Source organism: Ciconia boyciana, chromosome 2, assembly GCF_034638445.1.
Source record: "Ciconia boyciana chromosome 2, ASM3463844v1, whole genome shotgun sequence".
Taxonomy (NCBI): Eukaryota; Metazoa; Chordata; class Aves; order Ciconiiformes; family Ciconiidae; genus Ciconia; species Ciconia boyciana.
Genome location: NC_132935.1, coordinates 110,867,401 through 111,892,953, shown reverse-complemented (window position 1 = coordinate 111,892,953; position 1,025,553 = coordinate 110,867,401). Strand labels below are relative to the sequence as shown.

The window sequence follows — 1,025,553 nt, the reverse complement described above, 5'->3', positions numbered from 1 at the left end:
AACATTAGGTGAAAACTCAGAGTGCCTAAAGTTGCAGGAGTGCTTGAAGGGTAAGTTGGGTTCTTGCTGGGAACATATAAAAACCTTGTGAATGACTGAATTAATACATGAATGCTATTTCTCTTCTATTTTAATTAAGTAGCACTTAAGCAATGTCGGTACTTGACATTTAGGTCTCGGTTTGTAATAGCATCTGCTGTTAGCTTTGGGAACATCAGAAGTTGTGAGTGCCCATCTTGTAGCTTATGGCCTGATTTTTATATAAATCTCTAAATAAAAAAAAATAAAAAATGCACGTGTGCACACACATATATATTATATATGTATTTTTATTTATATATTTTTTTTCTTAGAAATTTATTTCCATATCTCTAAATATCAGCCGTACCCTAACTGGCCATCCAGAATTATCAGTTGCTCTTAGGAAAATGTGGAGCTGTGGCCCTGTCGCTCACTGTCCATGTGTGCTGGAAACCCCCCTGTAAGCAGGCCCCACGGTTGCTTGTTCTGTCTCCATTTATGCCAGGTATGTAAGCATAAGCCTCACGTTAAGCATGTTTAAGAGATCTTGTTGATTACAACGGGAGTACTCCTACAGCTTATAGCTGTGCAAATGTTTACATACCTGGCTCGGTCTGGGCCTATATAAAGATCTGTCTCCTTTTATCTGTGAAGCCTTTTCTGTCTGCTGCTTTGAAATTTCCCATGCTTCACGCTTTCCCCTAGTCGGTGGGAGGCTGCCCAGGTCCTTACTAGGAGAACTCCTAGCATCGGAGGTTTGAAGACAGCAACTCACTAGAGATTTAAAGACTGGCTAAAACAACAAGCCATACCTCAAGCAAATGCGTGCACACTGGTAGTGAGGTTCACGTTGCTGGAGTGGTTTTCACCAGTGTAAAGCCTGTCGGGGTTTTCCAAACTTGTTCTTTGGGTTTGTTCTTTGTCCCTTGTTTCCCTGCTGTCCCAGAGAATAGCCTCGCATCATTACTTAAAGACAATAACTGTTATCCTACATAATTTAAAAAGATGAAACAAACTTTGTCTGCATGCATTGTTGCAGTTCATGGAGAACGCTGGATGTTGGGGCCGTGTGTGTCAACACCCCTATTTCCCATGTTACGTGCATGTGTGTGAATACGAATATATATAACACATATGTATGCATGCAAAGATACCATCTTTTTCAAATAGATTTTCTTTCCAGTAGCTAAAATAACAGGAAGACCATGGAAAGGAATAACTTGCTGGTTGTTCCAGGCGGTGAATGCATTTGCGTTAGTGAAAAATAAGCCTGGCCTTCGGTCAATCAGTCCTTCACTCGTTCTGTTTGCTTGACGATTACATTGTTGCTCTGTAGAAGGAAAAATAACCTACAAAAAGAGTCTTTTCCGGACTCAAAAGATTTATGCTCTGCTTTGTTGATGTTTTGTGCTAGCACTTATGTCAGTCCTGCTCTTAAACTAAGTGTGGTAATGATCCTTTAATACATTTTAAAGTGAATTTTACTAGCTCAGTTCTTTTTTTGTAAGAAGTACATATGTAATAGTTGTACAGGTTTAAAAAAAAAATCTTGCTGTTTATGTGCTGTAATAGAATATAGTCAATGTTTACTTTCTATCAAGCAAATTCTGTGTGTAATAGAACTTTATGGAACCAAGCCTAATTTTAATGACTGTGATATTGCCCATGTCTATGATGAAGGCCCTGATTCTGCTAAGCAGTTGAACATACGCTCACTTTCACTGAATGGCTCTTTAGTACTTGACAGAGTACTGAAATGCTAGAGCTTGTACTCAGTTATTTTATGTCCCAGAATTGGGACATAAAATGTGGAAGTGGCAGGCGTATCCATATTTCCAGAGCGCTCCTCAAAATACAGTGTTGAGAATACATCTATTCTGGAAATGCAGGTCATGGTGGCCTGCATGCAGTGGTGTGATGGAAAGATTGTCCTGAGGGAACTGCCAGATCAGAGCACACAACCACAGTGGGTAATCAGGCCTCCTAGAGTGCCGTGGTTACTGTTAAAATGTTTACGGCTTTACCTTGTGCTTAATTAATGTTCATGTGGTGTTTGTGGTATTCTCCAAACCCACAGAGCACTACTGAGGTTCAGTAGCACTTGGTTTGCTTAAAGGATTTGTGTCACTGCAGCTATGTCAGCCATCCTAATGGACAGTTTTTCCCTTGTACTGTACGCAGTAACTAGTTTGTGCTTGGAATTTAACTGTGTCTCATTTCATCTTACTATATTTGGAAAATTACATTGGGTTCATCATTAAAGGAATATACGTAGGTATTCCTTTAGAGCAGTCCTGATGCTTGCAGTGGGAGACAGGCACCATGGGTTTAGTGGTAGGAGGTTGCTGTGGAGGAGCTACCTTTGAAGTGTTACAATGCTTCTAGCAAACAAGGGCAAGTCAGCTTCACTGGGAGCTTTGAATAATGCTAATGCTTGGAATAAGCCTGGGGTTGCATGTGGATTGAGCTGATGGAAAACCGCAAGTCAGCGGGAACATTGCATCAGTGTACCTGCAGTGACAGTTTCAGTTTCTCTCAAGGGATGACACCAAACCTGTTGGTAGACAGCTACAGCAAGATGTGACAGGTCTGAGTTTTTAAAAAAAAAAAAAAAATGCAGCTGCACTACAGGTATCCCAGGTGACCTTAAGCAAGCTTCTTGGTCATTCCATGGCTTGGGTCTGTATTACTAGAAGCAAGAAAAATATCTCCTATATCTCTTCTGTTTATATGGCAAGTGATTCGGGATAGAACGCTCTCACTATACCACCGTGCAGCACATAACACGGGAGTCTTAAGCAACTAATATAAATAAGAGATGTTCTTCTTCCAGCTCAAGGGATAACAAAACCTTTAGAAATCTAGCTTGTTTAAATGAAGCTAAACAGATTGGATTTGGTATGATAACTATCGGTGTGGCAACTATCTGTCACTACTGCTGCTCAAGCACAGTCTTTTATCTGTGTGGAAAAATATGAAAATAAAAGGTTATTTGGAGTATTGTACAAAGCCTTAGGCAACAGCAGCCATACCCATTGCAAGTCTGTTCGGCCTTCTTCCCCTTGCATCTGCTATGGGACAAAATGCACCAGGGAACTGAGCCCACTTACAGTAAATCAGACATCCCAGGAACCCCTGGCACCTCCCTTCCCTTCCTGCCTTTGGCTTGCTCCCTGTTAACATTTCTTTCTATTGAGAAAAGGAACAACAATATTGTTTTATGAACTGTTATCAGACATGTACACTTACTTTAAAGGCATGGTCGATTTTTACTGAGCCTGTATTTATCATCTAAGTGCACTTAGTTTCTTTATCAGAATGCCTTTTAAAAACAAAAGATGTCATAATAACAAAATATGACTTAGAAACTTTCTATAAAAAAACTGATCATAGAACCATAGAATAGAATGCATAGAATGATTTGTGTTAGTAGGGACCTTTAAAGATTATCTAGTCCAACCCACTTGCAATGAGCAGGGACACCTTCAACTAGATCAGATTGCTCAAAGACCTGTCCAACCTGACCTTTGTTTCCAGGGATGGGGCATCTACAACCTCTCTGGGCAGCCTGTTCCAGGGTTTCATCACCCTCATCATAAAAAAGTTTCTTCCTTATATCTAGTTTGAATCTACCCTCTTTTAGTTTAAAACCATTACCCCTTGTCCTGTTGATACAGGCACTACTAAAAAGTCTGTCCCCATCTTTCTTATAAACCCCCTTTAAGTATTGAAAGGCTACAATAAGGTCTCCCTAGAGCCTTCTCTTCTCCAGGCTGAACAACCCCAACTCTCTCAGCCTTTCCTCATCGGCGAGGTGTTCCGTCCCTCTGATCACTTTTGTGGCCCTCCTCTAGACCTGCTGCAACAGGTCCATGCGTTTCCTGTGCTGAGGACTCCAGATCTGGATGCAGTACTCCAGGTGGGATCCCACCAGAGCGGAGTAGAGTGGCAGAATTGCCTCCCTTGACCTGCTGGCCATGCTGCTTTTGATGCAGACCAGGATATGGTTGGCTTTTCTGGGCTGTGAGTGCACGTTGTCAGTTTATGTCCAGCTTTTAATCCACTAGTACCCTGAAGTCCGCCTCTGCAGGGCTGCTCTTCATCCCCCAGCCTGTATGGATACCAGGGGTTGCCCTGACCCAAGTACAGGACCTTGCACTTGGCCTTGTTGAACCTCATGAAGTTCACATGGGCCCACTTCTTGAGCTTGTCCAGGTCTCTCTGAATGGCATCCCATCCCTCAAGCATGTCAACTGCACCGCTCAGCTTGGTGTCATCATCTCAAAGGAGAAGTTTCACCCAACAGGTAGCCATAATACAATGTACCTAATATTTGGGACCTGGATTCAGATTCTGCTCATCTCAGTGGAGATACCCATAAGTTGAGTGCTAGATGATGCAGCTGAAAACATCTCTAACCTTCCTGGAAGTTTGACCCTTGTTAGTGCTGCTTAATCAATTATAACCTTGGTGCTGCAAAAACTCCACACCCTGTGACACTGATCTGTCCCATGGCTATCTTTTTGAGAGGAGATCATGATTTGGTAGAGGAGCAAGAAGTCTGGAAAGCAGTTTAGTGATCCTCAGTAAGATACAGTGGAACAAGTCCCAGAGATCAGATTAGCTCAATCTGAACCTTCTTCAGCAAGCACGTTAAAATACTTCAGTAGCATTTTTTCCTCTCTTAAGCAAATTTTTATAAAACTTGTTTGAGTAGCAGTAGCAACAGTTGGTTTAGGATTGGGGCTTGTTGTTTTTTTGGGGGTTTGGGGGAGGAGGAGGGTTTCCCTCAAGATGAGAAGTAAGAGCTAAAGAACCCCATGAATCCCATGGAGGCCTTTTACTTTCACAGTCTAATCAAGGAAGGATGAGGCATATACTCAGACATGTGACAATACGAGACCCTAAAATTGATGGCTAATCTTTTGTTTTTACTGACCCTAAGGAGATATAAAAACAAGTAACTATCTCTCCCAGATGGAAATTTACACTTCAAGCCATGGGGGTAGGCATGTTGCAAGTTCCTTTTCCATAAGGTTTCAGTTTCAGGAATAAAGACTCTGCAAGAGATTCTCAGACTTTATTTATGTGCTTAAGAAGAAGGATGAATGAAGAAAAAAGATATCAATGTTTAAATTTTAAATTCTTGCATCTCACAACTTTAATCCTTTGTCATTATTTAGTGGAAATGGCTCATGCTGGAATGTTGAGTTTCCCAGGTTTTAGGAATATTTATTTAAAGGCCCTTTGTAAGGGAACTGAGTGTTCAGATCCGAAGGTGTCTTTGAAATATCCATTCCTTGATCACTTCTAGGATGTTTCAACTCTTGATGTAGATGACTGCCAAGTATTTACATTGTGTTAGAGAGCATCTTCAAAGAAACTTCAGCTGCTGCTGGGACAATATAAAGAGACATTGATGTGACTCCACTAACATTTCCCCAAATTTACCAAAAGCAAAAAAAAAAACAAACCCCAAACCCTGAAACAACACCTGTACCAACCCTCCAAAAAGCTACAGGGAGCTTTAAATGAAAAGGAGAACCTGTAAGTTTGATATGCTGACTGTTTCTGGGAGAATTTCTTATAGTGAAGATCATCTCTGGTTCAAGAGTATGAGTTCTGATTTCATCCAAATCTGGGATTTTAACCTTTTTATTTTACTGAGAAGTAAGAGTGGAAGCTCACTGCATTTTTTTCTTTACTAACAGAATAAATATTCTCAGAACTAGTAAGGAAGTTGAGTTATTTGACCTGAAAGGACCCAAACTGGATTATTTTAAGAAAGATAATTTTTTAATCCTCTTTTATCACTTCAAACATATTGTGTCATTCAATTTAATTGTAATGTTTGTGTTCACTATATTTGAAAAAATACATGTAGACGAACAGTTGTATGTAATCATTAAGAGCACATAAAATGTGCCAAACAGTAGTATTTTAGTGTTCATATTATACTTATGACATGGGGAAGATGGCTGCTACCCTCAGTGTCCAACCTGTGTGGAGCAGTTCTGTGTGCTGTAAGTGAGTGTTGTTATGAGAGCCACCGGCATTGTCTTTTCACTGATAATTTGTTGCTGCTGTTCTGTTGGTCACTGCTCTCGTAGGTGCTGTGTTCATGTGTATCAGGGGGACTTGAGCAACCTTCCAGTGCTGTGGAAATGTGAAGTTCCTGATAATGTAGTGCTGCAATTGTCATCCTACTTGAATGGATGGGTGAATCTAGGACTTGAACTTCAAGATGGACTCTGTCCATCATATATTGCTGCTGGCTTGGTGATGCAGCAGAAAACTCTTTGGATTTCTCATGTAATGGTTTCATGTGTCTTTTTCTTTTAAGAATAAAAAAAAGAGAAAGTTATATGTTTACACAACTCAATGACACATAGGTAAAACATTAAAGGAATGTTGTAATTGAAAGTTAGATTTCAAAGAAGTCCAAGCACGCTAAGGTAAGGAAGACACAACCAAGGCCCAAGTGATGCTTTTAGTTCTACCTTAACTTGATATATTAATATCTGTGCCTTTATAATATCTATAAATATTTGTTCTGCAGGCCACTGACTGTGCTTTTGGTATTGCAAATTTGGGAATGTGAGCAAGTGAGTGGAAATCCATGTTTCTGAGCCATTGAAATGTGAGAAAGCTTTCTAAATATTAAGGAGGAAAATGTGTTATACTTTGAGGAAGTGACCTGTATATGTGAGTGAGGATGGTGGGATGCTTGTACAGGAAATTCAATGGGAAGACAAGGGGGGATTTTTAACCTGTAAGCCCAATCCAGCTCCAGCTGGTGGTATGGTATCACTTTTTTAGGATAATGTGAGGATTGCACCATTCATGAAAGGGAAGGTGCTTCAGAAGGAGTTAGAGGTCCTTCTCTTAAATCTGTGCCTGGTGAAAGGCAAGGATAATGGGGGCTGTGCTGTGCCTGTGTCCATGTGTACCTATGGAAAACTCAGAGTTTGTATGCTACAGAAGCTGCAATGCATAAACTGCTCCCAGGGTAGGTGCCAAGGCAGTGTGCGTGAGTTGAAATGGAGAAAAGAAAAAATGGACTACAGAGTAGGCAGATTGCATCAAGTAATGCTGATAGCTATTAACTTACAGTACCTCACTATTGCTTCTTGTTATGTTACCCCGTCTACTCTTACCTGTTTACCTCGTCTATCTTCTCAGAGCCATAGGCTGTAAAATGGGTAGGTAGCAGCTGTCCTGGTGTCGGCTAATGCCTTGTTAGCTAATGCATACTGTTGCATTAAGAGTTACTGTGGCGTAGGAGTCTGAGGAGTGGCTGGGGGGGGAACCCTCCCATTGAGTCACGAGGTTCAGACAGGACCCCCTTGCTTTCTAAACTCCTTCTCAGAGAGGAGTCTAGGTGCGGCTAAGTCCAGTCTTAGTCTCAGACTTGGTTCTGAGGATGGTATATGCAGCCATTCATCAGAGTTAAGGCGACAGCGTTAATTTAAACGTGCTGCACCCCCAGTCTAGTCGTGTTGCATGAACTATCACAGCCACACTTAAAGAGCCTGGTCGTGGTCAATAACTACCATGGCTACATTAATAAAGAGTGCAGTTTATTAGAGCAACAGATACACAGATTCTTTGGATTACTGGTGATAAATTTACTGTCTGCAAAGCACGTGCAAATACCAAGAGTATGAGTGACACTGCCGGCTATAAACGCGTTTAGAGTTGCTTTATCATCTTTGAGAGATTTCTAAGTTTCCCGGGGAGGCACTTGGAATAACCAAGTGTTCGAATCTTACCCAAAGGCGTCCCGATGGGGGGGAAGAGAGGCTCAGCCCGTCGACTGATCCCAGAGGTCAGAGTGGTATGCGATGGTGTCTTCCCTAACATTCGCTTTCTCTTAAGCCATTTTATACTATCTTTCACCTTTCGGGTGGAGCTCGAGTGACTCTAGTCATACATCTTTGTTTAGGATTGGTGTAAAGTTTTCTCGCTTTGCTTTTAAAGGTATAGGCTAGGAAAAATTCAAAGCGCAAGCTCAGTGAGGGGTGGTCGCACCTTGGATGTGGGTAGCTTTTGGGATGGAGGTGTGTTTTGGTATTATAATGATGTTATAATGAGCAAAGGTCATCAAAGGACAGCATTTTGTCAGAAACATGACAGACTATTGGCCCAGGATAGCAAATGTGCATCTTACTGGTCACACACAATACCTTTGAGTTCTCATTTAATTGCAGAGCCTGGCTGCTGCGTCTCCACACCGCTCCACCCTCCGAACAGTACCTTCTTAGAGTCAGTACACCAAGCTCCCCTGGCATCACTGACATCTAAGGTTACAGGCCTAGGGAACTTCCATGGAATGGCCTTGCATGTCAGCCGCATTCCACCTGGGAATCTTCTTCAGTGCTGTACCTTACCTAAAAGTGTGAATATAAGTTTAATTTCTGAGTCACCTCCAGCAATTATCCCACATATACCATGGTGAGCTCCTTAAAGAACGTCCTTGGTCACCACCATAGGGAAAACAACAGTAAAAAGAAACATCTAGAGGATGCTATTAATACATTTGTACTCTTAACACATGTTCTGTAAAGGTTAGTGGCTGAGGATGCTTGAGGAAATATTTATTCAGGCTAAATGCTCATCGCATGCTTAAGAGCTCTAGCGTGTGGGCAGCTACACTTACTTTGGCACTGAGAGATTGCCTGCTTGGGCACTGGCTTCAGGATGGCTTCTGGGGAGGGCAAAACTAAAACTGAGAGCAAGACTAAGCAGGGTCTTGAGGAGCAATGGGGTGTGGGGAGGAGAGAGGGGTGTGCCCATCGGTAGCACTCAGGTTTGTCTGCTGCCGTAGCACTGCACGTGTGTACATGTTGCCCGCTGCTCTGCTCCTATTGCATGGCTGTCACAGCCAGTTAGAGCAACACAAACAGCATGCTGCCTACTGCTGTGCAATTTTTATTTTGTTTGACTGATTTTTATTCTGGCACACAGCAGCTGAGAGCAGAAGGAAGTGCCTGTATCTCAGCTGCGGTTTGAAGAGAAGCACGCTGGAAGGCTGGGCAGCACTAGCGCAGCCTTTGAAATGTCGATGCGATGACAAAAGGTTGATTAGCCTCCAGCACAGAGGCTGTGCTCCCCCCATGCAGGTGGCAGCAGTAGTAGGAGAAGACAGTAAGCCAAACTAGTTCCTGTCTAAATCTGTGGATGTGGATGGATGAATCGGGGCTAATATCTGCAGGCAACTTGACATTTCTCTGGTTTCAAAACAAAAGCAGATGCCTGGACACAAAGCCGCTTCCAATTAGGGCTGGGGTGGGGGTTGAGTGGGAGAAAAGATCAGCCTTTGGTGGAGCCTCTCACTTTCTAGTCTCTTAATGGTCAGTGTTTGCCTTAAAAATGAGACGTTGCACACACGCAAGTGAGAATCCCTCTCCGACCTGTTAGTAAATTGCAGTGCTGAGGATTGGAAAGACCCTCTTAACTTCATGCTTAACTAACTGTGCCACTTCTATGTGTGGCTGAGTCCTGGACTAAAACTTCAAGGTTAACTCTGTCCATCCTATTCTAGCCAGTGACGTGGTGACAATGGGACAGCGGTAAAACTGCAGAGAAGCTAAATAATGTCAGGCAAGGCACTGGTACCATTGTACAAGACACTAGAAACCTTAATTTATAATATTGCATACTTCTTAAAAATAACTATGTTAAAGTTGAATTAAAGTTAGAACACATGTAAAGTCTATGGAAAGTCTGGTGGGGATATTAAAAGATTGGAAAGCCTATCTTATGGGAAGGGACTACAAGAGATTGGCTTGTTTAGTTTAGCAAAACAGAGTTGAGAGAGGATTTGACAGCACTCTATAAATATATCCAGGGCTAAATGCCAGGGAGAGGAAAAAGCTATCTAAACCCAAGAGCAATATTTGCATAAGAACAAGTGGGCATAAACTTGGCCCTGAATAGGCTTAAACTGGAAATCAGATGGTTTATACCCCTCCGTATAGTGAGGTCCTGAAACTGCCTTTCAGTAGGAGCAACAGGGGCAAAAAGTACTTTTTGTGGACGATGAGAGGGACTATGCTATACAATGCCTGTGCCCGCAGACACCCAGGCTTTGTGGCTGCACAGCTTCATTCTTGCCCTGCATTCTTAACCATGTGCATTGGTACAGGGGTGTTGTGTTTTAACCCTAGCTGGCAACTAAACACCACACAGCCACTCGCTCTCTCCCTCTCCAGTGGGATGGGGGAGAGAATCAGAAGACTAAAAGTGAGAGAACTCTTGGGTTGAGATAAAGACAGTTTAATAGGTAAAGCAAAAGCTGTGTGTGCAAGCAAAGCAAAACAAGGAATTCATTCACTCCTTCCCATGGGCAGGCAGGTGTTCGGCCATCTCCAGGAAAGCAGGGTTCCATCATGTGTAACAGTTACTTGGGAAGACAAACACCATCACTCCGAACATCCCCCCCTTTCTTCTTCCCCCAGCTCTATATGCTGAGCATGTTGTCATATGGTATGGGATATCCCTTTGGTCAGCTGGGGTCAGCTGTCCCGGCTGTGTCCCCTCCCAGCTTCTTGTGCCCCCCCAGCCTACTCACCGGTGGGGTGGTGTGAGAAGCAGAGAAGGCCTTGACTCTGTGTAAGCACTGCTCAGCAGTAACAAAAACATCCCTGTGTTATCAACACTGTTTTCAGCACAAATCCAAAACATAGCCCCATACTAGCTACTATGAAGAAAATTAACTCTACCCCAGCCAAAACCAGCACAAGGGGTGACAGGCATGGCCTGCCACTGGTGATGGTGTCCTGCCATGAGAAGTACCTTCTCCTGCTGAAAATGAAAGCACTGGTGTTAAATTACAGCTATATCAATAATGTCCTTTAATGGTCTAGGGAAGTTTCCAGCGCTCCTTGTGCCTGTGCATGTAACTCTTGATGCCAAAATACCTACTGATATGTCTGGGGCTTTCATACCAATAAGGTTCCTCCTCTAAGGAAGGGATGCGGGATTAGGCTTTTAATCATGTAGCCCCAAGGAAGAAAAGTATCTTCCCTGACTGGAAATGGCAGCAGTATCTCAAAAATGACAGTACACAGAAGAAGGACTTTTTCATAACTTTAAATGATTTTTTTTCTTCTGCTGCTAAAAATTCATATGACCTTTAAATTTCATACTCGTGATTAAACATTTCCTTCCATACTGCAGCTAGAATACCACTATGGTATACATCTGACAGGTAAAGGAACTGAAATGCAGAGGATTTGTGGATTTGGAGGCTGGCATGATGATCCCAGGATGCCAGTCTTCTGGTTTTCAACTGCATGGTCTGTCTATTGCACCATTCATCCCCTTGAGTGACAGCACCCATGAAACTTAACTGTGTTTCTGTTTTTTGTCCGCTATTTTCTGTTACTTATTTTTTTTTTCTGAATCTTTGGCCTTCTGAGCTGAAACTTTCCAGGCTTGCTTCTTTATTTATCAATGATATTTTAGGAACTCCTCTCTTCCCTAAAACTTAAAGTAAATGCATGCAAACTTGGTGGTAGACCTTTCTACTGCGGAAAGAACAGAGGAGAAAAAGCTGAAGCAGGCACAGAAATAGCCTCCTGGGAAGCAGACTAACATGTAGTACTTTGGTAGCTTTGATCTGAGTCAGCTGTAACTTGCTGAAATTTGTACTCTCTGTGCACAAAGATACTTTCTGTACTGAGAGTTAAACTGGCAAAATGCATAGCTAAAGACAATCTTAAAAAAAGATTAGTGGTACCCAGTCAGCAGTGTGTCAATTATAGTAATTTTCCTTGGATTTTGATTGCTTTTCCTTGCACCTTACATATTCTTTTGACGTAGGCTAGGGAATGTGTCTTGCCTTCATGTTGTCCATGGGGTGCTACTGTTTTGTGCCATGGATGGACTGCAGTAAGGAAAAGGTAGGTGTGTGACACTTCTACTCATACTCTGGAAAACACTTCCCTGACAGAGTTAAAAACATTTCTGGTACTGACCTCCATCATTAACCTTGCTTTTCATGCCTTCCCCCCCACAGCTTGGAGTTAAGGAAAAGGGAAGCTGGAGCCAAATATCATGTGCTTGACTTGCTTCTTGGGAGACTGGGATGAAGGCTTTTTTATGTATAGAGGATTTTCCCCAAATTTAGTCTTGGAAGGTTTTAAGACTTCGCATATTGGGCTGAATTCCAGTGATGTTTTAATTAAGAAGAAAATTAAGTAAGTTTTTTTCAACATGTTTTAAATGAAAATTCTTACTTGGGAAATTGCAGAATTCCTTCAACATTTTTGAAAAATAGTTTCTGATACTTTGTTTAAAACAAGACTGTTTAAAAACAAACAAACAAAACCCTGGCATACACCTTTGAAATAACCAATACAGTTAAAAAAAACCCCAAACAATCCAAGCAAAATGAAATTACATTTGGGAGGAGGGGTGTCAAACTAATTTGGGAGTTGGTATCAACCTTTTTTTTTAAGGTAAGAAAGCCTATGATTTGCCCACCACTACTGCTTGATGACTTCAGCTTCTCTCATTCAGAGCAAGCTATTTTCCTTCTTGGGACTGTAAATAATGTAAAAATACTTCCATCCATGCATTTATGCTACAGCTGTCACTGTGCTTTCTTGGCAGCATCACATTAAGTCATTTTAGCTGTACTGTATTGGGGGGGGGGGAGAGGGAGTTTGTTTACGATTTTAGGATAAAACTGTTTTGGCTTATACGTTCTTTCTTTTCAGGAAAAAAGCTACAGAACCTTTCTGACGTTTAAAGACTCAGAAAGCTGTATCTTGGGAGGATACAAACATATCTAATACCCTTTTCCATAGTGCCTGTGTCTGTTTTGCAGCACTTAAATCCTTACAGAAATCTGCTTCCATGTGGTTTTTTTTTCCTATATAAGAAAAGAAAATGAAATTAGATAAACTACAGATTAGCAGATGGCAAATACTTAGCAGCCTATTGGAAATAATGTTTTTTGGTATTAGTCCAGTTCCAGGCGGATGGCTGTCCTCATCCCAAAACCTGCCATAACAAATTGCTAAGAAAGCTGAATACTGAATCATTTACCACCTACTTTGGGAAGTTGTTCCTGAGGTCAGGGATAAGGTAAATTTTGGAGGGGTAGTCTGGGGATGCCCACACCTTCATTAACCGTGTTTTCCCTTTCTGTAAATAAACAGAAGCCTGCCGTCTCCAGGGCTGTCAATGAAGTACCCCTCACAAGCCTTAAAATTCATCTTAAATAAAAATAAAAAGCTACTATGTAGGCACAACAAAATTTACTATAAACAGGTCTTAAGTACATAATTACATGATAGACCCAAATGGCTCCAAAAGAGTTGCTCCAGGCTATTGTGTAAGCAATACTCCTTTGAGAAATGTATAAATACATGTAATTCAGTACATAATACACATGTTAAAAAACTACCTAATTACATATTTTCCCAGGAGAATGAAAAGGCTCCAAAAGAGCTACTCCAGCCTCTCCAGTACACAATGTGTGTTTTATAACCTTTCATGAATCTCTTCCATTCTTTTTCCTTTAGGAGGGGGAAAAAAACAGTAAGGAAATTAAATACAAAACACCTACTGTACATTTAATTTAGAGGACAAAACGCAATGTTGAAATAACATTAAGGGTGTGACGCAAACCAAGGAAAGCCAGGAAATTGAGTGTAAAGGCTGTTACTCCATCCTTAACTCACGTCACTCCTATAATGTTGCAGGCCACTGCTCTGTAATGGCAGATTTTAAATGTCATCACTTAAAGCAGGATTGTGGCCTATTTACACTCACAGGTATTTACATGGTCTTATACTGCTGGAATACCTGAGTGCTGCTCATGTATTTATTTATACGCAGGAATACACACACATATTTTTAGGAGTATATGCGTACATTTTTTTAAACCATCTTCTGTCTTTCCTAGTGCTGAAATTCATGTGGCTTTTTAATTTACCTGAGAATAGGTTCACATGTATCAATGTGATGAAGGGAAAGGAAGAAGTAAGTTTTCCTTTCAGCTCTGATTGTGGTGAGATCTGTGGTTGCTCTGGGGCATTTCTGAGGCAGCTGAGGGGATCTGCCCTGAAGTCTGGATCCAGGTCTGGAGGAAATCCTGCTGCCCAGATTTACAAGCCCCTGTTACTGGCCGGTGGTTTTGTTAGTGCAGGGAATTGGGGTGTCTTGGAGAGAGAGACCCCTTCTCAAGTGGCTGATGCTGAGCCCTATGGGGATGGTGAGGGTCCGCTATGTGGGTGCTGAGCTGCACGCTGCCTTGACGAAGAGGCAGTCTAGTGAGCGGAGTGATGGTCCGATGTGTTCATAGCAACCTGTGTTACTAAGCAGATTATTATAAATAGTGTTTTCCTTTGCATTTTCCGTTAGATCAAAATGTAATTTGTGCCTTCTCTTTTGCACCATTCCCTGAAAACAAACAAAATAGTACATACAATTTTTATCATTAGAAGGACATGCTACATGCAAGTATATTTTGTTGTGTTGTATATTAATTTCTCCACAGAGCCCAATAGAATATGCTGCCATTTACTTCTTCTGTGGTGGGTTTTGTGAATACTGTTTGGAAAAATCATACTGTGGGATAGCTATGTTTGTCCCAAATGCTGGCCCAGGCAGAACAACAGGATTACAGAAGACAGATCAGTTTTCCATTCTTATTAAAATGGTCAGGTGGGGTTTTTTAATCTCTTATTTTATTAGATAGATACGTTTTCTTCACTGGAGTGAACCCAAGGCCTTTCAAAACAACTTTTTTTTTCCCCACAAAGAGCAAGACAGTGGTCTCCTGCTGTAGATGTACCAAAGATGTGGGGTGTTCACCTGGGATGCAGGAGACTCAACAAGTTTTTGATTAGCAAAGCAGAAGGGTTCCCACAGGAGAAACCCGGAGAGTCTCACCTGAGAATAGGCAGGTGGGCAGAATAACTGCCTGGCATATGGAGCCTATCAGTGCATCTCTGGTCTGAAGGAAGCAAACATAGCTTAGGCCAGGTCCCTGGTGTCCTCACAAGGTGCTGTTTGGGGACTCTGTAGTGTTAGCTTCTGGTCAAAACCAGGAAGACTTCTGCTGAATCCAAAGCTGCCGCTTGTGTGTGTTCTTGTTGATTCAGCAAATCAGTATGGTTTAATGAAAACCTGTTTTATCCAAATACTCCCAGTCAGCTCTACCCCTTTCTCAGATTTTCTACTGCTAATTGTTTTAGTATGTTAAGTGTCATACATAATGAATAGTTACAGAGAACCTGATCTTTCAGGTTCCTGTTTTTTTAGGAAAAACTTAAAAGTTTCTTAGGTATATCTTTTTTCATAGCAGATCTGACAATGGGACTGCCTTTGGTCATGACATCTTGTTCCTTTGGGTGACAAGACAAAGTAGTTAAAAAAAAAGGGGGGGGGGCATTTTAACTCTTAGGGGTCACAAAATTGGATGGGCTCTGAGGGGGAGCAGTGTTATTAGAAAGGCAAAACAAAGTGAGGTGAAAGAACATAAAAGTAAAAAAAAAAACCCTACGGAACGTACTTTTTACACTGGTGTGGCAATCTCAATCTGAAACTGGATTTAACAGTGTTTTCCAGCTGAGTGGTGCTGTTGGTCATTAGCAGCCTTTAGAATTGGAGGTGCCTCTTATATCTAAACAGAGCCAGAGCATTAACTAGCTTGGTATGTGCTTAATAGCAGTACAGATGGCAGAGAGGGAATGACAGATAATGTCTCCCCCACTTTCCCTGATGGATATCCAGTGTTTTCATATTGGGTAGTTTTGTTTGATTTGGCACATGGCAGGCTTTCAGGTTAGAGGAGCACTGGCTTGCTGTTAGCACTGGGACTGCTGGTCTTGTACGTGGTCACCTGAAAATGTTTGCATCTGAAGCAGGAGGCTGGAGCGTGGTGATGAGGACTGCTTAATGCAGTGTAGCACACCAGGGGCATGCATTAATGGGGAACTTGCACGCCGGAGTGCAAGAGAGAGAAAAGGAGAGAGTCCCACATGAAAACAGTGGCCTAGCATGGGCAGCAGATAAGTTGGTGTTGGGTAACTGTGGGTGAATTACTGGGTGCTGGCTACCCTGCAGTATCCCCCTGTGTATGGTCTTAACCCTTAACCATTAGGTACAGAGCAGGCCCTTGAGTTGCCTGTCATCTGCTGCTGCTGATAGGCAGGGTGAAAGTGTCCAGTGTGGCCTTCCCAGTTCAGGTCTTGTTCCTAATGTGAGGTTTTCTGGTTTGGCATTGAAATGGAGCTGGCCTCAGGTTCTAAGTATGCATATTTTAAAATCTGGATCTAAGCATTGGAAGAGCCTGGATCCTTACTCTGACACATATTTCACTTGAACCAGTAAGGGAATGTTAAAGTCTGTAACCACCTATAGCAAACACACTGGGTGATTTTTCAGCTTTGGGCTTTGCCTGGCTCTAATTTTAATAATAAATGTATGTGCAACTGAAAACTAGACACTATGCTGACATCAGGCAATTTATACTTACAGGATTTTACCTTCATTTCTATAGCAACAGCTTAGGAAGCAGCAAACAAAATTATGAATTGGATTCTGATTTCAATTCTGCCTATAGAGCCCCAGAATATCCCCATTCATTGGCGCCAGGACTGTTACTCAGTTGATAGCGTGGCTAACTGAAGCCTTCATCTGACCTTCCTGACTTCTTTTAAGAGGCAATAAAGGAAAAGGAGCGCTGCGAGGAAAAAGCAACTGGAATTTAGACCTGAAATTATACTAGGGAGAATAGAAGATTAGTTGTTTAGGGAGATAAGCACATCAATAGGTTGCTGTTGGGCGAGTTGGTGTCTAAATTTGTAGCACACTGGTTAATCCTTGATTGTTGCTTGTGTGCCTACTCTTTTTGCACAAAAAATTTAAAGTATATTGCTATTCAGTAAAAAGTGCAGACAGCATTGCAGGGCTCTGTAGGACAGATGAAATTAATCAATGGATAAGCAGGAATAATATCTACCTTGCCCTATCTAAAGTTATTCTGCCTTTTAGGGTTAAATCAAAAACCTCCGACCCCCCTGACTCCTAAGACAGAAGACAGGACTGTATATGCAATCAGGAATGTATCTGTTGAATACCAGAGTGCTATTTTTACACTCAGAATAAAGCTGCACTTGCAAAGATCATGTTTTGCTTGTAGGGCTGGTAACAGAATTTGGCAGGACTGCCTTCTGAAGTAAATGCTTGAGTTTTGTTGAACTCAAGGAGAGGAAGGATGGTTAAATGGTTGGGGCACCGGCCTCGGGCAGGGATGTCGGAGGTTCAGGCTGCCAAACGCCCACCCAACTCCCTGCGCGATGGTCCTTGCATCACTTCAACTCCCTCACTGTGAAATAGGGTTAAGAGCATGGAGGACAAATGCATCTGAGGCGCTTGGCCCGTGAGGGGAGCCACACAATTACTGTGGATAAGCTGGAGTACTACAGGCTGAAAAATGCATATGAACGTGTCCTTGGAGGCAGGGTCTGTCTGGAGCAAAGAGAACAAGACTGAGAACATGCAGAAGAAGAGCGTCTCCCTGTGCGGTGCTTGTTAAGGTCAAGTCATGACAGGCAGACTGCCAGCACATGCAGTTGTCGTTATGCTAGGGAAGTAAATGAGATGGATTGCTTCAGAAGTTATTATAGACCATAAAATAGCACTGGTAGCTTCTGCTGCCCCTCTTGTCAAATGGCTTGCTCTCTGAGAGAAAAACCTGATTCATCCCTTATGGGACTTGAGTGGCTTAGAGAGCAACGTGGAAAGTGACTTTAGCCAAGTCACTTTTACGTAAATAATCATGGCTGCAAAATCGTTACGAAGTGTGATTTGGGACCACCAGGTTTCTTTGTCTCAGTGTTACAGGCACAAGAGAACAAGTTTATTTTCTAAAAATAAGGTGCTGTCTGCATTTTTAGGTTTTAATTTTATTTTGCATCTTGCCCTCAAACTTTCTTTGCAGTTCTTCAGCCATCCCTCTTGCTGGCCCACTTTCATATCACAGTTTAGTGAACAATGCTAGAAGCTTAGAGAAATCACTACCCAAACTCACCCATTTTTAAGATGCTGATGACCAGCTATAAAAGGGCAGGATCCTTGAAATTGTCCTGTCTGATAGGGGTCTGGCTGGGTTGAGCCACCTCTAAAATATCAACTCTGTCCTGTGCAAACGTTTGTTCTCTGTCAGCCCATCCAAATGTCCTCTCTACAACTTTATCTTTCTTCCTGGATTATCACCACCCTTTAATTTTGTCTACAAGAGCTAGAAGTTAAAAGAAAACAGAAGGGTTAATTCTACCCAGCTTGTGTTTGCCCTGTTCCTGCTCATGTGCCATGCCTGGGTCCCTGCAGAGGACTCCTCTCCAGGCTACCCTGGTGTGAACCAGCAGGGGAATGGGCCACATCCTCACCTGGAATAGGGTAGTGGTGCTGCATTCGTGTTGGTAACTGTAGTGGAGCAGCACCACTTTTTCAGCTAGAGGTTGAGTCCTCTCCAGCACAACAGGATTCATGCGTGTCCTTGAATTCAACTGCGTTTTAGCCTTGCTGAATAAATTTTGCTTCGTAAAGTGAGAGCACTAATCCTTTCTGTGATAAGGGGAATTTCAGAACCGTCCTACCCTGCACATACTCCTGAGTGAATGTGATATTGTGTACGAGATCATACCAAAACTCAGAAGTTTACCACAAGTGTTTACTGTGACTTAATTCCCCATTAGTTCTAGTCATGCAATGGCTATTTTTTTGTCTCTTTAAAAACATTCTTCCTCCTGACTGCATTCCAAGGTAGGTGTGAGATAACTCACTAAATCACCATTTAATTTATAACTTTGTCAGTCATTCAGTGAGTCATGACTTTATTATTGCAAGAATGCAACCCACAAACAGATTTCCCCCCCACCCCGAAGCTTCAGTTAGTTTGGTCCCAGAGAAAGCTTTGGTGCCACATTGCCCAACAGACGCTTACAGACCATGTTTCCACCCAGGGCTTCTGCTGATGAGCTCTATGCCTGATTTCTTTTTTCTTTTTTTTTTTTTTCCTTCCCCCTCTTGTTTCATCTTCCCCTCTCCCCTTTGTGTAGAAGTAGCTTCTCTGAGTATTTTTGTGTGTGCTGGTGCTTGCAGCCCAAGCTTGCAGGGGCACCTTGGAATTGAAGTGTCTCAAACCTACCCCTGAGCTGTGCTATTGCTTTCAACCGTTGTTTATGCAGTAGTCAAGAGAGACAAATGGCATGAGCGCTATCAGTGAGAGCACACTAGAAATTGCTACCTCCTCCTCTCTTCCTCCAGTCAAAAACAACAGTATTTGTAACCAGAGACAGCCTTATGCAACACACAAACATCTCAAGTATGGTAAATGATTTCCAATTGTTCCATGTGTCTAAGTGATTCCTGGTCCCCCACTTCTGATATCTTTTGCAATTTTTATTAAAACAATTGCTTATTCCTATTCTATTAGTGTCTGGATGTTTTGTGTGAACAGTGCCTAGCACACTGCAGACGTTTTCTCTATCCTGAAAACTTTGCAGCCTTATTAACTATTTAAAAATAAGAATACATGCTAAAATTAGGGATGGGATATATGAAAAATCCCAAAGAGGAAAGAAATGTATTTGTTCTATGCATTACCAATCAGCAAAACGGAGTGGGGTGTTGCACCGCAACAGATTTCTGATGTTCGGTATCTTCTGAGTAGTGAAAATCTTCTAAAGGGAAGCTCCTCTTCCATTTGGAGCTTTGTTGAGCAAGTACGAATCATGCCATTACAGTGTCATTTTTTAAGACGACGGATGAACTTCAGTCTGTCTTGAAGACCTCAGAGCATCTCTGGACAGTTAGCTCACTTTACAGGCCAGGTCCAGAGCCAGGTTTTTCAAAGGTAATTTTGAAGTCCTTGTTTTGGTCCTGTATCTGAGGCACCTGGATTTTGAGGTAAGCATGTATTTAAGCGTCTATTTTGGGATGGATCTTCTCACCTCCCTGTTTAGTATTTAAAAAAACAACCAAACAAGAAGCAACTACTCCTGCTATTCATTTTTAAAATCTTAGATCATATTTGAATGCTCCTATTCTTAATTGAAATTAGGTGCATATTAACACAATGTCTTCCTCCTTATTTTTCATCATATCCCCTGTATTTTTTTTTTCCTTGCATTGATCACTTTAGTCTAGAAAAGGTCTCTAGGAAAACTATTAAGGATAGGCTTTTTTTAACTTTCAATATAAGGTAGTTTCTTGAAGAATTGTTTATTTACTTGTTCAGCTGACTGGGTTGCTAGGGCTTCTCTTCTAAAACCTGAATTGGTTTTGAATAAATCCTGACGCTTTACACCACAGATGTGATGGCAGTATCACTGTGACATGTTTCAGGATCATGTGCTAAGCTCTGTATTTTACTGCTTGTGGTTAACCCCATTGTTCCATGTGCAGAGCAGTTAACTCATGAATCTTTCTGTCATAGGCCACATGCCTGTCAAAGTTTGGGCTTCAGATGTGTTGCTTAGGAAAATGGCAGTGGGTCACTATGGAAAGGCAGGGAAAATAAAAGCCTATTGAGTGCATGGGTACTGTGGTACCTGGAGCTGGTGTGCGTGGAATGGAGGGAGCAAAGACTGGGACGTGGGACATCTGGCTCGGAGTATGAATGTTAGAGGTATAAGAAAATTTTCAGCATATACTTACAAGGTGAACAAAATAGACTGCACACAAATGTACAAAAGAAAGCTATCGGACTGTTGAAAAGTCTCATTTTGCAAACCTTTGACTGTCGTGCGAGAAAGTACTGTTTATGACTTTATTCTACCAAAAAATTATTCAAGCAAAAGTTTGCATGGGAGAGTCCGTAAAGCAGAGGAAGGAAAATCTTCAGGACCAGGATTATGCTTTATGGCCCAAACAGGTGTCAGTGATGGATTCCCCAGGCTGCCTCACTGATAAGATACTGAAAAGCCAAGGCATTTTGTGCAGTAATATCAACATGATGAGTGAAAACGCATCACCAAGCCTGCAGATTCTGAAATGAGAAAATGCCAAAAGAAACACACAGATTTTATTTCCTCAGCTGTTATCATGAGAGATCACAATCCTGTTGAGCAGGAAAGCAATGCTGCTTTCTAAAACAAGCCACAAATTAAGTGATCAGAGACAAGATTTTTTTTCTTCTTTTTCTTTCTCCTTTTTTTAAAGTGACTAGTTGACCCTTGGTGCTATACACTTTTGGGTTTTCTAATGAGATGCACATCCACTGGGTATGATTTTTTTTTCAGAAGTTGTTGAGCACTTTCACCCCCTCCACCAAAGCCATACCTTGGGTTGTGTAAAAGGAACAGAAGGCCTATAGGGATTTCCTCTGAAGCTAATACACAAACAGCAGTCGGAAGGCTCCAGCTCTTAAAAGTATAGAGAACCTTAAATAGATGGGCTGGGATAACTGGGAGGGAAAGAGAGACATCTGTTGAGTTGCTGAAAAGACATATGCTCCTAGCACTTCCTTTGTCATGCATTTTGGAAATCTTTTCTCTCTGAGTTTATTGCTAATATTTAATTTAAAACCAGATTTGGATTGTTGACAAAATTATAACTTGTAAACGGACACTTTCCCCCGCTCCCTTCCCAGTCTAATCTGAGCAGCGCTTGCTCTCCCATTTCCTCCTCCTGCTGGTCCTAGCTCATGCACCCTGGGTCATACTGGAGAAAGGGGGACCTTACCCTGGCTTTGGCCTTACGTGGAAGGGCAAGGCTGGCAGGAGAGCGGGGAAGTGACATTTTGCAAGTTAGTAACACCTCACTCCTCCTGTCACCCTCCAGGGCAGTAATCAAGTTTATATCAGATGGAAAACGTGACTCTATTTGTGTGTGTGTTTGTGTATGAGCACTTAATGACATTTCAAGGCATCCGACAAAAGCCTAATTCCTTGGATTGGTTTAGTCAAATAATAAAATGACTTGACATAAGTATAATTGAAAGCAGATGTGGAAATATGGAATTTTAGCAGTCATTCTGCCTCCCCGCCCCCCTTTTCTCTTAGTTCTCAGTTGATGCCAGAAATATTTTCATTTTTGTTTCCTACTTCCTCTCTGCAGAACAAAGCCTGGGAGGATGAGTTCTGGGGCAGGGAACCAAAGGGTATTCATTTCGCATTTTCATGTCTCCTTGTAAAATTTCCACCTTTTCTGACTTCATTTTCCATTATGAAGGAAAGTTTCGTGTACTTCCCCTCCTCTCCCCCGATTCTGAACGCATCCGCTAGATGAACTCTGTTATATAATCATCCCTGTCCACGATGGCTGTTTACTGCTATTGCTTGAATCTGAAATTGTAGGTTATGCACTGGGCTCGGCCAAGCAAGCAGCCTACATTATGTTTTTGCCTTCACCACTTGGCTGGATTGAGTAAGTGTTGGATGGAAAAAATTGTAAAGATGCAGAAAAGAAACTGTAAAGTTTGCACGTATGCAAACACAACAGTAGGCAAAAGGTGGAAGGGTTCTTTTCCAGAGTTTTACACTATAAAATACATAGTCTTTATGGCTGCTCTTTAGCCTGAAAGGAATAGGATAAAAGCATCAGTGATGATAGCAAACGTATTATCAGCCACTTAAAGGGCAGCGATGACTTCATCAGTGGAACAGCCCTTCCCAATATGTCAAACCAGTGTGAGTGGAAAAATTAAAGGCTCAGAGCCACAACAATGACAGTTTAAAATCAATATTGATTTTCTTGAACCTTCAGCCATGCCAGTATCACGGTATCATTGCTCACACTGTTTTGGAAATAAATGAGACTTATAAAAACTATTATCTGTTTTGATTTCATCATCTCTTGAAAAAGAGGGTTGTGTGCTTCAGGAGAGTCAGGTACTCAGTTTCCATTTCAGTGGGATTCAAGCATAATATCCTGTCAAAATCCCAACCTGGAGCTTTAACTGAGGTCTTTTAGCCTCAAGATGTTTGTATCTGTCTATCTCCCCTGTGACTTTGGAGCCTTTTGACCATTGAGGAAAAAAAAAATAAATATAACTGAGCAGGCTGGAAGTCTCTAAGTTGTTTATGGTGCCATAAGTTACATGCAAATAGGTGGTCAGTTAATGGAAGAAGGAAGAGAGATGCATTACTGCCAGTACGAACGTAGAGGCTGCCAGCGCACAAGATGTTGCTATCTGAACTTATCCTTTCTTAGAATCCAAAGTGAGCCCCACATGAGCCTCCAGTCCTTCAGAAATGAGGGTTCATGCTTTCAGCTGTCCATGAGACCGACAGTTTCTTCCTTCAAAGCTGAGGTGGCTGGGCTATGTACGAAGAGGACTCAAGTCTGATTTTTGTATTCTGCACACTAGTTTTAAGGTTTCTTCACCTGGGGCATGGTGGACCTGGTTTCCAAGAGCACTGAGACCACAAAGCTCCAACTGCAGGCACCAGTAACTTCAGGTGTCTTTAGAAATCACAGTCTCCATTAATAAGCTGCGTTAGTAGTACAATGCCCAGTTTAAAAGCAGCAGATAATGTCTAAGGCATCTATTAATTACTGGTAAGATCCTCACTTAAATTGTGCAAGGTGAAATACACAGGTTGAAGTGCTTGAAAAGTAATCTGAGTGCAGGAAAGCAGCTGAATGTATTTAGAGTTTACAAAAAAGAGATGGGGGGTGGGATGGTCTGCAGAGGAGGGTTGGTGAAGTGAGCCAAAATAGGAATTGAGGGGAATGTGTCAGGAGGATGATCTAGCAAAGACAGTTCAGCAGAGGTGTTAGTCCTGCAGAAAAGTGACAGAGGAGTGTAAGATAAAGCAGCCTGCTGCTTTAGTGTGCACCTGCACCCTGATAGACATACCTACCACTCCCAAAAGCATGCTTCTATTTCACGCAGGACTGCACCATGGCAGGAAAAATCTAGTATTAGACCAAACATTGAAAGCGTTCTAGCCCATCTTTTGCTGTCCTGTGAATCTTGGGGCTCCTCCAGGCTGCTAGACAACCTGAAATAAGAATGCTGAGGGAGGCATCAGGCTTTCTCCATGTTGGACAGATGTTGTGGTAGGCTTATTGAGTTTACCCAGGCTAGCATGCTCCTCCTTGCAATGCACTGCACAGCCGGAGTGATTGGTTTGTGCTGTAGAGGTAGTGTAGGCTCCACAGAGAGCTGAAATCAAGAGAGTGCTTGGTATGTGTAATCTGGTGCTTAGTTTAGTATACTTATTTCAAGAAAGGAGATCTTTTAATGAACATTCTGAATATCTTGGAGCATAATGCTATATTAAATGATCACTGTTTTTTAAAATTAGTAATAGTAACTTCTTAGAAGGTAGAAATCAAAATTTCTGAGCTACTGACTTTATTGCTGTCTATTCAGGTAAGTTTCATACTGTTCTTTCCAATACCAGTAGTGCTAAAGAGGCAGATCTCACATTTCTTCAGGATACTGTAACAGGATGTGTAAATACTTATAAAGCTAACAATTATGCTTACCTGTATAACCACAATGCATCTTGGGGTTAGCCTAGAGAGACAAAAGTTTAAAGCCCGTGTCTCTGATTCATCTGCCAAGTATGCCAGTAAAACCATCCATTTGTTGTGAAACTCTGTTGGTTGCATGGTTCAGCTTGTACATGCAGTTTCTTCATCTGTGCACACACTCGCCAGATTTGAGTGGACAAAACAGAAGCTTGCTCAGTGTTTATGGAAAGTTCATCTGTATGTTTTCTCTTTTGCTGTGATCAAATTGTCAAGATTGTCAGTCAGCTTTTCACATGTACACACCGTTCTAGGGTTTGAAAACGTAATTAGTGGGGGCACGTAGTCACCAGCTCCATCAGGTTGTTTTGTTTTCTGTAGTCTTCTGTGTAGTGTAGACCTTAGGTAAGTTTCCTTCAATGCGTCTGTTAAACATGTAAAAGTCAAGTATGTGACCATGTTTCTACAGTGGGCTAATTCAGTCTCCCAGACTAAATTTGTAATGACAAGCTGAATGTTGTCTCCTGCTAGGAGGTAAAATGCTATTGGCCACAAATATCCTTGGCTTGTCTTTGCTGAAGGTGGTAAACTTATGGCTGAGAAGAAATTTATCGCACTGTTGAAAGAACTCTGCAAAGTCAAAACTCTCTGGATCAGGACCCAAGGCTAAGTGCATTTTAGCTGGAGTCACAGTGGGAAAAAATGCAGTGAACTTAAGCACTAGGTAGGCCTTCATATGATGCTCACTTTTTTTCTTTTTTTTTTTTCTTCCTAAATAACATGAAAGTATTATTGTGTTCCAAAACTGTTAACACTGGCCCTTGCTTCCAACATTTGAGTATCAAGTCCCCCAAGCTGTCATTTTTTACCTGAAGTTTGAAGGAAGCTTTCGGAACTCCTTACAGTATGTATTTGCGTTATTTCCATTTGTACCTCCAGGTCCGGAGGCTTCCAACCCAGAGTCACTCTTCTCCGCTAATCCTCCCTGGTGGGAGGGACACCTTATGTATACCTCCTTCTTCTCACTTCCCTTCTCCAGCTTTCTCCATCTCCATTGCACCAGGATCACTAATCATGTTTCCATAAAGAGTTTCATACTGTGAGTATTTATTCTGCTACCTATGTCCCACAGCCTCCATCTTCCTGTGAAGGCCTGCATTTGTGTACCTCACCTTCCACTTCCTTCCTCCCATTATTTGGGAATTTGTTAGACATTTGTTGGAGGACAGCATAACAAGCTCTATTGGAAAGATGGGATGGAAAGAGATGAGGGAGCAGTGCTGTTATTTCAGAAAGTGTTAATGAATGTTGTCAGCCAAACCTTTGACCTAAGAGGGAGTGGTGAAGGCACAAAGCAGATGACGAAGGCTCTTTGTGTTCCCCATTGCTGTTGTGCTCGTTTTCCTTGGCTGTGAGCATCTGGAATAGTCTCTAACATTTTTAATTGAGCAAATGCAGCATTCCCAAGCTGTCATGTGACAGACAAACAGACAAACCTACAAAGAAATGCCATGAAATTGAGCGTGTGGGTTCACAAGCTCAGTCGATTATTCACAACTAGAAAAATAAGGTTACATAAATGGTCAAGATTTTTCGAGTGTGACTAATTGTTTTGAATGTCTTATGCTTTGGATGATCCATTAAAAATACCTTAAAAGGGCTTGTGCTTCAGCTTATGAGTTCCCGTAACTTGCTGAAAATTGAGGGTCCTTACAGATGTTTCATGGTGGACACCAAGAAAACCCAGGGGTTATGAAAATCAGTTTTCATCTGAAAGTGTTAGCCATAAAGTTATGCATAGGGGCATTGTTTTCTGGCTTATATCTGTGAATCTTCCTCACATGTTTGTATACAGACTCTACAAATACATGTTAACAGTATGTTTTAGAAGTTATCTTTTAGGTGGAAGCACTTTTCTAGGAGCAGACACAGTTGTAATGGTCTGAAAGATTGGGAAGGGAGACCTCGGAAGAGTTCATCTGTTAGGTCTTGAATGTTGAGTTGTTTACTAACCACCCACAAAGTATTTTGAGAGGGAATGGGGCATTGCAGCATTGCTCTGCGGCATTGCTGGTGTCTGAAGTATAGAAAAAGAACATACAAAAATGTCCGAATAAACTGGAAAAGCTTAGTGGTAGCAGGTCCTAGTAGGCCTTTTTAGTGTCGCTATAGAATGGGAGTTGCCTGAGGTAGGCAGGATTTTGGTGGGCACAGCCACAAACTGGTCACTGCAGCACCCTGGGATGAGCCTGGAGAAAAGCAGCCAAAAGGTCACACAATCTAGCTAAACAGTCCTGGTGGGTGGCAGTCTGAAATAATTCCTGAGCTATTAATTAGGAAGATGCTTCTTCCAGGTTCCGGCCGAAGTCATAAGACATGCCAAGGCAAGGAGCCAAAAGATCAAAAGGACACTAAATATTTTTTTTAAGCCATTCTGTGGAGAGAGGGAGGAGAGAGCCATCCGGGGCCAGTTCACACAGGACATGCTGACGGGGATTGGCTTTGCTTTAGGATGTGAAGAAGCAGAGTCTGCCTAGCCCTGCTCTCCTTGGCTTTCACATAAAGACAACTGTAGGGTCTTTTATCTTAGCTTTATCTTTTGTCTTAAATTCTCTTATAAAACTTTTGTGCTGATAGTAACTTTTGCTCCCAGTGTTAGGGTTGCACAGTATCTTGGTTTGAAAAGGCTGTGTAATTACCTGCGTTAACCATTGGTTACAAGCCCTTGAGGAGTATTGCAAGAGTTGATTCCGGGCAAATTTCCTAGTTAAGCATAAGTAAGCCCATCACATTGTAGCTTGAGACTTGCCTTTAATGACACGTGAAATACTGAGTTAATCCAAGAAAAGACAAAGCAGTGATGCCTGGTGCTCAAGAACAGGGGAGAAGATTTACATCACTAATATGGAGACAAGGGACAGGTCAAATTCCATGTTTCGTAAAACAAGTAGTTCATGAATAGCACCACCCACAGAGTCTTGTTTCCCACAGACTTTTTTCTAAAAGACTACTCCTCTTGCTCCTCTCGTTTCCATGAGTCTCCTGTTTGTATCCTCCGATGTATGGTAAGTGTATAGGCTGCAACCTTTCCCACGTTGGCTCTGCATGCCGATTTTCACTCACCCTGCACCTACCATTCTGTCAGATTTGGCTGAAAAAGAACAGGGAATTTTAAATTTATTGGGGAGAAACTGATATGAGAAAATGACTGGTTGACAGTGTGGTATCTTAAATCCTCATTTCCAAGGGAACTTGGCTGAACTGGGTAAATCTGGGGAACTGAAAGCAGCATGGAGTTGATTTTTGCAGGAAGAGCCTGGTAGGAAGGACACCAAAACATTTAAACTTGCTTTGTGTCCCATGGATTCCTTCCCCCCCCCCACTGCAAAATGCAAGATAGGACTTGAACATGGAAGTAGAAGTTGGTCACTTCTTACAGTGAAAAAGAAAGCCAGAATTTTGCAACCCAAACAGGAAACATGATGGTAGGTCCTGATTGTATAAAATCTTTCTTCTTCTGCCATTCCTCCTGTGGTTGCGCAAGGGAAACCCCCTTTTTAGTGGAATGTTTTGGTGGGGTCCAGATTGAGATTCCAGTGGGGACTCTGTTGCAATCTTAAACTTGGAGCAGCTGCTGTCCCTCCTTAATGACGTCAGTGACATTATTTTGATAAAAAAGAGCAAGTTCTCACAACTTTGGTGGAACTCACAAAGTCATTTAATGCAAAAATATTTTTTTTCTTTAAAAGCCATATTTTTTTAAATGTCATCACACTTTTTTCAAATGTCATTGCAGAAATGAGAGGTTAGAACAATAGATTTGTAATATACCACACCTGAAATTTTTGTGCCTATTTCTGAATGTATATGCATTTATATACATATTTAAGAAAATAACCTTTTAAAAAAAATTATTATTGAAAGGGCCATTATCTCGTTTTTGGGTTTTCTCTCACTTTAAGTAGGAAACAGAGAAAAAGGCATACCTACCAATTATTTCATGACATTTCTGCTACTGAAAATGCACTTACCTAACATCTGGAAGGAACTGGAGTGTTTACACTTTTCAAAACCACCTGAAGGCCTTGGGAGTGCATGTCATCTTGTAAATCTGATTCAGATAAATGAAATTTGAGCTTCTAAATGACTCTGAGATTTGGAAAATACAACTGTTTAATTCTTATGACAGTTAATTGATAATAGATTCATATAATGAACCAAATCATATAGGATTGTATTAGCTTTCAGTAAATGTAAACTTTTATTCAGATTCAAACAAGTGAGAAGAGTCGTCCCACTACAGTAACCAAACATGTTTAACATTCCCACAGAACTTACTAGAATTGCACATGTAAGTGAAGGTGATTATGCACATAATGCAGGATCTGTAAAACAGCAGAAGTGAAACGTCGCAATATCAAGCCATTTATTCTTTTCATTAATTGATAGATGTGAAACTAGTCCTCTTCACATGAAATCACATTTTCATCGATTTACTCCCAGCCCCCACCAAAAATATCCTAAAATTCATAAATTTGTTAATTTAATATAATCATCCTTTTCTCCACATCATTAAAACCATCTTTGGTGTTTGATCCAGCCGTTATTTTATGCTTTATAACTCTAAGCAACAAATCTAAGTTCTGCTCCAGTGATTTCCTTCTGACTATGATGCTTAGCTGATAAAATTTCATTTAGAAATTAATCGTATTCTCCTATTGTTGAAGTTTTTATAAAAATGAAATTTGTCAAAATCAAAGACAGGTGTACGCCCTTTACTGAGCTGAGGGAGAGGATGTTATTCATTTTCCATTCTCCATACAAATGCTGCTTTATAAGATGGCTGAGTGTGAGAAAGTTATAACATCACTCTGCAAAATGATAAAATTTGGCACGATACAGGGATTCTGTAGTTCCTGAGATAGTGAAGAGGAGCAGCCCTTCCTTTTCCACTACTCAGACTCCTGAGGGCTGCACATTTATAACATATTAAAAAAACCAGTTCCCTCCCACAGCAATAACAAATTGCAGAGTGTCTACCAAAGCTTAAAGGACAGCCCTCAAAAAGTGACAAGGAAAAGAAAACACGTTCAGAGTCATTCTGTTTCACAGGTGTGGACTTAAGCACATGTTGCCTGTAGTTTCCAGGCACATGTACGGTAGCTTGTTATGAAGCTTAAACTTGATCCTTATTGACAGCCATAAGACTGAAAAATATGTTGGAGCAGGATGTAAATCCATACAAATATTGGAGATACAGCAATGGAAAAAAAAGAAATCTTCCCACAGCAGCAGTGAGGAAGAAATACATATTTTGAACTGAAAGGTTAACCTTGAGGATAAGCTCATTAGTTCATGGTGCTGTCACATGAGGCACTGTCACAAATGAGTGCCAACCTGTAATCACTTGGTGATAGATACTATAGGGCCTTTGTGGAAGCTGCAAATCTAGGTTGCAGAATGAGTAAAGGTCTGCCAAAGATGGGCTGGATAGTGGTGACAACCTAGTGCAAATCCCAGACCAAGCACACGCTTTTGACCTAAGGGAAGATTAGCATTCACAAAGAGGTGTAATACAACCTGGAGAGTGCAGGCGACTCCTGAAAATTTGTATTCCCATGCACCAGGGGAGACTGTAAGTTTCCAGTCATCTTTAATTTGCCTTGAATTGCACGATTACACAAGCTGGGGATCAGTGTGGTGCAGGGGTTTTCTTGTGATGCTGTTTCTTCTCCAATCTAAGACTGTCATAAATGTCTCGGGTTGGATAATGGATTACAAGGTCAGATCTCTGCCACCAAGATTCATAACGTGTGGCTTGCCCTGCCATGGATTCCTCACCTGCACGGGTTTTGGAACAACAAAATCACTCCACAGGGTTTATTTCCACAGTTTATTTACACAGAGGCAACTGTGTAATTTTTCCTTGGGTTGTCTTCCTCTGCCTGGCATGGAGGAGGCAGTATTCCTGGTGCTAGGGAAGATTAAGTCACATTACTATGTGATTTTTAGTGGAGTGACCAATGTAGGTGCATCAGAGACCAGACTTTGGTATGCTGTGTGCAGACTTTGCTGCCAAAGCAGTCCCAACTCATCTGAATGCTCCTTAGAGGCTGGGCTCTCAGTGTGGGCTGGGCTGCCCCCTTCCACCGTGGGGTGAAGGAGAGCTGGCCCAAGATAAAGGCCAGATCACAGGGCCACCTCCCCCACTTGTTTGTAGCTGAGTTTTGCACTGTACTCTCTCAGATATAAAAAGGGGAAGAAAACCTGAATATTTCGGGGGGGGGGGGGGAGTTATTTCCTTGGCACCACTTCTGTCTTTTCCTCTCAACTGTATTTTCAACATCTGCTTGCTGGATCTGATTGTGAATACACACTGGATGCCTCATTATGGGTAGATTGTAATCTGTGTGTACATAAATTAATCTTTTTACCAGTCTGGCTTTGCTGTCATCTTGTTATGTTGGTGGCCTTTGAGACTTTATTGCACTCTCTGTTGATGAAAGAAAGTTTTGCATTAGAGATTATAACCTCCAGAGCCAGGAGGAGCGACAGAGTATCCTTAAACAAGCTAATACAAAGTCTTTCAGGAGAGATGAATAGAAGAGCAGGTGAACCAGAGCGTCATCTATCCCAGAGTGTGGTGGCAGTGAGCAGTGTCTAGTTTGAAGAGAAGATAAGGAGAATGCAGTGTTCCCATTATATTCCTCTCGCTTTTGGCAAATTTTAGGAATGAGCTGAAGAATGTTCCCGAACCATTGTGTTTAATAGCTAATGACTTTTGGTTAAAGAAATCTGATCCTCCCTTTGGTCAGTAATATGTACTGAATAATGTCTTCATATCCCTGCCAGCCAAGTTTTCCATGAATCTTTGAAGGTCTGTGGAAATTCATCGGCTTCATTTTTCAGTTTCTTGTTATTCAGATCAGCAGAGCCGCTCCAGCTGAGGCCATCTAAGGATCTGACCTTTGGATTCATGTCTGTGCTAGTGTGCTTTCTGCCACTGCTATACTAGCATTTTGCCACTGTCTTCACTGCAAATAGTTGAGTAACGTGATGATCTGTGTAACTGGTGAAGAGTCTGTCTGACTGGCAAAATTCAAAGAAGTAGGAAGGGAAGGCTGTTTCTTCTTTCTACATGGCCTTTGGGATTGAAAAGGCTTTTCATTAGTTCTTAGGTGTGTATACATATGTCTGTATATTTGAGGAATAATTTTCCAAAATTTTATGGTCTCATAAACACGCTGGGTTTCATCTTTTAAAAGCATGGCCCTGGTACACGATAGGAAAAAAGAGCTTTTGTTCTGAACGAGTTTTCTCAGTCATAAACCATGCATTTAGCTACTGAACTTGCCCACATTTTGTTACTGTTTTCCCTCCAAGTATACAATACAGTGTCAGATTAGACATTCTACAGTGTATTACAAGTCTTCCTTTTAGTTTCACATAAACAAAACTGATAAATATTGTCAATCAGAGTTACTATTTTTTAACTGCATATGGTGAAGTTGTGGTCATGAGCAGTGTAAGCCCAGGCAGCTTTTGTAGCTCCCTTTGCTGACACTAAAGGTTTTGTAATTTTCTTTTTAATTTCTTTGGACTATAAATAGAAGAAATGTACTGCAATGCTTTATTCCTGATGACAGAATATACAACAGTCCATATGCCTGAATTTTGGCTCAGTATCGGCCAGATAGATGTTTGTAGTTTTTTCATGTGCTATTGATGATTCAAGGGTTAGATAAATTTACTGTAGTGGGAGGTATTGGCAGAAGTAATACTTGTATAAACATGATCCTTTTAGTTATAAAATAAAAACTACCACTAAATCACTTCACTCCCAGTTGCACACATCCAGAAGTTCTTTTTCATTCCCTGGGACAAGGTTTGGTAAGTCCCTTCTGGTCATGAGTTGCTTTCAGAGGATGATTTAAACTGTAGATAATTCTGTTGTATTCTGCTAGGAAATGGGTTGGCAAACCAAGTCAAACACAGTACATTTGCATCCTGGTTCTCAGTGTCAAGGAGTGTAATGGAGAGGCATTTCAAAGATGTTTGCTTTGGTTTCATACCTTAAGGTGGTAAATAGGCCACTTGTTAGTAGCTGGTATGTTGTGTCTGTCCATGTGCATCCATGCAGAGTTGATAAATCCATATGTAATAGTTGTCTGTTATGGACACTGAGGCTGCTGATTCATTTCCAGATGCAGTTTCCTGCCTGGGAGCTTCTATGCAGTGCAATGCAAAAATCTTAATTTTAATCTTTTTTGGTTGTTTGTTTTTAATCCAGTTGCTCACTTATTTGGAAACTTCCTTCTATCAGTTGTGCCTAAGTGCATTACTATAGCATCACATTTTTATGGCAGGGACAGAATTATTGTTTTATGCAGCATTTGTTAGTGGCCCCCAAATTCAGATCCAACTTGAACATGAAATGAAAGATAATTAATGCCTTTTGCTAGCTGGGAATGACCTTGTAGGTCACTTGTTGAATTTTCTGACACACAGTGAGTGCTTGACTTGTACCTTCTTTTGTCATACCATGAAAACCTTTGTAGGCCCACATGGTAAGGATTCCTCATAAAAGAGAAATGTTCAGTTGGCCATTTACATCAGTTTTAAGTTTGTGCTGGTTTGACAAAAGTAATAGATTTGGGGGTCTGGAATATGGGATCTCGGATATTTTGGTGTGCTCGTGATATGTAAACACTAAACTTTTAATGTGGTTTGTTTGTTTTTTCTCTGCATTTTAGAAACAAGGAAACTAAGGTGCAAAAGATTTCAGGTCCTTCCCCCTCCTCCCCTCAAATTTTGCTGTCCAAAATTTCAGGGGAGCTGAGTATTTGGAGCTCTGACAAAACTCAGTTAAAGCTTATTACCTCTTAAAAGCAGTCTGTACTTACTTGAGCTCCTAAATACAGAGCTAGAAGCAAAATTTTAAGAGCTATTTAAAAATGTGTACACCTAAATACTACTTTGTATTATAGGTGTTTATGAAGAACATGCAGTCGATGTTTGTGTGGGTACTTGCATATATACCTATGTATATGTGTCTCTATATATGTATCCACATATACACACGCATGTACAGTATCTGAAATATAACATGAAGACATACAAAATACGAGAAAATAGCAATGCTTTGATTGAATTCAGGCTACATTTTTATGGTTTTCTGCTGGGAAGGCAATACCATTAGTGGTGTCCTGGGAACATACTTGCTACTTTCTTCAAGAGATCTTTATCAAGCGTCAAATGATTCAACAAATCTGGAGGTCCAACAGTCACAGGACACATCAGAAAATTTCAGTATCGAGGTTATGGTTCTTTGGGGTGCTGGCTACTGTCATCCAAAGCAGTGATCCCAAAGACTCAGCAAGAATTACTTGGCATTTCACAGCACAGGGTGTTCTGTTCATGTTGGCTAGGTGATTATATGTGGGGAAAAGTCTGAGTCGAAAGGCATTATTTTATTGGATTGACTTCAATAAGTATTATACAATTACGCACACAGGCTTTCTCTGTGTGACTCAGGAGTGTGGTTTTTCTAACTATGAAATGTGGTGTTATCTACAGCCCAGAAAGGTTTGTTTGACAGCTCTGGTAATCCCTTATGAACATCACCAGATTACAGTTTTGATTTTGCTCTTTAATTTTTTTTCCCCCACATCTGGCCACGCATTCACATATACCATGTATGTATACACAGTCAAACTGTTCGATTTTAGTGCCGTGACTTACAAAAGACGACTTCAGGAAGAAACTGTAAGCAAAGATTATTTGGAGAAGCAGTGGATGGCACTGTTGGATTATAATTATAAGGCAATAAAGCATGCAAATTATAAATTACAATATTTTTTTGGAAAATACATAAGCTACATTATACACTCCTCAAAAGGTATGAATTGAGGTTAAGCCTCAGTGGAATGTGATGTTCAGATGGGTGCTGTTGCTCTATGGTATATTATAAAAACCGTTGGGGTCAGCTGAACAGAGGACATGTCAGTTTGGGTTCTAGCATTTTGTGGTGTTTCCCTCGTACCAGAACTGCTGCTTATAAAGGACATTTTTTGCATCGAGGGGTCCAGCTGCTAGGAGGGAAGAAGGGATGGTGGCAGCATGGAGCTGTGCTGGGATGCTGGAGCAGGGCTGCTGCTTCAGCCTCTTCAGGCAGGCTTGCGTTTGCTGTCAGAAGTTGAGAGGTCCTGGAGGGCACCAGCAGCCTGCAAACATTTCATATAAAAATGGGGGCATCTGTTCGCGTGCAGTGCAAAGGCCTACGCGCACCTTCAATCACACTAATCTTGACCTATGCTAAGAAAAGCATACGTTTTGACATAATTTGGGGCTGATCATGTGTACAGAGGTGAATTTTACCCTGCCTTAATATTCTTCCCTTGGGATACTTGTTGTTCTTGGCTTTCCTTGGTATGGGCTGTGAAGGGACATTTGTTACATGGTGGACCTGGCTTTTCCCCTGTTTTGTAAACATTTATTTCCTTTTTCACCACACTGCTTCCATGGATAGATTTGTTAGAGGTGCGAATTACAAGGAACAAACACTTTCAAGTGCTTGTTCTACTGCAACAATCAAAATAATTCCCATTATTTATTAGTGACCACAACCAAATTAAAAAACATCAACAGCAAAAATAGGTGAACTTGCATTAAAGCACAATCTGGTGAAAAAGCTCCAATTCTTTCTTTGCAGTCAGGCAGATGTTATGGGGTTTTTTTCCCCAGGTTTTTCCCAGTAGCGGGCTCCTCCCTCACAGCTTGTGCTCGGTCGTGCTCCTACACAATATGTTGTGTCAGTCTCTGGGCGCTGCCTGTTCTCCTCTACTTTATACTGTGTGCCTTTCTGGCAGTGAAAATGCCCGCTCTGCCTGCTTTGCAATTGCCGGAGGGTGCAGAAGGGCACATGCAGTCTGGGGGGCCAGGGAGATACCCCTAAGGGAGTTTTCTCTCCTCTTTTAAGGAGTACCAGGCCACAGCAGTCAGGCTCTGCATTTTTAAGAACAACAAAACAAGCTAAGGTGCGCGGTGGAAGCTGTTTAACCTGCAACATGTAGGGTTCAAACCTTAAATGTTTTTATGCCAGAGTCAGTCTGTCCGTGTATTTTGAAAGGGGGAAGCTAGCTCCTGGTGCCACCCGAGAAAGGGAAAGAAATTAAAGGAGGTTTAAAATAAAATATAGTAGTCTGGAGAAAAATACCTGCTGAAGCAGCCCTGATGGGAAGCAGCTGCTTTCAGCTAGCTGCTCAAGGAAGGGAAGAAAGCCAGAAGTACCAAAGAGATGGAGAGGTGGGGAGGAGGGAGCGAGAGGAGAGCAGAGGCTGAGACGATAGGGTGGAGGGTTGTGGGAGCACTGACTGTACCTTCCACTTAGCTCCTGCCCTTACTGCAGCTGCGGTGCATCGCCCTGGCATTGCCGAGATGGGAACCCATGCTGTACACGGCATGGGGGAAGGGGGGGGAGAATAAAACCAGATGTCAGATGGGAGCGGGGGGAGGAGGACGTTTGTTAGAAATACAAAATACTGTTTGTTTTTTAAAATAAAAAATAGTAGGAAGTGTGATGAAGGAAGCTGAGTGTAGGCGGGGAGGAGTGTAGAAGGAAGAGAAAAGGAAAGGAAGGGGGAAGGAGAGATATGAGGAGAGGTGAAGGGGAGATCAGGGCAGTGGTCTCTCCTTTAACTTGGTATACCATTTGAAATGGCTATATATAGTTAAGAAATGTTAACATATGGCACTCATATAGCATATGGCACTCAAAATAGTTAAGAAATACACTTGTCTTGCAGCCAAATGTTGCCTTCAGTTGCATGGGTGTAAGTGAGGATAGGATTTATTTCATACAAGAATGTTTCTCAGATTGCTCTGACTGTTAAAGTGATGGGAGGGAGCTCCCCTTCTATTTTATCTTGAATCATCTTTCCTCTGCGTGCAGAAACCGAATCCCCAGGGCAGAGCAGGATATGTCTACCAAAAAGATTCCTCCAACCCTCCCAATCTCTGTCTGGCTTTGAGTTCATAAAAGTTCTTGCTGAGGATTCACAGAAGTCAATGGAGAGACTTACAGTCATTTCAACAGCCGTTTAGTAGGCTCACATTATCCACAAAGTTGGCACAGTTTTATAGGTTTTATTTTTATTTTCTTAATTGAACTTTGTCAAAATACTTTTTTCCATTTGGAGATTAAAGAATATGCACAAAGCTGTAGTACCAAAGGAGATCTTGCTCCTTTCCTTGGAAAGTGTATGGATTTGTGAATTAAGTGAGAGTGGAAAATCCTGATTTCTGTTTCTTGTTCTGTCCTTGACTGGCCTTAGTAATCATTTGCATCTGCAGAGCAGTTCTTAAACTTCCTGTTGCTTGGTTCTATTTAAAATTGGAGGTGCCATTTGAAATGGGAGACACAGTATGAAGGATGTTGCATATACATGTGGAAAGGAGTAGTCCCTGTTCCTTAAGAGTTTATAATATAAATGGACAAGAGGCAATAGGGGGCAAATGGAACGATTATCATCCCAGGTGAAAAGCTAATTTTTACTGCATGGAGGAAACACTTCAATACTTTCCTACTTAAAGAAGTCCCTCCACTAGAACCAGAATAAGATTTACAAAAAGCATCCAACCCTTTGCACCCACAAATGAGAAAACAATATTTATTCTGTCCAAGGAAGGGGGTTGCTTTTCCTGCTGCTGTTGTTATCTAATGATGGGACACTGAGAGCCCTCAGCTACTGCTCTCCTATTCAACAGGATGGTCAGAATATGAATTACAGCTCCACGTGCTAGGTCTCCTGATCCTGGTCCTGAGCTGTGCAGTTTTAGACCACAGTGGCTTCAGTCAAGCTGATTAACCTTTCTTTTCTCACTTAGACATGATGGACATCTTTTACCAGATTCTCAGTCCTGACTGCTGCTGTTCTACAGGGGTTAGGTGAGGGTATCCTTCAAAAGATGCTCGTTACTTAAGGGGTTAGTTGAGGCTATCCTTCAAAACATGGTTGTTGTTACTTCCATCCCTCAATAAAAGGAATGCTTTAAGTGGGCCTAAAGGTGAAGGAGAAATGCAAATGTGAGTTAGAGACATCATGCTCAGTCATGCCAGTTTCATGCTTGGCACAGATGATGAATTTGTGTAATAATAATTGTGGAGGGACAGTGATGAGATATGGTATATTAAGAATAAGTTGCAGGAGGGAACCCATGTTGCTCATCCTGACTTTCTCTAGGACTGCCCTGACTCATGTCTTGAGTGGTACCTTTGCTATCTCTGCAAGAAATAGTACATATCCTTCTCCTTCAACTAGCCAGTGGAATTCTTTAAGTGCTATTCAGAATGCTATGTGATTTACAAGCTCAGGTTTAGGCAATGTTTTGTGCTGTTGTGTAGCATAAAACCTAGGTACTGTCCTTTCAAAATAGTTGGGCACAAGAAATACAGTTCCAATAATGATGGAGGTGTCAGGAAAATAACATCTCCTTTCTAATGCATCTTCCTGCACAAAAGTATGCCAGGAGAAAATGTTGGGGGTCTTTTTTCTTGATTCACAGTCAGTCTTGGTTGTAAACACTTGAAATTATATTCTTCATTCCCCTGTTGTATTAGGTTTAAAGACATCATAAACAAGGAACCATGTGTATTATACATCCTATCAGTAAATACTAGTTTTGGTCAGATGAATGAAGAAATGCTGTGGTAAATCCATAACTAAAAGCGTATATAGCTTGTTACTGAACTCATATAAACCAGGAGGACAATTTGCTTACTGCCATCCCTTCAGATTCATAAATCATGCACAACAGCCTGAAAAATGAGCACACCGTGTATTATCCTCCCCCAGCTCTGCCGTATCTTGTGAGAGTTCTGAATTTTATTGAAGTTTGCTATCCTTTCAGAACGTGTGAACTTCTTGGCTCACTAGGACAGCAATGTCTCATACAACCCAATTAGAGTTGTATCACCATCACTCCCTCACATTCTACTCCTGAACTTTTATTGCTTCCTCCGCCTGCGCATCCTTCGTTACCTTTGTAGTTTTCGTGGAGATTTCCAGAGTGTGAGCCTACACACCACGAGATGACCTGAAAAGCCATGCCACACAAAGTGCTTAGTGATGTCTATGTTAGTCATCTGCCTTACTAAAAGTTACACTTATGCCAGTTGTTTGCAGATACCCTAGGATGCTCTTTTGCTTACTATAATTTCTCCTTTAGAGCTCTTAGTCACTTCTTAGTCAGACCACCCCCAAGGGAAAAACTCTCCCCCAGACTTCTTATCTTTTTTTTTTTTTAATGCAACCTCCAGAGTAAGCAGATTTCGTGAATGCACCATGCAGTTTTGCATTAGTCAGAATGCTCTAATAAATCACATCATCTTCCCCACTCTCCCTAGCCTTGGAGCAAGTGGGGAGGGTTTCAGCATCTATTTCCAGTGTTAGCTTCTAGACAGTGAAAATTAACATTATTGTATTCTCCTGCTATGGAATAAGAAATCAATCTCTCATTTCTTTTGTTTATGAAGAGTCCTTAGAGAAAGCAGGTGAAAATGAATCTGTGATTAACAACTGATGGCTTATTTTTGCCATTGAAAACTTACTTTTAAAGCAACTATTTCAATAATATTAACATGACTTCACTTCAAGCCATGTAGCTCATCAGGCTCTCAAAATGTTTCCCTGCAATCCACAGGCCGGTCCTTTTGCTGCAGGTCACCCTTCCCTCGCTCTGTGCTTATATCTCAGACTTTGTGACGGCCGGCACCCTGCTTGCCTCTCACTGCAGCACAGCCACACGGTGATGGATCTGCCACCAGGTCATTGCTGCTTTCTCCTGGCTGTCTCGGGGACACCTCCACTGCCTGTCTCCTGTTACAGCCCTCCTTCTCTGAGTCTGTTATAGCAATTGCACTAAAGAAACAGGGGATAAATGTATGTTTCCTCCAGAGCCTTAAACCTACGGTCACGGGGAGATTTTTCCTATCGAGAAGAGGAAAAAATCTGAATAGCCTCTCCCATGAATATCCCACAGTCTTTATGTAACTTTTTCTAAAATTAAATTCATCCATGTTGTGTCTATTCCTTTCCGATGTTTTCCTGATTGCAAGATGTGATCCTTCCAGTGAAGACAACTGGTTTATATTCCCTTGTGAGCAAAGTGGAAACTTGTTAATGAAAATGTCATCACAGCAAATGCTTTTAATTCTCTCATAACCACAGGCAGCAGTATGTATAACATTCACTTGCCAGCCCCCTGTATGCCTGTCCATTGCAGCTACTGCTTGCTCTGGGGCAACTGCATGGTTCTCTCTCTACAGATGCTAGCAGAGGTTTTGGCTTTTCAAGGAAGTGTATTAATTTCATTGGCTAAATTTTGACCTGAAAGAAACTTTTTGCCAAATGGTACCCAGTCAAAGCCCTGGGAGCACCTGATACCCAGGGGTACTCCTTGCATTTCCACAGGTGCTATAAAAAATAAAACACCCCAAGCAGTAGTGCTCTCTGTCCACATATCCTATTAAAATGATGTAAGTATTTAGATATGTTCCTGCCCTTAAGCATTTGTGTCCACTAACATACTTACAAATATCTGTATGGCTCATCTCTGGACCTGAAACCCTGTTCATCAAAACTTATAAGCATGTGCTTCAAGAGGAAACCATGCTTAACTTAGTTCCTGTGCCACAGGAGATGGATTAACATATAAAAGATAGACAGCAAAGCAGTCACAATAATAGAATAAATGCATAGTTCCATAGGGTGTACAGATGCCATACCTACCTGGTTTTGTGTGTGTGCTTGCTTATTTGTACGTGTAGCCACTTAGTTACTCTTAAAGCAGAAGCCTGCTGGCCAGAAGGCAATGCTTTGATGAGCCTGGAAACAGAAAGAGGGTAGAAAGGTTTGAGAGGATTGTTTACCAAAAAAACCCCAAGCAAAGCTCTAAGCTGGAAATGGAAATACTATACCAGTATTTTTGTGCTCAGTAGGTTGTTGGAGATGTAGCTACCAGATTTGCACCTCATCATTTAAGTATTCTGCTGCTCAAATCTTTTTCCCAAGGCATGTACCCTGTATTTACCACCGGATTAACCCCCGGTCTCCTGGTATGATATGCTGGCTGTCTTCTGGCAAACACAGTTTGACTTGCCTTTTTCAATAGTTCACACCTCATTTTATACCCTCAGATAAATTGGTACCTTTTCAGTCCAGCTACTATTTTTAGTAGAAAATGTTTTCCCTTATGGAGCCAAGGAGATGTGAAGCAACAGTATTTACTAAAAAATCCATCTGTCCTTTTTTCCCTCCTGAATTTTAGGAATTTTTTTCATGTGCCTTAATATGAGCTTCCTACACACGTACTCCTCCCTCTTACTGTTCTCCTGATAACTCATATGTTCAGTGTCTTAGGAGACCTATTATGATACAGAGCAGCATCAGTTCTGCAAAGGTGAACAAACGAGGCCTTCAACATGGTTAGAGAAACTTGGAAAACCACCTTCAGGGGGCTGACCAAAGCAAAATATGTGCTTTGTATTGCATAGGAGACAGTAGCCTGACAACAGTAGCTACACAGAATTACAGTTACATCATCTTTTATTTTTTATTTTCAGGTGGCTGTTTTGCAGCAGCAGCCCAGTTTAGTACTCTGAACTATCTCTATCATTCACCAAGGGCATGAACCCGAAAAGGGTTGTTCCAAAGCAAAAATAATGCGATATCCTTAAGTTAAGGATAGATAAGAGCATCAACTACTCAAGCACTACTAAAAGTGCTTTAAGTACTTTTAATCATTGTGCTGAAAATATTCAGCGGCTGAAAAAGTGGGTTTTTTTGAGACTGCTTTTATTGCATCAGGTCTATCTGTTGTTTTGGAAGGAGTTATGATAACACAAGCTTATATATTGCTATCAATGCTAACAGGATTTGGGATGCTAAAACTTATATTTACAGATTTTCATGCCTTTCTGACTGGATTAAGATCTAAGATAAACGTGTGTAGTAATAGTATGTGGCAGACAGAAAAGCAAAGCTCTATATGAAGTATGTGCTACCGATAAGTTCAATTACTATGTACATTACCAAGTGCAACCTGAGCACAACAATAACAGGAAAATTAGTTAGATTAAATGTATAGGAAAAACATATAAAAGGAGAAATTGCTCTAAACAGTTTAAACATCTCCAGCTTCCCATACTTGAGCCAAGCTGCTTGTTTTCAGATCCAGAGAGATATATTGCTTAGTTTTACAAGATATAATGTGTTTAATATGTACACTTCCCCTGCTTCTCCTCTGGACTATCTGAGCATCTTCCAGACAATAACAGATTTATCTCAACAATCACTAAGAAATTTTTGTAAACCCCTTTTTACTGCCTATCATCAGGGATGCTTAAATCCTCATAGCTGCCATGGTTTTAACTGTACTTCTGAGTGCTATGAGCTAAAGCTACCAAGGGAGCTCTAATTTTTAGGCATCTTGGTACTATTGCCTCAACCTGGAGTTAGGCGTCAAGGCTGTACGTGCTGCGAGTGGGAAGGATCTTCGCAGTGGGATTCACAACAACTAGCTTCAGTGATACACTAGTAAATAAAAAGGCAACAAATTTATCTGTGGTGACTGGAAGTGGGCTGATACTCATGTGCCTGTATGAGGGGAGTTGGTAAACTCAGTTTGTGTGCATTTATTCCTAGCTACAAATGCAGCTGGAAGCTAACTCGCTGGGAATAACGAAGATAAGCATGTCTCCCTCTTCACGCTTAGGGGCTTTAATTCTGGTCTGTAAGAAGGTACCTCCTTCCCTTTGGGTTTAGAGACATCTGAAGATGTTTTGGATACTGGTAAGGATCAGACTACAGCCTCTTATGAGTGGATCTAGTCCCCATTCCTTTATCAAGGTGAAAAAAATTAACTTGGGTCTCCCCTATGCCACTTAGTTTCTTACTAGTTTCTGGTGCACAAAAGACAGTATTAGCAGAAATAGTATTTTAAGAAATAAGGCAGTAGTCCAAGGCAGGAGTCAGGCTTGCGAGCCAAGTACCTACATCATTGGAAGTCAAAGAAATTAAGCAACTAATCCCAATCTTTAGTGTTTTCCATTGATTAATTTGCTGGTACCCTTTGCTGGCCACAGCTAGCCTTCCTCCCAGCAGTGAGCTCCCCAAAGTGGCCAAAGGGCTTTTAAACAAAAACAAAACAAAAAAACCCACCCAGAACAACCCCAAATTTGATTAAAATAAAAGTCAAGAACTTTTTTAATTAGAAAGAACTCAAGGTAGTGATATCAGAATAGCAATTTTAAAAAGTTTATACACCTCCCCTCTACACTATGTCTCACCGGGTTGGCTGTTGCTTCCAGCCAACTTGGTGATTTTCCTAGTAGCAGCAAGTGTTAGCTGGTCACAAGAAGATGCTTCTTCACAGCTTGACCCCTGCCTGTCTCTTTCATCCTAAAGACTTCCATGTCACTTGAGACCTTTTTGCCTGCTACTCCACCTTGCAGGCTCAGTAGCTGTCAAGGCAGGTCTTTGTGCTCCCCTTTCTAAAGGCACATATAACAAATAGCTGTCACAGCTAATTTTGGTGGCTTTTCTTTCACCATGTGGGTTATGGTGGAGTTGACCCTGACACAAATCTCTCCATCCATGAAATAGGAAGTTCAGGCAACTACCCGAGAGCTGCAGTTTGGATTGTGAGGGTCAGGTGCCTAAAGATGGGCTGCAGCCGTGCTCAGCCCAGGACTGTGCACTTACTGCTAACTGGGGGACTAACCTACAGGAGACCCAGAACATGACTTTTTTTTTTTTATAAGACCAAGAGAGGAGATTTACCACAGATGGTCTGCCCTCAATTTTGAATTCAGCTCAGAAACAAGCATTATTTTTAATGGAGACGGTTACTAGAAACAGGTGTGCTTTGAAACCAACTGCATTAAAGAAATATAAGTATTAAAAGACAAGAAAAGTTGCAAATCTTTTACTAAGTGTGCTTTTCTGCCACTCAGAAAAAAGAGGCTGAAGGGAGGTAGGAGAGAAGAGACTGACAGGAACTTCAGATTTTTATCAGGTGTGGGGGTATTGAGATGTTGTCTACCTCAATTCTGATACTGCTTGTGGTTCTGATTTTGAAAGAGAGCAGAGTCTAGATTTAGAATAACTCCTTGGAAGAAAAACTTTTGGGTTCTTCTAAAAAGTTCAACTATAACAAGGATTTTTGACAGACGGTATTTGGGCTAGCTGAAAAATACTAGGCCTTTCCCATGAGAAGAAACAAACATTTTCTGTATAATTCAACAACGTTCACTGCCTTTTCTTTCCCTTTTTCTGGGACCAGAGTTAAAGCAAGGATGTGTGCGTGGAAGCAGGAGAGGAGGGAAGGGCTCCTGCTTCAAAGGGAAAGGAAGTGTCTTTGGGGTGTGAAGTACAAAAGAGGATAAAATCCCACTAATAACAACAATAATTCTGGTACTGATGTTAATATCACATTTTTTACACTGTGGTCTCTGGGACTACTGCCCTCCGCAAGGGTCAGTGCAAAGACTGGCGTGTGTTGGGTTAGAGCTTTGGTGGTCCCTGCAGATGAAATGCAAGTGAAGGCCCTGGGTTTCCTGTGCCGATTCTCTTTCTCCACGTGCTTAAACCACCCAGCCACGGCAAATAAATAGGCAGTTAGAGCGTGGGTATGTAGTTGGCAGCCTAAGGAAGGATTTTAATGAGAAAGAATGCCCACTCCTCCTCCTCCTCTTCCTCCCATTTTCCCCCTTTTTAGAATGAAATTGCAAGCACCTTCATTAAGGGACAGCTGGGAAAAGCAGTTTCTTCATTTATTGGAGTCTTTGCTACTTCTCTAGTGTTTTTGTGTCATCACGCACTCAAGCCATACCCTGGCTCGATTCCCTACCACACAGGAGTGCTCCTCCAGCCATGCCGCTCCCAGGGCAAGGCGCCTGAGTCCCTCACCTTTCCCTCATCAGCCAAACCCTATCTCCCCTTTAGACTACAACACTCCTTTAACTCACAATTACATTCCTTCTTCAGCCCTCTGTCCCCATGGAAACATATTCCATAGGTTGGAAAAATCTGCATGAATTGGCCCCCCAGGATCTCGTATCTCCTGTTTCCAGCCAGCGTGTTGTAGGAGCTCTGGCCCCACCAAGCATTCCCTTGCGGCAGTAAATGGTACTTTACACTGTAGTTCAGGATGCTTTCTTTTCCCTGCGTAGCTGAGAGTGTTATTGATAAGACTCAGTTCTCTGTTGTCTAAGGACCATCTGTTACTGGAAGAGGCAAATACTTTGCATTTTTTGTGATAATTTGTTCTATGAGAAAAGGCGACGGCTGAAATGATTTGATGGCTCAGTCCTGGAAAAGCGACTTTAATGATAAACTCTGTCACCACATTTGGTATTAAATGCCATTACAGTGAGAGTCACAATGACAAGGTCCAGGGCTGAATAGGCAGGGATCACTTTTTTTTAATTGGTGAGTTTTCTCTAGTAGCAAAAGGTCATTTGAGAACATGCATTTAATGGATTAGAGAAGCCTCTTAGGCATCAGTCCTGTGTCTCACAGCATTCTTGAGGTGGGTGCCAAAATGATGCCAGTTGACACACTGCTGTGGTTTATTTCTTTATTTTTCCATCCCGCAGTGAGGGGTACGTAGATCAGTGCTGAGACACATCTGTGAGGTCCTGTTAGAAAGCTTGTACTACCTGTTCCCGAGTTGAACTGGTTTTGGACTCAGCTAAGAACTGTGCTTTTCATACAAGCGCTGACTTTACCATGAACTGTCAAATGAAGAGAGGAAAAACTGGTACAGAGTTTAGTAAATATTTTACTCCAAAAGTGGCTCTTCTTTTTCTATGGGCGCTTGTGCAGCGTTTAGGCTTGCTGTCAATTGCAGTCATTGATGGAAAAAGCTCACCCCACAGCCCTGTGCAGAGGGAGGTACTGTATCGAGGGAGGAACTGGGAAGTTAAGCAAGTATAGCAAGCAAAGATGACTTGTCCAAGTGAATTTGTCTTTGAACCAAGAGAGGAACTGAGGCTCCCAGTCTCTTTAAGAGTTCTATTTGCTAAACCAGCAATTCCTGAATGCGGCCACCAGGGACTTTGTGTGCAACCACCATGTAAAAACTCACTTTTTATTACTCTGTTGTGTGTCTGGCAAGTGTGACCACTGTGAATTTGCTGTGGCTACATGTGTGACCACAGCACAAATTAATCTGAGAGCTCTTGAGTCAAGGGCTGTTTTTCTACCGTTCTCCTTTGGAACTGTTGTGGGCTATTATGTGCTGAAGTGATAGTAGGTATTTTAAAACACTACTGCTAAACAGCTGTCTTGGAAAGTTCAAAAATATACCGACTCACTTCTAATCAGACTATATTGTAGCCTGATCTATTGCCATGTTTAGGATTATACTTTGAAACTGCCTGCAGTAACAGGTGGTTAAAGCTGATATTGTAGGGAGTCATTTTTAGCTGTTGTTCCTAAAGCTTTTTGTTTAGGTAGCTGGCAGTGAAGGTTTTCTGTGAGTAAATGGAGCATTTATACATGCTTTTAGGTTATAGGCTTGAATTTCCATGGCTAGTCCAAAGGAAAATACCAACAGCTGAGCTGTAAGTACTGGAAATATGACATTTATAATAGGCATATTGATGCAGTCTTAGCTGTGGTAAGCAGCAGGGTGGGAGCTGTATTAGCACAGTCTACAGGAGTAGGAGCCGATGAGAATTAAACTTTCCTGTTTGCTAATCTTCCAATAAGTGAATTCCTGAAGATTCTATCTTCTGACTTATCTTTAACGCTTTAACAGAGGGTCTTTGTGGTAGTGCTGGAAGATAAAACACAGAGGCACATTCAACATGAAAGGTTCTTTTATTGCTATGACCTCTCTTTAAAAAGTTAGGCTTTGCGGTAGGTTGGGTATTCTGGTTAAGGTGAGGCTTACGGTACCTGCTAGTTCTGTGAAGGTCCTACAAGCAAAGAATATTTAAACCTTCTGTTACCATGAATGTTTTTGCATATTCTGGTGGCTTTGACCATTTGGATTTTCACATTTTGAAGAAAACTGTAATTACTATACAACATCAAGCCACATTAGCCCCATGTCATCTTTGATAGGAGTCATGCCTTTTACAAGAAGATGTAAGAAACCATATAGATAATGTCACAGGTAACCATCAAAATAAGGTAGTGTTTTTTCTTAATCCCACCTGGAGTGGGGCCAAGAAGTTAATACTCCCATGTGGAGTGGCTTAGAAGAGGGGCTAGCTGAGTGCACACACACACAGGTATTATTATTGAATTTCTTTTTTCTTGAATCAAAGATTAACTTTTGCTTACTCTAATTGATTTAAAATCTGTTACTTGTGTTTCCCAGTTAGAGAAGGCTTCCGTATCCAGTGTGTAACTGTCCTTGTGCAAGTGGTGGTGAGGTAATTCAAGGCTGTTTACTCCTAAGTGAAAGAAAAATAAGCTATAACACATCTATAATGTGTTGATAGCATTCATAGGGGTGACTTAGCGTTACTTAGGAGCAGCTGACTTGAGGTAATTTGTTCTTGTGTCCATAATCCCTATCATGATAATGCTGGGAAAAGCGTGTGTAGTGCCAGTCTCCTCAGTATTTGACAGTGAGCATATGCTACACCGTCTTTTCCCTAAATGAATCTGGAGAATTAGTATAACTGTCTTAGATTTGGTGCCATTTGGATCTGGGTAACTAAAGAAAATAGAATATTAAAGCAAGCTCTCACTTGGCCCCATGTACACCATGAATATACACATTAACATAGGCTCTAACTATGTGATCATATGCTGCTTGTTTCCTCCTGCATCTCTGCCTTTTTCAGTGCAAGTGATTAGCTTGGCAAATTATATGACATTGGAAACAAGATAGAAGGAAGTGTGCAACATTTAAGGCTGTGTAAGAGGGCACACCATTCAGTGTCCTCGTATAATGCCAATGTAGAGTTCCCAGTTATGATGTAAGAGAGACTGTTTCTGCCTGTAGAATGATTGACATAGAAGAAAGAGTGGTGTTGAGCCCACAAGTCACCATCTGCGACTTTACAGCAAGACAAAATGTGATCATTTTGACCTGGTAGCCCTTTGCTACATGCTAAATGTAGTAGCGTGCTGGTAGCATGGTTTGCACTGGTGTAAGCGATTCATGGGGAATCTGGCACTTGTGCTTCTGTCCCTGCTTCTTCCAGTAGGCTTACATAAGGTCTTCTCCATGCACATGCACAGTATAGGTCTAAACAAGGGGGACCAACCATGCTAGAATACCACTGTTGATATGCTTCTGCTTTGAGATCCCTGCTCGCAGGTCTTGGAGAAGAGCAACGGGTTTGGCCTTTACAAATTTTGATCACAACTATGATTAACTTTTTTTTAGAGCTCCTTCTAATTTGTACAGAACGTTTGGCAAACTACAGAGCTCTCCTACGTAATTTGGACTGAGAGACAATTGCTGATCTAGTCAGGAAAGAGATAAGACTTGGTACGGGAGAGGATATAACAAACTGGATCAAAAGTACTGGCAAAGCTTTGAGTAGAAGCTAGCACAGCATCTGCTTCTACTATATTGACTTTACTTAGTGATATCAGATTTTTGCCCTCCCCCCTTCCATGAGAACTGAATTTATACACAAAGCTTAAAAGAAAGCGGTAGGGGAATTTGGAAACATTGTCTCTGGGTATAACTGGTGTTAATAATCTATAAATTCAATAAGCATCAGATTTAATCCTCTGTCTCCTCAGAAAACAATAAGGGAAAATTGATATGGAAGATTGTCAGCCTACGTTTCAAGTTGGCTTTGAAATGAGTTAGCAGCAGTAGAAAATCCCCCTCATCTCCAAGTGTTTCCAAGAGTTTTGTTATCAAGGATAATCATTTTGGAGGAAAAAAGAAAAACATATGCCACATGCAATATGCTCTCAAGATCACTGATGAAAAATACTGTCACTGTATTATGGTGTCTACTTAATGTATGCTTTACAGAATATAGCTACTGTAAAACCCAATGGTATGAATTTGAGAGTGATCCAGAATATATCATTTGAAATAAAGACTGTAAATGTTTTAATATATTTAATTGCATGCAGTTGACTCCAGTAATAATATTGGGATCTGACGGAACAATTCCTGGTGAATGATTTATTCAACACATTTTACTACTACTCCTGCTATGGAGTGGCCCTGACCAAAAGCAAACAAAGCACCTTGTTGGCACTTATGCAGTGTTTTCCATGCTCAGAGCACTGGAAAAATATTAATTAATTTTCATGACGCTGCTGTTATAGATACGTTACACTAGTACTGACTGAGATTGGAGGTTTCATTTGTACCTGGTAATGTACCTTGATATACTAAGACCTAGATCAGCCTCTGAAGAATTTATAAATAGACCAAACAGATAAAGGTCATCGATAAGATGCCTCATCACTGCAGGCTTGGAGAACAGCTGCTCTCATCTACTTCACAGAGGGAGTCAAACTAGAGTGAAAAATAAAGTGACTTGCAAAAGGTGGCACAGCATATCTAGTGGTAGGTTTATGCTTTGCCACTACCCATGAATTGAATGAGAGAAATTTTGCTGCAAAATGAAAAATTTGGGTGCATAGCTAATTTTTTCAACAAGTTACAAATAACCTAAGACAGTATTTTAAATTTCAGAGGAAATGTTCAAATAATGTGTTGGTTATATGGAAGGTAACCTAGCCTGAGAGCAGTCTAATATTTTCCATATAAAATATACGTTTCTAGATATGCAGGATTTATACAGGCTGTTTCCAGGCTGATATACCTACCAGAAGTAAGATTGAGGAGGTAATGACCATTTGGTGCACAGCTAGATGGGAAACAGCTCCATGTTGTCAGGAGGATCTTGAAGGCAGGAACGATGCATGAAAGACACCGGAAGGATCTTGGGGAGTAATTGTAGGCAAGTGGGCAGGGAACACAAATAAGGGAGAAGAGGAATATAGGCAGAAGTGGAGATTACCATGGAAGCATGAGAAAATTCCTCCGAGTATAGAAAAGCCTGCAGAAGGATTTGCAGAGGAGAACGTAATTAGATGGGTGGGGGAGGAGGGTGATTTTTTTTTTTAGCAGCATAATTGGTACTATTGAGTGAGAAGGAAGGAAGGCAATAGTAGTTAATCAATTCTAGAGTTGGCAGAATATAATACAAGGAATGGCAGTAGTTTTGAAAGAAAATGTTTAGAGGAAGCAAGATTTTTTTGGACATAAACAGTCATCCAGGGAAGAACGCAAAATTTACAGGTGCTCCTGTATCTGTAAATCACAGAGATTTCCTTTAAAACTTACTGTACAGAAACAGCAGTTGTAGAAGAGAATCAGACTAAAAGTTTTGAGCAGCTAGGGAGTATCAGCAGGATATTCCTGTTCTCCGGACTGCTGACATTTGTCCAGTGATCAAAAAGGGAATTTCAACTGAATAGTTTAGCTGCCTTTCCTATGGAAGAATATAATTTACCCTTGCTTAATAGTTTCTGAGGACCTCAGCATGATTTGTAGCCAAAATATCAAGTCTTTGCTAGAAGGAAGTTGTGTTACTCTCATGCCTTAGATAGCAGCATGTGCAAGAGTCAGACCATGTTATGCTAGTGTATCTGTTCAGGAGTTGCAAACCCAGCTATGTAGCTGGCTCTCCATAAGCAGTCAGCTCACCTGTGATTTTAAGGAGGGAGAAGGGGAAACATGGCATTTAAAACATGTAGGCAAAAATATCTGGCATATCATACTGAGAATATCTATGCTGTGTGTAGACCACTGAACTGCTCCACCTGCACTTGACTGGTGGATGCTGCAGCATCCAGGTGCAACACACAGAAAACCTTACACCAACATGCACACACATGCACAACCACAAAACCATGGTGTGGTGCAGCTTGTAAAGGGTTCCCTCAGCAGTCATCACCTGACAAGGGCTGCAGTTTGACATTAGCAGGGTCGCCTGGGTGGGGTGGGTTTGAGTAGTGCAACAGCCTTGAAACACATTTGTACAGTTAAAACAGCACCTCGGTGACAATGCACATAAATTTTAATCAGCTCACTTCATCTGGGCAATGGACAAAGATAATAAGCTGGAAGGAGAGAGAGAGAGCGAGACAGGGCAAGGGAGCAAGAACTCTGTTTGCTGGAATAGATATTAAATTTCAAGTCTCAAGAGGGAAGTGTGAAAACAAAGAAAACATATTATAAGAAGTTGCAAAGGGTATGCCCTGGCAGTAAATCATCTCTAAATGACAAATGTGCACAGGGAGGTATTCCTTAATCACACCCTTTAGCAGGTTGGCATCCTTACTAATTTGTCTGAGGGCAGGGTGGGGGGGTGGGATGGACACAGGCCCCAGCTGGGCCAGCACAGCCTGGCTGATTGCAGCACAGCTGCATTTTCTCAGGACCTGTGTCGTTCTTGAGAACCGGAAAAAGTCCTTTTGAGCCCTGGGCTGATACGCTGTACCATCTTTTGTGCAGCTGTAATTTTGACAGGGGGAGCCAATTTGAACTTCTGTAATCCTCAGCCCCAGACACCTCCAACGCCTGAGACTGTGTGTGTGTTTTTTTTTTCCAAAGGTTTTTCAGCTGTGCTCTTGAGAAAGTCACTCCATCCAAAGAAAGGGGCGGGGGGGGGAAGAAAAAAACATCTGTCTGCCTTTGTCCAGGAGATTGTTTCTATAGCTGTAACATTTTGAAAAGCAGAAAAAAAAAAGTTATTTTTCTGAGCCTGCCTACCCATATTTTTCATTTTTTATATCCTCCTCTGTGATGGACATCATTTCCTGCCCCTCCTTTCTTGTAACCACTGTTGACAAAAAAAAAAGAAGGGGGGAAAAATAAACCTAAGAAACTGATTGAAACTTGACTTAGAATTGCACAATGATCTTAAATTTTCCCAAGACTTATATTTTGGGAGGGAGCTGTTTTATGAATGGATATAAGGCTGACACATGAAACGCGTGGGAGCTGTCTGAGTGCCTTGTCTGGGTCAGCTGTGACATCTGGCTCTTATGAATCTGGCGTATTGTGACTCACTAATACACAAATAGTAATCCTTGATAGTATCCACTTGTGATGCTTTGCGGGTGTTGTCACAAACAACATCAAATGCCAGAGAACAGTCTTAATTCTGGCCCTCACCGCTGCCCCAGGCCGAGGCGGCTGGTGGGGCTCAGTGCTGGGTGGGGGTATCGGGGGGCTTGCCTCCCTCCCCTCGGCAGCGTGGTGGCTCCCTGTGGTGCTGCTAGGCACAGGGGTGATTGCAACTCACCCGTCTGTGGGTTTCCTTTTGCATTTGCTGCAGGAGAGAAGTCTGCACTAGTGCACGGCCAGTGGGGTGCTGCTGTCAATGGAGGGGGTGGTTTGTGGTGCAGCTCCTGGCTGATGCTCGTTGTCCCCAAAGCTGTTAACAGCAGCAAACCTTTCAACCTCTCAACTCCCCTCTCCCACCTTATATCTATGTGCAGGCAAGGTGAGCAGCTCAGTCCATGGCCACCATCAGCTGCGATGAGGTTTGCTATCAGAGGGAATTTTGTACTGAGACCTTAATCTATGGGTGGCATTGGTGCCACAAGGGTCATAGTCATGGTCGGAGAAAGTGTACAGATTAACCCAAACCTCCTGATGCCTGTGACATTGCCTAGACTGGCTCAAAGAACCTGTTACAGTGTGATACGGCATCCCATGTTTAGGATAAAATACAGCTAGAATTGCAGGAGGGAGTCAAGAAGAGTGGAATTAACCTCCTTTAACAGCAGCTTTTCTTTTCCTAACATGTTCCTGAAACTAAGGGACTTGTGAATTCAGGGTGGTTCAAAAGGTGAGGCGATAGCATGTATAAAGTCTGGCTTGTGTTTCCTGCACCTCTTCTAGCTGGAGGGTGGTCTTTAGGATGGGCTAGGTGCTAGCTGTGGTCTTACAGCTTTGGCTTTTTGGCTGTGGAAAGCTTGATAACTGGCTTTTTGAAGTGCTGCATAATGAATTAATTACTTTAATTTTTAAAATTTGCTGTCTTGAAAGGGGTCGCAAATGGACTAACTACAGAGCAATGACCATGGTGAGGAAAAGAGGCAATGTGCCAGGAGATCATGCTGACCCTAGCTCATTCTGGATGCCAGGAATACCACGTACAGGCTCAGTGTTTAGGCACAACAAGATGATTTAATCCCTAGTGGCAGAAAAATGGGGATCAGCATTACCTTTACTTTTACACAGGGATGAATTTAAAAAGGTTAGGATTCAGGATCAGCGGTGTCAGGTCCACTCTTCCTGCATCTATTGTGGGAGTGGTATATGTACTATAAAGGCTGACATCCTAAATTTTTAAGGTATTTTAGTGTTACTGCTTGTGCCTGCCCATCTGTCACCCTGAACAGTGATCCATCTTCCACTGGAAGATGAGGAATTCTTGCTGGGAACCTGCTCTGGACACTGCAGTACCATCCTTTGGTGGGCAGAAGTATAATCCGAGATCTGCCAGGGCTCCTCCAGAGGCTGCATTTTCATTCTCTCCTTGGTGATGGCTTGAACCTGCATAAAAACCGAAGTCTGTGGTGAGCTCTGAGCCCCACATAGCTGCCTGGAGCCCCTGTATCCTCTCCTTTCCTCACTCCTTGAGTACAGTGCAAGGTAAAGGAGTCAGCTGCATTGCAACAGTGAATATTTTTTCTGTCATTTTTGTTGTAGCAAGTGAGGATTATTTGAGGATTATAGCTATTTGGGGAAAACTCTGCTCTAAGTAATTTTTGATATGAGGAGGGGTTGGCAGTTGTTTTTTTGCCTGTGGCAAGAGTTCACATATCATCTCTGTAAAGTTGTAGTGTGGATAGAAGGCAGTGATTTATTAGTGGTTTTGTATTATAGCACTACCTGAGATACCTAGTGATAGGTGAATTCTCCTGCAGCCCTGCGTATTAATTGTGCTAAGCAGCATGCAAACACATAACAGAACACAGCACTGAAAAACTGACCTTTCAAATGCAAGACAAGAGTCTTGTGCTTCAAGGGATGAGTGATAAATTTTGAAACAGGAGAAGAAATGTGTTTCAGAAGCTTTTTTGTTGTTGTTTTGTTTCCTTAAATTTCCCCACACATGAACAAAATCAGTCCAGAAGAGCCAAGAAACCTGTAATGGATGAAATGTTTTACACATATGTGATGGAAAACTCTGCTCTGCTAAGTCAAAAAGCAGCTTCTGAAGAACTTAATGTGGCTAGAAAGTCACAGGTGCCTGACCCCTCTGGCCCTGTTACATCACTGCTGCATATGCTTGGCCTTCTTTCACCACTTTTTCAAACCTGCCATATGGGGAGATCATATTCTGCTAACCCGAATCTTCCAGAACACTTTGCGGGACCTCGTGCCAGAGAAGATTCCCCACATCTCACCCTTTTATCCTCGCACAGGAGCATTAGTGAACTAAACATCTCTCATTTCAACTTCCTCCCAGCCCCACTTTTTTGGCTCATGGATTATATCTCTTTTCAGCAGCTGTTTTTCAGCTGACATTTAAACTAGGCTCACATCCTTAAGGTTGATTTCTAATGTTTCCTTGGAAAAAAAGAAAGAACATGCACACACACAGAACAGGCATAGATACACACCCTTACCGTATGAATTCTCTGCCGAACCTAAATAACGCTGCGTACACAGTAATACCTGCTTTTGGAGACTGCTGGCATCCCAAGCTTACATTTACAGTGGGTAACAAACTGTTCACCAGAGAAATACCTAGCTCGAGGGACCAATAATGGGCTATATATAAGGCTTTTGCACCTCTAAGATGCTGGTTCAAATCCAGCTCAGGTCTGTAATGACTGCAAAAGTTTATTACCATCTGATAGCTGTTTGGTGGTCCTCGACCAGCAAACAGATGTCCAGCTCATAAAAGGGAGCAGAGGAAGAGCGCTGTGGTTAACACACTGGGCTGAAGCACCAGATTTCTTGGTCCTCTTCCCAGGTGTGCCACAGATTGTATAGCCATAGGCAAGTCCTCTGTAAATGGTGATAATATCCACATGCCTCACAGGAGTGTTTTGAGGATATGTTCATTAGTATCACTGAGATGCTCAAATGCATTGGGAACAAGGAACTTGGTAGAACTAGAAAAGCAGCTACAGTGTGTTGGCAATGCTAGGGAGAAGCCGTGAGATGGATGGGCATAATAAATAGTCTGCAAATGAGCTGTACGCTCATAAATAACCTGTATGCTCTCAATGCCTGGACGTAACATTTCTAAATGGGAGATGAATTACTATGCCTGTGTGACTTGTCCTGTGGATAAACAAATAGGAAACTCGTGGTAGAGGTTATGTGCATTTTTTAAAGGGACGTAATGCTTGGTACAAATACTCCGAGTTCCCTGGCCAGCTATAAGGCAGAACGTATCCGCTTCCAACCCTGTCATTTTGGTATATCTCTGCAAATGACAATATAGGCTGCTGCTTGGTCCTCTGTAAGGAAGAAGCTTCAGTGTTATGGACCATGGGGTATCCTACCCAAGGTGCTGACTGGAGAAGGTCCTGCTCCATGTTTTGAGGACTAAACCTTTGCTGTCACCTCAGCTCTGCATGAGGAGAAGCAGGATGGGACCCTCCTTCAGGAGCAACCTGAGTCACATTTCTTCTGCTTCCCCTAGGATGGAAAGAGGGGAAAGGGTTCACAATTTGCCGAGCACCACGGTGTCCCTGTTCTTTCTCCAGCTATGAGAACAGGAGGGGGTCGAAGCTGGTATTACCTCTCCCTTTGCAAACTGGTGCTTACCCCGTGTTTCCAGGCCCCCGTTAGAGTACAAATATGCTGGTGGTAATGAGGAGTAAGGAGGGATGAGGCTCCTGCTGCCAGGAGGGCTCTGTAGTGGAGGAGTGATGCTCCACAGAGGATGCAGTATTGAGGATGCCCTTACAGCTCTTGGGGGCTGCAGAAGGTATTTTTTGAAGTGTGAGGTATTTTTGTTAGGTCTTTAAATCCCAGATTTCAGTTGCTTTGTAATGGCCCATCCCTCCTAACTTCCGAGCACCTGGGCACCAATCTGTTTGCCCTGACAGTGCTGTTGAAGTTAATGGAGTAATCCATGTGAGTAAAAGGTAGGAATATGTTTACAGAATTGGGCTCTGAGGTCATTCTGCTGCCTCTTACAGTGGTTTTGAAGATTTTTCTTGTCTTGTTTTACCTTAAGCATTTTGCTTAAGGTACATCGAATGGTTGGGAGGGATTTTTGTTTTTTCTTTTTTTTGGTGGCAACAGAAGCAGAAGAGCAAATGTTGTGGTTTGGCATTTGAGAGAAAAGGAGCTAATTATTGTTACCCAAATTAGCTTTGGTCAGGAGTAAACTTAAAATGTGGAGCCACACAGAGAAGCGTTTCATTTATGTTAGCGAGCAGTTACCAAAGTTGTTCCATTGATTCACTGGGGCGGCTCTGGTGAGTGCCAGCCCATCTGCATGAGCAAGCCTAAGGCAACCTGATCCTTCAAACTGAAAATCCTCCTGCTATGCCTGCATTTCAGACAGGCGTGCTGAATTACTTCTGTGCTCTTCCGAACTTCTCAGAGTTCTTGCTTCACAATATTTGCAAAACCTCATACTGACGCAACTACACCTCTGAATAACGTATTTTCCAGTGCACTGGAGGTCTTGACACCTTGATTTTTTAAATTAAACAGGTTGGGGAAAAAAAGACACAAAATGGAATATTAATTAATTTTCTGCTACAAAAATTGTTTTTCAATATATTGGGAGAAAATTGATTTTCAGTTAAAAAAAAACAACTTTGATTTTATAACTGTCAGGAAAATATTGAAACAAATCTTCAGCCTCTAAGAACTTGAAATGTTTTTTTTAAATACTTATGAAAGCATTTTAATTAGTGAAACATTTTAATATGGGCAAATCTGCCTTTTTCTCAGAAAAAGATTTTGTCTGAAGAGTATTCCCTAGCTCTGACTGTGATTGCAGTCCTTCTGTTTTGGCAATGCTTAGTTGCTTTAGGTTGGGGAGTATATTTTGTATTGGAAATTCAGGACATGGGTTCACACTTACTGATTAATAGCAAAGTAAAAAGGAAACTGCTGATACGTTCCTAAAAGAAGCGATCATAGATTAAACCAGAGTGTGATTCAGAGACTCTCTCTTGATCTTTTGGCAAAATGTTGGACCTGAATGCTCCATGCTCTTGAGAATATGAGCTCACTACTCTTATTTGAATATTGTGCTGGCTTAACAATGCTTAGTGTCACTTGCATGAATAAGTAAAATTACTATATGTCATCCTGGATTTCCTTAAGCTGTAAAAATTAATCATGGCATTAAGTGTTTTCAGGACTTGAACTTTTAACATTATTTCCACTGATCATAGCACTTGGGGGGAGGGAGGGAAAGAATGAGAGAGAGAACTGAAAAATCATATGTTGAAAATTTTATTATTTGAGGGGAAAGTATCAGGTAAAACTGTTGCTAGGAAAGACCTGGTGGAAAAATGTGTTGACATGTGGGTAAACGCTGCCAACTTCCTGTTCCAAACTCTGCTTCTGTGCTGTGTGGCCTTGCTTTGGCCCTACAAAAGTTTCCAAGATTACACCAGTCTTGTGTTTCATTTCTGGAACAGAGATCTGCCCTTTTGCTGGTCATAACCAAATGTTTCCTTTACCCAACAACCATCATTTTTGTCCCTTTCTGAACTTTGCTGTGTTACAAGATTTGGATTGGGCCATGACAGTCAGGAGCTGAGTGCATATTTCCTGCAAAGTTTGAGGTGCTTTGGAAGTACGATTTTCGTTCAGCCTGTTCTCTAAATATAAATTTAATGTACCTAAGGGATTGAGAATTCTCCTACCCTTCTCCAAAAACGTGATAAAATGTTGGTAGAGGGTGGGATTGATGGAGCAGGAGAAGGAAAAAAAAGAAAAGCACATTTATTCCTGATGGTTATGGTCTTCACACAGAATTACGCTTTAGGGGTTTCACTGATATTGTGTTCTTGTTCCTGATCTGTGTTCTTTCTTGGAATAATTGTGTTTATTACTCAATTGCTTCTTATACAATAAAGCCCATGAAGTCCCTGAGCAGTATTCTATAGGCATGACAGTTATGGCTTTGCAGAGTCCCATCCTTTTCTCTCGTTCTCAGCTTTGGTCAAGAAGGCTCATCCATTGTGCCAACAGTGACCTCGACACAGTGCCAGCTAGGGGAGGGCTAATACCACTGGCCCACCATAACGTTATTTATTTTGTTCTGTAAAGTTAATGACTTTCCTGATTCTTTTCTCATCCAAAATATGGAGTCTGATCTATGCCAAATATATAGGAAATAAATGAGAGCCAGAAAGCCATCCAAAAGCCATTACTAGACATAACAAAAATCATATTGGCTCTCCAACTGGCTGGGGTAATGCGGGAAATATATCTGTTTAGAAAGCCGTTTCCATTTATTTTTTCAACCAAATGTAGGGGGATAGGTATGCAGTCATTCTGTGTTATCTTGTCCACTGGCTAATTATAAACTGTTGAAAGCTGCTTATCCATAAAGATAGACTGATTCTGCTCCCAACCTCCCCCACCATGGTAAATATACTAGTGGAAATTGTTGACGTGTAATGATCATATGATACGTTTGTTGTGGGACTGACTTAAAACTTTGGTGACCAATCAACAAGGTTGCCAGTTCTCCCAATTTTTTAAGTGCTAATTTTTGGATTCATGGGATAATAGGAAACCTTTGAAAAATAAAACAATATCTCACTTGTAAAGGAAAGAAAAGCTTGAAAGCCTAAATCTTAATCATTAAAAAGGCAAAAAGTAAAAACTGTCAACTCTCAATTATTGATGGAGATTAGCTAGGTTTTTCTGCATGTACAGAGTCCAGGAGGTTGATTGCTTCTCACATGTAGCCATGCTATTTTCAGGGATAGAAAAAATCCAAAAGTAGTGTAGTATTTTTACATAGTTTTTTTTTTTCCTGTTACAATGTGGAGCTTGCATTAATAAACAGGACTGGAACAAGGGGGTGGTGTCAGGAGGCACAGTGCTTTCTGCAGCTTGGCTGTCTGCATGCCTGGACCAGGACCACAATCTAAGTTGTAAAGCCACTGGGATACATCTGCATCATGCTCCCCTGTGGCTTGAAATATGGAAAAGGGTGCTAGCAAGCATCTACGTGTCTGTGGCCCTGCAGGGATCAGCTTGGATGTTGGTCAGGGAGATGCCAAGCCAGGTGAAGCCAAAATGGATGGACCTGACTTGATGCATGGAAGACCCTGAAGTGTCTCTTCACCATCCTCCATCATATTTCCCATGTCAAGAAGCTTTTCCTCTTAGCCAGGGTATAACAGCTACCCTTGGTTGCTACTGGCCAAAATAAGAATTTCCTATGAAAAGATGTAATAGTAGCAGGCATATATTAGAAAGGTTTCATGATTTTGATGCATAACGTTGACATTAGTGCTCCTCTCATTCTCAGTTTTGATGAGTTAAAACAAAATCAACAAGAAAGTTGCACATGATAATGATTAATATTAATCTGTGCACATTGTGAACATTAATTTATTAAGGGTTTAGTTGACTGGTTGACATTTAATTCTATGAGACAGGAAAATACAGAGTGAAAAACTCAAGTAGAATGTGTGATATTGGGTACAATGAATGTGTGAGAATTAGAATACGGGAGCTAGCTATTACTTCTTTTTTTTTTTTCCTGCAGTGATTCAGTGACTTAATACAGACCACAAGCATGCCTTTCCAATTTGCCAAAGATCTGGGAGAAATCCTCTGACTTGAGCAGTAATATTGGGCTTGACAGAGCAATTTCTGAAGATGGTTTTAAGTTCTGTTATGTAGGACATCAGACTGGCTGATCACACTGGTTGCTTCTGATCTGAAAATACAAAAACTTTCAAGAAATTGCCAAATGAATACCTTCTTAAAGGAGAAGAAACAATAATCTGATTAAAGGAATATTGATGGCTGAATATGTTTAGAGATAATTGCAATATTTTAATAAAAGCAGGTCTTGCACAAAACAAAATGTCAGTATACTCTTGGTGCAAACATTTTAAGTTGTTAAAATGATCTCATTTGGAAAACCCTGAATTTCTACAGGACAAAAAGGGTTCTGAGACCAAGGTACTTTCATGATTCAGAAGCTGTAAATTGGGGTAAATATTTTAAATATTTATTGTAAATATTTTATATTTACTGTAAATATTTGCTGTAAATATTTTTCTTCTTTTATGATGTTCTTCAAGGGGGAAGTACTTGTGTCAGGGAGCTGGTGGTGCAGATAAGTACTGGTGTAGTGCAGAGGTGACCCACGCCTGGTGCTCCTGCCCTGCTCCTAGGGAACACCGTAGCCATCCTATATCCCCATTGCCTTTGCTTTTACTTTATTAATTTCATCTGGAAGCTATTCCAGGCCAGGTCTGCCTTCCTGTGCATAATCTGAATGGGCTGTAATCTCAGCTGAGCCTTGTAGGTGCTAATACTTCATCAATTCTGAGGTTTTTGAGGGCAGACAGGGCTATTAGATGGTCTAATCTGACAGTATATTCACACTGGCCATAGGATTTTGGAATGCCTTTAGGAAATAAACTCTTGGATGAAGAGCAGCTGGCTCAAGTTGAACGCAGGCAAGACCAAAGAAATGCTAGTCAGAAAGGGGGAATGCTTTGAAGAGCGGGCCAAGGCACTGTCTCCACCTTCCATTCATTGAAGACATATGGCCTCCATTTATCAAAGTTGTGCAAAGCCTCTGGGTCCTGCCTGGCTTCGTTTTCCAGGTAGCATTGCTTTCTAAAGATCTCACAGCTAACTGGGAAATGTCCCTTCCTTCCTCCCAGGCGGTGATAACCTGAGAGCAGGACTATACAGCTCTGGGTTCTTGGAACTCATTTGATCTGGATGTGTTTTATCTGACTGTAAAAATAATGCTCACATTCAGGATCAGGTTAATGCAGCTACCCAGTGGTGTGTTAAATGTCTGTAGATGTTGCTGCCTTCTTTTTCTATGGTGTATGCTACCCTGGACATAGCAATTCAAGTCGTCTCCTGATGTTTGGTGAGCTTCTGATGTCACTTTCAGTACTGAGAGTGGTTAGTGAATCAACACCAGCTAATCAAATCCAAATTTTGATGTATGAACCATCATGACAGTAGTACTCCTACTGACTGAAGCAGAACACATCGCCCAGAAGAAAGTATGTGAGAACCGGATACGACACTTTCTTAATCACAGAATGTGGAATCGTCTTGCAGAGAAGATCAGACAAACCCTGGGTCTGACTGATCCTCAGGAAAGAGGCTGTCTTTTTTTTCATCTGTCATACTCGTGGTTCAAACAGCTTTTTATTCCTGAATATTTAACAGTGCTTCATTTGATATTTATTCTGCACTAAGTTTTTTTGCAATTTTACATAAAATTTTTAAACAAAAATTATCTTGAATTGAAAACCATGAACAATCAGACTGGAAATTTCTACTACTTTAAAACTTTCAATTCTCAATAATATAAATAAATTCTCAAATAATAATAGAAATATTAACAACAAGAAATTATCAAACCATGTCTGATATTAAAAACTTTTGCATATTTGTATTTTTTCAATGTAGTAAGGGGGAAAATGTCCCTTGTGAAACAGAATGGCAATTTTAAATGCCTTTGTGTGAGGGGTGCTGAATACACAAAAAGAAGGTACAAGGCTTGGGATTATGTCTTCCCCTAAATCATGAGACCACAGAATCATTTAGGTTGGAAAAGACCTTTAAGATCATCGAGTCCAACTGAAAACCTGATACTGCTAAGTCCACCACTAAACCATGTCCTTAAGTGCTCAAGATGATCTGCTCCATAACCTTTCCCTGGCACTGAGGTCAGGCTGACAGGCCTGTAGTTCCCCGGATCCTCCTTCCGGCCCTTCTTGTAGATGAGCGTCACATTTGCTAACCTCCAGTCAACTGGGACCTCCCTGGTTAGCCAGGACTGCTAATAAATGACTGAAAGTGGCTTGGTGAACACTTTCACCAACTCTCCCTCAGTACCCTTGGGTGGATCCCATCTGGCCCCAAGACTTGGGTGCGTCTAAGTGGTGTAGCAGGTCGCTAACCATTTCCCCTTGGATTATGGGGGCTTCTGCTTCCCATCTCCATCTTCCAGTTCAGGGGCTGGGCACCCCAAGAACAACTGGTCTTACTATTAAGGACTGAGGCAAAGAAGGCATTAAGTACCTCAGTCTTTTCCTCATCCTTTGTCACTATGTTTCCCCCTGCAACCAATAAAGGATGGAGATTCTCCTTAGCCCTCCTTTTGTTGCTAATGTATTTATAGAAATGTGGGGGGTTTTGTCTTTTATGGCAGTAGTCAGATTAATTTCTAGTTGGGCTTTGGCTTTTCTAATTTTCCTCCCTGCATAACCTCATGACATCTTTGTAGTCCTCCTGAGTTGCCTGTCCCTTCTTCCAAAGATCATAAACTAAGTAAAGGGGAATCTGTTTTCTGTCAATTTTAGGCATATGTAATGAATTTAAATGAATTACATTGTATTATATTAAAAGAGAGAATGTGATATGTCATAATCAAGATTGTCCAGATTGGATTAGAGATTTATGACATTTTTTCATATGCACATTTTTTCTTTTGGCTGTAATTGTTCCTCACCTATTCTGCTTATTACTCTGATATTTCTTCAAGGGTCTCTTATGAGAAATCTGGAGTAAGTTGAGTGCAAGAAGAGAGAATTTAGGATTCTTCTGATATCTCCAGCATGTTAGGTAGAAAGCTGAAAGTGTTCATTTTAAAATATTGATCCTGATTTCCAAAGCTAATTGGAGACCTGGCATCTGTGAAGTGTTTCAGATTTTACAAACACATTGATTGTCCTCAAGTTAAATTGTTCCAAACCAAATACAACACAGAGGCAAGTTCTCCTCCTTTCCTATTTCCTGGATAAATACTAAGGCATTATGGCCTTGCTACATACTTCTAGATACTTCTTGCTACATACTTCTTCTAAAGCTACCTTTACTTGATGAGAGAAGACTGTGCAGGTGTTGGAGTGGAGGACATGTCCGGATTAGACCTGAACAATAGTAATTCTTTGCTCCAACAGTATCTCACAGGGGCAGATGATAGAAGGACATACAGAAATTAGACTTATTTTGAGCCCTGAGTTGAGCAAAGTCCTAAATTTCTTCCTCACAGAGAAGGAATAAGTACTTTTTTTCTGTCTTCATACCAATCAGAATTATTATCTAGACCAGTTGTTCATCTATGACAACAGCAGTGGAAAGGCATTAACAGCAGTGTATAAAAGCCAGTTTTCCTCTTCTGCAACAGTTACTTTGGGCAATTTCCCCAAAGATGCCAAAAGTATGGAGGAAAGCTCTGGATGAAGAGCAGTCTTATTTCTTTCTACCATAGGAAGCTCTTGAGCTGTGAGAAGCAACTCTTTCTTTGAAAAGTGAAAAGAAATGTATCCATAAAAGAACGAAATTAAGACTATGTACAAAAAATTGGAGGTCCATTGATCTGTTCATTTTTTTCAGTTGGGTTTAAGGATGTGGAAAGCCACCTGAGTTCTGGGTGCAGGGTCAGCAGGGGGTGCCCTGCTTCTTCAGGACATGGGTGAGGATTTCCTGCCCTAGAGAGAGACGGAAGGGCTTGGTACGTATGGTGAGGCACTACCCTCAGTGACTTGTACTTGTGGGAGAGAATTAATCACCGTAGGCCATGTCCTTAGCTCTTTACTGACGTTTTGTTCAATCCCCCTCTGTCTAAGCAAGGTCCAAGTAAGAAAGTGAGTCAGGGCTGGGTGCTCTGTTGCTCGTATCTGAGTAATACCAGTATGATCGCTCCATTAGAGAGGAGGTGGTGTTTTGAAAGAGGTATCAGTGAAATTAAATTAAGGATAGGACCAGATTCTTAGCTTTGCCTCCATCATCAAGGAAAGGTCGCCAGCAACAGGAGAGGATTTTTGTGTTACACAAGGAGGACAGTCTTTGTGATTGCATCCCCATGAGACAGAGCTCCACATGGGAGGTGTGTGCAGCAGCATCAGGGACATATTGCACTTCAGCTGAGGAAATCTTCTCTCCCGGTTGTTAGGGATGGCACAAAGATAGAGATAAGCAACAGGGACTGCCCGTTACTCAGGCTATCAAGACTTTGTCAACGTAGCACGACAGCACAGAAAATAGCCATACAGTAACCAGGAAACAGCGCACAATGTAGCCGTATACAATTAGGAAATAATTTATCTTGATTTTCAGATGAACACAGTAGGGAGCTAGGACTTTATTCTGCTTTTCTGTGGTCTCTCACAATCCTTGGGCAAGTCCTTCATTTAAGACTCAATTTCCTAAAAGCAGCTCTGACTAACGTGAAGTGCTTGTTAGCAGATGACCCCGAGAGTGGTTTAGTGATGGTCTATCCATTGGTGCCTTCCCCTGGCTCACTGCATCCCCTGGAGACCATGAGAGGGATGTGGTATAGATATGGCTCTGCGTATGCTGGCTGCAACCTGCAGAATAGCAGATAGCACAGCCACTCAGGTCGTGGAGCAAAATGGGTGCATAAAGGGTTTTTCAGGTTAATTTGAGTTTCTGGAGTGGTGCAGAGGCATTGAAAGCAAGAAAAGGCTGTAGCCCACTAATCCAACCTTGTGGTTGGATTTAATGCAGTACTCCTGCTTTCACATTTAGGTGGCTGGGGCTGCACCTGCAAGTTGCAGGTTCTGGCATCGTTTTGGTGCGAGGTAATCAGGAAGATTGGATGTGGGAGCAAGGAACAAAGAAAGGAGGTTACTGTTGCCATGCAGATCTTGAAGGCCCCCAGAGTATGGGATTTGGCTCATGATGACTCAGTCATTATACCAAGGGATTAAGAAGTTTCTATTCTTCCTGAAATAGTTACAGATATGAGTGGACATTTGACAAAATAAACTGTTACTACCTCTCTTAAGAAACACCTGCAGACAAATTTTGCCACAATGGAAAATCCTTATTTTGGAACATAAAGGTGGTGCTTCATTAATTTTTGTTGTTGTCGTTGTTATGGATTGTTACATTGGGACTCTCAAGTAGTCTTTCATCTATTCCAAAGTCTAAAAGGGGGAAGGAAAAACCTATAAAATATATTTGCCCTTTAAATTAAAAAAAAAGAGTTCCTATGGTGCAGCTGAGGTCAGGAAGTAGTTGATCATAGCGGGAGTCTGGACCCATCCCCTACTATGTCTGAAACAAGTCTGCTTAGAGAGAGGGAGAGGATGTTACCTCTGGACTGGAGTAATTGACACCTGAACCATACAGGAGGATTTTCATTCTAGTCCAGGGAAGAATATTAGGAAAACAACATCTTTACAGGAGAGGAACTTGGTGAATTCCTATGCTGAAAGAGCAGTAAAATTTCATGCTGGAAATGGAGGGGCAGTTTTGCTGAACTATGAATCTTTGTTCCCTGCAATAACAACATTTGGCATGTTCTTCTGCTTAATATATGAAACATATTAAGGAGGAAAAAGCTCAGAGAACTTAACAAATTTCCATTTCCAAGAGACGGAGCAGCCTATGACCTGGCAGGGTGCCACTGTATGACGCAGGGCTTTGTGGAAATTGAGTTGCAACGGTGAACGACTTGAAACAGAGTGCTGAGCTGTCAGATAAGTCACAGTTGGTGAATGTTAACTTCTATTTGTTATGTTTTGAAGACAAATACCATACCCACGTACCAGACAGGGCAGGGTTAGACTGCGGGGGTGAAGAAGGGAGGAAGGCAGACCAGAGGAAGGAAGATATCCTTTGTAAATAAATAGAAATGTCAGTCTTCCCCGTTTACTTAGGCTGCATTGCTTGTGACCCTGTTATACCAGCAGCCAGCGGGGTGAGTCAGTGAAATACCATTTCTGTCCTCCCAATTGCCATAGGATGCGAGTTGTGTTAAATGAGACTTAAATTTTAATGTATTTATTAACGAAACTTTGAGTCACAGTCAACCCCATGTGAAACCCCATGAAAAAGCTTTGGCCCTATCCTATTACATGTTCTTTGCAGATACTATGTATATTTTTAGCTCTGTAAATGACAACAATTGCCTGTTACTATTTTATTGTAGTTAATATTTACATTACAGTGGTGCACGGTGTTTTCAGTCAGAAAACACTCTTTTGCGATTAGTATATATAATAACAAACAGGAGCTTGTGGAATTATAATATAGGGTTCCATTTATATTTAGGTGCACTAGAAATGCTGTGGTGATTACCATGATATAAATAAAACAAGTATTTGCAGTCTTTACACATTTTATTCAGTACAGCTTGTCAGAGTAGTTTTGTCTACATTTCCAATGGAAAATAATAATTGTTACTGAGAATGATGCCCTTCCCAATCTCTAAGCACATAAAAGACAAGAGTTTTTCAAATGGTTGAAGAAATGACTAAAAAGAAATAATTAAAAACATATTTGCTGTTAAAAATTAACATTTCTAGGAAAATGTTTGTGTTTTCCTGCTTTCATTTTTGTGACTGTCTGTGCTAATGAAAATAAAGGAAAAAGAACAAGTCAGCTCCTCTGTTTATTTTATTCTTGGAGGTTTTACCTAACAAGGCTTGTATTCCAAATAGGTGCGTAATTAAGCCAACACAGGAGTATTTTATAGACACAGTGTTATAGAAGTAAGGCAGAAAGAAAGCTTATTTCTAGGCATTGGCTGTTGTAGTCTGTTACAAGCAGTAGCGTACTGTAAGCTCTCTGATGCTGTTCCAAAAGGTCCTAATACACCGTGTCAGGAACAATGGATACAATTGGGCCAACTGTATTACAAGCTCCTTTCTCGTGCCTCTGGCAAGTAACAGGATTTCCTAGGACTTGAATCTGGTTCTGAGCCATTGCTCTTCCAGCCAACTGTCTAAGCGGCTTCTGAGCGAGTTGAAGACACCTGGGTTTGGTGTTCAGTGGGACACAGAGCAGCATCCCCTGCAACTCTGCCAGGCAGAGGTGACCCATCACACTTATATCAGGGGATCTTCCTGCATTTTCTGCAAGTTAAGTAGCCTCAAATTTTCTTGCTTTACTCCATAATGTAGTTTGAGCTGTTCAGCAAGATGGGGTGATTTGTTAGCAAGCAAAGAGCATATTGCCCTCCCCACCATAGATAGAAGTTGTCTGCCTTACCGTTCCAATGAGTAAGCTATGGAAGTGTTTTCACTTCAGGGCTTGTATTTAATTACGTGCTTGAAAGCTAGCCAATGCGTATGAGCATGTTACACAGCATGTGTTTATCATGCCTTGCTCATTGACACTGAGTTGATATTGGCTGGTGCAACCTACGGGGAAGCGCACTGTTTTTTGGGCCCTTAAAAAGAATCAAGTGCTTTACTTCTAACAGTAGCACACTCTTGCTTGGTCCCATTGGTCTCTTCAGTCTTGTGCAGTTAGGTGGGCCCCATGCCCAAGTGCATGTTACAGTATTTGAGCTGTCAGGAGAAGCAAGTAGCCTTTCCCTCCTGATTTGGCCAGAGGAGCGCCTTCCTTCTCTTCCCAAGGGCAGTGAGAAACATCTCTTTGCTCATCTCTCCTTTATCCAGCCAGTCAGACAAAGATGGCAGCAACAAGGCCTCCTTTTCTCCTTCTCCAGTCCCTCCCACGAGGTATGCTGGTAGTAGATGTGTATCATTACAGTGGTGCTGATAAGGTCCTGTGGAGCGCTTGTTCTAGTGGTTAATTCTCTGTTGATATACACAGGGCAGTTTGCATCTTTCAGCACTGCTATTTCAGCCTGTCTGCAGATTTAGTCAGGCTTGTTACATTGGTTACATCTGGTCAAGTTTTCAAAGTTTTCACTTTAATCAGCATAGGCTTGAAGCCCAGGTGCTTTAGTGTGTTTTTGTTTGCTCACTTGTTTTTTTGTTTTGTTTTAATAGAAGTTGAATGTCTGATGTCTTCACATGGCTTTGAGTGTGGTAGCTGTAGGCACAGGTTTGGGATTCTTTTATCTCACCCTTATCCTTCACATAATTCGATATAGTAATTGCCTGCGGTCCATGGTTTCATTTCAGAGTGGAGTTGGCAATACACAGTAGAGATTCACAAAGCCTGACTTCGAAGTATCAGAGGGTGTTGAGATGGCATGGTGCTTTCTAGATGTATCAAATGTGCTTCATTTACCACCACTCTGCCTGCCACACTTAATGCCAGTTTAGAGATCACCCTGTTAATGAGTGAACTGCTTGGACATGGTCTATAGCCTCTTGAGCAATTATTTTAGCCTCTGCTATTGCAGTCTCAATTTGGCTAGAAATAACTATAGCTTTTTGTAAAGTTAGTTCTGGTTCACACAGTAATTGCTCACATAGCCGTGGTATGGCTGTTCCCTCCACAGGATCCACAGACATATCCTTATGCTAGTATGTATTAAATTCTATAAGTTAGCATCATTAGTATTGGGTTCTTCCATTTTCTGAAAATGATGGAATGTATTAATGAGGAGTTCTTCATATTCAGTTGCAATAACTAGCTGGGAAGGCAGTAACAAAAGTCAATAGCATGGGAAGTATTCAGAAGCCAGACTACAGTAGGCATTAGTAGAGAGATTGGTTTCCCAGTATTTGGGCATTTGTTCTTTTTAGGAGCAAGACTATCTTTCTGGGAAATTTAAAAAACACTTTGTAGAGAAATCATTATTTTTAATACTGGCTATGTTTAGAGTCCTGAACAGGTTCAGAATCCTGTTGTGATAGGGACAGTAGAAACACACAAGACCCTGTGTCAAAATGGAAGGCATCAAAACCGGCCTGATTGATTAAGTAGGTTATTGAAAAAAGAAGATGAAGTGACAAAAGTTGTATGATGTTTTAGCCATGTGCACAATTTATAGGAGTCAGATGGGGTAATTTCTGTAGTCCCACCATTCTCAGCTCACTCAGAGGAAGAACATTGAAACAACTGTTATGGGGAAGAGGCAGCATGTTGGCAGCATGTTGGCTGAAGATGGCAAAGACTAGGACTACAATACAGGCTGCTTTACTCTAGGACCTTCTAGCTAACAGCTAAGGTTTGATCCCAGAATGCCAAATAAGCAAGTTGTGGTGTCAGCTAACAAATGTCCGAGGTAACGCTTCACCTTAACGTGGTGGGAGGAAACTGGGGACCTTCTGGGAGGGCTGACTGGAAACAGTGTGCCATGTAACAGGGACTTTGGAAAAAGTGTAGTAGTGAGTCTCAAATAGTTGATATATTTCAAAAAGGCATCCAGAAATCTGGGTGGTTATCTGAGCTAAACTGAACCTTTTAAGGTTAACCCATCATTAATAAGTTCATTCCCAGGATTAATGGCCATGCAGTACAGTATGTGCGTGTTTAGTGAAGCCACAAATAAATTATGAAGGTTAGTAAGTGTTTCTCTGAATAAGGAGAATTATTCCTCAGGGAACCACAAAATATGCTATTAAGACCTTAACAAAATAGGCGACCTCTACCATTTTGAGATTGTGGCTTGTTTTGTTAAATAAGGCAGTAATTGTTTTTGTTTTAATAGTGTGACTGGCCAGGTATTCCTGCTTGAGCACTTTCTCTGTTTCTCAGGGTGAGAAGGTCAGATCCAACCCTTTAAAATTTGATTTGGAAAATAGAACTGGGGGGGGCGGGGAAAGTCAAACAGAACAGGGTTATGTGTGGAGTTACGGGCCTATGGGAACACTTGCTAACCAGATCCTGCGTGCCCAAGTTGGCGACAGTCTTCATCAGATTGCTGGACTTCTCTGCCCTTCAAATATACGTGAATGCACAAATGAATTAATGCTGTGGATTTTCTATTCAAATAGATGGGGATGACCTTTGCACGGCCACTAGCTAGGATGCCACTGCGGGAGCTCTTATTTGAAATATCTAAGATGATACTGCAACATAACAGTCTTTGAGCATCATGTCCACATTATATGAATTGATGAATGGTATCACTGGGAGGACAGCACTGTATTTGATTAGCATCATAACACAGGGAGGAAGATGGATCAGAGAGAAACGCTTGTAAGGACAACAGAAATAAGTAGATACTGAGAGTGACAAGGAAATAAGAATTACAAGAAATTAGCAAAAACTTTATTGGCGGTTATTTTGGTGCTTCTGGGACACCTTTGGGATCAATCTTCAGAATATATATCCAGCAGAGAGAAACTGGCCATGACAGCTTGAGTTCTGTGCCCTCACAGTAAGCTTCAGAGTTTCACTGGTTGCAACTTGAAATGTTTTCTTGAAGGACACATGGGCTCTTTTCCAGCAGACTCCTCTGAATCAATGGAAATTAAATGACCACTGATTTTCAGAGATCCACAAATCAACATTGCCCTAAGTACTACTCTCTCTTGGTCTGGGCTACAGCTACATAGTTAAGAGGAACTTTGCAGAGCTTCTGTTGTCCAGTCTCACATGGCATGAAGCTTTTATGACTCCACAGTTTCTTAGAACACAACAGAAAAAACCTAACCCACCAGTCTTTGGTTAGTGGAATGAATTTCAGACGAGCTGGTCCAAAAATGGACCCTGTGGTCATCATGTAAAAGTCAATGCTTTCCAGGGGTGACGACATTTTGTTATCATAATATTTCCTTAGGGTTAAAAGAGGAAATAAATGTTCCATCTTAGATAACACTGTGTGATAACTGTTGGCATATATTCACCAATGGTAAGTAGTTCCTGATGTTAGATAATTTGGTCCTGAAACTAGGTGAAAGGAGGTGGCTTTAGCTGAATTTTGCTGCAAATTTCTGGTTCTAAAGCTAGTAACAAACCTCAAGGCATGAAAATGAAGGCAGAATGACCTCAGCCCAATTCAGATGCCGTACATGAACATTCTGTGGGCAGAATTTGAAATTTCTCTCTTGATCTGTGTCCAAACGCTGCGGCTAGAATCTACTCTAATCAAACCGAAGAAGAAGCTTGCATAAACGCCTTCAAACACAACCTGCCAATTTCTGTAGAGCTCTGCTGACAGGCAGTTATTTTTCCTGTGTTAATATCGTTAGAGGAAAGTATTTGAAGAAGAAAATAAACAAAAAGGCACATTGACTTGAGGTTGAGTGGAAGAATGAAGATAGCTGAAGTCAGTGGGAGTTTTGCCATGGATTTTACTGGAGCCCAGGATTTCATGCATTCTGTTTCCCTCCAAATGTTTGCAGAGAATTGAGATGCTTAATATTGAAACTAAACTCCAAGTGCCAGTTAGTGTCAAGAAAATGTGTGTGTGTGTCTGCAAGTGAGTGTGCACGCACATGCTGCTTATTAAGATATCCTTTCACTGTTTCAAATTTAACTTAAGAACTATTTCTTTAACATGAGGACTAGATCAATATGACACTGACAGAAGCACGGGGGCAGACCAATGCGAGCTGCTCCTAAGACAGTTCCAGTGTTCAGTCATTCTGACTCAAAACTGCCTTGCCTTCTGCCCCTGGTTTCCTCACAAATATTAGGGGCTAGATCATGTCAAATCTCCAGGTGTTACTTTGTCATGCTTGCACATAGAGATCACCTTCCTCATTTCCCTTCAGTAGGAAACTGTAATGAATTATTTTAGCTAGTGCTGAAGGATTTAATGTACATATTTACTTCACCCCACAAAGGGAAATGGGCTTTTTTTAAAGAGCTGAATGTCAGCTGTATCAATTTTGACTTCCTTCCTTAGGAAGAAGCAACAAGTAGTGCATGCAATAAAGAGTCAGATATCGCGATGGATAATAAGTGAAGTTTTTGAAGAAGATAAAAATCAATTGCTCACCCTGTGAAAATTTTTGAGAAAAAAAGGAAGAGGGCACTAGTGGGGAAAAGGGCAATTTCTGAAAGTGGTGGTGGTTATTGGTGGAAGATAGAGAAACCAACTAAAGAGTGGTTCTGAAGAGAAGTGCTGTGGCATTTCTTAGTGGAAGCCAGACAGATAAATCAGTGGAATATGAAAAAGTCCCAAGGAAGAGTGAGACTCAATGTTTTGAGTTGATGAGTAGGGCATGCTGCTTGGTACTTTTCAAGGTCATAGCACTGGGAAGAAGTTGACTATGGGTTGCTTTTGCACAGTAAGCCAGTGAGATGTATAGGCGCTTCCTTTGTAAGGGGAAGAGTGTGGGTGTGTATCCCAAAATCGAAGAGAAGTGTGGAAGAACCAATGACTTTAGAGAGATGCTTGTAATCCTAGTGGGAGGTCCAGGTGATCCTTAGTGGCTTGGAAAAGTTGGGTAAACTTTTGCAAACATCTTGTGAAGTCCTCTCTTGACCAGTGTCAGCTTCTTAGCTCACCATGCAGCTTCTTAATTTCCCTCCTCTAACCAAAAGCAATTGCATGCCTGGCTTGGAGATCTCTAAACTGTGAGAGTTTCAGTGACTACTAGTAGTCACTAACACATGCTAACTCATTGTTTGGTTTGCCTTCAGCAAATACCACTGCTTCTGTTTAGAAAGAAGAATGTGGTACTGAACCTATAAACAAACAGAATACATAGGAATAATAGATAATTACTATGTCAAAGTAAACTATGATCTAGTCAGGGTGGAAAATCCACTTCTGGCCACTGCTGTAGTGAATGATGACATTAAGAACAGATAACACTATAATGGAAACTGCTTGGAATTGCTTTATTTTAAATGGCAAGCACTTGCTTAAACATAACAATGAGCAACCGAAATAATTTGTTGAGACTTGACTCTCTGTTAATTGTATACCATAGAGTAGCAGGTGTCTAAGCATGTAATGGTTTGTTTAATCTGTATTTCTGAGTTGCTCTGAGGCTGCCAAGAACAAATATTCAGTACTGGAAATTAAATCTTAAGAGATAATTTAGAAAAGGCAATTAGCTGGTAGGTCTGGCTGAGTTATAAAGAGTGATTTGTGAGAATCTTCCTAAGCAAGAAGATGCTCAGTCAAGGCCCAGGTCTATCAACAACTGCATGGCTGACCTGCTTGTACCTATATACTATAGGCTTGATTTCAGTAAAGCAGAAGAGCTTAAGCTTTTCATGTGAAGCAATATATTTTATAAATTTTAAATTTTCACATATACTTCTGTTGTCTCCTGACCCAGTGGTTTTTAAAGGTACAAGTGGATTTTAGACATTCAGAAGGGGAATGTCTAAAATATCTTCAAAGGGAGCTGTACTCTTCTGAGAATATGTATTTGTTTTTTCTATGAAGCACCTGTCTATTCTTCTCTTTGATACAGCCTTGTAGAGTCTAGATCACAACTGAATGAAATGTGATAGGAGATAAAATAGGTAATAAAGGTGGATTGATAATGAAGCATTTGCTAAGGGTGCTTTTGTCTCTTGTTTCAGAGAAGGCTTTACTAATGATTTCTAATTTCCCCAGACTTTGCTGTTCCTCTGTGATACTTCAGTGCCAGTTATTAGTGGGATTGGATCAATATATGAAATCATGTAGATAACCCAAAATGACAACTTCTGCAATATGCAGAGAAAATGATGAATACATTTAGACTACAATGCTTTCTCTGAGGGATAATTTGCTTACTTAAGTGATATATAAAGCATTTTTTTCACTTATTCTACAAAGATATAAGAAGGAAAAAAATTGTACACATCAGTTCAAGGACTTAACACAAAAATCAGATTTTTTTTGGTGTTGGGTGCAGAATGCACCATCATTTTCTTGTGATAGTACTTTAGGTAAGCATAAGGGATAATTTGTTGTGAAAAAGTGGAAAATTGAGTTTTGGTTGCATTTCTTATACATTTCAATCGTATCTTTCTTAAGATGTTTCCTTTCAAGGATGGCTTATTAGAGTAGTGTTTTGTAAATATGTGCTGTTTAGGGAAGATAAAATTGTTCCAATAGCTGACAATACAGTCAAAAGACTTCAATTCCAATTTAGCTTTACACAGAGCAGTGTCAGAGAAATGAAAGTGCAGTCTTATAAATGTAGGAGATAAACCTTTGTCTTCACTTTTCCAAAGCAAGACTCACATCCTGTGAGGTGCTCAGCATCTGCTGCCCTAATCAATATAGCTGAGAGTTGGCTTTTCTCGATAGGTTTGTTCTTCTAGCCAGCAACTGTCCAGCTATAAGAAAGCATCATTGTTTGGCATGAGGAGGGAAAAAGAATTATATCTTTTATGGGAAATCTAAATCATCTTGTCATCATATAACTCAAAGATGGCCAAGTATGTTTTCCCTCAAATTTGTTTAAACAAACAAATGTAATTCTTAGGTTTAGGCCTTGGAAGCCAAGTTTCCGTCTAACATGAATTTAGGACATAAAGATTTGTTTGTGATAGAAACAATGCCAGACACTTCTGCATAGCAGCGTAATGGAGTGCCGCTAGAACGTAGCTTATAAAACAGGATTCAGGAAAACAGAGCTACTCTGTCTAATTTGGCCTGCGCCGTGTGATTACAATAGCGTAATTGTGCAGCTTGGAAGCCTTTCCCTCTCTGCTGAAACGATGCAGTATTCAAACACGTGTGAGAGCATTTCTTCGACAAAAGGCCAGGGCTGAAGCCTCTGCATATCTTCCAAGCCCTCCTCTGGGATGGGTTCTCCTCGTGTCGCTGTGACTTCCTGTGGTGACTGCGCAGTCACCTGCCCAGGGCTCTCGGGGCATCCTGGTCCCCTGGTACAACTGCACCGTTTTGTTAGGGCAGCTCTTTTTTCTAGCAGTTTGAAGAATAAATTCCCCCGAATGGGAGTGTTTGCTCTTCTCCCGTGTTAGACAGTGGTGCTTGGTTGGTGAAGATAATTTGTACGTTCGGCCTGCGTTGATACTTGGGGGGTGCATGGGGGTACTTACTGAATGTGAAGCACTCACAGTCTGGATTCTTTTGGAGCCTAGTCCAAAGGTTTTTGGAAAGGATTTCTAATATTTGAAAGGAGCTGAGGTCCATTTCCTAGACAAGGTGTGCATCTACAGTAATCTTGTTCCAGCAGCAAAACTAAAAAAGGAAAGAAGGAAAAAAATCTTTCAATATTGCAATATTTACCCCTTTCTGTTCAGTGCTTCTGAATGTTTCATCTGCTTCTGTGATCAGTAGTATAGCACTTTGTATGTGACTGTCAAAAAAATAGACAGACTGCATTTTGGTGAAAAAAGGAGAAATTCAGTGAGTACTTCCTGTTAAGGGAGAGGAGTATAATGGTTTTTTTCAGCAATATATAATTTGGAAGGAAAAGTTACAGTATTTTTGTTCTGAAAGCAAAATTATCTCCTTATAACACTATATTTTAGGTATTGAACTTTAAACAAAACAAAAATATTAATTGGGGCTCAAAATATTCCTCTGCTTCATCCCAGACCAAAGTTTCCTTTCCTTTTTGTTTGGGGAAAAATGATGAAATGTTATTTATTTATTCTTTTATTGAGGATATAAGAGATGATGGGAACTAAATGTATTAAAATATATTTGTACGTACAGTTATATGAAAAGTGCGCTAGTTACCACTTTTAGAAGCCAGCGCAAAGATATATGCACTTAAAGAGAGAAAAGATAACTTTGGGTTATCTTTGGGTTCTTGGTTTCAAAATGCTGTCTCCTGAGGAAACTGAATGAAATGTTGCTCAAATACTTGTGTGGGACTCTTCTCTGAACACTCTTTGAACACTCTTGTAACATCAAGTTAATATTTATGCTAAATATATAAAGAGCTAGCAAAAAGAAATGGAAAATTTTTATTTTTTTAAAGAGGAGCTCCATTCTGAGGGCTTGTTTCCTTCTGAAAAACAGACCTTCCGTCTACTTTTAGAGTATTTTGAGAGAGCGCAGTTCAGTAGTTTTTGATCCTGATAGTGTCAAGGTCATGGCAGTAAAAGCAAAGGTTTTGGTCTGACTCTGAAATCCAGATCTTGCTGTATGTTCAGATATTTTTTTAAATTAGAATGATTAATGAAATGTTTAGCCTTTTGCCATTATGGCTGCTGATAAAGAAAAAAGTTAGAAATACAAAAATTAGGGGTTTTTTTCTGGTGGCAACTGGGGAGAGTAGAATTGGTGGCAGAATCACATTGCCCATCCCTTGTCAAATTTTGAAGGCCAAAATAAAGCTCAAATAGGTTAATAGATTTCAGAAGCTTCATTGCCAGACTCTGTAGTGGGGGATAAAGTCAGCCTCCAGAGTGTCACCCATCACTCACAATAAGAAGAGAAATCTTAATTTTGTGGTATGTGGTTAATTTGCCATTAACGGAAGTGGGAGCTGGAGAGAGACCTGTGAGTTTATTCTCTATGTTTTAGTCACTTCTTATTGAGCAAATTTAGCATCCACATCAATGGGAGTTACTTCTGACTTGGTACTAAGACCTACCGAGTATTCTGCTGATAGACTTTCTCAAGACGTTTTAGAGTTTACATTTTATATTCTGTACTTGGTAAATATTTTTGAGCTGCATGGATCACCTTGGCTCTCCCATTCCAGTGGGTAACATTGTCTCCTGAGCACAGGCAGACTAAATTTTCCTCTGTGTGTGTGTCCGTGCACTTGTTTTTTCCCATTTGTTATACCTAATGGCACTATTGAGTACTACTGTCAGCAACAGCAGCTCCTTGCTTTGGCATGGCTTGCACACTGATGCAATCTGTATCACAGTTTGGCAGCTCGGGAATAACTGCATATCTCTTAGAAAGAGATCTGACCCATGTTCAAAGACAGAAAATGGTGAAGGATCAGTTGCTGCAGTGGTGACAAGCCTTTCTTGATGTATTTCCAGTATAAATTTGTCTAACTTCAGCTTCAACTTTTGGACCGTACTTTCTCCCTTCTCCTCCTCCCTTCTGAATTGAAAATTTCTAAAATGAAATCTGCTGTTACACAAACTATCAAGACACTTCTTTGATGAATGATTTTAGGGCAAAAAGGGAAATAAGATCTGAAACTATAGACTAGTCTTGGCATCTCATTTGGCCAGTGTCAAGTGGAAATTGGACCACAGGTCTTGAATTAAGCTTTTAAGTCCTGAAATGAGGTCTGCTCAGATGAACCATGCTAACTTCAGTGAAGCCAAGGTAGGCATATGAGCCTCCCTGAACAAAGACCTTTGCAATTTCACGACTGAACTTAAAACCCACAGATTTCAAGGGGTGTCCAAATATGGTAAAATAAGCAGAGAAATACTTCCCTTTTCATCGACCAAGAGTTGCCGTTCACAACATTAACAGAAAGCTTTTAGTCAATTCTGGGAAGTTTCTTACTACTTAGAGGAAGGGAAAAATCCAGCATAATAAGGGTTGTAGTTGTCTTATGTGACTGCTGTTGTTGCCCTGGAGGTAAACAGGAAGAGGATCTGATACACTTAAAATAACCAAGATGGTTTAAAGGGGGAATGTGTGATCCTTGCTTCCTGTCTGTGAGACAGAGTTAATCACTGCAAGTAGCCGGCAGCATGTGTTTTATTACGGAGATACACCTCTGTGTCATTCACAGTACACACTTTGGTGACTGTCTTGCTTCGATGACACAAGATGTACTTTCCTTTCTTCATGATTTTGGGACGTTGTGGGGTTTTCCTGCCCTCTGAGAAGACTTTTTTTTCAATTCCTTTAAGCAAAAATGACAGGATAATGAGGCCAAACAAGGAGATACCCTGCAGTTCCCATGATAACACACCTCCCTGCTGGTGACTCACCTAGTGATTTAAGACTTTCTGTTTATATTTCTATTAACGACAAAAATAAACATCTGGTAAGAAAATTACTTCATTGGTTATATGTGATTTGCGTGCTGAGCCATTTCAAGAAATCCAATTATTTAGCATTGGGAAATAATACACCAGGATTAGAGGTGACCTGCACTGTGGAGAAAGATTCAAGTTCACCTGTAGCCTGTGTAAGTATTAGGGTTTTTGCATTGAGCTAGAAATGAGCCAGAGTGTTTGAATTCTGTCCTGGATCCAATTCCAGCTCTCAGCAGACTGGGGAATGCATGTTTGCCATACTGATTCAGATCTGCCTTGGAAAAGGGTAAAAGGAGAATGCTTATCATCAGGAAGTATCGTCGCTAACAGACCAAAACCCTGATTTATTTGTTTTGAGTTTTTTGTGCTTTAATACATCTTCCTAGAGTGTCTGTGCTATTATACCTAAGATTGATGTAAATGAGGGTGGAGATAAGCCTGAATAACACTGTCTTTTAGAGGTCTAATAAAACAGACATTAGTGATTGTAAAACAACTGGCAGCATTCATGTTCCTATTTAATGGAAGACACAGTGGAGGCGTATGCATATGAACCTTCTGAAAATCAGGACAGATAACTGAAGAACACATAACAGCGTTAGTCTAAATCTGGTAGATTTTAATAAATGTAAATTTAGGTGATCTTGTGAGAGCTTTTCTTTGTCTTCCCTTTCCGTTCCACTTTGCTAATGTGCACCACAGTGTATCATCTCAGACATCCAGATGACCTACAACGCCTTCTCTTTCCCAGGTAACTTCAATCTCATTATAACCATGAGATATATAGTTGGCAGCTGAGCATGGAACTGGCCAGCACAATTGCTGGACATGGGTATTCAAGGGACAGATTTAGCTACAGGTAAAACCAGAGGATATAAATCAGAGTTTTCATCATGAGAATCAGCTCCAGTGCTCCTAAATGTGAGTACTATTTAGTAAAAATTCAGTTCCTAGCTGGTCTAAACTGGTGTAAATCTGCCAGAGTTTCTCTAGTACTGGTCAGTGCCTACCTACCTTTAGAAATCTTTTGATACTCTTGACTACCTATTGACTCCTTTAACACTGTACAGAAAATAACTTTAACACTGTACAGAAAATAACTACAGAGATGTACAGCATTTGCATAGATATTAGGGAACTATTTGCATAGATTTGGGAACTAAAGATGCATGAAAAGGAGCTCTTTTTTTCTCCATTTCCTAGTGACTAACAGAATTACATTGCTCTGGACTAAGGATTTATTGGATTTGATGCTCAGCTCTGAGATATTAAACATCTGTATGGATTTCTCATGCCTTTTTGAGATGAAATCATCTTTTTCCAAATCCCATAATGACCAGAGTTGTTATTAGATTATTGAAATTATGGGAACAGTGAGAATTCATTGCATATCACTTATGTGTCAGCTTTGAGGTGACAGAGGCTGGGCAGTCCTGCAATTGCAGAGCTGCTGGGCAGGCTGCTCAGATGGGAGTTGGCATCAGCCAGTGGTGGAGCAGACGGCACGGGCTGGGGTGCTGGGAAGGACCATTGCCAACCAGCAATGCTCAGTGTATTCTCATAATCTATCGACCCTGCTACATATATGCCTTGCCTACATGCCTAGCTATGCCCATAGTTAACATAGATGGTCTTGCTGCTTATACATTATAGTCTTGTGACCAGATGGCACGTGTTCATGCTCCTTGTTTGTAAGCTGTGAAAGATCAAAATAGTGGTGCAACCTCATGACACCACTGTGCTGACTCTTCTCCATGTGTCATCTTCAGCATATGGGGCCTGAGGTGTCTCTCTTTACATAAACTGTTACAGTTTTGTCACTTGGGTGGGAAAAAGTTCTGCCAAAAGAAAAATATATTCTAAATTGTACTTTTACGTCTCTAGAGAACTTCTGGATAGTAAACACCAGAGGCTCAATTCCCAATCACATTGTGGTCATAAAGATCAAGAAATCTGAAAAAAAAGTCACTGACGCTGTGTCACAGTGTCTGTCATCTGCATGGAAAATCCTGGGTTCTAGGATTAGACTCAAAACAATAACCAGATTATCCCACGTCTGCCACTTTGGGAGGGATAAGGATGGCCTGCTATTCCTCCATCTCTGCTCCCAGGTCTTGTGACAATTACAGCTAAGTTGGCCAGTGTAAGTCTGCAGCTAAGTCTACAGCTAAGATGTAGATCCATTAACAGAAATGTCAGTTTACTGTAAAGAAAGCTCTTGTGAAATTTCCTACTGGATACAGGGAGGTGACACAAACACTGAAACATCCTGAGATTCCCCATCTATTTTTGCAGTTCCAGGAGGATTGAATAAGCAGCTAGAAATCAAAGCCTTTTAACAGCTAAAGCAAATAAAACTTTTTGAGGTTCCTCTTGTATTAGTTACAAAGTCACTTAAAACCTTTCATAGACACATGTGCTGCTGCTGGAAAAATAGAAAAGCAAAAAAAGACTTAAAAGCATTGAGTTCTTCACAGGGGGCTGGATTCTTTGAGCTACTAGAGTAGGTGGTTTTTCACAAGGTTTAAAAGCAGAAGGGATAAGATGGAGATGATAAAAATAAGATAGAAGAACAAGTGAATAATTAAAAAGTCAATATTAGCCCAGGATTACAGCCTCACTTCATTACTTTGTACTGATCAGCTCCTGTAAGCAAAGCTAATAACCAAACTAATAACTAAGAAAGCAAGAAATAATGTTCAGCCATGAGTCGTTATTAAACAAACTTATCAGGATGGTTCACAGTCATGTCACTGGTACTGGACAAAAACACAGGCATTGTAACTTTTCCTACTCATTGACTATTAGTCACGTCTTGGTTAAATTGAAACATCATTTTAAATATTACAGAAATGTGGCACTTTGCTCAAATAAGGCATCTGTTCCAGCAAAATGTTATGTTTTGAACATTTAAAAAAAAAAAAAGAGTTTTCTGTTTTTAAAGAAAGCATGTGGACATGAAGATGAGTCAGTTGATTTGAGTGGTTACTGTATGTGAAGTTATTTTGAATCACGTAAAAATTAAAAATACTTTGAAAGAAATAACTTTCCTGAAATATTACTTTAATGTTTTTCTTTGCCTTTGTTTTATTTTTATCTTCTATTTTACCAACCACTCAGCGAGGGAGAAAATAGCAAACTTTTACAACTCAAAAAGATCAGGAGATTACAAACATAGTCATATAGTTGTGGGATTCTGAATGGAGACTACAGAGGAAACATCAGCTGCAACTGAACTCCCCTTAGAGCGTTAAGACATACCAGTTAAAAGTTTAGGTTTTCTGTAAACACTAGGATTATATCTATGACCTTGATAATTTGACAATTCTTAAAATAAGTGGAACGCAGGGGATATTCAAAACCTTATAAAACACAGTATTCTGAGCAGTGATATTCCCAAAAGCTTCCTAGAACAAAATAGGGGACAACGAAAGCCGAAGGTATATTTAAATCCAAGGAGCTTCTAAGACTTTTGTAAGACTTTCCAGGGAGGTAGAGCTGTATTTGTCAATTTGCCTAAACATCTTCACTCCATATGTTTTCACATTTTGCGCCTAAGCTTTTAATGCATTTTACATTAAACAGTGATTGAATAAAAAGAAAATTATCCTGGGATAATTTCAGGAAGCAGTTTTTCTCCTCCTGGTGGTGTGTTCTGCCTATCAGGCTACAAAGCTGGTGTCTTGCCTGCTGCTGGCCTGGCCGGAGGAGTCCTGCTTTCTTGCCCACACTGCGACCCCACCTTCTGCCTGTGGGAAATGCCCTTCCCAGGGGCAGTGTCCTATAGCCCAAGGATTAGAGCATCTTGGAGCAACAAAAGGCAGAGGTTTTAGCCCTTTAAGGCTCAGAGAAGGCAACACCTAGGTCAAGGCCTTCCGAGAGATGTGCTGGAGCTTTTGGGATTCACAGAGAAGGTGCCTGTCCCTGCAGCACAAGCAGAGCTGCCTGCCTTGCACCATCAGGAGCACCTGAAACCCTGGGCTATCCCCAAAACACAGAGGTCCCACAGGTGGGATTCACCTGCAGGCACAACCATCCCTGTATGCTTGGATTTTTCCCCAATGGATATTAGTGAAACTTTATATGGATAAACTGTACTTTAACATCTGCGATGGAAACAGCCCTTCGAAGAATGGTTTTGCGATTACAGTTGTGGCACTCCTGAAATTACCCTATTGCCTACCCTGGCAGCAAGGTCCTGCCTGCCAGTGCAATGTGAGCCAGGCAAGGTAGTAGTGTAAAGGCATTTCAGAGCATTCAGGTGTTTAGCATCAGTGTTATGCTGATGCTGTTATGTGTGGGCACCTGTGTTTGCTGAAGTAGCTGGTGCAATGAATGTTGATGTTGTACAGGGAACAGAAATGGCCAGATTTTTTGGCCTAAATTCCTCAGCTACAAGTGGAAGTTGGAGGAGAAATTTTTGAAGGCGGGGGCAGGAGGGGAGTGCATGTGCTGTTGATCTCTGCTGTATTTGTGGATATGCTATGGATCAGAATGGGCTGGGACAGTGATCGGCTGAAAGAAAATAAATTAAAATGGAAAAAATGTTCCCTGTCCAGTTCAGATTAATTCTAAAAAGTATTGTTTTGGCATAAAACTTACAGACCTCTTCTAGAAACTAAGAGGACACCACAACTAAGGCGTCTCACAAGGGTACATTCTGACATTTGTGCCTTCCCTCCCTTCACCCCTGCTGCTTGCACTGACGAAAACCTATTACAAAGCAAGAGATTTGCCCAGATGCAACAGGAACAAAGAAGAGGCCATATACCTCTGTGGTAGGGAGGATCAGAGACTGCTGCAGAGAAGCTCTTTATTCTGTGGCTGGATGTGAATGCTGTCCTTACCTGCAACAGGAATACTTAAGACTTCTTGCCTGACTGTCTATATAAAATCAATATGAAAGGTAGAACAACCCCACAATCAAGACAGCTTTGCAGTGGCCGCTGTGAGTATGGTGCCTACTGCATGTAACACAAGGAGTATCAGGTAGAAAGAAGAAAGACCCTACCACTTGCAGGGCCAGACAGTTTAAATGCAGGCAAAGCAATGCAGCAATGGCTATGGCCTGTTATGGCTGGCGATAGATGGTGCCATTCAGCTTGGGCCCACTTTGCTTCAACTCCTGAACTGCTGGCTGCCTTCTCCAACTGCTCCTGCCTACACTCCAGCCAGCGGAGAAGGGTAAAACCCACTGTAATCTAGTGAGGCTGAAGAAAGGTATTTTCTACAATGTGCTAATTTAAAGCTGACCTTCTGAAGCCTTTTGGAGTCTGTGAAATCTGGTCTGGAAATGTCATGGTAAGATAATGAACGCTCTACTTCTAATTAATGAGTACTGTAAAAGTGGTTGGGAAAATCCCTTATTTAAAAGATGATGTAAGCTTGAATTGAGAGCTAAAACTTCATGCAAAATGAATAGTCTGAGGAAAAAATACGCAATCATTTTCCAGATGCTTTAAATGTTTTTTTTGTAGCATTCAATTTATTCTGTTTTGACTCCCAGACCTAATGCTGTCTATATATGTAGCATTAACATGAAAGTCAAAATGCAGTATTTCCCCCTAAATTTTTGGTTTTGGAGTTGATACAGTCCTATAAAATGGTTTGATTTTGATAAAACTGAATTTTTGCTGACAGGAAATGTTAATAAGGACCCTTTAACCAGCTTTATATAGAGTGTACTTCCTCATACTGTTTTGATGCCTTGTCTTCTAAAATTGACATAAAACAGAAAACCCAGAATTATACAAACATGAAAGCAAAGCTCAGTTTGTTGATTTGGAAGTACTGTGGTGCTGGTCTCACGGTGCCCCTATTTTATCCATTTTCCCTTCTATGGAAATTGTCAGTGTATTTTCCTGAAGTGTGGTTATGTCATACTGTTGTATCCCAGATGATTTTGGACACCACAGAGAAATCATGGTTAGAGGGAGTGTGTGAAATGTCTGAACCTTTGAAAGGTTCAAGCATGCGATGAATGTGCTTCATTATCCCAAATGTAGGCTGCCTTCTGCATTCATAAAGCAATACTTTTTGCAGTGGATGAGTTATGGAAAAACAGATAATGATTCATGAAAAAAATCCTACTTGCACACAGTTGGATGATCATCTTACTGCTGCTTGCTTTTTTCTAAGCACGAGTTTGGGTGTGGGTGCACAGTGGCATGTGGATAGGGGAAGGGAGGACTGTGTGTGCATGTGAGTTTATATATGGAATTAATATATGGATTGGGATATTCTTTTTAAGTCTGTAAAGTGTGCGTGCTGCTTTTATTCATTAGCACCTACAAAGGACTAATTGCCATCAGGCATGTAGGTGGAATTTTTGGCAGGGAGCAAGAAACGCAATAGGTTTGATGACAACCAATGATCTGCCAAAGCCTTGTCAGAAGAAGCTAGTTTTGCTGTCACTCACCCACCCCTTTAAATTCAAATGCAGATGCTTCCAGGGGGTGTGTGGCACCCGTCCAAGTCAGGGTTTGAAACAGAGGGCTCCTAATACTGCATATACAGCCAGTGCTGTAGCTGTGGCTGCCGCCTAATGCTTGAGGTGAGAGGGAAATGTGAAAGCTGAAATGGAGACAGGAGGATACAGGCTCCTCTGCCCTTTCTGCAATAGTGACAATAGGGCAACACGGACCCCACCTGGCATGGGTGGTGGCTGCCCTGCGGTGTCCAGCGGGACCTCTCGCTGGGGAAGCCAAGGACAAGAAGTGGTTTTAGGCTTGTAAACCCCATGAGAGCTGTCATGGGAAATTCTGGATTTACAAGGATGACTTTGCTGTGCTGTGGTACACTGCGCAACTCCAGTTGGTGTGGTACCCTTGTTGCTGAGCAATGGCAGCGTGTTTTGGGCATTGTCAGTATCGGGTTCATATCTGCTGCTGAAGGACCAGAGACACTGACAACACAGGAGGCCAGAAAGGATCCATCTGACCTTTGGCCTGACCTTGGAGGTGACACTTTTGCCCTCTTGTCCATTAGCTCTAGTTCTCATCTGGAAATTAAAGCTCTTGCAGAAATTTTCAGAGAAAAAGTGACGTGACTAGAAACTGCCAGTACATTAAGTACTTGTGCTGTTGTGAATAGCATGTCAGCTGTGGCTCAAAACTTGCCTACGTGGTATCTGTAGAATGGATATCTGCCATAGAGTAAGGTGCTACATGATGTCTGCAAAAGGAACGTTATATAAACAATGACATTTTTTATCTCTCCATCAAAATAAAGCAAATTAAACCATTTGAAAGAAAACTAAGAAAAAAATAAGATGATATATTGCTCTCTATTAGCCTTTGCTTTTGCAGTATTAAGCTCTGTGTCTTTCATTTTGGCTGGAAAATGTGATTATATTCCTTACAATTAGTATGTCTGGGTCTACAGATGAGTTCCAAACGTATGTGATGCATAAAATGGACCTGTGTTAACGTTGCTTTTGACTTTCATATGTCTAAACATCCTCTTATGGCAGGAGTTGAAGAAGTATGTCTGATACATGACAAGGAACTGTCTTTATAGCTTTTTTGGGGTTATTCTAAGAATAAATGTCATCCTTTAGCTGTGTAGAGCAGGTATTAACTGTCTCTGAGAGGGCCTACACTGATGTGATTGAGGTGAATGAGATAGGTCTTTTGAGTCTGGCTCAAGTTCTCTTTATATCCTGGAGTCAAAGGAATCCTCCGCTGAGCTTCCTGGTTGCATACCTCTCCTATCACCTCAGATGACCTCCTTCTTCCCCCCTCTTCCCCCTCAAAAGGAGGGAGAGGTGCTAATTCTGCTGGAATGTGGCATTTATCACCTGCCGCGTTCCAGGGGGATTAGTGGGGTTGCTACTTCATACCGTATTTGTTTCAATACAGTCCATATTCTTTGATTCATACCCATAACCTTTTGTACAGTTTGGAGTTAGCTGTAAGAAATCAGTACAGAAGTACATGAACTCTGTGTAGTTGATCATGTAAAATAAATAAATAAATCCCCCCAGAAAGGGGGTGGGGGGGTGGGAGCAGTGAAAAAGACATGACTGCAAGTAGGTTACCTGTTTAAAAAAAAAATGTATTTCTGTGTAATACATAATTTCACATATTGGACTAGTTGCTTTAGTGTAGAAGTCTTTCCATAAAATAATATTGTATCTTAAGTGTCTCATAGGGCTGTTGTGAGACTAATAAATGCTTGCTAATCGCTTTGACAGCTTCAAAAAAGGTGCTATGAAAGTAATAGTTATTTCTGTTCTGCTTTTTTTTATTTTCAATATTACAATTGTGATCAGGAATTGCAACATCTACTTTTATCAAATGGTGGGTGGTATCTACTTCAGTTCTTATGCCTATTTCTCCGAGTCACAAACTGACATTGGAATAACAAATAAAGAAGAAACGTAACTGGGTGGTCCTATATTTCATTTCTCATAATGTCACAAAAACAACTCATTCAAATAAAAATGCTTCATTTACTGCACATGTAATTAGTATGCTTAGGCAGCAAGTTCTGCAAATTAGTGAGGCAGAGACTTCAGGGCCAAATTCAGTCACAGTTTATCACATTTCATGAGACTTCTTGCCAAATAATTTAGTACTGGCCTTTCTGGTGATAACTACTATTCACTGTAGCAGAAGTTACGTAGTAAATTCATGTAAGAAGGGGAAAACCTGATTTGTTGGGGTCTGACAGTCTGTGGAGCCTACAAAAAGTTAGTTTATGCCTTTATACATGTCTTTATATTCCTTATTTTCATTCTTTGAACTTCATTGAAAGACAGCTCTACAGCTGTCTTCTGCTTTCTATATATGGTCACTCTGGTGTTCGCCACAGAGATATATAAATAGTCACCAAAGGGAAAGTGCATTTGTGAATGGGAGAGGAGGTAGCCCATAGTCCATTAGTATTAAGATAAACAGATAAAAAGAACTGCGACTATTTGATTTATAGAAAACTGGCAAGAACAGCACCTGAATTTACACTGGCCAAGAAAAAATTAAGAGTATGATCAATCTTCATGTCCAAGGGCATGAGCTGCTCACCAGTTGCAGTCAGGAAGAACTTCCTCCCTATGGCGAAGTCCTCACAACTTGGTATACTGTTGGAGTTTTACATCCTGTGGACAATCACATGCTTTCTTTTAAGCACACCACTTGCTGAGAGAGGACACCCAGCTACTGGACATGGAAGTGCTTTGGTACTGCAGCTTTTCTCCTACAACTGTATCTTGTTTCTCCACCTAAATACTGCCACAGTATTTAATTGAACTTATTTCTTATTTGTTACACAAGTGTTGTGTTTTGATTTTCAAGTCCAGAGTGACTACATTATCTTGTGATGCTTGTGAATGTTAAGCCACTGATGCTTGTAGGTGGAATTAAAATTGCTTTCATTATAAAGGCAAGGCTTCAGCCTGAGCATGGCACTGCTGAGAGATGGAGATATGTAACCTTTCCTTTCCTTTGGGGTGGATTACAGTACTTCAGATAATATTTGTAATTCACATGTCGACTAATGATTGAGCCAATAATGCTTGTAATCCACATATTGGCCAATGATCCCAGGAGTTTGGGGCCCTCCATGTAAATGCTCTGTGTTTCCCTGGTGATCTTCCTCTCAAGAACTTGGGAGATGTTGCTGTTGGTGAAGTAACCTTGACTACAGGTCCCTTTTCTTTTGGACTATTGGATTTGCATGATCAGGCCTTTCCTAGCCTGATCTTGGCTGCTTTTTCTATCTCCAAAGAGAAGCCCACTGGAGCAGTAGGATCCATGTAACACAGAATTCTGTCTTAAAATTTCAGAAGTTCTTGCCCTTCTTCCCTTTGAATTGGAAATGCAGTAATTAGACCTGAGGTAATCCCTGCAGCTCTCATGATGCATGGCCTGTGGCAGGATGTGTCCAACATTAAAAGATATAGACTATCCTTTGCTTGGAATCAACATACCTGGATCAGCCCATAAAAATTCCCAATAAAGAATATTCTACAGCCTCTCTAGGTAGCCTTTCCAGTGCTTCATAACCATTATAAATAGATATTTAGAGAAAACTTTCCTGTACCAAATTCTCCCTGAGCTAGTCCAAGTGCATATGGAAAACATTGATCACCATTTTCTCTGTAACTGCTTCTTACATATTTGAAGGCTGTCATCATTTATCGGCTCCCCTTTGTCCTCCAGAGTAAACAAGACCAGTTCCTTCATCCTTTTCTCATGCTAGCCATTTTTCTGGTCTCACAAATTTGCCTTGATTGATCCTACAGCGTGATGCTGAAAACAAGACTCAATTCTACATATGAGGCCTCAACCAGAACTGAGCAGAGCAGCACAATTATTCTTAAAAGCTAAAATAGTTGAACCAAAACCAGTTTGTTCAAATATTTTGATGCTGTCAATTGTGTACCAATGTAGGCTCAAGTTGATAGTGAGGGCCGATAAAACTGTCTTTTTATTTTTAATTACAGAGGTAAAAACATTAATGCTTAATTCAAAGAAATTATGAACCACGGCTACTTGGGTCTTTCTGAGGTTGAATAAAACAGAAAGACATACTGTAATTCCAAAGACAGAATGAGATGCAAGAATGCACTTTGCTGATACATAATTTTACATTCCTACAGGAACTGGACTCCACAAGTTGCCATGTTCTCTATTTGGTGTTTGTTATAAATGGACGTTGCAATTTGCCAGACATTAAACACATCTGAGCATACCCACAAGCTAATTTGATGAAACGTGTACATATGTGTATAACAAACCATGGAAGGAATTTTTACTATAAAAGATAAGAGCAATGCTGTAGATTGCTTTTATTATCTTTTTTCAAAGTATTGAAGTGTTTTTTGAAAGGAAAAAAGAGGAACAGAAGTGAAATGGATGTTTATTTTTTAGGCTGTTTAATAAAAAAGCAGGATTTTCCAGTTGTGCAAACTACCACTTGATGAAAAGCCTGTCTGTTGATAACCTAATTTAATGTCTGAGGAGAGTCAGCATTAGTTTACAGTATTATTTAAGAGGAAATGATTTAGGGCATGATGTCAGGTTCCTGTTCTTCCTTGAAAGTACGGAGACAACTTTTCAAATTTGAATGCCTAAATTTTACGCTTCTAAATCTAAGTTTAGGGATCTTAAATCTTGAGGGATGATGGGTTTTGGGGGTTTGGGTTTTCAGTTCGGTTTTGAGGGGTGTGTGTGTTTTTTTTGGGGGGGTCGTGTTTTGTGGGGTTGGTTTGTTTGTTTGTTTGTTTTTTGGCAAGCTAAGACATCCAGTGACTTGAGTGTGGATGTTAGTGGAGGCTGTATGTTCTTTCTATGTTATTACACAAGGCCCCTTTTAAAGTGCCTGAGAGAGAATTTTGGTCTGCCAGATTTGAAAACTGAGTGCTAAGCTACAAAATAGTAGGAACTGTTTTAAAAACTTCATTTACATGTACAATGTTTGTTCTGGCAAGTTCAGCACCTTCACGCGAGCAAAGGGTACAACATAGCATCTCAATCTTAACATCATCTTAATTCAGGGAAGTGCTGAAGTGCATGCCTACCAATAGGCAAATACTTATACAAGTGTCTCTCCTGGGGAGGTATGCTGTCCTGAATTCAGGCCTACAAAAATACCTTAAGTAAATAAATAAAATATGGGTTTTTTTAAAAAAAGTAACCACCGTTTTATATTCTGTTGCTTCTATTTATGTGGAACAGTACGTTGCAAGAAGCTGATCCGTTTTACTGAAGTTTTTGAGCGGTGTGACGTTAATCAATGTGAAGCTGGCCTGATAGAAGAAGCATCAGTATCTTTGCGAGAAGTGGTTTCAGGTGGAACTCGGGGTATCACAAAAGTGTGTGGGCTTTAGGTTTATTGTCTCACCAAAAAAACCCTCATGTTATCCACCTCTGTTTCACCTGTTGCTCATTAAAATTATCTTAGTGCTTTGATAACCCACTGAGCATCAAGTCTTCCTTTTGTGACTGTTGTAGTGTTTAGGAGTCTAATGCTGTCACCAGCCTGTAGTCCTATTCTGTCCCACACGAAGAGCGGGAAGGGTGTTCTTTGGTACTGATTTCTTCACGTTAGTATTTTTTGAGGAGTAATGTAGGGTTTTTATTATCTTTTTTTTTTTTTTTCCACTTGGGAAAAAACAGTGAAGCCAAGAGATTTTTGGGTTGGCATGGCCTTATCACAATTGTGCACATGATCTATTTCCATTAGAGTGTGACAGGGAAAAAGGGTTTTATTGTTGCATTTATTTTGTGATCATGGAGAACTCTTAATTGGGAATGGAGATGAGACTTTATGCTTCTCTTGACCTGATGCAGTTTTAAAAATGATGCTGCAGTGATACCAAGCAGATCTCTTTAGTTGCATAAAGAATTCTGGGAGTGAAAAATATCTTTAAAGAAGAGAAAAGAGAAGACAATGGCTGACAGCCCAGTTATATTCCATACCAAAGAACGTATATCTGTCAAACGGATTTCTTTTTGCTTTTCATTTGTCCTTAAAAGTTGTTGTTATTCCACATCTCTCTTTCTATGAATCATTCAGTAATGTTAAACAAATTCCCAAGAGTGAGCAAATATTACTCACCTCTTTCCTGATACAGGTAGCTGCGTGGGTGGATAGGTGGAGGCAGGTTAGACTGTAGACATTGCTGTATTTTCAGCATATCCTTTTACCTGACTAGAGTTTTCCTTCTAATCCCCAGAACAGATCAACTGCACACAGACTGGGGTAGAAGCATTACCCAGACATTTACCACATGACTCAAAATAATAATAATAATAATGGGGAAAAAAATATCCCAATCAAAATAGACAACTTGTTTCACATGGGGCAGTACACATTTCACATGGATGACTCACCTGGGTGTAGGCCTGCATGATTACGCTGGATTTCTCACACCCCACATAATAGGATAAAAGCATCAGAAAGTGAAAAGGCATTTTTCTTTCCTCCCCTCCAAAAGGCAAAGCACAGCCGTGCTTGTTTTTGCAAACAATATTAAAAACACTGTAGTTTAAAGGTGCTAAGAGTCCAACTAGAAGATATATCATCTTTGAATAAGAAGGAACCCAGACAGTATGTCATCCTTCACTCCTGATGCAACTCTCCTAAAACCCCGGCCTGTTGTTAATACTCTTTCACATTATGTCTGTCTTGTCCTCCAATTGCTGTTCTCCAGCAAAGTTATTTTCAACAAACTCAGTCCTGTGGTGTGGGCTTTTTTAGTCAAATTCTCTTCTATACTTAAACGCTTTTCATCCTTTCCCTGCCACTTCTGTTTTGTGGCTTTGTGCTGTATTTCTCTATTGTAATGCTGGAACATCTCATTAAGATAGCTCAAATAGCTATTTGAACAAAAATTTCATGGTCTTCTGTGTTTTGGGAGAGTTCAGACTGTGTCAGTTCAGCCTTCCAAAATGATCAAACCCAGTGGCAAAAATTAGACTTGGGTTTATGTTCTGGCTTCAAACATCCTTGAGATGTCAGGATCATAAAGATTTGTTGATTAGCCTAATATCCAATGCTGAAGTGGTGGCAGGACAGAGGGTCATTTACTTTATGGGGGTGTGCAGTTTGGGAAAACTAGTCTGCTGTCTCCCCCCAGGATGTTCTTGAGTAGCAAATGTCTTCATCTTCTGACTGATTTGTTTTTGTAAAGTGTTTTTTGGATGCTTTTGGGTGTGATGTGCTGCACTTTAAAATAACTAGTATTTACTGGCATGTCTAATAATCAAAGTGTTACTCAAATGCTCCTTGAAGGCCATTTGTTATAGTGGCTATGCAGAACACTCCTGGATTTGTTTGTGTTAATCTCTTTATTCAGGCTATCTGACAAAATCTTGATATAACCTACAGTCAGAATCAGTTTAAGACTTGATTACCTCTTAAGATGTCCTTTCCAGCTTCAGACTTTGGTTGAGGCCTCATATTGCACACAAGATATTAGCAATAAGCCTGTCTTGCTGTACTTGCATCAATTCACGCGTAACATATTAACCCCATACAGACTATGGGTATAAACTGTAACTGGCTGAAGTCAATACAACCTTCCATTTAAAAATGAATGGGATGATGGTGAAGCTCCAGATTTCTTATGGTTGCAGTCCTGATGAGTAAATTGTACATAAAACACAAGAGAGTTCTCAGGTTATCCCTCTTTGCTTTTATAAATGTAGTTGATGTTACATAAATGGACTCAGCAGTTCATGCTGAATCACTGTGTCAAAACAATTTCAGCAATGCCAAATCTTGACATATTATTGGAAGACAATGCTTTATTCCCAACGGCATTCATATAACTATCCCAAAAGGAAAAGGTAACAGAGCTGTCTTAAAATTCCTAAATTTTTATTGTGTTATAAACTATACAAACTATAATACATATATAAAAAATATGTAAACTATCTTAAATTAATCATGAAGTCATTCATAACTTCAAAATGATTTACAATTCATTAGGAGATGGGATGGGGAGAAAAGCATGTAAAAGGTGGCTCTTGATTATTCTCCTTTTATATATAGTGCAGTTCTCAGCAGTAATGAATATATTAACCAAAGAAATTAAACCCTGATTACTCTCTGAAGTATTCTGATAGCATACTTCATGAATCCCTCTGTGGGGAAAGTAGCTACTCAACCACCAAACAGTGGCTAGGTTCAGTTATATATGGAGATACTGCTAAACCAGCTTTTTTTGGTGTGCTTTGCTTTGTTTTTGTTGTAAGTACATCATTGCTGGTATTAAAATTTAATATAGTTTATACAATAAAAACCTTGTAAAATTTTTTTAAATGTGGTGCAGCTTTGATTGCATTTCATGTGGTTTAACATGTTTGAGAGAATTATTTTAAGAAGTTTTACCATTTTAATTAAATGCAGACATTTCTAAATGTTTCATGTCTGAAAGTTGTATTTGGCTGATGCGAGGTCTCAAACTAAATCAGCCTGGCTATGCCTTATTAACGAACAATATTTCATATTTATAGTATTCTGACTTTTTGTGTAAGGTTTTATCACTGAGTGATAGGGAATATGTTCTCAGCAATGCCTGTAGTGACTATAGCTGCCAGCTGTAGCCCACCTCTTCCTGGAGAGTCATGAAATGAGCTGTTGCAGCATGAAAGTTCAGCCTCTCTGCTGGAGAAACCTCCCCATGAGCTGTTCAGAGTCACTCTCGCTGGCACGTCTGCCTCGGCACTACTGTCTGCGTGGCTCATAGAGGAGCCAGATGGGCCGGCTCTCGGTTTTGGCTGTTAGCCTTCCAGAAAGTTGAGGAGAAATCTTTAAGGTGTCTTTTGTGTACAGCAGAGGCCAGCGGCACTTTTTCTGATTTAACCACCACGGTGACACACGAGGGACAGTCTAGAGGATGTAGAAATAGTGGCAATAGAGGTTGCTCCTAGAAAGGTTTGTGATCCTCTGCCATGTGGTCGCTGGAGGATTTTTGTTGTCTTTACAACTGGCGGTGGGTTTTAAAGCCAGTTCAAGATTTATTTCTGTTCCTGCTCTGGAGGTCTCTGAGCACCACCCTGTTGGGACACGTGTGGGAAATCCTGAAAAATACTGGTGCCCGGTGTAGACACTGCTCCAGGAGCACTGTTACCCATAAGAGAGGGAGGTATCCTGTCTGTGTCTGCTGGTTAGATGAGGAAAAGATGATGATTTCATCACAGCTCTAAGAGGCAGAGTGGTGGCGGGGGAAAGGGTATGTGATGGCTTCTCAATTTGCCTTCATAAAGTTCATAATTTTGTAATGAGTAAGTAGAGATATCCCCAAAGCAAACAGCACTTCTTAGGACCAAGTTCTGAGTTACATGAGCTTTGTGGATTGTTTTGTTTGGGGGCTTTTTGTTGTTTTTTTTCCCCCAAAAGGTGTTAGCTCATTGAAGACATTTTCAGTAGCTGACAGATGATATTTTTTTTCTTTGATTAATTGGGGTGAGGGTCTGTGATTTCCTCACAGATTTTGATTAAACAGTCTGTGAGGAAAGCCTCCAGGACTGATTGGAGTTTTCATTGCAAAGGCAGAGAAAACACTTCCACATCCTCTTTTTTTTTTTTTTCCTTTTAAAATTTTTATTCTTTCCTGAATGTACTGGGAACTTGCCATGTTCTGGGTCAGGAAAAAGACCACAACCAGTTTATTATTATTTTTCCTTTTAATGAAGCTGATTTCTTTTCCCAGTATATGCGTTTTGCACTCCACTGATTTGGACAGGAAAATCTGTCCTTGTTAAGAAAAATACTGAATAAAACAGAGCTGTTAGCCCATATCCAAAAATATTCTATGTTTTTGTTTTGGGTTCTGCTGGAAATGCTACATTAACTTTGCCTCGGGACACTAATTAACAAACTGGCCATTAATTGCTGGTAATTAGGAACTTGTCAGCAGACATTGTTTCCTTAAACTGCCTAAATTCAAGAGGACAAGTTTAGAAGAATGTACCTCTCTGAAATATCCTTGTCTTTCCTCCCAAACGAGAAACTCCCAGTAAGTGAATGAAAAGGACCATGGGACTATTTATTGTCAGACATGTTAGTTTCTGAAGCAAGAGGGGTTCGTCTAGAAATGACCAGTAATGTGATGCTAGAATAAGCTGTTTCCTTGATAACGTTTCTTGCCTTTGACTGGAAACAAACCTCACTAAAAATAGTCATGAGAGAGAGTGATTTCATTCGCGAGGATTGAAGTGGTAGCCATGTATGTATTTCCTGCCTGTCTTCACTTATCTTGTTCATGTAATAAATGGAATGACGACAGATACGTGCGGTGACATTACAGCCAGCAATAACAATTGCTGCCATTTACTCTGCAGGCGAAAAGCTGGGCTGAAATTGGAACAGGTATCTTGGGCCCCAGGGCATTTGGAGAGAGGTTACAGTGCTCTGAGTTAAGGGTGGAAAAGTATTCCACTAAACAAAGATGATAGTAATGTTCGGGGAATTCACAGACAACTTCTGTCATCTTGTATTCTGGAAGGATACAATGCTTCTATTTTCATAGTTTCTCATTTTCAAAAAAGATGTAAAAAAGGATACAAATCCAGATAAAATTATTTGATTCAGAAGAGTTAGCAGTGGGCTCTTATGTTCTGTAGGTTATGAGGAGATTTTAAAAAAAATATATATTTTTTTATTTAAAACAAAAAGAAACCCAGAACTCTTGAGAATGAGAGTGTGTTGTTTTGCTTTTCTTATGCAGAGGTAAGGAGGACAGTTTCTCATTTGATTAACGATGACCCAGATGACCATCCCTTTTTTCCCTCCATCAGGTAACTTTTTCTTCTTTTTTCAGGTTTAAATTATCTTTTTAAACATCTGGTGTTCAGGGAATTTTACCCTGACATTCCTGTGAGAAGGGGCAGATTTAGATGATCTACTATGGTATCTTTGTCTTTATTTTAATATCCCATATTATTGTAGGAATGTTGAGATTACTTAGACACATATTGGTGTTTGTATTATAAAAGCTTGTCAAATTAACTTTGATTATTGCAGAATGGATCAACGGAGGAAAAAACTTTGCTAGCATTTGAAATTCAAATGCATAAAAGCATAGAGAAGTGGTGTTCCGTATCCAAACTAAAAAAGTTTTTGAAGACTCACAGATCTTAATTCAAGAAAATCATTCAAATAATTTTAATTAGATGTAACCCCTCTCTTTACTTCCCTCTCTGTCCAATAACCTTGCAAAACTTGGGGAAAAAAATTAAATTTCTGACAAGAGAAAACAACGTGTAAATGTACATCTCTCTGCCCCAAATAATTGTCAACTTACTGTACTTCTAGAAGGCATTTTGGTATTACAGTGAAAATTGTATTTCAGGAGCTTGAATAGATTTTTGATTAATTTCTGAATCCTTTTTCATTTTGGCCTTTAATTAAAGGTGCACAGGGGAAAGACGTGTAGAAAAACAATGGTTTCCCAAAACTAGACATACATAAAAGAAAATACAAACAGCAGGAAACAGAAAAGTATAATGAGACTGCACATCAAAAAAGAGTTAGTGACCTTATGGTGACAAAATCAAGACATATTAAACCTGGTAGACTCTTTAAAGGACTGAGTGTTCACCTCTGGTAAGCCAGATTTGCTTAAATGAGTGTGGTGGGTTGACCCTGGCTGGACATCAGGTGCTCACCAAAGCCACTCTATCACTCCCCCTCCTCAGCTGGACAGGGGAGAGAAAATATAATGAAAGGCTTGTGGGTTGAGATAAGGACAGGGAGAGATCACTCACCAATTACTATCATGGGCAAAACAGACTCGATTCAGGGAAATTAGTTTAATTTATTGCCAATCAAAATCCGAGTAGGGTACCAAGAAATAAAACCAAATCTTGAAACACCTTCCCTCTACCCCTCTCTTCTTCCTGGGCATAACTTTACTCCCAATTTTCTCTACCTCCTCCCCTCCAGCGGCGCAGGGGGATGGGGAATGGGGCTTGTGGTCAGTTCATCACATGTTATCTCTGACGCTCCTTCCTCCTCACAGGGGGACTCCTCACACTCTTCCCCTGCTCCAGCGTGGGGTCCCTCCCTCAGGAGACAGTCCTCCACGAACTTCTCCAACGTGAGTCCTTCCCATGGGCTGCAGTTCTTCACAAACTGCTCCAGTGTGGGTCCCTTCCATGAGGTGCAGTCCTTCAGGAACAGACTGCTCCAGCATGGGTCCCCCACAGGGTCACAAGTCCTGCCAGCAAACCTGCTCCAGCATGGGCTCCTCTCTCTCCACAGGTCCTGCCAGGAGCCTGCTCCAGCATGGGCTTCCCATGGGGCCACAGCCTCCTTCAGGCATCCACCTGCTCTGGCATGGGGTCCTCCATGGGCTGCAGGTGGATATCTGCTCCACCATTAACCTCCATGGGCTGCAGGGGACAGCCTGCCTCACCATGGTCTTCACCAGGGGCTGCAGGGGAATCTCTGCTCTGGTGCCTGGAGCACCTCCTCCCCCTCCTTTTTCACTGACCTTGGTGTCTGCAGAGTTGTCTCTCTCACATATTCTTACTCCTCTCTCCCGGCTGCTGTTGTGCAGCAGTATTTTTCCCCTTCTTAACTATGTTGTCCCAGAGGCACTACCACCATTGCTAATTGGCTTGGCCTTGGCCAGCAGTGGGTCCGTCTTGGTGCCAGCTGACATTGGGTCTATTGGACACAGGGGAAGCTTCTAGGAGCCTCTCACAGAGCTTCTCACAGAAGCCACCCCTGTAGCCCCGCTGCTACAAAACCTTGCCATGCAAACCCAATACAATAGCAATGAGAAACAACAGTTACTTTTGAGAACCTGATTCATGTATTTTAAGAACTGCAGCAACAAAGGGAAGATGCAGTGACATTTCCCTATGTTATTTGTGAAAATCAGGCCTACCTAATTCGGCAAGTTTTTAAGCTCACTGAGGAGGCATGGCAGAAGATGAAAATAATGTGGTTGGATTAAACTCTAAGGGCAAAACTGACTGTAAAATCAGTTTTTGAAAGAAACCATCAAGGTTCCCTGTTAAATTTAGTACTTCTATCAGTGATCAGGAGGAGAATACAGAATGTGCCTCACTAAATTTGCAGATGATGCTAATTTGGGAAGGGAATGGAGCCTATATTGGAAAACTTGATTTCAGAATGATGAAAGGCTGTTGTAGTGATTATCGTAGCTTACAAGCTAAACACGAGTCAAATATACATTGCTGTTGTGGGAGCAGAAGAGAAAGTGTTTAAGGATACTTGAGGGGAAGTATATCTTGGAAGAGGTATGAAGAAATCTTGTACTAGGCTACACATGCTGTAGCAAGACTCAAGCTGGAGGACGGTATTGAGGTTTGGAGTCTACTCTCCCAGAATGGTGGGATCCAGTGGAGAGCATCCAGTGGGCAACAGTCAGATGACTCAAGGCATTCCCAGTGATGGACTATTGCCTTAATTTGGGTTTGCTTAATCTAAAGTAGAGTAGACTGAGTAAGGATATGATGGTAGTCTTCAAATATTTGGAATACTGCTGCAAATTGCAAAGAATTTTTTTTTTTTTAATATGCCCACATAAGGAGAAAAAATGAGCTTATACTGCACAGAGAAATATGAAGGTGAGACATGCGGAAAACTTTTCCAACAGTAAGTATACTGGTGAGTTTCCACAGACTGGTGGAAACTTTATATTGTCCATAGGCACTGTGGATGTGTTTTCACAGCCATGTTGGATGAACATCTGTCAATAAAGGCATAAGTATTGTTGACTTTTGGAGTTACTGTGGATTCATGGGACTACTGTGGACTCGATCAGGGACTGGGGGAGCTCTTAGGATCTCTTCCAGCCCTATGGTGGTTCTGTGTAGTTAAACACTTTGCTGAGCCCAGTCACCTGGGAGGAAAAATATTTCTCTATCAGACTTAAAGCTTAATAACAAACAAACAAAACACCAAAACACCTATCAGTGAGATGAGGAGTCCAGGGGGACACACATTTAAAGGCAGAAAAGAAAGGTACTGAGATTTAGTTATAAGAGCGCCAGTCATTGTATTATGTTATATTATAACAGGACAGTAGCTTGGGGAGGACAAAGTAAGGGTTTATGTTTGCAGGAGCACCTTTGAGCCCCTTTCTGGATTTGGGATTCTAGTAGGGACTATACCAAGATATAGGAAAGAGCTGATTGTGCCTCCAGAAGTTTAAAACCTAGATGAATGACAAGAAACAACATGTGGATGAAGCAAATTGGTAGAATTGGATAGTGGGAGGATGAGCTCATTTACAGAAGAATAGCTATCACCCAATGCATCTCTCTTTCTGGCTGCACATTACTGGCTGGCAGTGTAGGGTAGGCCTTGTGGCAGAAGCAAGCCTTAAGGTGGGATGAAATCCAGGCTAAATAGCTCTTTATTTTGAGCTAAACATACTCTAATCTTACTAAATGTTTAGGGGAATTTCGGGGAATTTTAGAGGGACGGGTGAGGGAGTGGTGGGTAAGGCTCAGTAGCAGGATGAGTTCCTGCAGAAACCTGTTTCTACTGCAGAAAAGGGAGCAAGGGGTGGGGAGTGAATTCCTCCTTGGGCTCACTGGAATGGCACCACCTTCAGTTTTGGTCAGTAAGGGGCTTAGAAATGCCCTTGCGGTGCGTGTCCTCCTTGAGCATGCTGTTTGTTTAGAGATGGAGGCTCGGGTGTGCACTGGTTAAGGTTAATCCACCTCCTTTCTCATGCACAGTTAAAGAAACCAATGGCTTGAATGCTGAGATGGCCCTCAGCACCCTTTGATTTCAGAACTGATTCTCGCTGATTACAAGTTCAGCCTTGGGAAAGTAGTCTGCTTTTTTTAATTATTTTTTTCCATCTTTCTAAAATAATATTTATTAACTTATTAGAGAAGGATTTTGAGGATTAGTGAATTACCTGTAGGGTTTTGAAATGAAGTACTGGGCATTATTATCAATAAAACTATGAAAATCTGTACCTAAGTGTTATATAAATAACAAACATTAATTTGGTGAAACATTTCAGGAATATATGTGGGGAACAGTATTTTTCTTTCTCTTTTTAGAATTTGCTTTATTTGCATTTTATTTTATTTGTGTTTTTCTTTGGGCTATTTAAAAATCCTTGGGAGTTAAACATGACAGTTTGTACATGAAAAGAAGAATTGCACTGGAATATGATTTACCACATTTTTCCCATGCCATGAGTATATGAATTCCTGCTTACATAGGAAAATATTTGAACATAAAGTGCAATAATTTGGAATCAGATTGTGCAGGATGAATCATGAGACAAAACCTCATTAGAGATCCAAAAAAATATTCTGGCGTTCCTGCCAGAGTGTTTTCATAAAACATTTTTTTCTGAAAAGGAATTACTCAGAAGGTAATAATTTTAAAAAAAAAAAAAGGGCAACCAAAAGTTGCAACCTGATTGCACACTATGATAGTTTACATATTGTTGCAAGGAAAAGTGTATATATTATATGAAAAAAAAAACCAACCAAAAAAACCCACCAAAACCTTAAAAAAAGTGTGCTTACCTTTTCCCTGCTATAAATAACTCTTCCAAGGCCCCTCCTGTTCCACAAGTAAAGAAAAACCTGCTGTCTTCAAGTCCCACTTCTCTTGTTTATTTGATACAAATAGAATTATTTAGTAGGATAAAGTAATCTGCAGCCTTCATGCCTTTTTTTTTTTAAAGCCAAAACTATCCAAATTCCCAGTTCCTTCATGTTTAGTTTGAACATCATAGGCTGCAAGTTATCAGCTTGTTTTCTCTCTCTTGTTGTTCTCCTGTGCTGAGAGCATCAGCCTGTCTTTACCTTTCAGCCATCTTCTGTGGGAAATGCTGCCTGAAGTTTCCACTCCTAGGTTACTCTCACCAGGATCACAAGGGAGGCACAGGATAGTGAGTCTACTCTGTGCGTCCAGGAAAACACTGCATAAGAGCCCTGTAAGTCTCCGACGGGGCTTTTGCTGAAACTGAAGTGTGCCAGAAATGAATGTGGCCATTTTTCTGAGAAAAAGAAATACTTTTTTCTTTTCCTATCCTTTCAGCATGAGAAAGGAGATGTCAAATTTAAAATGTCTTATGCAAAATATACAAAAATGGTTGCTGCTTTAGAAACTGTGCAACATAAAAATATAAATTAGTAAGTCTGTGACAGTTTTGAGCTGAGTGATTATTTTAATGTGATAGAAATGGTAACTCCAAATCTTCATGGGATTTGCCTTTGAAGTTATCCAAAAGGGTTCCCTGCAACTGGAACTATACTAGAGCCTTAGCTTACGTATAAGATTTGACAAGATCTTCCAGTTAAAAAATAAACATTTTTAAAAAATTGTCAAAACATTAAACTTTACATTTTAAAATTAGTTTTGTAAATTTGAAGCAATTATCCATTTGGCAACTTTGGACAATTCATATTTTAAAAGAAAAAAAAAAATCTCAAAGTTGACTTTTTGTTTTAAAAAATTGATAACGTTTTGATAGTCCCAGTTGGAATACACAGACTTTTTTCTTGCTTGTGGGAAAGGTCTGATACTTCAATTTTTCAGTACAACTTTTTGAGGTTGTAAACATTCTAGAAATACAGGAAATCTGTTTTCCACTCCTACATGCAGAGGCACAAACCTGTGGCCGTACAACACATTATTTATTGAAAAAAGGCACTGTATTAGTATAGTGTTGTTTTACCAATGTATGTACAAAGAGCTACTTGAAATTAAGTAGTTAACTGTTAGTATCTTAGAGCTAGGAGCTAAGAAAAAGCTACTGTCCTCTTAGCAAGCTGGGTTGCCAACTTAAATGGCAGTCCCTGCAGTTCATCTTTCTATAGGGGTGCTACATATGGAGGACATTAGAAAATTCCTAAACCTAAGTGTGCTCAAAGGTCCTTTCAATTCCTCTTGTGTGGTTTGTTTGTGGGTTTTGTTTTGTTTTGGGAGCGGGTGGTGGAGGTGTTGTGCAATGAGCATATTGATCTTCAGCTTTTTTATTTTTGTTGCACTGTCCATGAACGTATCTCTTAGTGTATTCCCCCAGATAACTTTTGGATCCTCTGGCTTACTTCCAACAATTTTGATAGAGGAGTTAAAGTGGTGGGAGGAACGGAGACCCTGTCAATGTCCCCACGAGGGAAAGGGCAGTGGTATGAGCTTTCCCATAGTACACATCAGAAAATTCAGAGGGCACAGAAACCATCAGAAACACTAAAATCGCAGGGAAAAAAAGGAATCAGAGTTTTCATCTTCCTAAGCAGCTATTTGAACTCTTCACAAGAAAGAAACGTGTACGAAATGAGGCTTCATTATCTCTAGCACTCATAAACTGCTTGTTTCAACCCTTCCTTCTTCTCCTTCCCACCCCCACCCCCCAATCTCCTCTAAGTATAATAAAACCTGTTTGCAAGCAAGCTGATTCCAAAGTAAAATCTTCCAGAGTGCCCTGGCAAGAACGGGGATGCAATATAGGGAATACAGTGGAAACACTGTGATGTAGCAAGGTGTCTGTGTGGCGGGAAGGTGGCTGCTTGGAGAGCACAGCAAGGGGTTGACGTTCATCCAGTGCTGCAGACTGCCCCAGGACACGGAGCTGGCTATGAGTGCCTTTGTGCCAGCAGGCAGCCTAGAGCTGAGTAAGTGGCCTGGGAATGGCTGTATCCGCTTTTACGTACTTTTTCTTCATTTCAGAGATTATATTATGAAGCCAGAGGGAGTGCTTCAGGCAGAATATATAAATTAACTGGTTACTGAACTGTGTAGGAGGGACTGAAGTGCTGGAAAGAGAAGCTTACAATAAAACCTTCATCTGTGCACTGCAGAAAGGCGTTCGAGCTGCCCAGATCAAACCTCACGCACTATTTCCACCAGACGAAGGTGGTGGCCTAGAACAGCTCTGGAGGTTGAACCGCTGAAAATAGAAACCTGGCTCACAACACTGTTTTTCAACAATTGTGTTAATGTAAGATTTCCAGCTGACATGGGTGGAAGATTCAGGATATGAATCCAAAGACGCTCTCAAACTATCCCAGGGTTTGGAAGCGGAGTTTGGATACAAGTCCATTATAAAAAAGCAAGTTCGTAGAACTCAAATAAAGTTCAAGCTATCAAGTGTCCTCCAAAATTTAGAGGTATTTGGATCAAACATTTTGGTTACGGTCCATGTCTAATTTTTACCAAATGTTCTAAACTTCAGAATCCCGTTTTGCTCCTACTTTTCTTTCCTGACTGTACTTTGACTGTATTTTATTTCTTATTCTTTTTATTTCTTATTCTTGTCTGTTTAAAAGCGTCAGTCAGGGTTTTACCAGGGAGTGTTATTACTTTGGAATGATCTTCATTTTGTCATCTGCTCCCTTTTTTTTTTCTTGCCCCGCCCCCCCCCCCCCCCCCCCCAATCTGTTTGACAAATTTATTTTTTCCTGCAATTGCTGCTCCAAGGAATAAGCAGCAGTAGCTTTTAGTCACCTGTACAGTCCATTACACTATCTGCTCATAACCAGACACAGTAAAAATACTGTTTGTGCTCTACGTTACCAAGAAGTCTGTGGGTTTTTTAATTTCAAAATAGCCAACTGTATTCATGTAGAAGTTCGAGTCATCTTGGACTGCTTCTCCTGAGAATTTTGTAGCTCCGATGGCAATATGGATGGATGATATGGAAAATATTCTGACAAAAATAATCTGAAGCAGAATTCATGGCAAGTGGGATTTTCAACAGTACTTAGTAGCTTGCCACTGTGTGTGTGTAAAATGTGTGTTTATAATGGAGCTTAGTTCATTAATTGATAGTTTTATTACCTATAAAAGCCATGAATCACCTCAGCTAGAGGGTTAGAAAAATACTAGTCTTTTTAATCCAGTACATAATTTTTAGTAGCAGTCTTAGCAGTGTGAAGACACAGGTCACTGTAATGAAGACAATAGGAATTTCAGATGATACATTGCTGTAGCTTTTATACAATGTCTCTGAATACAAAAAGCAGTAGAGAAATACATATATTCTTCTCCAGATTGTTTATAGGTGACAGAAAGGGTGTCTGAACAACCCTGACTTCACGGGCACAACTGTAGCAATATAAAAGTAAAAATGGGCTGATAATGCTTTTATTCAGCCATGCAACAATGACAAATTCAATATTAATATATTAATGTATATCTATGTGTAATGTAGTGGACTGTAATGTGTAATGTAGTGGACTTTTTCTTCTGGCACTGGGCAAAACACCTGCAATACTTTTTACCTCAAGATAGAACTTTATTTTTCTTTTTTATTTTTTTTTTTTAATTTGAATGCACCATCTTTAACTTTAGATGCTAGAAAAAGTTGAAACTCTGTTCTTTGTCACAAATAAAGTGTTGACTTAAAATTTAAAGAAATGACAAATTAAAAAAAAATCAGAGGAGGTGAAGAAATGAGGAGAAATATGTATCTTTGTGGTCTTAGTATCACTTTTTGCTTGTAATAACATTAATTAGTACAGTGCCTTATTAGCATAGAGATTTTGGTTATGTTTGTACAGTGCTTAGCACAGTCATCCAAGTTTGCTTGGGGTCTTCCAAATTCAGCAGTGCAAGGTATGTGCAGAAACCTTTCCTCTGCTTTCAGAGGATATTAATAAGCTTGCATAGTCAAGTACTCAGATGGTAGGAAGTGCTATTCTGTAAGGCTGTCAGCATGAATTTAGATCAGTCCCTTATGTATCTATATTGATACTTAATCACACAGTCACGTGATTCTCTTTTTCTGCATAATCTTTGCATTATTCAGGCCATGGGATGGATAATATTCTTGGAGTTTCCAGTTAATCACGATTAATTTTTTGTTGTTGTTCAGAGTAATTTTCTGCATTCAGCCTGTGCTTCAAATATTGAATTGTTAATTTCCTTAAAAGTGCTTTTTAAAAAATTTTTTAAAATAATTCTTATTACTGCATTTTAGAATTGTTTCAAGAACTCTTTTCTCAACATATGAGTGAAACAAGGGAAGTGTTATCTCTGGTTTGCCTCCTGGAAACTGATGTGCAGAGAGATTAAGCTAAATGTATCCATTCATTTTAGGGAAATCTGAGAAGCCCAGGACCTGATTTCTTTTCCAAGTACTATGAATTAGCTTGATCTATGCAACGCAGGATAGCTGCAGTCATATGTGACCAGCACTTACGTAATTCAAAAATCAGCATTCAAGTTAGACATCCAGAAAATGAGTTAAACAGAACTTGTGACTATCCCTGACAAGCTACTTATAAAAGGCTTACCTGATATTTCAGAGGCCTATAATTTGAGTGGCTTTTCATGGGGGTCACCAAAGGCATATCCTTGGAGCCATAGCAAGAAAAGTTACTAGATTTCTATCTTGTCAAGCATGACCTAAACAATTTCTTTCTGCTTCCCCCTAAAAAGTGTACTCTTGGAAATAGCCAAATCCTTTTTATTGAAATGAACAATAATATATAATTCAGCCCGCAAAAGAAAATAGTAAACAATTCAAGCAATTGTAATTTGTCAGTCAGAAGCAAAGAAAAACAGGATTGTGCAAGAGGTTGCAGTGAGCAAATGTTAATAGAAGGGGATCTGATTGTAATGCCTGCAATAATAGACTAATCTCAGAAGTCGCCTATCTCAATAATAATAATGAGAGCAAAAAGATCAGTAGATTATACTGCAAATATAAAGAGAGATAGAAGGGATGCTATACCTCTCTCTTTTCCCTGTGTTTGGACAGGAATGAGTAGATCGACCACTGAGCCAGCTCCTGCATTTTTGTGTAGGCCTGCAAAACTTTGCCAGTTGATAATTGATCTGCTCACAGGGATTATAGCATTATGCACAGGGCCATTTGGGGATGGCAGGTCAGCAAGCTGATTCCTTGAAGGCTACCAAAACTAAAAATTTGCTTCAGGTCTGGGAAGTTTGCTAGGAGAAAAATAACATGGGAAAATACCACATTTATTTGCTCTCCATTACTTTCACATCACATAGTCCCCATTTCCAAATATAACTGCATTGAGCTGTGAGGACTGGCTAATAGAAAGAAACAAAATGCCAAACCCCAAACAAAGCTGGATTATTTCCTCTTCCTATCTCACCTGGCATGACAGGAGTTCCCCAGGCTGACTCACACCAGTACTTGTACAGAGCCTGTGCTTGAGAGGATGCACAAGTGCATGCCGGCATAACATGGGAAGCAAATCCAGTTGTGGGCAGGAAGATTGAAGTCTGGCTTATCCTCCTTTTCCTGCTTAGAAATTCGGGGAGGCAAAAGCAATGTTAACTCAGGTTTGCCTCTTCCACCTGCAGACACAAAACTCACCCGTGAAGTGGGCCTGATGTCATTTTAATTTTTGGGTTTAAGTCATTTAATTGACTATGATAGGAAACTGGAAGGGCAAAGGGAGGTATTCCTGTTGCCTAGATTCTTGTTCCAGTGCAGGAACTGAGCTGATTAACTTGCTGGTTTCCCCCCTCACACCCCTCAGCAGACACTCAGACAGCAAGGGCAGAGTTTTGCCTGCTTCGGCATTGTTCTCCATGTCTCTTGGTGCGTTTAGTTACAAACTTAGCTGAAAACCTACTGTCAACAGTGGTTTACCATGGAACACTGGATTTCTAAAGGGAAGGCAGTTTTTGAAGAAAAGACACATTTTTCTATGGACAAACTAGCCTTTTGGCAGAAAAAGCTGGGTTCTAAAAGGCTGGGATTTGAGAACAGTGGCATCTTTAGAAAACGCTGTCTAGCAACAAACTAATCTATGCTCCTAATCCAAAGGGAAAAAAATGTAATTAAAAAATCATTTGAAGAAAATACAGAGTTTTGGCTTGTTGAGGAGAGAGATCTAAGAATCAAAATTTTTCATTTAGAAGAGTTAGCTTGAAGCTAGAATTGCTCTTGTTGTCTAAAGTCCTGAGCTAGAAAGCCTTTAACAATATGAAGAACTTCAAGCATGTAATGTCAAGGTTTTAATTACCTCTTACAAATTAAGCTAAGTTCACCAGGCAAACAAATAAGAAAGAAAGCAAGTCCCACAAAAGAAAATAATCCTTGTCTTCTTTTAATTCACTGTGTACTCTTATGCTGTCATGACTTTGCCATTGTTTAGGAATTGTAAAAGGATTTTCCTAGATGTTTCACAAATGATGATAATGCTATGCTATTATCAGAATTCTTGGGGTTGCTTAAATTTCTCAGCTCCCTAATTTTTTAAACATGTATTTAATGTAACAGGAGGCACAAGAACAGCGCCCTGTTCAGAGTACTGAAGACAGACAGAACAGTAGTCCTCTTTGCTACAGGTAGCTCATATAAGTAGCACCATGCTGTTATACAGTGACAACCCATAATAACATAGCTGAAAGTTATGTTACTGCATAATCCATTATGTGGCATATTTTCTACAGCATATAGTTACTGAGGTGGTCCTTTCAAGCTCAGTGTTACCATCTAGAGTTAAATTTTCTGGTGCTAGATGTCAGTTTGCTAGTGCCTTTCAGAAAATGGAGAAGCTGTTTGATGCTGTTTAAATCCACTGGGTCATCCTTGGATATTCCTAGGCTTACACTCTCTGGAGGTTGTGGTGTCTGCCTGGAGTTTCTCAACAGCAGCTAACATACTGTGCCTCCGAAGTAGACCAGTATTGCTTTTACCTCCTCCAAAGAGGGTTGGATCTTAGCTTCTGTAAAGACCTGACATTATTCCTGAGTTGGGGTATCCTCACACCCCCCCATTTTGGCCAGGTTTGAGATTCAGCTGCCTACAAGGGTGTGGAATGTACATTGCAAGAGTGTCTCACTTTGGAATGTCTTAATTTGGAATGGACCCCAAGATAACATTTTTTTTTTCTTTAAATTAAATGTGTATTTTCTTCATACAGAGCAAATGCAACAACTTGTGATTAATGAGCAGCTTTTCACAAGAATTAATATAATTCTGAAGTTCTAGCCATTAAGTATAATCATTAAGGAATGTCTGAATAAATAAACAAATAAAGCCAGCTTTATTCTACTCCCTTTGTAACATCTACGATTCTAAATGCCTGATTCTACATGTTTTTAGTGGATTTTGGCAGGTGTAGGGTTACCTGTAGGGTCATGGTAACCCTAAAATTAAAAAAAAAAAAAAAAAAGTAGGGCATGTGGGCCCTATGTCACCTGCATTTAATGCTCTCAGGAAAGAGGAAAGTATGGCAAGCTTCTGGGGACTTTGTCGACTGTGGCATACAACATAGGAAGTCAAACGTAGGGGGAAAAACCCATGGAATGTGAGCTTTAATTGAAAGCTTTATCACAAAGGTCGAGGCTAAAATGTACAGTCAACCTTAACTCTGGAAGTTTTCTTTGCAATGCTTGCTTTTACATTGAAGATGTTATTTGTTAGCTATATTTGCTTCTACTGCTTTTTAATACACAATCACAATAGTCAGCTGCTACAGGCCTTATCCTGTTATGTATGCTACCGAATGTGTTTATTTACTAAGGTAAGCAAACCTAATGAAGCTGACAGGACACCGATTTATGGTAGTGATCAGCTTGATATTCTCATTCTCCTTGCACATGGGAAGGCATTGCCAGCACAACATCAGTTGCTTGCAAGTTAATCCCTGTCTGCATCCCTTTGCCAAGGGCAAAACTGCCCCTACTATCCCTAATCCTATCCTGAAACAAGATTTCTTGTAAAGCGGGCTCACGCTGTGATTCACTTTGTGGTGGGATCGCAGTGTGACTCACGCTTCTCCAGTCCCACTGTGGTCATCTCAGACTGGGGAGTGAGGGAACACATGTGGTTAGAGAAGGGAAGAGGAGCCAAGAGGTCCATCTTCCCTGACAGTGGATGAGCTGTGTGAGCTTCTGGAAAACATGTCATCTCCTTGTGCTTCACCAAGCTTGAGGGGAGAATGAATGTGCAGTGTTCAAAATCCATATGCTGAACCTTATCTGGGCTGTTTTGGATAAGGAAGTTGTACAAAAGCAGCAAAATGAAGTTATTTTCCCCTTGGAAACTATTTTACACTTGGAATAAAAGGTTGTCAGGCATGTTAGACAGGTAGAAACCTAGGTTTATGCTTATAAGGTGTTCTTCTAACAGTAGATGCTTGTAATAAGTGACTGATGTTTTGTGTATAGAAGTTGGTTTAAATGGAGACTCCAGGAGATGTCACTGGCAAAAGGACACAGATTTGCAAAGGTACTTAGGGTTATTGCCTGCTCTTTTCTGGATGGGTCTGGTTCACCATGAGCGCAAGAAGAGCTGGTAAAAAGCATTCAGGTGTCCTCAGTACTCTCATAAATGAAAGATTACTGTGCTGGTGAAGGGCTGTATCAGAACCTAGGAAATAGTTCCTCATGATAGACATGAGGAAAAAAATCAATTCCTCTTATTCATAACTTTTCCCTTGAACTCTTGATGATGCAGTTAAAGTAAGACTCTATATTCAGCAACTCTTAGTTCAGGGTTGGCAAGAAAAAGCACACAGTCTCTTTCAGTCATTCCTGAACTTTTTCACTGTTCCATACCTTAAGTCTCTGTAAGAAATTATTCGGTTTCCATTCATACTCTATCATAACTCATAGTTCAAGGTTTTTAAAAATAATTCTCCTGGCCAAATGCAGATTGCTAACTCTTACGTAATGCTCCACTGACGTAGCAGGGAGATTTTTCCAGTGTTGCTGAATGGGTCATTGTTAACGTTTTGGGGAGGATTTGCATTTTGTACCGTGACTCTTGAATAGCTGGGTTATAATATTAGCAATACTACCTCAATATGCCATCTTGATATTTCACAAGTTTAACTCATTTTTTAACTTGAACATCTACTGTAGCTGGGTTATAAGTTTCTCCTTCATAATTTTCATTCCATGAATCACTGAAACGAGCCTCAACTTGGTATGAATGATCTACCCGCTGCTTGCTTATAAAGACATCATTGGCACTGTTTTGGCAGTTATGCTCAAGGGTTTAGCTGGAACATTTCACCACACTCAAAAAAACCTGGCTGCCAGGGGTTTGACACTTGTTAGCCAGTATTTTTGGAAGGTCCTGAGTAACTAAGAACAATCTAGTCTCATTACAGCCTCTAATGATTCCTTGATCTGCCAACTATAACAATCTGTATGTATTTCTGGACTTCCCACAGTTTTCTTTATGAAAATTTTACTCTTAAGTGAGGGGCTCTTCAACTTGACTTCATAAAAATCTCCTAGGTTCAAGTAAGCTTTATTCTTCCTGTCATAACTGATCTCTCAGTTTACAACTTGAACTCTACCTTAGAAGATCTTTGACTAGCCGTTCTCATTCTCATTTCTTTCACTTGTTTTGTGGGCATTTTTCCAAATTAAGTGAAAGTCAAATTTCTCACTGTGCTTCAGATCCTACTTTTTTTCCTGTAAGAGACTTACCTACCTGCAGACTTGCCCTTTACATTCAAGGAAACCAAATGCAAGATAAGTGAAAGACCATGTGAATTGTAGCTGTGAAAATCTCAGCAGCCAAAATCAAGCTAATTTATTACATTTTTTACTTGTCTGGACAACTGTGGTTTGCCTACCCTGAACTACTTTTCTTTTTTCAGTAATTGCCTTCAATTACCTGAGTGCAAATTTACTCAAGGCGATTAAAACGTATCTAAAAGCTAGTCTGGGTAGATTTATTTCAGGATAAGAATTCTTGTGCTCCAAGTAAATGTTGTCCAAGAAAAAAAGCTTGATTGTCTTGGAAATATCTAGTCTAGCTTAAAGATAAAATAAAACTTTTAAAAAAGGAGTTAAGTTAACCTATTTACTGGCATAAACTTTAGAACCATGTTTAGATTAGGAAAGAAAGCTTTTTTCCCAATGTATTTAAAAAAAAGAAAAAAGAAAAGAGAAAAATCAAAAACCCATTATGCCTTTTCTGCAGCAAACACTAAGCTAATCCAGGTATATACACAGAGTAATGGTATATACCCAGAATAAAGTTACAATTTATAAACAAACTAGTAAGAACAGGGGGTGGGAAAGTGGCAAAATGGCCACCAGTTTTCCAGATCAGATTTAAAACTTGCATGAAGAAAAACAAGTTAAAAAAATCCCAAACCTCAGCCACTTTAACATGTCTTATGCTAGACAAAAGGTTCATAGTTGGAGTGGGTGGATATCAAGCTCAAAATTCATAAAAGTCACTAAATTGTAACTGTAGTTAGGTATAAAAACCTGGTTATAGTCAGTATAACTTTGTATAGGCCTACCAGGAGGGCCCATGAATTGGTGCATGCAAAGGTCTTTGACATCAGTTCTGTGCTATTGAGACTTATGAAAGGACACCTGGCAAGGCAAGATCATTCCATACAGGAGGAACAAGTTTCATGTGTAAAGAAGCTGGAGAGCTCTACTGCTATTGTGTTATAAAACTTGAAAGGGCTGGTGGGAGTTTGGAAAGCAGAAAGGGACAAGAGGAGAAACAGGCAGAAAATATGGTTAAGAGATCAAAGTATGCCCACTTCACTTGGCTTTTTTTTGTAGCTTTATGAATTAAAACCTGACTGAGAAAAGTAAGTGGGCATCTGTGTGGCTTCAGCTACATAATCTTCCACTGTCAACAGTGAGAGAGAGTAGAAAAAATGAGCGATAAATCCAAACCCTGAAAGGAGAAGCTGCTGATTATATGGTGACTTATGCCAAGTTTATCCTACATCAGCACCCTAAACTGATCATTACCTTGATGCGAGGGTCAAGGGCTCAACTGTTTTGGTTTGGGGTCCATTATTACTACTGGATGTCTAATTTCACAAATGGAAGTGCTTTTTGAGGACTTGAAAACCTCGTTCATGTGTCAGGGTGAAGAATTTCAGGCTTAAGTCCCTGAGGTTAGTCCCTAAGTCCCTGTCAAGAAGCTACGTTTTCAAAAGTGCTTGTTAGCCTTTGTTCAGAAGCTGGAACTTAGGAGCCTATATTTTCCTGTAGTAACAAGCGTAGGTACCCCATATTTAAAAATCTGAGTTTCGAAATTAAGCTGAAAACTGCTTTAAAAGCACTGCCTATTCCAAAAGCACTGCCTCCATGCAGAATTACAATTTTTGGGAAATAATGTCACATTATCTACCCAGAGAAGAACGCACTCTAGAACATCACTGGTATCATAAACCTAAATTTGGGGTGATATTCTGGCACTTCTCATAACTGCCATGGGTGGGTATCACAGTCACTTTCCAACCACAAGATGCTGTATCTTCTGGCCAGGCCTCGTGTGCACCAGCAGTGCACTGTGATGAGCCTGTGTTGCTCATGTCTGTGCTGCACTTGGCACATGGGTTACGTGGAGGGCACCTGCCTCCAGTCTCTTTGCTCCCTTTGTTAACTAACTACTGAATCCAATATAAAAATAAATAAACAAAGGTAGTGGGGGAGAGCTAGCTGAGAGAACTGTGTGAAGCAGCAGCCCTCCAAACTCAATTCTGGTTTTATCGTGTTTTTTTCATAGTGACAAGGCTGCAGTTTGTCCATTTAGTTTGCATTCAGGGAAGGATATTCAGAAGCAAAGGACCTTTCCTTCTGTGTTACTGACATCCATGACAATTTAAGGCTGAGCTATGGAGCTGAACTTTCCTTTACAAAAGCAGATTAAAAACAGCAAACGGCTTAGTCAGCAAACCACAGTTACTTGTTCCACAAAGAGGAGTCTAGTACCATTCAAGCAAGCTAACCTCAACCTTGGACACCTGATCATATGAGTCCGGGAAATGTAAAAATTGATGTTCCAAAACAGAAGAATTGAGCTGTGATCAATGAAGCACTGTTTAAACTTTGGCTCATCTACCCCTGAAAATCCTATCTGAAAAACCCTCTTATGCTTTTAAATGGAGAAACTGAAGATGCACTGTAGAAGAGGCTCATGGGCAGTTTTCTGTGTCCTTTAGAGGAAATATACCTGCAATTGCTTTGCTCTGGATACCAGTTAACACGAGCTACTGGTTCTGTCCATGCTGTCTGTATGTTAGAGGCTTTGGACTTGGGCTTCCTTTGATGCCATCCTTTTATGGTACCTAAATTTGTGTGATTTTTTTTGAGCTATGGGTGTTTTGCTTAATAACATTAAAACAAGTAATCAGTAGGCAGGTTTGTCAGAAGGATGTCACAACACTTTCATTAAGCTCAGTCTGAGGCAGTTCAGACTTCATGAATATGTTTCTCTCTGGGTCAATTCTGATACATAATCCTGGCTTTAGCAAAGTAGATCTTGTGCCAGGTTCCTTGTACCTGTTCTTGTAATGACAGAGGTAGCTTTTCTTTTTGTTTGAGATGTCAGTGAAAATCCTGCTCTGAGTTTACAGCATAAAAAATAAGTAAAAGCTTTATTAAAGCCAATTCCTCCCCTCCTCCCTCCCCATCTTTTCTCCCTTATGGAAAGGAAACATCCTTCTGCTGCTTGATTGACGTTGCTGTTCTGGAGGGCAGCCCACACTGCTTGAACATGATCCTCGCAGTGCGGGGATGCATGCTAGATTTCTTCCCAGTTATGCAACATACTGGTTATGTGCCAAAGCAGAATAATCGTCGTTCACAGGGCCACACAGGAAAACACCAGAAGTGTGAGGGCTAACCTGGGGGCCACAGGGAGGCTAATTCAGGCCGGTCACCAGGTCTCTGTGGAACACCCAGAAGATGCCAAGGCGGGCTAACGGAGGCACTGGCTGAACCCAGCCTTTCTTGTTTCCTTCCACAACATTTCCTTTTTCTACTACCCCCCTCTCCTTGAAACAAGTGAAAATGACTTTGCAGGTGAGGTTCCAAAGGCCATTTGTTTTGCTTTCTGTTGTATCCTCTACAACCTGTTCAGGCTACTGTAAGGCGCTGCTGGTAGGGGTGTGTGTTTGTTTGTTTCTTTACTTGGGTTATTAACTGACTAAAGACTTTATAGGTATCGGCATTTAAGAACTATAAACACATCAGTAAAATGAAAAACACATTTTAGGGCCATAAGCATCAAAGTGCAACCTACAAACGGATTAAATGATTTCCCCCTTTCATCAACCCTCCCATGATGGAGCTTGATTGAAAGCTCACGGAAGCCAAAAGAAGCTGTTCTCTCAGAGGCTGGGGATAGTCCCTCTGGATCAGGCAGGGGGGTATAGGAGCAGATTGCTCTTGATCTGAAGAACATATAGTGGTGATCATTCAGAAATCACTTAGATGTATTCTGCTTAGAAATCACTTGTACCCATTAGGCTAAAGTCCTACTACAGATCTGGGCCTTTTGCTGTAGCCAGAGGAAGAAAGGGGCTGGAAAGCAGCTGCAAACAGCCAGCCCCATCATAGAAAAACTCCCTGCTGGCACAAACGTGTTGTCTCCCAGCACTGCACCTCCTGCCTCCCTTTCCTATCCCTCATCACAGGGGGTGTATGGGGGTCTATGGTAGAGGGCAAAGGGCAGGGAATGGCCAAGCACCGCTTCACCCATTTGAAATCAGGGTGTAATTTAGAGCTGTCTGGCAATAGCTAGGCAGGTGCTGACTCCCATCACAAGCAAATTGTAACTAAGTCCCTGCTGCTTCCTTCCCTTCTCTGCATGGGTCTGCATGCTTGTTCTTTTTTTTCTTTCTTAACAGTTTTTATCCTAGCCCAGGATCCGCTGGCTTCAAAGTAGTTATGCTGATGACTGGAGCAAGGGTAAAAGAGGTGAAAATCAGGCCTTGGTGGCTCTCTGTGAAGTTAAGTTGTGGATTGTGTAAGGTGAAGTCTCTCAGTCCTTGCAGTGGCCTGGAAGCACCTTCCTGATGAAAAGAGCTTAGAAAAACCAGTCTGTAGGGAAATAAGCAGACTGCTCTTGAGAAACTCAGCAGCTCCCAAGAAGTTTTTTATTATTTATGTCACTATTTGGAAGAGTGCTCTAGAACAATAATAAGGATAAAGGTATCCTTAGAATTAGATAAGCAAGATATTTCTTACTTTCCATGTATGTAACACAGTAAGACAGATAAAAGAATACTTATGAGAAAACCAGAAAAGCCCAAGAGAAACTAACCTTTTGAACAGAAGCTCAAATTAAGTTCTTAAAAGAATTTTTGTAGCTGGAGAAAACGCCATGTTTGATTATTACAGGTGAGATTTTGTGGGGTCTTTTTTCTTCTTCTTCTGAAAAAGGAGGAGGAGGAAGGCTATAGTTTGTTTAATACCCAAATGAAAGGAGTAAATCAAATGTATATGTCATAGTGTCAACTTTCTTATGCCCCAGATCATGTCACTGATACTACCATTAAGCCTCTCATCAAGTGATTTTATGTTGGAAGGTGTCAAATGTCTGCATTATTTTGTTGTTAAATGACACGGGATAAGGAAGACTGACGTAAGTCACCGGATTTCTGAGACACACATTTTTACTGAATTCTTTGATCACAAAATGAATTGTGTATTCTCTAACTTTCAGACAAAAAAAATAGGATCCTTCTTTTAAACACAAAAAAAGGAACTTCATTTTAATTACAACATTGCAACCAGCACTATCATGATGAGTAAGGCCTCAGGGTGTTTCTCTATGAAACTAAGGTTAAAAATAGTTACTCACTTCCTTTTCAGTTTTCATTTAGGTTAGCTATGTAGATCCATGATAGTTTGAAGACTTGAGTTTTCTTGACCTTGATATGAAAGACAAGCATGGATTTACCCGGCGGAAACTCAGAACTGTTTCCTCTGCAACCCCCTGCCTACTAGGTCATTGGCAAGTTGTGTCATCCTAGCTGCTGTTTGATAGCGTGGTTTGCTCTACCTCCACTAGCACTGTGTAACAACCTCTCACTGTGGGTGTGCCCCCATCCACACTGTGGCTTACATCCTGCCCCTGAAAAAAGATGAGTATTGTCAGCTCCTTCAGCCTTCTTTTTATGAGAGTGTCTCAGCAAGTTTATGCTGTCAGCTTGGTCACTTTCTTGTTGTGAGGCGTGCTCTTTAAAGAGCAGGACAACATAATGTGATTCTAGAAGCAAAAATATGCTATGTTTTTTTTAATACTTGGTTATTGTTTTCATAAATCAGATAAGTATTTTGATTATTGTCATTCCATATCCTACATGTCATGTCTCAACACTGAGGAGTGAGAAAGCCTTTATTTTCAGCTGACCTCTCTTGAGAAAATGTCTTCCTTCATTTTCTAGTTTTTCTAATGAGATGGTGTCAAAAGTAAGTTATTTTTGGTCTTTGAAGGCTTGGAGATAATAGAAATAGACTTTCTGTTTCAGGAACAGAATTCAGTACCTATGTACAGATATGCACTTCTCGCTTATCTGGCCTGCCCAAAGACAGATGTTCTGGGATTTCTCCTGCTTTTCTGGGATTTGCCTCATTGCTAAGAAGGATGAGGTTCACCCAAGATGGCCTGCAGGATCAGGGAAGTTTACATTCTTTTCCCACAAAGTTACCAGAGGGAAATCAGACAGATAGGTGTAAACATTCAATTGTTTGTGAAATTGTACATTTATTTCTCACAGAAAGGAAAATTTCAGAGCAGCTGTCCCTGATTTCTTGCTGCCTTCATTTCTATTCAACTGCGGTCTGAGGCAAGGAGCTTATTCTTGTTCCCCTGATGTTATCCAGCCATGGCTGTCCTTATCAACCACCATCAGAGCTGATGACGTACATTTCATGGCAATTTGTTCCCATTGAAGATACGTTGCTGTTTCTGCTTTGTTAAAGAGGTAGTGCCTCTTCCCCTGCTTTCACAGACTCAGACTTGCTGGTACAGATGGGACGGTAGCCGAAGGGAGAACCCTGCTGTCCATATTCAATACACGGATAAGACCCTGCCTTTTACTCTCATGGTTATTGTAGGGAGTAGAGGGAGGTTGTCGCCAGCTGAACTCAATTGATACCTAGTGGTCTTCTGTACCCTGACAGCGTGAGGTATTCACTGTGCCTTAACAGTAACCAGTTCCAAAAAAGAAAGTTATACTCGTTGGTTTTGTTTTCAACCCTGTCTGATTGTATTCTTTCTCCTGAAACTTCCGTGGTATTGTTCTACCCATTGTCTTTTGCCCATGTGACAGCTTTGTGGAGCCGTAAGATAGCACTATTCAGATTGGAAGGAGCCATAATTTAATTCCTGCATTTCTAGAGGAAAAGAAAAATAGCCCATTCTGTCAGTGAGGTGCAGGGGGTTGGCAGAGCATGAACACATTCAGTCAGTTCCCCAACTCAGCTGGAGGCAACCCCAGTAATCCAAACTTTCTGGGATGCATGAACACCCTCATTGCTCTGCAGTAACCCTTCATCTTACATTCCTATCTTTTTACCCAATCTGGCTTTCTCTACACAACTCCTGGATCACTCATTTATTTCTTCTATGTTGCCCAGTTTTTAAAGTAACTTTTTTTTTTTTTTCGTGTTCTTTCCTTCTTATGTGTTCTCAGAGTCCCATCTGTGGCAATGGGAGCCTGTGCACATTCCCCTCTGTCCTCTCTGCTGAACTGCCTGGTGTCTTCTGGTGAGTGAAAGATGAGTTTTGTTTCCTGAGCTTTATGCTGATGGATTGATGTCACAGTACAGAACTGAAATGACATTCCTGCTGTCTCTGTTCTTTCTCCTAAATTTAGGTAGTATGTATTTATTTCTTCACTTTTTAATGGAAAGTAATTTCCTGGTAAACTGCATGAGAAATACTTGTTCACAATCCTTGCTTGCTTCATGCAGGGAGTAGAGAAGCTCTCTCACTTTGTTTCTCTCTTCAGAACCCCAAGTTGTATTGGAAGGTTTCACTTACAGTTCAAGTCTCCTGCTTTCTCACTCAGACTGTGATGAATAACTCTATGTATTACATGTTTTTTGCTTGCTTTAGCTTATGGAAATGACCTGACTAAGGATTTGTGATTGTTGGTTTCTTTTGAATTATAATGGAAAGAAATTGTTGGTTTCTCTTGAACTATAATGAAAACTCTTCCTTATTTCTTATTTCACATTCCTTTTATGCATAGCTCAATGATCTCTTGCTTCCATTAGGAGGCCCATGGCAATTACAAGTACAAGGAGTCTTCCCTGCCTTGTCATCTTACTGATGTTTTCTTATGCATGTTACACTTTCTTCTCTGCAAACCCATACCATATAACAGAAGTTGGAAAGAAGGAATCTCATAGAGCTCAAGGATTCACGTCTTCCTCTTCTTACACTGTTGCCATTAGCATTCGCAACTGTTTTAAAGGCTTAAGAAGAAGTTGGGGGGGATGTGTGTTTTGGTTTGTTTGTTTGTTTTTTAAATGTTTTACTGTGCATAGTGTTTGCTTTGCCCGGGACAATGTGATGTCCAGTTTTGACGTTCGAGGGTCAGTTTGAGCTACTGTTTCAGATGCTTTAGGTACAAGTAGAAAAAACTAGACCATCTAGGTTTGTCTCTGTAACACAGCACCCAGTGCAAATGTGGGGTGGGGTGTGGTGGGGTGGGTTTTTTTGGTTTTTGTTTTGTTTTGAGAGTTTTTTTAATGTAGAATTTGCATATATGGGGAAAAGTAAATGGGGAGTAAGGCAGAAAATGCCATTGTGGTAGTGTATCTGTATCTACCTTGGCAGAAACAAGTCATATCTCGTGCAGGTATTGTTGTGACACTGGGACAAAGCTATTGCAGGATATAATTTGAATTGTTCTGGAGAGCGTCGAAACAGCTGGCAAAATAGCCAAATTCATAACTTGCACTATGTAAATACCTTGCTCTGTTAGACCAAGATAATGTTAAATATTACTCTTTGGGAAATGAGATGCTGAATTTCAAAACAAGTGGGTGAAGAATTAAAAAATGTCTTTTGTTACATTCACTGGTGTGTTTATATGAACTACTCAGATGGCAACGGCTGAAATGAATGCCTCTCACTTTCCCAAATCCGCTTGGACTTGGTTATTCTATTCTTGCTGAGCAAGGAAATAAAGATTATGCTGTAAAAGATAGAGAAAAGCAAATCTTCTTGTTCAATTTTTCCTGAATTTATTGAAAGAAATAATATTTGCCGACCCAAGTGTTTCTCCCAGATCTGTACATCTGAATCCTATCAAAGATGATAGTTATAGGAAAGTGAAAGAGTAGGGTTATTAAAATATCTTTGCTTGGTATATTTTCTGACATGTCAACTTTACAGCTATGATGGTATTCTTTTCTTACCAAGCAGTGTTTGTAGGTAGATTTGATGATAATTCCCACTTCCTCAGCCTTTTTGAGATAAGTTGGTCCTAAGCTACTTTGGCCAACTTCCAGTTTTCACATGTTTTAGGGCCTGCAGTAGAATACCCAGCAGCAATTTAGATTCAGATCAGGTATTATTCAGACTAACCTGTTGTTTCAGAGACACTTTACATTATTCCCTGCCCAAATACAAGATTCAGGTAAGCCCTGTCTCAGGTAGCCTTCAAGATTTTTTGTTTTATTTTAATAGAAAGCTAACATTGCTATTCCAAGTAGCCACCTAGCTGTGAAACATGTGAAATGAAAAACCTTCTAGAGGTTACCGTCTGGGGCAGAAGCCTCCCAGAGTCAGCTTTACCAGTAGGAGGCCACCTCTTGATGTATATGTTCAGAGCCATAGAATGATGTAGATTGAAAGGGCCCTCTGGAGGTTGTCTGGTTCAACACTCTTGCTCAAGCAGGGTCACAGAGCAAGCTGCCCAGGACTGTGTCCAGTCAGGTTTCGAATGTCTCTACAGATGGATACTCCACCACCTCCCTGGGCAACCTGGACCCAGTCACCGTCACAGTGAAAAAGTGGTTCCTGATGTTCAGACAGTCTCTCCTGTTACCGTTTGTGCACATTGCCTCTTCTCCTGTAATTGGACACCACTGAAAAAAGCCTCGCTCTGTCTTCTTCTGAGGTACGCTACTAGTTACTGACTTCCAGCTAGACATCATACCACTGATCACCACCCTCTGGGACTGGAGGTTCAGCCAGTTTTCAGTCCAGCTTACTGTCTGCTTATCTGGCCTATACTTCATCAGCTTCCATATGAGGATCTTATGGGACACAGTATAAAAAGCTCTCCTGAAGTCAGGGTGGACAATATCTACCGCTCTCCTCTCATCTACCAAGCTAGTCAATTCATTGTGGAAGGTTATCAGGTTGGTCAAGCATGACTTCCCCTTTGTGAATCCATGCTGACTACTCCCAATTGCCTTCTTGTCCTCCATGTGCCTGGAAATAGTTTCCTGACCATGAATTAACCAGTTGTGTGGGCTGACCTGTATTTGCTGGATGAAGGAAAGGAGAAGAAAGGGCAAGGAGGAAATGAGCAGTAGATCAGTGGTGTAACTAATCCCTTATACAGGTTTTGGCAATCCCAATGTCAAATGAAATACAATTGATACCTTAAAGTTGGGGATCTTGGATCTCCCTCCCCCCACCCCAGCTTTGATTGGCTTGACCGCTCATGTTCATTTAGAAATACTACCCCTTTCTTCTCTGAATCACCCTTCTATAACTTTTTAATTGTCATAAGGCTGTCTGGACCTTGGTCACAAATTAGAATAAAATCTTTTTTCTTTTCATTTTTTTCCAAGTCTCTTCTGAACCAGAAGTAATGAAAGTCATTTTATGTGGTCTGTTTTCCTGGCACTTTAACAGAAGGACAGAAATAGCAGAAATCTGAGAAGAATCTTCATAAGTACTTGCTCATATATAGAGATACTTACATAGTTTGTTCTGTTAGAAAATACACTAAGCAAAGGTACTAGGACTCCTGCTAACCTTACTCCTTCACTTTCTAGTAACTACTCGCAATGACAGGATTCAAATTTTAGATCTAAAAGTGAAGATTAGCTCAGATTCCTAACTTTAGAATAAAGAGTACCATTTCAGAAATTTTGGAGAAAACTCTGACTACTGTCTTCATTTTAGACACAAAAGATTTAGTTAATCTGAATAATATTCCTATTCTCATCCAAACATTTAGGGGCTTACCTGAATCTAACATCTGTTCCTTCAGAGTTCATCATTCATAGCAGAGCTGGGATGTAATGTCTCTTTTTACTGGAAATCTCTACAATATTATCAACAGCATAAGGTTATGATTAAGAAAATCAGTTCAGTATTAAATCTGGATTTCTTGGCTTTAGTGGTTTAAGACACACACAAAAATTCTGTCTGATTCAGAAAGAAAATTTTCATTGATCTAAATTAAATGACCCAGACAATTAATTTTCAGAGAAAGAACAGGGCTTTATTAGCGTGAGACCTTCCAGTACTCTGAAAATGTGGGTGAAAATTTTATTTCAGCTTGACAATGTACATGAAGCTGGATTCTAAGTACTTTCTACAGTACATTCAAAGCCGTAGGCTACTGATGAAATGAACTGTAACTTATTTTCTGGGATAGGTACTGAAAAAACAACTTCCTACTCCATAGAGTAGCAACTGTTCTGGAAAGCTCTGTTAGTAATGGTTAATAACAGAGAGGCTGGAAGTGCTGAATTCAGACCTCTTCCAAGACAGCACCAAATTTCAGTTGCTCTGAACCATCTTGCCCAGGCTTGGCCAAATCTAGGCTTCCCATGAGTGAAGACTGCGGTGAGCAAGTAGAGCCGAAGTTTTCTCCTTTGGCCTACTGTCCTTTAACAACCTACAAGAGCCGACACTGTCTAACTCAATTATTTGTGACCTGGGACTGATTTAATTCAATTCCACAATGGCAGGGAACCAAGTGTTGGAGACCAATGAACCATTATTCCCACTGAAAAAATACCCTTGTGTGGTATTATTATTTGAGGAGGGACAGCGCCTGATTTTGTGCTGTGTAGCAAAGAGTCTGGCATGGATTTGGTCTGGATTCATTCAATCAATGATGCTGGCAAACTACAGAAGTTGTTGCCATTTGAGTCTTATGAAGTGAAATGTAAAGGGCAATTAGTTTCATATACAGGATTCAAAATCCGGTTTGTTTTCTTTTAAGGATCTACATGGGTTGTTTCAGGGCAAAGAGGATCTCTTCCTGAGATTGGCATATATATATATATAAAAATATATCCATCTCATGTGTTGATTGTGGAAAAACACCAACAGCTGTAAAAATTGAATGGATTTTAAGCACTATATGATCTAGCAGTGGGAGAAATTTTCTACCAAACGTGAATGGAATTACATTAGGAAAAAATAACACTGAACATGTTAACTGTAATAAGGTTGCCATTGATTATTACAGCATGTTTCATTTTAAATAGGAAGTGGCATGAGAGAAGTGAAACAAACCAGTAGGAACACATCTAAGCCATTAAATTGTTTTTTCAGCCTGTCAAATTCATGCAAAATGGTGGATGATCAAAAATCAGGTGGGTTTGCATCATTAAACTCAAAATTACAGTCATACCCATGCAAATTTTTATCATCCGCTTAACAAATGAAAATAAGTGGAAGGTTTTCTGTCTTTTTAAAAGTATTTGTACTTTCCTGGGTTTTGTGTATTTTGGTGAAGGAGTTTGAACTGCTTCTTGATGCTGTTTGTTTGAAGTTGAAAACTGGTGCAGACTTAAATAGCAGTGGCTGTTAGTCTTGGAGGTTCCTTCAGCTAAGGAGAAAGTGAAAGGTATATGTGATACGTGGCAGACCTCCCTGGGGGCAAAGTGTTGTGCACAAGGCTCCCGGTTCTACAGTTTAACGATCTGAACACAATTCTATATCTATCCATTCAGAAAAGTGTTTTAAGCATGTATTAAATTGTCATTGACTTTGTATATGGAACTGGATGTTTTGCCAAGTAGAAGCAGACTGTTTGAAGCAGAGCTAAGGATTTGATCCTGCATTCATTGAAATCATCACTAGTTCTCCTTCTGAATTCATTAGTGCAGAAGCTAGTTATAAAACATGCATTAACAAGGGCATGAATGCATTTATAATCTTTATCTAAGGCAATAAAAAAAAAAAAAACCAGAAAAAATGTTTTCTGTTTTTTTTCATGCTACTTCTGCAAAGTACTTCTCCAAGAAGATGTTATCCTTTTTATACGTGAGCTTAAACCTGTGGTTAACCCTCAACATATGAACATTGAAATGTGAGTATTAAGGGCTGATAAATGTGAGTTTCATCATTAGTTGCTTTGCACTTTCTCTTTACGCAATGTTTCGAGAACTTTCTGAGCTATCAAATAGCTTGTGGGTGGTCTTATTCAGCCAAAGCACTACTGCAATATGGTAGCTGCAAAGAGAATTTAGTGGAACTTGTGGCACACCAGTGAAAAGTAAATCAAATATTAGTGACATCCTCTTAAGAGACAATGTATTTTATTTGTGAAATATTTTCACCATTATAACTAAATAATAATCATAATGATAATAATAATAATAATAATTAAAAAACCCTTCAGAAATCTTAGATTCTTAAGTAATCCAATCCCACTGCACTGGGCAGTGTGAGAGTTAGTGATTATGTGGTTTGACCCTCATATGGTACATCAATCATGGCAATGCTCTTTCCCTTTGCGTCCAAGTAAAACCACTACTTCCCACGCAACATGTCATTACCATCACAATAGGATCTGCTTGGTAATAGCATTTGGAAGGGATTCTTCACTTTAAAGCACTGTTTGAAATCAAAGCTCCCTTCCTGTTGCAACTTAGCTTTAAAACAGACTTCTAGTGATCCTGGCAAATACAACACTCTTTTTCTTTACCCTCCTCAGTTCTGATTCCATTCATTGCCTTTTGTCTACTTTTTTTTTTTTTTTTTAATGGAAGACCAGAAAAGAGGTTTTCCAGATCTTGAAATAATATTAAATTCTAAATTTCAGCGGGGAAAAAAGAAGAATTTTCCAATTGACATTTGCCTGTGTAATTTTGAAACCTCCATAGTATGTCCTTTAATTGGAACCATCCAACAAACTGCAGTAATCTCCAACCTTTGTTCAAATGACTAACTTGAGAAAGAATTAAACCATAAAATGCTACTTTTATAAATAACATTATAAAGATTTGACAGAAGTAAGCTGAAAAAAGGAAAAATTCAGACAACACACTAACTCCACCTATTGCGGTAAACAGTAGCAAATGGTATTCACTTACAGTCTTCACTGTTTGCCAACAAATTGGGCAAGGATTCCATTTCTTTTCCTTAATTTTAAATACTGAGTCATTAATTGCTAAGATTTGTTCCCTTTCACATATTCAAAGGCTAACGTTGCAAAAGAAGACAGTTTATTCTTATGTTTTGATCTTTTAGTATACATTGCTGCTGGTTTTTGGCTATTATCTAACCAAGAGTATTAGCAGTGCACCCAGCACTATGTTATGTGGGAGGTCCACATAACATAATGGAAATAGTTATCTTTCTTAATTAAAAAGGATAAATATTTCCTTCCTTTCTCATGTGACAGCTGTTTTCCTAAGAAGGATAAAATCCCCATTGGGCTTTTGGGACAACCTAGCTGGAGGGAATCATTTGTCTATTAGGAGGGAGAGGGCCTGCCTGAGGACATGCAAGTTGTGTCATGATTTAAAGCTGTGTCAGCCTGATTCCCAGCTGGAGTGGACGCTGCAGGTCAGGGCCCTCTTCTGAGAATATCCAACCGCTGTGCATTCACATAAAGCTTCCACACCAAATTATCTGCTGGAGCAGAGGAGAGAGAGATGGCTTAGGATAGTAGAATATGTTGTTAATTTTCACAGCTATGTATTAGAACTGCATAATCAGCTTATAAATGGAATTTGAATTGGTCTGATCACCTGTCACTGGCCTGTCTTCTCCACTTAGTGGTTACTGAATTTTAATGCTGATTTTTTTTTTCTTGGAGTCCTTCACAATGATACCCAGGTTAGTGGGTGCTACAGTAGACTAATTAGGGTTAGTGAAAGCACAGACTTCTATACCTAGGCCTGTAACTGAAAAAGATGCATGCCACGACAAGGTGTACATGCAGGCTAAAAAGGATTGTAGCACAAAAGCCATATCAGTTGTGTTTATAGCTATAGTCAGTGCTTTTTGCTACTTCTCTCCTTCCATAAGTATGCATTCATGGGCCTGTCTCCATGATGGGGTACTTTTTTTTTCCCCCTTTTTTTTTTTTTTTTTGGCCAGGTCATTCTGGACAGCAGAACATGTGTCTGCATGTGACACAAATAAGGACTGAAGAGAAGGCAACAGCACTATTTTTAGAACGGTGTTTTGTCATTCCTGCCAGCTTTGCTGATTTCTTTCTTTAGTCCTAGGCTGGTGCTTTCTATAACCAAACAATCCTGAATGGAACTACTGGATTACTACATCCTCATATTTGTCAAAAGAGGATTTTCTATAGTTTCTGATAAAGGGGAATGCTATACATTTCATTATTATTATTATCCAAAATTATTGGACCCTTTGAGATAATTATTTCCTCTAACAAATAAATTAAAAGGGAGCTTATGTAGGAATTTGTTGTTAGCTATGAGTGTCTTTTCCATGCTGGAAAAACCTTTCTATGACTACAAGCATGAAGCCTAAGAATAGGAGCGCGCTTCCTGAGGTCTCCCTAAGAGCTTCATATGCTTTGGGCTGGTGGGCTTCTATAGTCCCACATAACCTTGTGTGTCTAGTAGTAGGAGTCCTCTGTCAGCCTCTGCTGGAGAGGCAAGGAAAGCTGACCGGGTCTAAACAAACTTTCTTCATACACATGTTCTTTTTGGGGTGTTTCTATTAAGTCAGTTAACTTCTAATTGTCATAAATATAGTTGCGCTCTTCTGGCAAAACCTGTGGGCAGCCCACCTGTCCCTAATGGACCAGAGTCAGTCAAGCTATTCATTATGGCCTACAGCCTGAAGCGAAGGATCCTTTGGCAAAGAAATGTAGTTGAGAGAGATTTCTGGAAGAGAAAGGCTGTCTTTAGGAAATCTCTGTTGTTGGCAAGTTGGTGTACGGAAGCTGTATGTCATTATATTCTCTCAGAAAGGGCTGACAACACTGTGGGTGGGGAAGTGTAAACTTGCAGTCTGCAAACTCATGGACTGAGAGGGCCAAGAAGCACAGTCAGCGGGAGAAGCAGGTGGCAACGAGGTGGAGCAATTAATGAATCCAACGAGTAGGAATGACCAGGGACCAGCACTGCTACTGGCAGCAGGTTAATGGGCAGCCTGGCTAGTGGGTGCTGATGGAGAGTGCACTTAACAGAGTGACTCTTGGGAGGGCCTGACAGAAAGCACAGTGTAAACCCACAGCAGTGGAGGGCTTGGCCCTCGGGGGGGGGCTAGTCTAAGGGATTACCCCTAAAGAGCTTCAGGAGCAAAGGACTCTTTCTGTAAATCTGTGAGAGGGCATAGCACCTGGGAAAAGAGGATGTGCTGTTAAGGGGTATCAGATGAATCTGCCCATTCATTGCAGTCTTGGATATGAAATGGCGAGTGCTGCAGCTGGACAAGGAGCTATTTCAGCAGTTTTAGTACAGAGGCTATTGCTGGCATGTTCTGGGGAAAAGATAGTATTGCCTATGGGATTGTTTAGGTTTTCCTAATCCTTTTCCAAAATGTTTTTCTCCTCTTCCAGTACATTTCTCTTTATTTAAACCCATTTGTTTGACTTACTGCTTATAAGTGGGGAAGTATGGCTCATTGAGTACCTTAGCAATATAATTTGATTGCCAGACTGCTGGATAATGGCTTGAGTGTTTTATTTTGAACCTTTCAAAACTCTGTTGCTATTGCCACAGCCCTGCTGCTTGCTAATCAGTGTCTGGCAGAAAGGTTAGGTTTCTGAAAAGGCAGGTCAACAGTGGAGGGTGAGTTGGGTAGTTTGCACCTCTTGGTGTTTTTCATGAAGTTTGCCTTGCATGGACAGATTGGTAGGGAAAAATTAACTGACCTGAAAAGGGGGTGAGCAGGGAGGTGATAGTCTGCTGATGGTACTACATTAATTGAGGTATACAGGGCAAAGCTGACTGAAGAATTGCAGAAGGATCTGACAAGACTGAATGACTGGTCAATAAAATGGCTGATTAAATTCAGTGTGGACAGAAATAAAGTGATACACAGAGCAGAGAAAAAATAGTCCTATCTTTACCTCAATTTCAGGACACTGTTAGAAGAAGGACACTGGGTTAGTCAGACCTTTGGTCTAACCTGATAAATCTTCTCTTGGACATCTTTTTTTCCTTTGCCTGACAATAGTAGTTCTACAAAGGCTGTCCCTTTATACTCTGTAAGCCATGGCAGAGTATAAACTGCATATACTCTGCAAGTATATGCAGTATACTCTGCATATACTCTGTAAGCCACAGCAATTTAAAAAAAGAAAAAAAAAAAAAAAGTGTCTGCTCCTGGGTCCATAAAGAATCTTGCAGGCTTCAGTACAACTTCACAGAAAAACTCATGCAAATCAGTCTCTCCTTGCAGAACCTATTCTTGGTCTCTTCTGTGTGGGCATCTTTGCGGGAGAGGGAAAGTGGGGCCGGGGGTGGCTTTTCCATGTCATGCGTCTCAGCATCTGTCTCCAGGAATTTATACAATTCCTCTTTCTCCTCCATTCAGAGGAGAGAAGAGAGAGATCAGTGTTTAAACCACAGTGAAACCTTGTGGGATACTGGCTACCTAGTTGTCTTCAGATCTTTCTTTGAAAGCAAGAGTGCTTGTGTACAACTGAGGTAGGGATAGAGTCATGTCTATATGAACAAGCAAAGCAAAAGCCAAAAGTCAGTCCAAAAGCCATGTAGTCCTCTTGGTTTAGGAGGTTTATAAGCTGAGAGTCAGAGGACATTAGCTAACCCAGAGAGAACCATTTACACTGGCTTGTCTGGCCTGCTTGAAGAGGAGCTTGTACAGTCCATGCTTCTCTGTGCTTATATTTTAGGACTCTCAGTTTAGTCTGGGTTGGAAAATTTGGGCTAGACTTTGCATTCTTAAAAAGAGCACTCCAAACATTTCAAATGTCCAATCTTGAGTGCCATTTCCTTTCTCTAGGGAATGTTGTTTTCCTAGATACAAAGCTTAGCGCGCGCATCGATGTGGCAGACCACTAAGGTTAAGATCATATATTTTATCTTTTAAAAGTATTTTATAGCATTCTTAACAGCAGCAATTAATTCTACAGGATAGAATGCTTTATGATTTATCACAGTCAGGAAGTGCTACACAACTTAATATATGACAGAATTTTCCATCCACTTTGGTGTAGTTGGCTCCAATGCCTTATAACCATTAGTAGGACATGGTAATTTGCTTCACAGTTCTCTTAAATAGTTACAATTTTTTTTTTAAGTTCACCTGCTATTTCTTTTCTGAGGGGAGTGATGGGAATTTCAGTATGTGGTGAAACAAAATTAATTTAGCATTTAATCTAAAGTAGTAACTGTTCCTTTGTAACGTAAGCTTTCATTGATGCCTTCATAATAGATATAATAGATAACCCATTCGTATCTGATGTAGACAAACAGAAAAAATTGATGACAAGTGGAAATGTGTTTCTAATTGTAATGAGAGTTTGAATTGGCTTCAAGTTCTAATGTTTATGCAATATAAATTATTAGAGAGGCTAAGGCATTGCCAGTAGCTGAACTTTCTATTATTGGATGGAAACTTAGCTATAGCACACAGTGAGTTGAATTTTTTCTGTGTGCACATGCACACATACACACAGAACTACTGGGATAAAGTAGACTCTGAACGTAGAAAGTTAGTCTAAACACAGTTAAAGAGATGTTGGAGTAAGTGGTGCTTGAGAAGTTCACGCTTCTCGTGGCTCATTTCTCCCTCTTCCAGGAAGTGCTCTGACTCCTCAAGTTGCACTAATACATGTGTTTGTGGGACTAGCCTGCTCATGGATCACTGAGAGTTTTCAGGTTAAAAGCCATTCTCCCCCATTTCAGTGAGCTTTGGATGTAAGACGGGATAAGGCACAAACAGAGTAAATGACTTGTGCAGTATTTCACAGGCAATAAAACTCTGCACACGTTTCTCCTGAACTGAGTACTATGACAAGAAAATCCTTGTACTAACTCAAATGTGAACATTAAACTAAATTCTAAGCAACTTGGTACACTATAGAAATGTTTCAGGCAGTGAAAGGGCAGTTTTGTAGATAGAGTATATGGGGTCTATGCTCTGAACATCAATGAGCATTTGGTGTTACCCTGAAGAGTCTGACCAATTTCTGTCTGAAAATCAGAGTTGGGAATGTTCATCTCAGAGAGGTGTTGTGAGGTCTAATTATTATTTTCTGCAGAACTGTTTCCTGTTTGTGGCAGAGGACATACTTAGGTAGGAAGCTAATTGTTTTTGAAATGAATAACCTTTGCCCCAAGTCATGAATCCAGCTCCTACAGATATTAACTTCTCAGAGACTTGAGTCTGATCAAAGAGATGATAAAATAAGATTAGCTCAAAGGGTTTTCATTGATGGATTTGAAGAATAATTAGTTTTTTAAAGTTATAATTAATTAACATCTACTAAATCAATTTACTTTGTTGCATTTCTTTTCTTTGTACATGTACCTGAATGATTCTAGTTTGTACTTACTTGTAATTATTTCCTATGATGCAATTTCTTGTTACTGCTTCTGAGCAGATGCTTCATTTTGGAAGGGTTTCTCTAGCAAAATGGAGAAATACTGGCTGAATTTAAGCATCATTTGTTGTTGTAAGGGCTCATAGTTCATAAGCAATGCTGTTGCTGAAAAATAATTCCAATATAACAAATTTAACTGAACTTCCTATGTTGGGAGATTCTTGCAAAGTTGCTAACCTGTTGCTATTCTATGATAAACTAGCAGAAAAATTTTTAAAACTGTTGTAAGATATTGATATTGAAGTTCGACTGTGAAGAAGAAATAGGTGGTTGAATTCTGCTGTTAGTGGCAGCAACTCATGTTAGGAGTAGCAGTTGAAAAGGAAAAATAGAAGTCTCAAAAAGAAATATATCCAGTAAGCTAAAAAAGCTTTGGTGTACTCAAATGAATATTGGTATGTATGCCATCATACACAGACTCATTCTGAATATCTATTTTGAGAGTATCAATGTTTGCTGACTGTCAGCCCAGGCCAGCAGACAAGCTCACGGGAAGAGATCTAGTTTTCCATAAGACTCTGCTGGATACATTATTGTCTATGTAACTGCCCAGCTGTGCAGAGCTCGCTGTGCACCACTCGGCTTAACCTGGCTAGCTCTTGTTATGGGTGGTGGCAATATACTCTTGTTTCTGCCAAGTCTGGCTAAGCCCTTTGCATTTGAAGGGCACAGAGTTATCAATTCATTGCTATGCTGAATGTTTATTAGGAATTCTTCTCCGTTAAGCACAGATAATACCTAAATATCCAGTTTCTCATTCTTGCACATAATCACAAATAAGAATTTTTATCCCTTAATGGTAATTTAGTAGCTACAGGAATGATAGAGGCAAAGCAAACTTGTTGTTGTTGTTGTTTCAAACTAAGGAGTGTAGGTAATACAGAATGTAAAAAAATAAACAAACAAAAATGTGAAACTGTTGTAATGAATGTTGTTATACTCTCATGTGTGTGTTTGGTGGTATCAACATCATGTAAAATATACATTTATTTGCGTGAGCTGTTTTAAAGAGGGAAGCATTGAGAAAGTAATTTTAGGATTGACTATTTGTATTTGAATGCATTGCCCATTAAAATTTGGTTTTGTTTTTATCTCCGCCACTCTAAAAGTGGGTAACTGCGCAAATCAGTGCATCACTTGGAGCCCAAGATCTCCATTTTGACAGCAGAGATAACATTGTCTTATTCCCAGCTTTCTTCTATTTTCTTTTCATTTTTTTTTTAAATATTTTGGTTTTACTGGCCTCTTATGGGACATAATCTTTTCTTGCAGTGTGACAATGCAAAACTTGCACAGAGATTCTAATGAAGATTGACACCTCTAGGTGTTAATGCAATACAAAAAATAAACACTAATTATTTGGATCTTTCTCATCCCTTTTCTGCTTCAGTGGATCTTTTCTTTAATGGGCTTGTTTGCAATTTAAAGGGCTAAATAATGTAACAGAATTTTGCTTTCTGGAATTTAGTTTGGTTTTCTCTGCTATGTTTCTTGCTGTGGTATTAAAGGAGCTGGTCAAGAGAAGGTACAACAAAGGGTAGTTATTTATACTTAGATATAAGACTTTCAGGATGCTCTTCAGGCCCCTTTGAATTCAGTGAGAATTCAATTGCAAAGCTCTCTCTCTTTTAATGGAGTGAGGATTTCATTCTTCTTTCTGGTCTTAACAGAAAAGTTACTGGATTCCAGAAAAGAGCTTTACTTCTGTTAAACGTTTCAGCAGTGTTTCTCTCAATCCAGCAGCACTCAAACCCATAATTTTTCAGTTTGATATAAGGCTGGGTAAATGCTCAGAAAAGAACCAAAATTTGACCTTCCAGTTCAGCTGTGACAAGGAAAGCTGTTTAAAAAATCACTCAGGAAGGAGGACAGGGAAAAAAAAAATCAGATGTATCATAGATATATTTTTTCTTAATTTATAACAGGCCACAATAATTTTACATTTTCAATATTTTTTTCTTGTTCAAGAACATTTAGTGAGAACATGTGCAGTTTTGGCTGCATGTTGAGAGATAATTCACTGAGATGAATTATTGTTGTGTTTTGTAGTGAGATCACTGCTCATAAGCTAGGGGATTAATATGTATTATCTAGCCAAAATCAAGCTTTTATGTATGGTATTTCCTTGTTTGAAGGGAGTGAGGGGGAACCCCTGCCTCTGTAGCATTTCCAGAGTAGTTTGCTTTTCGTGTTACAGCAAGAAGACCTACAAGAACTATCAACCACATTTAGCCAAAAGCCATCAAGTTCCTCCTGTGTTTTTCACAACTGTGGTAAAAATCAGTCATTAAATAGAGCTCCAGAGAATATGAGGATCACCTGAAGAGATCTTGTATTCTCTTTTCAACTCAGAGAGTAAACCCAAGGGATCTTCTGTCTCCATACCTGACTTGCCACTTACTATTGCCAAGGCGTGAACTGGGACCTTTGTAGGATGTAGAAAGAGGTCAGTATGTCCTTTGGGCTAAGACAAGGTGTATCGTTATCAGAATATCTACTATAGCCTTGTTCTAGGGTTATATCCTATACGTATATATGTATGTATATTCATACGTACACATACATAAAAGATAAATCCCCAGAAGTTCACATGGTCATGGATACATTTCCTATCTCTTTGTTGTTTTAATAATGCAAGCAGTTTATATCAAGCATTCAAAAGGATAATTTTCTATCACAAAGTGGCAAGGGGGGTGTGGGGTGTGGAACTTTGTTCCTAACAGCAAGTAACAGCTAAATTCAGATCTGAATTCAGCTTCAAGCTTAGAAAAAGAGGAGAGAGAAGCAAGGATGTTTTCACGTGTGTCAGACTTCAAAGCTAAGGTCTCCTACACTTGCTTTATGCAAGTACTAAATAACTCTGTATTTTATAAATTAAGTAGGTGGACATGATGATAAGAAATTATTAACTGGCAGTTGGCAGGTGTACCTTATAAAGATGATGGAGAAGTACAGTCAATATAAGTCTTCTGCTGAATTTCACAACTCAAGCATGTAGGTGTGCACATGGACAAAATTACTCGTTAAGCAGAAAAGTAGTAAGAGAATATAATATTATAAAATGTGTTGACTGTTCAACTTGCTTCCCATTCCTTTTTATTCTCTGGGTTGCAAAGCAAAATTGTGCCCACCCTTTGAGAAGTTTATGATCAGTGAATGACACAAAACAAGTGGGACAAGGGCAAAGGTGCAGTTATGATTTTTCAGTACTTGATCAATTATGTAATACTTGATGGGATAATTCGTGGTGACAAAAATACAAGTAACACTTTAGCTTTCAGGCAGCTAGAAGACAGTGTGAGGTGGTGCCCTCCTTGCAGAGCAACTACAGTGGAAAAAAAGTTAGAGATGGAAGAGAAATATAAATGTGTATGCAGACAGTTTTGCCTGCTCCCTTGCTTTTCTTGCCCTAAAAGAGAAAGAAAGAAAAAAGGGTGTGTGTGTGTTACAAGGGAGTATTCAGCCATGAAAGTGGTTGCTTCTAGAGGCTTCTAGACAGAAAAAATTTTGGTGCCTTAGAATACAAGATGTAGTGAAAGTGTAGCATTTAAATTGTTTTTTCCCCTGGACACTTACAGAGTACAGTAAGAAGAAAGTAAGCCTGCTCGTCTTATCACTAGTAGGACCTCTTTTTAATTTTTACCTTGTATTTGATGCAGTACTGATTTGTTTTCAGTTCTTTAGCCAAACTAGAGAAGTTTTTTGATTCAAATTAACTTGGGTGTATTTTTCTTGCTAAACTGGGGGGAGGGGGTGGGAGGAAAGAAGCAAAATGTTTTGTTTTCTCAAACATTTAAAATCTTTTTAATTGAATAGTGGCAATTTTCTGAACAAAGATGTTACTTCAAAATGAAAACAGATGAGTTCATTAAAAAAAAAAGCTTTTCTGAAATTAAAAAATCCACAATAATAAATTTACTGCAATCACAATAAAACTTGTCTAATAATAAAATTCCTATTTTTAGCAAAGTATATAATAAAGCCCTCAAAAACTGCTCTACTTCTGTTTGGTTTTAGTTTCAACTCCTGGCTGACACCACCTCTTTTTTGCTAATCTCACTGTTGTTAAAAAGTTTCCTTGCCCTTCCATTTTCCCCCTTTCACCTTTCTTTCCTCTTTGAGCTCTTTTTTCCATGCTGTTTCTTGTAAGTGCAAGGTCTCAAAGAATAATCAATGAAGGTATTAAACTGGCCACAGAAAGTCAGTCAACACTCAAGAGCAGCACAACAGATATGGCTCTGTGTTAGGTTCCTCCTTCAGCTCGACCCGTCCATGAGCTGCAGCGAGAAGAGTATGGTGACTCAGAAAGGACTCCTGGAAGGTTGCTTGCAGGGTAAACCAAAGGAGCAAATTAGTCAGCAAGTAATGTCTTTCTTGAAATGGTCTCAATTGCATTGTTTCCAGGGTATTCAGCAGAGTACTGGCTACTTTGTCTTCTGTACAATATCACATTGTCCTTTCCCACCATATCAAGTTTATACCCTGCCAGGCAGCACAGAGCTGTCATGCATCCTCTTCCTTCATAAGCAGAAGAGGGTGGAGTTATGTATTTCTGGTTTCTGTTTGGAAAGATTTCCATGCTACAGTACATATCTGTTATTTTGAGAAAATCCAAATCTAACTGGTTCTAAGAGATGACCCCTCATAATAATCTGTTTTCCCCATGTTTTCTCTTGAGCTGCACTACTCTGTACCTCAGGACTTCACTGGCCTGCATTCCTAATGCTGGTTAGGCCTGACTCTAGCAAAGGGTTCCCATGATATTCTTTTCTGTGTGAGGCTTGATGTGTGCAAGAAGGTCACATAAAAATAGCGGGAGTTCAGGTATGGTGTGAACAACAGCTTCAGTGCAGAGCCAAAGCAACAGACTTCAAAGGAAGATACCACGGATTGACTTTTTTTTTTTTTTTTTCCCCCCTCCTTCTTTTATTCCCCGCTCCCCCCCCTTGCTACAACAGCCTAATTCAGACACTGGAAACATGGCAGCAGGAAGTTCATAAACTATAGGAATTACACCCCTCATTTCCTGTCTCTTTCGTAGTTTGTAGAAAGTCTGTAAATTATAACATCCCATCTATGAAAAATAAAGATGCTTTCAATATTAAAGGAAATATAATAATAAAAGATCAAGATATAATTATGGGTTTTATTTTTTTATGGTAAAGATGGTGTAAAATGGGGATGCAATATTACGCCTGTTTCCTTTTAAAATTCAGCATAGTTCTATTGAATTTGGGATCTATTTATGTATTTTTCAGTTTCGGACCTCCTGGCTGCCCAAATGGAGTTTCAGGAGCCTACACTTAAGCTTCTGTTTATTAATAGCTTGGTCTTAATTTATGATATTGTTGGATTGTTGTAGTCAAAAACTCAATTGTTTTGATTAGGATGGTTATGGGGATCAAAAAGCAGCCTTAGGAGAGAAACTAGAGAGCTTGTTGTTTAGCCTTATCAACTGAAGGCCAGAGGGAAATGTGTAATAGATCTGTATAAATGCATAGCAGAGATGAATGCTAGGGTCAGGGAAGGGGTGCTTAAGCTAAAGGACACTGCTGACCCATAAAAAAGGATATTAACTGACTAAATTTAGGCTGTAAAATGCTCCTCTGGTGGTAAGAATATTCTTCTAATAACGTTCTGGAATTGACGTTTAATGTCAGCAGCAAGACTCAGGCCAAACCCAATTCAGAGGTAAAGTCTGATGACTTTCTGAATTGGATTATATAATCAACTTGCATTAGCAGAGGTCTGCTTTGGAGGCAATTTCTTTTCCTGTGTTTAATTTCTTTTTTTATTTTTTATTTTTTTAATAAAAAAATGTTAAGTTTGAAAATGAGGAGGTTAAAACATTTTTCTTTAGGACACGTTATTTGGAGATTTATGTAAGAATTATATGAATGAAAAATTTTGTTGAAAGAATGCATTATTGTTTGGAGTTTGTTTCTGGCATTAGGTAAAATGAGTCTTGATTGTATGACGTGCCCTGCATTGCTACATTCTTGTGTGATACCTCTAGATATAACTGGTAAGCCATTGAAGGACATATACTTACAAAATACAAAGGACACTTATGTCCCTTTCGATACCCCATGTACTTTATTCAAAAACAGACTCTTGTTATGACACAATCTCCTAGATGTGTTGTAACCATATGTGGTTTGTGGTCATAGTTTAGTAGCTTTGGATTGCTGCCTGAGGTGCAATGAAACAGTTTAGGTGTCACAAATGCTACCCTGTTTCCAAACAAAGATTGTCTTCCTGTGCTTCTCACCTTGAAATGTTTGGAGATGTGGCCTTTTTGTACCTGTTTGTTTCAGGTGATGATTCTTCTGGTACACCACATAATTTAACATAGGACCTGCTTTTTGCTTTTAAGTAGTAAAGTCTATGATACTCCATGCATTGCCTGACAATCCATTATTCCCAGTTACACTGTCTTTTTTCTGGCTTCTGATATGTAATGGTTCATATTCAGAGGTCCTTGTGGTATGCAAAGCTTGATTAGCCTGCACAAGATTTTATTTCTTATGTTTTTTGCTGCTCCATTAGCTCCACTGAAGTCACATCATTTTATGTAAGCTGTAAGATCTGGCCTGTAAAACTCCATGAATGTATGTTGAAAGTCAGGTTTTCTGAATTTAGACGATCTAATGAAAATTTGCCGCTCTTGACAGTGCAAAGCTGTTGAAAAGAAGCCTTTGTAGGAATTTATGCCTGGGTCAGGGGAGAGTTTAAGTAATGTACAGATGGTAGCTATGGAAACAATATCTGAGTTTGTCTAGATGGTCATGAGGAAAGTAAATAATGAACAAAACATACCAAATAAATGTACAAGCTGTGCTGAACTGAGGTAAAACAAATTCACTAAGACACAGAACTAGAGGTTTACAGGCAACTGCACGCTTGTTTCTGTTCAGTGTGTGTGCAGTGAATATAATCTTAGCCAAGGGTTGGGTTGCACATCTGCCTTGACCCTAATGCTACAGGCTCCAATATAAATGTGTAAAAAAAAAAAAAAATTAAAAAAAAAAATCTATCTCATGCCTTCCAGCATAGCACACACTCTGGAGTGGTTTTAGTAAGTACAACTGCCCTTGCTTACAATGTTTTTAGCTTTCAGTTTTCCCTGGCTCAGCTCTGACATGGCAGTTACGAGTGATTTTATATGTGTGAGTTTAGGTAAACGGTGCTGGATCAAAAGATTTCAGGCTGGCCACTCTTTCTCTATTTATCTGCTTCATGCTCCTTTCACAAAAAGATGTCAACTGAGAAATCCCATTGCAAACCTTGTCTCATACTACCAGCAGATCTTTATGTGAGGTGTCCAGATGGGATGACTTTCAAGGGCTAAGGCAATACAAAGTATAAAGTAAGAGCCAATACTACCAAAACAATCTTTAAACTTTTCAGTTTAGCTTTGATTGAAGAAATGAACTAGGTTTCAATACTAAGCTTTTTACTTTTTATTTTTTAACTGCTTTTTCCATTATTACATATTCAGACATGGGGGGATGGATCAATAAGATTCTGTAAATAATTTGATTGCCATACCTTACTTGATCAACTATTTAATCAAAATAGTTGATAAACTGTTTCAAAGGCTTTAATTTGGGTGTGTGGGGGGTATTTGTCTCACTGAGTCAGAAAAATAAGATGTTCAGCTAGTGTTAACAAAAACGTGCTGTTTGTAGAATGAAGCATTTTCTTTCCATGTCTGTAAATTATTCAAATAACTTGAGATACAAAAAAAAAGTCCGCTTATGTTGGTGGTTGGGGCACTTTACCCAGGAAGTGGCATCACATGAGTTATTGTGTCTGGTTTGGTACTTATGCATATTTACATATTTCTACAATGTGCAGAAGAATGAATAAGGGAGATTGAAAGCCCCATGTAATCATTAGTTTATCCAGATAGCTGTCCTGGAGACTGTGGGTTCACGTGTCCTTCAGCAAACAAAAACTGCCTGTGTTTCATTGTAGGTGACTGGCTAAAGCCACTCTCCTCCATTTACAAACCACTGGGTTAAAAAAGATTATCGTTCATCTTTGTGTGCGGTGGTGATGGATGAGCAGGGGTGATTGACCAGAAACACCCATAAAAATAAAATTGAAGTTATTTCTGAACAACTTGCTTTTACTAGTTTGGGTTGAATTTGTGAAAGTTTCAAGCTGAAACTACATTTCATGGAAATTTTGTGGTTTGTGAATAACTTTTTCCCAGCTCTCATCTGTATGCAGATCAAAGCACACCCTAATGTTGCTCATTCAATTGTCATCCTGCACACTTAAGTACAGAGAATTGTCTTTCTCTATAGGTCAAATCAGCCTACTAAAAAATGTTCTCCTATGTGCAGTTATTCTCTAACGGTAATGTTTCCTGGATGATCTGTGACACAAAGTAGAGATCTGTGAAGAGAAAATTTTATAATTCACTGGTAATCATAATAACAGAGCTCTTGTTCCAAAAATGGGGGTCTAATTACCTTCCGAAATTCCAAAAAATCAGACTGACTGTAGTATATTTTACATCATGTGCTAAAATTATTTTAAGATATGAGCAATTTCAATCTTTTTTAATAAAAGCTTTTCGCATGGCACTTTAGGAAATCTGTATATAAGTGGGTTTACTGAATCACTTTCTTGGCATTTATTCAGAGGGATGCAAATCCTGTTTAACTGGCAGTTATATTTAGATGCCATAAATGCACAGTCATAATTTAACTGGTGGGGTTTTTTTTTCTTTTCTTTTTAGAAATATCATTAAAATAAAATAAAATTCTGTGCATCTTCTTTGTGGTAATTTTAAATAAGGTTAACTTACAATCCCTGGGCAAAGGCCTGCTTATATCAGTCTTCAAAAGTTTGATCCATTTGAATTATTGTTCTCCATTTAACAACAAAATCAATTTTAAAAAAATATATCCTTAATTTTTGTTGTTTTCACTCATGAAAGGATTGAGAAATGATTAACAGAGTCCAATGGTAGTGGTGGAGACAATAACAAAAAAAAAGTCATAATAAATTATTGAATATTGTGACAAGTTTCATTGCTTGCAGTGCTTCAAAAAGAATCAGTCCCTCAAGGGTCTGATCCTGGTCTCATTCAAGCTGATGGAAGTTCTTCAATTAATTAAATGAAAAACAGCACAGACACAAGTTAAAATGAACTTGGTAGCTGGAGTGCCATGTTATATTCTGTCTCAGTAGAGATTAAACTTGTTACCTACTGAAGGAAATTATCTTCATTTACTTACTAAACTTTAATTGGAATGCATGTGAAAAGTAATATTTTAAGTTCTAGTGAGAAGCATCCCTTACTTGCGTGTAATCTTCATATGCCTCTGTCACTGTGGGAGGTATACTCACAGGTTTCCCATGTGGAAGTCAATCTTTTATCTGTTTACTTGTGCATTGTTGCTGACTATTAAGCCTTGGATGACTAGACTGTGCTGGCTTGCCTAAATTCAGTATTTCAGTCATGCTAGCTAAGCTGCATGTTGTCCGAATGCTGTGGCTTTAATTCTCTAGTATTCAGCGCACCTTTAAAAATAGAGCTATCAAGTATTTTATGTTATAGTGACTAAGTGTAAAAAGGGTTTTAAGATGATATTAGGCAATGCAAGTACATGGCACTTTCTCATTGTGGTGGGTTGACCTTGGCTGTCTGCTAGATGCCTGCCTAGCTGCGTGCTCACTCCTCCTCCTCCACAGGGCGGGAGGAAAAGTAAAACGAAAAAAAAAAATAAAAAAAAATTGAGGATCAAGATAAAGACAGGGAGATCACTTACTGAGGGGTGCAGGGGGATGGGGAATAGGGGGCTGCGGTCAGTCCATACCAGCTCCTCTCTGCCGCCCCTGCCCTCTCATGTTGTTTCCCTGCTCCAGCGTGGGCCCTCCGCAGGCCGCAGCTCCCTCAGGGGATATCCACCGGCTCCGGTGGGGGCTCTGCAGGGGAACATCTGCGGGGGACCCGGCTGGAGCCCCTCCTCCTGCTCTCGCCTCGGGGCTTTCAAGGCTGTTCCTCACACTTTTCCCTTCACTGCCGGGCAGCGTTTTGCCCTTGCTTAGCTGTGCTTTCTCCAAGGTGCCCGCCCGTGGCTGAGGAGCTCAGCTGTGCCTGGCGGTGGGGCCCCTGGGGCAAGCTGTGTCCGGCAGGGGACAGTGCGTCTCCTCACAGAGACCCCTGCAGCCCCCCATCAGCACCTGGGCACCTGCATCTCACACACTCATCCAGAAATGTGTGAGCGACACCCTGCAGACATGTAGCAGAAAGTCGTGTTGCTCCCTCAGGTAATTTCCTACTTTTATTTCTCTCTTTAATCTGTGGTGGGTTGACCCTGGCTGGACATCAGGTGCTCACCAAAGCCACTCTATCACTCCCCCTCCTCAGCTGGACAGGGGAGAGACAATATAATGAAAGGCTTGTGGGTTGAGATAAGGACAGGGAGAGATCACTCACCAATTACTATCATGGGCAAAACAGACTCGATTCAGGGAAATTAGTTTAATTTATTGCCAATCAAAATCCGAGTAGGGTACCAAGAAATAAAACCAAATCTTGAAACACCTTCCCTCTACCCCTCTCTTCTTCCTGGGCATAACTTTACTCCCAATTTTCTCTACCTCCTCCCCTCCAGCGGCGCAGGGGGATGGGGAATGGGGCTTGTGGTCAGTTCATCACATGTTATCTCTGACGCTCCTTCCTCCTCACAGGGGGACTCCTCACACTCTTCCCCTGCTCCAGCGTGGGGTCCCTCCCTCAGGAGACAGTCCTCCACGAACTTCTCCAACGTGAGTCCTTCCCATGGGCTGCAGTTCTTCACAAACTGCTCCAGTGTGGGTCCCTTCCATGAGGTGCAGTCCTTCAGGAACAGACTGCTCCAGCATGGGTCCCCCACAGGGTCACAAGTCCTGCCAGCAAACCTGCTCCAGCATGGGCTCCTCTCTCTCCACAGGTCCTGCCAGGAGCCTGCTCCAGCATGGGCTTCCCATGGGGCCACAGCCTCCTTCAGGCATCCACCTGCTCTGGCATGGGGTCCTCCATGGGCTGCAGGTGGATATCTGCTCCACCATTAACCTCCATGGGCTGCAGGGGGATATCTGCTCCACCATTAACCTCCATGGGCTGCAGGGGGATATCTGCTCCACCATTAACTTCCATGGGCTGCAGGGGACAGCCTGCCTCACCAGGGGCTGCAGGGGAATCTCTGCGCTGGTGCCTGGAGCATCTCCTCCCCCTCCTTTTTCACTGACCTTGGTGTCTGCAGAGTTGTCTCTCTCACATATTCTTACTCCTCTCTCCCGGCTGCTGTTGTGCAGCAGTATTTTTCCCCTTCTTAACTATGTTGTCCCAGAGGCACTACCAGCATCGCTGATTAGCTTGGCCTTGGCCAGCAGTGGGTCCGTCTTGGTGCCATCTGACATTGGGTCTATTGGACATAGGGGAGGCTTCTAGGAGCTCCTCAGAGGAACCACCCCTGTAACCCCCCCACTACCAAAACCTTGCCATGCAAACCCAATACACCATCCCCTTTCCCTTCCCTCGTATTTGCTTATCTGACCCTGCCAGGCTAATAGCATTGCCTTTCCATGTACCATTTGAAAACGTCTGGTTAATTCTGGCTCGCGAGCTCTTCCCTTCCCCTCAGCGGCTTTTAATACAGCTTCCCCAGAGCAGTTTCTGGTACACGTGGTTTTCCCTGAAATGTTTAAACTAACAGCAGGTTTTCCAATCTCTATAATTTTTGTAATATTTTATTTTTAGTTATTTTTTTCTGCTGCAGGCTGTTACCTTACAGGAATATTCTCCTACTGGCTTTTGAGAGTACTAAGGGAAATGTGTCCGGCTGCTGGGCAGCTGTATTGCCGTCTCTCTTGTAGGCCGCCGTGATCTGGCAATCTCTTTCGCATGGCTTCACTCGTTTCAGAGCCGTTTCTTAAATTAACAGATGCTGAACTGCTGTGCGTGCTGTAGCAAGATGGAGGATCATAGCTGCCTCAGTAGTTCTCTAGCCTGCTCGCAATGAAACAGAGTGTTATAATTGATATGTGTCAAAACTGACATGGTGAAATGTCAATTTTTATAGGTATTTGTGTGCTGTAAGTGGTCCAGAGACCTTTAATAATTGTGACAATTACCATGAGGAAAAGCTACACAAACGTTATCGTTTGGAAAAATAAACCTGTGGGTGCAGTTTGGTTTTTGGAAAGGCCTTTAGGAAGGTGGTTCACCTGTTCCTAATGGCAGCATACCTCCGCTGCCAGCACCTTGGCACGGGGATTTTGATGTTTGTCAGTGGAAATCTGCTGCTGCTTCCTGAACTGCGGCATGCGAGTAATATTTTGTGTTGGGTGGTTGCACGGAGTGCTAAGGAGCCATGGAAATATTAAGTATGTATTAAAACACCCCCTTGGTGTAGAGGCAGGCTAGCAGTGATAAGCATATTGATTTACAATTAGGTGGTGCTTGTTGTGGTGAAGGAAACCTTACATATTTCAGTATTTTTATTAAGTTTATCAGAGGTTTCTGACTTTATGGCAATGATGGCAGGTCTGTGCACATGGTTGTGTACAATGTTGACTTTTACAATGTAAAGTTTTGGGGCCAAAGAGTCTTTGCTAATGATCTTGTTTAAGGTTTGGGGAAGGACATGCATTAATCTTAATAAGATTCATCCAAGGGATTAGCAGAATGAGGTTCTGAAGTATTTTTCTCCTTAGGATACCTACTCTACTACATATTGAAGAACAGGAGATAAACAAGTGGGTAACGGGGAGGGAGGGGGGGACAACAAAACCTACCTGTTAACAAACTCTGTTAGGACTTTCAAAAGGCCTTTAAAAACATGCTTCCTCCCCTCAGAGGCACAAAGAAGAAACCAAGTAGTCATAATGTGGATAACAAAATGTTATTTTTGAATCTGCAAATGATTAGGTCACCTAACAAAAAAAGTGATGGGTCTTCATCCCACTAAAAAGCTACAGTCAGAAGAACCCAAGTTGCCCTAGAAATATCATACTGCATTTGCAGCTTTTATTGATATGCAGTGACAAAGGGGTTAAACAACAGTTCATATGACAAAATTCCCGGATGTTATGAAGGGTCTGTCAATACTGTAATGTAAATGTTGAAGTACCTGAGTTAGCTTAAAAGAAGCACTGGAACACTTTAGTCATGATAAACTGGCAGCTTGTCAACACCACTGATTTTTCACTCCTGTGCTCCTCAGTCAGAAACAACCAGGGAAGGTAGCTGGGTATGGGCTTCTCACAGAGTAGGTCTCAACCTTTGTTGAAATAGGTGAACTGCTCCTGATACCCCAGCTTGGTCCTTTGAATGCAGCTGGGATGTCTCCCTATTGCAGTGAAAATTACGTACAAAATGATTTAAGGGGATTTCTGGGCACTGTGACTTGGAACACAAAAGAATCAGACAGAAAAAAACCCCCAACAAAATCCACTTTTGTCAAGTTTTGTACATTTAAAAGATGAGGATCCAAGACCATCAGAAATTTATGTGCCTTACAAGAGTATACAAAGTTACAATAAGAAGGTAGAAAAAAGCTTTGAAAATTATCACTATCACTATATTATTTCTTCTGTTTAGAGGATAAATAGGCCTTTACCATCTGAGGTCAGGAGGAAACATTTCCAGGTTGGGGTAGCTCATCCTACAGCCACCTACTGAATAGATTTTGCTGCACCTCTTACTGAATCAGCTGGGACTGTCCACTGTTGAAGAGAGGATATCAGGGTATATGAACCATTGGTCTCATCTAGCATGGGACCTCTTTTTTCCATAAAGTGCAAACCAGGCAAACTGAAAGAAGTGTGGTTTGGGGAGCTTAGGCTGAGGTAGCGACAAGGAGTGGTACTGTAGAGGGATTCTTCCACCGCATACAGTTAGCTTCTGGACTGAAAACGTATGCTGAGATGTTTGGGTTTGTTTGTGGGTTTTCTTGGGATTTAGAGTTTTTTGTTTGTGGGGTTTTTTTTTGTTTCGGTTTGTTTTGGTTTCGTTTTTTATCTTTTCCTATATGTTACTGTCTCACTGCTACCTATATCTTTTATTTCTTTTTTTTTTAATAAAGAAACTTTTGATTAGTAATTTGCTATGCCAACTAGAGAACTTTAATATGCCTTCAAAATAAGGCCTTGACAATGTCCCATGTAAATCAGATACAGCTGTTTCCTAAATCCAGTCATTCTTGCCTTCTTGTTTTCTAGTAATTACCTCATCTACAACAAATACTGTATTCCTGTATTGTGCCCCTGAGTATACTAAGTGTTTCTATTAGCTTGCTTGCTGCTCAGACCTCTTAGATTTTCTTTTTTAAACATCTTACTTTCATCTAAATAAATAATATGGGGGTTGCACTTACTTTACTTTGCATCAGTATTCCCACTGGTTTAAGAAAGTTTTTGTGGTATACATTCCTCATCTCCCTTGGTGTCTGCCTCTGGAGGTTTGAGATCAGGGATTGGTTGTACACTCTGGAGTCTTGTCAGTCACAAGCTGAGATGCCCTAAGTTGGCATCCTGGCCAATCATAATTTCTCCACGTCTTTTTCTTCCACTCCTGGGAGATGTATATCTGTTTCTGTCACTTAATCTCTGTTTTTTTGGAGCAATTAGTCAAAGAATTAATATAATGTCAATAAATTACCCCAGTTGCTGTCAGAGACCTTCTTGTCTCCAGCTACATCATCATTCCAGAGGGTTTTTTTTTAACGTCCTCCATCTCTGAAATGGTGGGGTTTCATTTGTATATTTGTTCTGTGTCACTTAAGCCTGTTATATAATATAATTTGCAAAGTCATCTTGTCCTATTTCGCTTAAGCACATATTTATCTTTAGATGACTAAGTACTCCTATTGTCTCTGACATTATTTTGTTGCCCTCCTGTTAAAAGGTATCTACTTCCTGGATAAAATCTGGTTTATTTGGCAGATTTGGTGATATGCTGCCTTCGCATTGCAAATATAGAGTCTCTGTTGTGCTTTACAGAAAACACAAAGTTAAATACCTTTTTTATAAAAATTCATTTTCACATGGTCTGGTTTCTTCTCTGAGTAGAACAGGTGAGTGAAACTATACAGAAATCAGATTGAAAGTCTGATGGGGGCATACCTCTGCTTGCAGTAGTAACCTCTGTCCCATCAGCCACTTGGTTCTTTCACATTGTGCACGTCATGTCCTTCTGCTCGTTTGGTGTGATTTTTTTTTTTTCTTCTCTTATGCCTTGTAAACTTTTCATCTCAAGGATAACATTGGCATCACACTGAAAGTGAGGTATACTGTGCAATTTCAGATGTGTGAACTTCACCTAAGTTTTCCAGGTTTTCCAGGTGTCATAGCTTTCCCTTGAGTTTACTCACATGCCACAGTCAGTCCTATGTTAGAATTTCTGAAAATGGAAGAAAAATTTTTGAATCTATTTATCACCCTTTCCTATGCCTTTTGGGGTGCAATGGTTGCTGGTTTCCCTACTGTGGGGGTGGAAAAGCAGTTCCTTTGCTGTGTCCTCTACTGATTCTTCATTACAAACATGACCAAAAAAAAAAAAACAAACCCAAAATATTGTAAGATTAATTAGTTTAAAAATCCTAACAGCCTCTGTATCACCTAAATATTAGTTTTTCACCAAGCATGTTGTAATTCAATGATGTTTATGCAGTGTGTCTCTCTATCCTATCTTCCTAAAATGATAAAGCATGAAACAATCCCATTCTGAATGAAGGTGGATGACAAAATATCATTTGCATTTATAGCATAACTATTTTAAGGATTTCCTATTAGCTTATGGGCTTTAATTTACCTTTACAGGCTGGTGAAAGAAACATTACTAGCTACATTATTTTCCAGATAAGCAAAGGCATGAAAAGGCATATGCTAACATTTTAGAATGTAAATGTGGGATATTCTATGGACGCCTAGGTTAAGATATCTGGTTGTCTTTTACTTCTCTGTATAAGTGTGTTTAGTTTTGCCATTCAACTATGGTAGTGCTGCAGGTAGCTGTTCCAAAGCTGTAAAAGTCTACAGAAAGTGCAAGGGAAGAAGAAACTGGCCCCAGAAGGGGAAGAAAAGAATGTGTCAGATTTTTTTTCATGATATTACACTGGTTTGAATAATAGTGTTACTTCACTGGAGTAATTTGAAATTTAAAAGCTCATTACAAGAAATAAATGTTTTCATACTACGCCGTTATATGTCCTGATGACATAATGATGACTACCAATTCCTAATAAGCAGTGACTTGTTTATAACATGTATTGACCCTTTAAAACACTTTTTAAAATGGGTAAATGGGATACCAGCTATATTTGTGAACCTCTTAGAAAAATTCCCATCAGCCTACAGTATACGCAGCTCCCATTGTGGCACTTGAACACCTGTCAGAGGTTCTAGTTATAGATCATGAGTAAAAATATTCCATATTGATGCATGCACGTTTCCAGAATTCAGGACGATGCAAGGATGTTGTGTCACTTGGAGTGATAAAGAATGCCAACTGTATTTATTTTCTGAGAGCCCTCCTCGCCAGGCTGTGAGTAATGCCCTGTTGTACATTCTGCATTTTGTGCTCCAAAGTCCACATTCTGTGTTCATTGTTCCAAGTCATGAATTCTGGACATGATACAGGCAAAATAAATTTTGCATACTTTTTTTACCCCTTGGTGATTCTCAGCTAAAAGAACAAGTTAATTTAGATGAAATACACAACCAGTTCAGTACAATTGAAAATAAAATTGTGCTTACTTGCCTGTGCCACAATTCAAGCTTTATTTCTGATACAGGATAAAGGTGAGCCTTTAACAGCTTTGAATGAGCATTAGTGCAAAGCTTAGCATAAAACCTGCCCTCAGTATAGCTCTGATAAGACACCATCTGGGCTTCAGTAAACACACCAATGTGTAAGTAGCCTAAATTAGTGTTTTAAATTTCTGAAGCAATTTCCTTCATCCTCTTGTTAAATAACTTGGCTGTGGATGGTCCGTCAGTTTAAATGATAGCACAAAAGGTCCTACAGCTACAAAACAAACTATTTTGGCTTGCTTCTTGGGTGGCTGCTTATTGTTTTACAAGACAATGGGAATTGTCATAGTGTTTTGGATTATTTTCATAAATTTATTGAATATTTACTGTCAGGATTACTCCAGTTTTGTATTTTGAAGCTTGATACTATTTACATTTTAAAGAAATCCTCTGGTACTTTTCCAGTTTTCCGTGACTTTTCCTAACCGCTCGCTTTCAAAATCCTTTTAATTTTTATTTGTGAACTGAGTAAACAATCTGGAAGTCATTGATAGACAATAAAAATGGCACCCCACAATGCTACTTAAAAAAAAAAAAGGGGCGACAGACACTATTATCTTGTCTACGTTTGACATACTTCCCTAAAATTTCCCACAATTACTGGCTCAATTTCAGCTCTCCTGGTGGTAGAAAATGTAGAAATGTTAGTAGACACAGGGCACTGATGTGAGCTGGTGTTTCGGATCATCCATTGTTATTTATTGCTATTTATTACTTGTGTATTACAGTTTCTAGGAGCCAGAGTCAAGGATCAGTATCCCATTGAGCTAGGCACCAGGCCAGCTCTAGAGAGCAAGACTGTCCCTGCCACACTGGGTTAAAACATGATAGTTAAAATTCTGATGAGCCGTCAACATGAAAATGTCTCTTTGGTCAGCAGAAATGCAGAGGCGAACCAATACAGCTCCCAGGAAATTCAAATACTAGCTTGTGCTTTTACAACAGCTTCTATGGGGAGGTTGTGCTTCCTTTACCACTGTAAGATCAAGTAACTTCTTGATGTTTGGTTCTACTCACTACAACAATATAAGTACTTTAGGAATAAACTTAAAAATTGTGGTGGGGAAAGAAGGAATGGACACTCATCATGCCAGAGTTTGTGTAGTAAGTAGCTTTTGTTCCCTACCAGCAGATGTAGCAATAACTTGTCCTTCCTGTATTTGCATATAGGATACTGAAGAGCATGAGAAAATAAGTTGCAAATAGGTTTTATCTTCCTTGTGAAAATTTGTCTTATACAAATATATCACTATATACGCTGCCATATTCTATAACTTGGCAGGGCAAATTCACCCCTAAGCAGAGGCAACTAGATTCAGTAGACACATAACAGGTAAGGAACTGCAGAAGTACTTTGTTGAACCATGAATGTTATTATGTTCACAATAGCACAGAATCTGCTATTTCTGGAGAACTGAATATCTTTTAACAGATCTGAGATCAAGCCTGTAGCCTTAAAACCTGTTACTTGCTCTGATTAGTTTTGACCAGAGGACAATATTCCAGTATATTTGTTCAAATGAGCCTTTGTTTCAGAAGAAAGTGTTTAATTGCCCTTTTAGAACAGGCACATGTACTAGAATAAACATGTTTTCACCTCTGTAGCTTTTTCCTATGGGGAAAAGGCAATATCTTTCCTGTGTTTTCAGGAATAGATGAGGTTTCAATAACTGTAAGAAGACAATAATTGTTGGACATGTTGAAGTACTGGTTTGTCTGTAAACTTAGCCAGTAACAAACTGGAATAGCATGCTGAATGAAGTTAGTACAGTACAAAATATTAGCCTGGAGCATCTTTACTTATGCTGAATTATGTTAGTTCTTGATAATGTTTGGATTGTTTCTTCTTCGGCACCAAATGCAACATTGCTGGGAATTCACCATGTTGTGTAATGGGATTAACATTTATTTATGGATTTCATTCATCAGTACTGAAGTCATTTCCTTAAGGCATTTTTTGAATGCTTTGTTATTATTGTATCAACTTTCCATTGTATCATCAGGATATTTTTGGTTAGGGAGGTAGCAAGTATGCAGGCATTTCAAAAAAAGGCATGAACTTGGAGCCCAACTGGTAGACTTTAATTTGTCATTTTTGCACATTGCCAGTCTGCCTTAGATATTAATATTTCTTGGTAATAATTACAATGGATAGATAAACTGGTTTTATTTCATTTTCAATTGTTTCATAGCAAGTTTAGACAAAAGAGAGGAAAGGCTCTTGTTGGATGTCTTGAGAGTAGGACAATGTTTGGGATGTTCAAATGATCCCTATAGAAGTGACATTTAGAAATTCTGAACTGGTAGAGGTTACAGGGATGTAGTTGCCTGTATCACAGTCCTTTGGGGATCTTTCCGATTTAGGCAAGCTCCCCACTGTCTTTTGGTAAGAAATATTCTCCCCTTTTGTTTTCTCCTCTGCCACCCAGAACTAGAATCCAGCTTGGCCATTTTTATTTATTTATTTATTTAATGGCTCTGGAATTTTTATTCTATGAGATCACAGTTCGCTGGGACAACACCTATGGAGAGATGAAACTACTTTTGCTTCTTTAGAAAGCACTTTGATTTAATAGTTCCATTGTGTAGCTTATTTAGCATATTTCTGGCTACAGGTTTTCTTTGTTACAGCCTTCTAACACCATTAGTAAAACATCACACATCATACTATTGTAAGTATTGATTTCATAGTAATCTTATGGGAATTATATCTGGTTTTGCTAAAAGATCATTAGGTAAAAGCTATTGTTATAGATGGAAGAAGTGGAACTTAGACCACTAGGTGAAGACCTACTTTGCTCCCTCTCAAATCCTACTGGTTGAAGATGCACAGCTACCAGGCCCTTGTGATCATTCTTCCCACTTACAACTTCGCAGTACAACAGGTCACGTGGAAGGAAGACAACTGTGCAGCTGCATGCCCCATCTCATCCACATGATGAATGTAAGAAGACATGACAGAAATAAACTGTAGCTCAATCAAATGACATTACATTAGGAATTGCAAAGAAAAGGCTTAAGAGTTTAGTAATCCATTAATGGCGGTGTTTAACATTTCTTGACTAGAAATGAGACTTTTTTTAGAGCTACAAGGAATGAGCATTAACCCTGCTTTAAAACAGGTATAGGAAAAAACCTATTATGAAAACTTTTTGAAACAGATCCAGGAAGCTAGGTATCATTATGCTTGCCTTTAGTGATGAAGCATTTTAGAAACAGGCCAAATTCCTTCCTAGAGTAAATTGCATTAGCGGTCACAAAACATCTGGAAAAATATGGTATGTCTAGAAACACCATAAACAGCCTGTTTTCAGAAGGCTTGTCTGTATAACATAGTTTGATGTTTTCCTCTGTGTGTGGCTTTGTTTTTTTGTTGTTTGTTTGTTTTTTCCAAAGCAGAATGTGAGTTAGGAGAGGAGATATAAAAAGCTATTTGAAAGGGTATGGTCTATTTATATGTAGCATTGATTATCAGAAAAAAAGAACGGTTTTGAATGGAGAAATGAAGTTGTATGTGATTGCAGGTAATTTATAATGGGAAAGTGCATATAGTGTAGATAGGTCAAAGAAAAAGAATTCTGAAGATCTACATTGTGGTTTTTACCTTGAATGATTTACATTTTGCAGATGGACCCTAAGTTGATAAATTTGGAAGTTTTTTTTAATCCGGGAAATTCTTGTTCATAATTCATGAATCAGTTGTTTTGTTTCCCTTAAGTAGAATGTGACTGAAGTCTTTTAAAATTATAGTGGAATACTTGACTTAGCTTTACGACAGAAGTCAACTCAAACCAAAATGTTATTTGGGTCAGAAAGAGTGGAATATACATGTATTATTTTACATAACATCTCGTGTTTTACATTGTTCTTTTATTTGAGTATTGCAGTGAAAGCCCTGCACCTGAAATTACCTTTGTTATGTTTTGTAGTGAAAATCACTTTATGATGTTAATTTGTCATAGCTAAAGTTGTGTATTAGAAATGCAGTGTTTATATTGGCTTACTATTGCATTTTCATTGAGTATTTCACGAGAAAAGTGGCAAGAGTTTGGCTGTTGCAGCAAAATTGTAAACTGTCCAAGAATTAGATAGGCACTAGGAAGTCAAAGATTTCCAACTCCGTCTTTGAAAGAGGGTACCAACTTTTGCAAGGAATTAAGTGCTTGTATATTGAACATGTTATTGAGTGTGGGCTCACAGTCTCCTCACTTGCTCAACAGGTTGTCTCAGACTTACTTATTTTTGACCTGATACTATGTGGTGGAAAGAAATAGGTTTATGTTCATATCTTCCTATGCTGGAGCTTCAGTTCCACGGTGGCAAATGCCCAAGATAGAGTTTAGCATTAACCAGCTCCTTACACTCAATTCAGAATAATGATTTGAAACTTCCCTTTTCATGCTGATATGCAACCTTGTCCCCTGCCACTCTGGGTCAGGTAACTGGAATTTTTAAAAAGTGTGCTGAGTGCTGCAGGTTCGGTAATGTTTGGTTTTTGTTGCTTACCAGTGTAAAGGACGTGCTAGCAGAAGAGGCTTCAGTTTAAAATTTCCAGATATGTCTCTTGCAAACATGGCTAGGGCTATTGTTAGAACTGTCTGCCTCTTGTTATATTTGTACCTCTGCAAGTCCAAGAAGAAAGAACAAATGTGGCATATAAAAATTGTATTGAAGTGTATTTAGATGAGAAATTTTTCTTCCTTAGAAATCGTGCATTTGGACAGCCATGCCACCCTTTAAGGCAATTTAGGGCATCGAGCAGGTACAAGGTCATCGGCAAGCTGAGGAATGTATTTCAATCAATGAAATACTCTATTTTCAAAGTATTTCCTCACATGTAATGTTTCTTGGTAAATATAAAATGTTTTAGAAACACAATAGTGTAAAAGAACAGTCATGGACCACATGCTGTCATCAAGTGACTACTGGTATCAAATGGTCCCTTTAGCCTGAGTGGATAATTTGTTTGTTGGCAGTACTATTGAAAGACCTTTGGTTTATTGCCTTGCCACTATTAAACAATAGTTTCATATATTTAAGGCTCCACTCCATGTCTTACAGGGGCAAGAAATACCTGTCTATTTTGTGTTGAATGCCCCTTTTGTTGCATTCATTTTGCTCTATTACTTTTACTAGTTCCTTTGCAAATAGGCATAGTTCAGGATGTACTCTATTGCCACTTAAGATGGAGACAGAAACCACAGCACCATCTTCACTGTAAGCAAAACTCTTTTCACATCTATCAAGTGTCTGAACAGACAAAAGAGCTTTGATCACTTTCAGTCTCTTTTAACAAGGGACTTGTTTTAATTATAGAATGCTTTAGCTATTACTACACATTTGCCTGGCACAGTTGGCATATGACATCATTTTACAAAAGCTTGGGTTTCTTTAGAGCATTCCAGCCTTAGGCTGCTGTTCTTAGAACTAAAGAAGGAGCATTATTTTTCCACCAACTGAAGAAGGTATCTTTAAATTAGAGCCAATAAAAATAAGATGATAATCCAGAACCATTCCCAAGTAATGACCACAAAGCAGCAGTCACCTAATGAAGACTTATTCATGTTCACCACTGCAGTATTTCCGGTGACCTCATGACAATACCAAAACTTTTCCCATTTCCTCATGCAGGAAAAAATAGGATAGAATTTCTGGTAATCCCCCCACCAGTTTTCATTTTATAAAATTGTATTGTTGTCTAGAAAAAAAATGCTTGGGAATGTTTTTCTTTCCTTGTATATGTTGTATACAATGTATATTATAGATGAAATGCCAGGTAAGGTCGGTATAATGTAAGAAGAAACTGTCAGATCTGTCAATTAATAATGAAAACAGTAAATAATATTTGATGTGTGAGTTTGACTACACTGCAATATGCATAGTTTGTATATAAATAGAGTACTGATATTTGGTGTTGCTGATATCTATCAGCATTTTCTTTATTTCTTGAAGTGAAGTAAGGTATGATGAAATAGGTCTTGTTAATTACATTTTAGTGATTCTTTATATTCTGTTCTACCAAAGATTATTCTCCATCCCATTTTTGTAACCAGTGTAAATCCTATACCTATCCCATCATTTGGGCTTGTTTGCTCTTGTCTCCATTCAGCTTTATAACTTAAGTCAGGATTATTTTTTTCCTCTAATGAGATGTAAACCATTCATTTTTTTCACACAGCACAGTATGTTTAAAACTTAGCATAATGTAGCTACAATATTATGACAGTGGCTGTCTGAAGTTAAAGTTTTATAAAAACCTCGCAAGTTCATTGAATGATTTCTCAGAATTAAAGACTGCTGAACTAAAATTTTACAGCTTGGTGTTTGTCCAGTATCAGTCTTTTCCTGTATTTTTGGGGAGTGAGTTTGTTTTTGGATGTTTCAGCATCATCAGTATAAAGTGCTGCTTATAGTAAAAGAAACAAATATATAAATCCCTCACTGAATCTTGGTATTTCTGCATTCCTGTAAGTCTCAGTTCTGATTTGATTGATTACAGAAGTGCAGGATCAGACAGGGAGAATTAGTAATCTAGGCGTAGGATTTTTTTAACACCATTGTAAATATTTCCATCATATTTTTGTATAAATTCAAATTTTTTACTTCCCCAGTTACACACCTGAAGGAATTTATTTTGGATTAGTTTGTAGTTTCAGCAGTATAAATCCTATTCCAGAATGTTGTGTGTTGCCTATGTGCATCACTACCCAGCAGCTCTTTGGTGACCTGTAAGATAAGTTTATCTTTTTACTAACTTCAATGTAAGTAGGGCTATATTTGCAATGTATGGCAAATCCAATAAAGATTAGTATGCTTAGGGTATATTTATGTGAATTTTCTTTAGAAAGCCTGTCAGTTTACCATCTGGCGATTTTTCTCATGGTAAGTCTCAGCAATTATTTAGTTTAGTAGTTGGTATTACTAAATTTGATATAAGAAGTCTCGTCTTCTTAGAACCATTAACAAAATACTCTGATCTGACTTGAATAAATTTCTAAAATCTTAATATATCAAATTGTATATCCTTTATTCTCATGGCTTTTGAGCCAATCTTTAGCACACATGACTTTGCTTACTGGTGTAAAGAAGTCTTTGTGTCACTATGCTTTTAGTGTACATAATTCAAAAAGCTACAACCATTTACCTACATTAAACACATTACAGAAGTTACAGCTTATGATTTAATAAATGAGTGCATAGGCTGTGTATTACCACCCCAGGCACTAGAGTTGGCATCAAGGGTCCAAAACCTCATTAAATTGGATGAGTGTGAATGCTATTCAATACCATTTTACATTTGGCAGTTTTAGCCTTCTGTTTTTATAAGGTTGAATAACATTTTGTTTTCTTAAGCTTTGGATTTTTGTGCCTTCAGAAAGAGAACCTAATTTTCTATTTTAGAAAAATTATCTCTCTGCAGTGTCTACAGGGAGCATCTACATGACAAAATTAAACAGTGGAACTGTAGTCATCTTTATCACACTAATCCTTCCCCAGAGATTAGACTGTATTTATTCTAGTGTCTGAAGTCTTTCAGCATATTTAACATGAGTAGATCAATATTATCTTTAATTATGCTATTTAAGCCCTGTTCAATTTAATGCTCAGATAAGTCATGTTCTTCAGGAGCCATTTGTAAGTCCAGGGTGAGAAGTTAGTAGGATAACGTCATTGACAGTCATAGTAGCTCTGGTTTAGCTCTATTAGTGTAACATATTGAAACGTCATTAAATTTCTCTGTTACATCCAGGGATGCCAGCCTTGTCAGTTGGTGAAAGTTGCACCCTGTAACCAGCTGTGTTTTCAATTCAGGGAGGCCTTAGCACAGGCATGAGACACAAATGTGAGCTTCCCCTGTTTGTGTTCACATTATAGCTCCAAGCAGTTGGTGGAGGGTTAATGTGATGACATTTTGGGAGGGCTACCTGCATTTCAGGAGGCTGCCCCTTGTATTCTAAGATGTTGATAGGTCTTTATTCCTCCAGCAAATCTGATACAGTGCTGGAGACCAGCTGCTGGTGCTGTGTTTTTCACATAGATAGCAGCCTTTTAAAATATTTTTGCAAAATATAATAATTCAAAAAGCAACTGTGTGCTCTAAGTAGTATTATTAATGCATAGGTAGCATTTGTAAACATGAAGTGTTTGATTATACAGACCTAAAAGAAGCTTTGTGTCCAATATCATTTTATTCTGCTGATCTGGAATGGCACAGGGTCTGTGCAAGCATTTGTCCTGAGTTAGGCACTTCCTATATTTCCCCTGAGAAGCAGTGGTGAAGGCCTAGAGGGGAATGAGAAGGAAAAGAAATTATTTGGGGACTCTTTAGGGTAGGTTTGCAGGGGTTTTGGGCTAATCCAAATGGACACTAATTGGCCTGCAATCTTCAGCTGCGTTCTCTTCATGCAGTTTTACAAGCAATAAACTTGGGGGGAGAGGGCTGGAAAGGGAAGAGAAGACAAAGCAAAAAAACTACAAACCACATTTCTGTGTTTCTCTTGAGCTCCCTGCCGTTCCTTTGGGTTGGCACAAGTCCTCTGTCTCTCTCACTCATTGTAACTGCTCTTCTTCCTGGAGGATGAGGAGCCGGAGTAGGCTTTGCTGTTTTTCATTAGCACCCACCCTGGAATGCCTTTGAACACTGGCAGGGCATTTTCACAGGGGGACTGCGAGGAAGAGGGGCAGGGGGGCTACCAGTCTAGTCTGGCACTTGTGAGAGACTCCAAAGTGCACCCCCTCACAGGTGTTATTTATATTTTGCATGGAAAGGGAACTAAACCAGAGATTTTGTGAAATGTGATAGAAATATTCATGTATGAAACTGACTTTAAAATGCTGATTTTTCAAAGCTGCTCTTAACGGAAGCATACATTTCAAAGGATGCTGGGCTGGAAAATGTTCCTTCTCTCTGTTACGGCATGTCAACTTTTGATCTGAGAGAAATAGCTAGTTGAATAGAAAGGTAGCTGGTGCAACATGAAAGGTAAGTGTCTAGAATATGGGAAGTTCAAGTCTTGCCTCTGCGAGGTGTCAGGTGAGTGCCCACACTGTTATACCCTTGGCTTTCTTGGGTGGAACTATTCCACTTTATTTTAAAAAAAAAAAAAATTAGTGGGAACTGAAGTCTGGGTCTTTCACAGGACTTTGTCAAGTCATTCCCTAACTCCAGTGCTATTTAATGATGATCTGAAATTGAACATGTATAACAAGGTTGAAAAATATTTACGTGGGAATAGCAAACCTGATGTAAGCCTCTTTCTATCACTTTTTTTTCTTACCTCAGTAGAGTTGAGAGCAGAGGGAATCCTGAGCCAGCACTGATTTAGGTTGGTATGTATACCAGATGCAGTGTGGTGCCACTCACAAACACCATCTCGATTCTCCCTCCTGTTTAGCTAGTGTGATGCAGTTTCTGCAGTGAAAATACCTGCTTCTTGGCCCATGACAATGCAATTGTACAGCTTCTGCTTATAGATCTCATGTGGTTCATAGCACGGTCTCTGCACAATGCTACTTTACACAGTGAAAATCTGCCCTTAAAGAACTGAGTCTCATCAGATGTAGCAAGCCCCCCTCATTATAGGTTTTCCACGCCTCGTGGAAATGCTTTTTTACCTCTAATTAGTTTTTAGCCTCCATTCTCAATAAAATGGTGTTTAGAGGATGGCTCTCTTCCTCTCTCTCTCTCCCTGAGGAACTTAAGAGTTTACTTGCATACACAAGAAACCCGAAAGCGTAGTAAGAGCAGATCTTTCTTCTTTCAGATTGAAGAATGCAAATATGTGTTGAAATTTTTGCTTTTCTTTGCAGCATTATTAAAAAATTACCATCTTCATCTGGTGGTAGACCACTGCTTTTTTTTAATCACTGCCTTTGGTTTGCTAGTGAACACAAGATGTTCTCTTGTTCTTACCATGGAATTGTGGGGCTTTTTGCTAATAATTACAGAATTTTAGGGTTAAAAGGGAGCGCAAGAGATCACCTAGTTCATCACCCTGCCCCAAGGCAGCATGAGCTAATCCTGACAGATGTTTGTCTAACCTGTTCCAAAACTTTACAGTTATTCTTTAAGGCCCCCAGGCAATCTATTACAGAGCTTCACTACCCTTACTCTGGGGTATTTTTTGCTAATGTTTAAAAAACTTCTTTTCTGCCATTAAGCCTGTCACTTCTTGTCACTATGGATATGGGAAGCAGATTGCTAGCTTGCCCTTTACAGTAGTCTTTTTCTTGTAGCTTAAAAATCATATCATGTCTCTCCTGTTCTACTTTGCTTGATAGAGCTTCAGTCCTTCCAGTTTTCCCTTGAGGCTGGTGTTTTCTATAGACCATGCATATTGCTATCTGATATACCTGTAAACTCTTTTTAGACAATTCCTGCGTTTCCTTTTTTTCCTTAGCTCAGAATACATTCTACCAATCAGTTTGACTGCATTCTTCTCTACTGGAAAACTAGTTCTAAAACTCCTTTTCATTTGTGGTTTACCATTGCAATGATGGATAATGACAATACAGAGTTAGCTTATGTTGATATAGTACTTTTTGTGTTAAGAGATTACCACTGGAGGCAGTGAGGGATATCATATATACTTACTCAGTTGTCTCTCTTTCCTCAACATTTGCTTAAGACCAGTGTTAGCGATCAGATACTGAACTAGATGATGTTACCAAGAATGGCTGTATGCTCTAATAATCCATATTTTTCAGTGACGTTTTACTGCTGAGTACATGATACTTCTAAGGTATGTTTCTTAAAGGCTTTAAAAATCAGTGCAAGAATTGGGCACATCAAAAGACCTACTGAATGTTCATTTTATACGAATCTTATAAACAGAAATCTGCACTGTTGGCTATATCACTGATGGTCAAGTATCATTTGCTGTTCAGCAGAAGAGCCAGCAAATGCTATGGGTCAGGGGGAACCCCTGGCAGACAACCTGTATGGAAATAATTTTATCCCAGCTTAAAACAGAGAGACCTGTGGCCATTGCATATGTATCCATGGAAGCTAGGCATTTATAGATATCAGAGGGACTGTGAATGACTTTTAATCTTTGGTAAAATCTTTAACAAGCATTAACCCTAGCCATAGTCTTAAATTTCCATGACTGTCTCTCCAAAAACGTGTCTCTTGGGGAAAATAGTGTTTTGGTTTTGATTCTTAAATTCAGAGTGAAGAGTTCAGCTATTTGTGTAAGACCGTTATTAAGTCATCATGTCTTAAGAGCTAAATGATTTAAAGCACTTTGCTATAGTAGAACTTTTATTTGCACTAGCCCTGTCTTCCTCGAACACAGAAACATTCAAGGTGGGAATCCAGCTTCTGAGCAAATGTTCCTCAATACAGAAAATTCTTTTTTGCTATTACTGCATGTTAAAAAATTGCCGGGTTTTTTTTTGGTTTTTCTTGTTTGATTTTGAGAATCCATATATTATCCTATTCAGGTCTCTGTCACTGTCCCCACTTATTTCTTGAATGCTTTTTTTGAAGATGTGTGCACCTTGTCTAAAAAGCCATCTGGGATGCCACAAATAGTGTCTGTTCTATTTATGACTGCAAAGTAATTACAATGGAATTTAAAGGCTCAGTTTATAGATCCAAGACGAGGATCTTCTGTGTACACTAAAAGGATGAATCCTTTCCAGACCACTTCTTATTTGGCTGAAGATGAACTTGAGGAAGCATTTTGGAGTGTCAGCCAAGGCTGCTTTTAGAAAGACCTGGGTGGGATTCGTACTGTTGATATCCAAATAAAAAGAGGCCCTGATTTTAATCTCTGCATGGTTACTTTATTGTAGTTATGAAACCATGAATTAACTTTAAAGCTTTCAGGGATGAAAGGAGACATATAAGCAAGTGGCTGTTATCTTTTTTAGATTCATGGGAAAATATTTTAACCAGTGTCCTAGTGGCTTTCTCTTGTGGACTTGTCTTTTGTTTATTCTGTTTCTGTGTGGTATGCATTTTAGTTTCTTTCCTATGAGAGCAAGAAACTGTGTGTGAGAGGAATATGTACAGGAACAGGAAAAGAACATGGGCACTGGTTTGGGGAGGAGAAAGGGGCTAATCTGTTGTACTTAAATGCAAGTGTAGTAAGTATTTTCTGCTTAAGGTGAAGCTGAATATAGCTCTTCCTGGTAAATGTCACTTAAAGTTGGTGGGTTTTAGTCTTTCTCAGCTAAAGAGTTGTTTTCAGAATTCAGTAAGGAGTAACAATATCAAATGATAAAGAATATAGGTATAATCATATGAGGAATATAGATATAAACATTATGAGGAATACATTTTAGATTATCTAGAAACCTTTTAGAGTTGAAATACTGTTCTCTCCCCAGCTTCTTTAGATATTTCAGCAGCCCCTCTCCCCCATCCAGAAATCAGATGGATATCGGGGCATAATTGGTAGGAAAAACGTACTTATTCTGCATACAATTTTAACATTTAAAAATGAATGAAATAACTTTGGGACAGGAGAGAAGAATACATCTAGAGTGTGTGTGACAAAGAAAAAAGTGCATTATCTAAGCACTGATTTAAATGATTTTGAGGTAAAGAGGTCTCTTTGCCTTCAAACTAGGACATATTTTATTATCAAGACAAACGATATCTGGCTGCATGACTGTATTCCCAAGAAAAAATTTATATTTTGGTATCTAAAGAATAAGATATGCTGATATTCTCAAACATATAGGGACAGCCTCTTTCTGGTTCGCTTCTTGTGATAAAGTCCAAATGGGCTTCCCAGGTCTAACTGGAAGGCAAAACTGGATCCATCTAGTGATAATGACATTAGTTAATGAGTCATGGCCAATAATGTACAGGCAGCACAGAAAAGAGCAATGAGACCACTTTGAATTTAGCCACTGAGTGAACATACAGTGAAAAACAGACTTGCTTCTCCTCACCAGCAGGTTAAATCAGATGCTTCAAAGTGCATTCTGCATTCTTTTCATTATGAAGTTATAATTCTTGAGCAGAACTGCATGATAATGACGTTATTAAAAAATTCCTTCTGAAAATCAAATTCTTTGCTTAATTTAGCTCTCTTCATGGATGAAGCATGAACGACATTTTCTTCTTTCTTCCATCTGCTGTACACTGTGTTTCATCTTTCCTTTTTTTCTACAATGTCATTTTACAGCTGTAAGGAATGTATTATGGTTCCTATATATAGTTAAACTTGTGCTCTTAGCACAGTTAGAATCAAACAGCAGCAAATACAAAATTAAAACAAGGCTGGTGTGCCAAAAAAGTGGACTAAGTGGAGTGATGCTATTGTCCTTGGCAGTCTGCTGAGCAGATACTGTTAGAGTCACTTGGGGCGGAGAGGGGGCAGGGGATGAGCAAAAAAAGACCATGTACTGCATGTTTTTTTTACACTGGGATTATACAGTTATTCTAGTCCCTGTGCCAAAAGTGACAGACTTGAATGTGTGTGTGGTTTTTTTAGTTGTTGCATATAGCTGCAGTGCATGTTGGCAAACGGAACTGACACCATCTTTGTCGGGAAGCAAACAATTGTTTGCATAGTTAGTCCGAGTCTAGCAAGTACTTGTGTTCATCCTGACCATCTCTTTATTCCCAGCCTACACCACTTTGCCTTTTCTCCCTTTCTCAAAGAGGAAGAAGAACAACCAAACTCTAGATATTTTAGTGAGCCTCTACAAATATTATTGCAACTGTGTTGGCAGGAGTGAGAACTGCTCTTTGGGTCAAAGGCTGCTAGTTAAACAAATACAATTATGCCACTCAGACTGCCTATCAGTTACTGGAGAACTGTTGATTTTTTTTCTTTTTTGGGGCAGGGGGGACACAGCAAGATTAATACATCCAAAGGCTGGAAATTATTTATAACTTTGCAGGATGTAAAAATTTCTGGAATAAAGCACACTTGTGTTTCTGTGCCATGTGAAACTTGTTCTTGTCACACGTTAGTGGGAATTTAAGAGTTTTCAAACTCGCTATACCTTTTCCTCCTCCTAAATCTATATGGTAGGACTCAGCTCCAATATCCTGCTCTTTCAGCATGGGCAAAATGCTTAGTGAAATTAGCAAACTCATAAACTGGACTTTTAAAGTGTAACAAGATCCGAATATAGGAAGTACAACCATCATCCCTATTTGAGAGAAAAAAAATTTGCCCTTAAAAGCTTAGCTGAGGCTAAATCATCATTTCCTTAATTCAGTTGACGTTATTTAATGTTGGCAGTAGCATGTGTGTATGTACCACTGCCCTCCTAGTCAATGGAATATGTCATAACCATTCAAGTGATTTATCAGTTTATAATTGTTATGCTCTGTAGTAGCTGGAGGCCAAGAGGAAGATAGTAGAGATTCTGCTTTAGCTCAAATTTTCCCTGTGGAAACATCCTACAGAATGGTAGTAAGAATGAAATCAGTGCTTTACTGTGGAAACCTAATAGGATTATCTCATCCAAAAGCCTATATAATTTACTGGCCATAATTATAATGCTTTGCTCTGTAGACTATAACACAGAATTGCTCTTACTATGGGATGACTGAGAAAAACAAACTACAAAATGTTTAGGTGAGGGTATCATTCTCCATTAAATTCAATAGTGTTCTTCCAAAACGATCCAAATAAATAGCTTCCAAAATTAGCACAGGCTTCAAGATGAGGTTTTACAAAGGCAACTGTGCTACCATAATCCATCTCTACCGAAGAAAAGATTAGGCAAAAAGAATAGGACTAATCTAAAGCAATCTCTGCTCAATCTACCAAGCCACATGCGCAAAACCCCAGGATTAGGTAGGCTTACTCCCTGGCAGAGTTGTTTCTGCATGCCTTCCTTTTTATTCCAAAGCTGATACAGAATGCTCAACAACTTTGCTAATTTAAATCTCTTAAATCCACCTGTAGTTCCTTGGGTTGTAAATATTACCTTCCAACTATTTACAGTGTTGATTGAGGTCTGCCTGAGTCTGCAGATGGCCTGAATCAGATCTCGAAGCTGTTTCCTTCCTGACGCTTTGGAAAAATGGTGATGCACATCATTGTTCCCATTATTAATTGTTTCCATAATTGCCCTTTTAGCAACTGGTTTGCATACTTCCCCAGGAATTCAAATGATCTCTCATCATAATGAGTGTAAAAAGCTCTGAACTTCTGCCATCTGGTCATACGTATCCTTAGCCCTCTAAGCCTTTGCACGTTCTTAAAACAAAAATCTGCGTCATTGTGCATTTAGATCTTTTCCTTTTGTGCATTTTCTTCAGTAGAAATGGATGTGAAGAATTATCTTAACAGAGTTGCCCTTACAAAATAAAATGTCAAACTTTCAGTCAGTACTATTTTTGGAGGTTATTTGAACACTTACAGAAAAATCTTACAGAATTTAGTGAAGAAAGCTAGCCTATCATAAGAGTATTTTATAGATTTATTTTTTTTTAATAGTCATTCCATACCAAGAATTGCTTAGTCTACAAGGCTGTTTAAAGGGTAAACATTATAAAAGAAAAAAAACTGTGGGGACACTGGGGACAAGTTACTTGAAAACTTGAGCCCAGCAGGTAACGAGTTGGATTTCGTAAGAAATAAAACAGGAAAATAATCTGGGTTTTCTAAATAAATGCAAACATGCATATGATTCCAGTAGTCAGAAAAATAAAGTTAAATTTTCATATTTGGCTCAGCACAGCTTCATTTTTGTGTTTAGCATAACTTGTTGAACAATTGCCCCTCTCTGGCACTGAGCCATACCATGATATGGATGTGCTGCGTGTAATCAGGATCCATCAGTAGTGTGCCTTTTTTCCTACCTGATATACTTTCTATAAGGTGTATACGCAGCTTTTGCACTGTTAGGCAATCTGCGTGTTTAACAAAACTAGCAAATTGGTTTCCAAAACACAGCTTCAAAATATGGACAGTTCTACTGTTCTCATGTCTCAGACAGGAGCTCTGTGGCAGTGCGTTTAATATGGTCTCAGGTCACTTCGTTACACAGTGAATCTGATGCCCTGCTTTAACTCAGCTGTGCTTGGACAGGAAACAGAAGGGACAAGAGTAACTCTGAGCCAGTTTTGGACCCCTCTGAAGTCTGAGGCTGTCCTCTGATGTACCCAGTTCTCACAAGAAAGCAGAGCAGCCTCAGGACCTCATTGGCCATTGCTGTGAATGAAATGGAGATGCAGCAGTGGTCAGGAAATTTGGTGCCTTGTCCTGTGTGGGGAGCTTTATACAACTAATCTAGAGCTACCACTATTACTTTTATGAATGTTTTGGGAAGATCTTAAGAAATTCTTTTTGGGCAGGCAGGTTATATTTTAAGTTGTCTTTCTGCTGCTTGTGTGTTGTAAAAGGGCTGGGATGTTCAAAGGAGAATTAGGCCCAACACATACTGGGAACTTTATACATACTTCCATGTATAAGACAGGAGATCCTCCTGACAGTATAAGTCTAGATTGAAAAGGAATAGATTTCCTTACACCTATGGATAGACTATGTTTAAATCATGTATCTATTTTTGCTGTATGGATTTTATATCCTATGTTCCATCACTTTTATTTAAATGCCAGTATAGAAATAGCAATACGGGAGGCCACCAGATCCACGTAAGCAGCAAAGAGTTAAGAAACTAAGAAAGTCAAAATGTGGAGGAAGATGTAAAGACATGTTGCAGTGTGATGAAGATTACCAGACCACCACAGAAAAGCCTCAAAGCATCCTTCAAACCTCAAGAAAAAATGCACTAAAAAGTTGCCATGGGAACAACCAATTTAATGAACCAATAAAAACAGACAGCTATCTACACCTCAACCAAATTATACAAACAAACAATAAAAACAGAACTGTAAATCAGCTGAACTCTGTAACTAAGCAGGAAGTGGAAAAACTGAAATATTAAACACAGGAATACAGGAGGGGAAAAACCCAACAATCGAATGCTAACTAAGATATAAAACAGAAAATACAAATGCTGTGTAGAAAACAAAATTGAACATCACCACAGGACAAAATGTAAAACTTAGTAAATGCTAGATAAATATATCTAAATAAATATATAGATAAATGTTAGCATCTTTTTTTTGTGATTTCTACTCATTTCTTTACTGTATCATCAGTGGATTTTTCAACATCATACACAGGCAGCCTGCTTCACCCACTGTACTGAAATCAGTGTGTTAAGCTGATTTAATGAGAACAGTTTTTGTCCAATATACAGGTATTAATGAAGAATGTGTTGGATATTGATATCCAGTCTCCTATCTGAAAATATAGACGACACACGATTTTGATTAAAGGGATATCAATCTATATCTCCTTAGGCATTCAAGTCCCTTTAGACTCAGACTCCTCCAATATTTGCCTACCTATTGTTAATAGTGAGCTATGTGAAACTACAAAGTGGTGTTATAAGGTGACGTTTATTTGACAAAGCATAGTTAACTTAAAAGGAATTTAGTATCTATTACTGCTAGCAAGGCCCAGTTTTTAAAGAGGGCAGAAAGAACAATTCATGAGGAGTAAAGGCTATTAACCTGTAGCTGGAATAATTTTTAAAGAACTCAGATGTGATAAAAAGACAAGTAAGACAAGGCCCCTTAAGATTAATTTGTAAGTTGAAAGTATCTTGGAAGTGTTCTGTCTTCCTCAACCAAATGGTTTCATTCGCATAAGATTTATGGATACGATGTCAATAAAAATTTATACTGTGGAAAAAGAAAAAAACTAAAACCAAACCAAACCCAAAAACTTAGCATACTTCAGTGTGTTGGAACCATCCTTCTTTCTATTTTACTTATGAGATAAAATGTAATTTCTCAAATTACTGGAGTCCATTAAGGAAGAACAAGACTGTGTGGTCCAAAATCTCAAAGGGATTCTGTTTTATGTTCGGGAAGCAGTTTGTTCATGTTCTCCCAGACAAATATTTGTTACTTAGCTATTAAATCAAAGATGGGTCCATGCTGCCAAATAGATTTGAATTCAAACCATTAGAGAGTTTTAGGTTGTTCCCTTCCAGAGCTTTGATTTGTGCCCATCTCTTACTTAAACTGAGGCTTTTAAACTTCCAGTTGCTTTACTAGCATTAGTTAACAGATGAAACTGTGTGAACATTGAAGGGGGGGAAATGGTGCATTTTTGTTTGAAAGTTTCTATTAATTTTCTTTGGCCAGCCTTTGAGTTTGCCTCTTTCCACTTTTTGGCAAGGTCATGGTTCTCACAAATATTTGAACAAGCAGTTGAATTTGCATATGAGAGAACTTATAATGGAAGTGGGTATTTTTACATTCTTTTGACTCGGCAGTAAGGACAAGTAACTAACGCAACACACGTTGTACACTTGTACACTGTACTAGTAGAAGAGAACGGTCTGCACTTAAAAGTTGCAAGCACCTCTGTTAAGTGAACTTGAGCAACTGAACTTGTTCCTGATCATTGTTCTTGCAGAAGGAGGGAACACATTCTTCAGACAAATAATTAAAAATAGATTTTGATTCTCTTGATCTCTATTTTGAAAATGGGAAACCATACCCCTTGCTGATGAAAAGCAAAATCCTTCCCTTGTTTGAAAGCAATCACCAATTTAAAATCTACCTGGTTACATCAAGTCAGAGAAGTTGGTTATTTGCTTCAGATACCAATTAGTGACTGTGCCACAGTTGGGAATACATCTCAACATTTTTTGGGATCCCATCCTATGATAACATTCAGAGTTATTCCAAGCAGACCAGGGCCTCTCAGAATAGCCATTGAATATGGGAATCTGTGCAAAAGCTGAGATTTAGCAGCAAACTGAGTAAGTTCTAACAATGCTACAACATTAGCAGCTTGAAGCAAATTAATCATGTTTCTATTGTAGAGCTATCACTACTGAGGTTAATCATAAGAGAGATAGCCGAGAAAAAACCACATCCTCTCCAGCCCATCCCCTTGTTTTTTTGAGATTTTTAGGAGACATAACATATATTTTAAGTGTCTTGCTCATGGTTCTTTGTTTTTGTTATGTGGTCTCTCCCACTGACATGCTATCTTGGTCTGGAGACTGCCCATGCACGGAGCCCCTAGCTTTTGACATGCTGAGGTTGGTTGCATGCCTAGGTTGCATGTGAGTTAGGGAAGGTCACAGATGAAGTGTTCTGTGTTTCCAGTCATCTCTTCGTAAAGTGCCTAAACCAGGTGATTTTATCACTATGTTTACCCTATCTCCTTATATAATCAAACACCATTTTGCTAAGGAAAGCCCAAATTAGTTTTCTTTGAGACAGCTGTTTCTCCATCAAACAAGTCTGATGCTCTAGTATCTAGTTTGTTAGTTGTCTTTTTACTCTATCTGCCATCAGCTGGAAATTTTACTTCCCATGCCCCTCTTTCACCCCTCTAACATCTGTAACCTACTGATGCAGCACCATGGTGATCCTGGGAGAAGCTTTCTCCAGAAATTTAATAGAATCAAATTAAATGAGAGTTGTCTGGAACTGTGGAAGAAGAATTTTTCCCATGGGTAAAGATACATCGGTATATGCTATGAAGCTACCTCTCCGTGCAAAGTAAGCACTTTTTGTCAGGAGATTAGTGACTTTAGTCTTCCCCAATATGCTACCAGTATCTTAGTTGAAAAATGTGGCATAATCAATAGAAAAAAGTAAATGGGTGATCAGTGAAGACCTGTTTGTTTTACTGCTTACTGCATGGTTGCTAAGGAATGACTTGGAAGATGGGGGCCAGGTTTGTGAAATTAAAGTTCTTTATCCATTACAGATTTTGTTCCCTGTGTGAGTCTGCGTCAGTAGCACATAGTGAAACTCAAAGTTTTTCTAGTCTCCTTCATTACATGTGTGCTGACTGCTACTGAAAAGCTTGTATGATTTTAAAAGACATGCTACACTATAGAATCTCAAAAATTAATGCAGTTGTTTGGAGAATCTTTATTTTTTTGATGAAAAAAACCCCAAACAACCCAAGCCAAACACCCTGGATTTGTTCCTTTTTATTTGTTTACAAGGATATGATTGTGAAACATTACTAATAAAATTTTATTAACAATAATAGATGACAGCTGTGGGTTACATGGACAAAAAGCCTGTTCAAAGATTCATTCCTAGGTTGCATGTCATGTTTAAAGCTATAAAGTATAATGACCTTTTCAGAGATCAAAGTCCCTTCTTTTTTTTTCCCCCAAAGAGATGTTTGAGGTTATATGTGAACTGAACACACTGAGTGAAGTTTCAGTTTCTAACAGAAGTTAATTAACAGAGAAGTTGAGAATGCTAGTGCCATGAGGGAATAAGGGGGACAAGCCAGGTGGATGTGCAGGTGGACCTCATGCACCACCCAGTAGATTAGTTGGCTACCAGTGCATCCTGCCCCTTCCACAGGACTGTATGTAATGAACCTGCCATAGGTGGATTTTATTGTGTGTGTTGTGGTGGATATGTGGCTGGCACAGAGCAAGACTAGCAAGCTGCTAGTCAGCTTGCTATGCTTCGTCACTCACAACAGTGCACCCTCTTATGCCTGCACAGAAGTGTGGCTAACATGACAGCTTTGGTGCTCTTAGTCCTGCGGAGAGTTTTCTTCTAGCTGACTCAATTCAGCTGGTGTAAGCCTGTCAAAGGATAGCCTCATCATCTGGATGCACATTCCTGTATCTCCATCAGTGTTGTCACAGGCCTTGATGGTACTCTGTATCTATAAAGAATCTTTTCTGAAACATGCTGCAGAAGTAGTGTGTGTTCTTCCAAAGGTGTGTACTATGTACTTTGCTTTCCTTTAAACTGGTGGTTGTTCAGAAAGTTATTGAAGAGCTGATTGGCCTCTCATTGTCCTCAAACCTGTCTTGAAGTTCCTTAAGTATAAAGCGGCAAACTGATCTGTGAAGGAAAGAAGATCTTCTTTGGAATGGGCTACCAGGGTGCTACCACAAATACAGAAAAGTATATTCTATTCGGCTACCTTTGGCCTGGTGTCCCACCTTTGGCCCGGTGTCCCATCTGGAGAGGGCAGACAGTCTTCCTACAACTCAAACTTGTATCCGAAGCTTGCAGGTTGTCTTGTCCTCTGCTGTAACATAAAACAAAATGAGTAGCATACACCATATAACACAATGTTGGTTAACACTACTTGCTGTTGTAAAAAACAGATGCAATTCTTCCAGGCTTTTCTCTGTTGTGTGAAGGACCATGGACTCTCTTATGGATTGTTTTAACCATAAGGTTCCAAATCCCAGATAAACTAATTTTATCAAAGTCTTCTGAGAAGTAAAAACTGCAATGAAAGCAAAATATTTTTTCTCAGAGTTTTTCCTGAATGACATTTTGTATAAACCATTTCATGTTTTCTGGGGACATCTCTATGGTCTTTGCAGAACTTCCTTTTCTACAAAATCAAAAATTGGTTGAGTAGAAGCCATGGCTGAAGGAAGATACTTCTTGTCAAGTTTTATCAACCTGGTGAAGTAAGATTTCCCCCTCTGCTGTCTTTTGTGAACGTTACAGCATCACTGATTTTGTCTGTAACTGGAAGCTCATCCTAAGTGAAGATAGGCTTCTCAAGGAATGTATTCAAACCCCACACTGTTGACAGCTGTGCTGACACTGAGCAGATGTTGAAAAGGCTAGTTCCAGTGTTGACTTGTACTTTCACTGTCTTTGGTCAATATTTTTACCATCTATGCTCTTAGGCAGCATTGTCCTGTCCTACATTGATCCATAAACAGTCTTTAGCTGAGCAGAGAGCCAGCACAGGTGGGGTTCATCATCAAAAGTACCTGGTATTTCACGACCTATCTTTCATTCAGTATTATTCGGACTTCCTGGCAAACCCTTCTATAAGCCAGCTTCCCAGCAATTCATTCTCAGGTTACTCAATACAACGTCAGTTTAATAAACATCCAATTTCTGTTTGTGCTGAAGTTGAGTGGTCCCCTGACTGCCACCATTCCTGTCCTGGTATTGCTGTATATACTGAGTCACTGGTTTGCTTACAAGTGCTGTAGAGCATCACAGGGAGTTTGCCCTTCCTCTGCTTAGGCTGGCATCATCAAGTGTTTCAGCAATGATATCTTAGCAGCCAGGTTTGGAGGGCTGCAGCTCAGAATGAGGGAAGGAGCTATTTTGGATGGTATTACTCCACTGCAGAGACTGTGGATAAGCACATATATTAATAAGGGTTGAATTTTGGAAGACACCAGATACTGCAGTGATGAGTGCCATACAAGTACCTAGATAAACTATTTTCTGGGGGGCTGCCAATGAAGTATGGCAATGAACATCAAATGAAGTATGAAGTTAACGCCTTGTGTTGTATGGTGGCCATGAACATTTCACCCTGAAGAGGAGAAATTGATAATACTGTGCTATCAGCAACTTTAGGTTTTACTATAGCTTAATGGAAAGCCAAGTCCCCATAATGGTGGTATCTGGCTACCAGAAAAATGATGAGATGGCATTTAACAGAATGAGGTTAAGAGATGAGCTAATAACGAGTACAGGTTTAATCAGTAAATAGAGAGAGCAGCATGCATTTAGATACAGCAATACGTTGTCTGTACAGCAGCATCTTCCCATCAATAGCAGTCTTTGCCATTGGGTTTGGATCAGACTGATAAAGCATTGCAGTGCGTATATAAGCAAACAGATGGATACATAAGTAAGTTTTCAGAATCATAGAAGTAATTAAGCTAACCAGTATATCTTTGGTACAGAGATAAAATGACAATGCAGCACCCTTATCTCTGCTTTTGGTCATAATATTGTGCCTATAGATTTGCAGTTACTTTCTCTGCCTCTCTCTCCCTCTTTCCCTCTCTTTGGTAACATTGTCCAGATCTTCTCTCCTGCCTGTGGGGCCTCACATTAGGGTATCATATTTTTTCCTATCTGGTGGCCTGCGGTTTGTCCATTCCTCTATCACTTGAGTGTTTCTATTTTGGTGCCAACTTATAACATCCCAGACTTCAGATCAAGGGTTTCCAACAGAGATATTGTGCTATGGATCTGCTTCCTTCCCATTTGTGATCATAAAAAACACCCCTTTTGTTCACACAAGGCCCCTGTGACAGCTGTAGGAATTGTTACATGGAAACTCATACAAGGAAACTATTTTAGTGGATTTCAATGGTTACATTTAGTGTAATAAACGATTTATTCCTCACTTCTTCTTCTCATTTCTTCCTGTTTCTCATGGCTGAAGATAAGGAGGGCTTAAACCATATGACCAGTCAGTGCTCTGAGGGACCATAAAATGGTCCACAAACTAGCCTGCGACATTTCTTTGAAGTGCTGCAGAAGCTAAGTAAAGGTATGGTAAGCGTTGATTTGTAGGCCTAAGAGCATGTTGCAATATACACCACGTGAAGGGTCCCTGCTGATGGAGATATGTGTTCCAAAAGAAAAACAGGAGGTGATGAGGAGGCAGGATGTGGACAAGTAACTTCAAAGACAACAAAAAGTTAATGTTGCTAGATCACAATAGGCTTACCTTTAGCATTGTATGCTCTAAAAATCAAACTTCAAACAAAATGGAAGCATGAAGGCAGCATAACCTATGAAATGCATAGCTCCTAACAAGAGCAAAAGACATTCTATTCAAAATACTCTGTATACACCTATATAACCTTTTATTTAGTGGCTTGAATATTACTGTGATTTTGTTAATGTAGGGAATGAGTGAGGGCAAGAAGAAGGGTGGAAAATTGACAGAGTAGGGTCAGATAGTGTTGTCATATCAGTTATTTGTATTTTTGTGCTATTCTATGCACCTACTGTGATTCTGTTAAAAAGAGAGTGCCTCTCTGTTGTGCAAGTATGTTGGGAAGTTGAATTGTCCCTTGGGGCACTGCTCTTATCTTTGACATGAACATGATCACCCAGGGATTAAGGGAAACCTGCAGGGTTCAAGCTCTGTTGCAGAGGGAAGGAGGTGGGGGCTCTGCCTCTGAAATAAAGGTCGTGCTGGAGCAGATGCAGACCCATCCACTCAGTGCCAGCAGGGACCTATTCTTTTAGTCTGAGACATGCTATGAGCTGGTGACTCGCCCTAGACCCTCCACATTTGCAAGAAGAGAGGAAATGCTGACATGATGGAATATCATTTTCAGTCATTAGCCATTTAGTTCTGGCAGGCCTGCTGATTGGGAGAAAATCCATCCGGATTTTCTTGCCTTTGCCTTGAGGCTGCATTTATCTTGTCTTTAGCAGCAGTGTCTACACTCACATGCAAGTTCTTCAGCTAAGTGGTGCATGCTAATTGCATTCACACTGCTGAAGTTTCAAGGTCCCTGTGGAGTACAGCAGTCACGTCCATACTGCCCACAGGAGAATTATGTGAGCGTGTGCAGGATCCTCCTCTGTGCTCAAGTTCCCTTGTCATGGGAGGATTTTAACACAACTTACATACAAAAAAGTTTAAATTTTATTTAAAGAAAACTAGAATTAAAACTCCAGTTTTTCCAGTCTCTTGTCTCTCTGCTGCCTCCATATTTTGGTCAATGGCAAAATGAGAGGGGAAAAAAGATAAGGGAAATTAAAAAAATGTTAGAGATTGATGAGGAAGAAAGGTAGTCAATGAAGGCAAAAACCCTCCCTGTGAGAACATGAAAATTACCCTTTTTTTTTTTTTTTCAAAATATAAGAAGTAAATATTAATAACACAAAAAAAGGAGAACTCTATTACAAGCTTTATGCTGGAATTCTGATACATACTATTTCTTTGTTTCAGACTACTAAAGTGAATTTATATATTTTATTTGTGACATGGCAGGGTAGTTTCATAGGTTTTTCCAGCTTTAAGCTACAGTGGTTTTGGTCTTACTGTGTCACATTGTAAAGCTTTGTCATTTGATCTCTGCCATTGTATTCCTCAGAATCAATTCTGTTAAAGTGAATATGTGACACCATAACCAAGAAACCACTGTTTTAAGTGTTTTATTAAAAAAAGAAAGGAACAAACCCCTAAATCATAAAAGCCTTTTGATTGACAAATCCCTCTTAGTAGTGTATTTTAAATCAATTATTAATTGAAATATTACAGATAACTCCAAGATGTGGAGTTCAGCTCTGGGTCTCATACTGAAATATTTTCTGGAGAAGAATAATGCTTTTTTTGTCTGACTATGAACCATCTAAGATTTATGATGTCCTTAGTTTTTAATTTCTGTGTTTTTATCTGTTTGGATTTTGTAAATAATGATGTAGTAGGTAACTATAACATTGTCCCCTAGCAACTCTAACAAGTTTTTGAAACAAAACTTTTCAGTTTTGTGACATATATCCAATTCATCTGAATTCTCTTGAGTAATTTGGGATAAATATGACATGTATATATTCAGATCTGGATTGTCTGTTGTGGTACTACAAAGAAATATTCAAATACATTTAGAAATACCATTAAATGGGTGACTCAATTGTCCTAAGCAATACATTCAGGCTTTATAGGATCCAAAGAATTCTAAGGCATTTTACTAGGTAACATTTACCAACTGCAATATGTAGTTTGACTGTCATTACAGTCTATGCCTCTAGCTTATCTGACTTGTTCGTGATTATACTGTTTTATGTTGGTGACTGTACTCAGGGATCTACACAGTATCTCTCTATCTCTCTCTCTAGCAGGAGACCTGGTCATGCCCCCATCTTTATGCATGAGTTAAGCGAGCATGAAAAGCTTACAAATATTTCAGATGACCATTTTGGCCAGTGCTGCCATAGTTCTGGGGTCCAAGGTGAGAATGCACGGAAAGAAGGAAAAAAAAAGTTTCATAGTCCCTCGGGGAAGATACTCACTTTATGCTGCTCAGGGAACCAAGACCTGCCCTAACAAGGCAGCCAGAATTTCTCCTAGTGGAAATGGAATAAATCCAATGGAGTCATCTATATGCTCCACACTTTCCTTACCCAGGCGTGTAGGAGTTGTGTCTGGGCAGACTGGGTACAGTTTCATTCTGTTCCAGAATTAGGAGAGCAGATGGGTGACTTAGAGTCATATTTCCCTTCCATCTCTGATCCTGTACTGAACCCAGATCAACATCTCTGTTTTCCATCTCATCACTCTCATTCCCTTCTTCTAGCCGTGCTAATTCTTTTCTCTCCTTCCCAGCCTCCTCAGGGAGATACGGTCTTTATTTCAACAAGACACTGTTACCAACGGTTTCCTCTAGGCGTTGTGATAAAGGATGAGTGCTGGTCCAAAGTTAGAAGAAGGTATGGAATATCCTTCTCATCCCCCCAACTCATCATCCCCCCCATCATATTCAAGGAGAATGGAAGTAAGCTTGTGCTAAAAGCAGAATTTACTTGTTTGTAATCTATTTTAAAGGGTGGGGAGATGGCTTGTTAGAGTAATCTCGTACCCCAGGGATGACTTTATATTATCTTAACAGGGGAGAGATGTTCATTTGAGCAGGGAATTCTGCCTTCAGTGTGCCTGCATTTTTTTCTTTTTAAGAGTCCTCTCTCAAAATTGTTGCTGCTGTTGCTTTTCTGAACTCCACTGAAGCATGGGCAGGTTTCTGGCTCTAACGGCTTTGATTCCAGATTATTCTTCATGAGGAACCCAATAATATTTCTGTGTTTGTGTGGCTTTTTTGTCTATTTCCACCTTTTCACAACACATTTTTCACCTTTTTGATGCTAAGGTTCTATGGGGAGAGCTGGAGTTCTTTATTTATAAAGAGCTGTAGCTCTTTATTCCATAAAGCATATGGAAAACCTAAGGGAAAAAATGGAAGTACAGAGTCTACCAATTATGTGTGCTTTATCCATGGAGACTGTTTCTTTCCTGTTCCTTCTGAGTGCTTGATTTTGTCTACGTTTACCTGGGTCATTTTTTAAAAATGTAAATCACTCTTTTTACTATGCTGCCTTATCTCCCATCAAATCTATTTAAATCAGGTGCACTACAAGGCAACTCATTACTTGGATCCAGGCTCTAGAAATGAAATCTCTTAAGTTCTAGGTTAAATTTAATATTAAAGTCATGACTAAACAATTTAGCAAGCAATCAAAAGTTACAGTGAGACTCCTCACAGGCACTCCAGCATTCACTAACTTCTTTTGCATGTGAAGTAATCTGTGCCATGTAACAAGTACTATATAAATGCAACTGCAATTGAAGGATAATGCATTGCACAAGCGTGTGTACTTCTACTATCAAAACTGACTTTTACAGCCTTAAGCCCGATCCTTAAAAGTAAGGTTAAGCAAGATCATTCTATCTGTGATACTGATGCTGTTGTTTTCCTGTGGATGCTAATTAATATCTCTTACCCCTTAGATTTCATTCCTCTATCAACCTCACTACGTGATAGTTTTTTGTTTCTGAGACCTGTTGTGTCTAACATACTTTGATGCATAATCGCTACCCTGAACTTCCCTTTTAAGGACGCTCATGTCAAGGGCGTATCAAACATGCCTTGTGTCACAGGGGGATGCCAGCGCTGTAAGAAGTAGAGCCAAAAGAGTGTAGGAAGGGTCCCACTGACAGAAATCAGGGCTCTTTCTCCAGCCCCCAACCCTGCTTATTTAGTCTAGCAAAATATAAGAGCATATGCACAGACAAACTGGCGTCCCATTACATTCCTCCAGGGTAAATAATTTATCAGGACTGATGCTGATTAAATATAAATGCGGAGAGTGTCAGGAGTCCAGGTGACACAGCGGTGTGTGCTGGCTTTTGCCTCCAAGGAGTGCAGGTCACATTTCGCCTTTCACATCCTCTTCTGGGGAATGTTTGTGGTGGTTGTGTGCTTTTTTGGTTTGTTTTGTTTTGGAACAGAGCTTTTTTAGAAGAAAACAAAATGTATTCACTCAGGCTGCAGTGTCATAGCACACATTTAGTCCTAGAGCATGTATTCATTAGGAGATAATTACATTTGGTTGGATCTTCAAACCACTGATTTTATCCAAGCCTCTTTATAAATCTTGCTGTTTCAGTCCTCCCTCCTGAATCCATTTTATTCCTCAATTTATATCTGCCTGTTTTAAAAATGCTCCAGTTAATTTCTGCCTTAAGTCCACAGACTTTAAGCAAGTTTAACCTTTAGGTTGTGCACCTGTAACTCTCGTCAGATGGCAATCCTCACTGCACTGTATAGGTGTAATACAGGCACTGAGGCAGGCCTTGGGACTCCAGTAGCTCTCAGGACATCCAAAAGCTAGATTTTGTAACACCTGAGTTCCTGATGTGGATGTCGTCAAAGCATCCAGGCCACTTTTCAAAATGGATCACAGCTGAATGATTCATTTGGCTCTTGCATGCTGAGATGGGAAATGCCAACTGCTCTTTAAAATTCTAGGCCTAAAACACAGCACATGGATACAGAGCGTGCCTGAGCTCTGCTAATAGCAGCTACTTAGAAGATCTTTGTCAAATATACAGTTTAATTAGATCAAAAGTGTATCCCCTACAGAGAGGGCAAAAAGGTCAGGACGGGAAATTGAAGGAGTGCTCTCTTCTACGGAGAGCACAAACTTCAGCAGAAGCTTGAGCTACTAGTGGGTGTCCAGAGAGATGAGAGTTTTGACTACATGTGAATCAGCAGGGACCGCAGCTGGAATGCACAGCAGGGGAAAGGGATGGGAAAGAGGCTAAACCTCCTTTTAGAGCTCTGCTGATCAAGGAGCTTTAACCTAGTGCTGCCAGGCTCACTTTTGACATGCTTCATGATGTGGCTTGGGTCATCCTTAAGTCAGTCCTGCTGTGGGCAGGAAGGAAAGTGCCTCTAACGCACTGGAGTACCCTCTGCTGTACAGGGACTTTGGATGGAGGGATGAACACAGTGATTTTTAATAGGTGATATTTGCTAGATGGTGTGCCAAAAATACATAAATCTCAGAGGACCTGGCCCTTTTTAAAAGCAAGAAAACTAACAGGAGAAAACACATGAGATCTAGTATGGAACAACTGATAGGGTTGTCAAAGAATTCCCCATCACAATATTTTTGTGTCCACCAAAAAATGACTACCTGGGCTCTCAGCTGTAAATTGCATCCCCAAATCAGATATCAAAAACAGCTCAGCATTTTCTTACAGAAAAAGAGAGACATCCCTTTCCTTATACTCATGGTCCAGGTATGCTCAAAGTACATGCCTCTTGGAGTCCAAGGCACTGATTTTTTAAGTTACCTTCCTCATTTCCCATACAGCTCCATATAAGTGCATTAGCAAGAAATCCAGTGGAATGTGCAGAAGTAACTTCCAGACTCGTGGAAGAGAAGACAATCAGTTGTCTTCTGGCGTGGAATATTTAGAGTAAGGCAAAACAAAGTGTTTAAACTAACTGAAAGTCTGCCAATTGTTAGTAAAAAAAAAAAAAAATCCCATTAGCTAACTAATATAAGATTAGTCATTATAGAATAGAAATATGTGACTCTTGCACTGGACTGATTGGATTGGCTAATATTTTTAATCAGACTGTAGCTGTTCTGTTCCATTTTTTTGTTGTGTTAAACTGTGTTGACAGCTATGCTAGGGAAAGTATTCCAATACACTCAATAGATGGGGAAAGACATAAAAGCTTCCCAAAGAATAACTGGGAAGAAATCCTTTAAATAAATGTAGAAATGAGCTTAAAACCACAAAAATCTGTTGGAGCTAGTCTTGACTTTTCCCAAATATTAGGCATATTCAATTCTAAAGTCCTGATCCTTCTCTGTTTGGAAGAATTGACTCTGGGGGGAAAAAAAAAAAAATCATCTGAGAGGTTTAAAATTTTCAAAATGTGTTTATGAAAATATTTTTGTTTTTCTAGTTTTGTTTTAATTTAACTTTTCAACTCAAGTATAATTTCACTTAGGTTTCTTTAAATCTGACTGCCAAAACAGTATTTTATATAAACAGCAACATTTTTGTTTGAAATTCCTGCAGTAAGCATTATTTTTTTGTCTGAATGTTTTTTCCCCATGAAAAGTGTTGGTGCCATGCAAGCTATTTTTCCTTTTTGCTGGACAGTCTTACAATGCTAATAATTTTGTCCAGCCTCTGAATTACACAGCTTCTGGACTTTACTGTTAGTCCCCCTAATACAGGTTTTCTTGCTTCATGGGATTTGATTAGTCAACATCATTATTTTAAGTTTATTGTGAAATGCGTGTTAAGTCTGGCAAGTGTTGTAGCCTGAGTGAAGGATAATGCTATCTAAACTTAGGATAGAAGACCGTAAGAAATAACATCTCGATAAAGGAAAAAATAGACTCAGAACTTGCTTCTGAAATATTTCTTCATTTTTGTGTTTATATATAGCAGTCATGTTAATCACAGACAATTTAGAGGATGGGGAGAATAGTGGCTCCACTGTACGTGTCTCCTTGACAAGGTGAATAAGAGAATGTCATTTCAAGCTAGTTGTGAAGAGAGTGCGGAGCCCTCTTGGAAGTGGTACAAGGAAAGTCTGCATGCTGCACAGGAGTCAGTCTTCTTTGGAAACCTTTTATTAAAGGTTTCCAAGCAATAAACTAACTAGTGTGTGTTCAACATCATGAGCTACGGCTTGAGCGTTCCTCCCCCTACTCGGACACTTGCCAGTAGGAGTAACAATTTTAAGCAGTAGACAGCCATGGAGCCGTTCGGGCCTGATCCTGCAAAGTCTGCTGTCAAACGTGGCCTGTTACTCACCTCACATAATGTACAGTGTAAGTCAGTTCGGGTTGATGCAGCCAGCTTACCTGATTTACCCTTTCTGTGGGTGGGAGAAGTGAGCAACGAGCACCTTGCCAATGAGATGCAGCAACCTTCCTGTGCTTCTGAGTATTTTGCTATAGCTTGTAGCTGGTTAAATCAGTTTCTGTCAATAGTCACCCAATTATGGTATATGCCATTGGCACTCTCTCAGAAGCTAATTCAGAGGCCTGCTCCTTGTGAAGGACTTGTAATGCAAAACCAGAGCTGTGCTGAATTCAGTATTTGAGTGGATTTTGAATGTTTTGGGGGAAAAAAATAGAGAAAACCATGACTCATTCTAAGACAGGCACAAAATACAGCAGTGCCAGAATCATAAACTGTTGTCCATGAATGTATCACCCATCTATTAGAGACAGACTTCTGCCAACTCCTCTGCCAATAAGAGACAGACTTTTGCCAATAATTTTTTAAGGTGGAACATTCTGGTATTTATCACAAAACTAAAGTTTGCCACTGGTAAGACATCGTGGCATTGCTTCAGATTATTTCCTCCTCCTTTCTCAGCAGCTCTAGATACTGTGCTGTGGAGCAGTAGCCTTCTTGAATATGCTTTGTGGACATTAGGAGCAATAAAGAAAATGCAAGCAACAGAGTTTCTAAAGTTTCCCAGAGGTCAGCACTGAAATGGAACCATCAGCAAAGAGGCAGCATAAAAAATAAAGCCATGCTTCAGAAAATGATGTGTCTTGACATCCCTCATACAGGATGTTCTGATAAACCCAGAAAAATAATCTTATCGCTTAGCCGTCCCCTCTACTGCCTTGAAAATCAACAGATTCGTAGAACCAGATCTCTAGCTGAATCACCCTAGTTGCAAGGAGCAACCTGTATTTTGCTGAGGTGGGTACAAAATATTAGCAGTTAAGGACTGAATGGGATAGATTGTTTTAAGGGGTGTTATGTGTGCTCACGCAGAAGAAGGAAAAAACCACACATCTTCTTCCAATCTGTGATAGTCTGTATGAGGCATGCTGGAGAATGAAGACTCTGATCATTTAGAGCAGCTTAAAATCAACCATATTTTCATAGTGCTTGTGTTGGTTATCATAGTCTCTTAGAAAATATGGTAATGCTGAGAATAACAAGTGATAACTGTAGGAGGGACAAAAAAGCAAGTCTGAGAGCTGATGTAAGGATTCCCAGCTTCTTAACTTTACGGATGACATAATTGCTGTCACCACAATCCATCGATGCAAAGAGGCTGGAAGCAAGCTGGCAGAAATACAAATTTTTCAGTGACTTGACTGGTGGAGTCATTTATTTAACTGTCCTTTTGAGCAATGTTAGGACTCATATAGGCTCCCCATAGAGCGCATACTGTATATCCTCCCTATAAAATATGATGAAGCGCAGATCTTTTTGAGCACATTAGCAACCAGATCCAAAACAAGAGGGCTATAATTTTACAGTTACTGTGCATGATCCATTCCCCCCAACCCCCATCCCTTTTTTGGCTGTTACTTTTTAAAGCATGAAATATATCCTGTATTGCAACCCTTCCTGAAAGAATATATTATCAGTGCTTCTGTGTAGTGGACGGAACTGTCTAAAGATTTCTGTTATGTTTCTAATTTTTCCTGTCTTTTTCAAATTGTTTTGAGAACAAGACAAATCAAAATCACTTGAACTGGGAAATGGAAAAGGAGGAGCCAGAATTAAGGACACTATATAGTAAGATTTAAGTAACTATTAGGACTTTTCAGTGGCTTAAACAATTCTAACAGGATGCTGGCTACAGTGCTTTTGATGCAAGGAAATAGAAGCCTGTAAATACTTCAATTGCCAAAGCCAAGCTTCTTCACTGCTGTTGACTGTGACTCAGGACCACCTAAGGAAAGTGAAAGTGGAAGTTATGATGACTGGTGTCTCCTCAAGTGCATAATGATGGAAACATTCAATAAGATGTGGTGCTATCATCTTGTTATATCACCACTGACATGGCTTAGAGAATTTGCATGCTCTAACACAGCGAGGTGAAGTATTTTTTTATTAAATCTATGGGACTGGCAGGGCAGTGAAACAGACTTTTTAAAATTTCCTTTTTACACATTTATCTAGAGGAAAAAAAATTGAAGCACATGGGCAAGAAAAATATCAAAGGAAAAAGAAGTTACCTGTCTGTTACACTATGTAGGAGGGGTTATGCTCCTGTAAGCAGCCCAAGAAAGTGGGAAGCGCTGCTTTGCTGTGGAATCTTCGGAGACGTCCAGTTCCATTTCTATTCCTAACAAGAGTTTTCCAGAGGTCATAAGCAAATCAATGGGGTTTTAAGCAAACAAGTATTAAAAGAGTTTTGTCTGCAGCTTGCTGCCTTAGGCAGAACCTGTCTCCTTTGGCTGGGATTGTGATCCCATTTTCTTGGCAGCAAATATGAAGACCATGGAGCTTGTGCAGCATAGGGAAACTACCACCTTATTCCAAAACAAACTGCAGAGATTATATGGCAAAGCTATAACGTCTCATGTCCCTTAGAGAAACTGACTGTTGAACAGACTTGACATTGATGCATCTGGGAGAGGAGTCTGACAGGGGGCCCACATAAAAATATGCAGTATTTGATGTTTGAAATGACAGTTGGGCATCTGGCTGAAGTCCCTTCTTGTCATAAGCCATGGGGACAATATCTCGCACACTTCGGTAGTTAAAATTTCAAAAACAAGCCATGTGGGTCTAGTCAGGAGATGTTCTGATCCGTTGAGTGAATTACAAAGAACAATCCAGTAGGAATTGGCCTGAAATTCGCTCATCTATCATTCAATATGTAAATTTTTTTTGCATTATGAATCATGCTGTCATTGCAATTGCTGTGACTATCAACTGATAGCTGACAGTGGGAGCCAACCTAAATCTCAGGGTAAACAGGGAGGGTAAACATTACTTTCAGAGGAGTTGTGCCTGTTCCTCTCCATCAATTAATTTAATTAGCTTCATGAAATGCCATGCACCATTCTTTGTTGTGTTGTCGAGGGAAGATGGGGATTTTAAAGGATGTGTGAGTCTTTCCTCCTGCTATGTGGCATAAATCAACAAAAGTCTTGTGCTACAGGGGGGAAAATAGGCTGCTAGAGTGAAATCCTGGTCAGTGCTAGGAGCTCTGCTTCGCTGAGTGAAGTCTCACTTCCTGACTTGCAGAACTAGCAACCAAAGTATGAACAAACTTTGAAGTTGACAGTAAGGATAATCAGTTACACGTAAAAGATACTGAATCTTTGCCTTTCTGTGGAACAAACTGAGATAATTGCTGTAACGAAAAAGGTGAAATGACACTTCTCAAAGGTCCACTATTTGAACATCATTGCTATACAACAGCGCTTACTGTGTTTTCTTGCTGTGCTCCCTTTTTGCACACAAAAGCCCTGTTTGCTGTGGGAAGAATTTTTGAAAGCCCAAAGAATGCAGGATCAGGTAGAAGTTAGGAATGAACATACTGGCTGTGTTTTCGGAACATGATATATCATTCCCTTGCTAGTTTCTCATAACTCCTGGCTCAGACAGTACACTTTATTCAGAGAAAGCAGTGTAGCTGGTGTATGTCGTTGGGATATAGCCCAGATGTGTGTCGGGGACATGCAGCACGCAGCACTCTGCTATTTGTTTTCTGAGTGCTTGTATGTCATGGAATTGCCCATACATAATTCAGATGTAAGTGAAAGCCACTTTCCTGAGCTCCCTTGTTGATTCATAGGGTCTTTTTAGCTTTGTAGAAGCTTGCAGTGGCAAAGGGCAAAGGTAGTTAGAAATGCCCTTGTCTTTCCTGTAGGTTGCATTTGTTTAAATTTCAGTTCCTAATCTGACATAGTGTTCTCAGAGCCATATCTTTTAAAACTTTCCAGTAATATTAATAGGCAATGAGGCTAACCTGTGTCAATTTTACATAGCAAAGGATTTTCTTAGCTGAACTTTTAAGTACATACAGCACCATTTTCTATCACTTATCACTGTTGCATATTTGTTATACAAGAATGATGTCTCCATTCCTCCCACTGCTACCTTTCATTCTTTGCCAATCTACATAATGATTTTGGAGGATGAATGAAGAAGCTCTGTCTGGGCTTTTAATGAAAGCTCCCTTTTTATCTTATCTTCCACCCTCAAAGTAACTTTCTGATAAGTTTGTTTGTTAGAGAGGGTAAACTGTTTGCTTCAGCTCTGGTTTAATTATGACACTGAACTGTAAAAAAAAAACTTCATGGAAAAGGATGCTTGATCAGTGCCAGAGCTGGAAAAATATTCCTGCATTTCTACAATTACTTAAAATTTGCAATTGACTTCACCCTTTGGGATTGCTTTGTACATAGAATCTAGGAAAAAGTTTATTGGCAGAATATTTGCAAAAAGAGTGAAGTTTGGACTTGCAATAATTCGCCTCAGTTCAGGTCTTAAATAGCTAATCTTATTTGGGGTTTTCTGCTTATTTTTTGCTTGCCTGTTTGTGGACTAGGGCATAAGAAATCCAGTCACAAAAGAGTGCTATCTTGTGCTTGGTGCATACATGTAAGATGATGGTGGTCCCTGCCACTACAACTCTAAATTTAAACCTACCCTCTGTCTGGACATCTCTCAATATATGTCCTTTTTCACCCAGAAATCTTGTTGAAATGGAAAGACTTGGGACATTTGTCCAGGGTGCCTGAATGTCCCAGATGCAGTGGCTGTGATCAGTACATGGGGCACGTGGAGAACACGGACAGGTACAGACTGGTGGTCTGCATTTATCTGGTAAACTGGGCTCAAATTACTGATATAGTGCATCATGATAGGTATTTAAGAGGTGCTGTGCATGCACCACTAAGTGCAAAAATAAACATCCCAGCCTATGGAGTTGAAGTCTCGGGGCCACAGTCTAAGACAGCACAGCAACCACTGAAGCACAGAGAGTGACTTGCAACAAGCAGTTCAGAAAGAATCTACATCTAGCCAAATGGTGAAATTTATTCATGAGCTGAGAGACAATATAGTGCTTGAACCCTATTTAGAGGACTGAATTGATGCATATGCCGTATGCTAGTCCTCCACAGAGGAATGAAATTCATCCAGTGTGAACAGTTTTGAATAGAGAATGAATATATAAACCACATGGAGACAAATGATGAATAGAAGAAGCGGATAAATTATCAAATTAATTAATATTAGTAGTGAGTGCTTACAAATACTGCTCATCAAGGACTAGACCTTTTGTTGCTCTGACTGGGTGGGCCCTTGCTGGTTTGAATTATCTTTGCAAGAAAACAATCATCAAAGGCAGCAAAACATATTTTAAGAAACTCTTTTAATACAGCATAACTCAGAACAAAATATACTATTGTTTAATACAGTTATCATAGGCGCAATTCTGAATATATAAAAGTTAGCTTCTTGGCTTGAAAACAGAACAATATCCTATTCCAATATATTTCTTTTACTTATTATGAGGATTTTTAGTCAAATATAATGTATTTGTTTGTAACAACCTGGAACATAGCTGGCCCATAAAAGTGGAAGAGAGAGCAGCAAGCCAAACACTAATGCTTGAATTTTGTGAAAGAAGTACTGAATAACATGTTTCTTTGTTTTTTATCAGTACCATAAAATATAAAATTAACTCTTAAATGTAAACGAAACAGAAAACAATGTAAAAGTTCTACACTGTAGTGCAGAAGATTTTGATGCTGTTGTGACTACACTTTCTGAATATTGTGCAACCCCGCCCAATTTTAATCACTTTCAACTTCTTTAATGTATGATAATCTCACTTTTAAATTTTGAGATTTTGTGTAATGCCTGAAGTCAATAAAGAAGAGGTTTTAGGGGTATTTTAAATAATTTCTAAATAATTTTTACATTTGTTGATGAAAAACTTCAAAAATATGTTTGTACTTTAAGAACGAAGCATACATCATATTTTAATCATAACCAAAAACTTCTGCAGTGTAGTATTCAGCCATTCACTCTAATAATTTCAATTTCAAGAATTATGTGGTTTCATTGAAAAAATGTTTCCACTTGCAATTCATAAATTTTTACATCTTAACAAGATTTGGAAGTATTTAAGTGCCCTCAGATTATTAGAACATTGGATAAAAAGGAAGCCTGCAATCTTTGGTTTTATGGACCGCACCCAAAAAAAAGTATTTCCAGATGGAACTATTATGTTTATTTGACTTAATTTTTCACTAAATAAGTTATTCACCCCCTGTCCCTTTTCTAGGTTTCCTAGCTTTAGTTCTGGTCTATCTTCCCTAGCTGACACCTTGTAGAGAGTAATTTTATTTCAACACGGTGCTTAACTGATACTTACATGCTCTGTACTAACATCAGAGTTTTCAGTGATGTCTGTTACTGGCCCAGCTTTATTGCCACTGAAGTCATTGATTCCCCCGCTCCTCCCCCCCAAGTTGATGGTAGTAGTTAGGCCATTATCAAATGAGCTCCAAAAATTTGATGTGTCTCTTAAATGTACACTGTCAGAATAGTGGTCCTGACCTTGATATATCCTAAAGTAGTCATATTTCTGTTTAGTATAAATTAAAATTCTAGTTTATGTATCCACCTATGCTTTCTTCCCAGCCTCAGGCCAGTTGTCTGAGAAGAGATCTTACTCTAGCCTCTTAATAGCTTTATTTTTCCAAACCAATTTCCTTTCAGCTAGAACTGGGTTTTAATTGGGTTTTAATACAAGCTTTTGGTTTCAATATACAACAGTGTCATCACGTTAGCTATTGGCATTGTTAGCACTTCGGATTTCTTTGTAGTAGCAGTGCAATCTATGCAAAACATATCTTCTCAATCGCAGAAGAGACTCTGACCTCTGAACTAGGAAAAAGTCCACAGGATAGAGATTACAAATATTGCAAATAAATGGGTCAGAGATAAGAAATGTGCTCCGAATTGGCTGTAGCCCCTCCAATAGTCTGGAAGGTGAAGCAGAACTGAAGAGGCTGGAAATATTTGCAAGAACAAACAAGGGAGGGAAAGTCATTTAACCTTCTCAGGGAAGGAAGCATGGGAGCTAGCAGGGAATTAACAGCTAGTGTATGGATCCAAAAATCCTGAAGGGATCAGAGTACACAAGAGCAGGAACAAGAGCCAGGAGTGGAAGTGAAGGTTAGAGTCCTCTCCTCGACTTCCCTCCAATTGACTGGCGGGAACCCTACCCCCTAGGCTCACTGCAGCCTCCTGCCTCCCAGCTTGGGGCTGTGACTACATCGGGCTCTCCTCGAGGGACAGAGTATATCCTCCCTTCACTTCACGTGGCCTTTTTCTTTCACCTGCTCCTGTTTTGTTCTTTTTCATCTTAGTTACTGACTTTATTCTTCAAAATTTATTTTTAATTGTTCCAAATTATATTGTATTTAACTTCTGCATGTCTTAAGTCACGTGCTATTTGGCTCTTCTTCCTTTATTGGAAAAGGCAGCATTGCATAGTAGGTCTCTGATAAGCTGATAGACATGTGCCCTGAGTCAGCAATGCGATATTAATCAACCTGTGTTATGCAGTGATTACGGATATCAGTACAGCACGAGTCACTCTTCCACAAGTAGTGCAGACTTTTACCTGGTTGTTACCTTAGAGCATTCTGTCCTTTTATTTTCTTGTTTGGGTTTTTGGTTGGTTCTCGTTTTGACATTATGGTGTGAGACTCCATCAGATATACCTTTTAATTTTCTTCCTAATTATTCTGTACCTTGGGAAAGTGAAAAATACAAGCTTACACAGCTTAACTTCCAAATGTCCATGATGCAACAGATAAAACTTTCTCAAATAGTTATAGAAGTTGTCTTTTCTTGTAAATTGCATCATGACTGCTTTGAAATCCAGTGGAAATAATTAAAAAGTGGCGAGAGCATTTGTTGCAAGCCCATCTTTAACATATTAAAATCACTCCTGAAACAATACTGGCTATGGACAAAAGGTAGCATTTCAAGAAGAAAATACAGAAGAAAATAAAGAGTTGGCCTGCCACTCCCAACACATGCATGCACAGACTGCCACAACATTTTTGTAGATTGTCCCATCTTGAAATCACCAGAATGCAAAATAGACACTTGTTTTATTTTCTGCATCTGAAGTAGCTAGGTGATGTCAGAGACCCCCTTGTTAAAAATGACTCTCTAATATGAAGTGGACTCAACAAAAAGGCGAATGCAACTTTAGGCATCACTAATTCATAGACCAATTTACTGCTGGTGGATACATGGAGATATGATACCCCTAGCTTTTTCTCTGGGGTTTGCAATTGGTTTAGGAACGTATATATGAACATGTGTGTGGGAAGAAGGCTTTTTTCCTGTGTGCAGAGCAGACGCACTTTCCCAATGCAATGTGCTGCAATCCTTGCTCAGGGGTGTAGGACTCCCATAGATAGATTTATCACTGGAAGACAGTCTATGGCACTGAAAAACAGAAAAAGAAGAAATCCCTTCAAGTGTAACAGCAAATGTATTCTTAATGATTTTTCTATTAGTATCAATGGCTAGCGAGGTCTCTCCGTGGCCTGATTTAACTAACTCCTTGTGAGGTTCTGACAAGGTGGGAAAAAATATTTATAGATCTGGAATAGTAACTGTGGGCAATAGTTTAATATTTAGTTCCCAAGAGCAGAGGTATAAAGGTCTATAACTCACAAGTGGTAAAGCCAGAAGTACTGCAAATTACAAAAATCCTGTTACTCACATCTGAGCAGGAATGTGCTTTATTAGTGGCTCCCATACATTTTTTGACTCCATCTCTTATTGCTTTATATACATGAATTAATTTTTACTTTTTTGTACATGGTTTTGTATATTTGGCTAGTATTGAAGGCAATGTAAGGAAAATAAATTATCTATGCCACAGTGAGGCATATAACTCCATGGGTTAGGGTTCGCCTTTGTCTATGTTTTGCAGAAGAAAGATTACCTGTTTTCTCCATTTTCTCATCTCATGCTGAATACTTGGGGTTTTTTGTTTGTTTGTGGAGTTCTTTTTTTGCTTTTTCCCCTGTGAGGACATGAGATTGTAGATATCCAATCCCCATTAAGGAACTTAACTCCTTCACTTAAGGAGATTTTCCACTGATTGCTAAGGGGAATCTGCAGATTAAGAAAACCCTTGAGTTACCTGAGAAGGAGGATATTTTTGTCTTAAATCAGCCACCTATTCTCTAACTGGGCCTTTATCTCTTTACACAATGCTGTTTGAAGACATGAACAAGATCTGCAATTGTGATCCTGTTGTTGCCTTTAGGAGCAATAGGTGGACTTGCAGGCCTGGACAGAGTGGCCGCTCCCCATACATGCAGACCTGGTGTGTTTCCAGCCACATGAAGTGTTTCCAGAAGTATAATTCAAAGTTAATTCAGTTCCAGGTCTGGTCTGAAGTTTGCATTTGTCTTCTTTTCTGAAACAATACTTCAACCCATATTTGCATCTGCAGATGCATATAATATTTTTGATGTTTTAAGTAAAAAAAAAAAAAGACAAAAAAAGGGAAGAAGAAAAATCATGCTGAAATCTTAGGCTTTGTGTTTAAAACCAGCCATCCCCTTCTTTCCCTGTCCTCCCCCCTCCCTTGGTCAATAGTTTTGGATCCTACGTAAGTGCAACAGACATGACTGATTTAGACAGGAAAAAATGTGGAATGCTTGCTCTATAATTTACTTTAAAACAAAAATAAAGTGCCAAAAATAATAGTATAATACCCAAGATGATTACCTTTTCAAAGGGATATACTTTCACCGTAATTACTGCATGTGTAAAAACAAAAGGGATTTTTTACAGAACAAACTGGCTGATAGTTTAACATATCCCACACATAATGAATGACTCCTCTGAAATCTTAAAGAATACAGTATGGGTCACATTTTACTGCTGACAACATGCATGTGAACTTTATTGAGGTAGTTATGGAGAGTCCATCTCATATCATCTCCCAGTTTTGAGTTATGTTGGTGATTCTGACTGTAAATGCTCATATATTACTGTGAACACGATTTTAATTTGATATGCTACTCATTGTAATCACACCCAACTGAAAACAAAGAAACTTACCTGTCAGGTACATAATGGAATATATTACAGTTTCTATAATAGATTTCTGTAACTAACGTAAGACTTCTATAAGTTGCTCATGACTGTTTTATCTTTGATATACTGCTATGGTAATCCCCCAGTAAATGGGATAAACACAGATAGGATCTTATAGTCATGAAATATGGCTCTCCAATAGCCGTTTATGGAAAATGTATCACATTAGCAGACAGTACCATATTTCATTATTTTCTGTATGTATTCAGTTGGGTAGGATCTAGATGGAAACTTTAGAACGCTAAAAAGCAAAAAAACCAAAATGAAACCCTAAAAACCCCAAACAACAACAACAACAAAACAAACAAAAAACTAATGCAGGAATAATATTCACTTCTCAGACCACTACTGACATGACAGGACTTCACAAGTCCACAAGATGAGATAGACCGCACATATCAATAGCTGCATTATAGAAAATAGATAGACCACACATATCAATAGCTGCATTATAGAAAATCAGGGCTTATTTTCTGTTAGAGAATATAACTTGATTAGAGATTATAGTACATAATCAAGGCCATAGTTAAGATGGACTGAGACAGACACCATTGCTTTTGGTGCCATACAGAAAAAGAGATTCAGATCTGTTGGGAGACAGGAGAGTGGGATGGAAAAAAACTGGGGCAGGTGAGACTGTGGAAGGATAGCAAGTTGAAAAAAATTATAAGAGTGGTCAACATGTGCTCCCGTGAAGGTACCTTTCAACCTAAAGGAATTTTGTTTCACCAGCAATGATGTCCAAGTATTGTTGTCATTGTGGGCAGCGTTAGATGTAATCCTGTGCTGTATAAATCAGATGTGGTTCCAGATTTGAGTATAGATCTGTATCCACGTTTTCCTAAAACATACCGAGAGGTAGTGACTGAGTTTCAAGCTACAGTATCTCAGGGCTGCAATTCTTTATTCTTTCTCCCCAGTAGGGAGTTTTGTGCCACTATTCCCCATATATTGTAGGGTGCAACCAAAACCAGTGCCAACTTTTTTCAGCATTACCTTTTAAAAAATTTCTTTTTATACCCTCCAATAAGGTAACTGGACATCTTTTTTCTTTTAAGTACTAACATGCTTAAATATTTTAAGGCATCTGCTGCTATTTCAGCCAATTGTACCTGGTAATTTGAGAATGAAGCATGTGAGAACCACAGCGCTATTTTGAACCAAATTAAAAACTTACTAGTTCATAATGTTTTATAGGAATTAAGCTGTGAAGAAAACAGTATTTTTCATTGATAGAGTCAAAGTAGGTAAGATTATTTTTTTCGGTAAAAGCTTTGTTAAAACAGACAAGACATAAGAAGTACCTTGCTAATTATCATCAGATCTGCTCTGCCTTGCCTCTCTAATTCCTTTATTTAATAAATGAAATGTGCTTAGTAGATTCTTAGATGTATATTTGTTGTTCTTGTCTTCATTATCCTCATGTCAGGAAATAAGTAAAATACTGAATGTAACTGTTGACGGGAGCAGTGTTAGTGGCAGAACCCAGCTTTGGCAGCCCTTTTGTGGGCCTTTTGCATTGTTAAATGCAGGTTCCTGATTAAATGTTTGTCTGAAACAAAGACATCTTTTTAGATTTTTTCTACTGTTTGGTTGTTTTGCCTTTTAAAATTTGAATGAATTGAGGAAAAGATAGAATTATTGTGGTGGCACTAGGCTAACCCTAACCTAAAAAAAAAAGATGGTGCATATGAGAATTACAAAAAATTGGCATTGTTTCTTTATTCTTTAAATTCCATGTTTCTACAAAATATATCTGTTTTTCAAGAAGGCATAAAAATTGTACCGTGCAGGTAAATAAACAGAGGCTTGATTGAACCGCTTTAACTTCCTATGTATTTGAGAATTGCTTGGTAACTTTCTTATTTGGTTTCCACTGCTACTTGAGATTTTTGACTGCTGTACAGAATTTGGGAACATGTTTTTCTCAGTTAGGAATAAGCAACTGTCACAAGAATAAATATAGTCATATCTTACATCAAGGAATTGGTGGGCAATTTTCTGTAACTATTTTTACTGTGATATTTTCTTCTATAATAAGTTTGCTGACAAGTTATTTTTCCCCACAGGAGTAGTAGACTCAGGGAAATTAGAGATGGAAAAGACCTATTAGGTCATCTTGTCAATTTTCCTGCCAACATAAGATTGCTCCTCGCGAAGAGGTTTTTTTCAGTATTTCTGTCTGCTGAGCCATATGAAAAGAGTCAGAGTATACATTTTCTGATGTAATAGCAGCAATGAGCAATGAGGAGCTGCTATTTAAATTCTTTTTTGGGGCAAGGATTATCAGAACAAGCTGGAAAGATATTCAGGGCAGTTCTTTACAAAGTAAAGAATATTTAACAGTGAAGTAGGAGTAAGGAGTGAGTTTTTAACTTTATCACAAATTACCTACTTTGGGTAATGATATTTGATTATTTTTATTTGCAAAATGTGCTTGTTGTAAGGTTCTGGCTGCACGTACAAAATGTACACATTGGGCCCCATTCCTCTGGCCAGTGCTCACAAAAACTGTCCTTACTTAGGAATGTAGTACCACAGATTGCATTGAGGCTAGTCATAGGAGTAGGAACTATTTGTACAAATAATAGTTTTCAGCAACGATTGTATTAGCTGTGGGAAAAAAGTAATATTGAGAGCCAGGTAGAAAATATATTTTCTATTCCGGGAAACTTTTCGTGTAATCAAAAATGTTCAGGTTGCATGGGGGGGGGCGGGTGGGAAACAACTTTAAAAGTTTTCCGTCTTGCAAAGAGAGTGTGGGTGTAATAGAGGTTTCTGCACTAGCACAAACATGCAGATCAGCCAACACCCCTGTGCTTGGGGCACATATCCAGCAGCCTCATGAAGGCCCTTCCAGGGTAGATCTCTCCCAGGCTCCTCTTTGCAGCTATGGGAGCTCTTCCATGGCACTTAATTTTTTTTAATGTGAAGCGGGGCAGCTGCAGTGAGAGCGAGTGCCCCCAGTATGGCCTGATTTTGTGAGCAACTATCTGTAAAGGAGCTCTGAAGCCAGGTCTTGCATCCCCAGCAAGCACTGTAACTGCCTGTGAGCTGTTGGCTGTCCTTAATCCTCACAGTTTCACACTGGGACTCCAAGGCTGTTTTTTCTAAGAAAATCGCATGAGAACTGGTACATTCTCACAGTGTGTTTCAGCTTCAATGAACTTACTCCATTTTTTCCATTAAAATCTATTACACTGAAACGTTTGCCACTAGCTCTATTTCACTAGACTGCCAACCATAATGTCTTATGCTAATAATACAAAAAAAGGGTTTTCTAAAACTGAAAGCAACCTACATAATACTATTCTGAATATAGAAACTCTGGCCTGTTCAAAAAGGCAAATTCTGCAATACTAAGAGGCATCAAAAGTACCAAGCAGGTCTTTCCTGCAGCTGTCCCTTTCCTCAGGTGGTATTTCTGGATATTACAGTATGCCAGTTTATATGATTTATTAGGAGGAAAAGGAATATTAACTTTGCAATGACTAGTCATGCTCTCCTTGCAAGAAGTAATGAAACGATGGATCTGGCTGCTGGCAGATATAGTTGTCTTTGAATGGATTCAAACACCAATGTTATAGCTAAACACATCATAACAGATTTTTTCCTTACATATTTATCATTACGTGATAAATTACGTTCTAAAACAGATTAAGGAAAAATACATATATCAAACTGAAGCCAATTGCTGCACTTCTTCACTAATGTAACCCCGTTCCTGAGTGTAAATGCCTCTGGTTGCATCCTGCTTACCACCTGCTGTATATTGTACTGCTTTTATTTGCTGACCTTATTTACTCAGGAAGACCAATGCAATATGACATCATTCACATTATCAGTTTTTCAAGTCCTTTTAATAAAATACTTAAATTTTTGTTACCGGTTATATTTGTTAGTATTAGCTTCTATGGCTTGCAATATATTTACATCATAATCTGCACTGTGACATTGAAATATGTGTGCCATAACTCCTTTTGTTTGTCGGGGGGTGGTTTGGTTTTGTTTTTATGATTTGTAAGTACATGACAACATTTATGATAATATAAAATTCAGTATGAAGTTCTGTCCAAGTTCCAGATTAATGAGTATCAAAAGACACAGTGTGTAAAATACATTGTAATTTTCATCTAAAAGTAGTGGTTGGCTTGGTATGTAAAAAATTCAGGAAACAGTGCAAATATTTAACATATTACTTCTTGGGTATAGCATGTCTCGGAATTGATACCTTATAAAGAAGATTGTTGAAAAGCAAGAATTACTAAGTTTTGCCTATGACCTTTACAATAAGGAGATTTTTTTTTTTTTTTTTTTTTTTTTAGCTTTTACTCAGGGCTTTTAACCACTTAATATTTTGAAAGAAGTTTTAAATTCTTGTTCTTGTCTTGCAGTGCTGTTTTATCAACAGATATGCATTATCTGCCTCTGGCTGCATGCATATTATTTAGTTGCTTTGCCTCTGGGATCTCTTAAAAAACTGTCTCAAGAAATCCAGCTATAAAAGTAGCCTCTTTGCTTGTTCCACTGGTTGGTTTTTAATGCTGTTCACCTGCAAGGTCATTTTGAATTCAGTGGGAATTTCTTATCCTTTCATGGAGAAGTGGGAGCTGGTTTCTTCTAAATAGCAATGCTTGAACACATGCACACACATACTATGGACATAATTGCATTGCTTTCAGCAGTCCAGAGTACTGGATAATTCAAAATAAATGTGAATCCAGATTTTTATACCACCAATTTGTGAAATTGCTAACATGGATTTTGATAAAGGGGAAAAAGATAAGATTTGGTGAAAGGAAAATGGAGGGGAAGGCAGCCCTGGGTCCAGTGAGTTAAAAGTGCTAGATCCTGCCATACTAATGTTACAGATTTCATTACTGGTTTTCTAGCAAAAAAATAATAATTTAAAAAAGGAGGATCTCGTAGTGCATAGTGGAATGTCATGCAAAAAAAGAAGTGTAGGCTCCAAGGGTCCCAAACTCACAGGCTGACTATGAGGCAGCACTGGTAATGCAGTTATGAAAAGGAAAGTGCAAGGTCTGTGTTCACTGAAAGAAGCATTTCTAGAAGAAATGGTGATATATAGTGCCATACAGCACGTGCTAGTTTTGCCCTGGTTGTGAAGCCATGTAAATAGCTGTAAAGCCTTTTTCACTGTGTTTCAGGGAGATGACTCAAAACCAGAACAAGTGTAGAAAAAAGATGTCTTTTTCCAGTCTGAAAAACAGAAAACTAAGCAGAAATTACTAAAAATGCATGCAGTGGGTAAATGAAGCGGAAAGTAAAGAAACATGCAAGATTGAGATGGGCCAGAGAATATATCATTATTGACTTAGGATAAATTTAGGCAGGAAATTAAGTCAAGTTTCCTGACTGTTATAGCACTGTCGTGGTTTAGCCCCAGCTGGCAGCTAAGCACCACGCAGCCGCTTGCTCACTCCCCCCCGGTGGGATGGGGGAGAGAATCAGAAGAGCAAAAGTAAGAAAACTCGTGGGTTGAGATAAGAACAGTTTAATAATTGGAACAAAATAATAGTAATAATAATAATGAATTGTAATGAGAAGGAAAACAACAAGAGAGACAGAGGAACAAAACCCAAAGGAGGGAAAAAAGAAAAAAAAAAATTAAAAATAAAAAATGATACAACCGCTCACCACCCGCCGACCGACGCCCAGCCAGTCCCCGAGCAGCGATCGCTACCCCCCAGCCAACTCCCCCAGTTTATATACTGGGCATGACATCATATGGTATGGAATAGCCCTTTGGCCGGTTTGGATCAACTATCCTGGCTGTGCCCCCTCCCATTTCTTGGGCACCTGGCAGAGCATGGGGAGCTGAAAAAAGTCCTTGACCAGTGTAAACACCACTTAGCAACAGCCAAAACATCAGCGTGTTATCAATATTATTTTCATACTAAAATCCAAAACACAGCACTATACCAGCTACTAGGAAGAAAATTAACTCTATCCCAGCCGAAACCAGGACAAGCACTGACAGTCTTCCAGTGGGAGAGAAGGTGGAGCTACAGAAGTTTGTTAACATACCTCTGAGAGTGGGGGACTAGATATGATGGTGCAGGAAACTGCTTTCCCCCTTATGTTCCCCTCCTTATCTCCTGCAAGAGGAGAGTAAGGCAGAATTGCTGAGGATGGCAGGGACCTCTTGAGAATATCTGGTCCAATCTCCCTGCTCAAGCAGGGTCACGTAGGTCAAGTCACCCAGGACTATGTCCAGTCAGGTTTTGAATGTCTCCACAGATGTAGAGTCTACTACTTCTCTGGGCAACCAGTGCTAGTGCTTGTTCATCCTCACGGTAAAAAACGTGTTTCCTGACGTTCAGATGGCATCTCCTGTGTTTCAGTTTGTGTTCATTGCCTCTGGTCCTGTCACTGAGCAGCACTGAAAAAAGTCTGGCCCTGTCTTCTTTGCACTCTCCCTTCAGGTATTTATATACATTGATAAGATCTCCCTGAGCCTTCTCTTCCCAAGGCTGCACAGTCCCAGCTCTCTCAACCCTTCTCATAGCAGAGATGCTCCAGTCCTTTAGGTATCTTAGTGGGCTGGAGTCTCTCCAGTATGTCCATATCTGTCTTGTACTGTGGAGCCCACAACTGGACCCAGCACTCCAGGTGAGGTCTCACCAGTGCTGAGCAGAGGGAAAGGGTCACCTTCCTTGACTTGCTGGTGATGCTTTTCCTAACATAATCCAAGATGCACTTGGCTTTCTTTGCTGCAAGGTTGCATCAGCCTGCATGGGCAGCTTGTCACCCACCAGGACCTCAAGGTCCTTCTCAGCAAAGCTGCTTTCCAGTCAATCATCCCCCAATGTGTACAGGTTCCTGGGATTATTTGTCCACAGATGCAGGACTTTCAGCTAAACTTCATAAGATTCCTCTCAGCCCACTTTTCCAGCCTGTTGAGGTCCTTCTGAGAATCACAGCACAACCATCTGGTGTGTCAGCCACTCTTTCCAGTTTTTTATCATCTGTGAACTTGCTGAGGGTGCACTCTGTCCCAGTCTCCAGGTCATTAATGAAGATGTTGAACAGTATTGACCCCAGTATCAACCCCTGGGGTACACCACTAGTGACTTGCCTCCAACTGGACTTTGTGCCACTAATTACAACCATCTGAGCCTAATCATTGAGCCAGTTTTTAATCCACCTCACTGTCCACTTATCTAACCTGTATTTTGTCAGCTTTATTATGGGAGAGAGCGTCAAAGGCTTTACTGAAGTCCAGGTAGACAACATCCACTGCTCCCTCCTCATCCACCAAGCTGGGCACCTCATTATAGAAGGCTATGAGGTTGATCAAGCATGATTTCCATGTAAAAAATCCATGCTGACTGCTTCCGATCATTTTCTTGTCTTTCATGTGTTTGAAAATGTTTTCCAGGAGGATTTTCTCCATCACTTTTCCAGGGACTGAGTGAGGCTGACCAGCCTTTAGTTCCCTGGATCTTCCTTCTTGGAGATAGGAGTGACACTTACTCTCTTCCAGTCTTCAGGAACCTCTCCCAGTCTCCATAATTATTAAAAGAGAATTGAGAGTGGCTTTGCCACTTGGTGTTGGCCAGCTCCCTCAGCACTCATGGGTGCAGCCTTTCAGGCCCCATGGATTTATGTATGCCCAGTTTAAGTGCTCCCTAACCTGATCCTCCTCCACTGAGGGTAAGTCTTCCTTGCTCCAGGCTTTCCCCCTGGTCTCAGGGGCAGAAGACAGAGAAAAGTCAGTATTGCAGTACTGTCTCCATCACCTTCGCTGGATTTTGCAGGATCTCCCCAACAGAGCTGGTACTTAACAGGTGGTGAGGAAAAAGTGTGGGACTAAAGCTTGATAAATATTTGTTATCATTTTTCCTCTGTCAAAGAACATTATTGCACCCCATTGTAGTTAAAGCTGATTAAGATGTGTTGTCTTCCTCATTCGCTCAAAGTGGTATCTAGAATAACAGTGAGAAAAGCAAAGCAGGTATGGTCATACTATGCAAAGGATGTGCCTGGGAGGTAGAAAAGAGGTACCAGGCAGAACATCTGTGCAAGTGGAACAGGCCAGGGGAAACTCCATCAAGGGACATTTCAAAGTTCCTTGTCAAACACGTATATTACTCCCAGGCTTTTCATAGACTGACTCCAGCTCTTTAAAATCTAACCCAGATATATGTTTGTGTAAGATGAAAAGATTATTGGAGGTGATTGGAGGTGATTTATATTTCAGAACACAGTTTTGGGGATTGCGTGATGGATGTTGTAATTCATGATCTTACATTGTTTCAGGCGTAGCAGTTCTGTGTAGACCTTTAATTTTCTGTTGGTCATTTATCATATTGAAGATGTATACCTCAAAGCTCTATACTTAAATTAGTGGGACCCCAATTCAGTTTAAAGCTTAGAACAGAAAGAAGAAAAAAAAAGGTTTTTTACAACAGTTTTCCCCCTGAAAAGTTCTAAAGCATGTAAAAAGTGGAAGTTGTCTAGTAGTGACATTGTTGTGGTCCACATGTTTCTGAGACGTAAAACAGCCTCTGTTGAAACAACACAGCAATAGTGCCCAACTTGAGTTCCATGTAGAATTCAGATCAACAGCATGGAGTTTAGTTGAGTCATTCAGGGCCAAATCCTACTTTTCTTGCTGATGCAGGTGGTTCCTGTGACTTCCCTGTAGCTGTTCATGTGATTGAGGTAAATTTAAAAAATGGTCTTTTGAAGATAATTCTTTCCTCAACAAACTTCTAAGAGGTACTTTTTAAAAAAAATACTGCTAGATTTTAGTCCAACACTTTACTTATGAGATATTTGTGAAGTGCTATTGACACTGCATTTGTGATGGTAGCATATTTACACAAACAAAAGCTGCATGAGCTGGGTTTGATTACCAAAATCTGCTTCAAGAGCATCTCCTTTCTTTTCAGGGGATTTGCAGGTTCAGTATTAAAAAAAACAGCTGGTGACCAAGAGCTTACTTGAGTAGTCAACTAAAATATAAGCACGCACTGCAAAAATACAGCATAGTAGTATTTTGCTTTTTAGTGGGTTTGAATTTTACCTAGGCTTTAATCAGTAGGAGTGGTTTCTTAATTTATTCTTAAATTATCTTGTAAATAACACATTCACCTCAAAGCTCGAGAATCTAAAGTGCAGTTCTGATGATAATGCCTTTCCAAACTGAAAAGGCAAAATGAATGCTTGAGTATGCTAAGTAAAGGCGATTTCTTTCAAATTACTTGGTTCAAGGTGAATACACCGTACTGACCTTATGGCTGCTTTGTGCCCAGCACTTCAGAGCAGGATCCGTTATAACTGTCTTGCAACCTCACCCATTTCATACTGAGATCCAGAGAAAAGTTTTTTAAGGTGCCATTGCAAAGTTGGGTCAGGTATTTACTTTCCAGAAAACTTCTGTCTTCTGAGAGGAAGACCTCCTGATAACTTACCCAAATAAGCTGGATAGGTATTCCCTTACCATTATCCTAGTAAGTGTATTTACAAGGTCAGGTTTCTAGCAGAGAAAAGGAAGTTTATCTGGTGTTGATAGTACAGTAGGTTTTTACAGGGAGGTATTGAATTTCAGTATTCCCCTTTCCACCTGCATTATCTTTTACAGATACCAAATGACAATTGTTTGCTGACATTATACTGAAGACTGAGTGAAAGAGTAAACAGTTGAGGGGAAGAATCCTTGCCTAGAGCAGCCAAAGTGGGGGGAAAAAAAAGCTTTCTTGGAGAGGTGAGGGTGCTAAAAAACAAACATGAAAATCATTTTTGCAATTGAATGTTTTCCCTGATATTTAAAAAATGTAAACCATTGCAATTTTACCTCATAGTTCATCTTCTGATCCCAATCTTCTGTTCTTTCACTTGTTTGGTCTTTTGCTGTCATTGTTTCTTTAAAACCTGGGACTTGCGGCCTTATCATATCTCAGGGTCTTATGAGAGAGTATTTTCTTGACTGTGCAGAGGTCTTTCTAGCCTGACAAGGCCGCCTTAAAAGGCCCTGAAATACAAAGGCATTGTCGAGGGTGCAAAAGGCTTGCAGAAGATAAACTTTTAAACTCTGTTTTTGTTTTGTTCTGCTACTTTACTTTGCCATGGCAAGATGCCTGGGCTCTTCTTTCACCAAAAGTGCAAGTAAAGCTAACTTGGTGTTTGCAGGCTCTCTTACATTTTGGGCTCTGTCAGCTGCTAGACACCTTACCAGGGCAATGAACTGAGAGACAAAGAGAGTGAAACTGCAAATGCTGGCTGCAGAGGGAAGCATTTATCCCATCACAACAGCCCTTTGTTTTTCTTGCATTTGGACCGGGTATCTGGTTAAATGTCTGGATACACTAGTCATGGACACCTGACTTTCTCAAGGACAAAACCTGGTGAAATGTAAAGGTGCATTTAAAGCTCTGGCTTGATGAAATAGCAAGGCCGTGGCTGGCTGCTGCTAGTGAAATCTGTGAAATCCATAGACTAAACCTCTAGTTAAAAAAAGCTTCCTCTCATAAGACTACTTCATCTCTTCTTCCACTCCTATAGAAACTAACATACCCTATACACTGTACTGTATCTTGATATATACAGTAACATTTGGTACGGCTGATTTCCAAGGGAAGCTTCGTGAAAAGGTGCCTTGTATTTTAAAAGAAGTAAAAAGTTAGTACTGAAAATTTAGTCAGAGTAGCAGGGGGATAGAGGTCATCTTCATCTTTCTCAATACTCTCCCTCCGCTGAAAGGCAAAACAGCATGACTGAAAAAGTTGTGCACCACCTGGTTTTTATATTAATATTACTTTTCATGCCGTCCTGTAGCTGTGAGCCTGCAGAGGTCTGCACAGCTCACTGACGCCTGAGGGCCGGCCCCTCCACGGAGGTTTGGCTCTGTTGCTCCACTGGGCTGAATCTGAAGTCAGCAGAGGCGACTACAGTGTCTTGCTGCCAGTGGATGCTGGGTTTCCGCTTCTCTTTCCTGGGAAACAATGAGATCCATGTGCAGGAGCGTAGAGGAGACTTTATTGCAAGCTGCTGGGTTACACTGATAGACAGTGCTATGGAGACAGTGATCCAGGTTTTTGGGGCTGGGGGGCAGAAGCTCCCCGAGCATTGCAGCCCTCTGACAAGCATTGTACAACCACGCTGGGCAAGTGAAGCTTGCTCCATCCTGCCACACTTGGCATTATTACAGGGCCAAGTATCTCTGTTCTTCAGGATTTAAGTTTTTGCCATATCCCTGTCTGGTTTGTTACTTGAGGTGACTCCCAGGATTGCAGAAAGGAATATTTTCCTGCATGTGATGTCTGTTATTGATTTTGGATGTTCTATAATCTTCCTTTCCCACCATTCCTGCTGCTCATACAAAAACGTTTATTGGGGGAGAACGGGGATCCAGTAAGAGGACAATTTGTTCCGTAAACTGTGGCACTAAGGACAGCTATGTTTTGCCCTAGCTGCCCACAGCAATAACCTGGCTCCCTTCCCCTGTGCTCCTGATGGGCTCTCCCACAGTACCTCCAATTTCCTTTGCACACACCCCAGAGCTGACCCCTGTGTATCCCCCTTTCCTTCCCCCATCTCTTCAGTGTCCTTGCATCCTTCCCAGTTGGGTGCGAGGCATCAGGTCCTGCAGGGCCCTCTGCTTGATGACTCGTGGATGCAGAAGGGCACATAGGAAAGTCTTTGGGAGCTGCTGTGGGTGTTCCTGCTGTAGAGGTGTGACCAGACTCTCCTCCTGCTCTCCTTCCATCCTCAGCTTTCTGGACATTTATGGGAACCCAATGTCTTTGCGAGTCCTACTTTCCCCCACCCCTGTCAAACATGGTTCAGACCAGCATATAGGTTCAAAACTGGGAGGAGAGGCAGGTAGGCAGAGAGCATAATCACTCAAGCTTATTACCCCGCAGAACTCAAGCTTGCAATGCTAAATTTGCAGAGTAACTGATGTTATGTTTGTGGGTAAGGGGTTAGGTTAACCATTAATGGGTGAATGGGGGTTCGTGTTCTTCCACCCGAGTTATTTTGCTCAGCTGCGCATGTTGTCTCTGCCTCTTACAGCCTGTTCTCAGATGATGGCAGGCAGCAGCACTGTGCAGAGCCCTTTCACCTTGGAAAGAACATGCAAGGCTGTACTAGGGTTCCCCTTGGCACCTTGCCAATTTTGTTTCTGCAAAGTTGGACACCTATGAAATTTCCATTACATCAATATAGTAGTTGTTGCAGCAAAACACAGATCATTCAGCAGTGTTACAGAATTTGTTTGCACTACTTTTTTTTTTCTTTCTTTCTTTTTTTTTTTTTTTGGTTGAAAAAATAAGCAAGCTGCATGGAAAGGGTGAACATATACCCAGGAAATAGTTTGCTGATAACATAGGAGCCTTCATGTCTGCTGGGTGGTGCCCTAAGTTTTCTTAACAAAGAAGTGAGTGTTAGTTCTTCAAATAAAAGTTACTTTTTGCACTCACGTAACTGAGGCTGAGAATTTCCAAGATGAAAAACTTGGGGTTTTATTTATTTTTCTTTTTTTTTTTTAAATGGGGCATAATTTGAGTGGGATCTCCTCTCCCTCCTGCAAACCCCTACCCCCCACATTGCCTTCCCCACCTTATGAGGATTACAGTATCCCAAAAACTCTTTAGCACTGTGAGCAAAGGAAACAGAAATGGCTTTGCATTATGAACTGAACAGAGATTAAGTTATTGGCGGCCTTGAAATAGCTCTTTCTCAACTTCCATTCCCATGAGGTTATCCACATAAAGTTGCTGTTTAGTACAGGGTCAACGTGATGAAATTTATTTGTTGAGTCTTTTCGGTGCCAAAGCTTTTGCCAACAATCTGATCTACCTGATAGTGGTACAATTTCAGAAATGTCCAGTCAGTAAAATAAATGCAGTGTCTGTGGAGTTTCAAAGACAGCAGTAATAAGTGGGATCAGAGCAAAGAAATCAAAACAAAATGCCTCTCCTTTTAATAAAATAAATACATATAATAATTACTTAGACCATTTGCAAGCTATGGAAAAGTAGACAATATTACTTTTTCGTTTCACATGCCGCCCCTGCCCCTAAGCATGTGGAGTCTTTTTTATACGGCTCCATCAGTGTACTGTACTGGATGTGGTTGTGTGAACCGCTATTAAAAAACTTAGCTGTTTGCTAGCCTTTTCAGATAAAAATTGATAGTGTCAGATTAAATTGCAGGGGGGAGGGTACAGGACCAAAGGGTTAAGACAGTGTGGACTGTGGATTTTGCACATAGTGTCTGTTTTGTTTCCTTTTGGTTTACTACATTTAAAGACTTCTCTGCCCAAACATTAGCTATACCAAAAAACCCACAGTACAGTATATCTACATAAATTATACATGAAATAAAGGCTTAGGAGATGAAGTCTTGCCATTTCAAGTACATATGTTGTAAAACTATATATGCTTTTACTTAGTCTCCAAACTGCGAGGGAGGGTTGTCTTTCATTTTATTTTTCAAAACCTTTAATTACCAACATCAAATGAAATGATGATAATCTCCTCTTTGTTTAGTCATCTGTGAAATGAATTTATGGCAATGGTTTCCTCTAAGTCAGTACCACATCAAAACTCTGGTGTGTATGGGAGTAGTGAGATTGTGTTAACTACAGGCAATTTGATTTCCCATTTTGCATTTTATAAGGAATATTTATACAGGTACAGGGATACCAGGAGAAGCTTTCCACTCATCAGCCTGCCTTTATTTTGCTGCAGACTAACATGAAACCTCAGGAATAGTCTACCATACACCTGCCCACCTCTGCAGCTTGCCAGGGATCACCTCGAGATGACTGAAAACCCCCTTTGCAGTAGCCTCACTGCTCTGACCTCTGCTGTCCTACTACTACTCTAAGGTAATGTGATTTGACCATCATGCTTTCTGCTTACATGCAAGTATTAGCCAAAACCATTTTTTAAAAAAAAGTCAACAAATTGCTCTCGTGTTCTCAGATTCATGAAATACAGCATTTGCAATGTAAAGGCCCATTTTCATTTGTTGTATTGCAAAATAAATGTCTGGCAGGAAGCGAAGTTAGCCATCTGTGGTTTCAAATCTCGACATGCCCAGTGTGGTACACTGGCCGATAACATTAAGACAGCTTCTTGGCCACCTCAGCTGGTCAGTGTGCTCTAACCTATAGGGAGGGAGTGTTTTACCTGTCAGTCCACCTCCTCACCAAGGGCTGCTTCTTCACGACTGCCTGTTGCAGTCAGGCTGCTGCAGCAATCCGGCAAGACAGAGCCACTGTCCTGCGGGAGTCTCACAGCAGTAGCAGGGAACATAATTGCATTTACTGAAGCTTAGGGTTACCCCTTACTTGGTTAGCATGGGTCCCACCTGGAAGGCAGGCCTTTCCCTTTTTTCTGAGGCCCTCTGGCTTTGGTTACAGGGGATTTTCTTACATTCGAAGGTCTCAGAATGGCTTTGGAGGCTTTTTGAGAAGGTGTTTGCTAAAGAAAATACAAAACACCTTCAACTGCCAGTACTTTATGCCTCACTTCTTAGAAACAGCAACTGTATGGCGGGACTTTCTTTAGGCTCAAGCAAGGTAGGCACTAGTTTAATGAAAGCAAACTCATGAAGGCAGCAAAATCACAGTGGTGATGAGTTGCTCCCTGTCCTTATTGAATGGCATAGGTCCATGTAAGAAAGCGAGCTGCCTGGCCTTGGTCTTGGGTGGCCGTGCATCCTGGCTGCTGGTGCATCCAGTCCTAGTCAGTGCCTTGAGATATTTCTGTCCTGATTCTTTCTTCAGCCTCGGGACGGCAAAATTTGGTGTTGCCTACATGGCTGAGAATCTTGCAGCTGCTCTTTTGTAAGGCTGCACATGTTCAGGCAGCAGATTTTGAAAATAAGGTGGAGAATGTAAGTGTGTCAAGTGCCTGCAAGGTGTACTGTAACTTTGTTTAAGACAGGTTAGGGTTCAGGGTGGGCCTCATAGTCACGGTTCATGCCAGGACTGTTTGTCATAATAGCAGTGCAAGGAACAAGTACAGTGTTGTCAGTATTATTTTAGGAATTTAATCAAGGGCCATATGCTGACTCAGTCACAAGTGGGTAATATGGATGTCTTTTCAGTTCTACTCTCACAGAAATTGTTCTCACTCCCTCTTTCTACCTATTTTAGCCTATATTCCTTTTTTATGCTATCCACTGTGCTCTGATTATATTCTAAATTATTTTTTTTCTCCTTCCATGATGTCTTGATTGTCCCATTTTTTGTAGGTTCTTTTGATTGCAATGAAAAACCAATAACACTTCATTCAAACTAGTGGTGTCAGAGGGTTTGAAAAATGTGCATGATGAATTAATTCACACATCCCTTATTCAAAGAAAGTGATGTCAAGTACCAAAATTTAAAAAAAAAAAAAAAAAAATCTAGATTTCAGGATATTTCAGGATTTCAGGTTTCTGTATTTTAACAGTTAACATCAGAGTAAGACAGCAATAAATTATTATAAAGCTTCTGTTAGTCTCAGAATGGACACTGGTAGTTCAAATACAAGTTGTCCAACCCTTCACTCCTTTGTCTTAATGAGAGACTGCTCAGTATTTTCTCCTAAAGCTTTATTTAACCTATTGTGTGTTAGGTTTCCTATGCCAAATCCTCTAGGCCTATTTTCATAATTTACATGATAAGATAAACAGTATTTGTCTGCTGAGGAAGGTTAAGTTAACTTCCACTTGCTTTATGTCTTATCTGTTGCTTCAAAAAAGATAGAGGCAGATTCAGCAGATTAATAATATCAGAAATTTATTTTTGTGGAATGCATATTGCTGGAGTTTTAAACATTAAATAGTCTCAAGTGAAGGCTATTGATTTTAACTGTTTAATTCTCTGACTTCTACTGTCTTTTTTGTAAAGGTCTCTGCAAATAGGTGCACGTTGCCCAGCATCCTGGGCTTGTGCTGAGCCAGTGATCCAGTGCACCGTAAGGTGAAGCATGTCTGACAGGTTAGAGGCTTCCCGGTGAGCACCCTTGCCCGCCCTGGGTGATGAAACCCAGGGAAACAGCAACAGACCTAAGGAGGCCCTGGGGAATATAGGGGAAAAGGTGATCTCTTCTGTAACTTGGATGTAGGCTTCAAGGACAGCCCAGGCACAAACAAGCTGGCACCGCGGGGCCAGGCACGCTTGGAGATTCACAGCCACCCCACCTGCAGAGGCAGGATTTCAGCGGCTGCTGCTTCCCAGACCTGCTCCAGCTTGTCAGATTCCTCCAAGGCCGACAGAAAGCAGCCACAGTCTCGCTACAGGGAACGGGGGTCCAGGCAGCACCAGTGTCACCTTACAGAGCTGGACAGAGAGGCCATGCCACATGCAGAATGAACCTCTGAGAGTCCAAAAGATGGGCTGAGGCTGGTGTCAGTCAGGTCGATCTTTGGTGAATTTGGTTGTGTTCGTATTCCATAGAGGAGGAAAGGCAGAGACAGTGTATATCACCAGATGGCTAAGCATTAGTGTTAAACAACAGCTATACAACTGGAGTATGTTTCTCAGTAGAGATATAAAGTCTGTGAAACTGCAGCCCTCCAGAAGGGAAGGTGCGAGGTGGAGGGTGATTTGTTATTTCATACTTCAGTGCACTTTGATGGGCAGCGAGCCAGTGTGGAGAACTGTGCCACTAATATGCAAAGTGCAATAAGCTGGAAAACCAGAGGCAGGTAACTCTTAACTGTATGTGCTTTCCCCCCCATGCTCAAGAACCTCCCCAGAAAGATATTACATTAAAAAAAGGCTTGTTGAATACTGCAAGTCCAGGTATTATGGTGTGGTGATGTTTCTCCTTGGAATGGGCTAAAGAGTTTTGTATCCAGTACAAAAGAAACACATTGAATTTTTTATTCATGGGACAGTATATACCACTGTTTGGATTTTTCCATCTTCATAAAACTGATAAGCAGAATTAGTTCAGGAGGATATTGTACACTTTTCCCATTGAAAGGTTTGACGTGAGTACTAGGGGGAAGAAAAAATTGGGCAATGGGACGGGATGAGAATTTGAAAACTAGAAAGTAACATGTTGGGTTATTCAAGTCAGAACTAAACAAATGATAGTTACCAACTCCAAGTACAGCAACGAAGGGCTAAATTTCATTAAAAACAAAAGAAACAAAAAAACCCCCATGCAGCTGTCTGTTGATAATTGATCATTTCAGGACTGCAGTTTCAAAATATTTAAGAGAGCTTTGCCCTTGTCCTGGCAAAAATCAGGTTTTTACTTTGTTAGTATATATCTCACACTGATTTATTGCATTGCAATTGCTGTAGCTTGGCATGTATGTAGCTGAAGGCCATGTTTAGAATGATAATGTTTAAATGTTTTTGGTTTAATTAATTTTGTGTTAAAATCATTTAGTGCTAGTTGGCCTGGATGCCTTTGCAAAGGACGACTTCATTTGTCCGTGTGATATTTCCTGGTAAAAGAATGGTTAGATAAATAAACAAAACAAAAAAAAAGCACCAAGCACCAGCCAAGTTTTCATACTGGCATTCCTTTCTAAATTCTCATCATCTTCAGACATCCCCTCAAGCCCTGCCATGGTACTGTTGATTTTGTATTATGAGAACAAGACAGGTGCCTGGAGGTGCTGCAGATACCATAGCTGGATTAAGGAAGCCTGCAAATTGCGGCAGCAATTTCCATTAAAGTTTTTTTAATTACCACATGGGTCATGCCAAGAAACTATTGCAAAATATGGATAGTTTGATTTGTTTCATGTCTCCACGGTGTGTTGTAAAATGGGATTCTGGCTCCCATTTTACAACTGGTTAGTAACTGTCACAGACAGACTAACCCAGGATGCTTGCAGTGCCAGTGGTATTCTGCTAGGCCAAGAAAAATGGCTGGTGGGCCCTTAAAACTGTCTCTTGTATTTTATTTTAGCAAATAGAGGGACTTTCTTCTCATTTTTCAATTTCCTTCTCCTGCAGAACCCCCTTTTCGGAATATTTACTATAGCAAGATGCAGCCAGCTTCTGAGGTGTCCCATGTTTCACTGCCTTGCTTTATAAGAAAAATATAATACATGACACTTTTAAGGGAAGGTAGTCTCCACCCTGAACCGAAGACTGAAGAAACATGCATATCAGCAGGGAGGCAGCTGAGATTTCCCAGAAACCAAACCCTGTGTATTGTCTCTTCCTCCAGTATATTGTAGTGGGCAAATACAGCTGGGAAGCTGAGGTATTTTTTAAATTGCATCTTTAAAACTTTTATTGTTCAAATCAGGACTTCATGGAGACATCTGCCTCTCTTACCATTAGATGAGTCATGGCTCTGTGTTGGGTTTTTTTTCAGTGTGAGAATTTTGATTTATCAAGATTTTTGACCCTGTGACAGAAAATTCGAAATACCAGGGATGTAAATTTAAGGGTTATGTTGTCAGGGTTTTGTCATTTAGCTTTAGGTTGGGTCCTGTTAAAAGGTTTTAAATGCTTCACATCTGCTGTGCCACAGCAGAGGAAAACAGAACCATGCCTGGAGTATAAAGTGCGGTTACGGTCAGAAAAGTGACTATGTGAAAATGGCATGTTCTTAGTCAACAGATCTGTTCCCTATGTGTATTACCACTTTCATATGCATGTTTCACTTGCGAGAGTAAGTCTGTCGTTACTTTTCAATCCTTTTGCCAGTGGAGCGCCAGCAGGGCTATGGGGAGCAAATGATACACTATCCTGTCTCTCACATCATAAACGGGGTCGTTAGTGAAATCCCAGTTGCAGAATCTTTGTTACTGGTGATGGTTAACCTTGCTTCCGTCTCCATTCTCCCCCACATGCCTAAAAAGAAACAAAACAAAACAAACCCCAGCCCAAAACCAAGCAGACGTACCATCTTTTTGGTTTCAAACTGAATAAATTTGATCTGGAAGTCATTGAGAAACAGTAAACATGAAACCTTACTGTGACATATTTACGGAGTGATATATTCAGAAGATGACCGCATTTAAATAAAATAAGTTCAAAGACCAGTAATCAAAACCAAATATGGTCAGTCCATCTTCCAAAAAAAAGGATAGCTGAAACTAGCGTTTCTTGGGTTGGATGGATACTGGTATATGAATGGTAGCGAACAGATTATAAACTGGTATAAGTGAGTATGAAGTGGAAAAATTAGCATTAGAAGAACAAAAACCTTACATGAAGAAAAAGCCTGAAGCAAAATTTATCTGTTGGCTTTCACTGTTCATGTTATTACTGTCCTAGTAAATCTAAGCAGAAAGCCTCTCCTCTTTTCTTCTCTTTGGGCTGCTTTAAGAGTTTGCAGCACAGTAGTGAACAAATCTTAGTGCCATAATTCAACCCTAGCGCTTTTCCATTGCTGCAAATGGCCAGCCTAGCTGAAGTTGCAAACTCATTTTTCATAAGGCATTTTTCTCATCTGCATACTTCTGAACTGCTCTGTCTCACTAGGCAGGGTGAGTGGGTACACATTTCTGCAATCCCAAAGGTAAGTAGATGTGCTCTGTTTTGGGCTGTCTGCAATTACCGATGTCAGGTAAGGATTTAGTCCCTTGCATTCTTGCAAACTGTGAGCTGTATCAGAGGTGATGTGTAGGAGGGTGGAAATTATATCTCTGGAACTTTCCGAGTGAATTTCCACATGTGGAAAGGCTGGAAGAAGCTGTAAATTGGAGAAACTTACATTCACTTAAGCCCTTTTAAACCTTCTTTTAAATCCATTTCTATATCCTATTAGGTGATAAAATTTGAAAGCCTCTTTTCTATGCTGACATGCTACTAGTTTATCAACTAGTGTATTTTGGAGTAGGTGGGGAAGGAGGAAGAGACTAACTAGCAATTTTGATTAATAACTTTCATCTTTATTGCTTTAGAAATTATTACTCTTCAGCTGCCATGTGTTCTTTCCTACAATATTTCACTTGCACTTGTTCTGTTTTCTTCCTGGGATGGGAGTCTCAGTGGAAAGTACTATGTCATGTAAATAATATACACATGACAGTCTATTATTTTGTATGGTTATTAATCCCTGTGGAGTTGAGAGCTTTCTGGTTTGCCTTAATGTAAAATCCATAAGCTTGTTCCCATAAAGAAAAAAGTGCACGTTTTTCAAACTTATATTTCATAAAGCTTAGAAAAGATCTTCCCTGAGGTTGCCTGAGAAATTTTAAGAATCTTAAAAACCTGCTGATAAACTTTGAGATGCAGATTAGGATTCAGACAGGCTTAACTTTTTAGCCCTGTGTACAGTACTCACAGATATTTAAGAAATACTTAAAACCCTGCTGTTTCTAAGTTTGGTTTGTGTTAATAAAGGCTTGAAGAAATCAGTTTTAATTGGAGAGAGCCCCAAAACAATTATCCCTCTCAGGAACAGGGAAATATCAAGGTAGGGAATTGGAATCAAGCCATCATGGAGTACAAAAGAGGTGTTCCCAAGGCCTCATATCTGTACATAAGTAATGCCTAATTCCCGCCTCCGTTACCATGTATCCTTACTAAATTCTTCACAAACCTGCTAAGTTAGAAATGTGTGTGTGTGTGTACAGTCAGAGTTTATCTGGACTTGGGATTTTCCTGAGAAGAGGTCTAAGTCACACCTGTTTTACTGTACAAGCACAAAATCAGATTTTCAAAGCATTGTAATTAGGCAAAATCAAAATAAAATGGTACTGATGAAAGCACTATGCTGGGGACTGTTTCCACCCCAGGTTTCTACTTTCTAGCTGCTTCTAGAAAATCTTGCCATTCTAAAATGGAAAACAGCCTTTTTTCTTTTTCCTAAGGTTGAATTTTCCTCTTCCCCCTGTACTACTTCTCCTTTTATTTTTACAATGGCTGAACTGTTCAGGCTAAAAAAAAATCTTAAAAGTAATCACCTGCAGCCAGAGGTTCAGAAAATATAATCCTAAATAATAGCTGTCTGAGAAATCTATCACTGACTGAAAGCAAGAGCTATGCTATTGACTACTGTTATCATTCTTGAAGCAGTTCCCTTTTCTGTAGGATCTATACTTTAAGAATCATAAAGTTTGTAACAACCAGTATTAGATAAGCTTGACAATATCTCCCTGAAAGAAATAACTCAGGAGAAGTAAAATGAGAAGCCTTTAAAGCTGAAAACTCAACAACCCACTTAATGGTCACAAAAAACCAAAATGACTTGCTTAAGGTTAAACAGGGAGAGCCAGTAAATATGCAAGGTGTGCAATATTTTTACTTCAAATACATATGATCTCCCATAACCTCTTAATAATTCTTTTGCAAGCAAATAGGTGATTGTCGGGAGGCCTGGATTGCCCTCTGTCTCTCCTGTCCCATGCAGCCCCAAGCCCTACATTCCCGGCAGCTAGGGAGGAGCGGGCAAGGTGGTGCAAAGCCTGGGGTGGTCCCTATGGAGCTCAGCAGCCTCATTCCGTTAACCCCAAAGAAGCAGTTAATTTAGACAGTGAAAAGCATCAGAGACTCACAACAACTCTTCTGTCCCCCCGCAAGCTATCCCTGAGGCCGTGTTCTCCCGTGGCCGACACACAGGTAAACCATCTCAGGGCTATTGTAGCATCAGGACTTGACAGACTGCCCTGAACACATTTAGCAATCTCTTCAATACCACATCTACACCATGCTGAATCCAACTCAAGAAAATAAGCTGGAAAGCTGAGCACCAAACACATTGTCAAGACTGCAGAACCAGGGGACAAACACTAGAGTGCAAGATGCGTCCCAGAAATAACAGTGGGAAAGCCGTGTCCAAGCTGCTGGCAGTGGTCTTTTTAAACACTGCACTTTGCATCCCTGAGTTTCACAAAGATCACACAGTAACCAACACCACAGTAAATCTTAAAGACCAAATAAATGTGTGGTTTACCTCCCAAGGTCTCTCCCCTAGTCTTATTATCACCAACAATGGGGCCAGTGTTATAAAAACAGTCAATGTTGGCTAAGCCACTTGAATGCCATTAAAAAAAATGTCTCCCTCCCCGGATTACAACCTAAAAGGTTTGGAGGATTTGACAATGTATTTATTTTTATTAAAATTGTAGTAAAGTTATAAATGGCCCTTACGGTAGCAGTAGCTCCTATGTGATAACGTGTAAGCCATTAGCTGTGAACACACAAAAAGAAAATTAAAAAAACTTTTAGAAGTGTATGTACTGTTCTTGTCAATCAGGCTTTTAAATGGTTTTTATTTTTTTGCTTTCACACTTTAACCTCTCTGATGAGGAGGAAGATGGTGTTGAAAATACTGGTGTAACACCTGCTCTGATATAAGTGTACATGCCCTGCCCATGGGCACGTATTCACATTTCTATTGGCAGAAACAGTATGAATTCTGCTCTGACCTTCTGGAATTTTGCAATTTTCTTCTTAACGGCAGCATGAGATCTTCAGGAAAGCCCTGCTGGGGAATATTTTTCCCTGTTCTTCCCTGCTTTTTCTACTTCTGACACCATCTGGTAAATTGGATTTTGGTATTTTTGCGTAGCCACTTCTCTCATACTCTCGCTTTGTACTCCAACGTTCCCGTACTCAGTGCTCTCCAATGCTCATGCAAGCAGACTGGAATTATTCTTTTTTATTGGGTTACTAAGTACACCACTGAGGATGTTTACCAAGGAACAAAAGCCTGACATGAACCTGAGAGATGAATAGACAACTGGTCCCAGATTAAGAGAACCTGGAGGGGTTTATATTCCAGAATTTAATCTCTGGTGAACAATGCATTTGAGCTTTAATTGATTCCTGCACAGTGTCTTTGACTGATGAAAGGGACACTTCCCAAACAAAAGCAGCCATCAAAAGTTTCACATAAGTGTGCGCAAATGGCCTTGGAACGATTGCAGTGAGACTTCAGATCCTGCCCCAGTTCCATGTTGAACTCCAATTAACTGTTTTACTAAATCCCATATCTCATGATAATCATGACATCAGTAAGCTACACCCTGATTAATATTCCTTACCTCAAACTGTATCTGAAACAGGTTTTGAGTAATACAGGGAAAAAGTCCAGTCTCATTCTCAAGTAATATTGAAATCCTTTATTAGTGAGTTAAAACAAATTCATGGAAAGCTAGCTTTTAGGGTTGCAGTGGCTACCTTCTTATTGAACTGGATAGAAAGGAAGTACCTTTTATTAATGCTTAATTTTTTTTAAAATGAAAGACAAAGGCTTAATAAATGTGTTTCACATCTGATGTGTTATAGCTAGGTATCCGTAAGACTGTGGTCTGAGTAACATGTATTACAGCATCTTCTGATCCACCCCCTCACTGGTTTAGAGTTCTAATTTTTATTTTAATTTGCTTATCCTTGTAAGTAGACAAGAATTAAGTAATTAGTCTGTCTGTACCTGTCAGTCTTCAGATCTCTCTGCTTCCTGCTCTCCCCCATTCTTCACCCATCCTGCCACACTTTTTGTCATTTAACTCTTGGTCATGTCCAGCCAGGCTTGGCAAGGAAATAGACATCTCAAAGATGGGGCCATCTGTGCAGATTTCTGAGCGTGATCAGCTGAGCTGGGTAGCAAGCCCTGAAGGAAGGCACAGTGAGGATGAAGCAAGAGGAGCACGTGTTGTCCCCTCTGTCTGGCAAGGCTTTCAGGCCCTGGTACCACTCTGGACAAGTGGCAGGACATGTCATTTCTGATGGATAAGAGACATCACCTAGGGTGTCAGCGACGAAATGGGAGGGAAGTGGGTTAATGCAAGGGGAAAATCTTCAGGGGACAACGGGACACATCTGTAGGACGCAGGTTTCATTAGTTCAGCTGTACGAGAATGACTTTAAAGTATCTATCAAATTGACATGGGTCCTAAGTACTTCTAAGAACTCTTTTTCCCCAAGATATTCAGTTGCTGGTTTTGTCTTTGTGCACAGATATCTTTCTTTTAATTAATTTTCCTTTACCCATATGAAGGTTATTAATGTAATCAAGTACTTTTGCTCAGTAGTTCCATCTCAGAGGCACGTATTTTGCTGTCAACAAGAAAAATAGTAGAATTCAAAACAGATCAAGTTCTTCAGGATTACATTTTTAAAAAGATAACATGCTTTTGATTTTAAGAATGAAACACACATGCCAAAATGACATTTTAAAAGCAGCTAGTGTAAGGTTTGGGAAACAGGTCAGGTTAACAACTAGGGAAAATAATGTAAGCTGTAAGCAAGCAGTTTTCACCATGTTGATATATCAGTGCCTCTCAATCACTGGAAATCCAAGAGGTAGCACATCCACTGTGATTCATTCAAACCCTCCCTTTTCTGGTAATATCACCAAGAAACAAAACAAAATCATGTAGCACAGTTAGCCTTGTGATGTTGGGAGCACTGTCATATGTCATCTCAGGAACAATGTGATTACCTGTCTTCATAGTAGCCAGCCAGCAATTACCACTTGGCTATTATTTTTGGTCACTAAAACTGATTCAAACTCATCCCCTACAGACAGAATTCTTTACAACTAATTCTGTTAATACTTAGTTAGTTTGTCTATATCTTTATTCTTCAAACCTACAATAAAATGAAGAGATTTTCATCCAGGACAAATTTTCATGGTGCCATTACAGTTAAGTTAATGATTTTAGATTCTGGACGTGAGAAAGTTATTGTCAATTGTGAACCTGTCTCTCATACTAATGAGCAGTTGTTCACCCAGTGTTAGTTTACCTGAATGGCTGGCCCTGATGGAGTAATGTGTAAAAAGTCAAGACTCTGGTATTCACTTTGCTGCAGAAATTTGTTTCTCCACCTGAACCTTTCAGAACTTCCTGTCATATCTAGTAATGATAAAATGATGACTTTTTCCTTCTTTCCTTTTTGGCAGAAGTCTTAATGATTTTCCTTGCTTGTACAACATGAAGTATTTTATGCAGTGAAAATTTTTTTAAATACCTCAAACTGCATCTTTGCTCTGTTTCCTAATTTAGCCATGGTACAAGTTACTTAACTTGTAAAAAAAGAAACTCCCTACCTGCAAGTGACTTTTTTTTACTGACTGTACTAATTTTAAGATCCAGTTCTGAATATACTTAAAAATCTCATTGTTCCAAATGGCTACCAGAAAGCAGCCTAAGTTTTAAAAAGAGACTAGTTATGTAAAGATGGGTCATACTTGGGGTACCCGGTTCAAAGCATTCTCAGAGAAGCAGGGTTTTTGGAAGGTATTGTCCCTTAGAAATTTTCTGTCCTCTTCAAATCAAGCATAAGATGCTAGCTGCTTTTGAAAATTAAACCAATGTTTCTGGTTGCAGCTGGAAGCAGACTTCCCCAAAAGTTCACAAAGAGCTGGCACTTGGGAGATTTGTTTTGCTGGATGCTGCAGGATCAGGATGTTCTATCTCCTCATGAGCATCTGAATTTTGGGACTTTTTTCCAAGGTAAGTTATGAATTCCAAGCTTTTGACTTTTTGTTGTTGTTGTTGTTGTTGTTGTTAATCTTTGTGTGAGGTAATTGAGAAACTAGATTGCATTTTACTGCAAGAAAAAAAGATATCATTCATAAGAGTTACTTTCAGAGTAGATATGTCATCCTATTGCTGAAGCCCTATTTTAATGCAATGGAGTGCTGTTTTATTCTGTGCAGAGTGATTGTATGGTGTTTATTCAATCCCTGTGTGTCCACTTGAGTTTGACGCTAATCAGCTGTAATTGCATAATTTACAGATGATTACTGAGAAGTCCTCTTCTGGTCTAGCAAAGACCTTCTGCATTGCTGGGCTCTGTAGTTTCAGGCCATCATTCTTGTGGTCCTCAGTCTTTCACAATCCCATCAGTTTGGCAAATGCCCAAAACATATTTAGTCATGAACTCATTACTGATACAACAGGCAACACAGTGCATGAAACACCATGCTGCCCACAGCATTCCTAAATAATATGTTCTGGAATGCTTATCTTAAATTCCATCTTGTTATTACTTTGGCACATTTAAATAAGTGGCCTTGTCAACAAATAACAATCAGAAGCGACAGGCAACTTTTCATTCAAGTTATGTCATTGCCCTCCAGATTTCATTGTCCATATGTGAAAAGCATTCTGTTCTTGGGAAATAAGAAACAGGGGAAAAAAATAGTGCATTTTTATTAGTATTTGACAGCAATTCATGTTTGATGACTAAAGGAGGCAGCGATACCAATCTAACACAGCAGCGTTATGGTAGCCAAGACTAGTAGCTTCTACCCCATACATCACCAATGAGTCACTGCCTGATCTTATCCAAATTGCCGCTTGCCACCAAGAGAATCCTTTGACCCCAATTTGTGTGCAAAACCAGCAAGAGGTGGCAATCCAGAATTTCAGAGGCAGAAATTAAGAAGCACTCATAAAAATTATGTTTATGATGTCTCTGTGCTTCTTTCATCCTTTTGTAAGATATAGAAAACAATCTTTACTTGTGTAGGCATTTTGGCACCTGCTTTGTTCATTGGAAGTTACTGAAAGTGCATGTCTGTAATAAGGACCAATGTGCTCTTCAAATACATTGCTAAACGAGTACTGAAATAGGGCTAATTTTCTTTTGTGTGAAAAGCAGCAGAAATGTATATTGCAAACTGCGATCATGACATGTTTATATGCTTTAGAGATTTAAAGATTTTGGCGAGATTAACAGTCTAAGATTTAAAGTGAGCCTTCACAATATTTCATGCTTTAGGAAACAGCTATTCCAGTCATTGAATCTCTGTGTGTGGGAAGAATGTGGGATAACCGAGGGCCTTCTGAAAAGAGCAAGAAGAGGTCTTTCTTGGTTTACACATTTTTAAAGAATACAGTGTGGTTTCAGGGTTTTGTTTTTAAATCCATATAAGAACTCCTACTCTGGGCACTGGGAAAGGCACATAGAAGAGTTAAATATGACATTGAACATTGTATGGTGAAAGAGAAGGCATGAGTGGGTAGTAGATAAGGCAGAGGCAATACTGCTGATTGTGTGTGATGTGGAGTGTCATCAGTTATAAGATAAATAAATAGAACGGGCACTCTGTGAGCTATCCCTCTTTTTCTGTCACTCGGAGTTATCTCCAAATGCAAAAATATTAGAAACAGGAACTATTCTGGTATATCCAAATAGATGCTATATGCCAATACATCCAAATACACTCTTCCAAAATAAAAAAAAATAGTGTAATTAAATATTTTATTGTTAGCATGGTGCTATTGCTACTGAGAGAGGCAATTGCCTGCTTTGTCTTGGATTTTAAGTGTTCCTGCATTGCTGTACTTCCCTTACTTGAGACTTTGCTTCCAAGTGATACCAATTTTGCTGCACTGAATCTCTATTTATGGCCAGTCCACTGCTGAAAGGAAGATTGACATTTTCAGCTATGCTGGGTATTTCCCATTGTAACAGCCTACTGTTTCCATAGAAATCCTTCAAAGTGTTTTAATAGAATGTGAGTAAAAAAGGAGTTTTGTTGACACATTTATTCTGCCAGGTTTTTAACAATCTGATTAATGTCTCCTCAATATTCACTTCTTTAAAAAAAAAAAAACAAAACAAAACAAAAACAAAAATGCAGAAAACATACATGCTGTTTCCACGGCAATTTCACCGTCCATTTCCAGGACCCTTGAATTCGTTTCTCCCTTCTCTTTTTTTCCTCCCCACCACCCCTCACCCTATCATCATTCTGTCCCTGAAAGCCCTTTTCTACATAAAATTAGCACTAGCAAATCTACAGTGGTGACAGAAAGCCCTTAAATCAGACACTGAGCATTTTATGATTCATCAGAAACTCTCTTTGCCTCTGAATCAAGTTACTTACTAAATGGTGGCTGCATTATGGGCAGAACGAGATGTGAGTAACCCATGCCACGCATTGTCAGAACTTTTGGAGCCCGCTGGAGATACCCACGTTGAGCTGAATACATTTTGTTTTAAGGGGGTGTTGATTTAAATGTTGGATGATTCACTGCCTCCTGCTGTCTCCTGCAGTGTGGGCATAATACTCATACATTTGAATGCAGTGCTTTTTAATCTGTTTCATTTAATGTCCATCCTCCTCCTCTTTGCCACCGCATGATACCAGTTACCTTGTGAAATGTTCCAGCTACTCCGTTTCATAGTCGCTCCTTATCAGGCTCCAAAGTTGTACTCCAGCCTTCCTAGGAGTCATAATTCTAGCTTTCAGCATCTTTGTTATTCCTGCAAGATATTATTACATATAGACATGTGAATCCTTCTCATGCCTTGCCTGCATTTGCTCAGTTCACACAAAAAAAGGATTAGTTGTCTGTCTTTGTTAAGTTTGAACAGAAATAGATAATGCTGGCAATGACATGTATTAACTTGTATTATAATTAAGTTTTCTGACATCTGGAAATAAGGTTTGGGTGAGTCTGATGATGATCAACAGACTTTTTTAAAGCAATCAGCTGACCTATTTGTTCACGACAGCAACAAAATTATTATGAGTGACTTCTAAGTGTTTGTTCATAAACCTGAAAGATAATTTGAGTTCTTCTAGCACAGAGTGAGTGGGTTCTCATTTTTTTTTTACCCATTATGTAATTTGAAAGATTTCAGGCTAGTAACCTGCTAAGCAGAAATTCCTCGATCTGCCAGACCCTACAATGCCCCCAGCCAGTGAAGCAGGATGAGATTCCTTAATTAAGCATGTATCTGTTTATCTTTCTTAAACAAAATGCTTTTCTCGTTTCTGACTGCCTCCAATCATTGTGCATTTTACACATCTTGAGATAAGTTTCTGGGTATCTCAGTATAGGCATTTAGCATCTGTTTAGATGTCTCCTATAAGTCCTGGGTCATATCCCCCAGCATTTTGCAAATGTCTCAGACAACAGGATGCATCTAAAATGACCCTAGATGCCTATACTTAAGCACCTGAATCCCATCCCTTATTTTTAGCCAACGTAAAGCTTCCCTCATTAAACACTTTATAAATTAGATAAATATAGGGCTCCTTCATTGCACCTTCAAATGACTTGCGGTATGAAGCTACCTCTGGTACTTGGATTCCATTTCCACTGGAGTAAGACCCTTTTTATAGCATGCATGTCACTGGATCACAGATGCTTTGGATCCTGAAAACTTCTTTGACTATCCTGTATTATTTTCAATGTTATCAGAATGAATTGGTGTAGTTAGAACATAAACCCTTCTGGCCGCGGAGATTGGCTTCTGCCTATCAGTTGCTAAATTCTGTTCGGTGTATGTCAGAGACCAAAACTGCAGCTGACGCCCAGCGATGAGGAGTGCTCTGTTCATGTTCCTGGAAAGACAGGATTTTAACGTCTTTCTGTCACTTGAGTAAGGTGTAGTTATTGCCAGGGGACTTCCACAAGAGTAACAAGCCTACCAGATATCACACAGTCATTGTCTAAATAGCAACTTCATGGCATCCATTTAGGGTTTTCTTCATATGGCTTGCTTTGGGGCCTCAGCAGCAGTAAGTAAATGTATGGACTGCTTTTTAGTTGCAGGTAAACTAAACAAATAGATTTATGGGGAAACCAAGTGAGAGAAAGCACAAAGTAGGAAAGCCTAAAAAAACTCAGAGGAAAAATGAGAGTAGAAAGTCAATGGAGGAGACTGACAGCAGATGCAGTTCTGGAGAAAGACCAAAGCAGTGTGGTTTCTTAGCACGCCAACCTAGCAAATATGTGCAGCCATTACGTTAAGAAAACTGGGGAACAAATTAGTAGGTGAAAGATAAGATATTGCACCTCTGTTCCTGTTAAGGTAATTGTTGCCCATTTAAATACTAAAAAATACAATCTTGTTTTGTACATGAAACCAAGCATGCAGTCTTTTAAAGCTCTGGTATCACAAAAAATGCTCAATGAATGGCAGCAAGTGAATGGTATAGTACAGTATGGGTGGTTATGAAAGCTTTCAAAAACCCATTTAGGGTCTTCTGAGTTGTCTTACAGTTATTCTGCTGCTAAAATTCTTTGCTTAGGGGATAGAAACAGCTCATTAAATTAAATGCAGCTTCTTCAAGACGTGACAGAACATAATGAAGTTAATAGTGATTTGGATTAAGGAAATTTTGATACTGATATTTTTGCTCTGACTGTTGGCATATATTGAATGACTGGATAATTCCTTTGCAATGAATAATGGATCATTTTGTCTAGCATGCTGTAACATTATGCAAATTCATCACGCACAGCAGCAGTACGAACTTTGCTATTCCCTCTTGTTACATCTGGCCTGTGCTGAAATAGGGAATGTTGAATTCAGAGAAGAGGGAAGAGGGTTATCCAGGATTGCAGGTTTTTGTAATAGCTTTGCCATTAAGAGCATGTCTAAATACAGAAGCTGTATGACTTTTTGTCAGATTTTCTGTATTCAGTCAGATCAGCATGGTGTGCAAGTTTTGCCTGCCTTTTGTTGTTTAAGCAAAATTAAGCTCATGTTTAGCATCAATGTGCAAAGTTGCTTCAGCTGAACTACAAGCCCAATGGTACTTACCCAAGTCTAATGTCTCCTGACACACCCTGTGAATCTGAACGTGCCATGAATTTTGCTACGCCTCAGTTAATATTGCTGCAGCGGCATGATTACTGAAAAGTGTTTTTATATTCTCAAGTGAAAACACACAATAGCAATGTGGAGGATTGTTGAATTGTACAAAAATATTGGGAGTGGAGAGCATATTGATTTATCTGTGTTGCCTGGGGAAGTATGACTTTGCACAATTTCAAATGATCTATCCAGAAATGAATAGAAACAAAAAATGCCTGTCCCTAAAAAGCCTGCAGATGAAGGCTGTAATTCAGAAGCTCTGAGGAATGTCAATAGTGAGTATACTGTGAAAGTGCAAAATTTTCAGGCCCTCTTCTCTCCTATTCACAGTGTGGGAACTCATGCTCAGTGGATGCTATTCCCCACAGAAAGGGAGAAGAATGGATCCAGCCATTAAAGGGGATAATTAGATCCTTCCCTACACTATTTTATTGACTTACACATTTGACTGACCACATAAGTTTTGCAAATATGAAAAAATTACTTTGCCTGTGAATTTGAAGGTTAGCTAAACCATGCTGACTTTAAGCTAAAAGCAGCATATATGTTTTCATATGTGGAGCATCGCAAAGTGCTCTGAGGATTTCACGTGGAACAACTGCTATCTGCGGTGCGCAGGACTCTGCCATCCAAATCCAAGTGTGCACTGGAGGTGCAGCAGCTTCAAGCACGGGCAGATAGACGTGTAAAGTATGTCATCTTCGTACAATGCTGAGAATGCTGATGCTACAGCTCTATTAGCTGCATTGAAGACTCTGCAGCTAGGAGCAATATAGGAAAAAAATCATTTGGGGAGGGAAGAACAAAGGAGAGAGTAAGAAGATGGGAGCTGGGTGATTGTACTCTTTTCTGAAGGAAAGGATACTTGTGTTTGCACAGAACAGGTAGGTAGTTGATTTGCAAATTCATCATTCTCTGGTTTCTTCTCAAACAGCACAGTAAGAGCTCAATTGCATATTCACAGATGTAAGTTTACTGGAAGGGATGGAGAGAAGCGCAGAAGGAGATTTCTGTTCCTAAGAAACCATAGTTGTGAAGAGGTACCCGTCCTTGTGCTACCAGTGCTTTCTTCAAGGAGTGGCAAGTACTGCCAGGGGCTTACTGGATGGTTGGGGACCAAGGCCCTTGCTGCTAGGAGTTTAAGTGGAAGGAAAGAGTTTGGGAATTGGCCAGTAAACTTTGTTATTGAAATAATATTTAACTGAGAGCTGTTCATAGAAATGCAGGCTCTCCCGCCTCTCTGGGAATTACGGGTGTCTTCCTTCACTGGGCAGTGCTAGAAAGCACTCTGGGGAGGAGGAAAAGGCTGTCTTTTCGAAGTGTTGTCATACATCCCCAAAGGGCACTACCTCTTCAGAGACACTACCTTAAAGTATCCCTCAAGGGATTTATTGCTTTCAGATGCTATTACTCACATGATGCGTTTAACCCCACTCTTCAGCACAGCTCTGCTCCTTGCTAGATAGGATTAAGTCCTTATCAAGCTTTGTGCGCTACAATGGGCCAAGACTATTTTAGGAACCTTTTTCCTTGTGTTGAATCCCAGGCTCTACACAAGTCCCTGTCTAGGAGCAGGAACTGCTTGTCTATGGCCTTTTCTGACTGCAAACCAGTTTCACATTCAACACTTGTTATTGTCTCTTTTCCCTTCTGAGCTCACTATAACCTAATACTAAACATTGCTGTAAGCAGATATATTAAATAGGCCTGACATAAAGAGCAGCATGAGCTACAGCAGATTATTTTCTCCACATTTATTGTACGTTACTGCAGATACATTAGCTTTCCACTATTAGTACCGAATACATGTATTTTACTTGCACCTCCTTTTTTTCCTTGCTTGTCCTGAAGTGGCTGATTTATGTGTTTTTAAATAGTTGGTATAAACATATGCAGTACATGAGACCTTTTGCAGTACTTGTGAAACCCCTCCCAAGCCCATCTGTCCTTTGCAATTGTTCCAAGCTGCAGAAACGGGTGTGTGTATGTGTGTGGATATAACTATATATATAGCTTAATAATAATCAAGCCTATACTTTTCCCATTAAATTATACTGGAAAAACTTCAGTTTTAAATAAGTCATATTTTCAATACAGGATTTTTTTTACCTTTTCACTAAAAATTAAAAATGAATAAAGAAGGTATCATGCAAAGTTACACAGTTTGCTGAAGAAATCTGAAGTGGATGTCATAAGGGAATGCACTTCTTGAACTGAGTTAATTTATGAGAAGGATAGGAAAATAAACAAGGACTGCAAATGGGGCAGTACCTCCTTTTTCTTTTGCAGTAACTTGTGATGTCAAAATACCAGAATAAATTTATTCTTAATGCCCCAATCTTCCCCTCCTCCCCCTCAAGATGTGCCCCCCACCCCAATAGTACATAAAGAAAGGTTTTTAGGTATGCATAATTCAACAAGTGAGCAAACTTCTCTTTATAGTGTGTCAGTTAGACTTGTTTGGAAGACAGGAAAAACTTTTCATTCAGATATTTCCTGGTTCCTTTCTGAAATTCATAATTTAAATAGCAAAGCCTCTTCAACATTTCAAATATTTGAATCAGAGAGTTGCAACTGTGATGAGATGTTTATTGAAAATGTGGGTCTTCTTCCCACTGAAATTTTACTGCTGATGAAAAGCATTACCACTGTTTTCATGAGATCTAATGCTATTTTATTTAAAATTAATTGAAACAGCAAATTCATGACTACTTGATGGATTGTTAAACATTATTTAATAGGTTGTCTCAACTGGTTGGGATTTTGAAGTTTTGAGGTTTTTTCTTGTGTGTATGTGTGTTTTCAGTATGATGATTATAAACCCTTGTTTAGGCCATGCTTTAATACAGCTAGTGCCATTTTGGGGATGATATCTGAGTACCATTTAAATTAATACACATTTTGTCATTGCTGTGGATGAGACAGCATGTCTAAATAAACTCTTCCACAACTAAGTTACACTGTTCCAAAGGTATTGTTTAATGTCCCTGTGTGATACTATAGTATTATTGGTTCTTTACCACCTAAGGAGTGCCATTGCAGTACTTATATATGAATTCATTTGCAGTTTTACTTCCTGTATGTCAAAGATGTGATGTGCAAGGTCTATGCGAGCCACAGTTATTGATAATAATTTAGGACAGCTCCACTGAAATATTCTAATGTGTTTGTGGAGAGAGTTTCTTGACATTTCTTTATGTTTAAATAGCATGCAATGAACTACAGTCACTTTTCCCTGAAGATAAATGATGGAGGTGCAAATAACAATGTTGGGAATTGTTTTAATCGAGCATTTACAGTATCTGTCTCTTCCGCAAATCTCTTGTTAATGTGATTTTAGTGATACTTCTTGTTTCAGTTTTCCTCACATAATGCTATAATTGAATGAAGCTTGGAAATGCACAGGGAGGATTACAAGAATTATATAAATAACTAAAGAGGCCAGGAGAGAAAAGGGAAAGAACACATTAAAGTCTCCAAAGGGAAAAAGAATCCATGTTCAGTTTGATTTTTAAGGTGAGGTATTTATCTGTTCTTAATTTATCCACACTAATACAACCTTCCCTATTCAGCTCATCATCTCCTGATGAATAATACATGAATAAATATTGCTACCTATATACTCTGTGAATGCAAAAGTAGTTTATAATTCCTCAGAAAGGTTTTATTAATAGTACAGTGTTAACCACCTTGGTTTGAGTCATAATAATTGTTACTGTATATTTGTGAAACCCAAGGGAATGAAGACAAGAGGAGGCAGAAGACAGGATAAAAAAACCACCCTGGAGTTAGTTGCATTAAAAGAATAATTCTTTTCAGTCTGAGCAGGAAGCTAGTAATACTTGTTAATGTAGTCATTCTTTAAAATAGTCTTTCAGATGATTCAGTTAGAAATCTTCATTGTGCTCTAGCTATTAACAGAAACCACCTGAATTTCTGGATGGAAGTCCAGTGGAAAGAGAGTTATAATATCCAGAAGCCTCTGTAATGGCATGCTAAGTTTTCCATTGATTGGTTTCAACCCTCATATTCCCTTTTCATTTTTAAAGTATAGTATTAAGGAGGGGTTGAGAGGTGAGCAAGTTTGACATCTTACCCATTTGTTGCTTCACAACCTATTAAAGAGAAATATATAATTTAGTTAAAAAAAAAAAAATTCTAATCAGTCACATTAAGTTGTGTGATACACACCCCATTAACCTTGTGCTTCACGCTGTCTCCAAAAGGCCTGCATAGAAAAGTGGCACAGCAGATCACTAACAGGACCAGAAGTGAAACCTGAACATGCAAAATATCACTCAAAGTCCCTGTATTCTTTCATCAGTGTGCAAACTTTGTGGGCGATAAAATCCAGGGGACCTCTAGCAGCAAAGCAGAGGGAATTCTCCTCTGAGTATAGCTGCACGGATTGGGCAGGGGAAAAATCCTGGTAAACAGTGGAAAGCACCAGTAAATAAATACAAATGTAATGCTTTGAACTCCTCTGAACTCCGACAGTGGCAGTTCATTCCCAAGGAATACCTATTTGTCATTCCACCCACTGCTGTGCTATAGCCGACACTGAAAACATATTAGGAAAGTATATGTAATGTTCAAGGCATCTTCAGGCTCTTTCAGATGTAGGAAAATCCAGACTGGGTTGCTCAACCACCTTTCTACCAAAACACCAGCTGGAGAGGAGCTCCTAATTATTTGGAACTCAGTGTGCTAGTATGAGCTTGAACAGATGAAGACTACACCGAGCCAAATTGCCCTTTCACACCACCTTTATGCTGGTATAACATCACCGACTTAAACACCATTAAGTGACAGATGAGTGGGTCTGCATATCCGCATGTAGTGTGCAGAGGGAAATGAAAACTTTTTTTCAAAGTGATCTGTAGGAACTGTTGTGGGCAGGGGAAAGAAGAGGAAATACAAAATACAAGGTATCAAAAAAACGAAAGCAAGCAGTTCATGGGGAAGGAGGAAGGTGGCTCATAAGGGGGACAGAGGTCCCATGTTGAGAGACCTCTGTGCGTGGTGTGCTTTTCTTACTGTCATGCCTGTAGTATGCAGCAAACAGAGAAAAACTCTGTCAGTATTTGTGATTGGTGATTTATCATTCCTGTACTGTGTTATGTCCAGGTTAAGCTGCATGAGCACTGCACATATATACTGTAAGTAATAACATTCATTCAGGAAGCTGCAGAGGTTTTGGCAGCCACTTCAAAATTAACACAGGTACTCGGAGGTTTAAGGGATATGGACTCATTTTGTTCTCTTTGGGAACAACACTCCACCCTGTTATCTCTTGATGTGAATTGATTCTTGTGAGAGTTTTCATGGAATCTATTTAAGGAAATAGAAATTTTAAAAATGAATCTTTCATGAATTGTAACACTGCTGGTTTCACTTTTCCTTTAGCCCACTCTAGCACAGAATTGGCTGGATTGTACCACTTCACTAGTTTCATATAGCTCTAGGCAAAATCTCAGGCAGAGAATAGGTCTATCATCCCTGAAACCACTGATAATAATGTTGTTAACATGACTTATCAGTCTTTATATTTTCAGCAAGAAAAGCCAACAGAGTCAGACCACTTCATTAGCAGAACACAACTGCAAGCCTCTGAAGCGTAAATTAAATCTCTCCTTGCTGCCTTTATCTGGCTCTCCAAGCTACAGAGGGAGCGTTATCAAACCATTTATTTACACTGCAGAGCAGCATTACTTTTTGGAAGATCTCCAGCAGATGCTGAAACGAGCCATTTGGGGATGGCTCTCCACACCTCTTGCTTCTTTCCTCTTAGTGACATAGAATCAGAAGAGGGGACTGTGCATAGCCAAAGTTTGGTTTGCCTCCATGCAAAAGCCTTTAAGCTCCCCAAGAAGAAGTCCTCTCTCCTCTAAGATGCCCAAGAATTAAAGCCCTAGTTCAATCAAGCTGCTTGTTAAATCCCTACCCCATCAGTGGGAAGCTTAAAAGAATAGGCAGCGAACAGTAGACTATTGTTTTTTTCAGGCACTGTAAACAGGTAAATAAAAATTCAGCAAATCTGTAGTTTAGAATATAATCTCAGCACCATAACCCTGCTAGCATTATTCAGTATACTTGTTGATTTACATGGAAACAGTATAGACAATGCACTGAATTGGGGCTTAGACTATACAGGGCTTAGAGTTTCACCTGTGGTGAACTTACAGCCCCCATGTATGCCAAGAAAAAAACGTTGTTATACATGGGACTACAAGGACGCTTACATTATCAAACAGGCAATAGCATGTCATGTATTTCAGTTTGTAAAACTGGCATTTTTAATAAAAGATGTCAGTTTAATTTAGAGCTTAAGCAGAGGACACGGGCAAATATTTTCCAATTCATTAGGCCACAGGCCCAAAGCATGGAAATAAATTCTTCTGATGAGTCCTGTCACCACATTGTAATTCCAACACTGTCATTTTCTGAAATTAAGCAGATCCATGCCACCCTTTGCTCTACTAATGTAGCTCCAAATGCTTCCCAAGAGTTTCCTGGGGCTGGCTGTGAGGCTGCATCATAGTGGGAGCCATCACACAGGAGGTGCATGGGGAACACAAGGGGTGTTTTGCCCTGAGTAACTGGTGTAAGATAAGTTATGAGCTCATGAATCAGGAAAACAAGCTATTTTCAGTTCATGCTCTCTGCCAGGTTCTCTTCTTGATGCCCACTCATACAAACATAATTATTCTGTGTTTATAGCACTGGAACAAGAGCAGGGTTTGAGAGCCTGAATATAAGCTGTGGAAACTGCCTCAATGTAAGGATGAGGAAAGAAGAAAGTCACAAAATAAGCGCTGCAGCTACTGTGTGTTTAGGAGGGAGGAGTTCTATCATGTGCTGCCTGTTGGAGGGGTTTCCCTTCTTTATTGTGCCAACTGGCAAACCTCTTACTGAAACTTCTGTGTCAGTTTTCAATATTACTACCAAAAATCAGTTGGCTGTTGTAATCCTTTTGTTTAGATAATTACAATCCACTGTAGAACAAAAGATTTACATCATCTGCAAAAGTATGCCAGTTTGTAGAAAGTGCATGGAGTTTGATTTTTTGTTATTGTTGACATTTTCCTTTCAGCCATTCATATTTTAAAAGGAGCAGAATCTCTTGGTGCAGCTTGCCTGGTGATTGTGATTAGGTTAGACATTTAGAAACAAATATTGCTACTCTATAGCACTGCTGCATAGATGAAGGTTGTCTCATGTGGTGTGAATTGGTCACAGAGGTGGGCGCATACCTTCTGCATTTTTCCTCTGTTTTTATGAAACAATACATTGTGAATTGGAGAACACTTTGTTTAGCATAAATTGTGCAACAAACGGCTTGCCTAAGTGAAATGGAGCACACAGCTTAACCACAAAGATTAAAAATATTTTCTCTGTTTTTCAGATCTGGCTAATAATTACACAATGAATGGTGTCTTTGTTTCAGCCTCTTATAGGTACAATGCAGGTATTTGGGAAAATACCTCTGCTTTCCTGAGACCCCACCTGGAGTACTGCATCCAGTTCTGGGGTCCCCAGCACAAGAAAGACATGGACCTGTTAGAACGGGTCCAGAGGAGGGCCACAAAAATGGTCAGAGGGATGGAACACCTCTCCTGTGAAGAAAGGCTGAGAGGGTTGGGGTTGTTCAGTGTGGAGAAGAGAAGGCTCCAGGGAGACCTTACTGGGGCATTTTCAATATATAAAGGAGGCTTATAAGAAAGACAGAGAGAGAATTTTTACCAAGGCCTGTAGTGACAGGACAAGGGGCAATGGTTTTAAACTGAAAGAGGGTAGATTTAGACTGGACATAAAGAAGAAATTTTTTTACAGTGAGGGTGGTGAGACACTGGAACAGGTTGCCCAGAGAAGTTGTGGATGCCCCATCATTGGAAGTGTTCAAGGTCAGGCTGGGTGGGGCTTTGAGCAACCTGATCTAGTGATAGATGTACCTCTGCATGGCAGGGGGTTGGACTAGATGATCTTTAAAGGCCCCTTCCAACCCAAACCATTCTGTGATTCTGTGAAAATCAGACTTTTCTTTCCTTTATTTCTGTCAGCATACTGGGTCCAAAGAGAAAACCATGTGATCCAAAACTGGGCACAGTTGTCTTCCCTTCTGCTGCCCAGCTGCATTGGCCTCAATGTGAGTTCAGTCATTTTCTAGTAATGTTGATAGAAATGGTCTTCATTTCATATTAAGAGATGAACTTTAATAAAGTGGAAATAAGAAATTATGATGCAACAATGAAAGTGTCCTGGAGAGTGAATTTGGAATTACTTTTCTTCCAGTGGGTTTATACTGTGTCCATAAAAAATAGCACCATATACAAAAATTTTTCAGCTACTGTGTTTTAGCAACTAATAGTATAAGAAGATTTTGCAAAAATCTGAAAATTTGAGTGTATGTTTCATGTAATTCTCTCCTATGCTTAGGAAATGAAAGTAAGCTTATGTGTAAAAGTGTTGCTTCCCACTATCTTTTAATGAAAAGAACTCAGATCTGGTTGCTGATCAAAATTTTCAGATCAACAGTGCTAAGTACTAAGCTCATACTTCTTCCTAAAGTGCTAGAATTAGAAGTTCTTTCTTTATTTCACTTGAGGGAGATTTTTTTCTAAGGGTTTGTCACAAGAGTTTTTTAATTTGCTCCATGATTTCAGTGCCATGATAGTGGAAACATAAGTAACATGGCTGTGGTTCCAGTAGTTACCAGTGCTATGTTAAATAATACGGTTATCATCCTCAAAATATTTTAACTTCTCTTCTGGCACAGATCTAAATAACACTACACCCCTAGATCCTTCAGAAAGTATTGAAAATACAATAAATAGGATTATGTTAGCTAGCCCACAGTAGAATAGTCACTATATTCTACACTACTCAATCTAATATTATTATTATTTACCTGTTGTTACAGAAACAATTCACTATGGCTCCTGGTTAGCAGGATTCTTATGTGGATGCCTAATTCTTGTCATTGATTCTCATTAAAATCAGTGAAAGTATGTAAATGCTTAAAGCTCTGTACTTTGAAATATTTTCCTGAGTCAGACTTATACACCTTAAAGCAGTGGAAGTATTTTCACTGATACTAGTAAGAACTGGATGGGAATACAAGGTACAACAATAGCCATATTTTTCCCATTAGCGCTATGTAGGAGACCCATACTCGTCTTAACCATGTGTATGTGAACTGCACATGCCTATATTTTTTTGTTCTATTCAGCTGTTTTGCAAAAGAGTTGGTGTAGCTGTTCTAATATATTTTTTGTGGGAACAGTTTCAAGGAAGGAGATCTTCTTTAATTGTTTCCTCTTAGAGCAGTAAATAGGTACTTCCATCTTGGAGCAAGGAATGCCTGGTTTTGGTTGGTTATATTTTTCTATCCCCTGGCCAACATACAACCTCAAATATGCATATGAAGTATGTATAGTGATTAGGGTTTACTTAGTAGAAAGCATGAGTTATATATTCAGTTTTGCCACAAAATAGAAGTCCTTTCTTCCAAAGGAATGTCCGCATTTCCGTTATGCCAATCTGGTTAACAGGCACATGATTTCCTGTAATTTATGTGTTTTGTTGTGTTTTTTTTTCTTTCATCTTTCTTTGATAGTTTGTAGAGAAGCTTTTCTATTTTCTAATTTTAAATACTTCCTGGGATAAACTAATGGGATGCAAGAAGGAAGTTTGTTTTATTCAGTAGCCAAAAATAAACATAATTGGAAGTTTGTGGAAGGACATCTTATTGGTCTTGGTCTGGATCTGGATTTGTAGTTGTTGGTTGTTGATGTGGTGGTGTCTCCTGCAGCGTCAGGCAAGTAGGTGGAATGGGGCAGGTGGTGTAGCTAATTGCTTTCGTGTTTATCATGTCTTGCATGAGGTTTTTTATATCAAGACACAGGATGAATGGATCATTAGGAGTTTGGCAAGAGCGTTTTGTGGGAAAAGTAGCCTAGAAGGAATACCACTGTAATAAGCACAGTATGAAATCTGAAGATAAGCAGAAGAGAGAGCAATGGCAAAACACGCTATTTGTATCAGCTTAAACTTCTGAACTCATAGTTTGGAGAACTGAGAGCGATAGTTATTATCTGTCTGGGATCTGCTTGGGTCACTGAAATCTTGCACCCACAGTCTGTGTGCAGACAGAACTGTCATTGCTTTTCATCTAATAGACAGCAGAACAGAAATTTTAGGCCACCGTCATTTAGCTTGCTTGATCATGTTCACTGAGGTGATTTCCCATTATGTGATGTGAAGTTGTTGGTCATTTAAAATCCTTTTTAACCTCCTCTCACTATCACTAATAATGAAGAGGTGATTCAGTCATTTTGAGGACTTTATCTTCAAAAGATTTTGCATATTTTGAAGTAATTTCTCAGCTCTATTTTTATCTCTTCAGTGAAGCAGTATAGAGGGACCCAACCCACATGTCTGCTAGAAATCATCTGCTGGATTTTACAGATGCATTCGGGAATCCCCAGCATAGCAAGATCTGGCAGAACTTAACTGCAGAGCCTCCCTCCCTCCCCTAAGTGCCCATGCACATGCCCCCCATCAGTCTCCACCAAGTATCTGCTTGTGTCACAGTTTGGCAGCACATATTCACTCCACAATTTATGCTAGAAAGGTACTGTTTAAGCATTCTTCTAATGGGTGTCTTATGGCATTTTTATGCAAGTCACTGTACGTCCATGAATCTAATGAAGGACATTGCTTAGTTCGGGCTTATTTTTCTCAGAAGACCATCCCTAATAAATTCTGGTTAAGACCTTCACTAGCAATTCCTTCCTTACTGAGGAAATCTCACATTGTGCTGGCATGAGTGTTGTTTTGTTTGGGTTGGGTTTTTTTGGGGTGGTTTTTTTTAGCTTTTTAGTTACCTATTACTTATGGTGAGCATTCTTGCTCTGTTATCACACACAGTACAGTTTACAACAGTGAATGCTATCAGTCCCAATATTTATAAAAACCTGCTTCTCAAGTACTTGCTTATTCAATTTTAAGGTTATATGGGCAGAACATGAAGTATCATACAGTTGGGCTGAACATCATATCCACTGAACTGCTGGTTATTCTAAATATTTAGGAAGTACATGTCTATGTGATCTCTAGATCTGTGCTCCTTCTCCCTCTTCCCTCTTTCTACAGCCACCAACTTGCCTCTCCTAGTTTTGTTTTTGATTAATCATTTATCTTGAAGACCTATGTTTGGACTCCCCTTTCTTCCTTCCTTTTTTTTTTTTTTTTAAATCTTAGCTTTTGTGCTTTTAACACAGATATTCTATTTATAGTCATCTACTTCATTTCATATTATTTTAATGAAACCCATCTTGCACAGCTACACAGGAGTATCCAGCATTTATGACATTTTGACTTACTGAGATCATGAACAGTAATAGATGTAGTAGAAGAATCACAGCCCCAATGAAAACAACTGGAAATAGGAGCGAAAATATGCAACAAACTGAACAGCTGACTGTCCCCCCCATGCCCTGCCCCTGACCTGAGCGTCAGGAGAGGCAGAGTTAATTCAAAACTGCAGTTGAACAAATAATCTGTGGAAGATAAAAAGCAGCCCTTTGAAGTTATAAAATATAACTTATGTTCTCTTGTTTTTCTTTTCTGGCTGTCTTGGAGGCAATTCTCTCAGATCATTGGAAATGGTTAGTCTGCATATTTTGGTATATGAATTACTGGCAACTATGTCTTGCATAGTTATTTAACTGGAGAAAAAGGTTAATTGAGTAATTGAATGTAATAAAATTCTCCAGTGATAGTAAACTCAGTGGTCCATATGCCCAAGCTAAGAGGAAGAATTGATCTTAGAAAGCAGTTTTAGAGTGCTGGCATGAAAGTGTGGTCTAGCAAACACTGACTGGGCTCTGCTTCTCATGTTCAGAAGAGGAGAAACAATAGAGCACCATGTTATCTGGTGTGAAAATACTATAATCCAATTTTGAATAACTTTGAATAGTATGATCCTAGTGAACAGAAGTCAGGTCAGATCACTTTGAGACCAAAAATTGTTTCACAAGCCCACCTTAAAATGTTAAAGCTGCCTTTGCCCTCACAAGGGTATTTTGAGGATTAATGTCCTGTCAGCACTTTGAAAATGTAAAGTGCTAAGTATATATTATTATAACCCTTTCCATTTATTACTTTTATTGATGGTCTCGTGGTTTCCATGACGCTATGTTGATTTGCACGGGATTTTCCTGCAGTGTGCATTTCATCTCATGAAGAGTAAAAAAACAAATACTTCTTTTTAGGCCTTGTGCCTTGTTGGATATCCTCCAGTTACTGGGGGACTTGTTTATGACCCACTATCTCTGTGCTGTGAAAGCCTTACTGCAATACATTATGCAGCTGTTTGTTTTCAACTTTGTTTTCTCAACTGTATAAGCCTCTGCTGCTACTGAGACCAGTGTGCTGCTCCTAACTGACTCCTAAGGGGTGCCTGAGTGAAAAGCAGACTCTTACCACCCACTGAATTCCCCGTGTTTTTTACAGTAGGTGCCTTTTTCTGATAGCTGCTTCGGTGTGTTGAAGGACTGGGGCTGAAGCCAAGCTTGTCAATCACTGGCAATCAGGGAATATCTTGCTTGTTGAAGTTCAGTCCAGTTTTTTCTGCCTCTTCTGGCACTGGCATTACAGCCAGACCTCCTGGTAGCCGAGCTTTTCTGAGGAAAATTCCAAACTTTATTTCAAAATTTTAGATTTACAGTTTGGCTCAGTAACATGTCTCTCTAATTCCCAGCCAAGTCCCCAGGCGGCATTTACTTTTGGAGCAGTTTGCCTCCTCAGCTCTGCTTTCCTGCAGACTTCAGGGATCAAGTTAGTCCAAGAAAAGCCAAAGGCATATGAAACCACGTGTGTCTTTTGCTTCCTCCTCTGTTCAGAGTCTCAGCAGGGAGGTTGGCCCCGATCTGTCAACAGCGTTCCCTCGGCCGACAGCCTCAGCCAGGTGGGTTTTCCTTGGCCCCCATCTCCCCTTAAGAAAAGACATAAAGAGGGTTGGAAGCCACGGCTGCAGGACAGCCAGCCCCCCTCTTACACAGATGGCCATGTGACAGGGCACAAGCGCAGCAGGTTGTGCTCAGATGCGTGGATGAATTGCCACACAATGCAGATACCAAAGCTACCCAAGTCTGCATTGTTGTCACACCACTGACATCTTTAAGGCCTGCATCAGCTGCCATGCCTATAACTATACCTCTCTCTGTCTTTCCCCTCGGGGGTCCAGGGTGCATAGCTGTGGGCAAAGTCAGAATGTGTTGCAAAGGGTCTTGGAGCTTGGAACCTTTTCAACCTCTTGGAACCTTTCATGTCCCTCTCCGAATCATATGGCAGACTGACACATCCAGGAGAAACACAGACTTGCCTTTCTTCTGTGAAATACAAGGGGTTTTTTATCACACAGAACAGCAGACTAATGTAGGTTGGAAGGGACCTCAGAGGGTCATCTAGTCCATTCTCCTGCTCAAATCCAAGCTAGGTCTGGTTGCTCAAGGCTGTCTCCAGGTGAGTTTTGAATATCCCCAAAGACAGATATTCCCCTGCCTCTCTGAGTACCTGGTCCATACCGCACCACCTCATGGTGAAGAATTCTTTTCTTATATGCAGGCCAAATTTCTGTGGCTGGATTGTGCAACTGTTGTCTCTTCCCCTTTTGCTGTGCATCTCTGAGAAACTTCTGATTTAATCTTCTCTATAATCACCCATCAGTTAGTATTCAGCCCTGTGGAGCATGCAATATGGGTTCTTTGCCAAAAATCTATCCTCAACGTTTTTTCTAGAGGATTTTCTTAGCTTAGTTTTGCTCTTGTCATGGTTTAACCCCAGGCGGCAACTAAGCACCACACAGCCACTCGCTCACCCAGTGGGATGGGGGACAGAATCAGAACAGTAAAAGTGAGAAAACTTGTGGGTTGAGATAAAGACAATTTAATAGATGAAGCAAAAGCCACGTGCACAAGCAAAGCTGACAAGGAATTCATTCACCACTTCCCACCAGCAGGCAGGTGTTCAGCCATCTCCAGGAAAGCAGGGCTTCATCATGCGTAGTGGTTACTTGGGAAGACAAACACCATCACTCTGAACGTCCCGCCTTCCTTCTTCTTTCCCCAGCTCTCTATGCTGAGCATGTTGTCATATGGCATGGAATATCCCTTTGGTCAGCTGGGGTCCGCTGTCCCAGCTGTGTCCCCTCCCAGCTTCTTGTGCACCCCCAGCCTACTCGCTGGTGGGGTGTGTGAGAAGCAGAGAAGGCCTTGACTCTGTGTAAGCACTGCTCAGCAGTAACAAAAACATCCCTGTGTTATCAACACTGTTTTCAGCACAAATCCAAAACATAGCCCCATACTAGCTACTATGAAGAAAATTAACAGCGTATTAACAGCAATTCCCAGCCAAAACCAGCATAGCTCTCTTGTTCAACCTAATCAGAGAACAGACTGCAGAGAGAAGACAGACGCGAGGGGGAAAAAACTAATGATGCAATCAACGATGTTTTGTTTAGCACCTTTGTGGAATAAAGCAGGAGTGATCAATATTGCAACAGCAAGACCCCAAATATGATGATTCCTGTAGACAGACAGCTCTCCAGTTCCACCGAAGCAATTCCTTCTCTTAGTGGGAGAAAGCCCATCTGTCCAAACTGGAGAAAAGAGAGTAAAACATTCTAGCTTCTTAAAATGCTGATAAACAAAGTAAAACAGCCAAAGGCTTGAACTTTATGCAACTCAGCTTAGAAGTCTGTAGCTCCTTGTTCTCTATAGGGAAGAACAGCATGGTTCTCCTGAGACACCTAAAAGATGAAATACATCTAGTTTACGTGCCTAGTAGCTGCTATATGCCCTTCTCAAGCTGTTACTCCAGACCGATATGGACTCGTGCCCGCATTATTGGTCCCAGCTTGCTGCCATATCTACTTGCAATAACTTGTCCCCCTCCTTCTGTGTCCACTCCACATGGCTGTGATGCGGAGAGGGACAGAAGTCCAGGCACTGGGAAAAAATATGGGCAAAAAAAGAACCTCTTTGGCAGAGCATTTTTGGTATCAAAAGGAGAGGGAAGTCAGTAGGGAAATGACTGTTCAGGACACAATTCATTAAGATCTTTGAGTACTGCCCCTTCCACAGAGACCAAGTGTCCCATTATGACGCTCAGAGTGTCTGACACGGTTCTCATCCAAGTCAGACGACCACAATCAGCTTTATCTCCAAGAGGACTGTCCTACTCCTGATAGAGAATATGTCCTGTCTCTGTGTGTACTGTCTGCTGAGAGAGAAGATAAGCACCAAGACATATATAGAAGAATTGCATGCAGAGGTAGCTTTCCTGCATAGCTTTGTGGGCTGGTGACTGACCTCTTTGGCTATCAGAATAATTAACAAGAAGCATCATGCAACCTGTCTGCATCTTGTGACCTCATATATGAGTTGTTAAATGATACAAAGTTCAGGAATTTTCTTGCTCTATGTGTTCATAGTCCATGTTTTCCCTCAGGGTAGTGCTGAAATAGGAAAGAAACCCAGAAGCAATGCTATTTATGTCATGCCATCTCTGGGGCTGTGACTCTCAGGCCAGGTGAACAAAACAAATCTTTAACCTCAGAAGTGCCAAAGAAGACAAAAGGACCCATATTCCCTCCAGGACCAGACAGATTTAAAATTAGTGTGTAAATGAAATAATTATTGCTCTATGGATCCCAATAGAAAAAAGGAAAAATAAAGAAGTAGAAGTTGTGGGGTTTGTTTTTTTTCTGTTTTGTTTTGTTTTCTGGACTATTCTAAGGCCATTGTTTAACTAATAGATTATATTGGTGAAATCCAACCAGTGGAATGAATTCTCCACGAACAAAGACAAGTGCTCAAACAGCAGTCTCAAGTCTCTTTCAAGAAAAGGAAATTAGCTACAATTTACAACATTAAAGCTGATATCCTTAGGAAATTGTTCATGCGTAGCAAATCCTGCAATATCACAACGCAGCATTCTTTACCACCTAGAGTAAACCTCACAGCAGATAACACTATATTTCATGTGCTGTCAGAACACCTTCTCTAACAAGACTCTGCCATGTATTTTTAATTCTGACACCTAATCTTCAGAACTGTCATAGCATTCATTCATAAACTACAGGACAAATATTTCTTGAACTTACTTAAATATCCAAGTTCAGTGTTTTACAGTATTATGGGTTTTGGGACCCATGGTACTAGAGCCATGTCCCACAACTTGAGATGTGCTAGGTAGTCAGCTGGCCATCAACACGTTAAATACTTTTAACACCACAAGATAGTCAAGACCATTTCATATTTTTTACATTGTTTCTTTTTTTCTTTTTTTCATATTTTTTTTTTTCTCCTCCATAGATTTTCATATAATCTATCTTGCTTGGATATCCACATATAAAAACTCTTTTCCACCCTTCCACATCTTTAGAGATGTGTGAGAATCCGGTTGTTAAGAACTGTACATCCTAGCATGAAGGCGAATAAGGATATTTATCCATGTGGATTTTAGTATTTTGTTCTTTTAAGAAATAAGATTCTCAAATCTTACTTTTCACTGGAAACAAGTATAATCCTAAATAGAAATAAACATTGATGTCCAAGGATTAAAGTTTGTTCTGGAGCAGAAGCAGCTCTTTGTACTTTTTCCTCATGTTGTGGAAGTATAGTTAACATGATTCATGGTCTGGGAAAATATATCTGAGTTAGCCTGACTGTGCAGATTCCATCAATTAGAGGGAACATTGGGAGGCGGGGGATCCTCTGGTGTCAATGTCTTGAAAGGTCAAATTTTGTGCCTATGCATCTAGCAGGTTGAAAAAAAACCCATGGAATGGACTTTTATGTTGTGTTACTTAATTGCAATACATTTTCAGCTGACCAAAGATTAATTTTCCCGTATTCTTCTTTTGCAGAAAGGCTGCGATCTCATTTATATTGCCCCAAATCACTCAGAAATGGTCATTCTAACCTTCTAAACCCTTTGAATTTATTTCTGTAAAGTATGTCTCTGCTAAATGTTAATAAAAGTATTGGGTCTTTGAAAAAGTTTATCCACGCTCTGGACTTTAAATGGAATAGGCAGCTTTGAATGGGCCCAATTTCTGTGTATTCTCAGGGTCTTGCAGTATCAGAGGAGTGACTGTAGGTTTCTGTCCTACCCCTTAAGCACAGGATAAAACAAAGTGGTAAATGAAAATCAGACAACCTACTTTGTGAACTATGTAAAAGCATTGGATACAGAGAATGAGAGTGACATATGACGAATGTGAGGAAGATTACAAAATCAGCACATGCAATGCAATTTAGTTTGCTATTTCTTTCTCAAGGGAATCCAGGCAGTGCAGCAAGACTGTCAAATCTGGATTATAAAATAAATGACATTAAAGGGAGAGGGTAACACTTGCCATTACTTTTGCTTTCAATACATTTGTACAGTCCCTGGAGAATGATGAAATCTCCTTCCAAATAGTAAAATCTTTCAAACAAAATAGCTTCAATATATGTGCCTGCGTATGCCAAGATAGATCAAGTGCCTTATGAAAGAGATGCAGAAGTTCAATATATCTTTCCTTTTACCTTACACATTGGAATGGCCGTAAGTTATAGGATCATAGAAATGGAAAAGACCTACTAAATTATGCATTTCCTTGCCAGTGAAAGTGTACTCTCAGTATATAGTATTTTCCATCTCAGGCTATTAGGCTTCTATCCCTTCACTTGAGGACTCTATTCCATAGCACAATAAAATCAGTGTTGGGAGTTTTTCCTACTGCTCAGCCTAAAAATTTATTTGTTAATTTGTATTGCCTTACTCACACCTGTAAGCCACCTTTTTCTGTCCTTCCTCCTTGAGAATTCAACCATCACACTCCTGTAAATTGTCATCATATGTAGTCCAACCTCTGTAAAGTCAACCAAGTGCAAAAGGGAAGTGGGAAATCTGTTTCTAAGCTGAACTTATGGACAAACTCTTATATTTACTATAGGTGAAATATTTTTCTCATCTTTCCTTTCACAAAATTTCTCAATTGTATCAGTTCATAGCTCTTTGGCCCAATTGTTATCTTTCTCACTGTCTTCCCAAACACTTAGATGACTCAGAGATGAGAAGGGCAATTTCGCCTTTACAGTTCTACACTTGAATTTATTTCAATAGGATTGCATATTTGACTTTAGAAATTACTCAAGAGGTGTGTTTCTTTCACGGAAGTGTGCTACCTCATTTAACATCAGCTCCACTTCTTCTGTTCATGGAAATAGAATTAGCTTAGCAAGCAGAAGCCCTAGTGATCTGGTTATGTGCTGAACTGGAAAAAGTTCTTCCACAACTCCATATAGCAGTAGTTTCATGGGCTTTATAACTTGTCTGTCAAATGGTGCCTTCAATCACTGTCTTATTCTTTCTTTTGATACTTGAATTTAATCTATCTGAATCTTTCCCTTAAGCTCTTCATGGCAGGTAAAGTAGACTATATGCAAATGGTTAAAAAAGACATTTGAGAGGTGCAAAGAAGATAGAGGCAAACACTCTAAATCCCCTTGTTGGAGAAGGGCTGTGTAGTTAATTAAAAAAAAAAAAAGGAAGCCACCCCTGGTTTGCATGAGAATTTGTGGGATGGCTGCCCATTGTTAAATTAAGTTCATCCATTCATTTCCAAGTATTTTCACCACACTACTTGCTCTACTTTTTGCAGTGGATACCAGCCAGGTTAAGGATTTACAGCCTTCTATGGCTACTCGTGCCAACACATAGATCTTGAGAAGGTGTTCAGTGTGTATAAAGAAGCTTTAAAATAAGACTTGTTTGCTGTAGGCATTCACTGCTCTCTTTCTTTCCTTTCTCTCCTTTCTCTCTCTCTGCCCCTCCGCCACCTTAATTTGCCTATGGACTTGGCTTCTTTGTTCCTTCATGACTAATATTACCATCTGTGACATTACATATCAAGATAGCAATGCAACATATTAAGCACAGGAAAACCCGGAATGTTTGAGCTCATCCAAGCATTTGTTGCTTAAAGCTCCAGCATTACTTGTAGCCACCTGAAGCATCCCAAAATTTCTAAAAGCACATTGCAATAAATCAGCAGGTTTCTGTGTTGTTATTGAAATGGAGATATAAGACCTCATTGGAGCTGCCTTCTTGAAAACAATCTCGGCAACTTACGGTTTTATTTCTCACTAAGGGCTCATAAAAAGAGCTTTCACTTTTATGGTATTAGCCTAACTACCACCTAGGGCAGTTCACTTGGGGAACTCCCCAACTCACTTTTGTCAAGATCTCATATACTACAAGGGAAGCACCACTCCCAGATCAGACCTATGACCACAGCCTGTGTGAACTATGCTTTCGTGCAGCAGGGGTCAAGCAACCAGGCAGGGCCATAAACAAGTGTGTATCTCTGCCAACTTCTGCCCTTCCAAGGATGGGGAAGGGGCAGCAGGTGTGGAGAGAAATGTATCAAGTAAAAAACATCTTGAAATGGACACGTCCCAAGATGCAAGATCAAAATCAGAATGGAGGTCTCTCCTCCTCCTGCTTCTCGTATAGTTCTAGACAGATTCAAATCTTATTTACCTAATAGGGATTGCAGTAACCACCAAAATCTGATATTCCGAGAGACAGTTCTTTCCCTCCCTTTGCTGATTCTTCAGACAATGAGTTGCTTCACTGTTTATTTCAAAGCCTGTACTCATCTAGACATCAACCTGTCCAGCTTTTCTCTGCATTACTAATTTTCTGCTTCAGGTTCTAGTACCTGCATGTAGAATTGAATATTGAATAATTGTATGCTTGACACTGTATCTTATTTGCATTATTGCATTCTACTTTTTAAAACAAAAGGGCTATATCTATAGCACAGTAATAATAAATTAATGAATAATAAAGATGCATGGCATGGTTAGGAATGTTCCTGCATGTCCATATTTGAAGTCTGTTACCTCCTTTCTAGTTTATCCAAATTTCCCATTAGCACAAGTGAGGTGGGAGCAAGCTTCCTCCCCTTGTCTGCTCCACCTGTAGCACCCACAGCTCCTGAGGGCTCAGGATGTTTTGAATCTGCTCCTCATAGTGCCATGCAGTTGGGTTGACCTTATGCAGAAGTGATGGTGGGAGAGGGAACAACCATCACCTGTAATTAAGGTGGATCCAAAGCTGTATTTTTTTCTCTGTTCCCAGAGTAGATGGGGAGCCAGAAAGGAAGATTTGACTTTTACATTAACTTAATTGACTTTGATTTGACTCTAGGCTAGGCAAGCACAGAGATGCATTGCCCTTGCCCCTTATTTAGGACAAGTTGTAAACTAACCCTGCTAAAACATCTTTACTGTGTTTTGATATACAAAATATGTGTGGGTATGTATTATAATGCAATATTTCTGTATTATTTTTAATTGTCCTATGTCCAGACATTTACAAGTCTTTCCTGTCTTACATGACAAATATTCTACTAGTTCCCTGTTGAAAAAAGCAAATAAATATAATTATTCTTTTTGTATAAGTCATAGAAATGAGAGAAATATTACACCAGACAGATATAAAAATAACTATGGTAATGTTACTATTAAGATTCATTAATTTGAGTAGGCATGATGATAGACTTAGAAAAACAGGTAATAGTGGTATTATTCAGAAGAAGGAAAAGGTGAGCTGGAGAAAGGAGGAAACTGGAAGAAAAGGGCAAAAAAGGGGAAAGAATAGACAGCAGGGAAAGGGAAAAAGTGTCTGCTTCAACAGAAATCTCCTCAGCTTTTGCCCTGGGCCTGCAATCAACCTTGCAGGGCCAAAATGTTTGCTAGTGGTGATGCCACGGGCCTGTGTTTCATGTGGGTACTGGGTCATTTATGACCACTGCGTTGACATGTTATGTGGTAAATGATTTATTATTACTGTAGGGTAAATGATCTTCCTCTAAACAAGAATTTAAAGATAACTGAGATGCACACTAGACAAACACACGTGCAGACTCACACATGTGCTCAGAGTGCACACATAACGCTATATATGAAAATCTGTCTACATAGAAATTGACAGAGGTGCAGGTGTTGACGCAAGTGGGGCTACATTTTTAGTCTGTAGCACACGTGGTTGTCTATTGCATGCACGTGTATTGAAATATGTGTGTAACTTACTGTAGTTCTCTATCATAAGAGAGACAGGGTGATATAGAAAGTGTATTCAATATTCAGTTTGTTTATGTTATTCAGAACCTATCTATTTCTTGTAGCTGATGGCTTTAAACCTTTAGTGTAAGGGAAATACTGATGTTATAGTTATGGATGACTGAAAAAGACGTGGTTAATTTCTGGTGTCCACCTGTGTGACCCAAAAACACCTTTGGGCACAGGCCATGGTTAAAGATGATGGCAGCTTCTGTTTCTGTGCTGTCTTTTGGGTTGGGGCCCATGGGACCTTGTCAGCCAAGATCTTCCCCAAGGAGGTGGGGCTGGGCGCTTTGCTCGGTGGGGCTGTAGAAAAACCCACAGCAATGAACCACGTTGCTCCACCACACCTCAGATGTTTTCTACCCCGCTGCTACCCCTGCCCATGGACTCAGGAGCAGGCCAGATGAGGCATGGGAGGCTTTCCCCTAACTGCGGTCGCTCCTGGCCCCACGCGCCCGTGGGGCGGCAGCAGCCCCTGTGGAGACGGGGCTGGGGAAGGCAGGTGCTGTTCCCACGACCACAGCCCAGCTCCCAGGAGTGGAAAGCGGGGGTCAGGAAGTTAGCAAAGGTCGGCCAAGTCCCACTGGCTCTTCCTAATCCTCTTCTCCACCCACAGCCCCTTGAAACTCCCCTGATTCCTCCCAGTGCGGTGTCTGGGGGAGTTGCTCTGCTGCTAGAGGATTGAATTTATTTTGCTCGCTTCCAAACTATGCTTCTGCAGAGTCTCAAGTCAGCTTTGTTTCAGCTGGTGTCGAGCAACACACAGGAGAGATGCGGCTCTATTACACTGGTTTGTTTTTCTTTTCCTTTCTTTTCTTTTTTTAACCTTTTTTTTGTTTTACTATTTTGACAGGAAATCTTGCTACTTTTTCTCTTGCATAAGTATGAAGTAACCCTGTGAAAACAAATACGGTTACTTGTTGTTTACGTATGTAAAACTGAAAGGAGAGTTTTGCTGATCAAGTTAGTCCTTGCTAAGCTGAAGACTAGAGTTGTATAAAGAATTTATTTATTTGTATTCGTATGCTGGCCAAACCAAAAAATCAACAACAATAAAAACATTTCTTTTGGTCCACCCAGAATTAAAATTTGTCAGTTTCCTTGCCAAACAGCAACAAACACACAAATTTGAAAGAAATGTCATTTCAGGTCAGAAGACGTTTCATTTAGGCTTTTTACATTCACTAAAACTGAATATAGGTAAATTTCAAAAGAAACCCTTATTGCAAAATGAGAAGTGGAAAGTTTCTCTCTTGAAAACATCAGTATGATCCTTCCTGACATTTAAAAAAGTTTCTTTTGACCCAAGAATTTCATTCTGCTCTAATAAAGATTGTTCCACGTAAGGAAATTAGAGCAAGCTTTTTGATACTGATGATGCTTCCTTACAGAGGACTGGAAAGGTTAAAAAGCGGTTAACTAGCAATCTTCTTAGATATAGCTGGAGAATGTACTTTTTGGTTTTGGCTTTATACAAAGCATCCAGGCATTAAACCAAACTAAAATATATAGAGTATAGTGTCAAGGGAAAGTTTTATCCAAACAAAATTTAAATAAAGTCATGCATCTCACTAGGTTAAAACATCAAATAAACAAATAATTTTGCACATATGTAATTGTCTCAACATTTTGTCATTTCTCTTCCGCTTTTAAAACAATAAGACCCAAATGTGGATAAAATCATCTTACTCTTCCCACTCAAAGTGAACAACTTTTTCCAAGTTCTTATGCTGAAAAAATGTGTTTCTTAGGAATTAATGATTAAAACTATATAGAATAAGTGTTTTAATGCTCTAGTTAAGGAAAAATAAACAACTGCATTAGCTAATCTGAGTTCAAATAAACAGATGCATAAGCTGGGCTATTTCAAAGCAATGCGAACTGAACAGAGACCATTAACACTCAAAACACTTCATAAGGTTCAGAGATGGTTAACCTCTTCAAAACCAAATGTGCCTAGATCTTGTGTGGCTGCACTGAAGGAATGAGGAATAACACCCCTATGTAGTGGCAAGCTATAACTGCAGATTTGCTGAGCACGTATGCTGATACAGAAGGCGGCTTGCATGAACTTAATTTTAAAGATGAAGAGAACAAAAAATATGGTCTCATTTATTGCTCACTGCAGCCAGCAAAGCTGACCAGACATAGTGGTGTCCAATGCTCTTTTGAGTCTTAGCAAAAAATTTAAATTTTCAGGAGCTTTAGCTCTCATGTGCCAGAGAAAGCCCCTTTGAGATACTGCCCAAATTTTGTGACATGGTATTTGCCCTTGCTTATTCAGCTCTGTGTTTAAATGATTCGTGGCTCATGATAAAAACTTTCATGGTTTGTAGGAAATTCTTGGCTACCTGTGCAGCTTGGTAACAGAGGTGGAAAGGACAAAATCTGTGCTTTGGTGCATTGTGGATTTTAAAACACATCTCTTCAGATTGTGCCATATCTATGGACTGTTTCCACAACAAAAAACGGCCACCAAAAATGAGGTTCATATTCCAGTGAATTTATTTCAAAATAAGCGTGTGTGTTAAATACAGAAATTTTTGAACTAGCAAAGGACTGAAAAAGTTGTATATAGGTCTCAGAACACACATAAAATGAAAGGGCCTCGTTAGGTGCAATGGTGCTGATATCCAGATAGGAAACAAAAGACCTGCCAAAGTCTTCATTCAAGCATTGTTTTGAAAATGTTATAAATTCAAACCAGCATGGATTACTTTGTATGAATTTTTGATTCAATCAGCTTTCTTCATAGCTCTATAAAATAATTCCGAATCATTGTCCAACTTCTAAAATTTTAGTTTACTGAGGGAAAGAGGGAGACATTTAACACTTTCTGAAAAGCAACCAAACAAGAATTTGTTCCTCAGGAGTCCACCCCAGGTTTTACACAGACTTCAGTACATGCTAGGAGAGGATTTTGGTGTTTTAGCCAGCACTATGTGATTACACATAGGAGTGTAGACACGATCAATAAGGTTTCTAGTTACAGAGGTCACTATTAAAACCTTTACAATTGCCATTCACACGTAATTAACATTACCACAGGGTTTACAGTATTCCCCACACTATGAATGCTGCTGTAAAGATAATTAGGTAAAACTTAGAATTGTAAAGATTTTAATTTGTGTATTTCTTAATATGGAATCTCAATGCTGTTTTTTAAGGAAATCCCAATAACAGCAGAAGCAGCAGGGGGCTTTGCATGGGAAAGGAAGAAGAATATTTCTTTTAAAAACTCCTTAAAACTTTGTTCCACTTACAAAATCCTCTATAGTCTGTACTATTATAGCCTAAATAATCTATACTATAACTCCAAATTTACATATTGTAATTACTTTTTTTTTGCTCTTTGTGCTGGTTTTGGCTGGGCTAGAGTTAATTTTCTTCATAGTAGCAAGTATGGGGCTAGAAACGTCTGTTTCTTCTGTTAGAAGAATTCCACTTGGAAATTTCAAGTTCAGGACTCGATAAAAATAGCTGTAAGAACTCCCGATGTTTTTGAGGTCAGAGCTTTTAAACAGGTTTTCACATTTGCCAGTTTTTACAGCCCATTTTAAAAATATGTGCTAGTGTCAGAGAAGCCCAGCTGTGCTGAAATGGTAAACATGACTAGGGATGCTTCAGACTGTGGATGACCTCTTCAAAACACAGGAATGAGGCTTGACTTTTCAGGCAAGGGGAGAGCAGCACTTCTGGCACCCTAGGGACTTTCTGCATTGTTCTAGGTGGGTACTCACCTGCTTCCAAAATGTGGGCCCAGGGAATGGCCACACCGCACTAGGAAGCCCTGAGCTACCTCAGCTGAGATGTGGTATCTCTGTGTCACCCCACAGCCTGCAGTGTAGACAAGTCCTGAGTGTGTTTGAGCTGTATAAACATAACCACAAGCTAAACAGTTCCATTGTTTAATACAGATTTCCACTGTGCTTGGAAACTGAATTATAAATGCCTTTTCATAAAAGCATCCTAAGGGTAATGGATGCCTAAAATACATCGGCTCCATTATCAAGGAGTAGATTATCCCAGCTGAATACACAGTATCAGAGTTTCCTGATTTGTATATAATCTACATTCTTAACATTTTCCTGGAGTGCTGTTAGTTTGGGTTAGTAGGACTTATTGTACTCTCAACATTGAAAGATGAATAGGCCTATCAACCAAACAGCATAATAAATTTGTTAGGCTGCACATGTTGTGCTCCACCTCTCCCTCGTTCTTCATCGTCTATAATGTAGCCTAATGCAATATGACAGCTGTTAGCAGAAAAATGGTGCAGCAGACATAAAAAAGTGATTTATGTCTTATTACCAGAGCAGCTAAAATTAAGAAGCTGGTGTTTGGGAGGGCAGCAAACAAGTGAAATGTGAAACACAGTGTATATATATTCATGAAACATAGGAAGCTGTGAAATGTTTAGACTGACAGTGAAATTCTCCCTGGGTATCCACCGCAAGGTCGGACTAATAAAGGGGGTAATTGGTGGTGATGGTTGTGGATGTTCAGAATTGCCTACATGTCACAGCTGCTTATGCTGGAGTATCAGAAACATGTTAAATGCATCTCCTGACATGAACCCAAAGATCCTTACTACCAAATGACATAAGAAAGCCTAATTTAAGGTGGCAGCTGGCAGAAAGAACAACATATCAAGCAGGAAAGTTGTTCTTAACAGCCACAATGTAGAGAGGAAACAGTGGGATGGGAGAAATAATGTGGGCCTCATGCCCTGCTTCGTTTTTCTGCTGGTGTAAATCCACCAGTTTAAGTCTACAGTCATGGATTACGGAGTTCTCCCTGGATGCTGAAACTATGAGCATCGGAGAAAATTCTGTATTTGGTCTGCAACATACCTAATGTGAGTAAATGTGATTGTGTAACATCTTGTCAGTTTTGCCACTGAACGATGTAACACATTAATCTAAGACACGGTGAATTATAACTACTGCGTCAGATCACTTCTTGGTTTCTGTTTAACATACACTGTGTATATATACTATAAACACACATATGTCTATGTACGTATATACTCAGGCTGCTGCTAAGTGTGATGTTTTTGGTTCAGTGGGTGGCAGTCTTCCTTCTGAGTCAGTAGTAAACTAGTTCTTCCCTCCATGATGCTTAATGAATAGTGGAATATGGTTAGGTCAGGGAGGTTAATAGCCCTACTTTTGTGAAAAGTGCCAGGGGAATCTTTCTTAGCAAACAGCGAGAACCTCACATTAAATACCATCTGAAAGACAGCCTGGGACCTGCTCCGAGTCACAGGCTGGGGCATTGCTGTAATGCAGAAATAGGGGTAACCATGCTACATATTTAAGTGACTGAGTTGTCCTGCCCCCATAGATATTTACCAGATGCAATTAAATTTGCTTAGGCCAAGTTACAAAATAATAGTCAAGAAATAGGCTGGAATAGGCTGGAAAATACTAGAGCTTCTCTTTGGCATTTTGATTTGAATAAATATCAGAGAAGAAGCTTTCATCTGGTAGCGTGTAGTCATGTTGTAAATAATCCAGGACGGAGATCTCTCAGAACCTTTGCTGTCTTACTCTGGGTGCAAAAAGTACTGAATGAGTTGGAGCAAGTGAGACCTGTGGTAAAAACGTCCACATTTTGTGCCATTGCTGGAGGCCTTGCCTTGGACAACAATTCCAATTGTTTTAGGGAAGGCCTGTGGAAGCCCTGGTTCCTATGCACTAGATGACCTGAGTGGCTTTCTAGCTACTGGGTAACCAGGATAGAGATTATTTTAACAGGCTGTTTAATGTTTGGATCATATCCATGGCAAAGTGAAACAGCTAGGAGGACTCTTTTTTCTAAAGTCCCATTGAGCTTTTGCCCTTTGCAACTCAGTGTGGCTAGAAGCTGCACACTGGCAGCTATACGGGCCCCTGTGAGATGACAGCCACTAAATATAGCCATCGAAGTAGTTTGTGTGACTACAGGATTAGGTACAGATTTTGCAAATGCCAGCAGTGCCTTAATACTGCACTAGAGAGGCATTAGTAACCACAGAGCATTTCTGTACCTAACTCCATAGAGACCTAGTAGGTCACTGCTACCACACTGAATTTTTCAGTCACAATTCACATCACATCCAGGTCCTCAACTAACCATTTGCCAAGGGCATCAGTGACACATCATCCTCTAACATACTGCTGACCAGTTTCCTCAGGGTTCAGCTTCATATGTGGCTCCTCTCCCCTCCCCAGCCTTTCTGTCCAATGCACAAGGAAACCCTTTTGCATGTGCAGAGGAGCCCGATCTCTGCTAGCCTGTTGGTGGTGACTTCTGCCTCCACAAGCCACTTGGGAATTAAAGTACCAATCCCCGATATATGCTCACGTCTTAGAAGAGAATATATGATTTTTTGCAGCGCTGCTGTATGCCTGGGGGAAGGAGCATTGCCTTGCACTGGGATGGACTGGCTTGCTGCAGCATCATGCCAAGGAGCTCATGCTGCTTCTGCACCCATGGCTGGCTTTGTCTCTGCCCTGAGCACCCTGCATAGGGAACCTGTAGCTGCTAAACAGGGCAAAGTGGCTTGAGAATGATCCTGTCCCACTGAGGCAAGGGGCCAGAAGTGACGAGAAACATGTACCTAGCTCAGTGGGAATTCTTAGGAAAAAGACTTAGCAAGGACAGCAGGATTCATCCCACTACCTCTGTGGGACTGAGATGCCTCATAATTGTGTCTCTTTGCCATAACTGTTTTCACAAGCTGCATGATTAAATTCTACTGTGTAATTGGGGTACCATAGTATTAAACTTTTTCATCAGTTTCTCTGCAATCTCTCTATTAGAGGATCCAAAATACTATCTTTACATTTCTGGTAAAAAACATTCATAAAACCTTCTGTTAGTCAATCTTGAAATAATATTGTTACATTTGTCATAAACACTGTTTGCTAACTAGTTGTCTCCTGAAAAGTGTGATTGTTTCAAATGTCCAAACTAGATGTTCAGACTAATTCCAAGCACACAGCAGTTTGTCAGATAATAAGATATTACATTGGTATGGCCTGTTACCTGAATAGATTCCAGAAACTGAGCACAAACCATGTTAGGAATCACTTCAGCTGTCATTGCTTAATGGTAATCAAGGTGAAATGAGGCAACTTTTAAATAGCGCAAAGTAAGATTGCATAATAATTTAGGTCAAAAAGTGAGTAACGTGTCACTTAACTGAGATGTTAGATGAGCAGAATATAGTGAATGTAGAACAGCAAATACCATGCATCACTGTCATCATTCTAGATCCTTTTAGACTAACCATTTATTTCAGTCCAGGTAAAGAAAAACATTAGCATTGCTGTCAGAAACAGTTTCCACAAAGATTGTTTGATGGCAAAGGATGCTTTCTATTTTGATGGGCACTGCTTAAAACATGTTTAGAGATACAAGGTACAATGTGTGTACATATATTGGAAAGCTGAAGAGTTTACTCTCTCATGAAGTCTAACAGCTTTAATAACTGCAATAGAAAGAAGTGATTCCTGCTGACTACAGAAAGATTTTTTGCCCAATTATAAAAGGGCATGTAATATCAGAAATTGAAGCAGGGCAGGCAAATTGAAGCAGGCTGTGGTTCTTTGTTTGTCTTTCCTTTTTGGAATGGCTGTGCAGCACACATGGATGAAAGCGAAGGGTCGTGTATGTGGCTGCAATCTCTACCATTTTTTCTTTTACGCCAAATCACACAAAAGTGTTCCAAACCCGGGCAAATTTTGCCACATATTCCTCATTCTAAGGAATTATGATTAGGTGAACTTGTTATTCTAGATAATGGTTTTACTGAGCCATCTTTTTTTTTATTAGTTACATGTTATATATCAGCTTGGCCAAGTATGCTGCTGAAAGAGAGTATGTTTCTACCTGGTTTGTATCTTTTGGTGACAATCTATGCTTTGGTTCTATGTCCTTCCAGCTTTGCATGAATCACTAAAGCACCAAATCCTTTACTTTTCAACAACTACCTTACTGGATGCAAGGCTTCCTTTGAGTGAAGCACCATAGCCACCTTGTTTACAAAGATAAGGCATAGGGCCACATGAAATTTTGCATCTAAACAAATAAATATGTTTATATGCAGCTTCAGTTCCAGATTGTAATTTTTATGCTGGTCTTCAAAATCTGTTTTGTTCTGCTTGCTATATCTTACAATACTTCTCTGACCTCCCGCTTCTTTACTCTCTTGCCTGATAACTGTACAGACAAGCATTGCCAGGATCAGCCTGAGAAGTAGCTTTATGTGTGCCTTCCACCCCAGAGTTTTTTTCAATAACATCCTGAACATCCTTGCGGCAATCCAAAATTAGGGAATTTCTTCAACAGACTGAAATGAGTTGTAGTGCCTCTATTCTCTGCTGGCTGAAAGTACCTGGGCTTGGGTCCAGACACCAGAAAGCTTTTTGGGGAGTGCTGTGTCTGTGCTTATGTACCTTTTTGCTTTATGGACTTCTGGGGTTTTTTTTACTGTCTTCAAGTGCTCCATAATGAAGGATATTTCTGCCTTTGTTTATTCCAGAGTTTGCTGGATCCTGATTTCAGCTATACTTGTCTACATCAGAAATAATCCCAATGCAGTAATTCCAAATCTCCTCTGGTGTCCCTGAGATCAGGTCTGACTCACTTCTCCTATACCTAGTCTTTAAAATCAAATCTGTTCTTTTTCTCTTTAAAACTGTCATTATGTTCTACTGTACTTTAAAGTGTAGTATTACTTTGAAAAAAGCATAAAAATGACATTTCAGCGTTCTATATTTGTCTGACAGTTGTTTCTGTTGCAGAAGTGCTCATTTTATAAGTTAAAAAGCTGTCTTTCCTAACACCTAGCCCTGCGAAATGCACAGGGTGTTATGATATGAGCTATTGACACACCATCATCAGATTCTGCAACCAGTGTAGGCCATCTTATATTGTAAAGCCTCTGTCTGTTTGTACCATCCTGTCTTCTTCAAAGCATGCCCTTGGTGACATTGCCAGGCCCTTTGCATTGCATAAACATGTTACAGGTCTAAAGGATCATGTTATGCAAGGAAAACGTACACCGCAGAACAAAATGCAACTCAGGCTTTGCGTTAGAATGGCAGGAATAACGAGTATTAATAACAGTAAAACTTTACTTCTCTTACTAGATACAAGCATAGACCCACTTGAGGTCATTCTTTGGGGGCCAGGTTTGAGGCATAGCACTTTTAGCATAGAGATCTGGTCACCATTCTGCTACATGTACCAGGAAAGCCTTTATTTGATCTCAAAGGAGAGTCTAAGAAATTTAAAGCAGTACCTCTCAGTTTTGCAGAAGTGGTGATCTGTTCAGCTGCTTTGGCAGGAAATGTGTTGCTATAAGGGTGCATAGGTAGCAGTTGGCCAGGGAAGGGGTTAACTGAAAATGGTGGATGTGGCACATTATGGCACCAAGCAAACTTCCACATATCCTTGCAGTCAAAGGTCTGTCTTTCATTTTCTTTTACAAAATGTATCAAATAATTTGGCATTAAAAGTACAACTTTTGTCATATTGAGAATAACAACGTGTTATAAGACAAAGGAACAAAGGCTGGAAGTTGAGGGAAATTAAAAAAAAAAAGAAGAAACAAAGAAAAAATGAAGATGTGAAACAGTTGTGTTTAGTTTGAAAAAAAACCCAAACTTCATCTTTCCCCTCCCTCCTTGTCTTTTTTTTAATAGAATTGAAAATGCAACATTTGGAAAAATCTACATGTGTCTAAATTTAGGCTCTGTGTTACTTTACTCTGCATTTCTTTATCACACTTTAGTCATCCATATATCATTTTGTAGAAAGCGTATGTGGCAGGCTGATGCTTGTCTTATTTTATAAATATTTATTACCCACTGGTGTGTTCCTATCTTTGAAGTGACATCCACTTCTCCTTTCCAGTCTATATTCCCTCCTTTTCCCTATTAAAAAACCTCTTGTCAAACAATTTTGTTTATGTGGAAATAGTATGAAGACTATTTTAATTTTGGTTTTAGCCTCATCTTTGTTTTAGCTTGCCTTGATTCCCCCCTCCGCACCCCCCTTCCTTTTCTTTTTAGATAGTGTAGGCCAGCAATAATAATGTAAACAACATAATCCGTGTTGGTGTTGCATGAATGCAGCAAGGCAAACCTGACCATTCATAAGATGATTTGCCCATTGGTCTGTCTCCCCAGGGATGCATATGGCTTGTGCAATTGAAACAGCTAGGAGGACTTGAACTTGAGTTTGAAGGAAATAGTGACTGGCCTTTGAAGAAAGCACAGAGATAATCATCACAGCCTGTAGCTGCTCAGCCATGAGGATAATACAGTTTTGTGATTTAACAGGAAGGGATCTTAAAAATATGTATTTAAAAAAAAAAAATGACTGGCTGCATCAGAAGGATAACCAAGCTGTCTGGTTTGCTGCAGCGTAACTGTATTTTTGTCTTGTGGTGTTGAGTGAATTCTCTCTGTATACACAAGATCAGTGTCTGCTCATAACCTGATCCTCCGTGTTGTTCTACCAGAGAGAGTGTGGTATTATACTGAGGTAAAAGTGACATAACTAATGGAGAATCAGCAATTAGCTTTTCCAATCAGAAACATGATGACCTAAAAATTATGTTTTATTTTTCTTCCCTCTGTCTGTCCCTCTAAGGAAATTGTATGAGGAGAGTTTGAGTGAGCTGGGCTTTCTCAGCCTGGAGGAGAGAAAGCAAAAGGAGGGCTTAATTGCTGTCTTCAGCTACCTAATGAGAGTTTCTGTTTTACCCTGAAGTCTGCCATTCTCTTTTGATACCCAAAACCATGTCTGCATTTTCCAGCTATTCCAACTGGTCTAATAAGTCACAAACTGTGTCTTGCTTAGTAATCCCTAATGTTCAGCTTGCTTTTCTTACCAATTATGAGAATTTAGCTGACACTGTTCGTTATAATGCTCAAGTCCCTTTCCCGAGAGGCAGCTTGCTTCTATGCATGTGAAGTCGGGATTGTTTTCTCCTGCATGTGTCCTGTGTTACCTCTGTTACTTTACAGTTATCAATACTGATTTTCAGCTGCTCTTTCATTATTTTGTGAAGTTCTTCTGCAATTCCATGCCACCAGCCATTGCCTTTGCTATTTTGATTGACTTAGTAATGTCAGGAGACTGTCATCTGACTTTTCATCCACTTTCCAGATTTTTATGCCCATAGCACAGACCTTAATGCAGAGCCAGACACTAATGACATCTCTCCATTTCATTCATCTCTTTTAATTAAAACTATTAGTTATGTGTGTGCTGCCTTCTTTATCCCATGATGGGTTGGTTTCTTTAGGAAAAGTTAGTGGGGGTCTTTATAAATTCCTCCTAGAAAATCCAAGCTGACTATATCAGTGTGTTTTCCTTTCCATGAACTTGTTGATTCCTTCAAAGAAATGAAACAGATTTTACACCTACAAAGCACACATTGTCTCTTACTGCATTTATCTTACTTGACCTTTTAACTCATTCTTAGATATTATGGATTTTGCAGGGTACTCACCTTCTTTTCTAACCTTCTGTAACATGTTTTTAGAATTAACTTGCTGACATTTCTGTTTTTTTTCTATTTTTCTCACTTAAATATGACTTTATCCTGCTGACCCATCATACTGGATTTTGGGGGTCTTTTTCAGTACTGTGCCTCTAATACACTATCCTTAAATAGTCTGCAAGCTCCTTTGAAATGTTTTACTCTTTCAGCTGTCCCTTCTAGTTTCTTGAAGTTTTCATAAGTTTTTGCAGTTTCTCTTTCTGAAAACGCACTCTGCTGTAGCGGAGGTAGGTAGATAGAAAGACGGACAAGTATGACTTACCTTCTCGCTGTAACAAACCTAAGTGTGGTATAATTACTGTTTCAGAACAATATTTTGATAACAGATTCTTGGGCCAGGTTCTGCATAGCAGTTTGCTTCTTCTCTTGTGGATTCCCTGCCTAGCTGCTCCCTGAAGAGGTCATTTGTGACACCAAAAATTTAATCTCTGCATCATGACCTGATATGGCAGTTACTGCATGGGAGTATTTGAAACCACTCCTCCGCTGCTGCATTTCCTCTCCCTGCAGTCGCTCTGCTCTTCCCCAGGTACTGCAGACCCTGAGAATACCGGGGCTGGGTCACTGGCAGGGCAGGTCTAGTACTGGGCTTCTTCTGTTTGGACCTGGAATTTCTATCCACAGAGAATGCCTCTTATTTGTTGACATAATTAACTTATTTATCTGATCTCTGTCCTTCCTGCCCAGACATGTGGGGGTGGCATAAAGCTCCTGTGCCTGAGAGTATTTTCTTAGCCTATGGTAATACGAATGGAGAAGCGAAGCCTAAAGCCTAAACCTAGAGACAATTTCGCCACACCAGCTGTGTACAAATGACCAGGCTGTCCACTGAAAGCGTGAGAAAGGAGTAGGATTTGCATGGAAAGGTATGCATTTGAAAGCATGACAAATTTAAACCTGATTCATACTAAGGTAACTTGCCAGTGATGAGACAGGTCTGAATTGCTTCTGAGGGTTGTGTCATGCGCTAGAAATTTAAAAAAATTGAAATAGTTTGATTTGTCACTTGTTAACCAATCTATCTGCCCAGTCTTTAGATAGATTTGTGGCCTCTCTACACTCTCAGTGTGGCAAAAGCAGTGAGTGTCTGATGCCTGAAAGTGATGCTACACCTTCTTCCTGCATTGTGCCATTTCTGAGGCTGGCATGACCCTGGGAAGGGCTGTGTCAGTGAAGTAGAAGACACACAGCTCAGCTGAGAACTAAGATTTAGACCTTTGAATGGGCTTCTTTTGTAGAAAGACCCTGTGAAATTGCATTCTGTAACTGGAGATTTTTCTACCTCTACCCTGATTTAGGTTATCTTCACATTTTTGAAAGGCATTCAACTCACTCTGATAACTCTCATATGCGGTTCATTGAAGTGCCCACGTCATCTACCATCTTACCCTTTGCTCTTTTATATTCAGTGATCTTTCTTGAAAAATAGGACTTCTTTTTACTTTCAGTTAAGCCATCCAGGTCTGTAATACCCTGCTGACTTCATTAAGGTCAAGTCCAGGCCTATAAACTGCATCCTAATGCAGCCATAAGAGGCATTCTTGTGTGTGCATAAATTGTGGAGGAGCAGTCTGCTCAAGAGTCCCTCTAGGGACCTCTGCTAGTATCTCTTGCCAACTTTCCTCTGAATGTTTTTCTTGTTTGAATAAAGCTGCTATGTTGTTTTTGTCTGCTGTTATATGAAATTCTGGAGGCCATAACTCTGGTGATATACACTTCTGTCTTCTCAGAAACAGAGTAACTTTCTCATGTAATAGAGACTGGACGAGTCAGACAAATAATTGTTATGCTGCTTCCTGATGTGGTGTTGTAATGTGTACACTGAATTAGCCACTGTGTCCATAAGCTGCAGTGTCACTATTCAAAGACAAAATAAACCCATTCCCTCTCACAGCCCTCGTAAGACAAAGATACATAGACAGTGTGTACTCATGTGGACCTTTCTCCCAACCCTTCCATTTTGGCTGCTCGGAGTTGCTGGCTGTCAGAGGGGAAAGGGAAACCTCACCATTCACTTAACTCTGTCCTGCAGAGAGGATTTGGAATCCTCTAGCAGCTGATGATTTTCTGCACTATTTTTCCAGTCAATGCAATTCTAGCAAAGTTGATGAGAAGCAATAGTAGACAGGAGAGATGTGATCGAATGGTGATAATGTGTGATATAGCTCTTTTGAAACCATGACATGCCCAGGGGTCATAGAAGCTGGGCGGCAGGTATTTGCAAGCCATGGATTTGATCACTCTGCTATATTTCTATCAGCAGCATAAGGCAGGACAGTCACTCTGAGCCCTAGGCAGTACTTGAAATCAGTCTGTGGTTGTATTTCAGGGAGACAGACAAACTTAAGTAAGAAAGGGATCACTGAGGGCAGCCATTGAGACTACAAAAACATAGACTCTGTTAGCCCTGTGACAAGCATGGAAAGAATCGTGATATACACTGAAAGTAGCCCAGTGACTCAATAGCCCAAGAAGCAGTGTGAAGATGCTCCTCTAAGGTAGGAAATCCACACTGAGTAGACACTATCTGCGTATCTGTTTTGCAAAATCATTTGGTGTTATCTGCCTTTGTCTGTATATCATTAGCTTGGTTTAATTTGTTTAGGACAGGTTTTTTTCAGTTTCAGCAGATTGTTCTGCTCATGCAAAAGGCAGCTTTTAGTTCTCCACTGTTCTTTTCAGATGGGGCATTTCAACAAGCCTGTACAATAGCAACTGTTCTCGATAGCATTCTTAAAAGAAAATCAAATGGCTGGAGAAAATGGAAAAAATCTGGATTACACCATCCAGTACTGCACTTTTTGTCATGCCAGAGAAAGGATAACTCCCCATTTTACACCTGAAGTATAAGCTTCATTTATACCAGGTTAATACAGTAGCAGTTGGAATCAAGTAGCCCTTATGATTTTATTCTCTTAGAGCAACTTCCAAATCCAGTTGGATTTGTTCTTGCTGGCAATAATAATAATAGTGGTCATAACAAAGGAAAGAAAGCAAATACTCAATCATGTCTTAATTATATCCAAAACAAAGGCTTTATCTAGTTCTGATTGCACTGATTTGTTGAAAACTTATTCTCAGTAAAAGGAAAGCAATTCAGTTCTCCAGCCTTTGTAGAAAGGCTTTCAGTGCCTGATTATTAAAAGGCCTGCTTACAGCTGAGCGCCATGCAAATAATCCATTTAAAGATCAACCTCAAAATTCTTGTTCCCTGATTCTCACCCCACTGGAATGTAGCAGGAGTCCATTTATCACTGTAGGAATGCAACGACTGGTGAAAACCCTTCATAAGTTCACGACTTTCAAATATGAGGATATTCAGATAATTTCTCACTGAGACCAGGGATCAGCTGCCTGTAATCAGGCCTCTTTGATCACTTCATCTGACTACTAATCAATTTATAAACTAGCGCATGTGAACTGACAGCCTTGCAATTTTGTTTCGGTAACACAAATTCTCCTTTTATCTGTGTAAGCATCTAATTCTGAGTTATTCAAGGGAATTGTGGTGATGGTAGTTGAAGACCTAACAGCCTGCAGGCAAAGGGAAGTTGCAGTTGGCTTTAGCTTTTGTACTTGGTGCATTTCACAAGGAGAAGTGAACAACCTAAAATTCCATTACATGTAGGGCCATGAATTTGATGTTCATTTAGTGTGGTCACACCAAAGAGAAAAGCATCACACTGTTCAATCCAAAGAGGCACCCACATGTTTCACCTCTAAGGTTAAATTTTTTCTGTTATTTCCCCAGCTCCCGTGACTTTCCCAACCAGGAATGCACATTAAGGGACAATTACACAATGCTTGGTGAAACTCCCTTTATTTATTTCACTTGTGGTGTTGCTGCTGTTGTATAAGAAAGAGCAAAATAACAAAAAGAACAAAGTAAAATAAAATAGTAGCTGACCCAAACATTTTTAACACGTTGAAAACCCCTTCCAAATGCAAAGACTCTTTCTTTCTGCCTTTTCTTTGCATTGATTTGCACAAGCATTTTCTCTGTGAGCCAAATACAACTCTGGTATAACTTCACTGAAGTCACTGGACTTACACCAGAGGTGGTTTTGGTCCTCTGTCCTGGGAAAATACAGTAGGAATAAATTGGTCACGCAGGCAGAGTGTCTGGCAATAAGTGCACTGAGTGGTCCTGGCAAACCAATAGGAAAGACCTAAAATAAAAATCCCAAACAGGTCTTTTATTTAACATAGGGCCTAAGAATCTACCGGGAGCTGCTGAATACTGCCCACTAACTGTACAAAGTATAGGTAGCATGCCTTCCAAATATCAAAATACCAGACGGAATGCCGTGAAAATAAATAACTTCTAATATAAACAAATGAGAACATATCAAACTGTTACCTCTTTAAACATAATGTAAATAAAAAAAATACCAGTCCTTCTACACAATAAATATTAAGAAACCATTGACATAGTTGAAATGTACTCATATAAATTAACAACTTTAATTACATTAGCCAAACAGACATTGGTTAAAGCACTGCATGTAGTATGCAAAATAATAATAATAACAATAATAATAATAATATCAACAACAAAACACAAAATGATAAAAACAAAATAGGTTTCATAATATCTTGGCTTTCATAATTTATATATATATGTATATACATATATATATAGTTGTGTGTATATATATACTGTAGATATATATATAATATGTATATATACATACATATATATATCTTCAACCCATCATCAATGTATTGTTTTTGAAAGTATTTAAATACAAAGAAACCCATTGAGAATTAACACAGATTCACTATATCTCAAAAAATAAATAGCTATATAACCCAGAAGTGTTGTTTGTTTCTGCCCATGAAAATGTTGCTTATAGTTGTTCACAAAAGGTCAAATTATTATTTTATTTACTCGTACTGAAAACCTTTTTACTCCACATGTAATGCAGTGAGAGCAGATGGGGAGTAAAGCTTTTTTCAGTGTAGGGAAAGTGATTAGCATCTGATTCTTATACTGATGCACACTACTGACATGAGGTTTAACTTAAAGAACTTAATCATTTCCATCACATCTCTTCTACCTACACTCCAGAAATAGATTTTGCTCACTTTATTGATGCTGACTGGTAACTTTCTAGGAAAGGAGACCCTCTGAAATCAACAGCATTGCTTACAGAGTAAGGCACTATTCCACACAAGTAACTATAGTCCATAAAAATTTTCATTTTGCACATAGACTTTACAGATGCCTGAACTTCTCCGCCTCAGAGATATTGCTGCTAGCCAATATGTGGCCTTGTGGTGTCACAGTTAAATGAACTTGATGGCTTAAATCTCAACTAAATACAAAAAAACCAGGTATATATAACGGAGTCCTATTTTGCAATGATTTGAGAAGAGGCTGTTTCTATTGAAGTCAATGACAAAACTCCCATTTCATTCAGTTCTACAGTTTTGAGCCCGAGATCGATATTCTGCTGTGACATAGGAGTGCAGAATAATTTTAAGCATCTGTAAGCATTTGCTTTTGCTAAACCCCAAGAATACAAATACATTCAGCCCTCCCAAAGAAACATCTTAATGTTCACTTCTGCCAGTTTCTTAGGCGTTGTATCCAGTGAGCATCTGACATGGAGAGGCGGAAAGACAACCAAATGTGGTCAACTGTGAAGCAAGAAGATTGTGGAGATACTAAACAAATACATTCCTGTGATTAAATGTATACTGAAAATACATTTTCAATATAAACAGGAAGTAGGTTATATGGAAGGAATGTGTTAGTACTTAAAAGCCTCTTTTTTTTTGGTATAGTCATACCTGAAAGAAGTAATTTTTGAGACTGCATGCCCTTGAACAACTGTTTAAATATGGTAACAATTTCTAATGCTATTTTAAGTACATGCAGATTTAATTAAATCAAATTATCAGGGGTGGGGTGTCTTGTTGGAATCAGTCAGTCTTGATTAACATCCCGATTTCTCATTTTATTTTATCATATATTTTTTTCATTTCCCCCTACTTTAAATAACTCTGACCACAAATCAAAACCCCATGACTGAATCTAGAGATTGGAGGGAGAAACCTTTAAAATTTGTCACTAGTATCCACACATAAATGAAAGCTAAAAAGCAGGGCTTACAAACAGTTACTTCTTGATTTGAAAACCTTCTTCTGTTTTTGTTGTCTCTATCATGAAACATGCTCACCACATCTAAAATCCAATTTTCTTTCCTCACTTGGAAGTTGTCTCCGGCTAGTTTCATGTTTTCCAGGGTCACTCCCTACTCATCACATAAAAGCTGGTATCAAACTCAGCATCAGACTTCTTTTTAAAGGCTATTTCTGCTTTGACCAGGAAAACCATGAGCCTAAACTTACTCTGCTTGCAGCCAATGGGAGTTTTGCCATTGTCATTTAGGGGAAGGTGCTGGGATTTCAGGTCTCCAATGCTCTCTAACTAATCATCACACTTGAGAATAATTTTTACCAACGTGAGCCATCTCACCTACTTCCCTTGCCACTACGTTACGCGATCAACCATGATGCAAGCAGCCTGGTTTAAACAATTGAATTAAACAATATTGGATATGGTGCCATTCATTCAAAATCCTTTCTCTCCCTTCACACTGCCCACAGCAAAAGGAACCTGTGATTCATCCTGGCTTACCTTTACTCATGCAAGTAGTTTTACTACTCTTGTAAGGAGACCAGTAGACGTCAAAGAGCCTGTTGACGTGAGAAAGGGTTCTGGGACAATATGCATCCAATTTTAAGGCCAAGTCTAAAGCCCAGTGAAATAAAAGGTACTGTCCTCAACAACTGTCACAGACTATGTCCCTGCTCCTGCTGTTCCAGAGCCTGGCACTACTGCTAGAAAAAACAACAGTAATTCTGCCACTTGCTTCAAATGAAGCAGGGTCAGGAACATGTTTTGTTTAAGTTATAAGTTAGTTGTGCATCTTTTTTTTTTTTTTTTTTTTTAAATTTTCCTATTAGCATTTGGTATCCCTCCCTTTCCCCAGGAAGAAAACACAAAAAAACCAACAAACTTCTGCAAATAATTTAAATCAGAAAGCCTTGATATTTTACAGAATACTTTAGTGACAAATTTAGTGTTTACCCAATTGTTATAATTTTTTAATTTTTTTTTTTTTGCAAATTGCAAACAAGTCTGTAAAAAATGCATTGTATAAAAAGTACATAAATGTATAACCCATTAGCTGTACTATGCAATCTAAATACTGTGGAATAAATTAGATAGAAAACTTAGCTATAAGCATGTATGTTGATATCTATTCAACGGAGGAAAGGGCTTTTTTTTTCTTTTCTTTCTTTTTTCTTTTTTTTTCCTTTTTTTTTTTAAATCTCTATTGATACGTACAAATACAGACATGCGCCCATGCGCACATACATATGCACACACAGAGAACACCCACGCACACATGCACACACGAACAGTTTTGGCTGACAAAAAATGAAGGCCCTGATTACACTGTTTAAACATAGTTCTTGCCATGAAGGTGCTAACACGCTATCCCTAGCCAGTGTGACTGGGTTAAATTGTGCTATTTTTTTACTTATTTATTTTATTTTTTTACAGACTTTGCTCTCAACAAAGTGGGGAGCCATGTTAGTGCTTCTTTCCATGAGAGGCGTTTAGAAGCCTGTTCCATCAGAAGGCAGCTAACAGGGGCTTGGTCCTGCAAACATGTAAGAGTCTGAAGCTTCAGGCTCAGGGTTATCAAACTCAGTGTAAACAGGGCCTAAAGGTTTCTCCCATTTCCTCTTATCATCTCCCCCTACCCAAAGACAAATGTTATAACTTTAACATTCTCTTAAATATGACAGCGATAGAATTTAAAAAAAAACCTATCTACCTATGCCCTACGGGTTGGACCCTTCAGGTTAGGTGTTGACACTGAAAATTAGGTCTTACAGGTAATGCGCAAACCCATTAAGAGTTGTCATGCTAGAGGGTGGTGGTTGAGATAGCCAGCCTTTTGCTGAAGACTGCATTTCAAACAGAAATCCTACTACAACTGCCATTTTCTGTATATTTGCAGGGTAGATGGTGGGCAGGGCCCAAAGCTGCTTGCAATTTTACATCAAGACTTTCTAAGTGTACACCAGCACTTTAGGTTTCTGTCACACAAATACCATTTTGAACGTGTAGCCTCCCACTTGGTAGTAACAAACAAACAATCTTTTAACATACTGTGCTTTGCACACAAACATTCATTGTTTTAAGAACATTAAAGTGAAGCCAGAAGTGCTTATACCTTGTGTATACATACATATATACATACGGAAATATATACATATATATATATGTATATCCCTTGTATAAAGTTGTTTCCCAACAATGCACAGTTGCTGTGCATCAGGGACAAGTCTTAGTGTCGTACATGCAAAAGAGTACAATTATGCTTAGATGGACCTCGGATCTGAGCACCTTGGATCCAAATCCCAGGGCTTTTCTGGGCTTACTTCAAATGGCAATTTTCTGTTGAGGGCACTATTTGAATTTAACTGATTAACAGATATTCTAGCCTGAATGTAATCAACCCCCTGACCCTTAATTCAAACCCTAACTTATTACAGGTGAATGGTACCAACCACAAACAGACTTTTTAGAGGCTTGCACAAATGTCTTTGGTGTATGTGTCTATTCATTTTAAGGTACAAAATAATAATAATTATTATAATAATAAAAATAGCTATTTTGTGTGCTGTAGCAGTTCTTGTATAGCTCACAATAAGTGCAGCTCTCAACCCCTCCCACACCCAACCACCCTCCCTTGCAAATATTTGTTAAATAAGGATTAGACAGGTCAGACACCATTGTAGTGCAAATAGTAAACGATTAAATTTTTTTTTTACAAAATATAGAAATGTTTGGCTCCAGTAACTGGACAAACATGTTCCTTTCAAGTATCTCTCACTGAATAATTTTTTTTAAAACAAGTTACTTCCATTTAAAAAAAAGTCTTTCTGTTTTTTTTTTTTCTTTCTTTCGCAGGTAAACAGTTTCAAACCAACTAGGTTGCATAGTTCTAACGTTGTAAGCACCTTTACAAAATGTAACTTTTATTCTTTCATCCGTTTTTTATTTTATTCTGGTTTTTTCTTCATTTTTCTTTTTTTCTTTTTTCTTTTTTTTTTTGTAAATGTAGTGCAGAAGATGAAGGTGTATACACCTGCACAATATTGTCCCTTTACCAATGTTAAGTATATGTATGTGTATAGTGTCTGTATGTATAGAGATATGTATATAAATACATAGCCATATATATATACACACAAACACTACACACCTACTCAGTTCCTCGGTAAATTTGGGGGGAAAGTGCCAGTGAATGTGGTGTTCATACACATGGCTTTTCAATGAACTTCAATGACATTTTGGACTTAGTCCAAATTGCTGCAGGTTAGATGAGCTGCTACCACGGCTTGAACTGATGGGTAACTAAGGGAGGGAACATAACTCCCCTAGTAATAACTAATGTTTAATATACTACGTAATAAGATAAGGAGCATACTGAAAGGAAGGGGAAATCCCCAACCCATACCGCCATTCAGACGTATCGCATTCAAGCCCGGGTTCATGAAGCTTTCTTCCTTTTTATAGCTGAAGTCTTTTCTGATCCTCCATAAGTCTTTTCCCCCCCCCTCTTTTCTCTCTCTCTTTTGTTTTTGCTTTTATTTCTGATTATTGTTTCATTCAAAAAAGGTTATACCATGTCCGGTCTTTCCTCTTCTTGGGCTTTTGATACATTTTCTTCTCAACGAGAAGGGTCTTGCGCACACATGCGTCTATGAACAGCCACACTCCTCCACAATCATATTCTGTATGTCTTTCTTAATGATGTTCTGGCCATCGTCATAGTAGAGCATGGACATGGGCCGCAGCTTGGTGGGCACACAACATGACTTGAGGTTGGCAAAGGGGCTATGGCCCCGCATGCGGTAATGGTTGATGACAGTGGAGTGGAAAGATAACGATGAACCAGATGTGCCTGCTATATGGCTGGGGCACTCTCCTTCGCAGTAGTTGGCATGATAACCTGTAGGTGCAATGATCCAGTCACTCCATCCTATGTCCTTGAAGCTGACAAAGAACTGCTTCTTGCAGCAGATGTTGACTTTGCCATCACACTCCAGGCCTCGTCTCCGCCGCCTGTGCTGGCGGTCCTCTGAATGCCGGGCAAGCATCATCAGGAAGGGCCGATGTGATTGCTCCTTCTCCTCTTCTCCTGTGAATTCTCCAGCTTCCCTTTCTTTCCCTTCCCCATCATCTTCCTTTTTCTTCTTCTTGCCCAGTAGCACCAGGCTGGCTCCAGTCTCTTGGCACAGGTCACAGGCAATCCGCACATCCAAAGAGTTCTTGCCTTGGTCCAGGAGTCTCTGGACACTGCTGGAGACAGGAAAGATGTGCCAAGTGCTCTTACGGGTGTCCACTGCCTTTTCTGAAATCAAAGTCTCACTCCTTTCACCTTTCAGCCCCCCATCCTCCGTATCTTCTGCTGCTTCAGAGTTGCCTTTTGTCTGCCGCTGCTGTTGAAATAGGCGGATGGTGACTTTTGTCCTGCTCCGGTTGGCCTTGGAGACCTTCAGGAAGAGCCACACTTCAGCATGCTCCACCACCGATAATTCACTTCCTTCCTTGGAAATCTCAAAGTGCAACATTTTCTTGGCTGTGCCTGATTTGGTAAATGGAAATAGACAGGAAGAACTTGTTAGTATGTCTGCTTGCATTCCATTAAAGAGAATTCTGTTACTGTCGCCACAGGCATGAAGTTCCCTAGGTTTCCTACTTGGCTCTTTGAATTTTTATGATACTTCTGTTCTAACCTTCCTTCACCTCATCCCCTCCTCAGTTTGTCTTTTGTGAAAATTCTCTCTTTAGAAAAGTATTTATTTGCCTGTTGTTTTCCAGTATCATATTTTAACCAAAGCATTTTGTAAAAGTAATGATATATATATAATATAGTCATTTATGTAAAGCATCTCATAGCAAATAAGCATCAGTAGATGCTAAGAGTTCATTTGCCTAAGCTGTCTTTGTGATCACTGTTAGCTGAAAGGCAAAAATGCTTTTGTGATGACAGTCCAATGACTATATGTACCATATGCATACAAATCTGACCCTAATAGCTAAAGTTAGGGAGTGAGTTCCAGCCCTGCCAATTCTTTGGCAATACTTTGGAAATTATGTGGGAATGAAGTCTGCCCTTTCTCCCTCCATAAAATGCCGTTCTTCGTATGCATCTTAAAATGAGTTGTAAATGTCAATTGTTTCAAAAACAAAGAAATACTAAAATATGAGCCTCAGCTTTGAGAGGTTTGCAGAGCTATATTGTAAAGAATTGCAGAATTGCAGCAGGCAGACTCTTCATCCTGTGAGATGTTAGCTGTAGATCCTGTTCTTAATTTAACACATTGTACTTGCTGTGATTATAGTAATGGTGAATACACTGAGAAATGAGCTAAAGAACTGTATAATTATGGGGATGGTTCTCTGGCATAATTGTATCAACTTGCTGAGATGTCATGATGATGATTATGATGGTGAGGGGGTGTTTCTCTGATACAGAGCTCATATCCCTGGCAGAAGTTGGAATGAATAATGAGGGCTGTTTAATGATTTGATCACTAGAGCATGAAAAAGATAAGAGAGAATGAATTAGTTGGGGGGGGTGGTGGTATTATTTTTTTGAGAGAGGTACTTTTCTATTTTCTTGACAAAAGAAAAAGACATGTTGGCATCTTTTGTTCTTTCTCATCATGGAGGCCAGGATGGACTGGGGTCACAGATTTGGAATGCACAGGTATCTGACCTTAGTGAGACAGAAACAGTGTTCATAATTATCAATTTGTCATTTATATTATTCTTGAGCTACCCACAGTTGTTGATGCGATTCTCTGTGCAGTGATTCTACTTATCAGGGAACTAGAACTTTGCACCCTAAAAAGGGCAAGTGGTGATCGAAAGTGAAGTGTCTGGACGCATACAGGAAAAATTGTTCTTATGGCAGCAAGGCGCTCCTCCTTGCTTCCCATTGCCACTGAACTCCACTAGTACGGGCTCCCTGACCATCTCCCTGCTCCCCCATTCTCAGGTGAGGCAGAAGCAGGGCAAAATCACAAGAGACATCTATCCCATATTCACTTGCAAATTCAAGAATTCCTGGTTTCTAAAGTCTGTAGGCAGGCTGTGCTGCCCTTTGAGCTACCTGTTGCTTTCCTTCTCTGTGAAGTCCTGGCACTGACACATTCGGCTTTCCCTGGTGGCATTCCCAGGTCAGAGAGACAGACATTTCTGAATTACAGTGGCCAAAGGGCACAGCGTTTTGTTTTTGTTTTCCCTCTAAGTGAGAGTGTGAAATTATAGACTTTAACTGTCACTGAGATAGGGAAACACATGGTTTGTGTTAACTGCTTCTCACAGACTTTGCTGATGCCAGTCTCCAAAGTGAGTTACATTAATTTCTCAGGGAGCTACGTGAACCAGTGGGACTGTGCCTTAGAAAAAGAAGTGGCTGACCAGTACTGTGAGGCATGGTGGAGTTACTGTTTTTCTGTTATTTTTTAAATAAGATTCATTCAGTAATGACTGAAAGTTCATTAGTCAGCTCTTACCAGCTAATGCTATTTTTTTCCATTCTGGAAATGAAACTATGGCAAAGCTGCCAGCTGTGTTGGAGCAGAGGGCAGGTGATAGGCATTAATCCCACTCCTGCCCAGGTTTCAGAGCATGAGGAAATGTACAATGACATTCCTCCAGTCCAAAGGAAATCTGGCCCAAGAGGCTGATTGCCTTGTACATAGGGATGTTATAAAGACTGTTCTGTATGAGAATGGATACTTCTAAGGCCTGAGAGGACCATCCATCCAGCCTGTGGCTTCATTCCTCCCGACTCTCTCTTCTAAAGCAAGCTTTTAACTTTAGCTTATCCCTTTCCTTTGCACAGTCCCGATAAACCCTTTCTGAGGGGGACCTGGGCTTCAGGGGAACCTGAAGGCAGGTGACCTGCCAGGAGTGGGTTGCTGCCTCCAAGAATCTCCATCTAACCCCTTCTGCTTGCTGTCCCTACCCAAGGGAACCTTGGGGGAAAAAAGATGGTTTAGACCAAGCTGCAGAAATTGTTCTGGCACCAGCAGCCTCTTTCCAGCTGCTCTCTTTCCTCAAAGCTCACGGATTGGTGCGGGGAATAGGCATATATTGCTGGGACGTGCAAACTTATTCTGTGTTCCTGAGGTACCAAGCTGGGCACAGACGGCAGTTCAGGTGCTAGGAGGGATCCTGTGCATGAGCAGATCAGCTGTGCTGGACATGAACATGGAAATTTGGCCCAGTCATGCTCTGAAGAAAGCAGCCAGGGCGTGCAGACCTGGCTCAACAGGGTAAGAAGCTGTATGGCTCATCTGATCAGAAAAGACAGACAGCCCTGTGTTACAGAATAACCTACTGCTGTTAAGTGCTAATGCATGATATTTCACATTTTGTTATTTCCATGCTAGTGGGAGTTGAAAATAGTTACAAAGTTATATATCTCCAACAGCAAATATTCATATTACCTTATGTACTGGCCAGTAGTATACTCTTTTTGACAGATATTACATGAAAGAAACAGGACCTCAAGAACTTTCTTAATTAGTTTTTCATATGTTCCTATATGTGTGAAAATTGAATTCTTCCTCATTACTAAAAACATTAGAACAGTACAGTGGAAGTACCCGAGTCCTTGCTTTTTCTTCACTTGAGGAAAGTGAGCTTCAGCAAGGTAGCATAAGACGTGTCCTTATACAGGGATAACAGCCTTCCTGTAGGTTGTTAGCTACAATAACAGCCTCTCTGGATGTGGTTAGCTACATTTTCACACAAGAATGGTTGATTCAGACTCTAAAGAAAAAAGATGCAGGAAGCTTATATGAGCCTAATATTTCTGGACAAAACAAAATTCTGAGTCCTCAAACCTGCATAGCTAATAAAAGGTTTTATAGCAATTAAAAAAAATTTCCCTTTCACAGATCTTTTTAGAAGGAGACTGGGAATGGTGCAAAGTTGGGGATAAAAAGCATGCTTTCACATTAGGAAAAAATGAAGCTTTTCTGAATTCTCTCCACATTCACAACTAGTTTGTTACGATCACACAGCACAAATGGTATGAATCCTGCAGTCTTTATGAGGTCACTATATTCAGACAAGCTCATTTTGAAATCAGAGTTTGGCCTGTGCTAAAACTGAATTGAGATCTCTGGATCTGGCTTCTTATGATATTACACATTCACTTTATAACAGGACCTTTATTTCCAAAAGGTTTGGTGCTACAATAAAATAAATTCTTCAAGTGTACTGAGACAAAAAAATTGCTGTATTTCATTTTCTCCAAATATTGCTTAGGGATTTAGCAGTCTGTCCTTTTTGGTCTGGGTTAATGACCAGGTTCAAAGCTTTGGAAATACATATTGTTCATCTAACTGAAAGTAAAAAGGAGACCTTCCTGAAAGTTGGGGATGGTATCACTTCAATAATTACACTTTGTTTGTCCTCTTGTCCTGCCTTTTCATCTGCCACAGCTGATTTGCAAGGGTCTTTTTCCATTTCTAATCATCCTGCTCCTCCTGCCTGACTCCTGTGGAAAGACCCACAGCCCAACAGTGGTAATGCCTTCATCACTTCCATGCTCATATAAACGGCGATGTCAACAGCCTGGATTGTTATCATAGCAGAAAGCAGCTGAAAAAGGAGATGAGGGATTACTTTGGGCCCCCTTTGATTGCTTTTCCTCATCTCCCCTTCCCAAAGCCTTGGAGAGGCCACCTCTCTGCTTTGCTGCTGAGCAAAGTCCCTTCCAGGAAGAGGGCTGTGACGCCGAGGGAGCAGCATAGCAGCGCGAGAGACACTGGCAAATGCTGTGAGAAATGGTTAAAAATACAAGCCCTAAGAAGTAGTGCATATATGGTAAAAGGTTTAATGGAAGGAGTTACTGAATGGAAAGAAAGTGTAGCATCAGTATATATAGCATGAGAGTTCGCTCGTATCTGTTTTTCTCGTCAGTGCTGCTCGCACACCTTTTTAGGAGAGAAACCTGAACATGCATGCAGAGGGGCGCCTGCACAGGTACCCTCCTCTCCACCTCTGGAAGGGCTGTTCAGGGCTCACGTATGGGACTGCACGCTCGGTACCTGCTCCCAAGTGGCACTTGGTGATGGGCATGGTGCAGGAGAGTGTGGAGGGATTGGCAGAGCCCTTGCGGACCCAGGCATGGGGGCACTGGTGGGGGCAGCCCTGCATGGGGCAGTTTGTGCTGGGCTCACGGCAGGAGCCTGTGGCTCCAGCGCGCTCTTCCTCTGAGGTGAAGGATCCTTCCTTCAGTATCGCTGGCTTTAACTATGCAGTCGAAGCTCATTTATTTGCAATTTGCAGCAGGATTCAAGATGGAGCCCTGTTAGTTCAAGCTATATACATATACTAGGTAGGGTCTAAGCTATACAGTTAAAAGGATTTTTTTTTGAGTAAAATGCTAAGATACTTAAAAAGACCTTTTTTTTTTTAAACCATATGCTGTTAAATGATTAAGGCTGGTTTTTTTCATAATGGAAGTGATTATCCTTTCTGACATTATAATGTGACTTATTCTTAATTTCTCTTAATACAGAGTATTTAAATTTTCCTTTGAAAAATGCTTGCTGTGTAAGAAGGTGCTGTTACTTTAAATTTCCATGCTTCACCACTGCTTAATTTTGAACCGTTTTTACGTTATACTGTAAGTGAACTGTTTTTCCATACAAAGCAAGCTTTTTTTTCCTTTTTTAGTTGCTAACTTTACTACTGCCTATGTTTAGATTTGGGGGAATTTGTGCTGCGTGCCAATCTGTAATTACATTCAAAAGCATCCTTCTCTTTACTTCTCATTTCCGTTCCCCAGGAGACAGAAAAAAATAGGTTACTAGAAAGGTTCCTCTAAAGAGAGTGAAGAGAAGAGCACGGTTATTGAGAGATAATTGCTCAAAATGTTTACTAATGAGTGACCACTAGAGTTAGATGAATTGTTCACAGTGTAGAATTTATTCAGTGAATTTAGCACTGTTATCGTCTGGCAATTATCCTCTAGGCAGACTGATTATTACAAATGTGTTATTACCGTGATTAGACAGTGGCCGTTTCTGTGAATGCATTTCAGCCTATGGATCACTGGCAAATGATTTATTCTAACTATTCATTGCCCCTCGTATGTGGCTGGTCATCCAGGTTGCGTACTTTCGTTCCTGCTCCCTGACTGCCTGACTGTTGCTTCTTACAAAGGGAGGAGCAATTATGACACAAATAACAAAAAACTTATCTTTATGTTCACATACCCTTTGCTGCCAGCAAAAGCAGATTTTTGTTGTAAGAAAAAATAAGCCGAAGAAGAAAACCAGGAAAAAGGACTATTCCCCAAGCATTCATGGGGGGAAAAGCAGCAGCAACCTTATTTAAATACATTTTCTTGAGAAGTTAACCCAAAGGGGCATTGACAAGGTCATTCAGAATGTGAAATAATTCAGTTCTGGTGAACCTTGACTCTCCTCTGCTATTTTGTCAGGAGGGAAGCACTTTACATCCACAGCCTAGAGTTCTTTCCAAATTGAAAACCCTTCCCCCACATGGCTTTAAATATTTAGAAACAAAAAAGGTGGTTTTTTGGTTGAAGGTTTTTGTTACTTGATTTTTGCATTTATGTGTAAAATAGCTCAAGCAAAGTTTAGGGTCACTGGCACCAATAACATATTTCAAGGTAAAAGCAATACCAAGTCTTTGTCTTTCATAAAAGAGAGAGTAATTTTTTTAAATATATATATACTTGTAATAATTTGTTGTAAATTCTAAAATTAAGTGGATCAGAAGCTGACAGTCTGTTTTCATTAAAATATTTAATTTCTATGCACTAAGGCCCAAATCCTAAACCCACTGAAATGAATAGCAAAGCTTCCAATTGCTTTCAGTAGACTAAGCTTCAATCCTAAATCAATCTTGCAAAGCTCTGTTGCATTAAATGAGATTGCCTTTTCATACCCATATAGACATATCTAGATGTAAGAACACCTCAGCATGAATCATTTACACATATACAGTGTAGATACATCCTGCACACAGGAGAGCACATGAATACACATACTTATCTGCAAGAACCTCTTCATATTACAATGATGCAGGTACCACTACATAGGTATACAGGTACATATGGACATACTTGAGCTTATACACACATACAGGCAAATGCATGTTCTGATATTCCCAACTGCATTTGCATACAAAACTGTATGCATGACTACACACAGAGATGGACAGATGCAGTACTTTCTCTCTCAGGTATCTTTTTCTAAACTGGTTCCCACCTTTTCAGATTTGTCTGTGCTTTTTCAAGTTGTTCTCAAACTAACCAACCTCCCTGAATTCTCACATTTTGTTACAATGAAACAGATTAATACAGAATGGCTTTCTTCTTCTGGAAGTAACTTGCTTTCATTTGCTAAACTTGAAATCTTTGATATAGTATGCCAAAGGAAAAAAAAAAAAAAAAGAAAAAAGAAAAAAAACTAAGGGGAAATAGGCTTGTTTTCTAAAAGCCAAGGAGACTGCATTAAAAAAAGATGTGAGAAAATCAGCTCAGATGATGATTCACGGTCACATTTCTCAGTATCTTGTAAAAAATAATAATGATAATTTCTGATCTTTCTAGATTTCCAGAACTTCTAGCATCCATCGGTTTATCTTTTTCCCCTTTGCCTGTTTCCTTACTGCATTATTTTACTTACAGTCTTCCACTCCAGTGAATCTCTGCCTTTTAAATAAACTAGAAGAGAGAAACAAGAGCTCCACTCAGAGAAGCTACAGTTAAGCATAAAGATCTCTGGGATTCAGGATTCAATTAGGTAAAATAGGAGCTTGCAGGAAGGTTGCCTTGCGTGGAGCAAAAAGCCTTTGGAGTGTGCCCTCTCGTGGCCATTCTTTTTTCAGCACGGATATCTGTACCATGACATACATTTGCTTTCAGAAGAAAATTGATTAAATGATTTAAAGAGGCATAAGCAACCCGTCCTTTTTTTTCCTCCTGAACTGCCAGCCTGGATGTATAGGAGTAGGTATCTTCCTAGGAAAAGGCGTGAGTGTGTACACACATGTAGCTGCACATGAAAGTAGGCATCGTGGTCAAGTCAGTTCACCTTGAATTCACTACAAAAAGGCAGAAGCAGTCTAAATAGCTGTCAGACTTCTCATTTTTTTCTGACAGTTCTCCTAACGATAAGCCTTTGGATTTCAGTATTTCCATCCAGTAACTCCTATCACCTTCTTGGGGGCTGATGTTAGCAACCCATTTCATTGGTAGTTTAGTTGCCAGGATCAAATTCACTTGGCAAAATCCCAGGTCTGCCTAATAAGCTATCTACTTAAAATAATGAAAGAGTTAGTAACCAACCATATTTTATGAGCATTGGGTATCTCAGTTATAAAAACTGTTGGATTTGCTTGTCACAAAATTATATGACCCCTCTCCTCAAAAGACTATTTTTAAGACCTTGAAGTAACCCACAGAGCTCTGGCACAGCTACCCTCATAGCAGGACTAATCGAGGTTAGTAATCTTAGTTTGATATGCAAGTAGAAAATCATTTTCATGTTTTACTTGTAAGAGTGCCAAAGGACAGTAGGGTGCATTTGTAAATTTTTGCCCAATACTTGCGGTCATTAATTTTGCAAAGATCTGCCTGGATTTGTTAGCTGTGAAAACTACCTGCCAACTATTTTGCTGATTTCCTGGACATAACTACACCTGTGATTCAGACAAGGTCACTGCATTTAGTTTCCCCTCTAATTGTCTGAAGCCTGTGCTTGTTTGAATTTTGGTCTATTTTAGAAAACAGCAGTCTCAAGCCAGAGTCACATGCACAGGGCACTGTTTGTTCATTCACTCCATTTCATTGTATGTCTGAGGATACGGCTGATGAAAGATGGAAATACTACTTTTTTCTGAAGGCAAGTAGTAAATGTGGCTTCTGAAAGGTAGGGGGAATGGCTGGTTTATGTCAAGTCATACCCAAAGGAGCAAAAAGCCTAAAGTCTTATTTCTCTTTCCATAGAACTTTATTTGATACAACGTGAGATTCATTGATTTCATTGATTTCCTATTGCCCTCTTTTGAGATAGAGTGAGTTTCACATTAAAAGCAGGAAGAACATTAACCTGACTGTGAGAGGAACATTTTTATTCTCCTGCTTGGTGTTTTAAACTTATCCATACTCTTCCCAGTTCCCACAGAGTGAAAAGTGGGGACTGTCCATGTGGCTGTATTCTATTCCTGTCTTTTTAACTCATACTTCCTATATAGCATGTCACTTGCCTTCTTTTTGCCTCACTTTCCTCAACAGGAAATATAATTCTGCTTTAATATTTGACACGCAATACTGCTGGTGCTTGAGTGGAAAAGATCCCAGGTGGAGTTTACTTAAGTTGTTGCAGCATTGGCACCTGTAAAGCATGATGGATCCTCTGATCTTAGCAAGACACCAAATATGAGTGGCTATAGATGAAAAATATGTTTTAGCAGTCTGAAGTTACTCCACAGAGTGGAGTTATCATTTCCATTATAAGCCCAAACCCTAGAGCTCGGTTTCTAGGTTGCTAATTGCTCCTCCCTCCTCCCAAATCAAAGCCTAGCAGGTATGGGAAGAAGGGCTGGAGCACCCCTCCTGCCTTAGCTTCCAGGACGGGCTCAGCGTGAAGGTGGAGAACAGCAGCAGGGAAGAAAAGGCATAGGAACACAGCAGATGCCCCCGTCCTTCAGCTGCGCAACTCCATAGCATAAGTCTTCTTAAATTAATTTGGCCAGCAGTGGTAGGACAACGCTATGTAAATCAAACTAAGTGACGTGTTAGTGTTGGGTAGTTTGTGGTGGGGGGGATCGGTGGCTGGACTATTGGCCAGCTTGTGGGCAATGGCACGATTTTCGCTGCTCACGTGACCCTGAGAGCCAATGGCTTCAGGAGCCGCCGTTGGAGGGTGTCGTACTGAGTAGGCATATATCAAATTCCAAATTCCTTTGTGTCAGAGCTCAGGAGAGACAATAATGTGTTTACAAATGATTGGGACTCACACAGTGAAGAGAAACCACTGCTCATGCCATATGTGTTCCACTGTGCTCAGAGTGAGCTGCTGAAAACCAGGTGGGGAATCCGACTCATAGATAGCTTAGAGATTTCCTTGCTTTTAAAAACTCATTTCTAAACTAACATTGAGCCGCCCCTGCTTCTAGTGACCACTGGCATTGACACCTTCTGCCTGCTTTCTGAAGTGGAGGGGATGGAAAAACCAAAAAAGCCTGAGCTTTCATACTGAAAGAACTGATAATGTGTATATTGACAAGGACTCCAAAGGCAAGGGCTCCTTGTACAGTTGGAAATCGGACAGCCAGCAGGAATGTCTGCTCTTAAAAACATGCACACTTCTTGTGCATGGCTTCCCTGCAAACAGAACATCTGAGTCAACAGGTTTTCAGGACTGGAAACTCTGAGTGTTGTCTTAATTGTTTATACTGCAGCAGCAAACTTTTAAACAAAAATGCTTGGAGTTCCTTTGCATACTTTGCCTACCATATGCTGTACCAAACAAAACAATGACATTCTTTTAAAACCGTCTTGGCAACAGGAAAAATGCTTTGGCTAGACAGCATCATAAAAAGTTGCTGTTAGTTAGATGATAGAGTTATTGCAAGATACTGCTATTGATGCATGTATAAACATACTCACATACACTAACAGATAAATATGCACATACATATACATTGAATTAAAACGGGTTCTGGTCCTATTCATGTAGGAACAAGACATTTAAGTACAACTTCAGAGCTGTTTCCTATAGGCAGTTCATGTCAGTCTTAAGCCATTACTTTAGTAAATATCTATATTCTGAGCTCTTATTGTATAAGAGTTAGGGAAAACAGAACTGTGAAAGAGTTCAAAATACACCCTACCAAGGTTGCATTTTTTTGGCAGGAGTGTTTTAGGAACAGAATCTTTTATTCCAATATGCAGAAGTCTGCATTACAAATTGGATCAGCTACAGCAACTTGTCTGGTTCTATTGAACTGGACATCTGACAGTCCCTGCAACACTTTATTGCCGAAGATGCTGTGTTAAATTTAAAAAAAAAAAAAAAAAAAGCCCTCTCACTTCTAAAAGTCAAAGCTGCTTCATCTGATTTTATAACTTCCACTATAATTTTTACATGAAAGGGTTGTTTCTCAAGTAGTTTGCAGCTTACTTTCTGTCTTGATAAACTCCCCAAAAGGCTTCAGTCCTTTTTCTTTCACCAGCAGCTCTGCAATCCAGTACTTTACTGCAAGTACTCTGGCTTCACAGGCACAGTTTGGAGGTCCCCGCTGCCGCCTGACTTTCTGCTCAAGATTGGTCAGAGAGCTTCCTCCCTGTGTGGCTGTCTGTGCTTAGCAAGTGTAATCTGTAGCCAAGACTAAGTCAGAAAAATCAAATTCCTTCAGAGTCTCGTCCCCCCCATCCCATTCCTCTTTCTCCCTTCCCCCAAGTCTCATCCTACAACCTTGCAGAAAACATTATTGCTGAGGAGAAGAAAAGAAGTTAATTGCAGTTCTGGCACAAAGGATATTTTACGGTTTTGTTTTTCAAGCACTCACCTGATTCCGCAAAAGTGATGATTTCTGAGGTTTGCTCCACAACTTCATTCATTTCAGCTCTTCTTCCAACATCATCCTCTATTTCCACATAACCATCCTCTCCCACCTTTCCCACATGGAGTTTTTTGATGGCATTTAAAAGTGCTGCCTTGGGCACCGGCTGGGTGATATTAGGTCTGTCCCTCAAGTGCAACATGTTCAGTATGTGCTTCTTTACTGCTTCCACCATCTCAGGCTGTGAGCTGGGCACATCCTTTGAGAGCGTGGCGAGGGCACATGATGGACAGTCAGTAACTGAACTGTGCCCCTCGGATCCTGGGGTTGGGGAACTCCTCACTATAATCCAGCAAAGCACCAACAAAAATCCTCTCTTCCAAAGCAAAGGCATCCTGGCAGCAAAAGTTGTTGTGATTCCCTTTTTAAAAGGCCCTGCTTTTCCTCCCCCTTCACGCACAGTTTTTTTGGGGGCTGGTTTGGTTTGTTTGTTTGTTTGTTTGTTTTTCCTTCTCTTCAGCAAATTCTCTGGAACAAGAACCAAAAGTTTTCTGTGAAGTTTTGTTTGCAGGTTCCCTCTCTGAATGCAATAAGTGCTGTAGATGTTTGTGGCTGTCAGGGAGAAGAGTTCTGACTCTGTCTCAGAGTAGGAGAGAGACACAGAGAGAGGGGGGGAGAGAGAGAGGACGGATTGGCCTAAAGTGAGTGAGTGAATGAGAGAGGGAGGGAGTTTTGTCTGTGAGTAAAGGCTATGATTAGGAAGGGGGAGGAACAGGCAGGCTGGCTTCCTTATGCTCATTGCTCCCCTAACACACACCTCTCTTCAAATATCACTACTCGTGGTTTCTGCCCTCCCCCCTTTCTAAAATCTCTTTTCATTCCTGTAAATTTACTCTTTTTTTCTTTTTTTTCTCTCTGTTTGACCCTCCTGACTCCCCCCGGCTGTCATTCCCCCCCCTTCTTTTTTTTTTTCCCTTTCTTTCCTTTTTTTTTTTGTTGTTGTTTTGTTTGTTTTATTCCTTCAACAGTATCACCGGCTTAACTAAACAGAGGAAACATGAATGAATGAAAAGAGTGAAACCTTTTATTAACGAGCACCTTGCTCTTGGTCCTGCCTGGTATTGTTAGGGGTAGCAGGAGATGTTAAATAGCTTGTGAATGAGATGGGGATGAGGGCAGGGGCTCCAAATATTTTGGGCAGAACATTATTCTGCATTGAGTAGAAGAGAAAAGGTCTTTTCTGCTCACTTCTAAATGCTGGAGGTTATCAACACTGGCAAGAGATCTGACGGGAGCAAAATAACACTGTTGTTTGGAGGGCTGTATAATACATGATACACTCTCCAGCTGCAATATGCGGCCAGGCACTGAAAGCCTAAGCAGGAGTTGGTACGGCACGTATCTGTGACATGCTAAGGTAGTGCCCTTGCACCACAAATATCCCTACTTCTATGCTAGTCTGTGCCTAGAAGCTCTTAGGCAGATATATTTAGGTTTGGGGTTAATCAAGTAATGTCTGAAAAATGCTTTGAAGGTGAAAAGAGTTACATGTCATCTGGCCAAATCATACTCGCTCCTGACTCAGGCAAATCCCTCATTGATGCCAATAATAATTCTGAGTGAAGGCTGAGTAAGATCTACATTTGGCCCATTGCTATTAGAAGGTACTTTTTGTTTCATTCATTTAAACCACACAGAGCAATCATAATATTAGAATAAGACATCGGGAATGAAAAGCAACCTAAAACACTGCTAGGAGACGAATTTCAACCAGTGTTGGTAGACCCTTGCCAGTTTATGCCCGTGAGGGTTTTGCTCTGCAGTGAAAAGTCATTCCCTGTGTCACTGCCATGGCTTCATGTTGCCTTTACATTCTGTAGCCTCTCCTTTCTGTTCCTTACCTAGCAAGGGTGAAGTTAGCAAGCTCCCTCACATTTGAACTTGGTAATGGAAAACGAGAAAACTACAGCTGATAGACTCTAACTTTTGAGGTTCTTCCCCCCCAGACTTTAACTTGCACAGGTTTTCTTAGAACAGCTTCTGCTTTTTTAGTATATACCCTCTTTCTTTTCCTTTCTTTCATTCTCTCACACACCGCTGTCTTCTCAGGTGTGCTTACTTCCTACCCAGCAAATGTTCCACTTTCACTATATTACCATCAACCACTGTATTTTATTGGAAAGGAGTAGTTTATAAATATAAGCATTGTAAGGTCTCTAATTTCCATGAGATGACTACAGACACATGGGCTGAGAGACAGGCAAGGAATTATAGAGTAAATGAAACATACAGAAGTAATTGAACAATCAACCAAAGTTTTACAAATGTTATATATTGCAAGTCCTTTTCAATTAAGCTCTTTTATAAGTCTTTCACTGTTATAAGGCATCCACAGTATACCCTCATCTGTGTTTTACTGACCTCAGTTGCTATACTGTTATATACTGTTACACTTATGGGTCTGTCAGCATTATAAACCCTGCAGCCATTCTTATAAACACATCTTTGTAACACAAACCTCACTATAATACATCTAAATTTCTTGGATCTTATGAACAGCCCGAAGTCTGTTGTAATTATACGAAGTCTGAAAGTCAGCTTGAAATAGAACTAAAAGTTTAATTGGACGAAAAAATAATTTCAGATGAAAATATGCATTCATGATTAGATGTACTAACAGATGATATAATTAAAGGAGTTATTTATAGTTCTAATATAGCACCTATCCCAACAGTGTCTGATGAAAAGTAAGGGATAGGCATAAATCAATATAAAATACAGATAAGTATATGTGGGTTCTTGCTGTGGGGTATACGTTACTTGCCATAGATAACAGGTACACTTATCACAGACAATCTCTATTTCATATAGGTATAGCATATTTTCCTTGCATGCCATGATGATGACAGATTTAACATTAAAGCATAACTTTTTTAAAACCACTGTTTTCTAAAAGCGAGTCTGCTGCTACCACTGATACATAGTTCATTTGTACTTACATACATACATATATATATATGTACAAAAATACATAGTGTTTGAATAAATATAGAAATGGTGGTTCAGACTCTTTCTATAAAATTACCTGAGCTGCAAAGCTCTGTATATGCATCCATTCAATATAGCCCTAACAGTATGCAACAGCATGCACAGGAATTAAAAGTTTCAGTTTTAAAAGAAAAAAGCTGATTTAAAGTTTTACCTCTCTAGTCCTGACTCTCAGAAGGAGACTGCTGTATTGTGCATTAAGAACTGCTGAAGTTCCTCTTTGTGGTATTTATAATGCGAAGCTTTATACTGTACTTCTCATGTGTACACTCACATATAATGTCTGTCAAAAGTAAGTGGGCCGGATCACTGTGCTGGATTGGTTAATCCTGTTACATCAGCAATTGACTGTTTTTCCTGTATGAGACATACTTCTGGTAATTATCTAATGGAAACTCCTAATTGTCTAGCATGACAAAATATCGTGGATTCAACTTGTAGTGGTGATCTCTGTATCCATTTAAAGAATAGAACTTAAAATCAGACTGAAAGCAAATATTATGAGTCAGGAAGACACACTCCAACTTGTTTTATTGCATAGCTAGATATAGATATTATTAGATGTAGATATCACTGATTTAGTTCAAATACAGTATTTGCCAGATACTTAATTACTAGTTTGCAAATTGTTTTCTGCTTCTTTCATACTTAAGGATATACCAGATAATCTATTTGCAAATTTGGATTCTTTTCAAATTCAGGAAAATGCATTTGATTAAGAATCCTTTTGCTGTGGATGAATTTTTTTAATTCAATCTTTGTATAAATATGTCCTTCTGTTAACTTAGGGATCCCTTTAAAGCTCTTAAAAAATGAATCATATTGCTCTTGTCCAAGTCTCCTGGTTTCTTGACGTGCACATTGCATCACACTATTAAAAACTGTTTAGACATCTAAAAATAAGTTACAATGAATGACAGGTCACATTTTTTGCAAGTGTGATATTAGCACATGTGGAATAAAATAAAATGCAATTTCCATTTCAGTTTACATTAGTGAAGATCAGAAATAACTGTATGCCAATTAGGCAGTACAAAAGTAATATACATAAGGTCAAAAGTAAATCAAAAACCCATCTCCTTTCTTAAACACACATAATAGCTGGCTTTATGTGGTACCGTTTATGACAAATGGCATGATCATGCAGTCTTTACTCATTCAAAACACCCACTGATTACCAGAAAATCCCCATCCTTCAGATTTTTTTTTTTGGCCTGAATCGTACTTATAATTGTATTTTTATGTCCTGTTGGTAATGTAAGTTTAATCTGTCTTGGAATATGGCTGATCTGGATCAGGGAAGAAAGATTTAAAATTTTCAACTTACAGTGATACCAGGGAGTCTTTATAGCGGCATTGATTCCAACTGATGTGTGTGCTGTATTCACACAACAGCTTTGGTAGAATGAGCAAAAAATCAGGAGTTAATGGGAAACATATGACCAGATAGGTTGTTTTGTTTCCTAGGTTTAATATGCATATAATAAGTTTTCAGGCTGTAACATGCTGTGGATTGAAGCTTCTTGAAACAGGTTTCAGTAGCTTTCCTGCAATCTGACATTGGTGGTTCCAGTTGTTTCAAAGAACAGCTTTTTTTTTCCCCCCTTCTTTTTTTTTCCTTCAGGGACAGTGAGAGACACGCTTGAAGAAACAGATAATGAGCATGCACACACCTAGTTATTTGCAGGACCGTATTTTTAACAGGGATCCTAAAACTGAGTTTTGGCAAAGGACTTTACTAGCATGGAATTCTGTTTTTCTCAGGACCAGACTGAATTTGGTTTTAACTGGCACCCTAAAACTCTTTGAAATTACTTGCATACTGGTAGTGCAGTGACTGTTGTAATTTGGCAGCAGACATAGGCTCAGCAAGAGATCTTGTACTGCATTGGTTTTACAGAGAGTGGAAGAATTGTCCTGAAAGTAACAGGGTGATCTTCTCCTTGGACTCAGAGTAGCGTGGTGCTCCAATTGCAGCATCTGGTGCGACGGCTGCTGAGCATCGCACCCCTACTGATGCAGCACCCAGTCGGTCCGTAGCTTCTCCCACAACGGCAGCAGGTCAGAGAATTCCCAGTGCAAAAGCGTGTGGTCTGTGACAAAAAGAGACTACCACCGAGTGAAGCAGAGCAAACACGTATCTGATTTATAGTGCAGGATAACTTCTGAAAGGAGATTAGGAGAAGTGAAAAGCATTATTCATTTCAGAGCATGCTCCTTATTGCCTCGGGGAATTTGTGTATAGCTTTACCAAAGGCCTAATGAAAGCTTTACTCAGTGACTAATTTTTTTTTCACACCTATTTCTCTCTTTATAAATATTTTTCTCCCCACCCCTCCACTTCTTTTCATTTTGTTGAACACAGCAACACCTGCTGGCAGTGGTCCGGGAGTACTGCTGGAAAGACCCACTGATCTAACTCTTCAGACCAGCTGCCATTAAGCACTGCCAAGCCATATTAATGAGCTGCCTCTATTTTTACCCCTTCCTGCCAGAAAGGGCAATTGCTCTTGGGAAAGACTGTAGCTGTTTTTTTTCTTTCTTTCTTTTTTCTGGCAGCTTCAGAATCCGGATAATCATTGTTCATTTAGTGAAGTTGGGATTTCTAACTTAAATTCTGATACTACTGATTGAGACCACATAAAACATCAGAGTGATGCTGAGCCTATCTTGCTGGCTCACAGGCATGTTTTAGTTCCCTGATGGATCAGAAATAATTAAAGGAATGGGACGGAGAGAGAAAGGTTAGTACTCCAGCAACCTGTCTCTGTTTTTCCTAATTGTGGATTTTATCTTACAAACCATTAAAAAAAATGTCCCAATGCCACTTCATTATTCACCTAGTGGAGATTGTGTGATTTACTGGCTATTTTGGAATCCTGAATTGCACACAACAGTATTTGTGTATCTCCATTCCTGCTTTGAAGAGCAGTCACTAGAAAACATGTTGGCACAGATTTCTGGGCAAATCAGCTGGAATCTCACTCTGTTCTACCTTATTTTACTGTAATAGCAAGAAAATATGCCAGAAACTTCTAAATATAAGTTTTATGTTTCTACTTTTATGTAAGTGGACCAATTAAGGCCAGTCTTGCTGTTGCTGCTAACTCTAATGCTTATGTGCTGTTTAGAGGGGCCAGTGATTTCAATCATAATTAGTGAGTTGGTCAAAAAATAAAGTTCATCTGAGGATAAGAACTTGGTCTAGAGGGTGGGGTAAAGAATAGCTTTCAAGTTCTCATCTATTTTTTTAGTATTAATGGATGACACTTTTTGCAGGGGGGCAGGATAAGTATAAACGTTCTGTTTTAAGAGAATCTTATATAAAATCAATCCGACTAACAGAAGTAAGTATGTTAATTTTCTTTCTAAACTGTACCTATGTCTTCTACCATGTCATTCATTGATTTTTTTTTTTTTTTTTGCCAACTTACGGAACACTGAGCTTTAACAGTTTCTTTAACAGGGATATTTGTATGTCCGTGTTATTTTAGCATATGTGTTGCCATTTTATACTTAAAAATAAAAAGCAGGAGATGTGAATACATAAGCCAGGTGACATAGATGATGTTATTAGTGTGATATGATATGACACAAATGTGTTCTGTAATCAGAGTTTGTCCAAAACTTTGCATTTGGGGGAAAACTTATTTACAAAGAGAATTTTCTTGAATTTATAGAGAGTATGGAGTTAAGTTGTAACTGTAGAGGGTAGTCCAAAGAACTAAAGTTTTTCACATGGCTTGTTCATTTGACAGGAGATTTTTCAGGACATTACTGGAAAAGTCTTTTTTTTTCTTGAGAAACAGTTCTGTAATGTGTAAAATGTCTTGAGTGATGCTGTCTTCAAAGATATTTCTAGAGGTTATGATTAGAGTCACATTGATGTTTTAAACCACACAGGGAGGGAGCCCCAGATGACAGATCCTATTTGGTTCCAAGTATGGTGAAGAATTTATGGCTAAAATTGGAGCAGCATTTAATATTTATAGGTGAATTAAAGCTATTATTGAAAGGTAGATTCCACTAAATTAATTTTCATGCTGTTGAAAACTTCAACTGCTGCACAAAACATACATCAAAATCATTCCTTGTGTACTTCGATCAGTGGAGTTTTATCAAGGATATATTTGGGCCAGCTGCAAAATAACGGGGAATGGTTTTATTTCTCTGACAAGCCCTGAATTCTCTGTTCTGTGTTCCTTTTACTACAGTCAGTCAAATCACAGCACACACAACAGTGTAAGATAACAGGAGTCTGTACTTTTAGCTTTTAGGGCCAATTCTGGATGCCACTGAAGTTAGTGCTGAGTGTGGGAGCAGAAGTCAGTCAAGCTTTGACTCTGAAGGTTAATATTAACCATTGGTGGATGGAAAGAGAAACAAGAAATTGGATCTTAGATAAAAGCTGTTCAGATGGTTATTCACTGATGTACTTCCCAAAGTAATATTGCCTGTGGATTTTAGAAAAATTTACAACTCTGCAAGAGGAGGGATGGACCCTTATTTAATGTAAATTGGGGTAGCTCTCCCGACTTCAGAGGCTGGGTTACATCAGTAGAAGATCTGATCTAAAGTCTTTTTTTAAATTATTATTTAATTTCTATGTATTAATGTCTGGTTTTTGGCTTTTCCTTTTAAAAACAGATCCCAGCTTTCATATTGTAAGAAAGGTCCAATTTCATCTTGGTTTAGCTCCCTCAATGATGGGGATACATTTTGCGTATTATGTTTTGATTACTTCTAAATCTGCTGATGTGTGGGAGGGAATTGAATGAAGCTCATAAGCTTGCCACTTTCATTGAGCTGAACTCAACAAGAGGTTACGCTGGCAAGTCTTCCAAGGTAGTCATCGTGCACAGGCCATTGGGAAAAGCTGCAGTGTCACACATCAATAGACATTCCCTCTCTGTGAGAGTGGTCAGCAGAGAATTGGCATAAGTGAAATACTGAGGACACCAACAAGTGGCTTAAAAAGGGTATGTTGATCTTGTGTATCGTTGCGGCTTTGTCCACTGTGAATCCCCTATGGAGCAAATCACTGTGGAAAAGTAAATACATCCAGCAGTGAAAATGGTAAGGGGGAGCCTGGCAGCTTACAACTGAATAGAGCATTAGATGGGGACCCAGAAAATCTGGATTCTCTGGCTCTGCCAGCAACTGCTGAGTAAGAAGACAAGTACCTTATTTCCCCATCTGTAAGATGGAAAGGATAAAGATCTGTTCTGAGATCTGTGGGTCAGAAATGACAAACAAGTCCTTGCTGTTGTTTGGTTTCTCATGACCCTTCGGGATCTGAATGAAAGAAGCCATAGGGGGAGGCAGGGTGTGGGTGAGGGCACAGGCACCAGCTGAGCTTGTCTGACATCGAGTGGAGTGTTGGTGCTCCCCATGTGTTCTGTCTTTCCTTGGTACCACCTTGGTACCATCTTGGCATCACTTTTCCTTGCTGTCCTTCAGTGCTGCTTTCTGAGGCACCAATGAGCTTCTAGGAGAGGCAGTTGGTAGCCCTGCATCACACAGGAGGACCTGCTGGAGCTCTCCCAGGAGTGAGCACGAACAAGTATCTGTGTCTTCAATGAAAATCTCAATCCAGCATTTTTACCATTAACCACCCAATTCAGAAGTTTCTTGACTTGACATGGTGTCCAGCTAAAGCACATAATGTGCAGTGAGCAACACCATGCTGTATTCTTACTGCCAGCACTGGTTTTCATGTTGGTTATTTAAAATAATGTTTGGACTCATGTCCAATACAGACACAGGCTACCTCTGAGGGATGGGTTGGGATTCAGTGATTATTTTCAGGGAAACACAGGAAATTTCTGAGAGTATTTCACATATAGGGAGGTGAGGAGAGTAAAATAAACAGTCATCATTTTTTGGTGTAATGAAGCTGTCCCCCTTCCCTACACACACACACACACACTGTTTTATCAAGCACTGGAGATGACCCTGAGTTTCCAGGTTCAAATGGAAACCTGCCTAAGTTTTGAGAATTTATCTCAGAATTTTCCTCAAATCTGGGGTTATAACATTTGAGATGTGACTTGGTAGCACTGAGGTTAAATCTTTGGAATGAATATGAGGTCCTCAAATCTGGATTTAATTTACTAATCCACTTCCATTAATTTTTCTCATGTGACTTCACATTTTATGGTTGAAATTTTATACTTTTATACATGTAGTTCAGCGCAGGTGGGAGGTGTAACATGTAGACAGTTAAATACCTACTCGCCTGGTGTCTTTGCCTACAGACTACGATGTGCATGAACAATAAGGTTTAAGCCTGTTTATCAGTGAGCACAAAATTGTACCTGCCAAGCTCAGAGGTCTCATAGAAGTGCTTTTAAAATGAGCTTTAGAACACCCTGTAACAGTTGGGGGAAGAAAGAGTTGACAGGCAGCAGTGATGGCCAGTTGCCTAGCATATCAGTTCCTCTTCAATAACTTTTGTATGCCAACTATGAACTTATAAACAGTTATTTTCTTTATTCATTGTCTGCTTATTGGTGTCATGCCCTCGTGATGACTCTTGCTAAAAGGGGTGACATAAGGTAGCTCAGAATAAAGTTTTTGTGTGCAAACAGGGCTCATCTGTGTGTCCATGCACACATTTTTTAATTGCTCCTTTGAAGCTGCCCATTCACAGACAGTAACCAAGCATCTAGGAAGTATAAAACCAACAAAGAAGTGTTCAGATGTTTCTCATGAAGCAGATTCTTTTTGGAGGCTTAGTTCTGGTTCTTTTTTTTTTCCCCCTTAAACTGAATTTAGCTCCTGTGATCAGAGCCAAATTGACAGCTTCGAACAATAATGTAATCTGCTTGCTCACAGGAGAGGTACAGCAGGGACAGCCACAAGACAGTCTTCCTCACCCGTGTTCTTGGGTACACAGAGGCTAGCTTATGCCCTCAGTCCAATGAGTTCTTGGGATGCTCAGCAGAGCTGCCTACTGTACTGTCTTGCTTTGAGTGGGAGCTGAACTGAAAGAAGTGAGTCCTTTCATACAAATCAGCAAATAGCCAATCTGGAAGTGATGTTCAGGGAAGTATTCCTGAAGGGTATCTGCAGCCTAGGGAGAGAGGGATCTTGGAGGTATCATTTAGAGGTTTCCAAACTTATAAATTTAATGTGGAGTGGCAGTCCACAAAGCCAACAAAATGTTAGGTGTTGTCAGGAAGAGTACTGAGAGCAAGACAGAGGGCACCATTTTGCCACTGTATAAAGCCATGGTGCACTCACAAAGCGGGTGTTGCGTGCAGTTCTGGTCTCCACTTCTCAAGAAGGACATAGTAGAGTTAGAGAAGAGCCACTAAAATGATTAAGGTTGTGGAGCAGCTGTTTAATAAGAAGAAACTGAAAGGCAGACACCCTTCAGCTTGGAGAAGAGAAGGCTGAGAGAAGATATGCTCAGGGTTTAGAAAATCATGAAGACGGCAGATAAGGTGAATGCCGAACTGTTATCCACCAAATCCTGCAGTACTAGGGGGAACTCGTTGAAACTAGTAAGAGAAGATTTAAAACAGATACAGTGCTTACACAATGGAGACTGAGCTTCTGGGATTTGTTGCCACAGGAGGCTGTGGAGGCAGACAGTATCAGAAGACTCTAAAAGGTCCATAAAAAACTACCAGAGGGAATAGGCAGGGACATATCCTTTAACTTTCTTAATACAACAATTGCAGATGCTGGGGAGTTTGAAGGGACAGGCCTGCAGAAGGCGGCCAGGCTCACATTCTCTCTCCAAATAGCATCTACTGTTGCCACTGTTGGAATGAGAAGAGGGGGTTAGATGGACCACCAGTGGGACCTGCAGAGAGTTTCTCTTGTCCTCACATGGTAGTGAGGTGCCCCTGTCTCTGTGCCATGGAAAGAAGAAGAAAGCTCCTGAAGGTGATTCAGAGCAAGACTTAACTGTTCCTGCCCTGAATCACCCTCAGAAAAGCCTATCTCTCGCCATCAATTTCAAAGGAAATCTACCCTAGACAAAAGTTAGTCTTGTGAATAACCACGTTAGTCACAACTGACACAGGTTGGGTTTGAACTGCTGATCTAGAACTGAAAAAAGTGTCATATACAAAAACTCAATCCAGATCCCTGACAGTCATTTTGGTGAGTGTTTTTAAGAGCAAAAACACTGTATCAGAGCTCGCTCAGTATTATTATAATGATTATTGGTTCACTTTGATCACAGGCAATTGGAAACATTTCCTCAGCCAGTGACGTTGAAGCAGTACATCAAGCTCTGGTTAAGATGAAAAGTTAAGAAAACATCTTTTGTATACGTTAGACTGCTTTCTCATAGTCTCGAAGCTGAATCACTGGGAAAAACTGCCTCTGCTGTCTAGCTGCAAAGCTGTTCTAAATTGCCCAGGTATGGCCGGATGTCCTAACATTTATGGGAAGCCTGCTGCATGTCACCATCTGGAAACGGAAACAGGCTGTGAGGCTGGAATTGCAGGATGACATCTGACTCAGAAAGAAGGGTGAAAGTCAGGAGGGGATTCTTTTATGTAAAGCTACCCCAATAGCTTCCTTTGATCACTCCAGCTCATAGAAATTAAATAACTGCTGAAGGTGACAGTTTGGTATTTCATTACCTGATCTCTACATACAATGAGCTATTTAGACATGCAAATATAGACATTTTTGGACATAGATTACTAGAATTACAGATGTTGTGAGACATTTTTAGGCGTCTGCTGAAAATCTCGTCACTCCAGAAAAAAAAAAATTGTTCCCAAGAATATTCTGAGATTCAAGAACAGGCACAGTGAGAACTGCACAGAATCTAAACTTGTTTTTTAAATGTGTTCTGTGAAGTTAAGTATAAGGGATAAAATGACTGATCAGTTGTAGCATGAATACTTGGTATTCAGATAGTATGTAGATCTTTTCAGAAATCAACTGATTAATAACCACTATATCCTTTGAAATAGGTATGTGTCTTTTTTAATTTGGAAGATACGAGCTTGGCAGCTTGCTCACAGTGCTTAATTCACTGTCCAGGGCTACCAAAGAAGTCTGTGGTCAGGATGGAAATGGGAACCTGCCATGGTTCCCAAGCTTTTCTCCCTACTTGCTAAAATATGTTGCTACCTACTTATGTAAAACCATCCCAAGCTGCACAAAGCCTCCAAAAGAAAATGTTTAGGATACAGTTAACTGGTCTGTGGTTGAACATTTCAGTATCTGTAGTACTCCTCAGCTCATCTTCTGGCTGAGTTTTCAGATATTACCATTGGGACCATTATTCACTGATTCAGTTTAGAAAATTCTTTTTGTTTCCCTCACAAGATGTCTTTGTGAAAATGAGAAGCACAATGTTATTAGTGTTTGGACAAGTAAATGGTTAGCTTGCACACTCTATCTTTTGGTTAATTAATGTTCAAAAAGGGCATTTGAATTGTCCCAGCTCAGACAACTTTTCAGTAATGTAATGTCAAACCTCTGCAGCTCCCATTTGGAACTGTTTTCTTAGTGCTTGCGGGACAGAGGAGTTGAAAGTAGTGTCATATGCCCTTTTTATTATCAGTGCAAATGCTGTCCACCTCACATGAAAAAGTTAACTTGATCAAAAGAGTCCAAAGTATCTGACCTTCTCTCAGGGCACCTCGTAGTTATATTCAGGGCTCCACAATGCAAGTGCTGTTACTCTACAGGGGTAAGAATTCAATTTACACTGGCAGTGCTTTCACAAGAGCATTTCAGTTCAGTTGGTAAATATTTCCAGGTGGTCAAGTCTAATTTTTGGGACGGCAAATTTGCAAAGGTTAAATAGCAGGCAGGATTGCTATAAGTCTCTATCAATTTGAAAAAAGAAAATGTAATTAAACACAGCATTCTTCCAGAGATTAAACGGAGGCTCGGCATTCTACGTTCCATGTCTAACTCTTTTGTTTTGTTGCTGTTAAAATCCATTCTCCAAAGATGCATAAGTTCCTTTTGTAAAGATATTCTGGATTTAGCAATGAAGAAAAAAGTTGTTATAATACCAGCAGAAGAGGCAGAAAATGAGGATCATGCAGCTTTATGTTGGAAAGGCCATTGGGGTAGTTTTTGACCAGTTTTGAGCTTTTGTGTGTGTGCGTTTAATGAATAGAGAAAGGCAAGAGCTTGCTGTAGGCCAGCTGAAACATCTTGCAACTGTAAAATGAAGCAGAAGAGTTAAAATGGTGGCTTCTATTCAAAAGTTCCACCAGAAGTTTCCTTCCAGTTTCAAGGGCCCTTTGTGCCATCAGATGCTGTTAGCCCCTTGTTAATCATTGCTAGAGAAAAAATCCTCAACAACACACAACTAAGTTTGGTCAGTTTGCTCAGCTGCTGTTGATGTCACCCCTTGCCCACTAAGTGTAAGTTACTGTAATAATCCCCCCCTTTTATTAATCATAACTTTGTAGAAAGCAAGAAGTGGGTGACATCATTGTTGAAGAGGACTGGCTAACTCATGGTCAGCTTTAGTCAGCTTTGCTATAACATCTCTCGCGTGTCATATGAAAATAATTACCAGCTCTCACTTTCCATGTCTGACCAATCATCCCCTTTTTTCCTCTTTATGAGGCTGCAGGCCTCTGCCTGTTTCAAACACCTGCTGAAGGTGTAATCTATTTAGAGATGAAAGAGAATATCTTTAACTGGAAGCTGGGACATTCCAGGGGATCCTCATAGGATGAAGTCACTTGCCATATAAAACATTAACGGTATTTATTATAGTGAAAACATCATCTTCCATAGTATAACATATTAAAGTGCTTCACATACAGGCTATCATCATACTCCGAATGTGATTTCCGCATTAGTACATTCCACTATGTATTTTCTGCTCTGCTTTTGTTTTGGATAACATAAAATGTTTGTCTGCTTGTACATCCATCTATATAAAAAGGCAAATAAGCCAAATTTCAAGGGCAATTTTTTCATTGTTGATTTTTTCAAGGATATTTTATTAGTTATTTGCTAATAAGCCAGTGTCTTTCGAGTCTTGCTGACCTATTGCCTAAGACCAAGGAAGAGATAGGCTCTACCCTTCACTTTTAACTCAACATTTCAGTCATTTTGAGGCCAAAAGATACCTTCTTACTTCAAGAGAAGTGCAGTTGAGAAGAGGAATTTAGACAGTAAGGGAGGGTTATTTCATTAGATTAAGTGATTCATTCACACCAGGGAAGGAAATACAGGCAGGACTTTGAGTTAGACAGCCTTCATCTGTTAAGGGTCAGGGAAAAGAGCAAAGAAGTAGCCATGACTGAATGAATGTGAAGGACTAGGCAGACAGTTCAAACATACAGGTAAATGAATTTCAACAAAACACCTGGCAATCTGAGATGGATATTTCTATAGCTTTCGGGTTTTTTTCTATATTATCTGTTAGAATGAGTACATTTCCTTTTGGATAGACTAGTTTATTGGAAAGATGAGTCACAAATATATACCTTTTTGTCTAAAGATCTAATTTAATTTCTATTACAATCAATAGCAAAACTCTCTTTGACTTCAGCTAAACTGGAGTAAGTCTTCGGTTGCGCTTGCTGTGGTCAACAGTAATTTCTAGTCATTTCAAGTTTGTGGTGTTTGAACTTTGAAATAATTGTGATGGTCTCTCTCCCTTTCCAAGTAGGCTACGTAGTTCCTCAAGAAAACATCACAACATCATATAATTGCAGAATAATAGATTTAACAACATATGATCCAGCCTCACCTCCTACAAGATAAAAGATGTAGAATTTCACTCACCAATACCTGCATTCCCATGTCTCCAATGTGACCAAGTGCTGATTTTCACAAATGTCCACTCTTGATAACAAAGATCCTAAGGACCAGGTTCAACAGCATAAAAGGTTCCTAAATTCTCATCAAAATAATTTGTTGAGTCTGAATAAAAAAAATAGACAATAAGACAGATTCCTTGGTAAATTGCTTGTGTGAATAATTGCCATTATTAGTAGGCAAGTGCACCTTAGTTCCAGTTTAAATTTAGCTAACATCAGCTTCCAGCCACTCTACACTGTCATGTGTTTGTCTGCTAGTTAGAGATGTTTTTTACTGTCTGATACCTTCTCTTACTCTAAGGATTTGGAAACCGTCATTAAAATTACATCTTAACATTCTCTTTGGGAGGTTAATTTGTTTGAGCTTCTCAAGTTTATCACTGATGAACAGTCTTCTCAGGTTAAGTCATTCTTGTATTTTTCTGAAACTTTTCTGATTTTGTGCCCCTGCTTCAAAACCTCTTTTTTTTTTTTTTTTAAATTGTAGTTTTATGGACTGAGGAAACACCAGTTTCTTACTCCTTTGCAATACAATACAAAGAGCTTTGCTCATTTCGTTTATTTACTGTGACCTCTTAATTTTTGCCCCTGGGGTAAAATGCCATATACCATGAGTATGACATGTATTCTCTGTTGAAAGATGTATTGCATTGCTCTCCACGGTACTAAGACACCTGTAATGCACTTGAGCAGAACTTATGAAGTTGGGTCAGCATGTAAGACAGGTTGCCTGTATAGATCGCTGTCAACTGAGCACTTTGCGTAAGTGATCTACTATTATTACTATTACTGTGGCACCAAACTTCAATTACCTTTAGCCGTTGCCAGTAATGATTTAATATTATACTCCATGTTATGTATTCAAATTGCTGTACTAAGTAACACTGAGACACTGGAAGGTTCAGTGGAATTAAAATGAAGTGCCCTGTTCTATGTGGTTCCTCATGAATAGTTAAGTTTATCAACCAATTGTGCATTAGATATAAACCCACTTAATGTCTCCTATGTTGATTTTACCACATTGATTTTTCATTCCAAATTCTCACTGGTATTCCATGAAACCATGCAGATTGGTATTATTTATGTTTTCACTCTTTAATTTTTTTACGGAAGGAATCCAGAATCAGTTATTTTGCCCTGTTCAGTGTCAAAGTGCCCAATGTGTGATAACGATTCTCATCTGATGTACCTGTTTTAAACTTAGGAAAAGGTAGCTTGACTTAACAGAATCTTTAAGAATCAGATAGAGTGTAATGAAACTAAGTATTTTTTTAATAATAATCTGAATTTTCTCTTTATTTTGTAAATATTAAAAACCAACACTCAAGTGATAAGAGAGCACGGGGGTCAATTCCTTTAAAATTGCTTGGAAAAATGCATTTGACCTGGGAATGTTTAACATAAATACATTATGGCAAACAACATCTGTAGTTATCGCTGAACTAGAAAGTAATCCATTATAAAACATGCATACAATCTCCCATTTTCTTTTTTACAGAATAATACAGAACAGAAATATTTATCATGCACATTTGCCCTTTTTCTGTCATTATTGTTGACAGAAAAATTCCAAATAGAATTTGAACTGATGTATTGCTGGTGTTCCTTTTCTGCCTGATTTATAAACTAGTTGGGACAAGAAGTATTTATTTTTGCAATTAACACCTATTGATCATGGAATTTCATTAATACTTTTAGCTTCCCTTATCAATTATTTGCATTCCTCTGTGTCTAATTTATATTCATTGAAATAGCATGCTGTTCAATATTTCAGCAGAATCTATGGTTTTAATATGTACTAAGGGCTTTAAGAAAAAAAGAATCGTATCACTAAAGAACACCTATAAAATAAGGCGATTTAGAGGAATACACATTACTATAGATAAGGACCACTTAACCTCATGTCAGCTGATCATGCTTAATCTTTCAGTCTGCTTAGGTTAACCGTAAGTTGCCATAATGTTTAAATGTCAGTCCTTCTCAAGGCTGTCTGGTTCATATTTAACACCATGTTATTTGTCATATATACCATTTTTCCTAATTTTCTACTCCAGTCTGTCTTGAAATATGCTATAACCTTTAAAAAGAAGTTGTCCATGTCAAGTTTGGACAGTGTTACTGGAAGAATGTGGGGAACTTGCACTGCTTCTGCCTGTAATGTACTTCATTCTGTGCACAAAGGGGATTTTGGTCTCCAGGCCATTCATCTGACACCTTTTATGAATGTTAAATTCACAGCCGAAAAGGTTTAGCCAAGGAAATAAAGAATTCCATATCCATTTCAAATCTCAAGGAAAATATAGGCAGTCAGTAGTTAATTGGCTGGAATTACTAGAATTTGGCTGGAATTACTTAACATGCTTATTCATAAAATTCAATGTGCCTAGATTTGATAACTTGCCCTTGTATGATCTCCCTCCAGTTTTTGCATTCTTTCACATGGTAATATACTTTAATGTGTATTAGTATCATGCTGCAAAATATAATGCACCACCAAGCAACACGATATAACTTAAGTTGTAAGATATTTTATTTTCTCTAGTATTTGCTTGATTAAGTGAGTTTCTGTATGTTCATATATGATTACATCTACATACATATATATATACATGAAGAGGTAAGTATGTTTTTTTTGTGTGTGTGAAGCCAAGTGTTTCACCAACCAAGTGTTAGGGAGTAACAGAAATGAGGTGGACTTTTCAAGTATGTCTACATGGATTGTCCTGTGCCTTTTGGAGTGGCATGTCAATTTAATGCTTATTAAGCACAGTTTCTTTGGTCTGTATATGCACCGCAGATGCCATATCTCATTCCTTCAGACCAAACAGCAAGGGCAGAGTTAGTGAGTCTGCCCCAACAGGACTCTACATCTTCCTAATGGTTGTGATAGTAGGGCAGAGCAAGTAAGAAACATTGCATTGTAGCATTCAAGTAGATGAGGCCTGCTGTTGATTTCTTAATTTCATTGAGTCATCTTATATAGTTATAGATGACTGAGACTGCCTTTTTGTACATTAAGGTGCACCAGGGCATTACAGCAGCCATCAGTTTGTATGGTGTCTTGCTAAATGTTTTCTTGTCACTTTTCTTGCGAAAGCTCCCTTGTCAAGGGCTTTGCATCTTCTTTCAGTTTCAGCCTGTGACGTTCATTTAAGATTATTTTTGAGGGAGTAGCCCTTGTGGAGTCTCTTCTCCTGAGATTCTTCTTTGAAAACAGGTTTCTGCTCTTCTTGAGAGCAGAGATTGCACAGTAGGAACATCATGCTTCTTAGAGCTCACAGGGTGATCCAGGCTGTTACAATTCCTCACACCTCAGGCAGGAAAGTGCACAGAACACTGGAAAGACTAGACACTCATCACCATCCCTCATGCCAGTCAGGAAGGGGTCAAGGGACTTCTGAGTTTATCAGAGGCATTGATGCTAAGCATGGCTGTCACCATGGGTCTGTGAGATCCGCCAGCTGTGGTCACAAACCTTGTATTTCTATTTCAGCACTTGTGTGCTCAGTGCCATCAGATGTGTCATGTTTGGTACTGTGTAACAGAGATGACTCCTCCACCTGCTAAACTGACCATTTCAGTCACATCTCTTTCAGAACAGAGTTCTCTAACTCCGGTGCATTTGTAATGCTTGCCGAGCCAGGTATCACTCCTGACTGGTGTCTTTGTTCTTGAATATTTCTCCTTTGTATCTAAGATCTAAAGTCTCTTCTGATGACAGCTCAGATTGCCAGTAATATAAATATCATTGTAACTATCATCTCTGGCCTTTGTAGCTACCTTTCAAAGGTTTCTTCCTAGCAGTTCTTTGTTAGTCAAGCATCATTGCATCATATTCTCCTGGAGTTCCTGAAGACTTTAATTAAAATGTCTTATTTTTCAGATTTTGTTCCTGAGAAAATCACTGGGAAAGAAGTTCTACTCATCATAGAGGAAAAGATCTGGAAATATCAAAAGTTCTCCATACTCTGTTCTGGGACATCACTGATCTTTAAAGCACAATTCCTCTTAAAGTTCCTAGTAATTTCTGTTGTAGCATCATACCACATGTTTTACTGAAATACAAACTGTCTTACTTTTCTAGGAAGTTGCTGTTAATATTGAAGAAAGATATGTGGATGTTCTGGCACAAAGTACCTCTGATGAAATGCTGTCCACTTTTTCCCTGTTTGTTACTCAGCTGCATGTAGCTACATGCTGTACTTGAAGTACTTAAGTATTTTAAAGAAAAGTTCTCCTGAGATCATTCAAATGCCCTTTTTTGCCTGGATCACACTTGCCTCCATTATCTCTGGCAGCCACATTCAAAATTTGCCAGTAATTCACTGCTCCCACAGCTTGATAGATTTACTAACAGATTGTTACCAGGCTTACAGTTTAACAGGTGAATTTAAAAAAAAATAAATTGAGTTGGCAGTTACATTGTGATTTGAGCATGCTTAGCTGTTTCAGTTTTGGTTTTACTTCAGATGTGTCCATTACAAATCCTCATTTGCATTCATTTTATAACTTTGCCCTTTTCACTCAACAGCTGCATCTTTGGTGAAAACTGGGGCAACACACTCAGTTCATTTTTGGAGCCATATCTTGAGTCCTATCCCACTCTTTCTGCACAACAATAGTTCTTGTTATTTTATTATTTGTATTGAAGAAAGGACCTTTTGCTGTTTGCTTTAAGAAAAGTCAGGAAATCCATGAAGTTTGTGTGACTCAGTATAACTTTTGGCAATTTTCAGTCTTCTTGACCTCCAAAATGCAGTCTTATTCATGCATACTTAGTTCATTTTCTATAAAAGCGTCTCTACATAATCCTAGTTTTCTTCAGGTGTCCTTGTCCACCCAGTTAGATCTGGAGCCTTTGTCAGATGTCTTTTTGTCTTTTATGGAATACAGTTCCATGGTTAAAGAAAAGTAAGTTTTGCATCTATTGGAGCCCTCAGGATTGGCAGAAAAGGCTAAGGCATGAAAGCTGTTAGAATTTTTAAACATTTCCCAAGCGGCAACTGAATTAAAAAATCAAACTGCAAGTTCAAAAAAATGAAGACCTGGATCTAATATTCAGTTTATGACATTTTCTATCTACTTCAACCATTTTTATTTTTTTCTAAATGTTCATACTATTATTATTTGAGAATGTAATTTGAAAAGTGTTTCAAACCCCATTTGTCAATTTCTGAATGATTGGCACTTCTACTGGAACAGAAATTGCAGGTACTTTTTCCGTCTTTGTTTCCCAGTAAAGAAATTCAGGAAAACTGGCCTTTTCTACTAAGCTTCAGTTTAGACAAATCAACATTTTTGTCTGGAAAAAACTTGCATATGATTGAAAATTTTCTATCCAAATAATTTCATCTGTTTTATTCCCCAGAGCTGCATTATAATGCAGTGTCATATTAAGCCACTGCCTTCTGTCAGTTGGCTGTCCCTTTAATTTGACAAGATGCAAGTTCATTATATGCTGTAGTATTCTGATTCTGAGGGATTTAATCATAAAAGCTAAGGTATAAAAAGTGTAGCAATTTCCCTTCTTGTAGTCCCACCATTCTGTATTGTATCCGGTTAAAGTGATATGGATGGGTCAGCATTAGATGAAAGGTATCTGTGTGAATGGAGGAGGCTGATAAAAAAGAGGTTCTTTCTCTTGACAGAACATGTACCAGTATGTCAGAAGCTGAAAGGATTAATACTGGGATAGAGATAATGTCTTTGGGAGATAAGCAAGGCCAAATTTCTGCCCAGCTGCAGTCATTAAGGTTTCCAGCTTAAAGGCACTTTTACGATCTTCTTCAGTCTTGCCTTTTGACCAGTTCTTACCTGACAGTTACACCCTGCTGGTCTAACTTTCCATCACAGTTCTACCTGCATGGTACTCTTCACAAAGCCTTTCTGCACGGCAAAGGTGTGATATTTAGAAGTTGTCACCCTTCACTTGAGCTAATTGTACCCAACTAGTAGGAAAAAGATTGTGCAGTCCATGAAGTGAATAATGCTCGGTTTCATTTATGATTGTAGAAGGATCAGCCGGCTTCAAAACTGTCTTAATAACCTCCACAAGTCTGAGTGGATTTTAGCACTTGTCTGCTTAGTTTTACCTTTTGCACTGTAGACAAAAAAGTATGTGTACCTCAGTGAAATTTAAAATGTGTCTGTTCTTTGTATGCTCTGTAGTTCAGTGATCAACACAGTGCAGAAGTTCTTACATAGTGTGAAGTCAACATGCCTTACTGATGGTGAACTGAGAACGTTGTGCAATATGATAAGGTGGTTCTTTCCAGAGCTTCTCAATGGAAGCTGGAAGTCTCCTGAGAACAGTGGCTTAGCAGATAGAGTACCCTTCTTTTTACCATTGTTCAGCTCGTAAATAAAATTCATTTATAGCTCTTGCTTCCTGTCAGACAGTAATTTGTGTCTTGAAATGTAAGACCGCTAACTCATAATTTGCACAACTTGACCATTTCTGGTCAGGAAGGTCTCAAGTGTGAACTCACACAGAGGCTGACTTACCTCGGGCTCCACAAGAAATAGTCCCTCCAGGTCACGGTTGGGGTCATTATTAGGGTGTTTTCTAAAGGCTTGTCAGTATTCGGAGCATATCGTTTGCTTGTTCTTGGGGGATTTAACCCTGCAAAGTGCTGCGTGCTTCAGATAGATACTGAGCACCATCAACTTTCATTTGGATTAAGATAAAATTGAGGACACTCAATCTGTCTTGAAAATGTTTAGTATTTTGTAAGATTGAACCTTGACCGACTTTTTTTTCCTTCACTTTACAGTCTCTAAAGAATCTTAAATTTAATTACAAAAATTCTGCTGAAGCTTAGACAGAATGGACACTAGTACATGCCAATGGTATTTAAAACTGTCTGTCAATGGAGTATTGAATTGCTCAATCTGGGTTTTAATAGCTTTTTCTAAATCAGTAAAAATATATTATTTAAATCCCATGTAATGTAAATGTAATTAAAATGTACTTTTAATGCAAGACTGCATGCAGAAATTGTTGGATATCTCTCCTGTACTTAGGGAAAAAAAGAAGACATTGGGCTTAGGAGCTCTTTTTAAAAGTCTAGTGAGGGCTTAACGTTTCTCTATGCACTCCTTGAAATCAGAGATAACCAAATGATGAGATAAGTGGATAGCTCTTTTTTTGTTGTTTTTAATTCAGTGAAGGCCTCCCCGTGCATATTCCTGTTGGAGTTGATGAATAGCTCCTTTGGGATGCTGTAAGTTCCACTCAGTGTATTTATGGAATACCTTCCATTTATACAGACCACATTTTTCTTGATCAGTCTGTAAGGATCAGGGGAGAGAAAAAGAAGCAGTGGGTTGTTTTTTTTTTTTCCACTTCTGGACAGTTGTTTTATGCTCTGTTTTATGACTGTGGCAAACTGAAGCTGCTGGGATTCAGCCTGGCCTTAACCCTAGAAGATAATATCCTCCCAAACCCTAAAGCCATCCAGTTAAAGGGTCCATTAGCCATTACTTTTCCTTTTTAGATGAAACAGTCACACTGTGTGAGGAAGACTTACTGGGAAGGAATAGGAAGAAAGGCCTTCTTTCAGCCCAGCCCACAAAACAGCAGCATTTTTGATGCAGTCTTTTTCAGCTATGCCTTTAATATAGCCTCAAATGCCTCTTATATTTTCTTTACAAGGCCACTGGCAGCAGATCAGTGCACTGCAATGATACCCTTAAATCTTTGTAGTACATACTCAGGTCACATGAGTTGGCCCAGGGTTGCACTTCTCCTGTATGGGCTTCTCTAGCTTTTTCAGACCTGCCTGATGGCTGAAATACAGTGGCTGTAGTACTATTGATGGGAGAAAATTAAAAGGAAATTAATTACAGGCAATAACACATGCTTCCATCATGAACTGCTCTCCTGTAAGTGAGTGGGAGGTGAATCTGATTCACACACTCCAAGCTAAATGGATTGTAAGTTTTGAGGTAAAGAAGAAATGTTCCCCTGGGTCAGAGTAGTGGATGCTGGGATTTTTTTGGTTTTGCCTTCTTACAGCAAAATTCATGCTTTATTTCTTAAAATCATTCTACTCTAAAATGATGATAGCTCCCAGTACTTAGATACTGATGATGCTTGATGCTGTGCTCTTTCTATGCCACATTACAGTTCAGGATGCTCATTATTATTCATCATCTTTCTTAATTGTGTTACATAGGAACTGTTTTATGGCCTGTGACATGTGGAGTAGATGTTCTATGCCCTGTTTGCAATTAAACATCTAATTCATAGTAGCCTACAGTGCGAGGAACGGCTCACAGATGGTTCCAGATGGTCCTTTCCAATTCTGTGTTCTCACGTTTCTATTACAGTGGAAGGGTAGCAGCAGCAAAAGGTAACTGGCAACCTCTGTAACTGGCAACCTCTGTAACTTCTCCTCTGTGGATTTACAATGCTCTTTGATCTCCATTTCCTTTGAAAGAAAGAAGGAAAAATATATTACTTGAAATCAAATACAGAAATGAAGAGTGAAATACAAGGTTAAAAAGAAATAGTATAAGAAATTAGTTTGCCATAGTTGGTTAGAAGGTTCTCACTACTGTTTTATTATCATTTTGCTTTGAATAGCAGTTCTTTGCTCTGGCTACCAAACCAAGAGCTCACCAAATGTTTTCATCCTTCAAACAACATCTAAGAACAACATATTGCCTCTTCTCTGGTATTAGTGGATTTAAATTGCATTACCCTGTGCATAGGGAAGTGTCAACATTTTCCAAAACTATACAGATGCATGTCTATATCTATGCCTTTATCTGTATCTATATCTTGCTAATAACTTGCATATGAAACACTCCATATCTTGCAAAACAGACATATGACACTTTTGCTGCTACGTAAATACTCCACACTAATGTTCCCACATGCTTTACGTAACACACACACGTGCTCTGACGCAGAGGAATGAAGTAACCTGGTAGAGGGAAGCCTCAGACCAAAGGGGGTCACTGAAATGCAGAAGTGGGAGAACAACAGATCCCTACAGGGAAGGTCCCAGACCTTCTCTGGAACAAGTAACTCCTGCACAATTACAACAGTAATCCATTATGCTGAGTGTACAGCTTGTCCATGTCGGACAGACACACACAAAATATATCCTAGTTAGCAAGGTCAGGGTAGTACTGAAGAGCTCATTTTCCACGTAGTGCATAACACCGAGTTTCATGCTCCTTTAGTCATTAGTTATGGGGATAAGGATCCAATTAGGACCATGTATGTTTGGAAGCTCTCACTTAGGGAAGTTCATAAGTCTATGTTTCTGTGACTGTGTCTGTAATTGTGACTCTTTGTATTAGAGTTGGAGCTGAACAAAACTCTAAATGCAGAATTAGGGAGATGCGGGGTGGACTTTGGATTCAGACCAGAATTTTGTAGCTCAGGCCCATTGCTGCTGTAAGAGTTTGTGTGGCTGTGGATGAATGGTGGTGCTTATTGGTATTGGTACAGGTGACTGTATCTAAGACTTTGAAACAAGAGAGCCGAGGTGGCAATAGGACCAGTCTTGCGCTTTTGCTGGATCAGAGTTTTCTTTTGATTGAAAGGCTCTGCTAGTGCCACTCCAGCATATTTTAAAACAAGAATTTCCTGTTTGCCAGCACTTAGAAGGAAAATCTCCAGCCAGTGGGTTAAAAGCTAGTCAACCTTGTAATTTATCAGTTTCAACTAGGCCAATGTCTCAGAGCTGAGAAGGAGAGGGTAAATCATGAGACAGTTGTCTCCTGACACTCCAGAAACGTATGGCAAATGAGGGGCTGTGGTGCTTTCAAGATTAACTGATTTCTCCCTGAAGAGGGAATATTCTGGACCAAATCTATGCCCCACACCTGTTCCTCAAGGCATTTTAGAAAAGGTAAATTTGGCTTGCTATGTATAAACTAATTTTCATTTCAGTGTTTCAGACTGCAGGAGCTGGAGATAAAACATTGGAGTTTTTTTCCATTTGAATAAGTAATGGGGAAAGAAGCTTTACTCTTACATCTTTTTTCTGTCATGGATTTCATACATTGGATTTTTTTGTTTTCTCCTCAGTCTGTCGAGGTCTCAAAAGTGACCTTGACAAGTGATTTCTCTCACTTCTTCTGAGTGTGAATAATCCCAGTTATTTCTGTGCTGATGGTTTGTTTTTATTATGAATTTCCTTGAGCCTAAGAAGCTTGAAATAGCAGCTTTTATCTTAAAATGTTTAAACTTGATTGAGTCACAATAAGTCTGTAGCTGTCTGGATATGTAGTTACATATCTGTTCTTGGCACCTATATGGCCTTCACTGATGCAGTCTTCAAGCATCTTGCAATCCTAGCAGGATTTTACTCCCACTGCCCCTGCCAGGCAGGGAAGTATTAGCTGCATTTTGCAGACGGGAAACTGAAGTGTGGCACAGAGCAAGTGGCCTGTCCAGGGACTCCCGGGAACTCCAAAGTGCAAGTTCACAGCAGCATCCACTAGGTCAAGCTTATCCTCTGACCATATTATCAGAGCAGTCATACGAACAAAGTAAAAGCAACCTTGTTTATTATATGTTAACCCACTTTTGAGTTAAATTTGGCCCCTCATAACACTGATAATGGTTTAAAGATAAGTTTAAGCATGGAGAATGTTCTTCTTAAAAAATACACCTATACAATCAAATGAAATTGATAGATAAGGGCAAGTTCTTTCACCAGGCTGTAATGAAAGCAGGCTGATTAAGCCTCAGGGACTTCAATAAACCAATTCTGGATTTATGGTGTTGGAACTTAAAGGAGTGAGTGAGCCAGCAGACACACACCAGCGAGCAGCTGCAATGACAAAAAGTGACAGTCCTTTGCCTGCTAGCATTGCAAGAAACTTCTTGATCATTTCAAATGAGACATTTTTCTAGTTGGCCCATCAGCAAATGCCATCTTTTCCTATGGGATGGATATACACCATCAATTAAATTGTTGATGTTCATATGTACAGTGAATCCAGGAGTGTAACCCATATATAATCTAATGTAACCCATCACACGCCCTGTTTACAGAGTTTGTAAAAGAAGTGTTAACAGGGTAGTGTAGAGAGGAAGGTGGTGATTTGCTGGGGCTATCAGCTTATAGGTCCTGTTATGGCTGGCTCCACCTGAAACTTTTCTAGTCCTTGTATGATCTGGTCAAAATTGACTTACCTGTCTATACCTTTTGCATCTGTGGTGTGGAATGGGAATAAGGATGTTTTATCTGTACTTATCCAGCACTGAGAATCATGGAACCATTTGGTTTGGAAGGGACCTTTGGAGGTCACTGCCCAACCTCCTGTGCAGAGCAAGGGCAACGTTGAAGTTAGACCCAACTTCAGGGTTTGATCAGGGGGTCCACAGATGTCACCGCTTCTGCCTGGTGTGTGAGACCTCATGCATCAGATTAGGGTGGGGCGGGCAGAAGCCCATGGGGCAGGGTCTTCTGCATGTTAGTCCCTGATGCTGGCATTCGAGGGATGCTTCTGGCATCCTGGGTGCCACAGGAGGCCAGGGCTTGGCACTGCAGGTGGGTGGGATGTGGGCTCTGCACTCCAGAAGCCCCTTGGCTGTCTCCTCGGTGTGCAGGAGACATGCCAGGCCTAAGGGAGAGGTGGGACGTGAGAGAGTAGCAAGAGGACAGGAGCCAGCACACTGTTACTCTTGCAGGAGCAGCTGTGGCTTCCCAATGTGTCCATCCCTGTAGCTACTGCACACTGGGAAAGGGACAGCAGTAAGGTCAGTGAGGAAACTCACAGCCCCCAGGAATAAAATAGGGTATGAAGTAGCCTTATTGCTCCCCTGCCTGAGTCACGTTCTTCAGTTCCTGCCTTAAGGAAGACAGACATTTCCCTTTGGCAAAGAATTTGGCCTGCATAGTAAAAAAGGAAAGCAAAAAGAGAAGCCTCTGCAAATAAACTGCAGCCACTTCACTCCAGCACGCCTGTGATCTGCGCCCTGACCACCTCTCTTTTGCCGGCATCCGCCTCTGAGTGCGAGCGAGCTAATCCCGGCAAAACCGGAGCCTTTAATCGGAGGGTTAATTAGCTGGAAGTGCTGATTAATGCAATTCCCCGCACTTGGTTGGTGTTCGAGCGCCCTCTCCTGGCGCGGGCCGCCGGGCTGGCCGGCCGCCCGCCCGTGCGGGGGGGCAGGGAAGGGAAGGGAAGGGAAGGGAAGGGAAGGGAAGGGAAGGGAAGGGAAGGGAAGGGAAGGGAAGGGAAGGGAAGGGAAGGGAAGGGAAGGGGGCTGCCTTTATCCTACACTTTGGTGTCTGTGTGTAGAATCCCATACTGTGTGTAGGATATTGCTGAGCACTCAAAACTCGACCTGGTCAAGTTTCCCAGACTTCCTCCTACCCCCATTCCCCACCCGCTGAAAATCTTCCCTTTTTTAGCTATGTTTTTTAGTGTCCAGGAGAAAGGTTGAATTATCTTGCATCTTCTCCATCACCAGCTTCTCTGATGGTGTGTGGAGATAGGCATTAGCCTGGGTTTGCCCCTTAGTCTTGCTCTGTCCCTGTGAAGGAAGCATCATTTTGAACTATCGTTTCTCATCTCTTCCAAACACCTAATTCTAACAGTCTGTGTTGCTGCAGAGAGGCCCCAGACTCTCTCAGTTAATCTGAAGAATTTAATGCTGGTTATATATTGGCATATATGGAGATTCTTCAGGAGCAACCTTATAATTGATTTTTTGGCTGAGAAGAAATAATGTATGTATCTCACTGTTTTGACACCATGACCATTATTAGAGGATGCATAACTTACAAAGGCACGGTAGCTAGAGTAATGGTCTTGCAGTGAAAGTAATGATCTCATGGAACAGTCTGGGTATAAGTATAATTTTCATTCATTTAAATACCTTCTGCTATGTTCAATGAGCTGTAATCCAGTGGAGACATTTTTTTTTCCTTCAAGCCGTTCCACAAGGGATTCTTCAGCCTCTTTTAAGGGATGAATTCCAGCAAGATAGGAACTGCATGAAGAATCACAGTCATTTGCCACAGGGACCAGCAAAGACTGAGATCATCAGGAAAAAGGAAAAACTTCTACATAGCTGTGAAAAAGTACCTGGATAGCCAGAGAAGGGAATTGTCACATGTGCAGGAGGTTCAAGGAAGCTGGGTTGAATGAGGCAGGAGGGTTCTTCAGAGTCAGAGCAGCCTTTACCCTTGTTTGTCTCTCAGATTGAATGTCTCACATACTGTCTGCTACTATCTGGAGTCTGCTCCCGACTTTGTTTCGCTCACCCAAAGATCCGGGGAGAAGTCAGTACTTGTGTAAGGCTGGAGATGCCATGTGGTATGCAAGGGAGTGGGAAAAAAAGCAAACCTTTGGCTTACAGGCCACAGAGTTGACATAGACTGAGGTTGTGGGCCAGCCACAATTGTCTTGGGATTGCTGTTCTCTTCTGCTGGCACGTCATCTGCCTGCAACAATGTGCTGACTGAGCCTGCTTGTCTATTGTAGCGCTTATCCTGCCACTCCTTTGCCCTGTAGAGCATTTCTGTAATTCAGTTGTGGATCATAGCAGCTAGTCTTCTTTCTGTCCCGCTTCACTCAAGGCAGGAACAGAAGCAAACATTTTCTTGTGAGCACAGATACCACCCTTGGGTGTAGGAATGTGCTCTTCAGGATCCTTGCTGCTCTTACCAAACTGTGAGTCTCTCTTTTGTATTCATGAAGTTCATGTCAGCACAGTATTTAAGCTTTGGTTGTGGTATTTAATAACACAGAGGAGGGTCACTCCGACAGCCCTCCTTTCCCAACAACCAGACTACACAATGTGTGCTGCAGTGCTGTGGGTAGTAGCCCACATACCCTTGAAACTTGCAGAAGATATGAGCAGTATGTCTTCCTAGAAAAGGTAAGGAGAAGTTAGAGATGAGCGTGTTTTATTCAGTGAGCTCTCTGTGAACAGAGACTTGGTAATGACAATGAAGAAGCTTCCTTTGAGAAGAGTTCCAAAGCGCTTGTGGGACTGGCAAGTACAGCTAGCAACCAAGGTGCCTATGGGTAAAAATGTATATCAAAAGAAAAATAAAAAGAATAGCTTAGAAGAATTAAAGCCTTGGCTTCTCTTTCTGTGCTTCCTCAGGAAAGGATATAAACTAGCAGCGAAATGTTCTCAGCATCAGCAAAAACTCTAGTGCTGTCAGAAAGATCTGAGATGTGTTAAACTTCTGCAGATGCGAATTGAAGTTGTATCAGATCTGATTGCTTAAGGAACCGTGTGCCCTGAAATTTCACATGAAGCCATGCCCAGCAGCTCCCAGAATGGCTGTCGAGACACAAGGTTCTACTTATGGTCCAAAACATGGGGGGTTGGAAGCATTCTTCTTTCAAAAGTAATTTTCTTGCCGTTGTAGCGAATATGGACAGTACTGACAGCATGGGATAAAGAAGTGTAACAGTGCATGTGGCCCCTTGAAGGACTTGTGGGAATAGTTGGTCCCGCTGTATAACAAAACAGTACCCAAATACTGGAAATTAGCCGAGAGCTACGATTCCAGGCTGACAGCCCAAAAGGAACAGAGAGGACTAGAGGCACCTCTTTTGGAGGGATAGGCTTTCAGAAGGGCCAAGGGACTAAGAGGCTGTTGCTAAGTGAAAGAGTTTTTATCCCCCCCTAGATTAATTTTAAAGGGCATTTCTGTCCAGCTTGCTCAAAAAAAGTTTATCACACAGCTATGGCTTTTGTTGTCCTTGGCTGACAGAAAGCAAAACCAACCTCAACTGTGCACTCAAAAAGAAAACTGTGCTTAACGTATGTTTTCCCTCATCATTCCTCTGCTGTTTCTCTAACCTGCTTGGGAGGAGGATTATCTGGAGATTACCTTAGATAATGTCATTGTCTATTAAATACTTGACCTCCCTACTAGGTGTAGCAAGAGTGATACTGGTTGCAGTGGTGCTTTTCGTGGAGATTTCTGTGCTGCAGGAGCAGAACTGCAATCACTAAACTCATTTTACTCAGATCAGGATGCAGAAAGCAGATGGCACCAACTTCAAGTCATTAGTGTAATGTTTGACACCGCATACTTTTTTTCTGTTTCACTGTCATAGCCGTTGCTTATTGCAGCACCTGAGACTGATTTTTCATCAAAGGGAGACTTTGGAAGAGTAAACAGATTTTACCAGGAAAATCCCAAAAAAGAACCACATCACAACAGACAGGCCCGTTCCTCCTGGCATTTTGCCACTTCCACAAGGAGAGCGGAGAATTTAAATCAAAACTTATTGAAATAAATGAAAGCAACAGTTCAGATCTCAGCATTTCTATCTGAGTGTTTGGTAAAGATGTGAAAGGAACATATTTATATGAGCTGTTTCCTTCATCACTAGTAAAACCTAGTCTCTTGACAGTTGCCACCATCTCTTGAGACTCAGCTGGGTGTGTGAGACAGGTGTGGGCATGAGAGTCCAAATGTGTCCGTGGTGCCCTTCTCGCACCCTCTTACCTGTTAGAGCTGTTATTACCTGTTTTATAACAGCAAATCTAGATCTCAGCAAAGCTCAGTGTTGCATTATGCTTCTGCTAAAATAGGGCTGAACTCCGTCCTATCTGCTGAATTGTACTTTAGTGTCCTCATCACAAATGATCCCCCTCTGTTGCAGTGAGAGGCCAGTGTTCTCCCCTAGCTTTGCACTGATGGCTAGCTGGGATGCCACTGGTATCCCACGCAGGCAGCTGGGACAGCTGTGTCCACCGTCTGTGGTTGAGAGCCTAACCCCATCACGATGTTTCTTTCTGACTTGAGACATCTTTGGTCTCTTCTCAGGTGGAGAGTCAGGCTGGGCATTGGAGCTATGACTATCAGGCTTTCTATCAGGTGGTTTTCTATGTGTCATTCCTCACAGAATTGTTTTCCTTTGCTGTTTAACACCACAGTAAATACACTATTTATGTACTTATGTATTTATGACCTTCTGAACAGCAATGACCATATGCATACATTCAGTGGCATCAACACTGAAGAACCCAGTTCTGTTCAGTGGTACACTCTGAAGATCCAGTTGGATCCAGTCACACATCTTTACTGGCCTTTTGTGCTGTGTTTAAGGGAGTGAAGTTGCCGCAGGCTTTCTCAGCCATCTCATTGCCCTGTGAATGTTTTGAGCAACTGATATACCTCACTGGGTGTTCACTCAGTAACTTGAACTGCTGATATTCTTCGCCTTGCACATCATGATTTGCTATGCATAAACATCGACACTGTACTAATTGTTTATTAGTTTTGGCTTCTCTTTGAATTTGAGAGTAGGAATCATATTCTAAGAAATAGGTTTTTAGGTCAAATTCTCTCTTGCTTTTCCCATAGTCTGTCATTTCATGAACTTGAATCAGTTTTTTTCATTTGTGTTCTTTGGAACTATCATGTCTTTTATCTAAGCGTATATCCCAGGCCATAACAAAACTTGTCTTGCCCTTTGCTAACTTTTTTCAATACCTATGATACTGTTTTTCCTTCACTGCTGAAATAATCGTATTTCTCCTTCTGACACTGCAAGGTTCTGTTTTCTCTTCCTAAAATGCCGAAATTGTGGGGATTTAAATGCTCTTTGCTTACTTTGTCCTTATAAAAAAGTGGATTTTATTTAATACAAAACTAGAGGGGACAAATATATCTCTGCGATAGTTTTCTGACTCTGCAGAATGAAAAGGAATGTGCTTTATTTTCAGTTGGTGGAGATCTGTTTATTGCCTTGCTAAGCATGTGACCCATCCTGAAGTCAAATTATCTTCCATATCTGTGTTCTGGTTGTGGCTAAAGACAAAAATGTTTGTAAAGTATGTTTTCAATTAGAATGCAGTTAATTTATGTAAGTAAAGTATTATGCTACATTGGTAAAGCTTGAAACAACCTGCCAAAATTCCCTATATCAATGCAGGCATACTATTTGTGTTCCATTTAGGAGCAAACAGTAGCTGCAGAGTTGTTGAGAGATGTTGGTATAAATAAATTACTGCCCTTCTTGCACTAAGTACATGTTCCTGTGAGAGCTGCATAAAGAAGAAAGTAGCTTGGTCAAACAAAAATATATTAAATAAATGAACAGAATTCTTGGTGGCTGAAATGTTTGTTTTATATGTATGTCTTAATGCTACACAAATGTTACTTTTTACAGGAATATCTTCAGTAAGGTGCAGAACATTCCTGTGTAACTTACCCTCAGCTGAAGTCACCCATACAGGTTAGTGAGAATTACTGTCATTCTCAAAGTGGTGTATTTGCTTCAGTGCTTCTCCCAATCATACCAGAGAGCACTACATGTTACAGGGCAAAGAGTGCCAGTCAGTGACTTATGAGCATTTCAAGCATGGGTTGCATGAGTGACCTCACTCACATGCCAGGATGGGAGCACAGGCCAGGGAACAGAGGACTGGGCAATTGTGACTGTGGGACAAAATACCCCAGCAGGGATTGTTGAGGCAGGAGTCAGCATACTGCTATAGGAATGAGCTATGGGCATGATATGGAGCATGCTGAAGCAAGGAGATGCCTGAGCTAGTAGAAAGAATTACTGCTGTAAATCAACTCTTTCTGTTTGGTTTTGATTCCTGGGTAGATGGTGTCTATTCCACCAGATTTAACTTCAGCTTATGTCTCTGTTATATGGAAAAATTGTCTGTGTCTTTCAATATGATCAAACCTCTTTTGTAAACTAAATCATCAGCCATTATAAATCCATCACTTCATTCCTCTGGTACTAATTTTGAGAGTGTCTTAGGGGAAGATTAATACTGACTTAACTCAGCAGACTTTATTTTAAATACCTTATGATTTCTGGGAACATAGGTAATTTTTTCCTGAAGAAGGTTCATCAATGAGTTTAACTGTATCTGCAGCAGGTCATTCAGAATATATGAATGCCCTGTTTGACGTTGGGCACATGGCACGTGTATGTGGTTCCTCCTCTTCAGTAATGTGCGCAACAAGTACTGCTGTTTTATCGCCTGGACTGCAAGAAGAGGTTTATGAATCTGCAGATATTTTTGGTATTAGGGTTCATCCATATTACCAAGCTGATTTTTTTATATTAGTGCTTAGCCAATGGAATTTCTTTTGGCAGATGGATCATTAGAATTATTGATTTGCACCTCTTTGTGTGGCATTTTTTTTCCAGACCGCATAGATCTGAGGGTTGTGCTGGTTAGCTCTCCACATGTGATCTATGACATCCATAGCAAGAATCTTTTTAACTCATTTCAAAGCTGAGCAAGTATCAATCCTAACATCAGAGATACAGCTGTATTTCTGACCTAGAGGGCCATTGTTTCATTAGGCCTGATTAACTACAGCATTATTCCAGTTTTGCTCTGGTGTGTATTTATATCAGGGTACAACTTCAGTAATGTGATAAATTAAAACCAGTGCGCCAAAACCTGATTCAGCTGAAGTCAATAGCAGCAGTACTGCTGACCTCACGTAGCAGAATGACCTGTTTGAAAGCAGTTGCAATGTCCTCGTACCTCAACTTCCTCATGGCTTTTTGTGACTGAATGTGGAAAAAAGCCAGAATTTTTTTTATTATTTAGCTTTCTGTATGCTCTCAGCAACATGCTATTGTGCTGCTTTTGCAAAACACAGTATATATTTGTTACAGTGTCCAGTTCAAAGGATACAGCTCTGCTGCCATTGTCTGTTTTGTTATTGTTTGCCCTGCATTCGCAAGGCCTACAAAAAGATCTGATTTACTGCCTTACTGTTACCCAGCCGTGGGACATTCTTGTGGCTTTAACTGTTTGACATATCGTTAAGAATGGTTTTCATTTGATTTTTAAAGCATAATTGGTCAAATGAAGGGAAGTTTACTGGCCCATATGCTCGACCCTTATTTAATGAATAGGAGATTTTCCTGCTCTTGAAACCATTTGTTCTTGTTGAGCTTGCTAGCTGGCTTTTCATACTTTAAAGTGTTTTTTGGATGATGTAACATGGACTGTCCCATTTGATAGTGGGGATTTAACACCATTTACCTCAGTGCAACTCTGACAGTTTTACCAGCTGAGGATTTGGCCCTGATCTCTGCTGCTTTAATTTCACACAGGCTGTCTTCCAGCATCTCTGGTCAAGTTTAAATCAGCTTTTCACAGCAGTCAGAGAAAACATCATTGATTAATTCTATATTCTACATATGAGCCTTTATTTTATTCCTGTCTCTTCAGAGATGTCTGTGTCAAGTGCCAAGCAGCTATCTAAACACTGAATATCTCCTTGTAATAGAGTTACATGGTTCCCTTAAAATCATGTTTGAATTCCAAGTTTTAAGACACTAACATGAATTGGCCATAGCAGTGTCCATGGTGGCAAATGAAAGACAAAGGTGACAGACATGTGACAGTTCCTGAGATTACTTTGCCTCTTATGTGTGTCATAACCTCTCTCGTGTGGTCTTTATCCTTTTCTCGTGTGGAACTGCTGTGTATGTATCAGCGGCAGGGCCATCACATGAAGAAATGTCATTATGGACATGTGAGGAGCCTTATCTCTGAGGAAAGGTATATAAACTCTCACAGTAAATCATTCCCATTTTCCTCCTTTAGTTCCTTCCAACTGTAGTGGACTTTGACTAGATTGCTAGCTCCAGCCTTGTTGGAATAAAGTATCTGCCCCCTCAAAAAAGTCCGGAGTGCTGTGCCTCAGAGAGACCACATCATATTTATTTAGAGGATAAGCACTCAGCTTAAATGGGTTCTGCCTAGCTTCTGCGAACCTGCAGCTTATGCTGGGCATCCTTATTAACTCACTCTGAAACTTTTGTCATCGATTTAATAGCATAACAATTCCCAGTCTAGTATCAAGGTACCTATATTTACAGTGTTCACACCATGTAATATACATCATCTTCAGAGGCATCCACTGAATATGGGAAACTCGGATAACTCCAGCTGTTGTTATTGCTTTTAACCCAGTGAGCTTTTGGGAACTATTCCCACTGTCTCTTATGTTGTGATAGTGCAGTGCATAGTTTTGTATGACATCTCGATTTTAGTATAACTAATATGGAGTCCATAATGAAGCAAAAGAAAGTTTGGATCTGAGATATGAAAGAATAAGAGAAAGAAGAGGAGTGGAGAGAGAATGTTAAAAATTTTAGAGATTTTGAGATTCTTTTGCAATGGTGGTTGTAGACCTGTTCTACTCAGATCAACCCCGCATGAAAATGAGATTGGCCTCATGCTAACCCTAGCTTGCCTTGACTGAAATGGATCTCCAGATAACTCCCATTGGTAGATCCACAACAGGGAAACATTTGGATATCCTGCTAAACCTTCTTTGCAATTCCTTTGTGCCAGCAGACTGATTAAAAAAAAACAACAACCACAGCCTGGGCCAAGATCTGGACTTACTTTCCAGTTTCCCATATGGGAAACTTTATAGTATGTGAAAAATAGAGGGGACACCTGCTTCTATACAAGTTATGTTAAAGTTCTGCTGGGCTTATGTGAAAAACAAAATGTTCACTCTTTCATTCAGGACCAGTCAAGAGGTTGTGCTTTCGTGTCCTATTGCACAGTAGAATGATAATCCAAGTACATAATTTTTGATTGCTGTTGCTTCATTTTCCACCTGCCTTAAATCTGCTTTGCTGCACACCAGTGTCTCAGCAAATGTCAATTCTCAGGAGCCACGTCTGCCAGTTTCCTGCCATAACCACCAAACCACACACGAAGGATTCCTCCCAGTATGCCTTCCTATTTGGCCTTAGAAACACAGTCCTGATGCACTGGATCTTCTTTAGACGAAGTCACTCAAGTCGCTAGGAGTCAAAGAGAAATTTGTAATGAAGAAAAGTATACGGTGTCCCTCTGTTTAAATCCCATGGGCAGATCAGGGATATACTGCCCTCTGCACAGTGGCAAGGCAAGAAACATTTTCTTCGCTGTTGCAAATGGAGAGATCATGACACTAGAAGGGCAGGGGGAAAAACCTCAGATAAGACTCTTTTAAAACATCTTTAGCTTACAGTTCTGGGTTTTTTCTTCCTTTGCCAGCCTGTTGTTTTATACATTGCCAAATTCCATCTCAGGCTGATCACAGTGGTTTCAAAATGCTGTGTTCATACCTCTGCATGGGCACCTGACCCTTGAGGGGGGAAGCTATGAAATGTGGCCTCCAGCTTTCCCCAATTACAGGTTTCAGACAGGAGGGTAGGTAGTTCTACAAGGCTGAGGAGCTGTAGCTGATCCTGAATGAACAGAGTCAGCAGCAGGACAGATTTTGTATGCCCAGTGTAGAGCTGGGCAGTACCTCTACCAGACCTGTCGCTATACAGAGTATTAGGGGTCCCTGCTAGAGGAAATATTTTGCACAGACAGTAATTTCTTTTTTTTTGTCCTAATAGCAATGTTCAGCCTGCAACTGTTTCCACTGCAGAATGCCTACGTTAAACCCACTTAATCTGAAATAACCAGTAGAAATCTGAATAATGAAAGTCATTGGGGCCTTTGGAAGGAAAAATAATTTTAGGATAACTTCACATGTTCAATGTATTTGCTGCTTTATGTTTTATTTCCATATCAAATCTCTGTTTTCGTAAAATTTTACTCTGCAGCAAAGCATGGGGAGAATTTGTTCTGTGAATCTGAATACCCTCAGTTCACAAGTTCCTGAGCTTTAGTTGCTAGGAGTATCAAAGTCTGAACCAAGCTGAAGGGCAGCCCATTTTTGTAACGGTCAGAGCAAAACCCTTGATCTCAAACATCTTGGCTTATCCAAGATCCGTACTATCTTGATCCATACTTTATCCAGAGCATACTACCAAGAAACCACTTGTAATGTCATTAATCCCAATATGTGTTTTTAATTGTAACAGAAGTTTAGTGTTGCCAGAGGTAAATAGAAGATATCAGAAGGAATATTCTGGTAGACTTCATCGTGGTTTTGCTAGACTCATCTTTGAGGCTCAGCTCTTCATCTCAGCTCCAGGCAGAGGTTGCACGGCTGGTTCATAGCAAAGAAGGGACATGCTGCACTAGCTTGCTGCTGAGCAAAGAAAGTGGTTAACTTGGCGTATTTCTGCACTTCTGTCTCTGTGCAGTGTGCTCATTGTTGAACTGGATGGCTATCATGGAAAGACCACTGATTTTCTTCCCATGTTCTTTAACTGTAGTCACATGTGGCCAAGCTAAACCCCCACAGTGCAACTGTTTTTTCCTATTTACATATGTTACTAAGAAACATCAGCTAAGGATATGTTATTACAAGTTTGGGAATGACCCCATTCTTGGCACAGGGCCAAGCCAAACATTTTATTTCATTTAAAAAAGCAAAATGTGATAGAGTCAGTAGTTATAATTATGATTGGCAAGCAGAGGTGGAGTGCTACTATGAAACAGAAAGACGGGAAATTCCAATAATCCTAATTAATAAGCATAGCTATTAATTCCATCAGTGGGATTATAAAACAGAAATGTCATTCTGCCTTAAGAGCAGTTTGGCCAGGAAAGGGCACAGGAGACAAACTGTAAAAAAAGACTGATTCATTGATCAAGGCACCTTGATATGATAAAGAAGTTAACATTGAGATCTTTTAAAAAACTTGTTTTTGTTAGATTCATTAAGCTTCATGTCTATAATAAAAAAGGAAAAATTAAAAAACAGAAATAGGATTTAAGTAGCAATGAAACAGACCTAGAGGGGGAAAAAATGATGAAACATTCTTATGAAATAGAAAAAGAAGAATCTAAAAACCATTTAATTGTCTCTAAGCACAACACAGAATGCTTTCTCTTTGTCACACCAGTACTGTTGTAACCAATTTCTTAGTCCTCCCCTTCTCCTGTTTACATATGCAAGAGGGAATATGTTGCTTTCTCTTTGACAGTCTCTTCTTAGAACATATGAACCACAACATTCTAGTAACAAAATTACCCTGTTTTTGTGGTTATTTTCTGAAGAGGGACAGTAATTCAGAAATGACTATTTTCCTCTCTTTGTACTGGTTATTTCATTGTGGACTCTAAATGCTGGCATGAGACACACTGACTGCACTGGAGTAGAATGTGGAGGGGATGTTACTGGCGCACCCACTTGCACTGTTCTGCTTGAGAGTTTGTCAGTGTTTCAGTTGCAAACCGCTCTTTGCAGAGATTTATAACTAGGTCATAAAAGTTCCCTCCCAGCTAAAATTTGCACTCCTTTTAAGTTTTATGACACAAACACAAAATAGAAGTCTGATTTTTTCATGGGATATATTTCATCATAATGCATAAAGATTTACGCACTTAAATCCCATTCTTGTTTGGGAGAGTTACACATCAGACTCCATCCGCATGCATCGACATAGGGATATAGAGGCAAATCATCACCTGGTTGTCCCTAACCTCAGTGAAGCTCACAGAAAAACGCTGATTTACACCAGCCAATCTGGCTCATGGTCAGTATCCTTCATTTGCTGGCTGTGGCCAAATTGTTTTTGTCAGTCCTTTTTTCAATATAATTTCAGTATACTTCCTAAACTAATGGTGGAGGAAAGGGAGAATCCATTTCAATGTACCTTATAAAGCTGGAGCCAGAACAATACATAACAGATATTAGAGTCTGAAATATAGTTTTCTTTTCTCTATCAGAACTAGCAGCCTGAATCCAAACTGATCGGGGCTAATCATGTCCATTGGCCTCATTGCCTCTGTCAGGAACTATATAAAGCAACAGCTGGAAAAGTGCTGAGTCCACAATATCCACAGCCCCCTGTCACAGGATGATATCCACCCTTATGCCAGGTACAAGGTTTATTACACACACTGAAAAAATGACATTTCACTTGTTTATGACTTATATTTCATGTCAGACATAAGGATTTATACAGTATTTTCCTGTCTGTTACTATTTGTGGACAAAAGCTGTGCTTCAGTTCATGAGCACCATTTACAAACATTGTATAGTGCTGGCTGTAAAAGAAGCGTATGGGCCATTGTGTGAAAGGTCCACTTCCTTCCTGAAGCTTTAGCAGACCTATCAGAGAGGTATGTTTCTTTCCCAAGAGTACCAGCTGTTCTTCCACAGTCACCCTGGACTCTTGGAAGATCTTCCCATTCAGCCAGAAGCCAGATCTTCAGGTAGTTGTGGTGAAAGCTGTGGGCTAGACAATTAAAGGATAGTGCAGTTGAAATGGTGCCAAATCCATCCTAAGTACGGGTGTTTTGCAAAAACACCACAAAAATGCTTAGGCTGCCATTGCACATTACACTTTTTTTAATAACAGTGTTGCTATTTTACCAATTAGGTTTTCAGGGATTTAGTTCTCCTTTGTAGACACAGCTACACTGTATTTGCTTAGCCAACAACTAGGGCCATGTGAAATACTCTCTGTCAAATCCCAAACCACCAAACACCGGCCAGGTTTCAGTTTTCATTATGAGCTAAAAATTCAGACCAGGATGGTCTGTTGAGGAAACGGTTTGTAAGGTTCACAAACCTCACAAACAAACTTTGGCCCTATTTTGATTAACCCCACTTCTCATGGACAGAGGCATGTTTGAAAACCAGATTGAAGATGGCTCCTCCTGATGCATTTCCCAGGTCTTTGGCTAAGCCAACCAGACAAACCAAGCCTCCACTTAGCCACTGCTTCTGAACAAAATTTGTAGCACAGTCTGGCACTCTTTACCTCTCAGGTGGTTAACCTATGTTGGAGCACAGCACTGAAAGAGCCATTTCAAATTATTTTGAAACATGCCTTATTCTCGGTACAGGCATGGAACTAGCTAATCAGAGCTGCATGGATATAGTGTTCAGGCTTCTTGGTCTCCATCCAAGGGTACTCAGAGAGCGAGGTTTTAAGTTACTGCTCAGTTAGTTATATATTCAGAACAGAATGACAATTTTAACTTCTAAATAAGCTGATTATAAAAGAAAATTCCCCTCACCCCCAATTTTAACGTTCTGAAACAACTCTCACCATTACAGCATTCAGTGTGTGGGGGTGTGTATGCATGACGGAGATACTTTTGTTTTTGTTTTTTTGTCTCTCCTGGTGTTATATTTCTGAGACATTGTTTTATCACCAGATGAAAGCCTTGGCAGTGAAATATTGCCGTGTGGCTTACATTAGCGATAGTAATAGTCTGCTCCAGAATTACCCACCCAACATGCCTTTGAATTTGTTTGATTGAATTGACCCTTCGAGGTCTCAGACATGGCTAATCTTTGTTCTCTGGCAGACTGTCTTCATTAGGACATGGCAGGATCCTGCAGAAGCAGCATTCTGCTGGGATAGTGTCATTTCACAGTATGCAGAGCTTACAGTCAGTAGGTTTGTTACCTGGCAGCACGGTGTGTATTTAAATGAGTGTTGGGTTTTTTGTTCGGGTTTTTTTTTCCCTATGCATGTAACTCCAAAGCTGGAGTTCCTCATACCAACTCATACTACACAGGAAGCCAAAATAGGCGCACTATATGTGAAGGGAAACTCTAAGTCTGGGAGAGGCACTAAATCTAGTATTGGTTGTGGCACTGTTGAAGCTAATTCTGGCTGGCAAGTATGAATGAGACTGAGTAATGCTGCAATCTGTCACCTCTCACCCTAGTTAGTGTGACAGCACCTGCAAAGCATCCCATGTAAAAATAAAACGTATCTTAAAAAGTGTTAGAAACTGGTATGAGGTGACTTATTTGATTTGAAACACAGAGTTATCAAAGAAAGCAGCCCTCTTTCAGTTCAGCTTTATCCATGGAACAGCAGTTGCTTCTAAGAGTGCTGTGGGTTTGTAAACTGTCCATGCAAAATATTTTCCTCTCTTTCTCTCCCAATACCTTAGTTTATCTATATATTTAGAAGATGTCCAGCTTTCCGTTCTTGATGTTCTGTTCATGTTTATTTCACTGTAATGAGTCACATAAGAAAAGTCAAAAAATTTTTTTCCTATGTGGCTGAGAGGCTGAGCTGTTTCCATCTTAGTGAAAGGGGAGAAAAGAATGAGAAGACGTACTTAAGAGGGAAGTAGAGGATTTGATGCACATATGTCTAACACCAAGCATCAGAATATTATCTGCAGATTGGGACGTATATTGAGCATAAAAGAAAAACATCTAAAATTGATTGAAAGAAATCTTTTGATCCTGAATGTGTACATTGATCTGTCACAACCACTGCCACAAGATGTTCTTGAGATTAAGAAGAAAATCTCAAACTATTTGGGAAAAGGGACAATACATCAGGTGGAGGAATGATGAGGAGAGACCAGAAACCACCAGAAGAAAGAAGGGAAACGACAGTGGATGAGAAGATGGAAGAACCTAGTGCTGGCTGGGAAATGAAAACAGGATTAGAAGATAGCTGGGCAGGGGAAGGAAGAGAGGGAGGGAGAGGTGTGCTAAAGAGGAATCTAGATCATGAAGCAGGGGAAAACTGGAACCAACTGGCTGGGTAAAGATTTGAGGGCAAACAGCTGATGAGAAGGTAGGTGCAAAGACTGTATATATCCTATGGGTTGGAACACGGGAAAGGGAGATATGGCAACAAGGAAGGGTAGATGGTCAGGGGAAGTTGTCATAGAGTGGCAAGAATGAGTAAGATGAGGAGCTACAATGTAAAATGGGAATTGAGGCTGTCTGGACAATAAGACTAGGATTGGGAGAAGAAAAAGGACTCTGCATAAGCATCCAGAGGACTCAGATTTGTTAGGCAAGGAGAGAGATGTGCTGGGAGCAGCAACTGGAAAGGTCTCATGAGAAAGCTGAAGTTTGGATCCTGAGGCAGCAGCAGGGAAGAGATTAATGAAGGCAAAGCTGTGTCAGAGAAGGTGAGACAGGAGGGGTAATGCTGGTATGGGATAGACAAACAGCTGAGGAACATCGAATAGTACATGGTGATATTTAGGTCCTCTCACAGTTCCTCTGCTGTCAGCAAAAGTCTGTTTAAATGCTAGCAGTGTGTGTGTCATCCCACTGCAGTGTTGCCAATAAAGAGGTCAACAACCTATTGCTATAAGCTACTACATTAAATTAAATTACTTAGACCTGTGTGGAAAATTCATATGGTTGACAGTGCAGTGCTTACAAGTAGTTACATGATGGAACTTCTGTTTTTTCACTTTGCTTTCAAAAAACATAAAACCCAAGCCAAATTGCACAGAAAAATACATATTAAGAGTACTATTAAAGTTTCATTTAAGCACCTGGAAGTTTGAAAATTTCCAAAGCACTCTGAACTTCGCAATCATGATTACATTTCCCTGCCCTATCCCATAAATTTGCTCTCTGATACCATCTTTAATTGCAGGCATACTGGTTTTTTGGTTTTTGCTGGGTATTTTTTCTCCACAGGCCATTTACTCACTGACCTGCTTTGGGAGTGAATCAGGAATGAGTACTGGGGCAAGGTATTGTCTTTAATACTCTTTCTTCGTTTGTTACAAAAACCTGTGAGAGGTATAGTGATGGAACAAGGTGGCTGTAGGAAGAAAAAGAACAAGTCATATGGCTACGATAGTTGAATACTGGCTCACACAGTTGGATTCTCTCCTTTTCCCTTTACCATTTGGTCCCTGTGCCTTGCCAGGCATCACACTTTTCCACAGGTGGTCACTAATTGTGTGTTCCTCATTTCTGGGGTCCTGACAGGAGGCTCCAGGGTCTGGTCTGCAGAAGTGCTGAGCATTCACAGCTGCAACTGAAGTTAGTGGCACTTGTGTTTTAAACACAAAAAGGACTATGTAATGTTATATACCCTGAAATAACCATATGATAAGTTCTAAGGGAACTGGTTAGTGAAGTCAACTGGCATGAAAAATACAGGGATTTGAATGTGGAGTAAGTTTGGAATTTCTCAAGTCAAAGATACAAAACTATTTGTAATTTGGATCCCAACAAGGCGGGTGGAAAAGACTTACCAAGAAGGCCACGGTCCTAACTGGATGAATAACCATCTCAAAGGGGATATTAAGAGTAAGCAGGGAGCTTACAAGGAATGGAAAAAAGGATCGACCGGCAAAGAAAGCTATGTCTTGGATGTCAGGAAGTATACAGGCAAAGTGAGAACTGCCAGGAATCAGACTGAGTTGAACCTTGAAAAGAAAATTAAAGCAAGCAGCAAGAATTTATTTGGCTATAGAAATAAAAAGAGAACAAGAGAAGAAAGGAGATGAAATTGGAATGCTATATGAACTAAGGATATGGCAGGGATTTGATTCTCAATGTATAATCCAAAAAAGTGAGTAAATACTTCACCTCAGTTTTCAAATAAGGGTGATGATGGGCAGGATGACAAACAGGAATGAGGATCTGGAGAAACCAAAATGAGGTGAAGCAAAATTCAAAATGCTTACTACGATCAAGTGAGGAGAGTGGATAATCTCCACCTCTGAATGCTGAAAGAACTGCCACATGAAATTGCAGGTCACAAGCAAAGTAATTTAATAAATCTATAAAAGGGCTGGTGCCAGGTAACTAACAAGAGTACATGACACATTACTATGAAATTATATTTAATATTTCTAGTAAATTGAAAGCACAAGTTTAGTGCTGCTGAAAGGGAGGAAATCTGATTTTGGGAATTTACTTGCCTTCTAGGCTCACTTCCCTAATATGCAGCAGTTTGATTATATTTTAAAGATAAGGACAATTAGAAATGTTGGGGAAAAGAACTAAACTGAAGCTGGGGTGTATTAAATTTTGTCATGCCAGGATGACCTGATACCCATGTTTGATATTTGGTGGATTTTGTCTGTGTGTACTTCACTGAAAAGTTCTCGTAGATTATATATTGATAATATAAGTAGTTAAGAGGCAATAGACAGGGTTTAACACTGGAGCTTCAGGGTGGGTAAAAAGGTATGCAGGAATGGCTGGTACTCATAGGTGAAGGACAGCTGGCAAGAGAACCCAAGTAGACATTTGCAAAGATGGTTATGGTCCTTACCTACTTGAATATTTTCATTAATGATGCTGGGTCAGAATTAACTGTATGCTAACAAAATCTGCTCTTGACTTCAAGATGGGAAGCACTGTCAAAAAAAGGAGAGATCCAAATATCATATACAAAGAATCATATGACATTGAGGACTGGACTGTTTGTGAGGTTATGCACATAAAAAGCTAAAGCCAGAAATTTCTGCTCTAGGCTGAGAACTCCTCAATTTTCCTATGCATGAGGAGGAAAAAGGCCTGGGATTTTGGTTTACATTGTGACAACAAACGTTCATGTCATTTGAAGGAGCCCAGGAAGTAGCAAATGAAACCCTTAAACTATGTCAAAGATAACTTCAGTAAAGATAGGGAAGAATTAATATTATTTTACAAGGCACAGGTGAGATCCAAGAAGTGTATACCATGTACAGTTCTGGCCCTGTATGGTGAAGAATAATGAATTTAAACTAGAACCTATGTCTATCTTGGAGAAAATAAAAACAGTTTTGCCTGTTTTGTCTGGTAGAAAAAGAGGCTGAGGCAGGAAATTGTTAATCTCTATAAACACATGTGAAGAGGTGGAGCTGGTTTGAAGGTATGAAGGCAGTGAGAAGGAGAATAGTCAATACTGGATTTCAAGAAGAGATCTCTAAGCTAAAGAAAATTAAGGGCAAAAGAATGCACAGATATGAATTACATGTGTATGCGTTAGCCTAGGAACTGGGATGAGCTTTGTGAGTATCAGAAGGCTACTGAAAAGCTTCTGGTAGAAGAGAGATGAGCAAAAATGCTGGACCATGGCTGCAGCTAGCATCCCTCCAGTGCATACTGACTTTTCTGCTGCTTTCTCTCCCTCTGACCGGCAGCAGCCTGGATTCCTCCCTCCAAGCTCCACACAGGTTGCTACATGTTCCCTTTTAAATATGTTTGTTGTTGCCATGTCCTTTTTGCCAGTACTTGCTGATTTTCTGAGGCCAGACATTACAAGCACATAAGTCACAGTAGAGACAAGGAATCTTGTCTTGCCAGCCCATTACAGCCTCATAAGTCTCACAGATGTTCAAATATATTGGTTTTGAAATGAAACTCCCACTATGTGGTTGAATTATTGCTGCTAGTGAAGGACCTGCCTCCACCCTATCTGGCTTCCCTTTATTGTTCGGTGGTGCTTTCATGATTGTTTGCATGACTGGTGTTTCTTAGTTCCAGTGATGGCTAAAGCTCAGCATTTCCAAATTCTGGGCTTGGTTCCATTTATCGTGACACACAGACTTTCTGCACTTATTCCATAGTAATATTCATGTTTTTCTCTACCTTTCTCTTGCATTTCCCCACAACAATAGGCTGGGTTAAGCTTGAGGGTCCATCCCTAAACCAGTATCTCATTTCTGAGGATGGCCAGGGCCAGATGACTGAAGAAGGCTGTGGGAAGAGGGCAAATGTAGTGAGACTTCCTCAAAACACTCTTCAGGCTCCAGGAATTTGTGGCTCGGGTAATTCCTGAGCCAGAGATGGGGCTTTTGTTTTTAATAGCTCTGATGGATTTTTCTTCTGTGAATTTGTTCATGAATTTTTAAATGCAAGTTAACTTGTGGTATCCCACAACATCCTGTGGCAAGGGGTTAGCTGGCTTTACTGTGAGTCAAGAAAGGGAAAAGCTACCTTTTTATTTGTTTGAAAAATGCTTCCTGCTTTTCATTTGATGCCCTCTGGCTTGTATACCAGAAGAAATAGTGTGTAGTTGTTTCCTATTTACCATGCTTATGCTAGTTGTGATTTTACAGACATCTATCATATTGTCCCTTAGGCTGAAGGGTCTTAGTCTATTTAATCAGTGACAGTGGTTTCCTCCTGTGGCAGTTTGTACTGGGATTTGATATCCAGCCAGTACTGAAAGGTGAACTGATAGCGCCCTTGAACTCCCAAGAGCTCAGTCAGATGGTGTTTTGGTTTTGAGCCTTTAATGTGGCTCTGCCCAGTGCTCGAAGCAGTGCTCTGAGCTGCCAGCTTTGCAGACTTCTTCAAGGTGCTTAACATTGTCCCTGTTCCTCTGTTACTTCTTTCTGCCACTACCTTTTCCTTGTCAGTCCCTTTCCCTGTATGCATACATCCTCTCTGGCGATCTGCAGACCCTTTCACCCCATCTTGAGTGCCCCTGTCCCAAGTGTTGCAAACCTAGCTCTAAAAAATAAATATCTTCCTAACAACAAGCCTTACAACTTCAAATGCTAGCAGATCAGAGCTTGTCTAGTCTAGTCTATTGTCTCCCCCCACTTCCCAATCTTTGCTTGCCAGCTCCTGGTCCATCATCACTTCCTACCTGTTTCTCTGTATTCCTACTCCCAAAGTCCCAGGGTGTCTCCTCCTTGCTATCTCCTGCCCTTGCACCCCTATGCCAATTTCCCTGGTATAGCCATCATAACTATTCCCCAAAGCAGCCTTCCTTGAGCTGATGATCTTGAATGCCTCCCAAAAGAGGAAATGTAGCCCTATCCATGTTGTCAGCACAAGAGCCACAGCTTGTCCCCTCAGCCTCACTCAGCTCACCATTGCGCGGGGAACGGAAGGCACGGGAAGGAGTAGGCAGACATCTGGTAGCTGCGTGCACAGAGAGATCTTCAGCCTAGCCACAATCTTCGGTTCTGTCAGCTTCCTATCCCTGTGCCACTGCTGGCTCAAAGTGAATTCCCTCATTTTCAAGTGCCTGTCAGAGAAGGGGAGAAAGCTTCCATGAAGGAAAAAAAGCAAAAGAAAGCAGGAAAAGGAGAGACAAAGTTGAGTTGACTCTTTCCCTCCTCTTTCTTGCAATTGTCTTGAGCCCACACAAGTGAGCTACCGCCATCTGAGAGCTGCTACTTCTCTGCCCCACGGACTGAGGCACTTTAGGATATTCTTACTCTTTTCCAGGTCCATTCGGGACCACCCCTGTGTGGTATCATTGTATGTTAATTGTCTAAGGCAGAGCTAGGAGGAAGCAGAACCCAGAAAACCAACAGGCCATGCATGTAAATCAGTGGATTCCCCCTTTCATCTCCTGGTCTAGGCATTGCTTTTATCTCTCTCTTTCTCAGGTCTGACCAGTATCTCTCAGAGATCAAAAGATGTCTGGCTTCATCTCGTCTGCATTCAGATACCTTACACTCCTAGTACTTGCTTGGGAATTGGTTGTGATTGTTGCTATGTGATTAACTGGACAGCCTGTTCTTGTTACCTTTGGCTACTGCAACAGGACTGTGGTGAACTACATGCTTGGCACCTCTGACTCCCTCTGGTTAATGACAGGTTTAGTTCTTATCAGAAAACTTGGGTAGCTAGATTTGTGGCAATAATATTGAGACTAATGATAAATGCCAACTGTGATGGCAAATAGTCAGGTGACTGGCAATAGGTCCAGTACTGCAGGCCACTGCTGACATCAAGAACACTGAGCACTTTTGCCCAAAGCAATTTTGGTTGTAACCCCCCACCTTACTGGGGGGTGGAAGTCTTTTCAGCATTCTGCTATGTAGCACCCTTCCACCTTGCTTTGAAGGCTTTCTCTTGATTAGTAGACCACTGGTTTATTTTGTGCTGGTTTTTGGCTGTAATGGTTACTGTAATTTGTAGAACTACTGTTACTGACTTTGTCATGGCTAGATTTTGAGCTGTACATGGAAAGTAATTTCTGGCTTCAGCTTATCTTGTGTCTTCTTGAAACGTGGCTTTATATGCTGGAGAATATTGAACAAAGTCATTATTCTTGTTCCTGTCTCATACTGAGAAAAAAATTCTGATTAGTTGCATTACTTGTGCTGACCTACTATTAGTGGGTTGGTCTATCCATGACACCAAACTTTGTGCTCTAATATGTTTTCGTGTATGTGGATGTGTTTGTTTCTTCTTGAAAATTTGCACTGAATAAGAATTAGTGAACTGATAAATTAGTCCAGTCTTATGTTACTTGCTTAACAATGTTGTATTTCCAACAGACTGGAAGTAAGTCTGATAAGTTTGTTAATCTAATATATTCATAGAAACCTTTTTTGGTGGTAGGTTAATTAAATGTAAAATACACTTTAACTTATCATTTGCTTGCTACCAGTCCAAATCTTTTCTGAGGCCAAAATTGGCATGTGTGCGAACCGTTTGCTACAATATTCCCATGGCCTAGTCATCCCTTACTGCCCCGAACCACAAATCATTTGCTCATTCCTGTTCAAGCCATCAGTCTAGCCCTCTGGGCTTTGCAGAATCCAGCAATAAATCTAGCTCTGATGACCCAGATCTTCTGAGTCCTAACCTTAAAATTAAGGTTAATAGTCCAGAGACCCCTAACAGCAAGAGAATTAATCACAAGCCATTTTTCTCTGATAGCCCAACTTCTAGTCCTGCAGGTCATGCAGTACCCAACAATAGAACTATCTCTTTGGTCCTTGCTGTCCCAAAAGTAATCTGAACCCTAACCCTAACTTTTAACCTAACCTGAAAACCGATATCTGATCCTAAATTAACCATGAATCTTTAGTCTGTGGTATAATGAAGAGATATTGTTGGTTAGCCTTGGTGTTGATGCCATCAGAAACTGAAAAATTATGGCTTACGGTTACCTGCTGTAAATTTCTGTGCTAGCCCATGGACTCGTGACAGCAAGTCTGAATGAGTAAGGATAATTTCTGCTGTTATTATGGTTAGAAATGCAACTGAAATTAGCTGGCAGAAATGCTTAGTTTTGTGGCTGTGATAAGTTGGCAGGTTATAATTAGGAGTAGGTCTGGGTATAGAAAATGAGGAACTGATGAATTAGCTTTACAACTGGATCATTTCCTCTTCAATGAGGCAAAGAAAAGGTCTGGAGACAGAATCTTCTAGTGCTGGAAACAAAGAAGAGACCTAGAGGCAGCATGGGCAGATGCTGCCATATTCTTCATATCTGAAAATACTTACCTGAAAAATCTAATCTTAAATACCTAATTCTGAGCTGATCGTTATTCCAGTACCTACATAGAAACAATCCCCTCCACCCTTGCAAGCTACAGAAAACTACAATTTGTCTTCAAAACCCTAGATCTAATCTACCCTACCAAGTGGCCAAGAATACTAAACTACACACTTTTCCTGAGCTATCCTGAGCTATCACCCTTTGTCTGGAGGACTTGCAGAATGAAGAAAAAAACCTGTACCATAGTGTCTCCTGCTTGAAATCTTTCCCTACTCCAAATGCTACTGTTGTCTTAATGCTAGTATAGAGACCAAGAACAGGTAAAGACCCTTCTGGTACCTTCCCTAGTGCCTGGTCTTTGAACATGGCAAATCTTTAGTCCTGTAATAGGACCTGCTAGGTAATAACAACCTAAAATACTCAGTCCATGCTACTCTGAATGCTAAACCTAATCCAGCAGTTTCCCTATGCTGGCAAAGGGAAAGGACATCTTCTGATTTGGGTTTGAATATGAGTTGTTCTGAATGTTAGAATTTAGTTTAGGTTTACAGGTAGCTTCAGAAAGTGAGAAATTCTGTGGCTTACTCTACAGAGAAATTCTACTTGCCCAAATCTTGCAAGCCTCAAAGGATTGTTAAGGTTGCAGAGAAATGGCTTATAATTCGTTTAAGCCTATTGTAAGTTGCAGTTCTTTCTTCAGGTTTGGACAAGGCTTAGGACTGAGGAATCCTAGCTTTAGCTTTATTACCGAAACTCACAGTTTCCAGTGAGGGAAGATTATGGATGTAGCTAGCAGAGACAAAAGTCTTCAGTGAGTGTGATTTCTGCCATGGGTTTCAGGCCTCTCCTTAAGGGTAGGGTTTAGGCAGTGAAAACTGTGAAGCTATATTTGTTCCTGAATCTTACAGCCACTGAGAGGGTAAGATGTAGGATTAAGTTAGTAGGGGAAAAGAAGTTATGACTAATTTCTTATCCCTCATCAGACGCGACTAGATTAAAATAGACTAGGACTAAACAACCTGCAACTCATGGGAACCATAAAATTAATCATAAACTATTTGACCTGCAGGCTACTTACGTCATGTTGGTCATGTTGGCAAGTTCCCAGAATAAGAGAAGTCCCTGAAGTTCTAGACTTCCTCTCCCCCATCTTAGCTCTGCCCCAAAAGACAGGTTCTTGAAGTGTTGAAATTACTCATCAGTTATTTCTTCCTGCTAGCTGTGTCCTTCATCTTACATGTTATTGACTTGCAAGGTACAAGCATAAAACTATTCAGAGACTTCCTCCCCCTCAGCTTCAACCCTGAAAGGGAGGTTTGCTTCCTTACAAAAGCAAAACTTAAATAACTTCTGTCAAATGAACACATGACTCTGGCACAGTCTGTAAGATTCAAGACTAACATTGTTACTTCTTCTTTTCTGAAATAAATTAATATTCCTAACCATGATCTGAAACAGAAATCACAAACCATTAGAGAAAGAAAAAGTTAATTGTGAACTAATTCTTCCTGCTAACTACATCTCTCTGTCTTTATCATAGCAAGACTTGCAAGACTCAGAAATAAACTTCATTTTAGATTTCTTCTCGTCCTGTCCTACAAATCCTAAGCATCTGAAAGAGATGCTTACAACTTATGAGAAGTTATTTGAAATTCCAAGGTTTGATATTAGAACTAGCTCTATAGGTTTCCTTTTCCTAAAACCTGATCCTAACTATAGTATTCATTCTGAGCTGAGTCAGAGGCTAGACAGAAAAAAATCAATCATACACCCTTTCTCCACATTAACAACTTTTTTCATCCTTCTCTACCAGCACCTGCAAGGTTTAGGCTTGTGTTTCATTCTAGATTTCCTTCTACTAAATTGCAACCCTTGAGCTGACCCCAACCCTAGCCTGAAGGCAGTAAAAGTAATCCAAGACCGTTTACAATACAAACATATTATATTTTACATTGCAAACTCACATTTTTAAGCTGTATCCTTCACCTGTTCATTTGAAATTCCAGGATTCAGGAAGGAAAGCAGCTCCTTGCTTCCTAATCCCAACCCTTGCCAGAAACTGTTTGCTGTGCTCCTACTCTGTGCCACAGAGTAGCTCCATGAGTGCTCTGGCAAGGCATCAGGTGAGCAGCTGGGGGAAGGAGGTGAAGTTTTCTAAAGCAACCCATATGCACAGGGCTGGCTAAGTAGAAATAACTGCCAGGGTTGATCTTTATAGGGAGACACATGTAACTGGTTGCTGCAGCTGCTCCCTGAGCACACAATAGGTAGTAAAGATGTCCTTCCTAGCTAGTTCCTAGTTTCATCTCCTGAAGTCATCATGGGAGACCCTTTTTTCAGACAATGGCAAATTAAGTCCTCCCCCAAGGCACGTCACCTTATTCTCTTTATTGTCCTTTGTCATAAGACATAAGACACCCAAACGCATCTATATTTCCCCTGTCCCTTGGTAGCAGGAAGTGTGGAAACTCCATGGGCACTCCCTGGAGCTCTGGCCTTGAGCTCCAGGCCTGTGAAGTACATAGGGCTAGAGGCTGTCATGGCCAAGGGCCTTCCTCGGTCTCTGTACTTCAGATCTTGATGTGAGGGGTGCCCGGAGGCTGTCCACACTGCGGTGTCCACTGCCGCCTCCTCCCAGCTGACCATGGCGTGCTGCTGGGACCCCTGGCAGACGAAGCATGCCAAAATCTGTGCTGAGAAGTGGGAGTGTTTCCTGCAGCGTCTTAGCTACCAAAGTGTGCCCTAGAGTTGCTTGACAGCAGGCCAAAATCAGCTGTTTCTAGCAGTTTCATCCTGCAGAAGAGTGTTTTCCAGTGTCCAAGAAGAATTTGTTTGTTGATGTTTATGTAGCTTTAGAGAGAAAAATTAATCTGTAGCAATTTCCTCTGAAGCTGAAGGCATTGGTGGCATAGGTTCCTCCTCATTCCAGTCTTCTTCCTGACACTGCAGGCCCTGCTGGATGCATCAGAAATCTGAGCTCTCCTGTTTCTGGTTTCTGAATTCCAAAATAAACCTAGGCCTGTCCCCAAGGGCAACCATGAACTACATCTGATTCTGCCCATGCAGACAGACCTTACAGACAAAAAAAGACAGCTCTTTCAGAACCTCCCTTCAAAACCTAGACTTAACCACAGCTTAGCAGCTCCCAAATGCTACAGACCTTCTGGCAGTGGTGGGCCTCACAGGATCTGGCAATAGCCTGTTATTCTCTTATACCAAAGCAAACCCAACCGAAGTCTTCCTTTCTTTTTGGAAAGCTGAAGAGCTCTAACCTAATTTGATGTTGAGTATTGGCTTATGGATAAAAATGTAATAGAACTGGGCCACACAAGGGCCATATAAGTAAGTTGGGCATTTCTATTCTAGAAAGGAAAATATACAGGAAGAGTATGATAAGGGTTTATAAAATCTTTGGCAGAATGGAAAAGATCAACGGTGATAATTTGTTCACTGTCTCTTTCAATACAAACCTAGGGTAATCAAATTAAATCAGAAGGAGACATGTTTCAAAATGCTGAGGAAGTTGGTTCTTTTCAGATCGTATAACTAAGGCACAGAATCCTTTGCTGGATGATCTGTGGATACTGTTTACATACGCTCAAGGTGAGGTGAGACTAGACAAGATCATGAAAATGAAATTCATGGCTGAATGTTGGGGGTGTATTACCAGGCTTACTCTGGTTTATACTCTAGGCATCTCACTATGATGGTTCTCAGAGCCAGGTGGACTGTTGGTTTGACCTTCTATGGCCAATTCCATGTTCCTAAGTCCAAGCCCTACACGGCTTTATCAAGTGTGGCCAGTGATCTGAAACAGCCACAGATGCAGCCACAGCCACAGGGAAAAGCCGCTCTCACCTGCCATATCAAATCAATTTACAATCCAAACAGAGTTCACAGCCCAGGAGCAAATCAAACTGGCCAGTCCCTGCTCTCCCAAATCCCAACCCTGACCTTAACATGTCCCATGAACCTGGGACACTAATTATAATCAACTTTTCTTTGAAAGCCCTGCAATGAAGGATTGAACATAGCTTCTCAGGCACTGTCATTTTGAAGTTTAAGCTGGTACTGTACATGTATCCAGAACTAAAGGTGCCTCAGAAAAAATCTTTCACCCTTCCTTACCCTGTTCCTGTAAGTCTTGAAGGATGTAGCAATAATAATGCTTTTTTCGTCTCCACTTTTCACATCTCTAATACCAACACTCGCCCAAAGCTATACTGTAGCTTTTAGACCCCTTATCTCCCAAGCCATAAGGCTTTTGCCAGTGCTGGCAGTGCAATCTTTCAACTAGCTCTGTGAGTGTTGCAGGATCTGGCAATGAAATTGAGCTTTTCTTTTTCAAACCCTAATGCGGTCACCAACCTTAATACCAGTTTTCCCAATCTTTCCATAAATCCTGACACCTCTAGTCCTCTTCCAATCTCTTCATCTGCTGAAAGCTGTTCTTCCTTCTCAATTGGCTGTATGCTGGGACAGATTTCTTACACTCTTTGCACTTGTATTCAGTGGCTGAGAATGTTAATTTCTGCCTTTCATGTTCTTCCCACAGTATGTACACTGAGCCATGATTTTCAGTCTGGCTGTGTCCTGAGTCATTGGCTTCTTTATCTTGTATCTATGTACTTGTTCTGCACACTAATGGCTGTCACTGTTTTGATTTTTTCCTTGGACAGCTCCTGTGCTGTTGACATTTGTATGCGTTTCCCCAGGGTTGGAGATATTTCTCTTGACATTTTCTCCTGCAAACTGAAATCACATGTCTCACAAACGATGCTGTTTCTGATTAGAGAATCTTTTTTGTCTCCGGAGTTACATGTGGATACCAGAGCTCTCCATTGTGTAACTCACATATCTAAGTTACCCTCTTCTTCTTGATTCCAGGTAAAAACAAAGTACTTTCCCCACCTCCATCCTAACCCCAATATCTGTCCACAGTATCTTTCTGCCTGAAATAATGTACAATTATGTACCTGTATTTCCCAGCCAAAGCATGGGGTGTGAGGTAGGGACAAATCTTTGCCTTATTAATCCTTATGGTCAGTTCTGTATTCTGGATCCATTTTTCCTTTGTACTGTTTCAATGATTATGCAGTACTATTTGCCTAGAAATCTAGCTTTCCTGTGGAGTGAGTTGTATTGCTTCTCTCAATAGATGTTGCCTTGTTCTCTTCTTAAACCCACACGCTTCTTCAGTGTGAGTGTCACTCCCCCATGACTTCTATCCTACGTAATAAAGTGGCAGGATTTCATTATCCTTCAATTAAAGAGGCTCTTTATTAGGAGAAGCCTGTTCACAGATGCTGCAAGTCAACTCCAGCTAGCTCTATGACTACATAATGCAAACAGACTGGAGTGTCCCCCAGACTTTCTTCTCTAGCTTGCACTCCATGCATGTTGCTACATCTCTAAAGAAAGACTGAAGCGATCTACAATTATTGGTATAGTTTGCACCCTTTTCTGATGGTGTTAAGACCTCAGATAGGAGAATTTTTCTTACAAATTCCTTGTTTGTTGTTTGGCTTACACGGCTGTGTTTCCATGGTTAACCCAGCTCAGCAGAAGCCATTTTCAGCTAGTTTTTTTGGTGACAAGATACCATTCAGCCAAGTTCTCTGATTCAGCTTGGGGTAGGGGGGAAGGGAAGGGAGAGAAGAAAACAAAACAGGGTGGAGGTGGTGGAGGGCTTATTTCTAGACTCTAGTCCTGACTCAGATTTCATTTCTGCTGACATCAGATCATTGATTCAAACACCGCTTCACCCAATTTGTACCAGTTCAAGTAGAATTCAGACTGGCAGGCTCCAGCAAATACTCTCTGGTAAATGCATCGATTGCATCTTCCAGTTCCTTTGAAAACAGCCACACCGTAGTGATGTATTTGGCCTGGTGTTTCTCTCAGGGCATTATGCTCAATTCAGTGGTCCCTGAGCTGCATTGTTTTACAGAGAGAGGTTTGTTTCATGCAATCTGTGCAGAGTTCATGCAATGTGCCCTCCAATCGCTCCTTTCTCCAATCAGTTCCAGTAATTTGACATTACTAAGAAGAGGTGGACATATTTTGTTTCATTTCAAACCCACTCACACACTTTTGAAATGAGGAACAGAACTCCAAAAGGATTAGATTTGTTTTCCTTTTAAAGGGGGCAAAATGCCAATTTGGGCTGCTGTGAAGAGAAGGAAGTCCTGAATTAACAATGTATGAGTTCCTAGCTGTGGCCAGATACTCTTCCCCCGGCTGAGTTATGAAGAGGGGAAAAATCCCATATTATCAGTGGATCCCACTTCTTACAGCTGCACCCCACAACTTCTGAAAGCTCCCCCATTCTTCCAACTCCCAGGAAGCAGTTCTGCTGTGGACATAAATTGTTGTCCTCAAGTTTGTTCATATCTGGATGGGAGAAGTAATGGCAGCATGTCCTCCCTATAGCAAGGCAGTTGCTACATTCGTCTGCTTTGAAAGCTCTGTTTTCAGGAGTCACTAACTCCTAGTCGTTTCCTTTTGGGGCTGGTGGAATCTGGAGCAGAGCAAGGGCAGTGCAAGTGGGAGAAGTTGAGTAAAAGGATTATGCCCAAGCCCTGTCTGCCACTGCTGCCCAGGAATATAAACTGCATGCAGGGTAAATGGCGGATGTTTACAGCTGAAAGGAGTATGGATGCCAAAATACTCAGGTGCAGCTCTGGGCAAAATGTTTCTGGCCATGCCAGTAGTATGAAACTTTCTTGTTAGGCTCTTTGGGAAAGCAGGGGGTTGGTTGTCTCAGAGCAAAGCCAGTCTGCATTCGTTTATGGTGGCATATACCTTGAATTTTGCTGTCTTATGGCACCTTGCCTTTGTGCCTTTGCTGCTGCTGGATTTCAGAATGGGTGTCAAAGTCTTGTATGTAGCAGAGCAAGCCTGGTTTTCTTTCATTTCCTTCTCTCTGAACAGACAAAGAATAAAGCATCCACTTGCAGAACCAGGCTGCTTTTTTCACAGCAGATGAAGAGAAGAGACTTTGGAAGGAGGAAGGCCTGTGTAGCTCCCCATGTGATGATTTACATGAATTATTTTTTGCAGCTGTCCAAATTACTTCTTAAAAATCTGCATATTTGCAATAACTGTACACACCATTTGCCCCTCCACTTTAGCTTAAGGTCACTGACTCTTGCCACTGTGCAATGAAGCTGGGGCAACAGCAGCAGGGTTTTCAGCTGTAGCCTCAAATTAGCAGAGGTGAAGCTAGGTAACGGTGGGTGAGGGCAAAGCAGCTGGCACGATGGAGCTATCTGCCGAGACAGCTGGATATCTCTGGAGAACAGTAACTCTTTGCTCCCAGCTGCTGCTGCTGCCAGCACAACTTCTGTGCTTCTGCTCTTATTTTTTTCTTTCTCTGCTTGGGGCTCAGAAAGCTGAGCAGCAGCTCAGAGACTACTTTGCTGATGGGCTTATAGGTAGCATCATGGTTTCTTGCAGATGTGTGATAATCAGCAATGCAAACCTCATAAGTGGAAAAGTCATGACTCAGGGCACCTTCTTTCAGAAGATGTGGCACCTAGATTTTGTTTTACTTTCTTTATCTTTTCTTTCCTTTTCCCAAAAGAATGCAAAGATTCCTAGGTAATAAGTCAGTTGCAGCAGCTGAGACCTTGAGAAAGAAACACCAACTATCATTATGGGTGCAATAAAAACTGAGAGGCTTGAAAACCTTGACATTTGCCAGCCGTTCTCCCTGCTCAGCTGAGGGAAAAGCACTCCCTCTGAGCTGCTTGGGTGTGTGAGAGGCAGTGTGTCAGCCTCAGTGTCCTGTAAGGTGACCAAGATTTAGAAGCTGGAGAGGGACACCATTATTTTCATTCTCCTTCTTGTGGGACCTACATGACCGTTGCCATCATTCCAACAGAAGCAGTGGAGTAGGAACAGAAAAAGGAGAGTTATGAGTTTTCCAACTCTCTCCAACTTTTTTTTCTCCCTAAGCCTGGGATTTTATAAAACTCTAACTCTAAAACATATTAAAAGACTGAGCTGCTTACAAAACCTCCAGCTCCACAGGGTTTGCTTATCCCTAGTAATTATCACTTAATATTTGGCCCGGCACAGCTATCTTTCAGTCTTATAAGGATGAATGTATTTGTTTCATTGCTATCTGAGCTCTTTTTCACCATCAGACTGAAACCTATAGTTTATTATTCCTGGACAGAGGCCTACACATACTATGTGTTACTTCTGTAGTTCCCTCAGTCAGTGGGAAATGTTTTAGTATTATTATCATTAAATATTTTGCCAGACGCTGTGGTCTTCCAGCTTTCACATAGATAGGGAGGGAAGGGATGTGTGCCTAAAGTGCAGGCTTAAGAGATGGGAGACAGGAGGTTTTTTTCCTTATCTGTGCCAAGCTGCTTAGAGAGAAAATTCCTCTGGTAACAAGAAAGGCTCTAAGGCCCTTAACTAGCTACTATCTCCTTGTACTCAGGTTTCTCAACTCATCAAATTAAATGAAGCATTTCATGACCACAGGTGCATTTAGCAGTAAGGCTCAGGCTTAAATAACCTATGCAATACTTCTTTGCATCATTGTTTTTTGGTATGCGTAGAACAGTACAGGCTTAGTTCATATTTTTAAAGGAGAAATTAAAGGATCCTCATTGCAAAGTTCATAATTTGAGTGGGTTTAGTACCTTCTCAACCATTGTAATTTTTTTTTTTTTGTTTATATGTATTTAATCTAAAGGGTTAATCTAGAACGGTAGATAATGGAGTTTAAACGCATAAGAGACCGATACCAACTTATTTAATAATGCTGCAAAAATACAAACTAACAAATAAATTTTAAGCTCACATCTTTCAGGGTTTTAAGGCTCTAGTTCAGAGTGGAAATGATAAGCACTAGGTGCTTTAATACCTACAAAGCCTTTGATTTATGCAACATTTACAATTTTTATTATATTAACATTATGTATCACAGCGTGTTAGTCTAAGACAGCGATGTCAGAGTTGGGTGAGGCACAATATCAAGGCAAACTATATTTGCAGTAGGAAATACACTAACTTCAGACTTCTGGATCCTCCCGTGCCATCACGCTGCTCTCCTAATTTGTCATTCCTGGACAAAGACCCTGAAGCTTGTGATACTCTTTATCAGAGTTCCCTTAACCACTGCCTGAAAACGTGTGCCAGTCATCTCATTTGGGCTGATGTGTCTGTAGTTTCACCAGATATTCCCCACTGTTCAAAAAAGGAGGCTTACAGGCAGCACCAGTGGTGTCATATGGGCAAAAGAGCAAGAGGAAACATTAGCAAAGAGTTGACTCCACAGAGAATCAAGGATCCCTAACTCGCATAGCAGTTGTCTTAGCGTGAAAGGAAGAAGGTTGAACCTGCACACATCACTCAGAGATTCACAGCTCAAACTTTCTGCTGGACTGACTTTCAGTCCCCTGACCTGAGCCAGAGTTGCTCAACTTTGAAAATCACGCCCCTTTAGGTACGATTGGAGCTGAACTTGAGGAAATTCCAGTCTACTATATTACCCGTCCACCTGCACTTTGGGAGATGTAACTGGACCAGGAAAAAACTAGGGCTCGCAGTTTGGCAGAAAGACTGGATGCAGGTGGATGTGGAAGAGCCGTATTGCCAAATGCAATAGGACGCTGATCCCTTCCACCCACCTCAGGAGCCGCCTGCTTTTCCCCCAGCAGCAGAGGCCATAAGGACCAGAAACTCACGCGGTGGCGAGCAAGTTAATAGTTCTCCTAATGGCCTACATGCGCTACATGCATCAAATGAAATGAGTATGAAAATGGTTCATTACCTGCCTGAGATCCAAGGTCAGATTTTTTAAAGGAATTTAGGTACATAAAGTTGCAGGTGGACAGCTAGTAATGTTTACAAAAGCACTCGTGCCAGATTCCCATGGATTTCAGTATGGGTTAGACGCATGGAGATAGAGTGTCTTTAGGCATCCAAGTCCTTTGAGAGGTGAAGTATTTTGCATTTACTGCAGTGTCCTGCAGGGTGCATAAGGATTATTACTATAGAGCAGCTTGTGTGCTGTCATTTCAACATACTGGCTTACCCTGCAGTGACTTGTTCATCTTCCCATACCCAGTGGAACAAAATCTGTTGCGTACATCCCACGTATCTACCATCCAGGGAACAATGCCTATTTGTGTTCTGGAAGCCTTCTCTTGAGTTTACTTTTCTTATTAAGAAGGGGAAAAGATGGGGGGGGGGGAGGCATCAGTGTCCAGCACACAGCACATTACCAGCTACACTGCCAATTAACGTGCCAGGATTCCCTCACTCGCACATGTTATGTTGTTTTGATGTAACTAAACGACAGTTGCATTCAGCTGCTTCTTTCTATGGAAAAAACATCTTCAAAAGAGCAGATGAGCGTGACCCCATTTCTCATTTTGTTTCCCATTACTTTAATTGTATATATATTGAATGTATCATCTATCGTGGAAAATTGCTTTCGTCTCTGTAACATCTGCAGGACACTACTATGGCAAAGACTGGTGCATCTGCTGACGCAGCTTTTGCTCTCCCCATTTGTTATTCCATTTCATATTCACAAATTTCAAACCTATGTTCCTAAAGCTAGCCTGCTAAACCCACTGATTTCACTGGGAAACACAGGTGCTCAGCGATGCAGCAGATCAGGCCATTTTCATTTAGGTGTCTAAATATGCCTTTACTAGCTTAGACATTTGGACTCAATGTTTTTGCTCTGGGAGCATTAATCTTGCATCTCAAGTGTACACTAAATTCCAGTTTGCTTCCTCCATCTCAGTCTGTTAAAAATTTGGTTCCATGTTTTTATTAATACCATTCAGCAGAGTATTTTTTCTTTGCTTCAACCACACTGTCAACCCACTGCTTGCTCGTTGGTGATCCCAAAATGATCTACAAGTAATGTCCTGTGTATGCATACAACGTTCATTGTTAGAAGATGAATGTAACCCTGATGCTCACGCCAATACTTATAATCTGTTTGCATGCCATCCTCTACTCCTTGTAACCCTTGTACACCAGAAGAGATGAAGAGACTCTGGTTTGACAGCAGGACTGGAAGGTTTGTGCGATTAATACTGAGGCTAATTTATTCTGTGAGTGGCTCTGTTTAATCCCGTGACTGTCTGTGTGCAGCGCATGCATATCATCCCCGAATGCCTTGGTACACATGTTAACAATGGGAAAAGTACTTGGTGGAAGAATGTAACTTTCTAACTCAGCTGCTGCAGTTGGCAGAGGCTGTTCCTCCCTTAGGTCACAATTTGTCTTACTTGATCTTGTGACTGCCTGTGGAAATGCCCAAAATTATTTTTCTTGCATTTTCACCTGCAGGACTTTAAATTAGAGACAGGAAAAGCATTTCAGCAGTATTGAAATAAATGCTTTTCTAATTGCATGCTTTACTTTTTTTAACTGAATTTTTCAAAGCATTTGTTTAAAGATGAAAATACACTAATTGGGAAAAAGAAGGAGGTAGGAAACTGCAGAGTTCCACATGCTGAGTTCCTTTTAATCCTATTTTTAGGAAAGTAAAGACAGTTTGCTTCCCTTCAAATGAGCTGTCACTTTACTCTCTAAGCAAGTGGAAGTCTTTCTGAGAGCCATAGAGATCCTAGGATATCTGCCAGGGGCAAAGACATTCATGATAAGGTTCAGTACCTGGTCTTTACTTCTCGCCTTTTTTTCTTCCACTCGGTAGCATCACCACAGCCCAAGGGATGCATGCACCTTGTGAAGTTAGAGCTAAGATTAATATTTGGGACTGGGCCTGCAAGCCATTTTTACCCAATCCTCCAAGTACAAGAAGTTCCTTCTCAGACCCCATTAGTAACAGAACCTGCCCACTGACAAGACCCTGCAAGATAATGCTTTAGAAACATCCCAAATTTACATTTGTGTGTGTGTTTGTGTGTGTATATGTCTTGGACAAAGCAGGGAGAGAATTTTGGTTTTTTTCTTCTCCTATTCCTCTACTGCAGAAGGGACCCCAGCTGTCTGTAAGTGCTTCTCAACCAGTTTATGTCAGTTCAATTGCTGAAGGCCAGTTTTTTGAGATAGTAAAAATTATATATGTGTGTATATATATATATATATAAACATATTATATATACTTACACAATTAAACATAATATACTCTGGCTTGCTTAAGTCACAGAAATCCCTGAAAAAAACAGAATCCAGGTTAGAGATAGTGAGAACATTTCCAGAAGCACTGAGCCCTGTCTTGCAGCTCCCATCTGAAAGATGCACTTGTATCCAGCTCCTGAGGCACCATCTCTCACAGTGTGTCTGTAAATCCTTACAGCATTTTGAATCTCTCCTATGTTGTACCTTTGATCAGATTGAGTTCCTTGCAAAAATGAATGTCTTTAATTTTGTAATATCCTGGGCAAGCAATAATTATCAGGGAATCTATTAAGGAATAAATCAGTTTTTGAAAAGGAGCAAATCTGGATCATAAGTAAACCTCCTAGACAATTTTTTTTTTTTTAACTGAATAGGTAATTTAGTTCAAATGTCTAAATGCTCACATGTAATGTATTCAGAAGACTCTGAGTCCTTTTCCAAGAGGCATGCAAGTTCCTAAGTTCCTGGGACTTTCCATGGGAATTAGGCTTGCTAGGTATTTGAAGCACAACAAAAAATCAAAAAAAAACAAAAAAAAAACCCAAAAAACCCCACCAACCCAAACATTGATGTTTCTAAATCACTTTTGGTGCTTTGCAAATGTTACATTCCAATCAGCTCAGTTCTTATTTTAAGCATAAAAGCTTATATTTTCACCTGAAAACTGGTATTCTGTTTTTTTTGGGGCAGGGTTAATAGATTTGCTGGTCTCTTCCTTGCTTTATAGAACTGGCTTCCTTTTCTTTTTTTGAATCACAAACAGAATAGCCTTACAGTGGCCAGTAAACCACTTCTTGGTAAAATGAACTAACACACAACTATTGTAAATTCACCACAAGCCACAGATAAGAGGGGAGAAGCTTACATTAGTGCAAACATAAACATGGATTTAGTGTTTGCATGTATTTAAGCCATTTACACATTTACGCCTCATTCCTGTGTGCAAAGTAGGAGAATGATAAAATGTGCCAAAAGTTGTGGAAATTGAATTGGAAGAGACCTTGCAGATTTATTAAAAAAACCCAACACCTCTCTAAGTTTTTCCATCCCTGACTCTAATACATCTGCCGTGTCAATCCTCTGTTGAAGTCAGTGGGAGTTTGCCACTGATTTCAATGGAAATAGGCTTTCGTTCTTCTGCTGTAAATCCCCTGTTAAGAGAATCCTTCTGATCAGTAATGACTCATTCAGAAACAGAACTTGTGAGCTGTTTGAAAAAGCCCTTTTCCATACTTAGGACTGCTTAAAATGTATTATTTAAAAATCTTATAATGAATTAGCTCAGGAAATACAACTGAAAAGTTCCCTTTTTTCCCTCAAACCCAGCCTCTTCCTCTCTGTACCCAGCTCCTTCCCCCTCAAAAAAAGTGAAGTATACAATAATGCCAGTAATTATGTGTTATGTGATTTTTATTGCCTTGCAATTTATTACAAATGCTTTTGTGGGTGGTACAAAGTATTTGAACAGGTTTTCAAACTAGTCAGAAATTTATTAAATATTGGTGATTGTTATTACAGGTTGTGTTTTATGATCTAAGGTTGATTTATATGTACAAAAACCAAAAGGCAATGTAGTGTAACTCTTCCAGCATTCTTCTTGTGGTAACACTCCACAATGCACAGCGAACCTCTCCGAGCTAAAGGGGCTATACATAAGCTGAAGAACAAAAAGTGACCATTACTGAAGCAGAAACAAAAGCAAAAATATTCTGCATGCCCTGCTGCTTCCACTAACTTGGGCAGGGTTTGTAGATAGCATTTCCACAGAGTTTTTTGCAAACTTTAGGAAACCTGAACTTTAGATGTTGGATTCAGAATGTTTTGCTAAACTAAATGTTGAAGGTCACTTGAAACGCACATGTAGAAATATCTTCCAAAGAAGTCAAATAATTGCTGTTATGATGTGTCTGATTAAAAATCTATGTGATACATTCAAGGAAAGGCACAGGGCACATCATGTATAACAGCTAGAACATAAACTTACCCAGATTATTTCATGACACACACATTTTAAACTGTGCAGTAATGAGTAATAGCCAAAAAAAGGACACATGGATGTATTTGTCCTGCGGATCCCAGGCTATCTAGCTGATTTTCTCAGAAGTGCTGGTAGACCCTCCATATCCTATCCCGTTTCAAATACAGATCGTAACATCAACCACACTATGCAAGGATCCCCATACATCTTCTCTCCTCATTTGTTTTATTTTCCCTATTGGTCACCCATCAGAAATGATTCCCATCCTGACTGGTTTGAGAACAGATAATAATGAACAGCAACTAACCACAGAAACTCTTAAATTTGAACAGGATGTTTGCAGGTAAATAAGAAACATGCTTCTGCCTGAAAAGAAAAAAGGAAATTCAAATGCAATGACTGTTTTTATATATAAAGGTTTTCCTGACCCTTTTTTCCCCCTAGCTGATAGAAAACTGTAGATTGCTGATAAATTGATAATTGGATATTTGTTCCACCCTACTTTATGATGGAAAATCTTGAGGGAAAGGGGCATGGCCGTTGCATGCACTGAGGTGGCATCACCTTTTCTCCACATGCAAGCCTGGTGCAGCTGAGCTTATAGGCAACTAACTTGCTGGCCCAGAGACCAGGCACTAATTTGACTTCAGCTGCCAGAGGTAGTGGTGGTTGGGAAATGAGTCACATCTCCCTCTGCTTCTGTTGTTGAAGCAGAGGGATTACCAAACTAATGAGCTGCAAGACTGTCTAGGTTTCTCAAATTGTAAGGTCCCAAAGAAAAAAAAATGCATGGCTTGGTTTTTGGGCCATCTCTATGTACTTGTATTGCAGCCAGCAGCAAAAGGTTTCTGCTTCATTTCCGCCTTCAAAACCCATGGGATTTTTTTTCTCACATCCTCAAAAGCAATGCAAAAAGATTGGTATTCCTAAGCACAGAAGGAAGTAGTCCAAGGGACCCTCTGGATTGACAGGAGAGGGGAAAAATCCCAACAAAACATTATTCAAATCCATGGTGGGCTGCTGAAGAATAGTCTAAATTTTGATCTGAGTTTCATTCTGGCCTTGAAATCAAATCCTGTCTAAACCAAGCAAGGACCCACATGGACATTTTCTCTTCAGCTCTTTCCCTCCACCGTGCTGTGCCTGTCAGCATAATCCCAAACCTTGCCTAAATTAAAACATGACATTGCACACACAGCTCTCCCCTAGACAGCAGATGAGAGAAATGTCCTATAGCTTAAGCCACCTTTGGAAAGTCTAAAAGCACTATACTGATGAAAAAAGAAGTATCATCCTGAATGACAAGAGAGGCTTTTATTTATTCATTGGTTATTGGAGATTTTGGTTGAAAAATTCTGTAAGCTCTAAATCTTTGGCGCAAGTTTTAAGTCTCTGCTCAATCCATTAAAACACAAGGCTATAGCAAAGGGGCACATCATTTCTTCTTTAGGCATTTAACTCCCATTTACATCAATGGAAATTAGATAATTCACACATCTGGTCCTTTGTCTAACATTTCAAAGTGTGCTTGGGGTGCTGAACTTCAAACACTAAAAAGGGTCCATTTTTAATGCTAAGGAAGTCACCTTCAGAAGTCTAGGTGCTGTTACAGTGAATAAAATTTGGCACTCCAAAGTGGAGGCACCTAAAGTCCCTAATTATTTTTAACCTATTTGGTATCTTCATTTGCTTTTCTGTAAATGCAGGCAAAAATATATACAGCTTCTCTAACTATATTTTTATCTTCCATCTTTAATTTCAGGTTTACGGTACATTGATAAATATTCTTTTTCTTAACTTTGAAGAAGATTTGATTTCTTCCACTATTCCTTGATCCATCCTAAATGTCCCTCTTCATATTTACTATTTTCACTTTTCAGATTTATTACTAAAAATATGTACATGCACATGTGCCCATATACACATATGTACACCCATAATTATTGTTTAGGTGATTACACATAACGGCTGTGCATTTTGCTTGATAGGCTAAAATACAGTTTTATTATGTAATATTCGTAATGTCCATTTCAGCATCATTCTCATTATGTAATATATGCATTTCAGAAGTATGTTTAAATTCAACACAGCTTAAAAGTCAGAAAATTACTTTTCTGTAAAGAACATATTCTCCTGTGGGTAGGTGAGACACTTGCTTCTAATTTCTCATCACAAATCATTCTTTCGAGTATCTTGGTAGTTTCATTGTTTTTTGTCTAGAACACTTCCAGGCAGTTAACTTGTTTCAGAAATAAATACAATAATTCAGATGTTGTCAAAACCAGTGTGAAGATCCTCACACTGATCTTACAAGGCACTAAGTGCCCTGAGTGCAATCCAGAAAACATATTTATCTGTAGGCACACCCTTGTATCATTTGTAGCCCATGACTGAAACTCTGAATCCAGTGAAATCAAAGTCAGATCTTCCTTTGAGATCTGGGGCTTGACCCTGCCAATCTTTAATCAATGTGTTGTGGGCACATTGCTGTACGGCTTGGAAGAGGGATCCTTATCTACAGTGACTTCCTGCTCTGTGACATTACATGTCATGGCAGTGCCCCAGCAGAGAACCTTCTTGAGCACTAAGTGTGTATTTGGGTCAGCATGACTTTATTTTCTATCTTCCTGGACACATATCTAGACATCATCTAGGCAGCTTGCTGGGTTGGCTCTGCCTCAGAAATATGCTCGGTGGCCTTTCCAGGTACTAACTGTAAGAAGCCACCATGATGCTAAATTAGGACTAAGTACACTGATCATCCTCTAGGTACTGGCCTTTCCCAGGGACTTTTTTTTTTTTTTACACAGAAGAGTAGAGAGAAAAGGGCTAAGGGTTCTTGATGGGGACACTGTGAAGGACAGCAGCTGAACATGGGTGAGTCCTACATGAGAGTGTATGGAAAACAAGGATGGGCTCATCCCAGCCTTTGCATTCACAGAAAGGGTGACTAAGCCAGGACTTTGCCCTTTTTCAGAAATCTATGATTTTCAGTTCCTTTTAAGAGTACCATGTCTGTGGTTCAGACTTTCTTCTGCTTAAACTTTGCTCTTTGCTTTCCCATCACGTTTTTCTGGTGGGGAGGTTAAACTGGAAGTGTGGAAATGCTCCCCTGAAGCCCCAGATGAGTTTCCCAAAAATGTATGTGAGCCCCAGGCAGCACGGGGGGGCTGGCTGCCCTGCAGGGTTTCACCTCCCTGGAAAGGGTTTGGAGGAGCTCCGGGGCCACAGGGAGCACAAGGAGAGGCCATTTGCCTCAGAAATGGCTGCGTTTGAAGCAGGTGGGACCCCATGGATTGAGCCCACTCACAGCAGACTGGTGACCTTACACAATGGGACTGAGCCAAGTTGTGACAGATGGTATCCCTGGATCTGAGACTGGGTCCTGGCTCTTACTGTTTAGTTAATTAATTGGGAGGAACATACAAATTAACTTGGTAAATTGTGAATACAGTATAAAACCCTCTGGTTTTGTAGATAGCTTGAATCCTATGCTGTAGTAGAATGACAAGTACAATCTAAGTTGCTGGTAGATTCTAGTGTTTTTCTCCTGGCCCTTGTCAGTTGACTCACAGAAGTAGTTCTGGAAGGACACTGCTAACAGACCTATGAGCTGATGAGGTTTATTGGATAGGCAGGACTGATGGGATAGAGGCATGCCTGATGCTAATATGTACCTCAGTAGGGTTTATCTCTAGCAAGTCCCCATAGTAAAACTGACTTGGTGGAGTGTATTTTTCCACAGCAAACATAATCACTGAAGTGATGTATCTTACATCAGGTAGGCTGGAAGTCTGATTTCTGAGGCTGCTGCCTGAGATGTTTTACACAGTTAAGAAAGAAAGAAAAAGAGACAGAAATATCCACCCTCTGCCAACACTGGCGGACTTCTCTGTGCCAGTGGGAGAAATGGGTAGATTGGGTTCATTGCTGTGCTTTGGGGTGCAGGCTGCCACCTGGGGAAGAGCTGTGCCTGTTGGGTGCAAATCAGCATTTTGTGGATCCACAATGACACAGGGAACCAGGGACGGTGGGGCAAGGGTGAGCATTAGCCATAAAGCCTTTTCTTGCAGGCACACCCTCCATGCTAGCAGCTTGCGGGGAGTCAATTGTCCCAGCTAAACCTCCAGAGGAATGTCCTCCTCTTTGGTGAGCTTCCAGGTAATATACACACTTTAAAGTGTTTTTCTGTCCCAGCAGTGCAACAAAAGGAGCTGCCAGTCTCAGGGCAAGAGCCCCATCCTCTTCAGTCAATTCTTTTGAGATGTGGGTGATGCCTCTGTGCCAAGACAGTCCATTTACCTCCACAGTGGCTTTTTCCAGCAGGTTTCCAGGAATGAGAAGAACAGCTGGAGAAACTGAATGTTATGCTTCATTGGTCGGGGGAAATTCTCTGTACTGCAATATTAGTACTCACTGCCTGTTGTGGTCACCAAGCACTGTCATCAAGGAGGTTTCAAGGGGCTGGTAAGGAAGTGGGATGTACTGAAGCTCTCACGCTTGAGCAATACAAGTCCAGAAGGGTAATGCAGGGAGTATGTTTATCATGTAAACAGTGAACTGTCTGTAAAAAGGGAAGTTTTATGCAGCGATGGGGATGTGGGAAATGAGAAACCACAAATTAATGAGAAACCCTACCGAGGTTAAAGTAATTTACTGATTAATTTTGATTTCACTTTGTTTGGTCAGAGTGGAAGGGAGAGAAGACATAGCAATGCATGATAAATCTTTTATTGGCATGGGTTTGAGATTATTCATAAGTGAGACTAACCTACATCAGTACCAATAGCTTATGCTGTACCATTCTACCAGGTATTTTGGATGTGCTACCTGGAAAGCTGTTTCAGACAAATTTTTTGAAAACTTGTTGGAAATCTCCTCTCCTCTGTTTACCTGTAAAGCTCCAATAGGGTTCTCTGGTATTTATTCTTTAGGGGGATTTTGGAGAAATAAGTAAGTCACTAAAAATACCACTGTAGCGATATTATGACTAGAAGCCACCCAACTTTCCAGTCTGATTTCTTGGGACCTTCCAAATATAGTTACAGGGTTGTGTAGAAAAACAGGAATCTCTCCTTTCTATTCTGCCCACGCCTAGCCCTCAAGGTCATGCAGAAAATTACTTCCCTCCAATATCAGGATTTAATCTGATTGCTCCTTTTTGCCAAGGCAATATTTTTGGGGACTATTTCTCCAATTTGAGGACAGGCTGAGAATGGTGGGATGGTAGAGGATAGGTTCATTTTTAGGAACAGAGATTAGGCACAGTTCTTAAAGGTTGGGGGTTTTTTTAGTGAACCTTCTGGAAATGCACAGTTGATGCAATTTATGTCAAAATGCCCATCACTGATTATATAGATATCAGAGTAGCAACGTGTAGGCCAGAACAGTGCCATTTGAGATGAGGTAGAGCATTTTTTACTAGGACTGGGACAACGGTAGAATCTTATTTTGCAGCTGAGTTCTCAGTTGTTTATTAAACCTTTGCCTGCCTGGAAAGTGCTCAGAAGGTTAGCTGTGGCACTAGTGGTGGCAGAGAGAGCAAGGCTCCAGTCAGTGTCTCAAAAGCACAAAAGTATATTCAGCTCCAAAACATATTGCTTTGTCCTCCACTGTATCATACCCCCCCACATGGGGAACACTTCCCACATTCCAAAGCTGGCAGCAGTTTTCAAATTATTAAAAGGGAAAAAAAAGAAAACCTGCCACAAAATTGTTTCCTTCTTAGTTTCCAAGTGTGAATTTCTCAAATTTAAGTGACGTGTGCTGCAACAAAGGCTATGTTAAATGCTGGATTAGCTACAGGATGAAGATCCATTATCTTATGAATCATCTAGCAAGAAATGGGTGCTTTATACTAAAGAAGAGAAACTAGGAACTTCCGCACTGGAGTTTCCAATCAGAAGCACCATTGTGCTCTAATTCTGGCAGATTGCGAGATGCCAGACTGTCACCACACTAACACTGTTTGACACTGCTTGAGCAAACTGGCCTTCATTCATTGTATTTTATTATGAAGTGGTTTAGAAAATTACAAGCTCCACTCCTGAATTTGCCAAGAGAAATCAGTGTTTTTTCTAGATACCCCAAGATATTTGTACAAACAATTTCAAATATTAGGGACTAGAATTTCATAAACTACTGGATGTTGCATCTGCATTCGGTACACAATTTCATATAAGCCTACTTCCATCTGCTTTACCTGCCATGTTTTCTCATTTCTTTCTCATCTTGGCCCCTTTTTTGCTCACTATAAGAGCAGGGTCTTTAAATAAAAGCTCTGTAGTATATAATCTATATAGTTACATAAGCATACAATATTGAGCACTATGGTTCTGAAGCATAACTTGCATGGTCACAGCAGACTTCTGGAAAGATGACTTAGAAAAATTATCTCACAACTTGATGCACTAATACAAATTCAAGCAGAAGAGAAACTTCTTGCTATAGAGGATCTTGATGAGCTCCAGGACAAAGGAGAATTGGGAAAGAAACTTTCTTAGAAACACTTGCCTTATTCCACCTTGGTGAGAGGTAGGAATGGAGAACAGGAAAAACAGGAACATGCAGAAGCCAGCAAGAGTCTCAACTCTTCCAGTCTTTCATAGACGAAGAGAACAACCACCACACTATTGTATAAGAAGTGTAGAGTCATGATGACAGAGCACAATTTGACATCAGATTTGGCATACTACAGGCCATTTTAGGGCCTCCTGACTGCACTGTGTTTTAGCCAGCACTAATATGATGCTAGAGTATCTATGCTAAGTTGAAAGTTAATCTGGCTGTTTCATCTTCCGAAGGAAAATTCTTCATTTAAATGCTTGGCCTTCAAGATGAAAGCAAAGCTAAATCTTCATATGTGCAGGCACATTTATTTGCTCTTTTTATTCTAAAACTGGCTGGCCATGAAGAAATCAGTGCATATTTAGCTCACACATAATTGTGATGCATGCATTGCTTCTAGTGTATAGCTGTCTTGCATTTGACCAGCTCAACACATGGGAAAAAGAAAAGTTGTTTGTTGCATCTGTCCCTTTGGCTTTGGCTTGGTTGCTTTTCCTTGTGGCAATGTAAGGTAATTTATGCAGCATTACTGTAAAAGCGAGGTTGAAAGAAATAAGAAAACTTGGGGTGGCTTCAGGAATGTTGTTCCTGTAGTGTGGTTGTGTTGCACTTGTACTTTATGACCAAATTGTTAATTCCTTGAAGTTACAATATCACTATGATCTGAATGTACAAAGTTAATTTATTAACAAGGTAAAAGCATGTGAGAGACAATATTCCCCTTCAGATTGCATCATATGAGAAAAAAATAGCCATTTGGGAAATAATTGTCTCCTACACGCAAGAAGTAACAGAGGGGAATTTTATAAATGAAGTGTCTGCACAGATTGAAAGGAAAACTTTGGAAACTATTCAGAACTCTAACAGATGAGACATGCCTACAATGTTGACAACTCCTATCAAACTGTACTTCCAAATATTTTTAACTTTCCAGGTGATACAGATGCATGGCTCTATTTCAGAGCATCAGAGTTCACAGTGTTTCATGTCTAGGAGTACATTTCTGACTTTGTGTGTATAAGTCAAGAAAATAATTTCTGGATGTAAATCCAGCTTAGGTCAAGGTCAGGCCTGAGTTCAAAGAAGTCTAAAGTTTCAGTTCAGTTTTGTTTACTGTGAAATCTTGCCAGACCTCTATTGTCCATTATGTCCTCTATGTCTTTTAACACAACAGTTCAGTGATGGTGATTAGGCCGTGGATGTTGTCTATCTAGACTTCAGTAAAGCCTTTGACATGGTTTCCCACAGCATTCTCTTGGAGAAACTGGCTGCTTATGGCTTGGACGGGTGTACTCTTCGCTGGGTAAAGAACTGGCTGGATGGCCGGGCCCAAAGAGTGGTGGTGAATGGAGTTTACTCCAGTTGGCAGCCGGTCACAAGCGGTGTTCCCCAGGGCTCTGTGTTGAGGCCAGTTCTGTTTAATATCTTTATCAATGACCTGGATGAAGGGATCGAGTGCACCCTCAGTAAGTTTGCAGACGACACCAAGTTGTGCGGGAGCGTTGATCTGCTTGAGGGTAGGAAAGCTCTGCAGAGGGACCTGGACAGGCTGGATCGATGGGCCAAGGCCAATTGTATGAGGTTTAACAAGGCCAAGTGCAAGGTCCTGCACGTGGGCCACAGCAACCCCATGCAACGCTACAGGCTTGGGGAAGAGTGGCTGGAAAGCTGCCAGGCAGAGAAGGACCTGGGGGTGTTGGCTGACAGCTGCCTGAATATGAGCCAGCAGTGTGCCCAGGTGGCCAAGAAAGCCAATGGCATCCTGGCTTGTATCAAAAACCGTGTGGCCAGCAGGACTAGGGAAGTGATCGTGCCCCTGTACTCAGCACTGGTGAGGCCGCACCTCGAATACTGTGTTCTGTTTTGGGCCCCTCACTACAAGAGAGACATTGAGGTGCTAGAGCATGTCCAGAGATGGGCAACGAAGCTGGTGAAGGGTCTAGAGCACAAGTCTTACGAGGAGCGGCTGAGGGAACTGGGGTTGTTTAGCCTGGAGAAAAGGAGACTGAGGGGAGACCTTATCGCTCTCTACAACTACCTGAAAGGAGGCTGTAGAGAGGTGGGGGTCGGTCTCTTCTCCCAGGTAACAAGTGATAGGACAAGAGGAAATGGCCTCAAGTTGTGCCAGGGGAGGTTTAGACTGGATATTAAGAAATTTTACTTCACTGAAAGGGTTATCAAGCATTGGAACAGGCTGCCCAGGGCAGTGGTTGAGTCGCCATCCCTGGAGGTATTTAAAAGACGTTTGGATGAGGTGCTTAGGGACATGGTATAGTGGTGGTCTGGGTAGTGTTAGGTTTACGGTTGGACTTGATGATCTTAAAGGTCTTTTCCAACCTATACGATTCTGTGATTCTGTGATTAATTCACAGGAGCCCACAAGGAGCCTCTTAATCATGTTTTACCACCTAATTGAAAATAAAGTTGAGAATTTTCTCATTTCTTCTTTTCTTCTCATGATGCTGATGGAGAAGTGGTATCCCTGGGACTCATAAAAATGTTGCTATCTGTACCACATTTTATAACAATAAAACTTCCGATGGACAAAACCCATCTCGACATTCCAGCTCCTCCCCGCTAATGACACCTATTGTGTCATTGGGTCTTAGTAACCCAAAAGCTCTGATATCTAGTATCTGGTATCTAGACTGAGAAAGAGCTAGATACTTCTCAAGATTTCTGAAAAGAAGTTCAGAAGACCTAAGTGAAACATTTGAATGCGTGAAAATATATAACCATTTTTCATAAGGAGGTCTTTTGTAGGCCCCTTGATAAAAGATGGCAGGTCAGCAGTGTGCTGGCTACAATACTAAGTTCATGCTTCTAGTGATATTTCTACCATCAGGTCAAAGCATCTAAATATTTCACCTGATATCAGACTGGAAGCAGACTCTTTTTCCATTCAGGGCTGTCTCAGAACTGAAAATTCACAGTGCCTGAATCCAACAGCCCCATTAGCCTTCAGCATTTTGTGTGTGATTCCCTCACTACAGAGTGATCGTGGGTTTTGATTCAATTATCCCCTTGAGATCCACTGTGCAGAAGTACATTGAGTGGTGCTGTATGGGTGGATGTGTCTTCAATAGTACCATTCATACAGGAGTTCCCAGGCTGAGTAATCTGTCAGAGTCAGGGCCTTTTGCTCTAGTTCAAATGTTCCTGAAATCCAGAGGGGGTCTGATTTCATGGGTCTAGTAGAGGTTTCTCACAAAAACAGAGGTATTTTCAAGATATCCAGAACCACAAATCCAGCCCCCTTTGAATTTCAGTTTCTCTTACAGGTCATTATTGTCTTCACCACTTTATGGCAGTACTGGCCAAAATCAATCTTTTACGACTCCACTTCCTACTCATACTAAAAGAAAAAGGTTGGGGTATTTAATTAGAGCTATTTATATTTTCAAAATGAGGAAGACATTCTGAAAAAGAAATTGTTTTTGCAGCCAATTCGGGGACCTTCTGTCTACAAAATCTGCTCTAGACACTTTCCCACCACAACTTTCTTTCCATTATTAGGAACTTACACCATGTTGTATTTAGCTTGGTATTTTGCCAAAAAATGTTCTTTAGGTCTCTATAGTACAAAATCTGACAGAAAGCATAACACAAGGAAAAAAAAGGTATTTTTAAGTCCCTACTTTTTTCCATTTTCCCATCAGAAAAATTTTTAAAAAAATATTAGTAATATAAATCCATCTCTGTTCCAGTTTTTGCTCTGGTTATTTATACCCTTTAAATATGATCCATGTAGAGAAGTCCAAAGTTATTAAAACTGTTCAGATAGTCCTTCAATCTATTCATGAGCTGAGTGTACCTGGCACAGGCACCGAGTATTTCCTTTTGGTTTCTGAGCTAGAAGTAAGTCTTGAAGTAAATGATTTTCTGCTACGATAATGATGATAGTACCAGACGTCCTGAGTGGAAAAGGCCAGGGAGGTTCCGATCCTGACTCACGTTCTGATATTGTCTCTTTCTTTTTTACCCTAGGAAAACTCAGCTCAGATTCCGTCTGTGGTTTTCAGTAAGAATAGTGCTTTTCCCTTCTTCCTGCACAATTTTCCAGCCAGATTGACTGAACTACAGAAGGGTCAAATGACTTACTTGGAGGGTAAGCCATGAGTCAGTAGCACAGCTAGCATTGAATCAAATCCTTTCCTGTCTTCCAGTCCAACCACTAGACAACACACAATTGCTTTCATTGACCAGAGAGGTTTAATGAAGTCAGCATTAGCTGTGGTATATGCTAGCATGAGTCTCTGAACAGTGTTAGTATACATTAGTATGAGCCTATGAAAATCAGTCACCTTCTACCAGCAATTAATTTGGTATGTGGCAGACAGCAGACCTTGGGTCCCTCTCTTTGCATGCCTTGTGTCCTGTCTGTGCATATCACTATTTGCACACTTAAGTCATGCAGCTGTGCTCCCATCTGCACTGGGAATTGGTGTGTATAGTTCTATTCAGGGGCTGAACTACAGCCTTCATTCTCAATCTTCGGGTCCTGGGACCTCCAACAGGATTTCAGCTGCTCTTCCTTTACAGTCAAGAAGAGGGAAAAGGGCCCATTATTCTGTTCTGTAGTAATATGAGATCATGGTTTGGAAAATGTTTAGAAATGCTGAACAAGATAAACTCAACAATCTGTTTTGACCTTAGACTCTACCGATGTTTGGATTTAGCTGACCTATATGCACCTGCATATATTTTGGCAGATAGATGTCTGGAAATTTTGTAGAGAGACAGATGGAAGACACTGTAAAAACCAGAAAATATGGCTGAAAAGGAGCTTGAGCAGGCATCTAATCTATCCTCATCTAAAGCAGGATGGGCTTTATCTACACCATTTCTAGCAAGTGACTCAACTTCTATTCTTTACCTCCCCAGGCAATCTGTGCTATCACTTCACAACTCAAATTATTAGGTTAGACATTAAGGGAACCTTTATTGCCCTCCCTTGTTGAAATGAGAGTGTGTCAGTCATGTATATGATGTAAAGCAATCAAAAAATAGAGCTCTTGCAATATGGAATGGCACATATTACAAAGTCAATGGTACAGAAGTAAATGTGTCTTCAGCAAGAATTCCCTTTCTCTTATGGCACCTTCTGCAGTACAAAGAGCCTTTTTCCCCCCCTCTTTTTACTGAATAATGCCTGGTTCTGCCTTTCTCCTAATAAGGCTCTATTTACAAAGATTTTCCAAATGTTGTTCTACACAACTGCCTGTGTATGTGAAGAAAAGGTAATAGGAAAAAGAAATAGTTTTCAAATGACACCAAAGATTGACTTTTCAGATTTTCAAAGCCAGGAAATTAATACTGAATCATCTGACTGAATTTGCTGTGCTGTGCTGCAATGTTTTAGCTCATACGGCACACAAGATAACCACTGTTCAGAGACCCTGCAGTAACTCAGCAAAATAGGATGAACGGAGGATGACGTTTCTGCTATAAATCATCAGGTCTATTGTGTATATGTGTAATAGACAGGACTTGGGAAGCAGGGAAATATGGAACTCTTATGGAATACCAGAAGGAACTTTTTAGCATGTTTCTTTTACTGATGACTGGTTGGCAGCTCAAAAAAACCCCTCTCTAATATAAAGTCACCGTATAAATTAGAAATGGAAAGAGCTACTATTAGATCATCTTTTCCATCCTCCTGTCACTGTGGAATTGTTCCCTACAGTGTGTTCTGGAGTGTTTTGTCCAGTGTTCTCTGAAATAACTTAAGCAATAGGGTTTCCATTGCTTCTCCTTGGAATCCTACCCCACACTGTAGTAGATCTCGTTAATAGGCAATGTTACTCTAAAGCATAAATTTTCCTGCTCTCAGTTTCATCTCATTAATTCCACTTATACTCCCTTCTCTGGTCCTAATCAATTCCTTTGCCTCTTAAGTGTTTATATCCTCCTAAGACTTATGGGGAATTATCATACCCCAATTAGATATCATTCAGCCAAGATACGTGCAAAGCCCATTCCCTTCATTTTCCTTCAGCCCACATCTAAGCCTTGGATCATTTTTTCCCCTCTCTGAAGTCCCTTCAGTTTGTCATCGAGTCGCCCTCAATTTAAGTTGAACAGAGCTCTGGTCCCTACACTGCAGCCAGAGACGCGGCGATCGGGTTTCCAGAACTCCAGCAAACCCCAACTCACCACAAAGTCAGATGGAGAAGAGTGGCCACAGAGACCACTCAGGAAGAAGAAAATAAAGGAGAGTGGCAGTTTGCAGGGCAAGGGCAACGTAAAATGCCAGCGAAACAGCATAAGCAGTGGCGCCGGGGGGAGAAGAGCCACAGCAAACCCTTGCAGGACTGCTGGGAGCTGCACTGCCCCGTGTCAGCAGGGTATGGCACCAATGGCTTATGCCCTGGCTGGCAGCCCTGAGTAGTGCCAGTGGGGTAGAAATGCCCCCAAATCACTCCACACCCACCCTGCACCGGTTGCGCCAGGCAAGGCTGGCGTCACTGCTTTGCTGGCATTGCTAACCATTTTGCAGTGTCCTGTGCCATGACCTCATGAGCAGCAGCAACCTGGGAGAGCGTGTGTTTTGCAGATGCACAAAGCCCACTCTGTGTACAGGTTTTTTCCTTGTGGCTGTAAAATTAAGGAGTAGGAGAAAAACCTGGGCTGTATCATAGCCTCCCGGTGGTCCACCCCCTCCGCCCAGCCCTGCAGACCATCCAAAACGTTGTCATTTTACCCCAGAAGGCAAGCAGGCCTGGGGTAGATCCAGAACGGATTACAACATAATCCAATTCACAGGGAGGGGTATTTTTGAAAGAGGATTTTTTTTTTTTTTTCTGGCTGGCTGCCAAAAATAAATAAATGCTGTAAGTATAATGTAATGTTTTTAGAGGGCATGGTGATGGAAAGAGAAGGCTCGTTTCCATATCCACGTTAGAGAGCAAGAGGGGGTAATTGGATTTTTGCAGCGGTGTGCAAAGCAGTCTGAGGGTATGTAAGGTATAAATGTTGGTATTTCACACTGGAATTTCAAACACAGTATTAGCCTGAAGAAAGCAGTGCTTCGTTTCTAACCAGAACAATGTACTATGGGTGTTTGGTCTGCATTTCAGCATCAAAAAGCCTCCGCCTGAACCTTTTGTGACCTTCAGAGAGTTTTGCATAATTAGCTTGATTAAAGACACAGCACAATTTTAGCACCAGGGACCAAAACCCACAAATTACTGAGGATCGCATGTTTTGCAAAATAGTACCATTCATGTGATTATTTGTTTTGCTCTAATCATTTTTGAAATATTACTCCATTGCTTTGACTTGAATCACTGGTTGTAACAGATAGCCAGTTCCCAAATAAAATGTAAGTCTCTACAAAAATGTTTCCATTGCATGAGAAACTGTTATTGGATTTCTCTAATGTCATAGGGCTGAGTTTGATGTTTGTATTAGGGATATGACTGAAAAAGGCCTGCAGTATAAATACGTTTCAGCTATGTATGCTGTCATTTCACTGGGCCTTCCTTAGACTTTGCTTTTACCATTTTGATTTTAGTGTGTTAATCTCAAATTTTCAGTGTGGCAAATCCAATAAAAAACAGGCCCAGAATGCATGATAATACATAACTAATCCAGGGAGCATCAGGTCACCTTACAGAGAGCAGTTTGGGGACTGCTTTCATCAAGAAATCCACAAGATAAATGTGGGGGGACTTGTAACAGAGGGAAATACTGGCCTAATGCTCCTTGGGCCATGCAGGGTAGAAACTGAGTACACAGCTCATCCCCAAAGTATTGCCGGAATGGAGATACCTATCCACTGATATAAATAAAAGCCCCCCCTTTGGCAAGGTAACCCACCTACCTCCTGCATGCTAAAATGGAGACTGCCTAGTTGTTTTCTCTCCACTCACACAAGAGGTAGTAATTTCCCATTGCCTGAGGGTGGTGGAAAGAAAAATGCTCAGAATGTCCCAAGCGTCCCAGGCCCAGATGGAGAGCTCTTTTATAGGATCCTCATCCTCTGCCAAGCACCATTTTTCCGCACCACTTTGGTACGGAGTGGCTGTGGATCCCTGCCCATCCGCTTGCCTTTTCTAACAGGTTTCCTGACACACTCCCTGTCCCTCAGACAATGAAAAAAAGAAATCAGGCAAGTGCATTTGGGTTCACACAATCTGTGTTCACGTGCCTATGTAGCTGTGTAAGGCCAAGCTTACATCCTTCTCCTGTCTGGTTTCTAGTAGCTTCCAGACTGAAGAAAATGGTCAGCTACATTACAGAGCTTGCAATCTATTTAAAGTAACCCTGCCCTCATCCACACTGTACCTACAGCCCTCATGGTCCGCTGGCCTGCTGCACAGATTTATGCAACCCTCTGCTGTTAGCACACCCTCATTGCTGCAAAAGATCTCAGCTCAAGACCTTCATGTGTTAAAAGAAATTAAGGAAGTTGCAAAATCTGTTGGTACAATAATAACAGTGGGTGTTCTTACAGAAACCAGTATAAGCTGGTTGAGTGGCACATCTGGGATGGTTTTAAGAAGAAACTTGATTAATACCACAGATGACTGCTATTTAAAGCCACTCGTTTTGATGCATAGTTTGGGGGAGGTTCAGTTTACCGCTAAGGAAAAAGCAGGAGTTAATACAGACAGCGAGCATACATGCTCCACTGGACGGTATTGATCACTGGCAATTTAGATTTGATATTTTAAAAGTGGGTAACTTGATTAGAATAAATATGAGGAAATTCCAGTGGGGCAAAAAGTGCAAGGAAAACGGCAGCAAATCTCTCTCCCCCTTAGACCAGAGATTTAATCTGAAGATCAGGTGAGACAATCTCATTTGGAAAGTAAAGTGCAGGAGAAATAAAATGTCAATTATGATGTGTGGTTAAAGAGGAATCTGCTGCAGCTCACTCTACAAGACTAACAAACAAACAAACCACTTCACTCAAGGAAGGTGAGGTTTAAATAAATGAACTGGGCCATGACAGTAGATAAAGGTAGGAAAGGACATGAGGATAAGTCCACAATGATACATGGTGCTTGTTGGATACTATGTATGACAGTTGAATGCCAGTGAAAGAGGATTTTAGAGCAGATAAATACATTTGTGTGTTGGTCCTTTGTTGTTCAAAGATTTCTGTTTCCAACACTCCACTTGCAGGGATGTAAGGCATGATCAGGGTTGAAGACTCTCGGGTTGGAGGAACTTGGAAGAAACTCATATTCAGTAAAGTAATGGGATACCAGAGTACTCATCCAAAGGGAGTGAAGTGTGAAATAATAGGTGGGATACTGGCACAGATGCCAGTTAATAAGTTGCCAGTTCTAAGTTAATAGATATAGCTGTTATTAACCAGTATTAGGAAGTCCACACAGTGACTGTTTGTGATAGATCAGAGGAAGAAGCTGGAAACCTTTTACTTCACAGTGGTAAGCTTCATATGACTCCTCAGGAAAGCGAGGAGTGAGTTAGCAGTAGAGTGAAGGACCATATTTGCAGTGTACAGTTTACAAAGGGCCAAGGCCACATAGAGTCTACTAAGGAAATTCAGCTCTGCTCTTTCCCAGAGACCCTGATCTGAGTATCTGTGTTCAGAAGTAGGTAGGATGAGTGGAGAATCCTCCATAACACACTGGAACTTTTAAACAGCCCTGTGGCAAAGTCTGTGTCTTTGCAGGTCGGGGGCGAGGTACTTCTCTTGGTATAAGAGAGGCTAAGATCAATGCAGCTTTTGGGATGAACAGATTTTAGGCAGCACTCAGTTCAGCATATGGACTAGTTGTGGCACCATATGGAAGGTGATGATATTATAGCAATAGATGTCATGGATCTGATTGTGATCTGGCTTGTGCCAGTTTTAGGCAGATGCAACTCCTTCAGCTTTAATGGACTTACCACAGCTTCACACTAAATGAAGTGAAACGAGTTTTAGGTACAATATATCTACATTAAGCAATGAAAGACTTGTGATTTGTATGATGTCTTTTTTAATTTATCTTTTTTTTTTTCCTTTAACGAAAGTGCTAACGTGTGGGGACACATTTTTTACTCTTATTAACAGTTGCCATTCTGTTTGTTGTAAGCTGTGTGTGAGTTCCTGTGCAAGACAAAGGCATGGCACTGCTCTGGCTGGGGAGCTTCACAGCAGTTTTGGACACATTTTTCTTCATTGGGAATGGAGGGAAGAAAACAGAGCGTGTATGCACACCAAAGGCAAACTTTCCAAACCTGGTTAAACTCACCGTACCCTTACTGTGCGAACCCCGGCTGCTGTAAATGAAATGGAGCTGGGGGAAGCAAAAGCACAAGGAATAGAAGAAAGGAAACAAAGGAGAAAAGCAATGGAGAAGATGGAGAAGTGACAAGCTAGGGGGAGAGGAGCACTGAGCAGCAGGCAGGCTGTGATAGCAGCGATGTTCTTAGGAAAGAAGAAAGCAGAGGGAAATATTTCTTTGCAGATAAAAAAGACCTAGAGATTTGTAGCTCCGCTGCCTTTCCTCTGTGTGAGAACTTTCTTCCTGACAATCCATTTCCCACCGCTAGCCATCAGTTTTTCCTGAGAATGGGTGGCTGGAGTCAATGGGCAAATGCTCTTCTAAAAGAAGAGCTCCCAGCTTGGTTTAACATGTATAGGCAATTCCCCCTCAGCACTTGGGTCTTCCCATGGCTGCATAAATTGATATTGAGCAATAGGTCACTTGCCCCTGGTGAACAACGCTGCATTTGGAAGGACAGGGAGGAAAATGGGGGAAGGTAAACAGGGCAAGGAAGATGGGAAGCAGCAGAGAAGGCCAGGGCTGAAGAAAACAGCAAGAAACTCATTCCATGGCCCTCCTGTTCTTCTAGCCTCCTGCTTGGCTGTGGCTGGAGCACATCTGATGTGTAGGCAGCACTCAGGGCCCAGGAATTTGTATGGCCTTGACATTCACAGGAATATGCCTTCTACAGTTGTTAGAGATGCTTTTGTCTTGTCAACATGGGAAACATGAAACAACATGGGCCTGGTTAAGTCTAGGCCTGGCAGGCAGTCACAAATTAGGGAAATTGTCTTTGGAGTTGTCTTTATGGACCAATGTAAATTTGAAAAAGACGGTATGATATTTTTTACTTTTTTTAGCCACAGCTAAATAAAGAAAATGTGTTACAAATATAAGAGGTATTTACTTTCAGCTTTGCAGGCTTAAAAAGACTGATGATCTGGATAATAATCAAAGTTTGGGATTTCATTTTCCTATAGGCTGCTTTGATGAAACATGAAGAAAAATTGCCTTTTAAATGTTGTCCTTTGTGCAGAAAGACATTGCTGATTTTTTCATCTGATCTGCTGCCTTTGCAATTGCTAGCTGGCTCGTCAAGTAGAAGTCAATAGAAGGATGCACTGTGACAGCATGGTGCAGGGGCTGGAAAGGCAGCTCACAGGATGACAGCATGTCATACCCACCTACCTCCACAACAACTCTCCATGCCACAGCAGTGGTACAGAGCAAGAGTAACTCCACTGAACTGCGCTAGTGTAAGACCAGGGCTTCAGCTGCACAGACGAGAAGTTTGAGGAGAGACATGATGTGACCACAGACAGCAGAGCAAGATGCACCATGAGAGTGACTCCTCCGCCACTCCGTCTCTTCCTCTTTGCACGCGCAGTCATTCTGCCCAAGTTCGTTGAACCAGATTCAGATCAGCCCACGGAAATGGCCCTGCGTCATTTCTCCTTCATGTGTATCTGTTAGACCACATGACCTGTCAGAAAAGGCAGAAAAAGACAAACTCATTGACAGTGCATGACAAGGGGAAAATGATAGTTGAACCAGTGAAGTCCTCGTGGGTCTTGGGGAACCGATGAGGTGGAATTGCAGCGCAAGGCACATCATGTGAGTGCATTAGCCATACTTGCAGTCATTTGGGTTCCACAGCAGCTGTGCAATGCCAAGGGCCAGGGCACACACCCCTGCAGAGTTGCAGAAGGGAAAATACAGCATTTGTTCTGTTCTTAACTACAGTTGATGTCAATAGAGTCACAACTGACCTGTGTGAAAGGAAAAGCACTTTTGCTTTGATTTTTGAATGTTTTAATCTGTTCCATAGTTCTATCACCAATAACCTGCCTTTGAATGTAGCAAAAATCTGCATTACACTTACCCCAGAGCAATCCTTAATAATATAATTTTTTCTAATATGTCAAATGTTGCTAGGAAGCTACTCCTCAGTGAGGACTAGTTGTGTGGAAGGTTTCAGCTCTTGGAGTTCAGCTGGTTTTAATTACCCACACAGATAAGTGTAGCCATTTATTTTCTTTGAACTGGAAAAGGTTGCTTTTCTATTTTTAACCCCTGAAGACGGCTGAGTAATTCAAATGAAAGTCCTCAGTCCAGAAATAACCTTTTTTTTTCTTTTTGCCCTATGAGGACCAAGCCCAGTTTCTCATCAACCAAGCTTTAACCCATACCTACTCAGTTCAGTTTGATTATATCCAGGTCAGGTTTTCATAGCTTGGTAATAACTGTAGCATCGGAGACTTGTCCAGCAGGGCATTGAGCAACATTGGTTGCATTTTCTTTTAAAAGACAGTCCTTCTGCAGCAATGCTCACACAGAGAGGCACTGCTTAGTAGGGTTCTTCACTGAGTAAGATGCTACTCAGCATGTATAGGGGTGACAAGATCTGGTCCAAAACAAACATGTATGACCAATTTTCCAAAAGAGCTCAGCATGTTGCCATTAATGTCACAATGGGGAGAGACTGCGTGCTAAGCACTTACAAAAATCTGGCCCTTGTTTGGATGTGAATGGGGGCTTGAGCTCTTTAGAAAATCTGGCTGCAATTGTGGGTGCTGAGTACTTAGGAAGCAGTGGTGGTCTTGAACCAGGGCTGCCATTACTCCTGATTTACACCCTTGTCAGCCATTGATTTTCAGTGGAGTTACACCCTTCTGGAATTGGAGCAGCACAGTCAGTCTGCCATCATTTATAAATCAGAGCACAAATAGATAGCTTATTTTATTTTATTTTATTATTTTTTTAAGAAAATGTTTTTGAAATATTACCGTGTTGCCTGAATCCGGGCTGCTCCTGACCGCCTGCCAGCTCCTAGATTAAATGTAAGTCATTACGGAATGTTTTCCTCACATGGGAAAGACTGGAGTGGCTCGGTGTTAGTTTTGCCCTCCAACATTAATTCTAATTACCTCAAAATGCAAACATGTTTGAGTTTCCAGCAGATGACATTATTTTCTCTTTGACATCAGACATCAAAGAAAGAAAAATAAACATGGGACAGTGACAGCATTAGGCCTCTAGTCATTTTTCAGAAGGTTTTTCATGTTCTGTTCCAGACTGGTTCTTCTTTAAGTCTTGTCTCGGATATTAGGGAGGGGAAAGGTTTACAGACTCAGAGACTGATGGAGTCTTTTCCCTTCCAGTTCTCTTTAAATAAGAGGGGGGTGGGGGGAAGGACAGAAACAGTCTGTTTTAGATCAGGGTTGGAATCTTGGTTTTTAGAGATGCACACACCCCCCAATACTTGGGATATTTTCTTAAATTTATTTTTATCTTTTCCTCTGAATGTTCATGGATGATGCTGCTGCATTTAAAAATTGCAATAATTCAAAGAGAGTTTTGAATTTGAGCATTTTCAAAGAGAAATTTGACAAATGTGGAATATTTTGTCTGTGCCTAGCAAACACAAGAGCAGAACCTCAGAATTTTGCAGATGTTTACTACTTTTGAGACATCATTTTTCGGTCAGGTGTCACTGCTGCTGAAAGCTAATGTTGCCAGATGTTTCCTCTGCAGAGCACTGATCTTTCAGATGTTTCAAGTCCATAGGATTTCAAAATGGACCAACCAAGGGACCTGCTTCTCCTTCTACTTCTCAGGGCTTGGGGTGTGCTTTCGTGAAGCTGTGGTACTGGCAGCTCCAGGTCAACCTTCATGCATCCTGACACAGTGCCAGGACCCTCTCCCCTGCACCCCTGCCTGCACCCAGAGCCCACTTCTTCCCAGTTTTGTCCAGGCTCTTGGGGTGACTCTGGAGCTCGTGCTGGAGCCTCTCTCTGCATCTGAAAAATGGAAATAATACCACTGCTCAATCTGAGAGACACCATGGAGAGAAGTGATGTCTCAATGATTGGAGAACCTGACTGTGCTTTGGTGAAGCAGGCTATAGAAAAGTCTATACAAGAAATCAAATCATGGGAAAATTACAAAAGTCTCTTCCCAAGGACTGGGATAACAAGGTTATTGCAGGACATGGCTAAGATGCACTGTGCTGGCAGAGCTGTGCAGGGAAGCTTGGACAACACATCTGTGCTACTTGCTCCTCACTTTCTTGAGCATAAAACTGACTCACGAATTTTAAAAAAGGTCAGCTTGTGATGGGTACAGCCTGCAGGAGCTGGTGCCATTGCTGTGTGGTGCCCCTGTTCAGCATGCTCCTTTATTCCCCAATGGAAAAATAGCTCCTTCCACTGCATGGGGCAAGGAGTAGTTTTTTATAACACACACAGACACACCCCCACCCCCATTTAAAAAGTGTAGAAACAGATTCATTTTCAGTTAATAAATAACAATAAATAAATAAATAAGCACTGAGCTCTGCAATTGTTGCCTGTGGTGTGAGCTCTAGCGTTTTGAAGTGTTCTCGTTGGGAAGCCACAAATGTTTGTAATAAAGCTGACTGGCAAAATCTTGGGCCGGAGCCTCTGAGCTGCTCAGCCAGCTTCACACCCATCCTCCCGACGCATTTTCCCTTGCTGCATGCCCAGGGCAGGCAGTAGATCCCTGGGGCGCTGCAAGGGCTGTGGGCTGGGGTGGCTGGGCCGATGAGCATCAGCCAGCCCACCTTGGGCTCCCTGGAGCACTTTTATCCTCATGCTGAGGCAGCTGAGGATGGTGGAAAGATAATAGGGTGGAAAGATGCACTAAAATCATTTTTTAATCTCTCCTGTGTTCTTGCAGTGGACACAGCTGTAGCCTAGAGCCTGATGCTGTCAGACTGAAATTTTTCCAAGAAATTTTATTTAGTCATTCTGTGCAATACCTGGAAACTTCACTGTGACACTCCTTCTGCCAGGAAGCATTGTAAGAAGGACCGTGGATCCCTTCACAAAAGGTGGAGAGAAAATACTTGATTGAGGAACATGCTTTACCTTTCCAAAACCACCTACAGTGGCTCTGGGAGAGGTCTAGCGGGAGACATCCTGAAGGGCTCTTTTGAAAAAGAGAGTACTGAAAACCTGCCCTACAAAAGTCAGTGTTTCCATTTGGGCACTCAGAAATGAATGTACTTAAAATCAAGCTTTGTACGGAAATTTGAACCAGCCTCAATACTAATACTGGCAACAGCTCTGCATGTTGATAGAGCATACCAATTCTCTTCAGGCAGAGTGTATTGTTTGGGGATATGTTTTCAAAATTAGATAACCAAAAAGTTCTTACAAATGGATTTGATTACTTTCTGTCTGTACAAGACCAGGTTTTTGTAAGGGAATGGACAACTGCCTGAGGAGAAATGGTGGTGGAGTACGTGAGTATCCTTTTTCGCACACATCAGTGCATATTTGGTATATGAGGTGGTGCTTACACAGTTTTCCTTTCACTGTTCAGGCAGCCAGTTTTTAAAATGTGGCCTGTGGTGTTTCTGTTTCTTTGATGTTTTTAAATGAGATCTAGTTATTTTAACATGTCCATTATATCTAATTCTCTCCTAAGGCCATCTCAAGGCTTCAGAGGAAATCTGGATCAGGCTTTATTATGTCCAACCTATTTCACCCATCTCTAATTTAAATGAAAAGGGAGCTGTATCCTCTGGTACAATGACATTCACAACTTCATGTTTATGATGTGAGAGATCCTCTTGCTTCAGAAATGCACAGGCCTTCCTTTACAGTTAGCAGAAAGTCTGTTGGCCACTAGAAACATGGGGCCAATGAGAAGTGGGTGAGTTGTTCTCATCTCTTCTGGAAGCTGAGTGCTGGAAAATAGAGTTACACACACACATCTAGAGTCAGCCCGGTGCTTCACCCAAGATTATAAAATGAGACCAATGATACTGGAACAGGATTACATCTTCAGTGAAGTCTGAACCAACACTGCTGGGACTCCACCACGGGAACAAGCCTTACCCAAATCAGTTTGCGCTCAAGCTGTTGCTATAAATCAGCTGCATGCTTTGCAGGATGTAGGATGACTGTGTACAGTACACGCTTGCTCGTGAGAGGTACTGGGTAGCCCCAGCCCTTTGCTGGGATCATTGCACGTACAGAGCTTGCTCAATCATTCCTTAGGTCAAGCCCTCACTAAATTGTATCCCTAGCAACAACATAAATGTACAAAGCTGTACAAAACGATGTACATGTGTGATAAGTAGCAATGTGTCCATTAAGATTGCGTGACTTGGTGGAAGAGAGATTTTTCTAGTGCAACTTCAGAAGAGCTTAGGACAACAAGATATTCTCTGTGGGAGCCGTCTACTTTCCGCGTGGAAAATACATGATGGGGTTTTGGGTAGGATTGGATATATTTTGCTGCTTTGAATTACTGTCTGGATGAGTCAAGCTATTTTTTGTCGTGTCTGATCTCTGCGGTGCTGGCGAATGGCTATTTCTGCGTGGATGGTGCAGTAAAGTTCCCATTACGGTCAGGTTCTCTTCAGCTGCAGATATTCATTTTTTTAAATGAAAATAAGTATTTTAAAATAATTCCTCTGTTATCAATACCTGTTTGGCAGTTTCACTCTTTGTGAAGCATATGTCTGGATAGGAGTCAGAGCTGGTTTTGGAAGAGATGGCCTATTGCCATACACCCTTGCTGTTTCTTTAAAATCTGGCTGTAGTGCATCTTTAAGCTTTGTGGAGTTTTTTTTTCCTCTCTCTCTGTTTCATGCCTAGCAGTGGTGCTTTATACATTCACTAAGAATGTCTAGAAATAAAAATAAGGAATTTGTGAAACTGTAAATGTCCTTATCTCTGTTGCTGGTGTAGGTAGAATGAGTACCGGGAGAAAAATATTGGTTTGTATGAGGTAACAGCTGCCGTTGCTGTAGGTACTGAGTGAGGCTGTGCTGCAGTCATTAATCTTGCACTCCTCCTGTGGCCTTTCACTAATGAGAAATAAAAGCAAGAACATAGCTGTTTGGGAATTAAAAATGGAGTCAGCGCCATTCAGAAGGGAAGACCTAAATCCACTACCAATAGTAGCTGAGCATCTTTTCAGATGAAGCTTGGTCTTCTGAGCTAACACCACGTAACTAGTAGTATCTCTTGCAGAGAAATAGTGTCCAGGTGCTTTCAGTAGTTGCTGTGTTTTGGACAGGAGGTGACCTTTACATGCATGTTCATATTAACTAGGGTGTTGTACAAAATAACCATCCCTTGCTGAACCTACAAGCAGCCAGAGCCTGATCACAACTCTATGAATGCCAGTAGAGAGCTCCCATCACAAGCTGGTTTATTATCCTGTCCATTATCACTATGCAGCTAGTACACCAAGGAATGATTGCAACAAAAAAAATCATTATGATTTAGATATTTACAAACATGATGTTTTATACTTGCTTGAAATTTTAAGATCTACTGGAAAGAAAAACATGCCTTCCAAACCCAAAAATATGCAAGAAACATGAACAATGTACCTGTGCTGCCCTGTACTACCAATGTTTGGATAGCAGTCACTTGCTCCTATCTGCCAGAGATTAAGCTGGCAATATATGTACAGGGACACCTGCAGAGGTTCTTCATAGCATGTGCAGTTCAAGATTAGCTCTTTGGGAAATGACACATAAGAAAGACAACAGGCAGTCAGGATATTCTAGTGATTTATCATGTGCTCTGTGGGAGGAAAGTGAGTGCCCTGGATGCCTGGCCAGCCTATTCTGTATGTAATGGTGATACACCATGCAAACTGGGCAGTTGTTTCACCCTGAGATCCTCAGGAGAAACTGGTTAAAGTAGGTTCTGGTTCCTATCCACCGGACCATATCACATGTCATGTAACATGCATAGTGCTCCAGTTGTCCTATGAGGCTTCTTGACAGCCCCACTTCATAAGATACCTTTTGTACATGCCTTTCTCAGCACATCTGTGAACTCCTGAATGTTCTGTGGGAAACATAGACCAACCTAGTGGCCTTCTATGATGGAGTGACTACATCAATGGACCAAGGAAGCACTATGAATGTCATCTGTCTGGACTTCTGTAAGGCCTTTGACATGGTCCCCCACAACATCCTTCTCTCTAAATTAGAGAGATATGGATATGATGGATGGACTATTCGGTGGATTAGGAATTGGCTGGATGGACACTTCCAGAGAGTAGTGGTCAATGGCTCAATATCTGAATGGAGAACAGTGATGAGTGGGTGTCCCTCAGGGGTCCATATTGGGACCAGTACTGTTTAATATCTTCATCGATGACATAGACAGTGGGATTGAGTGCACCCTTAGCAAATTTTCAGATGACACCAAGCTAAGTGGTGTGGTTGACACACCTGAGGGATGGGATGCCATTCAGAGGGTCCTGGACAAGCTCTAGAAGTGGGCCCATGTGAACCTCATGAGGTTCCATGAGGCCAAGTGCAAGGTCCTGTACTTGGGTCGGGGCAACCTCTGGTATCCATGCAGGCTGGGGGATGAAGGGATTGAAAGCAGCCCTGCAGAGAATAACTTGGGGGTACTGGTGGATTAAAAGCCAGACATGAGCCGGCAACGTGTGCTCGCAGCCCAGAAAGCCAACCATAGCCTGGGCTGCATCAAAAGAAGTGTGGCCAGCAGGTCAAGGGAGGTGATTCTGCCCCTCTACTCCGCTCTGGTGAGACCCCACCTGGAGTACTGCGTCCAGGAATGACATGGACCTGTCAACAGGAATGACATGGACCTGTTGCAGCAGGTCCAGAGGAGAGCCACAAAAGTGATCAGAGGGATGGAACACCTCGCCTATGAGGAAAGGCTGAGAGCGTTAGGCTTGTTCAGCCTGGAGAAGAGAAGGCTCCAGGGAGACCTTATTGCAGCCTTTCAATACTTAACGAGGGCTTATAAGAAAGATGGGGACAGACTTTTTAGGAGGGCCTGTAGCAATAGGACAAGGGGTAATGGTTTTAAACCAAAAGAAGGTCGATTCAGACTCGATATAAGGAAGAAATTTTTTATGATGAGGGTGGTGAAACACTGGAACAGGTTGCCCAGAGAGGTTGTAGGTGCCCCATCCCTGGAAACTTTCAAAATTTCTTGTTGTGGGAAGATCTCTGACTGCCCATGTCCAACCGATCAAATCCTCCTGGATAAGATACTGAGGATGTACTGGAAAGGGATGCATGAGCTTCGCTTTTTCCTGGCTGAAAGGAGCCCCTGCAGGATGTGCAGCTGCTTGGTGAGCCAAACCACGGTAGTTTATCCTCTAGCTTCCTACATCATGGCCAAGAGGAAAGCAGCATGGTTAGCAGTCATGGCAGCTGCTTATTTTACACCTTTAAATTGATATTTGGAATGTAAAGAAGGTGAGGCCAAAGTTTGCTAAATCGGATAAAATAAGGCTTCTACAGCCATGCCATTAAGGATGTCTAATTCCTTTTTATTTCAAATGCTTGTGAAAATCAGAGCCTACTTCCATATTGTGGCACCAAAGCAGTCTGGTTTTCAAACGCAGTGAGCACTAAATAGCCCTGTCGAAACTGAGACTTCTCCATCAGGCTGTTTATATAAGATATCAACAAAAAGCTTCCTTGGTACATCTAAGGTTCCTGTTTGTTTGCAGTTCCAGTCCTTCCCGTAGCCTTTTCATAGCATACACGTATTCCACGTGCATGCCAGTATGAAGCGTGTGCATGGGCTAATGTTTCTAGTGGAGTCCAACACCCACAGCTTGAGACAGTGCTCATCTTTCAACATGTCATTTAGTAAGAAACCCAAAGAGAGACATATTGTCCTCTCAGTATTACTGGCTTCCGCCGTGAACCATGGGAAGAAACCCTTCTATATGTAAACAAAGGAACTGGGGCTGAGCCTGAGCAGACAGGATGGAAGAAAAAGAAGGACCCACCTGTATTTCTGGGATGACAAAATGGTACCAGTGGGAAGCAGGATGTACCGACTACCTGATTGTTGGGAGAGGGGGCAGTGTTTCACAGCAGAGGCATGTTATAATAAGAAGTTCAAGGAATCCGCTGTGATTCAACAGCTGGTTCAATCAAACCAGCTGAAACTGCCCTCAGTACCATCCTGGACCAGATTTTTCAGAAGAATTCAGCAGCTTGGTAGCTAAGCCCTTTTGCAAAACATCTTGCCACTTATTGTCACAATAGAAGCTGCTGGATGCTGACCACTTCAGAGAAGCTGGACCAAATGCGAGATGCCAAGCACTTGAAACTCTGGCATTGAGCTCTGTGGAGAATTTGATCCATTATGTGCTGCTCCACTTCAAAGTGGGTAGCAGCTTGTGACAACCGTACAGCATCACAGCAAATGTCACTTTTTGTGCAAACATTTAACCAACAGAAAGCGGCTTTTTAGTGTGGTAGTAAATTTCACCCAAATTTCAATTTGCTTTGATTTTTTTTAGAATTTTCACTGAATGGAAAAGAAATACTGGGTTTAGGCCTTTCTGACAAAAATATTTACAAAATTTTTCAGGGTAGCTTGGGGTGCAGGAATGACAGAGGAAAGTAGTGTTTCCTCACCAAGTCTTGTTTACTGTTTTCTGATACAACAAAAAGAACATTATTAGGACAAGTTTAAAACCAGAGAGAGAGACAAAACCTATTATTCTGAGATTTTCTGTCAATTTCTTCACAGATTCATGTTTTAACTTTGGGAGAAGAAAAAGGACACACACCTTCTCAAAGGAAAGAGGAAGACGGTTTAGCACAGACTAAGAGCTGCAGTTCAGCTCTGCAATCTGGGTTCAGACCCATCTCCAGCTTTCAGTATAATCTTTCTTTGGATATTCTTTTTTTTAAATCAAAACCAGGAATTATACAGCTGTTGAGATAAGAATAATTAAGAACAATGCATTTCCTTTTAAAGCTCCTCAAAGGATAACCTCTAACAAGATGAATTGAGCGTCTCATTCAGGCCACACACAAATGATGGCTCATATTTAGTAACAACATTTTTGGGGGCAAAGATAAGCTAATTTTGCTCAAGAACAGAGGGTGGTCTTTAAGCCTTGCATTTGTCAAAGAAACAAGCACTTTTTTATCTATTGCGTATAATCTTCCACAGCTCAAGAGGAATAATGTAGGGGGAGGGAAATTCAGGCAATGTATTTATGTTAGAGCACAGGCCTGAGCATCTGAACAGAGCATAAAGTTAGAGAGACAACGGGCTAGACTGTGGAAACCTCACTTGCACTCCGAGTCTTATATATGCTGATGCCATTGCTTCTGTAGGTACTCATCCTTGCAAATAAGTGCTGAATGATCTGTGATCTGGGTGCCACAGAGCTCATCTGGATTTATAAGGAAACTGAAAATCAGTTTCTCATAGCTAACATCTCTGTTGCTTTTCTTAATGCGCTTTTCTTTCTATGGAAAAGATTCACTACTGATCTGCACAGAGCGTCAGCAACATCATCACAGTGGAAGTGAGCCTGCAGGATGCCAGGGGATCCCTGTGGTCCTCTGCTCCTTCCCCAAACCTGCTGGGATCTGTGCACTGTGGGTGCTTAGCACTGGATGGTCCTGCTCTCACAGGATCCAGAAAGGCACAGTCAGAAAAGGAATTAGGACCCACGTCTGGTACACGGTCCCTCTTGTTCTGAACGCCCGCTAAGAGAATGGCTCACAGTTTGCTCTCACACACACTAGCGTGGATGCAGAGAAGCGCAGTGAGGATGCTCCTCCATAGCCTTTGTGCAGGGTGCTGGAGAGCAGAGCACAATCTACTGCCCCATGCTCATGAAACCAGCCTCATTTGGAAGAGTTCATGGGCAAAAGCCTTAATATGGAGAAAAGGCAAGACATAGTGCAAAACATGCCACTGACAGGTTCTCCTCCTCCCCTCGAGACATTTCACCTGAAAAAGAGAAGTACCAGCTGGAGTTATAAATGATTCCAGCTCCTAATTGCCAAATGCTTCCCCTCTCCCCTTTGTATCTGTTACAGATGCATCATCCACATATGAATGTTTCCTGGAATTTGGTTCCAGAGATTTGAGCCTGTGAAGTTTTGAGGCCAGATTTACTCAAATGGAACTCCCAGGGAGCAGAAATTGCTTCTCTGTTTAAATCAAGAGGCTTATCAGGGAATGTTAAATGATTTTTTTACAGCTAAAAGTCAAAAGATCTGACCAGTCTTCTCCTTGCTATTTGCTGCATAGCTTTCAAATTAGAAATAAAAAAAAAAAAACAAAACCAACAAAAAAACCCTCTTTCCAGTCCCCCTGGTCCTCCAGACAGCCAAGCCTGTTTCTGTCACCACCCTTCTAATTACTGGAAAGACCCCACTTGGCTGGAGAGATCAATGCAGGATTGTTTTACACCAGCCCAGATATTTTGCCTGCTTAAGCAGAATCTAAAAAAGTAATGGAGTGATCCATTAGCCAATCAAAGAGCATTCAGTCAAGCAGTGCTCTGCATTTATCCAGCATTTTTCACCAGCAGTGATTAAGCATTCATTGATTACAAGGATTAATTAGGTCTAATCACATGCCTGCACATGAGGTGTTATGAAAACATGAAAATTAGTGCTGTGTTTTAAAATGGATTTTGGTGGTGAAGAAGGAGATAGGCATCTCATGAGATCCTCAGGAGACCCTCATGCACAAAATTCATAAAGACATTGCTCCCCCAAGAATCAGGCCCCGCTGGTCCGTCCCAGGCAGGGCTCTCAAACATTAAAGCCTCTGACTTTGTTTTTTGCTGAAGTCCAACCACTACTCCATATTACCCCATTATAATGAAAGAGAGCGCAACAGGGGAGAACAGGCAAGTGAGCCGGAGGCCTGGCAGCACTGAGATCAGTGGCATAGCCGCCCCGGCCAAGGACCACACACTGAATGGGGAACTGCCAGGGTCAGGAGTAACTCAAAGCAGTTGTAGAGTTTGCCAGACTCCGTAGGATTACCTGATGTGATTTTGTTGTCATTTTTAATCCAAGGGTTGGGTTTTTTCTTTTTTTTTAAGGCAATGCAATTTACAGATATGCCTATAAGTATTTAATAGATTTTAGCTAAAGGCGAGGTCAGCCGGTTTGTGCCTTAGGCTGAATAGTAGCTTACAAAAGCTCTGTTAGCAACTCTATACCTGTCTGTGCTTTCTGTACCTACTGGGTTAGTATTTGATGCATACGTAGCATGTCTATAAGACATTGTCTAAATACACAGAAGGGCTTTTCTCTCCCAAGCTTGATCCTGCTTTTCATAACCTCAACCTTCTTGTTTTTCATACTCCTCCATTCCACTCTAATTTCCATTGTTTTTTCTCACCCAGCTCTTTCTGTCCCTCCCCTCAGCAGGACACAAAACAAACAACGGGCAAAGCTTTCATTTTGCAATGTTGCAAAATTGGGTGGGTTTGTAGGAAAATATCAAAAAAACAAAAAGGAAACCAAATCCTTTCTCCCAGCACCCATGGCTTAATTCCAAGGCTGAGAGAAGAAAAGATTGCAAGGCTTCATTCACAAGGGCTGGCATGGACACCTGGCTGCATGGCTGCAGGGCTGCCAAATTGCTCCCAGGGAACAGCATGAAGCATGAGTGAAGCCCGGATACTCCACGCAGCGTGCACACGCTTAGCTTTATGCACTTGGATGGTGCCATTCATGTCCCTACGCCCACTCTTCCACTAAAAGTTAATCAGGGACGAGGAGGTGGGGAGACCCGACGTGGTTGCATGAGTAAAATCAGTAGGTATGTAAATCCCACAGCAGCATGATACAGATTGCATTCCCATCCCAGTCTAGCCTGCTCCACCCTTCCTCCATGGATGGGGGCGGAAAGTAGATGCTCAGACTGACACTTGCTCAAAGGCTGTTCTTGGTGTTCAACATGGCTTGCACCCAGCATAATTTACGTGCTTAGCTTCTTTTGCATGATGCAGCAATCCTTTCAGCACACAGATGGGAAGGCTCACAGCCCTGTCACTGGTCCCTTCATATTCAGAAAGGCCTGAATGTTACTTTGGCCTTGACTTTTCTCTTGCCAGCGTAAATGAGGAGGAAGGTCAGGGGGCGTAGCGCCACTGTAAACCAGAACATACGGCCCAGTATGTGATGGAAAGGCAATCCCTCAACGGGGGTGATAATGATTACTATGGGTTATATTGCAATTAGGATACCGGAAACGGAGCCTTTCAGCAGAGAGGGTGCTGCATTAGGTCCAGCATTAAAGTGGTTGCAGTATATGACAGTAATTTAAGAGGGAAAGGAAATCTGGGCACCAAATGGTACAGCAAAAGACCCTTTAAAGCCTGTGAGCTGTGATGATGTGCAAATAGCAGAACGCAGATGCTGACATCTTTGTAATACTGCAGGGAGGCCCAAACCAGAATGGGTCCAGATAAGCTGCTGACCTCTAACTCCTGGAGGTGGTCCCCCCAGCCTCATGAGTAAGGCGATGGGCAAAGCAGATCACAGAAGACCTTGCCAGTGCTGCTGCTATTGCTCAACGGATGAAGTGTTTGGGAAATGCATGCTGTTTCTTGGCGTAGTAAGTAGGGTGGCAGCATCTGAGTCTCTGCTTTCTTCTGTCAGTGTTTAATGACTCCACAGGTCTCAGTGGAGTTGCCTCCATGTAAAACTGGCACATCAGCAAGCCAAATCAGGCTTCAACATCTGTAAAGATGAATAGGTTCACAAGGTTTTAATTCCCTCTTAAGTATGTACAAATCACATGGGATGGCACTGCCTAATTCCCCACATTTCTACATAGCACGGTACTGTCACTATTCACTGGGAAAGAATTTCATATTTGCATTTTCCCAAATGCAGTAATACTGACATTGCTCATCTTCTCTTAACACTCAATAGCAATAACTTTTCTCTCTGTCTCTGGAGAAGAAGGCCTGGATTTTCCATATTGCATGGTACTCTCCATGAGGGTCCTCGTCCTGGTTCTATCACCTCTGCAGTGAAGTGGAAAGTAAGTGGAGAGTAAGCGCATCTAACCACATGGGCTTAAAAATCAGAAATAAAAGCAAACGCCGGTTTTTGCCTATGGCACTCGTAAAGCTACAGGACAAGCTGAATTTCTGCCTGCAGATGCCTATTGGTAAGTGCCACCAAGTAAAACAGGCATTGGAGAGCAGATCAACATCATGCAAAGGATGCCTCAGTTACTGACTCCACCACCAGCTCCAAAGTTGGGACTACTACAGAGCCATTGGGGACCAGGACTTCTTGTCTCGGGTGCAGTACTAATAACCTAGTTTTTCTTTCAAGAGTCACAGTAGTCTCTCTACATGCTCCATGCCGAGCAGATGTACCAGCTCACTTGTCTGCACCATGCGCCACTAAGGGCAGTAGGTCTTGCTCTGAGGGTGCAAGTAGGGTTTTCCCCTTGAAGTAAGTTTTTAGTTTTTTACTTAGAAGGGTGTGTGTCCAGGTAGCCTCAGGAAAGAAGGGGATGTGCAGGAAGTGTGATAGACTTTACTCTTTACTTAGATGACAGTCTAGCTCAAATGCAAGAATAGAGTCACATTTTAAATGCTCTAGGGTATCCATCTAAGTGCCAGTAGAGCACATGTCCCAAGCCCAAGCTGATGCCTGAGGTCCTGCCAGGTACCCCAGACGTGCCACATGCCCATGCTAAGGCAGCTAGATCTACTTACATGGATTTCACACTGCAAAGGCATTGCCTAGGTGTTGAAGAAACAAGTGGGTTACATGCAGTACAATCAGATCATTTCAGGGCAGGTACATCTGTGATTTAGGGATCTGACCCTGCTCTATTGGTTTCTCTCTAAGAGCAAGAAACAGTCTTAAAGGGCAACATATGACATTTGGCAATGAAGGGGTGAGACTGCTACCCAGAAACTCTCTGAAAGGGTTGTCTCACTAGAGGGTGATCAGGAGCTGTGCAGGTGTTACCCATCCGTCCACACTCAAGCTTGCCCCATCCCCTAACCAGGCTTCTCACACCCAGGAGGGCCACTCTCAGCATTTAACCTGAAGGAGAACTTAAAGTTTCTACTGAGCACAGAGACCCCGATCTAGCAGTGCAGGCAGTGGCAGACTCACCTCCTCCTGTGTGGAAACCTGGTGAAGGGGCATAATGCCACGTGGAGGCAGAGGCGCATCACTGGGGAGACTGCTGTGCGATGCTATCAACCCAGCCTGTGTAAAGGCTGCATTGCACCTACGGCACAAAATTCTGTACAAACATGTTTGTGTAAGAAATCACACCTCCAGGCCCATGTTTGCTACAGCGCGCTGGGGCCGTGTTTTGTTTCACCCAGGAGTAAAAGGCTGTGCCGGTCTGGAGCAGGGTCATTCCCAACCATCAAGAGGAGCAGAGGAGGGAAAGTTGGCTGTGGTTTTTGCTCTGGGTCCGGTTCCCAGAGCTGTGCAGATCCTGTACCATTAAACAAAGCTAAGCTCATGAGCTACGCTTGTGTTGCTATTGTCTTTGCTGCTGGTTTTGTTGTTAATACCTTGGCTGCTGCTATTATGTCTGGTGTTTTTAGCGTGGGAGCCAAGAAAACAGCATTAACTGAACAACCTCAAGACAGCAGAGGTTGCCAGGTTGAGAAACCCTCTGATGCTGGGAAACAAAGCGAGTGTCTCTCCCCACCTCAGGGCTGTGACCTGTGTTGGCTTTCAACCATGGAAACCCACACAGCCCTGTGGCTGAGTGATGACCGTGGTCAGTACAAGTGTTAACGGTGGGAGCTTGGGTTTGATTATGTTGTTTTGTAAAGCACACCTGCTGAAGGTGAGAGTGTAGGCATTGGACAAACAGGCTACTTGAAAATACATAGCTGCTAGAACAGGGGGAAAACAGTTGGTGTATTGGGGATTTTTTTAATTGCTCTGAATTATTCGCAATATCAGTGGTTTCCTGTGACATCAAGCTTCTGAACGTTGCCTGATTGCCATAAACTGCGGTCCATCCAATTTTCCATTCCCGGCTACGCCCAAGACACAGCTCATCTGAAAAGCTGTTTCTGCTGAAGACGTGTACTGGCTGGCAGCTGAATAACTGATAGATGGGGGTGACACAGAGGCACCTGGTACAGGGCACTCAGCACTGGCATGGACGGATCCATGTGATTTCTTCCACTGAATTTCAAGATAAATGATGGCAAAACAGCTTATGAGTCAAAGGGAGAAAGCGAGAGCAGAGGCTAACGAAGAGTGTGTGAAAGAGAGAGCCCTGTGAACTGCTCTGCCTGTGCCAAGAGCTGGGGAGAGTTTCTGTCAGCTGGTTGGGAAAGTCGAGCAGCTGGGAGTAAACTACTGTCTTGACTGCACGTCTGTGTGTCCGCAAGCAGCACTGCCCTCTTTTGGGTGGAATTAGACCTGTGCGTCTGCTTCATCCACCAGCACACCCTCCTGCATCGCCTGGGTGCAAGGAAGGGGGACCGCTCCCGAGCAGCGGGGTGCCAATGCGGGGAGGCTCTGCTCGGCAAGGGTGCTGGTTGACAGCACCATGGCCGTGGCATTACAGATGTGGCACACTAGTCTGCCAGCACGCTCTGAGCCAGCTGTGGCAGGCTCCTCAGACAGCCTCCAGCTCCTTGGGTGAGCAGTGCCACTGAAGCAGCAGTTCCTTCAGGCAGTGCTTTTCCCCATCTCCGGCGCTGCTCTGTCCCATCATCTGCCATGCAAGAGGAATAGAAGAATGGCTGAGCAGCTTTTGGCTCCAGCCTCACTGCAGGCAGGTAATTATTTCAGGTGTTGCACGCCGGTGCCAAGTTCTGCTGAAAACAGTACATCTGAGACCTTCACCATGGAGGCGTTGAAATTTGTTACGTCAGGGCAAGGCGCACCTTGAGCCGAGCTCTCTTCCTTCGTCCAAGTGCTTTGCTTGAGGGCTCCTCCACAGCTGCAAGGGCTGTTGTTAGCAGGGGCACAGATTCAGGATACAGGTTGACCTACTAGTTCAACATATTGGTGGCCTGTGTCCAGCAACAGTCAGATCTTGGAGGAAACGTGTAGTGGTGCTATTTGTCTCAGACAAGAGAACACATCCCTTTGATTGCCAGCTCATGCCCCCAGAAGTATCTGATTACACTTAATTTAGCTTCCACAGCTACGAAATTTTATCGTGCCCGGTCACAATATGACAAAGTCCTTACAGTGACCTAGCCATAAAATTTGACTTGATGAGTGACACTTTTTATAAGACCAACTGTTTCATTACGAAACTTTTGAGGTTGGAAAAAAAAAATCCCAAACAAATAAGAACATGCCACTATATTAATAAGGCCGTCGGTGCATTTTTACGTATCCTCCTTGTAGCAATTGTGGCTGCGTGTAAAAGGCAAGCATGCCTTGTGATCGTGAGAGAGTGGCTAAAAAACATGAGTCACACAGTCGAATCTTGTGACTTGGTAGAACTAAGGAGGTCTCCTTAAAGGCAATTTGTGGAAGAATTGGAGAGAAACGCAATTTTTCAAGGTCAGCCAAAGGCTAATGAGCGCTCTTTCATAGTGCAATTGTATTGCCTGAATTTCTGTATTTCAAAGCCAGTCTAACTACTTTATTGCTGAAGCACTGTAACTGAAGAGGCTGTAATAATATTGACAAGTAATCCTGCCAGAATCCGAGATGGTATTCAGCATAATATGAAACATTTTCTCCTTGCCTGGACGAGTACGGAACAAAGAGTTAAACAAATGTGTGGTTCCCCCGAGTACCACTTATCTTTCTTCCCAAAGGGCATGTGTACAGATGCTTTGTAAGTTGGGTTGTCAACAGCTGAGGCTTGTGGCCAGATTCACGTGTTCTCCACCTTTTTGCTTGTGAGCTGCAGGAGACTCATCTCCAGAGGGACAGTTTTTCATAACTTAATTAGATTGGCGCCATTCGCGCAGCTACAGTTTCAGGTTGGCTCAGCTTTACTTCTGCTCCAGCTCTCCAGTTCAGGGGATTACAGTAGCACTGAAATTGGTTCTGAACTAAACGTTTGGCAACTACCTCGGGTCAAGGAGGCAATTCGTGTTACTGCTGTTGCTAAATTAGAAATAAAAGAAATAATAATTAATGAGAGACTAAGAATAAGAGACAAAAATGTTTTTGCAGCTCTCCATTTTGTGTGTACATAGGAATATGTTGCATTTTTTTCCCATGAATGAACAACTCTAGTCTAGTAAACCACTTTAGTTGAAGGAGAGCAATCTTCAGTTGCATCCTCTTAGCACGGATTTACAACGTGCTTATTTCAGTGTAGCTTTAATCAGCTGGGAATCTGATGGGCTAACCAAAAATCAGCCAAAGAAGAAGTGTTCCCACTGGAGTTTTCAGTGGTTTAATTGAACCAGTTTCAAAATGGTTCAGAGTAAAATCACTGAGATTTTTAGCATGGAGACAAAGCCCTTAGCCTTGACTAGCTGTATGCTTCATACTACTAAACTGCAACTCAAGAAAAAGGAGATTTACAAGCAGTGAGTGTAGACTGGAGGAAAAGAAAGAGCGGGGCCACCTTTCCAAGAGCTATGCATAAAATGGGTGCCTCCTGCCTGTGATGTGCAGATGTTCATCACAGAGAACAATCTACAAGTATGAGTATCTGGGCTCACTTCCACTCCCTGTGAGCCACAGAGACCCACAGCCTACCACCCCCGCCCCCCCCCCCGCAAGCTCCTTGGTGTGGCTCATACTGCACATGGGCTCGCTGAGGTTTTCAGGTTTTATCTGGGCAGCCAGTAGCTGGAAAGCTGCATGCTTGTGACTTCTTCACCAGCTTCAGTGATGGGTTGCAACCCATCCCTAGTAAGCAGTTTTGAAGAAGTCAGCTGATAAATGGCACTTTAACAGGAGCCAGATGGAATAAATTAAAAGGCATCTGGCAAACACTCTGTAAAGGAAGAAATATAGGTGTTTGCAGGGATGGAGAAAAATTACCACTCCTGGTAGAGAGCTAATAAGAGCAAAAAAGTGTCTTTTCACATCACTTCTAAAAGCAAAACAAAACACAGACAAATCCATAGTCCAGATTTTCTCACCTGGATATAAATAAATGCAATTAGACCTTGCTCTGTCCAACTCAAGATTTTTGGTGCAAAAATTCTTCCTGCTACAGTGCTTAAAAGACTGGGTTTACCTATTTTCTGTGGGTACTGATTGCTTTATGACTTTTCACTTTCTCTGTGATATGAGCCATTTGTGAGCTGGAAGCAAACTGTGGAAGTCAGTTAGTTGCCTGTCTGTAATACTGAACAAATACTTCATAAATGGATTCAAACCTGTGCTTTTCTGTGTCCTGTTTGCAAGTGCTCTATTCAGGGTCTGAATTTTATAGGTCATTGCTGGATCTGCAGAAATGGCCACATGCATCATTTGCACCAGTGCCTGAATCCTGACCTTAAGAGGGAGCCTGTTGCACTGATTTGTCTGTAGAGGGTAGGCAAGACTTTCGTGCTACCCAATCGCTTACCTGGCACACACCTGGTCTCCCTGGGATCCCTCAGTAATCATGGTGTGGAGAGAGAGAGAGAGATGGGCCCCTCCAGAGGGCAATTCAAAGCAGACGCTTAATTTAGGTACACTGAATTATCCCATGCAGGAGTTTTTATCTTTCTCCATGGACCGGGGAGAGGCTAGAGACTGGCTGAGTGACTTGGATGAGTGCAGTTGATGGTGTGAAATCTCTCCTGGCCGAAGCCAATGAAAACATCAAGAAACAGAGCCATCCACGACCTCTCTAAGTAATTTATTCGCCTTCATTCTTAACACTTGGTGCCAGCTCTCTCATTTGATCTGGTTTGAGTTCTCCTCCTTGAACTGGTGTGATGGCTTTCTCTGCTAGAGGGAGAAAGGTTTAGTAGGGACCGTTTCTGTCCTTCATGCAGAAATCAAGGCACCTCTGAATCTTCTTTGTGATGACAGGAATAAACTCCTCTCTGAAAGTCATAGAATCATAGAATCATTTAGTTTGGAAAAGACCTTTAAGATCATCAGGTCCAACCATTAACCTAGCACTGCCAAGCCCACCACTAAACCATGTCCCTAAGCACCACATCCAAACATCTTTTAAATACCTCCAGGGATGGTGACTCAACCACTGCCCTGGGCAGCCTGTGCCAATGCTTGATAACCCTTTCAGTGAAGAAATTTTTCCTAATAGCCAATCTAAACCTCCCCTGGTGCAACTTGAGGCCATTTCCTCTCGTCCTATCACTTGTTACCTGGGAGAAGAGACCGACCCCCACCTCTCTACAGCCTCCTTTCAGGTAGATGTAGAGAGCCATAAGGTCTCCCCTGAGCTTCCTTTTGCCTCAGGCTAAACAACCCCAGTTCCCTCAGCCGCTCCTCATAGGACTTGCTCTCTAGACCCTGCACCAGCTTCATTGCTCTTCTTTGGACGCACTCCAGCACCTTAATGTCTTTTTTGTAGTGAGGGGCCCAAAACTGAACACAGTATTCGAGGTGCGGCCTCACCAGTGCTGAGTACAGGGGACGATCAATTCCCACTCAGTCTCTCACTCAGATGCAGTTTTGTCATTTATTGTGTAGCTTTTTGGCAGGTTTTTAACACTCCTTTGGCAGTCATGGCTTGCAGCCATGGCCAGCACTCCAGGGCCAGTGAGCAAGGCTGCAGTGCCCTGCCTCTCCTCTGCCCCCCCTTCGCCCCCATCCCACCTCCTGCTCCCAGTCCGGGGCAGAGGGATATCGCCTCAGGGGTCTTCCTCTTACCTACAGCCCAACCGTGTATTACAGACTGGTATTTCCGAAGCAGAGCTCTTTGCAGGATGCCTCTGGAGACCCCTTTGGCACAGCTCTCAGGCAGAAGAAGATGCTGCTGAATTTAAGTTATCTGTTTCCTAATGGACTGGAATATAATTTGCCTTCTCGTATAAAATAAATTCCCTGCCGCTCCTTTCCAATACAGAAATAATAAGTAACTATTTCAGCCTTTTCTGCATCAATGTTTCCAGTTTTGCAATTTCTGTCTATCATTGCTAGGATTATATTTTGTTCTTAATATATTTTTTTAAACTTGTTCTTTCTAAATATGGGGAACTTAAAATACGTTCGCCATTGAAGGACTGTTTCCATCAAGGCCCACAGCTTCCCTCACTGCATTTCTATATTTCACAATGTCATCAATATTCTTTACTTTTTCCTCCTTTGTTACCTATTTAGTTAGTAATTTCCAGTTGCTGCTGAATTTGGATAAGTTTTTACCTTAAGCTCCAAGCTTGATTGTGGACAGAGGGGGATTGACTAACTATTTCTCTTTTATTTTTATTATGCCTGTGCAGTTTTCATTCCAATTTCTTCTATTTAGATTTTGCATCCTAATTTGGCTTGTAGTTTTCAGAAACTTTGTGAAACCTCTTTGATACAACAGTTGAGTATATTAATCACTAGTTGCAAATCTCCTCTCTTTGCCCATACAGAATGTAATCACGCCACAATTAATGGTCTCAACGCAACCAGCCACTTCCAGCTCAGGAATCAATCAGCTGTTATCTGCCTTAATGAAGTCCATAGTAAAGTCATCTCCTTCTGTGTGCAATTGCTGTGTAAGTATTATCTGCTAGTTTCAGAAACTCTAGACTGTTTCACCACTGTATCAATGGGACCTCAAAAATATTTTTCTCAAACTCAAATCACCTATAACAACCAACACACTTTTTTTCTTTCCTGTGTAAAAGACAACTGCTGAAGGAATAAATCAGCCTTTTCTTTTCCTCAGCCAAGTGATCCTGAGAGCTCCCCATATTTCCTCTTGGTTTTTCTCTATGAGACCAGTCACCCAAATTCAAGATTCTCTGCTCTCACTGAGTCCCTGGAAGGCAATGGCACCCAGAACACATTTATCTTATTGCTTCTTCCATTCCTGATGAAATTACAGCATCCTGGTGTTGGAGGTTTTTCAGCCAGGCTAATGGCATTTTTTAAATCTCATTTCCCCTCACCAGTTACCCCAACTCCCAGAATTAATATGTAAGCATCTGAAAAAAATTGTTCATTCTTTAAGTTCTTTATCAGATCAGCTTGATTCATTTTTGTTATGCCAAATTTGAGATTCCTCTCTACTTGCCTTGAGTTGCTAATTTAAAATCATCCAGAAAATATGACCAGGAAGATCCAAGCACCTTGGTCTGAGATGCAAGGCACCCAACCTGGTCTTCCTGCTGCAATGTGTGTTTGACAACACAAATACCATCAGCTTCATACCAGACAACATAGCCCCAGTGTTTTCCACCATCTTTAGTGTCATGCTCAAAGAACCAGAAATCTCTGTCACTATTGCTTGAGTACTTTTCTTCTTCATCCCCATGCTGGCATTCCTGCACACTTCTACATGCAGATGATACCTTTGACACAAATAGTTACAATACTTAGATTATACAAAAAAGTAAAAACCACAGATGAACTTTTTGAAGCTTTTCTCCTGTTTTTTTGACCTACCTGAAGAACCTAAACAGCTTTGGTGCTCGCTGGCAACAGCTAAGTGGTTTAATAAAGTGTATTTCTGAATGAATAGCTTTGTACATCGAGCTTCTAAGCTGTTATGAAAGTCCCAGTGAGCACCACCTTTCAACATTTTAACAAAAAAAAATCCAGCCCTACAGACTTGGGGTTTCAGACTAGGCTTCTTCCTAGCATGGTGATGCATGTGATGCTGCAATACATACGATTAAACTAATCCAGCTGTAGAATAAGATTTTGCCTTGCATTTATCTTTTAACAAATATTTCTAGCCAAATAAGACTATAACTTAATTGCATGAATTATAAGTGAAAGAAAAAATACAATCATGTTTTGTTTAAAGACAACATAACCAAGTATTTTACTGATTTTTAGATCTGCGTAGGCATTACTATCATTATTCGTATTTTACAATCACAACTGAAATTGTTGTTGATTTTTTCTTTTACTAGTTAGCAGTTCCCTGCAGTTGTTTCCTTGCAAACAATGCTCAATGTGAGTAGGAAAACACAACTTTAAAACAGTCTAGAAAGGGAAACAAGAAACTGTATGTTTCTTGTGGAGTCTGATTCTGTGAAAGTTTCACCAGCCATCTCTCAAAATTGTGTGTTTCTAGCGAGGGCTGCATTTTTTTGTGAGTAATGGTTTTTCGTGTCTCCATTTTGTGCGGTCAGGTTTCTGTGTTATAAAGAATCTGATTTTTCTGCAGGCATTAACCACCTAACTTCTTGCACTTGGATTGCTTTAAAGTCTTTCAAGTCGAGTCCCATAGAGCTGGGGCAATCAATAACTATTAGTCACTCCACTGTTTTTTTGTTTTTAATCAGGCCCCCATTAGAAGCATGTGAATGTTTTTGCTTTGCATTCTTGTTTGAAATGAAGCCAGATATCTAAATCTGGAAGTCCTTTGCAAGACAGGGCTTCCACTCTTTGTGCAGCTCTCTGGTTACTTTATCACGAGTGCCCAAGATGAAGGCGTGAAAAGAAGACAAAAGTACAAAAGCTAGAAAATGAATTGTGCTTTTTGTCGTTCTTGTGGTGTTTTAACCATTGGCAAGTTATGCCTATAGATAGTGGATTTATAGTGATTTACCTTTAGCCTGGCTTTGGCCCCCTTTACCATAGTACCTGGCGATTGCCTGAGCACCTGGGCTCTTGAATGAATCATCCGCATAGGCTTCGGAAGTAAACCTTCTCAACGAAATAGCAGCAATATCCGGACTGGCGATCGGTTTCTATTCTGTTCAGCCTCAGCTGATATATTTCATATGTTTTTGTAGCTGAAGCTGGGCCAGGACTTCTCTAGCTTTGACAGGAGGGCTAAATGAGAGCAGGGAATTTTATGTGCCTCTTCCCACAGCATTCCAGTAACTGTGCAGGAAGTCATTGATCAATGGGATTTAGGCAACGTGCACAAGAAAGGTACGTGTGTGTGGCCTGGTGGCCTTTGCAGCATGTGCTATGACGACACCACCCTCTGATTCAATAAACGGAGGGATAAGAGACTAGGTGGTAAGCCACACACACCATGTTTATGATGCATCTCTGTAGCTGAGCAAATGCAGTGTGGTCTGTTTTTAAAGCCCGTTCTATAAGGCTACATGTTTCTTACTAATGCTATGGTTTAGATGTGGTCATAGCAGAGCGATTTTCCTGGAAAATTGCTTAACGTGCTGTCACAGAGGGCGAGTTCCCTGACCCGGTGTCTCATCCTTCCCCAGGAATAGGAATGGGATCTGACCTTTGGCAGATCACTTAGGTTTGTTTTATTGTCCTGATTTGTACAGCTCCTCCATGCCATAATGCAGGAGAAGATCTGAAAAGCCATGTCATCTCTTCAGCAGCCTGCATTGCCTTCAGGCCACGCAGCACAGGGAGGGTGAAGGAGCTGGTGCGCCTGCATGCTTGAGCCGGAGTTGTTAGCACTAACAGTTTTGCAGGGTAGCTCTGCCCCAAATGAAGTCAAACTCATTCCTAGGATAAGTCTACTGACCTTACTGGAGCTGCATGGGAAGAGTATTTATCCCATTGTCACAGTGGATATGCTGTGGATATAGAGAGCAGGCAAAAAAAGTATCCAATGAATGTACATAATTTGTCTGTAATTGCTTTAGGGCATTACAATTGGCATGTGGAGGTCTTCTAGGCCTCTGCCTGCCTATATTGTACCAGGAGATGTTATACTGCTAAAGGAAATCTCACCACAGCAGTTCATGTGTATTAGCATGGAAGGTGACAGTTTGATTTTTCATTTTTCCTGTGCCTCAATTTCCCCATTTGGCCACATTACATGGCTCAGGGTAGGATGCAGCTGTGGCGGGGCGGACAGAGAAGAGGTTGATGTCAGTTCAACGGCTCTGTCATTGCATGACTTGGAGCATAAACTAATGAAGTAAATCTGTTTTCCTTCTCTCTCTCTTTCTTATCTGTGATTTTCCACATACAGAGGAAATGGAGAGGGGGAGGCAGGGAGAGGTTTTTATCATGCAGCGATGAGACAGGCTGTGGAGAAAAAGATGCTACTCCTTCAGCGATCCCAAATGTGCTCCCAAATCTCAGAAGAGCTGAATATTTCAGCTGAAAGAGTCAGCTATGAAATAGTCTTTTCCCCAGGCACTGAAATAGTTGTCATTATTGTACAGCATCAACAGTCCATTGAGCTGAATGGGGGCAGCCCGTGCAGAGCTAGTGTTTCAGTCTGTCCACCTGCAGCCCAGTAAATAATGGCGAGGATAGTTTACTGTTACAGAGGGATCGTAATTGCCTGGCTGAACGGTCACAATCCAAGAAAATGTGTTTTAATTTAGCTAAATGAAAAGTAATACATCTGGGAACAAAGAGTTCAGGCAGTACCTACAGGACAGGAGACTCTGCCTTGGAAAACAGGATTATGGGGTCGTTGTGGTAACTACCTCCACAATAGCTGCTGGTTCAACGCGGCTAAGAGGGCTCAGCTGACTCTGGGAACCTAGATGTAAATAATGGGACTACGGGATGGCAGAAGCATCGGTAGGGGCATCTCTGGGCTGCAGCAGCAGGTGGTGGTCTCACCAGGTGTCCACATCTTAGCGAGAACATGGAAACACCAGGGAGGACCACTGACATCATCTGGTGGCTGGGAAAATAAAAGCCTTTTTGTCAAGTAAGGATTAAAGTGTGCAGTCCAGTCAGCTTTTCTAAGGCAAGGTTTGGTATGTCTTTGTGACACTGGATCACAGCATTGCAGTGAGGGGACCCTGAAGAGACTGTAATTCAATTGTGACATGAGACCTTGCTTCCTAACAGTGGGTAATACTGACCAGGCAGGAGATGGTAAAATCACCTCAGGGAGGTTACCTTAACAGACATGCCTGAGACCACCTTAGGAGAGAAACTCTACACCATGAGTTTGTAAAGTTTGATCACAATTTTCAACTCTGAATTCTCATTTCTGTCCCTTTCTGTCACAGTGGTGGAAAAAAAATGAATCGTCTGCATTGCCTTCAATTTGCTCATTGCTGCGGCTCTGCACTGAGACAGTGACAGCCCCCAACCTTCAGCTGTAGGGTTTTGAGCCACAACAGGCCAGAGATCTTTCTTCTCCAGTACAAAACAGGCAGTGTGTTGTAGGGTGTTGCTGGCTTTTCTTTACCTTCTTCCGAAGCATTGGAAATTGATGGGGAAAATGCTTTGGAAGGTGTGACCTGGTGCAGTACATCTCCCTCCCCTTGGGACCTGCCTGTGATCCTGCCTGTGATTGCCACCTTCTTGAGGATTTGCTGAGCTTGGGGGAGGCCTGCATTGCCATGCAGCATGGCCTCTGAATCATCTGCCAAAATCTCTTGGGCATATTGCACAAGCCAGTTCCCTGGTTTGGTCTCTTCTGGTCTTTACCTGTGGCACAGAGCAGCTTCACTTTTGGAGGACTGTGCTGCCTTAGTCTAGCTCCTATCTGTTGGTCATAACAGGCTCATCTTCAACCCCGAGAGCTGGAAGGTCAAAACATCACTTGGAGAAAAGCATCTAATCACGCCAAACAACAGGTCCAAAAATGTGTTTTTCTCCGTGACTAAAAGACATGAGATCTTAAAATATGCAGAGAGGGATTGAGGCCATATAGACAGTATTCCTGGGACAGAGTCCTACATTATTGCCATTAACTTTGATCTCTGTGTTGTGTCATTTACTACTTCTGGAAGGCAAGGCAACAGCTGGCTTTCCCAACCTTCCTTAATGACTTTCTTTCCCATCAAGGAGTGCAGAAAGATATTCCATGCTATGGCAGAATTTACGTCCTTGCACAATGCTTTGTCCCACCACAACCACAGACTGGCCTCACCCACAGAGGTGTCTACACTACAACTACAACTGTGTTTGCACTACAACTCCTATTTGAACTTCCCAGCTTAGGACCTTGGGTTTTGGATCCACGCTTTAGCTAGAGGAAGGCCAGCTGAGATGAAGAGGTCTGACTCCCGCTCCAGATCTTCCCAAACCGTGGGAGTGCTCCTCTTGTGCAGCTCTGATCTGGGCCCATCTCTAAATATAACCATAACACAATAAAAAAAAAAAAAAACAACAAAAACAAGAAATAACTGTAACCTTCCATCCAACAGTGGTTGAGTTATTACCGCAGTTACATCACAGCTGAAACAGGTGCAAGGAAATAAGCCTCCCAAAAGTTTCTATTCAGGAGGGAAATGACTGAAGAAAACAGAGGGAAAGGAGGAAGGCGGAGGTAAGGGTAGGAGCCAGGGGACAGTGTGGAAGTTGTTTCTCTTGGGATGTGGCCAACTTAGTAGCTGTCCGAACCCAGGAGATGTCTTGGATGCTCCTTCTGTTACTGTCTTTGCTTTTCCCATTTTCAGGCTGGCTGCTAGGAGAGAGCGTGATAACGCCAGTATTGTGTTGCCCTCTGAATGCCCTATTGCCTGGGACCTCCACAGCCCACTGAACCGTGTTTAGACCTGATGCAAGCAGACACACATCCTTCCGAGCAGATTTCATGCAATTTTCGAGGAAACCTTCAAGGACTCATCAGCTCAAGTAATTCTCTCTGCCCCAAAACTATGGGGAAGGGAAGCGATTATAAGAAAGCTCATGTTCCTCCAGCAGCTGCAGTCACTTTGGGTGGGATTCATCTGACTAAACATAGATGTCTCCATCTGAGCTAGTCACGCTAGGCTCCCTTTATGGAGGAGAATATGGGGAAATATAGGCAAAGCTATGAGTCATCCCCTCCCCAGGTCAGTGTCTAAAACAGGTCAGGCGAATCTTGCCCATTTTTCTTCTTTGCTTTCAAAAGGAGCTGCAATGAAGAGACTAAGTGTAGGTCTGTAAAGTTAGATGAAGCTCATACTTTATCTGGTGTCCAAACCCAATGATTTGATCTGGGACCAACGGGCCAAGCTGTGGTGAGGGCATCGCCAGCAAACGCCGAGTAACCACAGTGGAGTGGGGTAAATTGGCTCAGCCGGAGCTTATTTCACTGTGCGACAGGAGGCAAGGAGTGCAATGCTGGAGAGGAAATGGCCTAAGAAAAATGCCTGTAAAAGTCACCGTGGGATGTCACCCTGGTGCCAAGGCTATTTTTGTTTTGAATCAGAGCAGGTACCTCTGCTTTTCTGTTTGCAGGCAAGAGTTACTGCCTTCCTGACACCACTGGAACTCGCTGCATGACCAGTTACTTCTCCACTCCTGACCTCTCTTTCCTTCCCACCTCTCCTTTCCAGACTTCAATACAGTGGGCCTATCTTCACATCCCTGCAGAGCACTGGGATGCTGCTGAGTGCTCACACCCCTAGGCAGGTCTGGAGCAAAGGACATTCATCATCGATGGCAGAGCTGTGAGTCTAGAGCACTTCCAAGTGCCACAGACACTTGGGCGTCTTCCAGTGGGATGTTGGCTGTCTGCGCCCTGTGCTGTAGCTCCTGATGGCTCAGCTCTGCCCATGTCCTCTGCCTGGCCTAGCACTGAGCTGTGTGTTGAAACAGAGGAGCATTTTCCCATGCTACGTGTGCGTCAGGGACACGCGAGGAAAGGAAGTGCAGCAGTTGCCAGACGCACCAATGATGTTACTGTATGTTGTTATCTGATGAGAAAAGTAATGAAGCAAAAATGCTTTGAGCATGCTATGAGCCAGCTCCTCTGTTGAGGGATTACTGCTAAGGACTCTCAAGACCTTATGTGCACCCATGATTATAACCCATGAGTAAGAGCATGAAGCATGCACACAAGGTAAATAAATGGTTAGAGGGAGCTGCTCCAAGTCAGATTCCTCCCCCCCACTTTTTTCTTTTCCTTTCTCACCATTGAGAGACAAACAAAAGCTCAAGTGATGTCATGGGGCAATGCCTTTGGCAAGTTTCTTGCCACTGTGTCCCAGTACACGACAAGCCCGTTTACTGATACTGTCCTTGCATTCGCCAGAGGTGGCACATGCAGAAATTACAGCAGAGCCCAGCAGTACAAAGCAGGGTGCAGAAGAGAGATGAGGCTTTTCACATCTACTGCAACTGGTTCCCCTCAGTGCTAATCTGAAGCTAATGCATGGGCCAAGTGCCAAATTTCCAACTCCCTGCTGTAGGTCATTGACTGACAGAGAGGGGCTGATGCTTTAGGGGCCTTTAGTTTCCCTCCCAGAAAAATCATAACAGTGAGTTAATTTGCTTAAAAACAGAAAAAGAAACGAAAAAAAAACCCCATGTGTGTATATGTATGTGTTTGCATATGCACATGAGGTACTTTGGAAAGACCTAAGGAGGGGAAGTCCTCAGAAGCTGATGTGGGAATTTAGGACCTCTTTTGAACTCAGGACTTGGGTTCCTCAGCCTCAGCAGCACACTGATGGACAATTTTGTGCTGGAACTTTTCAGAGATCCCCATTCTCTAGCTGCTAGGCAGAACTGGGGTTCCAGTGCCTTTAAACCTGCCAAAGGACTTGGTATCAAGGCAGCTCCTTGCTCTGTGCTTGGATATTTCTGGGAAAGACAGCTGGGAGGTAAGGAGAGGTATGTTCATTAAGTGCCCTCACTTGGAGTTAAAGGGCCAAGCACGCTCCTGCTCCTTCACCTTCACAAGAAGCTCACTGGGACAAACAAAATGGTTAAAGGTGCATGATGAGAAAACAGCCTGGTAATTGCATTACCCCCAGGGTGGGGTGGCTGCCCATCACAGGTATCAAGGTACAGTTGAGTGAATACCGGTTCTTGTTCCCTCCCTCTGGCCACCATCCCTCTCCGGAAAATAACGTCTTTGCTCCTCATTCATTAACACCCTGGCTGTGGGATTTGTGTGTTCGAGCCAAGCGGCACAATCTGACCTGCCCTGTATGATCGAAACAAGCTGTCCCAGATAATCGCCTCCCTTGCCGGAGGTGCAAGTGCATGAGGTGGGATCCCTGGGGACCCCGCGTGCCTGCGCCCATGGCTGGATTGGTACCAATGCCTATTAATAGAAACAGAGGAAGGGATTAGGAGGGGAGAAAATCACAGCTCTCTCCCGACAGTGCCTAGCTCTGCTCAGGTGGAAAGGCCTCCCCAGGCTGCTGGCCGACTGCAGTGCATCACCCCAGTCATTGTACACCTTTTTTTATATCATCTATACCAGAATATGGGGGGTTTTGGCTGCAGAGAGCCAAGAGCCAACCCCACTCAGCTCAGCACTCTGTGTCACCCGAGCAGTGTGTTTACCTCATGCCAAGGTGACCAGCCTGTATGAATTTGCTCCAAGGTGCATCCCCTTGTCCCCTGCTTTCAGCAGTTTGGCTAAGATGCTTGACGCTTTCCTGAAGGGAATGAGGGGCAACAGCTGAAACGGTGGATCTGCTTCCTCCACTGAGAAATATATCCAGAAATGTTTCACTGTTTCAGTCTACTGAAAAAGAGAGATGGACCAGACCCTGTGCAGCTTGGGGCTTGAAGCACGCTGAGAGCCAAGCAGGCATGTAGGCACTCTCGCTTTAAGAATTGACTTCCTAAGTGAACTGTCAACTCCCGGTGGCTAGAAAAATCTGCAAACAATTTCTAGTCACTGAACAAAGCAAATCTTTGTACTGTGCTGTAATAGTTCATTATGAAATAAAGGATCCTTTGTTAGGCTATAAGAAATAGTGTGTACTCCTCTGCTCTTCACAATATGCCTTGGTGTGACTTTGCAATGCCTATAAAATCACATTTCATGTCCCGTGAAAAGATGACATAGTGGGTTATTTTAATTTTGGTAGGAAAAGTGCAGGGTGAAGCAAAGATCATAGCACAGCTCTGATGATTGAACTTTATTGTTGATGCATTTGATTCATGATCGTACGAGAGGACCTGGAGACTGGACTCTCTCTCATTTGCAACAGGGTAAATGAGGAACAACATGGGCAAAATTAGTAGTGAGGAGAGTGAGGGAAAACTTTAGCAGCTGCATATTCCTGCAAGCTGTGTTACTTACTGGACTGCCTTTTTGCAGTTACAGGCTTAAATGAGTCAAAACAGGAATCAAAGGGCGTCACTGTTTTCCCATCCAGAAAAGCAAATGTATTTTGAGCTCCCTCCCTTCTTTCTTTTACTCTGCACCCAGAGAGCTCCCAGTAATCTGCTAGTTTTGGCCTTACAGCTTCAGGGAAGCCCAAGCCCTGTTACCCTGCTCAATGTCTGCTTGTGTCGCACGTTGGCATCACGTTGCAGAGGACCCAGCTGTGGCGCAAGCATGGCAGCCATAAGCCCTTTGCCTCTACGAGAGGAGCTGGGGGAAGAGGCAGACCTTGCTCCCCATGTTCCTCATCCACACAGCCCAAAATGCTTCCCCTGCCCCCGGCAGGCTTGCTTTGAGGCATGGGGTCCCCCTCTCCCTCCTGGCACACCAGCCCGTAGGCTTCAACTCTACTAAACCCAGTGTTTTCCTTTGCGTTTGATTCAAACACATTTTGTCAGGCTGTGAACTTTTAATGAAATCTATCATACCGTCATGTAAACTTGCATCTCCCTTAGTTTTTTTCTCTTGCAGTAGTTTTGCATGGGGCTGGCAGTCCATGAACAGGGCTGTAGTTTTCCTGCTCTTTCCTTGCCTTGTCACACCATCAGGGCCGTGTGAGACCCCCAGCACCAGTGTTTCCCACTCAGCTGGAAGAGGTGGCAGCCAGGGCTGAAGTGGGCATTGGGCAGACTTTTCTCTGAGCCTGCTCACTTTCAGGTCTTGGCTGGGCTGTAAACGGGGCTTTTCCGATAAGTCTCCAGCCCAGCTCAGGCTGAGACTGCTAAACCCTGTCGTGCGGGTGATTCATATGCCATCTAATAATAGCAGCTCCCGGCCATGCCAGCACAATAACTGACCATGGAAAACTCCACACTGCTTTGGGCTGCCGGCCCATCAGCTTTCCCAAGCTGAGCTGGCCGCGGCTGGTGGTTTGCCTTCAAGGGCAGTGCTGTGTGGCTCAGCAAGAGGCTGCAAACTGTGCTGCGGGCGTTGCTGTGAGCGGTGCTGGTCCCCCTGCCGTGAGCCCTCCATCCCAGCACCGATGCCACTGCCGGCCCAGTTTGGGAGCCAGTGGAAAGAGGACCGCTCCTCCTGCTACTTTACATAAAGCAGTTGCTATTAATTACCTGCTCTGCTGGCCAGCAGCCAGCTCAGGTAGTTGCATTTAGCCTAACTACCACTCCTGGCCCTTCCAGGGCAAAACCATGGTTTTCCTTACTTGCCATCCCTAAATGTTGTTTAAAGCATCTGCAAGAAGCTGCTACATGGCTGCCAAATTCATCTTGGCAGCACAGCCACTGCTGCTCCTGCTACTGCAAGGCAGCAAGAGGTTTGCTGGGGATGCCTCATTCACTTGCTTGGATGCTCCCAGGGAGAAAGAGCGATGGCAGGGCAAAATGACGCTCGTGTCCCCCAGCCAGACTCCTGCACCACCTTCTCACATGCTCCTGTGGGGTTTACCCTGGCCAGTGTTTGACCATCTAAAAAGGAAGGCAGGAAGGTGGCAGGGGAGGCTGAAGAGGGCTCACCACCAGGAACCTACAGCTGAAGCCTTGCCAGGTGGTGGGTCTACGTCTTGGGTGCAGAGCAGAAGTGAGGCCAGGGAGGGGGTGAGGAGCACATCACTGCCCTGCCTTACAGCCCCAGTCAGTTATTAAGGGTCTCGCTTCACTCATGCGCAGCGATCCTGAGCAGAGCCCGCAGGGTGGGAGCGGGGTGCCCAGGCCAGCTGGGAGTCGGCCGGCAGCCGGACTGTGCAGCCAGGACGGCACCGCACAGTGAGCCGGGACTCCCACAGCGTGGCAGCACTGAACTGCCGATAGAGCCTCGGGACCTCGGTCGCAAAGATGGCTCTTGCCCCGCTGCTTCGACCTGTGTGAGCTTTGCTGCGGCCCAGGGGAACAACACACATCTAGGGGAGACAGGGTCACTGCTGAGCCCTCGGAGGTGAGCATCAAATACTGGAAGAGGATTAATTAGGAGCCAGAAAGCCAACGTGTGATGGAGCCGAGGAGACGCGTGTGCGAAACTGAGCGAGATGCGGCAGCACGGTGAGCAGTACCGCAGTGCAAACCAGGCACCCAGCCCCATTCCTGGTGGAATGATGGAGACAAGGCGAACCCCTTCCCTCCTGCCATCGAACCCTGTGGCTGCAAGCAGGGCTGCCCACACAAAACCTCCCGCACAGGCGCCCCAGACCTTTGCTGACTTTAACTCATGGGGACAGCGGCTGGCCAGGCTGGCCAGGCTGCCCAGGACATGCTCCTTGGCCAGCATCACTGCCGTGCCCCCGGCTCCCCCAGCTGCCCGGCAGGCCCTAGCTTCCCAGCAGTCATGGGAACGGGGCTGCGCTGCCACACCACCCACGTGGCGGCCAGGGGATTTTCCTGGGAGGCAACTAGCTCATCATTTCACTTTTGCCATTTGTTTGCCTTTCAGGAAGGTTTTCCTTTCGTTCCTCCCCTGACCTAACCTGGAGCTGGGGTTTTTCAGCCCCGGGAGCAGGGTGACACGGGTCAGCTCCCTGCCTTGGCTGTGCTGCCTGGGAAAGGACCTGAAAGCCAGGAGCGGAGGTCCAGCTATGCTGGCACGAGCAGTGGTGAGGCAGCTGTGGTGCTCACCTCCTGAGGGCCTCAGATGTGCTTTTTGGAGCCCTCCTATATTGCAAAAATCATGAAATGGTCCCTGGGTGGAGGAGGAAGAGCTGGCCAGCTGCCTGCAGCCTTCAAGGACACCCCCGATTTGAAACTGGGCTGGCCCCATTTTTGCTGAGGGCATGTGGTGGCTCTAAAATGACTAAATGTTGTCCTTTTACTATGTTTTTCTTCCTCTAAATCTGATGTTTTCATTGCAGTGGACCAACATTTACCAGCAAAAAGACTTTGACTACTCATGCTCAGCAAACACACCACAGTGGCACCAGCAAATCTAAGCAATGCTACTATCTAGGGCACACTGGGAAGAGCATTTGGGGTTTTGAGGCTCTCCATTTTTAAGTTTAGCTCAAGACCAGCCAGGCATGGGCTGACTTTCTTGTGCTCATTCATGTCTCTTTTAAAGCAAGGAAATTTGCTTCCAAAACTGATGGAAACCCTAAAGTTTAAATGTTGTCATAAAACTCATCACCTGGTGTAGGACAGGAGAAAAGAGAGCCTGTGACTCTGCAGCTTGCTCTCCTGAAGGAAAATACTTTGTTTGAGAACAAAGAGAGGAGGATCAAGTTCAGCAGTGCTCATATTTAACTGGATAAATCAAAGCCTTTACTACTTGCTTCAGGACTGTAGCTTTTGTTTGTGACAGGCAGCTCCTCCACAATGAAAAGTCCAGGGGGACTTTGTAATCTCCTGGGCTTTCTGCAAAATGCGGCCCTTTGCACCAGTGTTTCTAAGTGAAGCTTGGCAGAGAGGGTTTGCATGCAAGCTGCTGAAACTATGGGAGCTGCTAAAGGCAGAGCCAAGCCTGCAGCAGGCGACCCCAGACGTGTTTCAAACACAAGATGTGACCACAGATCCCAGTCAAAGTGGACATCTCACATCTCAGAAGAGACCCTGGCTTCAGCATCAGCAGAGAGGTTGCTGGGCGGAGGAGGATTCCCTATAGCATTTTGCTGGCCGATGCACTAGCCCTCTCTTTCTCTGCTGATGCTCCAGCTAAACTGGAGCCAGGCACTTTCCGGCTGCCCATGCCAAGCAGAGCGCAGGTGAAGAGCCAATTGAAACCCAAGCTGTTTCAGGGCATGAAGGTAAGTAAGAAGTGCTGTAGTGGTTCAAGACTGCACTCCACAGAGCTAAGAAAGGCATTGCCGCCTCCCTAATTGTGTGGCTAGCCTTTGCACAGCTTCAAGCATTTTCTGTAACTGGGAGAAAACAGCAGCAATATCCAAGGGACCAGCCAAGGAGAGGAAAAAATAGCATGCAATATTTTTGTTTTTCCCCTATGCCACAGCCCAGCCTTGAGAAGAGGAGAAAAGGGCAGGGAGAGGCATCCAAGGCAAGGAAAGGACTGGACACAGGGCAGGTGTAGGAGCTGTGCCACCAGGCTCACTCACGCTGTGCCAGGCTGCAGCCAGGCCACATAGTGGGCAGGGGCTGGGACACCGCACTGAGGACTTCAAAGTGACATGAATTCCTTGAGCTTAGCAAGAAAAACAAGCGTGGCATGTTGCGTCCCCAATAACAGTGCCCGGAGAGCACTGGATCAGCAGCGTGAGCTCGCCTGCTCCAAGAGTGACGTGAAGAGGCGAGAGCAGCCCTGGGGAACCGGCCATGCTGCTTCTCCTTGTGTGGCTGCAAAGGAGAGCTTGACGTTTACTGTTGGTGGGAGGAATCCTGCCCCCATCCCCACACGCCATGTGCTGTGGCCATGCAGACCTCCATCTTCTGCTGCCCCAGCCCCCAGCCTCACCACGGGCAATGGGACCTCCTCCTGCTGAGGCCACCAGGTAGTGACGAATGTGAGGGACACAGTGCAGGTGAGGAGGCTTCCAGCTCAGGCAAGCAAGAGCTGATGTGCAGCCATGTCTCTTGGGGAGCTGCTGAGAGGTACCTATTTGCCACTGAGCTCCACAACTCTGAGGGTTCAGTGCCTGATCACTGCTTTCACACAAGGTATGAGCTCTTCCTTTTTTTTAGCCCTCTTTTACCTCTGTAAACCTCTGTCGAGAGCTCAAGTTCAGCTTCTGCAGCAGGACTATTGGAGATGGGGATGGGGATACCTCTGCCCAATTTTTTTTTTCTTTGAATCTCCAGCTCCAAAGCCATATTCTGGCAATGCCATGGCTGTGGATTCCCACAGCCAAACTCAAAGGAGTTTACTGAAATCAATGGAGACCAGACTGGCTGGGGGCTGAAGTGGTCAGCAATGCCAGGAATGAAACATATCTGCCCTTTCCCAGCAACAGCCTTTTAGGCAGATAAAGAATTTTGCCAGTGAAAACATTGTCATGACCCTTTGGCACTGTGGGATGTGCTGTAGGTCTTCAAAGCAAAACTGCCCCAAAGCAAGATAGGCAAACTCAGTTTTTCCTGGCCGCTCATATCATGGACATGGGCAGTCTTCCCGCAGCAAAGGTGCAGTGGGACTGATGCTCAGGAAGGGGGAAGCACACGTTTCCCATGGTCCTCCCTCAGAGGATGCTGCCTGGAGGCACAACCCTTTCTCTGCCCAGCCCTATAGGTTTCTCTGCTTTGGGGTTTTCACTAAGTGTTGCTATAGGAACTTAAGTACTTCTGTGCATCCAGGTCTGAGCAGCTCCCTGCTCCCACTCCCCCTCGCTAGCGTGGGGCTGGCAGTGCCAGGGCTCTGAGGACAGTGGAGGATGCTCAGGTACAGCAGGAGTGGGGTCATTCAGCTCGGCTAATTAGTGCTACTATTTCTGTCTCTGTCCTTTTCTCAGTTCGTATCCATCTGGGACTCTTTTCAGTCATTATAGAGCTTTCCACCCTCTTGGTTTTTTTGTCTCTCCTCCTCTGCCTTCCAGATTTTTGCCACTGTTTCATGTTGCTGTCCAAGTTATTTGTCTCTTCTGTCTTGCTCCAGTCGTGGGAACATTAGTAATGTTTTTCTGTAGAGCAGGGTGGCTTAGAGACTGCCTCGCAGACCTGACAGCCGTCCTAGTGCTGCTGGCAAAGGCTGGAGCAGCTCAGCCAGCCCCTGGGAAATGATCCTGTTTATGGTTCATCGCCATCTATCTACCCACTGCTTCTTGCTCCCGCCCGGGCCCAACTGTGCCGCCGCTGTGCTTGGCCGTGCTGAGCCGGGTGGGCAGACGCAGTCCAGCCCGCTTGCTCCCCACTCTCCTGCCACAGCCGCCCCGTGTGTGGCTGCGAAGGGAAGCGTGACTCACATGGGCCTCCCACCCATGAGTAACAGTGTTGGTCTATCACGTCTCAGCCAGCCAGGGCAGCTCAGAGGGAGGATGGCTGCTTCCCTGGCAAGGCATGAAATAGGTCACTCCGTCCTCGCGACACGGGTGAAACAGACTGCAAGACATGGCAGCTACATGTAGCCTTGCATCAGATGCAGGGGCTGTGCCCTGCCAGAGGGGCAGGCAAAGAGGTACACGGACAGGCAGACACAGGGTTGCAGGGGTTCCTGTTAAACCCCAACATTGGTTCTTCCTTCTTCTTTGTCCAAACCCACCCCTTTTTGCCTGGGAAATGCACTGGGCCAGTGCGAAGCCAGTGAGGGAAAACAGGAGACAGTGGGAACACGAGGGATAGAAACACAAAGTGGTTTTGTGCTTCTCAGGGTGGAAAGAGGCCCAGGTTGTTAAATAGCAGGCAATTTTAGCATGAGTTATTAATATTAGCTGTTTGTACTGGGAAGTGGTGCCTAGGGGCTCCCATTGCACTAATCATGTAACAAAGCTGTGTTCCTAACACAAATAGCTTGTGTTTTAGCCTGCAGAGAACAAGCTGTCGCCTTTCCATTATCCCCCCTTTGAAAAAAAACAGTATGAAGATTGCACAGTCAAGCCCACAAAATTTGGGAAAGGAAAAAAATGACATTGGGGTGTCCTACGGTGCCATCACTTACACCCAGCCAGCCTGGTAACTCCATCAGCACCTTGGGCCCACACTGCTGGCTCTTCCCCTGCAGCTCCCCTGCTTCATCCCTGACCCCAGCAGGTCTGGCCTCAGCATTACTGGTGATTTTTGTGTTGCCCTTGTGTTTGGTGTTTGAGTGTATTAACATCACAGCACCTGTTTGGGATAGTGGGGGGGCTGAGTGGTGGGGTTTTTCCTGCCTTGCTGATCAGTGGTATATATCTCCCATTGTATTTTTTCAGGCTTTGCAAACTGCAGTTCTCTTAGGTATGTGCCCCTCCAAAGTAAGAAACCAGTTTAACGAATTCAGTTAATTAATTTACAGCCTTGGCACTAAAGCACAGACTAAAGGTCAACAGCATCACTACTTTTGGATGATACAAACCACAACTGCCCTGCTATTTCTTGTTTTCTGGAGGATTTGGCATTATTTTATCTCATGGACACACAGGTCCTCCTGCCCCCGGCTGCAGCTTTGCGTATGCAGCTCTTCATTGGCCCAGTCCCAAGTCAGGCTGGAGGCCAGAAAAAATGCCCTGCAGCCCCAGCCCTTCCCCTAGCAGCGCCCACCTCTGCAAACACTGTGCCTGACCTCGCACCACCTGGAAGCATCTTCATCTGCACCCTCAACACAGCAAACAGCTGTGATAATGAACGGACAGGGGTCCCCACGGCATCTCCTGCACACTTGACAATCATCCTGATGTAGATCCAGCTGGTGGAGGAGATACAACTAAAACATGAGCACGCATGAGGATAGTTAAAGGTAGTGGTGTGATACCATGGTGGTAGGAGCATGGAGAGGGGCTGGCAGTCCAGGTGCGTGGGCTCCCTTATTGGAGCAGGTATGCAATGCTACGGACACTTGTTTAGCATGATGCTCTGCACCATGCATGCATGTGCACGTCTTCACTGCTTTAGTGTTTAGTCCCTTGTCTCCCACTAGCAGCAAGGGGCTGCTGGTAGGGCTCAGAAATGCTGCATTCATCTCTAAGCCCCTGATGGACATGCTCTGTGGTCAGCATGGATCCTGCTACTGACACCCTCCCAATTCCACAGGCCTGCTCATTTCCCCACTGCTCTGTCGTGTGCTTGTCCAAGGTTTGTCCCATCCCCACCTCTTAACCTCCCGTTGGTGGAGGAAGCCAGGCAGAAGCCACTGCCATCCCCCCCGGTGAGCTGATGCTGGAGCACTGCCAGGCTCTGGAAGGATTTTGGGTGGCAACACATGAGATAAGGCAACATGGCCACTTTCAAGTATCCCGTCCTGCTGCAGGGTCTCCTTCGCCCCTACCAGACTGCTCCCAGGCATCTCCTCTGCCTCATGGGCTTCTCAGTTGGGCAAGATACACCTCTCCCTTCCACCCTTTGTCCCTCCCAAACCTTAAGCTCTGTGCTAAATGACAAAAGCTTAATAAGGGCTGAAGGGTGACCACACAAAAAAAGAGAAGTTAACATAAGCAAAAAACAATGTAAGGTTACTTGCCTTGGCCTCGGAAATGGCTCAACCATTTTGGCCAAAGAAGGAGTAAGATAGGTCCTAAGCACTGGCAGCTCAAACAAGTGGTCTGGGTCTTGCCGAGGTACGAGCAATTAAAACAAAAGCTCTTGAAATGAGAATGGCTCAGTCACCTTAAAACTAAGCAGCACTACAACTTCTTCTATACTGTTTGCCCCAACTAACTTACCATCACCCACACGACTCGACAGCAACACTCACTATGTCCAAAATCCCAGCTTTGAAGAAGACTGCATCTAGTTCTTCTGCAGACCATGCACTAACCCACCAGAATGGACACCTACAAACTAACCCAGCCAGAGGAGCTTCTCTTCCGCCTTCCCATGATTCTCTGTGGGTGACCAAGCCCTTGCAAGAGACCCTCGGTGAGCGAGGTATGAAAATGCAGCCCCCATATAACAGCCCAGAGTCTAACGCAGCTTGGCTTTGACCTCTGAAATGACTGCTTTTGCAGCAGAGTTAACCAGGTCGGTTTCTGCCCTCCTTGCAAACATTTTATCTGTGCGACACTCAGTTTAATTTATTTCTCCACCTGGCAGCCCCCAGCCATTCTTCTTTAAAGGGAAGGTAAATGCCCTGTGTTGCTTCCCCATCGGTTTTTAAAATGTGAATGAAATGAAGCAATAGGCTGGAAAGCAGAAACAGAAAAGTGAGAGACCATGAGTGGAAGCGATACATGCGCTGATTGCAACCAGGCTCTCCAGCCGAATGAAAAAATTACTCCCTCCCCCAAGGAGATATTTTAAAAGCTGAAAGCTCAGAACTTAAGTACAAAGGCTTTTGTGTTTTTATTGACATTGTAAGAAACATTTTTTTTCTTTGTTACAAAAGAGCTAAGTGGTTCTGAAAGCAGAAGTACAGTTTATATGTACACAGTGCTACAGACCCTTCAGATCAACCTAAGGCTCGAGAAACATCAGATCATAACTGCAGGTTTATCAAATGAAGACCACTAAGGCCCATTACAGCTGAACACTATTCCTACCGTACGTAAATGTATTTACACATTTTCTTTTTTTTTTAAAAAAAAAGGATTACAAGCTTTATAAAAAAAAAAACTAAAAAAAAGTGAAAAAGAAAATGAACACATTTTTATCTTACACATCTGCAGGACTGACAACAGTAACTGTTCCATAGGAGACATTCCACCAATCCAAGGACAATAACACGTGAATACCAGAGGTTTACAAGACGTTTCGGACACTATTAACAGTGGTATGTGCTATTAGCTGAAGGCGAGTACAGCCTCATTGGGAAAATTTGGCAACACATCTTGGTCCCTCTCTTTTACAGGATCAACACAAAATAAGGCACATACATTGCGAGAATATAAACACTGCTGTTCAGAAGGACAAGCCATTGCGCAACAGGCGTGGGCGAGCCGACCGGCCATTTCATCAAGGGGTGGGGGGAAGCAATGACTGGAAGCGAGCGAGCGAGCCAGCATCTTAATGCACATACCATTTGGGGCCATTCTCCAAGGAGAGAATAACATCATCTGCCACGTGGATGTATGGGGCCATCACACTCACCAGCGAACCACCTCTGGAAGCCCACTGACTGCTCTGCAAAAACACCTTCCCTCCACCTGGGTGTACCTGACGGATGAACTCTCCCTGGCGACTCCCTCTTAGTGGAAAGAAAACTGCCTGGAGAAATACGCAGGCTGAGCAAGGCAGATGTGCCCAAGGCCAACAGTAACAGATCTGGAAGACCCCCACAGAGCCATTAGAAAAAAAGGTGATTTAGACTCAGGCTGCAATGCTTTAAAAATAGGAAATTAACAATTTTTTTTTCATTTTCTGGTACTCTAGGGTGAGCAGTGGGTTTCCAACTGCTATGGCAATGCCAACCGACGTGCCAGATAGATAGATACACAAAAGCAAGCTTTGGCTCTGTAACGGGAAGAGCAGGAGTAGAAGGGTGCCAGTAAACATGTGAGCAGTGATGGTGGGACTTTCCCCAGACTGCCATACATTGAGAAGGAGGTTGACAAGTGAAAGCTGGTGTCCAGCCTAACAATGCCATGCTCAGAGAGCCCAGTCTACCTTATCAAAACAAACCCAAAACCCAAGATAGCTGGGCTACATTGCCACCCTCACAGGTACCAAAACAGGCTCTTTAGCATAAACCAGAAAAACATAAGAACATACTAAAAGCTGAAAAGTGACACATGAACGTAAGTGGCCCATACACTTAATGGTGAAAATGATACACCCTTTGCACAAACTCCCCGGGGACATGGTGGAGCCTCTGGTGCTTTGACTTTACCAAATCAAAACGGGATGCCTTTTTGGAGCATGTGGTTTCAGCCAAGACACATTGTTGGCCCAAGACAGGGGTAAGTGAGTGACAAAGGTTTGTCAGATCCAGGAAGGCAAATTAGCTACTCAAACAGTCCCTTTTAGCCTTGAGCGATATGAATGGCTCCTTCTAAGCTCTGATGGATGACATCTGTCAATAGCTTCCCAGCTTCAATTGGACCAGCAAATACAATTATGAACTGGAAAACTGAGTTTAAAAAAATAGTTTTTGTTGTCGTTTTTTTTAATGTATTGGCTCTATAACAATAAAAGGCTTCTCTCCCAAGCCACCTACTCCCAAGCTGCTCATAAGTCTCCCTGTTGAAATTGTTTATAAACATGTAATTGATGGCTTAATAAACAGCCAGCGATTGGTTACTGAGAACCATCTGAAACACATCCAGAACAGCCTTTCCTCATGCATACGCTGCTGTTTCTCAGCAGGGGTGTCAGCTGCATCATAGTGCTACAACATACAGCACGAAGCATCCCTCCTTCCCCGGTGACCTGCCTGGCTGGAGGTGTTCCTCCTCACCCCAGCAGCAGGGCAGGGGCAAGGGCTGTGTACAGGCAGCAGGTTTCTACAGGACTGCCTCTGGGTGATGGGAGAGCAACAGGGAGGGAGCAGCTTTGCCACGTTGCAACAGCAAACCAACCATTTGCCATGGTGAGCTGTGCCCGATTGCCTGTGCAGCCCAGGGACCACTGCGGGAGGGCTAATAGTTGGGTCATGGGCAGGGAGGTCAGGAGGGGAACCGGCAAAGAGCAGGACGGGGGAAAATGCGTGCATGAGACAGAAGAAGGAAGAAATCCTTGCTAAAGGTACGGAGAAAGACAGGAGCTGGATGATGATAAAAGCTGTAGGATATTTACATTTGTCTTGACTTCTGACATTCCAGCTCACAGTGCAAATCACTTGGTATGCGCTGTGATAAGCCCAAATATGGCCCCAGTACTGGATTCCTATGATGTTTTCCTAGTGATTTACAGCTTCTTCCTCCGATTCTAACAGCTGTTAATAGATCAATGTTATCCGACAGCTTCACTGAGGTTGTATTCCTGCACATTGCTCAAATGCCATGCCCTGAATCAGCTGGTATTTCACCTCTTTTTACAGTAAAAAAAAGAGTGCTATGGCCTTCTAGCCCATAGAAATCACCTTCTGGTGCTACTCCTAATATGGACTGGGCTAAAGTATTTCAACAGCAGCTCCTTACAAACATCAAATCCATGACTGTAAGTGCCTGCATCATTTACATCCCGTAGCAGCATTTTACTATAGGGATTTAACTGAGAAGTCTGCAAGAGCTGGACTTGCATGCAGCTTCTAGGAGTGGGTGAACTTAAACCTTGGTCTTGTAACTGTTCTCCATCCCAACCTGTTTACCCAGAAGCACTGTGTGTTCAGGGGTGCAGACATGGAGCCCAGAACAACAAAAAGCATGCTAGAAGAGCTAGTGCTTATGGAGCAAATGCCATTCACCTCTACCAGTGAGAAGCTTCACAACCACACTGCATTAGTTCCAATTTTTGCTGGTGCAACTGAGCCTGGGCGTTGACCCACTGGTTCGCTTTGAAATGAAATGCACATTGGTGTCACCAAGAGAGAGAGGCGGGGTGGGCTGAGTTTTGATTAGTTACCAGACATACTTGTTACCAGACATACTTCCACTTGTTTCTTTGATATTTTTAATGGCAGTTTAAATTTCTTAATTTTGTAAATCCTGGATACAGTGGAAAAACTTTTAAGATTATCAGATTGCCTGCAATCACTTTGATTTATTTGGCTAGTCTGAGAACTGGGCCATTCATTTTCTACTTGTTTCACATGCCATGACCATGATGCTTTTGAAGCCATAACTGCATGTTATGTCAATGGGCATTTACTTATTTTAAAACATACGATCCATCCACGAAGGTGTATGTGCTAAAAGGGATGTACAAGACAGTCCTGCCAGCAAAGGAACTGTTACTGCGAATAAGAACCAGTGGCTCAGCAAATTACATCTCAACTATTTGCATTTAAAAAAAAAAAGTCCCCAGTATGGAATACTGCAATTCTGTTATTTCATTGTATGAAATACTCCATAAGACCCTGATCGTCTCTCCACAAATGTGGTATGCAATGAAGGGATTACAGACTACCCAAATCACCAAACGCACATAATTTTACTATCCAGTCATTTAAAAAAGAAGGCTGAAAAACAGAATACCAAATCCTGCAAAAGATGAGACTGGGACTAAGAATAGCTTTCTGGTCCCCTCCTTCCTCTGAAATGGATTAAACATGACACAATCTCAGTTTCATTATGCAAGGCAGTGACATCTATCTGTGTGTGTGTGTTTACAAAAACGTTAAACATTTGCTAGGGATCAAAGAGCCAATGGTTTTACATTTCTTATTTCCTTGAACCTCCTAATTTCTTGTGCTCCATCACTCTGAAACAACAGCCTAGCGGTAACACGGTAGTGCATTTCTGAATTGGTTGTCCACCTCAGTGCGATGTATTCAATACATCCAGAGAGGATTTTGCACTGTATGCTCACTTTGCATTGTGCCTGGTTATTCTGTGCCTATATGTTTAGGGGCAAAAATTGCAACAGTTTTACAAGGTCTAGTTTCTTTTGAGTAACAGAAAATTGCAGTCATTTCATCAGACCTCTCTTTTAAAAAACAAAACAAAACAAAACAAAACAAAACAAAACAAAACAAAAACATGCACTTCACACTTTTACATTGGTTTACAATTAAAAAAAAATTAAAAGGAAGCATACAGACATTCAAAGGGGGGGGGGAGAAGAGAGAGAAAAGAGAGAGAGAGAGGGGGAACAGGTGTAGCAATACTGATTCAAAACTGAAATGGAAGACAGTTTCTCCCTAGAACACTTTAGGGTTTTCAGAGTCCTTATTCCATAAAAGGAATATACTTGAAACACATCCCATTTAGGTGAGATGAGATTGCTAAAATACATACACAACTAAAAAATATGAGTCTTTTTTTTCATCTGTTATCTCCTAAGGGTTTTTTTTTTTTTTAATGTCTATTGCATAACAGCAAGAAACTTGCTTTCTTCTGCAAGTGAGGTCAACAAAGAGCTCATGTCCCCAATAGCCATGTTGGTTGTGCTTATGGGCATAGCTGGGAATGTAAGAGACGCTCGGGGAGTGGTGAGGCGTGAGGAATTGCGGGAGAGATTCTGAATGATACTTGGGCTCAGGGCTCCTGAAATTAAGCTGACATGGTCCCCATCATCTATGATAGCATCAAAATCAATCTGCACACCCTCTAGGCTGTTGCTGTCAATGCTGTCAACTGTGCTCGACACTTGGTTAGCCCCCGGGGAAAGAAGCTCGGATGAGTTTGCAGTCGCAGTCCCCTGCAGCAGGCAGTTAGCTTCTGAACCAAAGAAAGAACCTGTTTTCATAGCTTGGTGGCTAAAGCCCGTGGTTTGGTCATATAACTGACCAGAGTAATTCTGCACATTAGAGCAGAACTGCTGTGATTGACCTTGCATCTCCATCTTAATGGTGTTTACCCTGTACGTCTGGTTGCCATCACTTACATGTCCTTGCTGTTGTGCCAGGTTGTTTCTCAACATGTTTTGGCGTCTGTTGCCGCTGTAATTAGAGCACGGCTGGTAACTTTTGGCCACCAACAAACCTGAAGGCTGGCTACCAATGGTGTGAGACACGGGTGGACAACTCTGCGGCCCTTGATACAGGCTGCTTTGTGAGGTAGGACTAACCTGCCCTAGCATCATTTGACCGGGTTGATTGACTCCCTCGTAATGAATGCCGTCTCCGACTGGTTGGTTTTGCAAATATTCCTGTTCCATCATATTCCTGTTCTGCATCCCATTTGCCATACCAGTGGCTTGATCGCTGGTTGCCATGGGATGGCCGAAATTTTGCTGGTTCCCACTCACTGGCACGTTGCTGCTTCTCAGTTTCTGCCCTTGAACTGCCACGCCACAGGAATTGTCCATTGCCCCAGACATCATTGCTTGCCTGCTGATGTTTTCACTGTAAGGCTTATTGGGCTGCATGCTGAAAGAATTACCGGCTCCGCTGCCAAGAACCGTGTTTTGCTGTAAACCGTAGGAACCGTTGTTTTCCACCAGGTTCTGATAGCCGTTCTGCTGGGCCACGTTGCTTCTCTCCAGGTTCTGCTGCTGAACCATCATATTGTTATATAGTCCGAAGGCCCGAGTCTGCTGCACCGCTGAGCGCTGACCACATTTGAGTTTCGAAGGAGATAAGTCAGAACTTCCTGAGCTTACTTCATTCCACTGAATGGGCAAGTCGCTCTTGTTTGCCTCGGAGCCTCCCTGCTGACTGCTCGGTGGAGGGGCTTGGTCAAAGTTGCTGGGGTTGTTTCCTAACACTGAGCTGTGATGCATTTTGTTGCTGTCTAGGACATTGTTCAACAAGTGGTCGTACATGCCCTGATTCTGGGAATTCAGATACTGAACCACGTCATCTGGCAGGAGATCCTCATCATTCAGACTGCCACCTGATTCTATTGTAGCAGCCTCCAGGGCAACATTCTCGCTGATGCTCGGAGGACAGGGGGAGCTGAAGCCGCGGAAGACGCCACCCTCAGAACGGGTATAGTTCTGAAGAACAAGGTTGCGCTTTTCCATGGATGGAGGCAAAGCAGGAGGGTTAAAGCTATTAAGACTGTTGAAACGCTGGACTCTAGGGACAGAGAGGTTGTCAGAGGCCATTCTTACTGGGTCGCTGGCTCTCCTCGTTCCGTTTCCTAGAGCATCGTGAGACAGAAAATGCCTCCTGCTGTAACCATTTGCCCCACCGTCACTACATCTTCGAGGGGCATTCACTGGAGGCAGTGGAGATACTCCGGACTCCCTGCAGTCACCCAAGAGTGCCATCCTTGTTTTGAGGCTCATCCTCTCCATGTTAGGCAGTGGAGTTGGTGGCGGTCCACCAGTAGCTGCTGCATATTTAGCTTTCAGCCTGTATTGCTGGGCTGGCGTGAGGCTGAGAAGACTTGGCAGGTCATCACACTGGCTTGCTTCACTGGAGCGCCGGGAAGCATCCGTCGAGATGGGGTCATAGGAGTCCGCAACACTCACGTTCTGTGGTCTTCCCTCTGCCTGGGAGGCATTGCTGGACCTCCGGCTGGAGAAGCAAGGTGAGATTCCAGACGACCTGCGGCTGCTCAAGTAGGCTGAACTGATTGTGCTAGTATTGCTGTCCCTCCTGTTCAGCATGTTCAACACAGTGATGTCCGTACTTGAAAGTTCGTTCCTGTTCGGCAGAATAGTCATGGATCCTCCTACACTGCAGCTGCTGTTCGACTGGGTACCTGGAGGTAAAATGCACAGTTAAACAAATGGGCATCACCCAGAAGCTGGTACAGAAAACACCCAGTAAAGAAGTAAGGGGAGTATAGAGGAAAAGCCTGCATCATCCCAGCAAATCATAGCAGTGCTCTTTATTGAAAGAAATAGGAATAAAAACTGTGTCCTTAGATTAAAAGCTAATTCAGAGACTCAAGGGTAATGTTTTAGTGTGAATCTCAGCACAAAATTTATAGGCCATAGCCACAAACTGTCATCAGCTGGTGTAGTCCTCTGGCCTGCAGTGCAGCTATGCTGACTGATGTGCCAGAAGGACACATTCATAAGGGAGCTTTTTATAGGCAAAATATAATTGAACAGGCATTTGCGTGGAATGGCAAAATATACAAATTGGAGGCTATTCAAGGTCATTTCTAAGACTTCTTGAAATATTCTTGAAATAAGTCCTAACAACTGCAAAACATCTTTGCTGGTTTCCTTGTTTTGTTTTGTTTTTAAGTAAACAGAATAAACTTATTAATTTACATAGTTTCTTTCAATTGAATGGGTTTCAGAAAACCTGGGCTGTCCCTGCTGGGGGGAGTGCAGAAACCTACGGGCATGTTGTAGGCAACGTAGAGGCAGCAGGGACATACATTTTGGCAATGAGCAGCTCCTTGTACGAAAACAACTATGGATCTTCAGGGTTCAATCCTGCCTTGCTCCCATTCATGGATATCTGCCCTTTGAAGCAGTAGTATCTGTAGATATGATTACTTATATGTGTGGAAACAGTTTATTTAAAGGGCAGCCCAACACATCAATGCAAAGGGTGACTTGTTAAGGCCTCATCTGAAAGACTTCCATACAATAAACTGGCAGGTATTTATTTCACCTGCCTTGCCTCAAAACACAACAGATTATGATGATCTTGGGTCCAAACCTTTAACTGTAGGGAATACTTCAAACATGATGCATGGTTCCCCTGCTGGCCTCTGTTCTGTAAAACATGCGACTATCTGACTTCTCTCAGGGTGGGTAGTAGGACTTGTAATGAGGGGATAAACAAAAAGTGATCAATTTACGAACCATTCTCACAGCTGCTGAGTTTCATAAGATGCACTACTGTTTTGCAAGGGTTGCAAGATTGTGCTAGCAAGCAATGAATTTAAGGACAAAAAGTGTTACCACTCCCGCTATGTGTATCTCACCATTTCCTATGAGAGGTGGCAAGGTTGGGGCTTTGGAAGGTGGAACGGGGTTCAGTCTTGGAAGCATTCCATTAACTTGTTTCAACCTTTCTAATTTCACTTGCTCCATCCATTTGGTCCCTGTCATATTCCTCCTGGCCTGTAAGCCAAGTGCTGTGGTGGCTGTGGAAATGGTAGAGTCCATGATTGGGGTTTCATCGATGACACTGAGGTCTCCTACACTACCGCCACCGGTCAGAGTAAGCTCGATCCCATTGTTGGAATAGTTGCTGATGGGGGACTGTTCGCTGCTGCATGTAGACTGACCACCAGGGCTTGGCTGAGATGTCTGTTGGAATGAAGTAAGAAACAAAAGAACGTGAGGATTAAGCAAACAATGTTAACAAAGAACGTGTAGCAAATGCAGATCTAAATGGAGCCAAACAAAACCAAATGTAAAGAAAAGTTTAGCATTAAATGATGATGGTGATTGTTCATTAAGAAGCTTTCTAGAATATTGATTTTAATTGCAATGAATGTCATTGCAAAACTCCACTTTAGTGTCCAGATTAAAGGACACTCCAGATTAAAATCCACTTTAATGTCTTGCTGATAGTATACATTATATCTACATGAGACATTTATTTCAGTTATTCCTGTAATTGCTTCTATCACTTCATGTAATTCGTGAGCATGTATGTATGGATACTCTATTTTGGGTATGCGCTGTTCCCAATTGAAATTGCAGATCAATAAACCAAATCAGAACTCAGCCATGTTATGAGGTCTAATTTACACTGCTAGGCTTGCAGCAAGCAAACAAACAAACAAGACTCCAACAACACTGGAATTTGGGTTTTTTTAATTAGACTTGTGGCTAAAGAATGTAAGTATTTTCCAAGCTTAAGGCTCATTGTTACGAGCAGCGGTTGGCCTGAAATGTTGGCATGTAATAAAACAGGACAAAGCATCAGTGCAAAAATACTGTATCATATTATCAGCGTCCTGTGACCCTAGCAGCACGCTCTAACTTATACCATCTCTGCCCTGAATCAAGAAGGCGATGATCTACTGAATCAAATAGTTTGTTTCATTAGAATTTAAGAATTTAAATTTAAGAATTTAAGTACACAGTACAGCGTGCTAATCTACGGGGATATAAACCACTGCAATAGCTTCTTCTTTCTTAACAGTGTTCCCTGCTGCTCTAGCAGAATTCTTGCTGTGGGGAAACATGGGCTTGATTTATTTTTTATACTCATAAAAGAATGGGAAAATTTCTCTGACAAACTGAAACACTCAGACAGATAGACTGACAGACAAAACAGAGAGCAAGATAGGCAGAAGTCTCTGGACATAATATCTTAATGTAGGTTGTATCAGTGTGATCACAAATCCATGAGGCATGCAGTATCATTTTGCTCCCAAGAACAGTTTCATGTAAGTATTTCACTATTGGTGTTTTTCTTGGGTTTTTTTAACTTTTTTTTTTCCTGCCAGCCTGTGATTTTTTTGCACATTTTACTGATGAATGCTGGCTAGAATTTCTGAGGTAGCAGTGACAGCTCTCACTCTTAATATCACTGAATGAAGACACAGATTCATGGCAATACTGTAGCTTCCTATGCCCCTGAGGAGTCCATTAACATGCAATAACTATTTTATTATTTCTAATTTGAACAATGATATTTAGAATTTATGAGGCCACACTGAGCATGTTCATTTCCAAATCCTGGCCATGGCAGATTTGGTGACAAGAATAGAAATAACTGTTATTACACAGAAGAGAGTTTGTGCTTCTGGACAATAGCTCCATGCCATATGGAAGAAGAGTACTAATGGTCAGAAGCCTGTTCTTGTAGCCACGTGTCAAGATCACAGTGAGGTAGGTTACAGAAGTAAGAACTGTATTACAGGGAACATACATTTCTAGATGTGGAATACAGAAAAAAATGGATGTCTCATCTAGAGGGGAAGGTACAAAGACATTTCTGAAGACATTTCACCAATATAAGCCAGATTTTTCACATGTCAAGTGTTGCAAAATGCTCACAGCACATTACATTTGGGAATGAGTTTGATGGATTGCACATTACTAAATAAAGGAATGATTGGACAGCAGGCAGAAGGCTAAAATAAAGACATAAATAATGTTGCAATAAGAAAAACAGCAGAAAAGTTAAAATGCCCTCACCTTATTACCCACTGTCCTTAGGAAGTTAGAACAAGACATTTAAGAGCATTAGACAGAAAAGACATTGAATTAGTTGAAAAACAGAAAATACAACTTAATTCATACAAGCAATGAAAAGCAGGAAATACAGAATTGTTTTTAGAAGATATTTTTAAGTGAGAAATATTTAATACTATGTAAGCGATCAACATTAGTACCCCTCTCCTGCAAATTTTATTCATGTTAAAAACATCTACATGCCTCAATAATGCTACAGATTTACCTAGCTAAGCAAGAAAGGAATGGGTTTTGTTCCTTTGTGATCTAAGGTAGTTATCACCGAAGACAGTAGAGGATCTCCTTTAGACTTCAGCAGGAGTTAACTCTGCGCCCTTGGAAGTTTCTGAATTCAGGATTAATACTCCACAGTTTGGGCATAAGACTTAGGCACAATATAGCAGTAACTCATATTTTAATGAGTAATCACTTTGAATTGCAGCATGATTAACAATATGAGCGGAATTTGGAGGGCTCATATTTGTAGTCCCCAAGGGTTGCATCCAGATGAATCGTAGACCCAGATGTGGAAGAAGTTGGAGTGCCTGCCTTTGCTAGTTTTAACCCTTGTGGAGAGGATGGATGGCACAGGAAATGCAGGCAAATGAAAGAAGAACTTCTTTATTTAAGATAGCATGTCAAAAAATGGAACAAGGTCCTTTCAATGTTTAAGGCTATGCTGGTTTAATGCAATACATTAAGGTAAACCAGTGAAAAGACCTGCAGAGACTCTTAATTCAGATCAATTTAGTTAAATTGGAATTAGGTTAACTTGGTCAAGTCAAGTTATCAGATTAACATAAGAGGTCACATCACAATAGAGATCAAATGTTATCAAAAGATCTCCTCCTGCTGTTCAAGAAAGTCAATTTAGCCTGCTTCAGTTTGATCCATGACCCAACAACCTCAAGCCCCTAAAATCTGATCATTTCCCTACATTCCCCAAAAATTATCATCATCAATATCATCATTTTAGTCTTTTGGACCTGGGTTTTTTCACATTCTGGTTTTGAGCCTGCAGGATTCACATTCTCTAACTTTCTTCTGTAAACAGGAGAGTGGAAGAAAATGCCTTTTTAAAAATGAAAGCTGCAATTTTCTCATAATAATACTGATTCTAAAAGATGGAGCTTTAAGAGAAACAATTATTGTGAGAGTTGCCAACACTGTACTTACTGCATATTGCAGTAATCTTTTTATCTGCTATTTCTTAGGCTTTAAAAACATCTTACAATGTAAACAAAAAAGAAAACCTCACAAAACCTAACTTTGTGAGCTAGAGTTTACAGGCTTGAGCATTTCATAAAGGGATTATTAATCGGTTGTAAGAAGAAAAAGGACAAAGGGAGTAGCACGGTGTATTGCATACCATTGGTTTTTCTGACTTGACTGCTTTCACTTGGAGGCATTCTTCACGCTTTGAGGTAGTGTTGCTGAGGTCCTTCTGCTCACCAATTGCACCCTGAGTCTGATGGCCTGGTGACCGGGTCTGAGAGTGGCTGCCTGGGTCTCTCGGTGGTGGAGGCCTCGGGTGGATATCTCCCCGCTGCTTCTTGGTGACATGTGCCTCCGGGCCATGCACAGTCTTCACGTGTTTCCGGAGAGAACTGGGGTCTGTGTAGCGCTTTGTGCAGCCCGGTATCTTGCAAACATACGGTTTCTGCCAAGCCAGAATAAACACTTAAATTAGATTTAATTTCATGTGGGACTCCTGAAGAGCTCCTTGGAGCACAGCTGGTGTTACAGTTACACGCTTTCACAGTGGATTTGTTATCTAATTTATGGCCTCTACAGTGACTGCACCTAGTCAAACCTGTTAATTCCCCTTGGTTTTGAAGGTACCCATTAATGCTGCATAGTTCACAGAGGGCAGAGCCTCTCGTGATATGAACTGGCACAGCTTTGATTTATCATAGCAGCAGAGTCAACAGAGCTATGGCAATTTATGAAGACTGGCCTAATTTTCTGTCTTGTCCATTGCCCTCAGTAGTCTGATATCCTGTTTCTAGGATGCTCAGTACCTACTCCTTGACATTCAGAGGCAAACAACTCCCTTCAAAACATGTTGGGACATTTGTTCAGACAGGATTATCTGAGGAACAATTTTTTCCTGGCCCCTTCAGATCACCAGAATAATGTTAAAGCACAGGATTCAGTTCTGTAAGCATTTTAACGTTGCAGCAACATATGCACTATTACTATCACTGCTACTAGCATAACTAATCACTCATTTTCTTTAAAACCACCTTCCTTTGTCTGTGAATTTCTCTAGTTCACTAAACAATGCAGAATAAAGTAAATTTACTGTCTTATACTTTCATGCAGACTTTTTTTGGTCTTGTATTATGAGAGCATTAGAAAGGAAGAGTTGAGCCCTTCCTAAACACTTTAATTGCCTCAGGAAACAAAGTATCATTCACTCACTTTTATTACGGAATTGTTTCCAATAAACTACTATTTTTAAGTCTTACTTGTACTAGCCCTCAAGAAAAAAAACCATCCTCATGCAGAGCTCCTCAAAGGGGTTCTCTGTCTGCTTACACATGGCACTGCGGAGCCTTTGAGAAATGTAGCATCCTAATGGCTATCTAGGCCTAAGCCTGCTTCCACTGGCATCAGGAGGAAAAAACCTCCCCTTGACCCGAATAGGAGCAAAAAAGACAGTTGTGAGCAATTTAAAGTTGATGCTGAGCTATTGAGGCAGGCTTTCTCAAGATGCTATGGAAGTACAAATCAATTAGCTCTCTTCTACATATGTATAGGGCAGATCTCCATCAAGATATCTCAGCTGCTTTTAAATCTGTCTGTAGGTTACCTGCTTACAACCAAAATGGCACTGCGAGGAAGTGCTGAATTGGGTTTGTGCTTTCCATAGTATTCATGGCACTACATCAGTATACACTGCCTAAGAGTATTAGCCTGTTTCATTGGGAAATAATGCTGAAGGAAATTTTTAATTTGACTTTCCTGCGGCAACTACCAGAAATGATGCACAGCAGAAATTTTTTTTTGGTGACCTACTGTTGGACATGAAATTCTGATCTTAAAACAACGGGGAGCCCAGGTCATGTCTGCAAGTTTGTGAGGATCTTACTCATCAACTAGGCAATAAACAGATTGTTTCAGAGAGTGAATGAAACAAAAGCTGTCAGCTATTGGCTTGACTCTGATGAACTTCTTTCTACCTTGGTGACAATTCATAAAATTGCTGCTGGGCTTCAACGCAGTTGTTGGGCTGCTGAGAGCACACACTGCAGGGACAGGGCGAACTCAGAGATGTGCAACGCTCTCTGCTTGCCTTGTGACTCAAGAGATGCTGCAGGGACCAGGGGACTGGAAGAAGATGAATGCTCCCAGGAGATTCTGCCAGCCCTAGTGAATGCCTGCGACAGACCTGACAGACAGAGGATACAAGCCATGTGGAAATGTATACACCTGCTATGGTGTCCAAACCACACAGCATGCTGGTATGTCCTGCTTTTCCAGTATTTTTGGCATTAGGCTAGAAAGAGCACAGAGACAGGGCAAGGAGGAGAGACAGGGCTTCCCTCACGATGTGAGTTTGAGATGATGTGACTCCCTGTGTAACCTGAAATGGGACAATACAACAGGGACAAGGCATGAAGATGGTGTGACTCCTGAAAGAGGGGGCAGCAGTAACGGGAAACACACAGTAATAAAGAGCTGTTACACTGAGGATTTGGGAGACGGCTGTGACTGCCACAGCTGGTTTGCTTGAGAAAGATCAAATTCTCTCCACTGTATGCCTACTCTGTGAGGTCTGTTCAGGATAGAAAGAAGAGTAAAAGACCCCAGAGAAGAAGGAAAAGGCACAACTCAGAACTTGCAGGGCAACCCAAAGTTGCGAAGCCCTGGTCACTTCCCTACAGCTGTCCCCAGCAGCCGACAAGGACGCTGCAAGATGCCGCAGGAGTCATGGCTCAGCAGCCGCCAGGTGTCACCACCGACCCAGGCAAGGGGACGTGCTCTGGGCGATGGACCAGCCCCTCCAGCTCTGGAGGGAAAAACGACTCCAGCATTTCAGCTCGGATCTGACCCTGGTTAACGCGTGTGTTTCCATTAGACCCCTCCTTCAAACCTCTCTTCCACTTAATAAAATGACCCACAGCCTCTTTAGGTCCATACGACACTGGAATGACTGTGCTCGTAAGACCTATCTAGAATTTAGCCTTTTCAGGTTGCTGAGGGTTTCTGTGCCTGTTCTCTGTAATAAATTCTATGTTCACATTGTAAGTCTGTTCAACTCCTGATTTTATTATTTTTTTGAAGCCATGCTTACTTACCTCATTGGAATGAGTCCTGTTTTGGTGCTTGGCTCTGTCGGACGCATTGGAGAAAGCTTTGTTGCAGCCTTCGTGTTCACACACATATGGTTTCTCTCCAGTGTGAGATCTCAAGTGCGTTTTCAAGTTTTCTAGCCTGGAGTAGGCCTTTGTACAACCTTCAAACTGCAGAAAAGAAGTAAGTCTGGATTAATTTTAATCTTTGGACTTGCAGACAATGGTAAAAAGCTGACCTATAAAAGTTTAGAAACTTTCCAAGCCTTCATAACCTTGCTCAATGTAATTTTGCCGGGGCTCAGTACTGGGGCCAGTTCTGTTTAATATCTTTATCAGTGATCTGGATGAGGGGATCAAGTGCACCCTCAGTAAGTTTGCAGATGACACCAGGTTGGGTGGGAGTGTAGATCTGCTTGAGGGTAGGAAGGCTCTACAGAGGGATCTGGACAGGCTGGATCGATGGGCTAAGGCCAATTGTATGAGGTTCAACAAGGCTAAGTGCTGGGTCCTGCACTTGGGCCACAGCAACCCCATGCAACGCTACAGGCTTGGGGAAGAGTGGCTGGAAAGCTGCCTGGCGGAAAAGGACCTGGGGGTGTTGGTTGACAGCCACCTGAATATGAGCCAGCAGTGTGCCCAGGTGGCCAAGAAGGCCAATAGCATCCTGGCTTGTATCAGAAATAGTGTGGCCAGCAGGACTAGGGAAGTGATTGTCCCCCTGTACTCAGCACTGGTGAGGCCGCACCTCGAATACTGTGTTCAGTTTTGGGCCCCTCAGTACAAGAGAGACATTGAGGTGCTAGAGCATGTCCAGAGAAGGGCAACGAAGCTGGTGAAGGGTCTAGAGCACAAGTCTTGTGAGGAGCGGCTGAGGGAACTGGGGTTGCTTAGCCTGGAGAAAAGGAGGCTGAGGGGAGACCTTATCACTCTCTACAACTACCTGAAAGGAGGTTATAGAGAGGTGGGGGTCGGTCTCTTCTTCCAAGTAACAAGTGATAGGACGAGAGGGAATGGCCTCAAGTCACACCTGGGGAGGTTTAGATTGGCTATTAGGAAAAATTTCTTCACTGAAAGGGTTATCAAGCATTGGAACAGGCTGCCCAGGGAAGTGGTTGAGTCACCATCCCTGGAGGTATTTAAAAGATGTTTGGATGTGGTGCTTAGGGACATGGTTTAGTGGTGGGCTTGGCAGTGCTAGGTTAATGGTTGGACTTGATGATCTTAAAGGTCTTTTCCAAACTAAATGATTCTATGATTCTATGATTTTTATTTTACCCAGGCAAACCCGATCACAGGTCAGGTTAAAATGCTTCCAGCATTACATAAATCTTCTCTTACAGGAGAGCACAGTGTTTGTGTACTTCGTCTAAGACAGAAATCCATTGCAAAGTCATTAGGAGGCTGGTGGCCAGCAATAATACCCAGATGTAGCTCTGTAAGAGAAAGCGCTTTTAAATAATTAAGCAAACTAAGCCCTGTTTAATAATGCCTTTTGGGGCTTCTTTGCACTTTAAACTTGAGGAAATGGGTCAAATTATCCAATGAATTCCATCTCCTAAAGCTCTTGTCATCTCTGGGTAACGAAGCAGACATGGTAGTCTCTTCTCCAACAAATATCCGATGGACAAGAGATCAGGGAATGCAGCATCTGCGCTGCTCTGTTCCCTGCACAGCCCCAGCTCCCCTGTCCGAGCCTGGAGCTCAGCCCCCTTTACTCACAGTGCATTTGTGTGGCTTTTCCCCTGTATGTCTCCTCATGTGGACCACCAGCATATACTGGGCTTTGAATGGTTTCTGCTCCCGGGAACAGTCCAGCCATCGGCACACAAACTCTTTCTTCTCACCGTGTATATGGTCATTGTTTATATGCTGTTCGGGTAGAAGAGAGATTACAGCTTAACAGAAATGTAACACTGTCATCAGCCTTACTGTAACTTTGCATTGGAACGGCACCAGAGGCTCAGGTGTGAACCAGGATCCTGTGGTACTAAAAGAGTAAGAAGATTGTCAGCGCTCCAAAGCTATCACGGGGTTCAAATTACAGATCTCATTGGAAGTCCACTAAGGCCCATGAATTTGTTTCTACTGAGGTCAACAGGCTTTGGATCGGGTCTCAGGGATACACGCTGTTAAACGGTTCCTGGATAATCTCATGCATGGCACCACTTGTGTGATCCACACTGAGTAATGCTTTCCAGGATCAGGGAAGCCTTACTTAAGTGCCACTCAACACAAACAGGTTTACAAAATCAGGCCTTTAAAAACACGTCCTGCAACCTGAAAAATCAACAGAACTGCTAAACCACGTTTCCACCAAAACTTTTAACTCACCATATTTTCTTTCAGTAAATGTATTGGGTTACTGTACATGTTGCGGCAGCAGAAACAAAACCCTACACACCACAGTAACTAAAATCTCTGAGCACCGAAGCATCCATCAAGCCAGCTTTTGCCATTGCCAAGTACAGCTCTGCCTGAAAGTCTCTGGGAGTGACACCTGCCCCAGGCCTGTTGACACGCATGCACATGTCTTGCTGTGGTCAGTGTCATCTGTGTGAGTGTATCCAGAGACAGGCTGGGACTGTGTACCTTTTACTGTTCCAGAAAAGTAGCTTGGTCTGTTCCCTTCACTAAGAACCGGTTCATACTAAGAGTATTTAAATATGGATTTAATTCTCCCTGATTGTGTTTCTGAGCAGAAACAGGCAGACAAATTGGGGCCATCCTCAAGATTAATTTGTTTTTTCAAGGTTTAACTGTTTGAATTTTTTGCACAGCTTCCGAAAACAACAAAAGCACCTACACCTGGACTGTCAAAGGTTTATGAAGGCTGGAATTTCAGCAAGCGCTACCTGACTCATCCTCCTGGACTCTTGGAGAAAGCCTGCCTCGGAGATTTCACCGTTGCTGTACTTTCTACCACAGCTTGCTAGCTGTGCCACTAGATGGCCGTATTTCTCAGCGAATGCGATTATTTCCATCAAGGTACCAGACAAACTCCTTCCAGAGTTTATATTTGATCACAGCACAGGGATGAAATCTGTATCTGCTCCATAAGTAGCTCACAGAAAAAGGCAGCCGTACAGAAACTCAGTAGTTCATACTGGAACACAAAGAAGATAATCCTGATCTTTTCTAAAGTCCTGAAAACAATCAGAAAACCAAATAAAATCACTTATGTTCACAATTATGCAGCATTGCCATGTCAAACAGATGTGCATTGCCTATAAAAGATGACTGCACTTTTTCTCTTTCTGGAACTTTATTGCCATTTCTTAAAAGTTGTGATGGGGTGCAGAGCGCATAAACAGAGCAGATGTGCTGGACAACGTACAACATGTAATCTGCAGGAGTTTATGTTTCAGGTGCAGATCTCTAGTCCATTCGTACTACACACGCCTGTACCAAAAGTGTACAGATGCCCTGCACTGTGAAATGGCATCGGAAGAGTACAATGAGGTTAATGTGCACTCTTATTTCCTGAAAGAGAAAGAAGTAACAGGACAAAACTCAATGCATTAAAGTAATTTTTGGCCAAATCTTTCTGTAAACATTACAGACTGTGAGTTATCTGGTTAAACCTACACGGCCAAGAGAGAAATGAAAATTGAGTGTGAGACACAGGCTTTCCATCTGATACAAAAACTTCAAGGCTGGTTCAACCAGTTCACAACAGCACCTCCCTTTACCTCCTGCTGTGTGGACACTCAGGCACCATGGATGCTCTTTCAGAGAAATTCTCCATAGGACACTGTTTCTCTTTGTCCCTGCAAATGAGCTTGCTCCTTGCTCCAGACCTCTAGTCTTTATCAGCATGAGCATCCTCTAAAACTGGCCTTTCTCATGGGTGTAAAACTCCCTTCCTCACTCCCTCCCCAGCCCAGGCTCACTGCAGTGGCTGACAAAGCTTGCCCAGGATGGTGACTTGATCATTCGCCTCTCTAAGTCACTCTGCTGGCTCCCCTGTCAAGTATCTTGTGATCACCCTCAGGTCACTGCACAATTGTGTCCTTCCATACTCATCTGCCCTGCTCTCTTATCCTGTCACTCCTTTCCTACTCCCTCTGCTCTTCCTACAATCAAACCCCTCTTTTGCACTGTTTTCCCTCATTGCTCTGATGCTCCAAGTGGCCTCTGAGAGCTCACCTGCAAAGCCATCTCATTCTCATTCAATCCCTCTGAGGATCCTCACCTTCAGGTAAAGCCTAGAAGAAACGAGCCCATGACATCCCCTGCTAATCTGAGTAATTTCTTTAGTTCTCAGGTGAGCTCCTCAATTGCTTTTTGCAGAGGGGTGATATTTTAGCAGACCTATAAATGTGCCCAAATACTGGAAGGCTGGTCTGGAAGAAGACACTTGCTAGACATTAAATCTGCACAAGTAAGAGGCCAACAGCAGAAACCAGCATTGCTCTCAGGTAAGGAGATTCACAGCATTTGTAATCCTGACCACGAAGGGCCAGATTCAAACACCCTCACTCGCTCAAGTTATGATTTGAAAACTGGTCAGTCATCTGCTATGGGCACATAGGCAGAACTATGCAAATACAAAACAGGAACTAAATCTACTGGGATTTTTTACCATTATCATTTGGCAGAAACAATGTGCAATACTTACAACATGTTTAAAGGAAGAGGGAGGTCTCACTGTGCAAACAACGGCAATTAGAAAAGTTCAGAAGTTTGTGAACTCTGGCATTCAGGTCCTTTGACTCAGATAATTACCTTTGGATTTTGCACGGTGTTTTTGGCTCCCTGGTCTCTATTATGAGAGGGAATGAATAGTTTTGAGCTTGTAAAACAAAGAACAGTCAGGAATAAGAGTATTATGCAAAGCAGAAGCTTTGGTACAGTACAATAAGGATTTACAGGGTTTCAATTTATAATCTGTTTGTAACCTTATTACACCCATGAAATGTCACATTCCAGGGACTAGATCAGAAGGATTTTTTTTTCGTGGTGAAATTGAATTTTGATGCAGTTTCAGGGTGTGAAAAGGCTTTTATTTTAATTTTGTAGGCCCAAACCTGCAAGTTTTACTTACATTGGTAATCCTTATTACAGTAAATAGGCGCATGAAAGCCAATGATATTACTCCCTAGTGTCAGGTTTGCTAACACAAGGCTCTGAAGCATCAGCTCTGTATTATTAAGAATTTCTGACCTGAAAAAAAAAAGCCCCCATTAAAAGCTGGAATTCTACTAGCTATCTCCCATTGCACACAGCTCCAAAAAGCTGCTGAACAGGGGTCATTTGCAGAATACCAGTCACTTTCATGCCACTTCAATGCTCATTACCAAACCTCAGTCTTTCCTGGCTCATTTTCTTTTCTTTAAAAAATGTTGCTATTATCATTTGGCTCCAAAATACCCAAAACTGATTAGAGGGAGCTGACCTAAATACTGATTTTGGTCTCAGAACGCCCTGGCTTTGAAGGAGAAAGCTCTGAGATGGATTTCAATTCCAGAGCAAAAACGCCACCAAATTCATTGAAAACAAGGCTGAAGTTGGCCTGTCATCTGTACTGGGGAAGCTCAAAACCCAGAGGTAACGGGAAGAACAACCTGCAGTGTCCTGGAAGCATAAATAGTTTCTTACATGGTAAGAAATACTATTTAAAAAGGGAACATCTTAAAACATACATGTTCTCACATAATCAATGCATACCGTATGCACAACTCCATCTTGTAGCAGATGATGTGAGGTGACACTGGAGGTAGGATCTGCAATAACTTCTATTTCCCTCCTCCACGTGGTTTTTAGAAGAAAAGGAGTAACTAAGCATATCCTAGCTGACTGCTTGGTACCCATTAGCTATTCAACACATAAACAAAGGCCAAACGTGCTCTCACTGTCGTCAAACAGCAGGAGGAAAGCCCCTTCATACCAGTGAAATGAGTTAGGAACCACAGAAAAAGAATGATTGTCATCTGCAACTGAGATTGCATCTGAAAGCAAAGTGTTACTTGTTGGATAAAGCAGAAAACATTGGGAAAATCTCCTGATTCTGCTTTCTAACCGAGACACACTACCCTAGCATACGCTAGGAGAAAACTGGGAAGAGAGCATGCTGTATTGGTATAATGTGGTATGTTACTGCCACAAAGGAAGGCATATCACCATTGCCAAAAATTGGTTTAATTTCAATTATACAATGACAATTTTAGACTTTTATCTTCTTACAGTTATTTCCGTGTATTCTAAAAATTAAAAAAGGAGGTGCTAAATAACTCCTCACTAAACCTCACCACTGACATCAAGCAGAAGCAGTATTTAAGCCATCTTCTAGCATGAATCTCCCCCTAGCCTCTATTGCCACAGAAAGTCCCCCAAACCAGCAGAGCCACTGCATTTGCTGCATAGGAGATGAAGAGCGAATGGTGAAGAGGCATTGCAGTGGAACGGCTGCTAAACACAGCTCATCCCGCAGCTGCACAAGGGAGTCACGGAGCCCACAGGCTGCAGAGAGGAAATGTGCAGAGATTGTGTCCGGCAGTAACAGACTGGATAGCTCTAAGACTGGTTTGGAAGGGGATTAACTGTCCCTGACCTGTAAGTCCTGCAGGGAACACTCTTATTTATGTGCTTTGCATAGGGGATGTAGATTTGTCCTTAAGCCCACATACAGTTAGAAACAGGAGGAGGGTTCCTGGTCATCAGGCCCATCCCTCGCTGTGGCTAGCCCCACTACACATAATCCTGGTCACAAACGGAGCAAGCTTTGTCTTCTAAGTACATTGGTGATCTGCTCCCTCTGGTCCCAGTGGAAGGCTCTCTAGGAACTCACTCCTCTGCTGGTTAGCAACTAATTTCTAGCTTTGATTTATTCACAGCCAATTTATATTCATTTGTTCTTGTGCCAACACTATCCTTTAGCTTAAACAGCTCTGCTTCCCTGCACAGTGTTTATTTCTCTCCCTCCCCCACCCCAACTAACTGACAGACAGCACTCTCCTCTCTGCCTTCATTTGCTGGATTAAATAAACTGGTTCCTTCTGGTCTTCTCTAGGATGACCGAGTCCTCATTCCACCTCTTACCCTCCTTTGGCTTGAGCTGTGGAAGTCCCTGTGTCCTGCCTGTCATTTTGTTCCCAGGTTCCTCATTGACACTTCCAGGACTGTGTTAGTCCATCCCTCCTCAGTGGTCCTCTCAGCCCTCCTCTTCACCTGCTCTAGTACGACTTCAATCTTCTTGACCAGAATAGTGTGAAGTATACCAGAGCTCACCAGACCTGGCGTAACAGAATTCAAACTTCCCTGTCCTTGCTTAGGTGTAAGTACAGATCTCTCCTTTGCTTTGGACTTGAGACCATTACCAAAGCACCTGAGTACCTCAGAGCTTGTGAATGTACCCCTCCTAAGAACAAACCTTGCGAAATACTATCTACTGCTACGGCCACAGTAGACGCAGAGACTTAAAGCCCAGGAAAGCTAAAGCCCACATGCATAGAAGTATTCAGGTCTCTGATTCCCACTAAAGTAGGCACTTGGTCATGAGTGGTGTGCATACTTTTGAGGTTCTTGACCCACACAGCTTCCTGAGATATCTGAGTGATTGTAAAAGGAGTATCAGCATTCAGAAAAGTGACAGGGCAGCACTTAAGCAAGTACCCATGCTTGCCTGCTCCCCAGGGATGCAATCCACAGCTCATCACTGCTCCTCACTACCATTTTAGGTAGTCAGGCAACTAAGAGATGACATCAGGCAGGCCTCCCTACCATCTCATTAACATATCGATAAAGATTAACTCCATGATCCACAGCAAGATGGACAGACAAAAGCTTTGTAAAGAAGTTAGGATATAAAGGAGGTCCTGGTGAGGCAGGAAATATCTTGCGACAATAGAAATCCCATTGTGAGAAGGAAAAAAAACTGCATCTCCGTGGAGTGAAATCCCCAGCAGACTTTTTGGACACATTCCAATCACTGCAATCGAGTCTCTCTCTAACCTCTGTGACTCTCTCTTAGAACAATGCATGCATTTTAATTTCCTCCTATCTGCTGGAAAATAGGTATGGATCCTGTCTGTCCTTTCCCTACTAAAGATCATTTGCAGGCATAACCAGGTTAAACAACCACAAGAGACTAATGTCTCCTCCCTGCTGCACAAGTCAAGAGTATGCTTTTGACCTCGTGTCCTTAGGGTGGCATAAGTACTTAAGCCATTTTTAGTTCCTGAGACGGAAGAAGCACTTAAGCTGCTTTAAACCTTTATGGTGGCATAAATGCTTAAGCTGCTTGCAGTTCCCAAAGCCAAGTCGAAGCTATAGCTATACATGAAGAACTCTGCATTTCTGCATAGGCACATGCCTGTGGAGAAGCTCAGATAACTATCATCTCCACTCCTGCTTCCTTTCCTTTGGATGCATTTATTGTTATTCTATTAGAATTCTTGCGGCTGTCTTACATACTTTATGGAAGATTTAAGAAATGCTGTTGTGACAGATCTCTGCTAACACTGATTAGCAACATGACAATTTATACAATCCGCTGATCTGGCCCAAAGCAGGTCAGCACCTCAACAGTCTTGACACCTTTGCTGAAACGAATACCCACAGTTAAAATCAGCTGGATCTTAAAAGCACTGCATGGCAATTCCCTCTGTGTATAATGAATGCACTAAATACTCTGTCTGCACACTGCACTCCTCACCCCACAGTGTTTGATCTTGTCATTCAATCTCAATACTTAATTTTCAAAGTTTTCCACTATTAAAAAATGAAGCCCCCCCACTCCTCCTAGCTTTGGTCATGACTGTAAACCTAAATGAGGACTAGTGGCATACCACATTTCAGTAATTAGATATTTTGGGGTTACATGTGAGAGAGAGGAGTGTGACTTTTTTAACAGTATAAAAAAATATGTACCGCAAATGTTTATAACTCCAGTGTGACTAAAAAGGTTTTACTCATTAAGAAAAATCAAATCACCAAATAAAGGAAGTTTCAGTCAAAAAGATGGTTATTTCAGAAAGGAGTGAAGTATGTGGAAAACAGGAATATAACTTACACTATTTTACAAACTTAATATATGAACTCTGTGTACGTAACTGTAAATACTTAATTATAAGAAAAAAATTAGACCTCAGTCAGCATTCCAGCTGAATTCATGCTTGAAGCTCATTTATTAGTGTGTCGTTGTGGATTCCCATCTCTGTCCCTTGAGAACTGGCAATAGCAGTCAATGAAGAAAGGGAGGGATCAAAATTAGAAGCCCAAGTCAACTAAAAAATAATGATGATTTATAACTTGAGACAGTCCACGGAAGTAGATGGACAGGGATGACAGGCACAGGAGAAAGGCAGCATGGAAACCAACAGCTGGAAGAGAGGATGGAAACAGTAAGAAAGGAGGAAAGTGGCGGGGGGGTATCACATCAGGTTCTGGCTGTGCCGAGATGCTGCAAGGTTCTGCCCCATAACAGCTCATCACCTTTTCTTAGCAAGATGTTGCTGTACTTCCAACATCACTGCCTCAGTAGCTCATAAACTGCTTATTCACCTGCCTCGGTCCAAAGGGCTTGGGTTAATCTGGCTGTTTTGACTCCAGCATCCAAGGGAGCATTCCCATGAGAAGGGCAGACTGAGGGGAACCTCAGAGATGTCGCAACAAACAGCTGGGGTCAACAGCTATCTTGGGCCAGCACAGCTGCCACTGGGAGAAGACTGGGTTTAAGAAGCCATATTTAAAAATGTATTAAAGATCTGGGGTCAGTGCAACACATGGAAGGAGACTGTTCTTGTCTCATGTGGCATACAAGTTCAGAAGCGAGGAATGCACAAAGACCGAGAGCAGTCAAACTAATAATAATTAATGAACATTTGCATTTTGTGGAGTTTAGTATAAGCCTGAGCAGCAGTCATCTTTTTGCCCTAAATTCTGTTTAACCAAGCCATGGTGAATAAGATAATTTTTTATGTATGGGCTTGGAGAAGTCTTGTTCTCTAAACGTGAAACTGTATTACTAATAAACAGGAATACACTAATTCAAAGGACACAACCCAGCAGGAATGTTTTCTTTTCACCTCTCTGTTTCAGCTGAAAATGTAGGTCTGATTATTTTTTTTTATCTCTCTGCTCTAACAACAGCAATAAAAGTTCTCAATCCCCAAGTTAAAAAAAAGATGTTTTCTTTCTGCTTCTCCTTTTGTTCTCTTGCAATAAATTCTGTAGTTGTCTTCGTTGCCTATCAATAGGTTAAACATATCCAACTTGTATGTTTAAATGCTAAAGACAGAGAATTCCCCAAGGATACGTCAATCGTTGGCTCTTGTACAAAGAAAATACTGTATTTTGCTCAGAAGAGCTTTCTGTGGCAATTTAAACACAGTGAGACAGACACAATATCCTGGAGAGAGGAAAACCTGCCTTATTACATTCCTGACCCAAGAGAAAGGATCTGCCCTTAGGACATAAAGAGAATCAGTGGGGGGAAAAAAAGAGAAAAGTTATCTAATCCTAAAAATAAAGACAGCGGTTCATAATACAGCATGACCTTCTTTTAATCTCTGATATAGTAGTTATACAGTATGGATATGATATAATACCAACAGGGCAAACACAGCTTCCTCGTCAGGCTGGGAACTGACTCCCTCAGCCTGTATCTATGTTTCCAGGTTTTGGACAGCTTTTCGGTAGGCTTTGAGATATTCTGAGGAGGGCATGGAACTTATGGGATATTGCGGGGATTCTTTCCCAATAACATCACATCTTGTTCTTGTTTCATTTAATATACATATATTCACGTATACAGTACAGTTAAGTCTGTTAGCAGCAAAATGCAGCTCCATCAAGGGCAATGTTTTACAGCTCTCCCTTGATTTCCTGTGTAAGAGCATGCAGCTATAAAGCAACAGGCAGAAATTGCATCTTTATTTCCTAAACCTGAAAATTTAATAAACAAGATTCTGCCAGAACATCAACATAAATGTTGTGGACATTAATCATTCCACTTTTACAGTGGTAGGAAAGATGCTTTGATGACTTTCAGCTTTGTTTCTTCTCTGATGTTCTCTTCATAACTCTGTCTAAAATCAAGTGCCATCTCTTTCTTGAAGGTTGCATTCTTGTATTACTAGCTGGGAGGTTAATAGGTGAAGCTGGTATGTTACAGGAATTCCAGCTTTCTTTACTTTTTTTTCCAAATATATGGAAATAATTTTTCATTGCATGCTGCTGTGATAACTGGGCTTTGCCAGCTCCTCCAGCACTGTTGCTCTGTATTGCATTTGCCTCAGTTCAAGCAAGGTATCACAGCTTCCATATTTTGTGATGTTACCAAAAAAAAAAAGCTCCACCTCTCTCTTCAACCAGCTGAATCTGTGACCTGCCCAAGGACAGGGCTAACTGTATTTGTGTAAGGGAGCTGCAGCAGAGAAGTGAAGGAACTGAAAGTGGAAACCACGAACCAGGTGCTCAAGTCAACTGTCCTCAAACAAGGATGTTTTGGTTATGTCTCTGCCCTCCAAAGGTATGCCTTGCTCTCCTGAGAACTGCTGAAGCAGGGAAAGATGCAACAGGGTGACCATGACGATGACCAAGTTCTTGGGGCACTGGGATGAAGGAGCCCATAGGGAAGAAGTGACCCCTCCCACTGCTCCTGAAAGAGTACAAGGGGTCAACTGCAAGCTGACTGCTCCTGGCATTTCACCCACCACTTTCTTCTACCCATCTGCCATCTGCATTACTTCCCTGGTCTGGCTGCCCTCCTGGTTGCCTCTGCTGCAGTGCACTCCTGTGCACAACTCCTGCAGTTTGTATTATGCACTCCATGCCACTGTGTGGACGTTGGTAAACTCTCCTCCAACTTCCACTCACTCCAGCATCTTTCTTGGTGCAAACTGTGTGTGTTCAGATGCACAATTTGAGAGCTGCACTGACCAGGTAACTGCTATGATAGCAGCAAGAAAGCCTTTTGCTGGAGCGTAATCCCTTTTGGAAAAGGCAACCTGACAGGTAGAACCCCATTACAACTTTCATCTTCACCAAGACTTCAGCCATGCACAGAAATCACTTTAAGAAAAATAATCTTACGTATCCATGTTTGGCTCACTTTGTGGTATTTATGCACTTCACATTTAGGTCCCCAAATTGCACCCACATTCTACCTGCCTTCTGTGTAAAGGTCACATGAGAAAAATTTAGGGTAATTTGGTGCCTGCAGCACAAACCAAGAGACCCAAGACAGACTAACAAGGAGAAAAGCAGATGGAGAAAGAAGCCAGGCAAAGTGTGCACCAGTGACAGAGAATTCAAACTTGGCTCAAAAGGCCTGGGCTGGAAGAAGAGACTGAGCAAAGGCTGTTTGCTGAAGGGTTTAAGACCCACTGCTAAGTGATGAAACTGTGGTGGCCTTTACAATGCAATAGTGACTGAAGGTCGTCTTCTCCCAGATCCTATACCCTAGTCCCGCGCTGATGATCTTCAGCCTGTTCTGCTGCTTTCCCTCCTTCTTTCTCCATCACACATGCACACAGGCTTTCTGAGAGCCGGCTACAGGCAGGAGTGCTACAGCTTGAGATGAAGGAAGGATTCCTGCCTTCAGGAAACAGCTCTATGGCATGATTGCAAGGAGGTGTGATGCTTGTTCCTGCCATAAGCTCACAAGAGAGGAGATCCTTGTTGCAGAGAGCTCCATGTTCTCCACAAATCTGTTACACATTCCTCCCTCAACACAGTCAAAACAGTAGTGCACAAACAAGGGCAGAGTTTTTCCTACAGTTGGATGGGGAAGAGGGTGAAGACTGGTCTGAAACCAAACATCTGCCCTTCACTAGGTCTGAGATTACCAGTGAGTGTTGCCTAGGAAATGCACTGTCTGATTACCTTCTAGGAGTGACTGAATATGGAAGGAGAGAAAACCACCTTAGGCTCAACTTCAAAATTTTCTGCTTCCTGATCTTTGCATTTAGGGATAAAAATTGATTTCACGTGCAACTGCTACAGAATTTCCAGGAAAACCAAGTTAAAACCCATTAAAACTCCCTCACAGGCAGTACCCAACGCGAGCAACGGCTGACTTTCTTCTTTACAAATCTGAACTCACATACAGCTATGTACAATCTTTAACAAAAACATACATGAAAAACAGGCCTTACCTTAAAAAAAACCCCCAAACCTGAACAGCCTGGCACTTAGCACTGCTACAGATGTTAATGTAACATGCTTAAAAGCATATATTCTATTTCTGGATTTTTCTCACTGGCAAAAAAAGACCACAGAGGAGGACTGCCAGCACACTTGAGAAAGAAGTCATCATAAAGGGGCATTACAATAAGTTTTTTCATCTTATTTGCAAATAGTATGAAGAATGAAAATACCATCCTGATTTTGTAAGAAGCACACCAGCACACACGAGGCAGAAGAACTAAATACTTTGGATGCTTTCCCACATCGCTGGAGAAGACAAAAATCTATAGGCCTCCTTCCTGCCACCATAACTCATCCAACTTCAATGGAAATCAGACCTGCTGTATATATTAAACCTGAAATTAACTATTCTCCCCCCATATTGTTGGGCTTTGATAAATTCCAGCCATTGCTTCTAGCTGAGATGCGCAGATCTTGATTCTGTGAGCTGCTCTGCTTGCACGGGCTCTTATGGCAGCCCAGAGCCCATTAAATTCGATTGGGTCCAAATGCACTGGGCTCTCTGCAGGAGCGGGGCTTTAGTAGCTCTTATAGTTAGTTATTGAGCCAGGGGTTCAAACCACGCTCAAAGTAATAATATTTTCCTTTAAAATAGGACATGTTCACAATAAAATCAAATGGGAAGAGATTTCTAATCTTTACATTCCACAACACAGACCAGAGTGGTGGAGCCAAGAAATAAATGCTCAACAGTAAAGATGCCTTGAGAAGAAAAAAATGGAAGTAAAAAAGTACCCAGCAAAATTCCCAACAACTGTGGTGCACCAAATGAATATATAAAGCCAGAGCTGTTTTATAAAAATTGTACGGTTTTAATGAGAAAAAATTGTTAAAATCTACACTGCATTTCAGTGCACGGGTTTGGAAATAGACTGCAAGTAGGTTAGTACCTACAGGCTCTTTGAGTTAAAATGTAACCATATATTACAGCAGCTTTATATCATTTTATATTAGCAGAGACAAACCGCTTAATCCCATGAGCCAACTATGAAAGGCTACAGCAAGGTAGAACAAGGAAAAGCTAAAAAGTACTCTTTTAATAAGATTTTGAAGTCTTCCAAACTCCCAGACTGGTACAATGGGTCATCTATCTACACAGAAGGATTAGCAAAGTACTTGATCCCTTACAAAAAAGTTAAACCGTTGCCTTCTTTTAGTGAAAATCCTATGCTCCTAATGGGGCAAAATAGCAAGGTAAATGTCAGACAATTAAATGGGATCTGCTCTTTGGAGTGTATTAAACATATGGACAGTAAGACTAAGCATGTAGACAGGATTTGTTGAACAATATGCACTTCGTTTAGTTCAACCTTGGACCACATTTTGTAAAAGCATGCACTTTCTTCTGCTTTTAGTACTTTTTAAATGATTACAGCACAGCTAACACTGATCCATTTAAAATGAACGAAAATATACTCCTCAGCAAGATCGTCCTGTGTAAATCAATCAGTAAGTCTTTTTAATTTTTTTAAAGAGTCCTGCGCTTACCACATGGACACATCCAAATTGCTTGTATGGAAAAAATACCAATGCTTTGTCTGCAGAAAGAGACTGTTGAATAGTAGGATTTTTTTCAGTAAATGCACTTAGTGTTTCCTTAGAGCTGCAGTAAGATAAAGCTGCAGTTCAGATTAGGAGATAATGCCTGATCCACTTTTTGCAATGAAATGCACAAAAAACTCTAAGAAAGTCAGGAATGTGGTGACTTAAAAACACACAACACTTTTCACAGAAACTACAAAGAAAAATGATGGCAGTGATAAGCATTACCAGAATCTTTACTAGACGATGTATGTTTTAACGTTTGTTTCATCACAGAGGAGATCCTGGTAGAATACATACAACGTTGGTGCGTGACAGAAACGGCGGTGTGTTAAAGGCATGACATCACGACTGAACTGGAGAAGATATTTCAGGCACTTCCTTCCTAACATCTCTAAGAAATATTTCTAACAAGCTTCAGCACGTGCAACAGTTTATTGCCCTTCTGAGATCTCCCTCGGCTTTTTTCCACTGGACATGCGTTTAGAATTTATCTTTCACATCTGTGCTAGGCTTGGTCATCCCAACCACATCCTAGCAAATTCGGGCTTCGCAAAGGTCTGTCACATGTTAGAAGTTAGTCACCCTTGATGCTCCAGGGAGCAGCAGCAGAGATACCTTCTTTCATACTCTCTCTTGCCACAGGATAACATTTTCTATTCTCTTGTACGTATCATAGACAGTCTTGTGTTGTAGCGATACTACAGATGTATGTTTGAGCTGTTGGAATGAAAACTGTACAGGATCTCTTAGTAGAACATGGGGGTATCACCTAACGCACTTAGAAAAGAGCCAAGGCCAATTTTTTTTCTGCCCTGCATTCAACGCACTAACTTTAATTGACTTGCAGTGAACTTACAGGTGCTTCTGGCAACTAAAAATCAATCCTAAATAGTCTGGTTTAACTCAAAGATTTATCTCTTCTCCTATATACCATTGTGGCACCATCTGAATGGGACAGACTTGTGCTGGCAGTCAGCCCCACAAGCCTGCAGGAGTAAACCGAAGGGCAGTCCTGTATCTGTGTAACTCTCCCTTACCCAAAAACTATCAGAGCTGGAGCCTGGCGCCTACAGAATGCGATATAAAACACACTTCTTTGTTCAGGCTTTTTTACTAACCATAAGTGTCGGAATCCCCTTGGCAATTAATTTCCTGGCTGGTAATCCCTTGGCTCTGATCCACACAGAGAAAGTGGCTGCACTGGAGGGAGGTGTGCAAGGCACATGCTCCGGCTTTGCGAAATGAAGTAGTCTGTTGATTTAAATGACAGTGGCCAAGCCTGAAAACTTCATATTTGCCCTGCATAATGAAGTAAGCTAAGCTCACTGTTAAACACTCTTTAAGCTGAGCGTAATGTGGCAAACGGTCAAATACTGCAGGTAGGGTTTTCTTGATTATCTGCAATAATATTGGAAATGGTTTAGGCACAACAAAGATATGTAAAAACTACCCCAACGGTAGCGAGAAATAGAAATATACATCATAAGATAATTAGCACTGATAGCAGTTTAAAGGATAAAGCCTTAATTTTACTAACTTTAAGAAAAATTACACTAACAAAAAAAATCACATACCCACAGGGTATTAAGCTTCTATATTCTCAGCTCTCGTACAGAGGTACAAAACTCTTTTAGTAATCCTGCCTAGTGCTGGAAACTGGCAAAACAATCTACAATGCACACTCCAGAGCTACAGAAATGCCTCTCCCTAGCAGCCAGGCCAGGTGGGCTTGATCAGTTTTAACATATAAGTTGTTTAAGTCTTCTGAGACAAAGGGACAGAGAAGCTGTGTGGGCATAATTCCAGTAAGTGGCCAAATGCCGGAAAACATTTTGACTAAGTTTCCTTTAGTTTTAGACAAAGGCTCTCACAGGAGGGAGAAAGTTGGTACTGTGCTCACATGTGCTGTGAAGAGAACAGTGAGATACTATCTTTTTAATTAACTCGGCCTAAAGTGATGCAGTCTTAACTGAAGCGCTCCAATCCTGGATTCCTAAATTAGGAAGCATCACAGCTAAATAAATACAGGAAACCCACTTGTCCTTTGCACTTGAGAATGCTAAAAATACCCCAGAAAAACATACTGGATCTCCCTGGATGCATCCGCTTTCAACATTGTCGTGACATGGAGGGCCTAAACATGGGTGTTCCTTAAGCAACGATCATAAATAAAACCAGTGCCAAGGCAATAACAGAAGGGAAAAAGGACAGTAGTCATTTTAGGTATGAATACTTGTGGAGCAAGCTCTTGCCCTTCCTGAAAACACTCTGAAAAAGGTCCCTGAATTCAAGGGGTGTTGCTGTCATCTGGCAGAGATCACTGCTGGGGTAAGGTGCTAACTAGAAGCAAAGCTATGTTGTGCTTCTCTCTGAAAATTTAGTGAGTTCCTACCTGCCGCTGTGCTGCTGCTGTTCTTTCTTTTAGTGCTTTCTTGACACATGTAGGAGAGGATAAAAGCCTAATGGGTGCGAGTGTCAGCACAATATAAATTACTGCAAGGAAAAACTTGATGCATGGCTTGGGATCTGAAAGAGGAATGTCCACCATTGTTTGTGATTATGGATCACATCACAATCTAATAGCAATTTTTATTTAATCAATAATTTCCATGCTGAACAGACAGCCCTGTTACAGAGAATCGACAAGCAGGTACTGATAGCGACAAGGCTTGTTATTAATCTTTACCCTGCCAAGATATCAACCAAACTACTGTAAAAAAGCACCACCAAGATGGATTTAGAAGTAGGCTTTTCTTTTTCTTTTTATTTCTTTTCTGTCCCTCTTTCTTTCTTTTTCTTTCTCTTTTTCTTTTTGTCTCTCTCTTTCTTTCTCCCTTTCTTCCTTTGCCTTTCTTTTCTTTTTTACTACACAGCCCCATTACCCTTTTCCCTTTCCAGGTATGTAATGTTTCATACACTTTATATTGTAAGTTTATTTGAAAAACCTGGGGCTTGAATTACACAAAAAGGCAATTCATACTAAGCAATTTCACAAATCAGTGGGACCTAGCCCAGTACTCAGTGTTAGCCATTATAGGCTAATAAATCATACTTTCTCTTTGAGATGTCAATCGCCAAAGTGCTTTGTAAAATTTTTGGCATCTGTAATTCAGCGAAGCCTTTTCATCTTGAAATAAGATGCTCCAGACTGATAACAAGAATAATCCTCTCTTGATCAAAAAAAAAATCTGCATTTTACCAATTAAAGCTGCTGCCAGAAGCCAAACGGAGCAGCACTGAGACTCCACTGTAGTTTATCTCTGCTAAACACAAGGAGGGATACAGTTAGAGCTTTGTTTCATTTTCAGCTTGACTACTTTATCTCATGGAGAACTGCAGCATCTCAGCCCCGCAATACACGTAAGAATGGTATATGCAGACCTCATACCTACAGTGCAAGCCACCAGAGGACCCACTCCTGACAAAACCACCACCCATTCATTTTATAGATTAGGCACACGACACCTTGAAGAAAAGTCACGCTCACACAAAAGTTTAAGCACTGGAAAACACTAAATTTGCTTCACCACGATAAAAGGCTCATCTGCCTTTTTTTTTTCTTTCTATTAAGAGGTTACACAAACAAAAGAGACTGCAAAAATGATTCCATGCAGCCCAGCCCTCTCAAAACCAAATGCAGAACCTGCACTCATGCCTGCATTTAGCTTGCCTGTCCCTGCCTCTGTTAGTGCATGCTGATCTGCCACTTCTGTCTGAGAAAAAGCATTTCCACATCCAATAGCTGGGCCAGCACTCATGGATTTCTGTTCTTCCAGGCATCAGGTTTCTATGGGCAAACCTTTTGCACAGAATATGGGCAGCTAAGAGGGAGAACATGGCACTGTGACAAAGGTACGAAGATGGGCTGCACTATGGATAAAATCCTGTTCATCGGGAGGTGACAAAAGCAGCGCAGAGACACACCACACGGAACAGGGGACTCCAGAAGGTTCAAGGTAGATCTTCCACTGGTTCACCGTAATAACACAGGCTACATAACAGCAAATCACTTAGTCAGTGGTAGCAAGGCAGGAAAAAGCTGCACATAAAACCTCAGCTCTGTCCAGCCGAATCCACTTTGTCCTGGCCCATTCGTCAGGACTGAGATGTATGTGGAGTCAATGCACAAGCCCAACATTCCCTGCAGCTTGGAGGCAACAAAAAAAGCAGGCAGGGACTTCCCTTTTCTCTCTTCTCCATGATATGCCTACAAGAGGCAGGAGCCGAAGAGCCAACTCACTCTGCAGCTTTACTCTGCCTATGCATTTGTCACTCAGTCAGCATGGGCTCCCCTGGGACTTGGCTGGCAGCTTCTTATCCTACACTTCTCCCCAAAATTGGAAGTCACCTATGAAACATCACTAACATGGAAGAGTTCACTAGCTGAAATCTCAGGCAAAATAAACACTTCAAATAAGTATGCATATCCACAAACCAGAGGCCAAACCCTGCTCCCTGCCATGCACAGCCCTTTCCACTCAAGTGCCCACTTGTTACCATTTCAATGGCTAGAGTAACTTCTTGGGGCACAAGAGGAGCACTGTTCATCTCTATCCACAACAGTGAAAAAGAAGTGCTATTTAAATGACATCTCATAGTTTTGCAATCTCTTTCAGGGACACCAATTCAAAGACAATGACTTTGGCAACTCATATGAACAATAGCCGTAGCAGCAGCAGACTAACAACAAGTTTTCCTAATGCTGTGAAAGAAATGCTAATTACAGAGGAATTAAAATTAAAAAATGATTACATTTCTCTCTCTAAATCCCCTCTTAATATTTCACAGATTAGGGTGGATTTATTTTTTTGTAAACCTTTCTCTATCAAAAAAAGAAATCCCCACTTTATTTTTTTTCCCTTCTCCTCTGTGATTCATCAAAAGCCAGACTCTAGGTAGGGGAACTGCCGATGTGCTTGTGTAGTGGAGTACTTAAGAGGACCTGAGCCAAAGCACAGCTGGCCTTTGGGTCAAGCCCAGAGTGAATAAGATCTCTTCACAAGGCAGCAGTGCTGACTTTTAACACTGCTGGAAGGCAGAGGGCATCACGGTGGCTGGCGCGGAGCAAGGATGTGCTGGGAAGGCAAACAGGGGCCGTGCCAGACCCCGAGGGCTACTGAGGCTACAGTACAGCAGTGAGGTCCATCTGTGGTTACTTAACCTGAAAACCCGGCAGCACTTCCACGGTTACCTTTGATGGGGGGTTAAACACATGCTTCATTTAAACAAGTCTGTTAGGTACGCATATGGAAACAAAGAGAAAACGAACACGCACTTAGGGGCACAGATCTGCTTACTAGCTTTCCTATGCCATGTAATGAATTGCTGGCCTATAAATGATATTAACCATTCTGGCACAGTTTAAAACGATGGGCTCAGCAGCCTATAATCCAGCACAATAAGGTGGTGCTGTAATTATAACTCAGCCTTAAACAGACAGTGAGGAGGAGATTTCAAAATCTAAAAACTTCTGGACAGATTATTTGCTATAGTCTCTCCTCCCTCTCTCTCCTCCCCCTTGTTCTGTCACAGCTACAACGATCAAACACACTGAGGGGATACAGGAACTGGGAAAAAACCTTTCCATGGCACTTGCTTGACTCTAAACCAACTCCCTGCCTTCTCCCAAGCCCTGGGCTTGTCTCACTTGAAGAATGATTTCTTTTGTCCACAGCGTTGCTTCTCCAAATATGGATTAGGGTCCAGACACCACCGAGTAAAAAATAAAATAAGATGAAATAGAATAAAACCATCAACAAAACCCCCTTTGCTGTTGTACGTAAAACATTCTCCTTTTGTCAGGAAAAAAATGATTACTATAATGGATTTCATGTTCTTATCTATTCCTTACTCTTTTCAATTTAAAGGAAACACTTCTGAACCTTTCAGGGCACTGGCTGTCACTACCACGCACAATAAGCCTGAGAACAGGCTGAAGCTTCTCTGTGTTACTGCACTAGAGCCAAATAAAACCATAATGAAAATGCACTGAAAACTGCCTCTGCAAAGAAGAATTAAAAATTAAATAAATCCCTGCACGTATTTGGAGATGCACGCAAACTGGGATGTGTAATTACACCCCCTTGGGATTGTGAAGGGACTTGCTTCATGTAGCTGGGACTTCACCTGTGTCACAACCAGTTGCAAGAACACCTCCAGCGCCCAGAGAAAAGAAATCGCTAATGCACAGTGGATAATCTGCCTTTTGGGGCAGCTGTGTGTAATTGCCTCCTTTCAGGCATAGATGCCTACCCACACAGCTGTGAGTAGCACCCTGGTGGCTTTGGCAGCTTGAGGCTGTCTGCTCATGGGACAGGTTTCTCCTCCTACACATGGTGGGCAATGCGCGACTCACGCGGTCATTTACAGCTCTACCACTGCAGCTGTTACTCAGGGGAACTGCTCTAATCTGGTTTATTCTCCTATTGCAGTTGGATCTTTTTTTAGATAAGAGTGGTGAAGCTCTCTGGTCCTTACCTACCACTCTCCTACAGGAGAGGAGCTGAGGAAGAAGCCACAGGCAAGGGCAGCAAGGTAGCAGAAGGAATGAGACTTTCAAAAATCTATTTACTTTGAGTGTCCTTATTTCTGGGCATCCAAAATGACCCACTCCAAAGAGGTCTAGTCCTTCAGAGAGTGGTGTGCTCCTCACCTCTCAATCAGACACGTTCTTAAGTGTTTTGAGGTGCACAGCATTGATTAAGGCACCCCATATCACTATAGATGCTGCAAAACCTGAGCCAAGGCAGGCTGTAGACCCAGCCCAGGTATTATGTAGGTCTCCATGGATCACTGGCCAACTTCTGTCAGTCAGGGCTGAACTCACCCTTTTCTGCAGGAGCAGAGGGCAAAAACCTTAAGAAACTCAACTCAGGGAACTTCATGTAATGGTTCTTCTGGGTACCCTCAGTGCATCACGATGACCTGGGGAACACGTGGGTATCGGAGAAACAGAAGAAACTTTCCTCTGGTGTGATAAGGGAGCCTGGTGAGGCATTACAGCAGCTGCCCCGGGGATTGCCGGGGGAGCGCTCCAGTCACTGGGCTTTGCAAATAGACAGGAAGACCTCAGCAAATGAGATCCTGAATGTAAGCCATTGCTATCCGTTTAGGGTTTTTTGATCTCATCTAATCAAATGTAACAACAATGAGAGAATTTTATTGCTGTACAATTAAGGAGAAAACACTAACAAAAAATAGCTCTACAGTTCTTCAAGCATGTTTTTGAATAAAAAATAATTATCATCAAGCTACACAGCAAGGGGGATGAGAAATAGGCAGCACTGCGTTTTTCTGATTGCCATTGTATTAATATTTAACAATAACTTCAGTCATTTCCTTGAAGGATAATTTTCTTAAACAAACTTTTATCTTTAGTGTCTAACCCTTTTGCAATATTTTATTCTTAAACTGATTTCTGGGGGAAAAAAAAGACAAACTGCAACAAAAAGCAGATTTATAAAAATATACAATATCTTATTAGCTTCTGGGCGCTCAAGTGGATTTATCACATATTTAAAACAAACTTGAGCTCAGCTAAGCCCAATTATAATATCTCGCTGGGCAGAGAAATTAATTAAACAGCTGAATGATAAAGACCCCAGCAGCAAACTGAGGCTTTAAAATAAATAAGATCCTTTTTTTTTATTTTTTAAGAAGAAGAAGGGAAAGAAAGAAACCTATAATACACATGTTCAAACAGTAACATAAGCAATCTTTTCAGGAGTGCAATGCACTGTAAATAAGACTACCTGGCAGGCGAACGCAGTGGTGGCTCTAATGCAGCTCTCCAACTTTGCAATTTGCTAATGTGCAACACATGCACCCCTTTTGCACCAACTTCAAATAACCCTGGGATCCCAGCAGTGCAGCTCAGCGACTGAACCAGAACAAGGGCAGAACTTGTCAGGATTTAAGAGCTTTCAGCAAAACCCTTCAATTGCAGCCGGTACCCTATTCCATAGAAGGATATCAATTATAGATAGTGACTTGCTTTAGCAGGGCAGTCGGTACTGTCAGACACTAGATAGACAACCATGAAGAATCATGAATCTTTCTATTAACTGTAAGGGGGGGGGGGAAGGATGGATAGGTGCTATAAATAAGGCAGAGCGTCTGAATGGTTTAACACCTTGCCTTTTGGTGTATGTATCATGAAAATTTAACCAAGCTGAATTCTAAGTGGCACACATCGCTCGAAAATAAGAGCTCCCGCACCAAAATCATTGCGGTGTCAAACCCTTCTGGGTGGGTCACAACGATTCTTTTATGTAGCTTTTCAGTTATTTATTCATAGCAGCCCAGGTTCTGTTCATAAATTCAGTCAGAAAACATTGTCTCTTGGGGCCTAAGCACACTTTCACTAGCGCCCACATTTTACACTAATAACAGGAGGACTTTGCTACAGAAAGCAATGCAGAAAAATGCCATCAAATGCTGACTATTGTGCCCAAGATTGCCATTTCTGCTCTAAAGCTATACCACATATTCAGACACAGATTATGTTTGTATTTACCATTTCATACATGATATACCACACATCACAGCTATACCACACACACAATAATGCAGATATTGCTAGAATCTGATGCACCTATAATTGATTTCAAAGTACATTGGGTCCCATCATTCCCAAAAAGATAATAAAGCTATCCTCGTGTGACAGAAAGACCAGAATATACACAAATTCATATTTACCTCTTTCAAAACACATGTATACGTGCTTGTGTATACACCCTATACATGATGGGAGTAATGACATCTATAATGTGAACTGTGTGCATTGTGTATTGTGGAAAAGCTCTCCTGAGCTCTGCTCAACCTGGCGCAACTAGAATTCACGCTGAGGTGCCTAAACTTTTAGGAAACAAAACAAGCAGCTAGAAACATACTTCCATCTTTTCCGTAAACACTGCAGTTCCTCTAAAATTCTAGTGCTTTGGGATGCAAGGCTTGGATAACAGTCTGTTCTGTGCCATTGGATGTTTTGGGTCTGATATCTTACTATTATGTATGGCTACAAACAGTAGCTTTATTCCCCTGAAAAATCCCCCACATTCATTAAAAGACTTACTGCTAGCCTTCGTAGATCCTGAAAATTTAGCCTAATTAGGATATACAAGAATGCTTTTTAGGTCTTTTTTTCTGAAACTCTGCATTTTACAAATTTCCCCTTCCCAGCTGAACTTCCAAAGCCCAGGGAACTGGTTTAGAGAGTTGTACAGGTGAAAGAATACTCTAAATACTTCCAAGTCAAATATACAAATGCATTTTCCTTTCTACTGAATATATATTACATACCACATACTCAATGAAGTGGGTGACAGGGAAGGGGTTTCTTGCAATCCTTTGTTAAGGTCTGCATAGCTCACTCTTAGTTTCGCTATACAGTTCACTTGACTACCCATAGTATGGGTAAGTAGGTGTGTGTATACAATATGATGTAGTATCACATGTGTAGTGCCGTATCACACCCACCCAATTTCTGAACACGTGACTGTAGTTCTCTGCTGATGCTAATCATCCTTTCTGAGTGTCAGGGAATATAGGGAAGCTGGCAGATGTTATCTGGACAAGTCTTGCTAGGGCAATTTAAGCCTTTATTGCCTTTGTCTATGCCAGTTGCCCTTGCTTTGATGATTACTACCTCACAAGAGAGTCAACAAAACAAGATGGTTATCTGTATTTTTGATGTCCCAGATTGGAGTCCAGCATCTGACTTCAGACCCCCCTTCAAACATGGCTGGAGCAACTGAGGCTCTGCTGAGCCTGCCGGCAGGTTGGGAATCACCTGCAGAGCAGCAGCACATGCAGCCAGGGGAGGCAAGATGTCACAGCTCTGCTGCAAGATTTGAAGGTTAATATCTATCAACCTGCAAAGCCCTGACCTTGCTGGGAAGCACAGCGTGATCCTAGCTACATGCCTACCCGTATACGAGCTAGCTCAGGTACCTCCACACAGCACCAAACAGCCTGATCTACATGGCTCCGGAGGCGTGGGGTGAAGACCTCATGCCCATATCAGGGCCATTCCTTCTCTTGTGTGTGAGCAGCATCTAGCACCACGGGACTCTGGGCTTGACGAGGCCTCCAGCTGCTACTGCAGTGTAAACATTACTGACTAGAGGATGTACTCACGCCACTGAGACACATACTCTCTCTCTGCCTAGTTCAGGTGCACACTTGCACATGCCAATTCAGGAACTCATCCAGTGCAAAGACACTGAGGTAAGTGCAAATTACGGCAATTTCTATCCACTGGGATTTAACCACGAGTATTTGGGTAGGAGGCATACATGAGCCACATCAGTAGGGAGATTTTCAAGGGCTGAACTGCTATTCAGGCACTTAACGCTTTCTGCCAGAGTCACACACCTAAGCAAAACCGAACTGCCCTCCCATAAAGCCCTACCCAGACCTGGACTTCATTTCCCTAGTTGCTGCAGGTGTACATCAGAGGGCTGTGGCAATCAAGGGCAGACAAAATGTGGGAGAGACAGACTGGGGTGAAGGGCCAGACTTGCAAACAGAGTTAGATGTCTAAAGCCCTTTGCAATTCTGGACAGAAATAACTTGCTCAAGTCCCCACAGCAGGGCTCTGTCGGAGCAGCAAAAGAAATCACAAACCAGGGCTCCATCACTGAGTCATGCTGACTCTTACAGCGTGATTTGCACTACTTGAATGTGATGGTTGCGATGATGATGATGATTTTATTGTCTTCGGGATATCAAGTCAGGACTTGCACCTCATAACCTTAAATGCCATCATAGCATATCTGAATCCTGACCCCTGCCAAAAAGAACTCCTTGTATCATAGAAACATTTTTTATCTGCCTTCTTTATGTCTAGAAAAACCTATTTCCGATGTTGCCATAGTGCAGAAACATAAGAAATACACTTTTATCACAGGAGTCTTGGTATTGACCTTTATAGTACAGTCAGATTCGCTACTAAAATCACACCAGAAACAAAAAATGCATTTAAAAAAAACCAAAACCAACCAAACTATCACACTGTCAATTTAATTCACCTGAAACTACAAAACATTAGCTATTAGCTAACAGGCACAGTGGAATTAAATTAAATTTTATGTCTGAAACTTCAAAAAACCTCTTCCCTTTTTTCATTACCAAGGGCACCTTTATTCTGAATTTCTCTTTTATTTCATATATTTTGGTGTAAATTATTTATCATCATCACTGGGATCATTTCTGAATATTGAGAAAGGTTTGCCAGGCGTCATAAAGCTTCAGCCTTACAATTATTAGCAGATATAAAGAATGTGCCTGTGCAGAGCCCCAGATGATGTCAATCGGTCTGTTTGCATGGAATCAATTGCAAGACCGACACTTGATCTTTTAAATGTGTCCAACCCTTTGCAGCAGCCGTTCATATGGCATTTCTTCCCAAAAAGACATTATGACACTGCAAGAGTCTCTCCTCACATTTCATCTTGGCGTATTAAAATGTTAGGGTATTTTTTGTGCAAAATGTGTCCAAAAGATTCTTAAAAAATGTCACATTTTTGCCATTATTTTAGTTTGTGACAGTCTTTAATTTATTATTATTGTTACTGTTACTACTACTACCTAATAATAACAAGAAACCAAAAACACATCTTGATGAATAACTGCAACACCAAGTCTCACACTCCAAGAAGGAAAAACTGGCATTGCTTTACTAAAGCCAGCTTTGCAGCATCAGTTTACCATTTTGCATAGTGTTTGGAAATATATGGTGGGGGTTTTTTATTTATTTTGGGTGGAAAAGTACATTTTTCAACAAGCTATTTCAGTAATATTGGCCACATTATGCAACAGATTTTGCATGATCTCCAGGAAAGTATTAAACAGTTTTCTACAATAAATAGGATTCTGACACACTGATCATTTGCTGAAGATGTTCCTCTCTAATCTGTCCTAGGAATTCCTTTTTTTTTCAGAGTATTTAGATACATTCTACGATGCTGGTAATTAAGAGAGGTGCTGCTAGCTAAGGATGTTGGAAATGGGGGGGGATTGTACTTGCCAGGTTATATGCCAGATTTTGTTAATTCATTTTCTAGTTTACAATACTAAAAATTAGTAAAAATCATTTATTTTGGAGAAGTGGTAGAGAGGAAGAAAAAACAAGGCAGATACGACTAACATTCGGTGTAGCATAAATAAGACAATACAGTTCTCTTTCACTAAAAAGACTGAAATAACTCAGTCTCCATGTATTTAGCCAAATAATCCACTTCAGTTTACACACAAGAGTAAATTGATATCAAAAACCCCCTTAGGGAAGGGGAAGAATTCCCCCGGCCCATTTCTCCTGTTACAGTCCCTTTTGGGAGAAAAAAATCAAACTTGGCTAAAGGTTAATAATAATTCATGTCCAGCTTACTATTACTCAATAACTATCAAAGTCTCTAACTCAAAATAGCGTTTGCTAGCTTACAGGATCAGAGCCATTACAATCTTTATTGAAGACTTTATTGAATTTTACACTAAGCTTTAGCTGACTGAACAGGTCAAGCACTGTGGCTCCGAGTTTTTTTTATTCTCAGAAACTCATAAACCCCTCTCCAGTTTGCAGCGCTGTTAGCTAAGAAACTTGACTCAGCACAGGGTCAGAGAACCTGACCCCCATGAAAAAGGTCACGTAGTTTTAAAACCCAGTTCCTGAATACCATTAACTTACATGCACTAGCTGTTCCTGCGTGTCAAACTCCCGGGAACAGCCTTCCCAGTGGCAGTTTGTCTCGTAGACCACTTCAGGCTCCTGTTTGCTTTCATCTTTGTCCCCTTCCTCTTTTACCAGGGTCATTCCTTCTGGTTGTTCCTGGAGAGAGGAAAAAAACAAGGGTGAGGAGACGAAAGGGGAAATTCTGAAACTGAGGAGGAAGAAAAGTGAATTATTTCAGCATTAAAAGAAAGATGGAGGTGGGGGTGTAGATTATTTTACTCTCAGTTCACTCTGTTACTCAGTTCTACAAAATACAGAAGCCCAAAACAGGCCTGGTAAGCCAGCAGCCATTTGCAGACTATACGTGTAAAATAGATTTTTCCTGCACGGAAGTACTCACTGCAGAGAATTTCTAAAAAAATAAATCCCTTTACATTTCAATTCAAGCAAATTGTAAAGGCTTGGCTTCCCTCTCCCCATATTTAAGCAGCTCTTTATTTGCACACTTACCCCTTATTATGCAGTGGCGCCCCTAGTGAAAAAGGCACTATTCAGCATCGTTGAATTAAGTGGACTTTGACTTTAGTACTATGGTTAGACACAAAATGGATCACCAGTAATCCAAAGTGTGTTTTCATTGTTAATCCAGCGACAATTTGGCACACAAAAACCTTTACAAAAGCAACTTTGGTAATTTGGTAATTTTCAGGCTACTTGTTAGCCTGTTCTTGCCTGTAATGTGTGCATGAAAGGGGTGAGCGGGAGAAGAGAGTATTTAGTTTTGGGTTTTGACTTTCCACCTTCAGTTCCTCAAGGTGCCTCATTCTCCCCAGCTTGCTATGTGCTCAGGGTAAGGGTCAGATGTTAGCATAGACATTTGGTTCAGATTATGCACTCATGCTCTTTCCATTTCAAACCTGCTGAAGGATTTAGATGGACCTCTGCTTTGTTTTCATGGATTCACTCACAAGATCAAGGCTCTGATTCTCATCTCCCCCGAGTCACTGTAAACCAGGAGCCGCTCTACTAAAACCAGTGGTATTAACTGGTATAGCAAACGAGACTGGAGCCTGACACTGAGGCCTCAATGAAGTACAGTGCTAAGACCTGGTAAAAGTCAACATGGCGTAAATATTCTTGCTGAACAGAAAAGACGTCCTCAGTGAAGACCTGAATGTCTCCAGTTCACTTTTCCACGGCAAACAGAGGGTTGAGCACTCTCTGACTGATCAGAGGCGCCTCTCCATCAGCCTCCTTCCTCTCTGCTCTCATTCTGCAACACAGCCCTGTAACCCAGCAGCCCCTCACTGCTCGCGTTTAACCCTTGCTACCGTGAGCTGAGGCCGCCCATGTGTGAACTAGATGAAGGGCTGCACGAGGGCAGAAAGCCTGAAAACACGTGCTACAGGCGAGGTCCATTTTCCCTCTGGCAGTGAGATGAAAGGCTTATTTCTGCAACCTGACCGCCATACCTGCACGCTTCCTGCTCCCGGGCTGGGGAGGTCCTCATCGGGCTTTATCTTGGAGCGCTTGTTGTGCATGGGATCTCCAGTGCTGCTCACTGCAGATTCGCTTGTGGGTTTATTCTGCTGCAAGCAGGTTTTTTTTTTTCCCCAAAAAAGACAAAATTAGACTGTGATAAATATGTAGCTCCAAACAGAAATATGCAGCATCTGCTCAGCAACTTTATTTGGAGAAGCTACACTGTTAATTATATTGGATATGCAATTACATTGTGCTTCAATTACATAGCATTAACTTGTGGAAGAGCTGCATCACTCAACCTTGTAATGGAGCAGGGAGGGAACAGGAAGGAGGGCATTCGATGTAATTCCTTGCTACAAACCAATGCTGGTTTTGTCAGGCCAGGGAGGGGTCGGAAGAACTTGATTTTCCACATAATGATGACTTCAGAAAGGCAATTTTGAAAAACGAAATCACTGTGCACTGATTCGAATCAACATGAGAAAAAGATGTATTTTTTCACACTTGGAGGAAAGGTTTTGCACTTAACATCTGCACACAAGACCTCAGCTCTTTTATTGCGTTTCCCATTATAATGGTGGATAGGAAGAAAAACTGAATACTAGTGTGAAACCCTCAGCCAAAAAATCCTAGATGAAGTCCTGGATTCCCCCATCAATAGCAAAACTACTGCTGACATAAACAGGCCAGAATCTTGTTTTTCTCTTGCTGTGCTAGACTGAACACCATTATCTACACCTGCAAATGGATCTTGTAGGAATCCAGAGATCTTTTAGAGATATCTGAACTTGCATGGACCCCACAAAAAATCAATATGCTTCCTACAGCAGTATGTTCTGCTTCTACATTTGTAAAAGCTAGCCAGGAGATAAACAGCTCCCAGACTGATAAATAACCTATCCCAGGTCATCTGGAAACAAACAGCACTAGTTAATAGCAGGCAAACCACGAACGGTGATAAACTCCACATTATGGGCCTGATTCACTGCTGCACATCTCCAGCTTTTGAGAATACAACTTGGTTTTTCGAAATGATTAATTCAAACTCACTAAGTCCAATTTTGCACAAATCCAAGAAAAAAATCTTCAAACCTCTGCACTATCTTTGAGTTCCTCTGTTGCTCACAGATTGAGTTACTCACTTTGAGTTACTCACACCTGTGTCAGGAGAGCAGAATCCAACCCAGGTATATTATACTCAGTCTGATTTGGAGGTGAAGCTGCTAATCTTTAAAATGTTAGTGTTTTGATGTGGTTTTCCCCCTTTTTCTTGCTCCCCACCTGTATTATGTTCCTGTATAAGACCCAGGAGAGACAGTTTGGAATGAGAAGCTGCTGCAGCACACTGAAATATTTATGGGGACTAAAAAGCACGCTACCAATCAGGAACCGCGCATACACTCCTGTGATTTATAATAAAGGGACTGCAAATGCTATAGCTGCAAGAAAACTGTTATCGAAGGGTCTCGGTGACAGTGATGATTAATTGCCATAAAGACAATGTCATTTGTTTCATTTTTTCATAAATTAATGGGGTGCAAAGGTTTCTTTTGTTGTCTCTCACCTGTGTGGACTCAGAAGGTCCAGAGCTGACCTGGACAGGGTTCAGGACACTGGGGATGCCAGGGATAGGTCTCTGGGTAGGAAAAGTTGGAGCAGGATGGATGAGTGGAGGGCTGTGTCCAAAGGCTGAACCTAGGGTTTGCTGACGACTTATAATTTGCTGATGCATTTGCTGGAGGGATACCGGAGTAGGAGGGTATGTGAAACTCAGAGCAGGGCTGAATTTGGGAGAAAAAGGAGGGAAGAGGAAGGAAAAAGATGAGGGTCATTATAGTATGGAACTGTACAGATTAAACATTTAAAAGATATGTTATATATTTACATTAATGGAAGTCAAGTCCCTCCCTCCTCCTCATGTCTTTCTTCATGCCCCAAAGGATGGTAAATCCTGCTTTTAAATCCAGAGTTGGCCTGTATTTACTAGTGAGTGCAAAAATGATACCATAACAAAACATAACATTTTTTCCTAACATTTACCCGGAAATCACAGAAAGCCAACCGAAATAAAATTCAGAAAAACTGAAATAAAAGGCAAGCAGTTCAATAACAGCTATTTATTGCAATAACAAACTTTATATAAAGAAAAAGAATGGGTGCCCACATGCTTTATAGTACTTTTATTGATAATGCAGTTCCCCTATGTTCGCGTGTATAAAGCAGTTCCTTTAATCTTGGCTCATGCTACGCTCTTTCATATGTCTCTAGATCTTATTACAAGAGGAGAGAAAATCAATTGGTTAAATGTGTTCTGAACACCATGCTTGTCATATCACTCATTTGTTTGCAAAGATGGAAAGCTCAGTTCATCCAGAATGTCACCTAAAGAATTGCCATCAGTGCCGTTTGGTTACAGAAACTGATGGATTAACCTTTCCCCTCTGAAATTGGTGATCAATGAGTTTCAATGTAGAAATATTCCAATGGGAAAGCACTTCTCCTTCTTCCAGTTAAACAACAGTAAATGTCTATTAGAACCCATTACGCATGTTAATACCTGTCATCACTTCATTACTTTGCCGTATTTCCCAGACTACAGTGACTTTGGAGGAAATGACACTGCCATCTAAGGACCTATTTTGTGGGTAGTGCCAAAGCATTCTTTGTGTCATACTCGAGAAATAAATGGCGTGGAACTAAATCTTCACACACAGGAATATGAGATTCTCCTGTAAACATTTGCCAATAACTTACAATCATAGGAAAAAAAAAGAACAAAAAGTATTCATTGATTTTTTTTTTCCTTAAAAAAACCCCAAAACAACCATAGTTCAAAAGAGCCATACAAATTTAAAACATTAGGTCTTAAAAGAGAGGGGTGCAGGCATAATACCTTTTAAGAATCAAGGCTTCTTCTAATGTCAAAAGGGTGGATTTAATCCAAATTTACAGTCTGGAGTCTTAATTGCTATTGCTGTTAAATGCATTAACTGAAAATACTGCGATACAAAAAAAGCTAAAATCACTTCAACCATTTTAAGTAATAATTCTACAGAAATTCTGTGTTCATTAATCTGACTATACATTTTGTCTGTTGGACTACAATCCATAAAGAGACAGCTTCAATGTGATTACATTACTACTATTATTCCTGGTGAGAACTCTGCATTACAATAGTTTGCCCATTTAGGACAGAATATCATTAAGAATACTCCGGGAGAATTTTACTGGTCTTTGAGGAACTCTCTTTTCATTTTGCATTGTATTCTTTTTAATAAAGGGAGGCAGAAACGTAGTGAAAACAGTAATTGTTCACAGGAAGAGTTAGGGAGAAATCAGTAATAATATTCAGTTATTGCAGCTCTATAGTCCCTGCTAGTGTTCCTGTAAGCAACCATGAATGATTACAGCACGATTTAGCTAAGGTAGCCACTATGGATGATTGATAGGACATTAATCAAAAGATGCATATCAGGCTCAGAATTTGTTCACAAGCTTTCTTCTAATAGCTGATTTCATGTTCACTGAGCTCTATGCCAGTTTGTTCAATTTATTCTTCAGTGTACAAGCCATTCATCAAAGAACACAATGATTTAACACCCCTTTTCCTTTTTAGTGAACAAACATTACTAAGTGTAACTACTCTGGTCTGTTCATTAAAAAACATACAGTTACAATGTCATACATGAGGCTAAAACAATGCCTCCTTACTATACCCTGGCATTTTTTGCTTCTGTATATACACTGTGAGTTCATCTCATGTACTTCAAACACTAGACGGCACCATCCTGAAGATGCTATCAAATTCGCCAAGATCAACAAATGCAACATACAAACAATTTGGATGAAGTATTTTATTTTTCTGTGAGCGGTTAATGCCTAGGACATCTTCACCCATCAGCTGAATCAGTTTAAAAGAAAAAAATAAGTGAATTGTTTTCACTGGGAGCTCCAAGTTCCTAGCACCCTCGGAAATACAGGGTGGTTGTTTTCTTTTTCCTTTCTAGGTGTTTATGCATGCACAACAATACCTAGCTTTGCAAGTCCAGGTTCAAAATTTTGGCAACATTCTTCAGATCCTATGTGGTAAAAAGACAAACTTATGATTCAGCCACAAGACGTGACTGACTTAAGACCTCAGCTCAGAGATGTGGGTCCTGCCCATCACTGCTCTGTGACTACAGTTACATAAGCACCTGCATCTGACATTAATTTTTTAACCAATCCAAAGCAAGAGCCCAGGAGATCCCTCCCAAACAGTGCAGGAGGGGCAGGAGGGAACTATTGTGATCTGAATATATTTTTATCTTAGTAGGAGGCTGTTAAGGTGCCAGTGACTAGAGACTCAGGAATCTGGATGCTGAAGAGGAACCTTTGGCCCCAAGTAGGAAACAGACTGTAGAAGCCCCAAGATGTATACATTCAACTTAATGCACTTAATGCAGCTCACATTTACCGGAGTTTGGCAATATTCTCCACTCAGTCCCTCCAAAGATGGGAAAAGACTGCTGTGTCAATAGGGTATTTTTGGTCAAGCATCCCTCCTTCGCATTCTTTACCCCATGTAGAGCAACACAAAAAGTGATGATGCCTCCCCAACGGCAAAATACCTTCCTAACTAAAGGAAAAAAGCAGCTCTGCTTTAACAAATACAGAAGCTAGTTTCACTGGCCTGCAGGGATGCGCCTTACACCAGTACAGTGCAAGTGCTTAAATGTTGAGTAAGTGTATTTGCTATTCCCCTCCCTATATAAATAAAAATGGCTTCCATCAAAAGGACCGATTTTACGTCATAGAGATGTCCTCTTTATCTACAACTGCTTTAACACCATATGAGCCTCCAGAAGGAGGATACTAAGCCAGGCACTGCCAACCTTTGTCCAACTTGCAAACAAGCAAACTTGTAAGGTACAGCAAAAGAGACCGACATCATCTTAGCTAGTGGCTCCTACTGGAAAACAATGACACCAGCAGCAGATGCATTAAGACACAGCTGGACAGATGTGCTAAGGAAAGGAGGAATCCTTATTTCTTTAGGATCTTTCTTTTGCCCTGTGCTCAGCAGCAAGGGTTGAGTCTGAGGTAGTAGGATTTTCCTACAGAGCCTAGCAACCTGCACTTCATTCCCTCCACCTCTAAACTTCAAACATCTCAGGCTGAAATGAAAAGGAGATCGTGAGGGAGCAGAGGAATAGCCAGCACAGCTAGGGGGACTACTCAGAAATGGTGACAACGGTTCAGCCACCAGGGTGATTTCTTAAATAGCTCAGATAGCTGCCTTCAAATAATTCTCTCCAGCTGTTTCTGGAGAGTTCTTCATAAGGCAAGATGACCTGGCTGGGTTTAACGTCACCCTCATGCAAGATGCTGTCACAAGGCAGCCTGGACAATTTTTCTGATCTGAAAAGATCAGAAGATTCTGAAGAGAACAGAAGATGGCAGGTCTTTCTCTGCCTTTCAGACATCATTCAGGCTGCTCGACAATAAAGTTGATGTTATGGGCCAAAAAGAAGAAAATGAAATCAAAGCTCACAACATTGCTGGCACGGAGCGGCTCTGTTAGGAAGGGGAAACTTAGATTCCTGCCCTCCTTCCCAAAGTTTTTAACGCACTTTTTTCAATAGCTCTTGAATACAGGATATGTGAATAATTCCCTTAGCCCAGAGTCCCCTCAGACCCCATGAGATCCCTCTGCCTTGACTGGCAGCTGTATGCCCTCTTGCTGGCCCCACCAAGCTCACATTGCTTTCTAGCCAGAAGGCCAACATCAGCAGGAAGGGTGGGCAGCAGCACCACCTGGCCCTGCTCAGCCGATACAGCCATGTCTGCTTAGAAATGTGCACCAAGATGGCACTGGTGTTGCACAGTAACTGTCTAAAATTCATGCCCAGAGGTGGTAAATAAGACCTGAAAGTAATCATTTTGAGAGTCCAGAACTACTAAAACCAACAACCAGGTTTTTCAAAAGCGATGAGTGGTTTCAGAGGCCTCAATTTGCATCATGTTTCTTTTAAGATACCTTAAAGGGGCTGCATTTCAGCCAAGGGGTGCTCAACACTTCCAAAATCCAGATGCCAGAAGAACGCAAGATGCCTGCCCCAATCGTTCATATTTTCTGAAACACCAGTCACTTCCAAAAAATCTTGGATTCACAGAAGTGTAAGTGAATTATGAATCTTTTTCTTCCATCTACCTACTGAGAAATTAAAATCTACACCACTGGAGGGAACCTGATTTGTATTTCTGTTACAGACTTTTTTTTAAACAAAGTAGAAAAGGAAAGAAAGAAAAAGATGAATGCATGTAAGACCACTAATAAACTACGTGCAGGTTATATTTTTAGCTGTTGAGTTTTATGGGGGATAAGGGCTAGAAAAAACATGTAATACTTCTGCTTAAGCATTCAATAACTCATATACCCTGACAGAAAAGCCCATCAGTGATATCATTTATTTTTCCATACTGTGGGACTCTGTGTCTGTCTGTCAGTCAGTCTGTCTCTCTCTCTCTCTCTCCCCCCCCTCCTCCTCCTCTGCAAAGTCTCAAACTCCCTTCACCGGAGGTAAAGCAGGGCAGTGAACTACATTGCAATTACATGAGCACATCAAATTTTAAGGAACAGACTTCAAGAAGAAGAAAAACAGACGTTATAATCAAAACCAAACTTTGTGGCTACTTTGTGGCTGTCCTACTAACAAGGTCATCCAGTTTCTGGTCACAGCTGCAGAATTTACTGCAAAACAGCTGTGAATTCAAGTGAGGAAAAATTCCTTCTTTCCTATACATTGCATAGGTGTGCCTAAGAAGACAGGCTGACACAAAAATGCCAAGGAGATCCCAATTTTGTGAATACTGTCAGGACAGTTTCGTTATATCACAATAGTTTTCTTTTCTTCACAAAAACTGTGAAGATACCTTCCTTGTATCACAAAACACATGCAGTTCTGCAAGATCTGATATAAATGTCTTGCAAAAGTAACTGAGTGCTTTCCTCTTTCCAGTTCTGCTTTGCAAGGTTTTAGGAAAAGAGCTTTTCAAGCATGTAAACTAGGGGGCATTCAGTGAAAGCCATAGGTGAATAACTTAAAAGAGATTCAACAAAGCATTGGTGGACTTCTGGAACAGCTGCCACAGGAGGCAGACATAGCCAGCAGGTTCATATGGGACTAGACAAGTCCAAAGACAACAGGTCCATAAAGAAATACTAAAAGGAACAAGCAAGGGAATATGCTTTGGGATTGCTAATCTAGTGATTATTTATGTTGGGAGAGCACATAGAGAACGAAAGTCAGAAAGCAGGTGTGTTCATGTCCTTCTTAAATAGCATCCGCTGTTTCCAAAATCAGAGACAGACTGTGTGACTAGATAGTATCTAATACCTCTAGTTTGACACAGTGGGACATTTCTTATGTTTTAAAATATCTTTTTTTCTTTTTTAAATTTCAAAAGGATAGATTTGTTTCTTTGAGATATTTTTGTTTATTTATATAGAACCACATTATGTTTACCATATTAAAGTTTTCTTTCCTATCCTCTATCCTAAATCTTTCCTGCAGCAATTCAAGACCAGCACTTTGTTATTTTACCCAGCACTCATCATTCACCTTCCCCTTCGCAGTCTCTTCCTTTCTTTTCTCTTTTGCATATTTGAAATTATTACTATACCCTCTTCCTGTCCAGTCTTCTCATCTTTAATCTGGACAAACTAGGTCAAGTCTATTTTAACTCATCGGTGTCATTTTTCAGACCTCAATCATTTTCTCTGCTCTTCCTTGTAGTGCCCCCAAGTGCCTAACATCTTTCTTGAAATAAAATGTACAGAACTGGTCACAGTACAGGAACATGTGTCATCGTGAGACACGCTGGCTCCATCTACACCGCTGTGCAGGAGAAGGCTTCAGGCCCTTTGGCCTGAAGGGTCTTTGATGTCTGCATGGTGCACTCACAGACCAAGTGCTCGCTCCATGATGGAGGGTGCACCCTGCACTGCAAGGGGGCACACAGGCCCTTCCTGACTTGTGGACAAGCCTTGGCACTCCCAGATCACTCTGTAGCCTCCATCATTTGTTCTTGCCATCAGCAACTGACACTAGGCAGCCCAAACCATCCAAGTCCTTCCAGAAAGGACCCCAGTTCATGAAGGGAGAGGTAGTTTGTAGGTGGACTGGCTTAATGTTCAATAAAGCTGATCATCAGGTATTAGGATAACACCATGGCTTCTTCTAGCTCATGCTCAAGTAGGTACAGATATCACTACTTTGTCTTACTCTCCCTTAAGAGTTGCATGAAGCCTGTGGGCAAGTGAAACTGAGAAACCAGGGTGCAGAAACCCACTAATAAACATTGGATGAATACCTGACTCACTGAATTCAATGGAGTTTTCATCCTTTCCTTACACCAGGCCAGGATTTCACCCTTAGTTTTTGATTTGGATTTTCAAAGTCCTTAATTATTGTTTAGGAATGTTGCTAAGGGGCAAACAAGCACCCTTCCCGTTTTACAAATGTACCCAGCTGCTCTTCAGGAAAGCACCCCTAATAACTCTTAAATACTTCTGAAGAGGGACTGACTTCAGCAAGTCCTTAAGTGCTGTCGTAAAACCTGGGCCCTACAGAGATTGCAATCTTAACTGAACTAAGTCATAATACAAGTCATAATTAAGTTCACAGTGATCAAATACTGCTTTTCACATGCTCAGGTGCTCTTTTTTTATAAGGAGTAATGTAAGAAACAGCTTCATTCCTCCCATGGTAAACTGACATGTAGGAGCCACTGTCCAAAACGCAGGACATAAGTAAGGGTGGCTGGGAGTTGAGCCATGGGTGCTGAGGGGGTCTGCATAAGCTGACTTCATACACAGCAGTTTATGTATATATTTTGATGGAACTATGTATATGTGTAATATGCAGCCAGGAACACTGCATAATCAGATGTGGAAAGCTGCGGACAGTCAGCAGGACAGACTCATAGTCTGACCCCAACAGAGATGCAGAAGAGAGAAAGCCAATGAATTTTCCTTGGACAGCACCTGGAAGAGAAGAAGCAGCCAGGAACATCACCTAAGAAAACTGTCTCCTGTTGTTTGAGTTGGTGGAAACAGGAATTTATGTACGTTCTTTGTAAACCAACAGGATTGAATAAAAAGGAAGTTTCCAACTCTGTCATCTACTTCTCCTCCTGATGGAAACAACCTGCAAGAGTGACTGTTGACAAATTGCTCAGGTCACAGGAGAGACAATGCACTCAGCAACCTGGCAGCCCTGAAAAGATTTGTGAAATTCTTACTGCTTCAAGTATCTTACATGCAAAATGAAAACCAAATGGCGTTACAGGAAGGGAGACTTCAAAAACGCACTTCTGTTTGGAGCATTTTACCCACCATATATGTAACATTTTTAGTAATACAAAAGAAGAGTTTTGCTTTAAATCCTGTTCTTTTCCCTCTACTTTCTAACTGACAACACTGAGCTTTGAGTAGACAATGCAGACAAGTCACCAGTTGCTTTTATGGCTTGTCACTTAAGTACAGGGGAAAACAATATCAAACTGTGACTATGAAACCAGACATGTGGTGTGATTGTAAAGGTATGTAAGAGACTTGAAATCCTCTGAAATAATTTTTCAAAACTGACTAGGTTTCACGAATATCCCTCTGCATTTGTAATGTTGACACGTTTCATTAAAAATCACTAACTTGGAGACAAGTAATCTAACTGAATTTGTAAAAAGACGTATCCTGCATCTAATAAAGTATAGCATATATTATACTATTTTTTTCCAGTTTTCATCAGATAATAGTCATCATTTTACAATTGTATTTAACTCACATATATCGTTGCCTCTTTTTTCACTGTTCTATTACCAGTTTAAAATTAACAGAGTCTGTGGTTTGTACTTTCTCTTCAGCTTACCATATTATCTATTCTGTTTTATCTGCTAGGCTAGGTGAAATTTTTCTTCATGAATACATTGCGATATGCCAGAGTGAAATGGAATAGTTTCACTGAAAGCAACAGAGCCACAATGATTAACCTTATGTGCTCAGACAGCATTGACAGCTTTGTCCTTCTCACTGGGATATTCCTGTTCAGGAATCCTTAGCGTCCTAACTGGACTTTGTATTAACAGTACCTTGCGTAATTCATCTGTGATCCCTCCATGCAAGCTCACGACACTTCTGGCAAACATAATTTTGAATTAAATTCACGGCTAAGCATTTTTGGGTTTCTAAAACTGGTATCATTAATTACATGAAAGTGCTAATTAATGCTTGCTTTTAGGGTCTGAAAATTAAGTAATGAAGTGTTAAACTCCAACACATTTTTCTTAGCTCCAGAAGTTTCCTGGAATTAATAATGTGCTGGGTCCAACGACTTTAAACTCTTTGAGTAACACTGAACCAGTCTGGAACAAGTTGCTTCAAACTGACTTTTAATTACAAGATCTGTGACATACATGTTTACAGGCATACATACATAATCGCACTTGTGTGTATCTATACATGTAAAACTGCATGCAACATGTGCCTGCATAGTCTATGTTCTTTATGTTGCTTGACTTCTTACATTATACACTTTCTGAAGGCAGAAACATTGCCATTTGTGTGTACTTGTGGTGAAAAACATCCACCACTTTCTAATGCAAGATGCAGGTGACGTCCAAAACAATCTCCCTGAATGTCACCATCCTATAATCTATACGAGCTTTCTATAGGAGGCTAGCTGCAAAATTACATTTCAACAGAGCCTGAATTAGATGCAACTTTCTGTAATACTGATGAATTTCATTTTTATTCACTTTGTAGCACTTCTCTGCCATTCACACTTCTTGAAAGAGGGTAAAAAATTAAGCCATTATGGCACGATAGAGCATTATATTCCCTTCTTTAGATTAACCATACACAGTACAAGACCATGAAGAATAAAGCCCTGTGCTGCACATATGTGATGTGTCTAGTTATAATAAGACCTGTTTCAGTGGGGTTACACCTGGTCTGAATTTGACTCAGTCTGAACTGCAACTAAGCCTTCATTTACAACATATTACATGCAATTAACTAGAGACCTTTTAATGCAAGAAAAGCTTTCACTCAAAGTCAGCTTTGCATCTCACTTAGGCAGATCCCAGGAAAAGTGATAATAAAACAGCAGAACACCTGTAATGCTCACATAATTAACACACTTTTTACCCTGTACATCCTCTCATAAGGAGCTTCTTGCAAAACATTGCTGGATATATTGTTGTTCTACCTGTTCTACTCTAAACATGTCCTTTTTAAGATTCATTTCATTAACCAACATTTGATTGTGTCCTTTTACACAGATTTAATTACATAAATATACAAACTTAAAACTTACATTCTCAAACAGAAATCAAAGGTAAGAATTAAGCAGTTGTTTTTTAGTAAAAGTTAGACACAAATTCTCAGATGGGGTCTTCTGTTTTTTAGTGCAATTGTCATCAATCTGGGCATGGAGTCGAGCAATGAAAAAATGAAATCTGCATATATGACAAAATTATTTTGAACAGCATGGTGAAGAGCTAAGAGGTTATCTTTAGAGCCAAGTGGGCTAGATGAATGAGCAATACTGATAGCAAGATGTATATTGATACTGAAGGGGAGTCTGAACTACTCATACACCGGTTCTAAATTAGCTGAGCCAACTCATGAGAAGCACTTGTCTCAATGCAGAATTCAATGGAGGAATGAAAATTTGATCAACATGAAGCTATGGCAAAAACATGTTAAGACAAATGGAATGGGAAACAGAACACAGAAAATCATGGTGCATTTGAATTGCTGGTCGTCTTCTGGAATATTATTGCATGTAGTAGAGGGAGACTTTTTCAGACAGTATCGGCAGAAATGACAATGCAAGAACTCTCTAAAGAGCAGAGTGAAAACAACCATTTGCCTCAGAAAGAAGATGAATAAGAGGAGACATAATAAGAATATATAAAATATTGAATAAAGAAGGAAGACTGAGAACATGAGGGCTCCCTGTCTTATAACTACGAGACATTCTGTTAAATTCAAAACCTGGATAATTTAAACCTGATTAAAGGATACTCTTTGCCTTTTTTATACAGTGCATAATGAGACTGTTGGGCTCTCTGCTGGAGATACTTTCACTTTTCTCTGTGATAAGCTTATACTTTCATTGGTATATCTTAACTGTGTTTTTGTCTTTGCTTTTCTCTCCATGTTTGCCAAGGGAAACTGGAGAAAGTAATACATGGTCACTTGTCTCTACATATAAAGCACTTCAGAGAGGAGGGCACTGACTAATTATACAACAAACGCTCTATACAAGGAGCTTATATGAAATGAGGAAATCATTGAGAATCCAATACCTGCTTGCAGAAGCACAGACTCTTGTCTTCCTCACTGATATTAATCCACTGCTGCCTAAGCTCACCCTACAAACCTGGCTGTCTTTTTCTAGCACTCTTTGTGCAAGTATCCTCACCACCATTCCCTGATGCTCAGCTTCAGATCAGCCCACAGCAAACCAATGTGAGCCAGAACAAACAGGATCTGGCTGTAATTAACCACACTATGTTAGTTGCTCCTTCCTGTTCTGATGACATCAGGGAAGCAGGGGGGCAGAGCCTGGGGAAAAAAAAGTGCTGCTGTGCTTTCTCAGTTTCTTTCAAATCTTGGAGGAGGGCTCCCATGGGCTCCCATGAAACTGAATTTTAACACGTTATGAGATGGCTAAGGTGTATTCACAGTTACATTTGCCTAGACCCAAAGAAAGTATCGTGTAGTAAGTGGAACTACTCTTGATTTAAAAACCGTGTAGCTGACAGGGAATCCCGCTCATTTTCTGAAAACAGACTTTGTAAATTTGGTATCGCAGCACTGCTAAGAGACTAGAAAAATATAGAGGTTCTGAATTTCAGATCACATAGAACATGAAGTCCCAAACTCCTGTGTTTATTAAAGACCAGGTAATCTTTTGTAAAGGTTTTGAATCAGTACTCTTAATATCATGGGAAATGATTACCCCCTCTATACTTACTCTAGGCCATGCTGCCTCTCAAAAAGAAGTGCTACTGAAGTGCAAGGTCTAATAATTGTCACAGGTAGCAGATATAACATTAAGTACATCCTGACAAAAGATTAATAGCAGGGGTGCTGCACTGCAGGACTGAGGCAGGTAACCAAATGAGTAAATGTCAAATGAAGGATTATCCTCATTTGATGCTATTTCATATGCCTCCTTTCTGCATAATCTCTCCCAGCTGAGACCTAAACCAGGTGTTTTCAAATGCACAAAGTAGAAGCTCTACCTGGTGTGCTAAAGGAGATCCACTATTAGCTGTCAGCAGGAGCAACATCTTCTTTTCAAGTACTCAGCCAGTAGTCAGGATACAGCATTACACCGCCAGCTGACAATGACAAAGCGCCCGCCAAGTCAAGCCCTATCTGGATTGTGCTAAACTATTATTATTTATTATTCAAACTGCAGTAGTACCCATGTCAAGGACCAGAGCCCTTCTGTGCTAGGCTCTGTAAAAACAGAGCCCAAAACGTGGCTCCTTTCATTTGATTTCATCCTCAACATCCCACAGTGCTCATATAGAGGGTCCTATGCTAAAAAGCTGTGTGAAGCATGGGATATAATCTTTTAGCCAGAGCATGTACTTTTTTTAGCCAATGCAAAGACCAGTGAGGTCCTGGAGACACTTTCTTAACACAAGTAGCACCTTTGCAAAAACAGGTTAAAAGAGCATTGAGCCTGCAAAATCAAACATACCAGAACTAAACCTGCCCATACCTCCGTGTGCTGACTCATCAGCTTTTCGTTATGTGACCACGCATCCCTTTTCCCACCTGCAGGATTCATAACTTGTTCAGTGCACAAGATGAACAATAGTCTTCACTAAGAGACCCTCTGCTATTTTTTCTTCTCCTTGCCCAGAGTATTGCCCATAGGCCTTCCTTCCATTGTATTTAAACCATCAGTGAATACATAATTACTGATACCCTCCTGAGCTTCTCTACTGTGCTCATCACTGTATAATCTAAGTGCTTCACAAAACATTAATGCTTTCAACCTCCCTCTGAGGTGAAGGGGAAGGATTTTGCACAGGAACAAGAATCAAAGAAAGATGAAGGTAAAAAGTGCTACTTATTGTGGTTGCCCAATTTCAGGCATGGAGACCAGATCTCCTGGGTTAGTTAACAAGACACAGCACATGAAATGTTCAAAATAGCTGTCAGTAGCTTCAAGTCATGGCTGTGAGCAATTCGGCTCCTCTGCAGAATTAAGAGTGGTAGGCTGGGCCTCCGGAAGAGAAACTGTATGAGCATGGTCACTCATGGTCACATGGGCAACTGTGGTCACTTCCGACTAGTTCAGTTTGCCCAGCATCAGGCTAGGATTGTGTTGCAAGAGCAGGGTCTGCCCTCCAGGCAGAAAACAACCTGGTAAGAGGCTCACTCCTCTTTTACAGCTGCCTGGGACAGGTGAGGTGGGGTCCTGCAGCTCTGACTGATCCAAGGACGATGTTCAGCCTGTGCACTGAAGCAGGGAGGGGCCTTGCGAAAAAATACTGTGCAACCCTGAAATTAAAGATGGTATCAAAGCACAATCACAAGGGGGCAGTACCTTCATTCACCTTAATGACTGGCTTCTGCATGCTTTATTTTGCAGCTTTTTCTCTCTTCTAGTGAAGCGCTATGTTGTGCTATATAAAAGCATTTTGTCCCAGCTCGCTTAACCTGGACAGTTCCTGGTCTGACTCCTGTCTCCTCTGAAGACCACTTTCTTTTTCACCTTCAGGGAAGGCTGTTATGGCTGGGCAGACAGCTTAGCCTCCACAGGCTTCCCAAGGAGGTACCAGATTAACCAGAGCAGCAGCTGCAGGGAAAGGTCCTCCTTCCTCTCTGTGGGCCCTGGACTGGAACATGCTGAATGCTTAGACTATTTAACACATGCTAATAGAAACCTCTTAAGGGCTTATCACTTGGCTGAATGGGACAATTTCTCAAGAACAGCTAAGACCACATCTATACCATCTAGGCAACATCCCTGGCAAATTGTAGCTTCTCAGAGAATAGGTAGCAAGAGGTCTTATACTTTGTACAGAAAAGTCTCTTCTTCCCTAACTTAATTCTGAGAAATAAATAACTTTGCTGGCGCTTTTTGGAAATACTCAGCATTAGATAGGTATCTGCCATGAAATATGCTGCCTAGTGTAAATTATTTGGGCTAAGTTAAAAGTGATTGGAAACAAGATCTAAAAGTAGTAGTAAAGATTGTGTAATGTTAAGTATAGTTAATGCTACTGATGTTGCCTAAAATACAAACCTTTCCTGTCTCGCAATTCCATCTAGTGGCCTGCTGAACTGTACCATTTTCTTGCAGCAACTCCTATGAGATTTACCTGCAAGTTTCCAGATGCTGGGATTTTACACTAGGAAAAGTTTTTTCTACACTTTGATCACTGTTGCAGACAGGATATTAAATGGGATGAACCTATGGTTTGATTCAGTACAGCAGTCCTTGTGCTGAATGCATTATTTACAAGACAGTGAGTTGCAATAAATTAAGTTTTACTGATAGTCTTATTGCTATTTAGTCTTGGAATTTATTAAAGCAATGAAATGTGGCTTGGGTTTAATACCTTACGTCACTGTTTATTTTGGTGTAACTCTTTTATAGACAGGTGCACATGGGAGAAGTTAAAGGGCATCAACAGAGGTGAGTTGCAAAGCTGGAAAAAGAGCTAGCTCTCTCCCTTTCCCTCCTTTCCACTGGGAAGAATGGAGAGGTACCTTTCCCACTTTTCATGTTGAACAGGCATCTCTTATCAAAGAAAAAAAAAATTAATTCAAAATGGTGTGAAATTTTGGATTATGCATGCCTGGAAAGTATGACCACAAAGTACTGAAAACTTTGGTCAACCATAGGCTCAGTCACACAAGCCTTGCTTTCTTCAGTGACACCAGTTCACAAGACTCACTGTGCTACTCCTTAGCATCCTTACTCAGTCTCTTCCCGTAACTCACTCCAGTTCCACAACTATCTTCAACAAAACTATTCATCTGACTCTGGCTTTGCAGGGATGGCCCTTAGGTTTGTGATTCTATGTGTCAAAAACATATACCAACCATTTCCAGCTGTGGAGGAAGAGTAAAATGAGAGAAGACTTACTCCACTGTGGAGACTATGCCAACTTTCACGCACTATTTGCTTTACCAAAGTTACAGGCAATGGAAAAGGAGGTTAGTAATTGAAGTGCCATCCCATCTTAAATTGACAGTGGCGATAGTACACCTCCACATAGTACATGTATTTAACAGATGTGGTCCAAAACTGCTGCCAGCTATTGACATAAATCATATTCCACATTATGGAACTTCATAACTGGGACCATGGTTACATAGATTGCAGAGTTGTATTGCAGACCTATGATATCATACCTGTGAAATACTATACAGCTATTCAAGTACATCAGAGCTCTGAAGCAGGACTACTGAAAAGAAGTGCTTAAAAAAACCCAACAGCACTTATGCTAATACCAAATATTTACAGTGCTGTCAATTTCGAAGTTTGGCAGGCTCAGGGTTTCTAACACACCAGTTGCATGGCCCATTTTCTCCAAAAGTGCAAATCCCCATAGCCAGTTTTTGAAGCTGTAAGTGCGTCATTTTTGCTGGAGAGGCATGTTTGAGCCTTGCCAAAAATGGGTCTTTTAGATCTCCAGAAATTACTGTGGGGACTTGCTCCTTTGCCTCATTGCAAATTGAAGGTGGAGGCTGCTTTTAAGCCAGGGACCAGCAGCACTCTTTGAGTGCCATAAAAACAAAACCAATATTTTCTGAGAATTTGGAGAGGTTGGGGAATTTTTTTGGAATACCAAAGGAACTTTTCTCAGTTAACATATAGCAATGTCACAAATACAAGAATGTTCTGCAGTGGCATCTCCATTTTTTCTGCTGCTTCTCGTCATTTTCTTCCACTCCCTTTTTTTGACATTCTTGCTTTTGTTCCCTCTCCCTGTGCCCTGTTTGCTTCCCTTTCCTGTACAATTTCTGCCCACCTCTTCCCTTGCTAGTCTGTTCTTCTGCCTCCAAAACAACCGTTTTCTTGCACATGCAAGTGAAGCAGCCAAGTGAAAATCACAGAATTTCTGATGATGGATGATAATAGTACTTCCTTCATAGGAAAAAAAGCTAATTTAGCCACAGAAAGTCTAATCTTTTGATATACAAACTAAAATGTGAAAAAAACTTGGAGATTAATACCAAGAAGTTCTAGCCAAACATCTTAATTGAACAGTACCACACGCCTGTGCTTTACCCTCTGATGATTGTAATGTAGGAACATTTCACCATCCTATGTCACATTATATCTATGGCCAGAAGAACACAAGCGACTTAAGTCACAAACCTATCCTAGAGCTTCTTTGCTGAAAACAGATTCCTGAGCACACATACACACACTGTTACTGCTGGTCAGATGGAGTATTATCTGCACTGGACAACAATATGCCAGAAAGGCCCTTGGGGTTACCTTTCTAAGCAAGAAAAAAAGTATTTTGTACTTTAAATTAAGCTGCAGTGAACATACATTATAGAAACTGCAAAATACACATATTTACAAAACAAAACAGTTACTTAAAGATGTGAGTATACATTCACATTTGCATGTGTGTGTATGACACAGAAAATGAGAATATACAATATAGGTAGAAAATGCTATTCTTACCTTATTGCACTTGCAGATAAGTGGCCATAAGAACCACTGGCTGAGGAACTGCTACGAGAATTATTGAGAATTGTGACCAAGGAATTTGGAGATGTCCGTATCATGGTCTGAAGGTCAAAGCTGTGATCAGATAGGGGGGATATGGACAACGTACGCTTTCGGCTTGGTCTAGCTGACAATCTTGGACTTGGAAACCTGGCGCCTGTTATGTAAACACAAATAATTATCCACCAGGGTACTTAATCGCATTTATTTTTTATCAGTGATGGGTAGAGGGAGTCGCAAGACACCAACATGCTGTGACAAGCCCACTCTCTCCACTTGTGATCTACTGGCTATGATTGAGGAAAATTAGGAAGAAAAATCTATCTTCCTGTGGCTTACCTCAGGGGAGCTCTGTTTATTAATGTGCAAGCAAAATGATAAATTGCTAAACAAAAGGAAAAGACTTTTATGAGTTATCCCTCTCATTTCTGGTGATTTATGAATCTGATGGCTTCTTAGACATTCACATCATTAATTCAACCACGAGCAATGAGACAGTGGTTCAGATCTGGGCTACTAGCAAACCCAAACCCCCATCACTTTAATACATACAGCCAAAGCTAAATTGTAAAATATAGTGTAGAAATGAAGAGGCAGCGTTTCCTTTGTTGACCGTAATTCTGCCTGGTCAATACTTCGTGCAAAACTAAACATCAGGACTGAAAAAACGCTATAAAAGCCAGCTCTATCAGCAGAAGTCAAATTGACATTCATGGCATTAGACTGAGAAACAGTAGGCTTTATTTGAATTTGTACAGGATCCCATGATATTCTTATGTTGAGGTGTACAGGGGCCTACAGTTGCCAAATTTCTTTAAAACTAGAGATTAAGCTTTTCAAAGCAGCAAAGAGAAGGCAACCATACAGATACCATTTAAATAAATATATATTACATTTCTAAATTATCTGTGCTGCTTTGAAAATCTCTACCTCTTCTGGTCTATTTTACCATGTCATCCCAACTCTCTGTAGTCCTGACGGAAGATATATCACCTCAAATTTCTTCCCTTTATTTAATTATTTTCGATCTCAGTTGAGACCGAGAAGGAGAGAAGTAGCCTCCCCACTGCGTACTGAACTATTTCGTTTAACAGTACTGCTGCTTCTACATTTTTAATCCCTTTAACCTGTAGTAAAGGACTGAGTCCTAATGATCCTGACAGCCAGGGTCATGCAGGTCTTGGGTTTGATGCCTACTTTACAGCTAGTTTTCCCAGACCCCCTGACATTCTCTGTAACTTGCTAATAATTCAGTTGGCCACAAGCTTCCATTATGGGTCTGCTTTTCCTAATTCTTGCTCATCTCTTGGTGCCCAGGACCTTTTTTCAATAGGGTATTGAAGCTTATGTACCTAACATTAACCAGGGGAAGAGTCCAACCGACTCCAATTACACTCACGTCAAGGACAGAGCTGCGTTATTATCTGCCATTACGTTCTCCTTATGCACCTGAGCAGGTTGCCCTTCCTTCTGTGCATGCTATCCAAGATTTTCATCTGGTATTAAAAGCTGCCACTTTATTGCTGTTGTGATTGTGTGATCAGATCTCTGTCTACAGTCCTTCTCCTAATCTGTGCTTAGTTTTGCCTCAACCAGACAACATGGGTGTCAATTCTCTTTGGCATCTGGCTAATAGAGAGGTTTTTTTTCCTCTGTGCTCTGTATCCGCAATAGGCCTCAGTCCATACTGCTTCAGTCTTTCAATGAATATTCATGCTCTTGATTCATCATTTAAAACTTAGACATAGCCATTTATTTCTTCCTAACACTATACACATTATTTTATGTAATCTGTTTTATCTCCTTTTTATGAGCTTGCTATTGTACTGTGTCTGCTTGATACTTTTTTAGTACTGTGCTTCGTGTCTTTCAAAGGCAGAGGTCTTTTATTTGTGCTAAAATAAAAACCAACAATTATCAGCAGCTATAAGAAGCTGCAACATATTTAAGGAAATACAAAATACATGTCATGGTAAAACAAAAATAGCAATACTTTGCACTTACATCTTTCATTCACAATTCTCCTCCACTGACTGTTCAACAACTCCTCTGAAGTCAGCAGCGGTAATATAATTTGCCTCAGCTGAGGATATAATTCAAGTGCTTTATAGGTGAATACTCTGTTACCGTGGTTTTACAAGGGGATAGCTAAGTACGGGTGTTCCTGGTCAAACAGCAAGTGAAGGGGACAAGGAAGACCTGCTAAACATTGGCTGACCAGCAAAATGAGATGTTACTCAAGCACTGCTACCACAGCATCATGCGTTACTACCAGCCATCCTAATGGTGTGCTATACACGACAGCAACAGTTTGCGGTCATGTGAACATAATTATGAACCCTCTGTTTTCCTCAGACTGATGGGCACAGCCCTCATTGTGCCAGCAAGAAGGCAGCAGAGATGCTCACAGGGGACAAGCACAGCTCCCTATCTTTTGATAAGCAAGACTTAGTTAAATTTCTATATTTACAACTGAGAGTCACCGTGTGCTACTGATGGCCATGTACGAACAGTTTCAAATGTGATTTCCAGGAGAAACAGTTTCGAAAAATTACTTCTTATGGATCTGAAGTCCAGTTTTGAATCTGTACAACTACAAAGGGATTGCCACTTATTTGAGAAATTCATTACGAGCCTGCGAAACATGGACTGATGGCTACTGATGCTAACTAGAGAGGGGGTGCATAGGTTTGATCAAAAAAGTGGAGCAGTTGTTAAGAATACTAGCACCTGAGCAGCTCTCCTTTGAAGCTAGACTGGGCAATAAAAGCTGGAGACAACAGTTGTGTTCTGCTGCTTCTGAGATCAGACACCATTTATCTTCCATGCCACAACTGCCCAAGCAGACTCTTTGGTACTCCAGCCCACATCTCAGAGAGGACTGAGGAAGCATTACTGACAACTGTTCGAAGCTCTTACAATCTTGGAGAGAAGCATGGTCACCCTCAATGGATCACACAGGAGGGCAATTTATACTCCCTGTGGTGCCCTGAGGATTCTTGAAAACTGCAATGACTTCCTTCCTCCTCCTCCCTGCCCTTTCTGGACTGAGCCCGTCTCCTTTACTCCTTGCCTAAGTCATGCTACAGCTCTTGTAAGAGGCCTCTCTCCGCCCACCGTGCATTAAACCTCCCCCTTGCCTGCCAGGGGCTGCCAGGACATCCCTGTCCCCGCTCTGTTGGGGATGCACCAGATCTGCGGCCAGTGATGGAGAAAGATGCTCCTTTCAGCTGTGAGGGGCAGAGGTTGGGCTTCAGCCACACCACACAGCAGTCTCAGGCTTCCTCTTCTCCAGGCAGTGCCTGTTTCAGGCCCCACCTAGATCTGGGAGTTTGGCAGTCCCCTCCATCTACCTGGGATGGGAACAACCTCCTAAGGGCCAACAGTCTCCTACAAAAATGGAATATTTCTGCTTAACATCTGGAGCAAACGGCTGAGGCTGGGCAAGAGCTCAACAGAGTCTGACCACAGGGGAGGGGGATTTGCTTCAAGGGAGGCCATGACTTTCAAAACTGAAAAGACAATTAAATGGAATTACTGTTTTTTCAGATCTTTGTGGTTTAATTAGGTTTTGCATGCCTAAAAAGTCTTAAGCATGAGCTGACCACTCATTAGACTGCAGGACATTTGCTAAACCATTCATTTGGCATAACATCAGTCTTAGTTAGTATGTTACTATAAAAAAGAATAGGTCACAATTTGTCAGTGACTCTGAATACTAAACCAAACTTTTCAGCCTTGCCCAGGCATTTATTTTAAACACAAACACTTCAATATTTATTTAGCAATTTGAGATGTTCATCTGCTCACAGTATTCTCCCACTGAAGCATTACATTCCCCACTTCATAATGCTTTAAAACCAAAAAACGTAGGAGCACTGATTTACTAAAAATCCATTTACCTCTGTGCAAGTGCTGAAAAAAACCCATCAGCTTTGGCAGAGCATGCAAATAGAAGCTGACAGTGAAGATTTGTTTAGGAATGTCACCTTTTTGGAGTAGACGTTATAGTAATAAAAAGTCAGTAGTTGATAGTAAAGACTTGAGTGTGCAGACAAAAATCCAGCAGGTGTCAGAAGAAAAGATTTTATTCCTGGGGTGGAGATCAATTCTAAAATAACAGATATCTATCTCCATCATAAATTTCAAAAATTGAATATGCCATCCAGCAAATTTGCCCATGAATTTGATTTCTGAGTTGAAGTTTTTAGCATTGCTTAATCATTTATAAGGCAATCTTCAGACATGTATCATTTATTCCATCCCTTTAAATCAAACTTCATCAAACCTTTTTTATTCCATCCCTTTAAATCAAACTTCTTTGAACCTGTCTCAGGCACTAGTTTTTGTTGAAGGCTGTGAACATGGGAAGTCTGATTTTTTTTTTTACATTAAAGTTTTTTTTCTTTCTTTCTTTTCCTTCTGGTTTCTGCTCACAGATGTGTAAACTTTGTTTTCATTTCATGAAAGTTTGTCATAAATTTTGTCCTAGTAAATCTGTCATCAGTATGACAGGAAAAGGAATGGCTTTGCTACTCCACCCTCATTCTCCAACTGTGCCTGAAAATCAGGAATCAAACCCAGTCCAAAGCTTCTCACATTGGGTTAACTCTTCAGGCTGGCCAAATTCTTTACAGCAGTTGGGCTGCTATCAGTGTCTCTAACGCCAAAAGGGGTAGGCCAATGATGAACACCTTTGAAAAAGAAAAACCTCCCATTCTGGGTGAGCATAGGCAAAAGTTAATCAGAGTGAGGATATTAATACTCTCAGGGTGAATCTAGAAACCTCAGGGAAGATGCTTGCCTTCCACTGAACACCATTTGAAAGCCGAGTAAAACATATTCCTCAAGTGGAAAATGTAGGTATCAAACCCAAAAGGCTGTGATTTTTGGAATTACTTAAGTGCTTAAAAGACAGTTTTGGCATGCAGTATCCTTACAGCCACAACAAGGAATTTCAGTTGTTGCTACTGTGGTACTGTCAATACCTTCCCCATCTACTCCCCTCGTAGTTACTTTGATGTTATACTTAAAGGTAGCATATCTGACCCTTTTAGATCAAGCAAGAAGACAGGAAGACTTGGTCAGGGATTCTGGCCACCAAAACTGTAGAAAAGCTTTATAGCAGCAAAGAAAATTCTGGTCCAGTTTTCATGCCACACAGGGCAGGATGAGGAAAAATGACAATCAAGCATACACAATCTTGGCTTTATTATTCCACAATATATTAGACAGTTCATGGACAGTGAAGTTCAGAGCTTCAGGAAGTCTACTGCTCTTTAGGCAAGATTTAACTTTCTGATTAATGCTTCTCCCACTCATATCATCCCTATTTTTAAATCAGTTTTCCAGCACCACAGAGCAAAAAAAAAGGCCCAAAACTGCACAAATTGTATGTAACATACTTTTGTACCTACCGCATGCTGGTGTTGGAATTAGTATTTGTACTACTGGAGCGGGTAGAGATGCCACATTACTGTGCTAGATGCTGTATAAACACACAATTAGGAGACAGACTCGCTTCACAAAAGAAGAACAATGTCTTGCTTGTATCTGTTTGGTTGTTGTGTGGAATAAATGATCAGCAGCCTTTGAGTGAGTTGAGCCAACTTGCTCAGAATTTGATAGCAGATAATGAGGGAAACTACCAGTCTCTCTTCTGTATCCTTTGACAAGACTGGGCAAAGGTGAAAGAGTACTTTTAAGATCACCATACAAACCCTTAATAAGAAAGATCCAAACAAATGGCACTGCTTTGCATTGATCACTGTACTTTGTTATTAAATGCAAACATGGGCATTCTTATTGTTTTTTTTTTTTAAAAAAAAGTCTTAATATTGGCTTCCTGCTAATTGTTTTGTTCTCGTTTCTAATCTAAAATTCTGACAAAGAAGAAAGGGGTTTGCTTTAGCATGATGAATGATAGGACATTCAGATTCCTACTTAATGACAATTAATTTACTGTATACCCATGCAAGTTAAGATAGTTTTAATTAGTTTTTACAAAGTAAAAGGGTAACTTCATACTCTATTTAGATAAAAGCAGCTATTGCCTGACTAAACACATTCTCATCAAATATGGAAGGTGAGCTGAGTGACCTTACTAAGATTCACTCTTATTTTAATTCTCTATTTACTGTTTAAAAATAACCCATTTGCATAATACTGCTACACATTTTTTGTCTTTAACTCTGAAATAATCCCTAATTGAAAAGTTGCTGCTATAATGAATCTCAAATGTGTGATCTTAATTTTTAAAAACAAACATAAAACAAATTAAAGAGTGCATTTCAAATCTATGGTAGCTAAAGCTGGTGACAGCAAATATCCTTATTAGAGACAGTGTTTAGGTACCTTTTATGAATGGGCTGAAGTTATGGGCAAAGGTCAAAACATTTTCCCTTAAGTAAGAAGTGATAACATTCTTGGGATGCAAACGCTGTAATTCTATGTAGATTACAGCATACACAATCTTTACTAACACATGAAGGTCCTTTGAGCAAATGCCATTATTTGTGTGAGTACTGCAATGTCTTCTGTTTTTCCTAAGTTTTCTGGCATACATCTGGGTATCTATCTTCCTATAGACTGAATAGACCCATTCAAACAAGTCTGCATCCAAATATGTGGTTTGGTAGTGCTACCTACATGCATTCAGAAACTCTCTCCCAAAAACATTGAAAGTACAAAATATCCTGCTCATTGCAGCGGGGGTTAGATTAGATGACCTTAAAGTTCCCTTCCAAGCCAAACTATTCTATGATTCTATGATCCCTTTACTTCAATGAAGTCATGTCCATTCATACAAGCTGGGGATTTGTCCTTGCAACTGGAACACAGCAGCAGATTTACATTACCTGAACCATGCATAACAGAGTTTCCATTCTGCAAGATACTATTAATATGCATCAAATGCATTAGCAACGTACCTTGTCTCTCCCTATTCCTCTCAAAATTCAAATCAGGAAGTATCATATTCTTAAGCTTTCAAGCACTGAAGCCTGCACATTAATTTCTGGTTTAAGTCCAGACTACTTGTGTGGGTTTATTATGTTTCTGAAGTGGGTTCAAGGTATGTTACATTACTGTAAAATCACTATGCACGCTACCAGTGCAGTGAAACTGATAACAGAAACTGAATTAAAAAATCCTTCACTATCAAGGTAACAGAATGAAAACAGTTTCCCTGCCCAGTTCCACAACTATCTGTCTAGCCTGATTCTTGTAAAAATTGTTGGTCAGTCAACTACTTCACACTCCCAAGCATGTGTTCTGCAGGGGTAGCTATCTATATTCCCATGCGTTCCAGAGGTGATCCTCCCAACTCCCACACGCCTTGAGATCAGTAGCTATGGCATGCAGCCAACAGCAGGCAAGAAGAAACTGCATGCTAACAAAGACTTTAAAAAGCTGTGGGACAACAAGGTGGTCTAATGCTATTGTATTGCTCTGTACTACCAAGCAAGAGTCAACAGTCACCACCTTTTCTTGTCACCACCTTTTATTTCCCTTGTTGGAAGGAACCAAGTACATCCCAAAAAGCATGTAGGCATCTTATGGCTAGAGGGGAGTGCTCTGCATAATCCCTTCAAAAGCAGCAGTAATGAGCACTTTGGAATTGGGTGCTCTCTTTTCCTCCTTCACCAGAGAAAGGGAGACAGATTAGAGGTCTGAAAGATACTGAAGTGGGTAAAGAAGGCTCTCAATATTAGGGAAGACTAAGTCAGGATCCTTGAGAATTCAGCAAACGGCTTCACCTTAGAAGTGGTCTCAAAGTCTATCAGTCTATGATACACAACTTGTAAGCATGGCTACCACTCTCTAAAAAGGAGGGGAGCATGCTCTCCTAATGGAAAAACAGATGTAAAACTTTTATTAACAGAGAGGTAATCAGGGAAATACTCACCCTAACGATGAATGTGAGTTACTGATTGTGAATAGAAAAGGATATTTTCAAAAGCACTCAAGCCCTGCTGGAAATAAAATTTGTAACCTGTTTTCAGGAGCAGTCCTGTTCCTCTCCCTACTTACTTTCAAAGTTTACTTTCAGGCTTGACATAACCCTTGTACATTTGGCAATCAATGCTTTGGCCCTCCAGCCTCATGAGGAGGCTTACGTTGACTCCCACTTCTCTATCTGCATGGAGGCCTTCTGGGTCAAGACCAGGAACAACCCACGTGGTTCCCTTTGCAGGACTGTCTTTATTTCTAGAAAACGTCACTTACTATCCATGGCGTGAAGATATTCCATATGAAGAGCACCGGCTCCAGCAGTGGCAGCTGAAGGAATGATGTCTGCATACGGGCTGCGCTGGCCTGCCAACAGAGCCATCTGATGATAATATTCAGCTGGACTGACGCCAGCATGTGGAGCTAAAAACACAACATAAAAAGCACTGTTAATGACGTAAGATAAACGATCAGGAAAGTTTTATCACATTGCTGGTTTCTCTGGCTATTAAAACAGCTTGTTTATTTTTTAATGTAATGCAACATCTGCAGTATGCCACTACGGGTCAATATATTTCAACCAATGATACTGCAAAGACACCATTCAAAAAACAGCAAGGCATAAAATATTAATGAGCTCGGTGATCTCATTTTTTTTATATTTATTATTAAGTGACTCAAAAAGTGACAGTCTGACAGCAATGGAAACCAATATGATTTATTTAGTGACATAAAAAAGCAGGAAAACCTTCCTGGAGCTTTATTCCCATTTACCTCATCCCCGGCCCAAAGGACTCCATCTCTAAGGTAATAACGCAGCTGAACTTCCATAAGCATTCAAGTTTCTGGAGTCGCTGCTTAGAGGACCAGAAGATTTTTACTCACAGTGGCAGTTTGTGAATAAGATTAGGAGTAAACAAGGACAAAGCATGTTTTCAGGACAAATACCGGTTGTCCATGAACAACACAGGGGCAGTGTTTTTGGAGGACAGACTGAAGTCAATGAATACGGCCATCCCATCCTTCAAAGTTTATATATAAGTGTACTTTACATGCGAGTATGTTGGCAGAGTCAAAACCACGGACTGGATAGGCTCTACATCCTTTCAGTGAGCTTATGAGTGATGCAGTCCTCTGATAATGACTTATATTAGCCTTTCTCTCCTGTAAAAATAATGTGTGAGCTTTCTCTTCCCCTGCAGTGTTCAAGCATGCCATCAACTAATCGGCAACTCTGGGCAAACATAGAAGTCCACATAATTTTAATATCATCTCATTTCAGCAGGCTTCAGTTATGCTACAGTAAGTAGAGGCTCATTTCATGGGCTTGTGTGAGAACTACTCATAATATAAGCTGGGCTCCATCTCCTTGGTCCTGACTGTGACTTGGTATGTGACCTGAGGTGAGCAGCCTTCCTCTCTGCTCTCTACTTGTCCCACTTGCAAAACAGTTAAAATTTCCTTACACTCTGCTCACCACAAGATGGTACATAAGTTTGCCTAAAACACTTCAAGTTCCTTAGGTTAATGGGCTACACCCCAACAGATTATTTTTATATTCTTCCATATTATTTAGTGAGATTTTTCTTTGATCCCAGCAACTGAATCTTAAATGGAAACAAAATTTTCAGCTGAAATTCTTTGAATTACCACCTTAACCTGAATATTATTACTTACACAGTATTACTAAAAAGGTTACATTAGAGAATCGGGTCCTAAATGCAAACCTTAGAAGCAAAGAATCAACGTTTACACTAAAAGGAGGTAAACATGGCATTGGAGTTTGGAGAAAAGTTTATTCAGCAACGGCATTTCTAAAGTGTATAATCTGTCTTTAATTTTACCAAAGAAAATGGAAGAATGTGCTTTTGATGTTGTAATGTTAAATATAACCAATTTCAGGAAAGGTTCAGAAAAATAAAAGTACATCAAACAGGAACAGGAATGGCATAAAAAATGAGCTGAGATAAATTAAAGGTTGTAATTTGGAACAAAAAACGCAAAAAATTGATTTCTCAATTAAATATAATCTACTTCAGCCACCACCACTTTCTATGAAACAGCAAGAAAATATTCAGACCAAATTTTAAAAGAGGAGTAACTCACACTGAATCACTGATTTTAAAAGTTTTACAGTAGTAGGAAAACACCATATCTTTCCAGACACACTTAAAATACTTCCTGAGCTTTCTGACATAAGTGTCTGGGTTAACTAACAATAACATTGGCTGCAAACTTTAAAATGAACTGCTGCAGAAAACATAGTGAGCACATAATTGCATTACTAAATGTTCCATATGCTGAGAAATGCTCTGGTGCTCTTTAAAGATCATTCCTTACTACCTTCTTCAAACATAAAAAATTAGCCTACTAAATGATGTATTGCATGAAGGGTAAATGAAGGGTAAACGGGAAGGCCCGCAGCCCTGAATTTCTCCTGTTTATTGCTGGGTAGCTTCAGCTTTGCCCCTGCTTTTTTTACAAGGGGGAGGCATTTGCTTCTGCATTGTGGGCACTGCTGCACTTCACTTGAGCACTCTGCTCTACACACACCAACTCAGTCCTTACCCCTACCCCAAACCCTCTGTGTTACTCAGAGGAGTCCTCAGCCGCCCCCGGCCCACCGATTCTGCGGGGTAAAGTGAAGTGACAAGACAGAAGACATTCTACTATTACTGCTGCTGTGGCAGTCATTAATTACAGCTGGCAAGACTTGTAGTGAACATGAAACTGCGTTTCGTTATGTTCCAGATTGGTTTGGCTCTCGGCCATCCCCACATCTGTGAGTCGACAGACTAAGCCCAATAGCACACTGACCTAATTATCTAACTGGCCTAAAGCAACCAGGGCACCAAGAGAAATCTCACTATGACTTTCAGAAGAACAACAACCACCTCAAGTTTTCATAGTTCAAATGCTATATGATTTAAGCCATGGTGTCCGTTATGTTATTAGTATATTATGTGCATGTACCTCTTTAAATCACAGGGGTTTTTTATTTGCATTCTAGTAGTGCCCAAGTCATGACTTGGACTATCTGATCCCGGGAACCTTACACCTGAAAAAAGCATTTCATTGTATGTCTGACTGATCACACAAACTATGGATTCCAGAGAACAAATTTAACAGCTTTTCAATAAGCATGTTGTTTTACTGAAATATCTCCAATGTCTCAGTCAAGTTACTGTATTTTCACGAGGTGCTGCACAACACCTGGGCTGCGGTAACTAATCAAAGATGAGCTATGAGCCTAGAGGAAACATCAACTAAGATGTATTTGTTTAAAACTCAAAGAAAGAAGCTTAAGCTAGTCAGTTTAGCTTGTACTTATGAAAGGCTAAGGTTGTGTATACAGTCAGCAATCAAGGTTCAGGGGATGAGCATTACGACAGAGCGTACTCAACTGTGTTGTCCACACCTGAGTGCCTTTTGCCATCTGAAATCCCCTGGGTATCCCAGGCACCTACATGAGGCTGGCCAGTATGAGACAGGCCTTAGAGGAGAAAACTGCCTTTCTGAGGTGGCAGCTGGAGTTGAGGCAAAGTATTTCATAGAGCTGAACTGACACCAAACATCTACGCTGTAGACAGATGAATCTTAGCACCATGATGGAGCTCCAGACTCAGCTGGTAACATGCAAGTGTCTGTATTTGGGTGAACTGCATATTTCTCTAAGGCTCCACTGACTGCACTACCTAGATCTCACTGCACTATAATGGCAAAACAGCACACGAAGATCACAGATTTCTATACTGTACAGACATAAATTTAGGTGCCAGAATCTGGAACCAAATTCTACCCCAAGACAACCTGGAGTTTCAGAGAGATTCCCACTGGCCTGGTGAATATGGCAAAGCACATCTAGGAGATCTCTGTCTTTCTGGAGTGTCAGTTGGGTGTCAAGTCAGATACCACTATATGCTTACATCTATGCAAGTGAATTCAGCGCTGTGTACCTGAGACCAAGAACATACAGAGGTTAATATCATATGGTTGTGTGATAGGTGGTTTCCTTCCCTCCTTTCTTTGTATGTGCAACTGGAGCATACCTTAAGCATAAATGAAATTCTGCAGGAATGTGATCTGAAGATTATCGAAGGAAAGATAGTAAAGTGTTCTGCATACTAGCTTTTGTGAAAAGCCCAAATATACATTGCAAAAGTTTTCCCAATTTATGCCATTACATTATAGCTCTATCATGTTTATCCTACATCAAAAGCTCCAAAGCTCCCTGAGTCAAAACATGTATTTTGGAGCGTTCAAATTGTTCCTTCAAAATATATTTTTTTTAATGTTTTGGCTAAAATAAAAAGGGTAGAATTAGCAAGGATTCATACAACATCCAAAGTGCTGCTAGGAAAGCCCTATGTGCATGCCATATACCTTGACTGACAATAGGTCATTAAAATTTATTCTCATACGTGCCCATAACTAATGGATTAACTGTAAAGGTATATGTTCTTATAAGCGAGGATTAATTAGTTATCCGTTTGGATAGGGTGCACTGCTCATTCTTCAAATTCAGCTAAAGGCAGTTGGACTCTGGTAAGTTTCTGCATACATTGAGATGATCTTCCCCATAGTTAAAATAATAGTTTAATTATCTTCACTACAAATTTGTTTGGGAGTATGTTATATTTTAGCTCTCTTCAGCAAATGCTACAATTTTGAAATGTTAAACTACTTACTCTATTATTGAAAAGCCTACTGCTAACAAGACTGAGCCTTTCTGCAACTCTACTCATTGCTCGCTTTGGCAAAATTCCCATTGAAATGAATAGGAAATGTGCCAGAGTAATGACAAGAGTGATTGCAGCAGTTCACTTCAACCCAAATAACCTGGAAAGTAATAGCCATGGTCACACCAAGACCTAAAGCATTGATATTTCAAGTATACTGCCCACCATTTAAACTAAAGGTGCTAGTCCTGATCATCAGCCACTTCTTCTACATCAGCATCATTTCATTTGGCAATATCGTTGGCTAGGGTAAACTGAAATAATTCTACATAACTTTAACAGAACTATTGACTAAATATAACAAGTCAGTGCATGCTTTACATGATTGAAAAATATTATAGCCTTTTGCGCCTGAAGAACTCCATAGTAATACACTGATCTACACTCACAAAGAATCTGGCTCGATTCAGTGCAGATACAGCGGATTTCTTCGGAGATCAGACTCACACCCTGGGTCAGCTCCACAAAAGATGTCACAAGACATATGCCACCCTTCCAGCTTAAATTTTGAATGAGGCAAGGCTTTTTTTTTTTCTTCTCCCTGAAGTTTCAACATTTGTGAGATGTACAAATGAGCCGTGATCGGCTGATGAAGTATTGAAACATTTATGACATAATGAATATGTCTGACAAACCTGCTGAATCTGCTTTGAACAAGGGGGAAAAAATGTTGACAAGATTAATATAACTTAAGTTGCTACCATGACAGAAAACAGGAAACCTGTCTTAACCCACCGTCTGTTGGGCTGAGTCCACGGGCTGCCGAGATCATGGAGAGGGATGGGCTGCTGTGCAGGGACCTGATGTAGTCCATGTAGGGGTTAATGTACGGGTGAGGGGTGCTGAAGGGAGACTCTGATGTTGCAGCAGGATTTCGGTGCGGGGAAATTCTAAGGAACGGAAGCTCTGAGTATGTCGGGCTACTAGATAAGGCAGAAGGCCTGGAAGAAAGAAAGAAAAACAAACAAAAAACATCCAGGTTATCTATATGATAAAGAAAAATATTGTAAATGTAACACATTCATTTCTTGAAGAATAACAACTGGGTTGCGCATGTAGTAACTTCCACTAAAGTCAACTGCCTAGAAAGAAAAAGGATAGGAAATTAATTCTTCTCTGTAACCATTATTAGCAACATTTCTCTGACCAATTTTAACCAGGTTTATATTTGGTTTAATCTTTACATCCCTCAATACCCTTTCCCCATGGAGTCCAGCAGAAAATCACTTTAATTACTCTGAAATATGCACCCTGTATACCACATATTAATTCTTGCTGCAATATGGAAGACATACTGAGATGCTGAATCATTTACATCTTCAAAGCCACATGGCTATTGGAAAAAGAGTTTTGAGAGCTACACTGCGCCCACTCCCTTCATTTGCCTGAAAGTGCAAGATTGCACGTTTATACAGAAGTTATTTCAGAAGACCCAAACTTTGTAAGCCATTAAGACAGCTGGGTCCTTTGGAGCATTTTTTTGTTGACATCCATTCCCATGAAAGATGCAGAAAACTTGGTGGCAAAGGAAGAAAGATTGCTGAATACGTTTAGCTTTAGAGTGGCACCAGAGACCGATACCTTTAACAAGACCACATTAATTAACTACCTCATTCTTGCAAAGAGAGAGCTGTGGTGCCTTCTCAGGCTACGTGTACAAAGCTATGATGAACCAAGGCTGAAAGCTGAGTTCACAGCTGACAAAAGATAAATAACCTGCTGTAACCCTTCCCATCATCCCACCCTGTCGATATGACAGCGTCTGGGCTCTGCATGGAGACCCTTCTCTCACAGCATCCTGCCTCCAAAGACACTGGAAAAAGTCCAAATTCCATCAGAAGGGGTTGGAGTGCCTGCCCTTGCCAACCTGCTCTTTGGCAAAAGACAATGATTAAGCCTGTCATGCATTTGCTGTAGTCTAACTGGTTGACCTGAACTAAATGCCTTTTTGTCCCTGTTTTTCCAATTAATTTAGCATATATACAGCACAGATACAGGCAGCAGCTGTGAGAGCAGTGAGGGCAGCCTGCTCCTTTGATGCTGCTGGCTTACAAAGAATAATAAAACAAGAAATGTATTTTTTTCCTTTAACATACACATACCGTGATCGATGGAGATAGTTGTCATCACCTAAAAGGCCAACAGAACGCAATCTTACATAGGAGCCAATTCTGCCTTGCCATCAGCTCGGAAACACTAGCGCATTGAGTGGGACAAAGATCAAAGTTACGCATTCCTAACACGACGCCACAAAATCCACAAGGGCTCATAAAATCTGGGGAATAAAGATTTTTCCTGTTGTGCTTTTCTCTCTCTTTTCTCTTCACTTCCTTATTTGGCTTTTGTGTGTTTCTTGCCCTCCTATGGCTTTCTGCAAGGTAAACCTGTTTAGCTTTCCTGTACGAAATTACCTCCTAGCTCCCAAGTTTGTTATAGAGCTGCATTCGTTGTGCACGAGCAGCAGGTACCAGCAATGCAATCAATCCTTTGGCACCCAAGCAAGTGACGCACACAAAGCCCAGCCACTCACTGGTACACCTCCACTGTATTTGAAATGCACTGAGACCTGAAACCAGAAGCTGTTTTCCACCACCGTGCAAAACAGTCATCTCCTTTCCTCAGAGCACTTTTTCTCTGCATGGTTTTGAAGCACCTTTGTTTTACAGTGGAAACACAGCTTTACTCTTGTTGGTACTGTGAAACCTGACCAGCCATGAAACATTTGCTGTCTCGCGGTTCCCTGTCAAGCCATGTGTGGAAGGCAGGAGCCTTAAAACTCACAGTGATGCAGAAAGCAAAAATACCACAGCTGGATATCACATTACAGAGTGAATTTCCCATCCTGGCAGTGAGGAAAATACAGTAGTATAGCAAATTTAATACAAGAGTAACAAAGGAACTAAGTTTGGATGTCATTTTACAAGTCATTTTTTCTAATGTGTTGTCAATTCAGAAAGAGTTAGAAACCCGAAGAGCATGCAGGCAAGCAGGAGCCCTGGCCTTATCTGGTGCATATCAAACAGAAAACTGTTTAAAAGCTTTTGCAAGAAGGCTGAAAGTCTGTATCAGCCTCAGTGATTCACTCTCCAGCTGGCCAACAGCCAAACGCTGCCACAGGAGCAAGATTAAGAGCCAGGCTGTCAGCTTCTCCCTCCAGATCCAATGGGAGCCGTTCAAGGACACTGGGACTCAACCGCTTCTCCTCCTCCTCAGCCCTGCCTCTTCCTCTCTCTGCTCCTCTGAGCTCCTCAGTTTTCCAAGGATGCTAGGGAAAGGATGCTGACCTGGGTAACATCAGTCAACAGCAGGCATATAAGCTGTATTATCAGAGGCAGAAATAAGGAGTCATCAGATTCCACATAAAATTCCCACCTCTGGACTCTAATGTTTACTAATCTCTCTCCAACATCTGATTTGAACATGCTGCTAACTTCTCTGCTCACTTCCAGCCTGTACTTTTCTCACTCCCCTCTGTTTCTGGACCCTCCTTTCCCTATAGTCCCATTTTCCCTCCTGCCTCCATCTGCTCTCAGCTCCCACTGTCTGAGCCCTCCTGATTTATTCCAATAGATGTCACATATTCTTCCCTTCCTTCTCCTCCATGATAAACTTTGATATTCCCTCCTTCAAACTAGAATATGACTTTTAGAAAGGGTGCAGCCAAACACACTTACTATTAGCTGTTGCTTTCCAGTACTGCGTCTCATCTTACATTGCAACCTCTTTGTGTACCAATAAATAATGACTTTTGTCGCATGTATATAACAAACAGTACAGCCCAGGAGTGGCTTTGCAGACACTCATTCAGTGACAAGCAAATCAAATATCCAGATGTGGGTGGCGGTACCCCCCATCATCTTTATTTCACATGTATTTTGTCCCCGGCCTTGGCAAATGGTGTTCTGCCCTGGGTCTGAGGCTACTTCGTGGGACTTCAGTGATACTGCTTGCAACTTTATGCCTCACCTGTAAACCATGGGAAGGCAGAACTTGCTCTGCATCCTCTCCTATACAGGGGTTTTCCTGTTCAATGACATACTTGGAGCACTAAGGCTTCCTTCAGAGAGAGGGAGCGAAGCAGATGCACGATCTTTTCTGAATCAGGACCTTTGTGTCTACTCCCAGAGATCCTGCAAACTCAACTCAAATGTAATACAAAGCCTATCATACTTTCAATACTTATTTGAAGCTGGAGGTCTCCAGGTTTGGGAGTAAAAGAGATCCTATGGCTGTGTTTTACCACTGCAATTTTTATCCTGGCACATTAGGCTGATTTCATTATTTTCTCAGTAACCTTGATTACATCTACACCCCTGGTGTAAAAGAGAAGCAGCAGAGAATAGGACTGGCTGTGAAAGCGTCTCCTCCTTTCTGTCCAGACTGCCTTCCTGCTCACCGCTAAGGTGCCGAAACACCGTGAATGCCACACAGCTTCCATACCTAACATAGGTCTTCCCACTCCCCACCCATCTCCAGCCTGCCACCTTCTCCCTGTCAAGACTCTGATGCTCTGGAGAGTCTGAACTACTCAGCAGGAGAATGGCGCACACGTGCCAAGGCAGTTAGATCAGTGTAAGGGCAAACAGGTGTATTTTTTCCTATTAGTCATGACACTTTTTTTGATGAATGTTGCAAAGGTGTCTGCATAGTCTTAAAAACCTATGTGGTCACACCAGTTCAGCAGCTGTGAACAGCATCAGGTGTATGGCAAATCACAAAACGTGTGAAGCTACTTTTTTTTTTTTCATGCTTTTTCTGGCCACTGCTGAACCACAGGTGAGCTGTGTGTAAGATTTCAGTTATTACTCATGAAAACGGTGTGTCATTTGTTTTGTTGCTTACAGCTGCAACAGATGAACTCTGCACAAGAAGACTGACCAGCAGCAGGTTTGGATTTTAGCCGCCACAAAAACTGAACAAAGTGCAATTCTCTTTTCAGCCCATGCAGACCTTTTATTTAGCTGGGGAAGGAAGATCATGGGAATCTGAGAGTTGATGCGGCAAGCATGAGCGAGTTATACGTGTTTCAAAATTATCTGCATGCACAGATCATTACCTAGTATTATCTTGAAATGATCACACACTTTTTCCATCAGCAGAGAGAACAGGGGTAGGGGTGCTCATACCACATACTTTAGGTTGGTTTTTGTACCTAAGCATTAGCCAATTTTTCAATGAAGAAGAACAGATGCTCCAAATCCAATTGGAAACCCTATCCCTTTCTTTGTTAGTAACGGAGTAGCTAACTCATGCAGGTGAAATACTGCTGTCTGGCTATGACTGGAGGGAAAAATCCCCAGGTAAAAATCCCCACATAGGTAAGCAGGCACAGAGCTTGTTGACTACCTGGCCCTTCGGCCACCCTCCCTTCTCAGTGTCATACTGACAGGATTCAGGAGCACAATTTCCAGTCTCTGCCTGTGTTCCTGGTGTGGTAGGGTGAGGTGTGACAGGTGCCAGATTAGCTCCAGCTATTAGGCTAGAGAAGGCAGAGAGTACTCTCTACCTTACCTCATTTTTCCCTTCTAACTTGCACCTTTCCTCCCACCTACGTTCCTGAACTGCTCCTGTGGCACAAGGCAGAAGGAAACCGCAGGTGGGAAGATACAACTTCCTTGAATTCTGTACATTCAAAAAACTAAAATATTTGATGATTTTGAGCCTCTAAGAAATGAAGACTAACAAAATATTAATGGGGTTTTATTTTCCAAGCTAATACACCTGTAACTGTTCAGAAATTTCGTAACAAAACAAGAACACCAAACTCCAATTTCCCATTCTCCTTTTTTCACCCCCTTCCCAACTAAGTCACACAGTTTTATCGTTCCCATAGACCTAGTGAAGAGCCAGGCAGAAGACCAGCCCAAAGTACCATGAAACCATCTTACGTGGATTTATGCTTGTAACTGAGTAAGGGTGGTTAGCCCAGGAATTGAAGGAGGGGAGGGAATGGGAAGAAAAGAGACCCAGTTCAGGGTGCTGGGGAGCAACAAAGGCCAGCTGCTCTCTAAGGGAAGGTAAGCCAGGAGCCAAGGTTAATCCCAGCACAGGCAATGCACTCCATGCCACCAGATCTGAGCTGAGTGACCAGAGCCAGGTGCTGGTGACAGGCTCCATCAGCAATCTGAGACAAGGTAAAGTGACAAACCAGGTCTGGGGGAGCCAGTCAAGTGCAGAAGGAGATAGGGCCAAAGACAGGACAGGAGATAAGCTACACCACAGCTCTGAGGGGCCCATCCAGGAGAACAGCTACCTACAGTGCAGGTCCCCAGCTCAGCCAGGAGCAGGACCAGAGATGGGCACTACCTACAACATAGCTCAGGCAGGAACTAAAGGCCCCAGGGTGAGCTTAAAAGGGGCTCCTGGGTGCATGGGGTGTGGGTGGAGGTCCCAGGAGGCTGTTCAAGGCAATTATGGCCTATTAGTGGCCTCAGGGTCCTCTCACTGGTTTTCTTTGCTTTGGAGTCCTTGAACTGCTCTAAGACATACCAGAATATCGATACAGCGCGCATTGTCCCTGTTCTTGCATCTCTTGCAACTGTGACAAGCACAGTGGGCCCTGCGGCGTACTGCAACCTCCACATTTGTCAGAGTGCGCTCTTCTATAGCAATGTTTTCTGGAAGCAGACGTAAAGCCACTCAGGACAGCCACAAAGGTCTGTGTAACAGGAAAACGTGGATGAAAATTTTGAGGTTGGTTTGGTGTTAGAGAAGTGATCTGTCATAAATGCTTTCCAAATAGCTTTAAGCTGTGCTTGGGCAAAAACCCCTTCTAAGTACAACCTATCTTAAAAAAAAAAAAAAATCATGGTGATTTAAGCATTTCCTGATTTTAAAGGAAACTATAACTCCAGGACTGGAAATTTTAATGCCAAGTTTTGCCCTGATAAATTTTTAAATGGCTCTTTTATGAATCTGTTGAAAAATACATTTATATTGAAAACAGCAAGTGATCCTTAACTATAACATTGTAAATATGACACTGAGCTGAGGTTACAGATGGAACAATAATCTATCTCACAGAACAAAGCTTGTCAACGAAGTGGGATGAAATATTGTAACATAACCTAATTTATTATTGCCTTTTCATCCATCTTGTTATATTATGAAAGTGTCAAAGTTCAAACCTCGATATTTAATCATTTAACAGCACGTTATTCAATGCTGGAGCAAGCATTGATGGCGTAACTCTCATACCAATGATATCCACACTGTTTCTCTGATACCTGTTCAATTCAGCCCTGCCTGGAGAATTGAAAAATGTTAAACTCATTAAACTGCCTATGATCCTTTTCTTTTTTCTTTTTCTTTTTTTTTTCTGGAATAATCTTCTGATGGCTGCCCCCAAAACATTAACACTTTTACTTCTAGTAGATCCTGGAAGATGAACAAACAATAAGGACTTTCTTGTTATGTAGTGACTCCTATTTTAAAGCACACGGCTCAATTCCTTTGGTAATATCTCCCATGTTAAATGAGTATTGTTTGTTTAATGCTACAGTTGCTTGTACAGACTGACCCTTCGGCACCAGCAGTCAACAACTGGCTAATAAAAGGTTTTTATATTAAGAAAGCTGAGCTTTAAGAAAGTAAGGCTTTATCCTGAAAATCCAACTGAGAACAATTCTAGCCCAAATGATCAAGTTAATCCTCACTGTTACAAGCACATAAGCAGTTGTAGGTGCTTGATAAATCAGGCTCAGGCAGCTAACTATACGCCTAAATGATACGGAAAAATTAAGAGTCAAATAATCATCCTACTTCTCAAAATCTCTAGTTGCTATTGTAGGGTTCAACCCTATATAAACCCTATATAAACACTATATCGATGGGAAACTGTCCACTCATTTAATTGATAAAATCCTTAAGTGATCATGGACATGATCTTCATAAGCACAAAGTGCTGACCCAATTCTGCTCTCCCCGAGAGCCACCAGTAAAGCTTCCACTGACTTCAATGCAAGGAGAGTGAGGCCAGCACTGAGTATTTTTAAAATGCAATTCCACAGTCCTTTTCTCTTTGCACTTCTAATTGAATTTGGAAACAATCAAACCCATAAATATACAGTATGGGAAATCAATAATATCATCTTATAATACTTAATTTTTTTTTCAGAAATTGTGTCTTAAAATAGGCTGTCCCTTCCCCTAAAATCACTCACTGCCTCATAGCTGCTGTATTGAATTCTTGGACTTAGGAAAACTAAGCAAATGATTTTGAACATTTAAAGAATTAGAGTTAATTGAATACACAGAAATGTCAGAGCACACTTCATATGAAAGAGCTCAAGTGCTACAAAAAGGTAAGCACTGTTAACTGTATTTTCTTAGTGGCGCAAATGAAGAGGGAAAACAAGAACATGGTTAAATCCTAATATAAGAAAGAACCTTGATTTCCTATACTCCTTTCCATGTTCCAACACCTAGTCAATATTTTGCTCACTTTTCCTCCAAAATTCACACTTGAACTGTAGTCAGTATGGGGAAATAAGTCACAGAATCGTATTTGGTAGCAACCTTCCATTCAGTAGACATAGGTACAAATAAATCATGAATGGGTCAGCGCCTATGTAGTTTACGCATAAGAGGAGCTACATCAGGGTTTAAGGTACACAGGCTCTGGTTTAGTTTCCATCACTTATGTGCTGTGCCACCTTTGGACAAGTTTGTTGACTTCCTCATCTGCTGTTTCCCCATCTGCAAAACTGTGGTAAAGCACTCCGAAAAGTGCTTGGTATCTACAGTGGAAAGGTCAGACCAAGAGATACTATGTTATTAGCATTTTCTCATTGAGGCAAGGACAATGACTTACAAAATGTGTGCAGTTCTAGAACGTAAATTCCTAAAATATACAAATAACCTCACTTTGGGTTAGAACAAAATGTTTCTCCCTCATGAAATTAAAAGGTATCACTGCAGGGGAAAAAAAAAAAAAAAAGACACAAATGACTGCACAAGAGATGTTCATGGTGCTGGAAATCATGCATGACAATTAGCCGATGACCCACAGCAAAAGAATATTACTCTGGTTCCCCTTTCCTTCTTTGGGAAGTGTTAACATTATGTAGTTACAGTTAAAAATTGGCTACATTAATCAAGGCACTAAATCCTAACTCAGTGACTGTATTCCTATTTTTCAACTGACGGACTGCCTGAACGCAGATCCAGCTTTTTTACGTACACCCTCTGCTACTTGTAATACTTCATAAATAATCCAACCATCAGCTTGTGGATTCCCTGAAGAAGAGTTTATGCTGTAAAAAGCAATGAATATTCATTCTATTATTTAACATTTTGTTTACATAAGGTCAGCTGTAACACTGGTGACCTTCAGCCCACAGTAATACCCGTATTGACTACAGTAAGCAACTACTGCTTCAGATGCCACTGAGTCAAGGCATAGTCATTTCATTACACGAGTCTTGACTTGGAGTCTTGACATGCATTCCTTAAACATGTACGAAGATACAGTTTTGACTGATTTATTTTTTTCTTCTTTTTTGCAAAATGCAAATAAAACCATGTACTGTCTCCCACTATTTCTCCAAGTCAAGCCCAGGCTTCTTGTTCTCCTCCTCACATAATGGTAATCTCCCAACAACACCCTGCCTCTCCTTTTCCTCTTCCTTCCATCCTGCCACCAACTGCTGTCACTGCCTCCCAGCACTCCTCTGAAATACTGTCCACTTGGCCTTTGCATACAGAGCGTCCCAGCTTGCCTCTTCTTCCTCTAAATCCTTCTCAGGACTGCTGCAAAGAAATTGGTGACTAGGGGAAGGATTACATGGATTTGCTTGGCAAATTCTTTGCTTGTACAAATAAAGGGTGCAAACATACAAAAACGTGACCGACTATAACTACTCCATCCAAATGCCACTTGCCTTTTTGGCTTCTAGCAGACGTCCTCTTGCAAATTTTGCAGCAGCTGTGTAAGCTTTCACTGCCCCCAACTACCCAGCCAGTACCCCCCCCACCCCAGCACAGGCAGCACATCTCGCTGCCTCTAACCACTTCAGTGCCCAGGTTCATTGAGCCAGAGCAAAGTTGCCAGACTGTAAATGGGGCAAAGGCACACCACCTGACTCTGCTGAGGGACAAAGGATAATCTTCAGTGTGAGGAAAACAGCTGGGGCTGGTAACCCCCAAGGCCATCAGAGCCAACTCACCAGAGTTCATTTGCCAAAGCTGTCCAACCGCGAGCTCTTCCTGGCAGAGCTCCTTGTATTTGCACAACACTCAGCAGAGCTCTGATCCTGCACAGAGCTGTTGGATGTTGCAGCAATGTAAACAGTAAATAAAAGTAATGCTAACAAGATACGCTGTGATTTCCATTGCTTGCTTCTGGTAGAGCCTTACCAAGGCACCGCCTTACTTGCTCAGTTCACACTGACTTCTACGAACCATAAGTAGGGTAAGACCCAATACCTGCATAGCAGCCCCAGTCTCAGTGCTGGTAAATTTTTCCTCCCTTGTCTTCAGCCAGTTCCAAGTCTATTGACCTGTGGTCATTAATATACCAAGGATAATATATTAATGCTGCATTTGATGCAGAACTCATGATCACGAATATAAAACAGATTCACACGACAAGCAAATGTTATTCGAATAAGCCTTGGAAATGTGTTGCTACATATTAGAGGAGAGACTGCCACGGACCTCCACATACCATTCTCTCTTCAAACTATGTTGTAGCACAAAGTGCAGCAGGGAAATCTAAAAGGTCTACAGCCTATTCATTATCTGTTGTTATTAATAACAGACTGGACAGTGAAATTACCCACTGCATTCCTACAGCAAACTTCCTTGCTCTGCAATTCTCTTTTGATGCTCTAGAGGTGGTCTCATTTGCTATTCAAATTTTAGCCTCCTCTCAGTTACAGGCAAGGCCTGCCATCTCTTGAAGTGTTTAACCACAGCGGCAGAATCATATGAATATGTGGGCATATATAAATCCTTACAGCATTCATGCACCCCCTTCTTCCTTCCTTTTCCCCTTCCTCTCCTCCTGCAAAAAAGAGGGTCAAAGGAGTGTCAGAAGCTTTCTCACACTTAATGCTGTTAAGTCAGCTAATTGAATAAACATTTGTTTAACATTTGCTCCTATTTCACTAATGCACTGTGAGAATGAGAAGAATTTTATTCCCCTTCTCCCCCATCCTCCCCCTTCCTCAGGAGTGCCACTAGCTGTTATCGCAGTGACTAATGTGCTGTATGTGGCCATTATAGTCTTCAACTCTGAAATTACACCCAGGATGAACGATAGGCTCTGCCTGTATGCTGATTGGAGTTGGATGATGATTGATTAGAAGAAAGTCAGACTATGTAGCCATGCAAAAAGAACTGCACTAAGCCACAAGCTTAAACACTAAAGAGCATTTCACCAGTGGCTTCAGAGCTATTAGATGTTTTCATATGAACAACATTTCTCACATCCAGGTTTGCACATTTTATCTTTATTCTTTCAAATCCTGAAATTGCTTGGATAAGAGGGTTTTATATATATATTTATACACATTTCTAAGAGTAGCCTGAACTTTTAGGGGAAATTGAAGAGGCTTTGTGTCAAGTACAGCTAAATCCAGCCTTTCTGTATCAAACCCCTGCTAGAAAATTACTGTGCAGATGATAAGGCTGAAAGATATAATAAAAAGTGACTCTACTCAATTTACACTGCAATATTGGTATGACTGAATATTTTTCATTCAGGTGACTGATAAAATCACTAAACTGTATTGCAGATAAATAAAGGAGGCTTCTGTCAAGAATAAACACCATTAATCATGAAGTCTCACCCTCTGAGTGGCTGTGCTATGCAACTGCACAAATGCACCATCACAAGTGGCATGTGACCCAGCGCCTCCTTTCTTCCCCCGGCTCCCTGGTGACGCTGTCTTCTTAGGAAACTTTCATTTTTTTTACTGCCTTTACAACATTTGGAAGTCCTGTCATAGCTTTTCCATTCAAGTTTACGCGCAATTGCAACTGAAATCTAAATTTCAGTGACAATACGTTCAGCTAAATATTGATCCCATGAGACAAAGCGAACCAATGCAGACTGTGGCCACATTGCTGTGTTATTCAGTGTTATGGCGAGAAGTCTGTATTTAAAGTGGTGAAGATGAGATCTTTGTAATTCTAAAGCTGAAACAAGTAGGAAAATTTTATCAGCTCCCCCAGGTCCTCTTCCTCTTTCCTCCCAAAGCCATATTTTCTTACCGATTTCACTACTTAGACTCGCTGTTTCCAAAGAGGCGCTGAGTTTCTTTTTTAACATACAAATATGAAATTTCTCAGCATCACAAATCTATCTGAACAGAATCAGTGGGTCTCCTTTCAAAGATCAACTTATATGCTAAAACTGGACATGTGTTGAAAGAAACTGTTATCCAGCAAAAGCACAGTCATACAAAAAGAAAACCAGACAACTTAGGTAACCTTTTCGTAACCTGTTTTAGAGCAAGTGATGATTCAATAGTGGCCATGTTATTAAGCCGGAATGAAGCAGTGCCCTACACACTAATGAGGTTAAGAAATGTAGTTAGGTCTTCATGTTAAAGGCACTTAGCAAGCAGTTTGCTTGGCAAAGACCAACTTGTGTTGGAGCAGACGACTAATCACACAGGCAGGAATCAAATCGACTGGAAGAATTAGGAGACTTGCGGCCCCGAGGAATGTAATTCATGCAGAAAAGCAGTTGTCAGAGCGAGGCCAGGGAACTGTGTGGGAAGAAAGCAAAATAAACAGTTCAACAAAGAAAACAAAGACGCTCAAATAGTGGCTTTTCTAATGCTTGAGTACACTGAAACTTCAGTGGGTGCATATGACAAAGACCTCATCAAAGACGACCTCTATACAAGCAGTACACCGGTGAATGGTGCATTGGTTCAAAAACACTCAGAAAATGCCTGAAGGTCTTTAAAAAATAACCTTGAAGTCATTACGCACAACAGAGAAAGTGCACAAACGTATGTGTATGCACGACTGGGAGAAGAAGAAAAACATCCAAATGGTACAAAGCTAAGAAGAGAGTTGAAATGGTTTCTACAAGTACTCCCGATTTCTCTCTCTACCATTCACAGATCAGAAGAGGATGCAGCCTGCATGCAAAGAGCACTCCTGCCTATGTGCAGCAATACTCTCGCTGGAAAAACGACATTGCTAATTGGGATCCAGTGTGAAGACCAGATTACTGCATCCACCAGGGGGATTACCTGACCAGAAAGAAGAGCTTGAGGCTGGTCCTAAATCTCAACAAAACTCATGTGGTATTCACGGGAAGTTTTGCCTGTGACAGTAAAATAAAACTTGGAAATCAACTGATATATGAATTTCACAAATACGCTGTTCTCTCAGAAAACAGAATTTGCAACTAACGTGTTTTTATTCCCATAATTTAATGTTTTTAAACTTTTAGAGAATGAAGCTTTTAGCACTTTTAGTACTTAAGTACCTTTCTCCTCATTTCATTCATTCACTGATGATTTTTCTAAGCCCTCCCTACCTCGCTCTCGAGAATGCCATGCTCACTATTGTTTCAGCAAATTTCAGCTTCTCTTCTTCCCTTAACTCCTTCCTCCCGCTAAGGCAGGCTTGCCTTCTCCTGGCAAAGCACCCGAAAAGCCTCTCATGTTACCTCAAATGAACACTCTCCTCAATGCCTGTTCTGTGATGCCAAGAAACATTCTTTTTCCAAATTCAAAACCAAAGCAAAACAAACCCCTCAGCTTTCATTTCCAGTGCCTACTGTAAGTCACGTCCACAATATTACAAAACTGAGACTTGGGGGAAGAGAGAAAGCTTTCCTTCAATTCTAATTTTATATGCTAAAATAAGATCTTAACAGTTTAAAACAAAAGCAAGTTGGCAATAGCAAAAGACAAATTCAGTGACTGAATGTCTCTCATATTGCACTTGCTACCTAAATTTGGTTGTGAAAGGAACCAAATTTGACTACAATTTTAACTTTAAAGGACTACAATCCTGACAGAAACGGTGATGTGAAGGTTCAGCATTAATCATTTCAGTTAAGTATGGCTGGATTTGCTTCACATCTCTGTACTAACATTAGCAGACATCCCAAAATTGATATTCACAAGGATTAGTGATGATTACTGCACAGAGAGAGTACCAGTGAGAATTTCTCACCTAACAGTACTACTTGCAGCAAAAAAAAAAAACCAAACAGATGTACAGAAATTTCTGTATATGCATTTCTGTATAAAATACACAGATTATTTTCTGAAATGCCTCCCCCAGACAAATCCATGACAGTTGATTTGGGGAAGAAAAGTAATTTTGAGAGTGCGCCTCAGTGACAGTAGCAGGTGTACCATACTTATGTACGCTGCGCCCACGACTATGAGTCAAGGAGTGACCCTATGAAAACACAACTGTTTCCGAGCTTCTCCCATCCTCCAAGCACCACCGCAAATACCAGGCGAGCCACAGATCAGCACCAACATCTGTGAGGGCAGTAGGATCCACAGCTATATGAAGCACAACTTATATCAAAAGATGAATGCTGCTAAACCAAAGTTAGGAGCGGGGAAGAAAGATATTCTGTTAACAGTCACTTCTCGTATTTTCTCTGCCAGTATTGAAGGTGTAGGTGTGGGGGCTGGCTGGGGTGCAACCAAATCAGAGTGGGAAAACACTCAGTTCTCATGTTAGGCTAAGAAGTTTTATATCAGCCAGGCCAGCTTCTTTATTTGATCCTGCAGGCACTGAAAGCCATTGTAGTGCTACGTAATCTGCACTACAAGTTGATTCTCACAAATGGTGAATATATAATGGCTGGAACACCACAGCCATCGGAAGAAACAAGAGACAAAGACTTCACACTGCTGTTCTTGCTCTATTTGCGTGCAAAACTGGAGTTAAAAAAGCATTCCTTGGGCAAAACTCTAACTTTGAACAACCTCAAGAACCAGAAATTGGTGGGAACACCACTTCTAATGTGGTTGTGGGAGGAAATATGTGAAAAACAAGCATTAAGTGTAAAGTAAATGAATGTTCTGGCTGCACATTTTTTAGAGAAGTAGTAAATTCAATTTTGAAGTCTTTGAAGTAAATGCACTATCTAAATGCTGGAAGCATTATTAGTTCCCTAAGCTGAATAGGTAGCTAGGCGTGCAGATGAAAACCACAAAAGGGAACAAACTGGCCAACTTGGGACACACCTGCACCAGCAGGACGACCTACACATTTGCTTCCTCAGCACCTTTGTAATTCAATCTAATCACACGAGTAGAATCACAGTTGCCACAAATGATGTCAGGATGGAAGACTGAGGAACAAGTATGGCAAACCAAGACAGAGGCAGCTACACAAGCTTTCTTGGTACTGTCTTGATGATGTATGCTGACAGTGATCTTCCAGGGTGAAGCAGAGAACACCTGATTGCCCCTGGTCATTCAGCTCCTGGCCTCCCCCCCCCCCCCAAATCTGTCTACAATGTTGTTAAATGGAGCTATTTGCGTTGGTGGCCCCTATAAACTGGACTAGACTATCAATCTTTTCTTCCACAGGCCAGTGGATAAGGCATGATAAATCTAGGCTGAATTTCAACAGGAGATACAGGACTGAAAGATGTGTATCTTTAAAGAGATAGCCACTTAAATCTGATATGTTTAGAAATTCTCCCTCACGCGAAATACTCCCTAATTTTCTGTTGAACCTTAACACCAATGGTCACAGCACTTCATAAATAATGCTTTCAAGAAGAAGACAGGTCAGTTTGTTCCTTCGGAAGCTTTGTATTCCTGGCTCACGGGCTTCAGGATGTTTTGCCTCTGTGTCTAACCTCTGTGGGGTCTCCAGAAAATTTCCAATAACCCTGTGAAGTTAACTATAAATGCAGTCATAATCTATTGCAGGATCAGGCCTACACATTCAGTGCTGGAAGGCACTATGCAACATATTCTTGCCTGGTCTTTAATGGCAACTTCATAGGGCCCAGCTTCAATGAAAAACTTCTTCTAAAAAAAGGTCCCAAGTCCTTCCTTGGTCACGTAAAGCATCCTAAGAGCAAAAATCAAACAGCATAACATTTCTCTTTAAATCGTTTCCTCTATTAATCGATAAAATCAGTCACAAACGTTGGCCCAGCCTACCCTGAGGCACACAGATAAAACACCCGTTGAGCACATTCCTTCGGATGGAATTAGGGTCTTGTCTTTTTTTTTTCCTAGCACCATATGCAAGGGAGAATACGTAAGGGGCAGCTAGTTAGTCTCCTGCCATCTCAGAAGCACAGCTGACACCAGCTCAAAAGCCTGTTTTATGTTACAAATATGCAAACATAGACATATACATACACATATATATATAAAATATAGTGGGTTGAGTAAGGGGTAACAAAAAGGGAAACAAGGTGTTATTTAACTTCTGTTTTTTCTTCCTTTGGGAAAAAAGTCTAAACTAAATGCAATCCATACTCCAAGAGTATAGGACATGATGCCTTTTCTCGGGGAGGAGAGAATCTAAGTCAGGGAAAGATTGTGTGAGAGTATGATGAAGATGCTCTGTGTTCCTACACTGCAGATGTACTCATTGCTCACATTTCATCCAGTTTATACCTACTCTCACTTTACGGACTTCCAATTCACCGCATAGAAATCTCACCAGTACACTTTAAAAAAAGAAAGCCAAAAAAGAGAAAAGAAAGAAAGAAAGAAACAAACAAAGAAAGAAAGAAAGAAAGAAAGAAAGAAAAGAAAGAAAGAAAGAAAGAAAGAAAGAACGAACACTAAGACTGTAACATTTCAGTTCTCTTTGAAGCAAGATTTAACATGAGTGGAAGAATTGTACTGAAAAAAAAAAAGGAGTCTGTCACAGTCCAGTACCTTACAGGCCACTGCAACAAGTTTGACAGCAGCCTCTATAGAGTTGGCTTGCTTCTGGTTCACTGCACGTGAATACCACAGTCAATATCTGCTCACTCGACTAATACTGCTGACTACAGCACAAAGAACACAGGAATTTTGTCCAAGAAACCACAGGCTCAGAGCCTCTGAATGTGCACTATATTTAGAGCTTGCATTCTTTGCAGCTGATAACAGAATGAGATAATAGAAATTTCAAGCAGCAGAACTCTAGCACTGCAGCTATTCTATGTATTTTTGGTTAAATGTTAAATTAAGTTAATGTTCCACATGTTCTCAATGTTTTTGCCCATGACTATTTTTTCCTACTTGTTTTGTTCACCTTTTCCCTGTAATTTTCCATCTTTCTCAGACTCTGTGTAGATCCTTCCATTAGTTTTAACTGTAAAGATCTAGCATTACTTAGTCCATGATAAATGCAAGCAAAGATATTCACCCTATTGTACAAAGAGGATGCATGCACACACACACAAATATGCACACTTGTATACACATCTGCACACAGGGAGCGCCCCAAAAGCTCAAAGTCATGCCCAGTTATTCCTCATTCTACAGAAAAATGTTACATACAACACTGTGTCCCGAGGCATGACTTTGCTGGCCATTCATTTTGCTTCCATCATCTCTTAATTCATGCTGGTTTGAAAGCCCGCCTCAGGGAACCACTTCTTCCTGGCAGCTAAGAATTCATCTAAGCACCGTTAACTGCCCAGATGGGGTAAATCAGGTAAGTGGCAATACTGTCCAGTGCCGATAGATACCTTACTGCTGATAAACCTAGCAACAACTCTGCAACAACATAATCCAACAAACCTCTTGAAGACTGGATTTGGGCCCCACTGGATTTGGGCCCCACCAGAAGAACCTGTGCCACTCTGCCTCTCAGGTGGGGCTCAGGCAACTGATCCCCCTTAGACCAGCAGAGGAGCATTCCTGAGGACCACTGAGGGCTTTCCCTTCTTTTTCCTCCCTGTGTGCTGCCCCGGGAAGTTGTCCTGCGAGTTGTTGCTGCTACCAAGTGACCATATCATGAGAGGTGGCCAGCCAGCAGCCCGCCAGTGGAAGCATGCCTTTCTCATTAAGGCTGGGGTCTGCTGCCTCTCGAGCGCTTTTCTCAACATAAAAAATGAATGGAAGATTTGGGGGAAGTTTCTACCAAAGGATTTTTAACAAAACAAACCATTGCTTTTTACAAACTTTTCCTTCTACATTAAAAACCTCACCAAAATTTTCCTCTTGTTTCAATTGCTGTAACTCCTCCAACCACCCCAAAATCAAGTTGACTGTACGAGAAGAACAAAGAGCCTCTGTTAACGCAATATTTATCTGCTGCTATTGTTTCTCCTTTCTAAATCTGCAGTTCCTTGGCATTACAATTAGCTACTCCAGAGAAAATGATTATGTCACAAAGTATTATCCGCCACAGAAACAGATGAATGATGTGAACCAAATGTAATCTGGTGCGCTTAGAGGCAATTCTGTTGACTTTCATGTAAATGTGCTTGCTAAAAATGGGGATGATTTTTAGCAGTGAATCCTTATTTGAGCTAGAATTTATTTGCCAGCAGAAATGAACTTTTAAATAAGATACTCTTCCTAGCAGGAAGAGACCAAATCTGTGAGAAATACAAGAGTTGAACTGAGTGTGCAAAAACTTTTGACTACAGCTTACCTAAACAAATCAACATAACTAAACTTATGTAAAACAGCTACATTCAAAAATATTTACCTGTTTTTACCTACATTTTTACCTACTTTTTTCCTTTTGAGTGTCTCTCACATATCCTTTTTTTTTCTGCTATTTGATGTATGTCACCAATAATTTGCTTTCCAAACTTTTCCCAGTTTCAGACAGTTTTTAAAAACACGGTCTGTTTCTGAAGCTACTCTGCAAGTGTGCTTGCAAAGGAGAATTTATGATCTGCAAGTCTTAAGGTAAATATTACTAAACAAGTACCAACAGCTAAACAAAACACTGATTCACTATTTTAAATGATGCAACACTATATACTGAGTGAGAGATCGCAGCTCTGGTCTAGACTCAGGCTTCCTCTTCCCCACTTTGTAAAAGGCCTGGCACTGAATGAAAACTACCTGCTGAAGTTTATGTTCGGGCATCTGCCTGGGCTATTTTACTTTGGTGAATTACCATCGCCATGCTGCTCTGTCACTAAGAAAAAGAGGCATACATGTTGCTTGCAGAGCCTACAACACGCATATCCATGGCATATTTATGGTTGGACTCAATAATCTTAAAGGTCTTTTCCAACCTAAATGATTCTATGATATAACAAACTCTGAGTAACCTTTAACGGTCACCAGACCATGCTGCTTCCTTCTCAGAGACTTGCTATAAAAATCCTCCAGGCTATTAGCAGCTGCTTATTCTTGATGCTGCACTTCTCCACTTCCAGGGACAGGTTTCTTGGGGTGCTTCCCATCTAATACAAGATTTCTCCCTGCTTACAGAAAATACTTTCATGGATGCTGTTGGAAAGCTGTGACTACAGTCATCTTTTCATGTCCCAAGAGCTTCCCAGTCTTTCTTCTTCGATGGCTCCTGGCTAAACCATAAAACCCGTTCCAAGTCTTAAAGTAATTAAAGCCAATTCAACAAGTGATGTTTTTCACACTGGGTGGGGCTCTCCTTCCCACTGTGAAAGGATCAATGAATACTCTGACAAGCTGACGGACTCCTTGCCAAGTCTCCAGCTTAGAGGTACACTGAGGTAAAGCAGCAGGTAAAAGATTTAAGAGGTTTCAACACTAAGATTATTAAAAGAAATAAGAGCTTAGGAATGAAAGCACAAAGTAAAAATCAAAATGTCAGTGATGGGACTGGGAAAACCTAAATGTCCTATCAAACGTATGGCAAGCAGTTTCTCTCATATAAGCAAGGATATTTTGCGGAGCCAACGCTTTAATCTTCTCACATTTGGACATTGCCCCATTGTACTGCGTGGTCCAAAATCAGAGGCTGATGAAAGCTGAGCATCTGGGCCTGCCTTTCCTTTCCTTTTCACCCTTGTGTAAGTGATATCTGTATAAATTAGATATGAAATAACATATCCAAGAATCAGACTCTCTTTTTATCAACTTGAAGCTGACTGCAAGCAAAACATATGCTTTGCCTTAGTATGTATTCACATAGTTCAAAATATCTGTTCAAAGCATTGGTGTTAGGCACATGCACAGTTACCTGCACATGCATCATTTCAGGGTGTAAGACTGACAAACTTGGATGCTGCTACCCTCAATCAGCAGTTAGAAAAAAAGGAGCTTGGAGTATCATTGATCCTAGGAAGCTACAAGACAGCAGCTTTACCTTGCATCTTCCTCCTTGCAAGGGCAGCCTCCCCTGGCTGTAAGCATATGGGTAACATCAGTGCACCTTCCCTTAGATTTACCTGCTCATGCTCCCTTACTCACAGTCCAGGGCTAATGTAAAATAGGATGGCAAGAGAGATGGAGACTAAATGGATGAATGTTTTGGGAATGTATCTTGTAGGATGTTCAGCCCTGAAACTAACTTTCTACAAGCCTCCTACAGCATGTCCATTAACTGCTCTGAGATGTACACAGGCCACCGCCCTGGAGCCATTCCTGATATTGCCACCTGGCAGTTGTCCGCTGCGCCACCTCTGCAGGAGCATGCTTCCTTCACAGCCGCATTAACAGTGCCTGGAAAGACCAGGTGAGGTCACCTTCAAAGGCCGTCCAACCCAACTTTGTAATGAAGCAGACTGGGAGCAACCAATTAACACAACTCAGTAAAGGTGTGGAAACAAATAAATGACCAAGAATGGTAACTTCCTAAATCACTGCAGTTAAATCCATCACTAGAAGTTTGCCGCTGCCTTAGCAGCTTTTTTTTTAATTAATTAATAAAATCTGTCATTCTGGCTAAGTCAGATTTTAAAAGTTGTGGGACTATAAAGTTACTTATACTTGCACTATCATAAAAACAGTCAAGACACCCTTAATCTTCCTCTGCTCACTGCTAACAACTCTCATTCCAACAAAGCCAACGTCAACAAAGACATCAGGCAACTGGAAGAGTTAGCTGATAGTAAAAATTTGTAATTTGGTTCTTGAGGAGTAAAATAAAATGGCATGCTCAAAGTATTAATTTATGTCCAAATAAATACCCTCAGAAGCAGCATGATTTTGAATCACTGCACACCAATCCAGAGAAGCCATCACACTCTATTGGATGGCCTAGCAAATGTCAAGGACCAAAACACAGTTTAGCTTCAGTTTCTCCTTTAGTGCCTTACTTCAGAAATCAATTTTGAAAATTAAGAAAGAGCTAGACAAAAACAACAACAAAGAAGAACAAAGCAAGAAGTGGGATTACTAAAGCCATGCTTCTTCTGGTATGTTTTAATCATATGGTGTTTAACAAGTAATTTAACTTGCTAGTTCAATGAAAAGTAGCAAAACTAAATTACAGTTTACTGGAATACTTTTTAAAACTAAGATTCATGCCTTGAATTTGAAAATAAAAAGGAAAACACAAGCTCCAGCTCCAATTACACTGTTCATATGTTGCCACTAAAGAACAACTTAAGTTTCATACATCTGCCCTGAAGTATAAACCAAAGATGTACTGTAGAAATTCCAGGATAACTACACAGTCCTAACAAACAGGTTTTGGTAACACAAAGTGACACATTTCAGTACATATTCATAAGGGTTGGGGGTTATTATTGGGCTGTAATTGCAGTTGTTCTAACACCTAATAAGCCATGGCTGGAAAAACAAAGGCAGGTTAATTTGTGATTTCCTCTACTCATTCAGAGGCAAATTAAGTGTCAAACAGCTAATACAGAACATATTTCATTTTATGAGATTTTAATTTAATTCTGCACCATATCGTTGATGCCTTAATGTAGGGTGGTTTATCTAAGAAGAAGAGCAATTTATAAACCTCTTTCAATTGAAATCTTTAATGATAGGATACGATAGCATAATTACAGCAATGCCTGCTAGTCCTACTATACATAAGCATCTGTCAGCAATTCCATCATAAACATAAACCCTTATTTTAGGGGTTTATAACTCAGTTATAACATTTGGCTCCAGGCTGAAATTTGGGATACAACAGTTCTGCCCGTCAGCAATTAAACTACAAGAATTATACTTATATATACATATACATCTTTAGAGCTGAAAGTACGTAACAGACCTGTAACACCTTAAAAATTCCTCCTTTCTTTTTTCTTTTTCACTTGGCCACTGTTCAAAATTATGTGCACATGTTGTAGGTATCATGCAGACAAGGCCCTCTCCACATTTTTTCTGCACTTGTATTATACCTCAACTAATTCCACTAAGGCTTGACAGGTTCTGGAACACATTTCTAGGAGCTTGGATAACTGGAACGATGCCATTTTTTTGCCCTTTTTTAATTTATATTACACACACAGACATTTGAGAGTATTATGAAGCTGAGGTGAAAACCACTCATACAATGAAGTCATTGATGAAGCTGTGGGTAAACATTTGTATCCTGACTGGTGTTCTTGCCATTTTCTCTCAGAATTCTCTAATAAGTTCTCAGAACCAGTTCTTTCGTCTTTTTTTTTTTTAATGGGTGTTAGGACAGTAGTTCAAGTAATGGCTCCAAACAATCCCAAATCTAACACTCCTAAGTGATACTCACACCAGGCTCTGTAAAACTTGAAAGAAAACTGCGGGGTGTCTACCTCATACATACATTAAAATGTATTCCTGAAAACTGCAAAAGCATGACAAACCTTAACATTTACAAAGAAGTTGTTGGAGTCCGACAGATTTTTTTTTTTCCAAGTTGCTTAATTGTGTATTTACATTAAATTACACCGACCACGATGGCTCCAAGGGTCCACTACAGCTCATCATTCCAACGGCGATACAAACCAAATGAGCGGAAGAAGTTAATGGAAAAATAAACTGCCACTATCAAGGAAATTTTCAGTTTAAAGCTTGGGCTGATACCAGAGTATGTTTCTAAAGCAGCTGCCTGCAGTCATATCAGATCATGCTAAGATCTCCTCGTCTCTAACAAGCCTCTGCAGGGCCCAGCTGAATCACCGCTGCACCACGGGGTACGGCAGGGAGCGGGGGCATGCGGCACCTTTCCACAGAAGGGGCATTGATTTTGGCGTCAGAGGGGACTACCGCTGAATGCCAAATGAGGCATGAAGAAGGCATTTTCAACATCTTTTGGGGCTCTTACTGAAATCCTGGTGCTTTTAGCAGCGTAGGCTGCTAGTCCCGATTTCCCACTGTTACCCGAAGCGGGGAACAGTGGTCTACCCACCCAAAAGCCCTGTCTGCAGGTGCAGGGTGTCACAGTATGGGCTGGATGGCAAGGTATGAGGCTCAGGCTCTGGAGAGGGCTCAGCACAGCAAGTGCGGCCAGGCAGAGTCCCACATGGCACGGGATCCAGAAGCCTCCGCAAAGTCTCACAGGTGGTCCCCAGGTTTTGGATGACAGTCCTCTGCTGACGCAGGTTAAAACACTTTCTGGGGGTCTCTACCCTGCCTGCCTCACACCGAAGACAAAGGCAAATTCCCCACTAGCTTCAGAAGGAGCAGGATCATCCCCCCAGCTCCCAAAAACATCCAGGCAGAATATTCACTGCACTGCAAAATCTAGGATGACCATGTAATGACTCTGAGCCTGCCACCTTCAGCTTACAACAGTTTTTAGCAGCAAATTTAAGCATGTATTTGAGTAAATTTTATGATGTGGTTGACTGTGGTGTAAATAGTGATGCATCAGAGGAACTCTGAGGAATAAATCACAAGTTTCTGTACTCTCTCTTTCTATAAATACCCACTTTTCCTCTAATGCCCAAGAAGACTTCAACACAGATTTATTACTTACCTCCAGGCAAATTTGCTCTGAAATTACAATTCAGTAATAGAAGACTGACCCAAAAAAACTGTTAGTAAAATATTGTGTGTGTACTTGGGCATGTAGTTAGGATTGTTAATATCAATTAATTCTGCTCACAGAGGAGGACTTGTTTTAAAACAACTTCATTTTTCTTCTGCATATATGTAATTACACAGCTGTAACTAATAGCCATAGCAAAGCAATCTGCCATCTAAACAACTAGCATTATTCTTCAAAGTATTACTTGTGCTTTTCTTCTTGTATTTTCTCAGTATGAGATGTGATTAGTAGATATGATTAAATGTATATATCAAGCCTTTTAGTAGAGTACCAAGCCCTGCTTTTCGGCTCCATTTTTAATGGTATATATAGCAGTTTTCTGGACACAACAACTGTTTTATTCTGCAACGTTGATATCTGTCTCCCCATATAGAATAAGACAATATTTACTTCTACAGGATTTCACCACTACCACCCTTTTCTAATGCACGTTATCACTGGCATTCATTTCTTTTATCTTTGTGTAAACCATGTGCTCTATCACATTTGCCATTTTGTTTGGGTGACATTCCCATCAATCAACCGATTGCCTGTATGTGCACACAACAGGGACTACGAAAATTTACCAAAAATTTCATTATGCTTCATAGCAGTCACTGGGAAAAAAAACCTTTGGCATGAGAGGAAATTTTAGCTATGAAGAATCCCAAGCCTAATACAGACAAAATACATATTTTGTCTGGCTGTATTTTACAGGATTCAGCACTGTTTAATTTAGTATTTATAGAATGACAGCACACAGAATAAATGTCAGCAAAACATATAGGTAACACTTGACAGCTGCCTATTATAAAAGGAATTCCTCAGGCACCAGCCTGGGTTTTGCTTCACGAACAGATAACCTCGACGCTTTCCAAAAGTAAATCTTGCTCTCCGGCAAGACTGGCAAAATGCTCCAGGTGCATGGCTTCATGCACTGCAAAGGTTCATATACTTGCCCGTTCTTCCAGGCAGCTGAAGCGAGGGGAAATACTGAATACTCACACATGCAGAGGAGGAATGGGAGATGGTTCGTAATGGTAGCGTCCCTCATGATGTCTCGCATCAATTGGTACAGGAGGATGGAATGCTGGAAAGAGGTGAGGCGGATCTGAAAAAACAAGCGAGGTTCCCGGATCTGAGTATCTCCAACGACTCTTCAAAAACAACATTTATAAAGACAGAACAGATATTGAAAAGCATGTGTCAACAGCACTACAACTTACAGGTCACATTCTCTTTGCCTGCTGCAGTCAGTCAGGTCTGTCTGAGCGGAGAGTTTGGCCTACAGTGTTTGCATGAATATGTATTTACTAATTTTAATATTCTCTTTTTATAGCTTAAATGGAAAGGGACGTAAAGAAGTCTTTAATAAATAATTATGTGCCCATATGTGAAGTGTCAGATCAAAAGGACCATCAAACCTTTCATAAGCATTCCTGATTTATTTATTTTTTATTAAAACAAGAAAAAAAATCATCCCAGGACAAAAAGGCTAAGCAGAGAATACAATACAATAAAAAAGTATATCCTCAGAGATGTACACACAATCCTACAATGGAAAGCAAAACTGAAGCGGCATGCTGAGAAATGATTATCTGGAGTAAATCAGAAAACAGAGTTAAAAGGGAAATGCAATTGGGAAAGGGCGTACCGGAGATGCTTAACTGTCACACCGATGGCCGCATCCGGACAATGTGCCTTAGGACAGGGGGACTCATTTCATACATTGCTTTTAAAAAGGAAGGGTGCTTTCTTTGTCCCCACAGCTGGAGACCCGGGGACCCATGGCTGCAGTAAGCCCCCCTGCCCCATCTCCTCCAAGGCTTTCACAGGACAAGGGGTTTTGCAGCTGCCAGGCCTCCTGTTCCCCACTGCTTCCAGAAAGCCTCGGCGACGAGGCTGACAAAAGGGGGAATGTGCCCCTGCCGCCCCCACAGGCTCTTCCCTGAGGGGCCAAGCGCAAGCCTGCCCCACAGCTCCCCACCACTTCTGCAACAGGATTGCCTCCCAGCTTTGGAGGACACAATGCACACGGACCACAGCCCTCCACACCAGCACACCGGTGTAATTTGTGTGTCTAAGGGAGGTTATTGCCAACTGTGCTGCCCACCACTGCCTCCCAAATGCTCAAAATTCAAAGGAGATGCTGAGCATCTCCAGCAGCACGGAACAAACCGATCCTGCCCAATTATTACCCGATTGCCACTTTGGATGAAGTCATGTGTTTATCTGACACGAAAAGCTGAGAAGTACAGACATTAGGTCGTGTCATGGATTTACTAAAATGCTTCTAGAAAGAAAGAAAACTTTAATTATGCACTGGCAGTAAAACTAAGCCTATTTCAGTTTTGCCCGCTGACTCCTGAAGGTATCTTCTCTTTGTATTTCCTGCCTTTCCTATTCAGCAAAACGTAATCCTCCTCTTAGATTATGTTATCTGTGAAAGCAGTTCCCTCACGCCAACTAGAGATGGTTTTAAAAAAAAAGGATTTTTCCCCTTGGTGTTTGTCAAAAGTTAGGTTGGTTTATTATTATGTTTTGAAGAGGGAGAAGGAACTAGAGGAACAAACCTCATGGCCCTGAGGGAGTAAACAGAGGGGACGAAGGGGAAATCACGTAAATTCTAAGGAAATATTCCTAGTATTTCAGGAAAATCTGGAAACATCTGGCACAGCCTGTCCAGTTTCATGGCCTGATTTTGTGAAACATCACCAACATGTGATCAGCCACAGCACATTTCTGCCATTTACTGACTCAGGGCTTGGGCACCATAAATGAAAAATAATTGTGGCTTACTACTGGGAGCTGGGAGTTCAGACTTGCGGCAGCTTTAATTCTGGTTCTGTTGCACAAACTGGACTTTGGCATGCAATCTGTTACAAGCTTCACTCCCCATGCCGAGCACTCCTGGGCTTGAGCAGTAGTACAGGTAGGTCACAGACAACCAGGTACCCCTGTGAACACATTGTCATCATCCGAGTGAAGGATGCTTGCTGCCACCTCCTGAAACTCACTCCTCACCAGCCGCCAAGGTGGAGAAGGGGAAAAGGGGCATAAGAAGCGTGTTTTAGCACATCTCCCTCCCTGTCCTATTCCCTACTTTGCTGGTATTTGACTACAGCAGTGTAAGCTGAAGGGAGGAGATTTTAAAGCAGATATCTGGCATTTTACCATAGAAACTCTGCCACCATTTTTTTCAGCAAAGGAGGAAGTCACTCACGCCCTCGTAGATGCACAGGCAAGTCCTTCTCTGCCCTACGTGTCTCCAAAGAGCAAGTCTGGGGAGCACAGGTGAGACCACAGAGATTTTGTCACCCTTATTCATGTCAGACAGATCAGGCTCCACGTGGCCAAGGCAAGCAATCCCACTCAGGATGCTCAGCCTCCTCACTATCCTACCCTCACCCAGCCTGAGCACCTACCATTTAAAAGCAGTCCCAATATTTATGCAGTGAAACACCATTTAACCCTCCTGAATGTGATCATCTATCTTCCCCTATCTGGGAAATGGAAAATGAGCATTAAATGACCCAAAAAGGGTATTCCCCTTTGTGGGGCCTACACAGCGCAGAGCACCAACAAGTTGTATTTAACACATGGGATATAAATCTCCAAGAACACCTTTTTGACTCCTCTCACATTAAGCTCCTTTGTATATCTTGGTTGCATCTTGTTTGCAGTTTCCATCTGGGAAACAGCCGTACTTCATCACGGCACAGGGAGCTGTCTCTATCAGCCCTGCGCCGACCAGAGCAGAGCTGCCTATCAAAACCCAACATAATTATCCATCTCACAGTTTATTATTTACACATGAGCAATACAGCTGGTGAACATCATAACTCAAGTGTATGTGTAATAAGTTACTACACTGTAGCCATCTCCTGTTGCAACCCTTAAGAAAAACCACATGATGACTTTTCCAAAGTCAGGCTAAAACTGCTGAAGCAGAATAAAGTGCCACTAAACCTGGCTACCTCCTATTTATCATATAATTTCCCGACTGATGGTTCCACAAACCAGCTGCTAAGTGCTGTGTACTCTACTGTCAGCAGACTAACATGCTAAATGGGAGACAGGGAGAATAATGTGCAGAACTAGTGGAGTCAATTTTACAGAGGGAATTCAAATTCTGCCGTCTTTGGATCAGCCCTCACTGCAGAGGTAGGCAGTAAATTCTATGGGCTTGGGGGTCCAAAACCACTCCACTTTGAAGAGCATTGAATATTTATATAGAAAGACACTTAGATCAAACAGACACCTGACAAAGTACCCATTGTCCAGGGCTTCACTTGGAATTCACTTGAAACTCCATAAAAATGTAATCGGTTGACATGTATTTATATGGAAATACATAGTAAGAAGTTTGCAAAGCAGTAACTCAGGCTGTAGCCAGTTTCACATTGCTTTTTCATATCCCACCCAGTAACTATTTCATTAAAGGCACCATCAGAATATTACAGGCACATTCTGCCACTATTATTTATGCTGTAGGTGAGTAAAGAACAAGTGAGACTACTCACAGGCTAGAATTTAATCTGGACCTACCTGACTCCTGGCTGTTTGTGAGAGATGCTCTACCTATCTAGAAAACCAGGGGGCAACTTAGTGTAAAAGACAGGATACCTGCTCTGACTATAACATTTTCACCTTTCTCATTTAAAGTGTGAGGAACAAAACTCTTACCCTTAGCAAAGAGGAATTCCTCTCACCAAAACAAATCAACAAAATCTAATTTCCTATTCTGCTAGGGAAATTATTTATTACCATTTGCAACTTCTTAAAAATTCTGGTTGAGATGTGAACTACCACAGCTATACCAGGCAGTTTTCTTATAGACATTCAAAGGCAACCGTGAATTCCTGGACCACTCCACTTCAATTACATCCTTGCAGAGACTCCCTGACATAAGTGTACAGTACAGAAGTCGAGACGGACAGATGCTGCCTGTGTATTTGGAGCCCTCAGCTCCAATTCAGCAGAAGTATCTGATTCTGTGCTTAAATTTCACTGTTTTCAAGAACTTGTAAGGACATGCCAAGGCACTGGAAATATACTTAAACACACTCCTCACACATTGCTGAATTTGGTAGCTGTTGCCTTCTTCTGTATTCTCCGCTGCCTACTACTATAAGCTTCCTTCAGATGCTCTCCTGTCTCCTTCATAGCTAACAGGGTCTCCTCAAAACAAAATGGGAGATACAACTGCCTGAAATGCTACAAACTCATCAAATTTAGCACTATGAGATTTTCTGGAAAATACGACAATTTATGCTGACTTTTTGTTGTGTAAAACATGCCTCTTCATTTCTTCTTCAAGAATCCTTCTTGCCTTCTTAAAGAAAGTATTCACTTTAATACTTTAGTATTTTTTTAATACTAATACTTTTAGTATTAACTATTCAGGATCATTTCTCTCAAATTACAATCACGCCCATACAGGAAAGGAGACCTACACTTGTTCTCTGAAAGTCTGCAACCTAGGTCTCTCCTGCAGCATCAAGGGAAAGAAACCGGGAGAAATGACAGGTATGGTTCTTGCTGCTGAACAGCAAACCTGAACTGCAGTCTGATGACATGTAGCAGGCAGCAGCAATTCACTGCAAGAGTTGGTGGAAAGGTAGACAATGCCAGCCAGCTCAAAGGTGCTGTGCAACACCAACAGCAAAGAGGTTAGGCTGCTCCAAAGCTCACTGAAGTTAAGGATAACTTTTCTGTAGACTCTGTAGTCTCTCAAATAATCCTTACTCAGTTTGGGGATCACTACCTTTGGAAAGTTTGGCCGTGGTGGTAAGGCTACTAAAACACTCTGCCCTCAGCTAACCGACTTGCTCAAGCACCTTGTGATTCATGCCAAACCCTTGAGGAAGACGGCTGCTGAAGTGACCAGCTGCATTTTTCAGCACATCAAGAAAACATTTGCTACTGTAGAAAGCGCCTGTATCAGCTTGAACATGCCCAGTGTGGCCCCAATGCCTGCACCTGTGTTGTGAGATCGGGGCCAAGCAAAAACAGGACTCAAGCCCAACAGAGGAAGCCCTCGTTATGTTTTAGCAGATTTGTCCTCAGGACGATCAGCTCACCAAATTAAATGTCAGAACTGAGCCAGGTGCAAAACTACCTCAGATATAACTTCATTTGAGGTGAAATCTCCTTCCCACTTAAATTCATTAGGTCTTGATGCTAAACTCGGTGGTACCAAGCTTTCACACCAGATGTAACAGAAACAATATCAGGCAAAATATAGCTTCCCCGCTAATGTCTTTTCAATACACAGAACAGTTTTGAAGAGTTTGCCAGCAAATTTCTACACTTCCTTTGGTTCATAAGCTGATCACCAGATGGGAATTTTCTAATATTCAGGTTTGCAGAGTCCCTAAGGGCACCACTGTTTCTTCACGTACATTCGCTTCAACTGATCTGAATTTAATGGTATTGCCAGGTTTTATGGCAAGAATTAGGTTCTTTTTTGCCAAGAAAAGATCTTATTTTGGATTTCTGTTTAATTACAGCTTGCGTTAGGGCTCAATAAGAGCACATGTTGTCTTTGGGGGGTTTTTTAGTTCTCTTTCAAAAAGGGGTGAGTTATGTTCTCTTTGTATGCTTATACAGAGCCTTTAATCAGAAAGAAAAATGATTGAGCAACAGCCACACGTTAATGCCTGCACTTAACTTCGTGCACTTTGAAGAGTCTCCCTACGGTGACTGGGGTTGCTGCTTCAATGTGGCTGGTTGCCATCTGAAGCACTGCTTATATGCAGGCTGATCCACAGATGTGCTACAGCCAGTTATCTCAGGAGGCTTTCCCGTGTGTGTGTGTGTCCGTGTGTGCATGCATGCACGCGCATGCTTCCAATGTGGCAACCATCGTGTTGACATGGACACAACTACTCACTATGTGACTTCACAGAGAAGGAGATTTTAAGTAGGAAAAAGAAAAATCCATGTCAAAACAAAAAAAAAAGGGGGGGGGGGCAAATAAATGGATAAAGCTAAGAAATGGACAGAGGGAGAGTGAGAAAAAGAATTTTTAATTGGTAAGTCCTCTCCATTTCAGTAACACTAATTGTGATATCATACAGTAGATATAACACTTTCAGAGAAAAACACCATTTTCAATCCGATCACACCCCTTCCATGTGTCTGTGTGTATTAATGATGATCAGACTCCCCCTCCCTACCCTCTGCTTGTGCTTGCACAGCCTATACACTGATCTTAAAAATAAACCACAGGAGTTCCAGGCCAAACCTCACAAACTAGAGCACAGCAGCTCTGTGCCTCTTGTTATGGCTGAAAAATAATTTCTACCTTTGCAAAACTGAAAATTAAGACTTCGGGGCATCTTAGATCCCTGCCATCCATTTTACCACTTTTTAGTTTGTAAACTTAAACACCTTGTGGGAACACGTTTTATTGTTTTTAGTAGTTCCACAACAACCATCATGCCAAACACATGAAGGAGGAGCAGTTATTGGTGTGCTGGAAGAAAAGTGGCTGGAAATTATTTCATCAGCTGGCACTGAGAGTTCTTTAATATGCCAAATTTGCTGCAGGTATTGGCTAAATAACTGCTGGATTGATTTCAGTTTGAATGCTTTATTATTCCTCCCAGTCACTGCAACTCTGCTGTCTGAGGAGCAGGACTGCCTTCTGGAATATTAACTAAACTTCCTCATGTCCATTCAACTTACTCCAGTGCTCCCTGCCGTTTGCCCATCCAAAAAAGAAAAAGAAAAAAAAAAAAAGTAGTAAGAGACAGACTTGCAGGGTAATAAATATACTGCATGTACAAAACACCTTGGACTGGAGAGTCTCAAATTCTTTTAGAACATAATTTGTCATTCATCACAGCCCAGTGACTCACAAATGACTGTTTCCACTGGGATGGACTCACCGGTCAGCGAAGGAAGGACTCCTTGTGCTGCCCTGATCATGCAGTTGTGAACTTGCCCGGTGAGTAGCGTGGGCACAGCACTGCTGCCCCACAGCCCCCCAGGACACACATTTTCAGAGGAGGAAAGCCAAGGCACTCCACTAGCGCAGTTTGCCCAAGAACAAACAGCAAATTGGTGTAAATGCACCAGGAATATCCCTCCTCAGTACCTTCTTCCACCCAAACAACACTGGCTGCTTCATCCTATAAGCAACCTTAGAAAACCCTCATGAACATGAGCAACAGTTGTATATAGCCAGCATCTGTACATTGGCCAATGCTTTCAGGAAAAGACGATGACAACAAGACATCTTAGCCTCATCACCATGTTACTTAGAGGGAAAATTGTTTCATCTAAGGCAGCTGGCTCTTGGTACAGTACAGCTCATCTTTTTCATAACCTCTGGATCCCACGCAGCATTTCTTAACAAACTTAATAATGTGGTCTCCGCAAGAAAATGACAAATTGTCCTCTGCCAGGAAGCTGACAAAAGAAATCCCTCCCTCCGCTACCTCCAATAGACTCTGCAGTGAAAAAATAATTCAGCTTCTGCCTTGCAACACGCTTGCTGTTTTGCTGTTCCTCCCCCTAACTTCTCGTGCCACCATGCGTCAGTGCATCCTCCACCGCTTAAAAATGTCCCCCTGCCCTGGAATTATGGAAAACAAAACAAGCATCCACGTTTAACTCTCAACAACCCCAGACAAGTGGTTTCACCCAGCTGCTCTGGAATGCTTCCCAACTTTGATTACACATGTGTATGATCACATCCTCAGCATTTCCTCATCTACGAGCAGCAAGTAACTAGATGCATAACCACAATATATACACAAATAATTTGTACCTATGTATGTGTGCATGCCCATTTCTGTAACACACAGCAAATTCCAGTGGTTGAAGGTGAGCTACAAAGTGGAAACTGAGGAAATAAGAAGATTATAAAAGAAATAAATCCTGATCCACACTGGAGAGAACTAAAGGAGAAATCTCACAGCAAGGCTCTTAACTCCAAACTACTCCTAAGCAGAGGTTTAACATGGGCTTCCTGACCAGTGGGAACAAGGAGCTGCCACACAACAACTTGGTTATTCCCTACGGCTCAACACAGCTCAAGGAAACCATTCAAATGCCCTGCTATCAGCTGCATGCATTAACTCAGCAATGACAAATACCTGTAAGATCCAAAGGTAAATGTGGCTAAGGAGAGAGGTAACAGAAAGCTAGAAACTAGGAAAAAAAATCTAGAAATATCTTTGTATTGCTGCTGATTTGATGTGGGAACAAACAAAGACAAGTCGGGTAATTCAACAAGCTTTGGTGACATTCTTAGAAGTTGATAAAGCAGCAGCGTGAGTCAGTCTGCAAACATTATTTGTTTAAATGATGCTTTGGAGACTTGTGTGCTCTTCTGTGTACCAGAATCAAGTTTAAAAGCTATCTGAAAGGCCAAACCTCAAACAGTTGGGTATCAGTATAGCACGATGAAAATCACTGTAGCTAAACAGATTTCCAGCAGCTGAAGGTCTGGACCACAGGGTGAAAGACTTGGAAATAGGTTATACTTAGCAGCTTTGATGAGTAATTTATGGCATGATAGGAATTAGAGAGGGAAAAGTATAATTATATCAATTATGTCTATTTTTAGATATTAAAACAGTTCAGATTCTATGGGATGCACAATCAGATGAACACTCAGAGAGATTTCTTTTTCCCTGCTGTTCAACCTGATTTTTTAAAAATTTCATCCAAATGTTCATCATTATTTAGCTTCTCTCTGTACCATCCTTAGCAATTACTCTCCTTCTGTGGTGTTTACACTCTTCAAGCTCTTGCAGATGAACAGATAGTTATCACATGTGCTGTCAGGCCACTCGATAATATACATTTATTGCATCCCTTAATCTCTATGTCTATATTCTAAATTAATCACAGTCACTTGTTCTTGCTCGCTGGATTTCTTCCAGCTTGGGAGAAATATAGAGTGGTCACCCCTGCACTCTTGGGCATCAGGTTTCCATGTAGGCTGACATGGCACTGTTTAGGAGGAGGCAGCCTCAGAAATTTATAATACAAATAACCTATTTCTGCAAATTTCTCTTTCCAGCAGGGGTATGTGTTTCTGATACACAGTCTCAAATAACATTACCTTTCATTTTGCCACTGTGAGGCCATGCCTTCATCATGTGGCAGTGATCCACCTACCACTTCTAGGGGTCGGCTGGTGAAACGGGCACTGCTCAAGGCAACACAAACTGGCTCTCGGTTATTACTTCTTGACATTTCTAAATACTTGACTTTAAGCTGTTTTCTTCTTCCTTGTTCCCTCATCCTCCCTCAGCTTCTTAGAGAGCTTCTCCCCTATATTTCATTTTTATGCTGGGTACTTTTTGTTTCAGATCATTACTGAAGACGGGAAGTATGGTGAGTTCCCTTAATTTGCCATATTGACATTTATCCTAAGTACTCATTCAGTCTATTTTTGAGAATGTCATATTGTCAATATTCCAGTCAATCTGAGTTAGTTTTTTCAAGCTAAGCTTTGAGGCAAATATTTTTAACGAAAAGGGCCATAGTCAAATTACATCACTTTCCTGTGCCTCAGTCTGGTCACTGTTAACAAGGAGATATCCTTTCTGAGACACTCTGACCCTCTTCAGTGAAAAGTCCCAACGAAGAGCTAGAATAACATTATTTTATCCACTACCCATTATTTCTTTAATTCCTTAAAAAGAGTGGTTCTAGTACCTAAAACTGCTCATTCTTTACGAATCTCTCTTGGGTTTTGCTCATGATCTTTTTTTTAAAATTTGTTCTTCTTTACAGACAGATTCTTCTTTGCTTCCTATTACTCAGAGAGTGAGAGTATCAGCTTTAGATATAAGCATGCTTTTTGTTGGGTTTTTAGGACTATTGTTAGGATCCCCTCATTTCCTCTTCCCCACCAAAGGGCTTTTCTCTCTACAGCATATGGGAAGTTCCTCACAAAGTTATATCAACACCTTCATCTTCATCCCCTCTCTTGTTCTCTGCAGACAGAGCGACAGGATCTGGCCTCTGCTTCTCCTGCTTTGGGAACTAAGTGCTGCTTATCAAAAGCGGCCAAGCCTTTAAATCACCCACTTAACAGGTAGCACCACCGCTGAGAAATTGGATGAAGGGCATGTATGTCTGAGGGTACTTGTTTAAAAACACAAATCAAAAAATCAGAGTCAACAACCTCAGCTCAATTAACGCTCATGGTCCTTACACCCCATGAGGACAGCCCTGAGTTAGCAGCATGATGTGTCAAAACCAGACACTGCACCTGGTTGCATCAGAGCTGCGGAGTAGGGGCACACGACTGCAGAGGGCACCTGGCTGCAGAACTAGCTCCACCAGCTCCTGAACTCTCCTGCCCGCACTGCGTCCTTCTTGGACAAGCCTCACTGCTAGGACTTGAGTGTCACAGACTGCGTGGGTAGGTCCAGCCTCACCAGGGAGGAAAAACACTCCCGTTAATGAGAGAAAAGGAAAAATGGAAGAATGGAGACTTGAACAGGCAGAAGCACACAAATGCAGTAGCAGGCAAAGCAGCCCATGGCATTAGCAAAGATTTTTCTGCATAGCAACAGCAAAAAAGCAAACTCTTCAGGGAAGTTTCCATCTTTACATCACCTGTCTACAGTGCTTACTGCATAGGGCCCCAGTCTCTGACTGAGCTTTTTGGCACTATCATAGATAATTACAACAGCATCACTTTCTCCAGCCTCCAGTCCTGGTGCACCAGAGATAAACTTACATTACCTGCCTATGCACAGCCATGTTCTTCAGCTTGGTGATTAAGGGACAAGATGGGAGAAAATGTAGAATTAGGTGGAGCACAACCCCACAAATGTGAGAGAAGTGGGAAAGGACCATTCTTCTGCACCCTCGGGTGGGTAAGGGGGCACTAAAGAGGAGGCCACTGCTTTTCATTCCTCTCCTTACATCCTAGAGGAGAATCCAAGGGTGCTATGAGACAACAGGAGCCAGAGGAGGGGAAAGATGGCCAAATGAGTATGAGGCACACAGACCATATTGCCTGCCACAAGGCCAACTGCCACAGGAGGCTACGGACATGGGAAGTTTAAATGGCCTCAAGGGGAAAGTCACAGAAGAGAAATGCAGTAAGGGTCCAAATGTGTAGAAACCACTTACAGACCAGGAAATTCCTGGACTGCAAATTTTGGTAAGTTGGGAGAGTGCCTGGGGGCAAAAGGAGAGAAGAATCACCTGCCATGTTCTTACATTAACTCCTGGGCATCTGCTTTTGGTCATTGCTTGGAAAGGATACCAGGCTAGACAGACCTGTGGTGTGGGCCAGTATGGCCCCTCATGCTCTGCACACTCCTGGCATGTTCCCCAAGGCCAAGATGGCTGCAAACCCCTTCCCCTGACACTCAGCCAGCACATCGCCAAGAGCAGTGCCCAAGCTGCAGGACTTCAGCCCATACAGCTCTGCAGCACGAGCCTGAAGATTTCCCAAGCCTGTAAAAGCCCATCTTATAGTTGTATGTTTGCACAACACGCTGCACAAAAGAGGGCTTTGGTCTACAGTTAACGTCAAGCACATGGTGGTAATAAAAATAACTTAAGATGTCTGTCCCCTGCCCACCGAGATGCAATCCTCCCTTCTGCATTTCTGTGCGGAGTTCAGACGCAATCTGGCTATAGGAAAATGGGGGACTTCATGGGGAACTTAATTTACCCTCCGGCAGAAGAAGAGGGGACAGCTCTCCTCAGTCCCACCCTCTGACAATCTTGGAGCTTTTCCAACACATTAAGTATCGGTTTCCCGCCAGTGAAGTGTTTGATGCTCTACTAAATGCAGTGGCACTCGGAGAGGTATAGTAACCCTCCATATGGAAAAGCCATTTGACACAAAGGTTGGAGGTCAAAAGTTTAAATGTTCGTGACAGAAACGACAGCAGTCCTTTTCTGGTCAATAACATCAAAGGATTTGCTAGCTCTTAATGCTACTATTGTCGCTTGTTTGGATCCTATTCAAATTCTAGCATATTTATTGCACTCCCAGAGCATAAGGACTTTTTGTTTGTTTTAATCTCTATGCTGAACCGAAGGAGTCTGAAGTGTTGTGACTCCCCTTGCTCCCAAGGAGAATGTGCGGGGAAACAATGCCAGAGGATGCGGCATTGTAGTCCTAAACAACTTGGTGCTTTCTTCCCCACCAAAAAATATAAATTATGGATGGAAACATATGGTCTCTATTGGACAGGGCTGGAAATCTCTGCTCCTGAACTTCCCACATGACCAGTTTTAATTGTTTTGTGCTATGGCAGGGGGTGAAAAGCGCTCCCCACCATCAAGATCTCCGTTTTGCCAGTCATTGTTGAGAAACGTTGTGCTGCAGCCGACTAACGCTCCCATCAGGCACAACTGTGGCGGAGCTGGGAACAGCAGTGAGGTTCTCCGAGACGAATTGTAATGCCATAACCACAAAGAGTATCACTTCTCCCAGCCCTCCTTCACTCTCTGAACTTCTGCTTGTGGTTAGGCAGAAACTTATTACCAGAGCTCTGCAGTGCTTGTTCCAAGCATTGTATCAGCCATCGATACCTCGTGCCTTGCCAGGAGCAGGATCCAAGTTCATTTGTTACTACCTTCCTCAGATTCCTGTTCCCCTCTCCACAATGAGGATTAGCAGTTTAAGTTATGTTGCTGACCTCCATCTGGCTAGGCAGAAACAGATGTCTGCGTAATCGGGCATGATCTTATTTCAAAGTGGGGACTCTGGGTTACTAATGACGTTATAAAGGCAATAGCATATGTTGGCTCTCAACAGTCCATTGTCTAATTGGGATGGTTTTAATCGAATATGAATGTACCCAAGTTTTCGCACCTAATGAATAAATCCCCTTTTTAAATAACGACAGTAGTTTTGAGCTCTCCATCGAGGCAGCGTCCCGAGGAACGCCTACATGAGCAGCAGTCACCACCAAAGGCCCGTAAGAGGCTGCAGCAACATCCGCCGCAGCCCAGTTCGTTATTTAAACAGCTCCTAACTGCCCTTCCCAGAGGTAAGCTGCAGCCAAATTGTTTTCCTGCACTTCACAAACCAGATATGCATGGCTTATTTGAACAGCCCGAAAGTTTACTTTAGTCTCTGTTTAAATACCTTCTACCACATATTTCAAACAAACAGTTCACTTCATTAGAAAGGCAAACAGCGTAGCCGCAGAATACGAGCACTTGAGGAGAACCACGCCGGGCAGAGAAATCCTCTGCCCCTGTGTAAACACCGCCTGCTCTGCAGCTCCGGGCAGCATCCGCCTGCAACGCCACTTCAAAAGCCTTTTCACAAATACTTCACACGTCTGTTTGTAAGTAAATGATAACCCTGAAGAGATTATCTGCAGGGCTGAGAGCCCCAATGACTATCACCATCGCTGCACAGGCAAAGAAAGAAAAACCAAAACGTTCGCTGCCAGCCCTGGGTGAGTTACAAAACTATAACAAACTCGGTGGTAATCCAGTAACATCAGCTAAACCTGTTAAACTGGAAAAGTGGTGCTGCTTTGGTAGCCTGCTTTGGCGTATTTGGCTCCACAAAGGGAAGCAAGTTTTACCCTTAGCAATAGAAAGGTTACCGCACCTCCATCGTTATTTAACCGAGTCATTAAACTGGCACACGGTGGAGTTGTACAAAAGAGTGAGAAAACTGCATAGCCAATAAATCACTAGATAAAGCACTAACCTATTTATTTCTGGACAAAATACACACAGTGGTTCAAATGCCTCAAGAGCACATGACATACTCTTGAATCCCAGAAACAAGAATGAAAGGAGGAGGAAGAAAAAAGACAACCAGACACGGAGAGAAGGAGAGGTGAGAAGGAGAAGGCAGACAGTGCTAGAGGGCTCCTGTCCCCTGCCGTCCCCTCTGCGCGCCCATGCAGTTCCTGGGGACACTCGCCAGGAATACACCCTCGAGAGAGCAAAGCAGCTCAGAAACAGAGTTTGCTGTCACTCCCTGCTGTTTTTACTGCTTTGTGCTAACTGAAAAGTTTTAATCAAAATACTGGCATTTGCATGTTTGAGGGAAAGGACATAAGGCAGCTCATTACAAGTAAGGGCACTCTCATCATGTCCATCACTACCGTCGTCGTTGGAGCAACCACAGCAAACTATCGGGACGGCATTTCTTGGCATCAGGCATAAAGCACAGACCCATGGTATGCCCAGAATTTTAGCATAACCTTAAAAAATAAATGAGCAACTATGCATATGCTCTTAAATCCATTCTCAGGCAAAAAGAAACAACTGAAAATCTAAAAACCCTTCCGAACGTTCATAAGCAGGGACTGACCACACCTGGCTGTAGGGTTCACAAGTCATGAAGTTATTCCAACTGTCACATAAAGAGGAGAGGAACATATAACATTTCTATGAGGGGGGAATCAAGTATTGTCACATATGGACATGAAGGTTAGGACACCTCTGCAACCATAAATTTAACCTTGCAGTGACCCAAAACATAATTTTCAGTTATTTTCATTCTCAGGGTGAAACTAAGTCCCACTAAGTCAATGACTGTTTTATCATTAATTTCAGTGGAGTCAGTGTAGCCAGCTCTTGTGATTTTATCATGAGTCTTATTTTTCTTTTCAGTGTTTTTTTTTTTAAAGCTACAGTCTTTTCAGTCATGTCACTAAGTAAGAATCTCAGCTTCCATTTAAAAAAAAACAAACAAACAAACAAAAAACCAAAAACACCCAACAACCAAAAAACCCACGCGTATGTTTCCAGCTGTTATGGTTGCAGAGAAAAGCTAGAAAATGAGAAACCCCCAGGTTTCATAACCTGTGAACAAATAAAAAGATCCAACGAAAACACACATGAGCAGGTATGTAGGTACAGGATCTTTCAATAGGTATGTGTGTAAGTGTTTTGCATGCTCACATACACAAACTTATTATTTTGAACACCTGGATACTTGCAGATGGCAGGACAGTACATCTGTGTTACAAACTGTACCTGTTGGCATTAAAATCTGTGGGTTTTAACTGTGATCATCTTTAGAGTTGTTTGCACAGGTTTTGGTCCACACCAGAATTGTACATCACATATCAATGGTTTTTTATTTGACTACATAGATGCTTCCTGTACAAAAGGTATTTTTTGTCCTCGCTATTAAGTGTTGAGGATTCTTCTACTTTGTGCTTTAAGACTATAATCTGGGTTTATGAGGATTGTTTACTAAAAAGATGTGAGGTAGAAAAATCCTTTCTGAGAATTTTAGTGGAAAGGCTGAATTTAGGTTTAAAAACCCCTAAGTTTCAGCATGAACTAGAGAAAATAACAGTCTTATCCAGCTCTTTGAGGGGCTATGATAATACAAACAATAAATTTACTATTATTATTACAACTGATAACACAATGTTGTGGTTTAGCCCCAGCTGGGAACTAAGCACCACGCAGCCGCTCGCTCACTCCCCCCCCGGTGGGATGGGGAAGAGAATCGGAAGAGCAAAAGTAAGAAAACTCGAGGGGTGAGATAAAAACAGTTTAATAGGTAAAGCAAAAGCCGCGCACGCAAGCAAAGCAAAGCAAGGAATTCATTCACTCCTTCCCATGGGCAGGCAGGTGTTCAGCCATCTCCAGGAAAGCAGGGCTCCATCACGCGTAATGGTTACTTGGGAAGACAAACGCCATCACTCCAAATGTCCCCCCTTCCTTCTTCTTCCCCAGCTTTATATACTGAGCATGACGTCATGTGGTATGGAATAGCCCTTTGGTCAGTTTGGATCAACTATCCTGGCTGTGTCCCCTCCCAGCTTCTTGTGCACCTGGCACAGCATGGGAAGCTGACAAGTCCTGGACTAGTGCAGCAACAACTAAAACATCTCTGTATTATCAACACTGTTTTCAGCACAAATCCAAAACATAGCCCCGTAACAGCCACTATAAAGAAAATTAACTCTATCTCAGCTGAAACCAGGACACACAAGCTGAGCTAATGGAACTAAAATATCTTCTAAACCAGTTCTTGGAGAGCTGATAATATTAACCTTTAGGTGCCAGGAGTTGGGGATTTCCCAGCGTACCAAGCTGGTTGACTTACTAATACTAAAAATAGGAATCTAAACCCTGCTGCTCTTGTGGGTTACATACAAACAATATGATTTTTTTCAAGCAACTCTGATCCATTGAGAAGGGTAAAAAAAAAAATAAAAATCCATTTCTTTCAAGATGTTTATGGCCTGAGGCTTTTCTAATACAAAAAGGGGAAAAACAATTTATTTTTTATTATGCCATTCCCCAATTTTCAACTTGAAACAGACCACTTCTGTAGAAGTTCTTTTACAACATTCCAGCAAGTCCTCTGTTGCAGTTTTTTGTTCCCTAGTACATTCAGCTACTAGCTGAAATTTGCCTGGCTATTGTCCTTAAAGCATCTTTGGTAGGAATACCTGTAAGTTGAACAAGACTTAATAGACAACAACATTGTCTATTCCTTTATTGCATGTATTTATTTCATATATTATTAATAGCAAAATAAGAATAGTTTGCATGTACAAGTACCAGTTCTACCTTCTCTTTGATCACCCAGTCAAGGAGGAGATGCACCAGCCTGCCCTGGTATTTAAAAGACACGTCCTAAATTTTATTTCTTGGAGTGATCTTGCTCAACTTCTGCAAGAAGTTATACCTACGCAAACAGTACATGGTTTTGTTGGGTTGGTGGTTCAAGGTGCCAGAGTTAATCTAAGCTCCATCTCAGGCACCAGTCAACAGACTACAGCTTTCCTTCCAAATCCAGTACACCCTCTTGCCACAAACAGACAAACTCCGTGGAAGAGTCAGTTCAGAGATAAGGAAATCAGGCATCCTCTGCCCCACAAACACAGAGAGGAGTCCTAGGAACACAGGAAAAGCATCATCTCATCTTTCTCTGCAAGTGTTATTTCTGTTCCTTTCTTTACTTGAACAGTCTGTAATTAGTTTCATTTCATCTACCCATACTGTAGCAATAAAAACGTCAAATGAGCTAAAGAGAACAACTCATGTAAGCATCTTATGAATGTACTTTGAAGAGTGAAATACATAACAAGCATTCACTGAAGAAATCCAGGTCTCTGTTTTAGCTCCACGAGAGATCACCGTGGCTTGTCTTTTCCAAGTGTTTAACTTGGGGTGACATCTCTTTGGAAAAAATGACCTCTCACTTGATGCCCATGCCCAGGGTCATCCTTGAGGGACTCTCAATCACGCTTGAGTTCAGCAGCCTTCTTCACAGAGGAATGTGAACAAGCAGCATCAACAATAGCCTGTGCTCCTAGATTCCTCTTGGTGACATATTCTCATTAGTCAAAATGAGATGCCAACACTTCACTGCTGTTTACAATAATGGTGGCACAAGCTGCCTTTTAGTGTAGGCGAAGAGCAAGTAAGAGGGTCTTTCCCTTTCTTGTGTGCAAACACAATCAAGGCTATAAAGCAGCAACAAGTATATTTAGCATTTTCTTCAGTTCACCAAAATGGATCTCCAGAACTTGCTGAGAGGTCCCAAATGGTTAAAGCAGGTGGGAGCTGGAAAGCTATTTTTCATAGGCCTGCAGATTCATTAGTAGAATTCATGGGTAGAACTTGGGGGCAACCAACGACAATGACAATCGCCAACAACAAACCTTAAACTGGGACGCAGTGAATGATCCTATGATGAGGTAAGCCAACAGAAGTTGTTTCAAAAGGACTAGCAAATACCACCTTTTCCTTCACACACAAGGCTGGTCTGTTCTGGCAGAAATCTAAGGATCTACTTCCTAAAGCACGCACGCTATAAGCTCCATTCCAGGCAGACGTGGCACGTAAATCCTCAGGACAAGAGGTACATGCCTTTCCTCCCCTCTCACCTGAAAGATTTTGGGAAGGTCAAAGTGAGGAAGCAACAACCAGGACTCAACAGAGTTGAGCATCAATACTTGAGCACCAGACAGGCCCTCATGGGCAACTCAGGGAGGGCTGACCCATCGTGCCAGGCACACACAGAGACTTCTTGGCCAGGTGGGAAAGTGGTTTCCAAGATGAAAAGCTCCCTTTGGCTGCCTTTGCTTCTGGTGTTTGTTCCTATTTGTATCTGATTACAGATTTGGCATAGAATTAACTTTAAAAAAAAAAAAAAATCAAGGGAGAGTCTCCTTTTCAGACACAGGCTTAGAGAGAAAACAAGAGCCTCATGCTCCCTCCTCTCCCCCCTCCCAAGCTGCACATAACAGGGTGGGGGTCAGGGGGGCAGCAAACCATCTGTAAGTAATCCCCAATTAAGTTGTTCTTAACTGAAGCACTTGGCTCATGGGCGGATGGTGTTTCTCCTGCGCACGTGAGCTCAGCAGAGAGAAATCCCTGGCTCGAAGCTATGTGCCTTGAGCAGAGGGAAACTCCTTGCTCGCTGAGCTGGTGGGCAAGGAGAAGCGTGAAGTCCACGCTGAAATGAGAGCTATGTTAAGGGATGCAGATAACTCCTGATTTGCACCGATGGCCAGCTGTATGCACAAGATTGAAAGAAGTCTGATTGAGAACCCAGTTCATTCACCTCTTTTACACAAACCCAGCAAACCACTCAGCAGACTCCAAACATAATGACTTTTTGGGAGCCTGACAGAGGCCTGTCAGAAGAAGGAACTTAACCAACCCAAAGCAGCCTTGTCAAGTGCTGCATTGTGTATTCAGTTCTTTAAGGAAAGCATTTCTGCCAGGACCAGGGACATCTGGTACACGTACGGAGCAGCCCACTGAGGCTTTGCCTGCATGCAATAGATGTGACCAGCACATGCAGACATCAGAGAACAGCGAAGCTCTCCTCAGGACTGGGAGCTGCGTCTCCCATGCGCGAGCCACGTGATGATCTGGTATGCTCCCACAGCCCAGAAATGTCAAGGACAGCTAAGCTGTGTCAGGGACTACCACCTGCAGCCACAGAAAGAGGCCACAGCCTCTCTCCTGTGCCCTGGCAACCCTCCTCTCCCATTCCCTCACCACAGCCCTCTGCCATTGCTAGTACAGCAGGGACAGTGGAACAGGACAAGAAGCCTGGAGCTGCTGACCCCCATGAGCGAAGCCATGCTTCCACCGTACCCACCCAGTCTGATTCACAAGGGCCCAGCAAGAACAGAGCTGTGGTAATATAAACCCTGGCCTCGCAGCTATGGTCCTGGCCTGTTTATTCAGGCAGTGAGCCCAGAGCTGGGGTAGCCCACACAGTGCCCACCGCGCTCGGCATCAGCACCTGAGCTAGTGGGATGCCGGTGGGCACAAGCACCAGCCATACCTCTGACTGCGATGGACTTGCAGGCTCTGTGCTAACCCCCTGGCCTAAGGGTAAGTGGGAACAAGCCCAGCTGCAGCTGGCAGTATGCTAAACTAATGCTCTAATTATGCTCCCAGGACAGCAGTGAGCAGAGCCAGCACCTCGAGCAGGGCACGGCTATACTACGTACTCTTCAACATACACGGACATATTCACCCTCTTACAGAGGCTCATACCTTACCAGCCCTTAGCAGACTGAAGGCTAAAGCAGGCCAGGGAGTTTCCAGCCCATCAAATAAAATATAGAGGTGTCTGCTGGGAAGAGCTTTTCCAGCCAATGTTCTCTATTTAATATCCCAGTGCCTCTTCATATGGTGTTAACACCACCATGAAAAAGAGGGGGGGGGGAATCAGACTTTGGACATGATCCAAACCCCACATTCCCAAAGCAGCTGAGAATCACTATGGGGACAATTCAGTACACACTGTTTTTCATTTGACAGCTTCAGACTCAAACCCCCAGGCACTGGATGTTGAACTGTGCGTTTAAATCCTGCCACACTGCTCCAGCCACGGCATCTGGAGTGATTGCAGCAGCCGCTGCTGCCATAACAGGTATTACTTTTGCTGCCAAACCAGCTGGGGAAGAGGTATTGGCAAAGATCTGGCATACGGATGTGTGCAAGGGCTTTTGAACTTTTTTTTTCCCTCACTTGCTGGCAGCAGCCTATGCCAGTACAGACACTTTGAAACGACAGACAAGAACACAGAGAATGGTGAAGGAGAATCAGGAAATAAAGTAACAGCTAAGAAGAAAAAAATAATTCCCCAACAAGCCAGAGTCCAGCATAAACACGTTTTAGGAAGCACAGAGAAGAGGATCTGTATGGATAACGAGCAATACTAGGGGACCTCCGTGAGAAGGCCCCATAGAGCTCATTTGTTGCTGAAATAGGTACAAATCTGGCAAGCAGCAACCACAAAGAGGAGTAAGAAAGGAGAAAGGGAAAAGAGACCGGAGCTTGGCTCAGGGATGAAGAGAGAGGGAAGCTGGCCTCCCGCCAGGATTTTTGTGAATGGGTGGGTGTGTAGTATCCATTTCCTCCCAGTTCCAGGGGGGAAAAAACAACAAGAGGGTAGGGAAATGCTTAGAGTGATATGTTATTTGGTCATGCTTCAAAAATGTGCAACTACTGTCACATAATTTTATATTTTCCTAGTATTATGGGTATTTTTTAGCAGCCCGACTTCTTCTTTCTTAATAAAGGTATTTTTCATCGTGTGCTGAATGTATTTGACTTTTACACACCAAGTGTCTATTCATAAAAAATGCAAGCCCTTTAAGTGAAAAATTCTGAATTTATGAGTACAAAAGACTTTAATGTACCTTAACTGTCTTAAATTCTTATGCTGATTTCTGCCAAGCTAACATTTTCTTCTTCCAGCATAAAGGGACAGCAAGGGATGTTGCAAGAGGTCTAAGAGGCAATTTCACAGGTGTTGCAAAAATTACAGTTTCTCCAAAGTATGTTTGAAGCATAAATATTGTACTGCATTGCTGGCAAGACAAAGACGGAAAGAAGAACATCTGATGACAAAAACGATGAACTAAACACATGCAAAAAATTAGAGCTTTAATATGGTGAGGTTTGGGGTGTTTCTGTTTTTTCCCTAGCTGTATGATCAAGTCTTGTCCTTGCCTTTCATTGTTTGGATCTAGTTTTTCATTACGAATGTTTCTTAATTATAAAGCACGTGAATTGTGTGGTGGAGATATTCTAAGCAGAAATAATCATGTAACATTGAACAGATTACAGCAATTTGAAAGTTAGCTGCAAAACAAAGTAAGCAAAACTTTCAGAGTAAGTCACAGAACTCAAAGGAGGGACTGAATCTAAGAGAAAGGAGTATACAGTAATTAGAGCCAAGACTGAAAGAGAACAGGCTAAAATTAGGCTCCTCAGTAAAAATTAAAGTACACAAGTTACGAATTTCCTAAAGTTACAGTTACCTAAAGTCAAGATACTTGGGAGGGGGGGGAACAAGACAGACAGATGACTGTCTGACTTCAAGAGGGGTAAATTTTCACCTCTGATTTTCAAATATATTTATTACTCAGACACTAATAAAACCCAAACTTCACCATTATTGATAGTTAATTTTCCAAACTTCCTAATACAGGTTTTTAGAAAGCGTGCTGTTTTCAGTGCTCAGTAAGAACTGTAAAGCTCCCGATAAGAGATTAGAATAAGCGAATGGCATTTATTCAGGGTGAACACCAAAAATGAAATATAACTTAGCCCTGGCCCCCCAAAATGAAGGAGTTTTAGGTTTCCCCTAACCAGCAGGAAAGTTGCAGGATTGCCCTATGAGGGGGACCCCAGCAGCTGTTTGTTTAGTTTGTACACCAACAGCTTCATAGAAGAGCTTCTAAATGAACAGCCCTCAGTAATCACAGGTAAAAGGGGACTTCTGCTCACCAGCCACAACCCCCAGAGTAAGCCAACCTATTTGAGACTGGTTCTGTACCACAAAGTGAGCAGGGACCAGTAAAAGCAGAAACTCTGTTTGTAACCCCTCCCCAGCTCAGCTGCAGGATTTAAGTAAGACCTCGAGGCCCGCCTGTAAAAAAGAGCAGTCTCCAGACTTGCAAACTAGTGCGTGCTTGAAAAGTGTTTTGAAGATGTAAAGAAGAAGCTGTCACTTAATAGAGCGTAAGTATTAAATAACGATAACCATTTAACATTCCTGCAGAGCCTTTTGAGTCAACAACTTGTCACCCTGGGCTTGGCTGACAGAAGTGTAGAACAGCCACGCAGAGCAAACAAAGTTCCCCTTGCATCTCTTCAATCTCTCTCTCAGGGTTTGAATTTCTTAGAAACCATTTATTTTTCTTCCACTATCTTACCTTCAGAACAGGTTATGTATTTTGGTGCTGCCTTGCTACCTTGCATGAATTCAATTTTTATTTAAGTACAGACATAAAAAGGAAAAGCGAAGAAATTCCTTTCGGCAAGATTATTTTAAAATAAATACATAGTCAGTCCCTGATGGTTACTGATGTTTCTGGCACAGCCTATTTTGTCGGGGAGGGTGGGGGGGGGTGGGAAGGGGGGTGTTTGTTTATATATATATTCATTATCATTATTACAGATGGATCTGGTAAGCTGTGTACACTTAACTAGGGTATAGCATACATGTTGTCCATCATTCACTAATAAAAAGATTAATATTTTCAGTTCAGCACAAGTTAATTCAACCAGCAGGATTATCATGATATATTCTAAAAGGTGACATCAGTTAGCCTGAAGCCTGAGAAGACTCCATGCTTCTAAAGTTAAATGGATGTTTTATTGAGAAAAACATCTATAAGGTAGCTGGGACTACATATACACCTATCACTTTAGACATGTACCTATAGACTGATACCTCTGTGTCCACCAAGCTGTTCCTTACCAAACCAAAACCTCTGCTCCCATGTTCAAGTTTAGTGATGGTTTAACAGCTTTTTTTTTTTTCTTTAATAAATCGATTCCTTATTCCTGTATCTTTTCCACAACGTTTGTTGACCTATTGGGACTGGCATGCAATATGCCTTTTACCACATTCCTATCGCATCCTCTTAGTCTTCCCAACTCTTTGTCTGTGTTAATACCTTTAGTTGATGTTACCACTCTGTGACCATCTTCACTACTTTGGGAGAATTCACATTATCCATGTGTGTTACTGATATAGCTAATTTCTTCTGATCTTCCTACAACAGGAGGGCCAATTGCTGAGCCTTCTGCTTAGACCTCTTTCTCCTTTGCGTCAAGATGTGGCACAGCCTTCTACAAAGCTCATTTCCTCTTTGCCTGTTAATTATTATGAACCTACAGCTTCTTCATATGAATTATGTCTTGCTACTGCTTATGTCAGGCCATTCCCTTTCCTGTTGTCTTTTGTTGCTTATTTGTCTGCTGGATATAGACAAACATCTAGTGGCATCAAGAAGTCCTTGGGATCGTCAATGTAGAGGACTGCTTTTAACCTTGTTTTTTTCACACCCGCTTCTTTGTTCTGTCCATCGTTTCTCCCAAAACAGTAGCACTGCAATCCTTGCTGGAAGCAAGGCCAGATTCTCCAAACTAACCCATGGGTCAGCTATCTTCTCTGCTCTCTAGAGTTTATTGAGCAGGCATCACTTCTGCCCATTCTGCCTTTGCTGCCAGGCAGGTTTTTTTCCAAACACCCTTCCTGACAATTCCTGTTGTTTCAAAGGGATTCTGTAGAATATGCATTGTGTTCAAATTCCGAACTGCAAACAAACTTTACCTGAATTCTGCATCATGACAATGGCTCATTTCCTAAGCATTGACTAGTGGGCGTGCTACAGGCACCAAGACATATCTTTATGACTGAAGTTCACTATTGCTGGTCAGAAGACTTGGGTTTGTTTCATAGTTGACAGTTGCATGAAGAAGTGCAAATACACAACTGTACTACGCAAACATAAAGCCTATAGAAACTTCTGAGAGATACCACTTCTTATAAAAGCTTCCTAAGGGGAAAAGCTTTAAATTAATTTCTTACTCTTTTGAGACAGATGAGTTAAACATGCAGGTTTGGAGGGCCTGTGGAATATTTGAGATCAGATTACAGCAGGGATCAGAAGCTCCCTATGATTAATACTTACAAAAAACAGTGAGAATTTGCCATTCTGTCTGCAGACTAGACCAGGCCAGATTTGAATTCAAGTTCTAGAGGGAAAACAAAACAATCACAAAGTACCAAGGGTAACAAGCCTCAGATCTGTTGGGGCGAGCAGAAGCAATCCTCCAAGAAGGAGCTTGCAAAATGCCAACAGTGTGATCTTGCAAGAGGCAGCAGGAATCATGGTTGTATGTACAGTGGAAGCAAACACAGCCATAGGAAGTGTCCAGCCTGTGGACAGAAACAAGGAGTTTTTTTTAAAAAATTTTGGTAAAAGCTACAGAAGAAGGACTAGAAAGAATATGTGTCCAAAATAATACAGAAGAATTGCTTTATAAGAAGAGTTTAAAGGATACTTAGTGAAATAAAGCCCTGAACACAGATGGATCCCTTTTTACTCACAGGTAAATTGGAAACAGACAAGAAACACAAAACACAAGAAAAGTTAGTCATGTAAAATGTGAACCACAGTGTGGAAGAACAGCTTATATATATAGTGGGCATCCAAGAGTTTGGTGATGAGATTGCCGTCTGGAGTGCTGACATGTTTTAATCCCTAGGATGGGTATTCTGTTTCTTGAATGCTGTTTACATCCACTTTTACACGTCTTAGACTAGGCACTTGAATGAGTGAGAAGACGGACAGCTAAGTTGACCTGTCCAAAAGTTTAGTGCTCAGTCTAAGGTGTTTTTTCTACATGGCCAGAAAAGTCAAAGACCCAAGCACCTGCAGGACCAATTCAGTCCACCTTAATGAAGGTGTCTACGTGCCACAGGCTGCTCCGAACATTTCCAACTCCCACCACTGACTAATGGAAGACCCAAACTTTACACCAGTCACCAACCTTTATTTCCCCTCATCTTAATCTTAGCCTTCATCTTAATTCTTAGCCTTCACCTTTCAACTATTCCTTTCTCAGTAAGGACAAACCAAAGGAAAAAAGGAAGAAGCAGAACACAAGCTATGTAAAGAAAGCTCTGCAATACAAGACACATACATACATGTACAGAGCAACAGAAACACAGGCAGCAGAGGTATTCCCACACCAGGAAGTTGGTTCTGACTTCCATGTGGAAATGACTAACCAGAGGCAGAGCCACAGAAAACACACTGAACATCTTCAGCTTCTTTCACAAAAGAGGAGGGGGGTACCTATGGATTCTGGGGCATGGAGAGTAAAGACAAAACAAAGTGACACATCAAATAAAACCTGTGGGGCACTACAGACACCCAAGCTGAAAGCAACTGACAACAAACGCACATATATTATCAGCTGCAATGCAGTTTTCCTCTACATAGTGGGATCTGAATATAAGAGATTGCTGTTTAAACTTGATCACCAGAATCAGGTGCGTGAGCTCTTTGCCCTGAAGTTTGCTGGCTTATCCACTGTTAAACGAAAGGCTCACTGTAGCCAGGTGTTCTGAGTCAGGGTTCCCATTAATCACTATCTAAGCATGCTTCAGAGACACTGTATGAAAAGAGAAGGAAAAAGGTCTGACAGAAATACAGTACAAAGTGGGCAGAAGCCAAGAAAAAACAAGAGCAGAAGCAATCAAAGTCGGGAATAGTTGGAAACTGGAATGGACATTCCTCACTTCTGCTATCAGAAAGACATTTTCAGTTCTGCTGAGAGACTTTGTATCCTCTTCACCTACTTCTAGCTGGTCTGTAACACAACTCAATTAGGCAATGTGGCATAATTGGTGGGAATCCCAAGCATGCGATAAATCCCAGGTCACATCTGCATGGTTCTACTATATTTTCTGGGTTTTTTTCTTGATTACTTAAGAATTTATACACACACACAGGTATTTAATTAATTACTATTGAGACAAATTCTCTCCTCTGACTTCTTGGGCACCTGATCCTGCTTCCAAAAATACGGATCTAGAGAGCTTATCGGAATAGACCCAGAAGACACAGTGAGGTTAATCCACACAGATACACTGAAAGCCATCGACTGCCCTATTGATGACTTGCAGACCAACACCAGCTTCTGTGGAAGACTTCAGTGGGTCATCAACCCATTTGTTGAATCAGGCCATATTTTTTAAGGGGAAGACATTTATACTAGAACAGATTTTCTTTCCCTTGCAACTAGAATTCTTTCTATTTCGGTTTACTAATACTTAATGCTTTCTTCAACATTAGAAAAACAACAGAACTCATGAAGGATCTACATTTACATATATTAATAGATTTAAAGATAAATATATACATGTATATCTAGGAAAAAAAAAGACGGGTAAGGATGTAGCAAAGACTTCCTGATTATTTTTAGATTATATAATAGGTTAATTAAGTGCAATAAAACCTATCAACTAGTGAATGACTACAAAATCACTTACTTAGTGAAGGTGAAAGATCTGTACTGAACACATTCCAGTAACTTTTTTCTATGCAGATATGACTGCTACCATGATTATTTTTTTTTTATCTTGAATTTGAATGACATTAGATTTATTAGATTTAACTATGAGAACATAAGAAAAAAAACACTTGCTTGAAAATATGCAAGTCCAGAGCTTTTTAATGTCTCTTACTTATTAGTGGCGCCTACACAATTAAGCAGAGCAGTTAGGCACAGGATAAACTTAAAGTTTATGTGCCCTCTTTAGCAGAAACCTTAAGACTGTATAAATTAAACAACCCAAGGTGCAGTGAAGCAGCCCATTCTCTCTCCAGCTTGCCCCATTATGTTGTGAGCTCAAATCAGAGCTCTGAGCTGAGACAGATCAGACATCACAACAGACAAACTGCATGGAAATGCTGCTTTACTTTCCCCCATATACACAGGCTGCATGAATGGGTTTTTCCTATAGGTTTTTTTTTCCTCATTGCTTTAGGTTAAGATGGCCAAAAGTGGGTTACGCTGGTTTCCTCTTACGGAGGAGAAACACAGCATGTCAAGTTTCATCCTCCCCATTCCACCCCAAAACTGAGCAACAGTCACCTCATTTCCTGTTGACAACATATGGTTGTAAGCAAGTCGCTCACCAGCCCAGCCTCAGGGGTGCTTCTGTGATAAATAGCATGTACTTTTCCATGAGGTCAACAGAAATGGTTAATTCAAACAAAACCTTTATATTTATGAACTTACTTTGGCACCTGGTTTTCATGTCAGCATTATATGAGTACCAACAGGGATGCAAAAGACTATGACAGAATCATCCAGGGAACAGGCAACTGTACATGTAACAGCATCCGTGAACATCAAGCAGCTAATGTACCGGTTTTGAGAAGAAAGCTTCCTTACTGACAACAAGTCACTCATGCTAATTGAAGTCCCATGCTTGGTTACAGTAAATGACAAACATCTCAGGATCTTACATGAGAAAGCTTTCCTTTGATACATCTGCAGGCTTGTCGTGCTTTTTTGACTTATTGTAAAATAAAGACATGGGACAGGAGGCTTTTGAGACTCCAAAAACATGAAGAAAAATAATGGAACTCATTACTGAGCACAGTTTTGACTTGTTTGAGGTCTGCTGTTGCTAGTGAATGGAACAAATGATGTTACAGGGCAAAAGCTGCCAAGTTTCATTAGAGTACTTCTGTGAAAGTGTATGATCTCAGAGGCTATACATGTTAATTTACAGTAGAGTTTAGATTAAAGTGATGAATGTGTATCTAGTGTACATTTAAATGCAATTTTAAAAGAAAACCAAGCTGGGGCCTTCCTGTTCAACATGCCACTGCAGATTCTCCAGCGTAAAAGCAGAGTACCTCAAGCAGTTGTTACAGTCTCTATTGGCAGAATGACACTGTATTTAATTAAATGTCCACTATAACTGTAAAGTTCTTTTCCTAACCCTGGGTTCAGCTATCAGAATACAAGTAGTTTGAACAGTGTTTCATATCTGCTTGATGGGTAAAAGCTGTCAGAAGGTCCTGTCAAACATGAAACAGAGTAAAAGATAAGATTAATTTTCCAGTAAATTCAGTTGCATCTTTTTTCTCTTTAGCTTAAGATGCCAGTTACCATTTCGCTGTTTCCCTTCACAGTGAGCAGCCCTAGCACTCATCCCTCCTGAAACCATTTCAGTATTTTTTCTACTCTTTTTACACACAAGGTGATACGCTGACCCAGGTGCATGAAGTAAACAAGATGAGCATAGGTGCTACATACTTACATAGAAGTGTGGCAAGTCCATTCTTCAGTGAGGATGTATTTACATATTTTTGTTTATCTTCCCATTTATAACATGCACCCAAACCACAGCTAAACTCACACCACTAGAAAACCCAATTCTGTCATTAATTTAATGGAGTACAGGAGCAGGCCTCCTGCTTATGTCTCCCATATTTCCTTTGAAAGGGATAGGTGGTGTCAGGCGAGCTGGGCCTGCATGAGGAACTACATGTTACCCACAAAGAGTAAAACACTGCAGAGAGCCTCCAAGTCAAAACCTCCCTGACTGATAACTTACCATCAGTGCAGGGCAGCGGACAGATGATGTTCTGCGGGAGAACACCAAGCGTGCCGCAGGCTCAGCCCAAGCTTTGCAGGAGCAGCTCCCCAGGCTGCATGGACACCTTTGGTATCTGAGAGCTGGTCCAGACAGCAGCTGGCTGGGTACTACTCGAGCTGCGCTGCTTTAGAAAGCAGCACAACTTCATGGCAAGTAGCTGCATGCATTTTGAGGAAAGTTCACTTTTTTTTTTTTAATCAAGTCTGTTTAAACTGAAATTGGAACATTGTGCTTGTAGAAACAGGACCTACCAGCATCTGCTGACAGCTGTGCTGATACAAGCACAGCTCCTCTTCAGTGTGTGACATAGGAGACTGGGGAACGGATTCTCCTTTCTGTTACATGACTGCAGGTCTGCTGACTTCAGCTCTGGTATCTGGACATAGCAGGCCCAGAACCAGAGCCAGAGATGGAGGCAGACACCAGCCTAAGGAGCAGGAACGTTGCTTCATGGAAGGGACGGTCTGAAAATCTCGACCGTTCTCCACGAACTGTAGTAATATCTTTGCAGATTTAGGTGAGAGCAGGACTTCAAACCATCTAATTAGCTGAAAAATGAAGTAATCGGTGGCAAGATAATGTGTAGAAAATAGGTATGTATTTTTAAGTGTTGGGGGAGATCTCGGAGGGTAAGAGCATGGGTCGTACATAAGCAGTAAGGCATCAAAATGATACTTGAGAGGTATTTTCTTTTACACTGAAGCCATCAAGTTAAAAACAAAGGCCAGTAAAATAAGAAGTTGTGTTTACTGGGTCCCTGGACTTGCCATCTAATACAGCTATTCATCAAAATACTGCATGCTTTTTGCATGACACGTGTGCCTTGTTCAATCAATGGAAAGCTGCTAAAAATCTCCTAAATATCCTATTCTAAACAACGCTTCACAGCTACAACCAGAGCCTGATTTTGATTTATTGAATAATTTGACCGGAGAACACCTTAAGTCACAACACCATTAAGTGCAATAACTTTTCATTCCTTTGCTGAACACCATATGAAATTAAACCAAATAAAAATTGACAGCACCAAGTTATCCTGAATCTATTCCAGATGGATTAAGTTCACTGTATGTATTAAATGGAGATTTTAGCTTGGGTTTGACATTGCATTTCACTGACTCCCAAAAACAAATCAGAAATAACCCAGGATGTGTTACCAATTCCATTTTAAATCTAAATATTTCTGATACTAATTATGGAGCAAAGGGAAAATGTTGAAGACATTTCAGCTTTAACAGCCCTGCCATTCTGATTAAAAAATATCAGCTTTACATCTGCAAGAAATTTATAAAGTGGACTCTTTACAAATTGTTATGGAGCAATTTGTGCACAGTTAGTTCTTTGTTTAATCGAGAAATCTGCCCAAACCCTGATTGTGTGCTTATTTCCCTAAGGCTGGGAGTGAAGGTTATTTCATTATGCCTTTTGGGAGCAGCAATCTATCTAATATGTTTCTGAATTATTCCAGACTGAGCCGAAGCTGAACATGAGAACAAAGCCCTGCTTCCACAGCAGAAAGACCAGCCTAACTCCCAGCTGGGAAGATTTAGGCAGAGATTTATAAGTACAAACACTGAAGAAATTTGCAAGTAATTGCATGTATTTGCTCTCTGTTGTGGTATGCAGTAAACTAATATTTATTAAAACATATCAGCACAGTACTACTCATCACACCCTTCCCAGTCTCTTCTTGCAAGGTTGTAATGAAGGTTTGTTTTGGTTTTTTCCTTTATTCTTTCAGAGCAAGAGCACTAACGAAAGACGGCAAGAAAATCAGGATCATTGATTGATGCCTGCTGTTTATGGAGGTTATAATGTACACAAACCCTATCTCTGTAATTAAATATAATATTGTAATTGCTGCCAATGAGCAGACAGGAAATACAGTACTCCCTCTATTTATAAAGAACAAAAATCTCCTGGAGAGTATGCATCTTCACTAACCATCACCTTTGGAAAGTAACTGTGAGATACTCAACCTTACCATTAGCTGCTACCTTTTGTGCTTCTTGCTACATACAGAAATACCCATGTATTTCATTAGTGCCTACACACTCTGCAGGTACACATTTTGCAACAACATTCAGTTTAATTACTGCTGTGGTTTGAAGCATTGGTTTAGCCAGCACCAGTAAAGCCTTAGTGTGCTGGAGCACTAGGTACTTTGGAGACCACTTCATTCAGTGCAGGGGAATGTGGCACTAAAGATCAACACATTTAATTGTCATGGTGGGACCCCCATTTAACTGCAACACAGGTGGGTTTTTTGGAAGAGCAGGATCTTCCTTCATGGTATTTATTTCTCCAAAAGTTTTCTCAAAGCTAAAGTTTGAGCTGAACTTAAGTCACCTTGGAAGCCATTTGCTTTCCAAAGGTTTCCTAACAAAGGGGACACCTGGAGAAGTCATAGCAATGTCTGATTTTGGAGAATGCCAGCGATACCCAGATTTATTCCATCCAATGATGGTCCAAAACTGCCTATTCCAAATACAATTTGTTTCAAAAGTCTGTTTAATGTTGCTAGGTGATAGAAGCATACCTAGCTAACATATCACTTCTAAAACCCTAGCAATTTAAAAGCAAAGAAAAGAGTGGCTGTGGACATAAATTTGACTCTCTCTTTGTATTCTCATCAGGTAAGGGAACATACATTCCCCACGTACCTGAACCTACAACATTGCGGCCTAAACTGATGAGATTTTACAATTGTATTATATCACATTATCAAACTGTTTTGTTTCAAGAGGGCACATTCTCCCTTTCATAAGCTTATTTGAAAGCAAATATTCCTTTTAGCACTTATGATGTCCAAAAGATATTTTCCTGTACAATCCTCTACAGAGAGTTCAAAAGAAAATGTTTATAACAGACTTTTGGTAAAAATTTAATGTATAGCTAGTGACTTGTACTTGGGGTTTTAAGGAATATATCATTAATAACTACTTAGCATAATACACCGGTTTTATTACCCTTTAATGCAAGATTTTTGTGTAGTTCTTAGTATTTTGGCATTACAGCTACAAGAGCAGCGCTTGGGGTTTTGAAACCAATAGTCAGAATTTAGCCTGTCTCCTTCTATTCCAAAATGAAAATTTCAACTGGTAATTACTTGGGGTTGAGTTAATGTAGTTTAAAGTTGATAAGAGTAATGTGCTTATTTACTGTGTGGGTAGTGTAAGATTTATGACAGCCTTAACTATTAATTTTCATGTTTATAAGTGCTGGGATTGTATAAACTATGAGACAGGTTAACTCCACTGTTGTCACTTAGCAACTGTAGCTGGCTGTTGAAATGAGTGTTTTCTTTTGGGAATTTCCCCATGAGGTCCCTGCACTACCTTCTCCATCCAAGTTCCTTTTTTTCTTCTGTGGAGGTACCCAAAGTTTCAGCCTTGGTGCATGAAAGCACTTTATTAAAGACAACAATTAAGCAGATGCTCAGCATCAAGAGACTTTTTCTAAGAATCTGCAGTTTGTGGAATACAAGGACATGAGTAAACACTGCCATATGACAATTACCTTAAGAGTATTTGTTTTTTTAAAAAAAAAACTCTTTCAGTAAGTGGGGAAAAAAAATGGGCCCATCATGTAAAAATCTAGGTGTGAGTAGAGCTGGCTGATAATTGCTCCTCTGAGACCTGCCACATTCACTGCACACCTGACAACACCTGCACTTTCATTATGAAGCAAAATTAACCACATGCATTACAGCACAGCCTATTTTCACCTTGGTTACTGGCAAAATACACACAATGACGATATCCAAATTCAAGACTAGATGACAAGGCCAAGAATTCAGAAATCAGAACTCGTAAATTAGGCTTTAAGAGTGGGATCTTCAAAAATATTCACCTTATTCAGAGTGTAAATCCTACTAACCCAAGACCTGATTAAGTTGGAGAAAACGCTCTTCATTTTCAAATTACCAAGCACCCAAGAGCTTCCAAAAAAAACCCAAAAAAACCCACACTTCGATGCTCAGCACTTCTTAAAATCCAGCCATTTGTTTACATTGCTGCATCAAGCTGTAGTTTGACTCCGCATGGTTCTTGAAGCAATGTTTACAGCTTAAACAGTAATTATCAAATTACTGACCCAATCTCAGTTCTTAAGCAGCTTCATGTGAAAAAATTGTGGCCAATAGAAACACTTTGAAAGAACAACTACAAAATGAAGGGTTAAAAATAAATTACCCAAATTGAAAACCAGGCTAGGAACAGAGATCTGAATCCACTTTGAAAATCTTGCTAGTTAGGTAGTAAGCATGGGCTTAGCACATTAGACAAAGATTTTTATTTGTGGCTTTGCCACAAACTTTCTCGGAAATCTCCAACAAATCTCAACCTTTCTGCCTGTCAGTTGCTACAAATGGGAAATGGGTCTGTGCATACTGCTTTGAGAGAAAAATAGCACTTCATACAGAACACATGACATGGGGCCTCTCTTAATCAACCCCTGGAGTTTTGTTTCATTTTTTGAAAAAATAACGTGGGTCAATGATGAAAACATTCTCCACTACTAGCTGTTCCGTATTGACTTTATTTATGAGGAATCATGTTTAACAAGTCCTTCAGTATCTTAGAAGACTGCTTTCTTGAGCAGATGGAAAGATTTACTTTCCTTTTTTCCCCAAAAGTTACACCTTGTAAAAAAATAGGGTATGTACCAAGAAACAACAGAACAGACAGTAGACCAAAATATCAAAAAGGAATCACTTCTAATTGAGCTATTTTTAGAAGTACTTCATCTGTATACTTGTTTTTAGAATATTATAAGATCTAATCCTGAACATACTTGCAAGCCTTCAGCTGTTTTGGGTGGGGCAGGGAGGGGCTTCATCCCTAACTAGTCCAAAATCAGTTTGCGTGCTTTACAGGATGAGACCCTCAGCTTTGCTGAATAAGCTTTACTTACCTGCAGAGCCAAGGCCAGACCCCACTGTTTCACACTGTACAACTCAAACCAAGAAAAACCCCTGTTTGCAACCTTATATCCAAGACCTGTTTGTTCTCCCAGAGCTGCAGCCAGTGCTCAGAGGGATACTGGGGAATTGAACTGACACCTATTGAGTGCCCAAACCCTGTCAGAGCTGCTTGAATGACATTTTGATTCTGCTCTGCCACCCAGTATTCAGGTCCTTGCTATATCTTACAGGCTACGCTTATACTGCATTTCCCAAGATGGAAAACCTTGCAGGACACGCGAGCTCAGGACAGGCTCTAGCAGGACAGAGTGCACAGAAATAACCTAAGTTTTGAAGATTTTTCTCTTCTTACAGTATGAACGGAAGACGGACAAGTAAATCCCATGTGGCTCTAGCTCTGGGAAACAGGGGCCAGGAACAAAGTATAAAGAGATGTTAGGATGGTCCTGTGAATATTCAAGCATGGATGAAACTAAGTCTGGAAGGTAAGGGACTGTGCACATAATTTCACAGAAAATAAGGAGAAAAGTTGGGATGACCTTGATGGAAAGAGAAGACCAAAGAAAGAGTTGTGCACAAGGAGACCCTAAAAGGCTCTGAAGGCAGACAATCTGGAAATCCATCCAGCTTTTTTTTTCCTAATCAAACTCTTTGTTAATATTATTTGAATCTATACTAAGTGTTTAACACAACAGTTGGCAACTAAAATTCACTGAAAGAATTTAGCTAAGGTGAATTCCTACAGTTCTCACAGATCGCATTGCATTTAACAGACTTCTTGAGCATACGTTTCTTCTTGCAGGGCTGGCACCTACAACTGCTACGGCCACTTCTAAAAGAAATGTATATGTGCTAACAACAGCATTCAGCAGCTGTATGGCATGTATGTATGTAAATACTTAATAGAGACACATACACTTCTGTTTTATTGCTTTTTTTTCATTTTCAGATTGGTAAGTATTTTCTAAATGTAAATAAAGGCAATCTGGTGTATCCATCAGACTTACTTTGAACAACTCCTAGTCCATTCCACACTTGTTAGCCTGAGATCAGTTTCAATGACAATTTTGTTCCTTCCTAATAAAAAAGGTAAGATTCTGCTGCTACTAATACAAAATACAGAACTTAATACCATCAAAAAATTTTAGACTAATGAGAGGTATAAAGCCCCAAAGCTGCACAGAAATTTTTAATATATGTAACACAAATATATATATACACACACATCTATATACAGATATATAGAGAGAGGTTTGAGTAACACCTGCTGTAGTAGATTTATATAAGGACTTACAAGACCCTATTTTTAGCCAATTAACTTTCTGGAAACTTCTTTTTCAGGAGTTATGTTTTCCATGCTTGTTCTCCTATTGAGCAAAATCAAGTACCATATTTTTTGTTTATGTCACAGCAAAAAAAAACCAAACAGGTTTTCATTTTCATATATTGTTTTCCTCTTACAATGAAAGAATGGCTGAACTTTACAGTTTGAACTCCCAGGATGGCTGACCCCCACTGATTACTGGGTACTTTGTTATTTAGAAAACACTAATACTAATATTAGTAAATGTTACCATGGTATATGTACAAACAGTGCAAGAGCTAGCCATTTTACTTCCCTGTCTCCAAGAGACATTATTTCTTAGAGCCTGGGTGAAGACAAGCCCAGAAATCAGCCCCAGGGCCCAGAAAGGAATATCCATTTCTTGCCTCACTGCAGACTGTACAGCTGAATCCTTGGACCACATTCCCATCAAGCTGTCTGAAATCAGCACCTCCTCCTTTGTCCCATCCAGCCCACTTGCATTTAGGATGAAAAAATGAAAGGAGCCAGGGCTGTTTACAGAATGGGTCACAATTTGGCTTCGTGTAGCCGAGCACATTTTTCCACCTGAAACAAACTTAACAACCATGTGCTGTACTATGAACTGTTGTTAAACTGAGGTGTTGACTTTCAGTTTGAAAAGATGCTTCATAATGGCACCTTACATTGAAATTACACAAACAGCCATTCAATTCAATTAAATACTTAGCACTGGCAATTTTCATGCATTTGTCATCAGGTAAAAAAAAAAATGTCACATTCCCTGTATTTTATGAAGTCAGAAATGTAACAGCAACCTTCAAAATAGTTCTGTAGAAGTTTATGTTGCTGACAACTAGCTCTAATGTGAAATTAAAGAAGAGAGCATAAATTTAACATCATGTTTTTCAAAGTATTTGTGTCTTAGAAACAGTAAGTATAGATTATTCTGTTTATATAAGTATTCAATATATGCCTCAAGACTACAGCTAGAGCACTTGATTGCATGTGTATATATAAACCAGACAGGTGTCTCTATGTGTATAAGTTAGGCTGCCAAGAATTTGCCTGTATTTCTTCAGAAGACAGGTCTTTTTGAAGGGATCTACAGCACCTTACATCATGACATTTTATTACCTTTATTTTAGTTAATCTTTTTTTCCTTAGTTTCTGCTTCTCCCATCCTCCCACCCTCTCAGAATTACCTATTAGGAAAAAATTCGTATGGGCAGAATTTAACAATCTTTGCAAATACAGTAAAAATTAAATATGTGCATTACTCTTAAATTATATGCAGTTTGGAAATGTAAGAGTGTATGAAGGTCACAGCATATTTGTGGTAATAATGGCACCATACAGTTTTATATAGCCAGCATTAGCTATAGGGTTTCCTATAATACTTTTATATATAAAGAAAACTAATCTGCTATACATGCATTACGAGCACTTCTCAACATACCATGTAACTTCCAAACAGAACACTGTAAAAACAACCCAGAAGGCTTGTGAAGGTGCTCTTTTGCTTGCTTTTTCTTTATAAAGTAAAATCACTACATAACTAATGACCAGGTACTCTGTAGGCAACAATGCACAACTCATTATTTTACCCCGAAAGTATTCAACTTATACCTATTGCTAAGTTTTCTAAGTAGAAATATGTTTGTTTGGTTTTTTGTTTTTGTTTTGTTTTTTTAAAATAAAACACACTGTCACCTTTCATAATAATTTGAATTAGGGCCATCAAGCTACTTAATATGGGTTCAGAAGAGCTAAACTTAAGGCCTTCTACTGCAAGATAGAGATGAGTCCCTTAAGCTATTTATTACCCTCAGAGCAGTAAGTTTACTTTTACCTGTCAGGGTCACTGATACTGTTTTTCACTTATCCAACATGAACCTTTGTCTTACTCTTACCTCAACCATCATCTTAAAGTTATAGTATCAAAATGACTTCGTAACACTTTGTTCAATTAGGAAAATAATGAATGACACTAAAAAAAATCCAGTAAAAAAATCCCAGTTAAAAAAAAAAAAAATCAGAGTAACGTTCCTTTCTTTGGAATCAAGGCTGCATGCCTTTTTTCCATTTCCAAGACGTAGATCTATAATAGAGTTACACAGAAACAGTACCAGTAATGGAATATATCAAGGAGCTGGAAAGCACTTGCTTCCCACTGCATCACCAAACCAGGGTATGATTCCTGCATGGATCATCGCCATACTCTGCCTGCTGCTATTTCACTGAGAGCAGGCTTTGCCCCTTGAAGAAAATGGTAAATGTTTTTCATAAACAAACCCTTATAAGTGCAGATGTGTCTTTTTAATAAATTAATGCTGATGATCTTCAACATTCCCATATCCTGAATCCTCCTCCCTGAGCAGAATGGTGTGAATGCAAAATCCACTAATACAGGCATGGGAATAAACCCGCAATGGGATGATTTCTGATTCTGAAGCCAAACATCATCACTCCCCTCCTTTAAAAAGAAGAAAGGGGGGTGGGTGCAAGAGAAGAAAAGAAAAAGGAGGACTGCCAAAACCAGCAGGCTAAGTAGAGTAACCGGAAGAGTACAATTTACTGCTAATGGTTCAGTGTCTGCAAAGGACTGCTCAAGCTGTGCTCAACAAAAACTCAGTAATAGCCAAAGAGGGAAGCAAAAAAAGGCGAGATGTTTGGTTTTACTTTCTGTCAAATACTGTTAAATATGAGCCACTTAAAAAAACAGAATGAAAGAATGCAATAATGCTTTGTACAGGTGGTACTGAGGTCCCTGGCTGGGCCTTCAGACAAAACCATTCCCATGTAAACCTTAAAGAGGATTAATCCTCAAGGACCACTGTAATGAGACCTTAAAAGGCTGAACAACAGCAGCCTATCACGGAGGGAAGCAGTAGCCTGCTCCCAGAAGTCTTCTCTAGCAGAGTTACATCAAAGCAAATTGGGACCAGATAGCAGGATTCTGCAAGAATCCCTTATCTCGGCGCTAGCGGATGCTTCTCCTCTGATTGTCTTGAACTGCCACCTGTCCCAGGCATCTTTGAAGGCAATGCTAAGCCTGTGATGGATCTGACCTCCTTGAGCTGAGATTCTTTTATGTCTTTCTTCATTTTCTGCTCTGTTACATTCTTTCCCTGCAACGCACACTACATGAAACAAAGGGAGTTCTCACTCCTTGACTTACTGTCCCCTGCTATTTGAAAGCAAAAAAACAATGTTAAGGATTATACTCCACCCGCAATATGGAGCTGTCCTCAGGAGACAAGCCTCTTATTTTTGAGAGTTATAACTAGATGGCTTTTACACGAAGGGACTTTACAATGAGGTTCAACATTGCTGGGAGCCAAGATATGAAAGCTGCATATCAGAGATAGCTTAAAAACCAAAAAGGTTCATAATACAGAAGTATATGAAAAAAATCACATTACAAAAATAAGCAGGAAAATAACCAGGAAGCAACAAGCCTCAGAGAAAACACCAAATTACTGTGTATGCATGCATCCCATATTGCACACAAATATCCTATAATACCAGTGTCCAGCATACTGTAACAGTACTGAATTCATCCTAAATTAAAACAGAGAGTTGTCCAGTTTGAATAAAATAGCAGCTCTGCTACCTGAGACACATGCATACACTGACATAAAGTATACACCCAGCTCACACACAGGGATATGGCTTTACCATGAATGTCACATGTCAGAGTTTCAGTTTGTAAAAAGCAATACACTGGCAACCATGCTCCCACTGTCTTGGTGACATGTACTTCCAGTAGGTATCAGCCAGAGTTACAGAGAGCTGAAAATGGGTTCAGAGGGTTGTCATCAGATTTTATTCTGATAGCTGCAAGCCACAATATACAAGTCACCACGGTCCTAAAAAGGCTGGGCTGAGGAGGAATGCTGCTACAGCTCCCACCTCTAGCTTCCCACTCTTGCACTCAATCAATTCTGGGCCGTTTTTAAGTCTTTTTCTTCTAAGTGCATGGCACTGTCAGAAGAACAAGAAGCAAAGTATAGCTAGGCTGAAGAGGATGTTGCCTGCCAGCAGCACCTCTCAGTTCCCTGCACTGACAAAATAAAAGGGTGTCATTAGTTGCAGTTAGGTGGGGCTCATGGAAGTATTACACAGCAGGATGGAAACAGGAAAGAGAAAGCACCTTCTGCTTTTGAAGCTTCCTCGGAAATCACAGCTGGGAGAATTCAACCAACTGTAAATGGTGAGATTCTGCATCAAACAGCTGAGCTGGACACTTGATCCCTCACCATGACACACAGATAAGCAAACACTGCAGCAAACAAGGAGCAGATATATAGCGTCTGAATGATAATTTAAAAAGGCATTACGTAGAAAACCCTGAGCAGACCACAGCATTTTCTGGAGCCAAGACCTATTGGCACACGTTGCCAAATTAACCTGGCCTAGAGGCGTGCTCAGAAGGAATTTAAAGTTGAAGATGACTTCTATGAATTGTCATGCATATGACAACGCAGGACCACAGACCAGCACCAGCCTCCTGTAAGAAAATACAACAGTCACTTCTCAACAGCCAGCAGGGCACACTGTTTCAGATGACTGTCTTCCTCAGGGAGCTGTGTCAATACCTTGTGTAGCCTTAACAAGCAGTATCCATGTCTACATCATTTCTTAAAGGCAGCCCAGAGGCCACCCCCTTAAGATAAGGCACATCAACCTTGGCTCTTTGCCAGCCTTCAAGCATGGCCTCAGCAGTAACTGGCCTATACCCATCTAGTCCAGCAGAACCCTGCATGCCCAGGCAAGCCCCACGTGTTAGCACAACACGGGCAACACTCCCACAGGCTGTCTACCAAAAAATCCCAGAGAGGGAGGCTGGTCAGGATGCAGAGGTGCAGCATCCTTTAACCTCCCTGTACAGACCACCTTTTCAGAGCAGTATACACAAAAAACTAACATCTATGGGAGGAACCACTACAGCAGCCCATGTCCTCAACCTGCTTTTCCAGTTTATAATGCACAAGAGGATGGAAGGCGCTACTAAACATAGGATGTGTGTTAATCTGACATATACATGATAAATAACTACCATCTTTGAAGAGATGTGCCATTTCCCCACAAGAACCCAGAAACACTTTCACAGGCCAGCATTTTGGGTTTCATTCAGGTTTTGTAATTTTTTCCATGGGAGCAGACAAAGCCAGATCAGGCCTTTGATCTTTATTTATAAGGGGTTTCTTCCAGTTGGCTTTATGTGCCTATAAGCTTGTTTAAATTTTCTGTATTCAAGTTGACAAATCAAGAAAATCTGAAAACCTGTAAGAGTGAAAGCAAGCATAGACCATGGTCACTGCCAGCCTCAGGCAAAGTAGCGGCATATAGGAGCAGGCCTTACATGAGACTTTCCAAATCAAACATCCCAAATACTGGGCAGCTCAATGATTAGCCAGTGATATACAACTAGTGCTCCTCTTCTCCCTTCTAGTTAAAAGAAGAAAAAAATTCCACTCCTATCATAGCAGCAATTAATGTTTTCAATGTCTGGCACCAATTTTATTGTTAAAAGCACTGCAGATCACTGGTGTTGATGCCAACTCAAATATTGTCCAGCATGAAATATGGCTTTGGTGCCAACAGCTTCCTATCACCGTACCATGCTGGTCCATCCCAGTGAAGTGAGCAACCACTGTTTATACATAACACAGGCATTGATCCAACAATCCTTATTCACTCAAGTAACCCAATTCCATTTCAACAATGATGTCTAACAGAAGTCAAGGCCAAAGCTGGAGGTTTTCAACAGTTGTATGTGTAGGCAGGTTGGTGAAAAAACATACAAATCAAATGCAGTACCTTTTTACGCTAGGGAGTGTGACATGCTGGAATTAAATTTATTTCAACACATTCTACCTCATTAGTTACTTACTTCAATACTTGGTATGGTGTTACACTCAGCTGCTACCATAATCAGCCATTTATTTGAAAGTATGTCATATGCCATCACTTTTGGCTTGTTACCATAAGCTACTTCAACAGGGGACTGTAGATAGACGATAGCTCTTCATTTGCTAAATGGTAACATGGATCCTTGGGAATTACAATTTTAAATTACTACTAGCACAAGGAGCAGGTAAGATGAAAGGGTAGAATATAAGGCAACTGGGGATTATTACAAAGTTCATTGAAGCCAGCAGCTGTTGATTCATTGAATTCATTGGGTTCTGGATCGGCACCGTTCAGCTGTTTGGGAAAAATGATGACTTGGGGCAGCACTGAAATGTGAAAGAAAACCAGAATGAACAATGGGGGACCCTTTCTGCTACCTTATTCAGTGTGAAGCAGGAAACAAGCATAATTTAGATTAGAAAGCAATTCCATTATCTGGGGAGCTATCTGCGCTGAACTCCAAAAACTCAGCAAGACAAATTCTGAAAGACAATACAAAATGTTCCTTTGCTTTATTTTTTTTGAAAGTGATTACTCTTATTTTTAAAAGCAAGTACGAAGATGATGTAGAAATCTGTACACACGTACTGCCTTTCCTACTGCTGTCTACTGACCGCCACCACACATGCCAATGACCACACGACAATACAGCAGCTGTACTCTTTAAAACACAGCTATCAATATATTGGTATTTAGTACAGTACTGGTTCCCCGCACTGGTGGTTGCTGCCTTGGCTGTAAGTTATATGATCACGGTAGCCAGTATAACTCTGACTAAAAGGGGAAAGTGTTCCTGACATGATCTCCAAACTCAGATGTGATCCACTGACCAAGCTCAAGAGCCCCAGTTGTAAGTAATTTGAGCAGTGTTTTAATAAGAGGTTAGAGAGTACCGTGTAAACTACCCAAAAGCCAGGCTAAGAGGAAGCTAATTGGGTTGCTAGGTGTGAATAAAAGGAAGCAGAGGCTGTGGCTAAGAGGCTCTCCTCCTAAGTACTGAGCTCAATCAATAGGAATAAAGCTGTATCCACTAGTGATCCTGAAAATGGTTCAGCAACCAAAGCATTTAAACTGTCTTAAAAGTAAAGGCCTGTTCAACCCTGGACTCCAACAGGAGGCCAAAGCTGGTCCTGAGAGACTTCCATGGGACAATCTTGAAACTGCACCTTGTCAACAGGAGCCACACAGCCTTTCAAAACCTCCCTCAACAATTCCATGCCACGGGGAGAGCAGGTCCATGGTGCCCCATGCTGCCACTACCCCCCTGCCTGGCCTGAGGCATCCTCCAGGACACAACACCCTCCCTCGGTGCCCACACATTTGGGCTTCCCCCTGGCCCCAAGGGCAGCAGCAAGGAAGGATAGTGCACATCCAGATCTCAGTGACAAGCACCCGGGACGTGACAAAATTAACACAAGGGAATCATGAAAAAAGAGCACCCTATAGACATTAGCTACTCTGCCATCTAATTATTGCCACAGATTTCTTCACAAGAGCTGGACAATGGCAACAGAGACAGGGATAAAAAAAGAACTGAACTTAAATGTTTATTTTCTACATTTGGACACACTGATTTAAATGCCTGGTTACAACACTGACGAGGATTCAGCTGCCTAAACACAGACACATAGTGCTATCCTGGACCCCTAAGGTATCCGAGACGTTCATACAGAGTTAACTGATGTAACATAGGATGTACTGAAGACCAGTCTTTCCAGGGTGGCAGACACAGACCAGCTAGGAACCTCCCAGGCATGAAAATGGCACTTGAAAGCTCTGCTTAGGCAACTGAATTCCCTCTATCACATTAACCAGACGGAAGGCCACCAATGCAAGAGAACCATCTCCCTGGCAGAGTAAAGCACTACACAGTGGTTAAGTACATGGCTTGTACTCACCAGCTCAGGAGAATCTGCTTCAGTTCTTGGTGAAAATCATTATCACTGAACCAGCACCTGGTTCTCATGTTCCCCATGCTTTGCCACAAAGACTCAAGTTGTTGCAGCCACAAAGCTCCTTACAGATACAGGTAACACATTTGACACCAAAAGCTGAGTTCTGGCTAACCTTTTTTAAAGCTCTAAGCAGCCAAGTCAAAGAGGCTGCCTTTCAAACTGTGTGCCCTTGGCCAAGAAATGCTCACAGGGCAAAGCACTCAAAAAGCTGACTGACAGACAGCAACCTCAGGCATTATGGGAAGCTTCAAAATTTGCAATAAATGATGCTTATCTTCCTTTGGCCACTCGGTCTCTACATACCTGTCATACTTGGCTAACCCCTTGTACTGCACAGCCTCAACAATAACACAGAGATCACTCTGATAACTAATAAAAAGAGAAAACTAATGATCTTGCCTGTTGAAATGACAGTAATGAGCACAACAGTTATGCGTCAGGCTGTGGGGTTTTTAGGGGGTTTTGGTGGTTGGTTTTTTTTTCAGAGAGCACAGCAATGGGAAGTACCCTATTTCCTGCATGCCAGTGGATTTCTAGGAGGGAAGAAGAAACTTTATCAAAACTTTTCAACTCAAATTTTTATGGCTTCTAAATTCTTTTTTGCCCCCGACCTTCCAGCTGCTGATGCTATAGAAGTTACCATGTAGGGACACAAGATCAGTCCAAACCCACTACAGATCTTGTCACAAGACTCAAAGACAGAAATGTCCACATATCAAGGGACACAGCAACTTTGAAGCAGCTTTTCATTCTCTCCTGATTTAGGAACAGCTGATCTGCCTTGAGGCTAAAGAGATGGATTACATTATTTCTTGGCTTTTTTTCCCAGAGTTCTTAACTATGATCCTATGGCTCTGAGCAATGTATTCTGTCTCCTTCCATGAAGGCAGTGTACAACAAATACATACTGTAAAGCATCTAAAAAAGCTTTAGCTGACAAACCAAATCAAATCTGTGAAAGAGGTAAGTGTTTTTGCATTTGTCCTCTGCCTTTGTCTTCCCTATTCCTTAAAAAAAAAAAAAACACAACAAACTAAAAAACCTCACCCCACAGATTACATGCACTTGAACAACCAAAAAAAGGAGAGATTAACAGAACCCATCTGCTTCTCAGAAGGCTCCATACCCAGTAGTGCCTGGCAGGTAAATCTCTTAGGCACCATACAGGTTTGTTTCGTCTTTTTTTTAAAACATGATCCTCAGGACATTTTTAAAATTTAAGTCCAACAGAATTATAGGGCTATAAGAGATCTCAAATATCCTATTCTACCCTCCACACACAAACAGGATCACCTCTTTCCATATCATTGCCTATAGTTTCCAGCTGAAATTAATACGACTAGTAATGACAAGAAAAAAAGTCAATATTTGAAGCTACATATTCACCCAAACTTAAAAACAAAACAAAGAAACCCTAAAAGATCACCTTTCAGCTTCTCAACCACGTTACATTTCAAGGCCTTTCAGGTATCAGCAGTTCTGCAGTCTATCTCATGCTGAGGAGAGAGAAAATCTGGTAGAAGACAGGACGTCTTTATGTGCCACTTGTAGCTGTAAATCTATGGGTGCAATCGTTACTTCCAAATGAGAGGACGACACAGGGACAGCAACTCCAGGGCTCTCAAGAGACCCCACTTATTCCACAGAAGGACTCCAGAGAAATGGGCAGGAGTATTTGCAGTGAGCAGAACTTCCCAAACACGACTATGGAGTTTTGGGAGGCATCTTAGAGGTTTCCATTTATAAACTGCTGTTAAGCTTAAGAGGTCTGCAGCACCTTCCAAAATTTCAAACTGAAGTTGCCTCTAACCCTAAGTTTGATTTTGAGAGCAGTAATGTTTTTTTGTTGGAGGCTATTGAAAAATACTATCACATTTTAGATTTTTAACCCAAAAACATGTTTCAAAACATGCTAATTTTCTTAAAGACCAACATTTCAGTTGCTCAGCTGACACCAGTAATCTGGCATTCACTTTTGTACTAGAGGCTTTTTCCTGGGAGTTTTATTAAAAGCTTTAGATTTTATTTTTTTCAACTACCCCTCCTTGACGACATTTGGAAACCACCCCATAAATCACTGTCAGTGGAGAGTTTTGTTACTAGAGCGCTTAAGCCCCTCCCCTGCAAAATGCTGCAGAAAGAGCTGAGTAAGTAGGACCCAGATTTTCAGAGGTATTTAAGAGGCCAAACTCACTTTGAAATTGAAGAGCCCCTAAATGTCTTTAAAAGACCCCAGCCCTAAATCTCTACAAGATTCCTCACTGACACTCTCCTACCGCTCTCGAACAAGGCTGGGGGGAAACCCTCTATAAAAAGCTGTCCTGGGCTCTTGCCACCTGGTGATGCTGGGAAGCTAGAGGTGAGTTAAGAAAAGTGCCCACTTTTGGATTATCCAAAAGTGTCTTGGTTGTCCCTCTGCAGTCTCAAAATGTGCCAGGGAGAGGACAAGGGAGGCGACCGGCTCCTCCCTCTACAAAGCAAATGGAGACCCCTTTCCATGAGCTCATCTACTGGTGGTGACCTGGACTGCTCTCACCATCCAATACACCGCACGTAGCTGGCCACCGTGGTTCAAACCACGCTGCCATGAAAAGCCATTGCTTTCTAACTATTGCATTTTAAAGCAGTGTTTCCAGTAACCAGTTTGCATTTGCAGAAACAGAATCTAATTTCCTTCTCTTTTTTTTTTTTTTCCTCCTTTTTATCGGGAGATGAAGGAAGGGGAATTCCTATCAATAGAAATTAAAACGCAGTAAATGAACAAGTGCACCTAGTGAACCAGCACTCTATTTTCCTTGCTGTGGTCTTTTGTTCACGTTGCAAATTGATTTTGAGATGACACTAACACTGGGTAATCTAACCCAGGCAGTTATGAGGGGCCTGATCCTTACAAAGCACAAGTCTAGGCACAGTCAGTGGGAACTGAGGGCAATCAATACCTTTGGAGGGTTAATCCTATGAAATGTGCAATAAGCAGTTCCCACTTCCCCAGATAGATACAGAAGCTTCAAAACCAGAAGAATAAATCCCCAGTAAGGAAAAAGAAAAAAAAAAAAAAAGAAAAGAAAAAAGAAAAGAGTGAGTTCCTGCTTTCAGCTACTTTCAGTGCAACCTCTTTGAGATGAAGGGACGTACCAGAAAGAGAATCCTGCCAGGGCCATTCCTGTATATACGAATTTTTAGATCAGAGCCAACTGAACTGTCACTGCTTTTTACTTAAGATAATTCTTCAGGCTTTACTAATTAGGAACTAATGATTCTTTCAGATGAGCTGTGAAACCAAGGGAAGAATACCAGCAGTATGTTTTAAATCAAAGTGTTTACATCAGGAATGATTCATTTTTTCCATGAGGAATGACTTGTGAGACAAGCAGTCTTAGCACTGCCATAAATCTGCGTGGGAATTAAAATTGGGGAAGAGAATAACAAAGGGAAGTTGCTATCCCCACCTCCCCTGCCTCAGCCCCACCTCTAGAGACAAAATTTACATTAACAAGGGGCTCCAACTACCACTGCAATCAGTGTTTGAGAAACACAGGGTTTTAAATCCATTTAAGAAACAGATTAAGCTCAGTAACCCTGCTCTCCTCAATAAAGAAAAGGTGCAACACATGAAAGGAAACTCCAGCATTTTTGTCATCTGCCCTAAAGCTTTTAAAAATAATAAAGTTTTTTTAAAGTTAGAAAAACAAAAATAAACCCCCACACTTTGTGAGCAGTGTTTAAACAGCGCTTAAGAAATCCATAACAAAAAAAGACAGAAAACAAAAATTTCTGGTTGAGGCCTGTATGTTTTCCCTTTTATCTCTTGGAGGACAGAGGGCTGCAGGCTGAGCACGAGGCCGCTCTCATTCTCAGTTGCTAAATGGTTGAGGGGCTCTCTGGCACTGCAGAAGGGCTGCCAGCTCCACAGCATGTTTCATCCCAGCTGTTTGAAAAGCTAGTCCACTTGAAACACAACCATTATCCCCACCCACACTCTGCAGGAGACCGAACTCCCCCTCAGTGAGGTATTTATTCCACATATATGGTAACTATTATTTCCAACATTTACAACATCAGTCATTTTAATTAGGAAAAAAATTATAACAAAAAATCCTGCAACGCATATACACAGAGACACACATTTACATATAGAAATGCAAAGCATTCAAGTTGTTTCTAATAACTGCAGCTCCTGGAGGGGACACGCGTTCCACACACAATTTACTTAAATGCTCTTTTTCTTTTCTTGCCATAAAAATATACAGATGTCCTTCTTCAAAAAAATTATTTTCCCTTTTCCTGTGTTACAGGAAGCCTGCCCACACTTTTAAATACAAAGTGGGTATAAATAGAAGCACAAATTAGGCATCTTGAAAAGTCTATATTTTCCAACCACAGGGAAACTAAGGAATTACTGTGAGTGTTTACATACCCGACTATGTTGAATTAAAACAGTATTTTCTATCCATATGCCCAGCAAAACTGGCAAGAAACTAAGGAAGGGAACGATAGCCTTGCTGGTTCTTTACCTGTTGCTACAGTGGGACTGGGGTATGTTTACATTATTCAGCCTTCTTCATATGGACCACTATAAGTGTCAGACTGAATACAGTCACCACTTTGACGAAAACATGTCTTAACATATATAAATGATACAACTACTATGAAAATTTCAGTAAGCCTGTCTGCTTTCCTATAAATCTAACTAGACATTTGTCTCTTTAGTTGTCCTTCTGTATCGCATCTATTAAAGGTAAATAAAAGCATGATGGCTCTTCATGTGACATTAATAGCTTGAGGGATTTTATAAATCAGGGAGTACAAATGTACGACTCACTACAGCAGCGGTGAAGCAGGTCTGCCCATCTGATGTTTTCTGACTTAGACTTTTGCTTTAAGATCATGTTGCTCATTTAAAATTAACTATCTACCTCCTGTTTCTCTACTGTTACACGCTGGATAACCTCAGCTGTTCTCTCAACTTCTGACATCAATGTTTTTCTAGTAGCCCACGCATCCTAACTAGCTAGCGTTATTGGTCACAATACAGACATAGTAGCTTCATTAAATCTTGAGAACTCTCATCAAAAGGCAAATTCAATAAAATAAAACTAAATAAACTAAATGCAAACCACTCAGACTCATTCTGACCGGCCGGCCCTTTTTCTTCAGTCTGAATCTTCAGTAGTATCAGTAACACTTTGAACTAGATTTAAGGAGTGAGCTGGCAGCTGGTCAGATGATCAAAATGGCAATCGTCACCACTAAATTCAGCATAAAGTTTGATGTTTGTTTGAGGGGTTGTTTTTGTCGAATATTTCATCTCTCCTCAGCTGTACTGCCTACAAACAGAGAAGCTATTTTGCTTCCCAGATTTTTTTTTTTTTTTAAGTGAGATTTGGGGGTTGCATTAACAAAACATAAGCTACAAATGGTGTCTCCAACCCACAAGCTAGTATTTCTACACACTGCTGCTCATGAGCAGTCGTTTGCTCTGCACACTCATGCCTCTCTGGCAGACAAGCCTGCTGCTGGTGTGCTACAGCACATCCTCCTCAGTAGAAAGAGATGAGTAACTCCCCCAGAGGGTTTGAGCAGGGCTGTGCGAGAGAGGAGGAGGGTGTACAGAAATCAACTGCCTACACTGGAAGAAAGCTCAGAAGCTTAACCACAAACTTTTCCCCTAAATACTGATCTAAACTAGAAAGACAACAAGTGTTCGTTTTCTGATTATACCTCCATCCTTATTAACAATCAGGCTTTTTTTTTTTTTTTTTTAAAAAGGAGGTTGGGGAGACTTAAGGTTGTGCGAGACATACTTTGATCTGCACCCTGATGAGTGAACATTCCCCTTTGCTGCTAGCCCAACTAATGAAGGGATAAAATTAGCTTTTATCCCTGGCACTTTCTTTAGCAAAAAAACATGCACTAATCAGCTGTCCTCACTAATCAGTCATCTGGCTAATGACCTTTTGCCTTAAAACACTAAAATTTCTGAATGATGTGGAAAAAAAAAAAACCAACACAGACTGGCCCCTCTTTCTGGGTCTTAAGCCTATCATCTGGAACTGGAGACTGGAAGGTTAAATGGCAAATCTGTATCCTGACTGGGTGATAAATCTATAATCAAAAGGCACAAGCCTTGACACCTCAAGATGTACTTCATTACTACACAACTAAATGATTTTTTTTCCCTCTTTCTTTTTTGTAAACTAGAAGCAGATGAAAAAAATTGCTTAACTCCCTCATATTTTGCCTGTGGAGAAATCCATTCCACATCTGTGTTCAAGTGTCAGTTAATTTCTTACTTTTTTATTAATGCCTGAGCAGGAATTCAGAAGTTGAAAACATTTGCCTCCCCCTCCCCCCCCCCAAACTTCAGGGAACTGTAGCTGGGGAAGAAAATTGCAAAACCACTCCATCAGCCCACATACTCAAACACACATGTAAATACCTAAAAACCTCCAAAACAAAACAAAAACCCCAAAAACACAGCAATAAACCTTCCAATCCCCCCCCCAGTTCTTATTGTACAAGGCACGGTCCTTCCTCCTCTCAATACCGTACTTCAACATTGTTTTAAAAGAGGGATTTTAAGGCCTGTTTCATTTTCCTTCTGTGCTTTCTTTAATGAGGCTTTTTTTCTTCATGTATTAAGGAGGTGGAGCAAATGCAACCCTGGATGGCTGAGGAGGATTAGCAACAGATGAGATGTCCTGTGGAAGTTCCTTTGCAGAGGCCTGTGGTAATTTTGAGCTGCAATGCAATTGCCCCCTGGTTTTTAACTTCAGACAAAAGATTGTATTACCTCAAATCACCCCCCCAGACAAAGCAGTTCTCCCTGGGGATGATGCAGGGCGGCAAATAAAATTGCATTAAATTTGACAGCCTTCCAACTTTGCCCCGCAAACAAACCAGCAATCGATACTCACGGTAATGAGGGTCCATGTAACCATTTCGGGGGTCCATGGTAAAGAGCGTCCCGCGGTAAGGTACAGAAGGTTCGGGAAGGTGCGATATAGATCCATGGATCTCCTTCTTGATTAATGAGGCCCTTTCCTCGCTCGACGTGGAAGGCTCTTCACTGATCTTGCCGAGGCTTTGCCCACCCTGCGGCTGCATTGTGATCGCGTTCCTTCTCTCTCTGTGATAGGTCTGCCCAGGACTTTCATCCTCTGCAAAAAAACGAGGGAGAAGAAAGAAAGAAGGGAAGGAGAAAGAGAGACGCACACTTTTAGCCCATTTATAGCAAATACAATAAAGAAAAGTTCTCCCCCCCGCCCTCCTCCTTACTACCCCTCCTCACAGCGTAAGTTTGTGACAGTAGGTGCATGTGTGGCTATGAGAGATGGTCTGGGGAAGCCCGCCCGTTCAGAGCGGGCAGCTGCCGAGCGGTAGATCATCGTCACCCATGCGCCGATGCTCCTACCAGCGGGGCTATCAATCCTGTGAGAACAGACACAGGCTCGCTGTTTTCTTGCCTCTGGGACAAGGAGACTGGGAGTTTGGGCTGCCTGACAGGGAGGCAAAAACCAATTTGTCACAAAGAGGAGAAGATGAACCCCGCTGGCTGGGCCTAAATCAAACCTAGCCACCCACTGCTGCTCTGCAGCCTGGCTCCTGGAGGTTTGCTTGTGTGAGAGGCTGGAGCCTCGCAGGAAGGTCGTTGGCAATCAGAAGTAAGGTGGGCAAAATAAAATGGGTAAAATTTCTCAAGATACAGCACCAGCAGCATCAGGCAGGCACAAGTGAGGCCACCCGCTCTGTAACAGTGTCACCACAAGGATGCACATGGAGGGTGGTGGAGCGTGCTCCCCCCTCCTTCTTCCCCATATCCACACGTACAAACCCACAAATTCTTAATGACTGAGGGGAAAGAGAAAAAAAAAATTAGGAGGATCAAACCCAAGCCCTAGTCTGGAGTAAACCTCTAGGCCTGTGGTACCACTTGTGAGGGGAAAAGGGCCTCCTGGCAATGGCTCCACCAGCCTCCCTTGCAGGCAGCCTCAGGACCGGGTGTCGAACCAACCCTCTGCTCCCATGTGGATTTTAACTCCCATGGGCCACGTGCACCCTTCGAAAACCAGACCAAGCAGTTCTGCTCTTCAAAAGCCAGATGCACGTTCCTGGGTACATTTCACATGTGCCATGTGGCGGAGGGGTTTTGTTAGCTACACAAGCCTCTACTGTAAATGCTCTCCTAAGGTTGCATTATTGCTTTAAAATACAGAGAGTTTTCTCTAAACAAGCACGATTTCTGGCTGTAATCCTGGCCCACACCCATGCTCCAGGTACTGCCTCGTTCAATCAGCCACCCGGCACATACAAGCATACACCAATACGTCTTGAAGAAGTACTGATAAATATGCTTAGTTTCAAAAGCTGCTCAGCAGTTCTATAAGTGCATGAGGAACCTCTTATTATTAAACACCGGGCACAAAAAAGGTAACTAGAAAGGAAATTAAAACACTCCTAGGAAATAAAACTAAGGTACACTTACTCTACAGTCCACATGCAAGGAAAGATTATTGACAAACAGTGCCAAGATTGCACTTCAGTTGTCAGAGATTTGAGGTCAGGGCTAAATTTTTCCTTGTACCTTCCCCTGGTGTACTCATTCACACGGCAAAAGCACCAGTGAGCAATACACCAGGAGACCACTTTCACCAAGCCTGACACCAGCATAACTCAACCTATTTGCCTTCATATGAATAGAAGATTCATATGATTAGATATGATTCATATGATTCATAGATTAGAAACAGGCTCCGTACATACAGATACCTGGACCTGAATTTTAGCCAATATATGCATAAACAGGCTACACCATTGCTTTGAATGCGGTGCTTGCTAGGCTTGTCCCTGCCCCCTCTCCTCCCAAGTAGCAACAACAAGAAAACCCAGCAGCATAGCCTATTGAGCACTTCATTATTTTTCTATCTCTAAGTATTACAGCAACCAGGGTCTGCTGACTTATCAGCATCTTCCAGGGACTGAATTCTTTTTACAGCTAGCAGTAATTCTCCATACAGAGCATTTCCAGGACTCGGTCTGAGGAGAAAGAGTTAATGAAAACGGACAACAACACTGCAGAGTTTAAACCCTTTGCCCTTTTCTACTTTTTATTAATATGCACAGGCACCGGTCCCTGCTCTGGATTAGCAGGGTTTAAGGTTTCAACTTTTTACACCAAAGCTGGTTTTAGTTAGAGAACTGCAAAAGGGAATCTAAAAACTTTAAAACTTATATGAGGTTTTTAGAAAGCTGCTTGTATAACTAAAAAATAAAAAAATAAATCACCCCAAAGTCATATTTTCCATCATGTTTCTCTCTAGCCAGAGTCTTTTATGTTAAATTTCAACCTAGAGTGAACTTTCACTGATGAGATGTAAACTCTTGTAAAAACAAGGGATTACACTCTATTTGAAATCCTGACAGACCCTTAAGCAGAGCAAGCTAACCTGTGCTACCACAGTACGGAAAGAAGCAAGCTGGAGTGATTTGTGGGGCTGTATAATCAATCCAAGGATCAGATAGGATTTCAGTTCTTTTACTCTTCCATATAAAGATAATATTTGTTACAACTGCCATCCTGGGATACAACAAGAAGCTGACGTCTGTCTGCAGGCTCCACTTTTATTCTTTCCTTCTCAAAACATGCATGTGTCATGAATCAAGGTACTAGTGACTGCTACGGAACAAGCTGATTTTCCAAATTGCTGAATGAAATTCAAAACCTACTTTCAGTAACTTTGAAACTAAAGGAAAAATGTGTTTTGTTTTAATAAGCTTTCCTTTTTTTTTGGTTCCTCAAGGAAAAAAGGAAAGAAAATAAAAAAGCAGTATTTTTCCCTCTGCATCAAACCATCTCTCCCCCCATTATGAAATTACTGCCGTGTGCTGTTAGAAGTCAAACATTTCTGTACGCTGTCTGCCATGTAAAGATTTCCCCAGAAATATTTTTTTTTAAAAGTAAACATGACTGCATTTTTGCAGTAGGAAGGCATACTCAATGGCCAGCCATCTCGCTAAGCGTTTACTTCACGCTCCGCACCACTGAGCTGCTTTTGATAGGGGGCAGATGAGACACTTGACAGCACCTGCGCTCCAGGACGAGAACAGGCAAGCGGTTTGCAGGAGCTCCCCGGGCGCCGAGCGGGAAACTCCTCTTGCAGTAATGCTGCCGACTCTCGCAACGGCAGGCGAGCCACTCCAGTGCGCCAAAAGGCAAAAGCTGTCTAATCTTGTTCTGTTTCAGCTGAATCCGTCAATAAAGTTTTAAGAGTAAGTGCAAGCAAGCTGTGCCAGGCCAAATTATTGACAGAAACATACTGTCCACCATGGCAACAAGTGGGACTCTATAGCAAAAATGTGAGCAAACAGCCCACTTCTCCAGCAGCATCTGCCAAAGAGGTTTACAGCCAAATACACGACAACTGTTACTGCTCTGCTCACATTTTAGAAGTGGCCGGCTTTAGGGTCAAAAGAAACATCTGATTTACTAAAATATTGCAGAGATGAATGCTGAAGTTAAAGGGACTGATCCTCCCTCATCTCCACCTGCTTCCAGCTGGTGAGACCTCACTGACCAGCACAGTTCATCCCACCTTTTGCGGGTCTAAGAGAGAGGGGTTAAATAAGAAAAGAAAAAAGAAAAAAGTAATCGGGCCCCAAGAGCAATCTGCATAAGCTCCTCTTTCTTCATGTATAGCCTACTCTGTCTTAACAAGCCAGTAGCCAGAGACACATGTTACAAGTGTCCAGCCTGGAACGATCGCATTAATCCAAGGTTCTCTCATCCACTGAGAAATACCTGATTTAGTCCTGCTATTCTGATTAGAAGCAGTTTTTATTAGAAGTGCTGAGCATCAAGGAGCACCTCATTTAATCAACAAGCGTTTTGAAAAAACTCAAACTGGACAGCATGCCTGAATAAACGCACTTTTAATTGCTCAGCTAATTTACCCAGAAAATTAAAAATCAGGACAAACCAAAACCTAATGCAAAAATCCATTAGATTTTCTTTCCCTGTTGAACTTTTTTTGCTTTTTTTTATTGTAGACCAAGACAAAGTAGAAGCTTTTTTACTTTAAACCTCTTAAAGTCAGCAACTAAAAAAAAAGTTGAAATCTATTGATACACCACGCTAAAAACCAGTCTCAACACACTTCAGAGAGACCCCTCTCTTAAAAGAGATAACACCAGCCCAGTTAAATCTGTTTATGTATTAAGTTTCATAGCCGCATTTCTGCATGCAACTTGTGGAGAACATTACTGTCTCATGAGCGATCTGCCGACGAACTTCAGCTGGGTAAGAGAAGGGACAAGGTACTTACAACTCAGTCCAAGAGACCCTGGCTGACGCTCCCTCCAAGCTCTTCTGTTGACCAAAATTCTCTGGCTACCGGGACGTGGGCATTCCTCCCTCTCTTTTCCTCTCTCTCCCTTTTCCTCTCTCTCCCCATCTCCCTCCCTCTCTCTCAGAGGCAGTGCTTCTCCCATTAGAGGAATTAAAAGTGGTTGGTGCCATGCTAAATTTAACAAGCTCATTAGTATTCTTCCTGTGTGCTTCCTAGTGAACTCTCCCTATTCAAGCAGCTCTCTCTAGCTGAGGGGTCAGGCGGCTAATCATTAAATCAAACTAATGTCACCCTATCACAATCGGCCTAAGAGAAGGAGGGTTTATTATTTCAGTTTATGCTAAATAAACGGTTTTACAAATGGTCTCCAAGCAAGGTCAACAGCAGCTTCAATTACAAGACAAACTTAACAAGAGTTGCTATAAACCAAGTGCTCCATATTGACCTAAGCACAAGCTCGGCTCCGCATATTGCCACCAGCAGGATTGTACAGGAATGCATATTGTAAAATAAAGGAAAGGGTAATCTTTTCTTTGCCAGAATTTGTGACTGCACAGAGACTGTTCATTCACCTCTCCCCAACCAGCTTGCTGCTCAGCTCAATTCACCCCACACAAAGGCTGAAGACCAGACCTCAATGGACCGAGTGAAACATGTTCAAAACTAGGCTCTCTATTGTGACTGAATTTCTTAACATCTTTTCAAAAAGCGGAGAATGCCTTGAGGCTAAAGGAAGAAACAGGCTAATGGTGAATTGGGAATACTGAGCAAATTTCAGAGCCCTTTCCTCCTAGCTTTTGAGGTTGAAAGCAAGCTCTTTCCTTTCAAGTTTCAAAGTCCTTTTTCCTCCCGCAGTGTCACAGAAGGATTTGAAAAGAAGGTAATTGTGCTCACAGTCCCCCTGATCAGAGCTTACGTCCTATTTCTGGTATTTCGGAATACTTCTTGCAATAATGGTGCATATAGCTCAATCCCTTAACCGTCCTGCACTCTGCAATTGCTCATTAAATGAACAATTGATGGTATAAAATGCCTTTTATGTTCAAGGTCTGGATATAAGATAAGCATTCTAGTACTCTAAATTTGGTTTACTAAGGAAACTCTCCATCATTAAATTACAAAACTGAAGTCAGAATATCAGTCTTTCCCAGAAAAGTAGCATTTTAGGTTGCTGTGAGCCAGAAGGAAGGGAGAGTATGGGATGTAAAAAAAGATTGAGTACTTAGATTCTTAATAGAATAGATACCTAAGTAAGAAAACAATTTCCCTCACGTTTTTGAGACTTGATATTTTCTTTCTTGAAATGATGCAATAGAGCAATTTCCAGGCTCATTAGGACACCTGTATCTGCACCTTCTTGCATACACAATGCTGATCACTACTCTCTGGCCACCTTAAGAGCAAAGCGGGAGAAAATACATCTGTAGGATTGTGCCTGTCTTTAAAAACAGTGCGTGCTGCAACCAAAGTTTTGTTTTGGGTGGGTACAGTAGTTTAAATCGGGCACTCTTGGTCCCAAGTTTGTTATTTTCCTGCATTTGCAGCAACTGCACATGAAGTACATGCTCTGGAAACACTAACACAGATATGAAGCACAATGCTTATAATTGGTTTTAAAAATAGACTCCAACCATACAAGAGGCTACAGAATCTGTTAGATAACAAGTATGGTACTTACTTTATTTGCAATGCTTAAGCATACCTTATACAAGACTTTTGTGCTTATAAATAGCATACATTATCTGAGCTAACCACTGAAAATGTATAGATTTATATTCCCATTTGTAATGGATTTTCAGCTTACTTATTTTCCCATTACCATGTGTATGGTATTTTCTAGGAACTGATTTGTGACCTTTGGAATACGAATACACAGCTCTTTTCTCTGTTTTTTGTTTGTTTTGAGAAACCCGTTATATTCTTTTGTTTGTCATCTTTAACTTTCACTGGAAGAAAAAGGATTTAACAAGGAAGCAGAAAGCGGACCCAATCCCAACAACACCTACATAATACTCTATCCCCCCATTATTTTCCACAAATGATAGGTACATTCATTTTTGCTGCACCTACAGCACAACTCAATTCAGCCCTGTTTTTGACAGTACAGAGGAAGCCAGAACACAGCGCATCAATACAGTTTCTACGACTTACTTTCAAGACAGAGCCTGATCCCGCGCTCCTCTGGGTCAATGGCAGGGCTCCCACCGACCTGGAGAAGACAAGACTGGGCCTGTACAGAGCTCACACTGCTCCAACATTAAGTCAGACCTGCATTGCTATCAGCAAAACATGGCTCACAGCCCTTTCCAGCTGCGCATGTAACTTGCGCAAGACTGCTGGGGAACCTGCTAATGGTACAAGGCAGCTTAAAATTCAGGTAAACTTTTTCAGGCATCTAGATCGGAGAAAGCCTTGTTAGTAGCGATGTCTTTATCTCAATTTCTTGATTATCGAGATGAATTTACACTGCTAGGTGCCTCCCCAACTGCTCCCAACTAAAACAAAGTGGCTGAAGTTAAACAAACATATGAGATTATGTAAAATAAAAGCATCTTTGAAGTTTCATACAAGCAAACACCTACCAGATTTAACTGGGAGTCTGCATCTACAAACCCCAGCATCAGACCTATAGGGAGATGCTAAAAATCTCATTTAAGCTAAAAAAATCCTACTTAGTGAACAAGAGGTAGCTGCGGACACAGCTACCTACACAAAGGCACAGGGTGCGGTGGAAACCTCCTTGTCAGTCCTGGGACTCTCACCCTCAGAAGGCAGACAAGGAGGGCAGAAGGCAGGGCTGGGCTGCCTTGCACCTGATCCTACATCTCACTGATCATGTGGGACATCAGAAAAAAAAAGGAGTAACATTTGGGTGTATGCCTGAAGTTACTGACCTGACACTTGAGCCATCCCACTGACTTCAATGACTTTGGATCAAGTCGCGGAAGTTGCTTGCTGCGAACCAGATTCCCACAGTATCCTGTTGGTCAAGTTTGCCTAGAGCTGCCCAGCTGAACAGCCAACCAGCCGATACATGGAGCCTGAGCCCCTGCAATGCCCAGCCCCAGCCCGCGGGGCTGCGAGTCTCAGGGAAGCTAACGGAGGCACTCATTCTCATCAACTCACAGCATCAGACGCCAAAGAAGTGGGAGCCTCACTTCTGAACAAGCCCTCTCCCAGCCCATTTCCACACAGGCTTTAAAATAACAAAAACAAACAATTTAAATCAAAACAGCTGAAAACCATTTTTTCCCTTCCCAAGTTCAGGGCTACATGTTTCTCCCATGGCAGACAGTGGATTATTGCAGTGATACTTAACACCGCTCACGAGCACAGCCCCCAGCACTCTGGTTTAAGTGTTAGTGACGACATTGGCTGCTGCAGGAGAAACGCTAAACCCTGCACCCAGGTACTGAGCAGGCGGTGAGCTTTTAAGTTTACCTTCATGGGGCCTACAAGGCCCAAATCCTGCTTGCTTTACTGACACCGTAATCCCAGGGATTCAGTGAAACTATTCATGCAAGTAGAGCAAGAGGGATTCACGTCCAGCATCAGAAATGGTCTGGCCATTGGGCACGAATGGTCTGTGCCTGGAAAACGTACCGGAGATGTTTGTTAGCATGTGGAAATGCTGTATCATTAGCTTGATAAGAAAGGGACTCCTAGCAGTAAAAGTGCTTTGTGGTTCCATTGGGCAAGAAAAAAAGAAAGCCTTAATGCAGAAGTAGAAGACATTTGAAGGTAGAATTAATTGGCAAAATTAACATGTAGTATGCAATTTCTCCTTTTTAATTTGCAGAACTAGAAGGCAGGCAAAAACATCTCCCTTTCTTGGTATAGTAAATTTTATGTTTTGATTTTGCTACTTGAGGATTGGGAAACTTGCATGAGAAAAATCTCTTGCAAAAACAATCTTACTTTTTCATTTCCCCTTTTAAAAAGTGTTCCACCTTACAAAATTCAGCAAAGACTGCAAGTTACTGTGCAACAGCCCCAGGAAACTAAAATATTTGCTCCCAGTCTGTTGATCGGGGCTAAAACTCGAGCTTTGCACTTTCAGAGTATCTCCAGGATTATTGCTCCTCTCCAACATCTAGCCTCTTCAAAGACCAGGAGTCTCAAATGTAACTTGGAGAAAGATGACTACAGACATCAGGATCTGACTATTGACAACCATTTCTCAGAAAGGAAAAGCTCCTCAGCCTCTTGCAAGACACTCAAAAGGATCCTGATTTGAAAACATTATGAAGTTCCTTCCATTAGCCAGTTATTAGACTGTTAGTCACTGCTTACTTCGAGCAGGCTAATTAGTTACATCAAAGGCACTACAATAAATTCCCAGGAGGGTTTTAGGGGGAAAAATGTATTTCTCAACCATCTAATAGCACATTTACGCCTATCTGAGGGTAACTGCCTCATTTCACTCGGCACTGGGGGACATTCTGTGGTGCTGTCACTTTCTACCAAGCCAGCAGCAACACCAGGCCTTAAAGCTGTTTCACAAAGCTGTTTGTAGCCTGATATAAATGTGATTAGCCATGCTTAGAAGCCATAAAAAGTGAAAGAGAAGTTATAAACCCTTTGGTGCACCATCTCCCTTTGTAACATTTACAGCCCAGACACCTTGGCCTTGATAGAATAAAAAAAGTTACCTTAATTAGTGTTGCATACAAATGGAGGTGACATTTCTTCCCTTTTTCCTTCAGTGGGTTCAAACTGCTAAATGCAATCATTACCCAAACGCTATGTGGTTTGCAACAACCCAGAGCCATGGCAACCCTTCAGTTTAGATGGCAGATATCACCTATTTCATTGCGAAATGTATTTATTGCTGCATCCTTTTGCACAGTTGCAGTAAGAGTCAGTGTTTCCATTATATCCCTGTACTTCTGGCCTCTGAAGCATACCAGCTGTTTAAAAATATGTTATGGGTTACTCTGCCCTGATTTACAGTGGCTGCAATCTCAGTTGCGAACAATGATTTCATCAAGGTCTCAGGGCAAAATCTGAATGCCATATATTTTTTGTGTGTGCAGATGTATGTATTTCTATATACACATATGTATACAGACATGTGTGGTCACATGCACTCACAAATTCAGCTCCACCTTACATTCCATAAAGTCAACTGATTGCAGATGAGGCTTTGTGTGATACATGGATGTCCGCACATAAGTGTCCACACAGGCACGCTGTATACATGAACACAGAAATGAGACTTTTCACATCACATTCCTCATCGGAAGTCTAAACAATTGAGGAGAAAAATGCTGCAAAACAAATGCAAGACTTACAGCAAAGGATGTTTTCAAGCAAAGAAAAAACCTCCCCAGAAAACTCGAGTCCTGCACACCAAACAATTTGATGCTTCGAATGATCTTCTGGACACTAGTGCATTAGTTAAAAACTGCAGAGCTACTAATCCACAGATATTGTCAAATATTCCTTTTATCAGCACTGCTTCTCCCCCAAGAATTTGGTGTTCCGAGAACCCCAAACCTGATGCCATCTGTTTACCTATCAAGTAGATGCAGTAAGTGTTGAAGTTCAGAGGCTGTCTTCCCTGCCTGGAAACACCCCCTTACAAAAGAAAAAAATGTCTCCTTAGGCCTTAAAAAGTGCTTGACCTTCCCAAAGACCAACCTGTTTTTTCTCCCCTCTGCTCACTTTCTTCTCAGTTTTCTCCACTAAGGAGGATGCAGGAGCTCTGACAGAGATACGCACTGCCATACTACCTCACATAGTTACCGTCTTCACATTCCAGTCATCAAAAATACTACTGCCAGCCACAAGCAAGCATCAGACTGGGTCCAAGGATGGGTGCACATGAGTGGGCAAAGAGAGATGGAGAGTGGAGAGCCTGGAAGGAAAGGAAGGAGCAAATTCTTCATACTATGATCTCCACTCCTCTCACCTAGGGAAGGAATACTCTTAAAAGCTTAGGAGAGAAGGCTTGTGACACATGAGTTGGAGAATTAAGATAACTGACTACAGCTCACTAGCCTCTGGGGTCCCCTTCCCAGGATGGTGGGTTCCTCCTTGCCAGTGCCTCTCCTCCCTTCTTCACTCCCACTGCACACTTCTGGCCAGGCTTCCCAGCCTCTGGCTGGGTCCACCAGCCTTGCCTGCTACATTTGAGAAGAGGCAAGAAAGCCTGAGACACACCAGCTTTTTCTGGCTTCTCAACATGACCCCACAGCAGGAGGAACTGCATGCCAACCAGATCATTTTTTGGATTAAAACAAGTTAATGGTTAATGTTTTCTGCTGAGTTCTAGGGATGAGCAAAACTGGTTTCGAGACTTCATTTTTTTGACTACTTCTGCATTTGCCTTGCTAACCTGAATGCTGTAGAACAGATTTTAAAAGACACTGGAGTATCGCCGCAAGCTTTTAACAATCCAACTGCATGCAGGTACTTAAGTGCTTATAACTGTCTTAAGCAATATTATATATTTCCATTTATCATTATGCAATGGACACCTGCGATCAGAAAGATAGCCAAGTTAGAAAAACACTCATATGTTCAGAAAGAAAATGTCAGAACAATTTTATTAAAACAGCACCCTCTATTCCTACTACACTAGCCACAGCAGCTCAAAAAGAGCATTCTTAACGTGTTAATCATGTTTTGGTGGCTTCATCCATGCACAGTCTGGCAAAAGGAAATGTCAATATTTCCTTATTATTTTTTCCTTATTTTTGGCTACCTAGATTTTCAGGCAACATTCATTTCATAGAAAAATAAACTAAGTTTCATCCCCCCAAAAAGTTAAATAAGCATGATCTGTATGAGAAGGAGGTTGGGGAAGGAAAAGGGAACCACCTGAACAGTTCACTTGGCTATGTACAAACAGGCAAAATAAAAATAAATAAATCACTGCATACTGCCCAGGAGTATAATCACTTCTGTGTGCTGAGAAAGAATGCAAAACTGTAGCCAGTAAAGAAGGATCCATTCCAATCCAGAAAGTATTCCAACATCAAAAGAGAATCACCAAATTTTACTGAAAGGAGCTTATTTTAAAAAAACAAAGTAAGACTGCCTCTTAAATGTACCACTAAGAATTCTAACTATTCCTAAGCATGCCACAGACTTTTCCCCATCATGGCAGAATCAAAACTAAAAAACATTTTCCTCCATTTCTGTTAATAAGTTTTGTGTGATAAAAAGGTGCAGCACTGTTGCATTAAACAAAAGTGAGGCATAAAGAAACAAAACTAATATCAGAAAGGGTATTTCCTCTTCAAGAACAAAGAAAAAGAACCAGAACATTCTTTAAAGGAAAATGCAACCTCTGCAGGCATTTCACACACAACTGTCATGAGGGACTGAACCTCCAAGTTCTTGCAAAAGTAAAATTGTTATGGGAGAATTCACAGTGGACTATGGACTTAAAGATGTTTCTACTCCTTGAATCTCACCCTGGTCTTCCATAAGCCACTTCTCACAACTTTGTCTTCTTCACTCACCAAATGGGTAAAATACTGGCAACTGATTTCATAAGAGAAAAAGTATTTTTATATAGCAAATAAGGACAGTAATGATGGAAGGTCCATTTGATTTATATACAGAAACATCCAGTTAGATCTGAAGGCACAATATGTTGAACAGTCAGCCCAAAGCTGCCCTACAAATCACCCTGTATATTAAATGTGCCAACTCTGCAAAATGCAGCGTGCCTCCCATTTCTGTTACGTAAAATGGTTGTCCACAACTTGCACAATTTGTCCACAAATGCGTAACTATTGACTAACAACTATTTACCACGTCCTTCTGCAGGGAAGGAAAATAAATGAAAAAAAACATAAGACCAGAAGAAAACAAACAAATCAACCTTTAAAGTGTTATTGCCCTGAATTCATGATGCCTACCCTATCCAGCCCTTCTGCCTATTATATCATTAGCAGAGAAATCTCCCCCAAAACACACTGCTTCACCCTCTTCATATCTAAACTAGCTTAAGTTCTGAATGATGGCTTTTAATAAGCTTCCTGAAAAAAATGAATAGCAGCAGTGGACTTGATTTACCAATGTCCTCTACAGATTGCTAAATATTTCAAGAAGCTTTTTTCCAAATAGTGGCCATGTTCTTTCTTCCCCAGTGAAGGACAGAAGGTCCATCTTACCAGCACCAACAAGAATTAATTTTTTTCCTTTATAGAGAAACCATGGTCTTTTGGAACTACAATACAGATCTCTCTCACATCATACTGCCAAATCTTTGAGATTAAGAATAATATTTTTATGCTAATCTCATTGTTTGGACCAGTTTACCACAAGTCTTGTAAATGTGAAAAACAGCAGAAGATAAACCGTAGCCTAAACACCTTAAGGTACTTCTACAGTTATCCGTGACAATGTTGTCAACTATGCCACAACCATTTGTTGTATTAACATATCCTTCTTGCAGAGGATATGAGATTTAACACATTTGTCCTATAAAATTCAATTAGCCTTTTTAGATGTACCAGAATTGTAACATCAAAACCGGCTAGCTGTAAAGAAGAAATTCCCATTAGAAAATGCTGTTTTTTCATGGCAAAAAGACTGACAGTCCACAGCCCTCTCACAGCAGAATACATATTGGGCTTGCTTGTTGCAACTCCTTTCTAAAGACTAGAAAAAAGTCTTTTCCAGAGCAGTAAGGTTACCACTGTCAGCTGCACTGAACTACGTACTTCCCTCTCTTTCGGGTCTTATCTTCAAAAAAATCACAGAAACAAAGATGTAAACTTGGACATTAAAGAATGTTAACATCAAAGTACGTGCACTACTTTTTATATTAACCGAAGCCTTGAACCAGCAATCTAACTGGCACAAATCAGGGGTGTCTATGTAATTTCAGAAACGGCTGAACTGAGCTCTCTGCCATGGCCTGCATTTGCTCACTGACTTTTCAAAGCACACTATTGCTGTATGTTTTTACAACTAGCTGCCAATCAAGCAAGCAGCAGGAATCAGAATTCACTTCTTGGCATCTTCACAATTCATCTGTCCACATTTCTGAACACATGAAGCCTTCTATTTGTTTCTTTTCCTTCAATACTTTTTTAAAATTTTAACATCTCCATCCAGAGCAATTCCCTTGCACGGGGGCAAACCATGGCCTGTATCACATCACTGCCCTTTGGTTTACATAAAAATTACTGTGTACCATCTCAGAGACTTTATTTAGAGATGTTTGGCCTTTTTTCAGCCTTGTCCCACCACGAACCCCCCGCAACACACCAGCATAACTACCAAACCCTTTCAAGTGAGCCTGAGGTAATGTATGATGCCATGTCAAAAGAAGGTGAAACTTGCCATTTTCCTAGAAAGTTAAGGAAAATCAAGTTCTGAAAGACATTCTCTGAGAGGGAGCTTGTTGAAGCCTCAAGTTAAGTGGAAAAAAGAATACACAGGTGCATAAGGAAATTATGTAAACAGATGCCAACAATATACTTGCATAATGTATCCCATGTACCCCATGTATCCACTGTTATGTCTGAACCTGCATATCCCAAAAGAGCTTCAAATTCTCTCATCAAAAATAATATTTATTCTCTCCTAACCTTCACCATTTCCCACCAAAACCTGGGTTTTCATCAGCATTCACACACACTCCCCCTTGCTCTTCAAGACAGTTCCAATGGCATCTTCATAAGCTGGATTCAGATTTATCTGGGCCTGTATTTAAAGGCATGACCTTACCAAAGGCTAGCTAACACACTCAAGCTAACATGACTCCTGCAGAAAAGGCAGTGCAAAACATGCAGGTAGATGGCTGGACAACACTTCAATTTTTCTTTTCCCTTATGCTTTAACTTACCAGCTTAGTTCATACTGAAGTCTACGCAAGACTTTCAGAACATGTTACCTCATAAAATGTCATACAACTTCAGCCAGGACAACACATTAGGGCTTCAACTAGTGTAGATTATGCACCTCAAGTTACAAGTATATACTTCAGGGTAAATGGGAAGAAGAAGAAAAAAAAAAGACACTCAAGTCTGGATTCCTAGCACTTTTGGTACCCTATTTAGGTTTTATATTAATAGGACAAAACCCAGGATGCACACTGATGCAGTAGTAAAACACTGAGCAACACACTGTAGTACATAGCTGTGTACTCAGAGGGACTGCTCTTCTCCCATGCCACATCCTTCTTTTGCCTCATTTCCAAAGGAAACAAGGCTAAATAATAACTATCAAGGAAAGGCAGAAAGGAGTTTGGTATCTACTCTCCATGGCTTTCAAACCCACTGATCAGATTAAACCATTTTTGTCTGAGGCAGGAGTTTCTATACTAGATCTCTACCAAAAAAAAGGCAGCAAAGTGGAGGAGATGCTCTATTATCAGCCCCTCTAACACCAAGGTTGCAGAGTGATTTCTCTTTATCATCCAAGAAAGTACTTAAGCATGGTGCAATAAGTGTTCCACCAGAAGAAAAAAAAAATCTTTGATCAGAACCAGCATCTTATTAGACACCAGAGAATTAAGGCAGAAAGCCATGCCCTGGAGGAAATTCCCAGGAAGGTCCATTCCTACTCCAAGCAGCTTTGTGTTTCAAACAGAGATGCTGATTAGGGATGTGACTCAGAGCAAGTTTCCAGGATAAATCTTACAACTTACAGCACCAGAATGCAACAGATTCACCTGTGGTTCTGTGCACTACAGCAGTATCTGGATGATTAAGATGTCCATAGTGTTTGCAAGTAGTTGAGTATTCTTCTGAGGACCAGGCAGTTGTCTTCCACAGTCCCCCTCAACCACTGAGGAAGAGAATACACATGAATGCTTTCATATATCCAACAGGCTCGTCAACCACTCACAAAACTAGATGGAGACATGAACATGGACACCAACTATAGAGTCTGTTTTGCCAGGCTGACCATAAAATCTGTCAAACTGGAAATTAGGAAATCTCTACATGCACAGTCTTAATGAAGGGTAGCAATTAAAAGTGTGGCCCAGGAGTGATCATAGTCATCTTCACAGAATAGGAGCATGGTTGTAGAAATGTCAGACTTGTATATCAGAAGCTGGGTTTACTGGCAAAAGGGCCTTCTCCTCAACTCCTCCACAAGACAAGACCATTATTCAATTCTGTGGAAGTTACAAGCAGGAAACAATGGCAGGAGCAGGCCCAAAGGAAGCTGGGAACAAATTGCACCTTAAACCAATAAAACACCTATGGCCCAGCAAGTTGTCTCATTACTGAGAATGAATCAGTAATTAAAATTTTAATGGAATGCGAGCAGGTTTCTAAACCTTTAGGCACCACAACACACAGTGTCAACAATATGGCTGGACAGGGGGATAGAGAAAAAAAAAAATCAACCAGCACTGCTTAATCATCTTGGACTCTGTCCTGCAGCTACTCATCCAAGGAGCACCAGTCAGGAAAGTCCACCACATGATTGCAACTACCTACTCTGTAGCAGTAGGTCATTAATTTTTCCTCCCTCTTCCCAAATTGTAATGTTTTACTCCTAAGGACTTCAAAGTAGGTATGTATTTTTGCCATAAAACAAAATTATCATATACTGTTTATGAAGTATTACACATTTATGCACACACAGAGCTATTAGAACATAAATAATAAAAGAAAGGGGATAATTTGAATGTAACATCAAGCCCACAAAAGAAAGACATCGCAAAATTAAGGTTGCCTGTGCACCATCGGTTATGACCTCACATGTGTAACTACCATCTGCTTCAAGATGCGTACAAAGTAACGTGCCATTTTTGTTCTGCAGGACACCAGCTTCATCCAGTGCATGGGGTGGACAGCGTGTGTTTAAGGAGCAGCTTGTCACTACCTGGTCCTCTTCTCAGAGCCCAACGTGTGGCTCCTCCGCCCTATGGGCTGCGCTTCATTGAAGCCCAGCTCTCCAGATAGAATTATTAATTTCCTCCTGGGCTTTCTCTGGTGCTCATCACAATAATACCTGAGTGCTTCCTGAATATTAACAAAATGTATTTTAACACAGTTCAGCGAGGTGAAGAGATGGCATTATCCACTACCTACAGAGACTACCCATTTAGTGTCCCTAGTTGTAGGTGCCCAGTTTAAAGAGCCTGAGAACCCAAGTATTCGGAGTATTTAGCATCAGATCTACTTTATACAGTTTGTGTTTTCAAGAGTTATCTACGACTGCATTTGTTAGCATGCACAAGTGCTTGTCTTTTTGAAAATCAGCTGCAAGTCACATACCAAAAAAAACAAGAAACACACCATGTATTGGTGGTATTGACTTGCCCTAAGTAATCAGAGTTCTAGGTGTGCTGTAATTAATGACACCACAAAAGTTCCTACATATCTGCACTTTTGTGGTTAATGTGTTTAAAAAGGTGGGAGTTGTGACTGAAGATTTCCTCGCTTCTGGGGCATTTATAAAAAGTCTCTCTCCTGAGCAGATATTTTATTATCTAAAAGGTGATTTCAGTCTGTAACATCTCCTTCTATGGTAGCAGAGAGATACTCTGTCTTCCACTTGGTTACGTATTTTAATGAAAATACAGACATTTATTCACAGAGACCTCCACCTCACTGTCAATGCAGCAAAAGTTGGCCAAGGGGAGTGACAGGCTATTATAAAGGGGGGGAGGAATAATACAGTCAAGTGTCCTGTTTCTTCAGGCCACCACACTAGGAAAGGATGAATGCATGTGATCATATAATGAAAGACTGCATTATAATGTACAGGCACAGAGAATTCCATGTTGGCATTCCTGATTTTGTGATATAAATAATATTCCTTGAATTTAATGACTTGCATATAGCTTCATATAGTATAAAAAGCAACAAAGAAAAAAGCAGAATGGAAAGCTGAATATGGCAGGCATAGGAAATGAGTGCTTTTGATTCAAACCACTGATCCCTTTGAAACCTCAAGCCAACAAAACACCTTATAACCTTAGTAAGTTATCATCCCCCAAGACATCCAGGACAGAAGACAATGGACAGCTTCTCAAGGGTTCACAGACAGTTGCTGATAACAGCAAATTTTGCATGTTGAATCCCAACCCAGGTTTTGAAGAGGAAGGTTGCTCCAGTGAGAACAAACTTGCTGCTTCTTCCACTGAAATGTACTTCTGCTGTTCCATCTTTCACCTTGTTATTTTTAAAATGCTGCATCTTTCCCACTACTATCTCCTCCTCCCAGTCCTATTTGCTATACCAGCCCTGCTCTCCACAAACCTCTCATCTCAGACCCATTCTCTTCAGCCAATGTATGTTAGCCATGAAATCTAAGCTCTTTGTCCTGTTCCTTGTGGGAAGGATCTCCTTGCTCAGCTGCTCCCATCTTCCCTCTCAATCTGTTTTTCTTAATCTTTAGTCATGCATGCCAGTCAGTGTGCCCCATTCCTGATGATTCCCCATCTCTCCCTCCAGGTTCCCTGTCCAGTCTCAGCACACTGAGCTTGGGCTCCTTTCTTCAGCTTCTTTTTATGGGATCTTTTCTCTCCCTCACCCCTTTCTCCCTTCTGACAGGACTCCCACTCTCCAGCCCACATTCAATTAAACCGAAACTTTCCCCCATTGTTCTCAGCATCAAACCCTGAACTAGCACAGGAAAACAGAGGTGGGGGTGTCTTTCACATGATATTCAGAACAGTGGGGATCCTGTAGGATCTTCTTCAGTTTCCTCTCACTTTTCCTTTACATTGTTAGCATTGCCTTTTCTTTGATGCAGCTGGCTCGTAATAGCAAGATAAAAAATACAGACCTAAGGTCCACTTGCATGCTTTGCAGGAGGAAGGAAGATAATACCTGAGGAGTAATTATCCCTGCAACTTTCATAGTTGTAGTTAAGTCTATGGAAGCTGAGAAATGCCAGTTCATATGATCAGAGCAATAAAGTAGCATCCATCTCACCTAACTCTAATGTAATCTAGTTGTCTAGGCTCCTTCTATTATTAGCTGAGAAAAGACACCTCTAGCTGGTGATTCAGCCTCTCTCAAAATGGAAGTACTCATCCTTTGGACATACATCACTGACTATAGATCACCTGGATGATTAATGCCAGTTAGACATCTACCTTTCAAAAAGATAAAGGTAAGGTGAATCCACATCCTAACGTTTAGAAATATGGGGAATGCAAAGTGTTTTTTCATAGTTTTTTGTAGAAGGTACTGTTTTGCTATCCAGTAAAAATACGTGCATCCAATCTTCAATTTACTTTGCAACTGTTTGGTCCAATTTAATCTTTCGATAAAGTAAGCAGATGAACTGAAGATAACAAATTTCATTCTCTATTTTCATTACAGCAACCAAATATTGTAGGGGAATTTGAAGAGCAGTGAATAATTATAACTTTCAAATTATTCATCTAATCTTTACTGGGAAGACTAAAGTCCCAGTGATACATGCAGTTGCTTGGGACAGACCAGCTCACCTTCTCACTGGCTAGATAAGGAAGCCAGGCCAAACAGTACCAAAACTGGAACAGCAACACTGAAATAGCAACCAAACAATATCACTTCTACAAGTCAATAATATGCCTTCTCATCTTGACTGCTTATTTTAATCAAATATATAGTCTACCATTTTGTAATAAGGGGCTATCAGCTACAATTGCAAAGGTAAGATAAGCCAGCCAAATCAATACAGCCATATTTTTCCAAAGTCTAAGGAGAACACCTAACACTTTCAGCCTTATAACCAGTAAGGCTATGATAGGCATTTTGTAAGATTGGTAGATGGTCCCATTCCCAAAAACATTCTCTGGGTTGGATGTCTCACTTTAGAGACACCTCACTATAGACATCTGGGTGCCTGAGATGCAAAGGTACTGAAAGCTCACAAGACCATTTACATCAGTGAATCATTCAGAAACTTTCAGCGTCCTCAAATTGGGCATCTGAAAGTCAAGGCCTAAAACAATATGGACTGTAGCATCACTAAGTAATTGCAGTCATGATTTACTGATCTACACTGTCTTTAGCAACTTAATTTCAAAACTCTGTGCGTCCTAGTGAACAACTGGTATCAGTCTGTGCCTGCACAGAATACTGGAGATGGAAGAGACCAAGACCTCCATGAGTGTTGTGCAGCCAGTTACTTCTCTTACTCTTTCTCCATCTGTCTGCCTGTATCTGTTTTGACTGTTCAGACTATAAACTCTCCAACAGCAGGAACTGTCTATTATCAGATATATATATACCCACAACTGAGCAAAGTAATGCCTCTCAGAATGGGTCCTTCAAGGGCACTACAAACATGTTTTTCAGGCTGCACAATTTGAGTCTCTCAGAGGTCTACTGGAGAGCCTATATTTAAGCATCAGTTACCCAATATGCATACAGTTACCTTTGAAAAAAACGGTGTGCTGCCCATTAAGTGTAAACATGGTAAGGTCTCAGTCATGGTTGAGTCTCACAAAGGAAGTGCAAGAAATTCTCCCTCTGTTGTCATGTTTAATTGGCATCACTAATGTTTTAACACAGTAAGCTTTTGAAATCAACACTCAGAATATTCACCCTTCTCTTCTGATTTTCATTGGAATGTGCCTTGCCTCACTGCTGCAGAGGTAGTTTGCCTGGACAGCAAAAGGTTGTAAACTTTTAAGTGTTTCCCTCTACCTCCATCACTGTTACCGCTAATAATGACTGGGGAACATCACTTGAATTGGGGGCTGTCTGGTACCACTGGTCTCCTGATCACATGGAGAAGGAAAAGCACATGTACCCTATCTTGCTGAGAACACCTTTTTTTTTTTAAACCAGGATCCAGTGAAGATTGATGAACTGTACAGTACAATTAATTGTCATTGTGCCCAGATGAGTTATTAAAGCTGTGGAGTAATTAAATCACATCCCGTCTTTCTTCTTACACAGTCAGGACAATCTCCATGTTAGAGAAACACAGGTAGACATAAGAAGCAGGAAAAAACTCAAGATTTCTTTACTTCCAGAGCTTGACTTAAGATGGCTTTGAAACAGCTCACTGCTGGGAGACAAAATCGCAGAAGAACCGTTGTGAGTGAGTAAGTGTGGGTGTTTGTAAATAAGGCAAAGGGTAACTTTAGTAATTCATGAAACATTTTCAAGCATTTGTGCATAGCTGGTATATGTTAGATTTCATCGTTTGAATTTTAACTTGCATTGCCAAAATGTTTCATTTCAAACTTGGGGGAGGCTATATTTACCATTGAGGGATAGTAAGTTTTAAAATACTGTTGCCATCTCTTAACAGCTAACAAATCTGGAGAGAAGAATCAACCACAGAACAAAACTGGGACAAGGGAATTGTTAACAAAAAAACCACTTCTCCCTTCAGCTCTACAAAGAGATCACAGAACAGTCCTTTACTCAAACCAGATTTTAGATGCTTCCTTCCGTGCACAGTACATATGGCTTGCATCTATTTCTTTAAAACGGAGTTATATTTCTTCCTGTTAGTAAACATATCAAGGCTTCTATGAGAACTAACAACAACAAAACTTTTCCTGCTTTTAATGTAGATTGAACATGGGTATTTTAAATGGGAAATAATTTCTTTGATCATATGCATAAACAGAATGGTTTCATAAGAACTAACAGGTAAAAATACAGCCTTACATAAACCTGTGAAAATTCGTTCATTTTTACACAACCAGCATTTGATGAACTCTGTGTCTAGCACAAAAGTACTTTGACAAAGACTGAATTTAACTTGACAAGAATACCTGCATTACCTTCTTTTCCCCTCCAAGCTTATTTTCCCACCTTTCTCCTTATTCCACTTTTTTCTTTTATTCGCCACCCCTTTCTCCCTTGCCTTTTTTTCCTTATCAAGAAGTCACTGGTGAGTAAAATATAAAATGCTAGCATGTGAGCAAATAATTCCTATCCACTGCCCTATCACCCCTTCCTCTGCCATCCTGAAGGCAATACAATCACTCAGAAAGAAAAGTTAGTAGCAATTTTAAGCAAAGCTAACAAATGAAATATCGCAGGTTTTCATGCTTCACGCTTCCAAAATAACACAGCACTGTCCACCCACTCCAACAACTGGCTCAGAAGGATTTCATTTCCTTCCCAACCTCCTCAGCTTGGTTTACAATACAATAGTGAATTTGACTGCACATGTAAGCTGCTATGCAGAAGTCCAGATTACTAGTAATACTATTTATTCATTTTGCACACAGAGGGTGAAAGAAAAGACAAGAAATCTGCATAGAAAAATGTGTAAAAACTGATTCAGCAGTTACATCTTGCTAATATTAAGGATAAACGCGGCTGGCAGAAACCCAATAGTGAATGAGAATGTAACAAAGATGTAGAGAGATAATAGGATCTGGGGGCAGCTTATGTAAATATAGGCAAAAAAATGCTCTCCGCTGTATGAAAACAGCGTGCTGGAGGTGGGGTGACACACAGCAAAGAGGAAATCCTAGCTAATCACACAGGCTACCCAGCTCTGTATGTGGCACCGGCCTTTACCAGCAGCACAAGCCTGCGGTGGAAGACAAGAAGGGTGCTGGGGAAGACAAGTCTATAAAGGAGCTGATGTTGAAATGCTCTACAAATAAACTCCAAAAACTACACACACAAGGGAAAAATATGCCACAGTGATGGCATCCAGCATTATCTTGGTGACAACTGCATACAGTGCAACAAGCTTGGAAACAGCGAAAACAACAACTACACGCCAGCAACTTTGAACAAAAAGGTCTGATGTATCCACCCAACTCTGACAGACTAGTTATTTGATACTAATTGGGCTCTGCTAACAGCACAGCAAGAAGAGGCAGCACTGTGGGGCTACAGACAGCAGTTGTTTAGCTAATCTTAACATAGACCTTCGTTATCACAGCTTGGCATCAATATTGTACTGTCCTCCGAAAGCCTCCCACACTGGTATTTCCACAGTTGCAGCTATGCCAATCACAATGACTTTCTCTGAAGCATCTAATTTTCCCAGCAAAAGGCACATACTAAATAATGACAAGCCTGAAGCTCTCTCATTAACAACGTTTTTCATCTGTCCATCCATCCAAAATAAGAGCATGCAGCACATTGTTCCAACCTTTGCCCATGCTGCATCTTCCCAAGGCCAAGCTGCCCAGACACCACTGCACACAAAAGCATCACAACGGCATCCTTGTTTTCATGGGTACCATACATCTCTTGGCAAAACTACAAACCAAATTATGTTTCTTCCCTCTCAGAATAGATACAAATAAACAAGGTCGCTGTCTTACCAGGCTTGCACACAACTGTATACCACAGACATTATCATCATTGATATTTTACTTCCAGCCTTTAAGTCAGAGGTCTTGTCTGTATAAGAAGTATACTTATTTCAAAATAGATGACCACCAGCGTATCTGTGATGGCAACAAAAGCAGCTCAGCTGTGTCCACACACCATTTGGAAGGGCCCTGGCTAAACTGCTTGTGCTTTTCCTGAACTCATTTCTGGAAATACCTGGCCAGCTACCCCTGAGGTCTTTAGCAGAAGGCAGAGTGCAAGCAGACCAGTGACAACATGCACTGCACGAAACTGGGTGAGAGAAGAACTGCCCAAACCAGAGATAGAAGTACAGTTACAGAAGCCCATCGAAATAAAGGCACGACTGTCCAGTAACAGAAAACAGATCTGTGCAGTTCCTAGGCTGCTGGCCTTCATTAGCTCTCAGGATCCAAACCACATCATTGCTTATAAACTCTTCTTAGAAGTTGTAACTAAGATGGCAAGAGAGGAGGGAGGCAGGGTTCAACAGAGGACTTCTTTAAAGCCCCTGACAGCTATCCCTCATTAGCAGAGATGAACATTTCTCAGAATCAAAAAGACAAAATCTGAGGCTAAAGGAAGAGCAAGTTTGGTGTCACAGTATCCATAAGGACATCACTTTGAAGTGTTGCTTCTTTGAAATATGAGTAGTAACAGCAAAAATGCTAAATTCTTGTGAATGAAATTGAGCAACGAGAAAAAAGTCAAAATACCCCTAGCATTCCCGAAGCATGCCAACAAGCAAGAAACTGCAGCTAGGCTAGAATAAGTATACTCCACTCATGATACTGCAGTACCTGGACTGCAGTAAGAACAAGACTTAGAGAGGAAGAGTTTTAACTGGTACTACCCCATAAACTCCCCCTTTTTACTTCCCTTTTTTTCTCCTTTATGTCCTTTCACTTCCCAGCATGAAAAGAAGGAAAGCAAAACAGCAAACTAGAGAATATGATTTTAGTCTAACTGTCATGTCAGCTGCCAGGACCAGCTTTCCAGGACAATAAATCACCTGGTTATGGATACAGAAAGTTCACATATTATCAAAGCTCACTTCAATGGTGAGGGATGAAGATTCATCCTTTCTACAGCAAAATCTCAGCACTGAGGATCCCTCACCAACAGCACCACATTCTGTAAGACCTCTCAGTTTTCCCAGTAAGACAGTGGCAGCCAGCTCCAGGGATGCCTCTGAAGGACATTAGCAGCATCAGCCAGAGCCCAGGGTTTGGAGTAGTGCACACCAAGGCAGAAAGGTTACGCTATGAGTGGCAGAGCTGGAATCACACCCCGGCACTTGCAGTTTGTCAGAACCCCACTCAAAACACTCAACATCATCTTCGAACAATTAGAGCCTATGCAGTCAAAAAAATCTTCCTCTCTTTTGTGGAAGTAAAAATTGTTATTGAACTAAGTCCCACACCTTTTGGCAAGCTGAAAAGCAAAAGACTTGGTCCAAATGCAACGCTTTTAAGATCAGTGTTTACTCTGTGTGACCTTGTGTGTTTCTCTGACACATACTAGCTTGATATACTGGGTGAATATTAGTTCAGAACAGACTACATTTTATGCCAACTGCTCTTGCATCAATTTTTATCAAGTCAGATGGAGCTGTTGTATCCAAAATACAAATGTTTTGTTTTATACCTTTCCTGTACAAATTGTTAAAGGCTTTGTACTGTTAAGCATCTGGCAAAAGTTGATTATGCACCATTAAATCTCTTCTTGCACAGGAGCATAAGTGGGTTCAGGGCAGCTATTAACATATGCCAAGGTAAAACAGCATCATCCAGTGAGATCTCCATTTCAAAGAACATCTTAAACATTGAAAAAAAAAAAAAGAAAACACATATCTTTATCTGTTCAATATTATACTTCTTCATTTAACATCTGTGCTGTTATTCTTCCACTTACAGAACTTTCCCACCTTTTTGGGTGAAGACAAAATGTGCAGCCTGATCCTTTAAAAGCAGAAGTTTTCAGCAAGTCTTGTGCTTTACACAGTAAGCCCCATCTAGGTGACAGCCAAAGAATGTATATGTGATTTATACAGGCCAAAGAGTTGCCTCAGAGTATTTATTAAAAAAACAAAAACAAAAAAACCCACAAAGTACTCACATCTCCAGAAATCACTCATGTCAAAGGAAAATACAGCAGGGTGCTTCAAACTTCTTATGAGGTTGTTCAGAACTTAGTCATTAGATTGGCTTAGAATCTAACATTCTTAATATTTACATAAAATATCACGACAGCAACTAAAAAAACTGCCTCTCCAGAAAGAATAACTACATGCATTTTCTAGCTGTGCCTAATGCATTTTAGCAGCTTCAAGGAAGCAAGGAGCTGTCATTATGTGACCAGTCAGCAGAGCAGCAGTGAGGACACAGTTGGTCAGCAGTGGTGCACCAGTTTTTCCTGGAAATAATCTGGTATGAACTAACAAAATATTTATGGACCTGTCCATTTAAATACAGATGACTAGTCACACTCAAGTTGACATATACATCGGTACCACTTTCTCCACACCATCAGAGGTTCGTAGAGAACAGTGAATAATCCCACATCTTCTACAGACTTCAGCATGGAGAAATCACTGGCATCTGTATTATAATGTTATGAGTACAGATAAGCAGCACACACAATGCAAACTATAAATATGATTCTGTCTATGCAAGTTAATGAAATGTTATGAAATATTAAGTTAAAGGATTTTCATGGATTCCACAGAAGTCATGTCTTCAGCTTCCCTGCCTCCCAAAGGCATACTAACAAGCACAAGTAGCCAAATATCAAATCCTCACTAGTAACTCATAGTCTATGTTACAAACATGTCATTACTCCCCTTTTTGCACTGAAAACCAAAGGCTGTTCTTCCCCACACTCACCTCATCCAGCTGCAGAGGGTAGCTGTGGGAAAAACTTGAAATTTAAAAATAAAGGGAACTGGTATCTCCTTTATTTCTTGAATTTATGATCGGTCTAAGCAAGCTGAAAGAGGAAGAACTGTTCTGACTCTGAAAGTACTCCAAGCACTACAGCGTGACCTCTCCAAAAATACTCCAATTTCAGTTTGGAGAAACTGTCTCCATGTTTTGTTTTGTACATCAGAGTAAGGGCTGGCCTTTTACTGCAGAGTTGTATCATTCCTAGAAATGTGAAAACACAGAAATCAGAGGACTTTCTCTTGCAGCTTTATACCACAGAAAAAAACCCCACATTTACTCATGTACATTTTAGTTAATTATATTGTATTCATCATCATGTTCAAGGAATCTGGTAGTAACAGTTTATGAACCGTGACACATTTGTTCTATATCATTTCTGTCTATAAACCACACGGACCCAGTCATTGCTACCGGTCCTACACAGAAGGCACCAGCATCACCAGCCCTGTCCAGTAGTGTACGATTCCACACACATCAGTCATTTTGGCTTCCACATAGCTCTGCTGTGCCCCTCACCATTGCTGTACCCGCAGACAACGCCTACTGAAGTGACACGTCAATAAGATGAACTGTTCAATAGGTCATATTCCTACTGAGACCATTTCTAACAGCTTCCCTGCTGACTTAGCCCAAACCCATCTCCAAGATGGCAATGGAACAAGAGACAAAAGCTGCTCCACACCTGGATGTGGTCTTAAAGGAAACACATATATTATGCTGGGGATATTTCTGTTAGCTTTTCCCAGCTCTTACAGGGAGGACACTTTTGGGAAAGGAATTAACAATTTCCCCATCAGCTCCATCTGGAAAACAGCAACTGGTTAGCACATCAGGATAAATGAAAACAAGACCAGAGCAGCAGGCAGAGTATAGGTGAGGGAAATGACAATTACAAAATAATCTTTCATTGCACCTTTAAACACATTCTGTGCACATGCCAAATTTTGTAGCTTCTTTACCAGACGTCAGAGTGCAGTCCCTTCACAGCCATGAGACCAATACCTCAGAATTGCTGACCAGTACTTACAGGACTTATCAAAGCCTTGGCACCACTTCATTTAAGAAATCCACTTATCTTAATATCAACACTTGGCATTGAAGTAGATGTTTATAAAAAGAGAAAGTTTTATTTGGGCACCCACACTACCAATAAATGAACACAAGACACCAACACATACTGTTTGCTTACTGCAAACCTTGCAACAATAAAATCTATATCACATTCATTTCTAAATCAAGTTTGAAGCCACACAATGCCTACAGCTTGTAAACATCACCATCATGTGTCTATGAAGAACTACAGTGCCAGTATCTGCAACCATTTATGCGATGTGATTCACAGATTTTTCTGTGTTTTGTGTACGTTGGCATATCTTGAGGGCATGCTCAGTCTAGTGTGGCGCCTGTTTTTCATTAGATGGGAAGACTTTTTAAAAAAATAAATATAGCTTTTCATCAGAGCCCTGAGGCATCCATTCATCACCTTATCTTGTCCCAACCAATTTTTGAACAGAGACATATAATAAAGGAGTTCTCATTTTGCCAAATGCATAAAGGATTTAGGGATGGTGAATGAACAGAAGAAAAATCTGATATAGATACTTCCAACTTTTTTTTAATGTACCAGCAATGTTGCCCATTTCATTCTCTCCATCCTGCACGGTGACTGGAGTCACTTCATTAATTCAGTGCTCAAGATTCTCACTGGAAACTAAAATATCATTATATACGTAGTAGAAAATGGGAATCTTTGATAGATCTCTAACCCACCTGAAGAAAACTAGAATTGCCATTTCCATAAATAAAATGGAGCTGAAGAACAGCTCCAGAAAGCTCTAGGAACATAGAAGATAGTAAATTCTGCTCCAATTATATCAAGCAGTGAATAAAGCACCAGTCAGAGACAGGTACTGCTGAAACCAATTAAGGTTATGCTGCCAAAGCAGCAACCCAAGATAAGCAACCACGCTGAGAGATGTAAGGAAAATCATGCAGGACAACTCCATGAGAAAGAGAACAGTGGGGAGGGCTGTAGCAAAGACAGGGAAGGAGGAAAAGCAGACACTGGCCTCAGAAGTGCAAGGCAGTCTTAAATGGGGCAAACTGAAGAAATGGAAAGGGAAATGAGAGGGAATGGAAAAATCACAATGAGCATATGAGAACACAAAAAAAAAAATTAAGAGAGCAAACGAGGTGGAAACAACAGGAACCTGGCAAAGAGAAATACTTGGCTAGGAGATCAGAAGATGATGGACAAAAGGGTAACTTGAGAAAACTGAGGAAGGAAGGAAAGAAAACTGAAGAGGAGGCAAAGGCAGGAAAAGACACAGAAAAGGCCAGTCTTGCCACAGCATACACAAACAGAAATGGCTAGTGAGAAGAACCAGAAGTACCAGACCTGAAGTGCAATATAAAAAGAAACCTGAAGAACTACACTAAAAAAAAAACAGGAAGAGCAGCACGTTATCTTCAGCACCAGGTCCATGTTATACCCCTCGGTAAGTCAGGGTTCCAAATTCTGGCAAATTCAGCAACTCCTCGTGTTGTTTTTCCCTGTCCTCCCACTTACGCAGCCTTATCTCCCCTCCCTGCAGGAGGGCATCATCCCACACTAGTCACAGCTCGTGTCATCCTCTGCTGGGCAACTCCACTGGGAACTCTGCCACCAAAAAGCCAACGCCAGTTGATTTATGCCATTTTTGTAAATCCTGCTGTACTTCCATGTTTACCACTACACACTACACCACTCATCACTTGTAGACTTAGGATAATGAGAACCCTAGTGACTCTCAAAATACTTGCAAACTGAGGTTTCCTGTCGTGAGAGTCATTGGTTGGGGCCTGCCTGAAGATTGCCATAAAAAAAATACGGGGGAGAAGTTATTTTTGTTTCAAGTTTGTTTGGCTTCCTTAAGAAAAAAAAAATTCTACTGGCCACTTCTTATGCATGAGGTTGCTTCAGGAGAATGTCTGCATTTCAGCTCAAGCTGTGATCTCCCTATCTCCTCCAACTTAGAACACTCATGCAGACTATTTTTGTAACTTTTACCATCCTAACCAAAACACATTACATCACTCTTTCTATAGGTGTAAAAATGCTGTCTCTCTTCCACACACAGTATTGAATTACTTCATTAGTCAGACAGAAAGAAACTCTGCGAGTTTGAGAAGCAGGAAGAGTAGGGCTAGAAGCTGGGGTTCAGTATGTTAAACCAACAGTATGTTGGTTTGACATTAAATTGTCTCCTCACAGGTCTCTCTTGAATGTCTTTCCCTGGTTGTGGATTTTCTGTTTATTTCTCTCTAACCTCAGTTCTGTTACTCTATTTTGCTTGCAATTCACCACAGATGTTCTCTTTCCCAAAAAAATGCTCATGTGCTCATCTTTCCTTTCTTTTTCTTGTAAGCTTATGTCTGTCTTCTCCCACCCATTTGCTCTTTCTCCTAGGTATCTCAACTATCACTTATTTTTAGCTTTCTTTCAGCTGTTTTACCTTCTACCCATCGCCACTTTCAAAACATTTCCCCCTCACTTTTTTCCATCCAGCTGTCATTTCCCTCATCCTATAGGGAAGTCTTGTTTCTTCATCTGCCACCTTCCACCACTCTCCATTTTCCAACAACCTGGAGCCCAGTCCTCCCAGTCCAGGATTGAGCCATGCCTCCAGCAGGGACTGCAAAGGGCAGGCAGGGGAAGATGAACCAAAGTAGGTAGCGGATACAGCCCTGACCTGAATCCCCCAGGTCAGAACTGGGCTGGTGCCACCACTAACCGGTGGGCTCTTCTGAAACATGGGAGCAGCTGCCTGGCTGCAAAGGTACCCAAGCTTGGGAGCCCTTGCTACCTTTGCTGTCTTAGGAGAGCACAGGATCTACCTCCTGCACCACTCTTACCACACGGTAGGTTCCTCCTCATTTCTCCTCTCTTGCCCTAGCAGAAGCAACATCTACAGCATTAGCCCCGCTCTGAGCAAGGCCAATTTGATCTATGCTGCCACCTCTGCCAAAACCTCCAGCTGGAATACCTGCTGCCTGTTACCAGAGAGACAACACACCGTGGAGGCAAAAGGCCTGGGAGGGGAGAGCAGCAGGAGCTCAAAGCAGTCTTTCATGGGGATGCAGCCTGCGCACCACCCCGTGCTTCCTTCTCCTCCGCTTCCAGGCAGGGGGGAGCAAGAGCCTAAAGAGATCCTCCCTCCTGTAGGCAGCTAGTGGAAACCACTGCAAATTGTTTTATTGTCCCGACTTCTCTCCTCTTTTTGCAAGGGTGGGTAAGGAAAGGAAAAAGATCGCAGATTTTTCTGGCAAAGTGAAGCAGTGTGATACCTGGCTTCAGAGTAAAAGCAAAGTACTCCACGAAGCAGGACAACGGGCCACACACATTAAGGTACCATCTTAAACATGTACGTCAAACAACCCTCTGTATGTCAAACTCTTCCTAAACAAAAGAAGATTAAGTGTGGAGGCTGTTGGATATATAATCCTCCCTTTACAGATGAAAGTAACATGCCCTGAAAGAATAAAGACCCAAGTCACATAGCAAGTTGATCAACCTCAGATTGCAACTGGTTGGGTCCCCAGCATTGTTCCCTACAAAACAAGGCTGCCTCATTTAAACCATAAGAGACAGCTTAATATTTAACAGTGATTTTTTAAGAAGATCTGGCTAGTGTTAGAGTTCCTTTTATTGCTCAGAAGCAATTAAGGAACAGCATTTACAGGCTCTGTAAAGCTGTACTCAGTGACTGAAAGAATGGGTGGAGCTGATTATAGCCAGAGCAAATCGCAATTGCTTTTAAAAAATTTAAGAATCCCACCTCGTGCTCAAATAGTCCTGGGGAAGGTCTCAGAAAGTACTTCCAAAGGGCACACCACACAAAGTGCTATGAGCTAAACATTGAAAACTTGTTTCCACTCTCACTCAAAAACAACTTAAACCAAGAGGAGCCATTCGTGAAGCAACACCAAGATAAAACTGATCCAAGTGTCTGAAGGAGCACAGTCCTGGGAAAGGAGTTTCCCCCTCACCTGGGCTGGCTTACAATCAATGAGTGTCATTATATTCTGCTGCTGACTTGTGACTTCAGTGTCTCTTATCTCATGAAGTTTCATGAACAAAAATTACCCTCTGTATAATAAGGCCTTCCTAGGGCATGCTATCACTTATTTAGATGCTAAGCCAATCTTAGCTAGTCTGCTAATGCCAGTAGCTCCCTACTGGCATCCAAGCTGACCTTTCCTGTGTTGCAGCATGATGGCTTTTACTATACCTTGATATAACAGCACTGCCTGCTTAATTTCGACTCTCACAGGTTACTGCTTGCTGTTTTGTTTTCAGGTCTGAAGACTGACTCCTTATTATAAAACTAAGAAAATATCATTAAAATGCTTTGTCACTGACAAATGGAGCTGTAGCTGTGTTGTAATAAGCCAGACGAAAGACGTTCAGTCCACGCTTCCCAGTAAAATTCTCAGTGAAATGGAGCAAGAAACGCTGCCTCCTCCTCACAGAGCTGCAGAGCACGGATTCCTCCAAAATCTCAGGACTCATCAGGAAAAAATAAAATCTTAAGCCTACACAGCAATGGGCTGTTCAGCCTGTTTGTTCTGTACAAAAGTGATTCTTTTGGGGGACAAAAAGTCCACATATACAACAGCCAGGGACTTGTTTTTCCTGGTGCTCTGGTGATTCCTGCAGAAGTGGAAGAGACTGGTAGAAGATCAGAAAATATTTATACTAGCTTCCTGCTAAACACAAAACTGAAACACCTGGCATTATTTTGGTTTTAACTTGCCAGTGTAATATAGCGATACCTTGAGATCAACTGAACATGGCTGGCACAGTTTTCCAAAATGGAATACTTCAACTTCACAATCCCCACAGGGGGTATCCTTGCGTGTTTTGGGTTGTGTTACACACAAAGTATAATGATACAATCTGCCTTTTGATTTCAAACATTCAGGTTGGTTTGCATTTGCACAGTACCATCCACCTGCAGCAAATAGTTTGGGGCAGTTGGGAAGAGAACATTATATTCAGGATAAGAGCCTAACAGATAAAGTTTGAGAAAGTGTCAAAGTGTTCATTATCAAGTCCCCTCGGGTTTTGGTGGTTTTTTTTTCCCTGTGTTAGAAAGGAGATAAAAATAAACACATGATGAGTATTTCCAGTGCAGTGGCCATTGCCAAGTTTGAAGAGAAGGATCTTCAGGCAGTGCACTGATGCAGCTCTGTTTTTGCTGCAGAAAACTCTCACTGATTTTTGTGGAAGCAGAGTTTAGACAACGCAAAGTATAACCCCACACTAAATGCCTGCCAATGCATGAATACTTGGCAATCTCCCTTGCTTCTCTCATCCTCACAGTCCAAATCTGTGCTCTGGACTTCACTGAAAGTGGACCCTATGCCCTTAAACCCCACATTGCCATTCTGTGACAGACTGACTCCTGACCTCTTTTATTACCACGTTCCTTTAAAAAATGAAAATTATACACAAGAGACACAGCTGAAGTAAAGCCTTACATCGAGGAAGATCATTCCTGTCTTGTAAAGTCTAAGGTTTTGTGGAAATCTCAGTTTAACTCAGTCTAATGTTACAATATCCCTATCATTATGGCTTTTATAAAGCCACATAAAAGCAAAGTAGTCAAAAAAATAATCCAGAAAGATCCAAGAAATCAACAAGAAAAATCTGACAAAAATTAACAATCATACTTTAAATGAAATACGACTTCTGTGAAACAAGTATTAATCTTGGACCAAACTCCAACCCATTACACCAGAGGAAATCAACTCAGGCTCCTTACGATGGGACATTAGTAAGAACAAAATTTACTTTCTATGCTTCTTTATTCAAAAGATACAAACTTTGAAAAAATATTTAGTAAGTAACTAAACTGACTGTTTAAGCCCTCAACCTGTGAGCAGTCTACGCATACACTTAGATTTACACACTTAAATAACCCAATTCCTAGTAGCAGGTGTGTGCGCTTCAGGACATACCTTGAATGTTACGGTATTTTGGTTATAGCATTACAAACCAAAACCCAAGTAATCCACATAACTGGACAATTGTCCCGGTTTCAGCTGGGATAGAGTTAATTTTCTTCCTAGTAGCTGGTATAGTGCTGTCTTTTGGATTTAGGATGAGAATGATGTTGATAACACACTGATGTTTTAGTTGTTGCTAAGTAGTGCTTACACTAAGTCAAGGACTCTTCAGCTTCTCATGCTCTACCGCCTGAGAAGGCTGGAGATGCACAAGAAGCTGGGAGGGGGCACAGCCAGGACAGCTGACCCAAAGTGGCCAAAGGGATATTCCATACCATATGGCATCATACTCAGTATATAAACTAGGGGAAAGCTGGAGGAGGGGCCACTGCTTGGGAACTGGCTAGGCATTGGTTGGTGGGTGGTGAGCAATTGCACTGTGTATCACTTGTTTTGTATATTCTTCTATCATCATCATTATTATTATTATTATTATCCCTTCCTTTTCTGTCCTATTAAACTGCCTTTACCTCAACCCACGAATCTTACTTTTTTTTTTCCCCAATTCTCTCCTCCATCCCCCTGGGAGGGGGGAGTGAGTGAACGGCTCCGTGGTGTTTAGCTGCCTGCTAGGTTAAACCACAACAACAATGCAGCTGGATCTACCAGTTGAGAATTACTGTAATCAATGGAAATAGAAGCCCAGATCTCCAATGATATCACAAATTTGCTCAAAGAAACTTACCTAGAGATAGCTAAAATTGTTGTTTTCTACACAGAAACACAGGACAAATTGGAAAAGGGACTGATCCTGGACATTAACTACATTCAGTCACCCAAGTACTACACTTCTCTACTAGCAGTCTGCTAGAAATGTAATCAAGTTAGGTTATCAGTAACAGAGAGCACAGATCAACTCTTCAAATATTAACTAAAATATTTCCATACAACTCTGATAGAAGAAAAAAAAAAAAGAGGAAAAGAAGAGAGGAGGAGAGAGCCTGTATGTGTGTAAGGAATGTGGGCTCAATATACAACGGCACTAAATATTTTATCTTCCAACCAAGTTGCTACAAAAGAGTCCTGATTAACATTTCATTGCAAAAGATGCACCACTATACCAAAGGCCTTAAAAATCTACATTTAAATGGAATACAAAAAAAACTGTTATACAAAAGCATCCTCTAGGCATTCCCTTTTAAAAGCAGTAGGTTAAAGGTTTGATTTATATAGACTTTAAAGAGGTAATGCATTGCCTTTGTCCCATCACAGTTTAATTGTGTAGTTTCGCCTCAGCTTCACATTTATGAACTGGATGAAGACAATACCATTTCTGAAGTGCAAATCCAGATTTTTTTTATTTTTTATTTTTTCATCTGTTAAAAATTCTCTTTGGTACATATAAATGCTAACATCTAGCCTTTGAGGTGTTCCTCTTTTTTTTTTTACCTGTTTCCCTGAACAACTAACATATGCTACAGGTTTTAATTTTATTTTACAGTAAACAGCACATGAAAGTGCTTGCCGGAATATTTGATTCATCTGTTACCCTCTCGTTACATGATCTGCAAAGAAGAAAAAAATATACTCACAGTTATGCAAAAGAGCACAGTTGGTGCACCATGACTGCAGTATGGACTGGTTGATCTTTACTGGACCCTATGCTACAAATGAAAAATCTTTGGCTTTACTACATTTCAGCGTGTTATGTGTTTGCACAAGCCATGTTGTTTGAATTATCTAAGCTCTCTGCTGTGCATCACCTATGGACTAATGATTCTCACTCCATGCAAAATCCGGCTAAGCTAAATGCAAGCAGTAAAGATAAAATTTGACACTTTATAATCAGTTGTTCCATAGCAAAACATGGCACAGAAGGGGCTTGCACAGCAGCCAGCCTCCATGAGATGCCAAAGACATTCAAACTGGGGGCCCATCTTCTCATCTAACCCCCAGTGTTTACACGAGGAACTGGTGAGAGATACTAAGCAAAGACACCAAGCCACAGGAGAGCAGCCAACACTTAATAAATGCAAAACACATCACAACCTAAATATGTTAGCCTAAATGTTGAATGACTCCTAATTATTTATAATCAGCAGTCATTAAGAGTCATGCTTTTCCCCACTGATTCCTTCAGTGGAGAGGAAGCAAGCGTGAAAAATGGGTTAGCATCCTTTCTGTGGGCCAACTGCTCCTGTTCTCATAGGGACTCAGCCAAAGCCCATTAGGAAGGTACTGAACCTCAATACACTGTGGATCAGGCCCTAAACTCCACAGAAGTCTCCAGCTTCCAAAGCAGTTATGCTCAACCTGGCTTTATAGGCAGAGGGAGAAGACATGGGCAGTCTCACACTACAGGCTCTTTCCCAGAAGACTTTTAAGCTTCCCACAAAGTGCAGTCAGAGGTTAAATACTGCATAACCACCAGCTTGCCTCCCACAGACTTGCAAAAACAGTAGCCACATTCTGCAGAAGGCAGGGGACGGAGGAGTAATGCATTTATGCATAAACACAAATGCATGGCAGGTGTGCCCAGCACTGATGTGCCACTGCAGCACACATTTGCACCTGCAGATTGCCTGCTTCCACCCTTGACAGAGAACCTCTCTGCATAAATGCTGCACAGGTGGGTACCTTGGGAAGGTAATGGTGATCCGATACAAAAAGAGCATTTTTAAAGCATTCTTCAGCATTCAGACAAAACCATCTTGCAACTGTCTTACACATCCTACCTCATGTCAGACCTTTGTTATCTTCAGTGAAGCCCATTGCTTTTCTGCTGGGACGAAGTCCTACCCAGACCGAATGTAGTCTATATGTAAAGGCTACTAATTAAAACAGCTCCAGAAGTCATCAACTGAATTCTCTCCCCCATCATCCTCCTCCAACAAAATAAAACTTCTAACCAAAAGTTCAGCGATGCCAACTGACATATACCTTCCTTGATGGCATTGAAGATCTTAAAGGAGAAACACTTAACAAGCTCTTTGTGAAACATTAGAGAGCCACTGTGCAACACTTTGTAAATAGATGATCTGGAAAGTTGTACAGAGTTACTGGAAAACACCTCTTGCGTTTTCAGCTACTTACCACAAGTTCATAATCACAACACTCCTAAAACTCCAGGAATCTGCAACATAGGATGCTTGATGACATAGCAAATAACTCTTTCATTGATGCAGCAGTAGCAGCTCTCAGACATGACTCTGGCATTTACTCCCTGCGAAGTAAATATTGACTTAACAGCAACTTCCAGAGCATATGCAAAAGCCGTATGAATGATCGCTTCCACCAGTGCAGACTCACGCATTCAGACTGACACCTGCCACTTTATTCTAGCTCGCTCAACCTTGTAAATCATGAGAGAGAAATCTCCTCTTATATCTGTGATGAAAATAAGCCAAGAGATTCTCCTCTAATTTCATCCAACCTTTAACTCTGCTCTTAAATGGGCATTTTACATACAATGTCCCAGTCCCACCAACAGACATACATATAAATGATTCCAGGGTAGCAGCCTGTGTCAGTAACACCCACCAGCATCCAAAGACAATTTTACATTATGTGGATCTAGGATTTTTAGGTCGGTCCTTATCTTCAAGCAATCACTGTTTCAAAGTTAATTTTACAGTAAAAGGCTGGATTAGTGACAGTTTGGAAAGCACAACACATTGAAATTTCCTCCACCCAGCTTAGCGGGTTTCAGGCAAGGAACAAAAGGGACTTCTCAAGGAAGAGAAATGGACCCTACCAGTTAGGGAGACAGCAAGGAATTAAGATAACATAAGTGATTGCTATACAACCCCACGAGGTGACCTGTGTCACCCCAGCTCAGTGACCACTGTCATTACCCAACCCACTAGCCAGCCTCCTCTTCACACTGCCCTCAACAGATCCGCTCCACTGTAGGTCTCACTTATTCTGTCAGGAGAGCATCTCTCTTTGCTCTGCATGGGAGAACCTTCATGCTAAGTGTCTCTATGGACAATAAATACCCTAACACTATTTTTTACTCTGAAATGTGCCATAAGATGTATTGTCCTTGTCACTCCAAGCCTCACAGGAGTCCTCAGAGCATTCCAGCCCTCAACAAGCACTATAAAATGCAAATAACCAGCATCATCAGACTTAGTACCCAGTTGCAAGGGTTTATTGCCAAGCTGATGGCAATTCTTGACATAAAATTAGGCCCGTAGATAATTAAGCTAGATTGCTACCTACGGGTAAAGACTTCTGAGAGCATGACTTCATGATTCTGCATTAAGTAACTCAAGCAGAAGGATGCAGTGGTAAATTGGAGCATGTGTAGGTGCACCTAACACGTGCTCGTTTGCAGGTTCCAGTGAGGAATTTGCATGTGTGTTCATAAGAGAAAGGGTCTGCCTCCACAAACAGATGTTTCCCAGTGCTACCACCATGACAAAGACAAGAAGGTCCAGTCTGTAGTGCTTACAGATTCACAGCCATCTCATCTGTCCCAACAGTGAATTTACAGTACTGGTCTCAAAAGTGTGAAACGCTCTGGCATTTCCTTCTGACATGAACAGCTATCTAACAGAGGTAAGGACAAGACCTCAAATCCCATCTTAACTGTAGCATAGCCAAGAGCTGAACATACATCTGCAGAGATAAAATACCAGCATATAAACAAGCTCTGATGGCTTGTTTCTTGAAACCCAACAAGAAGGCGGTCTAATAAGGGAGTCACTTACACATCCTTAATTATGCTGGCTCCACAACAAGTCTAACTATCATTTAGGCAATTCCAAAAACATGGCAATTGCAAAATAATTTATAACTCAACCATAACTGCTTATCATGAATAATGTACATTGCACGTTATTTTCAGATGATAGCAAAGCAGAGAGGGGTAGCACCCTAATTTGGCAAAGGTCCCTAATGACTGTCTTTCATTAACCCCAGAAAGGAGAGAGAGAGAGAGACAGACAGACAGCCATCATCATCACCACCACCCCACTCATCTACTTCTGGCATCCCAGAGCTAAAGGGAACATAGGGATACTCATCCTGATACAACATGTCACAAAATAGTATTCCCCAGAGGATACAGGCAAGCTTATATAAGCAGCAGTGAAACTGGGCAACTTTCCAGTGAATTTATCCAATTGCCTGCAGTCTCCCATTTCAAGGTAGCTGAAATGCTGAGTGCTGAATAAAGTCATTTGATCCACATCCCATGCATTTTAATAAAGAATGGGAAAGAACAGACACCTATTAGTGTTTGCTAATTTTTATTTCCTAAAACACTGAAATGTAAAACATCCTCCTCCTTTCCCCTGCCTTCATGGTCCCTTTTAGTTTTAAGTCACTCTCAGGCATCTCCAGCATTGAAACAAAAAGAAATACGTGTTTATGAATAGAAGCCTTCTGAGTGTTTTTAAAAAACAAAAATGTTGTACCAGATACTGATTTAAAAAAAAAAAGTAAAACAAAAAAAAAAAGTTTAACGAAAGCACTGTAAACTCTAAGTGGAATCTCCTTTCCCCTTTCCAGCTCCTTCCATCTCTCCCTTTAAATTCCATTCCTTGAAATAAACTGGGATCACTGGGATCACGTGGTACTAGTCACATGAGCCAACTTCACACTCTTTGCTGACCTCTTAAGAGAAAATTTAGACTGGATGGATCTATCTAGGAGAAGGGAACAGATGAAGGAGCAATGTTACCATGTTGTTTGCAACATCTCCACATTTTTATTCTTATGTCTCACTTCAGGTTGGAAACTGATTCTGCCTGACCTCCAGAATGAGCGAAAGAAAAGTCTACAACCTGAAGGAACAGAAAGCTGGGAAACAGATTTTCAGTGAGATCATTTCATACCTCTTCATGGCTTGTGTTTACTTTAGTTAACATCCACCTAACTTCAAGGACTCTTTACATTTTGAAGAAGAATTAACTGTTGCTAAGTTCTGAACACTCTTCCTTTCAATTACAGCTTGATAGCCTGAGATATACACACTGCTGCCCTCTGCAACTCCTCCAGCAGAACCAAGGAAAAGCAATTTCACTGCTCTCTTTATTGCTAAAACAAAATATAAGCCCAACAAAATAAAGGATTTTCCTTAGATTCCTCTAAATTTCTCATTGCTTAGGTACGTTCCACGTTAAAATAAGTTTAATCCTGCAAGACAGGGGGCTCTCACAACCAGACTGCCAAGGATTTGGTTTCCACAGCAGCCAAGATTCCTGGAAATCCAGAAGCATCTGTACAAGGCAATACTGCATACAGCCAGACCATGCCTGAGACCTGCAGATACGAGGGATGCCCGTCACATCCCTGCCAAGCACATGCTCAGGGCAACCCCACTTACACAGAAGCCTGGCCAGTAAGTCTGACTTATCTGGGACTGCAAAAAGCCAGCAGTCAACACAGTGCCCATGTCCTGCTCTGTTCTTGCTTTGGGCTGAGGTTCTGCCTCCACTTCCCAAAGAGCCTTCACATCTCAGAGGGTAAGCGATGTAAATCCAACACAGTACACCTGGCCAAATGCAAACACAAAAGCAGCAGCCTAAATTATGTTCAGATGCTCAAACAAAAAACTCCTGTTGCTGTCCTTTATGTCTGTCTAACATTTATGTCTAAAGGTAACATTTTTCCCCATAATTAAGGAGTCTGAAATACAATGTTTTTCTGAGATTCACCTCTTCCGAAAATTCTGTGAAGTTGTTCTGTATCAACTATTCTGCACCTACGTACAAGCTCTTGCACCTCTGCAGTTAAAGTACTGGTCCCATGAACAACAATGACTTATGTCTAACAGTGCTAAAATACTGATTTTTGACACGTTCTCAGTCCAGCTATGACAACCAAAACATTCACCTGAAATCTGTTTAAATGAGAGCACACTGGAGGAGCACAGAGCTCTTTCTTTCCTTCCTTCCCTTCTTCCTTTTCTTCCTTCCTTTTCCTTTAGGTGCTGCCTTTCTTCCTTTCTTTCACTCTTTCATTCTCTCTCCCTCTCTTGTAAATACCTGGTGGAATTTTTTATATCTTTGCTCAAGGTTCTTATTCACTTATAGATACAATTATTATTTTTTTTAAGAGTAGGCTTCTTTTTAGCATCTGTCTTGAGCCTTGAAGATAAATGTAGCAATAAATCACAGTCCCTTGAAATATTTTTATTACTTGAGATGTTTTGGTATCCTTCATACTGAGGTTATTTCTCAGAGAAAAAAATAAACAATTTTGTAGTGCCAAAGGAAATGTATGCAAGGCTTTAATTCTGATTTAAGTAAGTCAGACGGCTAAAGAAAAAGGTCTTTGGGAATTTAAATAGCAAACCCAACCTACCTTCCCCTAGCCTCTGAACAATCAAAATGCAGTGATCAAGGGTGTCGGGAACCCAGATGTCCCACTGAAGGGAACCAACTAAAAGACTATGGCTTGAGTAAGGAGACTGGAAAGTGACACGTAAGATTAAATATTTAAAGCCTGGACTAAAGTTGCTAAAAATCCCTTCAGTATTTCAGTGAGTTGTGGACTGGGGCCTTAAATGAAATAAAGCTCAGTCTTACCACGAAAGAACAATATGAAATCATGACTATGAACGCACCTTACCACGCGCCTTTTGAGGGGTTAATTTTGTCTGACCCCTGTCTCCCTGTGGATCCTGCAAGTCTCCCTGTTTTGAGCCCTAACCCCAAGAAGGGATGGATGTCCCCTGACCTGCAGGGAGTGGGCAGCTCTGCCTCCTTGGGGCAGCCCCACAAACACCAAGGGGTAAGGCAAGCGCACACTCCTCGCGCAGGGACGCCACCCGTAACCCGCAGAAGAAGCAGCCTGGACTACCAGCACGCTAAGCGAAACAGTTGAGGTAGGGAAGCCGAAGTCCCCGCCGAGGTCTCCTCCTGGCTGCGAGAAGCCGCAGCTTCCTGGGCACTTCCAGTGGGAAAACCTGTGGAGCTGAGGGAAACGTGCCACGCGGTGCAGCCGCCTCCTGAGCCTGCTCCGCACGGCCGTGCCTTGCGGTCAGCACCGACACCAGCCCAGGGTCAAGGGCTTTATCATCACAGGTGCTGAGCATCCCGGGGAGCCTCGAACGACGCGCGGGGTCCAGCCTCCGCCCTCCTCCTCCCCAGCAGAAATACAAATTCAAAAATAAAAGCAGGAAGACAGTTTACGAGGAGCCTTTTATCTGAGTTAAAGTTGGAGCGGGCTGTAAACTCCCACAGGACATCGAGGTTTACATACTTCGGATGAAACTGTAAATTGAATATTAAACACACATTTTTATCAAATCATATTTCTCCCAGAGAAGGCTGGGGACTGCCTGTTTATTTTTTTAATCTGATTCACTATGTTTACAAGTGGTAGGAAAGCTGGTTTTATCAGCCGCTCCATCTTTTTAGTTCTATTCGAGTGACTTAGATTTTGTTTTTCTAACACCGCTAAGAAAACTATAATGCAAAAAAAAAAAATCTATAATCTGTGAAAAGGCTCTCTGAAATCCATCAACCAAGTTGTACCCATAATTGCTTCCCTGGCTTATCAAAAAAAGGCTCATTTGCATTATCTGTTATCTTTAGATACCCATCCTGGTCTATGAACAGAGTTATCAATCCCGTTCAGAGGCCAGTCCACAAATTGAAGTTTTCTATAAAGGGAATTAGCTATAAACAAGCCCGAGGCAATTTTCTTTGACAGCCAATGGTAAACCATAGGAAGTAACTTTAATAGTGATTTACAGTTCTTCTCTGGTTTCCATCCAACTTTTCCTTCTTGTGCTTCTGTTCCATCCAAAAAGGAATTTTTCAGATGTTCTAATTTCCCATTCAAGATGCAATCAATCCCAACTCTAGGTGTGTCTAATCCAATTTTTATGGTATGTTCATGGGCCAGCACCAGAGAAAAAGAACTCTCTTTTTATTTTCTTTCAATTGCCTCTGCTGCAATCACAAGACTTGTCATCTCCTGGTGTGAAATGCACAACAGTAGAAGAGAGAGCGAAGGAGATTTGAGAGCAAGAGAGAGAGAGAGAGAAATGAGCCAACCTACCAAAAAGAAAGGGAAAAAGATACACAAAAATAACATTAAAATTCTTGAATTATCCTACATACTGAAAGCTTCCATTTACCAGAATAATTAATTAACTCAAGATTTTTAAAGCCTGTGCAGTTTTTAAGTTCCTCATTTAAATCACAATATGCTGTTAGAAGTGGGATATTTAGGAATGGACTCCAGCTTCACATCACCCATCTTCCTCATCTATACCACAGTGAAGTCAGATTCAAGTCCTGTACTGCTTGCTCACGCACACCACCCTTACGTACGTGAGTAAACCCCATTGCCCGACCTCCCACACCACCGAGAGTCAGAGGACTGCTCCTCCTTTATGAACAAAAGATCTCTTCCCTCAACAGCTTAACACACATTCTGGCTAACTCTGAACCTCCAAGAGATGTACATTTAAAATATTTATTTTTCAATCTCTAATTAAAAAATATCTCTAAGCCACTGACACACACAGTGGATCTTAACATGCATCACAGGCACAGCAAAGAAATAACAAGCGGGGGTATGGTTCCTCTCTGGGTAAACTACAGCAAATTAAGGTAAAGCAGCCAAAAACCCACTGACAACAGAGACCTACATGGATTTAAATCTGTGAGAGCTGCTCCAGAAGAACAGAGGAGAATTACACCCAAGAGTTTAGCAATTAATAAATATCCCCTGTATCAAAGCAGACCAATAAAAATTGTTTCCTTTCACATTAAGGAAGAACACATTTATAACTCAGACCACAAAGCCTGTACACTCTCCTATTCCTTTTCTCTATATATGCATATACATGGCGGGCATATATATGTATATATATGTGCGTGGGTTATTTTTCCCTTGACTGAAAGCTACCCTAATGGGTAGGCACTAATGGATTTGAAGTGATAAGGAAAAGGCGGACATGCAAAATGCTCCAGAACTTCTGTTCCTAATCAATCACCAGAGATCAGTGACATCATTCAAGCCTTTGATCAGAGCTCCCCTTTCAAGCTTAAAAAGGGGGATAGATTGACCCACACCAGCAGAGGGACTGAAGAAACACCTAGGATACAATTCACAGTGAAATACGAGAAGTCACTGGCATCCCTCTTCAGAAAAACTATCCCTTCCCACCTTCCTCAAGGAATACAGCGCACATTCCAGAGCAACCAAGCACAAACGACAGATATATCTCTTTCCCTAATAATTAGAAAACAGCCAGGAAAACAACACATCACAAAATCCTTTCAGGTTTTATTTTCGCAGCCTGCACAGGCATTTTATCCTGACCAGGCAGTTTATTACATTTGCGTGCGTTTAAAAATCTTCTCAAGTCCATTAGTAACAAAAAAAAAAAAAAGGAAGGAACTTATTTTTCCAAAATGCCTGAGCAGCGTTAACAACTAAAGGCTGACACCCATTTTTAAAGAAGAAATAATTTTCAGGAGAACTAGCATCACTGCAAGCATTCGCTACACTTAGCATCGGCCTTTGTCCACGTCAGGGCATTCAGAGAGTTCAGATCACTAATCCCACTTCAGCTAAAATTGAGCTCCATTGTTTCTCAGTTCATCTGAGTTTCCATGGCACTTACTAGGACTTAAGTGTTATTTACTCAGTGCGGTTTGTTAAAACCGAAAACAATAACTGAGTCTTAACGTGAGCATCAGGTTTGCTTTTTTTCCCCTCCTTTTTACTTTCAATAAGCTCAAGATGCAGTCGGCACTTTACAGTCTCAGAGACTTCTTCCATCTAAAAATCTTCAAGAAAAGCAAAGTTGAAAATAGACCTGAAAACGTTTACTTCATTGCTTTGGCTTGGTTTTCCCCCATCTGTATTTTTAAAAAATCTAATTGAGCTTCCTGAACAGCAGCAAAAATGTAGTTTATTATCTCCCTCATCAGGTGATCAATGATTTCATTAATAAGACAGATAACAAAACTGTCATATCATCGACACAGTTATGAAAGATGATCCTGGCTTCTTGCTCCATTTTCCAAGGTCTGGGATTCTCTGTGGCAGCTCTGAGTCCATTCAATATTTTCCACAGACAGAGAAAAGTGAAAATCCATTTTGAAACCAATTTCAATTAGGATCCAGAAGCTGTTATCACAGGTGTCGCAGAATGGGCCCGTAAGTGGAAATGTCGCCTATCCATTCTGAAATGAAACCTTATCAGGGGCTACGAAGATGGCTGAGGACAGCCTATCTGTAAATTACTTTTCGTCCTGTGTTAACTCAACCCTAGTTCTGTCATATGGAATTCTTTCCAGCCCCTCGTAATAATCTAATGACTAACTAGGTGCTGCACCAAACCGGCTTTTATTCTGCTCGGGCTTCTCCCACCGAATGGGGCTGCAAATGCAAATAACCGGAGGCGGCCAGGCGAGCCAGCGTATTTAGTAATATCATTTAGAGCTCTCATAGTTTATTATGGGGAAGTAACGGGCTTGCATTCTGAAGCCTGTCTCCACCCATTGCATTCCTGGTGATTTTTCAATTGCAAACTCCAAGGCCCAGTTATTTCATTAATTCAGCACCCAAGTAGTGAGGCTTTTCTCTCACATCTTTCAGTCTCCTTTTAGCAAATTATCCCATGACGGAGGATTTATTCAGTCAAAGACCTCGGACTTTGAGAGGCAACAAAAGAATCAAGAGACTTTCTGGTCCACCTGCCTGGCGAATGATGAGGCAGGGTAAAGCCTCCCCCAGAGAAACCAATCAAACCATTGTGTGGCACAGTCAGACCTTTTCAACTGTCAAGCCAGGAGAGCAGGAAAAGAGATGAAAGAACTCAGGATGAAGCTACCATTTACAGAACCATGTGGGAATGGTCTCCGAAGATTTAATAATTGGGATGGAACTCAACTTTCTGAAAACTAAAAGAAAGAACAAAAAAAATAAAAAAAAGGGAAAAGAAAAGAGAGAGAAGAGAAAGGGGAGAAAGAAGGAAAGAAAAGAGAGAGACCAGGAGGAGGGGAAAACACTGCCGGTCAGGCCCAGAAGGAACTTTTCTACAAAATCCTCTGTTGTTATGCATGAACCTCTACGCTGGAAAAGAAGAGAAAAGCAAGCACACGACAGGGACGGGGAGAGAGCAAGAGAGAGAGCTCACAGTCTGTAATACTAACAAGTTTCAGCAATTTATCATCTCATCTTAGGAAAAACTCCATCAGTACAAATCGGTTCTATTAAGCAGAACAAAAAAATCCCCTTAGTTTGGGATATCTGGGCATATTTTCAAGCTATTGTATGCGCGGGACTTAAGTTTTCACATTTCCACTTGGCTGCATGTGGAACATGCATGAAAAGTCATACTAAATGAATGGAAACCAGCATATTTTAAGCGGTTGGCATGTGCAAAGAATGTGCACACACAGCTCCTGTGTAGCAAGACTCCAGCTGATTGCAGGCACAAGATTAGGAACTGCTTTTTGATAATCTGACCCATAAAGCCTCACAAGCCAAATTTTAAAATCTTCTAACAAAACCCAGTATTTCCTGTGTACTTCTCTTTTCCAAAGTGCTTCTGCGCACTTGAAATATACATTCATCAGTAGGTCCAGATCACATTTACAAGTAAATCAACATTTTTCTGAATAGCCAGCCTTACAAACAAAAACAGAATCTGCAAATTAAATTGTGACCACCTGCAGTATACATCAAAGGCAAAGACTTTTAATGGGAAATAAGATAATAACACAGCAATAAAATCCATCTCATTCCCTCTTAGTTGGGGTGGCAAAAGAATCCATGTCCCTCCCCTCCCACCCTTACCCCAAAATAATGAGATATGGCTTGGAAAGAATACAGAGAATGTAGTTTTAATACAGTACCTTCTTTACATAATCACATACCATCCTCTAAGCACCCTTCTCCCACTTATTGGCATACGTATTTAGTAACAACTTCTATGTAAGCAGAAGCTGAGGTTTTATATCTTCCAGAAAAGAACAAGGAAAAAAAAAGGAAAAAGTAAATAGAAACATACGGAGCGGGGATATAATCAAATGCAACACTGATGCCTGATTATTTCCTTTTAACTGGAGACAGATATGAAATAGAAAACATCTAGAAGAGAAAAGATGAATGCCATTTGAAAACCTGTGAAGTAATTTAATTACTTCAACTGCCTTAATTTACACAGCTCAAATTGTACAGCCAAATACTGTGCCTGCCAGAGGGGTTGTCTGGTTTTAAGTCAGTTAGAAGGATTTTCAAAAATTCTTTTTATTTACTTTAAGAAGACGACCTACTCCATGTAGCTCCTTCACTTGCAGATTCCCAAGTCTGGTCTCTTTTCAGGACCCAGGAAAACTCTCAGGATGCGAGAGTTTTCTACCTTTATTTTTTTAGTGCTCTCCCAATCCTCCCCAGCCGCCCGGCACCCATGTGTTTGCTGACACCCGTTTCCAGTGGCTGGGGGGAAGGTGCCATCACTTGGAGCAGCAGTGCTGCTGCAGAGCCTCGCCAGGCTGCCATGCAGCCTCTCCGCTTTGGTGGCACAGGCTGGCACAGCGGTGCAATGTCATTAGGAGGCCCTTTCTCTTTCAGGGTATCTGCCCCAGAGACCAGCACTTAATGGCAGTGAGTGAGCCCTATTCTGGAAGGCTAACAATATCACTGAAGCTTCAGCTGCCAGCAGCCTTTTTCCTACTAAAAATCAAACCTCTTGGTTGCTACCCCCGCCCTCCCCCGCCCAGTACTGTGGGCTGTAATGCCTGAATTTTTTGAGGTCTGATTGATACTGGACTCCTGCAAAGCACAAGCTACAGAGCATGGTACCGTTGCTGTACTGTATAGACCCATTTTAAACCTTTTTATTATTATCACTTCTTACTCTACTTCAAAACCCAGGTACAATTGTAATATGGTTGCTTGGGTGTTTGGCTTTTTTTTTGTTTTTCAGGAAAAAAAAATCCCCAGTGTATAATTCCCTAAATTTAACCTCCACCTTGTCCAGGTGGCAAGCTTCTGCTGCTAACTAATGTTTTCTCCCGATTCCACCTCGTGTTATCCAGCAGGATGTTAAGTCATTACTTACTGATTACAGTGATTGCAGGGATAAGCCACTCAATCATCTCTTTCTGGAACTTGCAAAAGGATACAGGAGGATTGACATTTAATATCCCTTATGCTATTAACCACTGCAGGGAGGGGAGAGAAGGGGGGAAAAAAGGAGGGAAATCTAGGCAGAATTAATGAAGCAATACTGTCTTGCACTTGCAGATCATTGGCTTTAGAGCAGGGTAAGGGTAGGGCTGGCTCACTGAGGAATAACGCTAGAAAATAGTATAAGGCAGAATGAGTTATTACAGTCTACAATAAACCCTAACTTGATGACTGAAATTTTATTAGTAAGCATAAAGGACCATGGGTGCATTACTCCGAATGAACATGTATTTAATCAGCAACTCACATCAGATTACAATATACCAAGACATGCAGTCCCCACTTAATTACAACCTCCAATATTTTTGCTTCCAATACTTCCAAGCATCAGGAGAGCCTATACACCCCAAGAACAGGTACCTTCTTTTAGTTTATCCTCTTATGACCTGGCCACAATTATTAGAACAGAAGGGTACACAAAATTGTAGAAGTTCAGGTCTTTGCCCTTACTTTTCTGCACTACCACATGTGACCATCCTACCCTTACTTTTCATGCTGCTGGATGCCACCGTTACAGATAGGAATTACTTGCAATATTTGTCTTGCTGAAAAACAAAACCCTCAGAAAAACCTATACATTGAAGTAATCATTTCCAATATCTAATACTACAGGATGCTGTTTCCTCCTTGACCTGAAAATGAGAAGTGAAGAGGGCCCCTCCACCCCCTTTGACTTCAGGAGAGGAGGAGGGCATCTCCTGATCACTTTGTAGAATCAGGTGTCATATAATCAATTCGGGACTCAATTTGCAGGCCACTAAAATAGTACAGGCAATGTTTCTTGATACCTAACAACCTCTTTTGAACCCTGACCTCTCAATGGGACCCTGAGCACACCACTCCAACAAGGGGGCCAAGAATGGCTATTATGATTAACACCTATTTTATGGTGAGCTTGAAAGCAAGCAGCAGGACAAGTAACCAACTGAAAGCTTAAACAGGAAATGTGATTCTTATGGGTTGCAGACTGCTGAATACTTCCCTCATTCAACCCTGAAAGAAGGACTAGGAAGAAAAAAAAAAAGAGACCTAGATGAAGCTGGCTCTTCTTCTGAAAGAATCAAAGTGGACGCATGAACTTCCTCTCATTTATTCATCTATCAAGCTTGGTTTTAAGTTACTTCATCATTAAGATAATAATTTCTGCTTTCTATCACTTTAAAGTATGTTCTCAATAACTATCTGATTCTGATAAAGGTAGTCAAGTCCACAACCTACATACGTTTATAATTAGCTTTTTTTTTAAGGCAGAGTAATAGGTTAATAAGAAATATCAGATTACACTGGAACAAGCTCATGGGTCAAAAACTAGACAAAACACATCAAACTGAAAATAAGTGCTTGCCTGTCAGACACTGAAGGAGTCCCTATACAATAAATGCATTGTTTTAGTGTAACATTAAAAACATCAGTTTAGAGCCAAAACGTGCAAAAGAGGAAAGCATTTTAGTCACTGACAAAATTCACAAGCCAAACAGTAAATAAATCAGGGCTGAACACAGTATTACAATCTCCTAATGTTCTCCAAGCAATGCTACAAAGTGCAGTTTTGCCTTGTAAAAGTATTAATTCAGCCCTCACAGAAATTCCCTGTAATTTTTAGAAAATAAAGCGAAAAATTAATTATATCCATGCTACAGATTAAGTGAAAAAAATAAATTGCATATAGCTGAGGGCTGTGTTAGGTTAGCGCGGGGTTTTTTGGTCAACACCTCTTAGGAAGTACTCTAACAATAAATCTGATTCACCTACAAAGCAGAGCGTAGAGTCGAAGTGGCCAGCCTAGTAAAGCATTAAAGCAACTGCCTAATGGTCAGCATGCAAATACCCACATTAGGGACAACAGAGCTATTCCTGTGCCTCAAGCGAGGCGTTCGCTTGAGTACTTGCTGGACTGGAGCTCAAGACTTTACTGCAATGCTGAGACTTGGGAGGGCTGGTGATTCCCGGTGCCGGGGTACAGGAGGGCACTGCACAAGCACGGGCAGCACGGCTGCACAGGCAGGGGAGCGAGTGGAGTTTTCTGCTCCGGCACTGCAGTGTTCAGCCTGACATATCGACTTGGCGTGCTGCTGATCTCAGCGACAGCTCATATGCCAGGCTGCGAGGCATGGTGGCTGAGGAGCAGGCACGCTGCTCGCCCTGCCAGCCCTGGCACTCGCCAGCAAAGCGGCGTGGAGGAGTAGCCGAGAACAAGCCTCTATGTCGACATTCATCACACTTCAGCAAGGCAGGTCACCGTGTGGACTCCTGCAACATTTACAGCATTCACCTGAAGATTTCTTTTTAATCCTGGGATAACTTGAAATTACAGGAGGTACCATATTATCCAACAGAGGTCTAGCAAGGCAGGTTTCATGACCTGCAATACCAGGTGAAGGCTCTCCAAGGGGAGCACAGAACTAATTTTAATGAGTTTATCAATGGGTACCTCTTTTCAGAAAGCCATTCCTTGCACCACTTGATAGAAACCTGTGTGTGCATGCAGCAGCTTTCAGAATGATGACCTAAATCCATGCACTGACATGGCAGAGAACAGGGTCTTACTGCTTTGTCTCCAGAAAAGTAGCAGGGATGCACGTGTGAGAAGACAAGGCCTGACAACACAGCACCATGGTAGCAAGGTGGTCCAGGACACTGGCTTCATTACTCCAATATAATACCAGTGACATGGTCATGACATAAAATCTGTGTTTATTTGTTGTTGTTATTACTTTGCCAAAGCAGATCAGTCTGAGGCTATCAAATCACACGATACACAAAAGTAAGCTTACTTTATACCCTAGCACAAACTTTTTATTCATACAGCCTTTTGTGAATCAACATCTCTGTCAGCAGTTTTCTTTAGCAGTCTTCCCCCCCCTTCGATATTAGCCTAACAGTCAAACAAAGAAGGAGTAAAAGGAACAATACACAAAGAAATGTATCCTAGTAAACTGCATGCAGTTTGGTTGAGATATACGAAATGAAACACAAAGGAGAAAAAATCAAAAGCTTGTAAAAATGAATTCAAAACAAAGCAAGAGTGGTCCCAAATTACAAAGTCCCACTGGGGATCAAAGTGCACCAAAGATTTTTGTTAGTTATTACAAATTATGATTTTTTTTTTTTTTACTTTTTTGATCACACGTATTTTAAAAGAAGTTTTAATTTGCTCCAGCACTAAGACTTTCCCCACATGTTTCAGCCTGGAGCACATTTTAATGGCTTAGTTATAAATCCCTGAAATTAGGGGTTTATAATGGAAACACTGGCAGGCCCTTATCTAACACAGTGCAAGCATCTTAGCAATATAGTCAGAGTCTGTAGTTAGGTGAGTGCAGCGGAAATCTTTTGTGTATTAAGTAACGACAGGAACTCAGCAGAAGTGGCTAACATAAACTACGGCCCGTGCTTGCTTATTGTTTGAGTTTACAGTGCAGCTGGTACCTTCCAAGGGGCACCCACAAGTCTGGGCCTCATAATCTGCATTGCGTAGTTAGGGTTAACACACGAGCTGCCCTTCCAGGCCACCTTTTGCACTTTCTTTCCCTTGCCCCTAAGTTTACACCAGGCTCTTCAGTAAACAGTTTGCTCATCATATGATTTTAAAGTTTTCCACACTCAGTATTCAGTTTAACATAGATTCTGCTACTGAATGTGTTACTCACTTTTGGGAGCTGTTGAAATAATGGCATTTTCTTTGTTTCTTCATCATTGTAAGCTTTGCATAAAACCCGTAAACTAACAGCTTTCAATCTATTTATGATCCAAGTTCTGACTCCTTCAGAAGACAGCAGAGCTACTGACAAAATACTAGTTTCTACATCACATCTCAGACAGCTGTCACTCAAGTACATGTTACCCTGCAAACTTTGCTAATTAGTGCGTTGTCCAGGAGAGAAGCACTGATGTTAGACATGCTTACAAGGTGACATTGGTATGATAGGCAGATGTTGTTCTGCAGTGACAGCAGAGTCTTCTGACAAAAACAGCAAGGATCATTCTGTCTTTTTGTTATTTTTAAGGGTACCTTACCTTGTTTAACAGAGCATTCAAATGCAAATCACACCCATTTAACATTACCACAGCCCTCTGCAAAAAAGAGGCACTGAATCAACAAAAGCTGCATGTTTTGTAGGAGTGGTGTCTTATATCAACTCATGATGTTCCTGTAGTAATACTCATTCCAGCATTAAAGAACAAAAGATGCAAATGCGATGCAAGCTCCAGCTTTCATGCAAATTGGTCCTTGTAACCAAAATTCATTATCGTGACAATCACATCTGCAAGAAGCAAAACTTTAAAACATTGCAACAGTAAAACTCATGTTTAAGTTCCTAAAGTTTTGGTATTAGTACTTGTTTCAGTACATGCTCCATGGAGTCTCTACACTAAGAGGAAATTTTTCATATCCAGGAAGGAATGGAATTTTTTATCCCTTTGAAGCCCAGCCCTCTATCTCTGGAAAGTCCTTTGCTTGGTTGTACATAAAAGTAGATTAGAAACCCAAATCTAGGACATCCTGGTGACTTGCCTAAATACAAAGACTAACAAGACCAACCCTTACCCACTGAAAACAAAGGTAATTGTCATTACCTTAACCAAACGCAGCCTCAGGCCTCAGGATGTGTACTACATTAGCATCTCATCCCATTAATAGGATACAATTCCAGTGACAAAAATTTCTAGTCATTCATTAGACTTAGAATCATTCCAGCTCTTGGGAGTCTGATGCCCCTGACATGCAGTAATACACCACATAGATAAAGCAGGTAGTTAAGAACTAATATTCTCGTTAAAGATGATCGGTAGAATAGAGAGAGAAAATTATTTGACCGCAGGGTAAACCAGTGTCAGAATTAGGCAAAAACATCTTGAAGGCTTTATTTTTAGCCCTCTAAATCTAAATGTTTAACAATAATGTTAAAGTTAGCCCGAACAGTCAGAGGTATGTGCCAATATCGAGTTTGAGTACAAACCCCTGACACATCAAAGAATACGCATATGTGTTTAAGTGTGCATCTGTTTGAAAAGTTGGTCCAATGTGGAAAATCCTATTATCGAAAAAAAAATACAATGGGGAGCTCTTCAGCTAATGTGAACCACTGTAATTCTATTGACAGCAACGGATCTGTGCTGACTTACACCAGCTGAGGATCTAATTTCATATGACTTAGAAAACTGATGCAACTTTTTCCATAGCTGCTCAAGACTTTCTATACTCTCGTGGGGATCAACTCCAACTAGTAGGTCAGCAGGTGCTGAGTTTGCTTTGAATCTGAAGTCCAGTCACACAGAAGGATAGTGGGACATGTGCCATCTAATTTTTACTGACCCACAAGAGATTCCCCTCTAGTACAGCTGTAGGATTCATGTATTTTCTGCTTTAGTCTAGTGGGAGAGACATGTTTCTTTGAGAAAGCAGAAACCTTTCTTCAAGATATCAAAGTGAGAACCTGACCTGGACCACAAGCCCAGATGAGTGACCATGATGGAAGCAGAAACAGTGAACAGAAAATGTTTTGCCAGGAATACACCAGGACTCCAAAATATGCAGAAAGACGTCTTCCATTTTTAGCCATTATGACTGATTTGCAAAAACCAACAGTTAATCCACAGCTATCCAAAATCCACAGGTCTAAACTCTGCCCACACCTTTTCAAGCAATTTTCTTTCCTAATGCAAATTTCTTGAGTTTTGCATTAGTAGGAACCAATACACTCAGCCCTCTTACACTGAACAATGAAAGGGCCAGGGCTGGGATTACACACTCTCCGGAGAGGCAGAGAATATGTAAAATTGTCAAGTGAGGTAATCTCTGGGGAGAATTAAGCACACTACTCCAGTTTTGCAAATCTACAAGCTGTACATTCACAACTTTGAAATGAATTCATGGGAGAATACACTTGTAGCTTGATGTTTTGTCCCTGGCCATTAAAGAACTTTGGGGAGGTGGGGGCAGCCCTTTGCGAGGAGCAAGTTTATTTGTAAAAGAAGAGAAGAAAAAAAACCTTTGCCATTAATTTTGACAGAGCTACTTCTGTCTCTTTTGTAATAACTAATTATCTAACTAGTGTAAGAGGTTTCAATGGCCAAATGCAAAGCGCTCGCAAGCCCTGCCAGGCTAATCAAGACAATTTCCAAAATGCCAAAAACAGGAACTTCCTATAATAAATGACTTAGCACATTTACATCTCAAATTAGAACATCTGGAAGAAAAAGATTACGCCTGATGCCAAAACAGGCCTTATTGTATCCTACCACTTTCCACCACCACCACCCCGCCTTGTTCGATTTTCTTTAGCCTTTCCTTAGAACAAACACTGATCCAGGTGCAAATGCTCAATTCACAAGGAATGCAGTGAACATAAAATTACTGTAGGTTTGGCTGCTAGTAAATCCCTGCTGTTACTCACCATTGGAAGTTGTGCTGGAGGCAACAGCTTTCTCACTGACATCTGTTCGACTGGAGCATTTCACGATGGAATTCTCCACTTTTTTCTTCTCCGTCGTGGTAGAGCTATGGGACTGCGCCTCCATGATGACTTCTCATTACTTCAGCTCTCCTTGTACTAATACCTGAATGAAACAAGAGAGCGATAAACTTTAAATACTATGCAAAAGCTTAGCCCAAAACCTCTCGCACCTCTCACCTGAAGAAGAGCCTGCAGCACAACTGAATTAGCAGTCCACAGGCCATTTCTGGATGCCCATCAAATCATGTTTGCATGCATGAATTCCTGAGGAATTTAAGGAAACACTAACACCAAAAATAAGTATGCTTGCCTTTAAAGATAATCAGCATCACAAATCCCTATGCTGCTTGATAGGTAGGTCCAGTTTTTTCAGGCCTGTAGGATTTTAATGGGCCCAAGGGAAAAAAGCCAGTATTTTTCTCCTATGTTCAGAGCACTGTGGAACAACACAAAAGAAATCAAGACAGACCTTCATGTTGACTATAGAAGCCAAATATTTAAATTTCAACATTCATGCTATCCGAACACACTACAGCACGAATTACCCTGTCTATCTCTACACCTTGTCCTACTCGTGTAAACATCTCTCACTTTGTTTGTTCAGAAATCTAACTCAAACAAAAGTGCATTGGAGCAACACCCTGAAAACCACAGGGAAAGGCAAATATTATTGCTCATGGCAGATAATGAGATCACTTTCTTTAGCATGAAAACACTGAAAATGGAAAACTCTGCAGAGGTGTGTGTCTGGTTATTCTGCCTTTCCTGGCTGTTCTCAGCGTCATCTCCAGTGATACATTTATTTTATACCCTGCAGATCACTTCTCCTTATTCTCAGAGCTTTGACATTCCTGACATAAACCCAAGAAGCCCACAAGCTTCTGAAAGGGTAACACTGCTTGTGCAGCAGTGTATCCACGCCAGGCCCCGAGACTGCAGGGATATCTTGGGCTGTGAAGAACACAAGCATTTCCAAGCACTGCTCTGGAGCTTAACTTGATGCACGCCAGTCTGTCCAAGTAAGCTTTACACAAATCATCAATATTCAGCACACACGACGCTTAGAACCGAAGTACCTGGGTACTTCGGTAGTTTGAACATGATCCTATGTAACAACAAAAAAAAATAATAATAAATAAAGAGAGTGTTTTCAGCTCTCAGCAGCACTGCAGTCATTAGCTAAAGGGGTCTGAAATGGAAGGAAGTCGCACTGTTATAGAACAACATTTAAATGAATTAAAAAACCAAAGGCTTCAAAACAAGCCACAAAGTAAACTATAATGAAGTGTAATTACATTAGCAACCTGTTTCCCCAATTCTGACGGGCCAAAAAAAAAAAAAAACAACCCAAACCAAAACCAAAAAAAAAAAGGCTACAAAGCCAATTCATCACAAACACAGCTGTCTAGTAAACCTTCCCCTCCCCACCTCCCTAGTAGGAGTTCTTTTTAATAGCAGAATAAAACACTCCAAAGCCTCATTGTTATACAGCAGGGATCAAAGAAGAGCCCAATCACTAAATGAATCATTATTTAGCTAGGCAGCACAGCCAGAGAATTGGACTAGATATCAGAGAGTCTCTGCCACTGACCTACTGGTCTAACCTTTGGCTAGGCATTTTTCTTCCCCCGATATCCTTTCTTGTGAAAAACAGGAATAACAAAGCTCTGCCTGCCACAGCAGAGTACTTGTAAGAGTACTTTCAAGATCTACCTGTGAAAGTGCTATAAATATTATTATGATCTGCGAAATGACTTCCTACCAGAACATGAAGGGGAATGTCAGGTGTCTTCAAATATGAAGGAGAGATCTAGCAATACTCCACTTGCAACAGCCCTCACTTGTACCCAGCAATGCACAAATCTCCTCGAGGCGAGATCTCATACGAGCTTTCTAAATGGCACCTTTCCAAATTTCTCATGTGCTTTCTCCCCCTTTCCCCTTGCACACCTCACACAAGAGCATCCACAGCTTTGGTCAGTTATCCTATGTATCAGGCTTGTCAGTCCCTTGTGTTGGCAGAAACTGGGGGGGTGCTGGCACTGCTGCCAAGCTGTTCACCCCACACTGACCAGATGATGCTTGTTTTCTCTGTACAGCCGTGGCCACATAAATAACAAAATCTGCCTCTACCCGGTCTCCAGCCACTGCGCAAGCGAGTCCTTCAATGCACTCTCTTGTGCTCTGACTACCCTCCTTTGAGTTCTTTAATATTCTCTAAAAAGAGTAATGCTTTCTGCTGTCTCTGAAGGAATTTAAAAAGCTATACATTTTCAGTTGTGGTTATTTTTTTTGTTTTGCCTTTTAAGGGCCAAGTCTGCTATTCAGGCGGCATCTTCATTTACATCAAAGAGTTTGACTGTGTGAGAGCTTGGAGGGGGAAGCTGCAGAATTTGTCCCCCATTTTCTTCTGTCCTCAGTTCACAAGCCTGTTTCTTTTGGCTAAAAGTCATGAAAGGAAACAATTATGCTCCTTACTCAACTTAAAGGAAGAAGCCACATACTTTGCCCCCATTTCACAAGGCCAGCAGAATAGCATGAAACATTTGGGCAAAGGTCACAAAAAAGATGACAGGTATCTACAGCGGTTCCACCGCCTCCTGCCACGCAGATGTCTGTGCAGATATAAGCAAGGAGCCCTCACTTATGTGCACCTCCTTCCCCTCTCCACCATGGCAGGACCGTACCTCCATTACAATCTGATCCTACCACTACTCAGAAAAGGAAGAAGACGAAGGTAGTCTAAGGAGTTAACATAGCTTTAATCTCCTAAAAAAGCATCTTTGGACCATCTGCAATTCAAGAGCAACATGTGGTTGCACAGACTGGCATCCGTCCATTCTTGTGGCTATTTTTTTCTTTCCCCAACAGCCTGACAATTAGATTTTTCTGGTGTTTTGGGGTTGTTTTTTTAATGGAGGGAAGACTAGGAGACATAATTCCACATTTCCCACGACTTTCTATCACTTTTCTGTTTTATGCTACCTGGTGTGGACAATGGTACAGAACAGAGGCCTGAAGTAGTGGCTTAAAGTGACTTTTTGGTCAGAAAACTGCAGAATTGGCCATGAGCTAATATAAACATCTGCTCTTGGTACCTGTTCTGGTTCATGTCTGCTTAGTTTACATCCAGAAGGCTGCTTTTATTCATGTCAGCATGGAAGAGGGAACACCACAAGAGTAAACTTTCTTACTCAGTTCTACACCCTGCACCACGAGCCGACGGCCCTGGCGCTGCAGATGTTTCCTCCCGTGCCTTCCTTTCTCTGCTCCCAACCCACACATGTATGGCAAGGGTGTCTGCAAGAACTCCAGCAGTTCCAGTTACACTCCAGTGCCATATCAACTACATGGTGATATGCATGGCTGGGAGAGTAAGAAAAGCTGGGAGAGATGGCAGGACTAATAATTAGAGGTATGCGTTTTGGTATGTTTTGCCAAGCATGCCTGATAGGGAAGCAGCCACCTGGAAATCAATATGGTGCCCCAAAAATCTTTTTTTTCCTGAAGACGAACTTAAGCTCAAGTTGAAAACACAAACCAGACACACAGGTCTTCTAGAATCACTCTCCTTAATTTTGGCTGTGATTTTTATTTTCTCTCAGAAATTGTACCAAAATATGAGAATTGCAGTCTACCAAAAAAAAAAAATGTCCAGGATGATGTGAAGATTTCTTTCCACTGGTTCCTAATCCCTATCAAAAAGCATTCTGAAAATCAGCCAGCCTGACCTCGTCTTCACGTTAAAATACGAAGTGGTTTACATGATGGTGTACACGGCTCTCCCCAGTGTGTGGGTCAGTGACTTCCCTGTTCCTGCCCCCATGCCTGAGACAATATATATCTATTCTGCAGCAAGGAGCTCTGCTTTCAAAAAACCAAAGCTAGTTTCTGTCGGCTATCCAGCATCTCCATGTGCATATGAATGGCAAGAAAATGCTGTAACAGTATATGGGCGAAAGCCTGAACTTTCATAGGTAAATAGAGGGATAAACATTCCTTCCTGAAAGCAAACATTCATGGCTTTTTCCCATTCAACCATGCTTGAACCTTTTGTAATTTCCCTAAAGCCTGAACCCACTGCACAATTAATTCCAGATCCCCATTTTAAACCTAATCCCTCTCAAAACAGCAACCTGCCTGCAGGTGTGTCTCTTCTTTTTAAACCATAAATTTAAACTTTCACCAATTGCATATTAAATTGGAGAAATTTTAGGAACAAGCTACTGGAATGATCTAGTTAAATGAGGAAAACTGTCTCTTTTAAAAGGAGCATCAACAAATGGCAATATGTTGGAAATGTATTTCGAACAAAAAAATTCTTTCAAGCAATTTCAAATGATATAATTTCCGGTCCTTATGTATGCTGGTCATGCCCCACAGTAGTAAAAATAATCATATCAATATACTGGGGAGAAAAAAAATCTTTTTGTTCATTTACTCACAGTGCCAACTAACCGAAACCAGTGGAGCAGCCCTCTGCCTGGAAGAGCAGGAAATGTGACCCTTTCTGAGCATACACTTCGATTTTCCAAGAAATTTTCAGCTCTGTGCTCCTTTTCCTCTCTGAATTACTTTTTAAATCACTGCATTTATATTGAGCAAGTTAGTTTTAAAGACTAGATCATGCAAATCTTTATTCATGCGAATAGACTCACTGACTTCAATAAGGCTACTTGCTTCAGTATAAGCGCTTGGGCAGGAATCAGAATCTACAATTCTCAATTTCCTAGTTAGACTGCTTTATGTTTCTTGTGAACTTAAACCTTCTTCTGCCTTTATTTGTTACATTTTTTGAGGGGGTATCTTTTAATGTGTTGGGTTTTTAAAAAAAAAAAAATCCTTTCCCTGTTTTATTCGATGCTGCTGTAGTTGTATTCAATTCATTAACAAGTGGTTTGCATCCGCTGAGAAGAGCTGTCTGAAATAGCAGTGTCACAGCATTCATCATCATTACATCAGCAGTAGGGAAGTTCATACTGATTGCTATCAGCAACCAGAGTGCCCCAATCAGCGTGCAAGCAAACATAGCATGTTTAATTTTTCAGAAATGACTCTGCGTAGTTAGGGTGTTCATAGGTACTACTTTGATCCACGCTACTGGAAGCAGTCTTTGGGGATACAATACATCTTGAACAGCACAACTGTATGAAAGTGAAAAACACAAGGGGAGGCATGAAGAACAATCAGGAAATTACAGTCTCTCTCAACCATAAAGGACCCTTTATCAATTTTATCAAAACCGGTTACACCATTCCTTGGGCTTATTTAAGGATAAAAAAAAAAACCTGTCTTGTTCAGATACATTCAAATGCAAAATTTACATGAGACAATCTTATGCTATTATATGGGAGCTATTTCACACTGATTTATACAGGCTTGATTCAGGTACATTTAACTTCCAAAACCCACCTAGATTTCAGCATTGCTTTCCATCAAACCTGCTGGCAAAGCTGCACTGACAAAGTTACCCCTGACAGTCCTTGCTGAAAAATACACAAGTGCTCAGGTCTTTTAAGAAGTATCTTCCAGTTGTAACATTAATCTCTTGGTACACCTCACCATTTTTGTAATAGCTATAGGAACTAATCTAAATACTATACATTTTTGAAATAGTTTTATCTTTTCTCAGCTCTTTGTAAGCTAAACCAGAATTCTGCAACCCCCATTAACTACTCCTGAGCAAATTTTGTTCAGAGGCTCCCTTGTTGAGTGAACTGGTCACAATAAGACTAAGACAGATATAAACAGAGCAAAAAAATAGTCTTATATCCACATACATAAATACACAACAAAACACTAGTAAATTGGGAAAAAAGGTATCTTATACTTCACAATACTTATCTCCATTTAAATGACATGCATAATCTATAATTGTGCTAGTTGCAAACTGCATACTTCTCCTAAATCTGTTTTGAAATGCAAAGTAAAATTAGAAAGAAATAAAGAAGGAAAAAAAAATCCGATAGAATCAGATAGGCGGATTTATTGCTTGAAATTAAAAAATACCCCAAGTTATAGGGCAGGACATGTATTAATACAATCTTTCCAAATTCATTACTATCTGCTGTCTTTTCCTGTGTTGCATTCCTTTGATTTCTTCCCCCCATAAAGACTGAAAAACAAATAGACCTAAAGCCTGGTTAATGATGATCTGATCTGTTCCTGATAGGTTAAATAGCTTGTGGCAACAATAATGCAGGATCACAAACACAAAGGCAATCAGCTAGGTAAAGACGTGCTATTAGCATCCTCGTGATTAAGATCCTAAGTGAGAAACTATTCTATGGCGTACATTGAACTACTGATCAAGTGTAATAACTGCTCGACTCCAGAGGAATTACATTTGCTCACATCTTTCTGCTACAGGTAAACTGGATTGCCAAAAGTTCTGAAAATATTTAAAACATACACATATAGTAGGGTCAATATGTGGCACTTTCTACTGAGGCAGCACCTCAGTCGCTTTTAATACACATCACCCACATACTCTTACAAGTAGATTATCTCTACTTTTGTTATGGGATTTAGAAAGCTGTTAAGTATAACCCCAATTAAATGTTTTTACTATTTCTTCAACAGATTAAACTCTGTATCTAAATAAAACAGCTTTCTGCTGGGAAAGAAGTGATTCTTACCCAGTAAACAGAATTTAATGGACAAAAATACTGAAGGATTCAGGTCAAACTGTTCATATCCAACCAGTCCATCCCTCACAGAAGTTGTTGTTTGGGGACATGCAACACAAAGCTGAGGGATACAGAGCCAGAACTTACAACACATGTCAGTGGCTTTACATTTCAGATGATGTATCCTCCGAGATAAAAATTCATAATCCATTCATTATCGAAGAGTCTTTAGAGTAAGTAACTGAACTTTAAAATGGAGAAAAAAAAAAACAAAAACAACAACAAAAACCAACCTCTCAACCAAAACCAAACAAACAAACCAGGTCATTAACTCTGCATCTCAGCATTTGTTATTCTAATCACATGGTCTTGGGTTTCTTTATTCCTCATTTTGACTCTCTTACAAACTATCTAAATACAGACAATGGAAAGAACAAAGGTTATTTCTTAAAAAATAGAAAGTGGAACATATTTTTCAAGTCTCCAAATCTGTAAGTATATTTGGGGAGGGGGGTGGGTTTAAAAATGGTAACGCACTTACCCTTAAGAAATCAGAACTCCTGCCAATTAAACTGCCTAATATTGCTAGAAAATTCAGAGTAAGCTGTGTTACTGCTTGTTTTGCAATCCTGCATGTCCTTGTGCTACAAACTCTGCAGCAGGAAAAACTCTAATAATTATGTCAAAGTAAGATTAGCTGTAAAAGAATTAGCACGGGGGGGAGGGGGGGGGGGAATCTCCTGTGTACTGTTTGTAGCAATAGGTTAAAATGAGCAGTGACACTTCAAAATTCCCTACCAAGTCTACACTCAGTTTTTGCCCCTATCTTTCTTCAGGAATTCAGCAGCACTAAATCCAAAACAAACTTAAAATAACAGCACAGTGACTTCCTACTGTAAAATACTTGTTTTATGAAACCTGAATTAGAGCATTCATATGCTCAAGATTTGAAACAACAGGAATATACAGAGAGGAGGACAACCAGCAAGACTTGCTGTGTTGATAACATACCCTACGACTTCCTCTGCTGATACTGTTATTAGCACTAGGAACAGTTACGGTGATGATGTAAGATGTTTTCTTCTTTCCCTTCTTGCCAGTTTGTCAAAAAACAGCTTGGTAAAGCAAATTACAAACATCTGTAATGGGTGTGCTTTGCATCACGATTTATTTAGTTCATCAAATAAGAAGTCACTACAACCGCCACAGAAAACTGCAGAAATATTCAATTTAGAGCACCAGAGCTAAATGTGAATTCCAATGGCATGACCACTTTCTTCACACTTTTGCTTTGTCTCATCAATCCCAACAGATGAAAGTTTCCTTAGAATCAAAACTAGATCTATATATCAATGTCAATCTATACAGGAACTGCGCTGAAGGAAGAATATATTTAATATACATCTACTGCAAAGATGTGCCTTCTGTTTCCAACTTATGATATGCAAATGAAGGAAGAAAAGACTGTATTCCATATTTTACAATTAGCATTTTAAAACAAGATTAAAGGAATCAAGTAGAATGTTTTTGAAAGTGCTATGTTTTGATCACCAGTCCCATTCCTGGAAGCTTGTTTATCTCCTCAGCATGCTCTCAGGTTAAGGGATGCCTTCATCCAGAATTTCACGTCGTAACCCAACACAGATGTTTTAGCACGTAAAAGAGCTAGGAAAGCTCCATATATCCAGGAAGAACTTCAAGTGTGAAAGGTACTTTATAAAACTTTATCTTCAGGTTTTACAGTTTACTTTAGGTTTTACACCTGTCTCATAGTAACAGTAAAACTGCATCATGATTCCTTCACGATTTTGTAGCTTGACAAAATACAACAGGACAACTCTGAACTGCTGCAATATAACTTCGCAATCCACTATCCCTGTTCAAATGGTGTAATCATAGAATTATACAGCTGTCTTATTTTCCCAGAAAAAACATCCACAGTGAACTGAAGAGCCAAGCAAAACCACACCAAACCACATGTCCTGTTAGTTAAGAATCGGTAGTGCTAGGATTTCATTTTAATATACGCAGTTCAGAACAGCAGACATTGTACTGAAGTGACACTAACTTGATCTGTGTTTCTGACTATTGGGTTTCAGGTATTCATACATCTTATTTAATGGAGGCTTCATTCTCTCGGCAGCTGAATGAAGTATTCTTTACACGCAGTTGATTTTCTTGACATGAACAGATTTGTATGTAAAGAAAACAGTATCATACGAAGCAGCAAACAGAGTTGGGGGAAGTTCAGCTCTAAACCACCAAAAGGTTAGTTGGATCCTTTAGCCCTGACCTAAGTATCAGATACCAAAAAAATAAAGCATTTTGAGCATCATTTAAAAAAAAAAAAAAAAGGATTCATTATCTTGGTAATCAGTGCAAAAAAATAAGTGACATTAGAGTGGAAACTTCAGCTAAGGAAATTATTCAATCAGATCTCTTGGTAGTGGATTCTGATATTATCAGTTCTGACACCCAGCAACTATTTAGAGACAAATGCGTTCTATCCCAATTAGTTCACCCCTTGTTGTAATCTAAATAATCTTGCAGGCATTTTTAAGATCAATGTGTTGTCTTGTTTCTTGTTTTGTTCTTAGAGAGAGAAACCAACTCTTCAGATCAGCAGCCAATTTAATACACTTTCAAGGTAATGCAGGTACCATTTATATGTACAGCGTATACCACAACAAAACCACAGTATGATGCCAGCGCAATCTTTAAGAAAGTTTTCCCCTAAATCTCTGCAGAAAGCGGCCTTAAAAGAAAGCAGGGATTAGAGTGAGCTGGAAGGTAGGGAGGGGACTTACCTCAAACCCAGCCGAGTGGAAATCAGAGCAGTAATTCCGCAAGTCGGCAGAGTACACTTTTAGAGCTATAATGGTGTGAAGAAGTGCTGGGCAGCATTGCCTGAAGGCAGCACTAATACACTGATGACTAATGACTGGGCCATGCAGACAATGAATTTGGGGGCTGAAAACTAACAGAAACCGTGCAGTACCTTGACAAATGGGCTTTCAAAATTTCATTCATTGAATAACCTTTAAGCACAAAATTGGCTCAAGTTCTCTCGGGAATAACATGACACATGTTGTTGGACAATAAGTATTTTCCTTTTTAATTAAAACTATTACACCAAATACATAAACATGATTACAGTGAATAAAACATTAGAGTTAACTATTTAGCAGCTAGAAAAGAAGACCGGACGCAGAATTTGAGGTGCAGCACCATTCGTTCAGAAGGGTCAACAAATCCCAGGGTTAACTACCTGATTCACTGAAATTCACCCTTGGCAGAATACATTTTCCCTTCTTTGACACTTAAAGGAGAATGAGAACTTCAAAGGTATGTTTAATGAGCTGCTACAAATACAATTGGTTAAAAGAGGCTCAGAAATTATGTACTAAAAGCTGCATTGTGCTTAGAATTACAACTGAAAAAGTCTCGTTTTAAAGAGCCCAGTCAAAGTCAAGCCCCCATAAAACAAATCAAGCCTCATATAAACTTTGTAACCTTGTGTACTGACAAACACATTAAAAGAACAGAATCCCTCTTTAAAGAGGCTCTTTTTTTTCAGTGCAACTCGACTTCCAATTTGAAAATAGCAATTTTGGCTATTTTTACAGACAGAATGAAATATCTAAAGTGTCTCTAAATTAACAAGTACCACTTGCTATAGACAGCATCGCCTTTAGCAGCTCCTAAAAACTTCAGAAAAGGATCTTAAAACAGGAAGCTTAGTGAGCTCATAAAACTGTTGTTGGAGCCAGGAACACATAGCATATTTAATCTGCAAACTGTGAGAGTCTACAATGATTTCAGCAAGATCTGAGGCATGCCCTCAAGGTTTGCTGGGATCTGGGATTAGGGAGTTGATAAGAACCCTCTACTGCCCATGGACATGTTTTTCTTCTGCAGTTAAACACAAATGCATAGAGACGTTTGACTGCTGCTTGGCGTTACTGCTCAAGTTATATAAAAGCTTTGCAGCTCCTTTTGCTGTCAATATATCAAAGTTTAAAAAAAATCATCAAAGTGTGAAATTTCATTTAAAGTCTTTGCCAGTCTACAGCTCTATTTCACAGACCTATCAAATAAAAGTAAAGATGAAAAATGCACTGAAAGAACTTGAAAAGTTTGCAGCAGCACCCATGCCCTATTTTTGTTTATTCTGTCTCATTTTATTTGATTTTAAAGTATAACAAATCAGTTCCCTTATAAAAATGACAAAGTCTAAAGGGAGGACGTCTATAAAACCTATGGTTAAAAGACAACTTGAAATCATTATTACAGCTGAACCTTTTGTTGAATAAAAAGCTTCCTCTGTAGCCATTTTAGCATTTTAATTGCAACTGCAAGTTGGCAGAAAATTTCTTGAATCTTCCAAAACAATCAGAATGACTACAGAATATGAGTGCCAGAAAAACTAAAGCCTTCTTCAAAGTATTCTTTAGCTAGGGATTTACAACAATTGCATAAAGAAGAAAAGTCTGACTTTTAAGATAATCTACTATAGTCTAAAAGCATTAACATTCCATTACTAAGGTTTTCCTGAGGATTTCATGACTCATTGATTCACTTTTCCTTCAAGCCTGCTTTTTCTTTGTACATTACTGTCTCCATATAGTTGAGTGCATGCAACACTGATCGTTAAACTGCTTCCTTCCATAACTCCAAATAAATCCTGCTTTAATAACCATCAGATTCCTTATTTATCAGGCAAAGATGACTAACTTTTCACTAACACTGCAACACAGAAATATGCCATTCCTTCCTTGAATGCGCAGGGTGAAATTCAAACACGCTACGGAGTGCAGGTAATGGAATAGCTTTCCCAAAAACAAGGCAGGAAGTGTAACTGAAACTTTTATGGGTCAGTATCAAATGCACACATTTATCTTGTTAAAAAATTAAGTAATCTGCAAGATGAACAAATTAATGATATCTCAAAACTTGAGTATTTTGGTTTCTCTAACACTGATTCTGAAATAAGCAGAAATGATTTATAACCATCGATACTTTAATTTCTTAGTCACAAAATGTTTTTGTGTCTGAAAACACACAACGTATCTTTCACAACTGAAGATTACTTATAGCAGTAAACGCTGTCTTGGCCACTGCACGCCTTCTCAAGCCAAAAACATTACTCAAGCAGGAAAATGCAGGTGATGTCTTTGTTTTGTAGTACTTCCGCAGAAATGCTTTGGAAAACAGCATGTCCTACTGAAAACCATGTGCAATTATCGGAATGCAAGAGTGCATTCATTTAGGCACCTTAAGCCATAGTTTTACTTCCACTGCTGCTTAAAAGAATATATATACACTGAGGGAGTCCTTTTCTTACTCATTCTTCTTACTCATTCAAAATCACATAATCCTGCTTTTAAAGAAATAATCCTCCCCCTTAAAATACCCTTCTCTCATAGTTACTATTATTTATGTTTTTAGAATTGGGCTATACACCAAACTGAAAGTATTTACATACTCGCTAGTTAAACCCAAACCTTCATTATATAAACAAACTCTCAGGAGGCTGCCTACAGTTTACATTGCTGAACTCATTCACCATTACTTTTAATATATATTTCCTCAACTGAAATACAGTGGTGTGGACATGGCAATTTTTACATTTTAAGGTTACTTTACTTTTAAAACACTGCATTCGTCTTCCTTCAAAATAATCATGACATATGTAATTAAGAAACTGTCAGATGATTATTAATTTTTAATAAAGGACCTAAATGAAATAATTATAGGAATCAATCAGTGAGGCACCTTTCCAAATTACAATGCAATTGCACAAATATTCAAACTACTTAAGGCCAGTTCTTGCAGATTTCAATCCGTAACCTCGCTGAACACCACATCAAAAACAATTTTGTAACACAGAGAAACTTGGTGATTTCTCACTATTCCCCCGACTTAAACGGTTTCAAAACAGATACCCACATCACGCGCAGAAAGAGGGGCAGCCGTGCCCTCTTAAAAATGTTTGTTGATTTAACCAGCCACGTATCTCAAGGCCTCTGAAAACAACTCGCTTCCAAGTTTTTCTGTAGCACACACAAAAGAAATGAAGTCTGCACGCTGAAGCTTAAAAAGATCACGTTTATTGAGCCTTGAAAATCAAGCGGGAAGTAGCAGGGGTGCGACGGCGATGAGTATTTTGCTGTGGGTTGCTACCTAATACTCCTTTAGTGAAGTAGCCTCTAAAACGTGACACCGTATATCAAACGGACAGCTATCCGTACCTTTGACTAAAAGGCTCTTTGAGATCCGTACAGTCCATCGTTTCAAACTGAAGTGGCAGCTGGAAAATGTGGAACAGCTGGCAAGGAGCTGAGAGAAAATGTTTTACATAAATATATCTACATACAAACTGGCAGAAGGCCACGGCCACCGTACCCACAGGACCGGATCAAAACTACGCACCAGAGGGTTAAAAAGAAAATTTGGGGGGGGGGGAATTTCCTTTTACCTTTTCTCTTCACGTGGTGCGAGGATTTGGGAGCGGGCACTGGCGGCTGAGCGCCGGCGAGCCCGTCCGGAGGCGCAGGAGTTGTGTCAACACCCCGACTTTACGGGCTAATTAAAATCGCAGAGCATTCTTTCTCCTCGGACCCTTCAAAGTTGCGCGACGCGAGGACGGGCCGCGGTGCGGGCCCGGGGCGGCTCCGAGGAGCTCCCCCGGGGCGCCCCCGCCCCCCGCCCCACCCCCGCCGCCGGCCGCGGGCAGCCGCCCCGCTCCTCCCGCCTCGGCCCGGCCCGCCGCCGGCCGCCCGGCTCCCCAGCTTGACCCAGTGCCAACGGCGGCGGCGGCCGCGAGGAGCGGCGCCCCACGCCGCGCCGCACACGCCCCACACACAAAAAGGCGCTCGCAGCCCCGCACACCCACCCCCGGCCGGGACGCAACTTGCCCCTTCCCCGCGGGGAGCCGCCGGCGGGGAACAACGGCCGCCCCAACGGCCGGGCCCCGGGCGCCCCTCCGCCCCGCCAGATGTGACAGCGCCTTCTCCCCCGCTCCTCTCGCCTTTCCCCCTGCAAAGTTTGCGGCCGGCCTCCCGCCTCACGGGCGTGAAAAGGCCCGGGAGTTGCTCGGGGAGCGGGGCCGAGGAGAAGGAGGGGGGATAAAAAAGCAGCTGCCGCTCCGCCGCGGGACGTGACCGGCCGAGCCCGGGCGGCGCGGCCCGGCCCCGGCCCCGGCCCGGAGCGGGGAATGCCCCCGCCTCTCCCCGCGCCCTCAACTCCCGCGCTCTGTGACAGCCATTTTGGGGGTTAGACCCCTCGCTCCCCCTACCCCCCGCCTCCAAGTTAGGGAAGCGGGAAGGGGGCCGGGAGCGGGGAAGGAGCGCTGGAAGACGAGAAGAAAGTGGCCCGGAGCAGAGCCCGGGGAACAAAGAACTTCTCGCCCAAGTGGGTACGTACCTGCCGCCGCCGCCGCTGCCGCCGAGCCCCCGCGCTGCCCATGGGCGAGGGCCGGGGCCGCCGCGGCTCGCCCCCGCGCCGCTCCCCCGCCGCCGCGGCTAGCGGGGCCGGCCCTCGCCGCGGCCCGCGGGCATTCTCCGGGGAGCGGGAGGGGGGGACGGACACGGGACAGGGGCGGCAGAGGAGGGCCGGCGGGTGTTGTTGGTGGTTGTTTTATCCCTGCCCGCCTCCCGCGGGGAGCAGCCCGCGCCTCTGCCTCTGTGTGTGCGTGTGTGTGTGTGTGTGTGCGGATCCGACATCAGTTTCAGTGATCTTGTAATCTGATCCCTTCTGACTCACCCGCACTGACTGACATTTCTGATTTGGTTCAACAAAAAGAGCGGGGGGGGGGGGGGGAGAGAAAAAGAAGAAGAAGAAGAAGAAGAGGGGAGGAAAAAAAAAAAAAGAACCCAAATCCACCGCCTGGTATCAAACAGTTTTCGGAGGGAAGGGGGGACCCCTCTGTCCCGTCCCGTCCCCACCGTCCCCCCGCCGCCGCCGCCCGGCATTGTTTTGGCTCGGCGCAGCCACCGAAGGAGGGGAATAAACACATCGCGCGGAGATACTCACGTGTCGGAAAAGTTGTCCCTTTTGCTTTCCTCCCTCTCGCACACTCCTCTCCGCCGCCTCCTCCAAGTTTTACAGATGTTGCAGGGCTCCTCGCCGCCGCCCCCTCTTCCCAGCGCTGCCCTCTGGATCGGAGCAGGGGAAAGGCTCTTTAGGGATAACTCCTCATTCAAACACCCTCCGCTAAACTTTCCCCCCTCCCTCCCCTTCCTCGTGAGCGGCGGAGGGGGCTCCGCTCTCCTTCCCCCCTTCCCCCGGCCCGTTTGGGACGCGGCTGGCTGCTGCCCGGGGCGCGGATGCCCCGGGCCCGGCGGGAAGCGGGGCCGCCTGCCTGAGGGAGCGGCGGAGGGCGGAGGGCTGCGCCCCGGGGTGCGGGTCGGGCCGCGGCCTGGCGGGCTGCGACGCGCGCTCTCGGCATGACACCCCCGCTCCCCCCTTCCTCCTCCTCCTCCTCCTCCCCCGCCATCCCCCCGGCCCGGCCCGGCCCGCCCCGGCGGCGGCCCGAAGGCGGCGACACCCCGCCCACAGCCGGGAGGCAGCGCGGGGCGACGGCGGGCCCCCCCGGAGCGGCCCCCCTCCGCCTCGGGTCGCGCTTCCTCCCTCTCCTCCTCTCCCGCTCCATCCTTCAGCTCAGCCTGCATCTGCAGCCCCGTTTCCCCGCGCCCCGGCGCGTTCGACCCCCCTTGCTCCGGCCGTGAGGGGTCGGGGCCTTCCCCACCCCCAAAAAAATCAGGGCTTTTGGGGAGAAAACGTGCCCTCCGGGTGGGTTTTCTGTGTCTGCCGCCGCTTCTGGCTTCACGTTTGCTCCGGCGCCGCAGGCTGACTTGACTAACGGACTTCAAGGAAAAGTTTCACCCAAGCCACGTGACGCTGAAAAATAGCGCTTTCGGGGGAAAATGCAAGCGCTGGGGCGAGGGGAAGGGTGGCAGCGGTGCCTTCACCTGCTCCTCTCCCAGCCCGCCTGCCAGCCTCCCCAGCGCCCTGCCGGGCTCCTCCGGCCTTCACACCGCAAAACAGGGCTCCTCGCTGCCTCCAGCCTTGCCCCTCATCCCCGTCCTCCCCCCGGACTCTGTGTGAGCAGGTCTCCCACTGCAATGCACGCAGAAATAGCAGGAACTAGGATGCCAAAACTTATTTGTTCCAACATGTCCATCCTTCGGGAAATGATACATCCTGACAAGACACCTTGCCGCCTTCTAGTCCCACAGATTGCTCATCTGGTATTTTAAAAGTCTGAGAAACCATAAAGGAGCGTTATCATAACCATTTTCCATCAAGTCAAAAGGTGGGGCTGGCTCTCAGGAAAAGCGTATATGTTTAAGTTGTTGCCATCACAATGTCAAATACTTCATATGCACCTTTGTTCATAACCTGCCTCGCAACGGAGCCAAGTAAAGATTTGTTACTGATGCAGATGATTTAGCAAGGTGCCTAAGCTCGGGCTACCCTAAGCATTTGAGAAGTCCCACAAAAATCAATGGTTCTTGAAGAAAGGCATGTTTGCTGATGGAAATGAAAGACTGGCCTTTGATGCTGTGCATTTTGTAAAGCTTCCCTTAGTCTCACCATTGAAAATGTTCATTTTATTACAAAACAAAGCTGCAGGTATTTGGGATGACTTCATTCATGAGGTTTTTTAGAAACAAAGAGAAGGCAGTCTTATCTGAGCCAAAGGCCACTTCAACCCAAATTTCCTCAGACTCACTGTTTGTTTTTTTTACCTGGAAATCTTCTCTGGGTGCAAAGAGGTAGCTTTGGAGAGATGCCTATAATTTATGGATGTCCCAGGCATGGCCAGACCAATCGCACTGGCCATCCCAGGCACGCTCATTTGTCTGCACATTTTACAGCACCGGCCCAGTACACCCTGGCTTTCAGGACAGACACAGTAGTCAGATGCCTTCACAGTCAGTGAGAGGTGCACATCATCCAACCTGCCACGCACACCCAGGACAACAGATCCCCAACACCTGACTCCCGAGCACTGCGGGGAGTTAAAGGTAAGCACCGATGGAAAGGATGGCAGTCTGTGAGCCTGCTGCCACGACTCCCTAGCCGGCAATTTCACCACGTACCAACAAGCAAATCTGCCCCTGCTCAGAATGAGGAGCACTTGGTTGCCCAACCGATACTGCTGACAGGCGTAGCGCTACGTAGGGAGGAGGCATGTGCAACAGCAGGATCTGAATACAGATATCAAGAGCTGATATTCTTCCACCTTTTTTCATCTTATAGGACTTAATTTTTCAGTCCCATTTTTCTGGGAAAATTTCGCTGTTTCATGATACTATGATAATAGTGATACAGTACTGCGGATGTTTTGTTTTATATATATGTATGTATACCAGGGGGGTGGTGGTGTACAGAATGTTTAGGCAAACCTCTGGTCCCTTTAGAGATCCATTTAAGAGCTATGTGATTCCTTCAGCCCACAGTTCTCTTCCTTCTTTTTCTGCTTATTGCCTATTCCTTTGTATTTTTGCAATCAATTTTTTTCTTAAACTTTTTTTTCCTCTTTGCATAATGAAAGCCCTTAAAAGTAACAGGGGAAATTAACCAACATGCAAAGTGTTACTTTACAAAAGAAACAAATTAATGTGGAATATCCTGTTTGTCTAACCATTTATAATTCTGTATTGGTGATCTTAAGATACTAATTTTAACACTAGGTAGGAAAGATGTTCAAACAGGGGCATGATTTTAACTTGAGGGTAGCCCTTCAAATCAATATTCCTCTTGGACTTTTGAAAAAAGAAATTCCTATTTCCTGAGAGTTTGGACATCTTGCCATGTCATAAAAATGTATTTAATCTTTCTTTTTTTTATTTTATTCTGATTCACACCAGCTCTGTTCAAGGCACACATTTCTGATTTAAGATTAAAAACCCCAAACATTTCACTATGCTCAACTCCCACCAAAATTAAGACAGTCAAGAACTTTTAAAAACTAAAGAGCAGATAGAATGGGAAAAAAAAAAAGACTCCTGATGCATTGCTGAGCAGTGAAAGTCTTGAGAGAAGGGAAACACAGAAACAACAACCAAGGTTTCTGCCTGTGCCTGTCTGAATGGTCAGGCCAAGCAGAAAATAAAAACCGACGGAGAGTGGGTGACATTTGCCATTTGAAACGTATTGTAAATGTTTCAACACCTTGACAATGAAGTGCATAACAGAAGCTTAGAACATCCAAGACCCTTCAGCGAAACAAAATGAAAATAGGCAGCTCTCTTTAGGGAGGTGCCTTTCCTAACATCTTTCATGTCTGCTTCAGAGGTATCATACTTGCAAAACGCAACAGCAAGACAAAAACTATATATTAATAAAATTTAATTATTTTTCCCCACATCTGGATTGCCCCTCCAAGAGAAACCGGCCTCTGGCATTTGTCTATGATGTTTTCCTGCAAATAGGAATTGGCTTGTGTGGAAGATCTGTTGGTCAGTGCCAAACCCATCTCTCTGACAGAAGATACCACAACCACAGGACATTTCTGCAAAAAGTTATATCGCGCACAATACTCCTGCATTTCTTCAGCCTACCTTATGTCCCCACTTCTTCTCAGCCTATGCCTTGAAAATTACAGGCCTCCAGGCTGTGTGCTTATATCCCCTTTTTGTTGCACCCGTTGTTCCAGGAAGGCACAATCAGAAGGAGCAGGCGCTCTGCTGACATAAGCTGCGATGCAAAAGACCTGATATTAAGTCACACCAAGAGCCTGTCTTCCCACCACTCCCAGTTGCACCACCCTCCACTTTCTCTCCAATCCCAGTGAATACTTGGCCTCTGGAGGTTGCTGTCTTCAGGTTTCCTGGTACCCGCTACCCTTTGGGCTTCCTACCCCCTCACGTGCACACAATTTGGAGCATCAGCATCAGCATCCCCCTCCCCCTCAGCAGCCAGACACCCACCTGGCTGTTGCTGGTTATCCAGGTAAGTGTCACCTGCTAGCAGATAAAGCTATCAGGATAATAATGTTTTTGCCAATAGGCAAATACCTTATTGGAATAAATTCTGTGAAATGGGCACATCTGCTGTGCTTTCCCAGGGGCAACCTCAGGGAGCACGGGTGGAGCACTAGAATATGGAGCAATCACACTGATTTCTGGTCCTTTATGCAATATCCATCACAAGAGAACTTGGCCAGTGCATCTTGCTCCCACCCATGCAACCCTCTTGTTGCATGGCTGTCTAGTACAGCAGGGAGGGTCTCATGAGGTAGCTGGTGGCAGAAAAAGAGGGGTGTGAGGTGGTACCATGTCAAAATCCTCAGAGTCTGCAGAAGGAGCAGACTGAGGTGGGATGCAGAACTGGAGTGTGGAGGTGACCAAATTTGGGAGGGATATAACAGTCAGGGCAAAAACCTTAACTGCAGTACTAACAGGGAATTGATATAGAGAAAGCAAATGGGTAGATGGGGTCTGAGTAGGGAAAGAACTAATTAGTTGTAATCTCTTAGTTGTGAAAGAAATTATAAACTGATGTATCACTGCACACTAGTCTAATTTAGGTCTTTGGTGGAAGCCAAATTTCTTTTACTTTTCCGTGAGAAAGGCAGTATAGTACCTGCTATATTCCTGGAGGAAGACTGGGAGATGGACTACTGAACTTTAATAAAAAATCTGGAGCCAATATCATGATCTTTCTTGCAGTATGCTTGGAATTTTTTACCCTTCTAGATTAATGGCAATATAACGTAACATTGTCATGTTGTGGAACATACCTAAACTTACATAAATATTGCAGACCTGAAGTTTGTTATTTACTTACTCATAATTCTTTGCATTTCTTTTGTCTTATAAGGTTAAACTGGTCTTATGAACTTCACTATCAATTTCCCTTTCAGAATTTCTTTTGGTGACATATTTCAGTTTCCAGCCTCACAGAGAATTTTGTTTTGCTTTAGATTCTTTCATTATTTGGAGTTTTGATTGTTATTAGTGCCATTGAAAAAAAATGGAAAATTGTCAGCAAATATCCAGATCTTTCAAAATAACAACCCTCATTCAAGAGTCTGAATTTTCTAAGGATTCTCACTGTAGCCCTTCACAGTCTTTGATATACATCATTCCTTCTGGTGGTCCTTAGCAAGGAACCTCTGTGTCTTTCTACTTCTTCTAATAACGTTGGGGATCCTGCTAGATTTCAGTGGAAGAAGGACTGATCCCTAGTGATCAGGATTATCTTTCTACTCTAGCAGATCATCTCTTATCCACCATCCTCTTTCTCTGAATGTCTAAGCTAACTAATCTAGCTCGCTATTTATAACATATTCATCACTAGGTTTTTTGAATGCTGTACAATAAAATCAAATGGGTCAAGGCCCAGTGATTTTTTTTTTATCCCCTTCCATTTTAAATATGTAAGGATTTTTTTTTTTTAACTCTGCTGTGATTGCTGAAGGAAAACTAAGGCAAAAAGCTAGGTTTTACACATGGATAAAAAGAACATTAGTTTCTGCAGGAATTTCTGTACTTTTGGGCTGGCTACATAGAAAGCCTGAGCTCTCCAGCTCTTAAATATAAACTTGTGTTCAAGGTACTTTTACCCTCTCTGACTTCAGATGTATGGTTGCATTAAAACACTTCATTATTATGAACATCATTTTAATAAGAAAAATGTTTTCTTTTTTTTGATGTATGATATTTTGGTATATGACCATAAACATATCCAACAAACAAGCACACTGTGTTTCCTTTGTTTGCTATTTAAAAGCACCTCATACATGTTAATTATCAGGCAGGGAGCATACGGGGAAAAGCACGGTCTCTCTAACAGGCTACATCCAATAAAGACACCAATATCATAACATTCCATGCAGAACAAGCATAAATAATCTGTTTATCTCCTTTTTGCCATGCTATAATAAGAAAAGAAATTGCTAACGGTGCTGATATTTAGGTTGTTATAATTAGATAGATCATCATTAACATCCTCTTTAAATGATCTGGGATACTTTCAGCCTCTCTCTAGGGAATTGCCTCAGCTTCTTTCCCGACTGAGCCGTCGGACTACATGTAAAGGATTTACCAGTATTTTGCAGGGTGTAGTTACAAGCCCTACTACAGAAGCTGGAGTTTATATAGACTCTTCTGGCAGAATTTAAACTGGTTCCTTGAATGAAATAATTTTTATCAGAAAAAAGTTTTTTCCTAGCATACCCAATCCTACTTTCACATTGCCTAGTTGTCCTGGTTTCAGCTGGGATAGAGCTAATTTTCTTCCTAGTAGCTGGTATAGTGCTGTGCTTTGGATTTAGGATGAGCATAACATTGATAACACACTGATGTTTTAGTTGTTGCTGAGCAGTGCTTACACTAAGTCAAGGACTTTTCAGCTTCTTGTACTGCCCTGCCAGCGAGGAGGCTGGAGGTGCACAAGAAGCTGGGAGGGGACACAGCCAGGACAGCTGACCCCAGCTGACCAAAGGGATATTCCATACCATGACATCATGCTGAACAAAAAACCTGGGGGACTTGGCTGGGGGGGGCGGGGCCGCTGCTCAGGAACTGGCTGGGCATCGGTCAGCGGGTGGTGAGCAATTGCATTGTGCATCACTTGTTTTGTGTATTTTTTTATCATTATTATTATTTTCCCTTCCTTTTCTGTCCTATTAAATTGTCTTTATCTCAACCCACGAGTTTTACCTTTTTTCCGATTCTTTCCCCCATCCCAATGGGAGGGGGGAGTGAGCGAACGGCTGTGTGGTGTTTAGCTGCCTGCCAGGTTAAACCACGACACTAGTATAATTGTGTCAGTCATGGGTGGGAAATATCACATATATAAAGGATCCGTCAAAATGTCTTTTTTTTTCAGTTGTCAATGCAGTGAATTGGAAATACACATTCTGAGGTGAAACATGGCATTCAGACACTCCCCTAGGAAATTACTAGGTTTTTCCCTAAGCCTTAAATCTACTAGCCGACATTTTAGAGTTAGAGCATTCTCAAATACCATGGAAAGATTGCAGTCTTCAGGCTTTTCATCAGCCTCTTAAATAATTATTTCAGTAGCTGGTGGATGCCCATTGTCATAGTTCAAATGCACATACAAGGGATTTGCTTGCTTTTTTTAATGGCAACAGGAAAAATAGGTAAACACCATCTAAGTAATTTCATTGTGGCCTTACATATCGATAACGAGACTGCTTAGCGAGCATTTGCAAATGTCTTTTTCATAAAGTTTTAATGCTCTACTACTACACTACTAGCAGAGCATCTCCAGTTAAAGTTGTCCTGGGTAAAGTGTGACAATAATGGTTGTAAATCAGGTAGCCTTCCATAGGCATTAAGGAGCCCCTGAGAACTGCTAGTTTATCCTCTCTGGCTACCTGGATGCAAACTCTGACCTAGTCAGGAATCCAGCCAGTTTACTGGCCTTAATCTGTCCTTGGTGGACATTTTTCCTTACAGAAAGACAGAACGCAACATATTTGATGATATCTAGACAGGAGACATCTGGGATTAGTGAATCTAAAGTATGAATTTCTCATCCACCAAGACCTCATGTGATATATCTGTCTATATCTACCTCTCTCAATCTTTCAGTCTCACAGCTAACTGTGTACCAGTTGCTGGCTTACTCCCGTTGTGAATGGGACACTGAGCTGTGCACCTACCAAATGGATCAAATAAAATGCATATGCTGCACCAGACGATACTTTGAAGTGACTGTTGGTGACTTTGCTCCCACCTTTACCCCTGGCATTAAGCCCCGTATCAGGCTATGGTTCAGAAATACGGTAAGTCTAGCTTTATAGCTTCTAGTACTGGACCACTTCAATATAAAGCTATTCTGTTGGTAGAAAGTCAGGGCATCAAAAAACACTAACAAGCTTGATCAGTCAGGACTTGTACCAGGTGACAGATATTCTGTTCCCCTGCAGCCAGCGTAAAAGCAGCACAAGCTCTGTATCTGGTTAATTCATCAGAAAGGTGGTCAGTATTCATGGTAGGTCAAGTTAGTGCTGGTGTGTGACCCAGCAGCACGCACAGCTCTCATTAATGACAGAGGACAACAGTCCCACGTACACATACGCATACACACACATATACAAAAGTGCTTTTATAGCCTTTCATTTTCCCTATAGTTATTTTTCCTTGCATGTCATTTACGTCAGACTATTGGGTCGTCTCTTTTCCTCTTCTGTAATGAAGAACATTCACAAGAGCCTGGGAGGAACTGCTCAGCAGGAGACGTGCACTGTTTCACGAGGGAGTAACCTGAATTACACCTCTCTGCTCCCCAAATTGGAGGTTTCGGTAATGCTTTATTGGGAGACAAGAAGAAATCTGCAGCTTAAGTTCATGCAGTGGTGTTCAAAGGGAAGCAAAGACCTCGTACTTCAGAAAAAAAAAAAAAATACACACTGATGTGCCCCGTGTCCTTTTAGCAGAGCTTACTGCTACACCCTTGCCTATGTACTGTTAGCAAAACAAGCCAACCAAAAATGGGATCCCAGGATCACAACTGATCCCGCAATTTCCCCCCGATTTTGAAAATACCCTCATATTTAGTTCTTTGGTACTACTTCTTAAATTTCTCAGCTGCAAAACTGAGAAAGATAAAATACAGTAAAGTTGAGCTCCCTCCGTCCAGATTGGAGGTCCTGGACTGAAATACTAAGCAGATAGTTCTCAAAATTACACCTAGTTAGTTACACAAAGTGGAAGTTTGGAGAGGAGCCCGGTGTAAAACCAGCCATCCCCAGCACTGGTCTGGCTGTAATCCCCACCGCTAGCAGTCTGAAGTCAAATACAATGCCAGGTGGTAGCTAACAGTAACTGAACTTTCTGCCTCTTTTCAATGTCCTTCAGCAAGCTGGGGCATCCAGGGACTTGCAAGTCTTAAGTGAAAGCAGATGTCACATTTTGATTCGGCAATTATTTTTACCATTCGTGTCAAATACGAATCTTGCCTCCCAATTTAGCATCAAGGCTCCCGGGTTTCACTGAAGTCTGTGGAATTTTTGCCATAGGCTTTGATGGGCATAAGGGTCGTAATTTCAACAGTAAATTCTGTTGAATTTACCAGAGTTACCCCCACAGTTAAAGTAAATGGTAATTTTTTGTATGTTTGCAGGATTTCACCCTAAGGAAGCTATTTGGAAAATAAGGAATAGAAGAGCATTTTCCTTATGAAATTAGGATACGTTGTTGACATGTTTCAAATTTGTCAACAGTTGGCAGGAATATCTAAAAAATACTTAACAAACGGAGAGATGCGTGTTATTTTGCTTGAACCTAAGAGGTTTCAGTCCTGCAGTGCTCAAGCAAACAAAAAGTCTGTGAAATTTTACTTGAATAAACATTGCAGGCTGGTGCTAACTTGTTTTTGGTACTGACACAGCCCAGCAATTGGCCAACCAAGAAACACCAGACAAAGAAAACAATGTGAGAGGTGCTATAATATATAGTCCTGCCTTTCGAGCCAGTCAGACAAAACCAAACACAAGTTTTGCAAAAATCACAAGAGTTTTTAGGCAGGAAATATCACTTCACGATCTGTACATTTACCCAGCACAGTAAGACCAATGCTCCATCAAAGGCACTAGAACATTTTACAATGGAGACCAACCGTGGTTTTATGACTATCGTCATCAGTTCAAGTAACCACCACAAATAGCTACAGAGAAAAAGCAAGCTTGCAGGATATCTCAAAATGAAAAAATAAGCAATAAGACAAACAAGCTAGAAAAAATCCCAAGCCACAAAAAATCGTTCCAGGTATTCATTTTACATGCATTTAGGGTGAAGCACAATCCAAAGGAAGAACGCCAACTACTATAAATGTGCATCTATCCTATGTTCATTGTAAGCTTTCCACTTTTCCCTTTCCAAAAACATAACCATGGTGAAGATGGACGAGTCCTTTCTCTTTTCCTTGATTTATTATTTTACCCTCTCAATTTTATTCTACCCTTATTTTTTTTTGTTTAGTTTGTTGAACTATTAAACTAGATTTGGAAATCAGATTCTTCCTACCTTCAAAACAGTAGTTAATAGAAGCACAAATGGGATCTAAACCACTTTCATTTTTATATAGCTTTCTGAATATATTGTGTGACTGATGCACATGGTACCACACAGTACATAATCACAATAGAGGCATCAAAGTGTTTGAAACCAATGAATTGGGCTCTCATACGTCATGAGATGCACTTAAAAAATAATATTCAAATACAACCAAAATACTACTGAAATCTCCTCTGGTTAGATCATTTAGTGAAGAGTATGCTATAAAAATTGAAACTGCACTAGACTTGCAAGTTTTGCTTTGAAACTGCAAAGGCAGGGAAGACAATAGAGCAGAACAATAGCTGATGCTCGCATGATTCTGGGATCTGGAGTTTGAAGAGAGAGAAATAAGTACTCACAAAAACCCACATGATATAGCAGGATACCTGAGCTAAGATTGGAAATCTGAGGACACTGCACAAGGGAATTTAACAAAGCTGATAGGAATCGAGGGAAGGTACTTTTCATTTTCCTAAGTAGATAAAACAGAGAAAATTCATAAGCAGAAGACAGTAACATGATCAAAAGATGACAGAGAGCTCTACTCATCCTTCACCATATACGACTTCATGACTACTCATACCATGGCCCAGACTTAGATAAGATCAGCTAATGGATGGAAAACAGAAAAGTAAAGAAACAAGATAGAAATAATGCTGGTGAGCAGACAAGAGCTTTATGGAGAACTTGCTGCCATGATACTGTCTCCTTCAGCTAAACGTATATAAAAGCATTTGGTCAGTGCACTCCACTGTTCACAAGAGCTTCTTCCTTACTCACACGTGTGAGCAGACATCATGTCAACTCCACTTTAATGGGCTAAAAGCTTGTCCTCCAGTTTGAACTTCTCATCTGGACATCGTTGAGAGTCCTTGCATTGCAATTCACCCATCCTAAAGCAGGTGACTAAGACAAGGTAGATGAATCAGTCTCTGGAAATCCAGGGCCGATTAATCTTGCCGACTGCAAGGAAGTCACGGGAGGAGGTTAGGCACAGGCATCCGGCTGCCCCAGCACTGCCTGGTGAGACAAATCCCACCTTGCCTCTGACCTTCCAGCTCCCTGAGCAGTGCTTTCTTCCATCTGTGGTTCCTTCCTGGCAGCCAGTGACCTCGTCTCCAACTTCTGCATTTGCCTTCTTCACCTTTGGCTGATAAAAGTGCCCCATACAATACTTCTACTATAATAATATAAAAAGAACCCTGCTCACAAAGCCTCCTCAACAGCATAGACTACTGCAAGCAAATCAAGCCTGTCCTTTATCCTCTATACTCGCTTCCGAAAGAACCCCAAAGAATATGAGATTCGTCAGCTTACTGTAGCTAAAAAACATGCCTAATGCTTCGAGGTGATAACCATAATAATAACATCTTTCCTCAGACACACTGGAGCCTACCAGAGTGAACCTGGTTTGTATAGGAAACTGGGGTAAAGCAACACTGAGAAACAATCTTTACTCTCTTCTGTTCCAACCGCAATGCTGCGAGCTTCTACCTGCCATCTCCGTACAGGGAGGAGAAGCACAATTAAAAACAAACAGAAAACCTCCAACTGTCAAGGTAGACCTCCAAAGTCTGTGTGCAGTAAGACAACAAACAGGGTTTGCTCAGCTCTGTGGAGCCTGGAAAAGGTACAACTTATGAGCAATATGGAGGAGGAATCGTTCTGAGGTGGAGAAGAGGAAAGCTTAATTTATAGTTATGTCCCTCCAAACCCCATCTATCAGGCTAAAGCGTGATTAATTTGTTCTACCATGTTGGGTTGTGTAAGAGGATGTGCTAAGCCCTAAAATAAGAGCAGCCTAATGTCACTCAGTATATCAAACCATTAAAAGCTCCTTTTAATGGAGCCCAGCCTACTCAAGGAGGTACAGACAGCTAGCAATCTTTGGTGTACAATCTTAGATGAAATTGTATCACTCCTTATATCTATTCATAAAGAACAGAAGCAATGGCCAGAGAACACACACTTTATTAAAAAATTCTTGGATCATACATAAATTCCTTTGGTATTGATATTCTTTATATACCACACAAAGAGCAGCATATCTTTATGGTCTGACCCAGGCAATTTCCATGGAGCTGGGAGAAAATGTGTTGGCTTCAGAGTCACAGATGCATTATACATTTATACATACTATTCCAATAAGCTTTTTATAAGCCCAGGTATCAAACTGTGATTGATTGGTGTGCTCTGCTCCTTCTGCCTGGGCTGAGGTCAGTGGGCCATATTCTGCAGTCCTCATCCAGTTGCCTCTCAGTTTTTTACTGCCTGAGTCTGGGAGACATCAGTGTGAAAGCTGCCTTCAGCAAGAAAAACTGAATAAAAACTTCAAAAACTGGTCCTGTATTTGGTCTGCTATGTTTTGAAAAATCTGTTGAGACTTGTGGTAACAAAATGAGGCTGTAGCTTCTCCAGACCCTAAGTTTTGAACAGCACAGACCGAAACACAGAGCCAAATCAGCGGCAACTCTTTCTGCACCCCAGATAGCAAAAAAACAAAACAGGAGCCTATTCTGCAGAGAACAACAAGGACTCCTTGCCTCTTCCCAAGCATGTAGAGAGGTGAACTTTGCAATGTGGCCTGCAAGCAGCAAACATGAGCCCCTCGGGGCTGGAAGGAGCTCAGGGACTTACTGAGGTACCTTCCTCCCCAGGGCTCTGCCAAAGGCTCCCTCTCCTACATGGAGGGAGTGTCAGAAGGAATGCTGCTCCTGATGCTGAGCAGCCGCTTGGCAGAGGATAAGAGCCGGCCTTGCAGGTAGGCCAGCCTCAGGACGTTGTGGGGCTTTGCAAATCAAAGCCAATGCCAGCACCGCACGCTCAGAGCAAGGCAGCCCAGCTGCAAGCATTTTGAGCCGGCTTCCGAATATGCCTGAGACGGGGCCTTGGTGGGGGTGAGTGAGGCAGTGGTGAGTCTGCAGGTGATAAAGGCATGAATCACAGGAATGAGGTCTGCTTTGGAGAAAAGGTAACCGGAGATAAATGCGAGGAAAAATGTCCTTCTCAATTAGTCTTGGATACCAGTTATCCAGCAAGAAATGGAAAGCTAACCAGAACTGGGAACATGAGTAATAAGTAGCAGGTACACACCCTCCCAAAGGGGCAGATATTATCCCTACCATAAATCCTGATTGTTTTCCCCGTGTTATTAACAGCAACGCGCTCTTATCTGGATGGCACCGCAGCCAGCTGGCCCTCTTCTATGCCCCAACCTTGCATGCCAGGGAAGACAATCAACCCTTCTAACTAAATCGGTAAAGACAAAAACACAGAGCTGCATTTTATCTGCAAAACCAAAGACACACAGCAATCCACACATCCTTGCTACCTGCCCGATCTACACGTGAAACAACCCGCTCCCTAAAGTGGATCTGACAGCTCCAAAAGTGAAGGAGAAACCCTCTTGTGTTTAGGGTCAGATAAAGGACCTCAAGGTCCTGCCCACAGAAAAGCTTTTGGTGAGCTGAACTGCTCTGCCTTCAGCAGGTTCCCTTGCACTTTTTGCCAGGTCAGTTGTAAAGCTGCTTCTACTTAGACTCCACCCCATGGGCTGAGAAACCCCTCCTTTCTATATGGGATAATGCCTCCTTTTTTTTTTTTTTTTTTTTTTCAGAACATCAAAGGTACCCGAACATGTTCTGGCTTGTACAACAGACTCATAGTGATTTTCATCATCCTGGATAAAATACATTAAACAGCAATGTTTTCCTGATAAAGGATGTAGAATTATGGCATTCATACAACAAAATCTCAATTTTTGTTACTTCTGAAGTTATTTCTTTAGTGTAAAACTGAGACCAGAGTACCACTCTGCTAGACACGATACTCATGAAGCTGAAGCTTATACCATTTAGCCATCTATTTCAATGCCAGTCTTACTTTGCCTCACCTTTCAAAAAGCTGAAGATTTCACAATTTGTTTCTCTTAACTAAAAGAAAAAAAAATATTTCCACCAAGGCAACCTTGATGACAACCAATGGGCTGCCAAGAAAACTAAAATAAATATGTATTTCTCTGAAACAACATTATCCTTCCCCACAATACTGACCTATGAGACAAGGATTGCTTTGAAAACATCATCTCCCTCATGCTATTTAAAGATGGGGGTAGGGAAAAGCTTTTCAAACAGTGTCAGGCCGGACATGGTCCACCTTTCATCATATTTCAAATGGTTTGCCTTTGAAATGCAGGTAGAGTAAACCACCTGACTGACACCCACCTTCTCACATCATTTACTCAGATTTTTCTTATCATATAGAAATGTTACATCTGTTATTGAAGATTCAAACATACAACGGTACCCAGGCTCACATTTGCACACACACAGATACGCAGTATTTCTAATCTAATACTAGGAAGACTCCAGATATATTTGTGGCTAGGCCAGAGTCCAAATTTAGGAGGGAGGAAAAAAGTGCTTAAAAAGTTAAAATTTTCAAAGATAGAGTATTTAGACAAACAAATCTTGTTTATTTTAGTGCAAGGTGAATATCTAAATACCTAAGCTGGCTTTGAGAATGTCAGCCTTAATCTCTTAGTGAATATGTTTCTAGATTTCCTTTCTCATCTGACTGAAAAAGCCTAAACTCTCCATTATAATGCTCAGAACTTTTCCTTGCTGTAATTGTGTTACTGCATACAAACCAGGAGAACCTCAGTATAAATAGGCTGCTCTAATTTTGCTTTCCAACGTGAGTGAATTAAAAAAAGGAGAACAAATATTTTTTAATTCTCTAAAGTGTTGGCGTGGGGAAGGGATTCTTTAAAAACAAGTATGCTTGGTTTTCATCATACTACAGCACATTCAGAGCAATTCTGCTGAACTCGTTGAAATTATCTCCATGTAAATCTGGTTTCAGTGAGACAGACTTGAACGAAAACAAAATAGATATTTTTGACCAGTCATTGTCGAGTTAATGTTTTTCATGAGCAAACTGAGAGGACCAGACTCGCAACCAATTTCGATGTCATTGCATCTGCTTACATTAGCGGTACATTTGGCTAGAATCTGTTCAAGTGGTGTATTAGCCAGACAGTAGATCAATAAACAACACAGATAAACAAGTATCTCTTCAGAAGTGTGCAAGCATTTCTACAGAGGAAGGAATATGACCGTTAGGATGTTCTTTAAACTGTAAACACGTCATTATCCAGATGTTTAATTCCCCTCTTAGACTGCACAATAATAAATACAAATAAACACTTTAAAAAAAATCTGGTTAACATTCTTCAGAGCAACTTATCAAATTATTATTTTTTCAAGGCTAGGAAATTCTATTGCATTCCTGCTTCTTCATTACCATGCACTTTATATTTTTGGTCAAATGATGCTCAAAGCTGAGTACCCTCAAGTCTCACAGGAGACAGGGAGCACCTTGGAGGGCTGATGACCAAGCTGGCCACTCATTCAGCATCCTCAGCTATTTGCAGATTCAGCCAACATTTATGCAGTTAACGTATCCAAGGGATGGGTTGTACACAATTAGACAGAATACAGTGACATAAATTGTCCAAGTCACTCTTTTTACATCTTTAAAAGATGTCTTTTGAAAAGATTTTTGCTTATTTATGAATATTTTAATAGGCATAATGCAATTCTGCCCAAAATATCCACACAGGACACTCAGTAGGAATCTGCTCATTGTTTATAGGAAACCCACTTCCATTAAGCAACTGATCTTTGTCAGTCTCTTGAGTACTCACCATAAACAAGTTAACTGTATCTGTTCACACTGCCTATCTCTTTCTTTCCTCCTGCAATCTGCAGCACCACTGATATACCTGGAGCTTCTGAATCCATTTATTTTCCACCCTCTGGCTACTTACTGCCCTGGCAGGCTTTGCCCCGTCACTTACAGTGAGAAAAGCTCTTAAAATCTTGTGGGGAATAACAAGGCTGCTGGGGCCAGGCAAGGAAATTCAGCTCCAAGCACACAGACAGTGAAGTGACTGGCGATGGGAGGGATTCTTTAGGCAGTGATGGAAAGTGTTAGGGGTGGAAGGAGGAGAGAAGACATAGGAGTGGAAGGGAGTCAGATATCTGACTGGAAAACTCAGGAAATGTTAAAGAAAAAAAAAAAAAAAAAAAGGAGGTTAGAAATACATTAGTCCAGGACCGGCACACTTTCTTGAGTTAGTTACAGCAGCAGGATGAATTTAGGATGAAGGAGCTGGCTAATATGTGAAGAACAGGAAGACTTCAGTATTTAAAAAAAAAAAAAAAAAAAAAAGCAAATGCAGTGGGAGAGGAATACATATTCTTTTGCTTTGACTCATTTCTTTTGCCTTTGTTTTTTTTTGAGTAAGACCTGTCAGGGATTTGCTCTGCCAGGGGCACTTCACTGTGCTACTCCTCTCTGGTTGCACTGGTCCCATTTCCAGCTACAAACTGACTTGGGGGCATTGCTGAACCAATGGGAAGAGCTTTGCTGGGGGTACGGTCAGGACTGCAGACAGTGATGACCCAGGTGATCAAAATGCATGGAAGAAGCATGTATTTTCTACAAGCAGGAACCACCTGAGCGTTCTGCCAGAAAATGACTTTGTGCCACATAAAGAGGCTACCATGGTGTTCAACTGCTACAAACACTTTGAAAGAGCCCATTTGTTTAGACACGTAAGAGTTTAAACTTCATTTTCCTAACCCCTCAGGTTCTAGTTACAGCTTTTCAGGAGGAAAACATACTGACTTTTGCATTTCTGTAAATGCTACAATTTCAAATTTCAGGAACTCTTGCTTTTAATATTTTTCTTCCTTTGGCTATTTTATGTTCCTTTTTTTTTCCTTACATGTTTGGATATTGTCCAAAGAAATTAATTAAACTTGAAGGACATGATATTTGTTTCTTGTTTCAACCTCTTTCCCAGATTCCTGCTGCTGGGCGTTGCCCTTAATTAACAGCATTTTTGTTTGAAATCACATACTTAATGATCCCTATGTTCTCACTCTTTGTTTGGTTTAGGTTTTTCCTATTTCCTTCTTCTGTTTCTTTTTTTGTTTTGTTGTTGTTAAAAAATGTAAGTTTATTTATTTGCGAAGACTATACTGTTTATCCAAGTGAATAGTACCTTTAAGTGGAAAAAGAAAAGCCAGGCCAATTTCACTGCTTCTTTACTGTCTCAGCTTAATAGCTCTGTGGTTTCTATTTTTTTGTCTTTTTGTGTGTGTTTCTAATTCCAGCTGTGCAACACACATCAAACCAGTCTGTGGTTATACTTCTTGGTAAACTATGCTACTTAACATTTCATTTAAAAAACAATTAGTCTTTCTTCCCCCCAAGAAAACAAAATGAAACTACAATAACATTCTTTCAGTTATATCCACAGATACTGGATAATTGATTTCCGCTGTATATTAAAAAAACATTTTTCTGTTTTGTTGGCAACACCAGATCTTTTTAATTTAATTAATGTTTCAAAAGGTAAACTGATTCAATTAGGATAACTTTTCAATGGAAATAGTGAGATGCAGAAGAAAGCGTTTTTCGAAGTTAGTTGAAGGATCTTATGTGACTTCCCTGTGAGAGGAAAGCAGCCCACTTTAAATCAGCTGAGTTTCATCAATAAAAGGAGAATGGGGCCTAGTGGAATCACTCTGGAGCTGAGCTGCTTGCAAAAATATTTTATTTCCCACAGTAATTTTTTAAAAGGTTTTTTTTTAAATATAAGGACACTTCTTTTTCCCCCAATAGCCAGCCCCATTTTGTCAAAAACAGCAAAAATCCCATTTTTCTAAAAAATATCTGATGAACTCTTTAGGGGTGCAAAATCAAGAGGAATTCTTGCAATAGAGAATTGATGTCACTGAAGTATAAAATGTTTAGAGCTGCATTATGTCTTGAACAGAAAAAAATGTTACACCACCTTCCTAGGAAGTTTTGTTCCTCAGGGCCTCCTTTGTTGTAGGTGGACAATAACACGCGGCCGATGTGCCCAGTAACCATTTGAGATAGATAGCACCTATGCGAGGTGACCTACTGCAGCCATAACTGGGCAGGAAAGCCGACACTCCTTTCACATCCCTCCTCGCCCCCTGCTCCGCAGATGCAGCAGGAAAAGGACTGCTCTTTTTCTGTCTGTGTGAGGATGGACAGTGACTGCACATGAGGATGAGCATGAGGAGAACCAGCCAGCTCAGGCAGTGTGAGCTGGGGACTCTGAGGTCTGAAAGAGCCCAGGACTAACACCTACCAGCTTTAAAGCCCCTACGCACTTTAATAGTTTACGAGAGCAGCACACTGTTTTATGGGACCCAAAAATAATCCTCTCTTTCTCATTAGGAGTGAGATTATGTTACCCTGAAACCAGTGAGAAACAGTAATTCTACTTGCCATGTTCAAAACCAGTCAGTTTTTAAGTACAGGCTTATACAGTCCCTCCTGGAGCCCCAAAACTCAGGAAAATCTGTTCTTTGTTAAGGCTTTGGGTCACATGCCATTCATCTGTGTGTATGGGACCCCACTGATACTGGCTTGTGGGACTGACACGCAGAACAAAATCAGTGTGTAGCCCCTTTCATGCTGCATTTCTCCAGTTGACATATTTCAACCTGAAGCTGTAAATGGCTTAAAATGCAGGCCCTGCCTGTCTCGTGATTCATGCCCAAGCCTCCCACTGATGCCACTTGAGGAGGGGCACGTAGGAAATGCAGGATGTGTTGCCTGTTCTCATGAATGGACATTATAGCATCTCCTTCAAAAAACCCTTTTCCTTAATCATTAGGAATGGCATCTGCTTTTGGTGAAGACAGCCCAAGTCAGCTAAAAGATGATGGGCAAACGACCTCCTACTTTCACCTCTGAAGTGATTAGGTAATAATTTATTTTTCCTTTAAAGCAGGAACCATATTCCTTTTACGTTTAGATAAGGGAAATGGAATGCATCCAGCAAAAACCACCAGCCATCCTCCAGCAGACCACAGAAGTCAGATGGATGTCAGCATTAAAGGAGGCTCACTTAGGTAGATTTGGGAAAAACTACTGAAAAGAGCTTTTCCAGAACTCAACCCCCCCAGCTGTGCAATGGAGAATTACAAAGTCTCTGAGAACATGAGCTAGCAGAGTGTGCACGACACTCAGAAATGCCTACGTAGCGAAACCTAAAGGACTGGGTTTTACGGAGTGGTCAGCCAAAGAGACTTTTTGTTGATGATGTATTTGTAACTTGATAACCTGCTTGAGAAAAGTGATGAAGAAGTTGTTCCTGGAACTATTTTAAACTGCTTTGGAGCCTGCATGTGTATTTGCAGCTGAACAGTTAAAATAAATCCATGTTAGAAAAACACCAGTGTCTTCATTAGTTGAGCTTAATGCATAATACAAAGCCCGTCTCCCTTCTCAAGCTCAGCAATTTGGCTAACAGGCCAGACAGCATTGTTGACAATACAAATTACTGACTAATTCCTTTCACACACCTTGATAAGGAGATAAGATAAAACCAGACACGATACAGGTGTTTACACTCGTGTGACACCTTGGTATCCCTGATCGCACCATGTCCTACTCTTTGCTCATCTGCCAAGGACTACCACTACCTTTGTATTTAGAAGTCATTGGGTGAACATACAAGCAGCACCGGGAACAGGAGGGGAGAATGACCACTCCTCACACACAGTAACAGTGCTCAGACCATGAAACAGTGAAAGGTGGATCACATCACTCTTTTCTCCTGGTGAGGCTGGGCAATGGTGCTGAAGGAATGTGAGTTGGACAGGGACAGGAACAAAGCAAAACAAAAGGCTTTCCTCCCTGAGTCAGGAAAATGGGGACTCTTCCTGCTCCCAGCCCTGTCTAGACACATCATTCAATGATCCAAATGGAAAACGTTTAATTCATCCTTGGGGCAGGAAGCAGGATTCACTCCTCCTGTGTTGAGGCAAGCCCACTCCAACAAACCCCTTTGCTATCTCAGTCCTGCGAACTGCTGATCAGACTCAAGGGTATCAACCATAAGAGCAGTTTACAACTTGGTATTGCAAAAAAATTTACCCTATCAGCAACTTAACAAATTAGGCAAGTACACAGTCACCCTCCTTCCCCCCCGCCCCCACCCCCTACCGCAAATTCCCACTGGGAGCAGATGTTCAAGGCTCCCCGTTCCACTGTCTCCATTCCTGTATCGCATCTAGCTTTTACATGACATTTGTGGAGTGAGGATAGTTACAGTTCTGGTAAGAAGATCATGTATTCAATATGTCTCATGACATCCCACATAAAGCTGTACCAGCATGTTTTCAGAAGGTAGAAGGAAGGTGCAAACACAATAGAAATAATAATCAAGCAACCTTAAGCAGTGGGGGAAGGAAATGACCTGATTTCCAAATGCTCAGTGCCCAGTCATGGAGACCGAGGGCAGGTAAACAGGAAAAGAGAGGAAGGAGGAGGTCATTACGCCTTTGGCTAGAGAAGCTTCTCGGGGCGGTTGTTTGGAGCAGCTACTGCACTTACCTTTAAGAGGTGAGGAAAAACGTAGGCTGAAGGACTGTCCGAGGCAGGCTAGTCCTTGGACGGGTTATGGAGTCCATATAGCCAGCCATATAAGCCAGTTGAAACATTGTGATTTTTTGAACATTATTGTTAGATGTTTATTAAGACTACGCATAGTCTTGCTAAATGCAAGACTGTATTTTTCTGTAATTTTACATTACTGTAAATCTACATTTTTAATTCTTACTTTGTGTTATAAGTAAAAATGCATCTCGGCTAGTGATAAAGTTGATTCTTAGCAATGTGACTCACAGTACACTCACAGCAAGAAGATGAAACCTCCCTAATCTCTGCTCCCTCACACCTCATTCCGTTTATTTTCCTTTGAACAGTGGGGGCTGAAAGCTGGAAGAATACTAGGTCAGATCTGTTGAATGGGCTAGACTCACTCTGGGTTCATGGTGATTTGCAAGAGCAGAAGCCCACAGGCTGAGAATTCACCAGAAGAGAGTGCTGCCATATAAAGGCACAAAGATAGACTTTTCTCCATACCAAGGGTATCAGGAGTTGCCAGGGGCGTATTCCATAAAGAGATTTGGGGTTTTGGTGCTCAGCCATGCAATATGCAAGTCAGGCAGCCTGCTGAGAGAGGCTTTGTGGGTCATGATCCAGGGCAAAGTTGTCATGTTTCCCTGCAAAACATGTCCTAGGGGTGAAAGCGGAGGATGCTTAGGACATCACAACGTCTACACAGATTAGTACAGGCCCAGCAACACTTAGCCATCTGAAAAGCCCTTAAGTCTCTTAATGGATCTTCTCTTAAGCCTTAAAAAGGTAGGGAGGTAGGACCAGGGAATCTGAGGAATTTGTTAAGTAACTTCCATCAGTGGGAAATCTACGGGATCCTGGACTCAGCTGTCCCAGTGGGAATTGTGGCAATAGGGCACTGACAAGAATATGGGTTGTCTTCCCTTGCAGTTCAAGAGAGATGCTGGCACAACAAAGTGTAATTGAAATTTCCCTGCTCCTGTTTCAGGGAATGCATGTCTATATCTTTGAATTTTCATTTAATTTTCCTTTTTCCTTTGCTGCTTGTATTATTCTCTCCTTATACCAATAATCCAAAAATGTTATTTTCTCTCTAATTTGTTCCCACAGATGGCAGGGTAGGGAAATGGAAAACTGAAGTCAGAGACCTTGGGAGTATAATGAAAATGAAATCATGTGCCTCCAGATTAAAAAGAGGAAATGTATTAAACCTTTAAAAATACAGATTAATCAATTATGTATGCAAAAGAGGACACAAGAATTACAGTCATGAAAAGCAGAAGGAAATTCAGAAGTACAGTATATGCCTCTGGGATCCTCCTGACTCAAATCCAGCAAAGGGATGTATTTTCCCTCCATGCATACCCATAAATCCCATGAATGTCAAAGGGACACTGTTCATTTAGAATAGGCCCAAAATTTATGTTTAGAGAAGAGAAAAAGAAAAGAGGTTTCATAAAACATTATCATAACAGCAACAGCTTTAAAAATTTTAAGCACATTTCAGTGACCATTAAAGGGGTGAGAAAAAGAGGGAATTGAACAACTTCTCTCACATCGTTACAATTCCCACACCAGAGATTATAATTTACAGACACTGCTATATTTGCTTTCATTATGCATTATACTAGTGGAAAAGGCCTGTGGCAGTCCAAAATGGATGCAGCAGGGAACAATATGGAGAAGCACCTTGGAAAGGATGCCTCATGCTCCTTCAGGTAATCTGATGACCTGGCCTGCCAGCGATACTGTAGGAAAGAGCAGGATCAAAATGCCACCACCTAAGTTTAGTGTTTAGTGTTCTGCTGTTGCAATCTTTGGGAGATACTCAAGGTGTCTTCCATGTAAGATCATAAAGAAGGAAAAAAAAAAAAATAAAGTGCCCATTTATATATATGTGCTTGGAGGGCCAAATTGTATCCTACCAAATTGTCTGGAACAGTAAACTAATTCTTAAAACTAACATAAAAGTAACTCCTCACAGTGTTAATGGTGTTTTCCTAGTTTTCTTCTCTTCCATTATTCTGACTAGGTTTCCAGGACCTTGTCTTTTACCATGAGGAGTGAATGCCTCACTGTTGTGTTGACAAATTACATAAATATAAAATTTCTATCATTTTATATAGAAACATAGACTGACAGAGATCTTCTGGTGATATAAGTTCAAATCCTTATTGTCTCAACCAATCAGCGATATGTTAAGAACATTGTAATTAGTGTCAAAACAAAACCAACAGAATATTTTCCCTAGGCCCTCTTTCCAAACTTCTCAGAACTTACCCTGAACTTACTGTAAAACTAGCTGGGTTACTTGCCTTCAAAAACTCTTGCAGGAGAGCTATTCTACATCTTCACCACTCTGATGCTTCAAATGCTTCTAAATACAGATATATTCGTGGCCAGTGGTATTCCTTTGTTTTTGTATCAACATTGACCTGAATAACGCTGAAATACTGCTTTCCCTATCTGCTCTTTATCCTCCCTACCTCCACAGAATTACATACTCTTCCTCCCAGGCTTTGCTTTGCCAAGCCATCCTGCTTTCATCTCATCCATCGAACTTGCCACTCCCAGATCATCCTACCAGTTCTTTTTTGTATCTGTTCTAGATTCAGTTAATGTTTCCTAATATGCGAGGACACAACTACACACACAGTAATTCTAGCTGGCTCTTACTCAGCCTTACACAACACTATTACAAGTTCCCTATCTCTACTGTAAATGCCTCACCAGTGCAATTGGGATGGCGTGTTACTGCTGTGGCCATGTATCCATCAGCCTTTTTCCACAGTTGTCGGCAAGTCAAGAGCTCCTGGCCTAGGGCAGAAATGCTAGTTACTAAACCCCAAATGAACATTTTCTAGTTAACTATCATCCCATTACTACTACCTCACTTCTCAAAATTACTCATGCAATTCTTTCTGTAGGGTATTCTGATCCACCCACATATCAGCAATGCCTTCCAATTTAGAAGGTCTAGAAAACTTTGTTAATACAAATCTAATTATGGCATTCAGTAAGAAAAATATTAAATAAGGTCCCACACTGACTGCTGATGAACTCTGCTAGCTACATCTTAGAAATCACTAGAAGTTTTTATATAATTAGAGTAAAATAATGCCATTTCTGTTGAAGAGAGAACCACATTTGTCACAGTCAGTCTTAGAAATAAAAGGTGGAGATTAATGAACAGAAGAGACGGTTATACTGATGTCAAAGGAGATTTTAGTTCTGGATTTCTTCCTGTCCCCAAAGAATCTTTAGGTCTGCATAAACCGTGAAAGACAAATATCTTTTCTTATCAAGGTATCTTTCTTTCCATAGTGTCAGAACTGTCCATACTAAATAGTTCACATTTTATTCCATACAGAAAGAAGCTTAACACTGTTGACATTATGGAAGCCTTGGTGTAAAGCCAAAAATGTGCACATATAATGTAATAAATAGTTATGACTATGCTATTCAGGTGTTATTGCAGGTGTCATGGAATTTCACCAAGATCTCTGTAGAGTCTGCATCACTTTGCAACAGATTGGCACTTGTTTTTTTACTATAGTTTACATTACAGCTTGCAACAATTACAGAATGTAAATATTCAATTTTATCTTTGCCTATACACTGTTTGAAGCATCCACCAGTTTTAATGGTTAGTAGCAACTTCTTAGAAATAAAAATAAGCTTAACTCATACTAAAGAGGCAACATTTCTTTGAGATCCCTGGGAACAGTTAGCACAATCTAGTACACAATTTCGCCCAGTAAATTTCATTTTCATTTAACTTATCTATGATTTACTTTTCCTCTAACATTATGCATAGGTATATTATTCCTACCATTTTTCCCATGAAAATTATATCAGCTGATGGGAGTTTGACTCCAGAAGAAGGATCCTTTTTTTTTTCCACTCCATGTCTATATTTCCATCTTTATTTTTTTCTCTGCTTCATTTCCTCATCTTTTTTTGGCTTCTTTTATGACTTTCTGAATCCATTTATAAACTGCAATCCTATTTGGAGAAATAAAATGAGTTAGTTAATTATGTTAAATATACAGAAAAAAACCAACCTGAAAAGATACAGATAAGCAAATATTATCCTGCTATGTATATGTGAGGAAAACACTCTGTCTTTACATTTCCTGAACAATCAAATGCTGTGATTTTGTGAAAGGAGGCAAAGTATATTAAGAAAATTGTCTTTACTGCAACTTTGGAAGTTTTGACATTGTGCAAGAAAGGAAAAAGACCTTTGTTGCACAGTGGTGTCAACCTGCAGTAAATACTGTATTTGTGCAGTTCTGCTATTTGATTTAAATACAAAATAATGGCCACATACTTTAATAAAAGCTGAGCAATGTCACAATTATACACAGAAACCATGCTAAACATCACAGTATTCTAATCATCCAACAACTAGAAACGTTCTCCAGTGCCCTTTCCAATTCATTTCAACATTAAGGAATATATCCCTTCACAAATATACACGCTGACTTTACAAGGCAACTTAAAAAAGATGTTCAGCCATGGCAGAGACTATCATGAAGGAAGCAGAAGTGAGTATTTGGGGCAAGGTCCTATTACGTTAGGTGCTGACTCATTCGAAGTTGGTTGCAGATGGATAATAGGTAGTACACTGTGATTTCCATGCAGCAAATGGGGGTGCTGGGAAGAGATGCTGCATGCTCTCAGTGGTTCTCAAGCTGTTTCCATCTCCATGATGCTGCCCTTCCAGTGACCTCCTTTCTTCAGAATTTATTTCAAAAACTAAAATAGCCTTTCCAGGCTACTTTGAAATTAGTTTACGTTAGGATCAGCTTAAATTAAAATAAATAAAATATAAATTTGTACAATGATAGTCATCTGTTTGTTCCTCTCCGGTTTCTAAACTATAAGTTGTTGTGATCACTCAACCTTTTTGTCCTGTATGCACTTAACTCATAAGCAATCATACAATATTATGTTTTTATATAGGGTAGGATACCTTTACTGGTAACAGTAGGATGTTGTCCCAATAGCTGATGCTTACAGAGCGCTTTTGTCCCTTGAAATACAGATCAACTTACTAACAGTGACTGCCACATGAAGCTGTTACTGTGTATTAGAGGTCCAACACAGCTGCCTGACCTATCTGTGTTTACAGGATTGATTTCAATCTCTGTTCTTAAAATTCCCCTAATTCACCTATTTCAGTGTAGTTTACTTTGTTGTCAGTGAGCCTTTTTTCCATATCTTTCTATACCCTATCTCAAGCAGTTTAGACAGAAAGCATTCTCTTTAAAATATCATGTGTTTATAAGACCATGTAACAAAATGTGATCTGCAAAGATGAAATACTAAGTTGTAATTTTAATAGGGCTACTTGTCTCGATCAATTGATTAATCCACAAATCCAACGATAAAATCAAGAAATCCGATGTCTGTGCCATTCCCTGGAAAGCACTGCCAATACCAAATTATACATTCCCCTCACCCCAAACTGCAGCTAATTTTCTTCTGCTCCATATAACACAGGCAACATTTGTTAAGTATCGCAATACAGGCACTATTCAATTGAAGTTTTAATGTGAATTCAGCACATTCATTAATTTACTGAAATTTTCCCCAAAATGCACACATTTGACAATGTGCAAGAAAGACTTGTCTCATTTCATACTGTTTCTTAATGACTGAAAGGCATGTGTTGATTTTTCACTTTGGTGTTTAGCATTTATGCTGTTCGAAAGCTAGTATTTGTGTTCCACAGCATGTTCAGAAGTGCTGAGGAAAAATAATTAATTTCACTTTTGAATAAGCATCAGAAATCTCCCAAAGAGGGAAAAGAAAACTATTTGAAGGTATTTTAAACCATCGTTTTCAAACCTAGATGAAATTTCGAAGGTTAAACCCTGGGTCTCCTGCCTCCCTTTCAACAAAGATTTGCTCTCATAGAGCAGGAGGTGCTGGAAACGTGGCTCCTTGAGTAGGCGCTCAGGCAAGATGTTTGGAAAACAGGCAAGATTTCATCAGGATGTCATTAGCACTTTGTTAGAAGGTTTTTGAAATGGGTAGTCTTCTGGAAAATATTCTATTTTAAAAACATCAGCTTTTTCTGATGGATTTTCAGGAATTTTCTTCTGAAGCAAGTTGTAGAAGCAATTCAATGGGGTGCCACTTTAAGCAAGGACGAGACTATGATGTGCTTGAGATTTTAAAACCCAAACCATGAAGACATGTATTAGTGAAGAATATCGCTGTGAACACAATCTGGCCTTAAGTACTATTCTGATGAAAAATGAACCCACTTATTTCTGGTTCTGTACTCTCCAATGGTCTTCTACCTTTGAAACAGGTCAGTGCCAACCCAGAAATCCATATGCCTTCTGAACTTCCTTTTTTGGTTTGTTTTCTATAGTCTTCCACCATCAAAAGATATTGTATTTTTCTTTACAAATGTCCTGCTTTGGAAACCTGCAGTGAAAACTGAGCTGCTTCAATTAGCATGTCTTATTTGTCTATGTTTCTGTTTCTTGACTGCATGTGCTTAGGTCTTCAAAGCAGATCTTCAGGGCAAATTCTTGTGGATATCTAATTCCCAAATGCATTTCCCACAAATAGCCTGTAAGATATATTTAAAAATCAGATATTTTGTTTAACATTCTTTCTAGCTGACCTTTCGCTTGTCACACTGACCTCATGCTAGCCTTTCTTCCAGTCTCAGTGTTTCCTCTTATCTGCTACCTTCCTCTTTCCTTCACCTCTCATTCTCATTTGGTTGTTTTCTCTTCTCACACTACAAATATGCCTTGTTTCTTCTCCTATCTAAAATCTCCCACCTTTCACCCCACTTACATCTATAATTTCCATCCCATCTCTCTTTTCTCTCTAAGCAGACTGAAGATGCTCTTTACAATAACTCCCTGAATTCCTCCCTCCTGGTTCTACCTTATATGCCCCAACGTGCTCTCTTCCCCCTTCACCTTGCAGAAACTATAGCTAGTTCCCTAGCTAAATCTCAGCACTCCTACCCCATCCTCACCTTCCTGGACCTGTGACTATCACTAACATTATCAAACAGACTCCTCTTGACCACCTCTCCTTTCTTGATTTCCAATATTCTCCTTCCCCTTTTCCTCAGAGTATCTTCCCTTCTCCTGCTTTCTGTAGGCATTCCACAAGATTCCCTTCTCTTCCTCTTCTATACGTTGTCTGTGGGTAGTCTCATACACCCATGCAAACAAATCACAATTTCAGTAATACAGATTCAGAGCTCTGTTCCATATCAATTTATTCCAGACGTGTCTCCTTCTATCCAATGGGAGTCTTGGTCAGTCTCTGGATATCACACTTAGGGTGACTAAAAGCGCTGAATGTTCATAAGTCCTTTCCCTTATCTTCATCTTTGATCGTGGTGAGCAACACCGCTTCCAGCCGTGGATGTTCACATGCAGAAACATGAGATCCTGTCTTCTCACTGAGTCTCCCATCTGTGTTCTGATTCAGTCCGCATCATGTTTCCACATGCTATCTCTAAACAATAGTCTTTATTGTCTCTACTTACTGCTGAAGTTCTTGTCCTGCCGCTCATCTCGATTAGTGCAATGCCCTTTTCTCTGGCCTTCACAAAAGCACTCTTGCCCTGCTCATTTCGGGCCCCAGCTATATAAATCATTTTCCTGGCCTGTTGTTCTGACTATACCCATTATCTTTGAACCCTTTCAATGATTCCTTTTTCCTCTGGGACATCAAGCTTATTGTGACTCTCTTAACTTTCAAAGCCCTTCATGGCTTACTCCCAACTTGTCACTTTTTATTCACTATCAAAATATAAATGCCCAGCATCAGTCGGCCCCAGATGCCAGCTTCAATTGATCAATTTGTTAAATTTTCCAACAAGCATCTTTTGTGCTTTCTCCCTTGCTGCCCCTCAGGCTTGAGAAGAGCCTGCATGTGCATTCATAAAACCAACTGTTATCCTCGTTTGAATCCCTTATTAAAATTCTCCTTTGCCAAAAACTTGAAAATGGTTAGCTTACAGGCGCATGGAAAGCACCCCCTAGTATGATCTTGTTATTCCCTTATTCTTATCCATCTGTGGTCACTGGTCTTATATTTCGATTATATTATTATAAGCCCTTTGGGACAGAGGCTGGCTGTTTTATGTTTCTGCAGCACTGTCGTGGTTTAACCCCAGCCAGCAACTAAGCCCCACACAGCCACTCACTCACTCCCTCCGTGGTGGGATGGGGGAGAGAATTAGAAGAGTAAAAGTGAGAAAACTCCTGGGTTGAGATAAAGACAGTTTAATAAGTAAAGCAAAAGCCGCACATGCAAGCAAAGCAAAACAAGGAATTAATTCACTACTTCCCATTGGCAGGCAGGTGTTCAGCCATCTCCAGGAAAGCAGGGCTCCATCATGTGTAACAGTTGCTTGGGAAGACAAACACCATCACTCCGAATGTCCCCCCCTTCCTTCTTCTTCCCCCAGCTTTATACGCTGAGCATGTTGTCATATGGTATGGAATATCCCTTTGGTCAGCTGGGGTCAGCTGTCCCAGCTGTGTCCCCTCCCAGCTTCTTGTGCACCCCCAGCCTACTCGCTGGTGGGGTGGTGTGAGAAGCAGAGAAGGCCTTGACTCTGTGTAAGCACTGCTCAGCAGCAACTAAAACATCCCTGTGTTATCAACACTGGTTCCAGCACAAATCCACAACATAGTCCCATACTAGCTACTATGAAGAAAATTAACTCTACCCCAGCCAAAACCAGAACAAGCACTTAGTGCACAGTGGTTCTAGACCACAACTTGGACTGCAAGGTGCTGTGGTAACACAAATGAGAAAAAAAGTCAGTATAAAGAAAAGCAGCAGACTCATTCACGAGGCTACCTCCGAGAAGCAAACGAGTAAGCAGTACAGAGTGATTTCTTTTAACATTTTGTATGAACATTTGCAAGAAACTTCCTGCTGGCTTCACTCAGTGCAGAAAGGAAGACTAGACTGCCTGTTCTGGTTTGGACAGCCAGGCACAGGAACAGGAGCATGGCAGACAAATAACACATGAGTAAAGACCTTTACATATTCATGGCTATAAGCTAAACACAGACTGTATTTTCTAGAAACATGGCTTTGGAAATGCTCACAAAGCCAGGTCAGTTACAGCAAACAGAGTATCAGACAGTTTAAGTTGGTTTGAGCTTCCAGCACATAAAAAGATGCATACTTTCTTTCTTCACGTTTCTGAGTTGTTTTTTTTTTTCAAACAGGGTTGGGATTGATAATTATTTCAAACTAGTCAGGGTTACAATAATAATCTTTTATTTGCCTGCTGTTTTCAAGCACCCATCTCACTAGCAGAGCTAAATTGTTCAGTGTTTCTTTCCATTGCAATGATGTTGAGCAAATTTTTATGCCAAATTTTTTGAAGGCAGATGTAGGACAGCGAAAAAAATAGCAACTCAAGTACACACTGCACTGACTGTGTGCTTTCTGGGGGACTGTCCAGAACACTCCTGGCCTTCCTTAATTTTAAAGAGATGGCTGGGAGAAAAAGTACCCTACACCGTATCCAAGATTTTAAAGTAACCGCAGCAAGCCCTCTTATAATTAAGCCACTCCCCTCCATTCACTTTCTTTCTAAGTTCGCTGTAACCAAAATTGCAGTGTCCACAGTGAAAGAATTCAGGAGCTTTATTCTCTTTCATTACAGCTAGACTTTTGCTACATCAGTGATTCTCAAAAGGAGAATTGTTAGTGGTGGTTTTCTCTCTGTCTCGAAATCGTGGCACCTATTTCTACTTCTGTACGCACAGCTCACCAGCTAGGGTGCACGCTGCTTACAAGACAGTGTTTTTCCTGCTCTGGGCTGGCTTTGCAGGACATCTCTATGACTTGTGTACGTTAGACCTGTGCTTTGTAGGAGTGTCATCTTTTCACCTTTCTGAGGTAAGGCCAAGTGCGGCAGGAACAGAGCCCACTGATTAGAAGCTGGGTGCTAGATGTTTGCCTTTAGCAGCAATCAGACTGAAGAAACAAAGGAAAAAATGGATTGGCCACATGAAAAGCTTTGGTTTTGTTTTGACTTAGATTAATTCAATTATGCTTAAAAAAAGTTAAGTTCCAAGAAGGAGAAATAAGTAAATTTACATAGAGATTAGGTAATAAAAGGTCTGTTGCACTGTATTCTCATTGGATGTCATAGCTTGCACTCCAAGTCAGAATTACAAAATACCACTTTTAAGGAGATATAGGTGTCTTAAATTCCTTTTTCATTTATTTTCTTTTAAGTTTCACCTAAGAGCTTACCTCCTTTGCCTTGCAAGTCAGAGTGCTGTATGCATATAGAATCCTTATTGCTGTGCTTTTAAGCTGCAATGCCCTGCAGGCTCCCCCTCCCTCTGCCTTGTATCCTATTTGAAGACCTTAATGAAAGGGCCTGGTTCCAGAATCACAGCAGCTTGTCTGCACAACCAAATTCCATCTCCTAATGAGTTCCTCTAAATCTGCCATCAGCTGACTTTATTGACTGTATGATCATAATGAGGTAGCAGCTCACTTTCTGCAGTTTTGCTGGTTTCAAGCCTGAAGTTCTCCTCTGCTCCCAGACTTTAGCTGATATTTAATGATCAGGAATCAAGCAGGGTTTTAATGTCTGCAAGAAATGTCCCTGAAGTGCAAAAAGCCCCAGACAGCAGTCTTGAAACTTTCCAGAGCCATATGACTCTCTAATGGTACACTAACAAACAGGAAATCAGGCCATCAGTAGCTAATTGACATATCTGAAGGTTTAATTGCTTCCCTATTAGAGAAGGTGATGCAGTATTCAAGTTGCCATTAAAACAAACACACTCTTTAATGCATGAGGATTTATCTGAAACACATATCCCTCAGTTTCTCTATCTAATCTCCAAATCCTGTGCGATTTAGTTTGAAACTGTGCATCTCCCAACATTGTTTCACTCTTACATTCCAGAGTAATTGGAAGATTATCCTATGACACGTGAATAAGTACAAGCTGTTTGGGAAAAAATGCAATCTTTAATGAGTGCTGTGCAGGCAGTCCAGACACACATGGAGTCCCATTACCCTCAGGAGTCTAAGAGAAATTTTAGTTAGCGACAGCATCTTCCTATGTGGCTGTAAAGCATCAGGCACACTTTTGTTCTCATAGATCTAATATGGAGATTGAAGCGTGGAGTATGAAAGTGAAGAGGCCACCTGCCTCTGACTGTTTTGTCAGGGTTTTCTTTAACTTTCTCACCTATAATCTTTAAATAGTTTTCATTTGCTCCTTATCTATTAAAAATGGATGACGCAGTTTTAATTACATTTGAATTCTGCAGATTCCACTCAGTCCTGTACTCACCTAGAAGTTGAGCAAATCTCATTCAGGGTTTGGAAATGTTTATCTTCACTTCCATTTTTTTCTCTCCATTTTTGGTCTTTGTTTCACTGGAGATTAGAACTGGGGGTGTCCAAGCACCAGCACAACATCTGTTCTCAAGATAATTCTCTTTCAAGCCCTAGAAGCAACCTCAGAAGTTTTGCAATATCCAGCGTGGTTTTGCAGATTGGATAGAAACTTTCAGATAAACTCTCAGCTTTTCTAATCTGTAGACTGAACAGAACTGAAGTTGAGGTTCAGATCTTCTCTCCACTAATTTTGGTAAGAATTAATAAATGTCAAGTGTTCTTTTGAAAATTTGAGGCACTTAGCTAGGGAACCTAAGCCTTTACATTCCTGCTTTAAACTTGAGGAGAGAGATTTTTACAATTCTATTTTCACTGATCCAGTGTTTTTCACTTTTTCCCCTCCAGACTTGTAGAATTCTCACATTGCTGGTGGGAATATGTATGCATATATGTGAGAGTGTGTGTGTGTAATGTACAGTTAGTGTAATCCTTTAGGTATTAGGTCAGGACTGTTCCCAATAATATCCTCTCATAAATAGCACCTTTTAGCAGAACATCTGGAATTGGTATTGATGCTACTACACTTTCCCCTGTTCAGTTTACATTCATTCCGTACCACTGACAAAAGGAAGAGAAGTTGATAGTAAATATATCTCTTTTGGCTCCCAAATTTTATCCCAATACTTTAAAAAGCATTCATTTATATACTGGTAACTCGGTGTATTATAATCATGTAATATCATTCACTGGCTCCTGTAGCTCTAACCACAATATACTTACAAAACTCATGAACTTGAACGGGGCCAAAATGGCCAAGATGAAGAGACTCAATCCTCCCATCAGCAATGGAAACAGGGAATAGAAATGGAAGAACATGTGAGAAGAAGAAAGATAAGATGGTCAAGCATGAATTTAAATAATGGAGACAAGTACCTCCAAAGGATGCTTTCAAAAGTGGCTCCCTAAAATAGGATTTGCCAACAGAGATGGCCCTGCAGCCCAACTAACGCAGACGAGGTGACCTTAGGCATTCGAGTGCATACACATGGAGTACACCCGCGTTAGCCACACAGTAAGACTAGAGTCACGCAGGCAAGGCTAGAACTGGTCTCAGTCTGCTTGGGACGCAAATCCGGTGTTCCCTGTGCCTGCAGCCCTGCATAGCATCTCAGAGCAGTCTCCCTGCATACACACCAGCTGACTGGTGTCCGTACAGTAGACTGGCTGGGTAGACTCAGCATCCTCGTGTCACAGCACCATGTCTCAGACCAACGCTGAATTCAAGTGGAAACCTGAGCAGAGAGTGGGGGCTGCTGATCCCAGCCAGCCCCCATGACAGCTGCCTCAAGGGGCTGCACCGTTGCTCAGGGCTGGTATGGCCAAGCTGCTACAGAGATTTTATTAAATTAATCTTGACTTATTGATCACCTGGACTGATATTAGAGGAAAGAAATTGTTGAATCTACAGCTCTGATTCCAAAGAGAAATGGCTATCTATGTTTCACTGCTGCAGTAGCACCCTAGCTTGAAATCCTAATTATCCCGCATAAAGGTGATGAAGGTATGAATGTCTGTTGCCACGGGTATTTGTGAGAAGGCTGGCATTTTCAGGGCAGTGGCAGTACTAATGTGTATATCACAGACCTGTCTCTTAAACCCCTTCAGTGATGTTCGGTGCAGCTTCCCTGGACCCACAGGCACTTTCTCATTTTTATTTGAGTTGAGATTCAGCCAACTTTGTCTTGCAGATGCTGTCAAGCATTTAGGGAACAAAACTGACATCAAGGAAGTGTTTCTGTGTCATTGGAGTTTGTGACACAAAAAGCAATAGACAGGCTTTTGGACTGTTTGCTTTGGAAATACATTATTCTTTTACAAAATACTGTAAAAAAAGTCATTAAAAAGTCCCACATCTTAAATCCCTTTAGTGTGCTCAAAAGTCTAAAATTGTTATCATATCTACCTATCTCATTTTTACTAGTATGAAACTTTGCAAACTGGGAGAAAAATGTCCATTCTTGCTTGGGCCTACAGGATTTGAAACCAAGTGAGAGCTTGCACCATCAGAAGAGCATTCCAGAGACCTGTGGGACCAGGAATTACATTTAGTTGGAACAAAACAACCATTCCTGTTTCTGCTCCACGTGTCTAACGTGTATGGCATGCATGCAGCAAGGCGTTTTCTTTGCCCAACAGAAATTCAAGTAAGGGCCATCTGAGGTTGTCAAACTCTGTTTGGAATTGGTGAGGACAGTGGTACCCTGCTGCATCCTTTTCGGTGCAAACCCAAATAAAAACAACACCTTGTTTTTTCTCCTGTGATTTGTAGGAAACAAAGAAGGGAGCCTGCTTTGTGTTCAGACAGGCCTAGAGAGGATTCCACAACAAAATGCAACAAAATACTAAGTGGAAAGGTCAGCCACACCTTGGCTCAGGCATGGTCAAGAGATCGCCAACTTAGGAGAAACCAAATCACAGCCCAGAGATCTTGGGCACGATTGTGTACAGGTTCTGCCTGGGTTGACACTTTCCTAAGCCTTGCTGCTTACAGCTCCAAGCCTCTTTCAGCATATCCCATGAACACATTTTGAGAGAATTCATCCATATGGGGCCTTCCACGGGAGGTGTTACTGGGATTCCCTTATAAAACTTTTTCCACTTTGCATCCAGCTAGCTAGCAGTGGGGCAGGCACAATATGGAGACTGATCATTGAATAGTTCATTAGAATTAAAGGACAGTTTTCAGCTGTAGCCAGCTTTGCTTAAGCAATTGGTTTTCCTGTGTCATCATGATAGTAGCTACCACACCACAGAACTTAACAATAACAAAAAATTAAATGGAGGAAGGAAATGAAGTTTGGTAATGGTGATTTGAGCTCCAGAGACAATAGAGGTGAGTATGCCTTTTAAACCTATAATCCTACAAAAGACCAGTTTAGGACTCCAGCTCTGAAGGCTGTTGGGCCAAGCACGGTGGGAGAGAAAGTCCAGCTGGTGAGAGGGCTAACCTGGCTGTGCATTGTGGCTGCTCCATGGCAATCGTGGGATCAGCCATGTGATCGCAACACTACTCTCTGGCCAGTGTATTGTCTTCAGATACTCCCTCTGGGTCAGCCTTTTGCCTATACATTTTTGTGTTCATAGAGACAGAGAGATGAGGTTTCACCCGTAGACACATTTCAGCAGTACCTTGGATATCGCTGCTGCCTGAGGAGTTCATGAGAGTCCTTTATTTTTATCAGGATAGTTCACTAGGCAGAGACACATTTGGAAACAATTAAAAAATAATGGGCCAAACTCACCCCAGTATAACCCCACTGAATTAAGTCACTGCGTTTAGCCTGGGGAATTAGTTTTATTGCTTCAATGATAGTTTTGACCTCAAATGGTTTTTCCTTAGTCTGCTTTAGACTGGGAAAACTGAGTTTAAGGGTATTTAATTGTTATCCTGTTCATCTCTACACAGTGGTGATTCCACTTCTATAAATATAAATGTGGTCCACAGCAATCTTGCTGATCACATAAGGATTAAGTAGGCAGAATATAAGATTTGGAATTTTTTCTTAGGCACAGAAGTGATTCTTTACATAATTTTTAGGAATAATTGTTGTTGTTGTTGTTATTTATAATATTATTCAAAGGCTGCAGTTGGACTGGGGCTTCTTTGTATTTATCATAATGTCAGAAATAAGGGATCCTTCTCCTGACAAATATAGGGAAACAGTAGATAGCAATATACTGTGACAAATAGGTATGGATTATGCTAGCTACATGCTTCATAGAGTTAAAGCGTTGTTTGGTTTTAATTAAGGTTACAGTCAAGGGGAACATGCAGAAAAGGAGGAAAAAGGGGAAGAGTCACCACTGGTCTTTCTATGGCCAGCAGGCTATGTTTGGCCAGGATCAGCACAAACCTAAGCCTTAAGAAAGGAAGTGAAGAAAGAAAAATTTCATACTTTTTCTCAACAGGGACAAAGGGGTAGCATGGGGAAAAGAACAAAAGTTTTTAATGGAAAAGGAAGTATGGTGAAGAGAATACTTGATGTCCCCATAATACCACTGAGGCTGTTGCAAAGGATCTTAATGGCAAGACTGTGTGCACAGAAAGATTGTCTTTCCCTTCTGACTATCTTCTCTCTATGTCGGGTATCTTTCTGCGATCCCTAGAGTAGAAAAATAATAAAACTACAAAGAGGACTTTTTTTTCTCTCTCACACAATCAACCAAACTGCCAGTTACATCCCATTCACAGGCAGAAAACACAACAGGCACTGAGAACTTGGCTTGATTTCAGATCCCAGCTCATGGTTATAGAGCTTGCAGTCGAGGGTGGGCAAAGGTTGTTACACTTCGGCTTTCACTAATTCTAGCAGTGCAAGAGGAATCAAACTTCTCCCTCAAAACAATTTAGATTAAACCCAGCTGAATTCCCTGCATTGCTGATGTGATCACTTGCTGGATAGTGTTATCCTTCAGTGCAAACAAAATTAATTAGATTTGGAGTAATGAAACTGACTGGTAAATAGAAGAATGAATCCAATGGACATTCATCTCTTGTCTGAGCAGGTCAAGGGATTTGTCCAGTACCTTAGGCATCTCTGTTTTTTGTTGTTCATAGAGATGAATAATTAAAGGCTATAGGGTGTGAAGTCTACCACAGACTCTCGGCTACTGGGAACCAGCCACTAGGTATGCTTTATTAAAATTCTGCTTAAATTATTGGTAGCGCTGCATTACCACTAAGAACAAACTGATCTGCAACATACAGGGTCATTTGCTCCTTCCCGTTCCTGCTTACTAATTAATTCTGGCTGCAGTCGTGCATTAGGGGAGGTGCTGGAGGCATACAGATGCTGTGATATATTCAAGTCATACATCAAAGGAGGTTACTGAACTGTTAGCCTTGAAGAAAGGATCTCTGGCAAGATTATTAACATTCATGCTTCTTTGCCCTGGATTCCTTCTTTTGTTTGGATGTACATCAAGAGTTTCTTGTGTACACCTAGCTTTTCCTGTGTTGCTGTTTGTGCTGGCAATCTGGTAAACTTCTATGAGATACAGAGGCGATAAGCACAGTGCTTGCCTTGTGCAATTCTGGGCATAGGAAGCTAATATTTTAGTGCATTAGCCCTACATGAGCTTTGCATTACGCTCGCAGTGCGCTCTCTCCAGGGTTATTTGCCTGTTAGCATCACCATGAAAGAAATGTTTGCATTGCTAACACTTCAGAAGTGTATGCTTCATCTTCCCCATTATTTCCTATGTCTAATGTAATTTGCTGGTCTGAGTCTTACTATTATTTGGAAGCCTAGTTCTGATATATTCTCCTTAGCTAGACAATGCTGCAAAGCTATAATGCTTCTGTTCAGGGGGAGGTGGGGGGGAATGTAATTTTTGCCATGATTTGCTTTCCTTATGCTTTGAGTATTATGTTTTACATGACTACCCTAGTCTAAAAAGATTAGGTTCTAGTTCCTTACATGTCTAAAATCTTTGAGTTGGAGCAACTTAGACATGAATGAATTCAAGCTTGAGAGAAATACAGCAGAAGCTGCGAAGAGGATTTGAAAGAGAAACTATCAATAGGCAGTCTGAAGCCCCAGGGAAGTATCATACAGAGAGTATGATCAGCAAAGGTTTGAGGATGAGTACTGCAGAACCCAGAACTGGAGGACAGTAAGACTTCAAAGCCTGGGAACCCAGGTAATGGGAAGATTCGACACACAACTTGACTGAACTGAAAAAGCATGATAAAGAGAACCAAGGGAAGATTGGAGGTGTAAATTGCACCAGTATGAGCTATGTTGTGCCCTGATTTAGCCTCTGGGAGTTAAAGGTTCATTGTTTCTTGAAATGTAGGGGTTAGCACAGTCAAAGTTGTATATTTACACAATGCTTGCTGTCTTACAAAAGAGAAAAAAAGTCTTAGCTTGGAGTTCTATTTGGAAAATGGGAAAAGAACAGAAAGTATACATAAAATTCAACAGAAAGGTGTAGTATTCACTGTAAACCCTTGCTTTTACTGAGAAAGTCATGAGATTGCCAAGAAAACACCTTAAATCTGGATGAGCTGTCTCTTTACATTAGCAACCTGAGCATCCTCAAAATGTGAACTTAAGAAAGCACTGGCTAGTAGGAACTTAGGAAACTTTTTTTTTAGCAAATGCACATTCATCTACTCAAAAATCAATGTTTTATGGAAAATTATCAGGTCTGAACTTTTCTCATTTTGGCAAAATTTGGAAAAAAGTTTTGAAGATATCAAAATACTGTATTTTGACAGTTTTAAAGAAAAATTCCCTTTTCAGTGTAAAATTTTGTTGAACATTTTGAGTGATCAAATACAATATTTGAGATTTGTCATCTCAGTTTGATTTGAGACTTTTTTTCAAAATCTCAGAAATTTTCAGAGGATAAGAGTATTATTTCCAACCCACCCACACTGGTTGCTATCTATTTCAGCAGCAGTCGACTTACTTATTTATCCATCCCATATGGACATTTGCTGATTTGAGCCAACTCCAGCTGTTTGAACTGTCTTCTAAACACCCAATACCATGGACTCACAAGTGAAACTACATCCCCTTTAAATTTCTCTCTTAAATATCATCAGTTATAAAACTTTCAAAGCAGAAGTATCCTGACTCAGAGCTACACAGCAGACATGAATGAAAAAGGAGCCACCCTGGGACATCTCCAAACAATACTCAAATAGTAAACCATGAATATATCTCATTCAGAAGTGCTTGACTTTGTTTTTTTATTAAGCAATAATATAGGGAAGTGTTTCGTGACAATTTTCAATCAAAAAAATTCTTAAGCTTTTTTAAATCATCCGTGGATTCCTCAACCTTTTAAAAACTTCAACTGTGACAGTTTATGTTTGCAACCTTGCAAAAATTAGGTTATAGCCTGAATGTTTTTTAATTTATTTTTTTTTTACTTTGTTTGCCTGCTGACTTCCATGTGTGAATATCATAGAATAGTCATGTCAGGTTGGAGGAGGTGGGAATTTAAAATCATTTTGTGGCCTATCATCTGCCATTGGTCCATGAAACAAAAAGTAAATAACATAAAGGTAGGAAATTTGTCTGATGGTAGAATGAGTAAAAACAGTAATATCAGAGAATCTGCAATAGAAAGTAGATATTACTAAGATCTGAAATTCAAGAAATACTTGCTTGATTTTCTGGAGTTTTCACAGCTGACACATTCTGAACTAAACTAAAAAAGTGAATTTCCCCCCCCCCGTTTGTTTCAGTTTGCAAAGAGGCAAAAAAAAAAAGGCTTGTAGTTGAAACCTAAAATAAGACAAAAACCTACTCTTTTTTTTAAGAATGAGGAAGGAAGAGGATAAGAGAAAGCCAGTTTGGCTATAATTTTTGGAAATTCCTACTAATTCACAAGACATAGAATAGCTTCAGAAATTTTGGCTTAAACTGTTAGGATTTCATGGCAATTTTGGGAAGGTTTTGAGGCTTGAAATAGGGACTCAGATACTGTGAGATACAGCAAGCCCTTTGCCTCATCCTGAGTTTATGAGGTTGTCTGGGTCCCCCTGCTTGGTGAGGCAGAGAAAGGCAGGATGAGCTTTCAAAGATGACTGACACTGGATTGAGGTCTGGGCTGTGAGTTTGGCACAGTACCTTGCCCAAAAACTGTGGCTAGTTCATCCTGCTTTGAGCTCTCAGACTAACTCAGGCAAAGAACAAGCCCAAGCACTGCGACAGGAGCAGATCTGAGATATAGAGGACGGGGAGCAAGATGGATATCACCTCCGCTTAGCCCAAGAAAAGCAGCAAAGATCTATCTCTCTCAGAGGAAAATAGATCTTTTAAGGTCTCTCCTCAGAGTGTCCACAACTGGCATGAACTAAGGTAAATTTAACATTTACCTCAAACTTGTGTACCTCAAGAATAACAACTGGTCAACAGCAAAACTAGGCTAATGCTAAACCTTCTGAGCAATTTCTCTTTTGCAGCTCATCAGTCAGAATTGGTCAGTTATGTGTAATGTAAAGTTAGGTACAACTGATGAGCACAGCACTGATCATCCTCAAAGTGGTGAGGACTCCTGTCTCCTTTACCATTTAGCATCATGCCATGCATGAGCCGGACGAGGTAACCAAAAAACTCTGGAGCCTGCCAGGAAGTTTTATACCATGATGGTTCAGGGACTTTGAATCTCCTTCAGGAATAACTTTTCCTGGGTGCGCTAGACACTGGGAAGCCATGCACTTTTATGGATCAAAAGCTTAATTATATAATATACGTACATACACAAATATGCACACACTGACACAGTATGCGTAAAGAGGGTTTGCACTTGTGGGAATTTCAATAGAAAGCAGTAGCACAGATACAGTGGCATGTTTTGTAGAGCTGGGAGAGAAACAAGCACTGGTATGCCTCATGAAAAGCATGTGAAGCAAAGCCTGGAATCAAGTATTTCTGTATTTTTCAGTCTTTGGAGCAAAGAAGCAATCACTAAAGCTAACTATCTAAAAAAATAATAATTATGTTATGAAGCTCACTGACTACTCTAACAGTCTTCACAGTTTGTTAGGGAAAAGTTACTCAGCACAGGTGGTTTTGCAATGACGCACTGAAAAAAATCCATGGTGTTTAGTGGCTCTCGTATACATCAACCTGGGGAAGCTGTAATGTTCCTGCTTGGGGCTGTAATACAAAACATACTGGCCAGACACAAGACTTCAGACCAGTGCTTCAGACAGGAAAGGCCTGTTGTCTCTACGATACGTGAATATGAATTGGCACGAGCACTTTGGTGACGTTTCCATGGGATCACCATTCTCTTTCTAACCACAGCCGTGCACTGTTTGAATCAAAGATCTGCCTTCTCCAACAAAATGGCTTTCCAGAACACGCCAGCCAGCTCCTTTAGGCTAATTCCTGAGGAATGACTGTTCCTGTTGCCCAGACAAGAGCAGGCACAAGCAGCACACAGCCCTGCTCCCAGCTGGCCCCATCTGACTGCCTGCGCATCGGCAGCGCCGGCGGAGAAAGTCCATGGCCCGGAGGTCACTTAACACCAGCACGAGGGATGGTGACCTACCAAGGCGGTGGGGGATGACCCACTGCCCGCGGGGCAGGGGAAGGGCAGACAGGCTACGACAGCCCACACAGCTGCTGCCCTGCGGGAAGACTGCACTGAACTGTGGTTTAATGATGGCTGCAGCCATCCCCGAGCAAAACTGGCCACGCTGAGTGGAGCTACACACTGTATTTAGAGCCAGCTGCCTTGCTCACGGGTTATGAGCTCCGCTGCAGCAGTCACGTAGGCACGTCCGCATCTGTCAGGCAGAGCGGGCTCTTGAGAGCCAGCAGGGCAGTGGGAGGGCTACTGGGGAATCCTGAATTACCCAGCTCTGGGAACAGACAGGGTTTCAGCTCTAGGAAAGTCAGCTCAGCAACATTCACCAGCTCTGAATGCACCTGAGAAGGCATAAAGATCCTCTCCCACAAGTGTTACTTGATGTCCTCAAACTGCAGATTCCCACCCTCGTGCCTGCTCTGAGCTGACTTACTCATGTGTTTAAAATAATACCCCTCCACCAAAGCAATATTTCCCTTTGCCCTATCATTTCCAGCTGCAGATTCCCACCCAGTCCCTGTTTTGAGTTACACTTTAATAAATATACTTGCAATTGAAATGATCTTTCCTTTTTGTCCTCCTCGTGCTACAGATTCCCACACTGACCCCTCCTTCAAGCTACAATTAATACATAATTTATGTCTGAAATAAAAATCATCTCCTCCTCCTGCCTTACCCATTCCAGCTGCAGTTTCCCATTGCCATCCCTGCTTTAAGCCATGATTAATACATATGTTTAAAATAAAATAATAAAAAAGTAATCTCTACCCTCTGCTCCCCAGTTGCAGGCTCCCATTCCTATCTTATCCTCCGTTTCCAGCCCATGAGCTCTCCCAGCGCTACCTCCCAGTCAATGAGGGAGCCTCGCCCTCGTGGCAGCAACGGCCTCTGAGGCACCTCTTCATGGATCACTTCCATCTCCTTCAAAGATCAAACCCCACAGCATGTGAGGTGGAGATGGCCACAACCCTTTCTTACATCACTGACACTTCAGCAACAAAGGAAAAAAAAAAAAGGCATTAAGTTAACAGTCACTGAAACAGGGATCTTCCGGTGGGACACACGTCTGGGATTTTCTCTTCTCACCCAGTGTGGGTTTGCTGTGATGCCCAATGACAATGGGTTAAGCTTCTGCTTCAGTTCTGCCTCAGCAAAGATTTCCAATTGAATAAAACTGAGCCCAAGTGACTGCATAACCCAGTGTGAGGTTTGGCCTTGCAGGGTAGCCCATGGCACTGGTTCCAGGGCCTGGATGATGCTCCCCGTGGAGCTGACTGGAACAAGGATCCTGGGCAATAATCAGTTCCTTACCCCTTCTCACCCCACCAAATACAAATAGATAATCTACCAAAATGCTTCCTGTATCCATTTATTTACCCCAAAATCCTTTCACTGGTGAAACTTTTCAAAAGTGTACTGGTGGTGTTGCACGGAAAAAAACATGTCTGTCTTTGTCCTTCTCCTTCAGTGAATGAAGCATCAGTAGCCTTCAGTGGGATGGGAAAGGGGCTGCCACTGGTGCTGGCAGGGGGAGAGGGCAGCCTGGAGTCCTCCACCATCAGCCTCAGAGGAGTAGTTGGCAGGGATGACTTCCAGAACACTGTTCAGATGGGATCAGGGTTTGAAGCTGGTTTCCCAGTTGTTTTGGCATTTACCTGAATTGACACCTGAAACCCTTCAGACTACCTGCATATTCAGATTTTTCCCTACCCTCTTCAGCAGCCACGAAAAAAACTTTTTGGGTGGGAGAGGTGAGGGGAGAGAGAGAAGAGGAAGGGCCAGGAAGGGCCTAGGGTGGATTTCCAGTGCCTCTGAATCACGGAGCAGAGATCAGATATCCTGGATGCTGTAGTCCTGCCGTCCCAGCCAGCACTTCAGTGCCTCCCCATGCCACTGGTACAGTCAGTCTGTCTGTGCACGCTGGCGCGAGGCTGACAGAAGAGCTTTGTTCTGGACCGGGGGATTTCCAGCGCGGCGAGTCTCGCCACTGCTCGCACATCTGCTCCTCCGAAGGACTTGTGCAGAAAGGGCGGGACACGGGGCGCTCCCTGACCCTGCCGCATCCAGGACAGCCCACTCTCATCAATGTCGTTAGCTCTAATTGCTTTTATTACAGATACTTGACTAACTTATTTCTGTTGGATTAAATAGTTATCATATGGTACAGTTAGCAGAAATAACGGCTTGTTAGTTGAAAGCAAACCTCCTCTCGAGAGGTGAAGCAGTGTGAGTCGGCAGATAGACTGTCAGCTAGGTGACCTTGCCCTGACTTGCACATGATCTATAATCTTATGCTCCCTTTACCTCAACATGTCTATTTAGCTCAGAAACTCATCAGGGAAGAGCTTATCTGCTTTTGTATATTTGCGCTGTGCCTAGTACATTAAGGCCTGAGTGTAAGTTTGGTACCTAGAAGTATTGCTATAAGATGCAAAATAAAAATTGTTCAAAATCACAGGAATTTGGGATTCTGTTTGGTTTACCGATTAAAACAAATATCTAAAATCTAAATTCGAAATCCATGTATTAATTGGCTCCTCTTCCAAGGAATGTACTTTTTCTTACATAAGTAACCTTGAGATGAAAATGGTACTAGAAGGTATGTGGAAGCAGATTCTGCCTCAGATACCTTTCTCACTGCACCTCCTGGGAACAGGGATCAGCTTTTAATTTCTTAAAGCTAAATCCAGAAAAATATCCTCTGTTCCACTTGTCTCAGTGGATGGTGGAGCCCCTTCCAGGCCTGGGGCAGTTAACAGTCCTGCTCTGCAAGCGTACAAGACCTGTTCTTCACGAACATGGAAAGGAAAAATGGCAAGGAAGGAAGAAGCAGCCCTGGGAGGGGTGGATGGGAACCCAGGAGATGTGCACTTTTTTTCTTAACTCATTTAGTGAAGCCCTTGCAGATCTACTCATGGAAAGTCCTGCAGAAAAGGTTGGCATTGTTAATTAAAGCTTTCATATCTTTCTTACTTGGTAGGAGGTGAAATGCAGTGTTTCTGCATTTCACTGTCAGTGTTTGCTGTCCCGATAGCTGTAAAGATGTTGGGCCATGACCCTGGTCTTGTACTCATTGCTACCTGCCCTGCTTCTCAACCATGCTCACATCAGCTTTCATTTCCTTTTTCTGGGCTGAAAAGTTTCTGTGGCGCTTGTTTTAAATAGCGTCACTTGCCTGAGAGCAGCCGGGGGACAACAAAAGATTGCCCAAGGTGTGCAGACCTGGTGAAGCATATCCACACATTACACAGCATGGGCCTCTCCGGTCACTCACACCCTGCCTCATTTGCCAAGGAAAGCTGTTGGTAGCCTCCTGCTCCAGCTGCTGGGCACAACCAGCTGGTGGGACCTGAACTCTGCATGTCCAACGGGGCATCACCAAGGAGCGGGAGAGAGGTGCTGATCCTGCACTGCTGGGTCCCCACTTGCAGGGTCTCACCAGCAGGCAGATTTCCCACCTGCTCCCTTTTCCTCCCCTTGCACCCCCGGCACGGGGCCCCGTAGATGCATACACCCACTGCCACACGAGCCAACACAGAGGAATGCAGGTGCTGATGCAAAATTTGGCTTGAAATTCTGCTTGAAAGCAAGTGACATATTTGGTGACATCAGTGTGTTGAGGACTGAGCACACTCAGCTGGCTTCTGCCTTGGTGGAAGGTATGTTAATAACGGGAAGTGATGGGGGCACGGGGGGCCCGTAAAGCTCTGAGGACTGAGAAATGAGCTGTAGCTCATACCGAGTGTCTCTACTGCAGTGAGATCAGTCAACATTCACTCAACAATAATGATCACTTATCTTAAATATTTAAATTTTGATTGTATATGAAATGAGGTGGGGGAGAAAAACCTAAATGAAGTTAGAATTTAATAGCTGTTTTGCAGCTTTTGAGGCATTTGTGAACACTTTGTGGATGATGGATAGTGCTGCAAATATGACTTTCCCAAGAAAATCAGTCTGTTTTGCAGCTGTAATGAATCGTGATATATAGTAGTCCAAACACTGCTCGCCAGCCAGCTACCTTAAGACAAGATGCTAAGGGAATATTTTTCTTGATTAGATAATGGGCTGGTTGAAATTCCTTCAGCTTTACTGAAACAGAAGTTAGCAATTTCAGACATATCAGATGATGCATCAGTTTTCTGTAAACAGAAGACTGTGCAACCCACTTTATTGAAAAGCCCTTTATACTGTGCTAGATTTAATCTCTCAATTTGAGAAGCAGCCCCATGAAATAAGATGTTTGCATGCAAAATCTCCCAGATTTCCAATGGAAATATAAAACAAAGAAGAGCATGTTCCCTTGGGGACTGCACCTATCTTGGATTAGATTTTCTCTGATGTTTTTGCATCATATTACCAATGGCTTCAGGGAAGTGAAACAGCAGTTTTCTTTCTTGAGAACAAAGGCTTGCAGAGTTAAAAAAAATGTTAATATATTTAAAGCACTTTTGCCCACTGTTCTTTTTATTACTCTGAGAATTCTGGAGAAAAAAGGTATCTTATTGTATTATTTTATCATCTATGTTAATGAAATTTGCATTTAAGGCTACAGCCTGAGAATTCTGTAAAGGAAAATGATTTCTAAATGAGCACTTTCTGTTTCCTATGGACAATGTTTTGACTACTCGTAGTGCTCCGATAATACAGAGCTGGCTCCTCACTGGAATTATTAAAAGTATTTTCTTTTTTTTTTTTTTAATTCCATGGATTTTGGAAAGGATCCACTGGCCACACATACAACATATGTAAACTTTCTAGAAAGTTTCGGACACCTGAGAGCAGAATTGTGTTCTCCTATCCTAGATCTCAGTTCTGACATCTTCCCCTCCTTGCATGAATAGTTTTCCCATTCTTAGCTATAATCGATATGAAATCAGTTGTAAGAGCGCTCAGTGCTATAGGTTTTGCTCATATGGTTTGTCCCACTGAATGCAATGGGTCAGCATCATGGGAGGGAGCAGCATTAAGCACATTCGGTAGGTCTGCTCCTGTTTGGATCCAAGAGAAGCACTTTGCTTTCGTTTTGCTTAATCAATGTAGCAGATAGTTATTATTAAATTAATTAATAATTTAAAAATCCTCATGTATTGATAAATAATTTAAGAATGTGGGCTTTGTCTGCTCTGTTTGGACAATGTAAATTAATAAAGCTTTTTGCTAAGAGCTAATTCTTTTTACCACAAATAACAATGAACTAGAGATGTTACACACTTCAGGTAGAAAGACTTATTTTGGTGTTCAAAGCACTCAGTGTTTTCCTGAGCATGCTTTAATCCTGTGGAGTGTTATAATGCTCTCAGATAAATGCTTTAAAAAGGTATTTTTAACAGATCATTCCTTTACCACAATAAGAGATTAGCAAGAGGTGCTATGATTTAAAAATAGATTAAATAAAAACCATGAGAGTAGATAGTCTGGGAATTTATATTCAGCCTTTTTAGAACATTCAGTGAAACACGGAACATGCAATGATTTGGAAAAGTGTCAGAAGGAAAACCAACATAGAAACACCTTTTCTGTAGGAAAGCTCATTTGATTGTGGAACTTTTGGCCTCAGAATGGTAAGAAAGCAAAGCAATGAGCAATTTTGGGGGAAAAAAATAAAAATTGGTCATTACTACGAATGTCAAGAGTTTCTGGATTCCTGATTAAGGATATTTAAAGTAAAACGGAATTATGTACCTACAATTCATCTGGTCATAAGCAAATAGCTAATTCTTAGATCTGAGTAAACATGCCCAATACTTAGATTATTCTGCAGGCAACCTCAGAAACATTGTCTGCATCTTCTCAGCTGTCCCAGAAAACACTAAATTAATCTGTATACTAGTATACTAGCTCTAAAAAAAAACTTTGTGGTTTTACATTTTGATAGGTCAACATTGACTGAAGAGGCTTCACCATATTCCCTCAAGTTATTCTGAATCAAACAAACCAGACTGTAAACACAACACTAGTAACCCCTCTGAAAAGATGGTATGAAATATCTTCCTGGAAGTCATATGGAATCTCCTTAATTTTCTTTAAAAGCCTTAACAAAGGGCAGAGCTGGAATAAATCTTGTGTCTAAGCCTGCAGGAGATAATTTGGGAATGAAAAGGAGTCAGAAACTGAAGCATAATAGACTTGAAGGTAGCACTTGGACTGGCATGGTGGAATGTAATTGCTGAGGATACAGTTACATGTTTATTTCTCTTTAAATTTTACTTATCTGCTGTTAAGTTACAGTCACCAAGATTGTTCTTGAGGCATGCCAGTACTATCATCTCCACTCCCAGTTCACAGACTAACTGGGGGAGCAGAGAGGAGCCGGGGGGGGAAGCAAACACTCACTTCCTCACTCTTAAGTTCTTTGCTAAGATATGTCACTTCAGACGTTCCACCTCATTTGCCATGTAACAGGAAGGAGCACCCCTCCACTGTCCAGTTTGTTCCCTTCTTCCTTTATGAATGTATAAATCGCAATCAAAACAACATATTTATCAATTAGTTAAATTAATTCACTCAAACAGCAGGTTGTATAAGACTAGGTACTGTATAAGACTAGGTACTGTATAAGAACTAGGTACAGCCCACTCAGCAAGACAATGTGTTAGTTAGTTAGAAAAAAAGAAGGGGGGGTGGGGAGGGAGTAGGGAAGAAGAAACCAAGCAACAATGCCATGAGTAAAGCAGCAATAGCTGCAATTCTATTGCCTGAAAGTTGAGGAGATTTAAATTGCACAAGGTCAAGGAATGCAATCCAACCTACTGCAGAAAGTAAATGACATAACAGAACATAACTGATTAGCACGTCCTCTGCTTGTGTGGCTGGAAAAAAAGACATCTTAGACCTCTGGATATGGAGAGAATTGCCAGCAGTATGTATCAATCAAGAAATCAGATAATCTTCTGGTAAGTTGCTCAACTAGTTTTCTACAACCCATGTAGGCAATTATTTGAGTAAAACTTTTGTTGTTGTAAAGTGAATTAAGGAAGAATGAGCAGAATTAAATTTCATGTCTGACATATAAAAGGCAACACCACTAGTAATGAGTGCAGAGGCACTAAAAATATTTGTACAAAGCAATACATAAATGTAGCCATCCTATTGCTGTGCAAACATTCCTAGGTTTATATCCAGTAAGTTCCTGCAACTAGCCAGTAATAAAGATCTCTGCAGTGTTTTCCCAAATGGTTAACATGAAACTCTACCTGCTCCTTATAAAATCCTTTTGAAGAACATCTAAAGTTCAATTTAAGAGCAGCATAGTTCTGCTCTGCATTAGTTGCCGTTCATTTTCTCAGAAATGCCTTTATGTTTCAATGTCCACACATAAAAAAATGTGTGGATGGCTGCAAAATCTGTGTGTATATGTGTATGTATCTAATAAACACGTGATAAACTGATATGTATCTATTATAACAAACTCTGTATATAATACAACACTGCTACCTGTATCTAATGTGATATCCAAAAAACTATCCAGAAAGAACTGGAGTCTTCATTTTGGCATTGCTAACATTAGACGCCTGAGAGGAGTTCACCTCAGTTGACCTGGGGCCTCACCTTTGAACTACCTTACTCCCTTCATAGTCCATGGAGAGAAATATATACTTGTAGTACATTCTTCATCTCCTCCTAAGGTGGACACCTTACACAGACCTGATGAATCCGACCTTGGAAGAGCCTGCCTCTCTCTAAGTTAGCTGGAGAGTCCAGATGAGGATGCCAGAAGTGCTACCAGCTCAAGTAGTCATGGTGAGCACCTAAGTAGGATGTGACAAAGTCTGCCCTGGGGTCATGTTAGTGGAGGTCTGACCTTCCACAGAAGAAAACAAAACAAACCAGAGCTGGGCATTAAATATTCAAACTTGCTAAGTCCTCTTAAAGCTCACTGTCCCAAATTAGGGGATGCCTTTGATTAATTGGATTTTTTTATCCCAGTCCTCCTTTCCTCATGTGTAAAATGGAGATAACAGTACCACCGCATCTCATATTTCAAATATCAGTCTCAACATTTGTGAAATGTTCACCCAACTCTTGCTCTCGTAACAGCTCACAAGTGAGCCTACAATGAAATTAACAATTCTGTACTCACTGCAGGGCTTGATGATACGTATTAAATGAGGCCTAGGGCCTCATGTCACCTGGGGGAATAAAAATAAATAATGGATGGTCTCTGAATTGTAAGGCATTACAGAGGAGTGATACTAGCAGAAGGCTAGAATAACAGGCAGGCAAACTGACCTCTTAAATTTCAGTATTAAACATAGTGCACTGCACATAATATCACATATTTGTGCATATACCCATTTACATACATTTTCTGTCTTCTTCTACACTATGTCATGGCTTTTAGAACACAGACCAAATAGGAAGAGCTTGAGAATAATTATATCTAAGATAGTCCTTGGCTGAACACCAGTGTACAAGTAAATACAGAAAAAAAGCTCTTTTTATACAGCCTCACCTCCCCCTGATTTTTAAAAAAGCCAGCTGATTGCTACCAAGAACAAAATACCACCAATATTTGTCCCTCTAAATATGGGGTGGAGAGAGGTCATCAGTACTGGTCTTATTATTAGGTTTCAGGTTTTCAGCAGTGGTGTATGGGGATGTACTACTGTGTTGGGGGGTGTTTACCTACAGCACCCAGCACATTCCTGTGCTGTAGGACACAGTAAATACACATACGGAAGCAGCACAGCTTTCTGCCTTAGAATTAGAAAAACACAGAAAGCCAGAGCAAAAATCTGGACTGATATGATCAAAATTTTCATACGTGCTGGTATGCACTCTCCTTCCATTCTCCCTGAGTCATCTTCTCTTAAGTTCAAGCTTCGGATAAAGCTGATTTGCATGCTTAACTCTGGGCATCCTTATCTTAGGTCCATTGGAACGAAGAGGTTTTGCTGTAACTGAATTTCATTTCTGCTGTGAGGAGCGCGAATCTCACGTGAAACTCAACATGACCCTCTGAGGCATGCTGCAGTGCATACCAGCAGGCCTCACTAGGTTATCTGCAGCTCCTCTGTGCTGCTTTTCCCTTTGAATCATACACTATAAGATAAAAATGAATGAAACGTTAAAAAAGCATGCAGCTAAATTGAAGGGACACAAATGTATGAGATCATGTAGGATTTTTGAAAGGATGACTGAAAGAGAACTCTTTTCAAGCATCTGGTTGCTATGATAAAAAGCAAGTTCTCCCTGTTCATTTGCTGTGGATATGATCTCATCTCAGGTGGTTTAAGAAATCGTCTCTGAAAAGTAATTAGGTTAGAAAAACATGCACACTCAAATCTGGAGGTTTTGGAAGCACGGCTTGGATTTCCAGTGAAGTAAGGTTGGAAAATGCAGAGGCAATATCACGTTCTTTATCTGGTGATGTGGAGGTGTCTTAAGACACAGCAGTACTGGAAAGACAGCATGGGACCTGAGTAGCTGTAAGTAGCCAGGGACTGCAGTCCTGCTTGCTACCTATCAGGATGTGTTCTTCGGGGACAGCCTTTGGGCTACCTCTATCATGTCCCTTCTACCCACACAGCTTGTATTTCTAACTCACTCATAACTTTCCCAAAGTCAACTGCAACCAAGAATCATAGTGATATTAACAGGACTTGACTCAAAGGACAATACTCAACAAAACCGGACACCTCCAGAGGTGGACCTCTGGTTTTGGCCAGCCAACTCCCACTGCCTTCATTAGGACTTCAGGGTACAAGAACAACTGTTTTTTTTCAAGGCTGAGCACCTTGAAAGGCAAGGTCTTTCAGTTTATACCTCAAAACATAGAAGGTGCTAACACCAGTATTTCCATTGGGGTGGATGACTCCTTTGTAAGCTGGAAGCTGTGCTTGGCTAGCTGGTGATACCTGCCTATACATGTGTGGCAAGGGACAACATACTGCTGGGCTTCTTTCAGCAGCTGTTCATCTCCTCCAAGGTCCCAGCAGAAAAGTGCTACAGAAAATACCCTATCCGTCTTCCATTTAGGGCAACATTATTCTAGGATATTAGAAAAGCCTTGGACATAATGAAACTAAGAATAAATATTTTGGATATTAAGATCATAATATGTACGACTTTGCATGAGTACACTTGCCAAGGTGACTGGGCTCTTACCACCAAAACTCAAATGCTGATGGATGCAATCACCTATGGAGAAGGATTTTGCAAATTAAAAGCACTGTAGAATGCACAGAAAGAAATTCTGGTTGTGTTTAAAAAACACACAGAAGTAGCACGCCGAGGCTTTTTCTCTCTGAGTTTGTCTTCTAACACTCATGCTTGTAAGCAATGTAAAGCACAAAGTTGAATGTTGCATTGTGCAAGAAAGGTTCTCACAGGCATTGTTCAATAGTCTGCCAGGCATTTCCCATCTGAAAATAATGATAATTTTCCATACCTTAGGATATGTGTACTTTATATAAATGTCAAATAAGCACTCAGCCTTGCCATAATTGGGCTTTCTCTACATTAGAAAAAACCCATATGTTGAATTGTAGTCACCTCTAGTAGTGTGACTTGCAGAAAGGAGGTATGAAGTACTGGATCCTTAATTTAGCCAAATGTAAAATGTAAGCATAATTGCCCTTTAAAGAAATGCAGTTTTCAGCTGCATAAACTGAGATCATCTACGATGACCAGATTCTGTTGCATCTGGAAAAAGATTAATTCTCTGACACCAAACCCTGAATTTCTGTTTTGTTGAACTTATAACTGTTTAAAGTTTATTTCTAGTATAAACTTGAGATTGGCATATGAGTACTGTGCATTACTGTGTAAAGTCCCAGCTGGAGCAAGTCTCTGAATGTATTGTGTAACTGACGCACACAGGAAGAAAAGGAGAACCTGGTAAAATACTTCATTCATTTATAAAATATGAGCTAAATTCTTGTCTCTACCAGTGAGCAGCCCTGAATTCAATACAGTCACACAGGTATAACTGAAAGGAGAATTTGGCCACTTGTAGAAACAATAAACCTAGAAAGATTCTATTTGATTTATTTCTTAGCAAGATACAAAGTAAAGAAACACTGGGTGTTTTTATAACTACAGATCTTATTGCCATTGACTTTAAAGAACAAAAAATGTAGAAAACAAGAAAAAGAGCAGAGCCTGCCTATAAAAAACTGAATAAAGGTAGATGCTTTCCCTTTTTAACAATTTCTGGGATTGCATCTTAGTCTTTTAATGATATCCACTTGATTGGACAGAAAAAAGATTGGAGGAAAACTGTCAACAAAGGATCAAAGCAGTCAAAATTAAAAAGGCATTTCTGTTGTCTGTCCTACTTAGAGTCATATGATCCACCAGGTATAAACCAACATAATTCCATTGAGATTAAACAATCTGGACAAGTTTCTTTTAAATGGGCAATACTGTGAAGCATGATACAGTTAGTAGCAATAAAGATCATTACAGTGGTGATTTTTAGATCCCTAATATACAGCCAGTTTGTGATCAATGAAGTAGTTTAAACAGCATGTGACTAGGCTGAGGTTTTCTTGGTCAGTATAAACCCTATGCAAACCATAGTACTTACTAAGAACTGAGACTAAATATCAAGAACTATTGAAGGTGCAAGTCAGCAAGAAAAAAATTAAGTTCTAGTTTTCTCTTCTTTTCAATATAGGGTGCTACTGCCGAAGAGTGCCCCTCATATGAATCTGTTGTTATGTCTAGCACCATCCAACTGCTAGTGGCTGTGCTCCAGGTCCCAGAGATAATTTTTAAGTTATGAAGTAGCTCGCTTGCTGATTCCCCGCATACAAAGATAGGCTCCTTAAATGCTGCTCTTGTGTGACAGTCTTATTCAATTAAAATAGGTTCTGAAGTATACATGCACATGCATGCACATACACGCCCCTACACACAGTGCTACATACACATATGTGTGTGCAAACACACACACACCCCCCTCTCTGCAAGTACTTATACCAGGTCTGAATTTGTACAGGATTTTCATCCGTGAGAGAGACACTCATGTTGCATCCAAAAAATCTCATTATTTTCGATAGTGATAGTGGCATGGGGTTTCCAAGTATGAGATGATGCCACAGATACTACAGACTACTTGGCATGGGAAAAATTTGGGGTTTCCTTGGTACCAAACAGAAAATATTTCAGGAAATGCACAGAAAGGCAGAAGCACAGTCACAGAATACTCTGTTGTCCATTCAGTTCTTACTTAGCTATTTTAAATCTGATATGAATTTAGCAATTCTTTCAGATATTTTACTTCTCAGTTCACTAGCCAAAATTAACATCCTTGTGAGCCAATACTCCAGCCATCCCCATGCCTACAGCAAGCGTCACCTCATCCAGATGCCAAGAGCAGGCATAATATGTATGGAACAGGGGTACACATTGTATTTACCTTAATTTAATAATTAGTCTTCTGGATGACAGTGACCACATCTCAAACATTAATAGCCTCTATTGTGTGATCACCAGTATCAGTCACAGCTGTTCCATAATGAATCTCATAAAAATATTCCATCAGTGATGGAGAGGGCCTTTGAGATGCACAGAATGAGTTTCAGATGTTTGCAGAGTACTCTGAGGTAGGCTGCAGCTCACACAAGGGAAACTCTACCAGGTGTTTGCAGTTTCATGCCTGCTGCATAAGTAATGTAACCCATAAAAAGGATTTTTTTTTTTCCTCCCTCAGAGAAACTCAGACAGGGGAAGCAGAACAAATAAGAAGATAAAGAAGTACTTTTGGAAATGGAAATTTTGACCAATAGGGGTGAAATTCACTTTACCATTATAGCATTTGATAGGAAAAGGCTAAAAGATGTATTTTTTTGTTGGGGAAGACTTGAGGTGTTTTAGAGGTACAAGAATGCATGAATATAAAGTCTGAATGTTGAAAAACATAATGTGTCCGACTTTGTGACTGAAATATTCAGTCTCTTCCCAAGTTTTGTAGAATGTTTTCTCTCTTGTCTTGCAGACGATATCTTAAACGTAAATAAATACATCTAAACATCCATCCTGCTGGCTTTGGTGTCTCAAGCTATTTATCATATTACTGTTTTCCCCTTAAATGCTTCCCTTTACTGAAATGCAATATACAAAACTCTAGATACTTGATCTATACCACTGAGACAACTATCTCAGGTTTGAAGACAACAATAGGGGTATGTATTGGTTCTCTATACTACTATACAGAGGGTAAGTGGCTTTTAAGGCACAGTGGGGCAAGGATCCAGAGAGTTTCAGAGTAGTTTTCAACGATGTTCCCTTCCAGAAATTTGGACTATGCCCACTGAAAGGAAGCCACATTGCAGCCCTATGCTCTGATCTCGTGTTGCAGATTGCTTTCAGGCCATACATCATCATACTTTTCCTTTATACAAGTCTTCTTTTCCCTAAATGCTATTTTCCCTGTGATTATTCCATGGCTCTGACAAGGAATTTTACCCCTTTGCCTTGGTATATTTGTATTAGTGTAGGTGTAGAATCCATTGAATCTGTGCTTACAAATATGACAACCAATATAACTTACATACCCGTTATCTCATTCCTTGTATCTGCAAAATGAGGCCATCACACAGCAGGCCTTTCTCATGTGAAAGCTGCCTATGAGTAGTCCCATTACTCACAAAGGGAAAAAACCCAAAACCGACAAAAAAAGGAAGGGCCAAATCTTGAGAGGGAAATCCCATGAGAGAAAACTGTCTTGTTAAAGTTTCCATTGGCAAACCAAGACACCTCAAGAACAGCTTTCTGTGGTAGGTTGAAAATATCTATTTCCAGAGACAGGTGAGGATGTAAAATTGGAACAGATTAGGAGGGGGAAAAAAAGTTAACCGACATTTTTTGAGCCTTAAAAGTACTGCTGGGCAGTGGACACCTCTGTTGCATCCAAATATGCACAACACAGAGGCTTAGGCAGAGTGGCTGTGGCGGAGTACAGTCGGGTCGTCAGTCGGACGCGCTCCTTTGATTCCCTGCCCAGTTCCAGTGTAGCCTCCAGCAGTCTGAGGCCGAGGAACAGCCTTAATTTGTGACAGCTGGACATGGTCATCAAGGCACCATATGGCAGCAGGGAGAAGCCAAATCAGGCTATTGCCTTCCCCTGCCCTGGGATACCCTTTGCAGTGGTAGGAAGGAAGCTCTGGCCCCATGGGGACGCCTCCCAAACCCTGTGTAGCTCCAGCCCCAGGTCCTGCAAGTTATCTTAAGCGGACTCCAAAGGGCTTACTGCTAATCTGCCTCCAAACATCTCTCCAGGCACATCCTCCAATAGCCAGAGTGACTACAGCCCCAGCCTCCTCTAGAGAGATCTCCCCTTGAGCTTGGCCCTGCTCAGATCCTCACCACAGTTAACCCAGCCCACAGAGTTAAACACTCTTACAAATTACACCAAAAGCGAGACCTTTGCACCAAGCCCATCATTTCTGCACCACTGTGGTAGCAGCCACTGGGACACCCTCCCATGGAGTGCCTTGGGTGACAGCAGCTCTTGGGGGTCATGGCTTGGATAAAGCACCGAAGATTTGGGAGCTAAATGCTGCAAAGGCGTCTGGTTTCAATAAAACTGGAAACTGGGCCAAGTTTGGTCTGCACAAGTTTCTTCCAGGTACAGCACTGATGTCTTATCTCAGCAGTACTTAGCTTTTCCATACCCTTGCATTAAAAGTCAAATAATATTTATGTGCATACACTTAGAGCTTATGTGGCAATCTTCTTAAAAGACATTAACGTAATATCTTCATAGATGAGCCAGGAAGAATACTAAAATTATAAATGACAGGGAACAATAAATCACAATATGACACTCTGAACATCCTTTAGGCTCTTTTGTTTGTATTGCAGGATCCAGTGTTGTTTTTCTTTAAAAGAAAAAAAATCTGTATGTAACCTAAGACAACAGCAGTAAAAGAAAAAGGAGAAATGTCCATCCAAATCTCACATCTGAAAACAGGTTTTTCTATATAGTTTAGTCTAAAAAAACAAGTCAGTCTACCTTCCCAAAAGGGCCAGACATAAAAACAACTTTATTTGTGGCTTCAGACATATTCAGCAATGTTCTGGATCAGCTTTAACCATTAGGTAATGCAAGATTCAAAAACCATTACCTCTTTCATAAACCAAATTCATAAACCTTCAACTGAATAGTACATTCATGTATTTCATGGATGCAGAACCCAAGAAATAAAAGTTTAATAAATTCTTGTATTCAATGATTGGATCAGAACATGTGTCTTCTCTTTAGGAGGTTACGAGGTAGATGCTCAGACTGAACACAAAACTCAACAGCTATTTTCATCCATTTCTTGCCTTCCTCCTCAAAGGTCATTTGGATCATGAGCATGATGAGCCAAATTAACTTTTTTAGAAACTGTTCAGCTCACTCCTTTTTGGGGTTCACTAGTGTTTAAAACCTCATTAATTTTTTTGAACTTTAAATGAGAAAAATATATTGGATCTATTATGGCTTGCCCTCTGATACCCATAGGTTTTGCTGAGTGAAAAAATCCACTAACAGATAGCAAGAGTCAGTGTGACTTGCAGGCAAAGGGAGAAACCCCTGAGCTCATCAGGTTTACACCTGCACTTTTGGTCTCAATAAAGCAGCTAGCTCTCCCTCAGAAGAACTTGCTGCCCCCCGGGAGGTTTCCCCTGCAGTGTTTGCCCCGTTATTGCCCCACAGAGCAATGACCAGGGCTCCTTACAGGGAGGGAAAGTTTTCCTCTTAGCTTCAAGATCTTCTGGTGCAGACCTTTGCTTTCACAGAGCCTGGTGATCGTTTTGTATAAGATATGTGACAATGTGGAATAGAAAATGTATTTGGTGCCAAAGATATTATGCCACTGAAAAGCAGCTGAGTCCTTTCCTTTGCTAGTTGTCAGTCAGTCCATAACTTGCAGTCTGAAGCTGCAAGGGCAGCTGCTAAATCTGTAGCTGCAGTGACATGAAACTTTGGGTATTACTCAGCACTGCGAGCTACACAAACAAAAGCTGATAGCAACATTGTGCACCATACCCAGCTCTAAAAACTGCCACAGTAATTAACCCTTGCTTCACTCCTCTCTCCTGGCGAGGGCCACAAACCCATTAGAGTTAGGCACAGGGTTACCAGGCCCTCCTCTCACTCCCCACCCCTCCCCAAGTGGACCGGGAGAGGCTGTGACCATCTAGCACTGGGATCAGGGAAAAAAGTTCTGGAAGCAAAACAATGTGGGGCAAGGATGGGCTTGCTTGGTAGTACAATGAAAGACTTACCGTACATTACTGTAATGAGAACTTGTTGACAGATTAGTTTGGTGCTGTTGAACCTCAGGCACTCTCTGCCTCTCTGTGTCTCCCCTGTTTTTTATTGTATTCCTTCTCAAGGTTTCCCTTTTGGGGAGTGGGGGGAGGATGGGCCAGAGGCGCAGAAGGGAGGCAGTCTGCCATGTCCACCCTTCATTAGCAGGAATGCTATCATAGGACAATTTGGGTGCAGGAAGCTCAGGATCTGGCAGCACTGAGCTGCAGTGATCAGTCATGCACAGGGTACTGAGATCGTAACAGAAAAGTCACCCAGGTCCTCTCCAGTACCAGCGCTAGGACAGATGAAGTGAAGGGCAGTTCCTTTTTGTGAACCCTGCCGAATTAGACCAGCCAATATGCTGTCCGCCAGGAAGAATACACTCCATGATGCAAAGGGTCAGATGCTGCTGTGATTTGTACTGGTGCAAACTAGAGCCGTGTAATGGCAAACAAATGGCAGTACTTTGAATTTGTAGTGGTGGATCTTAGGTCAGGATGAGACCCACAGGTCTGAAAAGGGTAGAAAGGGAAAAATATGCACAGAGCAGCATGTGATGGCAGAAAGGACTGTTTTTAAACAAAAAGAGACAATGAGAGGGTATGCTGCACCAGGATAATGTATCAGCAACTTTGGAAATACAAAAGTGGAAATGGTTAAATTATTTTAGTGCTCTTTCTGGTCTGTTTGAGTATCATGAATATTATAATCAAGAGATTGATAATTTGGATATCTTAGCAGAACAGAAATACACAGTCCCCAAAAAGTGTTAGATTGTATCAGCGTGGAAATCCCACTAACGGGAAATTTCAAAGATCTCCAGACAGATCCTTAACTGCTTCTGTGGCAGTTACGGTGCTCCCTTCTTCAAGATTACATTTTTTTATTTAATTTTTAAAAAATATCTCCGCTAATAATTAACAAAGATTTGTATCTGAGAAAATGATCTAATTTGCCTGTTAGGTAGGAGGAGATCAAAACTTTGCACAGTGACAGTCCCAGGGGACAAAGTGTGGCAGCTCCACCGCTCCAAGTGTCTCATCAAGCTAATTCACAGTGTCACTGGCAGCAGGAACCCACAGGTGCTAAATACAACCTCTTCTGGGCGCTTTGTGACTGAGCCTGTCCTCAACAGATTTTCCTGAACAGCCTTGCCGAGGAAGGGAGTTTACGAACACAGTATTCAAAATGACTGCTGTTTAACTAAACCAAGCAATTAATAAAACAGCCCACTCACTGATCAGAATGACTAAAGCAAAGATACCGTTAGGCTCCCTGCATGTCTTATGCTAGGGAACTTACTACTCTGCCAGAGATGGATTTCTTACTGTTGCTGTGAAAGGTAGCAGATATGAGAAGATTTTCAGAATTTCATCCATAAACGTTAATAATTATACTGCTACTGAGAAAGAATATAGCGAGGGGGAAAAAAAAGCCAAGTCCTCAAAATAGACATTTTTTCCAAGCCACAAATGGCAGCTCAGCTTTCCTTTTAATAAGCATTCTGAGTTGAATTGCCAATGCTGCTGTTGCAAATTTCTGCCAAATTTCTTCTGCAAATTTTACTCAATTTTTAGTCTACCAAAATCATATTCACCTCAGTTGGAGTTTTACTGGCATTGGAAGTGAATGAAAAACCTGAGCAAGGACTCTGGAATGTGGTTGAGATATTATATGTCGTTGCATGTGTGTTTATTCATTTTTAAACATTATTATTTATACCCTCTGGAAGCAAGAGGAAAAAAAAGAGGGGAGGTACTATAGGTTAGTTTAACAAAACAACAATGATTTGCATTGCTGCTGACAACTATCTTCACTCTCCAGCTCTGAGAAGTGCCAGATGGTGAATTTGGAACAGTTAGCAGCAGAAAATGCGACCATCCCAGGTTCAGGGAGTCTCTGAAAGGAGGATTTGGAAACTGGAACTCCACATAAGGATACAATCCAGAAGCAGATCTCACTTTTATTGAAGAGGTGGCTGCGGGTAGCGTGCAGTGCATTAAAAGTGCTTTAAGGTCTCTGTTCTATTATTTGTCTCCATACAGCTTCTGAAAAGAAGGAAGAAAAATCTCTTCTGCGTACATATATATAGGGGATTTTGAAGAAGACACTGACAACACAGAAAGCTTAATAAATAGGAATGTGTATCACTGCAATCAGGAACCTGGAGCAGAGGTCAAATTCAATGTTTTTGGGAAAGACTCAATGAGTATGTTGGTTATACATGCTGCCAAAACAAGCATTTTCCACTGACTGATGCTACCTGGTGGGATTTCACACCTACACATTTTAATGGGAAGGAGTGGTCACACATCTGGCCAGCCAGAGCAAGGTTAGAGTGACCAGCTGGAACAGCTATGTCAGGGAGGCAACATATGAGCCTGGCCTGGGAGTCAGATCCTTGTTTCTCTCTCTTTTCTTAACAGATTCGACATTGATAGAAGACAAAAGTGATGGTGTGTGGTATTCATGTCCCACAACTTTGGATATCTAGCTAGTTATCTGGGAGCCCTCTATTCCTCCTAACACTGAGAGGCAGACATATGAACTGGGTGAGTCACTCTGTCTTAAGATGCATGTCTAGGACACACTGGGTAAATCCCACCTTTTAGGGTACATGTTTTTCTTGACTACACTGTGTGCCTGAACACCTAGCCTTTAGGTGAGATTTGAGTGCCTAAACAGACACATCACATCATCATAGGCACTCTAGGGTGTCCCACCTGGCCTCTTACTGCCTCCCCAGGAGGGTACAAGTCTCTTGTAGATCATCTGCTTGGGCTCTGTCTTTTAAAGGAGGATTTTCGTTACATTTGCCAGTCCTGTCCAAATGTCCTGAATACTTCTGGGCACACCTACAGTGGTGCCAGGCACCTGAATTGCTCCCTAGTGGGGGAGCAATTACTAGGTAAAACCAAATCCATTTTGTGTTATCAAAAAATTTTTGCATTAGAAGAAAGACAGTAAGACATAACATACAACAGCAAAGGTCCATTGAACGCACTATGCTTTCTCCAACTGTGGTAGTTAAATGGGTGCTTAAAGAAAAGAAAGAACAAGACAGGCATATATGAAACTTCGCATTAGTAATCTCCCATTTTCCAACTATTTTCAGTTTGGGACTTCTTGATTAAGATGTGGTGCCTGTGTATTTAATAATACTCACTGGGTTTCTCTTCCAAGAACATCTTCACTCTGCCCTTGAACTCAAACTGAATTTTACCAAAAACAGAAGCAAAAACATCCTGCCTTCCCCGACCACCTAGCAGTACAGAAATGTATCCAAAAATAGAGAAAGTCCTCAAAGACCATGCGATTATTGCTGGCTTAGTAAAAGATAAACAGAGTGACAGAGCAGAAATAATTTCAAAAAATTTTCTGCTAAAAATGGTGTTGGGACAGGTTACAGGTAAGGCTCGTAAACACCCACTAATTCTCAAATGATCCCATGAAGGCCTAAGACTATGCTAGTACTTGGTCTGAAAAATATTGGCCTTTTTTCACGTTCTGAAGAGCTGTAAGGAATTACATCAAGATTTTTTTTATCCATGTTAAGCAATGAAAAGAGGCTATTGCACTATAGGTGGAAAATCAGATTCCTTAAACATCCTGTATACCTCCTTGCTAATCCTTCAGTTAAAAAAAACACCTTCAAAGTAATTTTTCGTTATCAGTCTTTACTGTAGTACATTCTGCTTCTCATCATTTCTCCTGTTGATCCCAAATTTAAAATGCATTCTTCCAAACCTTATCCATGACTATAAATTTTACAATTGTATTTATACCTCCTTATTGTTTCATAGGTTTCATCTATTAAATCTATTTCATCTATTAAATCTGTTTCATCTATTAAACAAATTTAGATTTGAAAATATTGAGGGAAAATATCTTTTGTAGAATACAAATAGGTATTTGTAAAAACAGAAATGTAAATGCTGAGATAGGCAACAATGTTGATATGGAAATCCCACTCAGCATGTACATTTGAATGAAGGCCGGGAGAACATCTCAGTAGCATAAGGCAAAACATATTCTAGGAATGGTGATTATTTCAAAATCACATGTAATAAACTCAGGAAATTCATTGTGAATATGGGAACAGGCTATAGAGAAGCGCAGAGGTAGAGAAATCAAACAACCTGACAATGATCTCAGGGGACAATGATTTTGCCTCTTTTTTTCCTCTTTTTGATGTCACCAAAGGGCATAATTCAAATTGTTAGGCATGTAAATAATTACAAGAGGAGATGGTAAGTTAATTACTTGGACAGAAAAAGTAACATTGGAGTCCTTCTAAGGAACTGATATTTAGCTATTGCCTTATGTTATAGTTCAAGATACAAGAGGCCTAGAGTAAATTGCAGCATCTCTCCAGGGGCTACTGTTGTTCATAATATCAGAAATTTTATTTGGCCAGTTATCTGGCCAGACTTTGAGGTCACTAACAGTTGTGCAAAGCCAAAATAACTCCTCTGGCACCTCTACACGTACTCTTTGATCTCCAGGGGTGTAACAAAGTGAGACATGTGCCCAGGGACCTTCCACAGGACCAGGTTTTGGGTCTCTGGTGCCAAGGACATCAGAGGATACTGAACAGAATAGCAGTAGGAACTGGAAAGACTTTAGTAGATGTTTTCATAAGTTTACTGAGTTCAGGAGTGGTCTCTGAGGAAAAAGGATGACTAATACATAATGCCATAACTTTAAAAGTGAACCTATAGAGACATAGTAGGAAACTCCACACTAGTCAGTTTGACATGAGTTGTGAGCAAAAGCCTTTGAAACTCTTTTAAGAGTCAAAAGGGAGAACATTTGGAAAAGCACAGATTAACTGAAAATAGCCAGTATGGCTTCAGGAAGGGGAGGTCACCATGGCTCACTAGCAGAGGGGAATTCTTTGCGGATGTTACTGCTGGGCTAGGCAAGGGGCTACGGCGCACCATTGCCAGGGCTGGGCATTTCTCAAAGCAATCTGACAAGCTCCACAGCAGTAATTAATGTGCAAGGCGCAGAGTTTATGGAATTGGAGGAGACTCGGCACATTCGGACTGAGTATGGGCTAAAGGAGGGACTACAAAGATGACTTAAAATGGAAAATTTTAAATGTGAAAAGTAAAAGAGGGCTACAAAGCACTGCAGGAACTTGAGGTGGCTTGAATACATTTTTTTTAAAAAAAAGAAACACAAAAATGAGAGAGGAAGGCTTGTTATTGATTCAACAGACAGTGACCAAGATCACCACATCACTTTCTTTACAACACTCTGCAGTGATAAGGGATAGCACCACGTTGCCAAGGACTTCAAAGTTGCTGGCAAATAATAAGCCCCTCAATGCACTGTAAGTTAGGTAAGAATTGCTATGGCCTTTTTATACAAGAGGGAAAACAGAAGCACCACAATATTAATGGCTTGCCCAAGCTCACACCTCCTACTTCAGCTGTCTGGCATGTCAGCAGTGCTCGCAGGAGAAAGGCAAAATCTGGGAGTAGGATCCCGGCAGGTAAGTAAAAGGGAAAATGTTTTTTCAATACCTTGTTTTAAAATAAACATGCTTCAAATTGGGGGGGCAGATCTTCTGAGACAAGGGAATGACGCTGATTGATTCTCCTTGGGGATTTGTCCATTGAAGCCTATCCTCTGCCCTCTCTGGCGAGGTCTGGCGAGGTCCCCAGCGCTGGGAGCTCTTGGGCACCCGAGGGAGATTCGGGTAACTTCTTCCAGGGTCACCCTTGCAGCAAGATGATTTTCAAAAATCACCGCCCTTTATCTCCTGGTACAAATATATCCATCCGAGGTTTCAAAGATGCAGATGGAAATAATGCCACAGTGCAATTGCACCTCACCTAATTGCCAGTCAGGAAACTCAACTGAAAGCCGTTCACGCTGCACAAAAATGTCCTGGAGGAAGGCCCACAAACATGTATTGCTGTTATAACCATATTGCTGACAGCACTAATAATAAAAACCCTTTTTGTTTTATTAGTAACCTTCTGCTGTCACCAAATGCCATGATTCCCAGCTGCTGCTGCATGGACCCTGGCTCTGGGAGCCATGCCGGGGGATAGGTGCAGGAGGGAGGCTGCGACCCTCCCGGTGGGAATTTTTTGCAGAAAAGTCTGGGTGCCTAAAGCCCAGATCTGTCCCCTGGGAAAGACTGTGATCCTGGAGCGCCGTCCAACCGCCACGAGACCAAGCGGCTCTGTCCCAGGCACAGAGATGCTGGGGCTGCTCAGCGTCCTGTGCTATGTTAAACCTCCCCTCAAAGTAATGAATCACAGAGCCACGTATTTCACTGTGCAACCTTTTCCAGGCTTCTCCTGCTGTTGACGGGAACTATAAAGGCCAGGACTTTCCTCTGAGTGCCTGTGGGTTTCAAGGCCTCTTTTTCCTTTCCTTTTCTGGTGCTTCTTTGCCCTGTCTTACATATTCTAATTAGCTTTCCTGGAGGAGTTTTACAAGATGAAGATAAGAAGAAGCTTATCCTAGGCAGTTGTTTGTCTTCACATTTTCCCTCCGAAAAAAAGAAAAGGACATTCAAGGACTGAGTTTCCTATCTGAACTGTTATTTGAGGGGCTGGAGGACAGAAATGCTCTCGGCGGTCAAGCAGGGAACTTTGAAAGGAATTCATCCGAAATGCAATAAAACAAATATTTGCAGGGATTTTTGAGGAATTCCAGCCTCCCCACTCCTCCCTTTTTATTAGCTTCACCAGTGCTTGATGAGGCAGCTACATTCTCCAAGTGACTGACAAAAGTCACTTTTATACCATTATTTAAGAAGCAACTTATGTGGCCGCATGACTGTGTTACCCCACCAGAGAGGAGCTTTTTGAGCCATGCCTTCAGCTGACATTTCTTTTTCCCAATCTCACTTTTTTGGGAAGAGAAATATTTGCTTTCCTTCAACAACTAGCTTTTGGAGTCAGCCGAGTGTAGCTGGGAGACAGCACGATAAATATTGTTAAGCCACAGGGTAATTTTTTAATAAAAGATTGTGACCTGTGTCTTTCCTTTGACAGATATCCTGGCACTTATTAGATCTGTATCCTGCGAGTTTGATTTCACAGTCTTGGCCCACAAATTGCCAAAACTGAACTTGGCTTCCCCTCATACATTCATTGCAGTCCCGGTTCTAGTGTCACAACAGAGGCCAGGTTTGCACACCTTACTGAAGTGGCTTTTTTGCTTAGGAAAAACTGTGGAACTCCCTCCCACAGCATGCTGTAGGGGTTAAAATATCAAAGGGCTTTAAAGGACAATTAAACAAATTAATGGAAGTCCACAAGGGGCCATTAAACAGGAAGATACAGACATAACCTCTAGTTCAGAAAGTGCCTAGGCTGTAGACTGCCAGAAAGGAGGTAGAAATATTGGGCAAGTATCACTGTGAGATAGCCCTGGTTTTATGCAAAGATATTCTTTTTGGTGAAGCAATGATGCCGTGTCCACTAAAGAGCTAAGTAGCCTAGCAGATGTTGAATGCAAAATTGAGCTCCATGAGGAGGAAGCCATTTTTCACAACACTGAGCTACAGCACATATATTTTATTCTGCACATGTCCCTGTTTGTCATCTCTTTTTTTCTGAGTTTTGTTTTGATATGCGCAACTGGTGTTCAGCTTATAGAAATAACCCCAAGAACAAGAGAAAAAGCAGGCACGGGAACAGACAAGAGGACTACAGCATCTGCCAAGGAGGTGTCTAGGACCAAGGCTGCAGATCCAGAGAAGGTTTCTATATGAGGAGGAATGGAAGATCTAGGAGGAGATTTTAAGATGGATTAGGGCTTGGATGGCAGAGAATTTGGAGGTTTGAGGATGGGGTTTGAAACAGTTGGAGTTGGTGAAAAGAAAGGAGGATATTTGGTTATTGAGTGGGAGGATAATAAAGGAATGATCTGTCCACATGGGCATTTCTAATCAGGGTCATCTTTCTGAAGGGAAGAGAACTAACTTCCCTTCTTTCCAACTTCTCTTTCTCACACACAAACCCATGGAAGCAAATGCACATGCCCCTGCCTGTCCGGTACGTACTCCCCATCTCATTTTTACTACTGGGAACACAGTATCAGATTTTTATTCTATTGATAGAGTTTGGGAGAGTAAGAACATCTTAACTTCCAGTGGTGATCTTGAAACACTTCAAATCCAGTCAGAGGCTATGTTCTGGGCACCGCATCCCAGAAGATAACCAAAGAATCTGGACTGCATTGTGTCTCCTGGGAGATAGACCTACAGTGATTTTGGGGTAAGTAGCAAGAAGAACATAGTTCTTCAAAGACATCACAGGAGAAGATACTTGCCTAAGACGTCTGACCAGAATAATTACATATGTTCAAAGAACTAGAAGAAGAGCATAGATAAACCAGGTGCCAGAATACACAGGCAAACACTATTTTAGTATAAATAATATTAACCAGAGTACTTTCTCTGCATTATTATGGATTTTGTAAAAGTTGCACATGGTTATATAAAGGAAAAAAACCCCTAACTTCAGGAAAGTTTTATGAAGTACTACATATTTACTGGGATTGCTTTTTTGCACGTCCTTCCTTAAAGGGAGAGGAAACTATTACAAAACTTTTGTAGCTCAGGAAAAAATATGGAGCATATACTTTGAGATATTTACTGTGAATTTAAGGTCACCATCAAATTTTCATTATATACAATCTCTCTCTATATATATTTATATGTATTTTGCTTGTCCTTGTAGTACATGCATGTCTACCAAAATAGAATCCAAATGCCTTGAAACCTAAGAAAAAAGCCAAAGCTGGAAACTGTTCCAAACCACACCTCAGCCAAAAATCTACATCCAAACAGTCCCTGAAACACTAGGAACTAAATAGTTTAGGCCCGTTTCCACTGCTGTGAAATCTATCCTTCATTATTAGCTGCCATACAGGTGCTTTAATTTCTGTCCAAGTCTCCTATGGACAAAGCAGACAACTAATGTGGTAAGTTCTGTATCAGATTCTCCTCTCCTTGTTGCTATGCATCTTTCCTGTGTGCTGCTGACATAATGCCATTTAATTAACTCAAGACCCTGCTGTTTTTTTTCCTTTTTTCCTTTTCAAGAAAATGTATGTGTGATCAACATTCTTGTAGGAAATGGTTGCATGGTTTTGAACAAATAATATTTTCTCCAGAATCAAACCAATAGTTTTTCATGGGTTGTGTTTTTGGGTTTGGGGTTTGGCGGGGTTTTTTTGACTCAGTCAAAAATATTTCTTCGGTATTACTGGAAGAGGTGAGGGTATAATTGACCTCTCAATAATTGAGAAGGATTAGGAAAGGAATAGAGGGAATCAATATGGCAATGAATATTCATAATACAGAATGCAGTTCTGGTCTGTCTGTCCTTTCCTCTCCTTGGCCCTCCATTCAAAAAAGGAGCCAGAAAACAAATGAAGAAAGATGAGGACGGTGAGAAATATGGAGTGGCTTCCAGACAAAGAGGGATTCAATAGACTAGGATTCTTCATCTCTGAGGGGAGATGACTGTGAGAGGGTATGATGGAAATCAATAAAGTAATGGATGGTGTGTTTATTAACTGCTGTTCTCTGGTTATTGCAGTAAAAAGTAAGAGCCACCCACTGAAACTGGCCAGTGAAGGCACCCGATGAAAGAACAGGTTGAAAGCAAAGCAGAGGAATTACTTTCTATTTCACCCCAACTTACACCAAACTCCTTATGCTAGGGCATCCACTGTGCCCCTATTTCCCCCTCTCCCTTCACAAAATTTTTTTCTCCATATTCTACATTGCTTTCCACATATTGAGTCTACTTGTGACTTTTTCACTCCACCATGGACTATGGTCCTCTTCTCCTACCTGTATGTCCACTTGCTAGCTGGACTGTCTCCCAGGCTATTGCCTTGCTTCACATCCTACCTCACAATACATTCCCACCAAACCATCTGTTAGCAATGCTTTATTCAAAAATGATATTTGCTAGGCGTTTTCAGAGTAATCATGGAGGTTTGCCACATGGTTGGGCTTGAGCCAGAATAACTCTGCTGGGTCATTCTTACACTCTTCTGATGGTCCTTCCACTTCCTCTCAGTTTTAGGCTTTCATGAATCCTACTATTTACCCCAAACAACTTTGATTTTGTTGCCTCTGTAGCTGGAGAGAGGAGCTTCCAAACACAGAGCTGCTGGGCATGCAGGTGGGCTTACTGGCGCTGGCACTGTGGCAGGCAAGAATTAGTCTGGTTAGGACACCAGGCAGGAGGGAGATTTAGGGGGGGAAGGTGGACAAGGAGGAGACAGTTTAAGTGCTATATATCAAGCTTTGCACTGCTGACCACTCCGGTAGAAACATCTGGCTGTGGTAGGATTGCACACAGAGCTGGAACAGTACTCATCCATTTTCCACACAAGCTTTATTCTTGCTGTCACATAAGTGGTAAGAAAGACAAAATTAATGAAATCAAAAAGGAAGGCTCTGCAAATTTTTGGCATGGTCTTTGTGCTACAGATTTTTCAATTCTTTTATGTCCTGCACAGTCTTTTTAAAGACCATCCTGGCACAACCTGGAAGTAAGGTTGCCAAAAGGAAGAAATAAGTGTGGATGGTAAATATTCATCGTGCATGAAATAAGAAAAGAAATTGTTCCTTCAGAGAGAGAAAAAGAGAATAATACCCAAGGTATGGGAGATATTAATGAATACTGTAGTGCTGGCAAGAACATGTCAAGAATTGGTGCACATATGCTATTAATAACTTTTTAGATATCCTTTTTGCTGCACAAATATGTTTACAGTATGTTTTTAAACAGCTCAGTAAAGAGGTGAAGAAAATGGTACAGCATGAGGGAAGGCAAATATTTCCAGTTCCTCTGCTACAAAGGCATAATAATATCCTCAAAACAAGGCATTTCCCACTCCTTTATCCCTAGCTTCTCTGCCATAACAAACCTCTCACGTTGGCTCAAATTGCAGATGTGCCAGACTCAAAATCCAGAGTCAAGTACTTAATTTTTTCAGTTTGAAGGTTTGGATTACTGGGTAATACCTGTCTCTATAACCAAACAAATTAATCCCAGAGCTTCAAATTCCCTAGTGACCCACATATGCATTTGCCTTTTGAATCCTCCAAAATCCATGCTTTCATTTTAGTTACTGGTGCCCTAAGTTATGGTACAGTACACACCAAATCATCAGGTGCACAGCCTTTATACACTGTCATTCAATGGCACAGAAATCTGACACGAGAGACTGGGTGAAAACAGTTAAAGCCAAAACTATGTTTAGAGTAAAAAAATGCAGGAAATATAAAGCGAGTGCCCACATCAAAGTATGTGTGACTACTCTGAATGGCATTTGCACTTTCAGGCTCCCACAGTATTATTTGCTTTAGCATTTGTGGTTGATCTGCAGTCAGACCAAGCAATATACTTCAGGAGTGCATCTGAGGAGATAATCTGGGAAAACAATGGGCTTTTGCTGTGTTTCCTGAACAGCATCATCATCAAAACTTTCTGAAATCAAAAACAAAAACACAGCAAAGCAGAAAAGGGTCAAGTCCCGGTCAGGCTGGAACCTGGAGAGTGGCACATGCTGCTCTCCCTCCAACCAATACTTTCCTACACCTTCTTCAATTTAGTCACCAGGCAAATCTTTCATGGCCTAAATGAGGTGCTGAAGAAATACCAGTTAAGATAAAATGATGGAGATGAAGTTAGAGGAGTTAAGCTGGAGTCAGAAGCTGATTTATAAATTACAGTTAAGCAACAAAAAACCTATTAAATTTCACCTGATGCATGTAAGGTGACCCCAGAGGTTCACCTTGTCCTGGGTCTTCTCCACTGCAGTGATCAGTGCTGGGCACTTTGGGATGGGATGTCTGAGTCTCTAGTAAATGTGTCACCAGGTATGTGAAGAACAGCCTCATGCACTTCCTCTTCAGTTGTACGCAAAGAATGGGATACGTTTGCAAGGCACATAGTATTGCAATATCTAAGCATAGCCCATTTTTGCATGTCTTTCATTGGCTCTTAAAAGTCCCCCCCAAATTCCTTTGAACTAGGGCTTGATGAACCTTATTTTAAAGGAGGGCTTAGAAACACTTGTCATCCCCAGCCTTGTTCATTACTATACCTGCCCTGGGACAGGAAATGGAAATTACTTCCTTTTTAGCTCAGCGCTGAGGCTGAAGGATCTCTGCAGTAGGAGCAGTCATTTCACTATACACAGGTGCAGCCCTCGACACAGAGAACCCCAAATGAAGGGCACCACTGACAATAACACATGCAATTCACTGCGACAAATGAATACATGAAGCATGAGACCTGAAAGTAATTTTAAATTTTATTTTCACGATGTTTTGTAATGTTCTGTCTATACTATGTGGTTTTGATCTGTTTTGTTCTTTACTGCAAAATGTACTCTTAACATAGAATAACCTTTTGTAGAACCATTTCCAATATTAACTGTAGGAAATATTGCTGGAGCTAGTAACACCCTAAAAATTGGAAAGAACTTCTAAAGTTTGATCTTCCAGTGCCTATTTGTCATCTTGTCATTTTTACCCATGCAGAGTGAGTGTAGACTGCTACCAGACCAGAACAACAACAAAAGGCTGCAGCAGGAGTTCCCAGGGGCCATAGCAGAAGTAGAGTCTATGATCTTCTCTGTATTACATGTTCTGAGTCAGTCTCCTCTGCTTCTCCAAAAAAAAAAAAAAGTGGCTGAGAGAAACTGCCCTGTTCTGTCATCATTTTCCATCCTATTTCAGTTCTTCAGGGTAGAGAAGAACAAAACCCGTGTGCGCTTTACTACCATATCCCACTTTGAAATGCAGAAATACTTCCAGAGGATAATAATTCACTAAGGACTGACTTACTCATTTTATGTCTCTTGGGTTATATTTTTAACTGGTGTAAGTGACTGAGCCAAACAGTCATTGAACTCAGCTGAGGTCTGCCTATTGCCTGACAACAGGGCTCACAGCTTTCCTCTTGACTTCATTGTCTTCTGCTTTTTATTGCTGAAAAAGGACAACAGATGCACCTCACCACTATTTTGTCTACTTCTCTCAGAGACCATACTCTCTTTTATTCCTCAGTGAAGTCAACCCTCTGGTTTAGCAATGGTACAGAAGCTGAGCCCTCATTAGACAGCAAATCTGAGACTGCCTTTGCCAGTGGGCCCTCCTGGGGCACCGTTCTTCAGCAAACCCAGTAGTTTCCAGGCAGTCTCAGGCACACATTCATGGTGGGGCTATGGAGAGGTGAAGGTCTTTAGCTGTGTCCTTTCCCTTCAGATAACTGGGAGCATCTCACACAACAACCAGGTTCTGTATTCCCTCCCCATAGAAGAGCTGCTGTTTCCTCCATATGCTATTAATATTTTCCTTCCCCTAATTTTTCCTACTTACATTGGGTCCTGATTGGTCTGCAGTCACCACATATGGGCACAGTATCCCACATGCTAAATGAACACTTATCACATAGTTAATTACATAATGGCCTAGTAATATTTTCCATGTTATTTTGCCCTCTGTTCCTAAAGCAAACTTATTCCCTGTTATTGGGTTTGTTTTCTTTTTGAACTACCATTTCATATTTAGCAGATGTCATTACTGATGCGCTGACATTAAAGCTATTGATTTTTTTTGAAAAGAAAGTAACTACATCAAGCACAAAAATACATAACACTTCTGTAAATAAAGACAGCAAAATAGACAGCAACATTTCCCCAAACAAATTATAATTCATTTTTCAATGCGGATATAAGAACTAATGACAACCCAAGGATAATCAATGAATTGAACACCACATCTTAGATACAGTGTTGGGCAGTTAACTCATGGGATGCTGTATCTGTTTGCTGATTGAGATTCATAAAAAGTTTCTGCCTCAAAGGAATTTCATTCTTGCACTTGTCTCTGAAATATCTATGAATGTTTGCACAATGAAAATTCTTCCCTTACTGGTGCGCCTCAATGGTACATAATAAAGGAATACAGACAGGCTGAATCAAAATTCATTTTTAATGTGACGAAAGCCTTTTCCAAAGGGGGGTTTATGGTAATCAGCCACTTGTTACTGGTTCAATAGTCAACAGTAGCTGCTGTACAAAATCATTCTTCCAAGCAGCATTATTTTGCGCTTCAACATTTTGCTATGAGTTTCAGGACTAGCTTATTGTACTGTTGTCTTAAGTTTGTTGTATCATAGGAATTTGGAAATTACAAGATACTACCAGGAGAATGGCAGTGTCCAATTGTTGTAGGTTGTTGTAGTAAAAGGTTGTTGTAGTAAGACCTTCCGATGAACATGGAAGAACCCCAACAACAGGTAATGGTAGAGTTGTCTCTTCATAGGGTGAATGTCTTCCTAATACTGAATAAATGCTGACATGAAAGAGCATCTCTCTTGTATTTTTTATTCCCACGTGAAAACATGGTGGATTTTCATCTTATCCACAAACGTTTTAAATCACTTGAAAACAATCCAATTCCCTTTTTAGCTTCTTTGGAAGCCTACAAGCCCTTTGACACAAGTCAAGTATGGGCCAAGCAGAGTAAGTTGCAGTTAGCAATGTGCAGTTAGCTTTGTATTTCACTATATGTTTATCTGTGCACAATCAGCATATTCACTTCTGAGCATTGCATCCTAAGAGATCTCTCATTCCAGGAAATGTGGTAGGCAGCAGAAAGAAAAATAAAAAGATCCTTATTGGAGAAAACCATGAGAAAGAATCAAAGACAGATGGATCTGACCAGCAGTCCCTTGGGCTTCAACCAGACCGTAATTATCTACCAAAGAGCTCACTGATGGTGCAACACCAGAGACCATCTCGGCTCTGTGCAGCAACCCCGTTATTCACAGACATCCCAAACAACTCACCTCCCAGACAGAGAGGAGCCAGATGGGGTACACGAACTTGCATCTTTTGCACATTCTTTCAGGCAAAAAAATGTCAAAAATTTTTATATAGTTCTAAAAACTAAGCATTTTATAAGGTATGCTTTTACACACACACATATGTTTAGGTGTTAAGTAACAGTTTTTCCTTCAGTTATGGATTTTGGTTCCCCTGCCCTTTCTTCATCTTCATCTTTAGTTATTCTAGGAGTTCTCCCTGAATAGACTAATTTTCTTACCTCTATGTTTTAAAAATTATTTCCAACTGGAAATGAGTAAGCTATTCCTGTGAAACCCATGTTGTGGATTTGTATCATACTACAGTTAGTTAATCAAAACACTTGCCAAAAAAAGCATTGTCTTTGATATTTTTTTTAAAAAAAACACAACTTTTTACATTTTGCAGGGAGAATTTGTATTGCTTCAGGCCCAGAATTTAAAAGCAAACTAAAAAATAAAATAAAATAAAATCAAGCATATTAGGGTAAATGAAATAGAAGAAAAAAATCAGTTTTCCCACAGGGTCCTTTACTATTTTAGCAAATCATAACCTAGCTCAAAAATTTCAGGAACTTTGGATTTTTAAAATGCTTGAAAAGTTCATGTAGATAAAGATTGCCAATGGAAAAAATCCTTTTGTTTTAGCAGAGCCTAAAAGTCTTGTGATTTTTATTAATTTGAAGATTATAAAAGATGACAGAATCCATAAATCAAACAAAAATATTAGCCACAAATAGTCCAACATGTTTTCTCATAGTCATATGATAAATCCCCTACGCATTCAGGTCATTCTCATGATCCATCTTCATCCAGTTTTATTAGACTAGCATTCAGAGCCTTCCGATTAGTTCATTCTTATACTAACAGTGGTTAAAAAGCAAAGATGTAATAACACACACACAAACTTCATGGGACATATATAATACCAAAGATCACAAAGAGATCCACAATGGCAGCAGAAAGCACTTGGCAGAGGATTTGTAAACTGCTAAATATGTTATTTATTTTTATTACCATAGGTATTAATTGAGACTACAGATTATTACCTGTTTTGTATCAGTGACATTCTTGGCAGCGGGTAACACACTAAGTAAAGGTAGTTTCTATCGTGAAGGATAGCAATCTAAAAAACAGACACATGAAGGACAAAACACACCAGGAAACTCAGAGATGGGGATTGGCAGCTTTTAAAATATCCGATTAATACACTCATTTCTTTTGAGTACTGCTGTTATTAATGAGTTAGTGCAAAGATCCGTAATCAGGATCTGTGGACCATTTGCTAGGTGCTCTGGAAACACACACAAAGTCATCAAGGCAAAACTAATGGAGACAGGAGTGTGAGCTAGAAATAAATGGGGTGTTGAGGCTAGACTCGTTATTAGTGTTACTGAGAGGGCAACGTGAGGAGACATGATGTGAGATGGGATCTCAGACATCCGTTAGTGTTTCCTTCTCCCCCAGAGGAAAGGCAACTCTAGATGAGGAAGAATAAATGAGGAAAGAAAAAGAAGAAACTACAGGGTAGACTTGTCTCTAGCTTGTGTCTAAAGAGTGTCTCCTTTGCTTCTCCTGCTTCCCAACAGATACGATTTCCAACGTCTCCTGGTCCTCCGCTACCTCAGTTGCAGCAGGTAAGCTTGGCGCATGCACATACAATTATCAAGCCAACATCAGGTTTGAACATGGTTTTGATAAGCAGGTTGTTCTCGCTCTTTCCATAGCCAGAGAAGAAAGAGTTGTGCCAAGACAGAAGTTATTTCATTAAGGATTAGGATGAGCCTTAATATAAGCAGTGTTCACAGGTCTGCTCAGCTGCTATCTAACCCTCGTGCCTGTACTCTATAAGTCCTTAAGTCTTGAGTTTTAAATCGAGGCTTGCTCATTAAAATTCTGTTTTTGCACAGCCCCCAGGTTACCTCCCTTGCCAGGGAAGAGCAGGTGGGTAGATAATTCATGTCTGAGCCTGGCTGAGCTCCAGGATGTGCATTTCCATGTGCATCTGCCTTGCAGGGTTCACCTGGGCAGCAGCGGAGACTTCTGTGACTGAGAACAGGCCTGGGCTCCCCACTCCTCCCTAGGTGTATCAGTGCTCACGCTGATGACACAGCCTGTGGGAAGTGTGTGGTGACCAAGTCTGTGCTCCCACCCTCTTTCTTTCCTTCCCCATTTTCTGCCAGTTCTCAGACTCCCACGTTCAATTCTCTCCCCTGCCCAATGAGGTGCAAACTCACACTTCCCTCCTCTCCTCCTCCCCCGGATGCAATTGTCTTACAGGGAATAGCCCTTCCACAACACACAGACACAGTCCCAGGACCACACTCCAGAACTGAGTCCTCCCAGTTGTCAGCCCAGGGCCATAGCACCAGAGTGTGTTGCAGAGCACCCAAGTGCTTGCTGTCTCTCCTGCTGCGCCAAGGAGTCTTAGCCAATTTTTGCAAAGGCATACAGCTGCACTGGGAAGAGTGAAGAGTAAAGAATATGTCACCCAAAACAGTCTCTAATTTAGTGGTCAAAGTTCTTTATATTTGGCTGGGGGTGATGCTGAAGGAAAAGGGGAGACTTGAACTGGGGACCTCCACTCAGTAGGTCAGTGCTGTATCTGCTAGGGAGCTGTAAGATAAGATGCTGACAGAAAGGGACCCTTGGATGACTATGGGGAGGGATCTCTCCTTCAGTTTTGAAAGAAGGAGTTTTAATATCTCCCACAAGAGAAAGATTTCAGTTTCTGCAGCCTGATTCATATGCCATCCAGCATCTTTGAATAAGCTCCAGAGATGGGCAGAGACCCACATCCTCTACTTTTCCTTGGGCTAGCTCCAAGCACACTGCCTGCTCACAACAGGGGTTGCTTGGGATCACAACCTAATTCTTCCCATTCAGGGAAGGACAACAGCCCTAAAGAGGATGGGCTCCTGAAAAATAAGCATTACAAACCCCACAGTGTTTCTGTGTTTAGCAATCTTTTATTTCTTTTTTTTTTTCCTTTCAACTATTTTGATGACTTTTGCTAGGAACTTCACAGAAGTTCTCTTTGAGACTCATCCCTTGTCAGAGGTCTTCTAACATGATCTTAAAGACAGTAAATCTCTATTTGCGTCCATGACCAGACAGGTCTGCATCTAAGGATGGTAGGCATGTTGCCAGTTATAAGACTGAGCCCAGCTGTGATCTCAGCACCTGCATGTAAATCAGCAGTAATTACATAATATGGAAATTCCATAACATGGAATTACTCAAGCACAAATGGACAAATGACACAGCACTCCTAAATGGGCTCATCTTTCCTCATTTTCTTCCTTATGTATCTGCCATCCTTCTCGTGCAAAGCTGTAGATCTCCCAGGTAAATGCTGAAGCCCTAGGAGCTCTTTTGGAGATGTCACTTGACATCTCCCTAGTTCACCCCTGAATGCTGCAAGGGGGGCCCTTTACTTAGGCTTGGACTAACTGCTTTGCACACTTGACATCATTTATGTGTAAGTTTGCAGTTGGAGTTTGGAGTCTTCTGGTTTTCAACAATATTACCCAGTTCTGCTTGTAGGATGATTAAGTAGAAATTTTTTGCAGAGATTTAACAAACATTGCTATGCCATACTGTAGGAACATGGCTTTCTTTAAGCCCTGATTTACTTCTGATATTATCCACAATGGGTGAGTCATTGTTACTGTAAACTCAGAGGGTACTGAATATGAGGATTTGAGGACAAAGAACACCAATCTTAAGGAAACCAGGCTTCATTTCTTAATGTTGCCTATGGAACAGCTTGTTTCTATATATATCATTTAAGAATCATATATAGCACCATCATTTTATTTCTGAGGAACATGATTAGGCATCAGAGAAACATGTGCACTTTGTTTATGAAGGTGTCTGTTTCCATAGCACATGTAAGGATATTTTCAATGGGCTTAGATAGGCAGCTCATATTTTCCTTACATAGCTGAGACATTGGACTTGATTACTGTACCTCAGATTAATGAAAAACATGAAATAATATGATTAGAAACGCTGTAACAAAATTGCAGCAGAGCCCAACTGACGTTATCAGTGCAAAACGTTCATGTCCAGTCCAATTTTTAGCCTGTTTAAACCTCCCTAAATGAAAGCATTGCTTGTCTGTTCACATGACTGCTCACATGTTGCTTTTACTGACACAATTTTTAGTTTGCAAGATATTAATGTAAGAATCAACAACAACATATAAATACAGGCTAACTCCTTTTGCCATGTGCAGTACTAAACTGTCTTTTCACCAATGATCCCAACTGCAAGATGAAGAAAGCTTTTTGTACTACTTTGCTATCAGAAAGGCTAGCCAGCATGTTATTTTCGCACTCTGCTGAATAAACTAAAAACAAGACTTCAAAAAAGGTGCAACTGCAAATTACTGAGCTGAAGAGCTGCAATTAGAAAGGAAATGAAGAAAATGGACAGTGGGGTGCCTTAATGTGAAATGTGACATTGATAAATCAAAGGAAACCTGGAATTTGAGCAGTAGATATTTCAACTGATTACCAAAGATAACTTGCATTCTTTCTTAGCACAGTCAATTTTGCATTTGCTGAGAAAGATTAAAAGGCCCAGTAGCTGCCACATCATTAGAAACAACATATTCATATAAATAAATGAATGGAGTTCCCCTTTAATTCCTGCTAAAGGAGGCAAAGACTCCAGACGGCTATACACCAGGAGTTGTGTGGGACAGGAAACAAGGGACTCTTCATTACTGGAACAAAATACTCATAGTTTCCAGAGTAAAGGTCCTAATTTTTCCATAAAGCAGACCATATTTAGGGGAAAATCACAGGTTAGGAATTGAAATGTGCCATAAGTGAAAACAGAATTAAGAAATTAAATATATGCTAAGCACAGTTAACACAGTTATAGATTTCTTTTACAGTAATAGAAATCAGTTACCATGTAATGTTTTGTACCCTAAATATAACAACTGTATACATTTTATTTTCATTACCATATTCTTTTTATTGACTCACTGTATTTTTCCAACTGTCTGATTTTTAGAATACGATGCAGCTTAGGGACAAAAGTCAATAGAATTTGGGGGACATAGTATAGATTACTTTTCCTAAAATCATAAATTATGAGTAGACTTGGTTGTAAAAACTGGCAAAGCCAACCATAAAGCCTTTGACTGAAAAATATTCCAGTCTGTGGAAACAGTTTCCATTTTTAAGGTGTTCACAGTTAGCAGCAGTTGCCCAACCATGGTGCCTGAGAAGGGGAATTTTCATGTGTATTTTCTTCATAGCACCCTCCACAGTCAACCTTCCCTATCTCTGTGGCCACAGGAGAGAGACTAGATCATTGGGATGGACTTAATATGTAAACTTGAGAAGACAAACATTCTACCTACCTGCAAGTTTCAAAGTGTTACTCATCTCAAGCTATTTGCAGCACCACCTTTAAGTGAAACTTACAGATTTTCTGAAGGGACCTTGTCATGGTTTAGCCCCAGACGGCAACTAAGCACCACGCAGCCACTCGCTCACTACCCCACCCCCCACCCCCTCCCCCCCCCCGCAGTGGGATGGGGAAGAGAATCGGAAGAGTAAAAGTGAGAACACTCGTGGGTTGAGATAAGGACAGTTTAATAGGGAAAGCAAAAGCCGTGCACGCAAGCAAAGCAAAGCAAGGAATTCATTCACTCCTTCCCATGGGCAGGCAGGTGTTCAGCCATCTCCAGGAAAGCAGGGCTCCATCACGCGTAATGGTTACTTGGGAAGACAAATGCCATCACTCCAAATGTCCCTCCTTCCTTCTTCTTCCCCAGCTTTATATACTGAGCATGACGTCATGTGGTATGGAATAGCCCTTTGGTCAGTTTGGATCAACTCTCCTGGCTGTGCCCCCTCCCAGCTTCTTGGGCACCTGGCACAGCATGGGGAGCTGAAAAAAGTCCTTGACCAGTGTAAATACCGCTTAGCAACAGCCAAAACATCAGCGTGTTATCAATATTATTCTCATACTAAAACCCAAAACACAGCACTACACCAGCCACTAGGAAGAAAATCAACTCTATCCCAGCCGAAACCAGGACAGACCTGGTCCTTTTTTTCTAAATTATCTGATGATAGGCAGAAATTATCCCAGGCACAAGGCAGTCTTCTGTCATAAGCTCAGCTTGTCTGATAGAGGTCCAAAACCCCACAATTTACAAGATTTTCCCTTTTACAGTCCCTTCTTTGCAGTAAGATGTAGGTCTCAGACATCACTGCAGAAAAAGGTTGATTCATAGTGAGATGCAGAACACAATAAGCCATCCCTATGGGAGGAAAATAATCCATGCAAAATTCAAAAGGACATCCCATTCTGCTATGTTTCTGCTAAACAAAGCATTGGAGGGGATGGGAATGTCTGCTAAGGAGCAAGCAGAGAAAAAAGCTCAAAGCAGTTTCACAGGCCTCCTTCAAAAATGCATGGGAACCCTTCCACTACTGTTGTTGTGGAGTGCTTTGCTGAAAGGAAGTCACACACAAGGCTTTCTTCACTAGAAGGTCTGTTTGGATATAATTTGTACTCTTGGCTTCTTTAAGATGCATGGCTTTAATTAGAAGGACAAAAATAACAACTTCCAGCATCATGATGAAGAATGGGGGATGGAGGCCTGCTGAGATTCAGGAACCCTTGTGTTTAGTAGAAAGCACAGTAGAGATCATGCCAGTTTCTCAGATCTCCTTAGGCATAGACAAAGAAATGAGGCAACATGCTTTCAGTGTTGCTTATTGGAAGAGGAAAACCAAAAATGTCCTTGGCTGCTAGTTAGCACAGAGATAGGGAGGATGTATTGAGACTGCTCTCCGATGTGAAGAGGACTAAGAAATTAAATATTCACCAGTAGGTCAATACCTTGGCATGCCTATAGTGCTGACTTCTGCCTACAGCAACAGTCTCACTCATCCTATGACACATGATTAGTCATGTACTAATGGTAAGGAGTCAGAAGAAGACATATTTTCTTCTAAAACTGATGGAGCAGCCTTATTAGACTAGATGAAATACTTCTATGTCATACTAGCTACAACTTCAAAACAATATATCTAGACTTTTTTCTGCACAGCATCATGCTACCAATTTGAAAGAAAATATCACTTTCTCTAATCTGAAAAACCCTACATAAGTTGTGTCACATCTCTGAGAAGCAGAGGGAACTCACCATCAAGCATCAGCTCTACTTGCTTTATTTTGACAGTGCTCATCTGTCAAATCACTAGGTTAGCAAATAGGTTGCAGCTAAGGTAGTATAGAAAGACCCTCTTTGGTTTTAGAAATACTGTCCTTTTAGAAAAAGGCTTTATAAATAATATGTAAAGTGTGTTTTGTTACTGTGAAATGTAAACTTACCCAGGGATCAGCGAAAGCGGAATCTGTTTGGGATTCCGTAGTGGCTAATCAAAGCTGGCATTGCCTGCAGGTGACCTATATGCCAACTTAGCATAGCTTAGAAGTATGCAAACCATCGAGTGATTATACAGATTGATTTTAGGAAGCCGAAAGTAACTAAGTTGATTAAGGCATACGGTTAGAAAACACTTTGGAGCATAACAGAGGGATTTTAAAGCAGTTAAGTATGTTCTGCCATAGACAAAATCACAAGGAAGAAACAATGGGAAAATGATAAACTGTGGTTTCTTGTGTATCACAGTGAGTTACACTGGTAGAAGAATCAGTCTTACAAGCTTTTGGTATGTGTATGAATTGCAGTAATGCAGCTGTGGAAAAATCCATACATCTGTGAGGAATATTACAGAGGTTCAGACTGCAGACTGAGTTTGTCAAATTAGTTAATTAAAAAAATTACGCCTATATATGCACTATTATATGTAAAATGTATAGCATACGAATTAACTCTCTTCTTCACTATAGGATACAAGCAGGTGGCCTTGTTTTTGACTGTGTATACAAATGGAACAATTAAATAAGAGAAGGCAAAATGTATGTGTTTTTAAAAGGATTATCATTTAGGAAGTACAGGGTCTGATACCAAGAATTTCTACAGGATCTCTTTGAAAAGCCTTGTGCAAGGCAAGCTGTAGCTCCCTCTGATTGCCATCTTGGACTTTTTCCTTTGAATACTGGCCATCCACAGAGCTTTTAAAATGTCAGTCATTGCCATGGGGATCTTCTAATGGATATGGCAGGAACACAGGGATTTACATCTCATAGTTATCTTTCTCAGCTGAGACCTACAGACACAATGAAAATGCAAATAATAAATATTAATAACTCTTCCTAAGAGTTAAAGTGATCATTTCAGACAGTTAAATATTATTGAAGTAGGCCTGTGATGTGCTTGTCCCTATCTCATATCTATTTTTCTGCTGAGGTATAAGCTTGGCAATGGCCAGTTTAAGTGTACGCCACATTATTTTCATTATATGTTTTTCCTTACACAGGATCGTAGCAGTTAGTCAATGGACCAAACTCTACTCTTAATTACAGCAAGGTGACTCTAGTAAACCCCTTGGATTCAGTTGAATTACATTGGTATACAACTGAGAGGAATTTCCTCTGATGGATATAATTTCCATGCATGATATACGTATGTTCTTCAACAGTAATTAAGACCAGATGGTGCTTCATATTTATACTGTAAGTGTGTGACTATTGCTTTTCTCTGACACCTCAGAAAGCAGTTTTCTGCCATTCCCATACATGGCCGGTACTTTCCCACACATTCAACAGCTAATAAGTTACAAAGATTCCCCCGAACAAGTATCTAATGCAATTTAAAATTGAAAAACTTGGCAAGGAATTAGGCAACAGGTGCCTGGTATCCATCTATCGTGTATTTACAGCTGGAAGAATTACAAGCCTAGTCTTTCTAAAAAAGGTTTGGAACTCAGTGTCTCCAGAGGACTGAGCACCAAGGGCTTGACACTGGAGCGGGGACGGCACCCGCTCGACAGGGACCGCAACTGCAAAAGGAAGTGGGGTGCATGGGTTGGGGGTGAATTGCACATATGGGCACATGCAGGAAGAAGAAGTTAACTTACATTTTTAGACTGGTAATCGTGGTACTTTCCACACATGCTTTAGGCTTGGGAAGACTTCAGAAAAGCCAGCCAGGGTCACCAATTTATTGAAGCTTTACAAGAGAAACTCTGAAAAATTTCTGATATATATATATTATATATTATATATTTATATATGTATTTTAATTTATATATTTTTAATATATGGGTGTATACACACACCTCGTATGTGTGTATGTATATATATGTGTATATGCATATTTTTAATGCTCCCAGTCCTTTACTTGCTGCCTCTGAAATGAAAAGAAAAACGTCTTATACTGGCAGAAACATTAGTACCACTACAGGAGATAAATAGGATACTGACTGACAATCACAGTTACCACCTGTGACTCAATTAATTTCTCAGACATAAACCCTGCATAAACACACAATGAAGGACTGTTTCTGTGGGGTGGAGTATCCCCCTAGAGAAGTTTGCAGAGGCTACACTGAGGATCTTACAAATTTATTACACTCTTTATTTTGTAAGACAACAACCTCTAATTGTGTCACTCGTAAATAACAGCTGTAGTGCAGGATATAGGTTTTTATCAGTAGTCATGTTTCTGAAACGACTAGTCTCCACTGAACTGTGGCACCTCTGAACATAGGTAAAATTGTAGAATTAACTTTGCAAACTAATTCTTTAAGTATTCTGGACTGAATGAAAACTATATTTGAATAAGCCTAGATTTTTAAACAGGAACCTTTTTCCTTCTGATTTCTTCATATATTACAGCCAACTGGAGAAGGTCATAGATGCATAATTGGATAACAAATTCTTTTACTTTCATAAGAGTACAAGTAAGGGTTTCTAGAAGACTAAGGAAATCAGTGACTGGTCTTTATTCTAGTGGGGAACCACCTTTTTTCCACAGACATATACTCAGAGTATGTACTTGTTATATGCCTGCCTAGTATTTAGCCCAAGGGTGGTTTGGATCTGCACTGCAGTATATAAATACAACTGCAGTACAAAAATCAGAAAAAGCAACAACCACAGAAGCTTTTCTTTCTAAAACTTTCTAAGGTATCTGCTGGCTTAATATGAATATTCTGTTTCAAGTGGATTAAAGTATTTCAGAAAGTATCAGGATGAGTTCTTACAGATCAGAATTACTCTTTTCTAAAACATCTCAAAGCTCTTCCCCCTCTGCCCACCCCAAGGCACAGGTACCAATATGTGCTCTTGGGGCTATGTATGGTCAAGGTGAAGCAGAACAGCCACTAAAACAGAAACAGTGCCAATGTCCACATCTCACCCTCAGCTACCCTCTGCATCCCCTTCCAGCTGTCTTGGTGTAACCAATTATCATCTAGGTGAAGAGTGGCTAGTTTTAGCTGAATCCAGCAAGAGAAAAGTTTTGCTGGTAGAGACAAGAAGGCATTTTGAAGACTTTGCCTTCTCAGCACTGCCAGTTCTCATAACTGTAATTAATGTTTGTTTTGCTCAGAGCTCCAGGTTCTGGAGTTGTGAAAATCTCAGCTTTCATTAAAAGAAAAAGCAGGTTTTATGCCTGCAGAGACAAGTCTGAAAACATGAACTTAAGGCCTGTAAAAAAAAAAAGACAGAAAGAAAATAAAAAGTACTTAAAAAGGTATTACTTTAAAAAAACATAATTTTTAAAAAAGTTAATCACATGAATTTTTAGGGCTTTAAGCATCATTTCTAAATGCATAAGGCTAGATATGCTACACCTTACAGCTAAGAAACTCCTTGCAAATGAAGATAACTTTACTTTTCAGAGCCCATTTGGCTTCCACAGAGCTCACAGATGATCAAATGGAAAGAATGGAAAGGAAAGAACAAAGAACTTCACTCCTATGACAATCAAATAAATTGACCCCTAAACTACCATTCATCTGCTCAGGCACGTTGCTGAGTGCAGCATGTCAGGGTACCCCATCACTAGAAATCATCCAAGAGATGTATAGGAAAGTACCAGACAAATCCATATGAATTAGGTGCTGCTATGGCAATACAAGCAGAGGAGGGCTTTGCATCCTGCACAACTTCTAACTGGGGAATATGTTGCAACCTGCCTGCTTCACACTGCCATTCACCAGTGGTCCATGTGCTGGACTTGGCTCTCCAGTGAAGGATATGAGAGTACCTCTCCTTCGGCTAACTCCTATGCATTAGTCCACTGACTTTCACAGCAATAGGAGACCTGAAAGCCAAAATAACACAAAGCTTCGGCAGAAGATGGGTCTGCTTTCATCTTCACAAGGTCAACAAGTGTCCCTCCAAATAAGTTTCTTCATGCACCACATAATCTCTCCTTTTTTTCCCAGATAAAAAAATCAAGCTATTTTTTTCTTTCTTCTTTTTCCCTTACAGGCAAGAAGATGGGTTTATGTCGTGGCCTTCTTGGTGTGTATGTCATTCCCTGTCCTGCCATATAGTCAAGCATAAGCTGTTCCCACCCTTGCAGGCTCCAAATTCATCCTCCTGCAGGTGAAAGCCTTTGCATACATGAGTCCTTTCTTTGGGAATACAATGCTTCACACATCACTGAATGAAATTGCTACATGTTTTTTTCCCCAGAAACCAATTTCTTTCACAAATTTTTGTGACTTCATTTTCTTTCTGGTCCTGGAAGGCCTCAGAGGAGATATTACACAAGTACACTGCCAGGGATGTTGAGGACGCTGTACAATCAGTGGTGGCTTTCAGAAAAGGAGAACTGGGACTGGCTGATTTCAGCTATCCGTAGTAACTTGGTAGACATCAGGAGGAGATAGGCGTTGCTCAGAGCAGCAGGCAGAGCACAGAAAACAAAAGCCCCAGGACAGGGCAGATAAAGAAAATCACAGCGTGACCAGTCCTAGTCAGCTAAGGTGCTCTGTAACTCGTAAAAGCATCCCCAGGAATTGCTCGTCTGTGCAGCCAGGGATGTGTCTGGGGAATACAGATACAAGCTGCAGTTTACTGGGGATGAGTGACAAAGATGAAGACAAGAACTCCAGTCCCTTGGAAAGGGAGAACCAAAAGGACATGATGATCTGAGGGCTTCTGGATTTTGGCAAGGGTCTAGAGTCTAAAGGTAAGAGAAAACTGTGCAGCACTTGTTTCAGGTAGAGTCAACATGAGTTTCAGTTAGAGTCAACATTCAATAGTCTCCAGGTTTCATCATTAAAATATTAATGTAAAAGGACTAATTTTTTTAGACTTAGACTGACAGAAGAGTTTGTGGATTATACGACTAACAATTTGAAGCTGTAGAAAGGCAAGCACCACCTTAAAAGAGGATGAAACGTCCACTTCTTACTGTTTCCCCAGTGCACATTGCCTCCACCACTTCCAAATTGTTCCATTTTATCCACATTTCCAATCAATAACCTTAATTTTGGGATTTCCCAACTGCTGAGTTCCTGATTTTAGGTCTTTTACATTCTTTTAGCTTCTTTGTACATCATAGCTATAAAATAAATGACTGATGACTAATGCAAATCATTCAACTGGTATTGCTGGCCTCTCCTCACTGAACCAGTATCAATAAATAAATATGGTCGTTATTTCACCAGTTTTCATAAAAACAACTCTTCATAAAACATCTGATGCAATCCTCCTCCAGAAGACTTATCTTAGTCTCTGCCAGCACTTGAAGTTTTACTTACTAGACCTGGATCTCTGCTCCCTGTGCCTAATTTCTTCTGTCTGTTCAAATGTTCTCTTCTGCCTGTTGCTGTGTAAAAGATCCACACAAACAACAGGGGAACCCCTGCCAACTGTGCATTAACTGTATGCAAATGCTCTTGATGCACAGTGTAAATTAACTTCCTGTCCCTCATCACTTTCCATTACAGTTACCTTATGTATTATTTGTTACCCCAGATGGTAAAAAAATGTAAATGGAAATTTGTTTTTATGCTGCCAGTGCTCCTGCAAGTGAAACAGAAGAGATGATACATTAGGATAGATCAGTAAAGTGAGTATGGCAGTAGCAACAACTAAAGCCGTTGAAATGCTTCAGGGTAACATCACTGAGGCAAGCAGAGAAGGTTTGCACCTTTCTACATCCAAGCTGTGTTTACCTTTGTAAAGTACATGAATAGGCTTTCTTCATAGTCAAAAGCAACCAACACTTAGCACTGCTTTCCACACAGGTTATATATATGGATTTCCTTAAACTGGCTTAGCAAGCAAATCAATTAAATCAACATGTCCCCCCAGCATGGATTCTTTCATGCCCTGCAGTAAAATAAATGTATAAATCTTGTCATCTAGAATAATTCAATCATCTCCAATTTTGGATGCTTGAGGAAAGTGGGCAGGTGGAAAGTTCTGGAGACAGAAGTTCATTGTTGCCCCTGAACACAGGGACCATGACCAACGTTGGTATTAACTTCTCAGTATCCCATAAAGCTCTAGCCATTTCCATGCCTGTTCTAGATCCTGCCCTTACTGCTGTGAACACCACCATTCCATCCCTGCAAGGAAGCTTTTAGATATAGCCAGGGCCCATTCCCTGGCTCTGAGTCCAGCTGGCATGGTTTGGCCCTGTCTATAGTATTAATCTCTTTCATCCTCTAAATCACATTTAAAGGAACTAGCAGCATCCGAGTTGCAGGCAGACTGCTTTGGGAACCATCCCTGGCCCATGTTAATTCTTGAAGCATGCTCAGGAGTTGTTTGGGAGAGGGCAGGTTGGTGCAAGCCAAAACCATCCCCAGAAGCACACTAACAACAGTGCCAATGACTGAGCTCCAGCACTCAAGCCTTGGCACTGCTTAATTTACAGCTATTCCTGAGCTAAGAAATCCAGGAACTGGTCTGAATTGTATTAGTAATCTTACATCTTAGATCTGATCTATTGCTAATAAATGTAATACTAGCAGTGACCATACAGTAAAATCTTTTTTCTCCTTCAACACAGGCTGTTGCATGTTATCAGCATGCAGAGCCTTTGGCTCTGCACGCCCAATCCAAAGGCAATTCAAGTCAGTGAAAGTCTGGAAAATTAATAAAAAGCAAAACAGGGAACATCAGTGCACCACTGTACAATTCTTTCATTCCCCCCTACCTTCAATACTGTACCAAATTTGAACTGAAGAGGGACTCAAAGAAAGGAAACAGGAATGATCAAAGGTGTGAAATGGCTTTCATATGAGGAATTGCTGAGTAGTCTTGGACTCTTCTGCCTGGACTTGGTGAGGGTATGATGAAGGTCTATAAAATCCAGAGTAGCAAGAAGTGGCTGCAAATGACTGCTCAATCCCTCTTCCAATGCAAGAACCAGAGCCACCAGATGAAGTTAAATGGAGCTGGGTTTGCCACATGCAGAACTGTTATTTCACCCAGCAATTAGAGAGCCTGTAGAGCTTTTACTAACAAGCTATGTGGATGCAAAAAGTTTATATAGGCTTGAGGGGAGACTGGACAAGTGCTTGAAATAGAAATCCCCTGGGTTACAAAACAGACAAACTTCACCCGGGACAGGAAATCCCCTGAGCTGAAAATAGTTGGAGGCTGAAAGAAGAAATTATCACGTATGCTTGCCCTGCTCTCACCCTTGCCTTCTTAGGGGCACTACTGGGAACAGAGCACGGGGCTAGGTGGTCCAAGGGTCTGAACCACCTTGGCCACTTTTACATCCTCACTTGTGACACAGTTGGACTCTGGATGAAATATTCTCACTTCATCATCAGGGCTGAAATCATATTTACAATGTCCCTATGGGAATTGCTCTGTTTTCTGAATGGTCCTGGCCTTGCACCGCACCGGGAAGAGGCTGTCCCTCCTGAGCACCCCGTATCACTTGCAGTTACACTGCAGGGTGGCCAGGTGTCTACATCAACTCTACCACATCTAAACAACACTAAATTACAGCACGTACTTAGCCAAAACTTAAGGAACAGGGAAACAACTCTGGTGGCTGCACAGTAGGTCATAACGTTGGGTTAACACAGCAAAAATAAACTCAGTGTTGTTTTTGCAGTTAGTTTTTTAATGTCTTTCAGAGGTAGCGTGTGGATACTCGTCAACTGTTAGCACTGCAACTTTGAATCCTCCCTGAAATCCTGCCTGATTCAATTTTCTGTTTAAAATTTTGCTTGTGATATTACACAGGGTTTGGGAGTAAGGGAATAGGGAAGGGTGAGCTATCACTGCATGTGGGATTTGAAAGGCCGTTTCAGTCAGTTTTCTCTGAAACAATGATTTATTGGTGAAATGCCTAATGCAGCTGGGAAGCTCTGCTGAAGTCTTGAATTTGTGTGAATATTTCCCACATGAGAAAAGCCCAGATGGGAAATAGTCACACAATGAGAGGGAGAAACCTGGAAAGTGGTAATGTCAACAGAGATTTAATAGTAATAGTGTGCAGCAAATTGGACATGCAGTAAAGGGTAATACAGTAGTGAAACAGACCAAAGCCGTTTTGGATTGAGTCACCAGAAGCTTCATTTCAGACGCTGGAATGTAGCCTTAATTTCTGGGCATGTCGTTACCTGAAAGACTAACTGGAATGAATTCTGAGAAGGGCAGCAAAACTACCACGGAAAGAGAGACCAGTTGCTAATAGCACATCCTGACTGAGCAATGAGTGCAGAGGCACAGACTGCACAAGGGGAGAGAGCACAGCTATCGGCAGGATGCGAATGCCAAGCTGAGAGGAGACAGCAGAGAGCATGGTGCTGTACCATGAAAGACAAAGAAATGTTGCAAAAAAACATGAGATAAAAGTTACGGAGGAGTTTCCTGACAGTGGAATATGTTAGGCTGTGGAATGGCCACCAGAGCAAAGATGCCAATAACTGAGATGTTTTGGACTGTAAAAGGGAGTAAAAGAAAGCACAGCAGGAACAACACTGCATTGGTGGAGATATGGGTTAGAAATGTTAGGGCTTTCCCAGTGCTGAGCTGCGTAGCCTGGAGATTCATGATCTACTGAGTAACGATGATGCAAAGCACACAAAGAGAGACTGTAACAGATTCATAGTCTGTGTGAAATGACCCAGGCATATTCAGTTCAACCCATCCCTTATGACCATGTGCACCACAGCTGAACATCCACCCTCTGCACACTGGGGAGGAGGAGAGAGGGAAAGTCACACTTCCTGGCTTGAATATGCAAAGCAGATACCACATAGTTTAAAAGAGTACAATATCCTTGAATGGAAATTGCTTCCAAAGTCTTCTACATGATAAATTATTACATCATGCCTGCACTGTTATTTCACTTATAACAAACTGCTAAAATATAATCTTGGTACAGAAGAAAAAATTGACAATGGTGTCAGTATTCTGATTAAATAACTTTTCAATAGAGATTTCATGCTATTATTTTTGACAAAAACCCCCCACCTAACACCCAATCTTTAAGATTAAATATTAGGGAGTAGCCAAATCAGTCCCTCGCCCTTCAAAGAAGAGGAAATCAAAATTAATAGAAACCTCTAATGCATATAATATTATTGCCCTGAATCTTTGCCATTAACTTTTTCACAGTAGAGGCTACCACATGTCCTTTATCAGCAAGCTCAGCCTGGGTGAAAAGAGTTAACAAACAGCTCCCACATTATCAGGGATCCTCAAATTCACTACATATGTCATCTTCCAGAAGCAGAAAGTATAATGTCTGAAGGACAGAGTTAAAGACAGAGTCTGAGCCTTAACACTGAATTTCTTACATCTTTTTGCCTTTGCGGACCACTAGAGTTAACTCCATAGGCTGTGTGTATGTCCGATTCTCAGTCTTAAGCAGAGTTTGCAAGGTAAATCTCAGCAGTGTGGCTTTACAATGATCCCCTTTGGAAGGCTGAATGTGAGTAAAGCTAGAAGTTTAAGAAGTCTGGATCAGCATCAGGCGCTGGTGAACACTATCAGCATCTACTATTCCTGTTCAAAGCTAGGATAAGGGTGGCTTGTTATCTCTGAGTTTATTATTCTACAGATCCACAAACTGCACTATGACAAGAGTTACACTTGAAGCTTTAGGAGACATGATTCTGGATATACTGAACTTTACAAGGCATGTGGGCAACCAGGCCCTAGGCTAGCTTCTGCAACTGTTTTCACTTGCATTTCATCCATATTTAAGGACGCATACCCATTTAGTTTCTTCTAGTAGTTTCCAATGAAGAAGAACAAAAAGAAAAAAAAAAGAAAAAGAAAGGAATGGTTTTGCATTGACATTTAAAGAAAAATCTACCTCTTAAGTATTAACCACTATTACAGCTCTTTACTCCTCCAGTGGCATTCAGCTCCCACATCATCAAGGCCAGCATTTGCTTCTACATGTAGGAATAAACTCCTGACCATTAGAAATAACTTTCTGCTGGATATGGGATGCCACTGGCAACATGCTATGAGTCTCCTGCAGGAACAGTGCAACCTTAAAAGTTTACCACTTAACATTTCATATTTTATTCACCTATTTCACCGAGGCTTAGAGGGCTAGTGAAACGTAGCAAGCGTGGAGACTGCTGTTATCTTTTCTCAAAAGCACTGCCTCTACGGGATCCCTACAGGTCTCCAGGGAGGACCGAAGCCTTACTGTACAATCTCGCAGATTATTTCTGTTTGTGTGCTCGACCCCAAATGGGAGGAAATGAAACATAACCATTTTGTGAGCCATGAAGGAGGTGAAGCGCAGCCCAGTGCCTCGAGCACAGCTGGGAGGCAGTGACCTGGGTTGGGTGCCAGCTTCGAGAGATCAGATTCATACCACAGTGCTGTGCACTCACCAGTGAATTGCAGAATTGCGTCTCCTGCCTTTCATTTTCCTCCAGGTGAAACAAAGATGATATCAGCTGAGAGGCCATCTGAGGTGAAAAAGCCCCTTAAGCCTTACAAATATTGTCAGTTGTAATTTTAACATTTCACTCTGTCTTCAAATGACTGTTGTTCTTATTAGGGCAAAGCATTATTTTTCTCTACTCTTCTCTAGAATAAACCAGGAACCCTGACAACAGCTTCAGATGTTAATGTGACAGCTAACTACATTCACTGCAAAAAATCCAGACATATCTTTGTTAATCAACTAAGAAAGGATTTCTTTCAAGGCTGTGTGGCTTTTGAGCCTTGAAAAATCTTATTAGTTAGATAGGGAGAAAAAAATATATATAAGCAACCCATTCTAGCAATCTAGTGGCTTGTAAAGAGAAAGAACACAATTATGTTGAACTGCATGCCAAAAGTTTAACAGATCAGACCCCATGTGCCCCAGACTAACACACTTAGTCTAACTCTGACTTGCTGAGCCGCTTTAAGCTCTCTGTCAAAATGGCATGAGCCTCAGCGATTCATTTCACAAGCACAAGACACCAGTGTAAGGTAAAACTGATGCAAGCTGAGAGTAGCTGGATCAGTGAGATATGACTCTCATGTCTAAACAGGGCTTTGGGCTGAGCAGAGCTGGCTTAAAGCAACTTTCACATCACAAAACGGGATGGATAAATGAAGCAACTAAAGCACCTTCTCTGACCCTCTGGTCCTTAGCTGCAAAGGGGACCAGTACACACCATTGTCATCGCAAGGCCTTTTTCATATGTCAGCACAGTCATTGCCAAGAAATATTAGTGGTAAAATTCCTTAATAAACCAAGTTCCCTAAAAACTCCAGAGAATGGTGGCTTCCAAATTTTAAAATTTTATTAGGAAGCTATTTTCTCAAAGACTTCATTTTGAAAATTAACCCCAAGATTTGGAATACCTCTAAAACCTCAGTGGCTCTTTTAAAAATGAAGCCGCCCTTCTTTTCCTGTTTCTTATTTCTTAAACAAATTATTAAACAAAAATTCCTTATTTCTTAACTACTTACAATTTAAAATGGAATGTTTTTGTCTCAAGAAGCAGTTATACAAATAGAAAGAAACATTTTCCAGTGCAGCAAGCTGGGCCCACTTTTGTTATAGTATAACACTTGGGCAAATGCCCTCAATCCAGTAGAGTTACAAAGCATTTCTAACAGGTTTTCAGGCCAGAAACCTGCCTGCTCCTTCCCCAGTGAGAACTGCCATGGAATAGCAGCTAGAAAGCTGCTGCATGTTTAAGAACCATGAGAGAAAGTCAGAGATCTGATTTAGACTTCATATTACATCTCTGAAGAAATCTGGAGATCATTCTTTGATCCATCTACAATTTGGAGTTAATTGTCCTGCATTGCACCAGTCCTGCACCATTGCAGGACAATGCACCAGTAACCCCGAGTTATCTGTTAACATCAAAGCTGTGGCCCATATGTCCTTTCCTGTCAGTCCCACGGCAGGGTTTTGCTAGTAATGGGAAAACGAAAGCTAAGTCCTCCTTGAAAACACTTCCCGAATCTTCTCAGCTCGTCCTAAACCAACCACTGTCTTCTTGTCTCCCTTGCACAGGATCATCCTCTCCCCTCTCTCTGTGTTTGGACAGTGGATAGAGCAGTGTGCTTTGCTCTCTGCCCTGGGGCCCTGGGTATTCTTGCTATATAACAATTTATAAGGAGGAGGATGGTTGATTTCTCTCCTATGTGGCAGGCTCAGGGCTTCGTGGGCTTCCCTCTGGCTGCCTGCGCCCTGCTGATTTTACTGGGAGGTGGGAATGCTCTGCACCTTTTTGAAAAGACGCAGAAGGTCCCCCTGGCAAAGGATCTCATGAAACATGCGCTTTTTACCATTGCAAAATGGTCCAAAATTAGCCTTTAAAAGTCGTAAATTACCACAGTAAGCCACGGAATTTGCATTTGTAAAGTACACGCCTGAGGTGCAAAACACATTAACAAAATACACAAATAAACAAAGCTGTTCAAAACCAAATGCAATTATACATGCAGGGCAATGTGCCATAGAAATCCGCGTCAGTTGTGCGTGTATGTTTGAAGGCAACGTTTTGCCCTGAGTCCAAACTATTTTGTTTCCCCCGTAGGGAAAATATACTAGAAAATACTGGTGCTATCATGTTATTTACAGGGTAGCAGTAGCTAAGGAAATGAACAGCTTGAAATACATTTTGCGCTGGACATGGGTAGTATGTAAAGGCTTCTTTGCTTGAGAGATGCGTGCTTAAGTGAACACCTCTGTCTGTGACCATATTAAATGCCATTACTTATGCAAGGAGGATGCCGGCAGGCACCTTGAGGCGATTTAGGTACTGAACCTCCCATTTCCATGCCAGGCCTTCCAGCCCACTCAGGCATTTAGAGTAATTCAACGCATCTATGCAGCTATTATGTGCAGGCATCACCCAGCCTCCCTGTTGTGGCACTTCTTAAATACTGTGAAGCTAGTGATGGTCCAAGAACATTGTGATGACATGGAGATTCATTTTAGTAATCATCCCCAGCATCCTGGAGACAGTCTTGTGGATGGAAGTGTCACCTTGGAGCAAAATAATTTTTCAGATGTATATGCTGATATATCAAGGGTGGCTTTGATTAGCACACAGCTCAGCCACTCACAACATTTTGCATCGTTCTCATGCCTTTCTCATGCAAGGACTGTGGGACCTTCCTGAAGGTAATGGAAAAATGAAACTTCACAGCTCCTGCACAAAGTGCGTTCTCCTCCAGCATTGCACCAGTATGCCGTTCAAAGTGAATCTCATTGCCTTCAGCTTCTGTCATTAGACACCCATACCCAGCTTTTACTTCCATATGTCTAACTCTTGTGTTTGGTGTCATTCAGTGCAATTCAGTGATTTTTAACAAGTGCTTTGCAAGGCCCATGGGGGATGGCTTCCACCATTGTGGATGAGTCCTAGGGGTCTCCAAAAGGTAACTCAGGTTTCACCTATGCAGCTGAGTCCCCTGAAGCTCCCTGCTCAAGTAATACAGCCTATCTTATGCTTGTATGGGGGTAGGGACCAGATCCCAGTGCACACTACCTTCCTACTTTGTACCTGGTCTCCCCAGCTGGGGAATTTAACAAACCTAAGGGTGCAATGCAGCCGCAGATGTGTATGAAGCATGGACAAGCTGGAAATTACGACCCCTGGAGAACACCTGCATGAAATATAGATATGCTTTTCAGAAAGCCACTGTCACCAGGCTCAATGACCCTACACAGGAGCTCACACCTACATGGGAAACTTTCTACAGGTCCACCAATCAAAAGTGTCTGGAGGCAAACATTCGGAGAGGGGTGGTGGGAGGACATCCCAGGCAGGTGTTTTTAACTGTCACAAAGCTGCAAGACATGTTTCCAAGTGGGAATTTTGAGAGGAATTTTTATAAAAATTTGTTTGTCTTTTGAAAAGAACTAGTAGACCTTTTCAAAGAAAGAAATCCCTGTTTGTTCTCTGTTTAAGCCATGGCTGTAGCAATTGTCTCTGTTTTGAATATGACCCTTTTTCCTGGGGGCAAGTAACATAACACCGAGAAGGTGGGTTAGGCTGATTCAAATCCAATGGAGAGGAGCCTGAAATGGTTTTCCTGGCTGGATCACTAGAGATTTAGTGCTAACTCTGGAGGGCTTTTTTGGGCCTTGTTTTGGGAGTTTTTGGGGGAGGAACAGAAAACATACCAAATTAATTCAACAGACAGAACCACAAATTAAAAAGTTTTTGACAAAAACACACAGCATCTCACTAGTATGTCCTTGTTTCATAGTGTCAACTCCAGGTACCAATCCTGTTTTCACCATTCAATTAAAAAAGCTTTACGTTTCATCATAACAATGTCCTACATATACTTGGTGTTGGATTTGCTTGGTTACAGGCTAGCTGAAACTCTGTCTCTTTTCTTTTTTGCGAGAGTTTACCTCATCCTCTCCCAGATGCGAAACCTGCACCTCCACTTGAGTAGGACTGGTTTCTTTCCTAGGCTGAGATCTAACTGTGGTGCCCTCTGTAAGGGCAGATCAAATCTGAGCCCCTGTGGCTACTGGCCTAAGTGTGATCATAGGCATAACATGGCCCAGCTGTCACCCTACAAGTAAAAGTATGTTAAAAACCCTAAACTTTTAAAGAAATAGATTTTAAAGTAACAAATAATCTACATTCATGTCCATCTGTCTAGAAAATTGTCATCTCCAGGGGACAACCTGGTGAAGATTCAAGCATCCCTGCAGCTCCTTTGGCTCAGTTTTGCTTCCTCCTGGCAACTGTCAGCTATTTCTTGAGAAAGCATCTCCTCTGAGCCGTGCCAAGTTCTCCTGAGTATCTGGGATTCACTCCTCTGGTCAAACTGCAATCCCAGGCTGAATGACAGTCTTCAAGGCTAGTGAGTCTGTCTCCTAAGACCTCTCAAATCTTTCAGAAGGAGTAGCTTATTGTAGTACAGTTCTCCTTATGTCTGCTTTTTCCAGAAAACTTTTATCAATTATCTTAACAAAATACAGCTCAATAATCTAAGCAAAAGTCATGGCCTGTCTCAAAACACATTAAGATGGCAGAATTCTTTATTGAACTGGTTTTTTTACTGAGGAATCAAAATACATGTGACTTATCTTAGGGCCAATATGTTTTATCTGGGCTTTATTTATGTGACTAAGTGGGCACAGGATCTTGTCAAAACACAGTGCCCAGTTATGGATGTTAAGCACATAATAACCTGGGACAGTGACAATGAAAATCAGGTTTGGTGTGTTTTCAGTTGGGCACTAAACGTGGAGGGAGCCAAAATTCATAGATTCTTTTGAAAAGCCTGACCTAAGTGACTTGGTCAAAATCAAGTGAGTCAATAGGTAAGCTGTAAAAAAGCTATGCTGCTGGGTTATCCACTTTTCTTTCTAGCTCAAATTGCTTTTTGAATTTGAATTCAAAACATCTGGCTAGCCTGTTTCTCCTTTCTACTCAGCTCCTTCACTACCAAGATGGAGACAGGAGAAATTGAAACTCTGACATATCATGAGAGATCCTGTTATGCTGATGTAAAATTGATTAGAAAAAGCCCAGTTCTGGAATTTTCCAGCAAAAATTGGAAGCTTTGGGAGGTAAAGATAACGAGCAGACTTGTATTTGTTTATGGGAACTGCAAGTAGTGAAATTTGCTTATCAACAGCAAAAAGGGCAGAATTTGGCCTTACCCTGCATGAAAATAACAGGAAAACACAACAAAACCCATCATGTGAAGTTTAGATTAGATGGGAACTGCAAGCTGCATAGCTCAGATCAGGAATCCCAAACTTTCCAAGAATACAGAGGACCTCGCTTCAAGGGTGCCTGTTCAACCTCTCCTGTGTCACATGATTTGGACCTGGTACTTTGCAACAAGGCCACAGAAATTTTAATTCAATAGAGAGAATACAGCTTCCTGATGGAATTGATACAAGCCTGTCTTAGATAATGAAGCACAAATACCTTCGTATTTTCCATTTTTCATAGTATAGTAGGGAGTGAATAAATACAATAGATGTCCTCCTCCTGGGAACACTGCAGTAAGTTTTCCTTTGAATTTTCTCCTATGCATAATACATGCATATATGCATTGTACCTTATAAAGACAGTCATGATGTTTTTACTCTGGGATGGATATAGATGTAGATGACATAGATTTGCAAGGGGTAAATAATCAACTGTGTGATTATATGACTATATGTCCGTTCTGTGATCATCTTTAGTACATTGCAGAATGAACCCCTATAGAGCTAACGTTTGTAAAACTGCTTTGTAGTCCTCAGATGAAAGACACTACAGAAGTGCAAGACATTATTATCATTATTCAAACAGTAAGCCTGAAATAAAGCATGAAACTACTGCCAGAGTGACTGTGGGGAGGTGGGAGCAGGGCAGGGGTGTGAGAGAGGGTGAAACAGCAGCTGGCATTCTCATTTGCTGCCATTAGCACGGATCACATATCTCTACATGGAGAATCATTTTCTAATTCTACCATGGGAGGGGAGAGGGGGAAAGAGAGGGGCATTCATTTCATGTCATTCAGAAAGGACCTTAAAGACCTATTTATTATGCTGCTTCCTTCAGGGAGTTTGCTATAGGGTTTTGATTTCAGCTACGATATACTGACTGCTGGAGGAGAAAAAAAAACTTCCTGAACCAGTGCTCTCCCTTCCTCCTCTCAACCCTGAATTTCACATCAAGTTATATTGTTCGCTTTTCCCTTTCTGTTTGTAATGTCAAAACATATATGCTCATACACACATACACAGCAAGAAGATCTCTAAGAGCTATGAATATTCCTGTCTCAAGAACCAGGAGAGTAGAAGATGGCCTTGATCCTGTCTAGAAAGGCCTGAGAGCAATTTGTTTAACTCTCTCAGCTGGGATTCTCATTTATTTAGATCAAAATTCAGTTTGATTTGTTCAGTCCTTTAAAGCTGAACAGTAGAGTTAAAATGGGACATGATTTTCATTTAATAACAGAGTCATCAGAGCTCTCACTCTTTGACATGCAACTCCTCCTCCTAAATGCAGATATCCTTCTTTACAATGGAGCAACAGTTTTAAATATCAATTCATTGTGTCTATAGCTCTTATCCAATAAGGGGTTTAGCAATAAATAAGCATTATTCATATATGATAAAGACAGAGCAAGCAGGAATAATCAGGTTTTGGAGCACCCCCAAAATGTTGGTAGCAGACATGTTTTGGTATGACCACACGAGAAAGCATCAAAATTTCAACAGTGTTTGCCTGACCTTCCTTCTTCACTACATTGGGAGTGGTGCAAGCCAGGGGCCCTTACACATTCATCCACTGATGCAGTCCTCTACTTCTGTATGTTTCCTTTAGGTGACCAGACATTGAGTAGCTGTTGTAAAACCAGGAAATCTAGTGGAGTATTTGGGGGGTGGGGGAGGGGAGAACAGAATTTCACCACAGGCTAAATCCTTATGTGGTTCAAACTGGGGTAGCTTCATCTTAAGTCAGTGGAATTTTGCCAGTTTACTTCAGTGAGAAGCTGTGCCCATTTTTTCCAAGCATCTTGCAACTAAATGATGTGCAAGCACAACTCAAGACCATATCTATATCTAATCACATCACAATATTTGACAGAAGTGGATTGTCCCTGATTGACTGATTCTCCTGTGCTCCTGAATGCAAAACCCTCAACCACTTAATCCGTATCAAAGATGCAGGTAAAAATTCTAGGTTGCCATCATAAATTACCAGTGAATACACCATTAGAAGAAATTCTCCTTACAACTGGGGCAAATACACTCCAGTTAGATATACATTTGCGTGGGACCAAATGTCAGAGCCCCTTTGTGGATCTACGTAGATGATGTTGAGGTAGGTAAACTATGAACTGCTACTTTTGCCATCCCTTTCAACCCAGTTGGCCCTGCTGACTTATCGCTGCACATTGTTTGGCTGCCACATGTTGTGGGATTTCACAAGTCTAACAACCACAGACTGGGCCTCTGATAACTATTGCAAGAGTTTGTGACACTGGGATTTTACTCTTATATCTGCCAAAGAAAGAAGGAAAGAGCAAGCAAAAGACTGAGAGATCTGAACTTACTGCTTTATCTTTTGTCCTCTTTCCCTCACTGTATTATTTTTCTTTAAAAACTGGTTGCAAATAGAAAATGATGTACTACATCAACAGGATCCTGGTCACTGCAAAATGGCTGTTTTGCCCAAATTCTCCTTTTCCTACATTGTCTCCACTGTCCTGCACCTTTGCACAACCATAAAACAAGAAATAGAGTTGCATTTAAAACATAGGCTGGAATACAACAGAAGCATCAGGAGAAAGAGAAGGGTTTAATGTAATATTTTATGAGATATAAATCAGTTCTACAGGGTTTCCCCTTAAAAGTCCATTATAGTATGTTAATTGTGATTTTATACACTAAGTGACAGGGTGTACTCCTCCTCAGTATTGAATTTATGAATAAAAGAGGATCGCCAGCCTGCGTTAAATGCTGGTGAAGGCGTTTCACTGAAGCCTTTGGCTACACAATTCCATTTCTTCAGCTTCATTCACATTCAAATGTTCGCACTGATAACTCAGTTCTCCTCAGCCAGGGGAATAAAGGGGGCTCTGATGCCTGATTCCACTTTCAATTGCGCTGCTGCAGCTCCAGAGTAACTCTAAGGAAGTCAAGTTTCACACCAGTATGAAAATCAGTACAAGAGCGGATTTGGTCCAAAGGCTGCTCTGACAATGTGTCAATCAAAGGTTTTTCCATCAAACTGGATGGGTCTGAGACAACAGTGTAAAAAAGCAGTGCCCTGGATGGCACTGCAGGATCCCATTAAAAAAGTGAAACAGGCCTGACCCAATACTTGAGAAAGTGCAATGAGTTCCCTGGCCCTGACGGGCTGCACACAGCGAAAGCTGACTTGGTGCCTCTGACAGTGACGGGGCAAGGAGGGCAACAAGGAGCTCAGAGAGGAGAGGCAGGGGTGGCACTCAGTCTGCTGTCACATCCACCACCCTTCCCCAGGGAGCCAGCTCTGGAAACCTTGGTGAAATGCATGCAGCCTTGGATCATCCAGTGCTCTCACAAACATAAACCCCACAACAGGCCTGAAGTCTGTCTTCCACCTCACAGTGAGGGGCCAGAGTACTGCCCGGAGTTTATAGCCAGATGTTAGCTTTGTAAGCCTTGAGAATATTCCTATTCAAGGTTGTTTTCTTGTACTCAGGCCCTTTTCCAACTTGGGTGTGTAGTTCAAAGACCTCTACAAGTCTATCTAAAAATTTATCATGTGTTTGCAAAAATTAGGAGACACCATCAACAGAAACCTTCAAGATACTGTATCCACTCTGATCTATCTGGACAAATGTTGTGATTATTTTTCTGTTTCCAGGCTTGGTGTGAAAACTCATGCAAACTTCAAGGGGACTGAAAGTGGCTTTCTAAACCAGAAACCTAAAGTTTGGATCCGTATTGAGACAGTTTGAAAAAGTGGCCATGTGTTAGATGTTTTGATCTCTGAGGAACTTCGGCATTAACAACAATTCACCGTTTCCAGAAAAAGCTTTGGTTGGCCCCAGCCAAGGGAAGGTCATGTCCCAAACCTACTCACATCTACTCGCTAAACTTGATTCCACATGGGCCAGTCACTTATTACCGTTTTTAGTATAAACTATGAAGGATAAAAGTCCATCAGAGAAGAAAGGCTAAAACAATAAAGTGATTCTCTAGGTGGGTCTTTATCAAAGTGTCTACATAAAGGATGGTCTTTCTACTGATAAGGTTTGTTTCCTTAAGATTCTCCCAGAAAATTGCCCCAAGCCCCCAAATTCCAAGGAACAAATATTAATCTAAAGTGTAATTAAAGTGGAAATCATGAATTTGGAGACTCAGTATCCCCCAGCCAGCTACACTCTTATAATGCAGGCTATAAATGCAGCATGATGCATTGTTGTGTCAAACAAGCAAAATTCTATATCTAAATCCATCCAAGATACCTGCTTTTTAGCAGAAATTTCTAGCTAACTCAGGTTTTGTTCATTTCTCTCCTGTGTAATTAGTTATCAAATTACTTTCGTTCAGAGCAGTTAACGCTATTCTACTTGCAGTTATTGTGCACTCAGGATAATCAGATACTGTGTCTTTAACAATAATACATTGGACGGGACTTGAACACAGAGTAAAAATTAATCTATATTCAGTGTTGTAACATACACAAGGAAAAAACTGAAATGTGTCACTGCTACAGCTGTGCTAGTGGCCTTGCCCTGCACCAGCCAGGAAAACAAGAGCTTTCCAGTTGACTTCAGGGGACTTAGGGTTTCACTGATCAGTTCTACGGAAAGCTTACACAGGAGTTATTGTGACAAACTGCTAAAACAGAAAAGATTTGTGGGGTTTACATGTCTCTCAGTATCAGGAGCACACATCAAAACTGAATATGTCACTGTATTATAAGGCTAAACTTTCAGCCTCTTTATATCTCCAGGCCTAAAGGAGCAAGTGGGACAGTGGGACAGTGTAATCTCCCATTACACTTACACTAGTGCTCCACCTGGCCTATATTGCCCTGCCTCGCTTCAGTGAGCCAGGGCTCTTCCCTTGGCACTCCTGAGCAAAGTAGCAAGGAGAAGCAGCAGCTCTCTCTCCTCTTCTTCCCATCGATGATGTAGAGAGCAGCCCTCTTCAATCCCACCGAGGGTGTAGGCAGCTGGTGATCCAGCAAGACAGTCACAACCCTCCTGGAAGCTGGAGGAATGCACATGGAGTGCGGATGGGAAGGTGTCAGAGGAAGCACTTGGAAACCAGTCTGTGTCTGTTCAGGCCTACTACTTCTGTGATCAATTGTTTTAATAAAAGCCTATTTCATTTTACATATTGTAGATAATGCTTTGTTCTGAAAAAAACCTATCAAAGCCACAGACTTTTGCAAATTCCAAATGCTTTTCTTCTGCATGTTTCTAATTCACTCTAGCTTCCCACCATAAATAAAGTACATTAAATATTGTGGCAGTGGTTATTTCAGTGAGTCCAGTAGTAAATAAAAACGTGTTTACAAGGTAAATGATACGGTACATAAAAAGGAGGCAAGCAGGTAGCATGGAGAGACAGATCACCAAAGAGATACATTTCTAGCCAGATATCACTGTACAAGCCCTGAAGAAGAGTAACCTGAATCTGTAAACAGGGTGGATCATGGAAGAGAAGAAAGAGAAAGCAAAGCATCTGACTGTCTCATTTCTGAAAAAGAACAAGACATGAGTGAGACACTGCTGTCATGAGAAATCCTGAGAGCCCTGTGGCAGCTGGGAAAGGCATTAGCGGGCTCTCACCCCAGGAGGAATGAGGCCATACAAAGACAGTGGTCCTCTCTCATCCCCCTCCTACCAATCCTCTTCCTTCTCATCAAGACAACAGGGAGTGAATAGATGCTGCTATTACACACTGAGAATAACAGTATCCACACATGAATCCGGATTCCTTCATGACGACCATGGTTTTGTGTGAAACACGAGATTCAAATATCCCAAGGAGGCTATTGAGGAAAATGCTTCCAGCTAGCAAGGACAGCTGAAAGAAATGAGACATAACCAACCCAACCAAGGATGTAAGGGCAAAATGTTACAATAGGAAAAAAAAAGAAGAGGGGGGGACACTTACTATCTATCTGTACAGCAAAAAAAAGAGATGTCACCGTAGGTCATATATGGCAACTCATGAGTTCATGCCAGCTCTAATTTTGCTAGCCATACAAACATGCATGGCATAGACATCCAAAGGGCTGTACAAGCCACTGCACACCTTGCTTTCACTTACGCTGAATTTTGTGTGTCCGGGCCTTCACTGGTATTGTTTCTTGTGCAATCTTTATGAAGTCATCTTCTCATTTTCTGGGTAGATACGTTGTTAGGAGCTTTGCTGATGATTGCAGCAAGATCTTAGCAGACGTTACAGATAATCAGTACGCACACATTGCAGAAGGAGGTAGCTAACCATTTAACTTTCCATATTAGCAAGTATGCTGTTAAACCAATTTGCTTCCAGCTGGAAAGTGGAATCAACTGCAATGCAATCCTACGAACACGGATATATCCTACGAAACAACAATAGCTGACTGAAGACACATAACCATACCTTATCCATGTACAGGGAAAACACAGAAAGGCTGATGGGCAAATTCTGGCTGTTGTGAGAAACCCCTCAAGCAGGAGAAGTTATCACTTGGGGTTTACAGAAAGAGATGTAGGCAGAACAGGACAAGCCTTGGATAGGACTGTAGTTTCATGCCAGATATTCTCAGCATGAAAGGGAAGGGAAAACAGTCCCTTGTGCAGCTTTGCTGCTGAATATACAGACGTATGTCAAGGACAGACACATTGAATAAACTAAGGTTAAAAACAGATCCCTGTTGGCAACCTGAGCCTGCTGAAATGTGGAGCTCCATTACCCATGATGGAGTCTCTAAGGAAAGAGCTGGCAAAGCTACATCTTTATTCCCACTGTAACTTCCAACCTAGCAGTGACAGGGAAGGCTTCAAGTATGCCAGACTCGCACCATTACACAGTTTGAAAACTGGTGTTATTATAAATGTTCTCCACAGGGTCTTTGGGGCAAAGCCTTGCCGCTAACGATGCCAAAAAGTGAACCCAGACATACCATGTTAGAGGAACTCTCCTGACAACCTCTGCTGTACCTTTTGGCAAGTACACAAGTACCTCTGGCTGGTCACAAATACCTCTGGCATCAGCCCAGCCTGCAGGGTAAACTGAAGCATTCATTAGAGCAACTCCCAGCCACCAAGGCTGTAACTAATGACATTGCTATTACAGAAGGAGCTGACAACAGAGAAGCAATTCAGGATTACGATATCAAAACATCCTGAGAAACCGGAAAGCATTAAGGAAATCGCCAGAGCAGGGGTTATGAAAGAAATCCTGGGATATAGAAAGAAGCAGCCACCTTTCCAGAGGCTGCACAATAGACAGAAGACTGAGAGCCATGGGGCAGTGGTATAGTCAGAATAGGTGCAGAACCTCATCCTACAGGAAACGTAAGAGAAATAGTAAGCAGGCACTGACCTGAAGTCAGCATGCGTGGGAAACTACTGCATGGGATTTCATGGCTTAGGAGCCATGCATGTGTCCACAACACATATGGCTGAGAATCCAGCTTTAGCACCTGAGATATCAATATCCCCTAGAAACACCTCTCCTGGCTCTGATCTCCCCAAATCTTCCTGAGAATAGCATCAAGGCATTTCTCCATTGAGGGTCAAAGCTGCTGTGTGCCATGGCATGAGGGGGCAGCAATATCTTTGCTTCTTTGCTATAAGAACCCAGGGGACACAATGGAGGCAAATCCCAGGGCTGATCAGATCACATGAAGCAACACATACAAGAGGTAAACCCCTGCTTCCAGCCGAATTGGGAAAAGTAACATTGCCTCAGGGTGACTGGCAGTCATCCCAGGAGGCTGGAAATTATCTCATGAGACTGGTACGTGTTTCACACCTGGGGCTGGAGTCCCATGTGAGGTGATAAAAAAAGTTTGCAGTATGCTGTTCATGAAAACAGAATTTAGAGTATAAAGCCATATTTTCTAATTTTCAGATTCTACAGTTTCAAAAAACTCAAACCTAAACCTAGGGAAGTACTGAGAGGCAGCTTTTCACTGCTGGTAACTGGGACTGTATGGTCACAGCATATCACTGCTCTCATCCCCATGAGGAAGGTCTTCTGGGGGGCACGAGGCCAAGAGGCAAGCTCAGGGACCTGATGCTGTATTCTGTGGGGGGTCATAACCTGACACCCTTTGCTCAGCCAACTGCCCACTGTGGCCTGCAGCAGCATTCATGTAATTCAGTGCCGAAAGGGAATCCGAGTGCAATGCATCTTCCCTTGGATGACTGCAAAAGTAACATCAGCAGTAGAGACAGCCCAGAGATTGATGTCAAAGACACAGAAGACAGAAGTATGTTGCTTATCAGACAGCATGGACCATCACATGCCAACATGAGGCATTTTCCCAAGGACTAGATAGTTACTCAGCATTGACTGAAGGGACAGGGAAACATGACTGCTTCCTGTGAAGAGCCCAGAGAAGGAGCAGTGTAAAGCACACAGGGAGAGGGAACAGAGTGAGAGCGAGCAGCCTGCTTGTCACAAAAAAGTGAAAGACTGGGATCACAGTGCAAATGGATTTTTACCCTTCTGTCAAATAGCTACATAAAATAAGGGCAAAAGGCAATGTCCAAGTTGCACTGCAATACCTGTTATATGAGGTAGCTCCAGATCCAGGATGGCAAGACAAAAAGCAACTACAAATAGAAGACATCCAGCACAGAAGGACAAATAAAACCAAGGCCAGGGGACATGGGATAAGCCTCAGCCTAAAGCACGAGATTCAGAAAAATAGCACCATTTCAGACTGGCAAATCATGACTCAAGAGAATCAAGCTGGCAACACGAGGGGACCGAGTCCCCAGCAGCTCTGATACAAAGCTGCTTCAGACACCTGAGCACCCATCAGTTGCAGTGGCACATGATGTAGGCGGGCCTCATCATTCTTTGCCCCAACAGCTAACAAAAAAACCAACAAAACACAGTTGGAAATAAAAAGGCTTCAGAAGCTGGAAAAGTGACCAGAGAAGTTCTCTACCAGGCCTACTCTTCATATTATATGTAGCAACCTGCATGGAGGTGGAACAGAGGGGTGGGAGTTGTCACCTGGAGGAGCTCATGGGGAGCACCTGGAAGCCAGTCCATCTGCACCTGGCCAGAGCGCTGCCTGCACCTGCAGCATCTCACATGTAAAGGATTTCAAGCCTGTTTAATATTCTGAGCTTGGAGCGTTCTCCTTCTCAGCCAGAATACAAAATGAGGTGAAATAGCTTATTTCAGTTAAAGGGGTAGCAGGTACTTACTTTCTGCTACACCCCAGCCGGGGAGGAGATGGGGCACAAGGTCTGTGACCAAGTTGCAGCTCATTGCTTGCACGGGTCTGGGACAGCTAAGCACCATGCATTGCTCAAGGGAGCCTGTAAAGTTACAGTCCTGTGTACGGTGTTAAGGAGTGCTGTGATACGAGGGGCTGTTTTTTGAAAAGGACATTAAAGCAATTTCTTGAACACTTACTCATTAAAAAGTCTACTGCTGTTTTAACAAGACTAGGATGCTATGTCAGGCACTGTGAGCTTTTATTAGGAAATGTGAAATCATGCCAAACATTCGTGATCTGAGTCTCATATCAAGCCTAAAGAAGATCCTGGACTTAGCTTTTAAACCTGTGTTGCCAGTTCAGATCATTTATATAAATGATCTTTATCTGTTTCAAACCTTATCATGTCTCTGCAGAGAAAAGGCCCCAAAAATGCAATTTGTAATTCCTTTTACCCTTCACTTCCCAGTCCTACTTAATTTTCTATTCTACTAGCTTTGCTTCTGCTGGGTTTTCTGGTTCTTCTCTTTTCTTTATCCCTTCCACAGTCAATGTACTTGCTCTGTCCCTTTCACAGCCCTGCTGTGAGTGCCTGCAAGCAAGGATGAAGACATTTTCCCCTGCGTGTCAGGCTTGAAACTGTTGCTGTTGCTGAGCTCCTGCTGTTACAGTACACACCTTTCCACTGTAAAGGCAGCAATATGATTGTCTGTCTCAGGCTTTCAGCTGACCAGCAGCTGGGGTTTGAGGTTATCGGACAAGGAGAAGATGTGCTCAGCCACATAGACATGCTGCGAGAATGGAGAAGATAGTTGGGAAAGCCGTTGGGAAATCCCAGTGTTTTATTGAAATCAGGACAGATCCCAGTTTCAGCAAATCAGCTGGGACCCCAAGAATGCCTTGCATGGCTAAGACAAGCTCAGTAACACAGCACATCTGGTAACCCTATGGACAGAGTTAAAAAGAAATAAAACTTCCCAGGGAAAAGGTCAGAACTTTGATTAATATCTCCTAGAAAAGCAAAGTGCTTGATGCCGATCTCACAACAGTTTTGCATTACTGCAACTCCATTAATTTTACTGGAGTCACCACAGACTTTCACCACTGCTGGAGCAGCACTTTCCGATGGGTAAACTTTGGTATTCTATTCCTTGCTCCCCCAAATTTCAAGACATTCTCACTCCACAGGTCTGGGAATTTCTCTGGAATAGCTGTCAGGGGGCTTGATAAGTGTATCTTAGTGTGTATATTTCCAGCTGCTCCATATCTCACGTACTTTACTCTCCAACTCTGGCAGGCACAATCCCAGCAGATGGCTGTTCATGGACAGCTCAATATACAAGCCCATATTAAATGCCCCATTTATTTATAGATATACAAATACCCATATATTTTTATTTACTCACTGTTGTTTATACACTTTGGTTTGGACATCCAGACATTAAAAGAGTTCCTAGTCCAGAGCCTAGGCACCCTAGCAGATTAGTCACCCAATGAAGCCGAGATGAGAACAGCAGTAGCAAGCCAAATGGCTTCTCTTTGCAGTAAAACAGCCTAGGTATTCACCCCAAACCTAATCAACCCCAAAATTACTACAGAAAGCTAATTCCTCCAGCTAAAATTTTAATGTTCCCAGCTGAAGCTTCCTGAATCCAGCCTCTTACCATGAGACATGCTTTCTCTCACATCCTTCCAAATCACCACCTGGGCTATGGCTACATGAGAGCTAACTAAAAAGGGTATATAAGAACAACATACCCCTCTGACCTCCTGAGCACGCACAGATGCCTCAGAGGTAGGCTGCAGGCTTGGGCCCAAGGTTTTCTGTGTGTCCCAGAGGTTAGGTTCCCACGGCACTGTGGCAGAATGGTCCCCATACCCAAGATAAAACTACCTATTTGGCTGTGCCATACTATAAGGAAGGGAATAAGATGCCAAGCTGAGGGTTCCCAGGGATGAACACCTCGTGAGCAATTTTCACATGTTTTCTTTTGTCAGCTCCACACATAGGAGCACAAAACCAAAAACCACGTCACTGCGAGCCTGGCTGGTAAGTCTTTTGATAACTCACGTTCAGACATTTTGCAGTGGAAGTAGGCAGAGGCCCCAAAGTCAAGCTGCAAAGCCAAACTGGAGAAGGAGTGATTCTACAGCTGGGGGTTCAGGTTGGGACCTCAGCACCATCAAACCCTGACAAACACACAGCTCCAGAGCTCTGTGTCAGACCCTGGGTGGAAGAGATAGCTGTTGTGAGCACTGCAGTTGGGTCAGGATAGGCTTCTCACTGGGAAGCTTGATGGCCCTTTTACACCCACCGTATGGGAGTAAAACTGCAATCCAGAAGGAAGAACAAAATATTCTCCAATTCACAAATTGTGTGGTTTGTTTTGTTTACTAAACTTTACATTTCCTGCATACTGTACATTGAGCAGAGCTATTGCAGAGGCATATGTACCCAAAGAGCAGGGAACAGACTGCCAACGACCTTCTCAACATAACATGCACATCAGGTGGTCTGAGTGCCAGCGCTGGGATAAACTGAATCTACAGAGAAAGTGCCATCAGAATTTCCCTTTAAACCACACCAAGCTGTAAAGCTGCTTGGGTGCAGGGAGCAGTCCAAATCAGATCAGTGTGTGAATGTTTTAAAAGTGGTAGATTAATTCATGTGAGCCAAGCAGCTCAGCTGGAACTGCTGCTCAGCTGCCGTCTTCGGCTGCCTGCCTCCTATGAGCGTGCTTTTCTTTCCTCTGCAAAAGACTTTCCCTGGTGAGAAGGCAAGCGTCCCCACTGGGCACGCTCGTGGTGCAGGCACTGGGCAATGACCTACCAGCCTTTACTCCATAGCTAATGGAGGCGGATGAAGAGGGTCTGTCCCTCGCAAGCAGAGAAAGGGGACCTGCCCAGCAAGAGTGGTTTTGACCCAGAGCACGAGTGTGTAATGTTCTCCCCAGGGCTGACTGCTCACAGGCAGTGAGGGGGGAGCTCTTCGGGGCAATCACTTCTCAGGGAACTGAACCTGGCTCTGAGTAAGGGACTCCACAGGAGTAACACACATACATACGTGTGTGTGTACATGTATATATAATGTGGACATATGGCTGGCGGCTTGAAGTGATCGACTTCTGGGAAAGATGAAAAATGTTACTGAACCCTTGTGGAAAAGCCTGAAAGAATTTAATAGAAAATTACAGCCTTTCTCAAGAATTTAATATAGAATTATATAGGACAGTTAAAAACAACAATAGAAAGGATATTACTCTCTATTAAACTCTATAGGTTTCAGAGCAGTTTAAATAGGGCCTTTTAATGTTTCTGCAAAGCTTCCTATTACATCCTGTAGGGCTTTTCCACGCGGATCCTAGCAGCCATCAGGGAAAACCTGGTGCCAGTGAGCTCCTAAGCAAACAAGTCAAGTAATTCTGACAATCTACATTAGACCGAGCTCTGCAGCTCTGCTGCAGGTCCATGAGCCTCTATGAGATTAGAAACGGCTCAGGGGAACTGCGGCTTTGGAAGAGACTTTCTGTTCTGGTGCCCCAGTAGCATGTGGTCATCACCACATAAAACAACCTTTCCTCTTTGCACTGACTGGACCTTACAGGGATGTATAGATGTAATGTATAAACACAAAGAATAACCTTCATTTTGGACTGAGATATGATAATAAACATAGTCGCATGAAGTAGGACAAAGTATCTAGGGATACCAGCAGCTGGGACACCCTCTGGAAAGCAGACTCTAAGCATGTGGGCACTAACCACTGCCTTCAGCCAAAATGCTACATTTGGCCAAAGCTTTTGTTTCAGATTTATTTTTCTCACAGAATAATACACATGTACTGGCTTAAGCATTTTAGGTGTGTTGAATTAGATACTTTATGAAAGGTATCCATGTTCATAGCCCTATCTTGATCCACTATAAGAACAGTGGACAAACTATTCTGGGTTACAGCACCCCTGTAAAACATCATTACACAGTAAACTACACATACAGTAAAATCTATTATTAATTTACCTCTTTTTGCCCATGGAAGATCCATTTTGTGTGTTCCATTGCCTTCAGTTTAGTAGTGTTTAAAATTACTAAATACATATTGCACATTTCCCCCTCAGCAAAGCCATCCTAAATATCCTAAAATCTACCTCTCATCACTCATAGGAACTTGAAAAACTGCTGCCCACCTTCTTCAGCCTGCACAGCCTGACAGTACCTCATAGCTTAAAAGACCGAATGCAAAACCCAGCAGTGCTTACACTAACATCTGAACACATCAAAACCAAACCAGTCCCTGACCCAGACAGTGGTATATGTCCATGGCAAAGTACTGTTTCGTACAAAAACTATTTTTGTTAATCGGGGGGGTGGCGAGGGTGGGAAGCAAACTAGTGAGTTTGCTTAATGCATAGTATTGCAGTTTGGTGATCCTATTATAGTCCAGATAAATTTTCATACTGTTGTTTGAACCCTGTTAGACTCCTGTCACTGGAATGAACCTCAGTATTATATGACTGTGAGTTTCATATGCTAAGATGTTGAAAGACCCTTTGGTTTCATTGAATGTCTTTTGGTCATAATGTTTTAAACTATCAGAATATAAAAAAGCCCTAATACTGTACTCCATTGTAAAGTTTTTTATAATCTCTTGATATATTTGTCTTCTCTATCTAATAACAGCCCCAAAACAACTCACCTGGTATTGATTTTCTTTTAGATTGTATGAATTTGGCTTTCTTAGCAATAATGTAATTTTCAAAAGATGCTCATCCCTTCAAGTTTGAAATTCAGTTAATTTTGAAAATAAAAATAATTTGCTTATGAAACCTCAGCAGTCTAACAATAGCAAGAATTAGTGCATGGGCCCTAAATATTTTGCATAATTCACCCAATTCTACATATACCTTACTTGAGAGGTGTCTAAATAGAGGGGGAGGAAGCAAACTATGTACCTGAGCTGTCCTTATACACCATCTGGAGCCAGAGATAAAAGTCCCCTTAATATCTACAGCAGAGGCTCAGGATGCTTCAAGGTTTTACACAGTCATAGAAAATTATTCATGTGAAGCTATTTATTTGCATAAACATGTCTGCAAGATGAGGTTCCAAAAGCTGGAAGAGAGAGAAGAGGAGATACTGAAGGACCCGTTAGACAGACTTGTCTCTGAAACCACATTTTCCAGATTTGTTTGTGGAAGAGCTCTCAGTGTGACTTGCTGACTAACGCTATAAACCAGTTGAAACATTAGTTGTGTCTGAATCTAATTTTTCTCTGGTTGTCATTCTTTAAAGTCCTACCAAATTCAAATGCTCATAGGAAGCACAACTGCAAGGAGGGGAAAATCCCTCTGCCTGGTGAGAGAACCAGAAGCAAGAATCCTTCCAGGGGCAGCCTTATCAGAAAATCCATGGAGACTTATCAGAAGATATACATCCAGAGGTTTTCAAGCTGCCTTTTTGTACTTCTCCTTAGGCCTGAAGTTTGATATCATTATGGGACATTTCCAAGGCAGAAGCAGCAGCAGCCGCCGCCTAATCTTTTCACAAGATGTAAATCAGTTTCAGTAATTATCATAATAGATGGTTTGCTCATGTTTTCTTGCTGGGAAAAAATACCATGTCTTATAAATTCCTCAGTGCTGTAACATCAAAGCAGCAGGGTCGGCATGCAGATCCAGAGGGGAGGGGAGACTAATTTGATGAGGATGTATATGTGATAGATAGAGATTTCATTTAAGAGACCATCCTGAATGGTGTATGCCAGACTGAGCCCTGAAATCCTATAACTGGGCATGAAAAGCATGTAGATCAGAGGTGCTCGCCCTTCAAGAACTGGAGCGATACTTCATAACCAAGCACAGTTAGGAAGAGCCAAAACATTTTGAAATGGCACATTAAGGAATTAGAGGGAAGTCAGGGGAATCCTACACTGCTGGCAGCACACAGAGGGAAAGGAGGCTGTCTAAAACTGGGCTTCTGAGGGTCAGAAGGGCTCCTTTGGGACTGATGAGGGCACAGGGATGCTATATCTCTCTCCCTTGGGCTGCCTCCCTGCAGCCAGGATCAACAACAGTCAGGCCAAAATGCTCCAGGACTCCCCATCACCAGGGTCACTCCTGGTAGTTTTCTGCAGCTGGTTGTAAGTCACAAGAGCCAAACTAGGTCATTAGCCTGTTTCCCATGAATGCAAAAGTGGTGCTCAGTGAATCTGGCATCCCAGCCCCCAGTCTTTCTGTACCTCTCTGCAGAAATGGCTTACAGGTGTAACACCCATGCAGCTTCACACCATTATTTTTTCTCTCTTCAAATTTTACTCCCCTTGACTGAAACTGAGAGAATCCAGGAGAGCTGCAGGGATCAGAGCACAAATTCTGCCTTCGGATGGACAGAGTGGCCTTTCCAAAAGAAATGAACAGCATCACTTTTTTGTTCAGGAAAAACAGCTTTGTGTGTTATACCCCAATGAGCAATAGGTTCACAGCATGGAGAAATGGTAGGAGCAGAGGAAATGAAATTTAACATGAGAGAGGAAAACAAGTAAACATTACATATTTTTTTCAAGGGAGTCCATGTGCAAGTGATTAACTTTTGCTATCGAGGGAGGATAAAGAAGGAGCCAAGATCCTCTATAACCATTACAAGAACTGAACACAGCAGCAAATATGGAAAATTTCACCAGTTTGGCAGATGCCATAAAATATTTTTAGCTCAAACACCTTATGTTTGTGGTCCTAACACTGACCCCAGCCTAGCAATCTGTAAGCTCAGAAAACACTGCATTATCTTTCACAGAATCTCACTTGTAACCAACTCTCACAAAGCTGCACCTCTCAAGGAAAATTTACAGCCCCCGAACTGGGTATGTGCCATGGTGCAATGACAAACACTAGCTCGTCTGCAAAGATAGAGTGTTCCCATTCTCAGCATCCTCGGGACCAAGGGAGACAGGCTGTTGTTGTTGAGCAGCTGAAGAATGCACACTGCTCAAAGCTCAAGAATGTTGAAATAGCAGAGCTTTTTTGTGAGGCCATTAAAAATGACATCTTAACAACATCTGCAATTAAAAATGCTCAGAGTTGGAAGAGATCTTCCAAAAAAACACGTGGATCATAGAACTCATTCTGTTCTTATGACTTAAAAATTTGACAGCATAAGCCTAGAAAAATGAGAGAAGTGCCTCTTCCCTGTCTGTTGTTTAAGCAGCTTCCTTGATTCCAAATTGCAGTGACAAATGATGGTGCGCTGACCCTATGGTGTCCTCCAGCCCTGTGCAGCAGTCCACTGCTACAGATGTTATTGCAGGAGAAAGGCATTGCTTGTATGTCACACTTCTATATGTCACGAATACATTTCATATTCTGCGTATCCAAATATACCTAAAGCTAAAGAATAACACCAAAAAGTTTTAAAGGGGGCTGGATAACTCAAGGGTTTGGTAGAGTAACTGCACTTTTTATTTTCATGTTGTCAGTTCAGGTCCATCCATCAAAAAGCAGTGGGATTTCTGTGAAATGAGATATTGGCTCTTCTGGTCTGGGTCTGAGCAGAGCAGAAGGCTCTTCTTAAGACCTGCCATGGTTATTAGCACTATCAAGACACACTTGTTAGTGATCTGGGCAAACATAGCCTCAATGGGCCATCAGGACACAAAAGCTCAGCTCAAGTCTTCCACCTGATGTGAGGGGACCTCCTACTACCACAGGTTGTGATTTACGTGCCCTATAGCTGAACAGGCATCTTCCTGCTCCAATGCTGGCAGGATGCCACCCTTGTCAGGACTCAAATCCGTGCTAAAACAAAACAAAACAAAACAATAATGGCAAAGAGTTAAGGAAAAGGGAGTCCTTGGTGGGCTTCCTGGGAGCTACCTGGCAAGTAGGATAAAATGGCAGCTATAAAAGGAACATTCAAATTAAAGAAATGTTGGGATAGGGTTAATACAAGTTTGTTAATTATCTGGTAAGGACCTGCTCAGATATACTTTGTCTCTGCATGTGCACGCACACAAACACTTGCTTCAGTACCTTGCTTGAATAATAAGGCACAACAGGGCAATCATTGTTGTACCATAATTGCACTCCTCGGGTGTACGCCAGCCACGAACCTGAAGGAGGAGTGCTATCAGCAGCCTGAGAAGTATGATTATGGCCCAACAAGGCATGCCCTGTTGTGACTTATTACAATTAGAAAAGCTATCTACAGTGTTGCAAACATTGAGGTGAGGATGACGAGAAATGCTTCTTAAAAGCTTGTGTTCTGGTAGCGCATATTTAAAATGTTGTACCTGCTGCTAGGACTCCCCATTAGCCAATCATATTGCTCAAGTATCCTTTGAATGACATACTTCATGCCCCATCTCAACTCTATGCTGAAAGATTAGAGGAATTAGTAACATTTTTCAACCCTCTTTGAGCTCTCAAGCGACCTGCAAAGCAGTAAGTGGTATACAGCGACTGAAAGTACATGCCCCTTGCCAACACCAAAAAGCATTGTCGAATATCTGGGGACAGTTAACTGCTTTCCTCCCAAACAGATACATTTTTTAGCAAACAGCTTGCAAGTATAGTTAAGAGACACTAACTGAATGGAAGAAATTGCTTTTTTTGCCACATGCTTTCAAGGGTGTACTTCTGTCCATTCTTCAGCTTTCAAACAAGGGCCAAATAGGAATGAGGAGACCTACCTATTTCACAGAGCAGTTGTGAAGATTGATTAGCACCTATAATGGTCTCCGAGATGTTCAACTGGCAGGCATTACAGGCATGCAAAAAAAAGTATTGGGGAAAGGATAGAAAAGATGCCCAATAAGCTGCGAAATATCCACGTGGAAGAAATCGTTCGCCCTAATGTGACAGAAATTGTTAAAACAAAGACAGTGCCTTTCCTGTGTAGGGTCCCAAGCAGAAGCTTTGTAGGGGGTGTTTGTTTGCTAAAGCTAAGTAGGGACTGTGGCAAGGATGCAGGACTAAAACCAGAAATGTAAGGGTCTCCAGCCGACTCAGGAGCAGAATGCATCCTTGCATGTTCAGAAGACTCTTTCACCTTGAATGAGAAAGATAGCGTCAAACAGACAAAGTGATTGTGCACAGGTTTTGATGAAATCTGAGCTCCCTCCAAACCACATCGGAGTAATAGCTGCCTCAAAACAGTCCTTGTAAGAAAACAGAGCTAACACAGACATTGCAGCTTCAACCAGTTTGGGGAAAAAATAATAAAAACGGGGGGATTGCATACGATATTAAATTCAGAGAGCTTTACAGCCAACATCTGGACACTGGGACAGCTGGAGCAGTGTTGTGCAATGCCTGTGAAGTGCAGAATAAAAAAACCCTAAGAAATTGCCCTGTGATACCTAATCATCAGCCACTCAAAACACATTGGACCTAATGTATATTAATCACTGGAAACCTTAGATAAGTTCAGTAAACATTGCCTATTACAATATGTTAAAAAAAAAGGCTTTGAAATGGCACTGTGCTCAGGAGTCTGATCCAGAGCTCACTGAAATATGCTGGAATATTTCCATTCACATTGGTGAGTTTTGTGCATTGAGCTTTTTCAAGCCCAGGCAGCAGTTCAAAAATAACTTTACACCATTATCCCAGTTGTTTATTTGTGTATGAACAGCACTGAAAGTGTACACATGGCCAAGCGGAAAAAGAACACATAAGAATATTTTTAAATTGCCGTCACCAAAATCACTGACAATATAAAAATTCAACTATTTATAATGTTGTAACACTGGCTTTAATAGGGATGGTGGTGGAGAAATTATGCGTAATATAATCAACAAACTAACAAACCCCAAGGCTCTCCTGAGGATTTTAATATGCAGAATGTTTAGAATATTAAACAAACAATAATAGTGAAAATCAGGATATGATTAAATAGTTTTAACAATCAATCCTGAAAGTTTCTCTCTAAAATTTGTTCAAACGGTTTCGTAGTCAGCTCACAAGCTGCAGAAAACACGACATATACTTTAATGTGACCCACTAGGATAAAAATAAAACTGTGTTTGTCCACTGTTGCCTGACTGTGGGCTCATTGAGTTAGACTGAGTAGATTTGAAATGAATCAAGATGTTTAACATCTGCCTCCTGTTATTAGGATATTGTCTTCCTATTTATAAACAAACGCTTTGTTGGGGTTAGGCTGCGGATTCCATTACTCTGTGGACTCATGTTTCCTTAGCAATCTGAACTTCAGTCCACAAATAAAAGGTACATTACAAGTCTTCAGAAATCTATCAATGAATGCAGGAAAAATAATTAATTAACAGACAGTACAGTCCATTTACTTGGTCTTATACAGCTAGCATCTGACCATATGCTACAAGACACTGTGTTAATGCAAAAACAGATTTTTTATTAAAATTAGCTCATGAAAAGTATTTCTCTACTTTTTAGTTAGAACAAGTGATCTTATGTTTGTGTGCATGGTCATGACATGTTGTCAAGACTCGCAAGCTATTAAGGCTCATATATCTCTCTAGCTACTGACGTATGTGCTTGGAAATCCCAACACTTCCATAAACACGATAAATACAAAACATATCCTTTGTTCTCCTAGTTCCTCTGTTTAGTCCCTTTCCATGGTAGCTTATGTTTATCTTTCCTTCAATCTACTTCCAGTTTGTGTGTTAGTTTGGATACCTCCTTTCTTCCTTACATTTGGTTTCTTGCTCAACTCTGGTCTTTTCCAGTTAATGTATTGAAACTGGACCCCTTTTCTCCACCTTTACTGACAGCCTGGTTTGTGTCTCTGTTCTCTCTCACTCGCCCTAATGAGACACTAAAAAACACTTCCCTCTCTGGCCTTCCTGACTGCATGTCTTTTGATCTCCCTGCTACCCTGCATTCTGGAGAAAAATAATCTTCCTTAGCGTGCCCCACCAAAAAACTAGCACCACTTCCTCCTTTGAAACTTTCTTCCAGAACAGACTTCTTCCCCTTCCAGCTCTGTTCTGTGTACTGTCTCCCTCTTAACCTGCTTTAGTCAATACTTAACAGTACCTGAATATCTATGATTAATATAGCTTTATAGCTCACATTTATAGTTTTTCTGTTTGTGTCCAGAGTATGTTCATGGCCAAAAACCTTAAAATACATGACTTCACAGCATAATACCGCACAACATACAGGTAAGAATTTGTATGGATACATTCACCTCCTACTTCATTACAAAGAATCAGGATCTTAGAAAACAAGGATTTCAAAAAGAAGAATATTTTTTGAGAACGGGATTTTATGAGATCACTTATTCCAACCAGAAGGATCGCTATTAAAGCAGGAACAAGAAATATCTGCATCATCCCTGACATTTTCCAACCTGTTCCTAAAACATGTAATTCCGCCATCTCCATCCCAGAGACCAGCGTCGGCACCTCCTACCAAGTCGTAACCAAACTGTCCTTGCCTCAGCATCAGCCCGTCACTTCTTGCTCTATGCAGAGAGGACACAGAGAGTTGTTTATTCCCATCCTCTTCTGGAGCAACTTTTGATGTACTCAAAGGCTGTGATAATCTTTCTCTGTAAGTCTTCTCCTCTTTAGACTAAACAAAACCAAATCTTTCAGTCTTTCCTCAAGAGGTCACGCTTTCTGGGCCTCTGAATATTCATGATTTTTCTTCTTTGGGCTATCACTAATTGGTCTCCTTCCTTCTTAAAGCTGAAACCAAAGCCAACTTAGCAATGAACAGAAATAATTTCAGAGCTGATTTACTCTTTTACAGTAAATGAAAGATACTTCCTCAAACAACCTGCATCCTCCACTTGATTACTTGATTTAAGTATTACTTGATATAAAGCTGGAGTGAGCACCTTAATACCAAAGGTAACATTACTAAAAATGATAATGCAGGTGCAGTAACAAAGCAATAATTCATAGCCAATACTTCTTTTTTTTTCTTTTTCCCTTTTTTCCCCACATTTTATGCTTTTAAAAAGATTTATTCATTATCTGAAGTTATCCACCATTAAAATTCCATATTTGAAGAAATTTTGGCTTACAAATTGAATGGGAGTGGTTCTACATGTTTCATTTATGAAGCTAAAATGAGTTTAATTCACTGATTTTGTGCATAAACTATCTTGGTATGTTCTTGGATTTTTAATTAAAAGAATAGTCACAGAGATTATTTCTTAGCCAATGTAAGAAATGTTGCTGCAAACCTTGTATATATAAAATCAATCTATTCTGATGATTATTTATTTGAATCAAGCAATGGAAAACTTACAAATCTGGTGTTGATTACCTCATGTCCTAAGCAGGAAAAATATATAACACATTCAACCTAATATATGGCTATAAACATTATTAATGTATTTTCAGAATGTCCCACACAAGCATTATTTTCCAAAGATGACATTTTAATGATATTTGACATGCAGTATGTTGCATATGTTGAAAATCTGTCATGTCTCTTTAAATATCTTGATGTACGCACATACATGCATATGATCCCCATGGCATGTATTCTCTCACTGAATTGATTTACATACATAGGAGGGCCATGTCTGTACCTATTTTCACAGGCAGGGAGTTCAGCTAATGCATTTCCCTAAGTTTGGTTAATCACTCAAAGTTTGAGACACTTTGAGTTAATCACTCCAAGTGCCTTCAGCACAGCTTAGGTACTAAATGATCCTGTGCATATAACCCATGCTTTTCCTGGTAATGCCCCTCAAAATGTTTTAATTTTGGCCCTCCTCATCACAAAACAAGCAGTGCATTGGCTGCATGGTTCCCTCAAGGCTACTGTCCCTGTAGCGCTGGTCTGGCCCAAGTTCACACCAAGTTCTGAACACAGTCTTTGGGCCACTTTCATCTCTTTCTCCGTGTCATTTAATACTACTCATCTACTCAGCACGTTCTCAAAGAATCTGGCTCCTTCTTTTAATCAGAAGGGTCAAAAACAAGGGCTAAAAACTAAGTCATCTCTTGGACACAAGTGCAGAGCCTCTGATCTGCCTTTGGCTGAGACTGACTTCCACCTGCCCTGAATCTGTACTGGAGACATGACCCCAGGAAAATCTCTCCTGCCCAGCATGCCTGGTGCCCCACATCTTTATTTCCATCATCCACGGGTGTTTATTCTAAAACGCAAAGCGGTTAGGCCTCTGCCTGGTGGAAAGTCGTACATAAGCAGCAGAAGTGCTGAGCTGCTTTACATACCAAGGCAGGGTGACAGGAAAAGAAGCTGCCAAACATCATTTAACCTACACCTACTTTACCTCTACCTATTCCAGCTTCTGAATTATGACTCCCTTGGCAACAGTGGGCAATGCCATGATGCAAATGTAGAAATACAAAGGCGGTACAGCAAAATAAGAACCACTTAGCAACATCACACTGTAACACCATTTAGCCCAGTGAGGCTGCCCCTGCATCAGAGATGGAGTCAAATTCTGAATGAGCCGAGCATGGGTTTGGTTCACGGAAATCATGCTCAAAACTCACGAGCTGCTTGGTTTTTTTGCAAGGTAATGACCTCAGCTGGCCGATACCCCGGGAGACCATGTGTCATCATTAGATTGCTGTGCTGGCGCAAAAGGTTAAAGCCACCCGACTGCCCCCCGCCACTCCAAACTCAGAGGAAACAAACCCAAACAGGGCTTGGAGGCAACGAGGCCAGTAACCGAGTTCTCCTGCCAGCTGGCTGAGTGGGTGGTTTTTGGCATTTACAGCCTGTTCCTAAAAGACGTATCTCCTCCCGAAGGGTGGGAAGGATCTCTGTCCCAGGAAATAACTCAGGGAGCGAAGCCGGTGCATGGGGGTATTTCCTGCCTTGGAGAGATAGCAAAGGGAAGGTGCTCCAGACCAGTGGCTGGAGGGGCACGCTGCTGTTTGTGCCAGATGGAGCCAACCATGGGGTAGTTTAACTCCACAGCAAGATTTACACTGCTGAGCCCATTTCTCAATGCAACAGAAACAGGAAGGAGAGCTTCAGTTTACTAGGAAATGGTCTTGTTCAGCCAGTGGCATAAACCATTTGATCTCTTTGTTGTCAAAGTTTACTTGCTCAGGAACTCGATTATCACTTAATCAAACACCATCTGATTGTCTTATTACTTAGATAATGAAGGAGAGCATTTTTCACCTAAGAAAAGTTTGAACCGTTATGAGACATGAATAATCTTTTACAAGAACTTCAAGCTTGTTTATGACACAGAAATGTTAAAAGCAGGTGGGGAAGTAGAGTATAACCAGCCAAAAGCCACTGATGTCTGAGTGTGTCACGTAAAATCTCTATAGGAAGACAAAAATAAATAAAAAATCAGGCATGTATCATGCACATGTATCACAATTGCAGATGCATAACTGATGTACTGTAATAATATTCAGTGCTGTCCATTTCTTGCCCCAAGTGGGCCTAAAATGCACAACCCAGATTTGGCAGAGAGGAGATGGGGGTGAAGGGAATATCAACTATCAAGACGTAAAGAAGGAGGGCCCCTATGCCATCAAAGTACCCAGTCCCAGGCAAACCCACAACAGCATTTGCACAGCTCATGCTGTAGAGGAAATAAAGAAGTACCTGGGAGCACCTGAGAAATGGAGGGTGGTTGAACACGGGGACAGGTTTCCCAGGGAAATTGTGGAGTCTCCACTCTTGAAGATATTCAAAATCAAAACCAGGCACAGCCCTGAGCCACCCGCTGTAGATGACCCTGCTTTGAGCAGAGTGGTTGGACTAGGCAACTTCCAGAGGCCACTTCTGACCTTTGTGATTCTGTGAAAGGGCCATCAAAGAAAACTGGACTTGTATTCAATGCCTGATTTTAAGACTATGTGTGGAGGTAGGTGGAAACGCAAGCCATGCAGAGCTTAGCAAAGGAAGGGAAGGATCTCCCCTGTTGATGCTGTGAAGTTCTGGGAAGGGTAAGAAGATGAAGGAAGCCTGGCCCAGCATAACCACTGGCTCTGCAGAGGTGGCAAATAAAGGTGTGGGTAGGACAGTCTTCACAAAGGTGTCCCCGGTGCACATAAGTCATTCTAGTGAAGCTGCAAATGGCTGCCTAGAGGGCTGGCGCAGCCCAGTGCTGGCTGTCAGGAAGAAATCCCTTCTGGCAGGCAGAAAGGAGTAGTTTTCCTGCAAGCAATGAGCAGCCGAGAGAAATTTTGCAGCTCTGGGCAAACCTCAACTATTGCCAAGCTGCTCCCTCCTGTCAGCCCAGTCCTGCCTCCCCCCTCCCCACTTTCTCTTGTACTTCAGCCACCTGGAGCTGCAGCCCTTCCCTTGGGGTCCTCCCCAGCCCTGGAAACAGCATGCTGTTTGGATTGGCGAGGGCAGTTTTACTATCAGACTCATTACCAAAGAGAGCGTTCACTCCCTGACTTGTGAAAGTCACAACAGGCAGCCATACGCACTCCAGACTGGGGTTCACACAGGACCCCGGCACACATTGCTCAGCCCTGCTCCCTCCCGTCTCCCCAACTTCTCCCTCCTGTGCGTCCCACTCCCTCCCATCCCAGCACGGCCATGCTGCACAGATGGCTGCCCGTTACTACTCAGTAGTTGCTTGAATCCCACTAAATGCTTGTCAAAGTGCCCAGAGAGCTGAAAGTGAGCTCTTTAAATTACATTTGTTGAAAGATCCCTGGTGCCTGTTCCTGCTTTTCGTTTTCAGCAACTCTCTGAAATCATAGTTTGTTTTACAGTGATGTTTTGTTTTTCTTTTCCTGCATCCAACCTATAAGTCATGGATGATGCATATTAAACACATTAAATGGTTTCGGTGGGGCTGCACACCATGTGTGTGTAAGGCTGAGGTCTGGGAGAGCAGCATTTTCGTGTTTACTTTCTGCGCCAGGAAGCTGTATGGTGCGCTGCTCCGTTATGCACTGCACTGGATAGACATTTGGCCCCATTTTAAACCTAAGAAAGAGGTTGCATGGGGGCAGGCGGCAAAACCGCTAAGGACACCGCCAAGGAGGAGGAGGAAGAACCAGAGTCTACTTGACGGGTTAAAGCAGAGCCTGGAAATCAGGACTGCTTGGATTGCTGCCTGACCACAGCTGACAACGGGCAAGTCTCTTCACTTCTGTGCTTCTGCTTCCCCATCTGTGAAATGTGGAGAATAAACAAATTTGGTACCCTTTCCTCAGGGAAGGTATACAGAGTTCAGAAAGTGTTTTGAGCTCCCCACACAGAACCACTTCTTTGTATGCAAGGAACTGTCATATATTTTTAGAAGAGTTTTTAATTAGAAGAAGAATAGCTCCCTCCCTTTAAGAAAAACTGAGATTTTTGTTCTTATTATACATTTATGACCATGCACCATATTATTTTTTTTAATCTTGTGCCTTTCCAATTTTGCTCTTAATATGTCATAAGAAAATCAGGGATTGTGTCCAAATTCCAATTCATGGGAATGGAATTAATATCTCCATTAAAATGAAAAAGAGGAGTAATGGGGGGAAGTCTCGGAAGCCCTGGCGGGTGGTCATAGTTGGACTCAGCTCTCCCGTCCCAGTGACTCATTCTGGGAATGGATAGTGCCTCTGTCGTCTTCAGACATTTAACACCTCCCTAACAAGATTTAGCATCAGTTGGGATGTGTGAACAAATAACATTAAGCAACTTGAGACTTCCTAGAACATCTGTCTCTAAGCCGTGTTAGGGCCTGATCCTGTCAGAGGCGGGTGGGAGTTGGAGAAGCTACGTGTCAGGCTTTTTGTTATTAATACCAGCAGTGGGGAACTTCGGTTACAAGTCATCCCTCCCAGATCATATTTCTGAAGATGTAAAGAAGAAAACAAGGTTCAGAAGACAGCACCCTGCCAAAAGGAAGAATATTTTAGGAAGATCTTTCTGACTCTATCCAGATTATGTGTAAATTTAAGTTACTAAGAGAAAATGAGATCCATTTGTTTAAAGTTCAAATCCTGTCTGGCCTTTACTAGGCTAGGTTTCAAGCATCCTGTTTTGCCTAATCTCTGTGTCTCAATCCATCACCTTGATGCAACTTCCCCATGAGAGATCTCCATAGCCCTACCCAAGCAGTTGCACAAAAACATCAGTGCTGGAGCACTCTCCTGGCAACTTATGTGTGTTGTCAAGTGTTTGAACACAAGCAGAGTATGAGATACCCCTAAACTGTGTGGTTTCAAGTATTTCAGGCTGAGTAGGTGTCAGAAAACTGAGTTCAAACCAAACCCTTTTCTCAAACTTTTCTGACTTTTATCTTCAAGGGACTCCCATAGGCTGAGTTTGGGCTGTGGATTCCAAAAATATGATGGTGCCTCAACTCATGCTTGTAATTTGGCTGTCGTGGCTCTACCACAGTGCAAATTTACAGCAGTCCCACCTTGACTATGTTGAAACAGAAATCCCAAATTCAGGGGTACATGGGACAGGCTGGAAAGAAGTATTGACTATTTGTTTTTCAAAAAAATCCAAATTTTTCAACAGTTTTCCTCCAAGATATTGTAAGTAGTTTCCAGGTGTGAATTACATAAAAGTAATCTAGAATTTATATGTAGGTAATAAAGTGGTTCTGAAGGTTAGCTGTTGATTGGGAAAAGTTGAGGATCCTATAACAAAAACCTAACGAAAGCAGTGTGGTTTCCTGACATTTCCAGCGTACTATAATTCATTCTGTGTAATTTATAAGCCCTCAATTTATTTTTCAAAGTTCTGAAAGCCCAACATTTCATTGGTATATTCCCCACGAAACTTGCTTCAACATATCTTTGGCTTCTTGATGGGGAGCTCTAAAAGGTTAGCCAAACTATAGGCATTGAAGGAAAGTCCATGCTTCTAATAATCCCTACTCCTGCTTTCTGGGGAAGGCCTTACCTGCCCTTTTTTTTGGCCATCAGCCCCAAATGCACAGTCTGTCCTTCCCATGGACCTCCTGTATGGACCTTCAGGGAGGAAGTGGACATGCCACCTCCCTTAACAAATTACAAGCTGCAGCACACATTCGTTTTTTACCAACAGCTTTTAAGGCAACTTTGGTTGGGCACCCACAATGCAGCCACACTCAAAAAGATGAGTTGTCTATCTTCTAGTGACACTCACGATGACAAGAAGCATGTCCAGCCAGTCAGAGGTGCAGAGTATATGAGAGATACTGATGAAACAACATCTGCTCATCAGACAAGGTCAGAATCAAAAGGGAAATGATTAAGTACTGCAGCCGTTGTCAGTCACCTACCAGGTAAAGAGATGAATGTACTCATGAATTAGTTTGCCATTGCTAATAATTTCTTTTCACAATACATGCCCTCTTTCATTTCACAAATATGAAATCAGGCCTATTTCACTTCAGAAAACCTTTGCTGCCAATATTTTGTCAAGTTAGATGGTAGTCTGTAGGAACACTGAAATTTTTACAGACTATGGAGATTTAGGAAGACAAACTATCACAGCCTCTGATAATCAAACTGTCTTGTAGTGATGAGAAGATGGGACGATAAATCAGTGGTTTCCACTATCAATTGCCATGCTGAGGGAAAAAATGTCTGTGTTACCGATCTCGTTTTACAAACCAGAACATGCAAAGGAGGACACAGCCCAGTCTAAACAGTGGGAGCTGAGCAGCCATTTGTTAAACTCCAAAAGCCTGCATCTGTGCTGACAGGTGGGGAGTACTTGTGGCCTCCCTCCATGCCCAGGCTCTTCTTCATCCCTTCACAGAAAACATAGTATGCCTCATGGTATATTTGCTGTGCCTATGCTGGGTGACTGGTGTTGCTGTAAATACATGTCCATCCCTCACTGAAACACCCCTCACCCATGGAGCAGCAATAGAGAGGAGAAAGCCTTTGATCACTCATGAGCACCCTCATCTCATGCCATCAGCCCACAGATGAGGCTGATGGACTTACCTACCCCATGGGCCTGCTGAAATGCTTTTCATGGACTCATAGGACTTCGAGGTTCTGAATGCTACTGACCATTGCTGATGATCACTGAGTGATTACTGAAATGGGTGAGGTTTTCCTGAAAGCCCTGACCCCTGAAGTCATCTGGTTACATGATGATCTCAGTTTTCATTTTAAACGAAAAAATTTCTAGCCCTGGTAGGTGCAGAAAAGTCCTCAAAATGTGGTATCCAAGGGCTCCAAACCCAGTATCCAGCATAAAAAAATGAAATTATATACTTTTAAAAATCTTACTATTTTACAATCAGCCTTACGATTCATTTTTTAAAATCCTGATGTTTTACGTTCAGGAGTGGAAATACCTGCTCCTTGACCTCAGAAAGGGCTTGTAATAATGACAAGTTATTTCATTAAGATATAGCAGCCATTGTACTACAGCAGCCACCTCTAAAATCTTTTCAATTGCCCGAGGTAACTAAATAACGATACTTCATTATTCACAGGTTGCTTAAGTATTCTCTATATTAAGTGCAGGGAAGTTTAGATAACATCTAATTGCAAAGAGAAGCACTGGAAAGTTTTTGAGGGTGGCAACTGCATACCTAAATGACATTTATTTATTTAGAAGTGCTTAAGACATGCCTTTCACTTATCCTAGGCAGACACAGAGCCTTGAAACCAAAACTCATGCAATATCGCTTGGCCCAGTGCCTACACTTGGAAGAATTTTTTCAGCACACCCAAACTAAGATACTCCTTTCCCAGTTTCTATCACTTAATCATCCTTCTTCCACAGACACCACCCAGAGTAAAATACTGGGATAAGCAGAGAAATCCTTGTTTAACTACTAGGCTGCAGATGGTTCTATTAAACATGTTACCAAAATAAGAAGAAATAAAAATTAATTCCCTGAGTTTTGTCTACCATGATTAATTTCAGAGCTAATTTTCCCCAGCTGTATAAAACTCTGAACATGGGGATTCTTGACTGAAACACCAACACAACCATAGCAATGGCAATGAGGCTGTGATGTAGCAACATTATGAGCGAGGCAATGGGGTAGCCCATGACTTACTGTCGAGAATCCTTAGCAAAACTCTATGGCCACAAGACATAGCTTCAGAATTAACACTAATAGGACAGGAAAGCATGTTATGGTCATTGAGCTGGGATGACTCACAAGCCATAGAACCAGTGATTTCTGTGCTTTCTATCACACACTTCATGCTGAGCTGGATTTTTTCAGTGGTTAACATGCTAATACAGGCAAGGCCATACCCACAAAGTTCTCTACCATCCCACCCCTGTTACACAAATAGGTTTAAGGCCTCTTTCAAAAGAGCCTCCAACAATGCATTTTAAAAATATCTTCCCTTCACCCAACCCCAGAGCAGCATATATCAAAAGAAGCTTTTCAATACTGCAACCTTAAACCTCTCTCTTAGAAACAGGCACTTTGTGTTTCAGATAAGCTGGACCATATTTGGCATTGCTCCAGCCCTGTTTGGAATATGTATATTTAGCGGTAGTTTGTTAAGTACAGAAATCTTTTGCCATTGCTTGTTTTCAGCAAGGCACCTTTCCAAGGGAAGGGAGTTTGCATTGCTCTCTACCCATGTACAAGGAGCCACGGAGCGTTGTGTTCAGTGGCATATAAAACAAAGCCTTTTGCTCCAGGCAGTCGCACACACATGATTCCAATATCTTCACTCCAAATTTGGAAGCCACGGCTGCTACTTTAGACCACAGCAACTGAAAACACCCCAGGGGGAGAGCAAGCAAGAGGCTGAGATCCTATACATAGAGCCATGACAACAGCGTGGTTCAGAGCCACACTGCAACCAGCAGCCATGGGTGCAGCACATCATATGGCACTGGGAGAGCTCTCTGAGACAAGTGGACACGCAATGAGTGAAAAGAAAATGCCTAGTTCTCATCAAGAAAAACAGCCTAGTTCTCATCAAGAGGAGCAGTGAGGAGAAGAAGCCATGGCAGAGGGCTGCTCTTATCAAATGATTCACTCTGGACAGGAGAGTGATACTTGTCCATAAAGGCAGCAGTGCAGGAGATTTACACTGCTGAGCAGTTGGTTCACACAAATGCCCCTGTAGCACCAGAGAAAACACATAGCTAGTTGCAGAATCAGGCTCTTAACAAGCAAGGACAAATAAGGGTAGCACCAGAGCATCCTTTCCTACTTATCACCTCTCCTGCTTCTCCACACCTTACTGACTTCTGTGGAGCCTCTCTCCTCTGTTCATTTGGTGTCTTTGCTAAAACACTCAGTGATATCACAGGGAGAGAAGAGTCTACGTCATCAGGATGTGTTCGGGCAAGCCCAGTGTGGGCTTGTTTGGCCTGATACTCTATAAAACGCTAAATGTATTGAAAGTCCTTCAAAACAGTTGTGCACTTTATTCATATCCGGGAGCGTATGGCTTTAATAAATTCTGCTTTGGAGCGCTTTTGGTGTGCTGTGGGTCTGAGAATTCTCTGTGGTTTGTGGTCACTTGTTTTTCTAATATTTTGGTCAGTGTCCAATCTCACTAGTGTTGCTGGCTATACCCATGTAATTTCTGCTAGAATTTAATTTTCCACACAGTGCAACTTTATAGCCCTCTGGTGTTCCCTGACACATGAAGAGAGGTTACTGCCAGTTTGACCAACTTCTGCGTATTCATGCTTTCAAGTAAGGGGCAGAATAACATTAACTGAATCTCTTCAAAGTCCTGTAAAAGCACTTTGGAGTGCTTTAGTCTTCCCAAGAGGAACCAAATTTTATCACTTCCTCCTTTTTGACAGCACGTGTTTCCTAAGGTGTTCTAGAGCTCAGACGGAAAGTTGGGACATGACAGTTTACAATCCCATCACTCAAGAGCCTCATTTTAAGGGATGTAACTTCAGTTCATCAAACACCAAAGGCCTTCCTCCAAAGGACGTGGGCAGGGCTGCAGTGAGTGGGGCTGTGCATGGGGGGCCTGTCATCCCCATGTCACAGTGCCACCACCCAGCAACGCAGCAGTCACACGGGGCAGGATAAAAGGGAGTATCCTCCCATGTCCCACTGCCAGAGCTGGCCCAGGGGCAGCCCAAAGACATCCGAGAGGAAGTTCCTGAGGAGCCGGTGGAATTACTTGGCAGGGGCTGAGGGAGGAAGACCAGAGGAGGCTGGACGAGGCTGCTGGAGGTTCCCTGCTGCAAGGCCAGCTCCTGGCAGGGCCACCTTCAAAGCTCATCTGAGGGATGGAAATAATTTTCAGCTGGATAGCAGTGGCAAAACCAAGGCAATACCTTCTTGAGGAGTGCTGCAGAGCTCGCTGTCCTCATCCCCTGCAGAGCCAGGGGCAGCAGCCATAAGAAATGGGATTCAGAGATGTTGCCAGGGGTCCCAGTGCTTTGGAACACCCACTGCTGTCCCGCCAGGCACAGGAAGGATTCTTGCCCCCAAGGTCAATCATGCCGAGGGCCTTTGGCCACTCTCAGAAGGCCTGGAGGTGGCTCCAGGTTGAGGGAGAATAGGGCTTGGGCATCTCCTGGCAGGCGTGAGCAGCCTGTGGGAGGAGGAGGCAGGTCTTGCTCACGTGCTCAGGGAATAGCCGATCACCAGCTCTGGGGTCAGGAAGGAATTTTCCCCCGGGGAAGACTGGCACTGGTCCCTGGGGGTTTTTTGCCTTCCTCTGCAGCACTGAGCATGACCACTTACATGTCAGGGCTCCTCTGGTCCCTTTTGGCTAGCTTACTGCCTGCTGCTCATGCACCACAAAGATGGCCTCTCGTGCCCTGCAGCTGGGGGGAGGAAGGCTTTTTTCCCCCCACGCTGGGCTAGCAAGTGTCTCTGGGGGTTTTTTGCCTTCCTCTGCAGCACTGAGCACGGCCCCTTACCAGGGCTCCTTTGGGCCATTTTGGCTAGGTGCCTGCTGCTCATGCTCCATGAAGGTGGCCCTCGTGCCCCGCATGCAGGGGGAGGAAGCTTTCTAGACTGCCAGGGTGGGCCCCCAGGGTGGCTTCCAGGGCTTGCTTCTTGTCCTCTGTAGCATTGAGCACAGCCCCTTGTCAGGGCTCCTCTGGGCCCTTTCGGCTGCCTTCTTGCCTGCTGCTCTTGCAGCTCCAAGGCACCACTCGTGCCCTGGCTCTCTCGGGCTCTCTTGCCCACTGCAAGTTTGGAGTGGGAGCGAGCTCTGCTCATCCCTTGGCTCCATCTCCCCAGGGGTTCTTGCTTGTGCAAACAGCCTGTGCTTGGAAGGGCTCCAGGCTTGCTGCCCCGTCAGGAGCTGCCACTCTCCAGCTCTCCCTGCATGCAATACAAGTGTAGGGCAGGCACGAGAGCGCTTTTCATGCATTGCTGGCCAAGAAGCACAGAGGCAGAGCAAGTTTTCGAAGGCAAAAACTGTGCTTGTCATTGATACATGTCATACTTTGCAAAATACCCCACGGTACCACACACCTCTTCTTCTTTTGTGTGTGGTCGGTCCTGATCCTTGTTCTTCACGTTCTCACTCTTCAGGAAACAGGGCCTGCTTGGGCTGTATTCCTGCTGCTGCTTTCTGTAGCTCTGTAGCTTGCCTTTGCCAGACTGCAAGGGATGTTTTTTCAATCTAAACTGAAGAATGCATCAGCCTGCTCCTGGGTACACATGCACATTGTCTCAATGCTTGTGAGCATCGGCTTTGAAACAGATTTAGAAAAATAAAATAAAATAAAATAAAGTAAAATAAAATAAAATAAAATCCTGTTTCCACTTGTAACCTTTGTGATATATGTCCTTGAAACTGTTTTTGGAACTGAAAAAACCCTGGCATTTCAGGCAAATTACAGTCTCATCATTATTCAACTCATGGAGAGTGCAGGGAATAGAATAGAATAGAATAGAATAGAATAGAATAGAATAGAATAGAATACAACAGAACAGACTAGTTATGCTGTGTTATGCCTAGAGCTCTGCATGACAAGCCATGGCCTAGGTCTGAGGGCTGCATCCAGGAGAGCAGCTCTCTGCAGGGCAGGTCCCAGGCCCATCCAGGAGACAGGGGCAGAGACGGGCACACCTACCCCATCGCTCAGGCAGGGACCGAAGGCCCCAGGCTGAGCTGAGACACGTCCCCTGGGCCCTTGGCAGGAGACGGGCGGGGTGGGGGTCCCGCGGGAAGCCGGTCCCAGCCACTGAGGCCTATGAGCACCCCCAGGACCCTGGCAGAAGAAGACTTGCACTGCTCATATGCTCTCCTCTAGACACTGATGCTTGGCCACTTTGGAGACAAGAGTATTGGGCCAGATGGACCTTCTCTCCAAGGGAGTACTGTTCTACCCAGGCTCTTTTGTTTTAGTCTGTTTTTCCACAGGAAACAGATCAGGCATTTCTAAAAATGAGTACAAGGAGTAAAAAAAAAAAAAAATCTCCATGGGGAAATGAACAGGTATTGCTCACCTCCAAAAGATTTGCAACCATTTAGTTGAGGAGCACATCCTGCTCCAGACTGAGGGCTTGATCTGTGAGCCTTGCTAGTGTCAGAGATGTGGTGTTTTGCCATCCTCTGGAAACCCAGCTCAACTGGATGAACACAGAAGACTTTCAAAAACCGCACTTCACACTTGCTTTTTGCAAATTTGTTCAGATGGTCAAACGATCTCGAGACGACCTAAAGCTCTCACCCCCATCAGAAGGTACATGCCTCCTTCCCACAACGTGACAGAGCCAATGCTTAGGATGGGACATGACTGCCCATTCAATGCCTTCTGCTAGTGCAGGGCTGGGAAGAAATGTCATCAGAGATTTCCTCAGCATGTACTGGTAGGGAAAGGAGGAGGTAGGAAGAAGAATACACTAGACTAGACTAGACTAGTTCAGCTGGAAGGGACCTACAACAATCATCTAGTCCAACTGCCTGACCACTTCAGGGCTGACCAAAGTTCAAGCATGGTATTAATGGCGTTGTCCAAATGCCTCTTCAACACTGACAGGCTTGGGGCATCAGCCACCTCTGCAGGAAGCCTGTTCCAGGCTTTGAAAGGCCTCTCAGTAAAGAAATGTTTCCTCATGTCAAGTCTGAACCTCCCCTGACAGACGCAGCTTTGAGCCATTCCCACGGGTCCTGGCACTGGGTACCAGGGAGAAGAGATCAGCACCTCCCTCTCCACGTCCCCTCCTCAGGAAGCTGTAGAGAGCAGGGAGGTCGCCCCTCAGCCTCCTTCTCTCCAAACTAGACAAGCCCCATGTCCTCAGCTGCTCCTCAGAGGACATGCCTTCCAGCCCTTCACCAGCTTTGGTGCCCTCCACTGGACACACTCAGGTACCTTAACATCGTTTTTACATTGTGGAGCTCAATCCCCCACAAGTACAGGAATGCAATTAGTACAGCTACAGCTAATTATTTCAGGATGTGCTATGTCAGCATGCATTTGCCTTGTGCAGCCCTTTGCAAAGAGGAAATCACAGTCTTAAAATGCACTGGCTACCAGTTCATTTTCAAGCGTAACTCAAAATATAGGTTTTAGCGCATAAATCGTATGTCATTTGAAATCCTTGCTACTTAAAGACTGTCTTTTTTCTCAAAGCCCTCTGGACAGGGGACACCCATGGCAAGGGAATTCACCTCTAGCCTCGCTCTGCCTGCTGATCTCTCAGATCCACATTTGGACACATGCAAGGTCCTGTCTCGTCACACTGAGCTTGCATCAAAATGTTGAGATTCTTTAACTGGACAGATATAGGCTGGCAGCTTTCTGCACTCAGTGCACCAGTTTTGCAAACTAATTACCAAGTGTGTGCTAGAAGATTGGTTTTCATAATTTCTTTTATTAATTAAAAAAAAAAAGAAGTTCCTTTGTATCTGAATGACATCATCAGTAATTTCATCACACCGACATTCTCAGGTGGTTTCAGGTAGGCATATAAAAAGCAAAATCTTCAGTCCTTCTTTGCAGCGATCTTACATGCGCGTAGGGCCTCTTAAACAGAGGCAGTTGCCTTTTAGTGTCGCATGGCCACCTGGCCAGCCACCTCCTTACCCATATCAGCATTCCCAGCAACAACCTTCCTCTTCACCAAATGCCTGCAGAATTCATTTAAAAAATCATCAGCAACCTTTATTCACACTCCTGGAGAGTAAAGCATATCCCCACAGACAGCAGTGCCACAAACTGCATCGCACTGACCCACCAGTGTTTCGTCTCTTGTAGGTTTTTCAGCATCTGGGCTGATTTGGCACTTTCTCCCATGAAACTTCCAAAATGGAAGCTCGGTTAATGCCAGCTGTGGATATTTTCTTCCCTAGGAGGCAGACATCCGTTTTGAAAGTGACCGGACTGACATCACCAGCTTCATGTTCAGAGCCCACCCGTTGTTCAGACGGCCGGTGGAGGGCTGGATCTGCTGCTCGTGACTGCATGGAGCTGGACTCCAGCAGGCTACTGATGGGTGAAAGCCCCCTTAACACATCTCAGGCTCCACCATGTCATCAGATGTATGAAAGAGTGAAGTTCATGGTGAGGTCTTTTGAATTTAGATTGCAGAACACCATCATTTAAGAAATGTAGGTTTCCTTGTCCACATCATATTCTGGATTTCATGGCATCCATGAGCCAGAAAAAGCTCTATCTCATCGTATAGTTCTACAGCCCCCATACTCCTTACCAGCTGAAGCTCTGACAGAAGAGATGTCCCTTACATCAATAAACCATACGTAAGAACTGCAGGGTAGAAATAGGTAACACAACGTCAGGTGGAGCGCCATGAGTTTGTGCTCCAGTTTGGAAACATCAGAGTAGGCAAATGATCCTGGAGACATGAGCAGATCACAGGGTGACTATGAGCCATGAACATGATACAGGCAAATGCATTCTCGTGTGTCAGAAAAGGTATTTCTGTAGGAAAGACAAGCATTGTGCAAAGCCCTGGTGAGAACTCACCTGTACCACTATGGACATTTCTCATTCCTCGGGTTCAAGAAAAACAAATTCCGTCTGGGATGAAGGCAGACAAAGACTCAACAGTTGATTAGGGGCATGGAGGGCCTACAGAAGAAGACGATGACCGGAAAGAGCAAGACAAAGGCTGAGAGGGCTGCCATCACTTTCAAGAAAGGTATCAAGGACGAAGGCCAAAGGAGAAAAAGAGCTATTGAAGTGAGAGGAAAAATATTGTCAAGAACACAAAAAAGTTCAGGACTTATTTCCAAGAAGAAGACCTCATCATAAGCAGGGTAGTAGCAAATGTCACTTGGTGCATTGTTAAGGAACGGTGAGGAAATCATGCATGCTCTCTACATCTCTGCAAAGTTCATGCACAGGGAACCAAAACCCTTTCTTTCACCTCTGGCATCACCACAACAAAATGAATGTCTATTGTATAAATGCTCTTATTTACACAGTCTGAATGTACGTATGAACTTTGGCACCAACATACAAAATGACAAGAATAGTACCTTCCTTACTCTTTCAGTACTCAAAATACTCATTCCTAAAGGAAAAAAGACATTTGCCAGGGTTTAAGATAAGATCTGAACATCCTCCCACAAAATGAGGTAGGCGAATAACTCTCGGAAAGATTAAAGTCACAAATGAGCTGTGAAAGTTTTACCCCATGGCTGAAGTGTGTTATGCTGGGTTGACCTTGGCTGGCTGCCAGGTGCCCACCAAGCTGCTCTATCACTCCCCCTCCTCAACAGGACAGGGGGAGAAAATATAATGAAAGGCTCGTGGGTTGAGATAAGGACAGGGAGATCACTGAGCAATTACCATCACAGGCAAAACAGACTCAACTTGGGGAAATTAATTTAATTTATTGCCAGTCAAATCAGAGTAGGATAATGAGAAATAAGAACATATCTAAAAACACCTTCCCCCCACCTCTCCCTTCTTTCCAGGTTCAACTTCACTCCTGACTTCTTTATCTCCTCCCCCCATGCAGCACACGGGGACAGGGAATGGGGGTTGAGGTCAGTTTATCACACGTTGTCTATGCTGCTCCTTCCTCCTCACACTCTTCCCCTGCTGCATCGTGGGGTCCCTCCCACGGGAGACAGTCCTTCAGGATCTTCCCCAGTGTGGATCCTTCCCATGGGCTGCAGTTCTTGAAGAACTGCTCCAGCACAGGTACTTCCCACGGGGTGCAGTCCTTCAGGCACAGACTGCTCTAGCGTGGGTCCCTTGCAGGGCTACAGGTTCTGCCAGAAAACCTGCTCCTGTGTGGGCTCCTCTCCATGGGGCTGCAGTTCTGCCAGGAGGCTGCTCCAGCACAGTTCTGGCAGGGAGGCTCCCCTGTCAGGGTCTCCACAGGGTCAAAACTTCCTTCAGTGCACACCCACCTGCTCCAGCGTGGGATCCTCCACAGGCTGCAGGGTGGATAGCTGCTCCACCATGGACCTCCATGGGCTGCTGGGGGACAGCCTGCCTCACCATGGTCTTCACCACGAACTGCAGGGGAATCTCTACTCTGGTGCCTGGAGCACCTCCTCCCCCTCCTTCTTCACTGACCTCAGTGTCTGCAGAGTTGTTTCTCACATATTCTCACTCCTCTCTTCCAGCTGCTGTTGTGCAGCATTTTTTTATCCTTTCTTAAATGTGCTATCATATTGAGGCACTAGCAACGTTGCTGATGGGCTCGACTTTGGCTAGCAGCAGGTCCTTCTTGGAGCCAGCTGGAACTATCTCTGTCCAACACAGGGGCAGCTTCTGGCATCTTCTCACAGAAGCCACTCCTGCAGTCCCTCCTGTTACCAAAACCTCACCACGTAAACCCAATACACCAAGCTTCCGCTCAATGCCACATAGATAAGGCAACACTACTGCCAGCTGCATGGCAGGCTTAGCCAGCAGCATTTCAAGCCCCACTGCAGCACACTGGTTAGTGAGTGGTGGCTCAGCTGTCGGGATCATGGTAGCTCATGAGGTCCTAGGAGCTCTTCCTTTACAACTCCTAAAAATAGTCTTTGCTAATCCTCACACTTGTGTTCTCTGTTTCACCAGTCATTTTAAAACAACAACAAACCACATCTCTTTAAAGCAACAGAGGTCCTCTCCATCTACTTATAACTGCTTTACTCAACAGAAGTTTACACCCAAATATAGCAAATGATAAAGGAGACCCACATTATTTCTGCCAAAACTTTCATCTCCCTTCACCTGGCGTGTGGCTGGAACAACTTCAACCTTTGTACAAATCTGTCCAGCTGTGAACAGCTCCTCTAGAACCCTAAATCAACAAACCATTCCTGTATGAATGCTGAGTTCAGTGCTGTTAGATTCTCTTGGTCTAAGGGGTTTTAGCTGCTTTATTAAAACATTGGCTTTAGTTATTTGGGCTGAGTTTTTTAAATGCCCACAGACCCTCAAGGACTGCATTCCAACACATTAAAATGTATTATATTATTGCAATATTTGTAGTAGCACTTATTAAAACTGTGTTCAGGGAGTTGGGATCATAAATCCTCCTGGTCTGCATCCATACCCAAGCTGGAGTATGTTTATGTTTGATAGATGGGCTGTAAAATGAGGGCACATTCTCACGTGTGAAGTGTGAATAGTTTCTCCACTTATTTATTGCAGCTGATGTTATGTGGGGCCTGGGACAGACCCTGTGTTCCAGACAGAACTGACAGAAGGGGAAATGATGGTGAAAAAAAGTGCATTGTCAGAGCGCCTGAATAAACATCAATTAAATCTTCCAATTGATTTCCTTGGACTTTGAATCAAGCAAACAGTTATAAAAAACATTCCTGATCTCCATGAGTTCAATTACTGTAGCTGTTAGACTATTTCGGCACCAAAAGCTTCCCAGTGCTGGACCCCATTCTGAAGGGCTGAAAAGATGCATAAAAAAGTGCTCAGTTAAACCCAATCCACATGCCTAGAAAATAGAAGCAGGGAGATGTGGAAAAGATTAGGCTTGAACCAACGTGCAAAATATACAATGCTCTCTCTGCTAGAAATTTGCACTCGGAAGCTACTATTCTTATTACAGCTGGAGAACAGTACAAGTGATGGCTAGAGGGAGCTTTTAATCTCAAAATATTACCCCTTCTGTAAAGCTGAGCTTTCATTCTTGCACAAGGGCCTCTTCAAGGACCATGCTTGGTTCATCTCTCTGAAGTTAAGTAAACCAGCATCTTTCATAAACATTAAAATCCTTCACTCTCTTATAAACCAAAGGAAGAGAAACAAGGCAGTAACATGAGATGATGATACCTTAATCAGGAAGGCACTTGAGGGAGATCTCACTATTTGCAAGTTGCCTGCAAACATGTTGTTCAACCTTACCAAAATCAAGTGTGTTGCATTTTGGCTGAAGTAAGCAAGCACAGAGAAGTGAGTAGAATGAAACAAGACTCTTTGTCAAAGCAAATCACAGTAAAAGAGTGTTTTACCTCCTTCAAAATATGATAGGGAAAATACACCACAATTTAAGAACATCTCCTGCCTTTCAGAGACAAAGGTGCAGAAAGCAAGAGCCAGCCATTTTAGAGTTACAGCTCTTCTTCTGTCAAATTTCAAGGGACAGACTTTAAATGGGGCTATCAGAAGGGCATGTGGCAGGAAAGGTACATGAAATGTAGAAGGGAGCTGATGCCTTGGGAGCAGATGGTGACACAGGAAGATAGTGTTAGGCAAGAGAAGATGGCTTCTAAGGTGTGCCTACTTTTTCTTCATTTCACTTGAAAATCACTAGGGCTTTATATGTTTCTCTCTTATTTCCTCCTCTAAGCTCCCTCTAAGTAAACAGTATATTTACAAACAACCTATAGCCTTTATTTAGTATTAGACAATGATAGCACTACCAAAAAGTGTGGACATGAAGAACACGTAAGTACCTCCACATGGAAGCCTTGGGGTACAAGGTATGGGAGAGGCCATGCATCTAGTTGCACAATGCTCTTCTCTCACATATGCTCATACTCAGCCTGTTAGCAATTATAAGGACCAGGGATAGAGAAGACTATTATTTGCAGTAGTGTCACAGGGACTTGGAAATCCCGGCCGAGGTACTAGGATGAGTTGCAATGCAGGATGTTGTACACATTACATAAGGCATGGTAGGCACAATGGGTGAGGAAGGCAAATGCATAGAGTATCAGTGGAAACTAAAGTGATTTTATAGAGTCATGCAACAGGGTCAGCAGAAAGAATTGGGAATAAAAAGCAACCTGGGGTTCCTTTCACTGCTCTATGTGCACGTCTCTGCTGACATGCCCTCAGAAGGTGGTGTGACAAGGCAAGCTATGTCTGTGTTAAACTAGCAAATCTGCCTCATGTTCTACTGAACGCATGTCCAAACATAACAAACATAAACATATTAAATTATGTGCCAAAGAACAAATCTGCTCAGAAAAGTTGCTTGATGCTCCGGTGAAGGACTATGACTGAGAACCTATTGAGGCAGCAGTCTGTAGCTATCAACTTTGAATGATTACACTTCTGAACCCTGTAGAGAAATGGTTTTCCACAGAGGAAATGCCAGTATGACTAGGGAGGAGGCCAACACTTGTGAAAGCAGTGCTTGGCAGAGACTACTTCAGCACGTGTTGCTGCTTTCAGTATTCCCAAGCCAGTGGGACAAGCAGGAGACAGAAAAGCAAGGTGGCCCCATCTGCCTTCACAAACTTCAAACTCACCCAGGAGGAAGATGGGACTAGGAGCTTTCTGGAGCCATGAGCGTTCCAGAGGCCTGTAGTGCTTCACTACACTAAGAGTATAATGGTTGTGGTTAAGAGTTTATTTGGTTACAGCAGGACTCCTGCAATAGCTATCTTTCTCATTTAGCATGGTACCATTAGGCAAGGAGTTCCGTACCCCCACAACCTCATATGTCCCCTGAAGGTGGTGGCTAGGGTCTTCAGGAGCTCTAAGACTCTGGTCCAAAGTGCACAGAAAAAGCCCAGAGAAGCTCTTTTGCCCTAGCCAGATAAGCCATAAAGAGTCGGAGCTAGAAATAGTGTCTCTTTGCAGTCCCATGAGGTCTCGAGGGGCACCAGATCTCCTATGTGATCAGCTTTTAACAGGCTGGTGGTATCTGCGCAGGGAAACTATGCTAGCCTGTTACAAGTTTGTAACTGCAAAATGTCACCTGAAAATGGAAAGTCAACTTCTTCCTCATTGCTACAGCAACCGATTTGCTACTACAGTGTGGAAGTGGTGTCACTCTGCCCAGTTTGGGCCACCGCAGTCACGACTGAGTCTGGGCTGAAGATGCATAATTTCCTCCCCTTTCTTGAAGCTGGAGAGCAGCAAGGGCTGACCTTTAAGAAACTCTGCCTCACTGGTTGTCTAGTAACAGCAAGGAAAGCAAAACAAGCCAAAATTTATTTGAATCCCATGGATGGAAATCCGCCAGGTATGCACACACGTCTTGGGTTTGCAGAGGGGGAAGGGAGGATGTATACACAGGTGAAGATAAAAAACCTGGAATTTAAGTGATTACATAGAATGTGAAGTCAGCGTTAATTGAACTTTTGATTCAGATCCCGAATTTTCGTGTTGTGATAGTACTCTCTGATCAGAGATAAGAGTAGTGAAAGTAAAGACAGGCACAGATGGTTTGGGTTAGGGTCAGATTAAACTTTCTTTCTACAAAATAGCTTCTCACACATTACATTTAGACCTGAAGTTCCATATTTTTCCTCATGCTTTCATTTGCTATATTTACTTAGACCTGGCTATTTCCTCTTGATGGTAATTTCCTGAAGCAAGACATAGTAAACCAGTGGCTCCTTCAAGTAATCTCACATTTCATCTCTTTCAACGACCATAAAATACCCAAGTAAGTTTCCTATCTTCCAGAGCCATCGTGCTTTCCTGTCTTTGTCATCTCACCATCAACTCAAAATTTAGCAACCCCCCCACTTAAATATGTGCAAGGCTCTCAGCTCTTCCCTTTTTCACCTGCATAGGGCCTGTAATGTGCGAGTGTGTTTATTGCATCTTGTATCTTCCTGTTACTCCTTCCATAGTACTAAAATCTGGTTTCTGCGTGTCCATTCACCTATTCAGACCTTCAGCAATTTCTCTCCTGACAGCCAAAACTTCCTCCTCTCTTGCCTGGGTGACGTCCATGTAAAACAGAATTGAAAACATTACCTTCTTTGTCTGTTACCCTAAATACAATCACTCTCTTCAGATACCTTCACTGACTGCCCTTTTTTCATGGCATCAGGTTCAACCTTTCAGTCTTTATCTTCAAAGTGATTCGCAGCTCTCCCAGTTACCTATGCTAGGTTGCTATATTTTTGTAACCCCTTCCACCCTCAGTCACAGATCTTAAACTGTTGCATTTTCACGTATAGAAAGTGTGCGTGCATGTGTGTGTGCGTGTCTCTCTCCAGTCCTAGATATACACACCTTACATTGCTAGTCCTGATCACATATTTCTGAACAGATGTTCCTACAGTTTTAAATTGAATGAAAATATGCCTCAAGATCCCTTCTTATTTATTATATTTAAATGATTTTTGCAATTCCCACATTAACACAGATCATATTTTCTTCTAAAATATGCCAAAGAGAAGCTTACACTTTTTCTGACATGAGAAAATCTCCTGAGGAAGGTGCATGGCACAAAGCCTTAGCATTTTAGAGCCTGATGTAGCTCCTAGAGCCAGCCTGCACGTACAACTGACTGCTTGTGTACCTAGCTGTTGTTCAGCTGTGAGAGCTGGTAAAAATAAGAACTGTGCATGACTTGCCAGGGGAAGCGCACGTTTGCTTTAAAGAGCATCTTCCACATAGCGGTTCTCATCCATTTTTGTAACAGGAACTAGTTAGGTCAGTGGTTGCTGAACCTCAGCGTACTGGGATCTGCTTCCTCCTGCTGCTTCTCTGTTACCCAAGCCTCAGGATAACTCCTGAAATAAACTGCTTTTAGGATTTCCTGCTGTATATGAGCCTCATGTTACCTTACTTAAGGTCAGATTCAGCTTTCCATGGCGTTAAGCTGCATCAATTAATCGACATTCCTCCACTGCTTGCCTCTCCCCATCAACTGCCTTTCTCCTCCCTCCTTCCCCCACTTATTTTTCTTAATCAATCCCTCATGTACTTTGGTCTCTTCAGAGTGAGCCTTCCTTCCTGCCGTCAAGTCAGAGAACAGACGCAGGCTTCATCACACCAGGGAAAAAGGTATTATTATATAATACTACTTAGCCTTTTTAAGAGTGTTTAATGTTCAAAACTGCCCAAGCATGAACTGGTTCATATGACACAAAGCAGGAAATGATTTATAAATGGAGAAATAGAGGCAGATAGGTAACAGGAGTTGTGCAAGGTCTCACAGAGAGATCATGGCAGGGTCAAAAGTCTCCTGACTTCTAACTCCAGACTTTTAACTCTTTGCTCATTTTCCAGAATGTGCTGTGTTTCATTTTATGTGTTTCATTTCATGTGTTTCATTTTACACCCCAAATTACTAACTGATTTATGTTTGAACCCACTGTATCTTCACTCAGCATGCAAAAACTGTTGATGTTGTGCGAGCGTGCACTGTACATCTCATGGGTAAAGGAGAAGTTTACTCCTTGCTTCCAAGGCAAACCTCGCAATGACCCTAAAGCCCAAGCTGGCATTGGTACTGCCACAGTGTTTGTTCCACCAGAGCTGAAGTGCACATCTACACTGTGCAAAGAAGTGCTACACTCGGACCTTCAAGCCACCTCCAGAGAAGCTGGTCCACCAACACACACAGAGTCTGTGTGGCTCTGTCAACACACAGAGCCACACAGAGACATTAACAGGGTCCCTATATCAGGGATGGGCACCTTTGTGTGGAGCCAGGGTTTCGCTACCCGGCTTCAGACCCCAAAGCCAGTACTTCTGTCTTTAGTTCTGGCAAATCCACACAGGCAGGGATACCTGCAGCATTCAAAATGGCTTTTGGAGCCTGGGGCGTAGTCTGTGTCAGTTTACCCTTCAAACCCAGAATCTGGCCTTTTACAGACAAAGCCATATTACAACATCTCATGAAACCTCGATTCCTCATAAATTTTATTGTTTTTTTCTTGTAAATACTTCCTACTAATTTATACACATAAGCATATGAGCACACATTAAAAATAAACCCACTGTGAAAAAATAATTTCCTAGACTTACAAGGAGATACAGGTGGAGTCTTCCAAAGCCTACATACACACACAGACACACATATATGTATATATATATAAAAAAAAATACAGACTATGTCAAAAACAGCTGCCTACCCACTGCCTCTAACCAGACCTGAATCACAGTGTAGACACAGACATGCATATCCCCTGTGCATGCAATATGTCTGATTAAATACTTTGTTAGCCAACATGTTTTGCTGGGTTGGTAGAAGGATTTTCAGAACATTAATTTCTGTTTCTAAAGGTCTGCTGGATTTAGATGTATCCTACATTATTCTGTTTTGTTAGATTTTCCAAAGGGGCTCTGAAAACTTATCAAAGTAACTCTGGAGAAAGAAGCTGAAAATATAATTCTGTAGACTGCAGGAATAAATACTGGAAGTCACATAATGCATTTACATTCAGGCAGAAAAATTAACTCTTGGGAAAATATTGACATCAGCATGCTTCCTCACACATTGGCCTGTGCTTTTCATATTATTGTTGGTTTCAGTAGTCATTTAAAGGAATCTACAGTACCCCTCATTTATAATTGCAAATAGAAATAATAACAATTATAGTAATAATGGACTACTGCTACCAGGCAGACATCAGGCCAATTTCACTCTTACCTCCCAGGGCTCCCAATCTCCTTTTTTCCTCTCCTTGCAGCTCAAAGGAAAGAGGGAACCCTGCCCAATTTCAGCATGGAGGTGCTATCCTCCACTGGCTTCTCTTGCTTGTGGTTTGAACACCAATAAGTAAGAGCAGAAAGCTACCCCCAGTGAAAACTAGAAAGTCAGTAATATAAGAGCAAGATAAGCGCAGTGACTTGACACATATCCTGAGGCAGTGAATTTGAATCCATTCCTTGATCTGAAGTGCCAGACAACTTTCAGGTTTTTGATATGTGTATGCTGCAGTAGCTTTTATTGAAACAAAGAAGAGAAGGAGAACAAAGGAACAGAAGGAGGAAAGAGAGAGCATCTCATCCCAGTTGTGGCATATGCAGTTGGAAGATTTAACTCGGGTCCACAAGGCTTAATGCTAAAAATGCAATGATAACCCTGCCTCAGACTGTCTGCAGCACAGACCTTGTCTATGGACAACCATGCCTCTCCATCATGATATTTTAGGAGACTTTTTATATGTATTAGAAGAGAAGGCATGTCTCAACAGAGGGGTCACATGGGACAGAAGGGACCACTGATTAATTTAGGAAGAGCATTTTAAACCTGACTGATTTGGCATATGCAAATCTCCCTGCCCACTATCGCTGAAAATCCCCAGCTCTGGCTCCTCTGCACCTCCCTACCCTTTCCCTGCTCAGGTGTTTATGGCACCAAACTCATTGGTAAGCACAGCGGGGACAGCTCTGCTGAAGCCATGGAAAGTGGTGTGAATTTGGCTTGTTACTGCTACAGCATCCCTGACCAACTGTTGATTAATGTCTTCTACCCTCGTTACCTGAGGGTAACAAACAACTGAGTCCTAATCCCCCTAACACGCTCATTCCTGTTTGAGGAGGTATTTGCATATCTCCTCCCAGACTTCTGTTTTCTGCACTGAACCTTGCCTGGTTTTAATCACTATTCTAGTTCTTACTTTCAAACCTGTCATTCTAGTTGTTCATGCTCTACTATTTTTTCTGCTATATGTCCTTTTAAAAGAATTATGCTACTCTAAAATGAATAAATCTTTTTTGCAGCCAAGGACTATGGAAGATTGCAGTACAAGCCATATTCCCATTTATACAACTCAATGTATGGAATTATGGTTCTTTGGGGAATTCTAATTAGTTTAATCAAGCCTTGTGTGGATGACTCAAATCTACCACATTAGTTTGTGTAAAGATACTCACTTCTTTCCATTCCAGATGCATAATCGACTCATTTTCTACAGACAAAATGTCTGTGTTTTTTCTATAGTTATAAAACACTCAACATCTTTCTTTTACTGAATCTTATTTTATTAATTCTAGCATATCTGCCCTCTAACTTTAAAAAAATTATACAGTGCTTTAATTTCATTTAACAAAACCGAGGTGGATTGACTTTTTTAAAAAGAGAAACAGTGGTGAGATTTTTTGTAGTTATTCAAGGAAAATCTTAACCCCCTTCTTTGACTTGCTGAACAGGTATGAATGCTTTTCTAATTTAGAAGTATGTTTCTGATGGGCAGAGAATGGGTGGATCATCACATTCAGTCTCCTGAAATTACAAGCAACCATGTAACTGCCCACAAGGATACGGAAGTCTCTTTTTATGTGCACCATAATTCACACAGGTGTCCCCAACACCTATAGGGCAAAACCACCCATGTGCAGGCTCCCTGCAGAAGCAGGAGATCTTTGGAGTGAAAGTGCCTGGACAAACAAAGGAAACAAACAGTGTCCCATACTAGTAAGGAAGGCCAAAACATCTCAGCAGCTCCTCTCCATGTGACTTGGCCACACAACCGCCAAGCTGACCATCTCCACCCAATGGGGTGAGTCGTTCAACCAAGAACCTGAGAGGTTTCCCAGCATCACCAGGAGTGATCTGCCCTTTCCTACCACAATCTTTGGTCATTCCTCAGAGGAATGCGAAGAGGCTTCACAAGTTATGCTTTAAGGAGAGAAACATATCTTTTTGGCTCTTGGTAAGACCAACCAAAGCATCCTTTGAGGGATAGCAACACATTTAAAAAAAAAAAAAATGCCAGGATCACTCCATCTCTGTTAAATAATTCCTATCACAAGTTTACTAAGACTGGTGGAAAGACAACTTTGCTTCCTTGCCCCAATACCTGCATCAAGAGGCTGTTTGAGGACTTCACTCTTCCAATGCTTAAAAAATCTCCACAGTTCCACCCTGAAACAGGAACTGCTGAGACCCATTTGAACTTGTACTGCTTAGTTTAATAATTTTATTATAGCTCTTGTTTTGCTTAAATCTCTTGGTATTTGTACCATTTCCTGAGAGCACTAAATCCATCATACCTTACCAAGTAAGCTGTGCTGCAGCCAGTACCAAAGGCTGTTCACTGTCTGCCTCATGAATGCTATCAGCAAATCAGAACACTTTTTTTTAGCTATTGAGGGCTGAGGATGTGTTTTTTGACCTCTTCTCTCTATTTCACAGAGACATTCATGGGTACAGATTCCTCATTGTCTGCCTGGTAATATTCTGGCCTTTGATGCCAGAAGCATGCAGCAACGCTAGCAGGTAACACCAGCCCTTCACATAAATGAAAGTCCTTTGTAGTTGTACATTAAAAGTCACAAATCATTATTCCTGTTGTGGACCACTGGTTTTACAGCTCACAAAGCTACTACATGCAGAGAACACCCTGAGAAAACAATATGGGAGGTGTTTCATGGGGATTTGGTGATGACCTGTCTAATGTCCCAGATGCAGCTCATTGCTTCAAAGCCCAGGGACCAGGTGGATGAAAAATGTTTTCACAATGTTGTATGCTAAAATCAAAACCACTAACCAAATCTCATTTTGGAGGGGCTATAGCTGGTATGCTACACAGTACACACTCGTCGCTGCCTGAGAGCAGTTAGATACAAAAACTAGCAAGGAAAGAAGTTATGTTATTGTTGCCCTTATTGTTGCCCCATTCTCCAAAGCATGCAATGGTAGTCATGCACAAAGGCAAGCTCTGCTACCAGGTTGACCACAGATGCATTAATAAACTGAAGAAAAGCAGCACATTCTGTTCTCACAAAATAACCTCAATTAACTTTTTTTTTTTTTTTTTTTTTTTTTTTTCAGTCCCAGTGTTTAAAACCAGCTGCCATTCGGGAAATTAAATTCAATACCTATGATGTGATTTTTGAAAGTGCAGCTTTTCAGCAAAAGGGAGCTGAAGTATATCCAGTATTTCTGAAAAATCAGACTATTTAATTGAGTGTCTGACAAGGACATAAGCCTAACTTCACACACCTGTTGTGAAAGCCTTGGGCTTCAATTAATGGCAGGCAAAGGATGCATAATTAATATAACAAGAAACCAGGAAATGAATATATTAAAGTTCCTACTGCAGTTTTAACTTTGTCACAACACGCAGGTCTTTTGTTGGCTTTCTCCATAGAGGTGAATTTCCTGTTTTTCCTGGTTAAATGTATATACCAGAAATTACTCATTAAATGTCAGGAAATGCAATTTGACTGAGTTAACCATGTTGCTGGAAAAATCTGGATGGAGCAAATTATTTGGTGTCACTTATTTAATAAGATATTACCTACTTTCTCTATTTATGAATTGTTCATGAACAGACTTGTATTTTTACTAGGGATTTTTTCCCCTTGTTGAAAAGCAGCAAGTAAATTACATAAGTGATCATATTCACTGAGAAGGTGACATCATTCAGAAGATATTCTTGACTCCAGCTTCAGATACTTACTACTCTGTACCCAGTCCCTGTGCAGAGGTCCAACACAGGGCTTTTACATCAGTTAAGTCCTGCTTACACCTTCAAAATACAAAATTTAAATGCGCAATACTCAATTTTACCTCTGTTAGACTGGACACAGAATTCACAAGCTCCTGAATACATTCATTTTAGAGCCAGTGTAAACCTTAGCAATGGCTACCAAGCGTGTCAAGTACAAATGTTCAGATGACTATAATATTCACAAGTATTTTTGCAAACAGACAAAAAAGCCCAGTAATTTCAAGTGAAATTTTCTAGGTGGTAGATTTAAAAACAAAACCCAAGATCCGCTGTTTAATTCACAACCCTGTGTTGCCAGTAAGAACCTCCCTTTTGTATTTCCTTATCTTTGAATTATTTGGGCCATCTTATCTTTGAGCTAAGCAGGGCTGTTTGCATATCCCAAAGCTAGCGCATTAAATCTCCCAACACCCTTCTGGAAGTTGAGCAGTTGCACATTGCCATTTATCTGAGGTACAGGAGGGGTTTCATTATGCAAGGTCACATAGTAAAACTAACTGAAGGTGAGGTGCATAGAACGTTATTTAAAAACCTAGAAGGAGTTTTTTTAATAAAGAACAATTGTGCAACCAGTGAGCAATAAACTCTGGCAAAATTTGGTTTATGGGAGATATATTACTAAATATCCCACAAATACAATTTATGCATATGGGAATATATGCAGAGATGGGAAAAAAACAAAACCCAGCTTGCAGAAATGCATACGTAGTCAGAGATACTATGCTATATGAACTGTTTATTGGAACTGTGTCCCATGTCAATACTGAGGAAAATAAAGAATGGAAAATAACTTTGGAATTGAATAGAGACCCTGTCACAGTTAAATTTGATACTTGGAGCCTAAGCCAACATACTGCCAGGACAAAAAAAAAAGTATACAAGAAAATCAGGAATAAATCCAAGATGGAAAAAGTAAAAGTTAAATTAGCATCATACGATGGAAAGAAATATCAATAATTAGGCAAATGCATAATAACCCTATGAAGTCAATTACTTTTATGACAGTGGGACTGGAAACACAGGCAGTTTTAGGGCTGAACATTTGCAAAGAATTAAGACTGGTTAGAACATACAATGGGTGCTGTGTATGATCTAAACAGACAATAAGAAACCAGAAGAATTCAAAGATATTTTTGATACAGCAGGATACAATAAGAAGAAATACTATATTTTTTTTCAACCTGAGGTAACCCTTTCCTCCCCAGTCACCGTTGCACCCAAAAAGTTTCCATTCAGCCTCTGCAGGTACTAACATACACAGGAATTGAAGAGAAAGTCTAAGTATACCCCATGAAAGCAGCCGAAAGAAAGCAAACGAGTTGTTGTTATGAGTACTACACTTTCCTGATTTTTCTTCCAAACTAACTTTATTCCACTTCCTGGCTGTGCCTACATTTGAGCTACCCAGACCACAGACCCTTTGCATGGGTCTTTGCATGGGTTTGTAAAATGCCTCATAACAGGTCTCACTGGTGAAAAGTTACTCTCTCCCTCTTTTTGATCTCTCTCCCTCTTTTTGATCTGAGCAGATGCCTGCTCTTATTTCTGCTGTTTGAGGCCTTAGGTGAAGACAGGTCTCTGGCAGCAGTGAAATGTGATGCACTGAATCAGTGATACCACTCACAGGAGTCAGGGCTGTACCCATGCCCCCACGCTCTGTTGGACCAGGGCTACCTTGCACCATATTTCTAACACACCCCAAGGCTTCCTGCGGTGCCTGGACTGGGAGAGCTTCTTCTTTTGCAAACAAGGCAAACTGTTTGTTCTTACAGAGAGCCCTGGAAAAGCACTTCAAAAAAAATATTAAATACAATTTCATTTCACAGAAGGTTGGACAGACAAGGAGAAGTGACAGGACTGAGACCATTCAGCAACCCTGTGACAGAGCTGGCACCAGAGCGCAACCATCCTGGATTCTGGCATAGCACTGGGTTCACTAAGCAGCAGTAGCAACTGGGTACTATTCTAAAGAAAGTGACTGCTTCTGCACTAATGCCACTTGAGTTCACATAAACGCATACATATTTGGTAGATGCTGTAGCCACCACCACAACTCTGAAAGCAGACAAGTATTGTATCTGTTTCTCATGCTATTTTGATTAAGCTCATGCAAGTATTTTCTTACCACTAGTAAAATAGGCTACCCATCAAAATTTAGAATGGATTTTTATTAGAATAAATATTTTAGATACTCACCATGAGTATCTAGCACATTCCATTAGAAGGATCCTGGAGGGCTTTTGCAATTATTTACAAGAGCTGCTCCAAGGCCTGTGCAAACTCACAAGTATCTTTACATTAACTTCATGAAGGTCTGGCTTAAACCATGTATATTTATCCTCATATTTTAGGTATAGCAGTTTCCAAATTTTACAGATACAAAACCAGAGGCATACACAGGTTAAGGCCAGATCCATGGATGAAACTAAGCACCCACATTGAGCTTATGTACCCAGAGATGGTAGGTTGAGTCTCCAAGCCCATGTCTAGACCACAGATTTCCCAAGTCTGTAGATGACGATATTTCTGCCAGCAGAGTTTTCTTAGGTGCCTGCCACCTCTGCACACATCCGGGGCTAGCTCCAGAGTGGTGGGCCTGCCAGCCCCATCAGCACCCTTGTCCTAGGCATCGGTCTGATGATTTCCCATGTAAAACTCCATCCCACAGGTGCAATCAGAGCAAACCTACAGCACTTCCAACAGTCAAAAGCACAGCCAAAGGCAGCGCCTGCCTTTTATACATCAGCCTATTAGTCAGAATAGAAAAGTAGGACTTGAGCACATGACCCAAATACAATGCCTTCCTCAGGAATTTCACTATGACAAATCTGTCACCCATCTCCCCAGAGGCATGTCCTACCCACTAAGCTATACAGTCACACTCACTCTTCTTCCTTATTTTCCCCTTCTCCCTCTCCTTTCCTGTTGATTTGAACCCTGTCCTGCCCGGCTGGATATCTGGCAGGAGGCCTGGAGGGTGCCCTTCCTGGCAGAAATAGCCAGGGAGTTAGGCAGTTTCCTGGAAAGGGGGAGATGTTTGTGGTGGGAAGCTTTTGGTAAGATACCCAACCGCTAGTGGTCTATATGAAGGGGTGTGAGCATGGGACCAGCTGAAGTTCCTGCTCTATTTAAAACAAACACTTAAAAAAAAAAAAAAAAAAAGTGCTTTTGCCTCCATTTTGGGAAGCAACAATACAGATGCTGAACAGATCCAGAAAAGGCTGCAGGGCAGTGAATCCCAACTTGACATAGGTCCTTCCATGTCAGTCTGTGCTTGATGCACAGAAAGGAGGAAAGTTTAAGACACCTCACTTCCCTTTGGCATCCGTTGCCCAGGATGCTGGTATCAGAATTAGATTCCACAGCTCCAAACTCTCTCCCAGCCTCCACAAAGTCCAGACACAAGGGGTCAGTAAAATAAATCCTGGGGTGTAAATCCTAAAAACCAACAGCAGCTTTCTGGCAAAATCACTGAGCCCAGAGCATCATCCCTGATTTCCTAGCTTTTAGCCCTACATCCTAATCAGTAGACAATCAGTCCTTTAAATACAGTTAGAGTGTGTTCGGTACTGATTTGTTACCAAGTAATAGCATTAGAAAGGAAATATAGGACTTATTCATAAGGTTTCATTTTATTGCCACCTAAATTCCTGTCTGATGTAATACACTGGAAACATCTCCTGGCAAGATGAAAATTTCTCCTCCAAAGTGATACCCAACCCAAGGAAACCACTTAGGAGAAATTAAAATCTTGTACAGCAAAGTGATTCGACTTCCTTGCTATTAGATTTGCAGTTCATCTTTAGAAAAGTATACACATTTCTTAGCTTTTGACAGCTGAATTTCTTAAGTCAGTGAGAAATAAGGCTCATTCAAGCACAGAATTATTCCATCGGTAGCCAGAACAGACACCCCACCCCACCCTGTATTTAATTTTATTTAGTGCATTTAGTACAAAGGACAGACAAGCTTTAAAATGCTAAAATTAAAAAAAAAAAAAAAAAACCCCACACAAAACAACAAACCAACAACAAACCCATTTTGATGAATTAGCAGCCTACAATGCATTTCTAATCAGGACCTCTGTTAACATAGCTTTGAAATTTTTTTATTTTTTTTTTTAAAGAGATAGGTAAGATGAAATTCCTTGAGAGGGAGGGCCTGGTTTGAGTGATTTTATTTAACTTAAATGCTGCTTTTGCAAGGTCACATATCCCCATGCTTATCTTTTCTACCCATAAATATAACTAGTTCCACACCTCTAAAATGAACCTTCCCCCACGGTTCAGTTCAGGAGTCTCATGATGCTCACAATTTAAGAAGTTACTTGTAGCCTTGATACAATTGTGTCATCACCTGGTCAGCTCCACAAAATCGGTATTTCAGGGCCACTTAAACTAGGGGATCCTAACATGTCCTGATACGTATCAAGAGCAACTCCATCAACTTCAGTGAAGAAACATTTCTGTAAAAGCCAAGTATACCACAAAAGGGTTATACATAAGAGCTTTCCTACAGATAGATAAATATGCCTGAAAAATTAACTTTTTGGAGATTACACTTGGAGTGCTACATATATTCATATACTCACAGAACAAGTATGAGTGTAACCATTGTATGTATTATGAATAACAACACAGAGCTTACAGTGACCAATAGCAAATCCCAGATTATATATCTGGTCTCTTTTCAATCTATTCATAGACAAAACCAGAGACAAGTTCTCCATAACAAGTTCTGTTGCAGGCAATGATTGGTCTGGTCAATTAAACAGAGTCATTGCACGGTTTCTGAAAATGGCAAATAAAGACAGCACTGGAATAGAAGTGAGGACAGTTAACCGAAGGAGGGAATGACTATTTTAAACCACTTGACTCATCAGAGTAGAAGTGTCAATTCAGAATATAGGACTGAATTTTGTTGTCATCTCCTGTACATTAACTAGAACCATAGAAAAAAATTTCTACAGACTGCAGAATTTTTTCCCCCAGTCTCTGGAAAGGAACCCTTTTTTCTAGAATATTGTCATGCTTTTCCTGCCCCTTCTCTATTCCCAGGACAGGGAACTGCATCAAAAAGAAAAGGAAAGAAAAATTTTAAAATTACTTGTTTGATTTTTTAAAAAAAAAGGAAAAATCTGGGAGATAAATTATAGAAACAATTGTGGGGAGCACTTTTTTTTTTTTTTTTTTTTTTTTTTAGAAAGGCTACTACTGACAAAAAAGATTTAAAGCATTTCAGTTAGCTTTCCTTAGGTTGGCACCTCAATCCCTGAATAAATGTCAGTCCACTACAGGTGTCTGTTCCTACATCCAGGAGAACTGGAGTTGTCTGGTATTAGCCTAGGGGGATCTTGGAGTCAGGACTCATGGTTCCCCTGACTACACACTTATTTGCATTGGGCAGATCACAATCTTTCTGTACCATCATCTATTCCCAATAAGGAAGTGGAAGCTTAATTAGGCAGTGGAAAGTTATTTTAGTATCCCAAGTGGATGCTGTCATAGAAGGAAAACGTAACTTTCCATTGAGAGAACACAAGATAACTCATGCCAGCTTGTTTCACTCCTCTCCAAGAGGCAGCTGTAGTCCCACTAACTGGCTGTCAGAGTGGAGGGCTTTGATTTTGGAAAGGGCACCAGCAGGACAGCTGCAGTCTGCACGGAAATCCAAAGGATGGTAACTTGGACCTAGTTGGTGGTCATGTTTTCTTTGATTCTGGGAGATTTCATCTGCTGCCATCTCACACAGCCCCATGCAAAGACAAAGGCTTTTCATCATCTGAACGTTGGTCCCTCCAGGAAGAAATTAAATTACCTGACACAAAAAGGGTCAGCTCGGAACTGAGGCTGTTTCTGTACTTTTCAGGACTGTTGAATATGTGAATTGAAGTACATGAACAGCAGTTAACTTGGTGGCTTGGTTCCCTGCATCCCTACCTGGCCACATGCAGACCGGTCCCTGTGCAGCACTCCTCCAGCAGTGCTCAGCTAGCACTGGAGCCAGGACCACCACGCAGTGGGAGCCATAGCTGGGCTCCCCTTGCCACCAGCACTCTCTGCAGGGATAACGAGGGAAACCTCCTCTAAGCACTGTGAACTGTGCTCACCAGCAAGCCAGAGGAACAGGTTGTGCTCCCAACTTCCACCTTACACTGAAGGAGAGGAAGGGCGAAGACCCCCATCTGCTTCTCTCTCTTTGGGACTGGAGAAAGAATGAGAAAAGCAGTCCGATGTCTTTAACCCCCTATTCTCCAAACACGAGGAAAGAAGGTCCAGAATCCCTTGAGGAGTCTCCAGCAGTTTCCCTCTCCCTCCAGAAAAGGGAGCAGAGTGGTGTGAAAGAGCAGCTGTGGGTGACAGAGAGGAGGTAGCAAGGGTAAGCCCTGTTCCTATGGGACTCCTCAGGCTCTCGGCATAGGACAACTCAGAGAGCTCTCTGGGCCTAACCTATTTTTCCCCTGCAAACAACAAAAATAATGACACAAATGACAGTATCCACTCCTCACAGGTTTTGAATCAAAATAAACCTAACTCTAGAGTTGCTTTTCAGCCACCTTTGCATCCTCTGTTCTCGCAGTGCCAAACTCTCATACAGACTTAATTTCCATTCTCTGCTGCAGAACGAACCATTCAAGGTAATTAGCTATTCTTTTTCCTTTCCTCCCCAAAACATGGAAACTCATGTAACAAGGGAAGGGCAGGGGGAAACTGTGAATTTTGCTGCTAGTCACGTAGTTAATTTTGCTGATTGAGTCATGGCTCTGTTTTCTTCCTGATGATGTGCACGATTGTGTATATAAAGGCAACAGACTCCACGTAACAACCAAGCCCAGGACCCTGGTCTTTACCATTTGCCACCAAAATATGGGGGCTCCGAGTCCCTTCCAGAATCAGCATATTCACACCTCATCAAACCTCCAGTTTTAAAAAAAAAAGCCTGATAAAATGGTGCTATTTTTGAAAGGGTTAGGTAACTTTTTCATACTTTCCCTTCCTCAGTGGTACCTTATATCTCTGCAACATCAAACAAACCCCTGGATAAAATAATAAAGGCAACTCTGCAGAGAAAACACTGAATGGCTTAACAAACTAAAGAACGGCCAGATGAAATCACTCCTGAACAGGAAAAATACATAGACATTGTTCAATATTCTTGGGCTACCCAATACTAGTGATTCCCAAAGAGTGCTCTCACTCACTCAGAAGCTTTTCCACCCTACAGATGAGAAATCCAGTTACCTGACAAAAAAGGGATCAGGAACACTTCTGTTCTAGTACTGGATCAAGCATAGGAAGTGTTTGTGGTCTCACACCCCTCCTTCCAAGCCATTTGCCTCTCCCCTACCCTGTCTCCCGAGCTGCAAATCTGTGTATCTTCCCAGTTCAGCTTCCTGATTCCTCTTACTTGCATTGAACTCTTGAAATTTTTCCACATTAGAAATATCTGCATGGTTAACTTGGATGTGTCCTAATTTATCTAAAAGAATTATAGAGAGATTGAGGATGTTCATTATGAACTGAAGAGATGGAAATGCTAAGCACGTTATCTTTTCCAAGTTTTAGTCACTCATTTATATGAAACAAAGTCTACAAAATATGTTCTTTCCCTCTCTGCCCTTCAGTTTTTATTACCTTTATTCTTGTGGTAGCATTTCACTGTTTCCTTTGGAGTTTTGTGGTCCAAACAAGATTCACAGTTTCAGTGTAAAGAACAGAAAACAAACCTCCAAACTCACAACTCTAACAGCCACTCTTCTTTCCTTTAGAAGGACAAAACCCACTGTCTCATAAGCCACTTCAAATCTATCCCTCTTGTTTGCAAATTTCTTTTGTTTGGCTGTCATCCATATGTTTCTATTCTCCATTGTTACTCAGTGCATCAGAGAAAAAAATATTAAGATGCTACTATTAATTTACACTAAGTAATTCATGTATCTATAAAATGAGCAAACTGACATTTCAGCCTGTGTTCCTAGTCACTCAGAGTAGTTGGTCAATGCAAATGATCTGCTTTGCCCTGTCTGCCTTCTCTGGTCACTGGGAAAGCCAAGTGTTACCCCCAGTGGAGCTGGCTCTTGGTCAAAAGCCAAATGATTGAATTGGTCATTTCCTGTTTCTAATTTTACACTGCGGGCACTTTCTCCTTGGAATTTATAAAGCTCTTGAAGAAGCTCTTGGACCGTGTCAAACATGAAAATATAACGTTAGATTTGGAGGACAACAGAATAACCATAAGAAAAGGTAGGTTTAGTAGCCTCCCATGACTGTTGGTGGCATGCTCACTGTGTATCATACATGTTATGGGGCAGCAAACAGCAGATCTCTCCTGCTTTCAGAAGAACAAAATGATCTTGTCTGTCCAATGGTGTTCTGCTCTTTAATGTGATTTATATTTAAAATGCTATTGCCCAGGGAAGAGAATATACTGTATAACACCCAACACAATAAATTTCAGAAGAAAAAGGCCAACATGATGACATGGGGAGTTACTCCCTCCACACTGTTAGCAAAGGCGGGATTGTACATTGCTTTCTGTGGCTAAGCAAGGTACTTAATAGATTGCTTTTTTCCACATAAAAACACTTGGTTCTGTAGCAGAACTCCATTTTCCACAGCACAGCATTCTCCTATCTGGTTGAACTGGTGCCACTCATGATAGAAGGAGCCATATAGAAGGGGAGTTCCACTTAGAGAGAGGAAAGGGCATAGGATGCTGCAGTCAGTGGACTTTGTGCCACCTATTACAGAAAGGCTCTACTCACCCATTCTGCTACTGCCCACAGGGAAGAGAGAGGGAAATACTTCGAATACTCTGAATCTTCAAGTTCACCTGAGTCACCTTCAAGAATATCTGTATAAGGGTCAGGTGTGGGTTTTCTCAAAATGAGACTGGGGACTCCCACGAAGTTTCTGAGCTGGGGCTTATGGAAAATCCCTAGATCCCACCCAGCCTGACAAAACTGCAAGAGCTGGCATGTCTCACAGACCAAGCAGAGAGGTACGGCATGGTGGATGCCCTATTAATTATTTTTACGAGTCCACTAGACCAGGAACTCATAGAGGGACCCATTTTTATACACAGTGTGTATGTCTCACTCCAGAAGCCATGCAACTCCAGAATGAGCTTTGTTGTGACTACCGAACACACAAGTTATATATTTCAGCACGGGAGCTTGCACACAAAAGCCTGAAATTCTAGCAAATCTGTTCCACTAGACCTCTTCTGGTTTGCTGCATCAGGCTGCCAAGTATGCGGGCTCGGAACTTCAGCTAGAGGGAAGAGAAGGGACACCATATGTCATCACTCGAAATATCATTCTATTCTTACCATTCAGTCTCTTGGGAGCTAGTACTTTTAAAGCAGCATTTTCAAAAAGAATTGCAAGCACATTTGTGGACAGAAGAATGGTAACAGCTGATCAAACTGGTTAATTAGGCACCTACGTAAGTGTAGTTGTGGATGTAGTAACTGCACCCCATGCTCAGTCCAACTTGAAACAGGGCTAAATATTGGAAGCAGAACGGATCAGAAAGCCCATTGAAGCATTACTGCTTTTGCTAAAAGAAAATGTGAATTCTGCCAAATGCGCTTTCCATGAGAAAGTTTTGATTTTCTCAGAAGTTTTTGATTTCTCATCACAAAAAGTAAAATTTTTAGCTCCAGGATGTGCTAACCCAAGTCACAAAAAGCAGTTGTAACAAAAATCATAGTGTCTCTTTTCAGCCTCATTTTCCAGTCATCTTCTTAGTCCTATTGTCTCACGGGAGCAGTAATTCAAGTGCTGTGAGCCCCCCTTCTCCTTCCTCTTTGGCTCTTGGGCTTGAGCACATTTTCCACAATGCACCACAGTATTCTTTTTATTTGGACTCCCGCAGCTCATGATGGAAAGAGTCATCTGAATGGGGAGCGCCAGCCCTGGAGGAGAGCAGATCACGAGAACCGCAGCTTCCATGAGTCACTGTGGTAGATGCATGGGACACAGAAGATCAGGCCAGCAACTTTCAACAATTCCCATTTTAAAATTGCTTTTTGTCCCTGATCAGGAAAAGAGCTCCAGAACTTTTTTTTGTGATACAAATTCACATTCTTAACTGTCTCTAATCGTATTAAAAAATAGGCTTATTGCATGGCCTGTTTCCTGGCCTCTTTGAAGCCTCTGATTCTTCAGCCTGACTCCATCAGCCCTGTACCACATGTATCTGTGACAAAATTACTGCTTTCTTTGTTTTATGATATACTAGCAGTGTAGCATCTGGCAATGTGGTTTGGGTTTTTTGTTTTGTTTTGTTTTGACTGGAAAGAAACCTCCCAAATACTCCAGTCAAATCCAAAAAGACATTAAATCAGCACTTTTTTAACTTACACACAGAGGATGGGGGAGTATTTCCTGACTCATCAAGTGAAGACGCAGGCATGTGTATGCCAGCACACAGGTGGTTGTCACACGGTGACACCACGGTAAGAGGGAATGGGCACCCCTCCGTCATCACACAGCCCTGCATGCATGTCAGCCAGCTCGCAAGGAAAAGGTCTCAGGCAAAGACACTTGAGACAAAACCATCCATGTTTTCGGGCAGTTTAGCAGGAGGCAGGGCTCCAGGCCTTCTGTCATGTACAGTGTTTTTTCCTGCACTTAGAAGAAAGCTCACCGACTTCCCATACGCACAGGGTACGTCCCCTCCTCCTTTTTATCATTCCTTGTTGCGAGTGCCCTGTCAGTGAAATGCACATTTCAACAGTGAGTCTCTCATAGCTCTCCTTATCTTTAATTTCCTTCTACTATAGTGTCTTTTATAGTGCCTTTCCTTTGCTTGCAATTTTTTTTTCCTTCCCATTTCAGCTGCAATGGCAGATCAGGATCAAAACTTCTCACAAGTTTAAGGGAGAGTCTGGAGGCAGAAAATGTCTCGCAGGTCAAAGCAGAGATGCAGGTCAGGGCAATAAATGTGTTTGCCCTTCATTTTTAGTTTAGCCAGACCACTTTTCAGCCTCGTGCTCTGTGACAAAATCACTTTCTTGTCTTAATTATCCATTTTAATTCTGCCCTACTAGAAAAAGGCTTAATCCAAAACCCAACAGATTGGAGTTTTTCCTTCAAATTAGGCATAAACAGCAGGAGCAGTAGCAATCATCCATTTCATCATCAATTTTCTTAGAATGTGCCTATTGGGGAGGAAGGAAAAGCCTCATCCCTGGATAGAAATGTCTTCTTGCAGGCTAGCGTAGGAGCTGTCTCCCTCTACTCTTGAGTGCTGCCCTCTTCCCTGGGCGGCCCCCAGTTGTGGAGAGGCCACGCAGTGAATTTTCTGTTTCTAGATGGTTCCCCTCATGCCCTCCAGCAGAGGTGCAGTAGCGAGGAGGATGAAGGTGCAGGAGGAAGAGGAAGGGGAGGACTACCCAGGCCAGAGCAAGCCTGGGCTGTGTTACAGGGATGGTGGCATTACAGCTCAGCAGCAGGGAAACAGAGCAGCGAAAAATTTCGGGGGGGAAAGAGGCTGAAAAATCAGACCAACTTTCTCCTCAGTTTGACTGCTGCATGAGACATGCCTTGCTAATGTCTCTGGAGCACATTTTTTCAGTTCATAGGAAATAAAAAAAAAAAAGTTTTCAGGCCAATTGGACCAAAGTCAAATTTCTAAAAAAATAAAAAATCCTCACAAACTGGAAATCCTGCTTTTCAGCCAGCTCTGAAAACCCCTAATCAAACAGTTTGAACAACCCATCAACTGTACATTATTTACTCTAGCAGTATACACACTTTTCCTCTTGGAAACGCTTATAAACAGCAAGTACATTCACAGAAACCAGGACTGGTTCATGCATGATTGAGTAAAAAGTGGGATGAGAGGCGAGTATCCAGGGAGGAATATTCAAGGAATATTCATTGTTAAAAGCCTGATGATCTCCTCTGTTCCTTTAACTGAAAAAAATTCTTATGAATGTCTGCACGTTTGCACACATCATACGAGGTTCGCCATGCAAAGCTTCACTTTTTACTGTTCATGGCAGGTTATCCTGAGAAGGCCATGTGTCTCCTATTTCAGGCCATAGGGAGAGTCACCTTGTAATAGCACAGTGTATAGTGGGTTTCATTGCACCTGGGAACCAAAGAATTTGACCTTTGAGCAAAATAACATGAAATAAAAAATGGATTCAGATCACAGTTAGGTTGAGCTAAGAGTACAGGTGGCGAGGGAGGGCTTTGAACGTTGTCCGTGTGGCCTCACTGCAGCTCCACAACGATCAGTCCTTCCCCTTTGAAGAAAATGTGTCAGTGTGTTAAATTTAGGGAGGGAAAGGGAAAAATTCATTAAGGGTAGTCCCATCCCTAAATATTCAAAAGTCATGAATCAGGAATCGGATGTTTGAGGAACTATCTGAAGATCACGAGGCAAAAAAAAAAAAAAAAAGTTAGATTCATTTGTATTTTTTCTGGCTTTTGTGGCTGTCTTTAGGATGCCCCTGGGTCATATTTTCAAACTTCTTCACAGTCTGAGGAGTAGAAACTTACTTATATAAAAATGAAAACTGAGATTCTCACCTTATTAAATGTCTCCAGGAATGAGAAGTTATAGGGAAAAAACCATCAAGTATCACGAGACTTGCGATAAAAGTCACAGGATTTGGCAACACTGAATTAATCACGAGTTAGGAAGTGATAGCACTTGTTCCAGCTGAATAGCAAAAAACAAACAGGCATAAACCTTACTCAAAAATATTTTGCAGGCATGACTGCCAAACTTCAGTTGGCTGTGAGTAATACTATTCATTATTTCAGAATATTCATACAGCCAGTAGTACTTCTGGAAATCCTTGAGAATCCTGCATTTTCCATAATACCAGAACGATTAATTTGTATTGAAGGTTTGTTACTTGCCAATTACCCATCTACTGTTTAAAAATCTGAGTCACACGATCAGCAGCCAGAAACAATACCATGCTGTACATTTAGACATCCAAGACACATAACGAATATTCAAATTAGAAAGTTTGCAATCAAACCACAGGCTGAAAGTTATGCACCAAAACTGTGTGGCTAAGAAGTGAGAATAATTAATACCTTCTCAAAAAGCCAGACCAATTACAATAGACTATGTATCACAGAAAGGCAATTACATGAATGTAATTATTTAAAATTAATATTTGGATGACCACAAGATATTAGTTCTAACTACAAACAAATAAACAGGGATGCTCTTCTAGCCAGAATATAAAAAGATCCCTAGTTTACATTGTGGATTTAAGACTGTCAGTTTAGCTCTGCTTATACTAATGGATGAGGCAGATACACTTCTTAGCCAGTCTGGTTTGGTCCATCTGTGCAAACTTCCCAGTAGAGCTGAATTTGAAGTTCAGCGTAAATCCGAGGTAAACAGCACATATGATTTATATATGGGTTATTGTTCAGCCAAAGTCTGGCATTTCATTGATATGCCTGTTATTTAGATGTATTCAGAAGCCTTCCAATGTATATGGGTTTTTCCCTTGCAGTGACTGTGTTCTCGAAAGAGATGCAAGAGCTAGATCTTTTCTATTCCCCAAGGTTAAAGGAAAAAGTGAGATGTCCTCTGCTTTTTCAACTCCTTACCCATACAGAATAATTCATCTGCTGATATTCATAAGGTGACTTCCACCAGCAAATGTGAAGATGTCAGGAGGAGAATTTTTAAGCACATATGTAATTGTTTATGATTGGTATCTGCTTTTATTTAGCATACTTGCTAGCACTCTCTTTCTGTTGCTAGTGTGTAAGAATCTTTCTTGACCAAGAAATCTGCTCTTTAGGGAACTATATTTCATGTTCTTTCACTCTTTGCAAACTCTGCCATAACAGAATCAATGTATCAAATCAATCCCGCAAAGCAGCCAAACAGTCTAATGGTAAAGGTAGGAGACAGAGGTGTTTTCTAACAGAAATTTTGGCAGGAAGGGATTAATGTGTGTTTGCCCATTTCCTATGCTTCCCCTTCCCTTCATAAACAGTGTGGGAGAAGCGAGACACAGAGAAAATATCTTGTTTGGTCCCTGATAGTATTTTTTTACTTTACCTCAGGAAGTCTCGATGAGAAAACCCTTCAAGATATTTGAAACCACATTTCTGCAGCTAAGTCCCCCTGATTAATACATTGTTTAGACACGTTTGTTGCAGCTCTGTACATCTTGCATTCCTTTGCAACACAGAGCAAGCACGACAGCATCACAGGACACCAGCAGAGCACCCCACTGCTCCTCCAGCTCTCTCCACCATTGAAGTACGACTCATAAGCCTTAGCACAGGCATATGCAGTCTGGCACTTTTACTGTCCAGCCACCCTCTTGGAAAAGGGGTGCATGGAGAAAACTTAGCACCCCACCCCAAGTTTTCCACTGACTTCCATCCACTGCAGGAAGGGGGGCTCTCCCCATCGTCCCCCTAAAACACCACCCTCTGCCCCAGCCCTGGGCGCAATGATCTCTCTGGGTGGCAGCAGGCAGCAGAGCCGGCTGATGCCGCTCTCTGCCTGATGCGAGAGGCACGATGCTGAGAAGCAATCTGCAAGCAGCGTTGACTATCCAATTTAAGGATGTTTGGGGAACGATACAGGGTAAAGATCTGAAAGGAATGATAAAGTCAATTCCGGGCCCTGCAGCTGGAGCCGTGCAGGCGAAGCCTCTCTCCGTTGTGCTGTCAGCACCCTCTAGGGGCCCGCACACCTCACAGCCTCAGCGCAGGGCCCGGGCTTCGCTGGGCTCGGCAGCCGGGGCTGCAGGCACCGAGCCGGCAGCTCCCTCGCAGGGCTCCACTTCTGTGCCCTGCCTCGGCCCGCCTGCCTGCGCCCTTCCTCTCGGGTCAGCCGAGCGACCGGCTGTGTGCAAGAGGGGGTACCGGAGGACAAATTTCAGCGTTATCTGCAAGTCAGAGATAGGGTTACCGAAAAAAAAAAAAAGGAAAAAAATAAAAATAAAAAAAAAATCAATCTTGAGTGCAAAAGGGTAGCTTGCATGCCTTGTGCAGCTGTGCAACTGTCCCAGAGCTGCCTGCTTGAGTTATGGCTCATAATTTTCATGGAAAGTTCTCACAGTTCATGACCCAGGAGATCCCAAACATATGATTTAATCGGGCATTAGTCAATGTCGAATTTTTCCTTTCCCAATGCGTCTTCTGATCTATACCACATTGTCAGCATCTCCCTGCAGTGCGAGGGAGGCACAGTGTGCCTTGATGCAGGGTGAAGAAGGGAAGAGGGGAAACGGTGCTTGGACTAGAAGCAGCTGCAAAACTGGACAGATGTGGCCTTTAATGATCCCACATGCTCGTTCTCAGCCTATCGCCTCTACAGGCCATAATGTGTCTGTAGTGATGGAATATGACAAAGGTCTAAGCCACCTACCAGCGAACACATTTCACCAAACTGGCATCACCTTCAAACTCTCTTTATCCTTTTCTTCCAGTGAGCAAGCTGCTGCTCCCAAACCTATTCTGCCAGATACTGGACCTTCTCATCTGCTTGTAACCACAACTGAACAAAACTTCTCTTCTTACTTACAGTGATCCTCAGTGAAGAGCTTTCACTTTGCACACACCTCCCACTACAGCTTAACTCTTACTCTTCAGGCTGTTGGGTCCAGAGCTCCTAAATCCCACAAAAAGGGTGGGATAAACCCCTGCCTTGTGGAAATGAAGACTACATATGCTACTGGCTTTGGGAAAGCCACACTATCCTGATGTGTTTATGGACACTGGTTGCCCAATACCACCGTGCTCCCTCCTCTTCATGGTAAAAATTGTTTGAATTATGATTTTATTTGGAAAGCAATTGCATTTATATATTAATCACTGTTCACTATTCATTGGTTATTATTCTCTTCTCCAAAAATTCCAGGCAACCAATCAAGGACTCGAAGCAAAACAATGTGCCAGACTTTTTTTTTTTTTTTTTAAAGAGTAAAAGAGTGTAGCTGTGTATTGATTCATTCCTGCTAAGAACAAGACTTTATGCAATTTAGGCCACAAACCACTCGTCACAAACACCAAACAACTAACAGATGGAGTAGGTAGTCTGCAAACAAAGCAGAGGTTGAAATCACATTCCCCCAAATGGTCTGGCAAAAATCTGCTGAAAACAGGATGTCTTTCCGAGTGATTTGCAAAGGGAAGAGAGGCCTGAATTAGGGAACAAATACTGTAATGCCCTAACGAGATCTATGTACTCGTGTATGTGGTGGTTCTTGCTTTCCTTCAAGTTGCAAGACAGGATAGGCAACCCCAATTTTAGGCTCAGGCAGGAGATGGTACTCTACAGAGAAGCCCTTCTCTTCCTTCTCCTCACAGCTGCTCCACACAGACAGAAGAGAAGGCAACAGGAAAACTCTCCCAAATAGTAACTTGTATCTCGCACAGTCCTGATACATAGTCTGGCAAATCTTGTCTTGTGAGCAGCCTCAAGTTAGTTCAACATTGTAACGGAGTGTTCAGCCTTTCTCCTTTTCCATTTCTTCAGTCCAGAACCATGTAGTGATGAGAGAGGCATGAGCTTATGATTAGTCAAATAACTTTAGTTCCAACCAGATAGCTCAGTTCAGGCATTTACACAATCATACTTTGTCCCTTGGCCAAACAACCAACCAGACACAAAACTGGGAGAGACGCTCCCAGCAAAGAAGAAATGACAGAGGTTAGGGTCCTATTCCAGATGCATACAGGAAATTGTAACCTGCCAACAGAAACAGAGAAGAATTTACCCCACTTCTATCCTTGCAAAATCCTTAGTGCAACAGAAATCTACTAGAGGATCATTGTAGGGCAGAGTATTCTTCTTGAAGACCCTGTAATGATTAAGAAATAACCCATAGTGTAGAATAAATATGTAGATGAAGAACTGTGTTGCTGCCACCTTGTAGTTCTGTACCATGTAAGCAACAGCTCTGTCAACGCTCTGTGGAAATGTGCATTGGTTCTATCAGGTACAGCATTTTCTATCCAATACACACGTTAATCCACTTGGCCAGAAACAGTTCAGGTACTGAACTACCTTCACGTAAAAGATGACAAACAAGGAACTCTAGCAGAAAATACATATAGAAGGATAGGCTTTGACATAGATTTTTAATGCTCTATGACATTTAGCTTATACCATGTTGGATTGGGTTTTTTGGTTGGATTTTTTTGTAGGATGTTGTGACTTTGGACAGCAAGATGAGCTGATGGCCTCCTGTAAGACCTGCAAAAATGAGTTCATCTTTGGCAAGAAAGATCCTGGGATCTTTGGTATCTGCTTGTTATTATGAAACATTCCTTCAGGTCCCCAGGAATAGCTATAGTCCTCTATGGTTAAAGCTATCCATTGGAAAATCATCTGATAGATGTGATAGCAATCAAGAAATAGGTCTTGGGAGATATGCAAGGTGGTATGGTTACTCCATAGCAGAATGTCCATAACTAAAAAGGCAAGCATTCAAGGCTTTCAGTGAACCCTGTTTAGGAAAGTTTTGTATGCTTGGCCACGATTATGGTGAGAAATCTCAGTCATGGGAGTTTTCTCTCAAGGAACAGGCTGATAAAGTCAACGACCCTTTTGTTATAATACTTGGCTGATGTGACTCTTCAAGAATATCATGCAGGTGGCCCTGGACAGCTTGGGCAGGCAAGAACTGTTTCATTCACAGACTGGATTAAACCCACTGTAGGTGAAAGGACAGGCTGAAGGCATTCTGGATCCCCACAGCTGACATGTCTGTGCTTCTCCTCCTGCCTGCCCCGCCCCCCCCCCCCCCCCCCATCCTGCTCCAGTGGAAGAGGAGAAGTGGAAGGTAAAGACTGCTTGCTGCTTCTCCTAAAAGAATAAAACTGATACCAACAAAACAACATGCTGCAGCTAAGCAAGCTGTTGCGGTCTTGACTGGCACCAGGAAACCAAAGGTGAAAGCTCTGATGGACAGCAATCGTAGATGCTGTATGGCAGATGGCTGTAGTAGTGATGACATAAAAGACTACTTTTGTGGAAAAATTAATACACCTCTTCATTAAAATACAAATCTGTTCTTTTCCCTAATGATTCTACCAGAAATACATAGTCTGGGACTGTACAGCATGCTTTTAGCTTAGGAAATTGATCAACAGTTGATCACTTAAAACAACAAATCTTTGATGAGGACCTCTTACCAGTGTGATACCTTGGACCATATTTACATGTCCTAAATGCCACTCATGACCTCCACTCTCTGGGCTCTAGAGCACCCTTTTCAATAGGAAGTACTAGGCTAAGCAGTTTTGGCTGAACTTCGACTATCTGGTCCTTAGTGCACTGGTTTCATCCAGCTCTCCCAAAGAAAATCATAGTCATCAATACCATCAATTACCAATGTAAGAACTGAGACATTTCTTTCTGATTCCCTCATCTGAGCCCATGATTTATCCCATATTGCCTTCCCTGGCAGAATAATCAGGCACACCGTCTATTAATAACAACAGAGGAGGCGGAAAGACATAACAAGAAAACTGTACTGAACACTTTATTCTGCCTGGGATGTAGAAATAAGACTTGACATAAAGAATAACTGCAATGAGCATATGATTTATTGTTTATACCATGTCATAAGACAAAGCTCTTAGATATTAGTGGCCTAATAAAGTGATATAATTCTTGCTATGTGTTTATCCATGTGGTAAATAGATAGCACAATTGACACCTGAAGCACTGTAAGAGGAGCAATGGCTACAAAATCAGAACTCTGAGAGGTAGTGGCAGAATTTATTGCTAATCCCGTCTCTCAAGAAATAAGGAAACACATTACTCTCCAGTAAAATTCCAATATCTGGTGAATTAAAAAAATATTGGTGACAACATTACGATACTGCTTTCCTTTCCTCCACCTGTTGTAGGAGAGGAGGACGTGCATTATAAAATTCTCAGCCTGACATAAAACTCTTGCAGCATCTCAACACAAAAGAGGCTCAAAACTAGAAATTCCATTTTACAAAGACGTTGAGCCTGCAGCATTGTTTCTGGTGCAGAGTGAAACCTTCTCAAGAGAAAAAACTCACAATGCGAAGTCCAGCACTGCCCCTCTGAGTTACTGCGTCTGCCTGCGGCCTGGGTGACCCTAGGAGCTGACTCCACCAGAGCAAAGTGTGACCATCAGTAGCTAGTTTCCACAAAAGCACCCTAAGAGCAAGACTACCGCCGTTATGAGACAGAGATACCTGTTACTGAGTTGAACCCTACACCCTGGAGTAGTATAACCTTCTGGACAGAGATATTTGAAGCTTTCTGGTAAATGCGAACATCATAAAATAAATCCCAACTCTAGTGGCTATCCCCCATGACAGGCCAAGCCTTCTAGGTAACACACAGGTGGCACCAAACTACTTTTCAAATTCAAAACTCAGCCATAAATCTCAGGCCACACACACTGGCGTCCATGTGGACTGAAGTCATTTGCCTGTCTTCAATGAGCAAATGTTCACCACAGTCCTCTTCCCAGTCCTTATTTTTGGGTAACTTGTTTGAGATTAAGTTCTACTCTGATCCTTCACAAACAGTAACGCAAACATGAGCCTCCACAGGCATTAAAGCCTACTCTCAATGAGCAAGAATGGCAAAATTGGGAAGTGAGCGCATCAGAGGTGAACAGTGTCTCGCTTAGCATCTTGACTCCTTTTAGCAAAGAGGAAATCCAATCAATATGCTCAAGTTTTCCAGAATTCAGTCATGAAATAGTTGCAGGCCAGACTGCAGAAGTCTTCTGCCTCTCATGGATCATCTATTTGTATAAGAAATCCCCTTGACACTGAAGGTGCCCCAGTCTAGCTCTATTCTTCTTCATATGCATAAAGCCCTCTAACTCAAGTGGTAATTTTGCAGACTTTGACTTGCCCTAAGTAACACTTCTTCATGTCATGGGGAGACAGTAATACCTCTTCTCAGCAAGTGCAAATTAGCAAGAGTCTCTCCTACTAAAAGGCACAGCCTGCTTGTTCTTTCACTAAAACATTTGTATCTGTCTCTGTAACAGTTCCCTTAGCTAGGAGCAAAACTCTAGTTAGGCAAAGCACTGGGAAACTGCCACATGCTCCTGCAACTATATGTTGCACATAAAATAATTCAAACACACTATTAGAGTGTGTAATTTAGCTCATACGTAGTTAGAATGTGCAGAGTTTGCCAAGTGGCTGCATCCAGCTGGAAAATCAATTTATATATGCCAGTTTAATAAAACCTGAAAGTCTTCCGCAATACATGAAGAAATGTTAGACAACGTTGAAACTGCACATTATGTAAAACCAAACATAGCTGTAAATTACAGGCTGAGTGTGAAGGATCATTTGTCCCCTGCCAAAATTCATATAAGCGGTCGCCAATTTGGGGACGGAGGGGGAAACATACCATAATAAAATGAAACTTTGTACAACTCCAAGTACAAGCTTCCAGGGCCAAATTTTGGCAGAAGAAACTTTAAAACAAAATTGACTTCGGCCTCGAGCCACCTTTCACTGATTTAAATCTGCAGTAGTCAGGGGCTACACTGGTGCAAATGAAAACAAAACAAAGGTGATTTGATGGTGCAGGGGTCTTTCTGTGTACTACAAGCAAGCCCAGAGCTCTCAATCTGGACTAACCACATTGTTTGTCTCCTGAGTTTCCCATTCATTCTCACTTTAGAAAGCACTAGTTTGTTGTCCATGAACTACATACTCTATTGCTATGTGTGTATAAATTCAGCCCAAGCACTAACTAGGCTATCCATTCTCTGCCTCTGCTTTGCTGGTAACAACCCAGGGGGCTTGGTGGGAAGAGTAATATGTTGCCTTGTGATTGCCATTGTGGGGTACAGGTGCAAAGCAATGGGTGTTACCAGTCCTGTTCTGGAGAGACAGATACCAGCACTGCAAAACCCACAGCATGGATGCTGCTAATTACCATGCTTGCTTCTGCTCTCAGAAGAGGGATGAATAGTTAAGGGGCACAGAGAGACTCCTGGAGCAGTGCTTCCTCCTGCCTCTGGTGTCTTGCTTGAAGCAGTATAGGGTAAGCTGGGAATGCCTATGCCCAGGCAGGAGACAAACACAGGACTTCAGTTTTCAGAGCTGTCTGTTAACACCTCTTACTAACACCAGCAAACAAACTCTCATTAGTACTAGGGAACACACAAAACTACACAAGTGAATCAGGCTTCATTGCACTGGGTTTGTTACTCTATTTTCTGGACAAACTATACAAGCCAGGAAAATCAACACTCATCTGCAAAGCAACGCTAGTCTGATCCTCTTCCCACATACAGCCTTAAATTAACTATTTAGATTAAATTAACTCCTCATCTGCACTTTCATACAGGCTTGTCTGCAGAGGTAAGACAGGCGCAACAGTTCTTGGGTGCACATTACTTGCACACTGCCTACACCACCCTGACTAGGTCTCCCTTTCAAAGTGCCCCTGTGACACAAGGTGACCAAGAGCAGCCAGACAGAAAGCGATTGCAGGGCAGCTAATCTGAATTTACACCCTACTTGTGAATCACCCTGACTTTGCTCTGAACCCAAAACAAGAAAGACACAGACTCTTCATTCAATGCTTAGTAGTATCTGAAGGACCAATTCTGTTCATTGTAGCATTACAAAAAACCCAAGGAAACTCCATTTAGATCAATGGCTACGTCATCAATATCCTGGAAACTGAATTTGGCTCAGTTTCTAACATTTGTATCCTAACAGCATTTCCAGCTTGTGGAAGTTGGATGGAGAAGTTTTCAGATACTCTGGTTATCAAGGGAATTCCTCAAGCCTTTCAGATGAATCAAATGCATCTTAGCAAACTGTTTCCTTCAGGGTTGTAGGAATCAATCCTTACACACATGAACAAACTCTTACTCTTGCACCTTAACCTGCTAATCTCCTCACCAGTCTCCTCATTCACCCTCACTCAGGGCATGCTGTTTGTTGGCACAGAGTGTTGGCATGCACCTTTGTTTTCACACAATATACAGTTTCAGCTTGGCTTAGCACTTGACAACCTCAGTATCAATGCAACCACTCACAGAAGTAAAGATCATTGATTTAAACCGCAAGTATTCAAGATTATTTTTTTATGATCGCCACTGTCCAACATACAATTAGGCTTTCATGTGCAGAATGTGTTTCAAGAACTGCCAGTAATTTTCATTCCATATACGGTAGGGTTTATGCCAATACATATGCTTTATATCTAATGGCAAGAATATTTGAGAGAGTGGAAGGTCAATCTTTTATAGACAATCCAAAAAATAAAATAAAATCAGAGAGAGGAATGGAAACATGCGTACTCAGAAAGAACCCTAGCAGGAAAGACTTTCTAAGTGATTAAATACAAAAATGAGCATTGTCCAATTGGTAAAACCATCGTGGGGCATGTATGCACACCAGTCACAGAAGTGCCTGGAATGCAGAGCCATTCAACCTCAGCTTTTAACAAGGCACTTCTGGACCTGGACACAGGCCAGGTATAAAAGCCCTGGGCCCAGCATGGGCTAATTTACCGAGCTCTTATAATGGCGATCTAATCTAACCTGGTTTATTGGCTTTGAAACAAACCAGGAACACTCACACAGCCAGTAACCATTCCTCAGCTGGGGGGACAGTGGTGAAGAGCTGAGCACAAAAAGATTGTTTAGCTAACTTTGCTAACTTTGTTCCCCAAGACCATTCCTGACTATGGCCTTATATCAAAAAAAGATAAATACAGACAAGGCACCTAGTACAACTATTTTTCTAGATGCGGCAATGCCAGTTTAAAGAGTGTTTACAGACCCACAGCTAGTTCTCCTTGCCTTCATTGAAACACAGACATTGATAAAATATATAAAGCGCCATTACACTTTGGCCCAAGATAACTATATTGACACAGGAGAAAAATTAGGAGTTATTGTATCACTTCAGCTATACCAGTGTGATTAAAGCAATACAATTTATGTATATAGATAACTTTCAGACTACCATGCGAGGTACAAATGGCAGCTATTGCTGAATACTGTATATGTACAAGACTTGATTTCATTAGCTCTACGTGAACAGTTTCTAACAATGCTACACTCAAGTTTTCTGATGGATGCAAACCACATAACATCACTGGAATGGCTCAAGTTCACCTCAAGATGTAATCGGTTGAATGTAACTAAGCCAAAGCCCTCCTCACCTTCAGAAAAGAGAATTAGAAACTTCAGCTTCCTTTTAAAGTGTACTGGAGAGCAGGAAAAAGAACTTTCAAAAAATGTTTTCATCCCTTAATAAAGATCTTTCCACCTATTGCATCAATTTCCTGCTCAATTCAGATCAGCAACAGATATGTATGCTATTTTGTTTAACTTGACTTTACCTTCGATTTGGTGAGTTTATGTTTAAAAAGGAGGAAAGAGGATCTACCACTGATAACAACAAAACTAAGGCTTGCCTTTTAAACCAGAAAGTTATTATGATTTTGAGATTTGTATCATGTAGTTCTTCATCTTGTACCTTTGAGCATTATCAGAGAGAGACATGAATATGTGCTAGGACAACAATCTTTATTAAACAGGCCAAAAACTAGTATTCAGTAAGTAAGCAAGCCCCTAGAGTTTCATGTCGAGGGTTAAAGAAGCCTGCTTTCTCCCTAGACTGCCAGAGTTTATTGCTGCTAGCAGGAATTGTGTGCTTAATCTTCCATTCCTTTCTTGGATGCAACCCTAGAAAGAAGTGAAAGGTAGTGTTATCGTAAGGGAGGACTACACCACCAGACCCCATAAATACGTATCACTTAAAAGTGTTTTGAGGATGTAGCAATTGGTTCCAGTGGGGCCAAATTCATCTTTAGTCCTGGGGAGACCCACAAGCCACTTCTGTCACTAGCCATGATGAGAGCCACAGATTGATCACTCAACACATATGAGTTTCAAGTGAAGCTGAGGGCCTGCCCTTTAAAAGACAGACCCTCCCAGGTCATTTTGAGTTGGGTTCCAAACACCAAAAATCTCAAAGAGGCACCAGTTGTGATCCACCAGTGTACAGCAGGACAAGATGGTGAGGAGACAATCCAAGTATCTATGGACAAAGAGAAAGATGAGGATTTTTGAAAAATAGATTATTAATGGGAGAGATACAGCTGAAAAGCAATGGTTTTCCAGTCCTGAAGTAGCTTCCCAAAAGAAAAAGAAGTCTTGACCCAAAAGAAAGAATAGGAGAAGCAGCATTTGGTCATGCCATAAATGCATTTTGAGGTGAGAGAGAATAAGGTCAGCTATCTGTATCACTTATGTTTTTCTGATGCTTTCTAGAGCATGAACACTTCAGTCATCATACAATAATTTTAGTGGAAGCATCTAATGTTGAAAGCAGCATTTCAGATCCATTTTTATTGCAGATTTGGTTTCTAAACAACAAATTACAAACATTTCAAGAGGGCTGCATGCAGTTGAAAACCCACAGTCATATAAATTATCTATGTATATTTGGCAGAAGAGATGGTGGGAGAAATTCCTGGAGCTTACTTTCACTGAAATCATTTTATTAAATAAAAAAAGGAAGAAAGAAAAGTTGAAAGACGTTTTGGGTTGTGAAGGTATTGACACTTTTGAAATGGAAAGAGCATATAGGTCTCTAGCCCCAGGTCCATTGGCTGAGGAATCTTGTTGGGCTGTAATAATCAAACTTTTAAGATTTAAAGAAAAGAAGATAATTCTGAAAAAGGCAATACAATACTCTAAAGAAAGAAAGCAGAGGATATAGAAAGGTGAGAGAGAGTTCATATTTTCTCCAGCTCTACCCAAAAAGAAAAGAGGAGAGAAGAAAGAAACTGTTGAATTTGAGTCTTTAATGCCAGGAGGGGGAAGGAAAAAAAAAAAAAAAAAAAAAAAAAAAGAAGTGAGACATGAAATTTTGCAACCTACTACCCCCATAATAACAGCAGGAACCATCACCATCAGGCAGAGGCAGTTGAACAGTTTTATCAAGGAGATTTTTCCTTCTGCTATGGATTTCACTTTTGTAGCAGTGCATAGGCTTTTCCATGTTACTTGGCCCTATTCCACAGCTTTTATTGGAGATTAAGGCTTAAAAGAGAAGAGGAAGAAAACAGAAAACAAGTATAGGCTTAACATCTTGGTGGAAGCTTATACTGTGGGTCTGCCCTGTTGCCTTAAACACAATTGTTTTAGCTTCAGGCATTACAATTTCGAACTGTGATTAGTTTAAAGGCTTACTGAATGTGATTTTATGGAGAAGTTAAGTGTTTTAATTTCTATGCTTATTTTCAATTCATCACATACCATCCTTGAAAGGAAGAACAGCCCAACACATTTTCATGTTTCTCATTATGGGGAACCATTTCCAGTAAAATGTGCGAGTGTGGGGCGTAAATGGAAAGTGGGAAGCTGTGCTTGGTCAGGTCAAGTAGCAGAGGCATCAGTTTGTACATATTTACTTTTAGTACTATGTGGAAAGCTGGAACTGATGAGGATCTGATTTTCAGAGTTGCTGAGTTTTCCAAGCTCTCATTTATCATGCTGAGTTTGCTGGTGTGCAGCCCCTCTTAAAAGGCAGACAGTAAGTTATGAACTCTTTTTGTTGTGGAGATATCTGTCCAAATGTAAACCAGCACACTGAGTCAGCTCCCGGGCTGCCCACACGCTCCTTCCACCGCTCAGAGTATTCTCTAACACGCAAACAGAAAAAAAAACCCTTGGTATGTTGTGGCTCGCTTCTGCACTCCAGAATCTCAAATGCCAAACAAGATATCCACATGACACCAGGTCATAAGAGGGGCAATATTTTCAAGGAGATGGGACCTTGCAGCAGGGTGGGGAAACCTGCACTGCCTGCCTCTGCCCCATTCTGCTGCATAAGCCCAGGCAGGGTGCTTGCTGCCTCCATGCTCCTCCTTCCTCCCCTCTCCACCATTTTTCTATGCTGGCCCTTCACACTGCCCACTGCTGGAGTTTGTAACCAGGGAGGCATCCACAAAAGAAGAAAAGAGGTGCCTTCCCTAAGTGGATCGTCCCCCATCCTCCACCCAACGTCCAGGCTCTCAAGTTTCTACCAGGGAATTTCCCTGGTGCCTGCCTGTGGCAATGGCATCCCAGAGGACGCTTTTCCCTGCTAAGGGGCAGCTTATCCCCACACCTCCCACCTTTCAGGAGAGCCTGCAGGAGCATTTTCCATCCATCCTACCAAAGCTGTTACCCCTTGCATGGCATCCTGAGTGGTAGGGCTAAGGAGAGCAAGGCAGGGGCCATGACTGCAGCCTGGCAGTCAGGGCAGTCACCTGGAGGGGAAGCAGGTGGCCAGAAGTGGTCTGAGGCCATTCCCTGTGGACACTGTATATATTTTAACTGCTGGGTGTGTAGCATGAAGAGCAGGAAGCAGAAATGGAGACCCAAGTCCCCTGTGGATCCAACCCTCTGTTTTATTATGTGCATGTACAGCAATGTTATACAGCAGACCTCTGGTCTGGTTTTGTGTCTTGAGGCTGCGGTTTAATGATGAATAATTAGGTTCTGGACAGCTCTTGGCAAAGGCTGCCACTGAATACTTTATGCTGTAATGGATGTTAATCTGAAAATTGTGTTTGCAGTTCTGTTTGATCATCTATAATGAAAGTGGTCAAATTGTAATTTGGTCTTATTAAACAAAAATAATAATAATACCACCAAACCTATTTCAAATCAAGATCCAAATCCTACCCTCACTTTACACTAGTGAAAACAAGTAAGAATTCCACTACATCCAACAGTCTTACATGACCACAAGAGTTGAAAAAAAGATTCTCAAAAACGATTTTAAAGTGTTAGGAATTCAACTGCAGCATCAAACTGGAGGAACTTGAGGGAGCAGTTTTATTTACATAGACAGCTAGAGCTCAAAATCAGTGGTCTGTCATTACAACATAGTAAGCTACAGGAAATATAAAAGGTAAGTTATATTAAATATTTGAAGACATCTAATCTTCCAAGGTACCTAGGTTTGCATTTGACTGTGCTGGGAACATCACTGTGAAAATTTTCCTCAGAAGTGGCATCCTGAAAACCATGATGCAAGAGCCTGTCAAAGAATAAATGGTACCTGCATGTCAAACATTGCTTCCACATCTTGTGACTGATATGAGACACTTTTAGCATTTGCTATGAAATACAGAAACAAATTACTCATAACTGACTGAAACACTGATCAAAATGCATACACAAGTTATTTTACCTTCTTACGATCCAAAGAATGACCTAGAAAAAAATATCTGAAATTCAGAATAGTCCCTGAAAACTAGATATAAGCATGGACGAGAAAGGAAACAGGTTCATAACCAGATAGTGTGACACAGCCAACATGACCCAGCAGGTCAGTGGCAGAAACACAGCTTATGATATATACAGAAAATATTTTTTTTTAAATATTCATGTAGTAATAGCTGCAGAACTAATCAGTGACTGAAACTATTAAAACAGGAACTTTTGACAAGGTTGATATGAGAGCTAACAAAATAGGGCAAACATCCTCCCAAGAATGCTGTGTTGCTCATGCAGCTGCCATGCTGCTGTGACAACGTTATGATGAAAATGTGAGTGATGCTGGCCTGTGAGGCTAAAGCAAAGTAGATCACATCCTAAAGTCTTTATGGACATACGTTTCCACTGATTTCAATGAATCAGAGACAGGTTAGAGCCAATGGGAATTTAGTCTGGGTAAGGACGGAGACACAAATGAATAAAGATTTCAGCATTTGGCTTTACCTTTGTAAAGAAATAATAAAAATATATTGCACATGTTGCATATCTGTCAGCTAAATTCATTTTATCTACAACACTTTATTGGTCTCATGCAGCTCTAGAGAACAATTCAAATCTCACATTACAAAACCACCTAGTTTAAAGCTCCATCAGTACTGAAGCCTTCAAACCCTGAAATACAGTCTCCAAGTTCCCATTCAAATTGTCATCAAAGTTATACTCCAACATTAAGTCCATGTCAGCCTTAGTGGAAGCAGATGAGGACTCCAGCCGCATCTGGTTTGACTTCCCTGTAATAACTACAGCCAATTGAGCCATATCAAAGAAAATGTAAGTATTTGCTTTAAAAGTAACTATTATTTTTCTTTCAGGAAAATAATTGCAAAAATGCTAATTTAATATTTAATAAGTCTTATTTTAAAATACAGGATCAAAATATCTACTGGACTAGAACAGGCCAAAAATATCAGAGAGTAAGTTACAACATTCTCCCTTTGAGCAACTTTGTTTCTGCGTAGGAAGAAAAATATTTGAAAAACTCAACTTCTGTGACAGAAGATAAATTTAAACTCAAATCTGAGCTCTTCAAAGACTCGCTTAATCTACAGACTCTCGTACATGCCCCGTACCAAAGAATGGCCCATGCAGGTCCTTCACAAGCTCTAGCCCTTGCTTGCTCTGTGACACAGGCACTTCTGCTCTGCCTTTACCTGCTAGAAAGTTAAATCTTCAACAAAATGAAGGAGAGGGATTTTGCTATTACGCTTGATGAAAACAGCAGCACTGACATGCAACTCCAGGCACTCAGGAAAACACATCCTTTCACTCTATATTTTAAATTAACCATATTTTCCGATAGCTTTATTCATTTTTGAGGTCTTTAACAGATACTTAAAGCAATTCTCAATTACTTATCTAATATCATGGCCTTTGTAATGTTAGTAACTTTCTCAGTCATTGATGTCTATGTTCTTGCTTTTCTCATCACAAACAGGAATGTTTTATTGTCCTAACTTTAAAAATGGAGAACCATGGCATAAAAAAATTAAATCTCAGGTAAATTCTCAATTTTTAGAGTTTGTTCTTAACCAAAGAGATATTCGTTTTCTATAAGTAGTTGTTGGCAGGCCAAACACTGCCTACATGTCTCTAAGGAATTGCTCATTAGACATTCACATGCCAAAAATAAATTAAGTGCTTATTTTAGAAGAGAATTTCTCATTTAATCTATTCTCAAGCTTCAAAACAGCCAGGCATGGCTGGACAGCAGAGACCTCCACCCCTAGACTGTAGTTTACTGAGACAGATATTATTTATGCTCTCTACTTTTTACTTCTTTCAACCCCTTCTCTGAGCAATGGCTATAAGTCAGGCACCCAGCTGGATGGACAGAAGTAAATTAAAATTCCACAGTGCTCACAGAGAACAGACACACATGTAAATCTGAAGGATATCTACCTATAAAAATGTATCTCGATTTTTTCCTGTGACAAAACATTGACATGTTTAAGAACATTCTGGAGGACAGAAAGAAGGGCTACCAAACACAATTTTCCTTTACAAACATGTTTAAGGGAACTATCGTTTACAACATAAGCAACAGGCTAAGCACGCTTCGTAATGCATGAGATTGTTTCCTCCATCACAGTTGTGGACTAGTGAATTTAGCAGAGGTTTTGAAACTGATGCCAGTAACAGGGTAATAGCTGAGATAAGTTTTGTTTCTTTGCTAAACATTTTTATGATCCATATCGCTGTAATATCTGAAAATGTCTCAAGTGAAGCAGAGGGAGAAATGCCATATTTTTAAAGTGAAAATGGTATATTTATTTTTAAAAAATTAAAATCAAAATTTCACATATAAGCATTAATGAGTCTGTTGTATTTTCGGGTTTGGGGGGGGATGTGGGTTGGTGTGGGGGGTGTTTTTGATTGTTGGGTGGGGTTTTTTGTTGGTTTTTGGTTTGTTTTTGTTGTTTGTTGGTTTTTGGTTTTTTTTAACAGATCAAAAAAGGAAAATGCCCTGGTTTTAAATGACCATTTCCAGTTTCAAAAAAAATCGCTTTTTTAAAACCAAAAAAATATTAACAAAAATAAACCATCAGGAGAACAAATTTTCATTCTTGAATTCTTTTTTCCATAAAAAAAGCCAGAAACTTTTAAAATAATGAAAATTTTCTGCCAAACCCCTCTTTTTATTTTCACTCCGTAAAGCCCTTTTTAATTAAAATGTAAGATCAGCAATAAAAATTCTACAAGTTTTCCACTAGTATTTACAAATTGGAAACACTCTTTCATCTTTCCCACACTGGAGAGAAATAGCTTAAATTTAAATTAAAGCAGTGACTATTGCATGAGTCTTTGTGTAAGGAAATCATTGAAGGAAAGTCTAAGAGAAGAACATTGCATTGCATTTTAATTCTGAAATTAATTGTTTTAGTTTGGGGGTTTTTTTGCCTTTTACTGGAGAAGTGCTATAATCCATCCCATCCTTGTCAGGAATTTACCCATTAAGTGTTCCTCCCAGTGGTCCGCACTTTCCACTGGTTCAATTTTCAAAGAAACTTTTAGGATTGAAGAAGGAAGGCCAGAAAAATTTTGCTGATCCATTTTTCAGAAAAAATTATTTAATCCAAGAATGCTGGTTAGACCACATGGAGATTTCAAACACCGAGAGCAGCAGCACTGCTGAGTAGGAGCCACACACAGGTTTGATGAGGTTTAGCTTCATAACTTTGCTCAGTTCAGCTAGACTTCCTTGAATGCAGACAAAAATCTCAGGCCACTACTGACCATCCCAAGAAGAGTTCTCAGTACCAGGAACAGAGATGGTGAACTAGATACTTCAAGAGCAGGAAGCCTATATGGTGAGTAAAGCACAAAAGTAATGTGCACTTGACAAGTTATCAGGAAAAACAGATAGCTTTGTTTGGTTTGGACTACTCAGAGGTTTTCCTATATGTGCCATATCGTTGCTTGCTAAAAAATTTACCATTTAATAGTTTAAAAGTTCTAGAAACACATAGTTTTCCAAACACTCATGTCAATCATTCCATAGCAACGTGTGTTAATGGTGCACTAATTTGTTTGAATAGAGCCAGAAGTGGCTTGAACCTATCCTCAACATTTTTTGGTCATTTGTGAAACAGTTGGATTCATTTTTCCCTGCACAAATCATCAAGATAAATGCCATTTTCCATTACCATTAGAAAATGGGTCCAAGCACAAATGAGCCTTAATTTCAGGGATGATGGAGAATAACAGTGTGTTCAAATACTTGAAGTCAAATGCACCTTTGCTTTTTTGCTCTGTTCGGATTTTAAGGTAAAATGACAAATGAGAGTCCCAGCTCACCTGCCAAATCCTTCCACGAGTTTCATGCCATCATGTGAGCTGACTTTCCACCTTCAGCTCTAATCATGGTGAGAGTCTGGCTCTCACCACTTTTGCCTGCTTGCCTGCAGCATTACCAGGAATGTTTGTGCTTTGCCACCACAAACCCAGGATGACAGAGCAGTGACACAGGGTCACTGGCAGAATTTGCTTTAAAAACAGAGACTATGGCAGGACCCAATTCATAGCATTCACATCAGGCTCAGGCAGGAGAAATTCCAACAAAGAGGAATCAAGAGGGTGAAATGCCAACACGAATACATGATAATGGCAGGCAATATTGCTAGTTTAGGCCCAGACAGTGAAACTTTGTAAGACATTTGTGGGTCAATGCTATGAGCTTTACAGGCCTGCACAGCCTGGAATGAGTACCTGGGGCAAATCTGGTAACCTAGGTGGTTTGCAAACACTAAACTCCTGACAGACATTACTTAAAAACAAAATGCACATGAAAAATGATAAAATAGCGTGTTCATGATGCTTTCCATAAGAGTCCAAACTGGTTGCAAGTTATCAGACCTTTGCTCCTTCTGTGTGTCAGTTCAAGCAAAGCTTAACTTGAGCACGTGCTCACATCCTTACCAATGCTCCTGTCACCAAACACAGGCTGCTCTCAGTCAGGAAGCCCCCTTAGCTGCCCTAGGGGTTGCAGCCATGTATGCAAAAGCAAATCAGATCTCCTCAGAGGAATGTATTAACGTGTTATTGCTATGGCACACTTCTGCCTCTTCTAACCAGCATCGCACACCCACAAAACGTCACACCTGTGCTCACTACACCACGTCACATGCTTTTGCCTGGGGTGTAACTTACTGAGCCCCATATCTTAAACTGCAAAGGGCAAGTTCTGCTCACAGTAACATCAGTCCAACCTTACTAATTTCAGAGTATATTGCACTGGATTAAATCAGAGATGAATGCATCCCTAAGTCTTCTGGCTTCCTTTATAGCATCAGTGCACTGCCATTTTCATTTCTCTCCTGAGCAGTTGATTCAGAGAATTCAGGACTGTTGAAAGGTTCTGCAAAAAAATGACTGAAATAGTTTATAAATCCTAGGAGGGAGCATAACTGCACAACATTTGTAGGACAAGGAGCATTCTTTACAGTGATTATTTTATACTGTGATTTATACTGGTCTCCTCCATCTATCACATGGCTACAGCACTCAGTTCTGCCTTGTAGGAATTCACTTTTGGCCTCACACTACACTCTCCCTGCCAGAGCAACACTTTCCTTAGGTTTGTGCAAGCCTTCTGCATTTGTTTTCTGTGTGATGACGTCAACAAACAATGTTAAATTCTGTGGATGCATTTGTTCTGTGGCCCTTGGTGATATGACAGGGGTTAATACTATTTCAGTGAGAAACCAAAGGCATCCCATGACAGTCTGCACTCTAATTCAGAGATTTAAGGTATAACTCAACAGGAAAGTTTGAGTCTATCCTCCCTCAACCTTTACCCAACTGCTGCAATGGAAACAGCTACAAGGAGCAGGAAGTATCTGCATCCAAGGCCTGAGAGACCTCCTTATACAGGTTCAGATCCTGAATGTGATTGTCCCTGAGCTTGAGGAGATTCATAATTCAAATAGAGATCAGTCTCTTGGAAATGATCCACCTTAATGTTAAGTAGAATTAAACTCCTGGCTATTAAGTTCCTGTGACATTGCCACACTTAACACTGATAGATAGATCTGATTTTTTTTTTAAGTTGCTCCTAAATTTAGTTTGTTTGATTTTAAATACCAGCCTGAATTGCGATATTGCCATAGTTCCTCATGTCCTCCTCCTTCTTTGGCTAGAGTCAAAACTGGGTCTTCAAGTACATTTCCTGGCACTGCTTCAAGCAGAAGGCTGAGCCAAGCCTCTGTCTTACAGCGCAGGCAGGTGGGAAGGATCCCTTGCACCTTCCCTCTAGTACCAAAAAAACCACACAGGTTTTCCCTAGAATGTAGTCACAGCAAGAGACTCAATTTTATACTACTATGATCACCTAATTTAATTCTCAGGCTAAATAAATACGTATTTAAGCTGCAATTAATACTTTTGATTCTGCTGTTCATATATCTTCATAAACAGTACTTTTAACTTTCCATGACAGCACTTCCACAATTCTGTGCATGCTCACTACACGTTAAGTGCAACAGTCATTTGTTGCCAGTGATCAGTGCAGACTATCAGAGACTCACAGAGTCCCTCAGGTGGGAAGGGCCCTCAGGAGGTCTCTGATCCCCACTCCTGATGTTCTATAACCCCTGCCCAAAATTATTTTCAAGTTTAAGAACAATACAATGGCACAGAGAACAGCAGCTCTGAAGGAAGTCGGGAAGTTTTCCCTGAAAAAGGGCCGTAAGACAATATGGCCTGTAGCCACCTGAGGATGAGCAGCTTCTTCATCCCCTGAAAAAGTCTGACCAGTCAAGCTTTCTTAACAAATCAGCTCAGGATGTGAAATCTTAAAGGACTTGCTTCTTCGATGCCAGTGGAAATAAAATCTGATAGCAGCCTTCTCCTTAACCCAAAACCAACAAGACCCACCCTAATTGTTTCCTCTGCAGGAAGTCCCTTTGGGGATAAAAGAAGTCATACAGGATTTGTATCACTTCCTGGACTTGTGTGCATCTTTCAAATGACACGCAGCAGCAAAGCCAACAGCACCCTATCCCTGCTTCGAAGTATGATCCAAGAGAAAGGAAAGAAAGATTCAGAACTAAGGGATTTGGATTGCCTTCTCCACTATTCACAAGGTGAGAAATTATTTGATATGTAGGTCAGCAAAAGGTTCCCTTTCCTTTGTCTAGAAAGACCCATCCTGCTAACGCGAACAAAGGAGAAGATAGAAGTTGCAATACATATTGAAAGTAACAGAGAAAGTAGCAGAGACAGACACAGTGGGTAGGGAGTTGATAATGAAGATGGTGGAAAAAAGAAAAAAAAAAAAAGAACATCTTAAGATTCTAAGAAAAATGAATCTTCACTGTACTGGTGCTTTTATTAGAATGCCTCACACTTTTTTCCTCACTCTCTCTTCCTGACACAGTAAGTTACATTTAAGCTGACTGTGACACTTTGTCAAGGCACTGTATTGTTCTTCTCCCAGACAGCTCCCTCCTGACCTCGGCGCACAGTGCAGTGCTCCGGTGGCAAGTGTGACGACACCTCCAAGGGCTGAGGATGCTCACAGTCCTAATGGTGATTAGAAACTGTGCTGGTTTTGGCTGGGGTAGAGTTAATTTTCTTCATAGTAGATAGTATGGGGCTATGTTGTGGATTTGTGCTGGAACCAGTGTTGATAACACAGGGATGTTTTCGTTACTGCTGAGCAGTGCTTACACGGAGTCAAGGCTTCTTCTGCTTCTCACACCACCCCACCGGTGAGTAGGCTGGGGGTGCACAAGAAGCTGGGAGGGGACACAGCCGGGACAGCTGACCCCAACTGACCAAAGGGATATCCCATACCATATGATGTCATGCTCAGCATATAGAGCTGGGGAAAGAAGAAGGAAGGGGGGATGTTTGGAGTGATGGCATTTGTCTTCCCAAGTAACCATTATGCATGATGGAGCCCTGCTTTCCTGGAGATGGCTGAACACCTGCCTGCTGACGGGAAGTAGTGAATGAATTCCTTGTTTTGCTTTGCTTGCATGTGCGGCTTTTGCTTTACTTATTAAACTGTCTTTATCTCAACCCAGGAGTTTTCTCACTTTTACTCTTCAATTCTCTCCCCCATCCCACCAGGGGGGAGTGAGTGAGCAGCTGTGTGGTGCTTAGTTGCCGGCTGAGGTTAAACCACAACAGAAACCATCACCTGCAACAGGATTCAGCACACTTGCCTTTTCAAAATCAAGGGGAAGGACACAAAGAGAGGCTGATGTAAAAGTAAGTGGGGCAAAGGAAAGTGTCAAACCTTTTCATGAGAAAGCTGTTCTTCCTACTCAAGATAGTATATCAGAGGCAGAGGAGGTACCTCTTTTTTGGAGCTTTAAATGCTGTACTTCCTTGGAGTGTGCCAAAATTCAGCCATGCAAGTCAAGAGTTCACAGCAATGTAGCTATTTTTTTTTAGCATGGCTTTTCTAGGTAATTATTGCCACTTTATGGGACCTACATTGTTACAGCAGTGACTTGAAACCCTGCAGTGGCATCATTCATAGATAGAGCGAAAAAACATTCCTGTCCTGAGGTACCTGCAGTCAGAGATAAGATAGACAAAAGGCAGAAGACAACTATAATCCACATTTTACAGGAGGTATAGGAAGGCATACTGCAGACTTGATCTGTGTCTCACCAATGCAGTCCTGAGCCCAGGTCTCTGCAGACTTGATGCTGAGCCTCACCAAGGGAATCATCCTTTCCTTGGAGAAGCCATGGAGGTGGCATGCCTGCAATGCTGATTGCAGCCTGTTACCAATAGATAATCTCAGTTTGTCTAGAAGAAAGCCACAACCCACATGCCCTACCAAATACTACCTACAGGCCTGCCAGCAAATGGGTGATTGGATTTTTTGCTACAGCTTTGCTCAAGATTACGTATAATTTTCTTACTATTCTTCCTTTCACTTTCATCAGCTAGTATGATTTTTAAAAAGCCAAAGTAATTCTATGGAAAAAGCACAATTTCAGTCACAAGGTAAGACTTACTTTTCAGTTTCTTACAGGCTTTTTGAATCGTGTTAACAGAAAGTTATTTAGTCCCTCTTTATTTTAGTTTACTCCTTTGCAAACAGAGCTTGCATGAGGTACAGTATGCTTCTAACATTTATTCTTAAGACAAAGTAGCACAAGGGTAAATAGTATTACTCACCCTTTTCTCATGATATGGGGATAGGCAGTTAAGTAAGAATATTAATGATCCTAACACTCTGGAGAAAGTAATATGACTACCAACTGACAAGCTCAAAATGACAAGCTACAGCCCCTGCTAAGAAGATAGTTCATCCTGCTCTAGCAAACTGCACTCCAAGAATCCTCTAGAAATACTGCACGAGCCGGAGGCTTTGTACAGCTTTGCATCTAGTTTAACATTACCAGTCCGGGATGAGGTTACTAAGTTGATGCGTTCTTTCAGAAATCTGAATCTTAATTGTGAACATCAGGCTGATATTATATCTTTTCATGCACTCACAAGGACACCTTGGCAAATGGAAATATTGCCAAAAGTATGGAGAAGAAAACATGTATGGAGAAGAAAACATGTACGCTTCTGTACTTCAGAGAAATTTGTGTTCCAGTGATTCTGGAGTCTAAGGGGTACTACAGTCTCTGAAGAGAGTGGAAAAGACATTGAAGAAAAGCAGGGAAATTAACTTTATCATCTCTCACTTGCTTGATGCCTACTACAACGGGGTAAAAACTCAATCTTATGGAAAGGAAGACTGAGATTCACCCTCCCTCTGGAAGGATGAAGACTTTCCATAATGCACAAAGACAGCAGATCCCAAAATCTGTGATGTTCTGATCAGTTTAGTTGTTGCTCATCCATGTTATATGGAAAAAAGTCATATGCTCCCAGTGAGTGAGTAGCAAAATTCTGGAGAAAAATCTACCAAGGAGGAACACAGTTCAACATGGTACTGAACTATTTAACCCTGTTACTTTAACGCATAATTAACCTTGCTCACCGGCTGGGGTTAAAGGAAAGATTGGTCTGCAGTAATGCACACACAGTTTAAACAGATACAGACAGACCAAAAAACACCCACCTAGTACTTAGAATATTTTAGTAATGGGCAGGGGGAGATAGCCCACAAACACCACAACAGTAGAAAGATTGTCCCCAAAACAAGCATTACAAGCCCACAACATCAAAGGTTGAAATTGCATTTAAAAGGAATTCTTGTGTTTTGAATAAGAAAGACACCCAAGCAGCAATGTTCCTAATTAAAGCCCTCCGCAAAGCCCACAGCTGCTACCCGCAGGTCCTCCACCGAGGATCCTGGAAGCCTTTTGCCAGAAAAGGAGTCAGCAAATCTGTAACTGAGCCTTCTGCACAGAGCTCCAAGCACCTTGTACACTGCTGACCTGCCTCTCAGAGAAAATGTACAGGAAAGAGACTGATGACAGTGGCGGGCAGGTAGGGAGAGTCATCACGCGAGGAGATACATAGAAAATGGGCACCAAGAGAGTGCTTGGCCCAGACCGGGTGAAAGAGCCAATGCATTCACACTAAGATCCTCATCCAGAAATTCTCAAGCAAAATGCAGCGAGTCTGTTATTGCAGGCTGTACACTGGGAGATGCTGCCAAGTAGCTCAGTGACCAGCTCTCATGCTGGGTGTGGATGGTGGCCATGGCAGTCCAGGGTCAGCTAGCCAACAAGTGACGCAGACATACCAGCTAACCTCAGCAACAGTCCTCTGTCCCAGCTGTGGGGGCAATTTTGCCTACAAAATGGGAATTCCCCCTCCACAGATTCACCTACCCAGAGATTTTCACAAAAGGAACATTTTGATCAAATGATAAGTTTCAGTCCAAGTGCAGTTTTATATAGGGCAAGTTGCTTTCTGTTTGAAGTGGCTGAGGCTGCCCTGCTCTCTCACAGAGCAGTAGCAGCTCACCAGCACTGCAAGACACCTTGTGCTGCCCCAGTGACATACCTCACATATTGTCTAAATAGTCACGAGCTGAGGAAATTGAAAGGTCCCCACAGTTTGTTCACTGAAATGTTCAACAGCACACTCTCGGGGGTATGCTCTTAGTAGTGTTTTGACATATTTAAGTGTGAAGCAGTTTCTGTTATGAAGTTTATGGAAGCTGTCAATTCTACCATTAGTAAATAACTGAAACATTATTAATGCGGGGCAAATCAGTGTAGCTGTACAGATTTGTATCAGCTGGAGACTTGTTCTCCTGGTTTTTGAGTTGTTCTTCATCAGAAGTGAAGGTAAAGGCATCAGCACACAGCTTCCCAGACAGAGGTGGTGCTCCAGTGCATCCAGAGTTAGGATAAGATATCATGTTGTCATGGTTTAACCTGGCAGGCAGCTAAACACCACAGAGCCATTCACTCACTCCCCCCTCCCAGGGGGATGGGGGAGAGAATTGGGAAAAGAAAAAAAAAGTAAGATTCGTGGGGTGAGATAAAGACAGCTTAATAGGACAGAAAAGGAAGGGAAAATAATAATAATAATGATAAAAGAATGTACAAAACAAGTGATACACAATGCAATTGCTCACCACCTGCTGACCAATGCCCAGCCAGTTCCCAAGCAGCAGCCCACCAGCCAGCTTTCCCCTAATTTATATACTGAGCATGACATCATATGGTACGGAATATCCCTTTGGCCACTTTGGGTCAGCTGTCCTGGCTGTGCCCCCTCCCAGCTTCTTGTGCATCTCCAGCCTTCTCAGGCGGTAGAGCATGAGAAGCTGAAAAGTCCTTGACTTACTGTAAGCACTACTTAGCAACAACTAAAACATCAGTGTGTTATCAACATCATTCTCATCCTAAATCCAAAAGACAGCACTATACCAGCTACTAGGAAGAAAATTAACTCTATCCCAGCCAAAACCAGGACACATGTCAAATTGTGGATGTTTTCTGGAAATCTTTCACATGCCATCTATGCCTCTTGCTCATTACCTGTGAATACTCCTTCTGTACCTAAAGGCACAAGTAAGCCTATATCTATTGCATATGAATGTGACTCAAGTAAAGTTTCACAAGGTTTACCATGCTTTCATTAAAGAATCCCATTGGAAAATCTTAAAGAAGCCATAAAAGACTTCCTACTGGAAAGAAGCCACAGGATAAATCTCCAAGCAAAATTGACTTCCTGATAGAGTTTAGGTCCTTTGGCCTAATGTGGCAGGATTTTAACACCTGTAGTAACTTTGGAAGCCTCCTACCTTAAGTGATTTCCAGAAACTATTTCAGTCAATCACATTAAAAAAAAAAAGACTTAAAAAAATCAGGAAATTCATCAAGTTGTGCATAATTTCTCCTTACTTGCCCAAAAGCTACATTAAGTCAAAGCATAAAAGGAAATTAACTACGGATATTTTTAGTACTTGTTTCCTAACCAGTCATTTCTGTATTCTGTTTGCACGAGAAATTGAAGGTAAGAGGTTTATGTGCAGATGCCACGCTCCACTGAGATCAGCTGTTAACTGCCATGAGACAGAAAGCAGTTTCAGAAGACAGAAAAAAAATAGTCATTTGAGAAGGTTTGCCTCTAGCAGAACTATCTTTTTTCCTACCTGAGTTACCACTTCCCCTAGGCAGAACAAGTCAGAAGTGTTGAAACATTTGCAGAAAAACATGCAACTGCAAACACGCAACCACTTGCAATTGAGTTTTATTATATATGTGAAAAGATGTGGGAAGAATGAGCCTTGCTAGCTTATGCTGTGTAAGCAGAAAGTCTTTGCACAATGGCTCATTTTGCTCCCGATAGCAGTTCTGCTCACAGATCTGAATGAGACGCAAGCTCACACATATGTATGATACCCAGCTGCAGATGGTAATCCTGTCCAGCAGCACAAACAGATCCAGGAGACAAAGCAGTTCATAGCCTATGTTGGATGCCTGAAGTTGGATAGTATAAACACTACTCCTTCTGCAAATGGTCAGGACAGAATCAGAGAAACATCTACTAGGCATCCTGAGCTTCATTTTTAGCGTGTTGCAGGACATAGCTGAAGACTTGAAATCAAATGCAAGGATCCACCAGTGTTTCTGCCAGTGAGGGCCTGGTTTCTGCCCTGGAAAAGGCTAAGGATACGGTCGTGTCTTAGCAATGATTCTGGTCATCACTGTCTTCTCTGAAAAGGAAAACCACAAAGAGCAGAAACTGGTGGATTAATTTGCCTGTGTAACAAGGAGAGGATGAAGTCTTTCAGGCAATAGGTAGGGTCTATCTAGATAAATAGGGCCTCTCACAACACTGCTGAAATGCAGACATTACACTGCAAACAGTGGGAAAGAATGAGACTGGTGGAACAAACCCAGACTCTTATGCCCAGAGACTGTTAGCGTCCATTCAGACAGAGCAGACAAGCCCTGGACATGCTAAGGTTTTCCAGCAGAAATCATATAAATCAGCAGCTCCTCACAGTGAAAGGCTTGGGCTAAATCTAGTCAGAATTTGAACTCGTGACTCCAAGAAGTCAAGACTCCAAGAGTCTCTTACTCTAGTATGTTAACCTATCCCCGAAAAAAAAGTTATTTAGTGTCTAGGAAGATGGAGACACACTGGCAAAAAAAATCTCAGAAGAATCTGTGAATAGAGCCTGAGCTTTAACACACCAGAAGTTTATATGCCTACCAAACAGACCAAAGCCCTAAGTCTGCAAACTGAGAAAAGGGGATCCTGGAAGAGCAGGGTTTGGGGGAGTATAACACCCTGTCATGGGAGTTGGTCTAGCAACGCAGGAGGGAACCTCCTCCACTTTGGCAATTTCAGTTCCTAAGCAAACGTGAAAGGACAGAGATACAAAAGTTTAAAAGCAGCGCCTCTTTTGCAGATGGGAATTACTAACCAAGCATGGTAGAGCCTACCAATACACTCGTGTCTAGTTACAGAGAGAGCGCTAGAGGGGTTTTGATAGTCTCTAAGTCACTGCTCCCATCCCTAATGTGTACAGTGTGTATTAATATATTTCATACATTTTCTTTGGCAAGTTTAATGGAAACAGAGGCTTTCAATGAAAAGGCTGACTGAGCCAAAACTCACAAATACCCAGCTATACTGTCTACGCACTCTTTTCCCTTACTTCCCCCTGCCCTCCTACCCCCCCCCAAAAAAAAAAAAGAAAAAAAAAAGACCGTTTAAGTGATTTTTTTTCCACTTGACTTATGTAAAGGTGAGCTGATCTGGGCTGTGAAGTTCTATATTGGTTCCTCTCTTATTTTTTCAGAGACCAAAAAGAGAAGGAATAGAAAACAGCCTCTTTAAATGAAATATGCCCTTGTCAAAACAATTTAACAAATGGAAAAGGCATGCCCATTATGCTAGTTTTCCAGAAGTTCATCAACCTCACTGTTAAATGTTAGCATGTAAGAAAAATTACTCTATTTGTTCTTTATGGTTTGTTCCGAAGATCAAAGTGCTGTGGGCTAGAGGATGTTTGACATCCAAGAAACACTCGTTGCTGCAATATTGTCTGTAGTTTCTTTTGTTAGTTTTGTTTCTTTATAAGGCTTTAAAGCACAGCAGTCAACACTTGCAGCACATTGGCATCCCATCAAATGCCAAACTTGTCCTTTTAGAGCACATGGGAGGAGAATATTTTTACGACGCTTATTATGGTTTTTTCCTTTCATTAGGTCCTCTGATAGAAGTAACTGGAAATTGTCTTGCATCCCAATCCCCTTTCACTTGCAATAGATTTGTCCAACAGTGAAGTCAACACTATTAATCCTTTATTTTAAAAAGGAGTTAGAGCCTTATATAGATAAATACAGCAGTTTGTTTTAGACGAATCTATAAATCATTAGAGGTTTTGTTTTGGCTTTTTTGAAATACAGTTTGTTGTCCAACGTAAATTTTTTCAGTAGTTTTTATTTAGCTCCTATCAGATGGTGGGTTATATTCAAAGGGCTGAAAATGTGTGTCAGTAACATAAAAATGCTTTATTTAACCAAACCAGTTCAACTGATTGAATTCGCTTACACAGGCTGTTTCAGTAGAAACATTTCAACACCTATGGCTCAGTTTTAGAAAAGCAGAGTTTCAGTCAACTTTAGCTCAGCTCAGCTAACTGATGTGATTTAAAAGGCATCTGCTCCAAACCCCACATCAAGATAAGGATGGAAACTTTGTTTACTTCTGGAAGGTAACCACAGTTACAAACACATCCTGCTACCTGCAAATGGCCCATTTATTTGAAACAATGGCTCAAGTGCAAATGGCTTCTCTAAAGAGAGAGAGAGAGAAGAGACCTCTCTAGGTCCTAAAGGCCATAGGCCTAGGATGATCACCTGGCTCAGGGAGTCTAACCCCTGGCTTTCAGGAGCAGCCTTGTTACAGATAATCCTTTTTATAAACTTACTGAGCTTCATCTTCACTTCTGTTATATTTTGCACCCCGACTGCTCCTGTGGAGTGTCTGTTCAGAGCTTGCCCACTTTAATAGTTAGGAACTTGTTTCTCAACCCCTAGCCAGTTATACCCCTCTGTTCTCCTAGCCAGTTTATACCCCTCTGTTCTTCTGCCAACATTGCCCTTCAGCTTAAAAAGTTATTTTCTGCCATAATGTACTTAAAGACAAAAAAATTGTGTACTCTCTCAGGTTTTGCCTTGCTAAGTTAAACAAGCCACCCTTTTCTAGCCTCTATTTGTAAAACAAACTCTCCATTCCCCAATCATCCCTATAGCCTTGTCTATGCAAGCTTCAGTTTCAGGTCATCCTTCTTGAACACTGTTAGCCAAAACCATATGTGGTATCTTAAACAAGGTCTCATTAATGATCTTTGTATGCAGCCAGTAATACTTCCCTATCTGGGATTATCTTTCCCGAGACATCCTAGGATTGCATTTACCTCATTCATATCTTTGCAGCTTACTGCCAGCTTGTGACTGAGTAACTCAGAAACTGTGTAACTGAGAAACTCAAAAACTGAGAAACTGTGTTTCTCAGTCGTTTCCAGCTGATGACCTCCCAGCTTAGAGCAGCGGGTTTCAGTAAGAGCCCCCAAATGCATGATGTTATCTTCTGCACTCATAAATTTTATCCCATTTGTAGTCCTCAACATCATCCAGCTCTTTCTGTGCACTATCCCAAACTCCCTTTATACTGCTGATGAGTCCCAGCTTTGTGTCCTTGATTAAAGAATTAGGCAGTTCCCCAGGGTGAACTGCCCAGAACATAATTAACAAATAATTAAAAAAAAAAATACTTATTCTGAGCACCAGGTACAACCTGCCCTAGGTACTTTTCAAATCCATAAGAAAGCCAGATGAGTAAGCTGAAGCTGGGAGAAGACACAGAGCTACCACCAGCTCATGGCTTAGGCGGGTGTACTCTTCGCTGGGTAAAGAACTGGCTGGGCCCAAAGAGTGGTGGTGAATGGAGTGAAATCCAGCTGGTGGCTGGTCATAAGTGGTGCCCCCAGGGCTCTGTGTTGGGGCCAGTCCTGTTTAATATCTTTATCAACGATCTGGACAAAGAGATTGAGTGCACCCTCAGTAAGTTTGCAGACAACACCAAGTTGTGCAGGAGTGTTGATTTGATTGAGGGTAGGAAGGCTCTACAGAGGGACCTCGACAGGCTGGATCGATGGGCCAAGGCCGATTGTATGAGATTCAACAAGGCTAAGTGCTGGGTCCTGCACTTGGACCACAACAACCTCATGCAGTGCTACAGGCTTGGGGAAGAGTGGCTGGAAAGCTGCCAGGCAGAAAAGGACCCGGGGGTGTTGGTTGACAGCCACCTGAATATGAGCCAGCAGTGTGCCCAGGTGGCCAAGAAGGCCAATAGCATCCTGGCTTGTATCAGGAATAGTGTGGCCAGCAGAACTAGGGAAGTGATCGTGCCCCTGTACTCAGCACTGGTGAGGCTGCACCTCGAATACTGTGTTCAGTTTTGGGCCCCTCAGTACAAGAGAGACACTGAGGTGCTGGAGCGTGTCCAGAGATGGGCAACGAAGCTGGTGAAGGGTCTAGAGCACAAGTCTTGTGAGGAGCGGCTGAGGGAACTGGGGTTGTTTAGCCCGAGGCAAAAGGAGGCTGAGGGGAGACCTTATCGCTCTCTACAACTACCTGAAAGGAGGTTGTAGAGAGGTTGGGGTCGGTCTCTTCTCCCAAGTAAGAAGTGATAGGATGAGAGGAAATGGCCTCAAGTTGCATCAGGGGAGGTTTAGACTGGATATTAGGAAATTTTACTTCACTGAAAGGGTTATCAAGCATCGGAACAGGCTGCCCCATGAAGTGGTTGAGTCACCATCCCTGGAGGTATTTGAAAGACATTTGGATGAGGTGCTTAGGGACATGGTATAGTGGTGGTCTTGGTAGTGTTAGGTTTACGGTTGGACTCAATGATCTTAAAGGTCTTTTCCAACCTATACGATTCTGTGATAATTACATTGCTGCTTTAATGGGAAACTGACAGCAACTTTCCCCTAAGGCAGCGCAGTAGAGGTGAACATAACAAGACAGGCATCAGTGGGACAAAGGACAGAGTTGCTTAAATGTTCAAGAAGGATTCTTCATAACAGGCAGCATGAAAGATGGCATGGCCAAGTTTGTGCAAGAAGATAACAAAACAACAAATTAATTTGATTACCTAATAGAACAAAAAAAAACGAAAGAAGGTGAAGAAAATAGGCAAAGGCAAGTAGGGAAGAGCAAAGATACATGGATTTTAAATGAGAAGGGAGAGTTTGAACTAAACACTGATAAAATACAGGAAGCTGAATGAAAGGTATGACATGATCTCAATGACAAACAAAGACAATTATTATTTCTAGTAAAAAACACATTTGTAATGAAATGTGCTGGGAGGAAGAGACAACTGATTCCAGAAATGTCCAAGGAGGGTGGAACTCCTCACCAAGGAGGGGGCAGATTCATGTTGTTAAAGCAACATATAGAAGGCTAAACACTATCTTTAATTTTAAGGTCCAAGAGAAAAAGATTGAAATTAAATCTGTTAAGAAAGAAATTGAAGAAAATCTGGATTCACAAGAAGAAAAACTCTTGACATGAGAAACTTTTGGGAACAGAAATTTTCAGGGGGAGAGAGAGAGAGGAAACCAATGACATGTTAAAGCAAATAATTATATAATTTCTTCTCACCTCCACCAAAAGCAATTTTTTTTTTCTTCACAGCTAACCTACCTTCTCCTGACCTCTTCCTACTGTAACAAAGAAATTCTTCATTCAGCAGAAACTGTTCCCACCGTACAATGCTTTATAAAACGGGTGTCAAACATATTACAGTGTGCTGAAATTACTGATGGTAAATCGACCACCAATCAATTATATTTGAAGTATGCTGTCAGTTCACCTACCAAAAAAGCTCTGATTTACTAAATATGCTTGTCATTTTCTTTCGAGCAGAATTCCCAAAACATACTCATGTTTTAAAACTGCTTACTAGAACAATGACAGAGACACTTCTGCATGAAAGCCAACAGCACCAGAGGCCTACAATGCTTTCTCAAATAAATAGCAGACAAATAACCCAGGAGTCCCTTGACTGCTATGGGGCCCCAGTCTTCCAGCTGAATACTGGAGACCTCAGAGATGCATCCAAGCTCTGTCATGGTACAGCTTGCTATAGTGATGGGGTCACATTGGCTGCAAAGAGATGGTTCTCTTGTCTCCCCAAAGAATAACCGATTCCCGATCAAAGAAATATTAATACCACGAGTGGAAACAAACAGAAACAGAACAGAAACAATATTGCTTCTTTTTCACTTCTGAATAACTTGCCTAGTGATTATGAACTTAACAGTTAATGCATATAAATTGCTTTCCAGGTGGTAGTCTTCTACAGTCAAATAAAGAAAATGACAATAATCTTCCTTTTCTGTTACTAAATGTTAAACTCACTCATTTGGATGGGACAACAGCAAGTGCAAATATAGATGAAATTAATATATATTTCAGATAATTGTGTGCACTATGCATCTGTTTTAAGATACTAGTTTATATATTTTAATTCTACATAGAATTTTTCCTAGGTTTAATGAAGTATTCCATAGAATATAATGTGTAATGTAATTTAATGTATAAATGTAAATGTTATTTAATCTTTTATACAGCTGCATATATTTCTATACATACAAACACACTTTTTAGGAGAAATTTGTACTACGTTTAGACTGTAAAAATGCAGAAAAATATGCAAAGAGCAATGTCATTATGAATAAACAATGCAATGCTGAAAGACTGAGTGAAAAAGTTCATACTCTACATCTCCCCAAGTTGTTAAGAACAGGAGAGTCAGGAAATGAGCTAACAAAAGCCCACTCTAACACTTAAATTCTAGTAATAGCAGCACATAACATTAAAAACTTCAAGTAAAAACAACTATGATAACATAAGTAATAACTCATCTAGAAAAAACAAATAGAAGAACACGAACAGTTTAAGAACTTGTGTTTCATGAAACATCACAAATGTAACATGAAACTCACTACCCACTGATTTTGAAAATGCTGAGCCAAACAAACAGAGGTAAAACTCTCAATGATTTCTCAGAAGGCAATATTTTATCTAGAACATACAACAGTCTAGGCAAAATCTTCATTTCCCCTTACGAGACAGAATATTGCTCACTCAGCAGTTCACTACCTAAAGTCCCCTTCTGCCTCCATTTTGTAGGTAAACAGCATGAATTTCTTTCTGGTACTGAGTGAAGCTCCTCACAACTTGGCTGAAATTCAAAAAGTCATCCCACTTTTGCCCAGATAGCACAGCCTGGACTTGCTCATCTTCTGCTGTCCAGTTGCAGCCAAAGAACCCATTGCTCCTGTTTGTTTCATCCCTGCTGTATCTCAAATTGCCTGCTGCAGTCCAACAAAGCCTACTACATTCATTGCAAAACTTTTCCTAAATTTCATCAGTTAATGTCAAAACATTGGACACACCTAAAACACAGCTACTGCGGTAGCCCAGAGAAAGCAGCTCAAACACACAGTACACTGTAATTCTTCCAAACACCACCCTGCATAACATATCTCAAGTGCCTACATTTTCATGCTGAACTGCCCCCCATCTGTGGCAATCCTGTTCTCTAACCCATTCCACATCACCACAAATGGAGGAACAAACCACGGGTATGAAGAAGACTGAGCTATTCAAACATAAAAAGGCAATTCAAACATAAATTCCTCCAAAATATCATGTAAATATACATGAGAATTATAAAAGGCCAAACAACAGATTAAAGCCAAATAAAATAAATTTTGCATTTGTAAAACATTGTGCTCACAAAAAAGACATTCCAATAGCATTTTCTTTCATGTCTCTTTACTCTTGTACAGTTCAAAGTGTTGAAAACAACCTACGGAAATAAAATGGGGGGAAAAAATATAATCAAAATTCATTAGTGACCTGAAATAATTTGATTTTATATCTAGAATTTACCATTACATTCATCTAGTCTGACTTCTACACACAGCACAGACCACCAAATTTCACACAGTAGCTCCAGAATTTAATCAGTATCTTTAAAGGACTCTGCTGAAAAGCCTTACAGCCTGGAAGGTCTAAGCAACACATCAAACAAAGCCATTAGATTTCCCTGATTGCAATTACAACCAACACCAGTGAATTTTATCTGCAAATAGCCACTTTTAAAGAAAAAAGAAATGCAAAGCTAATGATCTGAATCCCGCTCACTGACGTATGACTTGCAGTTTCATTCAGAACTTAAAGACTGATAAACAGTCACAAGTTACAAATTTCAGATCTTTTGGTGAATGCATACCTTTATTCTTTTTTCTTCTCCTTTTCTGCCTTTTCATGAATCCTTATTCAAAAGTGACACATTTGTTCAGTTCAGGGAGATTCTTCTCTCTGGAGGGGAAATAATTTTTATCAGTAAGACTCCCTGGTGATCAGGTAGACTTGGAACTGCTGTTAATCAGCCTTTTTGACATGGTAACTTGAATAGCACTTCCCATGATGCTTTGCGTGCCTACCTTAATTCTTTCCTTTTGAACTCACCATGACTTATAGGTGTCTTTTCTTCCTTTTGTGTCTCTGAAGTTATCCCTCTATTAACTTTAATTGGAAAGGTACCTTTTGTTCCTCTAGAGTAGTCATATACTAACCACTGAACTCCCTAGGCTCAAATTTCTGGGGTAGCAAGAGTTCAGTTTTCTGATAACTCAAAAAAAAAAATGCTAGTGCAAGATTTGATGCCTTTATTATTGCTAATAGATAAGTGATATTTACGCTAAAGATGAACTGTTGCATCTATTTATATCAGCAAATACAGAGGCTTCTACTGCAAGTCATGGTGAGTTCAAAAGAAAAGAATTAAGGGCAAACACACAGAACATCACAGAACCCCAACCCTTACCATCCGCAAACTGCAGTGCAATGTATGCTGCTAAAAATAAATAAATAAATAGCCATTTTCTGAGGCACTGGGAGAAATTTAAGTTCTTTCATAGAAGTAGATGCAATAAAACTTTGTTTCCTATAGACTTGTGCCTTCTCCTAAACTCCACTCACCTTCCCTCACAATACCACTGTCAGCAAGAAGGATACACTAGGGCTAGCCTCCACCTCACCGCTCTCCAATTAGCCATGCGGGACACCTGCATAGGGTGGCCAGGCAGTTACCAACCAGAATATGTAGCAGCTGAGTTCCCATCTTTCCCTCAGCATTTGCTCTCATTTGGGGGCTCTCCCCTCTCTCCAGGCTTCTTTCATGAAATTTGTCAGAGCTTTTGAGACTTCTGCTGCTCTTCCAGGTCTAGAAGAAGCTCTGCAGAGACCTTAAAAGTTTCTGTGAAGGGACAGGCAGATGTGTGCTTTGAATAGGACACACTTCTTTAAGAAAGCTAACTAAAAGTAAGATATCCTTATGCATTTTGTTGCACATCGAAGAAGTTTGTTCACATCTATTTCATGGCCTGATCACAGTCAAACAAAATGCTAAAGAAAAAAGATGTTACACATTGGGCTTCAAATCAGAAGCTATGTTTGAACCTTCCCAGAAAGCTGAGTCTTATCACCTTCATGCTGTTCAGCTGTATGTATCCACAGAAAGTGACCTAAGATTCATCTCTTCTTGAATTCCTTTGTACCAGAAGAAGAATTTGGACTAATGAAGGGCCAGGGCAGCTATATGTTCACTTCTCCCGGCCCACAGCTCAGAAGACCCTGAGCTATAGGGGCAGCTACCACCCTCTCAGTACCGACAAATGAAAATAAAAGCCCCAATAGTATATCAAGGATTAGCACATGTCAATGGTCCACCCCTACAGGTGCACAGAATTTTGCCACCCAGCCAGTTTTAGAGCCAACCCATTTCTTTTTTCATGGGGTATCTGGAGCCCTTTTTTTTTTTAAAGCAGTCATCTTAGGGCAGCTGGGGATAGTATTAATGCTTCAAGTAAGTGATAGTTTCAGTAAGCTACTGGACCTGTGTCATATTTCTTTATGCCTGTATATACAGGAGAGAATCAAATTCACTGTTTTCAGTACAAGGTCTCTCTTCATACCTTTCAGGAGTGACAGACAGAAATTAACGTCCACTGTACAGGCCACCTCCTTTCTCAGCTACAATGAAGTGAATTATTTATCCTGCTCTCCTAATCAACAACTAGCTAAGGTACAAGTAGACATGACTGAGGTTTCTATGTGCAGTGCTGACCAGATTAAATATACAACCACACCTTTAATACTCAAGTGTTTTTTTCTTCTCCTCAATCCCTGACTGACCACAGACTAAAATGCAGGTAACATTTAATTAAGTTTTCAAATGGTCTAATTCAGTGTATGAAACTACCTGCACTTTTGATTCCTGCCCTATTTCTCCCCTCTCTCTTTTAGCATTGGCCATATGTTACAAACTCAAGCTGTTGTATCCTCCTGAGAATTACTGGACAAAACTCTCCTTTGCAAAAAAGCTGCCAGACCACAGGATAGGGTTAAAATCACATCCCTCCAGATTTGTTGCAGCTGAGTCTGTGAGTTTACAGCAAACCGCTGTTTCTTTTCTCAGAGCCGCACAGCCAGGATGCTGCCAGGCATCCCTCAGATGAAGCACATGCTTTGCATAAACGTTGGCTTAGGAGCCCCACCTTGGGCACCCAGCATCGGCAGCAGGGCATGGGGTGTCCAGTGCATGTTCAAACAGCAGCCAGTACAGGAGGGTGGCTGACCTGCCAGCACCCCTCCCAAGGTTTATTTACCAGATATTTTACTCACATACTATCATTTAAGCATTTCAGGCAGAAAGCAAGATGGAGAGAGCACTGCTACTTGACATGACCTGGTGCCTCTGAAACGCATTAGATGAAATGACCCGCAGAGAGAAAATTCCCATTGATTCACCTAAATTACAGACCAGGCAGCTGTTTGTTCACCAGGACCCCAAAAGCACCTCAACCCTGACGCCAAAGTGACACCCTAAGAGGAAAGACTGCTGCGGTATCCCCTTCCCAAAGGCAGACCTGGCCAGCCCCATACAGCAGCTACAGCAACACATCCCAGCACCGATCCCCGACTTACCAGGCCCACGTATCAACCACATGGGACACAGCACGGCCATGGCTTCATTCCCCTTCTGGGACCTGTGGTGGGTTGACCTCAGCTGGCTGCCAGGCACCCACCTAGCCACTCCTTCACTCCCCCTCCGCAACAGTACAGGTGGAGAAAATAAGATGGAAAAGCTTGTAGGTCAAGGAGGTTGCTTACGGGCAAAAGGAGATTCGACTTGTGGAAAATTAATGTAATTTATTGCCAATTAAAATAGAGTGGGATGGTGAGATAAAAATTAAGACACCACCTTCCTCCCACCCTCTCCTTTTTCTCAGGTTCACCTTCATTCCTGACTCCTCTACCTCCCACCCCCAAGGGGTGCAGGGGTACAGGGAATGGGGGGCTGCGGTCAGTCCACACCAGCTCCTTTCTGCCGCCCCTGCCCTCTCACGCTGTTCCCCTGCTCCAGCGTGGGCTCTCCACAGGCCACAACCCCCTCAGGAGATTTCCACTGGCTCTCCAGGGGAACCTCTGTGGGGGACCTGGCTCGAACCCCTCCTCCTGCTCTCCCCCCGGGGCTCGCAGGGCTGTTTCTCACTCTTTTTCCCTCACCCCTCACTGCCGGGCAGCGTTCTGCCCTTGCTTAGCTGCGCTTTCCCCAAGGGGCCCGCCCATGGCTGAGGGGCTCAGCTGTGCCCTGCGGTGGGGCCGCTGGAGCCGGCTGTGTCTGGCACAGGACAGCCCAAGCTTCTCCTCACAGAGACCCCTGCAGCCCCCGCCAGCTCCTGGGCCCAACCCAGGGCATGCTGAAGAGCAACGTGATGGCCAGCACCTTTTTGGGGATCATGGTATCATCAGGCCATTAGCAACAAAACCTCAGGAGCGGAGGGGTCGGCGGCGGCCGTGACCAAACGCAGGCCGCTCCCACCAGAGGCAGCCTGCAGCCTGCCAGCACCCAGGCTGGTTTCTGGAAGATGTGGTTAGCGCGCTGACAGAAAGCAGTGCAGAGACAGAAATTACGGTTCTTACAATCAGCGTATATTTCCCTCCTTTCCTACCCAAAAAGGCAGTACAAACAGAGCTTTCCTTACCATATAAAGTTATTTTTGGGGTGGGAGAAAGCATGCAGCAACTTTCCCCAGTGTCATTCAACTCATTGGGGAAGTTTCTGGGAAAGCAGCCTTGCAAGAATTTTGGCCTTTAGGACTGAAGTAACAGGCAGTAAACAAAAGTGAATTAAAATGGCCATCAATTTAAAGAAGATGCTCCAAGCCACGATGCCAGCAGCCCTCTCTGCTGGGACTGCAAGGCTGCCTGGTACCGGCACTGAAATCAGCTCATCTTCATCCCTCTGACTGCCAAATCGCCTCCCTTCCCAGCTGAGGAAACCTGCCAAGTTCATGCCATGCAAGCAGGAGATGTGCACAGGGACTGCTTAAAAGCGAAGCTAGGCCTGGAAGTCTTTCCTCCAACCCCAAGAGCAGCCGCTTGAGCACAAGCAAGGCCATGCAAAGGGTGGAAATAGTCTTTCCTACATGCTCTTCCTGGGCTCCAGGGGAAATCAAGTTCTGCCATTAGGGGAGAAAGAGAAACAAGACCCTAGCAGAGGTCATTGCTATAGGGCCTGTGCTATCATGTCCTGCTGGCATGGATGTCATACGCAGCTCCGTGCTGCACCAGCCAGCTCCTCAGGTGCCAGCGGTCAGCTTGGCACCCAGGTGCGAACTGCAGCATCTGCTGGAGGTGTCTCCCTGCCCTCCCACCTCACCTTCATTAACAATTTAGGTGCAAGTTGCACCTAAGCGTTAGTTGCATCAACAACTTTGGTGCAAGCCAAGCACCAAAGCAAAGGCAACTCCCCTAGGGAAATCCTCTAAAGAAGGCACAGGAGGTCTCATGCATGCAAAGAGCACAGCCCTTTGCAGGCTGCTCTGCAGCCTTTGGCAGCACCCCCCCACCCTCAGCTCCACAGCTTGTCTTTGAAACAGGCTGATGACTGATTACGGGAATCTTCTGCATGCAGTACCCCCACACCATGACATCTCAATCATACTTCCATTTCTTTTTTAAAGTAAAAAATGGTTTTCCTGGCCCAGTATGTTTATCAATTAGAGTCTGAGCCAGTTATCTGCACAGGTTTACAGTATGCAGCCTAGAACCGTTAGATTTTTATCACGTCTTATGAAAATCATACACAGCTTACTCTTGTAGCTGTATATTACAAGGGAAATGTGTATAGAGGGACTGGTTCTCCTTAGATTACTATCTCTGAATTGATGCTGTATGAGGCACAACTGCTTAAAAGGTTATAACTGATGTAATTTTTGCCATTACAGGTAATTTATGGCTCCTATGTGTCTGACTTGTCAAATCTTCTTAGAGAGATCAAACAGGGTCTGTTTGTCATATGCATTTATCTAACACTTGTTCCTCTGCAAGCTTCAAAACGCCATAGTTATTCTTTTCTTGGGTGTCAATTTTCTCCTGTACGTCTTTCCTCTTAGTCCTTGTAAATGTCCTCCTAATGCAAAATGCAGGGGTGCTTCAGCAGCAAATATGAGCAATGACTACCTCTCTACGGGCATTTTCAAAAGAGAGAATTTTTTTCCTAAGCAGGGCTCCAGTCCTTCAGAGAGGTCTGAAGTTATGCACACAGATGTTTTGAAGCTCCAGCTGTGCCTCAAACCTTGCTGCATTATTTTCCCCTCAACTTTGCATAACTCTGAACTGATCTCTGCTGCTGGGAAAGAAATCCTTCAGGAAAAGTCCCGGAGAACAAAATACCCTTTCATTGGGTAAGGTGGGGGATATACCCATATCTGTGTACATACTCAGGCCCTGCCTGCACATCAGCCTCCACTTCACCACAAGGCTGAGGAGTTAAGCCCAGCCTTCACGTCCTGCCGTGTCTCCATTCTGTGTCTCACCTTGCTGGAAGTCATACCCTGCTTTACACCCTCGAGGCTAAGCTCCAATCACTCACAAGATGACAAAAGTTGTGTCAGTTTATTGTTTACTCTGAGCAGATTTCACAGCAAACTGAGCAGGCGTAAAGGCAGGCAGGGAAGCACAGGAGGGCTCAGTGGTAACACCCACAGGGCAGCCGAGGGGAACACAAAGCTCTCGTCTTCTGCCCACACCTTGCTTTCTGCTGTGCAGACTCTTTGGGGTTACAATAGCTCAGAGGGCATGGGCAACAGACACAAAATGTTACCCAGATAATGGGAGGGAGGGATGAGGGGCACACTTTTCAAGAGGTGTGGGGATTTTGAGAAGTGTCAGTCTGTATGAACCTCTCCAGCAGAGCTGAGGAGATAGGAGAGGCTGTGTAAAGGACTCGCTTAATCCTGTTTCCTCAAGCACCAGTCACCTGGAAATAAAAGGATATGCCTCTGCATCAAGCACAGGAATCTCTGGGCTTATGGAGAGGAAGGGGCACAGAAGAGTTCAGCTGTAACGTGGATTCAGTGCCACGTGGCCCCGCTACGTAGGCACACAGGGTGCTGGTGGGGAAATGAGCCACAGAGGGGCTGAGCAAAAGCAGGGTCCCTACTCCCCGCTTCCGTCGCAGCACTGCAATGCACCCTGCCTACAGGGGACAGTGCCTGCTCTGCTCCGTGGACCCTGCTGCCCTGCTGTGCAGTCATGTCCATATGCAATACACCACACGTGAGTAATGTAAAAAGGTAAGGAGCCCAGCAGCATTCAGACACACTCATGTTTCACATTTATGGACCTTTTACCCATTCTACTGTCAAAGAGCCACATTTCTCAATGGCTATGAAGTGTGAAGTGTCTGGAAACACACAGCATGCTCACTGCCAAGGAAAGAACTTTACAAAGGGGCTTTGCCAGTTTAACTCTACATTAGGTGTTACCTTCCGATCAGGTTTGAAATGGCAGGACATGCTTAAGCAGGCAGTATGATAGAAATCCTAGAGAGAAATAAATTACATAAATAAAATTAAACAGTAAATAAATAGATATAATTTATTTATTCAATAATAAATAAATAGAAAATAATAAATTCTTATTTAAATACTAATTAATAAATAAATAGAATTAGAACTATACTTTGCTGAAGGTGAAGTCCTTTGAGCAAATTGATTGAATTGGGTATCCTCACTGACACATCATTTTTAACAGGGTTTACAGTACAGAAGTTTTGTGCAGCAAATGGGAAATATTCTGAAAAAGTAAAAATAATCCTTCAAACCATATATGCAGAACAGAATTTTAACTGCAAACACACCCAAAATCTGGGGTTCTTAAGATCCAAGGATTTGGCCCAATAATACAATATGTATTTGAGAAACGCCAGTCTGATTCAGAAACATCTAATGCCTGCAAAAACTGTTCCTCATATCAGGGAAAACTTTGGTGTTGCCAATTGCTTGAAATGGCTTTAATGTAAGGTAGAAGTAAAGATTGACAATCAAACATAGCAATAAACTGTAAATTGCATCTGCATGTTATAAATGATTTACATATCTGACTACAGGAACTGCAGAAGTATGTTCATTGCAAAACATCACTAACAAACTCATAATTAATATCACTGGTACCCTGTTGGAAATATTGCCCAGCTCTGTAGATGTTTTGCATCCACATCTTTGAATCTTTCTAGATTATTTGAAAAAAATTCAAGTATATTTATTCAAAATTCATTAAAAGCTTAATAAGTGTTATAATAAATAATTTGCTTCTTCACAGATTAACTTATTTTACCACACTGATAAAATCTATCTCCATCTCAAATATTAGTCAAGCTGCCTCAGGATCTGCCACTTTTTTTTTTTCTAAGTTTGTTTTTTCTTTCTTTCTTTCTTTTCCTCCCAGTGTCTTAGATGAGGATCTCTCTTTATCTCTGCGCCAAGCGTTATGCTATGCCAGTCTTGAATGGCATATCAGAGTCTATTTCTGAGTACTGGAACAATGTATCTGACAATATGTATGAGCGTTCTGGCACTTTCCTCTAGATGAAATTTCTGTGTGCTTCAGACAATAGACAATGTTAGGAGAGTTGGACAGACACTAAAGAAGAGCAGTATTCATCTGATCTTCTCAGTAACCATTTCGGTACTGCAAGGCAAAGACGACAGAAGGCAGAAATACCTGAAGAGTCAGCTACAAACTGGAAAGGAGCTGTAAGGTTGAGGATTTTATGAAACAGGAAGAATATCATACTTCCTCTGGACAGACTGACCCTTTCAACTAAACAAAAGGCAAAGGTAACAGAAAAGAACAGGCCCAAAAATCATGGCTTTGAGCCATATTAGTCGAGACATCAAAACGTGAAAATAGTATAAAATAATTTCACTGCCTATATCTGCATTATGCTGGCCTCTACAGTAAAACATGAAAGGGAGGAAGGGAGGGAGGAAGGGAGGAAGGGAGGAAGAAAGAAACTTGTTTATTTATGAGCATAACTACAGCCTTACTGACACTATCAACACTTGCTGGAAACAATCTCCTAATGGGAAAACAAAAATATGTGGTTTATAAAAACATACTGAGGAAGGAGCTAGTGCTCTCATTCAGATAGAATTGATTAAAGGAAATCCATGTGTTGTGCCAGATGGATTTGACTACTGTGATAGTTGAGCACAACAGTCCTGGATAATGGACTTCATGCATATGATAGAAATACCAAGTAGATATGATGCAGTTGATAACACTGACTTTAATTGACAGCATTAAGTTCCAGAGAAATTTTACTGACTGGTTTTCACTCCAGAGAACTAAAGATTGTGGGCTACCCACAATCTTATGGCTGGGTGCTGTGCTAGTTTGTGTTCAGGATATCATCACCAGAAAGCCTCTCTTAGGTGTTTTACAGACATCAACCATACAAAATATTGATAAAGAGCCTTAGTAGAATGTGGCATCCATACCATATGGTTTTTTGATAGCAACAACTTCAGAAGCAGAAAACTGTCCCCTTTATTACAAATATTTTTTTTTGTTCACCACTGATATATTTACAACTTCTCCACAGACTGGCAGGCCCAAACAATTTACTCTGTAACCCTCCTACAACTTACAGAAATGCTTTGCACACTATTACTGCCATAACCCTTTGAGAAGCTGAACATTAATTCAGGTCATGAGTATAGAGGAATTTCAGTTGCCTTATTCACTAGTAGTGGCAAGGGCTCATTTTCTCTGAAAACATCTTGACAATTAAATCTACTGGAAAAATATACTTGCCTTCCTGTAAAATAGTGCCTTCTTTTAAAAAACATTTCCATGAATTAATCCACTCTGTGAGGGTTAGAGACCTTACTCTGAAGACACTTTTGTTTTAAATCAAGGGCTTTCAGTTTGTGCTTGATGGACTTATAATCTATGAGGTCCAAGACAGTTGACTAAAATAAGTTATTATTTCATATGTGCTACTCAGCAATCTCTGTATGTAAAAGTTTATAATAGGAAATGTGTGAATCTGATAACCAAAAGAGTAAAACCTCCTGATTTATGCTATCAACTGGAAGTGTTAGTACAACTCACAAATCAATGCAATCACATTAGTCCCTGCCACATCAGCGATAGTTTATCAGTAAAACAGACAGTGCAGCCTCGTCAAGTCATTCCAGAGTCACCATCTTGTGCGTTAATACTACATGAGAACAGGATAACAGGAAATGGGGAAGAGAGACAAAATGGCAATGAAAGGCAGTGTTCCATAGAGGATGTCCTCTATGACCAAATCTCAGCTGCTATCAGAACTAGGGAGGAAGGTAGCAAGAGGAAAAAAAGCAGTAGGAACTATAGCACATGTGCTTCAAGGAAGAAGCACTCCCATTTCATTCATTAGGTGAATTGTGATCTGTCAAGTTTGTTACCTTACTAAACTGAAGCTATTTTGTTACCTTGATCTCCTGCTCCCTTCCCTAACCCCAAGTTTTTGCTGGCTTTGGTCCACGTGTCACAGCGGTTACACCAGGAGTGTTCCTGGCAGTGACTCTCCTCTTTACCCACTGAACATCTACACTGTAGAGCACCACAGAGCTGCCTGTCTCAAAGGGGATCTATAGGAACAACCCTAAGAGTAGCAATAAATAATACCTTCCTTGCTAAAAAGACGCTTTTTCAAAGCCACCCAGCCAAATATAACCAAATAACTGAAATATTAGCACAACCTTAGAGAGTTTCTACTAAGGGGAAGAGAAAGACTATCTCTTTTTAGCTGTCTTGCTTGTTATTCATACAGTCACATTGAAGGGATACAGGGCAGTCCCTCGCACAAGCTAGTTCGCACTCTCAGAAGTGCATGGCCACTTTACCCTGAGATCTGATACAGGCTGTTACACTCACCTGAACTCAGTAATTATGGCAGGTCTTCCTGCACCCTCCTGGTACTGCAGTACATTATACAGTGCAGGCACACCCAGGACATCCCCTACCTCACAGGGCAAATTCTGCTCCTGGACCCGGACTGGTAGATCCCAGCATGCTCAGAAGAACTGTGCCAGTGAGGAATTTAAACGTTATTATACCTATTTTCTCCAAATCTCAGTTTGAAAACAATTCCGTGTTTTCACTTCAGAGTGGTACACATTTCACACAAAACCTGCTGCCTCTTTGCATCTATCGAAGCTGCAGGAAGCATTATTTACACCAAACAGACAAGCCTTGGGCATTTTACATCCCCTCCACATCAGCATGACATTCCTGTTAAATGGTGCAGTTCCCATTTGGGGCTGGACAAGTTTCTCCCTGCAACTAGCTACTAAACAATGACACTTCTCCCATTTCAACTCAAAAAACAAAGGCGGTGCAGGGATCACCTAGAAACACATTTGAATTTCACAAAGCCCTTCCCTGACACCTATCGGATACGGGACCCAGAGGCTCACAAAGGAAATACCAACTACTCAATCCCGAATTTTCAAGCGTGTACTTGCATCCTGTATTAACAACATCCAAAAGAAATTCCCAATCATTCTGAATGTTGTATATCTTAAACAAAAAATGGAGAAAAAGGAAGAAAATATAAAATGTGAAGCAATTGTTAGCCTACAGATAAATACCCTGGGGAGACCTGTTTCCCCACCAACAGAATTTCAAATTTAAATACCATTGTTTCTATGCATTTGTGGTTTGGATGCTTGGAGGGGAAAGTCTAATAGAAAACTGACTGAAGTTTGCCCCTTTTGCTTCACAGTGAACAAAAAATATCACTGCCTGTCATCTTCCATGTCTAGCTAGTCATAGGCATCCAAGCATCAGAAAATAAACTGCAGTAAATCATGAAGTTAGCTTAAAATACACCTGATTTCCTAAATTCCAAGCACAATAAAGGTAAGTGGGATTGTCTGGATATTTCCATTTTCAATTCTTGTTCTTTTGACCTCTAGAGTTCTTCACTTTTCAAGTTCTCTGCAAGGCTGAGGACTAACCATTTCTTTAGTAGACCTGGATACTCAAAAGGTCGGCTTCCTATGGGTGCAAGAGCTGCATTACCACTTGGTTAATCTGTATACAACTATTTCTGTTTCCAGGGTTGCACATTTTTGCATTACAGAGACCTGTGGTCCTGCAAAGATTTATTATAACCCCCCTGTTAACTTCAAGTGCTCTAAATGGTTTGACTGAATTTCTCATCAGGGATTTCTCACAGGGCATAAATTCAGTCTCTGTGGGAGAAGTGTCAGGGAGCAGCGTGAGCAGGGCTATGCCATAAGTGGAGACGAGCCAGGAGCCACGGGTGACCCAGCACAGGCTGTGTCCTCACTGACAGGGTGCAGTCCTGCAGGGTCTGAATGTGGGGCAGAGCCAGGTGGTCATAGCAATGAATCCCATCAACAGCCTCAGACAAGGCAAAGTAATCAGCCAGTTCCAAGGTCCATCCAGCAAAGGGCGAGAGGTAGGACTGGAGACAGGACTACGATATGGGTCCATCCAGAAGGCAAGGTCAGAAGTAGACATGCCCACAGCATAGCTCAGGCAAGGACTGGGTGCCGAGCCCTGAGCTGAAACAGGGCTCCTGGGCAGAGGGTAGAAGCTGGTCAGGGCCAGTAAGGCTCATAAGTGCCCAAAGGACCCTGACAGCCATAGGCTTCGGGGAAAAGCTCAGGCACAGTCCTGTCCCCATGAAAATGAAAGAAAATGCTGCCATTGACTTCTGTGAGGTCAGGATCCACCCCTGTGACATGGACCTCAAATGCCCTTGGGTCACATATCAAATAAATAGATAAGAGCGATAAAAGTTAACCAAAGCCATGCAACACTCAAAGCACTGCATAGTCACAGCTGTTAAGGATATTAGCACTGTATCAGCCACTAACAAAATAAAAATTGCTATTGTGTTTCTGGCCAGCACTGGAAGGTTTTGAAGCTTTTTTCTAAGGCTAGCTGCCAACAGTGCCATGGGAGCACTAACACACTGCCATTTCATTTCAAGGCTAATATTGAAATATAGTAAAAATCTGCATTTATACAGAGCTATAAAGTCCAAAGAAAAGATTCCTCTTGCTTTTGGCAAGTTTTGGATCAAGTAGCGTATGCATCATTTCCATGTGCGAGAGTGATGTTGCCCTCTGCTGGGTAACCCACAACTAGAGCAAAGCCCTGGCTCTTGAGAGTCTCAGCAGATTCAAGCAGAAGCAGCCCACCTTTTTTGATACCAGAATCTTTGCAAATACCATGTAATTTAGCTTTGCCACACCCCGAGGAGGAAGGTGTACAAATGAAGATGAAAATGTACCTCTTTTTACAAATGAAGAGACAGGAGGTACAGGAAGGGTGCAGTTTCAGTCCTCATCTCTTTGTAGAATACGACTTCCGGTGCAGAATCAGCCCCATCCAACTTTTCCAAGGTCATGTAGAAAATCTGTAGGAAAAGTAAATAAAAAATAAAAAAATAAAAAAAGAGAGACACTCCATGTTTCATGACTCTCAAGTTTTAACCACAAGACTGAAAGAAAAAACAATCCCTCAAATACTTACATTTATTCCTTAAAACCTCTAGATACCAATTATACACTGCAGGCTATGTCTACATTAATTCTCACCTATATGCATTTATTTGTTTTTCCTCCTTTCATGGAATCAGATTTAATTTTTCTTAAGTAACAGATAAATTACTAGTGTCTATATTATCAGCACCCTATTAAGAGCAGGAATCCAGCTCGATGCCACTGGGACGTTGTAACATTCCTATCTCGTCAGCGATCAGACTAAGGTCTAGGGAGTGAAATTTATCAAATCCCATTGTACAATATATCTGGAAGGATGATAAACATGTTTAAAATTCATTTCACCAACATGGTTGCTCATATGTATTTGATATCCCTTTCCTTGGAATGGTTAGACAAATTGCACAGTTCCCTAAAATGAATTCAGTCTTGGATTTTATACAACGTGCCCTGATAATACAAATCAATATTTTGACAAAACACATTTTTGCCTGAAGATGAAGTATAATGTGTAATGAAATACATTTAAGTACTTTATAATTTATCCTGAGAGCACAATGCATTTGACCAAATGTCATACATAATTCCATAGAAAACTAGGTGAAATATATAATCTATACTCCTTTAAGAAGCAACTGCATTGAGAGAGTGCAGAAACACTTAATATTCAGAAAACAGTTCAAATTAAGGATCCATGTGCAACCTCTTTGATATGCATTGTTCTACACAATTTAACTGCAAGATCACAGTTTTTTCCTCAAGTGCAGTATCATGTTCTCTAATTACTTTCATTTTTAAGATAGAGTACAGTATCTTCTGTGTGTCAACTTACTTTTGGCATGGACCTCACAAAGCTTGTTTACACATATAGTATTATAAGGGGAGCCAAAAAAACCCAAAAAGTTTCAGTGGACCTTTCACGTGCTTTGTGACTGTTGCCCAATATCTATAACGAACGAGATGGTTTCTTCTGGACTTCCCATGTCCTATACCCATTTGGCTATTCACCCTCCAAGAGCTCTCTCCCTGTGGAGCACATAGCAAAAATTTCACAGGCCGCAGTGGCACAGACGGAAGTTTAAAAGTTGGCAACTTAGCATGTACCAGTTCCTAAATCCAGTGCAGCCCCAAAGCATCAAGAATGTTTAGGAGTCCGATTCTCCTTCATTTCGCAGGGAGATATGACAACCTATGTATCTTAATGGGTCTTGGCATCAGGTACTATCTGCACGGTCAGGTAAATATATGAGTAGGGATTTAGCCTTTGACTGACATATGAGCCAGATGAGGTAGTATTTAATGGGAAGACTCAGTAACTCACCAGACAAGACTCACCGATACACAAAACAAGCCATGTATTTTGCTTATTAAGGTTTGTTCCATGTAATAACATGCCTTATTGCAGTCTCATTTAATATTTACAAGAAGTTTATCAGAATTCAAGACCTAAGTGCCCAGACCATGATCATTACACATGAATTGTTTTCACTGAGGCCAAGACATGAGCATGGTCAGGCAGTACACAAAGATCTGTTGCTAAAATATTTCCCGCTTGAAATGTAATTGTTCTCCAGTCAGGAAGTAATCACTGAAAAGCAAAATCCTACAGATGACACTCTGAGTTTTATGTTCACAGAAGGTTAATATATTTTCCATCCACAGTGGAACTCTTTGTAATTTATAGGCAAAAATTCAGCCCTGGTGTAAGCAAGTGCAATTCTTATTGATCTCAATAGGAGATGCACTCATTTATAGCAGGGCTGGTTTTGGCATCATGTCTGTTTAGTACTAGAATGAATAATGTTACAAGACGGCATAGGTTCAGTACGTGTTGAAAGCTTTTGCATGTGAATATTAAAATAGCCTGTCTCCACAATAGCAACTATTTTGGGCTGGAGAACACAACATGTGCCAATCTGAGTTGCATAATGCCTTGCATATCTTGGGGTTCGCTGCTCTGAATAGTTCCATACTGAATGGCTGCTTAATCTCTTCAGTACAGTTACTGTATAGATCCTCTATCTAACAGCACGATGCAGCACTTTGCTCAATAGATGAGCCCTGTATTCATGCTCAAAAGCACAAGCCAGCCTGTAGGAGAGACTGAGGCAGAGATTCATTTGAAGAGCCCTGTGGCTTATGCTATTTTGGTGTGAGTTTAAACAAAAACACTCACATTTTTTTACACATTTGGTTTTCATTTGTTTGAAACAGTTTTGTAGCATAATAAAAAGACTTACCGTTTCATAAAAGGAAGTTAACTGGTTGTCTTTGGGCAGTAGGAGACTTTTTCATTTATTACTGGGTTATTTTAAGGGCAATAACTGCAGTCAGCTCATGAGCTCTGTTATAGAACTGATTTGATTTAGGATCTTTTTTAATTACACTGTGTTTTATTAAAAAAAAAAAAAAGAAAGAATAAAAAGAAACCCAAAAAACAAATGTCAGTGTCAAAATACTGGATCTGTAGCCTTTCGTATTACACTGCTGTGGCCTGGAAGGCAGAGCACTGCTTGTGGACTGGCTTGTAAGCCATCACATTGTCCACTGTCCGTCTACCTCCTGGCTGGCAGCAAACGTACCCAACAGGAACACGGGTACAGGGTGCTGGTGCTCCCATTCAAGCTCTCCTCCCAGCAGCAGATAGGTATCTAATTTACCAATACACTTTCATCTTCCGACAGAAAGAAATCTGACAGCCTGAGCTCACGTTCCAGCGCTCAGACCCAAGAGAAAGGCAATCTGACTGTCTAACCTTGTATTTTGGCAGGGGGACAGGAAGGGAAGTAACTTGTCCACTACTGCCTTCCCACTGATAACGTACAGACCTCAGGATAGCCATAACTTACCCAATTAGCCAGAGTGCCTGCCATCCTCAAAATATACTCTGAAGACTTTTCTGAAATGGATGATCACGGCACACAGCTCAGGAGTAAAACACATGCATTTTTCTAAATCTCAAGGAAACACACATATACTGTGCTCTAAATATGTTTACATTACTGTCTTCTTCAAGACAGCATGAACAAGCCACTGTGTGTAAGCATAAAACACTGGCAGCTACCATTCACCTCATAGGTATTATACAGGATAACAAATATACTGAAAGCTTAATTTCCAAGAACCTAGCCTATTCTTTCCTTTTTTAATTAGACTTTTCCATATAACGTATACTATCTCAATAAATTCACTTTATAGTTACGACTAGAGTGGCTATTCAATGTTGAGCTGTATTAATTAACCGTACATCAAGGGACAAATTAAGATGAAGACATAGTCCAGATAACTAGAGTAAGGGCTACAGGAAGGTATATGAAAAGCTGAATGCTTTGCTCAAACCCAGAAAAAAGAGAAAGAGAAGAAAGAAAAAGAGAAGAGAGAAAAATAAGGGGGGGGGCAAAGTTGCCCAGGGTCTCTTTAACAGGGAGTTTAGCCACTGAATCCACAGTCATGGACCTTTTTGCTCCTGCCTAATACAATGCACCTTTTGGTGCTGCTTTCTCAAATCCTGTCCTATAAGGCTTTGTCACTGTCACATCTTCTCTCAGTAGCATTCAAGGAAGCTAAAGGGATTTAGTTTCTAAGCAAAACTCATGCCTTTGAGTCACACTGGAGTCAAGTCTGGAGAAGCACTGTAGTAATGTGGGAGAATTATACAAACCCTGGAGCTATTCTCAGCTATACCTAGATGTTTACAAAATAAAGGGATTTTGCAGTCTAGATTTTACCCTGGACTATGGGAGGCAGTGAAGAGGGTCAGAAAGGACAGAAGAGAGATGTTTTAGATGAGAAACTGGAAACCCATTTGCCTTAGTTTTGACTGACTATTTTTTTAAATGAGAAGTTGCTTTAGCTAAGTAAAGGGGCAGAAGGCATATGAAACTTATAGAAAAATCTGAGACCCCTGTCAAACAAACAAACAACAATAAGGCAGATTATCCTTGACATTTGGGGGGGGGGGAAGAAGTAAAAACATAAGTGACAGAGGACTCTCAGTTGGTTACCAGAGGGATGGACCCTAAACCTACTCTAACTTGTCCAGTACCCCCGGGGTGATAGGACAAGCAGTAAACTCTAGAGATCTGTAAATGAATATCAGCTGAGCACCAAAATCTCAGCAGCTGGAAATTGATGCAACTAGGGCAATCAGGACTTCTGCACATTTGGGGCTGTTATGGGTAGGTTATAAGTGAGCACAGCAGACATTACAAATAGCATGCACAGTATCCGAAAAGGTCATTTGGCTTCAATATACTACAGATCGGTCTTGCTCAGAGCTAATTACTCACCATGTGGATCTGAGGGAGATTCCTGTATAAACATAGTCTGTTATACTAAAGGGCCTGCTCCTTGTCCCATCAAAGACAACAGCAAACTTCACTGGCTTCAGTCGAGCAAGAACAAGGTTGATAGCTGCAGGCTTCCTTAAAGTATAGGAAGGCTTTGCTATGAATGTAAATTAGGACTTGCTGTATAATATACTGAGCATGGGACAAAGATATTTTGCTTCGAAGGATAATGGAAGCCCTTCTTTTACAGGGACCGAGTTCCATATCTGTATGTCCAGCCAGAGTTTTAAAAAAATCTCACACATGCATGTCAGCTATTGAATGATATTGTTTAAAGCTAGAAACTGTGAGCTGTTAGTCTTTAAAGAATAGGCAGACAGGCAAGAAATTCCACCAAGTGATTTATAAGCAGGTGGAAGAGAAAGTGGAAACTTCTGTGAATCTTGGTCGGGATCCAGTTCAGAGCCTTATTTTGATGGAGGGCTCCCTCTTCTGGATTTTGATTGAAGCATATTTCCCAAAGTCCAAACGGGCTTATTTTTTCCAATGCAATTGAAAGGTGTTTTCAACTAGAAAGCAATCAGGGAGAGAGCCTCTACGTGCTCTCATAGTCCAACAGTCCCTCTGCCACATACACTGCAGGGATCTGGGCTTTGGGCAGCACGTCTGACTGCACCTGCCCCACAGACCTGCTAGAGATAATGGGAGCTGCCACTGAGTTTTTATTTTTTAATTTGCATATTTAAGTTAATAGATGTCCAGGGACAAGGGTGACGGTTTACTCTAGCTTATGATTCTTTATTTTTCTTGCTTTCAAAATGCAAATTTTGGAGAACTACATCATTAAGAAGTAGCCTTAGTTGTGACAATTCCTGGGAACTCTATTTCTGGACAAGAATGCCTTCAAGTTAAGCAGCTCAAAAAGAAAAATATCTATTTGGCTGGAAGTTCACCAGTGACATGAAAAATAGCCTTTTAGTCCCTTATACAAATCAAAATAGTCTTACACGAAAAATCCTCCCCAATCTGTGGGAAATTTCCTCCCCCATAGGAATTCCTTCTGAAAACAGACACTTCCTGAATGGCAGGTGCGACTGCTAGAAATTGAAACTGCATCTTTGAGTAATTTACATTTCTTAAAGAGAACAACATTTTCAGGCGCAAACCTGCTCCAATTAACATTTTCCTTTAATACAGCCAGAGTTTACTACCCCAGTGCAAATACATCTATAAGACTATGGCTACAGATTGTTATCATGGCCAGAGGGGAATTCATTATTTCAGAACAGGACAGGAATGCAAGCAAAACTCTGAGTTTTGCTGAAAATGAAATAAAAGTAATAACAATCCATATCGCTCTGTGGCCTGAAAAGGAGTCACATCTCTCTGATTTTAGAGAATGAACATAACTGTGTTTTGTTTAAATGGAATAACAATCCTATTTGAAGTAAATAGTTTAAATTTAGCAACTACGGACACTATAATGAAGGATGTCACAAAAGCTATACATCCCTTTAAAAGAGAATCATACACACTTCTTCCAGATATAATATGGCAAGCCTTTGCCTTCTAAAGTTGTTACTGCCCACAAGACAGCATTCACTTAGACCAACTATTCCCGGCTTTTTTTCCTGCAGATTAGCAAATAGCCATCAGCCCTGTCAATTTAGGCCAACGAGATCCACAGGCCATTTACAGTGAGCTCCCAGACCCACCTGCAGGTTCTCAGGCCTCAGTTTGGGAACCACTGGCACAAATGCCCCAGCTTGCTCCAGATGCCTCCCTGCCCTAGGTGCTCTGCAGCAACATCAAAAGAAAGAGTGCCAGTCTCAACAGGTTTGTCAGTCAAAGAGGTGGAATGTATAAAGGGTATGAGGAAAACCAGAAGGAGAGTGAGCTGCTTAATGCCAAGTAATGGACTGGATGGAAAGCCAGGAACAGAGTACGGGCTTCTTAGGAACAAGCTCAGTGTCCTCTGCACAAAGCCACAGCCCTTAAATTGAGGCCACGCTCACAGAAGGGGTCATTAAAAGGCATCCACTGGAACACAGCTACTTCAAGCTTACGCAGAAATTGATGTTTGGGTAAGAGGTCCCCACAATTTCCAGCACTATGAAAAAACACAACCAAGCTGGCTCATTTTTTCCCCTTCTGCTGAATGGGACAGCTATAACTCTGGAAGGAATTGCCCTGTAGGTTGTGGGGGGCAGGGGGAGGAGGATGTTTGTTTTTTTACTGCTATTGTCATAATAACATGGAAGGAGAATAGTTGTGCTGTATACTAAATTCCTATTACTTTGCTTTGCCAGGAGAAAGATCACAGCAAATTTGACCAGCGTTATAAGCACACGGCTCTTGATTCTGAGAGAATAATTAAACAAACAAATAAAAAGCCCTACTGTTTTCTTACTACAGTGCTGCAAACTTTGTAATATATTAAAGAATCAAGTTCATTTTCAGACTCATATACCTTGGTGGTGTTACAACAGACTGTTTTTGAGAAACCAAAAAAAGTGCTTTTAGTCCCTTTCAGTGCACCCTAATGTATCTTTAGTAAGGCTTTGTGTTCATCTTTCCTTGGAGCAGAGTTGCATAATGCTACCAACCTTCACTAGGGCTTTGGGTTGCAGTCCTCCCGTGCTTAAGAGTATCTGCCTGGGATATGTGGACCCTGCAGCTGGCTCCCTCCAGAGCAATGACAACTTTAACCATTTGACAAGCTCTGGGACACAGTATTTAAAAAAAAAATCCTATTAAAAACAATAGAACAAACTAAACTGGTATCAGTCACATGTTTAACTCTCCCACAAAGAAAATCTGAGAGGACTATCTGCACTTGCTTTCTCTCAGGACATCTGCCTCCATCTGTATCTCAGGTCAGCCTGTTTGCTGGCAATGCCTGGTAATTCACACTTCGCAATAGGAATCAAGGCAATTATTAATATTCAGTAGTCCTCTCTTCTGGTAACTCCTACTTCTGACCAAACTGAGTTTGTGACAAGAAATAAGGTTTTCAAAAATAATACCCATCCTACATCACCTCTCTGGGAAGCTATTGTGCTGCTTTCCTCCTGCCCTTCCCCACAAATGGCCAAGGCATTGACATGGGGAAATCCCATACCATATTCATTAAATTGTTACCACTCAGGTTTTTTATCATCATTATTCCTGAGAGAAACCCAGGAGCTCCATTCTGTCGCACCCATAAAAACCTCATTCAAGAATATAGTATGGGGGTTTTGCTGGCAAAAAGCTTCAGGCTGGCAAAAAGGCCCTATTAGCTGCAAGAAGAGCTGTTGAGTTGTCCCTCCCTTATTCCTTGCAAGGTTCCCATTAGCTGTGAGAACACGTGCCAGGGGATATGTTGGTATTCCTTCCTAATCTCTTCACATATCCTCCTACTTCCCTACCATTAGCAGTGATGTCCATTCCCACACCTGCCCCCAGGTGGGCTCTCACTTATTCCCCTACTGTCCTTGTAACACTTACTTTCTTCATTTCTTCTGTTGTACCCTCCTACGACAACCCTTACCAATAGTTCTTAATTTCCCATGCCTCTCTCCTCCACTCCCACCATCACCACCACCCCCTGGTCCCCACTGGTCTGTGGCTATGTCCTCTCTGTTGCTTAGAGACCCCTTTCTGCCCTTTTCTTATTTACTTCAGCAGGGTAGAGCATGGCACTGGGACAACAGAAAGCCGGAGATCCAGGAAGTCTTTGCCATCTTTTATGCCCTATATACCCAGCATCATCAAAAGACACAGGCAAAACGATCAAATAGTGTCTACCACCATCTGCGTCCACAGCACAAGGGCTGTCGTGGCCCCAGAGCATCATAGCAATGTCATTGCTTCAACTTTGTAACAAAGGCAGTGACTTGGAAATTTTTTTCTAATCTATTTTATAAAATATGACAAAATAGTAGCTAATTTGCAGGTTTTTTTCCTTATTCAAAATGGATGCCAATACCACAGGGGCTGAAGAGTTGCTTCAAATCATTCACAAGAGGAAATAAAACTGACTCTCACTTACGGCAATCCTATAGCCAGCAACATGGCTGCTATTTTATAGTCCAGGAGCAAACCTAGGCCATAGGTGGGACACAGAAACTGATGGGAACAACCCTGACCCTGCAAAATGGTAGAGTGCAGGGATATCAGGACACTGGGGAACAGGAGGCCAATTAATGGGGATATGGGAATCAAATGGGGTGGGAGGTGGAAACAGTAAGCAGCCAGCACAACAGCTGCTTGTTAGAAAGTGTATATGAGGCTTGAGTGTAACCCTGAAAGCATCCACCCCTTTAAAAAAAACCCAAATTAAAAACAAGGCAAAATGTGTTTTACTACATCTTGGGATTTTTGAAAGTCTGAGTTACGATCTCTGGACACAGAAAATTAGCAATCCTACAGTCACATACTACACGTACCATCCTCACTAGATCAGGTATCCACATGTTACAAGGTATCATGAAAACAGGATTGGTTTTAGTTAACAGATTCCTTTGTGATCAAGGGAGTAGTAGGTCAGCATCAACCTGACTTTCCCCACCGTCTTTCGCTGGACCTCAGCCAACACAGAACTCACTTAGCCATTTGCCTCCAACACAGCAAAGAAAACTGAAAGACAAAAAGCCATGGACTATTGTATGATCTCCAGGGCGGGGAAAATAAAGGCACACAAAAAACCAATGAGATTTGTTAAGATTCCTAAGAGAGATTCTTCAGCTCATGGTTTTAGAAACTTGAAACAAAGAATGCACATTCAGTCCATGGACAAAACCCAGGCACAGGAGAAATATCCAGAGTCACAAAACATAACGTTTTGGAGACACATGCATTTTCCATTTCAGACATCAGCATTAGAAAGCACTGAGCAGAAATCTCAATAGCAGGGTAAAATATGGAAATGTGCTTTCATTTCTCTCAGATGAGTACCTCTAATTCTGGAGATAAGGGCTAGCTCTTTCATCCCTGCTGTGACCCTGGCTCTGCAAAACCCTTCTGCTGCTTGCAGCAACTGAACTAGTTGTTCCCCCCCCAAAAAAAAAAGGCAAAAAAGCATGCTCTCTCTCTTTCTTACAGTTGATGTATTGGTACGGTTGACTAATGGATGAATCCAGCATTCGACACCAGACCTGATCCCAGAAGAGGTGCCTAGCCTCTCTCATTGGGTATGAGAAGTTTCCCTTACTGAGCTGCCCTTTGCTCATATTTGTGTACATTAAGAACAAGTTCAGCCAGGGACCTTAGCATGCTCTATAGCAGCTAAGAAGACTGGACTTACTGTTTTCAACCCTTGCCTGGTGGCAAGGCTGGTGGGTGGTGCTACACTTTAATTCCCATTATAATGGAGAAAAAGCAAAATTTCCTAGGCAGGGTATGAAATGGAGAAGATTCACTAGAACATTAATCGTCTGTAGTCACCCTTAATTTCCTTAAGGCGGCCTGCATCAATTCTACTAACTATGCAAAATCTTGAGACTCAGTCCCTGAAACTGTTCCTAGCCACTCTGCTGCTTTCTGCCACCCTGCTGAAAGCCCTTTGGGACACCCAGGCCAGGCCATCTCCTCTGAGCTATGTTTCAATATCGCTGGTCACCTCACAGAGTCAGGCTTTGAGGGGGGAGTATGACTTAGCGCTTAGAACAGAGATATTCACTCTTTACTATCTCTTTTATTTCCCCTGCAGGCAGTTATCTACTCATTTCAATAGAGAGCTTTTTTCCTAATGGGTGAAATGAGGAAATCACTTCAACAGTACATGGTATAGTAAATAACAAGGCAGAAAACCTCTCCAACTTCCATTTTTCTTCATCATCTCTGTGTTTTGTGCCTTTCAGCCTTAAAACCAGCTTGTGGGAATGCTTCTGGACATCTGTCATACATCTGGGCATCTATCATTATGTCTATCATACACATAAAATTACATTCAAATATTACTGTGGATATCACAGTAATCACTACTACAGTAATCACAGTGTGTATCACTACTCCATCTTTAGGAAGTGGGAGATCTATGATTTTCCTGTGCGATGTTTATACAGGTCCTCTGAGCCACACGACTATAACTCTCCTGCTTCATCCAGAGCCCATGACAGACTGCTGAACTAGAGAATGGCTATTTGGTTTTACCATTATTATTCAGTTTGTGTATTAAAAGTAAATCTTTCCCCCTCCTGATCTAAGCACAGAATTATGAATCCTAACAGGCTTTTCTACAGTACCCATCACTCCTTTGTGGGAGTCCTCCAGCACATCATGAACTTACCTAAAATACTTGCAACATGCATGTTCATCTCCCAGTTCCACAGCTGAGATATAGGGAGGTGCTGAAATGTACAAGTAATCACAGAGATCCAGAGTTGCGAGTACTGGATACAAAGCAGAGACCCCTTTCAATTCACGTGCTTCTTCAAATGCGCTTTCTGTGCATTTGAGGGCTTTCTGCGGATCAGCCCTCAAAGGTATCTTTGGCAGAGGCAAGGAAAGAACCTTAGTTTTCAAGACAGATTCAGCTGCGTAGTCATGACACCAAATCTTTGTCTTCCTCACGTTCCTGCCAATTGCTGCAACAAATTAAACAAATTTTATACAGGTTGCAAACAACAAAATTATTATTCACCCCCCTCTCCTTCACATCATGCAACAAATGAGGCTGATATCCCACAGTAGAAATTACATGTATCGAGTATTTAAATGATAGCATTACAATCTGGAGTCAAAGTAAAGTTGCAAGGATAAATTCTGACATCTCATAACTTTTGACTTTGCAAACCTATTAATGTTCTATGAACACAGTTTTCTGTTTATAAGTTTTCTACAAAACAAGCAAGCCAAAAATGCCAAAGCTTCCTTTTGCAACATCATACCAGTGCTTATAAGAGCACGAATTTCAGATGCCCCACAAGCCACTCTCACTTGAGCTACCCAAGGGAGAGAGCAGCAGTAAGGAATCACCTTACTGCTACAGTGCTACAGGAGGATGACAATGTGAGTTTCTCAGCCATTTCCAAAAGTCAAAGGTAGGAGTTCTGGGTTCTGCCCTGGGTGCTAATCCAAGAGTTCACAGACCTCCTACCTGGGGTCTCCCACCATCCAGTTTGGCTCTTCCACAGGGTTACCTCCAACCTGTCCCTGCCTCAGTGCTTTCTGAGATGGGGACACAGATTATTCTTCTGGGGATGGAGGTCTTTTCTTTGCCAATTCATACCCTTTTCTTTGACATTTTCCCCAATTCAGATTCAAATTTCTCCTCCAAACCCTCAGCCAATTGCTCTCAGTTCACTTCCCTGGACCTCCAGCAGGTGAAACCAAAAGATGGATACAAAATCTGAATTGGTGAAAAAATTTGGTGAATTTCCAACTTGAGAACAGAATAAAGTTCAACTGATTCACATTGCTTAGTTCTGCCCACATAACCATGATATAGTCTTTCAAAAGGAGAGTGACAGTAAGGATAAAGCCTGGGATAAACCTGATAAACCTAATAAACCTGAAAGGGGAAGGACAGAAAGTCTCCACTGCTTTGGATAAATCAGATGTTTACAAATTAGATAAGAACTACAAGCACCCCATGATATCACCTGAACATTAAAAAGAAAAAAAGATATTTATCTTTTTTTAGATATTAATTACAGAATTTGTCTACAGAAGGCCCCTAAAAACTGTTTCCCATATACAAGGCCTCTGATCCACATGGGTCTAGAGCAGCTGTTTGTAAAGGGCAACTATACAAGCAACATGTCCATGGTGTTGAATGCAAATCAACAAGAGCAAGAAAACAGTCTTATCCTGAAACCTAGCCTTCGCTCATATTTGCTTGATGGAGTGTGCAATTTGACAGTGCAGCTACAGCAAATTCATGGCTGGCTGCTGCCCCTTTTGACATTCTCTATGTCCTACCTGTGTGCTCCCACCATCTCGCTGGCGCTGGCAGTCTTCTGTCTGTTTAGTTCCCTGAACAGTTGCAATAGAGGATCAGACAGCCTTGCACTAAGGCAAGGGTAGAAACATGCCTGTGATGATGGGAAACAGGGGAAGCAAGACTCTCCCTTTTGGGAGCACCTTCTTGTATCTGCTTATAAACATGCTATCAGACCAAACCCTGAGTTCCGTTACAGTGCCTGAGTGCTTGGGATATATTTTGTGAAACCAATAATGTAAGATTATTTCAAACTATAGTTTATGGAGATTTAAAATGGGGCTTTTAGAGCCCTACTGGAGTGCAAACTGTGATTAAAACCCCCCAAGAAGTCTTACATCCAAACCTTCAGTTCCACTTCCTAAATGGTTACCAAGCTTAGCCTCTCTCGAGGTCAGCACAGTATCAGAAATAAGGAAAAAAAAAAAAAAATCCTCATTTGACTGTTCTGTGTATACAGTGGACTTCACACAGAAATGCTGGAACAACCTTATTGTTTGCAAATTTTCACAGAAAAAAATACATAGCTTTTTATTATGTAATATGAAAAAGATTGAAGGGACGGTGTCATAATTCCCACTGTATGATATTGTAGAGGAAGTGACATTTATAAAGGATTTGTTCATAGACATGAAGTAATAGTGCCTGTACTGTCCTGTTTGCCCGACTTAAGAGTCCTTTTCTGTTAAAATACTGGTGCCATTAACACATAATCAGGACCTGTCAAGAGTCAGATCCTGAAGCCCTTATTCCCCTTTGTCTTGTTTGCATTCAGGGATATTTCCCAATAAATTTTTCAAGTTCCAAGAATTTTCTTTGAGCATAATTGTGGCAAATTATGTAACAAATTCCCCTCTAGCCGTGTCAGGAAAAGATTCAGTAAAACTAGAATGGTATCCGTGTTTTGGCCCAAAAAGAACAGGTCTGAGTATGGACAAGAAAGTCTTCCCGTAGATCTGCAAGGAAAAAAAAAAAAAAAAATCTAAGAGTTTAGCCTATTATATATTTGTGTGACAAACCTGACTTCATGGGCTACTCCAGATCTCCCACCAATATCAGTGAAGCAGGAAAAGCTGCTAGGCTGGGACCCTCCAGAAGCCAACGCTGTGCACAATTTTTGCTTCAGTATTCATTTGTTCTACAAATTTGTTGAAAACGTCTGGTGTTTCACATTTCCCCTGGTACTTCAGAGGAAGAAAAAAAGGGATGTATAATTTTCCAGCACAGACAGGATTCACGGGATTTTAAGCATATTAAGTAATTGACGCTGTCCAAAAAAATAGTAGAAGTCAGGAAAATACACAAACTACACTCCACCTCCAAGTGCAAGCTACAGCTAGCTACGGTACTTAGTTTCTAATCAAGAGGTTGCTAACAAATCATAACACGTGTAGCCAGGACTGCCAGGTTTGAACCTAAGTGTCAGGGCTCAGCCATGACACATTGACTCATCGTGTTACCTAAAGTATCATCCTTATAAACAGCTTTAGACTGTCTTTTATGTACATGCGACCAAGCGTAACGGAGTGTCAGTAGAGCAAATGCAAACAGCATGGTCTTCCATTAAAGCAATCACATACCCAGGCACAAAATCCAGGACTCTGAGACCTCATGCGAATCTGAGAGTCCCTGGGGAATTTGGATTTGATGAGAAATACATATAAATATTATAATCTCTGACAGATATAATCTTGCTCCAATATTTTCCACTTTATTTAAAAGGAAAGCTACCTATTTTGTTCAGCCCCACAGTCTGGAAGTTACAAAGATAAAAGGATCTCTCAGCATGAGCAAACTGCAAAACGTATTTGAAAATAAATTCGTAATGACAATTGGCATTAAAGAATTTATTTTCAAATACATTTTGCAGCCTGTTCATGCAGAGGGGTGCTTTTATCTTTTGAACTGGATGCTGCTAGGCTGAGCAGAGATGAAGAGTTTCCTCTTAACTCTTTCAGTACCACACAAACAGCAGAATCCATCAGGATTTTCTTATAAAGTACTTATACCTGCATTAGACAAACATTGCATTACAGGGGCTCAGTTTCTAGTCCCAAGAAAAGAAGCAGATAACCACAGCTTTCCTATCTGATCATTCGACACCCACTTTTAAGTAAAAGAATATTTCTTCCTTAATATAGTCCCTTAATGCTTTTTCTCAATAGAAATCCGGATTGCTGTGCTAACAGTGCCTTTCTGGTTAGCCACAAATCACAACAGCTTTACCTACTAAGTAGCAGGCACACTGCGTAGGGCCAGAATTTCCCAGTGGGAGTCACCATCTTATGTTACAAACAGCTCTTTTGTTGACAAGGAAAAGGCAAGCTCTGCCTCCATTTCTGGCATCTCTTCTGCTTTGCAAGCCTCAATCTTCATTGCAATTCAGTTGCTTTTAAGGTCACAAGATAAACCCAGATCGCTGCTGAACAGTGGAGTCCATCCTCCACACCACTGCCTTCCTACAGCCATTACTATCCTTTCCCTTTGGGCATTCACACAGCTGCACAATGAGCCAGGACGGGGAAACAAATCCAGCAGAAATCAACCTTTCTGTTTTGAGTCCTTTTTCAGCAAGATAGTTCACTGGCTTGTCCGACTGCATAGCCAGATAAATGTCACAGAGGCAAAAGTTAGAGGGCGGGGAACAAGAAGTCAGGCATAGGGATGTGCTGGAGAGCTATTAGCAGCATTGTGAATTTCTATTGGATTTAAAAAGTAATTGCATAACCGCAGACTAATATCAAATTCTAAGAGCCTAAAGAAAGTTGGGATGTGGAGGAATATACATTACCTAGGAGTATTAACCACCTAGAGGTTGTGCTGCAGTGCAAATCTGCCCATTATTTCCATTCCTGGTCTCATACTGTTAAATAGGGAAACTGGACGTAAGCAAACAAAGGAGAACAAGAAAGGCCTAGAGAGAGACAGACCCTTCTCAGCGTCACTGGAGTTTAGATTAGGCTGTAAAATGTAATCCTGCCTCTGTGAAAACTCCGTTTCTCTTCCTTCATGGGCAGAATGAGGAGAAAGGGAAATCATCTGAAGACAGGACTTACGTAGTAAAAATTACCAGAGGAAGGAATTCTGAAATATTCATTTTTGCCCAGCTTGCTCTGTCTTGGGGAGGGAGCCTGTGGGGTGGAAGTTAGAGGAGGTATTTTGGATCACTGCATGCAGCCCCCAGTTATCCCCATCAGATCACGTAATCCCTTTCATCCACCTATCATGTCTCATCTTAAAAAACATTTGTTCTTGTGGTTCACTATTCCCCTCTGAAGGCTCTTGCAAAATTGTCCTCCTTTTCTCTTTTCCAGTCTCATGTACGTAAAGCTTTTTGTCCCTGTGCCAACACCTAAAACAGCTCTTCTTCAACTGTGGCATTTACCCTCCTGACATGCTCATGACTGGCAAAACAGGTCACCTCCTGCCCTGTATTTGTTAGGCTGAACAAGCCAACTTCTCCTAGTCCCTTCTCACAAGATGGACTCATGATTTACCAGGACAATCAGGAACTGAGGGAGCTGGTCAGAGGAGGCTGTAAATCAGCAGTGGGTTGTCTGAGTGCTTAGGCAGAAAGGCTCTTCCAGGGAGCCAACGGGGTGGAGGCTGGCAGGAAACCACGCAGGCTGCCCAGCCTCTCTCCCTGGTTTCTATCAAACATTTTGACCAGTAACATAGCAACATTCAATGTTTCAGTGCTGGCAAATTAATATTTTCCATCAGGAAAGTATTGCACCCAAAAAACTCAACTGGCTCCACAAAAATTTAAAAACGTCTTAATCCCAAAAGGAAGTCAGATAAGAAGGAGTGAAATTTATGAGCTCTACAACCCACCTCTCTACTGATGGTAGGCAAACAGTAGCAGAAGCATTTAAAGAATCAAGACTGACACAACCAATACCTATGCTTAAGGCAGGAACAAGCAACAGCAATCCCATTGAAAACCTTATGACTATCCAGACCAAAGGCAGAGTGAAACAGATAGATCTCAACACTGTACAGAACCTATTATTGCCTTAGCATGGCCTTTTTGGTAAACATCCCAAAAGAGATGATCATTGACTTCTTTACTGAAACATCCCTCCTCTCTCCAAATAAAAAAATCTTTCTTAAAATACCACAAATCAGGGCAGTGATTTCAAGATGGATGACCTGCATCTTACAAGAACACCCTGATGAAGTGGGCTCTCACTCATGTGCTGATAGTGGCAAAGGTAACCCTATTCTTCCGACGGGCTCACTATGGATTAACAAGGTTTCACAAAACACATGTTGAATATGTGCAAGCTATCCCTTTGACTGGTTAAACATCCTTCATGCCCATTCAGTCCTGCATTCACAAAGATAAACAGCACATAACATAACTGCAAACTGAGCAGGATCCATGGATATCCAAGCCCATATCTAAGGGAATAATCAAGATGCTAAAGAAAGCTCTTGCTTGATCCAACAGCTGCTGTGCTCAAGGGCTGTTGGTATGGAAAACTTATCAACAGTGATACCAATGATGAAGTTATGAAGTTGGAGCAAAGGCACATACCAAAAAGGTATTCATGGAGAACCAAAAATGCTGGATGAACCCAATTTACTGGTGACGTTTACCTCAAGAGGAGCATTCTAGAAGGGGAGGAAGATGACTTCTTTGCTCACATAAGATTAAAAAAAGACAGAAAATATGAGCTCTGGCACTCCTCATAGCTGCTGTTATTGAAATTGATAACACAGTTTCCACTAGCTTTAGTAATACTGATTCCTAAAGGAGGCAAAACAATTCATAATAGAGCACGCTTCCCCAGTACAAGAAAGATCCCCGTGTACATGAAATCTATGACTTTATTATGCTACTCACAAACCATCTTTAAAACATACAGTGTATTTCTGAGCAACATTTCTGTTTGTTCCTTTCATGAGCAGAAGTGATACTCTAGCAGGCAATGTTGCTGTGCTGTATTAATATTGCCAGCACTTGGTGTGTCATACAAAAGCTTAAAATGATTAAGAGAGCTACAGAAACATGAAACATTTTGAAAAAATTGCAGAAGAAAATAATAAAATCATTTTGCATTGCATCTTCCACATTCAACTGAGATGTGTTCTCCATGGCTCCTGCAGAAGAGCTGAGGTGCCTCTGCTAAGCACTCTCACATTTTCTCAGAACCTGCTGCAATCAGGATACTACAGTGAACACCCTTTACAGAGCAGGCAAGCTCTGGTATCTGTGCCACTATGGCACTTATTTTTCCATAGATCCTTCCCTACATGAAATAATTCATTTCAGAAAATCTCCCAAAGGCAGTGGGAAGCCATGACATTATGGGGTCAAATATGCTGCTTGGTAAGCCAAAGATCTCAACGGTTGAGTAGGGTCACATTATCTCTGAGTAAGCATTTTTGCCCTCTGGCAGAAAGCTAAGAGCCTGAAGTTTTACAGATAAGAAAATACTTCTATCCACTCCATCCTGGCAAAGTTCAGGTGAGCTCCTCTCCTGACCTCTTTCAGATGACTCTCTGTGAAAGGGAGACTAAGGCTGTCTTATGAAACAGTGACAAACACACATTTAGAAAACAGTGACAGGAGAAACAGACACAGAAAGGAAAGGCAGAAAGGACATGATGCTGTTGGGACATGAAAGGACGTGGAACATGAATACAAAGTAGAGCATGGAAATTACCATGTTGATAAAAGCAGGAAAAGTACCCAAGCTTGCATCTCCTACTAAACACACTACCAAATCGATGCATTAGCTAATCCCATTTGTCTGTCTTTCCCCAGCAGAACACCCCTGCACACTGCATATCTGCTTTGCTGGCCCATACTTTCCTGCATGCTCTCAAATGTCAGTCCCTGGCACTGTCGGTAACGATGGACAAGGCTGGGGTGGCATGAGAGTTTCCACTAAAACAATGAGGCTTAGGGGGAAGCCCCAAGTGCACTTCCAAGCCGTAACCCTGCAATCTACAGCTCTGTCTGGTGCTGCCAAGCCCACTAGTGCCAGAACCCACACAGGGGCTCTTCTGAGACAGCATTATTGTGTCTGGCCTAAAACCACCACCATCAGCTCCATTTGGACTAATTACTGCCAATTTGTCCTTACACAGACAAAGAAAAGAATAACTACAACCCACCATTTCAATTTATGTCTTTCCAGTGAGTTATGGAACAACCAGATGAGATCAGCTGAGCTGACCAAACAGCCCACTGCCATTAACATGACTGTTCTCAGCCATGTGCTCCCACTGCTTCCCTACATCAGCTCCAGTGCTCATCTGACCTCTGCTGAGGTGTTTTAATTCTTCAGTCTAGCAGGAAAATAAAGTTTTCTGCCACATCAGCAAGTTGAATCAGCTCCCCAGGAGGCACTTAAGCACCATTGGTAACAGAAAAGAAAGCACAGGGGCACAGAGCAGAAGGGGAGAGGGAATAGAGACTGTCTTTTTGAGTGGCATCTCTGTTTTGTTAGTTAAGCTGGTTGAATGATCTTTTATTATTTTACCCAGGTTCAATCCATGGAAGTTGCAACCCAATCCGATTTAAATTGTATCAAATTACACATCTCAAAATTAAACAGGAGCTTCTGTAAAGGCTTTTGTATCAGTTCAGATCTAAGAATTCAGATTTACATCCAAATTTACATAGCCAAAATTAGAGTACCCCCCAATAAAAGGACAGGAAAAGTAAAGAATCACGTGCTCGGTCTTTTACTTTTCTTCACGTGCTTAGTCTTTTACTTTTCTTCACTCCTTCAGTTGGTACAATTAACAGGAAGTCAAAATGAAGTGCTTAAGCAATGTGGAAGCTTTCTACAGAGGAATCAAGGGCTACACTGCTCCCAGCTTACCATGTTCTTATAAACTGAAAGACTGAGCAGAAAAGGCAAGGTATAATCCATCTTCTCTGTCCTTACAGCTTTAGAGGAGCTGCCTGTTATTTATCTACAGTATTTTCATTACATTCATCTAATAACATTACATTAGGTTACATTACCTAATGACTAGGTGTTACAGCACCTGGCTGTTAAATAGATAGCACACAATTCTCTTTGGAAGTTGCATGAATGACTCCTAGGAGATGACCACTTAAAACAGAATCAGATCATTCTCTTCTTGTCGCTGATGGAGTGAGACTGCACTTCACTCGTAAGAGAGAAGTAAAAATATAGTTTATTGTTAACTCCCTATTCTATATCAAAGTTCAATATGATAGTGTTTTAACAAGATTCGATGGCAAGCTACACTTGATCATTTGCTGCATAGAGGACAGGGTCAGACAAAACTGTCAGGGAGACCCTCTCGTTGAGTCATGAGGTTCAAAAAAGGATCCCCTTGCTTTCTAAACTCCTTCTCAGAGAGGAGTCTAGGTGCGGCTAGATCCAATCCTAGTCCCAGACTTGGTCAACAGTTTATGTCTAAAGGATTATATGTGTGCAATCAATCCTTTATATCACTTAGCTAAGATTTCAAAGTTTAGCATGCTATTAGTCACTTACCGAGGATCTGTTGCAGCAAGGAATCTCTCAACCTCGAGGAGTAACCCTGAGAGGCATCCCTGCTCAAGGGGAGATCCTGGCATGCAGCCCACTGCCATGCAGGAGAGCTCAAAGGGCTCTTGGGCTGCTCACTCTTTATGGGGGATAAGATGATTGACCCACAGTCATATTTGCATGCCGACCACAGATTTTAGTTTCTTCGGTGGGCGCATTGCACAATAGCCCTAGGCTGTTGTGTTGTTATCCGTCTCCTGAATTCACTTTGAGCTGATGCAGCTATCATGACCAGATGCATCCATTATGATCACAATCACCACTGGTGGTTATCACCTGAGCAGGGTTGCAGGAGATAAAGGTCGGGGGCAGGGGTAGCACACCATCACACTCTGCCCTGTGACTGTAGTCAATTCACCTTATTCTCACAGAGTGGTGGTACAGTCACCTCTTGCCTCTGTGCCATAAATAGTATATTGATAGTTTGTGCGCTTATAGATCCACAGTAAGGAGGCAGTGAAGCACTGCTATTTGTTATGCGTTAATTTGTATGTTTTGGGTGGTCGAAGTTGGGTTATTTATCATGTACCAAACTTTTATATACAATAAAATTATAAGCAATAGACATATTAAAGTTAAGAGTTAGTAAAATCACAACTGGGTGAAGCATAAGATTAAACACTCCCATTGCTGTCAGTGACCATCCAAGAAGAGTTTCCCACCGATGGTGTCCTCCATCCTTCTTCGCTCTTTCCAAGACATGGTGTGTCTCTTCTGCATCATGATGAACGGTGATCAGAGTTTTGTGTCCATCGTTTTGGATGCGTTCCAGCAGTTGACACAGGTCATCTTGTTGTAGCAGTTTCTTCACCAATGTAAGATTCATTCCGATGGACGTAAGCAATAAATCTCAACTCAATGTATAGTTAGATTGTAACAATTGAGAAGATGTAACAGGAGCTGAATAATTGAAGTCACATCCCACAATTTTAGTAAAGTTACAAACACAAATATTTGAGTGATTGCTTGTATCTACAGTAATGTTATCTATAAATATAACATCACAAAGGGTTCTCATACAAACACATCCTTTTTTGAATATATATACAAGTACAGCTTCAGGGGTTTCATCGGGATATATTTCAAAATGACAAACGTTTTGTTCAGTGTCAAGACAAATGTCTTGGGTTTTGATGGTGTTACTCTCACAAATAAATCCTTGTTGTTCCCGTGCAATACATGCATTAACATCAACAGTTTGTTAGGGTTTGGAATAGTAACATGAACGGAGCATTTCCATCTGGCATCTGGTGGGGTGCTGTAAGAGAAAATAGAGACTCATTTCGGTGGGGAGAGTCCAAACAGGTTACCCCGTTAAGAAGAAAGAAAAATCCATCGTGAACTAATTCTGTGTTTTGCACCACTGCTATCAGCTTCCCAGGCAAGTGGGCCACGAGGTTTAGTTAAAGTCGTAGGCACAGTACCAGTGGATGGTAAATTGATTATCACAGGCTGTCCTGGCTGTAATGTCATCGGATATTCTCTTTTCCTAGTAGGTGGAGTGCTAAGCTCAGTTTTTACAAAGAATGCTCGGCTTACAGGGTTTCCAGTAGGCCCATATCGATTATTTAATTGATGGAGGACTTTGGGAAGTCTTGTATCCCATTGAGCTTCCTGTCATTTGAGATTCCTTTTCAACAAGCCATTAGCTCTTTCTACCATCCCATTTGATTGGGGGCAGTATGGGGTGCAGAATACCCATCTAATTCCCTCTTGTTTTGCCCAATCTTGCACTTCCTTACATGAAAAGTGTGAGCCATTATCACTTTGGATAATATCAGGAGTAGGTAGACTTGAGAACCAAAATGATAGCCCTCCCACTGTGTTTTGTCCATGAGCTTTCCGACATTTAGTCACCATAAGCAAGTCAGAGACTACTTCCACTCCTGTGAGGATGTATCAATATCCCACAGAGGATTTGAATGGCCTGATGTAATCAATTTGCCATGTAGACCATAAAGCTTGCCCTTCATTGACGTGTAAAGGTGGTGCTTTAGCAGGATGATCTGCTTGTAATTTCAATCTACACTGGGAACATTCTGTAAGAATAGTTTTGCAAGTTTTTCTGTTTATAGGCCAGCCTTTACTCTGTGCAACAGAGTGCCTCTTTACCTGTGTGGCCTAGGTTTTGATGTAACCATTCTCCCAATCAATACCACTCAGGATTTAAGGTGATTTTCCTAATTTTAGTTACCTTTTTATTCCACTTTGTGGCTGGTTGATTATCCTTAGCATGAGCTTTTACCCATCCCATCTTGAAAGGTGTTTTCCTGGCTATATCTAGTAATAATTGCCAATCTTTGTTTCTTCAAACTGGGGATCTATTTACTTCCCAGTTCAAAGTTTCCCATTGACAGAGCCACTGTGTGGCACCAGCCCACACAGCATGAGTCTACATGTATGATTTTTGCTCCATTCTGTACTGCCAGAACAACTGCTCTTATTTCTCCTACTTGTGGTCTGCCTTCACCTTCTTCTACTACTTGTTTGCCGGTGGTAATATCTAATGCAATGGCCTTATATTGCCATTTGCAGTTTACCCTTTTTGCTGAAGCACCTGTAAACCAAATGTTTTCTGTTGGTGTACCCTCGTTGAGGGGCAGCGCATCCAGAATGGGTGAAGGTTTAAAAGGTTGTTGTAATGCTAAAGGGTCTGTGTTTATGGGCATCTGCAATTTGGAAGCCTTAGTGTGTCTTTCAGTTAATTGCATCTCTTCTGCAACTCCTGTTAGGTAGGCATACCATTTTCGGACAGTGGGTTTTTGTGCAACTCCTTCTGGGAGAGCAGTCCCCTTTAGGATTGCTTCTAGTAAATTAAATGGTCGTCTAGTTTGCACAGGTTGTCCCTGATGTATTTTCTCAACTTCTTTAACTGCTCGGACTAAAGATAAAAGTCCCTTTTCCCATTCAGAGTATCGTTGTTCTGTTTCTTTAAATGCGGTTGAGCTAAACAATAAAGGTCTTTTTGGCCCATTGGGGCCAGTTTGGAACAGGTTACAGTAAACAGTGTGTTCTGCGAAACCCCATTCAGCTATAATGGAGTCGCAGGGGATGTACTGGTCCCAGTGACTGATACGTTTTTAACTCTTCGGTTAGAGTTTTGACCACCTCTTTATGTTCTAATTTCCACTCCCAGGGTTTGCCTTTCCGTAAGAGTGAGTAAAAGGGGCGGGAAATGATAGAAAATCCAGGCACATGTTTCCTCCAATATCCTAAAGTTCCCATTAATTGTTGTAACTCCTTCCTTGATTGGAGCATTTGCAGCTCTTTGATTTGCATCAAAGCTCTTTTTTCCATCATTAGCTCATGGAAATCACTGTCATCAGATTTTAATAAGGCCAAAAATGTAACAGGATTCCAAAAGCACTTAATGCTATTGGAGATAATGAGACAACCCAAATAACGCCTACAATGATCCGAAACAAACATGGGATTTGGGCCTTCCCAAACACCTCATTAATGACAGCTAGAAAGAAGGGCTCTCTGTGGGCAAATCATCCAGTAACAGCTTACTACATGGCTTCTTTACCCTCCCTGTGATAAAAGTGGACCTGAACTTTGTGCAGGGTTCAAAAGAGGACAGCAGGACCTGTTTCAACTTTACCATTCCCAAGTTATTCTACACTGAACTGTAGACATGGCCTACAAAGAACACACACCCAAAACACCAATTCCTTCTGACCTACCACAGGTATCTTAACTTTCCATAACATCTTTCTCTCTCTCATGACTTCCTTCACCTCCTCTTCATAGCTCCCCCTGTCCCCCATCTCTGGAAAGATTGAGATAAATACTTTATTTTGAGGTGCCCCAGAGAGGCAGCAGGTTATCATTCATTCAGTCCTGTAGTCTTGTCTGTGCCTCAGTATCCCCAGCTGTGAAGTGACAAAAACTTATTCACCTTTATAAATTACACTGGACTTCTGGAGAAAAAAAGTGGCTGAGTCCCACGTAGTGCTGAAAGTCTGGTCTGAATAACAAAACATTATTTCAAACAGTTATGTTTAGAGCTTCCTGTATGTAACTCAGCCTATCCTTATCTATACGCAAAAGATACTTACTTTATATTTTTTCCCAGATTCTCCAGAAAAGGCCAAGATTTGCCTTATTGACAAATCAAAGCAAAAAAAAATTAGCTCCATGAAGCTTGCTGGAACATTAAGCACTAAGTACAGTCCACAAAACTCTTCTTCCTGTGGAATTTGACTTTGAAGAAACAGAATCTTTGACTTTCCTTTTCTCCCAAGCTAATTTCCATGAAAACGAAGACAACTCTTTGCAAAATACAAATAAAGTACCTGAAGGGACACTACCACAGATCCTCTTCCCAAAACATAAATAGTTATATCTGACACAATATGCCCTAGGGCACTTACAACCCTCAGCCCACAAGAAAAGAATGAAACAGTCTTAGCATCCTTCACCTTTCCAGAAAATCTGGTCCTTGCTGCTAACAAAAAAATTGCCTTTTTTTAAAACAGTAGTTTCTGTCTCGTGTTGTGCAATCTAATCTCACAGATCTTTAGCACTGAGTCTACTTCTGTAAATTAAACAATTTCCCAAATGACCTCCTTTGGTAAGATCACAAAACTAAAAGTTATTCTGCCTAAAAAGTATTCTGCAACACCTTAAAAAAAAAAAACAAACAGTATAAGAATTTGCTTATTGTTTGAACAGCAATGAAAATAACCAGCTACATTTGGTTTTAAGTGTTCTGCAGCTGTTTCGGATACCCTAATTAGGATCAACATCTTTTCCTCCTACACTAGTCCAACAAAGGATACTAGTCAATATGTTTAACATAACCCAGTCCAACCAAGGATCCACCTAGCCTAGTACCCTGTTTGCAAAGGTGGTCATAAGCTGATGCCTGGAGAAAAGTAAGAATTTAGAAGCAGCCTTTATATTATATGCACATAAACACATGTAATATGTCAGCCTCCAACTAATACTCTCTCACTTTCCAGCTATTTACGAAGGTTATCAAAAGCCAGGCTTGACAGTGGTACCCAATGGGAGGACAAGAGACAACAGGCATAAGTTGAAACAAGGGAAGTTCAGACTGAATATAAGGGAACACTTTTTCACTATGAGGACTGTCAAGCATTGGAGCAGGTTGCCCAGAGAGGTTGTGGAAGCTCTGTCCTTTGAGGCTTTCGAAACCAGACTGAGTAAAGCTCTCAGTAAACTGGTATGAGCTAGGTGACCCTGCTTTCAGCAGGATATTGGACAAGAGACCTCCTGAGTCCCCTTCCAAGCTGAATTATCCTATGATCCTATTTTTCACCTGAAGATCTCTCGGGCTGGATGTTGCTTCCATGTATTTAGTTACCCTCAGTTTTAGTTTTATATGCAGTCTTCTCTTGAGCCTGTGTAAACTTCTGACAGCTAGTTCCTCCACCATCTGACAAACAACGTCCCTTGCTTTGATCCTAGCTCCACTGAGCTTCATTTCGTGGCCCCGGCTTGCTTTCAGGTGAAAGAAACATAAAAAAACATCAGCTGGGGAAGAAAATAAATAAATTTTTAAAAATTATTTTACTATTATTTATTCACGATATTCTTAGTACATGAAAACCCTTTTAACAAATACCCTGCACTACATTTCCCAATTTGGAGGTGAGGGGGAAGGGAAGCTACATATCACAACTTGCTTCGGTTACCATTCCTTGCTGTGAAAACCTCATAGCACTGCGCCTGCCTGCACAGCACACCTTTGGAATACTTGCACTCGATTGTTAAAATGCAAAATAAGTTTTCACCTCCAGCCATTGCACAGGCACAGAAGTGTAAGAAGGAAGAATTGCTTGTCTCACACCTACTGGAGTTCCAGGTGCCAGTCTCAGTCTCAATCAAGGCACCTGGACCAAATGGGTACAGAGGATGAGTGAAGTTGTCCCTCCATAGAGATGGTATAAGACAGTATCATCACAGCCTATCCTGCTCCAGGGATTTGCAAACAGTTTCAGTCACTATCAGGTTTCTATCAGGTATCCTTCAAAACCTGAATTCAGTTAAGGCAGAGTTCCTCTTGACTAAAGATGCCCTGTGGATACTTGCACAGCTTTCCGTCTTCTGCACACGAGTGAGCCAAACACAGTATATGAACAGTTTGTACAAGTGTGCCCAGTATGCTGTAACCTTCTGCATTTTAACAGTGAGACCAAACCCCACAGAGGACGGTGGTGATCCATCTCCATAGCATTAAAGTCATATTTGCTTCTCCCTAGGAGTCCAATATCAATACATAATCTGGACAATTGAGACTCAAGAGACCATAAGGCTAAGAGGAACTACTGGATAATCATACCTAGGTTTTTTTTAATCCAGGAGGTTTTTAAATACCACTCAGTTCCCTCATAATAAGTCCAGTAATTAGTACCTAAATGATTAATTTTGTTTTGGCATCAAGCCACAGTCTCTGATTATGCCTCTGTCCATGCCATTAATGACTGCTTTAGCACCCAGCATTTCCACCCCACCCCCCACCCCGCGCCATGAAACTACAAACCCTAAGTCACTCCTGTATCCTTCTTTTTGATAAAATAAACAGATTGGGCATCTGAAAGGTTTTCTCCCTTCACGTGGAGTGATTTTTTCCAGCAATAAACATTTATCATTTATTAGTAGATCTCTAACTTGGTTATATTCTATAATGGATGTTAATATTTGGACTGAGGGCCACGTTCTAGAATTTGAGGAAGGAAGCGATTGGAGAAAGACTCTTTTCCAGGATGCAGCCTCCATTGCTTAAGTATGGCTTTTATTCCTTTATCCTGTACACATAACTTGCCTTATTGGCTGGGGCCTATTGAAAAAAATGTAGCTAAATGCAGTAAACCTGTAACACACCTCTGTCCTCACCATTATCTATTCTTCAGGAATCTCATCTCATTTGTTGATTCTTTCACCAATGTTAACTGTATTTACTTTCAGATCACTGAAGATGTTGAATAGTGACAGGGTCTGTACTAATTCTAAAAAAAAAAAAAACAACCCAAAAAAACCCAACACGAAAACCCCAAACAGTAAGAACTCCTACTCAAAATTTATCCCTCGATTACTACTTTTTGAGATTTCTCCTTAACAACTCTTACAATATGACTGGCAGCAGTGAAAAAACAGTGAATCTAACTTTGTCCCCAAACAACTAACCTGCAACTCTGCCTTAAAATGCTTAACTTCACAGATTCCAATTTGTTAGAAGCTGTAACAATGAAACAAGCAGAAGAGATCTGGGAAGAGGAAGATGGGCAACTCTGCTCAGTGAGCCTCGTGAGAAGGGAAGATAAATAACTTTAGAAACAAATTTGAGATCCACTGAGGGAGTAACATGACAATTGCTCTTTCCTTGCACACTAATAACTCAGTAGGAGTAACAGAATCTGTGGCATATTTGTTTGCTCTTCCTTCACAAATAGCAGGTCCACCACCACATGAAAACAACTGTGTGTTAGAAAAATATTTTCAAGAACGAAAAACAAGAGTTCTTAGTCTATACTGAGGAATCTTGCTCATTGCAGATAGTTATCTGCAGATTTCTGACCTCTGCATCATGTTGTTACCTCTTACAGGTGAGTCGGTGACAAATTCTTCCATTCACATTTGGGGAAAAAAAAAAAGATGATGTTACACATCAACCTTCGATTGAAATTAGTAAAACAGGAGAAATATACTGCAGCAGCCATCTATCTGTAGGTGTTCATGGGCACCAGCTTTTCTTTTTCACTTCAAGAAAAAAATAAAATCCTTCTGTTGCACCATAAAAAGCTTTATTAGAAGAATAATGCCTAAGGCAAACCCCAGAGTTAGAAGCAACTTGAAAGAAACACTGTGTTGAAAAACTAAGTTGATGCAATATTAAACAAGTGAAATCAGGGAAATGGGGGGGGTGGAATCTTAGAGAGACAGATTCTGAATTCCTTTACATTGATTTGACATTAACCTAATTCTGCTAATTATTGTAGAATTGCTAGTTATAGCAATCACACCACTCACTCATACGAATGTAATATACAGAACCAGGCCCACAGTTCTCTATCTGCATCACAGAGTTGAACACACAGTCCTGAGGTCCACTGCTCCCCCAGCAGACCCCAAAACATAACTAAGCTAGTTACATTTGCCACAACCTCCGAGTGTCTTGCCATGACCCGCTTCCCTGGTTAGTGGTGAGCGGTGATGGGGAAGGTCATGGGGAACTACATCCATGCAAACAGAGCATCTTTTTCTGCATCAGAAATGGTGCTTGGAACGATTGTGCCTTGCTGATTAAACTGCACAAAGGAGCTCGCTCCTCTCTGGAGATTTGTCTGGTTCTGTCCAAATATTTCAAATGCATCACTCGGGGGCTGAGATACTGCCTGAGATACCACAGGCTACATACACACATGCACAAACACACAAGTATTCAACAATGAAAAAGGAAGGCTTCCCAATGAAAGGCTCATCCAGCCTTGACCAAAACATCACAGTTCTTTCACACTGTTATTATTTCCTTACAACACAGAAGCCAGGTGCACATTTTTTAGTCACACCTCACCTTTCACCTGTTACTGTGAGGCACGTTCAATTTGTCAAGTGTCATATCAAAGGATTTTTGAAGATCCTCATTCAAAACCAACAGGATCAATTGCCTTGAGAAACCAGCATTGCCAGAGGCATGCAGTGACACAACTATGGGTGCTACTGCAGTCTGGGGCCACCACTGCCCCACCTCTCTGCCCCCAATGTCCTTTACTGCTTGTGGTAAAAGTTATCTCACCCTGTAGCAAGGGGCAGGAACTGACTGATTACAGTCCCTGACAGGTCCTAAATTCATTTTGAGAATGCAATTTGGATGTTGTTTTTGCAACCTGTTATTTTCAGGAAGATGCCAAAGCATGCAGAGGTATGAGCTTGCCTTTAAATACCCAGGGCTTTCTGCACACTACATACTTCAAGTTTCGCTCCAAACGCTCGTGGTTAACGTGCCATTTAGGTAACCATGCTGAAAAAGATGATAATCCTTTCAGCACTACTGGCTCTGATTCTGGTCGATCTGCTAAAGGCACAAGGTGAGTCAAAAACATATTGGCAAATCAATCTTTGTCAAGTTGAAATAAGATTAATGTTCCAGAGTGTACTTATTCCCAGATTTATTTTTTTTCCCCTCCTCAAACTCCTGCTTGGGCTCTCTGATCCATAAAAGTAACTATGTACATGTTTAGATACCCCTAGAAGTAACTTGGCTTTTCAAACCATCCTCCTCATCCATGTAAATTCCTTTCATTTTACTTGTAGGTTCCCCTGTTACCCCTGTGCTTGAGGCAACGAGCGTGGAGCAAAGGAGAGATCCCAGCACGCAACCAAGCACACAGCTCCCCCTGGACTACAGCAGAGACCTATACCAGGAGGAAGGCATGGAGCAAGTTGGCAACACTGGAGTGCAAGAAGGCGAACAGGCCACTTGGGAGCTGAGTGGAGAGCCAAGTACTGAATCTACCCCTAAGCCGAGTGTGGAGCCAAGCAAAGAACCAACTCAGGAGTCAACCACTGAAATATCTGGTAAGACCCATTTTGTCTTTGATTGTCCATGTTATTGTTATCTCAATTTTGTTACTCCAGTGCTCCTACCTCTCCCGCAGTAATGGGGCAAGGCGTAAAATTACTGCTTTTCCTTGTAGTCTATTTCTGGCAGGGTATCTGGCATGGCAGATACCTAGCCACCTTCTGCTCCTCTCCTCCTTCCAAAAAACGTAAATAAATTGCTAGTAACGGAGAGGAAGGTGAGACTCCTTAAGACAAATTGTGTTATTATGGATGAGTGCATTTTACAGCTGTATATAAAGTAAGGAGGTCGCACCTCCCCTCTCCATGAAAGAGGTTTCTCTTGTGGATTTAGTTAATGCTGGCTTATAATGCGCATTCTTAACAGGGAGGGGGGGACCAAACAAAAAACAAAGCCAGATTTATATGGTGGAGTTTCATTGTTATGAAGGCCTGTGGTCTGCCTGAGTGACATTTCACTCTGCTGAACCTCATCTCTGTAAAGATGGGCCAAATTATCCCCTACAGAAGAAAAACCTGAAGAGGAGTCAGAAATTCAGTGACCACAAACCGGCAGAGGGTCTGTCATATCATCCATCCATATGGACCTCTCACCTGCAAGGAGGTTGTGTCACCCAAAGATCTTGTCTTGAACACTGTTACATTTGAAGGCTCTACCCTTTGTTCCTTAGAGCTAACAGCAGCTTCTTCAGAGCTCACAGCAGGGCACAGAACATGGAAGGGTATACAACGAAGAATTACTTTTCCCCCACCCTCACCAATTCCTGCCATGCTTCTAGTCTGGCTAGCAAGACAATCTGACACTGACTTAACCTTCCATGTTCCTTACTCTTGTTCACATCAGCTGCCTCATCTTTTGATAGTGTTTTCCCCTGAAAACACTTCCTTTGAAATGTTTTTGCTTTGTTTCTCCCACTTACTTCAATGGCATTTAAGACTATGTCTGTGCTAGGAAAATTGGAAATTATAATATCATGTCCAGTGTTGTTTCAGAAAATGGAGCAGTCCCTGAAATTAGTCAGCGCTACTAACACCAACAAAACAAGGAAGTGCTATGGTAGAATTTCCCAAGCTTGCTGTAAACTATCACCTTCACTACTGTTACCACCAGGGTAGTGTTAAGACCTCAAATGCTTCAGTAAATGGATGTGATGAACCTCAGAAAAAAAATACTATCAAGCACTCATGCTACTCACTCCTCTAGCCCCTGGATTTTGGTACCTACACTGCAGTATAAACTTCTGTGCCCTGTATCTCCATGTTTCTCATTACCACAGTGAGCTGCTTTATCATGCACTCAGCCTCATTAATGAATAAAGGGACACAGCTTCATTATCAGATCTTGTTATTCTTTTGGTTTTCTTTTGTTTGGGGGTTTTTTTTTGTTGGTTTTGTTATTTTGGTTTTGTTTGGTTTTTTTGGAGAGAAGAATGTCTTATGTAAGACATAATAAGTGAGGATCTTTTAAATGGACAGAAGGATCTTCTGAACAATGAAGGCTTGAGAAGGTTTTTTTTTTGTTTGCTTGTTCTTTGCAATAGTTTATGTAGAAACAATCTTAATTTCCATGGTGTTCATAGGAAACAATCTGCAAAGCCCCAAAGTCACAATTCCAAGCAGTTCTGTCACTCAGTGTAGTAGTTTTACATTCACTCTCTTTGTTTTTACTCTAGAATAGACGGCAATATTAAATCTTGATAGAAAAGCAACAGCCACACGTACCTACAGAGTTGATTTCACCACAAAAGAACACACACACGGTGCCTGCAGCAAGCTGGACAGCGGAGCAGTTCCTAAAACAACAGCTTGCAGGAAAACTGTAACCATAGCCTTCAGTTCAAGAACCTTGTCTCATTCTTGCTTACTTTACCAGGTTGATTAGGTAACAGGCGACCTGTGCTGTTTTGCTTGCATAATAACCTGAAATAAAGAATGTCATTGCAACTACATGCTTTGTCATTATTGTAAATCCTTTCTTTGCTCCACTTTAACAAAAGATTTTAGGGTATTTTTTTCTAGGTGTCCTCTCAAACTTATTTCAAACAACTGATGCTTGTGTTTTCTTGTTTTATTACTGTTGTGACCAAGCCTACATTCAGTTTTCAGGAACTAGGAATAGGGTTGTGAAAGTATTTTCAGACAGGCTCCAGAAGACTTCAGCAGATTGCTTTAAGCCTGCTGAAGGCATCATCAGAGGAGGGGGACAGTTTGAAACACAAACCACTATTTAGCCCATTAACCTACCAAAGAATAAGACTTTTACACATCTGTGGCTGCAACACACAAAACTACCTCCGAGTGTTTTCATGGCTTACAGGTACAATGACAAACATGTCATTTATCTGCAAATTTTGTCAGCCAGAACAACAGTAAGTAAAGAATGTAACACAGCTGTGTCCAAAAATAAGTTGGCTTTTAACAAAACTGTAGAAGACAAATTAGAAACATGAATGTATTAACAACTTAACTTACCTATTTATTTCTCATATAATATCCAAGTGCTTTCTACTGCCTGGCATCAATTGCAGCATTCCTTGTTTGGTATTCTTACTGTTGGAGCGAAGAGAGCAGGCTGAGTGTTGCACAGAACAGAGATGCTACCTCTCCTCAGAGACTATGGAACCATACAAAGATAATGTAAAATAAATTAAAAGTGCCAGAAGAACAAAGTTCTCCAAAACAGTTTAGGAATCAATCTTTGCCAAGGAACTTAATGCTGAAAAATTTCATGAAAAAAATAACTAAGATCTATTGCAGCAAGTGAGATGTCTCCGTATCCTCAAGTGCCTGGTGTAGTGTAGACAAACCAGTTGTGTGATATTGGAAGAAAGGATAAGCAGTCTTGGATTTCAATTTTTTTCAACTTAATTTCAAACATAATTTGGTATCTTCTAATTACTCATTTGTAAAGTCGTAAGTAAGGGAAGTCCAACATCTAATCCTCCATTTGTAAAATTAAGTAGAAGCTATCTAAAAGCACTAAACCACAACACTGGTTTATATATGTAGATCACCAATATCTTGGAAAGATATCTATAAATATCCAATATCTATAAAAGCCACCAAATATTACAATCAAAACACATTTTGGTTCCAATCCAGCATTCAGTTTCAGGTTTCATCTTATAAAGCAATTCTTACAGTCTGCCAGCATTGCACTTCTGTTTGACCAATAAGCCAGAAAACCACTGAAGGTAAAAATAGCTTTAAAATAAACAAACAAACCCCAGAACAGCCACATTGTGAGCTTTTTATTACACCATGCAAAAGGAAGACACAAAATAACAATAAAAAGCCCCTCAAGTTGCACAGTGGCATGCAGATAATTTCTAGAGTTTCATATTTCTAAAATACGGCTCTTATGATTGGTAGATATTGGCAAGAGAAAGAAAATTGATTCAGTAACAAATACTGTGTTGGGCAAAAATGACTGGTAATGAAGAAAATCACCACACGATGGCTCCAGATACAGAGGCTTTTAAATGGAGTCACATTTAATGTTCATACAAAACTATCACTACCAAACAAGTCAGCTAGCTCTGCAGCAGCAGGAGTGAAGACATACAGCAAACAGAGCTCACCCACTTCTCATCTAGGCAATACAGAGGTTACTTGCTTTTCACTACTTTCTCTGGGTTACCTACCATGTAAGAATGCGGGTCACTGCCCTCTCATCTGTGGTTTGGAGAAACCGCTTTGGAGGGTGCCCAAGAAGATATTCAAGAGTACTGAATGGGATACAGCAAGGAAAATTATGGAAACCCACTTCTTAGAGTCACAGCAAGAAGTGGAATGAAGCAGCTCTCTTCCATTTACTCATTCAAAACCCTCATCAGGGTAGAAAGGCTGCAAGCAAATTAAAAGTAACTTAAATACAAAGGATTAGTTCTTAAAAGGCCATAATGAATTACCATGCATAAGTGCAGTTACCATGCACTTAGCTTTAAGTATATCCTGTAAGACTATAAAACTGATTAATCAGTGATAAATAGTAAGCTGTCTGTTGGGACCTCAGCTTTTAAAGGTCTGAGTTGCAAACAAAAAGAAACCCTCTCTCCCAGGTTGCTTGTTCATAAGTTATTCACTAGGAGGTTTCTCGTACCTTCTTTCAGGACTTCTGTACCAAACAGAAACACAGTTTTGAGACACAGTTTGTTCTTATTCTCCACAGACGGCCTCTCCCACCTCTACTCCCACACCTACTGCAGAGGAAAAACATCACACAGGTGTCCAGAGTAAGAGCTCTCATGGCAGAAATGAAAGGCACCTTTCCTTCCAGCTGTTTATAGCACTGTAACATTTCATGAACATCTGTGGTTGTGCTCTGGTAAATCCATCATACCATGATAAAGCACTATCTCCTAAGCTCCTGTATGATGAAGCTTGTGCTGTTAACTACTAAGGCAGACTTGCATTTCAGCAGCACAGCCAATGTATTATTTATATTGTTTCATTGCATTGGTTCTCCTTTTCCTTCAGAAGAACTTTCAGGAAAAAAAATCAATGGATACAGTGGGGGATGTAGCCTGCCATGAGGTTTTGTTTACACAGCGTTAGACTGTAGGAACAAGCTAGATGTTTTGTTAGAACAACTCACCAAGGGAGACCTGTGAAACTGGCAGGTAGAAGACTGGATGCTGAAGCAGCAAAATCCAAAATCCAGTTCCACCCATCCTAACTAAACCCCATGAACTACCTCAGTGACCAGCAGAAACGAGGGGCAGGTGAACAGCAGACTGCCCTCTGCACTGTTAAACGTTACAGGTAAAGATATGCAGCATGTGGATACTGGTGACAACTCCTAACAGGTTACTCTACAGGCATAGTAAGAACAGACCAGAGCAAGAGTCATAACTGCAGAAAGTACACTTTTACTCCTTGGAGTTAAGCTTACTCAGCTGGAAGAGGCATTCAGAGTCATTTTGCTGGCATGCCAGTATCTTTACATCAGTGCTGGAATATACCAGAGTAATGGAGACAAAAAGAAGTAGGTAGAGACTATGGCTAAGGGCAGCACTGCAGTTACTTTGTACTGTAGGAAGAAATTTAGAGTGGAGCGGCAAGAAGCAAGGGAATGTTCTTTGCCTGAACTATAAGCTGCATAATAATGCTATCATGTTGAACAACAGCCTATAAAATATTCAGTGGGCATCTCTTTCACTGACCTGATAAAATGTATGGCTCAGGGCCAAGAGGTTCACTCTGACATCTCAAAATTTTCCACTAGGAACGTGATGCAAATTAATACCAAACAGCAAATGCTGTCATTACAGCATAAAGAAAAACATTAGAAAGACTTCTAAAACAGCAACTCTTTCCTGAAAAAAAAAAAAAAAGTTGTTTATTCTACACTTTGAGAAAAAACAGCAATTCCAACACCAGTTAAAAAGCTTCTCTCTACTATAGGGCAAACTAGCAATTAACAACACACCCCACAAACCTCGTCCTCCACCACGCCAACACTAAAGGATGTCAGTGAGGCTGTTTCAGGCAATCCACAAGCAACAGAGCCAAATTCAAGTTCACCATGAGTCCTCAGCAGAGAGCTTGCTAGTATCAAAAACTACCTGGGTGCAGGCTCAGTTTAGGAGGATTCTGTTTTCCAAAGCCTCAAGCTGGGTTTTGCACCCAGCAAGACTTTGCACTTGGGTAAAGGCTAAGAGAAAAGGGAAGCAGATTTGCCTCCTTGGTCTGCTACCACTGCCTGTCCAGTTTGGCCCAAGAGTCACAACATACTAGTGCAAATAAACTCCAATTTCAACTGATTTTTCCAGGAATTTTAAAGCTGTTGCCCAATTCAGTCTAACATGGTATACATACATAATCTCAGTAAAAGAAGGCAGGCTTAAGTTGGTTTCTATTCATGGCTACTAGTCATATCTTCACAAAACAGCCCACACCCAAAAAGGCATAGGTCTCTACACAAGGTACCTCTGAATCAACAAAGAATTCAGTTGAATAAGACAGGTGAAAGAAAGATTTAAATTCCACAGAAGTCAAGTCTGAAGTCCATCTAAGGTGCTGAATTTAATCTCTTTGAAGAGGAAAAAAATGACAAGGGCACAACAGCAACTGTGCTTTAACTGAACTTTTTAATAGGGATGGATACAACTAATATACTGCAAGCCAGTTAACAATTTTCACTGAAATCTTATAACCTTAGTGAATAAATTAATGGTCAGCTGAGAAAAAAAACCCCAAAGGTCTGAGTAAAGATATTGCAAAACCCTTAAGGAGCCCTTCCACTGCAACAGTTACCATTTTCACTGATACACACCCAAAAATGTACCATTACGATTCTTCTGTTTCTCCAAATGCCTACACTGCAGCACCTGCAATATTTCAATGACTAACTCATGTAATGACTTATAGTCCATTATCAGGTGGGCAGCTCTTTGGTAAAGGTATGGCAACAGATTCTTTGCTTTCTGTCAATGCTCGTGGCTGATGCACAAAAACACTGAACCTGACACCTTGGTTAGCCGCTGCCCTCACAAAACCACTATTTGCAGTCATGGTGATGGCTTTTAAAGTGTCTCCTGTCCCAAAAATGGTTAGAGAACGGCTGTTGATTTTTGAACTAGCCACTAGTCCTAAGGCACGGTCAGACAGCTGATCTGGCACCACGTTAATTCTTTTAACAAGCAACGCAGCTCGCTCTTTCTCCCCAGGTCCTCCCAGTGTTTCCAAGATGGACTGAAAATCTCTGACAGCAGATTCACAGGCAAAGAGCTCTTTCCCCTCCATGAACTCCTCCAGCTGAGGCAGGACTCTTTCCCTCCTTTCTTGAGCCGCCTGCTCTGTTAGCACTTTTTCTTTGAAGATGAAGTAGCAGCCACCATAGCTCAGAGCAGAGACATACGTTATTAAGGTAGTGATGTCCAAGTTAACTCTATTGCACACTTTTACTTTGATCTGGGTAGGAAAAGCGATGCTGGCCACTAAATTCTCCCGATCTACCCTGGTCACCTGCAGGGGTTCAGGGCCTTCTTCATCTGATTCACTGGTGCTAAGGTGATTGTTTTCTGTAGATGGCTCCACCAGTGAGTTCACAGCAACAACGTCTCCTCGCACAGATATTCCCATCTCATTGAGTCTCTCTGCCATAGGGCTGGACACACTGTTGTAGAATGCAAAGATTATGTGGGGATTGCTGTACTCCACTGGCTGCTGACGGCTTGCTCGCAGGAAGTCCTCTGCCTGCTCAATGACGCTTTTGTCACCATACTGGCCTCTCCCCAGCCAGATGTTATGCAGGGCCTCAGCCTTCCGACCGATGGCCTTCACCCACGTGTGACCTCCATTTGCAACAACATCTACAACCAGGGTCTGTTTGTCTCCAAACCTGTCCTCATAAGCAAACACATGGAGGACACTGACAACATCTTCCAGGTTCTCCGCTGACTGAATAATGGCTTGGAGATGGGTAAGGTTTGTACTCTGTAGATGGGATTCTTTAATGGCCACCTTCCCTGCCTCCACTTTGTGTAAGAAGTTTAGCTCTGCCTTCAGTTTGTTACATAGTTTTGCCCCACCTTCTAGTCTCCTCTTCTGGGACTTGGAAAGGGCTTCCGCTCTCTTAATCAATTCTTCAGCAACAGCAATTCTTTCACAAAGCAGGGACTGCACAGACATGTTGGAAACATTATTCCTATCAAGTGAAAGCAAAAGAGAATATTGTTATTGCATGGCCAAGAATAAAGACAGTTAGAAGAGGTCTTTGCAACAGTATATACTGGAGCTTTGCAGTAGATTGCAACAGCTACCAGTATTGTAAAGCACAAGCATCAGGAACCTCAGCACAAGTACCACCGAAGAGTTCAATTCCTTTCCTTCACCTCTGGGAATCCAACCTACAGCCTCAGATCTCAGTTCTCAGCAAGGGAGAAGAGCAGCATTCAAGTCTCCACACACACCTTGCAAGTTTGTGTTTTTCCCCCCCCCGCATGCGAGCCCTCCACTGAGCTAGTCACTTAGAGAGATCTCAACTCTCACAGCTCATTTGCAAAAGTTGCCATCCAGAGCAAAATTAGAAATCCTGTTAATGCCATAAGCAAATCTTGCCTCTCCCTCTCACCACAGTTACCATTAAAATAAAAAAGCTACCCACCATGCTTACAGACATACATAAAAACTGTGAAGTCTGGCTCCCAGCAAGTATTTTAACACAGCACAGAGGAAGCCCATTGTATTTTACAATTATGGGTAGCACAGCTCTGTCCTCTCCAGCTTCTAACTTACACTGCACAACTCAGTGAATGAGCCCCTAACAACCTCCTGGCAAAGTTTCAACATTGCACAGCATCATGACAGACTACGATTCATAATTCTAGAGCCAGAAGGATCTAGACATCTCTATGTTTTCTAGTTCTACTACGGATTTACTGTGTTGCATCTGGTTAAGTCTATTCCTTCACATCCATATTACTTTAGTATGTCTCCCTGAGGAAAGTATGATAGGAATTACTTAACCGAACATGGGCTGGCTTTGACAAATGTAGGATTCAATACCACAGCAAACAATACCATTTTTTATGACAGGAAGTAAATAGACACTATGAATAGTGAAATTAATTGATTTTGACTCCCAACTACAAGTCTAAACACATGCTCCTGTAATTCTTACTTAAGCTGCATGTTGAAGAAAACTGGTATTAAAGGGCAAGACAAATGCAGCTTCCGCTGAAAACAGGCAAAAAGATACATACGGCTTGGGTCCTACAAGAGGCTCTGCCAGTGCAACTGCGGAGCCTGGCTTCAAGCAGTTGAAATCACTCTTGCATTATGCACAAGTTCAAGCATAGTCAGCATTAACTGCTACTGGCCCAGTGAATATCTGACATCACCAAAGTCTCCCCCTTCTTCTCATCCAAAAAGCCTGGTATCTTCCAACATGACCTACTGACTCTCTTCAGGATCAAAGAAGGCCAGTGAAATCAGTCCTTCCCCCCCCAAAGTCCTCACCATTGCAACAAGTTTATTCTTATATGTAAAGCAGTGAGTAAAGCCCCACGGTTACTACTTTTGCAGCTCTCCCTGCAACAGCTTCAACTTCTACAAACATAAAAAGGCTTGAAGACGAAGCTCACTTCACATTTTTCAGTGAAAGTAAGCCCACAAACCCAACTACTTTTTCAGCACAACTGCGAGGCGGCCTCACTATCAACCACAAGGTCACAGAAGAAGAACTACTCCTAAAATAAGGTGGGAGAAAAAAATAAAACCCTTCAGACAAATGTTTGCTATTACAAGGATCCCCGGGGAGCCGCCCGCTGAGGCGACCGCGTCTCACCCCAGCGCGGCCTCACCACGCCGCGCATGTGCAGCCACATCCAGCGGGGACAGCCATCCCCACGCCCGCGGGACACGCCCGCCATTTAGAGGGTGTCCCTCAGAGACCCCTTAGAGACTCCCCGCAGCCCTCTCCCTCACCCGCCTCCCCTCAGCAGCCGCGCACAGGCGCCGCTTTAATCCCCTCCCTTCCCCGCAGGGCCCGCATCTTCCCTCGGCGAGCGGGAAACGACGGAAACGGCCGCCTTCTGCCGCCCCCGGCCCGGCCCTGTCCGTCCACCGCCCCCCCCCTTCGCGCCGCTGCGCGATCACGTGAGAGCAGCGCCGGAGAGGTCGCGGCGCCATCTTGGGTGAGGGCAGGGTACCCTCGGCGCTTGCCCCCAGTCCCTCGCGGCGGCGCCGGCGGACCCCAGGGAGACCCGGCAGCCGGCCCCGGCCGCGCCCTCTCGCCTCGCCCTCACCTGACACGCTTTTCCCGGCAGGGTGGGTGGCGGGACTCGGGTGGCTGCGGGACGCGGGCCCCTGCCCCCCCTTACCCCCCAGTCACTGTCGGGGCGCGACAAACCCGGGCCGGCCTCGCCTCTCCGAGCGCTCCCGGATCCCGCTCCCTCCCCGCCGCCGCCTTCCCCCGCGCCCGCAGCCCATACTCACAAGCTGGCGGCAACAGCCTTCACCCCGGTAGCGGCAGGAGGCGGCCCGGGCCGGCGTGGCGCGGGTCGGCCCGGCCCGGCCCAGCCCAGCCCACTACCTCCCCCGGGGCCGCCGGGCGGGGACAGCTGCCGCAACAGCCTCGCCGCACTGCTGGCCCCAGCCCTCCCGGCATGGCTCTGCTCCCTGGCGTGCCTGCAGTCAGAGTTAGGGCGGTCCTCAAATTTTATCCCTAAAAGCCTTTATTAAGGAGCAAAGACATTACATTAGGTCAGAAAGGCCAGAGACAAGTCAGCCTTGGGCTTGAACTTCAGCAGGGAAGCAGCAACCATGGCTCGGTGCACGTTGGGTCCATGAAGTTCAGGTAACAAAAACAAGCCGTATTAAAACATTTGGTGCTAAATGCAAGTGTCTTTCTTGCTTGCCCCGAGTTGCTGCCTGCTTTCAAGCAGGAGACGTCTGTGTCCTCCAGCCTCTCTCCATGCTGCAGCAATACTCCCCAACAGCAGGGGAGAGACTTGCCTCCTCTCCACCTACTACCGATGGCTGGTTCCTACGGTAATTGTCTTTACTTGCCTAAATGATTTCACAAGATTCTGCAAAGCAATAGTAAGCCAAAGCAAGTTGTAAGGGGTTTACTGCACCTGTAACAGAACCTATCAGCATCAGAACACAATCCCAAGTTCCTCGGAGCAGATCATCTTCCAGGACATGCAAATCAAGAACACTACCTACTTTAAGTCACCAGTGTCTCCTTTTCTTCTTTCAGATGACTGCATTAGGAACAAGGTAAATGAAGCAAAGTCATCCTTCATGGTCAGCTTAAGTAATCAAGCTTGTAATTTGTCGTTTCTCACAAATGAACAGTGTCTGTCCACTTTATTCCCCCTTGACCCCACTTTGTGCGATGAGTTGTTTTACAAAGTATAAACAAAGCTACTATCATATAACTAAAAAAATGGCACTTTTTGTGATTTACCACAACCACCATGTAATTTGCTACTCCATTACACTAGTATCTCTCACTCCTGAAGTGATTTTATTATTTGAGAAATACAGCTCAAAATTATAATTTCCTTAAATTCCAAGGATTTTGAATGGAAAATTATGTAAATTAGTTCCCTGCAGTTTAAAGGTTCCCTTTAAATACTATATAAAATTTAGTTACTATTCTAGACATGCAGTCATCCAAGTATGGCAATGATTTTCTTCATTGTGTAGGATTAAGCAGTTTAAAAAAACCCACACACTCCAAATCACACCACCTTCTCCATTAGAACAGCACAATATCAAGGTCTATCTGCCTGTCCCTAAGAAAATAATCTAAAACTCTAAATAAACCCCGAGTTCAAAATATTATGCATATTCTTTCCAAATTACACCAAGCCCCATGAAGTTCAATTCTATGTAGGGCTTAAGTATATCAGGGAACTTTAGGACTCAGTTCTTCGTGGTATAAAAACTTTCTCAACTACTAACTTGGTGGCTCATCAAAATAAGTAACTGACAATAAACCATTAGTCTATGGTACAGATCTACCCTTCTCGCTTCACACAAAGCATGGAGCAATTAAATATTACCACAGACATGACAACAGGGGCTATGAAATCATCCCTCAGAGAGACAGCCTGAGGAAAGCACTCTCAAAGGAAAGTTACAACTGATCATCATTTTGAAGCTTTTTGTCATAAAAGGAGACTGTGTACTAATGTATGGTGCTATGATAGCCCAGTGACAGCGTTCTCATCTTTCTCAAGGCACACTTCTATTTGTTCTCAAAAGGTGCCACCGTTTAATAATAATCAAATCACACATTTTACAATTCAAACAGCTTACATTCCTAAAAGCACTGACTGAAGCAACCTGGTACAAGATGACATTCAGAACATCTGACAAGTGTACTAACTTCATGTTGCCACCCATTTATAATGTTGGTCCATAACAACATGAAGTAAAACCAACACCACTTCTGAAGTATACACTTCAGTCAAAATACCCTGTGTGGCAATGGCTGTTTGTCCTCCTAACGGGGTGGGGGGAAGTGGGCAAAAAACCCCCTCAACTTTTATACCAATTGTCAGATATCTGAAGGAGAGCACTTTCCTTACTCAGAGCACAATCGTTTCTGTACAACGCATGGAATAGTTACTACATTTAAATTATTAAACCACAGGAAAAGATGGAAGATACTGTTTTTTCACTTCCCTTCACCACCTGTAAAATTAGTAAAATTCTACAGATGGAAGTTGTTCCATTATTAAACAAACAAACAACCAAAAACAAACCACACCCCCCCGAACCTTAAAACATTTGTTTGTTTGTCCCATTGTTACCATCTTGGGAGTGAGGTAGCATGATTTATTTGAAACTTGCTTTGGTTTCAACTACCCTTCATATGTTCTTTGCTAATCAACTGTTTCTAGTAGAGGAGGCAACTAAGCTACTGCAGTTCATGCTAACCATTTTCTGAAGTACCTACTTGCATCTTTTCGTATAGACAACTCCTTTAAATATTTATGTAGCATTAAAAAAACTGAATTAATGTGTATAAATACTCTAAATTGAAGATGCAGCAATATAAAGTCTCCAGTTTCAGTTCCTGGTTGTTCATCTTCTCTAGAAGAAGAATCAGAGCATGGATTGGTTTTCAGACTAAAATACTCAAAAAGTGATCTGGAGTAAGTCTTAATGAACCATTTGGACACAGCTTTTATTTCTGACATTAGGAAATAAAACTTCATTTATGGCATGCTTCAGAAATTCTTATTTACCTAATGATAACATAAAACATCAGAAGACAAAACATTGGAAAGAACAGATCAATTAGCTTATGCACTACTTTCTGCAGACTAACTCATACTTTATATTTTCTTCATTAGTTATGGCTGGCTAACATGTAACCTCTCAGGCTGCTCCCATACATGCTTAGCCTTATGTACAAGCAGAGTGATCCAGCTATCACTCCCAGTTCATTATCAACATTTTAACAATCAGGCTGCTTTAAAAAAAATAAAATCTTCCAAAAGTAACTTAAATGGCTGCATACTAGATTATTTCTGCTGAAAAAAAAGCACATATGTATCCCATTTTTTTTGTGGTAAATTTTGTGTTTCTATATAACCTGAACAACTCTACATGTGTAACAAATGCATCGATACATACACCCACACACAGTAATATTCAAGAATCTAGTTCTGCACCTGTAAAAGTTGTGATGCATAAATTAAGTGCTCTTTTCATTACTGCACCTTTACAGTTATCTTGCAAGTTGGAAAATACTTTAGCACAATTCAAGGGATAAAGTAATTACGTTACATATTCTCATTTTGCTTTGCAAATCCTGTTGATTTTTATTGATGGTGATGAAGGTGTTTAGTTTTCAGTAAGTTATTACTTCCATTATTTCTAACAATATTTCAGGGTTGAAAAAGTGCAATTTCTAGGGCCACAAAAATAACCCAAGTAATAGAAAACAAGTTATAGAGACACAAAGACCAAGAGGGTCAAGAACCAAGATGCTCAAGTAGATCACAGTTCACACCTGAAATGGAAGACTGTTCTGCCTCTTTGTGAAAGTACATGATCTTTTACACCAGATAAAACCATTTTTGGAAGTTACTTAACATTTAAACAACATTCCAAAGTGAAAAAATTATCCTGTCCACTCAAAATCTAAATTCTTTAAAAGAAGGTCTAACGTGAATTCATCATGGCTGATACGTACGTGGAAAATTCTGTTTCCTCAACAATAAAGATACTGACATCTCAGCTTTATGCAGATAAACAAGTTATGATTAAAAAGACACACAGACACCTTCCCCCAAAACAGTGGCCTTCAAATTTTATTCTTCAGCCTTTTTCAAGCTGTCATTATAACTTTACATTTTGTACAGTATTTTGTGTACAAAGATTCCATGTATCAAGGGAAAGAATTACCTGTAATAAGATTCCATGTATTACAATTAGGACTGTTGCATTTACACCCATGATATTTAAAAAATCTCTCAGACAAACCATGTAGAAATAAGTACGCAAAAACTGCAAACAAAAACATTTAAGTAGCCAAAATTAAAAAGACCGTTGTGTGAATCACACAGTCTTGCTTGGTTTCTACTAGGCTATTGCAGCCAAGTAGTCCTTAACCTCAGTTGGAGTGAGCCTCCTAAAACCAGCTTCATTACAGATACCAACTTCAATGTTGTCCTCTGTCATTTGCCCTTCAAAGCTCTCCTATTAAAGAAAATACAGTTCAGTGAATTGTATCAATGATGTCATAACAGTAAGAAACTTATTTCTTAAATATTTTGCTAACCTTTAGTGTTAAGATAGCTGTATGAATGGCATCTTCAAGCTCCAAATCTTCATTGTATCTGTAAACAGAAGTTCATGCATTTCAGCATGGGACAAAGATCTTTCCAAATCCTAATAATCCTGGAGTCTCTAAAAACCCAAACACTACTAAAATCTTCCTATTTCTCATACAAATATTATTTGTAAGCACTGTGATATTAATAGTCAAAGTTATTGTTTGTAAAAAAAAAAACCCAAAAATTCACTACTTTTCCTACAGACACTGTATAGTACAGTATTTCTGCAAATATGCTGAATGTAATGTTTATTGCACTGAAATAATTCTCCATAAACACAAAAGTTGGCATTTAAATAAAGCAAATTTCCTGTGCATGTGTAAATAAGTAAACTGGAAGCATCGTATCTGAAGTATTTTAAAACCTTGTTCTGATAATCTAGAAGCGTGCATTTTTTATCTGGCTGTTTTACATGGAACCTGAACAAAACAGATAGCATCCTTTCCGACAAATATCAAATACATTACCTTTTCTCAAGGAATGTTTTCCCATTGACGTAATTTTTTCCCATTGCTGTTGCTTTCCATGCAAAGTAAGCTCCCTGTAAAAGCAATAATCTATTGAATTGTTTTGTGTAACTTAGTCAAACATTCCGTATTCAATTACTTGGTAAAAAGTACAGAAGCAATTATGAAAACACTGAATGTTCTGAGAACATAGGAGACTATTTTGGATCACATTCAGACTAATTTGATATGGAAACATATGCTGTGAAAACGTACAAAACATTTGTATAGGGCCCCACCTATTTTCATCCTCCCACTACTTTGAAAGATGAATTTAGTAAGTCATTAGCATAGTTTTGATTTGGGATTCCTTAAACAGAAATAGTATAGTTGCCCTTGAGAATGAATACAGTCAGATCTTTCCTGAGGTTCATTCCATATATTCTTCTTTTTTAAGATTAAGTAATGTAAACAACTTGTTGCAAATCAGCCATCTGATTTATCTTAGCTACTAATAGGATATTTAGCTCCTCTGGCATGAAGACCATCAGCAGTTCCATGCCTCAATCAAGCTCCCTTACACAAGGCATCTGCATTTTGCTTTTTACATTTAAGCATCAGGTAGCAATTCAAATTTCTGAAGCTTATCGATGATCACTACAGTGACCACAGTTTTGTTTGATATAAAGCGTTACAACTCACAGGTGCATCAAAGGGTAGTTTTTCAGAAGTGTAGTGCAAGCACAGCAAATAAACTAATTTAAATTAACCCCTGTCATTAAATACTAAAGCATATGCATTACATTTCACCATGCAACAGATTTTGGCCTAACTTCCATCCAGTTTAGGGAACAACTATTTGAGCAGCATAAGCAGTCAAAATTTTTTTTTCCTGGTACCTGCTGCAGAAAGCCACTTTTGCTGGCGCTACCAACTAGGTGGGAAGGCATGAAAAGGGATGGTGATCTCTCTCAAAAACAGCTGCCATCTCTCAAGCAGTACAGGAACATGTAGGCACAGAATGATCCAGGCTTGCTCCAAGCACCTACTGAAATGGCTCATTCTGACTTCTGAAGTTATGTTAAGGGATCTTTTGTTCTAGCATTCTTCTTCTCATCACAGAAAGTATTTCATGAGCACATACAAAGTTTTAGATGTTTTATAAAAGCAGTAGAATTTACAAACATAAGATACTTACAGATGGATCCGACTGAAATAAATAGGGCCGCCCTTCATTCCAGCCACATATTAGCAGTGATACACCAAACGGACGAACACCACTACAGGCAAAAAAAACCCCAAACTAAAAAATCACAGTTGATATGTGAAATTTATTCAGTGAAAAACAAAGGTGACTACATTATTTTGGATGTGTTAACCTACCCCCAAACGCTTCCCACCAGCCCAGAGCTGTCATCAGGAATGACTAGTCAACTAACAGTACAAAACCAGAAGTATGCTGCCTTGTCTGACATGTTTGTTAGCAAGATATGAAGACCCTATCTCACCTGCTGCCAGTTAGTGCTCCTCCTGCTGGCCCACTTTCTGTGGACATTCTCCATTGAAAAACTAACTGCCTTTTTGATACAAAAAAATTGAATCACCAGGTAGTTGTTATTTCTTATATTTAAACAGCATAATCTTTCTAAGCAACTTCAAAATTCAGAAAACCACATACCCAGATTGCGTGTATTCCTGCATCACAGAAGCAATTCTCTGTACTAGCTGAGCTGTTGGAATGGGCTCATGATAAACCAAGTAATATTGCTGGGCCAGCTTCCGAGCTCTGTGCACAAGTACTCTAAAAACAAAGACAAAATTAGTACATCAAAGAAATTCCAGCTAGTTGTTACAACTAGGACTGAAAACTGATAATAAATACTATGCTAAGGAGTTATACATCTGGCATAACACCAATGTAAGAAAACACAGACTGTGCTGGGTTATCTTTATCAACTGAGTAATCTCTGAAATACTTAAACTGAAACTAAGGTTGAATTACACTGCTGTTCATTCCCTACTCATTCTTTAGATAGAAGGTTGTTTGACAAGGTATTGAATATATCAAGAAAAACTTAAAGTGAATTTCCTATACAGTGTAATGCAATATAATATTATGCCAACACTTAGAAAGAAACAGCTAATTGCTATCTGTTTCTTACATTTCTTGTATGAAAATGCGTCTCAATGGCAAACAAACAAAATTTTTTAATACCTGTAATCTGGACCCATACCGCTGTACACTAAACCTATATGTTTGGTAATTGGTTCTACTTTGTGGACACTCCTTTCATCATAAAGAATGGATTTCTGCTTCTTCTCAGTTGCCAACACCACTCCATTTGCAGCTGGAAAGGAACAAGATTTTTTTTTTTTTAATTAAACTAAAATTATGAAAAGCAGTGAAAACACAGAACAAGTTTATTGGACTGTAAAGAATTTTGCTCCTCCCTTTTTTAAAAACCCTTGAAGTTTACAATCACATTAACAGAGATACTTTGATGAATCCACCCAACGCATCGTTGTCTCATTTTACATAATCATACAGCTCCCATAATCCCATTCTAAAGATTCTGAAGCACATATAATTGAGCAGCTGAAGTAACTTTTTGTGTAATTTCTATATATATGGACACACAGCTGGAGTTATTTACTTAAGAGACAGGAACACTCAAAAAAACAAAGACGTTACTTCTACCAGCTGAGTGTCTCCAAAATCAACCATGCAATTTTCTTCTCCCAGCATGGAGCTCTATGCTCCCTTCCTTCTTTATAAAAAAATATTGAGTTGCAGAAAAAAAAAAAAGGAAATATTAAACCCACTAAAACATGTGAAAATCCACTGAAAGAAAAACAAAATATGTAATAGAAGGCAAGATGAAGAAAGACCCAGTACACAGTCCAAACTATTTTAGTTCTCTCAAATGATACTCTGAATCCTGAATCCTTCACTAAAGTAGTTATTTTCTGAACATACCTTTAATCCCAACCGATGGAGCTCCTGCAGCCACTGCAGCCAAAGCATATTCAATCTGAACAAGCTTTCCAGAAGGACTAAAAAGGAAAATGCAAAAGTAAGCCTAACAATTACAATATGTTCAAATCTTTCCTACAACAATCTGATGCTAACTTGCTTTTTTAAGCCTCTTTACACCTAGCATCAGCATATTCTAACCAGAATTAAAAAAACAAAACACACAAAAAAAACCAAAAACCAAAAGAACAAAAACCACAAATCTGAAGATTCATAACAGCTTCTAAAAACTAGACTGGTTCAGCACAGAACTCACTGCTGCACAGTGCTACTAGGATACTCACACAGCACTTGCCTACAACCCTGATGAAACCTAATGTGTCTCAGATAGGGAGCAGTGACTGGGATGCAGGTTGAAGGAGGACAAGCCCATTCTCCAACTTTATACCATTTTAAACAAGTCTTCCACTCAGTGGGAAAAATCTTCATAATGCGTCACAACTTTCTACTGAAATGGCATTATACGTGTGGTTTGCAAAAGTTTTCAAGACAATGGTGTTCACTGCTGAAAGGAACAAGCAAAACACAGCTACTCGTTTCGACTGATAAGCACGTCAGGTCAAAGGCACAAGATAGAAACAGCTCCCATTCCATCCCCAGGTATTTCTGCATTTTGTTTTAATGATCCATGTCATTCTGGCAATGGATGCAGAATCATCAGAACAGAGCAGCAGGTGTCAGGCTGACAACGTAACTCATACAGAACAAGGGGGATCAAGGGATTCATTCTCGATCCCCAGGGAAAAGAACAGCACAGAGCCAGTCACTCATTGGACAAGTGACTTTGCAAGTGGGATCTATTCTCTGGGCTGTATTTCAGACACTGCTGTTTTAATAGATGCAGAAGTAAAATAAAAATTTATATAACTCAGTGCTTAGAGGAGTTAGAAAAAACAAAGCAAGCAATAATCAATTAGTGTAGTTAGTTATACACTGAGTAAAGAGTGTATAAAGGTGACAAACTAATAATTCTAGCTTCTCCACTACAAAATACTAACAAACCAGAACAATAGTTTCCTATGCCAGCAATTAAAATATACAGAACATTAACAAAATATTTTAAAAGTAAGTACAGACTAAAGTAAATAATTCTCAGTACAAGGAACAGGTGAATGATGGCAAGCGTTAAGTAGGTGTATTTTCTTCTGTGTAAGTGTAAAATCAAATGGATTCAAGTTTCAGAGCATGTAGTGCTTCTGTACAGTACAAAAAGTTTGTAACTCCCTTAGGAAACCATTTCAAAGAGCTAATAAGGAATTCAACCCACTTGAGTAAAGCAGGTATGTTTGGCTGCATCCATCCATTGAGAAGATCCTTCTCCTAATTTTAGATTGTGAACTGCTTCATTTGCTTAACTGCAACAAGCCTTTAGTAACCAACTTTGCAATTACACAGCATTACTCTCCTCTGAGATTAAGAAGGTACTTTACCAAAAGCAGCACAAAGATTCTTGCAATCAGTTTTTCTTTTTATATGTCTAATATAACTCTGGATTGCTTAATAGTTTCATCAAAAAAAGAATGGAAAGTAATTTCCTTTTCTCTGAATTAATCTTGTCTATGTATTAGAGCAACACTTTAACAGATATCACTCCAATAGCATATTCATTCTGTGCATGCAATCATCCCACATCCAGGATGTGCACAATACAAACTGCAAGGAAAGCACCACCTGCAAAGTGAAGTTGGAAGGGAAATAAACTATTTAAAACTCATCTGAAGGCTTCCTTCATTCCCACATCTGCAAAGTTTGTTCTGAAGCAATCTCTCAAGATACCATAGTTCACCTATCATCATGCATTTCCAATTATTACAGAATTACTACCCAGCCTAGAGCATGCGCATGCGTGTGGGGACCTTAAGTTTGCTAAACCTTTTCACCAAGCACTCGCTATAAGACACTATCAGTGACGAGTCAGACCTTAGGCTGGCCCCACAGTGACTCTGACTTACAGCAACAAGAGAAGATACAAGCAGCAACTGCACTTGGGCCCGAGCTCGGGGACAGAGATCAAGTGGGACCCGGGACTCTCACCTCAGCCCCCGCCTCTACCCCCGGCTGCGCCTGCAGCCGTTCAGGTCACGAAGGCTCCTGGCAGCTGTGTGGCCCCCTCAGGCGAAGCCGCCTGATCCCCCTCGCTTTCCCCACGCACGCCCCTTCTACCCCAGTCCAGCCACCGCTGCCCCCCAGCGCTCGCAGGCCCGGCTCCGCGGACCCGGCGGGGACACGATGACTCTGCAAAGTCCCCACTCCGTCCTGTCCTGCCGCCAGAAGACCGCTCCGCGTAGGCTGTGCGCCGTCCTCCCCCCCGCCCGCCGGCCCGCCCGCAGAGAGCCGAGGCCTGCAGCCCTCTCCCCCCCGCACACCTGAACGTAGTGAGGGAGAAGCTGTAACCGCGCTCCGCCATTTTGGAATGAACCTCCACTCCCCTCACCAGCTCCCTCTGCGCCGGCGCAGTCGCTCCTCCCCCTTCCTGCACGAGGACACAGCCAGCGCGCTGATTGGCGGGAAGGTGGAGAATAGCGGAGCATGCCGGGAAGCGGCTCCGGGCCCGCGAGGGACGCGATTGGCGAAGAGGCAGGCGGTGATGCATGCAGGGAGTTGAAGTCCTCGAGGGCCTCGCTCACCGCCCCACCCTCCTGGTAGCGAGAGGAGTGCTGGGACTTGAAGTCCTGGTCTCCGTCCCTATTATTGCCGTGAACTGCTCAGTGCACTTGGTTTCCCAGAAGGCCCAGCGACACATGCGCATGCCCAATGCGCCCTCGGGCAAGCAACCGCCTTCCCCTCTCTGAGGCCTTGGCGGGGCTTTGTGGGGATATGGCGGCTCTGGTGGTGGTTTTCTCTCCGCTGCCGCGGCTTCGCGGTCTCCTTCAGCGCTGCTGGAGGCAGCTGGAGCGCGGCCTCTTGCCGGGTTTCTCCGGGGGCCAGAGCCCACCCTGGGGTGGGTACCGGCATATTCTCCTCTCGGCTGAAGGAGAGGGCGGCATCGGGGCTGCAGGACTTATTTTTACCTTTGAACGGCTGAGGCAGCGGGTGGAGCAGCAGAGCGCGCTGCCCTGGGGACAGTGAGGGAACGGGGCGGGAGGCGCCGTTGGCCGCTCTTATCTCCTCGCTTTAGGGGTGTCAGTAGCATCCGTGTCGTATTTCCTTGGCTGCACAGGAAAATGGGGTTTGGATGTAATGAATTATCTTTTCTTTTTCCTTCAGGACCAGCACTGGCTGTCCAAGCTCCAGCTTTTCTTCCACAACCAGTAAACGACGCTAACGAAAATAATGAGGCGCCAAGCCTGTTAGATAGCATCTTGTGGATGGCGGCTCCAAAGAAAAGGCGCACCATTGAAGTGAACCGCTGCAGGCGAAGAAATCCCAATAAGCTTATAAAAGTAAAGGTAATCACCAAATTGCCACAAGCTTGCCACCTTATTCACTGCAAGTAATTTTATTAATAGCAAACAAACATGCTGGAGTAAGAGTTACACCAATCATTTTTCATCTCACTTATTTTAGAGAATCATTATAGTGGTCAATACTGACTGAAAAAGCTTTCTGGAATTTGTTTATAAATAAGCTTAAAAGACATTGTAATCTTCAAAATACTTTGTAACAGGTGCATTCATCATGTGTGACAGTAGTCTGTGATTAAATAAACAGTGACGGTTTAGGTGGAAGCCAACAAAATGTGAATTTTAGCTAAACAGCTAGTATAAATAGAAAAGGTCTATACTTTTTGTGCATCTAATTGAATTGATAGGTCTTCAGTCTTCCAAACATCAATGGTATTGATTCAGTCTTCCAACATCAATGGTAACAATCATTAGGTATTGATTTCATAGGCTATTTTTAGTAGTAAGCATTTGACATAGCAATACATTACAGAAAAATTACTTTACATAGAAGAATAAATTTTGAAAATGCAATTGAATTTCTCTGGTATTTAATTTAACATTTTTAGTAGTTTGTGATTGTTCCCTGTTTCTTTTGTTGCTGTTGTTCAAATTACAAAATTTCTATTTTCCACTGTCTTTTTTTAGAGGAACATAGATGTTTGTCCTGAGTGTGGAAACTTGAAACAGAAACACGTCCTTTGTGGCTATTGTTATGCAAAGGTCAAAGCAGAAACTCGACTGATACGGATGGAAATACACAAAAAGGAAGGAGGACCATTTAATGCTCCAACTGTAGAAACTGTCGTCTTTTATGATGGAGAAAAGCCTACAGAAAAAGATGAAGGCAAGCGGATCATTGAAAGAGCCAGGAAGCGTCCATCTTGGTTTGTTCAAAACTGATGCTATAGAACTAATGCTGACAAAACCAGTTGCTACAGCAAGAAAGATCATGATTTTCAAGAATGTTTTCGTCGTTTTGTTCACACAATGTTGATACAGAAAACCTATGAACTTTCGGGAAGCCTGCTTGAATTGCATGTCATGCCATATGATTTTGCAGTCAGGTGTTTCTGTAGTGTGCAGTGGGAAATGCTTCTCAGTGATACATCATAGCAGTCAACAATTAAAGAGAAATCAGGCTCTACCTTGGGTTTGGACATCTGCGTACAGTACACTGAATAATTTGTATGCTAATGTTCTATGCTGGTTTTGTAAATAACATTTTTTTAACGGAGGGAAAACACTCACAGATGTAAAATAAAGTATGTTAAGTTTCCCAGGGAAATCTGCTTTCTGATTTTGGCTGCTGCTCTTTTGGAGGGGGGAAAAAAAAGGGAAAAAAAAGTTCAAAACCAATGTTGATTAGATACAAAGGATATTTACAAGGAAAGATACAGTTATCTCTATGGTTATTTCCAGGGCTCTTAACAGAATCTACCTGGATCTCTCCACAATGCTGCTGTTTGATATACTTTGTGATATTCCTGTTTTTGAGCAAAATAGTGGTTGCCATGTAATATTTGCACTTTTTCTGTACCGCACTGAAGGTTAAGTGTTCCTTGCTGTTGTCAGTATACAAAATAATTTTCTGTCTTAAAGGGATATGGAAAGCCTTTTTTTCCCCCCTCAAAGTGCACTCGATTTCTGGAGTGAAATAACGAATTGAAATGTAATGACTGGAAATCTGTAAATTTGACAAGGGTCAAAGCTGATTCTTTGCAGCCGTTGCCATTAAGTAGTCTGGATGGTCAGTGTGTGCAGTGTGTACTTGGAAAACTGCAAAAGAACAGCAGTGCCTTCCTGTCTTGAGTCTTCTGCAGAGAGGGGGCAGCTCTGCCCTCTACTGTGCATTGGTACTCTTCAGTGCTGCAGTTATAGCACCTAGCTGTGGATTTTCACTTCGGTTTTAGCCACGCAGTAGCACCGTTGCATTTAAGATTAAGACTGTTTTCAATTTTAGGTTGGGTTTTCAATATACAAACAGTACTGTTTGGTATTATGGCTCAGCCAGTCTAATAGCTATTTGCTGCCAAAAAATGCAAGCCTGCCCCTAACCCTGGCGAGGTTGCCCCTGTGTTTCCTTGGCACTTGAGTGTATCTGCTCCTGTGCTGTTCTGGTTTGGGGAGCTATGCTGACAGAACTGTTCCCTGACTTTTTACAGCTTGGTTTTTAGTGGGTACTTCCCTGTAGCTTGACTCATGTCAGGGTCAAAAAAGTGGCAACATGGACAGTAGGAATATGAAAGTGGAGGACACAGGACCACGCTTTCCAGAATAGCCTTCATTTGTACATGGCTGAGCCAGTTATGCCTGCTTAAGGAGTGGGCTCGTGTGTGCTGTAACGCTTCACTTCTGCTTTCCTCACTCTGGATTCCATGTTCTGAAACATAACTCATAGGAACAGATGTTAGTGGAGATACTACATTTCCTCCATAGTCTAAGGGAATAATGAAAGCTAATAAGTGTAAATTGATGCCATTTAGTTGACAGTATCCAAGCAAACAACGTAAGTTCTTTTTGATTTGTCCAAACAGGATTTATTCCAGTCGTCTCTGTTTTTCACTTGTTCAGAACTGAAGCCAATAAAAGGTGGAAAACGGGATGCAGATTGGAAGGCTTACTTTTGACAGGACTTCATGGGATGAGACTGACATTGGAGGTGAGGTTAGCCAAGCAGTAAGACAGATATATTGTCCCGAGGGAAAGGCGTGTATGCATTTTAGGGAGAGGTGCGGTGTTTTGTTTCTTTGTCCACATATTATTGAACTAATTACACCTTACTGTCTTAGTTGCTTTTTATATATTTATATTTTTGACAAAGGTTCTGTAGAGAAATGAGCTAAATTAGCCTGGGATGTTGAGAGTCACAGGTTAATTTCTCAGAAACACAGAGGTATCATTAAAAAAAAAACAACCAAAAACCAAACAGACTGTTTTTCTTTAAACATGAGAGAGGACATGTGGTTTCTGCTAATGGAGTAATAATTATAATTGGCAGTATATTGTATTAGTTTATTGAATTACAGTATCAGTGAAGCAATGAAGATGCTTTACAGATAGAGTTGTTATGAAACATAAGTGAAGTTAGACTGTGTCAACACTAGACATTTTAAGATACTTGCTAGGTCACGGTTAGGTAATGATTCATTTCACAGCCATACTGCTTATGTTAGTACTGCATTTGTGTAATCCAGACAAGAGGAGATGCTTGATAATGTTTCATAGTGGTTTCTGAGTAATGTGGGGGGAAAAAGTCATTAAAATATCTGGTATTCATGGTCTCTAAAAGAAAAATCAGAAACAACTGACAAATGTTGAAGATTCATATATGCAATTGATATAGTACCAGTTAATTTTCTGAAAAAGAAATTATCTTCAGTGAGAGTCAGAACAGTTTCGTTTGAATGACTTTTCCTTCAAAAGAAGAGTAAAGGAAAGCTCACTTTCATAGCTTCATGTTATTAACACTGACCATATGAAGCTCCATTACTTTAAAAAAAAAAAAAAAAAAATTCCAGAATTCCTCTAAAACATGTGGCGTAGTCTGCTACTTGAAATAAACCCTGTTTAGGTGTAATTTTTAAAGAAATATAAATTGCAATAGTGCTAATATATAAACATACACTTTTGGAAACATTGTACATTAAAACTAACAAAAAGCAAGCTGGTTGTTACCAATGCTGTACTCCAGAATCCATTTAAAAACAAAAATTATATACCTTGCGAATTTTGCTTTGATACATTGGGAACCTGCTAGTAGTTGAAAAAGACATTCTTTTTTGCCTGAAAATTTCATATGATTAAATACATGTTATATTTGATTATGTTTTTCTTCTATAAGGATTTTATGTAAAAATTATTTTATTTTACATTTTAGAAAAAAACAGGAAGATGATGTAATGTCCTAAAATACAAGGATGCAAGTTGCCAAATGATTTTGTATGATACTAAGATCTGCAGAGATAGAGGTGATCTCTGGTAGTGATCAATTACGATACCCATAGAGACTGATAAACCAAGTATCTATTTAATCTCCCATTTAGTAAGGACATTTTGGTAAAAGGTTTCTGCACAGCCTTCATCTATTCTGTTGAACACACTATGCCAGCAAGAGCTGGCAGTTGATATAAAATATACTTCTTTAAAGCACTAGGTGGCAGAGGAGTGTAGCTTTCAGGTAGGTGCAAAACAAAAGCCAAAGATCACTGGTGAGATAGGAAACAGTGTCAGATTCAAGAAATTTGCACCTGTGTAAGGAAAAGATTTGCAAAAAGACTAAATTTCCTAAGTATGAAGAAAAAGACAATAGCTGTTATGAGATATAAACTAATCCATTGTAATTCATTGTTCCGACTAAATTTAATTAGATCTATACTGAGAACCAATGTGCTGGCTTTTGTGTATATTTATGCACTTCTGCTCTTTGCTGGGTGAATTATTTGAAATTGCAGTTGTACCTGTCATTTTTCCCTAACAAGGTAGTGGAGCTCTTTTTACGCCTCTTAATTACAGATGGCTTTTTATGTTGCTTTTTATGCCTAGTATATTCAGTTAGTTGACATTTTATTTATGCAGCTACAAAGTCCTGCAAATAATAGATCTGGCAGCATTCCAATGAATTTCAAGGTATAACTGCCTTGAATTTGTAGAGTCATAAGGATCAATTGGCAAACAGCAGACACGAAGTGGAAAGAAAAGAAAACCAATGTGGTGTTTAAATGAATATTTGCTGCTCAGGAGGGAATAAAAGATTGTGTGCTCCATCAAAGTTTTAAAGGAAGCACAGGAGTGATAAAGGTGCCTGTATCTTTAGAACTTATTTGTTAATTAGTATTTAAATAAGATACTAGCAAAAATCCTTTTACCTCACATGACTGCATTGTGTAATTTACATTGACTGCATTGTGTAAATACAGGTTGTTTCCAAATAATTTGCCTAACCCTTAACCTGTCAAAGACTTTAAGAATGGGGCCAAATGGGAGGAAAATCAAGGAAAGGAATGAGAAGGAAGTAGGCTATGCAGCAGTGATGGATCTAGTTTTGCCCACTCTATATATATTCCTAGGAAATTCTGTTGAAGTCAGTGGAATATAATTCAAGGCAGAATTTGGTCCAATGTACTGAAACCCTGGACATATGGGTGTATGCAAGTATATATATTTTCAATGCAGAGCATATACCTGTGAAACTACTACTGGATACTGACAGAGTTGGGTTTACAGCTGAAAACTAAGATTGCATTTGATGAATGTAGTAAACTGAGTCTAATCAGTTGATACTTGAATTTCTTTCACACATCCTATATTTCAGTTTCCCCTGGTTGAGGACAATATACATATTTAGAAGAAAGGGTATAGGATTAATTTCATATTGAATGTGCTGGATAAACGTATGAAAAGCAAAACTGAAACTGCTCTGGAGCAGAAGACCCAAAACAAAAGCTTTTGTGGAGTTGTCAATGTACAATACTTGCCAGGGATTTCTCTAAAGCCTCACTCCTGGATCATGTGATTTTTTAAAAAATTTTTTTTTTAAAGTAAAGTAGATTTCCTGGTTCAAAGATGGTGCATCAAAGATGAAGCAGCAAAGATTTGGAAAATCACTAGGCAGAAAACCAATCCTATATTATTATTTTCTGAAGTGTCATACCTTTTAAACCAATCCTATGATTTTGAAAATTTGGGATATACTTAGTGTGTTCTGATCATCCAAATACACAAGCATCTGACTGTTTCCCTTGGTTTCTTGAAAGGGTACAGACTCTTCTCTATACAAGGTGGTTCTGATGGAGTTGTTCTCACTACATAAGCATATAGAAATGTTCTGTCTGACATGTGCTGGGTATAAGCTTGATTAATCCTTTATGTGTCCTAAATCTGGGACCAGTTCACGAGGCTTAAGAGGCATAGGCACATTAAATGCAGTGTGTGTCATGGTGTAGGAAGGACAATCAGTCCCTACTTACACAGCTGACATAGCTTTTACGTCCATTCCCAAGGTGTACTAATGCTGTTTTTATTCCCAGCCCCATCACACAGGCTCATCGGCTTGTCTAGCAATATGGCTTACAGCTCTATTTTCCATTATGGTGTAGCACTAGAGCACATTATATTAAATATTTCCAATGCAATGAAGGATTTTGAACAGGCTATTGGAAAATGTGTGTTTCATTTTATAATCTGCAACTAATATTCAATACAAAGAATAGTGGTTTTAAAGGGGCTGAGTAGCTTAAGGCTCAGAATTGACAGACCAATCCTGTAGGAAAGGTTTGTTCTAAATATATTGGGTTTGGAAGTTCCTACTCATTCATCTTTTGACTGTTCCTACGCAGTCATAATCAGATCAAGCAAAGCATCTAAGGTGTTTTGAAGAATAACATCAGGATTCAGTCCAATTAAAGATATCTTATATAATTCTGTCACTCTTAAACAGGATAAATGATACCTTGTTCTTCAAGAAGCCATTGATTTCAGTGGGATTTCTTTTAAAGGAAATTGTAATTCCAAATGACTGAGAGGCAGGCTGTAAAGCATCAAGCTGTTGTGTTACAAAGTCACTTAATGAGATCATGAAAATGTTTTTTTATTGAAATCAAGGAAATAGAAATTAAGCCTGTCAGTTGCCAATGCCCATCATGATACATCACTTGAGCCCATGAGCCCAGCTCTGCCATAGTCCTTTGAATAAGGTCATTTATGAACAAAGAATGTAATCTTTTAGGAGTTCAGGAGAACGCTGAGACATTTGAATTTCTCTTGCCCCAAATGAATCCTTCTCAGATATTTTTGTCCAGCACTGAGTAGATTACCACAAAGTTACTATGAAAAAGGAATGGAGGAAGGGTTGAAGACCAAGGAGGTACAGTCATTGGCAAGTATGGAGAAATAAGAGGCATCCTGTTGCTCTTACATGCATGTAATACAAGGAGTACAATAGGAGTTACTGCAAGAAACAAACCTACATTGTGCAACTGAGTGAATAACTGCAAAGTACTCATGTGTGGCACTGCAGAAATGGATGGCATAGCAAATACCACTCCATCACGCATCACTTTCATGTTAGCAATTTATATTGGAAGCTAAATGGCAGGATTCCTACTTGACAGGTGGCAAACTGAGGTGCAGAAAGAGCAAGTGAATTCCTCAAAATTGCTCCCTCTGTCAGTGGCAGAGGAAGGAACTGAAGCTGTTTGCAGATTATCAGCCTGTTGTATTCTCTGCTGTGTCACAGGTTAGGGAATAATAACAATTATCACTTGCGGTGGCCATTAATCTAGCTAGGTTTGTGTTTTGATCAAGTAAACTGCTGCAAAGATACTATATATCTAAACATTTGTTAGGACATAGGCCCATGAGGGCCTTTAGCCAGAGCTCTTCAGATAAACTAGAAATCTGATTTCTTACTAAATGATGCCTTCTTTTTTTCTCCTTTCACTTGAGAACAGGAGGAAAAACAGTGTGATTTTTGCAGGAAGCTTCCAAGGATCAGACTCAATCACTTCTCATCTGCAGAAGAGTGTCTTACCCTAAAAGAAAAGCCATTCTGTGCAGTGGGGTTATTTATAAGAGTATGACTCAGCTGGACAACAATGGCAGAATCTGTTCCCAGGGATTTTTTAATGTATGAATCTAAAAATAAGTGTAGTCCTGGAATTAAAAGATTTCTCCTCCACAGATTGGATTCCTTTGGTCCAGGAGTAAGGTGCCTTCTTTATCTGCCATATACAAGACATTCTGCCTAATAGGAAAAAAAAACCAACGCAAACAACACAAACAATTAAATTGGTTGAAAAAAACCCAAGAACATAAGATCCAGAGATCATTCACCAGGAAAACCAGCAGTAACAATGTGCAAAGAATTGGTTTAGATCACTTCTCAAAGAAAACACTTTTTCTCTGAGACAGTTAATGCTGAAAAATACAAAGGAAGAGAATTTGTGATCATTTTTTCCCTTCTCTTTCTGATCAAAGAGATGTACTTTGCTTTCAAGCCACCAGAGTGTATCTATCTTCCTCATCCTGATTTGGCAGGTGCTGGGATCTCTGAATCTGTTGCTTGGGTTATATGACTATCACATTCAACACGCAACCAATTGAGAATAGGTAGTCTTGATGAAAAGTCATTTAATGCTTTTCAGTTTATTGATGTTATAATGACCCTGATTGCAATGATTTTCTCTTCCCAAGAGCACAGACATTGGCTTTGTTGATGATTTTCAAGAATGCTATCTGTATCAGGAACATAGCACTTGAAGGAGCAAAAAAAAGGTCTCTGTATCCTTCTTTGACAGATCTTATAGCCACATTTGGGGCTGAGAAATATGAAGGAGAATCTGAGACTTTAAGCAAGATTCCTTTCTTTCCAAAGACAAAGCTGAAATGAAAAAGTGACGACCAGCGATAAATATGTTTCACCGACTTTTCCCAGCCGGTTGAGGTAAAAAATAAAAAGATGAAAGTTCCTGCTGAATTCAAAGCTTTAGAGAGCATTGTCAGGCAGGCTACTTTTTGTGCATACTATATCTGTGTCCCAACAGAATTCCTCTTACATGTCTGCAGTCCATGTTAATCATGACCACAAGTAGATCTCATTAATAGAGCAAGCAGCAAAAAAAGCCATAAGAAAAATGTGAGTTACAAGGCCCCTACTTCAACAGTAAAATCCATAGTTACTTTGGTCAAGTAATAGACATTAATATTTCACCACTGAGCATCTTTCCTTATGTGGTTACCATAAGCCATGGTCCTTAGTGGGTATGTTGCCAATAATGGGAGAAAATTGTCCCCATCTCTCTGTGCCTCTTTTCTGTCTGTGAAATGGCAATAATACCAATTTCATGACACTCCCATGGATGTCTATCAGGAATCTTTTTTCCTAAGCCACCTACGTTCTGAAGATCACCAGAATGCAGACATGGGCATATTCAACAGAGAAGCCATGTGCATGCAGAAGTCTACCTTACTGGCGGACTGGGTATTGCTTGCAAAGCCTGTTTTCAAAATGTTGGCCACGGGGCACTGGTGCCCACTTCAGCTTCTGAGAAAGGCTGGAGGGGTCCCCTATATAGAAATAACCACGCTTATAGCCCATTTCTCAGGCTCTTCACACTCATGCCACTAGATGTGGTGTGCCCATTACAGAAAAGCATCTTTTCCTGCTCTCTAGACTACACAACACAGCATCACTGGCCTGTGCAGAAGCACCAGCAGCAGCTCTGTGCTGACAGTCTCAGAGGAGTAGTTGTGGAAAATAATCATTCCCGCTGATTGCTGGGGAACAAAAGGCAAGTACAAAGCCTCATGGAGATGGCAAAAACCACATCTTGGTTTGGTTGTATGCAGCCAGCTGCAGCAGGCTTGTGCCTGTGTGTGGTCTGTCTGTTTTCCTGACTGTGCCACGCACTGTGGCCCCTAAATGGTAAGGGACAGATTCTTCCATACCTGGTGGTCAAAGGAAGCATGGACTATCTGACCTTTTCAGGTCCTGAGGAGGCAGGAAGGAGCAGAGGCTGTCCCTAGCTGAGGGCAGTTGAACCTTGCAGTGCCTCTTTTCGACCTGTCAACCACCACCATCCACAGTGGGCTTGGATTACACGTGGCATAAAAATTCTTGGATCTGTGCCGAGATCACGACAGAGTGCAGCAGGAAGCAATTGTCCCTTACCCACTCTTTCTACCCTTACTGGAGAGAATATGGAGCTGAGATTTTAAAATTTAAGCTATTATTTGAAGTGTACCATAGTTCTTCCATCAATGAAATGACAGACCAGGCACCAACTTTTAGTCTTGTTCCTGCTGGAGGAACTGCCAGCTATCGTTTTCCATGGACTGCTTGGTGCTCTGCTTTCCTGGACTCCATCCACAAGGCAATTCTTGCTGCAGTGCCTGAATATTTAGACATTTGCATTATAATTTTGCCATGGTGGACTTCCCTGTGCTGCTTACCCCACTGCCAAAATAGGCATAGCTTTGGCATGTCTTGCGATTTCCCAACCTAATCACTTTTTTCCCCATTTGAAATTTTAAGAAAACACTAACTGTTGGACACTTTTCTTAAAAGAAGATCTTACTTTTTATACAGCCGAATTTTCTTCGTACCCTCCTCCTATTTTCTGTGTGTGGCCTTGGGGCTAATTTCACCTTTAGTAAACTATTGATCTAAGCAGTGTACATGGGGATAAGCGTGGTTCCGTATTTCCAGCCAGCCTACTGCTGGGCTCTGCATTAGTCTCTCCAGATTTTGCAATAAATGAATTCATGCAGGGCAGAAGTTAAGCAGTATTCTCAGGCTTGCTCCATTTTACATTTGAAATCCTGGACTGGCACAATTCCTGCTCTCTTCCTCAGTCATTTGCCAGTAAAGCAAAATACTGAGCCAAAGCTCAAGAACTCATGAACAACTTGGTGCAAATTACTTTCAGCATTCAGTCCCCAAGATAGTCAATAAACATGGAGGACTCTCTGTACCTTGTTGACTTCTTCCTTCCAGTTTGTATTTTCCTTTAAAAAAAAGGACATTGTGCTTTTGTGAAAATCAGCTCCTACAGAAGAACGCTTTGTGTCTGCACAGCTCCAGCGGCAGCAATATGTAACACTAATAACAGCTCGTGCTGAGGAGGATCCTCCATTTGCTCACACAGAGTTATATAGTGTATCCAATTTTTTCTATTTCTGATCATCTGGAAAGACAGTGGCAGTGTATAGAAGTAGAGGTCTGATGCATCACTCATTATGCTGAGACTAATATGGCTTTATATCTTATTTTAGCTACAGAGGAAGTCCTGAGGCCATGGGGGATTATCAGAAAAGCAGCAGTATGGAAATGTGTATGGAGGGGGAAGGGGAATGAACAGCTGGAGAGTACTCAGTGGTGGTACTCTATAGGGAAAGCAGAGATCTCATCATAAGTGCCAAGATCTCATCATAAGCGCGTTGATCTCATAGGGTCATGCAAAGAGAACACGGATTGTTAGTTGTGGACCACCACCAGTTGTGGATTTTATATCCCATAATAACCAGCATGGTTTTAATTCGCTTGTCATGTAGTATATCTGGCTGCAGTACCTTTCAATTAATTTTTGCACTGGTTTTCTCAAAGCCAGCAGAAAGCCACATTTTGTCATTAATTAGTTTTTTAATATTGTATCAGTGTATGAGTGCTTTAATTAGCCCACCACTTTCCTTGAGGGGTAAGGTTTTTTCTATGAGTTATTCATACATGTTCCATATATTCTTCTAAGTAGGGGAAAATTGTCTTGAAATATTAAGAACTGTTATTGGCTAAACAAGTTCTCTATCAGAGAAATTAATTACTTCATTGCCTTGTTCAGAAATTCTTTTGAAGTGGATGATCTTGTTGCAAGTTAATAACCAGAAATAAGGATCAATATGGGAAGCATATATGCACATTTAGCAGCTGAAAGAAAGCTTCAATAAGGATAGTTAATTATATAGTTAAAAAGTGCCATTTTACTTTCTCTCTGCCATTTCATGTATAATCCCAAATCCGTTCTCCCTCTTGCTTTCCATGTTCCTTTGTCTCAGTGAAGCTATCAGCTTTGTTTCACTATTCCCACATCTCTGACCTATCTGTTAGATGTTCCTTCTTCCCATATTTTCTTCTAAGGATTTATCTTTTTCATCTTTAGCTATTGCATGAAACCCTTATCTTTACCCCCACTGAAGTTCGAGATACGTTATGCTCTTCCCTAGCTCCTGAAAACAAACCTTTCCTTGTTCTTCTGAGGTCTTACCTTGAAGTGTGTTTGGGACCTGACATTTCCATTCAGCACATAAAAAGACAATCAGTTTACTGGGGGAGCCACAAGGACACCCAAAAGCTTTGTTCAGGAAAGGTGATGGGAAGAGTTAATAAGAAGGAAAAACACAAAGGCAGAGAGGGAGGGAGTCAGGGAGGGAAGACAGGAAATCCTGTGTGTTCGGAGATGTGAGATTAGGCTCAGATGGAGAAATGCTCCAGCACTCGCTCTCCCAGATGTTGTGTGTGCCCAACCCTAGCTGCATTCCTAGAGTGCTCCATCTCACATGCTCAGTTGCGGATTTTTCCACTCTTCTACTTAGTAATTTAACTAGGAAGATTAAGCAACTACTGACTGAATTATTGAAGGTGTAATTAAACTGGCAAGAGTTGAGGGGAGCACGTGAGCATTTTCTTAGCAAAAAAAAATCTGTTTCACTATGAAATGAAATGTCACGGCTAAATTCAGTTACTACTTAGAACCTGCTCCCACTCTGTCCATTAAACAGCTGATGCACCAGTGCAGTAGTTGTGAATATGGGTAGTGAGTCTTCAGCAAAACCATTCAGCTGTTTGGAAGGTGACCAACTTCTGACACTACAGGGAAAAAAAAGCTCTCATCTTCCACTTCTCTATCTTCTGTAGTAGCAGTGGTGAGCTCCTCTATAAAGGCAAGGTCATGCCCCTACATACAGCTCTGGGTAAATATTGAGCTACTGTATGCAGAAATTTAGCAGCCTCTGTACTGCAAATATTAATATAGACAGTGAAACAGCTTCCTGGTTGCCTGGAGTTCCTCTAAGGTAGAGATAAGGAGCTCACAATTTTGTCCTACATGTAGCAGAGTTCTTCAGGGTTGTGACTTTAGTTGTGACAAAGATAAAATTCATCTCCGTAAGAGTAGGTCTGATAATGAAGCAAAGGTTATTTTAAGTGGGCTTCCTTTTTGAAAGACTTTGGCTAATTTGACTGTCTTGCTGTAGCCTAAGAAGGCATAATCCAGCTGTGGAAATCAGGTTTGATAGGATTTTATTTAGTCTAGTAAATGCTTGCTTTAAATCTGGGATTTAGTCATTCCACAGCTGAGAGCTATGCTGTGACGAAGTTGTGATGGGTGTCTCTATCATTGAAGTTATTTCAGCTCCTGTGGGACAAAACCTTAAACTAAAAAATGCAGCTTTTCCTGCTTTGCCTCCTTAAATTTGAGTCTATGACTATAGTTAACAGGAGATGGCGTTTCCCAGGGAATTACTTTTTTTCCCCCCTATATCATATTTTGCTGCTTATCTGGTTTTGGTTGGATCTTTTTGGTTTTGCCATTTTTTCCTCTGGAGAGGAAGAAAGATTGTATTAATAAGGTACTGTGGGTATAACCTTCCCTTCACAAAACATTGGGTCAGAGAAGCAGAATGAGGACCATCTGTTCTGCCTCCACTTCCTCCAGTACAGCACTAGCCTTCTCTCTGCCAGTGTGATTGAAGCAGAATCCAAGTAGCATTTGATCCGGTATCATAGTGTGGCTGGCCCAAGTCACAGTCTAGCTCCTGGTTTTATTTAATAGCCAAAGAAACACCTATGTTGGGCAGAACCCATGGGGAAACCTGTAGTCATGGGAGGAAGGAAGAAGTGAAAAAATGTGGAGAAGTTGACAGAACTTAATGAAACAAAATACTTTGGAATTAAAAAAAACAACAGTCTAAGCACATCAAAATAAACAAGAATGTATCTTCATAGGCATAGGCTGCTTTGAAAATTTCACTTATATCCTCCAGTTGCCTATTTCAGTTTTTTGTTTTTTCTGACTTTTTTGAACAGTTTACGACAACTGAGCATCCAACAGATTGTTTATGTCCAGTCCAGATCCTCTTGGGAAAGTGGTGAAGTTAATTTATTGAGCAATTATCCCATGGCCTGAGATATGCCAGTAATGCAGTTTGATAATGAAAAAACAAGTGTTGCCAGAGACAGTTAAAAGGCAGGTGAAATATGGTTTATTTTGTGATTGTGTGAGTTGGTAAGGAATGGAACAGGTGACATAAGGAGAAGCTAAGCTTCCCCTCCACACCACCCAAGGTATATAAAGACAAACATCATATTATCTGCTGGCGAGGGTTCTGGGAACTTCTTTAAACAGAGAATAAAGTGGAAAAGTTAAACTTATATGAGATTCCTTAGGTCATTTCTGACCAATTTGCAGAGCTAAAATTGCCTCTGCAGAGGAAATCTGACCCACAAAAGTCTTGAAAGCAAATACTCTCAGTGCTTCAGGCAATTATACAGGTTTCCCAAATAAACTATATGATTTCCTCAACTCTCTCTCTTCCAAAAGTCTCCTTCCCTGCTTCTTTTGTGATGAGCTTATGGTCTTTACCGCTCCAGCTTGAGATAAAACAGAGGCAAGCTGCATTTACACAGGACACTGTACTTTGTTTCAGCTAGTTGCTATACTACTGACCTTCCCCTCAAAACTCGACTAGACTAAACTTCTTCAGTAAAATCATGTATGGTTCTGTACTGAGCCAGCTGCCAAATACATTGCAGGTCATAAAGGCTGCCAGACTTGTGAGGAAAGCAAGCACTGGGAGTAAGAAAACTTGTGTTGAATCATGAAGAATGGGTAAGCCAAAAAAGGATGCTGAATGAAATAGGGAGAATGAACACAGAGGAGCTGAAGGCAGATACCAATAGAGACCCAAGTCACTTCCTACTGAGCCAAACTCACATCCAGCAGCCTTACTGGTGTGTGACAGTGAAGGCTGGGAAGGTTCCCTTCTACTGTCATCAAGGCTGGGATGCAGGCAGCTCAAGCATGGTTGCCAAACTGCACACTGGCAGATTTTGCAGGAGACCTGCAGCATTTTGAGAGAGACATTCACAAGAAGCAGCAGCTCCCACTGAGAGACAAACTCGGCAGAAGGGAGAGGTGCTGTGCTCCACAAAGGCACATCACACCAGCAGCGCATATCCCACTGAGCTTTTGTCAGCATGCTAATTTGGGAAAGAAAGATTTGGTCTGGCACACCAGCCTTGCAAGTTGCTGAACCCTTGATAAAACTGTTGCCAGCTGTAATGAGAGAAGCTTCAGAACTTTTTCCTTTTATCCAGGTGGCAAGAATCCCTCAGTCACAGCTCCAGATCACATTGTGCCTCTTCTGATCTCTTGTGCTGTGCCTCTAAGATGGAGACCTCTGTCTATTGCAAAGTCTGCCAGCAGGCCTCCAGCTGCCTTCTCTTCTTGCAGACGCTTATGCAGACACTTGCTAGGTTTTCAGCTTTGGTTTTCCCTAGTCTCTTAGCCCAGTTGTGCTTTGGGTACAAAAAGCTAGTAATAACTGTATATGATTTTGCAGGTTATACTGCTTGATGCCAGCTTTTGTCTCCATCTCTCTCAGTGTCTCCTCAGTGCTGCTTTTGCATTCTGCAGACCATGAAGTGAGTAAGATGTGGTGTGGATGACCACCTCAGATGCAAGAGAAGTCCCTTGACTAGCCCCAACAGGCTTGAGAGAGGTCTAGTGACCTGTTAGAAAACAAACAAGAAAGCATGTTTAGATAAGCGGGTACTTTTAACCTGAAGCTATAAACTAATGTCTGAGAGTTTGGGGGATCTCCCTCCCCCTGGGAAAAAAAGAAACAGAAACAGATCCCAGAGCCAATGTGACTGTCACATCTACTAGAAACCAGTTGCTCAGGACAAAGATAATAACATCCACTGTAAAATTATTCTCTCCTTGAATGAAGAAAGCAAGCAGGCTCTTTTCATTTTATTTCAAATATCCAGGGTGGTCTTTCTTCTGCCATTTTGTGGGTGCTTCCAAAAATATTAATTTAAACCCACTAGAGGAAATAATCCAAAAGAAAACATACGCCTCTTCTCCCTCTCCCTCTCCTCTTACCCTGCTTAGTGAAGATGTATGATGAGTTAGAATATACAACATATCCCTTCATTTCTGCTCCCCCCATTCTTGCAGTTATATTTTCAAGTCTTAGGTCTCCAGTGAGGTTTTGTTCTATTTTTAAAAAATGGAAAAAAGGAAAAACAAAATTTAGCTTCCACGCAGCCCTCTTACAATACACCAAGGTAGATCTCTTATCTCTTATCCAGATTCAGTGAACTTTCCCCACAGGTTCCAGCTCATGAAAACTCAGAAATGCAAAATCAAAACTGAGCCAGTTACTTGTACAGCTTCCATGAAAAATTGACCTTCCTTGGACGAAGGATGAAGGGGTTGGGGGAGTAGAAGCTGGGGGACAAAAAAAAGAAAAAGACATCTTTGCTCTTAGAAAATGTTGTTGTCAGATTTTCAGATGTGCAAAGATATGGAAATAATGTGGTCATCTGAATCTCTGGTTTAATAATTGATTGTGCTGTGTTTTGTGTTGGGAAAGCAAAAATTTTTCTAGGAGGAAAAATAGAATTATGTGTGCATATCTGCTAATTTTGGGATTTATATGAGGTCTTCTATACTGCAGTTTCCCATGTATCCCAGGGAAGTATACAGTGGTGGTACAGGCTTGTCCCTCACGGTCTCGGTAACAGTCCTCAGCTTGGGTTTGAGGCAGTGCCTCGAGGGGTGAGAAGCAAATTCATCTTCAAGGCCATGCAAACAGTAGTTTCTGCACTGAGGCAGCCAACAGAAGCACTAGTTAGCGTAATTTGGGTTATAACAGCAGATCTGCTTGGAAATAAATGGAGACCACTGCTTCTTTGCAGCTTACCCCCCTTCAAGTGACTGACTTGTTGCTGAAGTGGCTGGATGCATTCATGGTAACTTCCAAGGGAGGCGAACAGATCGATGGCAGCATGCATGCTACCGCAATGGAGGGAAATCCTGTTCTGAACTCGGGAGGCTGTGGGTGTCCATCAGGAGGACTGCCTTATATTTGTTTATAGACCTGCCAAAGCATTAAGATTTATCCAGGAAGTGATCTGCTTATCAAGAATGCTGCACAGGAAGGGGGCCAGGTTAAGCCAAAATGGTGAAATCCCAGATTTAAGTTCCTACAGAATTTCTACAACTGCCCAAAAATTGGGTGTGGCAGTCTAGATGGGAAAGCCACAGGGCTTAGCTTTTTTGCAAAGGGATTTTTATAGCGAGACTTCAAACTCAAAACACCCCACATTAATTAACTATATGTATTTATGTTGAAGTTTTGAAGATGATGCGTTTACTTGTGTTGAGGCTAAACACAATAGGTTCCCAGGACATCTATAATTTCAGATTCCTATAATAACATTATTTGAAATAAAAGCGCAGATGATTCCTGAGACCCAGAAGCATTCACTGTTGCCTGAAAACAGTGTTGTAAAAGGGCGTAAGCAGCAGGGCATTATTAAGTGTGGCTCTCCTAAAAAGATCTGAATTGACATGTGTTACCTGCTTCTGGATTTGCACATTTTTGCAGGGTGCTCCTGATTTTTGTCTTCGTCTTGCGTTTTTTTAAAGGATTGGCCTAGAATGGCAGAGAAGTCAACCCAAGCAGTTAGTCTGGTCAGCTGGGAGAGACAGGGGGAGCTGCTGACATAGGGCTTTGCATTTGGGGTTGTTCAGCCTGGAGAAGAGAAGGCTCTGGGGAGACTGTACCTCTTATAAGGAGGCTTATAGGAAAGACAGAGAGAGACTTTTTACCAAGGCCTGTAAGTGATAGGACAAGGGGCAACAGTTTTAAACTGAAGAGGGTAGATTTAGATTGGACATAAGGAAGAAATTTTTTACAGTGAGGGTGGTGAGACACTGGAACAGGTTGCCCAGAGAAGCTGTGGATGCCCCATCCCTGGAAGTGTTCTGGGTCAGGTTGGACTGGGCTTTCAGCAACCTGATCTAGTGAAAGATGTCCCCGTCCACAGCAGGGGGGTTGGACTAGATAATCTTTAAAGGTCCCTTCCGACCCAAACCATTCTGTGGTTCTGAGATTTTGCTCCCTCTCCCATGGAGACCTGGGGGCGTTTTCCTGTGCAGATGAATAACAGAACTTGTGAAAATGTATGTGTTTACTGGAAATAATAGGAAGTCACCTTGGGAAGGCCCTGTTCTCTGATTCCCAGGCGCTATTTTGCACAGGCTCCCTGATGCTAAAGGAAATGTAAATTTGGTGGGTTGCAGCTGCCTAAGGACTCCTTCAACTGAGGGGAATCCTCATATAGTATATGTTACAACAGCTGTAGCAAATCCTGTGCCAGTGCTGTGCCGGGTTGCTGGATGTTCCAAATATGTTCCAAATAGCCTGAAAAAACTCAGAAAAATGAGCAGTGAGATTGGGAGAGACACTGTTACATTCTCTAGGCTTGGTGTGGGGATCTAGGGCTGTGCTGTGCCCCTGAATGGTCCTGGCTTTGATGTGATGCTCCCTGGGAGACTCCAGCCTTCAGCTCTCTAGCAGCGCAGGTGAGGGGACCACCGGCATGTCACCTGGCTTTTCTGGAGGAGGTTACAGTTTCTGCAGCACCCGACAGAGGACAAATGCACCCAGCTCCTACCTGGAGCTTGGGGCCACCCTGCTGAGTGGTGGCCAGGCCCGTGGGGACTGCGTCCACATCAGGCACTGGTTTCCACAGTGTGTGAAGCAAATAGAAATTATTGCTGTTTGGAAAACTGTCCTGCAGAAAACAATTTACCCAATCATTCTTAACATCACAATCTCAGAAGCCAGTCTTTGCTGGAATGAAGAAAGAGGCATTCATTTAATAAATTATGAGGAGCAGCCTGACTCAGTCCACAGCTTCTTAATAGTACTTGGCAGTGCTGCTGCTTGTGATGATATCCTTAATGCATTTGCTACTGAATAAGTAATAGTTTTTCCTGATGCGATTGCACATTCTGCACATTCAACTAATTTTTCTTGAGCATTCAGGCATTCGCTTTCAGATAGTAGGGTTATTTTGTTGAAATGACCAGTCTTGTAGGCTATATTTCTTTTTGGTTTCTATTAATTACCATGGTGTTATTTGTTTGCAAGAGGAAAATTTAGTCCCTGGTCCCAAGAAGCATTTGCGTAATGTTAAGCGCAAGCAAAGTCACAGTGATCCTTACAGATATTTGTATCTGTTCAAGGGCTATGCTGGATCCTTGCACATTAGGCTCACTAATTTAAGAGGGACCTTTTTTTATTCTTGGAATTGTTTTTTTATGTGAAGCCAGTTCTGCTTGACTGCATTATAGAAGAAATTTTCGTCCTTGTACAAATTAGGATTGCAGCATCTTTTTTCTTTTGTTCGCTGTAAACAACTAGCTCCACTTGAGCGTAAGTCAAGAGTCTGCTCTCTGAGTAAGCTTCACCCCAGTAGCTGGCCAGAGGAGGAATCAGTGTTGCATCTTCTCCTTGTAGCCAACAGGTTGTTAGTGCATTCACCTATATAGGAGATCTCAGTTCAAAACCTTCCTGTCTAAAAAACTTGACCTATATCTCCCAAAGCCAAAGACACTGCACGAATGCCTGGAGCCTTCCAGGTGAACATCCTAAGTCACTGAGCAGAAGGAAATGGTGGTGTCCTCTGCACGCTTCCTTGGCAACGCAGGGGGATCGGTGCATGGAGAACACACCCCCTGGTTTGAGCCTGGCAGATGAAATCAGAAGATTCACAGTATTTTGTGGCTCATGATGGGGCCTAGATGTGTACTAGATACCTAGTGACTCGATGCTGTGGGCTTTCAGACAAGTGGTGCAAACACTTGAGCAATGGTGTTATGTGAAGACATCTGAGCCATTGCTGAATCCATTAACTCAGTCTTGGAAGCAGCCTAGACATGTTACTGTGGCATTTCACTCTGCTTCTTTTTGGCCTTCTGGAGAAGCATCATATATTGGCCTGGGAGTCCCCACACTTTGCTGTGCATCTTCCATTTCCAAGCTTACCTTACTTACAAATAGCTATTATGAATAGCATATGGCATTACTATAGCATACCATTACACACCTACAGGGTTAGTTGTCATTTGAGAGGTGGCTTTGTGAATGTCAGTGACATCTCAGCAGTGTATCTAAGCATTCAAAGCCCCTTGGGAATCCACTTTTCCTGCTTCGAAACACCTTTAATTCATTCTTTCAATATGCAGGAGAGCTCTTCAAGTGAGAAATATAGTTATTTGCACTGTACAAGCAAGAAGTTTAGTGATTGCAAAGTCAATCACAAAGCTTTAAGAATCAGTAAAGTTTTGTTCCCTTGTGTAAAACTGCAGACAAAACTACTCCCTTTGATTCTGTGCTCTTGTATTGCTCTTTTATGTTGGAGCTGACTGATGCCTACAAGGAAATGCATTCAGCTAACTTGGGCTCTACGAGCTAGCATGGGGGATGCTCACATTCTGTATAAATGTGCATCCCATTTGCCTGCTGATGAATTATTTAAATCTTTGCTATTTATGGAAGCTGTCAGCATGCTTTGTTCTGCTGCTTTGTCAGGAGAAGCAAAGGAATCTGAGGGAAGTGACCGACTAAGAGTTAAAATTTATTATTAATAGTTGCACTGCATTCGGTTGCTCTTTGCTCAGTATTTGGCAGTCCTCAGAGATACCTGTGTGAGAGACTGAAAGAGTTAATGTCTCAAACATTGTGGCGAGGCGAGGTGCAATTCGCATGACCACGGCAGGTCAGGGAGCACGGGGTGGGGGAGAGCAAGAGCGGGATGTGGAAAGTGCGTTGGAGGATGCACGGTTCCGGGTTCTAACAGACCTTACCATCTATGGCCAGAGGTCATACAGCCCCTTTATCTGAGGAAGGGGGTTGTGACCACCCGAGAGACCCCTCGTGACCACCCCCTCCCCCAGCGCCTGTGCAGAAGACACAGAACTTTCTAGAACAAGAACCATGTAAGTCCTGAAGGGGCAGAACTGGAGGTGGGGACTACTATATAAAAGACATGCCCTCTGGGGAACCACGTGTGCGCCCACCACTGGAGGATTGCCACATCTGTCATCATCATTGTGGGATCCAAGGGTGGTGATACTTTTTCTTTCTCTTTCTTCCTCTCTTCTCCTTTCCTTTTCTCGCTTCTCTCTTCCTCTACTCTTCCCCTATGTATAAGTTTTGGATAAATTGTGATGGGTTGCTCGGAAAATAGCTACACTGCCGAATCGCCTCTGTTCGTTCGTTGAGCTTGCCAGTTTGTTAAGTTTGTCCGTTTGTTGAATTCGCCAGGTAATAAAATTGATAGTTAGACTGTTCTGTTGAATGGTGGTTGTGTTTCAGCTACAAATATGATGCAGTGGTGTAAGTACATAAAGTAAAATTACAGGTGCAGGATCCAAGGATAGCCGTATCAATGGATAAGTTACTGCTAAGAGGGAGGGGGAGGTGGATTTGTGGATGTCCTTTGGCAAAGTTCACATTTCCTTATAGTCTAGATTAATTTTCAGTATATTAGAATCATAGAATGGTTGAGGTTGGAAGGGACCTCCAACCTCAGCCAAAAAGTGGTATTTTGAATCAGTAGGCAGAATCTGGTTTTTATGGTTTGACAATGTTTGGAGTTCGAGGACTGCAAATAATTTAGCATAGGCTACAATTTCATAGCAGCTTCCTAAAAAGATGGTCACGTTAGGCTTTGTTCTGTTTACATATAGGGTTCTGACATATGCAGTCAGTGAGGGGTTTTTGTTTCATCCTGAAGTAATTGTATTTTGGTGGATATTTTAAAAATGCAGTTCACTTGGTTGATAACATTTGATGCACAATAGCTTTCCTTAGCTTACTGAGATGGATGTTAGAAATCTTTTCACAAAGCAATTTTCTTGATGTCTAATGGCCCGTCTGTAAAGCACAGTGTTTTAGATATGAATTGGATAGGTTTTTTTAGAGAAGTGGGTGCATTGTCCATGAATTTTCCATTAAATATAAGGTTTTGGTGGTGTTTGGGTTTTGTTTGTTTGATACTGGCCCTAGACTCTGGGAAAATATTGCTTTAGGAATAGAAGCTGAAGCACTCTGACAGGCAGGCGATGTTTATTGAATTAATGGTGAAAATCCAGAAGGGAATGGATGTCTTGAATTTCATGTCTTATCTCTTCTTCCAACTCGCAAAAACATGGTTTCCAATAACAAACACTTACTGCAGACTATGGCCAGAGATATGCCAAGCTTTCAGAACATAGTTTCAAAGTTTCCTTGAAGTGGAGGTTAAATTTATATTTTTTTAAAACCCCACAAGCCTATGCTATACCTATGATACACAAATGACATCTTTATTATAAAACTGGCCTTATTTATTGACTTCATCCTGAAATTCAATAAGCTAAACCAGACTCCCCATCCAAAAGTCAGATGCTTGAGAAATACTGAGGGAATCTATCCTCTTCTTGGAGCAGGGGTGCATGGGTTAGTTTCTAATATTTTTACCAAGCAGTCCAGTACTTTCTATCCTTATAAGAACATTAACTTACCAGAAAACTTTCAAACTCTTCTGTAGATTATTCATTATCATGTCAAATTGAGGTTTCACATCACTGTTATCTTTGGTGGTATCCAATTTTCATAAAGTTAAATTTCATTATGACCTTCAGTTTTACAGTTTAAAATATAACAAAAAGCAGGACTACCTCACAATATAATGTACACTACATAGTATCATCTAAAGAATTTTTTTAAGCATTATCTCATGCAGCTTAACAGGATTTTTGCTATTTCCCTGCTGTCTCCATTAGAAGATACAGACTGGAGAAGGTCAAAACTATTGACAATTTATTTGGCTAGGGCAATACCTCTCAAGTAGGTGATTGTGAGAGAACCAAAGTAGGTTGATTAGCCTTTACATAAATTGACAAGGAACTGCCAAAAATAAACTCCCGTAGCCCTCAGAGAAAAAAATGCTTCATAGTCCAATTTAGCCCTAAGAACGAAGCAGTTCTCCAAACACACTGGTCTTGTGATCTTTAAACAGTATATTTGTCAATGGCCATATGCTGCTTTAACATCATGTAGCACAGATATTTTAGCACCTTATTGTCTGAGATTAGTTCTTACAGAATTACTACATTTTCAACCACTTTGAGTGCCCGGTGTTGCTGGCACTAAAATTTTCAAGACAAGGATAAAACTTGCTATTTCTCAAAAGTTTCTCTTCATTCTTTATGAAATCTTTCTAATGTTTACTAACCCTTGTATTTGAATGGAGCAGTAACAGCAGCAGGAGCACTAACAGATACAGCACTCACTTTTTTTTCAGCATTTTTATCCACAGGTCAAGCCTTCTCTGAGCAGTTGACATGATACCTGTGCTTGGGAGTCATAGCTACATTACAACCATTGATGATACAATTTATATCAGAAAATTCTGCTAGGACAGAAAACTTAGGGAAGATCAGCAAGCTTTTGGATTGCACTTTTCCATTCTACACTTGGACTGCTTAAAGCTAACCAAAAGTGTATGTTTATATTCAGAATAGGTTATATCTTTATGAAAATTTTTACTTTTCCTGTTTGAGTAGTGGTTGACAACACCAGCATTTTAAGTTAATATTTAATTCCTGTGCTGATGTGAAAACTGAGCATTCTGTACTTCAGAAGCACCATTCCCAGGTAAACACAAAAATACATTACCAAAGTAGTTACACAGGTCAGCTACACTTTTCTGTTTCGTTTTGGGAGGGGGGAGGAATTTTGCAACACTAATGTTTTCAGGCCCACATCTAAATCTACAATTTTAGAGATACCTAACTAGCCTGTTTAACTCGTCTCCTCTGTCTTTTCAACACACAGTGCAAACAGTTGGCAACTGATGTAATGCTGTTCCTGTGTACAGTTATGAAAATCGAAGGAACAGCGGCACACTGCTATTCACTTGTGTATCTGTTGATTTGGACTTCCTCCACCAACCATTTAACACACTATTCCATTCACCATCAAATGTCTCACAGAGGAAGTGGCCAAGTGATATGAGCAGCCATAAAAGAGTCCTCATCAGAAAGGAAAAATTACTGAAGAGAAGAAATTGCCTGCCAGCCTGGGAACTAGGTCTGTGAACCAGAAGCATCCTTGAAAAGTGCAGCTAGAATCTTTGAAGCACAGCTGTGTACCTAGAAACCGGAGACAGCCTGAGATCGATAAGTGCAACAATGAACTGTATTGGCAACTTACCGTCTGAAAAGATGAAAAATAGCCTGGGAAAAGGGGAAAAACATCCTGAGAAAGTAAGAATCAGAATAACTGCTGTTCTAACTGCAAGAACAGGAAAACAGTGTGGAAAAAGAAAAATTGGTCTGAAAGAACAGAAAACATCGTCATCTATTGGCTATTCCAGGTGAAAAATAGAAATCACTAGCACCTATTGGCTGCTCGAGGTGCTGGAGTCCTAGGCCCTCTTACGTCTCTATGATACAAAAATTACTAAATTTTAAACCAAAATGGAGCATCTCTGGCAACTTTTCATGCTGCACATACTTTTCCCTTACCTAAACAGGTAACTCTCTGCATGAACTTTCTATGAGATCTTGGACCCTCACTGGTGATGCCTGGCTGACTCCAGACTGTGATGTGGATAATCTTTGAAGTGAGACTGTCTGTTACTTCGTTGGTCGCCCTCTGGGCCCACTTCTGGGGTGGGTTTGGTTTGTCCTCGCACCTTTGGGATGGTTGGGTCCCCCTCTGGGATTCGTTTGTCCTCCCCTCTGTGATGGTTTGGCCCCTTCTGGAATCTGTCTAATTCACTTGATACCAGTATTATATATCCATAAAAGTAATTTATCGTAAGTATATAAGCTGTTATATTATTGATAAGTTTGCTTCATTAATTTTAAGTTTGTAGTACCCTGTAATAGTATATACCTACTTGTTGGTTGCTACAATACTGATTTTTGCTGTACTGTTGATTGGTGCCATATTATTGATTGCTGATACTTATTTGTAATAGCTTGACATAATATATATTAACTTTATTAATCATAGGCATACATGCAAGTGGTAATTTTTGTGGTAATGTATTTACTAGTGGTGATTTCTGTGGTATTTGTGGTAATCTGTAATAAAGTAAAGAAATTTAGAGGATGAAGCCTCCATGTCCTTGTGTATTAAGGAATCCTATGAACTTACGGTTGCAATCTCTATACACCTGCAGGCCAGGTAACCCTCATGACACCAAGTTTGACAAATTACAAAGCAGTTTTTCCTGCCTTTCTACATGCCATATCATAAATACTTGTCATATATGCATGCCATACACACAATTTGAATACATTTTAATTGGCAGATAGTTCAAAATGGCTGTATGTTGGTAACCTAAATGTTACAAATTTTGCTTCCAAACAAAAACTAGGTTGAGCAGCCTTGTCTATTTAAGTCTCCAACTTGCAGGGAAAGGACCTCTTCCAGGGAAGCCAAGGTAGCCAAATTAGTCTCATTTCTAGGGAGGCATAAAGAAGGAATCAACACAAAACCTGATCAGACACCACAACTTTGGTATTCTCAATTGCTACACAAGGACAGAAGACAAAAACATTATACAAATACAAAAATATTACTTTTCAAATATTAGTCTTTCCTGCCTGGCTCAGCAAACCATCTAATGACATCTGTTAGAAACAAGGGGCTAGGCTTGGCCCTTATAGCTGACCTTCCTGTGTTCCTTATTCATGAGCGCAAGCTTCTGTTCTGAGGGATCTCTGCAGAAGGCCTGCGCCTTGCAAGTCTCCAGCCACTCCTTGCATCCAGTACATTCAGTCTCAGCATCCTTCCTCTGCCTTGTTGGGCCATTTACGGCATCATTGTTCCCTGATGGCACCCTTTCAGGGCTGAGTAGGTAAGCATTTGCACAAACTGAACAGAGCACAGCAGCACTACCTCTAACTAGGACTGCAAACACTCCCAACCACTTTAGAAAGAATGAGCCAGAAGCTTCAGAGACATAGAATCCTAAATGAGTAAGCAAAAAGGAGAGTAAGGCAGGTGCAACTAAGCTCTGGGATGCAGATCTTTCTACTCGACAAGAAGGAATGGGGGAATAGGGAAGTGTGATGTCCTGATTCCCCTCCAGACACTGGCAGTGGCAGAAGCAGCAGGCTGGCTGACACACAGGAGGTTGCATTCTGCGTAGTCTTTTATAAGTGGTTTCCTGCCTGGGGAAGGGCGGGGAGGAGGCAAAGTGGGCAACACAGGGACTTCAGAAAAAAAAACCAGCAGTGCTTTAAAGAGAAAAGCAACAGGCCTATTATTGCACTTTGGTTAAAAAATGAGGGGTGTGAAAGACATCTGGGAGGAACTCCAGACGCAGAGGAACTGGGAGAAAGAATATGAATGCCTCAGTGGCTGAAGGAGGGAGAACTGACTGTGTTGTTTAGAGCTGAAAGTAGAAATTGTGCATAGGAGATGTTGCCTGCTCTTGGCAGTCCTGGTGGCAATAATTATTTGCTTGTTGGATGCAACTTTAACTGCATAGGATTTTCAAATGAGTTAGTCCCCAGTGGGAAGGATGAAAGGATGATGGTAGGGGGGCATAGAACTCAAATGTTGTTTAAAGGGACAGATCTTTGACTGCTAAGACCTTTTTTGTCATCTTAAATTTGGTGTCTGGTTTGCAGAAATGTTAAAACCAGGGGAAGCAGTAAGATTACCTACTCCAAGGTCTGAGAAGAAGCTTCAGGACACAGAGTCAGCAAGATAAATGGTCTGAACAGATGATACATGGCAGAAGCAAGCCTTAGAGAACACCAAGCTGGAAAGTGTCCTCAATCTGACTACAATACACACCCTTGCAGACCATGTGAGACTGGGGAACACTGTTTCTCTGAAAGGCAGCAGTCTGTCTCTCTTCCAACAGTCTCAGCCCAGCTGGGTCCTCTACCTAATAGAAGACCATGCTCACCTTAGAAACCCTTCATAGTTTCCATCACACTATGGAAGCTGGTGAGAGAGAAGACTTGTGGAATTTTTTTCTCTCCCTTCTTAGTGTTTATTGGTATTTGTTTACAAGCATTTGAAAGTGATGGGTAGCTGCCACTTCAGAAATCTTAAAAAAGGCATCATTGAGCATAAATACTACTGGAATGTTAGTGAGGCAGTATTGTCAACTGGTCCACTTTTTGTCCTGCATTGTATTATTTTGCTGTCTAAGATAGCTCAGCATTTGAAAACATGTGAGAACTTTAGCTTTCACAGAAGCAACAAAAGGAATTGATCCTCTTTCTTTACTGAACTTTGTGTTTAATGATAATTGTCAAAACTTAGGATTTCTTACAACATAAAACTGTAAGTAACAGAATGAAAATAAAAGATAAAATGAAGTTAAATTTACTTTAAAATCTTACAGCACTTTGAGTTCAGGTCTGTGATTTTAAATAGCCATAGCTGGCACTATCAACTACATAGCTCCAGCTTGATACAAATCAGAAAGACAGGGAACACAAGGCTTAAATCAATATCTGGCTGCACTTGCAAAGTGTAAGGTAACTTTATATGCTTAGGTAGTTGTTGCATTAGTCTTTCTTCTCTAATAGCAGAATGCCAAGTCCCACATGCATGGAATCCTCCTGAGAGATGGCATACCTCCTTGTTGCAGTAAGCCACAGCAACACCAAAATGCTACAGCTTGGCCTGTATTTAAAACCACCACCAACAACCGTAATTAAGAAAGAAACTCAAGAGACAAAGGTAGTATATCTGAGAGCTAAGGACAGGATTTCCACAAAGGAGCACCTGTCACCACAGCAAAGATAATTGCATGCAGCTGGTCTGAAGTTCTTCAGAACTTGTTCCAAGTTGGCTCTAAAGTTGGAAATTATGTGATTTAAAAGATAAAAAATACCTGATTCCATTCTAAAAGGGTACAAATCCCTCCTCGCCCCAAATACGACATAAATAGGTAAATTTATGTCAATAAATTTTTGTCAATAAACTATATTTACTGAGGTAAATATAGTTCTGTGTCAGTAAAATACTGTTGTCATATACTAGCAGTGTTTTATTGCAGTTCAGCCTTTTGGATTCAATACTATTCAAAGTACTGATATACCTGTTACGCATTTTAGTTAATACTATATTTCATGCAATAACATTTTAACATGCAACTGTAAACAATAAAATTTTTGTTTCAATCCTCTCAGATGCATTTTAGAAGATCACAGAACTTTGAAAATGTCTGTGTGCTTCTGCAGAGCAGTTGGCTTCCCAGGAACAGGATCCAAATCCTTTCTGCACATGGATCAATGTGCTCCAACTGTTTGTCAGCCATTCACAGCTATTCTGCATGAAGTGATGCAAGTGCACCACTTCTATAATGCAATGCACTCCATACTCCAGGCTCAAAGGGAATATTTGAAATAGACATAGTGCTGATCCTCACTGGGCACTAAAACTAAAACTATGGCCTCTACATACTCCTCCTGGCCCAGAGAGTCATAAATAGACAGTATATATATGTAAGACTGAAAATGGAAGACAGGCAGGAGTTCGTGGGAAGCAGAAGAAGGAGAAAAAAAAAAATAATGGGGTGGACCAGGACTGGCTTTAGGCAAGGAGAAAGCAGAAAGATAGCTGCATAGGCAGCAGTCTTCATAAGGCATCTAAATATTCTGAAATAAGAGCTGATCTATGAACAAGCTGTCTACTTTGTGTGTACTGAAACAGGCAGGGACTGGCTGTTGTACCATAACATGGTTCCAAAATGGCCAACCTTCACCTCCAGGTACAACCTGTTAGCTGGCCCTCCTGCCAGGGTGGAGAAATCACACATAGGTTTGCAGCTACTGTACACGGAATGTCCTCTCCCAGCAACAGGAAGTGCCACTACTCATCCCAAAGGAGTAGATCCTTGGCCTAGCAAAATTCAAACCACTTACATCTGGCTGAGAAGCCATGGGTCAAGTCTAGGATGGAAAGAATGGCAAGGTCAGAGTGACGGAAAGATAAAGAGTAGAGGCAAGGACAAGGGAGCATATGGAACTCTGTCCAAATATAAGCAAGACCATAGGGAACCCAATTCTGGCATTTTCTAAATCACAGCTGCTTGGCTCAGCAACTTAGATTACTTCTATTTTTTTTTTAGTGCTCTGTAAACATAAACAGATAATTTCCATTCACTTTCAATTTTACCATCATGTTTAATCAATGAAACATGTTAGAAGGAAGAACATAAGTTAAGAAGACATCAAAAATCATTTAAAGGCATGCTGTGGAACCTGTAAACTCTGCTTAGTACCCAGTCCATTAATTTTATTTTTTGTAAACTAGGTTAGTAGCTGCTTGCATATTCTTATTGTGGATAAACAGAAAGCTTCACAAACCAGCACTGCCTAAATGAAGAATCATAGAATCATAGAATCATTAAGGCTGAAAAAGACCTCTAAGATCATCTAGTCCAACTGTCAACCCAACACCTCCATGCCTACTAAAGAAAGTTTCTTCCTTACCCTCAAATTATGAGATCCAGTATTATTTCAAGTAAGCTGCCTTTGTTATCTTAATAATGATCTTTAATACTACAATGATACCTCAACTCCTGCTACAACATTCACTTTCAGTGCTGTTTCATCAAGTTTTTGTGAACTGTTAACGTATATTTAATGGCAGAGTGCTGGGAATTAACCTGAGCATCTTTTTTTTTTTTTTTCAGATCACCTAGAAGCTAACCAAGTCTCTAGTTCTACATCAGAGCAGTTTGGGCTCTGGTAGAGTTGACAGAGGCTGTCAGCAGAGCTCTCAAATTGGCTGACAATAGGTAAGATTTGCTATTATCTTTCTGTTTAGTCTCTCCGCAGTATTACAGGTGAGAAGCTGAGTAGACTGATACTTGCCTACTACCCAGGGATTCCTCCCCCATTATAGTACTCTCCCCAGATTTGTTTTGTGGCCCTACTGCTGCATCCTGACACCCTGTTGGCCCCTTTACCCACGCTCCAACACAGTGTGTGTTGGGGTCTGGGATTCTGTTTACTCTGTCACTCAAATACATTTCATGCACTGGAGCTTGCCAAATAAATGCGATTCTTCCAGGCCCTGTTTGTAATTCTGTAGCAGAACAATACACAGTCCTGGCAGAAGAGGGCAGTATTTTACGCAGATGAACTTCCAGTTACTCAGCAACCTGCCTTGTCCCTTTTCCACATTTTTGAAATTGGCATTGGATTCATTTTTCTACTGTGTTTTCAGCACTACTCTTTTTTTTTTTTTTTTTTTTCCATTATTACCACTTTCCTAGATTTTCTTTAAAATAGCTGAAAGCAGCAGGGTACATTCTACCAGCCAAGAAGCTGATTCAACAAAAGGAGCAGCTTGAGGCACTTACCTGCTGACATCACAAGCATGGCTGTACAGCATTGTCCTGGTACGCCTTTGTAAAATACACTTTGCAAGAGCTTCATAGGCTGCTTTATATTGCTGGGGGAAGTGGTGGGAAATCCCCTGCTGTCAGCCAACCATTTGGTTTGCTGCCTCCTCAGTATGGAACTTTACTCCTCACCAGCTAGACAAACTCTGTAATTCCCCATGCAAAAAGAGGTCTATCATGCTTGCCTCTGCAGAAGAAAGAGGCACAGGGACATTGGAGGCTGTTATACAACCCACACTATTGGGAACGTACTGGATAAAACACGGACTGGTGAATTTGGAAGGCCAAGGGCAAAACCAAAAATTGGTTTAGGGAGCCATAGGTGAGGATAGGCGCACAATCTTTGGGACATCCTGCTGGACTTAGGAAAGGGCTTTCTTGTCTTTTCTGTAGGACTACAAGCCTCACTGCCAAATCCAGAGGAAACTGTATAAGAAATCAGCCAAGCTTAGACACCTATTGTTTTACTGAGAAACAAAGTGCTTTTATGTAAAATAATAAGCTATTAAGGGTCCTCCCCTCTTGTGAGAGCAAGTAGTGCTTATGTAAGGTGTATGAAATAGATATAGCATAGTTAAAATACCTCAGATGATCAGAGGCTATTCAAACAGAAGTAAATTCAGCCAAGAAATAAAAGAAAATTCAAGACTGATCAATGGAGGCGCAGTTCTAGAAAAGACTACATTAACTTCTGATTTGACAGAGCATCTCATCACCACTATGTTACACCTTTAACTTATTTTGTTAAGAGAAGTAGTGAACTTTTCTAAAGTCTCTTTAAAGGACTTGATCAAGTAAGCTCCCAGTTCATTGTTTGTCTCCTGAACAGCTGCGTCATAACTGCCAAAGAGTGGAGTTGAAGCCTTCACATCCTCCCTATTTGCTTGGAGTAAAATGAGGTTAAGCTCCTCTGCTACACTTTCATATTTTTGGTAATCAAATCTGCAGAGACTGGCATCATCAATCGGGTAGGTGATGCCAATAGGGTAGCAGTCCCTTGGAACTGGGAACTCCACATTTTTCAGCATTGGCAACTCACAGAGAAATGTGAAAAGGTGTTTAAGTGCTTGGGATGACAGTGGGTTTCCAAGAAACTTAAACTCCTGTAGTTTCTGACAAGGGCTTAAACCTAAAATCAACATGTTGACATGAGTGTCTTGGATATTACAGTCCTCCAAGGTAAGACTCCTGAGCACTGAAGAAGAATGGCTGAGAAGCTTAAAGAAGACTGATGGGTAAAGGTCAGGTATATCGTGACCACTCAGGTCCAGGGCTTCTAAGTGATTAGCATGGAAGCTATTGGCTAAATAGGCCATATCAGCATGGTTCAATGAGCAGTTAGAAACATCCAGCATCTTCAGTGGAGTTTTTAGTGGGCTGCAGAATTAAAGAGAAAAAAAGTTTTATGGTATAAAACATTGAAAAGCTACATTTACAAATTTCATACAACTATCCACATTATGAATACAGCCATCTGCCACATTCATTATTTTTTCTAACCTCTTTTGAGAAACAGAAGCATGTGCCAACAATGACAAAGTATATTTTCCTCCTGAAATCAGTTTCATAAATTAGCTCCTACTTTACATGACTCCAACTGTGTTGTTTTAAAGGGGATTAATTTGGTAACATTTATGTGTCTATTTTGTAACCAGTTATATGTTGTCAGGTGTCTATTACTTGCTGAATTAATAGCAGATCATTACTACCATAAAAGCATTGGTGGCTGCTTCTTGTAGAAAGCTGTTATAATTCCAAAGATTTAGATAATTTCCATTAAGGAAGGATTCATTCCAATATGAAAGCCAATCAGTATTCTAACAAGACATCTGCTTTTGTTTCTAGTTTTGTTTCTACTATGTTTTTAAATGCCAAAGAGCTTTACACATTGTATTGTTCTGGAGTTGCAAAGAGACTTTCTGATGAAGAAGAAGGTTGGAAGAAGTGTACCTAAGATTATGTGCAAATATTCTAGTTGAATATAAAATAGTTCTGACAGATGAAAATCAAGAGATGCCTTTCATACATACTAAAGCTTAAGTGAGACTTCTGCCACAGACCTCAGCTGGATCAAGGTTAGAAACTTGTAATTTATTTCTATCAATATAAGCAGTGTGCCATTCACAACTTTTAAATGAAATGACTTCTTTGTACAGGAGGAATTTTAGACCAAGGTGATTTGTCTTGATTAAACTTTTGTCTGCCTTATCTTTCAGATGCTCTGAAAAGCGTACAGTTAACTTACTTTCTGTTTAAAAATGAACACTGTTCACTGGCAGCTATATTTCTGAGAATTGCCAATTTTACGCAGGAATTCATCATGAATATTCATATATTAGCTTAATTTGCAGTACAGAAAAGCATCAGATGTTCTTGCCTTGAGATTGACAGACACAACAAACAACTGAAACCAAAGTCTCAAATCAAAGTCTACTATCCCCCTGCCCACCTAAAAATACAGTATCTGTGGATCTTAGTATATTTACTGCCTGTGTTTTTGAGGACAAAAATTCACTAGAGACCCCTAAAAATACTTGGAACATGACTCAGGTCTTGTACCAAAGGCCAGACCAAGCTGATTAAGATATAAGCTCAAGAATGTGGCGAATCAAAAATGTCTGGGTGTACCCCTCTCTTATGTGGTAGCCAAAAGTATATATTCTCATCATACTCATCAGATGGGCTCTGAAAGAGAGAACAGTCAGTTCTTCTAAGTGTATTAGATATACATTGGCTTCCAATTCTCCCCAACAAATACTCTTTCCTAGCTTCCTGCTGCCCTTTCTCACACGCCCCGAGATATACTTACTTCCCTTATTCTCAGATATTCTCAGCTTGCTGATGGCACAAAGGGCTGTTCTTTACAGTTTGACTGAAAGCAGGATGACCAAATTACCTGAGCAGTTTCTGTATTCTTCCTGTGAGTATAGAAAATGACATACTCAACTCGGTCAGCTGCGTCATTTCACCCATCTTTTCTCCAATGTTAGTAAGCATCCGTTCATCTGTAGCTGTGAACCTCCGTACATTAAATGTTCGTGCTGGCAAGGTCAAGGACATCAGTAGAGGGAAGTGGATACTGTTGAAGAGTATTTCCAAGTGTTCCATTTCCAAGCGAACATTGTGAACTATTTCCAGTTTGCGCAACAAAGAGGGATCAATGAGCTTTATGATATAGAAGAATTTCTGCAAAGCCAGGTTGTCAGATCTGAATGCCACACAGCAGATCTTCAGTGGACAATAGCATTTCTTCAACAGGGCCTGCACTACCAGCTCATAGTTCCGTTCTGTAACAAACAAGTCAATTAGCACATCAATATTGATTTCAAAGGTACCCAGATTGCACTGTGTTTGTTGCAGGTAAACCAGCAGTTCTAAACAAAGCTTAGAGAGCATCTGTGTCCTGGACCACCTGCCCATTGTCTTCTTACACTTGCAAAACTGAACTTCAACATCTTTTATACCCGTCAGGTCGACCACTTTCAACCTTTTCACGTAGGGAGAAGGATGATTCAGCACATAGTCTCTCAGCCCTGTCAAACAGCTTTCCAAGCACACCGAGCATGTTCTATGGCTCAGGTCTTCCTGGTAGTCCACAGTTGTTCCCAAAAGTTTTCCCATGTTAAAGTCAACAAGTGGCCAGTTCTCTACCAAGTCATGAATCACTTCCCCTTGCTCCAGTAAATAGCTGGCTTTAAAAAGAAGAGGAAAAAGATTATGGGCAACACAGCCGAGACTCTTCCTGGCAAACTCTGCATTTGACACGAATGCTTCAGCACTTATGAATCGGAGAGACTTCATTGTTGCTCTGGACTCCTTGCCGTCATGGCGAGTGACTTCTGCGTTTAACTAAAGATCCTAGTTGCTTATCATCTTCTATTTTTATCTGCAGCTGCTGTTTGCTGCTAACAGTAGCTTTGCTGGGAAGGCAGAACGAACAGTCACATGCTGATCTGCTTTCTATTTTGGAGCTATACTGTGATTCTGCAGTAATTAACTGTGAGATCTTTAGTCAGAGGCATTTATTCATTTAAACCCTCATATTTATAACAAAGCTAACTCAGCTAACTACAGACCACTGCCCAGCAGGAACAGTAAGATCAGGGCAGGACACATACATGAGAATATTTCTGTATCTTTCCTATGCCATACAAAAAGGCACTCAGGGTTCCAACTTAAACACATAACATGATCTGTATTCCACTGTCTTCCACGAAGGATGGTATGCTGGGGATTCACATGCTGATTTCAATGGGGAAGATCTCTCAGAGCTAGCACAGAGCTTCTCCTAAAAACTGTAGCCATAAGGAAAGACTGAGGTGCTACAGTCATTGAGCTACACAGTGTCCCTCCATTTTGCCCTTCCTATCAGCATGGAATAGTTAAATACAGTGGCTCCAGTGGAAAAGACAAAAGACTTTAGAAGAGCTCAGAGCCTTGGTGACTAGGACACTTGCCTGTGATAGGAGACTGATGGTTAAGTACAAGACAAGCTGAACAAGACAGAGCACAGAGTTAAAACTTTCTCATAACTTCCCAGGCAAGCATCCTATTGCTGTTGCTTTGAGCAACAGATGGTCTTTTCTTTCCTGTTATTTGAGAAATCATGGTTTCATTGTGATACAGAATGGGAAAACATTCAAAATCTATTATCTTTTCAAGCCAGGAGAAAAACCTCTCTCACCTAGCTGTCACAAAAGCAGAGACGATGTTTTTTTCTTTCAACCTGGCACTTGCCTGCCAGGGGAAGCAATGTTGGACACCTCCCTCATGGTGTCCTGTCATGTCTTTTGCTGGGCAATCAGTGGGACAGAGAAAGAGCATAGCTTGAAGTTACTAAGTTACTTGGAACATTTATATTTGTTGGTTTGGGTTTATTTTTTTTTTTGGGGGGGGAGGGTGCCTTACATTTGAGTTGTGGGGCTTTTTGCCGTACAATCAGGATTTCAGTGTATCTACTGGGTTATCCTCTACTAGCTATTGACTGAACATTGGGTGCAAGACAATCCTGTAAACATCTTTATTTTTTCCTCTGTCATTTAGAAAAACCCTCAAATCAATAATGTTAAATAGTTTCTAAGAACCTATACCACCAGCTCACATCCTCCATTCCTTCTGTTCCCCAGGCCATTCTCTTGTTCACCTTCCACCCTCTGCAGATGACCTCTACCTCTTCTGTTCTGCACCTCTGATTTCTCCAATGTCATTTGTACAAAGGTTTTTGAGATAATCTGCCTGGCTGGCAAAACTGACTGTGTCTTGAGATGCCCTTGTTCAAATGCAGAAAAGGTCCTGTCAGATTTGTTGACTTGAGTTCCATGCCATGCCCCACCTTATTGTTGGAAATGGTCAATATGGAAGATTAAACTCCTGCTGAGAAATGCATCAGGATCTCATAGTACCATGCTGAGTTGAAAAAGTTGCAGATGATAAAACTAAATGCAAAATAGAAAAAAGTATTAACTTTGATGTTTCTTTTAAAATAATTATGAAAAAGAGTTGAAGGAAAGAGTCAAACTGTCTTCCCCAGCAAATAAGCAATAACTTTTTTGTATATAGAAGTGGCTACAAATATTTATTTCAGTTTTTTACCTCTATAACTGTTGCTCTGTTCTAATAAAAATCTAGGACATTACTAGAGCAGTTTCTCTTGGAACATATGGACCCTTGGCCCAAATATACTACGTAAGCAGATAAAGAGGTCCAAATATACTCGGTAAGCAGATAAAAAGTTGTGTATATAACTTAATAACTAGCTGTTTAAATTTTGAAAGGCAATAAAACTATGCTTACAAAAGTTTCAAGCAATTAGTACATTTTACTTGTTATACAGGGATCAGTTATATGTTGCTGTTTTCAGCATTTACAAAATTGCACAAAATATAATAATACCTACATCATCATCTGCTACACATGAACTGGAGTTGAAAAACAGAGGAAAATACTTAATACCTTGACAAGTTCTATCTATTTCATGTTACATGTTTTTTAATTATATTAGTGATGCCACTCATCTATTTGAAGGCAAAATTAAGCTGATACAAACAAAAAATACTCTGCAAAAATAAAAAGCTTCCTCAGAATGACAGTCTAATAAAGATGTCCCTTCCCTGGTCATTTAAAACATATTTAGGATTTTTTTTTTTTTGCTTATGATAAAATATTCCATAATGGGTTTACTTAAAAAAAAAAAAAAAAAAAATTGAATCCATGAAGTGTGGCATGAATTTTTCACAGCAAGGCAGATGTGGAATTATCTGGAAAAGCAGGGTCAACACAGCTTGAAAAAAGTCTTCATTGTCATGTGATTCAGAGCTGTCAAAACAATTATTATATTAAACATTTAGTGTTTTATTTAATGGTAGAAAAAATCATGACAAATCACTTAAAAAATTTTAACCAAAGTAAAGTTTGTGATATTCTAGCATTCAAGCTGGTTTAGTATTGTTTTGTGCTTGTATGGCAATAAATATTAAATTAATTTTAACAGAATAAAACAAACTTTTTTTTTCAGTTACTACAAAAAGACTAATCAGAGTAGTGCAAAAAATATTCATCAGGTGGATTTTAATAGGTTTTTAACCTTTAAAAACAGTATATTAAAAATAAAACTATTTAATGATAAAATAGCTGGTTTTCAAATTAACTTGAAGTAGGCTCCCACTGAAAACCGTCATCCTAAATGTATGAAGGAACTAATTCTTACTGAAGTGGCTCCAACATGGAAGAAAGTTCTATTAAGAATTTCACTTTTATAATCCATTACAGGATATATACATCTATCAGCAGCTACGGAAGCACTCCTGGGTCAGATCAAAATGAGATGGGGCAGGGGAGAATACAGGTAATCCATTACTTTTGCATAGATCTTGTCAGTTTATACTGTTAACAGTCAACATTTACTGGCATAGTGATGTAAAAACAGAATTCAGAGGTTCAGGTTTGCAAAGATGCAGCTTTAGCATAACTAAGGGAAAAGAACAGAGAGGACGGATATATCAAGGAATTAAAGTTAAGCGAAGAAAGGAGTATAAAACTATGTAACAACACAACAAACAAAGTTCATTCTAAATTCAGAAGATGCTGAGAATATTGCTCTGCAGAGAATGTAGGGGAAGGCAGGCATGACAGATCTAATTATTTTTGTGGAATTTCTCAGTCCAAAAATGTTGCTACGAACATTTTCTGCAATTTTTTTTTTTATAATTATCATCTGTATTCTATTTGAGGTGTTACAGAAATGGCAATCAATATTCATCTAAAAAATTACAGAGATTTCTCACTTGTTAAGAAGTCATCTTTCATATGAGATTTCATGGTTCTCAGGAAGGAAGAGTTCCGATAGTTATGTTGAGCAAAATGGTGTGACAATGTTTTAAAATTCCCACAGAAACTAGCAATCCAGGAGGCTCCTGGAGTGCATTGAGGATAACTTCTTAAGCCAGGTAATAGACAGCCCTACCAGAGGGGATGCATTACTGGACCTGGTGGTCGCCAACACAAGTGAGCTAATCAGAGACATCAAGACTGGAAGCAGCCTGGGCTCCAGTGATTATGCACTGGTGGAGTTTGCAGTCCTGAGGGATATGGGACAGGCAAAGAGTAAAGTCAGGACCCTGAATTTTAGGAAAGCAAACTTCCAGCTGTTCAAGGAGTTAGTCAATAGGATCGCCCTGGGAAACTGCCCTCAGGGACAAGGGAGCAGAACAGAGCTGGCAGATCTTTAAGGACACTTTCCATAGAGCACAAGAGCTCTCGATCCCCAGGTGTAAGAAAGCAGGAAAGGAAGGCAAGAAACTGGCATGGATGAGTCAAGACCTGCTGGTCAAACTAAAGAGCTAGAAGGAAATGCACAGGCAGTGGAAGCAGGGACAGGTATCCTGGGAAGAGTATAGGGACACTGCCCAGTTGTGTAGGGAGGGGGTCAGGAAGGCCAAGGCACAGCTGGAACTGAACTCGGCAAGGGATGCAAAGAATAATAATAAGGCCCTCTACAGGTATGTCAGCCAGAAAAGGAAGGTCAAAGAAAGTGTACCCCCGTGATGGGCAAGACTGGCAAACTGGTAACAACGGATGAGGAGAAGGCTGAGGTACTCAACAACTTCTTTGCCTCAGTCTTCACTGGCAACCTCTCTTCCCACACCTCTCAAGTGCATGGACTGCAAGGCAGGGACTGGGGGAGCAAAGTCCCTCCCACTGTAAGAAGATCAGGTTCGTGACCACCTGAGGAACCTGAACGTACATTAAGTCTATGGGACCTGATGAGATGCATCCCAGAGTCCTGAGGGAGTTGCCAAGCCACTCTCCATGATATTTGAAACGTCATGGCAGTCAGGTAAAGTCCCTGGTGACTGGAAAAAGGGAAACAATGCACCCATTTTTAAAAAGAGTAGAAAGGTGGACCCTGAGAACAACCAACCTGTTAGCCTCACCTCTGTGCCCAAGAAGATGATGGAACAGATCCTCCTAGAAGCTATGCTAGAGCACATGGAGGACAGGGAGGTGATTCAAGACAGCCAGCATGGCTTCACCAAGGGCAAGTCTTGCCTGACCTACCTAGTGGCCTTCTACGATGGAGTGACTACATCAGTGGACAAGGGAAGAGCTACTGATGTCACCTGTCTGGACTTCTGTAAGGCCTTTGACATGGTCCCCCACAACATCCTTCTCTCTAAATTGGAGAGACATGGATTTGATGGGTGGACTGTTTGGTGGACAAGGAATTGCCTGGATGGTCACATCCAGAGAGTAGTGGTCAACGGCTCAATGTCTGGATGGAGATCAGAGATGAGTGGTGTCCCTCAGGGGACCGTATTGGGACCAGTACTATTTAATATCTTCATCAATGTCATTGACAGAGAGATCAAGTGCACCCTCATCAAGGGGTTAGATTCAGACTAGATATAAGGAAGAATTTTTTTACAATGAGGGTGGTGAAACACTGGAACAGGTTGCCCAGAGAGGTGGTAGATGCCCCACCCCTGGAAACATTCAAGGTCAGGTTGGACGGGGCTCTGAGCAACCTGATCTGGTTGAAGATGTCCCTGCTGATTGCAGGGGGGTTGGACTAGATGACCTTTAAAGGTCCCTTCCAACCCAAACTATTCTATGAAACACTATTTTTAAATGGCTTCATTTCAATTTTTTTTTTTCTTCAAAAATTTATATTTTGGTTGAGGATATTTTCCAGTTTAGTTTAAGTTTTTTAATGCTTTACAAAAAAATTAAGCCTGAAGTGATCAATGAATTTTTCTGTCTATGCAAGAAAATTCCATGTATTTCCTCTATCAGCAAACTACTATCTTTGCACAAAACCAGGTTGTGTTTGTAGCCCACCCTACATGAAATATAGCCTGGAGTTGTACTTGTTGGTCCCCACAGTCAGAAAGATGGAGACAGCTCATGCCTAATTCTCTGAAAACTAACACAATGGAACAGCTCATTATGACGCTATCTGTAGGTAACTCAGAGATGACAAAGGTTGATAATAAGCATGAGAAGCAGGAGAGTTAACAGAGCAGTGCTAGAGGTTTTATTTGCCCCATAGTGACAGACTAAAACCCTTGTGGCCAACTCAGCCTTCCATACACCCAAAGAGTCTGGGAACCTTCTATAGCTTGAACAATCTGATCCAGTCCAAAAGGGTATTAAGTCAGAAGTGCATTTGCACATTTTCTGTTTGATTATTGCATTGGTACAAACATCATTGTTTAAAATGAAGTACTTGATACACCTGTCTGTACATATCTAACACACATTAATCACAAAACACAGGTAAAACTGCATTGATCTGCTTTATGTCAGAGAATGGGTTTAATTCATGATACTACATCATTTCATATTCTCACAAGCAGCTCCCAAAGCAAGCTGCTGCATGAAAGTGACAGTGGTCTGAGAAATACTGAACATTTAAAAGACGTGTAGACGTGGTGCTTAGGGACATGGTTTAGTGGTGAACTTGGCAGTACTAGGTTAATGGTTGGACTTGATGATCTTAATGGTCTTTTCCAACCTAAACGACTCTATGATTCTATGATTCAAGTGAAATAAGAGAACAACTTACAAGAAGGAGATACACATAAGCTTTACACCAGACTACTCTTACAAAAGGTGTTACAGAGGTGATTCAAGCTCAAAAAGTTTTCTAATATTGTTAAAGCACGCAAGCCAGCTTTAGCCAGCCATGCCTCAATTTAGTTTACTATTTTAAAACTAACATGGCAACAAGCAGAGTTTTCTTTTTATTATTTTCCCTTGATCATTCTAGTACTGAAGAGAAAAAACCTGTTAGTTACTCATTTATGCCTGTCAGTCAAACAACTGTTGAGAGATCTAATACATGAGAGGTTTTGTTCTGATGGAAAGGAAAAGGGAAATCTATTTAAAACCAACCTTACTGCTTAGTGGGAATGACCTGATCACATTAATCCATTAAAAAAAGCTCACAAGAATGGGGTTTTTTTGGTACAGGAATCCGTCAATATAACATTCTCTTTGGTCATGGAATAGTTAGAAAAAGCATTTCTAAGCACTCCTTTCCTCTTATTGATGTTCTCTTGTGTCACATAAGGATTGTATTTAGTGACTCAGAACAGCAATTTTCTCGATGAGGAACTTCCCAATTTCCACAAAAGTGCTCCTTTGACAAAGTAGGAGAAGCAGAGATATAGCAACATGTTAACTGTAACGCAGAAGCACTTTAAGGAAACACATTAATCTCAGTATGTATAAAAATCGAAGCCAAGCTCAGCACTAACACCACTCCCAACCTGCAAGACTGCTGTGAACGAACACAGACAATGCATGCCAAGCTTAGGCTGGAATACCTCAGAGGCAGAGCTCTTGGTTTCCCAGCTGGCTGGCTACTAAAGTTAATATGGGTCATTGCTGATGACTAGGATGAAGAAGGATAAAGTAGGGCAATCTCCAGGTATGGGCTGTGTAGAGGAATACTTCAACAGAGTATGTTGGCCTCGGATCCATGTTGGCTAGCATGTTAGCCTTGGTCTAATCCAAAATGAAGTAGAGCTCTTCAGAGTCCCTTTTCTGCCATATATATGAAACAGATCTACATATGTTCCTAATAAAAAACAAATACAGCTGGGAATAGTAGTGCTATTCTACCTGCATATTTGACTAATAAAGAGAATCTGGTTTAACACTGTGCCTTCCTATCTCCTTATAAAACACTATTACTTTTAGTAACAGTAATATTTCCTTTTACTTTGCCTACTTCCTTGAATGAATTTGCAGACCTCAGCCAGTCATGTTTGTATACATGCAAATATATGCATGTATGCAGTGAATGCAGTGCACTCAGCTATTCTGAAATTCCAAAATTGATTTTACCAGGATTATATTTCTCTCTATCTAGCTGGACACATACACAGAAATGCTGGTAATGCACAGCTGTATCCAACTGTAGTTAGATGTCAGATGTCAATTTTGATTGTAAATTCATGTGCCTGCAGGATCCAGAAGTCCTTACATGATACACTTTTTTTATCCTCACAGAATCTTGCAAACATCAGGGGATCAAACACTATGGGCATCTTGCTGCCACTGCTTCCTTGAGACAACAGGGATTTTTCTTATAGGTTAAATAGGCCTGCACCTTACTTTAGAATTCTTGTATAAGGGAATTAAGCTTAAAGAGCTCATTGCTCTGACTGACTAGCACTCATTTAGCAGCATGCAACCTTTGACCTCCAGTTTGCATCAGCATTACAATATATTGTTAAAATTACTGGTACTTCTATCTAATGTTGAACTTGCAGTGTTTGTTGTGCCTGATTAACTACAAATCTCTTTGTAACTAAATAATAGGCCTCTGCCTATTATAACTAAATAAAGTAACTATTTAGTTATAAATAAATATTATAACTAAATATGTAACTAAATAAAGAGGCCTCTGCCTCTTTTGGGAGCATATCCCATTGGACAGTGTTCCATTTTGCTCTCTTTTGTAACTGTAAATGTATTAGTGTTCAAGATAGTCTTTATTTGCATACAAATGTTATCTGAATGTCACAAGTAGCTCTACAGACAGAAATGCCCTGTCTCAAGTTCCAGTTTCTAGGAGGAGCTGGTGTAACAGAACAAACACTGTAGTGATGTCTTTCTGATGACAGCCTGTAACAGGTGTTCAGAAGAGACTGTCCATTTGATATTCAGGGCTTTTAACAGAACTGATGTTCTGGGTGTTCATACTCTCCTATGTATTCATGTCTTTTGCATCTGGACACTCTTTCATAAAGTCTTCAGATCTGAAAAGTCTGTCCAAAAGAACAGAGCGTATTGCTATCAAAAAATTTCATTTCAGCCAGAAGATATGCTATCTCAAAACCTCTGCTGAATTACAATCAGTATTGATGCAATTTATTCCTGTAATGCTATCTCAACTGTTTAAACCAAACGTATGAGGCCAGACTCTGCTGTCCTCACACTGGGCTTGGACTTCTGTCATGAGAAGTCTTACTAAAAGATGTATATCACCATTCCCAGAAAAACAGCATGGTAGAACAGGGCCAATAAGATAACTGAAAGATAAATGTTGACACTCATGTAATGAATTACACCATGAGTTAATGTGGGGTACAATCTGTTTTGTTACTCAAGCAAGTCCCTCAGCAAAAACGTAACTGAAGGCAGAAGATTAAAATAGTGAATTGCTTTAAGTAAATTAGGTTAGAAAAAAAAAATCATTTGACAACTGTGTTCATTGGACTAATATTTCTAGTTACTACAAAACTGATTCTAAAAGATGGATTTTTAAATGCATCAACCACAGAAGTGTAAAATAACACTGTATGGGGTAAGATGCTAAAAGCCAAAGCCTATTGTACTTATACCCAGTTATGTCACCATTGCAACACAAAGCAAAACATGGCAACTTTGCAACACAAAAGAAATCAAAATACTGCAGGTAGGCAAGTGATAGTTTCATTTAGTTACTCATCCCATGGAGAGTAGTTTGACATCTGCAGGATCTGGATCTTCAAGAGACCTCAGCATTAGTTCAATATTGCCATTTTTCTAAGATAACAAAGATATGCAAAATAAAAATTGACTGGCTTTTTGCCAGTAACTACTTACAGATGTAACATACTGCCTGTTGTACTTTGATGTGTGATTCTTCTCAGGGAGAAGAGGAGGTGTGCACTGCGAGGACTATTTGGAACTAGCACTTGAAATACCTTCATTCAAAAACTTCTCTGTAGTAAGCTGTGACAACTCAGAACGGGCAGAAATACTAAAACCACTCACACTTTCACCTGAAGTGCACTGAGATGACTACAAACTCTCTGTGACTATGAACAGGAACAAGAGCACACAGAAAGTGAAATGCACTGTAAATCAGCATGAACTCCAACCATACAACAGAAGAAAGTAAACACCTGGTTTCCAAAATCTAAGACCATTTTTGTCCCAAATTGAACATAAACCTCCAAAGATGATGTAACTGAATGTTAATAACATGAAAGACAATGCCTCTGGACTTGCACTATTTACCTGTCTGACACCACAGTACATTGAAGAAACACTGTCATTACATTGCATGTGTCCAAAGAAGAGCAACAAAGCTGGTGAAGGGTCTGGAGAACAAGTCCTGTGAGGAGCGGCTGAGGGAACTGGGGTTGTTTAGCCTGGAGAAAAGGAGGCTCAGGGGAGACCTTATCACTCCCTATAACTACCTGAAAGGAGGTTGTAGCGAGGTGGATGTCGGTCTCTTTTTCCAAGTAACAAGTGATAGGACAAGAGGAAACGGCCTCAAGTTGCGCCAGGGGAGGTTTACATTGGATATTAGGAAAATTTCCAAAAGGGTTATCAAGCGTTTGAACAGGCTGCCCAGGGAAGTGGTTGAGTCATCATCCCTGGAGGTAATGAAAAGACATGTAGATGTGGCACTTAGGGACATAGTTTAGCGGTAGACTTGGCAGTGTTAGGTTTACAGTTAGACTCTATGATCTTAAAGGTCTTTTCCAACCTAAATGATTCTATGATTCTATGTGCTGCTAAAGTAAAAAATGGGAAGAATGTTGTTCTTGAAGGCAGGAGAAATATAATGCCTCAATAGCGACACAAGGATCTGCCCCTATCTGAGCAGCAGGGATACATTTAGAGTGTATTGGGAGTTGCTACTAATACATGATATATAGTTTATTTAAGCAATGATACAACTTTAAGTCAGAAATTACAACTCATTGATATTCAGCTGTGCTACCGAAAAGCTGTAAATGTGTCCCTTAACAACCTGAACCACTGACCATGTGAAAAATATCCTGTTCAACTTACGCACTGAAGGCTGACTTCCTGTTTCTTGCTCCAGTTCATCTTCCTCAATGGAGGTGCTAATATCATATGAACAGTGGTAGAAGGGTAGTCCTAAGAACCCTGACATGATGGGCTGGAGCAGACATGCAGGCTCAATGAGCCTAGAATGGATGATGATGACTGGCTGCTTGAGGAAGATGTGCTACTACTCCTGAGAGTAGAATGTGGTCTCCTTAGTGGTGTGGAATGGCCAAAGACAGACATTGCTACTGATGCTCGAGATCTTGGCTCTGTAAGAAAAAGACATTTCGGTCATTATGGAAAAAAAGGGGGGAACATTATCTTGAAAACAAGATCAGGAACAGCACTGAGAATTTACATTTGTCCAAGTATCACGTACTACACAAACAATCTTAGTAAACTGTGATAAAATCTATTCAGTTCTAGGCCTATCTTGAAGCTCTTTTGACAAGGCAAGAAGAAATGCAGTGATATACTCTATTCTCAACTTTCTTGAAGAAGAAAGAAAGGTTATGAAGCAATTATTGAAGGCTGTCTTCTGACTAGACCCAGATGCAGGGAAGAAGAGAGTCCTTATGGCACAGGTAATATATCATACCTTTTCCCTTCATGATGTAGTCAATAGCTTGATTGCCTATGGCTGCTTCACTGGGTTTGATATCCATGAAAGGTTTATTGCCTATTCCCATTGATACCATCTCTTGCATTCGAAGATCTAAAATGAATGTTGTACACAAATAAATTTTAGGAAGCTCTTTGAAGATTTACTGCAGAAATAAAACATCTTAAACTATCAGACGTTTCCTATAGGTAATGCCTGACTGACTCCCTGCCAGAAATCTATTAAGTACAAAATAACAGAAGCAAGTCTTCCTGAAGCTCGGTGCTTTTGCTGTTATTTTCTTTAGAAATATAACAGCTAAATATAACAGAAATATAACAGAAAAAAAACAGCTTTTGCTGTTATTTTCTTTAGAAATATAAAAGAGATTTCAAGGATGCGTCTCTCCCCTCTTTGCCCATACTGTCACCATCACAACTGAGTCCCTCTGAACTACTTCAGTTATAGTACAAACTTGCTTTGTCACCTCCTAGCAATGTAAAGATTTCTTTCAAAGGGAAACAATGTGATGACTTTTCCCATGATAGCTTTGTCAGTGTTCAAGACATTACTTTCCTCTGGTCAGCTAATTTGAATTCCAAAGCAGAAATCATCACCTTCAGACCAAAAGTAATACCCAAGAGTTAGACTTATTCTGTAGGGACTTACACTTTATATTTGTACTAAAACTGCTACTGAGAGGTAGCAGTACCTCCTGGGTATTACACAAGTGGTCTTCTATTGAAAACTGAGCGACATGCATGCTAACAAACCTCCCAACTATACCTCAAAAATATTTTGGTGCTGTCAATAAAGTAGAAAAGAGAGGGTGGTGTTTATTTGCCCAGCTTCATGCCTGGAAAGGTAAGTGCAAACTTTCCTGAGATCCTTTCTGCAAGGAAAGAACAGAGGCACTTTCTTGTGAGGGTAGAGCCAGATAAGATGTGGCACAATCAAGTGTGCAGGGCCAATGAAAAACTGCAAGACTGGCAAGTCCAACATCCACGGCATTTTTTCAAAATGACAGAAAACATGCCAAGCACATTTATCCAGCATGTATGTCCACTGTGATGTGGTGGAGACCTAGAGAAGAACAGCACTAGATTCAACAAAGCTGTAAGGAAGTATCCCCATACTATCAGATCTTAGAAGGATCTACCTGATTTGTCCTGTAGCTAAAAATTTTCATGGGATGGAAGGAAGAAAAGAAAGAGGCACCAGCATTAGCAACAGATCTAGGCAATATCTCCTTGAATATATTTACTACTTTTGTTTCAGTTTCAAGTTTATTGTTGTTTTCTCACTGAAATTTTTTCTCTTCTTGTGAACAAAGACTTTTAAAGTTAGCTACCAGCAGAACAGCAAAGAGAAATGGAAAAATAAAACAGAAACTGCTATGATTTAATTATTTTTAGATGTTGCTGCACTGACTTTAGTGAATCTTCTTGCACCTATCTTCACCCTTCCTTTTGCTCCTTCAATTTATGTTTTGTGTTATACCCTTCAGAAGGAAACAAGGTACAGAAAATTCTCATCTAAGTAAGGTGGTATACCTGTGAGATTACATTCTTGAACTTGCAGCATTTAGCAAACATTTTTCAGTGGAGTCTGATTAAAAAAAGGTTAAATTTAAAAATAAATCTTACTTATCTTCAAAATAACCTGGAGGAATCTGAAAAATATTTTTAGCATTAATTTTACAGTCACCTTCACTGCACATGGATACTGTAACACAGGTCACCAAAAGGTATACAGTTATTGCTTTGGTTTCAATCAGCATGCACAAAAATTTCTTTGCATCTGCTTTATTGACACATCAGAAAACAAGTTGCAAATTAGTCAGATAAAGCTGTGACGACATCTCGTGGTGAAAACAGACACGATGTTGTGACCTCTCATGGTGAAAACAGACATTTTAAAAATGTGGAATAGGGAAGTTACGATTTGTAGTGACTTTCAGTTTTAAACGACAGGACACAGGCTAACAAAAATTAGTTGGCTAAAGTATGATGCAAAACTTTTATGATCACTTAGAAAACTTTGTAGGATTCTACACTTTCCCTTTCTACACTCCCCTTTCCAGGGGACTTAAAGGAGTCTTCTGTTAAGGCTTCTACAAAGGAAGAATCCTAGGATTCTACAGAGGTTTCTAAGTGATCGTCCTTAAAATAATTCTTGATTAAAAAACCCTAGAGAACAACGTGCCTAGAGAACAAGGATCATGAAACCCTGCTTGATGTGCAATGTTTATTATTGCCCTTGACTATTTTCACAGAAGTATATGTCCAGCAGGTTTCAGCACCTTCAGATCACTTCTTAAATATTCTTCTTTTCCTAAGTGAAACATTTAACTGCTAATGAACAGTTTATTTCCAGAAAGGAATGAAGTTATACTTTTTCTTATTGCTAATAGAGAAGGCTTAGAACTCAAGAAACATTTGTTTCCCATTTCCTTGTTTAAGGCTTTTGTCTTTGAGGGAGGAGAAAAGGAAAGACTGAATTTTTAAAGTTTGATTTTGCCTTATTTTTTTCTAAGAGACAGTATGCATGACTGCAGAACAGATGGGATCACCGATACTGTATAGTGAGAATGAATAAAATAAGGGAGTGTTTATTTCTAAAATCACAGTGACATCTCACAACGTGCCTAAGACAGCAGAAAATTAGTCTGTGAATCAAAGAAGTAGTGGTTTACTGAGGGGTCAGATAAACAGCAATACTAAAGCATGAAGGGTGGCAGGAGAGTGAAGGAGAAGCTACAGCAGACCACTGAGGCTCCCTCTTCCTTTCCAGGGAAGGAAGTGTTAAACCAGCATGGTTATCTTGTCTAATCTCACTCTCAAAAGTGATATTTAAAATCTCTCTCTTTCAGCTAACACGGGGAAGTCTCTCCCCTTCATATCTGAGACTGTCAATTCCAGGAAAGAACAAGCCCTCACATATGTCTGAAGTTCAGGTACTTCCCTGACTTTTGCCAGCCCATACATTTTCTCTTCTAAATAAATCTTCATCAACAACATAGAACCAAATAAAAGATAACAGATCAATTTATGGTCCTGCAACTTGCATATAAAGCACATGCAAGCAAATTCTTTAACAAGCATCACTGCTAGGTGTGGAAATACTAAGCTTCTACTTTACACACCTGCTGTTTTCAAGTGTGTCTTGCTTAACCTGAAGATTTCTGTTGGCTTAAGATGCATAAGATCTATTTCACTCTGGTAGAGGCCAGTCTACCTGGCTAGAACAAGAAATTACCAACTGAAACATCTTTACAGACTGCATACCTCCATTCCTCAGAGCCTGTCTCCAAAGAATCCTTCCTATGATATTAGTCCATGTAATTTTAATTTCTGCTGAGTTTGCTTGAAGGATGTACTTGTCCTGGGATTCTCTTCTCCTTTGAAACCAAATTTCAAACCTCAGACCACTATCTCCAACATTCTCTGTCATTCCACTCTCGGCTGTCTGAAAGATACAAAACAATTTGATGTTTACTACAAACAGAGCAAACTAATTTCTTCATGTCATGCATCTTAATTGAGAGAGCTCTGCATCTTGATTTCTTGGTTATGAACCTGCAAGTGCTTCCAGCTGGAGACTTGTTTTCGTAAGAGTCAGCAGTTTGTGTCTTACTTGCATTATTTCCTTCTAAAGGGCGCAGGGACACAGCAGTGTTGCTGCTAGAAGACAGCGTGCATGCTCTAATGATCAGAGGATTGAAGTTAATTCAGTTAAACTGAGTCTATAACACAGGATGTAGTAGTTGAGTCACTATTCAGCTTCTACCAGTTGAAGACACACCAGCTGGCATCACAGGTGCAAGGTGATCTCCGGTTATGGCTCCAATTCTATGGCTACAGCACTTTAAACATGCACTTAAATTAAGCATATGTATCAGTATTTTGGCAAACCACAATCCACAAACAACAGTGGACATGTCTGTATTCTCAATCCAAGTGACTGCAAATTAGAACTTTATATATTCACCCCTTGTTTTCCAAATGGTAAGACTGTCAAGCATTTTGCATTTCTTATGCACTTAGGACATAGAAAAACAGAATATCCATATTTTGCTTACTCAGAGCTTCTCCAAACTTTGAAAAAAACTGCTTAATATCTTTTCCCTAGAACAACAATAGTAAAAAATTATTTGTGATGAAATTTACAGCTGGGTGCTGGTCCATTCACCAATAGTGCTAAAGAGAGCATGTCCCTGCTTAGGGCAGGCTCCTGAGAAAGGAGCGCTGTGCATTATATAATTCCCGTAATAGGACAACAGGATTTAATTTACCTTGAATGACTGTTTGTACATATAGATGTCATATCCCCCATTAATTTTTCTTGTTTTGCTAAACAAGATCTTCAAAGAGGAAGATGTGCCTCAAATACTTCTTCCTTCCACAGCAAACAATAAACTCATCCTGACATTGCAGTTTCCCTTGCTCTTTCAAATTAACCTGTTGAGAGAAAATGACAAAGCTCTGACAGATAAGAGAAGGCTGCATTGATTTCACCATGTCTAAGGAAGGAGGAGGGGAGAGTATGTCTACTCCAGAGCTGAAAGTAAGGTAAGCTACAGGAAAACATGGCATAACATTCTGAGAACGTGTTGCTCTGGATGCACAGATGCATCTGCATTGCTGACTAAAACAGAGTAATGTGAATCTGCTAGAACGGCTTTCAGATCTGTTAGATAACTGAAAGGTTCAGGTATCTCTTCATCATGCTCACATGCAATTCCAGAGCCAAACAGCATGTCTAGGCCCTCTGCTGCACACATGTCCTACAAGCAGAAGCATTTTAGGATAGGCATGGCTTCGCCCTACACACTGTTTTCTTAATTATGGTGTACAGCACTGGGCACTTCAGGATTTTGATTCATAGCTGAGTCTTACAAGCCCCAGAGCACGACAAATCATAGGTGTTAAAGCACTCCTTTCTATCTCTCTTGGTGACATGCTACCTTGGAGAAAAACCATGGCAGGAAAGTCAAGTGAAGAGCAACGTAACAATGGGAAAATGCTTACACCACATCCTTGAATAGCATCCATAGCAAGCAGGTAGTTTCCACATTGTAGTTGGAATTTCACCATCTCCTCAGCAGCCCTCAGATCACTGAGTTCCTGCTCCTGGGCTTTTGTGCACTCCTTGATCATATCTTTCAGTAGAAGTGCACACTTGCTCATTCTTTGAATGGGCTTCAACAAATAGGAGGCCAAATCCATCTTGTCACACAGATTCTGTTGCTTATTCTGCAGAAGTAGCAGAAATGGGTAAATGCTGCTAAGCTATGTTCCCTAAACAACTATAAAATCAACAAGTAAGTAAAATGATCACACAACTTACATGAAGTGAGGAACTAGACAGTAATTACTTTAAAGACAGCCATTTCCATGGCTGGTTAGCAAGGCAACCGACTGTGGCTTGTTCTTGCTGTACAACACATACATGCCAATCTGTTCTTCCTAAAAAAAAACAGAGAAGATGCTGTTAGTCCTTGCTACTTCTCTACTAATTAGTTCCTTTCTACCATGAGATTTTTTTCCAGTTAAAAGAAGCAAAAAAATTGTCTACATATAGATTTAGGGAAGTTTATTCTAAACTGTAGCAGTTCTGGTGTTTTATCCAGCCAGACAGCAGGACAATCAAGGACTATGTATGCAGGGAACTTCGCTTTCTATAGGCATCAACCCTTCCAGATCCAACACTCTGTAAAACCAAGCAGTTGTAGTCATAGGTATTTCATTTTTCCAGAGCAAAAGTTAATATAACATCAAAATTCTTAACCAGCATGGTTACTCTTAGAATAGTACTAACATCCTATCTACCTGATCTAATTTCTTCAATATACGAGTACAGAAAATTCCTATGAGAATGGGCTAATGTCTCATAGCATTAACAACTTGCAGGAGTTGTAAGGAGTTCAGCTACTGAATGCAGCACAGACAGAAATGCAGACACTTCCCTGCACAGCACTCCCCTGGAGAGAAGATGGGATCATGCCCAAATTAAGGGCTACTAAGCCTTAACAGAAGGCTCCCTTAAGCTCCCTAGAAAGGGGAAAGAATGAGAGGGAGAGAGAAAAAAACAGCTTGCCCAACATCCAGCAGGACCATGGGAAACTCTCTTGACATCTGCTTAGAACAGTGAATGAAAAAAACGCTTGAAATGTTTGTCCCCCTGTCTTGGGAAACACATGAGTATCTTCCTACCTTTACACTAAATATGTTCAAATATATAATCCAAAGGTAAATAAACAGATCTTCCTTTCATAAAACAACCTGAGCAATGAAAAACAGCAAGAAAAGTTTGCTTTCAAGAGACAAACACAAACACAAAATTATCTTCCGTTATCTGTTTTTTATCTATTGTGAATCCAGCCAGACACTGTTGTGCCCTAGAGGTATTTGCAAGACTGATGCATAGCTGTTTGATTAGAGAATACAATCATAAAAAATCAAAGCAAAGGATTATAGTCCTTTTCAAATAAAAAGCACATTATTTTTTTGCATCTTTCAGATCTCTAACTTCCTACATATACTTCATTTCTCCTTCCTTCCATTAAGAAACAATTAAAGGAGAAAAACATCAAGAAAAGGTAAAGCAAAAACCTTACCTTCCCACTCAGAAATAATTTATTTTGGTTTTAAATCCAGGTTTTCTAAGAATAATTAAAGAGAAATTTATTTTTAAAAGTGGATCTGACCTAAGTGATGATTAGCTCCTGCATCAGCATTTTTACTCAATCATGTCAAAGAAAACCTCACCATTGCTCCCAATTACATTAAAGGCTTGTATTCTTGTCTCCTTGCCCCCTATTTTGTTATCCTAGCAGAGGAACATATCAACTATTAATGTTAACGAAATTCTGTAATGAGAAAATACCACAGCCTAGCTGAGCTGGGAACAGATTGCTTCAAGGCCAAAATTCAAGCGCTTTTTTCCATAATAGTCCAAATACAAGAAGCAAGTCCAATACAAGAATACAAATAGGAATAAGTATGTCTTTAATGATCATTTCGGGATTGATACCTCAGAAAGAGGCACAGCAGTGATTTTCCGAAACAGCTTGAAGAAAGAATATTCCAGTTCTGTTCCACTGCATCACACATTGATGATGTAGAAGAACCACCAGAAATTCAAAGCTCGCTTTTTTGTCAGTTTACTACAAGAGCTTTTCAGTTTTGCACGTGGCCTTCAAAGCATCCTGATATCAGAAGCAAAACAGATTTTTTTTCTGGCCTGGTCATCATGAGAAAAATGAAGTAACAACTGAATTTCCAGATGAGATAATTCAAACAAACAAAAAAAGTTTCATTTTTCATACCATCTACTTATTTCAAAACAAATGTACTCTCAGTTACCAGGCTGTTCTTTTCCCTAACAGTACTTATGCAGATTTATTTGGACAAACCAAACAGAATACCACATAAAAGTCAATGCCTTGTTTTCATCTACAGCCTAATTATGCTCTTTCATGTAATGCTACCTGAATACAGGCATGTAATGGCAGACAATAACTTCAAAACATGCTACTGGAAACATATTAAAGTGAAGTGGGTTCAGAAAGAAAAGGGAAAAAAAAAACCAAACATGCAACTTGAAGTCAGTAGGTTTAATCCAAGACCATTTTAATGACATAAGAAGGTGGTCAACTATTTACATGAGAAAAATAAAACATAAACACACACAATTCACAGGCGAATTTAAAAAAACCTAAAAAACAAAACCCGAACCAAACAAACATTCCTTTTAAAAAGTCTCAGGAAGTTTCTTTTTTCTTGATCAGTTGAGTTTGAAAAAATGCCCATTTGCCTACTTTTAAACAAAAGTTTAAAGAGATGCAGTAAGTAAAACAGATGAAACTAGAAACTAAGGGCTTGATTCCCTGCTGACACACAACATGAACGTGTCAATATCTAAAGTTAACATCTGTGAAAGACAGATGGTTCTAATTCAGTTAGAACCATGTTAAAAGAAGCTGCAGCTGGCTCCCCTCTCCCTCCATTCCCTGACACACAAGAGAATCTAGAGAAACAGAAGAAAATTAAGCTATACTTCAAAGAAAATCCTGTAATATAATTTTTAAAAAGCTACAGAAAAAGTTACTGATTTTGATAGATCTAAGGCAACTTTAAGTTTGCTTCTAGTAAATTCCAAGAACAGTGAAGACTGTATTGTAACTCAGTAGCCTAGGACTAAAAATCAGACTTAATATAAAAATCACTGCTATTCATGCTTTGACAAAAATCTAAACCAACATTAAACACAAAATACTTTCCCTGCAGATGATCATGGCTTTTCTACATATAAATAAATTTAAAAGCAGTGTTGGAAAATAAGTGAGGAACATGTAAAGAATAAAGTTCAAAGGGTCAACCAAGAAGAAACAAAAGAAAACCCAAGAATATCCTGGTAAAACCAGATCTTCCAGCAAGTGATATTTAACAATGGAGAAAATTAAGCCTTAAAAGGAAGAATGACCCTGAATTCATGACCTGAAAAGCATGGGTTTGGGGTCTACGACCACCAGTGACCACCAAAGGACCCCCACGTGAAAAACTGAGCATGCGTTATGCTAAATCATCATTATGTAAGCTATAATTAACATAGTCCTGCCTAGTAGTTTGAAAACCTATGTATATGGAAAGATATACTGTATAAATGAACCTAGATCTGTGTAAACTGGTATGCATGTTAGGCGGAAGGATCCCCCATGCATCCAGCGCTGCAATAAAGAGAATGCCTGCTTCTTAATGCTACATTGGTGTTAAGAGGTTTATTCCTGACTCCGGTGACAGCAGGAACTGCTGAATACATTTATGCATGAAATCTTATCTTTAAAAAAAAAAAAGTACCTTGTTTTGCTTTACCTAAAAAACTCCAAATCACAAAACCAAAAAAATCCCCCAACCCCCACAGAACCATTTGAAAATAAAGGAAAAGACATGAAACTTTTAATTGCAGAATAAAAGCATCTATTATGGAGGTATTCAGAAATTCCAATAATTTTCACATGTAGCAAAGCTTACATATGCAAATAAACTAGTAGCTTTGTTAATCTGCTTCCTAAGAGTGGTTATTGTGCAGCTGAGAGCGCTGCTAGTTTCTACAGGAAATTGCAGCCTTGCCAAGCTGTCAGGAAAAATTTGAAAAGCCCACGGCATTTGTGGTCTTAGAATTTGATCTGTGTAGGCGAGATTTTAAATCAGCTACATCTGCAAAGGGCTAAGCATGTTTTTTAATTATTGCAGGACTGGTTGCACAGGACAAGTAATGCTAACGAGCTGATAAAAATTCACAGATTTTATAAAGTTTAACATGAAAACTGGATCCATCTTAGAAATTACTTTACATTAAAATAAAATAACACTTTTCACTACAAAAAAGGATGCAATTAAAATAATTACAAAATAATGAACATTCATGGTTTTTAAGTGAAAATACTGTTGCATCATTATTGAAAGTAGCATGTATTGATCTATTAAAATAAAAAAAAAACAGATAAACTTCTTCTAAAACACTTATTTATATAGAAAAAACATCACTTTAGACATCCGTTCCTGCACTAACTAAAGTTAATTTATGTCTTCCAGAAGCACGGAGACCACAACTTAGAAAAGATTGTAATACCATTCAGCAAAACTGCTAAGCATGTGCTAAATTCTAAGATCATTAGAGTTACCTCAGGATTTGATTAAATTTAAAAATAGGTTGACTTGTTGATAGTTTGCTGAACTACAGTCCTGTAAATTTATAGCAGACAGCCACTATAAATAAAATAAGCCACAGTTCAGATACTGTTACAGACATAATGAGTAAACTTGCTCAATAAAGAACACTGCGGTGATAATGAATTTAACTTCAAGGAGATTATTCCCCTTTGCAATAGCCTACGTGAATCAAGGAACATCATTCTGGTCCTGAATTACTAATTAATAGGGATTAATTGAAAAATGTTTTGAAGGAAGACAGAAGAACTATATTTTTAAGACCTTTCATTTTTGGTGCCAGACTGTATAGATACATACATAATTTTGTTTATTAATATTGATTTAATCTTCCATCTTCAGAGAAGTCACTGGTAAATTGGTCAGCCTACCAAGCTACATCATCCCAGAAATGGATGGTCTTTACTCCAAAAAATAAAAAATATCCTATAATAATGTTCAAATCTGTTAGCAGACATGAGGGACTGAGGAGTCAGGAGAGTACTTCAGAAACTGCCAATTCTATGCCCCTCCTTGTACCTTATATCACTTAGATTTCCTAAATATTTTGTGTTAACCTAAGGTTCTTTAGTAAATGGCATCAACAGGTTGTTTTAAATGAACATTTAATTGCAGAACACACTCAAAATCCCACCCACAAAAGTAAATAGAGCCAATCTTTATTTTTGCTACTTTATGCATTATTAGATTTAAGCTATTTTGTAACTTCCATTTTGTAATTTTTTTCAGACCTTTTGCTTACTTCAGACACTTGATTCAGCTGGAGAAATATATCAAAGCTACAAATGTCATTTAAGTTTTCAAGCAATTTCAACGTGCAGCTTTTCTATATGTGCTGGTTGTGGCCAGCCCAAGAATTAAGTTTTCTGCTGTTGCAAAAGCATGCTAAGCCCCAGAAAACTGAGACACAGGAGTACTGGAAAAAACCAGAACATCTCTATTTATACTCCGCTATGATCACTACCCTGCAAAGAGTGCTACAGTTGTTTATCTTTGGATGTAAAAACAGTTCAATTTAAATTATGAGACTACTTCCAAGGAGTAAAAATTAAAGCATGTTTGTAAAGCCTACAGTTTAAATCTTGAATTCATTGCTCTTCTACTCAGTTCACTCAATTTCACTGAGAATTTTCCCCAAGTAAAAAAAAAAAAGAAAAATCCTTGCCATCTCCATTGTTCCCTCAACTAATCCAAAATGACACAAAAACATTCCTTTAGAATTAAGGTCACTGCCATTTCTGTAATCTTTTGAGCTTTACTTTTCAAAAAGCATTTTCTTTTTGCTCTTCACTTAAGAAATTATGATGTAATAATTTTTTACCTTCCACCTGTAGTCTTTTCCTCTTCTTCTGTATGATGGATTCTTGGGGGAGAGGATAAACTTCAGTCTCTACTTGTTACTTCAAAACGTGTATACATATATATTTTTTGATGAAATGGAAATAGTATAGGTGTTATTAGTAGCTAAGAAGGGATCACAGTTAGGAGTGGAAACTAGCATATGAGAATTGTGGAATCTCCAAGGTAATAGATAATTCCCAGGCCAGTTAAGAGGGTACTGGCACTGCATACTTCACTAACAAGCATATGTTTCACCAACTAGCGTCTCCTCAAAGAATGCAAAGCTGTAACGCTTCAAGGAATAATAACAGGAACATCCTCCTACAGGGAAGGTCATAAAGATAAAGGGATGCCACAACCATGAAAACAACAGGAGTCACGACCACCGACCCAACTGAGGGACGAAAGGACTACCCCCCCCCCCTTTTTGAGCACGCGCAGTGAATTAAAAATCACACTAGCTTTAAATCAAAGCGGAGAAAATACAGACCAATGGAAGAAGAGGATGCTTAGTCAGTCTAATGATTATGTATTAGATGGGTGTGGTATGTTAATTTTCCTGTATAAATGTTGAAGAGAATTACAGTAGGTGTGCTTGATTTGTGGAAATATTCCACCTTGCACCCTGCGCAGAATAAAACAATGTCTCCTCTCTAAACATACTTAGTTTGTTTCGGGAGTTATTTTATAAAACAGGTAACATATTTACCAAAGGACTTCTAATATTCAAACACTACATGCATTTTTTCTCATTGGTGTTATTACCAGCTACTTTGAGTCTTTTGATATAAACACCTGTGTATCCATGGTGGTGAAATCCACTGTGGCTGCCTCCATGCTGGCTAAATTCAAAGCTTTGCATTTTCTTCATAACCTTTTTTAAGTGGTTGTTTCCTGTGATAGGTAGATGCTGAGTGGATTGGCTCAGAATAGAATGAGGCTGAGTGTGAGGTGCAAACACTGTTTGCGTGCTTTGAATTCCAGTTTCTTTCTTTGCATCCACCTACCTTTTCAAGTCCAAGTGGAGCAAGCAACTGTAGTGGAGATGCAGATATTTCCACAGTTACTTCCATATTTTGTTTTACATTCCTATGGTCTAAAAAAGATGGTACTCCTAATGGCTGACTATTATATACAGGCTTAGTTTTGTCCACCCAAATATTGTCATTGTTGCTAGAAGAGTGATTAGGGGACTGGCTTAGCAGCTTCACACCTTCAACATCAAACTCATCGCTGATCTTCATAGGAGTTTCCTTGAGGACTTTATGAAAATATTCCCTACTGGAATCTTTGAGGGCTGCAGAAAGGAATTTTGCTAAATGGTGGTTTGTTTGCTGACATCTTAGCCACAAAATATGCCATTGCTTTAGTTCTTTTTTGCTACCCAGTGCCAAAACCATCTTATCCATTTTTATAAAGTTTTCTCCAGAAAACTTTGTACCTTCCTGATGGTAGGTTTGCAGACAATGAATCAAAGATGGAGAATATCTGGCCTTTGCAGTTAAAAGTGAAAGACACTCACTGCAATTTAACATCCACTCTTGTGCCTGGATTAGAAGCAAAAAGTACAGTTAAGCAGTAAAATTCTATGTATGTACTATATTTTCTCTCTAAGGATTTAAAATTACTTAAGAAAAACTCTCTGCACAGATCTTGGCACAATGTAAGCTCCTCTCCCATTACATTGTACCCCTTAAGTAAGTCCAAAAATGAGAAAGAATAAAGATTTATCAGAAACCCCAAACCATTTAAGAAAGCACAATAAAGAATAAAACTATTTCCATTACGAAAGCACCGAACTCAGTGCTACATCTGATCTCAGTTGCAGAGAGATGCAAAGATGATTGAGAAAGCAGAAGAGTTATATGAAATTCCACATGGTCTTCCTGTCTGAGATTCGCTGAGCTTATAAGACCCCCAACATGTGCACCATCATGCACATGCACATTTCTCTTCCTGTATTACTGAAACTATGAAAGAATGATTCATTTAAACAGAAAGAAGAGGTATGGCTTCATTTCAGGTTCAAGATTGAATGATCAAAATTTCTGGCTAGCAAAGCATGTATGCATGGAGATCATATATTCAGATAGAACATGAGAAACAGTACACTGTACAGGTTTCTCAAAATCCTGCATATGTACTTGCACAGGGAGCAGAGATGCCGTATGCAGCCATTAGAGAAAGTTTGTCCAATTCAGCTGAAAACTGGTTGAGCTGAAAATTTTTCATTACTCTTAATACAGCTCCTGCTTGTCACACAATTGATTCTTTGGGATTCCACAACAGGAACTCTGAATTATCTGCTCCTTGCTGCTCTGTGATAACAGTTAAATGCCCTGTTTATGTGTCCAAATTCTAATTTTAGTTCTTCAAGGGAGTGTATGGGACTGCCAAGTAACAGTAGTTTGTCTGTTGTCACTGCCTGATTCCTCTTATATTAAGCAAAGCCTAGCTTAAGGCATAGATGCAAACACACTTCTCTTACCATCTCATAAAACTCATACAAATTGACTAGTTTTGTCAGCTCAATCCTCCTCCTCTCTGTCTGAATAATAATGTTGCTCAGGTATTTCTCAAAGATTTGAACTTTTTCTTCCCTATTTAATGAACAATCGTCTCGCATCAGTTGCATTCTTTTCCCCTAATATTGCTAATAGGGGATGAAGAGAAAAATAAACAAGCCATATGACATATCACTTCACTTACTATTCACATTTTTGCTTCTCATTAGCTGCATACCACATTAACAAATCTTAGTGTCAGTTGTAATGCATATGAAAGCTGAAAAATACAGTCTTGCTGATTTTGCTTCTGTCATGGTATTTTTTTAGTTTGGATTTGGGAGGGTGTAGAAGGAAAGGGAACATCACAATGGAACAGAAAAACAAAAATACAGAAAATTTAAATAAGTATTTAATAGCAGGGAAAGCTGCAGTAACAATCCATCCTTATGATAAAGTCCAGTGAAATTCATTTTTTGGTCAACAAAACTATTCTCCTGGAAGGAACATCTTTATTAGAAGTAAGAATTTCAGACAATAAACTTTTCTACCCAACAAAAATCAGTGAGCATCTAAGTCTCCTTTTCCACCTTTGTTTCCCTTCCTATGTAACTGCTAGTTGCATCTCCCACAGCTTTCGTTGAATATGACCCAAACACATGGCACAATGGTTAGCCTCCTGCAAATGCTTACTCATATTACTATAGCAAATGGCAAGATTTTTCTAAATCTTTCTGTGGACACCTAGGGGAAGGTGTGTACAGGCCTGATCCACAATGTAATGAAGCTTAAAGGGTGTTTTTCCTGGGTAACTGCATTGGTTCAGTCCCACTGTCATGGGAAGTACACTGTACATGGAAATCAAAGCTTTTCAGCTCAGTTGTAACACTTGTTACACAAATTACTGCAGTGACATACTGCTAAATGAGTTTTATTGGCATGTTTGAAATGGGGTATGCCTTGATCTGAAAGTTTTTGGACAGGATGGACAGTCACTGTCTGAGGGGTGTTGACAAGAGTCCTCTCTGAAAACATCCAAAAGCGCTGGCAACTTTTACCTGTACTGGAGATCATAGAATGTTTGAGGCTGGAAGGGACCTCTGGAGGTCATCTGGTCCAACCCCATTGTGACAGTGTGCTTCCCCCACCCCCGACCTTTATCTCCAGCAACCCTGCTCAGGTGATAACCACCAGTGGCAGTCCTAATGGATGCATCTGGTCATGGTGGCTGCATCAGCTCGAAGTGGATTCCGGAGACAGATAACACCACAAAAGCCTAGAGCTATTGTGCAATGCGCCCACCGAAGAAACTAAAATCTGTGGTTGGCATGCAAATATGACTGTGGGTCAATCATCTTACCCCCCATAAATAGTGAGCAGCCCAAGAGCCCTTTGAGCATTCCTGCATGGCAGTGGGCTGCACGCCAGGATCTCCCCTTGAGCAGGGACACCTCTCAAGGTTACTCCTCGAGGTTGAGAGATTCCTTGCTGCAACAGATCCTCGGTAAGTGACTAATAGCATGCTAAACTTTGAAATCTTAGCTAAGTGATACAAAGGATTGATTGCGCACATATAATCCTTTAGACATAAACCGTTGACCAAGTCTGGGACTAGGACTGGATCCAGCCACACCTAGACTCCTCTCTGAGAAGTGAGCCTAGAAAGCAAGGGGATCCTTTTCCAAACCTCATGACTCAATGGGAGGGTCTCCCTGACAGTTTTGTCCAACCCTGTCTTCTATGCAGTAAATGGTCAAGTGTACCTTGCCATCGAATCTTGTTAAAACACTGTCGCATTGAACTTTGTTAACTCCCTATTCTATATCAATAAACTATATTTTTTCTTCTCTCTTACGAGTGCAGTGCACTCTCACTCCATCCGCGACACATTGGCGTAGTCAGCAGGATGGCAAGTAGTATCACTGATTATTTACAGAGGCATGGAGTGAATCCGAGTCCCAGATTCTCAGCAGAATGGACTCGTGACAATTGGCATAATTGGGAAGCCATTGAAGAACACCTAAAAGTAACTAGAGGCCGCACATAGGATGGAAAAGGGAAAGGAGTTATCTGCAAGATGCTAGGTGCCTGTTTAGAAGCTGCACATCAGGAAAGAAACAACAGAAATAAAAAGGACCAGGACCTAGAGAAAGAAATAGAAGGTAGAAAGGCAACCGAGTTATTACTGTCTTTAAAAAATGGAACAACTGCAGAAACAGTTACAGGAGGAAAAGGAAAAAACAAAAGTTGGGAGAAAAGGTCGAAATGATGCTTATACAGTCTCTCCGCTCTCCTGACATTGTACAGATTAGGAAACTAATAGTATCCCCTGAAGACTGGGATGGAGACATCTGGGGTGATCCCGATGATAACGAGCCAGAAGGCGACGACCCTTTGTTCCTCACAAATCCTCCTGAATACAAAGCCAGAACCGTTGTTAAAACAGAAAGAACTGTGGGACCTTGGAGCGGTCATCCATGACATACTACATGAACCATCCCCTGGGATCCATTGCAATTGACAAACTTGCAAGAGAGAGAGAGCAGAAAACCAGGTGACACTGAAACAGAATACTTGTGCCAAGTATGCCTCAGTGGCGGTGACCGAATAACGTTGAGTGAGTGTCGCGGTTTAGCCCCAGCCAGGAACTAAGCACCACACAGCCACTCGCTCACTCCCCCCCGGTGGGATGGGGGAGAGAATCAGAAAAGTAAAAGTGAGAACACTCGTGGGTTGAGATAAAGACAGTTTAATAGGGAAAGCAAAAGCTGCGCACGCAAGCAAAGCAAAGCAAGGAATTCATTCACCACCTCCCATGGGCAGGCAGGTGTTCAGCCATCTCCAGGAAAGCAGGGCTCCATCACGCGTAATGGTTACTTGGGAAGACAAATGCCATCACTGCAAATGTCCCCCCTTCCTTCTTCTTCCCCAGCTTTATATACTGAGCATGACGTCATGTGGTATGGAATAGCCCTTTGGTCAGTTTGGATCAACTATCCTGGCTGTGTCCCCTCCCAGCTTCTTGTGCACCTGGCACAGCATGGGAAGCTGACAAGTCCTGGACTAGTGCAGCAACAACTAAAACATCTCTCTTTTATCAACACTGTTTTCAGCACAAATCCAAAACATAGCCCCATACCAGCCCCTATAAAGAAAATTAACTCTATCTCAGCTGAAACCAGGACAGTATCCACCCCTTATTCCATACCATTTATGTCATGCTCAGGTCTCACACTATCCAATACATTCTCATTATCCACCATCACCCTTCCCATCCTTTGATATAATACACACATATCATTCCCTTAGTCTATGGACCATCCCTACAAAATATTTGTAAAATGTCCATAAATGTCCACAAAATGTCCATTGAGTTCATTTAGTCCATGACTTTGGGCTCCATCTCTTATGGTTGTTACTCAGAACAGGAGAGGTGGTGTGTTTTTTGGAGTTATTGGGCACCAAAGCCAGCTCAGGTCGGGTCACTGCTGTACTTGCACTGCTTCTTGTAAGGCTTGTCCTCCATTTGTTCAGGTGGTTCCGGCTGTAGTAATTCCTATAAAATGCAATTCAAATCATGGGTTACAACAATTTAAAGGTATATCCATTACAATGTCCACCCCTGGTCCTTTTGGGCCAGGATACAGGGTTTAACATTGCAATGAAGTCCTCCCCTTGCCCCTGCTCCAGCTTGGACTTATCCACAGAATGTAGTACCTTCAGAAGTAAACTTGCTCCAACATGGCTTCATGCACAGCCACTGATGCTTCGAGGTGTACCTGCTGCAGCATGGACTTTATCCACAGCCACAGATGCTTCGAGGTGTACCTGCTGCAGCATGGACTTCATTCACAGCCACAGATGCTTCGAGGTGCACCTTATCCAGCGTGGACTTATCCTTGGGCCACAATCCCTTCAGAGGTATACCTGCTGTGGCACAGACATAACCATGGCCGCAGATGTTTCAAGGTATACCTGCTCTGGCATGGGCTTATCCATGGGCACAGACGCTTTGGGGTGTCCTGCTCCCACGTGGATTCATCCACAGGTCACAGTCCCTTTGACTCGAGTTCACACTGGAGTTCCAGCCTGTCCAGTACAGCAGCACAGAAACAGCAGCAATGCCCTGGCCATCTGCCAGCCCAGGCGCATGGCCATTGCTGTTATCAAAATGTTCCCAGGCACAGCAGAGTAAGGTGATAAGCAGTACAGCAGCACGGCAAGCAGCAAAAGCAAAAAGCAGCCACTAACAAGCCCTAGACTCTAATATACAGTAAGGAAAGCAAGCCCCATGGCAAGCACAGAAGCCTGCTGATTAAGAGCTAAACAGCAATAACAGCTATAAATTTTATCTAGCACATTCCAATCAAATCCGTCATTATCTCAAACCCTTTGAGCCCCACGTTGGGCGCCAAAAAGGACTGTCGTGGTTTAGCCCCAGCCAGGAACTAAGCACCACGCAGCCGCTCGCTCACTCCCCCCCTGGTGGGATGGGGGAGAGAATCAGAAGAGTAAAAGTGAGAACACTCGTGGGTTGAGATAAAGACAGTTTAATAGGGAAAGCAAAAGCCGCGCACGCAAACAAAGCAAAGCAAGGAATGCATTCACTACTTCTCATGGGCAGGCAGGTGTTCAGCCATCTCCAGGAAAGCAGGGCTCCATCACGCGTAATGGTTACTTGGGAAGACAAATGCCATCACTCCAAATGTCCCCCCTTCCTTCTTCTTCCCCAGCTTTATATACTGAGCATGACGCCATATGGTATGGAATAGCCCTTTGGTCAGTTTGGATCAACTCTCCTGGCTGTGTCCCCTCCCAGCTTCTTGTGCACCTGGCACAGCATGGGAAGCTGACAAGTCCTGGACTAGTGCAGCAACAACTAAAACATCTCTCTTTTATCAACACTGTTTTCAGCACAAATCCAAAACATAGCCCCATACCAGCCCCTATAAAGAAAATTAACTCTATTTCAGCTGAAACCAGGACAGCGAGGACGAAACGAATGGCTATTGGGGTCCGGGAGTTTTCTTAAATTTAGGACCCGACCTGACAAATACACCCCATTCTATTACCAGCCAAGCATCTTATTGGGCTGGAGGAATAGACAGCATGGAGCGAAGTGAAGCCTCCATAATTCCCATTAAATCTCTAAGTGAGCTCTCTACAGCCGTCAGAAAAGCTGCTTGCATACAAGCCATGCACAAACGAGGGCCCCATGATGTCCCACCGCCTGCTACAGTAGATTTCGCAATGTTAAAACCAGTGATTAGAGCAGCCCCGGCAATTCTTAAATCCCATTTAGTTGCAAAAGGAGATGAGATCAAGAAAGACACAGAACACAATGAGGGACTAGGTGATAACGCTCAAAATGCCTACAAGCAGGTCCCTACCTGGGCAGAATTGATGCACGGCATTGTTAACTACAGCCGTGAGATGGGCTGGGACGATGCACCAGCTGAAAAACAAAACCTGGAGCCCCCGGGAGGCGAGCACACAGTGAGACCCGTAAAACGGGAACGGAAACTAGATCGAAGGGAAACAAATTTAAAAACCCGCAAACAGAATCTGGAGAACAGAGGAATGAATTGTGGAGGAATGCATTAGCCTTAGGCATTCCCAGAGCTGTGATTCAAGGTCAGCCTACTGGCATTATTTTGAGCCTGACTGAAGCATTCCAGAAACGAGGTAACAGTGAAAGGAAGGAGAGTATTTCAACTCCTCTTGCGCCAGACCCCAGAAGGGGTGACAACCCCTTCCTCTCCCTTAGGGAGGAACTGCAGGACATGAAGTCAAAAAAAAACGAGTAGTGTCCGGAAGGCAAGTGGGCCTGCCTCTCCGGAAAGTGGAGGCTTATCCGTGGATAAGTCATAATGGCCCATACATTTTAATTCCAGTTGGTCCTCAAGGACAATTGGTAAAGTTTTTAATAGATACGGGAGCACAAACTTCACTATTAACACAAGATGCCGAGAAGCTGGGCGTACCACCCAGACGGCAAAGAGTTAAAATTACCGGTGTGAACCGGTATGCATCACCGTGACCACAGTGTTGAGTGCCAAACCGCCAAGGTCAGTTTATGGCTCCCGGGCGAGAAGCGCATGTCGAGTACTCGCTTTGCAATTAAAGATCACCATGAAAATATTTTAGGTTTCGATGTTTTAAACGGACGAACCTGGCGCCTGTCGAACGGCAGCGTGTGGTCCTTCGGCTCAGACACCGGTCCCAGCCCCGGCAGGAGCCGGGAGGCTGCGGTGCGGGCGCTGCGCGCAGCCCCTGCGCTCCCCGCGTCACGAATCACTAACGTGCCGCAATACCCCATTTCTGCTGCGGCACGAAATGGAATTTCTGAAATCATAGCTGATTTGGAGAAACGACAAATTATCTCCAGAACGCACTCCCCATATAACTCACCTGTCTGGCCCGTCCGGAAACCAGGCGGGAGGTGGCGTTTAGCTGTCGATTATCGGCGCCGGAACGCCAATACAGCCCCGCTCACAGCTGCTGTGCCAAACACTGCGAACTTAACAGCTACTTTGCAAGCAGCTGCACACCCATGGATGGCAGCGCTAGAATGTAAAGGATACGTTTCTTTATGGTTCCCTTAAAGGAGGAGGATAAAGAGAAGTTTGCTTTCACTTGGGAGGGAATACAATACACCTTTAACAGACTCCCACAGGGGTGTAAACATTCACCCACGATTGCTCATGCCGCGCTTGCTGAGCTTTACAGTCTCACTCCCCCAAGAAGTGAAATTGTACCAATATATAGATGATATTCTGATTGGAGGAACTTCCCCTGAAAAGGTTGGGGAAGCGGCAGCAGCAGTATGGCAAGCACTAAATAAAGCAGAAATTGAGATTCCACCCGGAAAATATCAGGGACCAAGTAAAGAAGGAAAATGTTTAGGTACTTGATGGATAGCAGGCAGTGCAGCGATTCCTCCAGATACCTTAAGAAAAATCAAAGAGCTGCAAATGCTCCAATCAAGGAAGGAGTTACAACAATTAATGGGAACTTTAGGATATTGGAGGAAACATGTGCCTGGATTTTCTATCATTTCCCGCCCCTTATACTCACTCTTACAGAAAGGCAAACCCTGGGAGTGGAAATTAGAACATAAAGAGGCAGGTCAAAACTCTAACCGAAGAGTTAAAAACGTATCGGTCACTGGGACCAGTACATCCCCTGCGACTCCATTATAGCTGAATGGGGTTTCGCAGAACACACTGTTTACTGTAACCTGTTCCAAACTGGCCCCAATGGGCCAAAAAGACCTTTATTGTTTAGCTCAACCGCATTTAAAGAAACAGAACAACGATACTCTGAATGGGAAAAGGGACTTTTATCTTTAGTCCGAGCAGTTAAAGAAGTTGAGAAAATACATCAGGGACAACCTGTGCAAACTAGACGACCATTTAATTTACTAGAAGCAATCCTAAAGGGGACTGCTCCCCCAGAAGGAGTTGCACAAAAACCCACTGTCCGAAAATGGTATGCCTACCTAACAGGAGTTGCAGAAGAGATGCAATTAACTGAAAGACACACTAAGGCTTCCAAATTGCAGATGCCCATAAACACAGACCCTTTAGCATTACAACAACCTTTTAAACCTTCACCCATTCTGGACGCGCTGCCCCTCAACGAGGGTACACCAACAGAAAACATTTGGTTTACAGGTGCTTCAGCAAAAAGGGTAAACTGTAAATGGCAATATAAGGCCATTGCATTAGATATTACCACCGGCAAACAAGTAGTAGAAGAAGGTGAAGGCAGACCACAAGTAGGAGAAATAAGAGCAGTTGTTCTGGCAGTACAGAATGGAGCAAAAATCATATATGTAGACTCATGCTGTGTGGGCTGGTGCCACACAGTGGCTCTGTCAATGGGAAACCTTGAACTGGGAAGTAAATAGATCTCCAGTTTGGAGAAACAAAGATTGGCAATTATTACTACAGCTAACTAAAATTAGGAAAATCACCTTAAATCCTGAGTGGTATTGATTGGGAGAATGGTTACATCAAAACCTAGGCCACACAGGTAAAGAGGCACTCTACTTTGCTGCACAAAGGCTGGCCTATAAACAGAAAAACTTGCAAAACTATTCTTACAGAATGTTCCCAGTGTAGATTGAAATTACAAGCAGATCATCCTGCTAAAGCACCACCTTTACATGTCAATGAAGGGCAAGCTTTATGGTCTACATGGCAAATTGATTACATCAGGCCATTCAAATCCTCTGTGGGATATTGATACATCCTCACAGGAGTGGAAGTAGTCTCCAGCTTGCTTATGACGACTAAATGTCGGAAAGCTGATGGGTGAAACACAGTGGGAGGGCTATCATTTTGGTTCTCAAATCTACCTACTCCTGATGTTATCTAAAGTGATAATGGCTCACACTTTTCGTGTAAGGAAGTGCAAGATTGGGCAAAACAAGAGGGAATTAGATGGGTATTCTGCACCTCATACTACCCCCAATCAAATGGGATGGTAGAAAGAGCTAATGGCTTGTTGAAAAGGAATCTCAAATGACAGGAAGCTCAATGGGATACAAGACTTCCCAAAGTCGTCCATCAATTAAATAATCGATATGGGCCTACTGGAAGCCCTGTAAGCCGAGCATTCTTTGTAAAAACTGAGCTTAGCACTCCACCTACTGGAAAAGAGAATATCCGATGACACAGCCAGGACAGGCTGTGGTGATCAATTTACCATCCACTGGTACTGTGCCTATGACTTTAATTAAACCTCATGGCCCACTTGCCTGGCAAGCTACCGATAGCAGTGGTACAAAATACAGAATTAGCGCATGATGGATTTTTCCTTCTTCTTAATGGGGTAACCTGTTTGGACTCTCCCCACCGAAATGAGTCTATTTTCTCTTACAGCACCCCACAGGATAGGAGATGGAAATGCTGTGTTCATTTTAGTATTTCAAACCCTAGCAATGCTGCTCCTCTTAGCCTGTGGTCAAAGAACGCTAGAGTGGCCATGGTCACAAGCTCGTGTTAAGTACACTGGGAGTATGGGAATACACTCTAGTAAGGGAGCTTTAAAACTTTCCACCATGGTCATGCATGGAACTGAAACATACTTAGAAAATGAATGGAGCTGGAATAAAGATGAAGCTGATGATAAAGTTCCGCAACTTCGGGGAATAGCAAGGAAAGAAATTCAAATAGGATGCCAGATGATCAATGGGTCTACCCATGAGAAGGCATCTCAGATTTCTGCATAAACACTACATCAAACCCAATAGCCACAGATACAAAACTTTGCGCCTCTGAAAGACTGGACTGTTGGTACAATTTTACCTTAGTACAACCTGTTTTTGTAGTCTGCCTCTGGGCTTATCATAGCATGGGACTATTCTTTAAATTTAAAATAGACATTACTGACCCTAGTACAACAACATCCACCCTAATTGTAAAAGATAAGAAAATTCTAGCCTGGCAGATTTCTGAAGTTGGACCATCTGTGATCAAAAATATAGGCCAGCAATGAGTGTTATTTAATCCATCATGGTCTCTTAAACGAGTAGAACTACTGATGCAAATTAATATCTCTGCAATCAAACCGACCTGTTCACCATTCCTCAGTACATCCTACACAGGATGGTTAGCATGGTTACATGGGCGAACACTCACCTTTCCAAGACGAACAAGGAGAGATGTGACCGGTATCACAGGGACAGGATTGGGAGTCTTAAATAGTACAGATGCTGAAGTACTCGTACATAAACTGAGCACAACAAGAAGTGATCTAAACAAATTAGAATACCCATTGTGGTCTTCTCTATTAGCATTGGGAACTAACCAGTGGCTCTTATCTGACATATTACCTCAGTGAGAAAGAATTAATGAAAGGAACCACCAACTGATTGTGGATGCACTTGGTGTAGCCCAAGGTAATGTTTCTCTAGCTCTTAGTTGTATCCAAGCTCAACTGTGGATGCAATCTATGGTAGCAGCAATTATAAGAGAAGGTGAAGAGGGCACCTCACCCACTGAAATTCGAAAGATAATTTGGGATAATGCAACTAAATTTGAAAAAGAATTCCAATCCTAGTGGTATTTAGCCAATTTCACTTATGATGCAATCAGCAATAACGTCACAGCTTTAGTCTTAATACACAATGCTTTGGTATACGCCGTATGCCCAATCATTGCATTAGGATTAAATCACAATGGAACTATACTCTATCCATTAGAGCACAGAGTGTGGGCCCAACAAAATGGAAACAAATGGCAAACTGTTGATGTTAACGCATGCGTTGTACGGGAACAATAAGGATTTATTTGTGACAATAACACCATAAAAGCCCAAAACATTTGCCTTGACACTGAACAAAATGTTTGTAATTTTGAAATACATCCCAATGAAACTGCTGAAACTGTACTTGTATATATTGGAAAAGGATGTGTTTGTATGAGAACCCTTTGTGATTTTATATTTGTAGCTAACGTTACTGTAGATACAAGCAATCGCTCAAATATTTGTGTTTGTAACTTTACTAAAATTATGGGCTGCTACTTCAATTATTGAGCTCCTATTATGTCTTATCAATTGTTACAATCTAATTATACATTGAGTCAAGATTTATTGCCTACCCTCATCGGAATGAATCTTACATTGGTGAAGAAACTACTACAACAAGATGACCTGTGTCAACTGCTGGAACACATCCAAAACGATGGACACAAAACTCTGATCACCGTTCATCATGATGCAGAAGAGACACACCATGTCTTGGAAAGAGCGAAGAAGGATGGAGGACACCATCGGTGGGAAACTCTTCTTGGATGGTCACTGACAGCAATGGGAGTGTTTAATCTTATGCTTCACCCAGTTGTGATTTTACTAACTCTTAACTTTAATATGTCTATTGCTTATAATTTTATTGTATATAAAAGTTTGGTACATGATAAATAACCCAACTTCGACCACCCAAAACATACAAATTAATGCATAACAAATAGCAGTGCTTCACTGCCTCCTTACTGTGGATCTATAAGCGCACAAACTATCAATATACTATTTATGGCACAGAGGCAAGAGGTGACCGTACCACCACTCTGTGAAGGTGAGACGAATTGACTACAGTCACAGAGTGGACTGTGGCGGTGTGCTCCCCCCTCCCCCTCCCCCGCCCCCACATAAGCAGTAACCACCCGTGGGAGTGGTCCTGATGCTGGACTTTGGGGACGGATGGCAACAAAGTAGCCAAGGGCTGTCTGAAGCAGTGATCCAAAGGTCTTGCTGTTATGCAAATATGACCATAACTCAATCATTCCTTAAACAGTGGACAGCCCAGGGCCCGCTGAGCTCTCCCGCACAGCAGCGGGCTGCACGCCAGGATCTCCCCTTGAGCAGGGACGCTTCTCAAGGTTACTCCTCGAGGTTGAGAGATTCCTTGCCACAACAGGTCCTCGGTAAGTGACTAATAGCATGCTAAACTTTGAAATCTTAGCTAAGTGATATAAAGGACTGATTGTGCACATATAATCCTTTAGACATAAACTGTTGACCAAAGTCTGCGACTAGGACTGGATCCAGCTGCACCTAGACTCCTCTCTGAGAAGGAGTTTAGAAAACAAGGGGGTCCTTTCTGAACCTCATGACTCAATGGGAGGGTCTCCCTGACAGTTCTGTCTGACCCTGTCCTCTATGCAGCAAATGATCAAGTGTAGCTTGGCATCAAATCTTGTTAAACCACTGTCACATTTACCATTGAACTTTGTTAACTCACTGTTCTATATGAAAAAGGTATATTTTTGTGTCTCTCTGTCCTGGTTTCAGCTGAGATAGAGTTAATTTTCTTTATAGGGGCTGGTACGGGGCTATGTTTTGGATTTGTGCTGAAAACAGTGTTGATAAAAGAGAGATGTTTTAGTTGTTGCTGCACTAGTCAAGGACATTTCTGCTTCCCGTGCTCTGCCAGGTGCAGAAGAAGCTGGGAGGGGACACAGCCAGGAGAGTTGATCCAAACTGACCAAAGGGCTATTCCATACCACATGACGTCATGCTCAGTATATAAAGCTGGGGAAGAAGAAGGAAGGGGGGACATTTGGAGTGATGGCGTTTGTCTTCCCAAGTAACCATTACGCGTGATGGAGCCCTGCTTTCCTGGAGATGGCTGAACACCTGCCTGCCCATGGGAAATAGTGAATGCATTCCCTGCTTTGCTTTGTTTGCATGCGCAGCTTTTGCTTTACCTATTAAACTGTCTTTATCTCAACCCTCGAATTTTCTTACTTTTGCTCTTCCAATTCTCTCCCCCATCCCACCAGGGGGGGAGTGAGCGAGCGGCTGCGTGGTGCTTAGTTCCTGGCTGGGGCTAAACCACGACAGTCCTTTTTGGCGCCCAACGTGGGGCTCAAAGGGTTTGAGATAATGACGGATTTGATTGGAATGTGCTAGATAAAATTTATAGCTGTTATTGCTGTTTAGCTCTTAATCAGCAGGCTTCTGTGCTTGCAATGGGGCTTGCTTTCCTTACTGTATATTAGAGTCTAGGGCTTGTTAGTGGCTGCTTTTTGCTTTTGCTGCTTGCCGTGCTGCTGTACTGCTTATCACCTTACTCTGCTGTGCCTGGGAACATTTTGATAACAGCAATGGCCATGCGCCTGGGCTGGCAGATGGCCAGGGCATTGCTGCTGTTTCTGTGCTGCTGTACTGGACAGGCTGGAACTCCAGTGTGAACTCGAGTCAAAGGGACTGTGACCTGTGGATGAATCCACGTGGGAGCAGGACACCCCAAAGCGTCTGTGCCCATGGATAAGCCCATGCCAGAGCAGGTATACCTTGAAACATCTGCGGCCATGGTTATGTCTGTGCCACAGCAGGTATACCTCTGAAGGGATTGTGGCCCAAGGATAAGTCCACGCTGGATAAGGTGCACCTCAAAGCATCTGTGGCTGTGGATGAAGTCCATGCTGCAGCAGGTACACCTCGAAGCATCAGTGGCTGTGCATGAGGCCATGTTGGAGCAAGTTTACTTCTGAAGGTACTACATTCTGTGGATAAGTCCAAGCTGGAGCAGGGGCAAGGGGAGGACTTCATTGCAATGTTAAACCTGATGGTCTGCTCCAAAGGGAACAGAGGTGGAGATTGTAATGGAAATACCTTTAAATTGTTGTATCCCAGGATTTGAGTTGCATGTTGTGGGAATTACTATAGCAGGAACCCCTTCTTGCTAGCCAGGCTAGGAGCAAGGGGAGGACTTCATTGCAATGTTAAACCCTATAACCTGGCCCAAAAGGACCAGGGGTGGACATTGTAATGGATATACCTTTAAATTGTTGTAACCCAGGATTTGAGTTGCATGTTACAGGAATTACTACAGCCAGAACCACCTGAACAAATGGAGGACAAGCCTTACAAGAAGCAGTGCAAGTGCAGCAGTGACCTGACCTGAGCTGGCTTTGGTGCCCAATAACTCCAAGAAACACACCACCTCTTCTGTCCTGAGTAACAACCATAAGAGATGAAGCCCAAAGTCATGGACTAAATGAACTCAATGGACATTTTGTGGACATTTATGGACATTTTACAAATATTTTGTAGAGATGGTCCATAGACTAAGGGAATGATATGTGTGTATTATATCAAAGGACGGGAAGGGTGATGGTGGGTAATGAGAATGTATTGGATAGTGTGAGACCTGAGCATGACGTAAATGGTATGGAATAAGGGGTGGATACTGTCCTGGTTTCAGCTGAGATAGAGTTAATTTTCTTTATAGGGGCTGGTATGGGGCTATGTTTTGGATTTGTGCTGAAAACAGTGTTGATAAAAGAGAGATGTTTTAGTTGTTGCTGCACTAGTCCAGGACTTGTCAGCTTCCCATGCTGTGCCAGGTGCAGAAGAAGCTGGGAGGGGACACAGCCAGGATAGTTGATCCAAACTGACCAAAGGGCTATTCCATACCATATGATGTCATGCTCAGTATATAAAGCTGGGGAAGAAGAAGGAAGGGGGGACATTTGCAGTGATGGCGTTTGTCTTCCCAAGTAACCATTACGCGTGATGGAGCCCTGCTTTCCTGGAGATGGCTGAACACCTGCCTGCCCATGGGAGGTGGTGAATGAATTCCTTGCTTTGCTTTGTTTGCGTGCGCAGCTTTTGCTTTCCCTATTAAACTGTCTTTATCTCAACCCTCGAATTTTCTTACTTTTGCTCTTCCGATTCTCTCCCCCATCCCACCGGGGGGGGAGTGAGCGAGCGGCTGCGTGGTGCTTAGTTCCCAGCTGGGGCTAAACCACGACACTCTCTTACAAGTGAAGTGCACTCTCACTCCATCCGTGACACCCCCAGAGAGTTTTCTTTTTATCCAAAAAAAATAACATATAAACAGTAACATTCTGCAAAAATATCCATTAGTCTGATTATGGTCTGGTTGAATTGATTGCTATATAAAAGGGCCAACATAATCAGCATTGTCTTTTGCATAGTCCATCAACCATTCTTGTTTGGTTATTCAAAACAGGGCTTGGGGCTAGATGGGAACAATATATGATCACAGAAAGGATCTCCAGAATAAAACAGAAGCCTCCATATGAGCAATTTTTGTCTTTGGAGGTTAATAAATCAAGTGGACTTCCCATATTTGGGTATTTTGAAATGGCACACAACCCTATCTCCAGTCCTTCCATAGGCTTCTTCAAAACACTTAAGTTAATCTAAATCTTGGGGGGAGAAAAAAAGTCTTAAAGTATTGGTTCCTGATGTGGTTTGTGTCAGGAAAAAATAAAGGGAGAATAAGGGGAACAAGAGTATGGGAAGAACAACAATAATTGTGAAAACACTTGAAAAATTAGAGCTTTTCTTAATTTCTAGTTCTCTTCTGCTTTAAATACCACAATGTACAAGTACAGGAGAAGCTTTATTTACACCTAAACAATAAGCGTTAGTACAGCTTACAAGTCTTTCCAGGCAATTATTCTTTTTAGTATCTTACATAAGCCAGAAAGCAGCAAAAGCACATTTATTGCAAATCCAGCACAAGAGGTTTCAGTTCTTTTTTCAGTTCTTTCAGAACCTTCCTAGCTCAGGTCTCACATTCTAATACTCCTGAATGAGTCATGAATTGCAGCTCTTTGACAGCCTGTAGCTACCTTTTACAGCATATAATCTCAATTAATTGCACAAATAAATCTTGCCTGCAAAATGTTATTTTCAAAATGCAGTTGACAGAACACCATCAAAAAACTGAGAACGTGAAATCATCCTGCTCCCTCTTAATATTCTTTTAAAAGGCAGTTAAGTTATACTTTTGTTGTAAAAAATAAAATATTCACTGGAGGGACTTTTTCTGGGGGACTATATTCAACCAAAATCAGTTGGAAATACATGAAAATCGGGTGTTCCTGCCATACTATAATATAACCAGAAAAGACTATTATGGAGGAACAATAGTGGTCCCAAATAAAATTAACACTTATCATTACCAAGAAAATCTACATTTATTTTAACTGCTTTAAGGAAACCTGGTTTGCAAAAGGATTTATAAATTAAGCTTTAAAGCAAAGTCCTTAGTTTGGAAAATTCCTTGTTTCCGTTTTCAATAAATTCTATCATCAGCCTACAAACTCTATTTTGAACATGCTGTTACACATCTGCACAAACCACATCTGCACAAAGCACGTGCAAATGTATAGGAATTTGTTATTAAGTCCTTTGACATCCATTTGCATTAAACATGCCCTCCCTTGAGGATCACACAAAAATCTTTACATGATCTAAGAGCAATCAGAAAATGGGAGACTAACAGTTTTCACAGTCACTAGGCCTGTGATTTTATCCTCTTTACTATGATGACTATTGTAAGGCACCAGGTGGCTTTGGACCCAACCACCAAGTATTTCAGAGATCCGAAAGATCTATTTTCTTAAGAAAATAGCTAAACTGAGAAAATAATTTAAAAAATAACTGAGAAAATAGTTTAACTGAGAAACATATTTTGCTCTTTATGATACTTTACTGTATTATATTCTAAACTTAATTTTACAATTCGGCTTTGACATGTTCTTTTAAATTGAATGCCAAATGACTCTGTCCATGCTGAGTAGAGACAAATAATGGAGGAAATCTTGGTTAACATAGAAAACAGTTGGCATAGAAAAGATTTGAGTACAAAAGAAAATCCGTCTTTTCATCAAAATTGCACAGAGCAACTCTTTTCACAGCAATAAAAGTTAGGGAGTAGAAAAAAGATGTAGGAAAACTGTTCCAGTTCAAGGGCTGATAAAGGATGCTAAATAAAGGCAAGGAGAAGACACACCTCTGCAGACACCGTGGTAAGTTTGGAAGGATTACATGGAAGTCAGAGAACAAAACAGAGCAGGCATAATAGTTCAAAGTTATGGTTTTTGTTTGTTCTTGTTTTGTTTGTTCAAGAACTCAGAACATTTACACAATCCTATCATATAAATGAGTAAAAGTTGCAAGACAGTCTTCTACATTCTTAGGTAAATTCTGAATGAGATCAATGGGGACAACTGTTTTGTATTGTCTCTTTTTAGGCTGAACAATTCGCATTCTCCCAGTGCTACTACCTAAGTTCCGTAGTCGATTACCTGTAAAAAAGCCACATTAATTTCTTCAGGCACACATACTTTTTTCTCCATAAAACAAATTACTTTTTGACACCATGGGGTTCAAACCCACCATAGACGTGTTTCCAGAAAATTATTCACCGACACTGATAGAAAAACAAATTTACAGTGCGGCTAACAGGTCAGACCACAATGCTTTTCAGCAGATACATCATAATTTTGCTCGCAAAAAAGAATTGTAGTTCAAAGGTACATGCTTTTTTTAATCCCAGAGTAGAAAAGGCATATGTAGTTATCTTTCAGGATCACCTTTTCTGTTCCACTCCCACACGACAGCTTGATTTATATATAATAAATATTTAAGACGTACATATTAACATAGCCCCTACTAAACTACAGGATCCAATCCTGCAACTGCTTGCAACTGCAAGTCATTCTAGCATAAGTAGTAAAAAACTGGCAGCAACTGTTTTCAGGAGCAGAACTGTATTCTACAGGAATAGGCTTGGATTAAACACTGACAACCAGTGATGATTCTTCTTCAGCCTAATGTTTGCAAATTCACCTTCCCACAAAGTGTAAGCTGCAATCACTGTCTTTTTAACATATAAAAAAATGAAGAACGTAGTTCGTCACACAAAGAACTTGATGCAATGTGGAAATGCAGCATAGCCAGATAAGAAATGACCTAGAGGCCAATGTAAGTCCTGTTGTTTAAAATGCTTACACAAATGTTTCCAGGAAACAAGACCATGCAGATCTTCTAGCAATGGTTTTATTAATCCATGCTGGGAAATATATATTGTTTTCCTCAGTTATTTCTCTTCTGACTGTACTGAATACTGACTACCACTGTGTGCAGAAAGAATTAATGAGTAATACTAGCCTATTTAAAACACAACACACTTTGAATTGGAGGGATACTTAACCAAAAGTGTTAGTTGCATTAGATTAGATTTACTCTGAAGTAACTGATTTTTTGAATTTATAAAATATTTTCTAAATTGTTTTTCAGGACCAGCATGTTAAATGGTTGGCTTTACTGAAGAACTCTGTCAAAAGACCAAATGTCCCAGTAACCTCTCTAAAAGTTTTTGTTCTGAATGTGTCTCCTCTGGTATTAATGGTTTGAAGCAGAACTAACCTTCAGTTCACAGGTCACTTGATATATGGAGTTTTAGAATTATGTTAGGTGCTTTTTCTTTTCACAAAGAAAGAAATAAAAGAAAAATTCTTCTTTTTTTCCCCCCACATTTTCCAGTATTGAAAATGTACTTGTAACTGTTCTGAACTCAAAAACTGTTGTCAAAAACACAAAATAAATCTATTTCTAGTAGAAAGAGACTTAAAAACCAGAATATGGAATAATGGTAATGATTTATAACAGACTTTGGGAAGAACTTCGTTTTATACTTTCTTTTTAAAATTATGTAATATTTAAAACCTGCAGGGCTTTAACTACTGCAGAGATATTTGAAGGATGCAGAGGGTACTTCATTAGCAAAAACATACCCAAAAGTTTTGCTTGTGTGAAGACAATGTACCAGCACCAAAGATTTATTATCCTGAAAACACAACAAAAATAGCTAACTGGCATTAAAGCTACTCCACAATTCACTGTCTGAATTTCCATACAAGATTAACAGAAAGGTAAGAAAAATGCCACCGTCCACGCTGCCTAACAGTATTTGCCATCCAGCGCTAAAGATTCAATATCATGTAAACTGCCAGAGTATTTTAATACATTTCAGCAAAGAGCAAAACGGAGATTGACATGAGTCTTACCGAGTTGACAATGAAACTTTTAAAAGCAAACATTGATCTATTTTGCATTTTCCCTCCCCAAGGCTGTACTCTACTAAAAACAGAGTTCTTATGCTATTGGACATAGTAGTTTAGGTATTCAATAAACCATAATGCTTATTATGCCCAAATTGCATGCTCAGGAAAACCACTTTGAACACATGTGGTTTTGAGGGCCGTATTAGAATGAATTTACTTTGATTTATGATTGGAATAATAAATGTACTCTACTGACTTGGCATCACTTTCAATAAATGAAGCATTCAGACAGAACACAGTCAATAAAACAAACCCATAAAGCTATTCAGCAAAGGTATTAATGCTAAGTATTATCAGCATGCATCAGATGCTTGAAATTCTATCAAGAACAGAAATAGATTATTGAGTGTGGAAGACAACAGACTTTGAATAGCTTCTTGTTAGAGAGTGTTGTTTCCATTTAGTGACCCATCCATCAATCCCACTAAATTACGCTTCTTAATCAGAAGGATCCAAATCTTTTCAGGCATTTATGAGTGATACCAAGTGGGTTTCTCTGGCAGACTACTGAGCATCAACATTAGGTGCTGGTTTCAGTCAAAACCTGGTAATAAAGCAGAGATCCACACTCTGCACCACAGTCAGTAGCCATGTAAATAGTCACTTCAATGCCTTCCCTGTGATACTAATGAAGGTCTGCACTTCTGAAAGACTGCACTTCTGTGTTGTGGTTTAACCCCAACCAGCAACTAAGCACCACACAGCCGCTTGCTCACCCTTCCCCCCCAGTGGGATGGGGGAAACAATCTGAAGAGTAAAAGTGAGAAAACTCGTGGGTTGAGATAAAGACAGTTTAATAGGTAAAGCAAAAGCAGCACATGCAAGCAAAACAAAACAAAACAAGGAATTCATTCACCACTTCCCATCGGCAGGCAGGTGTTCAGCCATCTGCAGGAAGGCCAGGCTCCATCACGCATAACAGTTACTTGGGAAGACAAACACCATCACTCCAAACGTCCCCCCTTTCCTTCTTCTTCCCCCAGCTTTATATGCTGAGCATAATGTCATCTGGCATGGAATAGCCCTTTGGCCAGTTTGGGTCAGCTGTCCCAGCTGTGTCCCCTCCCAACTTCTTGTGCACCTCCAACCTACTTGCTGGTGTGGTGGTGCGAGAAACAGAAAAGGCCTTGACTGTGTAAGCACTGCTCAGCAGTAACGAAAACATCCCTGTGTTATCAACACTGTTTTCAGCACAAATCCAAAACATGGCCCCATACTAGCTCCTATGAAGAAAATTAACTCTATCCTAGCCAAAACCAGCACATTCTGAAAAAGACTAATATATTAATTGCAGATGGGCAGGGGTAGGTGGAAGGAAGACAGAGGATACAACCCCATTCCAACATCCAGTTCTTTTCAGAATTTGACAACAGCCCTGACCTGCGTAGCTCATAAAAGCTCACTCCCACTAAGGCTGTAGAATCAGAATTAGTAACTGCAGAGTTCAATGGTGCAGTTCAGCCTTAAAGCTTAAGATGTTCTTTCTGAGCAGAAGATGCAAGCACAACATGCTAGACTTTATGACATCTCCAGTGTCATTCCCTGAAGTCAGATCCTACAGAGAAGATAAAAACAAACTATGTTTTCTCCTGTTGCCTTTGTCTCCTTTTCACCTATCTATGAAACTGACACAACTTCCTTTAGCTCTTTTACCAACTTCCCACCTGAGAGAAGGCTTACTAAGCCAAACAGCCTCCTGCCTACCTGCAGCCATGATTTATTTTCTCCCTAAAATTAACAAAGTCAGCCAATAAACAGTGGTGACCTCTTTTACTTCAGAAATGGATGACAGCCATGACAATACCACCACCTGGTCAACAGCCTGGCAGCAGCAAAGTGGCACTAAACAAACCACTGCTGCTAATGCAGCTTCACTCCCACTCTGGGATGATCTAGTAATGTGATGGTCCAGTTCCTCAACAGTCAGCATCTCAAAGAAAAAGTCTGAGTCTCCCTGAAAACAAGGCAGCTGTTAGAGTCTATAGACTTCTTCCTTGGTAAACACCTGTCATTCTGTTCTCAGAAAAAATATCTGACAATAATCAGCAATTGTGACTCCATTCTCTGAGATGGTAGGGAGCAATTTCAGGCCACTTACTAGATTGGGCACAAGAATAACCTGCCTCAAACAGAGAATAGTTCAGTGGGAAATCCCAGGAGAATTCACCAAAAAAACAACAGACAAGAGGGCAGGAAGCAATAGGGGAGGACCTGCACAATACTGAAATATATCAGTATTCATAAGATGTCAACCCATTTCCCAAATCCTTTGATGGTTCAATGGTTGTGACTCTGCCAGACTACAGACCTTTCACCATTTTACACCATCCCAAGCAGAATGTCTGAGCTCTGTGTGACCCACTGAATAGAACTCTCTAAACTTCCATCTGTAGTGGTAAGCAGGCATTTTATAAATACTTTGCAAAACAGACTGACTAGACCAAGCTTAGTTTAAACACTTTCTCAGTAAGGCTTTCACTTTGTAGGTATTTCCTATACTGGGGACACAAAAAAAATTCAGGAAGATGGAACTTAACATCTTAGATGGAGCAGTCTTGAGTCCACATCAATAAAGAGGCAGCACTTCTCCTCACAGACAAATTATTCCCCCATTTCACAGTATGCTGTCCTGTCAAAACACACATTTATATTTAAAAATGTTTTCAGCATTAGCACGTTGTCTCTCGAAGAGATTGTGATTTCTAAGGAGTACCTGTAGCAATAAAACCCTATACTGAATCCACACACAACTCACAGTAAAAAAGACCCACTATGCTGTCCCCATACTGGGAAGCATTAGAAAGCATTTGGTTGTTTGATCAAAAAATGACTCTATCTGTATTGTTTGTTTTGCCATTCTATTATGATATTTTGCTGAAAAATACAAGTTGAACAGATGTTAGAAAAAAAAAACAAAACAACTTTTTTCCCCCTCATCCTCCTGTCCCTAGCATAACTGCCTGGTGTGATTCTTGCTGTGTGTCATACAGCAAATAATGTTGCTCATTTACAGTACAGCTATACATGCCTGCAGGCTCTCTCGTTTAACTGGTGATCAGTAGCCTGAGGGGCAGCTAACACCTTAAGCAGCATCAGTTTTCATTTCTCTATAGCTTAGTAGCTTCTCTGTACATAATCCAGGCTGGTTTTTGCACAGTGTTTTAGTACAACCGCCCACTGAGGAAGGCCTGTGACAAAAATATGAGGACAGGTACAACAAGATGCAGCTTATGAACAGTCTAGTTGAGCCATAGGAGTTCTGAGATCAAACATTCTGACATTGCATATGACTGTGTCAATTCTTCTGGGTTGCTGAAATAAACTTTCTGAAGCTTCTCTGCCAGGTGTGGATTGTAAGAAGTTCTTCTACGTATGAGAACAGGCACAGTTTCACCTCATAACACATATGGAATCTGCCTAGGTTTTTCTGGGATTTCAGGGTTGCTGGTTTTGTTTCCCTTCTGATATACGGATAAATGCACTGAACTCCAAAATGGAAGAGGTACCTCAGAAGCAGAGCTGAGACTATCACAGATGCCATCTTCCCTGAAAATTAGAAAGAACATTTCTTTGCAGCAGGTATTCTGGCCAGAGGTGAGGGAATACCATCTGCTTTCCTACTGTTTTAGAGTATTTTGATCCAAGAATTAGCATTTTGGCCTCAAAGAAAGATCAGCCATAGCTGCAATACAGGATCACAAATTCTTTATGCCACAACACATTCCAGATGGGACTTCTTCACATAAACTCCAGAATCCTCCTCTGGCATTTCAGCTGCTTAATGCTGAATTCAAATAGTACTTATGTTACTTAATGTCTTATTTACACCAGTTTTCCAGCTAATCACAGAATAACTGAGGTTGGAAAGTACCTCCAACCCCCTGCTCAAAACTAGACCAATTAGATCAGGTTCTTCAGGGCCTTGGCTTATCAAGTTCTACATTATTTCCAAGGATGGATACTCCCTAACATCTCTGAGTAACATATTCCAATTTTTCCATGTTCAAACTCGTGCCTATTGCATCTTGTCCTATCACTGTGCAGCTCCAAGAAGAGTCTGGGTCCATCTTCTCAACACTCTCCTGTCAGATAGCTGTAGACAAATATAAGATCAGCCTTTCACCTTCTCTTCGTATGGCTGAACAAATCCAATTCTCATCTTACCCTAATGGGTTGTATGCTCCAGCCCCCTAAAATCTTTGTGGTCCACCATGGTCTCACCCCAGTTTGTCAGTGTCTTTCTTGTACTAAGGAGCACAGAATTGGACACTGTACTCCAGTGTCACACAAGTCTCACAAGTGTCAAACAGAAGGGAAGAACCACTTCCCCCAGGCTGCTGGGTGCCGGCCTTCTCTGCTGCACAGGCACACTGCTGACTCACAGTCAACCCTGGGTTTATCAGAATCCCTCAGATCTTCCTTCAAAGCTTCTTTCTACCCAGTCAGTGCCCAGTCTGTACAGTTGCATGGGGTTATTCCATTCCAGATGCAGGATTCTGTAACATGCCTACATAGAATTTCATGAGGTCTCCTCCTGCCAGCCCACTTCCCAGCCTGTCCAGGGCCCTCTTGAATATCCAGCAGCCCTGTCCTCATCTGTATCAACCACATCTTGTCAATTTGCTATCATCTGTGCACTTGCTGAAGGTACTCTCAGTCTCAGTGTCCAGGTTGTTAATAAAGATGTTAAACAGTACTCGTCCCAGTATCAACCCTTGAGGGACACCAACTAGTAACTGGTAGCAAGCTGGACTTTGTACTATTAATACATCACAAACTTTCAGCTGAGAAGTTCATCCAGCCTTATAATCCAGTTATCCAGTCTATAATCTGACCAATTTGGCTATACATTAGTTAATTTTTTTTCCTTTCTCTTATGTGAAGGCACCAAAGCTAATCAGATTTATTTTACATCTTTCAGCTAGAAGCTTGATGTTAGAACAGAGAAAGAAAATAACTGTATCACATCTGGAATCCACCACTGAAAATTTCGTTATTCTGAAATTGACCTGTCAGTCCTCCTCTGCAGTCTCAACAAATGCTATTTGCACGTAAGACTGGTTTCCTCTGCTTGCATACCTAAGTGCAAAGGTAACAGCACTTTCAAACTGTTTAAACTATGTAACGTTATGTTTACATGTATCACATTTCCATCTGGTCAGGGACAGCTAAATTTCACTCTTCATTAAAGTTTTTACTATTTTATGACATAAAAGACATGTACCAAACACATAACAGCCTCTTTAAGTGCCAACTACAATGGAGCAGAAACAGATTTGTATCACAATATAGACTCATTAAAAAAAACAAACATCAAATTAGACTATGAAGTCCTACTTTTTAAAGAAGGAAAATAAAATGTGTTCTTTTGGACTATTTATCCTGTTTATAATATTTTTTTAAAGAATTCAACAACAAAGTTAAACCTGTTGTGAAAAACAGGATTCAGCATTACTGTTCAGGAACCAAAGGCACATTATAATGTAAGAAGTAACTTTCTTTGTAAGTTTTAAAAAAGCTGATTGCAAACCAGCAGATGGAAGATAACTTTTATACTAAAATTGAGATCCTCCCTGTCCACACTAAGGAACAGAATGAGTAATATATAATTACCTCTTACAGTTCCTAGCCTGGTGTCTCATTCCATTAACCTGACTTTTCACAATATGGATACCTCTGTTCTGTCTTTCACACTTTTGCCACTACTTACCACTTGTGATTACTTCAAAGCACTTAAGATAGTGTTTCAGGTTATTCAGATCATACCCATTTCTCTCTCAGTCACTGAACATTATGGGCACACCAAAGCAGCACACTCAGACCATGGAGAAGGACCTTTTACATTTTACAAATGTAACATTTCTTTAGTAATGAAAGAAACATGGCTAAAGACTTCAAGGAATAACTCCATCACAAAAGTTTTGTTGTTGTTGTCGTCTTAAGTTTTTTATAACAGGCTGGCAAGATTGGTTTAAGCTAAAACTACTAGATTTACTGCGAAACCAAAACAATAAAACTGACAATTGTGCATAAGTTTTCCTATGCTAATTTGAAGGAGATCACTAAAGTACACTCAGTGATGACTAGTATCTAAAATCTTCTAACCTTCCAAATTTCATAGAATTAACCTCCTTGAAATGGAGATCTGTGTTTTAGAAACTGAGGGAAGAGAGATCCTGCCCATAATTAATCAGTTTTCCAATTTCTCTAAGAATTATCTTGGCTTTTTAGCAGTATATTTGTTACGGAATGGTACCATAAACTGTACAGAAAGTAGTGATAACTAGTTTTGCAATACAAAATCCATAAATTCTTGCAGGTTTTGCTTAGTCCTTTGAATTAATCTGTATATACTAAACCTTTAAGCTCAGCTGTAATTTAACAGTTCAAACCTAAGACTGTTTTTAAAAGTGTATTCTATAGGCACCTTCCAAGTAATTAGAAGTCACTAAAAATAAAAGGTGCTTAAAACATAGATAACTTGAATGAAGGCACTCACATACATAGGATCCCTTATTACTTGGTACCTGGAATGAGGCTTTAAAAAGAAAAACTGAAAAATCCAAATGAGAAAGGGGGTAAAAGAGGGTGGGGAGAAGTGATTATCTTATGATTGCATCACTTCAGAATACAGAATTAAGTGCCATTCAAGTGTGAGGTCGTTTACCCGGTATGCGAGATGCCAACATACACACAGGGCAGAGGTATTTTTATTTCATGTCTGTACAGAGATGGGTGATAGGTGGTAGCTCCACAAAGCTAGCACACAGTTCGGTCATACAGGTACAGCATTTATACAGTCTAGTTATGCATATGCATAAGTAATTACAAAAAGCAGTTTTCTATTGGTCTACATTTCTCTTATTTCAACTTAAAGCTACAGTGCTACTTTAATATTCCGCGCATGCTCAAAGTGAGGGGTCTCTGCTTGGGCCGGGGTCTCCAGCTCGAGGGGTGTGACTTTTAGTATTAGAATGAGGATAGTTCACATGAGGGTGCTTCTTATCATACTTCTACTAGTTGCTTCAGGTGGTTCCCCAAACATCTTAATTAGCTTGCATATTTCTCCAGGATATTTCTGGAGAAATTTCATATTTCTCTCCCAAGGACAGTAATTCTTGTTTAGACGTTCCGCATTCCAGTCTGAATCCCCCTTATCAGCTTTACGTAAGCCCTGGCCTTCCACTAGCTCCTGTTAGACTACACTGTTAGACTACACCATGACCATTAAAGCTTCATTGCTCAGCAATGAAGTCTCAGCAAGACAAGGAAAGTCTAGAATGAACTGTGCAATGCAAAAGCTTCAGGGAGAGAAGGAATTCTTGCAGTGCAGAAAAGTCTTGTGTGTCAGAAGGAGCTGTGGTGTTTTAATGAGCGCTGAGTAAATTATTAACATCCTGGTCTGCTACTTAAATATATATTATCTATTTATACTGGTTGAAGGTGTGTGGTCTGCAGCTTCAAAAGAGTTAGGTCTGATCTACTCAAACCTGTGGGCATGGGATGGAAAGACTGGGTCATCTGCCAAAGGGGAAAACAGATTAAAAAGGAAAATAGCTAGTTTATAGAACATAGAAAAAACAAGACGTGTCATTTCTTGTTTTCATAGGTTAAACGTGAGAACTAATAGCCTTGTATCTGTACGTGAAACATGAGGAAGGGTGTCCAAAGAAGAGCAACGAAGCTGGTGAAGGGTCTAGAGCACAAGTCTTATGAGGAGCGGCTGAGGGAACTGGGGTTGTTTAGTCTGGAGAAAAGGAGGCTGAGGGGAGACCTTATCGCTCTCTCACAACTACCTGAAAGGAGGTTGTAGCAAGGTGGGTGTCAGTCTCTTTTCCAAAGTAACAAGTGATGGGACGAGAGAAAAAGGCCACAAGTTGTGCCAGGGGAGGTTTACATTGGATATTAGGAAATATTTCTTCACTGAAAGGGTTATCAAGCATTAGAACAGGCTGCCCAGGGAAGTGGTTGAGTCACCATCCTTGGAGGTATTTAAAAGACGTGTAGATGTGGCACTTAGGGACATGATTTAGTGGTGGACTTGGCAGTGTTAGGTTAACAGTTGGACTCTATGATCTTAAAGGTCTTTTCCAACATAAATGATTGTATCATTCTAAGGGGAGAAAAAGTTAATGGTATTAACTAACAGTTGGTGAGTAATGGTTCTTGTAGAACACAGGATGCTAATTCCCCAAAGTATACAGTTCAGGGGTTTGTCGTATGAAGAGAACTTTGCTTTCTAAAATGATGGCAGAATAAAGATTGGAGGTCACATTGTTTGTGTGCCTATGTGGCATCATAATAATAGTATGTGGCTATATTTGAATATTATCGTTGGAACCCATTTCTGCATCAAGCACTTGGAGCATGGGGGGAAAAAGTGCGCTGGTATACCCTGAAATAACTAACGGGGGGGTGGTGAGGGGGGGATGACAAAAAAAAGCAGCGGCAACATGTTTTCCTGTTCATTGGTAAAATACTTGCAGAAAAATAATAATAATTAGAGCTTTTTTCCAAGATATTTCCCATATAAAAGGCCTTGGTACCGCAGTGCAAATAACAGCTTCCTAAATATTTCACATGAAACCGTAGCTATCAGTGATGTTCGTGCCAGTGAAAGGAGAAGCGGAGACAGCCTAACAATTCGGTGTGAACACAACTGTCTGAACTAGCACGACTGCAAGAAGCCCGGCTTAAACAAGCCGCTGATCTTTGAAAAGCCCCTGCAGATCACCGTCTAGGGAAACAGCTAAAACTGCTTCCTCAACAGAAGGGCGGTGTGAGCCCTGCCACCCCTTTCTGTAACACTGGTTTGCAGGTCTGAAACCCGGCCTGCCGGAACACCGCTTTTTTCTAAGACTTCTTGTTGATCCCAACCCTTTCTGCCCCTTTCTCGCAGAAACCGGAGGGACTCAGCGGGCGGGAAGGAGGAGACCGAGCGGGGCTCTGTGTAAGAAACCCCCCAGCACCGAGCGGGGACTTACCAGGCTGGCCAGGCGGTGCGAGGTCGGAGACCAGCGGTTCCCACAGCAGGCGGCTTCTGCTGGGTGCCCGGAGTCTGGACGCGACCGATTCCGCACCCCCCTCGGCGGCACAGACGGAGCGGCTCCGCCACGGTACCGCCACACGGCGGGAGGAGGAGACCGGCAGGAACGCCCCGAGCGAGGCGTGCCGGGGACGCCGCGGGGCGAGGCACAGGGCCGCCCTAGCCGGGCTCCTGCTCCGGAACAGCCCTTCTTAGCCCCTGCTCTTGGCCCCGCTTCCGGAGCCAAGCCCAAGCTCGCCCGCATACCCCCGCCCGGGAGGAAATCTCGCCTCTCTGATCCAAGCTGGCGAGCGCTGGCCAGTCCCGGGCCGAGGAGGCCCCGCCGAGAGCAAAAGACGAGCAGTGGGCGTTTCCTGAACATCCCGCTCCGTCCCCGCCCCAGGCGCCACAGCCCGTCACTAAGGGGTATGGGCCCTGCACAACTTATTTTATCACTTGGGAGGCCCCGTGGGGAGCGGATCCCCTTCACACTGTCGCCTTCCAGAAGGCAAAGGAAACCTGCGGCTGCACAGCGTCCTCTTTTCACCCGTGCCAAACATCTAGGAGCCGCAGACTCTCCGGCAGCCCAGGTGTGCTTTAAAACTTCCTGGTCTACTTTCTGATGGTGTGCTTTGCACTTTGGCCTTAAAAGCAATGAATCTGAGGCTGAGTGCACTTTTCAACGTATCATCTGCAAAAAACATGTTGTATGAGACCTGAAAGGTGAAATAGTCAACAGCTTATTAAGTTAATATGCTATCAAGTCTTGACTTAGGTCGCGAACAATGGCTGGTGTAACACATACATACTTCTTTTATTTGACCCAAAGGAGAAACTGCTCCCGCTTGGTGACTGTCTAGTTAATTCTGAGAATAGAATGGAATAGAATGGAATGGAATGGAATAGAATAGAATAGAATAGAATAGAATAGAATAGAATAGAATAGTTCAGTGATAGGCATGGGGCCACCTCTCTAGGAAGCCTGTTCCAGGGTTTGACCACCCTCTCAGTAAAGCAATGCTTCCTGTTGTCAAGTCGGAACCTCCCCTGATGCAGCTTTGACCATTCCCATGTGTCCTGGCACTGGATCCCAGGGAGAAGAGATCAGCACCTCCCTCTCCGCTTCCCCTCCTCAGGAAGCTGTACAGAGTAATGAGGTCTCCTTTTTGCCAAACTAGACAAACTCAGTGTCCTCAGACACTCCTCATAGGACATGCTTTCCAGCCCCTTTACCAGCTTTGTTGCCCTCCTCTGGATGCACTCAACTGCCTTAACATCCTTTTTTAAATGGTGGGGCCCAGAACCGCACACAATACTCAAGGTGAGGCCGCACCAACACTAAGTACAGCAGGATGATAATCTCTTTCGACTGGCTGGTTACACTGTGTTTAATGCACCCCAGGATGTGGTTTGCCCTCTTGGCTGCCAGGGCACACTGCTGACTCCTATTGAGCCTGCTGTCAACCAGCACCCCCAGATCCCTTCCTGCAGGGCTGCTCTGCAGCCACTCCTCTCCCAATTTAGACTTGTGTCTAGCGTTACTCTGTCCCAGGTGCAGAATCCAGCATTTGTTCTTGTTAAATTTCATGCCATCGATGATTGCCCACTGCTCCAGTCTATCTAGATCCCTCTGCAAGGCCTCTTTTCCCTAAAGAGAGTCAACAACACCTCCCAGTTTAGTATCATCAGCAAACTTGCTAATGGTGCATTCAACCCCTGCATCCAGATCATTGATACAAATATTGAACAGAACTGTCCCTAGAATTGAGCCCTGAGGAACACTGCTGGTGACCGGTCACCAGCCAGATGTAGCCCCATTCACTACAACCCTTTGAGCCCTGCCATTCAGCCAGTTCTTCACCCTGCGCAATGTAAGATCCTAGTTCTCTGCAAGAGAAACCATAGCTGCTACCTCCTCTTTAAGTCTAGTAGTTGTTCCACATGACAACAATGCCAGGATTCTGTAAATCCTACTGACATTTTATTTGAAAATACTGAGTTTACCTAAGCTAATTTAAGAAATTGATACCATGGATCTTCTGCTCAGTTAGGTTTTCATAATGATGATAAAAGCTGATGATGTTTTGACATTCAAAGAAGAATTCTTTGGACACAAATTGTAGAGCAGTGTTTTACAGCAGTTACAAAATCATGGGGTCTTTATAGAGGTGTTGATGTAGTGGCTTTGTAGTTGATTTACGTATTCCAAATGCAAAAGATGGTGAATGTGAGAGGAGCAGGTGAGAGTTACATGTGCTGTCCCAGTTTGAATAATGCTTTACCTTGTAAATGACTTTGCATCTGTTTTTTAAGTAGAAACATGGGCTTCAGGTGGTTAGAATCAAGGTGTGGAAGAAGAAAAACAAGTAGGCTCCAATTCTGTTTTCCACATTCAAAGACATACATTTGAATGCTGTCACCAAAGTAGTCAGGGGAGTTCTTAAACACCAGAAGTCCACAGTTCTTGACAGATAAAATGTTAAGTGTGTATCTTTAGTGGGCACTGCATAGCTGCTACTTGTATCATCTGACTATAGGTTCAGGGCCTAGCACTTGTTCCAGCAACCACCTGAAGTTATAGTATTTGAACTACATGAAAACAAATGTAATTTTGCAATCTTTATATACTTCGTCCCTGTGCATCCAAGACAGTAATTATAAACTCTAATACTTGAAGTATGCTAGTAAAGGGAAAGCACCATTCCTAGCCTCTTTCTAGGCTAATCTTTTCATCACTAGAGAAGTACTGTATGTACTTGGTGTTCTGAGGACATCCACATAAGGAAAACATATTATGAAAATGCAGTAAGTTATGTTATTATTTAAGCTGTCCTCTGCCTATATCAAAACATTTTAAGGTGTATTGTGCATTCTTTTCTGATGAGGGGGAAAAACATGGCAAATGATCAGTTTTAAATACTGAACATGTTTTTAATACTTGGAGCAAACAGAACATTTCTGAAACAGAGAAAGTTTCAGAAATTAGTAAAGATATTTTCTTCAAACCTTTTTTAAAGCTTTTTCTCAGTCTACCGAACTGCATAAGACATTTTCAGCCCAAATGTTAGGAACGTAGGTATGTTATAAACTTTATTGGAAATAGGAGCCAGATGTTTTCTCAGCCACTAATACAGCATAATTTGAGCAATATTATATTCCTAATAACAATTTATCATTACTTTTCAAAAACAGTAAAACACTTGTTGACAACTTGAGTTCCTTTTAATCTTTTAAGTTCTCATGTAGATACTTTCATATAAAATATTGCAATTGAGTTCTTTGTGTTTTGTGTTCCACCATCAAAGTCTGTGGAGAGTTGAGTAGTCTATCCTTGAGTAAAGAAGCCCTCTCCATTTGAAGTGAGTTATCACAAAGGATGAACTCAGACTGGTTATATTCAGCAAAATGGAGTGAAGTGAGAGCCAAAAGAATGACCAGAAGTATTGAGATCAAGCCTCGAATATTCACAAGTAAAAGCATACCCTTAAATCTAAAACTTTTGCCATCTTACCCAAGGTTTTGTTTTCCATGCAGTCTTCTGTAGTAAAATTGTAAGTGTTCACAAGGCTAACTGAAAGACATGCTCATAAAGCTACCCAAAAAGTGCTTATTCCAAATTATGCCATCCATGGATCGCTAACACCTCAGAACTGTCATATGCTATATTCTGTGCTTGTGCAATGTTCCCATTTTGAGGGATCTGGCTACATATCCCTCCAATTGCTCTATACATATTTATCATCATTAAAAGTGGGCCTAATTTTATAGATCATTGTGAAGTAAAAGGTCCATTAAAGTGAAAGGAAATACTAACACTGAGGATGTGGAACTAGATTTAGTATTTGCAAAAAAGTCTAAGTTCTCTGACAGTACATTTCTGTATACTGTGGAAAAGAAGCATAAGCAGACATCCCTCTCCAAAATTCATAGACCTTAGTGCCTTCGTATATGAATTGTGACTTTTTTCTTTGAAATCTACGTAACTGAGTTTGCTGGGTACTCTTATGTCTTGCATAAAAAAAAATTTGTAGCTGAAGAGTTTCCTGCACCTGGATGGCAAATCCTGGTTTTGGGAGTCAGATCATGAGCACAGACTAGTATGTAGAACTGGGAAGAGAACATCTTAGGCAGAAGTGTACAAGACATTCAGAATTACTTACCCTCTCCCATTTTGAGGGCTGTCAGACAAGCAGTAGGATGATTATGCAGCTCAGTGGTTTACTGCCTTGCCTTGTCATGTAGTGACATGTTCAAGGGAAACTGAGTAAGTTAGCAGAACTTTGCTAGAAATTGTGAAAAGTTGCAGCAACTAAACAAAAGGAATTTTTGATTGTTTCTTTTAAGAAAGGGAAACCTTATGAAAGAAAAAATTATGTTCTGCATGAGTATGAAAGATCAGCCCAAAAGTTTAGGATCCACTCTCAATCAGTTAAGATATGGGCATTGTGGACAATTGCTCCAGAATAAAATAGAGTGAGAAACTGCAAACTTTCAGATACCTGTGTAAAAACCCTGACCAGAATACAGAATCCTCCATCAAGGTTGGTTACACTAGTTTGTTTAGCGGTTCCTTGGCTTAGAAGATTTTTGATGAATGTTTGGGCAAGAAAAAGAAGGGTAGGTCACCTTTACTTTGAATAGTTGGTGAATGTCAGTAAAGCACGCTTTGGAAATCTTCTCTCCCCATATACCTGATATAGTAAGTTGCATGGTCAAGCAAACATATCTGTGAGACCAAGGGTCAAGGCCTGGAGGGCAGATAGGAACAGTGAGAAACTAAGAGCACAGGGCAAGAAGTTTATACTGCTAATGGGCTCCTGTGGTCAACATGGACAGGGAATGGATACATTCTTTCCCTATTTTGAGAGAAAGAAATACTGTTCTTTTAAGGTATCTAATGTAGTAATCATTATGTATATGCTCAATATTTTGCTTACTCTTGTGTAATAAAAGCTGTTTTGTTTCAGCTGTTTCTTCAGCACACCACATCTCTTATTAGACCATTCACTTGCTAATGCAGCCAAAAAATCCATTTTACAATGCTCCAGAAAATCTACTTTATTTAGGTCTTTATTACAATTACAAGATCTTCTCTATGGTCAGTAGCACCTCATCCCTTGACTGCAGATGGCAAGGGCAATAGAATCAGAGAAGAGATATACTTGCCCAATCCTTAGAATCTTTGGCTGACAAGTATTCAAAAAGTTGTCTGTCCCTCAGTGTTATGAAATCAAGCATTTCTTCCCATGCTGTGGTTTCTTTGGTACAGTTTCTCATTTAAGTCATTCAAGGCAGGCATGCTTGTACTACGGATACTTTTTCAGGCTGGATCTTGCATTTGGAGGCATTTTATAAAGTAGGGGACAGAGAAAATTGGTGCACTTCATTAAGTGCACACTCCTCTACATTCCTGAGGAGTTTGGGAATTTGAGCATTATGGACAAATAAAGAGCTTGTACACACTGTAGCAAAAAGTGGAGCTGTGTATTTTTACTGTCATTGAATGAGTAGAGTGACACTGGCTAGCTGAGTTGCTTTGCAATCTAACGTTCAAGCCAGAATGGAGTACTATCTATCTCAGCTCTGTCTTGGTTAGACTCTTTCACAGATCAGTAAAACAGGTGCTGGAACACTACTAGCACTCAGCATTTCAGTGTATCTGATCTGGTATTTTATGATATGTAAAGTACATAACTATTATACAAAGTTTTTGTAGTCTCCACTATCTCATCAGCTCCTAATTCACAAGTGCTTGATTCACTACAGAAAAACTTAACCACTTTATATATGACTTTTTCAAGAGGTCTTTCTTGCTCTGGAAGAAACCTTTAGGACAATTCATTTTTAAAGTTTCATTTTGCAGGCTTTGGAAGCATATCTGACGCATAGGAAGGCAAGCAAAGCAGTTAGAGAAAGATGTGATTAATTTTCATGAATTTAACTGCAGAAAGGGAAAGAAAGCATAGTTACCTATCTGATGTAGTTCAGAAATCACTCCAATGATGAATCTAACACAGACCTTCTTCCATTGATACTTTTGGATATTCTAATTGTCCTGTGCAATGTGTTTTTACAGCAGACCTACCTGTGTTATGGCATGAGACTTTACAATCATCCCACACTTGATGCTCCCTAACACATCCTTGTCTCATACATTTTGTAGCTCAGCATAGTGGCCTCATTCCTCAGTGACAGGACAAGAGGAAATGGCCTCAAGTTGCACCAGGGGAGGTTTAGATTGGCTATTAGGAAAAATGTCTTCACCGAAAGGGTTATCAAGCATTGGAACAGGCTGCCCAGGGAAGTGGTTGAATCACCATCCCTGGAGGTATTTAAAAGATGTGTAGATGTGGTACTTAGGGACATGGTTTAGTGGTGGACTTGGCAGCGTTAGGTTGAACTTGATGATCTTAAGTGAACTCGATGAACAGTTGAACTCGATGATCTTAAGGGTCTTTTCCAACCAAAATGATTCTATGATTCTAAGATTCTATGATTTACTCCAGGCCCACCTGTAAATACAGTGGTTTTTCTTGTTGTTAATTACTGACAACCTATATATGACAGGATTAGAGTAAGAAGGGCCACAAAGCTTTACCTCAGCTTAAGTGTGTGCTACTTACCCTATGGTCTTGTAAACAGCACCTGCTGCTTCATCTGGCAGACAGTTCTCACCATGTCACCTGGCACAGTGTGGAAAACAGCCTGGTGACATGGCCCAGGTGAATGCTTTTCTAAATCATATGACTTGACGGTTGGTGTCACATTGGAAAGAGGCCTGAAAGAAGCTCCATTATAGCTATACTGGGTCATGTTAAACATCATTCATCCTGATATCTCATCAAACAAAAGAAGTCTTTGAAGAGCACAAGACTAGATGTATAGTGATACCTCTCTAGAACAGTTCCTAGCAATTTTCAGTAAGGTGGTCTCTGAAATGGACATGATATTTTTGTGGTTTAAATATTGCTGCCTTCCATGAACTTTTCTACTTACCCCTGAATTTATTCTGATAGCAAGCATTCACCACATCCTGGAACAAAGTGGTTAACAGCTCCATTTCACACTGTATGGAAAACATTTTTCTTTGACCAAGTCTGCCACCTGCCAGCTTTATTTGACACTTCTAATAACTTGTGCTACAAGAAACAATGAATCTGTTAGCTATAAATCCATACCATTGCACTCGTAATTGTATACAGCTCTGTCATTATTTCCTGGAAGCCATCTTGTTTCCATTCAGGAAAGTCTTACACTGCTTCCTCCCCTTTCTCCAGACTTTTCCCAGTTCTTCTGCATTCTTTGATGGTGTATTTTTAAATTATTTAACCTACTGTTCTCTAGCACTTTAGAGCTCGCTATTGTGGTGTCTGTAAAGAAAAACTTGTCCAGTGCTGAAACGCCAAGCAGAGTAACCCATACACATCTACAGACCACTCTAGCACCAGTGGGTTTTTAGGGATTTCCTAGACTTTAGCATGGTATCTTCTCATCCTCTCTGAAAGACTCAAAATGACCTTTGAGTCATGTCTAGTTTTTCCAAGCATGACATAGCCCAGAGAGGGGTAAACTAGTTGGAGTATTGCCAGCTGCACAATAATTGCTAATTGGTTTGTCTGTACCTTAGAATGAAAGAATTCACTAGGAAGTAGGACATATACTCAAATGCAACACACTGTGGTCCCTCTTCTGGCTCCAGAACATGTTGTTGAGATTCTAACTGCACTTCTTCCCTCATGTTTTCATTCATCCACATCTTCCCTATCTGAGGTCCCCCTAAGTAACAGAACTTGAGCTGTCAACCAGCTCCTGGCCAGCCACCAGGAGGAAGATCAACAAGAGGAATCCTTGTTACTGTGGGATCCTGTGCCCACTCCCTCCTTTTTTAATTATGCTTTAGTTGATAATTTTTATTTATTTCATTGGTTACAGCCTTCAAGGATCAAATCGATGCTGAGAGTAAGCTGCATCAATATAACACCAGATTATACTGTCATTACTTACTGTAATTACCAGATTATACTGTTATTACTGTATCTGTTATTATTCCATGAGGAACATCACATATGAAATCAGAATGAATCATTCTGAAGATCAGCATCTCAAAATTGTAGGGCTTGTATTCTGCTTTTTTGGGCCTAAAGACCAAAGGAGTTACTACCAGCTTAGCTCCAAAACTGACTTGTGCTCCTGGCCACTGCAAGTGTCATTATGTTGCACTGGACCTTATCAGCAGTGGAAAGGAACAAAAATGGGGGCCTGTTCAACAAAAAATTTTTACCTTTTATCCTCAGTTAGCCTATCTCACAGATTGATTATCGTTGCGTTTCATGATAGGTCATTCTTAGGGGCCTATACCAGCCCTGTGCAGAAATGTGAAGAACAGGGCTGAAACCCAGCATGTTCTCAACAGCTTGAGCTACAATGGACCTTGTGAAGTAATACAATGGCATAGTAACAGATGACCTTCAAGCTGAACATTCTCCTGTTAATGGGATCCAGCTCAGCAAAGGTATCTTTGCTGACCAGAGGGAGAAATAGTATCTTAGGATATTTCTACTTTGTTAAATGAAACACCATCAGAGAGGGATTCCTGGACTAGAGGCAGAATAGCACACAGTGGCTTGGATCCAGAGAGCTGAAATCTTCCTCTTGTCCCTTCAGCTTACAAAACAGAGTCGATACTGAGTATTGTTTAGAGAAATCTCCAACTTGGTGACTATACCACACACTTTTGCTCATCCTCATGTCTCTTTAGCGCATGGTACACACCACTCTCCCTTCAGAGGATGTTCTGTGCATAGTAAGTAGACTTGCAGGCAGGCTCTGTGGAAGGGTTACTGGATCTGTGACTACAGGAGCACTTTGGTTAGCACTCACTTCCACAACGTGCTGCCCACCCTGGTTAGTGTTACATCTTAAGTTACTAATGATCCTGCTGTGCTCTGTTTGCTGCTCACGTTCATGACAGGCAGACTATAAGTCTTCCTCTGCCCTGCCAGCCTTTCTGTTCCTTTGGGAGCAAGAGTTCTGTCAGTCTGCATCATTAACAGGTAAGTGGAACTCCTGCAGAACACTAGGTCGTGCAAGAGACAGATGCCAGAGAACTAGATGTTTAACAGTGGTCTGAGAGGCTCTTTTGACTACCACCTTTGCCAGTCTCTTGACAGTAGGAAAGATTTGAGCTTTTAGAGCTCCATCCAGGCACTCACACTGATTAATTTACCCCTGAGTGATTAAAAGTCTACTTCATAGGCCTTTAGAAATCAGGTTTGTATAGCAAACACTGTGTGTGTGGTATGTAAGGAGATGTGAAGGCACAAGGTCTTCTAGAATACTGTTGAGAACTGTGCAAAGAAACAGTCCAGCAACACTATCATCCACATTGCCTATTCCCTGAAGCAAATAATCCCCTCAACTGAACTCAGGGGTTGTCTCAGACAAAGCTAACTGGATTTCTCTTAACAGAATCCAATAATAAAACAAGAATTATGCAGTGGTAATGATCAGGTGTTCAGTGCTCTGGTTTATTCCTTAGCATGGTTTTTATGTAGCAGAAAGACATACTTTCAGTTATACGTAAACAAAAATGAAATTTCTGGGTCATTTTCCTCAATGATCCAATACAGTTTAACTTTAGCTCCCCAGAGCCTAGTATGAAATCCTCTATAGTCAGTCATTCTTCTATGATAATGTTTAAGACAGCCTGGGAAGGCCAGGGAGAGTAAATGTTCACATTTTCTGAAGTATGTTGTTCAATTCTATGTCTGCATTTGTCTTGTACTTAGAATCTGTCATTTTGGGTGCACTACATTTTACTGGATGACAGGATTTTTTCATTTGTTCATTTTTTCATTCATTCAATCTATTTAACAGACTAAATAGATATTTTAGAATTTCTCCCTCAGTTTGAAGGTCAAGCAATTCAGTGATTAAATTAATTTTAACAATGAGGCTTAAGACTTACTTCTTACTCCCAATTTCATTTAGAATAAAGTCAGTTCCTTGCCCTTTTCAAAGAGGGAAATGGGAACTATATAATCTTCCAGTATTAAGGGATTATGCTTTTTTCTCCCCAGTAACAGTGCACAATTTAAGTGTTGCCTGAGATTTGTTTAGATCTCGTCTCTTTGGCAAGGGTTGGATGTTCAGTGGGCATATAAATATAGCACCTGAGAATCATATCTGGATCTGTTCCCTTGGATTTCTGATCTTTCAGCCAATCAGTAGTTCTGGGAAGAGAATGTAATAACATCATCTTAAACTCTCTCTGACTTTAATTCTTCTGTTGTTAACTGGGCAATATCAGATTGGACCACAGCCCAAGTATACCTTTTATAATCGCCAGGGACTATATTAATCTCAGCTAATTGCCTATCGTTTTCTCACAGTTTTACTGTGTCTTTTGGGAGGTCTTGTACCCAAGTTGAGGTACACTGTGCTGCTTTCAGAACCTTTACATTATTTTTTTGGCTCTGACTTACTATGAACAGATATTCTGAGGTCATATTTTTGAGATTGTTCCTATGAGGGTTCCCAGGGCTGTTCTTGTATACATCTTCATGCAGTTGTCCATCAGAAGAATTGTCTTTGTAAGATTTTGGAAGACTTTTCCTGAAATCTGATGTCCACTAGAGCAGATGAAAGGTGCTGTAGAGAAAAGCACAGTGACCATGAGACAGTGGAGTTCAGGATCCTGAGAGGAGGGAGCAGGGCAAAAAGCAGGATCACAGCACTGGACTTAAGGAGAGTAGACTTTGGCCTTTTCAAAGAAAGCTGGTTAATATTCAAGGATCACCTCCTCCAAGCTCAAGAGAGTTCCATCCCAATGAGCAGGAAGTCAGGCAAAAATGCCAGGAGGTTTGTGTGGATGAACAAGGATCTCCTGGTAAAATCAAACACAAAAATGAAGCATACAGAAGGTAGAAGCAGAGACAAGTAACCTGGGTGAAATACAGAAACATTGTCTGAGCATGTAGAGGTGGGTTTAGGAAAGTCAAAGCCCACCTGGAACTGAATTGATGAGGGATGTCAAAGGCAACAAGAAGAGCTTCTATAAGTTTATAGGTGACAAAAGGAACAGTAGGGAACATGTGGGCCCACAGGTTATGAGGTGGGGGACTTGGTTACACAGGGCATGGAAAAGACTGAGGTACTGAATGCCTTCTTTGCTTCTCAATAATCTTTGATCATGGTGACTGGGAGAAGTGCCTGACAATTGCAGGAAAGCAAATGTCACTCCTGTCTTCAAAAAGGGCAAGAAGGAGGACTCAGAGAACTACAGACTGGTCAGCTTCACCTTGATTTGTGGGAAGGTGATGGAGCAACTAATCTTGGAAACCATTTCAGGCACATGAATGACAAGAAATTCATCAAGGGTAGTCTGCATGCATTCACCAAAGGGAAGTCATGCTTGACCCACCTGGTAAACTTGTATGACTAAATGACAGGCCTGATAGATGAGGGGAGAGCAGTGGCTAGTGTCTACTGGGCCTTCAGTAAGACCTGTGACACTGTCTTCCATAAGAGCCTCATAGCCCCTCAAGCTGTTGCCGTAGGGGCTGGATGAGCAGACAGTGAGGTGGATTGAAAACTGGATGAATGGCCAGGCCCTGAGGGTGGTGATCAGCAGTGCAAAGTCTAGTTGGAGACCAGTAACTAGCAGTGTACCCTGAAAGGTGGGGGTCCATACCCAGTCCAGTCCTGTTTAACATCTTCGTCAATGATCTGTATGATGGGACAGAGTGTACCCTCAGCAAGTTTTCCAATGACACAAAGTTGGGATGAGTGGCTGATAGGCCAGAGGGTCGTGCTGCCATCCAGCACGTAGACAGGCTGGAGAAATGGGCTGATGGGAACCTTGGGAAGTTCAGCAAGGAGACGTGCAAAGTCCTGCACCTGGCGGGGATCAACCCCATGCACCAGATATATGCTGGGGGCCACCCAGCTGGGAAGCAGCTTGGCAGAAGAGGACCTGGAGGTCCTGGTGGACACCAAGTTGAACATGAGCCAGCGATGTACTCTTGTATCAAAGAAGACTACTGGTATCCTGGGCTGCCTTAGGAGGGGTGTTGCCAGGAGGTGATCCTTCCCCTCTACTCAGCACTGGTGAGGCCACCTCTGGAGTACTGTGTCCAGTTCTGCGCTCCTCCGTACCAGAGAGACATGAACATACTGGACAGAGTCTAGTGAAGGGCCAGGAAGATGGTTAAGGGACTGGAGTATTTCAGATATGAGGAAAAGCTGAGAAAGCTGGGACTCTTTAGCCTGGAGAATAGAAGGCCTTGGGGAGATCTCATCAGTGTGTATAAATACCTGACAGGAGGGTGCAAAGAGCCAGGCTCTTTTCAGTGATGCCCAGTGACAGGACCAGAGACAATGGTCACAAACTGAAACACAGGAGGTTCCCTCTGAACATCAGGAAACACTTTTTCACTGTGAGGGTGGCCAAGTACTGTCTGAGTTAAAAATTCAGAACATTAGAAGAATCCCTATGTCAGATATGATATTCTGCTAAAATTTGAACTTATCAAAGAAGCATGCAAAAATACCTGGTCTAGCAACTTCATACCATGGAAAGGAAAGCTGAGACTTAAAAACATACATATTTTCCTTGTTTAATTCATTTTACATAGTTCTATCTTCTCTTTATAATGAACAGATAAGCTTTTATATTTTAACTTCCAGTTAGAAGCTATGAGATCTATAGTAATGTTCTGAGACAGTGAGTATAGAGCAATAGCAAGTTTTGTAATCATCACATCATTTCTTGATACAATCCATGTACCTTACTGCAGATACTTGATAGCATCACTTTTAGTTCTTTGTTACAGCTCCTGTGAAATTTTTTCTCACAGCCTGAGTTGTCAATCCAGGATTACTTGTAACTACACTAATTGGTATTTCTACTGCTTTTACACTGAAGGAAATGTTAGTATTAACACGTCAGCTAAAATTGTGCGTTATAGGGTTAACCTTTGGAAATATGTATGTGTGGGTGGGAATTAAGCTTTGGTTATTAGACAGGTGATATAGGTGTCTTTTGCACTTATCTACATTATCTTCCTTTGAGGTCAGCTTTACCCATTTCAGTCTTCATTGTTTCTATCTATCTTGAACATTCACATGCACATATGTAGCCCACGTATTTTTTTTCCCATTCTTAGCTACTTACATCTTAGCAGTACTAAGCTGATCCTTCTGTTTCAGACTTTTCTTCATCTCTGTTTTCAGTCATGAATACAGCTATACTGCCTTTCACGATTCCTTTTATGTATGTATGCTTCCTGAAAGCACACTGCTGAATTCAGCAATAGGTCTGAAAAGCTTCTTCCCTTGTTGATAACACTTGGAGGATCACCCTGTAAAAGAAACTATAAATACCTCCTACAGCCAGTAGGGTTTTGTATTTATTGATTTGCTTTCCTAAAACTTTACTGAAACTGATTAAATAATTTCTAAGACTGTCTGATCTTTGCTTTTGTGATGCTATTTGATATGCTATAGGACTGACTGACTTCTTCCTTTCTTTACAGGACGCTTCACAGTTTAGTGTAATAAGTGACTTGCAGATGCAGGGAACTAGAATTACTGTGCAACAGAACAGATAACAGCATGATAGAAAAAAAATCCCAACAGAAACCCAATAAGAAACACCATATGCTTTCATTTGACTAAAACTGGAATTCAGTTTTCTCATGAAGTAGACTAACTAGTTGACATCAGCAGAAGTATGTAAGGACTAAGATTACAGTAAAACAGTAATAATAACTACCTTTCTAAATAATTGAATCAGACAGAAGTTAAATGGCTTACCATTATTGATGATATTCTGCACTTCTAGGGTGTAATGTTTTTCATTAAAGGTGAGGTACAACTCACCTTTATAATGTCTTAGTCAAAAGAATTTGAGCTAATGAAAGGAGTTTTTAAAATAAAGCAATTTTTGTTTTTAAACTTGAAATGTGAGATAAAATCCACTTTAAATCAAGGATATACTATGTTTGCAGTTATGAGTTTATGGCTCAATAGAACTATTTCCTAAACTCTAAAACCAACTAAAACTTAAGTCAGGCTTTTTATAGCAACACAGTCATTTAAGAAAAAGTACAAACCCCTGATATAGAATTAGAAAGCTACTCCAGGAAAGTTTTAGAAACTTGTAGTGTGCTAGTTTATCCATTCCCATGAATTAAGGAAGATTTTATCACTGATATCAGGGAAAACACCTTTCCTTTTGTTGGCATTAGAGATCTGCTTTCAAGCTAATTGGTATTTCACATCTGTGATATTCAGAAAATCTGAAGAGGAATATGCTGAAACAGCATATAAGTGAAATGATTAAGTAATAATTAAAATAAACACTTAGTTCATTGTGACTGTGATATTTCTCTTTTAAAACAAGAACAAAAGTTACTATAGATGAAGAACATGAATTTGCTGTCCACATAATTTCAGAATATGCTTTCAACTTCAATTTATGTGCATGCTCAGCTTATAATTTGCAGTTGCAGTACTTGCTTATGTCATCTATGAGCATGTCCCTCTTTGGGCTTCCATTCTTCTCAGGCTTTCTTTGGGCTTTCATTCTTCTCCATCAGCAGTGCATTTAATTCCCTCTGGACACATTGATGGTAGGTCTTCTATTGATACTGACATGATTCTTCAGTCCAGCAGAGTTGTAGATGCTCTTGCAATAACTTTATAACCATTCCTCCTGGGGTTTCGGAGACTTACTTCCCCTGCACAGCAGTGCTGCAGTTCAAGGTTCCTGTTCTGAGGAGTTTGGCTGTCAGGGCCACTGGAGTTGTCAGGCCTGTTCCACTTCTCTGTTTGGCACTTTCAGCCAACAAGCATAAAGAGAGCATACAGGAGCATGCTTCTTGGGCTTTTAGATAGGTGTGGATCTGGGGGTTTGGCACTGTACCAGCTGTCTCCATCCCAGTCTCCAGGGTCAATGCCTCCTAGTCTAGGTCCTGCTCAGAGGAACACAAGTCTCCCATATGTCTTCCTCTTCAAAGACTGTGATTCCAGGCATAGCTTTGTACAGCACAGCTGTTTTACCCAATAGGTATTTGCCAGTTACTCTTACTTTGTGTATATCCAGCTCAAAGAATCTCTGTACATAAGGTAAAACTTGCCTAAACCAACGTAACTGAGTAAAGGGCTGTTACAGTGGGGAAAATAAGGGCTGGTTATTCTGCTTATTAGTGCAGAGGGTAGAAAGGTAGAGAACAAGCGGCCAATAAATACAGTAGAGCAAGCATTAATGTGCTACTAGGCTGAACACTAGTGCTAGCACAGTAGAGCTAGCATTAATGTGCTCATTATCACCTGTGACGCAGGGTGATCTACCAGGATCCATGTGGCAAAGAAAGCTCCAGGAATGTGATTAAGATAGTAAATGTTTTATCCTCCAGTGTTTTAATTCTAATCAAAGTCTATGCCTTTATTGACTTTGGATCTACAGGAAACTCTGAAGGTGGTAGTAAATCTTAGGTTAAATATTTGGGATGCAGACCAACAGCACCTGCATTACAACCTTCTCTGAAGCTTTACCTTTACTAAGGAATTCTTGATTTTCTGTTGTAAACCTCAGAAATGTTGAAAATCTCTTTGGCTGGTTTGGCTCTAAGTCTAGGTTGACAAAATTCTGAAGTAAGAATTGTTAGGGGAAAAAAATTTTCCAGGAAAGAAAATTTCTCGCTGAAATGAAGGCTAATATCCCACTCCTAGAACTGAATCATTGTAGCCACTCCTTTGATTGGTTCATCCCAAAATCCACGCTTGACTCAGTGAAGCTCACAGGTGCAAGGATGGCTTATATTCCAGGATTGGGATCTAAAGCTGTAATTTGAAAATTTAGTCACTTTTTTGGAGCCAGTGAGCAAGAAAATGTGAGCTCAGAGTGAGCTGCTGTGGCACACTGGGATAAATTTGTCATTTTGTTGCTTGAGGAAATTACAGTGAGTAGAAGTAAGGAAGAAAATTTAATTCTGAAGGGACCTCATATCTGCCCTTTTCAGGGGAACAATGAAAGCCTGGTTCCCATTCTAGCTTCTAGTTGGCGTTGACAGTATAAGCTTTCAGAATAAACTGTGTTTCACAACACAGGACCTCCAGCTAGTCTGGTATGGGCAGACTTGTAACTACGGTATAATAAGTTTTGTGTAAGCAAAAGGTTAGTTACAGAATTTACTCCCACTAGTATTAACAGTTACTACTGTCACTCACAGGACCAAGCAGAAATCTCATCTTTTTAAATTCTCCACTGGATAACTCGTTCACTCAAGGAATAACTAATTAAGCCATTTCCCTGACAGACTGGAACAGAAGAAAGAAAGAGGGACATTGTCATAATTGTTCCTTGTTGAAGCAAGTGGAGTCACCCACCTTCAACAGAGTGACTGGAGCTATCTGGTCAGCTAGAATAAATTACACACAAATTGAGTTTACCACAAAGAAACACTTCTTCAGTTCTTTTTTTTCTCAGAGGAATATGAACTCCACACACTGCTCAATCACTGGAGAATGATATAAACAAACAAACAAAAACCTTTCAGAGACTCATTGGCTTGACCCTAAGAAATATGTTCTCATTGCATCAGGTTAAGCAACTCCTTCATATGCAATTCAGTTTTTCTAGATTCACTATAACTGTAGTTTGGTTTTAACTTTAGCTGGTCATCTTCCCGTATTGTTAACGACATACAAACAACCAATGTGTTTATTCACACATATATACACATTCTCTGTCAACTTCACAGTAAATGTAAAAATGAATACCAGATGCCTGTATCCCATCCAAACATTTTGAGACCACCATCATTAGAATATTATTACTTTTAAGTGGCCCAAAAAGCTCCAGAATCCACATGAAATAATCAAATGCCTGGCAGCTGATCATTATCATAGATCTTGATTGCCTCACATTTCTAAGATATTTCCAGAATAATTTTTTTTAAAATGTAGACAGTCTATCTCCCTTCTCCTTATGTTCAGGCAGGAGGAGATGCAGTGTCTTTCTTTGCTTAGCATCATTCAAGGCATGCAACATCCTTCTCCCAGAAAGCCAACTGGAAACAGCATCAGTCCCACACAGCTCTGTGTCTATACACTGTTATTCCTTACAGTTGTTATTCCTGCAGCATATTTACTGACAGAGAGTGGGGATCACCCCTTGAGAATGAGAGACATTCTGAAGATTATGACAAATTCAAGCCATTCCTTCAGTTCCCAGCCTGCAATATGGCTGTGAGGTTAAAAAGTCACCACTTTTAACAGAGATCTTAAAATTCCTCCTGAATTTGCATTTTATATAGAAAAAAAAATTTTTAAGTCTTTCAGTAGAAATGAATACATTTCACAAATGAAGGTGTGAATGGACTATACGCTCTTGGTGGTGTGTAGGAACCAGACATTGACTTTGTACACACTTAGCTTGGGTTGCTTCCCTGACTGTCCACACTTCCTGCTTGTTAAGTCACTCCCAAGGTGCCTTCTGCAACAGGAACAACCAAGTCCTGCATCCAGCTCTCAGGATAGATGCAGTGGCTACATGCTCCACAGAATACTCCAACAGGCAGTATGGCTGAGAAAACTTCAGGCTCTATTCCCTGTCTTGTGATCCAGTTTTCTAGCCTTTTCCCTTCACAGAGACCCATTCCCATGCTTCTCTGCATGCAACACACAGATATTGCATCAGGTGAAAATCCTCAGATGGCAGGCTTTAGTGCAGCTGTCTCTCAAAGGAAGATGACTAGAAAAATTGGGTACATACGTTATTGGAGTCTTTTTATGTTTCAAGAATGAAGAAAACTCAGGAGGAAGTGCAAAGTTTAAATGATAGATGTTTTTATGTGGTGAAGACTACTGGAAAGCAGAATTCACTACCGCCTGCAGAGTCTTGGCCACATACAAGACTGTTGCAGGGCAGTTACATGATCAGCACTACTAGCACAGCTTCCTGCAGTGCTGGTTAAAGCTAAAGAAAATGAAGACTACTTATCTTTAATCCTATGATGAGGATCCTACTTGTAGCTACCACCTCGGGAACAGAGGAGCAGTGTCTTTCATACAGCAAGATAAGTCAATGCTTATAGGGAAAAGGGCATGTATTCAAAATTAGTGCCACACACATCAGCATAATAAACACCCCTCTATCACACATTCTGAGGATTAGTATAAGCAGAAGGCTTTATTCGGCTGGTGAAGTGATCCTACACTACTCTTTCCTGAGAGTACCATGCCATGCCCCTCTGCAGTTTGGACTCAGCTCCTGTATAAACCTCTAGACAGCAGGGTTAACAGGCACTCAGAATGTTTTCTTGGGAATACCCTGATGGTCTTCTGCCAAGAAGGTAGGTTTTATTTTGGTGAGCTGAGAAAGTAGCCTTGAGAGCTGAAAGTATGCATATGAAAAGAGGTGAATCCTGCCATTCCCTTATCATTCTAGATTCTAACCTGATTTGACTTTGGTCAGTTAGCTCTAAGTCAGTTAGCCCTCAGCTAGCTCCTCAGAGATTGGATTAGGTGACCTCCAGAAGTCCCTTCCAACTTAACTTCTGTGATTCTCTGATTCTCTGCCTCATACAGTATCAGCCAAATGTTAACTCGTCCATAGCCCCACAGTTCACAGCCCAGTTACACAGATAAGAGTCAAATTTGGTTTCTTTGAATTACATGTTGGGTGTAATACTGACACTTTCAGGATTCAAGATGAATGCATCAATATGTCAGAACAGCAAGTAATTAAATGGTAAATGTCCACCAATGAGAAGGATCAGGTTTTGCAAATAACAGAATGCAGTAGCTCTAACAAGAGCAACATTGGATGGTTATGTGTTCCAGACTGTTCTTGACAGAGGCATTGTAGGCCAACCATATCACCTGTAATGGATGGAAGTACAGGGTCTGTGTGGCACATCACCTAGCCAACCAATCAGAAGGACCTGTTTTGTGAGGCAGAAGTGATACCATAACAGTATCAAATGAAATTCACTGAAAGTCTGCTCTCTTCCAGTCTTCCTTTTCCATAACTGTTGAGAATAGTGGGGTGTAATATTGGTAAGGAAACTTGAACCTCAGGTGTGGTTAGGATTTCAGAGTGAGTTAGAATATTGAAAACTCCCTAGGCATACATAGTTTTGATTCTAGATAGGCAAAAGGCCATTGTTGACTGCTTCACTTTATGTCTTGGTTTGAACATGAAACCCAGTTTGTAAAAGCTCTGAAAAAAACCTTCTCCATCCTCCTGTAAAGCACAATTTCTGGGGTGAAGGTGGGGTTTCCAGTCTTATCTGCTAAAACCATGACACACACAAATAGTGGTAGAAGACCATCTTCTGACATTGGCTATGATAGGTATGATGACATATGGTGACTGCAATAGCCATTATCTTGTATCATAGCAGGAGCTGATATGAACTGATACCAGTAGATAAAGATAGATCTTTTAAATATAGAGCTCCAATGCTCCAAAAATATAAGCTGAAACAAATGTAATTACCATGAAAAAATACACTCCAATTTATAAATCAAACAAAATGGCAAAGAAAACAAAATGATAATCAAACAAAATGATGCAAAGCAGTAACTTTGCAATAGATGTTGTGTGCCCCAACACCAAGCTTCTTTGACTTTCTCATAGTGTGAATGTTGTAGCTTCCAAAAGCCACTCTCTTCTGTTTGAGTTGAAAAGTGAGTCAGATCCAATGCCAAAAGCCAGTGTTTGTATGCCACTCCATATTTCTGCTTGTTTTTGCTAAAACTGCTAAGAACTAGCATTGAGCCTTCCTCTACCTCCAGATCTGTGAGGTACAAAGCTCAGAAGTACAAAGCTTTGGGATGCCCCTCAGAATGCGAGGAAAGCCTGAAGCAGATGTGAAGGGGAAAGAATATAAAAGCTTTTTGTGGTGTGTTCAGTCCACCAATACTATTTAAAAAAAATGAAAACACAGCTGGGATTTGAAACTTAGTTATAATCTCACTGTATTTATCAGGGTTTAGAGTTCATGTGGAATGTTATCTAAAACCTCTTGGACTGTTCACTCTTTACCTTGCTTGGGTCTGTTGTGCTGACCACAACTTTGTATTGGGCGGCACTGAATTCTCTCATCTTCTGTGTGCCAGTTGTGTTGTGCACATCATTTTGCAAAAGCCTGTGGTCTGTTTCAGTGTGATGTACCTCTTGGCTCATTAAACTAAGAAGTCATTAAATCCCACCTATCAGAATCCTTACCAATAGTTTTCAATGCTGATTTACGAGTTTAATTTTTCCAACAGAAGTGATTGTTCATGGCTTTTGTATGCTTTGTGTATTAACAAAGGTGACAAGGGATAACACTCCCCCCCACCATTGATTTGAGGAAGTATTAGTTAATTAGCTATTGCATGGGCATACCACAAAAACAGTTCTATCTAATTTTGCCATTGCAGCATCTTATTTGCTAGCATGTGGTTTAATCATCTGTGCTATCTTTTTAAATCTCTTCAAATCCATACTTAGAAAATGTTTATTTAACTCCATTAAATATTTAATTCCATTACACTATAAATAAATTTAGAAGAAGTTATTTTTTCACCCTATGCCTCCTATCTATTGTAGAAAGCAATGTTAGGTATGGAGACATCCTAACAGCAGGAAGACAGTAGATATGGTAATTTCACTGGGATCACAGAGCTTTCAGGGAAAATTGATTAATCCAATACAAGACAGCTTAGATTAAATTTCCTTGATTTCTATGTAGGAAATCAAACTGGCTGGCATTAGTGACTACCAAATCTTCAAAAAGCATTGCACACTAAAACAAAACCCCAAAAGATCACTTGAATCTTTGCATCAAAAGAATATTATAATGAGATGCTATATATTATCATATATGTAAAGTTTAAATTATAGTGTTGTTATAATGACAACATATCCATATATATCTTGACAAAATATGGACCCTGCTGTTGTAAGGATGGAAATACTGGCTTATAAAGTCAATGGGAATTCTGTCATTGACTGCAGTGGGGCTAGAACTATACAAAAAGTGTCATAGTTGTCAGAGAGACTCAGGAGATCTTTTATAATTTCTGTTGCTGCTTTTAATGGTTTGCATTTTATAAATGACATGAATTATCAGCAGCATACTATTGTCTTTTTTAACTTTGATTTGGGTGCAGAAATACAAACTTCTCAGAAGTCTTATATGGAAAGTCTTTTCTAAATGTACTAAATAAATGATTCTCTAAATCACTTGCCAAAGCAGTGTGATTCCACCAAAGTGATACAATTTATTGCCAAACTTCTCATTATGATATACTATTAAAATGTTTCTATAAAGGCACATTAGCAGAACAACTTGACTTGTTTAAAAATATACGCAGTACGGTGACACCTTTTGGAAAGTACACACAAAAATCTCCAAACAACAGCATTCCAAAGAGTGACAATTTAAGGCACGTGATTATTTTGCAGCCTTTGTTACATAAATCTCTGACTAGACCATATATTTGTAAAACATAATTTCATATATTTCAATAACTAGCTTCACAGCTCAGAGAGACAGAATTCATCTGAACGCTGGCAACACTTCTTTTTTTTAACATTGCTAGGTCATAGTGCAGCATAATAAACATTGTTAAAAAGAACCTTATCCATGGAGCAAAATGTATAGAAGAGACATCAAATATTTCTGCATTTCATCTTTTTACAACAAGGTAGGCCATAGTTACTTGTTCAATAAATAGCAACAGTGGAATTCCCAACTTCCCTTTCTTTGACAGAGCATGTCACAAAAAAACTTTAGAGACAGAGTTTTCAGCCAGGGAAGCAAGAACTGAACTGGCCTCACCAAACATGAACTGATTTACCAACTGATCATTCCAATCTAATTCACACGGTAAAAAAGAAGGTGATACATACAGCCAGATCCGCAGCAGCTCTAAATCTATGTTGCTGTGGTGGAAATTAGTGGTGCTTGACTGATTAAAGTGTGCTGAAGAAGCACCCAAACACTTGCACCCACAGGACATGTATTGAAATGTGAAAGTACATAGAAAGATTATGAAAAAAAAAAAAAAAAAGTGACACAGATTATAAACTCTTATAACCTGCTTTTTGTATATACCCTGGTAGACACTGGGAGCAATTGCCTTGGAAAAAAGGAATTACAATCCACTATATTCTAGCTAAGAGTATGTTCTCAATATAGAAATTGGGGACATGAAGCTTTTTTTCATCACATTTCAAATTGAGAAACTATGCCAAACAAAACCTTGCTGTAGAGGCAGTTATACTAGAAAACATCTTCCAGAGGCATAAGAGCTCCAGAAATTATGCAAGCTCTTCCACAGAAAGGTCTCTTCTTTATCAGAATTGTCCATTTTATCCTTCATCTGTTCATCTATGGTGACACAACATACAGACAATGAATGCCTAAGGCCTTTGAAAGTAAATGGAGGGTTAAGCCCTTTGTATATAGTGTCTTTCCACTTCTTCTGTTGTTAAAAATGGTTCCTTTCTGTCTTGCAAAAACTCCTACAGCCCACAGCCCTGTCAAAAGCATACAGGATCCTGCTGCCTTTTCACAGAGACTGCTGTATTTGTAAACACTGTGGTGTCTATTGATCCTCTCTTGTTTAGCATAAAAGCATACAAGAACATTAAAATCTTATATCCTGTGATTTTCAAAATTGCATACTCTTGTGTGTGCAACACTTATCTCGTGAAAACTCCTGTCTGCTGCTGCTGATTTACAAATGTTTTCTTGAGGTAGCCTGTACACAAATAGATTAGGAATGCTCTAACAAGCATGCAGAAAATACAGTCCACAGTGTGGTTCTTCTTCCAGCTGCAACACAGTAATGACCTCTGTGCAACAGCAATAAGAAATGGAAGTTTTATTTCAAAGCCAACACCCAAAGAGCATCTCGCCAACTTTGGTGTTGGTACTTCAACATTATGCTATGAGACTGGAGGTTAGATTTTGGCACATTGCACTTTACCTGTGCTAATGTTTGGGATTAGTCATGGTCCTGTTATATATCTATGCCAATGACTAAAATACTTTTTCCAATTATAATATCTGGAACAGCATTAATATGCTCTACTTCACCAAAATAGTATGTTCATATGTACTCAGTTCACAAAAAATTTTATTTACATTATTGAATTATGATATTAGCATCCTTACTGGTGACAGCCTTATGTCTCATGACCCTCGTTAACAAGACTAGCTCTGGGTGATGAAGCTTTCCGGTTAGGGACACTGATTTGAATCAGTGCCCAAGATGACTGCAAACAGGCAGCTGCTTGTGAGTTGATATCAAAAGAAGCAGTACTATGAATCTAGTCTCTAAAGGCATATGTTATGTATCTATCTAGGTTTGTATGTGACATTTGCCATCACATCTCTGCAATTTGCACTTGCACTAGGCAGTTTTAGCAAAGAGGACAAAGATAGGAATAAGTGGGCACAAATTTTCATGCATTGCTCCACTCTTTTTGGGTGTCTGGGTAAATCTCAAATTTGACATTTGACACAGAATTACCTAAAACCCATTCAAAATCTCGGTAGGTAGAGTGAAACAATGACTAATTCCTATAGATAAAGTAAAATCTACCAAATAAAGCCTCCGTTGGATCCAGTCTTAAGCAATTCATATACCTCCTTGAAGGTGACTTAGCTCATTTACAAATGGTTTATGCTGACATCAAACAGAAATAAGGTACACATTAAGATCCCAGAAGCGGCTAAGCACTCATCTTCTATTGATGCCACAGAACCTTTGCAACTTATACCACTGAAGATTTCAAGCCAAAATTTCGGGACTGGAATTATCCAAGGCAAAATACAGATAGGCCAGAGGACTATAAGCCGGCATGTAGTGTTATACATCCATGAGAGGTCTCAGAGTTTTCACTTCTATTTAGTCTTCATCTGAGTTGGCTTTCGCTGATGTCTCCAGCTGTCTTCAAGGTGATGTAGGTCAGATTAATATACAAAAGGCGTCTCGTGCAATCTTAACTACTATCATTTAACAGAAAACTGGGGACAAAAAAATAAAGGAAGTTCCTAACACTAACAGGTATATACATACACAGTAGCAAAACTACCTCTGTACAATACTTTGAACCATCAACATCTTGAGTCATTGTGACACTTAAACCATGTGGCAAAACACAGGGTAGCATCTGAGACCATTATCCTGATCAGCTGTTGAAAGTGATACATAAATTAACAAGATAATCTAACAGAGTATTTGGAAGGTGTCTTCCAAAGCAGCAGTAAAAATGACAAATATTTACACTTCTGTCTGGGTGAGGCTACTTAAAATAGAGCAGCTTAATTAAGAATATGAAATGAGTTCCTGTGACCACACAAACTAAAATTCTGAGCTAATTCTGGATATTCTTTCATTCCAGTGCTACTGAGTAGAAGAAATGAATGTGAAGGAAGGAAATGGCCTTCCTGGAGTCCTTGATTAAATGTCAAGATGCCAGGACTTTCCTCTCCCTGGGAAGTTTTCCACCAGAGTCAATATCCCACAATTACTCAGTGACACAAATATTCAAGAGCAGGAAAATATTTTTCTTTAGCTTGCACTTATAAAAGGCACTGATCCATTTCAATCAGAGTAGACTTAGCAGGCAAGAGGCTAACCATTGGCTTCTCCTACATTAATTTAATACATCATAAATATTGAATTGCATTACTGAAGCAGCAAATGCAGCCTATTTCTTTAAATGTATTTATGGCATAATGGCATAATAAACCATTTCCATGTAAAAAACGAACAAGGATTTACCATTTGAAAAGATTCTTGGTTTAGCCCTCCAAAAATAATATTGATTTTTTGTAACAGTCTATGTGAAAAAATAACAAGGAGGCATATTTCCTCTTCACTATGTACCCTTTCATTATGAATGAGAACTTAAAAATGTAAGTGCAGCAGAAAAGCTCCAGTGTTTCTGACATCAGGGGACCCCACTCCCTTTCCATCTGAAACCATTCTAGTGCAGATCCCATGAACCAATAGGTTGCTCTCTATTTTTACAGAAGCCCTTTGTTCAAGTTGTTCTCTCTTATCTTCTCCTTTCAAGTAAGTCCTGGCTCACAACTGTGTTTCCTCTTGTTCCAAAGAATGTGGAGGGACATGGCAAGATGCTGGAAGAGATGCTAGCTTCTGAAGCTTAGGGTGTTGCAGAGGTCTTGGCCTGTGAAAAGAACGTCGGCTTTGTACACGTCTGGCTGCAGCAGATCTGTAATTTCCTTGTACATCAAGCAACATTTTCTTCTCTTGGGGCTCCTTCATATAAGAGTCTTCCAGCCCTTCAAACATAAGTAGAGAATTCTCTTCTTGTGAATTCTCTGACTTGTAGCTAACTTCAGAACAATAACCTGAGTTTACTGTCTCTTTGTTATTTGTATCTGTTCCTGCTTCCCAGAAGAGATCGGGTACATTTGGGTCACAAGAAGCTATATACTCAGAGACAGTAGAAAGAGACATATTCCCTCTGTTTTCCAATGAAGAATAGTTTTGTGTCCAAGGCATTTGAAGACAAGATGGGAAGAAGTGGAGGGGAGTCATTGAAACACTTTGGTTTTGGTTTAGTTGGTCATCTGAAGAGGAGTATTCTGTCATTTCAACATCATGGTCCATATCACCTAGAGAGCACAATTAAATAGAAACATTTGTAATATACACACTTTCTATACTAGTATGCTGGCTATTGGGCTTGCCTTTTGGCTATTTTTATGAAAGTCTTATGAAAGTGAGTGGTTTAAGATGGCTTTTTTGCTGGGGAACTGTACCCTGTCCCAGTTTCTATCTTGGGCAACCTAAAGTGAGTTTATTAAACTTCTTATCCTTGCTGAGTATCAGGCAAAACTTAGTTCAGTGTTTGTGATGAACAACTGCCTGTTTCAGATATTTAGGAGATGGAGCCATCATCTGGTCATTAAGGTGTATATTTATCTTGAAATATTTAATCCTGATGCTCAGGAGGGAAATCTTTCAGAAACTCTTGAAAGAAATAGTGTTCTTTCAATCAAGTAGCAGAGGGTATCACCAGGGAGTCAATTTCTTAGTGACCGGAGCCTATGATCAGTTTTCTGTATACTTTAGAGAAACTTCACATTTCCACCTTTGGCTTCCAGTTTACATTGTTTTTTAAAAACTTTTATTTGAAATCTCAGTACCATTCTCCTATTTGGAGAATTTTGTTAAGGAGATAATTCAGAGGACTGATTCAGAGAGTAATCAAGGTCTAAGCTTATTAGTTTGGGAAATCTAACTTCCCAAAACACTTCTTAAGAAATACAGCAGTCAAAACCCAGTGATTTTGATATATCAAAGATACCTGCACAAGAACTTATACATACCAGTTCCTAATAATAAAGTCAATTATAAATAAGGCAATAGAATGGAGGACAAGAACAAAGTTTAGCAAGAAAATGTTCAGCAAGTCATATGCCAATATTTTATGACAATATTCTCAGTGGGAAAAAAAAGTGAAGAGAATTTCAATGTGGATAAGTGTCAAGGAGAAGTTTTCCTTTTGAAATGCTGTTCATTGTTCAAGTTTTTAATCAGGATATTGGAATTTCATTCACAGTTCTTTAATTAATCCAATGTTCACTTTAAAACATCATTTAAAAAATAATCTAAGATGCATTAATAAGGAACTGAGTACTAGAACCAACCACAGACCTACAGGCCACTCCAGTAAAGAAAGTGATGTGCTTCCTGTAATAACACTTGAACTAGCACATCTTCTGCAGGGACAGAAGCCAGAACAGAAGAAAAATGGAACTTCCTTTTCTATTTCTTTTGAAAAGGTAATGAAGTTCTTCTCAAATCAAAATTACCAGCATTCACTCTTATCCTGAGGTCTTTGTCTGAACAAAGTTTCATCAACTAACTACAGAAGTACTTTCAACTTACCACATTCCTTTATTTGTTGATGCACAGAGGACACTAGATCATACATTTGTGACCATGGATTCCACAAAAGTGAATTCATGATGAAACTGACTATTGCATTTCATTGTATAATTCCTGCAGTGCCCTATGTTATATTCAATTATGATGTCTGAACTGTGACCTGACACACCTCATTTGCAGCGCTGACTGTGTTGATTATAGAAGTGAAGGCTGCTTTTTATGGTGTGGAAAACTTCCACAAAGCAAGAATTAAAGGGCAACTAGGATATTCACTAAACCTAGAGTCAATTTAATTTTAAGCCTCTAACACATTAGAAGCAACAAGTTATTTACTGCATCAGAAAGCTAAGCATTTTTCTGGCTTGAAAATAAGGTATGGATTAAGATAAACTCACAGTTTAAGGATAAAGCTCTAACCAAAACTGGAATTCTGCTTCTCCACAGTCTGTCTGTTGTGTAATTATCTCTACATGTGCAAGGGAACTCTGATGCATTCTAGTAAACATGCTTCATTTTTAAACCCTTTCTTATGTAATTTAATGATGACATCAGCAGTGTCATTGAGTACTTGTATTGTAGCAGTGGGACCATTTTCCCTTCCTGGACACTGGATAAATAACCTGGACAAATGTTCAGAACTGACTCAAGGCTTCTTAGCAATAGAGTCAAAAATCATATTCTAATCATGCTAAGAATGAGAGACTTAGTCCAGCTCATTGCTGGTCTAGCCCTGCTGCTCCTATCGTACATCCGAATGCAAGAGAGTCCAATGGTTAAATGACTCATCTGACGTCTTACGGGCAAACCATATCCTTTGGCAGCAGCAACTGGATCATCTTTCTGGGGCTTCAGACTACTTTGCTTACATCTGCAGACTGCAGTGACAAAGTTACTCAAAAAGACCAATCACTGTTTAAGGGGGTTGAATCAGAATTACCTGATTCCCGTTAGGGAATTCAGGTACAAATGTTATCATCTAGAACTGACTAACCAAGAAACCTGGAGCCTCTTGAAAATGAGTGCACAATATTCTGGTATTTGGAATACTATTTTCTTGGCATATAAAGTATTCAAGCCAAAACAAAAAGCAAGACCCTTATCTGCTGTAAAAATAGCAAGGCATTGGACCCCAAATAGTCGGACAGCTCTTCTGCAGAAGGAAAATAGAAAGATGTTTTCTTATTCAAGCTGGAGGAAAATAGAAGATGTTTAGTTGTGCAAAGAAATCAGGAAGGAAAGAGATGCTCTGGGAGAAGAAAAATCAGAAAAGTAAGTTTACTTGTCAGTAGGCAGGGTTGATAGGAAGGCTGATTAAAAATAAAGGTGATAATATCTTTTAAAATATTACATATGTGTTGATTCTGGGAGAAAAGATCTGGGTCGGTCCTCTGGGCCATCTGCTAGCAGGAAGGAATCTATTGATTTATTGCTGAGCCGGAATGGAGTGAGCCGTCTGAAGTTGTTTGGAGAATATGGGATCTGCACTCGGGCCCTTTGTGATGGTACCACAGTATCTTCACTAGATAACCATGGTGAGAACTTCATGTAGATGCTTTGATCATCATCAGCTGAAAATACTGGGTTATCAATTCCTAAAAAAAGTTCACGAGTGACAAATAGAATTAATCAAAATAATTTCTTGGTAATACAGCAAGATGCTTTGTAAAAGGAGAGTGGCTATAGTGGGAAAAAAATAGGCTGATACAGTCCAGTACAGGTGTGACTAGGCCAATACACAGACCATTATACACACATAGGTTGCTCTTTCTACCTTGGTTACTGCTAGTCATTTTGCATTTCTATTAAAGAGAAAAATTGGATATTATAGCCAATATGCAATTGAGTTTGGGATATCTGGAGACAAAAAATAAAATCAATAAAAGAAGAAATCAGTCAGCAAATTTTAAGCAAAATAAGGCACAATATAAAATAACTGCAAAAAAATAAAATCAAACCCATACAAAAGAAACAAAAGATGGAAAAAAAATGCAAAAGCATAAACTGCACAACTCCATCTCATTCAATGTGTGTGAGGGAGCTAAAGCAGGCCACAAAACAGTAAAAAGTAAGTTACAGGAGCCCTTTAATATAGGTATCAAGTTTGTAGTGTTTGAACAGAAAAAGAAATTTTTAAAATTAGTCTAGGTCTGCATCTTGCCACCCACTTATTTCTGGATCGATTTCTGGATGTCTTTATACGTTCTCAAACAGAATTTGTCATGGAACAGTGAAAAGGCTATATCAGCATGTCTGGCAAAAGAGTACAGATATAAGTGTTTTTCTTCACTGTATGCACCATGTTACATATGAAGTGTACGGTGGCATGCTGAAAATTCAAACACAAAAGTACTAAAGAGAAATACTAAATTTTAAAACTTTATAAATTGTATCATATAATTTCTGTTATATATAGTGATACACTTTCAAGCTGATATTTTGGAGTCTTTCAGGACTGGAAATCAAGTCCAGTGAATGCTCCAGGAATGCTGCAAATCTGCCCTTTTCAGTGACTTCTATGAGCCTGTAAGGATCTGAGGGAGTTGTGAATTTAAGAGGAGAAATCCTGCCTGAAAGAAGCAGCATGAAATTTATGCTTCAAATGCAAGTAGAAAACAGTTTCAAAGGACTAGTATTGACTGGTCTTGTGAGGTAGGACAACTTTAAAATAACATTTTCTGTTGCTAGAAATAATTAGGTCTGGTTTAGGCAGTCATGCTCACAACTTCTATCAGTATCAAATCTGATGCTCTCCATACCTCCAGATATCCAAAACTTGTTATCTGTTAACATTAATATTAAGCAAATATATTTTCTAATAGAACACATCAAATCAAAACAAAACAAAAAATACAGGCTGAATCAGCAGCATTTCTAGTATTTTTTTTAACATTTGAGAAAAAAAAATCTGTAGGTAATTAATATTTTTACCAGTAGGAGTATCTGTGAAATTTTGCTTCGTCACATTAGCCAGGAAATCAACTCCTTTGCCTAGATGCAAAGTTTCATAATCATTATTTTCTTCTGATTCAGAAAACTCCAAATCTGGAAAAAAAAGAAAGTATGATTTGATTAGAGATTTGTATCAGTTCTGATTGATAGAAAGTGCTATTTCATGCTGTTTTGATGGTGGCATAGTTATCAAAGATACATTTTTAACAAGGATCTAGATAAGGGCAAAATTTAATCAACAGTGGTAGCACTGAAATGCAAATGTGAATGTACATAGAGTTTGCAGCTTAGATACCAATTACATCAAGAAACTCAACACAGGTTTCTGGCTTGCATTATTATCTGGTGCTATGATAGAGAGACATATCACACTCTGGCTAAGCTTTTGGCTAACAGAATTGTCTGCTTTCCTGGGACTGAAACAAAGCAACCTATGACATGGCACCACTGCTGCTGCTGTGTTTTGTGTGGTTAAATGCTCACATGTTGACAAACGTTGTCCTGTTACAATGATCAGTCGCTGCATTTTCATCATTTGACAGAGGTCAGCATTAGTATCCTGACTGATTTCAAACCTGGTGAGGTCATTGCTACTTCTACTGCAGTTTTACAACAGCTGCTAAACCACTTGTTAAGACTGTCTTCCAATGAAGCTTTTTTTTTAAGTAGAGGATGACATCTATACACAGTTCTTTAACAAGACAGCATTGAATGACCTACTTATAAGTATTCGGAAAGCTCTTCCCATGCAAAAAGGTTCTAGAATATTACACTTATTCAGCCAGCCTGTATTGCCCCATCAGTCAAATAAAAACAATGCTCAGAAGATGATTCAAAGAACATACATGAAGAAAAATATCTTTGCTTGGAGCTACTGAGAAAAGATGCAATTGTCTTTGAGATCAAGGGGTTGCATGCATAAACAGAGGAAAGAACACAAATAAGAGTTAGTTCAGTGGCTTTAAAACCATGTTTCAGTTTTTAAGTGACACGTATTATTTTATAATTATATAACAAACATAGTAGCATCCATCACATCTTGCTATGACTGACATCAATGCCAAAAGATGGCTAAAACATGAGATGAAAGAATTTGGGGCTTTACATGCAAAACCAACTTTTGCTAGGGATGCTCCCTAGGCCAGTCAGCTTCAGATTACATTTTCAAGGCCGACCTGTGTGTTAGATTTGTGCATGAAGGGTGAATCAGTGCTGAAACAGGCTTCTGACTCTGTGTTCCTTTCAAAGCAACACTCTCCTTGAGTTCTAACGTGCTTGCTTAGCATCAACTCTGATTCAGACCTTTCTAAACAAATGGACCTTAACTCAGATCAGAATGTCATCTCAGCTACTGAATTTTATATGGCATGATGTCCTGGGCAGACATATCCTCCTGTGATGAAAAAGAAAAATGTTAGCAAAAGTTGCTCTGTGCAGCTTATCCAAAAGGAAGCTGAAAGTTCATCTATGTTGTAGCCACTACATTGTTTTGTTTTCAAAATTTAAAGGTGATATTTTAAAAACGTGAGTAAAAAGGCCAATTAAAATTTGGTTTGTCATCCAGCTGCCTAGAAAAAGAACTTCTAAGAGAACTCCTAAGGAACATTGAGACACTGCATTTAAGCATGGAGCAGATCCCCACTCTGAGCTCTGAATTATGACTAGAAGTCCCTTTTTAATACCAGCTTCACTGTTGCATATCACAAAATTTTCAGTGATGCTTTACTGACAATGTAGCTGGTAAAACACAGTTAGTGTAACTGGTCTAATAGTCTTTACCTTTTTCCTTCAAAGTAAAATCTTGTACTGGATTTTCTGAAGGTATTTTTCCATTTGGTATGACACTGCTGTTTCGCTGAAAGAAAACAATCAAAGTTACCAAAAATGCTTCCATCATCAGATAGCAATGGCAGTGACATCCTTTGAAATCACGAGTTTGGCAGCATAACCCTGAAATCTGTTGTAATCTTTGCTTGAGACTCAGTATGGATGTCATTAGTTTCCCCCCCTACACTTGTACTTACTACAGGAAAAGAAAGGAACTTTGGTTCTTTATATGCTGTAGGTTCCCTCTTAGTTTCATGCAAATTTTGTGGAATGCTTTATGCTACAGTGCTACCCTGCTACATCTACCCTGCAACATCTCCCCACAGTGTTGCAGCATGGCTTAAGGTCTGTTGTTTTTCAAGTGATCAAAAATCTCTCACCCAGAAGAAGGGTCCCAAAGCATAGAGAAAAGCAGCATGTGAGAAGGTGCCCCTTGAGCTATCTCATAGTTTAATCTCTTCTTGCTTAGGGCCTTTAAGTTCATGAAGTTCTATAGGACAGAGATAAATGCAGGACATAGGACACTTCAGAGTCCTCCCTGCCCTCCCCACCCCTTAGTTTGTGTAATAGGTGGCTACATCTGGGTCCTTGTGAAAGTATTTTACCCTTTTTTGGCCCCGGTCTCGCTTGTGGACTTTATTGAGCTTCTTGGAATGGTTTATTCCTAGTTTGGTACTCTTGAAAGATTCTAAGCGCTTCCTCATTGTCCTATGGAAAATCTCCTTGTCTTGTTTCTCATCTTCACTGTGCATGATCTCATGTCGACTGTACAGGTGTTTGTGCTGCGGCCAGGAAGGGAAGACAATATTCATTTATTTATAAATACAGCTGAAGCCCTGAATCAATGCATTCAGTCAGTGTCATGCAAATGTAAACAACTCCATTATAAAGAATGAACCAAAGACTAGTCTGAAGGCATTAATGAAACTCCAATTTTTCTTTCTCTTTCTTCACCATGAAACAGGTATAAGTCCAGGAATTTTAAGTACATAAGAGTGACTGTCATTCAAAGAAAGCCTCTCCCGGTAAGTGTCTGAATCACTTCAGTGGATACACTCCCTTTAATCCTGCTTCAGAACCTATATTGGACCCAGTTCTGCATTCCACTGGCCCCAGGGAAATCAAAGGCACTAGTTCTGTTAAAGAGGCATGTTCATAAATGAGAAAGAATATAGACAAAGAGCCTATCTTCCTCAAGGGTGCGGATCTTGCAGATGGGTTCTTTCCTATTGGGTTTTGATCCCAAGTTTTGGTTCCTAATGTCTCCTAGTTTTAGATTGGAAAACAGTCCCATGCTAGCCTTCTGCTCTCACCTCCTGCCTGGGTTTATACAGGTACTGTTGTAGGGTGTGATGAGCAACTGTGTCTTCTGTGTCCCGGATACTTTTCCTCCTCTGCTCTAAAGCTTGCATGTCAAGGCAAACTGGTCCAGCTTTTTCTCTCCTGAAGAAGAATACAATATACAAACAGCAGTTTTAAAAATCAGTAATTGCTAAAGAGGAAGAAAAAACAGGAAGATGTGGAACGAGAGGGAGAAATTAAGATGAAGTTTAAAAAAAAAGGAAAGGTCAAAATCGGCTAAATGAAAATGAGTGAACAAATACCTAATGGGAAATGTGAAAAGATTATTGTTTTTTGTCTTTCAGGTGGGTGTAGCATTAATTTCTCAGTTTACATCACACACGGTCTGTTTGGTGAAAGAATCGTGAAAGAGTTAAGGAAGGAGTAATTTTTTTTCTTGCCTCTCTCCTGACTTTTTCTGGAACAGACACAGAAATGACATCTAGCCCTGTCTATAGCAGTTGGTGAACAAAAGGCACATGAAACAACTCTAATGTGGATGTCTCCTTCATCTTACCAGCCTTTACTGCAAAAAATGGTTTGTGTGTAAAATGCAACAATATAACTGTATGTATACCCATTTTATGTGGGAGAAAACATTAACTGAAGTTCAAAAAAGCAGTGAATGAAGCACCTGTAATTTGCATTTTTCAAAATTTATAACACTGTTCCCATTTCATCACATATAACATAAAAAAAAGACCACAAAAAACCCGCCCCACAATCAGTCCACATTACTTACAGTAAATAAGAGACAGAGCTTTCCACAGTACTTGGGCGTGGGGTGCTGAAATCCACATTTACCATGTTGTCTGTACTTGGAGAACGTATAAATGCCAAGGAACCTCTACGTTCTCCCTGGCCACAGAAAGAAACAAGACATATTACAGCTGTAAACACTTAGGGCAAAATGTGTATCAGAAAATACGGATAGTTTGTGAGGCTGCTGTATGCAAATGGCACAAGAAGCAGGGGAGAAGTTGTATTTAGGTAACGAATGCAAACCATTTTTTTTGTTTTATGGTTTCTTTATGTTGAGTGACGTTATCCCAATGAACAAAGCTAGGAGCAAAACTATTCCACTCTTGTAAATTGATTTTGAGGAGGTGAGTGATTTCTTAGGCCTCAATCTGTTTGCAAATTATATCCTTGCACTTTTGCAGTCTAACGCTTTTCTCTTCACAGAACCTTTCAGGGATCAACCTTTTACTTTGTACCACATTGCAAACCAAGTACATAGGGCTATCTATGCAGATTTTTATGACTCGACACATCACTGCACTAACAGCATTTTCAAAGATACAACACTAAGTTTTCTGTTCTCTACCAGACTGGAAGCAGCAAATGTTAAGTGGTGGTAGAAGTCTACAAGACTATTTGAAAGAGGTTATGGCATGAAGAGATGAGATACTGAAGAGAAGAGATTTGCTTTCAATTCTAAAACTAGTGTCACAGAAGTGAATTGCTGGAAAAGCTCAGATTTATGTCTCCACAGTTTTCCCTACTGCTTGTGTAATCTCTTGTTTAGGTGAAAGGTAGCTGTTTGAGTGACATCGTGGTTACACAGGCTGAACCCATCTGTGGTTTTGAATCACAGCAGAGAAAAATCACATAGCAGGTCTCTATATTTTAAACTGTAATAAAGAATACACCAAGAAAAAACATTTCCCTTGCACAATATTGAAAGAGATTTTATCTACATTTCTCCAACTTTAACTGTATTGTGTCCCCTTTATATTTTTATATTCATAGAGCAAATCAAACAAATGTTTCCTTTTACTGTGGTAGCCCACATACATTTTACAGTAGTATGTGTTGGATCAGATCAGTGGCATTAAGAAGTACACTCTGCCCTCTGTAGGCAAAAAACTTAAAAGAAAAAAAAGTAAATTCTGGGTCAGCATCATCCCGTCCATTTTTTAAATGCAGCTGACTTTCTTTTGAAATCAAATTTAGTGTTTCGTACATACATCGTACTATATCATCAGTGGAGGAATTTTAGTCACTTCTATTCACTTATTCACTTGCTCTGGATTATTTTCATTTTGCCTGTCTTAGGCTCTCCCCTCTCAACTGCAAGGAATTTATTTAGGTTCAGACTGAACTCTCTCAAGCTCTTGTTTATTGTACAGATACAGCATAACAGCAGAGCTGAAAAAAGAAAAGTTTATAAAATGGTTTTTAAACTCCTCAGTTTCTTGCAAGTGAGAATAGAGTGAGTAGCTGGGGGAGGCAGATCTTTACTCCTCCTGGAAGTAATGGCTTCAGTTTCAATGTCAGCTTGTAATTCACAGATATTTAGCTCAAAGATATATTTCAGAAGTCAAGGAAAAGTTGTTAAAGCAGTGTATCACTGAAGCAATTATTAACATGAGAAAGGTGGAATGATTTTAGGATTCACAACTCATGACTAATCAGGCATATTAACATAACTAATTTCCACCAGAAGAAACCATGTTGCAAATCTTTTGTAGAACTTTCAATTTCTTTGTCTATTATTATCAGATCAGTAGACATTTGCCAATAGAATTTGTCTGCAAGACACAATATACACAAATAGTATTTGGACTAGGGTAGCAAAAGTGAGTTTCCTTGTATTATGAACTGTACTAAGGTATAATGAAAAAGGTAACTCTCCTAAAAAATTAATAATCTAACTTAGTCTGACATTACTACATGGGATTCAAGACATTATTGGGTAAAGATTCTGGGGCTATATCTGCATGGCTTAGTGATCTATAGAGCCTTTTGCATCTGTTAAAGAGAAAAAATACTGTAATGAATCTACTGAACAGATTCAGCAGTGAATCTGAACATGGGTCTCATGTTCACCAACATCAAAGTCATTTTCTAGCTTTCTTCCTCTCAGGTGTGACCCAGAAAGCACCATGAGAAAGAAAATTAGTTCTTGAGCTCAAATGGTCTGAAAACTGAATGGGTAATTTACAAAATCTCAAAAGGAAGTATTTGCTTATCTTGTGAACCACTCCCCATTTTTCACACTAACATAATTTCTGAATTTAATCTTATTTTCTGAATTCAATCTTTGAAATTCCATGTTTCACTGGAAGAAATCTGCCTGGCTGTAGCTCATTTTCAGAAAAAGAAAAGAGATTATTATTATTAGTAGTATCAGTCATAGTAATAGCGTTTATTTTAATTAAGAGATTAACTGGTGTACCACCTAGCTGTGAAAATGAGTTCACTTGGAGATTACGGGCATAGATAGATTATCACTTCAAAGATCACTGTTTAAAATACTCCATTTAAAACTATCCTCTACACTGTATGAATACCGCACATTTGTGGTGATTTGAACTAAGGTGGCCAATTTAATACTGAAGAAGATTAGGAATTCTTACACAATGTGTTAACATTGCTCTGGTCTGGGAATGGTATTCCTGCAGAAGGCCAGTAACTTTCTTCCATTCTGTAACTTTAAAAATGTCTCCTGTTGCGAGTCCTAAGTTTCTCTAACTTCACAATTCTGTGATTGCGTTTGATATGTGTAGTATATCACTTTAACCCTAATTTTTGAAGTGTGGGTGTTATGATTCCATTGAATTAAAGTTACCCTTCCCAATTTTTTTGTATTACTGTGATCTGGCAGAATAAGATTATAGCAGTCCACTACTTTGATCACATATCCACACCATTTGGAAGTTAGCTTCTTCAAATCAGATTTGTCATCACATAGAACCAGTGTTCTGCAGGAGCCAGACACTCTTGACACATTTAGAAAGACAGTAGTTTGCCTTATCCCTTTGGAATTACAGTATGTTTTCATGTAACTAATATAGAAACAAAGTTATTTGGTAAAATCCAACAGAAAAGTACACTGGCATAAGTACAATATACTCATACCTGGGTATCAGGCATAATACTGAGAACTACAGCCACTCAAACAGGTGATAATGAGACTCAAAACACATTTAGGAAAAAAAAAAGCAGAGCAGAAATGAAAATAGTTTTCTTTTAGACATCTCCTGCAATATATCAACTTTAGGTTATGCTATAAATTAAAAAACAAACCAAAACCCAAACGATGCTATAATATGTCAACAAGTGTTCATAAGTACCTCAGCCACATAGCTAATTGCATCCTTCAAGTTGAGTTCATGGAAAACATTAAGGATCTGGTCTCTTGATTTTTGAGCAGACCTTCTCATCAGTACTTTACTGAGGAATTTCCTATCAAAATTGGACCACCTGATAATTTAAACAAACTGTGTTAATGGCAACAAGCAATTTTAGTTTCACAGCATTTTTAGTTTAGCATAAATGATATTTTTGTGAGCTAAGCACTTTAAAAGAAATTATGAACATAGCAATGTGAGGGATTTGTGTTTTGAAGCTTTTCAATTAGCATTTAAAGAAAGTTAAGGAAAAGCCTGCTACAGAGTTATGCAGCTGTCACAAAGCATTTAATAGGTTCACTTACCAAACACTACTACAACAGCAAGAGTCCTGTGATTACAGTATCCTATTTCAGAGTCACTAGGACATTTTATACTCTGGGAGATCCTGCCAGCTTATTTTTCCACTTCTGATTATGCATTGTTATATTTAATAGCTTCATTCTAAAAGTTTAATTTTCTTTCCTCCTTTGGAAAGGAACCTGCTTTTCCCCAGCTGTATTGCAGGACAGCCAGCCTAGAAAACCAGTTGACAACAACAGTGCCCTTCCAAAAGCACTTACAGAGGGCCTTATTCATGCCATTTATGTACTCTGGGGGATAGAAGTGATATGTATTTTCTGTGATTTACACTTCCAAGCTTGTCTGATAGTAGGATATCTGCCATTTCATATTTAGGCTCCAGAAGATAAAGGCTGCTTTACCTTCCTCAAGATTTTCTCTAAAGGGCATGAGGTAACTTTGGACACTACTATTCAAATTTATTCTATTGATCTTGCCCAATGGCTATTTTGAGTTTACAACTTTTTAATCAGATTGTTGAAACCTTTTTGTCATTAAACATTATTCACAGAATTAATAACTATTCCTCTTCTCTAGCCAGAACATCTGAAAAGCAGTCTCTAATTCAGGCTGCCACACCTGAGCACATCAGTGAGGATGCTAGGGGCTGCCATTTCTTTGAGGAAGCAGCACTTTCATGTACATATAGTCCAAAAGAAGCAGACTTAAGGTGGTCTCATTCAAAATACATTAGTCATCAAACCACACACTCAACCATGAATCTACATTAAACTACTCCTTCTCTTGTTACTCAGGGAGATTACTTTCTGACATCTAAGAAGTCAAACTCTAATCCGCCACTTAAAAATATTTAGCTCCATCTTCAAGACAGTATTTCAAAACTGGGGATGTATTCCCCTGTATTACTGCCTGCTGAAATTAATTCCCAAGAAGTAAACTAAAAATTTAGACCAAAAGGAAGTGGATGTTCTATTTGGGTTCCCTCATGAAAATTCTTCACTGCATAAATGAACAAAGAGCAAAAGGAAATGAAGGAGACTGTCCCTATAACTGGGTACAGACAGGTGAGCAATTCTGCTTGAGCTCAGATACAATCTAGCTCCAGCCTAGGAGTTGTATAGTTATATGAGCATAATGCTAAACTTAAACTAATACACTCAGCTTCTCAGCAAGGGTTAGGGGAGTGCTCTGCAGAAAGCTAACACAACCACATGGCTTTTGGATTGGAATTGACATGTTGAGTCAGCAGGACATTAGCAGTTCAGAACTGTGACTGCACCTATGAAATGACCTAACTCCAGGCAGAGAATTGCCTAACCTTAAATAACACTTTTAAAGATGTCCAGATTTACTGTCCTTTTTTCACATTTATTCATCTAGATTACATCTACAATGGTAACTCTTCATGTGTACTTTAAAGAAAATGGTGTCTGTATCTTTCGGCTGAGTAATTTTGCTTCTCTCAAGATGAATTAACTATAAACAGAGGGGGATGGAAATGATCCATATGAACCATAATTTTCATTATTGGTTTCAAACTAATAGGCTTAAACTATCAAAGTCATTTCAAAGCACCCTCTGCCATCACTTTCAGAGGTGTCAAACATGTCCTTTGTAGAAATGGCATAAACAACTAGCACAGTTGTAGTTGAGGGTTTTTTAGTGTCTCCACGCACAAATAACGTTCATGAAATGGATTACAGAGAAGGACGAACATTAACATTTTAGGTTAAATCTTGTGTAAATGGCCAGTTCTCAAATCTTGAGAGAAGCTGATCCCTGGATATGAACTGAGGCATTTGCAAAGGCCTAATCTGAACTGTGGAAGAACAAAAAAAGATTCCAGTTGTAGGGGACAAAAATAAACTATTTTCACATTTGCTATATTTCTAGTATTTTCAGTATATAACCTTTTAAACTACATTTGACATCCTTGCTGTCCCTAAATTCACAGGCTTAAAAAGTCATAATTTACAGATAAGATTTTCTAGCAGTATTTCAACATTCCAAGTTAGTTACTACTTACTTGTCTCTCAGATAATTATGTCCTATTTGTCCAGAAATGTCTTCTATAGCAGAAAGAATGTGATCGAAGGCCTAGGGAAGTGAAAGTGGAATTAATATCTTTACAGAAATAAAAGGTATTATTAGAAAATAGCTCAATTTATGTCAGGTTAGACCAGGTGACTATGCAGAATAATTTTATTGCTGCTAAACAGATGTTTTTTCCCATTTACAGAAATATTAAATACTATATGCTTTTCTTCAAAGGTCCTGAGCTTTCTAACCAGTTCTTTACAAATTCACTAACTATTCTTGAATTACAAGGGTCTCAGCAAGAAAGTACTTAAGACCCCATTTTAACATTCAATTTTAAGACTCTTTTTATCGACTCATTTTACTATCTCAATTTCTGCCCTATGAAGTACGTCAGCCACTATTAGTGTCGGTGATTAAATCTGTTGAAAAACTTCCCTAGTGTTTCTTTTTAGACATTTCAGGAATGCATCCTTCCCTCAGAGTAGAAGTAGGCACCATTCTTTAGATATCTAGGGCAAAAATCCCATACTGGGTGTACTAGATGGCTGATAGAAATCCTGAGGTTTATAACTCTTGATTCAAACCAAGGCAGCTGCAAGTAGAATTTGGTCTTTTTCTGTATATGGTTGTTAACATTTCACTCTGAACATTGGAGTGATTACTGGAGAATATACAGCATGCTAGGTTTCGAACAACATGGGTGGTATAGATTATTCCTGAATATAATGTTAATTACTACCTCAGGAGATATCTGACATGGAAGTGGAGAAAATGATATTATAAATAAGTTGTCTCCCTCTTAATCCCTGAGAACAGACAGTGCTCCCTCTCTCTGAAGGCTGCAGTTTGTACAGTTCTAGGAGCACTGTGCCTCCTGAATATTCTATTAATATTCTAGGAAGTGGTGAATCAGTACATACAACTTAACAAAGTGTTAGGATTAACATTACTGCTTGGCCTGCACTACTAACTGACGTGTAAAAGTATATTCCATAAATGTAGAAACAGACTGTCTTGTAGTTTAAAAGAAACCTTCACCTGGGGGAAGAATCCTGGTTTTCAAATAGTAAAATATATGAACAGAAATGGAAATTTGAATTGCTGGATAACAAAAGCATAATGTATTTATTCAGTAGTCTGTAAAAGAATTCCTCAGAAACAAACTCTGTCCATCACTAAGTTGTTAATTCACTGCAGGTAACCTCCAATGTGAAAACAGACAAGGTTAGAAGCTCATACAAGAATGTGTTAAAATACTCAATGCAGGATAGCTGTGGAAATCTGAAAAATGTATGAATTAAAGAAGGCCATGAAAGATGTCTTACAGTCTTCCATCCTTTAGCCTATATTTGTATTGAAAATGTATGTTTCCTTTTACTGAATAAAAACTTTATAATGTTGTGTGAAAGTGAATTGGAAGAGATCATGTTTCAAAATCTTTTAAAAGGTTAAAGAAATGCAGGCAGTCACAGCATTCACACTGAACTAAAACTATTACTATTAACATGGAATTTCAGCATATAATTAACATCTGCACTGGGCAGCAGGCTACCTTTCTATGTAACATGCAAACTACGAAGCCTGCTTTCATATCTTTTCCATAAATAAACAATTATTTAAGAAGAAAAAATAAACTTACTTCCACATGCTTTGCCCTAGCAATCTTCAGTCAAACATCCTCCTCTTTTAGATTAAGGGAAAGAAGCATATTCCAGCTGTGCTGTTTCCCCAGTACTGTCAGCCCCACTGAATTCTCAAGTGAAAACCAGAACCTTCAGTTGAGTATCTCCTCACAGGACAAATTACAGCCTACAGATAACTTTTGAAATGTTTGAAGGATTTTGCACTTGAAATTTGATTCTCCCCTCCCTTCCAAAAAGAAATTTTCTTTAATATTTTTTTCTCTTAAGGCACTCTGTAAAAATCCAAAAGTTACCATAGTTTTGTTTAAAAATATCTTACTCTGCCATGAAGTTTCTCATTCAGTTTTGGCTCTCTGTGTTCAGTTTTCTTCACTTGCAGCCACTGTACCAAAGGCTTGATAGTCAGTCCCTAAGGATTGAAACATGATAATAAATACTTAGGAATTATCTTAGATTTTCCTCCAGCTTGTCATTGTTAAAGAGAAATAGAGCATTTTTGTATGTTCTTATACTTCCTCGGTTGATCTCTGTCCCCTTTAGAAGGTAAAATAATGCAATACCCTAACCTCTGGTTACAAACGTTTGAAAAGACACCAACCAGTGGAAAAATATATCTTCTATAAGAATAATATGGTAGTGGAAGGGTTAAAGTGTTTCCTATACCATTGAATGTGATATTTTCTGCACATATCAGGAGTTCGTGACCACAAATAAACTTTCTATAATAAATTTGAGAAAAAATTCCAAGCTGGTATATAATGATATATCTCCATTTAAATTAATGTTGTTTCTTTCAGCCAGAAAGTGCTATTTTGTTTGAATGCTAAATACTTTCTTGTCCCACTGCTTGCTGTTATATTTTGAAACAAGGACTCAGGCTCAGGTAGATCAGCTTAATGACTGTATTTGCCCATAAAAAGGACTGTTCCCTATAGTTATTCACATGAGGTGACAGATGTTTAATCAGATATTAACTTGAACACTATTATTACCAAGCAGCTAAGACTGAACATTTTTTAGCACAGAGGAAATTGTGTTTTGTCCCTTGTGGTGCCATATGAAAACATAAAATAGGATCTTTGTTACTAAAATTACAAATTCAATTATGCTTTCAGTTCAGTGAAATAATATGCAACCTTCAGCTGAGAACTGCTTTAAGTATTCAGTACTTTTGGGGGACTCCTTCTCCTTGCAAGAAGCATACTTAAGAAGTTGAATTACCTGGAAAATAACAGTAAAAAACACAACAATGATAGTTGTGCTGACAAACAGATTTTTCTCTTTCACTTTGTCCTCTTTCAGAAGTACAACGAGAGCAAAAGCAACCGCTCCACGTAGTCCACCATATGACATCACCACCTGGTCTATTATCTCCAACTGGACCATTCTGTAGTGGTTAAGAATCCATGTCTGTAAAACTACACCTATAAAACACAAATGCCAGCATGTCTAGAAATACCCTTATAAAATGTCAATACACAACTGTGTGTAACAGAAACAGTACCACCAGTCTGCTTTCATAACAAATTCTCTACACCATCTACTTCTCCCTCTGTATTGCTACACTGAAAGGAGGGCAGGCCCACTTGGTACCTTCCCCTTTATGTTTAGCCAACGGAATTAGACGTAGCTTCTTCTGTGAGCCAGCAGCTCTTCCGAGAGTGCTGCCCTCTGGCATAGGCACTACAGGTGAAATTCTGCTATGTGCTGACCTTTGAAATTCGCAGTTGAGAAAGAATAGAATTTCTAGCACCATAGTCTGTGCACTAGGGTGCATATGCACTCGGTCTTTTAACAGAAAGAGAAATGGGTTGAAACAGTGTTGATTTAGGCAGTAAGTGTGGTACTCTTTCTTTACAAATCAGTAAAAATGACATTTATGTCATTTTCTTATGGAGGGTTGTGTAGTTATGCTAACACTGTCTTCAGGCCTACAGGTGAGATGCTGCCTGCTGTAGGAGACCTAAAGCTCTAGAAATCACATCTCGCAGAGCTCCCACCATACAGAAGGAAAACAGCTTCACCACTCCTGGGAGTGGCACAGCATGTGTGTCCTACTGCAGCAGGCCAGAACTGTTAACCAGAGCAAAAGAGATATTTCTCTTTTTAGAGAATTTTGAACTTGTGCTAAGGGAAGAGTGTCTTGTGTATATCACTGTAAGCAAGGCCTCTGGTGGAGAGGACCTTGAAAATTAGTTCGTGCCACCAATCTGACTCCTCCAAGGATATGAGAGCTGCAATTACGTAAGGCCCAATATCATCAGGTCTTTAGTAATTTATCAATGTGTAAGCTCAATTATTTTAATGGATGCATATTGTAATTGCTGAATATTTACTATTTAATTACTGATCACACTTATTACAGGATTGTTAACCACTCATTCCAGGAATACAAGAAGTGACAAAGTCAAGATACTGAAAACTTGTTTAAACACCTCATGCACACCAGAGGTTACTGAAAGGTGGCTAAATGAACAATGTTTACAGACTATTTAGAAAGGAAGACATGGGGCTAGGCCCTTCATTCAGCCCAGGAATCTCTAGACAGAATAAAAATACAGAGTCTAGGAAAACTACCAGCTAGAGAGATGCATTACCTTTTATTTGAATTTAATTCAAGACAAACAGGCAAATAAACCATTTTAATCCATTCCCAGATGTAAGTACATATACCAAATCACTATGTGTGTTACTCTCTAGAAGTACTTCATTCTATGCCTTTTTTGTAATTTTAGCCCCTTTGATATTTCACAAAACTGTGATTAAATAGTAGAACTATATAGTTGGGCAAATTGTCATTGGTATTTTGAAATATTTGCAAACTTATATAAGCCCAGTAAATTGACAGTGGGTAATCCCTACCTGCCACAGTCTTATTTACTCAGTTTTTCACCAGTCCCTGGGAATTATTTCTTAAGCCAGAGAACCTGTGGTGTAATTAAGTATGGTGTTACATCACTTTGTGTCTCAAACCTGAAGTCAACCATAAAATTAGCTTAAGACAATCTCTTTATTACCAAATTGAAAGAGCTGAAGGAAAGAGATGGCTGACAGGACTCACATCTTTTGTTAGGCCGCAAGTTAAAGAACAAAGTCCATTTCACTGGGAGATTTTGCCAATACCATGTGCTGGGTCAACAAAGGTTAGCCACTAGGTGATTCATGTTAACTGCTGAGCTAGTCATACCCTCACATGTCATCAACAGTGAAATCCTACTATATTTTCAGCACATGATGAAACTTACTGTAGAGATTTACCCTCCTAACCCCAAACCAACCATAAATTCAACTAAAATAAATGGACTATTTTAAAAGGAACAAGTCTAGAACTCCCAATTTTTTTTTTTTTTTTTTTGGCAAAAGAATATGTGAGTGCATCAACTATACAATGCAAGGACAGGAAGAAGATCATCCCCTTACCAATAACTCTATATACTGAGATGAAGACCAGAGTCAACAGAATAAAAGCTGTATTCCAAGTCCAGATTTTTGGATTTACAGCTGAAATTCCCAGGAACATGAAGATAATAGTTTCTGCTCCACTGGCCATCATTTTCATGGTATATCTTACAGTTGTAGAAGATTGTTCAGATATGTTAGCCTTGACATATTTCTGACAGCAGATGCCGCAGAAAGTTATCCTAGGAAAAAAAAAAAAAAGAATTGTTCAGAAAATATTTGTTGTAACATTTACTGTTATTTCCATCTGTCTGCCACATAGTGATAAAATCCCACCATTAATTCCTAAGAAAAAATACACTCAGGAGCCATTGTGGAGTCTAATCTAGGTAAAAAGTGTATCTCAAACATTCACCCTGAGGTGACCCCAAGAGGTATGAAGACAGCATTTCATTAGATCATAACAGACCTTAATTCTCTTCAGATTACCATAGTGCTTTACATGCAAAAGTTTAAATCTTGTTTACATTAGACACAATCTTAAACTAATGATTTGTTTGCAGTAAGATTTTCAGATTTTGAATATACTCACTGTAGCATCTACAAACATGACAAGCAAAACTGAGAAGAAAGGTATGCCAGGAGTCAATGGATACTAAAAGAAGAAAGACTACAGAGGTACTCAAGCCAAAACAGGCAAGATTTAGGCAAACCTTAACAGGCCAGTCAAGACAGTGAGAGCAGCAGATAATGGACATTCACATAATGCCTTAGAAAAATATATTTTTCATTACAAATTATAGGGAAAGATGTCAATACAAATGGACAACTGTTAGTTATTGAAGTATTATTAGTCACAAAGGAAAGAGTCAAGTCTGTATTTTGCAAAGGAAGTTCTAATGTTGCACAGCAGATACTGGAAAACTTGCATTCTTTTTCAAGGCTGAATGACAGTATGCAAACTATGCATCTATTGCAGTGTGAAGATAGTAATATTCAGCATAAGCTTCATGAGCGTCATATTGTATAGCTGTCCTATATAATTTAGGTCTTTCTTTTCAATGTTTTTAAAAACCATATTCCCTTCTCAGCCCCTTCACAGGCAATAATAAAAAGAGACTTACGCAAGGATAGGGGAAAGAGAAAGCATCTCTGCTGTGAGGTAGGACAAGTAGGACATGATAAACACAAATCCAGGTTCAATGATTCTCACGTGCTTGGTGAAACGACTGACCAATGAGAGCAGGAATGCAAAGAAAATGCCAACCAGTGTCCCACCCAGGCTCACCACAAAGAATGACACTGAAAAAGAAAACCAAACACAGCTTAAACAGTAGAAATATAATGGTTTGAACTAGTTCTCTTCTATTGTATGGCCAGCAAATCAGAGAAAATTTTGGAGGAAACGTCAAAAATTATTTCTAAAATGCAACAACATGAATTGCTTTTGAGCACTTGGTATGTGAATGCAGCATTCTGTAGAAAAAACAAGATTACTTTCTGTTAAGCCTCACCATTTTAGGCTTATTCAAAACCCACTACATTTCTTTGAAAATTTTTTTTCCCACATTCAGTAAACAAATGCTTTTCCAAAAGTATATTATAGAATATGCCAAAGTCACTGTTAAAACATTGATTCATAAGATAATGTAGTATCATGTCATGCTTGGAATGGGAAATAGTGACTAAATTTTTAGGTAAATAACATTTCTTGATAGTCACTGGCAAATGTTTCTTGATAGCAATCAGTTGATAAAGAGTGAGAATGCCCATATGCAATCGCAACTTTCCTGGAATGCAGGGAGAGCATAGGCTGAAACTAAGGATGTGTTATAAAATACAAAGAAAATATGTATAGCTGTCAAGTTTGGTGGTCTCAACAACTGAACTCCACATTTGTTCAGTCTCCTCAGAAGAAAACAAATCTGATTAAGTTTCCCAAATATTCAGGAATATTCACTTAAGACATTCGTCTATGCCACAGGCGTGTGGGAATATGAGTGACAAGGGAAAGGGCTGAAAAGTCTGCATGTGTACATCAATGATGTGATATGGAATTCAATTTTACGTACCTATGCCTTTGACACATTCAATCCCCGTCACATTCTCTGGACCTATTGTAACAAAAGAATCAAACACATTGTACAGCACCTGAAAAGAAAAGTAGACTAACTTAATATTTGCTCCTGAATTAAGCCTATTAAAATAATCTCATTATGGGCCCCAACATTATGAATTCTGAACTTATGTATGACAGAGGGAAATTCTGTGTGGAGGAAGAAGATTTTGCAGATTTTTTAATTTTTCAAAATGGAAAAAATGCAGCGGAGCAAAAAGAAACAATTAAAAAAAAAAAAACTTTCAATTTTTTATTTCAATATGATTTCTATCTATAAGAAGCATTGCTACATCTAGATGTCTTTTCTAAAGCACTTCTCACTCTAAAATCCAGGTATTTGGCAGATTTATTTAATCACCTGTATAAGATAAATAAGATACTTAATAAGATAGTAATAAGATGCTAATAATAAGATACTGGATTGAAATAGGTTAAATATACATAAAATAAGTTGAACACAAAAGAGAATAAACTATAATAATTGTACTAATGCTTTTAAAATAATTGACCAACAGTGATAGTGCTGAAAGTAAAGAATGCCCATGAGTAGATACGCACAGATGATACATTATTTCATTTAAAGGGAAAATACACTTCAGAACAAACCCTCTAGAGTTTGGGTGACTTTGAGATATATAATTTACTTACCACGGTTACAGCATCATTCAGAAGCGATTCTCCAAAAACAATGATGAATAGAACTTCGTTGACATGGACTTCTTCAAACACTGCCAGAACAGCTACAGGATCCACAGCAGCAATTAAGCTGCCAAACAGGAGGAAGTCCAGCAGTCCAATATTCAGGTGGCCTTCAAAAAAAAGCAAATAAGTATAAGCAGAGTCAGCTCTGTATTATCTATAGTAGTGACAGACTGTGATATTACAGATAATGCAAAATCCTTGAAAACAGGGATCCTAAGGCATCAACTGTAAAGCATGGCACAGAAACTACTTAACAAGTTCTGCATTGTGTCACCGTGTATCCTACAAGGTTTGTTGCATCCAGCATTGGCCCATGTGGACCAAAGTTGATTCTGGGAGCAGTACAGTCCTGTTCTTATGGCAAGGCACTTGAGATCAGTATTTCCAGATCTAAACTGGCTTTGTATTTGTGTGTGGTATGGTTTATCTAACTTGAGTAAATTATCTCAGGGTAACTGAGAACTGACAAGATGGTAAGAGGAATATACCAGTACTCCTGAAGTAAACGTTCCAAAATACTTCATGCCACAGGCCACTTAGCGACTCTTGGTCACTAAGAAGTGCTACAGTGGGGCTTAACCGCACTCAGTGCAGTTAAACACCACTTGTGGCCTCCTTATTCAAGTAGACATTCATTGATAGGTGCAGTTAAGCCACTTCTTCCCAAATTATGATTCACGAGGCCACTGTTAAATTGTCCACAAGTGGACCATAAAAATAGATGGACTAAAATGTACCTCAACATTGTTTTGTAGCCCCGTTAGGAATTTTGGCAATTATTTCCAAAGTTTTGGAACTACAAAACTCTGGTGACAAAGTAACACAGTATTTATGTAATTTTTTTTTAATCTTCTTTTAGTTATTAAGGTTATTTTGTTCAGTTGTGCAAACAGACTGAGACAAGCATCACTATTATTTTAAAAGTAACAGAAAAGGGAGAGCCACAAAGATTGCTTTGCTCAGCTTCCTAAGTATCTTGCAAAATTTACCCTCTTCATGTAATCAAGAAAGAGTGGTGTCCCAGTCTTTTTTTTCTGGGGAACAGATTTTTGAAAGGGTAGAGAACAGGAAAATTCCCTTTGTGTTCATTAATGGATGGAGGAGGAAGCAAGGTTCATTAAGAGGTGATGAAGCACAAAATTATATGAGGAAGAGCAAAGAAGGAATATGTTGAGTTCATTCATTAGAACACAGTGCAGAGACCCATGCCCAAAATTAATAGACAGTTGTATCAGGCATGTTTTCTACAGGTGAGGGAGAAATCCATCTGATTAAATGATTTGGAAGCATGAGTCAGACAATGATAATCAGTAGCTGCAGCCAGAGTATCAATATTGCCTGTAAGGTACTTCCAGAACAACATGGCCACTCCTCTAGCAAGAATGAGATAATTTTTCAAATCCAGAATATTTAGTGCTTGGAAGGTAATTGAAACAGAAGCTAGATTCCAAATATTTTTGATACAGAATGGCATGGGCATATTTACTCAAGAGAAGGACACTTACATGGGCAGTCAGAGACAGGAGTAGACAACACCCTGTGGTACACGACAATGGCAAATAATCTGGGGGAGCTGCAGAAGTACATATTCTCTTAGCTGCTGTCTGCCAATCTACATCTACAATGCATCTACAATGTTTTCCAGACAGTTTATAGGGACCTTGGTAAGGCCCTGAAAACAGAAATTCATATTTCTGTTTCACAGATGTATAACTACTTCATATTTTCAAAAAGGGAAATAGTCTTGTTCACTCTTGGACATATTGGCTATGAATGAGAACTGAATCTATCCATTTTAGTGTGAGAGAGGGGCTGAAGCAGTGAGCTGAAGTCTGCCAAAAATTCTGAGAACGGCCTTGAACCTGAATCTAAATAATGCTTCCATCAAATGTTGTCCTTCTCTGCCATGCTTAAGGAAGGAACAAGCCCAATGACGATAACTATCAGATATCAGGGTACAACAGAATGTAAGCTTTTAAAATAAATTGGCTCACTGAGATTGCTTATCTTTTTTATATGTTACTAATTATAATCATTGGTACATTCTTTGAAGACTTGCAAAGCTAGTGAGCAAATATTTATGGAAAGGTTAGGACACATCTATAATTCCTACAAAGCAGTGTCAAGAGGCATGGGGTTTCTAAATCAGACTTTTATTTAGACTAATAATGCAAGTTATTTCCAAATGATACATAACCATTGCTTCCTCCAGCTCACCAGAGTCTGGAGTGACTAACTGACAGCAGTGACACCTGAGCAAGATAAGTTCGCTGGGCCCAGTTTAAGACTTCTACACATACTCAGCATGTTGTTGCTATGACCTAGATTGTACAGGAAAAGCTTTTCTAAGCATTAGTCACAACCACAATTATTCCACAGAGAAGTGCTGCATGTCTTAGTTCTCCAGCAGATGGTGAACTGCTGGAGTTAGGTGCAATCAGCCAGGAAGATTTAGGATTAGATACTTCTTCCTATTCTGTGAAAGCAGACTAGTATGGCTGTTAGTTAATTGTTAAGGTGCTGATCTTTTAATTTGACTTCTAAAGAAGGATTTCTTTGTTATTATCACCTTCTCTCTTTTTCTTCTGCAAATTATAATATCTGTAAGGATATTGAATGCAAACAAAGAGCAGCTTTTATGTTTATTTATGTAGGAAATCTATGTAATCCAATTTGGATTATGCACTCTCATATTGATGGACAGGACTACAGGCCCATTCAATGGTAAAGTTGGAAGCAATTTGTTTTTGGCTCATCTTAGTCTGTAGTGGATATACATTCCTACATTTTAATTATATTACTTTTAGCATTATTCACTCCAATTGTAGAAAAAGTGGGGTAGAAACAAAAATATGCCATAGAACTTCAACCAGAGGCTGCTATGAACTCTTCTAGAAATTAACTAAGCGTTCTCCTATCTTCAGCAAGTAAGTAACAACAGCAAGGCTTTCCACAAAGTGTGGTGCTCAGATCTTGCTGACATCTTGGAGGTCAACACAATGTATTTACTGGATTAGTAAGTATGTATCATGTAGATATCTGAAAGTCCTACTTAGCTTTGCTGGAGAATGACATAGTTTGAATCAGGGACAGGCTTCTCTGGCCTTTTCCATAGCTGAAATTAGAACTCTAGTAGGTTATAATATGTCTTGGTGGTAAAGACAGGTCCCCACAGTATACTAATTAATGCTCCTTCTAAACATTTAAATTTGCCAGGCAGGTCAGTTTATTGTTTGCTTTTGTTAACTTCCCTATTTTTAGCTTGTAGAGCTTTAGCTGTGACCTATGGTAGGAGCTGATTCTCCTCTTTAACTGTAAGCTTAGCATTCTAGTATATACTGTCACTGAAAGACTTGCATAATGATGAAGCAGAACATGTAGCTATCAAATACAGCTTTTACAGTTAGTCGAGAATTGTTTACAGATTGGGAAGAGAGCAAGAGATTAATGGATTTTTCACTTAAAATTTTTGGGAAAACATTTGACTTGTCCATTTCACATGTCATAAAGAGGTCAGTGCTTTTCCTTTAATGATTTTTATCAACATTTTAAAAAGTAATCATCATTCATTATATTTCCCAGAACAGGATGCTAATAAAATATTTTTGGTCATATTTTTTAAATTGTTCCAAGCGGCTTGGATATTTAAAGAAAGAAATCCTTGTCCAATCTGTTGCAATAGTGATATCCCTTTGTCATCTTTTTTGTTCCTGAAAACCTGTATTTAACTATAAATGTGAAATTGTGGATGCAATATACCGCGCCTACAGGCTGAAAGCACATAAAACATCTTACCTACCTATAAAAGCCAATAGTGTCTCCATCTGAGCTGTCACCTTTGTATTTTCTAAAGAAAAATTGTTACTTATAAAATGTGAGTTATACTAAGGTAAATATCTAAAATGTAAGCTAAATCTATCATAGATGTCTATATTACAAACATCTGCAGTTATGTAAGATGAGTCTCATATGAACAAGTCTGTGGTCTAGTTCTTCCAGACTGGGATTTTCAAATAAGGACAATACAGGTTTTCCTTAAAATGGATGGAACAGATATCCCAATCTTATGCTTAGTTTCAAGGAACCCAGCCCCAAATTCTGCTGCTTCCCTGTGCTGGATAATGGGAGCTGGTTTTGAGGCTGGAAAACTCTACTATGTTATCTTCTGTAATAATCGCCTAATAGCTTAATTCTTCATCACAAAAATGTTCTCTGCAACATCTGCAACTTCTGACATTTGAGGCACTCTTTTTATCTGGACTGAAAAGGATGTCTGTGGTAAATTGCTCTGAGTCGATTTCGCACCACTGTGGTTAGAGAACAGCCCCATGACTAGCTGTTGAGCCTTTTGTACAACACAACATACCCCTTGCGGTCTTGAGCCACTCAGTCCAGGATCTCAGCACTGGTTGCCAAGAACAGATGAGCAGAGTGCACAGTCACAGCAGCACACTATATCTGTACTGCTCTCAGCAGCACTCAGACGTGCCCTGTAAGTACTTTCTGTAACTCACTAACCTAGGAGAATTTTGTCCTAGAAGGGCTCTTGAGCTTCTTCAGTACAGACACTAAAAAAACATAGATAGGATGCCTGTTTCAAAACACATGCAATCCACATACAATGTGAATTATTGTTCTTCAGGTGGCAGTACACAGCTTATGTGCATGCCACACCTGCTGAGGAGATTAAATTGCTGTTCCGTGCCTCTTCTACCAGCCCCATGCCCTTATATTGTAGTATAATTAAGACAGTGTGTCTTACATGTGCTACTTGGCTCTCTAAGTCTTCAGTTACAATTTCCAGCCTCAGAAGACAAAAAGACATGTTTCATGCATACATACCCACTCAGCAATCATTGCTTACTTAATATTAAAGCTGACTGAAGGAAGACAGTTCCATTTCACAGTAACTTTGAAGGTTTCTATCACAGCAGAAAGAAACAAGCCCTTCAGAGTGTATTTTTGTCCAGATATCCATTAGCAGGATGAATCCTGAGCTTTATCCTGAGAGTGTACACACACATTTGTAGCAGGGAAATATGAGAGACACAGGTTCAAGTCCCTTTTGTGCTTGCTTCAAAGAAGATTTCTCAGATAATTCTTAAATTTGGTAAATATATTACAAATTGCTCCCATTAAAATTGTATTTTTCTGCCAAAAAGAGTTGTTAAGTTGTAAAATATCACCCATGTAACAACTTGCATACAGAAGCATTCACAATTGTGCCTTCACAGATCGAACTTACCCATTATTCCTGTCTGATAGACACCATAGAGAGATAAACCAGTTGTGGCAGCATTCCAGACTGTCCCAATGACAGCATACAAAAGAATGGAACCAAGATTTCCAAAGAACAATCTATTTGGCATAAAATATCCAGCATCCAAAACAATGGGGGGCAGCAGATAGAAGAAAAATACAGTTGGTGTAAGGGCGAAGGAGGCAATGTGATCTGCTGCCCATACAATGCCACCGAGGAAGAGACCAAGAACAATCAGCAGAGCACTCTCTGGAACCACGCGAGTGACTTTGTGGGACAAGTGGAAAACTGCAAGGAAAGAGGAAAACAGTTTGTCAGAAATGGAATGGAGAAACAATTTGAGCAACAACTGTTGTTAGCTGGCAATTTTTACTTCACACAAACTTCCTGCTTTCATTGTTATTAGACCCAAAAACATGCATGGAATGCATAGGATACAGACAGTGTCAGAACCCAGCCACTTACAAAATAAAATAAAAAGGTTGATTTTCAGATCTTACCCAACATATTTCAACTTATATGAAACCAATATTCCATGACATCTATTTCCTTTATTGGATTATCTTCTCCATACAAGATCTGTTTAGGGAAAGATGGTGTTCTGTGCAAAGCAGTAAGTGCAAGACTGAAAAGAAATGGTAGAAGTGCTAGAAATGTATGACTTTATGGTTTATTTCTGTATCTAAAAGTACACACCTGACTTCCCAACATTTGTCTTTAAAAATGATCACTGTACTAGAAGGTTTATTGGAGGATGGGAGAAGAATGCTGAAAGAAGAACTAGTTTCAAGTCAAGTCTTTTAAAATTTATGAAGAATATTATATGACAATGTAGCCTGCAGCAGGAGCAGAATGGAGCTGATATCATGGGAGATCCCTTTTGGGCCTTTTCCTCAATATCTCCCTAGTAAGGATTTCAGTTAATTCAGAGGCTTTCTGGAGGAATGGGAACTTTAGTGGTGCTTTCTTCATATATAGATATATTTGTAGGAAATGGTTCTGCAACAGGCTACTTCCTTTTGTATAAACAGTGTCATAAAATCTGTATCTTACAGTAGTATGTCAAATCTATTAATAAATATGAACAGTATATGGTATCTATCATTAAAAAATATGTAATGGTATGGTGTGGTAAGACTATTAAACTAGCCAATAATTAGAGGGAGAGAAAATTACAGAGTGCCATGAGTGAATCTAAAGAGACAGAAAGATGGCAAGGCCAAGACAGAAAAAATAGACTGTTCAAGATGACAGAAACACAAGTCAGACTGCAAATATATGTGGCAACATATATTTATAGTGCACTTGTCAGCTATCAGATAAAAGGAAAAAAAGCAGAGAGAAGAACAGAGAGAAGTCAGTCAAGTCTACAAAGAAAGATGGAACATGGAAAAGGAGGAGGTGACAAAGGTGTTTGATAATATGGAAACACAGGTGTGCTAATTGAATTTCTTGGGATTTCTGTGAGCTTTTCCTTCAGTTTGTCTTGAATATTGGTGTATCCATCCCAGATGGTCTGAACCCTGGCACTTTGTGATGCTGACCCAATAAATGGGATTTTACTTATATAGCTTTGTGTTGAAAATGTGAGTTTCACTTTAGGAAGAAAATTCCACTAGAAGTCACCGAGTTTCTCCTGGTTTGAGCATCAGCCTAGAACTCTGTTGAAGCTTTTACAATGCTAATGCAAGTTAGCTCAAAACTAGTTTGGACAAGAAGCCATTATTAAGAATTCCAGCCTTTTAAGGTATAGTGGAATAATCTTTCCCATGGCTATGCACAGAACTTAGACCAGGTTCCTTTACTGAAAGACCATTTTTTTCCTCCCAGCCAAGTATTTGTCCTAGTCAAACATTTACTAGTTACCTTTTAGAGTGTTTTAAGGGCCCCATTCCTGAACTGTCTGTCTTCATCTTGGCTGCATCTACACAGGCAATGTTAGAAGCATCACCCATCATTATAGTAGCCCCACAATAAAATGGTTCCTACTAGTTGTATAACCTCCATGGCCTCATCAGAATGGAAAACACGAAAGGACAAATGACAACGGCCTGCCTATACCAACAATGAGCATGAATATAGATGTTCCTAAGTGTTTGTAGACAAGACTTGAAAACTAAGCCATGTTAGAACATAGCTTCAGAGAGGGATTAATACAACAGCAATCACACGTGAAAGCAAACTGCATTCAGTGAAGTTGGCTAAACAATGCCAGTTTTCTATATCATCTGTGTCATGTAATCAATAGCTGAACGCTTCATAGAAACACTTCATAGAAACAAACACTGTGGTTTTTCCCAGTTAGTTTCCTCTCTTTATAATAAAATCCCTTGGGCTTGCATAAAAAAAAGGAAGAAATTCAATAAAAAACCCCAAACTAGCTACTATTCCATATGTATAAATTGTAGCATTTAACTTCTCAAAAGTCTTTCCTACTGGTCATTCTTGATTCCTTGGATTTCCAGTCAGTGAATTATCAACTAATTTATCACCTCACAAAGTAGGGATTATCTCCTTATCCCTGAAAATAAATGTTGCTGAGCTAGTCTTACTAACCCAAGTCTGTTTTTCCTGCTCTTATGTTTGCAGATAAGCCATGACTACAAGAAGTTAAAGTTAAAAATTTAAAATAAACCTGTGAAGACTTTTCAGAACTAGACATTTGGAAAAAACCCGATGTCCAGCTAAAAGTTCGTATTCTGTAGAATTCTCACCTTTACAACCAAAACCAGTTTCTCCCAGTGAGTGGTGGGAAGCCAACCTGATTTTGGTTATAACACTGTCTCCTCCTAGAAGTTGCATGTTCCCAGTGAATCAGCTACATCATATCTGTCTGTGTTCTCTTTAACTCCAATTGACTGATTATCTGTACCAGATTTTAATGCTATCAGCAATAAATTCTTCTACTCTGTTTAGGAATGCAGGCTGTGGACAGGAAAGTTATTGCATGAAACGGGGCTCTAGAGAAGTCTCTTCACTTTTTTGCATTTGGCCCAAGCAAAATCTGAACACTAGACCGTATTTGTTTTAAGGTAACTGCCTAGCTAATTCTGCAGGCAGATAGTACGCAATATGATTAGCAGAATCCTAGTGTCTATAAACATAGAAATATGTAAAAGGAAAATACCACAACTGATGAAATTCAATGAAATAGCTTTAGACTAAGATGTAATTGGAACTTAGATGATGTTTGAGTTCATGTTTGCACTTACAATGATCGATTTTTTTTTTTCTGGCTATGTGCATAAAATATATTCCGTCAAGATTGTGCATTATGAGTAGTTATTACATTTATAGTAGATAGAAATAGATTAATTCCAAATTCACTCCTTAATGTTTTTTTAACAATTAATTATCCTGAAGTTATGTCCCTAATACATTCTGAGTGTGTTACAAACTGACATAATGTTAGTACATTCATTTCATAAAGTTTGCCTTTACTTGCTTAGGAGAGATCCAGAAATAGTCCCACAAAATGAATTATGTCCCCATGACAAAGTTGAATTGGAAGCTTTAATTACATCTAAATGTCTAGCATGACAAGGTATTTCACCTGACTGAGGAGTAAAATACAATCCAGCAATAATGGACAAGGACTTTAGTTTTATTCTGTTGTGAAAGAAATTACAAATATCAGGAAGAATAGCATGCAGTGCTGCTCAGATAAATAACTCTGTGAGGGACCCAGAGATTAAATTAAGCCTAGTTTCACTTCTGCTAATAATGAAAAGTACATGAATATATTTTAAAGACCAGAGGAAAAGAGCAAAGACAGAAAAATTGTAGCCAGTCCATGGCATAAAAGAAATAACAGTGCACAGGGCAATCTTGTGATCTATAAATTTTAACATTTATCATTTACAATTCATCTGCATAAGTCTAGGCACAGTATTAGTGAAAAAGTTAAACATATGCCTTCCATCCAGTACATGCTAAACCTGGCTTGAAAGTGGGTTGGACTGGCTAGTGCATAAATTGTGTTTAAATTCAAGCTGAGCATCGCTGAATTAGAAGCTTTCTACAAAATTGAGAAACAATTACATAGTATAAACTTCCTGTGAAATTTTTTTCTGACACTTCCTTTGAGATCCAAGAAAAGGGACTGTGACATTTAACGTATCTGATGAGAAAGACAAAACAAATTAGCAAGCTATGATTTGATGGCTGGAACCAGTTTCTTTTCACTCAAAGAAAGAAATATACTTTAAGAAGTAAGGGGTTTTTTGTCCCCTTTTAAAAACACAGTAACTTAGATTAAATCCTTCAGTGGAACTAAGTTCACTGAAGGAATCCTTCAGCATTTAGTGAACTATCTGTTGCTTTCTAAGGCCATCTGAGACTGCTTTGCAAGAAATGATTCAACAGAATAACCTTTTTCTCATTCACTAAATGACATGAAGACAGAAAGGACTGGTTAAATAGCAAGAATAATAAATAAAATAATAATAAAGAAGAGATAATGTACAGTTCATGCTCAAGTAATTTAATATTTGTAGACACACAAAAAAAGTTTTTTGAAGTAGGGCTTTCCCATATTGCTTTCCAAATTATCTCTAATGGCACCTGTTTTAAATGAATACTGATTTTTGCTTATCAAGCAAAACATTTCAATGACTTAGTTCTAGAATTTTGTGCTTTGTTTGCAGCTGAAATGAACAATTGAAGATAGATTTGCCACCTTTTGAAAATACAGCACTGCAAAAATAAAAATCTGAAACTACCTATTTAATATACTGTTAAATTTACGGATTTATATGGTCATTTCAACACTATCTCAAGTGACTAATGACATTTCTATTAACTTTGTTACTGTAAAATCAAGGTCCCGAAAACACTGAAATATTTTTTTCACATAATATCACTGTCCCAGTCAATCACAAAATCTACTGCATGCGCACAGTATGCAACATGTCATCCAGAAAAATCAAGAATTTACTTATAATAATGCTCGTAATTCTCTGCTGAAGTTTCTCTTCCATGTATCTTTGGATAAAATCCAAGGAATCACAAAATAATTTAGATTATTAAAATAGTTTTCACCTCTTTTTTCAGACTTATAATTTCCATAGTTCCCATGAAAGCATAGATATGAATTTGCAAACATTTCTTAACTCCTCCTACCACTGCTAGTGACAGGTGTGGGGTCTACCATATGCTTTTTTGCTAGTGGGTCAAATAGGCACTGATAGTATGCTATTAGTCTTTTTTTCAGTTTTGACTTTCTATTTTCACTTATAAAGATGAAGTTATCATATTAAATCAAACCATGAGTGCTTCTAATTTGAGATCCAAGACTTGATTCTCTGTAACTAGTGAGAACCCTTGCCATTGACCAAAGTGAGAGCAAAATGCTGCAAACTTTTCTTCATGATTCTTTACATTTCCTTTAGAGACGCAAATAATAGTATCTCCAAGGCAGTATATAAGCAGGTTCCTGTAATGGCACAACATAGAAGCTACTTAAGAGAAGGCATGAATAAATTCCACAAGAGACTATTCTGCCCAAAGGAAAATCTTTCTTCTAAACATCTTCCAGCAGTTGGACTCTGACTGGCAAGCACAAAATTTTCATTTCTTATCTTATCTACCTGTTCATGTTGTCCTTAGCATTATAGAGGGGCAATTCTATTTAAAAACTGTTCAGTTCTACCCCTTACGCAGTTTTTTTCAGTAGTGTCTTCTGCAGATATGTGTTATTACTTAAAAAAAATCATAAATCTGAAATATATTCCAATAGCATACATGGAAAAATCTGCTTTACCTTGCCTGTATAATAGCTCAAAGTATAATCAAATACCAGTTTGTGAACTAAATTGATCAAGTATAGCTGGGCAGTAATGCAGTCCAAAAGCCTCTGGAAAGTCCCAATCCATTGTTGTTATGTCGGTCTGCCTGACTAGGGAATGACCACACTGTCTAAAATGTAATATGGAGTATACATTTTCAAGAAGGGATAATTTTGCTTCCACCATCCCTAAAAGGCATGCATTCCTGGCCACTCTCTTCCTCTGTATCTCCACACATTAGTTGCAGCCAGATAGTGATCACAGCTCAGACTAACCAGCTACACCTGCCATACCAAGAAAGAAGCAGTAGTGCTGTAGCAATGCATGATATGGCCTACGCAAGCCCCTGGGCAGAGATTGCAGGATTCATGGTGTACAAACTGTGTGTAGATGCAGAGAACTGTGTATTTTCTGTCCCTTTCCCCCTGTTTTTTACCTGCAAACTCCTTTAAAAGTTTATTTTATATTCTTAGTGTTTGACTTTTTTTTTCTCATTAAGCTGTATACGTAGGAGATCCAGACACCCTGACCTCCCCAACATTTAAAAAGAAGCTGAACAATCCACTGTTTTAAAATTACTTCTAACTCTTGGTTTACTAACAGTCTCATATAATCCCTGGTCTTTATTGGCTGCCTGTAGTGTTTCACTGTGGTCCTCTCATGATGCTGAGGGCAATGTATGTCAGTTTCATTTTGCACATCACCTAGTCCAGACTAATAGTGAATGTTTCTTAAACAATGGACAGTACAAACTCCTTAGGAAACTTCACTGTTGCAATTGTTTAGAAAATTACTTAACAATAATGACCGTTAGTGTTTCTTTTTTATTATTTTTCTTTTTTTAAGGAAGGGTAGCTCTCTTCCGCTCTTCAGTCACCTTGTCTTCTGTCTGATGGGCAATTTTATACTTCTACAGCTTTAATCTCAAATTTCTCCAGAGGTCTTGCTACTTGTCCTTAAGTATTTGGTGTTAATTGCTATCTATTTCATATATTTTTCAAGAGCACACTCTTCTGATAAGTCCACTTTCTTTTTACTCCACTCGTCTACTCAGAGAAGGGTTTTGATCCAATTTCCTGTATAATTAAGTTTCCGGTATTTATATTTCTTTTATCTTTTGTTATAGCTCCCTTTACTTCTCAACAGTCCTGGCCACCTACTAGTTCTCTAATAAACTTCCTGCACTTGCTATACTTGATTTCTTTATGCTCATATGTCTTTCATTTTCTGCTCTATCCTTGTAACTCTTATTATTTTCACAACATGCCCGTTTTGCATCCCTGTGCATTGACCTCAGTTGTACTGGATCTCTTTTTTAAGACCTCCTTCATGACTTGACTGCATAAGTTTTCTACCCTTGCCACATTACCAAACACATAATTTCTTGCCTGCATAGCCGTAGGCATACCTTCCAACTAATTACAGTTGCTTATGTAGTCTGCACAGAGGATCTAGGAATTTTAATTATGACCATAAGAACTAGAAGAGCTATTTGGTTTGTAGCCAGGCCCTCCATTATCACACCATCACATTGGCTCCAGCTACGCCTATGTGAAGGCACACCAGGCTTCATCACATAGTTAGAGACTTCATTGTGATTTCTAGCCTGAACTTGTTCACAGCTATTTTATATCAATTTTCCTTTGTGACAGTGATATCAATTTTCTTAAATAGTTTTTTCCTTAATGTTAAATCCTTCATTTCCTATTATATAAGCACAGAGAGAAACATATTCTCTTTTTGTTGCTTGTCTTTGCTTTGCTAAACTTTGTTAAACCACTTATTTTCAGTCTTCACTGCAGCTTTCTCTGTTTATTTCAATCGGAGTTCACCTTTGTGGACTCAGAGTCATCAGAAATATGGACCGCATTCTGCGTGAGTCACAGTAGAAGCAGGTCCAACAGCATTAATAATTTCCCATCACAATCTATAGTTCAGCTACATCCTGGGTTCATTATCACATTGGTGACTCACCGTCATCCTGTATCCACTTCATATAGATGTGTACCTCTCTTCTCCTTCTCATTCACAACCCCATGTAGAAATTCTTGTCACTGGTCCCTGAGTGAAACTGCCCTTGATATTACTGTATTTCATCCCTTCCCCTAGTCCTCAAGATTATATGTTTTTTCTACTATAATAGCCAGATCTACATGAATACGGATAATGCCTTGGGAAACATGTCATCAGAAACCTTCAGTAGGATGCCTCACCTCTTTGTGCAATGGCAATTTAAAAAAAAAACAAAACCCTGCATAAGACCAGTGCAAAAAATAAACTCTAGTGACTTCCACAGATAACCTTCTTATAGTTTCATACTATCTTGTCCTTTCCTTACCCACCCAGTAACTGTTCTACCTCCTGTCTTATTAACAGATGAATTTAGGCCTAAATCAAGGGAAGAAAATCTTCCATTGTGTTCTAGAAGTGGTTCAGTTGAAGCAAGGATTCAAAACATTAGGGAACTGCTTTTCTAGTCTGTCCAGGAAGTGTTTGAGTAGACTTGACATGGCTGAAGCTGATCATTATTACTTGTATTTGCCTTTCTAATCTTTATCAACAAAGTGCGCTCAGGTTTTTTTCCTGGTCAGGAGACTGATAGCATACTTTATAGTCTTTTAGATTCTGTTCTGTGGACCTTGCAACAACGGTATTCTGCAAGTCTTATGCATTGATTTTGCCATTTTGAATTGTTTATGTACAAGTGGTACAAAACCCTTAAAGAAAAAGGGTTCTTTTTCTTCTAAATAATATTACTTAGACATATCTTAAATTATGTTATTAATCAGTACCTTATACCTTTACCAAATCCAGCAAAATTTGAAAGATTTATTGAAAAAAACTCAGATATATTTTATATCTCAGAGATATTTTATATCTGAAGAAACTCAGAAATATAATATACATATGTTGTGTAACAAGCAGTAAAAGCCATTTTTGGTATAGGTCCTTGGGTACTGCCTTAAAATATACTACATGAACATGACTATTAATACCATTCATACTTTATCTTGGGCATACTTCTCCTAAGCAAGGCACAAAGTCCTTCATATTTTACTTGTTTAGATGAACTGGTTTGAGTTTGGTTTTATCCAGCTCAAGAAAGCTTTCTTTATTTGTCACATATGTAATGATCACCATTTACAAAGTGTACAGCATTGTAATGAGCTCATTAAACAGGAGATTTTAGGTCGCTGGTCTTTGTAGGTGAACAATTAACAAAATACATTAGCAATTAAAAATGCAACCAACATACAGGTCAAGGTTCCCAGTTGATAGGTCATAACATAACAAGATAGCCCCAAGTCAAATTCAAAGTGTGTGAGTAAGCAACTATTACCTCTATAAGCACTTAGAACATAATGAAGTTTAAAGAGTCAGGTACAGTTTATCATAATTGTGCCAAATAGTTCTTTTTTGAAGGAGCAGTCCCACTGCAGTGCAAGTGTGGTAGCATTTGGCCCTTATGGAACTGAACGGCACTGAAAGAAAAATGGGAACAGTCAAAAATAATATTTCAAAATGAGAGCAAAGTACACATTAGAAACACCTTGAAGTACAGTAGAGGATATAAAACAGGACAGCAAAAGCATCATAAAACTGCTTCATTTCCTATGCAAAGTATTAGAATTAAGTTTGAAAGACAATCTTCTTGCTCAAGTTAATATTCCTCACAGACTGAACTCAGACAAGGGTTACTATGAGTTTTCTGTGTTTAGGATGCTGTCAGTATATGACATCCCATACTGAATACAAATATAAAAAAGCACAGCTGAAAGGTATCACATACTAGAGCTACTCTGTATACAAAAGAATAAAAATATATTTCTGTCATAACCTCTTCCAATTACATGTTAAAGGGTCAGAAATAACTGTAAGTAGAATTAGTAGTAATTTTCTGATCACTAAGGTAGTTTTGACTAAAATGATTGCCTGAGGGCTAAAAATCTGTCTGATTTTGCAGTATAAATTAAAAAAACATTTTGGGGAATGAAAACAAGGTAGAATTTACTTTCTGTTAATGGTTTACATTGCAACTACTCCAGCTTTAAAATTATCTTTAAAAAGTAACTGAAATTTATTGACAGACAGTGAAAATAATTTTTTATTTTTAAAATACCAAACTATTTTCCAGTAACATGGGAAGAACTGAGTTAAATAAAGAAATGCCAAGAAATGCTGAGTTAATTCATTTCACACTATGAATTTTAGAAACTTTTTTCCTTTTGACCTTCACTTTCATATGATAAATGAATTAAAACAAACGTGTCCTTTTGGGAATGTTTTGGCTTTTGCTCATACAGGTAAAGAACTGCAAAGAAATGGATTACTAGTAATATATGGAAACAGTTGTTCTGGTGTCATGATAAATTGTGTAAAGAATTACCAAAGCCTGACCAGAAAACAGAACCAGTTCTTCTCCTTGGTTCAGGTCCACTGTACAAAGAAGAAAAAGAAGATGAAGAAGAAATAATTTAATTAATCCCAATAGTAGGTTGAAAATCTGAAAATTTCTTTATGCTATAGGGACTTCCTGTTCTTTCCCAGTACTGCTTCTTGCAGGGCACAGTAGGGATTGCTGCCTGTTAGGAAGGGCATAAGTGACATAATTAAAGCCTAAGGGCTAGGGGGAATAGCTATGAAGGCTGCTCCAAGTCATGGGGTAAGAAAGCACTTTTTTTCAAGCCTTGGTAGACTGCCTTGCTTCCTGCTCCCTACATTCCACCCTGGCAAGATTTTACTTAGTACAACTGGAATAGCATGGGATTACAGTGGAAGTATTCCTGATTACAGCAGTAAATTAAATAAGCATTAGGGTATTCACATTTAGCAGTGATGCTCACAGACAAAAAAAAAAAAATCACAAATGTCAAGTAACTCTTGCTTAAAACTGAAAACAAGCTTAATTTGAGAGAATTTAAGAAAACACACCTGGCTAGTTTGCACTGAAAGTGAATACTACTGTGCACCCTGCAAGGCTTCAAAATTTGGCCAGAGTCTTATGTTGGAGGAAAGGCTCCAGCAGCTTGATAAGAGAAAAGTTTCATGATGGATTACAACTCTTGTACGTAATTTCAGAAATTCAGGTATGTTGTTTACCTGTGCTAGGAATTTGGTAATCTCAGATTTTCAAGATGAGATTATTTTTAACTAACAAGTTAGAAACATGTTTAAGAGAAACACTCCCTATTGCCATAAGGTGTCCAGAATGACAACAGATAAAGGATAGAGTCTTTTCCTAAGATTTTTACAGAGCTGTGGAAGCTCCTCAGTGAAGAATTTGAGATTCTAAAGCTTTGTCAGGAAATGGAGAAGCAAGTAGAAACATTTTTCTATAAGAATGCTGGTGAAATCACTTGTCACTCACCTGTTTCTCCATATATGTGGAGTTTTACTTAATGACAGAATGGCTCTTTTAACATCAGTAGTGCTAGTCAGAAAGAAGATGGTAAGGAACTGAGCAAGGTGATATGTGGGAAAGAAATAGGCAAGGATTCTCATGTTACAATACTTGCACACTACTCTGTCTATTTGTTCCACAGAAGGTTAAGAAAGCACCATTTTCACTAATCAAGCCTGGGAGTTTCTGACTTAGGCAATAGAGAGCAGAAAACTTTACATTCTTCCTTACTGAATGCACTCATTCCTGCCCATAAAGGAAGTAATCTTGCTCAGAAATCCAGGAACATGGTTTATTGTTCCACAGATTTAAGAAGAGCAAAGAGGAGCTTAATTTATATCACTCTAATTTGTTCTTGCAAATGGCTCTGAGATACTATCATTCAATGTGCTTTAACATGGCTTTTAATTTTTGTCCTTACAGCTTTTTCTGATGAAGTAATACGTTAACTCTCATACCTTCATTATCTCATTTGAGAGGTGAAGTACATGATGATAACAGCAGAAGAACAGCAGTTTAAGTAGCATCCTTATACTGCAAAATGTAATACATGGAAAATAGGTTTGATGTTTTGAAATGGGGTAGGAAGGTGATGATCATGAGACAGATGTTTTTTCAGTAATGCATTTGTGTTTTGTAGTGTATGTAGTAGGGAAAAATGAGAAAGGTTAGCATGCAAAAGGAATTTCACAAGGAGATTAGTTTAAAGTTATTTTCCACAGTGAAGAAAGAAAAAGGAGGGGAAAAAACCAACTTGCTTAAAGCTGTATTGGAAGTAGCTCACAACTCAAACCTTTTAGTTACTGAAGATGGCTGCTTGTTTGAAGAAAAAAGGAGGGTAGAAACCAGAGACAAATCTCTTGCTAACTAAGAACATCCTAGAATATCACAGACATAGACTAAACATGATACACATTACAAAGTCATACTAACATAGGATTCTTTGCTTTATATACGAAAATGTCCTTATGTAGTCATATCCCTTCTGACATGGGATAAAGATTTTGCATATATTCCTAAAAACATCTGTGCAAAAATTCATTTTTGGGGACCAGTAAGAATTCAGTATCAATCAAATGTTACAAGTAGTATATGCACAGTAGTGCCTCTTTTGGTCTTCTTGGAAATCACATGTATATGAGCTAAACTTCAGTACAATCATAGAATAGTTTGGGTAGGAAGGGACCTTTAAAGGTCATCTGGTCCAGACTGGACCTGCAATGAGCAGGGACATCTTCAACTAGATCAGGTTACTCAGACCCCCATCCAACCTGACCTTGAATCTTTCCAGGAATGAGGCATCTACCACTTCTCTGGGCAACCTGTTCCAGTGTTTCACCACCCTCATTGTAAAAAATTTCTTCCTTATATCTAGTCTGAATTTACCCACTTTTAGCTTAAAACCATTACCCCTTGTCCTATCGCTAGGGTCCTGCTAGAAAGTTTGTCCCCGTCTTTCTTATAAGCCCCCTTTATATATTGAAAGGCCACAATAAGGTCTCCCCAGAGCCTTCTCTTCTCCAGGCTGAACAACCTCAACTCTCTCAGCCTTTCTTCATAGGAGAGGTGTTCCAGCCCTCTGATCATCTTTGTGGGTCTCCTCTGGACCTGCTCCAACAGGTCCATGTGTTTCCTGTACTGAGGACTCCAGAGCTGGACACAGTACTCCAGGTGGGGTCTCACCAGACCAGAGTACAGGGGCAGAATCACCTCCCTTGACCTGTTGGCCATGCTTCTTTTGATGCAGCCCAGGATACAGTTGGCCTTCTGGGTTGTGAGCGCACATTATTGGCTCATGTCCAGTAAATGGAGTTAAATTATTTATACACAGATAAATCGTAAGTGAGAGAAAGCTTATAACTGAAAAAAAAATTATGTATGTGGACTTAATTCTAAAAGGATTAGTGTAGCATCTTCATATACATGTAAATACCAGGATAGGTTCTGGAAAAAAAATGCTGGAGTGGAAAAGCATCAACCTGATTGAAAGACCTAGCTGAACTGACACTGCTTTATACCAACTATAAAATAAAAAATGCAGGTAGGTTCTTCCTGCTTTTGTTCTAAAACAGAAAGTGTTATGAACAGCCAAACTTCTTCATTTTCTGCTAATATTGTTTTTTCCATTAATCTCTTGAAATCCTGTACCTGAATATACTGCTAGTCCTGATAGGGAGGGGAAAAAAAAGGTAAACAAATGTCAAGACAGAAGCCAAGTTGCAGCTGAATTTTCCTTAAATCTATGGATTCTCCACTTTGCCATGTTCACTACGTCTAGGTAATTATATGCTATACAGGATATATTATACTATTTTCATTTCAGTTATGAGTGTTTAGTTTGTCAGCAACTGAATCTGCTGGATGATTTATCTGTACTTCCATCATATTCTTAACTGATAAGCAGTTCCCAAAGTACGGGGCTCTTTAGGAGGCTTCTTTCAACCCCAGGTACACAAATACTGTTTTAGACACTACAGCACGAACACTACTGTTGGCTGTAGTACTACTTCACTTGAGTATAATCATAAAACATTTATCAGATGAGGGCATATAGACAAGATTCTACTGACTTTCAACACACTGGAATGCTCCATCATGTGACAGAGAACACATGCTATACCAGGCAGTAAGAGGAAAATATAGCTATAGACCATTCATCCTTACTTTTGAGTAGGTCTTTCCTGACATAAGAGCTTCAGTACACATACACAAGCTGAGTTTCCATCTACAGTGGCACGTTTATCTTGGATGGGTTTTAATGTTTACTTCTAAATCACAATAAACAGAAGGAAACTTCATACTTACTCCTACTGTTTTTACATCCTCATACTTTCAAACACCAAACAACATTATTCAAGTGAACATGCCTTGAAAACTATGTTTTTTAGTAAGATCAGCTATGTTGTATTCCTTAGAATAGGCGGAAGAATTAAGATGCTTTATAGAGTGATCAAAAAGAATAGTTTTGTCTCAAAGCAAAAAGCTTTAGCTTTTCACTTAATTAGCAATTTCTTCAGTACAAGTATTCAAGACACGAAAACAAGATGTACTTCTGTTTACTGAAATGCTAGGGAGCATAAGGTTGCAAATAAGATTAATGTATTACATACTAATGAATTGCTGCTCCCCTTAACCCCATGATAAATGTGACAGCCCTTTTTTAGACTCATGTGAAGTGTAATAACCTCATCCTCAGACCAGAAAATGTCTGAAAATTGATTGAATTAACTTGAGTGGGGTGGGGGGGAGGGAGAAGGTGAATTACGAAGCATTTATCTTTCACTGACTTCAATGCCATATCTATAACACTGTGAAGAAAAAAAAATTCTATTTTCTGAACTTGCTATGTTCTTTATTTCTAATAAAAATTGTGGAAGAGTGCAGACCTTTTTTCTAAATATTATCAAGAAGGAAGTAACAAAACCAGCCTTCTCTTTCCAGACACTTTTACTGCATAAGCAATGTAAGTTTTCACCACTACAGGATACAGGTTTCAGGCTCTGTTACGGATGCTACACAACCACGTAGACAACTGGCCTGAGTGAGCTATCACCCTCCTTATTTTACAACCTATCTTTCCTTCTTGTCTTGAGTCATAAGAGAGATTGTACATGAGAGATTGTGGAACATAGAATTAAAAAGAAAAAAAAAAAGGTAAATACCAAAATAGAAAAGCAATTCAAACTCTGCAGCTGTGGATAGCTGCACCATTCTGGGTTTTTTAAACCTGTTTGTTAGGTATAATCATGTACAGATTAGCAACAGTACAGCAACTGGCAGATACATAATCCACCTTTAAAAAGCCCAGATAAAATGAAGATTTATAGGATTATTGGGAGCAGATAGAAAGGTGGCTCCCTGATTTGAAGGCATACTTAGCATAATATTGAAGAGAACAAAGCGATGCTGACTATTCATCTTGTCTAGGAAACGCCTTATTAGTGGCAAAAAACTTAAGCCTTCCTATGCATGTTCTTTTTACACCTCCAAAAGATAACATCATCTAAGACACAACGTACTCCATGTAGAGCCCCCCTGGAGACTGGATGAGCCCCCCTGAAGACAGATTGCCCAGGAGAAAAACTATCATCTTGAAGCTCTGTAGAGCAAAGTCTACAAAATCTTATATTGCTAATTCATAGTAAGAGATTATGACTAATGGATGTAGTGATAGAATCTGTCAGGCAGTAGTTTATGGAAAAATCCTTTCAACTAATGGAAGACATGTTAACAGAAAATCTCTGATGATAGTAAAATATTTTCTTCTTTATCACAGAACAACAGAAATTAGGAAAATAAGAAATTAATTAATACATTTCTTTCTTAGACAAGGAATGTAAATATGTACATACTTTCTGCTTTTTTTCTTTTTCCCCTCACAATCTAATTACAACATTTTTATGCAACATATGTAATATCACTCTTATCTGTAGCTTCCATCCTGCCCTTTCTCTCACAGTATTCTATCCTACTTTTTTCGTTATTGATCAGTGCACTGATCAACACAAAACTGTTCATTTTTTTTTAAAATGTAGACTATCTTATTCAGTTTGTTACACTAGAAAGATTGCGCATGCAACTTAAATTAGTTGTTTGCCTATAAAAATATCTGTGATTGTTTTTCCACATGGTATTTATGGTAGCAAGTATTAAAGAAACATGATAATAAACACAGTATTTATGCAATATTTTTACTTAGAAAAAGAATACACTATCCTCCATTAATGATCATCCATGGCAACTAATCTAAACAGATAACTGATCTCAAAAATATCTTCATCTACACTCCAGTAATGTACCTTGACGAAATACCAGTTCAATAGTCAAAATGTTCTCCTATCCAGAGTCAGAGCTGTGACACTGTCTTCCATAAGAGCCTCATAGCCCCTCAAGCTGTTGCCGTAGGGGCTGGATGAGCAGACAGTGAGGTGGATTGAAAACTGGCTGAATGGCCAGGCCCTGAGGGTGGTGATCAGCAGGCAAAGTCTAGTTGGAGGACAGTAACTAGCATGTACCCTGGGGGGAGAGGAAGGGTGGGGCGCATACTCAATCCAGTCCTGTTTAACATCTTTGTTAGTGATCTGCATGATGGGGCAGAGCTACCCTCAGCAAGTTTTCCAATGACGCAAAGCTGGGAGGAGTAGCTGATAGACCAGAGGGTTGTGCTACCATCCAGAGCACAACATCCAGAGGAACCTCAATAGGCTGGAGAAATGGGCTGACAGGAACCTCAGGAAGTTTAGCAAGAAGTACAAAGTCCCGCACCTGGCGAGGAACAACCGCACGCATCAGATATATGCTGGGGGTCACCCAGCTGGAAAGCAGCTTGGCAGAAAAGGACCTGGGGATCCTGGTGGACACCGAGTTGAACATGAGCCAGCAATATGTGCTTGTAGCAGAGGAGACTACCAGTATCCTGGGCTGCATTAGGCAAAATATTGCCACCAGGCTGAGGGAGGTGCTCCTTCCCCTCTACCCAGCACTGGTGAGACTACCCCTGGAATACTGTGTCCAGTTCTGGGCTCCTCCGTACCAGAGAGACATGAACATACTGGACAGACTCCAGTGAAGGGCCATGAAGATGATTAAGGGACTGGAGCATCTCTCCTATGAAGAAAGGCTGAGAGAGCTGGTGCTGTTTAGCCTGGAGAAGAGAAGGCTCAAGCGGGAATCTCATCCATGTATATAAATGCCTGAAGGGAGGGTGCAAAGAGGATGGAGCCAGGCTCTTTTCAGTGATGTCCAGTGACAGGACCAGAGGCAATGGGCACAAACTGAAACACAAGACAGCTGAACATCAGGAAACACTTTTTCACTGTGAGGGTGGCTGAGTGTTGGCACAGGTTGCCCAGAAGGGTTGTGGAGTCTCCATCCTTGGAGATATTCAAAAGCTGTCTGGATGTGGTCCTGGGCAAACAGCTGTAGGTTGTCCTGGTTCAGCAGGGAAGTTGGACCAGATGATCTCCAGAGGTCCCTTCCAACCTCAACCATTCTGTGATTCTATGATTCTGTGAACTCTATAGGGGTCCCAGTGTGCAGCAAAATATCGAACTGTGTTACAGGACAGTATGCATGTATTCCTGTGTTCTTTCTCCCTAGCCATCAGCTTCAGAGCAAGTTATGTCACAGCAGCAGTGTATCACTGACTTAAGCCTTAAACACAGTCACTTATCACTGACTGACCCAATTTGAAAGATTACTTTCCTTCAGTTCACTACTGTCCCAGAACTAAGCAGGATGGAGTAGCTGAGGACCAGAGCTATCTCAGTGGAAAATCTGGCAACTTAGTTCAAACCAAGTCCTATAGCAGTTTAAACTAGACTATGCATCAGAACAGAAGAGCAAGCATTCAAACACGATTTCATTCACTCTGGCATGAATATTGTAACCACTGAAACCACTAAATAACATTTATTAAATCAGTTTGTTAAGCATGTGTCTAAGCTGTCAAGGCCTGAAAATCTACATCCAGATATTCATCAGTACTGCTATTCCACTGGAGTAGGAGGATTGTAATAACTCCATAATACAACTATATTTAGTTTTATGTATGATCATGAAACAACTATACTTCCAGTATAACTGTTAGTACAGATGTACTTACATTAACATAAAGCCATCTTATATCAACCTATGTCATCTAGTCCCTGGAATACTATTATACCACCAAACTAATGTAACAATATTGATTTTAACAAATGAGTTAGAATGTTTTAAGTCTGACAAAATAGTTAACGTGAAATCAGTTTTGTGTTTAGACAAGTCCCTCCATCAGTTTACAATCTGTTTGCACCTGGGAGATTTTCATTATGAAATCTTACTGGTTCAAGACCTTTACAGGTTACTGAATATTTAATATTTGCCTCAAATCCCAACTTTTGGAAGTGAATGACTCCATAAAGCTTCCACTTTCCACCACTTTAAAAAACTATAATTGAAGCAGAGAAAATCGTAACCAAATGTTTTTGAAAATCAGTATACAATCTACTTGGAGATTTTTCTTTCTTGGTGTCTGACTACTGCTGTTTTAACATTTGGGGTTGACAAAAGGCAGAGGCATTTTTTCTTTTAATAGATAAAAGCAGAAGAACTCACCTAGGCACATATTAGTGAATCAAGAATGACTTCTGGATTTTTTCTTTCAATAGATAAAAGCAGAAGAACTCACCTAGGCACATATTAGTGAATCCAGAACGACTTCTTCTACTTTCAGTTATTGGAAGGAGAAAACTCTCCAGATCCATCTACTTAAAACCCCTGCTTTTGCATAGACCTTTCAGCATATTTTCCAGTTTTCTTCTCCCGTGAATAAACATTAAATATTCGTGCCTTAATTGAAAATGTTTCCACTCGAGGTCTTGCATTCCATCTTAGTCGGGTCTTCCTTGTCAGCCTGTAGTTTCGGTATTTATGACTCTACACTGCTTTACATAGCAGCCAACTGGGTATCAAGTCACTCCTTTCATAGGGGTGAATACTCTTAAGCTGTTTTACAAAAGGTATCAAAATATTACAACACAGCCAACCAGCCATGCTCTGCAGTTTGCCAAGGCTGTTTTAATGGTCTGTAATTTTAAATGGGTGCCACTTGTTAGCAAGTTGAAGAATAATTAGAGCCCCTAGTTCTTTGGGACATTAGTTTAACTGCACTACTGCAGAGAGATGAGAAAAATCAGAGAGAATTTCCTGAAAGAGCAAAAAGAATATCCAGATAAGAAATATTCTTCTATGACTTTGGACTCAGCACTTCATCTTGGAATAGAACAAGCCATACAGAAGGTACAGAAGAACTCAGTAATCTATTACCCCATTATGTCAGTGCAATTAAAACATGGTAAATAGAGGGATAAGAAGTTTTGTATTTGAATTAAAAACATTTCTTTAAGCAAACTGGTGGTGAAACTCACTGACTTTTGATAGACTTCTGGTGGTATGAGTCAAAACAACTTTCTTACTGCCAGGTCAAAGTAATAATTCAGGATTTCGAATACCAGCTTCCCCACTAAGCATCTCTAACACACAAAGCTCCACAAAAACAAAGGGGACCTCACAAAGCCTTTCACTTGAAGAACCTGTGTACACCTGAAAGGATTTGCTGCTTGCACTTATTACTTGCAGGCCTGAGGTCTGCTGCATTACCACACTGAGAGATTTACAGTCACTTCGGGGGTTTGTGGATCACTCTTAGTAATAAGTGGCTTTAGCTCTGAAGACAGTAAATCAATGGTTTCAACAATCTTAAGACTACAGTATTAAAAGGATTCCATTGTTCTACAGAGAACGCCGAGCACTTTGCACACAGGTGCCTGAAAGTAATTGATGGCAGAGATCCTTTCTTAGGTATGCATGCCTGGACTGTATTCAATTCAGGACCATTCTCAAAATGCCATTGTTTTCTTATGTAATTCACACAAGTTGCCATTGTACATTTGCTGTTCTTCAGGGGATGTAATCTGAACCTTGTCGAATTATACTGTCCTGATATCTTCTTCCCTACTCTAAATAATTAAGACTTGAGACTTGCAAGTCTTGGAGGGGGAGGGGGAAGAAGAGAGAAGTGTGTTTCAGGGAGGCAGGAAGGACAGGAAAAGGATGAGTAAGGGACAAGAGTAAAATGGAAATGAAATGTGGAAATAAATTTAATAAAGATATGGCTTACATAGTTGTTCCTAGGACTGGAAATGCTAAGCTATTATTCTATGTTGGAAATGTTCTTTTCAGCTGCCTAAAATGTTGCATACAAAAGGTAATTCCTTAGAAGGCGTAGATTTTACAGTACTTAACATTCCTAGCTCACAGGTATTCTAAACAGCACTTTGCAAGAGGAAATACAGCATCTTACTAAAATGAAGACACCCCAGTTATATAATATAGTTGCCAGCACAAATTTATAGCATTTCTATGTAATTGTTTTTTAAGATAGATAATAGAAGGCTACATCCAGGAAGGAAATGCATATGCCTCTCTTATAAGTATGCCAACCTGTTCCAGCTTCTACTGAGTTCACAATAAAAGTAAAAGATATATTTTTTTCCTTGTTATCTTGTACAGGCTATGGGGGAAGGTAGCCAAGTCCAGACTTCCTAGTCACAATGCAAAGTCCTTTTTCATATTATCACTTACTAATGAAGGTAGCTTTTAAAAAGCACTACAATCATGACAAAGCTGATGATAGTTTAAGCTTTGCAGGGTCTGGTAGTATCCTCACCATTTGAGTCTCTGACTCAATTTTCAGTTAAATACTTCCAATAAAGTTCTGCTAAGCATCCTTCAACATTCTTCCTAAAGATGTTATTTACTGAAGAATTGCCAACAGAAGAGCTATTCTCACATGTTTTTGCTTTTATTAAAACAATGCCCTAAATTACTTTCTCTAAGTAATTGACACTTTTCACTCGTGCTAAAATGCCAGGAGGAGAAACTTGGGAGTCAAATGGGCTTTTGTTTTGACAGTTTGCTTTGGAGGGAGGGGTATTGATTTTTTTTCAAAGAAAATATTGCCCCAGGAATCTAAATTGGATGCGTTGTTAGACCTGCATTTCACAGTTCCTTCCCTAGCCCATCCCTAACATGCTTAAAATTCTCCACAGCAATTGTTTGTGTTAACAAAATATTCTGAAGAGCTCCTTTCTCAGAGCAGTTTTAGACCATATGAATGGGTCTCGTTATGCAGAAACTAGAGCATTTGTAGGAACCCATATCTCTGTAAGCTTAGAGATACAGTGTGCTTTACAGCTCATGTCCTCCTGGGGTTTCAAGAGCTGATGGACTCAACAAGCCCATCTGACACAGTATCTTTTTGAGATATCACTAGGCCAGCCTTCTCCTAAGTGTTTGTTCATTGTTATTGAATCACTTCTTCCCCCTCCTCCAAAGCATTGCGGCATTCCTGAAGATGGATTTACCAGCTGCCCTGGATTCAAATTTCACTCCCACTTTTAAATTTCTAATATAAAAGCCTTTAGAATTTATGCATAACTACACAGACATTAAAAAAAAAAAGCTTTTGTGACATTCTTAGACTCAGCATAAACTATACTAACAAAAACAGTTGGCAAGAGGTTTGACTCACAGATAATGAAAAGGCTATGTACCCTTCCTCATTCCTGTTCATACTCTCCCACCATTTCTTACAGCTGAGCAAGTTCAGGGGGCTAAACAGACAGAAAGACTGCTTTGTAGGAGTTTTTTATTTTATTTTGGGACAAGCAATTAACTATCCTTCTGAGAAACGTTATAGTACACAAAAGGATTTAAACCACAAGTAGGAATTTTACAAGTTCCCCAACATAACCTCTAATGAAAATATACATACAATCTCTGTCTCCTAGGATTTTGAACAAGTATAGAAGCATGCAGTGGATATCCCCCAAGTAAAAAGCATACTTTTTTTTTTTTGCAATAGACATGACCTCAGAAATATCCTTAGAAAAAATTGTATACAATATTCAGAGTTTAAACTATTTCTTCTCTTGCCCAATTTTAGCTCCTGAGCTGATTATTCCTCTCCTTTTACTTGTTTCCGAAGTTGTTTTCTGATCTCCCTCCTACTTCCGGCTTTTTCGGTAGCAGACTTTCCTGCCACTGTATCTTCTACATGTCTGTTTATTAAAAGGTTATTTTCAGGATGTGGTCTATTAAAGGTGTATAAAGAAGGAGGAGAGCACATGATGAAGTGAAGTTAGAAAGCATGTGCAAGGCTGGTCAGTATGCACGTGTCTTTAATCAGAACTATACTGTGCAAGTATGTTGATTAAAAATGTTACGTCCTTTATCAACATAGTTACAGTAGGAAATGCCCTAGTCTATAACCATATATACATGCATGTATGTATTTGTATTTTTTTTCATTGGTATTGCTTGTTTCACCTAGAGAACTGAGGTACCAGGAAGTGGATGCCTGAAGTCCACTAGGAGGGTTCTCAGCTATACCTCATGTACCTTCTTCATGCAGATAAGATGTTTTTCTGGCTTAGCTTTAGACATGTAAGTAGTTTATTGGCCTTATCCCATAAGGATACTCATTCGTAGTGATAAGAGAGCCTATCAAAAGAGGAAATAAAGATCATTAGCCAAAAAGTGGAACACTGTGTACCTTAGAATGAAGAGTCGGAACATTTCAAATGCAGAGGGTCAAATCAAATCAATTACAGTATGTAAAACAGTACACTGAGGCATCAGAAGTTTCATAGTAGACACAAGCATATTATTTCCTATAGTGCATGAAAGCCAGCTATATGAAGACTTCTTTCACAGTTTAATTTGTAGCAATACCTAGACTTGCCTGAGAGATACAAGTATTCTTCACATGAAAAGGCTAAAATAGCAGCTTCCTTCCCACAAAGCCCAGAACGCTAGGCACTTTTTCATGTATTTGGGATGCTTACGAGATTTCACATACAATAGTTTATGTTGCAGAATACCTTGTCCGCACCAATTTACATTCTGAATGTACACAACATGAACTTCAAGTCCCAGAAAATCCACAAGAATCTCCTATTAAATACACCTTTCCCCAAGCCATATAACATCATGAACTGAAATTAAAAAAAAAAAAACCAAACCAAACAACCAAATCAAACCAAAACAAACCACAAAACGCTAAGGTTATTCTGAAGCAAGAGAAGGCAAAGTATTCTCATACACTTTTCATCCCCAGCTACCAATTGCAATTCCCAGAACACCCTTTGCTGACCCAGTTGCCTAACATCCACCAGTAAAATACCTCTCCCAACCTCTGTAGCCATGGAGAAGTGAGCTTGCATGTATAAGAACAGCTCCTCCCCTGCTGAAAAACCCACAGTAAATCCAGCATTTTGACTCCACTACCTTTGCACTCCTTCAGGTAGTAAAGCAAGAGACACAAGGGCAGGTGTTCTATATTTTCTTCCCCAGTTCTTTTCTGTCTGCTTTTTGAATGTATAAAAGCTCTTTGATCCAGTATAGCATTTTTGCCATTCAAAATCTTCTGATAGATTTCTGGTCTACTTTCCAGGACCCTTGACACACCAAGGCGGATAGAAGGCTGACAAGCTGTTTTTTTCAGTTCCCTTTCTCATTGACTTACATGAACACCGTCATGCTTTCTTCATTAATAAGCTGTTGAACAGTAAGTGTACATTTCTGCTTATTTGTATTTTATTTGTGACTGGAGGGGAAAGCAGGAGCATTCATAGACTCTCAGTGGAATAGAGCAGTTGTCCATTGCTTCTTCAGAGACAATATCCAGAGTAGTACAGGATTGCAATTACAAATGTGAAGAGAGAAAAGAATGAAGCTTGAGAGCGTTGGGGAAGAAAAATGATGGAGTTGATGATAGATACTATCTACTAGTAAGTGACATGCTCTGTGCAGCTGTGAAAGAAGTGCAAAGAATTTAAAAACAACCAGCAACATTCAGCTCCTGAACTCCAAGGACAATTAGTGCTTTATCAAGAGTTTATACTGAGGATTTCATGGTAAAATGGCTCATTTTAAACAAAAGCTAATCTTAATCCAGGCCATTGTAATTTAAAGATAGGACAATCTAACTGTCCTGTTAGCTGCATTGGATTTCTGACATAGCACTGATATGGCTGTGCAGCACTAATATTACTCTGTACAACTGTGGCATAGGTACAAAGCAGCAAAGTCTTAATAACACAAAGGGCAAATACTTATTTAGAAGAGCATCTCAAAAAGAAGGTTCAAATGAGCAATCTGTGTTTAGTTAGCACAATTTTATAGGGATTCAATGTTGTCACTGTTTTTCCCTGTAGCTGGTTTCCCCAGCTTTCTACTTGATATAACCCACCAATAAAAGTCAATCAAAACAAAACAGTATTTTTATGTAATCTAGGTAATGCAGCAACCATCTGAACACAAGCTATTTGCAAGGTGTAGTCCAACAGTGATTCAGATAAAGATATTTAGTTATATATTATGGTTAAGCAAGTGAAACAGAAGATGCAGGTATCACTGAAAAATGCTTTACAATATCACCGCTACATAAGTTACTCCTCATTTTTACAGTGTTTTATTTGGATTTGGAGACAGCATTTTCCACCCAAGTCTTACTGTGCTTATGTGCTAGACAGAATATACCTAAATACACCTTTTTACATCTTCCATTCTCTGTGACATGCAAAATCCATGGAATGTGATTCTGGTATCCCAAATTAGTATTAACAGTACAAGTACAGAAAAGTAGTAGTAGGATTTTCAGTTGATCATACCTTCTGAGTTGAGACTGATTTTAGAGATGATTTATTGAAAATTGAAAATGGCATTTTCAATGTCAGCCAAACTGGAGGTCTGTTTTTAGATCCAAAGGTGAAAGGACTGAAAATAATAGCTTCAAGCAAATAAAATACATTCCAATTAAACAGTGACTCTTCTAGTTCAGCAAACAGTGTTATTAATATAAGATTGCTTTTGGAAAAGTCACAAAGTTCAGAACACAAGAGTTAGAGCATTCATATAAATTCACTTAAAGTACACTGAAGTTAGACTAAATCCTTGCTTTACACTGATTCCAATTTCTTGAAGAAAATTCTGTGTGCTCCAAAACTTGTGTTTGTTCAGCTGCATCAAATGGTCTGATATTACCTTTCTCTATAAACTATGCTCTTTCACTAATTCAGCAATGCACTGCAAAGGAGAGAATGCTAAGTTCTTATGCGTAGTTTACAGCGTTTATTTTTGATGGTGCTAGCTAATATAGCTACCAATCATAATCAGGAGAACAGCATATCGTAAACTGGAATAGGTATTGTATAAGCAGTAAGGCCCCATTTCTGTTTCACTTCTGCAGAAAGTTTTTCCTGGGAGCAACAGTAATGCAAGGTTTCAAGGAATTGCAAGGGTTTGCAAGGAGTCAGATGCAGAAGCCACAGCCCTAGGCGCTGAAAATGAACTAGGTAACCCACTGGGGTAGGTGAAAATCACACTGCTAAGCACCGTGGAGGGCAGTATTAAGAAATCAGGACAGAGTACAGTAAACCCCCTGAAAAGGGGTCAGTGGACTTATAATAAGCTTTCTTCATTTATGTTGGGTGGGAGAAAGGGAAGGGAAAGGGAGAGGACACGTATTAATATATAACTCCGGACTCACCGATTTTGGCCAAGCTGGCCACAAGTATCCAGAGTGTAATGATGTAAGGGTCCTTGACGTGATGCCATTTGAAAGAGACGATGGCAAAGCTTTGAGGCTGGCTGCTATTTTTAGCGCTTTCCGAGCTTCTCTGTCCCAGCGCCGCTGGGAGAGCCATCAGCCCCAGGAGGAACCCCACTCCAGATACCTGCCTCATCTCCAAGCCACACACCAAAATCCTGCTTCCCCTTCCCGGAGAAATCCCGCCTCTTCGGAGGTCCTTGGGGGCGAGGTCCTAGTCCCTTCGCAGAGACGCGACCGAAGACTGCGGGACACCGGTGCGTTCAGCCGGCGGCGGAGGGTGTCCTGTCCTGTCCTGTCCTGTCCTGTCCTGTCCCGCCGCCGTCGGCACGGCTGCACCGGCTGGCTCAGGTGCCGCTTTGCACGGGCTGGCCAAGGAGGAGTCAGGGGCTCTGTGCATAGGCAGATGCTCCGAGCTGGGGTCTTGCTGCTTGCCCGCACCTGCCTTTATCAGGCTGCTCCCGAACGGCCGGAGGCGGAGCTTTCCTGCCGCTCCCGCGGAGGCTGCAGTGCGGAGGCAGCGATGTCCTGACTGAGCACCTTTCGGGATGGGCAGGGGAGCTCCGTTCCGCCGGGAGGATGACGGCAGGCTGTGGGGTGCGTCCACCGTCCCGGCTCGGCTCTGGGCAGATGGGGGCTGGAAAGAAGCGGCCTTGAGCTTCTGGCGCTAGGGGCCAAGGCCGGGGCGCTCCCGCGGACATGTCCAAGGTGGAACCCGGGATCTCTGCTTAGATCGGAGCCGGGTAAGCAGGAGATCCACAAGTCTCCGTTTGGGTGCTTTGGATGAGCAGCCCAGTAGGTCAGCCTCCCTCCCTCAGACCCACTGTCCTAGCCGGTTGCCACGGAGGAAATGCACTCTTTTCTGCTTTTCAGCTTCGAATCGCGTTAGGATCTAGCTCACCGAAGACAGAGCAGATTTCTCAATCCAGCTTTTTCTTCTGTCCACCAGAGAGCACCTCCTCCTACGGTGCTCGGGGAACTGACACCAGCAGGCAAGGTTTGGCTTTCC

General features: G+C 41.0%; 7 protein-coding genes and 1 long non-coding RNA gene across 26 annotated transcripts; 2 read left to right on the top strand and 6 right to left on the bottom strand.

The window, feature by feature from the left end:
• Positions 1-93,909: 93,909 nt before the first annotated feature.
• On the top strand, positions 93,910-381,194 carry LOC140648105 (uncharacterized). Of its 4 annotated transcripts, XR_012041113.1 has the most exons (10): positions 93,910-93,972; positions 94,331-94,400; positions 115,962-116,035; positions 118,236-118,400; positions 199,261-199,400; positions 210,764-210,889; positions 302,349-302,414; positions 372,126-372,251; positions 378,012-378,189; positions 378,876-381,194. It is a non-coding gene; the product is annotated as an uncharacterized lncRNA (long non-coding RNA). The 4 variants fall into 4 exon arrangements; XR_012041112.1 differs by lacking the exon at positions 118,236-118,400; XR_012041114.1 differs by lacking the exons at positions 115,962-116,035; positions 118,236-118,400.
• INHBA (inhibin subunit beta A) lies at positions 256,293-273,738 on the bottom strand. Of its 2 annotated transcripts, XM_072853547.1 has the most exons (3): positions 273,614-273,738; positions 270,418-270,939; positions 256,293-259,426 (listed from the first exon to the last, which is right to left on the bottom strand). In XM_072853547.1, the coding sequence occupies exons 2-3, from the start codon at positions 270,803-270,805 to the stop codon at positions 258,540-258,542; spliced, it is 1,275 nt and encodes a 424-aa protein (XP_072709648.1). In that variant the 5' UTR covers positions 270,806-270,939; positions 273,614-273,738; the 3' UTR covers positions 256,293-258,539. The 2 variants fall into 2 exon arrangements, with proteins under 2 accessions (XP_072709648.1, XP_072709647.1); XM_072853546.1 differs by lacking the exon at positions 273,614-273,738 and having other exon boundaries at positions 270,418-271,210.
• A 9,250-nt stretch (positions 381,195-390,444) lies between the features above and the next one.
• On the bottom strand, positions 390,445-606,792 carry GLI3 (GLI family zinc finger 3). 4 transcript variants are annotated; one of them, XM_072853542.1, is made up of 15 exons: positions 606,383-606,792; positions 591,660-591,822; positions 538,524-538,766; positions 489,122-489,227; positions 465,044-465,249; positions 459,846-459,992; positions 451,575-451,776; positions 435,416-435,632; positions 433,839-433,955; positions 432,382-432,522; positions 406,722-406,871; positions 405,006-405,170; positions 402,071-402,361; positions 398,493-398,820; positions 390,445-397,307 (listed from the first exon to the last, which is right to left on the bottom strand). In XM_072853542.1, the coding sequence occupies exons 2-15, from the start codon at positions 591,781-591,783 to the stop codon at positions 395,020-395,022; spliced, it is 4,725 nt and encodes a 1,574-aa protein (XP_072709643.1). In that variant the 5' UTR covers positions 591,784-591,822; positions 606,383-606,792; the 3' UTR covers positions 390,445-395,019. The 4 variants fall into 4 exon arrangements, with proteins under 4 accessions (XP_072709643.1, XP_072709644.1, XP_072709645.1 ...); XM_072853543.1 differs by having other exon boundaries at positions 433,839-433,952; XM_072853544.1 differs by lacking the exon at positions 433,839-433,955.
• Positions 606,793-841,977: 235,185 nt separating this feature from the next.
• Positions 841,978-849,575, bottom strand: C2H7orf25 (chromosome 2 C7orf25 homolog). Of its 4 annotated transcripts, none has more exons than XR_012041111.1 (3): positions 849,418-849,550; positions 844,641-847,126; positions 841,978-842,089 (listed from the first exon to the last, which is right to left on the bottom strand). XR_012041111.1 is itself a non-coding variant. In XM_072853541.1 (2 exons), exon 2 carries the CDS (start codon positions 847,108-847,110, stop codon positions 845,842-845,844), a length of 1,269 nt encoding a protein of 422 aa, XP_072709642.1. In that variant the 5' UTR covers positions 847,111-847,126; positions 849,418-849,575; the 3' UTR covers positions 842,712-845,841. The 4 variants fall into 4 exon arrangements, 2 of the variants coding, with proteins under 2 accessions (XP_072709642.1, XP_072709641.1); XR_012041110.1 differs by lacking the exon at positions 841,978-842,089 and adding an exon at positions 842,712-843,321; XM_072853541.1 differs by lacking the exon at positions 841,978-842,089 and having other exon boundaries at positions 842,712-847,126; positions 849,418-849,575.
• Positions 849,576-853,238: 3,663 nt separating this feature from the next.
• PSMA2 (proteasome 20S subunit alpha 2) lies at positions 853,239-859,746 on the bottom strand. The gene is made up of 8 exons (XM_072853538.1): positions 859,628-859,746; positions 857,205-857,281; positions 856,443-856,575; positions 855,906-856,028; positions 855,426-855,507; positions 854,249-854,322; positions 853,727-853,784; positions 853,239-853,644 (listed from the first exon to the last, which is right to left on the bottom strand). Exons 1-8 carry the CDS (start codon positions 859,666-859,668, stop codon positions 853,528-853,530), a joined length of 705 nt encoding a protein of 234 aa, XP_072709639.1. The 5' UTR covers positions 859,669-859,746; the 3' UTR covers positions 853,239-853,527.
• Positions 859,747-860,020: 274 nt separating this feature from the next.
• Positions 860,021-861,932, top strand: MRPL32 (mitochondrial ribosomal protein L32). The gene is made up of 3 exons (XM_072853537.1): positions 860,021-860,202; positions 860,469-860,650; positions 861,293-861,932. Exons 1-3 carry the CDS (start codon positions 860,079-860,081, stop codon positions 861,545-861,547), a joined length of 561 nt encoding a protein of 186 aa, XP_072709638.1. The 5' UTR covers positions 860,021-860,078; the 3' UTR covers positions 861,548-861,932.
• Positions 861,933-889,432: 27,500 nt separating this feature from the next.
• On the bottom strand, positions 889,433-946,907 carry LRRC14B (leucine rich repeat containing 14B). 9 transcript variants are annotated; one of them, XM_072853531.1, is made up of 9 exons: positions 946,512-946,907; positions 910,900-911,018; positions 910,581-910,805; positions 909,845-910,010; positions 908,838-909,018; positions 905,548-905,664; positions 904,950-905,218; positions 893,551-893,941; positions 889,433-892,031 (listed from the first exon to the last, which is right to left on the bottom strand). In XM_072853531.1, the coding sequence occupies exons 7-9, from the start codon at positions 905,053-905,055 to the stop codon at positions 891,386-891,388; spliced, it is 1,143 nt and encodes a 380-aa protein (XP_072709632.1). In that variant the 5' UTR covers positions 905,056-905,218; positions 905,548-905,664; positions 908,838-909,018; positions 909,845-910,010; positions 910,581-910,805; positions 910,900-911,018; positions 946,512-946,907; the 3' UTR covers positions 889,433-891,385. The 9 variants fall into 9 exon arrangements, 7 of the variants coding, with proteins under 7 accessions (XP_072709632.1, XP_072709633.1, XP_072709634.1 ...); XM_072853532.1 differs by lacking the exon at positions 910,581-910,805; XM_072853533.1 differs by lacking the exon at positions 910,900-911,018.
• A 27,923-nt stretch (positions 946,908-974,830) lies between these two features.
• SLC9A3 (solute carrier family 9 member A3) lies at positions 974,831-1,024,680 on the bottom strand. The gene is made up of 16 exons (XM_072851408.1): positions 1,024,485-1,024,680; positions 999,191-999,493; positions 993,892-994,052; positions 993,197-993,275; positions 992,249-992,426; positions 991,146-991,366; positions 988,947-989,149; positions 988,045-988,134; positions 986,069-986,139; positions 983,683-983,812; positions 980,346-980,461; positions 979,576-979,705; positions 978,868-979,044; positions 978,215-978,290; positions 976,415-976,528; positions 974,831-975,078 (listed from the first exon to the last, which is right to left on the bottom strand). The coding sequence occupies exons 1-16, from the start codon at positions 1,024,678-1,024,680 to the stop codon at positions 974,831-974,833; spliced, it is 2,493 nt and encodes an 830-aa protein (XP_072707509.1).
• Between the last annotated feature and the right edge of the window lie 873 nt (positions 1,024,681-1,025,553).

Excerpts from the sequence above, each read along its gene's own strand:
- PSMA2 (XM_072853538.1), bottom strand. The coding sequence starts at position 859,668 with ATGGCGGAGCGCGGTTACAGCTTCTCCCTCACTACGTTCAG. Across the intron at positions 857,282-859,627 it reads TTCTCCCTCACTACGTTCAG|TCCTTCTGGAAAGCTTGTTC; the intron begins GTGTGCGGGGGG and ends TTTCCTTTTTAG. Across the intron at positions 856,576-857,204 it reads TCCATCGGTTGGGATTAAAG|CTGCAAATGGAGTGGTGTTG; the intron begins GTATGTTCAGAA and ends GTTCCTTTCCAG.
- C2H7orf25 (XM_072853541.1), bottom strand. The coding sequence starts at position 847,110 with ATGTCTGTGCAGTCCCTGCTTTGTGAAAGAATTGCTGTTGCTGAAGAA.
- GLI3 (XM_072853542.1), bottom strand. The coding sequence starts at position 591,783 with ATGGAGGCGCAGTCCCATAGCTCTACCACGACGGAGAAGAAAAAAGTG. Across the intron at positions 405,171-406,721 it reads AAAAGCCACACAAATGCACT|TTTGAAGGTTGTACAAAGGC; the intron begins GTGAGTAAAGGG and ends TCTTTTCTGCAG. Across the intron at positions 402,362-405,005 it reads ACAGGACTCATTCCAATGAG|AAACCGTATGTTTGCAAGAT; the intron begins GTAAGTAAGCAT and ends CTGGCTTGGCAG.
- MRPL32 (XM_072853537.1), top strand. The coding sequence starts at position 860,079 with ATGGCGGCTCTGGTGGTGGTTTTCTCTCCGCTGCCGCGGCTTCGCGGT. Across the intron at positions 860,203-860,468 it reads GGGCCAGAGCCCACCCTGGG|GACCAGCACTGGCTGTCCAA; the intron begins GTGGGTACCGGC and ends TTTTTCCTTCAG. Across the intron at positions 860,651-861,292 it reads ATAAGCTTATAAAAGTAAAG|AGGAACATAGATGTTTGTCC; the intron begins GTAATCACCAAA and ends GTCTTTTTTTAG.
- LRRC14B (XM_072853530.1), bottom strand. The coding sequence starts at position 894,455 with ATGAAGTCTCTCCGATTCATAAGTGCTGAAGCATTCGTGTCAAATGCA. Across the intron at positions 892,032-893,550 it reads AGAATACAGAAACTGCTCAG|CCCACTAAAAACTCCACTGA; the intron begins GTAATTTGGTCA and ends TTAATTCTGCAG.
- SLC9A3 (XM_072851408.1), bottom strand. The coding sequence starts at position 1,024,680 with ATGAGGCAGGTATCTGGAGTGGGGTTCCTCCTGGGGCTGATGGCTCTC. Across the intron at positions 989,150-991,145 it reads CTCAGTATATAGAGTTATTG|GTGTAGTTTTACAGACATGG; the intron begins GTAAGGGGATGA and ends TGTGTTTTATAG. Across the intron at positions 986,140-988,044 it reads ATGAGAAACTTCATGGCAGA|GCCTTCGATCACATTCTTTC; the intron begins GTAAGATATTTT and ends TCACTTCCCTAG.
- INHBA (XM_072853546.1), bottom strand. The coding sequence starts at position 271,210 with ATGAGCATAAGGAAGCCAGCCTGCCTGTTCCTCCCCCTTCCTAATCAT. Across the intron at positions 259,427-270,417 it reads CATCACTTTTGCGGAATCAG|GCACAGCCAAGAAAATGTTG; the intron begins GTGAGTGCTTGA and ends TTACCAAATCAG.